Source organism: Heterodontus francisci, chromosome 5 (assembly GCF_036365525.1).
Source record: "Heterodontus francisci isolate sHetFra1 chromosome 5, sHetFra1.hap1, whole genome shotgun sequence".
NCBI classification, from domain to species: domain Eukaryota; kingdom Metazoa; phylum Chordata; class Chondrichthyes; order Heterodontiformes; family Heterodontidae; genus Heterodontus; species Heterodontus francisci.
The window spans coordinates 190,307,416-191,460,848 of NC_090375.1; the positions used below are offsets into that span (position 1 = coordinate 190,307,416).

At 45.1% G+C, this 1,153,433-nt stretch overlaps 4 protein-coding genes across 21 annotated transcripts in view; 2 read left to right on the forward strand and 2 right to left on the reverse strand.

The window, feature by feature from the left end:
- The first annotated feature begins 150,497 nt into the window (after positions 1–150,497).
- Positions 150,498–408,878, forward strand: znf516 (zinc finger protein 516). Of its 8 annotated transcripts, XM_068032497.1 has the most exons (8): positions 150,906–151,048; positions 158,335–158,433; positions 198,043–199,107; positions 234,477–236,532; positions 268,746–270,329; positions 274,142–274,246; positions 309,232–309,267; positions 318,754–326,603. In XM_068032497.1, the coding sequence occupies exons 4-8, from the start codon at positions 234,621–234,623 to the stop codon at positions 318,978–318,980; spliced, it is 3,864 nt and encodes a 1,287-aa protein (XP_067888598.1). In that variant the 5' UTR covers positions 150,906–151,048; positions 158,335–158,433; positions 198,043–199,107; positions 234,477–234,620; the 3' UTR covers positions 318,981–326,603. The 8 variants fall into 8 exon arrangements, with proteins under 8 accessions (XP_067888597.1, XP_067888600.1, XP_067888598.1 ...); XM_068032496.1 differs by lacking the exons at positions 150,906–151,048; positions 198,043–199,107 and adding an exon at positions 150,498–150,708; XM_068032499.1 differs by lacking the exons at positions 150,906–151,048; positions 158,335–158,433 and adding an exon at positions 150,498–150,708.
- Positions 408,879–416,127: 7,249 nt separating this feature from the next.
- tshz1 (teashirt zinc finger homeobox 1) lies at positions 416,128–792,948 on the reverse strand. Of its 8 annotated transcripts, XR_010975109.1 has the most exons (4): positions 790,390–792,948; positions 605,064–608,186; positions 590,568–590,697; positions 416,128–419,979 (listed from the first exon to the last, which is right to left on the reverse strand). XR_010975109.1 is itself a non-coding variant. In XM_068032504.1 (3 exons), the coding sequence occupies exons 1-2, from the start codon at positions 790,427–790,429 to the stop codon at positions 605,071–605,073; spliced, it is 3,156 nt and encodes a 1,051-aa protein (XP_067888605.1). In that variant the 5' UTR covers positions 790,430–792,948; the 3' UTR covers positions 416,129–419,979; positions 605,064–605,070. The 8 variants fall into 8 exon arrangements, 7 of the variants coding, with proteins under 7 accessions (XP_067888605.1, XP_067888607.1, XP_067888606.1 ...); XM_068032504.1 differs by lacking the exon at positions 590,568–590,697 and having other exon boundaries at positions 416,129–419,979; XM_068032506.1 differs by lacking the exons at positions 416,128–419,979; positions 590,568–590,697 and adding an exon at positions 567,568–567,585.
- LOC137370199 (prostaglandin reductase-3-like) lies at positions 791,864–856,715 on the forward strand. Its single transcript, XM_068032510.1, is given in 4 exon segments — positions 791,864–792,505; positions 853,599–853,705; positions 853,708–854,301; positions 854,304–856,715. Coding segments are annotated over 4 exon segments (1,206 nt in total). The 5' UTR covers positions 791,864–792,218; the 3' UTR covers positions 854,522–856,715.
- Positions 856,716–971,394: 114,679 nt separating this feature from the next.
- Positions 971,395–1,153,433, reverse strand: part of znf407 (zinc finger protein 407) — a 460,931-nt gene continuing 278,892 nt past the window's right edge. For all 4 annotated transcript variants that reach the window (XM_068032511.1, XM_068032512.1, XM_068032517.1 and 1 more), the window contains 5 exons: positions 1,144,841–1,145,007; positions 1,133,176–1,133,259; positions 1,130,932–1,131,052; positions 1,099,649–1,099,827; positions 971,395–973,948 (listed from right to left, as the gene is read on the reverse strand). In XM_068032511.1, the coding sequence (XP_067888612.1) occupies positions 972,576–973,948; positions 1,099,649–1,099,827; positions 1,130,932–1,131,052; positions 1,133,176–1,133,259; positions 1,144,841–1,145,007 (1,924 nt within the window). In that variant the 3' untranslated portion in view covers positions 971,395–972,575. The remainder of the gene's footprint in view (positions 973,949–1,099,648; positions 1,099,828–1,130,931; positions 1,131,053–1,133,175; positions 1,133,260–1,144,840; positions 1,145,008–1,153,433) is intronic.

Sequence of the window (1,153,433 nt, forward strand, 5' to 3'; positions counted from 1 at the left end):
CACCTTCTTCTGGAATGTGTCTTTGCAAAGCAGGTGTGGAAAGAGATGCAGTGGTTTTTATCGAGGTTCATCCCAAGCAGCTCTGTAACACAGGAGTCTGCTTTACGGGCTGTTCCCAGGGACGCACACTGAGACAAACATCAACTGCTACTGGAGGACTATCAGTTCGGTGAAAGACGTCCTTTGGTCTACCCGAAACTTGTTGGTCTTCCAGCGCAAAGCGTTGTTCATGATCGAATGTTGCAGACTGGCACATTCCAAGGTCCAGGACTACGTGCTGAGGGACGCACTAAAGCTTGGGGCAGCCGCAGCAAAGGCTCAATGGAGAAAGACCACTGTATAAAGTCCCCCCCACCAAGCTGAACTGAGGGGCTGGATCCATGGGAAACCCCTCAAACTGTATTGGGAAAATTTTGCCTCGTAAAACTATATCTGGCACGACAAATGTGAAATGGAAGGGTTGTGAGGCAACTCCTGATTGTATTGAAGGAAACTGATCACCTTTGCACTGTTTGTATTTTTTGATTTGGTGCTGTTTGAAACTGGTAATGTATTTTTTACAGATTTTTATGAATAAAGTATATTTTGGAAATAAATAAAAAAAAATACCTGGGTGCCAATGGAGAAGGAACGCACGATATCCAAAACTACGCTTGATGCCTCTCACAACCAGTGGCGATTGTACTGTACCCAACACCATCGAGGTTGAAAATAGCAAAGCCACTAGGGAGCCAAAGAAGGGATAATTGTTTGGATTTCTGAAGGGTAAAATTCATTATAAAAACTGGAAATGTTGGAAGTGCTCAGCATGTCGGGCAGCATCTGTGGAGAGGGAAACATAGTTGACATTTCGGGTTGATGATCTGTTCCCAGGACCTGACTGATCTGAGTACTTCCAGCATTTTCTGTTTTTATTTCAGATTTGCAGCGTCTGCAGTATTTTACTTCAGCCCAAATAATTGATTTATAACAGTGAACTACAGTGGGGTGGGGGAGAAGCGTCAGGCAACCATTTGGTTATTGGAACAGTTTTACGATTTCAAACCTATTTAATTGCCTGTGGATGTCCTGAGGTCATGAAAGGTGTATATAAATTCAAGTGCTTTCATTTTATTGAACAGGCTTGGGTTCTGTGCTCTAGAAAAGTGAAGGCTCAGTTAGCCAAGTATTTTTAAATGATGAGTGGGTTCAATAGGGTCGATATTGAGGTGATGTTTCCACTTGTGGGGGAGTCTGAAACTAGGGGTCATTAAATATAAGAGAGTCACTAATAAATCCAATAAGAAATTCAGGAGGAACCTCTTTAACCAGATGGTGGTTAGAGTGTGGAGCTTGCTACCACAAGGAGAAGAAGCAAATAACAGATGCATTTAAGATCTCCTTCTTGTGCTATTGGTAGCTCTTTCTCCAGTATGTGATAATGGGTCTGTAAGTGGCTTGCATCAGAAAACTATCAGAGCTTGCACTGCGCTTTCTTGCTGTCCACTCTTTCACCACATTCTACCTCATGTCTTGGCCATCATCCTAAACATTCAACCAACATTTAAACTTGCCAGTGATTTTCTTGCACTTCCCACATTTTTTACATCCCTCCATTCACTAGACCCTCTGGAATATGTCACCCAAGTACCCATTCTGGGCATTTTGCCTTTGGATGCAACATGAGCACTCACATTACCACTATCCAGCCCTTGATCTACCATATTCTGTTCCTCAAGACCTTCATCACAAAACACATGAGCACTTGAGGTACAAGGTACCTTGTTTACTGTCAGCTGCTCAGAATCCGAGATTTTGTAATTAATCCCAACTAATCGTAATGAATGAGCTTTAACAGTTTAGTTGCCATGTTTGATAAGTACTGTCTTACCATCATGACCTATTACCTTACTGAGGCCTTTCCATTTCCTATGACTCCCTTTTATAATACACCAAATCTCCTGAATTAAATTCTGTCTCGGAGATAGTTTTATACAATGCCTCAGAGCTCTCTGATTTTTCTCAGAGACCTCAGCCTTGATGAAAGCCTGTCTCCCTGCATGTAAAGGATTTGAATGAGAAGAAAAAAATAGAACTAATTGTAATACCTTTTGGCACAGGAGGACTATCAGAGCACATAAGGCAATTTGGGATTTCACCCATAGACTAATCGATAGGGACAAAGAAGGGACTTACAGCTGCGGTATTCATAACCATAATGTTCATGTTTTCACACATGTCTTTGAATTCGTCATTGGCAGATTATCAATGCAAATTAGACAGCCAACATTACTTGATTGTTCAGTGTGTATTCTGTGGATCATAAAATACAAGGGGTGAAAGTGGTCATGGACGTTAGTACAAAATAGGTGATGTATTGGCCCCCGACTTCAACGCGAAAGAAATGGGGTGAGGTGTAAAATAGACAGCCAACTGGCTGTTGGCTGTTTTACATGACCTCCCAAGACTAATTTCACCTTCAGTGATTTGAAACACTTAACAAGTTTGTTATATAATTGATCCCGTACATTTTATCAGTTGATAATGGAACATCCTTACCTCTGGGCTCCTCTTCAGCTGTACTGCTAGTGAATACGACAGAAGGTGCATAGCACACACTATACCCAGTACTGTTCTAAAATATGACACTGAGTCACATAAGGACATATTAGGGCAGATGACCAAAAGCTTGATCAAAGTGGTCGGTTTTAAGTAGCTTCTCAAAAGAGGAAATGTAATGACCCAAGCTATTATACTGAGTGGGGTTGTGGTGTTGGGGAATCATTTACCATGCAAGGCAACCTCCTGGTGCGATTCATACCAACAGGGAGCCTGCCACTGCCAAGAAGACATGCCAGTGCAGCACCATCAGAGGAAGAAAAAACACTAAAAGGGGCAGAAGACCACAGAAAATTTTAGGAAAAGATTTTGTGTGCCTCAGCCCAGAACAAAATGTACAAAGTTAAACATTTGGAGGGAGAGGTCACTACTACTAGGCCTTCTCTCTCCATCCTGAGCCTTACAGTTACTTGGAGCAGGGGAGTTCTCACTGCCGCTATTCATCGCTCAACTAACATCACTAAAACAGATGAAAATGCTGTAGATGCTGGAAATCTGAAATCAAAACAGAAAATTCTGGAAATACTCAGCAGGTCTGGCAGCATCTGTAGATAGAGAGTTAATGGGCAGAATCTGCGGAGTTTGCAAGTTCTCCCTGTGACCGCGTGGGTTTCCACCGTGTGCTTTGGTTTCCTCCCACAGCCAAAGACTTGCTGGTTGATAGGTAAATTGGCCATTGTAAATTGCCCCTAGTGTAGGTAGGTGGTATGAGAATTGAGGGAAGGTGGGGATGTGGTAGGGAATATGGGATTAATGTAGGATTAGTATAAATGGGTGGTTGATGGTCGGCACAGACTCGGTGGGCCGAAGGGCCTGTTTCAGTGCTGTATTTCTCTATGACTCTATGAGAAGCTAGATAAGTAGATGAAGGGGAATGGAGTGGAAGGATATGCAAATAGGGTTAGATTAAACAGGATGAGAAGAAGGCTCTGTGGAGCTGAAAAGCCTTTTTCTGTTTTGTAAATTATATGTAATATATGTGCATACCTACTTCTACATCTTGCATTCAAATCCCAATATATTGGAATTGTGATATACACATACTGCGTTTAAATGTATCTTGATATATGAATAATCCATCTTGTACACTTTGTATGAGTAATGTTCTTTTGACAAAATACTGTTACCAACCACAAGTAGCAACAGATAATGCCTAGTTGACACTTGAGGCAAAATATAACTTCAAATTCACTCAGTACCAAAAAAAACAATCATTTGCATTTGTAGTAGTGCCTTTAACTCAGAAAAACATCCCAAGTTGCTTCAGAGGTTGAATGGAATGAAAGAACTTGCATTTATATAGTGCCTTTCGTGACTGTACTGTCACGCTTTACTGCCAATAAAGTGCTTTAGAAGTGCAATCGCTGTTGTAATGTTGCAAACATGACATAATTTGCACACAGCATGGTCCCACAAACATCAATAAAATGAATGACCAAATAATCTGTTTTGGTGACACTGGTTCAGAGATAAATGTTGGCCAGGACACTAGGGAGAAATCCCCTGCTCTTTGAAGTAGTGCAATGGGGTTCTTTTATGTCCACCTATGAGGGCAGCTAGGACTTAAGTTTAGCATCTCATCCGAAAGTCAGTGCTTCCGACAATGCAGCATCGGACAATAATCAAATAAAAATGGATGCAGAAACAAAATGGGGAGTTGTATATGCGCATTGTTTAGGACACCCATCAAGATTGATATTTGCAAGCTATTAGGTGATTAATGAAGTATGATTAGTTTGGATTTTAGAAAATGTAAAGTTAAAATAATTGTTGCTGAGTCAAGATTCTGGAACTCCTTACCTAACAGGATAGTGGGAGCACTTTCACCTTCATTGTTGTGGTTCAAAAAGAAGCACCTCGGGGAAACTAGTAATGTGCAATAATTCCCAGCATTGGCAGTGATACCCATGTCCCAAGAATGAATAAAAGAAAGTATATGCCTTCATCAAACATTAATGCAGAAGGCTTATCCGTTATATAAAATTACTGGATCTAGCAGTTTGTGGTTTTAGAATTAGAACATTACAGCGCAGTACAGGCCCTTTGGCCCTCGATGTTGCGCCGACCTGTGAAACCATCTGACCTACACTATTCCATTTTCATCCATATGTCTATCCAATGACCACTTAAATGCCCTTAAAGTTGGCGAGTCTACTACTGTTGCAGGCAGGGCGTTCCACGCCCCTACTACTCTCTGAGTAAAGAAACTACCTCTAACATCTGTCCTATATCTATCACCCCTCAACTTAAAGCTATGTCCCCTCGTGTTTGCCATCACCATCCGAGGAAAAAGACTCTCACTATCCACCCTATCTAACCCACTGATTATCTTATATGTCTCTATTAAGTCACCTCTCCTCCTCCTCCTCTCCAACGAAAACAACCTCAAGTCCCTCAGCCTTTCCTCGTAAGACCTTCCCTCCATACCAGGCAACATCCTAGTAAAATAAAAGCAAAATACTGCGGATGCTGGAAATTGAAACAAAAACAAGAAATGCTGGTATCACTCAGCAGGTCTGGCAGCATCTGTGGAAAGAGAAGCAGAGTTAACGTTTCGGGTCAGTGACCCTTCTTCGGAACCCTAGTAAACATCCTAGTAAATCTCTGCACCCTTTCCAAAGCTTCCACATCCTTCCTATAATGCGGTGACCAGAACTGCACGCAATACTCCAGGTGCGGCCTCACCAGAGTTTTGTACAGCTGCAGCATGACCTCGTTGCTCCGAAACTCGATCCCCCTACTAATAAAAGCAAACACACCTTTTTAACAGCCCTATTAACCTGGGTAGCAACTTTCAGGGATTTATGTAACTGGACACCAAGATCTCTCTGTTCATCTACACTACCAAGAATCTTCCCATTAGCCCAGTACTCTGCATTCCTGTTACTCCTTCCAAAGTGAATCACCTCACACTTTTCCGCATTAAACTCCATTTGCCATCTCTCAGCCCAGCTCTGCAGCCTGTCTATGTCCCTCTGTACCCTACAACATCCTTCGGCACTATCCACAACTCCACCGACCTTAGTGTCATCCGCAAATTTACTAACCCACCCTTCTACACCCTCTTCCAGGTCATTTATAAAAATGACAAACAGCAGTGGCCCCAAAACAGATCCTTGCGGTACACCACCAGTAACTAAACTCCAGGATGAACATTTGCCATCAACCACCACCCTCTGTCTTCTTTCAGCTAGCCAATTTCTGATCCAAAGCTCTAAATCACCTTCAATCCCATACTTCCGTATTTTCTGCAATAGCCTACCGTGGGGAACCTTATCAAACGCCTTACTGAAATCCATATACACCACATCCACTGCTTTATCCTCATCCACCTGTTTGGTCACCTTCTCGAAAAACTCAATAAGGTTTGTGAGGCACGACCTACCCTTCACAAAACCGTGCTGACTATCGCTAATGAACTTATTCTTTTCAAGATGATTATAAATCCTGTCTCTTATAACCTTTTCCAACATTTTACCCACAACCGAAGTAAGGCTCACAGGTCTATAATTACCAGGGCTGTCTCTACTCCCCTTCTTGAACAAGGGGACAACATTTGCTATCCTCCAGTCTTCCGGCACTATTCCTGTCGACAATGACGACATAAAGATCAAGGACAAAGGCTCTGCAATCTCCTCCCTAGCTTCCCAGAGAATCCTAGGATAAATCCCATCTGGCCCAGGGGACTTATCTATTTTCACACTTTCCAAAATTGCTAACACCTCCTCCTTGTGAACCTCAATCCCATCTAGCCTAGTAGTCTGAATCTCAGTATTCTCCTCGACAACATTGTAGTGAAGACTTGTTTGGAATGAAAACCACTTTAGTGTTACTTGTGCGGGCTGCACCTGTAACTGAGTAGCATTTACATTCCGTCTGGTCATTGATTTTATGGAGTTTATAAAGGACTTTACTGTGTGATCAGTATATTTTTGTAAGAGCAGCCCTTTTCACTAGATTTCACCATAAAATAAAAGGAAAATAAGTTAGCCTAAATACAAAATAAAATGCTGGACATACTCAGCAGGCCAAGCAGCATCTGTTGGAGAGAGGGAAAAAAATGTTTCAGGTCAATGACCTTTCATCAGGACTGGGAGAAGTTAAGAGATGTAGCAGGTTTTAAGCAAGTACAGAGGCAGGAGGGGAGCAAAGAAATAAAGGAAAAGTCTGTTGCAGGATGGAAAACAGATTAAATGACAAAACATGATGATGCAAGGCAAAATGTGATAGTTATAGGAAAAGAAAAAGATGCAATACAGCGCATCATTACCTTCAATCTTCCTGAAAGCCATTTGCATGTAATTATCCAGGTTTGTATATAGAAGTGCATAATGAATTGATACTATATATAGCAGGAGTGAAAATTGCTAAATCATCTTGATTTCAACCAGATCATCACTGGGATGCAATAAACACGGGCTTGCCACTTACATGGGGTGGAGGGGCAAATCAGGGAAGATCACACTGGACCACATCTGATGCTGCAAGCCACAATTATAGAGTGGTATCGCTATGTTTATTTTTCTCCTTTGGTTTCACCGTGGCATACACTATCATCATCCAAGACTGCAGGCAGAGAGCCTTCCCTCAGCTAATACAATTCTGCAACTACAAAGTATTTACAGCACAGAAACAGGCTGGTGTTTATGTTCCATGAGTCTCCTCTTTCTTCACCTAACCCCCATAAACATATCCTTCTATTCCTTTCTACCTCATATGCTTATCTTGCTTGCCCTTGAATGCATTTGGAAATTATATTCCCGATTCCCAAGACCAAATTGTTGCGTAAATGGTGAACAAGAGTAGTCCCAGCACTGATCATCATGGAATATCATTTCCGACCATTTGCCAATCTGAGTAACTACCTTTAACCCCTATTCTTTGTTTTCTGTCCTGCAGCCAGGCTGCTATCCATGCCGCCACCCATTCCCTGGCTCCACATGTTCCAATCTTAGTCACAAGTCTGCCGTGCAGCATCCTACCAAAGGCTTTTCGGAAATCTAAATAATATTACATCTACTGTATTATCTTTATCCAATCTTACTTTAAAGAATTCGATAAGGTTGGTCATGCATGACCTTCCCTATTGGAATCTGTGCTGACTCCACATTACCATATATTCGCTTTTTAGATTTTTTTTGGTTAAGGATTCCATTATCTTTCCTACCATTGACATTAAGCTGTAGTTCCCTGGGTTTGCTCTATCTCATTTTTTGTATATAGGAATCACATTAGTTGTCTGCCAGTCCTCTGGCACTATTCCATTTTCAAGTGCATCTGCTGTCACTTCCCTAATTTGTTTAATATGTGCAGATGCAATCCATCTGGACCAGGGGTTTGATCCTCTCTAAGTTTGATCTGTTTATCAATAATCTGCCCCCTCTCTATCTTAAATCTCTTTATATCCTGTTTGATCTTTTTGAATGTCATGTCCACCATGTTAGTTTCCTGGTAAATACTGAGACTAAGTAATTACTTAATATTTCTGTTATTTCATTGTAATTGAGTTTATTTTGTCCATCACTTAGTTGCCCTATCCTGATTTTTCATTTGTTTATGTATCTATAGAATAATTTACTATTTCTTTTCATATACTTTGATAATTTAATTTTGTAGTTTCTCTGGCTATTTGTTTTTTGACATTCTGAACTTTTTCATATTCCCTCATCATCTCTTTTGTTGTCTGTGTACTTAGTTTATGCCTTTTCCTTTAGTTTTAGTTTTGCCCTATTTCTTTATTCATCCATGGTGTGCCATTACTGGCTAGTTTCTTTTTAATGGGATTTATTTCTCCTGGATGCACTCAATCACAATTTTAAATATTTCCTACTGTTGGTTTATTTCTTTGTTAGTAAATATTTCTGGTTAATTTTCCCTAGTTCCAGTCTCATCCGCTTAAAATCAGCTTTTTCCAGTTTATTACTTTGGTCTTTGCTTTTCTTGTTACTCACTAGTTACTATAAGACTAAAAGCAAAGACCTGCTCAGACAATTCTCCTTCGTTGCGGTCAAAGATTTAGCCTCCGCTTGACATCTTCCTATGATAGTATATATGAAATTTTACTTCTTTATTTATTTAGACAATGCATTTATTATCCTGAGAAAGGAAAAGATAAAGAATTGCATTTATATAGCACCTTTCACAACCTCAGGGCATCCCAAAGTGCTTTGTTGCCAGGTAACTACTTTTGAATTGTTGCCATGTAGGAAACATGACAGCCAATTTTCACACAGCAAGCCCCTGCATTGTAATAACCAGATAATCGTTTTAGGAGTTGGTTGGGTGATAAATGTTGGCCAGGGAGAATTCCTCTGCTGCTCCTTGAAATACTTCCTGGGATCTTTAGATCCATCTGAGAGGGTAGATAGGACCTCGGTTTAACCTCTTTTCGGAAAGACAGTTCCTAACTAGTATTCAGAAATACATGTATATGGATGGGATGTGCTCAACACAGCACAAATGTAATTGTTGATTTTCCAGGGCATTGTGCCATCTCAAAATTCCCGCCAAAACTCACCACCTCCTATTCCTGCTTATTCCCAATTCTCTCCCTCACCTGCCCTAGCGTTCGCAATGTGCTCCTCATCATTGTTGATCCCACTGCTGTCTCACCCCAATGCTACTTTTGATTTAATCATACTTCCTTACGAGCCATGGCGTCTGTCGAAACCAAGTTCCGATTACTAAACTGGAAACCAGTACGTTCTTGCTTCATAAAAGCCTTGCATCTCAATTGAATTGTCAGAAGCAGAAGAAAAGAGAATTTAAAAAAAAAATCAAAGGAAAGGGAGAGAAGAACAAAAGAACAAAGAACAGTACAGCACAGGAACAGGCCATTCGGCCCTCCAAGCCTGTGCCGATCTTGATGCCTGCCGAAACTAACACCTTCTGCACTTCCGGGGCCCATATCCCTCTATTCCCTTCCTATTCATATATTCGTCAAGATGCCTCTTAAACGTCACTATCGTATCTGCTTCCACCACCTCTCTTGGCAGCAAGCTCCAGGCACTCACCACACTCTGTGTAAAAAACTTGCCTCGCACATCCCCTCTAAACTTTGCCCCTCGCACCTTAAACCTATGTCCCCTAGTAACTGACTCTTCCACCCTGGGAAAAAGCTTCTGACTATCCACTCTGTCCATGCCGCTCATAACTTTGTAAACCTCTATCATGTTGCCCCTCCACCTCCGTCATTCCAGTGAAAACAATCCGAGTTTTTCCAACCTCTCCTCATAGCTAATGCCCTCCAGACCAGGCAACATCCTGGTAAACCTCCTCTGTACCCTCTCCAAAGCCTCCACGTCCTTCTGGTAGTGTGGCGACCAGAATTGCACGCAATATTCTAAGTGTGGCCTAACTAAGGTTCTGTACAGCTGCAACATGACTTGCCAATTTTTATACTCTATGCCCCGACCGATGAAGGCAAGCATGCCGTATGCCTTCTTGACTACCTTATCCACCTGCATTGCTACTTTCAGTGACCTGTGGACCTGTACGCCCAGATCTCTCTGCCTGTCAATACTCCTAAGGGTTCTGCCATTTACTGTATACCTCCCACCTGCATTAGACCTTCCAAAATGCATTACCTCACATTTGTCCGGATTAAACTCCATCTGCCATTTCTCCGCCCAAGTCTCCAACCGATCTATATCCTGCTGTATCCTCTGACAATCCTCATCATTATCCGCAACTCCACCAACTTTTGTGTCGTCCGCAAACTTACTAATCAGACCAGCTACATTTTCCTCCAAATCATTTATATATACTACAAACAGCAAAGGTCCCAGCACTGATCCCTGCGGAACACCACTAGTCACATCCCTCCATTCACAAAAACACCCATCCACTGTTACCCTCTGTCTTCTGTGACTGAGCCAGTTCTGTATCCATCTTGCCAGCTCACCTCTGATTCCGTGTGACTTCACCTTTTGCACCAGTCTGCCATGCGGGACCTTGTCAAAGGCTTTACTAAAGTCCATATAGATAACATCCACTGCCCTTCCTTCATCAATCATCTTCGTCACTTCCTCAAAAAACTCAATCAAATTAGTAAGACACGACCTACCCTTCACAAAACCATGCTGTCTCTCGCTAATAAGTTTGTTTGTTTCCAAATGGGAGTAAATCCTGTCCCGAAGAATCCTCTCTAATAGTTTCCCTACCACTGACGTAAAGCTCACTGGCCTATAATTTCCTGGATTATCCTTGCCACCCTTCTTAAACAAAGGAACAATATTGGCTATTCTCCAGTCCTCTGGGACCTCACCTGTAGCCAATGAGGATGCAAAGATTTCTGTCATGGCACCAGCAATTTCTTCCCTTGCCTCCCTCAGTATTCTAGGGTAGATCCCATCAGGCCCTGGGGACTTATCTACCTTAATGCTTTGCAAGACACCCAACACCTCCTCCTTTTTGATAATAAGATGAGAAAAACAAAGGGAGCAGAGAAAGGCTCAAGCAAAACAGGACACTGAGGGAATCAGCAGCAAAACACTAGGTAACAGATAATTTATGCTGAAATAACAGGAAGTGCTGGAAATACTCAGCAGGTCTGGCAGCATCTGTGGAGAGAGAAGCAGAGCTAACGTTTCAGGTCTATGGCCTTTCATCAGAACATAATTTATGCTGACTTCCTTTGAACAGCGCCATGGGAGATCAAGTAATGTTATAATATTTACACCACTTTTCAGTGCTTGCTTAAGTTCCTCCCCAAAACCTTATTCTCAGAAATGTACATTATACTTTAACATCCTATTGTGGACATATATTGCAAATGCTTGCATATTAATTCTTTGCCCAATACTTATTCTTAGTTATTTATTTGATCGTGCATCTTTTTTAGGGTACTTGTAAGGTTTAAGTGTGAAGGGTTATGAGAAAGTTAGTGAAGGTTATGGATATATGAAAAACTACTGAGCACCAATACTCCGACTTCACTACAGGACTGGACTGGCTATACTTCATCCCTGCTTTTGTGAGAGACTCTTACTGTTTTTGTTTGGTATTAGCTTGCAATGTGATTAACTGCAAACTAGATCATCTGCTAACACTATCTTTCTGTGCATGCTGTCTTGACAACCTTTGCTTCTGAGCTGTGGCTTTGCTAAATAGATTACTTATAGTTCTGCATCTTTTGGGGGTGGGGAGCGATGCAGGGCGGGGCCACAGGCATTGTGTTGACTTAGACATTTGTCCAAATAAGTCAGGAGTGGTGAAACAGAAGGGGTAGGCTTTGTTAAGGATATGTAAAGATGAGATTTGTTGGAGAAGTTGAGAAGCTTGGAAGTACCTAGAGTAGAGGTAAGAATTGGAGGGTGATGTTATTCAAATGGCCTGTTTGCTTGCATAGATGTATATATTGTCTGCCTGCTTAATGTAATTAATTGAAATAAATAAATTCAACTATTGATACCAGAGTCCTGATCTGAGATTATTTTAAGATATCAAGACAATATAGTATAGAGCGTGCTTGTGATTTTCTGACATGGAGGTGAGTCTTTGACCAGTACCATGCATTTGTAAAATCAGCCTTTGAGCAGTAAATGTGTAACTTGCTCGGTGTGTTTCTGGAATCCAACTGCAGTTGTGGTTTTTATATGATACTGTAGCATTCCAAGTTGATTGTATAACCTTTGTGTTTTCCAGCTGTGTCCTAGTTTGCCAATGTTATTTACTAGACAACTGCTATATTGGCTTGCAGTAATGTTTGTTTATGATTTTATAGCTGTCAGGCATCGTTTTTTCTCATAAAAACTTCCAAACCCGCAACCTCTGCCACATCGAAGAACAAGGGCAGCAGATGCTTGGAAACATCACCAGCTGCAAGTTCCCTTCCAAGTCGCACAACATCCTAACTGGGAACTATATCGCCACTCCTTCACTGTCACTGAATCAGAATCATGGAACTCGCTCCCTAACAGTATACCTACACCACATGGACTGCAGCAGTTCAAGAGACAGCTCACCACCTTCTCGATGGCAACTAACTAGGGGATGGGCAATAAATGCTGGCCTTGCCAGTGACACTCACATCCCAATAATGAATAAAAAAAAGTGGCAGTATTCACACCATGGCACAAAACTAATTTTCTCCCCAGTAAGGTGCCAATAGTGTTGGCAGTATTTCACCAATCAATACACAGATGTCATTCTTAGCAAACTGTTAATGAAGGAGATACTAATGATACACATTTTAATCTTACAGCCAGTCTGTCTCTTTTACTAGACAAAGTCTACAATTATTGTCTAATAAGAGCACTAATTGGTATGAAACAGAAGCAGCATTTTAAGGATTTAAAGCTAGTTTTGCCAACTCAAATATTAATAAAAGGAAGTTACTTGAAAGGAGGCAAGTATTTCTCAGGCCCTGCATAGGGAAAAAAGGTCATCAACAATATCAATATAGCTAGGTCTAAAGGCCTGCTACCCGACCCAAACCCGACGGGACCCAACAACTTGTGTCGGGGTCGGGTCACGTTGCGCTTCCGGGTCCGGCATTCAGGTTCGGGTCGGGTCGGACACGCTCTATCACAGGTAAGTGGTTCCGCTGTTAATGTAATATTTTGACTAGAAAGGTGGTTTTGTAACAGTAATTTTAAGCTTGTGCAAATCAGCAACAGAGTGAAAAACGGAAGGTAAGTTAACTGATGGTCAGGTTGGCTGCAGGAAAAAATGGAAGGACTCGGGCCGGGTCAGGCTCGGATCTGATGTGGTTCTGTCAGGCTCGGGTCGGGTTTTTTTTTGCAGACCCGAGCAGGCCTTTATCTAGGTGTAAAAAGGTAGAAAAGGACCCAGAAGTCCTTTAATGATACTCTAATTGTCATTAGTTTCACAAGCATAGCCACGATCCCACAAAATGGTAGTAGGGACATTGTCATCCTGCCCCTCCACATGCCCCATCACAGACCAATTGTCAGTATGGGCAATATATTTGAACATAACTACCTGATTTAATGCTGTCAATGTAGCCAAGCCCAACAAAGTTTAAAATAAAAACAAGATTTGCTGGAAATACTCAGCAGGTCTGGCAGCATCTGTGGAGAGAGAATCAGAGTTAACATTTCAGGTCAGTGACCCTTCATCAGAACTCAAGATTTCCAGCATCTGCAGTATTTTGCTTTTATTTTACCGACAAAGTTTAACATATTCTCTGCCTTTTGTGCACTTCTAGCTAAGCGTACTGGGTTATGGATACGCCTGCAAAAAATAGCTTCTCCTCCATTTGTTTTAGTTTCTCTCCTGCTGCACTTCTCTTTTTCACTTTGGTTATGTCTCCGTCATCTGTTTCTCTCCCTCACATCCGTCTCTCACTTTCGTCTCTCTCCTACCTCAATTTTTGTTCCTTTCTCATCTCGCTCTTCAGCTTTCCTCTTTTTTTACCTTTTTATTTTTGGGGTGTGAGTGGCAGTAACAAGGCTTCGTGCAATAGAGAGCCACATATCCAAGTTTGTTGGTACAAAGATTGGTGGTATAATAATAGACATGGGAACATAAAATTACAAAGAGACATTGATAGATTAGGTGAGTGTGCAAAACTGGGTGATGGATTTCAATGGAGTTAAGTATTTAAATGGTGAAAAGCTCATAACATTGGAGGTCCAAGGAGGTTTAGGTATCCATGTACACAGATCACTAAAATGTAGTAGATACAAAAATAGTCAAGAAGACTAATGAAATGTTAGCATTTATAACTGGAGGGCTAGAATATAAAGAGGAAGAAGTTTTGCTACAGCTATGCAATCCCTGTTAAACTATATCCGGAGTACAGTTCTGGGTACCACATCTTAGGATACATTTGGCCTTGAAAGAAGTGCAGTGCAAATTCACCAGGGTTCCAAGGATTAGATTATGAAGAGAGATTTCAGAAACTATGCTTGTATTCCCTGGAATATAAAAGGTTAAGGAGTGATTTGATTGAGGCATTTGGGATTTTGAAAGGAATTGACAGGGTAGATAGAAACATTTTCTGCCAGTGGGAGAATCTAGGACAAGGGAAACTAACGTTAAAATCAGAGCCAGGCCATTCAGGAGAGGAGTTAAAGAAACACTTTTACATGTAAAGGGTGAAAGAACTGCGGAATACTCCCACAAAAAGCAGGAGGTGCTGAATTAATAATTTTAAATCTGAGATCAATAGATTTTTGCTAGACGAGTATAAAAGGATATGGAGCCAAGGTGGGTGGATGGAGTTAAAATACACATCAGAAAAGAAAAACCTACATTTACATAGTGCTTTTCACAACCACCGGATTTCTCAAAGTGCTTTACAGCCAATGAAGTTCTTTTGAGGTGTAGTCACTCTTGTAAGGTAGGAAACATGATCATCCATGATCTCCTTGAATGGCTGAGCAGGATTGAGGGGCTGAATGACCTACTCCTGTTCCTACATGCTGACCTTTGGGAGACCTATGTTTAGGTTTCAATTCCTGCAGTAGGTTGGTGTGCGCCGCTTTCATTAGGAGAGAATTTGTGAATGGAATTGAAGCTGGAATCATCAGCAAACTGTCTCGCTCCTGACATGATGGCAAGCTCACTGAAGAAGCAGCTGAAAATGGTTGGGTTGAAGACCTGAATCTGAGGATCTCCAATTGTGATATCCTGTGGCTGAGATGATTGGCTTCCAACAATGATTGCTTTAAAATTTAAACATTTATTTATTATATAAAATATTTTTAAAGCTGTGTGTTGTCAGTGAGGCAGGAATTAACAATTCAGCTCAGTAAGAAAATGTCAAGCCTTGTTGATTTAAAAGTGAAATAGAGCACTCTACAGTAATCGTAACTAACAACACTGAAAAGTTATAAAGAGGTTAATTAAAACTGAAGTATAGTCCTCACATCCAAAAAAATGAAACCATCTTTGGTTAAAAGTCAAATATTAAAGTACATAAATGATTTATATATATGTATACAAACAATATATTAAGCCAGATCCTCTTTATACCACATCTTTTAGAACTGAAACACAGCCATCCCATTGTTACTAATGCAGAAAAATTGCCCATTATAGATAGATTGGTTTAAAGGCTCTAATTTTTATTAATGATAGGCTGAGGAATGCAGAGGAAGTCCATATCCCAAAGCAATAGATCTATCAAACTACCCCTCACCCATGCTTGCAACTAATGCTAAGCTGAGAGATACTGAAGGTTGGACACAATTGTGACCCAACTGAGGGGCAGCAGAGAAATATATTAGATTAGAGATACAGCACTGAAACAGGCCCTTCGGCCCACCGAGACTGTGCCGACCATCAACCACCCATTTATACTAATCCTACATTAATCCCATATTCCTACCACATCCCCACCTGTCCCTATATTTCCCTACCACCTACCTATACTAGGGGCAATTTATAATGGCCAATTTACCTACCAACCTGCAAGTCTTTTGGCTTGTGGGAGGAAACCGGAGCACCCGGAGAAAACCCACGCAGACACAGGGAGAACTTGCAAACTCCACACAGGCAGTACCCAGAATTGAACCCGGGTCACTGGAGCTGTGAGGCTGCGGTGCTAACCACTGCGCCACTGTGCCGCCCTAATTGTATGCTTGATAATTTGATTTTTCAGGCATAACTTCATAAATACACATAATGGTGTGACAGTGAATCATACAGACCATGCCCTCGAAATTACTTGATATATACATGGAATGTAACAATGCAGGGTGAAGATTGGGCTGTGACACCAGCAGCAGCTCTCAGGTGAGTAAAAGAAGGGAGAAGGTGTGGGGAGGTGCCGTGTTGACAAGTTGGTCGATCAGGTCAGGGGTAGCGGTGGCCCATGTTCTTCAACTGTGCGGTTGCGATGCCTCCCTGCTCCACATTTAGCTAAATATATTTTAATAATTTTGTTGGTTGTGGCCTTTAAGAATGTCCTATTAAGCATCATGTAGGCCTGGTTTTCCCAAGTACAATCAAGGATTTCAAACAAGTGTTAGGCCCTATATTTGTATTTTCATACACCTGTTTCAAGCTTGGGCACTGAAAGCTGATTTGTTTGGCCTTTACCAAAATGGCAGGTGGCACAGTTTCAGGTTGTAATGCGTGTGTGCTTCCTGCCTGCCATATTGGAGGATTAGGTGGCCGTTGTGCGGCTGCAAATCTGGTGCTATGCAGCTGAATTTCTGATCCCTTGCCACATAAAATTGGTGGTTGTTCTGGCCTACCTCCACTGTAACTTTGACAGAAGTAGGCCAGAGCAGCTAGAAACTAGGCTGGGACTCAGATATGTCAGGTCTTGGACAAGCACGGAAGCTTCCGAGATGTGGGCAGAGCCGCCACCTTGGTCATCAGCATAAGCAGCAGGGACTCCAAAGTGGGACAGAAACAGCAAACAAGACAGCAGAGACAGTTAAGAGAGACAGAGATCTTATTCTCTGACTTACTGTGTGCATTGGCACAGGAAAAAACACCAGTTACATAAAAATTTGCAATAACAAACACTTCCTACCTGTAAACATCTTGTGTCATGATACTGAGTCAATTTATTATGTTGAGATTTAACATTGGAAATCATATAAGCATGAATCATGGAAAGACCCTACCTAAAGCTGTAAATGGTTTGCTATCCTGGTTTGTATATGAACCAATCCAGTTACTCAATTGTTTTTCAAAATTCAATTGTCATTTTCCCTTCAGGAACTGAAAATTCTAATGTCCAAAATAAGGTTCCAAAGAAAATCAATTTAAAAAAAGTACTCTCTGAATTGTCTCTTGCGATTTGTAATATCTTCATTAATTTCTTTTAGTTCAAAGCCTTTGTCTCAAGAGTCTGGGCTTTGACTGTAGCCTCTGAGCTGCAAGCCAAGCAATCCAAAATTTTATTAATGGTCAGAAAATTAGCAGACTCTTACATGCATGCAATCATCCTGCATGATTTGATCATGCACTGTGTCCAAGCAAAATTTTTATGCCCATAGTGTACTAAGAGGAAAATTTGCACCTTCCCCACCCCCATGTCTTTTTTATAAATTGGCCTTAACATTTCATTCAAATTCTAAAGTAAGAAGGGCCTTTGGAGGTCATGGTTCTTCATTTGAATGTCACTCTCCCACGATCTTATCTAATATTAAAATGCCTAATGAACATATCAAGCTCCCTATATTTGATGCAAAATGAATATGCAAATGTTCAGAAAATTGATGATGTGTTTAAAAGGGAACCTTATTCCTTAATTTCTGGCATTACTCTAAGTGGCTTCCTCTTGGTTTCGCAGCATTTTTATATTTTGGTTAATACAAAACTCTATTACCTGTAGTGTATTGTTATGACTAGGTGAGAATGAGGTCTAGGGTTCCCTTTCAGCCTTCACCTGGTCTTACTGTAACAGGGTTTTATTTTTAAACACATTGGTTTTAGCTCACCCTTTGGTGAATTCTTGTTCACTGCTTTCCAATTATAAGGCAAAGAAACGAGCACACACAGGCTTTCTTAGGTTTAAAGAAGAAAGGTGAAATTTTATTAAACTTAAACTCTAATTTGGTTGACGTCTACGGATACATGACACGCCCACTCTAGCATGCATATGCGATACACACATGCAAATAAAGAAGAAATAAAGTGGAAAAGTTTGAAGCTATATCTGAAGAGTTTTTGTTATGGGTCTTCAAGCTCACTGTAGAGTTCTTGATTGTAGGTAGTTCTTGCTTTTCATTGGGTCCCAGTATTCTTCTTAAACCTTGTTCACTGTAGGAAACTTTTCTCTATTGGGATTCATGTGTCTTCAGTCGGTTTTTGGAGTTTCGTGAGAAAGAGATGGGAGCAGACAGGAGAGGCTGTGGCGAGCCAGCCAGGAGAGGTCTTTTCAATCCAGGAGCAAAGAGCTTACTGTCAGTTCAAACACTGTCTCTACAATTTAAAACTCCCCATGTTGGCCAGCAGGGTAGTCACGTGACTGACTGGTATAGCCACTTCTGGCTTTGTGTATTGTGTGTGTCAAGGAATGATCCTTTGTCTACAATCACTGTCTGTTAATATGCAAAAATATCTTTCCAGCCAAGGGCCTGGCAACCCCTTGTAACAGGCCTTCTCTTCTTCCCAGCAACAATTTGAAATTTAATGTCCATGTGGTGAAATTAATGTGCATCATTCTTGGCCAGTGGGGGCCTGCAAGACAGTATATTGTTTGTAGAACATTTGACTTGCATAATATATCCCTGGAAATCTTGCTGCAAGTACCAATACAATTCTGCATGCATGCCAATTATATATAAATCTTCAAGATATATATATTATTCCTTACTCAGTATTGTTGCTGCATGAAAATTTTGGATTTTTTTAAAAATGCTCTTAATTTTACATAGTTTACAACACAGAAACAGGCCATTTGGCCCAACTGGTCTATACTGCACATGAGACCTCTTTCCCTCCTTGCCCCCTTCATCTCACTCTATCAGCAGATCCTTCCATTGCTTTCTCCCTCATGTTCTTATCTAGCTTCAGTTACTCCATGTGGTGGCAAGTTTCACATCCTCAACACTCACTGGGAGCAAGTTTCTCCTGAATTCCTCATTGGATTTATTACTAACTTGTATTTATGGCCCCTAGTTTTGGAATCCCCCACAAGTAGAAACATCTTTCTACATCTACCCGATAAAACCCTTTCATAATTTTTATTCTGCTTGATTTATTTTTGTGAAGAATGTTAATTAAAACAGAAAGCAACTTAAATATTGAGTGATAGTTCCAATTACAGCATAACAAAGATGTATTGTTAAAATGCATGTTTTGCATTTCAAGGGTGTCAGTCTGAAAGTACAATGTCGTAATGTAACAGGTGTAAAGAGCAAGTAATATTCACGCAGATTTTCATGAACCCTTCATGTTGCCTTCTGAATCATACTGTTAAAATTTCACAGCACATTTACATATACAAGCAGTATGGCCCCTTTGTCTTACATCGACAAATTGTGTAAAGGGTGCGAATCAATAAATTTGTTCTTTCATTTAAGGAACTGAGATTACAACTATTGGAAAAGATTGAACAGGTTGGGGCTTGTTTCTTTAGAAAAGAGAAGACATAGAGGTGATCTGATAGAGGTCTCTAAAATTATGACTGGATTGGAAAGGGTAGTGATTGTTTCCGCTTGTGGGAGAATCCAAATTTAGGAGCCATAAATACAAGATAGTTACTAATAAGTCCAGTAGGGAAATTAGGAGAAATCTCTTTACTCGGAGAGTGATTAGAATATGGAACCTGCTACCACAAAAAGTGGTTGAGGCAAATAGCTTAGATGCTTTTGAAAGAAAATTAGACAAATGCATGAGAGAAAAGGAAATAGAAAGCTCTGCTGAAAGGCTGAGATTAGTAGATAGAATGGGAGGAGATGTTTAGTATAAACATCAGCACAGACAGGTTGGGCTAAATGGCCTGTTTCTGTGCTGTATATTCTATGTAAAGAAAGCAAAATTGCCTAACAATATGAAATGCAGGAAGAATATGATTAATGCAATATGCTCAAAAGTCACTGCCACTGAAAAGGAATATGATACAGTATGTCCCTCAAAAGAAGTATCAAGGGCAGAAGGCAGTCTAAATGTACATTTCACCAATTCAGAAATGTAAAAAGAGTAAATGAATTCCACAAGTACAAATGAAGCCAAAGTAAAAAATGTACATATCAGTGCAGAGGAACACATGCAATCAACTTTGAGTGCTTTTATACTTTCGGTAATGTTTAGAAGAATTTAATTAACTTTAAATGTCATTTTAAAAGTGGATGGTGATGCAAAACCTACCAGCTTTGACATTCTTTGTAGTCAATGAAACTGTCATCTTGTAAGAAAAACATTTTTCTCCAGATTGTTCCAACAATTGTCTTTCAAAAGGAGCTTTCTGTACAGTGTATAACAAATAGGGCAGAAGAGTGGATTATGTGCAGATGCAGTGACATTTGTTATCTGCAGTAATTATACTCTAATGAACAAAATATGATTAACATTATAAGACATATAATATTAGACAGCTAGTGAAAAAAAGCGTTCAGGACCCTGAATTATCTGTAATTCCTAGAAAATTCTAGTCAATAGAGGGCTGGTAAAGCCAATGTAGGTCAGTGGACACAGGGGTGATGGGTGAATAGGACTTGGTGCGAGTTAGGATATGGACCGTAGAATTTTGGATGAGCTCAATTTTAAGGAGGGTTCAACGTGGGTGGCTGGTCAGGAAAGTATTGGGATAGTCAAATCTAGAGGTAACAAAGGCATGGGAAGTTGTTGGTTACATCCTTTTCAGATGCAATGCAAACTTGTTTGACCTAAGGATAACTTTGTATTCCTTATGTTGAGGAACTGTATCTGTATCTGTGTATTCTCACTCCTTGCAGCTTATGATATTTGAGTTCATGTTCTTTTAAAGTGAATGTAATAACATGCTGGTAAATAGTTGTCTGGACCACCAGATAACAAGGCACTTTCTTCCAGCTATTGGCTCGTAGTGATAGGTCTGCAGATATTCGCAGAAACCTGCGCTGGAAGCACAGCTGTAGTGCAGAAAAATCTGTATTTCACCATCTGATATGACAGCTACATTCTTTATGATGCTGCTTCCTTCCACATTCCATGTTTGTAAATAAGGTAGCTATTTTCTATTATGTACTATATCTCAGTAGGTAATGTTTGAGGTTTTGGTGGAAACTTATTAAATGGTTACAATTTGTGTTTACGATGATTAAAGGATTAGTAGGAGTGATAGAGAGAAACTATAAAGCTAGGCTGTTCATGGGTGATGTTAGGAAGCACTTCTTCACACAAAAGGAAGTGAAAATCCAAAATTATTTCCCTAATTAGCTGTGGAGGCTGGGGGTCAACTGAAAGTTTCAAAACTTGATTGATTTTTGTTAGTCCAAGGTTATTAAGGGTCATGGAACCAAGGTGGGTAGATGGAGTTAAGAAGCAGATGAGCCTTCAAGACGTAGAATCAGTCTGGGTAGAAATAAGAAATAGCAAGGGAAAGAAGTCTTTGGTGGGAGTAATCTGTAGGTCCCCAAACAGTAGTTCCACAGTAGGGCACAGTATAAACCAGGAAATAATGGGGTCTTGTAAGAAAGGTACGGCAATAATCATGGGTGATTTTAATATGCATATAGACTGGATTAATCAAATTGACAAGGGTAGCCTCGAGGGAGAGTTCATTGAATGTATTAGAGATTGTTTTTTGGAGCAATATGTTGTGGAACCAACCAAGGAGCAGGCTATTCTCGATTTGGTATTGCGTAATGAGGTGGGATTGATTAATGATCTCATAGTTAAGGATCTTCCAGGGAAGAGTGATCATAGCATGCTAGAATTTCAAATTCATTTTGAGGGCGAGAAACTGAAGTCCCACACTAGCATTCTGGAGTTAAAGAAAGGTAATTACATAGGCATGAGGACAGATTTGGCCCTGGTGGACTGGGCAGGAAGATTAAAAGGTAGAACAGTTGATGAGCAGTGGCAGATGTTTAAGTAGATATTCAATTCCTCCCAACTAAAATATATTCCAGAGAGGGAGAAAGATTCTAAGAGGGGGAAAAACATCCATGGCTAAGCAAGGAAGTTAAGGATAACATAAAGACAAAAACTATGGCATACCATATTGCAAAGGCCAGTGGCAGGCTGGAAGATTGGGAAACTTTTAAAGATCAATAAAGGGTTACTAAAAAAGTAATAAAAAGAGCAAAGGTAAATTATGAAAGCAAACTAGCTCAAAATAGAAAAATGGATAGCAATAGCTTCTATAAGTATATAAAAGGGAAGAGAGTAGCTAAAGTGAATGTTGATTCTTTGGAGGATGCAACAGGAGAGTTAATAGAGGGGAACACAGAAATGGTGGAGACATTAAATCAGTATTTTGCCTCAGTTTTCACGGTGGAGGACACTAGTACCACCCCAATAGTAACAGGTAACGCAGAGGTTATAGAAAGGGAGGAACTTAGAACAATCATCATCACTAGGGAAAAAGTACTGAGCAAACTATTGGGATTGAAGACAGACAAGTCCCCAGGGCCTGATGGCCTACATCCTAGTGTCTTAAAGGAAGTGGCAGCGGAGATAGTGGATCCATTGGTTATAATATTCCAAAATTCCCTGGATGTGGGAAAGGTTCCAGTGGATTGGAAAAAAGCTAATGTAACGCCCTTATTCAAAAAGAGAGGGAGGCAGAAAGTAGGAAACTATAGACCAGTTCGTTTAACATCTGTCGTTGGTAAATTGTTAGAATCCATTATTAAGGAAGTAATAACAGTACATTTAGAAAGTCAAAATGCGATCCATCAGAATCAGCATGGTTTTATGAAGGATAAATCATGTTTGACTAATTTACTAGAGTTCTTCGAAGATGTAACAAGTAAAGTGGATAATGGGGATCCTGTAGATGTAGTATATCTGGACTTCTAGAAGGCATTTGATCAGGTGCCACACAAAAGATTAATACACAAGGTAAGATCACATAGGGTTAGGGGCAATTTATTAGCTTGGATAGAGGATTGGCTAACCAACAGAAAACAGAGAGTCGGGATAAATGGGTCTTTTTCTGGCTGGCAAGATGTAACTAGTGGGGTGCCACAGGGTTCGGTCCTCGGGCCCCAACTATTTACAATCTATATTAATGACTTGGATGCAGGGATAGAAGGTACTATAGCCAAATTTGCAGATGACACTAATATAGGTGGGATAGTAAGTTGCAATAAAGAAATTAAAAATTTACAAATGGATATGGATAGGTTAGGTGAATGGGCCAAAATTTGGCAGATGGAGTTTAACGTGGATAAGTGTGACGTTATCCATTTTGGTTGGAAGAATAGAAAGGCAAATTATTATCTAAATGGAGAGAAACTTCAGAGTGCTTTGGTGCAGAGGGATCTGGGTGTCCTTGTGCATGATTCGTTGAAAACTAGTATGCAGGCACAGTAGGTAATAAGGAAGGCAAATAGAATTTTGGCATTTATTGCTAAAGGAATAGAGTATAAAAGTAGGGAAGTGTTGCTGCAGCTGTACAAGGCATTAGTGTGACCGCACCTGGAGTATTCCGCACAGTTTTGGTCCCCTTACTTGAGCAGGAATGTAGCTGCATTGGAGGCAGTTCAGAGGAGGTTCACTAGATTGATTCCAGAGGTGAGGGGTTTGTCTTATGAAGAGAGATTGAGCAGTTTAGGCCTTTACTCTCTGGAGTTTAGAAGAATGAGAGGAGATCTCATTGAGGTATATAAGATGATTAAGGGGATTGACAAAGTAGACATAGAGAGGATGTTTCCTCTTGTGGGGCAATCTAGAATGAGAGGTCACAGTTTTAGGATAAGGGATAGCAGATTTAAAACAGAGATGAGGAGAAATTACTTCTCTCAAAGGGTCGTGAGTCTGTGGAATTCACTACCCCAGAATGCGGTGGATGCCGGGACATTGAGTAAGTTTAAGGAGGAGATAGACAGATTTTTAATTAGTAATGGGTTGAAGGGTTATGGAGAATGGGCAGGAAAGTGGAGTTGAGGCCGAGATGAGATCAGCCATGATCGTATTGAATGGCAGAGCAGGCTTGAGGGGCTGAATTGCCTACTCCTGCTCCTAGTTCTTATGTTCTTAATCTAATTGAATGGCAAAATAAGCTTGAGAGGCTGAATGGCCTCTTCCTGTTCCTATGTTCCAATCTTCCTAATCACAATTCTTACATCCAGCACCAATATTTACTTTCCAGAGACTTATGATAAACATCTAAATATGAAGCATGTTTAAAAATAAATCTATCAATCTGTATCTCAGGAATATTACTGTATTATTATTATTACTTGCACATAGTGTTTGTAGCTGTGTAATCCAATAATATACCAGACACAGAACCCCTCAACATTTACTTTTACATGTCAAATTGCTGCTGGCTATGCCAGTACCTACCTATCCCTCTGCGATAACATCAGGGTTTACTCAATTTGTGCAAGACATGCAGGGAAGTACTTTTCAAAAAATGATGGACAAACAAAATATACACAGTGAGTATTGACACTGCCCTCAGTCAATGAATTGGAGGTGGGGTGGGATTTATGGCAGGATTTACACAACCGGAGTTGTGTAAATATCACAGCTGTGCTGAAGGAGGGCACTATGGAGGACTCGAGCAGTGAGGCAATATGGACAGAACTCAGAAATAGGAAGGGTGCGGTAACAATGTTGGGGCTGTACTACAGGCCTCCCAACAGTGAGCGTGAGATAGAGGTACAAATATGTAAACAGATTATGGAAAGATGTAGGAGCAACAGGGTGGTGGTGATAGGAGATTTTAATTTTCCCAACATTGACTGGGATTCGCTTAGTGTTAGAGGTCCAGATGGAGCAGAATTTGTAAGGAGCATCCAGGAGGGTTTTCTAGAGCAGTATGTAAATAGTCCAACTCGGGAAGGGGCCATACTGGACCTGGTGTTGGGGAATGAGCCCGGCCAGGTTGTTGAAGTTTCAGTAGGGGACTACTTTGGGAATAGTGATCACAATTCCGTAAGCTTTAAAATACTCATGGACAAAGACGAGAGTGGTCCTAAAGGAAGAGTGCTAAATTGGGGGAAGGCCAACTATACCAAAATTCGGCAGGAGCTGGGAAATGTAGATTGGGAGCAGCTGTTTGAAGGTAAATCCACATGTGATATGTGGGAGGCTTTTAAAGAGAGGTTGATTAGCGTTCAGGAGAGACATGTTCCTGTGAAAATGAGGGATAGAAATGGCAAGATTAGGGAACCATGGATGACAGGTGAAATTGTGAGACTAGCTAAGAGGAAAAAGGAAGCATACATAAGGTCTAGGCGGCTGATGAAAGACGAAGCTTTGAAAGAATATCGGGAATGTAGGACCAATCTGAAACGAGGAATTAAGAGGGCTAAAAGGGGTCATGAAATATCTTTAGCAAACAGGGTTAAGGAAAATCCCAAAGCCTTTTATTCATATATAAGGAGAAAGAGGGTAACTAGAGAAAGGATTGGCCCACTAAAGGACAAAGGAGGAATGTTATGCTTGGACTCAGAGAAAATGGGTGAGATTCTAAACGAGTACTTTGCATCGGTATTCACCGAGGAGAGGGACATGACGGATGTTGAGGTTAGGAACAGATGTTTGATTACTCTAGGTCAAGTCGGCATAAGGAGGGAGGAAGTGTTGGGTATTCTAAAGGGCATTAAGGTGGACAAGTCCCCAGGTCCGGATGGGATCTATCCCAGGTTACTGAGGGAAGCGAGAGAGGAAATAGCTGGGGCCTTAACAGATATCTTTGCAGCATCCTTAAACACGGGTGAGGTCCCGGAGGACTGGAGAATTGCTAATGTTGTCCCCTTGTTTAAGAAGGGTAGCAGGGATAATCCAGGTAATTATAGACCGGTGAGCCTGACGTCAGTGGTAGGGAAGCTGCTGGAGAAGATACTGAGGGATAGGATCTATTCCCATTTGGAAGAAAATGGGCTCATCAGTGATAGGCAACATGGTTTTGTGCAGGGAAGGTCATGTCTTACCAACTTAATAGAATTCTTTGAGGGAGTGACAAAGTTGATTGATGAGGGAAGGGCTGTCGATGTCATATACATGGACTTCAGTAAGGCGTTTGATAAGGTTCCCCATGGCAGGCTGATGGAGAAAGTGAAGGCGCTTGGGGTCCAAGGTGTACTAGCTAGATGGATAAAGAACTGGCTGGGCAACAGGAGACAGAGAGTAGCAGTAGAAGGGAGTTTCTCAAAATGGAGACGTGTGACCAGTGGTGTTCCACAGGGATCCGTGCTGGGACCACTGTTATTTGTGATATACATTAATGATTTGGAGGAAAGTATAGGTGGACCGATTAGCAAGTTTGCAGACGACACTAAGATTGGTGGAGTAGCAGATAGTGAAGGGGACTGTCAGAGAATACAGCAGAATATAGATAGATTAGAGAGTTGGGCAGAGAAATGGCAGATGGAGTTCAATCAGGGCAAATGCGAGGTGATGCATTTTGGAAGATCCAATTCAAGAGTGAACTATACAGTAAATGGAAAAGTCCTGGGGAAAATTGATGTCCAGAGAGATTTGGGTGTTCAGGTCCACTGTTCCCTGAAGGTGGCAACGCAGGTAAATAGAGTGGTCAAGAAGGCATACGGCATGCTTTCCTTCATCGGATGGGGCATTGAGTACAAGAGTTGGCAGGTCATGTTACAGTTGTATAGGACTTTGGTTCGGCCACATTTGGAATACTGCGTACAGTTCTGGTCGCCACATTATCAAAAGGATGTGGATGCTTTGGAGAGGGTGCAGAGGAGGTTCACCAGGATGTTGCCTGGTATGGAGGGCGCTAGCTATGAAGAGAGGTTGAGTAGATTAGGATTATTTTCATTAGAAAGACGGAGGTTGAGGGGGGACCTGATTGAGGTGTACAAAATCATGAGAGGTATAGACAGGGTGGATAGCAAGAGGCTTTTTCCCAGAGTGGGGGTTTCAATTACTAGAGGACACGAGTTCAAAGTGAAAGGGGAAATGTTTAGGGGGGATATGCGTGGAAAGTTCTTTACGCAGAGGGTGGTGGGCACCTGGAACGCATTGCCAGCGGAGGTGGTAGATGCGGGCACGATGGAGTCTTTTAAGATGTATCTAGACAGATACATGAATGGGCAGGAAGAAAAGAGATACAGAACCTTAGAAAATAGGCGACATGTTTCGAGAGAGGATCTGGATCGGCGCAGGCTTGGAGGGCCGAAGGGCCTGTTCCTGTGCTGTAATTATCTTTGTTCTTTGTTTTTGGAGTCTATTTTACAACAAACAAAGTATTTACTCAGCAGCACAAACAAGGAATGCTGGAAATACTCAGCAGGTCTGACAGCATCTGTGGAGAGAGAAGCAGAGTTAACGTTTCAGGTCAGTGACCCTTCATCAGCAAAGTCTATTTAAACAGATTCTGTAGGAAAACAGAACTCACGACCCAATCTACAAACAACATCATATAAAAGCAGGATAATTCATCCATCAAAATACAATAAGTGGAGGTTAGTTACAAAATGCAAATCAATTCCAGTCACTTACAGCAGTGTGATTGCCAAGTGTGATTGGCAGGGTAATTCCCCAATTATCTCCATTCTGGCCAGGAATAGCATCAGCCCTAAATGCAGCCCTATATAAATGTAAGTTGTTGATGGTGTTATGATCCCCATGTAGATCAACAAAGCAAAAGAACCAAATTTGCCGAGCGACCCCAATAAAAATAAACAAATGGACAAGGTTTTGCTTTTATAACTTTTACTTTAACAATCAAACCACAATCAACCTAAAGTAAACATGATTTAACAGAAAAATCACAGTCTTATTGCAAATTTCACATTAACTATCAGATACAACAAAGATACATCTCACAGATTTATTGGGCAGTCCACTCAGCGTATATGGCACTAATTACAGCTACAAAGTTCTTCAAAGCTCTGAGCTTCCTCAGGTGGATAAGTAGCTCCTTTCTCCAAGATGCAATCACTGATTCTCATCCGACAGCAGTTTCCCTTCAACCTAAACTCCATGGCTACTGTCTTAACCGAAATGGCGCACTTCTCCAGAACCTGCTCAGTTCTGCCCACAACAGTCTTGATGGCATGAATGCACGAATGTTACGTTAAGTAACAGAAACAGCTGCAGCAACTCATATTTACCTATTGGCAGCTCCTGGATCTAGCCTGCCCTTGCTTCAGCCCGCCTGCTCTCCACCCCTGCGTGATCTGAGCTTGGGTGGCTCTGTGTCTTTTAATTTCGTTCCAACCAGTTTCTGTTTCCCCAGAAACCTGAAGTTTTAGTTTCATTTTATGTTTCTCCAGAAACCTGAAGTTGTAGTTTTCCTTTCAGTTAGGGTCTGCCCCCCAAAAAACAAGGTTTGAAACCACGGTCAGTGCACCTAACAGAACATTCGACAAGTCATCTGTTCAGACAACTGCTCAGACATACTCTCCCACTGGTCCTGCAAACTGCAGATTCCATCACAATGGATACATGTGAATCTAAAAAACCATGGCTGGAATTTTATTCTAACGGTGGAGACCCCAACCACAGGCCTGAAAGCCAGGGGTGACTCCACCTCAACCGTCTGAGGGACCCGGAGAAGCATTTTATAGGAGGGTCAGATAGCTAATTGGTTGCCATTGGGGCTGCCGTACCTGTTAAGGAGGCCGCCCACCCCCAGGAGCTGCCAGCCAATTGGAGGGCGGCAGCTCAGCAGTCACAGCAACGCCACTGGGCGTGGTAGCCACTGTTGGGACTGCACCTGGAAAAAAAAGGATACCATGGAAGGACAGTACCCTCCCAACCACGTAAGTGGCACCTGGGGGCGCTGGGGTCAGTCAGGCAGGCTCTGGTGAGGGGAAGAGGGCGGTGGTGAGGGCAGGCAGCACCATTGTCCTGGGGTGGCCATTGCCGCCGGGGTGGGTGGGCTCCGGATGGGTGGGCCCCTCCATGGGACAAAGTGTGCCCGAAAAGAAGGGCCTCTCCCCCTCCAGGCCGAGCCAGCTGGAAGGCTGCTAGGGTTTACCTGACGGAATGCCTACCCACCGCTGGAAGCGCCCCTTAAGTGGCTCCATTGGCCTTGGGGCAGGAGGGCCGTTTGCTCCCTTGCCCCGCCGCTGGCAAGATAACGGGAACTCCTCCCCTTTCCTCCCCCCTCCCCTTGCTTTTCCTCACCACTCTACGGGCACCCCTGCATCCCAGCCCATCCCCAGAGGGCTGGTAAAGTTCAGCCCCATGATTTGATCCACAATGTGTCAGCTCAGGTATTGGAAATGGAATTCAATGCAGTGAAACTGTCTAGATACACAAGCCAGAAATTGCATTAAGCTGAAGTTCCATGGCCAAGCGGGCAGAAAATGCAAAAAAGGAATCATTCAACCGTCATAATAACAAGGTGCATTAATCTCAAACTGCCACTTGCACAAAAAAGGCATTCATTTAATATTCAATTTAATCTTCAATCAAAAGTATAGGCTGTCATGTCTGCATATTTGGTAATTTAGTTCCAACGACTGATGAGCAACAGCTAAAACCTACTGGTGAAAAGTGAGAAGTAACACCTCATGAGATTGTATCAGTGATGGTGTATTTCTCACCCTGAAGGCTCGATTTTAACCCTGCCCATCAGGTGGGAACAGAACCAAGTGGGTAGTGTTACGACCAGGTGAGAAAGGTGTCTAGGGGTCCCTCTCAGCCTGCACCTGGTATTACTGTAACAGGGTTTAATTTTAAACACACCGTGTTTTTAGCTCCCCCTTGGTGAATCCTTGTTCACTGCTTTCCAATTATAAGGCAAAGAAACCAGTACAAACAGGTTTTCTTAGGTTTAAAGAAGAAAAGTTGAAATTTATTAAACTTAAACTCTAATTCGGTTGATGTCTATGGATACACGGCGTGTCCATACTGGCATGCATACGCAATACACACATGCAAATAGAGACCAAAAAGAGCAGAAGAAAAATTAAAGTAAAAAGTTTGAGGCAATATCTGAAGAGTTTTTGTTCTGGTTCTTCAAGTTCACTGTAGAGTCCTTGATTGTAGGTAGATCTTGCTTTTCGTTGAGGCCCAGTATTCTTCTTAAACCTTGCTTGCTGTAGGAGACTTTTCTCTCTTGGGGTTCATGTGTCTTCAGTGGATTCAGAGGCTTGTGAGAAAGAGATGGAAGCAGACAGGAGAGATCTTCTCAGTCCAAGAGCCAACAGTCTTTCTGAGTTCAAACTCTCTGTGGCCAGTTCAAAAGAAAATCCTGGAATAGCCAGTTAGTCATGTGACCAGCTGGTCTAACCAGTCCTGGCCCTTGAGGATTGTATCCTCCTTAGCAGGCCCTGGAATGCGCTTCCTCACCTTCAATGTCTGTGAGTATGTAACTGTTTTTTTCCAGCCACAGCTGATCTGTTTAACAAGTCATTTGCTCTCTCCAACAACAGTTAAAAATTAATGTTCATGACAAAATTGATGTTCCTCATTCTTGGCAGGTGGGGACCTAGCACGACAGTAGTTAAAATGCTGGATGGGTTTCTGGCTGCACGCCTGCCCATCAGCCGCCATTTTTACCCATGCTGATCTTGTTCATGGTTCAGGCAGGCTGGCGATGTCAACCAGACAAGGTGTGAGGAACCAACTAGTCGCTCAATAACTCCTCTGACCTGCTCATTCCATGGTCCTGAAAACATTCACAGAGACCCCCACTCCATTAACAGTCCTCGTTCTGTCTTTAATCCTGCATTAAAAAATTTTCAAATCAAACTTCTACATCAATGAAATTCTGAGAGTGCAAATTCAGAAGCTGCTATTAAACTAGAGTCTGACCAAAGTGCAGCAGTAAAAATGGTGATTAAATTTAATGGCAAATAAGAGTTATTGCTGGACTTGAGCACAAAAATCAAGGCTGACACTCCAAAGCAGTACTGAGGGAGTGCTGCATTATTGGAGGTGCCGCCTTTTGGACTAGATGTTAAACCGAGGCCCTGACTGCCCTCTCAGGTCAATGTAAAAGATTCCATGGCACTAATTTGAAAAGGAGCAGCGGAGTTCTCCCCCGTATCCTGGCCAATATTTGCAACTCAATCAACATCACAAAAACAGATTATCTGGCCTGTACCACATTGCTGTTTGTGGGAGCTTGCTGTGCACAAATTGACTGCCGTGTCTCCTACATTACAACAGTGACTACACTTCAAAAAGTACTTCATTGGCTGTGAAGTGCTTTGAGATTTCTGATGGTCATGAAAAGCACTATATAAATGCAAGTTTTTCTCTTTTTTCATTTATTTCTCACCAAAGTAGTCAGCCCATAGTATTTCTCATTGATGGTTTCCTAACTCTACTACTCCTACGAGGTGCTCCCCTAGTAGCTTGAGTAGAGCTGGTGAGAGGCTGCTAAGTTCCTCATGTTGGGACCCTTGAGATGTATATGGCTGGTGACATCTTTGTGCTCGATCCTATGAGGACAGGGATGCACCTTGGCTGCTGTCAGGGCAGTCTTGCCCAGCTGACTTGCCAACACCATGGCTGGTATTGGTCAGGGGTGTGGTGAAGGAGCAGATGTGCTGACATCCTGAGAGAGGCCAACATTTACCACTCCCATCGTGCCACTGCAACCTCCATGGAGATGGGGCTTCATCACCTGCTGATCTGCAGGACAGCAGACTGCAGAAGATGGAGTGACTCCTTCAAAGCCCCATCTGTTAGGTCCACTAATCTGTGTAAGGTGGACACTTGTCTCTCCAAGTTTGAGTCCAAAACCTACATTACTCAATTAGAGCAAGATAGGCAGGGAAATACTTTTCAAGAATGACAGGGACAAACAGAATTTGCACAGTATTGACACCATTGTCAGCCAATGAATTGGAGGCGGGGCGGGATTTATGGCAGGATTTACTGCAACCAGACTCAATTTTGCAGCAAACAAAGTATTTACTCAGCAGAGTCTATTTAAACAGATTCTGTAGGCAAACAGAACTCACGAGGGAAACTATAACAACATGTCCCAATAAAAGCAGGATCATTCCTCCAGCAAAATACAGTGCATGGAGGATCTTAAAACCAGTCATTTGAGCTTCCACCAGAGCTGTGTACAATACATCATACAGCTGCTTGAGTGAGGCTGATGGTTTCCTTGGTACAGTTGGGTCTCTGAAAGTCCTCATCTCTGTCTTGCTCTTTGGAGCTGGGTGAGGGCCTCACCCTCCCGTGAGCTCTCTCCCTGGGTTGTCCCTATTACCTGTACTTGCCACTGATCATTGTTTGTTTCACCATGTGCAGACACTCCTCTGCCTCACTGACCATGGGGAGTGCCAATCCCGATTTAAGGGACGTAGCGCGGGAGACGTGCCGAATATCCGGTAAATCTGGCATTGTGCTTCACACAATAATGCTCAAAATTGCTTGTTGCATCAAGAAGCAGGTGTCCCAGAGAAGGCACACAACAGATCTTCGAATGCTTGCATTTTGATGCTGATCGTTGTTGCATCAAGAAGAATTGTTGACAGTCCCAACAGGTATAATGGACAGGCGCCTGAGCATTAACTTTAAATGTTTTCAGTTTTGCGCCCAGGATTTTTCATTAAACCTACATCCACATACATCTCTGCACTTGGTAAAAAAAAAAGGTGGCATGAATTTTGCTGTAGTTTGAACAGAATTTGCTTTTAAAGGAATATATTCATAACCACGCTGATGCTGACGATCGCCAAACACAAAGCCCAAATTTAATCAGTTTTACATGATGAAGCAAAATTAAAACCCAGCCACAGCACTTGCTTTTTGGACAAATTTGGAAGATTATAGAGAGGGAAAAGTTTAAATAGATCCCATCTTGGACTTTTTAAGGAGACAGTACCTTGATGGAAAAGGGTTTTGCAAACTTCTTTCCATTTGTTTGCAACATGACATGATTTGTTTCACCGTGCTATTTGTGCATTGCGTAATAACAATAAAAATGCCTCAAGTTCTGCTAACATAACTTTGCAGTAAACTCGTTCATCAAGGTAGTGGCACTTCAATTATTGCACGGCAGTGGAAGTTTATACTTTTGCTGGCCCAAAAGATGATGGCATTACATTGTTGGTCATTAATTTATTTGAATTCTGTTTTACTTTTACTTTCGCTTAATTAAGGGAGATGTTCTTTCACCACATGTCTCCATATACCAGTAAACTCACACAAAGACATGTACGTATATCACTGATCGTTTTTTTCCCCCCAGTACACAGAGACTGACTCTTTATGACGATTGGCTCCCTCTTGCAAACTGTAGCATCATGTTTTATAACACTCTTGAATTTATTTGTGTTGCTGTCTGTAGTTCTCCTGACTAAGTTTTATTACTCAGGAGTTTGCAGTGGCTACCAGCAATTCAAACTCCTTATTTATCCATAGTGTAATTGTCCTCTCACTGTTGCCGCGCTCTTCTTTACAGTCTGTATGAGTACTTTCACCAGCCATAAATGTCCACGGCATAACTCTGATTTGCCCAGATTCCCCTTGAAGCAAATGGGAGGAGAAGGCTTGTAAATTTTCTTGTGTTGTGCACACAGTGGGCAGAATTTTCTGGGCACTTTGGGGACGGGCTCAAAGGTGGGAGGGGGCGGAATATCAAGATGGAAGACGTCAGGACGGAAGCCTGACATCTTCACGTCACAACTGGATATTACGGCCGGCATAATGGGAGGACGTTATGCCTGAACGTGGCAGAAAAGTAATTTAGCCAATTAATTCACCAATTAACAGCAATTTTACAGGGTTTGTTTGGATTTTCCAACAGGTGCACAGGAACCACGGGGTTTTGCCTGGTATAAGGAGGTGGCAAGCAAGTGGGAGCTCAATGCTGGCTTCCTCCAGCAGCCATCATGAGAGCCAGTGTGGCATATCAGGGAGGGTGGAGCAGCGCGGGCATTGGCAACTGCTGGCGGGGTGGGGAAGGTGCCAGCACTGTGGGGGTGTGCCACCAGGGCCCCATCTGGGCACTGGCACTTGTGCTCAATAAATGGGGAGGGGGGTGAGGGCAGGGATGGGGGGCTGGTGACGGTTAGATAAGAGGCCCTGGAAACTGAGAGGCCACCTGCCACGGACCTCATTCATTCAGGATTTAGCACCTCCAGTGAGGAGGAAGAGCAGAGGGGCTTGTGACCATCTTCCTGTGCACTGAAGAAGGTACCCTCCAGTGAAGGTGTACCGTCAGAGGCTCAGCTACCTTCAGAAGTCCAAGTGACAGTGTCGTCAAAGATTGAGCCTCTCCAGCAAGGCTGTCACTGATTTGCGTGCTCTGATGGAGGATGAGTTAGGCCCCATGGGAGGTGGTGGCCACCCAATGCCAGTGGTGCTGAAGGTCACTGTCGCGCTGAGCTTCTACACCTCAGGATCTTTCCAGTTATCCACAGGAGATATGTGTGCGATCGATGTATGACTGATGCCCTGTTCAAGAGGGCCAGCAATTATATATGTTTTCGCACCCATCTGGACAGTTGAACTGAGAGAACCAATGGATTCGGGGCCATTGCTGGATTCCCCCAAGTGAAGGCTGTGATCAGCTGCACACATGTGGCCATTAAGGTCCCCACAGACCAGTCAGTGGCCTTCATCAACAGGAAGGGCTTCCATTCCATCAATGTAAAATACAACTGCTCTGCGACCACCGCAGACAGATCCTTCAGGTGTGTGCATGGTTCCCAGGAAGCAGCCTCGACGCATACATACTTTAGCAGTCCAAGCTGCCACGCTTTTCTGGCACCCCCCCACGTGCCTTCAGGGATCGGTACTGGCAAACAAGGGCTACCCACTGAAGACATGGCTACTCACGCCTGTGAGGAACCCACGCACGGATTCAGAGGAGAGACCTGACACAGGTCAACCCAAATGACTATTGAGTAAGCCATTGGTCTCCTGAAGATATGATTGAATTGCCTTGATCGATCTGGTGGGGCCCTTTGGTATGCCCCAGCAAGGGTCTCACATATCGTGGTGGTCTGCTGTGCTCTGCGCAATCTGGTGCTGCAGAGGGGGAAGGAATTGGACAATGAGGATATTGCGGATTGTGATGCCTCGTCCAATGATGATGATGTGAATGAGGCAATGTAAAATGAAGTACCCCAAGGACCACAGGCAAGGTGCAATGAGCTATGCGCAAGAGAGGCTCAGGATGCTCTAATACACAGACGTTTCAGATGACCATTACTACCTGTTAGATCCAAACCAATAAAACCTCACCTTTCTGCAGCCCAACTATCGCCTCCTTCATCTACCATTCCGTCGCCCTGCACCCAGTTGCATATCGCACAATGGCAAGGGTGAACTGTTGACTGCATGCGGCACATTCCCTCGCATCCAGACCCTTGAGGGAACCAGAGTACACTGGAAGCCCCAGAGGACCGCAAAACATGGAAGGAGATGTTACACCACCACATTAAACTTTTATTAAATGGAACAAGAAATGTGAGGCTTGAAAGTTTAACACTGTCTTCACCCGTGAACCCCAAATGCAGCTAGGTGCTCTTTTTAAATCTCTTTGCATGCTCCTACGGGCTGCTCCCCCTGTGCTATCAGCTGAGTTGGAGGCTGGCTGCTGCCCCTTGCTGCCCCATTGCTTGAGATGACCTTGGCAGTTGTCCTCTGTCTGCCTGAAGCCTGGAGGGACCCAGCAGGCTGAGGGGCTCCCCTCCTCTGTTGTCGTGGCTACTTGACTGTGTGCTGTGTCACTGGCAGAGAAGCTAAGGAGCCGCTATCTACAGCAGGAGCACCCTCAGAAGAGCCCCCAGATGCAAAGGTCAGCCACTCCTCCTCCCTTGTAAGGCACACTTGTACCTCTCTGCTGACCTGAGATGGACAAGGACTTGGTGGAGACTTCAGGGCCCTTGTCCCCTCTTGCCTTGCCACTGCTGCTAAAAAGGTCACGGGCGAGGCAATGACACGCAGATCTGTGCACATCTCCGGCCTCCACTGAGTGGTCTATTGGATCTGGCTGTCCATGAGGGTCGCAAGTCTCTCGTTGGAGGAAGCCAAACACGCACCCATCAGAGACATGGCAGTACTCAAGGCCTGGATGGACTCCTCCACTTTCCATGCGAGGATGTGCATACCCTCTGGAAGCTGCGCCAGATACGAACATGCGAATTAGGAGCAGGAGTAGGCCTCTTGGCCCCTCAAGCCTGCTCTGCCATTCAATAAGATCATGGCTGATCTGATTGTAACCTGGACTCCACATTCCCGCCTACCCCCGATAAACTTTCACCCCATTGCTTCCCTTACCACATGCTGGCCTCCGACAGTCCTCCAAGTGTCATGAACTCAGCTGTCACAGCCTCTGTCAGCTGCTCGGGGACGTCTGTTGCTGTGCTCACCAGATTGTGACCCCGAATCTATGCGTGAATGGACACCCACCAATGTGAAGTTATCTGTGCTGGTGGAGGGTGCGGGGGAATGACGTGACTGTGCACCCTCAGAGGTCCCCTCCTCTTCCTCTGAGGTGGACTGCTGTCCCCCAGCCACTGCTGTACTCTGTTCTTCTGCCTGACCTGCATGTGGGAAAATGTGAGGTTGTCCACTTTGGCAGGAAGAATAGAAAAGAAGCCTATTATTGACATGGAGAGAGACTTCAGAATGCTATGGTACAGAGGGATCTGGGTGTCCTTGTACATGAATCACAAAAAGTTACCATGTAGGTACAACAAGTAATTAGGAAGGCAAATGGAATGTTGGAATTTATTGCATGGGGAGGGAGTATAAAAGTAGGGAAGTCGCTACAACTGTATGAGGTATTGATGAGACCACACATAGAGTTTTGGTCTCCTTTCTGAAGGAGGGATATACTTACATTGGAAGCAGTTCAGAGAAGGTTCACTAGGCCGATTCCTGGGATGAAGGGGTTGTCTTACGAGGAAAGCTTGATCAGGTTGGGCCTATATTCACTGGAGTTTAGAAGAATGAGAGGATCTTATTGTAGCATAAAGGATTCTGAGGGAGCTTGACATAGTAGATCCTGAGAGTATGTTTCCCCTCGTGGGGTAATCTAGAACTAGGGGCACAGTTTCAAAATAAGAGGTCTCCCTTTTAAGATAGCGATAAGGAAGATTTCAGAGTGTTGTTAATCTTTGGAATTCTCTTCCCCAGAGAGCAGTGGAGGCTGGATCATTGAATATGTTCAAGCTGAGTTAGACAGATGTTTGATCTACAAGAGAGTCAATGGTTACAGGGGGCAGACAGGAAAGTGGAGTTAAGGCCACAATCAGATCAGCCATGATCTTATTGAGTGGCAGAGCAGGCTCAGGGGACCAAATAGCTCACTCCTGCTCCTATTTCCTATTTTTCTTATGTAGATAGAGTAAAGGCTTATGCATTTCTCATTACGTCCTTCCAACGACTAGGCTGCTGCCTGACCCCACTGCTACCTACTGGGTGGTCACGCCCTCTCCACCAGGTTCACCCTCTCGCATTGCCACATGCAAGCCCCAAAGGGAAAGAGGTATGGAGTACTCACCTCCGCAGAACGAATAAGGTCATTGACACGCTTGCGGCACTGAAGCCTAGTTTTGGGGGTGGCCGCATGGCTGCTGAATGCCTCTTGCAATCTCCTTTCAGGCTTGCTTGGTCAGTCGGGCTGGTGTCCTCCTCCCGTTCCTGGGAAAGAGGACTTCCTGCCTTGCCCTTGCAGGGAGGCATCGCTGAACCGTGGGGCCTCACAGGGTCTTCCTTCCGCTATTGTCTCTGCTGATTTCCTTTCCTTCTGCAGATGTCCTGGCAGTCCCCATAATACTGAGTCCTGGCAGCTCTTTAAATATCGTGCTAGCAACTGTCACAGCATGACCTCGCCACCTCTGCCACCTCTTTGCCCACCTGTGATGCCTCAGTGGTTGGTCCTCGCACCTGCCTAATCTCAATCGGCTTGCGGCCAGTCGATCCCTGCACAAGCAGCAGCAGCTCCTGCTTCCAATCCAGATGGCAGGACCCGGGGCCTAGCCACAAAATTCAACCCAGTGATTTTGGTCCATTATAGCACAGTCCTGTGTCAGATAAATGTTTTGGCATCTTAATATGGCATGTCATATCCCTGATCTGGATGACCAAAATCAATTGGGGCGAATTTCACCCTCTCTGCTTGGCACAAACTGGGCAGGGGGGCAGTTCAAATCACTACGGTTACTGACCTGCACTAGCACCACCAGGAACTCACCGTTCCCAATTTTAACCAGCTCTACTTGAGCAGGAGGCAGCAAGGGTACCCACCCAGAGCCTAGAGTGGTCCTTTTTTACATGTACGTGCCGACTCCTGTGATATCACCGGGACCCAACATACAATTTTACCTGGCGGCCTGAGTAGGGAAGGCCGCTGTAGCTTTTCCTGCATGTGGGGAAATGGGACCTGGGGATCAGGGGTGGGGGAGGGGCAGGGAGGTGTTGGCGTGGCCAAAAGAGGCCCCTGCAGGCCTTTTCTGCCACATTGCTTGCTAAAACTGGATGGGACGTGGACAGTTGTCTGTCAAACCTGCAATGGAAGGTCCTAAGTACATCACAGGACCCCAGTTTGGGGCCTACTACCTGTAACAGGCAGGCATTCCAACTTTCCAGCAGTAGGCGCCTGCGAGGTTTTTTTCTGAAACCGCTCAGTTCTGAACCAGTCAAAAGCAATCAGGGGAAATCATATGGTTATAATTTAGAAAACCAGCTTTCTCCCCAACAGGATTAGATTGTAAAGACGTCGGCCATAATTGACCAAACATTTAGACAGGAGTAATTAATCGTTTAATCGCTCCTCTTATTAGAACAGACTCACATTCACGACTATCCAAGTTAACAACCAATCTCTATGTGTTTGATTCTGTCACCAGTCACTATATCTACCATCCCAGTTATAAGTCTGACAGTTACATTGATTCAACATCACTTAATTCACTTATCTTTGCATAAGATTCACAAATAAATTCTCCCAAGGAGATGTCGATGCAATGAAGATGTTTTCTTATAGTTTTACTTTCAGTGTGACACCAGAATTCAGTTTTTGAACTTGGTGATACCATATTTTAATTTTATCTTTCTGCCGCTGCAGTTTTTGAAGAAAATCTGGAAATTTTTTTGGTGAAATGGCATATCATAGACAGGCCTGAGGAAAGATGAGCTTTTTTGCCTTAAAAGGTTCTATAATCTGAATGTGATTCAATTGAAATTTTTACCAAATTGGTTTTAAACAAAACTACTGCTGAAGGAGATTAGAAAATTAAAACATCGATATCAACTAGTTCAACAACAACTTGAATTAATATAGTCGTAAAACTCCCCAAGGCACTTCACAAGAGCATTGAGAAATGAAGTTTAAAGGCATGGCCATCAATGGTGGAGCGATGGAAATTGGGGATGCACATCACCCCAGAATTTGAGGAACGCAGAGATCTTAGGGGATGTTGTTGGGCTGGAGGGGGTCTGCAGGGACAAGGCCATGGAGCGATTTGAAAAGAAGGATGAGAATTTTAAAATCGAGACATTGTTGGACCAGGAGCCAATGTAGGTCAGCGAGCAGAGGAGGTGATGGGTGAATAGGAAGTGAATTAGGATGCGGGCAGCAGAGTTTTGAATAATGGTCCATTTTTACATATTGTGCTGTAAACTTAATCAGTGGTGTCAACTTTAAAAAAAATCTTTTTATTGCTAATTTTTTCAAATTAAGTAAAAATTTGCTGTTCTTAATTCCATGTGATTTAAGACTCTGCGGAGAGTACAGAGGACAGATCTGCTCCCTGGCTTTTGCCATGCCTCCTTTGGCTCACCATTGAAGACAATAGTTACTGCCCAGGCTGGATTAACCCCCGGCCCAACTTACCCTTGCTCCTGAATGAGATTCTGCAGCCTGCAATTATTGAACCTGTCCCTAGCTCTGTGCAGCTCAGCTCAGCAGCTGAAGGGAACAGGTGAACGATTCTGTCTGCTCTCACTCTCTGTTATAGAGCATTCATATTCCAATGCTAGTACTATTGCACTGCCCAGAAATATCTGTTCATCAGGAACCAAACTTTCACTTATCTATCCAACTTTATTCTTCAAAAAAAAAATCCAAACAGGGGCCCATTTTACTGCCTATTTTTTCAGATCATATGTTACATAACTTTGCTTCCAAATATTATTCTGGTCTTCCATGGCTTTTTTCACAAGCCCGAAGTTTCACCAGAATGTCTCTATTAGATCTAAAAATAAATTTAGGTTTCTTCACAGAATAAAACATTTTTGAGTTCTGACATTGGTGTGGAAAGGATGTTCCGGTTGGAATTCCTCACCCGGTGTTTTAAGCTGGGGAAGATCAGCCATGGTCTCCACCACTGATCACCATCCAGCAGCTTTGCTCAAAGTGTGAATGTCTAGATTTCAGCAAAGGGCAGAATCACCATCGATGCACAGTGACAGTAGTGTGTACCATATACAATTAGAATTAGAATTAGAATTAGAATTAGAATATTACAGCGCAGTACAGGCCCTTCGGCCCTCGATGTTGCGCCGATCATCTGACCTACACTATTCCATTTACATCCATATGTCTATCCAATGACCACTTAAATGCCCTTAAAGTTGGCGAGTCTACTACTGTTGCAGGCAGGGCGTTCCACGCCCCTACTACTCTCTGCGTAAAGAAACTACCTCTGACATCTGTCCTATATCTTTCACCCCTCAACTTAAAGCTATGTCCCCTCGTGTTTGCCATCCTCATCCGAGGAAAAAGACTCTCACTATCCACCCTATCTAACCCTCTGATTATCTTGTATGTCTCTATTAAGTCACCTCTCCTCCTCCTTCTCTCTAACGAAAACAACCCCAAGTCCCTCAGCCTTTCCTCGTAAGACCTTCCTTCCATACCAGGCAACATCCTAGTAAATCTCCTCTGCACCCTTTCCAAAGCTTCGACATCCTTCCTATAATGCGGTGACCAGAACTGCACGCAATACTCCAGGTGCGGCCTCACCAGAGTTTTGTACAGCTGCATCATGACCCCGTGGCTCTGAAGATTAACTGCATCAACTCACCAAGTCTCCTTTGACAGGACCTCCCAAACCCACAATCTCTCCCACCTAGAAGGACAAGGGCAGCAGGCCCATGGGAACATCACCACCTCCAAGCTCTCCTCCAAGCCACACCCCATCCTAACTATATCGCTGTTCCTTCATCATCACTGAGGCAAAATCCTGAAACTCCCTCCCTACCAGCACTGTGGGAGTACCTACACCAGAAGGACAGCAGCAGTTCAAGGAGGCGGCTTACCATCATCTTCTTAAGACGCAACTAGTAATAAATGCCAACCTTGCCAGCAATGCCCACATCCTGTGAAAGAATAAAATAAATCTTGGTTATGATGCTATCTATGGTAAAATGATTTGCCGATAATTACTTTCAAGGTGCAAAATATGAGTAATATCCACTTGGATACAGTATTGCTGCTCGTGGAGCAAGATACCTGTGAAGAATCAATGCCTTCAGTGGGCGGGGTGCAAGTAAATTGACTAGAGCATAAATAAATGGAAATTAAAAAGAACAAACCTGCTTTAAATCAAACATTGCTTACTAAAATAACATTTTGCAAAAAATAATCAGTATTTCTATCAAATTTCAGCAGCAGAATATCCTTGGGCAAATTGCACAAAGATATTTACAGAGAAGAACTGCTGTTTAATTGTCAAACGCGTACAACATATTCTAGAGAATAGTTTATGCATTGTCGCCACAGTGGGGCAATGTTGAACCTCTGTATAAACTGCCAAACTGCCAATGGAAAACCCGTTCTGTAGTCATAACTGCAGCATAGCTCCCTATGGTTACTGCAGAGTCAACTAAGGTACGGTCGCTCTAGTTTGATAGCAATTATGATGGAACAGCTCAGGTCACTAACCAAATGCAGAACAAACACCTGCACCCGAGTGATTTAGGACTCTCTGCATTTGATATGTGACAGCTAAAGCTGTACCTTTAACATTACATCTGGGGGACTTAAAGCACTGATTACTGATGCGTTTTACTACTGTTGTGTTCAGAGTTCAGAATATTAGTTGTTCCTAATTGGGGTGATTAGTTAATTACTGTGGTATCTGAATTTTAAAAAATACAGAAGAACTGGCATAACTAAATTTCTGATAATTTAAAGAAGAAACAGGGTTAATAAAGATGGTGGGAGTAGAGGTGGAAATCCTAGGCCAGAGTCTTTCATCTATGTTGCTGCTAATCAGCAGGCTTTCTTCTAGATAATTTATTCAATAGTACAGACCAGGGCCTACTTCTATATACTGCCAATGCTCTTTTGAGTTAGATTCACTGGAAACAATTTGAATCAAACAAAGTAACTAGGGTTGCCAACTTTGATTGGATGTATTCCTGGAGCTTTCATCACATGACCTCCCTCCTGCAACCACATGGCGTCCCCCTGCAACACTCCCGTCATTGGTCACCTGAAGTCAAACAGCTAAAGTTAAACAGTTACCTTCAAGCTAACGTATTACAAGACTAAATGTACGAGACTGTATATGTTCACGGAAAGATGCAAATTTCTGCTGATGCCCTATCAGGAGCAAAGTAGACCATCCAACTTTAGAAGATGTGAACTTGGTGGTGAGATAGAGTCGTATTCACAATATACTGCACATCCGTGGCCTGCAAGTATACAGAAACTGCAAGAAATTCATCACGCACAAAAGCAGAATGAAGAATGTACTTGCATACATCAATACTGCACACCGGGTTGGCCTCAAGAACGTCTTAATGGTAAGCTCATGAAAACTTTCTACAAATTCAGAAAACACTTAACAATAATCGATGATTTGCTGGTGTATAATGACAGAATAGTCATTCCGAGTTCACTCAGATCCGATATCATGGAACGTCTAAATCAGGGCCACACCAGCATAACAAAGTGCTGAGCACGGGCTCAGTCATCAGTGTGGTGGTCAGGAATATCCAAAGACAGAGAAAACATGGTCCTGAACTGCCAAGTACACACAATACATAGACTGGTACAGAGAGAACCTCTGATTACAACAACATTTCCAACCAGACCCTGGGAATGGTGGAAATTTCCTTCAAACTGCAACACATCTTACATTCCTTTTCAAATTCTGCCTTTGGTCAGCTTGGAGAAGAGTTTAAGTAATGTACTAATGGAATTGCAGTGTACATTAGATAGATCAATAAAAAGCATCCTGTGGGCCCTCCCTGAAATAAGGATTGAAACACTGGAATAATACATTACATTCTGGATATAAGTTTCTCCTGAGAGAGATAGAAACTGTAAACATTAAACTACACGGGATGATAGTATATACTATGTAGGGCATAGACACAACATTGCAACATAAATTGTATCACTCCCAGACACCTAGGATTCTGTCTACACAACATGTCTCAAGTCTAGGGAAAAATAAATCAGAATTTATAATATTTTTGAAAATATATGTTTTACCACATGGAATGGTTGAGGCAAATAGCATACAAGCATTTAAGGAGAAACTAGGTAAACACATGGGGGAGAAAGGAATAAAAGGATGGAGTTAGATAAAGCAGGGGAGAGGAGGCCCATGCGGAGCATGAACATTGGCACAGATTGGTTGGGCCGAATGACCTGATTCTGTGCATTCTATGTAATTCCATGTAATGCTACGTAAGAAAGACTTGCATTTTTAAAAAATTTGTTCATGGGTGTAGGCATTGCTGGTGAGGCCTGCATTTATTACCCATCCCTACTTGTCCTTGAGAAGGTGGTGGTGAGCTGCCTTCTTGAACCGCTGTAGTCTGTGTGGTGTAGGTACACCCACAGTGCTGTTAGGGAGAGAGTTCCATGATTTTGACCCGGTGACATTGAAGGAACGGCAATATAGTTACAAGTCAGGATGGTGTGTGGCTTGGTGGGGAACTTGCAGGTGATAATGTTCCCATGCGCCTGCTGCCCTTGTCCTTCTAGGTGGTAGAGGTCACGAGTTTGGAAGATGCTGTCAAAGGAGCCTTGGTGAGTTGCTGCAGTGCTTGCAGATGGTACACACTGCTGCCACTTTGCGTCAGTAGTGGAGGAAATAAATGTTTAAGCTTGTGAATGGTGTGCCAATCAAGCAGGCTGCTTTGTTCTGGATGGTGTCAAGCTTCTTAAGTGTTGTTGGAGCTGCACCCATCCAGGCAACCGGAGAATATTCCATCACACTCCTGACTTGTGCCTTGTGGATGGTGTACAGGCTTTGGGGAGTCAGAATTACTCAATGCAGAATTCCCAGCCTCTGACCTGCCCTTGTAGCCACAGTATTTGTATGGTGCCTTTTATGACCTCAGCACATCTCGAAGTACTTTATGGCCAATAAAGTACTTTATTTTTCAATTGTAGTCACAGTTGTAATGTAAGAAACCCGACTGCCAATTTGTGCACAGCAAGCTCCCACAAGCAGTGAGATACATGACCAGATAATCTGTTTTGGTGATGTTGGTTGATGGATAAATGTTGGTCAGGACACCCCTACTTATTTTTGAACTATGCTTTGGGATCATTATAATTCAGTATATAGAGAGCCAGAGAGAGAGCTGGCAAATTGTCAAAATATAATGAGAAATGTGGAGGACAGTTTTAACCCTGTTCATCCAGTGAGCAACTACAATGACAAACACAGTGAGGTTCACATCCCCATCAGGGCGTTGTGGGCAGTTTGAGGCAGTGCTTCAGGTACCTTGAGAGGTTAGGGGACATCTTACAGCAATAACCCAGCCAAAGTTTCCATTCTACAAAGGAGTCTTGCTTGTCTTTCAGTTCTCAGTACTGAAGAAGGGCATACATCCAGAACATTAACCTGCCTTTGTTACCTCTAAACTTGATCATTCCAATGCACTGCTGGCTGACCTCTCATGTTCTACACTCCATAAACTTGAGGTCATCCAAAACTCTGCTGCCTGTTTTCTAATTCGCATCAAGTCCCGTTCCCCTATCACCCCTGTGCTCACTGACGTACATTGACTCCTGGTTAAAGCAACATCTCGATTTTGAAATTCTCATCCTTGTTTTCAAATCCCTCCATGGCTTTGCCCCTCCCTATCTCTTTAATCTCCTCCAATCCTACACCCCTCCAAAATCTCTGCCCTCCTCTATTTCTGGCCTCTTGAGCATCCCTGATTTTAACTGCTACACCATTGGCGACAGCACCTTCAGTTGCTCTGGAATTCCTTTACTAAACCTTTCCATTCACTACCTCTCAGTCCTCCTTTCAGACTCTCCTTAAAACCTACCGCTTTGACCTAAAATCTCCTTATGTCGCTTGCTGTCAAACTTTGTGTTATGATGCTCCTGTGAAGCGCTTTGGGATGTTTTATTGTATTGAAGGTGCTTGATAAATACAAGTTCTTGTTGTTGTTGATATTGATGGCGATGATGTCTGTTTCTTTTAGGTGTTAGCCATGGCTCAGTGTGTAGCACTCTTGTATCTGAATCAGATACTTGAGTGTCCAGCAAAGTCTCATCTGCTGCATCCAGAATTGATGCCAGTTTCTGGCCCAATCCTGCCAACAAGAACTTACACTGAAACTTCCTGCATGGCTCACTTGCCAAAACTTCTGTAAAGACAAATGCAATACCACCAATTATTGCCCGTTTGTGTTACAACTGCAGATGTGATTTTCAAAATGCTGTATTTCCCTCATGCAATAAAGATTTGCCAAGTCTGTCCGCATTGCTATTTCACTGACTGTTTTCTTTATAAAATCAGGAAACTTGCATGTGCGGAGTGTGAAATAGCACACCCTGATAGTGTCACACCAGCAGTGCTGCATCCTTTAGTGGTATAGCATGAACCACCCAAACCTGTCTAGTGGGGGTAAGGAAACTTGCCTCCGCCATCGCCAAACCCCCTCGTGGACGCAAAAGAAACCAACCAAGGTGACGCAATGTGCAATTTCTTCAATGATATCTGGTGCCAGCAATACAGCTCCCCAACTTAGCCAACAGATGGCACTCAGAGAAGACACTACAGCAATCAAGTTAAGTTTGCAGATGGCGAATTCGTAAGTGACCACTCCTGCTGTCAATCTGTCATGACTGATAACCCAGATATCGTGTCACAAGCAGCAGCTGAAAGTATTTTGCCTCCAGACGCCATAAACTGTAACCCTTCTAAGAGGGAACGCTATGTCAATTATATACACTAAAATAAAATTTTCTCACTGACAGTCGACAATACAGCCAGCCTTACTCACAAACAGAACAAAAGGATGGCCTGTATTATCTATCTCAATAGTTGTTCAGCTCTAAACACTCTCGGTTCTACTGGAGGCTGCAGATTAAAGTGTCTTTTAACAGAATGCACTGTGCTGTATAAGTAAAAGAGTGATATCGGAATTCCAGCATATACCATTATGTGATGTAGTCTTTGCGATCCAGATTGAGAACATTGTGCATTGTATTCAGATCACATGATTGTCTTATCGTCAAGTGCTGATAAGTTAACCTCTATATTGGTCGAGGACATAGCTGAGCATTGTCATCTGGTCAGAGCTGATCTTAAAGGATCTTCACGACCTCATCAAGCTAAACTCTGTGTTATTAAAGGCCTAGTAACAAATTTAAAGAGAAATTATTCTTACAGAAACTGCAGGTTAAAAATACGCACACACAATGGCCAGAATTTTATGCAGCCCCACCACCCCCACAAGAGCGGGCTGGTGGCGGCGGGGCAGGAGGGGGTCGTAAAATTGAGTGGGGGGCAGGGGGTGCCATTCCCAACGTCTTCCCACCCCCGCTACAATTTTACGTGGGGTGGCGGCAGCGAGAAACGGCCTGCCTTCCCCAGGCAATCAAGGCTCACAAGTGGTCAATTAACTGCCCAGCCAATTGTCCTGAGCATGGGCCCAGACACTGATCTTGTTTCTGGGGCTGGTGTTCCACTTGCTGCTGAAGCTGGGTGCAATCCCAGCAATGGCCACCGCTCCTGGTGGTGCTGCTGGGACCGAGAGCTGCTGGCCCGCTGATTGGCTGGCAGCTCTTGGAGGCGGGACTTCCTGTCTCAGATGGGCAGAAGACCCGCCCATGGCCTATTAAGGGCCTGGGGATGCAAAATCCTGGCGTGGCTCCCCAGGCCCTGCAGAGGCGGTCTCGCCACTGACTTTTTGGCCGGCAAAATTCCAGCCAATTATTTGGTATTAAAACACAAATCAGCATTCATGACACTCAGGTAAGAAGATAGTAAAGCTCTGCATGCACAGGAGTATCTGATTTCTAGCACCTTGTATCCCAGCATGAGGTCTGAAGCGAGTACATAAGTAATGTGTCTGCATTATGAACAACTGCAACAACCTGCCAAGGCTGCATTGATAGCACTTCCCAAAACTGTTATCTCCTCCACCTAGAATAGGGGCCAGCAACCCACGGCTCCCAAGCTGCATACAGCTCTTTAACATCTCATTTGTGGCTCCCAACCTTTTCCAACTGGATCACATTATCATGGAAAAAGCCTAAAAAAGTCAAGAAAATGACGAATCAAAGAACTAGACAGCAACTCAATTTTCCCTTATTGAGTTATTCATTTGCTTAATCACAAAACTAGTTCCTACACTGTCGGGCATCAAAATAACAATTTTGGGGGTTATTTTGGAAAGTATTTCGTAATTGTGGTCTTAAAATGATAAATTAAAACTTCAAACCATCCTTAACAGAGGGGTCTCCTAGCTGTTGACAGTTTATCCTATGATTCAATTCATAGATGTTAAAGAATTCAGCATTCACAACTGTTTAATTTAATAAGTTATATAAATGATTTGAGGAGAAATATCACACACAGGGGATTTGCTTCACTTGCTGAGATGACTAGATTTTATTTTGCTACCAAGCCAAATATGACTCAGGTGTGTCTGATATCAGATGAAATGTCTCACGTGAACAAAAATCAAATTCTGCCAGGCAATTGCTGGCAAAGCACAAAACCTTTGCCAAAAAATATCTGCCTAGAAGTGAAAGAAAATGTGCCGTTATGATTCTCCAGCAAAACGTTGGTAAAGTCAAAGGAAAATTTGAGATTTAGGTAGCATCAAGATTCAACTTTGAAAACAAAAATAACAGTTTTTACCTATTCCTGGGACGTAGAAGCTGGATTTTTGCCTGACATATACACAAGATTGAAATTGCATGAAATTCAGTGGTAACTGCGGTCACTCTTATCAATGTCAGAGAGAAGTTGAAGTAAATTACATCTTACTGCATCAAATAAGTGCGTAATGTCCCTTAAATTCTCCATAAACAAGTTTTTTCTCTTAAGGTATGCTTATGCCTTTAATCCATTCTTTATTTTTTCTTTCATCTTGCAGCTCCCAATAACTTCCACTTTAGGTAAATTTATTTTTAAGGCTTTTCAGGTAGAAAAGATTACCAATCCCTGACCGAAAAGGACAAGGGCATCAGACACAGGGGAACACAGCCACCTCCATGTTACCCTTCAAGTCACACACACAATCCTAAGCTGGACATCATCTCTGGGTGAAAATCCTGGAATGCACCCCCACCCCCCACTAACAGCACTGTGGGAGTACCTTCACCATACGGACTGCAGTGTGTTACGACCGAGGCGGGAGGAATGCACTGTTTTTCTAGTTCCACTTCTCCACAGGTCACAACATATGTTTAAATGTTTACCCGGTTACCGATACGGTCAATCATAGACTCTACTCTTTATCCCAGAATAAAATACACCAACCAGGTTTCTTTAATAAACAACAAAATTATTAGTTTATTATAAAACAAGGCTTAACCAGTAATGAAGCAAAGCATTAACACACAGATTGAAATACAAAAGTTCCCTTTTTACCTTAGCCCCACACACACACACACACACACACACAGACACACACACACACACACCGGTTAACTGAAAAATAGAGATTTTCTCTTCAGAGCTCTGTTACAAAAAAAGACAAAAAGGAATACTTTGGCCAAATACTTGCTAATTCTTGAAGAAAAAAGAGAAGGAATGGAAAGATGTCAGTTAACCCTTTTTTGGTTTGACGACCCAAATACGCATAGATGGCTGTCACTGGGATCTTCCTAGACAGTTATTTTCAGGCAGCATTGAGGATCAGTTTGGCAGGCTTTCCAGGAGAAATGCAGCAACAAAGGTTTCTGGCAGGCTGTTCAGGAGGAATGCAGCATCAATTTCTCTACTTCTTACTCTCACCTCTAAGAGCTTCTCAAAGAGATGAAAGAGGGTGCTGATGGTGACTGCTCTCTTGGCTAGTTTTCACCACATCTCTTCAAAGCAAAACCAAAAACAATATCCCAAGAGTCAAGCCTCCTGATTGCTATAAATCTTGACCTGTCACTTCTCTGTAAACATCTTCTCCAAGTCAAAAAGCTCCTGTGGGGTATTTATCTGAAAACAGGTGACTTCCAATAAGGTTTCTTTACAAACCAAGTCCAAAAGACCTTCTGATGACCTCTTTTAATGACCCCAGTGAAAAAAAATCCATGGAATCCTTTTCAGTTTTCCCAAATAAAACAATGTCCATAAATCTAAAATACATGAGTCCTCAAAAAAACTTAACAAAAACACAGAAGTACCATCATAACAAGTGGTTCAAGAAGAAGGCTCATCACCACCTTCTCAAGGCCAATTTGGGATGGACAATAAATACCAGCCTTGCCAGTGATGCCTACATCATTTTGCCAATTATCTTAAAATGCTCATCAAAAATTCCTCTGTCTGCTGTCTTAGCAGTTGCATTGGCCTGCATCAGCCATGGCTCAGTTGCTAGCACTCTTGCCTCTCTGTCAGGCAGTTCTGAGTTTAAGTCCCACTCCAGAACTTAAGCACAGCCATCTAGGCTGATACTCCAGTACAATAGTGAGGGTGTGCTGCACTATCAGAGCTGCTGTCTTTCAGCTGACATGTTAAACCAAAGCCCCCTCTGCCCTGCCCTCCCAGGTGAATGTAAAAGATCCCATATATCTATTTCAAAAGGAACAAGAGAGTGGTGGCCTGGCCAAAATTTATCCCTCAAACAGCATCATTAAAAAAGAAGATAATCTGGTCATTATCACATTGCTGTCTGTTGGATCATGCTGTGCACAAATTAGCTGCTGCGTTTCCTACATTACAACACTGACGACGCTTCAAAAAAAAAACTTAATGCGCCATGGGATGTTCTAAGATCATGAAACCCCCCTCCCCCCACTCTACAAAAACAAGTTATTTTCAGTGCCTCAGTTATTTTGGTGATGATTTGATAGCCATATGCTCCATTTTTAAAAATATCCTATCTTTCATTTTTCTAGCAATCTTCTAGTAAAGTACACTGGGCAAAAACTGTCCATTCTTTCAAATTAGTACAAACAGCACCTAGTCTCTATATACAGCATCTCCATAACATCTCTCCAATATACAATTGTGGGATTGTGAGATGAAAGTACAAGGGTATCACTCACAAGAAAGTTGCAACAAATAATAGGGTACAACTGTCGGGAAAGACTGGACAGGGTGAGACTCTTAATTCTAAAAAAGAAAAGATCAAGGGAGTGGCACGATAGATGTCTTTAAAAATATGAAGCAGTTTGATCGGATAGACGTAGAGAAGATGTTTCCACTTGTGAGGAAGACTAAAACTTGGAGTCATAAAGATAAGATAGTCCCTAATAAATCCAATAAGGAATTCAGAAAAAAACATCTTCACCCAGACAGTTGTGAGAATGTGGAGCTGGCTACCACGTGGAGTGGTTGAAGTGAATAGCATAGATACATTCAACGGGAATCTAGATAAGCACATGAGGGAGAAAGGAATAGGAGGATATGCTGACCTTTCATCAGAACTGGAGGCAGTTCTGGGCCGCCATATAGTCCTGCAGAAGAAGAAGAACTTGCATTTATCAACTGCCTTTCATGACGTCAGGACCTCCCAAATCACTTTACAGCCAATAAAGTACTTTTGAAGCATAGTCACTGTTGTAATGTAGGAAGTACGGTAGGGAATTTGTGCACAGCAAGCTCCCACAAGTTGCAGCGTAATAATAATAAGTTAATCTGTTTTAGTTATGTTGGTTGAGGGAATAATATTGGGCGGGACACTGGGGAGAATTCCTCTGCAATTCTTCGAAAAATTGCCCTGGGATCTTTTACATCCATTTGTGACGCCAGGCAGAGCCTCTGTTTAACATCTCATCAGAAAGAAGGCACCTCTGACAGTGTAGCATTCCCTCAGCATTGCACTGGGACTTTCACTCTGGATTATAGAGCCATAGAGTATTACAGCACAGAAACAGGCCCTTCGGCCCATTGTGTCCGTGCCGGCCATCAAACACCTAACTATTCTAATCCCATTTTCCAGCACTTGGCCCGTAGCCTTGTATGCTATGGCTTTTCAAGTGCTCATCTGTGCTCAAGACTCAGGAGTGGGGACTTGAACCCACAACCTTCTGACAATGTGTTTGAAAGCAGTGAGTAAAACCCTTGATATTGGTGCTACAGGTTCAGGTTGTGGGCCTTCTGTATTCTTTGCAGCTGGCAAGGTGGGTGTGTAACCACCTTCCAGTGCTATTCCTTCAAGTAGGCGAGCAGTTCAAACATTCACAACACGAGGTAAACACTAATAAGAAGCAAAATACTGCAGATAACAACTTATATTTAGATAGAGCCTTTAACATAATAAAATGTCCCACAGCACTTCTCAGGAAACAAAATATGATACTGAAATACATAAGGAGATATTAGGACAGATGACCATAAGCTTGGTCAAAGCGGTAAGTTTTAAGACGTGTCTTAAAGGAGGAAAGCAAGGTAGAGAGGCGGAGAGATGTGTGGAGAGAATTCCAGAGCTTAGGACCCAGGCAAATGAAGGCACAGCCACCAATGGTGGAGCGATGAAAATCAGGGTTGCGCAAGAGACCAGAATTAGATGAGCGCAGTATCTTGGAGGATTGTAGGGCTGAAGGAGGTTACAGAGATAGGGAGGGGTGAGGCCATGGAGGGAATTGAAAACAAGGTTGAGAATTTTAAGATCAAGAAACTTGAAATAAAAACCGAACATTCTAGAAATGCTCAGCAGGTCTGGCAGCATTTGTGAAGAGAGGAACATTTCAGGTCGATGACCTTTCATCAGAACTGGAGAAAGTTTGAGATGCAACAGGTTCTAAGCAAGTACAGATGCAGGGAAAGAGGGGAGGGGAAGAATAAAAGGGAGGGTCTGTGATAGAGTGGAAGGCAACAGAGATTTAATGACAAAAGGGATGATGGTGCAAGGCAAAAAGGGATAGTCATAGGACAAGTAAAGAAACAAAAGATGGGTCTAGAGGAGGTGTAAATGTATAAAGCAAAATCATCCAGCAGCTGCTGTCTGAAAACATGACGGCAGAGGTTATGATCGGAAATTGTTGAACTCAAATGTTGCATCTGGAAGGCTGTAATGTGCCTAATCGAAAGGGGAGGTGCTGTTCCTCGAGCTTACGTTGAGCTTCATTGGATCAGTGTAGGAGACCAAGGACAGAGAGCTCAGAGTGGGAGTGGGATGGAGAATTAAAATGACAGGTAAGACACTTAAACATGACTCAACATGACACCTAAATTGACAGATTTCAGGCATTTTGTTTTCATTACATGAGGTAAACACACTGTTGAAAACGTATTAAACATGGACACCCAACAACACAACTAAAATAAAAATCGCTTTCACTCTATCACAATACTGATCAGAGTGTGTGGATAGGGGCAGTTTGGAGTTGGGGTTGATTATATTTACTGCACTGGCAATTTAAAACCAGATAACAGAAGAACATTTTACACAATGTTCAAGATTTTCCATAACGTGTTACACTTGGAACAGAGACAGCACAGAAGAAGGCCATTTGGCCCATCGTGCCTGTGTCGGCTCTTTGAAAGACCTATCCAATTGATCCCACTTCCTCTTGCTTTTTCCCCATTAGCCCTGAAAATTTCTCTGAGAAACATCTGTTCCTTTCTGCCATTTTACTGGTGTTTAGTCTGTCGTACTGTCAACTGTCTGAGCAATACTACAGGAAGGTCACTGTACCTAGACAAAGACATGGAATGACATTAATGGGGTACTTTGTACAAACCCCCCAATTTGTGGCACTTATAGGAGAAAACAAAAAATAATCTTTTTAGGAGATAGAAAAGTAGCAAGTGACATTAGAAGGCAGGCAAAACAAAGGCGAGCATCAGCTAGGCTTAGAATGCAGAATAATGTCAAGAAGACAAGGTTAAGAGCACTCTGCCTGAATGTAAGCAGAATTCGCAACAAGGTGGATGATTTAAAGGCCCAAATAAAGGTAAATGGATATGACCTAATTGCCATAACCGAAACATGGCTATTGGGTGACCAAGACTGGGAACTGAATATTCAAGGATATTCGACATTCAGGAAGGACAGGCAAAAAGGAAAAGGAGATGGCGTTGCACTGATAATAAGGGATTGGATCAGTACATTAGTAAGGGAGGATCTCAGATCAGAAGAACAAAATGTGGAATTAGTTTGAGTGGAGCTAAAAAAACAGCAAGGGGCAGCAAACATTGGTAGAAGCTGTTTATAGGCCACCAAACAGTAGTGGTAGTGTGGGGCATGGTATTAATGAGGAGATTAGAGAAGCATGTGGCTTGGGTAATACAGTAATCATGCATGACAGCAATCTGCATATAGACTGGGTAAACCTAATGAGCACTAATGCTGTGGAGGACGAGTTTCTGGAGTGTGTTAGGGATGATATTATAGAGCGGTATGTTGAGAAACTGACTAGAGCACAGGCTATTTTAGATCTAGTTTTATGTAATGAGAAAGGGCTAATTAATAATCTTGTTATAAAAGAACTTTTGGGGATGAGTGACCATAATATGAAAGAATTTAGCATTATGTTTGAATGTGAGGTAGTTCAATCTGAAGTCAGGGTGTTAAATTTGAACAAAGGAAATTATGAAGGTGTGAGGGGCAAATTGGCTGAGGGAAAATACATTAAAAGGTATGACAGTAAATAGGCAATGGATAGTCTTTAAAGAAATATAATGTGGTTTCCAGCAACTATACATTCCTTCAAGGCACAAAAACCCCAAAAGTAAAGGCAGTCAATCGTGGATAACAAAGGAAGTTAAGGATTGTATAAGTTTAAAAGAAAAGGCCTATAAAGTTGCCAGAAATAGTATTAAACCTGAGGATTGGGAGGATTTTAGAATATAGCAAAGGAGGATGAAGAAACTGATAAAGAAAGGGAGAATAGAATATAACTGTAAGCTAGCAAAAAATATAAAAAGAGACTGTAAAAGCTTCGACAGGTACGTAAAAACGAAATGTTTGGCTAAGACAAATGTGGGTCCATTACAGACAGTCAGGAGAATTTATAATGAGGAATAGAGAAATGGCAGAGAAGCTAAATGATTACGCTGTGTCTGTCTTCACTGAGGAAGATACAAGAAATATCCCAGAATTAGAGATCCAAGGGATTAGAGGGAATGAGGAATTGAAGGAAATTAGTATTAGTAAGAAGGTTGTATTGGAGAAATTAATGGGGCTGAAGGTTGATAAGTCCCCAGGACCTGAAATTCTACATCCCAGAGTGTTGAAAGAGGTCGCTATGGAGATATTGGATGCGTTGGTGATCATCTTCCAAAATTCTATAGATTCCAGAGCTGTTCCTGCAGATTGGAAGGTCTCAAATGTCACCCCACTATTTAAAAAAGGAGAGAGAGAGAAAACAGGGAATTACAGCCCTGTTAGCCTTACGTCAGTCATTGGGAAAATGCTAGAATCTATTCCAAAGGATGTGATAAATGGACACCTGGATAATAGTGATCTGATTGGGCATAGTCAACATGGATTTATGAATGGGAAATCATATTTGACAAATTTGTTGGAGCTTTTTGAGGATGTTACTAACAGAATTAACAAAGAGGAGTTGGTGGACGTCGTATACTTGCATTTTCAAAAGGCCTTTGATAAAGTCCCCACAAGAGGTTGGTTAGCAAAATTAAAGCACATGGGATAGGAGGTAATATACTGGTATGGATTAAGGATTGGTTAACAGGCAGAAAGCAGAGAGTAAGAATAAACGGGTCATTCTTGCACTGGCAGGCTGTGCTAGTGGGGTACCGCAGGGATCAGTGCTTGGGCCTCAGCTGTTCACAATATATATCAATGATTTGGATGTGGGGACCAAATGTAATATTTCCAAGTTCGCGGATGACATAAAATTAGGTGGGAATGTGTGTTGTGAGGAAGATGCAAAGTGGCTTCAAGGGGATTTGGACAGACTTAGTGAGTGGGCAAGAACGTGGCAAATGGAAAATAATGTGGAAAAATGTGAGGTCATTCACTTTGGTAGGAGGAATAGAAGTGCAGAGTATTTCTAAAATGTTAAGAGATTAGAAAGTATAAATGTACAAAGGGACGTGGGGACTTGGGTGTCCTTGTCAATAAGTCACTGAAAGCTAACATGCAGGTGCATCAAGCAATTAGCAAGGCTAATCGTATGTTAGCCTTTATTGCAAGAGGATTTGAGTACAGCAGTAGTGAAGTCTTGCTTCAATTGTATAGAAGCTTGGCTAGACTGCACTTGGAGTACTGTGTACAGTTTTGGTCCCCTTACCTGAGGAAGGATATTATTGCGATAGAGGGAGTGCAATGAAAGTTCACCAGACTTGGTCCTGGGATTGCAGGACTGTCCTATGAAGAGAGATTGGGGAAACTGGGCCTGTATTCTCTAGAGTTTCGAAGAATGAGAGGTGAAACCTCACTGAAACCTACAAAATACTTAAAGGGCTCGATGGGGTAAATGCAGGTGAGATGTTTCCCTGGTTGGGGAGTCTAGAACCAGGGGACACAATTTTAAAATAAGGGGAAAGCCACTTAGGACAGAGATGAGATGAACTCTCTTTCCTCAGAGGGTTGTGAATCTTTGGAATTCTCTACCCCAGAGGGCTGTGGAAGCTCAGTCACTGAGCATGTTTAAAGCAGAGATTGACAGATTTCTAAATACAAATGACATAAGGGGATATGAGGATAATGTGGGAAAAAGCATTGAAGTGGATGATCAGCCATGATGATATTGAATGGTGTGGCAGTTTCGATGGGCTGAATGGCCTACTCCTGCTCCTATGTTCCGATGTTAAAAGAACTACGGTAAATAAATCACGATGGACAAAATTGTAGCATAAAACTTTGCCACTTGAATTTCACATCTGTTAAAGTTAAAGTCTTTTCCTACCCGAAGAAGCTAAATGATACAAAATATTACACTTCATATATTATCCCTACAGGCATTGTTTTATTCATGCATTGTAAGCAGTCATAGCAAATGCTCAAAGTGTGCATTTTCAAATCCATTTTCAAACTGTAGTTTGCACAGGTTCTTGAGTCAAAGGGAATTTAACATTTTCCAACCAATTTCTGGTGCAAACAGCAGCAACAGTTGTCCTTGATTGGCTTTCAAAAGGGAATTGGATAATTATCTGAAGAGAAAACAATTTGCAGGTCTATGGGGAAAAGGCAAGGGTGTGGGACTAGATGAGTAACACTTACATAGAGCTGGCACGGACATGACGGGCTGAATGGCCTCCTTCTGTGCTGTAACCATACCATGATTCTATGATTCCGGTGCCACCTGTTGGTAGGTCTCTCAGTCAATCTTCACAGTATCACTTTGGTTTCCCTGTCACCGTACTGTAAACTAGTGCCATACAAAAAAAAGCTCACTGCAACCAAATAACAAGGAAAATGCGAGTGAAGTAATAGAACTGAGTTAGCATGCTTTGTTGATTTTGATAACACACCAATTTGAAAAGCTCAGCTGAAAATAAATTAAGGTTCTGTGGTGGCTTTTGTTCTTTGTCTGCGCGCCGCCTATATAGTCTACGACAAATCTACACTTTGTATCAGTATTTATGCATTGAACTGTTCAAAGTCTAATTTTTGCCATTAACTATGAAACTTGGATTGTGATATCTGTGTTTATCATGCTTCCTGATTTGCCAGTACTTTTTTTAAGGTTCTTGCATTCAGTGGTAGCTTCTGAAAATGTTGAAGTTGGCCTCTCGGGTATTTTTCTGAGCAGATTGCCCACTTTATTTCACCAAGCCTTGATTTTAAAATCTCATCTTTGTTTTTCAAATCCCTCCATGGCCTCGACCCTCCCTATCACTGTAATTTCCTCCAACCCTACAACCCTCCAGGATCTCTGCACTTCTCCAATTCTGGCCTCTTGCGCAATCTTTATTTCCATCACTCTACCATTGGCAGCAGTGCTTTCAGCTGTCTAGACACTAAATTCTGAAATTCCCTCCCTAAACATCTTCTGTCTATCTCTCTCTCTCCTCCTTTTAGATACTCTTTAAAATCTACCTCTTTGATCAAGCTTTTGGTCACCTGTCCTAATAACTCCTTAAGTGGCTCGGTGTCAAATTTTGTTTGATAATCACTCTTCTGAAGCTCAAGAACACAAGAAGTAGGAGCAGGAGTAGATCATATGGCCCATCGAGACTGCTCCGCCATTCAAAACAATCATGGCTTATCTTCGGATTCAACCCCACTTTCTTGCCCACTCACCACATCCCTTGATTCCCTGAGAGATCAAAAATATGTCTATCCCAGCTTTGAATATATTCAATGATGGAGCATCCACATCCTTCTGGGGTAGAGAATTTCAAAGATTCACAACCCTTTGAGCAAAGTAATTTTTCTTCATCTCAGTTCTAAGTGATCGGCCCTTTATCCTGAGACTGTGCCCCCGTGTTTTAGATTCCCCGACAAACAGAAATAACCTCTCAGTGTCTACCCTATCCAGCCCTTTTAGAATCTTATATGTTTCAATGAGATCACCTCTCATTCTTCTAAACTCCAGAGAATATAGATAATTAACTCAGATTCCCATCATAGGACAGCCCTGTCATCCCAATCTAGGGGCCAATCTAGTGAACCTTCGCTGTACCACCTCGAATGCAAGTATGTCCATTCTTAAATGTGGAGACCAAAACTGCACACAGTATTTCAGATGTGGTCTCACCAAAACCTTGTACAAGTGTAGAAATACCTCCTTATTCCTGTACTCCAATTCCCTTGCAATAAAGGCCAACATGCCATTTGCCTTCCTAATTGCTTGCTGTGCCTGCATGTAAATTGTCTGCATTCCTTGTACAAGCACACTCAAATCTTTAAACATCGACATTCATACCTTTTAAAAAATATTCTGTTTTTCTGTTCTGATGACCAAAGTGAATAACTTCACACTTCCCTACATTATACTCCATCCACTATCTTGTTGCCCACTCACTTAACCTGTCTATATCTCTTTGCAATCTCTCTCTATCCTCCCCACAGCTTACCTTTCCACCTACCTTTGTATTGTCAGCAAACTTAGATACATTACTCTCTGTCTCTGCATCTAAGTCACCAATATAGATTGTAAATAGCTGAGGCCACAGTACTGATTCTTGTAGCACTCCACTATTTACTGTTCGCCAACTTGAAAATGCCACATTTATGCCCACTTGTTGCTTCCTGTCTATTAACCAATCATCTAATATATTACCCCCAACTCCATGAGCCCTGATCTTGCCTATTAACCTTTTGTGTGGCACCTTATCGAATGCCTTTTGGAAATCCAGGTATACTACATCTACTGATTTCCCTTTATCTACCCTATTAGTTACATCCTCAAAAAACTCAAATAAATTTGGCAAACAGGATTTCCCTTTAGTAAAACCATGTTGACTTGTTCTAATCATACTGGGCTTCTCTAAGTGCATTGTTATGACTTCATTAACAATAGATTCCAGCATTTTCCCAATGACTGATGTTAGGCTAACTGGCCTGTAGTTCCCTGTTTTCTCTCTCACTTTTTTGAAAAGCGGTTAACATTTGCCAACTTCCAATCTGATGGGATCGTTCCTGAATCTAAGGAATTTTGGAAAATCACAGCTAGCGCATCTCCTATATGTGTGGCTATCTCTTTAGAAGTGTAGGGTGTAGGGCATCAGGTCCTGGAGATTTGTCAGATTTTAGTCCCTTGAGTTTCTCCAGTATTTTTTCTCTGCTGATTAGAATTTCCTTAATTTCCTCACTCTTTTTAACCTCTAGGTCACTGTTTATTTCTGATATGAAACTTGTGTCTTCTACTGCAAAGCCAGACACAAAATATTTGTTCAATGCCTCTGCCATTTCCTCATTCCTCACAATAATTTCTCCTGTCTCCGCTTCTAAGGGACCACCGTTTACTTTAGCTACTCTTTTCCTTTTGATATGCCTACAAAAGCTCTTACAATCTGTTTTTATATTACTGGGTTTACTGTCATAATCTATTTTTTCCTTTTTTTCAACTTTTTGGTGGCCCTTTGCTAGTGTCTAAAGCACTCCCAATCGTCAGACTTGTTACTCTTTTTTGCAACACAGCAAGCCTTTTCTTTGAATCTAATACTATCCTTAACTTCCTGACTGAGACACGGATGGGTCTTTCTGGCTGAGGTTTTGTTTTTCAAAGGAATTTATTTTTGTTGAACATTTTGAATTGCTTCTTTAAAGGTTTCCCACTGTTAGTTCACCACCATATCTTTTAGTCTATTTAGCCAATTTACCTTAGCCAGTTCTCCTGTCATGCTTACGTAATTGGATTTGCTTAAGTTTCAGATTCTCGTTTGTGATTGGAGCATGTCATTTTAACTTAACATGGAAGTCAATGGTATTATGATCACTGTTTCCCAGTGGATTTTTACTATGACATTACTAATTAACCCTGCTTCATTACACAATAATGGGTGGCACAGTGGCGCAGTGGTTAGCACCGCAGCCTCACAACTCCAGGGACCCGGGTTCAATTCTGGGTACTGCCTGTGCGGAGTTTGCAACTTCTCCCTGTGAACCGTGTGGGTTTTCACCGGGTGCTCCGGTTTCCTCCCATAGCCAAAGACTTGCAGGTTGATAGGTAAATTGGCCATTATAAATTTCCCCTAGTATAGGTAGGTGCGGGGGGATGTGGTAGGAATATGGGATTAGTGTAGGGTTTGTATAAATGGGTGGTTGATGGTCGGCACAGACTCGGTGGGCTGAAGGGCCTGTTTCAGTGCTGTATCTCTAAATAAATACTTGATCGAAGATAGCTTTATCCCTAGTTGGCTCCACAGCATATTGCTCCGAGAAATTGTCCCAAAAACATTCTACAAACTCATCTTCTGCACCACTCCTGCCAATTTCATTGTCCCAGTCTATATGAAGATTGGGACAATTAAGCATATTCAAGGCACTGTATAAATGCAAGCTGTTGTTGTTGAGCCTGTTTCTTTGATAAGAGGGCTTTCTGGTTTTACCTGCCATTTTGTGTACATGCTCCAATTATCGCTCTTAGCAGCAAAGGTCACCTTGAGCATTGCTATATTATCACCTGGTGGTAATTCAACCACAAACTCTGCTGTTTCTTAATGCCACTGCTATAGATAGATAGATAGATAGAGTGAGTGAGTGAGTTTCAAAGTTCTGAACCATGATGTTCCCTCACTACTGGAGAGCGTAATCAGGTGTAAAAATACAGAAATAATATGTCACCCAGCGACTGGGAAAGGTAACCCTATCACATTTTAGAATTGAAGTTGCTCTTTGATTTCTGGGGTGGGGACAGGTTTCCTATTGAAACAACCTGGTTCTCAAAGAGCTGATAAATTCTTATTTCCTATTGCACATTTAATCAGCAGCAATAACAACAGCTTGTAGTTATATAGCGCCTTTAACATAATAAAATGTCCCAAGGTGCTTCACAGGGACATTATAAAACATGATATGATACCAAGTCACATAAGGAGATATTAGGTCAGATGTCGAAAGCTTGGCCAACGACATAGGGTTTAGCGGGTGTCTTAAAGGAGGAAAGCGAGGTGGAGAGGCGGAGAGATATAGGAACGGTATTCCAGAACTTAGGGCCTAGACAACTGAAGGCGCAGTCACCAATGGTGGAGGGATTAAAAAAATCAAATCTGATTGTCACCAAATCAGAGGCAAATTCAACATGCAACACCAAGAAGCATATTCCTGATACAATTTAGGCTCAGTTCTATAAGGTCTAAATTTGTTCCTGGCATGGCTGCGACTGTTTCTGTTATATATACATCCGATTAGAAGGACTTTGTTTCTGATCTGTCTGAGCCACTCCTTGTAACCATTGTGTAAGATGAGCTGTGTATTGGACAGGTCTCTAGCAGGATAAACTTAACACAGATAATCAAGTGATGTATTCTCATGTCTCAGTCAGAACGCTAACATCAATACTTCATTTCTGCCTTTTCAAATATTAAATGCACTGTGGTTTGAAACAGGTGGCAGCTTAGTTTCCTGTTTGTCTAAGAGTGTTACAGTATCTTATGAGAGACTTAAAACCTTCTTTATGTTTCGGGGTATCCGTGGCGATTCCACAATCCTATACTCTTAGCTCGCAGAGGAGTGAGCAGAAGTTAGAGAACTGGGGACTACAATCTAGTACCCCTATATTTGACCCATGTCTTTTACATGTATCTGTAGCTTAATAATTTGAAATAATCCTAGTAGATCTTCCAGTGAGTTTCTGCAAGGTGTGCTTAGAGGAAGTGAAGTAAGTGGATATTGTTACAAGTGTATTTTTTGATTGTCTCAAATTTTGCAGGGAACAGATCAAAATTTTAGGGGTTACCTTTGAGGCAGTCATTTAATTATTTCTTTTAGGCCCCATGTACAATCGAGGCTGGCACGTCAGTCCAGGGGATGCTGCACTGTCAAAGATGCCATCTTTTGGATGAGGTGTTAAACCCAGGCTCAGTCTGCACTCTCCGATAGATGTAAAAGATCCTACAGCACCATTTTGAAAAAGCACAGGGGAGTTCTCCCTGGTCTTCTGGCCAATATCACTGAAAGCAAATGATCTGCTCATTATGATATTGCTGTTTGTGGAAGCTTGCTGTGTGTAAATTGGCCGCCGCATTTCCTACATTACAACAATAACTAGACTTCAAAAAGTATGTCATTGGCTGTAAAGCGCTTTGGGACTCTCTGACGTTGTGAAAGCCACTATATGAATTCAGGTTTTTCTTTTTACTCTTATTTGGGTAGGCACATGATGTGCGCAATATCGGTTCTGGTGGAAGTAACACGGAGAAAGGAGAACTTTATATGTAAAGGAATTTTGCTTTCATGTGAAAGTGGTTGGCAGATTTTGTTGTTCTGTGGGAGAGATATAAAAGAAACAAAGGAGCTTTGGGTGAGTTTTCAGAGTACGATGCAAAACAGAAGGAGGCCATTTGGCCCATCGTTCCTTGGAAGTGGTATTCCAATTAGTTCTACTCCCCCATTCTTTCCCCAAAGGACTGCATTTATCTAATTTATCTAATTCCCTTTTGAAAGTTACTATTGAAGCTGCTTCTGTCACCCTTTCAGGCAGAGCCCCACGTAGTTTTGAACACCTCTATTAAAACTTGCCTTAACAATCTCTGCTCCAAGGAGAATAATCCCAGCTTCTCTAGTCTCTCCACCTAACTGAAGTCCCTAGTCAATCTCCTCTACATCCTCTCCAAGGCCTTGACATCCTTCCTAAAGTGTGGTGCCCAGAATTTGATACATTGCTCCAGTTCAGACCTAACCAGTGATTTATGGTGATATATGGACTCAGCTGGCTTCTCCGACATGAACTGATTCTTCTTATTGGCCAATTACAAAACTACATTGATGGTAAAGAGGGTAAAGTCTAAAGCGGGAGCTTTGAAACTCTCATATGAATAAAGTTCAAAGAGAGACCTCAGAGGAAAAAGAAATAGAGCCAAGGCAATAAATGCTCTTCAAAGTTTCACCTGTGTTGTCATTACACAGAAGAGCAATCAAGAGCTACTCTAATGAGCCATTGAGGTTACAAATCTAAATTTCCATAGGGATCTCCTGACCTACCAATATATCAAGATTGGAAGAAACCCCAATTGTGTAACCGGTAAATAAAACTCACGGCCAGCAATATTGCTTGGTTTTGCCTACGTGAGAACATGACTATACTTCAAAAGTGATTCATTAGTTGTGAAGGGCTTTGGGACATGCCGAAGACATGATAACATGCTACATAAATGTAAGTTCCTTCTTCAATCATTTGATCACATTTTCTTATTCATTCATGTGATGTGGGCATCGCTGGCTAGGCCAGCATTTGTTGCCCACCCTAATTGCCCTTGAGAAGGTGGTGGTGAGCCAACTTCTTGAACCACTGCATCCCATGGGCTTGCTTTAGTTGCGCTGGCGGGGCTTCCGGTGCTAGACCGAAAGGCGGTGGGAACCCGGTCTCGGCCTTTCAGAGCCCCCGCCTGGCATGGTTCTACGGTGCTCAAGCACTTAAGTGTCCGGTACCGGAATCCGTGTCCCTTTAAAGACAGCGATCCCACCTCCAAGAGCTGCCAACAAATCAGAGGGCCGGCAGCTCAGTAGTATTGGCAGCGCCACTGGTAACAGTGGCCACTGCTGGTATTACAGGAGGCCTGGGAGCAGCCCCATCACTAGAGACCTGAAGAGAAGGTCAGTGAGGTGGGGTCGCCGGGGCCAATCTGGCAACCCCAGAGATTGGGGGGGGGGGTGCGGGGGGAAGGAGGGTGATGAGTGCTCAGTGTGGGGTGTTACGGAGGTGGGTTAGAACATAGAACATAGAACATTACAGCGCAGTACAGGCCCTTCGGCCCTCGATGTTGCGCCGACCTGTGAAACCATCTGACCTAAACTATTCCATTTTCATCCATATGTCTATCCAATGACCACTTAAATGCCCTTAAAGTTGGCGAGTCTACTACTGTTGCAGGCAGGGCGTTCCACGCCCCTACTACTCTCTGAGTAAAGAAACTACCTCTGACATCTGTCCTATATCTATCACCCCTCAACTTAAAGCTATGTCCCCTCGTGTTTGCCATCACCATCCGAGGAAAAAGACTCTCACTATCCACCCTATCTAACTCTCTGATTATCTTATATGTCTCTATTAAGTCACCTCTCCTCCTCTCTAACGAAAATAACCTCAAGTCCCTCAGCCTTTCCTCGTAAGACCTTCCCTCCATACCAGGCAACATCCTAGTAAATCTCCTCTGCACCCTTTCCAAAGCTTCCACATCCTTCTTATAATGCGGTGACCAGAACTGCACGCAATACTCCAGGTGCGGCCGCACCCGAGTTTTGTACAGCTGCAGCATGACCTCGTGGCTCCGAAACTCGATCCCCCTACTAATAAAAGCTAACACACCATATGCCTTCTTAACAGCCCTATTAACCTGGGTGGCAACTTTCAGGGATTTATGTACCTGGACACCAAGATCTCTCTGCTCATCTACACTACCAAGAATCTTCCCATTAGCCCAGTACTCTGCATTCCTGTTACTCCTTCCAAAGTGAATCACCTCACGCTTTTCTGCATTAAACTCCATTTGCCCTCTCTCAGCCCAGCTCTGCAGCCTATCTATGTCCCTCTGTACCCTACAACATCCTTCGGCACTATCCACAACTCCACCGACCTTCGTGTCATCCGCAAATTTACTAACCCACCCTTCTACACCCTCTTCCAGGTCATTTATAAAAATGACAAACAGCAGTGGCCCCAAAACAGATCCTTGCGGTACACCACTAGTAACTAAACTCCAGGATGAACATTTGCCATCAACCACCACCCTCTGTCTTCTTTCAGCTAGCCAATTTCTGATCCAAAGCGCTAAATCACCTTCAATCCCATACTTCCGTATTTTCTGCAATAGCCTACCGTGGGGAACTTTATCAAACGCCTTACTGAAATCCATATACAACACATCCACGGCTTTACCCTCATCCACCTGTTTGGTCACCTTCTCAAAAAACTCAATAAGGTTTGTGAGGCACGACCTACCCTTCACAAAACCGTGCTGACTATCGCTAATGAACTTATTCTTTTCAAGATGATTATAAATCCTATCTCTTATAACCTTTTCCAACATTTTACCCACAACCGAAGTAAGGCTCACAGGTCTATAATTACCAGGGCTGTCTCTATTCCCCTTCTTGAACAGGTTGTTTGCTACCATGGGCTCTCTGTGGGCCACAGATTGTCCATGAAAGATGTCCCCCACCAAGCCCTCAGGGAGGTCACCTCATTTCACTGGATGATCACCTTGTGTGGGGAGGTTCCCCCCACCCCCCTCAGCCCCAGGCTTAATTCATGTGGCGGTGGGAAAAGGCCCTTACGTGGCTAATAATAGGCCACTTAAGGTTTTCAATTGGCTTTTAGGCAGGAAGGCCATCTTTGGCCTTTCCCGCCCCCGACTTCATCAGGTTGTGACAGGGAGGCAATGGGCCCTCCACTCCCCATCTCCCATCGTAATTCTATGGGTTCCCCCGCCTCCTAGCCCATCTCTGGGGTGCCCATTAAATCCAGTCCCATGTGTGTAGATACTCCCACAGTGCTGTGATGTAGGGAGTTCCAGGATTTTGACTTAGCAACATGAAGGGACAACGATATATCTCCTCCCTGAATACCAACCCTAACATCTTCCTACTACAGCAGTTAGCTGCATACATTTAAGGGGAAAGCGAGGCAAGTAGATGAGGAAGAAAGGAGTAGAAGGTTAATCTTAATAGGGTGAGATCAAGTACGGTAGGAGGAGGCTCGTATGGAACATAAACACCAACATGGACCAGTGGGCCGAATGGCCTGTTTCTGTGCTGTAAATTCTATGTAATTCTATGCAATGTATTCAATTTGTGATATGACATGCAAAGATATTGAAACGGAGGAAAAAAGGATTCTCTTTCTCCAATCCTAATATTTGAAATATTTTATATTTCATTGACTTTTGATGCAACAATCAATAAATAAGTTTCTGTCATGAGGCCCAAGTCTATTACTGCTATTTTTCCTTTCAACCCTTCCTGGGCCCTGCTCATCTTTCTCCTCCCTGTCCTCTGACCCGACAAAGATACCATTCATCTTCCTCTTTCTCCATGATCGTGCCTTCCTTGATCCCTTTTCCCATCGATATTCCACAACCTACTTCCTCTCCTCCATCATCCTGGGATCAAACTATCCATTGACCAGAAACTGAACTGGATCAGTCACATACATACTGTGGCTACAAAAGTCCGTTAGAGGCTAGGAATTCTGCAGCAAGTAACTCACTTCCTGTCTCCCTAATGCCTGTCCACCATCTACAAGGCACAAGTCAGCTGTGTGATGGAATACTCATACGAACAGAAGCAGGAGTAGGCTATTCAGCCCCTTGAGCCTGCTCCACCATTCTATATTCTGTGTGGACTCAACTCCACTTTCTTTCTTACCCCAAATACCCTTTCACTCCCTTGTTTGTCAAGAATCTGTCTACCTCTGCCTAAAAAACATTCAATGACCCTGCCTCCACCAGTCTCCGGGGAAGAGAGTTCCACAGACTCACGACCCTCTGAGAGAAAAAACTTCTCCTCATCACAGTCTTAAATGGGAGACCGCTCATTTTTAAAATGTGCCCCCAAGTTTTAGTCTCTCCTACTAGGGGAAACATCCTTTCAACATCCACCCTGTCAAGTCACCTCAGGATCTTATATGTTCCAATAAGATCACTTTAGTTTAGTGATACAGCACTGAAACAGGCCCATCGGCCCACCGAGTCTGTGCCGACCATCAACCACCCATATGTATTAATCCTACACTAATCCCATATTCCTACCACATCCCCACCTGTCCCTATATTCCCCTACCTCCTACCTATACTAGGGGCAATTTGTAATGACCAATTTACCTACCAACCTGCAAGTCTTTTGGCTTGTGGGAGGAAACCGGAGCACCCGGAGGAAACCCACGCAGACACAGGGAGAACTTGCAAACTCCACACAGGCAGTACCCAGAATTGAACCCGGGTCGCTGGAGCTGTGAGGCTGCGGTGCTAACCACTGCGCCACTGTGCCGCCCTTTTAAACGTCTCATCTTTTTAAACTCCAATGAATTCCTTTTAAACTCCAATGAATACAGACCCAACCTGTCCAACCTTTCTGCATAAGATAACCCTCGCATCCCAGGAATCAGTTGAGTGAACCTTCTCTGAACTGTTTCCAGTGCAATTATATCTGTTCTTAGGTAAGGAGACTAAAACTGCACACAATACTGAAGATGTGGTCTCACCAAAGCCCTGTACAACTGCAGCAAAACATCTCTTTTTTTGTTCAGTTTGCTTACCCACTGTTTTTTCTTCATGTTTGTGCTCATGGCTGTTCAGTTTTCAGTCCATTAACACCCTATCTGTACTAATGCGTTGTCTTTCAACACACTATTAACATATTGTTTGCCTTTGCTCCATGTGTGGGGGGGTGGGGTGGGGATAGGCAGTGGCGTAGTGGTATTATCACTGGACTAGTAACCCAGAGACCCAGGGTATTTCTCTGGGGACATGGGTTCGATTCCCACCACAGCAGAAGGTGGAATTTGAATTTAATTAATAAATCTGGAATTAAAAGCTGTCTAAAGATGGCCATGAAACCATTGTCCAGTGTTGTGAAAACCCATCTGGTTCACTCATGTCCTTTAGGGAAGGAAATCTGCTGTCCTTACCTGGTCTGGCCTACAGGTGACTCCAGACTCACAGCAATGTGGTTAACTCTTACATGCCCTCTGAAATGGACCAGCAAGCCACTCAGTTGTACCTAACCGCTACAAAGTCAATAAAAAGGAATGAAACCGGACGGACCACCCGGTATCGACCCAGGCACCGGAAAGGACAACGGCAAACCCAGCCCTGTCGACCCTGCAAAGTCCTCCTTACTAACATCTGGGGGTTTGTGCCAAAGTTGGGAGAGCTGTCCCACAGACTAGTCAAGCAACAGCCTGACATAGTCATACTCACGGAATCATGCCTGACAGACAATGTCCCAGACAACATCATCACCATCCCGGGTATCTCCTGTCCCACCGGCAGGACAGACGCACCGAGGTGGTGGCACAGTGGTATACAGTAGGGAGGGAGTTGCCCTGGGAGTCCTCAACATCGACTCCAGACCCCATGAGGTCTCATGGCATCAGGTGAAACATGGGCAAGGTAACCTCCTACTGATTACCACCTACCGCCCTCCCTCAGCTGATGACTCAGTACTCCTCCATGTTGAACACCACTTGGAGGAAGCACTGAGGGTGGCAAGGGCACAAAATGTACTCTGGGTGGGGGACTTCAATGTCCATCATCAAGAGTGGCTCGGTAGCACCACTACTGACCGAGCTGGCCGAGTCCTAAAGGACATGGCTGCGAGACTGGGTCTGCGACAGGTGGTGGGGGAAACAACACGAGGGAAGAACATACTTGACCTTGTCCTCACCAATCTGCCTGCTGCAGAGGCTTCTGTCCATGACTGTACTGGTAGGATTGACCACCGCACAGTCCTTGTGGAGACTAAGTACCGCCTTCACATTGAGGATACCGTCCATCATGTTGTGTGGCACTATCACCGTGCTAAATGGGATAGATTTCAAACAGATCTAGCAATGCAAAACCGGGCATCCATGAGGCGCTGTGGGCCATCAGCAGCAGCAGAATTGTACTCAACCACAATCTGTAACCTCATGGCCCGGCATATTCCCCACTCTACCATTACCATCAAGCCAGGAGACCAACCCTGGTTCAATGAAGAGTGCAGGAGGGCATGCCAGGAGCAGCACCAGGCATACCTCAAAATGAGCTGTCAGCCTGGTGAAGCTACATCCCAGGACTACTTGCATACCAAACTGCGTAAGCAACATGCAATAGACAGAGTTAAGCGATCCCATAACCAACGGATCAGATCTAAGCTCTGCAGTCCTGCCACATCCAGCCGTGAATGGTGGTGTACAAATAAACAACTAACTGGAGGAGGTGGCTCCACAAATATCCCCATCCTCAACGATGAGGTAGCCCAGAACATCAGTGCGAAAGATAAGGCTGAAGCATTTGCAACAATCTTCAGCCAGAAGTGCCTAGTTGACGATCCATCTCAGCCTCCTCCTGAAGTCCCCAGCATCACAGATGCCAGACTTCAGCCAATTTGATTCACTCCGTGTGATATCAAGAAACGACTGAAGGCACTGGATACTGCAAAAGCTATGGGCCCTGACAATATTCCGGCAATAGTACTGAAGACCTGTGTTCCAGAACTTGCTGCGCCCCTAGCCAAGCTGTTCCAGTACAGCTACAACACTGGCATCTACCCTGCAATGTGGAAAATTGCCCAGGTATGTCCTGTACACAAAAAGCAGAACCAGTCCAACCCGGCCAATTACCGCCCCATCAGCCTACTCTCAATCATCAGTAAAGTGATGGAAGGTGTCATCAACAGTGCCATCAAGCGGCACTTGCTGAGCAATAACCTGCTCAGTGACGCTCAGTTTGGGTTCCGCCGGGGCCACTCAGCTCCTGACCTCATTACAGCCTTGGTTCAAACATGGACAAAAGAGGTAAGGTGAGAGTGACTGCCCTTGACATCAAGGCAGCATTTGACCGAGTATGGCATCAAGGAGCCCTAGCAAAACTGAGGTCAATGGGAATCAGGGGAAAACCCTCCGCTGGCTGGAGTAATACCTAGCACAAAGGAAGATGGTTGTGGTTGTTGAAGGTCAATCATCTGAGCTCCAGGACATCACTGCAGGAGTTCCTCAGGGTAGTGTCCTAGACCCAACCATCTTCAGCTGCTTCATCAATGACCTTCCTTCAATCTTAAGGTCAGAAGTGGGGATGTTCGCTGATGATTGAACAATGTTCAGCACCATTTGTGACTCCTCAGATACTGAAGCAAGACCTGGACAATATCCAGGCTTGGGCTGATAAGTGGCAAGTAACATTCGTGCCACACAAGTGCCAGGCAATGACCATCTCCAACAAGAGAGAATCTAACCATCTCCCCTTGACATTCAACGGTATTACCATTGCTGAATTCCCCACTATCAACATCCTAGGGGCTACCATCGACCAGAAACTGAACTGGTGTGGCCATATAAATACCGTGGCTACAAGAGCAGGTCAGAGGCTAGGAATCCTGAGGTGAGTAACTCACCTCCTGACTCCCCAAAGCCTGTCCACCATCTACAAGACACAAGTCAGGAGTGTAATGGAATACTCTCCACTTGCCTGGATGGGTGCAGCTCCAACAACACTCAAGAAGCTCGACACCATCCAGGACAAAGCTGCCCACTTGATTGGCACCCCATCTACAAACGTTCACTCCCTCCACCACCGACGCACAGTGGCAGCAGTGTGTACCATCTACACGATGCACTGCAGCAATGCACCAAGGCCCCTTAGACAGCACCTTCCAAACCCACAACCTCTACCAACTAGAAGGACAAGGGCAGCACATACATGGGAACACCACCACCTGCAAGTTTCCCTCCAAATCACACACCATCCTGACTTGGAACTATATCGCCGTTCCTTCACTGTCGCTGGGTCAAAATCCTGGAACTCCCTTCCTAACAGCACTATGGGTGTACCTACCTCACATGGACTGCAGCGGTTCAAGAAGGCAGCTCACCACCACCTTCTCAAGGGCAATTAGGGATGGGCAATAATGCTGGCCTGGCCAGTGACGCCCACATCCCATGAATGTATATTAAAAAAAAATGACCTTCTGGTCGGTTATTCTCTGTGACCTTGTCCTATCTACACCTTCTCCTTTGTATCTCTTGCCCCACCCCCGCTTTACATGCTTAAAACCTTTCACATTTCTAATATCTGCTCGTTCTGAAGAAGGGTCCTTGATCTGAATCGTTGGCCAGAATTTTACGCTGGGCGGACGGGAGCCGGACGTAAATGTCGGTGCCGAACTCGCTTCCACCCAGCCTGGGGATCCTTCGCCGTATTTTACGGATCCCCAGGCTTTAACTGTCCCGAGGCGGGACTTCCACCGACTTGAGGGAGGAAGTCCCCCCTCAGTAAGCTGCCGGCCAATCAGCGAGCCGGCAGCTCTTAGTCTCAGCAGCGCCACCGTGAGCAGTGTCTAGTGCTGGGACTGCAGCCCAGCCGACAGAGGAGGATACCAAGGAGCTGGGACTGAAGGTAAGTTTGGGTTGCCTCACCAGGAGAATCGGTCGTGCCCTGGTGAGGCTAGCGTGGTTGTTTGCGGGGAGGGGATATCTTGGATCCTGGGGTTGTGTTGGGAGGCAGGGGCGACCCTCAATCGGGCATCCTGTGCCCGATTGCCAGCCCCCCCCCCCTCCGGGGTGCGGAAAGGCCGGCAGCTATAGCTGGGTGGCCTTTCACATCCCCGGCACACCCGTTTGCCATGGGTAAAATATCCGTGGAGGTGGGCGAGGGCCGTTAAGTGGCCATTGATTGGCCACTTAAGGGTCTTGATTGGCCTCGGGCAGGCGGGCCGCTTCTCACCCCCCTGCCCCCCCGCCAGACCTCCATAAACTTGGTCGGAGGCGGAATCGGGGCGGTTAGGCCATCCGGAGCCTGCCGCTCAATTTTACGCCGCCCCCACGCCACCATCCGACCCGCTGGTGTGGCATAAAATTCCGGCCGTTAACTTTACTTCTCTCTCCACGGATGCTGCCAGACCTGCTGAGTATTTCCAGCATTTCTTGTTTTTATCTCTTCTTTTATATTCCATTCCCCTTGCAATAAACGACAACATTGCATTTGTCTTCTTAATCACTTGCTGTACCCGCAGACTAAGTTTTTGTGTTTCGTGTTCCAGGGCACCCAGATCCCTCTGCATCTCAGAGTTCTGCAACCTCTCTCCGTTTAAATAATACATTGCTTTTCTATTTTTCTGGCCAAAGTGGACAAGTCCACACTTTCCCACATTATACTCCATCTGCCAAATCTTTGCCCACTCACTTAACCTACCTATATCCCTTTGCAGACTCCTTTGTCCTCTTCACAATTTACTCTCCTACCTATTTTCGTGCCATCAGAAAATTTAGCAACCATGCATTCTGTCCCTTCATCCAAGTCATTGATAGAGATTGTAAATAGTTGAGGCCCCAGCATTGATTCCTGTGGCACTCCACTAGTTACAGCTTGCCGACCTGAAAGCCACCCATTTATGCCTATGCTCTGCTTCCTGTTAGCTAACCAATCCTGTATCCAAGCTAATATGTTACCCCCTACACCATGAGCTCTTATTTTGTTTAGTAACCTTTGATGCAGCACCTTGTCAAATGCCTTCTGGAAATCCAAGTACACCACATCCACAGGTTCCCCTTTATCCATGTTGCTTGTTACTTTCTCAAAGAACTCCAATAAATTAGTCAAACACAATTTCCCTTTCACAAAACCATGTTGACTTTGCCTGATTGCATTGAGATTTTCTAAATGGCCTGCTGTAACCCCCTTAATAATAGATTTCAGCATTTTCCCTATGACAGATGTTCAGGTAACTGGCCTGTAGTTTCCTACTTTCTGTCTCCCTCCTTTCTTAAATAGCGGAGTTACATTTGCTGTTTTCCAGTCTGATGGGATCTTTCCAGAATCTAGGGAATTTTGGAAAATTAAAACCAATGCATCCACTATCTCAGCAGCCAATTCTTTTAAGACCCTAGGATGAAGTCAATCAGAACCTGGGACTTGTCAGCTTTTAGTTCTATCTCCACTTGCCTGGATGGGTGCAGTTCCAACAACACTCAAGAAGCTCGACACCATCCAGGCCAAAGCAGCCCGCTTGATTGGCACATCATCCACCACCTTCAACATTCGCTCCCTTCACCACTGACGCACAGTGGCAGTAATGTGTAACCTCTACAAGATGTACTGCAGCAACTCACCAAGGCACCTTCGACAGCACCTACCAAATCCACAAACTCTACAACCTAAACGGACAAGGGCAGCAGATGCATGGGAACACCAGAACCTGCAAGTTCCCCTCCAAGCCACACACCATCATGACTTTGAACTATATAGCCGTTCCTTCACTGTCGCAGGGTCAAAATCCTGGAACTCCCTTCCTAACAGCACTATTAGAAACATAGAAAGTAAGAGCAGGAATAGGCCGTTCGGCCCTATGAACCTGCTCCGCCAGGTTGGTGTACCTACACCCTAAGGACAACAGCAGTTCAAGAAGGCAGCTCACCACCACCTTCTGAAGGGTAATTAGGGATGGGCAATAAATTCTGGCCTAGCCAGTGACGCCCACATCACATGAACAAATAAAAAAAAATCTCTCCTGAATGAATCCATGACTTCCTTCTGAGTCTCCCTCAGAATTCTTCAAAAGGTCCACAATGATCCATCAATAAGTCTCTGCCATTCTTCTGTGCCTTTCCATTAAGTGTGCACTCCCATTCATTTTTTTTTAATTTCCCGAAATGAATTAACCCGCTCTCACTCACATTAATTTGCATCCACTACCTGTCTTATCATTCCAACTAGCCCATCTGTGTCTTCCTGATCTTGATCAGTCTTGTTCAGTATTTGCTAAACTTTTGTGTCATCTGAAATTGTGGGAGATAGGGATCTAAGTCTAAATCTACCTGCACAAAGAACAAAGTGGGCCCAAAGCACTGACCTCTGGGATACACCTCTCCCAATGCATCTCCAGGCTAAGCAACACCCATTAACCCTAACTCTTGTTTTCCATCCATCAATCAAATTTCTATCCACTATCATAATTTTCCTCTTATACGACCCACCTGCAATTTTCTAACAAGGCTTTTGTAAGCCATCTTATGGAATGCCTATTAATATCCAATCGATCACATTTTCAAAATAACTGTTAAATTTGTCAAACACAACTTGCCTTGAATGAATGCATGCTGATTGTCCTTGATTAATTCAATGCTCACTAATTTTATATCGGATTGGGGAAACTAAGAGTTTGCCCACAATTAACATTAGACACTTTGTACATGAATTTCTGTAGGGTTTTCCCAGTTGTATGACAAAGGTTCAATAACTGCTATCTATGCATGCTTGATTTAGCAATGGCCGTTGATAAAAATATTGGAACAGATACCATACCAGTGATACATGTCACCACACAAGTATGGGAGCGAGATCAAAAGAACCTAAAAGATCAGTTCAATGTTTATTTTTAAATAACAGCCAAATTTCACAGTGCTTTAGAATAAGTTGCACCAACTGATTGCTTTGGGGCTTTTTGAGGCAGCTTAGTTGGTAGCACTCTTGCCTCAGAGTCAGAAAGTTATGGGTTGAGCACAAAATCTAGATTGACACTCCCAGTGCCGGTACTGATAGTGGGTTGCATTATCAGAGGTGCTGTCTTGCAGAAGAGATATTATATCGAATCCTCAGGTAGGCATAAAAGATGCCATGGCCACTATTTCAAAAAGAAGCAGGCATGTCCTCCCCACTATCCTGGTCAATATTTTTTCCCTCAACCAACATCACTAAGAAACAGATTATCTGGTTATTTATCACATTGCTGTTTGCAGAAACTTCCTGTGTGGAAATTGGCTGCCACTTTTCCAACGTCATAACTTCAAAGTATTTCATTGACTGTGAAATGGGATGTCCTGAGGTTGTGAAAAGCACTATATAAATGCAAGTCTTTGTTTCATGTTATTTTATAAAATATTTATCACCACCTGACAATTAATCTTGCTAAGGGTTTTAGCAATGCAGAAATGTCTGGGATGGTGGTTTACAAATGGCACTGTTTACTCTGTTTCTCTCTCCATAGATGCTGCCTGACCTGCTGAGTATTTCTAGCAATTTCTGTTTTTATCACTAACAGATTACCTGGTCATTATCACATTGCTGTTTGTGGGAGCTTGCTGTGTGCAAATTGGTTGCTGAGTTTCCTACAATACAACAGTGACGACATTTCAAACGTACTTTGGGACATCCGGAGGATGTGAAGGGCGCTATATAAATACAAGTCTTTCTTTCATAGAGCTTAATTTCCTTTGCACTGAGCACATGCAATCTAACTGTGGGACCTGTCCACAACCAAACATAAACAGTCACGGCTGGGTGTGCTTTGAGTAGTTATAGCAATGCCAGTAAGACTGAACCCTCACAGTCTCTTGCTATTTATAGCAGTCTTTCAGATAAAACTGAGACCTTGTCCATCTGTTAGGTAGTTGTAAAAGATCCTGTGGCATCATTTGAAGGAGAGCAGGGGAGCTGTCCTGACCAACCAATCAGTACCTCCAAAAAGAGATTGACTGATCTCTTGTCTCATTGCTGTTTGTGAGATCCTGGTGTTTGCAAATTGACCACTGATTTTACCTACAAAGCAACAGTAATGACACTTCAAAAGTTATCCTTTGAGATATCCTCAGGATATTAAAAGGTGCTACATTAAATGCAAATTCTTTCTTTCTTTGACAGGAACCATACCAATGTAGGAAGTAGTCATGGGTACATGCTGAAGTGCCTCATCTAACCTGTATCTCACCTTTACTGTTTGATGCACAAGTCCCCTTCCTACTTCTTAACTCTAGGCATATAGAGCCCAGCTTCACATGATGCCCTACGACAATTGAGGTGGCTGCTTGATTGTGCTGGCAAGACTGAACCCACTTGGCCTCTCGCTGTTTATCAAATGATAATAATTGAAGAAGAGACAATGAGAGGGGTATTTTATTATTTGGGGAGAATGTAGTGTCTGGGTAAATGAGACACACTAGGGTAGAGATTTGGTATCTCTCTGCATATATTCAATATAAAATACACACATTTTCTGGTTGCTAAGGCGGGGTTAAAGTGTGGCGAGTCGAAGAGGATTAGCAGTTGGCAGGAAAAAAGACAAAAGCGCAAGGGGAGAGCCAACTGCGTAACAGCCCCGACAAACACATTTTTCTGCAGCACCTGTGGAAGAGCCTGTCACTCTAGAATTGGCCTTTATAGCCACTCCAGGCGCTGCTCCACAAACCACTGACCACCTCCAGGCGCTTACCCATTGTCTCTCGAGATAAGGAGGCCAAAGAAGAAGAAGAATTCTATACAGTAATGAGTGTGATCATGACAGGTTAGCTTGGACCTGTGGGGGGTGGGTGCTGAACACAGGAAATTGGCGCAGGAGTAGATCATATGGCCCATCGAGCCTGCTCAGCAATTCAAAACAATTATGGCTGATCTTAGGATTCAACTTCACTTTCCTGCTCGCTCACCTTATCCCTCAATTCCCTAAGAGACCAAAAATCTATCTATCTCAGCCTTAAATATATTCAACAATGGAACATCCACAACCCTCTGGGGTGGAGAATTCCAAAGATTCACAACCCATTGAGTGAAGTAATTTCTCCTCATCTCAGTCCTAAATGATTGGCCCCTTATCCTGAGACTGTGCCCCTGTGTTTTAGATTCCCTGACCAGTGGAAATAACCTCTCAGTGTCTACCCTATCCAGCCCCTTTAGAATCTTATATGTTTAAATGAGATCACCACTCATTCTTCTAAACTCCAGAGAATACAGGCCCAATTTACTTAGCCTCTCGTCAAAGTATAACCCCCTCATCCTAGGGACCAATCTAGTGAACCTTCACTGTACTGCCTCCAATACAAGAATATCCTTTCTTAAATGTGGAGTCAAAACTGCACACAGTACTCGAGATGTGCTCTCACCAAAACCCTGTACAATTGTAGTAATACTTCCTTACTCCTGTACTCCAATGCGCTTGCAATAAAGGCCAACATGCCATTTTCCTTCCTTTTGCTTCTCTTGACCCACAAGCAGTGCTGGAAAAGCACTTATTTGTTGGATCTGACAGCTCTCACCTCCAAGTAGCTGGTCAGTGTTTAAATTCAAATTGATGAAAAAATCTGAGACACAATATTGTAATTACCGACTTGCTCCTCCAGAGCAGATTACATGTCTGACAGTTATTCTTCAGCTGTTAAAGAGAACAAAAACGCTTGCATTTCTAATGCGCCTTTCATGATCACAGGATATCCCAAAGCACTTTACTGCCAATGCAGTACTTTTGTTGTGTAATGTGGCAGCCAATTTGTCCTCAGCAAGGTCCCACATACATCACTGTGATAATGATCAGATCATCTGTTTTTTTTGTGATTTTTAATCTGAAAATAGATGTGTTCATGACAGGTTGGGTTGGGTTTCCCATTTTTTCAAATTTAACTTTCTCACCGCTCCCCCTGCTGGCTATGGGTCTATAATAGAAGATAACCAACTGGCTCACTGGTACAAACATTGTTATCTGTCTAACAAATGCCTTGTTTTATATTCAACACATTTCATAGTACATCGAGTTATGTCTAGTTTAAAGCACAGAAACAGGCCCAACTGGTCCATGCCAGAGTTTATGCTCCACAAGAGCCTCCTCCCACCCCCCTCACTCAACCTATCAGCATGCTCTTCTATCCCATTCCGCACCGCCCCAACCGATGTGTTTATCTAGCTTTCCCTTAAATGCATCAATACAATTCACATCATCTGCTCCTTCTGAGTGATAGTAGGCATTCAAACTAAAAATGAAAGAGTGAAAGCCAGCAGGACCACCTCCGCTGGACGATTTAAAAATAATTGCGCACATTTTTCACACAGCTCAGCAATGTCGTTGGTCTAAATTTATGCTGCACAATTCAACACAAATAAGACATTAAAACCACATCAATTGCTTCCAGTGTGGTTCTGGTGTTTTTTTGTATGAAGCTCTGTAATTTTTAAGCACGCATTTCTTTTTGCTCTGCAAATGTTAGATCAAAAGGCAGCTTTGAGCCTCTTACTGAAAATTGTGTTTTTTGTTTACAGACTTTCAATTACTCAGAATAGGCGGCCATAGATTCTGCTCGTGATAAAGCTGTAGTGGTTCTCAATCTTTAATACAAATCTCTCGCAGAATCGAAGGTAGTTTCACAAATACCACCCAGCTTACAGTAACTATTTATCAGGCACCAAGCTGGAGTTTGAATAGCAACCAATGAGCAGTGATCAAGTAAAATTTGCTGCTTAACGTTGTTTTGGTAAGTGGCCCATTTACAGCGGGCATATGGAGTTGGGTAACAGATCAACCATGATCTCATTGAATAGCAGAACAACCTCAAGGGGCTAAATGGCCTCTTCCTGTTCCTATGCTCCTATGTATGTTCCTATGTTCCCTTTGTGCAGAATTGCAGTCAAGAACATGCATCCTACCTTTCTACAGAGTGACAGATGTTCTATATAAAAGGAAGGATGACACGTACTCTAGAGCATTAGTAAAGATCAGGATGGAACCATGGATTTCCAATGATTATCATGAGGGAGTCAAACACAAGAGAGATCCCATTGGATGGGATAAGCCTTATTCAAGTTCTTGTTACTGGCCATTTTGAAGTTTATTTCTTAAAGTAGTTTTTACACCCTTTAAAATTTTCAAACAATCTAGCTTATTACGTCATCAACCACAAGAGTTAACATTGTACCACATTTGTCTTTACTAAAGTTGTCACCAGCTGAATTGATAACACTTATCTTTCGGTCAGAAGGTTGTGGGTTTCCAACTTAGCTCTTTCAAAGAGCTGGATAAGGCACAATGGGCCAAATGGCCTCCTTGTGTGTTGTACGGATCTATGATTCTAACTCCAGTGAAGTACTGAGGGAACATTATACTTTCAGAGGTGCTGCCACTTTTGGGTGAGATGCTAAATCAAGCTCCAACTGCCTTTTATGGGGGTTCAGATGGATCTTATAAGTTCATGGGTTAGATTTCTGCTGGGGCATGGGGGTGAGTTCCCCAATCTCCTGCCATCTCTCTGGGGTTTCTGCCAATGTCTCTCCAAAGGCATAATGGAAGATCAGGACAATCACCATGGAAATTACAAATGCCCATGTTAGTATTTGAAGAAATGGTGGGGGGAGTTCTTCCACTATTCCAGACAACATTTGTCACTTAATCAACATCACCAGAATAAAATGGCATTCCTCTTGTGGCTGTGCTTGGGCTTAATCTGGTGTAGAATGACAGGCTACATAACACCCGCAGCGTTCAAAATAATTCATTGTGCACAGTGTTTTAAGACATTCCGACCTGCTAAGGTGAGCATATGAATGCAAGCATTGTGTTTTTATATTACCTAACATTTCATATTGTCATGCAGACCCCCACCTGCCAAGAATGAGGCATATTAATGTTGTCATATGAACATTGAACTGTTGCTGGAGTGAAGAAAGGACTTGTTAAAAAATCACCGGACACTTGGTTGGAAAAACATTTGCATACTGACAGCCAGTGCTTGGGGGGACAAAGGGCTATTCCCTGCTCCAATTTAACCCACAATGGACTTTGAGCACCAGACATTGAAAGTGAGGGAGCTCACATTCCAGGATGACTGCTAAGCTGGCCGAATCCACAAACAGACATGGTCAGATCAGCTAGTCACATGACTAACCTGCTTGGCAGCTTGGGTTTTTCTGAATTATACTAAGAGTTTGAACTCAGAAAGATTGTTTGCTCCCTGACTGAGAAGACCTCTCCTGTCTGCTCCCATCTCTTTCTCACAGAACTCCACATCCACTGAAGATGCATGAACCCCAAGAGAGAAAAGTCTCCCACATCGAACAAGATTTAAGAAGAATATGGGACCCCAATGAAAAGCAAGATCTACCTACAATCAAGGACTCTACAGCGAGCTTGAAGAAGAGTAACCAAAAACCATCGTCAGATATTGCCTCAAACTTTTCCACTTTATTTCTTCTGCTCTTTTCTGACTCTATCTGCATGCTTGTATCGCGTATGCATTCTAGTGTGAGCACGTTGCATACCCATAGGCGTTAACCGAATTAGAGTTTAAGTTTAACAAAATTCAACCTTTCTTCTTTAAACCTAAGAAAACCTGTTTGGAATTGGAAAGCAGTGAACTAGGATTCACCAAGGGGAAGCTAAAAACATGGTGTGTTTAAAAATTAAACCCTGCTATGGTAAGTCCAGGTGAAGGCTGAGAGGGAACCCTAGACCTCCTTCTTACCTGGTTGTAGCAATATATACATATATAAAAAAACAACCAGCTCAAATGGTTCAGTTTAGATGCTGAATTTACCACAGCCATAATGGGCAAATTTGTCAAGGAAAATATTCCTTGAGACATGGAATTGTTGGAGAAATAGTTTTCTAAATGACTGCAGCTGTTGTTTTGTGGGTGGAAGTCTCGTAAGGTTTGAATAATTTGTTGTTTTTGCTTTGTTCTCAAAGACTGCATTGTGCACGTGTTAGTGGCATGAGGAAATACCTTTATTGTTTTCTGTGATTTCCCTGAGGCACCATTCTGTTATTGAAACACACTGAAATAAATTGTTTTCAAAAGACTTTATGTAAGGAATGCTGTATTTATGTTCATTAGGACAGCAGAATTTTATTTTGTGTAATTGTAACCTTGGCTCTCAATATCAGCGGAACTAATATTGTGCAGATTAAATGTAGAAGATAAAGACCTGGAATTTACTCACAAAGACCTTGGCCGGAATTTTATGCCCCCCCCCCCCCTCACAGAGCGGGATGGTGGCAGGGGAGTGGGGTGGGCATAAAATGAAGCAGAATGCTTGGGGGGCCCTTCCCGACCCGTTCCCACCTCCACCACCACTTTACGCAAGGCAGCAGAGGCAAAAAATGGCCCACCCCCCCCTAGGCCAATCAAGCCCCTTAAGTGGCCAGTTAACGACCACTTAAGGGCCTCTGCCCACTGCCACGGGGATTTTAAAAGTAGGCGACTTTCTGATGGACTGGGAGGGCGGGGGCCGTCCCGATCAGACACCCTGTGCCCGACGGAGGGCTGCCCCTGATGTCCCAACCACCCCAACACCTTACATGTCTCCCATGCAAAATGCGGATCAGATCCCCAGGCCAGGCGGAGGCGGGTTCGCCATCGACTTTTCAGTCGCTGGACGGCTCCCATTCGCCAAGGGTAAAATTCCGGCCCTTGAGTAGCGTTTCCACTCAGTTGTGCAGGTTCATGACGGGTAATTCACCCGAAATTGGCATAACCTGCGCAACGGAATTATAAGCGCAATTTTCTTCAGTGCAAATCGAGTCTCCACAATCTTTTGCGCTAGAAGCCACAAAAGTGACCACGGCCCCAGGATAAATTAATCACCTTTGGGAGTTTCTCCGAATTGTGCTCATTTGTGGGCCTTCAAAATTAAATTGGTTCTTCTGGGCACAAAGGAACTAATAGGTTAGTAACATTCTTTTTAAAATTTACTAAGAAACAGACTGCTGTAGCCCAATATAACTAGCAAATGGTTCTGTATTTTTTTTAAAAGTCATTTGCTGTAATTTAAAGACAGGTTAGTCACAGCTGGTGGATTGTCACTGTGATTTAAAATGCTTACTTTTTAAGAGGCAGTCAAAGAGTCATAAAGTCATTTATGGCATAGAAGAGGGCATTCGGCCCATCGGGTCCATGCCAGCTTCCTGTGGAGCAACTCAGTCAGTTCCACTCCCCCGCTCGATCCCCATAGCCTTGCAAGTTAATTTCCTTCAAGATGCCATCCAATTTCTTTTTGAAATCATTGATTGTCTCGACTTCCACCATCCTTGTGGGCAGCAAGTTCCAGGTCATCACCATTCACTGCGTAAAAGAATTTCTTCCCCACATTCCCCTTGCATCTCTTGCCTAAAACCTTCAATCTGTCTCCCTTAGACCTGGTACCATTAGTTAATGGGAACAGTTTTTCCTTGTCTAACTTATCCAAGCCTGTCATAATCTTGTAGACCTCTATCAAATCTCCCCTCGATCTCCTTTGCTCCAAGGAGAACAACCTCAGCTTTACCAATCTGACCTTGTAACTAAAATCCCCCATCCGTGGAATCATTCTGGTAAATCGTCTCTGCACCCTCTCGAGGACCCTCACATCCTTCCTAAAGTGTGCTGACCAGAACTGGACGCAATACTCCAACTGGAGCCTAACCAGAGCAGATAAAACCATTTCCAGCTGTACTAATCAACCTGGACAAAGTTACCACTCTTAAATACAGCAAGGACTATTTTTTAAAACATTTTTAAAAATTGCTTTTTCAAACGTAGCTCGATTGCGTTTGTTAATGGTAGATTTTGCATTTGGCAACATGCAAATAAATTTGAGCAGAAACCTGAGGAAAAACAGATTTCTCAAACTGGATGCAATTTTAGGTGCAATATACAATTAAAACAGAAACTCGATCCCCTGGGTGTTTTCTTCAAGGAAATTTGCATTTAAGTGACTTACACTGCTTTTGCACTAGATTCTCATTACACAGAAGTTTCCTCAACCATTTGTGACACTCTGAGTCATAACTGCCCCCATGAAGCTCACCCCCCTCCCACCCATCCCTCCCATACCCCCACCCACATTCTTCTTTCTTTCTTTCTTTTGGGCCTCCTTATCTCGAGAGACAATGAGAGAATGAGAGTTTCCTGCATTTGCACCAGTACTGAATGGGTGTAAATTTACATCCAAACTGTTAAGTACAGCTGAAGCCAAAATAACTATTTCTGGTGTTTTATAGTGGGTTTTTTCAGTGATTTTTTTTCTTATTTCTCCTTACTGGGATCTGCACTATATTTATACCTTCAAATTCCTTTTTAAGACATCAACATCTGTCACATTAAAAAGAGAAAATAAACTCCCACAATGGAATTTTCTTAAACATGCTGTGCTTAATGCGCATAAGTGATGGTTTGAAACTTTAATTTCTGTAAAATGAATAAGATACAGAGGGACTTAAAGAAGGGAGATGGCATATGTTCCACGATTTCATTGAGCCCTGATTGTTTCTGATTATTTCCGACTGTTATATGCTTTTTTTAAATATTCTAGTATATTCCAATGCTCTTCTGAGGAAGTTTCAGTGAAAGTTGCCTTTAGCAATCTTGGTATAAATTTCAGCGTCATTTCGGTCTCTGTCTTTCTAATGAAAATAATCCTAATCTACTCAACCTCTCTTCATAGCTAGCGCCCTCCATACCAGGCAACTTCCTGGTGAACCTCCTCTGCACCCTCTCCAAGGCATCTACATCCTTTTGGTAATGTGGCGACCAGAACTGCATGCAGTATTCCAAATGTGGCCGAACCAAAGTCTTATACAACTGTAACATGACCTGCCAACCCTTGTACTCAATACCCCGTCCAATGAAGGAAAGCATGCCGTATGCCTTCTTGACCACTCTATTGACCTGCGTTGCCACCTTCAGGGAACAATGGACCTGAACACCCAAATCTCTCTGTACATCAATTTTCCCCAGGACTTTTCCATTTACTGTATAGTTCACTCTTGAATTGGATCTTCCAAAATGCATCACCTCACATTTGCCCAGATTGAACTCCATCTGCCATTTCTCTGCCCAACTCTCCAATCTATCTATATTCACTTTTCCAGAGTCCTGTCTGTAAAAGGAAAAGAGAATGGCAAACCCGGTTAAGCCTGTTCGGGGCGTAATTCATCTTCACCGGGCGGCTAATTGGTATAATTTCATGTACTTTTAGAGGTAGTTTGATAGCGTGTAAAACACTATGTTAAGCGGGAGCTATTCCTGGTCTTGTCTCAGTTCAGCTGTTGCTTGATTGATCAATTCTGAAATGCTGGACTTCTGTCTGGTGGGGTCAGCACCACTTGTGAAATTTAGGTAAGCGACTAGCAAGAATCTAGGCTACGGGAACTTCTACCTTGTCCCTGAAGCAAACATGCCTCAGGGTGAGTTTCCCTCTGACTATGCACCTATATCATTCACTTCTACTCATTCTGAATGGAAAACTAATTATGCCTGCATCCAACAGCGGCACAGTGGCGCAGTGGTTAGCATTGCAGCCTCACAGCTCCAGGGACCCGGGTTCGATTCTGGGTACTGCCTGTGCGGAGTTTGCAAGTTCTCCCTGTGTCTGCGTGGGTTTCCTCCGGGTGCTCCGGTTTCCTCCCACATGCCAAAGACTTGCAGGTTGATAGGTTAATTGGCCATTATAAATTGACCCTAGTATAGGTAGGTGGCAGGGAAATATATAGGGACAGGTGGGGATGTGATAGGAATATGGGATTAGTGTAGGATTAGTATAAATGGGTGGTTGATGGTCGGCACAGACTCGGTGGGCCGAAGGGCCTGTTTCAGTGCTGTATCTCTAAGCTAAACTAAACAAACAAATGAAGGTCTTTTGTGAGATTTGCAAAGCTGGATGGAAGCTGCATCCATTATAAATAGATATTAAAAGAAAGCTGTTTATCATTTCAACGTAATGAGACACAAAAGGAAACCACTTGAATCTTTCAGCTAGTTTTTAAGAGTTTGAATGTATATATTCCTTTTACGGTTTCTCTTTGGCATGTAACTTGACCATTTATTTATGTTTCAGTTAATGTTTAATGTACCAATCTATTTTTATCTCTCCCCTCACCCCCTCCCAATTAATATTAATTTATTTTCCAGATCAGAACTTGTTTGGAATGTTTGTAAAACAAGAAAACGAACAGAAAAAAAACGCTTGCTAATGTAAGGTGAAAAATTGCAATGAAGAAAATTCTTGCCAAAGAGAGGGATCCTGTTCCTTTAGTAGATAGTAATTTGGGGCAAAAGTAAGGTATTTCCAGAGTGGAAGGGGACGAAATTTGTGGCATGAGTTATACGTGCTGATGTTAAACCTGGAAATGCAGGCTAAATTCCAGTAGAGTCATTTGCCGGCAGAGGATATGTCTGTCACCAAAGCAATAGCATATGTGCAATTGATAGCTCTTTGGGGTAATTTTCACCTCATTTTTAAAAAATTCATTCTCGGGATGTGGGCATCGCTGGGAAGGCTGGCATTTATTGCCCAACCCTAGTTGCCCTTGAGAAAGTGGTGGTGAACCTTCTATTCGACCTGATGAAGTCTGTGGGGTAAACATGCTCCCATTAATGTTGTTAGGTGCTGTTAGGCGGGGATTTTGACCCAGTGAGGATGTCTTGGCATTTCTTTGCGGATGAAGATTTTGGGAAGGTTGTACTTATCGGTTGCCGACCTGCTGGTGGCGAGCGAGGCCTATCTGTGACCGGCAGATTCACCCACAGCGGATACAAGTGAAGGTGTAGTCGCTGCTGGGAGCAATCGGATCTATCCTTCTCCTCCTTTTCTCTTTCGTGCTGGTTCTTCACTCAGTCTCAAAGGTGTCAGTAGCCCTTCTGATGTAGCATCTCCAGGCATTGTGATCTATGGCCTGCGCTTCCTACTGGTGATGGTCGATGTGTCACACAGAGAGGGACTTCTTCAGGGAGTCCTTGAAACGTTTGCATGGGGCCTCTCTATTCCTTTTACCAGTGGTCAGCTCTCCATACAACACAATCTTGGGCAGGCGACTGTCGTCCATCCGGGCAACATGGCCCGCCCAACGCAGTTGGCTTTGCAGGAGGATGACCTCGATGCTGATGATGTTGTCGGTTTCCAGGACTTCAATGTTTGTGATGCGGTGCTGCCAGCAGATCTTGAGGATGCTGCGGAGGCAGTGCTGATGGAAGCACTCTAGAAGGTGTACATGACGGCAGTATAGGACCCATGACTCGGTGCCATACAGAAGGGTGGTGAGGACTATGGCTTTGTATACTTTGAGTTTGGTCTGTGCTCTGAGGCTGTGGTTGCTCCACACTCATTTGTAGAGTTTGCCAAATGTACTATTTGCTTTTGAGAGCCGATTGTCCACTTCCTTGTCTGTGGTGGCACCAAGCAAGATGACGCTCCCCAAATAAGTAAATTGCTTGACAGCATTCAGCTCGGTTCCTTCAATGACAATGGTCTATATTCCTGTTGGGGTGCAGGCTGACGCAGGACTTCAGTTTTCTTTTAACTGATTTTTAGTCCGAAGAGTTGTGCCGCCTCAGAAAAATGTGTTGTTACACGTTGCAGGTCTGACTGACTGTGGGCCAGGAGAGCACGGTTATCGGCGAAAAGAAGTTCACAGATGAGTTTTTCTTGTGTCTTTGTGTGAGCCTGAAGGTGCCTGAGGTTGAAAAGGCCTCCCTCAGTCTGGAAGCGTATGTAAACTCCCTCTATAAGGTCCTCCATTGCCTGCTGCAGCACCATGCTGAAAAAGATGGTGAATAGGTCGGGGCCAGCACACATGCCTGCTTCACGCCACTGGAGATATGGAAGGGACTCGAGAGGTCATTGTTGTGCTTGACTTGTCAGTACTGATTTTCATGAAACTGCTTCACCATGGCCAGGAACCTAGGTGGACATCCAAGTTTTTCAAGGATTTTCCAAAGTCCATCTCTGCTCACAGTGTTGAATGCCTCGGTGAGGTCTATGAAAGTGACGTACAGGCCTTCGTTTTGCTCACAACACTTTTCTTGTAATTGTCTGAGTGCAAATACCATGTCTGTGGTGCCTCTGTTTGCTCTGAAACCACACTGGCTCTCTGGGAGGTTTTCTTTCACAATGATAGGCACAAGGCTGTTCAGAAGTATTCTAGGTAGTTGGAGCAGTCTGATTTTTCTCCTTTGTTTTTGTACAAGATGATGATAACGGCATCACGAAGATCCCGTGGAATCCTGCCCTGTTCCCAGCAGGCCGTGAAAAACTCATGGAGCTTGGTGTATAGGGCAGGGCTACCATGCTTCAAGGCTTTGGGTGGAATTCCATCAGCTCCAGGGGCTTTTTTGCTCTTCATCTGGTTGATGGCGGTCACAGTTTCCTCCAGAGTTGGGCTCTCATCCAGTTCTTCTTTGACAGGTTGTCGTTGGGTGCAGTTGATGACAGTATCATGCACTGTGCACTTGGTTCCTCAGGGGGTTTTGGGTTTGTTATGCTGGCCCATAGACAGATTTTAGTGCTTCATAGAAACTCCTTATGTCGCCAGTATCAGCATACAGTTGAGTGTGATCCACCCGTCATTGTGGATGTTGCTCAGTTAACATTGAAGGGTGCTGCATGCTTGAGGATAGGCTGTCTTTTTCTCTTGGCTGGCCGGCTGAGCCAGGTGAGTCTGATGTGCTGACCTGTTTATTTTTAGCTGACCTTGAATTTCCTTGTCATTTTCATCAAACCAGTCCCTATTCTGCTTGGTGCTGGGTCCAATGAACTCACTGGAAGTATCCAGTATTGCAGCTTTGATGTGTTCCCAGAGTTCTTCTGGAGTGGAATCAGCAGTGAGGTCAGGATGTTCCAGTCTAGTCTGTAAGGTTACATGATATCTATCTCTGCAAGATGAGGTTTGCAGGTTGCTGACTCGAACTTTCTTTGATGGATTGTCTCTCGGCCTGTTCTTGGGCTTAGGTTCGAAGTGGAAGTTCAGCTTTGAGCGAACGAGCCGATGGTCTGTATGAGAGTCAGCACTGGGCATGACTCTAGTATGCAGGGTGTCCTTTAGGTCACACTGGCGCACCAAGATGCAATCTATCAGGTGCCAGTGTTCAGACCGGGGATGCATCCACGTGGTCTTGAAGCGATCTTTTTGTTGAAAGAAGGTGTTGGTTATGGACAGCTGCTTTTCTGCACAGAGTTCCAGGCGTAAACGTCCGTTTTCATTACAGTTTCCAACTCCGTGGTTTCCGAGCACTCCCTTCCGTGCCAGGCTGTCACGGCCCACTCTGGCGTTGAAATCGCCAAGGACGACAATTGGATGATAATTTTGCCCTTGGGAGGTGTATTCCAGATGAGATCATGGAGATCTGTATAGAACCTCTTTTTGTCAGCTGGTTAGCCTTCAGGGTTGGAGCATAAACGCTGATGAGGGTTGCATGCTGCTGGTCTTGGAAGGGCAGGCGCAAGGACATGATGTGTTCCACATGGCTGATTGGCAGGCTTGAAAGTTTAGTGGTGATAGTCTTCTTCACCATGAAGCTGACATTGACAAGGCGTTGCTCACCTTGAGGCCTACTTGACCAATAGAGGGTGTGTTAGGCTGCCTTGCTTCGAGAAGCGGACCTCACTCAGGGCCGCTAGATCAATGTCTAGTCTGGATAGCTCATGGGCTACCAGGACTGCGCCTCATTGGCGCCAGCTGTTGTCACCAGAGTTGAGCATTGTTCTCACTTTCCAGCAGGCGAGTTTCAGAATTTTTCTTCTTTTCCCATCTTTTGAAGCGAGGTTAGGAGTTTGCGTTTCCTTCTCTGTTGTAGTTTGACAGCATTAAGAGATGCCCATTGACTGCACAAGCCACCTGGGTGGTAGGGAGACAAGCATTTGTTTAGACCACCTTTTCTAGGCCCCTCTCCAATTTCAGAGCAAGCCGTGCTGTCCTTCAAAACGGCTGCTTGGTCGCTCAGGATGCTACCGGGCGATGATGTCGTCTCTAGGTCATCATCAAAACAAACAATATCCTCAGCCCCTTGCATGCAGCTTTGGAACTGCGGCTGCAAGCACCATCTTGCACCTGCTGTTTTCACCCCTTTCCCATCGCTACAGGACTTACTTGTTGAGTTATAGTTGGGGTGGATGGATTTCCTTCCAGCCTGTGCAGTGGTGCTTTAAGGTGGAGTACAGTTTGCACTGACTGACCCCACCCTTTAAGCCTGGAGGTCATCTGTCGTGGTCCAGTGAACTGGGACGGCAGTAGCAAGGTCTCTAAGCCGTAGGTTTGGATTCAGAGTTTCCTTCTCCTAGGTGGGTTGCTGACTAAGGCTTGAAGGGACCCTCCTTCCATTGCTATTTTATCCATAGCTGGTATACCAACAATCGTAGCCCACGCAATCTGGTGCGGTACGCCTTTGGTCCAGAACATGATGGTCACTTGAGCCACTTGGAATCCTTCCACCCTGGCTGTTACCTTTATCAAGAAAGACATCCGCCCAGGTGGTGTCATGTTCATCATTTTTCCCCTCACTATGTTTCTCCCGTCAGCTGAGATGGTATACTGGGATGTGGCGCTTGGAGCCAGTAGTGAGAGCTGGGTGTAGATGAGGACCAGTGATTCCAGTCCATCCTACAAATTGGATGCAGCTAACTGAAAATACAAGGGTACTACCTCTATCTGAACACCCCATACACCCAGTGAGGATGAAGGAACAGCTAATACATGTCCAAGTTGGGATGGTGCGGTGATTCGGAGGGGAATTTGGAAGTGGTGGTGTTCCCATGCACCTGCTGTCCTTGCCGTCTCGAAGGCGGTGGTCACGGGTTTGGAAGGTGGTGTAGAAGCTGGAAAACTGGCAGTTGCAGATCGATAGCCCGTAATACACCCCAATCGATTTTCCTTTTCACTGACGTCAATGGCCCACGAGTGCCTCCCCTTCCCTCCCCCATAACATTTGACTTCTGAATTGGCTAGCTAGAAGAGCTGTTGGATTCCACACACCCCACCCACCCCTCCCCCTAATTGTTAAGGGTCGGCAGCTTACCAATCCTTTTCAAATAAGCCTTATCTGTGAAAATGGATCAGGCCTTTCGCTAGTGTGATGGCTCTGCCAATTGTGCACTGCGTTTTGTAATCAACAAACAGCCCCATAGAAATGTCTTCATTTATTAATTCATTCACAGCATGCGGGCATCACTGGCAAGACCAGCATCTATTGCCCATCCCTAACTGCCCTTGAGATTGTAGTGGTCAGTCGCCTTCTTGAACCACTGCAGTCCATGTGATGTAGGTACACCCACAACACTATTGTTTTCTTGATACAACTGAATGGCTTGCTAGGCCATTTGAAAGGTCAGTTAAGGGTCAACCACTATGGGTCTGGAGTCACATATAGGCCAGACCGGGTAAGGCTGGCAGATTTCCTTCTCTGAAAGATATTAGTTAAGCCCTTTGGATTTTTATGACAATGCGGCAGCTTCACGCTCACCATTTCTTGATGCTCACTTGTCATTCCAGCTTTATTTAATTAACTGAATTTAAATTCCCCAGCTGCCACGGTGGGATTTAAACTCTGGATTATTAATCTAGGCCTACTGGATTAGTAGTCCAGTCACATAATCTTTTGTACCCCTAAACATCTTGCACATGTTGCAGTTGTTACTATCTAGTATTGCCTGAAAAGGAGATGGAAGCAAATTCAACAGTAACTTTCAAAAGGGAAATGGATAAATACTTGCGAATGAGAAATGTACAGAGTTTTAGGGAAAGAGCAGTGAAGTGGGTCTAACTGGATAGCTCTTCTAAAGAGCTGACATCGGCATGTAGGGCCAATTGGCCTCCTTCTGTGCTTTGTCATTCTACGAGAATAATACGCACAGGATATCTGTCAGCATTTCGCAACAAAAAAAATAAACGGCATCCTCCTATGAGTCACGCACTGGATCACTTCAGTTCGGATGTCACAGTATGTCAAGAAATGCTCGGTTCCTGCTCACTCATCAACTCCTCATCAAGATTCTACACAAATAGAAAGACGTTTAAAAAAAAAACTGCTGCATTATGTGTGACACAGCCTAAGAATTCTGAAGAGTTCATAATAACAGCAGCGCATCTCAATAAGGATCTTGTGGCACCTTACAACCTGTCAATCATCTTAAGTCGTCAATACTTTGCGAGGAATTTGTTATTCTGTCTCATTTATATCATGACTTTCTCAGCATCGAATTCCAAAAAGGAGCAAACAATTGTGTTTCATTCCGTAATAGAGCTTGTGCGTGCCAGATGTGGCTCAATTGGTAGCATTCTTTCCTCTCAGCCATGAAGGTTGTGGGTTTGAGTTCCACTCGAGGAGTTGGACCCAAAATTCAAGGCTGACACTTCAGTGTAGCACTGCGGGAGTGCTGCACTATTGGAGGTGCTGGCTCTCGGTTGAGATGTTAAACTGAGGCTCTGCCTGCCCTCTCAGGTGGACCTTAAGAATCCCGTGGCACTACTTTGAAGAAGAGCAGGGGAGTTCTCCCTGGTGTCTTGTCCAATATTTATCCGTCAATCAACATCATTGCTGTATGTGGGAGCTTGCGGTAAGCAAATTAGCTGCTGCATTTCCTACATTACAGCAGTGACTACACTTCAAAAAAGTACCTTATTGGCTGTGACAGCCTGTGGTTGTGATTCTAGTCTTTCTTTTCTTCCTTTTTTTATCACTATTTGCCCAGTTTGAAATGTCCCAGGTGACCTAAATTTAGTATACAAACACCTCAACCCTGTGCCAAGCCAATTTATGACAGTGCTATCATTATCTCTGATTATGCACTCTTATCCAAAAAGACAGAAATTAAACTTCAGAGAAACTAGAGCTTTGTTTCACTAATGGGAGTGAATATAGAAACATAAATTGTAATGCAGACATGTGTTTATCCAAATTCTTCTGTATTAGTATAGTATGCGACTGTTAAATTAATCTCTTAATCTCCTCATCTGTTTTGCAAGATTTCTGTAAACTTCTCACTTTGTCATTTTATTTCATCATGGTACATCTGTCTCTCAGCTTCTTGTAAGTTTTAGTTTTAGATCTTATGTGATAGTACACACATATTGCCGAGTGACTGATAACGCAGAACATTCATAACAAAACAAGTAGGTATGAAAAAAATAAATGGTTTCTGTGCTTTGCAGACAGAAGAGAAAACATTTATTTGAGGTGTACTAGGGTAGAAAACCCACAACTATTGATTGGGTGTGGAATTCAGCCAAAGATGTTACAAGGGCAGGAATCAGAATTTGAGACCTAAGTTTGATGTGCTAAGTATCTGCACGCGTTGAATTAAGCAGAAAATCCAAATCCAAAGTATACTTATTACGACCTCCTTTGAATATCTCTTGCCCCACCCCCACCTCACTTGCTTATAACCTGTGACTTTTCTAATATTTGTCAGTTCCGATGAAGGGTCACTGACCCGAAACGTTAACTCTGCTTCTCTTTCCACAGATGCTGCCAGACCTGCTGAGTGGTTCCAGCATTTCTTGTTTTTATTCCAAAGTATACTTCCTCTGTGTCCCTGCAGCAGTTTGGGGTCAGTCTGGGTGGAGTGTTCCTGGGCTATCCCAGACCCCATCTCCAACCCTCTTTCATCTCAAAGTCCTTGAACATGTTGTCACCTCCCCGATCTGTGCCCATCTCTCTTGTAATTCCCTATTTGAATCTCCAATTAAGCTCTGACTGCACCTAAATGGCCCAAACCAAACGTTGCAAATAACCTTTTCTCCTTGATCTTTCTGCAGCCTTCGACATATTTAACCATGCCATCCTCCCCAATATCTCTCCTGCACTGTCCAGCTTAGTGGGATTTTTAGATTCATTCTTGGGATGTAGGTCTCACTGATAAGACTGGCATTTATTGCCCATTCCTGGTTGTCCCAGACACAGCCTAGTGGCTTTCTTGACCACTTTAGAGGGCAGTTAAGAGTCAATCGCATTGCTGTGGGTCTGGCGTCATGTATAGACACAGACCGGGTAAGGACAGCAGGTTTGCCACCTTCAAGGACATTAGTGAATTAATTGGGTTTTTATGACAGTCTGACAACTTCTTGGTCACTTTTACTGATCCCAGCTTTTTATTTCCAGTGATTTCAAATGCTCAAATTGGGATTTGAACTCATGTTCTACTGGATTATTAGTCAAGGCCTCTAGGCCACTAGACCAGTTACATAACCATTAAGCTACTGAATCCATGCCGACTGCCTTCACTTGATTCTATTCTTACCTTTCTATCATAACCGGGTTGTCTCTAACATTGGCTTCTCTCCCTTCTCCCTCACCATCACCTTGGGAGCCTGATAGGATTCACCCTTAGTTTCTTCCTCTTCCTTATCCCTCTGCTGTCCCTTGGTGACCTCATTCACAGATTTGGGGTCAACTTCCACATGTATGCTGATGTCATCACCCCTCTGGATCCCTCTACAGCTTTTGTGCTATCAAAATGCTTGTCCAACGTTCAGTTTTGGATGAGCTGCATTCCCTCAATTGGGAACTCTGAAGCTATTATCCTCAGCCACAAACTCCCTACTCTGGCCATTGAATCTAACCCACTTCTCAACAATTGTCTCAGTTCAACCTTGGACAAAGCTTCCAATTACATATCCTCTCCATCACAAAGACCACCAACTTCCACCTCCATGACATTATCTGCCTATGGTCCACCTCAGCCTAACTGTGACTGAAACCCTCATATGGAAATCTACCCCTCTTACTCTGCTGCTCTTCTGGCTTGTGTCCCATCTTCCAGTTTCCACAATCTTTCAGATCATCCAAGACTCTGCTGCCTGTATCCTACCCTGCATCAAGTCCCACTCTATCATTACCCCATCCTCATTCGCCTATTCCGGCTTCCAATCCCCCAATGCCTCAGATTATAAAAATACACCATGTGTTTAAATCTCTCCATTCCCATCCCTATCTCTGTAACCCACTCCAGCCCTACAATCTCTCCTCTCGCGCCCCCCCACACTCTTCAGTCTTCTGCTTCCAGCCTCATTGAAATACCATTGGTGGCACCATTGGTCTGGAATTCCCTCTCGATAACCCACGGCCTCTTGGACCATTCTCTCCTTCTTTAACACTCTCCTTAAACTTCCCTCTTTGGCCAATCTTTGATAACTACTATCAATACTTCAAGAGGAAGTTGGATGGCCACCTGAGAGAAATAAAGTTTCAGGGCTATGGGGATCAAGCAGGGGAGTGGGATTGATAGCATAGCTCCATGGAGAGCCGGCACAGACTCGACGGGCTGAATGGCCTCCTTCTGTGCCATAAATGAATCTATGACTTCTCCTCATCCTTTCTTCTTTGACTGTGTATCTATTTTTCTATACTCCTGTACGAAACACATTGAGATGCTTTACTACATCAAAGGCATTATATAAATGCAAATTGTTGTTGTTGTTAGGGCTATTGGGACTTACATCTGCTGAGAACAGGCGTGGGTCCAGTCCTGGGTCTTAAGTGAGACCTCAAGTCCAAAAGACAAATGGCAATCAAGCCCCTGGAAAGTTCAGTTGGCAGTATTACAGCAGCCTAAGAGGAAGGAAATACAAAAAAAAACTGTACCTTTTAACCTTCAGCCCAAGGAGCTTCTTACACCCATTCTCAGAGCTGCAGGCTACTGTTTTGGACATTCTCTGCCTTGCTGAGGTGGCTGATACAGATGTAGGCGCCCACCCACATTATTTAAATTATGTCAATTCCAATTGCAATGGTACAGATGGCTTCTCCCCTCCATCTTTAAGTATATGCATTTGACAAACCTTCCTTTGCTTTCTAGTTCACAGCACACTGATGTAGAGTACATCATGGGACTTCCATAGTGTTATTATGATATGAATTTCTTCTGACTTTTGTATCATTGATCATTTAAGAGGATAAGGCCTTGGGTGGTGCAACAACAACAACTTGCATTTACATAGTGACTTTAATGTAGTAAAACGTCCCATGGAACTTCAAAGGAGCATTATCAAGCAAGATTTGACACTGAGCCACATAAGGGGATACTACAACAGGCAAACAGAAGCTTCGTCAATGAGATTGGCTTTACTGAGCATCTAAGGAGGAGAGAGAGGTGGAGAGGCAGAGAGGTTTGGGGAGGGAATTCCAGAGCTTTGGGCACGAGCAGTTGAAGGCATGGCCACTAATGGTCGGGTGATTCAAATTGGGGATACACAAGAGCCCAGAATTGGAGGAGGAGCACAGAGATCTCAGAGGCTTGTAGGACTGTAGGAGGTTACAGAGATTGGGAGGTGTGAGGCTATAGAGGGATTTGAAAACAAGGATGATTATACACTAATGCAGTTAGCTAGTACACTATTCTCCCAACTGTGGGAAGTGGGACCAGCTGTGGGACAGTTGGTGTGGGATATGGAAATGTTGGCTTGGTGCTGTAGGGTAATTTTTTTTTCTCAGCCCGGGGTTGTCACATTGCTGAGGAAGTCAGATTGAGCTTTACTCTGCATCTGGCCCATGCTCTACCTCACCTAAATTGGGCATCAAAAACAGAACTTGGTTGAAATATCAGAAGTTTTGTAACTGATGCAGCAACGTTCTATCTTGGCGCTCAAGTGCATTGTAATATTGAATGGTGGGACAGTTTATTATCATGTTCTGAGTGTCTGATCTCAGTCGTGCTATCAGGCCAAAGGGATCAAGGGACCAAGGGAGTGCCTATAGAGTGGCTCTCAATGTGGCTTGAAGTTGCACCATTGCTGTTTACTGTAGATGATTCTGGAACATTTCCAGTTAGTGAAGAAAGATTTGCATTTATATAGTGACTTTCATGAGCTCAGGTCTTCAGCCAATGCAGTATTTTGGAAGCATCGTTGCTGTTGCAATGCAGGGAAACACAGCAGTCAATCTGCGCACAGCAAGCTCCCATAAGCAACAGTGTGATAAATGTTGAATTCACCAGCATAGGAGTTCCTCACTTTGATAAATTCTAACATTCAGTTCCCTTCACACAACACTGGAAATGAGCTACGAGAATGAGATTGCACATGCCGGGGACAAAATTTGTGACTACAGGACTGAGCTTCTTTGCACCTTCTGTATCAAAGAGCTCCATAGCATTACAGGTCTAAGACCAGCTGTTACTTAAAAAACTCAAGTCTAATTACAATCTCCTTTTGTTTTTGTGTGTCAGAAGGGATAAGATTCTCCAGTTCCTTAATACCTTATTAGCTCTGTTTATGTTATTCTTCATTTAAAGCCATACATGCGACTGACTACTTTTGTATCTTATTGAGAGGGCAATACTAGTGTTTCCTCTACTTAAAACCATTAAGGCACCGTTTAACCAAACACCATTAACCTGATGTGGCTGATAAACTGTCTACATGCTCTGTGTGTATAGTGATTTTTTCACCTCGTTTCTCAGTTTCAGTGATGAATTAATATTGTTTAACACAGAGGAAGTAATATGCCACCATCTCTCCAAATGACTCACTTTTTGTAAAAGGCTGTTTCCTAAATTGTCTGGGTGAACAGTGTCCCACTCTATCTAAATTCCACCAACGAGACATTTAAATTGCTTTTAATGGCCAAGATCTCTTAAAGGTCAGATTGCAAAGAAGTACTGTTATGTGTAAGCAATGTACATATCAGTCCCACTATAATGACCACAAATAGGTGTACATGGTTTTTCAAGTGCTTGAACTCCTACGTTCATCAGTTATTTTTAGATTTTTACTTGACATTCTAAGAGTTTAAATGACTATGAATTTAGTACGCTGGAATTGCGAATGTTGTTTAAAGACAGCGTGGCTGAAATATGGAAAGTTTTGTAACTGGGACAGCAACGTAACATCATAGCGCTTGAGCATATTGTAGCATTGTACGGTGGGACATGGGCTTGTATGCATAATTATTATAAGATGCTGAGTGTCTAATCTCAGTCGTGCCATCAGGCCATAGAGACTGATGGAGTGCCATGAAGTGGCTCTTCGTCTGGTTTGAAGTTACAGCATTGTTGTTTACTACAAATGACTACAAATCCGGGAACTCCCTTCTAACAGCACTGTTGGTGTACCTACACCCCAAAGACTGCAGCGGTTCAAGAAGGCAGCTCAACACCCCCTTCTCAAGGGCAATTAGGAATGGGCAATAAACATTGGCCTAGCCAGTGATGCCCACATCCCACAAACGAATAAAAACACATTCTTTGTCAATTAAGAAAAAAATTACATTTACAACTTTCACAATATCAGGACCTGAGGCAATGAAGTACATTTGCAGCTGAATTTTGCCAACTTTAGAAAGGAATCAGGAGGCAGGGCTATCTCCAGGTCCCGGCCCTGCTCACTACTGCATCACGCCCGCTGGCTTAATTTTGCATGAGGTGGACAATTATAAGGCTGCCTCCGTGTTCACTGTACAAGAAGGGACGGTGGGCAGCCCAGGAACGCGGGAGGGCCAATCCGAGCGCCCGAAGTGAAGGGCAGCCGGCAGCCCCACTGTGGAGGATGTGTGATGCTGAGCTGCATGGAGCAGGAGAGGGCAGCATGAGATGGAGATGTGATACTGATGGTGGGACCGGCAGTCAATCCCTCGCACCCAGCACTATCAGCTGGATCGTCTGCAGGTGAAACGTATAGACTTGCAAGCTTTTGCAGGTGGATGGCCTGAGGTTTACCAATTTGAACTTTCAAAGTGAACAATGCAGATGCATCTTGTGGCTCTCTGCCCTCCCACTGTGCTCTCACCTCCTGTGAGTAGATGAGCTGCAGACACAGCGGGGATCCTGTGCGTCACTGGCAAAATTCGAATCTCTTCTAAAACTGATCACTATATGGCTCAATTATTACCTCCATGAGCTTCCCTGCTGCTGCCAGGCAAGTAGCTGTCATATCCCTGAAGCCACCTCCGGAAAAATGGCAAGGAGGCGAAAACACACCGGGGAGCCATCCTGATACTTTTTCCTTTAAATTTCCTGAACCACCCCCAGCCCCACCCCCCACCAACCCACCTCTATGGGGGCTGGGAAAATTCTGCCTTTGAAGTGTAGTCACTGTTGTATTGAAGACAATACAGCTATCAATTTGCCCACAGCAAGATCCCACAAACAGCAATGTGACCAGTCACAGTTGACCTGTTTTCAGTGATATTATTTGAGGGATAAATATTGGTCAGGACACTGGTGAGAACTCTCCTGTCCTTCTTCGAAGTAGGGCCATGGGATCTTTTACGCCAACCTAAGAAGGCAGATGGTTTAGTTTTAACTCATTGGAAAAATGGCCCCTCCAACAGTGCAGCACCCCATCAGTACTGGCACTAAGCTATCAGCTTGGATTAGGTGCTAGCATTTCAAGAGTGGGACTTGACCTGCTGACTCAGACAAGAGTGCTACCACTGAGCTTAAGGCGGTCAATGGCATCCATGGTGTAGCCCAGTAGAGAGGGAGATCTACATTTCGAGCATCCAAACCACTAAGAAAATTAACATTTGTTAAAAAGGCGAATTCTAACTCTATCCTTGGCTCTTCATGGCTGGAGATTATACCAGCAGAAAGAAGAACATCCCAGTTATGCATATCTGCAGCAGAAGACTCATGTACTGCTTGTAGTGTTTGATTGAACTGGGTTTGATTGTATTAGTTTGTCCACTAATCTGTGTCCACTGTGCTTGATTGCTTAAGCCTATGGGTGGAGCTGAAGAATTTGAAACTGAAATCAAAAGAGACAGAGACTGTTCTGAGAAGACATGGTGCTGAGATCTTGTAAGATCTGAGATATTTTAAAGTGCTGTAAATAAATCAGTTGGTGATTTAACACAAGTGTGATATCTGCACTGCTCTGAGATAAATCAGATATATCTAATATATCCAGCAACCCAGCATAAACATAACACTGCTGGTAAGGAGCCCCCTCCACCCTCACCTCCCACTCCCTCCCCCACCCACCCCTCACCATCCCATAGATCAGAAAATCAGGGATGCTCTGATCCTGCTGTTTGGTTGGAAAATCATGAATAGTATAGTTGCATCAAAGGGGGAAGCTAGACAAGTACAAGAGGGAGGGAGGAATAGAAAGATATGATGATTGGGTTAGATGAAGTAGGTTCAGAGAAGGCTCATGTGGAGCAAAAGCACTAGCATAGACCAATTGGGCCAAATGGCCTACTTCTGCGCTGTAAGTTTCTATGTGGTCATGATCAACATGAGCCCCAAATTGTCAACAAACACTGATAATGGTTGAGGCTCCCAAACAGTAGCACAAGCTCCTGAAATTATGTCCATATGAACAATGAGTAAAAAGCACTCCTTGTCCATCCAGCACATCCCACACAATTGTGATACCTAGTGTATCATAATATGGCATGTTGGCCTTTTTTGCAAAGCGACAGGAGTGTAAAAACAAGGACGTCCTTCTACGGTTGTATAGGGCTTTGTTGAGACCTCACCTGGAGTACTGCGTGCAGTTTTGGGGCTAGATTTTTAAAACAGTTCGGTATGTGAATCAGAGGCTGGTGGGTGGGCAGTTTGGCACTGCTGGCCTCAGTGCTGGTTCGCCACCATGATCCTGACCCTGAGCCATTTGAATGAGGGTGACTCGGGGTCGGATCAGCTCCCCACTGGGAAGTGGTGGGCAGCCGATTGAGGCCAATTATTGTTAATTAATAGGTTATGTTCCTGTGCCAACTTTGGGAAGCCCACGTTGACCTGGACCACGTCCAAGCCAACATGGTGGGCTCAAGGCAGGTGATGGGGGGGGCCATTGGCCACGCGAGGGCCCCACCCTCTGCACCCATAACAGTTTGACCCCTCCGCCCCCCCCAAGATCATGGCCATGTAGCTGTGGCTTTTTAAAATATAAAAATAAACTTACCTTCGCTTGTCCCTGGTAATCTCCATCTTCAGATCGGCAGCTTTCACCATGACTGGTGGGGCTGCCTGTCACTGAGTGCTGGAGGGCCTCCCATTGGCCCTCCAATGTCAGAAGCCCACCTGCCGCCCCTGATTGGATACCAAGCCCGCTCCCTGGCCTTTAATTTGCTGAAGGTCCGAAAATTCCCATGGGCATGCCTAAAGCACACTGTGCAGGGTTGGGACCCAGAACTCGCCCTCATTTCTGGATCCTGACCCCTGATTGAAAATCCAGCCCTTGGTCTCCATATCTAAGAAAGGATATACTTGCATTGGAGGCAGTTCACTAGATTGGTTCCAGGGATGAAAGGGCTATCCTATGATGAGAGGCTGAGTAAATTGGATCTATACTCTCTGGAGTTTAGAAAAATGAGAGGTGATCTCATTGAAACATAGGGCCTGACAGGTTAGACACTGAGAGGCTGCTTCCCCTGGCTGGGGAATCTAGAATATGGGGGCACGGTCTCAGGATAAGGGCCCATCATTTAGGACTGAAGATGAGGGGAAATTTCTTCACTCAGAAGGTTGTGAATTATTGGAATTATTTTTTTTTAATTTAGAGATACAGCACTGAAACAGGCCCTTCGGCCCACCAAGTCTGTGCCGACCAACAACCACCCATTTATTCTAACCCTACAGTAATCCCATATTCCCTATCACCTCCCTACACTAGGGGCAATTTACAACAGCCAATTTACCTATTACCTGCAAGTCTTTGGATGTGGGAGGAAACCGGAGCACCCGGCGAAAACCCACGCAGACACAGGGAGCACTTGCAAACTCCGCACAGGCAGTACCCAGAATCGAACCCGGGTCCCTGGAGCTGTGAGGCTGCGGTGCTAACCACTGCGCCACTGTGCTGTGGATGCTCCATCATTGAGTATATTCAAGGCTAAGATCGCTAGATTTATAAGAGAATGAAGAGATTATGCGGAGCGGCCGGGAAAGTGGAATTGAGGGAGCAGCTCAGCCATGATCGTGTTGAATGGCAGAGCAGGCTCGAGGGGCTGAATGGTCGACTCCTGCTCCTATTTCTTATATTCTTAAATATACAGTCCCCAACCCACCCAAAACAATGTGATCTTCCAGGAGAGGCGAAAATCCAGATAAAAACTCAGACTAATTTGAGGGAAAATTTGGGAAATTCCTTACTGCTCCAGCTTGGTGATGGAAACTTGCCCAGTCGATCACTCTGGCCTGATAATTCAACACGGTTACTACTTTTTATAAGCGGCGATCTTGGCCTCAGCCCAAAACAGGTCCAGCTCTTACTTAACGGAAAACACTCTTCACCTTCCCTCGATCTTGTTTAATATTTGATCTCTTCTTTTATTCTCAGATTGCCCCAAGTGTCTTGGCAGGTTAAAGGTGCTATATAAATGCAAGTTGTTGTGTGAGGAAGTTCAAGTGACTGACTGCAAAGTCTCTACCAATGCTGCACGTAGCCAGCCTCTGAGACATGTGATGAAAGCTATCAGACTGGATATTAACAGGACCGGGTTATTTAGGCAGGGGTTTGGAGGGGACAGAGTTTCAGATGGGAAATTCAGAAGGCTGGTTTTCCCCACATGGGTGTGTCTTTTGTACAAAAGTCAGCCTGATTGCTCAGTCTGATCCATGAGCCTGGGGATTATGGGATGGGGAGGGGTCTGATCCTCAACCCTGGGGGCTTTTGTATGGGGGTGGTGGCTCTGATGTGGGGGGATCAGGGGGCGGGTGCTGGGGTGGGGGGGGGGAGTGCATTCCTGCTCTTCCTGGCCCACCAGCAGCGCTGTAAAGTCATTTCCTGAAAGTCATTCGCCCTTCAGCTGCCGCATTTCTCAAGGTCTGGGAAACCAGGCCGGGCACTGTTAAACCTGTAAATCAGGTTAAATCAGAGGCTGCCAGCCTCATTACAGGACCTACGTTGCCAACCCACCTCATCAGAACGTCTTGGCTGCCCACATCTTGTCCCACCTCCTTAAACCTGGAAATTGGGTGGGGGGGGGGGGGGGGGGTGGGGCGGGTGGGGTGGGTGTTGGTGGTTGGAGTCAGGTAGGGGTTGGGTTTGAAATGTAAAAAATTTTAATATTTGACCTGACCTCAACCCACCCACTTTTGGGTGTTAAAATTCCTCCATTGGTCTGCATTCTGGTGCAGTATATTCTCCAGAGCACTAGACTATAACAACAGCTCACTGAATAGTAGGCTGCAATTGGAGATTTAGGTCGATTAATAACTTCATCCAATATTTAAAAGGGGTATGAGCCAAATGAAAATGAATCAAGTGAAAAAAAGCACAGAATGAGAAAAGGCAATTCAGCATTTCAAGCCTGTCGCTCCCATAGACCGCAAACAATTATCCTGCTCGCAAACTCTTTCCAACCTATTTACTATCTCGTCAAGATTCTTCAAAGTGCATTCCTCAAGGGAAACAAGTGAAACTCTAAATGTACAATCTACAGCATTCATATTTTGCCTGGTTCCTTTGCCAGGGACAATATTACCATTTCACTCAGTAGCCCAGGAGCCAGTGCATCCCATTTGATCACCTCTGTCTGTGCTTTACACCTTTAATTACATTTCCATGTAACATTACAATTGCAATCGATCAAAAATCAACAATTTATTCTTGATTCTTAGCAATTTAGTCATTTGAAAATGCAGCAACTTTAATTTGCAGTAAATTTCAAATGAAAGGCTTGCTTTATCCGCAAATGCGACCTTCAAATAAAATTTAATGTGGAGAAGTAAATATAAAAAAAGCATGGGTCTATACTTAGAGTAACCATTAAATCAATAAAATCATCAAAAAGATACTCAATTCAGAACATACAGAAATTCCATTCATTTAACCCATTGATATTCATGTCTTTGCTACATTAACTCCTCCAACATGCCATCTGACGTGTATAATATGTGCACGGCTTGTACTACTGCTACCTTAATCAGTTATTAGTGATCTAATTAGTGACCCTGAAGCACAGTGTGGCTTTCAAGCAGAGAGATCCAGCATTGACATGCTGTTCTCCCTTCGTCAGCTATAGGAGAAATGCCGCGAACAACAGATGCATCTTTACGTTGCTTTCATAGATCTCACCAAAGCCTTTGATCTCGTTAGCAGACGTGGTCTCTTCAGACTAATAGCAAAGATCGGATGTTCACCAAAGCTACTAAGTATCATCACCTCATTCCATGACAATATGAAAGGCACAATTCAGCATAGCGGTGCCTCATCAGACCCCTTTCCTATCCTGAGTGGTGTGAAACAGGGCTGTGTTCTTGCACCTACACTGTTTGGGATCTTCTTCTCCCTGCTGCTCTCACATGCACTCAAGTCTTCAGAAGAAGGAATTTTCCTCCACACAAGATCGAATGGCAGGTTGTTCAACCTTGCCCGTCGAAGAGCGAAGACCAAAGTACAGAAAGTCCTCATCAGGGAACTCCTCTTTGCTGACGATGCTGCATTAACATCTCACACTGAGGAGTGTCTGCAGAGACTCGTCGACAGGTTTGCGGCTGCCTGCAACGAATTCGGCCTATTTGACCATCAGCCTCAAGAAAACGAACATCCTGGGACAGGACGTCAGAAATGCTCCATCCATCAATATTGGCGACCACGCTCTGGAAGTGGTTCAAGAGTTCACCTACCCAGGCTCAACTATCACCAGTAACTTGTCTCTCGATGCAGAAGTCAACGAGCGCATGGGAAAGGTGTCCGCTGCTGTGTCCAGACTGGCCAAGAGGGTGTGGGAAAATGGCGCACTGACACGGAACACAAAAGTCAGAGTGTTTCAAGCCTGCATTCTCAGTACCTTGCTCTATGGCAGCAAGGCCTGGACAACGTATGCCAGTCAAGAGTGATGTCTCCACTCATTCATCTTCACTGCCTCCGGAGAATCTTTGGCATCAGGTGGCAGGACCGCATCTCCAACACAGAAGTCCTTGAAGCGGCCAACATCCCCAGCATATACACCCAACTGAGCCAGTGGCGCTTGAGATGGCTTGGCCATGTGAGCCGCATGGAAGATGGCAGGGTCCCCAAGGACACATTGTACAGTGAGCTCGTCACTGGTATCAGACCCACCGGCCATCCATGTCTCCGCTTTAAAGATGTCTACAAAGGCGACATGAAGTCCTGTGACATTGACCACAAGTCGTGGGAATCAGTTGCCAATGATCGCCAGAGCTGGCGGACAGACATAAAGGTGGGGCTAAAGAGTGGCGAGCTGAAGAGACTTAGCAGTTGGCGGGAAAAAAGACAGAAGTGCAAGGGGAGAGCCAACTGTGTAACAACCCCGACAACCAATTTTATCTGCAGTGCCTGTGGAAGAGTCTGTCACTCTAGAATTGGTCTTTATAGCCACTCCAGACGCTGCTTCACAAACCACTGACCACCTCTAGGTGCTTACCCATTGTCTCTCGAGACAAGGAGGCCAAAGAAGTGATCTAGAAGCACGTGTTTAAATCCCATTATGTTAGCTGGTGAATTTAAATTCAATTAATTAAATAAATCTGGAATTGCTTTTAGTTATTCATTCACGGGATGAAGGTGTTGCTGATAATACCAGCATTGATTGCCCATCCCTAATTGCCCTTGAGAAGGTAGTGGTGAGCTGCCTTCTTGAACCACTGCAATTGGTATCTGTAAAAGCTAGTATCAGTAATGGTGACCATAAAACCACCGGATTGTTGATAAAAACCCACCTGTTCACTAATATCCTTTCGTTAAGGAAATCTGCCATCCTTACCTGGTCTGGCCTATATGTGACTCCAGAAACACGGCAATGTGGTTGACTCTTAACTACCCTCTGAAATGGCCTAGCAAGCCATTCAGTTGTATTCAAGATGGTGGCTCACCACCAGCTCTCAAGGGCAATTAAGGATATGGCCTTGCCAGCGAGGTTCATAATCCTGAGAATGAATTTTTTTAAAAATTAGTTTTGGCAAAGGGGTTGTGGACTCTTGGATTGTCGCTTGCAAAGACTGCTGGCAGTGGAGGGGTCAGGGGCAGGACAAGAATGGTTCTTTGTGTCATTTTGTTTTTATAAGGGCTGTAACGTATTGGGGTTGAAGTGCCTCTGTAGTTTTATTTCAAATGGGCGAATGTCTATGTTAAGGAAATTTATGCAAACGCAGAAGCAATACAAATAACACACACAGGGAGTTAAGCACATTGTGCAATTATTCTCAAGGTTCTCCCTACCTTAATGCTTATATCCGGAAAGTGACCAAAGAATAGAATATGATTGAAACCTCTACGTCAGCAGAATCTTTGTTACTGTGAAAGAAATTCATATAAAGATATGACGATAATAGTACTGTCCCAAAGCAGCAGCGTTTGGATCCTTACTCCTCTGGGTTTGTGTATGACCTCACCAGATAATGCTAGGTCAGCTAATTAAGTGTTGGTGCAATACTCCCAGTGCAAAGTGCATGAAATGCAAAGGCAAGGGGTAGGATTTTCAGAACAGCAGCTCTTAAAGGGCTGCTGCTCCTACTTAAAACTATCCAGTAACTTAACAGAGGCTGCAATGGTTGACAGGGCCCTCGACCATGTATGATCCATTTCCCGCACTTCTACCCTCACCCCTTTCCCTCCCTCCCAGAACCACGACAGGGTTCCCCTTGTCCTCACTTTCCACCCCACCAGCTTCCACATCCAAAGGATCATCCTCCGCCATTTCCGCCACCTCCAGCATGATGCCACCACCAAATGCATCTTCCCCTCCCCTCCCCTGTCAGCATTCCGAAGAGACCATTCCTTCCGTGACACCCTGGTCCATTCCTCCATCACCCCCGACACTTCATCCCCTTCACACAGCCCCTTTCCAAACAATCGCAGGAGGTGTAATACCTGCCCGTTTACCTCCTCTCTCCTCACCATCCAAGATCCCAAACATTCCTTTCAGGTGAAGCAGTGATTTACTTGTACTCCTTTCAATTTAGTATCCTGTATTCACTGCTCACAATGCAGTCTCCTCTGTATTGGGGAGACCAAATGCAGGTTGGGTGACTGATTTGCAAAACACGTCTGCTCAGTCCGCAAGCATGACCCCGAGCTTCTGGTTGCTTGCCATTTTAATTCACCACCCTGCTCTCATACACCCATTTCTGTCTTTGGCCTGCTGCAGTGTTCCAATGAACCTCAACGCAAGCTTGAGGAACGGCAATTCATCTTCAGATTCAGCACTCGACAGCCTTCTGGATTCAACATTGAGTTCAACAATTTCAGACCATGACCGCCATTTTGATTTTTTTTTAACCATGTACCAGTCTTAAACTGGTTTTTCATGTTTTTGCTTTCGAACAGAGCTGTTCATTATTCTCTCTCTGGACAAATGCTTTGACTTTTACTATACTATTAGCATTCCCTTTGATTTTATTCCATACCATCTTTGTCATTTAATCTCCCCTGCCCTCCTCCCTATCACAGACCTTCTCTTTTGTTCTTCTTCCCCCACCCCACCTTCACTTGCTCAAAACCAAGTGCATTTCTAACCTTTGCCAGTTTTGATGAAAGGTCACTGACCTGAAACATTAACTGTTTCTCTCTCCACAGATGCTGCCAGACCTGCTGAGTATTTCCAGCACTTTCTGTTTTTATTTCAGGTTTCCAGCATCTGCAATATTTTGCTTTTTTTATACTGCAATGGCTTGAACAGGACAGTGAGGAAGAACAATTCCATTAACTGATGATAAAAGAATCATAGAAAGAAGATTTGTATAGTGCCTTTCATGACCTTGGGACATCTGAACCACCACATCTGGTTCCTGCAATGCGGGATGGCTAAGGGTCTCCTTAAGTCCACAGATTTAGTGCCAGCTTCATTGCACTTCCGAAGACCAGTGAAGACAAATGTAGGCCCCTTACAGTCAGAAACGGGGGAAATTATAATGGGCAACAAAGAAATGGCAGAACAATTAAACACATACTTTGGTTCTGTCTTCACAAAGGAGGACACAAATAACCTCCCAGAAATGTTAGGGAACCAAGGGTCTAATGAGAGGGAGGAACTGAAGGAAATCAGTATTGGTAAAAAAATAGTGCTCGGGAAATTAATGGGGTTAAAGGCTGACAAATCCCCAGGGCCTGATAATCTACATCCCAGAGTACTAAAGGAAGTGGCCCTGGAAATAGTGGATGTATTGGTGGTCATCTTCCAAAATTCTATAGACTCTGGAGCATTTCCTACAGAATGAGGGTAGCAAATGTGACCCCATTATTTAAAAAAGGAGAGAAAAAACAGGGAATTGCAGACCAGTTAGCCTTACATCAGTAGTGGGGAAAATGCTAGCGTCTATTATAAAGGAAAGCATAAACGGGATTGGACAAAGTCAGCATGGGTTTACGAAAGGGAAATCATGCTTAACAAATCTACTAGTAGAATAGATAAGGGAGAACCAGTGGATGTGGTATATTTGGATTTTCAGAAGGCTTTTGATAAGGTCCCACATAATAGGCTAGTGTGCAAAATTAAAGCACATGGGATTGGGGGTAATATACTGGCATGGATTGAGAACTGGTTGACAGACAGGAAACAGAGAGTAGGAACAAACGGGTCTTTTTCTGTGTGGCAGGCATTGACTAGTGGGGTACTGCAAGGATCAGTGCTTGGGCCCCAGCTATTCACAATATATATTAATGGCTTGGGTGAGGGAACTAAATGTAACATTTCCAAGTTTGCAGACGACACAAAGCTGCGGGGGAATGTGAGCTGTGAGAAGGATGCAAAGAGGCTCCAGTGTGATTTGGACAAGTTGGGTGAGTGGGCAAATGCATGGCAGATGCAGTATAATGTGGATAAATGTGAAGTTATCCACTTTGGTTGTAAAAACAGAAAGGCAGATTATTATCTGAATGGTGATAGATTGAGAAAGGGGGAGGTGCAACAAGACCTGGGTGTCCTTGTACACCAGTCGCTGAAAGCAAGCATTCAGGTGCAGCAAGCAGGTAGGAAGGTGAATGGTATGTTGGCCTTCATTGCAAGAGGATTTGAGTACAGGAGCAAGGATGTCTTACTGCAGTTATACAGGGCCTTGGTGAGACCATATCTGGAGTATTGTGTGTAGTTTTGTTCTCCTTATCTGAGGAAGGATGTTCTTGCCATGGAGGGAGTGCAAAGAAGATTTACTCGGCTGATTCCTGGGATGGCAAGATTGACGTATGAGGAGAGATTGGGTCGACTAGGCCTATATTCACTAGAGTTTAGAAGAATGAGAGGGGATCTCATAGAAACCTACAAAATTCTAGCAGGACTGGACAGGCTAGATGCAGGGAGGATGTACCCGATGGCTGGGGAGTCCAGAACCAGGTGTCACAGTCTCAGGATGTGGGGTATGCCATTTAGAACCGAGATGAGGAGAAATTTCTTCACTCAGAGGGTGGTGAACCTGTGGAATTCTCTACTGCAGAAGGCAGTAGAGGCCAAGTCATTAAATATATTCAAGAAGGAGATAGATATATTTCTTAATGCCAAAGGGATCAAGGCATATGGGGAGAAAGCAGGAACAGGGTACTGAATTAGACGATCAGCCATGATCGTTTTTGAATGGCAGAGCAAGCTCGAAGGGCCGAATGGCCTATTCCTGCTCCTATTTTCTATGTTTCTATGTTTCTAATGATGAAGTGGCCTGATTGGAATTATAGGCCACTAGAGTAACAGCAGAGAAACATGTCTTAGAATTAGGCTTAAAATTGGATCAGTGCCCTGTGCTGCTCTGTGGACTGTAGAGAGAGGACAGCTAAATATTGGGGCTCCTGGTAAAAGTTGCTGAAAGGCCAGAAAACTGCATTCGCCGCCAATTGGTAGGCTTGTTGTTTATTACTGTCTCTACACTGCTGCCTGTGGTTGGAGCAGGGAGAGCAAAGGGATATGGGAGGGGACAGCCTTGAGCAGAAGAGCTTAAGGAGCCATAAAGTTGAGCTCATCCAAAATTTTGTTGACTGTATTGTAACTCACAAAAACTCCCGTTCGGCCAACTCCCATGCTTGCTGACTCCCATTCCAGCCTTGTTTTCAAATTCCTCCATGGCCTTACCCCTCCCTATCACTGTAACCTCTTGCAGCCCTACAACCCTATGACATCTCTGTGCTCTTTTAATTCTGGCCTCTTGCACATTCCCAGTTTCCATTTGTGGCCGTGCCTTCATTTACCTGGGCCTAAAGTTCCCGAATTCCCTCTCTAACCTCTCTGCCTCTATCGCTCTCTCCTCCTTTAAGATGCTCCGTAAAGCTACCACTTTAACCAAGCTTTTGCTCATCTGCCCTAATATCTCCTTAAGTGGCTCAGTGTCAAATTTTGTTAGGTAACTTTCCTGTGAAGCACCATGAGGTTTTTTACTACATTACAGATACTATATAAATGCATGACGTTGTTGTGGGGACTGGAGTAATAGTGTGTATCTATATGAAGATGAGGGGGAAAAATACAATTGTGCATTAGGGTTGCCAAATCCTTCAGGATTATCTTGGAGAACTTGAGAATCAAAGACGAATCTCCAGGACCCTGCTACAAGCAAACCCAGGAGAAAAATCACAGGGGCAATTGTTACGATCCTGTTAGGGCCCATTAACTTTTAAAAGAGAAGGTTGATTTTCCAATTTCTGTTGAAAGAATTACACAACAAGATTTCATGTTTTAAACAAAACTTTACTGTACAAGAGTTAAATAAAGCAAAACACTATCAACTTAGCACTACAATTTGGAAACACATATTTTAAACTTAAAATCTTAACAGACCATAAATACTTTAAACTCTAAATCTCAACAGAACACTCGTGATTGACTGTTACTTCCACCCCAACCATTCCCCTATACATTACAGGATCTTGGCGGTTTATTCATTTCTCCTGGGACTAATCCAAAGTGGACCACAACTCTTAGGAATTCACTTCGATTTTCCCCAATTTCTCAGCTGTCTTCTGAGGTATGAAATCTCCAGCTTCGGCTAGACAACCCTCCAGTTTTCTTTCACCACATCACAAATCTGGATTTCCCAGCTTGAGCATGAACCTTCCTCAAAACAAAAACACCCCTGGTTCCTGATGGCCTCTTTGCTCCTGAGTCCTGTTGCTGCCAAAGCCAATTGCCTTCTCTGTCAGCAAGCAGCCAGATTAAAAAAAAACCAACAGGCATCCCCTGCATCACCTATTGCTATAGCACTGTGGTACATGTGGGATGTCCCAGATAGCATTTTAAGCTAATCACCTCCAACTCCCAGAACATCTCTTTGATTTCTGATAACCACATGAGTAATTGATATTGCTAACAATGACAGAAATATCTCTTCAGACTTTCTGGTTCCAACTACCAGCTAAACGTGCCCATCTGCTGTTTTATGGCTCTCACCTCTCTAACTCTACCTCTGAAAGCACTAATGGAGAGATCCTTGACCTTTAAATCTTGGGTGGTCTGCAACCTTTTGAAATTCTTACAGCTACACATTTAATTCCCCAAAATTAAAAGTGACCTATAAAATATTAATACAAACCATGAACCAGATGATCATAATACAATAAAGAATTGTGTATTTTTAAAAATTTTCTTTGAACACTTTTCTGTATAAGTTATAAAATATCATGCATAGGAATATTGGCTGTTTGACTGACAGTGAAGAATCATCCAGTCAGATAACGATGAGTCTATTTGCTTTGCAATTGGCTATGGGAAGGTGGGGCACCGAGAGGTGTAACCAATGGCAGGAGAGTGGGGGTGGGATGGTTGGAGGCAGGAGGTCACATGATGAAATCTCCAGGAATATATCCAACCAGAGCTGGCAACCCTAATGCAATGGAAGAGTTATATATATTCAGGCTCAAAGATGAAAACATTGATTATAAATGTTGTTCACAGGGAGGAAACAAATTGTATGCGGTTTCGTCTGGGTTTTGGATTTCAGAAACAATTTGATGCTACTCTGTGACTCAGTAGATATCTATTTAATATCAAGTATCATACAAATATGTGCATGCGCAACACAAAAATCATTTGGATTTAACTGCTAAAACCCAGCGTGGACTTTGGTGAGTGTGTACTACACATCTGAAAACAATTTCCCCCTATTGATTCAGCTAGTAACAGCATGTTCTTTGTCTCTAATGCAACATAATAGTGGGAATAACTCCCTGGAGTCTACAGAATAGCAGAGAACATCACAAGGATTAAATAAAGTGGAACCACTAGGAAAAGCAAAGGAAAGAAAATGTTGTTCTGAGCAATGATTTGATCTTTTGCTGGGTGAAATGCCATTACAAATGGTGGCACTATTCCTCAGGTAATTGCTGATTAGGAAGATCATTGGACTCATTTTAATTCATCAATCTGCAAAGACGCCACAGGTTCCTCCCCCATTGTGACGTCTGACTACTTCTTCAATGACTGCAGGGTTTTTGTCCTCACCTCTGGATGTGGAGGGCTCTTTCAAGTGTTTATTATTTTTTCTATGAAGTAAATCCTCTTGATATGCAAACTCAAACTTACCTGTTACCAGTTTGAACTTATGACCACTCATCCTACTCTTGCAACTTAGGTTAAGGTATCAGCTGTGGCTATGTTGGTAGGCCTCTTGTCAGGAGGTTCTGGTTTGAAGTCCCACTCCAGAATATGAACACAAAAATCAAGGCTAACACCTGAGTGCTGCATAGTTGGAGGTGCTGTCTCTCAGGTGAGATATTAAACTGAGATCCTGTCCTCTCCCTCAGGTGAATGTAAAAGATCCTCTGGCACTATTCTGAAGAAGAGCAGTGGAGGTGTCCTGGCCAATATTTATCCCTCAACTGACATCTCAAAAACAGATTATCTGGTCATTATCACATTGCTCTCTGTGTGCAAATTGACTGCCATGTTTCCTACGTTAACAACTGTGACTAAACTTCAGATAGTACTTAATTGGCCTTAAGGTGCTTAGTAATGTCCTGTGGTTGTAAAAGGTGCTATATAATTGAAAATCTTTCTTAATTTAAAGTAGTATTCCAATTAACATTTTCTATTCCCTTAGCTATCATATGTTTCTCTACTTGTTGTATAAACTTCGATAGGTGCTATCATGTATATTACTATAGGTAGCCAGGTATAGGTGCAAGCTCTGGCTCATTGGTCGGTTTGTTGGTTCAAGTCCTACGTCTGCTGTCTTGAGTGTTTAGTCCAGGCTGACACTCCCAGTACAGCATTGAGGGAGTGCTGCAGTGTTGAGGGTGTTGTCTTTCAGATATGATCCTCTCAGGTGAATGTAAAAGGCCGTATGGCATTATTTCAAGCTGACTGTCTTTATAGTCAGGCTGTGGCTCACGGAGGAAAGAAAAATTGGTTTAAAATAAGAAAAGGAGGAAGCATATCACAGAGCAAAGCTAGTCATCCAATTAGCCTTGTTTCTGAATCAGGAAGTACACTGCACAATTGTTATGTTGTTTCTGAATCAATTTTTTTTAATGTCTTAGATAATAATTATGATACGCAGGGCAAAAGCATTCTGATATAGAATAACTAAGCTGCTGTAATAGCATAAACAGTGATCTACCACATTTGCCTCCTAATGATCTGTGTAACTTGAAAATATTCAACCACTCCTGATGGGTTATGCCAGCATAACATAAAATGACATGGTTTAAATATGAGCTTTTCTTGGCTAATATGTGCAGCTATTGTGTTGTTCCATGTTGGTAAGGCTGAGAGTTTTGGAGGTGCTTTGCAACTGAGTGCTCTGTGTGTCATAATATGTGAGTGGGAGAAGGAGTTTCAATTCCCTCAAGGTACTGTTCTCCCTATCTCGGCTGGGGAGGAGAGTGAAGATCAGAAGAACTTGTCCTCAGGCTGTTGTAAAATATTTCTTGGAGACAGGATTAGGGAAATAGTGGTTTGGTTGTCTACCATCTTGTTGTCTATTGGGAGAGGTAGGACAGGGTGGAAGTGGCATGGAGATTTAAGCTAATTTAACAAAAATGTGATAAATTTGATGCTTCAAAATCTGGAAGATAACTTTTTAAGCCAAAAACTGTTAGACATGATTATTAGATTTAAAAGTTAGATTAATTAAAGCTTCTTGGATGTAAAAGTCAACAATATTGCCAGCCATCGCGCTTTGCAAGCTCTGAATGATGATTCCACACATCATTAGAGAAAAGCTGGTATCCCTTTCATGTCAACTCTTTCAGGATTGGACTATGACATGAACGTGAAATAATGAATACCTCTTCTTCATCCCATCTACAGGACAGACTGCAGTCACAGCAATCTGAAAAGAATTACAAATATCACACTTCAAGTATGAAAGAAAATTTATTTTTTTTGACTGGCCTTTCAGTTAAAATATGACTTGGCTAAATGTGTGGGAGCATAGCATTCCCATTACTTTCCTGGATAGCAGAACTATTTCCACCTGATTGACACAGCTCCCAAATACTGCACTTTAGGCTTTTGTAGATCTTCCCGAATACCACTTTCCTCTGCAGTAACAGGAGGGGCGTATAGGGGGCAGTAGTGTGACCAGTAGTGTTTAATCACAGCAATGGTCAGACTGCACATTGTGACAGCTTCCAACATCAGTTCTTTACGCTTAAGAATTACTGCAGTATGCCTATCAGACACAGAAAATCTGAACCATGAGAATAGATCATGATCTTGAAATCACTCCTTGGCACCTGTTATTATTTCAAATGCATGCTGTTTTCATATTGAAAGTTGGGAGGTTTACTCAGTCCTTCTCTCTTTAATTTTACTGAAAGTGCTTGTTAGTGTCCTCTCCAACTGTCATGTATTGGACACACAAGTGGATAAATTCACTGATCCAACATTTTCTATTTGGAGCCTCACTCAATCGAAGGATGAATCGGAGATTGGATTACAACACGGGCACCAGTTCTCAGACTCACACTCCCTTCACCCGCAGCTCCCTGTGGGGATTGATGACTTTACTCTAACGATACTCACCCCAGAGAATTTCTGCTGGAGTCCTGCAAGGGTTGCCAACCCTCCACCATTGGACTGGAGTCTCCAGGAATTGAAGATTGATGTCCTGGACGCAGCTGTGAGGAACTCTGAGAGTAAGGTCACAGAGGAAAGTCGCGAGGAACATAGGAACAGGAAGAGGCCATTCAGCCCTGGAACCTGTTCTGTCATTCAATGAGATCATGGCTGATCTAAGGGCAGATTAAAAAGACTGTTTTTTAAAAAGTTTTCTTTGAATGCTTTTGATAATTAATTATAAAAAAATATTGGCAATAGGGGAAGGAAGCTGTTTGACTGGGACAGGGTGGTGGAGTGCTCACTGATGTCTCTTGTGAAGAAACCTCCAGGAATACATCTGGCCAAAGTTGACAACCGTAGTTTTTCCTGATGACAAAACTCATATATTGAGTGCACAGTGTGACACTAAACTCTCCAGGAAGATCCCAAGCTTGATTCCCTCATTGCAGTGAGTTAGTTGATTTCAGTTTGAGGACATGGGGGTAAGAGTACCACAGTGTATCCTATACTGGGAAGGAGGAATGGGGAATCAATAGTGGTTCCTGCTCCTAATTGCTATTCCGTGCTGAAACAACAGCACCATCTTGCTTTTAAATAATGGCCGAATTTTACAGTCACCCAATGAGCAGGCTGGTGGCGAGGGGAGAGCGTAAGATTGAGTGGGAGGCGGGTGGGGTGGGGCCGTTCCCAATGCCTTCCCACCCCGCTGCAATTTTACATGGGGTGGCAGCGGTGAGAATGCCCAGCCTGCCCCAGGCCAATCAAGGCCCTTAAGGGTCCAATTAACTGCCACTTAAGGGCCTCCTCCCGCCGTGGCGGGTATTTTATCTGCAGCGGGCAGGTGGCAAAGGCCGCAAGAACACCGCCAGGTAAAACCTGGAGGCCTTCTTGTGAGCTGTGGGGTGGGGGGGGCATCCTGATTGGGCACCCTGTGTCCCAAGGAGGACTGCCCCGGAAGCCCCAACCACCCCTATCGCACAACATTCTCCACCCCTCTCTGCCCCCCAACTGACCCACCTCTTGCCTCGCCAGGCCTATTGTCCCTGATGAGGCCCCAAAAGCTTGCCGTTGTTCCGGGGCGGTCCTTCCTCCACCTTCCGATAGCTGGGTGTAGTCCCAGCAGTGGCCACCGCTCCCAGTGGCGCTGCTGGGACTAATAGCTGCCGGCCCACTAATTGGCCGACAGCTCCATTAGGCGGGACTCCATGCCTCAAGGAGGTGGAAGTCCCGCCCGAGATCAATTAAGGGCCCGGGGAGCGAAGAATCCTAGCATGGCTCCCAGGTCCAGCGAAGACAGGCTCGCCCCTGACTTTTCCGCCAGTGGGTGGAACCTCCTGCCCAATGTAAAATTCCGGCCAGTATCTTTAACATGGTAAAGCATCCCAAGGTGTTTCATAGGAGCATTATCAGACAAAATTTGACACCGAGTCACACAAGGAGATATTAGGACAGGTCCAGAAGCTTGGTCAAAGAGGTAAGTCTTAAGGAATGCCTTAAAGAAAGAGAGAGGGAGAGAGAGAGAGGTAGAGAAGCAGAAATGTTTAGGGAGGGTATTCTGGAGCTTAGGGCCTAGGCAGCTGAAGGCACAGCCACCAATTGTGTGGAGTGATTAAAATCTGGGTTGCTCAAGAGGCCAGATTTGGAAGAGCGCAGATATCTTGGAGGGTTGTGGGGCTGAAGGGGAGAGATAGGGAGGGCAAGGCCATGGAGGGATTTGAAAACAAGGATGCGAATTTTAAAATCAAGGCATTGCCAGAGCGGGAGCCAATGTAGATCAGCGAGCACAGCCCCGTTCCAGGGACAGACTGTTCTTAACACAATGTGACCAATTCATTTCCAACGTTAAGAAGTTAAGAAACAGGTGGGCCCAAAACGCATCTGCAAGCGTAAATGTATTCAAAGTTTAATCCATTCAGCCATTAAGATTTATTTTTTCTAGCTGGAGCACATATTTTTAGTTAAATGGATGAATGCAAGTATTTATTTACAGTCAAATATTTATACTTGTTAAACACAAAGAAGGCACTCAATAAAGAAGTGTGTGGAATGTGCAATTTATTTTAGAATGGGGGGCAACTTGAATAACTAAGGGACCAGGATCTTCCTCATGAGTGGACTAAATTCACCTCAGTAATCTCATGCGAGCTGGCTTTCATTTCCCTCCGGACGTTTACGGTAGATATCTTGAAAATCCCTTTAATGGAGGTAACGTGGCAAAATGTTGTGGGGTTTGGGCTCCTGATTTTGGCTAATAATGCAATACAGATGGATAATTGAAATTCCTTACCACCGCAAATTCCTTACCAACTGTGCAACAGCCCCGACAAACAAATTTCTCTGCAGCACCTGTGGAAGAGCCTGTCACTCCAGAATTGGCCTTTATAGCCACTCCAGGCACTGCTTCACAAACCACTGACCACCTCCAGGCGCGTATCCATTGTCTCTCGAGATAAGGAGGCCCAAAAGAATCTCATGCGAGCTGGCTTTCATTTCCCTCCGGACGTTTACGGTAGATATCTTGAAAATCCCTTTAATGGAGGTAACGTGGCAAAATGTTGTGGGGTTTGGGCTCCTGATTTTGGCTAATAATGCAATACAGATGGATAATTGAAATTCCTTACCACCGCAAAACAACAATGTTCTGGGGTCCTTCTAACTTTGCACAAAGTTCCCTCTCTTGCTGATCCTGTTGTCTTGGAAGTCTATAACAGACACCAAGAATCATCTTTGGACAAAATCCTGATACAGCTGCACCCAAACCACCCTTGTCAGTTGACCAATATTCCCCATCTCTATAGCAAACACAACCTCTTTCAGAAATAAGAAAAAAAACTCATATTTATATCACACTTTTCATGACCTTAGGATGTCCCAAAGTGCTTTTTAGCCAAGGAAGCACTTTTGAAGTGTAGTCACCGTTTTAATGTGGAGAAACCCAGCAGGCAATGTGCACACAGCAAGCTCCCACAAACAGTAACAAAATAAATGATGATAGGATTCTAGAGTCATTTACAGAGTAGAAGAGGCCATTCGAACCATCGAGTCCATGCCGACTCTCCACGGAGCAATCCATTCAGTCCCACTCCCCCCCTCAATCCCTGTAGCCCTCTAAGTTTATTACCTTCAGGTACTCATCCAATTTCTTTTTGAAATTATTGATTGTTTCTGCTTCCACCACCTTCGTGGGCAGTGAGTTCCAGGTCATTATCATCCACTGCATAAAAATGTTCTTCCTCATATTCCCACTGCATCTCTTACCCAAAACCTTCAATCTGTGCCCCCTACTCCTTGTACCATCATGAGAACAATGTTTCCTTGTCTAACTTATCTAAGCCTGTCATAATCTTGTACGTCTCTTTCAAATCTCCCCTCAATCTCCTTTGCTCCAGGGAAAACAACTCCAGCTTTTCCAACCTAATGTTGTAACTAAAATCCTCCATCCCTAGAACCATTCTGGTAAATCTCCTCTGCACCCTCTCAAGGACCCTCACATCCTTCCGAAAGTGTGGTGACCAGAACTGGACACAATACTCTAGTTGGGGCCTAACCAGAGCTTTATAAAGGTTCAGCATAATTTTGTTGCTTTTTTGTACTCTATGCCTCTGTTTATGAAGCCCAAGATCCCATATACTTTGTGAACCACTCCCTCAATATGTTCTGCCACCCCCAGGTCCCTCTGTTCCCGCACACTCTTTAGAACGATGCCATTAAGTCTATATTGCCTCACCCTACACCTTCTGCCAAAATGCATCACCTCATGCTTGTCTGTATTAAATTCTATCTGTCATTTGTCTGCCCATTCTGCTAGCCTATCTATGTCCTGTTGCTTACAATTCGTATCATCTCACTTTTTGCCACACCTCCCAGTTTGGTGTCATCGGCAAATTTTGAAATTCTACCCTGTATTCCAAGATCCAAGTCATTTATATATACCAAAAAAAGCAGTGGTCCCAGCACTGATCCTTGGGGAACACCACTATCTACCATACTCCAGTCTGAAAAACAACCATTTATCACAACTCGCTGTTTTCTGTTCTTGAGCCAATTTTTTATCCAGTTGGACACTGACCCCCCTATTCCATGAGCATCAATTTTGTTAGCCAGCCTTTTATGTGGTACTTTATCAAATGCTTACTTAACATCCATATAAACACATTCACTGCATTCCCTTCATCAATCTTCTCTGTTACTTCATCAAAAAATTCAAGTGGATTAGTCAAGTAAGATTCTGCCTTTTACAAATCCATGCTGGCTATCCTTAATTAACTCAAACCACTTCAAAGTGCCTGTTGATTTTCTCCCTGATTATTGTTTCTCAAACCTTATCCACCACTGATGTTAAACTAACTGGTCTGTAGTTGCTAGGACTGTCCTTACACCCTTTTTTGAATAAGGGTGTCACATTTGCCACTCTCCAATCCTCTTGCACCTCCTGAATATCTAGGGAAGATTGGAATATTATGGCAAGAACCTTCCGTTATCTCCACCACCATTTCATTTAGCAACCTGGGATGAAAGCCATCTGGAATAGGTGGCTTATCCACCCTAAGCAGAGCCAGGCTTTCCAGTACTTCCTCCCTCTCAATTTTTACATTATCCATTGCTTCTACTCTCTCCACTTCTACCGATATTTTGTCAGATTCCTCTTCCTTAGTAAACACCAATACAAAGTAACCATTTAATATATTAGCCTTGCCCTGTGCCTCTAAGCATATATTACCATCTTTGTCCTTAATAGGCCCCACTCCACCTCTTACTACCTGCTTACTATTTACATGCTGGTAGTAGATTTTTGGGTTTCCTTTTATGTTGACTGCCATTCTATTCTCAAATTCTCTCTTTGCTAATCTTATTTGCCTCTTCACCTCCCCTCTCAGCATATTGTATGTGGCCTGGTTCTCACTTGAAGAATTCACCTGACATGCATTATATACCCTCTTGTTCTGTTTCATCATAATCTTTATCTCCCTCGTCATCCAAGGAGCCCTGTTTTTGGCTCCCCTATCTTTTGCCCATGTTAGAATGTTCCTCGCCTGTACCAGAAGCATCTCTTTCTTAAAGATAAGCCATTGTTCCATTACAGTTTTTCCAGTCAGTCTTTGGTTCTATTTTATCCTGGCTAGATCCCTTGTCATCGCATTGAAATTAGCCCTTTTCCAATCTAGCCGTTCTCCCTTATATCGTTCCTTGCTTTTCTGCATTACGAGTCTAAACCTTCTGATAAAATGATCACTCTTACCTTAGTGCTCCCCCACAGATACTTGGTTCAATTGGTCCACCTCATTTCCCAGCACCAGATCCAGCAATGCCTCCTTTCAAGTTGGGCTGAGAACATACTGATCAAGGAAGTTCTCCTCAACACATTTTAGAAATTCCTCCCCCTCCTTATCCTTTACTCTAAAATTATCCCAATTGATATTTGGGTAGTTAAAGTCCCCCAGTATTACAACTCTATAGTTCCTGCACATCTCTGTGATTTCCCTGCAGATTTGCTCCTTTATCTTTCTTTCACTATTTGGAGGCTTATAGAATATCCCTAGTAGTGTGATCATACCCTTTTTGCTTCTCAATTCTAATCAAATCGGTTCTGTCCTTTTCCCCTCAAGGACATCCCCTCTTTCTAACACTCCAATGTGTTCCCTAATCAGTACCACCACCCCACCTCCCTTTCTCCCTTCTCTATTTTTTCTGAGCACATTAAGTGTCCAGTCCTCACCATTTTTAAGCCTCTGTTATTGCCACTACATCATATTCCCATACTGCTACTTGTGCTTGTAGCTCACCAACCTTTTTCACCACACTTTGTGCATTTACATACACGCATTGTAATCCTGTCTTTGCATTCCTCTTAGCCCTTTTCAGTCTGTTCCTATCTAATATGTATCTACTTCCTTCTCTAGTACTGTCCAATACTCTCACATGATGCACCTTATTCCTCTTTTTTACTTCTATATGCTGGTGCCCATCCCCCTGCCAATTCAGTTTAAACACTCCCCATCCACACTAGTGAACCTTTCCGTGAGGACATTGGTCCCAGTCCCATTGAGGTATAACCTGTCCCTTTTGAATAGGTGCCTTCTGCTCCAGAACTGGTCCCAATGCCCCAAGAATCTGAAGCCCTCCATCCTGCACCATGCTTCAAACCATGTATTGATCCTCCCTATCTTTCTATTTCAACTCTCGCTAGCACATGGTACTGAGAGTAATCCAGAGATTACTACCTTCAAGGTCCTATTCTTTAACTTCCTTCCTAGCTTCTGAAAATCTGACTGTAGGACCTCAATACCTGGCCTTGCTATGTCGTTGGTACCAATGTGTACCACAATTTCTGGCTCACTCCCTTCCCCCTGCAGAGTTCCCCGTACCCACTCGTGATGTCCTTTACCCTGGCACCAGGGAGACAACATACCATGCGGGATTCATGATTACGGATACAGAAATGCCTGTCTGTCCCCTTGACAATGAAATCTCCTATAACAAGTGCATTTCTACACTTTGCTGCTCCTTCCTGTACAGTTCCTTGCCCATTGGTGCCATGGTTTAGATTGCACTCCTTCAGGGTGTCGTCACTCCCAGCAGTCTCCAATGCTAAGTACCTGTTTGAGAGTGAGAGTGAAACACACCCAAAGACCCTTGCACTTCCTGCCTCTTCCGATGGCCACCCACCTAGTATCCTGAACTTTTACCGCCTGTGGGGTAACCAGCAAGTTTCGGGCAGACCAAAGAGCGTCCCTCTTTTAGAATCTATTTGGTACCTTGTTTAAACTAGTAATTTTAATTAATGCCTCTAGACCTGTTCTGTGCTGATACTCGTAATTCACTCACTGTTACACTCACCCTGATTGAGGTTATTAATTTCCCAGCTGCTAATTTGAAAAACTGCCCTTGTCTAGAGAGAGAGAAAAAGAGAAACACTTACCAACCAATCACTTACCCACTTTCCTGTGATGTCATTCCTTGACTTTTCTTTTCTTGGTTTCCACTCGCAGTGCTCTCTCTCTCTCTTCCCCGCTGCTTTATCCCCACTGCGTTCTCAGACCTTCTGCACTGTTCTTGCAGTTCTCTCTTTCTCCGCTGCTGCTTTATCCCCGCTGTGCTCTCTAACCTTCTGTGCTGTTCTTGCGGTGCTCTGTCTCACACTCAGATAATCTTTTTTTTTAAATATTCACCAGGACACCTGCTCCTCTTCAAAAAGTGCCACAGGATCTTTTACATCCACCTCAGAGAGGAGATAGGGACTCGGTTTAATGTCTCATCCCAACCACAGCACCTCTGAAAGGGCAGCACTCCCTCAGTACCTGTCAGCCTCCAACCAATTTACATTTCAATTCAGTCAGGGGTCTTGAGGGAAGCAGTAAAGCTCAAATATCAGGCTGCTAACAATTGGACCGGCCTCCCAGAACAACATTCATGAGGGTATTCAACCCCACGGCAAAAAATTGTGCAATTGATATTATTGTCCAGGCCAAAATCTATCCCTTGATCAACATCACAAAAACAGATTATCAGGTCATTATCACATTGCTGTTTGTGGGAGCTTGCTGTGTAAATTGGCTGCTGCATTTCCTACATTATAACAGCGACTACATTTCAAAAGTACTAAAGTATTATTTGGCTGTAGAGCACTTTGGGACATCCTATGGTCGTGAAAGGTGCTGTATAAATGCAAGCTTTACTTCCTTCTTTCTTTTATTTTGAAACTGTGAAGCAAATCTATTAGCTTGTCCTAACCTGCTGAGTATTTCCAATATTTTTTGTTTTTGCTTCAGATTGCCAGCATCTGCAGTATTTTGCTTTTCTATTAGTTTGTCCATTCAGATATAGAAACATAGGAAAAGGAGGAGGCCATTCAGCCCCTCAAGACTATTCCAACATTGAATTAGATCATGGGTGGTCTGTGCCTCAACTCCATTTACCTGCCCTGGTTCCATAACATTACTGAAAATCTATCAATTTCAATTTTAAAGTATTCAATTGACTCAACAGCTTTTTGGGGGAGGGAGTTCTGGATTTCCACTACCCTTTGTGTGAAGAAGTGCTTCCTGTCATCAGCTCTGAATGGACGAGCTCTAAGAGGAACATCGGAACAGGAGCAGAGCATTCAGCCCCTCGAGAATGTTCTGCTATTCAATTGGATCATGGCCGATCTTTATCAACTCAATTTACTCGCCTTGGCTCCATAACCCTTAATACCCTTTCTGAATAAAAATCTACCAATCACAGTTTTCAAAATTTTCAAATCAGCCTCCAGCCTCAGGGGCTTTTTGGGACAAAGAGTTCCAGATTTCCACTACCCTTTGTGTGAAGAATGCTTGCTAGCATCACTTCTTGACTGGCCTCGCTCTAATTTAAGGTTATGCCTCTTCATTATGCTTTTGGTTTAGTCGTGAATGGTTGCTGTAGAAATACGTAGTGGAAAATAAAACAGAACGGTACATTGCAAGCAGGAGCCCACTGCTTTTTGATGTGAAATATGGTTGCTCCATTACAAGATGTAAAAGGGGAACTAAAACAAACACAAAGAAAAGGTACTGGCAATGAGCTCAGTAGAAAATGGAAAACCCTGAAAATAAGCCAGTTGGAAAATAAATATTGATACTGAGAACAAATGATTCTGAGCCAGATTCACACACAGTTATTCTATTTATTTTATCACCAAAGCCCTATTCAGAATAAGTGCTGTTTCTACAGCACAGCTTAATTCCTTAACCCTGGGTGAGGCAATAATTAAAGCTACTTCGCCCCACAATTACTTCAGCTAAAATAACTATTAGACAATGGGGGGAAAAGTTGTTATTAGTCAAAAGCACCATTTAAACATAGGGTTCAAAAAAGCATGTTTTAAAAGATAAATCCAATAAGGAATTCAGGAGAAACTTCTTTATCCAGAGACTGGTTAGATTGTGGAACTCCTGAACCACAAGGCATAGTTGAGGCAAATAGCATAGATGCCTTTAAGGATATGTTGGATAAACAGATGAAGGAGGAAGGAATAGAAGGATATATTGATGGAGTTTGATGGAGAGGGGCGGGAGGCAGCTCGTGTGGAGCATAAACGCCAACAAAGACTGGTCGAGCTAAATGGCCTGTTTCTGTGCTGTAAAATTTGATGTCTCTGTCAAAGATTGCTTGTGAAACTTTGTTGATCTTTTTCCAAACAGAAATTCCCAACAAAAACCACTCAATTTTGCCCCTAAAACTCTATGCAAAAAAATCTCCAAGTATTTTGCACTCAAAGAACAAAGAACAGTACAGCACAGGAACAGGCCATTCGGCCCTCCAAGCCTGCGCCGATCTTGATGCCCACCTAAACTAAAACCTTCTGCACTTCTGCACTCAGTAAAGAAATTAATTAGAAGTGCGTATTAACTCCGTGGCCTGTAGTACAACATAATGTAATTGTAACAGAAGTCAATTAAATTCAGCATACTCCATTTGTTAAGACCCAAATTGATGTAATTGTGGGTTTTGTTTTGTTGTACTTTCAGTACTGCTGATTTGAACGTAATTATCTCTGGGATTTAGGATAATCTGCAGTCAGAATTAATACATAACAGTACTAATGTCTACTCCACTTATCCCTATCTCTGTTTGGTCCTTTTTAAGTGTGTTTATTTATTTAAGACTTTTATGCAGGCTTCCTCCTCTCACCACATCTCTTATCTGATGAGTTACTACTTTCAGCTGAAATTATCCAGGGATTAACTCTTCGAGGGTTTGACATGGTCGATGCTAAGAGGTAGATGCTAAGAGGCGGGGTTAACGCTTGCCGGAGAACTAGTACTCACAATCTCAGGATAAGGGGTCAGCCATTTAGGACTGAGATGAGGAGACATTTCTTCACTCAGCAGGTTGTGAACTTTTGTAATTCTCTGCCCCAGGGAGCCGTGGCTGCTCAGTCTTTGTGTATAGTCAAGACAGAGATCGATAGATCTTTGAGCACTAAGGGAATTAAGGGATAGAGGAATAGGGCGGGAAAGTGCAGTTAAGGTAGAAGATCAGCCATGATCTTACTGAATGGTGGAGCAGTTTCAAGGGGCCATTTGGCTGATTCCAGCTCCTATTTCTTATGTCCTTATGATATTTAGGATTATCAAGGAGTTAGGCCAGAAATTCCACAGGCTGCATACCTTGGCATGAGTACAATACATCCAAGGTAATAACTCAGCCTGAAACATGTGGTGATCGACACAATCATCAGAAGATGGACCAGTATGTCTTAGTGCACCAGATGAACTTGTGCCCAACAAAAATCTGATCCCTAAGTAACCCCAGGACATTGGGGAACTCTGACAATCGAGCAGGAGCTCCTGGGGCTGAGGGGTCAACTGAAAATTTCAGAACTGCGATTGATAGATTTTTGTTAGCTAAGGGCGTTACGGCATCTTTCAGATGAGATGTTAAACTGAGGCCCCGTCGGCTCTCTCAAGTAGACATAAAAGATCTCATGATGCTGTTCAAGTTCTCCCCAGTGAATATTATCCCTCAACCAACATCACTAAAAAAAAATTATTTAGTCATTATCACATTGCTTGTGGGAGCTTGCTGTGTACAAATCGGCTGCTGCATTTCCTACATTACAAGAGTAATGATCACACTTCAAAATACTTTATTAGCTGTAAAGCACTTTGGGATGTCCTAAGATTTCGATAGGCGCTATGGAAATGCAAGTTCTTTCTTTTCTTTAAGGGATATAGAACGAAGGCAGGGGAATGGAGTTGAGATACAGATCAGCCATGATCTAATTGAATGGTGGAACAGGCTCGAAGGCCAAATGACCTACGTAGATTAACCAACATGTGCTAGAGAAGACTGGATACGTCTCTAAATTGCTGAGTTATATATTGCAGGAGTATCAGATTTCTATGCTTGTGGGTATAATAAAGTGGAAACCAAATTCATCAAGCAATCATAACCACTACAGGAAGTGACATGAATGATTTATGTAATCTATCTAAGCAAAACTGGCTCCGTACAAGGAAACAGCACATAAGGTACATGTAACTGTGTTTACAAAGAGGTTTCAGTTCTTCTGAACAAAATTCTGGGCTATTAACAAATCAGAAGCGATGTGGAGGAGTGTTTGCAAAGCTAAAAGAGGTCACACGACTGGATTAAGGTGGCATGTTCATAAAAAGGAACATTTTGAATGATAAAGTAGGAGCAATTGAGAATTACAAATAATTGTTCAATGTGAGAGAAACTCAGTAATGAAGTACAGTCAAATGTTCTCCTTCTCCTCAGTGGAGAGGCACCTGGCCTTGGTTATGAGGTGGACAAGTCAGACGACCTTCTTGTGGGTCTGCTGCTGGACCTGGCCAGGGCAGTCATTGAGCAGGGGGTGGGGAGGGGGTGCTGAGGGCGGGTGAAGGTGGGTGAGGGGATCACTTTTGGCTGCCTGATTCTTTTCCACGCCGGGGTGACCCTGCATAAGACGATGTGATTCCCACCTGTGTGCTTGAGGCCTTGTGCAACTGGTGGGCAACGTGAGGACTGGTCTGTATGGTGGGCTGTGGCTCAATGGGTAGCACTCTTACCTTTGAATCAGAAGGTTGTGTGCTCAAGTTCCACTGTAGGACATCAGTACAAAACTCTAGGCTGACACTGCAGCCCTGTACTGAGGGAATGTTGCAGGTGCCATCTTTTGAATGAGACATTAAATCCCACCTCTTCATGCTATCTAAGCTGGACATAAAAGATCCCATGGAACTACTTTGAAGAATTGCTGGGGAGTTCTCCCAGGTGTCCTGGCCAATATTTATCCCTCAATCAACAAAAACAGATTATCTGATCATTACCTCATTGTTGCTTATGGGAGCTTGCTGTGTGCAAATTGGTTGCTGCATATCCTGCATTACAACAGTGAATGCTGCATGTTTGGTTAGTCTAGCTGTGAGAGATTACTGAGTCTTGGAACAATAACTAGTTTATACATAGTAAGGTACTATATACAGCTTTACAGAAGTATGTCTGATTCCACTGATGCCATGCTGCTTCTCCCTCAAGTCTCTCTCTCTCATGTGATCTCTTACATCACCATAGTGGGAGGTGTTACTCACACTGTCCCAAACATCAACTCTTTCAAACTCTTATACTATATCTCCTCCCCAAGTCTTTGTCCATTTTTTTTGTACATTCATTTTTACATTTACATACCACCCCATTTCCCCCCCAGTCTCTGACATCACAGATTCAATCTGTCAGGAGGCTTCACAATTCTCCCTGATCGTGTTGTTGTCAGACTCGGAAGATCGGTAGTCTTTCTATGAACTCTTGTTTCTTGACTTGGACGGCCTTCGTTGAGGTTTGTTGTATCCGGTGCTTTCTGAATTTCAGGTTCAACATCTGATTCATCCAAATCTATGATTGATTGATGTCTTTGATGAATAGAAATAAGATTTCTCCTGTTTCTTCTTATAATACTTTCTGAAGTATGTACTGAACAAGATCTCTGTTGATCATCATCTCTCTGGATGATTACTCCTTCCCTGCCTTGGACCCGTGCCTATACCTTTTCTCCTTCCATCAACTTAGCTAGGTTCTTGGTATGATATCTCCTGTTCTATTTATAAGCTTGTTGTTTTTGATTAGACTTTTCTCTGTCTTGAACTGTCTGATAATCCTGAACTTCTAGCCTTGAAGTAATTTTTTGAGTAAGATGGGAAGTTGTGTTCTGAGCTACGTTCCCATCAACAGTTCTGATGGTGCTAAGCCACCTGGAACTTGCTTCATTAGTGGGTGTTGTATCTTCATCGGCGTGAAAAGACATACAGGTTTAGCATCTTTTCGCAAAGTAATACTATATTCGGTCTTAAATCTTCCTAGACCAGTAAATAATTTCAGAAAGTCTTTTTGGAAGTGTCTCCTGGATTCCTGCTGCTTAACTTCTTCCACTTTCCCAATAAGATGAAGGTCTACTTCATGAGTAGCTCTTTGCGTTGAAGATTTTTCCTTTAGAACCTGTGAAAGTAAAGGTTTTACTTTGGCATATCATCCACAAATGGCCAATTTTCTTGCAGTGAAAGCATTCTGCTTTGTTTACAGGACACTGTTCGCACCTGTGGGTCTTTTTGGCACCACAGCGCTGGCCAGGTTTCATGGCATCTTGCACTTCCCCCTCTCAGCAACCATCACTCCCCCCTCCCCCCCCCCCACCCCGTACAGTGTACTTTCTTTTCTCGTACTTCTTTTACAGCCCTGTGTTTAAGGAACTGTGTGGTTGCTGGAGGTTTCCTGAACAAAGGTTTTTCTTCACCTCTCAGGATTGCTCTGTTCCACTTACAGACCTCTGCTGGTCTCACCAGCTGTATCGCTTTGTCGAGGGTGCAGTCTCTTTAGACTGCAATAAATCTGATAGGGATTCATCGGCAATACCTACTACAATATCTCTTTGGCCTCCTTATCTCGAGAGACAATGGGTAAGCGCCTGGAGGTGGTCAGTGGTGTGTGGAGCTGCGCCTGGAGTGGCTATATAAAGGCCAATTCTAGAGTGACAGGCTCTTCCACAGGTGCTGCAGAAAAATTTGTTTGTCGGGGCTGTTACACAGTTGGCTCTCCCCTTGCGCTTTTGTCTTTTTTCATGCCAACTGCTAAGTCTCTTCGACTCATCACACTTTAGCCCCACCTTTATGGCTGCCCGCCAGCTCTGGCGAACGCTGGCAACTGACTCCCACGACTTGTGATCAATGTCACAGGACTTCATGTCGCGTTTGCAGACGTCTTTAAAGCGGAGACATGGACGGGCGGTGGGTCTGATGCCAGTGGCGAGCTCGCTGTACAATGTGTCTTTGGGGATCCTGCCATCTTCCATGTGGCTCACATGGCCAAGCCATCTCAAGCGCCGCTGACTCAGTAGTGTGTATAAGCTGGGGATGTTGGTCGCCTTGAGGACTTATGTGTTGGAGATACGGTCCTGCCACCTGATGCCAAGTATTCTCCGGAGGCAGCGAAGATGGAATGAATTGAGAGGTCGCTCTTGGCTGACATACATTGTCCAGGCCTCGCTGCCATACAGCAAGGTACTGAGGACACAGGCTTGATACAGTCGGACTTTTGTGTTCTGTGTCAGTGCGTCATTTTCCCACACTCTCTTGGCCTGTCTGGACATAGCAGTGGAAGCCTTTCCCATGCGCTTGTTGATTTCTGCATCTAGAGACAGGTTACTGGTGATAGTTGAGCCTAGGTAGGTGAACTCTTGAACCACTTCCAGAGCGTGGTCGCCAATATTGATGGATGGAGCACTTCTGACGTCCTGCCCCATGATGTTCGTTTTCTTGAGGCTGATGGTTAGGCCAAATTCATTGCCGGCAGCTTTTAGATCTCCATATTTGAATCCTTGAACTAGCCTGTAAAGATCATTAATAAAAGCATCCATTGGTTCACCTGGTTTCTGGACCCTTCTGTTAAATTTGACCCTTTCTAGAATCTTGTTGCTCCTCAGATTGAAATAATTATCAGAGGCTTTTAAGACTTCTTCAAATTTATCTAATTAATGCCTTGTCTTGCAATAACATCATCTGCTCTTTCTCCTATGGAATAAAGTAATGTGTTGGCTTGTTCTGCTTCAGACTTGCTGTCTAATTTTGAAGCAATTCTGTACCTCAAAAATCTTTTCCTCCAAAGTGACCAGTTTTGAGTTTGATTTGATCCTTCCATATGTCTGAAACTTTGTGGTAGTGTAAATTTAAGATCCATGCCTTTTCTAAACTTTTTAGGTTGTTTACTTTCTATTTTAAAATTTCCTTCTGATACCCAAAGTTTCCTGCACTTTACGGAGGTTTTCCCGCACTTTTCAGCTTCGTGATCGCCTCAGGTAATGGTGCCAACCTTGGATCCACTCTTATTAAGGATTTTTGGTTGTTCCTGGGGCTGCCTGCCTCGTGTGCCACTAGATATAATTTTATAACCTTTCTTAAGTGTTGCTCACCAGACCGTTACTTGGTTCTCTGACTTGAAGCCTGAGATCACTGGACCAGGATTTTCAGAACCCCATCTAGGGAAACGAGGCACCACAATGGTCGGGAGGGGGGAGGAGGTAAGTTTATCAGTGCAGGAATCGGGGGGTGGGGGTGGGTGGAACAGGTTCAAATTGACATCATGGGTGTAGGGGATGGTGGGAAAGGTTGTAGTTGAAAGTTTGTGCAGTTTGGGGGAAAGTCAGATGATAAAGGATGTGTTTTGGCAGTGGAAAGGGTAAATAATTAATTTAATTGTTATGGGGGGTGGTGGGAGAGGGGAAAAAGAAATGTATTTATTTATTTTAATTCACTTTACCTTTAAATATTTAAATTAGCTTGGTATGGCTAACAACCCTTTAGAAATGGCGTCATCAGCTGCACACTGGCAGCTGATGCCATTGCCGGGGACGGACAACCCACCCCTTCCATGTGATCAGAGGGTGCGGCCCGCCCTGGTTATTTAAATGAGCTACTGCGATTAGAATCGACATACCACGACATACGGCCCGCCGTTTTTTCCAACATCGGCGGTGGGCACAATAAATTCAGCCCCTATATACAGCTTTATACAAGTAAGTCTAACTGCACTGATGCCATTCTGCTTCTCCTTCACGTCTCTCTTTCATGTGATCTCTCACATCATCATAGTGGGAGGTATTTACTCACACTGTCCCAAACATTAACCCTTTCAAACCCTTATACTACAGTAACAACACTTCAAAGTACATCATTGGCTGTAAAACACTGTGGCTTGTGTGGTGGTCCTGACAGCTGCTATATAAATGCAGGTCTTTCTGGACACCAGAAATAATATTATAATTTAGTTTAATAAAGTTTTCTTTTATTCTTTTATTCCAAGTTAGTAAAGAATGAAAGACCTCTGTTTAATCCATCTGTATTGTTGAAAATTAATAGTTCAGCAAGAGTGGGCCAGGGTACTGAGAGATCAAGCATCATTTATCTGGCCGAATGCATTGATGCTTGCTAGCATGACACGAAAGTCCTAAGTGTTGACCATCACACCTGGGAGTCACGAGCTGACGAAAGAGGGAAATGGCAACATATCCTGTGGACTGGTGTGCACTAGCACGACAACCAGTTGCTACAGCAGCTTGGCAACAGGCCCCAATATCAAAAACAAAAACTCACAGCGTCACTTGGCAGCTTCACATGCAATACTTGTGGCAGAACCTGCCTCTGAAGGATTGGCCTTCACGGCCATCAGCAAAGGTGCTCCAAGACACCCTACCTAAATGGATTGTTTTCTAAGTGTCCATCATTTTTCGTAGATGGAAGGATGCCAGCCACATTGTTGCTGCAATGTGTTGCACCTCCTATATTTTTTTGGTATCCATCTGGTATTTTATCAGTAATCACATTTGTTGTAGATATGAAATGTTTGCACGGGATACTGGACATGTAGAAAAGCACAGCATATTCTGGTCCAGAAATATTATTTTATAAAGTCTTGCTGGCTATCAGTCTGCATTAATCAGAGATCTTGTGCCTTAAGTGCCATTAGCACAATCACAGTTACCTGACAAGTCAAAGAGCAGCAATAGCAAAGGCTGCACTGTGTGCCGAAATTCTGTGTACGTTGTTGTTATATGGGGCATTCGCTCATGATCCTATCCAGCATTGTGCATTCATTTGGGGATATCAGTAAAATAGTCTTTTATAGTATTTAGTATCTATTTCTCTACAGTGATGTGGGTTAGAAATAATTTTATCTGGATATGTCATTGGATGTTAGACAATGGCTCAAATCTTGCTGGTGTGGGGATCTTGTAGCTAGTTAGACTTTTTCCCCTCACTCTTCAGCTCAAAATCTTTTTTCCCCTATTAACTTACTTTTTTATTTGTTGATGGGATGTAAAAGTCTCTGGCAAAGCCAGCATTTATTGCCCATCCTTAATTGCCCTTGAGAAGGTGGTGGTGAGCTGCCTTCTTGAACTGCTGCAGTCCGTGTGATGTAACAACACAGTGCTGTTAGGGAGGGAGTTCTAGGATTTTGACCCAGCGACAGTAAAGGAACGGTGATTCTAATTCAGGATGGTGTGTGACTTGGAGGGGAACTTGCAGGTGGTGATGATCCCATGCGTCTGCTGCCCTTGCCCTTCTAGCTGGTTGAGGTCTTGTATTTGGCAGGTGCTGTTGAAGAAGTTGCTGGGAGTGTGAGCTGATGACGGCACTGCGAGGGCAATGGGACAACTGGGACCTCAGTGAACAATGGGACTAACCGTCTGTCTCCTTAACCAATAAGATTTAAGAACTGAGAAAGAAACAGGAACTATGGAAAAGAAATTGGGGTGAATTAGAGTCAAATAAGGGACAGAAAGTGAAATAAAGAGAGGGAAAGAAAAGGTGGATTAAAAGAGAGAAAAAAAGTGACAGAAAGGGAAAGTAAGAAAACAAGTTAAAATCAAAAAATCCTCTAAAAGCAATTTACTACTTGTAGGGATGAAACTACACAGTTTCAATTGTTCCCTTTCTGAGTTGTACAGGTTGAGTCATATTACAGGAACAAAAATCACATCACTGAAAAGGTACTTATGCAATTAAGTACCAGCCTTAACTTTCAGCCTTGCGTTTAATTGGGAATTAATGTGCAAATGCAGCAACTTCCTGAAACTCATGGGGAGGTTGGTGGCGAGCTGACATTTTTGCCAGGCAAATGGCAGAGCAGAACAAGTCGTTTAGTAATTTGTGGTGATTTGCAACTCTTGGTGTATCACTTCCTCACCACAGGTTGCAGACAATTTACCCATTAATAACCAGGAGCACTATTAAACTTCTTGTTATTTCAGCAGCAAATTCAGGGCCAGTATAGCATCTTTGGATACATTAACAATGGCAGTTCAGTGTCAGTGTGTAGCAATTGATTCTTTGTATCTACACTAAAAGACAAGAAAGACTTGCATTTATGTAAAAATTTTCACAAATTTAGCACATCCCAAAGAGTTTTACGGCCAATGAAGTACTTTTGAAGTGTAGTCAATGTTGTAATGTAGGAAACACAGCAGCCAATTTGTTCACAGTGCTCCCAGCGCTGGGCTTTAAATGATTCAGGTCAGCACTGGATCAGCTGTGCTTTCAAAACACAATCATTGTACATGTTTTGGATGAACTGAAGGATGTGTTCAAAATGGCTGCACAACAAAGGCATTCCAAATTTTCATCAATCCGCCATTGGTGGCCGTGCCTTCAGCTGCCCAGGCCCTAAACCTTTCCGCCTCTCCACTTCTCTCTTGTTTCTTCTTTCTTTCTTTCTTTTGGGCCTCCTTATCTCGAGAGACAATGGATATGCGCCTGGAGGTGGTCAGTGGTGCCTTCCGTGTTGTTTCAGTCGCTGTGAGGCAACTATGGAGTGACCTCTCCATGGCGCATGCCTGGGCAAATTTATGGAGGTTGAGAGTTGCCCAGTCGTCAAAACCCCCCTCTCGGCCTTTCTGGTGGGGTCCAAAGGAGTGCAGGACACGACGTTTGGCACCAGTATGGCTGCAGGAACTGCCGGAAACATGCCATTATAGACACAAGATTATCCACTAGGTTTTATCTTATTCTACAAGGCTCTGCGTGGATAGGGACTGGACTGATTTGCTCCATTCTGGAACTACCTTGCCAATGGTTTGGAATCAGAACAAAAATGTATCTACATAAAACCTGAAAACTGGATTCAAATATCTGTGGTTTTATAACAGTGAACAGCAATTGAATATTCATAATTGTTTAAGACACTCATTAAGTCCTCTCTCTTTGTCCAAGCTTTTGATCACCTGTCCTAATATGGCCTTGTGTGGTTTGACGCCAAATTTTATTGGATAATCACTGCTGTAAAGTGCCTTGGGATGTTGACTATGTTAAAGGTGTGCAAGTTGTTGGTATGTAATACAAGTAGTTGGTTGGTTAGCTCAGTTGGCTAGATGGCTAGAGTGTGGGTTCAATCTTTATACTGGCTGTGGTAGTTTATGGAGGCCTGCCTCCTCACCTTACCCCATGCTTGAGGAGTGGTGATCCTCAAGTTATACATCACCAACTGTCTCTCTCTCTCTAATGGGGAGAGATGATGATGGTCCTTTAGGATTATGGCTAGAGCAACATATCTTTAATATTCTTTATTTACGTGATATTATTTTATTTTGACTCTTATTAGAAATGCAAGCAATATCACTAAGAGGAGTCTGGTTGTCAGCACATTGATCTACTACAGCCATGATGTGCTGTTTTGCTGGTACAGAATCCCTAAATTGATTAACTTATTAAAAGGTACGCCATATGCAAATCAGCTGAAATGCAGCTGGCATTGTTCCTATTGGCTGCATTCAATCAAAGATTTGAATATTTCGATAAATGTGCTGTTCTGTGGAGAAAGCAGGAGAAGACAGATTGTGATTATTTTACATTATGGTATGTCTTTATTAATTGTGGCATTTGTGGAACAGGAAATGCATCAGAGGGTTGAAATTGTTCTCTGACTATCACAGTCTAAGCTTATAAAAATGCCCACTTGTTTTCCTAGAACTGCTGCTTGACCCTCTATTATACTAATTCTGTTACAGATGCATTTTGATCATTCATCCTTCTCTTACTTAAACGTCCAAACACAGAGCTCCCTAATGTCATTAATATGTATGCCCCATTGATTTATAAATACTAAAAGATTCTGATTTAATATTCTTTGTAAAAGGACAAAAAGTGAAATGAATAAATTGCCCCAGCACAGACATCACTTGTTCTGTTTCTATGCTGGGCATAGTCCTGCAGCAAACAGGGAAGCAGGTCATCATAAGCATTACCTAGTGTGCAGAGAAATATTTCCACTCACACAGTTTCCCAATTGACAGAAACTGAACCTGCAGAGTCCCCTGGGATTAGCAGCTAGACAATAGTAATTCATCCAAGGAGTCTCGATATGACAGTGCGAGGACTGAACTTGATGGCAGCGTTTTGGACTTGTCCTCATGGAGCTGCCTCATGTTACTAAATGGTTAGCTCCTATGTCATGTGTTAGCTGTGGTTCAATGGGTAGCACTCTCTCCTCTAAGTCAGAATGTTATAAGTTTAAGTCCCACTCTAGGGAGTTGTATATAAAGATCAGTGCTGATGCTCCCAGTGTAGTACTGAGGGGGTGCTGCACTATTGGAGGTGCTGTTATTTGGATAAGCTGTTAGAGTGAGGCCCTGCTTCCTCTCAAGTGGATGTAAAAGATCCTGCAGCATTAGTTTTGAAGAACAGTAAGGCAGCTCTCCCTGGTGTCCTGACCACTATTTATTTCCCAACCAACATCAGTAAAAGGGATTGTCTGGTCATTATCACATTTCTGTTTGTGGGAGCTTGCTGTGCACAAATTGGCTGCCATGTTTCCTACATTACAACAGTGACTACACTTCAAAAGTACTTCATTGGCAGTAAAGTGCTTTGGGGCATCCTGAAGTCGTGAAAGGCACTATAGAAATGTAAGTCTTTCTTTCTTTAAACACTGACCGTGCACTATAGGGAATACTTTAATGCATTAAAAAGTTGAAGTGCTGTAACATACCCCAGCACAGAAGTACACTAGCTTTCTGTCAAAATTGGACTTCTGGATATAAACATAATACAACATTCAGTTTGAAACTACATTGCCTATGTACTATGGCATGCCAAGAATTATTTCATTTTGAATTCCACAATTGTGGAATACTTTAGGATTTCCGGATCTCTTGTTTCAGGGACAATCGCCCAAGCATGTAGCTCCAGACATTGCAATAACGACAGACATTTGAGCCAATTGTTACCAAAATATTGTGAGTGTCTTTGCTCTGAGCCACTCAGCAACAATTCCATTTTCCTACCTCAGGAAACTCCAATGTGTACATGGCAAAGAAGAGACTGGGGTGATTGATGTTGTCAAATGAATTAGTTTACTTATCATAATTTAATCGTGTGACGAAACCCCATGTTTTGACAGTTGTGAGACAATTAAATTGTACTAAGTGGTTTCTGGGGGACAAAGTACGACAGATAATTATGTCAAACAATCCTTAATTTATATCTAAATTAATAGATGCCATGTATTACTTGTAGAATGGCTATTTGTTAAATCGCTTTGTACAGTAATTTCTCAGATTAAATGCTGGTGCACTCCTTTGGGTCCTGTTGAAAGCAAAAGGTAAGGAATATATTCATTTTCTTTACATTTCTTTTTCAAAGGACTTCCAGCTGCATAACCTCAGAGACAATGACAAACGTCAGACTGAAAGACTTCACACCCCCTTGGGCTAGCTGTAATTGCTTTAGGGGGAGAAATTATTTCAGTTGAGGTACTCACAAAGATATTAATCATAAGACATTGCAGAGGCATAAAATTTATCTGGAGGGTTGGTTGGGAGATAACAAAAAGGAACTAGGTCCTAGAAATTAGGGTCCAATTTTCAGGTGCTATTCAAGTGCCCAGTATGGTGGGCAGGAAGCCCAAGCACACTTTCAGCCAGGAGTCGCCACTCGTCATTTTGGATAAGGTGGTTGTGCTGGCATCAGAGCGCATGTCAAGATTACTTAATGGAAGAATAATTTATTTACAGTAGGGCCCTCCACTTCCTGCAGGACCTGTTTGCAATATTTGAACACCCCAGCACTCACCACGTGCTGAACTCGCCCAGCTGACCCTGCAGGAAGGATGCCCCCCGCCAGTGCTATTTAAAGGGACCAGGCAGTACCAACAGCTTTGTAGCTGGTTTCTCATTTCAGGCTGCTGTTTAGCTTCTGGACATTTCTTGGTGTGATTGTACCACTCTGGGAAAGTTTACTCTGTCTACACAGAGCAAGGTTTTCCTGGTCTCACGTTTTAAGGCTGCCTCACTGACAGTTTGGCTGTATCCAAGGGTGGTCTGGTAGGACTGCTTTTGAGGCTGGAGGACAAGAGGGAGCAGCAAGGCAGACAGAAGAGGGGCAGAAGCAGCTGTCACAACAGGGACAGCAGAAGGGCACTGAGCAGGAGGCTCATCTCAAAGGCAGCACTTCTTCTGAAGACCAATGTCTCAGGGGCCTTCACTTCACCAAGGAGGCTGCCACTGAGCTCTGTTACCTGCTGCAGCCACAACTCAAGCCTCAAGGGCATGGACAACTTTGCATATGGATGTCAAGGTGACTGTGGCCCTTAATCTTATACAACCAAAACCTTCAAGGCTGCAGCAGATGACATTCACCACATCTCCCAGTGTGCAGGCCACCACTGTACCAGGCAGGTCACTGAGACTCTCTATGCCAGAGGGAGCAGCTACACCTCCTTCCACATGACCGCATTGCAAGGTGCCAGAGAGTGCACGCACATTGCCTTGCCTGGCATCTTTATCCATCTAAATTGATTCCACTCTCTCAATGTACAGCTGGTTTGTAACCACAGTGCATCATGTAGGTCTATGCCCACTATCCTTGCAGTCGTCATGATTCTTTCATCCTGCACCAGCCCTCTGTACCTCCTTCATTCCAACCAGGCCACCACGAGAGCCATGCTGTGACCAGGAACATCATCGAGCAACCAGTTGGTGTGCTCAAACAACATTCCTGCTGCCAGGACCATGCTGGAGTTTTACAGTGCAGCCCTGAGCGGGTATCCAGACATGTGGTCATCTGTTGCATGCTGCACCATGTGCTTGAAGCCTTGACATTGAGGGTAACTACTTTACTGAGTGTAGCACCAAGAAGCTCTAGCTCTAGCAATTCAGGGCTCCACCCATAACAGCCCTATAGTTTCTCTTTTCAAATACTCTCAGATCTGCCGTGTAATTCCAACATTTTTATTCAAATGAATTCTCCTAGTCACAAGTTATTTCACAATTTGAAGTTGATCAATGCTTTGAAATCTGATCTCATTATTAGCATATCACATAAAGAAAAAATTGCATTCATATAGCGCCTTTCACAACCTCAGGTGGTCGCAAAATACTTTACAGCCAAAGGGGTACTTTTGAAGATTAGTCACTGGTGTAATGTAGGAAAACACAGCAGCCAATTTGTGCACAGAAACAGAAATGTGATGATGACCAGATCATCTGTTTTAGTGGTGTTAGCTGAGTTAGATTGAGTTGGGCTGAAGGAGGTTACAGAGATAGGGAGTGGCAAGGATGTGGAGGTATTTGAAAACATGGATGAGAACTTTAAAATCGAGCCATTGCTTAACCAGAGGCCAGTAAAGGTTAGGGGTGGTGGGTAAACAGGATTTGGTGCAATTAAGAACGAAGAGGATATTGATGACTTAGGAATTACTTCTTCAATTTTATTTCACTTTCAAAAATTATTAATAAAGTGTTGTGATAAAATGTCCTGAAATTATATGTTAGAGTTATGTTAGGTCATTGCATTCATCTTGCACAGATGATTGTATGATTATTGCATGGTTGTCGTTCAAAATGATGAAGGGTTTTGATGGTGTAAATAAGGAGAAACTGTTTCCACTGGCAGGAGGGTCAGTAACAAGACGATACAGGTTTAAGATGTTTGACAAACAAACCAGAGGCGAGGTGGGGAGAAATTTATTTACGCAGCGAGTATGATCTGGAAAGCACTGCCTGAAAGGGCAGTGGAAGCAGATTCAACAGTGACTTTCAAAAGGGAATTGGACAAATATTTGAAGGCAAAAAAAGTGCAAGGTTGTGGAGAAAGGACTGGGGAATGAGACAACTGGGAAGCTCTTTCAAAGAGCTGGCACAGGCACAATGGGCTGAATGGTCTCCCTCTGTGTTGCATGATTCTATGACATGTTGCAAGTTATAATTTGTGGGGTATAACTATCCCCTATAGAAGGTGAACCTGACTCAGTCACAACATGTGAACTGTGAATGTATTCCTTCTTTCATTCAATACATGGCTTCTCTCAGTTGCTTATCCTATCGCACTATTTAAAGTCAAGCAGCCAGGAACAAACTCTGCTCTCCTGGCTGTTGGCTGAGGTGATAGGCGATACATTTGCGACTGTGCATATCTTTTTTCCATTTGACTTTAAAAATTTATCACAGTCGGTGCGTCAATGACATGATTATGGCCTTGTGTCGCCAATCCTGCCTTTGCACATTGATCTATTTGCAGAGCTTTGTAAATGGCATCTTGCAAGATATTTTGGAAAAAGGACAAAATCCCTTTAAATAAAGTGCTTTTTTGGCAGTCGGCAGTAATCTTTGTATTTTATATATATATTTGTATATATATACATCCTGTCAAACTTCACCTGTCATCAGATACAAAAAGAAATAACATTTCAAGGAGATTTCTGTTGGCTGCGGGAGTATGTGCATTGAGGGTAGAAAAGAATGACAATCATTACTTGTTCTTCCAGAATCACCTCTCTTCTCCCTCCCACTACTGCAGTGCATTTCAGTTTCATAGTAACAAGATACCCACTGAGTTGTTCAACTGAGAGGAATTTTACTTATTAAACTGCTAAACAGCTTTGAGTTAACTGCTGTCTTTGTTCTGAGCATGTTTGATTTTAACAATTTTTGTTTTCACAGGGAGCATGTGAGCAGCTAACAGTTGAACACTGGATTTCCCAAATGGTCTTATATATTAATTAGATTACAGCTGGTAGGCTGTAAATGGTTGTTAATGTATAATGATTGCCTCTGGGTCTAGAAATGAGCGTCCTGTATTTATTTTCATTTCCAGAAAATATTGATTACTCCCTCTCCCTCCCACTCGTGACTGACTCAGTGTAGCTCTACATAGCCTGAAGCTTAATTGGTCTAACTTGTGGAATTTGCAATGCAGAATTGTGGACCAACGAGGATATGGAAAAATAAGTATTCACTTCAATGTCCTCGTAATCGACTAGCACGCACAAAATTTAATATGATGCAAGGCACTCGGGAACTTTAAATGATTTAAACTCCAGTATTTCAACTGCTTGCAGAAAAACAGATTACAAGATAAACATCTGTTAATGCGAGTGTTTATCTCATGACGAAAATAGGTCACTTCTTAGGAAACGCAGTTGCAGAATGAGTAGTTTTGTATTAACCAATAGATTTAAAATTTAATGAGCTTCAGCGCTGTCTAGAGCCACTCACAATGTTTGATTTTGAGATATTTGTTGTTTTTTTATGCGTGTGTGTATTTAAATAAGCCTTCGGGGGATTTATTAAATGGCAAGTACCTTCCCTTGTAATGAGCCACTCAAGTAGTGAAGTTCCTGTTCTAAAGCAGTGTTTTTAGTTGGCTTTATTGAAAATAGGTGGTCTTTTTTTTTTGTTTTTAATTAGCGAACCATTCTCTGAGAGTGGATTAGGGCACTGCAGGATACTGAGGTAGTCTGCTAATACATTTTTTTAAACTTTTTTTGCTGAGCTGGCAAGATGATGGACCTGACTACAGTAGAAAATCCCAACACAAAGGGATTATACACTCAAATGCACTTAGCACAATTTAATAGTGAAAGAAGCCAGAGTCTGCGCAAGGGCAAAGATAGCTAACACATTTTTGAATATATATATATATATATATATATATATAAAAACCACCAGCCCACATTATTTTAGTCCTGCTGTGCAGCCCACAATAGGAGGACACAGTCACAAGCTGTGCATGTTTTTTTTCCCCCTTGCTCAATATAAAACTTTGGAGGGGGAAGCAAAGCATTCTCGTAATTAAAAAAAAATTCAACGATAACATTGTCTGAACAAATCAAACCAGGTCTTAATGATGTGTCCTTTAGTTTGACAGTCAATCCTTTGCTTTCATGGAGCTAAGAAGAATACACAAGAGTCAGAACTGGAGCAAAAGTTCCAGAAAAGTAATTGGTTTTATATTTAGGAGTGTGCCTACTAGCTAACCGTACATATTTGGACAACTAATAATAAGAGCGGTGACTAATCTGTTCCTGTTTTAAAATATACATGACCTAAAACTTTTTCCAGAACTTTAGAAAATGTGTTTAAATACATGTGCAGCCAATTAAAATTTAGGAATAAAAAGGAATTGGGATAAAGGAACAAAGTAGATATGAACGTCTGTATTTATAGCAGTTACAAGAATTCTGGGCTCGAGTGGGAAAAGCTTAACTTAATCAGCTGTTTGTCCCTTGAAGTAATAATTTTGATATAATTTTAACAATAATGAATTCCACTTTAATAATTCTTGCTTTCTTCACCACCTTACATCAAACAGAATGGGCTTTGAAGGAAAAGTGGTTTTAAAACAAGCTTGAACTCAACCAAATTTACCACCTTCCAAATTGACTTAGCCAGCGGTCATTGTATCTTTTGCCAACATTATTAAAACCTAAAGTCTGAGCCGCACTTTCATGGATGTTTTTATGTTGTCTAAGAATAAGAATATGACTCATGGCCTCACTCACTTAATGCAGTGTTGTCCAGTACACTCGCCACTCACCACACGTGGCAAATCGGCCACAGACATACGGTGAATTGATGCTGTTCATTTTTAGAGCCACACAGTACTGAGTTGTGTTAAAGTTACATTGTATGTGTATGGGTGTCACTCACTAGAGCACTACTTGACATCCATCCCTAATTGAGCAAGAAAGAATCAACCACATTGCTGTTAGACAGGAGTCACATATCGGTCAGACCGCAACTATGTTTATCAAAATATAATTCAGTTGTTGGGTTTCTAGTGAACTGGAAGCTGAAGGGCGACTTGGTCAATGAAACAAGAAAAATAGTCCACCATTTGTTGCCTTCTCTGTTCCTATTCTCTCTGTCCCTCTAATGATGATACATTTTGATCTGCAGGACTGCTCTGTGAAGCACTGTGAAAGCAGGGCTGACCAGTTGCTCTTGAAATTTTCTTGAGGCATCTATTGACACAGGGGATGCTAACAGAAGAACTTGGTTTTGTTTTGTTGGTAGTTGGCAGTTTTCGCAAAACAGTTGTGGTGCGGGAGTGACAGACAACACTGCATGGCTGCCAATGAGTGTTGAAATGTGCAATTTTGGTAAGCTAGGGCAGTGCAGCAAATGTGTTCAGCCTTCATCTCAATAGAAAGAAACGATTGAAAGGAAGAGATCACTATTGGTGTAAAAGGAGAGATTACAGGAAGTTGGTCTCAAGCCAAAGTTCTATTAAATGTCCAGATACTGTGTCAGAAATGGCAGGTGACAGAGCATAAGCAAGGCAAGAGTCAGCAGCTCAGAAGCTGTAGAGATTTGTCGATTCTTCCACCACCGCACCCGCACCACACCCCTCCCACCCCCAGCTCCTGAGTCTCTGAATATATAAATTCTGATAGAATAGAGACAGTTTACTCTTGAAGAAACTTGTCTTTTTGAAATAAACCGGAGCACACTGTCAGAAACAGAACACTTCAGTTAACAGATTGACACAACCCTTTGAGAGTGTATACAGCAGGCTTTCTTTGCAGAACAGTTGGATTGCAAAATTCTTTTGAAGCTGTTCTCCTGGCTCTGGCAGTGACTGTATCGGTTTTGATTGCTGATGGTTTAAAACCTCAAACCAATTTTCAAAAGATTGTACATTTATTTTATTAATGGTGCATATCTTTTGTATCATGTGGTGCGTATAGGGATCTGATCGCCAGTTTGGAGAGCATCGAAATCCTATTAGATAACACTAATGTTATGGCTTCTTTTGGATGACATGATGACAGACAAGTCAAGGTATAGCTTATGCCTAGGGTTGCCAAGTCTCTAGGATTGAAAGACAATATTCAGAATGCTTCTGTGAGCAACAACTTGGAGAAAAATCACAGGGGTACGAGGCAGGGGTGATGGCGGGGGTCGGTGTTGGGGTTGGCAGCAGGCTGTAGCAATCAAAAGAAGTTTTTCTTTTCATTTTGTTTGAATACTCTTTTTCATTCGTTCATGGAAAATGAGCATTGCTGGCTAGGCCAGCATTTATTCCCCATCCCTAATTGCCCTTGAGAAGGTGGCAGTGAGCTGCTTTCTTGAACCATTGCAGTACAGTGCTGTTAGGGATGGAGTTCCTGGATTTTGCGACAGTGAAGGAATGGCGATATAGTTCCAAGTCAGCATGGTGTGTGACTTGAAGGGGAACTTGCAGGTGGTGGTGTTCCCATGCATCTGCTGCCCTTGTCCTTCTAGTTGGTAGAGCTCGCAGGTTTGGAAGGTGCTGTTGAAGGAGCCTTGGCAAGTTGCTGCAGTGCATCTTGTAGATGGATCACACTGCTGCCACTGTGGTGGAGGGTAAAGCCTGGCTCAGGTATAAAATTAAAACCCAATCCAGGCCCAAACCGACCACATCCAACCCGGGCCCGAGTCCTTCAATTATTTTTTCAAGCCCGACCTGATCCGAAAATATCAAACATGTTATTAGTACAGAAAAAAAATTGCATCAAAACATAGATTAAAAAGAAAACACTACAAAACAAAACCCGACCACAGCCAACCAGAACCCAACCCGACCTGAGCCCGAATGCTGGACTCAGAATATAGACCCGACCCGACCCGACCCAAACCCAACACATGTAGTCCGGCTTGGTCGGGTTTGGGTCGGGTAGCCAGGCTTTAGTGGAGGGAGTGACTGTTTAAGGTGGTTGATGGGGTGCCAATCAAATGGGCTGCTTCATTCTGGATGGTATTGAGCTTCTTGAGTGTTGTTGGAGCTGCACCCATCCAGGCAAGTGAGGATTATTCTATCATGCTCCTGACTTGTGCCTTGTAGATGGCGGACAGACTTTGGGGAGTCAGGAAGTGAGTTATTCGCTGCAGAATTCCTAGCCTCTGATCTGCTCTTGTAGCCACAATATTCAATTGTTAGTTTTAAAAATATTGGCAAAGGGGGAAGTAGTCTGTTTCACCTAGTTAAGATTAATCCAATTGGCTAACAAAATTGTTCCCTTTTTGATTAGTGTGGGAAGGCATTGCGCCTGGAGAATGGACCAATATACCCTAGCCAGGGTGGTTCAAGGTCATATGATGAAACTCCAGGAATATACCCAACCGGAGCTGGCAACCCAGCTTTTACCCCAGCACAACATATATGATGCTTCTTACTCTTAACTCTGCTTCTCTCTCCACAGATGCTGCCAGACCTGCTGAGTGTTTCCAGCATTTCTTGTTTCTATTATATATGATGGATTCCATATTGTATTTTTAACCTGTAGTGGTTTTAAGAATAGATGCCATACTGCTTGTAACAGTGAAGTTATAGTTTAGAATCAGGAACTTAGATAGCTCACTGGGTAACATGCTCTCATGTTAATGATTTATGGTTTATACTGACCAGAAAGATACTGATATGCTCCTCGGTGTGTGCTTAATTAGATGATCTTAGTCAGGATGCCAATTCGTGTGTTTCAAAAGAATTCCTCAGCATCTCCTGCCTGGAGAGGTCACTAGCAAAGACTCTCACTGCTGATCACTATATCGTCATTCCTGCTGGAATTGCCCATCGACAGATTTCTGGTGAGGGACCTGCTGTGGCCATTCCCATTATTGAATACCATGCCACCATGCTGCAAAATGTGGTTCATGAGCAAGTCACTGATTAGTGTTCTATTCCAGGTAACTAGGTGAAGGATAGAACCTCAGCCTAATCCTTACACACCGATAAGCTTTTATTTACAGAGGCAAACATTAGAAGTATGCATTTCCAAGCCCAACCACCACAATTTCAGTCTGCTGCTATATAAGGGAGAACAAAGAACAAAGAACAAAGATAATTACAGCACAGGAACAGGCCCTTCGGCCCTCCAAGCCTGCGCTGATCCAGATCCTCTCTCTAAACATGTCGCCTATTTTCTAAGGTTCTGTATCTCTTTTCTTCCTGCCCATTCATGTATCTGTCCAGATACATCTTAAAAGACTCCATCGTGCCCGCATCTACCACCTCCGCTGGCAATGCGTTCCAGGTGCCCACCACCCTCTGCGTAAAGAACTTTCCACGCATATCCCCCCTAAACTTTTCCCCTTTCACTTTGAACTCGTGTCCTCTAGTAATTGAAACCCCCACTCTGGGAAAAAGCCTCTTGCTATCCACCCTGTCTATACCTCTCATGATTTTGTACACCTCAATCAGGTCCCCCCTCAACCTCCGTCTTTCTAATGAAAATAATCCTAATCTACTCAACCTCTCTTCATAGCTAGCGCCCTCCATACCAGGCAACATCCTGGTGAACCTCCTCTGCACCCTCTCCAAAGCATCCACATCCTTTTGATAATGTGGCGACCAGAACTGTACGCAGTATTCCAAATGTGGCCGAACCAAAGTCCTATACAACTGTAACATGACCTGCCAACTCTTGTACTCAATGCCCCGTCCGATGAAGGAAAGCATGCCGTATGCCTTCTTGACCACTCTATTTACCTGCGTTGCCACCTTCAGGGAACAGTGGACCTGAACACCCAAATCTCTCTGGACATCAATTTTCCCCAGGACTTTTCCATTTACTGTATAGTTCACTCTTGAATTGGATCTTCCAAAATGCATCACCTCGCATTTGCCCTGATTGAACTCCATCTGCCATTTCTCTGCCCAACTCTCCAATCTATCTATATTCTGCTGTATTCTCTGACAGTCCCCTTCACTATCTGCTACTCCACCAATCTTAGTGTCGTCTGCAAATTTGCTAATCAGTCCACCTATACTTTCCTCCAAATCATTAATGTATATGACAAACAACAGTGGTCCCAGCACGGATCCCTGTGGAACACCACTGGTCACACGTCTCCATTTTGAGAAACTCCCTTCTACTGCTACTCTCTGTCTCCTGTTGCCCAGCCAGTTCTTTATCCATCTAGCTAGTACACCTTGGACATGTGAATCCCCAGTTAATGTCCACCACCTGCATACAATTAAACACTCAATTAATATACAATTAAAAATTAAGACCATGACCCATGACAAAAAGTTTGCAAAGAATCCTGCTTTAGCTAAGGATCCACTAGAAACATATCGGTTCATTATAACCACAGTAACAAACCCTTCTTTTGCTAGCATAAGGCAAGATTATTTAAAGTCATAAACCCATTTTGTATTAAAAGGCAAAATTTGTTTTAAGAGGAACTTGTAAGTTGACAATTTTTACCATTATTGCAGTTGGCAAATTGATACATCTGGGTATAAAACAAAACATCTTTTTGGAGTGTTGTTAAATTGAAGAGAGATGCTGGAAGAAATAGCAAAAGCAATCTTGAACAATTATTAGCATTTTTAATACTGGCAACATTTTGCAAAAATGTCACGACATGTTTCTCTTTGTAAGTATCAAATGTTTCAGTATGCAAGTCTGTCGCATACTTTGCACGCAGTATTCAAAATTCAGATCCTGAAAAGGAAACTATCTTATGCTTTACTATCCTCTCCAGTCTTTCTATGGATCAGACCCACATTACAAATGCATCATTGCTGCTGACCAAAAGCTGTCATTTTGCACTTTTAATTAGCAAGAACCGATATTGCAGGTATAATAGACCCTTTTTTGTAAATGAGGTGATCCAATGATGCTCAATTCCACAATTACTCTTGGTTAGTTATTTCCTAAAATAACTTTACCTTGGAAAAATAAACCTTTTTTTAGTCATAAAATCATAACAACATACTGCATAAAAATAAATTCTCCTCATCTGCCATCTGGCTCATTTGCCAATTATTTTTAATCTGTGTTGTTTGGTTACCAACCTTATGCAGTATATAACATACTAGAATTATTTTACTAACTTTCTCTGTGATATATTGTGAAGCAGTCTGAACATCAAAATTGTTTCTTCAACATGTATGCTTTATTATAAGTATATTATATGCCCTTGTTTGGAATAGTAGCAACCACTCTTGCATTCTGTTCTCTCCCCTACCTGCCCCACCCCCAGAATAATTGGGAGATCTTTGATTGTAGCAAGAACTGTGCAGCGCAACTATTCCCTGGAAAACAAGCATTAACTTGCATAGTTCTAAGCCATCTTAGCATTTAGGAAGCAGTATCCCTTTCTGTTAATAAAAAGGATTAGATTGCCTGCACAAGCACAAATGGTGTTTTGATGGTGCCTTGCAATTAATAATAATGCCACAAATCTCATAAAATTGGTTCTGCTGATGCTGTGGTATGTGTGCATGCAGATGCATGTCAAAACAAAGCATCTATTATATTTGTGCTAAGTGTTGAACTGCATGCTGGCTAACTCAATTGAAAGACTAAGTGGCATGGAAGATTAGTGCAGTTATTTTGGCATCCACTGGTGGTGCTTTCCATATGTTGCTCCTTGGTTCCAAACAGGATTCTAGAAGATGGCACACGTCATCTGGTGAGAAATAGCCTCTGCGCACATTGTTCCTCTCTGAGCTCCAGGTAGCTGACACACCAACAGTACTCAAACACCAATAGGTAGTAGCAAGTCCTAATAGTCCACCCCTTACCTGTCAGCCATGGCATAGTTGGTAGCACTCTGAATTTTAAGTTGGAAGGTTGTGGGTTCAAGTACCACTCCTTTATTGATTGCTGCTCTGTAACGCTTAGACCTGTTGAGTGTTGAGCCTATTGAAGCACTGAGATTTCTACACCACTCATGGACTACTTAAGATGCTCACGTTTTCTTCCCATCTGCAGTATTTCTTCCTCCTCCATTTTATCTGCTACTATTCTGCCAGGTACATATTTTGACAAACTTATTTTACAGATTTTAGCTTAGGATTCAAATGCTCCTCATGGTTTGGTATCATTGATGAATTAGATCAGTTTATTGAGCTTCTCAATCAAAATTGTTTCTTTAAATTGAGAACATTCGGAGTTCTCAACACCAACCCTATAGGACTCCCTTTCCGCAACTTTCCTCATTCTACTGTATCCTACCTTTTGGTCAATTATTTGTAACTTCTTCCTTGGTATTTGTCAATCCACAGACAGAAATGCAGCCCATTTGAGATATCTTTCTTTGTCTTTCTCTGCAGGTTTGATACATCTCATTTGTTTTACAAGCTCTGCTGATACAAGGCACTCAAAATATAGTTGGCATTCTCAAGTTAGCCAGTTGTGCAGTTGTTTATCTTAAACACCTTTACAGTTGCTCTGTTAATGATATCATTAGAATTAGAGGGTTGATGGTTTAAAGGAGTAAACAAAAGACTTGCATTGATATAGTGCCTTTCATGACCACCGGACATCTCAAAGTGCTTTTCAGCCAATGAAGTACTTTTGGAAGTGTAGTCACTGTTGTAATGTAAGAAATGCAGCAGCCAGTATGCGCACAGGAAACTCCCACAAGCAGCAATGTGATATCGACCAGATAATCTGTTTTTGTGATGTTAGTTGAGGGATAAATATTACCAGGACACTGGGGAGAACTCCCCTGCTCTTCTTCAAAATAGGGTCATGGGATCTTTTACATTTACCTGAGAGGGTAGACAAGGCCTCAGATCAACATCGCATGCAAGGGACAGTGCCGCACTCCCTCAGTACTGCAGTGGAGTGTCAACCTAGCTTGCTGTACTTCAGCTCTGCAGTGGGACTTAAAGTCAAAACCTTATGACTCAGAGACAAGAATGCTACCAACTGACCCATAGCTGACATTAACGCACAGTAGTAGTTAACATAAGTTAGTCATTCTGACGGCATTTAGAACATTTGGAATGGTGGGAACCCAAGCTTAACACACTGATGTTTAAGATTGTCAGAAAGCAGCCTTGCTAAAAGACAATCCTTACAGACAGATAGATGTATGATAGAGATTGACAGATTATTCCATAAATAAAATAATTATTTCTGCCTGTATTAAAATGGACGGTTAAAAATCGGCATTTCCTTGCTATCATTGAAAAAACAATGGGAGGTTTAAATTTTTCTTAATTCTCTTGTTCCTACGACATTTTTGTAGTCATGTCAAACTAGGGGCAATCAAATTATAAGGTAATGTCACTACTGCACTAGTAATAGTTTGCTGATTACAATTCGTGAAATATAACCTTTACCTGATTTTTTTTTACCATTACTCGTAACAATTCTGGAAACTCTACGATTAATGGGTAGAAAACTGCTGTCAGCTCTAAACTACCTGTGCTGATAAGGGGATAAGACTATTTCTCTTGTCACTGAATGATTATTTTTAAATCCCTGCATGACCTCGCCCCTCCTATCTCTATAATCTCCTCCAGTGCCACAACCTTCTGAGATCTCTGCACTCCTCCAATTCTGGCCTCTTGAGCATCCCTGATTTTAATCGCTCCACCACTGGCGACTGTGCCTTCAGCTGCCAAGGCCCCAAGCTCTGGCATGCCTTCCCTAAACCTCTCCGCCTCTCTATCTCCCTCTGTTCCTTTAAGATGCTCCTTAAAACCCTACCTCTTCGACAAAGTCTTTGGCCACGTCCTAATATCTGCTTACATGGCTCAGTGTCAAATTTGCTTTGATAATGGTCCTGTGACGTGCCTTGGGACATTTTTACCATGTTAAAGTTGCTATATGAATGCAAGTCATTGTTGTTGAATTGTAAAAATATTAAAATATTGTGATTTAGATATTCAGATCAGAGCAGATTGTCATGATTAAAGACAGAAATTTATGATTTCTCAAGGTTGAATAACAAGTTGAAACATGTCACTTTTTTAACTAAAGTTGATTGTTACTGATTCTAGAATTACTGGCTGGGTGGCAGAAGCTTACATTTCAATATGGAATTTAGGATATATTAAAAATATTCTCAGCTTATTGAATTTGATAAGTAGGTAACTACAAAGGAAACATGGAGTCAGTTCTCCTGGTTTCCTCAAATGTTAACATTGATGATCAAGCTGTGCATCCTGTGAAAAACTGCCAACTTTAATGCTAAGTTACAGAGGAGCAGGCAACATCATTCAGGGCATTGCAACACACCACACAATTTTTGAAATGCCAACTTTGCAGAAGAACATAATGTGTTGGAGTTTCAATGGGTTAGGACCGTAGAATTTCATAGAATTTACAGCACAGAAACAGGCCATTCAGCCCATCTGGTTCACACCTGTGGTTATGCTCCACATGAGCCTGGTGGTGGTGTAGTGGTAATGTCACCAGACTAGTAATCCAGTGTCCAGGCTAATTCTCCGTGGACATGGATTTGAATCCCACCACAGGAGATGGTGAAATTTGAATTCCATTAATAAATGTGGAATTAAAAGTTAGTCCAATGATAACCATGAAATGATTTTTATAAAAACCCATCTGGTTTGGAGCTCTGCCTATGTGTGAATCCAGACCCACAGCAATGTGGTTGACTCTTAAATGGCCTAACAAGCCACTTAATTCAAGGCTCTGATGAAAGGTCACAGACCTGAAATGTTAACTCTGTTTCTCTCTCCAAAGATGCTGCCTGACCTACTGAGCATTTTCTGTTTCTTCTTCACATCTACCCTATTGAACCCTTTCATAATTTTAAAGAGTTCTATTAGGTCACACCTCTCTGTTTTCTCTTTTCTGGAGAAAAGAGCCCCTGGCTATTTAATCTTTGCTGATAGTTGTATCCTCTAGGTTCTGGCATCTGCCTTGTAAATCATTTTTTGCCTCTTCTCCAGCATCCTAATTGTCACATGTGGATTTTCTAACTTCAACTAGATTAGCAGTGCTAGCAGCTATGAAGAAGGCAGATATCTCGCTACAGTGGAGGATTAAAACCCCTCTGGTTGGTAAGCTAGTACCCTCTCATCCAACTGTTCTCACATGCCTTCTAGTGCCTAACTCAAGAACTGCATTGGTAGACACTGTAAAAAAGACACACACATTCTCTTAGTTGGATAATTGCGCATGGGATAGCAGGGAGAACTAAAGAGAAGGGTGAGGGGCTTCCAGATGGCACAGTGGCTGAGGATGGAATGAAGCCATGCAGACTAGAAAGAAGATTGGAGAGGAAGTAGTTACAAAAGGTAGAAAGTAAAGTTTAAAATGTTATCAAATCACAACGGAGCTAATCAGAATGGAGAGAGATGGTTTCAAATGATTGACGGAAGACAAACCTTGCATTCAATTAAAAGGCATCAAAACACCAAATGGATGAGTTCATTTAATTTGATGGTGGAGGCTCGCTTGTAGGAAAAGCTGGTTGGTAATTTTTTACTCGTCCTCCAAAGTGATTTTTGGATATTCGCCATAGCTTCGTCACCAGCGCAGTAAAAGATCCACATGCACATTGATGAAAATATTGTTATATCAAACTGAGGCAACTTTAAATTCAATTGCCAATAAATGTACTGTGGGCTGCACAGTGGCGCAGTGGTTAGCACCGCAGCCTCACAGCTCCAGGGACCCGGGTTCGATTCCGGGTACTGCCTGTGTGGAGTTTGCAAGTTCTCCCTGTGTCTGCGTGGGTTTTCTCCGGGTGCTCCGGTTTCCTCCCACAAGCCAAAAGACTTGCAGGTTGATAGGTAAATTGGCCATTATAAATTGTCACTAGTATAGGTAGGTGGTAGGGAAATATAGGGACAGGTGGGGATGTTTGGTAGGAATATGGGATTAGTGTAGGATTAGTATAAATGGGTGGTTGATGTTCGGCACAGACTCGGTGGGCCGAAGGGCCTGTTTCAGTGCTGTATCTCTAATCTAATCTAATCTAACATGTATAATTGTTTAATAGACAGAAGATCCCATATAATGCTACAGTAGCAAACTTCAAAATGAATGCATATTGCCCTACTATAAGCCATACATTATATGGACTTCAATTAGGATATTATAACCTTGTGGCAGCCAATATCCTCCAATGCTATCATTCTTAAGCTGCTATCAATTCTTGCACTCAGCATATTTCCTATTCATCAGAATGCTAATCAAACACAATCTCACTTCATTATAACCACAACGAAATGTAATACAAACTGCTGCATTAAATCTTTTACACCAATAATATAAATAGCATGGATCTCCTACTGTGGTGCACAAAGGAAGTCAAGACCCAGGTGAATTGGAATTAGAAAGTTACGAATCACTGACTCAAGGTGCATCGGTCTAATTCCGTCCTCATTTTAAAGTTATATAGAATTAGACAGCACAGAAGGAGGCTATCTGGTCCATTCTGCCTCTTTGAAAGATATATATTTCTCTTCTGAAATTTACAATTGAACCAGCTTCCACCACCAAGTAGTGCCTATGATCACATTTATTATAGACATCACCTATGTAAACATGTCACTCAGTAATTACACTCTCCTGCCAGTGGAGGGCTGCAGTCATTATAAATAGGGGCACTGGAATTTATGATGAGAAAACAATTGGCAGGGATTACATGCAGAGTAAAATTTCCAATATATTCTGCATAACCTTAATGCTCAGTGTTTTGGGATGGATTTGAACACAATAGTATTTGCGATACACTGATGAATTTATTTTAACACATGCAGTTTTTAAAAATAATATTAGTGTGCTGGCTTTTTTCAGAAATAAACAAAAAGTGCAACCTCCACGATATTATAAAGGATTTGTAGTTTCAGCGTTTAGTAAATGGACTCTAGGGTCTGGTTGCATTGGCGTCATGCCAAGGGCCAGTTGGAGAAAAGAAATGGTGCTGTCTCATTAATAGCTGCCTTCCCTAAATTGTTAATGTTGACAGTCAGCGATTAGTACAGTGGAGGGGCGGGACTTTACAGAACAAGTTGGGCTTGATTCATATTCCTCTGTCACTCTCCTGCCTGGTCGTAGCGTACGTCAGTAATGTAATACAAGAAATTAAACAACAGGGGAAATAGTGTAGAATAATGGCAAAGTTGTAATCTTCACTCCACCAGGCATGTACTGTGCAACCGCTGTTTTTTCTTTGATACCATCTTATAGCAACAGTACTGCACACAAACAAGCTACAAAGTTAATTCAAGTCAACGGAACCCAAGGCGTGTTTTTCTCTCTCTCTCTCAGCATTGGTATATTTGCTCCTAATAAGAGGCGCCTCGGTAAGTTGGTGGTTTCTGCAGAAAGCAGCGTTTAGCATTTTTAATACGCTCATGTATAAAAAAATATCAGATGCAAATATAAAGTGTCACGTAAACTGCTTACGTCTTTGGAAATGATGCCCACACAAGCACAGCCAGAATAATACGCTCAAGTTGCAATTTTTTTATTACAATACATGGAGCTGGGTGATTGGTTGGCCAGGACTATGTGTATATTTACCATAAAATCGTAAAAGGGGTTTCGTTTCTCTAGAGACAGTTACATATTTAGTGGAGTGGATTTGCTGTTGTTGCAAAGGGAGTGATTTGCACAAGCGGTTGTGAGGAAATGAACTGCACTGTAAGTATGATGTAAGGAAAAATTACATTAAGAGAGAGATTAATGTTTTTATGTGTGTGTGTGTGTGTGAGAGAGAGAGCGAGGAGACTGGATACAGCTGCCTTGCATCGGTTCCTTTCCCTTTTGGGGCGTGCAGTAGTGTTTTCTACTTAATTTGCTCCGAGATTGCTGTTGTAGCTTTGAAGGGACAGCAAGCACTGTATTTGTGTGTGTGTGTGTGTACATATATGTCCTTGGACACTACGCTTCTCCTCTGCTGTTGTAAACGGACAGAGAGCAGCACATAATGGATCACAGTCCGGAGCTGAGTTCGCTTTGTTACCGCTGCGCCTTGGGGGCTGAAACACACGCACATTGCCCAGGGTAGCAACATCCAGATTTACATCAAAGCACTTGGAGATTGCAAAATAACAGCAGTGTTGTCTTTTCTAAACTTTGCTTTTATTTTTCAAAGAAACTTCCATTTCATTGTGTGATGAGGGCGATGGGGCTGAGGGAGAGAAGATACAACAAATTGTTTTAATTCACCCACTGCATTTGTCTTGTGGACTAGGCATGTGTTAAATCATTCCTATTAGTTTGTTGATAATGTTGCATTTGATTTTTTGCGGGGTGTCTGTTTCTTAAGATTTGTATCAAAGCACGGCCACATACCCAGCGTTAAGTGCATTAAATTATTCTCAGAGTGTGAAAGCTATAATTGCTGAGCAGTAACCCAGTACTGATCTAATGTTCAACTTCAACATAACTACAAGTTTTGTACCTCACATTCCGACTTTTTGTTTTGGATGCCAGTTCATATATAAGGTTTTCACTGTTTTATTTATGGTAAGGTATCCCAGCAACTACTTTCAGATTGAGTTCTTTGGCCTGCGTGTGAATAAAGACGTTTAAATCAATATATTTATTCATAAATAAATGGCTGTATTTCAGTGGGTGTTCCTGAACTTTTAGTTTATTCATCATGTCAAGGGGTGATAGGGAGGGGTGGAGAAAGAATGAATATTAACTTCTTCTGTAGAGGGTAAACAAGGCTAAACAGCATGCAGCAGCAGTTTACATTGATCCTCACTATTGTCCTTGAGTGCTGTGTGGGTTGTAATGACTTTAAAAAGAACCTTGTACATGTAGATTTGCTCCTTTGAATTATGTCTGACGTGGCTCATGTGCCAAAATGATGCTGTGCAACTGTTAACTTTGGGTCAGTATTTAGGGCTTAAATAATGCTTGTTGTTGAGTTGGGTTTGAGCCTGTGTGCTTTGAATGCCAATTGCGCTTAGAATCTTTAAAATAATATTATTTTATATAACAACTGGAACAGATATGCTAAAAGGCATATGTTTCTTATTCACAGCATACTCAAAGAGGCAAGTTAAATAACACAATCTGTGCTAATGTGTTGCTGAAACCACTTAGAATCAAAGAGAATGTGAAGTACAATTCAGGCATGAAGTCACCAAACTGACTTCATGCCAACTGTGGTGTAACAGAGATCCAAATTAAACCAAAAACATCTAAAACCCACAGTTTTGTTTGTAACCTTCCAGAAATAGTGCACATTTTAATTCATCTGCAGTATGGAGGGGGAAAATTGCTCTTCACACAGAATATAACCCTCGACTGATGATCCTTTACTCTGTACATCATCCCTTACTGAGACTGTTGCTGATTTACACTAGCGCAAGATCAGTAATACTGACCTGTTGTCTGTCAGTCATTGGTACAATTCACGATTAACCACCTGTTCAAATAGACACAGCATCCGCCATCTCCACATCCACAATAACTTACCTCTAAGGATAATGGCATTGACGAGCTTTCAATATTGTAGAATAGTACAGCACAAAAGGAGGCCATTTAGCCCATCAAGTCTGTGCTGGCTCTGTCACAGAGCAATCCAGTTAGGCCCAGGTCCCTCCTGCTCTTTCCCCATATCCCTGCAATATTTTTCTCCTGAAGTATTCATTTAATTCCCCTTTGGAGTGTAAAACTACTAAAGCATATTTGTTTATTTATTTAAAAAATTGGCAACTGTAATGAGCCTATCAGCTGTAAAGTGATACCAGTTAAAAGTAACAACCACATAAAATCTGGATTATAATCTCTGCTTTATGATACTGCAGTTTAGCCAATAAGCAGGTGGCATATAAACCAGGAGGTTCCCAGGTTTAGTGAGTTTGCATCCCGTGAACTTGCTCCAAATTGCACAGACTGCTTTGGTGTATGGTATTGTGGGCTCTTTCCATAGAATCATGGAATGGTTACAGCACAGAAGGAGGCCAGTCATCCCAGCGGATCAGTGTTGGCTCTCTGCAAGAGCAACTCAGTTAGTCCCACTCTCCTGCCCTTTCCCCATAGCCCTGCAGATACTTTCTCTTCCGGTGCTTATCCAATTTCTTTTTGAAAGCCATGATTGAATTGGCCTCCACCACACTCTCAGGCAGTGCATTCCAGATCCTAACCACTCACTGTGTGAAAACGTTTTTCCTCATGTCACTGTTGGTTCTTTTGCCAATCACCTTAAATCGGTGTCCTCTGGTTCACGATCCTTCCGCCAATGGGGACAGTTTCTCCCTATCTACTGTGTCTAGACCCCTCATGATTTTGAACACCTCTATAAAAGCTCCTCTCAACATTCCGTAAGGAGAACAGCCTCAGCCCTAGAACCATTCTCGTCAATCTTTTCTGCACCCTCTCTAAAGCCTTCACGTCCTTTCTAAAGTGCAGTGCCCAGAATTGAACACCATACTCCAGTTGAGGCTGAACCAGAGTTTTATAAAGGTTCAGCATAACTTCCTTGCTTTTAAACTCTTTGCCTCTATTTATAAAGCCCAGGATCCTGTATGTCTCCTGAACCACTTTCTCAACCTGCCCTGCCACCTTCAATTATTTGTGCACATATACACCCACATCTTTCTGTTCCTGAACCTCCTTTAGAATTGTACTCTTTATTTTATATTGCCTCTTCTCGTTCTTCCTACCAAAATGTATCACTTCACACTTCTCTGCATTAAATTTCATCTGTCACATGTTTGCCCATTCCACCAGCCTGTCTATGTACCCTTGAAGCCTTTCATTATCCTCCTCACAGTTCACAATACTTCCACGTTATGTGTTATCTGCAAATTTTGAAATTGTGCCCTGTACACCCAAGTCTAGTTCATTAATATATATCAGGAAAAGCAGGGGTCCTCGCACTGACCTTTGGGGAACCCACTGTATACCTTCCTCCAATCCAGTTTATCACTGCTCTCTGTTTCCTGTCACTGATCTAACTTCATATCTATGCTGTTTCTGTCCCTTTTATTCCGTGGGTTTCAGCTTTACTGGCAAGCCTATTTTGTTGCACTTTACCAAAAGCTGTTTGGAAGTCCATGTACACATCATCACTTCTCTCTGTTACCTCATTATAAAACTCAATGAAGTTAGTTAAACATGATTTGCCTTTGACAAATCTATACTGGCTTTTTATAATTAATCCACACTTGTCCAAGTGACTGTTATTTTTGCCCCAGATTATTGTTTCTGAAAGCTTTCTCACCATTGAGGTTAATCTGACTGGCCTGTGGTTGATTTTTATAAGATTCGCATAGATTGAGTAATGAACAAGTGAGTTCTAACAGCAAAGACAAAGAACTTGTATTTATATAACACATTTCAGGGCATCCTACAGTGAAATACTTTTAAAGTGTGGTCAAAGTCATAATGTAGGGAAATAGAGCAGCCAATTTGCACAAAGCAAGGTCCCAAGATCAGCAATGAATCTGCTTTAGTGATGTTGGTTGAGGGATATATCTTAGCCAGGACACTTCTCTTCCCTTCAAATAGTGACATAGAATCTTTTATGTCCACCTCAGATGCAAGACAGGGCATTAGATTAATGTCTGTTCTGAGAAACGGCATCTCCATCAATGCTACAGAGAAGTGTCAACCAAGATTATATTCTCAAATCTTTGATGTGGTCTTGAACCTACAATCTTCTGCAGCAGAGGCAAGAGTGCTACTCACTGACCCAAGGCTGACTCAAAAATGTTCCCCTTTCTTGACAATACCATGCTTGTCTGCTCCTAACTTCTGCTGTCTGGAGTGTGTAGCCCTTCTAATATGTATGATGTGTGAATAAAGATAATACAACAACTTGTATTTCTATAGCACCTGTAATGTAGTAAAGTATCCCAAGGTGCTTCACAGGAGTGTTATCAAACAAAATTTGACACTGAGCCACATAGGGAGATGTTAAGGCAAGTGATGAGAAGAGGTCAAAGAGGTAGGATTTAAGGAGTGTCTGAAAGGAGGAAAGACAGGAAGAGAGACACAGAGGTTTATGTAGGGAATTCCAGAGCTAAGGGCCCAGAAAGTTGAAGGCGTGACCGCCAGTGGTAGAGCGATTAAAATCAGGTATGCTCAAGAGGCCAGAATTAGATGATATCTTAGAGGGTTGTGGAGGGCCGAGGCCATGGAGGAATTTGAAAACAAGCATGAGAATTCTAAAATCTAGGTGTTGCTTAACTGGGAGCCAGTGTAGGTCAGCGAGCAAAGGAGTGATGAGTGAATGGGACTTGGTGTAAGTTATGACAAGGACAACAGAGTTTTGGATGACCTCAAGTTTATTAAAATGGTCCTGTAACCAGGGTAATGTTACAAAATGAACCAGGAACCAGATTAAGGAGCAGATAATCTGGAATGAATATCGCATGTCTGGTTGACAGGATAAATGGGGTATTAGTGTTCTGCTTTCAAATAAGAAAGACATTGACTGCAATTAAACAACGCTTTACAAATACACATTTTGATTTGCTTGAGTGCCATCTTGCTCTGCAGATACGGTATAAATGTTCCAACATGGCAAAATGACAGCAAAACTTTATAGCCTTAATGACCTCTTGGTTATCTCTTATCTGTCAGGTGAAGATAGGCAATGTTAACAGAAAGTTTGCTAAGAACACTTTTGTGAAGTTATTCATATATAATCACAATAATGACAGTGTTTTGCATAATGGATGTTCTGATTCCTAAACACTATGTTAGCATCTCCATTAGTATCAGTGCCTTCTAATCATTTACTTTCCTGATTATCCTCCAAAATCTTTTGCAAGGTATCTGCTTGTTTACTGTGAACCGAAGGTTCACTGGAGAGATTCCTGGGGTGAGAAGATTGTTCTATGAGGACAGCTTGAGTATAATCGGCCTAAGTTACCAGGAGTTTAGAAAAATGAGAGGTGAAAGTATTGAAACATATGAAATGCTTGGGGGGCCTTGATAGGGTAGATGCTGGGAGGATGTTCCCCCGGCTGGGGAATCTAGAACTAGGGGTCACAGTCTCAGAATTAGGGGTCTGCCATTTCAGACTGAGATGGGAGGAATTTCTTCACACAAAGGGTTGTTTATGAATTTTGGAATACTCTACCCCAGAGTCGTCATTGAGTATATTCAAGGCTGCAATTGATATATTTTTGGATACTAAGGGAATCAAAGGATATGGGGATAATATGGGAAGGTGGTATTGAGGTAGAAGATCAGCCATGATTTTATTGAATGATGGAGCAGGATTGATGGGCCAAATGGCCTCGTCCTGTAATTTCTCATGATGGTTTTATATTCTTATTGTGAGAAAGTACCTCATTGCACCAGCTATTAACATGTAAATTAACATTGCAGCACAGTAAGATAAGACTCCATTGACCTTATTTGTATCGTACTAACCTTCATTTCAGTGCCAAAATTATCACTGTACTGTTATCTAGTGTGGTGGGGGAGGGTACCTCCTTCATTGTTGTGGACTACTTAGAAATTAAATTAACAGTAACAGGTCATTCGGCCCAAATGGTTTATGCTGATATTGATGTTCCACATGAGCCTCCTTCCACCCTACTTCATCTCACCCTATCAGGATAACCTTCTATTCCTTTCTCCCTCATGTGCTTACCTAACTTCTCCTTAAATAGATCTATGCTATTCATCTCAACTACTTCAAGTGGTAGTGAGTTCAACATTCTAACCACTCTGGATAAAGAAGTTTCTTCTGAATTCCCTATTGAACTTTTTATAATTTATACAAATGACTTAGATGAAGGGACCAAAGATATGGTTGCTAAATTTGCTTTGGCAGGAAGAATAAAAAAGAAGCATATGATCTAAATGGTGAGAGATTGCAGAGCTCTGAGATGCAGAGGGATCTGGGTGTCCTAGTGCATGAATCACAAAAGATTAGTATGCAGGTACAGCACGTAATTCGGAAAGCTAATAGAATGTTATTGTTTATTGCGAGGGGAATTGAATACAAAAGTAGGGAGGTTATGCTTCAGCTAGACAGGGCATTGGTGAGACCACATCTGGAGTACTGTGTACAGTACTGGTCTCCTTATTTAAGGAAAGATGTAAATGTGTTGGAGGCAGCACAGAGAAGGTTTACTAGACTAATACCTGGAATGGGCGGGCTATCTTACGAGGAAAGATTGCACAGGCTAGGCTTGTATCCACTGGAATTTAGGAGAGTAAGAGGTGACTTGATTGAAACATAGAAGATCCTGAGGGGTCTTGACAGGGTAGATGTGGAAAGGATGTTTCCCCTTGTGGGAGAATCTAGAACTAAGGGGTCACTGTTTAAAAATAAGGGGTCGCTCATTCAAGACAGAGATCATCAGAGGTTATCAGAGGTAGGTGGAAATGTGGAGTAATCAGTTCAGCCATGAACTTATTGAATGGCGGAGCAGGCTTGAAGGGCCGAGTGGCCTACTCCTGCTCCTAATTCATATGTTCCTACGTTCGTATTTGTTAGTGACTCTCTTATATTTGCAGCCCCTAGTTCTGGTCTCCCCCACATCTTCTTTACGCATCAAACCCTTTCATCACCATAAAGACCTCTATCTGGTCACCCTTCAGCCTTCTCTTTTCTAGAGAAACGAGACCCAGCTTGCTCAGCCTTTCCTGGCAAGTATAACCTCTCAATTCTGGTATCATCCTTGTAAATTTTTATTGCACTTTCTCCAGTGCCTGTATATCCTCTCTTACAATATTGAGCTCAGGATAACCCTATATATGTTTGTGATGGTTTTCATCTAATTTTTGTTTAGTGATGTGGAGATTTGCTCATAAAAGGTTGAGCCATCAAATCTTACTCTTGCCTCTCAGTGGTACTGGAAAATACAAAACATTTACTTGCAGTTTGAAGCTGAGTCTCATTAAATCTGGAACTTATTACTCATTCTTTGACCATTTTACATCAATTCAGAAGTGAAATCCAGTTTTTGAGTCCACTGAGGTGTGTTTTTTTTCTTGATGTTCAGGATTGCGATTAAAAGCACAAAGCACACCTGGGAAAAGGGAAAGGACCAATCAACAGCAGAGTGGCCGTAAAGCTTTTTATTTTGAGATTTCTTCAACCTGTAAGTAGGAAATGAAGTGTTTACCATTTTAGAGAATTTAATCTGTCCTTGCTTCACTCTTGATACTCATTGTTTGGGTTGCCACGTCACAAAATACAGCATCTACCACATTTCAATGGCTATATTACAAACTCACGCTCCCCGGCGGGAAGAAGCGACATAATGGGATAAGCAATTCTACCTCAACTCGTCTCTACAGCTGGCATCCTCAAAGGAGTAAACTTGTGGCTTTTTGAAAAAAATTATAACTGAGGTTCAGTACCTGACCATGAATAAAGGCATTGAAAGAAAAAGCATGGAAATCTGAAATAATAGCAGGAAGGTAAAAAAAGGAAAGGCACAGCAGATTGAAAAACATGCATGAGAGAGGGAAGATGGATTACCATTTCAGAAGAACTCCTTCATCAGAATAGAGCAATAATATATAGAAATTTTTTCCACAGAAGAACAACGATATACACTTGCCCTGTAGTGTACTGTACCTATTTTATACGTTGCAGTGACTGATTGACATTTTTGGTTTATTCCTTTAATTATTTTTAAAAAAAAATTATTTTACTGAACAACTGGAGTGTGTTTAATAATCAGCTTTTAAAAAGAAATCTGCTGCAGTGTGTAGTTTGAAATCGGATGATGAGTTGTTCTAAATTTCAGTGGAAAGTTCATTCTCTAACTCCCAGAGCAAGTCTCTGTAATGAATGTTATTGGTGAGCTTGTGCTAGTACTGACTGCAGGCAGATGTTGAAGAGCACCAAGAAACCTGCTTGTAATGTGATCATCAGATTTTCTGACCTCACTGAACTCTTCTATCTTATTTACGTAGTTTAAAAAGAATTGTGTGGAAGTAGAAACGCTGACTTGCATTAAGATGGGTTCCAAGAAGGTTATGCTTCATAATAAAAGAAACGGTTAGCATTGATTCATGTTATCTGTTAGAAATGTTGATTTAATATTTCTTATGAAATGTATCGGTTATCTGCATTTTACATGCTCAAATTGATTGGTGGTGTGGTCCTAAACAACAGAAATAAAATATAATTTGGACTGGAGCTAGCTGCGCCAAAAAAGTTCCTTTTAATAAGGAGAGTGTATGCTTGATTGGAAATACTATCCAACCCATCTGAGAGCATGTTTAGTCCATGAGATATAGAGATACCTCAAAAGAGGAAATGAGATGTTTAAGAAGCTTTGTAGTGCAGTGATTTAAGGACCCTGATATTGTTTTGTTCAAACATTATTTAACAATTAAGCAACTACATTTCCTATTTTTTTCCTAGAAGACATGAGTAAAGTGCTGTTTTCTGTGAGATTAACCAATTTCTCAAAACCTCATAGAAATACACCACTATAAGGCATAGGAATCCTGCATGTCCAGTGGAACTGGGGTGATGGCAGTAAAAAAAAAAACTATACCCACTCAAATCATTGCAACATAGGAAAAGAAGAAGGCCATTCGGCCCCTCGAGCCTATTCTGCCATTCAGTGAGATCCTGGCATATGTGTGTCTTAACTCCATCTAGCATCGACTGCTTTTTTGTCAGAGTTCCACACTTCTGCCACCTTTCGTGTAAAGAAGTGTTTTCTAACTTCTCTTCTGAATGGCCTGGCTCTGATTTTAAGTTTATGTCCCCTTGTCCGAGATTCCCCAACAGCAGAAAAAAAAGTTCCTCTCTATCTATCCTATCAATTCCTTTCAAAATGCTAAAAACCTCAGTCAAATCACCTTTTAACCTTCTATATTCTAGGAAATATAAACCTAGTTTATGAAATCTCTGCACATAATCTAACCCTTGTAGCCCTGGTAACATTCTGATGAATCTGTGCTACATTCCTTCCCAGGGTGTTAGAGTATTACATCCTTTCTAAGATCCCGACCATTTCCGATATTAAACTGCAGGGTTTTGCAGGTGGGAAACGCATGTATTTATGCACATTGAGTCCCTGTTATGTCAAGAAGCCCCAATGCAGTTTTAACTGGGGTCTCAGCTTTCTCCACTAAGCAGTTTCCTTATGGACACAGACTCTCCCGTTACTGTAAGCAGCCAGTGGAACAAGTAGATCAAAGTAGAATAACAGTCTCACAGTCTATCACAATCAATGCCTTCTATCTAATTGAGGAAGACAGTGAGCCACATTCCTGTCACAGAGCCGGACAGTTACTCTATCGATTGGAAAAGGCCTGGGTTTGTCCCCGGTCTCTGTTGAGTTAGCCAATGAATCATTGGAAGATTTACAGTCCCTGTCAATGTTCCGGATTTGCTAGAATTGGTGGAGTTGAGAAAAGCAGAGGATTTTTACTATTCAACAGCTTTTCTTGGGATTATGGATATTTTTGGACAATGGGAAGAGTACTATGTTCTGCAGCAGTATCCATCTCAGGGGGTTAATTTCCTCTCTGTGATGTTTCTGCAGAAATCATCAGTTCATTGATAAAGAATCCCTTTACTATTTTGGTACACATGGATACAGCTCTGTTTCCTTCGGATGAGATGTTAAACCAAGGGTCGTTATGCCCTCTCAGGTGCATGTAAAAGATCCCAAGGCAGTATTTTGAAGAAGAGCAGTGACGATCTCCCCAGTTCCCTGCCAATATTTAATCCCTCAACCAACATCAGTAAAAACATTCTCACATTGCTGTTTGTGGGAGCTTGCTGTGTGCAAATTGGCTGCCATGTTTCCTATATTACAACAGCGTCAACTCTTCAAAAAGTACTTCGTTGGCTGTAAAGTGCTTTGGAATGTCCTGAGCTTGTGGAAGTTGCCATAGAAATGCAAGTCTTTCCACTTCCTTACCAGCTTTGTACTAATTAGAGAACAAAGATGAGGTATGACTCAAATTAGATTCTGCATAGTGAATGTGTTCCTGATTTATTTAATATTTTAGTCATTTTATTCGAATGATGACAATCATTTTAATGCTGTTTGAGGAAATCGTAAGTCTAGTAGAAGACTATCGCATGGTTCCTGAAAATTCCTGCTGTAATTTCATGTAATTTATATCATTCTCTCTGGGTTTTCATTGAACTGATCTAAACAAATGAACAAAGCTGGCTCATTCTGTTACAAAGATTTATCAAATTTAATGCAGTGGTACCCCAACAGCTTTCTGATGTGAGCATATATGGGGATAAAAATGGATGCGAAATACTTGAAAAGTGTTGTCAGCAGAAATAAATGTACTCTATCAATGTTATATTTATTTTTGGCTTGTTATCTTCCACTATAGCATAGAGAAGCATAAAGTGCAACAGAATTGATTGTTTCACCATCATTTACATAGAATGTACAGCACAGAAACAGGCCATTCAGCCCATCTGGTCTGTGCTGGTGCTTATGCTGCACGTGAGGCTCCTCCCATCCCTTTTCATCTCATCCGATCAGCATAACCTTCTATTCCTTTCTTCGTCATGTACTTATCTAGCTTTCCCTTAAATGCATCTGTACAATTCACCCCAACTCCATGTAATAGTGGGTTTCACATACTAACCACTATCTGGGTAAAGAAGTTTCTCCTGAATTCTTTATTGGATTTATTACTATCTTATATTTATGGTCTTTGCTTTTCTTTGCTTTCAGACAGCAGAGAGTGGGAGTAAAGGGTAGTTATTCAGAGTGGCAGAAGGTGGGAAGTGGTGTTCCACAAGGATCAGTGCTGGAACCACTGCTGTTCACAATTTACATTAACAATTTGGACTTGGAGATCAAAAACACAGGCTAGAATTTTATGTCCCGGCGGTGGCCCCGCCCACCGGCTAAAAGGTCAGGGGCGAGCCTGCCTCTGCCGGATCTGGATGCCATGCAGCGAATTTGCGTGGCCCAGGCTGTTAATTGGACTTGGTTGGCACTTCTGCCTCCTCAGTGCCAGCAGCGCCACTGGGAGTGGTGGCCACTGCTGAGACTGCACCCAGCAAGAGGAGCAACAGGGACCGGTCCCGAAAAAGGTGGGTGGGGTTTCAGGCCTCGCTGAGGACAATCGGCTGGGCCCCAGTGAGGGGGGTGGGAGTTGATCAAGAGGAAGGGGGAGGTGCTCCACCTGGTATTACCAGGCGGCCTCCGCAGTTGGCAAAGAGAGGAGGCCCTTAACTGAAAATTAATTAGCCACTTAAGGGCCTCAGTTGGCCTGGGGCAAGCAGGCTGTTTGTAACCTCTCCCGCTACTGGTAAAATGGCAGCAGGGGCGGGTAGACGACGGCAATGGCACCCCCCGCTTCCCAGTCGAATTTATGCCCCCCACCCCTGCCTCCAGCTTGCTCCCAGGGGGCGTAAAGTTCCAGCCACAATTTTTAAATTTGCACATGGCACCAAATTGGCGGTGAGTGGAGGGGTTTGGTGGGATAGTCAGTACTGAGGAGGACTGCAACAAGTTACAGGAGGACAGTAATATTCTTGCAGAATGAGCAATTATTTGCAAATGATGTTCAACACTGATAAATGTGAGGTAGCACATTTCGGTAGGAAGAATAGGGAGGTCACTTATTAGTTGGAATGTTCGAGTCTGTATGGGGTTCGAGGAACAAAGGGATCTCGGAGTACAAATACACCAATCACTAAATGTTGCACTATAGGTTAGCAAGGCCATAAAAAAAGCAAACAAAGCACTAGGCTTTATTTCCAGAGGGATAGGATTGAAAAGTAGGGAATTAATGCTCAACCAATTGAACCTTGGTTCGACCATATTTAGAGTACTGCGTGCAGTTCTGGTCACCATATTATCAAAAGGATATAGAGACACTGCAGAGGGTGCAGAGAAGATTTACAAGGATGATACCAGAAATGTGTGGGTATACATATCAGGAAAGGATGAACAAGCTGGGCCACTTTTCTCTTGCAAAAAAAAGGCTGAGAGGTGAGATCTTTAAAATTTTGAAAGGTTTAGATTGAGTGGATACAGACAGAGTGTTTTTACTTGTGGGGAAGAGCATCACTGGAGGCCATTAATATAAGATCATCACCAAGAAATCCAATAGGGAATTCAGAAGAAACTTCTTTACCCAAAGAGTGGTGAGAATGTGGAACAGGAAATGGTTGAAGCGAATAGTATAGATGTATTTAAGGGGAAGCTGGACAAACATATGAGGGAGCGGGGAATAGAGGGTTAAGATAATAGATTTAGATGGTGAAAGATGGGAAAAGGCTGAACTGCAAAATAAACGCTGGCATGGACTGGATGGGCTGAATGGTCTGTTTATGCACCGTATATCCTATGGAATCCTGTGTAATATAACCTCTTAGTTCTGGCATGAAGAGAAAAACTCCATTAACAATATGTATGTAATACAATGCTTTAGAAACTGGGGTGACTGATGTGACACAAGGATTGAATGGATCCAGAGTAATAAACCTATGTGCACTTAGTTGGAGGATAGGATATGCATATTATTATTGTAAGTTAATTGAAAACACTTTTGTATGGGAGTGCTGATGTTTATTGAATGCCTTTGTTCACTATGATCGACAGACTATTAGTAAATCTCCGTAGTGGGGCAGCTTATTTTATTCCAATATACAAATACCACATTTTCTTGATTGCAACCAGGCGGTCTTTATTTTCTTAGCAATGTACTAACAAATCACCCCCTTTCCTCCCCTTTACTCAACAGTTGTGGTCAAATCATGTGGGGGGTTTTTTGAGTCATAAGTTTTATTTCCTCAGTTTTGGAGTCTCTTTGGGATTGTTAACTACACTTAATAAATTCTGTAAGGTAGACAGTTAAGATAACCTTTCTTTCCAGCATTTTCGCAGATATAAATAGAACAAGCAAAAGTCCAGTTCTTTTTATCCCTCTGTTCAGTCCCCATTGATCAAGCACAATTTCTGGTCGAGTGCCTTTTTTTATATTGACCAAACGCGTGTCAAATCTGTTGAGAATTTGACTAGTGTTTATGACCATAGATGACTCAAAGTGGCCATTTTGAATTGGCTTCAGACTTAAAAAAGGCCTCAGACCATTGGCCTACTGAAACAATGTGGAGTAGGCCAGTAATTTTGGTCTCTTGTGCATCTCTGATTTCCTTCACCCCATTGTTGGTGGCTGTGCACGCAACTGCCCTGGCTCTAAGCTCTGGAATACCTTCTCTAAATCTCTTCACCTCTTTAACCTCCTGTTAGGATGCTCTTTGAAGCCCATCCCCTTGACCAACCCTTTGGTTCCTTGTCCATGATATCTCCATATGTGGCCTGGTGTCAAATTTTTTCTCTCAGTTGCTCCCGTGTAGTGCCTTTGGGATGCTGTTAACTAGGTTAAAGGTGCTATATAAATGCAAGTTGTTATACTCAGCAGGTCAGGTAGCAGCTGTGGTGAGAGAAACAGAATTAACGGGCTGGATTTTATGATCCTGCTGCCAGGAGTCACAGCGGGTGCGCGAAATGGCGGAGTTCCCACAAGTGACATCAGCAGCCGTGCCGCCGTGTTTACGGAAAAGGCGGCCATCCCCTCCAATCACGTGGTGGGGGTGGCAATGGAAGCACCATTCACGCCTTGTTTAAAAGGCTGCCAGCCCTGCATATAGACTCTCCCAGCACTGATCAGCAGTGTATTAAAGCAATACCTCTGTCTTTGAATTAAATCTCTCAATCAATAAGCAAGCCGCCAGGCAACCATGTCAGATGCCCGATGTCAGATGTCAGAGCAAGGGTGGCCCCACAGTTCAGTGATGCCTCGCTGATCTCTGTCAATTTTTGCTCTGCAGATTGCCTACGGTGGCTGTATAGTTGGCATTAATGTTGGTTTGACAACTTTTCCAAAAGTGTGAGCCTTCACAACCATGCCAACGTCATTTAAACTATTGGCTCTCCTGACAAACACAGCCTATACATTTTCAGATCTCCCCCCTTCACACACAATCCCCTTTCAGATTCAGCACAGTGGCAATACAAACCCCACTTCCCCTGAGCTGCTGGCAGGGGAAGAGTCAAAGCCGTGACCTTGCCAGTGCTGTAGGAGATGCCGCATAGGGTTTCTGCAGACCTTATCTGTTTAGGTTGGAGAAGTTGGGACTGTTTTCCTTAGAGAAGAGATGGCTGAGTGGTGATTTGATAGAGGTATTCAAAATCATGAGGGGTCTGGACAGAGAAGATAGAGAGAAACTGTTCCCACATGTGAAAGGATTGCGAACAAGAGGGCACAGATTTAAAGTAATGAGTACATGAAGCAAAAGCGACATGAGGAAAAGCTTTCTCACGCAACGAGTGGTTAGGATCTGGAATGCACTGCCTGAGAGTGTGGTGGAGCTTTTCAAAAGGGAATTGGATAATTATTTGAAAAGGAAGAATGTGTAGGGCTACAGGGAGAAGGCAGGGGAGTGGCACTAAGTGAATTGCTCATTCGGAGAGCTAGTGCAGATACGATGGGCTGAATCACCTCCTTCTGCGCACTGGCAGTTCTGTGATTCTGTGGGTGAGCTTGAAGGCAGGATTAGGAGGAAATACACACAACTTGGCACCAGGTCAGTGGGCCGACACATTCCCGCCTCCAAGTGATCTTCCCAGAGATCAGTCATCACTGACAATGGTTACAGTCCCAATTTCTCCAATCTGTCTTCATACTTAAGTTCCTCATCCCTGGAACCATTCTTGTGAACTTTTTCTGCACTCTTTCCAGTGCCTTCACACCTTTCCTGAAGTGTAGCATCCAGTTCCCCAGAACTGGATGCAATACTTCAGCTGAGGCTGAACTAGTGTCTTATACAAGTTCAACTCTTGTACTCTATGCCCCTATTAATAAAGCCCAGGACACTGTATGCTTTATTAACCACTCTCTTAACCTGTCCTGCCACCTGCAATGACTTATGCACATATAGACCCAGGTCCCTGCTCCTGAACCCCCTTTCGAATTGTACCCTTTATTTAATATTGTCTCTCCATGTTCTTCCTACCAAAATGAATCACTTCACATTTCTCCGCATTGAACTTCAACTGCCACTTGACAGCCCTCTTGTACCCTTGCAGGACTGGGATGATTCCACCCTGAAAGAGCAATTCAATTAGTCCCAGTTCCTCTGCTCTTTCCCCAAATTTTTCCCTTTCAAGTATTTATCCCATTCCCTTTTGAAAGTTCCGATTGAATCTGCTTCCACCGCCCTTTCAGGCAGTGCATTCCAGATCACAACAACTCGCTGTGTAAAAACATTCTCATCTCCCCTCTGGTTCTTTTGCCAATTATCTTAAATCTGTGTCCTCTGTTTACTGATCTTCCTCCCAGTGAAAACAATTTTTCTTTATTTACTCTATCACCACCATTCATGTTTTGAACACCTCTATTAAATTTCCCCTGAACCTTCATGTTCTGAGGAGAACAACCCCAGCTTCCTTGGCCTGCCCACATAAAACTGAATCCAACCTTTAATGCAAGCAGATTGGTTTCAGATTTATTTGTATGTTGAGGAGGCTGAATATGACTTTGAGTCTCAGGATAAATGATATATAAATCTCTATGAATTCAAGTATATTATGGCTTCACCTAATTTCACTGTAAATTCAGACATGTCCAGTGTACATGCACAGCAAGTGACCAGAGCGGTGAGTTTGTGTCCACCCATATTCTGCTCACTTTGGAGGAAAGCAAGAGTAAACATATTATCACTGAACCTGCTCTTGGATCCCAAGTGCGTGATAAGATGGTGACCACTCCTTCAGGTGTCATACTGTTCCAATGGGGTATGCTGTTCATTTCTTGGTACAATTGCTTGTGCCAGCCAAAGACATTGTGGTTTAAATACTTTTCCTTGATGTTGTCAGCTACCCTCAGCATACAGTAAATTGCTGATGTGCATTATTCTACCTGGCCAAATGCAAAAAAAAAACAAACCACTTACATAGATTATCTTTTCATTTGAGTTTTGTCTGTATGACCAAAATTGAAGCTTTTTTAAAAATTCATGATTTACAGCCTCACCTCCCCTCAATTTCAAAGGAGTGATGTGGCAAAACATGGCAAAATCTGTTGCAAGACGTATCATGCGCAGAGAAGGGGCCCCCAATCTTATCTTGCTGCTGCAAAATTTATTACTTTTAATTTATTCTTTTAATGAAAACGAAGATTTAAAGAAGAAACCTAAAAGTCTCAAGGAAGTTTGTGTTGCAGCCAACAAAGTGGGCTTTAGGTCCAAATGCAGACTGCTGCTCTTTTTAATTCCTGTCTGTAAACTCATTGTTGCAGCATTAGTCTGCAGCAATGCAAGAGGTCGATACTTTATCTTATTGGGACATGTCACGACTATCTCAGAGGATTGTTTTCATTCATAGGCCCCAAGAGTTGGAGAATAAATGATTGCGATCATGTGTGTTGAACAGGGCTGTTGTGTCACAGTGTATATTCTCTCATCCTTGTTTTCAAACCCCTCCATAGCCTTCGCGCTTCCCTCCTGCCCTCCTCCCAATCTCAAACCTCCTCCAGCCTACAACTCTCTGAGATTTCTGCGCTCCTCCAAATCTGGCCTCTTGCGTGTTAAGAAACTCTTATCAATTTTGTTTAACAGAAGATAAAATGGTGTACTGCTAAGAAAAAGTGTGTTGTTGCTAATTTTTTAATGGACAGCGAAAGCATCGACTATACATAACTGTTACATAAAACGAGGGTTGGGACAACTCTGTCCTATGCCAGATGCGAGGTCAATCTGCATTCTTCCAAAGGAAATTTAATAGGAAGCTTTGTTGATTTAATAATGCATTCTGCTGCCATATTTTATTTTCTATACCTAGTTTGCTATGTTAATGGAAGTTTTTTTTGAAATGTGGTTGCGAATAATGACATCGCCTCCTTTCATACTTCCATCTTCACTGTGGAAATTACTTTTGAAACCTTTTATATTTCTGGGTTTTCAGGTATGAGTTTTCTGTCTGCGTGAAGCGCTTATGTGCTTGCGAGCCGAACATTTTATTGTCAGTTTAATCCAGTGCAGATGTTGGAATAATGACTTTGTGGTGTTAGAACTGTGCTTTAAAGGGAGTCAGTAAAGGTTAGCAGAGGAGTAAATACAGATGAGTTACGGAAATGTAGATGCAACACATAAAACATAATGCTGTTCTTGCAAACAATTGAGGTGGCAAGATGTAATGAATCAACATTGCGAGTTCATTGTACAGTTTTGCTATTCTTATTAAGGTCATTCCTATTTAAATTTTGTACTTGTGTTTTGTTTTCTCGATTTGACAGATTGATTAGAAATTAAATAAAACCACTTCCTTTTTTATTTATTGCAGAAGTGGTGCAAGATAACAGAAAATTCAAATGATGATTCATAGTTCCTTTCAGAATGGGAAGTTTAAAAAATGGTTATTTTAATTCAGTCATTGCCCTTGATATATGAAGAACAAACAATATTTTCTAGTCAGCAATTCGGAAGCAAAGTTGATGTTAATGAACATCTTGTTCATAATTCAGCGTTTTAATCCTTTTTCTTGAACAGGGAGAGATTTACAGGAAGCTTAATTCAGTTCCACATTTAAAAGTTAACTATGTCAAGGTATGCCCATAATAACATTTATTGTGTGTATGGCACATGTGATGTTGAGAATAGATAGTGCAGTGCCAGGGATGGTGATTGTAATCTTTTGTATTCTAATAATAATTGTAATGTATTTATATTTACACATAACACTAACAATACAATGGAATCGTACTACTATATTAGGAAATGTGCTGTGCAACCCATTGTATAGTAGGTTTCAATTACTTAAAGGAAAATTATTTAGTTTCAGGGATTAGATGATTACTGATTCATTTCCTACTGCCCCTTGGGCACAGTTATCCTTCCAGATTTGCATGTTTTGCTGTGTCCTTATGTTGAGCCTGGTAATGCATCCTGTATGATATCATTTTCCAAAATAAATATTTGGAAGTTAATCTTAAATCTATATACCATCATAGGTATGTATGAGAAACTGTGGAAAATTGGTCTCCTTGACAACCTTTCTGTGGTTGTTTTAATTGATCAGTTAATTGTGCAGAAGATAAAATAAGTAATCATTCATCTACTTTGCTCGGTCTCAAATCCCCTCTGTTTAACCCCCTTGGCTTTGCCTGGTGTAATACATTTTAAGCAGCAGGACCTGAGACAGTTGTCTGCTTCAGAGCAGTACACCATGTTATTAAACTTGATTTTAAGGCTCAGTTTCATCTTTATAGATGTGGGTACAGGGTTGCAAAGCTAAGCAGTTCTGGGGATTTACGACGACATGTGCAAACTGTCATACAGAAGCGGACGACAGACTTTGCAAATGGTCTGAAGACAAATCACTTTTATCATCGGGGCTGCTTTATGTAGGGTGCTGTTAGATTAACATTGGTTTGGGGATTATAGGACGCTTCTCAAATAGGAACTAGTTTCTCCTGGGACTAATATATACGTGTAGTTAATAATCACCAAGATATGACTTGATTTTGAGACTGTGTGTCGATAGGGACTCTTTTTCCTTTTGACTGTTTGAAGTTTGAAGAAAGATTATTATGTGGACAAATTGAAGAGGAAGGGATCGGAGTACATTGACAGGAAGGGCCACAGTTAATTCTACTGCCAGATGCAGTCCTTGTGTTCTGAAGTGTGTGGAAATGATTCTATAATTGAAGAGGAAGGATATCTTTATGGCTGCACAATTAAAGACATTGGATGCCATTATAGATGACATTAGCCTGAATTAAAAGGCATACATTTAATCTGTTCATTAATACAGTGCAGTTTTATTTATTTCCCTTCTCTGATGCATGCTTGAGATATTTTTAGTTAAGGGACATGAGATCAGCACTGAGCAAACTGGGTAAGAAGGTGTGAAAATTATTTAATGGGCATTTTTAAAAGCCGCATGGTTTTGAGGAGCCCACTGCTGTGTGTTTGATTTGGAGAAGCTTTCTAGACAGGCGAGTGCATTAAACAGGAATATGGTCAACAAGAAACTGAGTGAAATTGGTTGTAAAAGGTGTACTTTTGCGGGCTTTTTGTAGATGAAACATTGCACATGTATTTGCAAGTCTGTGGTTTTTAAAACGTTGTTCTTCAACAACAACAATAACTTGCATTTATATAGCACCTAGTAAAACGTCCCAAGGGGCTTCACAGGCGCATTATCAGTTAAAACTTTACATTGACCCACGTAAGGAGATACTAGAACAGGTGACCAAAAGATAGGTTTTGAGGAGGGTCTTAAAGGAGGAGCGAGAGGTTGAGAGGTTCAGGGAGGGATTTCCATAGCTTAGGGCCTAGATAGCTGAAGGCACGGCTGCCAGTGATAAAATCAGGGACACGTCAGAGGCCAGAATTGGAGGAATTGGAGTAGAGTTGACGTTTCAGTTCTGTAACCTTTCATCAGAACTGATGTGTTCTGATGGGGGGTGTGTGGGGGGGTCACTGACCTGGGGCGTTGGCTCTGTTTCTCCCTCCACAGATGTTGTCAGACCTGCTGAGTATTTCCAGCACTTTCTGTTTTTATTTCCTTTGTCCTGACCTGTCAGACTGTCTGGATTCATCCTAATTATAACTTTGTGTCAGACTCCCATCTGTATTGCCTTCCTTGGGTGGGGGAAGTGAGGGAAAGGATTTGCAGCAATAGTTCCCTTCGCCAGCAGCCCTCAGAGACAGAAACTACAGAATTGTTACAGTGCAGAAGGAGGCCATTCAGCCCATTGTGTCTGCACTGGCTCGCCAAAAGAGCAATCCACTCAGTTCCATTGCCCCGCCATCTCCCTGTAACCCTGCACATTCTTCCTTTTCGTATAACTGTCTAATTCCCTTTTGAATGCTTCAGTTGAACCTGTCTCCACCACACTCCCAGGCAGTGCATTCCAGACTTTAACCACTCTGTTTTTCCTCATGTCACTTTTTCTTCTGTTACCAAATACTTTAAATCTGTGCCCTCTCGTTCTTGATCCTTTCACGAGTGGGAACAGTTTCCCTCTCTTTAATCTGTTCAGACTCCTCATAATTTTGAATACAAATCATCTCTCAGCCTTCTCTTCTCTAAGGAAAACAGTTATACCTTCTTCAATCTGTCTTCATGACTGACGTTCCTCATCCCTGGAACCATTCTCATGAATCTTTTCTGTACTCTGTCCAATGCCCTCACGTCTTTCCTCAAGAGGGGCGCCCAGAACTGGACGCAATACTCCAGCTGAAGTTGAACTAGTGTCTTATACATTTTTTTTAAAAAACTACATTTTTAAAAGTTTATTTACAAATTGTGTCTTATCACAACAACAACAACTTGCATTTACATACCATCCCAAGGCACTTCACAGGAGTGTTATCAAACAATATTTGATACTGAGCCATAAAAGGAAATAGGAAAGGTAACAGGTAACCAACAGTGTTTTGGTCAAAGAGGCAGCTTTTAAGGAATGTCTGAAATGAGGAGAGAAAGCCAGAGAGGTTTATGGAGGGAATTCCTTAGGCTTAAGGCCTAAATAGCCTAGAACTTCAATGTAGCTTTTTAATTTCAAAATACTCCTGCAACTCCTTCGTACCACTGGCTGCCAGGAATTCAATGGCATTCCTGACACCCAGCATCACTGTTTTCAATAACTATCTCTCCTTGTTTGTGCTGCAAGCACCTCAGAACATGTGTGAAAACACTAGCAAATCTGGGCCCCTAAATCTTTACAGTAATATACTACATACTGATATATTTGCAGTAATCTGCACTGCAGGTCCTAATACTGGTTGTCTTACTTTAACATTAAGCTATTTTTGGTCTCAACTGCAGATGCAAAGTCCAGATAATCAGACTCCTAAAACTTCTCTAATCAGACTCTCGCCTCAAGAGCTTCTCCAGCTCTTTATTGTGGGTATGCCAGTATCGTGGTTATGTTACTGGATGAATAATCCAGAGATCTGGACTAATGATCCAGAGACATGAGTTCAAATCCCACTACGATAGCTGAGGAATTTAATTCATTAAATACATCTGGAATACATGGAAACTGGTATCAGCAATGGTGGCCATGAATCTATCATTGTCATAAAATCCCATCTGGTTCACTAATGCCCTTTAGGGAAGGAAATCTTCATCCTTACCCGGTCTGGTCTGTATGCGACCCCAGACACATAGCAATGTGGTTGGCTCACAACTGCCCTCTGAAATGGCCTAGCAAGCTACTCTGGGATGCACTGCCTGAAGAGTTGGTAGAGGCAGGAACCCTCACACCATTTAAGAAGTATTTAGTTGAGCACTTGAAACGCCATAGCATACAAGGCTACGGGCCAAGTGCTGGAAAATGGGATTAGAATAGTTAGGTGCTTGATGGCCGGCACGGACACGATGGACCGAAGGGCCTGTTTCTCTGCTGTATAACTCTATGACTCTGTGACTCTATCTCGGAGGTTTGCAAAAGATTACAGAGATAGGGAAAAGTGAGACCGTGGAGGGATTTGAAATCAAGGATGAGAGAATTTTGAATTTGAGGTATTGCTGAATCGAGAGCCAATGTAGGTCAGCAAGCACAGGCGTGGTAGATATACGGGACATTGTATGAGTTAGTGTATCCTGTAGATAGTGTATACTGCAGCCACAGTGAACTAGTGGTGGAGAAGCTGGATACTGACCCCAGTGTCAGGGGTGCTGCTGGAGTGAACTGTTCTGTCCTGAATGGTGTCAAACTTCATAAGTGTTGTTGCAGCCCCATCCAGTTAACAGTGAGTATTCAATCAAGACAAATCAGGCCTTCAGTCAGGCCTTGCAAACATTAGAGAAGTTTTAAGGAGTCAGGAGATGAGCCACTTGTCACAAATTGCCCAGCCTCTTTCCTGCTTTTATAGCAGTGGAATTAATATGGCTTCTGGTCACTGGTGAATCCCAGGATGTTGATGATCGGGAGGTCAGTAATGGTAATGCCGTGAAGTTTCAGGGTGGAGGATGGCCATTTTCTTCTTGGAGGTGGTCATTGCCTGGCGCCTACAAGTTGCAAATGTTTGCTGCCATTTGTCAGCTCAAGCCTGAATGTTGTCTTGGTCCTGCCATACAATGTTTCATTATTAAAGGAGTTGTGAATAGAGCTGGACTATTTGGGATTGTTAGCAAGCAGTCAAATTCCTGCCTTAGTGAAAGAGGGAAGGTTGCTGAGAAAACAGCTGAAGGTGGGTGGGTCTGAAAACACTGACCTGAGGAACTCCTGCTGTGTTGTTTTGCCCTGCGATGATCAACCTCTGACAACCTTCCTCTGTGTCAGGTAGGAATCCAGCCACCGGAGACTTATCCCTTTGACCCCAGTGACCTCTGCTTGGTGATCTCCTTGGTGCTATTATCAGTTGAATGCTGCCCTGAAGTTGAGGGCAGTGATTAACACCTCTCCTCTAGTACTCTGTTCGCGCATCCATATGAAGATAAAGAGTGTGATAACTGCAGGACTTCCTCAGTGCCAGTATCACAAGGAGTGAACTGAATTGAAAGTTAAGAAACTTACAGCACAGAATGAGGCCATTTGGCCGATAGTGCCTGTGCTAGCTCCTGATATGTGCTTGCTTTCGAAAGAGGCTGCACCCTTTTTTATTTGGTAGCGCCAGATGCAGCGATCCTGGGCGAGCTCCTCCCAGGACTCAGGGTCAATATCAAACCGTCTAAGCAAAGCCTTCAGAGCGTCCTTGTAGTGCTTCCTTTGACCACCATGAGAGCGCACCCCAGACTCGCTTTTGTAAGTGTATGTCAGGCATTTTGGCTACAAGACCAGCCCAGCTCAGTTGTGACTGTCTCAACATGGTGCGAATGCTTGGCATGCCAGCTCAGGTCAGCACCTCACTGTCTGGTCTTCAGAAGCTTCTGAAAGCAGCTCAAGTGAAAGTGCTTGAACTTCTTAGCATGGTGCTGGAACACAGTCCAAGTCTTGCATGTGTAGAGCAGAGTGGGCAGGACTGATGCTCTATAGACTTTCAGTTTGGGGGTAGGAAGACTTACTCCTCTTCATTTGCAGACTGAACAGTCTGTGGGGTACTAATCTGTTGGTTGAGGGGAAGATGGTAGATTGTGGTCAGCATGAAGTCTCCACTTGACTTGTTGATTTAGTCTTGCTTGAATGTTCCAGCACTTTTGCTGATGGTGATTGGAACAAGGAACAGGAGTAGGCGATACAGCTGCTCAAGCTCATTCCGCCATTCACTGTGATCATGACTGATCTGTGACCTAACTCCATATGCCTGCCTTAGCCTCTTATCACTTAATTACCTGTGGCTAACAAAAATCTATCAATCTTAGTTTTAAAATTTACAATTGATGAAGCATCAATTGCTGTTTGTGGGAGAGAGTTCCAAACTTCTACCACTATTCCTATGTAGGAGTATTTCTTAATTTCACTCCTGAAATGTCTTGGTCTAATTTTTAGACTGTGACCCCTAGTCCCGGACTACCCAGCCAGCAGAAATAGTTTCCCCTAATCTGCCCTATCTGTTCCACTTAATATCTTGAAAACCTCAATCAAATCACCCCTTAACCTTCTAAATTCCAGGGAATACAACCCGAGTTTGTGGAATCTCTTCTCGCAGCTTAACCCTTGGAATCCAGGTGTCATTCCGGGAAATCTATGCTGCACTCCCTCGAAGACCAATATATCCTTCCTAAGGTGTGGTGCCCAGAACAGCTCAGAATACTCCAGGTGTAGTCTAACCAGGTTTTGTATAGCTGAAGCATGACATCGACCCACTTGTATTCTAGTCCTCCAGCTATATTAGCCTTTTTGATTATTTGCTGTACCCATTCATGACATTTTAATGATATATGTACCTGGATCCTCAAGTCTTGTTGGGCCTCCACTGTTTCTAACTTTTCCCTATTTGTAAAGTACTCTGTTCTATCCTTTTTAGGTTCAAAGTGGATGACCTCATATTTGCCTACATTGAAATCCATTTGCCCCAGTTTTGCCCATTCGTTGAATCTATCAGTTTCTCTTTTTATTATTTGTTCGTGGGATGTGGGCATCGCTGGCTAGGCCAGCATTTATTGCCGATCTCCAATTGCCCTTGAGAAGGTGATGGTGAACTGCCTTCTTGAACCACTGCAGTCCTTGGGGTGTAGGTACGCCCACAGTGCTGTTAGGAAGGGAGTTCCAGGATTCTGACCCAGTGACAATGAAGGAATGGCGATATAGTTCCAAGTCAGGATGGTGTGTGGCTTGGAGGGAAACTTACAGGTGGTGGTGTTCCCATGCATCTGCTGGCCTTGTCCTTCTAGGTAGCAGAGGTTGTGAGTTTGAAAGGTGCTGTCGAAGGAGCCTTGGTGAGTTGCTGCAGTGCATCTTGTACACACTGCTGCCACTGTGCATCAGTGGTGGAGGGAATGAATGTTTGTGGATGGGGTGCCAATCAAGCGGCTGCTTTGTCCTGGATGGTGTCGAGCTTCTTGAGTGTTGTTGGAGCTGCACCCATCCAGGCAAGTGGAGAGTATTCCATCACACTCCTGACTTGTGCCTTGTAGATGGTGGACAGGCATTGGGGAGACAGGAGGTGAGTTACTCGCTGCAGAATTCCCAGCCTCTGACCTACTCTTGTAGCCACAGCATTTATGTGGTGGGTCCAGTTCAGTTTCTGGTCAATAGTGACCCCCCATGATGTTGACTGTGGGGGTTTCAGTTAATGTGACGCCATTGAACGTCAAGGGGAGATGGTTAGATGCTCTCTTGTTTGAGATAGTCAGAACATGGCACTTATGTGGCACAAATGTTACTTGCCACTTATTAGCCCAAGCCTGGCTGTTGTCCAGGTCTTACTGCATATGGATATGGGCTGCTTCAGTATGTGAGGAGTTGCGAATGGTACTGAACATTGTGCAATCATCAGCGAACATCCCCACTTTTGACCTTATGATGGAGGGAAGGTCATTGATGAAGCAGCTGAAGATGGTTGGGCCTAGGATACTACCCTAAGGAACTCATGCAGTGATATCCTGGGACTGAGATGATTGACCTCCAACAACCACAACCATCTTTCTTTGTGCTAGTATGACTCCAACCAGTGGAGAGTTTTCCCCCTGATTCCCTTTGACTCCAGTTTTGCTAGGGCTCCTTGATGTCATACCCAGTCAAACGCTGCCTTGATGTCAAGGGCAGTCACTCTCACCTCACATCTGGAGTTCAGCTCTTTTGTCCATGCTTGGACCAAAGCTATAATGAGGTCAGGCGCTAAGTGGCCCTCATGGAACCCAAACTGAGCATCAGTGAGCAGGTTATTGCTGAGCAAGTACTGCTTGATAGCACTGTCGACAACACCTTCCATCACTTTGCTGACGATCGGGAGTAGACTGATAGGGCGGTAATTTACCGGGTTAGATTTGTCCGGCTTTTGATGCACACAACATACCTGGGCAATTTTCCACATTGCAGGTAGATGCCAGTGTTGTAGCTGTACTGGAACAGCTTGGCTAGGGGTGTGGCTAGTTCTGGAGCACAGGTCTTCAGTGCTATTGCCAGAATGTTGTCAGGGCCCATAGCCTTTGCAGTATCCAGTGCCTTCAGCTGTTTCTTGATATCACGTGGAGTGAATCGGATTGGCTGAAGACTGGCATCTGTGACGCTGGGGACCTCAGGAGGAGGCTGAGATGGATCATCCACTCGGCACTTCTGGCTGAAGATGGATGCAAATGCTTCAGTCTTGTCTTTTGTACTGATTTGCTGGGCTCCCCATCATTGAGGACGGGGATATTTGTGGAGCCTGCTCCTTCTGTCAGTTGCTTAATTGTCCACCACCATTCACGACTGGATGTGACAGGACTGCAGAGCTTAGATCTGATCTGTTGGTTGTGGGATCACTTAGCCCTCTGTATTGCATGCTGCTTCTGCTGTTTGGCATGCAAGTAGTCCTGGGTTGTAGCTTCACCAGACTGACACCTCATTTTTATTTATGCCTGGTGCTTCTCCTGGCATGCCGTCCTGCACTCTTCATTGAACCAGGGTTGATCCCACGGCTTGATGGTAATGGTAGAGTGGAGGATATGCTGGGCCATGAGGTTACAGATTGTGGTTGAGTACAGTTCTGCTGCCGCTGATGGCCCACAGCACCTCATGCATGCCCAGATGTGAGTTGCTAGATCTGTTCAAAATCTGTCCCATTTAACACAGTGGTAGTGCTACACAACACGATGGTGGGTACCCTCAATGTGAAGATGGGACTTTGTCTCCATAAGGACTGTGTGGTGGTCAGTCCTATCAGTACTGTCATGGACAGATGCATCTGCGACAGGTAGATTGGTGAGGACAAGGTCAAGTAGGTTTTTCCCTCTTGTTGGTTCCCTCACCACCTACTGCAGACCCAGTCAAGCAGCTATGTCCTTTAGGACTCGGCCAGCTCGGTCAGTAGATGCATTGAAGTCCCCCACCCGGAGTTCATTCTGTGCCCTTGCTACCACAATTGGTGTTCAACGTGGAGGAGTACTGATTCATCAGCCGAGGGTGGTGGGGGTTGGGGGGGGGGGTGTGGCGGTGGTGTTCGGTAGGTGGTTATCAGCAGGAGGTTTCCTTGCCCATGTTTGACCTGATGCCATGAGACTTCATTGGGTCCGGTCTCAATGTTGGGGATTCCCAGTGCAATTCCCTCCCAACTGGATACCACTGTGCCGCGACCTCTGCTGGGTCTGTCCTGCCAGTGGGACAGAATATACCCGGGGATGGTGATGGTGGTGTCTGGGACATTAACTGCAAGGTATGATTCCGTGAGTATGACTATGTCAGGCTGTTGCTTGACTAGTCTGTGGGACGGCTCTCCCAATTTTGGCACATGCCCCTAGATGTTAGTAAGAAGGACTTGCTGGGTTGACAAGGCTGGGTTTGCTGTTGTCGTTTCCGGTACCTTGGTCGATGCCAGGTGCTCTGTCAGGTTTCATTCTGTTTCTTAGACTTTGCAGCAGTTTGATACAACTGAGTGGCTTGCTCGGCCATTTCAGAGAGCATTTAAGAGTAAAACACATTGCTGTGGGTCTGGATTCAGATGGAGGCCAGACCAGGTAAGGACAGCAGATTTCCTTCCCTTAAAGGGCATTAGTGAACCAGATGGGTTTTTACAACAATCGACAATGGTTTTAAGGTCACCACTAGACTAGCTTTTTAATTCCAGATTTATTAATTGAATTTACCATCTGCTGTGGTAGGATTGGAGCCCATGTTCCCAGGGCATTAGCCGGGGCCTGTGGGTTACTAGTCTCATGACATTATCACTACGCCACCACCTCCCCAAAATTGTAATTTGTTAAGAGTGAAATCGAAAACAAATAAATTGCAAAGTGTATTTTTTAAAAAGAAAGAGAAGTATAAGGTCATTGGAAAAAGAGAGAGGAGATGAGGAGAAATCTTTTTCTGTCACGAATTGTTAAGATCTGGAATGCGCTGCCTGAAAGGGTGGTGGAAATAGATTCAATAGTGAGTTTCAAAAGGGAATTGGATAAATACATGAGAATGAGAAATTTACAGGGTTATGGGGAAAGAGGAAGGAGTGGGACTTATTGGATAACTCTTTCAAAGAGCCAGCACTGGCGCACTGGACTGAATGACTTACTGCGTTCTAAGATTCGGATTGTATGAACTATACTGTGCTTTGTTTCAGTTTAGTCCAGTTTTTTGATTAAGCAAAATATGCATTCAGAGTAGAAGCTCTGAGCACAAAGATAACTTTGAATTGCCATTGCAAGCATCAAGACCTGCCACGCATTTCTTCCTAGTTGCAAGGCATTTGTTTGGTTTAGGTGCGTCTTTGTGCTTTCTCCGACATCAGGGCAAGTCACTTTATTAGAAAGCAGTCTTCTCCCATCGCTGAAGGTTTTTTGTTGGTTGTTGCAAGCGTTTGGTATTTCTACGGAAATGTTTTTTAAGTGCAGAATTGCTTTGCTGCAGGGCAGCAAATGGAAATAGGTGGTGTCTGATGTCTCTTGCCTTTTTTAATATGGGAAGCATTGGCACAATCAGAATGGCTTCCTGTTTAAAGTGCAACTTTTTGTTGCTAAAAACTTGCAGAATTGGAATTCCAATAAAACAGAAAGCAACTGTTTCTCGTTGACCTTGAAACTTGTTTTTGCTTCTGTTGGCACAACTGAAAGAAATGTTTTGAACCAAACTGACAGTAACTCGTTCGCAGTAATTATAGGTTCTTACAATGCTGGTTGTTAACTATTTACATTTGTACAGAATCATTGTTGCGTCGCAGGATAAAGAAGTGGACATGCCATTTCTGCACATTTTGTTTTCACTTTGCGGAGAGGATGTTAAGCAGCAGACCATTTTTGAGCTGGTAGAGATAAATTGCAGACAATATGCCACATATTTTATGCTTTTAAGGATGGAATCAGTGACCATGATGTGAAGATATGCAGAGGTACTAATGGAAACCATTTCCCCCCCTCACCTACAAAGTATAATCTGTTATTTTCAAATATGCTCTCTGTGTGTTAATTATCATTCACATAGAACTTACAACACAAAAACAGGCCATTCGGCCCAACTGATCCATGCTGGTGCTTATGCTGCACACAACTCATTGTGAAACACAAGGTTAACATCAACAAGATCAGCACATGTCACATGAAGTGAACTATTGTGTTTCTATCCAATTTTTAGTTTGAGGTCTAAAACCACAACGGTGTTAGACTTGTCAACTGCCAAGGCCCTAAGCTCTTGAATTCCCTCTCTGAACCTCTCTGCCACTCTCTCCTCCTTTCAGCCGCTCTTTAAAATCTACCTCTTTGAGCAAGCGATTGGTCACCTGTACCAGTATCTCCTCTCGTGGCTTGGTGTCAAATCATGTTTGATAACACTCGTGTGAAGTGCCTTGGGATGTTTTACTACATTAAAGCACGATATAAATGTGAATTGTTGCCTGTTGAACAAATTAAAAGACAGATCCCTGATCTAGTATTGGACCTTTATTGGAAACAACCATTCTTGTAACGTTCCTGAAATATTATCATTACCTCTCAGCTAAATATACAACAGTATTCTGTTTGGATTTTGCTGTTTGACCTCTGAATCCCATTATACTTCCAAATGATCTGCTTGCAATAAATTGAATCCAGAATAAATGACAAGAAGGATTTTATTTTCTGTAGCGTCATCACAATGTAACAAGCACAATAACCTTTGCTTTCACAGTTTGTTACTGTTTCTTTGCAAATAATGCATAATAAATGCAGATATACATATTATATCTCAGCATTGAAAAACTGGTTCACACCATGGAAAATGCTGGTTGCAAAACAGTATTGTTTAGTGTGTTATGAAGTAAGTGTGTTGCAGGGATGAATACCAGTGACATTTGCATTATATGGGATTTGGCTGAGTAGTTGTCATGGAGTTCACATTTCTGTTTCCATGTGGAACTTCAGACAACAATAGGAGATAACCAACTGGCTCACTAGCACAAGCATTTGTCTACCAAATGGCTGGTTTTATATTTAACACATAGGACATCGAGTTACATCAAGTCTATAGCACAGAAACAGGCCATTCAGCCCAGCATTCTATGCTGGTGTTTATGTTCCACACAAGCCTCCACCCACCCCTCTTCATCTAACCCTATCAGAATATCCTTCTGTTCCTTTCCCCCCAACATGTATTTATCTAGCTTCCCCTTAGATGCATCAATATTATTCATCTCAGCCACTTCATGTGGTAGCGAGTTCCAGATCCTCACTGATCTCTAAGAATGGTACATAAAAATCAGGGTTTTGATGCTGAAGCTGCATGACCTTTCAATGCTTGTTCTTAATTTCACTAATCAAAATGACAATGGGGACAGGGAGACCAGGAGAATTCTGTTCTGTTTGGAATGACATACATAAAAATGTAAAAAAAAATACATTGGTGGTAATAATACTGCAATCCGTAATAGTGCAGATCAATCCAGGTTCAGTGTGCTGTCCAGTGGAATGGACTGTTAAAGTACACGAGAGGATATTAGGGAAAGTTTCCCCCTCTGTAAGCGTACCCATGCACGTGCAGGGGATTTAATGATGTGAGAGTAGGATTTCTGCATCTCCTTGTTTGTCTGCACTTAATTTCTACTATTGTTTCATGGCCATACTGTACCAGCGGATACGGCACTGGTACATTTATGCTGCATTTTCTGCACACTGAGTTTTAACATCTATTTAATGGGGATCAAACCGTTTGTAGGCTTGAGATTCCTGTGAGATGTAATCAGTTTAGGCTAGTTTTTAAAAATTCGTTCCTCGGATGTGGGCGTCGCTGGCTAGGCCAGCATTTATTGCCCATCCTTAATTGCCCTTGAGAAGGTGGTGGTGAGCTGCCTTCTTGAACCACTGCAGTCCATGTGCGGTAGGTACACCCCCACAGTGCTGTTAGGAAGGGAGTTCCAGGATTTTGACCCAGTGACAGTGAAGGAATGGCGATATAGTTCCGTCAAGATGGTGTGTGGCTTGGAGGGGAACTTGCAGGTGGTGGTGTTCCCATGCATCTGCTGCCCTTGTCCTTCTAGGTATAGAGGTTGCAGGTTTGGAAGGTGTTTTCTAAGGAGCTTTGGTGTGTTGCTGCAGTGCATCTTGTAGATGGTACACACTGCTGCCACTGTGTGTCAGTGGTGGAGGGAGTGAATGTTTGTATATGGTGTGCCAATCAAGCGGCTGCTTTGTCCTGGATGGTGTCGAGCTTCTTGAGAGTTGTTGGAGCTGCACCCATCCAGGCAAGTGGAGAGTATTCCATCCCACTCCTGACTTGTGCCTTGTAGATGGTGGACAGGCTTTGGGGAGGCATGAAGTGAGTTACTCACCGCAGAATTCCTAGACTTTGACCTGCTGTTTTAGCCATGGTATTTATATGGCTACTCCAGTTCAGTTTCTGGTCAATGGTAATCCCCAGGATGTTGATAGTGGGGGATTCAGCAATAGTAATGCAGTTGAATGTCAAGGGGAGATGGTTAGATTCTCTCTTGTTGGAGATGGTCATTGCCTGGCACTTGTGTGGCGCAAATGTTACTTGTCACTTATCAGCCCAAGCCTGGATATTGTCCAGGTCTTGCTGCAATTCTACATGGACTGCTTCAGTATCTGAGGAGTCGCGAATGGTACTGAACATTGTGCAATCATCAGCAAACATCCCCACTTCTGACTGAAGGAAGATCATTGATGAAGCAGCTGAAGATGGTAGGGCGTAGGACACTACCCTGAGGAACTCCTACAGTGATGTCCTGGGACTGAGATGATTGACCTCCAACAACCACAACCATCTTCCTTTGTACTAGGTATGACTCCAACCAGCGGAGAGTTTTCCCCCTGATTCCCATTGACCTCAGTTTTGCTAGGACTCCTTGATGCCATACTCAGTCAAGTGCTGCCTTGATGTCAAGGGCAGTCACTCTCACCTCATGTCTGGAGTTCAGCTCTTTTATCCATGTTTGAACCAAGGCTATAATGAGGTCAGGAACTGAGTGGCCCTCGCAGAACCCAAACTGAGCGTCAGTGAGCAGGTTATTAGATTAGATTAGATTAGAGATACAGCACTGAAACAGGCCCTTCGGCCCACCGAGTCTGTGCCGAACATCAACCACCCATTTATACTAATCCTACACTAATCCCATATTCCTACCAAACATCCCCATCTGTCCCTATATTTCCCTACCACCTACCTATACTAGTGACAATTTATAATGGCCAATTTACCTACCAACCTGCAAGTCTTTTGGCTTGTGGGAGGAAACCGGAGCACCCGGAGAAAACCCACGCAGACACAGGGAGAACTTGCAAACTCCACACAGACAGTACCCAGAATCGAACCCGGGTCCCTGGAGCTGTGAGGCTGCAGTGCTAACCACTGCGCCACTGTGCCGCCCCAATGCTGAGCAAGTGCCGCTTGATAGCACTGTCGATGACACCTTCCATCACTTTACTGATGAGCGAGAGTAGACTGATGGGGCAGTAATTGGCTGGGTTGGATTTGTCCTGCTTTTTGTGTACAGGACATACCTGGGCAACTTTACATATTGCCGCGTAGGTGCCAGTTTTATAGCTGTACTGGAACAGCTTGGCTAGGGGCGCGGCATGTTCTGGAGCACAGGTCTTCAGTACTATTGCTGGAATGTTGTCAGAGCCCATAGCCTTTGCAGTATCCATTGTCTTCAGACATTTCTTGATAGCACGTGGTGTGAATTGGATTGGCTGAATACTGGGATCTGTGATGCTGGGGACATCAGGAGGAGGGCGAGATGAATTATTCACTCAGCACTTCTGACTGAAGATTGTTGCAAATGCTTCAGCCTTATCTTTTGCACTGATGTTCTGGGCTCCCCCATCATTGAGGATAAGGATATTTATGGAGCCACCTCCACCAGTTAGCTTTTAATTGTTCATCACCATTCACGACTGGATGTGGCAGGACTGCAGAGCTTAGATCTGATCCACTGGTTTTGGGATTACTTAGCTCTGTCTATTGCATGCTGCTTACGCTGTTTGGCATGCAAATAGTCCTGGGGTGTAGCTTCACCAGGTTGACACCTCATTTTTAGGTATGCCCGGTACTGCTCCTGGCATGCTTCCTTGAACAAGGGTTGATCCTCCAGCTTGATGGTAACAGTAGAGTGGGGGATATGCAGGGTCATGAGGTTACAGATTGTGGTTGAGTACAATTCTGCTGCTGCTGATGGCCCACAGTGTCTCATGGATGCCCAGTTTTGCATTGCTAGATCTGTTCAAATTCTATCCCATTTAGCAGGGTGGTAGTGCCACACATGATGGAGGGTATTCTCATTGTGAAGACGGGACTTTGTCTCCACAACGACTGTGCGGTGGTCTCTCCTCCCAATACTGTCATGGATAGATGCATCTGCAGCAGGCAGACTGGTGATCCCTTTGTTGGTTCCCTCACCACCTGCCGCAGACCCATTCCAGCAGCTATGCCCTTTAGGACTTGGCCAGCTCGGTCAGTAGTGGTGCTACTGAGCCACTGTTGGCGATGGACGTTGAAGTCCCCCACCCAGAGTATATTCGGTGCCCTCGCCACCCTCAGTGCTTCCTTCAAGTTTTTAGGAGAAAAATGGTTGTTGTGCTCAGAGTGCAGACCACCAGATTGCACAAGCCTAATCTTAAATTGGGCCTTGGGCCTCCTTTAGCATTGACAACCCTCAACGATTATCCTGGAGTCTGAACAGTTAAAACTTAATCTCCAAGGACACTGCTGTTGCTCAGAGAAAAATCAAATTGTGTTTTTTCTTTTTCTTTTTATTTGAACATTTTTGTTCATTAGTTATAAAAATATTGGCGATGGGGGGAAGAAAGGTTTTTTTTATTCACAGTCAAGCATCTTCCAATCAACTAATGATGTCTTTCCGATTGGCCACGAGAACGAGTTACGTCATGAGGATGGGCATGGTGGGCGACCAATGGCAGGGATATGGGGCTGGGGCAGTTGGAGGCGGAAGGTCATGTGATGAGACCTCCAGGGATACGACCAACCAGAGTTGGCAACCTTAGCCATGCCAACGTAATTCTGGCGAGGTGTGGATTCCATTCGGGCCTCCGGAGGTAGGTCACCTCAGGTAGGCCCTGGGGAGGTGAATAGGGGGAGGCTGAGTGTGGGCTGGTAGTAGTGGCCTGTGGTATTGCCTTCCTGGATCCCCAGCTCTCACACTAAGGTTAGTGGAAAAAATAGTTTACTTGTCTTTGGTGGCCAAAATCCACACTTTTCTAGCATATAACTTCCTAGCCCTCTAAGCCTATTATGGTATTTAAGAGCTGTTAAACCGCCTTGCAACTACTCCAGGACCTGTGAATGAGTCATTATGGTCCATATAGCATTTAAGCATCTGTGCCTGTCTTTATCTTTATAATCTTCAGTTCTATTCTTAAGTAAAAATCTATTCAACATTCTTTTTTAGAAATGTCTGTTGCCATGGTATTAAGTGTTTTTCTGAGGAGTCAACTCACATATCAATACTTCTTTTGTAAGGGAAGTAATTATTTTTGCATCTGGAATATCTGCAGGTGTTCTCCTGTTCCACTGCTCTCTTGACCAGCCTCCCACCTCAGTAAACGTGAGCTCATCAAAACGCTACTGCCTGTATCCTAACTCATATCAAATCCTGTTCACTCATCACCCTTGTGTTTGCTGAGCTACATTGGCTCCCTGTCTGATAACATCCCGATTTTAAATTCCCAATCCCTGTTTTCAGATTTCTATGGCCTCACCCCTACCTATCTCTGTGACCTCGTCCTGCCCTGCAAGCCTCCGAAATCTCTGTCCTCCTCCAATTTTGGCTTCTTGTTTAACCCCGATTTTAACTGCTGCACCTTTGACGGTCGTGCCTTCAGCTGACTAGGCCCTAAGCTTTGGAATTCCCTCCCTTAACCTCTTGGCCTCTCGTCCTTCCTTTTAAGACACTCCTTAAAACCTACCACTTTGATCAAGCTTTTGGTCACCTGTCCTAATATCACCTTATGTGGCTCAGTGTCAGATTTTGTTTGATAATGCTCTTGTGAAGCGCCTTACAACTTTTTACCACATTAAAGGCACTATATAAATACAATTTATTGTTGATGCACTGCTGTAACTTTGGCAGAAGGACATTGGAAGCCTTGGTGTAAAGGCGTAAATGACTAAAAATGGGTTTTTGCTAAAGTTATGGTGGAAGATGGATAGAACCCTGAGGAAATTCTTCCCTCTAACTTTTATAGTCTCATTTAGGAATAGTAATTTTGTATTCCATTTGGCAGATTGTTGAATAATTTGTTGACGTAGTGTTTGGCATTTTAAAAATGCACATTTACACAGAAGGATGCAAATCAGGAATGTTTCTCCATGAATGTCCACTCACAGGTCCAATAGCCAGTCGCTTTTTTTGTATGTGTTTGGCCACAATCGGTCAACTAATGAATGAAGTATTTTATCGATTCAAAACCCTTTCAGAAGTGAATTGGAACATCTTTGTTTCCCTTTACAAAGCCAGTAGCTCATATTAATGACTGTTTTCAAAACAAAGCTTAAAATACCAGGATTGTGACAGCACCTTTACAATAAAAATTTCAAAGAAAAAGTCTCTTTTTTGAAATCTATTGTCATTCTGGAGATGCAAGATAGTTTTAGCTCCTCAAAAGTTAAATCGTTTTGTTGTATTACTATTACAAACTCAGCATATCTGTCCAGTGTGGCTATGGATAACTTTCCAGGCACATTTTGCATCGTTACATGGCTTTTCATTTATTTCACAGTGCAATTTTACACCACCTCCACTCCACAGCCAATCAAACTAAGGAGTGGGAGTTGAGTTGCTCCGTCAGTTGCCTGGAGACTCAATCCTGCACCTTGGTGTTCTTTTCCCCATCGTTCTGCCTATCAGTTCTTTACCTTTAACTTTCCCACAAGTTTGGTAATGGGATGAAATATGTTCTGACCCTTTCCAAAGGCCTCAATGTTTACTGTTCCCTTTCTGTTGCGTCACTTTAATGAAGAACATGATAACAGGCCACTTAGAAAATCATAATATACTTAGATAGAGTCAACATAGTTTTATGAAAGGAGAATTGCGTTTGATAAGTCTATTAAGAGATTCTTGAGGGTGTAACTGACAAGGTAGATAAGGGGGAACCAATGGATGTAGTATATTTGCATTTTCAGAAGGCATCCATAAGGTGACACACCGCATTGAATATATTCAAGGCTGAGATATATAGTTTTGAACTACAGGTTAAAGATTATAGGGAACAGGCGGGAAAGTGGAGTTGAGGCCAAGATCACGAAAGGAATCAAGAGATATGGGAAGAGAGCAGGAAAATGGAGATGGTGTAGAAGATCAGCAATGATCTTATTGAATGGCCCACTCCTGCTCATATTTCTTATGTTCTTGGTCTGCCTTTCACTAATGTCACATACAAGGAATTTCTGGGCCCGACATGAAGCTGCATTTCCACACCAGTTCAGATCTGCACTCAGAGCTGTGAATAATTATGCCAATAATACGGTGGAGACCCTCCCTGGTATAATACACTGGACAGTAGGAGTCTATACCCAGGTATGTCACTGGAAACGTCCAGCTGTGCTCAGGTTACAAATAGCCGTTGAATTATCCATATTTGAGAAATATTTCAGATTGTGACATAGATCTAAGTTAATGTAGAATTACCTATTTCAGTTATTGATGATTGTTTTACCTGCAGTCTTATCCTGAAAACTGTCCTTTTAGTATCTGAGGCCAAATACTCGTTGGAAAATAAGAATCTAAATGGGGTAGAGATACAGATATACAAGTCAATAAAAGTAAGAATGAAAGTTAATAAGGCCATAAAAAAGCACACAAAGGACTGGGGTTCATTTCTGGAGGGATAGAATTGAAAATATGCTAAATATGCTAAACTTGTGAAAGTTGGTTAGACCAGACATAGAATACTCTGTGCAGTTCTTGTCTTCATATTATAAAAAGGCAATGGAGGCACTAGAGAAGGTCCAAAAAAGATTTACAGGGATGATACCAGAATGAGAGGTTATAACTATCAGAAAAGATTGAAGAGGCTGGGGCTGGTTTCTTTGGAAAACAGAAGGCTGAGTGGTGACCTAATAGAGGTCTTTATGACTCTGAAAGGGTTTGATAAGGTAGATGTAGAGAAGATGTTCCCACTTGTAGGGGAGACCAAAACTAAAGGCCATATATATAAGATAGTCACTGATAAATCCAGTAGGGAGTTCAGTAGAAACTTCTTTGCCCAGAATGTGGAACTTGCTACCATGGGGAGTAGTTGAGGTGAATAGTATAGATGCATTTAAGGGAAAGCTAGATGCTAGGTGCATGAGGGAGAAAGGAATTGAAGGATTCACTGATAAGGTTAAATGAAATAGAGCGGGAGGAGGCTTGTGTGGAACATAAACACTGGCATAGACCAGTTGGGCTGAATGGCCTGTTTATGTGCTGTAAATTCTGTGTAATTCTATGTGGACAAATTGTAATTTATTTTTAATTTAATGACAGTAATTAGAAATGCTAATTACCTCAGTTTTCCAGTGGATAAGTTTCAATAGGGCTTTGTTATATTTCCTATTGGGGACATCAATCCAGACTGGGGAACATTGTAGGAAATTAAATACTGCAGCGAATTTACATATTCAGTTCATTTCCTGATTTTGAAGCTTGGACTTGTAAGTTCATGATGATGTAACACTTACTTTTATGTGTACAATCAACCTGTGATATTTTGAAACAGGAAACAAAAGAATCAATTATAATTCAGATTCTTGCATCATCTGGTTGTTTAATTCATACTAAAAATTATGGTTACCCAATTTCCTGTTTAGTTTTGCCCCTTTTCTACGCTTGTTGCATCCTTGTCAGCTGTAGCTCAGTGGGTAACATGCTCTTGCCCTCTGAGTTAGAACATTGTGGGTTCAAGTCTTACTCCCAAGACTTCAGCTTATAAACCAGGCTGACATTCTCAGTGCAGCACACAAAGAGTGTTGGAGGTGCTGTCTTTTCGATGCGATATTAAACTGACGACCTTTTTTATTCGTTCATGTGATGTGGGCATTGTTGGCAAGGTCAGATTTTATTGTCCATTCCTAATTGCCCTTGAGAAGGTGGTGAGCAGCCTTCTTGAACCACTGCAGTCTGTGTGTTGTAGGTACACCCACAGTGCTGTTGGGGAAGCAGTTCCAGGATTTTGACCCAGCGACAGTGAAGGAACGGAGATATAGTTCCAAGTCAGGATGGTATGTGACTTGGAGGGCAACTTACAGCTGGTGGTGTTCCCATGCATCTGCTGCCTTCGTTCTTGTAGTTCGTAGAGATTGCAGGCTTGGAAGGTGCTGTCGAAGGAGCCTTGGTGAATTGCTGCAGTGCATCTTATTGATGGTGCACACTGCAGCCATTGTGTTTTGGTGGTGGAGGGTGTGAATGTTTAAGGTGGTGGATGGGGTGCTGGTCAAGTGGGCTGCTTTGTCGTGTTTCTGTCTGCCCTCTCAGTTGGATACAAAAGACCCCTGGCATGATTTTGAAGAAGAGAGGGGGAGGGGGTGGGAGGCAGAAAGAGAGAGAGAAGGAGAAGATAGAGAGAGGGGGGACAGAGAGAGGGGGGTACAGAGAGAGAGGAAACACAGAGAGAGAAAGAGGAGGGGGAGAGAGAAAGAGGGGGGACACAGAGCATGGATGACACTGAGGGGGAGAACAACACAGAGAGAGGGGAACACAGGGAGAGAGATTCAGAGAAAGAGAGAGTTGGAGAGACAGAGAAACAAAGAGGGAGAGAGAGTGATCAAGATCACTGTTGACAGATGGACATCTATCTGGAATACTCTGCATCATTACAAGAAGTATGTGGGCAAACATTGGCTACTTATGCAAGCAAAAATGCCAGGTATCTCACTAAATCAGTGTTCAACATAGTGATGAGAAAGTAAATCAATAAATTAATCTTCTCATTTAAAGCTTCTTCACAAAAATACATATTTGTTGTTGATTTGATTAATAGTAAGATAAATTTTTAATGCCTTTATCTTTCCGAAATTGTCTCATCGACCCCCCATGTAAGAAAAAAATTGTAATCTGGCCCCCCGCGCAAAAAGGTTGGATAACCTTGGTTTAAATCCTGATGGTAGTTTGTCGGGTAGGGTTTAGCTTCCATTAGAGGCTGCAGAGTCTTCTCCCATTAATGGTAATGCTAAACCAGTTAACATTACAATGGAAGCAAACATCTAAAGATCCAATGCTAAATCTAGGATCTGTCTTTTAATTTGTTTAATAGGCAAGAACAATTCGCATTTATATAGTGCCTTTAATGTAGTAAAACATCCTATGGGACGTCACAGGATCATAATCAGGTACAATTCAACACTGAGCCACGTAAGGAGGTATTAGTACAGGAAGAGGTAGGTTTTAAGGCGGGAGAGGATGGGAGAGAGGTGGAGAGGTTTGGAGAGGGAATACCAGAGCTTCAGGCCTAGGCAGCTGACAAGTCTAACACTTTGTCGTGGTTTCGAACTGAAAATGGGATAGCGACAGCTATTAGCTAATTGACTTTATGTGACAAGTGCTGATCTTGTTGACGTTAACCTTGTTTTACACAATGAGGCCAGAACAGATTAGACTGTCATCGAACAGGACAGGCTACTCTGCTTAAGAGAGAATTTGACCCATCTCTTAATTTTTCCTCCCCCCCCCCCCCCGCCCCCCCATTCATTTGTATGGTTTTTAATTAAGCTGCTTCACGGTAGCTTAATCTTTAGGGACAGAAGAAAGTTGGAAATTTGACCTCAATCACTTGGTAGACAGAGCAGAGCAATGAACTGTTAAGAAGGTCTTGTCCACGCTCGGCTGAGGAGTAGGTCCCTTTCCCTTTGGCTGCTTGTGGAAGGCTGCCAGTGTAAGTTGCCGGGACTTTTCATCACCCACAGTACCTGCTGCCTTTGTGCTACTGTCTTTGTGATTCAGTGTGTCAGCTGTGAGTAGCACTCTTGCCTCTGGGTCAGAAGATCATGGTTTCAGAACCACACTCCAGAGGCTAAAGCACAAAATCTAGACTGACACTCCCAGTGCAGTGCTGAGGGAGTGCTGGAATGTTGGGGGTGCCGTCGTTTGGACGAGACATTAAACCGAAGTCTGACTGCCCTGTCAGGTGGATGTAAAAGATCCTGGCGCATTATTTTGAAGAGCAGCAGCGTTTGTCCTGGTCCCAACACTTAGTTTAAAATTGCATACACATCTGCCAACCTCAACACCCAGTGCCCCCTCCAGCCATTGCCAGGATTGAGCGTGAAAGTTGCCTGGAATCATTGCTGGAGGATCCCAGTAGGAATGAGTGGAATGGCCAGAATTGTTGGCCCTTGGATTTACACAGTAGTGTTGTTGTTTTTCAAAATGCCTATGTCATCTTGTACAAGGCCTACTAATCACAATCAGAGCATGGATTGTTTGAAGTGTATTACAGACTTTGAAGACTGTTTATTAACCCAGGTCGATTATGACCGAAGGTGATTGGATTTCACAGACTCAATTAAAACAAGTTTCCATCTGAAGAAAGTAGAAATGTATTTGTAGATTGGGTGACAATTTTAATTGGATCTGAGCCTAATGCTTCTGCATTATGATCAGTCTATATTTTTGGCTGAATAGTACCTACATTCAGAAACATTGATAACTTGGCCGTTATACAGTTGCAGGGTTGTTGTTACAATATGAGAAAAGTATAAACTGTGAAAAGTATTTTTTATAACAAAAAAAACTAAAATCAATATTGTTATATGATCCTCCTCCAGCTGGGGGCTGGCAACATTATGTTATTTTGTTATAGCGTGCAAACAGTCAATACTCGGTCATTGTCATTTAAAATATGCAAATAACATGTTTGGTCACAGATGCTTTCAGCTATAAATTCTTCTGAAGAGAATGTGGTTTCAGTACTGGAGTTTTGCTCAGATCTGACATTTGCATTTTACATTTTACATTCTTGCTGTACAGATTTTTGCTTTTGAAATAACGGGTACACCAAGCATTTTGTTTTTGTCTGCTTTATCAATATTCCAGCAAGAGAAATGTAATCATTGCCCTACACTTAAAACTATGGACGACTTTCAGCTCTAGAAAAACAAAGGGAGGCTAATGGATACCTGGGAATGATTAGAAAGCAATAATCTAATCATGGAGGTTTAGATGCCATAAACTGCAAGAGCAAAGCTTGAGTGGCTTATAACTGACAGAGGAACCTCAGGATAATATTACTACCTCATAACACTCCATGGTATTGATTATTTTTATGTCCTCTAATAATATATAAAGCGATTTAACTTGATATGGAGGCTTTTCTCAGTATTGAGTCCATTTTTATTCAAGTGGGGACTGCTGACTGTCCATGAGCACATTGCCATTGATGCATGATGACCTTCACACTGGAGGATTAACCATTGTGATGTAAAATTCCATAGATTTTACAGCACAGAATCAGGCCATTCAGCTCAACTTGTCCCTGCTGGCGTTTTTTCTCCACAGAAACCTCCTCCCACCTTTCTTCACTGAACCCCATCAATATATCCTTCTCTTCCTTCCTCCCTCACCTGCTTATCTAACTTTCCCTGGAATGCATCCATGCTGTTCATCTCAGCTACTCCATGTGTTAGCGTGTGCCGTATTCTAACCTCTCTCTGTGTAATGAAGTTTCTCCTGAATTCCCTATTGGATTTATTCGTGACTATCTTATATTTAAGGCCTCTAGTTCTGGTCATCTCCACAAGTGGAACCATCCCCTCTGTGTCTACTTGGTCAAACCCTTTCATGATCCTAAAGACCTCTATCAGGTGATTAATTAATATACATTTACCTGGAAATAGTCTGCAGTTGATTATTGGGAAATTCTACAATTGACGCACATACTTCGATAAAAATAACACCAGTCCCTTTTTTGGCATGCTGGTGAAATGAATATACCTTTATAACAGGCAAGTTCTTTACTTTGCAGGTACTGATACGTGGAGCCTTCTTAATTTGTTTTTTCTTTTGAGGTCTTAGTGGTGTGGGAAAATGTACAACAAGAAGTTTGTATTTATCAAGCATCTTTAACGTAATAAAACATCCCAAGTCACTTCACAGGAGTGTTGTAAAACAAAATGTGACACCGAGCCATATAAGGAGATATCAGGGCAGATGACCAAAATCTTGGTCAAAGTGATAAGTTTTAAGGAGTGTCGTAAAGGAGGAAGGAGAGTTAGAGAGCCAGTGAGGTTTCAGGAGGGAATTCCAGACTTAGAGCCTCGGCAGCTGAAGGCCTGGCCGCCAACAGTAGAGTGATGAAAATCAAGTCCGCGCAAGAGGCCAGAATTGGAAGAGTGCAGATATCTCAGAGGTTTGTCGGACTGGAAGAGATTACAGAGATAGGGAGGGGTGAGGTCACGAAGGGATTTGAAAGCAAGGATGAGAATTTTAAAAGCGAGGCACTGCTTGACTGGGAGCCAGTGTAGGTCAGCGGGCACAAGGGTGATGGGTGAATGGGACTTGGTGAGTGTCAGGGCACAGGCAGCTGAGATTTGGATGACATCAGGTTTACGGAGGGTTGAATTTGGGAGACTGGCCAGGATTGCGTTGGAATAGTCAAGTATAGAGGTAATAAAGACATGGATGAGTGTGTCAGCAGCAAATGAGCTGAAGCAGGGGCAGAATCGCTGATGTTATGGAGGTGGAAACAGGTGGTCTTGGGATGGGTGGATATGTGGTCGGCAGCTGATCTCAGAGTCAAGTACGACACCACGGTTGTGAACAGTCTGGTTCAGCCAAGCCAAGCATGAGCCTGATTGTTAGTGCAGATGTGGCTGAATGGCCCAGTTCTTTACAGTAGCACGATGGGGAATGAGGTCCATTGCGAGCACTTGGCATGCACAGGCACCTATTGTGTCTATTTTTTTCTTTTGAATCAATGAGCTGAAGCAAAGATCAACAGCATTGTCTTTATTCCACCTTTATTCAAAGCAGTGATTTGAACAAAAACAACTTGCATTTATATCACATCTTGAACGTAGTAAAACATCCCAGGGTACTTTGCAGGAGTGTCAGCAAAAAATGTTTGACACTGAGCCACACAAAGAGATGTAAGGATCATGAGGCAGGTTTTAAGGAGCATCTTAAAGCAGGAGTGAGAGGCAGCGAGATTTAGGGAGGGAATTCCAGAGCTTAGGGCGCAGACAGCTGAAGGCACGGCCGCAAATGGTGGAGTGATGGAAATTGGGGATTTACCAGAGGCCAGAATTGGACGCGGGTAGAGATCTCAGAGGAGGTTATGGATTAGGGAGAGACGAGGCAATGGAGGGCTTTGAAAATTGAGGCGTTGCAGGACTGGGAGCCAGTGTAGTTTCCTTTACAGTGCACAGACCAACTGTACTCTGTTCCATCTCGGCAGTAACTACTCCAGTTCTCTGTCAAAAGTTATTGGACGACAAAAAAAATGGGAATTTCCTATCAGCTATTGTGGAATGTCAGCCGAACCAGTAACAATGCTAAATTGTGGAGTCCTTGAATTGAAACAACAGGAAATAAAAAGGAACTCAGATAGTTATTTGCTACTTTGAGTTGTAAGTATAAACTCAGCACTCATCCTATATATTTTTTTGCTTTGGATATTTCAATGCCGTTGTTTATTATGGAAAATGATCAGTAGATTCCTGTGAATCATCAGGCATTGAGGGAATTGCAAACCCTTTACAACATTTCCATTAAAACCACCGAGATGTTGGATCAGATTTTGCTTTCTTCAGTGATAAAAACGCAGCCTCAAGTTCATCAAAGTAACATTGTCAGAATGTAGTTATTGCAGATCTCTTAAGCTTATTAATCTGTCAATGTTACAGCTATTCCAGTGTTGGTTGAGGGAGCGGGGGAGGGGTCGAGTGATGAAATGGAATTCTGATTCATCCACTGACAACAACAGAATGTGTTCGATTATGTCGTATTTCAATTGTGCATTTGTTGTTTTTCTTGAAATGAGGACATTTTTGTTGCAGAGTGTCTCACTCAAACCATGGGAAGAAGATACAGAGCCGGTGTCCTTCATAAAGCCAATGCGTGGAATGTCACTTTGAGCTGTAAGGGAGGGTTCAGATTTAACCCTGGGGTCCAGGCTTCCTAGATAGAAACCTATCGATGTAGCGACACTGAGTGACATTCAATCCATTATCTGTGATTTGATGAAAACATTGCAAGAGCTTTTTCATTTACCCCAATGTCAGAAGATTCGCAGTATTTACTAAGTAATCTCTGTGACAACCAACAAGATTAAAATGATTCTAATGGCTCAAAATCTTGTAACGTCCATTTTAAGAGGCTCCAGCTTGTGCCCATGACTTCAAGTAGCAGATATTAAGCTTCTGCTTCCAAACATCTCTGTATAAAAGTATCTTATATTCTCGCAGTAAAATACCCCAAGGCATTAAAGATACTGGGCTGGATTTTGTTCCCAGCCCGACGTCAGAGTCCATGGCGGGATGGGGGGAGGTGGAGAATCAGAGTGGCAGCGGCCAACCGCAGTCCGCCCGCTGGGCTGGCTAGGCCTGATCTTCCTGGCAGCGGGGGAAGCTCTGTGCTGGCCCCTCTGCCGCTCTGTGATGTGACCCCGCTTTTCATATGCTAATTAGATCTTTGCATTAATTTAAAAGTAACCCACAGCGATCTTACCTTCAGTTCCTGATCTTCAGTGCCTTCACTTTCCCGTCCAGGAAAAGCTGATGCCACCGAGGTGGGGAAGGGGTCGCATCTGCACTATTTGTATAGGCAAGGGGGTGGGGTGGGGCGGGAAGGGGTCAACTCTGCACTTTGTTGAAGTGTCTGCAGGGCTGGCAGCCTTTTAAAAATGGCGCCAGCACCTGCCCCTGCATCAGGTGATGTCATGAACGGCGTCGCCAATGCTGCCCCGGCCTCCTGATTAGGGAGCGGCTACTGTGAATATGCTAAGTGGCCACCCGCCACAGAATCGTGGCGGCGCTGCGCGACCGCCATTTTCTGCACTTCCAAGCGGCGGGACAGCAAATTCCAGCCAGCTATATAAATGTAAGTTGTTGTTGTTCTCGAAGCTACAGTGCCTTCTGATATATGGTAATTAGTTTGGAAATTCGAACAATGCAGCTGCAAGATTTAGTATTTCATATGGCACTTTAAAGTGATTTATATCCACATTAGCAATTTGCCAAAAAGGAAAACTATCTCACAACATTTTTCAAAAAACTTAGTTTTATTCCATTTCCCTTTTTTATTTATTCTTTCATGGGATGTGGGTGTCGCTGGCAGACCAGCATTTGTTGCCCATCCCTAATTGCCCTTGAACTGAGTGGCCTGCTAGGCCTTTTCAGAGGGCAGTTAGGAGTCAACCACATTGCTGTGGGTCTGGAGTCACATGTAGGTCAGACCAGCTAAAGATGGCAAATTTCCTTCCCTAAAGTGAACCAGATGGGTTTTTACAACACTCGATGATAGTTTCATGGCACCATTACTGAGACTAGCTTTCAATTCCAGATTTTTCTTAACTAATTGTATTTATTAATTAATTGAATTTAAATTTCACCAACTGCCCTGGTGGGATTTGAACCTATATCCCCAGGGTATTAGCCTGGACCTCTGTATTACTAGTCTGGTGAAATTACTACTATCCCACTGTCTCTCCCCTAGTCCCACTGCACCCCCCCACCCCCCCCCCCCCCACCAACCTCCCTTCAACAGAACTCCAAATTGTACTTGGAGTTTAGAAAAATGAAAGGCGCCTTGTTAAAACATACAAGATTCTGAGGGGGCATGACAGGGTAGATGCTGAGAGGATGTTTCCCCTCGTGGGGGATTCTAGAACTAGGAGGCACAGTTTCAAAATAAGGGGTCACTCATTTAAGATGGAGATGAGGAATTTCTTCTCTGAGAGGTTGTGAAACTTTGGAGTTCTCTATCCCAGAATGTAGTGGAGGCTGAGTCATTGAATATATTCAAAGCTGAGTTAGACTGATTTTTGAACTATAGAGGAGTCAAGAGTTATGGGGAACAGGCAGGAAAACGGCGGAGCAGGCTTGAGGGCCCACATGTCCTGCTCCTCCTCCTATTTCTTATGCTCTTATGTACTTGATTGCTCTATTAGAATGGTGTTTTGTTATAACCTGCCACGTAACCTCAGGAATTGAATGTATAACATCTTGCAAACTCAGAATTTACACTTAAATGTGTGCCATCTACACTCGGTATTGTATTCCCTTAACCTTTTAGCACAGTTCCCTCTTACTTGCATAGTAAGAAAGACTTACATTTATGCTGCACCTTTCACAACCTCTGGATGCCCCAAAGTGCTTGACAGGCAATGAAGTCCTTTTGACGTGTAATTACTGTTGTAACGTAGGAAGCGCAGCAGCCAATTTGTGGACAGCAATCTCCCACAAACTGCATTCTAATAATCACCACATAATCTGGTTCTTAGCAATGTTGGTTGAGGGATAAGTATTGGTCAGGGGATAACTCCCCTGCTCTTCTTTGAAGTAGTGCTGTGGGATCTTTTAAGTCCACCTGAGAGGGCAAATGGTTTAACCAAATGACAACATCTCTGACAGTGCAGCACACCCTCAGTACTGCACTGCAGTGCCAGCCTAGTGTTTGGAATGAAAATTGCCTGTCACCCAGTTGTTCCATTTTAATCCTACTTAGCAAGCGTGGCAAAGCTGTACAGTTGTGAAACTCTATATACGCACAATAAATATCGGAACTGACATTTTGCTTATGGAGTTATTCCACTCTGCTTTTATGTTGGTTTCCAAACAATAAAGAATCAGTTGGGAAAATAGTTATTTTATTCATAACTCCAACAAACTATGTACAAAAGCACAAAGAAAAGAGCAGGGTGAAGAAACAATTTGGAAAATGTTAACAAATAGCCAATTATGATGTGCTTGTAGCTATATTTAAGAATATAACAATGCAGGGGGAGAAAAAACTTAACTCCCCGCATGAGTGAGAAGTGTTCCAGAGTTTTGGAAATGATGGTAATTATTGGTGAATGAGGCATCCATCTGCTCCAACCAGCGAATGAAGACAACAGATGCAACCAGTTAACATTTTAACCTTACTGATGGGAAAATGGGATCAGAAAATATAATTACAGTAATGATCTGTTTGCAAATTCCATTTCTAAATTATTTAATTGGACAGATTAAAATGTCATACAAACATGACAAAAATTGTGCTTCAGTCTGCCCCATTTAAATGTTGTTATTTCTGTATATTTCAGAGTGACTGCAATCGATTTTTTCTGCATAGCTGCCTTAAATACGTATCAAATGTGTGCCAGTAGTGATCATCCAACATTGCACAGGGAGTTTACTAGAATAACCAAGAACTACATCGAATCATAGAATGATACAGCATAGAAGGACGCCATGCGGCCTGTCATGGCCATGTCGGCATGTGAAAGCCAGAGAGGAATACAGAAAATAATAGTTTTCTACTAATGCCCAACATATATCACTCTTAACTCTCCTGGACAACGTCTTTCACTGCAGTGACATTCTACCAGTACTGGAAAGTAGCTTGGACCATTGAGTAGTGGCTGTCCTTAAGTACCTAAATGCAGAATCTTGCTTTTCTCAGGAGAAGTGCAGTGCAAAATGTCTCTTCACATCCAATACCATTGCAACTGTACAATCCAGGCAATAGCACTGGCCTGAAGGTTCTCTGAAAGCCAAATGTTCAGAAGTTTCAGCCAACTCTGCAGGCTGTTTCAGCCTCTGTTAATTCATTAATGATGCCAGATGCAAAGTTACAGCCCTCGCTTTTGATACTTTCCACTGAACCAGACCTGACTATTTCAGTGCTCTACTGGCTGGCCTCCCACCTTGCATCCTCCGCAAACCTCAGCTCATCCAAAACCCTGCTGCCCCATATCCTAACTTGCAACAAGTCCTGTTCCTCCATCAGCCCCTGTGCTCACTGAGCTAAACTGGCTCCCGGTCCAGCGATGTCTTGATTTAAAAATTCTCCTCCTTGTTTTCAAGTCCCTCTGTGGCCTCTTTGGGATAGGAGGCTGGAGGTTACGGTGGCTAGATTTGAAACCTAAACTGCAGCAATACATCCTGCAGGTTAGCCCTCCCTGCTGACTCAACCCCAGCTCAACAAGTGCTCCTCAGAACAACTCCTTGGTCATCAGCTGGGAGTTGGCTGATGTGCATTAAGTGCTTTAAGCAACAATTTCATTCTGAGACAAAGGCAGGAAACGCAGTAAAGAGCAACTTTATAAAGAACCCTGGTTGATGGCTGGGAAGTTGGTAATTTCTTGATTGAGGGACAGAACTGGAAGGTAAGCTAAATCCTAGTGGAAGTTGGGTGGGCATTTTAATTAAAGCCATTTGGGACAATTATATGCATTTCAAAGACTGGTTGATTTTAAATCGTTTACTATCATTAAGTATAGAATAATGGGCATTGTGATGTTATGAAAAATGTCTGAACAGTGACCACACTTAATTGGCTGTAAAGCAATTTGGGATGTCCTGAGGATGTGAAAACACTATAGAAATGCAAGTTCTTTCTTTTCTTCACTTCTCTTCATTTCTTTTTCTTTCTTTCTTTCCTGGTAGTCTTGCAGGCTGGTGCTTGTTCAAGAAAGTAATTTTAAAAATTATTCATTCATGGGATGTGGGCATTGCTGGCTAGGCCAGCATTTATTGCCAACCCTAATTGCCCTTGAGAAGGTGGTGGTGAGCTGCCTTCTTGAACTGCTGCAGTCCTTGGGGTGTAGGTACACCTACAGTGCTGTTGTGAAGGGAGTTCCAGGGGTTTTGACCCAGTGACAGTGAAGGAATGGCGATACAGTTCCAAGTCAGGGTGTTGTGTGACTTGGAGGGAAACTTGCAGATTGTGGTGTTCCTATGCTGCCCTTGTCCTTTTAGGTGGTAGAGGTCGCAAGTTTGGAAAGTGCCGTTGAAGGTGCCTTGGTGAGTGGCTGCAGTACATCTTGTAGATGATACACACTGCTGCCACTGTGCGTCAGTGGTGAAAGGAGTGAATGTTGAAGATGGTGGATGGGGTGCCAATCAAGCGGGCTGTTTTGTCCTGGATGATTTTGAGCTTCTAGAGCATTGTTGGAGCTGCACCCATCCAGGCAAGTGAAGAGTATTCTTCACTACTGACTCGTGCCTTGTAGATGGTGGACAGGCTTTGGAGAGTCAGGAGGTGGGTTACTCGCTGTAGAATTTCCAGCCTCTGACCTGCTCATGTAGCCACAGTATAATGGGAGTCGGAATGGGTGGAGAGGTTTAGGATTCCAGCTGGGTAGCATGAAGGGCACTACAGCAGCTCCTCTGCTGGGAGTGGAAAGATCCACCATGGTTCCCCCTCCAATAGCAACCTAGCAGCTCTGTGGGATCCACGGCTCTAATTTTAACTCCCGGGCGGGTTTTGGGCGGGTGAGAGCAAAGGTGACCTAGAAGCTCACTCTCTGCTCCAGGAGCGAGGCCCAAACTATTTTAAGTCCCAAGATTCTCAATTAAATTTGGCTGGTGGACTCTCTAGCACCTGCCCCCATCTCCCCAGCCCCACTGGAAGTCCATGGGAAGCGGTGGAAAAATCGCACGTCCCAGAGGCTCCCTGCCAATACCATGTAGGTGGTGGGAATGGCAAGGAGGGGAGAGTCCTCGACAAGAGAGGCCTAAGCTAGGGGTCCGGAGGAGCACTCTTGGGCCTCACAAGGAAATTACAGACAGTGATCTGTTTGGGCCTCTTCTGGCCCGCCACTCCCCCACACCCCGGCTCCTCTTCCCCAATTTAGGCCACCAGTTAAAATAAAATTGCTGTCGGGTCCAGCTGATGTCATCAGGGCACAACATGCCTGTGTAAAGAAGGACCCCTCCTGCTGGGTGTTCCTTGCCTCCTGCACAAGTAGAGTTGGTTAAAATTCGAGAGGGTGTGTTCCTGGCACTGATATTAACTGTCGAGCTGCTCGGGTTTCCACTGGGCGGGTAGGGTTATAATCATCCCCACCCCCCTAACATGTTTTTGTAGATGCTCAAGAAAGAGCAAGGTTGGGATTGGATGTGAAAGTCTCCTTGATTGAGTCGCCTGTTCCCACTCACCATGTACGGCTAGTTTTGGTCTTCAGGAGAAGAAAGACGAAGAAAAGACTAGGAAGGACAAAATTGAATGAGTGGATAATTTAGCCAGCTTGAGAACAAAGAATATCTTACGAGTAAGTTATGGGCTGTGATATTGTCGGGGATGAAATTCATTAAAAGGATCAGCATTTACCAAAACCTGGAGGCCAATTGATCCTAATCCTCCAGAATTATAACATTCATGCATAAATGGGCACAAAAAACTCTTCACTTTGATTTAAATTTTAAAAACCCAACTTATTCTAAATTGATCAATATTTTTGACTAAAAATGTAATCAATTTTTCGTTAGCCTTTGAGGAAACAATGACTACAGATGCACAAGGGAGGGAACTTTAAACAGTGTATTTACATATATATATATATATATTGAAGTCGGGCAAAATGCAGCAATTTATCTAGCCTCTGAGGTGAGACTAATGAAGTCAGTCACACAGAACAAATACACAGAAATCACACTTGTTCTGTTCTCAAGTTAGCTGTCAAGAGTCCAATCAAACTAACATGCTGCACATCCCTTACTCGATTACGCTCTTATGTGGCAGTCTCTTTAGTTTAATGCTTTAGACAAGACAGACTGGGTGAAAGAAACCGCCTTTGTAGTTTTGTCTGATAGCTGTTCTGATTTCCCTCATTTCTCCTGAAGATCGTGGCTTATGTTGAGGTACAGTTCCACAAATGCCACAAACTACTCAGTCCATTTCCATGCATGAGTCTGGGTTATCAATACTGTCAGGCTATCTATTCCTATGTTACAACAGTGACTACACTTGAAAATGTACTTCATGGGCTGTAAAACGCTGTGGGATGTCCTGAGGTCATGAAAGGCACTATAGAAATGAAACTTCTTTCTTTATCAGAGATTTCATTATCGTCATAGTCAGATCATCTCCTCACTCAATCTGTTGCAGGGAGCAAACTTGGAGCCTGCTTGGTCTGTATGAGGCAGTATCTTGCCACAGAGTGCATATGCCGATTGAGCTGTTGGGGCTGGGGAGCATAATCTCAGGTACAGATTCCCCCTTACTTTACACCAGCCCCACTGATGCCTGACAGCTATACATATCGTGACAATGGTGCTGATCATTTGCCATTGTCATTGACCTTGATTACAAACCATGTGAAGCAAACCAAACATTTTGAGCAATTCAAGCAGTTGTTTAGGAGCACTTTCTGTTTGTCTCCTGTTCCCCTCTCTATTGCCCCACTCCCATGCTCTGCAACACTTCTAATGTGCATCGGTATAAAAGGAATCTAGAGGAGCAGCTTCCTTAGAGAACTCGAAAGATTGTCAGGCCAGAAAGACTTACTTTTCTATAGTAAATTTCACTTCCTCGTGGCTTCCCAAAGCACTTCCTAGCCATTGAAGTACTTTCTGAAACGTAGCCACTGTTGTAATGTAGGAAATGTGGCAGCCAATTGGTGCACAGCAAGATCCCACTAGCAGCAATGTGATCATGACCAGATAATCTGTTTCTTAGTGAAGTTGGCTGAGGGATAAATACTGGCCGGGACAGCAGGGAGAACTCCCCTGGTCTTCTTCAAAATAATCTGATGAGATCTTTTACATCCACCTGAGAGGGCTGATGGGGCCACGGTTTAACATCTCATCCAAAAAGGCAGCACCTCAGACAGTACAGCACTCCCTCAGAACTACAGCGGAGCATCAGCCTAGATTACGTGCTCGAGTCACTGGAGTGGATCTTGAACCCATGACCCTTTAGCTAAGGGGTGAGAGCATTGGCGTCGACCCAAGGCTGACAGCTTGGCCGAGTATTAGCACTCTCACCATTGAATCAGAAGGCTATGATATACAGGCCCCACTCCATTTAAGGACTAAGACAGAATTAAAGGACTGAGTATCTTTGACAAGAATGCTTCATCTTTGTTATAGCTGCATTGAAAACAATATGAAGGGAGAACTAATGAGCAAGCTCTTGTTATAATTAGACTTCTCATTTGCTTCCAGTCCACAGACGTTTCAAATTTAAAATTCTCATCCACTTTCTGAGGAGATTCGGGATGGGCATGAAATGTGGCCTTGTCAGTGACAGCCACATCTTGAATACTTGACTTGATCTCCGTTAACTTGAGGTCATCCAAAACTCTGCTACCCATATCCTAACTTGCACCAAGTCCTGTGCTCCCATCACCTCCTTGTGCTCCCTGACCTACATTTCCTGCTGGTCCGGAAACACCTCCATTTTCAAATTCTCATTTTTGTTTCCAAATCCCCCCCATGGCCTTGCCCCTCTCTATCTCTGTATCTCCTCCAACCCCAGAACCCTTTGCCATCTTGTCTAATTTTGGCTTCTTGCGCTCCCTGATTTTAATCGCTCCACCATTGGCAGCCGTGCCATTAGCTGCCTGGGCCCTAAGCTCTGGAATTCCCTCTCTAAACCTCTTTGTCTCTCTAGCTGTCTCTCACTTCCTTTTAAATCGCTGCTTATTACCTGCTTCATCTGTCCATGTTTTTGGTCACCTGTCCGAATATCTCTTTATGTAACTCGGTATCAAACTTTTGTCTGCTGTCGCTCCGATGAAGAGCCTTGGGAAGTTTTATTGCATTAAAAATGCTATATAAATGCACATTATGGTTGTTGTACATTTTGGTTCAGCAGTCCCTGTGACTATAATTTATATTCTGCGAATGGCGGCATGGCTGTATCCAAACTGTAGATGTAGACACAAACAGGAAATTTTATGCTGAAGACCTTGCTCAAGGTGCCGGCTATGACTGTTCTGTGGGAGGTGATTTGGGATAGGCATTAACCTTCAAAGTAGGCTGGGATGATTGATTAATTAGAAAATGGTCACCAAGTATACTTTTGCCATTGACTACAAACTATTGCTACAACTCCATGGCTTGTCTTGGCACCGTTGAGAATTTTCAGTTACTGATGTATTTCAGGGCCTGATCATGTGCTATGGATGCTGCGTGTGGATGTTCATATTATGTGTTTACCTGCAGCCAGTTCCAGGAGACAGCACCTAATGTATTTGAAGTGCCCCAGGGATCAAAGATACTCCAATAAATTAAAAGCAAAATACTGCGGATGCTGGAAATCTGAAATAAAAACAAGAAATACTGGAACCACTCAGCAGGTCTGGCAGCATCTGTGGAAAGAGAAGCAGAGTTAACGTTTCGGGTCAGTGACCCTTCTTCGGAACCAGTTCTCTTTGAATAATACCATAAGATTTTGTGAATGTCCGTTTTAGCAAAACGTTCAAATATCCAAGGAAAACAAGATTAAAAATGTGGAAGTCACAACATCAATTTGCAGTTCCATAGCACCTTAAACATAAATATATCCTAAAAGCGCTTCAATGATAGACATGTGGAAAATTGCTTCCATACAAGTATTACATAGAATTATATAAGGCCCAATTTTAACTCTGTGCAAGTGGGTGGGTTTTGAATTGGTTAATATTGGGCATCCATCTACAGCACTTTCAGCCCAGCCGATCTGTGCCAGTGTTAATGCTCCACACGAGCTACCTCCCAGTAAAAGGGGATAGTTGGGAAGCCCTCTGAAGAGTTATGAACCTGAGGAGTACTTTAATCAGGGACCACCATTTGACTGAACAGTATAACAGCCTTCGGTCGTCTGAGGAAAAGAGTGATGACAAAGACTTCAAACCTGGCGCCAAGCTCCTGGTCTACAGAGCCGCAGTGTTACCTGCCCTCCTGTGTGCATCAGAAACATGGACATTTACTGCAGACATTTCAAAGCCCTGGAAGGATATCACCAGCGGTGCCTCCACAAGATCCTGCAAATTCAGTGGCAGGACAGGCACTTCAATATCAGTGTCCTCTCTCAGGCCAACACCCCCAATATCGAGACACTGGTCATGGCTAGTCAGTTACGTTTGGCAGGCCACATCGTCCGCATGCCTGAGACAAGACTCCCAAAACAATCCTTCTATTCCAAGCTGCTTCACGGCAAGAGGTTACCAGGAGGGCAGAGGAAACGCTACAAGGATGTCCTTAAAGCCTCCCTGATAAAATGTGGAATCTCCACTGATTTGTGGGAATCTCTTACCCGGACCACCAAAAATGGAGAAGAAGCATCCGCGGAGGTGCCAGCCAGTTCGAACAACGTCGACATACCCGGGGAGTGACCAAGTGCAAACAGCGGAAGGAGCGTTCGGAATTTCGAGCATCCCATTCCCTCCCCTCACCAAACACCACCTGCCCCACCTGTGGCAGAGTGTGCGGATCCAGAATTGGACTATTCAGGCACCTCAGGATCCTCAACCCTGGAGTGGAAGAAAGTCATCCTCGTTGAAGACAAGGTGAGAAGCTCGGTAGTGAGGTTGAGCTGCAGAAATTTGACAAGTCCAAAGACCTATTCCTGTAAAATTCAATATAAGCCTGAAATGAAGTCTTAAGGGGAGCCATGTTCTTATGTAACCAGGGATACCTTTCTTTTTATGGAAAATGAGCTCTGTACAGATGCAGGAAGGTAGATAATATGAATTCTCGTTGATGTATAGGAAAAGTGAAGGAAACATGAAAATATCAGTGAATAGGCTGCAGAAAAAACCTGTCCACATTCTAGGAACACTGTAATCTCATAGATAGTTTAAGATTATATTTTGATTTGCTGGGCCTTCTCCCTGTCACAAAGTCAGTACTTCTTTTGGCACAGTTGCCACAAGCTGAGGGTAATAACCGAATAGTTACGGAGAGTATTCTATGCCACTTTGCACCAAACTCACGTTCTGTGTCTAAATTTTTCTCAAGTTTGAAATAACAAAAGAAGAAAAATGTCCATTGCATAACTTGGGAAAATGAGTAAAACAAAAGCCGACACAAAGGAAACTTTACCATTCTGATAATAATTGCTTGGGTCTTCAAAATCATATTGATGATAAAACTTGCTTCCATTGTTGAGGCACTTTTGAGTCTGGTTTTATTTGTTTGGCAGGGCCCCTTCCTTTGTTGGTGTATTTTTACATATCAAAGCCAGGCTTGGGGTCAGGTTTAAGACTTTGGGCTTCCATTGATAGGGGAAAAAAAGGCTTTTACACCAGCGTCAACCCTCCGAAAAAGTACTTTTTTGGAAGTTGTGGAAGTAAGTATAACAGCTGGCAGTCATATTGCCGTCTTTAATGAAACAAAAACGTCCCAAGCTCCTTCACGGAGGTGCAAGGAAAAATGGAAGCCTAGCAAAAGAAGGAAAGAAGTAGGAGGATGACCAAAAACTTGGTTTCGGACAAGTGATGGACTGTAAGGAGGGTATTAAAGGGGGAGTGGGAGGTGGAGAGCTTTCAGGAGGGAATCCCAGAGTGTGGGGCCTGGACTATTGAAAATATGGCTTCTAAAATGTGGGGGTGGGGTTGGGGAAAGGGAGAGATAAGCAAGATGCCAGAGTGAGAGAAATGTAGGGTTTGGCAGGATTTTTAGTTCTGGAACTCTGTAGGGAGCGGTGAGACCATGAAGGGATTCAAACAAGAGTATGAGAATTTTAAATTGGAGGCATTGGTAGGAAGGAGCCAGTGTCGGTCAATGAAGACAGAGGTAATGGACGATAGGGATTTGGTGCCGGATAGGATAGAGGCAGCAAACTGTTAGATTATATAAAGCTTAGAGAAGGTGGAGGATGGGGGCTGGCCAGGTGAGCATTGGAATTATTGAGTCTGGACGTGACAAAGGCACGGGGCAGGGTTTCAGTGGCAAATAGGAAGAGATAGATGTAAATATGGGTGATGTTACTGAGATGGAAGTAGAAAATCTTTGTAATGGAGAGAACATGGGATTGGAAACTCATCTGTGGTAACACAGATTGCCAATGTTTTGAACAGTCTGACTCAGCCTAAGGAGCGCCTGAAGAGCGGGGTGGAATCATTGGCGAGTGAACGAAGTTTGCGTTGGGGCCCGAAGACAGTGGCTTCAGTCTCACCAGTGTTTGAGCTTAACCGAGACTGGGTGTTGGACAAATAGTACAGGGGAAATGACTAGATAAAAAGCAGTGGTGGAGAGATAGAGTTGGGTGTCATTGGCATAGTGCAGAAGCTGACCTGTATTGGCTGTTGAAGTTGCCAAGGGTCAGCATGAAGCTGCGGGAGAGGAAAAGGCCAAATATTGGGAGTCCTAAGGGGATGGCGCAGAGTAATAAGAGAGACTAATGATGGTGATGCACTGACCATGCATAAATAGGTAAGAGTGGAACCAAGCCGAAGGTAGTTCCAAAGTTGGTTGAGCCGATCCTCCTTCAGTCCCTTTAGAGTCAATGGATTGTTTTGAGACAGTCAGTGAGTCTGTGATAAATTCAAGACCTGACTTATATGTTGACTGAAATTTGTGCCTCTCCTGCCACACTGTCACAAGAACTGCAGTTTGGAGTGTGCCAGGAGGACCGAAGATTTTCAACCCTGTTATTTTTAAAGTTGAAAAGAAATAGAAGGGGAATTTCAGCTGTAGAAGAAACAAAATTAAAGTTAAATAATCAAATTTAAAAGGGGAAGAAGAATGGGGCGGAGAATATCGGAGGGGAAAAAGGGACATTTTAAAATTTAAAGTTGTGCTTCAGAAAATTTTAGAATTTTATTTAGAAGTAAGAAGACTGTTGCTGACAGCTGTATCGCTGTGATATCTGGGCATGCTTGAACATCACAGCATTTCAGTGTGAACTGGAACCATTTAATTTTCTGACCCTGAGGAGACTGTTGTTTTCCTTAAACAGCCTCTTGCCAGCTTAAGAATATAAACTTGTGTATGTGGATTGTGGCTTCCCAGTTGATATTTATAGTAGAGTTTGTTTGTTCATTTATTTGCCAGTTTCTAGCTGAATATTCACAAATATCAGGAGAATTTATTTTTTGTGACACAGCGACCTCAATGCCTGAAAGGGTGGCAGAAACAGATTTAATAGTAACTTTCAAAAGGGAATTGGCTATATACTTGTAAAGGAAAGATTTGCAGGGCAATGGAGAAAGAGCAAGAGGGAAGTGGGATTAATTAGGTAGCTCTTTCAAAGAGCTGGCACAGGTGCGATGGGCCGAATGGCCTCCGTCTGTGCTGTATGATATTATAAATGCAAAGCTTTCAAACATTGGTTGACTATTGCTAATAAAATTATAGAAAATTAGTCTAATTTACTGCTGGGTTACTGAAGAAAGGAATTATTTGAGGAAACTAGACCTGGTACAATAAAGGATTGCTTTGCTTGACATTACGTGTAAAATTACATAGAAGATCTTTATATCAGGTTGAAATGCTGCAACTTCAAACCCCAATGGAGCAGGTCTATCAGGCTATTTACATGAAGGCACCATGACAGAACAGATCTATATTGTAACGATTTTTCCCTTGTTTTCCAGCCATGGCTCAGTGGGTAGCACTCTTGCCTGAGTGAGAAGGTTGTGGGTTTAAGCCCCACTCCAGTACTCCAAGATGACACTCCCAAGTGCAGTCCTGAGGAAGTGTTGCACTGTCGGAGTTGCCAACTTTTGGATGAGACGTTAAATCGAGGCCCTGTTTGCCCTCTTGGGTAGACATAAAAGATCCCATGGCACTATTCTGAAGAAGAGTAAGGGAGTTTGCCCAGTGTCCTGGCCAATCTTTATGCCTCAATCAACATCACAAAAACTGATCATCTGATCATTATTCCATTGGTGTTTGTGGAGCTTTGCTGTGCGCAAATTGTCTGTCAAGGTTCCTACATTTTAACAGTGACTACATTTCTTTATATTCCGTGCAGCATAGCCCAGAGCTAAATAATGTCAATCAGAAGAATTGTCGCAAAATCAGTTAACAATAAATCTGTACAGGATGCTTATTCCTGATCCAAACTAGTGGATGTATTGTTATTTCAGTTCCAATTGAAAATTGAACATCTAGGGCAGGATTTTTGGCCCCATATGGGGGTGAGTACAGAAGTGGGCAGGTGCGATAATTTGAACTACCTGCTGGTTTGCTGGCACCATCCCGCCGTTGGACCACTTTCCTGCAGACGGGATGAGGGAGCAGCAGGGCTACCTGTCCGCAAGCTTCAGGTAGCCAATTGAGCATACTTAATGGTCTATTAAGGCTTATTGTCAGAGGCTGACTGGAATTTTCCAGTTGGTCTGGGGGTCCCCACAAGGGATCAGGGACTAGGCCAACTCAGTAGCAGCCACAGGTCACCCAGTGGAGATGTTCCCCCTCCACAATGGTGACCCGGCTGCTACTGTTAATGTAAAAGTTTTGACATGTGCACAGAGGGCACCTCGAAATGCAGCCACCTTCTGTCTCTCTTACCTGAACTGTAGGCCTCATCCTCCAAGCTGGAGGTCCTCCTATTGGCCCTCCAGCTTCAAGAGCCCACCTGCCCGCCTTAATTGGACAGCGAGCCTGCCCTCTAGCCATTGATTGGCCAATTCGGGGCAAATCACTGCCAGCTGACTGTTTTCCACACAGTGCTGGTTTGTGACCCCCATTTGCCCTCGGGGGGGGTCAGGGTCACGACCCAAAGGGCAAAGTCCTGCCCTGATTTTCAAAGATGGCTTTGTTGAATCACTTGTCCTTGAAATGATGTCTCGAACTGTATCTCAGAGACACGGGATTTAGATTACGCACTGCAGTCCCATTTTATGTTGCAGTGCCATTTTGTTAGGGGGTTTTCCTTGTGCAATTCTTAAGTGTTACTCCCTTTGAACTAGAGAGTCAAAGAGTGTAGCTTCAAGCATGTATACGTTGCTGGCTTCGGTGTGTTGGTTGTAGTACAGTTTCAAGCCTTTGAAAGATGGCCCAGTGAATGGAAATCATGAGCGGTAAATCGTGATCATTGTCTGCTATGATTTTAATGTCAGCCTTTCCTGCCATTTTAAAATGAGCCGATAGAAAGTCTGCAGAAAAGAATGCAGCTTTTAATAACCTGAGTTGATTCATTTTTGGAATACTTTTTAAATTGTTTATGCATGTATATCTCTTTGCATTTGTTTGGTTTTTGTCATGTGAATCAAAAGCCAAGACTTCTGACACCATTTGCCGAACGAGTGAAATTCCCATTTACTCGTAATTATTTTTGATTGAGATCAACCTTTTTGAAAGACACTGTAATCACAACAGAGGGCACCAATTCTGAGCTACAGATCTGCACTCTACATGGTGGATCGTAGATGGATTACACATTCCACGTTTAAACTTTAAAATATGTTTAGGGGCTGAGTGCGGCTGAGGATTAAGGTAAGACCTTTCTTGTACAGTCGTAGCTCATATTTGACTCATTTTAGTTTTTGATCTGTTTCAAATTGGCTTTGGTTGCCAAATATTGTAAGTCAGGTTGAATTCAATAATCAATAATCATGAGGAACTGCTCCCATCTGCTCTTTTTCCTGGTTCCACATACAAAGTCAGGTCTCAGTGCCTTTATTTTCTCCTTCAGTTCCTGTGACGTACTAAATTAGCAATAACCATAGTAGTGCTGATTTATGTTTAATTTTGGCAAGATTCACTTGAAAAGATAAGCCTTTGCTACTAATATAAGCAAATACAGGTTTAAGCAATCTCTGTGATAAATTATGAATATCTTGTTGGGTTATGCTTCAGTAGAAGAGCACCAAAACACTTGAGAGACGGCTGATAAATATTTGTTAAAGTATGTAACATGTATTCAGAGATCATCTTCAGGGATTATTTCACTAAGGCTGATTGGTGGTTGTTCCTTGTGTGCATTTCTCGATATGGGCAAGAGGTAGAGGAAATAATGTAGTTTGTTCATAATAGTTTATTGATTTTTTTGAGAATAGCAAATCCCTAAGGTTTTGTCATCAAGGCTAGTCTACCTCTGAAAGTAGTGAATGCATTTCATGCCATCAATCAGGCCTTGGCTCTATTGAAAATGGGCTTTTAGCCGATGATCCCGTTTTTCAGGAGGAAGGCATGTTTTTGGCTTTGGAATCCCTTGTCCCATTTGCAGCACTCTTCTGGAATGTGCTATTCCTTTAATTCTCAAGGTTTGAGAATACGAGGGAGAAAGACATTTATAGGACTAGATTAAAATCACGTTTGAATGTTTTGATGTTTTGTTGGCAGTCGAACAGATTCCAGTCGGAATTTATGACTTGAATGCTGAGAGAGCATTAAAAGCTAAACTTAAAAAGATGTCGGCCATCCCGCAAGCTGCACATGAAATGAAAAATGTCAATTCTGTTCCATGTTTTATGGCCTTTTCCATATAACTGCAATGGTCTTCGCCTCTTGGTGGTGCTGCTAAGTGTCAGTAAGTTACCTGTTAACATTTACCCGAGCACGCTGGTTATGTGTATCCATTTGGGAATCATCTTTTGTACAATTAACTTTCTATTGAATGTGCGGGATTAGCATTTAAATGTTCCACATGAATAACCTTTGCGTACGGTCACTCTTACTGCACAACCAATTTGTGTACAGCATGATTCCAGAAATGAGACAAATGAGCAGGTAGTCTGGTCTCTCATATTGGGTAAGGAAAAAGTATTGGCCAGGGCACTGGGAGAACTGCCCTGCTTTTCTTCAAATTGTACCGTAGATATTTAATTTCCATTAAAACGGTTGATGAAGCTTTGGCTTAACGTCTTATGCCAAAGGTGGCAGCTCCAACAATGCAGTGCTCCCTCAGTACCTCAGTGTCAGCCAACATTATGCACTCAAGATTTGGAGTGGGGCTTGAACCCACATCGTTCTGACTGAGACACTACTGACAACAGCAACTTAGATTTAACTAGCACCTTTAGCATAATAAAACACCCCAAGGTGCTTTACAGGAGCAGTGTAAAACAAAGTATGACACTGAGCCACAAAAGGAGATATCAGGTCAGGTCACCAAAAGCTTGGTCAAAGAGGTAGGTTATAAGGAGTATCTTAAAGGAGGAAAGCGAGGTGGTGAGGCAGAGAGGTGTAGGGAGGGTGCGGCCTTGGCAACTGCAGACACAGCCAACAATAGTAGAGTGATTAGAATCAGGGAGGCACAAGAGGCCAGAACTAGAGGAGCGCAGATATCTCGGAGGGCTGTGGGGCTGGAGGAGATTACAGAGATAGGGAGAGGGTGAGGCCATTGGAGGGATTTGAAAACAAGGATGAGAATTTTAAAATCAAGATGTTGCTTGACCGGGAGCCAATGTAGGTCAGCGAGCACAGGGGTGCTAGGGGAATGGGGTTTGGTACGTGTTAAAACACGGGCAGCAGAGTTTTGACCTCAAGTTTACGGAGAGTAGAATGTGAGAGACCAGCCAGGAGTGCGTTAGAATAGTCAAGTCTAGAGGTAACAGGCATGAATGAGGATCTCAGCAGCTGATGAGCAGAGATGGGGCGAAGTCAGGCAATGTTATGAAGCTAGAAATAGGCAGTCTTAATGATGGCAGGAATATGAGATCGGCGGCTCATCTTGGGATCAAATGTGACACCAAGGTTGCGAACAGACTGGTTTAATCTCAGACTGTTGTCAGGGAGAGGGATGGTGTTGATAGCTCAGGATCGGAGTTTGGAGCAGGGACCGAAAACAGTGGCTTCAGTCTGCCCAATATTTAATTGGAGGAAATCTCTGCTCATCCAGTACTGGATGTCGGATAAGCAGTCTGATAATTTAGGAACAGTGGAGGAGTTGAGAGAGGTGGTTGTGAGGTACAGCTGGGTTTCGTCAGCGGATATGTGAAAAATAATGTTCTGCTGCCGACTGACTTATGACGAAATGGAATAGTATCGTTGCCCTTTACTCTTTGACCAGAGAGCTAGAATAACTTTTTTAAAAATTATTTGTTCATGGGATATGGGCTTCGCTGACAAGGCAAGCATTTATTGCCCATCCCTAATTGCCCTTGAGAAGGTGGTGGTGAGCTGCCTTCTTGAACTGCTGCAGTCCTTGTGGCGTAGGTACACCGACAGTGTTCCTGGATCTTGACCCAGCGACAGTGAAGGAACGGCGATATAATTCCAAGTCAGGATGGTGTGTGTCTTGGAAGGGAACTTGCAGGTGGTGGTGTTCCCATGCAACTGCTGCCCTTGTCCTTCTAGATGGTAGAGGTCGCGGGTTTGGTAGGTTCTGTCTAAGGAGCCCTGGTGCATTGCTGCAGTGCATCTTGTAGATGGTGCACACTGCTCGCACTGTGTGTTGGTGGTGGTGGGAGTGATGTTGAAGGTGGTGGATGGCGTACCAATCAAGCGGGCTGCTTTGTCCTGGATGGTTTCGAGCTTCTTGAGTGTTGTTAGAGCTGCACCCATCCAGGCAAGTGGAGAGTATTCCATCACACTCCTGACTTGTGCCTTGTAGATGGTGGACTGACTTTAGGGAGTCAGGAGGTGATTTACTTGCCACAGGAATTCTAGCCTCTGACCTGCTCTTGTAGCCACGGTATTTATATGGCTACTCCAGTACAGTTTCTGGTTAATGGTAACCCCCAGTATGTTGAATGCCAAGGGGAGGTGGTTAGATTCTCTCTTGTTTGAGATGGTCATTGCCTGGCTCTTGTGTGGCATGAATGTTACTTGCCATTTATCAGCCCAAGCCTGGATATTGTCCAGGTCTTGCTGCATTTCTACACGGACTGCTTCAGTATCTGAGGAGTCACAAATGGTGCTGAACATTGTGCAATCATCAGCAAACATCCCCACTTCTCACCTTATGATTGAAGGAAGGTCATTGATGAAGCAGCTGAAGATGGTTGGGCCTAGGACACTAACCTGAGGAACTCCTGCAGTGATGTCCTGGAGCTCAGATGATTGGCCTCCAACAACCACAACCATCTTCCTTTGCGCTGCGGTATGACTCTAGCCAGCGGAGGGGTTTCCCCCTGATTCCATATTTGCTAGGGCTCCTTGATGCCATACTCGATCAAATATTGCCTTGATGTCAAGAGCAGTCACTCTCACCTCACCACTGGAGTTCAGCTCTTTTGTCCATGTTTGGACCAAGGCTGTAATGAGGTCAGGATCTGAGTGGCCCTGGCAGAACCCAAACTGAGTGTCACTGAGCAGGTTATTGCTAAGCAAGTGCTGCTTGATAGTACTGTCGACGGCACCTTCCATCACTTTACTGATGATTGAGAGTAGACCGATGGGGCAGTAATTGGTCGGGTTGGATTTGTCCTGCTTCTTGTGTATAGGACATATCTGGACAATTTTCCATATTGCCAGGTAGATGCCAGTGTTGTAGCTGTTCTGGAACAGCTTGGCTAGGGGTGCAGCAGGTTCTGGAGCACAGGTCTTCAGTACTATTGCCGGAATGTTGTCAGGGCCCATAGCCTTTGCAGTATGCAGTGCCTTCAGTTGATTCTTGATATTACGTGGAGTGAATTGAATTGGCTAAAGACTGGCATCTGCTGGGGACTTCAGGAGGAGGCCGAGATGGATCATCCACTCGGTACTTCTGGCTGAAGATTGTTGCAAATGCTTCAGCCTTATCTTTTGCACTGGTGTGCTGGGCTCCCCCATCATTGAGGGTGGGGATATTTGTGGAGCCACCTCCTCGTGTCAGTTGATTAGTTGTCCACTGCCATTCTCGGCTGGATGTGGCAGGACTGCAGAGCTTAGATCTGATCCGTTGATTGTGGGATCGCTTAGCTCTGTCAATCGCATGCTGCTTCTGCTGTTTGGCATGCAAGTAGTCCTGGGTTGTAGCTTCACCAGGCTGACAGCTCATTTTGAGGTATGCCTGGTGCTGCTCCTGGCATGCCCTCCTGCACTCTTCATTGAACCAGGGTTGGTCCTCCAGCTTGATGGTAATGGTAGAGTGGGGGGGTTATGCTGGGCCTTGAGGTTACAGATTGTGGTTGAGTACAATTCTGCTGCTGCTGATGGCCCACAGTGCCTCATGGGTGCCCAGTTTTGCTTTGCTAGATCTGTTCAAAATCTATCCCATTTAGCACGGTGATAGTGCCACACAACACGATGGAGAGTATCCTCAATGTGAAGACGGGACCTTTTCTCCACAAGGACTGCGCGGTGGTCACTCCTATCAATACTGTCATGGACAGATGCATCTGCAGCAGGCAGACTGGTGAGGACGAGGCCAAGTAGGTTTTTCCCTCTTGTTGGTTCTCTCACCACTTGCCACAGACCCGTCTGGCAGCAAGGTCCTTTAGGAGTCAGCCAGTAGTGGTGCTACCAAGCCACTGTTGGTGATGGACATTGAGGTTCCCCCACCCCGAGTACATCCTGTGCCCTTGCTTCCTCCAATTGGTGTTCAACATGGAGGAGTACTGATTCATCAGCAGGAGGTTTCCTTGCCCATGTTTGGCCTAATGCCATGAGACTTCATGGGGTCTGCAGTCACTGTTGAGGATTCCAAGGGCAACTCCCTCCCCTCTGTATACCACTGTGCCATATTTGCAACTCTGCTGGGTCTGTCCTGCCTGTGGGACAGGACATACCCAGGAATGGTGATGGCAGTGTCTGGGGCATTGTCAGGTATGAGTACATGAGTATGACTATGGTCAGGCTGTTACTCGACTAGTCTGTGGGACAGCTGTCCCAGCATTGGCACAAGCCCCCAGATGTTAGTAAGGAGGACTTTGTCAGGTTGATAGGGCTGCATTTGCTGTTGTTGCTTCTGGTGTCTAGGTTGGTGCTGGGTGGTCCATCCAGTTTCATTCCTTATTGGCTTTGTAGTGGTTTGATACAACTGAGTGGTTTGCTAGACCATTTATGAGTCAACCACATCGCTGTGGATCTGGAGTCACATGTAGGCAAGACCAGGTAAGGACAGATTTCCTTCCCTAGAGGGGAAGGAAACAGATGGGTTTTTATGACAATGGTTTCATCATTAGACTAGCTTTTATTTCCATATTTATTAATTGGATTCAATTAATAGTCCATCTTTTGCTGTGGGCTTTGAATCCATATCCCCAGAGCAATACGCTGGGTCATTAGTCCAGGGACAATACCACTATGCCACCACCTCCCCTTAGTGAAGAGACTAGCCAAAGTTCATGATCGTAGCCAAGTAGTGGGAATCCAACCCTGTTAATTTGCAAGGTAGAATATTAGAATTTCACTCCTTTAATAAACATATCCATTCTTTACATTGACTTAAGTGCACAGCTCAGAAACAGGCCTATGTGGTGGTTATACTGCAGACAAGCCTTCTCCCACCCCTCTTCACCATACCCTATCATCTTAACCTCCCTCGTGTATTTATCTTGCTTCCCTTAAATGTATCTATACTATTCAACTCATCTCCTCCTTGTGATCATGAATTCCGCAATCTCACCACTGTCTGGGGAAAGTTGTTTCTCCTGAATTCCCTATTGGATTTATTAGTGACTGTCTTATGTACTAAAACTACAAAACAGAAGGCGGTGGGGTTAACTGTTGAGCAACAAGTCCAGTGCAAATTCTGCCATTCTTTCCTAGTACCAACTTCATCCCAGAGCAACAACTCTCCACTTCTATCAGTTTGTTCAATTCCAGAGTAAACTAGGAGTTAATCCCATTTTAGTGAATACACAGACTCCTGAATCCTCACTGAAGCAGGTTAAAGTGTAAAGCCAAGATGATCGAGTTATAATGATGCTGCACTGCCACCTTTACCACGTACATAGGAACATTGGAAATAGGAGCAAGAGTCGGCCATTTGACCCCTCGAGCCTGCTCTGCCATTCAACTAGATCATGGCTGATCTTCCACCTCAAAGCCATTTTCCCGCACTAACCCAAATCCCTTGATACCTCTAATATCTAGAAATCTATTGATCTCTGTCTTGAACATACTCAATGACTGAGCCTCCACAGCCCTCTGGGGTAGATAATTCCAAAGACTCACCGCCTTCTGAGTGAAACACAGAAGCACAGAAAATAGGAGCAGGAGTAGGCCATTCGGCCCTTCGGGTCTGCTCCGCCATTCATTATGATCATGGCTGATCATCCAACTCAGTAGCCTGTTCCTGCTTTCGCCCCATACCCTTTGATCCCTTTAGACCCAAGAGCTATATCTAACTCCTTCTTGAAAACATACAATATTTTGGCCTCAACTGCTTTCTGTGGGAGTGAATTCCACAGGCTCACCACTCTCTAGATGAAGAAATTTCTCCTCATCGCAGTCCTGAAAGGTTTACCCTGTATCCTTAGACTATAACCTCTGCTTCTGGACTCCCCACCATCGCGAACATCCTTCCTGCATCTACCCTGTCAAGTCCTGTTAGAATTTTATAGGTTTCTATGAGATCTCCCCTCACTCTTCTGAACTCCAGCTAATATGGTCCTAACCGACTCAATCTCTCCTCATATGTTAGTCCCACCATCCCAGGAATCAGTCTGGTAAACCTTTGCTGCACTCCCTCTATAGCAAGAACATCCCCAGATAAGGAGACCAAAACTGCACACAATATTCCAGGTGTGGCCTCACGAAGGCCCTGTATAATTGCAGCAAGACATCCCTGCTCCTGTACTCGAATCCTCTCACTATGAAGGCCAACATACCATTTGCCTTTTTTACCGCCTGTTGCACCTGCATGCTTACCTTCAGCGACTGGTGTACGTGAACACCCAGGTCTTGTTGCATATTCCCCTCTCAGTTTATAGTTGTTCAGATAATAATCTGCCTTCCTGTTTTTGCTACCAAAGTGGATAACCTCACATTTATCCACATTATACTGCATCTGCCATGCATTAGCCCACTCACTCAACTTGTCCAAATCACCCTGAAGCCTCTCTGCATCCTCCTCATAACTCACCCTCCCACCCAGTTTTGTGTCATCTGCAAATTTGGAGATATTACATTTAGTTTCCTCGTCTAAATCATTAATGTATATTGTGAATAGCTGGGGTCCTAGCACCAATCCCTGCGGTACCCCACTAGTCACTGCCTGCCATTTGGAAAAAGACCCATTTATCCCTACTCTTTGTTTCCTGTCCGCCAACCAATTTTCTATCCATCGCAATACACTGCCCCCAATCCCATGCGCTTTAATTTTACATGCTAATCTCTTCTGTGGGACTTTGTCGAAAGCCTTCTGAAAGTCCAAATAAACCACATCCACTGGCTCCCCCTCATCAACTCTACTAGTTACATCCTCGAAGAATTCGAGTGGATTTGTCAAGCATGATTTCCCTTTTGTAAATCCATGCTAACTCTGCCCGATTCTACCACTGTTGTCTAAATGCTCTGCTATAAAATCTTTGATAACGGACTCTAGAATTTTCCCCACTACCGACGTCAGGCTGACTGGTCTATAATTCCCTGCTTTCTCTCTACCTCCCTTTTTAAATAATGGGGTTACATTAGCTACCCTCCAATCTGTAGGAACTGTTCCAAAGTCTATAGAATCTTGGAAGATGACCACCAATGCATCCACTATTTCTAGAGCCACTTCCTTAAGTACTCTGGGATGCATACCATCAGGCCCTGGGGATTTATCGGCCTTCAATCCCATCAATTTCCCCAACAACATTTCTCTACTAATACTGATTTCCTTCAGTTCCTCTCTTTCAGTAAGCCCTGTGTTCCCCAACATTTCTGGTATGATATTTGTGTCCTCCTTTGTGAAGACAGAACCGAAGTATGCATTTAGTTGGTCAGCCATTTCTTTATTCCCCATAATAAATTCCCCTGTTTCTGACATTTGTCTTCACCAATCTTTTTCTCTTCATATACCTATAGAAACTTTTAGTCAGTTTTTATGTTCCTCACAAGCTTGCTCTTGTACTCTATTTTCCCCTTCTTAATCAATCCCTTGGTCCTCCTTTGCTGAATTCTAAACTGCTCCCAATCCTCAGGTCTGTTGTTTTTCCTGGCAAATTTATATGCCTCTTCCTTGGATCTAATGCTATCTCTAATTTCCCTTGTAAACCATGGTTTGGCTGCATTTCCCGTTTTACTTTTGCGCCAGACAGGGATAAACAATTGTTATAGTTCATCCATGTGCTCTTTAAATAGTTGCCATTGCCTATCCACCGTCATCCTTTTAAATAACGTTTCCTAATCCATCATGGCCAACTCGCGCCTCATACCTTCGTAGTTTCCTTTACTAAGATTCAGGACCCTAGTCTCAGAATCAACTACGTCACTCTCCATCTTGATGAAGAGTTCTATCATATTATGGTCGCTCGTCCCCAAGGAGTCTCACAGCACTGGATTGTCAATTATTCCTCTCTCATTACATAATACCCAGTCTAGGATGGCCTGTTCTCTCATTGGTTCCTCAACATATTGGTCCAGAAAACCATCCCATATACACTTCAAGAATTTCTCCTGTACGGTATTGTGACTAATTTGATTTGCCCAATCTATATGCAGATTAAACTCACCCATAATTACTGATGTTCCTTTATCGCATGCATCTCTAATTTCCTGTTTGATGCCATTCCCAACATCATCACTACAGTTTGGGGGTCTATATACAACCCCCACTAACGTTTTTTGCCCCTCAGTGTTTCTCAGCTCTACTCATACAGATTCCACATCGTCAGAGCTAATATCTTTCCTCACTATTGCATTAATTTCCTCTTTAACCAGCAATGCAACTCCACCGCCTTTTGCTTTTTTTCTGGCCTTCCTAAATATTGAATATCCCTGGATGTTCATTTCCCATCCCTGGTCACCTTGCAGCCATGTTTCTGTAATCCCGTCTATATCATACCCTTTTACATCTATTCGCGTGATTAATTCATCCACTTTATTGCGAATGCTCCGCACATTAAGGCACAAAACCTTAAGGCTTGTCTTTTTAACATTACTTGTCCCTTTCCCACTACTTTTCACTGTGGCCCTGTTTGATTCTGGCCCTTGATTTCTCTGCCTATCACTTTTCTTCTTCCCCTTACTGTCTTTTGTTCTTGTCTTTGATCCCCCCTCCTCTGACTCCTTGCAAAGGTTCCCATCCCCCTGCCATTTTAGTTTAAAGGCTCCCCAACCACTCTAGCAAATACTCCCCCAAGGACATCAGTCCCGGTCCTGTCCAGATGTAACCCGTCCAGTTTGTACTGGTCCCACCTCCCCCAGAACCGGTCCCAATGCCCCAGGAATCAAAAATCCTCCCCCTCACACCATCTCTTCAGCCACGTATTCAGCCGATATATCCTGCTATTTCTACTCTGACTAGCATGTGGCACTGGTAGTAATCCTGAGATCACTACCTTTGAGGTCCTACTTTTCAACTTACTCCCTACTCCCTATATTCTGCTTTTAGGACCTCATCCTTTTTTTTACCTATGTCGTTTGTACCAATGTGTACCACGACCACTGGCTGTTCACCCTCCCCCTTCAGAATGTCCTGTAACCGCTCTGAGACATCCTTGACCCTAGCACCTGGGAGGCAACATACCATCCTGGAGTCTCTTTTGTGGCCACAGAAACATCTATTTTTTTTTAATTCATTCATTCGATGTGGGCATCACTGGCCAGGCCAGTATTTATTGCCCATCCCTAATTGCCCTTGAGAAGGTGGCGGTGAGCTGCCTTCTTGAACCGCTGCAGTCCATGTGGGGTCGGTACACCCACAGTGCTAGCGGTTAGATACAACTGAGTGGCTTGCTAGGCCATTTCAGAGGGCATGTAAGAGTCAACCACATTGCTGTGGGTCTGGAGTCACATGTAGGCCAGACCAGGTAAGGACAGCAGATTTCCTTCCCTAAAGGACATTAGTGAACCAGATGGGTTTTTACAACAATCGACAATGGTTTCATGGCCATCATTAGACTAGCTTTTTTAATTCCAGATTTATTAATTGAATTCAAATTCTACCTTCTGCTGTGGTGGGATTTGAACCCATGGCCCCAGAGCAATACCCTGGGTCTCTGGGTTACTAGTCCAGTGACAATAGCACTACACCACCGCCTCCCCCCTACCTATTCCCTTTACAATTGAATCCCCTATAATTATTGCATTCCCACACTTTTTACTCCTCCCCTGTGCAGCAGAGCCAACCGTGATGCAACGAATTGGGCTGTTGCTGCTTTCCCCCGAGAGGCCATTTCCCCCCAACAGTATCCAAAGCAGCATAGCTGCTTTGCAAGGAAATAGCCACAAGAGATTCCTGAACTGCCTACCTAGTCCTGTTGCTCTGCCTGGTGGTCACCCATTCCCCTCCTGCCTGTGGGGTCTGAGCCTGCGGTGTGAGCACCTCTCTATACGTGCTATCCACGATACTCTCCGCCTCGTGGATGCTCCACAGTGTCCCCAGCTGCCGCTCCAGCTCCGAAACCCGGTCTTCCAGGAGCTGCAGCTGGATATATTTCCTGCACAAATGCTAGTCCCGGGCACACCACGGCTTTGAGCTCTCCTGCCATGAGTGAAGAAATTCCTCCTCATTTCGGTCCTAAATGGCCTGCCCCTTATTCTGAGACTGTGTCCCCTTGTTCTAGACCCTCCCCCCCCCCCCATGTTTAGCACTGTTACTCAGAACCAGTCCTTAGTGTACATGGCAGTGACAGCAGCAGGAAGAAAGAAGACTCCATTTTATTTCATGTGTGGTAGAGTTCATCTGAGGAGATTACCTGAATAATAAAGATTTTCACTTATGTAGCATCTTTTGTGACCTCAGGGCATCCCAAAGCACTTTACAGCCAATGAAGTACATTTGAAATGTAGTCACTGTCGTAATGTAGAAAACACGACAGCCAATCTGCGCACAGCAAGCTCCCACAAACAGAAATGTGTTAATGACCAGATCATCTTTTTTAGTGATGCTCGTTGATTTTTATTTAGTAATCCTGGGGATAACTCCCCTTCTCTTCAGAGTAGCCCCATGGGATCTTTAACAGCCACCTGAGAGGGCAGATTGCACCTCAGCTTAATGGTTCATCCGAAAGGCAGCAGCCCCAACAGTGCAGCACTTCCGCAGTACTGCACTGGAGTTCCAGCTTTGATTTTTGTACTCAAATGCTGGAGTAGGACTTGAATCCACAACCAACGCAATAAATGATTGCTTTAAGCTCCTTGCACACCACAAGTCTATTTTCTCCTAGGTATACTGGCTTTATTCCAACCCACCAATGCTAAAGCGTGAGAAAAACATACTGAAAGGAAGCCATTATTTTTAATTTATAACCATTTTAGCAGTTTTATGTAGTCAGATAATATTCCTTTTCACAGGCACGTTCTCCCCATTACACAGCTTCCAATAAAACTTGGGCCTCCACTAAACCACCAGTCATGACACCATTCTTATTATTAAAAAATAACTAATCCAGTAATTGTTGCAACTTTAATCACAGACATCTACAGGGATGTGATATGGAACATTACAGCATGCTTGAAAAATGAGGCCTTATGTTAAAACGGCAGGAACAAAACGTAATAAAAACTGGGAGATCATGAAACTATTAAACTAACTTGAAAAGGCCCAATTCAGATCACTCCTGATTCTTTGTTCATGCAGCATTTATCCCTGGAATGCGCTGCCCGGAAGAGCAGGGGATCAAATTCAACAGACAATTGGATAAATACTTGAAGGGGAATTTTGCAGGTGGAGAGGGCGTGGGGGGTCACAGCTGGGCAGGGCACAGAACTTGGAGCTGGCAGCAAGCTTCCGAGTGCAGGGTGTTGAAGGTGGGCACCCTTGTGCATTTAAAGACTCCACATAGCAACACCGCATGAATGCAAAGCATTTGCCACTTAATTGCCATTCTGACCCAAGCATATCACTAAGGTGCCAGCTGAGGCTCAGTGGGTAGCACTCTCATCCTGAGTCATAAGGTTGTCAGGTCAAGTACAGCTCGAGAGACTTGAGAACAAGATCTAGGCTGACACACAAGTGCGTAAGTGAGGGAATGCTGCACCATCGGAGGTGCTGTCTTTTGGATGTGACATTGAACCGAGGCCCCGTCTGCTGTCTCAGGTGGATGTAAAATATCCTATAAGGCATTATATCGAAGAAGAGCAGGGGAGTTCTTCCCAGTATCCAGGCCAATATTTATCTCTCAAACAATATCGCAAAAAACAGACTATCTGGTCATTATCACATTGCTGTTTGTGGGAGCTTGCTGTGTGCGAATTGCCTGCCATGTTTCTTACATTACAACAGTGACTACACTTCAAGAGTACTATGTTGGCTATAAAGTGCTTTGGGATGTATTGGAGTTGTGAAAGGCTCTATATTAATGTAAATCTTTTTATTCATGTTTAGTGCAGAACACAACACCTTTTCTTTACTTTGTGAATATACACAATTGCGTACATGTGCACAGCCTTATACTTCCATCTTGCTTTGAATGCTGAGGGATGGCCCATGTGGATTGCCACTCTCCCAGTCTCTTACCTGACATAAGGGTCCATTCCTCAGGTGTTCTAACATTTTTCTCAAAATGCTTTTCTTCCCCCTGCTTCAAAAATAAACTCTGTTTTGAATGGAAGAGCATCCCAGCCATGTGTAGGTTCCAAGAGTGTTTGAACAAACAGATGCCTTTATGATGTGTGTATTTACAAAAGGATTTTTTTAAAAAGAGAGCCCATTGTTCTTACTCTGGCTGCAGTTTTGATGTGATCAATGGCTCACTCTCAAGGAACTTGGGCCTTTGCAAAAAAATCTGTTTTAGGTCACAAAACAGACCAAAATCTAATCTTTGCCACTCTTATGCTGGAAAATGCCAGGATTTCCTGAATTTAAGGATGTATCTGCTATTTAAAGTACAATATATTGTTTCCCGATTCAAGAATTAGCTTTGGATTATCCTGACCCGGGAATAATGATTTATTTTGCATATAACAAATTTGTGCTTTATCTTTACTTTTTGCTGCACAAATGAATTCTTGGACACTGCAGGCTCACGTAATATCTATTGTTCAACTGTTTATACATGGTGAATAGTATATTGAATGGTGACTTGCCTATGTTTATCTGAACTCCTTGAACTATAGAGACAAATGACTGGTTTGTGGTTCAGATAAGGAGCTGCAGTGCTGACAACAGACAGAATTCTTCCTGAAAAGTGCTGTTGCTCTTTTTACCCGTCACTCCCTGTGTTCGCTGACCTACATTGGCTCCTAGTCTAGCAACACCTCGATTTTAAAATTCTCATCCTTGTGTTCCAATCCCTCATGGTCTCGCCCCCTCTTATCTCTGTAACTGCTTGCAGCCCTACAACCCTCTGAAATCTCTGCTCTTCTCCAATTCTGGCCTCTTGTGAATCCCCAGTTTTCATCGCTCCACCATTGGCGGCCATGCCTTCAGCTGCCTGGGCCCTAAGCTCTGGAATTACCTCCCTTGACCTCTCCTGCTTATCACTTCTCTCTCCTTTAAGACGCTCCTGATAACCTACCTCTTTGACCCAGCTTTTGGTGCCTGTCCTAATATCTCCTTAAGTCAAATTTATGTCTGATAGCACACTTGTGAAGCCCCTTAGGCTGTTTACCTACATTAAAAGTGCTATGTAAATGCAAATTGTTGTTCATGATGCTGTTTCAGACAAACATAAAACTGAGATAGAAAAGATTATTTTGTGGATGGTGAACACGGTCAAGCTCACGCATGGCACTATTGCGGAGAAGAGGAGGTGAGTTCTCCCTGGTGTCCTGGGCAATAATTATCTCTCAATCGATATCACTAAGAACAGATTATCTGGTCGTTGTCATATTGCTGTTTATGGGATCTTGCTGTATGCGATTTGGTGTCACATTTTCTCCATTACAACAAGGACTACAGTTTAAAAGTACTTCTGGCTGTGAAGCCCTTTGAGACGTCCTGCGGTTGTGTGAGGCACTATAGCAATCCCAATCTTTCTTTAAATGAAAAACTGGTTAAAGAATAAAATGTTTAAAAGAATACAATCTCCACACACAAACCCCATTTCTAACTTTTCCAGTCATATCTGTCCCTGTTAAATGAATGAAAAGTTTAATTGAATTGCAAAAGTCTTGATTTATTCATTTACGTGTTGCATGGCCTCACCATATGTAGCCAATGTGTTAAGCCTGTTAAGGGCTGAAGTTCTGTTAATGGATGATAACTACCTGGTAGTTCAAGGTAATAGGGTGAACAGGTTAATTAGTTAATTGTATTCAAGTGTTTATATAAAAGAGCCAGCCAGCACTGGCTGTGGGTGTTGATAGGCTTGTAGAAGTCAACTCTGTGACAAGCAATAAACAATCTCCACCAAAGCATCCTAGTCTCAGTGTCTTCTTCACAAACAGGTTTGGAAGTTTCTGTAACAAAACTCTTTTTACATGAGTTTTTGTCTAGGTGTGAAAATCATCTTGTAACCAATTCAGAGTCTTTTTCATCTCGTCAGGATCTGTGGCTGAAGCATGTTCGGCAATCGATGTGCCAAGTTCTCGTACTTAACTGTGAAACCACCTCGTAGGGTGTAAATGTTCAAACTTAGTGATACTATTAGCTGTACATTAGTGTGTTCTATTGTGAGATGGGATTAATTAGTCTTTAAAGATCTGTTGTGTTGCACTTCAATTTGTATATTGCAATGAAACAAATGGTATAAATACACTACCATGCCCATATGCATGGTGCAGATTGCCTGAGCACAGCCCCACTGAGGTATAGGCCTATTCTTTCAGTGCAGAGAAGAGGAAAATTTTGCCGCCTGTCTTTTATTGTATGAACTTGATCTTAACACCACAATAAATTGAGACTCCAGAGACTTGAGCAGATAATCCAGGCTGAGACATCCAGATCAGTACTGAGGGAGCGCTGCATCCTCCAGCAGGTGTCCCCTTTCAGATGAGATGTTAAAACTGAGGCCCCATCCGACCTCTCAGGTGGATGTGAAAGATCCCACGGCACTATTTAGAAGAAGAAACATTTATCCCTCAACCAACACTGAAATCAGATTGCTATTTGTGGGACCTTGCATGCCATATTTCCTACCTTACAACACTGACTACACTTTAAAAGTACTGATTGGCTGCAAAGCGTTTTGGGACTAACTGAGACTGTGAAAGGTGTAATATCTGATCCACTATAATGCTCCTTAAATCTTGCATCTTAGACCAAGCTTTAGGTCACTTGTCCTCATATCTCCTTATGTGACTCTGTTTTAAATTCTGTATGATAAAACTCCTGTGAAGTACCTTGGATATTTTACTATGTAAGAGGCACTATATAAATGCAAGTTTCTGTTGTTGTTGTCCTCTATTATAGAATATGTCCAAGATCCATTGATACATAGTGAGCTCCTTCACACCATACCCAGCAGCTCTCTCGCTCTCTCGCTCTCTCGCTCTCTCGCTCTCTCTCTCTCTCTCTGTCTTCCTTGACCCTCCCCACATATATATTGAGGGTATACAACACCTAATGAGAAAAGATTGTTCTCCGTGGAGGGGATTTGTAAAGTTTAGCAACCTGTTCCCATAGTAAAAAGTTGTTAATGAGCACGATGAGGTAGGAAAAAAAGGTTGCGCAAGTACAGCACACACTTACTTATCAGGTCTGCCCACTTCACCCAGAATTAGGGGTGCCAACTCTGGTCAGACATATACCTGGAGCTTGTATCACATAACCTCCCACCCTGTCAGGCCAAATGGCCTCCCCTCCTCCCCCTGTCTCCAATATTTTTCTAACTATTAAACAAGAAATGTTCAAAGAAAATGGGAAAATCACACAATTTTTTTAATGGTTGGCAACCCTCCCCGGCATAGAGAAGGGCGGCACAGTGGCGCAGTGGTTAGCACCGCAGCCTCACAGCTCCAGCGACCCGGGTTCAATTCTGGGTACTGCCTGTGTGGAGTTTGCAAGTTCTCCCTGTGTCTGCGTGGGTTTTCTCCGGGTGCTCCGGTTTCCTCCCCAAAAGACTTGTAGGTTGGTAGGTAAATTGGCCATTATAAATTGCCCCTAGTATAGGTAGGTGATAGGGACAGGTGGGGATGTGGTAGGAATATGGGATTAGTGTAGGATTAGTATAAATGGGTAGTTGATGGTCGGCACAGACTCGGTGGGCCGAAGGGCCTGTTTCAGTGCTGTATCTCTTTAAAAAAATAATTAATTTTAGTCATTGGAATGCAGGGAAAAATAAATTGTTTGCTGAGAATATTTTTTAGCCCAGAATGACATGTCTCTCACCCTTGGCATAAAGCAAAATCGTACATCAATGCTGCTAAAATTCACCAGACCACCCAGCGCTTTCTTTGTCTGCCTATTTTATTTGCTCAGCAATAAATCTTTATCAACTTTGTTACTCAGAGCATAAAAATTATTATGGCAGTAAATATTTACAACTCTAATTGGGCACTGAAAAATTAGCTTGCAAAGGAGAAAAGAAGTCATGCAATTAAAAGTCAGTAACAATGGTGAAGGAAAATGAACCTGAATTGTTCTCGCAATAATGGATATTAAGAAAGAAAGACTTGCATTTATATAGCGCCTTTCACAACCGCAGGATGTCTCAAGGCGTTTTAGAGCCAATTAAGTAACTTTTGAAGTGTAGTTACTGTTGAAATGTAGGAAACACATCAGCCAGTTTGCACACAGCAAGCTCCCACAAACAGCAATGTGATAATGACCAGATAATCTGTTTTGTTTTAGTGATGTTGATTGAGGGATAAATATTGAGCAGGACACCAGGGAGAACTCCCCTGCTCTTCTTCAAAATCGTCCCATGGGATCTTTTACATCCACCCGAGAGATCAGATGGGGGCTTGGTTTAACGTCTCATCTGAAAGACAGTACCTCCAACAGTGCAGCACTCCCTCAGTTACTGTACTGGAATGTCAGCCTAGATTTTTGTGCTCAAGCCCTGAAGTGGGACTTAAACGCAAAACCTTGTGACTTGAGGCAAGGGTGCTACGGACTGCACCACCGCTGACACATTGTTATAGCTATTAATACACTATTAATAACTGTAGTGATAACTTCCTCTGAAGAAGGAATTTTCCTCCACACAAGATCAGGGGGCAGGTTGTTCAACCTTGCCCGTCTTAGAGCGAAGTCCAATGTACGGAAAGTCCTCATCAGGGAACTCCTCTTTGCTGATGATGCTGCTTTAACATCTCACACTGAAGAGTGCCTGCAGAGTCTCATCGACAGGTTTGCGGCTGCCTGCAATGAATTTGGCCTAACCATTAGCCTCAAGAAAACGAACATTATGGGGCAGGACGTCAGAAATGCTCCATCCATCAATATTGGTGACCACGCTCTGGAAGTGGTTCAAGAGTTCACCTACCTAGGCTCAACTATCACCAGTAACCTGTCTCTAGATGCAGAAATCAACAAGCACATGGGAAAGGCTTCCACTGCTACGTCCAGACTGGCCAAGAGAGTGTGGGAAAATGGTGCACTGACACGGAACACAAAAGTCCGACTGTATCAAGCCTGTGTCCTCAGTACCTTGCTCTATGGTAGCGAGGCCTGGACAACGTATGCCAGCCAAGAGCGACGTCTCAATTCATTCCATCTTCGCTGCCTCCGGAGAATACTTGGCATCAGGTGGCAGGACCGTATCTCCAACACAGAAGTCCTCGAGGCGGCCAACATCCCCAGCTTGTACACACTACTGAGTCAGCGGCGCTTGAGATGGCTTGGCCATGTAAGCCGCATGGAAGATGGCAGGATCCCCAAAGACATATTGTACAGCGAGCTCGCCACTGGTATCAGACCCACCGGCCGTCCACGTCTCCGCTTTAAAGGCGTCTGCAAACACGACATGAAATCCTGTGACATTGATCACAAGTCGTGGGAGTCAGTTGCCAGCGTTCGCCAGAGCTGGCGGGCAGCCATAAAGACAGGGCTAAAATGTGGCGAGTCGAAGAGACTTAGTAGTTGGCAGGAAAAAAGACAGAGGCGCAAGGGGAGAGCCAACTGTGTAACAGCCCCGACAAACAAATTTCTCTGCAGCACCTGTGGAACAGCCTGTCACTCTAGAATTGGCCTTTATAGCCACTCCAGGCGCTGCTTCACAAACCACTGACCACCTCCAGGCGCTTACCCATTGTCTCTCGAGATAAGGAGGCCCAAAAGAGAAAGAAAAAAAAAGAAGTGACCTTACCTCACCTGTGTATAATTTCCTCCTTATTACCTTAACGCCTTCTCCATGCTGCCTTTGGGATTGGCCCAGCCTGTACAAATCTGGTTTGTGAAAAACGAGATAGACGGAAAAATCATGGTGAAGGCGGTCACTACGTTCCAATTTTAGTGGTTGTAACCATGGCAACGATGCGCAGTTGGTAAAAACTCCAGTTATCATTTTAAAACGAAAATCAGTCTGTCACTTTCAACACTTACTGCTTTTCACTTTAGCGTTACATTCTTAATGTTTCTTCGAAAATTGCATACCCAAATTCAATATCAGAGTCATTTATGGCACAGAAAGAAGTTATTCGGCCCATCAAGTCCATGCAGATGAAAAAATATGATTTTACATTGAATTTCAATATAACCTATTCAATAAAATATTTGTCGGGCTGTGAGGAAAGAGCAGAAGAATGGGACTAATTGGATAGCTGTTTCAAAGAGCCAGCACAGGCACGATGGGCCGAATGACTTTCCTCTGTGCTTTAATTTGACAACATTGATATCCAATTTTCAATAAAATTACTTGCATTTCTACTATGCATTTCATAACCTCAGATGTCTCAAAGTGCTTTACAGCCAATGAAGTACTTTTTGAAGTGTAGTGATGTAGGAAAACACAGCAGCCAATTTGTGCACAGGAAGGTGCCACAAATTGCAATGTGATATGGCCAGATAATCTACTTTTTGTTGATGTTGGTTGAGGGATATATATTGGCCAGGACATTGGGGAGAACTCCATTGCTCTTCTTTGAAAAGTGCCGTGGGATCTTTTACATCCACCTGAGAGGGTAGACAGGGCCTCGGTTTAATGTCTCATCCAAAAGATGACACCACTGACAGTGCAGCACTCTCTCAGTACTGCAATGGGAGTGTCAGCCTGGATTATGTGTTGAAGTGTCTGACATGGAACTATGGACCCACAACCTTCTGACACAGAGGCACAGAGCCATTGCTGACACACTTACATGTGAACATTATCCATTTCAATCCTTTTATTTCTCACATTTTTGACTTGAGCTATGTTTATGACAGATATTCAGCCTTAATGGATAAATTAGACTAAACATTTATATATATTTATGCTATTTATTTATAAAATAAGTTTGTATAAATCTCTGAGCATAGAAGATACATATTAGAATTATATTCTTTGCATGATTAATCTTCCTTGGAAAAGTGTCTACATGGGGTAGAGGAACAGAAGGATCTGGGATTGCAGATACGCAAATCATTAAAAGTAAGGTTAATAAGGATATAAAAGCAAATTATGCTGGGTTTCATTTTCAGAGGGATAGGCCTGAATTTTGTGACCCCCCGCCCCCCCCACCCCAACTCCACACGAGTGAGCTGGTGGCAGCAGGGGGGGTGGACATAAAATTGAGCAGGAGGTGGGGGGTGCCGTTCCCAATACCTTCCCGCCCCCACTGCAATTTTCCGTGGTGCAGCAGTGGCGAGGAACGGCCCGCCTGCCCCAGGGAAATCAAGGCCCTTAAATGGCCAATTAATTGCCACTTAAGGGCCTCTTCCAACCAGCGGCAGCTGGGCAGCAAAGGCCCCCAGAATGCTGCGAGGTAAAACCTGGTGGCCGCCTTGCGAGCTAGGCAGGGGGGGCCCCCATGATCGGGCACCCTGCGCCCCACAGAGGACTCACCCCCCCCCATCCCCCACAACAGCCCAACCCTACCCACTGCCCAACACTACCGCCCCCACCCCAACCAACCGCCCTTGCCTCGCCGGGGCCCGGCTGATCGTCCTCAGTGAGCCTCAAAATCTTACCTTGGTTCCAGGGCCATCGTCTGTCCCGCTTCTGATGGCTGGCTGCAGTCCCAGCAGTAGCCACCGCTCCTGGTGGCGCTGCTGAGACTAAAAGCTGCTGGCTCGCTGAATGGCCGTCAGCTGCATTAGGCCGGACTTCCTGCCTCAGAGAGGCCAATTAAAGACCTGGGAAGCGAGAAATCCCATTGTGGCTCCCCAGGCCCAGCGGAGGTGGGCTCAGCCCTGACTTTTTCGCTGGTGGGTGAGGTCTCCCGCCCAACATAAAATTCAAGTCCTAGAATTGAAAAGCAGAGAAGTTATGTTAAACCTGAGGGGACAAATAGGACCACGGTTTAGCATGACATCCAAAAGATGGCATCGCTGACAATGCTGCATTCCCTCAGTACTGCACTGGAGTGTAAACCTAGATGGTGTGCTCAGGTCTGTGGACCCACAGTCTTCTGGCTCAGAGAGGAGTGCTACCCACTGAACTATTTAACATGAAGAGTTCAGACCTAAAACATTTCAGAATGTGGCTCCTTTCATCATGTAGACCTGTTGTGGCGCAGAATTGAACTTAAATGCTTAAACCTGTGTTTATTTTCAAGTGAATGGCTTGTTACATCCTTTAGGAAGTTATTTGCTAATGATTTTCGGGTCATGGAGTCTAGGAAAAGCCTCTTCTGTTTATTACCAAATCTTGATCGCTGTTGACCGGGAAATGGACGATTGAGGCACTTAACGCAAAAAAAAAGGCTTTCTGGCTACAAGAATGCAGTTCAGTTAAATTAGTTTTCAGCCAAAAGGCTTTAATTTACCTGTTGAGGCTAGAGAACAGAATCAAATAGAGTATGCCAATGTTTATGGCTAACTCAGTCAAAGAAGCTTATTGATCTACACTGGCCCATTATTTTAGAGGAAGACTAAAATTATCATTTATTTCCCAGCCAACTCAATTTTAGTGTTTTGTGAAATGGTTTCAGAGTTGCTTGGAGTTAGCAGTTTAGGGGAGCTGGGAGGAGGAAGGGACAGTGAAAGGGAAGCTATAAAGAACTTACTGAACAATTTTAAGCCATGATGAAAAAGAGCTTGACGTATATTTTCTCAGATTCAATTTCTCTCCATGTGTATAATATTAAAAATCGAATGCAAGATGCATACATGAGAACGGGTTATGTAAACAGCACTAATGCTGCCAGTTTTGTTCCTTGCTTTTTGTACATCTGAACCTATAATGATCATGTTGCTTATTTCAGCACCATAAATAAAAGGACTACATTTCCATGTGGAATCAATTAGCAGCCACAGGATTTGAGCATGACTTCTATTATGCTCGGGAAGATCTCCAGATTGGTTATTTATGTTGTAATCTTGTGATCATGTAGCTGTCGCATATCATCCAGGGCAGTCTTAGTGATATTGTTTTAGGTAATGTGACCTCTTTGGATGATGTAATATCTAGTACTCTTCCAAATAATTTGTATTTTTTTAAAAAAGGGATTAATATTGGACTGTTTTTAAGGGAAAGTAATAAACTGGTCCTAAATCTTTCTGCTGTATTCTGCTCTTGACCATGTCATGCTAAGATTTTTAGTTTTAATTTACTATTGATCTCAAGAAAGAAAGCAAGACTTGCATTTATAATCTGCTTCTTGAAGCAGCAATTCTATACATAGCTCCTGTAAGGGGTGCAAGAGCAACTCAGGGTGACTTCCTTTAATTTCCCATCCCTTTTTGTGGCTGTGTCTGGGCCCATTCCTGTACCATCCCCACACACATATAAGCCCTGACTCTAACCATTCCAGCTCAGGGGTAAAATTGGATGGGGTGTTGAATAGACATCTGACCCAAACCTACCAGGCAGGTTAAAAGAACAAACTTGCCCGAACGACCTTCCACGATCCCAAGACGTCTCAAAGCACTCTACAACAATGAAGTACTTTTTGAAGTGTCGTCACTGTTGTAATGTAAGAAATATGGCAGCCAATTTACGCACAGTAAGCTCCCACAAACTGCTGTGTGACAATGGCCACATCATCTATTTTTAGAAGAGTTCATAGCTGCTTGAAAAAAAACATTTTTTTAATTCCCCTGGGTCTTGCAGCAGTGACCGAGAGATTAGTCTTTAATTCCTGGGGTAGGAGACTCCAAGGCAATGCTGAAGTGTTGACAACCTTACTGCTGAGCCTCAACTTGAGCCTTAGGCCTTGCAGAACAGAGCCTTCATTTGCCAGTTTGGGTACAACGTTAAATTTCTCAGTTCACCATTGAGATGTTCAGTCAGCGTGGCTGAAATATCATGCTATTTGGTAGCAAAAATATATGCACAAAATAGAAAACTCTTTATCCTTTTGTGCAGATGTATCAGGTGTGATAGTACGGTGGGGATGTACTGGTTAATTTGGAGCCCTGGACTAATGATCCAGACAGCAGGAGTTCAGATCCCACATCGGGCTGCTGTGAAGTACAAATCTGTTTTTAGAAAGGGCATGCTGATAGAGTGAGATGAAGGAGGGGCGGGGAGGAGGCTCCTGTGGAGCATAAACACTGGCATAGACCTGTTGGGCCAAATGGCCTGTTTCTGTGCTGTAAACACTTTGCAATGTGATCACATTATGCACTTGTGAGTATGTTGCTCGTATGTTACCCCCACGGATACAAAAAAAGCATGGGTATCGTGTATGTTTTCTACTCCTGCTTTCCCCAAACAAGGCACTTCTGTTTAAGCAAGAAGGAATATTGTAGAATTATTGCAAGCACGCTATTTTCTCAAGTGGAAGTGTGAACATTCAGCTGCTATAATTAACTATTCAGAAAAATGTATGTTCTGTTGTTCATTTTGTTTCTCAAATTGTGTTACTCACTTGCTAGCCACCCTTCCCTTGTCCATTGACTACTTATAAACATATAAGAAATAGGAGCTGAAGGAGGCCATTTGGCCCTTCGAGTCTGCTCTGCCATTCAGTAAGATCTTATGGCTGATCTTCTACCTCAACTCCACCTTCCTGCACTATCTCCATATCCCTTAATTCCGTTACTGTCCAAAAATCTTGTGACCTCTGTCTTGAATATACTCAGTGACCAAGCATCCACAACCCTCTGGGGTAGAGAATTCCAAAGATTCACAACCCTTTGAGTGAAGCAATTTCTCCTCACCTCAGTCCTAAATGGTCAACGCCATATTCTGAGACTGTGACTCCGTGTTCTAAAATTTTGCAGCCAGAAGAAACATTTTCTCAGCATCTACCCCTTAAGAATTTTATATGTTTTCATCAGATCACCTCTCATTCTTCTAAATTTCAGGGTATATAGGTCTAGTCTACTCGATCTCTCCTCACAGGGCAATCCCCTCATTCCAGGATCCAGTCCAGTGAACCTTCGTGGTACTCCCTCTAGGGCAAGTATGTCCTTCCTTAAGGAGATCAAAACTGCACACCGTACTCCATGTGTGGCCTCACCAATGTCCTGTATAATCGTAGTGAGACTTTGTTACTCTTACATTCCCGTTCCTTTCTAACAAAAGCTCACAGACCATTTGCCTTCCTAATTGCTTGTAGTACTTGCATGTTAACTTTCTGTGATTGCTGGACATTGTGCTACAGGCCCTGGTAAGTCATCTAAGTAGCGACAGTGAGTGTTGGTAGGCTTCTTTGGCTACTGATGGGGCCAAAACAATCCAAGGGTGATCCTAGCCTTATTATGTCCACACACTGGCTCTTCTCAGAGGGAAATCTTGATAGCAATCAGCAGGAACCTTGGCCCAAATTTCCCCTCCTCTAACCATTTTGTGTTCTTAATTTGTAACATTATATTGAAGTCTTGGTATTTTTCAAATAATTCTTTATATGTACCAAACCCTGCTAAGAATTTTTTGGGGGGAAATAGTACCTCATGGCATCTAGTGACGATAACTTAAATTTGTTTTTTTTTTGCTCTCTTCAACTATAGGCTTTGGCTGCTCCTTTGAATGATAAGTTCAACTGACGAGTCCAACCACCAAAAAAAAGCAGAACTTTTCGACAAAGTTTGACAGCTGAACATGTAGGTAACGATGGCGTTTGAAGGGGTTAAAGGGTGTTGGTGATAAGACCAATGGGCTCCCAGGAACAAACAGTGGAGGAAGAGCCTTGCACAGTAGCTATGATGGTGCCACCAAGCAAGCGTCTGAGGAACAAACCATGTACAAAGGTTCAAAAAGACAACGCAGACACGGAATTGCAGGAAGACACAGAGGCAGAAAACCTTAGCGCACTACATCATGCCCATTGCCATGGTGAAGATGGAGATGAGAAGAAGGCTGAAAAGTTTACTTGCCGCATTTGTGAAAAGAGCTTCACGTTCCTTAGTGTGCTGTCAGTCCATATGCGGACACATACTGGCGAGAAACCCTATAAATGCCCATACTGTGACCACAGAGCTTCTCAGAAAGGGAACCTTAAAATACACATCCGGACCCACAAAATGGGAGACTTGAGTGAAGGGCATGAAACTAATTTGGGAGAACAACAACTCAAAGAGCTCAACAGCTTGGACAGTAGTTCATCCTGCACTAAGGCACAGAATGGATTAACAAAGGCAGAGAATGGGAAGATTGTTCTAAGGAGGCTTAAGAAAGAGAAGGAAGTTCTGCCGAATGCCAATGATAGTGCCGTTACATTCCAGTGTTCATGCTGTAAAGGAAAGTTTGAAAAGCAGGACCAGTTGGATCAACACATGCAACTACTGCACAAGTTGTACAAGTGCAGACTGTGCGAGTATGTCACGTTAAGGGATGATGAATTACTGAGCCATATAGAAAAAACCCACATCACTGTGGAGATGCCAAAAAATGAAGGCGAGAGTGACAAGGTTGAACAACCTGCCAATGAGTTCACGTGTGAAACGTGTCACCAGACATTCAACCAGTCCTGGTTTTTGAAGGCCCACATGAAGAAACACAGTGGCTCCTTTGAATACAGTTGTCACATCTGCGGACGCAGGTTCAAGGAACGCTGGTTCCTCAAGAACCACATGAAGGTGCACAGTGCAAGGAACAGGAACAGAAACAAAGTCAGTAAAACTGACTGCGAGAATTTAGCCACCATTAATGATGTGGTACAGGAGGACGGAATGAGCATTGCATTTTCGCAGTACAAAATCTGCATGAAATGTGGCTACCTGTTCCCAAGTAGGGAAAGCTTAAAAGAACATGAGAAATTACACTTTAGAACAGCTGAGGACTGCTCTGAAGAACAAACAAAGATTGTAAGGGAGGCCGCAGTTAATGCCACCACTGAAAACACCACAAAGGACTGTTTCCTCAGGTCCCTGAACTTGAGGCCATCCGTGATACTGGACACTTTTACAAGTCGCTTGCTTGCAAAGGGTGTTGCTGAACTAGATCCTGTGAGTAGCTATCAAGCTTGGCAGTTGGCCACCAAGGGAAAAGTGGCAGAACTCACAGAATACTCAAGACACAGCAGGTTCGATGAAGGTCTTCCAGATACAGATATTGCTTACGATAAAGAAAAAGGAGAATACATTCTCATTGACACTGAGAAGCGCAAACGGGAACAAGACATTCATAACAGCAGTTACCCAAAGAGGCGGAATAGGACAAATGCACCAGAAAAAGATAGTCAGTTGGCCAACTCTGGGGAGAGCAACAGTGGCACCGATTTCCGACCTGCATCTTGCCACGGCGGAAGATCATCGCTGAATAAAAGTACGGAGTGTTTTGAGTGTGGCAAGGTATTCCGGACCTATCATCAGGTGGTGCTGCATTCAAGAGTTCACAGAAAGAACAGAGAGAGTGGGCATGAAGGTGGACGGGTATGTCAGGAGATCAAGCATGGTTCCACAAGTGAAGTGGACTCTACTTCAAACAGTAGGCCCAGCACTCCGAACTCAGCTTCAGCTTCAGAAGATACGCTGGCACCGGGGCTGGGGGAAGAAGGCACCGACAATTCCAAAGAGGGTACAGAACTGCACGCAGTTAATGATGCACCGATCGATTCAGAAAGGGGTAAGCAGGCACCATTGGAAGGGGATGTGCAGGCGCCATTGGAAGGGGATGTGCAGGTGACATTAGAAGAAGGTACACTGATACTACTGCCATGTTCTGGTAGGATGTCTTGTCTGATTGGTTGCAGTACACTTCACTCCTCTCCTGTCTGACCTCCCACCTTGCACAGTCCATAAACTTGAGCTCATCCAAAACTCTGCTGCCTGTATCCTAACTTGCACCAAGTCCCGCTCACCCATCACCCCTTTTCTAACTGACCTACATTGACTCCCAGTCCTGCAATGCCTCACAGAATCACAGAATTGTTACAGAGCTGAAGGAGGTCATTTGGCCCATCGTCTCTGCACCAGCTCTCCGAATGAGCAATTCACCTAGTGCCACTTCCCGCATCTTCCAAGCAACCCTACACATTCTACTTTTCAGATAACAGTCCAGTTCCCTTTTGAATGCTTCAGTTGAACCTACCTCCACCACACTCTCAGGCAGTGCATTCCAGACCTTAACCATTCGCTGTGTGAAAACGTTTTTCCTCATGCTGCTTTTACTTCTTTAATCAATTAATTTAAATCTATGCCCTCATGTTCTCGATCCTTTCACGAATGGGAACAGTTTCTCTCTATCTACTCTGACCAGACCCCCCATGATTTTGAATACCTCTATCAAATCACCTCTCAGCCTTCTCTTCTTAAGGAAAACAGTCCTAACTTCTCCAATCTATCTTCATAACTGAAATTCCTCATCCCTGGAAAATTCTCATCAATCTTTTCTGACCCTCTCTAATGCCTTCACATTCTTCCTAAAGTGCGGTGCCCAGAACTGGACGCAAAACTCCAGCTGAGGCCGAACTAGTGTCTTACACAAGTTCAACATAACCTCCTTGCTCTTGTACTCTATGCCCCAATTAATAAAGCTCAGGATATTGTATGCTTTATTAACTGCTCTCTCAACCTGTCCTGCCATCTTCAATGATTCCTCTACACATATACACCCAGGTCCCTCTGCTCCTGCACCCCCTTTCGAATTGTACCCTTTGTTTCATATTGTCTCTCCATGTTCTTCCTACCAAATTGTATCACTTCACATTTCTCCACATTGAACTTCATCTGCCACCCACCCGCCCATTCCACCAACTTGTCTATGTCCTTTTGAAGTTCTACACCAGGGTTGTCCAATATTTGGCCCGCAGATAGAAACTGTACCAGGGGTGTTCCTCATCCTCGCCGGGGATCAGTGACTGGAGATGGGAAATTTTCCACTGGCTGCTTCTTGTAGACTGGCTTTTTAAAAAGGTCATAAGTTAGTTTCACAGCTGACAGCTGTTGACATCAGGAACAGCAGTTTCCCAACTTTGGACTGATTTGGGTTTTCCAGCAGCTTCCAACTTTTTTTTAAAAGCCCGCCGGAAAACCCCGAATCTATCCAAAGTTGGGAAACCGCTGTTCCCGCTCCCAGCACCTGTCAGCTGTGAAACTGACAGCCTGGTGTTTTTTTTTTTAAAACACAGGCTAACCATCTGCTGAGTATTCATACTCTCTGCAACTGCCAGGGAGAGAAATGGAACGGGGGTTGGGGGGAACAGAGGGGGGGCAGAGAGAGAAAGGGGGACAGAGAGAGAGAGAGAGGGAGGGAGGATCAGAGAGAGAGAGAAAGGGGGACAGAGAGCGGGAGTGAGGAACAGCGAAAGAGAGAGGGAGAGTGGAACAGAGAGAGGGAGGGGAGAAGAGAGAGAGAGAGAAAGGGGACAGAGAGGGGAGAACAGAGAGAGAGGGATTTGGAGAGAGGGGGGACAGAGAGTGAAAGAGCGGGTGCGGGGTGGGACACAGAGTGGGGGACACATAGAGAGAGAGAGACAGACTGGGAGAGAGGGAGAGAGTGTGATCAAGATCACTCCTGACAAAATGACATCTATCTGGAATATTCTGCATTGCTACATCAAGTGTACGGGCAAACATTGACTACTGTGCAAACAAAAAATGCCAGGTATCTCACTAAATCAATGTCCAACATGTTGAAGAGAAAGTAAGTCAATAAATTAGTCTTTTCATTTAAAGCTTCTTCACAAAAATATACATTTGTTGTTGTTTTGATTAATAGTAAGGTACATTTTTAATGCCTTTATCTTTCCAAAATTGTCTCACCGGCCCCCTAAATAAGACAAAAATTGTAATGTGGCCTCCCACACAAAGGTTGAACAACCCTGTTCTACACTACCTACCTCACAGTTCACTATGCCTCCAAGTTTTGTATCATCACAAACTTGGAAATCGTGCCCTGTACATCAAGGTCTAGGGAATTAATATATATCACGAAGAGCAAGGGTCCCAATACTGACCCCTGAGGAACACTATTACGAACCTTCCTCCAGTTTGAAAACCATGCATTAACCACTACTCTTTGTTTTCTGTCACTCAGCTGATTCCGTATCCATGTTGCTACTGTCCTGTCTATTCCATGAGCTATAACTTTGCTCACAAATCTGTTATATGGCACTGTATCAAACGCCTTTTGGAAGTCCATGCACACCACATCAACTGCATTTCCCTCATCAGTCCTCTTCAAAAAAAACTCCAGCAAGTTAGTTAAACATGATTTTTCCCTTAAGAAATCCATGCTGGCTTTCTTTAATTAACCCACATTTGTCCATGTGACAATTAATTTTGTCCCGAATTAATCTTCCTAGAAGTTTTCCCACCACCGAAGTTAAACTGACTGGCTGTTAGTTGTTGGGCTTATCTTTACACCCTTTTTTGAACAAGGGTGTAACATTTGCAATTCTCCAGTCCTCTGGCACTACCCCCGAGTCTAAGCAAGACTGAAAAATAATGGCCAGTGTCTCTGCAATTTCCACTCTCTCTTCCTTCAGTATCCTTGGATGCATCTCATCTGGTCCTGGTGCCTTATCCACTTTAATTACAGACAGCCTATTCAACACCTCCTCCTTATCAATTATAAACCCTTCTAGTGTCTGAATTACCCCCTCTTTCACCATTTCCTGGGTTGAATCTTCTTCCTTGCCTCCATGTACAATTCCCCTGTTGGTCCCTAATCAGTCCCGCTCCTCTTTTTACCATTCTTTTACTATTAATATGTCTATAGAAAACTTTGGGGTTCCCCTTTATGTTAGCTGCCAGTCTCTTTTCATACTCTCTCTTTGCTTCTCTCATTTGCTTTTTAACTTCCCCTCTGACCCTTCTATATTCAGCCTGGTTCTCAACAGTATTCTCTACCTGGCATCTGTCATAAGCACACTTTTTCTTTATCTCTTTTGTTGTCCAGGGAGCTCTGGATTTGCTTATCCTACCTTTCCCCTTCGAGGGAACATACCTAGCCTGTGCCCGAACTATCTCTTCTTTGAAGGTAGCCCATTGTTCAGCTACCATTTTTCCTGCCAACTTTTGACTTATTCGCCCCAGCTCCAATCTTAACCCATTGAAGTTGGCTTTCCCCCCGTTAACTATTCTTACTTTGGATTTTTTTGTCCTTTTCCATAGTCAGCCTAAACTGTATGATACAATGATCACTGTCCCCTAAATGTTCTCTTACTGACACTTGATCCACTTAGCCCACCTCATTCCTAAGAACCAAGTTCAGGAGTGCCTCCTTTCTCGTTGGACTAGAAACATACTGCTGTGGAAAATTTTGCTGAATGCACTTTCGGAACTCTTGCCCCTCACTGCCCTTTACACGACAACTAACCAAGTCTCTAATTGGATAATTAAAGTCCTCCTTTATAACTACCCTATAATTTTTACACCTATCTGTAATTTCTTGCAAATTTTTCCCACTAATTGGTGGCCTACAGACAACACCAAACAATGTAATGGCATCTTTTTTGTTCTTTAGCTCTAGCCAAATAGATTCTGTCTTTGACCCCTCTGGTACATCCAGCACTGCAATGCTCTCCTTAATCAGTACTTCCACCCCTCCCCCTTTTTTCCCTTTCCTATCTTTCCTGAACACCTTGTATCCAGGAATATTTAATACCCAGTATTGCCCTTCTTTGAGCATGGTCATAGAGTCATAGCCACAGCATCATATTTCCACATGTCAATCTGCATTTGTAACTCACCAATCTCATTAACAACACTCAAATTAAGAATTCTCATCCTTATTTTCAAATCCTTCCATGGCCTCCCCCTCCCTATCTCTGTAACCTCCTCCAGCCGTCCAAGATCTCTGCAGTCCTCCAACTGTAACCTCTTGCGCATCCCTGATTTCCGATCATTGGCAGCCATGCCGCCAGCTGCCTGGGCCCCTAGGCTCTGGAATTCCCTCCCAAAACACCCCGTCTCTCTACCCGTCTCTCTTCCTTTAAGATGCTCCTTAAAATGTACCTCCATGACAAAGGGTTACCTGTCTTAATAGCTGCTTATGTGGCTCGGTGGGAAGAGAAAGGGATGTAAATGGCAGAGGCAGTGGAACGGCAGGTCTCAATCTTGGTGACAAAGAGGTTCATGAGCTCCTTGCACTTACTGTTGGAGGTTAGGTGGAGGAGGCCGGGAAGTGTGGTTTAAGAAGAATGTTTATAGTGGAGAAGAGAAACTGGGGACTATCTAAACCGGGGGTTATCTTTGCATTCCAGGATGATCCTGCAATAGTGCTTTTTTGAATTTCTAAATTTGCAGGCCACAACAAATCTGAGAGGGTAGTCAGTAATGAAGAGGACTGCAACAAGTTACAAGAAGACATTAATACACTTGCAGAATGTGCACATAATTTGCAAATGAAATTCAGCATTGCTAAGTGTGAAGTATTCCATTTTGGTAAGAAAAATAAGGAGGTCACATATTACTTGGTAAATAAGAATTTAAATGGGGTAGGGGTCTGGGAATACAAATACACAAATCACTGAAAGTAGCAACGCAGATTAACAAGGCCATAACAAAAGCAGAGTGGGCACTCGGCTTTATTTCTAGAGGGAGAGAATTGAAAAGGGGAGAGTTATGCTAAACTTGTATAGAGCCTTAGAATGAAAAAGAAACATATTATCTAGATGGTGAGAGATTGCAGAGCTCTGAAATTCAGAGGGGTCTGGGTGTCCTAGTGCACAAATCGCAAAAGGTTAGTATGCAGGGGCAAGTAATTAGGAAAGCTAATAGAATGTTATCATTTATTGTGAGGGGAATTGAATACAAAAATAAAGAGGTTATGCTTCAGTTATACAGGGCATTGGTGAGACCACATCGTGAATACAGTGTACAGTATTGGTTTCCTTATTTGAGGAAGGATATAAATGCGTTGGAAGCAGTTCAGAGAAGGTTTACTAGACTAATACCTAAAATGGGCGTGTTGTCTTACGAGAAAAGGTTGGACAGGCTAGGCTTGTATCCACTGGAGTTTAGATGAGTAATGGGTGACTTGATTGAAACACATCAGATTTTGAGGAGCCTTGAGAGGGTGGATGTGGAAAGGATGTTTCATCTGGGGGGGGGAAATCAAGAACTAGGGGTCACCTCTTTTATTCATTCATGGGATGTGGGCATCGCTGGCAAGGCCAGCATTTATTGCCCATCCCTAATTGTGCATAAGAAGGTGGTGGTGAACCGCCATTTTGAACCGCTGCAGTCTATGTGGGGTAGGTACACCCACAGTGCTGTTAGGAAGGGAGTTCCTGGATTTTGACCCAGCGACAGTGAAGGAACGGCGATATAGTTCCAAGTCAGGGTGGTGTGTGGTTTGGAGGAGAACTTTCAGATGGTGGTATTCCCATGCGTCTGCTGCCCTTGTCCTTCTAGGTGTAGAGGTTGCAGGTTTGGAAGGTGCTGTGGAATGAGTCTTGGTGCATTTCTGCAGTGCATCTTGTAGATGGTACACACTGTTGCCACTGTGTGTCGGTGGTGGAGGGAGTGAATGTTTGTAGATGGGGTGCCAATCAAGCGGGCTGCTTTGTCCTGGATGGTGTTGAGCTTCTTGAGTGTTGTTGGAGCTGCACCCATCCAGGCAAGTTGGGCGTATTCCATCACACTCCTGACTTGTGCCTTGTAGATGGTGGACAGGCTTTGGGGAGTTATTCGCCGCAGGATTCCTAGCCTTAAAAATAAGAGATCGCACATTTAAGGAAGAGATGAGGAGAAATTTTTTCTCTGAGGGTTGTGAGTCGTTGGAACTCTCTTCCTCAAAAGGTGTTGGAAGCAGAGTCTTTGAATATTTTTAAGGCAGAGGTGGTTATTCTTGATAAGCAAGGGGGTAGAAGATTATTGGGGGTAGGCGGGAATGTGGAGTTGAGGTTACAATCAGATCAATCATGATCTTATTAAATGGTGGAGTAGACTCGAGAGGCTGAGTGGCCTACTCCTGCTCCTAATTCACATGTTCGTATGTATGATTGTCACCAATGTTTTTTACCCACAGTGTGGTCAGAATGTGGAACTTGGTACCACAGGAAGTGATTGAGGTGAATGGTATAGATGCATTTAAGGGGAAGTTAGATGAACATATGAGGGAGAAGGGAATAGAGGGTTATGCTGATAGAGTTAGATGAGGAAAGATGGGAGGAGGCTCAAGTGCAGCATAATCCACTGCTCAGGTTGAATGTCCTGTTCCTATGCTGTATATTTTATGTAATTCGATGTAATTGCTTCTATGAAGTGCTTTGGGATGTTTTACTATGTTAAAGGTGCTATATTAAGGCAACTGGTTGTTCTTGGATGAAATTTGATGAAAGAACACAAAACCAGACCTAATATTCCTCATTTTAATTTGGGGCGGGTTTGGAGGGTAAGATGCACACAAAACCCTCCATTAACTGCGGCTAGGGATACAGTTTATCTCCCCAGGGCTCATCTGTATAGACTTCTTCAGTCTCCCACCCAAACTCGGGGGCAAGAAGCAGCTGGCAGGCAGGCAGGAACCAGTTCCCATAAGCAACCCAAAGGAAAGGCGCCCGGTAACTGAGCTAAGTGGTTGGAAGGAGGTTCGGGGGGACCTCACATTTGGTGGAAAGAAGCCGAACTCTTTCAGTTCCATACTTAAGGACCCAGTATCCTCAATGCAAATGAAATAATCTTGAACAAAAGTGCCCGCTTTTTAGCTGGAGCGGGGCACAACAAATGAACACCTACATCATAAAAGCAACAAAGGAAACTTATCAAATTAAGCAACATCTCGATTTTTAAATTCCCATCCTTGTTTTCAAATCTTTGCATGGCCTTACCCCTTGTTATCCTCCAGCCCCACAACCCTCCAGGATATCTGTGCTCCTATAATTCTGGCCTCTTGTGCATCCTATTTTAATCGCTCCACCTTTGGCGTCCGTGTCCCCAGCTGCATGGGCCCTAAGCTCTGGAATACCCTCCCTCCACCACCTCTCCAGCTCTCTTTCCTCCTTTAAAATTCTCCTTAAAACCTACCTCTTTGACGAAGATCTTCGTCATCTGACCTAATGGGCAGAATGTTATGGGCCTCAGGAGACAGGATGGGAAGCAGGGGCGCCCAAATTAGTGATGGAAAGTGGGGGGGGGGGGGGGGGGGGCGGAATGTCTGTTGTCTTCCAGTTGTCCTGTAATTGAGTCGGGGCGGGAAAGATCGAAGACAGCTTTCCTGCCCAGGGGCCAATTGAGGCCTTTAGGTGGCCAATTAAAAGCCATTTAAGGGCATCTTCCTACTGCTGCTGGAAATACAACAGCGGCGGAGGTGTGGAGAGGTCACCCAGAAAAACAATTGGCCTCCCTGTGGTGTTGTAGGGGGCCTCCTCCGTGGGCAATCTGTGGCAAAGACCGCCCCTCCGCTAAGATCCCCCTCCCCACCCTCAATGACCACCCTCCAACCCCTCTCGCTGGGGCCTGCCAGACTGGCCCCAGCGACCTTACCACACTTAGCTGAGGTCCAGGGCTCCAATGCTGGTCCTGGTCCCAGGCTTGGTGCAGTACTGGCAGTGGCCACTGCTCCTGGTGGCACTGCCAAGAGTACTGAGCTGAAAGCCCTCTGATTGGCTGGCAGCTCTTGGAGGTGGGATCCTCATCCTTAAAGGGATGGGGATCCCGGCACTGGGCAGTTAACTGCCCAGGCGCTGTTAAATTGCACCGGGGGGGAGGACTCCAAAGGGCCAAGGCGGGGTTATCTTCGCCTTTGCGGCCTGGCAACGGGACCCCCGCCAGTTCCACAGAATTCAAACCAATATCTCCTTATGTGGCTCAGTGTCATATTTTGTTTTATTTTGCTCCTGTGAAGTGCCTTGGAATGTTTAATTACGTTAAAGATATGTTAAAGGGAGGCGGTGGTGTAGTGGACATGTCACTGGACTAGTAGCCTAGAGGCCCAGGCTAGTGGTCTGGGGACATGGGTTCAAATCCCACCACGGCAGATGGTGAAATTTGAATTCAATTAATAAATCTAGAATTTAAAAAAAAAGCTAGTCTAATTGTCGATTGTTGTAAAAACCGCTCTGGTTCACTAATGTCCTTTAGGGAAGGAAATCTGCTGTCCTTACCTGGTCTGGCCTACATGTGACTCCAGATCCACAGCAATGTGGTTGGCTCATAAATGTCCTCTGAGATGGCCTAGCGAGTCACTCAGTTCAAGGGCAATTAAGAATGGGCAATAAATGTTGGCCTAGCCAGTGATGCCATGAATGAATAATAAAAAAAACTTGTTGTTGTTGGGTTAAAATGGCGGTCAAACTCCATTCCATCATTGGAGCCCCATCTGCTTCACTTAAAGAAGGGACCCTGGTTGCCTTCCAACAGGTGCCTCTCTCTCTCACCTGCTCAGAAGATTAGGCTAAGATTGCAACCTGTGGGAAGGCAGAGGGATCATCTGGCGCCATGTTAGTTGCCTGTCCACCCTAACCTACCTGACCGAAATTGGGTTGGTTTCACACCCCACCCGACTTTACTCCCCATTGACCTCCGTTGATTTTACGTCCCATTAGCCCTGCAAATTTTTCCTTTTCAAGCTTGTACCCAATTCTTTTTTAAAAGTTACTGTTGAATCTGTTTCCACCGTCCTTTCAAGCAGCGCATTCCAGGTCATAATAACTCGCTGCATAAAATAAATTCGCTTCATCTCCCCTCTGTCAGTTATCTTCAATCTGTGTCCTCTGGTTGCAGACCCTGCAGCGAATGGGAACAGTTTCTCTTTATTTACTCTATCAAAACCCTTCATTTATCGAACTAATTCATGTTATAGAGTCATAGAGTTGTACAGCATAGAAACAGGCCCTTCGGCCCATCGCGTTCATGCCAACCATAATGCCTATCTATACTAATCCCACCTGCCTGCATTAATTCCATATCCCTCTATGCCTTGTTCATTCAAGTACCTGTCCCGATGCCTCTTAAATGTCGTTACTGTTCCTGCCTCCACCACCTCCTCAGGCACCTCATTCCAGATAACCACTATTCTTTGTGTGAAAAATGTACCCCTTTGATCCCCTTTAAACCTCCTCCCTCTCACCTTAAATCTATGCCCTCTAGTTTGTCACCCCTACCATGGGAAACAGACTCTGGCTATCTACCCTATCTATGCCTCTCATAATTTTATAAACCTCTATCATGTCCCCTCTCAGCCTCCTTCGCTCCAGGGAAAACAGACCCAGCCTATCCAATCTCTCTTTATAACTCAAGCCCTCCAAACCAGGCAACATCGTGTTCAGAGCAATTTAAAGATGCAGAACAGTGCAGTTTCATAATGATCGAGACGAGTTGGGCATAATTTGGAAAATATTAAGTTTTTCTTCCTAATCTTCTTCATTGTAACACAAAATCTGGTCATAGTTTCCAGCCTGTGGTCAGGAGAAGTAAATGCACTGGACTTTATTAATAAGCATATTGGCGAAGGTTACAGGCACTGATGTGTGATTGACAACCCGAGTTTCATTATTTTGTCATATAACACCCGGTCTGCACTAATGCTTAGTCTTTCACCACACCATGAACACGTCCGTTGCCTTTGCTCCATGACCTTATTGTCCGTTATTCTCTGTGACCCTCTGTCCTATCAACGCCTTCCCTTTTGTTCTCTTTTGCATCACCCCCGCTTTATTTGCTTAAAACCTTTTACATTTCTAACCTCTGCCAGTTCTGATGAAGGGTCACTGACCTGAAACGTTAACTCTGCTTCTCTCTCCACAGATGTTGCCAGACCTGCTGAGTATTTCCAGCACTACTTGTTTTTATTTCAGATTTCCAGCAGCTGCAGTATTTTGCTTTTATTTTAGTGTTTTTTTTTGGTGATGTTGGTTGAAGGATAAATATTGACCAGGGAACTGGGGAGAGTTCTCCTGCTCTTCTTTGCAATTGTGCTGTGTGTAAATTGGCTGCCACATTTCCTAGAGTGACTGCTCTTCAAAAGTACTTCATTGGCTGTGAAGTACTTTGGGACATCCTGAGGTTGTGAAAGGTGCTATAGAAATGCTAGTTCTTCTTTCATTCAAACAAGGTCCATGCCATCCAAGACCATATTTTGCATCATTGTTAAGGCATCCCACCTTTGACCAACACTTGCCCCCTTACTCATGCCTCCCCAGCCATGCAAAATTAAGTTTGTGGCCTACACTTCAAAAATTGCACTGGTAGGTTCCAGTGTTTAATCTGCCATTTAGCTGGTATTAGCATACAGATTTACAACCTTATTCAAATAGCAGATTATGTTTGTACAAGGCAGCTCCATCTCCCACTGCAGTGCTCTGCTTTCACCTTTGTGGTGCATCTGTGGTGAGCAATTATCAGTGGTCAACTTTCCTGGTTTGCCATTTCCGTTTCTGACTTTCTAACAATTTTGCAGCATTCGGTTAGACTGTACTTTCTCTCTAAGTTAACTGTTTGGGTTGCTTTTGATTACAAAATATTACCAACTATTTACAGTACAGAAACAGGCCATTCAGCCCAACTGGTCCATGCCATTGTTCATACTTCACACGAGTCTCCTTACACCACTCTTCATCTAACCCCTTCAACATATCTTTCTATTCCTGTCTGCCTCACGTGTTTATCTAGCTTCCCCTTGAATGCTTCTATGCAATTTACCTCAACTATTCCATGTGTTAGTGAGTTCCACATTCTCACCATTCTCTGGGTAAAGAAGTTTCTTCTGAATCCCCTATAGGATTTATTGGTGACAATCTTATATTTATCGCCCCTAATTCTGGTCTCGCCTGCACAAGATGAAACATCTCATCTGCATCGAGGCTATCAAACCCTTTCATAATTTCAAAGACCTCTAATAGGCCAGCCTTCAGTCTTCTCTTTTCCCGAGAAAAGAGCCCCAGCCAATTCAATTGTTCCTGGTAGGTATAAGCTTGCACTTCAGGTATCATTCTAATAAATCTTTTTTGCATCTTCTCCAGTGCCTCTACGTTTTTTTTTTCAGAACTGTTCACAGTACTTAAGGTCCTTCAGCAACATCTTGACAGATAATCTTATACCAAACAAATTGATTAAAGCAATAGAATTTGGCTAAGCAAACATATCTCAGTTAACTGTGTCAGTTTAGGCAACTTTTTGATATGCAACACTGCACCTGTAGTGCTTTATGCTTTGTTGATGACTTAGAGGTCTTCAGTGTACAATGTTACCATAAAACATCACAACTGTTAAGTATGTAGGATACTTTTAATATTTCCTTATCTACTTTGCAACCTAGCTGAATTCCAATAGGGTGCTGTATGTCAGACTGAGTGCAGTGTAAGCCCATTCTCTGTCACCACACGGAGTGTAATGTAGTGAGGGTGATTTTAACTCTGGGAGGTAATGTAACACATTGTGATGAAAATTGGGAATTTTTTTATTCATTCATGGGATGCAGGTCTCACTGGTAAGGCCATCATGTATTGCCCATCCTTGATCACAACTGAGTAGCTTGCTCGTCCATTTTACAGGGCAGATAAGTCAACCACATTGTTGGAGGTCTGAAGTTACATTTAGGGCAGACAGCATAAGGACAGTAGATTTCCTTCCCTATAGGACATTAGTGAACCAAATGGGTTTTAATGAAAATCCAGTAGTTTCATGGTCACCGTTACTGATCCTAGATTTAATTCCAGATTTTATTGAATTAATTGAATTTAAATTCCACAGCTGCCCTGGTGGGATTTGAATTCATGTCTCCAGATCATTAGGCCAGGCCTCTGTGTTACTAATCCAGTAACATAACAACTGTGTAACAGTACCCCGAAGGGCAATGGGCCTAATCTTTTAAACTATTGCACAAATTCAAAGTTGCTTTGCGCCCCCTGGTGTCAGATACCTTCATGGAATGGAAAAGTGGAATCCAATTACTTGCAGTTTTTCAGAGGTAGCTTTATCTTGGTGTTTGTGCGTTTGGAATTTTTCTTGAAATGAGCCGTCCGGGGTGAGCTATGAAAAGCTTAACTCTTCCTTTGCTTGGATCATTGTGACGGCTGGAAATTTAACCATGCCCTAAATGTCCATCTAAGAGCAACAGGGCAGATTTATCAGCATCCTCTGGCTTTTTGCATGCCCTGAAACATTTGCCGCTCTTTACAATGTAAACAAAGGAATAAAGCTTATTGTCTGTTATACTCCAGAAAGTCAGTTGGTGAAGGATAGAACTGGAGCCAATCTTTACACATTTCTATATTTATTTACAGAGTTACACATCACAAGTGTGCACCTCCTAACCCAACGACCCAACAATTGCAGTCTCTGTCTACTTACAGGGATTCAAGTGAATCACCAGTTAAAGCCCACAACCTGGATACAATTAAAAATAATTAATATGCAATAAACATTGTTATCTCATTTCTATGAGCTATTTTTATATTTTATTTCATTAATGGACTCTTCTGTAGTAGTAGAAATGAATGAACATTTATTCATTTTTAAAAATTATATTCTATAATTATCATGCATATCAACATACACAGCATTAAACTTACAACTTTCACAAAATAATTTTGGTCAGAAACAGATCAATAGATGATTTGATTATTCGAACTTGCAGTCTATACATGTCATTTGTTAGATTTTCCGGTGCTGCTTGCACAATATGAAGACATATGCATATTTCTCTCAAGTAAATTCAAATGCAATCTGTGACTAACCTGGCTTCTTGAGCAACGTAATGACTAGCTTTTATGTCAAAAGTAGGTGTTTTCTGGAATGTTTGTGCTGCACTCGATTTTAAAATTCTCATCCTTGCTTTCAAGTCCCTCCATGGCCCTCACCCCGCCCTGTTTCTGTAACCTCTTCCAACCATACAACCCTCTGAGATTTCCGCACTCTTCCAATTCTGGCCTGTTAACTCATCCCTGATTTTCATTTCCCCACCATTGTTAGGTGCAATGGGCCACCTAAGCCCTAAACTCTGGAATTCTCTCTAAATCTCTCTGCCTTTATCTCCTTCTTTAAGAAGCTGCTTAAAACCTACCTCCACTTGTCGTAATATCTCCTTTTTTGGCTCAGTGTCAACTTTTGTTGGATAATGCTCCTGTGAAATGCCTTTGGGGCATTTTACTGCTTTAAAGGTGTGATATAAATGCAAGTTGCTCTGTTCGTGCTGCATTCTGGAATGGAATCATTTCTTCATGCCACTTTTTGCAGTCAATGTGTGCTGTTAGCAGGATGCAAACCAAGTACAGCAGGCTTTTATGTTCTGAGCTGCACATGAAACGATACTCAAATCTTTCTCATCACAATCACAGCTGTATGTCTGACAAAAAGACATTGATAGGCCCCCCTCCAGAACAATTTGTGACTTGGGAGAAAATAAGGCATTATACTGATCCTTGTTCTCAGGGATGACCGCATTCATCCTGATGATTCCCATGTGAAAACATCAGAGGCCAGGGGAATTTGAGTAAAAATCATGAGCCTTTCCTTCCAAGTAGGTGAATGATCAGTTTAATTCAGAATCTGCAACAAAGATGGGCCAAGGGAATTGGCTACCAGTGACACAGTTGAGACAAATACATGTAATATTTCCACTTGCAGGGGAGTCCAAAACTAGGGGTCATAAATATAAGATAGTCACCAATAAATCCACCAGGGAATTCAGGAGAAATGTCTTTACCTAGAGACTGGTTAGACCGCTGGATGTAAATTGGCTCCCAAGTTTCCTACATCACAACAGTGACTGCACTTCATAACTTCAAAAGCTCTTTGGGACATCCTACGGTCATGAAAGGCGCTATATAAATGCAGCTTTGTTCTTCCTTTTCCACAATTTAAATTCTCCACCATTGACTGTGTATTCAGTTACCTGGGCCCTGTGCACTGGAATTCCCTCCCTAAACATCTCCACATCTCTACCTCTCTCTCCTCCTCTAAGACGCTGCTTAAAAACCTACCTTTCCAATCAAACTTTTAGTCACCTGCCCTGATATCACTTTATGAGGCTCGGTATCAAATTTGTTTGATAATGCTAAAGGCACTATATCATTACAAGTTATTATTGTTGAAATATATCGACATATTTGATGACTGTTGCATGTAATTTCAGTTCCTGACTTCTTTGAAAACCAATAGAGCAGTTGGCGTTTTCCAGTGGTAGTTTATAGGAACAGGAGGAGGCCATTCAGCCCCTCAAGCCCATTCCCCCATTCAGTTATATAATTGATGATCTGTATCTTAACTCTAACTACCCACTACTCCATCTAAGATTCCGTAACCCCTTAACGCCCTGAACAAAAATCTGGTTTTGACATTTTCAATTGACCCCCTAGCCTCAAAAGCTTTTTCAGAGAGAGTTAGAGATTTCCACAACCCTTTGGGCCGAATTTTGTTCACTTCCCGACAGCGGGTTTCACAGCTGGTGGGAGGTGCGCTGGAGAATCGGGGCTGAATTGCCCGCTACGGAACCTGACGCCGTGAATCACGTTTCCGATTCTCCTGGGGTGGGATAGGCCAACGATGCCCTTCCCACCCAGAGGTCAAATAAGGACCTCTTCCCGCTGCCACTGGGATTTCACAGGCGGTGGGGGTAGGGTGGGCCTCCACCTTAGAAAATGAGGCACCCTCCCTGCAGGCTTGTGGGGAGCAGTTGTGGGGGGGGGGGGGGGGTGTTCTCTGCTTCGTGGGCAATTTGTGGCCCATGGAGGACTTCCATTGCAAACAACTGTACCGTGTTTTAATGTGGTATTTTGAAGGGTAAATGGCTGATAAGGTATGATCATCGGGCTGCTCACATTACACGGTGTTGTCACTTTGTTGAACTGTTTGAATTGCTGGCAGTACAAACTGTTCTTTGCCACCATTTGCTGACAGTAAATTTTTCCCTATTCCCCTAAAAGTTTGCATTTATTTCTGCTGAAGCTGTCATCTGTCACACTAACATATGTCTATGGGAAAGCAATTAAGTGTTTGTTAGTCAATTACAAAAAAAGTGCTTTCCCAGTTTTTTTATTCCGTGCACAATCCTGAGCAGGTTGCACCTTGGGCTGAAATTTCCTGAGTATTTGCGGCAGTGGGACATGAGTAATCAGGGCGCAAAGCAAAATACCCAGTGTCAAAGAACAAGGAAACTCAGGCACAAGTGTGCTATGCACATAATTCTGTTATGCCCCAATTTCCTCACTCTTTTACAGCTGTCTATTGATCCCTGTCGCTGAATGTGTCTTAGTTGTAGAATAGTTAAACAACCATGCACGCAAATCTCCTGCATTTATGCCAGCTCAAAACAGGTGTGGAATTAAGCTTCGAACTCTAGGTGCAGCAAGAAGCAAAAATTATTTTTCTGGTGTTCTGTTGTGTTCTTTTAGTAATTTTTAAAAATTTATCCTCAATGAAACCTTCTCCGCATTTTCAGTTTCTTTCCATGCATTTTTATGCCATCTGCCGAAAGAAAGTTTTGCATTTGTCCAGCAACTTTCACGACCTCAGGATGTCTCACCTGCTTTGCAGCCAATGAAGTAGTTTTGAAGCCGAGTCACAGTTGTAGGAAACACAACAGCCAGTTTGTGCACAGCAAGCTCCCACAATCAACAATACGTTGATGACAAGATAATCAGTTTCTTAGTGACGTTGGTTGAGAGGTAAATGATGGCCAGGACACCAGGAAGGACTCGCCTGCTCTTTGTCAAATAGTGCCATTTAGTCTTTTACATCCATTTGAGAGAGCAAACGGGGCCTCAGTTTAACGTCTGGCCTGAAAGACAGCACCTCTTTCAGTGCAGCACTCCCTCAGCACAGGCACTGGGAGTGTCAGCCTATATTATGTGCTCACATCTCTTTGCAATGGGACTGGAATCCACAACTAAGCAAAATTTTCAGCAAGTTTACAGAGACACGGGAGAGGATGCAAAAGAAGATTTAGAAGGATGATAGCAGAACTTAGAGGTTCTAACTATCAGGGAAGACTGGACAGATGGGGGTGATTTTCCCTAGAAAAGGGAAGGCTGAGTGGATGACCTGATGGAGATCTTTAAGGTTATGAAAGGTTTTGATAGGGTAGACTTAGAGAAGACACTTCCACTTGTACTCAAGCCCTCGAATGGGACATGAACCCAGAACATGAACAAGACTGCTACCAGTTCAAGATGCATTTAAGGGAAAGCTAGATAAACACATGAGGATGAAAGGTATTAGAAGGTTATCCTGATAGAGTTAGATGAACTAGGGTGGAACGAGGCTTCCATAATTGCCTGTTTGTAATCATGCCGGGGTTGAATTTGGTAGACTGGGGATATTCCTGCAGTCCGCACATACTGAATCTCAGTTGGAGATATTTGAAGAGATGATGGAGGAGGAGGAGGAGGAAACAGATATAATAAAAGCAAAATACTGCGGATGCTGGAAATCTAAAATAAAAACAAGAAATGATGGAAAGACTTAGCAGGTCTGGAGGCATCTGTGGAGAGAGAAGCAAAGTTAACGCTTCAGGTCAGTGACCCTTTATCAGAATTGGCAGATATAGAAATTTAAAAGGTTTTAAGCAAGTAAAGTGAGGGTGGGGCAAGATAACAAAAGAGAAGGTGTTGATAGGACAAGGCCACAGAGAATAACTGACCAGAGGGTCATGGAGCAAAGGCAAACGGTATGTTAATGGTGTGGTGAAAGACAAAGTGTTAGTGCAGAGAGGGTGTTCATGGACAGAAAACCGAGCAGCCTGGCCCCAAGCAAAAACATGAAAAAAACAGTGGGTAGGCACAGTAGAAACAAACCAAACAAACTAAAATAAAATAAACACATTAAAAAAATGAAAAAAGAAAAAATAACTAAAAATAAAAATAAAATGGGGGGCATGTCATGCTCTGAAATTATTGAACTCAGTGTTCAGTCCAGCAGGCTGTAGTGTGCCTAATCGGTAAATGAGATGCTGTTCCTCGAGCTTGCATTGATGTTCACTGGAACAATGCAGCAAGCCCAGGATAGAGATGTGGGTATGAGAGCACGGGAGAGTGTTGAAATGGCAAGCAACCGGAAGCTCAGGGTCATGCTTGCGGACTGAGCGGAGGTGTTCTGCAAAGCGGTCACCCAGCCTGCATTTGGTTCCCCAATGTAGAGGAGCCCACATTGTGAGCAGCGAATACAGTATACTACATTGAAAGAAGTACAAGTAAATCGCTGCTTCACCTGAAAGGAGTGTTTGGGGCCTGGGATAGTGAGGAGAGAGGAGGTAAATGGGCAGATATCACACCTGTGATTGCAGGGGAAGGTGCTGTGGGAAGGGGACGAGGTGGTGGGGGTAATGGAGGAGTGGACCAGGGTGTCGCGGAGGGAACGATCCCTTCGGAATGCTGACAGGGGAAGGGAGGGGAAGATGCGTTTGGGAGTGGCATCACGCTGGATGTGGTGGAAATGGCAGAGGATGATCCTTTGGATGTGGAGGCTGATGGGGTGGAAAGTGAGGACAAGGGGAACCCTGTCGCTGTTCTGGGAGGGAGGGGAAGGGGTGAGGGTAGAGGTGCGGGAAATGGGCTGGACATGGTTGAGGGCCCTGTCAACAACAGTGGGGGGGAATCCTCGGTTGAGGGAAAAGGAAGACATATCAGAAGCGCTGTCATGGAAGGTAGCATCATCAGAGCAGATGTGTCGGAGACGGAGAAACTGGGAGAATGCAATGACGTCCTTACAGGAGGCAGGGTGTGAAGAAGTGTAGTCAAGGTAGCTGTGGGAGTTGGTGGGCTTATAATGAATATTAAAGGAAACAGATAGTTGCACGTTCTCTGACTCACCTCGCAGCTGGTTTCAAGGTGACATTTGTGAAGATCTAGGGAAAGGGAGCTTGTCCATTGGCCAATGATGGTGACTACTGTGATGGAGACCTAGAATGGGAAAAGAAGGAAATTCATTGGACTGGAGTTTCTCTTGCAAGGACAGAAGGATTGCAGCTGTGGCTCAGTCGGTAGCAGTCTTGCCACTGGGTTCATGTCCCACTCCAGGGCTTGAGCACAAAAGTGAAGCTGACACTCCAGTGCAGTAGTGAGGGAGTGCTGCATGGCTGGAGGTGCTGTCTTTCAGATTAGATACTAAACTGAGGTTCCACCTGCCTGTTTGGGTGGATGTAAAAGATCCCGTGGCACTGTTGTAAAGAAGAACAGGGGAGCAGTGTCCTGGGGCCAATATTTATCCCTCAATCAACATCACAAAAATAGATTATCTGATCATTGCTGTTTGTGGGATCTTGCTGTGTGCAAATTGGCTGCCACGTTTCCTACATTACAAAAGTGACTGCACTTCAGAAAGTACTTAATTGGCTGTAAAGTGCTTTGAGATGTCCGATGGTCATGAACAGCGCTATTTAAATGCAAGTCTTTTTTTCTTAATATTTAATTCTTAATGAGGACAGATTACACTTTTTCTTCATGACTGTGTTACTTAAGATGACGTGTGTGTAATAAGCAACACTTTGCATCAGTCGCTCTCCCATTCCATATTTATGTACATAAGTGTTAAAGTTCCAGATGGAAATTTACGCATGTTTTCTAATAATAATCATCTGTGCTTTATGCGATAATGCCTGACAATCTAGCTGCATTCTTTTCACATGAAACACTAACACATAGAAGTACAGAGAAAGTAGATCACAGAAACAGGCCATTTGGCCCGGTGTTTATGCTCCATGTGAGCCTCCTCCCACCCTAATATATCTAACTCTATCATCATAACCATCTATTCCTTTCACCCTCACGTGTTTATCGAGCTTCCCCTTAAATGCATCTTGAACTCCCTCACAAATGGAAACATCTTCTCTATCTCTATCCTGTCAAACCCTTTCATAATCTTAAAGGCGTCTATCGGGTCACCCCCTTAGCATTCTCTTTTCGAGAGAAAATCGCCGCAGTCTGTCCAGTTTTTCCTGATAATTAATACCTCTCAGTTCTGCTATTATTCTTGTAAATCTTTCGTACCTTCTCCAGTGTCCCTGTCAACTTGCTGAAAACTTTGCTTCGATGTCCTTAAGTAAGTAACAACTTGTTTTTATATAGTGCCTTTAACGTTGTAAATTAACACAAGGTGCTTCACACGAGCAACTATCAAATAAAATTTGATGTCAAACCACATAAGGAGATTTTAGGACAGGTAATCAAAAGCTTGGTCAAAGAGGTAAGTTTTAAACCACGCCTTAAAGGGAAAGAGAGCAGTAGAGAGGCAGAGAGGTTTAGGGAGGGAATTCCAGAGCTTAAAGCCCTGGCAGCTGAAGGGCACAGCCACCAATGATGGAGTGATTAAAATTGGGGATGCTCAAGAGGACAAAGCTGGAGGAATTAAGATGAATTTTGTGTATAGAGGAGGAGCAAATTTTTGATACCCTCTTTGTAATTGTTCAGGCTAATACATTTGTATAAAATCATATGTCAGATATAAGCTAACAACAAGAACTGGAAAAGCTCAGCAAGTGGCTTTACCCATGCCAAAGGATTTTTGCCAGCGTGTAATTGACGCTGTACTTGTTTTGCTTGCATGTATTTTTAATGGCACTTAAAGCCATTAGCTGTAGTTCCAGTGAAAAGCGATTCCCTGTTTAAGGATGATGCAGTCTCTGCTGCTCTCTAGTGAAGGAAGTGCTCAGATGAATGATTTAAACAACATCAGAACTGCAGCTGATATTTCTGTGAATTTGCCATTTGGAAATGGAACCACCTAGTGGTATGTCTCCAATTTACAGGCTGGGACAGTTATAAGAATATCCCTTCAGCTTTTAATGGGAAATATAAAGGAAACTTAAATAGGGAGAGTTCATGGAATCAAATGTCACTAAGTGCAGATTGTGATTATGTATTTTTAGATATCAAATCTTATTTATGATGATCTTGATGTTGGCAAACTCTAGGGGACGAATTGGACCTTGTGCCTATTTTCTGAGCAAAAATTGGGTGCAAAAAGGTTCAACCTAAGGAAGCAAACTCCTGTGCCTGAACAGCATTGGAAACACAATCTAACGCTATATTGGTTTGGGTGTTGTAGAGGCATCTCTGGAAGACGCCTAAAACAGACGTTAGGCCCCTAGAATATTTTGCTGTAGTTAGGCCCCAATTAGAGTATTGCGTCCAGTTCTGGTCGCCACACATTAGGAAGGATGTGAGGATGCAGAGATTCACCAGAATGGTTCCAGGGGTGGAGGATTTTAGTTACAAGATTGGGTTAGAGAAGCTGGGGTAGCTCTCCATGGAGCAGAGTAGATTGAGGGGCGATTTGATAGCGGTGTACAAGCTTATGACAGGTTTGGGTAGGGTAGACAAAGAAAAGCTGTTCCCATTAGCTGATGGTACAAGGACTAGGGGACACAGATTGAAGGTTTTGGGCAAGAGTTCCGGGGGGATGTGAGGAAGAACTTTTTTAACACAGCGAGTGGTAATGACCTGGAACTCATTGCCTACGAGGGTGGTGGAAGCAGAGGTGATGAATAATTTCAAAAGGAAATTAGATGGACACGAGGAAAATAAACTTGCAGGGCTACAGGGATAGAACAGATGAGTTGGACTGACTGCATTGCTCTGTAGAGAGCCAGCATAGACTTAATGGCCTCCTTTTGTGCCATTATGTTAATGTCTATGGTAATATGGGGCTTAAAATCTGTTTCAGGGCTCAAGACGGAAATTGGTTTCCCCAGGCTTCAGGCCTGCTGCGTTCAGGAGTGACTAACTCACATGCGGCCTAACCCTGCGGTCCTTGTCGATTGAATCTTGTTAGCCTTCTGCATGTGTTGCGTGTTTTCCTGTGCCACAACTTGCTCTGTACGATTGAGGCCGGCAGACCTAGTTAGAGTGGTCCTACTGTCAGCTTTTTAAAAATTATGAGATGTGGGCATCGCTGGCAAGGCCAGTATCTGTTGCTCATCCCTAATTGCTCTTGATAACTGGGTGGCTTGCTGAGGGCAGTTAAGAAACAACCACATTGTTGTGGGTCTGGAGTCACATGTATGTCAGACCAGGTAAGAATGGGCAAATTTCCTTCCCTAAAGGCCATTAATGAACCAGATGGGTTTTCACCACAATCGATGAGTTACAGGGCTTGAAGAAGTTGCAGAGATAGGGAGATTGGGAGCTGTACAAATCCTCTTGTAATTACAGTTATTGTATACACAGGGAGGTACATTCTTTATAAAGCATGGTGTCAGATGTGGCTTAGTCACCAGATTGTCTGGGTCAAAAGATTGTGGATTTAAGCCCAACTCCAAAGCCTTGAGCGCATAATCCAGGTGGGCATATCCAGTGCAGTACTGAGGGAGCGCTGCTCTGTTGGAGGTGCTCTCTTTCAGGAGAGATGTCAAACCAAGGCTTCGTCTGTCCTCTCAGTTGGACTTGGAACTATGTCGCTGCTCCTTCACTATCGTGGGGTCAAAATCCTGGAACTCCCTTCAGGGGAGCCGGAAGATCACAGCGGCAGGGGCCCACTGCAGAGCCCGATGTCGGGAATGCCGGGCCTGATCTTCCCGGTGGTGAGGACACTCCGTGGCAGCACATCTGCCATTCTGCGGTGGGACCCGGATTTCAATATTCAAATCGCGTACTTAAATACATTTAAATGGAAGCCGGAGCGATCTTACCGACAGTTCCGGATCTTCCGAGCGATGTGCGGCATTCCTTCACCTTCGCTTTCCCATCCAGGGAAAGCTGGCGCCACCGAAGTGGGGAAGGGGGGATCTCTGCATTTGTAGTGAAGTTAGGATGGAAAGGGGTCAACTCTGCATTGTCAGTGTAGTGGGGGGGTGGGGGGAAGGAATCAACTCTGCTCTTGGGTCAGTTGGGGGGCTGAAAGGAGTCAACACTGCACTTAGTGCAGTTGGGATGGAAAAGGGCTAACTGGGCTTTTCTGGTGTAGTTGGGGGTGGGTGGGTCAGACTTTATCTTGTTGAAGTTGTAGAGGGGGGGGGAAGAACAGGGTCAACTTTGATCTGTCAATGCAGGTCTGGCAGCACTTTAAAAATGGTGCCACCGCCTGCACAGAAACTGGCAACGCTGAGGCCGCCTCTGCCACGTGATTGGGGGGGGGAAGGCGGCCACCCTGCATATTATATTGAGCCGCCGCGTTCTAGATTGCAGTGGCATGGCGGTGTTTTCTGCCCGCCACTGCTCCTGGAGGCAAGCAAATAAAATTCATCCCTGGGGCATGGACTGCAGCAGTTCAAGAAGGCAGTTCACCGCCACCTTCTCAAGGGCAAGTAAGGATGGGCAATAAATGCTGGTGTTGCCAGCGACACCCACATCCCGTAAAAGAATAAAAAAAAATCTCTGGCCTTTGAGTCAAAAGATTGTGGATTTAAGCCCCATTCCAGAGCCTTAAGCACATAATCCAGATGGGCATGCCCAGTGCAGTATTGAGGGAGCGCTGCTCTGTTGGAGGTGCTCTCTTTTGGGAGAGATGTCAAACTAAGACCTCATCTGTCCTCTCAGTTGGACATACTTCTGATTTATTTGTTCTTGGTGATGTCCTAAGCCTGATACCTAGGCTTCTCAATTTAAAGAAAAATTGCTTACACTCATTCATGTATTGACAATAAGATGACTAGTTCAGGTTACCCGACTCTTGGCGAAGGGAATGATGTATGGTGCATAATAAGCTTTCTCAATCATACTGTTTCTGAGACCCCTACCCTCACCCTCCCATGTTATCAAAGTTTCATGGACACCTGAGTTAAATTAAACATATAGATTTATTTTTAGTTTTGTTTTGCTTAATTAACATGAAACTTGTTGCTGGTCTGAGTAACAATTCTGTCAAGATGTGGAGTTATCTTTGACAAGCATATGTGCATGACATAGTCAATGTTTATCCTGGCTCAGTATTTTGTTTTCATTGGGTGTCATTGTTGAAGAGCCAGTCTCATATAAGTAGGTTGTGCTAAATGGGACCAACACGTTTCAGTGATGCAGAAGAGGTAGTGCTGTGTTCATCAGCACATCCACACCAAACTGTCTCCACCAGCATTTCACTAAACTTGGTCCTGGGGAAGCTTTTGTTTTTTTAATCAATCTTGGGATGTGGGCAGTGCTGGCAAGGTCAGCATTTGTTGCCCATCCCTAATTGCCCTTGAGAAGGTGGTGGTGAGATGCCTTCTTGAACCGCTGCAGTCCGTGTGGGGTAGGTACACCCACCGTGCTGTTAGGAAGGGATTTCCAGGATTTTGACCCAGCAACTGTGAAGGAACGGATATATAGTTCCAAGTCAGGATGGTGTGTGACTTGAAGGGGAACTTGCAGGTGGTGATGTTTCCATGCAATTGCTGCCCTTGTCCTTCTAGGTGATAGAGTTTGCAGGTTTGGAAGGTGCTGTCTAAGGAGCCTTGGTGTGTTGCTGTAGTGCATCTTGTAGATGGTACACACTGCTGCCACTATGTGTCAGTGGTGGAGATCCACGTTGAAGGTCGTGGATTGGGTGCTGATCAAGCGGACTGCTCTGTCCTGGATGGTGTCGAGCTTCTTGAGTGTTGTTGGAGCTGCACCCATCCAGGCAAGTGGAGAGTATTCCATCACACTCCTGACTTGTGCCTTGTAGATGGTGGACAGGCTTTGAGAAGTCAGGAGGTGAATTACTTGCCACTGAATTCCCAGCATATGACCTCTTATAGCCACAGTATTTACATGGCTATCCGATGAAATGTCCATGAGCTCCTCTAATAGCTTTGATGGGACAGAGCATGTCTATTTAGCTTCACTAGATGGGCTTGTAGCCACCTGTGTGTAGCAGTTTGTTCCGTCGTGAGCTCTGTCAGCCAGCAGTGGGATTTCCCATGTCCCAAGAATCAAAATCTGTCTTAAAAATATCCCAGTCCTCATCCGAATGGTGAGTAAAATATGATACCCCCAACCTCACATGGGCGAACGTATCATCAATGACCCAGGTGGTTGAAGGAAGGATCAGTTATCCAACGCCTTCTGCAGAAATGCTGCCAACTCTTCCTGGAGATATTGACTGACCTCCTGTTTTCCAGAATATGTTTTGTTGCAGTAATTTGCTTTTTACCACTCTATAAAGGCCATGCTATGATAAAAAAAAGTCATATTGTGAACCTGCACATTAATTCTACATTCTAGGCAGGTTTTGGGCACTGAATTGCTGGGCCTGATCTCCTCCTACTCATGGGTTATTGGAGCAATCACCTGGAGTTGACTAAATAGTCACCCCAGCAGAGCAGGAGTCCGGACAAGGGAAGGCAGAGCATGTGGCAGAGGCCAGACCTGCAGATGGGGGAAGGGCTGGGTGTAACTTGTGTGGTTTACCATTAACAATCCCCCCTGTCCCCAACCAGCCCACCAAGAGGCAAGCAGGGCCTTACTTAGAAGTTGCAGCTCTACTGTCTCCAGCTGAATTGCCAAAACTAGCCCCACACACTGCTGTCTGTCTCCAGGTGCATCCTTAACCTCTGCACACTGCTTTATAATGACTCACCTTATTCAAACATCGCAGTGCTGCTGATAGCTTCCAATCACCTGCCACTTTCCAGTGACCTCACCATATTGTGCTGCGTTCTGTGGGGCTGTGCTGACTTGAGAATGAATGCCACCATGCCTTGTTAGGGCAAGAAAAAACTGTAACTTATGCCTACCTATCAGCGGACCCTTTGAAACCTTCCCGTGGGCCCCTGATTGAAAACCCCTGCTGGATGATGACCTTAACAGGAGAAAGTGAAAGAGAATTCTGAAGCAAAACAAGACTCCAGTCAGAGTTATGGTGGAGGTCACTGTGCATCTGAGTAATTTTGTGATGGTCACAATTTATAAAGCTGAATTAATAATGCCATGAACCGTTGAAGATTTTCTTCTATTTTTGTGAATGATTTATGTGCAAAATTAAAATAAAGTTGACGTATTGTGGCGATCATTGGCTATAATCTAGTGACATCGGAATCCAGGGGTGATTATGCCTGACTTAGAGCTGTGGAGAAAATAAAACACATTGAGCTAAATGAAGACTTGATTTGTGAGGTTGACTTTTGTCAGAGGAATCAGAGCTTCTTTTAGGGCTTTGTAGACCAACACTGTGTAGTTAGGCTTTGACACACACATAAACAACACTGATTTGGACTTGTAAAATGGACAGGGCATGAACTATGTGAACTTGTTATGCACCAGGCTCAAAGTTGGTACAGACCCAATACACCAAGGTTAGTAAGTATAGCAATATACTAGGGGCTAACAGTGTAACTAATCCAAATCACTAAGGCGAACCCTTTCTATTTCCTTTCCATATTCGTTGTGTTGCCCTCCATGTGAAAGGAATCTGTAGTGTGCAGCTACTCCTGAATAGTAGAAAATACATCAACGACAGTTTTTGGCAGGTCAGTGTTTATTTTAATGCAGTTCAATGACTACCTTGTGTAGTCACTCTGCTATGCAGTTCCTTCACCCAGTGCCACCCTCCAGCAGCCACAACTTGCATTTATATAGTGCCTTTAACATAGTAAGAACGTAGTAAAACTTCCCAAGATGCTTCACAGGAGCGATTAGCAAACAAAATTTGACACCCAACCACATAGACAAATAGACAATAGGAGCAGGAGAAGGCTATTCGGCCCTTCGAGCCTGCTCCGCCATTCATTATGATCATGGCTGATCATCCAACTCAGTTACCTGTTCCCGCTTTTGCCCCATACCCTTTGATCATAAGGAGATATTAGGACAGGTGACCAAAAGCTTGGTCAAAGAAGTAGGTTTTAAGGAGCATCGTAAAGGAGGAAAGAGAGGTGGAGAGGTGTAGGGAGGGAATTCCAGAGCTTAGAGCCTCTGCAGCTGAAGGCACGGCCAGCATCGGAGAAGTGATTAAATTTGGGGATGCTCAAGAGGCTAGAATTTGGGGAACACAGATATCTCAGAGGGTTGTAGGGCTGGAGGAGATTACAGAGATGGTGAGGGGGGGGGAGGGTGGTGAATCCATGAAGGATTTGAATTACATATAATATACAGCACAGAAACAGGCCAGTCAGCCCAACTAATCTGTGCCGGTATTTATATTGCATATGAGTCTCTTCCTGTTCTATCTGCCTCATCTCAGTCTTTCAGCTTAGCTTTCTATTCCCTTTTCACCTATGTACTTGTCTAGTTTCTTTTTGGAAGTATCTAAACTATTTGCCTCAACCACTTTCTGTGGTACTAAGTTTCATATTCTAATTACTCTTTGAGTAAAGAAATGTCATCTTATTTCCCTATTGGATTTATTAGCAATTATCTTGCATTTATGGCCCATTAAGTTTGGATTCTCTCACAAGCAGAAACAATGGGCTGAGTTTTCCCGGCCGTGTGTCGGAGGGCTTGGAGGCGGGGGTGCTGGGGAGGACTGAGAAAATAGGGGAGAGCTGCGTCAGGTCAACTCCCCAGTGCTCTCCTGCCTCCAAGGAACTTTCCCGGGGGCAGGCTCTATGGAGGCGGGCAACCAATTAACATAATTGAGGATCCTATTGAAAGAGATTTTATGGCCTCTCTGCCATTTTGCCAGTGGCAGAGCAGCACTCCCCGACCCCACCCCACCGCCAGCTCAAATGAGGCAGCCATCTTGCAACAGGCCAGAGGGCCATCGGAACAGGAGGCTCCATGCTGCAAAGAGGGGGCTGCATTCACGAAACACCACAATCGTGACCGATCTTGATCCAGTGGAGTGGTTTCCCCTCCATTCAGATGGGCCTGCTGGTCTCGATCTTGGTAATTTCTGCACTTCTGTGTAGGCCAGTGAGGGTGCTTCCTTGCTGAGGTGCCCTTGCGGTCCCCAGCCTGCTTCACTGGTGCCCACCTCTCCTGGTGAGGCTTCCATGGCTCCAGAGCTGCTGACCCTCTGATTGGGCCTGTAGCATCAAGAGCCTGCCCACTGTCTTTAATAGGATGGTGAGCTTGGAGGTGGCCAATTAGGAGGCCACCTTCCGGAAGATTGCGATGCTGGGCTTGGGACCCCTATTTGGTCCCGACATGTGGTCCCAAACCCAAGGGAAAATTCTGCCCAATATCCCACATCTACCCTGTCAAACTCAGTCATAATTTTAGAGACCTCTATCAGGGCACCTCTAAGTCTTCTCTTTTCGAAAGAAAAATTCCCCAACTTGTTCAATCTTTCCCAATAGCTGGAATCTCTCAATTCTTTTGGTAAAAGACAAACTTAAATTATTGATTGAGTCTCACCCTTTAGACAGTTTGTAGATGTAAGACAAAGGGGCCATGTTGCTTGAATTTGAAAATGTGCTGTGATATTTTAACAGCATGATTCACAGGGCAACATTGTTGAATGGTTGATGAAAATTACAGTGTGAATCTTACTTGCTCTCACACCTGTTATATTACGAAATTGAACTTTCTGACAGACTGACTCCCTTGAAATGTGAAACATGCATTTTAATTCGGTCCTAATACATCTTTGTCATGTTGTAATTAGAACTGTCGCTCAATATTCAGCTTGCTTTCTGATGCTGCTTTGATTTAATTGGCGTTCTTACGAAAAGATCATGCAGAATAAAAATTGTGAAGGGATTTGATAGGATGGACGTAGAGATGTTTCCACTTGTGGGAGCACCCAAACCTAGGGGCTATAAATCTAATGAGGAATTCAGAAGAAACTTCTATTCTGAGAGCATGGTGAGAATGTAGAACTTGTTACCACATGGAATAACTGAGATGAATAGCATAGATACTTTTAAAGGGAAGCTAGTTAAGTGCATGAGGGAGAAAGGAATAGAAGGGCATGCTGATAGGGTGAGATGAAGAGGGGTGGGAGGAGGCTTATATGGAGCATAAACAACGGCATGGACCTGTTGGGCCAAATGGCCTGTTTCTGTGCTGTAAGTTCAATGACAGAGGCGCAAAGGGAGAGCCAACTGTGTAACAGCCCCGACAAACAAATTTTTCTGCAGCACCTGTGGAAGAGTCTGTCACTCTAGAATTGGCCTTTATAGCCACTCCAGGCGCTGCTCCACACACCACTGACCACCTCCATTGTCTCTCGAGATAAGGAGGCCAAAGAAGAAGTTCAATGTAAAATTAGAGCATTAAAAAAAAGAATTACATTCACAAATGTCTTGCAGCAGCTATACCGGGTTAGGGATAACATGAAACGTGGTGCAAGTTTATATATAATTGGGTTGCAGAATTGTATTTGCCCTTTTAGCAAAATTTCCAGTGATATATTACACAAGTCAAATGTTCTTCAGACAGAGAATATGCATTACACGTAATAGAATTTTGTGTAAGTGAAAATGGAAAAATACTGCTGTCATGCTGGTGAAGTAGTACAGGAGTTGCCACATGCGCCAGGTTGAGGGGAAACACCAATCTACAGTGAAACCTGCACCCCAAGTCCTGTACCAGGGTTAGGAGGACCCTCCAGCCGAGGGCTGGTAAACTGTAAGGGACCCCCGCTGAGAACAAAAGGGTCAGGCAGGCACAAGGCTGTCAAAAGTTTAGAAAGAGAAGAGGGCAGGTTAAAGGAAGTCCCAGAGGAATCCTGGATGAAAACTGCTACTATTCGGTCAGCCAACCCCGACAAATTTGAGAAGTTAGACCCCACCTCCTCTTATGTAAATGCAGACACTAGAAGCACCCCAGCAGAGTTGCTAACAGCATTTCCAGGAACCTGCAGAGGCAAAGAAAGACCTTAAGGGGCACAGAAACCATGAGGGTGTTATCTCACCTAGTCGAAGTGCCACAGAGGAGTAGAGTCTGCACAAATACCTGCAGGCAGGAGTGTCGCTGAGGACAAAGGGGAGATTAGCAAAGAATCCTCCCCCGCAGTCAGAAAAAAGAAAACGACCCATCCCCCTAAGTCAAAAACCTTTGCATGACTCAGCAAAGCACTGAAAGAGAGTTCAGGATAGATCCTCCCACTTCTGACTCTCCTGAAAAAGAAAATTACCTCAGCAGGAACAAAGACCCTCGGCAGCCATGGAAATGGGCAAACGGAAGAGAAACTTCCCCAAAAAAGAACAACATGTTTATTGGGATGCCAAAAAAGGGGTGATTTTAATAAGTTTTAGGTATTGTGAATGAATGAGAGAAATGCATGTTTTTTTTTCTGTATCTTATATTTTCTCTCCACCCTTTAAATGAAATGCGCTTTTCTCAAATTGCTGGGTGTGGAGGTGTCATGCCAAGCCCCCACCTGCCAAGAATGAGGCACATTAATTTTGTCATGAACATTGATCTTAAACTGATGCTGGAGCGAGAAAATGACTTGTTAAACACATCAGCCGTGGCTGGAAAAGACATTTGCATATTAACAGACAGTGCTTGGAAGGACAAAGGACCATTTCCTGACACATTCAACCCACAATGGACCTGGATGACCAGGTATTGTGTGCAAGAGGAGCATTCCAGAGACTGCTGTAATCCAAGACATGGTCAGACCAGTTAATCACATGACTAACTTGCTTGACAACCTGGGTTTTTCTGAAATGTACAAGCAGTTTGAACTCAGAGAAAGTCTGTTTGCTCCTGAACTGAGAAGATCTCTCCTGTCTGTTCCCATCTTTTTCTCACAAGCCTCTGACTCCACTGAAGGCACATGAACCCCAAGAGAGAAAAGTCTCCTACAGCGAACAAGGTTTAAGAAGAATATTGGACCCCAACGAAAAGCAAGATCTACCTACAATCAAGGACTCTACAGTGAGCTCGAGGAACCGTAACAAAAACTCTTCAGATATTGGTTTAACCTTTGTCACTTTATTTTTCTTCTGCTCTTTTCTGTCTCTATTTGCATGTGTGAATCGCGTATGCATGCTAGCGTGGGCACGTCTTGTATTCGTAGATGTCAGTTGAGTTAGAGTTTAAGTTCAAGTTTAATAAATTTCAACTTTTTTTCTTTAAACCTAAGAAAACCTGTTTGTGCTGGTTTTTTGCCTTATAATTGAAAAGCGGTGAACAAGGATTCACCAAGGGGGAGCTAAAAACATGGCGTGTTTCAAATTAAACTCTGTTACGGTAAGATCAGGTGAAGGCTGAAAGGGAACCCTAGACCTCCTTCTCACCTGGTTATAACAACTGCTAATCCAAGAGGAAGTCATTTGGAGCAATGCCAGAAATTAAATAATGAGGTTCCCTTTTAGACATATCAATTTTCTGCACATGCTTACATATTCATTTTGCACCAATTATAAAAACAAGGATAAGAATGTTAAAATTGAGGTGTTGCTTAACCAGGAGCCAGTACAATCCAGGAGTAAATATAGAAACATAGGAAATAGGAGCAGGAGTAGGCCATTTGGCCCTTCGAGCCTGCTCCACCATTCATTATGATCATGGCTGATCATCAAACTCAGTAGCCTGTTCCCGTTTTCGCCCCATACCCTTTGATCCCTTTAGACCCAAGAGCTATATCTAACTCCTTCTTGAAAACATACAATGTTTTGGCCTCAACTGCTTTCTGTGGTAGCGAATTCCACAGGCTCACCACTCTCTGGGTGAAGAAAGTTCTCCTCATCTCAGTCCTGAAAGGTTTAGCCCATATCCTTAGACTATGACCCCTGGTTCTGGACTCCCCTACCATCGGGAACATCCTTCCTGCATCTACCCTGTCAAGTCCTGTTAGAATTTTATCGGTTTCTATGAGATTCCCCCTCACTCTTCTGTTCCCCAGCGAATATAATCCTAACCAACTCAATCTCTCCTCATACTTCAGTCCCACCTTCCCAGGAATCAGTCTGGTAAACCTTCGCTGCACTCCCTCTATAGCAGGAACATCCTTCCTCAGATAAGGAGACCAAAACTGCACATAATATTCCAGGTGTGGCCTCACCAAGGCCCTGTATAATTGCAGCAAGAGATCCCTGCTCCTGTACTCGAATCCTCTCACTATGAAGGCCAACATACCATTTGCCTTTTTTACCGCCTGTTGCACCTGCATGCTTACCTTCAGTGACTAGTGTACAAGAACACCCAGGTCTCGCTGCATATTTCCCTCTCTCAGTTTATAGTCGTTCAGATAATAATCTGTCTTCCTGTTTTTACTACCAAAGTGGATAACCTCACATTTATCCACATTATACTGCATCTGCCATGCATTAGCCCACTCACTCAAGTTGTCCAAATCACCCTGAAGCCTCTCTGCATCCTCCTCACAACTCACCCTCCCACCCAGTTTTGTGTCATCTGCAAATTTGGAGATATTACATTTAGTTCCCTCATCTAAATCATTAATATATATTGTGACTGGCTGGGGTCCTAGCACCGATCCCTGCGGTACCCTACTAATCACTGCCTGCCATTCGGAAAAAGACCCATTTATCCCTACTCTTTGTTTCCTGTCCGCCAACCAATTTTCTATCCATCGCAATACACTACCCGCAATCCCAGGTGCTTTAATTTTACACACTAATCTCTTATGTGGAAAGCCTTCTGAAAGTCCAAATAAACCACATCCACTGGCTCCCCCTCATCAACTCTACTAGTTACATCCTCGAAGAATCCTAGTAGATTAGAAACAAAACACAGTGGCCAATATTTTGCAGCTCTCTAGCTTAAGCGTGAGTGCTGTACTTTTGGAGGTGCCGCCTTCGGATGAGATATTTAACCGAGGTACAGTTGCCCTCTCAGGTGGACATAAAAGATCCCACAGCCACTATTTCGAAGAAGAGCAGGGGAGTTCTCCCCAGCGTCCTGGCCAATCTTTATCCTTCAACCATCTTTAAAACAAAGAATCATTTATCTCATTACTGTTTGTGGAAGCTTTCTGCAATCCAGTTGGCAATTGTGTTTCCTACATTACGTCAATGATTGCACTTCAAAAAGTACTTCATTGGCTGTAAAGTGCTTTTGGGATGGCCTGAGGCTGAGAAAGCTGCTAAAGAAATGCAAGTCTTTTCTCTCATAAGATTGGCTCTTCCTAGCATGTAAACAGTAAATGTATTTTAATTGTGAATATATCTGTTTTGAAAACCTGTTGTGTTTTATTTTATCTCCCCAGGAGAAAAGCCATACAAGTGTTTTCCTTGTGACCACACACTGACTGAGTCACCTCTACCCAAGTGCCACACGGCCTACCATTGCACAGACTCTCAGCTTAAACCTAATGAGGACATTCCAGATCCCACCAACAGGATTTATGACCCTTTGCCTGATACACCAGGAATCAGTCTTTCTCCCAGGGATAACTCTCGCTATTTGGACGTTAAAGAGATCGCTACAGCCTCTGAGGAATATAGTTCTATTTCTGAAACGGATGTCCCAATGGGACAACAGAAACAGGAGCCTGTTGGATTTTACAGAGTCACAGAGGATACCTTGCAGACCAGCTCACCGCCAGATTGTCAGAACACATCAAACAGTGGAAGGAGTTCAGGCTCACCTCAGCTGGAGAGGTCAAATCGCAATATTTTAATTGTCAAAGGGCCCTCAGAAGATGCAGATAAAGTGCAGACTGTTGATGCCAGCACAAGTGCAGCCCAGGATGAATTTCCCTTGGATTTGACCTTAACATTTTTCAAAAATGTTACTTGCAAGGATAATTTCTTTCTGAAGGGCTCACCTACCTCACCGCCGCAGAATGCTATGATCACACACTTTTGCCAGTTTTGTAACCACACAACCCTTTACCCTGAAGTTCTCCTGATGCATCAACGTGTCCTACACAAGCTGAACCTCAATGCACCAGCTCCAAAATGGCTTGCCAGGAATGGGTTGAAAGCCACCAATCATTACTTGGTTGGTGTTACTGGTTGTAGACGCACGGGCCCTCCTCCCGTACTGAATGGTAAAGAGGGTTCTCCCATGCTTACCTCTAGACCGGTACATACCCATCCCCCATGCCAGAGGAATTCGCCAACACCCAAAGCTGCTCCCTTGTCCTCAGGGATTGCTAGCAAGTTACTTGACCCATCGCAGCCCGGAGTTTCCCTCCCCCTCAAAGGCACAGTGTCCGCAGACCCAGGTCTAGATACCTACTGGTACCAGAGAGCAAGCAGCCAAAGGCAATGTGGCTTCACTTCAGAACGAAAAGTGCAGTCAAATGTAGGTTTACAGCACAAAACTTTACAGGCTGTTAATTTTGAAAACAAGTTTGTTAATGGAAATTCTGCAGTTCTGAGATATGGAATGCCAACCGAGAGTATCACAAAAGATCTATTTTTTCAAGAGGAGGGTGTTGGTTGTGCACTTTCTGGTAATCATCGCCAACCTTACCCAACAAATATCCAAGTTGGTCTGGAGCCAGAATGCCAAAACTTGCCCAAAGCTGCCCAGCACACTAAGCATAAAGCCACTGCTCTGCTTCAGCAAGAATGCAGGCCAATAGGTACAAATGAGCTGGTATCATCAGGGAACTCTGTACGAGATGGGCGGATGAATCTGTTGATGCCATGTCCCTCCAGTCCAGTGGGCCTCCCTACATCTCTACACCCTGTCAAGCAGGAGTCACCTCCAGAACCAGGAGATATGTCCAAGCACGTGGATGCTTTTAACATACTGACGACCTACAGTCCACAAGACCTGTCTGCCTTGTACCAAAGCTGGGGAGCTAACAGTCCCTTTTTAGATCGAACAGCTGAAAGAAGTTAGTATTTCCGTCAGTTTTGAAACTCTAAAATAAGATAATGTACTTTTTTTCTCAGCACAGTGGGATATTTCTCAGATGGCTCACATGAACTGGTTTCATAATGAATGTGTAGATTAGTAACAAATACATGAGGAAGTTAAGCCTCAATAACAGTGATGGTATGACTAGTCTTAGGAAGCATAGCTTTATCTGGTATAAAAACAGAAAAAGCTGGAAATACTCAGCAGCTCCAGCAGCATTTTTGGAGCAAGAAACAGAGCAAATGGGCTGAATTTTGTGGCTCTTGAAGTTTTACCGCCAGGGCTGAAAGCAGGAGGTGACCCACTTTCAGCCTGTGCCGGGGGCTGGGGCAGCATATTTCCGGCAGCAACCAATTAAGAGGCCGCTGCCGGGGCTGCCGTCCAATTAAGAATGGAGTCCTGCCCCCAAGAGCTGCCGGCCCAGATCAGCGGCCCCAGCATTGTGACGGCTAGCAGTGGCACTGCTGAGGATGCGACACTAGGAAGAGAGTGCCTCAATGGCGGGTGCCCTCGAAGAGGGGTAAATGTGGTTGTGGGCAGCCGGGGTCAGGCAGGCAGGCCCGGCAAAGGTTGTGGGGGGTGGGTGGGGGGGGGGGGGTGGTTGGCTGCAGGGAGAGTGATGGCATCTTTGAGCACCGGTGGCGCTGTTGCCAAGAGGGTGGCTATTGGCACCAAGTGGCACCTTCCATGGACCATAGTTGGGCCACCCCTACCAGAGCTAGCTGGGAGGCCGCCAGGTTTCACCGGGCGGTCGCCCCGTATGGCAGAATGCCCGCAGAAGCGGCCCTTAATTGGCCAATTAAATGTTTCAATTGGGAACCCGGCGGGTAGCCAAGCGTCAGCTTTCCTGCGGCTGGCATTATGACATGGTGGCAGGAAGACATGGGGCTGTCCTCCCAACGCCTTCCCCTGCCATTTTTCCAGCTCTCCCGCTTCGCAGTCCATCGCCAGTGGGCTGGGAAATTTCAGCCCACAAAGGGGAAGGTCTGCGATAAGATGGAGGGCAGAAGAGATTAAATTGATGGGAGATTGGTGCAAGGCCAAAGGGTGGGATAATGGGACAAGAATCAAAAGATGTGTCTAGAGGAGGTGTGAGTGGCAGAATCTTGAACAGCTGCCTTCTGAAAGATCAAAAGAGAAAAACAAGAAAGAAAAAAACAAAACCAGCAAAGAAAAAAGAAACAAAATGGGGGCAAGGGTGATGAACTGATATTGCTGAACTCAATGTTGACTCCAGAAGGCTGATAAGTGCCTAATTGGAAGATGAAGTGCTGCTCTTGAGCTTACATTGAACTTCATTGGAAAGTTGCAGGAGGCTAAGGACGGAGAGGTCAGAGTGGGAGCAAGGTGATGAATTAAAATGACAGGTGATCGGAAGCTCGGGTCGCACTTGTGGCCTGAATGGAAGTGCTCCGCAAAGCGGTCACCCAGTCAGCATTTTGTTTCCCCAGTGTAGAGGAGACCACATCATGAGCAGTGAAGACAGTATACAAAATTGAAAGAAGGCAAATAAATCACTGTTTCATTAGTTTATATGACATTGACTGTTATCGATTGATTGTTCAGCCAATCCCTGAAAATGCCTTGGGTTGTTGGAGGAAAAGGAGTTTAATAAATGTGTTGCAGTCAAGCGAGGAGGGGTTGAAAGGCTTCCCGCCTTTCCCTCTCCTTGTTAGACCACAACAGTTTAATTCTTTCTTAAAGTGAATGTACTGTCCAAGTCAGTAGGTATTTGATTGCTATGATCACAACAAGAACCAATTGGACAGGTTTTCTTGAGTTAACAAAGAAAGAGGTTAACTTTATTGTACCTAAACCGAACTAATAAAATAGTAAACAATGCAGCAACTTTCACTCTCACACACACACTAGAGGTTTACATACACACAGAGAGGTTACAGAGTGGGGAAAGGTAGATTGCTGGAGTTAGAGTCCATAAAAAAGGTATACAGTCTGTGGAGTTTGGTAATACAGTTAACTTCTAGCTGAATTCAGTGGTTCTGAAGCTTTTAGTTTGAAGAGTTAGATGACTGGTTCGGTGGGTTTCTTGGAGATGGCGATGCGGATGTTTTCCTCCAATGGGGTTTCAGGTTGTAGCCGGAGTATGCAAAGGTGATCAGTCAACAAGCAGAATTTGAAAGCTTTCAAGCTATAATGGAAAGAGAGAGAGCAGGTACCCCCACTTAGGGTCTGCATGTGTTAGAATCCAGTTGCTTCTCCTCTGCTGCAGAGAAAACACCAACTTAAAACCACAGACGGAGCTGGGCATGTTACATGACAGTCACTCAGTGATTCAAACATCGCAGTTAGCAGTATTTCTCTGCTTGATGAGAGAACAGGCAGTTCCTTTAAACTTCCTAGGTCTTGGTTCTTGCTGGGAAATTAGCAGACATTTCGTCTCTCTCCTCGATCTCTGACTGCCACCCCCCCCCCCCCCCATCCTCTCGCTCTCTCTCTGTCCGTCTCTCTCTGACCCCGTCCCCCCACCACCAACCCCCCCCCGCCCCCCTCCCCGTCCCCCCACCTCTCTCAGACCTCTCTCTCTGTTTGCCTCTCTGTCTCTTTCTCTCTCATTCCTCTCTCTCTTTCTCCCCATCTCCCTCTCTCTATCCCCTCACTCTCTGTCCTCTCTCTCTCTCTCTCTCTCTGTCCCCCCCCCCTCCCCACTCTCTGACAGTTGCAGGGAGCGCGAGCACTCAGCACAGCAGCTTTGTGGTTGGTCAGTTTCTTAAAAAGGAATTGCAAGTCAGTTTCACAGCTGACAGGCGCTGATGTCGGGAGTAGCAGTTTCCCAACTTTGGCAGCTTCGGGGTTTTACGGCGGTTCCAGGTTTTCTTAACTTTTAAAAGCCTGCCGGTAAACCCTGAATCTGTCCGAAGTTGGTAAACCTCTGTTCCCGCTCCCAGCACATGTCAACTGTGAAACTGACAAGATTTTTTTAAAACGCCAGTCTGGCAGAAGAAACCAATGGAAAATTTCTCATCTCTGAAATACATCCACCTTTGGCGAGCCAGATCCTGGCCTGTGGGCCGTATGTTCGACAACCTTGTGTTAAATTCACACATGAACATGTGGAGGCAAAGATGATTCATCTCAGTAATTCTTTGACCTCCATTATTGTTTTATTAGACAACTAAAACATTGTGAAAATATATATCACAAGATATAAACCTTCCCATCAGCATTGCCATTTTGAATGCAGTAGTTTGACACTCTCAAAGCACAGAGGCAGGAATTTTTCTTTCCTCCTTGAGCTGTTTTGTCTGATGACACTTTCATTCATAGATGTCTGCAGAGTCTGTGCCTCGAAGGTCTGAGGTTGGAGGGGCAATGATGGGCAGGTAGATGGCAGCGGGGGACTTGAGCAGTCTATAATGTCTCTGCTCATTTTGCATTTGTCTCCGAGGTATTTGTGTCCAGAAGGGATAGTGGAGCACTGGTTGTGCTCATGTCCTGTTATCCATGCGACTTATCTCTGCCAGTTTGATGTGCCTACTGGACGAGGCTGGGTGATGGGCTGAGGAGTGGATCCATCTGCTCTGAAATGCATACACCTGACATGCCCAGAGTGGGCACATCACAGGGCATGTCTTTTAATTCAATGTAATTCATGCAGTCTCTCAGTCCTGTGTGTGCTTATCCTGAGAAAGGTTGCAGTGATGAAGCCTGACAGTTGTCATCCAAGGAGCCTGAAGGATAGCCTCACAAAACGACACATTAGACATACTAATGATGTATCCTCCTGGAATAATGCTTTTTTTTCTCTCAACTTTTCCTCAATGACCACAGGGATACTTGCTACTCAGGCACAGCGCAGAGAGTATATCTGTGGAGAGCATGGAAAGAGTTTCAGCCAATCCAGGCACCTCAGGACACATATGAGATCCCACACAGGTAGGGATTGTTTCCATTATGTCGTACCACCACCTATTCCTTTCGGTGTTGCTCGTATTTCATTATTAAAGTCCTTCCCACCCCACACCCCTGTCCCCACCCGTCTTAAGCACCTCTTGTAAAAATAACCCTGTCTCTAATTGACAGATGTGTACAAACCCGTCTCGGATCTGTAATACTAATTAATTTCTGTAGTTAAAAACTCAATATATGCTGTAAGCAAATGCTATTGTTTCTTGAGCTGTAAAGTAACCTTTTACATATTTATCAGATGTCATTGTCACAGTTCGAATTGGACATGTAAATGAATTTGGTTGCCAACAGCACTAAGAATGTGAAGTGTAGATAACATCCATTTTAATATAATCAGCATTCTCACAGAGTTCCGGCTCATTTAGTGAAACAGCTATTATGGATGTTACTGACCCACTAATACTGACCATGCTTTACATTTGTCCAAATATTGTAAACTTGCAAGAGCTATATTTCCTTTTTTTAAAATTTTTGGCTCTGTTTCCGCCAACTTCCTGAAAATTCTGGTGGTCGTTTTTGCACTGTCTTGTCTTCCCTTACCTGCCTTTCCTCTCCGAAACTCAAGACTGACTCTGCAGAATTTATTTAATCTCACCATGGGGACAGATTCCTCAGAGAATTAACTTTAATTTTCTCTGTGGTTGGATTGATTTGTTTTGTTTTTATAAATATTATGCCTATGCTATTTGGAATGCCAGCACAATATCAGTAGGAGAGATTTGTGGGTCATTGCCCGCCAATTTGCCTACTTTAGAGCCATATCCCGTGCTGCTGTTGCTGCATGAGCCTGTGCTAAAAGCAGTTTGACTGAAGATGGGTAACAGGTTAGCTAAAGGCAGAAGGAAAGTGAAGAAAAGTCCAGTAAGTAGCAGGGCTTAGAGGGCAGTGTGTTGTTCTAGGATCGGGGAACTTCAGATTAGTCTCCTGGTTCTGCTCTGAATTGGTGGCCCCATTAAAACAAATGGAGTTACCATCGGCCTCAAGGCAATCTTTTCCTCTCACTGAAGTCACTAGGGTGACAGTGGAGGGAAAGAGACCCAAAATGGGGAGTCTCTTTTGGCGGGCAAATTGACCTCTCTTTCAGTAAAAGAAGGGCGTGGGTTCAGATCCCACTCTGGAGATTTGAGCCCACAATCTGAGCTGACACCCCAGTGCACTACTGAGGGAATGCTGCACTGTTGGAGATGCTAGGCTGGATTTTACTGGGCCACTGATGTTGGGGGTCGTGGCGGGGGTTCCGGAAAATGGCTGCATGAGGGGCCCCATATTGCCAGTGACTGTGAGGCCTCGTGGCAAATACCGGGCCACAATTTAAATATTTAAATGTATTAAAATGATTGAATTAAATATTTACCCGCTCCCGCAGTCCCCTTCGGAGATCCGATGCGGAACACTGGTGGGGAGAGGGGAGCATGGGCATTATTTCAGAGTGGGGGATGGGAGGGAGCGGGGAAAACAATTCTGATTGGTAGAGGGGATGGTGGGAAAGGGTTGAAGGTAAAAGTTACTGAACATTTGGGGGGCGGGGGAGGTCAGGTACTCAAGGTAAGTATTTTGTGGGGTGAGAGGGCAAGGAATTAAGTAAATGGATATTGGGGGGGGTGGTGGTGGGAGAGGGGGTGGAAACATTTCTTTCATTATTCAAATAGATTTTAATACACCTATTCCTTCAAATATTGAAATCCAATGTTAGGGCTGGAAGCCCTTTCAAAAGGGCACCGAATTTCCTACATTACAAGAGTGACTATACTTCAGATACTGCTTCATTGTAAAGTGTTTTGGGACGCTGGGAGGACATAAAAGTTACTCTAGAAATTTTGAATAAAACAATTTTTCTCAGTACAGGGTGTAATCCCTTTAGACTTGCCTTCCTTTTTTAAAAAACGCAATTAAACACATGCCTGTAGTTTACTGCTTCATTTTATGTTTCTTAAACACTAGAAAAAAATAGCATGTATATCAGTGATGTAATAAAACAGAAATTTTGAACGATGGAAAAAAAGTCTTCAAAATATCATAGCTAAATAAAAATTTCTACAATTTATAATTTTCATTGTTTTATATTTAATCGCATAAAAGGCTTTATTAAAGTTGCTGATCCTCAGTTTTTGAAAACAGCTGTCCTTTAAAAGTCACCTGTCCAGAGACACCATTTGTTTGTAGTGACTGACAAATGTACCTGCGAAATATGTCAATAATGTCTACTTCTGGGGCTCAATTCAACAACAACTTGCATTTATGTAGTGCCTTTAACATAGTAAAACGTCACAAGGTGCTTCACAGGAGCATTACCAAACAGCATTTGAAGTAGAGCCACAGAGAGAAATATTAGGACAGGTGAACAAAAGCTTGGACTAAGAGGTAGATTTAAAGGGCGGCACAGTGGCACAGTGGTTAGCACCGCAGCCTCACAGCTCCAGGGACCCGGGTTCGATTCCGGGTACTGCCTGTGTGGAGTTTGCAAGTTCTCCCTGTGTCTGCGTGGGTTTTCTCCGGGTGCTCCGGTTTCCTCCCACAAGCCAAAAGACTTGCAGGTTGATAGGTAAATTGGTCTTTATAAATTGTCACTAGTATAGGTAGGTGGTAGGGAAATATAGGGACAGGTGGGGATGTTTGGTAGGAATATGGGATTAGTGTAGGATTAGTATAAATGGGTGGTTGCTGTTCGGCACAGACTCGGTGGGCCGAAGGGCCTGTTTCAGTGCTGTGTTTCTAATCTAATCTAATCTTAAAGCGGGATAGGTCGATAGGCGGAGAGGCTTAGGGAGGGATTCCAGATATTGGGGCCCTGGCACCTGAAGGCACCAGTGGAGGAGTGATAGAAATTGGGGACGCACAAGAGGCCAGAATTGAAGGAGCGCAGAGATCTTGGAGGGTTATAAGAGCAGAAGAGATTACAGAGATGGGGCTAGGACTGGGGTGCAAGGGCATGGAGGGATTTGAAAACCAGGTTGAGAATTTTAAAATCAAGATTCTTCCGGACTGGGAGCCTGTGTAGGTCAGCAAGCACAGCAGGTGATGGGTGAATGAGACTTGGTGCGTGTTAGGATATGGCAGCAAATTGCCAGATGGAGGGTGGAAGGTGCAAGGCTGGACAGGATAGCATTGGAATAATAAAATCTGGAGGTAACAAAGACATGGATGAGGGTAATTTCTTAATACTTCATAAATCTCAATGGTCTGATTTTGAATTTGATGTTCAGTAATTGCTATAGATAAATAAAGGATTCATTATGCCTTCTTAACCACCTTATCGACCTGTCCTGCTACCTTCAGGGATCTGTGGACATTCACTCCGAGGTCCCTCACTTCCTCTACAACTCTCAGTATTTTCCCATTTATCGTGTATTCCTTTGCCTTGTTTGACCTCCCCAAATGCATCACCTCACACTTCTCCAGGTTGAATTCCATTTTCCACTTTTCTGTCCGTCTGACCAGACCATCAATATTTTCCTGCAGCCTACAGCTATCCTCTTCACTATCTACCACACGGCCAATCTTTGTGTCGTCTGCAAACTTCTTGATCATGCCCCCTACATTTATGCCCAAATCGTTAATATATACTACAAAAAACAGGTGACCGAATACCGAGCCCTGCGGAACTCCACTGGAAACAGCCCTCCAGTCGCGAAAACACCCATCAACAATTACCCTTTGTTTCCTGCCACTGAGCCAATTTTGTATCCACCTTGCTGCATTTCCCTGGATCCCATGGGATTTTTTTTTAACCAGTCTGCCATGTGGGACCTTGTCAAAAGCCTTGCTAAGATCCATGTAGACCACATCAACTACACTACCCTCATCAATCTTCCCTGTTACTTCTTCAAAAAATTTGATCAAGTTGGTCAAACAAGATCTTCCCTTAATAAATCCATGCTGATTATCCTTGATTAACCTGTGCCTTTCTAAGTGACAGTTTATCCTGTCTCTCAGAATAGATTCCAATAATTTACCCACTACTGAGGTTAGACAGACAGGCCTGTAATTATTTGGTCTATCCTTTGCTCCCTTTTTAAACAGAGGTACAATGTTAGCAGTTCTCCAATCCTCCAGCACCACACCTGTATCCAGTGATGACTGGAAAATGATGGTCAGACCTTCTGCTATTTCCTCTCTTGCTTCTTTTAACAGCCTAGGGTACATTTCATCTGGCCCAGGTTATTTATTCACTTTCAAGGATGCTAATCCCATTAATACTTCCTCTCTCCTATGTTCATCACATCCAATACTTCACACGCCTCCTCCTTAACTACAATATCTGCATCGTCCCCCTCTTTTGTGAAGACAGAGGCAAAGTATTCATTAAGAACCATACCAACATCTTCCGCCCCTACACATAGGTTACCTTTTTGGTCTTTTATGGGCTCTACTCTCTCCTTAGTTATCCTCCTGCTCTTAATGTGTTGATAAAACATCTTTGGGTTCACCTTAATTTTGCTTGTCAATATTCTTTCATGCCCTCTCTTTGCTTTCATAATTTCCTTTTAGATTTCACCCCTCCACTTTCTATACTCCTCTTGGCTGTCTATAATATTGAGATCTCGGTGTTGGACATCATCTTTCCTTTTCTGCCTTATCTTACCCTGTAGGCTCCTTGCCATCCATGGGGCTCTAGATTTGGATGTCTCACCCTTTTTCTTTGTGGGAACATGTTACTCTGACTTCCCACTGTTCTGACATTGATTTACCTTCAAGTAGTTGTTTCCAGTCCACTTTCGCTAAATCACGCCTCAGTTTAGTAAAATTGGCCTTACCCCAATTGAGAACTCTAACTCCTGCTCTATCTCTGTCCATGATCTAACTGAATGGTGGAACAGGCTCAAGGGGCTGAATGGCCTACTCCTGTTTCTATGTAAAGGCAGCATTGCCCAGGCACCCTGATAAGCATTACAACTGGCTAAGGCTGCACAGTATATGAATTACTGTAGTCAAAAAGTAAATGTATATCAGATGCTTTAGCATCAGCAATTTATGCGTTAGTTATTTTAATATTCAGAAAATGCAGTCCTTAGCTATAGACAGTCATTAAGAATCAAGTCTGATCGTTAAGCCTGCAGTGGATTTAGCTTGTGAAGAAGACATCCGTATATGATATAAGACAGTCAGATAAGTAAGTGCATCATTATAAGTGTGAATGATGCATGGGTAAGCCAGAGTGATGAAAAGTGACAGAGGCCAAATGGTAAGTAATGCAAGCAGCGGGCACTCTTACTCAAATGTTTATAATTAATGTTGTCAGTGATTGCTTTCTTCAGCATAAATGTTCAAATTAAAAAGGGCAGTGGCTCCAGGCAGCTATTAGCACACTCTCCAACTCTAAGTGTTGTATTAAATTGCTATTTTCTGGCCACAAGCTAACCATCTTAGTAACTGGTATCTTTTGTGATTGTACTATTAAACTGCAGTAATAGCTTAAAAACAAATGAGACTTTTATCCTCAGTTGGCAACATAATCTGGTTACTGCTAGGTTAGATGTGTGCTAAAGGAGCATTCCAGGACAGAATTACCTAGAATTTACAGGATGGAAACAGGCCATTCGGCCCAACTGGTCTGTGCCAGTGTCTATGCTTCATACGAGACTCCTTCATCTCACCCTGTCAGCATTTTCCTTTCTCCCTCATGTATTTATTTAGTTTCCCCTTAAATGCATCTGTGCTATTCGCCTCAACTACTCCACGTGCTAGCGAGTTCCACAGTCTAACTATTGGGTACTGCAAAGGTCTTGTCTCAGAGATCACATCTTAAAATTGTAAACATTTCTAATATTAATTAATAACATCCCTGTGTTATACTCAAAAAATGAATAAGAAATATCCAATTATGTGTAGCCTAGCCTCTGATCAAAGCTGCCATTTTACCTGTCACAGAGAGTTGGATGCACATTGGGCTGGATTTTATTAGCCTGCCACTGAGAGTGGCGGCGGGTGCATGAAATGGCGGTGGTCCTGCCTGTGATGTCTGCAGCCACACGGGTGGCCATTTAGCATGATGACAGCAGCCATACCCCCCAATCACAGGCAGGAGTGGCATTGGCGACGCCATTAACAGCATCACCTGATGTTGGATTGCAGAGTTCCACCCTCCCCCACCACAGTACGCACTCACAGAGTTCCCCTCTTCCACCCCAGCAAATGAATCCACTTTTTTTTTATTCATTCATGGGATGTGGGCGTCACTGGCTATGCCAGCATTTATTGCCCATCCCTAAATGCCCTTGAGAAGGTGGTGGTGAGCTGCCTTCTTGAACCGCTGCAGTCCATTTGGGGTAGGTATACCCACAGTGCTGTTAGGAAGGGAGTTCCAGGCTTTTGACCCAGCGACAGTGAAGGAATGGCGATATAGTTCCAAGTCAGGATGGTGTGTGACTTGCAGGGGAACTTGCAGGTGGTGATGTTCCCATGTATTTGCTGCCCTTGTCCTTCTAGTTGGTAGAGGTCATGGGTTTGGAAGGTGCTGTCGAAGGAGCCTTGGTGCATTGCTGCACTGCATCTTGTAGATGGTACACACTGCTGCCACTGTGCGTCGGTGGTGGAGGGAGTGAATGTTTGTAGATGGGGTGCCAATCAAGCGGGCTGCTTTGTCCTGGATGGTGTTGAGCTTCTTGAGTGTTGTTGGAGCTGCACCCATCCAGGCAAGTTGAGAGTATTCGATCACACTCCTGACTTCTGCCTTGTAGATGGTGGACAGGCTTTGGGGAGTCAGGAGGTGAGTTACTCGCCTCAGGATTCCTAGCCTCTGACCTGCTCTTGTAGCTACGATATTTATATGGCTATTCCAGTTCAGTTTCTGGTCAATGGTAGCCCCTAGGATGTTGATAGTGGGGGAATTCAGCGATGGTAATGCTGTTGAATGTCAAGGGGAGATGGTTAGATTCTCTCTTGTTGGAGATGGTCATTGCTTGGCACTTGTGTGGCACGAATGATACTTGCCACTTATCAGCCAAGCCTGGATATTGTCCAGGTCTTGCTGCATCTCTACACGGACTGCTTCAGTATCTGAGGAGTCATTAATGGTGCTGAACATTGTGCAATCATCAGCGAACATCCCCACTTCTGACCTTATGATTGAAGGAAGGTCATTGATGAAGCAGCTGAAGATGGTTGGGCCGAGGACACTACCCTGAGGAACTCCTGCAGTGATGTCCTGGAGCTCAGATGATTGACCTCCAACAACCACAACCATCTTCCTTTGTGCTAGTATGACTCCAACCAGTGGAGGGTTTTCCCCCTGGTTCCCATTGACCTCAGTTTTGCTAGGGCTCCTTGATGCCATACTCGGTCAAATGCTGCCTTGATGTCAAGGGCAGTCACTCTCATCTCACCTCTTGAGTTCAGCTCTTTTGTCCATGTTTGAACCAAGGCTGTAATGAGGTCAGGAGCTGAGTGGCCCTGGTGGAACCCAAACTGAGCATCACTGAGCAGGTTATTGCTAAGCAAGTGCCGCTTGATGGCACTGTTGATGACACCTTCCATCGCTTTACTGATGATTGAGAGTAGGCTGATGGGGCGGTAATTGGCCGGGTTGGACTTGTCCTGCGTTTTGTGTACAGGACATACTTGAGCAATTTTCCACATTGTAGGGTAGATGTTAGTGTTGTAGCTGTACTGGAACAGCTTGGCTAGGGGCGCAGCAAGTTCTGGAGCACAGGTCTTCAGTACTATTGCCGGAATATTGTCAGGGCCCATAGCTTTTGCAGTATCCAGTGCCTTCAGTTGTTTCTTGATATCACGCGGAGTGAATCGAATTGGCTGAAGTCTGACATCTGTGATGCTGGGAATTTCAGGAGGAGGCCGAGATGGATCATCAACTTGGCACTTCTGGCTGAAGATTGTTGCAAATGCTTGTCTTATCTTTCGCACTGATGCGCTGGGCTCTCCCATCAATGAGGATGGGGATATTTGTGGAGCCACCTCCTCCAGTTAGTTGTTTAATTGTCCACCACCATTCACGGCTGGATGTGACAGGACTGCAGAGCTTAGATCTGATCCTTTGGTTATGGGATCTCTTAGCTCTGTCTATCGCATGCTGCTTACTCAGTTTGGCAATCGCAGATAGTTCTGTGTTGTAGCTTCACCAGATTGACACCTCATTTTTTTGAGGTATGCCTGGTGCTGCTCCTGTCATGCCCTCCTGCACTCTTCATTGAGCCAGGGTTGGTCTCCTGGCTTGATGGTAATGGTAGAGTGGGGGATATGCCAGGCCATGAGGTTACAGACTGTGATTGAGTACAATTCTGCAGCTGCTGATGGCCCACAGCACCTCATGGATGCCCAGTTTTGCATTGCTAGATCCGTTCGAAATCTGTCCCATTTAGCACGGTGGTAGTGCCACACAACACGATGGAGGGTATCCTCAATGTGAAGGCGGGACTTTGTCTCCACAAGGACTGTGCGGTGGTCACTCCTACCAATACAGTCATGGACAGATGCATCTGCGGCAGGCAGATTGGTGAGGTCGAGGTCAAGTATGTTTTCCCCTCTTGTTGGTTCCCTCACCACCTGCCGCAGACCCAATCTAGCAGATATGTCCTTTAGGACTCGGTCAGTAGTGGTGCTACTGAGCCACTCTTGGTGATGGACATTGAAGTCCCCCACCCAGAGTACATTTTGTGCCCTCGCCACCCTCAGTGCTTCCTCCAAGTGCTGTTCAACATGGAGGAGTACTGAGTCATCAGCTGAGGGAGGGCGGTAGGTGGTAATCAGTCGGAGGTTACCTTGCCCATGTTTGACCTGATGCCATGAGACTTCATGGGGTCCGGAGTCGATGTTGAGGACTCCCAGGGCAACTCCCTCCCTACTGTTTACCACTGTGCCACCACCTCTGGTGGGTCTGTCCTGCCGGTGGGGCAGGACATACCCAGGGATGGTGATGACAGTGTCTGGGACATTGTCTGTAAGGTATGATTCCGTGAGTATGACTATGTCAGGCTGTTGCTTGACTAGTCTGTGGGACAGCTCTCCCAACTTTGGCACAAGCCCCCAGATGTTAGTAAGGAGGACTTTGCAGGGTCGACAGGGCTGGAGTTCCCTCCTTTCTTCACATCTGCAGATTGAGCTCAGCAGCAATGTCCGATGTGAAACAAAAATCCACAAGATAACAATGCAGAACTTGCCTAACCTCTGGAGGCACCGATGACTCTCGCCTCGGCCGCACCAGCTTTTGAAAGACGGGAAAGTGAAGGCACATGAGTGCTGCACGTCATGCATACAAATGGGAAAGCCTGGTAGGATTGCAGTGATTTAGATATAAATTCATGCAAAGCAGTGTGCAACAGATTTATATTACGATCCTGTCACAGCGGAGGTGCTGCCATGGAACGTCGCCACCTCCAAGAGTTTCAGAAATCGGCATTATGGCGTCGGGTTCCGTGGCGGACAACTCCGTGCCGATTCTCCGGCCGCCCCCCCCCCCCCCCCCCCCCCCGCTAAAAAACCCGCCTTCTACAGGACCATGAAATCCAGCCCATTGAGTGAAAATTGTAATGCGAGGCCAGTTATGCTAGATAGTATAACATGGAATCTGCAGCACAGAAACCAGCCATTCGACCCAACTGCTCTAAGCTAGAATGAGCAATAAATTAGAACATGTGTAATAGCTTCTTAACGTAGGCTGGAAATTTATGTGGGAGGTAGGAGACAGAGAGTAGGGATAAAGGGAACATATTTTGATTGGCAGCTGTGACAAGCGGTGTCCCCAAAAGATGTAATCTGGGACCTCTCAACTTTTCACCAGATTTATTAATGATTTAGATAAAAGAATAGAGAGCTGTATATCCAGGTTTGCCAATGACAATAAATGAGGAGGCACAGTAAGTTTTGTAGATGGGAGCAGAAAGTTACAAAGGGCATTTATAGATTAATTGAATTGACAAAACGATGGCACATGGAGTTCTATGTGGGCAAGTGTGAGTCATCTGCCTTAGACCCAACAAAGACATATCAAGAACAGGGGGCATAAATATAAGTATTTCTCAAAATAGGCAGCGTAGAGTTCTCAAAGAAAATTCATACTTAACCAACCTGGCAGATGGAATTTATTACTGACAACTGTGAGGTGTGGGATTTTGGCAGATTAGGGAGAGGCAATATATATTCAGTGGCAGAGTTCTAAAGAGTGTGCAGGAACAGAGAGACTGCAGGTGCATGTGCATCGATCTTTGAAGGTGGCAGGACATAATGAGAGACTGGCTAGTAAAGCATATGGGATCTTGGACTTCATAAATAAAGGCATTGAGTACAAAAGCAGAGACGTTATGCTGAACCTTTATAAAGCTCTGGTTAGGCCCCAACTGCAGTGTTGCGTCCAGTTCTGGTCACCACACTTCAGGAAGGATGTGAGGGTCCTTGAGAGGGTGCAGAGGAGATTTACCAGAATGGTTCCAGGGATGGAGGATTTTAGTCACAAGGTTAGGTTGGAAAAGCTGGGGTTGTTCTCCATAGAGCAAAGGAGATTGAGGGGAGATTTAGTAGAAGAGTACAAGATTATGACAGGTTTAGATAAGTTAGACAAGGAAAACCTGTTCCCATTAACTAATGGTACAAGGACTAGGGGACACGGATTGAAGGTTTTGGGCAAGACATGGAGGGGGAAATATGAGGAAGAACCTTTTTACGCAGCGGGTGATAATGACCTGGAACTCGCTGCCCACAAGGGTGGTGGAAGTCGAAACAATCAATGACTTCAAAAGAAAATTGGATGGCCACTTGAAGGAAATAAACTTGCAGGGCTACGGGGATCGAGTGGGGGAGTGGGACTGACTAAAGAGCTCCATGGAGAGCTGGCATGGACTCAGTGGGCCAAATGGCTTCCATCAGTGCCGTAACTGACTCTGTAACTCTTTCAATAACAGAAAGCCTGAATGAGGATAATGCAGTGGGGCGGAACAGTGGCACAGTGGTTAGCACTGCAGCCTCACAGCTCCAGCGACCTGGGTTCAATTCTGGGTACGCCTGTGCGGAGTTTGCAAGTTCTCCCTGTGTCTGCGTGGGTTTCCTCCGGGTGCTCCGGTTTCCTCCCACAAGCCAAAAGACTTGCAGGTTGGTAGGTAAATTGGCCATTATAAATTTCCCCTAGTATAGGTAGATGGTAGGGAAATATAGGGACAGGTGGGGATGTGGTAGGAATATGGGATTAGTGTAGGATTGGTATAAATGGGTGGTTGATGGTCGGCACAGACTCGGTGGGCCGAAGGGCCTGTTTCAGTGCTGTATCTCTAAACAAAATAAACAGTGGATGTGGTTTATATGAAGTTTCAGAAGGCCTTCGATAAGGTGGCACATCATGGCACAGGTCAGGATGTGTGGAGTCTTAGCATGAAAAATTAACCCAAGTCACTTAACAGAGTCAGAATCAGCAAAATAGTCACTGAGCCAAAGAAAAGAAAGACTTGCGTTTCTATAGCGCCTTTCATGACCTCAGGATGTCGCAAAGCAGTTTACTGCCAATGGAGTACTTTTGATGTGTAGTCACTGTTGTAATGTAGGAAATGCGGCAGTCAGTTTGTGCAAACAACAATGTGATAATGACCAGATAATCTGTTTTTAGTGACTTTGGTTGATGGATAAATATTGGCCAGAACAGCAGGGATAACTCCCCCTCTCTTCTTCAAAATAGTGCCAGTGGGATCTTTTATGTACACTTAAGAGGACAGACATGGTCTTGGTTTAACATCTCATCTGAAAGACAGCACTTCTGACAATCTAACACTCCCTCAGTACTGCACTGGAGTGTCAGTCTAGATTTTGCATTCAAGTCTCTGGAGTGGGATTTGAATCCACAGCCTTCTGACACAGGGCTACCCACTGATTCACAATGAGGTGTCAAAGAGGGTGACATCATGAAAGGTGACCACGAGATGGGGTTAAAGGAGGGTTTTTAAACAAAGAGAGTGAAGTGGAGAGGCATAGAGGTTTAAGGAGGGAATTCCAGAATGTGTGACCCAGGCAATTGAAGGCACGGCCAGCTATGGTTTGGCAAATGGGAGGGGCGATATACCGGAGGCCAGAGTTGGAGGAGCACAGAGTTCAGCGGTAGATGAGGGTTTCAGCAGCATATGGGCTGAGACGGGCAATGTTAAGGAGGTGGAAGCAGGCAGTCTTTATGATGGAGAAGATAATGGGATGGATGCTTATTTCTGGGTTGAGTAGGATGGCAAGATTGCTAACAGTCTGATCAGGGATAAAAATAGGGAGAAAACCACACACTGACAGGGGTTTAAATAGAAAGCTGCCAGGACAGGCTTCCACCCACAGACACAGATGCAGAAGAGTAGTTAGAAATGATTTTGTTTAAGTCATGCAGCTGAGTTGAGTGAGTCTGAACATAAGCCTGTTTATTTCACAGATAGAGCAACAATTATGATCAGCTTCACTCAATTCATTCAGGGCAACGTGTCTTCAGGTAACAATAAAAAGAAAATGAACGTGCTGTGCTTCCCCACATCAATAGTTTTGTTTGACTTAAGCAAGAATAACTTTCTAAAAAAAAACGTCCCAACAAAAATGAGCTCCAGACTTGGAAGGGATTGCTTTCTGGGAAAAAATATTTTCATTTAAATAAAAAGTGAGCTAGTTACAAAGCTCAGATGCTTTTAGTGGGAGATATGTACTGGAAATTTATACCATTGATCATGGAAAACAGCCATCAGCTCCGTTTTTAGCAATCATTCCATTGATTTGAGGTTTAGAGATTCTAAGCAACTTTTCTACGATATGTGTCAGTGAGGTTGTGCATCTGTGCCTGTGGCATGTTGGGGGAAGGTTGGATCCTAACTGTGATCAGAATACCTCCTTGCTTTCTCCTCTCTTCTGCTACTCCTGAACAACAAATAGTTCTCACTATTTTTACACGAGGTATGAATCACTTTGTGAAAACAATCAGTCTTACTCTGTATAAAAATAAAAACAGAGCATGTTTAAAACAATGCTACCACAGTTGAGGTCACGGGACCTCAAGCAGATCCTACAAAGAAACTACAAGTACTGTGTGTCCTTAAACACTTTATATTGAAATAATCTATTAATATAGTCCTTGGCCAATATCTCTTTCACATGTGTTTGCATTGAAGAGGAAAATTATCTTTGCAGACATCCCGCAAGGCCAGTTAACAAAGTTCTCTGACTAAAAGCAACTATTTAACAAAACTAGTGCACAGATACTAGGGGCTGATGCCAATAAAAATATCATTCTCCATGCCCTGAACCCAAAGCACAGCACAAGGCAATAAGCCGTACAGCATTCCCAAGAGGTGAAATTGTTTCGACATAGATCATTAATAAGGGCTTTCTGCATGGGAACTGCGAGGAAAGGACTGCTGTAAGAGGAGTATGTTTTTGAGTGACATGAGCTGCATTGAAGAGGCATTTCCTGCACAAACAGCAGGAGCCATCTATCGGACAAGTGTTTGCACATCTCAAGGTTAGAACATTAGCAGAGTGCACCCAATTTGTTCACTGAGACACAATGGGAGCATTGAGACTCTGGAAGTAGCGTAGAACAAAGCTAATTACTGACACCAGAGGACTAGCTGTTAGGAAGTATTGGAGACACTTGGAGTTTTTTCGCCTTTTAAAGGATTTACTGTAAATAAAAGGGAATCGCATGAAAAAACATTTAACATGGTAAATAGGATGGAGAAGAAAAAATCCAGCACACTGCTGTCAAGCTAAACTGGGACACTAAGACAAGGAGGTTCAAAGTAGCAACTGGCAAATTTAGTGAAACATTAATTGCTGACATTTTCTTTGTACAACGAGGGATGAACAGATGTCCAGTTAAAAGAGCGGAGGTAAAGCACCCTGCAATCTATTGTAGTGGGGCTGTCAGTTCTTTCTGGATAGACAAGCTGAATGGCTTTCCACATTCATAAAATCAGAGAAATTTATGGTACAGAAGGAAGCCTTTCAGTCCACCATGTCTGTGCTGGTCAAAGAAAAGAGCTGTCTAGCCTAATCTCACTTACCAGCTCTTGATCAGTAGCCTTGGATATGCACTCAATGTGCCACAACCTACAAGTATTTTTTAAAATGAGATGAGGGTTTCTGCCTCTATCACCCTTTCCGGAAATGAGTTCCGAAAGCCCACCACTCTCTGAGTGAAAAAGATACTCCAAAACTCCCCTCTAATCCTTCTACCAATTACTTTAAATCATACTTTAATTCATAACTAGCTTATAGTTTTCAAACGTTATAAACATTCCTTACGCCTCTTTTTATATTTGCTCCCATGTCTTGCGGATATACCTCAAAACCAACACCCGAGACAGGTCAAGGGTCATTTGCTTTAAAAATGTTGCCACTAAATTCTTAAAGGAACAGGCACTCAGAATCTCCTGTTTTCCTCCATACCCTGAAGGAGTATTCCTTTGCACCATGACCACCCATGGGAGTTTCACAAGATCTTCATTCATGTGGCTTAATCTTCATTCATCCAGATCCTGTAGTAAATTTCTGTGATCAGAATGTGGAAGTAACTGTTTTGAACATCATTTTATAGATGGAATGTATTTAAAGCCATCTATTCAAATCTGAGTATGCTGTGAACGGCAGGTAATGCTAAAAGTACTGAGGCAATGATACCTCAGCACTTGTCTGGCCTGAGGTAGAGATGTGAACTGATGGGATGAACCTTAATTCCCAAAAACTTGGGGGTTGGGGTTGGGTCAGAGGTTAAAATTAAAAAGTCTGAAACAGGAACCCAAGCCACTTCAAACCTGCCCACTTCTGGTTTTAACAGAGGTTGGACAACGAGTGAGTGACCAATCCACTTGAGAGATGGATCAGTCATTTAAATAGTATAATCAGGCTTAAGCCTTCATTTTAACAGTCATTTTATTTTTAACTCATGTTGGCTGAGTTTCCCAGGCCTTGAAAAACGGGCAAGTGAAAGGAGGTGAGAAGGGCTGAACCCATGAGGTAGGTGCCCTTGCAGAAGTGCTTTGTGGGTCAGAAAGAACAGGATGTTTCCTCCAAGCCCAACAAGCTACCCAATAACCCAATCCCTCCCATTGCGATTTGCCTGCTCCCCCTTCACTACCATCGGAGCCACCAACCGCCGACAGGCCCTGGCCGACGATCGGACCCCCTTTTTAAAATTCTTTCATGGGATGTGGACGTGGCTGGCTGGGCCAGCATTTATTGCCCATCTCTAACTGCCCTTGAGAAGGTAGTAGTGAGCTTATTTCCTGAACCACTGCAGTCCACGTGGGGTAGGTACAACTACAGTGCTGTTAGGAAGGGAGTTCCAGGATTTTTACCCAGTGACAGTGAAGGAACAGCGATATAGTTCCAAGTCAGGATGGTGTGTGGCTTGGAGGGGAACTTGCAGGTGGTGGTGTTCCCATGCATCTGCTGCCCTTGTCCTTCTAGTTGGCAGAGGTCACGGGTTTGGAAGACTCCCACCTTCCCACGATCGGACCATCTTAAATGAGGAGAGAGCAGCAGGGAGGTTTCGGGAGAACATTCAGGAGCTTATGGACCAGCTGGCTGAAGGCACGGCCTCCAATATTGAGGCAAAGGGAGTGGGGATACACAAGAGGCCGTAGTTGGAGAAATGCAAAGTTCTTGGAGAGTTGGAGGAGGTTACAGAGTGAGACCATGGAGGGATTTGAACACAAGGACGGAAATCTTAAAGTTGAGATGTTGGATGAATGGCTGCCAATAGAAGTCAGCGAGAGCAGGGGTGAGTGGGACTTGGTGCAAGTTAGGATACGGGCAGCAGAGTTTTGGGTGAACTGAAGTTCATCGAGTCTGGAAGATTGAAGGCAAGTCAGAGAGCAGAGGAGATTTCAGTTCTTAAAGGTGTATGGTTATCAAATATCCAAAATGTGCATTTGTTGAACTCCTAGAACACAGTACTCATAGTTTTTGTGGTCCTGTGCTATATGGAATTATTTTTCTTGAAGACCTATGACCACTAAATAAGCTAAAAAATTGGCCACTGTTACAATAAAGGGAAATCTCACTATCGTTACTTCACAGTACTAAGAATGGGAACTGTTATCTCTTTCTATGTTGTTGCAAGTCCAGGGATGTTACAACCTATGAAGATAAAAGACAACATTCACAATGTTGACCCTATCACATTTCCTCCCCTGTTTCCTATTGCATGCAGGAGGCTTCATCTGTGGCTCAAGCATGGCTGCCATTCTCGTGTCGCAACTTTCCACTGTGACATGCAATATTTTGCCATTGAAGAGGGCCAATTCTGCCCACTTGCCCATTCCTATCCAGTCAAAGACAACCACAGTAACACCCATATTGACATAGAGTAGCAGCCCTTTAAGAACTGCTGCTATCCTCATTCTCTGTCTCTTTCATTCATAGCAATCCCTACACTCATGAGAAGCAAGCATGGAGCCTCACCGTTACTTTGACAAGACATTTGGCCCATCAGTACAGAAGCAGGGATGTCTTGCTGCAATTATACAGGGCTTTGGTGAGGCCACACCTGAAATATTGTGTACCGTTTTGGTCTCCTTATCTGAGGAAGGATGTTCTTGCTATAGAGGGAGTGCAGCGAAGGTTTACCAGACTGATTCCCGGGATGGCGGGACTGACGTATGCGGAGAGATTGAATTGGTTAGGATTATATTCGCTGGTGTTCAGAAGAGTGAGGAGGGATCTCACAGAAACCTATAAAATTCTAACAGGACTTGACAGGGTAGATGCAGGGAGGACGTTCCCAATGGTGGGAGAGTCCAGAACCAGGGGTCATAGTCCAAGGATACGGGGTAAACCTTTCAGGACTGAGATGAGGAGGAATTTCTTCACCCAGAGAGTGGTGAGCCTGTGGTATTTGCTACCACAGAAAGCAGTTGAGGCCAAAACATTGTATGTTCAAGAAGCAGTTAGATATAGCCCTTGGGGCGAAAGGGATCAAAGGACATGGGGCGAAAGCAGGAACAAGTTACTGAGTTGGATCAGCCATGATCATAATGAATGGTGGAGCAGGCTCGAAGGGCCGAATGGCCTATTCCTGCTGCTATTTTTTATGTTTCTATTGTGCTCATGTAGCGATCCCTAGCTCTGTTTTTGCTCTGACCCTATCATGTTTTTGTTGTATGTATTTTTTACACAAGTTCCCCTTGTGGTAACTCATGAGAAAAAACAAAAAGCATATTCACTTCAGAAAGGAACCAAGGTTAAGTAATATGAATGTCTTGCTGCTGTAAAAATATGCCAGTGTTTTTCGTGAATAAAACATGTTCTTCAGTTTGTATAATATACACATTATGTGTTACGACCGAAGCAGGAGGAGTGTACTGTCTTTTCTAGTTCCAGTTCTGCACAGGTCACAACATATATTTAAATGTTTACCCAGTTACTGATGTAGTCAATCATATATTCTACTCTTTATCCCAGAATAAAAAACACCAACCCGGTTTCTTGAATAAACAACAAAATTATCAGTTTATTATCAAACAAGACTTATCCAGTAACAAAGCAAAGCATTAACACACCGATTGAAATATGAAAGTTCCCTTTTTAAATTCCCCCCACGCACACTCTGAAAAAATACAGAAATCTCTCTGCAGAGGTCTGTAACAAAAAAAAGACAAAAAAGAATACTTTGGCCAAATACTTGCTAATTTTTGAAGAAACAAGAGAAGATATGGAAGGAAGTCAGTTGTCCCTTTTGGTCTGGTGTCCGGGTATACGAGACGAGTCACTGGGATCTTTTCTAAAGCAGTTCTTTTCAGGTGGCGTTGAGAATTAATCTGGCAGGTTTTTCTAGCTTCTCAGGAGAGATGCAGCATCAGGGATTCTAGCTCTCCCACACTGGATCTTTTGTACAGTTTCTTCAAAGAGGTAGAGAAAGAGGTGAGCTGGGTAGCTTTTTCTTGGCAAGTTGATCTCCAGCTGTCTTCAAAACAGTTCACACCCCAAACAGAAAGTCAACCTCCTGACCTCCATAAAACTTGACATGTGGCTTCTCTGTAAACATCTTCTCCAAGTCACCAAGGTTTCTGGTGTTTACTAAGCCCAAAACACATGATTTCCAGCAAAGGTTGTTTTCAAACAACATCTCCGTGTCCTTTCAATGAACTATCAACAATAAATTAAAGTCCAGCATTTATGAAATCTTTAACCTTCCAATGAATCCATCTCCACAATTTAAATATGAGTCCTCAAAAAAAACGTAGCAAAAAATATAGAAGCATCTTCATAACAAATGTGAATAGTTGCATATTGAGGGTTAAACCTTTATGTGGTCAGTTTAGCATCACAATACTCGAGTTCTGCTAGTGAAATGAGCATACTGTTAGCTAAATGAATGATGCACAAATATTTTATGAATATATATGCACATCATCTCATATTGCGTCAGCAGTGGCTCAGCTGATTACACTCTCATCTCTGAGTCTGAAGGCTCTTGGTTCAAATCCCACTTTAGAACTTGAGCACGAAAATCAAGGCTAACACTTCAGTGCAGTGCTGAGTGTTGCTGCACTGTTGAAAGTGCTGCCTTTCAGGTGAGATGCCTAAATGAGGCCCTGTCTGCCCTCAGAGGTAGATGTAAAAGGTCTCATGGCATTCTTTTGAAAAAGAGCAGGATATTCTCCCTGGTGTCTTGGCTAATATTTGTCTCTCAACCAACATCACTAACACAGATTATCTGGTCATTATCACATTGCAGTTGGTGGGAGTTCGCTGTGTGCAATTGGCTGCGTGTTTTCTACATTGTGTTCTGGTCAAGTGAGGAGAGGTTGAAGGGCTTCCCTCTTTTCCCTTTCCTTGTTAGACCACAACAGGTTTAATTCTGTCTCTCGCTAATAAGTTCGTTTGTTTCCAAATGGGAGTAAATCCTGTCCCGAATAATCCTCTCTAATAATTTCCCTACCACTGACGTAAGGCTCACCGGCCTATAATTTCCTGGATTATCCTTGCCACCCTTCTTAAACAAAGGAACAACATTGGCTATTCTCCAGTCCTCTGGGACCTCACCTGTAGCCAATGAGGATGCAAAGATTTCTGTCAAGGCCCCAGCAATTTCTTCCCTTGCCTCCCTCAGTATTCTAGGGTAGATCCCATCAGGCCCTGGGGACTTATCTACCTTAATGCTTTGCAAGACACCCAACACTACCTCCTTTTTGATAATGAGATGACTGAGACTATCTGCACTCCCTTCCCTAGGCTCATCATCCACCAAGTCCTTCTCTTTGGTGAATACTGATGCAAAGTACTCATTTAGCACCTCACCCATTTCCTCTGGCTCCATGCATAGATTCCCATCTCTGTCCTTGAGTGGGCCAACCCTTTCCCTGGTTACCCTCTTGCTCTTTATATATGTATAAAAAGCCTTGGGATTTTCCTTAATCCTGTTTGCCAATGACTTTTCATGACCCCTTTTAGCCCTCCTAACTCCTTGCTTAAGTTCCTTCCTACTGTCTTTATATTCTTCAAGTGCTTCATCTGTTCCTAGCCTTCCAGCCCTTACAATTGCTTCCTTTTTCTTTTTGACTAGGCTCACAATATCCCGTGTTATCCAAGCTTCCCGAAACTTGCCAAACTTGTCTTTCTTCCTCACAGGAACATGTTGGTCCTGGATTCTAATCAGCTGACGTTTGAAAGACTCCCACATGTCAGATGTTGATTTACCCTCAAACAGCCGCCCCCAATCTAAATTCTTCATTTCCTGCCTAATATTGTTATAATTAGCCTTCCCCCAATTTAGCACCTTCACCCGAGGACTACTCTTATCCTTATCCACAAGTACCTTAAAACTTATGGAATTATGGTCACTGCCCCTGAAATGCTCCCCCACTGAAACTTCGACCACCTGGCTGGGCTCATTCCCCAATACCAGGTCCCGAATGACCCCATCCCTAGTTGGACTATCTACATACTGTTTCAAGAAGCCCTCCTGGATGCTCCTCACAAATTCTGCCCCATCCAAGCCCCTAGCACTAAGTGAGTCCCAGTCAATATTGGGGATGTTAAAATCACCCACCACCACACCCCTGTTACCTTTACATCTTTCCAAAATCTGTCTACATATCTGCTCCTCTGCCTCCCGCTGGCTGTTGGGAGGCCTGTAGTAAACCCCCAACATCGTGACTGCACCCTTCCTATTCCTGAGCTCCACCCATATTGCCTCGCTGCATGACCTCTCTGAGGTGTCCTCCCGCAGTACAGCTGTGATATTCTCCTTAATCAGTAATGCAACTCCCCCACCCCTTTTACATCCCCCTCTATCCCGCCTGAAGCTTCAAAAGCCTGGAACATTTAGCTGCCAATCCTGCCCTTCCCTCAACCAAGTCTCTGTAATAGCAACAACATCATATTTCCAAGTACTAATCCAAGCTCTAAGTTCATCTGCCTTACCTGTTATACTTCTCGCATTGAAACAAATGCACTTCAGACCAACAGTCCTGCTGTGCTCAGCAACATCTCCCTGCCTGCTCTTCCTCTTAGTCCTACTGGCCTTATTTACTATGTCCTCCTCATTTACTTCACTAGCTGTCCTACTGCTCTGGTTCCCACCCCCCTGCCACACTAGTTTAAACCCTCCCGAGTGACGCTAGCAAACCTTGCAGCCAGGATATTAGTGCCCCTCCAGTTTAGATGCAACCCGTCCTTCTTGTACAGGTCCCATCCGTCCCTGAAGAGAGCCCAATGGTCCAGATATCTGAAACCCTCCCTTCTACACCAGCTGCTCAGCCACGTGTTTAGCTGCACTATCTTCCTATTTCTAGCCTCACTGGCACATGGCACAGGGAGTAATCCAGAGATTACAACCCTAGAGGTCCTGTTTTTTAACTTACTACCTAACTCCCTAAACTCCCCCTGCAGGACCTCATCACTGTTCCTGCCTATGTTGTTGGTACCGAATTCTAATTCTAGTCTCCTCTGCTCTAGTTGTACCTGAGCTAATGTTACTTTGTCTGTTTCAGATTCTATGCCTGTCTCCGGTTCTTCAGTGTCAATTTTAAAATGGTTGGCCACAGGTTTTAGGATTTCAGGCTTCCTAGCTTTTGGATGGATAGTAATCTCTAACTACCCAGCTACGTTTCTCAACTCTTCAACAGTGTTATGACCAGGTGAGGCAGGGGTCTAGGGCTTCCCTATCAGCCTTTTCCTGCTTTGGTCGTAACAGGGGTATAACTTTTAAAACATCGTGTTTTAGCTTCCCTCTCAGTGAGTCCTTGCTCTCTGCTCTCTAATTGTAATAGCAAAGAAATCAACCAGACAGGTTTTCTCAGATTTAAACAAAAAAGGTGGAAGTTTATTAACCTTGAAACTCTAACTCAGTTAAAACTACTAAGAATAAGCAACGTGACCACACCAGACTGCATACGCGAAAAACACACGCAAATAGTGACAGAGGAGGAGAAAGAAGGGGAAAGGTTTGAAGTAATAGCTGGAGTTCAGTTACTGGTTTTGGATTGGATGTAAAGTCTTTGATTGAAGTTAAGTCTTGCAGTTCTCGTTGGGGCCAGTGCACACTTTCCAACTTGTTTGCTGGTCTTCTTTCTTGAGGCCTGAGGCATGGGTCCCTGGAACTTTGCATGAGAGAGAGAGTGAGAGACCTTCCTTCTCTTTTGTCTTCAAATTGCAGTCTCTTCCTTTTGTGTGTCACAATTCAAACAACCCCTAGGTTGGCCAGCAGATTTGTCATGTGACTAGCTCCTTATTTGGAAAATAACCGCTCCTGCGAGATTTGTGGATTCCTTCGAGCTAACCAGACACTCTCAGTGTGGGGGGTTGGCGGGGGGGCTGCAGTGGAATACTGGCTCTTACGCATTCAATGGCTCCTGATCATCACTATTGACAAAAATCGATCCGACTAATTGAATCAGGGAGTTCTCCCATTGTCGTCTTCATGCAGCTGTCTTTTAGAATGCAGATGTGCAGCCATGTTTTCAGCTACTGTTCTGGTCTTTTTAAACAAGTTATTTCAAGTCCAGTAACAGTTCAAAATTAATGTTCCATACGACAAAATTAATATGTCTCATTTTGTCAGGTGTGGTTTGTGTCACTACAGATAGGGCTTTTAACCTGGTCCAAGTTACTTCATTCTTCTAGGAAGGTACTGGCCTCGAATGTGGACATTTTAGTACTCTAGCAGTGAAATCCAGAGGAAAACCCATATTGATGTTTTTAAATTATTGCTAGGGATTAGTTTGGTTTCCCACTTCCAATTTCCCATTTGTCTTTCGATTTGATCCCAGATGTGAGTCCCCAAATTTCTGTTACGGTCAACTGAGGAAGGGTTGAAGGGCTTTCCTCTTTTCCCTTTCTTTGTTAGACCACAACAGGTTTAATTCTTTCTTAAAGTGGATGTACTGGCCAAGTCAGTAGGTGCTTGATTACTTACTTGCTATGATCATAACAAGAACCAATCGGACATGTTTTCTTGAGTTTAACAAAGAAAGCGGTTAACTTTCTTGTACCTAAACCGAATTAATAAAGTAACAAACAATGCGCCAAATTTCACTCTCACACACTAGAGGTTTACACGCACAAATAGGTTACAGAATGGGGAAAGGTAGATTGGTTGAGTTAGAGTCCATAGAAAAAGGTATACAGTCTGTGGAGTTTGGTGATTCGGCTGGCTTCTAGCTGAATTCAGTGGTCCTGAGACTTTTAGCTTGATAGATGACTGGTTCGGTGAGTCTCTTGGAGATAGTGATGCGGATGATTTCCTCCAACGGTGTTTCTGAATTTAGCCGGATTATGCAAAGATGGTCAGTCAACAGCCAGGATTTGAAAGCTTTCAAGCTGGAATGGAGAGAGAGAGAGAGAGAGAGACCCTCACTTAGAGCCTGCTCATGTAAAAGTCCAGTTGCTTCTCCTCTGCTGCGGAGAAAATATCAACTTGAGACCATAGATGGGGAGGGGCTTGTCTCATGACAGTCACTCAGTGATTCAAACATCACAGTTAGCAGTATTTCTCTCTTTCAAAAAAGAACAAGCAGTTCCTTTAAAATTTCTGGGTCTTGGTTCTTGCTGGGGAATTAGCAGATACTTCATCTCCCTCCTCACAAGCGTTGCAGTGTTGGATACAGTTTTGCAAATTAGGTAGCCACCTTAAGCTGCCAGCAAAATCATCCTTTTAGCTGGTGTTTTAATAATGTCTTTTAAAAAAAATTATATTCATATCTCCAATCAGTGAATTCAAGAAAATTATCATTCAACAAAGTACATTTGCGTAACAATTGCAACAATTACTACACTTCAAAAGTACTTAATTGGCTGTAAAGCACTTTGCAATGTCCTGTGGTTGGGAAAGGTGCTAAATAAATGCAAGTCTTTTGCAAGTATATTTTGTTTCAGATTTCCAGCATCTGCAATATCTTGCTTTTGTTGCAGCCTATGATGTGTTTGGAACACTTCGATTTGATTACTGACCTGCAGTTCACTGAAGGGAATCCAATATCTGTGTGTATCTTAATACAACAGTTTTTAAAAATCTGTCTTCTTTTAGTTTTGTAGTCGATGAGTTTATTTTCTTTGACTATGCATTTGATTTAACTTGCTAACTTTCCGAAAGAGGGCCCATAAATTATCTCTGAAATCCCAGTATGCCCTATTTTTGGTCCCAGCAGGTGTCAGTTGTCCAAATTTACAACCTATATAAAATCATAGTTCATGTTAGTGACAGGTTAGTGACACTGTCCAAATATCAGATCACTCATAAAAGTTGTCAAGGTTTTCCTGTTTGCAAACCTCTTTGTCAGGAAGTTCTGTTGATAGATTTGAAAATTCATATTTGGAAAATTCCCAAATATTTAAATTTCAAACTAGTTGAAAGGAAAGGTTAGATTCCCTCAGTAGACCGGACATTCATTTGTAGTAACTCAAGAAATTTCCATCTACTTTTTTTTTAAACAAGGTAATACTTTTGTACACTTTGCTCTCCAAAGTTATGTATATAAGCTGTGCAAGCTTCTAATGGCTACAGTGCACATGGGAGCTTTCCGCTGTGCCTCTGCAATGATATCATTACAAAAACATCACTGAAGTCCATTGATGCAATAACTGTTCACACACAAGCTTATTTGATAAAAGAAGACACAGGGGTTTTGATAGATTAAATCGTGAGAAACCATTTCCACTGGCAGGAGGGTTGGTAACCAGAGGACACAAATTTAACTTGATTGGCAAAAGAGCCAGAGGGGAGATAAGTTTTGTTTTAATGCAGCAAGTTGTTATGATCTCCAATGTACTGCCTGAAAGGGTGGTGAAAGCAGATTCAGTAATAACTTTCAAAAGGGAATTGGATATATGCTTGTAAAGGAAAATTTTGCATGGCAATGGGGAAAGAGCAGGGAGTGAGTTGAATTGGATAGCTCTTTCACAGAGCTGGCATAGGCACAATGGGCAGAATGGCCTCCTTCTGTGCCATATCACTGTATGAACGGCTAGTCAGCATCTTCCTACAACATCCTAGTAGCAAAAAAAGTTAAATAATGGGCCAGAATTTACAGTAACCTGCAGGCGAATGGCACCTACAGCTTGTTAGACTTGCTGTTGTCTGCTAAATTGCCATGAGTGCTTGCACAGAAACAGCACAGCTCCCTCTCCAGGGCAAGGAACTGTGTGACTCCTTAACCAATCGAGATTGAAGAATCATTAATGAGCAGTGCAGAACCTGAACCAGGAAGTGTCATTTGGAATATTTAATTCAATGCCAAATTATGTACAAAAAGTCAAATAAAGAGATGGAAAGAAAAATGGGAGTAAGAGAGCAATAAAAGAGATGGAAAGAAAAGTAAAAATTCCAAAAACAATTCAAAGCTGAAGGAATGAGATGCCACACCAGTAAAAGTTAATTTTCAGTGCCAGAGAGGTTGTTTGGCAGCAATTAAGACTTACCTCACCAATAAAATAGTACTTAGACCAAAATGGGTAAGCCATAACCTTTTGTGGCGAGTTTAGTCCATAGCTATAACATCAGTATAGGAACTTCACAACGTTCAATGCATTTAAATGAGTCAGACAAGGAGATGCCATTTTTGTGTGGTTTATGGAGGAGCAGTGGATCTTGATTAGCATCCTGTGTTGTTCTGTGTTTAACTGTGAATCTACCTATTGATGAAGTTGCTGTGTGATTTGTGCATAACTAACGGTGACATCGACATCTCACAGGACTGTTATCAAACAAAATTTGACACCGAACCATATAAGGAGATATTAGGACAGCTTGGTCAGAGAGGTACGTACAAACATACGAATAAGCAGCAGAAGTAGGCCATTCAGCCTATCCCTGATATCCTTTCACCCCCTTGCCTGGCAAGAATATATCTCCCTCTGCCTTAAAAATATTCAAAGACTCTGCTTCCACCGCCTTTTGAGGAAGAAAGAGTTCCAAAGACACGACCCTCAGAGAGAAAAAATTTCTGCTCATCTCAGTCTTAAATGGGCAAACCCTTATTTTTAAACAGCGACTCCTAGTTCTAGATTCTCCCACAAGGGGAAACATCCTTTCCACAACCACCCTCGCAGGATCTCATATGTTTCAATCAAGTCACTTCTAACTCTTCTAAACTCCAGTGGATACAAGCCTAACCTGTCCAATCTTTCCTCATAAGACAACCCGCCCATTCCAGGTATTAGTCTAGTAAACCTTCTCTGAACTACTTCCAACGCATTTACATCCTTCCTTAAATAAGGAGACCAATACTGTACACAGTACTCCAGATGTGGTCTCACCAATGCCCTGTATAACTGATGCATAACCTCCCTAATTTTGTATTCAATTCTCCTCGCAATAAACAATAACATTCAATTAGCTGAGAGACGGAGAGGTTTAGGAATTCCAGAGCTTAGGGCCTCAATAGCAGCTGGTGGTGGAGCAATGAAAACCAGGGATGTGCTAGAGGCCAAACTTGGAGGCATGCAGAGATTTCAAGAGGTTATAGGGCTGGAGTAAGTTATAGAGGTAGGGAAGGGTGAGGCATTTGAAAACAAGGATGTGAATTTTTAAGTCAATGCATTGCTGGATCAGGAGTCAATGTATGTCAGCAAGCACAGGGGTGATGGGTGAACAGAACTTGGTGCAAGATAGGATACAGGCAACAGAGATTTGGATGAGCTCAAATTAACGGAAGGTGCAAGGTGAGAGGCCGGGAGAGTGTTGGAATAGTCACGTCTCGAGGTAAGAAAGGCATGGATGAGAGTTTCAGCAGAAGATGAAATTTCATTTTGAAGAATAAAGAAGAAACAACTAAGATAGGTGATTTATCATTCATCATCTGGGATCCTGTTTGTCATATATTGTGAGAAAAAGGCAAGAAAATATACAACCACTTACGCCTTTATAGTAACTCCTTCACTTTCATATTGAAAATGAGCTTGAAAAGATTGACTCCAATCTTAATGACCCTTTTTATACCATCTTCCCCAACGAGACATCAACTCAGTGGAACAGATGCTTTTTACTCAATGTATTTATTCCTTGCTATTTTGCCATTTTCACGGCAGTCACGGAAATACTGCCTTGTGTAATTGCCTGCGACAAACTGCAATTTCCCTTGTGAAACTGACAGACATGAAGTAAAATGGGTTAGTTTGAGTGAAGCAGGGTGTCAGGAACACTTTGTTACATGATCACCTGACTTATCTGGGTACACTGCATCGAGTGGTGCAAAGAAGGATCAGTGAGTGCAAAATTCATCTCTGTGACCTGCATGGCATAACCTCTTCAACTGGCTGATGTGGTGCCAGGATACCTAATTTGGACAACGTTGGTCCTGGCAACGACTGCGTAAATCATGCTGATAAAAACAGGCATAAAGATACAAGATAGCCCCTGTACCAGGGTTTCTTAAAGGACCAGGCACCCAAATTACAGGTAAGGTCATTTTTAAGAACTTCTGTGATGGCAAAGTGTCTGGAAGTACCCTGGAGAGTCAATGGAGGGACTGTGGTGAGTTCCTGGATTTGCCAGAGTGTTGCTACATCTTGACAGGGAGGGCAGTGGATTTGGTGATCTACCCACACAAAGGCTGTAGCAGGCTTGAGGGCAGCAGTGGCAGTGCCTCTGGATCCTGCAGCACGACAGAGACATGGAGCAGAGGCAACTTGGAGCTGGGCTCCTCCACGCTCCTTGCCGGTGACAGGAGGCTGTCTGACAGTCTATCTAATGCACCCAACATCTCGATGTGCAGGCCTATCAACGCTCTCCTGTATGCAGCCATATTGAGGTCCTCATCTGAGTCCTCTGTAGCAGTGCTTGTTGGTGATCTCGCCCTCTGGGGAGCTGGCAAACGATCCATCCTTTACCTTGGCCTGGCTGCAGCCCACTCATGCACAGTGATTCACCACATGCTGATCCCAGCTGTACAGTAGCCTCCAAGATACGTGCAGTGTGAGTTTCGAGTTGGTGGCTGTGGGTGTCAAATCAAGTGACGGGGTCTCTTCATCAGTGCTGTCCCGTTGCTCTCTCTTTCTTCCTCCTTGGACTGCTGTGGCTGGGCAGGTGGCAGTTCTTGGGTGGCTGAAAGCAGCAAATCAGAAGGGGAAGTTGGGTTGAGGGAATTGGGGTGGGGTCTGCGAGGTGGAAAGCAAGAGATCGATGGTCACACATCAGCAGCTTGCTCAGCATGCCAGACAGCAGGATGAGGGTGAGATGGGAGTTGATATGGGGTATAAGGCAGGGACATACCATCATCCTCAATGATCTCAGTGACACCAGATGCCATGGGCTGTGTCGCAGTCAGCCCAATGATGCTGAGAACCATCTTCTTCATGGGGCTCAGCAGTTGCAGGCATTCTTGTCCCCAACTGGCTCTGCTCTGCTCCTTTCTATTGAGTGCCACCTTGTCCTGCAAGGGAGAGGGCAGAATGTCAGTGAATGTGTTGCACTGTGTTTGTGTGATATGCCTACCATAGCTGAATAGCTGGATGTAAGTGGAGGCAGAGAGAGGAGGCCACAGAATTATTGCAGCACAGAAGGAGGCCATTCAGCCCGACATGTCTACACCAGCTCTCCGAAACAGCAATTCCCCTCGTGCCACTCACCCACCTTTTCCCTGTGGCCCTGCACATTCTTCCTTTTCAGATAATAATCCACTTCCCTCTTGACGGCCATGATTGAATCTGCCTCCAGAACACACTCAGGCAGTGCATTCCAGATCCTAACCACTCGCTGTGTGGAAATGTTTTTCCTCATGTTACCATTACTTCTTTTGCAAATTACCTTAAATCTTTGCCCTCTTCTTCTTGATCCTTCCACCGATGGGAACAGATTTTCCCTATTGTTATGACCAGGTGAGAAAGAGGGCCAAGGTTCCCTTTCAGCCTTCACCTGGTCTTACCGTAACAGAGTTTAACTTTCAACACACCGTGCTTTTAGCTCCCCCTTGGTGAATCTTTGCTCACCACTTTTCAATTATAAGGTAAAGAAACCAGCACAAACAGGTTTTCTTAGGTTTAAAGAAGAAAAGTTGAAATTTATTAAACTTGACACGGTACTTCTAGCTCACTGTGGAGTCCTTGATTGTAGGTAGATCTTGCTTTTTGTTGGGGCCCAGTATTCTTCTTAAACTTTGTTCGCTGTAGGAGACCTTTCTCTCTTGGGGTTCATGTGTGGATTCAGAAGTTTGTGAGAAAGAGATGGGAGTAGACAGGAGAGATCTCAGTTCAGGAGCAAACAGACTTTCTCTGAGTTCAAGCTGTTTGTACAATTCAGAAAAACCCAGGTTGCCAAGCAGGTTAGTCATGTGACTAACTGGTCTGACCACGTCTTGGATTACAGCAGTCTCTGGAATGCTCGTCCTACACACAATACCTGGTGATCAAGGTCCATTGTGGGTTGAATGCGTCAGGGAATGGTCCTTTGTCCTTCCAATCACCACCTGTTAATATGCAAATGTATTTTCCAGCCACGGTTGATCTGTTTAACGTCCTTTCTTCACTCCGGTAACAGTTTAAAATCAATGTTCATGACAAAATTAACGTGCCTCATTCTTGGCAGGTGGGGGCCTAGCATGACACTATCTATTGTATCCAAATCCCTCATGATTTTGAACACCTCTATCAAATCTCCTCTCAATTTTCTCTTCTGTTCCGTCCAGTTCTGGGTGCCGCACTTTAGCAAAGATGCTAGCGTGGGCGCGTCCTGTGTTCGTAGGCGTTAACCAAATTAGAGTTTAAGTTCAAGTTTAATAAATTTCAACTTCTCTTCACCAAGGAAAATATCCCAACTTCTCCAGTCTATCCACAAAACTGAAGTTCCTCATACCTGGAACCATTTCCATGAATCTTTCATGCACTCTGTCTAATACCTTCACATCTTTGCTAAAGTGCGGCGCCCAGAACTGGACGGAATACTCTAGTTAAGGCCGAACCAACATACCTTCCATGATTTTGTACTCTATGCCCCTATTAATAAAGCCCAGGATACTGTATGCTTTATTACCCACATTCTCAACCTGTCCTGCCACCTTCAATGATTTATGTACATATACACCCAGGTCCCTCTGCTCCTGCACCCCCTTTGAATTGTACCCTTTATTCCAGATTGTCTCTCCATGTTCTTCCAGCAAAACAAATCTCCTCATTGAACTTCATCTGCCACCTGTCTGCGCATTCCACCAATGTGTCTATGTCCTTTTGAAGTTCTACACTATCCTCCTCGCAGTTCACAATGTTTCCAAGTTTCGTATCATCAGCTGATTTTGAAATAGTGCCCTGTACACCAAGGTCTAGGTCATTAAATATATATCAAGAAAAGCAAGGGACCCAACACTGACCCCTGGGGAACTCCATTACAAATCTTCCTCCAGTCTCAAAAACATACATTAACCACTACTGTCTGTTTCCTGTCACTCAGCCAATTTTTTATCCATGTTACTACTGTCTCTTTTATTCCATGAGCTATAACTTTGCTCACAGTTGTATTGTGTGGTGATGGTGTGTGGTTGGCAGCATTGGTAAGTGTGTGAAGGTGAGGTGGAGTATGTGGATGTTAGGCATGACACCTGAGTGCCAGGGACTGGTGCTGGATAAATGATGGGGGCGTGGGTGCATTGAGCAGTGTGAGAGTTCGGTGGTGTGGTGGGAAGGGAATGTCATGTGGAGATGTATTCGTTGACCTTAACCACCCAGGTGAGGTCATTAGACTTCTTGTGGCACTGCTGACATGTCCTCAGAGCTAGAAGTCGGGAATTGACTTTCCTGGGCACCATTTTGAGGGTAATCGTTCAGGGTCTCCTGCACCCCGCAGTACCATGTTATCTCTTCTCCTGCTTGCACCCACCACTAATGCTTCCAGCGCTGCATCCGTCATCCTGGAACCCTTTCTCTGCCCTGGTGTTCCATTTTCCATGCTTTAAATTGCAGCAATATTACTCAGTGCAACTTCCCTGTAAGGGGGACAGACTGCCTTTAAGAAGAGCAGGCTGTCCGCGCCATGTGCTATGCACACAATGCTGTTTGCCCTCCTGCTGACTGCAGAGGCAGCTGGTAGCATGAAGAGGCAGCCGGCAGCAAGGAAACCTTTTGGCAAACACTACACTCATGGTCATGAGGTGGGAGCACCAAATTTACATGCTGTGCACTTCCAACAGAACCGCCAAGGGCAGGTCACAAATCATCACCCCCAAGCCCAAAAAACAAAGCACATCAACTTTTAGCCAAGTATTTCTACAGTTGTGACGTTTCAGTGCATGTTGTCTCTCTGTTCTACTGTGCTGACTTTTGTTTGATAAAATGTCTGTGGCAAAAGCTGGTATTTTTAGGTATACATATGCAATATCATTGTCCCTAGTTACTAATTATCAACAAACAACTTGCTTCTAAGATCTTTATTGATGATAAGGAGGTTATGTAAAACCTCTATAAATCACAGCTAAGATCTCAGCTAAAGTAGTGTGTCTAATTTTGGGCACCACATTTTAGAAAGGACGTGAAGGTAGAGAGGAGATTTACCAGACTGGTACCAGGGATGAGGAGATTTAGTTATGTGGAGAAATTAGAGGATTGTTCTCCTTGGGGCAGAAAAGGATAAAGGGGGATTTAATAGGGGTGTACAATATTTTAAGGGATTTTGATAGAATAGATAAGGGGAAACTGTTTCCAGTGGCAGGAGAGTCGCTACCCAAAGGGCACAGATTTAAGAAGCCAGGGAGGGGCTGAGGAGACTATTTTTTTACACAGTGAGTTGTTCTGCTCTGGAATGTACTGTCTGAAAGGGTGGCAGAAGCAGATTCAGTAGTAACTTTAAAGAAAAAAAAAGACATTTACAGGGCTGAGGGGAAAGATCAGACAGAGTGCAACTAATTAACTGGCTCTTTCAGAAAGCTAGCACAGGCACAACAGGCCGAATGGCCTCCTCCTGTGCCATAGGATTCTGTGATATGTTTATATCAGAAAAGTCAAATGTGTTCTAATCAGAAAATCACACCATGCCATCAGAGTGAATTAAATAATGAAGGCAGTGCTCAGGGTTTTTTTTTGCATAGAATTAGGCAAATATGATCGCATAAGACTGATGTCTCCAGTTAGCATTTAGAATAGGGGAAAAACTCCTGAATCGCTAATGATTGATTAAAGCCATTTTGATCGCCTTCATTCCTGATGTAGTCATGCACTGTTATTATGAAGATCTTTACCCCCAGCTGATTTAATCAAAAGCTGGAGGCATTCACAACACATTTGAAAGCTGGAGAGAAGAGTGACATAGAGGACACACAATATAAATTGCAAACAAAATTCTCAGTACATGATCTACTTATTACTTTATTAGTCAGTCGTCGACAGATTTATAAAGGTTTGTGCACTTGCTTTGTGAGTCCTGCTGTGTTTTATATTAGCCTTGCCTTCCTCTTCCTTCTTCAGCGAAGCTTTTCCCTGTAGCAACACCAGATTGTTCCATTGTGCCTTTTCTCCAGAACTTCTCAAGGTGGCTGTAAAATTGAGTTTTCATATCTGATTCGCTTTGTCTCCTAATCATCACCATTTGACAAGTAATGAGTTTTCATTTCTGTAGAACTCGTGACAGTGCACAACTGAAATCTCTAAAAATTGCAGAAAATATATTTTCTCTTTGTTTTGTCCCCTTTGGACTTCTCTGTGTCTTGGATTTTGAATCCTTGCATGAGAGGGTCGGATTGCGTCGAATCATAGAATGATAAAGCACTGAAGGAGGCCATTCAGCCCTTCATGCCTGTGCCTTGCTGTCTTTATGCCATCCAACAGTGCTACACTGAGGGCAGCTTGGGTTGAAGGGCAACTGGAGGTGGGATCCCCTGAAGATTTTCCATCCCCTCCCATTAACAAGGTACCTCACATCCTCACATGCTATGCCGTGTGAGTCAGCTCGAACGTGGGCAAAATGCCATTGGGGGAAACCACTGTGTAAAAGACTGGGATTCGAGCCAAGCTCTTCGAGTCAATGGCAGATCATAGTGATTTAATACATAGGACGACAAGGATCAAAGTTAGGTTCAGGTCCAGTTGCAAGGTTTAGAATTAAGTTTGCAGGGTTAGGTTTTATGCAAATCAAGCTAAGGTCTGTCAAATGAAGATGTAGATAACAAATCAAAAATAATTCTTTCAGATTTCATTGTTCCAAAAAATGTTATTTCCAGCATCTGCAGCATTTTGCTTTTGGCAAAAATTATGGTATTGTTTTCTGACGTTCCTTCAACACTTTTGCTACCTGCATAAAACTATTGAAGATGTTTTCTTTCATCAGTTGGAAGCTTATGTCCTATAATTGACTAATCCTTTAAACAATATTAATCCTACACAGCTATGTGTGCCTGGAATTTGTGTGGGGTTCTGACAATATCTTGCTATAAATTTGGCATAAGTTCATCAGAAACTCCCCAAACTGTTCATTATGCTCCAAGTGTGTTCTAATCAAGATTCAGCGCAAGTTTAATATAACTCCCTGCTTTGCAATTCTGTTCTTCCAGAGATGCGCCCCGGGTTTTTGTTTGCATTTTTTATGGCTGCGTTTGCTGACAATGCAACCACTAGGTGGTGTAGTGCAAGCACAACTGCAAATGCAGCCTCTTCCACTGAAACATCACTGTCTGCGATGTCTCAGGCAGCTGCCAGGATAAAAGATGGCGCTGCTCAATTTATCACAAAAAACAAATTCAACCCGAAAATCCCCTCAGTGGCTGCCATTACTGCCTCCATCTCACCCGCAACAGTCCCCCGCTCTGTCCTGCCATTATGCTTCTCTTTGCTGCTCCCTCCTGCGCCCGTCTTCTCACCACGGGCTCCCCGCTGCCTTCCCTTAGCCACTCATTCCGGCCTCACCGCTCCCCATCGCCTCCGGCTGCTCGCTCCCCACTTCCCCCCCCCACCCCACTCTCCAGTTGCTTGCTCTCTGCTTCCCTCCCCCTCTAGCCGCTCGCTTCAGGCCATGCCACTTCCCTCCTCTCAGCCACTCGCTCCCATGTTTGATGGTTTTCTGCCATGCCGCCCGTAGAAGCAAGGCGGGCCGCAAGGGGTGACGGGGCGACGTGAGAGCGAGTGGCTGAGAGGAAGGAAGCGGCGCGGCCTGGAGCGAGTGGCCGGAGGCGGGGGTTGGGGGGGGCGGGGGGGGCGGGGAGCCAGGGCCAAGCGTCCGGAGAGCAGGGTTGGGGGAGGTGGGGTGTGGGCAGTGGCAAGGTCTGGAACAAGTGGCTGAGGGGGCAGAGCGGCTGGTGAGGAGGGTGGTGCTGGGCAAAAGCGTCAAGGGCGGGAGCGAGTGGCTGAGAGGGAGGGGAAGCAGGGCGGCCTGAAGCAAATGCCCGAGGGGGGAGAGCTGGCGGTGGGCCAGTCGAGCGGGGTGAAGCGGCGATTGAAGCAGGGATGATGGGAGGGAGCGGGGTACTGTTCGTGTGAATGGAAACAGCTATTGAGGGGTGAGGACATCATTGCGTGGTGACGTCATGCACGGGCATTCATACTGGCAGGCATGGCGAATGTTTGCACGCACTGATGATGTCCGCGATCGCTCTGCACATGCTCTGGTTGTCAGGAGCCACTTTGTTTTTTTATGGCCTTGTTAACTTGTGTTGCTACTTTTATTGATTTGTGAATCTGTAGCACGAGATCCCGTTATTTCAGTGCCCCATTTATTTTCCAAGGAGCATTTTGCCAGAGATCAGGGAACTTTGCAGTAATTCCAGCTCTCTATATTCTGTAGCATGTTGCAGACTCGTGCCATTTTTTTCAACCCCATCTCCAGTACTGTTGTAATCGGTAGCATTAATTCTGCTAATGTTGCAGAAAGATGTCCTCTGGGATCTATCTGTTACAGAATCCGTTCTTTATAAATGCATGTAAAGCGGGTCAGTGGGTTTCTGAGGGGAACACCAACAGTCAGAGGTCACCTCTGTCACATCTTGCAGCAAGCCCCAAGTTTCAGCCTTGGCGGTACTGGTAACCGCCCATGTAGAGTCTAGGCATTTTCCACAGAGGCTAAAACAAAACAGATTATCCTGGGTTTACTCACTTACTGACCAGTGACTGCTTACAAAGCAGCAACGCATGCTAAAATGCAGGACGATTGACTAAGAAAATCAAATATAAAGTTAATTTTTTTAAAAAGGCTTTAAAGTTATGCTATTGGATAATAACTGACAAACTGTTAACATTTTCAACTGAAATTCCTCCCTGGTGTTTTAGCGGAGTCGTTAAATGGGTTTTCATTTTCACTACTGCAGAATTTGAGAGACATGTTACAAATATTCATACAACCATGTCCCACGACATAATTTCAAACGCAAATATATAAATATATCTTCAATAGCTTTAACAAAATATTGTACCCAAGTTTGGCATTTTTTACCTTAAAAGACTGGCTGTACAACCTTTTACTGTGAAACCCGTTAATTTGCAAAATCACCCTGCATTACGGAATATCTATTAAAATGATCTTCTGCAGTGACTATTTAAAAAGCACAATTCAAGAAATGTGTAATATCATATAACGTAGAACTTTGCAAGCAACGTTCTCTGAATAAACAAAAGCATTTTAACCTTTGTTATATTTCTTGTTTCAGTGCAAAAGTCCTTCTGCAGTCCTCAAGTGGTGACAGGCAAGTGTTGCATCCTGTGAATATTAGCGCACGTAACTTTTGAGCTGGAATTGTTCATATCCATTTTCCCACATAGCCTGTGAGAAAACAGCTGCCAAAGTAGCCAATCTTCCACCTTCCATCATCCAAAACATATTCCGATTGGAATCGGTAGCAAAACAATAGCTCATATAGAATGTTAGCTGGTTATGGTCAAAACCCATTCTGGCTGACTAATTAGTGGACTGTAGTATTTGCTTATATTTTATTTTACTAATTATCCCTGCCCCCTTGCCCCTGCAGTATGAGAAAAGGCACTTGAGCCGTAGTAAAGCCCATTTGTCTATTCATCGCTCCATGTGATTCCACAATGATTCCGCAAGATCGTTACCACATTCTATGAGTAACAGGAATGATTATGGGAGGGGGATTCCTGGGAATTACAGCTGCCTTGGTAGCATCATAATTGCCTGATCAATGTAGATTCTTTGAATTGATGTTGTCGTTCATCAGCTATAGATTATTCTCTTATTTTGCACTTTTATAATCACTCACCTGTCCTGTGGTGTCAGTTTTAATCAATCGGGCACAGGCAGAAGACAAATGGCCTCAGCTCATTACACTATAGATGATGTTGTTGGTTTGTCAGTGCATTATTTATCCTCAATGCAGTAGACCTCAAGACTTCAAACCTGGAGTTAGTCGAAGTATACATAACTAGCGACCTTTCATCGATTGTTAACTGCTTATGCATGCCCATGCATCAGCTGTAGCTCAGTGGGTCGCACCCTTGCATCTTCATCACAAAGTCGTGGGTTCACAAGTCACTGCAGCGACTTGAGTGTGTCATATAGCCCAGCACTCCCAGTACAGTAATGGGGGGGTGGGGGGTGAGATATTAAACCAAGGCACCATCTGTTCTCTCAGGTGGATGCACTATGTTGAAGACGAGCATGAAGTTCTCCCCAGTGTCCACATCACTAAAAATCAGATTATCAGGTCATTATTACATTAGGAGCTTGCTGTACATAAATTGGCTGCCACATTTTCTACAATACAACAGTGACTATACTTCAAAAGTACATAATTGCCTGTAAAGAGCTTTGGGAGGTCCTGAGATCACAAAAGACGCGGTATAAATGCACGCCTTTCCTTTATTACATTTATCGTTACTGCTTTTAGCAGTGTCACATATACAGGCTTCTAGTAATGTGGCCAAGATGCAGTCAGGTATTCTGTTTCACTGCCACCACTCCAGCAACTATTTAACATTTCCACACCAGCAGACGTGCATGGAAGGCACTGCAATAGTAGTAATTTAATTATTTACAATCTTAAAAAGTTTGGGACGTGTCCCTGATTGTATATTAAATCCAGGATACTGGTAGTCCCAAACCTTTGACTAAATTGGACTTTATGATAAATTGGTCCCTCTGGAATTGTATATCTGCTCACTGTGAGTGATTTAGCTTTGCAAAAAATATGTAAAAACACATTTACTGATTTACTGCAGGAAATTCAGATTTTAACAAAGGCAGAATTTCCAATTTTCTCTGTTTCAAAATAATTCTTATGTTGAATATATGATTTAGCCAATGGGAATATGGCCATTTGTTATATGAGGTTGAGAGTAAATGAACTTCCCCGTTCTTTTTAATATTTATGATTTTTATGTCTTTAGCCCTTTTACTTCTAATTTCGAGCAATTTTATGACTCCAAAGTGTTCAGTTTTCACTGTGATATGTGTTCTTGTTTTGATCTAAATGTGATTTAAGAATGTTAAATCCAGGAATGCAGAAAGTAATCGCAAAGATGGATAGATGGGTTTTTGTGTGTTGTACACACAGCTTCAATTAGAAACAGCCACATTCAATTCTGAATTTGCTCCTGTTACTCTACAGGCTAATAGAAAATCTATTTTAATTTTGTTGCAAAAATGATTGAACGTATAGATAGTCTATTTTTAGCTATTGCTGTGGCAGAAATGTTTTCATTTTAAGTAAAACTGTGAAACATTAACAGTTTTGCTTTATCAACTTCAGAGATCTGCTGTGCTCTTTAGAGGGGGAGGGGTGAGTAGCAAAGGATCTCCATGACATTGGCATGAACCCAAGCTGAAGGGAAGAGAGAGAACTTCTTTGTGAAGATAGAGTAGCCTATCTTAGTTGTCTCCCGTTCCGTTCTTTCAGCAGAAAAACATAAATCTTCCGCAGTACTTAGTGGAGACTCATGACAGTAACCCTGACTTCGTATATATCAAGTAAAAAAAGAAGTACGCACCCCTACATACAAACGTATGCCACAGTGAATCTGTGTTGCTAGCTGTACATAGTAACCATGACAGGATAAATAGAATACCAGCTCACCACACGGAGCCATTTACAAACATCTTCATAATTATCCATTAATACATTCAGATGTAGCTTCAGCCATCTCTTGTTCAACTGAAAGAAGATTGAACAAAGCTGGTGTTCTGCAAAAGTGTTGGCAGATGAATTTCAATAATGTTACGTGTGATTTTGGTAAGAGGGATAATGATATCACATTCTCCTTGGAAAGTAAGAGGCTAAATGAGGGAGAGGAGCAAAGGAATCTGGAGGTACAGTTTCACAACTTACTATAAGTAGCAACACAAGTTAAAAGTACCATTTAAAAAAAAACAGGCAAAGCACAGGAGTTCATTTCTAGAGAGATAGAATTGAAAAGCAGGGAAGTTGTTTTAAACTTGTATTGATCCTTGTATTGACCACACTTGGAGTTCTATGCACAGTTCATGTTTCCATATTATAAAAAGGATTTAGAGGCACTGGAGAATGTGCAAAACCGATTTAGAAGTATGACACCAGAACTGAGAGGTTATAACTATCAGGAAGGTTTGAACAGGCTGGGGCTCTTTTCTCCAGAAAAGAGAAGACTAAGAGGTGACTTGATAGAGGTCTTTAAGGTTATGAGAGGGTTCGATAGGGCAGAAATGGAGAAGAGGTTCCAACTTATGGGGAGACTAAAACTAGGAGTCATAAAAACAAGATAGCCACCAACAGAATCTGCTTTTCTATGAGAGTGGTTAGAATCTGGTTGAGGCAAATAGCATAGATACCTTTAAGGGGAAACTAAATATACTGATAGAGTTAGATGAAATAGGGTGAGAGGAGTCTCCTGTGGAACATGAACACTGGCATAGACACGTTGGGATGAATGGCCTGTTTCTGTGCTATAGGTTTTATGTAATAATAGGAGCAGCATTATAACCATTTCTACAGCATCATTTAATACAAAGCATCTACAGTGAAGCTTAACTTAATTGTATTCATCTGTGTCATTGCTTGAAACTTATTACATCTCTTAATTTTTTCTGGTTTTGATGAAAGGTCATTGACCTGAAATGTTAACTCTCTTTCTCTCTCCCCTGATGCTGCCGGACCCGCTGAGTATTTCCAGAATTTTCTGTTTTCTTTTCAGACTTCCAGCTTCTGCAGTATTTCGCTTTTGAAAATTGTCTTAACTTTTTCACTTTGCATTTTATTCGGGGCCCATGTTTTATTTAGCAATTTTTGTTACCACTTCCTTTTTCCCATGTTTGTGATCTTCTAAACTGCTGGGCTGATTTTGATCAATTGAGGGGGGTGGGAGAGAAATTCTCCGGAGTATTTTTTCCCTTATTGTCCCTTGTTTTTTATTCTCTGTTTTTTGACCTTTCCCAGGCTGCAGGAGGTAGGGGAGGATGGGAAGAAGTGTTTAGCTATGATGGGGCAGGCTCGATGGACTATTCGGTCTTCTCCTGCCTGTCTATTTCATTTGTTCTTATCAAAGACTTTCCTACAGTCTTTTTCTGCTATACAAATACAAGCTGTTATTCCCTTCCACCTTCCACCCTGCATAAACTCTGCAGCCTGTATCTTAACCCGCGGCACGTCCCGTTCATCCATCTCCCCTGTTCTCGCTGACCTACCTTGGCTCTGAGTCTGGCACTGCCTCAATTTTAAAATTGTCGTCCTTGCTTTCAAATCCCACCATGGCCTCGCTCCTCCCTCACTCTCGGTAACCTCGCACAGCCCCACAACCCTTTGAGATCTCTGGCATCCTGAGCATCCCCAATTTTAATCGCTCCACCATTGGCGGCCATGCCTTCAGCTACCCAGGCCCTAAGCTCTGGAATTCACCCCCCCCCCCTCCCCCACCCCAGCCTCTCTACCTCTCTCTCCTCCTTCAAGCCACTCCTTAAACCCTACCTCTTTGACCAAGCTTTTGGTGAATTGTCCTGATATCTCTTTATGTGGCTCTGTGCCAAAGTTTCATTAATAACGGTCTTGTGGAGCGTCATGGGATGTTTTGCAAGGTTAAAGGCGCTATAGAAATGGAAGTTGTTGTTATTTGTAACCACCACACAGTCCACCCCAATGAAATTATAGAACTCATTATTCACACCTAAGTGTCTTTTCTCTGTGTCCTGTCAGTAGACAAATATGAAAAATATGAACAGTGTTGTTAAAATCCCAGCACAAGAGCTACGACTGATTTCTAATTAGGTAGCCTGGCAATGGTTCTGAGCACCATCGTCTTTGGATATTTGCATTTGCTTCCTTGCTTGTGATGGGGGAGAGGAATATGTGATCGCTGTCATGCATATATATGTTAAAGCAACATTTTATTAAACTGTTACAGCAAAAAATGCTTTTTTTATAAGAAATTTTCTCAAAGTGATAAGAATCAGCACTTGAGGAACGCTATCCCATCGGCTCTATAGTACAAAATTGCTTGGCTTGTAATACTGCAAATTCCGCCTATGTTTTATAAGCGTATTATTTGCATTTTTGTGACAGCTGTAATGCAACTGAGTTTGACATCATTAGGGCATCAGACTGCGCTAAGTGAGCTGTAAACCTCCCATAAACAGAAGTTCCACCTGGTAAATGGCTTAGTGTTAAGACCGATACTATTTCCCCATTGTGCCCGGCGTAAAATGTGAATGACATTGTATTAGATAGAGTCGACATCACAGAAACAGGCCGTTCGGCCCAACTGGTTTATGTCGCCATTTATACTCACACGAGCCTCCTCCCATCTCTCTTCTTCAATTCCCATCAGTCTTTCAGATGAGACAGTGAACGTCTGTCCTCTCATTTGGACATAAAAGATCCCACGGTGCTATATCGAAGAAGGACAAGGAAGTTATCCCCGATGTCCTGGCCAATATTTATCCGTCAATTAAAATCGCTAAAACAGATTAGCTGATTATTATCATATTTCTGTTTGTGGCAGCTTGCTGTGTGCAAATCGGCTGCTGTGTTTCCTGCATTACAACAGTGACTACACTTCATTGGCTGTGAACCGTTTGGGACTTCCTGAGGTCATGAAAGGCGCTATAGAAATGCAAGTCCTTCTATTCCTTTCTCCCTCATATGTTTACCTAGTTTCACCACCCACCCTCACCCTCACCCTTAACTGGCCCTGGCGATCCCGACCCCACTTACCTCTCCTGGGGTCTCTGCCAGTACTGCAAGGCTGTCGGCCCTCTGAATGGCTGGCAGCCCTGGAGGTGGGATTCCTCCCTTAAAGGGACAATGTCCCTGATGGCGGGCAGTTAATTGGCTGCCTGCTGTGAGACAGCAACAGGGGTCCAACGAAGGGCTGTGATGGGGTCTTCCCCCACCTTCTGGCCCGCCACCAGGGCCCTGTAGCCGGAATAAAACCCAACCCAAACTTTCAGTGCTGGATATCGGAAAGTAATCACCTCATGAGTGATCAAACCAAGCTACATTAGTGACCTGAATTCCCAAATGGCTACATTCTTCATCCTTCTGAGTTCCAGCTAGCACTTTGCCAATTTGATATCTTTCTATTTGTATTCTGCATTGACTTTCCCTCCTGTCCATGGCTTTCATTCTTTACGAAAGAAAAGCACAACTGCCTGCGATACAGACAAGTCATTCGGAGAACTTTCCTTTCCTTATCTGACATCTGTTTCATCCCACAATGTCGGTGAGCAGCTTTTTGATTGATTAAATGGAAAGTGTTTGGGCAGCTATGACTGTGTTATATACTAGGCAACTGGAGTTTGAATCTCAACCTGAACTACATTCGAGATTCCAACTCTGTCAGATTATGGTGCTTTGATGTTGGCTGGATTGTTAAGTATGGCAAACAGAGGCTAATAAAATACAATCTTTTAAGACCAGCTATGTAGCTGAAGCAGATAAGTTTATACTTTGTATAAGGACGGAAAAGGACTTACATGGCTACAGTATGGAGTCAGAGAACAAGTCTCAGAATGGATAACAAAATGGCTAAAATAGTAACAGACAACAGAGTAGGGCTTAAAGGTGGAAGGTGGGAAGTGGTGTTCCTCAGGAATCTGTGCTGGGAACACTCTTGTTTTCATCATTTACAACAGTTCAAACACACTGACCCCACTGTGTCTGTTCTGCATCTCTTCTGTCCACCAGACTGAGATTGCGAACTCAAACTTTATTTGTACCCTTTTTTCTTCCTTTGTTCCTCCCAGACCACACCCATCCCTGTCCCCATGCAAAAATGTCTCCCTGTTGTAATACAGCTTTCTTCCTCAGCTGGGGAGGTGAGTGTTCCTGGTTCCACAGAGACTGTCAATGACGCTTTAATGCTTCACTAACAGGACCTGGGTTTCAGTAAGGTTCATAGAACATAGAACAGTACAGCACAGTACAGGCCCTTCGGCCCACGATGTTGTGCCGAACCTTTAACCTACTCTAAGATCAAACTAACTACCTACCCTTCATTCTACTATCATCCATGTACCTATCCGAGAGTCTCTTAAATGCCCCTAATGTATCTGCTTCTACTACCACCGCTGGCAGCGCATTCCACGCACCCACCACTCTCTGTGTAAAGAACCTACCTCTGACATCTCCCCGAAACCTTCCTCCAATCACCTTAAAATTATGCCCCCTGGTGATAGCCCTTTCCACCCTGGGAAAAAGATTCTGACTGTCCACTCTATGCCTCTCATCATCTTGTACCCCTCTATCAAGTCACCTCTCATCCTTCTTCGCTCCAATGAGAAAAGCCCTAGCTCCCTCAATCTTTCTTCATAGGACATGCCCTCCAGTCCAGGCAGCATCCTGGTAAATCTCCTCTGCACCCTCTCTAAAGCTTCCACATGCTTCCTATAATGAGGCGACCAGAACTGAACACAATATTCCAAGTGTGGTCTAACCAGGGCCTTATAGAGCTGCAGCATAACCTCATGGCTCTTAAACTCAATCCCCTGTTAATGAAAGCCAACACACCATACACCTTCTGAACAACCCTATCAACTTGGGTGGCAACTTTGAGCGATCTATGGACATGGACCCCAAGATCCCTTTGTTCCTCCACACTACCTGTTCTTTCAACCTTTTCTTGGTACTGATGCACAACGCTTCTCTTTGACCTGGCCAAAAGGTCGTCAAGCTTAACCTCTGAAGGCAATGAATACAATTTTAACCTAACTCACTCAATATTACTAGCTGACATCAGTGGAGATTAAAATCAGGCAGGGTGTAAAACCAACATTGCACTCAATCCCGACAGGTTCCCGACTGGCAGCATAGGTTAAAATTGGCCCCATTGGGCAGGGTGTAAAATCAGCATTCCATCTGAGCCTGTGGGTTTTCCAGCTAGCGGCTGGATTTTATGCACCCCCCCACCCCCACCCCGAGGCGGGATCGGAGTGGGGTGGGGGGGGCATGGAGATTTGCAACGGATAGCAGGGGAGGCAGCAGAATGGAGGCCCTATCACCTCTGTGTTGCTCGGCAATCTTCCCGATGACAGCCTTCCCGCCCCGAAGCAAATTGAGGCCCTTAAGTGGCCTAGTAAGGGCCTTTTCCCACCCCCGCTAGGATCATACCAGCGGCTGGGGCCGCCTGGGGAGGGTGCAAGGCACCCTCCCTGCGGGCTTGGGGGTGTATCCGTCCTTTGTGGGCAATTTGTGACCCATGGAAGACCCCCACCAGGAACAACTTTACCCCCCGGTACCCCTCTCCCCCTAGACTGAACGACCATCCCCCACCACCCTCGCTGGGGCCTTCAGGCTTGCCCCGGCCACCCCACCTCACCTACCTGTGGTCCAGGTTTCCACCGCTTGGCCTGGTTCCGAATCCTTTGCAGTACCGGCAGTGGCCACCGCTCCTGCCGACACTGCTGAGCTGCCGGCCCTGTGATTGGCCGGCAGCTCCCGGAGGTGGAATCCCCATCCCTTTAAAGTCTTTAGAGGGACGGAGATCTTGTCTCCTAAAACTTTGACACAAGAAGACCAGAGGATTGCTCCGGGGGGGTGGGGGGGCGATGGTTGGGAGGGGGGGGCGGGTAGTCAGAGACGGGGTTCTCCCTGCCTTTTCGGCCCGGTGCCGGGAGCCCTGCCTCCAGCACAAAATGCAGCCCAGCGAGTTAGGTTAAAACTGTCCCCAATAAGGCTCCAAAAGTGGTCAAACTGGTATTTAGAGTCAGACCTGAGAAAAGAGCCATTATTTTAACGGCAACTGCTTCCCCTATCGACTTGAGATTGGTTATGTTTGATATTGTTCTTTACACAGAAATTATTGTTTGCAACTCTGATTGGATGCATTTCTGGGGTTTCATCACATGACTTCCCACCCCAAACTTCCCCCCCCCCCCCGATTAAACAGCCTTTCCACATGATCTCCAATGTATTTACAACTAATAAACAAAAGTGTTCAAAGAAAATGAGAAAATGCACAATTTTTTAAACTCCCCCTACGATGTGCCCTGGAAATTAATCTTTAATTCCTGGAGACTCTGGGACAATCCTGGAGGGTTCGCAAACCTAAAGAAGATTGACTCGTCTCAATAAAGCATTTGAGTTTGGAGATAGAAGTGTCTTTTATATCATGATTTACTGCTATCTTCAGAGTTTCCAGTCTAGCAGGTATTTCTGAGCATTTCCATTCTACCTGCCTGTGTATATCTATAAGATGTTAAAAGTCTCATATTCATTGCACACTCCTTCCGGTGAACATCACAGTTACTGCTTGTTACATGTTAACAGTCACACTTAGAATTTCAGCATGTGCTCTGATTCACAACAACAACTTGCATTTCTGTAGTGCCTTTAACATAATAAAACATCCCAAGATGCTTTGCGGGTGCGTTGTCAAGCAAAATTTGACACCGAGCCACATCAGGAGATGTTAGGACAGATGACCAAAAACTTGGTCAAAGAGGTAGGTTTTTAAGGAGTCTCATAAAGAGGGAGAGAGAGATAGAGAGGCGCAGAGTTTTAGAGAGGGAATTCCAGAGCTTAGGGCCTTGGCAGCTCAAGGCAAGGCCGCCAGTGGTGGAGCGATTAAAATTGGGATGAGCAGGAGGCCGAAATTGGAGAAACACTAGGGGAGAGCTGCTAGCTTATTTTTGATAAAAACAGAAACTGCTGTTAACACTCAACAGGCCATTCAACGTCTGAAAAGCAAATCAGTTAACTTTTTTTTGGGAATGGCTACTCTTAAATCACTTTTCTTCTTCTGTGCTACAGCACAGAGACCTTTCCAATGCAGATACTGTCCTTACAGTGCCTCTCAGAAGGGGAACCTGAAAACGCATGTACAGTGTGTTCATCGCGTGCCGTTCGACAACGCCCAGTATCCAGATCGCCGGTTCAGGCTCTCACGGAATGATGTCGATCTCTACAAAGCAATGGAGAAACAGTTTGATCGTTTTTCAACAGGTCGCCAGGCGTCAGGAGCAACCATACTGGAATGAGATCTCCTCTGCACGCTTTCCCGTTCCGCGATTTTCAGGATCTCTCTACTCACATTCAGTGAGAAGTGGTGGGACATTTTGCGAATGAGTGGGGGGAATGTGGCTGCAGTGTCTGTGTCTCTTCAGGTCTCGTGGAGGCAAGGAACAACTGTTTATAAGATAACGTGACACGAAAGTTGATAGCTTCTTTTCTTGATGAATGACTGCAGGTCTGCAGACTATTAAAAGTAGTGCCACTGGTCTGCAAGCAGAATGCTGAGAAGTTGTCTGTACAGAATGCATTTTTTTTTGAATACTTGCATTGAGAATGTAGACTGGTTAAATCCTCATTGTTTCAGTCACGCAGTCCTTTTTGTGCCTTCCTTAGATGTTGATGGAGTTTGGGAAGCTCAACCATGGTTTTGAGACGGACTGATGCAAGTCAGTCTGACACTAGGTGCTAGTGTCAGTAAAATACATTACTGTGGACATGCAATGCAGCCCTTACCACATCATCGAAACTCGTCGTTAAACAAGGAAGGTCAAAGTTTATCAAAGGTGCATTCATATGTGTTTTTAAAAAAATTTTTTGAGTGGACTGTCTTGGGCAAAAATAATTCATGTTAAAAATTAAAAGCCAGGGAACATAGGAACAAGAGTAGGCCATTTAGCCTGTCGAGTCTGCTCCGCCATTCAATTAGATCATGGCTGATCATCTACCTCAACACCAATTTCCTGCGCTATACCCATAATCCCTTGATGTCATTAGTATCCAGAAATCTATCGATCTCTTATTGAACATGCTCAATGACTGAGCTTCTACAGCCCTCTGGGGTAGAGAATTCCAAAGATTCACCACCCACTGAGTGAAGGAATTCCTCCTCATCTCAGTCTTAAATGGCCTGTCCCTTATTCTGAGACTGTTTCACCTGATTCTAGACTCACCAGCCAGAGGAAACATCCTATCCACATCTACCCTGTCATACCCCGTAAGCACTTTGTAAGTTTCAATGAGATCACCTCTCATTCTTTGAAACTCTAGAGAATACAAGCCCAGTTTCTTCAATCTCTCATCATAAGAGAATCCCGCCATCCCCGGGATTAGTCTGGTGAACCTCCTTGCACTCCCTCTATGGCAAGTACATCCTTTCTTAGATGAGGAGACCAAAACTGTACACAATACTCCAGGCGCGGTCTCACCAAGGCTCTATACAATTGCAAGCCATGTCAACCGGAAGCATTCTTGCTATCCCCTGATAGAAAGGAATTAAATTTGCACATGAACTCATTAGTACGTGTTTTTTATGGCATATTAAGCTTTGCAGGATATTTTATACAATCCATTACTTTCAATTCAAATACAAAGGTTGACACAGAGAAACCAAAAGGAACGGTTTCTTGGTAAGAAAGTTTGTTGTAAAAAACAGCAGTTGACCAGTAAGATATATTAACTCATTGCTTCAATGCTCAGGACTTAGTTAGACAGACTTTTCATTGGCAATGGAGTCAAGGGTTATGGAGAACAGGCAGGAAAGTGGGGTTAAGGCCACAATCAGATCAGCCAGGATCTTATTGAATGGCAGAGCAGGCTCGAGGGTCCGAATGGCCAATTCTCGCCTCTATTTCTTATGTTCTTATGACTGCGTAACAAGATTACTCTACTTTCCTGAAGAGTTCTTGTTACATCGTAACTTGTTATGCTCTGACCCAAAATCTGTGTTTACTTCTTCTGTTTTGGCTATTCTGGTTTTTTTCTGCTTTTGAGGGTTTGACTGATTTGGGATCATGGGGTGCAAGGAGAAGCCATCAGTGTACAATATAAAGAATTTTGATTAAATACAAGTGACTCCAGGAGCCTGAAATTCCTCTTTTAACAGTATGTTCGAGAGACGTCTGCTCTTTACTGGTTAATCACCAACTAGCAAGAATGCGTGAACAAGCTATTTGATAGCAAGTGCACAATGCCAGTAATGTACATGGGTAATAGAAGAAACATCAGCCAATCACAACAGTAAGGATTCTATAAACCTTCTCAAGGATTGAATAGCCCACTCTGTCAGTAGTATTCTCTCAGATGCCATGCAGCATTTGGGACAGAATTGCTGAACATCAGTAAAGAGAAAAACAATTTCCCTGCACAACGTGCTCCAAGCGTTAATGGATGCTGCAATTGCGATGACAGGTGCCTCCGGTTTATGGAGCTTGAATAAATCCAATTCTGTTTTTATTGCATGGGATTCCGAGATTTTTACTGGCCCCTTTTGAGGATTCCAATCCATCCATTCTGTGTGGAAGCGCATGCCTCACCCGCACACCATGCTAAACACACACGAGGAAATTAATTCTTCCTCACTGCCATTTCTTTATAGAAAGATGGTTCATTTTAAACATGACCTGTCCATCGGGAAACTTATAGGATCGAGTGCAATGATGGTTTTATGGCCTATCCCAACATTATGGTCCGCTTTGGAGATGAGAATTAAGTGGGGTGCAAAGCCAATGTTGGACCCAATCTCGGCAGTTTTATGATGGGCAGATTAGGTTAAAATTGACCGTAGAGTGTCAGTGTTCAAAAGTAATACTGACAGGTTCAGTTCAGCACAACAATTATACAGTTAACGGGAAGAACACTTCCTTGATTACAAGTATGTCCAGTAGAAAGCAATTTCCCATGATTCGGCCTTAACATACGAACATAACATAAGATATAGGAGCTGGAGGAGGCGATTCGGCCCCTCGAGCCTGCTCTGCCATTCAACAAGATCATGGCTGATTTTCTACCTCAGCTCCACCTTCCCGCACTATCCCCACATCCCTTAATTCCCTTAGTAAACAAAAATCTATCGATCTCTGCCTTGAATATACTCACTGACTGAACATCGACAGCTCTCTGGGGTAGAGAATTCCAAAAATTCACAACCCTCTGAGTGAAGAAATTTCTCCTCATCTCAGTCCTAAATGGGTGACCCTTATCCTGAGACTGTGACCCAGTGTTCTAGATTCCCCAGACAGGGGAAAGAGTTTCTCAGAATCTACCCTGTCAAGCCCCTCGAGAATTTTATATGTTTCAGTTAGTTCACCTCTCATTCTTAACAAGGCCTTAACAAGCACCAGGTAGCTTTCTTCAGTGCTGAGATGAGGAGAATTTTTTTTTATGCAGCGAGTTGCTGTGATCTGGAATGTGCTACCTGAAAGGGTGGCAGAGCGGATTCAATAGTAACTTTCAAAAGAGAATTGGGTAAACAGTTGAGGGGGAAAATGGCACAGCTGTGGGGAAAGAGCAGGAGGGTGAGAGTAATTGGATACATCCTTCAAACAGCCAGCACTGACACGATGGGATGAATGGCCTCCTTCTATACCTTCGCACTAATTTTTGGAGGGGTAGAAAGATTTAAAGAAGAACCAATAGACAAGAAATCCATCTGTGATTTCCTTCACAACTCAACCCCTTTTTAACTGAATGCCCATTTCTCCCAATAAATTTATTACTGGAGGAATTTTCAGTTCCATGGACTCCAATATATTTTAACATGTTTCACATAAAAAATCTTTGCACTATGTATTTCTCAAGGCTGTGGCCTCAAGAGAAAAAGATTCATTGAAAAGAAGCCAAAATTTTCTATAAGCTTTAAGACATATTTTCATTTGCTTTACTTGTGAAGGTGGAAATAATTGAACAAAACCTACTGTACCTTGTTTGCTTTCAGCTCATAATGCTTTCTTAATGTATGGTGTTAATTGTTCTGTACCATTGGAGGTAACAGTGTGGTGGAAGATTACACAACTGTAGTATGGAATTAAATTACATGCAGATTTATCTTGTCGAATTAACATGAAAATCTTACTAACAAATGTTTTAGGAAAATATCTAAATGAAGTGCACCACTGTGCTGAGGTTGTGTTATTCTGTGACTTTAACTTTGACAATTATTTTGTGATTAATTACAAAAAACATTGAAAGTTGTAAAATAATCTAAAAACTTTTAAGATAATCTGCGTTGCCTCTTTTTCCTAGTTTTCTTCAGAATTTGTGCTTTCAACAACAACAACTTTCATTTATATAGCACCTTTAATTTAGTAAAAATGTCCCAAGGTGCTTCACAAGAGGGTCAGCAGACAAAGGTTGACACCGACCCATGTAGGGAAATATTCGGACAGGCGACTAAAAGCTTGGTCAAAGAGGTAGGTTTTAAGGAGTGTCTGAAAGGAGGAGTGAGAAATGGAGAGCTTTAGGGAAGAAATTCCAGAGCTTAGGGCCTAGGCAGCTGAAGGCAAGGCCACCAATGGTGGAATGATGAAAATTGGGGATGTGCAAAAGACCAGAATTGTAGGGGCGCAGAGATCTCAGAGGGTTGTAGGGCTGGAGAAGGTTACAGAGATAGGGAGGGGCATTCTTAGTTAAATATTTTTCTCCTGTGGTTTTATGCAAATAATCTGTACCTTCATGCTTGTACACATTTGTGAATTCGGAGCCTTGAAAGTAGCATTCTTATAAATATGTTTCACAACTCAATGTTATTTCAATTCACTGCCTTCTCTCTCAATTTATAAGTGGTCAAATTTCCTTAAATTGGGTATCCACTTGGGCATCCCTTTTCTTTTAAAGTTAAATTTTATCAGTGAAGAGGTGAAACTGTAAGAGTCTGTTTGGAAAATGAAAATCAAGTATGATAGTATTGTTTCGTATTCCTTGCACCCTCTGTAAACTTGAGTTCACCCAAAGCTCTGCTGCCCATATGCTAACCCACATCAAGTCTTGTTCATTCATCAGCCCACTGTGCTTGCTAACCTACCTTAGTTCCCAGTCCAGCAACTAAATTCTCATCCTTGTTCTCCAATTCATCCACAGTCCCGTCCCCTCCCTATCTCCACCTCCAGCCCAACAACCCCCTGAAATATCTGTGTTCATCCAATTCTGGACACTCGCGCACCCCCGAGTTTAATCGCTCCGCCATTGGCAGCCATGCATTCAGCTGCCTGGGTTCTAAGCTCTGGAATTCCCTCCCTAAACCTCTCTGTCACTCCCTCTCTCTTTCCTCCTCTAAGTTGCTCCTTAAAACCTACCTCTTTGACCAAGCTTAGGGCTCACCTGCCCTAATATCTCTTTATGCAGCTCGGTGTCAAAATTTGTTTGGCAACGCTCCTGTGAAGTGCCTTGGGACATTTTACTACATTAAAATCGCTACATAAATGCAGGTTGTTGTTGTAGTTAGAGCCAGCATTAGCGCTGATTGTGCTTGTATCATTCTTTTGGTTTAAAGTGGGCAACTTATATTAGGGGAACAATTTCCTCCGTACTGTGTGTAACAGATTGTAACCCCATTCTTTATAAAAGTGAGAAAGGCTGTGATAAGGTAAGTAGTGATCGATGGTTTCCACTCATCAATCATATGGGATTGAGAGACCACATGTTTAAGATAATCATGAAAGCAAATAAAAGAAAGAACTAAAGGGGAAATCAGAAAGGTTCTTACCACAGAGTGGGAGGGTTAAAATGTTGGGAGTTTTCCACTGCAATCTGTTGAAGCAGATTCGTTAATAGTTTTGAAAGAAAATTACATTGTCTCTTGAGAAAGAGAACAGTTAACACTTACAGGGAGCATGAAAGAGAGTGGTTCATTTGGGGATAAAAGGGCACAAACCTAGGAACATAGGAACAGGAGGAGGCCATTCAGCCCCTCAAGCTTGTTCCGCCATTCAATTAAATCATGACTGATCTGTATCCTAACTCCATCTAATCACCTTGGTTCATCACCTTTGCCAACAAAAATCTGTTAATCTTAGTTTTGTAAGTTTTAATTGATCTTCAAGCTTCAACAACTTCTTGGAGTTCCAGATTTCCACTCCCCTTTGTGTGAAGAAGTGCTTCCTGACATCACCCCTGAAAAGCCGGGCTCTAATTTTAAGGTTATGTCCTCTTGCTCCACATCTCCCCACCAGAGGAAATTGTTTCTCTCCATCTACCCTGTCAACTGTTTTAATCATCTTAAACACCTCAATTAGATTACTTCTTAATCTTATATGCTCAAGGGAATAATGCAGGGTCTACTGACCTGTTTGTAGTAATTTTCTGTGTTTCTCTAATTTACAATTTTGTTACAGATAGTGCACAGAGGGCATACATATTTCGGGGCAACTTGCTTCCATCCCTCTGACAATGATACTCTTGTTCCCATTGTTGCGTGTGATTGGTTATAGTCCCTCTATCCCTGCAGGATGTGGCTCTACATCCTTTAACAGGGTAGTTCCCAAACCTTGTTGTTTGACGGACCCGTTTTCAAATAGATTAGTAATTATGGACACCCCCATCTAAATTATAATACTATAGAGCACTTAGAATATAAAGAGCTGCATGCAAAGCGTGTCTTAATAATGTTTTTAAGAAAACAGGTATTTGCTGTCATGCCACTCTCAGCACTGCTCCATGTGCACTCCCCTCTGAGGTGAGACAGCTAGCCAGCTCTGCACTGCACATGTGGTGGCTGCACTCTGCTCCTGCCCCCACCCCCTGCTCACACCAGGCCCACCTCCGGCCAATGCTTGTTCACTTACACTTGACCACAGCACCCTGGGCAGTCATCCACCTGTAAGGCCAACCCTGCCCGATTGTCACATTATTTTGCAGACCCCCCACTGGAAAATCACTACAGACCCCCCAGGAGTCTGTGGACCCCAGTTTGAGAACCACTCAAACTGACCCAAGAGTGGGTACTCACATATTATGTAATATGGATGTGAGAGCACATCCTATCAACCTAAAGATAGCAATGCACACGGTATGCATTTCTGTTCGTTCTTCATCTTCTTTTCCTCGAATTGTCTTTCAGGTATTTTACTTCTTTGCTTTTGTAATGTTTTTTGTTTCAGAACGTATTAAATTTAATCTCCTTCCTATGAAGCAATCATAACCATACGTAAATTACATTCTGAAAGGAAGCAAGTTGGAAGCCCAACTTACAGTGACATCTTTTCACTCATGTCACCGATTCACGTCATTACCAATTTAATGGCAAATTTTGTGAGATTAAATTAAGACTGGCCAGAAATCAGCAAAAGCCTGATCAATAATACCTCACCCTGCTTTTTAAGATATGCATTAATTTTATCAAATTACCACACTTTGTACATTTCCATCCAAGTTTTCCTATTTAAAGATGGCATTTATCATTTGTGTGGAGCACAAAGTGCAATGACGCAACATTCCATTCCTAGTGCATTTTGACGAAGGGTGGAATTACTTAGTGAAAGCAAAGTAAATACTTTATCTACATCTAACAAAAGAACCAAGCTTAGAACTTTGATGCTTTTCAGATCCTTTCTCTCCTCCCCACCTTGCTGAATTCATTTCAAGCAGTATTAAGAACGTTTATTCATCTTCATAGTTGCAATAAATTATGTAAATTAATTCCGATCGTAGTTTATGGCATAGCAAAGGTTACTTTTCTCCCCTAGCAGAATTGTGTCACAATGTTATTTTACTGTCATTTACTGGATTGTTAAATCAACATATTTAATGCTGTTTATGTTTTGTATTTATTCAGTTGGTTATCATTTTTTTAAATACACTCTTTAAATCCATGTGCTTTTTGACTTGTAATTTTAATTTTTGAGTTTTCCACTTTTCCAGATTAATAGAGTGTAAACATTTTCTTGTCTGTTTCCATATTAAAGATTTCTATAATCCACTTGTCATCATGTGTTATACATCTGTGGTTCCTACAGTGATCTGACATTTCAGCAGTGACTCGCTGAGGTGCCGTCTTTCTGGTGAGATGTTAAAGCGAGACCTCTGTCTACTCTCTCAAGTGGGCGTAAAAGATCCTATGGCACTATTTCAAAGAAGGCCTGTGCTGAAGACCTGTGTTCCAGAACTTGCCGCGCCCCTAGCCAAGCTGTTCCAGTACAGCTACAACACTGGCATCTACCTGGCAATGTGGAAAATTGCTCAGGTATGTCCTGTACACAAAAAGTTGGACAAGTCCAACCCGGCCAATTACCTCCCCATCAGCCTACTCTCAATCATCAGTAAAGTGATGGAAGGTGTCATCAACAGTGCCATCAAGCAGCACTTGCTTAGCAATAACCTGCTCAGTGATGCTCAGTTTGGATCCCACCAGGGCCACTCAGCTCCTGACCTCATTACAGCCTTGGTTCAAACATGGACAAAAGAGCTGAACTCAAGAGGTGAGGTGAGAGTGACTGCCCTTGACATCAAGGCATCATTTGACCAAGTATGGCATCAAGGAGCCCTAGCAAAACTGAGGTCAATGGGAATCAGGGGAAAACCCTCCGCTGGCTGGAGTCACACCTAGCGCAAAGGAAGATGGATGTGGTTGTTGGAGGTCAATCATCTGAACTCCAGGACATCACTGCAGGAGTTCCTCAGGGTAGTGTCCTAGGCCCAACCATCTTCAGCTGCTTCATCAATGACCTTCCTTCAATCATAAGGTCAGAAGTGGGGATGTTCGCTGATGATTGAACAATGTTCAGCACCATTCGTGACTCCTCAGATACTGAAGCAGTCCGTGTAGAAATGCAGCAAGACCTGGACAATATCCAGGCTTGGGCTGATAAGTGGCAAATAACATTCGCGCCACACAAGTGCCATTCAATGACCATCTCCAACAAGAGAGAATCTAACCATCTCCCCTTAACATTCAGTGGCATTACCATTGCTGAATCCCCCACTATCAACATCCTGGGAGCTACCATTGACCAGAAACTGAACTGGAGTAGCCATATAAATACTGTGGCTACAAGAGCAGGTCAGAGGCTAGGAATCCTGTGGCAAGTAACTCACCTCCTGACTCCCCAATGCCTGTCCACCATCTACACGGCACAAATCAGGAGTGTGATGGAATACTCTCCACTTGCCTGGATGGGTGCAGCTCCAACAACATTCAAGAAGCTCGACACCATCCAGGACAAAGCAGCCGGCTTGATTGGCATCCCATCTACAAACATTCACTCCTTCCACCACGGACACACAGTGGCAGCAGTGTGTACCATCTACAAGATGCACTGCAGCAATGCACCAAGGGTCCTTAGAAGCACCTTCCAAACCCACGACCTCTACCAACTAGAAGGACAAGGGCCGCAAATGCATGGGAACACCACCACCTGCAAGTTCCCCTCCAAGTCACACACCATCCTGATCTGGAACTGTATCGCTGTTCCTTCACTGTGGCTGGGTCAAAATCCTGGAACTCCCTTCCTAACAGCACTGTACGTGTACCTACCCTAAATGGACAGCAGCGGTTCAGGAATGCAGCTCACCACCACCTTCTCAAGGCCAATTAGGGCTGGGCAATAAATGCTGGCCTGGCAGCGACGCCCAAATCCCATGAATGAATTTAAAAAAACATCAGGGGCATTCTCCCCCGTATCCTGGCCAATATTTACATCTCAAACAACATCAGAAACACAGATTATCTGGTCATTATGACATAGTGGGAGCTTGCTGTGTGGAAATTGGCTGCCACTTTTCCCACATATGACTATACTTCAAAAGTACTCCAAAGTGTTTTGAGGCATCCTGATGTTGTGAAAGGCACTATAGAAATGCAGGGTCTTAATATTTTCTGACAACGCTATCTTTTTAATCCCCAATTCCCTCCCTTTTTATCCATTGGGCCAGTAATTTAATCTTTGGCGCCTGGTAGGCAGCTGACTACAAATCTGGACACTGAAATCTTTAAATGCGCAAGACTTAAGCTAAAACAATCTGGAAACGCCTGTGGCAATTAGAGTCTGTGCACTCGTATACCTTATTAAGGCCCCGAGTTCTTTGTTAATTAAGGGATGGCCCCTTAGGAGGAGCCCATTCAGACTATTTTACCTGCATCAGTGCATCATATAGTGTAGTGCCTTTCCTCTCCCTTATGCAGATTTTGAGAGCTTGAACAGTCAATTAGACAATGCATTCAAATGACATAAATACTGATTGAGGAGGCCCTACCTTCGGTTGGCTCTCTGATATAAAAGGTATATTTCAGACTTCTGCATAACTGTTAGCCATTCACTGCTTCTCTACCATATTACTTCAAAAAGCTAGCATGCCACGTATAGATACTCTGATCATGAAGACACCATTGTGAGGGTCAGACCACATGGTACAAATGTCTGAAAAATCAGTCATGGAGACGATCTTTTATAGTGCATTGACAACCTAGAAATCTGGCGCTCAGCAGAAGATATTGTTGCAAGGATTTTTTTTGTATTAAAACTTAGGATTCTGTGTTTTTAAAAACTGTAAAAGGATTTCAGTGGACATTGAAAGGGAGTTCAGCAAAAGCTGAACTGGTAAACAAGGACTGGAATACGGGTAATTTCAAGGAAACCAGCAGGGGGTTGACTGGCATGTGACTTGTTTCGAAAGGTTTTGGTTTCAGTTTTAAAAAGCCAGTGAGTTTGGACAAAGAGCAGGCATATGACATTTGATTTTGGCCTACCTGGAGATCAGAAGAAGGAGATCTGTAAAAGAATCTTGCATCTCTTGAGAAAAAACCCTGTATTTCAAATGTGGTAGATTCCGATTGCCTTTTGTCTCTAAAGAATCCCTGCATCAAGCTGTACTGTTGCCTTGTTTAGTTTAGTTTAGAGATACAGCACTGAAACAGGCCCTTCGGCCCACCGAGTCTGTGCCGACCATCAACCACCCATTTATACTAATCCTACACTAGTTCCATATTCCTACCACATCCCCACCTGTCCCTATATTTCCCTACCACCTACCTATACTAGGGGCAATTTATAATGGCCAATTAACCTATCAACCAGCAAGTCTTTGGCATGTGGGAGGAAACCGGAGCACCCGGAGGAAACCCACGCAGACACAGGGAGAACTTGCAAACTCCACACAGGCAGTACCCAGAATTGAACCCGGGTCGCTGGAGCTGTGAGGCTGCGGTGCTAACCACTGCGCCACTGTGCCGCCTATGGGGTTTAAGAAATCCTGAATATTGGAAGAAACCTTTTACTGCTGTACTGCTGCTGTTAGACCTAAGAAGATCCTTGTTGCTGCACCTGATGGAAAACCTTATGTGAAACCTTCTCCCGTTGAAGTTCTTTGAACACCTACCCATCACAGACTGTTCATCAACCTCGCCTGGAAAGACTTCAAGTGGCATCCAACTATTCGACATTGGGACACCTCGCCAAATCAAAGAACTTCCTTCCAGACCGTGACAGCCTACGTTTTTTATTATTTCTTTCATTCCTATGAAATAGCTGTAAACAAAAACCCATTGTTTTAACCATTTTTTTTTGGATGTATGTGTGTATGCGTGAGAGCTAGGGAAAATAAGGAGCTTTAATATCTCACTTCGCATATAGATTTACTTCATTATTGGTTAGGACTTGGTTTTATAATAAACAGTCAATTTTGTTGTTGATTAAAGACACCTGATTGGTGTGCTTTATTCTGGGAACAGAGTATCTAATTGGCTGTTTCAGTAAGTGGGAAAAATTTATTGATATGCTGTGGCCCGTGGAGAAGTGGGACTGAATTAACAGTGCACTCCTCCTGCCTTGGTCATAACAATATATAAAGACTGATTGAAAGCGACTCTGAAACAGTGCAACCTAAATGTCCATAAGTGGGGTCAACTTCCTGCACTAAAGGCCTCCAGCGCTGCATCTGAGAACCCAAAAGCCCTCTCACTGGCCTGCTGCTCCATTCTCAAGTTTCCTCCTGCACCTAATGTTGATTGAGCTGCTTCAGCCAAAATGCATCCCCCCTTTAAAAGTTGCAAGCTGGCTTTAAGAAGTGCAGGCTAGCTTTAAGTGCTGCTAGCCTCACATAAACTTGGGCTTCCTGCTGAGCATGCAGTCACTCAGCAGCACCTTTAGCACTGGACTGCACACCACAATCACGGAAATGATCAGGCAGCATGAGGTTTATGTACTACCTGCATTACTTTCAACGGGTGCAGGTTAATCATGTATCATGATCCCAAGTCCACTAGCAGGCCTGATCGAATTTATAGCCCTATGTCTCTGAGTAAGACATTGTCATTTCTTGATGGTCAAAAAGTTGTTCAGGGTGAGTGACAAGAATGGGGGAGTGGGACTAATGGATAGCTGTTATGTCAATGTGCTTTGTTGAATTATAATTTTCTTTAATCCACTAATTGGAGATCTGAATTTATATTTTTATAAAAGGCATTTTAAAAAGATCAACTGAAAGGATAAATTTGCTGGAAGCTTAAGTTGGCTATCTAATTTGCAACACTGTATCCTATACTGCAATACTTGTGAGGAGGGACACGAAATGTCTGCTCATACCCCAGCAAGAACCAAGACATAGGAAGTTTAAAAGAACTACCTGTTCTCTTTAGCAAGAGAAAAATACTGCCAACTGCTATGCTTTGAATCACTGCTTATCATGTGACAAGCCCCTCCCCATCTGTGGTTTTAAGCTTTTGTCTTTCTACAGCAGAGAAAGGAGAAGTTTGTTGATTCTGACAAGCGCAAACCCTAAGTGGGTGTCCCAGTTTCTCTCTCTGTCTCCATTCCAGCTTGAAAGCTTTCAAATCCTGCCTGTTGACTGACCACCTTTGCATACGCCGACTACAATCAGAAACCGCATTGGAGGAAATCATCCACATTGCTGCCTATAAGAGACCAACCGAACCAGTCATTTACCTCTTCAAGCTAAAAGCCTCAGGACCACTGAATTCAGCTAGAAGTCAGCCGAATCACCAAACTCCACAAACTGTATACCTTTTATATGGACTTTAACTCAACCAATCTACCTTTCCTCACTCTGTAACCTATTTGTGTGTGTGTAAACCTCTAGTGTGTGTGACAGTGAAAGTTGGTGTGTTGTTTATTATTATATTAGTTTAGTTTAGGTACAATAAAGTTAATCTCTTTCTTTGTTAACTCAAGAAAACCTGTTTGATTGGTTCTTGTTATGATCATAGCAGTAAGTAAGAACATAAGAACTAGGAGCAGGAGTAGGCAATTCAGCCCCTCGAGCCTGCTCTGCCATTAAATGCTATCATGGCTGATCTCAACTTGGCCTCAACTCCACTTTCCTGCCCATTCTCCATAACCCTTCAACCCATTACCAATTAAAAGTCTGTCTATCACCTCCTTAAATTTACTCAATGTCCCAGCATCCACCCCATTCTGGGGTAGTGAATTCCACAGATATACGACCCTTTGAGAGAAGTAATTTCTCCTCATCTCTGTTTTAAATTTGCTACCCCTTATCCGTTCTATGTTCTATATCTTAGAGTAGGTTAAAGGGTCGGCACAACATCGTGGGCCGAAGGGCCTGTACTGTGCTGTACTGTTCTATGTTCTATGTTCTAAAACAATGACCTCTCGTTCTAGATTGTCCCACAAGAGGAAACATCCTCTCTATGTCTATTTTGTCAATCCCCTTAATCATCTTATATACCTCAATAGATCTCCTCTCATTCTTCTAAACTCTGGAAAATAAAGGCCTAAACTGCTCAATCTCTCTTCATAAGACAAACCCTTTATCTCTGGAATCAATCCAGTGAACCTCCTCTGAACTGCCTCCAATGCAACTACATCCCTCCTCAAGTAAGGGGACCAAAACTGTACGCAATACTCCAGGTGCGGTCTCACTAATGCCTTGTACAGTTGCAGCAACACTTCCCTACTTTTATACTCTATTCCTTGAGCAATAAATGCCAAAATTCCACTTGCCTTCCTTATTACTTGCTGCACCTGCATACTAGTTTTCTGCGATTCATGCACGAGGACACCCAGATCCCTCTGCACCGAAGCACTGAAGTTTCTCTCCATTTAGATAATAATTTGTCTTTCTGTTCTTCCAACCAAAATGGATAACCTCACACATACCCAGGTTAAAATCCATCTGCCAAATTTTACCTATCCATATCCATTTGTAAATTTCTTATTTCTTTATTGCAACTTACTATCCCACCTATTTTAGTGTCATCTGCAAATTTGGCTGTAGTACCTTCTATCCCGGCATCCAAGTCATTAATATAGATTGTAAATAGTTGGGGCCGGAGGACCGAACCCTGTGGCACCCCACTAGTTACATCTTGCCAACCAGAAAAGGACCCATTTATCCTGACTCTCTGTTTTCTGTTGGTTAGCCAATCCTCTATCCAAGCTAATAAATTGCCCCAAACCCCATGTGATCCTACCTTGTGTATTAACCTTTTGTGCGGCACCTTATCAAATGCCTTCTGGAAGTCCAGATATACTACATCTACAGGATCCCCATTATCCATTTGTTACATTTTCGAAGAACTCGAGCAAATTAGTTGAACACGATTTACCCTTCATAAAACCATGCTGACTCTGATGGATTGCGTTTTGACTTTCTAAATGTCCTGTTATTTGTTAATAATGGATTCTAACAATTTCCCAATGACAGATGTTAAACTAACTGGTCTATAGTTTCCTACTTTCTGCCTCCCTCTCTTTTTGAATAAGGGCGTTACATTAGCTTTTGTCCAATTCACTGGAACCTTTCCCACATCCAGGGAATTTTGGAATATTATAACCAATGGATCCACTATCTCCGCTGCCACTTCCTTTAAGACCCTAGGATGTAGGCAATCAGGCCCTGGGGACTTGTCTGCCTTCAATCCCATAAGTTTGCTCAGTACTTTTTTCCTAGTGATGATGATTGTTCTAAGTTCCTCCCTTTCTATAACCTCTGCATTACCTGTTACTATTGGGATCGTACTAGTGTCCTCCATCATGAAAACTGAGGCAAAATACTGATTTAATGTCTCCGCCATTTCTGTATTCCCTCTATTAACTCCCCTGTCTCATCCTCCAAGAGACCAACTTTCACTTTAGCTACTCTCTTCCCTTTTATATACTTATAGAAGCTTTTGCTATCCGTTTTTATATTTTGCACTACTTTTCTTTCATAATTTACCTTTGCTCTTTTTATTACTTTTTTAGTAACCCTTTGTTGATCTTTAAAAGTTTCCCAATCTTCCAGCCTGCCACTAATCAAATACCAACTGACTTGGCCGTTACATCCACTTTAAGAAAGAATTAAACCTATTGTGGCCAAACAAGGAGAGGGAAAAGAGGGAAACCCTTCAACCACCTCCTCACTTGACCATATCAATAGATCTTTCAAAGAACCGCTACAGACACAATGGGCTGAACGGCCTCCTTCTGTGCTGTATGGTTCGATTCTAAACCAAATGACATAAGGCAGCAATCATGATCCAGAAATATCACAGTATCAACTACAGCCAACCCAATCTACATCAAAGCAACACGCTTTACCCACTCTCAGCAACAGGCCCATTCTGAAACCTTGCACCACAGATACGTTAATGAACCCAATTGGAAACTTAGCATTAACCACACTGCTATCTTCATCCATCAATGCAATACTGCTTCTGATGTGAAAAACAGACCAGCCTCACCCTCATGCTATCATTCATGTGTGATGGTGAGAATATGGAACCGGCTACCACATGGTGTGGTTGTAGGGTTGCCAACTCTAGTTGGATGTTTTCCTGGAGGTTTCATCCCACTTTAATACCTTGCTTCACCAATTTGGGAAGCAAATAGACCCTTTCTTAACCGATTGGATGATTCTTGACCGTTTGTCAAACTACATTTTTTCCCAATCTCCCAATGTTTTTAAATGAAAGTATTCAAGGAACGTGAAGAATTAATTTCACCCCCTAAGTCTTCTCTCCTGGGTTTGCTCGCAGTTGTGTTCTGAAGAGATTAATCTTTAATTCCTGGAGATGCCAAGACAGTTCTGGAGGGTTGGCAGCCCTGAGTGGTTGAGGCGATTCTCATAGATGCATTAAAGCGGAAGCTAGATATCTAAAGTACATGAGGGAGAAAGGATTAGAAGGATCTGCTGATAGGATGAGATCAAGTAGGATGGGAGGAGGATTGGTGTGGAGCATAAATACCAGCATGGACCAGTTGGGCCGAGTGGCCTATTTCTGTGCTGTAAATTCTATGCACCTCAGAGGAACATCAAACTTCTAAATGAAGATGCTCCAATCTTTGTTCAAAGCTATTACTGTTTCATGTTCCTTTGTAAGTTTTTCCTTCTCTGAAGTCATATATTTATTGTTATCGATGGGTTATTTTTCTTAGTAACGACAATGATTTCAGGTTTGCTGTAATTTTTGTTTCTTGAACGAATACTTTCATTAGATCTAAAAAGTAACAGTTTTGCCTGTTTTCTCTGGGAGCACCTTGTGATTGAAACTCTGTTCAGCAATCCTGAATCATGCAGGTCATAGCAACCTATTACTGATGTAAATCTCAGCAGAATAAAGGTATTATGTTGTCTCAATCATTTTTAAAAATAACTAAATTAAGTCAGTAAAATCTGTCAATAGGTGATATAAACAAGATACACATTTGGCCCCGCGGTAGTTAAAAGACAAATGACCGCCAGAGTCAGACCAGCATAACTCATAACCTCTTTTATTACTCAGTTGAATTAAAAATGGTTGGTTTATAGGAATGGTTCACACTGCTGCCTGCAGTGATGCTACAGGATCTTTCCATTGCATTCTTCCTTCTGCAGGCTATGCCAGCTGCCTGTTGCAATTCCTCCTTTCAGACCTTCCTATAGACAGAACGATGATTTCAATTTTCATATTCCACACAGTGTTCTCGCAGCTGGAAAAAAATAACTTGCATTTCTCTAGTGCTTTTCACAACCTCAGGGCATCCCGAAGCACTGTACAGCCAATGAAGTACTTTTGGAAAGGTAGTCCCTGTTGTAACGTAGGAAACACGGCAACCAATTCGCGCACAACAATGAGAGAAATGGCCTCGTAATCTATTTTAGTGATGTAGGTTAAGGAATAAATATTGGCCAGGACACCATGGAGAAATCCCCTGTCCTTCTTTGAATAGTGCCATGGGACATTTTACATCCACCTGAACAGGCAGGCAGGGCTTCAGTTTAATATCTCATCCCAAAGGCAGCATCTTCCCAGAGTGCAGCATTCCCTCAATACTGCACTGGGCTATCAGCCCAGATTATGTACTCAAGTCTCTGACATGGGGTTTGAACCCACAATATTCTATTCCTTTCTCCCTCATGTACATATCTAAAATGCATCTACGCTATTCTTCTCAACTGGTCCATGTGGCAGCAAGTTCCACAATGTAACCACTCACTTGGTAAAAAGGTTTCTCCTGAATTCCCTGCTGGATCAGTCTCTTACATTTATGGCCCCTAGTTTTGGATTCCCGTGGAGACGTCTTTATGGCTACCCTATCGAACCCCTTCATCATTTTAAAGACCTCTATCAGGTCACTTCTCAGTCGTCTCTTTTCTAGAAAATAAGTCCCAGCCTGTTCAATCTTTCCTAATCGTTAAACAATCAAAGTAACTACTGAGCTAAAGCTGATGCCCATAAAATACAAACATGCAGAGTGATTAAGTAGGAATTTAAAACGACAACATTCTTAATTTTAAAAACAATCTAGGTGGAAATGTTTTCCTGGCCACACACTCAGTATTTGTTTTTTTAAAAGAATTAAGTTACATTTTTAGTCTTTTCATGCAGCCTTTTTAAAAATGCATTTGAAAGCTAGATTATACGCATGTCGTGTTTTCAATTGTAAAGTTTATCTTGAGAAGCCAGGTGCTCGAGAGACTCCATCAAAATCATTAAAACATGGGGTGAGAAAAGCAGGAAGCTGATAGGTGCAAACTGGGACTGAATGAACAAAATAAATCAGATGCTTTAGCTCACATCTGAGGTTAGATGGTCACAATCCTGTCTAATATTGGCTGCTATGTACTGTTACGACTGCAAATCTAACTGGCATTCCTGTCCAGTTCCTTACAGCCTCCAGCCATCTTCTGCTATGGTCTTCTTCTGTTCTCTGCCCTTCTATTTCTTTCAGCATGATTGTCTTGTCTAACTGATCTCCTTCCCCCAAAATTTTAGAATATCTTTAATCACATTAAGCATTGCTCTTGCGATCTTTAGTCTTTTGGGCATTCATGTTATGGTCCAATGGACTCTGAGGTTCTATTGCTGTCCCACATTTGAAAGGCTTGCAATGTCTTTGCGTCCCTTTTAGTGTCCATGCTTCACATTTCTAGAGAGCTCCCTAGCCATAGTGTATAGCAGTCCTCTTCATTGCACAAAATACCCTTTCAAATGTAGTACGATTTTATTTGCTGCAGCCAAGCTAGTTTTTATTTCTTCTGAAGACTTCTTGCACTCCGTAGCCCAGAATCCCAAACAGCAGAATCTGTCGATTTGTTCAATGATCTATTTTTACATCCAGTCATAACGATCCCGCAATATGTTCTTTCTTCTGTTATTGTAGCTCACCTTTTGAGCTCATAACAGCTGATGACCATAGAAAATCTATTCAAAACATCCTGTAGTTCTCTGGTGTTTTTGCTAATGTGTACAATATATATTTCTACCTAGGGTATTCAGCTTTCTGTTTCAGACTAGTCTGCCTCTGGGAAAGCCATTGATCTCTGTCTCACTTTGCATTCCAGTTCCCTTTGAGATCAGAAAAATCATAAAAACTGACAGCACAGGAGGAGGCCATTCAGGCCATCATGCCTGTACTGGCTCTCTAAAAGAGCAGTTGTGCTTAGTCCCACAGCCCTGCTTTTTGTCTGTAACCCTATCAGTTCCTCATCCTCAAACCTGTCTAACTTCCTTTTTGAATTATTTATGGAATCAGCTTCCACCACCTTAGCAGGTAGAACATTCCAGATCCCAACAATCTCCAAGTGCAAAAATGTCTCCTCAGCTCCCCTCCTGATCTTTTGCCAATGATCTTAAATCTATGGTGTCTGGTTATTGACCCTCTCACCAAAGGGACCAGCCTTTATTGACTCGATCAAAACCTCTCATCATTTTGAAAACCTCAATTCGGTCACCTCAATCTTCTCTGTTCCAAGGAGAACAGTCTTGACTTTTCCAACATCTCCTCATAACTGAAGTCCCTCATCCCTGGGAATATCCTGTAAACCTCCTTTGTACCCTTTCTAAGGCCTTTACATCTTTGCTGAAGTGTTGTGACCAGCATTGACCACAATACTCCTAAACAGTGATTAAGGCCATTTTACCCCAACTTAAAAACTGCTGTCTGACTTTGATCCAGTGACTTCACACAGCAGACGGGCAATGGAGCCATCATTTAAAACAAATCTTCAACTGCTGTCAATTTGCAAGAGACAGGTTAAAACAAGTTAATAGTATAAAATGTAAACTAACATCATTTACCATGGACAAGAATTATTGTGTTTGGCAGGTTTAAAAACCAATTGCTTATGATCTTGAACAGAGCTGCCAGCCGAGAGGAACATAACAGATCTCAAGACAAAACTCCATGGTGGGGGGGGATGGAAATCATAGCTTGCACAGCATTGAACTGAAAGGACAGAAGTTGAACAGAGAGTTTAGAAATATTGGGGTACAGAATTGGACCTTGTTGCTTACGGGCAGAATGGTTGCCAAATTCAGGGGCCAATGCCTGCGATCCAAGGATGCCTGAAAACAATCTGCCTCAATATTGGATAGGGCCATTTGTCAGGCATTCAAACAGCCACTTAAAACAGGCATTAGGCCCCTTGCATATATTATTGAAGGGCCTAATGCCTATTTCAGCTGCCCAGGCTCTAACCTCTGGAATACTCTCCCTGAATCTCTCTTCCTCTCTCTCCTCCTTTAAGATGCTTCTTAAAACCTACTTCTTTGACCAAGCTTTTGGTCACCTGTCCTAATATCTCCTTATGTGGCTCAGTGTCAAATGTTTGATAACGCTTCTACGCAGGAGCCTTGGAACGTTTTACTATGTTAAAGGCACTATGTTAACAGAGATGTTGGACGATCCATCTCGGACTCCTCCTGAAGTCCCCAGCATCACAGATGCCAGTCTTCAGCCAATTTGATTCACTCCGCATGATATCAAGAAACGACTGAAGGCACTGGATACTGCAAAAGCTATAGATCCTGACAACATTCTGGCAATAGTACTGAAGACCTATGCTCCAGAACTTGCCGCGCCCTTAGCCCTGCTACAACACTGGCATCTACCCGGCAATGTGGAAAATTGCCCAAGTTTGTCCTATGCGCATAAAGGAGGGCAAGTCTAACTTGGCCAATTACCGCCCTATCCGTCTATGCTCAATCATCAGTAAAGTGATGGAAGATGTCATCAACAGTGCTATCAAGTGGCTCTTGCTTAGCAATAACCTGCTCAGTGACACTGAGTTTGGGTTCCGCCAGGGCCACTCAGCTTCTGACCTCATTACAGCCTTGGTTCAAACATGGACAAAAGAGCTGAACTCAAGAGGTGAGGTGAGAGTGACTGCCCTTGACATCAAGGCAGCATTTGACCGAGTATGGCATCAAGGAGCCCTAGCAAAACTGGAGTCAATGGGAATCAGGAGGAAAACTCTCTGCTGGTTGGAATCATACCTAGCACAAAGGAAGATGGTTGTGGTTGTTGGAGGTCAATCATCTGAGCTCCAGGACATCACTGCAGGATTTCCTCAGGGTAGTGTACTTGGCCCAATCATCTTCATAATAATATAAAAGCAAAATACTGCAGATGCTGGAAATCTGGAATAAAAACAGAAAGTGCTGGAAGTACTCAGCAGGTCTGGCAGCATCTGTGGCGAGAGAAGCAGAGTTAACATTTCAGGTCTGTGACCTTTCATCAGAACTGGCAAAGGTTAGAAAATAGTTAGATTTTAAGGTAGTGAAGGGGGTGGCGAGTGGTAGTGGGGAAGAGAACAAAAGGGAAGGTGTGTGATAGGGCAGAGGGCAGGAGAGATTAAATAACAAAGCTGTCCTGGGACAAAGGCAAAGAATGTGTTAATGCTTGTGGTGAAAGACAAAGCATTAGTCCAGAGAGAGTGTTAATAGCAGAATAATGAGTAGCTCTGTCTACATGAAAAACAGGCACATGGTTAAAAAATATAATAAAATAAAATAAAATGAAAATTTAAAAAAGGCCAGTCACGCTGGGATTAGAATAGTTAGGTGCTTGATGGCCAGCACGGATACAATGGGCCGAAGGGCCTGTTTCTGTGCTGTATAACTCTATGACTCTATGCTCTGAAGTTATTGAACTCAATGTTCTGTCCACAAGGCTGTAGAGTGCCTAAACGAAAGATCAGGTGCTGCTCCTTGAGATTGCGTTGATGTTCACTGGAACACTGGAGAACACCAAAGACAGAAATGTTGGCATGGGAGCGGGAGGGCGGGTGTTGAAATGGCAGGCGACCAGAAGCTCGGGGCCATGCTTTCGAACTGAGCGGAGGTGTTCCGCAAAGCGGTCACCCAATCTGCGTTTGGTCTCCCTAATATAGAGGCGTCCACATTGTGAGCAGCGAATACAGTATACTAAATTGAAAGAAGTACAAGTAAATTGCTGCTTCACCTGGAAGGAGTGTTTGGGGCCTTGGATGGTGAGGAGAGAGGAGGTAAAAGGGCAGGTATTACACCTCCTGCGATTGCATGGGAAGGCACCGTGGGAAGGGGACGCAGTATCGGGGGTCATGGAGGAGTGGACCAGGGTGTCGCGGAGGGAACGATCCCTTCGGATTGCTGACGGAGGGAAAGGGAAGATGCGTTTGGTGGTGGCATCAGGCTGAAAGTGGTGGAAATGACGGAGGATGTGGAGGTTGGTGGGGTGGAAAGTGAGGACAAGGGGAGCCCTGTCGCAGTTCTGGGAGGGAGGGGAAGGGGTGAGGGCAGAAGTGCAGGAAATGGGTCGGACACGGTTGAGGGCCCTGTCAACCACAGTGGTTAACCATCTTCAGCTGCTTCATCAATGACCTTCCTTCCATCATAAGGTCAGAAGTGGGGATGTTCGCTGATGATTGTACAATGCTCAGCACCATTCGCACCTTCTCAGATACTGAAGCAGTCCGTGTAGAATGCAGCAAGACCTGGACAATATCCAGGCTTGGGCTGATAAGTGGCAAGTAACATTCACGCCACACAAGTGCCAGGCAATGACCATCTCCAACAAGAGAGAATCTAACCATCTCCCCTTGACATTCAATGGCATTAACATCACTGAATTGCCTACTATCAACATCCTGGGGGTTACCGTTGACCAGAAACTGAACTGGAGTAGCCATATAAATACCATGGTTACAAGAGCAGGTCAGAGGTTAGGAATCCTGCGGTGAGTAACTCACCTCTTGACTCCCCAAAGCCTGTCCATCATCTACAAGGCGCAAGTCAGGAGTGTGATGGAATACTCTCCACTTGCCTGGATGGGTGCAGCTCCAACAACACGCAAGAAGCTTAACACCATCCAAGACAAAGCAGCCTGCTTGATTGGCACCCCATCTACAAACATTCACTCCCTCCACCACCAACACACAGTGGCAGCAGTGTGTACCATCTACAAGATGCACTGCAGCAATGCACCAAGACTCCTTAGACAGCACCTTCCAAACCCATGACCTCTACCAACTAGAAGGACAAGGGTAGCAGCTGCATGGGAACACCATCACCTGCAAGTTCCCCTCCAAGTCACACACCATCCTGACTTGGAACTATATCGCCATTCCTTCACTGTCGCTGGGTCAAAATCCTGGAACTTACTTCCTAACAGCACTGTGGGTGTACCTACACCCCAAGGACTGCAGCAGTTCAAGAAGGCAGCTCACCACCACCTTCTCAAGGGCACTTAGGGATCGGCGATAAATGCTGGCCTTACCAGCGACGCGGTCATCCCATGAACGAATAAAAAAAAAATGCAAACTCTTGTTATTTTAGAACCTTTCAGGGAAATTAGGTTGCCATGAGCATAGCCAGTTTTCCCCAGGGGTGGATGGAGTCTAGCAAGGATCCAGATTAGGAAGGCGAGCAGCCAGAGGTCATGGTTCATTTGGGGAACATGGATAGGAGCATATTTGAGATTCTGCAAAGGGACTTCAAGAAGCTAAATTATAGATTAAGTCACCTCAGCTTCAGGGTAGTATCCATTGGATCCAGTGCCACAAACTAAAGCAGACAGAGTGAGAAAGATTAGGCTTGTCAATGTGTGACTGGAAGGATAGTGCAGTAGACAGCCTTTTCAGATTCCTAGGACACTCGGACAACTAGGTGGATTTTGGTCGGGAAAAAAAGGAGGCCACAAACTGCTTGCAAAATCAGAATCTGAATTGGGGTAGAGGAGGAAAGGGATTTGGGTTACAGACTCACAAATCACCAAATGGAGCAATGCAGGTTAGTAAATCCACTAAAAGAGCAAGCAAAACATTGGGGATTATTTCCAGGGCGATAAAATTGAGAAGCAGGGAAGTCATGTTAAACTTCTATAGAACCTTGGTAAGACCACACTTGGGAGTACTGGACACTTCGGGTCTCCATATTATGAAAAGGAAATAGAGAAATTGAAGAAGGTCCAAAAAGATTTACGAGGATAATGTCAGAACTGAGAGGTTAATATTGTCAGGAAAGACTGCACAGGCTGTGGCTCTTCTTTTCTAGAATTGACAAGCCTGAGAGTTGACCTGATAGAGGTCTTTAAAATGATGAAGGAGTTCAATAGGGTATATAGAGAAGATGTTTCCACTTGTAGTACATTCAAAAGCTAGAGGCCATAAATATAAGATTGTCACTAATAAATCCAATAGGGAATTCAGGAGGAATTTCTCTACTCAGAGAGTGGTGAGACTGTGCAGAATTTTTGTGCGGGCGGAACAGGCTCAAGGGGTTGAATGGCCCACTTCTGTTCCTATGTGTTGGTACTATGAAGGCCTTATGGCTGTTCCCACATCCCCACTGGCAGAACCTGGGCCAGGTTGCCAGTTCTAGTTGGATGCATTCCTGGAGGCTTCATCACATCATTGCCTGCCTCCAACCACTCTGCCCACACAGTCCTGTCATTCATCCATCCTCTCCATGCACCACCTTTCTACGCCAATTGTAAAGCAAGCAGATTCTTGTCATGAAAAACCCCACCTGCCACGAATGAGGCTTATAATTTTGTCATATGAACATTATTAAACTGTTGTTGGAGGAAGAGATGACTTATTTAAAGAGATCAACAGTGGCTGGAAATTATTTGCATACTAAGAGACAGTGCCTGGAGGCAATCGAACGGCCCCTTGGTCCAATTATCCCAAATGGATTTTGATCACCAGACATTGAATGTGCAAGAAAGCCAGCATTCCTGGGTGTCTGCTAAGATGGAGAATCCACAAACTCAGGAGTTTGTTAAAACAGCTAGTCACATGACTAACCTGCTGGCCCAGGTTTTTGTTGGAACTGCTCACAGCACAGTTTGGATCAGATAGCAACTGAACTTGGAAGAAGAGAGCCTCTCTCCTGGCTAGCTCTCTCTCTCTCTCTCACGAATCTCTGGATCCGCTGAAGTCACTTAAACCTCAAGAGAGAAAAACTCCTAAAGCGTGCACTGGGTCCCAATGAAACGGCAAGATTTACCGGCAGTCAAAGACACTCTACATCAAACTCAAAGGACCGTAAATAAATCCCAGCTATTGCCTCAAACTTTTCCCCTTTATTCTTTCTACTTTTCTGTCTCTATCTGCGTGTGTGTTTATCGTGTATGCATGCTAACATGGTTGCATCGCGTATTCTTAATCGTTAACCGAATTAGAGTTTTAAGGTTAATAAACTTCCATCTTTCTTGTTTAAATCTAAGAAAACCTGTCTGGTTGATTTTTTTTTGCCTTATAATTGGAGAGCAGTGAACAAGAATTCACTGAGGGGGAGCAAAAACACGGTGTTTTAAAAATTAAACCCTGTTACGGTTAGACCAGGCAAAGACCGAGAGGGAACCCCAGACCCCTTTCTCACCTGATTGTAACACTCTTCATTAACCAATTGGATGATTCTTGACTGTCAATCAAATAGCCTTTTCCAGCATCTCCAATATTTCTATTACTTATAATTCAAATATAGTTTATAACTTCCAACCCAAATATTTTTGAGGCAGAAGTATTCAAGGAAATTGAATCAAAAACAACAACAACTTTCATTTATACAGCACCTTTAACATTGAAAAATGTCCCAAGCTGTTTCACAGAAGAGTTATCAGACCAAATTTGACACCAAACCACAGAAGGAGATATTAGGACAGGTGACCAAATAAATAACCAAGGAGGTAGGTTTCAAGAAGCATCTTAAGAGAGGAGAGAGAGGTGGAGAAGCAGAGAAGTTTTGGAGGGAATTCCAGAGCTTAGGGTCTAGGCAGCTGAAGGCATAGCTTCCAGTAGTGGAACAATGGAAATTGAGGATGCACAAGAGGCTTTTGGGTATACTGCGGGGCAGGAAAATATACCCTCTCGCTTATGCGATGGCTCTGCAGGGAAAAGCATGCAATTATTCATGAGTTGCTGGACTATTGTACTGAAAGGAGGCCCTTATCAGACTTCAAGATCCCGATAGTATGTTTAATAACCATTCTAGTTGTATCAAGAGTGTCTTTGTACCTGCACTAACTGCAAAAAGGTTTATCGTGTCTGAAGATCTTGTTCCCTGCTAAACCATAGCTTCCGAGGCCACATCTCTTCCATTAATCCCAGGTAAGCGTGCCTAGGATGATAGGACAACTCTGTTGCTTATCTGTTGGATGTGACAGAACACGTTGCATGCTAGCTGACAGCCCTTTCCTGCTCCTGCTAGTCCTTCTCAACCAAAAGAAGGATATGCTGATAGTGTGAGCTGAAGTAAGGTTGGAGGTGACTTGTGTGGAGCATAAACAGCGGCACAGACCTGCTGGGCTGAATGGCCTTTTTCTATGCTGATGCAAAGGTAAGGCAGGAAGAGCATTAAATACAAGCCATTGTAGACAAACGTTAGCAGCATCTAGCTTAACTATACTGCAGCCTACTTGTCAATACCAATAAGTTTTTGGTAACAATGCAACAGATATGCAGTTTCGAAGCTTGGCGCATGGGTGGGTGGGGAGGGGTACAAATATGTACTCGTGTTGTTAAAAATACACCTTACTGCAGGTTTCTGAAAACAATGCTTGTGCAGCTAATGTATGAAATGATTTTCTGGGTATCTTGTAGAACAAAGAAAGAAAAAGAAAGACTTATACAATCATAGACGGATACAGCACAGAAGGAGGCCATTTGACCCATCGTGTTGTGCTGCCTTTCTGAAAGACCTATCCAGTTAGCCCCACTCCCCTCATTCTTTCCCAACAGTCTTGCAAATCTTTCCTTTTCAAGTATTTATCCAATTCCTCTTTTGAAAGTTACTTTTGAATCTGCTTCCCCCGCCTTTTCAGGCAGTGCATTCCAGATCACGACTGACTGTGTGAAAACTTTTCTCGACTTTTTTTTCATAATTTTATATACCGCTGTCAAATTTCTCCTTAACCTTCTCTGTTCTAAGGAGATGAATCCCAGCTTCTGCAGTCTCTCAACATAACTGAAATCTCTCATCCCTGGTACCTGGTAGATCTCCTCTGCACCCTCTCCAAGGCCTTGATATTCTTCCTTTATTTATTTATTTCCTTGCATTTATATAGTGCCTTTCACAATCTCAGGATGGTCCATCGCATTTTACAGCCAATGAAGTACTTTTGTAGTGTAGTCACTGTTGTTATGATGTATGGAGCTAGCTTGGTGCTGTGAAGGCGAGACTGTATAGCTAGAATTTTACTGGCATGCCCTGGGTCGCACCACCAGGACCAAATGTGCGTCTCGAGCCTGCACGGGCAAACAGCAGGACTGTGGAGGGGATTTTCTGGGAGCGCCGAATCCGAACTGCCAGAGGCCCGGCAGCTCGGCGGTGACACCAATAGAGGTGGCCACTGCTGCAGTGCAGGGAAAAAGAGAGGGTGCTTCCATATTGAGGCGCCCTTGAAGGCCAGGTAAGAAACTTTTTTAATGTGCCAGGCCTGGCAATGGGAGGGATGAACCCTCCAGCAGCGGCGTCGGAGCCGCAGGGGCGGCCATTGCTGCCGGGATCCCCACTGTGGGACATGTACCCCAGGAAGGAAGCACCCCACCCTTCCCCCACCCTGGGAAGCTGCTGGGAGGCCGCTCAATGTACCCAGCAGTCTCCACACACAGCGGGGAACCGTTCTGATGTTGGTAAAATGCTGGCAATGGCATATTCTTCTTTGGCCTCCTTATCTCGAGAGACAATGGATACGCACCTGGAGGTGGTCAGTGGTTTGTGAAGCAGCGCCTGGAGTGGCTATAAAGGCCAATTCTAGAGTGACAGGCTCTTCCACAGGTGCTGCAGAGAAATTTGTTTGTCGGGGCTGTTACACAGTTGGCTCTCCCCTTGCGCCTCTGTCTTTTTTCCTGCCAACTGCTAAGTCTCTTCGACTCGCCACATTTTAGCCCCGTCTTTATGGCTGCCCGCCAGCTCTGGCGAACGCTGGCAACTGACTCCCACGACTTGTGATCAATGTCACAGGACTTCATGTCGCGTTTGCAGACGTCTTTAAAGCGGAGACATGGACGGCCGGTGGGTCTGGTACCAGTGGCGAGCTCGCTGTACAATGTGTCTTTGGGGATCCTGCCATCTTCCATGTGGCTCACATGGCCAAGCCATCTCAAGCGCCGCTGACTTAGTAGTGTGTACAAGCTGGGGATGTTGGCCGCCTCGAGGACTTCTGTGTTGGAGATACGGTCCTGCCACCTGATGCCAAGTATTCTCCGGAGGCAGCGAAGATGGAATGAATTGAGACGTCGCTCTTGGCTGACATACGTTGTCCAGGCCTCGCTGCCATAGAGCAAGGTACTGAGGACACAGGCCTGATACACTCGGACTTTTGTGTTCCGTGTCAGTGCGCCATTTTCCCACACTCTCTTGGCCAGTCTGGACATAGCAGTGGAAGCCTTTCCCATGCGCTTGTTGATTTCTGCATCTAGAGACAGGTTACTGGTGATAGTTGAGCCTAGGTAGGTGAACTCTTGAACCACTTCCAGAGTGTGGTCGCCAATATTGATGGATGGAGCATTTCTGACGTCCTGCCCCATGATGTTCGTTTTCTTGAGGCTGATGGTTAGGCCAAATTCACTGCAGGCAGCCGCAAACCTGTCGATGAGACTCTGCAGGCACTCTTCAGTGTGAGATGTTAAAGCAGCATCGTCAGCAAAGAGCAGTTCCCTGATGAGGAATTTCCGTACATTAATAGGCCCGTTAATTGGGTTAATTTGCCGCCCACCTCTGGTCGGCCAGCAGCTGAGCCACTGCCATTCCCGCTTCTCGAAATATCCCATAGAGGCAGGAAGACGTTGGGATGACCTCCCAACACCTTCCACTGTCATTGTATCACCCCTCCCACCTCCCAGCCCGTCTCCAAAGGGCTGGTAAAATCCTGGCCTAGATTTCTTTCGGAGGATGAGCCCATCCGAGAGGACAAATGGCCTCCCTTATTTGTATTTAGCTTTGTGATGGTTGTGAGAAAAGTTGTTTGGAATTGTGACAACCAAACTCCATGTCACCCCCCTCCCCCCACCACCACCACTCTTGGTCAATAGTTACTGTGCCACTCAGTGCGACACTTAGGGCTAGATTGTGTGTAAGAGGCAGGGCTGCTGGCACTGGCCAAAAAGGTGGGCAGAAGCCCGCCTCTGAATTTTTGCGGCCCTCTGGAGCGATCCTCTGATGTTTCTCAATTAAAAATTCATGGGCCGAGTCCCCATCCCTTTGAAGACGGGGATCTCGCCTTCATGAGCCCCTGGCCAGTCAGAGGGCCAGCAGCTCAGCAGTATCGGCAGCAGTACCGGGAGTGGTGGCCACTGCCGGTACTACAGAGGCCTTGGACCCAGGCCCAGTGCTGGAACCCAGGACAAGAGATAGGTGAGGTGGGGTCACCGAGGTCAATCCGGAAGGCCGCGGCGTGGGGGCATTGGGGGGCATGGTCATGAAGTCCATGGGGAGTTGGGTCCTGGGGGGTAAAGTTATTCCTGGTGGGTGTCCTCTGTGGGCCACAAATTGTCCACAAAGGAGGGTTGCTCCTAAAGCCCGCAGGGAGGGTGCCTCGTTTTGCAAGGTGTCCTCCCCGCACGGTGAGGCCCTCCCCCCACCGATGATAAAATGCCAGTGGCGGCAGGACCACGCCCTTAATTGGCCATTAATAGACCACTTAAGGGCCTCAATTGGCTTAGAAACATAGAAAATAGGAGCAGGAATAGGCCATTCGGCCCTTTGAGCCTGCTCCGCCATTCATTATGATCATGGCTGATCATCCAACTCAGTAACCTGTTCCCGCATTCGCCCCATATCCTATGATCCCTTTAGACCCAAGAGCTATATCTAACTCCTTCTTAAAAATATACAATGTTTTGGCCTCAACTGCTTTCTGTGGTAGCGAATTCCACAGGTTCACCACTCTCTGGGTGAAGAAATTTCTCCTCATCTCAGTCCTGAAAGGTTTATCCCGTATCCTTAGACTATGACCCCTGGTTCTGGACTTCCCCACCATCGGGAACATCCTTCCTGCATCTACCCTGTCAAGTCCTGTTAGAATTTTATAGGTTTCTATGAGATCCCCCCCTCACTCTTCTGAACTCCAGTGAATATAATCCTAACTGACCCAATCTCTCTTCATGCGCCAGTCCTGCCATCCCGGGAATCAGTCTGGTAAACCTTCTCTGCACTCCCTCTATAGCAAGAACATCCTTCCTCAGATAAGGCGACCAAAACTGCACACAATATTCCAGGTGTGACCTCACCAAGGCCCTGTATAATTGCAGCAAGACATCCCTGCTCCTGTACTCGAATCCTCTCACTATGAAGGCCAACATACCATTTGCCTTTTTTACCGCTTCTGTGAAGGAAGGCTGTTGTCAGCCTATCCTGCCCCCAGGAAGATCGTTTGGTGACGAGGAGGTAAGAGGCCATCTGTCGCGATACTCGGTACCCCCCGCCTCTTTCTCCGCCTCAGAGGGCCTATAAAATCCCAGCCTATTTGTGCCTCTGATGGGGTAATGTGTCATAGGTATCTGCAGTCTAATATGCTCTATTCAAGGTATCTGCCATGGCTCTGTGGATAGCAGACTCTCCTCTGAGGCAGATGGCTGTAGATTCACAGTCCCACTCCAGAAACCTGAGCACAAAATCTAGGCTGACGCTGCACTGCAGTACTGAGGGAGTGCTGCGCTGTCAGGGGCATCGTCTTTTGGAGGAGACGTTAAGCTGAAGCCCCGTCTGCCCTCTCAGGTTGGATGTAAAAGGTCCCATATTTCGAGTAAAAGCAGCTGAGTTCTCCCCAGTGTCCTGTGCCAATATTTATTCCTCAACCAACAGCATGAAAAACAGATAATATGGTTATTATCACATTGCTGTTTGAGACCTTGCTGTGTGCAAATTGGCTGCTGCGAATCCCACACTACCACAGTGACGACACTGAGAAAATTGGCTGTAAAGCACTTTGGGACATCTGGAGGTTGTGATAGGCACCTTATAAATGCAAGTCTTTCTTTTTAGATGTAAGAAATGCTGATAGACTGCAGCTGATGCCTCTGACAATTTCACTGGAGTTAATCCAAGGTACTGTCTTCACGGAACAGATCTGATTCATGATGAACTCCTAGCTCTCTACATACACGTTAGTGCCTTGTATTGGATGACTGCTTCCCCATCGATGAAGATGTCCTCGCTGACATTACCCTAATTGAAATATAAGTGGTTCTTTTGTCATTCATGCTGTCCCAGTCAAAGCACACACGCTGCTTCGTAAAACAAATCCTGGCTTTTTGAGAGGAATTTTTTTTAAAGAATTGAGTCAGTCCCTAACCCACTCTCCCCCTATGCACTCCCCCACCCACTGCCTCTCGCCTCCACCCTCCCCCAACAACCCTTCCTCCTACTCATTCTCAAACCTGTTTTTAAAAAAAATAATGTTAGCATTGCTTGAGGATTTTTTTGTTCGTCTTTGTCAAAGGGTTTTGTGAACTGAATTAAAAGATAGCCATCTTGGGGATTGTGTCTTCTGTTATTAACAACAGAATTTCTACTAAGTTGTATTTCAATGCTCTTAGAATTGGCAAGAAGTCTAATTCTTTATATAACAAAAAACTGCCAAATATTTTAGGACAAAGCTTCCCAAGCTTCCAATTTCCCAATTACTCTGCATGTTTCCTTCATCTGAAAGTACGCAATACCTTGGCTGAAAGGTCGAGACTTTGCGAATGGGATTTACAGAACTGATAGAGAGGAAGCTGGCTGAGGACTCCTCGTTGAAGGATGGGTGAAATCAGGAAGAATTAACTTCCAAAACCAACATTTGCAAACAAAGATTTGAAAGAATGTTCAAATCATCCCTGCCGAATGTTTGAGAAATGTTGTTTTGTGACAACTTTGAGCCGATTTGTTTCTCTCCAGGGCAGAGGTGAAAAATAAATCTTCAAATGAAAACTCTAAACTATTTATGAAAAGCTTTTGCGCAGCTATTGGGAAAAAAAAATAGTTGAAGTCTAAGAAAAGTAATCGTGTAACTTGATTCCGAATTTCTAGCCTTTCCAGTTCCATTGCAGCTTAGCCAGAAGTGACCTTTTCAGTCTTTGCAAAACATCTGTATTTGTGCCTCAGAACATGAATTTTAAGCTTTACGTGGAAGGAAAAGCTGTTTGTATGTGTGTTTTCACAAAAGGATCATGTGTGCATGTATTTATACGTTTTTAAACTCTGATTTTACCAATATTCCTGAAATTTCTGCTGCCGCAACAACTCAGAAAAGAGATCCAAGCACGTTTATTCTGAAGATACAGGCACGAATGTGAAATAAGATTATTCCTTTCTGTTAAGGAGCATATTGTGCACTTTAGATTCCTGGGGTGTGTCAGCAGTGACCCACTGGTAACACACTTACCTCTGAGGTCAGAAGGTTTGGTTCAAGTCCTGCTTTACAGACTGAATTAGAAAATCTAGGCTGACACTCAGTGCAGTACTGAGGGAGTGCTGCACTGTCAGAGGTGCTATCTCTTGGACAATGCATTAAACTGAGACCCTGGTTGCTCTCTCAGGTGGATGTAAATGATCCCATGGCAGTATATTGAAGTAGAACAAGGGGGGCATCTCCCCAGTCCCTTGGCCAATATTTATCCCTGAAGAAATGTCTATAAAATCACATTATCTCATTGCTCTTTGTGGGAGCTTGCTGTGTGCATATTGTCCGCCATGTTCCTTACATTACTACAGTGACTACACTTTGAAAGCACTTCATTGGCTGTAAAGTGCTTTGGGGCATCCTGAAGTCATGAAAGGTGCTATATAAAGGCAATTTCTTTCTTTACTTTTTTATTTATACTGTGTCCATCTATGCATGTTCCTCAAAAGCTCAATATATACATAGATAGCATTCCAGACCTTCATAAATATACAAATATGTTTATAGCATTCATTATTCGAATGTGGAATTCACTACCACATGGACTGGTTGAGGTGAATAGCATAAATGCATTAACAGGAAGCTGGATAAAGACATGAGGAAGAAAGCAATAGAAGGATATGCTGATAGTGTGAGATGAAGTAGGGTGGGAGGAGGCTCCTGTGGAGCATAAACACCAGTTGGACCAAGTAACCTTTTACTGTGCTGTATGTTCTATGCAATTCTATGTCTTTATATAGCACCTTTCACAACCTTATGATATCGCAAAGTGCTTTCTAGCCAAAAAGTGTTATGAAGTGTATTCACTGTTAATAATGTAGGGAAAAGGTGGCAGCCAATTTGCTAACAGCAAGTTCTGAGAGAAAGCAATGTGGCACACGAGCAGATAATCTGTCCTAGTGATGTTGATTGAGGGATAAATATTGGCTGGGTCACCTGGTTCTTTTTATAACCTGCCGTTCATAAGTAAATAAACGATAAGAAAGCGAGTCTGCATTCTGTACAAGTTTTCCTTCATTTCACCAATGCTGGTTTGCAAACTGGATGCAGGCAGATGCAGTAAGCTCACTAGTGTGGTTCTTATTGGGGGAGAATTTCAAACCATTCAATTAGAAGAGTGTTTTTCAATCAATAAACTTGCCGCATTTTGTATCCTTCATTTGTGAATTAAGTCGTACCTACAGATGCGAATGGCATTTCCCACCATTACTGAACATTTGTAACCTCTTAGATTTGGCAGGAAGTTTCATTCAACAATGTTGCTGGAATCTGTGAACATCCCCAAAACAGAAATATCTAAAATCTAAAGTTGAGCGAGGAAATGGCTGAGTATTTATTCTACGCAGCTGTGAATGAGAGAGAGCTGTCTCCAAAGGTTCTGCATGACTATCACCTCCTAACTGAACTCAACTCCCGGACTGCATAATGGGTGTACGTCAAACAGATGGCAGTAATTAAAGGAAGGATATTTATTCATAACATGCTTTATTTACACCCAAATAGAGCAGAACCAGGAGGTGATTCCTTTTTACCCACTATTATTTATAACTGAGACTGTCCTCCATTAAACAAATGTCAGAAGCAATTAGAGATGTTAAAAAAAATGATCTCAAGAATGGTTCCATGCTGAAAAAAAATGGAAAGAAGATTAATATCAGATGCAAGTCCCTGTTGTTGCTGTTGGCTTCGGAAAATCGTTCATTCTGAGTGGGTGATTTTTAATTTATTGCTTTTTTGGGGAGTGCGGATCAGATGGGTAAGCTTAAGATTTCTTTCACTGAGGGGTGTCAGCCAGTGGGTAGCACTCTTGCCTCTAAGTCAGGCAGTTGTGGGTTCAAGTCCCACTCCAGAAACTTGACAAAATCCAGGTTGACACTCTAGTGTAATACTGAGGGAGTGCTGTACTGTTGGACGTGCCACCTTTCCGATGAGACATTAAACTGAGACTCTGTCTTGTCTCTCAGGTGGATGTAAGAGATCACAAGGTACTATTTCAAAGAAGGGTAGGGGAGTTATTCCTGGTCAATATTTATGCACCATCACTAAAAACAGATAATCTGGTCTGGTTCCATCAGCTTGCTATTTGTGTGAAGTTGCTGTGTGCAATTTAACTGCTGTGTTTCCTACATTACAAGGATGAGCTTCAGTTGGTTGTAAAGCACTTTGGGGCATTGTGAAGGGCACTATATGAATGCGAGTTCTTTCTTTTAAAGACAATTTCCTCAATTGTCTTTTTCTGCGCTGACAGGGTCAAATCATTCCTATATCTCGCATGATCACAAGGAAGCATGAAATGAGAAAAGGCCATTCAGCCCATCAAGCTGTGAAACTTCCACAGACCGTGTACAATCTCATCCTATTGTGGACTCTACCCCACTTATTTAATTCACAGAGGGAAATTTCTGCATAAAACAACCTGGATCGCAGAGATGAAGAAGAAAAATATCTAGAATACCAGCTGCTCAAACAATAAAAACTTGCTTTTATGTAGAACATTTGACATAGCAAAACATCCTGTCATGGAGGCCCCAACCTGCCAAGAATGAGGCATATTAATTTTGTCATATGAACATTGATTTTAAACTTGCTGGGAAGAATAGAAGGCCTGTTACAAAGACTGCTAGACACTTAGCTGAAAAACATTTGCATACTAACAGACAGTGATTGTGGAGACAAAAGGACCATTCCCTGACACATTCAACCCACAATGGATTTTGATCACCAGGCATTGAAAGTGTAAGGAAGATTGTTCCGGAGACTGCTAAGGTGATACAATCTGCAAAAGCCAGGTGATCACATGACTAACTGGCTGGTCCAGAGTTTTTTGAACTAGCCACAGAGTTTTTGAACTCAGAAAGACTTCTCCTGGAGTGAGACAACCTCTCCTGTCTGTTCCCATCTCTTTCTCACAAGCCTTTGGACCCATTGAGGGCTGATGAGCCACAAGAGAGAAAAGTCTCCTACATCGAACAAGGTTTATGAAGAATACTGGGCCCCAACGAAAAGCAAGACCTACCTACAGTCAAGGACTTTACAGCGAGCTCGAAGAACAGTAACCAAAACCACCTTCAGATATTGCTTCAAACTTTTCCACTTTATTTCTTCTGCTCTTTTCTGTCTCTGTCTGCATGTGTGTATCGCGTATGCATGCAAGAGTGGGCGCATCGCATATGCGTGGCATTAACCGAATTAGAGTTTAAGTTTAATAAAGTTCAATCATTTTTCTTTAAGCCTAAGAAAACCTGTTTGGCTAGTTTATTTGCCATATAATTGGAAGTTAGTGAACAAGGATCCACTAAGGGGGAGCTAAAAAGAACAGTGTGTTTAAAATAAAACCCTGTTATGGTAAGACCAGGTGAAGGCTGAGAGGGAACCCTAGACCCCTTTCTCACCTGGTTGTAACACATCCTAAGACACTTCACATGAGTATTATCAAAGTTTGACACCGAGCCACATAAGGAGATATTAGGACAGGTGACTAAAAGCTTGGTCAATGATGTGGGTTTTGAGGAGCGTCTTAAAGGAGTGGGCGGTAGTGACGCGGAGAGGCTGAGGGGAGGAATTCCAGGCTTAGGGCCTAGACAGCTGAAGGCATGGCCACCAATGGTGGAGCGATGAAAATCACAAGGCCTCCTGCTGCCAACCACCCCACCCCCACACTCCCGCCATTGGCTGCTAACATATCCATCCTCACAGGACCCTGCCTACCCACAGCCAACTGGAAAGAGAGTAGACTCTTCATTACCCGATTGGATGATTTTTGTCTGTCAATCAAAAAGCCTTTTATCCTCATCTCAGAAATTTTACTACTAATAACCAAAGCATTTAAAAAAATATTTTTATAACACACACATCCCAAGTTGATTCTCAGGAGCATTATCAGACAAAATTTGATACCATGCCACATAAGGAGATATTAGGGCAGGTAGGTTTGGTAAAGGAAGTAGGTTTTAAAGACCGTCTTAAACGAGGAGAGGGAGAGAGGTTTAGGGAGGGAATTGTAGAGCTTAGGACTGACGGCACCTCGGTGAGTCAGTTGCACTGAGATGAGAGTGATGGATGACTGTTCAAATACCCTTCTCGCCCCACAATGCACATTTACGCCTGAAACTTCCAGGATGGATTCTTTGGCAAAAGATCAGCAGAACCTCAGAGAAATAACATAAAGGGCTAAAAGACATCTGTTTCCACCATTTCACCAGGGTTTCACTGGAGGTATGGTAGGACATCAGGCAAAAGCCCATAGAAATCCCGTCATCCCCTACCCACTTTGTTCCTATCAGTTTGAAGTTAAAAAAAATTCTCCGTTTGAATGAAAGGACACACGCAAAATGTTAACTTAACATTCCATTGCAGCTATTGAAGGACCTGCTGTGCATTTCCAGCAATTTTCCGTTCTAGATGCAATGATTTCTATTTACGACCCATACAATGGTGGACATACAATCAGGCGACACTCAAGGATACACCCAGGTCAGTGAGAGACTCCTGAAACTCCAATACCACCTGATAAATGGTAGAATGCAACTCTGGCCATTCCTGAAATCTTCCTACCAATACTAACAATGGCAGAGTGTAGCAGATATCTTTAGTTACATTTCAATTAACATTAAATCAGTGTACATATAGAAAGAAAGAGAAAGACATGCATTTATATTGCACCTTTCACAATCTCAGGAAGTTCCAAAGTACTTTACAGCCAATGAAGTACTTTTGAAATGTAGTCACTGTTGTAATGTAAGAAACACAGCAGCCAATTTGCGCACAGCAAGCAGATAATTTGCTTTTGGTTTTCTTAATTTACTCATGCACAAGATGTGGGCATCATTGGCAAGGCTGGCATTTATTGCCCATTCCTAATTGCCCCTTGAGAAGGTGGTGGTGAGCCACCTTCTTGAACCGCTGCAGTCCATGTGGTGAAGGTGCCCCCACAGTGCTGTTAGGGAGGGAGTTCCAGGATTTTGACCCAGTGACAACGAGGAAAAATGTTGATAATGGTTGAGAGATAGATATTGGTCAGGACACTGGGGAGAACTCCCCTGCTTCTGTTTGAAATAGTGCCATGGGATCTTTTAGGTCCACCTGAGAGAGCAGTCAGGGCTTCTGTTTAACCTCTCACCCAACAGATGGAACTTCTGATGCTGCTTGCATTGAGGTGCCAACCTTGATTTTGTGCTCTGGTCTCTGGAGTGGAACTTGATCCCACGTCTTTGTGGCTCAGTGCAGATAGTGCTACCTACTGAACCACAGCTGGCTTACTCAAGAGGACTGCACGTAAAATATGCCACAGAACACAAACTAACATGTTTATAAGGGATGAGGCATTTTAGAAAAGGTTTTTTACACCTGCAGTGTGATCGGATGGCTTGAAGCCGATTCAATAACTCCGAGGAATGGCATTTAAACTGACTTGACTCTGGTAGCTCATGAATAATGTGTTGTTTAACTGACCCACTTAAAGTGAACAATGAACAGATTAGAATTTGCTACAGTAAAAAATTAGATCATTATCTTGTCTCTTAAGTGTCCTGTATGTGTGTGGATTGCAAAACTTTCTTTTTCTTTCTTTTTCTTTCTTTTGGGCCTCCTTATCTCGAGAGACAATGGATACGCGCCTGGAGGTGGTCAGTGGTTTGTGAAGCAGCGCCTGGAGTGGCTATAAAGGCCAATTCTGGAGTGACAGGCTCTTCCACAGGTGCTGCAGAGAAATTTGTTTGTTGGGGCTGTTGCACAGTTGGCTCTCCCCTTGCGCCTCTGTCTTTTTTCCTGCCAACTACTAAGTCTCTTCGACTCGCCACAATTTAGCCCTGTCTTTATGGCTGCCCGCCAGCTCTGGCGAATGCTGGCAACTGACTCCCACGACTTGTGATCAATGTCACACGATTTCATGTCGCGTTTGCAGACGTCTTTATAACGGAGACATGGACGGCCGGTGGGTCTGATACCAGTGGCGAGCTCGCTGTACAATGTGTCTTTGGGGATCCTGCCATCTTCCATGCGGCTCACATGGCCAAGCCATCTCAAGCGCCGCTGACTCAGTAGTGTGTATAAGCTGGGGATGTTGGCCGCTTCAAGGACTTCTGTGTTGGAGATATAGTCCTGCCACCTGATGCCAAGTATTCTCCGAAGGCAGCGAAGATGGAATGAATTGAGACGTCGCTCTTGGCTGGCATACGTTGTCCAGGCCTCGCTGCCGTAGAGCAAGGTACTGAGGACACAGGCCTGATACACTCGGACTTTTGTGTTCCGTGTCAGTGCGCCATTTTCCCACACTCTCTTGGCCAGTCTGAACATAGCAGTGGAAGCCTTACCCATGCGCTTGTTGATTTCTGCATCTAGAGACAGGTTACTGGTGATAGTTGAGCCTAGGTAGGTGAACTCTTGAACCACTTCCAGAGCGTGGTCGCCAATATTGATGGATGGAGCATTTCTGACATCCTGCCCCATGATGTTCGTTTTCTTGAGGCTGATGGTTAGGCCAAATTCATTGCAGGCAGACGCAAACCTGTCGATGAGACTCTGCAGGCATTCTTCAGTGTGAGATGTTAAAGCAGCATCGTCAGCAAAGAGGAGTTCTCTGATGAGGACTTTCTGTACTTTGGACTTCGCTCTTAGACGGGCAAGGTTGAACAACCTGCCCCCTGATCTTGTGTGGAGGAAAATTCCTTCTTCAGAGGATTTGAACGCATGTGAAAGCAGCAGGGAGAAGAAAATCCCAAAAAGTGTGGGTGCGAGAACACAGCCCTGTTTCACACCACTCAGGATAGGAAAGGGCTCTGATGAGGAGCCACCATGTTGAATTGTGCCTTTCATATTGTCATGGAATGAGGTGATGATACTTAGTAGCTTTGGTGGACATCCGCAAAACTACCCACTTAAATACAGTACCTTTATTGTTGTTTACTTAACCCATCAAGATTCCACATATAAAAATATTATGAGGAGAGATAATTTGTCTTTTAAATAACTATACACTCAAGCATGGTTTACACTTAACAGGTGAAGACTGAAGTGGTCTTTAGATTGGTGGTTGTGCCATTATAAAATGGCAATGCTCATTATTGTGACATGGTATATGACAATCTCCAGATTGATACAATGCCCAAGTGCAGTCTCCAATAACATATTTTCCCAGTAAAATCAAAATTACGCTGAATTATTTTATATCGATATCTTAGGATTCACTTGCGACATAGACAGCATCTCAGGGCAATGCCCAAACTGGGTTTGATGTGCAGTAGAAGAGAGATATAATTGCTGCATTTAAGTAGAATGGGTTGTGATGGACAGTTTCAATCTGAAACATTGGTTGGGATTTCACCGGTCCATCATAGATGGGTGGCAGGCCAGCAGATTGGACAGAATATAAAAATCAGCAAAGAGAGACTAAAAAATTGATAAGGAGGGAAAAAATAGAGTATGAGAGAAAGCTGGCTAGAAATATAAAAACAGATCATAAGAGTTTCAATAAATATATAAAAAAGAAAAGAGTTAACAAAGTGAGCATTGGTCCTATAGAAAGTGAGTCTGGGAAATTAATAAGGAAAAATAAGGAGATAGCAGATGAATTGACCAGGTATCTTGCATGGTCTTCACCATAGAGATACAGGTAACAGCCCAGAAATAGCTGTAATTCAGGAAATGGAAGGGAGGAACTCAAGAAAATTACAATCACCAGGGAAGTGGTACTGAGCAAATTGTTGGAGCTGTGGGCTGACAAGTCCCCGGGTCCTGATGGACTGCATCCTAGAGTGTTAAAAGAAGTGGCTAGTGAGATAGTTGATGCATTGGTTTTAATTTTCCAAAATTCCCTAGATTCAGGGAAGGTTCTGTTAGATTGGAAAATAGCAAATGTAACTCCTTTATTCAAAAAGGGAGGGAGACAGAAACAGGAAACTACAGGCCAGTTAGCTTAACATCTGTCGTAGGGAATATGTTAGAAGCTATTATTAAAGATGTGATAGCAGGGTATTTAGAAAAAAAGTCAAGGTAATTAGGCAGAGTCAGCATGGTTTTGCAAAAGGGAAATCTTGTTTAACCAATTTATTGGAGTTCTTTGAAGAAGTAACATGTTCTGTGGATAAAGGGGAACTGATGGATGTACTGTACTTAGATTTCCAGAAGGCATTTGATAAGGTGCCACAGCAAAGGTTATTGCAGAAAATAAAAGCTCATGATGTAGGGGCTAACATATTGGCATGGATAGAAGATTGGCTAGCTAACAGGAAACAAATAGTGGGCATAAATTAATACATTTTCTGGTTGGCAAGATGTAATGAGTCGTGTGCCACAGAGATCAGTGCTGGGGCCTCAACTTTTTACAATTTATATAAATGACTTGGATGAAGGGACCGAAGGTATGATTGCTAAATTTGCTAATGACACAAAGATAGGTAGGAAAGTAAATTGTGAGGAGGACATAAGGAGGCTACAAAGGGATATAGACAGGTTAAATGAGTGGGGAAAGACCTGGCAAATGGAGTATAATGTGGGAAAATGTGAAATTGTCCATTTTGGCAGAAGAATAAACAAGAAGCATTTTATCTAAATGGTGAGAGATTGCAGAGCTCTGAGATGCAGAGGGATCTGGGAGTCCTAGCACATGAATCGCAGAAGGCTAGTATGCAGGTACAGCACGTAATTAGGAAAGCTAATAGAATGTTATCATTTATTGCAAGGGAAATTGAATAAAAAAGTAGGGAGGTTATGCTTCAGTTATACAGGATATTGATGAGACCACATTGCGTTTGAAGCAGTTCAGAGAAGGTTTACTAGACTAATACCTGGAATGGGCGGACTGTCTTATGAGGAAAGGTTGGACAGGCTGGGCTTGTATCCGCTGGTGTTTAGAAGAGTAAGGGGTGCCTTCATTGAAACATATAAGATCCTGACGGGTCTTGACAGGGTGGATGTGGAAAGGATGTTTCCTCTTGTGGGAGAATCTAGAACTAGGGGTCGCCCATTTAAGACAGAGATGAGGAGAATTATTTTCTCTCAGAGGATCGTGAGTCTTTGAACTCTCTTCCTCAAAAGGCGGTGGAAGCAGAGTCTTTAAATATTTTTAAGGCAGAGGTAGATAGATTCTTGAGAAACAAGAGGGTGAAAGGTTATCGGGGGGAGGCTGGATTGTTGAGTTGAGGTGACAAACAGATCAGTCATGATCTTGTTGAATGACAGAGCAGGCTCGAGTGGCCTACTCCTGTTCCTAATTCATATGGCCGTATATATAGATGGGCCTTGGTTTGCTTAGGCTGCGTACCCTGGAGAGGGGGACCCCGGCGGCAATGACCGACCCCACAGTGCCAACGCTGCCGCTGCTGGAGGGTTCACCCTTCCGATCGCCGGGGCCGGCCTGGCCGCATCACAACAAGAAACATTCCTACCTACCCTTCAAGGGCACCTCAATATGGAGGAACCCTCTCCTTCTCCTTGCAGCTTCAGCCATCTCTCTCAGTGGCACTGGCAAGGCTGCAGAGCTGCCAGCCCTCTGATTGGGCCAGCAGCATGGAAGGCCCACTCGCCATCCTTAATTGGATGGCAGGCCCGGCGGCGGCAGCTTAATTGGCCGCCGCCAGTAAAATAGCGGTCGCGGTCCTGCTGCCCACCAGCGCGGACTCAGGTCACGCAATTCGTCCTGAAGGTAGGACATCACTCTTGTCGGTTCCACACGCGGAACGATTCTCTGTTTCTAAATGTTTTTAAGGGGAAGCTAGATAAGTACATGAGCAAGAAAGGAATAGAAGGTCAGGCTGATGAGATTAGATGAAGTAGGGATGGGAGGAGGCTCCTGTGGAGCATTAACACTGGCACAGACCAGTTGCGCTGAATGACCTGCATCTGAGCTACTTCATGTAACATTGAAAAAAAGTCAATTTGTTTTGAAACAAAAACTTGTGAATCAGTCTCGTCATGAAATTCAATATTTAGACACCTGGACAGGCGTGTAGGATTTAGATGAAACACGGCGAGATCATTTAATATAGAAACTGTGACAAATCTGTATCGTGGGTAGAAATTCATTTCACCTTGAGAGTGAATTCGTCATACAAACTGAACTCGTCTCTGTGTATTACAGATATTTTTTGTGAAAACAGAACTTTCTTTGGTCAACTGATACATTAGTTCAATTAGTGTCAAATGAAGACACAGAGGAAACAAAGGAACATAGGAGCAGGAGTAGGCCTTGATCCTGCTCCGCCTATCAACTAGATCATGGCTGATCTACTACCTCAACGCCATTTTCCTGCACTATCCCCCATATCCCTTGATATCTTTAATATCTAGAAATCTACCGATCTCTGTCTTGAATATACTCAATGACTGAGCCTCCACAGCCCTCTGGGCCAGAGAATTCCAAAGATTCACCATCTTCTGAGAGAAGAAATTCCTCCTCATCCTACCCCTTATTCTGAGACTATGACCCCTGGTTCCAGACTCCACCAACCAGGGGAAACATCCTTCCTACATCACCTCTCATTCTTCGAGACTCTACAGAATACAGGCCCAGTCTCCTCAATCTCACCTCATAGGGCAATCCCACCATCACAGGAATCACTCTGGTGAACCTTCGTTGCATTCCCTCTATGGCAAGTATATCCTTCCTTAGGTAAGGAGAACAAAACTGTACACAATACTCCAGATGCAGTCTCACCAAGGCTTTATACAATTGCAGCAAGACTGCTTTACTCCTGTACTCAAATCCTCTTACAATAAAGGCCAACATACCATTTGCCTTCCTAATTGCTTGCTGCACCTGCATGTTAGCTTTCAGTGACTTATGAACAAGGACATCCAGGTCCTTTTGGACATCAACACTTCCCAATCTTTCACCATTTAAGAAATACCCTGTATTTGTGTTTTTCCTGCCAAAACGGATAATTTCACATGTTTCCACACTATATTCCATCTCTCATGTTCTTGCCCACTCACTTTGCCTGTCTAAATCCCTTTGACGCCTCTTTGCATCCTCCTTATAACTCAAATTTCCACCTAGTTATGTGTCATCAGCAAACTTGGAAATATTATATTTGGTCCCCACATCCAAATCATTGATATAGATTGTAGATAGCTGGGGCCCAAGCACTGATCCTTTCGGTACCCCACTAGTCACAGCCTGCCAACCCGAGAATGACCTGTTTATTCCTACTCTCTGTTTTCTGTTCGTTAACCAATTCTCCATGTCAGTATATTCTCCCAGTCCCATGTGCTCTGATTTTTCTTATTAACCTCTTATGCGGGGCCTTTTCGAAAGTCTTCTGAAAACCCAAACACACCACATTCACTGGTTCCCCCTTATCTATTCTGTTGGTAACATCCTCAAAAAACTGCAACAGGTTTGTCAAACATGATTTCCCTTTCATAAATCCATGTTAACTCTGCCCAATTATTTTCTAATTGTCCAGTTATCACACCCGTTAGAATAGATTCTAGTATTTTCCCGACTACTGAGTAGGGAGTAACACAAAAATTAATCCAACATCTAAAAACGATGCCCAATAATGGGGTGGATCTAAGCTGTGTTTTTGTTGTTGCAAGAATCAAGCATTTCCCAATTTGGATAAAGATGTTGCCTGTTGCATGCGCTCTTCCTCTACTCATTAGTGGAATTATATTTCTTATTTCTGCACATGTACAATGCTGCACTTCATTTCATTCCATCTTCGCTGCCTCCGGAGAATCCTTGGCATCAGGTGGCAGGACTATATCTCCAATGCAGAAGTCCTTGAGACAGCCAACATCCCCAGCATAGACACCCTACTGAGCCAGCGGTGCTTGAGATGGCTTGGCCATGTGAGCCAGATGGAAGATGGCAGGATCCCCAAGGACACATTGTACAGCGAGCTCGTCACTGGTATCAGACCCACCGGCCGTCCATGCCTCCGCTTTAAAGATGTCTGTAAACGCGACATGATGCTCTGTGACATTGATCACAAGTCGCGGGAATCAGTCACCAGTGATCACCAGAGCTGGCGGACTGCCATAAAGGCGGGGCTAAAGAGTGGCGAGTCGAAGAGATTTAGCTGTTGGCAGGAAAAAAGACAGAAGTGCAAGGAGAGAGCCAACTGCGTAACAGCCCCGACAACCAATTTATCTGCAGTGCCTGTGGAAGAGTCTGTCACTCTAGAATTGGCCTTTATAGCCACTCCAGGCGCTGCTTCACAAACCACTGACCAGCTCCAGGCGCTTACCCATTGTCTCTCGAGACAAGGAGGACACTTCTGTCCTATTTTAATGGGGGCGGTATCTGGGGTGGGGGGGAGGAGGGGCGGCGAGGGCTACCCGCCCGCCAGCATCAGGTAGCCAATTAAAGTGCCAATTGAGGGCACTCTTCATGCACTGTCTGGATTTTTCAGATGGCAGACTGGTCCCCCGATGTTGCTGGAGCCTGTAGATGGAATGGTGGCGGCCTCCTGGTGGCAAGCCAGGAGACAGGGTTGGGGTGATGGGGGGGGGGCGGGGGGTAACCAGCGACGCATCCTACAAAGCAGCCCTGAGTGGATCTGCTGGGCTGCGAGGGTCCCCCTCTGCAATGATGGCCTGGCAGCCATAGACACATTGTAATTTGTATTATTTACAATTCTTCAGGGGAGGCCTCTATCTTGAGGAGCCCTAGCAATCTCCCACCTACAATGGCAGTGCCCACCTCTCCCGGCTGGTCTGTCAGCCGGCCGGAGCCTCGGGCACTCCCATCGGCCCACCCGGCTGCAGAGCCCCCCTCCTGTCCCTAATTGGACAAGGCTCCCGGAAGCAGCCTGTGAATTGGCTGCCTCCTTGAAAATCTCCTCCAGGATCCATCACAGCCACTTCCGGGTTCCTGATCTGGAATTCAGCCTGACATCGGAATCAGGACCTTGGAACTATAATTCAGCCCTCGAGCCATGGAGGGCTTAGATGGAACACAGTCACATCATAGATGTATATGAATTACCTTGTGATAGATGCAATATAGATGCATTTAAGTGGACACTAGATAAGCACATGGAGAAAGGAATAGAAAGTTAGGCTGATAGGGTTAGATAAAGAGGTGTGGGAGTAAGCTCGTGTGGAGCATTAACCAGATTGGACCAATTGGGCCGAATGGCCTGTTTCTGTGCTGTAAATTCAATGTAATTGAGTTTGCCACATATGTTTTTGGTTGGATGGCCAGTTGATCAGCTGTGGTGATTGAGAAATGTCCATTTTATGTATTTTTATCATCCTTAGTAGTAATTAATGACCAGATCTCTGTTATTAAAGGGTCACTGACATGAAACGTTAACTCTGCTTCTCGCTCCACAGAAGCTGCCAGACCTACTGAGTATTTCCAGCATTTCTTGTTTTTATCTCTGTTAATAAAGTTGTATAGATAAGGAAATTTCACCCCTTTGTTATTTTTTACCTTTGGTTTTATATCCTTGAAATTGTAATTTTCTCAGCAATAGTCTAGGGTTGCCATTATGTAGCAAGCAAACTGTAAGATATCACTATCAGTTGGATGTCAATCTTTATGGAAAATATTGTTCAGGTTAATTATCCTACGATTGATTAGTGGATCAATAGCCACTTTCTAGCCTCACATTTGAAAATGACCAATTGGGTAAGGTAGCACAAGATGCTAGAGCCTATCGAACTGCACCCCATGGAAACTTAGTGCCTTCAATTCATTGCAGAGGTCTAAAACTGTGATATTTCAGTCAAGAAACTCTAGTTGGATATATTGCCCAATCATTCAGAGCTCCTCGTAAATCAATGTGTCTTCAACACCTGCATTTACATCACAGGCACAAGTCATCCTTACAAATACAGCCAAATATTTACACAAACTAATGTGTACACAGACAAGTAGACATATATGCTGACAGATATACACACACAGGCAGATTAATATACACAGATAGATGCAAATACCCAAATGGATGTACATACACTGACAGATAGCCATACTCATACAGTTACATATACACAGACAAATGAATGTACAAAGGCAGATATAGAATTACATACATAGAATATACCACACAGAAACAGGCCATTTGGCCCAACTGGTCCATACTGGTCCTAATGCTCCTCTCGAGCCTCCTCCCACCTACCCCATCCAACTCCACCCACGGAACCCTCTATTCCTTTCTCCATCTTGCGCCCATCTAGCCTCTCCCCAAATGCATCTATGCCATTTGCCCCACCCACTCTTTGTGGTAGCGAGTTTCACATACAAACCACTTGCTTGGTAAAGACATTTCTCCTGAGTTCCTTATACATTTGCAGATGCGTGTACACAGACACCATACACAAATACACATACATAGGCATATGAGAACACACAGATAGATAAATATGCTTAAAGAAATTATGCACACAGACAGATTATGTAGACTGAGATATATGAACATACAAAGACAGATATGTATACACAGACAATCACAGTACTCAAACATCTACACACAGACAAATACTCATACTCAGACAGCTAAATATACACAGATCGAATCACATTCACAGTTACATATCCACAGACAGACGCATATCCCTGGACATACAGACACACACAGACAAATACACACACGCAGCTAGATCAGTGTACACTGACAAATACACATATATGCCTAGATACGCAAACAGAACTCCACAAGCTCACATTTTTGCACAGACTAGCAATGCACAAGCACAAACACATAAATATAAGGACCAATGTAAGACATTTGCACTCTCATTAGGACCCTGGCCAATTCAGCCATGTCAGCTGTGTCTTGCTTCTGAATCAGAAATTTGTGGGATCAAGTCCCACTCCAGGGACTTGAGCACAAAAATCTAAGCTGACACTGAGGGAGTGATGCACTGTCGGGGGTGTTGACTTTTGGATGAGACATTAAATTGAGGCCCTCACTATCGTCTTAGGTGGACATAAAAGATTCCATAGCATTTTTCAAAGAAGAGCAGCGGAGTTAACCCCAATGTCCTGGTGAACATTTATCCCTCAATCAACATCACAAAATCAGATTATCTGGTCACTTATCACACTGCTGTTTGTGGGAGCTTGCTGTGCACAGATTGGCGGCCGCATTTTCTACATTACAACAAAATCACACTTCAAAGGTACTTCATTGTCTGTAAAGCATTTTGGGGTATCCTGAACTCATGAAAGAAGTTATATCCTTGAAAGTCTTTCTTTTATTAAGAGTGTATATCAGGAACTCAGGCACAGGCGATGGCTGACCCAGTGGAGTTTCCATCCATAATGAATCACCAGTTAGCCAAATGAACTTTACACACTCATAGATATATACTCAGACATATATGTAAACTCAGGCATGTATGTGTATGCATACACATCATACAGAGTCATAAATTAACGCAGCTTTGACTGTAACCTTGCATTAGGTGATGGGTTCAATCTGCCTTTTCACCTTTTCTTTTGAATTTCCAGTATTTGTGGATTAAACACATGCACAATCGAGCCCACTTAAATGCCCCGCAGTGTGTAAGATCTTAACAGTGAACCAGTACATCCTGTGATTGACAGCCCTGATCTCAGATTTCACTGTGAGAGTGCAGTGCTGTGTAATGCACAGTGTTGTTACACGGTATTAATAATACCTTGACACTTTGCAAGAAAGACTCACGATAATGATTTCAAACCTCCCAGAAACTAAAGAATAAAATGAGAAACTTAATCCAATAGCATTTAATAAATTGAATATTTTCTTTCACATTCAGAGTGCAGTCCTGTACAGTGTAATAGGCCAGAAGATATTTAAAAGATAAACTTATTTTTAAATAGTCCAAGATATAATAAGACAGCTTTATCATTACTGATTATCTAGGGATATAATCTGAGTTTATGGATAAAAATGATTTATACACATCAGGAATGTGCTATTAACTTCTGCATATTTGAAAATGAGCTACATATTTCCTATATTATAACTGTGACTAAACTTCAAAAGTACTTCATTGGCTGTAAAGCATGTTGGGATGTCCTGAGGCTGTGCAAGGCACTATATAAATGCAAGACTTTCTTTTCTTTGTACAATTTGAGTGTGCATTTGCTTTTGTCTCATGGTTGAATATGTTGCTACAATTTAATGGTCTCCCGTCGCAAAATACAGAAGCAGAGTTAGGACTCCACTTGGTGCCCAGAACTGCCTCAACACATACCCAGAAAATGGTAGATTGTGAGAATTCGCTACTCCAACGTTCTATCAGTGTGGCTCACTGGCACTGTGAATTCTGCCAATGGAGATATAACTATGTTAAGTCTTCACTTTATGAATGAACTGTGGTGGAAAGTGTGTCCATTTCCCTGGTGCTTAGTAGTAAAACTACATGTTATTCTCCAGACGCCAACATTCAAGGAGGTAGAAACTTAATCCAACACCAACTCAAGCTGGTAAAATATATGGCTGCCAGGTGGTATAAGCCAATAATTTCTGACATCAAGATGAAGGACAAAATTTACCGAGAGGGATGAAAACTATTTTTGCATAAAGGTATGGAGAGTTGATGAGGACAAAGTTTTTTAACGCAGCCAGTTCTCATGACGTTATTGGGTGGGAGACATGAGTCCAAATCCCAGCATGACAGCTGGGGAATTTAAATTAAGTTACTTAAATAAATCTGGAATAAAAAGCTAGGATCAGTAGAGGTGACCATGAAACTGCTGATTGTTGTAAACATCCAACTGGTTCACTCATGTCCTTCAAGGAAGGGAATCTGCTGTCCATACCTGGTCTGGCCTATATGTGACTCCAGACCCACAGCAATATGGTTGACCCTTAACTGCACTCTGAAATGGCCTAACAAGCCACTCAGTTGTCAAGAAGGTGGCTCACAGCCACTTTCTCAAGGGCAATTAGGGGTGGGCAATAAATGTTGACTTTGCCCATAATGCCCACATTCCATGAATGAATTTTTAAAAAGTTATGATCTGAAAGCACTCCCTGAAAGGGCGGTGGAAGCAGATTCAATAGTAACTTTCAAAAGGGAATCAGATAAATACTTGAAAAGGAAAACATTTGCAGGACTCTGAGAAAAAGACCAGGTGGAATGGGACTAATTGGATAACTCTCTCAAAGAGCTGGCATGTAGCATGATGGGCTGGATGGTCCTCCTCAGTGCTGCATGATTCTATTATATAGGAAGTATGCATGTACCTTGTAATTTACAGTCACCCAGACTGAAACAAAATTAAAACAGCAATAAAGCAAAACTTTCTTTTATTATTATATTTTAGATTTGCAACACAAAATGAATACTTCATATGGCAACACCTCTCCAATCAGAATCCACTTGCCAACCAATCAGCACTCTTCTCATACTGTATATATTTGTTGCTTTCCCTCACATTGGTATTCTTGTGAATTGTCCTGATGAGTGCAAGATGTAAAGCTTCGACAAAATGTCTGTTTTCAGCAATACTCAAGTTCTGTACTACCAAACGACTATTAATACTTCATAGTTAAACCATTGCTTGCAAAGTGTATAACATTTACAAGCAAGGCCTATACAGTTGAGAAGAGTTGTTTATTGATGCATAAATAATTAAAATTATTATTTAAACAACTGGGTAAAAGGTGCACATTCGCCCATAGGGTGTCACGCCTTGGCACCTGCAACTTTTGTGACTGATTCAGTAGCCCTTTCCCGTTCCATAGCTTATGATAATACATCTTGCTCTTACATGTGTTCTCAGCTTAGGTGAAAATGGTGAAAAGCTAGAGGTCCAAGAAGACTTGGGGTCCAGGTACATGGATTATTAAAATGTCACGAGCAGGTATAGAAAAGAATTGAGAAGGTTAATGGAACACTGGCCTTTATATTTAGAAGAATAGAATGCAAGGGGAGGCGGGGTGGTGATAGGGATCATACTTCACTTATACTGGTTAGATCACACCTGGAGTACTGTGAGCAGTTCTGGACACCACACCTTAGGAATAATATATTAGTCTTGGAAGGAGTGCAATGTAGCTTTACCAGAATGATACCTGGACTCCAAGGGTTAAATTATGAGCAGACTTAAGTCATATTCCCTGGAATTTAGAAGGTTAAGGGGTAATTTAATCGAAATTTTCAAGATATGAAGGGGAACAGATAGGGTAAATTGGGAGAAACTATTTCTGCTGTTCGGTGGTTCTAGGACTATGGGGTCATAGCTTAAAAATTAGAGCCAGGCCTTTTGTAAGTGAAATTAGGAAACACATCTACACAAAAAGGATGGTAGAAGTTTGGAACTCTCTTCTGCAAGCAGGATGCTCGATCAATTGTTAAGTTTAAATTTAAGATTAATAGATTTCTGTTTTGCAAAGGTATTAAGGGATATGGGGGAAAGTAGGGTAAATGGAGTTAGGTCACAGGTCAGCCATGATCTCATGGAATGGGCTTGAGGAGCTTTTTTGTTTAACCTTTTAATAAGCTTTTATCTTTTTTTTACACGTCAAAATTAAAGGTGATGGCATTGGGAGAATGATACCATGGTTGTATCAATATTTATGTTGATTTGTTTGTCTGAATGAAAGATCAGCTGTGCTTTTAAAATGTTACTCACCCCACAGCTCCCACAGAGGCACATCAAATCCAGTCGGAATCCGTAAAAGACGAAGTTTCATGGAAGTAGTCTTGCTGCGGGAATACTTTCCAAAAAAATTTAAAATTTGTCTTCAGGTGAAAATGGTTTAAATTGTTGCAGGAGCTATGACTTGAGAAGTTATATAAAAAAAAAGAACTGGTGTTTTCATTTAAAAGTAACGCACCTGTGCCTTTTAGAAGCTGCACTGGCATTTCACACCCAGTAGGTGGTGATGATAAGCAACAATCTTCACCCAGGTGTGATACATTGTCCAAATGTAAAATCCACCTACTGCAGTATTTAAATAAATAGAAATGCATTTGACAAAACAAATGTCTGACCTTTTGAATCTTTGACAAGCTAATAAAAATGAGGTGGGCTTCAACAGACAGCGCTGACTTAAGTTGACTGCCTGACCTTGGTAAACAATTTATTTACAATTGGTTATTTTCTCAGAGTGAAATCATCAGCCATGACTGCTGGCACCGAATTATATTTTTAACCTCTTGGTTCTTGATTTATTTTGTTCCCTTATAATTAGCTTCATTTATATTTCAATTTAGATTGAAGTGTGGATAAAGTTAAAAAAGAAAGTCAACGTAACACAGAAAAAGGAGCAGGCCATTCAGCCCCTCGAGCCTGTTCTGCCATTCAATGAGATCATGGCTGATCTGTGACCTAACCCCACATACCCGCCTTTTCTCCAAATCCCTAAGACCTTTCGTTAATAAATATCTATCAATCTCAGATTTAAAATTAACACTTGATCTGGCATCAGATGCCATTATGGAAGAGAGTTCCAAACTTCTACTACCCTTTGTGTGCAGAAGTTCTTCTACTTTCAACTTGAAAGGTCTGGCTCTAAGTTTTAGACTATACTCCCTAGTCCTCTACTCCCCAACCAGCGAAATAGTTTCTCGCTATCCACCCTATCTATTCCCCTTCTAGTCTTAGTCTTTGGCCTCCTTATCTCGAGAGACAATGGGAAAGCGCCTGGAGGTGGTCAGTGGTGTGTGGAGCAGCGCCTGGAGTGGCTCTTAAGGCCAATTCTAGAGTGACAGGCTCTTCCACAGGTGCTGCAGAAAATTTGATTGTCGGGGCTGTTACACAGTTGGCTCTTCCCTTGTGCCTCTGTCTTTTTTCCTGCCAACTGCTAAGTCTCTTCGACTCGCCACACTTTAGCCCCGCCTTTATGGCTGTCTGCCAGCTCTGGCGAACGCTGGCAACTGACTCCCACGACTTGTGATCAATGTCACAGGATTTCATGTCGCGTTTGCAGACGTCTTTAAAGCGGAGACATGGACGGCCGATGGGTCTGATACCAGTGACGAGCTCGCTGTACAATGTGTCTTTGGGGATCCTGCCATCTTCCATGCGGCTCACATGGCCAAGCCATCTCAAGCGCCGCTGACTCAGTAGGGTGTATAAGCTGGCGATGTTGGCCGCCTCGAGGACTTCTGTGTTGGAGGTACGGTCCTGCCACCTGATGCCAAGTATTCTCCGGAGGCAGCGAAGATGGAATGAATTGAGACGTCGCTCTTGGCTGACATACATTGTCCAGGACTCGCTGCCATAGAGCAAGGTACTGAGGACACAGGCTTGATACACTCGGACTTTTGTATTCCCCTTAAAATCTTGAAAACTTCGAGCAAATCACCCCTTAACCTTCTAAATTCTAGGGAATCTAACCCTAGTTTGTGTAATATCTCCTGGTGGAGTCCAGATATCATTCTGGTTAACCTACACAGCATTTGCTGCAAAGCCAATATATCCTTCCTAAGGTGTGGTGCCCAGGAGTGCTCACTGTACTCCAGGTGAGGTCTAAGCAGGACTTTATATAGTTGTAGCATGACTCTAACCCATGGTATTCCTTTGTAAAACAGACAATACAAGTCAGAAAATAACGTAACACTTTATAAAAGGTGCAGACTGATCATTTCAGTGGTGGTATTGTTATGTTTCTATCTATTGAGTTAATCACTTCCCTCTGCTACATTTTTCAGTTTAGAAATTCTCTTATTGTTTACATACATTTGGCAATTTTTGATTTCATCTAGTGAAGGATGTCAGTGCTGAATATTTAAAAGACTTTTACTCTCTCCCCATCCCATTCAGTGTGACCACGCAAAATCTCCGAGGCGAGGCACAGCTCATATTTAACATTGCCCTAATTTTGTTCTTTTACCCTAGTCACAGAAAAGTATCTCCCAACGATAGAGGTTTTCAAGATGCTGAGACGGTTTTGACAGAGTAGACAGAGAAAAGCTATTCCCTCTGGGGAGTGGGCCAATAACCAGAGGTTAGAGATTTAAAATCATTGGCAAAAGATCTAGAGGGGAGATGAGGAGAAATGTTTTCACTCGGAGAGTTGTCGGGATCTGGAACACTCAACCCGAGAAGGTGGTGGAAGCTGATTCCATGAGTAAATTTAAAAGTTGGACAGGTATTTGAGGATGAGGAACTTACAGGGTTATGGACAAAAACCAGGGGGTGGGGGGGGGGTGGTGGTTGGGTAGTGTGGGTGGGATGAAGCACGACTGTTCTTTCAAAGAGCCAGTACAGGCACGATGTCTGAATGGCCTCCCTCTGTGCTGTAAGGTTCTATTATTCTCTGAATTGCTGCACTGTGAATTTTTCCACTTCTCACACCAAAAAACCTTTCGGCTTCTTGAGACTGCCAGCTCGGAACTGGTTTTGCACAACTGGAAACTATAGGGCTGGATTTTATGGCCCCCCCTCGCCCCCCCACCGAGACAGGGTCGGAGGCGGGTGGGGCCCATTGAATTGCGACGGGAGCCGATGGGGTGGCGGGCCCATCACTGCCCCATTGCCAAGAGATTTTACCAGGGGCAGGATAGGCCGACGACAGCCTTTCTGCCCAGCGGCCAATTGAGGCCCTTAAGAGACCTATTAATGGCCACTTATGGGCTTCTTGCTGCTGTCGCTGGGATCTAACCAGTGGCAGGGAGTGCCTCCGATACACTTGAAGGGCGCCCATTGATACGAGACGCCCTCCCTGCGGTCTCGGGGGTGGGGGGGGGGGTCCCTCCTCCATGGGCAGTCTGTGGCCCCCGTTGGACTCCCACTCCCCTTGGACTTCATGTTACTCCCCCACCCCACTTCGCCTGGATCTTCCGGACTGGACCGGGTGACCCCATCTCACTTACCTGAGATCTGGGGTTCCTGTGCTGGACCTGTGTCCAAGGTCCCAGCAGTACCGGCAGTGGCCACCACTCCCAGTGGCGTTGCCGATACTGCTGAGCTACTGGCCCTCTGATTGGCTGGCAGCTCTTAGTGACGGGATCCCTGTCTTTAAAGGGATAGGGATCCTGCTACCGAAAATCTCTCTTCCAGAACAATTGAGGATCGTGCCAGGGGCTCCAAAAAGCCAAGGCGAGGATCCCCCCACCTTTTTGTACCAGGAGCCCCACTGGCTGCACAAAATCCAGTCCATAGTGTGCTTTGAGCCCTTATTCTATATCAACCGTGTCAACACGGCTCAAATTACTTTCATGTCGGCCTCTTCGAGGAGATAGGATAAGAAGGTTTTCATCCCTTCAGTCTGGGCATGATTCAAGCCAAAAGTATATTGTACTAAAGCTTTATAAATCACTGGCTCGGCCTCTGCTGGAATATTGTGTCCAGATCTGGGCACCACACTTCAGGAAGGTTGTCAATGCCTTGGAGAGGGTACAGAAGAGATTCACCAGACTGATAACGGTGGGAAAGTGAAGCAGGCTCAAGGGATCATGTGGCCTACTCCTGCTCCTATTTCTTATGTTCTTATGCGATGAGGGACTTCAGTTCCAGGGACTGACCAAAGACCAGAGAAGCTGAGATTATTCTCCTTCGAGTGGAGAAGCTTAAGGGAGATTTAATAGAAGGGGTCAAAATTAGGAAGGGTTCTGATAGAGTAAATGAGGAGAAATTGCAACCACTGGTAGAAGGGACAGTAACAAGAGGGCACATATTTCAGGTAACTGGCAAAAGAACATTCTTGTTGATCATTCCTCCCTCCTCATAGGGGAAGCACCTGCCCTTCAGATCGTGCCCTCCCCAATGGCAGGGCTGACTTTGGAAAGTCATCACATGATGAGTCAACAGCATTCTCTACGGTAACCTTCTCAGCACAGTAGTCAACAGTGTCAAGGCCAAGCAGTTTCTAAATCACAGTCCTTATCGTAAATCCAGTCATGGCACCACACTCAATGGTAGCACAGTATTACTGTACAAGCACTGACTACTTTCTTAAATCATTCTTTCCCTATTTTGTCCTTCTGGAATGAAAACAATACTGAAAGTCAAACAAATCATTTTACAATGATCTGGTTACAACACCAGTATCTTCATTGGTTTTTCTAATAACTTAACAGCTCCTGTAATGTTAATCATATTCCCGCCATTGGATGAAAGATTGGAAGGTTTGCAACTAAGTATTGGATAATTTACACGTGCAGGTAATGTGATGATGCAAAGACCATGAGTAGTAGCTAACTTGGCCCCAAGTGGCCCTTAATACAGGGCAACATCATTGCAAAAGGCTATGAGCTGCACGCAAATGGTGTCAAAATAACATCCTCTTTTCTGGCAACCTGCTCACTAGAGTGGTGAGTGCAATGGGTTTATCTGCAGTATAATGGGTATATTATGATCTATGTTAAAACTATTACATTAACAGAAGATTATGGGTTCAAGTCCCACTCCAGAAACTCAAACACAAAATCTAGGCTGACACTCCAGTGCAGTACTGAGAGAATGCTGCACTGTTGGAGGTGCCACCTTTCAGATGAGACATCAAATCAAGGCCCCGTCCACCATCTCGGGTGGTTGTAAAAAAAATCCCACTGCACTATTTCAAAGAAGAGCAAGGGAGTTCTCCCTGGTGTCCTGGACAATATTTATCCCACAATCAACATCACTAAAACAGATGACCTGGTCATTATCACAATGCTTGTTTGTGGGATCTTGCTGCGTGAAAATTGGCTGCCACATTTCCTACATGACAGCTGTGACTACATATCAAAAAGTACTTCATTGAAGAGCTTTGGATGTCCTGAGGTCATGAAAAACACGATAGAAATGCTTGTTTCTTAATGTATTATATGACACACTAAATCAGTGTTCTTGTGCTCTATTCCATACACAAGACTCTATGAAGCTCCTTCTATATTGCTGCCCACTCCTCAATGAGTGATTAATGGGCTCAAATTTTGTTCTTAAAATGTATAAAGCCCTAGCCTAACAACTAGTTCCTGAGTTATGAAAAATAAAATAGAAATGTTGATATCGGATTCTACAAATAAAAGAAATTGATCAGATTAATGATGCTGTTACCCCATCTGGACAAAGGACTGAGACACCAGACAACTTTTCACTCAATGTAATTATTCAAGTTAATCAAGAAGATTCTTTTTTAAATGTAGCCCCAAAGTTTAGGAACCCACAGAAAATAGGAACAGGAGGAGGCCATTTAGCCCCTCGAGCCTGTATTGCCATTCAGTTAGTTCTGACGTCTGCCTACCCCTCTTGGACCCATGTCCCTTAATAACCTAACCTAACAAAAGTCTAGCAATCTCAGCTTGTAAATTTTTGGTGACCTCACCCCTGAATAGCCTGGCTCTAATATTAAGGTTACGCCCCCTTGTCCTGGACTCCCTCCACCAGAGGAAATAACTTCTCTCTATCTACCCTACCAAATCCTTTAATCATGTTCAACGCCTAAATTAAATCACCTCTTACTCTTCTACACCCAAGCCTAGTCTATGCAACCTATACAATCTGCGCTGCACCCACTCCAAAGCCAATATATCCTTCCTGAGGTGTCAGAACTGAACACGGCCACTCCAGATGGGGTCAAAACAGGGCTTTATGTAACTGTAATGTGACTTCCACCTCTTTGTGTTAAAAGAAATATGGTTACAAGATAAGTAAGGGTATTCAGTCACCATGACTGGTGTTGGAAATGCAGAAAAGTTGAATCCTAGCTCTGTCAACATCCCATGGGCACGGGGAAATTGAGGTAGACAAATTCAGAAAGCCTCACAGCATAAATTTAGCCATCACTACGGTGGCCATAAGATAAAAATGTAAGCTACATAAAGGTACCGATCCCAAACTAAAACAACAACAACATGCATTTATAGAGTGCCTTTAACACAGGAAAACGGCTCAAGGCATTTCACAGGAGCATTATAAAACAAAGTTTAACACGGAGCCACATATGGAGATATTACAGCAGATGACCAAAAGCTTGGTCAAAGAGCTAGGTTTTAAAGAGCATCTTAAGGGAGGAAAGCAATGCAGAGAGGCAGAGATGTTTAGGGAGGAAATTCCAGAGCTTAGGGCCCAGGCAGCTGAAGGCACAGCCACCAATGGTGGAGCGATTAAAATCGGGGATGCTCAAGAGGCCAGAATTAAAGGATATCTCTGAGGGTTGTGGGGTTGAAGAAGGTTACAGAGATGGGGAGGAGCGAGGTCTTGAAGGAGTTTGAAATTGAGGCGTTAACTGGTGGCTAATGTAGGTCAGCGAGCACGGGGTGATGGGTGAACGGGACTTGATGCAAGTTAAAACACAGGCAGCAGTGTTTTGGATGACCTCAATTTTACAGAGGGTAGAGTGTGGAAGAATGGCCAGGAATGCTTTGGAATTAGTCAAGTCTAGAGGGAACAAAGGCACAGATGAGGGTTTCAGCTGCAGTTGAGCTGAGGCAGGGGTGAGGTCGGGAGAAAACAAAGGAATGTTAGTACGTATACCTAAAGGATAAAAACATTATCGAGGGCGTGTTCTAGATTATAGCACACTCTCCGAATTTAGATTGTGTTTACTGATTGCTCAAACTACACTCATGAGTTGTATAACATGATCAGGATGGGAATGTTTGTGTGAGTCTCTGTAAAATCTTTCCATCCATTTATTATTCCTTATATAATGTATGCAGGCTTTGAAAATTACTCTGTACAAATATGATGCATTTGTATAAAATTCCTGTGTCAGGCTATTTTGATAGATGAATGTCTCCCTTAAAAAAGTAAACACGGGAATTTTGTACAGATGAGTTAAGCCTTTGTATGTTAATATTCGGACAGTGTAACTTGCAGGCCATTGGGCATGTTACTCCCTTGTAATAAACAGTGAAATAAAAGCCAATATCACTACATTTCAAGTCATGTGGAACCACAACACATCAGTTCAAATCATATGGTTTGAGTGTGTTATCTCACTGAGTGCCAGGGCATCTGGTGGCAGTAAAGATAATCTTGAAAAAAAACTAAATAGTACAATTTTAAAGTGGGTGCAGTTACAGACAGATCACGTACCCAATCTTTGTAGGTGGCAGGATAGATTTCTGAGGATGTTAAAAAAATGAGATCCTGGGTTTTATAAATAAAGATAGAGAGTTCAAAAGCAAGGAATTTAAGTGCTTGGGACATTTTACTACTTTAAAGGCACTGTATAAATGCCAGCTGTTGTTGTAAACCTTTATAAATCACTGGTTTGGCCTCAGCTGGAGTATTGTGTCCATTTCTGGGCTGCACACTTTAGGAAAGGTGTCAAGGCCTGGGAGAGGGAGTGGAGGAGATCCCTGGTAACAGGGATGAGGGATTTCAGTTATGTGGAGAGACTGGAGAAGCTGGGATTGTTCTTCTTAGAGCAGTGAAAGCTAAAGGGGAGTTTTGATAGAGTTGATCAAAATGATGAAGGGTTTTGATTGAATAAATAATCTTTGCACTGGCAATGGGGTTAAAGTATTGGGAAAATAACCAAAGGGTCGATGAGGTGAAATTCAGGACCATAAATATAGGATAGTCACTGATAAATCCAATAAAGAATTCAGGAGAAACTTCTTTACCCAGATAGTGGTTAGAATGTGGAACTTGCTACCACATGGAGTAGTTGAGGTGAATGGCATAGATGCATTTAAGGGGAAGCTAGATAGGTCCGTGAGGGAGAAAGGAATAGAAGGATATGTTGACAGGGGGAGATGATGTAAAGTGGGAGGAGGCTCATGTGGAGCATAAACACCAGCACGGACTAACCGGGCTGAATGGCCTGTTTCTGTGCTGTAAATTCTATGGGTTGAATTTTACGAGTGTGCCACAGTTTGCAACGGCGCACTCTGATGGTGGCATGCATCCCGCACGGATACGCCATCCCTGAGCCCCCACGATATTACTCGCGGGGGCTCATTTAAATAAACAGGGCGGAGCGGCTGCCCCCAACGACGTAGAGGGGGCGGCCGCCGCGTCCCCGGCAATGACGCCACCGTGCAGGCTCAGCACCATTTTTAAAGGGCTTTAAGACTTTACAATTAATTTTAATTTTTAAAGGTGTATCATTGTAACATTTTATTAAATAAAAACTTTTGGGATGGAGGCCCTTCCCCAACCCCCCAATGTTCATTTCATTGCCCAAAATGACCAACAATTGGCTTTTACAAATACTCGAACTCTCCCCTCCAACCTTCAATCTTTTGCCCTTCAACCCCTTCCCGCCATCCCCACATCCAATCAAAATTGTCTTCTCCGCTCCTCCACCCCTCCCACCCTGAAAATTTTATTCCCCCCCCCACTCGGAACTCCGTACAGAGTTCCAACGGCACGCAAAGGCCAAATGGAGGCCGTAAAGCCGGCGTGGGACGGCCGCTGCCTGCTGGTAAGTTAATTTAAATATCATTAGGGTTCATTTTAATATGGAGATGAAGGGCCCACCACCAGGTGGCGGAGGGGGGGTGCCGCACAGAGGTCCCCCCCCCTGTCACCGGTAATATGTGGCGGGCCCTTCTTGACATCGCGGGTCAAGGCGGGCCCCTCCCGAAAGAATTTTACCAGCCCCTGCGCTGAGCCCGGGGGTGTCGAGGGGCCCAGTAAAATTGAGCCCTAAGTAATTAATTTTAGCAGCAGGTTGTGATGATCTGAACGGGTGATGGAAACAGATTCAGTAGTAACTTTCAAAAGGGAACTGGATAGATACTTGAAAAGGCAAAATTTCCGGGTTATAGGGTAAGAGAAGGGGGAGTGGAACTATTTGGTTGGCTCTTTCAAAGAGCTGGCACAGGCATGATGGGCCAAATGGCCTGCTTCTATGTCATATAATTTTATTCAAAAGAAAACTGCTCTGAAAATTAGCTACACACATGGTGTAAAGAATAAGTGCAGTTGGAGTAAATTGATATCTCAGAGATAAATTCTTCATCGCTGAACAAGGAAGTTTTGGGTCTGTGATGAGTTAGTTCGAGATCCTGGGTTTAAGGAGCAGAAGATCAGCTAGACTTTCCCACATCTAATTGATACATAGAAACTCCCGCTGAAAGGTGTCTTGGTGCCACCAACAAAGATGTCATTTCTCACATGAACTACATCATGGCTTCCTTCCAAATCCTCTGCTGCTTTATGTGGGCCAACTCCAAGTTACATAAATGCCCGAAACTCGGGGAGGCTGCTAACTGAATAAAGCATAGTCTTTTTTCAGGGGCATGCTGAATATTGCCGATTCCATCACCTGGCAAAGACAACAATTCCATTTGCAAGAATTTCTTTCAAATCTAAAAGTTCAGCTATAAATAAATAAGCAATATGCAAACATATCTGATGATGGTCAGAATGGAAAGTATAATTCTTGTCCTTAGGATGCATTTTTTCAACTAATCATGGATATTTACAGCCGTTCATAATGCCTTTGCAAACTTAAATAATTACTCCCCCCCCCAGGTAATCTATCTAATTGTACATGCATAACCCAATTAAAGTCACCTCTTGCTATATTTACTAGGCTAGAGAAGACAATTAAGAGGAGGTATAGATTGCTAGTCAATTGGAGAGACTGTATTTCATACATATAAATTTAGCTGCCTAATTTCCTGCCTTAATAATACATTGCTAATAAGTACATATTTGTCATTAGTCTCCAACTCTCAATTTACCAGTTGGAAAAGTAGAATCCCATATTAACATAAAAAGGAAAAAAAGCTTACATTTATATAGCACCTTTCACAATTACAGGACATCCCAAAGCACTGTACGGCCAATGAAGAACTGTTACCTTTGTAATACAGGAACCACAGCAGCCAAGTCCCATAAACAGATAATCTGCTTTGATGATGATGTTTGACAGACAAATACTGACCAGGCCACCAGGGATAACTCCACTGCTCTTTTTTGAAAAAGCTCCATAGGATCTTTTATCTGAGAGGGCAGACAGAGCCTCAGTTTAATACCTCACCTGAAAGGCAGCACCTTTGACAGTGCAGCACTCCCTCTAGATTGGAGTTTCTACCTTAAACTGGGTGCTTAAATCCAGGGGTGGGACTTGAACCTACAGCCTTCTAATTTAGAGGCATGTGTGCAATGAACTGAACCACAGCTGACACATGGGTACGTTATTGTCCTCCTTTTTGTGCATCCGTCGGAGACTTTCAATATTTGCCTTACATAGAAGTTGCAGCACAGAAACAGGCCACTCAGTCCAACTGGTCCATGCTGGTCTTTATACTCCACAGGAGCCTCCTCCCATCCTATGTCATCTCACCCTATCAGCATGACCTTCTATTCCTTTCTCCCTCAAGTGTTTATCTAGCTTGCCTTTAAATGCATCTACACTATTCGCCTCAACTATTCCATATTGTAATGAGTTCCACATGTCACCACTCTCTGTTTGTTTTAATTTCTTCCTGGGATTTAGACATAACTGGCAAGGCAGCATTTATTGCCTAACCCTAATTACCCTTGAGAAGGTGGTGGTGAGCCGCCTTCTTCAACCGCTGCAGTCCATCTGATGGAGGTGCACCCAAGGGCTGTTAGGGAGGGAGTTCCAGGATTTTGACCCAGCAATGATGAAGGACGGCTGATATAGTGCCAAGTCAGGATGGCATGTGACTTGGAGGGGAACTTGGACATGGTGGTGTTCCCATGCGCCTTCTGCCTTCATTCTTCTAGTGATAGAAGTCATGAGTTTGGAAGGAGCAAACCTTGGCGAGCAATTCCTCAATTCCATATTGGATTTATTAGTGATTATCAAATAGTTTTGGCCTGTAGTTTTGGACTCCCCTACAAGTGGAAACAACAACGGCAACAACAGTGGCGCAGTGGTTAGCACCGCAGTCTCACAGCTCCAGCGACCCGGGTTCAATTCTGGGTACTGCCTGTGTGGAGTTTGCAAGTTCTCCCTGTGTCTGCGTGAGTTTTCTCCGGGTGCTCCAGTTTCCTCCCACAAGCCAAAAGACTTGCAGGTTGGTAGGTAAATTGGCCATTATAAATTGCCACTAGTATAGGTAGGTGGTAGGGAAATGTAGGGACAGGTGGGGATGTGGTAGGAATATGGGATTAGTGTAGGATTAGTATAAATGGGTGGTTGATGGTCGGCACAGACTCGGTGGGCCGAAGGGCCTGTTTCAGTGCTGTATCTCTAAACATAAACATAAACAACTTGCATTTATATAGTGCCTTTAACATAGTAGAACACCCCAAGGTACTTCACAGGAGCACTGTCAAACAACATTTGACACTGAGCCAGGTGATGGGTGAACAGGACTTGGTGCAAGTTAGAATATGGGCAGCAGAGTTTTGGATGAGCTCAAGTTTATGGTGAATGTAGGAGGCCAGCAGGAGGACATCAGAATTGTCAAGTTTAGGGGTAACAAAGACATGATTAATTGTTTCAGCAGCAGACAAACTGAGGCAGGGGTGGAGTTGGGTGATGTCACAGAGCTGGAAATAGGCGGTCTTAGTGATAAGTGTTCGGACGCTCACCTTGGGGTCAAATACGATATCAAGTTTACAATCAGCCTCAGGCTGATGGTTGACAGAAGGGCTAGGGAATGGAGTTTGATGCGGGGACTGAAGGCATCTTCTCTACATTTACCCCATCAAGTGCTTCCATAAATGCTTTATCTCCTGAATAAAAAAGACTCTTGTCACAGTGACGCTAAGTAATACTGAGTGGGGATGAGTACGGGTTCAAGTCCAACTATGCTTAGTTGCTAATCTGAGCTTGATGAGTGAGGGTGGACTGAACTGTCTCCGCAAAGTGTCTCAGCAGTGGGATGGCTACGAGGACCATTGGGAGCAGGCTGCAGGGAACAGAGGCAAAGGTCAAGTGGAAAAAGAAGGAAATAAGATTACAGAGAAAGACAAACAGCCTACATCATAAAAAAAACAGAAAAGCCATCATTTCTCAATCAACATATGCTTCCGTTTATAGGGCGATTGCTAACACTTGCATGCATTTATACATGGAACACATCATATAACATTGCGCAGTACTATTTTAATACCTTAGGGTATTTCTCACTCAGTTGGAGCTAGTTTGCAGCAGGGGTCATTAACATTATACTCAACATTAATATTTCAATTATGTTCATAAAACTCCAATTGAATCAATAATTGGAACGGATGATTCTTGTATCTCCCAGTCAGTAGAGAACCCTTCTTGGACTGTGAAAAGCCTGAATATCACGCTATAAATAAAGTTACCATTATATCCTACTAGTGAGTACATTGCACAAGACAGTGGATGGAGTGGAACTAGATCGCCGTGTGAATCCACCAGTGACACATTGGCCTGGATCTTGCAGCCAGTGGTGAAGTGAAGTGCTGACTTCGAAGAAAGCTGCCCACAAAGATCTCACGATTTCTGTGGGGCGGATTTCCCTTTCCCTGACGTCAGTTTGAATCTGGCGCCAAGTTAAGGGGATCTCCAGGTGTCCATCGCCAGTGATGTCATCAAGCAGGGTAAGCAGTCAATCAAATTGAAGTATTCGCACAGACAGCTAACCAGGAAGTAAAATGCACTGAACTTTTCACTTTTATTTAAACTTTTACAGAGAGCGAAATAAATGATTGGGACATACACATGGGGTAAAGGTAGAAGCTGAAATATCATAAACAAGCTTTTAAAAAAAATTAATTATTATAAATAAGTGATATTTTTATCATAATGGAGAAATTTGACATTCCACAAATATAAAATTGGTTTTCAGGGCCATTGAGGGTACTTGGCAGTAAATACTGAAGTTAGTCCGCCTTTTAAAACAGTTACACTTTTTTCAACAAGGTGTAACTTTTTCAAGGATTTTTACAGTGAGTCTAGCAGAGTAGAAGGGCAAGTTTTCATCAGTTCAGTGATTTCTACTTGATTGCAGTCTGCACAGACTTCGACACTGCATCCTATGAAGAAGGTTGATTCCTGGGATGAAGGGGTTATCTTATGAGGAAAGGTTGAGCAGGTTGGGCCTATAAGCATTGAAGTTTGGAAGAATGAGAGGTGATCTTCCTGAAAAATATAAGATTCTGAGGGGGCTTGACAGGGTGGATGCAGAGAGGATGTTTCCCCTCATGGGGGAATAGAGAACTAGGGGGAATAGTTTCAGAATAAAGACCCATTTAAGACAGAGATGAGGAGGAATTTCTTCTCTCAGAGGGTCGTTCATCTTTGGAATTCTCTATCCCAGAGTGCAGTGGAAGCTGGGTCATTGAATACATTCAAGGCTGAGATAGACAGATTCCTGAACCATAGGGGAGTAAAGAGTTCTGGGGAACAGACGGGAAAGTGGCGTTGAGGCCAAGATCAAACCAGCCATATCTTATTGATTGGCAGAGCAGGCCTACTCCTATTTCCTGTGCTCTTATGTTCTTATGAAAATGAGTCCCTCATGATTCCGTCCAATACATTGTTGATGAGGACACTGAATAGGATGCTGGCAGTAGGCAACTTCTCCTTACTTCCCTTTCTACCGAGTCTTTCAGTTAGTCTTACTTAGAGCAGGTGCACACATCCCAGATAAACTCTAAGATTTGGCCAGGTACTCCCCATAGCTCCAACTTTGCCAGAAGTTTGCATCAAGCATTAGATTGAAACCATTACAAAAAGTTACAATGAAAGCAATGTAAATGTCCTTGCAATTGTGAATAAAACCATGTTCCATCATTCACAATCCTCACTGGAACAGAGTCCAGCCTTTTCTTTCCTGAATACTCAGCAAACCCCAATCTCATCTAAACATCTAAACAATCTCATCAGTAGCCTCAAAGCCTCACCTTAACTACCATTGACATTAACAAGAATCCTTGATGGCTCTGTCTTAAGAAAAAGGTCACCCTCCTTGAGAATTGAAACTAAAACTACGCTGTGGGATGCTGAGGGATTGTACGTCTTGAACAGAATCGTATTCAACAGCCTCAAAACCCAGCTCCAAGGCAATTTCATGGTTCACCAAGACCATTTCTGTCTCTTAGGCCAGGACGTTTCAAAGGAGCAATTATCAAACAGAAATTGACACAAAGCCACATAAGTTAGGGTGGATGGCCAAATGCTTGGTCAAAGAAGTAGGTCTAAGGAGCATCTTAAAGGAGAAGAGCGAGGTTGAGAGCTTTGGAGAGGGAATTCCAGAGCTCAGGGTCCAGGCAGCTGAAGACACGGCTGCCAATGGTGTAGTGAAAGAAATTGGGGATGTTCAAGAGGCTGGAATTGGAGAAGCACAGAGACCTTGGAGAGTTTTAGGGCTTACGCAGCTGAAACTGAAGATTCACTCATATAGCATAGTATAGCCTACAGGGAGATGGAACTGTTTGATACAGTCGTTAAACTGCTACCTGATCAAAGAGGATATATGCTTTTATATTAATGCAATCTTAGGTATAAAATTATTACCTGTTACATTGTTATATAGATTGGAGGCTAACTTTGTCAAACACACATTGTAATCCTCAAAATTGAATGTATAGTTAAATTGAATAGCTGAAGCACAGTTATTGTAATTCTGAAACCAATTAGTGTTCTGCTTGTTTTGACTGCCTTGAAGGTTGTTCTACGATAGCTATATAGAAGAAAAACTTGCATTTCTATAGCACCTTTCATGGCCTCAAGACATCCCAAAGCCAATTAATTGCTTTTTTGATGGGCTCTGTTGTAACATAGGAAACACAGCAGCCAATTTGTGCACAGCAAGCTCCCACAAACAGCAAAGTGATAATGACCAGATCATCAGTTTTAGTGATGTTGATTAAGGGATTAATATTGATCAGGACATCAGGGGAACGCACCTGCTCTTCTTCAAAATAGTGCTTTGGGATCTTTTACGTCCACCAGTTTAATCTATCATCCGAAAGATGGAGGGACAGTAAGATAATTATCAGTAATCCTGCATGCTCAGTGGGGAGTTGAGTGTGATGGGAGCACTGGTCAGAGAATCAGTGCTGTAGTTATGCAGTCCTATTTCTGACCGGCACCCTCTTTGAATCCCATAACAGTGAGGAGTCGGGGAACATGCCCATGTGAAATAAAATAGTTGCTCGCAAAGACTTTGTTAAAATATATGGTGTTGATAAAATAAATCCAGAATATTACTTTAAAGTGAAAGACAGTTGCACAAGGCACCATAAGAATAAGAGAAAAATATATTCAAATCTGATTTATGGAGAAGGGATTGCTTCATTGTCAAGAGCAGTAAATGCCTGGAATGATCGACCAGTAAAGCTTATCTTCGAATTGCATTCAAAACACAGTTGGAGACTAGGTTGGGAGCACAAGAATACTGAAGGAAAATGAACTTCAGTGCACTGAGGGACTTTTCCACATCTCTGATTTATACAGAAAAAAATTGAACATTCAATTTAGGCATTGCACATAAAAAAAACCCTAGGAAACAAATCTAAACTTGTGACCAACTTGTTCATGAATTGCAACTGATTCACATCAAATTCACATCATGAGTGAGTTCAAGGGAGGGAACACCGATATCCTGGAGTATATCAACATTACAAAGGAGGTGGTGTTGGAGGTTTTGAAGTGCATTGAGGTGGATAAATCCCCAGCGCCTGCCCAGGTGTATCCTAGGATGCTATGGGAAGCAAGGGAGGAGATTGCTGGGGCCCTGGCAGAGATTTTTGTATCATCGTTAGCCACGGGTGAGGTATCGGAAGACTGGAGGATAGCTAATGTTGTGCCTTTATTTAAGAAGGGCAGCAAGGATAAGCCAGGGAATTACAGGCCGGTGAGCCTTACATCAGTGGTGGGAAAGTTATTGGAAGGGATTCTGAGAGACAGGATTTATATGCATCTGGAAAGGCATGGTCTGATTTGGAATAATCAGCATGGCTTTGTGCGTTGGAAATCATGTCTCACGAATTTGATTTGAGTTTTTCGAGGAGATGACCAAGAGGATTGATGAGGGCAGGGTGATGGACGTTGTCTACATGGACTTTAGCAAGGCCTTTGACAAGATCCTGCATGGTAGGCTGGTCCAGAAGGTTCAAAGACATGGGATCCAGGGTGAGCTAGCAAATTGGATACAAAATTGGCTTGGTGATAGGAGGCAGAGGGTGGTAATGGAGGGTTGTTTTTCAGATTGAAGGCCGGTGACCAGTGGTGTGCCGCAGGGATCAGTGCTGGGCCCTCTGTTGTTTGTCATATATATTAATGACTTGGATGTGAATGTAAGGGGCATGATTAGTAAGTTTGCAGATGACACCAAAATTGGTGGTATAGTGGACAGTGAAGAAGGTTGTCTAAGGTTACAACAGGATATAGATCAACTGCGAAAGTGGGCAAGGGATTGGCAAATGGACTTTAACACAGACAAGTGTGAAGTGATGCAGTTTGGGAAGTTAAACCAGGGCAGGACATATACAGTGAATGGCAGGGCCCTGGGGAGTGTTGTTGAGCAGAGAAACCTTGGGGTGCAAGTACATAGTTCCCTGAAAGTGGCAACACAGGTAGACAGGGTGGTGAAGAAGGCATATGGCACGCTTGCCTTCATTGGCCGAGGCATTGAGTACAAGAGTTGGGATGTCATGTTACAGTTGTGCATGACACTGGTTAGGCCGCATTTGGAGTACTGTGTGCAGTTCTGGTCGCCGCACTACAGGAAAGATGTGATTAAGCTAGAGACGGTGCAGAAAAGATTCACAAGGATGTTGCCTGGTTTGGAGGGCTTGAGTTATAAAGAGAGATTGGATAGGCTGGGTCTGTTTTCCCTGGAGCGAAGGAGGCTGAGAGGGAACATGATAGAAGTATATAAAATTATGAGAGGCATAGATAGGGTAGATAACCAGAGTCTGTTTCCCATGGTAGGGGTGACTAAAACTAGAGGGCATAGATTTAAGGTGAGAGGGAGGAGGTTTAAAGGGGATCAAAGGAGTAAATTTTTCACACAAAGAATAGTGGGTATCTGGAATGAGGTGCCTGAGGAGGTGGTGGAGGCAGGAACAGTAGCAACATTTAAGAGGCATCTGGACAGGTACTTGAATGAGCAAGGCATAGAGGGATATGGAATTAATGCAGGCAGATGGGATTAGTATGGATAGGCATTATGGTCGGCATGGACGCGGTGGGCCTAAGGGCCTGTTTCTATGCTGTATGACTCTATGACTCTCTCTAAATGTACAGCACAGAAACAGGCTGTTTGGCCCAACAGGTCTGTGCTGGTGTATATACTCCATGCAAGCCTCCTCCTACCCCACTCCATCCAACTCTATCAGCATAACCTTCTATTCCTTTCTACCTGATGTGTTCATCTAACTTCCCCTTAAATCCATTTATACTATTCGTCTCAACTACTCACTATGGTAGTGAGTTCAACATTCTCATCACTCTCTGGGTAAAGAAGTGAACAAGTTCTGGCAGTGGTGGGTGAGCTTCACGATTGCCTAATATTGAATCTACAAAGCCAAATTAGAAAAGAGGAAAAGAAAATTTGCCAGTCTAGGGGGAACTTGGTTTCTTTGAGAAGGTCAACAGTGCCTTGGTATCACCTTCTCAATCTGCAGCTTTTTACCCACAAGTTGATAAATCTCAGTAAGTGGCCATCCATTTATTCTTGGCAAAGAGTCCTTCTTTAAAAATTAGGCATGGTTAAGAACCAATAACATGCAGTAAATTGATTTCCACGAAAAATGACTTCCTAGATAAAAATTCCCCAGTCCTTCAGCAGACGGCGACTGTAATCTTGAGGTAGCTCTAGGTGTGCGTTTCTTCACCTCTTGTACTGTCACAGCAGCCAGAGACTCCACATCTGTTCTGACAGTGTTAACAGTTCTGAACTGCTGCTTCACAAAGATTCCTTCCATACACACTATCTTGAGAAAAAAGGACAGAAGAAGACCATGGAATGACATAGGATTTACAGCACAGAAACAGGCCATTCAGCCCAGTTGGTCTGTGCTGGTGTTTGTGCTCCACGTGAACCTCCTCCCATTCAACATCATTTCACCCTATCAACATATTCTTCTATTCCTTTCTCCCTCATGAATCTATCTAGCTTCTCCTTAAATGCATCTATGTTATTCACCTCAACTACTCCATGTGGTAGTGAGTTCCACATTCTCACCACTCTCTGAAAGAAGTAAGAAGTTTTTCCTGAATTCCCAATTGGATTTATTAGTGACTATCTTATATTTATGGTCCCTAGTTTTAGGCTCCCCCACAAGTGGAAAATCTCTACATCTACTGTCATGCTTACAAGAAGTACAACAATGAAAAAATACAACCTCAAACTGAAGAGTTTCTTTTTAAAAAATGAACATGCTGCAAAAGATGGCCACATGTGTATTCGAACATTTCCACACGGTCTGTTTAGAACAAAGAGTGCCTAACTAGGTTGGAAGGTGTCAAGTACACCCATCCTGAAACATTCCTGAATTGAATGGGTTCTACTGAAACAAAGAAGATTTGAAGTGGAAATATAACCAGATTATTCTCATCCTGAGCCACGTGTGGTCACCATGGGGGAGAGACCAAAGTGCCTCCTATTGGAAAATGATGTGAATGTGACAAATGTTTTACCTTAAAAAGGCAGCTCTCGGAAAGAGAGGGAGAGACACCCAGAAAGAAGCATCACCAAAAAGTTTGCCCAGCTAATGTTACGACCAAGATGGGAGGGGTGCACTGTTTATTCTAGTTCCACTTGTCCATGGGTCATACAATATATTTACATTTTTTCCCACTTACCATTACGGTCAATCATAGACTCTATTTTTATCCCAGAACAAAACATACCAACCAGGTTTCTTTAATAAACAACAAAATTATCAGTTTTTAATAAAAACAAGTTTTAACCAGTAATGAAGTAAAGCATAAACACACAGACTGAAATATTAAAGTTCCCTTTTTACCTTAGCCACCTCACACTCACACACATATACATCAGATAATTGGAAAAATAAAGGGATTTTAGTTTTTAGAGCTCTATTATGGACAAAAAATCACTTGGGCTGAATACTTGCTCATTCTTGAAGAAACAGCAGATGAGATATGTTGTGTTCCAAAAACTGGCATACAGTCTGGCCTCCGAGTACAAATAGACAAGTAACTGGGATCTTTTAGAACAGTTCTTTTCAGACAGTGCGAGAATTAATTTAGCAGGCCTTTTTTCAAAGACAAGAGATGAGATGAGTTGACACAGTGGACTTCTCAGGGTCTTTTAGAGAGGTGCTGGAAAGCTGAGCTGGGTTGTGGTCTTCTCTCCTTCCTTGGGAATTCTCTTCTCTCTTTGGACATTTTCTTCTCTCCTTGGAAGTTTTCTTCTTCTTCTGCACTCTTTTTAGAGAAATGAAACAGGCTGGGCTGAGCTGGGGTTCTGTCCTTCAGTTTTATTTTTTAAACAGTTCATTCCCAACTCCAAACAATTCAAAAGTCAAACCGGAAACAGAAAGTCCACCTTCTGATCTGTCACTTCTCTGCACACATCTTCCCCAGTTACCAGAGTTCCTGTTCTATTTTTTAATTTGAGTCATGTGACAACCAGTAAATGTTGTTGTCAAACAAGTCCTTTCAGTGTTCTCCTGATGATCCTCTTGGAAAAAACTAGTCCAACATTTCTTCAGTTTGATGATGAATTCCTCAAAAAAATATATTTAACAAAAACAGAAGCACTTTCATAACACTAATAGCTTGAAGAAAATCCAGCAAGCCAGAAGGGAGGCACCCTGCTGTAAATTATACATTTTTAACTTATGCAGCAGTGAATTGGAAGGGAAATTCTGTCTTAAAACTGAACTTTCAACTAAGAGAGAAATCTACAAACACCTCAGGCCTGCAACCAATGAGAACTTGACTTCCAAGAGAATTCAACAGGTTTAACATGAACCCTGAAACCCTACCTCACCTGAAAACTACCTACTCCTTTTCCTTTTTATCTGTCTCTTGTGTGTGTGTATGCAAGTGAATGCGTGAGTGGATGCGGTTGCGACAATTTCGGGATAAGGCATACTGTTCAATAAACAATTGATTTTCTGTTTTAAACCTACAAGAAAACCTGTCACTGTCTGTTTATTTGACAAATAAAACACAAAGAGATTAAACCCTAATAACAAAACACACTTGCTGCAGTCAGGTGGGAGTTGAACAGTGGAAACCACCCACACCCCTCACCATGTGGCTGTAACACTGAGATCATAATCTCAAAGCCCTTTATTATGCTCATTTAAGCTCATCGCTCCTACCCTAAGTCTCTCAGAATAGCACCAGCTTTACTTTAAACATCTTTAATTTTTTGCCCCATTCAATTAGCCATCAATCAGATGTTTCCAAACATTTATCACTCTTTGAGTAAGGAAGTCCTCCACAATTTATACTTTATATTGTTTGAGGAACTGAATCCAAATCTCGCCTTTTTCTTTTCTCTGACACAAATAAGAACAGTTAGTTGACCTTTACATAAGGCCTAAGGGTTAGAATTATTCTGGTCACTCTTTTCTGATCCCTTTCTAACATGTCTATGTCCTGCTTGAGGCAGGTTAACCAAAACTGTATGCCATATGCAAAAATTGGTTTCACCACAGATTTGTACAAAGTCAATACTGATTTATAATGTGATGTGCTCCAGATGCACCAAAAATAAACATTTTTTATTATGGATAAATGCTTCACAATCACCAGATACTTTTGGAATATGACAAATAAGCATTGCCAAATCCCTTTCCTTTAACCCAGTGGAGACCCTCTCATCCAATACACATTTATTGTTATCCCAGAGGGAAATGCATATAGGATTTGTCAAATAATTTATAATTATAGCAGAAAAGATCCACGTACGTCTTCATTGGCTACTTTTTCCAGCTGTAGTAGTTGGCCATGTGAGCCGCATGGAAGATGGCAGGATCCCCAAGGACGCATTGTACAGCAAGCTCATCACTGGTATCAGACCCACCGGCCATCCATGTCTCCGCTTTAAAGACGTCTGCAAATGCGACATGAAGTCATGTGACATTGATCGCAAGTGTTGGGAGTCAGTTGCCAGCAATTGCCAGCGATCGCCAGAGCTGGCGGGCAGCCATAAAGGCGGGGCTAAAGTGTGGCGAGTCAAAGAGACTTAGCAGTTGGCAGGAAAAAAGATAGAAGCGCAAGGGGAGAGCCAACTGTATAACAGCCCCGACAACCAATTTTATCTGCAGCACCTGTGGAAGAGTCTGTCACTCTCGAATTGGCCTTTATAGCCACCCCAGGCGCTGCTTCACAATCCACTGACCACCTCCAGGCGCTTACCCATTGTCTCTCGAGACAAGGAGGCCAAAGAAGAAGAAGAGTAGTTTCCAATGATCACTGCCTGTTTCTAAGCCAATTCTCAGTAAGGTTTATGAATTAAAATTTATAATTATTGTTTATATACATTTATCCACATTCAAATTCATCCTAATCAATTAATTCAAGTCTCTTTGAAGATTATCAATCACCTTTTATACTTGGAAAAACACCTGCAAATGCTTGCAATCTGAAACAAAAACAAAAAATGCTGGAAATGCACACAAGGTGAATCGGCATTTGTGAAGCGAAAAGAAATGTTAATGTTTTGGGGGTGCAAACCTTTCATGCTTTCGATTATTTGCCCACCTACGTAGCTTCACCTTATTAGCAAATGCAGTAGCGTTGCGTCAGACTCCTGTTTCTTATCCTTGTCAAATATCCAAACGCTAGGAGGTCCCAGAATAGATCCAGGTGAGCTGTTTTCCAACGATCACTACCTGTTCCTAAGCCAATTCTCAGTAAAGATTTGACATCTACTCCAGGAACCTTAACTTTCTTTATTAGTCCTGCATGGCAAAACTTTTCAAATGCTTTTTGAAAATCTGCTGGACTATCTTCATCCACAAAAATCCAGTAGATTTGTAGGGGCATGTGCTAAAATTGCCCTGAATGTCCTAACGATAGGGTGGTAATGGTAGAATTATATTTTACAGGAATAGCTTAAAGCAAACATTACCGTTGCTAAATCCCCCATGATCCTGGAAATCACGATCGACCAGAAACTTAACTGGACCAGCCATATAAATACTGTGGCTAGAACAGCAGGCCAGAGGCTGGGAATTCTGCAGCAAGTAACTCACCTCCTGACTCCCCAAAGCCTAAAGCACAAGTCAGGAGTGTGATGGAATACTCTCCACTTGCCTGGACGAGTGCAGCTCCAACAACACTCAAGAAGTTCCACACCATCCGGGACAAAGCAGCTTGCTCGATTGGTACCCCTTCCACCACCTTAAATATTCACTGCCTCCACCACCGGCGCACTGTGGCAGCAGTGTGTACCATCTGCAAGACGCACTGCAGCAACGCACCAAGGATCCTTCAATAGTACCATCCAAAGCCACGACCTCTACCAGCTGGAAGAACAAGGGCAGCAGACAAAAGGAAACACCACCACCTGCAAGTTCCCCTCCAAGTCACACACCATCCTGACTTGGAACTATATCGCCGTTCCTTCACTGTCGCTGGGTCAAAATCCTGAAACTCCCTTCCTAACAGCACTGTGGGTGTACCTACACCCCAAGGACTGCAGTAGTTGAAGAAAGCAGCTCACCACCACCTTCTCAAGGGCAATTAAGGAAGGGCAATAAATGCTGGCCTAGCCAGCGATGCCCACATCCTAAAACGAATGAAAGAAAATGCAGGGTGATATGGAAGATTTCATGTTAATAAGTTTCAGATGATACAACAGTAAACTAGAATAAGCTTTTACTGACATTGATCCGGAAGTGATTTTTGGGTGATTTTGGTGTGAGTTTCAAGTGCTACGACCATAAACTGATCATATTTTATGAGGTACGGATAAGTACTGATAAGAGAACCATTTTGTTTGGGCTGTTGACCATTTGATCACAGTGGGAGTGTTATTGATCAAGGGAAGTAAGGACAGATGAGTGAGATTTTAGTCTCTACACAGTCCAAAGATGGGTTTGCATAGTAAGTGGGTTTACATTCGATTGAGTCATGTGAGCAATGCAAGATGTGATAGTGGAGCCACTGAACCTGGAATACAAGATGAACAGACAACATGACAGGACTGGAGACATGGTGTAAAGTAGGAGAAAGGTGGAACTCGTGGTCGAGAATAGGAGGGTGAGCACTAGGGAGAAGGATGGATTATGTCTCCACCCGGGGAGTGTGACGCCATTTTGCTTATTCATCTGTGCTATTGCTAAAGTGATTGTGTTTACTTATTCTATTTCACTAATGTCATCACACGACCAATGTCGAATCTCCCTCAGGAGCAATCAAATTTCCTTAAGCATTTTGTCCCAAGCACGGTGTTATATATACCAGCACTCTATTTGCCTTTTAACTGCACTGCCGTATTGTCTAGTTATTGAAAATGAAAGCTCAGCTAGTCCTCTTAGCTCCCTTTCAAGCTCCCTCATTTGCCAATTTGAGGTCGTCCATTTTATAATTGCGTGCACACTCCACCAATATGCAATGCCTTGCATTTGCATGTGTTGAATTGCCATGCCATGTGTCAGCCCAATTGCCTAGTCTACCTACATCAATCTAGGCATCTTTTGTGGTATCCCTTAAACATTATTGTGCCTGCCAAACTCCACGTGGAAGAGGCATCAAGCAGCCAGAAACTTAGCTAAGGCTGGGAGCTGGGTGATGTGGCAGTTTTGATACTGTGCTTTCACCTCTCAGAGTTGGTTGGAAGGACAGCCCAGACTGATGGGATGCAAGTTTTCCCTCTCTGCTACCCATACACAATGGCTTACATGGAATGAGTGCAGGGCAATCTCAATCACCATGTATGGGTTATCACCACAAAACTGATCATAACTTAGAGTTCAAATTGTAATTTCAGTTAAAGAGGCACCAGATGACCCAGAGTGCGAATGAGAAATGCCAGTAGAGGCAGTTATCCTGAGATACATTTTTGAGTTTGAGTATTAATTCTGGCATCTTGCGCATCCCTGATTTGCATCGCTCCACCATTGATAGCAAAGCTTTCAGTTGCCTAATGCCCTAGGCCCCTGAAATCTCTCCCCATAATCTCTCCGTCTCACTCTGTCTTCCATTAATAGGCTCCTTAAAACCTTCCTCTTTGACCAAGCCTTTGGTCACTAATCCTAATATCTCTTTACGTAGCTTGGTATTACATTTTTGTTTGATGACGCTCCTGTGAAGCACCTCGGGATCTTTTAGTATGTTATATAAATGCAAGTTGTTGTTCTTATTGAGCATATTTACGCTGGCACAAAATGCAAATTGTTCAGATATCACCTTGCTGAGCACAAAAACTGCACCCATAAAGGAAGCACGGATTAGGCCAGTGCCTGGAGAGGTTGCAGATCTGCCCTTCATTAGTTGAGGAGGTATCTTTATACAAAGCGAGTCAGTTCTGCAGCATCAGGTGATATCACTTCTCAAGAAGGAAGAGCAGTGGGAAAGTATTTCAAGAGTACAGCAACTTTAGCACATATCTGTTAAAAAAAAGATGATGTTACCAGAAATGTGTCAACAGCAATTTCTAATTTATTGTTTTTAATTGAGTTTTTACTGCTAATAGATGGAATAACCCGCAATGGTAAAATATACAGAAAATATTTAATCTGTGTCACCTCCTTGATGTCACTTGTACTACGTTGCAGCATCTTCACTGGTTGCTCCATTAATCTTGCAGATTCTATCAGTTTTGATTAATATCCACATCCACTCCTGGCTTCTTGCTGTGCCTTTGTCATCCAAAAATCCTTTGGGAGATTATCACACTGGAGAAAATATTCTGTACGTTACTGTTGACTCATACTGATAAACATGAAATTATACACTGACCAAGAATTCAAAGTGGAGACTAAAACCCGAACTTTGCAATGCTGGCAAAATTGGGCCTGGCACCATTCCTAAGGTTTGTGTTGTTTTTAAGGCTATCATCTCCTTCTCATTTTTAATCAACTCTGTGCATGGAGACTAGCCACAGGAAGCCTGGTAAACAGTGTGATTGGGTTAGGTTAGGCTAGGCATGATAAAGATTGGTGGAGCCGCAGCTCTTAAAGGTTTGCTGTTTGCCACTAAAGGAGGTTGGGAGTTCTTCATTGTAGCGAAGGCAGTGCTTGCAGGCGAAGAATGATTAGATACAAGACAGGCAACCAGAAATATGTGTATCTAACATTGTTTTTAAGAAAGAGTTGCGCCTATAGTGCCCCAAAGTGCTTTCCAGCCAATGAAGTACTTTTGAAATGTAGTCACTATTGTAAGAAAGGAAATGTGGCAGCCAATTTGTTCACAGCAAGCTCCAACAAGCAGTAATGTGATAATAAGAAAATAAGAACATAAGAACTAGGAGCAGGAGTAGGCAATTCAGCCCCTCGAGCCTGCTTCGCCATTCAATACAGTCATGGCTGATCTCATCTCGGCCTCAACTCCACTTTCCTGCCCGTTCTCCATAACCCTTCAACCCATTACTAATTAGAAATCTGTATATCTCCTCCTTAAATTTACTCAATGTCCTGGCATCCACCGCACTCTGGGGTAGTGAATTCCATAGACTCACGACCCTTTGAGAGAAGTAATTTCTCCTAATCTCTGTTTTAAATCTGCTACCCCTTATCCTAAAACTATGACCTCTTGTTCTAGATTGCCCCACACGAGGAAACATCCTCTCTATGTCTACTTTGTCAATCCCCTTAATCATCTTAAATACGTCAATTAGATCTCCTTTCATTCTTCTAAACTCCAGCGAGTAAAGGCCTAAACTGCTCAATCTTTCTTCACAAGACAAGCCCCTCACCTCTGGAATCAATCTAGTGAACCTCCTCTGAACTGCCTGCAATGCAACTACATCCTTTCTCAAGTAAGGGAACCAAAACTGTACGCAATACTCCAGGTGCAGTCTCACTAATGCCTTGTACAGTTGCAGCAACACTTCCCTACTTTTATACTCTATTCCTTTAGCAATAAATGCCAAAATTCCATTTGCCTTCCTTATCACCTGCTGTACCTGCAAACTAGTTTTCTGCGATTCATGCACGAGGACACCCAGATCCCTCTGCACTGAAGCACTCTGAAGTTTCTCTCCATTTAGATAATAATTTGCCTTTCTATTCTTCCAACCAAAATGGATAACCTCACACTTATCCACATTAAAATCCACCTGCCAAATTTTGGCCCATTTATCTAATCTATCAAATGACAAATACATGAATAGAACAAAGAACAAAGAACAAAGAAAATTACAGCATAAGAACAGGCCCTTCGGCCCTCCAAGCCTGCGCCGATCCAGATCCTCTATCTAAACATGTCGCCTATTTTCTAAGGGTCTGTATCTCTTTGCTTCCTGCCCATTCATGTATCTGTCTAGATACATCTTAAAAGACGCTATTGTGCCCGCGTCTACCACCTCTGCTGGCAACGCGTTCCAGGCACCCACCACCCTCTGCGTAAAGAACTTTCCACGCATATTTCCCCTAAACTTTTCCCCTCTCACTTTGAACTCATGACCCCTAGTAATTGAATCCCCCACTCTGGGAAAAAGCTTCTTGCTATCCACCCTGTCTATACCTCTCATGATTTTGTACACCTCAATCAGGTCCCCCCTCAACCTCCGCCTTTCTAATGAAAATAATCCTAATCTACTCAACCTCTCTTCATAGCTAATGCCCTCCATACCAGGCAACATGCTGGTGAACCTCCTCTGCACCCTCTCCAAAGCATCCACATCCTTTTGGTAATGTGGCGACCAGAACTGCACGCAGTATTCCACATGTGGCCGAACCAAAGTCTTATACAACTGTAACATGACCTGCCAACCCTTGTACTCAATACCCCGTCCGATGAAGGAAAGCATGCCGTATGCCTTCTTGACCACTCTATTGACCTGCGTTGCCACCTTCAGGGAACAATGGACCTGAACACCCAAATCTCTCTGCACATCAATTTTCCCCAGGACTTTTCCATTTACTGTATAGTTCACTCTTGAATTGGATCTTCCAAAATGCATCACCTCGCATTTGCCCTGATTGAACTCCATCTACCTTTTCTCTGCCCAACTCTCCAATCTATCTATATTCTGCTGTATTCTCTGACAGTCCCCTTCACTATCTGCTACTCCACCAATCTTAGTGTCGTCTGCAAACTTGCTAATCAGACCACCTATACTTTCCTCCAAATCATTTATGTATATCACAAACAATAGTGGTCCCAGCACGGATCCCTGTGGAACACCACTGGTCACACGTCTCCATTTTGAGAAACTCCCTTCCACTGCTACTCTCTGTCTCCTGTTACCCAGCCAGTTCTTTATCCATCTAGCTAGTACACCCTGAACCCCATGCGACTTCACTTTCTCCATCAGCCTACCATGGGGAACCTTATCAAACGCCTTACTGAAGTCCATGTATATGACATCTACAGCCCTTCCCTCATCAATCAACTTTGTCACTTCCTCAAAGAATTCTATTAAGTTGGTAAGACATGACCTTCCCTGCACAAAACCATGTTGCCTATCACTGATAAGCCCATTTTCTTCCAAATGGGAATAGATCCTATCCCTCAGTATCTTCTCCAGCAGCTTCCCTACCACTGACGTCAGGCTCACCGGTCTATAATTACCTGGATTATCCCTGCTATCCTTCTTAAACAAGGGGACAACATTAGCAATTCTCCACTCCTCCGGGACCTCACCCGTGTTTAAGGATGCTGCAAAGATATCTGTTAAGGCCCCAGCTATTTCCTCTCTCGCTTCCCTCAGTAACCTGGGATAGATCCCATCCGGACCTGGGGACTTGTCCACCTTAATGCCTTTTCGGCATTAATAGGATGGGAATAGAGGGATACAGTCCCCGGAAGTGCAGAAGGTTTTAGTTTAGGCAGGCATCAAGATCGGCGTAGGATGGGAGGGCCGAACGGCCTGTTCCTGTGCTGTACTGTTCTTTGTTCTTTGTTCTTTGTATCCATATCCATTTGTAGATTTCTTATTTCTTTATGGCAACTTACTATCCCACCTATTTAGTGTCAGCTGCAAATTTGGCTATAGTACCTTCTATCCCTGCATCCAAGTCATTAATATAGATTGTAAATAGTTGGGGCCCGAGGACCGACCCCTGTGGCACCCCACTAGTTACATCTTGCCAACCAGAAAAAGACCCATTTATCCTGACTCTCTGTTTTCTGTTGGTTAGCCAATCCTCTATCCAAGCTAATAAATTGCCCCTAACCCCATGTGATCTTACCTTGTGTATTAACCTTTTGTGAGGCACCTTATCAAATGCCTTCTGGAAGTCCAGATAAACTACATCTACCGGATCCCCATTATCCACTTTGCTTGTTACAGCTTCGAAGAACTCTAGCAAATTAGTCAAATACGATTTACCCTTCATAAAATCATGCTGACTCTGATGGATTGCGTTTTGACTTTCTAAATGTCTTGTTATTACTTTCTTAATAATGGATTCTAACAATTTCCCAATGACAGATGTTAAACAAACTGGTCTATAGTTTTCTACTTTCTGCCTCCCTCCCTTTTTGAATAAGGACATTACATTAGCTTTTTTCCAATCCACTGGAACCTTTCCCATATCCAGAGAATTTTGGAATATTATAACCAATGGATCCACTATCTCCACAGCCACTTCCTTTAAGACCCTAGGATGTAGGCCATCAGGCCCTGGGGACCTGTCTGCCTTCAACCCCAATAGTTTGCTCAGTACTTTTTCCCTAATGATGATGATTGTTCTAAGTTCCTCCCTTTCTATAACCTCTGCATTACCTGTTACTATTGGGATGGTACTAGTGTAGACAGATAATCTCTGTTAGTGATGTTGGTTGAGGGAAACATATTGGTCAGGATATTGGGGAGAACTCCCCTGTTCTCCTTTGAAATACTGCCATGGGATTTTTTATGTCAACCTGAGGGGGCCTCAGTTTAACATCTCATCCAAAAGACAGCACCTTCAACAGTGCAGCACTCCCTCAGTACTCGCATTGAGAATGTCAGCCCAGGTTATGTGCTCAAGTCCCTGGAGTGGGACATGAACCTTCTGACACAGAGGCGAGAGTGCCAGCCACTGAGTCAAGGGTGACCCTATGAAAGGAGGAACATGGGGAAATCTCTTCCGCCCTACCCACCACCCCCCCCCCCCCCCCACCATCCTCACTTGTACTGAGGATGCCTTTGTGGTCATGTAGTAAGATGTGTGGCAGAGGTAGGTGGGTGACTCTCTTTGGAACTAAAGGTTCCCTTCTGGTTAAAGCAAAGATCAAAGCTTCCCAGAGCATATGGAGTCTCCCAGGTTCATTGCCTCTGGGATCATGTGAGGAAGAAATTTTGTCGTATCAGGTGGAGTACCAAAAATAAATGTACCTACCTTTTGCATGCATAATTTTACCACAAGGGCAGATGTTGCATGAGGCAAACCAGACTTATGAGCTATGAAAGCCTCGTGGTTGCAACTTACAGATGTTTTAATTTTGGAGAGGCTGTAGGGAAAACTCCTTATGAAACACAGAAATAACTTTCAACAACTCATTTAAAAGGTACCTGAAAATGCACCTGAAGTGCTGTAACCTGCGAGGTTCAGGACCAGGTGCTCGAAGGTGGTATTAGATTGGGCGGATAATTCTTTCAGCCACCGCAGACACAATGGGCTGCATGTCCTCTTTCTGTGCCGCACTTTTTCTCTGGTTTCATGACACATAGGTCTCGATGTTAAACCCGCACAATGGGCAGGAGAGGTTCAGGGGAGCATCGAAAATGAAAACACGGAAAACACGTCCCAACAATCTACTTGTGTGCCTGTTGCTGTTTATAGAGTGATGAATTTCGTGGCATGGGAGTGTCCCAGTGGGGAGAGGTGGGACACTTTGTTAAAATATTTAAATCGGGCAGTGTCATTGGGACTCGGGTTTAAAATTTGCAGTTGCTGCATGAGTTTCCCAAGACTCAGGATTGCTAGCGGTGATAGGGAGGCAGGAGCTGTCAGCTCCACAAGGTAAATGCCTTTTACAGCACTCCTTACAGTCCTAGACTCATAGAGTTATACAGCACAGAAACAGGCCCTTCGGCCCAGCGTGTCTGTGCTGGCCATCAAGCACCTAACTATTCTAATCCCATTTTCCAGCACTTGGCCCATAGCCTTGTATGCTATGGCGTTTCAGGTGCTCATCTAAATACTTCTTAAATGTTGTGAGGGTTCCTGCTGGTCTGATTAGTAAGTTTGCGGATGACACAAAGGTTGGTGGAGTTGCGGATAATGATGAGGATTGTCAGAGGATACAGCAGGATATAGATCGGTTGGAGACTTGGGCGGAGAAATGGCAGATGGAGTTTAATCTGGACAAATGTGGGGTAATGCATTTTGGAAGGTATAATGCAGGTGGGAGGTATACAGTAAATGGCAGAACCCTTAGGACTATTGACAGTCAGAGGATACAGCAGGATATAGATCGGTTGGAGACTTGGGCGGAGAAATGGCAGATGGAGTTTAATCTGGACAAATGTGGGGTAATGCATTTTGGAAGGTATAATGCAGGTGGGAGGTATACAGTAAATGGCAGAACCCTTAGGACTATTGACAGGCAGAGAGATCTGGGCGTACAGGTCCACAGGTCACAAAGTGGCAACGCAGGTGGATAAGGTAGTCAAGAAGGCATACGGCATGCTTGCCTTCATTGGTCGGGGCATAGAGTATAAAAATTGGCAAGTCATGTTGCAGCTGTACAGAACCTTAGTTAGGCCACACTTAGAATATTGCGTGCAATTCTGATCGCCACACTACCAGAAGGACTTGGAGGCTTTGGAGAGAGTACAGAGGAGGTTTACCAGGATGTTTCCTGGTCTGGAGGGCATTAGCTATGAGGAGAGGTTGGAAAAACTCGGATTGTTTTCACTGGAACGACGGAGGTGGAGGGGCGACATGATAGAGGTTTACAAAGTTATGAACGGCATGGACAGAGTGGATAGTCAGAAGCTTTTTCCCAGGGTGGAAGAGTCAGTTACTAGGGGACATAGGTTTAAGGTGCGAGGGGCAAAGTTTAGAGGGGATGTGCGAGGCAAGTTTTGTACACAGAGGGTGGTGAGTGCCCGGAACTTGCTGCCAGGGGAGGTGGTGGAAGCAGATACGATAGCGACGTTTAAGAGACATCTTGACAAATATATGAATAGGAAGGGAATAGAGGGATATGGGCCCCGGAGGTGCAGAAGGTGTTAGTTTCGGCAGGCATCAAGATCGGCGCAGGCTTGGAGGGCCGAATGGCCTGTTCCTGTGCTGTACTGTTCTTTGTTCTTTGTTTATTCTTTGTTCTACCACCTCTTCAGGCAGTGCATTCCAGATTCCAGCCACCCTCTGGGTGAAAAATATTTTCCTCAAATCCCCTCTAAACCTCCTGCACTTTACCTTAAATCTATTCTCCCTGGTTATTGACTTCTCCGCTACGGGAAAAAGTTTCTTCCTATCTAACCTATCTAACCGAGCAATGCCCCTCATAATTTTGTATACCTCAATCATATCTCCCCTCAGCCTTCTCTGCTCTAAGGAAAACAACCCCAGCCTTTTCAGTCTCTCTTCATAGCTGAAATGCTCCAGCCCAGGCAACATCCTGGTGAATCTCCTCTGCACCCTCTCCAGTGCAATCACATTCTTCCTATAATGTGGTGACCAGAACTGTACACAGTACTCCAGCTGTGGCCGAACTAGCGTTTTATACAGCTCCATCACAACCTCCCTGCCCTTATATTCTATGCCTCGGCTAATAAAGGCAAGTATCCCATATGCCTTCCTAACCAACTTATCTACCTGTGCTGCTGCCTTCAGTGATCTATGGACAAGTACACCAAGATCCCTCTGACCCTCTGTACTTCCTAGGGTCCTACCACCCATTGTATATTCCCTTGTCTTGTTAGTCCTCCCAAATTGCATCACCTCACACTTCTCAGGATTAAATTCCATTTGCCACAGCTCCTCCCATTTTACCAGCCCATCTGTATCTCCCTGTAATCTAAGGCTTTCGTCCTCACTATTTACAACATCACCAATTTTCGTGTCATCTGCGAACTTACTGATCATACCTCCTATATTCAGTTCTAAATCATTAATGTACACTACAAACAGCAAGGGTCCCAGCAATGATCCCTGTGGTACACCACTGGTCACAGGCTTCCACTCGCAAAAACAACCCTTGACCATCACCCTCTGCCTCCTGCCACTAAGCCAATTTTGGATCCAATTTGTCAAATTGCTTTGGATCCCATGGGCTCTTACCTTCTTAATCAATCTCCCATGCGGGACCTTATCAAAAGCCTTAATGAAGTCCATGTAGACTACATCAACTGCTTTACCCTCATCCACACATTTTGTCACTGCCTCAAAAAATTCAATCAATTTAGTCAGACATGATCTGCCCCTGACAAAGCCATGCTGACTATCCCTGATTAATCCCTGCCTCTCCAAGTGGCGATTAATCCTGTCCCTCAGAATTTTTTCCCTACCACTGATGTTAGACTCACCGGCCTGTAATTACCTGGTTTATCCCTGCTACCCTTCTTAAATAATGGTACCATATTCGCTGTCCTCCAGTCCTCTGGTACCTCTCCTGTGGTCAGAAAGGATTTGAAAATTTGTGTCAGAGGCCTTGTGGGCCAGAAAGAGCAGGTATGCTCCCGTCCCAGCCACGATCCTCTAGGAAGCCTTCAGGGTCCCCTCTGCTGAGCACAGCCTCTCTTGCCCCACCCTCACCACTGGCCGTGATTGCCAATCTCCCCAAACCCCCACTCACTCCTCCGGCCCCAATGGGCTCTCTCCCTCAAGTCGATCATGGGCAACACTCCCTCCCCTCAGCCCCCAGTGGTTCTCTCTCTCTGTGCCACTATAGCAGCTGAACTCCCATTCCTTGCCCCCTAACATTTAAAGGGGTCGCTCTCCACCTTGCTGCCACCTAATCTCTGGAAACACCACAGCCCATTGGTGCCATTCCTGTCTTAAAGAGCATCACACCAGAACCTCATATTGGGAGCAAAAACATAACTAAATCACAATGGGTGCAACATCTGTGCAGTCTGTGGCATGATGTGCTTACACTTTTGCTGCACACAGGTTTCCCGGCTGGGTTTGCTTTTATTGTATGTCAGAGTTGCCAACACTCCAGGATTGCCCTGGAGCCTCCTAGAATTCAGGATTAATCTCCAGGACATTGGTGGGAGCAACGGCAGGAGATAAATCATAGGGGCGACAAAATAATTGCGTGTTTTTAAAAAATATTCTTTTGAATCCTTTGGTTATTCGTTGTAAAATTTTCTAAGATGGGGATAAAAGGCTTTTTGATTGACAGACTAAAATCATCCAATCGGGTAATGAAGAGTCTACTCGCTTTCCAACTGGTTGTGGGAAGGCAGGGTCCTGTGGGAATGGATATGTTAGCAGCCAATGGCGGGAGTGTGGGGGTGGGGCGATAGGCAACAGGAGGTCATGTGATTTTTGTCACTCCACCATTGGTGGCCATGCCTTCAGCTGTCTAGGCCCTAAGCCTGGTATTCCTCCCCTCAGCCTCTCTGCCTCACTACCACCCACTCCTTTAAGACACTCCTTAAAATCCTCACCTTTGACCAAGCTTTTGGCCACCTGTCCTAATATCTCCTTATGTGGTTCGGTGTCAAATTTTGTTTGATAACGCCCCTGGGAACTGTCTTGGAAAGATTTACTTTGTTAAAGGTGCTATATAAATGCAAGTTGTTGTTGAAACCTCCTGGATTATGTCCAACCAGCAATGCCAACCCTATTGGATGTATATCACATCCAGTGAGTCTTACTGTAAGCAACCCTCTGCTTAGGCAAAAAAGAAGCACAAAAGTTCTATAGATATCCTAAGTGAAATGTTATCTAATACAAGTGTTTGGAAAGATTTTACAGCTTTCTCTCTCTTCCAAATCTCAATTAATTTGAAAATGACAATGCTCAATTCAGATAGGCAAGGGGCTCTGGTGTTCAGACACCAATCCTGTATTAATTGTTAATAAAAAATACCACTCTTGAACAAAATGAAACATTTGTTATAACAGCAATAGCCGAGGACCAGTCTTGTCAGTGCTAAATTAAAGGGGCCTGCAGTAATTGGTGAGGGAAGTCACAAGTCGCTCGACCATTTGACAACTATTACCCACTGGGCAATGTGTGGTCCACATAAACATTAGATTTCTTTTTCTTAAGGCGATAATTTATTTTCTTCTTAAATTGTTGAGACCGGTTACTACTTTTTGTCTTTTATTAAGCCTCACAATTCTTAAATGAAACTATTGATTTCAAGTCAATTTGCCGCGAATTTAATTTGTTTTCGGTGGATTAGACTAGGTAACAGGGGATAATCCTACTCAAACTTGAAATGGAAACTTTCTTTCTGCTTATCGTGTTCATGCAACAAAAAGGCCAAGAAATTCAACATCGGGATATATGCTCATTAATCAGTTGTGGTTCAGCTGCCTCTTGTGTCTGACTGCTTTATACTCCTCTCCCCTTATTCACACCATTTCTCTAATCAAAAACCATGTTGGTTTCACTCAGTCAGTCAACTGGAGGGATGTCAAAAATCTTTGAAGCAAATTCTTTTTTAACTTCTTTCCTCTGTAGCATCTCAATCAGCACAGCAAGCTGGTTCGACTATAACTGAGGGCAAACAGTTAAATTCATAGAATCTTAGGATGATTCAATGCAGGTGGAGGCCATTCGGCCTGTCGTGCCTGTACCAGCTATCAAATTATTCCCACTCTCCCTGCGCTCTCTCCCCGCAGCCCTGCAAATCTTTCCACTTCAATTATTTATCCAATTCTCTTTTGAATGTTAGTAATAAATCTGCTTCCACCTCTCTTTCAGGCAGCACATTCCAGATCGTAATGACTTGCTGTGTAAAATGTTTTCCTCATGCTGCCTCTTTTTTTTTTGTCAATTATCTTAAATCTGTTCCCTGAGGTCACTGACCTCCTGTTGATCATTCAGTTTAGGGATGAAAAGGGTGAGACCTCAAAGACAGATGACAGTGAAGACAATGAAAACTGATATTTCTGTTGTTACTTAACTCTGACGTGCAACACAGAATGATGGTTATTCCATTTCCAGCTGCTTCCTTCTTGACTGGAGGCCACTTTGAAAGTCCGTGAAACAGATATCCGGTCTCTCGGCAGCTTCTTGGAGCTCAATGAAACAGATTTAACATAATAAAAGGGAAGACAATTGTCGCCTGTCTTAATGCACATGAGTGCAAACACTGATTACAGCCAGCAACGTAGATGCAGCTGACTGATATTCTGAGTGTGTCTGTGCAGGTGTGCCATCACCCAGAAACAGTTGGCATGTGGGCAACAGTGAATTCATGATGAAAACCCTGGATTATGACTCTTCCCAGCATTCATGTACTCACCTTTGTTTCGAAGTGACTTTGTAAGATAGTGGTTCATATAGAATCATAGAATCTTACAGCACCGAAAGAGGCCTGTCTGTACCAGCCCTTTGAAAGAGCTATCCTATTAGTCCCAGTCCCCTCTTCTTTCCCTGTCGCCTTGCAATTTTCTCCCCTTGAAGTATATATCCAATTCCCTTTTGTAAGTCACCATATCTATGATTTAATGCAATAAAGCGTTCCTAAGGTGCTTCACAGGAGGGGTTCTCAAACATAATTTGACACCGAGTCACAAAAGTATAAATTTGCGCAGGTGAGTAAAAGCTTGTTCAAAGAGATAGGTTTTAAGGAGCTTGTCCGACATCTAGAACTGGATGAGCAGAAATTTCCCCCGCCGAAATATTGGAAAGACTGAAGCCATTGTCACAAGACTGAAGCCACAAACTATGTTCCCTAGCCACTGACTCCATCCCTCTTCCTGGTAACTATCTGAGGCTGAACCAGACTGTCCACACCCTTGATATCACAATTGACCCCAAGATGAGCTTCTGACCGCATATTCGCGCCATCACTACAAACCGCCTATTTCCACCTCCATAACATCACCCAGCTGCGACCCTACCTCACCTTTATCCATGCCTTTGTTACCTCGTGACTTTACTATTTCAATGCAATCCTGGCTGGCCTACGTTCTACTCTCCCATAAAGTTGAATCCATCCAAAACTCTACTGCCTATGTCCTAACTCGCACCAAGCCTCGTTCAACCATCACTCCTGTGCTTGCTGGCTTAAGTTAATTTTGGCTCCCAGTTAAGCAACACCTTGATCTTAAAATTCTAACCCTTGTTTTCAAATTCCATCATGGCCTCGCCCCTCCCTTTCTCTGTAATCTCCTCTAGCCCCACAATCCCCGAAGATAGCTATACCTCTTGCACATCCCCGATTTTAATCGCTCCACCATTGATGACTGTGCCTTCAGCTGCCTGGGCCCCTAAGCTCTGGAATTCCCTCCCTAAACCTCTCCACCTCTCTACCTCTCTCTCCTTAAAACCTACCTCTTTGACCAAGCTTTTTGTCATCTGCCCTCACATCTCCTTAAGTGGCTCGATGTCAAATTTTGTTTGATAATGATCATGTGAAGCACCCTGGGGCTTTTTAACTATATTAAAGGTGCGAAATTAATATAATTTGTTGTTGTTGTGACTATAATTCACAGGATAGGATGAGATGTGTCTGTTTTCTCTTCCTCCAGGGTCCAATGACTGCATCGACACAGTGCGCTCTTTAGAACTGATAAAAGTACTCACCAAGTAATTGCAGACATGTGTTAGAGAGAGAAAGGTGGAATGGGGGACTTTGGTCCTCTGGTTACAAAGACCAACACTCTATTGTCCAAGGCACAAGATCCCACTCTTTAGAAACAAGACAATCCAAAAATTATTTTGGCCCCAGAAAATGCATTTCAGTTCATATAAACAGTAGGAAGTTAAAAAAAAAAATTAATGGCTTCTGTAGCATGGTTGGAATTATACTCACTACACATCTCATTCTAATTAGCCTCAGTGTTGGTAGCAAGTGTTGTATCTTCTGTACAACGGCCTTCCCTTGAAATGTTCCACTATTTGTTAGTTGCTTAATGAGGAAATGTCTTCAAGTGAGGCCACGCAGCAAGTAAGCAGACATATCCCATAGTATTTTTCATTCCTTGAGGTATCACTTGTCAAGAGTCAAGTGCTGAGAACATAAAACACCTGCCTCCCTATCAAACCATGTTGACATCGGCAGATAAATGCCTGCTCTCTGTGCAAATGCCATCGGCGCTCATTAGAAAGGAGTTTCTAACTACTCTCTTGTAAAGTTGTAATTTGTTTCTGTGACCTCAGTGTACAAATCTCCTCAGAGCTCCGATGTAATTAAGCATACTCAGACCTTGCAAACACGAAGAAATGCATTCAGATTTTGTCCCACTCTTAGTTTCTTTTGACTTTGCACAGTTGTTTTCAATTCAATGGATATGGAACAGAACATCTCGAAATGACAATGCTTGGCAAGCTAGTAGAAAGAAGACCCCTCAAAGCCATATATAGGAGGAACAGATCATACTGGAAGATTTATATCCTTCACGTAGAGCACTGTGCACAGTTCCGGTCTCCATATTACAAAGAGGATTTAGAGGAATTCCTTTTCTCAGCGAGTGGTGAGAATGTGGAACTCATTACCACATAGAGTGGTTGAGGTCAATAGCATAGATGCCTTTAAGGGAAAACTAGATAAACACACGAGGGTGAAAGAAGGTTTTGCTGATAGGATGAGGTGGAATAGGATGGAGCATAAACACCAGCATAGGCCAGCCAAGCAAAAGGTCTGTTTCTATGCTGTATGTTCTCTGTCATTCTATGTATACCATGGAGCCGCCACGGCTATTTAAATGAACCGCCGCATGGAAGATTGCGGTGGCTCCACAACATGCGGCCCGCCCATTTTTTTCACCTGCCGCCAACATTGGCGGCAGGCACAGAAGATTCAGCCCATGGGCTCTGATTTTACCCCAAGGATGGGGGGTGGGGGCTGGGGTGGGGTGATTCGGGTGGGCTGAGTGCCAGAACGAGTGAGAGGTGCATGCTCACTAGCTTCAGTTTGAAATCTTGGACCTGGTCTAAAAGATAAAATTGGTCGTCAAGTTAATAATTAAATGCCATTTGGGGGAATACTGATTGTGGATTTGAAAATACTCAGAATCAAAGCCCAATTTATGTTGATGGACTGAAAAAAACAGTTACCGTAAAGGTGTATTTTTCTTGACTCTGCATGTGTAATGTTGTATTGGTGCAGGAAAGTGGCTGAATCTCAGTTGGGTGTTTCATCGAAGTTGTTATTATGAAACCATGTTCTTTGAAAGCAACAATTCTTTCAGACAAGATGTTAAACCCTCCCAAGTGGATATAAAAAATCCCATGGCACTATTTCGAAGAAGAGCAGGGGAGTTCTCCCTGGTGTCCTGGCCAATATTAATCTCTCAATCAGCATCACAGAAACAAATCATCTGGTCATTATCACATCGCTGCTTGTGGGATCTTGCTGTGTGCAAATTGGATGCTGCATTTCCTACATTACAACAGTGACTACATTTCAAAAGTACTTCATTGACTGTAAAGAGTCTTGAGGTCATTAAAGGCTTTATATAAATGGAAGGCTTTCTTTTTTTCTTTCTTTCAATTGTAACTGAGGACAAGAAGTGTCAGGATTCTCTGAATCGTACACAAGAAAGTTTCCTGTCATTCTCCTTCCAACCAATCAGCGCGATGTTAGTACGTTTACTTTGAATGTAGAAGTTCAGGCTAAGCATGATGACCTCACATTATGGGGTGTGTTTTGATAGAGAGCAGAAACACAGCGCTGGATTCTACACAAGGCAAAACTGCAGTATTATGCCATCCAACCTGATAAATAAAAATAGTTGGCCCCAATTTCCCTGGCAACACCTGCCGTAGGACAGAAAAAAAATCATGGGCCGCAAGTTGCTGGAAAAATAATAACCTTTTGAGCTGAAGGGTGGAGGAAAAAGTCTAACTAAAGTGGCATGCCTTGCATTGTCCCAGTCTAGCAAATTCTGGTGAGGTACTGCGTGCAGTTTTGTGGATTTCCTTACTGAGGAAAACACCATTTTAAGGAAGAGAAAAATAAATCTGTTTTAAATTTTGTTTTGTTTTTTACCCAGCACAGGAGCCTGAATCTCTTGTCCTTTATCACTGTATCTTCTATCAAAATAAAACCCAATGGTGACACAATCTAGTTTTCGAGAGAATCCCTCTGTGTGAGCTGCAGGTGGATTTTGATGCCAGAAGCATTACTCAATTTGGACATGAAGAGAAATGGACTACAATGGTTACAGAACGATCAGCTCAATCAAACCTTTAATGCAGACTTAGCTGCTCTTTGAGTGATGTCAGACTGCATAGCCCTGTAGCTCCATTTAGACTGTTTGTTTTAAATAAACCACTGTTATTCTGCTGTGCATTGAAGAGTCGAAGAGACTTAGTAGTTGGCAGGAAAAAAGACAGAGGCGCAAGGGGAGAGCCAACTGTGCAACAGCCCCAACAAACAAATTTCTCTGCAGCACCTGTGGAAGAGCCTGTCACTCCAGAATTGGCCTTTATAGCCACTCCAGGCGCTGCTTCACAAACCACTGACCAACTCCAGGCGCGTATCCATTGTCTCTCGAGATAAGGAGGCCCAAAAGAAGAAAGATTGAATTTAAAACTCTTGTTAAAAAGCCTTTGTATTGATGATCTGTTAGTAATGAAAAGGTCTCAATTCTGATGAAAGGTCACAGACGTGAAACGTTGGGCTGAATTATATAGCCACCCGCCGCCCCCACCACGGATGTGAACGGAGGCGGTGATGGCCCATAGAATTGCATGGGAAGGTTGAGGATGAAGTGCCCTTCGCCTTCCGGACGCCTTCCAATTTAGTCCGGAGGGGGGAAGGCCAAGGATGGCCTTCCTCCCCCAGGCCAATTGAGACCCTTAATTGGCCATTTCATGGTCACTTAAGGGCCTCTTCCTGCTTCCACTTTAATTTTATGCAGGATGGAGGGGCTCGCTGCCGTGGAGAGATGCTGCCAGGTAAAACCCGGTGGCCTGCTAGCGGGGTCGGGAGTGGGAGTCCCTCCTTTGGGGCAATCCAAATGGCCAGCAGCTCTGGAGGCAGGAGCTCGTCCTTAAATGGGACGGCGTCACCAATGGCGGGCAGTTAATTGCCTGCCCATCGTTAAATAGCACCGGAGGTCTCACAGAGGGACGAGGCGGGGGCTCCCCCCACCTTCTGGCCTGCCACCGGGACCCCCATCACCGGAATAAAATCCAGCCTGTTCACTCTGTTTCTCTCTCCATAGGTGCTGCCAGACCTCCTGAGTGTTTCCAACATTTTCTGTTTTTATTTCAGTTTTGAGCAGTTCCATTAGTTAGTGTAAACAGTAAAACAAATGATGATGCTCACGGTCGTGAAGTTTCGAACTCTGTTTGTGAGGTGCTCCGCTGCCATGCCTTTTACACGCAAGAAAGCAGGAAAGCAAAATTCAAAGTAAAGATTTTTTGCACTGCAGATCCCTTATCATAGAATCATACAGCATAGAAGAAGGTCATTGGGCCCATTGCCCCTGTGCCAACTCTTTCAAAGAGCTATCCAATTATTTCCACTCTCCCTGCTCTTTCCCTGTAGCCCTGCAAATCTTTCCTTTCAAGTATTTATCTAATTTCCCTTTTGAAAGTGGCAATTGAGTCTGCTTTCACTCCCCTTTTTAGCTCGTGCTTCCAGATCATAACAACTCGATGCATTTTTTTTTAAAACCCTCTAGTTCTTTTGCCAATTATCTTAAATCTGTGACCTTTGGTAGCCAACCCTCCTGCCAATGGAAACAGCCTGACTCGACCTACCCTACCAAAATCCTTATCTTTGTAATATTAACACTTCTCCCCACTGCAGCCTTTCCTCACTGTGGATGACCCAACACCCACAATGAACATTAAACTGGGTTTGACTGAGAATAGGCGAGGGTTGCCAACTATCGTTGGATGCTTTCCTGGAGCTGTCACCACATGATGACCCCTACACCCACCCCCCCACGCTCTCCCCATTGTTCACCCGACATGTCAACATTTGCTGGGTACCACCTTGCCATACCAATTGGAAAGCATATAGACTCTTCATTACCTGATTAGATGATTTGTGACTATCAGTTAAATAGCTGTTTTTCCATGTCCAATGATTATATAACTTGAGAATTGCGGAAAATAGAGACATTTTGTTGAAGCTTTTCGTCTTGCACTCATCAGGGCAAACCGCAAGAATAACCAATGTAAGGGAAAACAACAACTTATAGTGCATGAGAAGAGAGTGCTGATTGGTTAGTAAGTGAACTCTGATTAATAGAGGTGTTGCCGTGGAGAATGCACCAGTGTACGGTGACTGACAGTTAACTGCCAAGCGTTGTTTGAAATTTAAACCAGGCAGCTTGATTCTGATTGGTCAAGGCATTGCCCTGAGGAATGATCCAGCAAATGACTGTCACTTATTTTGTTCAGCTGAAACAGGCACAATGTGTGTACATGTTCTTTCTGTCTGCAAAGAACAGGGCCCTGTGTATTAATATATGTACTTCCAGTACATATGTAACTTCCAGTACGCGCAAATGCACCACACAGCGAGCCCTACTGACAATCTTAAATTGATTGTCAGCATAATTCTTAGCACACTGCGGATTATTTAGCAAATGTTGTCCAATCGCGAAATCACATCTAATATTGGACACTGTGTTTGAGTTTTGCAAGCAAGGGCTGGTTGGGTAGGGCCTGTACCTTGCTCGGTGTGAACAGCGGAAGGGACATGTTGTTTGATATAAACAGAAATGTTCAAAGAACTGGAGTAGCCATATAAATACCGTGGCTACTAGAGCAGATCAGAGGCTAGGAATCCTGCAGCGAGTAACTCACCTCCTGACTCCCACAGCCTGTCCACCGTTTACAAGGCACAAGTCAGGAGTGTGATGGAATACTCTCCACTTGCCTGGATGGGTGCAGCTCCAACAACACTCAAGAAACTCGGCACCATCCAGGACAAAAGCCCGCTTGATTGGCACGCCATCCACAAACATTCACTTCCTCCACCACCGACGCACAGTGGCAGCAGTGTGTACCATCTACAAGATACACTGCAGCAATGCACCAAGGATCCTTAGACAGCATCTTCCAAACCTGTGACCTCTACCACCAAGAAGGACAAGGGCAGCAAATGCCTGGGAACCCTCACCACCTGCAAGTTCCCCTCCAAGTCACACACCATCCTGACTTGGAACTATATCGCCGTTCCTTCACTGTTGCTGGGTTAAAATCCTGGAACTCCCTTCCTAACAGCACTGTGGGTGTACCTACCCCACACAGACTGCAGCGGTTCAAGAAGGCAACTCACCACCACCTTATCAAGGGCAATTAGGGATGGGCAATAAATGCTGACCTAGCCAGCGACGCCCACATCCCATGAATGAATAAAAAAACTTTGTTAATTTTTTTAAAGCCTCTATGGTTTTTCTCCTAGGATTTTGCTCGCAGGTGATTAATCTCCAATTTGCAAAGACTCCAGGGCAATACTGGAAGGTTGGCAACCCTAAAGAAGGCCCATTTTTCATGGTTCAGCAGGCCCTGCTACCCTGAGACTGGGCATAGGCCCATGCAATATGCCACCTGGTGATTTGGTGACAAGCCACTGAAAGTCTCACAGTGACAACCTGTGAATCTGAGCACTAGTCAAGTTTGCAAGCTCCCATACTGGACTTGGGTTGGAAAGCCAAGATTCTACCTCCAAGGGGCACTATTTGGAGTTTTTCTGGTGATGTGATTTGTTGTGATTGGCATTGCAGTTTAGAAAGTGTAAATTAGTTGGTAATGTAATGAGCATATAATGGATACATGCTAAAACTATTCCTCCTCATTACTAACAGAATAGAGATGTGGCACCAATGAGTGACATTCTGTATTTCCATGTTCCGTTTCTTGCATATTTAGGCCCAAACAGGTTGGTCAATTTCAATTGGAAGTAATAAAAATTCCTGAAGTTCCCAGGAGTACAGGGGTTAATTACATTTGGATTGAGCAACAGTGATTAACAGCTTTAAATTACATGCATCAGTGACTTGAGTGACAGCCTTTTTAATAATCACTCACTGCCATCGGTCAATGCAACAATTATAAAATAGTATAATAAAAAAAATGAACAGAGATTCTATTTCCTGCACATATCTGCAACATCCACAGACAAACAGATACAAATAGGGCACTCTGTGTCGATGCACAAGCAATGGATATGCAAGTTGGATCTTTTTGCAGCTTTTTGTGAGTGTAATTTATTGTGTATCATTCACTTGTGAAACATCTTCTTTGCAATGCTTGTCGTTAGTATTTTTGTAACTCATTGTTACGACCAGGTGAGAAAAGGTCTAGGGTTCCCTCTCAGTCTTCACCTGGTCTTACTGTAACAGCGTTTAATTTTAAACGCACTGTGTTTTTAGCTCCCCCTTGGTGAATCCTTGTTCACTGCTTTCCAATTATATTGTAAAGAAATGAGCACAAACTGGCTTTCTTAGGTTTAAAGAAGAAAGGTGAAATTTTATTAAAACTTAAACTTAAACTTTAATTCGGTTGACGCCTACGGATACACGACACGCCGGCGCTAGCATGCATTCGCGATATACACATGCAGATAGGGACAGAAAGAGCAAAAGAAAAATAAAATGGAAACGTTTGAGGCAATATCTGAAGAGTTTGTTATGGGTCTTTGCGCTCACTGTATAGTCCATGATTGTAGGTAGTTCTTGCTTTTCGTTGGGGCCCAGTATTCTTCTTAAACCTTGTTCACTGTAGGAGACTTTTCTCTCTAGAGGTTCACCTGTCTTCAATCGTTTTTTTGGAGTTCCGTGAGAAAGAGATGGGAGCAGACAGGAGCAGAGGAGGTCTTTTCAATCCAGGAGCCAAGAGCTTTTCCAGTTCAAACACTGTCTCTACAATTTAAAACTCCCCAGGTTGGCCAGCAGGGTAGTCACATGACTGGTATAACCACTTCTGCCTTTGTGTATTGGGGGGAGGGGGGGAAGGGGGATAGCTCCTTTGTTCCAAGCACTGTCTGTTAATATGCAAAAATGTCCTTCCAGCCAGGGGCCTGCAACCCTTTGTAACATGCCTTCTCTTCTTCCCAGCAACAATTTGAAATGTAATCTCCATGTGGCGAAATTAATATCCCTCATTCATGGCAGGTGGGGGCCTGCATGATAATCACTAAGCCATTTCACCACCCCCCCCCCCCCCCCCCCCCACTTCCCCATTTTGTTTAGACACAGAGAGAAGTTCTATATGGCAGAGTTGTCATTCAGGTAGTAGAAGTCACCAAGGACGCTTCATGGAATGAAGTTTTGGAAGGGGACTGGCTGGCTGCCATACCACCTGAACACTGCAGGGAGGAGTTGATTCATGGACAAGGGGCAGCAGGAGGAGCAGTTAGGCAGGGCCGGGATGAAAGGAGCCAACCATTGTATTGGTGGAGTACTCCAAACTTAGGATTGTTAGGGTTTGGAAGTGTGTCATGAACCCAGGGTCTTGTTCAGTTAGGGGGGTTCACAGCAAATTGACCCTGAAGTTAATTTCTGTCAGGTCACTTTTTAGGTGTGATATTGGCTGTTGCATATGTTTTATGTGCGTAAAATGATGTGTTTTTAATATTATCTTTGTAGGCTAGGATGTGAGTGTTTAGAGTGTTAACTAAATTTTCCTCTAAAAGTTACTCACCATTCTATACTTGTGCACCAGATTTAAGTTTGACACAACAACAACAAATTGCATTCATACAGTGTCATTAGCATAGTAAAGCATCGCAAGGAGCTTCACAGGAGAGCTAGGAAACAAAATTTGACAAAATTATTGTAGATGATGAAAAGCTTGGTCAAAGAGGGAGGTTTTAAGGAGAATCTTAAAGAAGGAAAGAGGTGGAGGAGTTTAGGGAGGGAATTCCAGGGCTTAGGACCTTGGCAGGAGAAGGTACCAATGGTGCAGCGATTAAAATCGGGGGTTCTCAAGAGGCCAGAATTGGAGGAGTGCTGAGATCTCGGACGGTTATAGGGCTGGAGGAGATTTAGAGGTAGGGAGAGGTGAGGCCATGGAGCGATTTGAAAATAAGGATGAGAATTTTAAAATGGAGGCATTGCCAGATGGGGAGCCAATGTAGGTCAGCGAGCAACAAGGGTGTTGGGTGAATGGGAATTGGTGCAAGTTAGTATATGGGCAGCAGAGTTTTGGATGACCTCAAGATTATAGAGGGTAGATCATGGCAAATTGGCCAGGACTGCATTGGATTAGTCAAGTCAAGAGGTAACAATGACGTGAAAAAAGAAAAATTTGCCTTTGTATAGCATCTTCACAATCACAGTGACATGAGAGTTTTTTTTTACATGGTGAGTTTTTCTGATCTGGAATGCATTGGCTGAAAGGGCAGTGGAAGCAGATTCAACAGTAACTTTCATACAAACATACGAATTAGGAGCAGAAGTAGGCCATTCTGCCCCTCGAGCCTGCTCTGCCATTCACTAAGAACAAGGCTGATCTGTTTGTATCTTGAATTCCACACTCCCATCCTGATAACCTTTGATTCCCTTGTCTAACAAGAATCTATCTACCTCCACCTTAAAAATATTCAATGACCCCGCCTCCACCACCTTCTGAGTCAGAGAATTCCAAAGTCGCACAACCCGCTGAGAGAAAATATTTCTCCTCATCTCTGTCCTAAAATGGCGTCCCCTAATTTTAAAACAGTGCCCCCCTAGTTCTGGACTCACCCACAAGAGGAAACATCCTCTCCACATCCACCTTGTCAAGACCATTCAGGATCTTATATACTTCAATCAAGTCTCCCCTCACTCTTCTAAACTCCAGTGAAAACAAGCCCAGTCTGTCCAACCTTTCCTCATAAGACAACCTGCTCATTCCAGGCAACAATCTAGTAAACCTCCTCTGACGCAGTGTCCAACTAATTTCAAAAAGGAATTGAGGAAATACTTGAAGGGAAGAAAATTGCAGGCTGTGGGGAAAGAGCATGAGTGCGAGTCCAACTGAGTAGTTTTTTCAAAGAGCCGACACGGGCATAATGGGCTGAATGGCCTCCTTCTGTGCTGGAGGATGCTGCGATGTTGCTGTTTTGCCTTTTAATGGCGAGCAATAAAGATTGACGAACACAGAAAATATTACTTGCTAAAAAAAAAAATTAGACAATTAAGTACAGTTTTGCAATCTTTTTAAAAGTGAAAAAGGAATGGTAAATGGAATTTTCCCCCAATATTCAACACTTTTTGAATAATTACATGCCCCAGCCCCTCCCCCACAAATCAAATTTATTTCTAAGTGACACAATGCGCTAGTTTATTATGTTCAAATAAAATTGAAGGAGATTGAGCTTGAACGTACTGATATTTGGTATTAAAGATGTAACTACCACCCATGACAAAGACCAATGCAAACTCCACGCATCATTAAAATAAAAGTGACAGGAGTCATTTGAGCATGTTTGCGGCATTGAAGACAGCCTACAACCACACCATTTAGGAGTTCGACTTGACATTTCAAAGAACTGCACGGGATATTCTGACATTTATCCACTCACTGGCTTCAAGGCACAAAGAACAATTCACAGTGACTTAAATATCATTACAGAGTTTATTTAGCCTGTTGTAGCAAAAAAGATCCATAATGGTAGTAACATCTTTATGAAACATAAAAAGAGCCATTTTTTGTTTTTTTTTTCAGAGTTGTGCTTGGAAAATCTAAATATATATTTTTATCATACAAATGATTTTTTTCTTTTGTTTTTTTTTCGTAAATAAGTGCACCAGTTGTTAAAACGCATCCACCTTCTACACACATCACCACCTTCAGAGAAGCTCAGCCCAGGCTGGCTTGAAAATTAAAAAAAGGGAGTTGCCAACACAACTCCAGAGCAAATTTAAAGTGGATCAAGGGTGGAACTTTACAAAGCAGTCATTAAGCCAAAGAAGCAGGGACACACAGTGCAATTGCAAATATCGGTAGGACAAACGGAAGGAAATGCAGAAAAGGTTTTTCTATGCAAAGTTTTATCCCTTTTTTTGCCATTTTTCCTTTCTTTTTTAAAGATCGGGAGGTCAAAAGGGGATCTCTGGCACAAAAATGACTTCATATAATGAAAAACAATGGACTAAAGTGTATAACTATCAATGAGAGGACAATAGAGACAAAGAACAAAATAAAAAGGATCCCAGCAAACACAGTAGAATCTACAATCAATGTTTTAAGTTATCACATGTTTGAATATATTACACACATATATATATATATATTTCTATATATATATATATTTTATATATATATATGTACAGTCTTCCCAGAGAGGTGGCAGTGCAACACTAAAGTTCCTTTATTTTTCAGGAAAAACTCAAGTAAGGAAACACATATTGTACCTCAATTTATGTACAGCAGATACTGTTGTATCATGTAATTGACAGAACCTGGAATGTAAATATATAACATGCCTTCATAGAAAAGTGGAACTCACTGCCACACATTGAGACTTAAAAACAAAACAGATCAACTCAAAGCTAAGAAAATGTAACAGTCAAGCAGTGACTCGTTTAGTCCCAAAGCAAGTAACTGAAAACCCAAAAACAAAACAGAAAGTAGCTAATTATTGTCTTCACTGAGAGAACACTACCGGCAAATCTGTTCGAAATTGCAGATGCACCATGGCATTGTTAATCATCTCGTGTCGCAGATTGATGCGATTTGATCTTGGAAAGAAATTTCACATTATTACTTTTTTTTTTAGTAGTCTGTTTGTAGAATGTGTCAGGACTGCTACAAGAACCTATTAAACTCGGTTAACACATTAAATTCTTTCAGTCCCGGTTCTGACATTCTTTTAATATAAACGGCAACCAGCCGGTTTTAATATCGAAGAGATATTGGTCATGTCAAAGAGCAGACACATGACTGAGTCCATTCTGCTGGCCACAACTGAGTTATCACATGTATGACATTGGGAACGCTAGATGACTGGAACCCAGGGGCAGATAAACTAGTTTCTCTCTTTGAGTCATCCAATTAAACAGACAGATAATGAAATTAGTTTATATTTGTGTAAAAGCCATCAACTCGAAAGAAAAATAAGTCAGGCTTACAATTTTGATTCAATTACAATGATGTGCAGAAAGGGTTTTAATTGTCACCTTTGCCTTCCCTTATGAGTCCTGCCAGTCGGTGCTATTACTGCTACCTGCCTATCCCAGCTAAAGCCTTGATGGATAGACGTATGCAGGCACACAAAAGAACCTATTTGGACTGGTGTGTCAGCTCATCTTTATCAACTGTTGTACAGGTATATTTTGCTGCCATGCTTCATTACCCCAGAATGGTACGCCTGAAATGTTTGACGGTTCTGCCGTCTTCCCTTTCTACTACAAGCCTGTGTTGTTAGGGAGCCTTCCTACATGAGTTATGAAGAAACGTCGACCAATTGCTATTACGTTCAGCAAGAGGATGAATCGACACCTTGGAGGGAAACCATAGATATTATTTTCCCAGTTTAGCTCCGGGCAGGTGAGCTGTGTTAATGAGGTACCAGCTACCTTACTGTTGACAGAAAAGTGTCATCGCTTAGATGTAGCCCTCATATTGGCTGGAGCCTATGCAGAACCTTACCCTGGGGTCTGAACACACACTTTTTCAAAGTTCTTTTTTGGTGTTCGGCCTGATATGATGAGCCTGAGTTACATGGGCCAACCTACTGAGTGTCGTTCTGGTAGAATTTACTTCTGGATCTCCAGTAACATCATAATTCAGGAGGACATTAATAATTCAACATTTAGTGCATTCACCAACCATTTTTTTAAATCACCAGAATCTGTGTATCTAGGATCAATGGGGCGCTCATTTTAATGTCCATGTCATCTCAACAATGCATTTAACATAATTTAATGTGTGGAAACATCACACGGAAACAGTTGTCGGGGCTTTTGGCATAGCTGCTGAGTGACGTGTATACAATGGTTATACCCAGATACAGACCAGTGATTTGGTTTCAGTGTAGGCATGTGCCACACCAGTCCTGTGCTGTCATTACAGGGTTGGCAGCTAACATATCTCTTTAGCCATGTGCCTGCAGCTACGCCAACTCAGAGGTCCTATCTTTCCCTCTCACCCCCAAAACAATATTCATTATTCACACACTTGGCACCATAAATAATCAGTTGGGTTTGCCTTGCATGTCCTAGCACAGCACAAGGTCGATGACTTGACAGACCACAGTGCTGAACATGAAATGGATTGAAGCAGGACAAAGTAGCATATTTTAGGACCATTCAGATCAAAATGCACATTGTGTCATGATGCATTGGAACTCATAACCAACCCCCGCACCCCCCACCCCCCCCCGACCGCTCCAACAATGACTTGCTGCTTCTAGACTTTACTGTCTATTGTGGTGAAACATGGATAGTAAAATGTTGCGCTCCCCTGACATATTAATAAAAACCATCCTTATGTAGAATTACACTATATTCTGTTAACATAGGCATGCACTGTATCCATTTTGAAGGCAGACCAGATGGGAATCTCTCACTGCAGGGGAGAAAATAACAGCCAGTTTTGTCCAGTTGGTCCCCATCTCAAGCAGTTCTATCGTTGACATGTAGGAATCTGTTCATCCATCGTTTACAGCACCACAGTATTTATTTTTAAAGAGTCAACCCTACACAGTGGCGTAAGATGGGTTTCAGTCATGCCGCTCTATCAGTACCTGTCTTCGGCAATGAAGAATGACAGTCTTCCCACAATATTTTGGAGACGGCCCCTCATACAGAATAGCCTTTTGTGGTTTGTCTTTTGTCTGGTGGCGTGTCGGGATCAAACCAAGCCCTGAGAACGTAACCGAAAGCAGAGAGTCCAGAGGGTATACGGGCTACGAACAGCGTGTCCTTCCCTCCTTTGTACCCATCTCTTACACTCTGATCAGATTAGCAGCTACCTCTGTAGCTCATATAATATTTGCATGTCCACACAGCGGAGCAGCCCGCTCACCAGCAATGAATGTGTCAGTTAGGTGTTTCTCGGTGAAAAAAAAATTTCACGACAAAGGTATGGGAGAAAATGAAGGTCTTCCTCTCTTTCCAACCACCCCACCCCTGCTCCATCCACCCCAGCCCCTTTGATGGTGAAAAATCCATCAAATTAACACATCAGTGTACTTGGATGTAATCTCCAGGGTTCAGCGCAGTGCTTTCTATCTGCTCACACAGGAGACCAGCATGATTTATCAATGCAAACCTAATAGTATCAATATGAATCTAACTAAAAATCAATATTTCATTACCAAATTGTTAGTGAGAATGAAGAAGAATTGCAGGAACCGGAGCATTCTCTAGGGTAGGAGCATCTGGAGTTCAATGTGACAAAAAGAGTGATGCATGACTGGGGGCCGAGCAGAGGACATCAGGGAGGACAGGCCACAATGTGGGCAAAATCTCAGCATAGCTCTTTTCACTTCTTCTCTCTCTATAAGAAAACAAATCAAAAGGACAAAACAGTAAGCAGAAGCCTTGAATTGAATCCTGCAGAAGAAATAAATAGTCTTTTCCTCAAATTTTCAAAGTTTTTATTTTTTTATATTATGCGAGGCAGTTCCCAGGTGCAAGTATTAAATCGACTAACTTATGTTTCTAACAATTGCTCAGTCAGAGTTTGTGTCTGAATTAAACACTAATAACTTTACATCATGGACCGTGCATTTCCTGAAGACATTTATATACTATACAGTCGTACACTTATCTAGCTAAAGTAAGGAATGCAGCTCCTCCACTCCTTTAGCACTGCAGAGCACAGTGTATCTAGAGGACTAGAATACAAGGGCATTGACGTTATGCTACAGCTATATAAGATGGGTATGTGGCGTGAGATCACAGATCAGCCACGATTTCACTGAATGGTGGAGCAGGGGGCTCGAGGGGTTAAATGGCCTGCTCCTGTTCCTTTGTTCCTACATATTTCATACAAATTGCGAGCTGGCACTTGACATGCACACAAATCAATCAGTTTGTGTAAAAGTACCATTTTTAAAAGGTTATTTTCTTCCCTTGTTACCTCTCTGCATGTTCAGCACCACTCCCTGACCAAGTGTTTCCTGACCGCCTACTAATTAATAGGTGAGAGCACCCAGCGGTGATCTCCCCTCCAACCTTGTCCTTCACCCTATCGGCTCTATCCACAGCCATGGCTCAGTGGGCAGCACTCTTGCCTTTGATTCAGAAGATCATTGGCTCAAGTCTCCCTCCAGAGACTTGAGAGCAAAATTCAGGCTGACACTTCAGTGTGGTGCTGCAGTGTTGGAGGTCTCTCTTGAGGAGATGTTAAACCGAGGCCCCATCTGTCCTTTCTTGTGGATATAAACAATCCTCTAGTCCTATTTGAAGAAAAGGCGAGTTTTTCATATGTCCTGATCAATAATTGTTGTGAATGGGAACTTATTGTGCACAAATTGGTTGTTGTTTTTCCTACGTTACAACAGTAACAACACGCCAACACTGTAAAGCATTTTGGAACATCCTGAGGTTATGAAAGGCACTATAGAAATGCTATAAGAGCAAAATACTCTGGATGCTGGAATTCTGAAATGGGAACAGAAAGTGCCAGAAATGCTCGGCAGAGTTAACATTTCAGGTCTGTGACCTTTCATCAGAACAGTTCTGATGAAGGGTCATAAACCTGAAACGTGGGCAGAATTTCTGCCACCTCAGCAAGCCGGATGGTGGCGGGGTGGAAGGGGGGGCATAAAATGGAGCGGGAGGCTCCGGGAGGCCTTACCGACCCACTCCCGCCTCCGCCCCACTTTACATAGGGCGGGAGGACGAAAAACGGGCTGCCCGCCCCAGGCCAATCAAGGCCTAAAGTTGCCAATTAACGGCCACTTAAGGGCCTTCGCCCGTCTCCACGCAGATTTTGCCCATGGCAAGTGGGTGTCCTGGAGCCGGGAAAGGCCGCCCAGTGAAAGACGGCAGCCTCTCAGCACCCCAGGGGTGGGCCCTGACAAACGGGCACAGTGTCCCCGATTGAGAGTCGCCCCGCTTCTCCAACCACCCCCAGGACCCAAGATGCCCCTCCCCACCCCCCCAAACAACCACCCTTACCTCGCCGGGGCCCAGCCAATTACCCCCAGCGAGGCAAACCAAACTTACCAGCACTCCTGGCTCCATGTCCTCGGCTGGGACCCGTAAAATACGGGATGGATCCCCAGGCGAAGCAGAAGCGGGTTCGCCGCCGGCTTTTACATCCAGCTCCTGTCTGCCCGCGTAAAATTCAGCCCGTTAACTCTGTTTCTCTCTACACAGATACTGCCAAACCCGCTGAGCATTTCCAGCACTTTCTGCTCTCATTATAAAAATGCAAGCTTTTTGCTCATTGTCTCCCCTCAACGACTCCGATTGGAAATGCCTGTATTGAAGAATCATGAGCTCCGTACTCACATCTTAGCATGCTTATCGAAACAGTGTTGGATCACCAAACTTTTTCCTTTGAAAAAGGCTAATGTTAAACATTCAACAGGAAAATGAGAAGATACAGCACAAACAGAGAAGCTGCAGTAACTCTTATCCAACAATCTACAGCACAGTTCTGGTCATTTTTATTTAATTCAACATCAGCCAATACAACTTTGTCTATTCCAGTTGATAGATGAAGGGGGCCCATCAGTAACTAGATTACTGGTAATAAACATTGAATTACAATGAAATCATTTCCGATGTCTATATCAAAGTATAGCATATTTTAATTTATCCCCCCACCAAGAATACTATAAGAGTTAAATGTTGGTAAAATTGCACAGGTATTGATTATTTTTTGTATCTCCTTAATATTTTTAAAGGGATATTGTATTCACAAAAAAGTGTTTGTCAAATCCTTTTCTCTTTCTAGTCAAAATTTCAATGAGGAAATTGCATCAAATTGCTTTGCTGCTTTACAAGAATTTCACATCGCTTGACTGTGACATAATCCTCTCAGATGAGACCTTAAACTGAGGCCCCATTTGCCCTCTCTCCCTCTCTCTCTCTGTCTGCCTGTTGTCGGGCAAATGTGAAAAATCCCATGGCACTATTTTGTAGAAGATCAGAGTTCTCCTTGGTATCCTGGGGCCAATATTTTTTCCTTCAGACATCAGAGCTAAAAGATTATTTGCTCATTATCACATTGCTGTTTGTGGGACCTTGCTGTGCCCAAACTGACTGCTGTGTCTCCTACATTTCAACAGTGACCACATTTCAGTAAAAAAAAAGGAAGCACTTCATTGGCTGTAAAGTGCTTTTGGACGTCCTGAAGTGGTGAAAGAGCTGAAAAATGCAAGGCTTTCTCACTCACTCTCTCCCTATTTCTCAGTCCCTTCTTCCTCATCCACCATCACCAACAAGCCTTCTTGCAGAAGGCTGGTGAGAGAAGTGAAGGCACTGCTGGGTAGCAATGATACATTGGAGCATCATGGAGAAATCGAGCAGTAATTAATGTGATTAAGAGGATTGATAGGAGGCTATGTAAGGAGAGGGTGATGGCAGCAGTTTTAAAAAAGACTGGGGGGGTGGTGAATACCTGACGGAAAGTGGATGACATTGTTAGTGAGCATGAGTCCAAGAATGGGAAGTTCGAGTGGCCACAATCTGGACTAGAAGTGGATTCAGGGTGGGCTTCATAGAGGAAATAAAGCTTAATAGGGCTTGCAGGGGGCAGGGAGGGTGAGATTTAGAGGAAACTGAAACATGTAGGAGGATAGGTCTGGTTTGGGAGACAGGTTAGGAGTAGTAGGGGACAGCGGTAGGCTGGGCACTAGCTAGGCAGAGGTAGTGGAGGATATGGCTTTGACTTTGAAAACAAACAAGTCCAGGACTGCCCCACATTTTGGGCTGAATTTTATTAGCGTGTCGCACATTGCGGCAGCGCGCTTTGAATTTGGCGGCCTTCCGACACAGAAGCGCCGCTGCTGAGTCCCCGCGATATTTTGCACGGGGGCTCATTTAAATGGAGGGAACGGAGCGTCCCACCCCCCCCCCCCCACCTCATCGGGGGCAGCCGCTCCATCCCTGCAACGGTGTCCGGCCCCACCACGCAGACGATGGCGCCATTTTTAAAGGGCTTCAAGCCCATAGTAAAAATTAAACTTTTTTAAGGTATATGACTTTTCATTTGCTTATATAAAATAATTAGAAGATGGGGGCCCTTTCCCAACCACCCCCCTCCCATGTTTTTTATTGACCTATATTCAGAAAACTTATTTTATTCCCAAGCCAGACTTTACCCTCTAACCTTCTCACGTTTGCCCTTCAACCCTTTCCCACCATCCCCACAGCCAATAAAAGTTTTTTCCCCGCTTCCCCCCCCCCCACCCCACCCTGATAATTCCAAGCCTCCCCCTCCCAACTAGTGTCTCGCCTCAGAACTCCGAACGGTGTTTCGACGGCGCGCAAGGCGTGGCTGGTGGCCATAAAACCGGCGTGGGATGGCCGCCGGGACCAGGTAAGTTTATCTGCATTTCATTTTAATTAATTTAAATATGTAAATGAAGGCCCCGCCGCTGCCGCACCGAGGCCTCGCAGGGCCTCTTGGCGTCGGGGATCATGGCGGGCCACTCCCACAAGTATTTTACGCCCCCCCCCAACCCCCGCCACGACCACCGATGTCGAGGGGCTGGTAAAATTCAGCCCTTTGAGTCAGCGATGAGAATGGATGGTGCAGGGAATTAGAGAGGAGAATAGAGAATGTGGACGGGGAGGTGGTGGTTGGAGTAGGGGAAACAGAAGATTTTTTTGAGGCCATTAATGGTGGCAAAGGTGAGATTAACATTGTTTTGCCCTCCAGAGTGATCTGGAATAAAAGGAGGATTTGACCAAGAGTCTTTCTTTAAAAAAACTCATGATACCTACAAAAATATGGAGGATATACAATGGATTAAAGTAGAATGTTAATTTCATTCACAAGCATGGGAGTCCAGTATAATTTATTACAAAGGGATTACACTATACAAGTAAAAAAAGTCTTGCTACAATTATGTAGGGCTTTGGTGAGCCTGGAGTACTGTGCATAATTTTGGTCTCCTTACCTAAGGAAGGATATATTTGCCTTAGAGGGAGTGGAACAATGGTTTATTAGACTGATTCCTGGGATGACAGGATTGGCCTAGCAGGAGGGATTGAGTAGAGTAGGCCTATATTCTCTTGGGTTTAGGAGAATAAGAGGTGATCTCATTGAAATATATAAAATTCTCAAGGGGCTTGATCGGGTCATTGGGAGGGTGTTTCCCTCAGGCTGGGGAGTCTAAAACTAAGGGGTCACAGTCTCAGAATAGGGGGTCGGCCATTTAGGACTGAGATGAGGAGAAACATCTTCACTCAAAGGTTTGTGAATCTTTGGAATTCTCTACCGCAGAGAGCTGTGGATGTTCAGTCATTGAACATATTCAATACAGAGATCAATAGATTTTTGCATACTGAGGGAATCAGGGGATATGGAAATAGTGCAAGAAGGTGGAATTGAGGGAGAAGATCAGACATGATCGTATTGTATGTTGGAGCAGGCTGGAAGGGCTGTAATGCCTCCTGCTGCTCCTATTTCTTACATTCTTATCTGGCACTCATAAGAAAAGTATGAATAATGCAAAAGAAAATGCAGGAAGTATGTATTAACCATTCATATGCTTTTCTGAGCACTTAGCAAGTTGAGCTAAGGGAACTTCCATTAAAGCGAACAGTTCTCTCATTTTGACCTGAATCGTGAATGGCACAAAAATATGAACGTTCATTGAAGGTTAATAACCATTAATATGTCATCAACACATTATGGCTCCATCATTAATGCATTGCACCGTGTTTTAGTAACTTATAGTACAGGGCAGTAAATATTACACTAATTGCAGCATCCACTGCAACACCAGTATAGCATAGCTTCATTGCCAATGAGTTGGGATACTGAGACGGCAGAATAATCATCAATAATAAGCCTTTTTCAGGATCGCACTCTCCAGAGAGTATAATTACATTCTCAGTGCACATCGTGCTCATGTAAACCTATTTGAGCGGCATTTTAACATGGTCATTAATGCATTTAGTGCCAAACAATTACCAGCACAATACTTAGGAAATTAAATCCCATCTAAACTATCTAGTCAACTAGGCACTCTCAAATAACTCCCAGAAAATAGACCGGGTTCACCAAAAATATACGAACCCAAATCCACCAATATTCAGCACTTATAGTCACAACCCAGACTGTTCTTCCCAAGCCAGGTAGCAAACAAAGAACAGATTATTTTAGTTGGAGTAAACATATTTTATGCAGAGAAGATTTATCAGAATGGGGCAAGGGTTGAGGGACTTCAGTTACATGGAGAGATTGGAGAAGCTGGGACTGTTTTCCTTAAAGCAGGGGGGATTAAGGGGAGATTTAATGGTGTTGTTTAAAATTATGAGGGGTTTTGATAGAATGTAAAGGGAGAAACTGTTTCCACTGGCAGGAGGGTCAGTAACCAGAGGGCGCAGTTTAAAGATAATTGGCAAAAAAAATCCGGCAGCGGGTAAATGAGTAAATTTTTTTACACAGTGAGTTTATTATTTTTCTGAACTTAATCACTATTAAATAGTATCAAGTCAGACAGAGGAACAATATATTTAATGTTACATGAAAAAAATATATAGGACCCTGCTTCAATCCCACAGTACCTTGCAGCATGCATAATCATCTTTGAAGGCAACTGAATTATATTACAAGGAAGAGTCTACAATTGTAACGTTCATGGTTAAGTATGTTGCCTTTTTAATTTAATTTGAAAGTCTCATTACATATAGACCTCTTATTGCCGGGAGAATTGTATGAGTTACATTTAAGGACATTTTTCCCTTAAATACTACCTTAAAAAAAGGCAACCTGTCATATATTTTCTTGAGTGCGTAACTTTTATCAACATCAGTGCCCACTTCAGTAAAGCCTTATGTTGAGCGAAATAGGCTTTGACTGCAGTACAACACATGGAAAAGAAATATGACATTGCACCCACCCCATCCTCCAGCATATGTGAAAATGTGCATTAAACAACAATGTGTTAATTTATAATTTTCACATTTTGGCAAGTGGCTAAGAAACTCATTACTGTTAGTGAACATCACCAGCAACAGCACCATTATTACACTAACAATGTTCTGTTCATTAACAAACATACAGAACACAGAGGGATGACTTTGTAATTGAGTGAGACTAATAAGAATACATCATTTAGCTGTGTGACAAATTGTGCTTGAAACCCCAACACAGGAAATTCACATTTTGTCTTAATAAATAAATTACACGGGCTATGTATTATACATAATTTGAATCCTCGAGGACTTGGGTGATATATAATGCAGAGGATCAGTCATTTATTTATCAAGACTAACAGTGAATTTTCCTATGTTTGGGTGCAATGATTTAGAGCACGTGCTGCAATCTCTGATTGAGAGAATGGAGGATATTCCTTCATTTGATAAACTCAAAGTACAATTGTCTGAAAGTGCCAGCATTTAGTCATGAATTCAGTTACATTTCCCCACTTAACACGATGACAGTCAAAGCCAGACAGACAATAATGTTATTGTAATGGGTTACAGGGCAGTACAAGAGCAATGCGTAATGCATCAGCGGATGAAAAACTTTCTACGAGTTCCATACCCCTTGCTGTTGTGTATAATTATTAGCTCAGCTTGAACATACTTAGTGTGGATGAACGAACATTTCAATTATATTTATATCTAAAAGTAGGGGGACCCAAAGTAAGATTCACGTTGAGCATGTAGTTCTCAAACCGTTCCTTCATTACAATATCTGAAAATATGTAAACCGTTCCTTCCAATTTACAGTTTTTTTCCCTGACACTTCGGATTACATCTTAAGTTTGTTTTTAATTAAGAAGTATGTAGAGCTGTGAAAAAAATGAAAATCACAGGATCAAAAATCCCTGGTGTTTTGTGCCAACAGCAGATGTTTGTTAACAGGCTGACTATGGAGTAAACTTGGTGCCACTTGGGGATATAAGGGAGCATTGACAGATTTTAAGTTCATGGGACTAGAACTACTGAAATTCAAGTGTGTAACCTAAAGATTTCAAAAGAGCATGGTTCTCACATTAATAGAACTAGACTTAAGTTTCAGCTCCTAAATATCCGGTTACAAGTTGTTACTTGTCTTTCAGGTTTTTTTTTGGTTTCAAATTCAATACTTGCCACCTAATAAAGTGCCATTAAACAACTGGCCACAATATAGCTAACAACACACTCTTTACAAGCCAGCATTTTAATGAAAAGTCTCGTTGGGTAAGTTAAGGTTGGGGCCAAGTTTTGAGAATTTCCTAACTGAAACTAGAGTAATGTCCACAATAGTCTATTTCTGTGTCTCCTCCTCCCACTTCTGTGCCTCAAAACCACCCCTTCCCCCCCCACCCCCCCACCACCACCACACCACACACCCTAACAACTGTAACACAAAGAAGGTTGTGGACATCATTCAAGTAGCTAGTAAAATACCATGAGGAGAAAGTACATACAGACATGTAAATGCCATTTTAAATTGAAGGGGCCTCTTAATTTATGAGGTGCGAGTACAAATGAGTTAGCATGCTTTTAATGGAAGAAAAATAAATTTGTTCCTGAGTGCCATTTTAAAATGCACATATTTTGTAATCCTGTCAAGCAGTTAGCCACTTTTAGTTCGCCAAAACTTAATGCAATATTTAGAGGTTAAGGTTAGTCATCCTGCAAACACAGATGCATTTAAGGGGAAGCTAGATGAGCACATGAGGGAGAAAGGAATAGAAGGATACGCTGATAAGCTTCGATGGAGTAAAGTAGGAGGAGCCATGTGCTCCGGCATTGACCTGTTAGATTAAATAGCCTGTTTTTGTGCTGTAAATTTAGATCAGCATGCACAGGAATGATGGGTGAATGGGATTTGGTGTGAGTTAGGGTATGGGCAGCATGGTTTTGGATGGGTTCGAGCTTACAGAAGGTGGTAGGTGGGAGACCAGCCAGGAGAGCATTGAAAGTCCCAAAGTATATCAAGATAATGAGGAGAGGCTTGTGCTCAAATACTCACAGAATCCATATTCCATCAGACTGAATATAGATTAATTTTTTTTTAATAGACAAGCTAAGAATCAAAAGGTGAAGAGCCTGAATTTCTGATCGAGTTTGATGAAAATTCCAAAAATAATTTTAACATCACTGAGGCTACGCATTTTGCAGATGTGAGAATGGGCAGATACAATGGATGGTAGGACCCTAGGAAGTACAGAGGGTCAGAGGGACCTTGGTGTACTTGTCCATAGATCACTGAAGGCAGCAGCACAGGCAGATAAGGTGGTTAGGAAGGCATATGGGATACTTGCCTTTATTTGCCGAGGCACAGAATATAAGAGCAGGAGGTTATGATGGAGCTGTATAAAACGCTAGTTAGGCCACAACTGGAGTACTGTGTACCATTGAGGGTGCAGAGGAGATTCACCAGGATGTTGCCTGGGCTGGAGCATTTCAGCTATGAAGAGAGACTGAAAAGGTTAGGGTTGTTTTCCTTAGAGCAGAGAAGGCTGAGGGGGGGACATGATTGAGGTATACAAAATTATGAGGGGCATTGCTCGGTTAGGTAGGAAGAAACTTTTTCCCTTAGTGGAGGGGTCAATAACCAGGGGGTATAGATTTAAGGTAAGGGGCAGGAGGTTTAGAGAGGATTTGAGGAAAATAAATTTCACCCAGAGGGTGGTTGGAATCTGGAACACACTGCCTGAAGGGGTGGTAGAGGCAGGAACCCTCACAACATTTAAGAAGTATTTAGATGAGCACTTGAAACGCCATAGCATACAAGGCTACGGGCCAAGTGCTGGAAAACGGGATTAGAATAGTTAGGTGCTTGATGGCCGGCACAGACACGATGGGCCGAAAGGCCTGTTTCTCTGCTGTATAACTCTATGACTCTATGACGCTATACAAACAGTTCATATTGTGCTCAATTTCAATATTTGTGGAGGGAAGATTAAAGGGGATAAAATTCTGTCAACTGCTTTCAACTTTATGCAGGCACTCCTGACCAGTCTCCCACCTTCATCCCTCCATAAACTTAAACTCATCCAAAACTCTGCTGCCCGTATCCGAACTCTCACCAATCCTGTTCACTCACTAGCCCTGTGCTCGCTGATTGACCTTGGCTCCTGGTCCAGCAACACACTATTTTAAAATTCTCATCCTTGTTTTCAACTGCCACCATGGCCTCACCCCCTCCCTCTCTCTATAACCTCCTCCAGACCCTCAGCCCTTCTAGATCTCTGCACTTCTCCAATTCTGGCTGATTGTAATCCCTCTGCCACTGGCAGCTCCCAAAGGCTGAAGCTTTGGAATTCCCTCCCTAAACCTCTTGGCATCTCTACCTCTCTCTCCTCCTTTAAGATGCTTCCCAAAACCTAGCTCTTAGACCAAGCTTTTGGTCATCTGCCCCAATATCTCCTTACGTGGCTCAGCGTTAAATTCTGCTTGATAACACTCCTGTGAAGTGCCTTGGGCTGTTTTACTACATTAAAGGTGCTATATAAATGCAAGTTGTTGTTATTTAGGTGGACAAGTTAGTGTGCATTGATTGACAGAATGACATTAGAAAATGTCCTAAAATGGACTAAAGAAAAGAAAGAAGCTGCATTTTTGCAGTGCCATTCACAACTTCAAGACATCCCAAAGCACTGTACAGCCAATGAAGTGTAATCGGTATTGTAAATGTAGGAAGAACAGCAACCAATTTGTACACAGCAAGCTCCCACAAACAACAATATGGTAATCACCAGTTAATCTCTTTTAATGATGCTAATTGAGGGATAAACATTGGTCAGGGAGAAGTCATCTTCAAATATCGACATAGAACCTATTCCATCCACCTGAGATGAGAAACAGGTACTCAGTTTAACATCACATTTGAAAGGTGGCACCTTGGACAATGCTGTACACTCTCAGTACTGCACTGTGAGCAGGAAAGTTCTCCTGATCCCCATCCATCTCTCAACCCACACCACCAGAACATACTGACTGCTCATTTATTTCAGTTGGTAGTTATGGCGAGCTTACTATGCACAAATTGTCTGTCTCACTTGCCGACCAAGCTACTGCGACTGCATGCAAATCATCAGCTGCGAAGCATCTTGGGATATCCTGAGGATGTGAAGTGTGCTACATAAATTCAAATTGGTTCTTATTTTTAAGCTTGATAGGTTGGTTTGTTTTGCAGATGGGAGACTATGGTGTGAATACGGTGCATTCTGAAGCTCGACCATACTGCAACAACAACAAAAAACCTCATCTACTTGAAGGGCTCCTTAATGCAAAAAACTGCAGCAGCTGGATAGGTAATCTGCTGCCAAGCCTCTGCTAAAGCTTCATAAATATCTGCTGGGTGAAATTGTGCCAGGTTCGCTCACTCTCCGATTTTTGAAACCCACTTCTATTGGAGAAATATTTCACCTGGACTTTGTTCAGCATCATGGCCAGCACCAGCAATACAGGGGTATCAGTGAGGTGAAGAAGAATTTTGTGATGAGGAGTTTTCACGAGAAGGAGGATATCACAACATTTTATCAGTGGCATTATTTTTCCTCCCCCAAGCGGAAATATGCATCACACCAATATGTAGTACAGTGCCACAAGAAGTATTTTAAACAATCTAAAATGATAATCCAGTCATTTAGCAGCTTGTAATTGCAGACAGACAGGCAGGCTGATTGGAAATACCTACCTCTTCTCAATTACAACCCACTGTACTGTTGCACGTTCAATATCGCTAATTTCATCCTTGTCACAAAGTTCAAGGTTTTTTTTTTCTGATTCAAATGCAGTCAAAGGATCTAACAGCTCTTGCTGTGGAGAACGCCCACCTTCTTTGTACAGAGGGCTGAAGGAGCAAATAAAACTCCGCCACATTTGCAAACTGAATTTGGAACAAATAAAAGAACATTTCGCAAAATGGGTCTGATGCACACTTGCCTCCAACCAATGTTGATGATCAACTTGAGTAGGCATCGAGGGAGGAGGGGGTTGGTGGCAAGCAGGCAGTCACTTCACATCTCGAATAAAAAGCCACTTTTATAAGGTAGGCTACAGCACATTTAGCAAGTCGTAACACAAATAGGTTTCATAAGAGTGAGAATATTGTGAAATGATTGCCTGGGAAATCATAAGGTTTGCAATGGTAGGGCACTGTGAAAATGTGGAAGCTTGTTTCATTACTCTGCAAAACGTTTATATATTCACTTTACAAGTCTATTTACTACACTGCCATTCTTGCAACCCTGCTGTGGAAGAAGCCTGAAAATTGTCTGCAAAAATAGATGCGAAAAAGACACCTTCGAACCTATTACAACCTTCTTGAAAAGTCCCACACAATTTGTTGAAAAGACTAAAATACAATTAACTGATGGATCTTCAATAATGTTACAGCATGCAGTACTAATGGGCCAATTGCTGATTGAAATTTAACTGAATATATATACTGTAACTTGATCGCATGAGAAGACAGCATGAATTAGCCAAAATGCTGCAAAAGCTTGTTTTTTTAGTTTATTTTATGTTCAGCCTGCATAATGTAATGGGGAACTATCCTCTGGCCCAGTTATATTTACTGGCGGGATTAACCCTTTCAGTACTGAAGGCTTTATCTTGTTTACAAGGGACTCTTCTTTCTGTCATCTAACTTCCTCAAAAGCCAGAGCTAGCCACAAAACCCAACGATATTTCCAAGTATAGGTGTCAATGCACTTCATTCAAAATTGTTACCTTGTATTATTTTCATACAAAGGTTAGTCCCAGACGATATAATATCACAACTGTATGTTGCAGTCCTCAGTCAAGCCTTTGTTATCGCGAGACACAAATATTCCAATGCTCTCCCGGCTAGCCTTCCAGCTTTCCCCCTCCAAAAATTTCAGCTAACTCTGTTGGCTATATCCTTAGTCGCACCAAGTCCCATTCAACCATCACCCCTGTGCTCACTGGCCTACATTGGTTGCTGGACTGGCATTGCCTCGATTTTAAAATTTGCATCCCTGTTTTCAAATCCCTCCAACCCCCTCCTTATCTCTGCAACCTCCTCCAGCTCTACAACCCACCGAAATCTCTGTGCTGCTCCAATTTTGGCCTCTTGCGCATCCCCAATTTTCATCGCCCCCCCCATTGGTGGCTGTGCCTTCAGCTGGCTCGGCCCCAAGCTCTGGAATACACTCCCTAAACCTCTCCACCTCTCTCTCCTCCTTTAAGATGCTCCTTAAAACCTACCTCTTTGGCCATATTTTTGGTCTCCCGTCCCAATATCTCATTATGTGGCTTGGCATTTCACAGGAATTTTATCAAACAAAATTTGACACTGAGTCACATAAGGAGATATTAGGACAGGTGACCAAAAGCTTTGATCAAAGAGGTAGGATACAGAGTGTCTTAAAGAAGGAGAGAGAGGTAAAGAGGCAAGGAACTTTAGGGAGGGAATTCCAAAGCTTAGGACCTAGGCAGAGTTTCCAATGGTGGCTGCCTTCATTCATTTTGACAGGTGAGAAATCCTATTGCCAACAGAAGTGCCCAAATGCCCAGGGTGATCTTCTGGTAATGCCAAGGTTCAGTTCCCGCATGTTCTATGTAACATTTTCTTACACTCCTGTTACACTGCGCTACTGAGGGATTATGGAAGGAGAATAAATAGTCCCAAGTACCCGAGGGCGAAGGAGATTTTTTGAATCTTGAACCCTGCAAGACCAAGAAGAACCCTGGAATTTGTGATGGTATTGACAGCGACACTGTCAGCATACACCGTCATTGCTCCACTGAAACTGACAGCAACTTCTGGAGTCCACACATGCGCAGAATAACATGGAAATCCAGAAGTTACTGTTGGTGATTCCATGCCACCCCAGAGGGTGCACTGTTGAGGCATCCCCCCCCCCACACCCCCTCCAGACTGCAATCAATAGGAAATCTTATGAATTGACGAGAAGTGCCACACTTACTCTGTTAGTCTCACTGTAAAAATCCTTGTAAAAGTTACACCTTGCTGAATGAGGTGTACCTGGGTTTTTAACGGCATACTTTCTTTATTCATTCATGGGATGTGGGCATCACTGGCCAGGACATCCCTAATTATTGCCCTTGAGAAGGTGGCAATGAACTGCCTTCTTGAACCACTGCGGTCCATGTGAGGTAGGTATACCCACAGTGCTGTTAGGAAGGGAGTTCCAGGATTTTGAGCCAGCCACAGTGAAGGAACGGCGATATAGTTCCAAGTCAGGATGGTGTGTGACTTGGAGGGGAACTTGCAGGTGGTGGTGTTCCCATGCATTTGATACCCTTGTCCTTCTGGGTGATAGAGGTCGCGGGTTTGGAAAATGCTGTCTAAGGAGCCTTGGTGGGTTGCTGCAGTGCATCTTGTAGATGGTACACACTGCTGCCACTGTGCGTCGGTGGTGGAGCGAGTGAATGTTTGTGGATGAGGCGCCAATCAAACGGGCTGCTTTGTCCTGGATGGTGTCAAGCTTCTTGAGAGTTGTTGGAGCTGCACGCATCCAGGCAAGTACAGAGTATTCCATCACACTCCTGACTTGTGCCTTGTAGATGGTGGACAGGCTTTGGGGAGTCAGGAGGTGAGTTACTCGCCACAGGATTCCTAGCCTCTGCCTGCTCTTGTAGCCACGGTATTTATATGGCTACTCCAGTTCAGTTTCTGGTCAATGGTAGCCCCTAGGATGTTGATAGTGGGGGATTCAGTGATCGCAATGCAGTTGAATGTCAAGGGGAGCTGGTTAGATTCTCTGTTGTTGGAGATGGTCATTGCCTGGCACTTGTGTGGTGCGAATGTTACTTGCCACTTATCAGCCCAAGCCTGGATATTGTCCAGGTCTTGCTGCATTTCTACACGGACTGCTTCAGTATCTGAAGAGTTGCGAATGGTGCTGAACATTATCCAATCATCAGCAAACATCCCCACTGATGAAGCAGCTGAAGATGTTTGGGCCTAGGACACTACCCTTAGGAACTCCTGCAGTGGTGTTCTGGAGCTGAAATGATTGACCTCCAACAACCACAACCATCTTCCTTTGCGCTAGATATGATTCCAATCAGCGGAGTATTTTCCCCGATTCCCATTGACCTCAGTTTTGCTCGGGCTCCTTGATGCCATACTCAGTCAAATGCTGCCTTGATGTCAAGGGCAGTCACTCTCACCTCACCTCATGAGTTCAGTTCTTTTTTTCCATGTTTGAACCAAGGCTGTAATGAGGTCAGGAGCTGAGTGGTCCTGGTGGAACCCAAACTGAGCGTCACTGAGGAGATTATTGCTAAGCAAGTGCCGCTTGATGCCACTGTTGATGACACCTTCCATCACTTTACTGATGATTGAGAGTAGGCTGATGGGGCGGTAATTGGCCAGGTTGGACTTGTCCTGCTTTTTGTGTACAGGACATACCTGGGCAATTCTCCACATTTCCAGGTAGATGCCAGTGTTGTAGCTGGAACAGCTTGGCTCGGGGCGCGGCAAGTTCTGAAGCACAGGTCTTCAGTACTATTGCTGAAATGTTATCAGGGCCCGCAGCCTTTGCAACTTCCAGTACCTTCAGTCGTTGCTTGAGTGAATCGAATTGGTTGAAGACGGGCATCTGTGATGCTGGGGACTTCAGGAGGGGGCTGAGATGGATCATCAACTCGGCACTTCTGGCTGAAGATTGTTACAAATGCTTCAGCCTTGTCTTTTGCACTCGTATGCTGGGCTCCCCCATCATTGAAGATGGGGATATTTGTGCAGCCACCTCCTCCTGTTAATTGTCCACACCATTCACGGCTGGATGTGGCAGGACTGCAGAGCTTAGATCTGATCCGTTGGTTGTGGGATCGCTTAGCTCTGTCTATCGCATGCTACTTACACAGTTTGGCACGCAGATAGTCCTGTGTTGTAGCTTCACCAGGTTGACACCTCATCTTGAGGTATGCCTCATGCTGTTAGTAAGGAGGACTTTGCAGGGTCAACAGAGCTGGGTTTGCCGTTGTCATTTCCAGTGTGTAGGTCGATGCCAAGTGGTCTGTCTGGTTTCATTCCTTCTCGACTTTTTAGTGGTTCGGTGCAACTGAGTAGCTTGTTAGGCCATTTCAGAGGACATTTTAAGAGTCAACCACATTTGCTTTGGGTCTGGAGTCACATTATGGCCGGACCAGGTAAATTAAGCACAGCAGATTTCCTTCCCTAAAGGGCATTAGTGAACCAGATGGGTTTTTGTGACAATCAACAATGACTTCATGGCCATCATTAGACCAATTTTTCCTTTTCAATTCCAGATTGTTTTATTAATTGAATTCAAATTCCACCTTTTGCCATAATTGGATTCAAACCCATGTCCCAAGGGTCTCTGAGTTATTAGTCCTGTGACAACACCACTATGCCACCACCTCCCACGCACTTCATCATTACTGCTATATCCCCTCATTGGCCCTAAGAAGCAAATTTTATATTTGTGAATGTCAAATTTCTCCATAACAATAAAAATAAATCCCACACATATTCTTGGGCCCTGTTTCTACCTGTAGTGAAATTTCTAGATATATTCCCCTATTATTCAGTTCATTAATCCAACTTTGAGTCACGTACTTACTTTTCAAATTGACCATGCAGCTGTGGAATGTTGTGACTTGGATGAAGGGACCAAATGTTGTAACCAAATTTGTTGACGATACAAAGATAGATAGGAAAGCAATTTGTGAGGAGGACACAAAGAGTCTGCAGAGTTATGGATAGGTTAAGTGAGTGGGCAAAGATTTGGCAGATGAGTATGAGGGAAAATGTGAGGTTGTCCACTTTGTTGGGAAAAATAGAAATGCAGAATATTATTTAAATGGAGAGAGAATGCAGAAGACTGTAGTACAGAGGGATCTGGGGGCCTTTGCACATTAATCACAAAAAGTTAGCATGCAGGTACAGCAAGTAATTAGGAAGGCAAATGGAATGTTGGCCTTTATTGCAAGAGGGATGGAGTATAAAAGTAGGGAAGTTTTGTTACAACTGTACATGGCGTTGGTGAGACCACATCTCGAGTACTGCGTACAATTTTGGTCTCCTTATTTAAGGAGGGATCTTCTTGCATTGGAGGCAGTTCACGAGGTTGATATCTGGGATGAAGGGGTTATTTTATGAGGAAGGCTTGAGCAGATTGGGCCTATACTCATTGGAGTTTAGAAGAATGAGAGGTGATCTTATTGAAACATACAACATTCTGAAGTGGCTTGACAGGGTAAATGCTGAGAGGATGTTTCCCCTCGTGAGGGAATCTATAACTAGGGGGCACAGTTTAAAAATAAGGGGTCTCCCATTTAAGATGGAGATGAGGAGGAATTTCTTCTCTCAGAAGGTCATTAATCTTTGGAATTCTCTTCCCCAGACAGCATTGGAGGCTGGGTCAGTGAATACAGTCAAGGCTGAGTTAGACGGATTTTTCATCTACAAGGGAGTCGAGGGTTATGGGAACAGGCAGGAAAGAGGAGTTAAAGCCACAATGAGATCAGCCATGATCTTATTGAATGGCAGAGCAGGATCAAGGAGCCAAATGGCCTACTCCTGCTCCTATTTCTTACGTTCCTATGTTCCTTCTTGATGGGCTTAAAGAGTAAAAGTTGGCTTTTTTCCCCCTCACTTTTCACTAATGCTCTTCATTAATTTATTTTGGAGGGGTTGACATGGTCAAGGCAGCGCTAAACATGGAAGAACATTCTGTTAACACTCTCTACCTACATTACAATAGTTTTAATCTGAGTCTACCTCTCTCTCCTCCTTCAAACACTCCCTAAAACCTACCTCTTTGACCAAGCATTTGTTCACCACTCTCCTTTTGTGGCTCAGTATCAACTATTAGCCTGGTAACGCTCCTGTGAAATGTCTTGGGAGACTTTGCTACATTAAAGTTTCTATATAAATGCAAGTTACTGTTGTTGTCTTCCCAGGTCCTGTTTCCAGCATTCAGTGTTCTTATTTTAAATTTAGCATGTACTTAATTCCTTGTGTCTCACAATTCTTGATGTAATTGCAAGTTGCGCAGTTTTCACGAAAATTACCAAAGTCAGAAATGTTAGCCTCTTTGGCCATTCAGATGAGGAGGAAGGAGGTAGGTAGGGAATGAGGGAGAGAGGGACAAAGGAAGAAGAAAGGTTGTGAGGGAGAGAGGAGGAGGGAGGGTTTGAGGGTCTGAGAAAGAGAGAGAGAGAGGAAAGGAGGGAAGGAGGGGTGTTGGACGGGAGGGAGGGAGAGAGAGAGAGGAAGGGAGGTTAGAATGAGGGGGAGAGAGAGAGACAAAGGGAGGGAAGTAGAAAGGGAGAGAGGGAGGAGGGGGAAGGAGAGCAGTTGGGAGGGAGAGAGAGAGGAACAAAATTCATATAATCAGTTTTTTCTATCCATAGTGATGGAATACCTCCCTTCTATGGGAGGGGTATTTCATCGGGTAGCCAGGATAAGCGTTGGTAAAGCTCAGCCAGCTGAGTCCTGTGAGGCCAAGGGGTGGGCAGAGCCTGCGAAAGGCTAAAGGACACAACTCCTTTACCCAGATAACTACTAAATGATGGGGAGAAATGTGAAAATAATCATATATTAAGATTTGTTTCATATATCATGAACAGTCTTACTCATATTAATTCTCTGACTGAAAAAATAAGCAAGGACAACAACCAGATAATCTATTTCTGCAATGTTGATTGAAGGATAGACATTGATCAGGGACAACTCCCTTGCTCTTTACTGCAACAGTACAATCTTTTAAGTGCACCTGAGAGAGAAGGCCAGGCCTCCCTTTTACAGCTCATCTGAAAGATAGCACAGCACTCCCTCAGTACTGCATTGGAGCACCAGCCTAGATTTGGTGCTGAAGTCTCTCAAGTGGGACTTGAGCCCACAACCTTCTAATTCAGAGTGCTACCACTGAGCCACAGCTGGCACGAAAAGGAAGTGACTCATTTTAAAGTTGCCTTTTCTGTTCTTTTCCCCTTTATTTTCACAATGTTTATCATTTTTATTGTTGTTTCATTTAGGAACATAGGAGCAAGAGTAGGCCATTCAGCCCATTGAGCCTGCTCCGTCATTCAATACAATCATGGCTGATTATTCACTTCAATGCCTTTTTCCCACACTATCCCCATATCCCCTTATGTCATTTGTATTTAGAAATCTGTCAATCTCTGCTTTAAACATACTCAATGACTGAGCTTCCACAGCTGTCTGGGATAGAGAATTCCAAAGATTCACAACCCTCTGAGTAAAGAAATTTCTCCTCATCTCTGTCATAAGAGGCCTCCTCCTTATGTCGAAATTGTGACCCCTGGTTCTAGACTCTCCCCAAATAGGGAAAACATCTTACCTGCATTTACCCCATCGAGCCCTTTAAGTATTTTGTAGGTTTCAATGAGGTTTCACCTCTCATTCTTCGAAACTCTCGAGAATACAGGCCCAGTTTCCCCAATCTCTCTTCATAGGACAGTCCCGCCATCCCGGGAACAAGTCTGGTGAACCTTCATTGCACTCCCTCTATGGCAATAATATCCTTCCTAAGGTAAGGGGACCAAAACTGCACACAGTACTCCATGTGCGGTCTAACCAAGGTTGTAGAAGCAAGACTTCACTACTCATGTACTCAAATCCTCTTGCGAGAAAGGCTAACATACCATTAGCCTTCTTAATTGCTTGCTGCACCTGCATGTTATCTTTAAGTGATTTATTAACGAGGACACCCAGGTCTCTTTGTACATCTACACTTTCTAATCTCTTACTATTTAAGAAATACTCTGCACATCTATTCCTCCTACCAAAGTGGATAACCTCACATTTTTCCACATTATTTTCCATCTGCCATGTTCTTGCCCACTCACTAAGTCTGTCCAAATCCCCTTGAAGCTGCTTTGCATCTTCCTCACAACACACTTTCCCACCTCGTTTTGTGTCATCCATGAATTTGGAAATACTAAATTTGGTCCCCACATCCAAATCATTGTTATATATTGTGAACAGCTGGGGCCCAAGCACTGATCCCTGCCGTACCCTACTAGTCACAGCCTGCCAATGCGAGAATGACCTGTTTATTCCTACTCTCTGTTTTCTGCCTGTTAGCCTTAATCCTTAATCCATGCCAGTGTATTACCGCCTATCCCATGTGCTTTAATTTTGCTAACCAACCTCCTGTAGGGGGCTTTATCAAAGGCCTTTTGAAAATCCAAGTATACCACATCCACCAACTCCCCTTTTATCAATTCTATTAGTACCATCCTCAAAAAGCTCCAACAGGTTCTGCAAACATGATTTCCCATTCATAAATCCATGTTGACTATGCCCAATCAGATAATTATTATCTAAGTGTCCATTTAGCACATCCGTTAGAATAGATTCTAGAATTTTCCCGACTGATGTAATTCCCTATTTTCTCTGTCCCTCCATTCTTAAATAGTGAGGTGAGATTTGCAACCTTCCAATCTGCAGGAACTGCTCCAGAATCTATAAAATTTTGGAAGATGACTACCAATGCATCTACTTTCTCCATAGCTGCCTCTTTCAACACTCTGGGATGTAGAATATCAGGTCCTGGGGACTTATCAACCTTCAGCCCCATTAATTTCTCCAATACAACCTTCTTACTAATGTTAATTTCCTTCAATTCCTCATTCCCCCTAATCCCTTAGATCTCTAATTCTGGGAAATTTCCAGTTGATTTTTCCCCCCCAATTTAACGTATTCTTTTACTCAGCTTTTCAAATCCACTGCTTTTAAAAAAAAGTTAGCTGATGTTAATTCTGTATTGAAACAATAACACCTCTTTTGTATTTCTTCAGACTTCGGCATCGCAGGATGAAGTCCAGTAAATGTCTCACTTCTGTGGATTTGGTTTTAATCTTGTCAGTTCCTCAGTTAATTGGTAATTAAATATAATATATAAAATAGTTATATGAGTGAAGCCAATTTTAATATTCCACTTTCACTGCCCTTCTCAAATATACTGGGGCAATCAGTGAGGTGCGTGAAGCATGGTATCCTAAATCGCACCAAGTCCGTTCACCCATCTCTCATGTGTTTGCTGGCCTACATTGGCTCCCAGTCTGTCAGCACCTTGATTTTAAAATTCTCATCCTTGTTTTCAAATCCCTCCATGGCCTCGCCTCTCCCTATCTCTGTAATCTCCTCCAGCCCTGCTATCATCTGAGATCTCTGCGTCCCCCAATTCTGGCCTCTTGCGCATCCCCATTTTCCATTATTCCACCAATGGTGGCCATGTCATCAGCTGCCTGAACCCTATGCTCTGGAATTCTTTCCCTAAATCTCTCCACCTCTCTTGCTCTCTCTCTCCTCCTGTAAGACGCTCTTTAAATCCTACCTCTTTGACCAAACTTTTGGACACCTGTCCTAATGTCTTTGATAATCGCTCCTGTGAAGCACCATGGGGCATTTTGCTACATTAAGGATGCTTTATAAATGCAAGTTGTTCTTTGTTGAGATCAAACATGCACACTGTTGACTTAAACCTGCTCTTAGCTTTATCTATGATTTGATAGAAACTCTAGTTATTTGCATGCCCTTCTTTAAGCAGAGTCTATGTTGCTTCTTACATTTAAAAGACTCAGAAAAAAATTATAATCAACTCAGGCACAAACAGAGACTTGAGTCAAGATGGGGGAGAGGGAAACAAGTGTAAATTAGTACGGTTAATCAACACAGCGCCGCATAATTCAGCAAACACTGAAAATAACAGAATGTTCTTCATTAAATACCATTCATTTTCCTATTTTGATTGCCTTCTTTATTGTTTTGCTGGTAGGAGCTGGTTTGCAAATACAGGCGGAGCTGTCAGGAGTTCTGAATAGCTCCAAGCTAATTGCTGACCCTAACAGGCCCAATTAGCTGTTACAAGACCTATGAGGCTGCCCCAGGGACTCATTCGCAAACTGAGACTCCAAAGTGCACGGCTACCTGTGCTGCACTTTGCTGTTACTACCTATTAACGAGTAAAAAGGTTCATTAAAAACACAATGCTGGCAGCGAGTGCTGCTGTGTATAAAAGGAAGCTGGCAAATTAAGAAATGTTTCATGAAGAGCATTCAGCAAAACCTGCACTAATTATTCATTTTTATTTGTGCCCCTTAAAATCAATCTAAATTCCCTTCCCCAGCAAAAATAAAAAACGTGAATTTAAAGATGGAAGTTTTGGGGTAAGCAGCCTGTAGGTTCCCCTTTTCCCTGCAGCTGAACTCTCTTAAATTAAGAGTATTCTTGATTAATGCATTGGTCAGTGGCTGCTTTAACTGATGCTGCAGTGATGCTTTTTAATCCCTGCTCACAATGCATCACACCCCAGGGTGAGAGCCCAGTGCAATGTCACATGTTCTGCTCAGTGAAGCATCCAGTCACAGAACATTGTTTGAGAGTAATTTGGTATCCAGTGGTTTGAAGTTACAGCATAATGCGTTAATTACAATGAAACGTCACTGGTGCCGGCCAATTATATATCTGAACAACACCATCGGTGAGGCTTCCAGTCATTACATTTGACTAATTATTTGTCTCTTATTATAATTACTGGGGGAGCCAGGTACGCTGGTAAAAGTCAGGGAAGATAGTAACACATTTAACTCGCTATTTGCTGTCTGGGTTTTCTGCCTCTCTTTCCTAATTAAAGATTATTAGGAATAATCTAATTATTAGATTTTGAATATGAGCATGCTTACGCATTTAATAGCTACAATTTTTTGCAAAGGCTATGTGGATGTAATAGCATTCATGAGTACAAAAATCAAAACAAGCATTTTAGTGCAGTACTGAGGGAGTGCTGCGCTGTCTGAGGTACCATCTTTCAGATGAGAAGTTAAACCAATTCCTCGTCTGTCCTCTCAGGTGGATGCGATAGAACCCACAGCACTAATTTGAAGAAGAACAAGGGAATTTTCCCTCTGCCCTGGGGCCAATATTTATTCCTCAACAAACATCACAGGAACAGCCGACCCAGTCATTACCACATTTCTGGGTCCCACAAGCTCCCACAAACCAGCAATGTGATAATGGGCGATAATCTGTTTTAGTGATGTTGTTTGAGGGAGAAATATTGGCCAGGACACTGGGGACAACTCCTGTGCTCTTCTTTGAAATAGTGCAATGGGATCTTTTACATCCATCTGAGAGGGAAAAGCCTCGGTTTAATGTTTCATCTGAGAGGCAGCACCTTGGACAGTGCAGCATTCCCTCAGTTCTGCACTGCGAGTGTCAGCCTGGATTTTGTGCCCAATTCCCTGGAGTGGGGCTCAAATCTAGGGCCTTCTGACTCGAGGTCAGAGAGTTCCCCACTGAGCCATGGCTGACACCTATGTTGAAAACAGGCCAGGACTGCAGGGTAACAGTAGAAACGTGTGAGCAGTGAGGCTATATAGACAGAGAGGGAGGTAGGGAGCAAGGGACCTGGTGAGAGTGGGTCACCCTTCAGACAGCATGTGAGCTGGGAACACTACATCACTATATTAGCTAGGATGCTCAAAGCAGAGCCAAAAGGGAATAGGCTAGGTCGGATCAGGATGCAGAAGGCTAGCATTCTCCCTGGACTGATGATTTCCTAGAGGGGGACTTGAGCCCGCAGCCTTCTAACTGAGAGGCCAAGCTACTACCCACTGAGCCACAGATGTGAGGCTTATGTACGTATCAGTCATGAGGCTACGTATAGGCAGAAGCTTGAAAGACTGTACATATGGGAAGGCCCCAAAAATATTGGGAGGAAGGGCCAGTGAAAAAAAGTAAGGAGCAAATTCAAGCCCTACATTCCTGAGATGAACAACACTTACTGGATGGATTGTTAATGAGACTTGAGCAACTTAATGAGTAAGTTGAATGTTTTGTTTTTCAGGTGAATGGCGCTTGTAACCGAATAATCTTGTTTTCCTAGCTGTAAGGTCACTAGCCAGATGAAGAAACTGCATGGCCAGTGAATCTGACTGACTTGTTTAAGGCAGTTGTTGGTTCCAGATTAGTAGGGTTGGTTAAAAAAATAAATTAAGTGATTTTGCTTAATTTTTTTTAAGGGGGGGGTGGGGTGTCAGGTTGTGCTGGTTAGTGGCTTTTCCTGTCTGATTCCGATTAACAGACTGGCATGTTAAACTAGCAGACAGTGCAATGTGTCAATCTATCAGAAGGTGTAATCGTGGATTTTGTTTCTGCTATGGAAACATTTTGATGCATTGTATTTAATGTGCAACATTTACACTACTCAAAAATTTGATTATATATGATAGATGTTTATAATCTTGACTAATTTTGAGGGCAGTTCAGAACTAGGGGCCATCAACATAACTAATAAATCCAAGAAGGAATTCAGGAGAAACTTCTTTATGCATAGAGTGGTTGAATGTGGAACTTGCTACCACATGGAGTAGTTGGGGAGAATAGCACGGATATATTTAAGGGGAAGCTGGGTAAGTACATGAGGGAGAAAGGAATAAAAGGACATGCGAATAGGGTTAGGTGATGTCGGGTAGGAAGAGGCTTATGGGGAGCATAAACATCAACATAGATCTTTCGGGCTGTTTCTGTACTGTAAGACATATATGAAAAATCTAAACTTAATGCCATCCATATTAACAAACTGATTCTGTTTAAACAGTAGTTTTACATTCAGTTATTCAGAAGGTTAGATGAATAGGATTACTAGTGCAGAATATTTGCAAAGTACTACAATAAATATGTGCACATGGCACCATTCCAAAATGAATGCATCGAGATAGATGATGCCAACTGACTTTCTACTTATTTCCAAGCATAAGGTAGCACAGAGGAAGCACAAACTAGACCAAAGGTTTAAAGGTCTTCAGGGAGCCCGAATATTAAAAAAAGTGCAATCCACGTACAGCTGAGAGCAACTTTAACAGAAGCCCCAAACATTTACAGGTTGTTAATTAAATCCACAACACGCTTTCTTTGTGATAAAACAAACAAACCACTTGTTGTCAACTTGGGGTCACTGAAGTCGAAACACAAGCCAAACCACAATATGTGTGCAATGAGACTGAATAAGCAGCAGGATTGTCAGGAAGTACATTTGGCTTCGCGAGAGAAAACAAGTGAGATGACATTCAAATTCAGACAAGGGTCAACGCACTTTGGCTTTGTCAAAGATTTAAGTATGATACTATGAAATGCCATGGAAACCTGGTACTAAGAAACACCTGGATCTGTGTGTGTAGCTCCAGGATCAATTAGGGTGGGATCAGATTTGTACAAATTATCTAGGCATGAATTGATGCATGGATATTGATATTGGTTGTGGTTGGTGGAGGCCAGTCATCTCAGCCTCAGAGTATCGCTGCTGGCGTTCCTCAGGGTAGTGTCCTAGCCTCAACCATCTTCAGCTGCTTCATCAATGACCTTCCCTCCAACTTAAGGTAAGAAGTGGGGATGTTCACTGATGATCGCAGTGTTCAATTCCATTCACATCTCCTCAGACACTGAAGCAGTCTGTGCCTGCATACAGAAAAACCAGGACAACATTCAGGCTTTGGCTGATAAGTGGCAAATAACATTCACACCACACAAATGTCATGCAGTAACCATCTGTGGGGAGGTGGTGGTGTTGTGGTATTGTCACTGGACTAGAAACCCAGAGTATTGCTCTGGGGGCATGGGTTCAAATTCCACCACAGCAGAAAGTGGAATTAAAAGCTAGTCTAATGATGGCCATGAAACCATTGTAGATTGTTGTTAAAAACCCAACTGGTTCACTAATGTTCCTTAGTGAAGGAAATCTGCTGTCCTTACCTGGTCTAGCCGACATGTGACTCCAGACACACAGCAATGTGGTTGACTCTTACATGCCCTAGCAAGCCACTCAGTTGTATCTACCTGTTAGGAAGTCAATAAAAAGGAATGAAACCTGGCATTGACCTAGGCACTGGAAATGACAATGGCAAAGTCCTCCTTACTAACATCTGGGGGCTTGTTCCAAAGGTGGGAGAGCTGTCCCACAGATTAGTCAAGCAACAGCCTGACAGAATCATACCTTACAGACAATGTCCCGAGCATCACCATCCCTGGGTATGTCCTGACCCAGCAGAGGTGGCGGCACAGTGGTTTACAGGCGGGAGGGAGTTGCCCTGGGACGCCTCACCATCGACTCCACTCCGGACCCCATGATTTCTCATGGTATCAGGCCAAATATGGGCAAGGAAACCTCCTGCTGATTGCCACCTACTGCCCTCCCTCAGCTGATGAGTCAGTACTCCTCCATGTTGAACACACCTTGGAGGAAGCACTGAGGGTGGCAAGGGTACAGAATGTACTCTGGGTGGAGGACTTCAATGTCCACCATCAAGAGTGGCTCAGTAGCACCACTACTGGCTGAGTTCTAAAGGACATATCTGTTAGACTGGGCCTGTGGCAGGTGGTGAGGGAACCAACAAGAAGGAAACACATACTTGACCTCGTCCTCACCAATCTGCCTGCTGCAGATGCATCTGCCCATGACAGCATTGGTAGGAGTGACCACCGCACAGTCCTTGTGGAGATGAAGTCCCACCTTCACATTGAGGATACCCTCCATCGTGTTGTGTGACACTATCACCGTGCTAAATGGGATAGATTTCGAACAGCTCTAGCAATGCAAAACTGAGCATCCATGAGGTGCTGTGGGCCATCAGACGAACTGTACTCAACCACAATCTATAACCTCATGGCCTGGCATATCCCCCACTCTACCATTACCGTCAAGCCAAGGAGACAAACCCTGGTTCAATGAGAGTGCAGGAGGGCATGCCAGGAACAGCACCAGGCATACCTAATAATGAGGTGTCAACCTGGTGAAGGTACAACACAGGATTACTTGAGTGCCAAACAGCATAAGCAGCATGCAATAGACAGAGCTCAGCGATCCCATAACCAAAGGATCAGATCTAAGCTCTGCAATCCAGCCGTGAATGGTGGTGGACAATTAAACAACTAACTGGAGGAGGTGGCTCCACAAATATCCCCATCCTCAATGATGGGGGAGCCCAGCACAACAGTGCAAAAAATAAGGCTGAAGCATTTGCAACAATCTTCAGCCAGAAGGGCCGAGTTAATGATCCATCTCAAACTCCTCATGAGGTCCCCAGCATCACAGATACCAGACCTCAGCCAATTCGATTCACTCCGCGTGATATCAATGAACGACTGAAGGCACTGGATACTGCAAAGGCTATGGATACTGACAATATTCTGACAATAATACTGAAGACCTTTGGCTCCAGAACTTGCCACGCCCCTAGCCGAGCTGTTCCAGTACAGCTACAACACTGGCATCTACCCAGCAATGTGGAAAATTGCACAGGTATGGCCTATACACAAAAAGCAGGACAAGTCCAACCCGGCCAATTACCGCCCCATCAGTCGAGTCTCAATCATCAGTAAAGTGATGGAAGGTGTCATCAACTGTGCCATCAAGCAGCACTTGCTTAGCAATAACCTGCTCAGTGATGCTCAGTTTGGGTTCCACCAGGGCCACTCAGCTCCTGATCTCATTTCAGCCGCTTCAAACATGGACAAAAGAGCTGAACTCAAGAGGTGAGGTGAGAGTGACTGCCCTTGACATCAAGGCAGCATTTGACCGAGTATGGCATTAAGGAGCCCTAGCAAAACTGGAGTCAATGGGAATCAGGGGGAAAACTCTCCGCTGGTTGGAGTCATACCTAGCGCAAAGGAAGATGGTTGCGATTGTTGGAGGTCAATCATCTGAGCTCGAGGACATCACTGCAGGAGTTCCTCAGTGTAGTGTCCTAGACCCAACCATCTTCAGCTGCATCATCAATGACCTTCCTTCAATCATAAGGTCAGTAGTGGGGATGTTCGCTGATGATTGCACAATGTTCAGCACCATTCGCGACTCCTCAAATACTGAAGCAGTCCGTGTAGAAATGCAGCAAGACCTGGACAATATCCAGGCTTGGCTGATAAGTGGCAAGTAACATTCACGCCACACAAGTGCCAAGCAATGACCATCTCCCCTTGACATTCAATGGCATTACCATCACTGAATCCCCCACTATCAACATCCTAGGGGCTACCATTGACCAGAAACTGAACTGGAGTAGCCATATAAATACCATGGCTACAAGAGCCGGTTTGAGGCTAGGATTCCTGCAGCAAGTAACTCACCTCCTGACTCCCCAAAGCCTGTCCACCATCTACAAGGCACAAGTCAGGAGTACAATGGAATACTCTCCACTTGCCTGGATGAGTGCAGCTCCAATAACCCTCAAAAGCTCGACACCACCCAGGACAAAGCAGCCTGCTTGATTGGCACCCCATCCACAAACATTCACTCCCTCCACCACCGATGTACAGTGGCAGCAGTGTGTACCATCTACAAGATGCACTGCAGCAACGCACCAAGGCTCCTTAGACAGCACCTTCCAAACCCACAACCTCTACCAACTAGAAGGACAAGGGCAGCAGATGCATGGGAACACCACCACCTGCAAGTTTCCCTCCAAGTCACACAGCATTCTAACTTGGAACTATATCACTGTTCCTTCACTGTTACCTTCGAAAACCTGGAGCTCCCTCCCTAACAGCACTGTGGGTGTACCTTAACCACATGGACTCCAGCAGTTCAAGAAAGCAGCTCACCACCACCTTCTCAAGGGCAACTAGGGATGGGCAACAAATGCTGGCTTTGCCAGTAATGAGCACATCCTGAGAACAAATATAGAAAACAAAATCTCAAAAATGGTAGGAGGTTGCAAATGCTAGAGACAAGCAACAAAAGAAAACACTGCATTTCAGGGAAAGCTAGGAGAAGTGAACAGAAGGATATGTTGATGGGGTTAGATGAAGTAGGGTGGGAGGAGGTTCGTGTGGAGCATAAACACCAGCACAAACCAGTTGGGCCAAATGGCCTGTTTCTGTACTGTAAAATTCTCTGTGACTGCACAATTTTACACTCCAGTGCCCAGAAGTTGAAGTAACATTAATGTGTCAACACACAACAAATTGGCCACAGAAGATGTCGCTGATGCAAAAGTAAAATACTGCCGATACTAAAAACTTGAAATCAAACAGAAAATGCTGGAAATGCTCAGCTGGTCAGGCAGTATCTGCGGAGCGAGAAACCGAGTTAATGATTCAGGTGAATGACCTTTCATTAACTCTGTTTCACTTTCCACAGATGCTATCTGATCTGCTAGGTATTGCCAGTATTTTCGCTTTTTAGTTCAGAAAGTCACTGTTCCTGGATCAGGGCTGTACAGGGAGAATCCAAGCAGAAGTGATTCTTTGCAGGGAGGCAGGAAAAATGGGATGGCTAAGTCCACACTCACTTTGCACCAAATAGCCGCTTCTGAGGCGATATTGGGAAAGTAACAGCAGGTCAACTGCCAGATATCCAGGTCATGCAATGAATCGAAGTGGTGAGGTAAATCATGAAAAATGGAGGAAATAGGTTTGAAAACAAAACATATTTACATTTAATCTAATCAGCACATCATGATGTTTCATACACAAGCTGCATGAAAGACTGTCCTTAGGAGGAAGTGTGTCCTTAGGAGGAAGCGTATCCTTGGGATGAAGTGTCTCTTTGGGAGGATGTGTGTCCTAGGGGTGAAGTGTGTCCTAATGAGGAAGTGTGACCCTAGGAAGGATGTGACTGCTTAGGAGGAGGTTTTTCCTTTGTAGGATGTATGTCCTTGGGAGGAAGTGTAGCCTTGGGAGGAGGTGTGTCCCTTAGAAGGAAGTGTGTCCTTAGGAAACGGTGTGTCCTTGGGACGATCTGTGTCCTTAGGAGCAAGTGTCTGTAAGTTTGTCCTTAAGGAAGGAAGTGTGTCTTTGGCAGGAAGCATGTCCTGAGGAGTAAGTGTGTCCTTAGGAGGATGTGTGTCCTTGGGAGAATATGTATCCTTAGGAAGAAGTTTATTATTAGGAGTAAATGTGTCCTTAGAAGGAAGTGCATCCTTAGGAAGGAAGTATGTTCTTGGGAGGAAGTGTTTCCTGAGGAGAAAGTGTGTCATCAGGAGGGTGTGCATCATTGGCAGGATGTGTGTACTTGGGAGGAAATGTCTCCGGGGGAGAAAGTGTGTCCCTAGGAGGATGTGTGTTCTTCGGAATTAAGTGCGTTCTGAGGGGAAAGTATGTCCTTGGGTGGAAGTTTGCCCATAGGAAAGAAGTATGTCCTTAGGAGGAGATGTGTCCTTGGGAGGAAGTATGTCCTCAGGAAGTAAGTGTGTTGTTGGGAGAAAGTGTGCCCCTAGGAGGAAGCATGGCCTTAGGAGGATGTGTATCCTTAGCACGATGTTAGTCCTTAAGAAGTAAATGTGTCCTTAGGAGGATGTTTGTTCTTAAGAAGTAAGTGTGCCTTGGGAGGAAGTGTTTCTTTGGGAGGAGGTGTGTCCTTAGGAAGGAAGTGTGTCCTTAGGTGGAAGCGTGTCTGTGGCAGGAAGTGTCTCCTTTGGAAGGAAGTGTATCCTGAGGAGGAAGTGTGTTGCGAAGAGGAAGTGCTGGTCTCAGGCGCATCTCAGCTCTGCTGGCTCTTTCAAACCCAATCTGCACCTTCAGCTCATTTCATTATCAATTGTTGAACAGCGTTTGGATCCCATTTGTGGTAGCTTTTGGTTTTTGAAGAAAGATACTTTATTTGAAGAGTAAAGGTTACAAAGTAAAGCAAGCTGATTTTACGACACAAAATAAGAGCTCATGGTGTGGGGGGTAAAATATTAGCATGGATAAAGGACTGGTTACCATCAGGAAGCAGAGAGTAGGGATAAATGGGTCTTTTTCAGATAGTCGGGATAAATGGGTCTTTTTTGGGTTGGCAAATTGTAACTAAGTGAATGGGTAAAAATTTGGCAGATGGAGTATGTGGGAAAATGTGAACTTGTCCATTTAGCACCAAGAGTAAGAAAGTAATATGCTATTTAAATGGAGAGAGATTGCAGAACTCAGTGGTACAGAGGGATCTGGGTGACCTGGTAAATGAATCACAAAATGTTAGCATGCAGGTACAACATGTGATTAGAAAGCAAATGAAATGTTGGCATTTATTGCAAGGGGAATGGAATATAAAAGTAGTGAAGTTTTACTGCAGCTGTACAGGGCATTGTTGAGACCACATCTGGAGTACTGTGTACAGTTTTGGACTCCTTATTTTGAAAAGAATATAATTGCAGTAGAAGCATTTTATAGAAGTTTCACTTGACTCATTCCTGGGATGAAGGGCTTATTTTATGAAGAAAGATTGAGCAGATTGGGCCTATACCCATTGGAGTTTAGAAGAATGAGAGGTGATCTTATTGAAACATATAAGATCCTGAGGAACTTGATAGGGTGGAGGAGACCAGATGTTTCCTCTTGTGGGAGAGCCTAGAACTCAGGGACACAGTTTAAAAGTAACCAGTCTCCTTTTTCAGACAGAAATAAGGAGAAATTTTTCTCTCAGAATGTTGTTTATCTTTGGAATTCTCTTCCCCGGAGAATAGTCATTGAGTTTATTCAAGGCTGAGTGAGATAGATTTTTGATAGACAAGGGAGTCAAGGATTATGGGGGGGCAGACAGGAAAGTGGAATTGAGACCACGACCAGATCAGCCATGATCTTACAAATGGTGGAGCAGGTTCAAAGGGCTGAATGGCCTACTCCTGCTCCTATGTTCCTATCAAGATGTGTATCCTTAGGAGGATGTGTGTCCTTCGGAAGAAGTGTGTCCTTGGGAGGAGGTGTGTCCCTAGGAAGGAAGTATATCTTTGTGAGGCAATGTGTCCTTAGGAGGATATCTGTCCTTAGCAGAAATTGTGTCCTTAGGAAAGATTCATGTCTGTGGGAGGAAGTGCATCCTCAGGAGGAAGTGCATCCTTAAGAGGATGTGTGTCTTTCTGAGCAAGTGTCAGTAAGTTTGTCCTTGGGAGGAAAGTGTGGCCGTGGCAGGAAGTGTACCTCAGTAGCAAGTGTGTTCTTAGAAACATGGGAACATAGGAGCAGGAGTCAGCCATTCGGCCCATCAAGCCAGCTCCGCAATCAATTAGATCATGGCTGATCATGTACCTCAACGCCACTTTCCCGCGCTACCCCCATATCCCTTGATGGCATTAGTATCCAGATATCTATCGATTTCTGTCTTGAACATGCTCAATGATTGAGCTTCCACAGCCCTCTGGGGTGGAGAATTCCAAGGATTCACCACCCTCTTGAGTTTTTTTTATTTGTTTGTAGAATGTTGGTATCGCTGGCTAGGCCAGCTTTTGTTGCCCATCCCTAATTGCCCTTGAACTGAGTGGCTTGCTAGTCCATTTCAGAGTGCATTTTAAGAGTCAACCACATTGCTATGGGTCTGGAGTCACAAGTAGGCCAGACCAGGTAAGGACAGCAGATTTCCTTCCCTAAAGGATTTAAGAGTGAAGAAATTCCTCATCATCTCAGTCTTAAATGGCCTACCCCCTATTCATCCACCCTGTCACGCCCTGTAAGATGTTTGTAAGTTTCAATGAGATCACCTCTCATTCTTTGAGACACTATAGAATACAGGTCCAGTTTCCTCAATCTCAGCTCATAAAACAATCCTGCCAGCCCAGGGATTAGTCTGGTGAACCTCCGTTGCACTCCCTCTGTGGCAAGTAGACCAAAACTGTACACAATACTCCAGGTGCTGTCTCACCAAGGCTTTATACAATTGCAGTAAGACTCCTTTACCCCTGTACTCAAACCCCCTTGCAATGAAGGCCAACATACCGTTTGCCTTCCTAATTGCTTGCTGCACCTGTATGCTGGCTTTTAGTGACTCATGAACAAGGAAACTCAGATCCTTTTGGATATCAACACTTCCCAACCTCTCTCCATTTAAGAAATACTCTTTCTGTTTTTTCTACCAAAGTGGATCACTTCACACTTATTCACATTATACTCTATCTGCCATAACCTTGCCCATTCACTTAGACTGTCCAAGTCCCATTGAAGCCTCCTCACATCCTCCTCACAACTTACATTCCCACCTAATTTTGTGTCATTGGCAAATTTAGAAATATTACATTTGGTCCCCACATCCAAATCATTGATATAGATAGTGCACAGCTGTGGCCCCAGCATTGATCCTTGCAGTACCCCTGCCATCCTGAGAATGACCAATTTATTCCGACTCTCTGTTTTCTGTCTGTTAACCAATTCTTAATCCATACCAGTATATTACCCCCAATCCAATATGCTCTAATTTTGTTTACTAACCTCCTGTGTGGGACCTTATCAAAAGCCTTCTGAAAATCCAAATACACCACACCCACTGGTTCTCCTTTATTTATGCTGCAAGTAACATCCTAAAAAAACTCCAACAGGTTTGTCAAACATGATTTCCCTTTCATAAATCCATGTTGACTCTGCCCAATCTTATCATTATTTTCTAAATGTCTAGTTATCACATCCTTTATAATAGATTCTAACATTTTCCCAACTACTGATGTCAAACTAACAGGTCTGTAGTTCCCTGTTTTCTCTCTCCCTCTTTATTTAAATAATGGGTTGCATTTGCTACTTTCCAGTCTGCAAGAACCTTTCCAGAATCTATAGAATTTTGAAAGATAACCACCAATGCATTCACTATCTCTACAGCCACCTCCTTCAACACTCTGGGATGTAGCTCATCTGGTCCAGGGGATTTATCAACCTTCAATCCAATTAATTTTTTGAGTACTACCTCTTTATTAATACTAATTTCTTTCAGTTTCTCATTTTCACAAGTCACTTGGTTCCCTAGTATTTCTGGAAGATTTTCCGTATCCTCCACGTTGAAGACAGACACAAAGTAATTGTTTAGTTTCTCCACCATTTCCCTACTCTCCATTATAAATTCTCCTGTCTCTGCCTGTAATGAACCCACATTTGTCCTTGCTAATCTTTTCCTTTTCACATACCTAAAGAAGTTTTTACAGTCCGCATTTATGTTTCTCACTAGCTTGCATTCATATTCTCTTTTCCATTTCTTTATCAGTTTCTTGGTCATTCTTTGCTGGATTCTAAATTGCTCCCAATCTCGGGCTTACCACTTTTACTGGCAACCTTATAAGCCACTTTCTTTGATCTGATGAAATCCTTAACTTCTTTTTATAGCCATGATTGATTCATCTTTCCTGTTGGGTTTTTGTGTCTTAGAAGAATGTATCTTTATTGTAGACCATGTGATACTTCTTTAAATACGCGCCATTGCCCGTCTACCGTCAAATCTTTTAGTGTATTTTCCCAATCCACCTTAGTCAACTTGTCCATCATACCTTCATAGTTTCCTTTGTTCAGATTTATGACCCTAGTTTCAGAATGAACTATATCACTTTCAAATGTAATGTAAAATTCTATTATATTATGGTTATTTCCCAAAGACTCCATTACAGCAAGGTTATTAATTTTCCCTTTCTCAATACATAATATTAAACTCAAAATAGCCCAACCCCTAGTTGGTTTTTCATCGTACTGCTCCAGAAACCCATCTCATACAGGAAATCATCCTCCACAGCATTCGTGCTGATGAGGTTTACCCAGGCTATATGTAAATTGAAGTCACCCATTATTACTGTATTACCCATGTTACATGCACCTCCAATTTCCTGATTTATACCGTACCCAACATTACCAATAATGTTTGCTGCCCCTTGCTGTTTCTTAGCTCTACCCAAATTGATTCTACATCTTGATCCTCTCTCACTAAGGTACTGATCTCGTCCTTTATTAAGAGCATTTTCCTTTTTGTCTATCCTTCCTAAATGACAAGTATCCTTGAATATTCAGTTCCCAGTCTTGGTCACCCTGTAACCATGTCTCTGCAATTAAATCATACACATTTACCTTTAATTGTGCCTTCAAATCATCTACATTGTTGCGAATGCTGTGTGCATTCAGATAGAGTGCCCTTAGCTTTGTCTTTTTAGAATTATTCCACATTCTGAGGATGCGTGTCCTGAGGAGGACGTCTCTCCTTAGGAGATGGTGTGTCCTTAGGAGGATGTGTATCCTTAGGAGCAAGTGTCCGTAAGTTTGTCCTTAAGGAAAGAAGTGTGTCTTTGGCAGGAAGTATGTCCTGAGGAGTAAGGATGCCCTTAGGAGGATGTGTGCCCTTGGGAGGATATGTGTCCTTAGGAGGAAGTTTGTACTTAGGAGGAAGTCTGTCCTTAGGATCAGGTGTGTCGTTAGGAGATTGTCCATCCTTAGGAGGATATATGTCTATTGGAGATTGAGTGTCCTTGGAAAGATGCGTGTCCTTAAGAATTAAGTGTGTCTTGAAGAGGAAGTATGTCCTTCGGAGGAAGTATGTTTTTCAGACATATTGTGACCTTCAGAAGGAAGTATGTCCTTGGCAGTAAATGTGTCCTTAGGATGGAAGTGTGTCCTTAGGCGGAAGTGTGTCCTTGGCAGCAAGTTTGTTCTTGGCAGGAAGTTTGTCCTCGGCAGCAAGCCTGTCCTTAGCAAAAAGTATTTTCTTGGGAGGAAGTGCGTCCTTGCGAAGATGTGTGTACTTAGGAGAAGGTGTGTACGTAGGAGAAGGCACATCCTTGGAAGGAAGTGTATCCTTAGGAGGATTTATGCCCGTGGGACTAAAGTGTGTCCTCAGAAGTAAGTATGCTCTTGAAGGAAGGTGTCATTAGGCAGAGGTGAGTCCTTGGGAGGAAGTGTGTTCTTGGGAGGATATATATCCTTAGGGGAAAGTGTGTCGTGAGGAGGAAGTGTGTCTTTGGGAGGATATATATCCTTCGGGGAAAGTGTGTCGTGAGGAGGAAGTGTGTCTTTGGGAGGATATATGGTCTTCAGAAGAAGTGTGTCTTCAGGACGATTTGTGTCCTTGGGTGGAAGTGCCTCCTGAGGAGGATATGTGGCCTTAGGAGGAAGAGTGCCATTAAGAAGATGTGTGTCCTTAGGAGGATGAGTGTCTTTGGGAGGAATTGTCCCCTTGGGTGGATGAGTGTTGTTAGGAGGATGTGTGTCCATGGGAAGAAGTGTGTCTTTAGGAAGATGTGTGTCCTAGCAGGAAGTATGTCCTTACGAGGAAGTGCGTCTTTGGGAGGAGGTGTGTCCTTAGGAGGATTTATGTCCGTGGAAGGAAGTATGTCCTTAGGGGTATGTGTGTCCTTAGGACAACATGTGTCCTTGGGAGGAAGCTTGTCCTTAGAAGAATATGTGTCATAGGAGGAAGTGTGTCCTTGGGAGGAAGTGTGTCCTTGGGAAGATTCAGGAGGAGGTACGTCCTTGGAAGCAGGTGTGTCCTTAGGAGGATTTATGACAGTGGGAGGAAGCATGTCAATAGGAGGATGTGGGTCTGTGAGAGGAGGTGTGTCCTTAGGGGGAAATGTGTCTTTAGCAAGAAGTGTGTCCTTGACAGGAATGTGTTCTTAGGTAGATGTGCGTCCTTGGGAGGAAGCGCGTCCTTGGAAGGAGGAGTGTCTTAAGGAGCATGTGTCTCCTTCTGAGAAAGTGTCAGTATGTTTTTCCTTAGGAAGGAAGTCTATCCTTGGCGGGAAGTGTGTCTCTGTAGTAAGTGTGTCCTTGGGAGCAAGAGCCAATAAGTTTGTCCTTAAGGAAGGAAATGTGTCCTTGGCAGGAAATGTGTCCTGAGGAGTAAGTGTGTCCTTAGGAGGATGTGTGTCCTGGGGAAGATATGTATCCTTAGGAGGAAGTTCGTCCTTGTCGGGAAGTGTGTCCTTGACAGGAAGAGTGTTTTTAGGAGGAAGTATGTCCTTGGCAGCAAGTGTGTCGTTAGAATGGAAGTGCGTCTTTAGGAGGAAGTGTGTCCTTGAGGGGTGTGTGACCTTGGGAGGAAGCATTTTCTTGGCAGGAATTGTGTCCTTGGGAGGAAGTGTGTCCTTGGGGGGGAAATGTTTCCTTGGGGGATGTGTGTCCTTAGGTGGAAGCATGTGCATAGGAGGAAGCATGTTCTTGGCAGCAGGAAATGTGTCCTTCGGAGTAAGTTTGTCCTTTGGAGGAAGTGTGGCTTTGGCAGTAAGTTTGGCCTTGGGAGGAAATGTCTTCTTGGGAGGATGTGTGTCCTTAGAAGGATGTGTGTCCTGGGGAGGAAGCGTGTTCTTGGCCGGAACATACAAACATGCGAATTAGGAGCAGGAGTAGGCCATGCGGCCCCTCGAGCCTGCTCCACCATTCAGTAAGATCATGGCTGATCTGATTACTCCACATTCCCACCTACTCCCAGCAACCTTTCTCCCCCTTGCTTATCAAGAATCCATCTACCTTTGCCTTAAAAATATTCAGACTCTGCTTCCACTGCTTTTTGAGGAAGAGAGTTCCAAAGACTCATGACCCTCTGTGTGAAACATTTCTCCTCATCTCTGTCTTAAATGGGTGACCCCTTATTTTTAAACAGTGACCCATAGTTCTAGATTCTCCTCTCAGGATCTTATATGTTTCAATCAAGTTGCCTCTTACTTCTAAACTCCAGTGGATACAGCCTAGCCTGTCCAACCTTTCCTCATCAGAAAACCCGCCCATTCCAGGTATTAGTCTCGTAAACCTTCTCTGAACTGCTTCCAACATATTTACATCCTTCCTTAAATAAGGAGACCAATACTGTACACAGTACTCCAGATGTGGTCTCACCAATGCCCTGTATAACTGAAGCATAACCTCCCTACATTTGTATTCATTTCCCTTGCAATAAATGATAACATTCTATTCCAATCAAAAACTAAGGCATACAAAGAGGTGAAAACCAGAGAAGGCCAGAGAATTGGGAATTTTTTTGGAACCAGCAGCGGATGACTAAAAAGCTAATAAAGAGGGAGAAATTTGATTATGAAAGTAAATTAGCAAGAAATATAAAAACAAACAGCAAGAGCTTCTACGGGTATATACAAAGAGAGTAGCTAAAGTGAGCGTGGGACCCTTGGAGGATGCAACTGGAGAATTGATAACGGGGAACAGGGAAATGACAGATAATTTAAACCAATATTTTGCATCGGTCTTCACAGTGCAGGACACTATAAACATCCACAGATATCAGATAAGCAAGGAGCTAATGGGAGGAAAGATCTTGTAACAGTCTCTATCATGAGGCACAAAGTATTTGACAAACTAATGGGACTAAAGGCCGACAAGTCACCAGGACATGATCGCCTGCAACCAAGGGTTTTAAAGGAAGTGGCCACAGAGATAGTGCAGGCATTGGTTGAAACATTCTAGAACTCACTGAGTTCTGGGTGGGTCCCAGCGGATTGGAAAACCGTTAATGTGACGCCCCTGTTCAAGAAGGGAGGGAGACAAAAAGCAGGAAACTATAGGCCAGTCAGCCTATCATTGGTCATTGGGAAAATGCTAGAGTTCATTATTAAGAAAGAAATAGCAGGACATTTAGAAAAGCTTAACACAATCAAACAGAGTCAACATGGTTTTGTGAAAGGGAAATCGTGTTTGACAAATTGGCTAGACTTCTTTGAGGATATAACAAGTAGAGTTGATGAAGGGGAACCGGTAGATGTAGTGTATTTAGATTTCCAGAAGGCATTCGATGAGGTGCCACATAAAAGATTATTGCATAAGATAGGAGCTCACGGTATTGGGGGTAATGTATTAGCATGGATTGAGGATTGGTTAACTCACAGAAGACAGAGAGTCAGGATTAATGGGTCTTTTCAGGTTGGAAAGACATAACTAGTGGAGTGCCACAAGGATTAGTCCTAGGGCCTCAATTATTTACTATCTATATTAATGACTTGGAGGAGGGAGCAGAGTGTAATATATCCAAATTTGCTGATGATACAAAAATAGGTGGGAGGGCATGCTGTGATGAGGACATAAGGAATCTGCAAGGGGATATAGATAGGTTGAGTGAGTGGGCAAAAACTTGGCAGATGGAGTTTAATGTAGGAAAGTGTGAGGTCATGCACTTTGGTGGGAAGAATCAAAAGGCAGACTATTATTTAAATGGAGAAAGACTTCAAAAAAAAATGCAGCACAGAGGGATCTGGGTGTTCTTGTACATGAAACACAAAACGTTAGCATGCAGGTGCAGCAAGTAATTAAGAAGGCAAATGGAATTTTGGCCTTTATTGCTAGGGGGTTGGAGTTCAAAAATAGGAAAGTCTTGTTCCAACTGTACAGGGTGTTGGTAAGGCTACACCTGGAGTACTAGGTACAGTTTTCATGTACAAATACATGAATAGGATGGAAATAGAGAGATACGGACCCCGGAAGTGCAGAAGGTTTTAGTTTAGACAGGCATCAAGATCGGCGCAGGCTTGGAGGGCCGAATGGCCTGTTTCTGTGCTGTACTGTTCTTTGTTTTGCTCCCCACATTTAAGAAAGGATATACTGGCTTTGGAGGCAGTTCAAAAGAGATTCACTAGGCTGATTCCTGGGATGAACGGGTTGACTTATCAAGAGTGGCTGAACAGGTTAGGCCTTTATTTATTAGAGTTCAGAAGAATGAGGGGTGATCTTACTGAAACGTACAAGATTCTGAGGGGGCTTGACAGGGTAGATGTTGAGAAGATGTTCCCACTCGTGGGGGAATCTCAAACTAGGGGACATAGTTATAGAATAAGGGGACACTCATTTAAAACTGAGATGCGAAGGAATTTCCTCTCTCAGAGGGTAGTGAATGTCTGGACTTCTCTACCGTAGAGAATTGTGGAGGCTAGATCACTGAAAGTATTTAAAGAAGAGGTAGATAGATTTTTGAAATATCGGGGAGTTGAGGGCTATGAGGAGCTGGCACGTGAGATCTGTAGCAGATCAGCCATAATCTTATTGAATGGTGGGGCAGGCTTGAGGGGCCGAATGGCCTACTCCTGCTCCTATTTCTTATGTTCTTATTAGCTTTCCTAATTACATGCTGTACCTGCATGTTAACCTTATGTGACTCATGCACTCGGACACCCAGATCCCTCTGTATCTCAGAGATCTGCAATCTCTCACCATTTAGATAATGTGCTTCTTTTCTAGTCTTCCTGAAAAAAAGGACAATTTCACATTTTCCCACATTATACTCCATTTGCCAGATCTTTGCTCACTCACTTAACCCACTATCCCTTTGTCGCCTCCTTATGTCCTCTTTACCACTTACTTTCCTTCCTATCTTTGTGTCATCAGCAAATTTAGCAACCATATCTTCGGTCCCTTCATCCAAGTCATTTACACAAATTGTAAAAAGTTGAGGCCCCAGCACTGATCCCCACAGCACACCACTCGTTACATCTTGCCAAACAAAAATTGACCCATTTATGCCTACTCTCTGTTTCCTGTTAGCTAGCCAATCTTATACTCATGCCAAAATGTTACCCCCTGCACCATGAGCTTTTATTTTCCACAATAACCTTTGATGTGGTACCTTATCAAATGCCTTCTGGAAATCTATGCACAGTATATCCAGTGGTTCCCTTTATCCATAGCATGTGCTATTTCTTCAAAGAGCTCCAATAAATTGGTTAAACATGATTTCCCTTTCACAAAACCATGTTGACTCTGCCTGATTACCTTGATTTTTTCTAATTCCCCTGCTATAGCGTCTTTAATAATACCTTCTAACATTTTCCCTATGACAGATGTTAAGCTAACTGGCCTGTAGTTTCCTGCTTTCGGTTTCCCTCCCTTTTTAAATAAAGGAGTTACATTTGCTATTTTCCAATCTAAAGGAACCTTCTCCAAATCTGGGGAATTTTGGAAAATTAAAACCAACGCATCAACTATCTCACTAGCCACTTCTTTTAAGACTCTAGGATGAAGTCCATCAGGACCCAGGGTCTTGTCAGTCTGTAGCTCCAACAATTTGTTCAGAATCACTTCCACTAGGAGGAAGTGTGTCTTTTGGAGGAATGTGTCCTTAGGAGGAGGTGCCGCCTTGGGACGAAGTGCGTCCTTGGGAGGAAGTGTGTCCGGAGGAGGTTGCATGTCCTTGAGAGGAAGTGTATCCTTCGGAAAAATGTGTCCTTAGGAGGAGGTGCCTCCTTGCGAGGAAGTGTGTCATTGGGAGGAAGTGTGCCCATGGGAGGTTGTGTCGCCTTGGGAGGAAACATGCTCTTGACAGGAAGTGTGTCCTTGGGAAGAAGTGTGTCCTTGGGGGGACATGTGGCCTTAGGAGGAATGTGCCATTGGGAGGAAGTGTATCCTTAGGAGGAAGTGTGTCCTTTGGAAGCTGCATATCCTTGGCAGGTAGTGTGTCCTTGGGAGGATATATGGCCTTAGGAGGAATGTGTCCTTGGGGTTGTGTGTCCTTAGGGGAAACGTGTTTGTTGGAGGAATTGTGTCCTTAGGAGGAAGTGTGCCCTTAGAAAGAAAAGTGTCCCTGAGAGCAATTGTGTCCTTCTCAGTAAATGTGTTGTTGGGAGAAGGTGTCTGCTTAGAATGCCGTGCATACTTAGTAGGATGTGCGTACATAGGTGGATAAGTGGCCTTCGGCAGAAGTGTGTCCTGAGGAGGAAGTGTGTCCTTAGGAGGTAGTGTGTCCTTGGGATGAAGTGCATCCTTGGGAGGACATGTGGCCTTAGGAGGGAGCATGTTCTTGGCAAGAATAGTGTCCTTAGGAGGAAGCATGTCCTTGGGTGGCAGTGTGTCCTTGGGGGGATGCGTGTCCTTGGAAAGATATGTGTCCTTGGGAGGATGTGTGTCCTTAGGAAGATGTGTGTCCTTGGCAGGTAGTGAGTCCTTGGGAGGAAGTGTGTCCATGGGAGGATATATGGCCTGAGGAGGAAGTGTATCCTTGGGGTATGTGTGTGCTTAGAGTGAAGCAGGTTCATTGGAGGAAGTGAGTCCTTGGGAGGAAGGGTGTTCTTGGCAGGAAATTTGTTCTTAGGAGGAAGTGTGCGCATGCGCAGATGTGTGTCCTTAGTAAAAACGTGCTCGTTGGAGGAATTGTGTCCTTAGGAGGAAATGTGTCCTTAGTTGGATGTGTGCCCTCCGTAGGATATGTGTCCTTAGGAGGAAATGTGTCGATGGGAGGAAGTGTGTACTTCGGAAGAAATGTGCCCTTGGCAGGAAGAGTGTCCATGGGAGGAAGTGTCTCCTTGGGAGGATGTGTGTCCTCAGGTAGAAGCATATGCTTAGCCGGATAGTTGTCCTTGGGAGGATATGTGGCCCTAGGAAGAAGTCTGACTTAGGAAGAAGTGTTTCCTTAGGAGGAGGGGTGCCCTTAGGGGGAATGTGTCCATAGGAGGAAGTGTGTCCTTAGGAGGAAGAGTGTCCTTAGGAAGAAAGGTGTCCTTGACAGGAATTGTGTCCTTATCAGGAAATGAGTCCTTGGGAGGAGGTGTCTCCTTAGAATGATGTGTAGCATAAGTAGGATGTGCATACGGAGGTGGATAATTGGCCTTAGGTGAAAGTGTGTCCTTACGAGGAACTGTGTCCTTAGGAGAAAGTGCATCCTTGGGAGGATCTGTGGCCTCAGGAGGTTGTGTGTCCTGCAGAGGGCGTGTGTTCTTGGCAGGAATTGTGTCCTTGGAACAAAGTGTGTCCTTGGGAGGAAGTGTCTCCTTAGGAGGAAATGTGTCCTTGGGAAGGAAGCCTATCCTTAGGAGGAAGTGTGCATTAGGAGACTACATATCCTTGGGAGGAAGTGTGTTCTTGGGAGGATATATGGCCTTAGGAAGAAGCGTGTCCTTGGGGGATGTGTGTCCTTAGCGTGAAGCACGTTCACAGGAGGAATTGTGTCCTTTGGAGGAATCATGTTCTTGGCAGGAAATGTGTTCTTAGCGTGCAGTGTGCACATGGGAGGATGTGTCACCTTAGGAGAAACATGTTTGTAGGAGTAATTGTGTCCTTCAGACTAGGGGTGCCCTTATGAGGAAGTGTGTCCTTAGGAGGATAGGTGTCCTTGGGAGGAAGTGTGTCCATTGTTATGTGATTGCCTTTAAGAGTGATGTCCCTTTAAGATCTTAGTATCATAATGAACTCAGTACCAGGATGCAGTCATGTGACTACATGCCAGTCTCACTTTGTAACTGTAACACCAAGGGGCAGGTTCTGTTAATAGTTAGCTCTGTACTGTATATATTAGTTAGCTGTTTAATAAATCTGTTTGAGATCTTCTCCAACCTGAACTCAATGCATCTCATTTACGTTGCATCAGACAACATAAAAATCTTCTCATTATATGGTGACAGTGGTGGGATAGCTTCACATTACATCCGTAGGAGGAAATGTGTCCTTAGGGGGAAATGTGTTCTTGAGAAGATGTTTGCCATTAGGACAAAGTGCATCCTTGGGAGGATATGTGACCTCAGGAGGAAGTGTGACTTAGGAGGGTCTGTGTCCTTGGGATTAAGCTTGTACTTAAAAGAAAGTTTGTATTTGGAAGGAAGTTTGTCCAGAGGAGGAAGTATGTCCTTGGGAGGAAGTGTGTCCTTAGGTGGAGGTGTGTCCTTAAGGAAGAAAAGTGTTCTTGAGAGGAATTGTGTCTTCACCAGGAAATGATCCTTGGGTGGAGCTGTCTCCCTAGAATGACGTGCGTCCTTAGTAGGATGTGCTTATGTAGGTGGATAAGTGGCCCTAGGTGGAGATGTGTTCTTGCAAGGAAGTGTGTCCTTAGGAAAAATGTGTCCTTGAGAGAAAGCGTGTCCTTGGGAGGAAGAGCATCCTTGGGAAGATACGTGGCCTTAGGAGGATGTGTGTCCTTAGGGGGATGTGTGTCCCTGGGAGGGAACATGTTCTTGGCAGGAATTGTGTCCTTGGAACAAAGTGTGTCCTTGGGAGGAAGTGTCTCCTTAGGAGGAAATGTGTCCTTGGGAAGGAAGCCTATCCTTAGGAGGAAGTGTGCATTAGGAGACTACATATCCTTGGGAGGAAGTGTGTTCTTGGGAGGATATATGGCCTTAGGAAGAAGCGTGTCCTTGGGGGATGTGTGTCCTTAGCGTGAAGCACGTTCACAGGAGGAATTGTGTCCTTTGGAGGAATCATGTTCTTGGCAGGAAATGTGTTCTTAGCGTGCAGTGTGCACATGGGAGGATGTGTCACCTTAGGAGAAACATGTTTGTAGGAGTAATTGTGTCCTTCAGACTAGGGGTGCCCTTATGAGGAAGTGTGTCCTTAGGAGGATAGGTGTCCTTGGGAGGAAGTGTGTCCATTGTTATGTGATTGCCTTTAAGAGTGATGTCCCTTTAAGATCTTAGTATCATAATGAACTCAGTACCAGGATGCAGTCATGTGACTACATGCCAGTCTCACTTTGTAACTGTAACACCAAGGGGCAGGTTCTGTTAATAGTTAGCTCTGTACTGTATATATTAGTTAGCTGTTTAATAAATCTGTTTGAGATCTTCTCCAACCTGAACTCAATGCATCTCATTTACGTTGCATCAGACAACATAAAAATCTTCTCATTATATGGTGACAGTGGTGGGATAGCTTCACATTACATCCGTAGGAGGAAATGTGTCCTTAGGGGGAAATGTGTTCTTGAGAAGATGTTTGCCATTAGGACAAAGTGCATCCTTGGGAGAATATGTGGCCTCAGGAGGAAGTGTGACTTAGGAGGGTCTGTGTCCTTGGGATTAAGCTTGTACTTAAAAGAAAGTTTGTATTTGGAAGGAAGTTTGTCCAGAGGAGGAAGTATGTCCTTGGGAGGAAGTGTGTCCTTAGGTGGAGGTGTGTCCTTAAGGAAGAAAAGTGTTCTTGAGAGGAATTGTGTCTTCACCAGGAAATGATCCTTGGGTGGAGCTGTCTCCCTAGAATGACGTGCGTCCTTAGTAGGATGTGCTTATGTAGGTGGATAAGTGGCCCTAGGTGGAGATGTGTTCTTGCAAGGAAGTGTGTCCTTAGGAAAAATGTGTCCTTGAGAGAAAGCGTGTCCTTGGGAGGAAGAGCATCCTTGGGAAGATACGTGGCCTTAGGAGGATGTGTGTCCTTAGGGGGATGTGTGTCCCTGGGAGGGAACATGTTCTTGGCAGGAATTGTGTCCTTGGGAAGTTGTGTATCTTAGAAGAAAGTTTGTCCTTAGGAGGAAATTTGTACTTGAGTGGAAGAGTGTTCTTGGAAGGATATGTGGCCTTAGGAGGAAGTGTATTCTTAGGCAGAAGTGTGTCCTTAGGAGGAAGAATGTCCTTGGGAGGATATGTGTCCTTAGAAGCAAGCATTTTCTTGGGAGGAAGTGTGTGCTTGGGAGGTTAGTGTGTTCTTAGGAGGAAATGGGTCATTGGGAGGACATGTGAGCTTAGGACGATAGCTTGTCCTTAGGTGGATGTGTGTCCTTGGGAGGATTTACATTGAGGAAGATGTGTTTCCTCAGGAGGATTTGTGTCCTCAGGAAGATGTTTGTCCTTGGAAGGAAGTGTCTCCTTGGGAAGATATGTGTCCTTAGGAGGATGTGTGTTCTTGGGAGGAAGAGTGTCCTTGGAAAGATATATGTCCAAGGAGGAAATGTGGCCTAAGGAGGAATTGTGTTCTTCAGGAGATATATGTCCTTGGGAGATGTGTCTCCTTGGGAGAAAGTGTGTCCTTAGGAGAAAATGTACCCTTAGGAGGAAGCTTGTTCTTGGAAGGATATGTGGCCTTAGGATGACGAGTGTCCTTGGGTGGAATTGTGTCTGTGAAAGAAAAGTGTCCATGACAGGTATTGTGACTTTCCCAGAAAATGTGCCCTTGGGAAGAAGAGTCTCCTTAGAATGAAGATATGTAGCCTTAGGTGGAGATGTGGCCTGAGGAGTAAGTGTGTCCTTGGGAGGACATGTGGCATTAGGAAGATAACATGTCCTTAGGAGGATTTGAATCCTGAGGGGATGTATTTCCTTATGAGGATGTGAGTCTTGAGGAAGATATGTGCCTTTGGGAGGAAGTGTGTCATGAGGACAAAGTTTGTCTTGGATATGTGGTCCTAAGAGGAAGTAGGTTCTTGGAAGGATATGTGGCCTTAGAAGGAAGTGTGTCATAGAGAGATACAGCACTGAAACAGGCTCTTTGGCCCAACGAGTCTGCGTTGACCATCAACCACCCATTTATACTAATCCTACATTAATCCCATTTTCCCTCTCACATCCCCACCATCCACCAATTCTCCTACCTACACTACGGGCAATTGTTTTTACAATGGCCAATTTACCTATCAACCTGCAAGTCTTTGGCATATGGGAGGAAACTGGAGCACCCGGAGGAAACCCACACAGTCACAGGGAGAACTTGCAAACTCTGCACAGGCAGTACCCAGAATTGAACACGGGTCGCTGGAGCTGTGAGGTTGCGATGCTAGCCACTGCGGTGCTAGCCACTGCGCCACTGTGCTGCCCTTGTATGTAGTACGGACAGCCAGCTGACAGAGGGGCCTTTCGTTTTGTGACTGGACTGGATTTTAAGTGAGTTACTGAGGTGAGAAGCCGATATCTAACTCGTGTCCTTATTGAGAGGAAGAGTGTCCTTTGGACGAAGTGTGTATTTGGGAGGATATGTGGCCTTTGGAGGAAGTGTCCACTTAGGATGGAAGTATGTTCTTGGGAAGAAGTGTGCGCCTATGCAGAATGGTGTCCTTAGGAGGAATGAGTCCTTGGGAGGAAGTGTGTCCTTAGAAGGAAGTGTGTCCTTAGGAGGACATGTGGGCTTAGGAAGATAACGTGTCCCTAAGTGGAAGTGCGTCCTTAGGAAGATTTTTGTCCTTGGGAGCAAGTGTCTCCTTCGAAAGATATGTGTACTTAGGAGGATATGCGGCCTTATTAGTAAGCAAGTCCTTGGGAGGAAATGTGTCCCTAGGAGGAAGCGTGTCATTAAGCGGAAGTGTATCCTCGGGAGGAAGTGCATCTTATGAGGATATGTGGCCTTAGGAGGAAATGTGACTTGGGAGGATGTGTCCCCCCGGGAACAAGTGTTTCCTTAGGTGGAAGTGTGTCCTTAGCAGGATGTATGTCCTTAGGAGGCAGTATGTCCTTGGGATTAAGTGTGTCCTTGGGAGACAGTGTGTCCTTGGGAGGTAGTGTGTCCTTGTGAGGAATTGTGCGCTTAGGCAGAGGTATGTTCATAGGCCGAAGTGTGTTCTTGGGAGAAAATGTGTCCATGGGATTAAGTGTGTCCTTAGGAGGATATATGTTCTTGGAAGAAAGTATGTTCTTGGGAGGAAGTGTGTCGTTAGCAGGATGTGTGTCCTTAGGAAGAAGTGTGTTGGTGGGAAGAAAAGTGTCCTTGACAGGAATTGTGACCTTGGAAGTGTTTCCTTAGAATGACATCCATCCTTAGTAGAATGTGTGTGCATAGATGAATAAGTGGTCGTAGGTGGAAGTGTGTCCTTGGGAGGAAGTGTGCCCTTGGAGGACATGTGGCAATAGGAGGATAACGTGACCTTAGATGGAAGTGCGTCCTTAGGAAGATGTGTGTACTTCGGAGGATGTGTGTACTTAGGAAGATGTGTGTACTTCGGAGGATGTGTGTACTTAGGAAGATGTGTGTACTTCGGAGGATGTGTGTACTTAGGAAGATGTGTGTACTTAGGAAGATGTGTGTACTTCGGAGGATGTGTGTACTTAGGAAGATGTGTGTACTTAGGAGGATGTGTGTACTTAGGAAGATGTGTGTACTTCAGAGGATGTGTGTACTTAGGAAGATGTGTGTACTTAGGAGGATGTGTGTACTTAGGAAGATGTGTGTACTTAGGAGGATGTGTGTACTCAGGAGGATGTGTGTACTTAGGAAGATGTGTGTACTTAGGAAGATGTGTGTACTTCGGAGGATGTGTGTACTTATGAGGATGTGTGTACTTAGGAAGATGTGTGTACTTCAGAGGATGTATGTACTTAAGAAGATGTGTGTACTTAGGAGGATGTGTGTACTTAGGAAAGATGTGTGTACTTAGGAGGATGTGTGTACTTAGGAGGATGTGTGTACTTAGGAAGATGTGTGTACTTCGGAGGATGTGTGTACTTAGGAGGATGTGTGTACTCAGGAGGATGTGCAGCCTGAGGAGGATGTGTGTACTTAGGAGGATGTGTGTCCTTAGGAGGATGTGTGTACTTAGGAAGATATGTGTACTTAGGCGGATGTGTGTACTTAGGAGGATGTATGTACTCAGGAGGATGTGCAGCCTTAGGAGGATGTGTGTCCTTGGGAGAAAGTGAGTCCTTATCAGGATATGTGCCTTAGGAAGAAGTATGTCCTATGGAGAAAGTGTGTCCTTGGGAGGATTTGCATCCTGATGGAAATGTGTTTCATTAGGAGGATGTGAGGCTTGCGGAGCATATGTGCCCTTAGGAGGAAGTGTGTCCTCAGGAGGGAGTGTGTACACAGGAGGGAGTGTGTACACAGGAGGATATGCGATCTTAGGCGGAATTGTGTCCTTGGAAGGAAGTATATCCGAAGGATGATGTGAGTCATTAATGACTCCTCAGGAGGAAGTGTGTCTTTAGGAGGATGTGTGTCCTTGGGAGGAATTGTGTCCTTCACAGGAAGTGTGTTCTTGCCCGGACACTCTGCACTAGTCTGCAGTAAGCAATCCCATCGGAGGTCGAGCACAACCTCTTTAGTATAACCAACTTTATTCCGGTGGTCAGGTCAGGTCGGGTCGGATCGGGTCAGGTGCGGGAAAAAATGAAAGGACTCGGGCCAGGTCAGGCTCGGGTTGGATGTAGTTCTGTCGGACTCAGGTTGGGTTTCATTTGCAGACCCAAGCAGGCCTTTATCTCAGGCGGAAGTGCATCTTTACGAGGAGGTGTGTCCTTGGGAGGAAGTGTGTCCTTGGGAGGAATTGTGACCTTGGGAGGAGGTTTGTCCTTGGGTGGAAGTGTGTCTTTGGGATTAAGTGTGACCTTAGGTTTGAGTGTGTCCTTGACAGGAAATGTGTCCTTGGGAGGAAGTGTCTGTTTAAAATAACATGCCCCCTTAGTAGGATATGTGTGTGTAGGTGGATAAGTGGCCTTAGGTGGAAGTGTGTCCTTGGGAGGAAGCGTGTTCTTGACAGGAAGTGTGTCCTTAGATGGAAATGTGTCCTTGGGAGAATGTGAGTCCTTAGGAGGAAGTTGGTCCTTGGATGGAAGCATGTTGTTGGGAGGATTTGCAGCCTTAGGAGGATGTGTGACTTAGGAGGAATTGTGTCCTTCGAACAAAGAGTGTCCTTGGAGGATGTGTGTCCTTAGGAGGAAGTTTGTCCTTGGGAGGAAGTGAGTTCTTTGGAGGATGCGTGTTCTGGGAAGGAAGCATATCCTTGGACAGAACACTCCCAGATCAGTCGCTCAGATATTTCCAAAACTAACAATTAATTTTTTTAACAATAATATTCGCAACAGAACTCCCTCTTGGAATTTCTGCCTCTTGTATTGAAGAGACATGCTGTGGTAGGAATAGAGCATCTGATCCCCTTGAGCTTATTGTTGGTATATGTGTCACTGATGTGTTTTCCAGCATCTTGTAGGCTTTTATTTCCCCTTTTCTTAGTCTCCACCATGATCTTGACAGCAAATTTGGTCTGAAAACAGATCAATAGTGCTGACAGCACTGATGTGGAATGGTTGTGCCTGAAAGGGGATTCCCTTCAGCAGTAGCATTGCAAACCCTCCAGGACTGCTCTGGAGTCTCCACAGGTTAAATATTAATCTCCAGGAGCAGCACCCAGCAGAAAAATTATCGGAGCATTAAAAATCTTCTGACTTTAGAAGAAATTCTTTGAACTATCTTTGACTCTTATAAAAATATTAGACATGGGGAAAAGGGCTGTGACTGACAATCATGGATTGTCCAATGAAGTTAATGAAGCATCTGTTTGCTTTCCAGTTAGGCACAGGAAGGCAGAGCACCGTGTACATGGATATGTCTGGGGACCAATGGCAGGAGCATGGGGGGGTCGATGGTTCTAAGCAGAAGGTCATATGATGAAACATGCAGGAGTATGTCCAACCAGATTTAGTAACCCTACACCCTAGTGCATCTGTTCAATGGTTGGAAGCTGAATAGGACGATGCAATATATTTATTATTGGCCATAAAATTGTGTAGCCCCTGTATTTTCGGTGCTACAGATTCCATTTCAGAATTAAAATGGCATCCCCGCCTTGTGCACACTTCTGGTGTGGGTTGTGCAGGTGCTATTTTGGGTAGGTTGTTACCGTAGGTTTTGGCAGCCTGCTCCTGGTCATGGGTGCGGTAGTTTCTATCTCTCTTGGTTCTGCAGCATGACAGGGAGAATGGGTTGAGGTGACACAGAGGAGGTTTGGCTGCTCGAAGAGGGAGGAGGAGGACAGGCAGAAGGGCTCTCAGCAGGAGGCCATATTCATCTCGGGTCTTCAGAGAGCAAGTCTCCTACCTGAACCTCAGGGAGGACCAGTGTGTGCGACATCTCCACTTCAGTAAAGAGGTGCTCACTGAAATCTGCAACCTGTTGCAGGCAGACCTGCTGCCTCAGAGAAGGGCGAGGATATGCGGACTCGTTCCAGGCCGGAGCAGGGGACATCTCTAACATCTCCCAGTTTGCTCTCCACTGCTGTACAAAGCAGATCACTAACACACTGTATGGAAAGAATGGTGAATGCATTTCATACTGACTTGCCAGAGAGAAGCAGGCAGAGTAAGCACCTAACTTCATCAGGATAGTGGGCTCCCCATTGTGCAGGGTGCCTTTGACAGCAGAATGCTTTGCAGGCGCCCCATGCAAATTGAGAGAGGTCCCACAACTGGAAGGTGTTCCACTCCCTCAACATCCAGATGGTGTGCGGCCATACTCAGCCCATCATGCAGGTCAAGTCTTGGTATCCTGGCAGCAGTCATGGATACTTTATTTGGTGCCAGTCTGCTGTGCCATCAGTATTTGAGACACCACAAGAAACCAGAAGGTGGCTACTGGATGACAAGGGCTATCCGCTGACCACCTAGCTCATGACTCTGGTGTGCAACCCATGCAGCTATCTGCTCCAGCTGCCTTCAGTGTGTCTGTCTATAGGGCATCCTGGTCTCCTATGGCCAGAGGACTCTCTCCTCCTGTCCACCTCCTGCACCAAGGCCTCTAGTGTTGTGTCAGAGAAACTTGGAGCCCACTATCTTCCCCATTGTGCCATTATGCAGTGTTCTTCCTGCTCAGACACTCTTCCCCAGCCACTTCCAACACCAGCTCCTGACAAAATACACCTCCCATTTAAGAGGTGCAGACTGGCTTTGAGTTGTGTCAGCCACCTTAAGCAGTGCTAGCCTCTCACAATATTGCACCCCCTGCTCAAGCTTGCAGTCACTCCGCAACACATTTAGTGCTGGTTGGATGCAGAAATCATTTAAATGAGCAAGCAGCATGAAGTTTGCATGCTGCTTGCATCAGAAGCAACAGGCATGCGTTAATCGTGCATCGCAATCCCTGGTCCATATCTGGGCTTTATAGAATTTCGGGCCATTGTGTTTAAAACTGAACAAAATAAATATTAAATATTAAAAACTAACAGAGTAACTACAATGTCAACTATATTCGAGAATTATAGGGCAGTAAGGGTTAATGACAATGTAAATATGACAGGCGATCTCTCACAGTAGTCACCTTTAGGAATAGAAGAGTCCTGGGCTGATTAATTTGATCTACTATAGAGAAAGATCCATCCAGCAGTCAGTGACATATTGAGTGATCACAGACTAAGCTGTTCCGTCACAGTGACAAAAGATGCATCGTTTGCTTTGCCCATTCATGCTGCTCACCCTATCCACTGCCAAAGACTCTGTCACAAGCCATCAGATGCCCAGAAAACGTTGGCAGTCCCGACGTACTTAAGAGGAGGAATCTCTGACGTTGTTAACAGTGGCCAAATGCTTTTCCCTGTGCATATGACAATGCCCTATCCGCAAAGTAAACACGAGCATTAGCCAGTATGCATAATACACCCATGGATTAATACCAGCATTAGAGTAGCAGTCGGAAAATACCATAAAAACGCATGAAGCTACCGTTGCCAAACAGTGATATCAAGCAGTAGAATTTCTGTGGAGGTTCTCCCTCTGCTGTAACTGTAACAGTAAAGGAATGGCATCCTTTTTTAAAGGTATTCATAAAAAGAAAGTCTTGCATTTCTGTAGTGACTTTCATGACCACAGGACATATCTAAGTGCTTTACTGCCAATGAAGTACTTATTGAATTGTAGTCACTGTAGTAATGTAGGAAACACAGCAGCCACTTTGCGCACAGCAAGCTCACACACCCAGCCATTTGATAAATGACCAGATCATCTGTTTTTAGTGTTGCTGATTAAGGGACGAGTGTTGGCTCAGGACGCTGGGGAAAACTGCTCTTCTTGAAAATAGTGCCACGAGATCTTTTACAACCACCTGAGGCCTCAGTTTAATATCTCATCTGAAAAATGACACTTCCAAAAGTGCAGCACTTCCTCAGTACTGCACTGGGGTATCAGGCTAGTCTTCAGTCCCCGCCACAAACTCCAAACCGATGCCAACAACTTCATTCCCCTCCCTGCCTATTGAATAAGGTTGAACCAGACCATTCACAACTCAGCATCTTATGTGACCCTGAGCTGAGTTTATGACCCCATATCCTCTGCATCTTCACAGACTGCCTACTTCCACCCCCATCATGTATTCCGTCTTCACCCCTGCTTCAGCTCATCTGCTGCCGAGCCCACATCCACCCTTGGACTTAACCGTTCCAATGCTCTCCTAACTGGCCTGCCATCCTCCCCCTTTCCATAAATTGCAGCTTACCCAGAACTCAGCTGCCTTATCTTAATACACACGAAATCCTGATCATCATCACTCCTGTGCTCACTGAACTACATTGACTCCTTGGCCACTTATGCCTCCAATTTATAATTTGCATCCTTGTGTTCAAGCCCTTCCATGGCCTTGCTCCCTCCCCCATCTCTGTAAATCTCCTCCAGTCCTACAACCCTCTGAGATCTCTGCACTCCTTCAATTCTGGCCTCTTGCACAGCCCCGATTTCCTTCACTCCACCATTGGTGGCTGTGCCTTCAGCTGCCAAGACACAAAGCTCTGAATTCCTTCTCTAAACCTCTCCATTTCTCTACCTGTCTCTTCCTTCAAGACACCTCTTTCGCCAAGCTTTTGGTCACCTATCCTAACATCTGCTTATGTCAAATTTTGCTTGTTAGCACTCCTGTGAAGCACTTTTGGTCATCTTACTACATTAAAAGTGCTATATAAAAGCAAGATGTTGTTGTAATTGAGACCGATAGACACAGGCCCTGAAATTATGCCTTGTTGCGAGCATGCAAATGCTGAACGTGTTGTGCAGTTGTTAACCTATTTATTTTGTACAGTTGAATGCCTCTGCTAAAATGACAGTGAGTGGAACTTCAGCTAAATACACTCGTCTCACTTATGTGTAAATCCAGGGCCACAGGGATAGAGATATAGACGTGTGACAGAAATAGATTCAAATACACAGATGCATAGAGCCATGCACATTAACACAGAGTCACACACAGAAAGAGAGTGGGACATATTAAGAAAGATAAAGTCACATATTCACAGAACACTGAAGTATCATAAGAACATAAGATAGGAGCAGGAATAGACCAACCAGCCCCTCAAGCCTGCTCCGCCATTCAATACGTTGGAAGATCAGATTGTGGCCTCAACTCCACTTTCCTGTCCTCCATAACCCTTGACACCCTTGTCAATCAAAAATCTATCTAGCTCAATCTTGAATATATTCAATGACCCAGCCTCCACTGCTCTCTGGAGAAGAGAATTCCAAAGATTAACAACCCTCTGAGAGAAGAAATTCCTCCTAATCTCCTTAAATGGGAGACCCTTTATTTTGAAACTGTGCCCCCTAGTTCTAGATTCCCCCATGAGGAGAAACATCCTCTCACCATCTACTCTGTCAAGTCCCCTCAAAATCATATATGTTTCAATAAGATCACCTCTCATTCTTCCAAACTCCAATGAGTATAGGCCCAACCTGCTCAACCTTTCCTCATAAGACAACCCTTCATCCCAGGAATCAACATAGTGAACCTTCTCTGAACTGCTTCCACTGCAAGTACATCCCTCTTTAAATAAGACCAAAACTCTACGCAGTACTCTAGGTGTGGTCTCACAACACCCTGTACAGTTGTAGCAAAACTTCTCTATTTTTATACTCCATCCCCATTGCAATAAAGACCAACATTCCACTTGCCTTCCTATTTATTTGCTGTACCTGCATGCTAAGTTTTTGTGATTTACGTACAAGGATATCATGTAGTCACAGAAATAAAAAAAGAGAGAAATGCCAGGGTTTTGCTTCCCCCAGCTTTACTGTAGCATGTCATGGACAGATATAGAAAATAATCAACAAGATTAATGAAATGCTGCCCTTAATATCTAGAGGACTAGAATACAAGGGGGTAGAAGTCATGCTTCAGTTATACAAAGCCCTGGTTAGACGACATTTGGAGTACAGTGACCAGTTCCGAGGACCACACCTTATAGGAAGGATATACTGGCCTTGGAGGGAGTGCAGCGTAGATTTACCAGAATGATACCTGGACTCTAAGGGTTAAATTACAAGGAGATTACACAGAAAATGGTTGTGTTTTTTGGAATATAGGTTAATGGCAAAGTTGATCAGTGTTTTCAAGACATTAAGGAAAACTGACAGGGTAGATAGAGAAAAACTATTTCCGCTGTTTGGGGAGTTTAGGACTAGGGGCATAACATTAACATTAGAGACAGACCTTTCAGGAGTGAAGGTAGAAAACACTTCTACATGCAAAGGGTGGTAGAAGTTTGGAACTCTCTTCTGCAAATAGCAGTCGATGCTAGATCAGTTGTTAGTTTTAAATCTGATTTGATAGATTTTTCTTAACCAAAGGTACTAAGGGATGTGGGGCAAAGGCCGGTATATGGAATTAGGTCACAGATCAGCCATGATCTCATTGAATGGTGGGAAAGACTTGCGGGGCTGAATGGCCTCCTCTTGTTCCTATGTTCATAAATTGCAGGACTGGGACATTTTTGCATAGATTCTGAAAAATCTTCATAACGACTGTCTGCAGTAAAACCCTGAAGCATTAACAATGTGTTTTCATTCCACACACACAGTAAATAAAAATAGATCTTTTCCTCAGCCATGCTATGGCGATTTTCAAGATGTTATAGCTCCTCACTTCCAGACGGGACAGGTCCTTCACTTAACAAGCAGCACTGAGGTGCTTCCCAGGCTTGTACGAGACTCCCAATGCAAGAATTGAGAGATAAATGGGGCATTGAAGTCTGCTCTTGATTTGTGGCCAGATTCACATGTAATCTGGCCCCAAACAGCATTCCATGACTTTCTAAGAGTGTCCATTAAGCCTGAATGAATCCCACCTATAAAAACAGTCAACCCCCCCAAAACGGAGTTTTCTCCAATTGCATTTATTATGGGGCTGGGAGAGGGAGTTCCTCACATTGCACCCAAAATCCCAGACACCCCAGGCTGCAAATCAGTAGTGACCAGCAGTGAATTACAACCTCACATCTGCCCGGCTGCTGCAAGAATCATACATCTTTTTAAAAAAGTCTTGAAGGGATTTGCTCATTTTCTGCCTATTCCACTGATTTCTCTAATGCTGGAAGGGGGAGAGGAGAGAGAGTTCCAGAGACATGAGATGCAACAAACCACGGACTACAAGAAATGACTGTGCACCCCACTTGCAGGTGCCCATCCCACTAATTCATTTTCCTCACCTTCTATACTACCCCAACCTTGAGCTCCCCATTGGGCTCCGTCCAAGTCACAAATTGATAACATTTGTCAATTGTGCTGATTCAGGGGAGATTTTACAATCGGGTTCACAGTAACTAGTTTGCACGGAAACTTGTGCATAATTTCAACTTGGCAAAACTAGTGTAGTATCAGGCGCATTTTGACCACTATCACCCGAGTACATCCACGGTGGAAACTCTAGACCAAGATATCTAATGCGGAATGGAGGAATACAGAATTTATTCTAATTTTGATGGAGACTTTGATAACTCAATTTCTCTAATCAGTTCTATGTTTAATTTACTACTGAGTGTCTTCTTTGAATTTCAGAGCTTCTAGGCTGCTCACATTTTAGTCTCCTCTCACCTGTAAAATGAGGAATGCACTACAAGTCATAAATCTTCTCCAATTCTGGCCTCTTGCATCCCTGATTTTAATTGCTGCACCATTGGTGGTAATGCCTTCAGCTGTCGAGGCCCTAAGCTCTGGAATTTCCTCCCTAAATCTCTCCGCCCTCTGTACCTCTCTCTTTTCCTTTAAGGCAGTTCTTAAAGTTACCTCTGGCAGCATCTCCACACTGCTGAGTGGAGTTTGCTGAGTGATTCCAGCATTTCTTGTTTTTGTTTCAGATTTCCAGCATCTGCAGTATTTTGCTTTTACTTAAAGTTACCTCTTTGGCCAAGATTTTGGTCACCAGTCCTATTAGCTCTGTATGTGACTCGGTGTCAAATTCTGTCAGATAATGCTCCTATGAAGTATATTGAGGCGTTTTACTACAGAAAAGGGGCTATATAAATACAATTTGTTGTTGTTTTGTGTGAGACATACTTTGGACTTGAGATGTAAGTTATTTAATTATAAAATTGCTTCACCACTATGTGTATATTTTCCGGTCTCCATATTACAATAAAATTTAAGAATAAGGACTCAGTAACAAAAGTCATATGGGGTTATTTTAGTAAAAGGGTGAAACAGATGCTAAGTGTGTGTTGTGCTGGTAAGACATGCCTGTTTGTAAGTATTGTTTTAGCATGCAATTTTGGGCCTTAAGGTATGTTGCCTCCCAGGTGCCAGGGTTCTTGATGTCTCGGATCGTGTTTTTGGGATCCTTAATGGGGAGGGGGAGCAGCCCCAAGTCGTGGTCCACATAGGCACCAACGACATAGGTAGGAAGAGAGATGGGGATTTAAGACAGAAATTTAGGGAGCTAGGGTGGAAGCTTAGAGCAAGAACAAACAGAGTTGTTATCTCTGGGTTGTTGCCCGTGCCAGGTGATAGCGAAGCGAGGAATAGGGAGAGAGAGGAGTTGAATACGTGGCTGCAGGGATGGTGCAGGAGGGAGGGATTTGGTTTCCTGGATAATTGGGGCTCTTTCTGGGGTAGGTGGGACCTCTACAAACAGGATGGTCTTCACCTGAACCAGAGGGGTACCAATATCCTGGGGGGGAGGTTTGCTAGTGCTCTTCGGGGGGGTTTAAACTAATTCAGCAGGGGAATGGGAACCCAAATTGTAGTGCCAGTGTACAGGATGTTGAGAGTAGTGAGGTCAGGGATATGGTTACAAGGACGCAAGAGGGCACTGGCAAGCAAGAACCTGGTTTAAAGTGTGTCTATTTCAACGCCAGGAGCATCCGGAATAAGGTGGGTGGGCTTGCAGCATGGGTTGGTACCTGGGATCTCGATGTAGTGGCCATTTCGGAGACATGGGTAGAGCAGGGGCAGGAATGGATGTTGCAGATTCCGGGATTTAGATGTTTCAGTAAGAACAGAGAAGATGGTAAAAGAGGGGGGGGTGTGGCATTGTTAATCAAGGAGAGTATTACAGCGACAGAAAGGACGTTTGAGGTCTCGTCTACTGAGGTAGTATGGGCTGAGGTTAGAAACAGGAGAGGTGAGGTTACCCTGTTGGGAGTCTTTTATAGACCTCCGAATAGTTCCAGAGATGTAGAGGAAAGGATAGCGAAGATGATTCTCGACAGGGGTGAGAGTAACAGGGTAGTTGTTCTGGGGGACTTTAACTTTCCAAATATCGACTGGAAATACTATAGTTCGAGTACTTTAGATGGGTCAGTTTTTGTCCAGTGTGTGCAGGAGGGTTTTCTGACACAGTATGTAGACAGGCCAACCAGGGGCGATGCCACATTGGATTTGGTACTGGGAAATGAACCCGGCCAGGTGTTAGATTTAGATGTAGGTGAGCACTTTGGTGACAGTGATCACAATTCGGTTAGGTTTACCTTAGCGATGGGCAGGGACAGGTATATACCGCAGGGCAAGAATTATAACTGGGGGAAAGGAAATTATGATGCGATTAGGCAAGATTTAGGATGCGTAGGATGGGGAAGGAAACTGCAGGGGATGGGAACAATCGAAATGTGGAGCTTATTCAAGGAGCAGCTACTGCGTGTCCTTGATAAGTATGTACCTGTGAGGCAGGGAGGAAGTTGTCGTGCGAGGGAGCCGTGGTTTACTAAATAAGTTGAAGCGCTTGTCAAGAGGAAGAAGAAGGCTTATGTTAGGATGAGACGTGAAGGCTCAGTTAGGGCGCTTGAGAGCTACAAGCTAGCCAGGAAGGATCTAAAGGGAGAGCTAAGAAGAGCAAGGAGAGGACACGAGAAGTCATTGGTGGATCGGATCAGGGAAAACCCTAAGGCTTTCTATAGGTATATCAGGAATAAAAGAATGACTAGAGTTAGATTAGGGCCAATCAAGGATAGTAGTGGGAAGTTGTGTGTGGAATCAGAGGAGATAGGGGAAGTGTTAAATGAATATTTTGCGTCAGTATTTACAGTAGAGAAAGAAAATGTTGTTGAGAATACTGAGATTCAGGCTACGAGGCTAGATGGGATTGAGGTTCACAAGGAGGAGGTGTTAGCAATTTTGGAAAGTGTGAAAATAGATAAGTCCCCTGGGCCAGATGGGATTTATCCTAGGATTCTCTGGGAAGCTAGGGAGGAGATCGCAGAGCCTTTGTCCTTGATCTTTATGTCGTCATTGTCGACAGGAATAGTGCCGGAAGACTGGAGGATTGCAAATGTTGTCCCCTTGTTCAAGAAGGGGAGTAGAGACAGCCCTGGTAATTATAGACCTGTGAGCCTTACTTCGGTTGTGGGTAAAATGTTGGAAAAGGTTATAAGAGACAGGATTTATAATCATCTTGAAAAGAATAAGTACATTAGAGATAGTCAGCACGGTTTTGTGACGGGTAGGTCGTGCCTCACAAACCTTATTGAGTTTTTCGAGAAGGTGACCAAACAGGTGGATGAGGGTAAAGCAGTGGATGTGGTGTATATGGATTTCAGTAAGGCGTTTGATAAGGTTCCCCACGGTAGGCTATTGCAGAAAATACGGAAGTATGGGGTTGAAGGTGATTTAGAGCTTTGGATCAGAAATTGGCTAGCTGAAAGAAGACAGAGGGTGGTGGTTGATGGCAAATGTTCATCCTGGAGTTTAGTTACTAGTGGTGTACCGCAAGGATCTGTTTTGGGGCCATTGCTGTTTGTCATTTTTATAAATGACCTGGAAGAGGGTGTAGAAGGGTGGGTTAGTAAATTTGCAGATGACACTAAGGTCGGTGGAGTTGTGGATAGTGCTGAAGGATGTTGTAGGGTACAGAGAGACATAGATAGGCTGCAGAGCTGGGCTGAGAGATGGCAAATGGAGTTTAATGCGGAAAAGTGTGAGGTGATTCACTTTGGAAGGAGTAACAGGAATGCAGAGTACTGGGCTAATGGGAAGATTCTTGTTAGTGTAGATGAGCAGAGAGATCTTGGTGTCCAGGTGCATAAATCCCTGAAGGTTGCTACCCAGGTTAATAGGGCTGTCAAGAAGGCATATGGTGTGTTAGCATTTATTAGTAGGGGGGTCGAGTTTCGGAGCCACGAGATCATGCTGCAGCTGTACAAGACTCTGGTGAGACCGCACCTGGAGTATTGCGTGCAGTTCTGGTCACCGCATTATAGAAAGGATGTGGAAGCTATGGAAAGGGTGCAGAGGAGATTTACTAGGATGTTGCCTGGTATGGAGGGAAGGTCTTACGAGGAAAGGCTGAGGGACTTGAGGTTGTTTTCGTTGGAGAGAAGGAGGAGGAGAGGTGACTTAATAGAGACATATAAGATAATCAGAGGGTTAGATAGGGTGGATAGTGAGCGTCTTTTTCCTCGGATGGTGATGGCAAACACGAGGGGACATAGCTTCAAGTTGAGGGGTGATAGATATAGGACAGATGTGAGAGGTAGTTTCTTTACTCAGAGAGTAGTAAGGGCGTGGAATGCCCTGCCTGCAGCAGTAGTAGATTCGCCAACTTTAAGGGCATTTAAGTGGACATTGGATAGACACATGGATGAAAATGGAATAGTGTAGGTCAGATGGTTTCACAGCTCGGCGCAACATCGAGGGCCGAAGGGCCTGTACTGCGCTGTAATATTCTAATTCTAAAAAAAAAGGTGTGGAGTAGGCTGGCTGACACAGCAGCAGGTTGCAGGATGGCTCAGGGACTGAGGGGGAATACAGGCTCTCAGACTTGGCAATGGAGGTCCCGGTGGAGGAGGTCCAGAGGAGGAGGGATGTCCTCAATCCGCAGGGGGTGGCTGGGGAGAAAGAGTGCACCTCGCTCTCCTGTCCCTCTCTCCTGCAGCAGCTAGTGCTGCTGTCTGGCCACATGACCTTCTCCCATTTCTCCTGCAGACCAAGGAGGACTCTAACAAGATGCCAAGGACCAGGCACTCACTTGCTCCTGGTGACTCCTATAAGGTGTCTAATAGAGTATCACTGCACTCACTCTCTTTGGTGCAGTCATCAAAGAATTTCCAGAATAAATGCTTATAGGGTGTCGGTGAAGTCTTGACAAAGTGTCCCAGAAAGTCTCCCGATGTGTTTCAAAATTCTTCTTCAAGCCTCCAGCAGCAAGTGAACAGTAAAAGGTGATAGCACTTTAAAGTAGCACTCAAAATCCTCTGTAACAACTAGTTTACTCCCAAACAGCTGGTCGCTCTTAGGATTCGAAGTTAGATCAAGCACTATCCACCAAAATGCCATGCAGCAGTTCAAGAAGGCTCACCACCACCTTCTCAAGGGCAATTAGGGATGGGCAATAAATGCTGTCCTAGTCAGCAACACCCACATCCCACGAATGGATAGGGAAAGAAAATTAACATTAGTGGGCATTTTGAGTGGCAATCACCTACTGCTTAATAAACCTCCGGACAGCCATTCTTGGCGCAAGCTACAACACCTTTACTAAAATGGTGTATTGCACTAAATGTGGGCTAAACCGACGTTTCAGCTTAAGACCCTGTTGTATATTGTTGCTAGCATTTCAGTTGAGCTTGGTTTACAGAGATCTCAGAGTCATCGTAAATCTAAACAGTAACTCATTTATTGTATTTACATGGACTATATACACTTTCCATAACTCTGTCTAGCTTCACTACTCGTGATGCTTCTTGCTTCTCCCAAGCCTATTGAACATGTGATCTCTTACATCATCATCACAGTGGGAAGTGTTACTTTCACTGCCCCAAACATTAACCCTTTCAGACCCTCATACTACACCTCCCAAGTCGTTGTCCATATATATTTTTTATATATATACATTCATTTTTACTTTACCTACTACCCCATCTCCCCCCAAGCCTCTGACATCACAGATTCAATCTGTCAGGATGCTTCGCCACTCTCCCGGATCATGTTTTTGTCAGACTCGGAAGATCAGTAGTCTTTCTCTGAACTCTTGGTTGTTGACTTGGTCGACCTTCACTGAGGTTTGTAGTATGCGGTTTTCCGTGAACTTCAGGATCAACATCTGGTTCATCCAAATATATGACTGATTGACATCTTTGAGGAATAGGAATAAGGTTTCTCCTATTTTGTCTAATAGAACCTTTTCTGGAGTGTGTACTAAATAAGATCTCTGATGATTTTCATCTCTCTAGATATTTACTCCTCTGCCTTGGTCTCGTATCCATACCTTTTGTCCTTCCATCACTCGGGTAGGTTTCTGGTACGATATCTCCAATTGTAATTCTGATCTTGTTGTTTCCTAGAAGCCATCTCTCCGTCTTGAATCTCTGATATTCCTGGACTTCTAGCCCTGCAAGTAGATTTTTGGGTTAGATAGGAAGTTGAGTTTTGAGCTTCCTCCCCATCATCAGCTCGGACGGTGCTAATCCACAGATCAATGGAGTAGATCTGTAGTTTAAGAGTGCAGTTTGAACATCTTCGTTTTTCTTCAGCAAGGCTTTAATAGTTCTGACTCCTCTTTCACCTTCACCATTAGTTTGAGGATATCTCGGAGAACTTGTGAGATGTACAAATCCACATGTTCCCACAAATTGCATGAATATTCGTTTGTAAATTGTGGTCCATTATCTGACACAAACTCATCAGGAATGCCATGCATTGCAAAGATCTCCTGTAAAACTCGAATAACAGATTCGGTAGTCGTTGTATAAAACCTTTTAACTTCAATCCATCTTGAAAAATAGTCAATCACCATCATATAGGATTTCCCCTGAAACACAAATAGATCCAACCCTAGTATGCACAGTGCACAGGTATCTGATGATTTTCATCTCCCTGGATAATTATTCCTTCTCTGCGTTGGTCTCGTATCCATACCTTTTGTCCTTCCATCACGTGGGTAGATTTCTGGTACGATATCTCCTATTGTAATTCCCATGATCTGGTTGGAAATAGTGTCAATTTAAGGGGTTCCCTCTGGTCTGGTCTGTGCACTATGTATACCTGGCAATGAATGATCATTTGTTCTATATCTCTGGATATCCCTGACCACCAGACAGACGACTGAGCCCGAGCTCTACATGTCGCGATACCCATGTGGCCCTGATGATTTCTTTCCAAGATATCTGTCCGGAGTGAGACCGGAATCACCAGCCTGTTGTTATACACCAGTAAATCATCCACAATAGTGACGTGCTTTCTGTGTTCGAAGATGATTTTCATCACTGTACCACTGGGACCCTGCTGTGGCCAACCATGTATCAGTGTATTCGGAGGCATTCCTCATCTCACTTCTGAGCATGATGAATTTCTGAGAGTTTTTGTGAACTTTCCGGCCATTACGATGTAGTGCAGTGTGAGAACGACTGAGCCTCATCAACAAAGTTAACATCTTGTTGTGTAGGATGGTCAACAGTAGCTCTGGATAAAGCATCTGCAGAAGTTTGCATCTTGCCTTGTACATACACCGTCTCATACGTGAATCTCATCAGCATCAACCGGAATTGCTGAATTCTCAGAGGCATTCTAGCGAGTTCATTTTCATCCAGTCAGGAAACTAAGGGTTTGTGGTCTGTCTCTCTGACAATTTTTAAGCCAATAATATAATCGGAGAACTTTTCGCAAGTCCACATGACTGCGGGAGCTTCTCTCTCTATGACAGTGTGCCTTGTCTCAGTCTCAGACAGTGCTTGTGATGTATAATAGTCTACTACATCCATCTGGCTGTTCTTAAAAAAGGATTGCCTCGAGTCCTGTAGATGGGGCACCTGTTGCAATTGTGGTTGGTAGTGAAGGGTTATAATGCTCTAAAAAGTCTGGCGAAATCAGCATTTCCTTGATTCTTTGAAATGCCAGCTGTTGATGTGCATTCCAACACCATGCTTGATCTTTCTTCAAAAGTTGTTTTAAGGGATCAGTAACATGCGCTAGATTGGGCAACAATTTTGCCAATTGATTAACCAGTCCAAGGAGTCATTGAAGAACTTGGACAGAAGTAGAAATTGGGAATTCACTAACGGCTCTCGTCTTTTGCGGGTCTGCCATTATGCCATTGCTACTAACAACGTGACCTAAGAAACGAATAGACGTTTTTGAGAATTCACACTTTTCATTAAGTGTCAATTTTTTTTAATTCTTTCGAGGGACGTGGGCATCACAGGCCAGGCCAGCATTTATTGCCCATCACTAATTGCCCTTGAGAAGGTGGTAGTGAGCTGCCTTCTTGAACTGCTGCAGTCCTTGAGATGTAGGTACACCTACAGTGCTGCTAGGAAGGGAGTTCCAAGATTTTGACCCAGTGACAGTGAAGGAACGACAATATAGTTCCAAATCAGGATGGTGTGTGACTTGGAGGGGAACTTGCAGGTGGTGGTGTTCCCATGCATCTGCTGTCCTTGTCCTTCTAGGTGTTAGAGGTCACGGGTTTGGAAGGTACTGTCGAAGGAGCCTTAGTGAGTTGCTGCAGTGCATCTTGTAGATGGTACACACTGCTGTCACTGTGCGTCCGGTGGTGGAGGGAGTGAATGTTGAAGATGGTGGATGGAGAGCCAATCAAGCGAGCTGCTTTGTCTTGGATGGTGTTGAGCTTCTTGAGTGTTGTTGGAGCTGCACCCATCCAGGCAAGTGGAGAGTATTCCATTACACTCCTGACTTGTGCCTTGTAGATGGTGGACAGGCTTTGGGGAGACAGGAGGTGAGTTACTCACTGCAGAATTCCCAGCCTCTGACCTGCTCTGACAGCCACAGTATATATGCGCTTGGTCCAGTTCAGTTTCTGGTCAATGGTTACCCGCAGGATGTTGATAGTGGGGAATTCAGCAATGGTAATGCCACTGAACATCAAGGGGAGATGGTTAGATTCTCTCTTGTTGGAGATGGTCATGGCCTGGCACTTGTGTGGCGTGAATGTTAGTTGCCACTTATCAGCCCAAGCCTGGATGTCGTCCAGGTCTTGTTGCATCTGGACATGAGCTGCTTCAGTATCTGAGGAGTCGCGAATGATGCTGAACATTGTGCAATCATCAGCGAATATCCCCACTTCTGACCTTATGTTGGAGGAAAGGTCATTGATGAAGCAGCTGAAGGTGGTGGGCCTAGGACACTACCCTGACGGACTCCTGCAGTGATGTCCTGGGACTGAGATGATTGACCTCCAAAAACTACAACCATCTTCCTTTGCGCTAGGTATGACTCCAGCCAGTGGAGGGTTTTCCCCTGATTCCCATTGACTTAAGTTTTGCTCGGGCTCCTTGATGTCATACTCAGTCAAATGTTGCCTTGATGTCAAGGGCAGTCGCTTTCACCTCACCTCTTGAGTTCAGCTCTTTTGCCCATGTTTGGAAGAAGGCTGTAATGAGGTCAGGAGCTGAGTGGCCCTGGCAGAACCCAAACTGAGCATCAGTGAGCAGGTTATTGCTGAGCAAGTGCCACTTGAGAGCACTGTCAATGACCCCTTCCATCACTTTGTTGTTGATCGGGAGTAGACGATAGGGTGGTAATTGGCCGTGTTGGATTTGTCCTGCTTTTTGTGCACAGGGCATACTGGGGCCACTTTCCACATTTCTGGGTAGATGCCAGTGTTGTAGCTGGACTGGAACAGCTTGGCTAGGGGTGCGGTTAGTTCTGGAGCACAGGTCTTCAGTACTATTGCCAGAATGTTATCAGGACCCATAGCCTTTGCAGTATCCAGTGCCTTCAGTCGTTTCTTGATATCACATGGAGTGAATCAGATTGGCTGAAGACTGGCATCTGTGATGTTGGGGATCTCAGGAGGAGGCCGAGATGGATCATCCACTCGGTACGTTTGGCTGAAGATGGATGCAAATGCTTCAGCCTTGTCTTTCGCACTGATGTGCTGGGCTCCCCCATCATTGAAAATGGGGATATTTGTGGAGCCACCTCCTCCTGTCAGTTATTTAACTGTCCACCACCATTCACGACTGGATGTAACAGGATTGCAGAGCTTAGATCTGATCCGTTGGTTGTGGGATCGCTTAGCTCTGTCTATCGCATGCTGCTTACGCTGATTGGCACGCAGATAGTCCTGTGTTGTAGCTTCACCAGACTGACACATCATTTTTAGGTATGCCTGGTGCTGCTCCTGGCATGCCCTCCTGCACTCTTCATTGAACCAGGGTTGGTCTCCTGGCTTGATGGTAATGGTAGAGTGGAGGATAAGCTAGGCCATGAGGTTACAGACTGTGATTGAGTACAATTCTGCTGCTGCTGATGGCCCACAGCACCTCATGGATGCCCAGTTTTGAGTTTCTAGATCTGTTCAAAATCTATCCCATTTAGCACGGTGGTCGTGTCACACAACACAATGGTGGTTATCCTCAATGTGAAGACGAGACTTTGTCTCCACAAGGACTGTGCAGTGGTCACTCCCACCAAGACTGTCATGGACACATGCATCTGTGACAGGTAGATTGACGAGAACGAGGTCAAGTAGGTTTTTCCCTCTTGTTGGTTCCCTCACCACCTGTCGCAGACCCAGTCTAGCAGCTATGTCCTTTAGGACTTGGCCAGCTCGGTCAGTAATGGTGCTGCCTAGCCACCCTTGGTGATGAACATGTAAGTCCCCCACCCAGAGTACATTCTGTGCCCTTTCTACCCTCAGTGCTTCTTCCAATTGGTGTTCAACATGGAGAAGCACTGATTCATCAGCTGAGAGGGGTGGTAGGTGGTAATCAGCAGGAGGTTTCCTTGCCCATGTTTGACCTGATGCCATGAGACTTCATGGGGTCCAAAGTCAATGTTAAGGAGTCCCAGGGCAACTCCCTCCTGACTGTATACCACTGTGCCGCCACCTCTGGTGAGTCTGTCCTGCCGGTGGGACAGGACAGACCCAGAGATGGTGATGGTGGTGTCTGGGACATTGTCTACAAGGTATGATTCAGTGAGTATGATTACGTCAGGTTGTTGTTTGACTAGTCTGTGGGACAGCTCTCCCAATTTTGGCACAAGCCCCCAGATGTTAGTAAGGAGGACTTTGCAGGGTCGACAGGGCTGGGTTTGCCGTTGTTGTTTCCGGTGCCTCGGTCGATGTCCGATTTCATTCCTCCTTTTAGACTTTGTAGCAGTTTGATACAACTGAGTGGCTTGCTAGGCCTTTTCAGAGGGCATGTAAGAGTTAACCACATTGCTGTGGGTCTGGAGTCACATGTAGGCCAGACCAGGTAAGGAAAGCAGATTTCCTTCCCATTAGTGAAACAGATGAGTTTTTAAACAATTGACAAAGGTTTCATGGTCACCACTAGACTCGTTTTTTAATTCCAGATTTTTATTAACTGAATTGAAATTCCACCATCTGCCACACTGGGATTCAAACCCATGCCTCCAGGTCACTAGCCTGGGGCTCTGGGTTATTAGTCTAGTGACATTACCACTATGCCACCAACTCTTTCTTTAGGTGATTCAAAACTTCTCTAACCCTCAGATCATGTTCTTCAATGGATTCACCATGCATTAACATGTCGTCCATTTGGCATATTACTCCTTTAAGGCCCTGTAGAATGTTCAACATAGTTCTTTGGAATATTTCCAGTGCTGATGTTATACCAAATGGTAAATTATTAAAACAAAATCTTCCAAATAGAGTAATGAAGGTTGTCAATAACTTTGACTTCTTATCCAACAGAACTTGCCAAAAGCCACTATTTGTGTCGAGTTTTGTGAACATAATACTCTTGGATAATTTCGCCAAACTTTTGTCTACTGAGGGCATTGGATGAAAGTCCCTTGTGACTGCCTTATTAAACTGAGTTAGGTCTACAAAGATGTGAAGGGTTCTGTTTGGTTTCAGATCTGGCACTATTCTCGAACACCACTCTGTTGGTTTTGTGACAGGAGAAATGACTCCCATCCTGGTCATCTCTTCTAGCTGAATTTGGACTTGCTTCATCAATGGGTGTGATATCTTCCTTGGTGTAAAGATACATCCGGTTTAGCATCTTCTCTCAATGTAATGCTGTATTCGGTCTTAAGTCTTCCTAGAGCCAAAAATAATTTTGGAAAGTTTGCTTGAAAGTGGTTGTTGGATTCTTGTTGCTTGGTTTTATCTACTTTTTTGATAAGATGGAGATCGAAACACACTCTTCTGCTCAAAAGAGAATATTCTTGACTCTGCAGAACGTACAGTGTTTCCAATGTCTGCTCTCCCTTGTACTGGAGTGTTCCCTATAGCTTTCCCTTGACTTTCAGTTCAAACCCTCCTGGACCGAGCAACTGACTGTATGTTGGTTGCAAGCAATGTGTTGGTAACCACGGTCTGTTCTCTGATAAAACTGTGGCACTTGCCCCAGTGTCTAATTTAAAATTAGTAATATGTCCATTGACATAAATATCTGCTTTCCAGAATGTCTGATTTGGGTCATTGATCTCCCCAAGGATATTTCCTGATTTATCTTTCAATGGAGCTTGTTCCACCTCATTGACAGCTGTCTGCACAAAGACATTTTGCTTTGAATATTTGAAAGTAGAGGTTTTGCTTTGACACATTTTTCCATAATAGCCCACCTTCTTACAGTTCAAGCATTCTGCTTTATTTGCAGGACGCTGTTCACGCCTGTGGGTCTTTTTGGTGCTGCAGCACTGACAGGGTTTCATGGCGTCTTGCACCTTCCCTCCCGAGTCTACCTTCTTGTCTGGAAATTGTTTTCCATCCTGGGCTTCAGGAACTGTACAGTCATCGGAGTTTTCCTGATCCAAGGTTTCTCTTCCCCTCTGAGGATTGCTCTGTTCTGCTTATGGACCTCTGCTTGTCTGACAAGCTGTATCATCTTCTCCAGGGTGAGGTCTTCTATAGACTGTTATAAATCTAATAAAGATTCATCGCAATACCAACAACAATGCAGTCTCTTATCAATTCTGTCTTCAGGTCTCCATTCTCACATCCTTCAGCCAGACTGTCCAAGTCGTTAATGACAGCATCCACCGATTCACCCGGTTTCAGGACCCTTCTATTAAACATGGCCCTTTCTAAGATCTTATTGCTTCTTAATTTAAAATATTTATCAAAGGCTTGTAAAACGTCATCAAACTTATCGGAAGCCTCATTGATGCCCTGCCTTGCGATCACATCATCAGCTATTGTACCTATTGAGTACAGCAAAGTGTTTACTGTATCTTAAAAATCTTCTCCTCCACAGAGACCAATTCTGAATCTGGTTAGGTCCTTCCATATTCTCAAACCATTCTGGCATCGTAAATTTTGGATCCATATCTTTCCTAAACTCTGTAGGTTGTTTTCTTTCATTTATATATTTTCATTCACGCAATGGAAGTGTTCCCGCATTTCTCAGAGGTTTCCCGCTCTTTTCAGAGGTTTCCCACTTCGGAGGTTTCCTGCGCAAGTCGGAGGTTTCCCGCACTTTACCCTCGCGGTCTCCTCAAGTAATGGCCACTGACTTCAGATCCGCCCTTTGTGAGGATTCGGCTTTTCTCCATTTTGCCTGCTCAGTGCGCCGTTAGACAATATTTCTACCCTTTGCTGAAGATTGCTCACCTGATCCCTGATTGGTTCTGTGACTCGATGACTGCAATCACTGGACTTGGATTTTACTAACAGACCACACGCTTCTGTGGTGCAGCCTGAATGCCTGTATGGCTGACTCACCGACTCTCTGTGTCTCTTCATTGTCTGTGGAGCAGCTCTGGAGCTCTTCATAGCCTCCCTACGAGATCTGCAGTTTTTTAGCGCTACTGTACCAGATTAGGCTTCTCAAATCCTTATGGGTGTGTTCACCGCTGCCATATTGTATATTATTGCTAGCATTTCAGATACCATGTTGAGCTTGGTTTACAGATATCTCAGAGTCGTTTATTGTATTTACATGGACTATATACACTTTCCATAAGCTTCTGTTACTCATGTTGCTTCTTGCTTCTCCTAAGCCTATTACACATGTGATCTGTTACCTCATTATCACAGTAGGAGGTGTTACTCTCACTGCCCCAAACATCAACCCTTTCAGACCCTTATACTACAGACCACATCTTGCCCAGCTCAGAGACTCTTTAACACCTAAATTATCGGGGAGAAATCACCCCCATAGTCTCTCGTTGCACATTCATAGAATGGCATTGGATTCTTTCACATTAAATATCTTCGATAATGGATGCCACATCCGAGAAAATGACACCAAGTGTTTTACAGCCACGAAATGGACAACTAATCAGCCAATATGGCAGGCAAGATGCACGTACAATTTCTGCTCCAGAAGGGTACCGCCGGCTATATTAGTTCAGGCTCTGGTATAGGCGTCGAGGAACTGCACCTGAATTCAGTGTTGCACCCTTTGTATGTGCAAATGAGGGCTGAACGGTTGCTTGACTACTCAGTCCCAAAATTGGGCTGCCCAGGACACAGCAGGAATTGTTCAGAATAACCATTGCTACATTAAAGGGACTGCTCGAAGTCAAAATCAAAAAGTTCAACTTTGAACAAATATTTACTTGAATGTGGAGCTGGGAGGAGCAGCAGTCCCGAAGGCCATTGCCAGCTCCCGCTTGGCCCTATCCTGATCACAGCCCTCGCTCTCAATTGCTCCCCCCCAACCTCTCTGTTGCCCCCCCCTCACTGCCCATCACCCCCTCCCTCCCAATCACCTCCCTTGTTCCCTACCCATCGTCCCCTCCCTCACTATTGTCCACCGCCACACTCCCCCCAACCCCACAAGGACTTATCTGAGGGTTGTTGCCAGGGAAACAATATGGCGAAAAAGCCTGTGACCCAATTTTGGATGAGTCTGGGGCCTGCAGTTTCTAGTTTAGGCCTGAAAGTGTCAGGAACATAGAGTCATAGAGTTATACAGCACAGAAACAGGCCCTTCGACCCATCATGTCTGTGCTGGCACCTATCTATTCTAATCCCATTTTCCAGCACTTGGTCCATAGCCTTGTATACTATGGCATTTCAAGTGCTTATCTAAATACTTCTTAAGTTATAAGTAATACTGAGGGTCCCTGCCTCTACCACCCCTTCAGGAACAGATTTCTCCCGCACAGTGGCAGAAGTGTGTACCATCTACAAGCTGCACTGCAGCAATGCACCAAGGCTCCTTAGACAGCACCTTCCAAACCCGCGACTTGTACCAACTGGAAGGACAAGGGCAGCAGTTGCATGGGAATACCACCACCTGCAAGTTCCCTTCCAAGTCACACACAATCCTGACTCGGAACTATATCGCTGTTCTTTCACTGTAACTGGGTCAAAATCCTGGAACTCCCTTCCTAACAGCACTGTGTTCGTACCTACCTCACATGCACTGCAGCGGTTCAAGAAGGCAGCTCACCACCACCTTCTCAAGGGCAATTAGGGATGGGCAATAAATGCTGGCCTAGCCCATATCCCAAGAATGAATAAAAAAATTTATTTTTTGACAGTTTCGTCTAACATTCCCCACTTTGCTATGTGCAGAATTATGAACTGGTTACATTCAAAATAAAATAATAGCTGCCAGGAATGCTAAACTGGATAAATACATTACTTAACTGGGAGAAAAATCTCTCTTAACCTTTTTCAAGGACCTATGACTAGTACTTTGTTTTATTATTTTTTTTTAACATAATGTAGCACATCCTAAGAAAGACTAAAATAATCAATTTCCATCTGTTCTCACTTTCCCTAAGCACCCAGCAGACAGCCAAGGGCAGATTCAGAGTCACACATGATTGACAACAAATCACCTTTAACACTGAACCAATCATATTACAAGAAGCGAGGTCAGCACACTGCAGCATGACTTCCAGATTAAGGTCACGGTTAATCTCCATTCACCCTCCAACTCTCTCCCCTGACCATCGAACTTCTTTTCCGATAACAAAATCCTCCAAGAAAAAGAGAGGAAAGCTGCAAAGGATGATACTTCAAAAAAAATTTTGACATGTTGAAAGACTTTAAAATTGTTTTATCAACTCTTAAACCGTAACATTTCATGGGGTGTGGAACTACAATAGTGCTTCCATCTTGTTCACTAATAACTCACTGTGTCTTAATCTGAAACTAGAGGATCTTCAAGATTTGTAGAAAGCAGCTGTGATGTGTTTACTTTATCCTTTTGGGCCTCCTTATCTCGAGAGACAATGGATACGCGCCTGGAGGTGGTCAGTGGTTTGTGAAGCAGCGCCTGGAGTGGCTATAAAGGCCAATTCTGGAGTGACAGGCTCTTCCACAGGTGCTGCAGAGAAATTTGTTTGTTGGGGCTGTTGCACAGTAGGCTCTCCCCTTGCGCCTCTGTCTTTTTTCCTGCCAACTACTAAGTCTCTTCGACTCGCCACAATTTAGCCCTGTCTTTATGGCTGCCCGCCAGCTCTGGCGAATGCTGGCAACTGACTCCCACGACTTGTGATCAATGTCACACGATTTCATGTCGCGTTTGCAGACGTCTTTATAACGGAGACATGGACGGCCGGTGGGTCTGATACCAGTGGCGAGCTCGCTGTACAATGTGTCTTTGGGGATCCTGCCATCTTCCATGCGGCTCACATGGCCAAGCCATCTCAAGCGCCGCTGACTCAGTAGTGTGTATAAGCTGGGGGTGTTGGCCGCTTCAAGGACTTCTGTGTTGGAGATATAGTCCTGCCACCTGATGCCAAGTATTCTCCGAAGGCAGCGAAGATGGAATGAATTGAGACGTCGCTCTTGGCTGGCATACGTTGTCCAGGCCTCGCTGCCGTAGAGCAAGGTACTGAGGACACAGGCCTGATACACTCGGACTTTTGTGTTCCGTGTCAGTGCGCCATTTTCCCACACTCTCTTGGCCAGTCTGGACATAGCAGTGGAAGCCTTACCCATGCGCTTGTTGATTTCTGCATCTAGAGACAGGTTACTGGTGATAGTTGAGCCTAGGTAGGTGAACTCTTGAACCACTTCCAGAGCGTGGTCGCCAATATTGATGGATGGAGCATTTCTGACATCCTGCCCCATGATGTTCGTTTTCTTGAGGCTGATGGTTAGGCCAAATTCATTGCAGGCAGACGCAAACCTGTCGATGAGACTCTGCAGGCATTCTTCAGTGTGAGATGTTAAAGCAGCATCGTCAGCAAAGAGGAGTTCTCTGATGAGGACTTTCCGTACTTTGGACTTCGCTCTTAGACGGGCAAGGTTGAACAACCTGCCCCCTGATCTTGTGTGGAGGAAAATTCCTTCTTCAGAGGATTTGAACGCATGTGAAAGCAGCAGGGAGAAGAAAATCCCAAAAAGTGTGGGTGCGAGAACACAGCCCTGTTTCACACCACTCAGGATAGGAAAGGGCTCTGATGAGGAGCCACCATGTTGAATTGTGCCTTTCATATTGTCATGGAATGAGGTGATGATACTTAGTAGCTTTGGTGGACATCCGATCTTTTCTAGTAGTCTGAAGAGACCACGTCTGCTGACGAGGTCAAAGGCTTTGGTGAGATCAATGAAAGCAATGTAGAGGGGCATCTGTTGTTCACGGCATTTCTCCTGTATCTGACGAAGGGAGAACAGCATGTCAATAGTCGATCTCTCTGCACGAAAGCCACACTGTGCCTCAGGGTAGACGCGCTCGGCCAGCTTCTGGAGCCTGTTCAGAGCGACTCGAGCAAAGACTTTCCCCACTATGCTGAGCAGGGAGATTCCACGGTAGTTGTTGCAGTCACCGCGGTCACCTTTGTTTTTATAGAGGGTGATGATGTTGGCATCGCGCATGTCCTGGGGTACTGCTCCCTCGTCCCAGCACAGGCATAGCAGTTCATGTAGTGCTGAGAGTATAGCAGGCTTGGCACTCTTGATTATTTCAGGGGTAATGCTGTCCTTCCCAGGGGCTTTTCCGCTGGCTAGGGAATCAATGGCATCACTGAGTTCCGATTTGGTTGGCTGTATGTCCAGCTCATCCATGACTGGTAGAGGCTGGGCTGCATTGAGGGCAGTCTCAGTGACAGCATTCTCCCTGGAGTACAGTTCTAGGTAGTGCTCAACCCAGCGGTCCATCTGTTTGCGTTGGTCAGTGATTATGTCCCCCGATTTAGATTTGAGGGGGGTGATCTTCTTGATGGTTGGCCCAAGAGCTCTCTTCATGCCATCATACATTCCTCTGATGTTTCCGGTGTCTGAGGCCAGCTGAATATGACTGCATAGGTGTTGCCAGTAGTCGTTTGCGCAACGCCTAGCCGTTCTTTGTGCAGTACTTCTGGCTGCTTTAAGTGCTGCGGATGTTAAATCGCTGGGGGCTTTCTTGTAGTTCAAAAGTGCAATGCGCTTAGCGGCTATGACAGGTTCCAGCTCTTCATTATGAGATTGAAACCAGTCTGCATTTCTCTTCGCACTTTTGCCGTAGGTGGTCAAAGCTGACTCATAGATGGCGTCTCTGATGTGGGCCCACTTGGTCTCAGCATCCCCTGTGGGAGTGTTTTGAAGGGCTGTTACAAGTGAATTTAGAAATTTTTGTAACAGCTGTGGGTGAGAAATTCTGCTCGTGTTGATGCGCGGGTGGCCCTTCTGCTTGGAATGATGCAACTTCTTTGGTCTGAGTCTAACCTTGCTGCACACCAGGGAGTGGTCGGTGTCGCAGTCCGCACTGTGGAAGCTGCGTGTGATTTGAACACTGTTTAAGGCGGCTCGCCTTGTGACAATGAGGTCTAGCTGGTGCCAACGACGTGATCTTGGGTGCCTCCATGAAACCTGGTGACAGGGTTTAGTGTGAAAGAACGAGTTGGTGATGCAGAGGTTATGATAGGTACACAACTCAAGCAGTCTCTGCCCATTCTCATTCATCCTTCCAACGCCATAGCGCCCAAGGCAGGAGGGCCATGAGTCATGGTCGGCCCCAACCCTGGCATTAAAGTCCCCCAGCAGGAATAGGTGTTCGGTGTTGGGGATGCTGCTAATGATGTTATGGAGTTGTTCATAGAACTGGTCTTTAGCTTCAGGTGCGGAACAGAGTGTTGGAGCATAGATGCTGAGTAGGTGTACTGGACCAGAGGTGGTGAGCAGTCGGATGGACAGTATGCGTTCCGAGCCATTTGAGGGAGGCTCTATCATGCTGAGCAAGGAGTTTCTGATGGCGAAGCCCACTCCATGCTGTCTTGGTTCTTCAGGATCCCTGCCCTGCCAGAAGAAGGTGTAGTCTTGCTCTGCTAGAGAGCCACTCGCGGGGAGGCGAGTCTCCTGAAGTGCTGCAATGTCCACATTGAGTCTACTGAGCTCGTTGTTAATGATGGCGGTCTTCCGAGAATCGTTGATTTGTGTAAGGTCTTCCGACAGGCCAGGACACATAGTTCTGACGTTCCAGCTTGCAAAGCGAAGGGCTGGTACCTTCTTTCCTTTTTTCATGTTGTTTGGTGCGGTGTATCAGTCCACCTTTCGGGCAATGACCCTGAGCTCCAAGCACCCATTGAAGCAAGCAGACTGTGGCGGGACAGAACCTTATTGACCGGGGGCTGCCCGGTTTGAGGCGGGCGGTAGCTGTCCAGTGAGGTGCAATGACCTCTCCCACCGACAAAGGCAACCCGTGGCGCCCAGTTTCTACGCCAATTTATCTGGACTTATAACCCGTAACTGCTGCCTTCCGTGTTGTTTCAGTCGCTGTGAGGCAACTATGGAGTGACCTCTCCATGGCGCATGCCTGGGCAAATTTATGGAGGTTGAGAGTTGCCCAGTCGTCAAAACCCCCCTCTCGGCCTTTCTGGTGGGGTCCAAAGGAGTGCAGGACACGACGTTTGGCACCAGTATGGCTGCAGGAACTGCCGGAAACATGCCAAAGGTGACACATGACCGCCTACGGGGTTCCGCTCCGGATTTTCTGTTAGGGTTTACTCCCTTAGCCTTGGTCTCTCCCGAGACGCCCACAAGGCAGTGGGGTTGTTGGGGCCCCTACACAGGTGTAGGATGGTGCCGGTGGGAGGAGGGGATGCAAGGGGGAGGGGTAGAGGGAGGGGGTGGGGGGGGGTGCAGGGGAAGGGGGTGCGGGGTGAAGATGGTGCGGGGGGGGGCGGGCTGGGACGGGGTTGTGAGGGGGTGAGCTGAGAGGGTGGAGCAGGGAAGGGGACGGGGGGTGGGGGGGGGGGGGGGTGGAAGGGGGGGGGGAGGGGGGGTGGAATCTGGTGCAGGTAAATAAGCCATTTCCTCAGTGCCCACCATCGACGTCCGGAAAGCTCATCCACGTCCTTCGGGAGGTGAAGCATCATTTGGCAGACTTAGAGGTGATTACATTTGCTAAGGGTTTTTTTTTTTGCAGTGGTTTAAATAAAGGCATGCAGCATTGCCGACAGTGCGCTGCAGATGCTCTCCGAGCCATCTCCCGCGGGCGCTTTAAAGTTGCGGCCGGGGGGGGGCCGTTCGTGGATGTTTTGGGTGTTCGGGGCACCTTTTCACAGGACTTCTCTCGGGTCCCGCAGCTCCTTCTTCACCTCAATGGACTTACCGCATGCCGTGGCTGCAGACACTCTGGACTGTGAAGACAGCAGGATCGGAGATTAAAGTATCAGCAGCTGTGCTCGTCAGTTTCATCCGGATCAATTTCATTGAGAAAACAAAGAGCAGGTGTGGCTGGGGGAGGGCAGTGGGCCCAGGTAACATACACTAAACTAACTGTTAACTTTTAGATAGGGCTAAAATGAACTGATTTAAAGAGCCAGGGGAATTTAAACAGTTTAAGAGGGCAGATTGGGGGAGAAAACGTTAGGGATGGGAGCAGATGGCCATGGATAGAGTTGAACAGCAAGGGAGCTTCCTAGGGAGCTTCCAGCCCAGGAGCCATCTTGAAAGCCAGCAGCAATACAGAATCTTACTTTATACCAGTTTGGAATCATAGAATCATAAAATGGTTACAACACTGAAGGAGGTCGTTCAGCCCATCCAGCCCATGCCAGCTCTCTGTAAGAGCAATTTAGCTCGTCCCATTCCTCCACCCTTTCCCCATAGCTCTGCTATGTTTTTTTTCCTTCAGGTGCTTTGAAATCAAAATCTTAGTCATTATCAGAGAAGCTAATGGGGCGGCACAGTGGCGCAGTGGTTAGCACCACAGCCTCACAGCTCCAGAGACCCAGGTTCAATTCTGGGTACTGCCTGTGCGGAATTTGCAAGTTCTCCCTGTGACCATGTGAGTTTTCACCGGGTGCTCCGGTTTCTTCCCACAGCCAAAAACTTGCAGGTTGATAGGTAAATTGGCCATTGTAAATTGCCCCTAGTGTAGGTAGTCATTAGGGAATATGGGATAACTGCAGGGTTAGTATGGATGGGTGGTTGTTGGTCAGCACAGACTCAGTGGGCTGAGGGACCTGTTTCAGTGCTGTATCTCTAAATAAAAAATAAATGAAGGGAGGTTTACTGGCTTCTTTTCCTGGTATAACTGGAACGCTGACAGATATTGGAAGAGCTGGTCCCCGTCCATCCCACACTGCTCCTTCTGCCCACCTCCTAGGGTTTCTAACTCTGCTGGCTGAATGTAATTCCAGGAGGTTTCATCAACTGACCGCCCTGCCCACCCCCCCGCCCCCCCCCCCCCGCCACACTTCCGTCATTGGTCACCCAATCCATCCATTCGCATCGCCCTACCTTCCCATGGCAACTGGAAAGATAGTGCTACCGATTGGATGATCCTTGACTGTCAGTCCAACACCATTTCTCCCGGCCTGATCTCCAATATTTTTATAATTAGTAAATGAAAGTGTTGAATGAAAATGAATTATTTTTCAAAAAAAGTGACATCTCTACAATGTTTCTCCCCTGGTTTGCTCGGGGCAGGGTCCTGGAGATTAATCTGAGATTCCTGGAGACGCCAGGCCCTCAATAGACAGAGAAGCTACAAGTTTATCTGATTTATTTTAATGTGAAGAGCAATAGCAAGTCCAAGTGTTGTGGTGAACTGTTTGGTATGAATATAGAGGGTACTGTTTGACAGTACTGTTTGCATATTTGGTCATATATGCAAAACAAACAACAACTTGCATGGTTGTAAAGCATCCCAAGGCACTGAGCAAAAGACACGACTTGACATTGAGCCACATTATTAGAGATGGTAGAGCATATAATCAAAAGCTTGGTCAAAGAAGTAGGTTTTAATGACTGACTTAAAGGAAGAGAGAGAGAGGCGGAGAGGTTTAGGAAGGAACTCCAGGGTTTAGGCAGGCGAAGGCACGACCGCCAATGCTGGAGTAATTAAAACGTGGGGTGCGCGAGAGGTCAGAATTGGTGAGCGCAGAGATCTTGGAGAGGTGTGGGACCGATTAAGGTTACAGACGTAGAGTGGAGTGAGTGGGGGTTGGGGAGTGGGGGGGTGAGGGGGCGTCAAGGCCATGGAGGGATTTGAAAACAAGGGTGAGAATTTTTAAACTGAAGCGTTGCTGGACTGGGAGCCAGCAGTTACTTCATTGAGATTGTAGACGATCAAACTTGACCTTCAGTCTTACACAGACAGAAGATTTCATTTGGGGGGGTGGGGGGTGTCAGCAATGAAGGTGGCCGGTTTCGGGTGTTAAGTATGCAAATTGATACAATTTCCCATGTTCTTTTACAGGAAGAACGATTGGGAGAACAAATCTGAGTTCAGGAAAGAAGCAGCTCTAAAGGTATTGTTGGAAACGTCAAACAAAGAACAAGGTGGTCATTCAGCAAATCTCACAAATTTAAAGCTCACAGAAGGTTTTATTCCACCCGCGCCGGCCCCTTTCCCAATGTTTTGTTTGTTTGGTACAGGCTGGCCCATAAGGAATGCTATCCCACAGACTCGGTGCCTGTCACTACTCCCCATCACATGCCTGGTAATTAAACTCTGACTGATTTATTGAGTGACACCAACAAATCCCAACCCAGCTTTTTATGACATTCATACATCCCTAGGCTAAAATTACTCTAACAACGGGCTCTCTCTCTCTCTCTCTCTCTTGCAATATTTTGGCATCATCTGATTTTTTTTCAAGCAAGGGGAGAAACTTGACAAAAAATCCATGAAAAAAACACACAACCCAACCCTCTCCCCTCCCCTCCCGAAAATGCCCAGCAACGCAAACAGCACCGATGAAATAGAACCCAGCTCTATATTATCTTCCAGATATTCATTTTAAGCACCTTACGTCCATGGAAGAGCTTTGAAGGGAAAACAAGATATGCTTACAGCTAATATTACACATCGTTCCAATTTCACCTAAGGGAAAGCAGATTTATTAAAAGTCATGACTAAAACTGCGTGACAGGTGCCAATATTCTCCACCCCAACAGATGCCTGAGCTTTTGAATGCTATTTTCTTGTCAGCAATCCCTAGATGGAGTTGCTCCTATCAACCATTTGTCTCTCTTCCAGCTAGCTCACACAGGCCCATCTCTTGCCTCTAAGCTGCAATGCCCGTCTGATGTTCAAAAATGTTCACAGTGAGGCATATTTAAAAAGGTCCATTATTTATATTGATAGCGTTGCTTTTAAAAGGACATGCACACACAATATCAACAAGACAGGTCCACCAAATAAAAAAGAAACATTTCAATCCCTGACTGGCACAAGAAAGCCAAAATTCCCACACAGCCCCCTCCCTGGAAAGCAATTAAATATTTCTGCAATTTAATAGTGAGGGCATTTTAAGTGGCATTTGAACCCAAAATGACAGCTTTCTTCTTGTTTAAGGCAGCTTCTAAGCAATTATCAGCACCTAGGCTCTTCATAATTATGCAGCTTGCAAGCAGCTTCTCAGAGATTGATATCCGTTGCGGCTGCAAAGAAGTTTTCCAGTTTGGTACGTTTTGCCGAACTTTCAGGGTACTGAGCCTGGCACATTCTTTGCCACGCCAAAAAAAAGAACCGGATTGCACTCATTGGTGCCTGTGGAAATGCTAACACTCCACACTCCTCAAACGTGAGATCCCTTTGAGTAAAACAACTGGCATCTTCCACCCCTTGTATCCTTTATCTGGGGAGTGTTTTTTACTCGTTCAATTCTGTGCCGGCCTTCAATAAGGGGACAGTATGTTACACAGCAGCTGCAAACAAAAAAAAAAGGCCTCACAAGCAGGAGCTGACGAGAAGTGACAGCTCTGTATATCTCTCACTGGCACTGACAGCTGACAGATGGATACCACTCGCACACACACACACACACACAGAAGAAGGCCCCCAGGATGATTTGCTGACGTTACTCTCTGTTGATAGGGGCCAGATTTGATTGAGTACTGCTCAGAATAATAAACCCTTGTCAATCCTTTGCGGTGCCAATTCAGTTACATCGTCCTGATTTCTTTCCCCCTTTGCTACATGAAGAGAGAACTGCAGTGTTTTTCCCTCTGTTTCTGCCTGTTTGGCTTTAGGTAGACACTGTGGCAATGGGACAAATTAGTATTGCAATGACAGAAGAATGTTTGAATCTTGAACGATTTAACCTAAAATCTGACAATAGCTTTTTTCAGTCTCCCACCCCATTGTATTAGGAAAATGGTCCCGTTGTAACAACACTGGATGGAAAAGGTTCATAATTTTCAAAGCAATTGTTCTATAAATTTCTTTAAAATCACACCCCCCCCCTACACCCAGAAATTAAAAGCCAGATGGATCGTGAATGACAGTCTCTTCATCTACAGAACACACACTGCAAAAATATAAGCTGTCAGTATTCTCTGCTTCAGTTTACTGCAGATAATCATGGATTAATTGTGAAGGTAAAAAAAAAAGGACACTTTTTTTTATCAAAGCTCTTGCCTCTGGCATGTCACACAGACGCTGCAGATCTGAAATGTTTTTTTTTATCAGAGTTACATTTTCTGGCACCTGAAATTGTTTCTTTCATGTCTGATAGCGAGGAATGGTTGTGGCCCAGGTCCCAGGAGATACGCGATTCCTACTATGGTCTCATAGCAGATTGGCAGCTGATGTGTGGCATCCATGTACACCTGTCAATCAAACAGCAGCCAACTGCGCAAGGTCAGCGCAATCACAAGTGGGCCCGGATTTTGCTGAGAAAATACAATGGCATGTGAACAACGCTCGGCGTTATTAACACGCAAATTGGCAGCCATTTGTGGTGAAGGAAGAGATATCCCTTAAGTCACAAACTGCCACAAGTTGCTGGACCATTTGTGCCGCTCCACTGCTAGCCTCGTGAAAACCGCAGCTCACCCTAAACCTCCACGAGCCCCATGATGTTGCTGCATTTGCACATTAACTGTCCATTAAACTCGCCACAGAAAGTTAAGTCTGGCAATTATCAGTGTAACTGCCCTTTTAATGGTGTGATAAGTGTTAATGACTGCTGATCAACCTTTCTGGCCCAGAATGTGAACAATTATAAGTGTGGAGTCTCATTCCTTCAGGTTGCAAATTGTTTCAAGATAGTGGTTCGCAAACTGGAGTCCATGAACTCTGGGTGCCTGTACAGACTTCCCAGGGGCTCCACAAAATAATGCATAATGCAAGCTGGGAGACGGGAGCAGAGTGCAGTCGTCACATGTACAGCAAGTAGGCTGACCGTCTCACCTAGGAGGGGAGAATGCAAGGACAGACAGACTCTGCAGGGTAAAGCAGGCCCACCCATCTCACTAACATCAGAAAGTAAATATCTGTTTTCTTAAAAACATTACTTTACATGCAGCACTTTCATAGCATGAGCATTAAACAATATCATCATATAGGTGGCGGGGTGTGGGGGGGGGGGGGGTGGGGGTCGTATAGGGGTCCTTCAACCAAACATTTTCTGCGAATCACTGCTTCAGGAGATTTTAGAGACGTCAATTTTTTTTTTAAATTACTTTTTCTTCCTGTCTCTTTTATTCTGTCCCTTAATCCAATCTTTCTTTCCCTCTCTTCCTTTCTCTCTCTGCACTGGACTTGACATTGAATTAATCCACTCTCATTCGCCCTCCTTCTCAGTCCTTTCTCTGTTTATTTCTCAATCCTTATTGGTTAAGGAGCTAGACTGTTGGACTGTCATTCACTGAGGTTCCAGATGCCCTGCTGGTCTCGCTGCACCATCATCAGCTCATGTTTCCAGCAACTTTCTGGGCAAAAGATTTTTAAACCTAAATGGGCATGGACAAGTCTAACTCATAGGGCATTTCACAAGATGCTCTACTCCAGCAATATAACTGTTTCAGTATGTGTATCCAGACACCATCAGTACTGTATGTTAATGCAACAAACTCACATTAGCATTTCTGGAGGGCAAAATAAAATCTACAACAAATATGCTGCAAATGTCTCTCATAAATCCTCTTTAAATTCCAAGGTGCATGGAGGGAAATAATCTCTCTGCTAAAATTTGATATGGCAACTTTTAAAAGCTCCTATATTTCTAGTAATTATTATTAAAAATACCTTTGGTTATTGGCGCAAGGGGAGAGCCAACTGTGCAACAGCCCCAACAAACAAATTTCTCTGCAGCACCTGTGGAAGAGCCTGTCACTCCAGAATTGGCCTTTATAGCCACTCCAGGCGCTGCTTCACAAACCACTGACCACCTCCAGGCGCGTATCCATTGTCTCTCGAGATAAGGAGGCCCAAAAGAAAATTAACCACTATAGTTCTAGTGTCACAATTCAGGTAATTCAGCGCTAAATTGGAGACACAATGATATGTGTAATTTTTGTGTAAAAAAAGTTAGTGACCCACAGAGCTGAATGTCTCAGAAAGTACAGTGGCAGCAGTGTGTACCATATATAAGATGCACTGCAGCAACGCACCACAGCTCCTTCGATAGAACCTTCCAAGTTCATGACCTCTACCACCTACAAGGGCAAAGGCAGCAAATGCATTGGAACACCACCACCTAGAAGTTCCCTTTCAAGTCACACACCATCTTGACTCGAAACTATATCACCGTTCCTTCTTCATCACTGGGTCAAGATCCTGGAACTCCCTTGCTAACAGGTCTACCTACACCACACGGACTGCAGCCATTTAAGAAGGCAGCTCACCACCACTTCCTCAGGGGCAATTAGGGATGGGCAATAAATGCTAGCCTTGCCAGCGATGCCAACATCCTGGGAATGAATAAATACCTTTATTTTAAACGTAACTGATGGCTTTCCATGCACAATATCACAGAGCAGTAAAATAGGGACAAGTACCGATGGACACTGCAGTAACAATCTATAGCTCACGCGTGCTCTCAATTCCTCCTCTTCGCCCACAAATAAGCAATTTTTTTCAGATTTAAAAGAAATTAATTAATTTAGGTCAACAGTGTTGTATCAGCTTTGGTTCAGTGAGTAGCATCTTAAGTCAGAAGATTGTGGGTTCAAACCCCACACCAGAGACTTGAGTACAAGCTTAAAACTAACACTCCAGTGCAGTACTAAGAGAGTCTTCTGGATGAGAAATTAAACTGACACCCCGTCTGTTCTCCCAGGTGAATGTAAAAATTACCAGGCATAATGTTGAAAAAGAGCAGAGGAGTCCTCCCTTGTGTCCTGGCCAATATTTATCCCTCAATCAACATCACAAAAATAGATTATCTGGTCATCATCACACTGCTATTTGTGGGAGCTTGCCGTGTGCAAATTGGCTGTCACATTTTCTAATTTGCAACAGTGACTTCAATTCAAAAGTACTTCATTGGCTGTAAAGCGCTTTAGGACATCCTGAGGTCATGAAAGGTGTGATATAATTGCAGGTCTTTCTTTCGCTTTGGGAAAGGTGCTGAATTCCAGTGCACCTTTTAAGAAAAACTTGAATGAAAACTCTCCTTTTTCATCCTTTCCATTCATTTTCTCTGTTTCATTTGACCTAATTTTTCAGTGCTGTCCTTTTCATTTGAAGGCAAACCAACAACACCGCCCCACCCCCACACTCCATGCAACCACCGCCCCCTTCCCCACCCCCGCCCCCCCACCCCGCTTATCTTTCTCCTTTGCCTGCACACAGACTTTCACTCAGATTGAAGGAGATCTGCTTCAGTCCCTCATCAATGCCTGGACCAAACTGACCACTAAGAGTTTTGCGAGAGGGGCCCCAAATAACCTCTCTCTTTCCCTGCAGAGAAGCACCTGACCTTCACTTGAAGGCTTCCCCCAGCAGAGACTGACATCAGGAGTTAGGCTGCACGGTCCGATGAACTGTTCAGTCTTTACCATATATTTCCAGCTTTGTTTCAAAGCTTCATTTTACTTCTCTCTTTCTTTCTGTTTCTCAGAATCTCCCCCCTTTAAATTCTCAGCATCTTCTTTACTGTGTCCCCTCATCATCACAGGGTCTCCCTTCTCAAGTTTTTCTTTATTTCAAGATCCCTTGAGTCTTACAGCTCTGTTCCTGCGGACCTTGTGCCCCTATCCCTGAAACATGATGGTGTTGGGTCAATGTACCATGGCAAACTTGATTCAGCTGGTAGCACGCTTGCTTCAGTCAGAACATTGTGGGTTCAAATGGCACTCCAGGACTTGAGCACCTAATCTAATTTTCAATGCTGGAAGTGTTGTCACAACCTTCTGATTCAGAAGCAAACAGTGCAACAAACCGAGGCAACATGCCAGTGTGCGCTAATCCTCCATTATTTTCCTTTGCCTGCTCACTGATTTCAGCCGAGAATGCAAAGCGATCTGCTGCAGTCAATTGTCAATCCCACACCAAACTGATCGGGCCCAAGTATCTTCCCTCCTTCCCTGCAGAGAAACACTCAAATTTCACTTGAAGGGTTCCCAGTTGGTAGCATTCTTGCTTCGGACTCAGAGCATCGTGGGCTCAAATGGTACCCCCTGGACTTGAGCACATAACCTAGGCTGCACTGCTAGAAGAGCTAGCTTTCAGATGAGACACTGCACCAAATTGTCCTGAGAAGAATAACATGTGTTAATAGTGCACACTGCTATTTGTGAGCAAATCAGCCAGAAAGTTTCGAGGATGGAAGCGACACACCAGGAGTTGCGAAATGAACCATCTTCTGGTTGCTCAAGTGGACACAAAAGATCTCACGGTCCTACGTGAAGAGGAGCAGTCAAGTTCTCATGTCCTTTACAGCATTCCTACCAACGCCACTAAACCAGTACCAACTGGCCATTTCATTTCATTTCCTGTCGATGGCCTTTGCTGTGTGCGAATTGGCTGCATAACAACTGTGTCTGCACTTCAAAAGACTCACTGAGATGTCAATTATTTGTGGAGGAAGGTGCTATCTAAATGCAAGTTCTTTTTGTTAGCACTGCCTTAAGGAAAAGTTTCAATTCAACTCTTCACTTGATCAGAAATTATAACCAGTAAAATCAATCGCAAAATTATATACTGCTTTGCCTACCCTAAGGAATTGTTTACTCAAGACAGTTCTTTCTTTAATGCATGAGATATTTGAAACAATTACAGAAACAACGACACAGAGCAGGTTAGGTTAGAAGCAGGCTATATTAATAAAATTAATACATTTTAATAAATTAATAAATAAATTAATACAAGTTGTAATATTCACATGCTATACCCAAAGGTTTTAGAAATGAACCCAATCTTATACACAGATAACTTTAGTTTAATTTGCAAAAACTCCCAAATTCAGATACTTTTCCTTTACCCAGTAGGCTGTTCATTTTGATTGTACCTACAGGGTGGTGCAGTGTGCCCACCCACCAATGCACAGTGCTATGCAGCAGACACAGGTTTATCAATCCACTGCTCCATTGGGTTCCTGATCTCTGCCATGCTACGAGGTGAGAGGTCATGTGGAGGTGAAGAATCTCTCAACAAAGGGAAAGGATAACGTTGGGGGAGTTCAGAAATATGGGCCCTTAATGTAAGAGTTGCCAATAAGGAGATTCAGGAGAAACCAATATGTTGTACCTCCCTATAGATCTGAATATATGTTAAAGTAAAGGACATAAATTTAAGATGGCCACACATAAATCCAATAGGGCATTCTGGAGCAACTTCTTTGCCCAGAGTGTGGTGAGAATGTGGAACCCGCTACCACAGAGAGTAGTTGAGGCGACTAGTAGAGATGCATTTAAGGGGAAGCTCGGTAAACAATGAGGGAGAAAGTAATAGAAACTTGCACAATAGGGTAAGATGAAGAGGGATGGGGGGAGGTTCTTGCAGAGCATAAACACCAGTAGGGCTGCATAGCCTGTGTCTGTGCTGTAAATTCAATGTAATTCTATGCAATCAAATGGGCTTTGTCACTAATTTGCTCTTAGGCGTCTCTCAGTGGCTGAGAATGAGCAGTATTGGCAGAGGCCTGTAAACTGGGCAACCAGACTCATTTCCTAGATGCAGGAGTTGTGCAGAGCATCTTGCTGCAGCACGTTGCTGGGGAGAAGGGTGGTCTTTTCCAGAAGGGAGCCCCATAACTTTTGAATGATTATTGTGACAAGTATCCGGATGGAGGGAGCAAAAAGACTGAAAGCTGTGTTCAATTCCTAGCAGGAAGAAAAAATGAAATTTGCTTGTCTCTTAAGGCTGCCAAAGTAAAGACTATCACACTATAATAGACCTCCAGTCTAAAGCCAAACAATGTATGCCATGGGTTGATCTGAAGACACTCATATCATGGATGATTAGGGTATAAATGCATGAAAGTCCTAAAAAGCTAAACTAAACTTGGGGTGTCTGAACAACATCCAATTAGACTATCAGCAGCTCGAGTCAAAATGGGGGATGAATTTCCTCGTAAGAACAAATTGCATTTATATAGCGCCTTTAACATAGTAAAAATGCTCCTAGGTGCTTCACAGGAGCGTTATCAAACATAATTTGACACCAAGCCTCTTAAAGAGATATTAGGACAGGTGATCAAAAGCTTATTTATTTTATTTTGAGATACAGCACTGAAACAGGCCCTTTGGCCCACCAAGTCTGTACTGACCATCAGCCACGTATTTATACGAATCCGACATTGATCCCATACTCCTACTACATCCCCCTACCACCTACCGATACTAGGAGCAATTTATAATGGACAATTTACCAATCAACCTGCAAGTCTTTGGCTGTGGGAGGAAACCAGAGCACCCAGCGAAAACCCACACAGTCACAGGGAGAACTTGCAAACTCCGCACAGGCAGTACCCAGAATTGAACCCGGGTCGCTGGAGCTGTGAGGCTGCAGTGCTAATCACTGCGCCACTGTGCCGCCCAGTCAAAGTGCTAGATTTTAAGGAGTGACTTAAAGGAAAGAGTTGTAGAGAGGTGGCGAGGTTTAAGGAGGGAATTCCAGAACTTAGGGCCCAGGCAACTGAAGGCAAGGCTGTCAATGTGGAGTGATTAAAATCGGGGATGTGCAAGAGTCCAGAACTGGAGCAGCAGAGAGACCTCGGAGGGTTGTAGGGCTGGAGAAGGTTGCAGTGATAGGGTGAAAAGAAAATGGTACACCCAACACAGAAGAGTAACAGGATATGTAGCACAACACAGGCTATTTCATGTGTTAAAGAAACGTCAGGTCTAAAGTTCAAATCTTGACCCACTCGTATATCAACTCCCTCACGTGGCAATGCTTTGTATTTTGAACAACCCCAATGTTTTTCTCTCTCGTGCAATTGCCCCAGCAAATTATTTTAAAGATAGATCACTGTCTAAGTACAATATTTTTCCGATATCAGTTTTAAATTTATTTCTCATTAAATTCCCTTTATGCCCTCTAGTTCCTACTGAAACACTAGTTAGGCTTTATCATGACCATTTTCAATACTTTGATCCTGCTCCAATTTTACCCATTTTTATGGATGTTGTCAAGTACAGGCTGAACAGAGCTCGGACAAATTTACTTGCAGGGGGATTTGCAAGTACTAATGGAGAGAGTTTAAACTGACTTGGCAGGGGTGCAGGAACCAGGAGATAATACACGAGAAGAACACCAAGGTGCACAGAGAATTGGAAGAAACAGATAGCACTAGAGTAGGAAATCGCAGAGTATTAGATGGGGTCAGAATGAGTGTGTTAGACAGTACTAGAGAAAGGAGTAGTTCCATAGTAGATGGGAGTGGACGGAAAAGGGCTACAAGGAATGCAAAGACAGGATTGCACTGTATGTATGTAAATGCACAAAGTGTGGTGAATAAGGTTGGTTACAAGCACAAATAGCAGGATGGGAATATGATGTAGTGGCAATAACAAAAACATGGTTTAAATATGGTGAGGAGCAGGCTTAATGTACAAGGATTACAAGGATTACTCCCATCTGGAAACAAATGAACTTATTAGCGAGAGGCAGCATGCTTTTGTGAAGGGGAGGTCGTGTCTTACTAACTTGATTGAGTTTTTTGAGGAAGTGACAGAGATGATTGATAAGGGAAGGGCGGTGGATGTTGTCTACATGGACTTCAGTAAAGCCTTTGACAAGGTCCCTCATGGCAGACTGATACAAAAGGTGAAGTCATACGGGATCAGAGGTGAGCTGGCAAGATGGATACAGAACTGGCTCAGTCATAGAAGACAGAGGGTAGCAGTGGAAGGGTGCTTTTCTGAATGGAGGGTTATGACTAGTGGTGTTCCGCAGGGATCAGTGCTGGGAACTTTGCTGTTTATAGTATATATAAATGATTTGGAGGAAAATGTAGCTGGTCTGATTAGTAAGTTTGCGGACGACACAAAGGTTGGTGGAGTTGCGGATAGTGATGAGGAATGTCAGAGGATACAGCAGAATATAGATTGGTTGGAAACTTGGGCGGAGAAATGGCAGATGGAGTTTAATCCGGACAAATGTGAGGTAATGTATTTTGGAAGATCTAATACAGGTGGGAAGTATACGGTAAATGGCAGAACCCTTAGGAGTATTGACAGGCAGAGAGAACTGGGCGTACAGGTCCACAGGACACTGAAAGTGGCAACGCAGGTGGATAAGGTAGTCAAGAAGGCATACGGCATGCTTGCCTTCATCGGTCGAGGCATAGAGTATAAAAATTGGCAAGTCATGCTGCAGCTGTACAGAACCTTAGTTAGGTCACACTTAGAATATTGCGTGCAATTATGGTCGCCACACTCCCAGAAGGATGTGGAGGCTTTGGAGAGGGTACAGAGGAGGTTTACCAGGATGTTGCCTGGTCTGGAGGGTATTAGCTATGAGGAGAGGTTGGATAAACTCGGATTGTTTTCACTGGAACGATGGAGGTGGAGGGGCGACATGATGGAGGTTTACAAAGTCATGAGCGGCATGGACAGAGTGGATAGTCAGAAGCTTTTTCCCAGGGTGGAAGAGTCAGTTACTTGGGGACATAGGTTTAAGGTGAGAGGGGCAAAGTTTCGAGGGGATGTGCGAGGCAAGTTCTTTACACAGAGGGTGGTGAGTGTCTGGAACTTGCTGCCGGGGGAGGTGGTGGAAGCAGGTACGATAGCGATGTTTAAAAGGCATCTTGACAAATACATGAATAGAATGGGAATAGAGGGATACGGTCCCCGGAAGTGCAGAAGGTGTTAGTTTAGGCAGGCATCAAGATCGGCGCAGGCCTGGAGGGCCGAATGGCCTGTTCCTGTGCTGTACTGTTCTTTGCTCTTTGATAAAAGTGTTCAGAAAAGATAGAGAAGCAAAAAAGGGAAGTGGGGTGGCAGTTCTGATTAGGGAACACATTGCAGTGCTGAAAAGGGAGGTTGTCCTTGAAGGGGCAAAGGCATAATTCATTTGGTTAGAGCTGAAGAGAAAAAAGGGTATGATCACACTAGTAAGGGTATTCTATAGCCCTTCAAATAGTGAGAGATAGATAGAGGAGCAAATCTGCAGGGAAATCACAGAGATGTGCAAGAACTATAGAGTGATGATATTGGGGGACTTTAATTACCCAAATATCGATTGGGATAATTTTGGAGTAAAGGATAAGGAGGGGGAGGAATTTCTAAAATGTGTTCAGCAGAACTTCCTTGATCAGTATGTTCTCAACCCATCTAGAAAAGAGGCATTGCTGGATCTGGTGCTGGGAAATGAGGTGGGCCAAGTGTTTACTCGTTTCACAAGTCTGATTTCCATTTTAGGAGACTTGTTAATTAAATTAAGACACACTGTGTTAAAGGAAATGTGATGGCATGGATAGGAAGTTGATTAAACCACAGAAACAGCAGTGGTGAATGCATGTTGTTTTTGGGTTGGTGGTATAGAAATGGTGGTGACCAGGCTTGGTCATAAGGTACACTATCAGTTTATGCGTGATACAATAGTGTATGTGATTATTTGTGAAAGGACGAAGTAACTTCGGGAGGATATAGACAGGCTGGTAGATCTGGCAGATAAATGTTGAGGTTTAATGTGGAGAAATATGATGCACTTTGGAGGGACAAATGTGGAGATAACTAATTCACTGAATGAAGCTAAACAGCCACCTTGGGCTAAATTTTACGGACCCCCCTCGACATTGGGGGTCGTGGTGAATGAGTGGCCAGAAAATGCCTCCAGGAGGGGGCCACCACGCACTCCGACACCTGGAAAGTCCGGCACGGTATTGCTGGTGACAGCGAGGCCTTGTGGCAGCCACCCCCCCTCCCCTCCCCTCCCCTCCCCCGCCGCTCGGCAACGGGACCTCCATTTAAATATTTAAATTAATTAAATTCAATGAATTAATGAGACCTACGTTGCCGCAGTGCGATCGTCGTGCTGCTGGCCAGCACTTCCGCACCTTTGGATCCCCGTCCAGGGAACTGAGGCGGAACACTGATGGGGTGGGGGGAGGAGGTAAGGTTCTCAGTGGGGGAGGGAGCAGGGTCAAAGTAATATCATTGGTGTAGGGGATGGTGGGAAGGGTTATATTTTAAAGTTTATGTGCTTTGGGGGTGGAAGGTCAGGTGGACAAAGTAGTGTTTTTGCAGGGGAGAGGACAAGTGATTAACTTAACTGTTATTGGAGGTGGGAGAAAGGCAGAAGAAATGCATTTAATTTTTTTACTTAACTGTCTCTTTAAATATTTAAATGGATGGTAAGGCTCGAAGCTCTTTAAAACTGGTGTCAGTGCCTACGCAGAGGCAGCTGATGCAATTTCCAGAGACGGACAGCCCGCCCCCTCCACGTCATCTGGGGTGGGGGAGGGGGGAAGTGGGGGGGGGGGAGTTGCGTCTGCCCCGGCTATTTAAATGAGCCGCTGCAAGGAAGATTGCCTTTGTTTTCACCATCGCCGATTTCGGCGGCGGGAATTTAAATTTCAGCCCATTGTGTGCAGTGAACTTCCGAGTCATTGGGAGGTAGTGGCTTTTGGAAACACAAATGGGAATAGCTGAGCAGTTTTCATTGTTGGTAAACAAGAAAAATTGCAAGGGGAGGACCCGCCATCCGTGGTTAACAAAAAAAGTTAAAGATAGCATCAAACTTAACTAAAAAGCATACAATTGCACAAGATGGGTGGCAGATCCTAAGATTAGACAGAATATAAAAAACAGCAAAGAATGATGAAAAGATTGATAAGGAGGAAAAAATTAGAGCACGAGATAAAGCTAGCTCGGAATATAAAAACAGAGTGTCAGAGTTTCTATAGATATTTTAAAAAGAAAAGTTAACAAAGTAAGCGTTGGTCCTATTAAAAAGTGAGTTTGGGGAATTAATAAGGGAAAATAAGGAGATGGCAAATGAATTGAACAGGTATTTTGCAACAGTCTTCATGACTGACGATACAAGTAACATCCCAGAAATAGCTGTAGATTAGGAAATGGAAGGGAGGGAGGAACTCAAGAAAATTAGAATCAACAGAGAAGTGGTACTGAACAAATCGTTGAAGCAGCGGGCTGACAGTACCCGGATCCTGATGGTCTTCACTCTATGGTCCTAAAAGAAGTGGCCAGTGCGATAGTTGATGCGTTGGTTTTAATTTTCCAAAATTCGCTAGATTCGGGGAAGGTTCTATTAGATTGGAAAATAGCAAATGTAACTCCTTTATTCAAAAAGGGAGGGAGACAGAAAGCAGGAAATGACAGGCCAGTTAGCTTAACATCTGTCATAGGGAAAAAGTTAGAAGCTATTATTAAAGACACTATAGCAGGGCACTTAGAAAAATTCCAGGTAATCAGACAGAGTCAACATAGTTTTGTGAAAGGGAATCATGTCTAACCAATTTATTGGAGTTCTCTGAAGAAGTAACATGTGCTGTGGATAAAGGGGAACCGGTGGATATACTGTACTTAGACTTGCATTTGATAAGGTACCACATCAAAGGTTATTGCAGAAAATAAAAGCTCATGGTGTAGGTGGTAATATATTGGCATGGATTGGCTAACTAACAGGAAACAGAGAGTAGGCATAAATGGATCATTTTCTGGTTGGCAAGATGTAACAAGTGGTGTGTCACAGGGATCAGCGCTGGGGCCTCAATTTTTTACAATTTATGTAAATAACTTGGATGAAGGGACCGAAGGTATGGTTGCTAAATTTGCTGATGACACAAAGATAGGTAGGAAAGTAAGTTGTAAAGAGGACATAAGGGGGCTACAAAGAGATATAGATAGGTTAAGTGAGTGGGCAAAGACCTGGCAACTGGAGATATTTTGTGGGAAAATGTGAAATTATCCATTCTGGCAGGAAGACTAATAAAGAAGCGTATTATCTGAATGGTGAGAGATTGCAGAGCTCTGAGATGCAGTGCATGAATCCTAGTCCTAGTGCATGAATCGCAAAAGGTTAGTATGCAGGTACAGTACATAATTAGGAAAGCTAATAGTATGTTATTGTTTATTGCGAGGGGAATTGCATGCAAAAGTAGGGAGGTTCTGCTTCAGTTATACAGGGCATTGGTGAGACCACATCTGGAGTATTGTGTACAGTATTGGTTTCCTTATTTAAGGAAGGATGTAAATGTGTTGGAAGCAGTTCAGGAAGGTTTACTAGACTAATAACTGGAATGGGCGACTTCATTGGAACATATAAGATCCTGAGGGGTCTTGACAAGATGGATGTGGAAAGGATGTTTCTCCTTGTGGGAGAATCTAGAACTAGGAGTCACTATTTAAAAATAAGTTGTCGCCCATTTAAGACGGAGATGAGAGAATTTTTTTTCTCTCAGAGGGTCGTGAGTCTTTGGAACTCTCTTCCTCAAAAGGCTGTAGAAGCAGAGTCTTTAAATATTTTTAAAGCAGAGGTAGATAGATTCTTGATAAGCAAGAGAGTGAAAGGTTATCGGGCATAGGCGGGAATGTGGAGTCGAGGTTACAATCAGATCAGCCATGATCTTATTGAATGGTGGAGCAGGCTTGACTGGCCAAGTGGCCTTACTCCTGCTCCTAATTCGGATGTTTGTAAGTGGACCACGTGTCTGTGGGGGAGCACTTGGATAAAAGGGATCATCGTATCATAAGGTTTAGACTCGTAATGCAGAAAAGCAAGGAACAGAATAAGGTAGAATGTCTAGATTGGAAGAGGGCTAATTTTCAACATGATGAGAAGGGATCTAGCCAGGGTAGAATTGGAACCAAAAATAAAAACAGAAAGTGCTGGAAATACTCAGCAGGTCTGGCAGCATCTATGGAGAGAGAAGCAGAGTTAACATTTCAGGTCTGTGACCTTTCATCAGAACCAAAAAAATGGCAGGATAAGCTGTATTGGAACAATGGGTTATAGTTAAGGAAGAGATGCTTCAGAGGCTAGGAACATTCCAACAAAGTTGAAAGATAGGGGAACCAAGAACAGGGCTCCTTGGTTGAGGAGGGAGATAGAGATAATGATGACACAAAAAAAGGTGTATGATGCATGTCAGGTGAACTGATCAAGTAAGAACTAGGCCATATACAATAAATTGAGAGAGGAGGAGAAGAGGAAAATAAGACTGGCAAAGAGAGAATGTGAGAATAGAATGGCAGTCAACATAAAAGGAAACCCAAAGATCTCCTATTGGCATGTAAATAGTAAGCGAATAGTAAGAGGAGGTGTGGGGCCTATTAGGGACAAAGAGGGTTATATATGCTTAGAGGCACAGGGCAAGGCTAATATACTTAATGAGTGCTTTCCATCAGTGCTCATGGAGGCTGACAAAATATTGATAGAAGCAGAAAGAGTAAAGGTAATGGATAGGATAAAAATTGAGAGGGGGAAGGTACTAGAAAGGCTGGCTATGCTTAGGGTAGATAGGTCACCTGCTCTGGATGGCTTGAATCCCAGGTTGCTAAAGGAAGTGGGTGTGGAGATAGTGGAAGAGCTTGCATAACCTTCCAATTCATTAATTTACAGATACAGCACTGAAACATGCCCTTTAGCCCACCGAGTCTGTGCCGACCAACAACCACCCATTTATACTAATCATACATTAACACCATATTCCCTACCACATCCCTACCATTCTCCTACCACCTCCCTACACTAGGGGCAATTTACAATGGCCAATTTACCTATTGACCTGCAAGTCTTTGGCTGTGGGAGGAAACCAGAGCACCTGGCAGAAACCCACACGGTCATAGGGAGAACTTGCAAACTCCACACAGGCAGTACCCAGAACTGAACCCAGGTCGCTGGAGCTATGAGGCTGCAGTGCTAACCACTGCGCCACTGTGGGAAGTGCCAGAGGACAGGAGAATGGCAAATGTGACATCCTTATTCAAGAAAGGGTGTAAGGACAATCCTAGCAACTACAGATCAGTTAGTTTAACATCAGTGGTGGGTAAGGTTTTAGAAACAATAATCAGGGAAAATATCAATGGACACTTAGAGAGGCTGGAGTTAATTAAGGATAGTCAGCATGGACTTGTAAAGGGCAGATCCTGCTTGATTAATCTTGTAATGAGTCATCCCACCACTGCCACCATATAATGAGTTCTTGTATGTTGTCTGATGCAACATAAATGGGATGTGTGGAGTCCAGTTGGTTGAAAATCTCAAGCAGGTTTATTTACAGTTAAACAGTTATGTACAGGACAGAGCTAACTATTTACAGAACCTGCCTCTAGGTGTTACAGTTACAGAGTGATTCTGGCTCTGAGTCACATGACTACATCCTGGTTCTTGGCTGATCTTAAACAGACATCACTCTTCAAGGCAATCATACAACAAATCTAATTGAATTTTTTGATGAAGTAACAGAGAAGTTTGATGAAGGGAATGTGGTGAATGTTGTTTATATGGATTTTAGGAAAGCATTCGATAAGATAGCACATAAAAGGCCAGTTAAGAAAACTGAGGCTTATGAATAGGAGAATCAGTGTCCAATTGAATAAAAAATTGACTTTATGACAGAAAACAGCGAGACGTAGTAAATGGTTGTTTTTCAGACTGGAGGATGGTGGTCAGTGGTATTCCTCAAGGGTCAGTGCTGGGACCACTACTTTTTTGCTATATATAAATGACTTGGACCTTGGAATACAGAGCACGATCTCAAAATTTGCTGATGACACCAAACTTGGTGGTGCAGCAAATAGTAAGGATGATATGAACCACCTGCAACTGGACATAGATACGCTAGCAGAATGGGCAGACAGGTGGCAGATGGAATTTAATACTGACAACTGTGAGGTGTTGCATTTTGGCAGAAGGAATAGGGAGAGACAATATATAGTTAAGGGCACAGTTCTAAAGAGTGTACAGGAACAGAGGAACCTTGGGGTGTGTGTGCATCAATCTTTGAAGATGGCAGGACATATTGAGAGAGTGGTTCATAAAGCATATGGGATCTTGAGCTTCATAAATAGAGGCATTGAGTACAAAAGCAGCAAGGTTTTGCTGAATCTTTATGAAGCTCTGGTTGGGCCCCAACTGGTGTATTGTGTCCAATTCCGGTTGCCACACTTCAGGAAGGACATGAGGATCTTGAGAGGGTGCAGAGGAGATTTACCAGAATGATTCCAGGGGTGGAGAATTTTAGTTACAAAGTTAGGTTCGAAAAGCTGGGGCTGTTCTCCTTAGAACAAAGGAAATTGAGGAGCGATTTAATAAAATTGTACAAGATTAGGACAGGCTTAGATAAATTAGACAAGGAAAATCTGTTCCCATTAACAAATAATATTGGGACTAGGGGACAGAGATTGAAAGTTTTGGGCAAAAGATGCAGGGGGATTATTGTTATGACTGAGGTGGAAAGATTGCACTGTCTTTTCTAGTCCCACTTCTCCGCAGGTCACAACATATATTTTAAAAATGTTTACCCAGTTACCGATTCAGTCAATTATATACTCTACTCTTTATCCCAGAATAAAATATATCAACCAGGTTTCTTTAATAAACAAAAAAATTATCAGTTTATTATCAATCAAGACTTATCCAGTAACTAAACAAAGCATTAACACACAGATTGAAATAGGAAAGTTCCCTTTTTAAATCGCCCACACACACACTCACAGACACTCTGAAAAAAATACAGAAATTCTCTCTGCAGAGGTCTGTTACAAAAAAAACTTTGGCCAAATACTTGCTAATTCTTGAAGAAAAAAAGAGACGATATGGAAGGAAGTCAGTTGTCCCTTTTGGTCTGGCATCTAGACGAGTCACTGGGATTTTATCTAAAGCAGTTCTTTTCAGGCGGCATTGAGAATTAATCTGGCAGGTTTTTCTAGCTTCTCAGGAGAGATGCAGCACCAGGGATTTTAGCTCTCCCACACTGGATCTTTTATAAGATTTCTTCAAAGAGGTAGAGAAAGATGTGAGCTGGGTATTTTTTCCTAGGCAAGTTGATCTCCAACTGTCTTCAAAACAGTTCATACCCCAAACAGAAAGTCGACCTCCTGACCTCCATAAACCTTGACATGCGGCTTCTCTGTAAAAACCTTCCTCAGGACACCGAGGTTTCTGCTGTTTATTGAACTTAAAGCACATGATTTCTCGCACAGGTTGTTTTCAAAGGTGTCCTTTCAGTGAACTTCGTAAAAAAAACACATCTATGGAATCTTTTCAGTTTTAACACAAGTCCTCAAAAAATAAAATATTAAAAAAACGGAAGCACTTTCATAACAACGTGAGGAAGCACTTTTTTTATGCAGTGGATGGTAATGACCTGGAACTTACTGCCCACAAGGGTGGTAGAAGTGGAGACGATCAATGACTTCAAGAGTAAGTTGGATGGCCACCTGATAGAAATAGTCTTGCAGGGCTACGGGAATCAAACCGTTGAGTGGGACTGACTGCATAGCTCCGTAGTGAGCCGGCATGGAGTCAATGGGCCAAATGGCCTCCTTCTGTGCCATAAATGACCCTATGACTCTATAAACGTTAGTTTGTTATCGTGAAATCATAACTCCAAAGGTAACTTTGTAATAAATTTGAAAATGATAATAAATGCATGCACTTCCTTTCTACTAAGCCCTACTTCCTGTTGTCACATCTTTGTCACACTGATCTTTTGACTTTTTCCATGATAAATTTCTGTATCTCCAGCTGCATTAGAAGGTGACTATGTAAACGTGTCACTTCGTAATTATCAATGTAATCAGCACCTCATATTGGCATCTCCTGGATTTTCAGCGTGGACTGCAATCAACTTTACTCCCTAATTTGGTGTAGGTTTATCTTAAAACTTGTCTGTGTGTTGCTGTGGCCTTATACAAGGGGAGTTGAGATCATGGATGGTCATTTTCATGTTGGCCATGGAACTGAAATTTAAGGGGAAGCTAGATAAGACCATGAAGGAGAAAAGAATAGAAGGATATGCCAATAGGGTGAAATGAAGTAGGGTGGGAGGGGGGGCTTGTGTGGAGCACAAACACTGGCATAGACTAGTTGAGCCATTTTTCTGTGCTGTAATATTCTATGTCTTGCCCAAAAGTGTGCCCAAAGATCTGATGTCCCTGATCAGGAAAGCTGGGTTTGGCCTTATCTCTCCACTTTTGTGTCTTTAGAAGAGTCTTGCTTCCACCAGACGTTTCCCCAAGTTCAGTCAGACAAGATTCCAAATGACACGTGGCAAGTAGGGTGGGGTGGGACTCAGCAAACATTCAATGTGACCCAGGGTACTCACTGACATCAGTTGGGCAAATTTTCTTTTTACTTTCTCCAGACCACTCACAGTGTCCACCTGCTGATCAGCAACAACAACAACTTTTCATTCATAAAAGAAAGATTTTCATTTCTATCGGGCCTTTCATGGCCTTAGAACGTCCCAAAGCTCTTCACAGCCAATGAAGTGCCTTTTGAAATGTAGTGGCTGTTGTAATGTATAAAACGCAGTAACCAATTTGCGCACAGTAAACTCCCACAAACAGCAATGTGATAATGACCCATCTTTTTTTGTGTGATGTTTGTTGAGGGATAAATATTGGGCGGGGCTCGCCTGCTCTTCTTCAAATACTGCCATGGGATCTTTTACTTTCCAACCGAGAGGGCAGGAGGGGCCTCAGTTCATTGTCTCATCTGAAAGACGGCACCTCCAAAACTGCTACACTCTCTCAGTACTGCACTGGAGTGTCAACCTGGATTATATCATCCTCTTAATGTGCAAAAACATCCCAAGGTGCTAAGAAATGCAGCCAGGAAAAAATTGACACGGAGTCAAAGAACAAGATATTAGGAAGGGAATATCAGAGACAGCAACAATAGGTTCAATGCAGACAGTAGCCCACAGTAAAATCCAATGTATGTGGTAATGCAATGATTCTCAATCAGTAATCAGAGTAAGAAGTTACAACTCAATCTATGCAAAAATGTACGCTTTGATCCTGACCCTGTAACTCTTAAAGATTATAGAACCACTTTGCAAAAGCTAAACCTGATCATTTTAGAAGAAATTGCACAATAAGTTCCTTTCGCGCTGAAGGTAGATTCCTTACAATAGCCACACTTTCATTTCAATAATTAATTATCTTAATGAATATTTCAGGCCCCATACTTTTAATATATAAAGATACAATCAAGTTAAAACAGCCTTAGTTGAGGGTTGAATATAAAAGGTCCAAAGAATGTAAGCCAAATGGTTTAAAGAATGGATCATCGATTAGTACATTTACTGCGAAATGCCTTAAAATGGCGCTCATTGCCTTGATCGCAAAGTTAATGATGATGGCTCACAGTAACTGCAACTCAATCCATAAAGTAACACAAGTGAGTTTGAGCTGATTGCTCTTGAATGCTGCTCAGATTCTTAAATCAGCAGCAGTTCAGCAGTCTGCAGAGTTTCCCGATTACATTGAGACTGACAGATGGCATACTCGCCACACAGAAACAAAAGGGACGTATGATAGCAAGTAACATTCATTGTAAAATGGGGAGAGAAGAGGAATGTATCTTTCCTTCTGCCAATGATCCTGTGCAGAGTTATGGAGCTTGCTGTGATGGCACACACGTCTCACCTGGGTTTAATGCTCTGTGCACAATGGGAATTCAGATAGTCAACCATTAAACTAAATCAGCCATAGCCAAAAATGTTTTAAAAATACACCAGTGAGCTGACTAAGAAAATCAGTGACTAAAAGGTTACATCTTTTTGGATAGCCCAGATTCAAAGCATTTTTCAATCGAGCGAGATGTCTATTAACCCTATGAAGATTAAGGGGTGATCTAATTGAGATGTTTAAGATGATTAAAGGAGTTGATAGGGTAGATAGAGAGAAACTATTTCCTCGGGTGGGGTGAGTCTAGAACAAGGGGGCCCAACCTCAAAATCAGAGTTAGAGCATTTGAGGGGTGATATCAGGAAGCAATCTTTCACACAGAGCGGAGTGGAAATCTGGAACTCTGTCCCCCTAAAAAGCTGTTGACGCTGGAAGTCAACTGAAAATTTCAAAATTTTTGTTAGGCAAGGGTGTTAAACGTTATGGAACAAAGGATGGTGGATGGAGTTAAGATACAGGCCTGAACATTATGTTGCCATCGCCAATCTGTAAAAACTGGCGGCCCACACGTGCCGCCTTTACTCTGCAGAGCCGATGTGATATTAAATGTGATGGCTCATTTACATGGCCGGGGCAGACCGCCCCACCCCCACCATTGGAGGGGGCGGACGATCCGCCCCCGGCAACGGAGCCAGGTGCCACTACGCAGGCGCCAGCGCCCCATCAAAACATTTTAAAGAGTTAAAGCAATAGTTTAATAACATTTATTTTTAAAAATTAAATACATGTTCCAAGCCCCTCTCCCACCCCCCACCCCCCCCCCCAATTGACATACACTTCATTCCGTGCCCTTTCCCCTCCCCCCCAAAAAATACTTGTGTACCTGATTTTCCCTCCCCTCCAAAGTTCACAAACTTTTATCTTTAACCCTTCCCACCTCCTCTCCACCAATCATATTAGTTTAACCCCGCTCCCCCACCCCCCACACTGAAATACTTACCTGCTCCCCACTCCCTGCCAATGTCCTGCATCGGGTCTCCAAACGGAGATCCGAAGGCGCGAGAGTGCCGGCCACCGGCTACGATATCGGAGCGGGTTGGACGGCGGGTGCAGGTAAGCATTTAACTCATTTATTTTAATAAATTTAAATATTTAGATTGGCCTCCCGTCGCCGAGAGGCGGAGGGGCCACCACGAGGTCCCGCCGCCACAGGCAATATCGGGCCAGGCTTTCCCGCCATCGAGGCCCAAGGCGGGCCTCTCCTGGAGACATTTTCCAGGTCCCCCCCCCCCACCATGACCCCTGACGTCGGGCGGGGGGGGGGTCTGTAAAATCCAGCCCACAGATAATCCATGAATGGCAGAACAGGTTCAAGGGGCAGAGTGGCCTTCTCCTGTTCCTCTGTCCCTAGGCCTCTACACTCCAGTATGGTTGTGGGGGGGGTGGGGTGGAGATGGGGGAGTCTCTAGCAACATGAACATTGGGCTGGTTTTTTAAAGTTGCTCAAACAATTTTGCATTAAGGGTTAAGCAGTCAATCTTTAAAGTGACAGATGGCTCCTTAATTCAAGGTGCAGCTGGATGTGGGAAAAGCAACTATTTAAGACAGGGAGGGCCTAATGCAGGTGACCTTAAATATAGGTTTCACTCCTTTTGTTATGGAGCAGTCGGTGTGCATATACTTACTGCACCTGCTGTTCAGATTGGCACTGTATCCCTACAAACATGTCAATCTCACTGTCAGAATCTCTCAATTTGTTTAGGAAAAAAAGGCATTTTTGTGAAATTCCTCCTATCTCTTTTTTCCGAATGGACTTTGAAAGGGGGGCATGTGGGGGGGGGGGAGGGGGGAATGAACTATTTTTATCGTCTATAAGAGTTTAATCATGTCGATAAAATGCTCTCAACCCTCATCCCACCCCCAAAATATTTTGAGATTCAAAATGGATATAAAGAGTTCATGGCTTTAGCTTAATGTGACCGAGAGTGCTTTGGGAGTGCAGCTTTCAGATCTCTGTTAATTACACTGCCTTCCCTGGGCCACACAGAGAGGTGGGCAGTGATGAAGCTGTCTTTAATTTCTTCCCCCCAGCACCCACCTCCTCCCCTTCCCCACCCCTCGCCGATACACTCTCTCACTGCCACCTGCCTGTTCATCACTCTGCTCTCTGTGGTTTAAAAATAAGAAAATGACAGACATTCCAATGCTGGGTCCCAACCACCATGGATAAATCAATCCATCAAAAATTTCTCCATGGAACTTAATCATGAAAGGTCATGTCGGGGAGTGAAGAACAGATTAAATTAGCATAGTATTAGATATGGAAAATGATTTCTGTCAAAATCATCCTTACCACAATTATAATATGTTAATTACGTATTTCATTAAGGAAGTTGATTATGGTGCACAGATGAAATCATGCAGGCGCAGGCACCTGGAAGAAAGCACTGAAGCCTGAAGCTCTTTCTTTTTATTCGCCTCCCTCCCTCCGCCCGCAATCCCCCACTCTCCCTCCCACTCCCTCCTTCCCCAGCTCCGCAACCTCTCTCACTATACAGACCTCACTCCCATTGTCATGCAAAGACAAGAAGGGGAAGGGAGAGAGAAAAATAAAGCAGAAACAGCCTTATGCGGTCTGTGAAAAAGAAATTTAAAAAGAAGGGTCGCTGCTCATAGCATAGTCTCAGTTTGTAATCCATTCAGGCCGGACAATACGTCGCCCTGCTTCCCAAATCAAGGATCAAAGGGTGAATTTGTAAAGCAAACGGTCGGAGAGTTGTAGTCAGCAGGGGTTTTCTCTCTTTTTTTTGATGAAAACCCACTCCAGGCCTCTCGGGAGATATTACCTTGCTCATTATTCCACTGATTGGCCTTATTTCATCCAAGGATTACTGCACATTCTTCTGACGGCTGATGAGCAGCTTCATGAATATACAAAATGATCCTGCAGCCATTCGGCCGGCTCTGATTATTTCTAAACTCAGAGGAGCATTGAGAATGGAGAATATGGTGCTCATCCTCCCCATTCACCATCTGATCATGACACAAGAACCCAGACTGCTGTTAAGCTTTGCAGACACTTTTACATTTATCCCTATAGTTACATGTAAACCTATATGTTGTACTTCCCTAGAGATCTAAATATATATAAATGTAGAGGCCAAAAGATAGCCAGTCATAAATCGAATAGGGAATTCAGAAGCAACTTCCTTACCCAGAGAGTGGTGAGAAAATGGAACTCACTGCCACAAGGAGTAGTTGAGGCGATCAGCATAGATGCATTTAAAGGGAAGCTAGATAAGTACATGAAGGATAAAGGAATAGATGGATGTGCCGACAGGGTGGGATGAAGAGTTGGGGGAGGGGGGAGGAGGAGGAGGCTTGTGTTGAGCAGAAATGCCAGTATAGACCAGTTGGGCTGAGTGACCAGTTTCTTTCCTGTAGATTCTATGCAAGCAGCTAACTATATGGCGATCTCTTGACACTTACCTTCCTACATTAATAACTATCTCTTTATATATAGCTGTATATTTCATCCACATACAGATGTAGCTCAACTTAAAAAGGAAAAGCAAAACTTTAATTGATATCGCACTTTTCATAACCTCAAGAAATCCCAAAGTGCTTTACAGCCAATGAAGTACTTTTGAAGTGTAGTCGCTGTTGTAATGTAGAAAACACAGCTGCCAATTTGCACACAGCAAGCTCCCACAAACAGCAATGTGATCGTGATTAGATCATCTGTTTTTGTGAAGTTGCTTGAGGGATAAATATTGGCCAAGACACTGGGGGTAACACCCTGCTCTTCTTCAAAATAGTGCGACGGGATCTTTTATGTCCACCCGTGAGGGCAGACGGGGCCTCAGTTTAACATCTCATTCAAGAGACAGCATCTCGGACAGTGAAGCAATGGGAACATCAGCTTTTGATTTTTGCATTCAAGATCTGGAGTAGAGCTACCCACTGAGCCACAGCTGATTTCAGTAGTGTCACCACTATATTAACTTGCCCAGAACATGCGACTTAGTATATAGAATTCAATCAACATTCCAATTAAATCACAACTTTTGTGACAATACGTTCAGTACACACCGACTGGACAAGTGGTGTACCTGCTCTGCACAAAATGTGTATGCCTTATGTGTGTGCGTGTATTTTTTTAAAAATACATAAATGGTCACTTTCTACCAGATTAGGAACTAAGGGGTCTCAAAATAGGCTAGCAACACAAAAAGTCTTATTGTGCGCCTGCGTATTTTCAAATTATACTTGTTGAATAAAAAGTAGCTCCTACTCTACACACTAGATTAATAGGGCCATTAGTGTCTGTATTTACCGTTGCCACAAAGCCAACTGATATACGATGACTATAGATTCTGCTTACTTAAACTGTAGGTACACTGTATAATCTACAGGTGGGGGAGGGGGAGGGGGAGAGGGTGTGGAACCACACATATCCTATAGACTGCTTTCAAAATCATGAGGACAAACACGGGATCCACTGCTAACTCCCAAAAGACTTCAGCAGTAATTACAGTGGCATTAAGGACAAATTGTGCGGTGGGGCAGAAAACAAAAATCAAATGCCATTTACCAATTCCTTATTTAAGAAAAACATTGATTTCGGTGCCAAATTGAAGCAATCTTGGGCTGTGGGCGATGTGTGTGTGACATTTCTGCCTAGCCCCCAGGTCATTCCATGATCTAATCCCTAGACTTGTAATGATGGAGGGTGGTGGGCAGAAGAGGGGCTGACTAAGCCTCTGAGTCAGAAGGTGCTGAGTTCAAATCCCACTCCAGAAACTTGAACACATAATCCAGGGAGTGCTGCACTGTTGGAGGTGCTGTCTTTCAGATGAGATGTTAATTGAGGCCCTGTCTGCCCTTGTCAAGTGAATGTACATGGCACTATTCAAAGAAGAGCAGACAAGTTCTCCCTGGTGTCCTGGCCAGTATTTACCCCTCAACTAACATATTAAAAACAGATTATCTGGTCATTATTACCTTGCTGTCTGTGGGATCTTGCTGCATGCAAATTGACTGCCGCATTTCCTACATTACAACAATGGCTAAACTTCAAAAGGACTTCATTGGCTATAAAGCACTGTGGGATGTCCTGAGTTGATGAAAGATGCTATATAAATGCAAATCTTCCTTTAAAGAGGATTACAGGATTCTCCCCATAAGACCTCAATAAGGCTAAGAGATGGATTGGGGCTCTGAGGTCGAATTCTGCCAGGAAGCATTGCAATCAGCAACTCTCCAATAAAATTATACAAAGTAGTGCAAGTTCAGCGAACGCCTAAGAGGAGCCCTTCAGTGCAAGAAGCCCCTGAATGCACAAGAAAGGCTCTGGATCCCATTCATCAGCTTTCTGCTCTGTGGTATAATAGGTTAATGTGCTTTTCAAACACTGAATTGATTGAGTTCATAAAAAGTAGAACACACAATGGAGCATTCTTAATTTTTCAATGGATCATTTCTGTTGCAGCTGTTTGGCCAAAGTTTCTTATCATATCAAATCTGCTAAACGTCTAAAATTTTCTAATGGTGATGATGAGGTGCTAAATTAATAGAAAAAATAAGCAAACTATTAAAAAAAAACCAATCTAATTGTGGTTTATATCTGAACGGACTGCAACTCGTTTCTCTTTCTCCTGAATTCTTACAAAATTTAAAAAAATTGTTCTACCATGGCAGTGTAAGAATGGACAGATCAAGGGAGATTTGAGCGAGATAAGGTGCATATATAACTTTAGTTACGCTGCCTGGCAATGAAGCAATTAAAACTAAAATGCTGTATTCCTAGGTAATGTATTGAAAAGAGTTTAGAAGGAATGCATTGTCGAGATAATTTGCTCGTGGTCAACCACCCTCATCGTAATCACTGTAACCTTGGACAAAGTCCTGTCTCTTAAAGAAAGTGGCCGGTTGGGAACAGCCCCTCGTAGCTGATGGGCCTCGTCTCCTTGCAGTCTAAACTCGTCAAGCTGATGGTGACCAATCAATCCTATCTTCCTTGACCTGTCGATTCCGCAGTAGGATCTGAAGATCACTGATCCACCTGGTAACTGGCAAATTTAGGAGAAATGTCAGCAAGCTCTTTCTCAGCCAGAGCAATCAACTCATGAGATGGACCTCCAGGTAGTCAATTGCTGGCAAAAATACCAGAATCACTCAAATGCTGTAATGGAGGAACTTTAGCACTGAGCTGGGTCAACCAGACTTAGCCTTCCTCATACAAGAACACAAGAAATAGGAGCAGGAGTAGACCATTGAGCCTGCTCCACCATTTAGTACAATCATGGATAATCTTAGGCTTCAATTCCACTTTCTCATCCTCTCGCCAAATCCCTTGATTCCCTGATAGACCAAAAATCTGTCTATCCCAGCCTTAAATGTATTCAATGATGGAGCATCCACAACGCTTTGGGGTAGAGAGTTCCAAAGACTTGGAAGTAATTTCCCCTCAGTGCTAAATGATCGCAGTCATCTGCATTTATCTTCTGATACTCCTGAACCCTCATTTCTTTTTTGGAGAGGATAGGCCTGCAATCTACTCCGAGACCTCCACCCAAACCCTCTTTTGTTGGGCATTAGCTGGCATAAAGCGTTGCCCAAACAGGAAGTCCCTCTCAAATTTTCCCTTCCAACATTCTCCTAGATGTCTGTTTCAGTCTAGGAATGTGTGAATCAGGAAGTGAGTGATGGAGCAGGGGTAATACAAGATTAAGTGTTGGGCATAAAGGTCTAAACCATGTACTTTAACAGCTCTGGCTAGGCTCAGTAAACTGATTTCCGATGAGGTGGCAGTAAGGGCACTACAATTAACCCTCAATGCGCATGAAATAGGCAGTGGATAGTCAGCCAGTGTGCGAATTCCTTATCATTACACAGAAATGTACGTCTGCATGTGTGAGTGTGTAGGTGCAAGTGTGCATGTGCGCAAGTATATGTGTGAGTGCGCGAGTGAAGGTTTGTGCGTGAGTCTGTGTGTGCGATTGAGTATGTGTGTGTGTGTACACGTTAGTGTGTGTGTGCGATTGTTTATGAGCGTGTGAGTTCGCCTGTGTGCACACGTGAATGTGTGGGCATTCAATGGCGTTACGACCGCTAAATCTCCCACTATCAACATCCTGGGGGTTACCATTGGCCGGAAATTGAACTGGAGTAGGTCAGAGGCTAGGAATCCTGCGGCGAGTAACTCACCTCCTGACTCCCCAAAGCCTGTCCATCATCTACAAGGCACAAGTCAGGAAGGAGTGTGATGGAATATTCTCCATTGCCTGAATGGGTGCAGCTCCAACAACACTCAAGAAGCTTGACACCATCCAGGACAAAGCAGCCCGCTTGATTTTCACCCCATCCACAAACATTCACTCCCTCCACCACCGACGCACAGTGGCAGCAGTGTGTACCGTCAACAGGATGCACTGCAGCAACGCACCAAGGCTCCTTAGACTGCACCTTCCAAACCCGCGACCTCTACCAACTAGAAGGACAAGGGCAGCAGTTGTATGGGAACACCACCACCTGAAAGTTCCCCTCCAAGCAACACACCATCCTGACTTTGGAACTATATCACCGTTCCTTCACTGTCGCTGAGTCAAAATCCTGGAACTCCCTTCCTAACAGCACTGTGGGTGTACTTACCCCAAATGGACTACAGCGGTTCAAGAAGGCAGCTCACCACTACCTTCTGAAGGGCAATTAGGGATGGGCAATAAATGCTGGCCTAGCTAGTGGCGCCCACATCCCATGACCGAATAAAAAAGTGTGTGGATAAGCGTGCATACATGTGTATACGTGTGCACGTGTGTGCATGTGCATGTTTGAGTGTGCATGTTTGTGTGCGCATGTGTGTTTGAGTGTGTGTGATTGTTAGGTGATGGTAGCATTGGGTTTGCCACACCATCAAATAGCCTGGCCTTACTCATACCTGTCCCTTGATGCAGAGCTCGATACACGCATAGGGAAAGCAGCTACCACCTTTGGATGACTTGCAATATGTGCATGGAATAACACCAAGCTAACCCTTAGGACCAAGCTGATGGTTTATAAGGCCTGTGTTCTCAGCACCTTGCTGTATGGCTGTGAAACATAGCGACCAGGAAAAGAAGCTCAATAATTTCCATTTTCACTGTCTGCAGTGCATTATGGGTATATCCTGGCAGGATAAAATCACAAATGTAGCAGTCCTCTCAAAGGCAGAGCTCCCAAGTGTATTGGTACTAATCAGAGGCGGCTTCAGTGGATTGGACACATCCACAGAATGGAAGACAGTCGAATACCCAAGGACCTTCTGCCAGGTGAGATAGCCAGGGCCAGATGACCAGTGGGGTGCCCAAAGCTCCACCTCAACGATGCTTGCAAGCGTGACATGAAGGCCCTAAATGTCAATTATCGCACTTGGGAGTCACTAGCTGGTGAAAGAGGAAAATGGCGACACATCCTGTGGACTGGTGTGCACTATCACGATGAGCAGTTGCTACAGCAATTTGGCAACAAGTACCAATGTCAAAAACAACACTTCACAGCGTCACTTGGCAACTTCACGTGCAGCACTTGTGGCTGAACCTGCCTCGCAAGGATTGGCCTTCACAACCATCAACAAAGGTGCACCAAGAGAAGACACCCCACTTAAATGGATTGTTTGCTACATGTCCATCATCTTTCATAGATGGAAGGATGCCAATCAACTAACTCACAAGAATAATACTACTTGGGCAATTGAGGCCCATGAGCCATATCCTGTTAAAGAGTCAAAGACTGAGGAAAAGAGGGGAGGTGTGAGGGAATTTTAAAAAATACAAAAAACTGCAGAATTACATTTAACTCACAATAGCTAAACTTTACACCGATGAGATTTGATAATTAATATCTTACAGATCTTAAACTTGCAAGCACTGACTAAACAGGTCGCTGTCATCACCAGACCGATTCTAGGGTCCAGGTACGTTGGTACTGGGACCATTGCTCATCAGGCAGTACAAACCTGTCGTACTTCTTGTGGATCTGGTGCTACAACAACAGCAACAACCTGCATTCATATCGTGCCTTTAACATAGTAAAACATCCCAAGGCACTTTACAGGAGCGTTACCAAATGAGATTTGACGACAGCCACGAAAGGAGATACGAGGGCAGATGACCAAAAGCTGGGTCAAAGAAGTAGGTTTTAAGCAATGTCTGAAAGGAGGAGAGAGAGGTAGAGAGGGGGAGAAGATTAGGGAGGGAATTTCAGAGCTTAGGGCTCAGGGAGCTGAAGGCACGGCTGCCAATGGTGGAGCAATGAAAATTGGGGATGAGCAAGAGGCCAGAACTGAATACAATGCAAGGTAAGCTTGAGAGAATAATGCACTGGGAGTGCCCCACAGGATCAGAGGGTGGGTTGTCTGGTGCCAGAGGAGCATATTTTTTCTTTCAGTTGCAGAATTATTTTGGTTGCACCAAATGGATGAGAGATCAGCCTTGATCTAATCAAATGTCCTACTCCTATTTTCCTAACTGACATGGAAATATGGCTAAAGGCAGACAAGAAAGCAGAGACATGTATCATTCAGAGAAACAGTTTGAGGACATCTTGGTGCAGAAGGTCCTGCAGAGCAGGGTGGCTCTCATGGGTTGGTGAGGGTGAGGATGAGGACCACCCAGAAGTAGGGAGAAACATTAGAGCAGCAAGGAAGAAGGTGACGGAGCCAAAAAAAAACATAGCCCAAGAGTGAGGGTTTGAGGATCTGATTTCTTGAGTTAAAATGAAAGGAAAAATGTGAAAAAAACATGCATTTATAAAGCACCTTTCACAACCTCAGGACATCCCAAAGCACTTTGCACCCAACAAAGTACTTTTGAAATGTAGTCCCTGTTGTAATATAGGAAACACAGCCTCCAATTTGTACATAGCAAGCTCCCACACACAGCAATGTGATAATGATCAGATAATCTGTTCTTTTTTAGTGATGTTGGTTGAGGGATAAACATTGTCCAAGTGACCAGAGAGAACTTCCCTGCGTTCTTTGAAATAGTGCCATGGGATCTTTTACAGAGCAGATGGGCTCTCAGTTTACATGTCAGCAAAAGAAGGCACTTCCAACAGGGCAGCATTCCTTCTTTATTGCACAGGAGTGTCAGCCTGGATTTTGTCCTCATGTCCCTGGAGTGGGTCACAACCTTCTAACTCAGAGGCGAGAGTGTTACCCATTGAGCTACAGCTGACACCTACACAAAGTTGCCAAGGTAAATGTGCTGACATGTAAGTTGATGTGGTTCAATGTTGCATTACAATGCATCTTAACTACATTTCATTCTAAATCATTAACATGGAAGGAGAATGCACTTTGCTAACCGTTCACATACTTTCTAAATGCACAGACATATTGAATGCCGTACTGGGACACTGTGTAATGTTGCTATGTCAACCCTGTTCATTAAACATGGCAAGCAACAAGCACCAGGTCCAAGGTTCATGAATGTCCCATGCCCACACACTCAGATTAGGTGTTTGGTGGCCTGGACACTTGGATGGCACACATCTTCTAATACATTCCCCCCCCTGGCCATCACATATCCCTTTTATATCTGATTGTTTGTAGAGGCTGCACATAAAAAGCGACAGTGTATTCAGCTGAGAATGGCAGAGGATGATGGAGGTTGTCTTTCAGGTTTAACTCGCATCTATAACTCAAATCCCTCCATGGCCTCGCCTCTCCCTATCCTACAGCCCTACAACTCTCCAAGATCTCTGTGCTCCTCCGATTCTGGCCTCATGTATATTCCCAATTTTCATCACTTCACCATTAGTGGCCATGGGTTCAGTTACCAAGGTCCTAAGCTCTGGAATTCCCTCCCTTTCCGCCTCTCCTCCTTTAAGACACTCGTTAAAACCTACTCCTTTGACCAAGCTTTTGGTTGCCTGTCCTAATATCTCCTTACATGGCTCAGTGTCAAACTTGTCAGATAATGCTCCTGTGAAGTTCCTTGGGACATTTTTAGTACGTTAAAGGGCGCCATATATAAATGCAAGTTGCTGTGTTGTTGCCTTTAGATTGACCTTATTTTTTCTCTTACTCTATCCTACATTGGTGACATCTGCAATGCTTGACCTAACCCTTCACCTTGGTTTTTCAATGCTCAGAAGAGGTCCTTGCATTGGCTGTAACCAACAACAACTCAAAACAGCCATTGCTCTGAACTGCTGCAGTCTCCTCCCATCATGAACTCATGAGTTTAAAAGGAATTAATGGAATACATTAAATAAAATAATAAAGAAACTCATCTGACAGAGAACAACTGCTGCTCTTTGATGTTGTATTAATTCACTTCCAAGTTCTGGACATGAAGTCATACTTTTTTCAAAGGCCTAACCTAGAATAAACACTGACTTCAATTAACCCCATATTTGTTCCAATAGTTGACTCAGTTAAGACTTTACCGTATCTTTCAGCTCCATCTATAGTTCTAATAATGAAGCCAAATTAATTTCGACTGGATTACAGGCCACAAAATAAACTTTGCTGTTTTGAAAATGTCTTTCTTCACTGTAGAATCTGGGCTGCAATTTTCATAGGGTCATTATCCCAGGTGAGAGTATGGCCAAGCAGGTTTTCAGCTCAACCTTTTTTTATTCATTCTTATGATGTGGGCATCGCTCGCTAAGTCAGCATTTATTGTCCGTCCCTAATTGCCCTTGAGAAGGTGGTGGTGAGCTGCCTTCTTGAACCGCTGCAGTCCATGTGGTATAGGTACTCCAACAGTGCTCTCAGGGAGGGATTTGCAGGATTTTGACCCAGCAACAGTCAAGGAACAGCCTGATATAGTTCCAAGTCAGGATGGCGTGGGACTTGGAGGAAAACTTGCAGGTGTCCCCGTCCGCTTGTTGCCCTTGTCCTTCTAGGTGTTACAGATCACGGGTTTTGTTGCTGCAGTGCATCGTATAGATGGTACACACTGCTGCCACTGTGGGTCGGTGTTGGAGGGAGTGAAGGTTAAGCCAGCTGCTTTGCTGTGGATGGTGTTGAGCTTCTTGATTGTTGCAGCTGCACTCATCTAGGCAAGTGGAGAATATTCCATTACACTCCAGAGGGTGGACAGGCTTTGGGGAGTCAGGGGGTGAGTTATTTGCTCAAAATTCCCAGCTTCTGACCTGCTGTTTAGAGATACAGCACTGAAACAGGCCCTTTGGCCCACCGAGTCTGTGCCGACCATCAACCACCCATTTATACTAATCCTACACTAATCCCATATTCCTATCACATCCCCACCTGTCCCTATATATTTCCCTACCACCTACCTATACTAGGGGCAATTTATAATGGCCAATTAACCTATCAACCTGCAAGTCTTTGGCATATGGGAGGAAACCGGAGCACCCGGAGGAAACCCACGCAGACACAGGGAGAACTTGCAAACTCCGCACAGTCAGTACCCAGAATCGAACCCGGGTCCCTGGAGCTGTGAGGCTGCGGTGCTAACCATTGCGCCACTGTGCCGTCCCTTGTAGCCACAGTATTTATACGGCTGGTCCAGTTAGGTTTCTGGGCAATGGTAAGTCCCAGGATGTTGATGGTGGGGGATTCAGCAACGGTAATGTGTTAAACTTCAAGGGGAGATGGTTAGATTCTTTTTTGTTGAAGATGGCCATTGCCTAGTGCTTGAGTATCAACTCTGCCATGATTGAGAGTCAGTTCGATTTGGGTGAGTTTTGTTGGTTTCAAAACACCTGACAATGGGAGGTTACATCCTCTTTGCCTCTCTACCCCTCTCTCCTCCTTTAAGAGGCCCCTTAAACTGGTCCCGGTCAATCCTGCTTATGTCCATTTTGACTGATACTTAAAACTCCTTTTACCTGTAAGACTTCCTACAACCTTAAGTTCGATTCTGTGGATTGCAAACTAAAACAGTCACAGAACTAGGAACAGTGAGAAGAAACAATAAAATCTGGTAGTTAGTAGGTTAAACCTCACATCCCACATATCAAACAACTGAAATCTAGTCTCATTGTCCGCATATAGTTAATCGTGATCCTTTTGGTCTTACAGTGGAGGAAACTGCATTAAAATATTACAAGTAATTCAGTAATGTAGAACGTTTTGTGGTGCTTTAGCACAAAAGGCACTAAATAAATGATAACAAATAATATTAAATATTACTTTCATTATATTGGATGCGATGCAGTGATCTCCACTCTATGTAATCAGGCTCTTTTGGGGGTGTACAGAAGCGCAGTTAACTTTAAACACACTGACAGGTTTCAGAAATGACCCAACAGTTTGTTTAGCACAACCAGCATTCAGATAATTTTACAGAGGAGAGAGGACAAGAAAAAAAAAATCACACAGCAACAAATGTTCCTTTGCAAAATGAAACGCATGACAAACCCTCCACAATTCAGTTCTGTTTGACAGAATCAAGATATTACAGATGAAACAACTCTCCAATATGCGGAGAATAAAAAAAAAACAAACATGAAAAAGCCACCATACACTACTCCCAAAATGCTCATTTTTGTCCTCACACTGTGAATGATGATTCAAAGCAGTCACAAATTCATGTTTTCAAAATGCTATTGTATACTCCAGGGCTTTCATTATATTTTCCACTAGCAGGGGAAATTTCAAAGTAAGAATATTTGTTTGATATGCAATTAACCCTCTTAGTACCAAATACTGTGCTGCTGTTTGTACATTTTTTAAACTACTGTGCAGTATTTTTCCACTTTAAAACCAGTGGTTTCTCAACTTATTCATTATACATGTGTAATGCTGTCTTCATTTCCCTATGTTACAAGAGTGACTACACTTCAAAAGTACTTCATTGGTTATAAAGCACTTTGGGATGTCATATGGTCTGGGAAGATGCCATAGAAAGGCCAGTTCCTTTCTCCTTGCTAACTCGTTTTCATGGATTTCACTAAAGAAATCCTCTAATTTACCATATAGCGAACAGTAAATTAAAAATGTTAACATAACCTAACTTGGAAATCAAACCTGCCATCAGCTTCACAAGCTAAATTTCCAGGAGGGTTGAAAAAAAATCATCAGTTTCTAAAGAGCAGACAATCTCATATTTTTAATAATTTTCAACCTCTAAGGTACAAAGTTACAAGAGGGAAATTTATCATTTATAAAGGCCTGCTAACCGACCCGAACCAGACAGGACCCGACGACATGTGTCCAGGTCGGGTCACTCTTGCGGGTCCGGCCTTTGGGCTCGGGACGAGTCAGGTCGGGCCGGGCCGGGTCCGGGTCGGACACACATGGCAAGAAGGTTAAAAGTAAAGACCTACCTGAGCTGGGAGTCCGGGTCGTCAAGTAGGGAAACTCTGAGTCTGTGCAGTGAGCAAGTGAGCGTCTCTATGACATCATCACGCTCATGCTGCAGCTTCCTGCAGATTCGGAGTCACAAGGTAGGTAAAGGGAATATTCCTGTGGTCGGGTCAGGTCGGGGTCGGGGTCGGGGTCGGGCTCAGTTCGGGCTTGGGTCAGGTCGGGCACGGGAAAAATTTGAGGGACCCGAGCTGGGTCGGGCTCGGGTCCGATGTGGTTCTGTTGGGTTCGGGTTGGGTTTTTTTTTCCCTGGCCTGAGCAGGCCTTTAATTGAGTCTAAGAAAACATAAAAGCTTTTTCGTTGTGCAGCTTTTCCAGGAGCACAGGCATTGCGAGCGAGGAGTGAACAGCTGGGAAGTCAATTTCATCGGGAGTTTCGGTGGAGCAGGGACTGCTGGCTTTTCCAGGAGCACAGGCATTGCGAGCGAGGAGTGAACAGCTGGGAAGTCAATTTAATCGGGAGTTTCGGTGGAGCAGGGACTGCTGGGTAAGTAGAAACCTATATATTTGGGCTGTTTCTGAACCCGAGACACTACTCTTGTAGTGTCTCCCACCCGCCCTCCTCCTCTTACCAAAAAAAAGGACTCGGTTGTGTGTAGGTAAGGTAAGGCTTTTTCTCTTTCTCTTCTTGTTTTATCGTGTGATTGGTTAAAAACTTGGGAATTTAGAATAGTGGGAATGGAGGTTAAGGCAGTTGAATGTTCCTCCTGCAGAATGTGGGAGGTAAGGGTCGCCAAGGGTGTCCCTGCTGACTGCATCTGCGGGAAGTGCACCCAGCTCCAGCTCCTCGAGGACCGCGTTAGGGAACTGGAGCTGGAACTGGAGGAACTTCGGATCATTCGGGAGGCGGAGGGGATTATTGAGAGGAGTTATCGGGAGGCAGTCACACCTCAGGTAAAAGAAGAAGGTAGATGGGTTACCGTCAGGGGAAGGAGAGGGAACCAGCAGGCAGTGCAGGGATCCCCTGTGGCCGTTTCCCTCAACAACAGGTATACCGTTTTGGATACTGTTGGGGGAGACGACTTACCAGGGGTAGGCAATGGGATACAGGTCTCTGGCGCAGAGTCTGTCCCTGTTGCTCAGAAGGGAAGGGGTAAGAGGAGCAGAGCATTAGTCATTGGGGACTCCATAGTTAGGGGAACAGATAGGAGGTTTTGTGGGAACGAGAGAGACTCACGGTTGGTGTGTTGCCTCCCAGGTGCCAGGGTACGTGATGTCTCGGATCGTGTTTTTGGGATCCTCAAGGGGGAGGGGGAGCAGCCCCAAGTCGTGGTACACATAGGCACCAACGACATAGGTAGGAAGACTGATGGGGATTTAAGGCAGAAATTCAGGGAGCTAGGGTGGAAGCTTAGAGCGAGAACAAACAGAGTTGTTATCTCTGGGTTGTTGCCCGTGCCACGTGCTAGCGAAGTGAGGAATAGGGAGAGAGAGGAGTTGAACACGTGGCTGCAGGGATGGTGTAGGAGGGAGGGTTTTGGTTTCCTGGATAATTGGGGCTCTTTCTGGGGTAGGTGGGATCTCGACAAACAGGATGGTCTTCACCTGAACCAGAGGGGTACCAATATCCTGGGGGGGAGATTTGCTAGTGCTCTTCGGGGGGGTTTAAACTAATTCAGCAGGGGGATGGGAACCTAAATTGTAGTTCCAGTGTGCAGGATGTTGAGAGTAGTGAGGTCAGGGATAAGGTTATAAGGACACAAGAGGGCATTGGCAAGCAAGAGCTTGGTTTAAAATGTGTCTACTTCAACGCCAGGAGCATCCGGAATAAGGTGGGTGAGCTTGCAGCATGGGTTGGTACCTGGGATCTCGATGTTGTGGCCATTTCAGAGACATGGGTAGAGCAGGGACAGGAATGGATGTTGCGGGTTCCGGGATTTAGATGTTTCACTAAGAACAGAGAAGATGGTAAAAGAGGGGGGGGGTGTGGCATTGTTAATCAAGGAAAGTATTACAGCGGCAGAAAGGACGTTTGAGGACTCGTCTACTGAGGTAGTCTGGGCCGAGGTTAGAAACAGGAGAGGAGAGGTCACCCTGTTGGGAGTTTTCTATAGACCTCCAAATAGTTCCAGAGATGTAGAGGAAAGGATAGCAAAGATGATTCTTGACAGGAGCGAGAGTAACAGGGTAGTGGTTATGGGGGACTTTAACTTTCCAAATATTGACTGGAAATACTATAGTTCGAGTACTTTAGATGGGTCTGTTTTTGTCCAGTGTGTGCAGGAGGGTTTTCTGACACAGTATGTAGACAGGCCAACCAGGGGCGATGCCACATTGGATTTGGTACTGGGTAATGAACCCGGCCAGGTGTTAGATTTAGAAGTTGGTGAGCACTTTGGTGATAGTGATCACAATTCGGTTAGGTTTACCTTAGCGATGGGCAGGGACAGGCATATACAGCAGGGCAAGAATTATAGCTGGGGGAAAGGAAATTATGATGCGATTAGGCAAGATTTAGGATGCGTAGGATGGGGAAGGAAACTGCAGGGGATGGGCACAATCGAAATGTGGAGCTTATTCAAGGAGCAGCTACTGCGTGTCCTTGATAAGTATGTACCTGCCAGGCAGGGAGGAAGTTGTCGAGCGAGGGAGCCGTGGCTTACTAAAGAAGTTGAAGAGCTTGTCAAGAGGAAGAAGAAGGCTTATGTTAGGATGAGACGTGAAGGCTCAGTTAGGGCGCTTGAGAGTTACAAGCTAGCCAGGAAGGATCTAAAGGGAGAGCTAAGAAGAGCAAGGAGAGGACACGAGAAGTCATTGACGGATAGGATCAAAGAAAACCCTAAGGCTTTCTATAGGTATATCAGGAATAAAAGAATGACTAGAGATAGGTTAGGGCCAATCAAGGATAGTAGTGGGAAGTTGTGTGTGGAATCGGAGGAGATAGGGGAAGTGTTAAATGAAGATTTTTCGTCAGTATTTACAGTGGAGAAAGAAAATGTTGTCGAGGAGAATACTGAGATACAGACTACTAGGCTAGATGGGATTGAGGTTCACAAGGAGGAGGTGTTAGCAATTTTGGAAAGTGTGAAAATAGATAAGTCCCCTGGGCCAGATGGGATTTATCCTAGGATTCTCTGGGAAGCCAGGGAGGAGATTGCAGAGCCTTTGTCCTTGATTTTTATGTCGCCATTGTCGACAGGAATAGTGCCGGAAGACTGGAGGATAGCAAATGTTGTCCCCTTGTTCAAGAAGGGGAGTAGAGACAGCCCTGGTAATTATAGACCTGTGAGCCTTACTTCGGTTGTGGGTAAAATGTTGTAAAAGGTTATAAGAGATAGGATTTATAATCATCTTGAAAAGAATAAGTTCATTAGAGATAGTCAGCACGGTTTTGTGAAGGATAGGTCGTGCCTCACAAACCTTATTGAGTTTTTTGACAAGGTGACCAAACAGGTGGATGAGGATAAAGCCGTGGATGTGGTCTATATGGATTTCAGTAAGGCGTTTGATAAAGTTCCCCACGGTAGGCTATTGCAGAAAATACAGAAGTATGGGATTGAAGGTGAATTAGTGCTTTGGATCAGAAATTGGCTAGCCGAAAGAAGACAGAGGGTGGTGGTTGATGGTAAATGTTCATCCTGGAGTATAGTTACTAGTGGTGTACCGCAAGGATCTGTTTTGGGGCCACTGCTGTTTGTCATTTTTATAAATGACCTGGATGAGGGTGTAGAAGGGTGGGTTAGTAAATTTGCGGATGACACGAAGGTCGGTGGAGTTGTGGATAGTGCCGAAGGATGTTGTAGGTTACAGAGGGACATAGATAGGCTGCAGAGCTGGGCTGAGAGATGGCAAATGGAGTTTAATGCGGAAATGTGTGAGGTGATTCACTTCGGAAGGAGTAACAGGATTGCAGAATACTGGGCTAATGGGAAGATTCTTGGTAGTGTAGATGAGCAGAGAGATCTTGGTGTCTAGGTACATAAATCCCTGAAAGTTGCCACCCAGGTTAATAGAGCTGTTAAGAAGGCATATGGTGTGTTAGCTTTTATTAGTAGGGGGATCGAGTTTCGGAGCCACGAGGTCATGCTGCAGCTGTACAGAACTCTGGTGCGGCCGCACCTGGAGTATTGCGTGCAGTTCTGGTCACCGCATTATAGGAAGGATGTGGAAGCTTTGGAAAAAGTGCAGAGGAGATTTACTAGGATGTTGCCTGGTATGGAGGGAAGGTCTTACGAGGAAAGGCTGAGGGACTTGAGGTTGTTTTCGTTAGAGAGAAGGAGGAGAAGAGGTGACTTAATCGAGACATATAAGATAATCAGAGGGTTGGACAGGGTAGATAGTGAGAGCCTTTTTCCTCGGATGGTGATGGCAAACACGAGGGGACATAGCTTTAAGTTGAGGGGTGATAGATATAGGACAGATGTCGGAGGTAGTTTCTTTACACAGAGAGTAGTAGGGGCGTGGAACGCCCTGCCTGCAACAGTAGTAGACTCGCCAACTTTAAGGGCATTTAAGTGGTCATTGGATAAACATATGGATGAAAATGGAATAGTGTAGGTCAGATGGTTTCACAGGTCGGCGCAACATCGAGGGCTGAAGGGCCTGTACTGCGCTGTAATGTTCTATGTATATAATCTAATAGTTTTCTGATGCAAGATAGAAATTTTAATGCATCTCTCAAGGAGTTACAGAGGCAACCCAAGCAGATGGAATGCAAGTGCCCTCCTATGCAGCTGCTACAGGTCCTGAATGAGAAGTGCTTTGGTTGCCACAAATGCAGTTCCAATAGAACATAACTCTACGGCTCATAATTCTGCTTGCTTTGATAGGCACTAATTGGGCAAACATGCTCCAAGAGACTGCCGGCAGGTTAAGTTCTGCCGGAGATCGAAATGGGCACAATGGCAAAGTGATGAGGGCTCTTCTGAAGCTGAAGTTATAAGAAAATTTGAGATCATCATGAGAATTTAAATGATAGAACTATAAATGACAAAAGCAAGGAAGTTATGCAAAACCTTTGGAAATCGCTGGTTAGGCCTCAGCTGGAGTTCTGTGTCCAGTTCTGGGCACGGCACTTTAGAAAGGATGTCAAGGCCTTGGAGAGGGTGGAGAGGAGATTTACTGGAATGGTACCAGGGATGAGGGACTTCAGTTATGTGGAGAGACCAAAGAAAGTGGGGTTATTCTCCGTAGAGCCGAGATGGTTCAGGGGAGTGATGAGAGCGACATTCAAAATAATGGAGGGTATAAATAAGGAAGAATTGTTCCCAGTGGCAGATGGGACAGTAACCAGAGGACGCAGATTTAAGGTGATTGGCAAAAGAGCCAGAGGTGAAATGAGGAGAATTTTTTTTTTACACAGTGAGTTGTTATGATCTGGAATGGATTGCCTGAAAGGGCAGCGGAAGCACATTTAATAGTACCTTTCAAAAGGGAATTGGATGAATACTTGAACAGGAAATATTTGCAGGGCCAGAGGGAAAGAGTGGAGTGAGTGGGTCTAATTGGGTAGCTCTTTCAAAGAGCCGGTACTGGCATGATAGGCCGAATGGCCTCTTTCTGCGCTATATGATTCTATGATGCTATACTAAAATGTTCAATTTCCAATACTGGTAATCCTACTCTTGATTAGCACAGAATGCATTCCACACCCCCTCAAAAAAACTGGACAATTATTGTAAAATCCAGTTGTTTCATTTCCTTCACTCATATGAGTTCTTCCTTCTCGATATAGGGACGGTGACATAAGAATGAATATACTCAAATACCAGCCATGTAAGACAGGAGAGCAATTTGTAATTCAGATTTAATGGTATATTCTTTCCTACAATTTGTTCTGTTATTTGCCTTATTTTTCTTCCTCGCGTTTTTTTATTCTCCTCACTTTAAGTATAAATCAGAATAGACATAAGTAGGATTGCCCTGACACAAAGCATTGTGGAATTGATGTAGGAATGCATGTTATTTGGCATTACATTTCTCAAGCACTCAGTTTTTTGGGCAATTCGATTCAAAAAAAGAACCGTGAAGCCTCATGGTTTACATGTGGCAGATGTATGAAAAGAAAGACTTGCATTTATATAGCACCTTTCATGATTACTGGACGTCTCAAAGTATTTTACAGCCAATGAAGTACTTTTGAAGTATAGTGTCTGTCAATCCCCCCACCTGCCAAGAATGAGGAAAATTAATTTTGCCACATGAACATTGATTTTAAACTGCTGATGGTGAAGAAAGAACTTGCTTTAAAAAACAATTGGAGACTTTGGCTGGAGAGAGACATTAGCATATTAACAGACAAGTACTTCAAAGGACAAAGGAGCTATTCCCTGCTCCAATTTAATCCACAATGGACTTTTGATTACCAGACGTTGAAGCGTTCCAGGTTAACTACTAAGATGGCCGAATACACAAACAGACGTGGTCGGGCCAGTTTGGTCACATGACTTGACTGACTGTTCGAGTTTTCGAATTTGAACGTCCAACAGGGATTTTGAACGTAGAAGGCACTGTTCTCCTGGACTGAGATCTCTCTCCTGTCTGCTCTCATCTCGCTCTCACCAGCTTCAGAAACCATTGAAGACACATGAACCCCAAGAGAGAAAAGTCTCCGACAGTGAACAAGGTTTAAGAAGAATACAGGGCCCCAACAAAAAGTATAAGCTGTCTACAATCAAGGACTCTACGTCAAGCTGGAAACACAGAAACAGCAACAAGAAACTCCTTTTAGAGACTGCCTCAAACCTCTCCATTTTATTTTTCTTCTGATCTTTTCTGTCCCTATTTGCATGTGTGTATCGCGTGTGCCTGCTAGCGTGGGCACGTCGTATATCTGTAGGCATTAACCATATTAGAGTTTCAGGCTGAGGTTTAATAAATTTCACTTTTCTTCTTTAAACCTAAAGAAAACCTGGTGTGCTCATTTCTTTTCCTTATAATTGGAAAGCTGTGAACAAGGATTCACAAAGGGGGAGCTCAAAACACAGTGTGTTTAAAATTAAACCCTGTTACAATAAGACCAGTAAAGACTCCGAGACACCTTTCTCACCTGGTCATAACAAAGAGTTACTGCTGTTTTGTAAGAAACACAGCAGCCAATTTGCACACAGCAAGCTCCCATAAACAGCATTGTGATCAGATAGTCTGTTTTGGTGATGTCAGTTGAGGGATAAATAATGACCAGGACACCGAGGACAACTCCCCTGCTTTTCTTTGAAATAGTGCATTGGTTCTTTTATATCTGCCTTAGAAGGCAGGCAGGCCTTGGGTTAACATCTCATCCAAAAGACGCCACCTCTGACAGTGCAGCACTCCCTCAGTACTGCACTAGAGAGTCAGCCTGGGTTTCTGTGCTCAAGTCCTGGAGGGGAACTTGAATGCACAACCTTCTGCCTCAGAGACAAGCGCACTACCCACTGAGCCACAGCTAACACCAATCAAATCCCACCTCTCGTAAATTTCTGGTCCAGCACAAAGCTAAGCAATGAACCTTTGCGACTGCCCTGGATTAATCCCGAATACACTATAATAAACATGCATGGCTGATTGTGAACTGATCAAGCTTAATAGATTGAGGACAGGAAGTCTTGGGAGTTCCAACTTCCATCTGGATGCGGCCGTGCGATTTTGCCAGTGACGCCTTCTTTAAAAGGCCCATTGACTGAGAATGTGAGGATTATAGGAACATAGGTACAGGAGGGGGCCATTCATCCCCTTGAGCCCTTCTGCTGTTCAATTAGATCCCGGTTGATCTGTACCTTAACTCCATCTGCCCACCTTGGTTCCATGTCCCTTTACATCCTTATCAAGCAAATATCTATGAACCTCAGTTATGAAATTTTCAATTGATCCGCAGCCTCAACAACACTTTGAGGAAGAGAGTTCCAGATTTCCACTACCCTTTGTGTGAACATGTGCTTCCTGACATCACCCCTGAACAGCCTGGCTCTAATTTTAAGGTTATGTCACTTTTTTCTGGACAACCACAGGAAATAGTTTCTCTCCATCCACCCTATCAACTCCTTTAGTCATCTTAAACACCTCAACTAGATCACCCCTTAGTCTTCTTGCTTTGTTCCCCAAACAGGTATATCTATGCTATCTTCCCTCAGACAGAAGTGGGTGAATTTTATGCTGTCACCCGTGGTGGGGAGGTGGGGAGAGCATATAATCAGGTGGGATGGTGGCCGAGGGGGATCCATTGGTTTTAATTTTCCAAAATTCCCTAGATTCGGGGGAGGTTCCATTTGATTGGAAAATAGCCAATGCAACTCCTTTATTCAAAAAGAGAGGGAGACAGAAAGCAGGAAACTACAAGCCAGTTAGCTTAACATCTGTCATAGGGAAAATGTTAGAAGCTATTATTAAAGACATTATAGCAGGGCACTTAGAAAAATTCAATGTCATCAGGCAGAGTCAACATGGTTGTGTGAAAGGGAAATCATGTCTAATCAATTTATTGGAGTTCTCTGAAGAAGTAATATGTGCTGTGGATAAAGGGGAGCCGGTGGATATACTGTACTTAGATTTCCAGAAAGCATTTGATAAGTTGCCACATCAAAGTGGGCAAAGATCTGGCAGTCCCAAAGACTGGCGGATCGTATCCAACCACATATCCCTTCTGCGGTTCGCAACGGGAAAGGTACAGGCCGTACCCACCAGCCTGTACTTGCAAAACTCGAAACACAGTATCCAACATTAGATGTGATTCCGTGATTGGACAACATTTGCTAAATAATCCTCGGCGTGCTATGAGTTACGCTGACAACCAATTTAAGATTGTCTGTAGGGCTCGCAGTGTGGTGCATTTGTGCATACTGGAAGCTACATATATTACTACACAGGGCCCTGTTCTTTGCAGACAGAAAGAACATGTACAAACATTGCGCCTGTTTCAGCTAAACAAAATAAGTGACAGCCATTCATTGCTTCATTCCTCAGGGCAATGGCCTTGACCAATGAGAGTCAAGCTGCCTGGTTAAATTTCAAACAAAGCTTGGCAGTTAACTGTCAGTCACCGTAAATTAAAGCACTGTCCATGGCAATGCCTTTACCAATCTAGCAGTTCACTTGCCAACTAATCAGCACTCTCTTCTCATACAGTATAAAGTCGTTTGTTTTCCCTTACATTAGTATTCTTGCGGATTGTCCTGATGAGTGCAAGACGAAAAGCTTCGACATGTCTCTATTTTCAGCAATATTCAAGTTCTGTACTACCAAACAACTATAATAGAATCATAGACTAGTACACACAGGAGGCCATTCAGCCCATCGAGTCTGCACCGGCTCTTTTGAAGAACAATCTAGTAGTTCCACTCCCCCATTCTTTATTTAATTTCCTGATGAAAAGTTCTGCAGATTTTCTCACTGACTTTCTGTAAAAAAGCAAAACCTCCAAAAACATCTTAATGATCCATTCCATCTTCCCTGATCTTTGATAATATATCATAAATATTTAGTTATTTTTGTCAGTCTCTGAGTTCCAATACTGAGGGAGTGCCACACTGTTGGAGGTGCCGTCTTTTGGATGAGAAGTTAAACCAATGCCCCCATCTGCCCTCTCAGCTGGACGTAAAAGATACCCTGACACTACTTCAAAGAAGAGCAGGGAGTTCTCCCTGGTGTCCTGACCAATATCTATCCTTCAAGAAACATCACTAAAGACAGATTATCTGGTCATTATCACATTGCTGTTTGTGGGAGCTTGCTGTATACAAACTGGTTGCCACTTTTCTTACAACAGTGACTAAACTTTAAAAGTACCTCATTGGCTGTAAAACACTTTGGAATGTTCGGTGATCATGACACTCCTCAAATCTACATCTTGGACCAAACCTTTGGTCACCTGTCCCAACGTCTCCTTATGTGGCTTGGTGTCACATTTGCCTGATTATACACCTGTGAAGTGTCCTGGAATGTTTTACTACATTAAAGGCACCATATAAATGCAAGTTGTTGATGCATATCTGTTGAGACAAGCAGTTCTTAGTATTCAGGATCTTCAGTCTGGCTCACACCATTCTGGCTGGAAGCCAAGCACATAACTGTTTTGACTACTCATTCCCTATTGACAGCAATACATTTTCATTTAAGTGGATTATAACCAATATCGTGTACATAATTATTGAAGAGAAAATATCACTTTTGATTCTTTGCTATGAGTTTCTCGTTCCAAATTCAATTTGTTTTCTTTTAAGCCTGCATGATTGTCCAGCCCCTGGTTAAGTCGAAAGGCCTGTTTCTGTGCCATAGATCCTACACCCTTCGGACAGTGTCAGTTGTAGCTCAGTTGGTAGCACCTTGTGTCATAGTCAGTCGGCTGAGGGAGTGCTGCACTGTCAGAGGTGCTATCTTTTGGATGAAATGTTAAATCGAAACCCCATCTTCCCTCTCTGGTAGATGTAAAAGATCCTATGCCACTATTTCAAAGAACAGCAGGGGAGTTCTTCATGGTGTCAACATTTATCCCTCAAAAAACACCACTAAAACAGATTATTTAGTCATATTATCACATTGCTGTTTGTGGAACCTCTGTGTGCACAAATTGGCTGCTATATTTCCTATGTTTAAACAGTAACTGTACTTCAAAAGTATTTAATTGGCTGTACAGCACTTTGGGGCATCTTGAGCTCATGAAAGGTGCTATATAAATTTTTTTCATTTTTTTTTCTTGCATCTTTGAACTCTCATATTGTGGGCTTGGTAAGACATATGTTGTTAGGGACTGCTGCTTGGTCCTGACAGACAGGACAAGTCATTCCCAAGATAGGAGGAAAGATAGTAATCAGCTTTTGCCAATTAATCTCCCGTGCTTTGAAAGAAAATTACCACCAGCACAAACCTGCTTTAAATATTACTCTAATGACTATGACTGTCAATACAGACAGTACCTCTGTGTAAATTGCCGAAATGTACACTGCAAAGAATAAACACGCTAGGGATAAAAAGAAAATGCGCAAATGTTGAAACCTGTTCCTTTCTTGCTTTCTACTTTTATCGCCAGTTTACTGCCACTTCTCTTCCATCTTTCCAGCCATGGATGAATTCTCTTGCTCACTTCTCCTTCAAAATTTCGGCTTGTCTCTCTTGCTTTGTTCACTCTCAATGTATAAAAGAAGTTAGTTCATTTGTGCTCTCAACCCCCTCTGTCGTTTTCCTCCTCCTCTTCTCAAAAAACGCAAATTGAATGCTGTGTTTCCTACATTACAACAGTGACGACCCTTCAAAAGTACTTCATTGGCTGTAAAGCACTTTGAGATGTCCAGTCGCTGTGAAAGGCACTATATAAGTGCAAGTCTTTCTTTCTTTTCCTCATTTTGTCCATATGTGTCTATAAACAGCCCTGTTCAGCAACAGATGTAATCCTGCATTATTTTCTCCAATGTATTCAGCATGGGATTCTGCTGCACTTATGCACTAATGTGTTACGTCATTGTCTTGTAAGTCAGGGTTCCACAGAATTACATAGAACCTACAGCACAGAAACAGGCCATTCGGCCCAACTACTCTATGCCAGTTCTTCTCCTCCACCTTCCTCCTACCCTACTTCAATTAACCCTAGGAACAATTAAAGACTGAGTATTGCTGAGTATAGAGACATGTTGTCGAAGCTTTTCATCTTACACTCATCAGGCCAATCGCAAGAATAACCAGTGTAAGGGAAAACAACAACTTATACTGCATGAGAAGAGAGTGCTGATTGGTTGGCAAGTGTACTCTGATTGGTAGAGGCGTTGCCACGGTGAATGCACCAGTTTATGGTGACTAACAGTTAACTGCCAAGCTTTGTTTAAAATTTAAACCAGGCAGCTTCCATAATCTTTTTAAAAAGAACATTGTTGCAAATACTTGCTTTTCTGCACCAACAAAATAGCTTGAGAGATGGTCATCTACTCCCAGAGATCGCAGAAGGAGAATACAATATATGATCTACAGTCCATTGAAAACATAAAACTGCTGGTTCAGATCCCCTGACACGGATGACATTATGACTGACAGGCTGCAGTATGAACAGCACAGAAAGGAAGAGCAACAAAGGCAACAATCACCAACAGCCCTCCTTTACACTGCACTTCTTGAGGGAGGAAAATAAATACAGAACCTTGGATGTGGACCCAATAGGTAAGGTGTGGCAGGGGACTTTGAGGTTTTTGAAAGCAGGGTGACAGGCGATGAGGCAGAAGGAGTCAAGTGGACAATTAGAGGGCAGTAGCTGTCTGAGCAGCTGCCACTGGCGGATTGGAGCATAGGAACAGATAATCTGTTTTACTGGTGATGCTGGTTGAAGGGCAAAGATCTGCCCAGGTCTTCTTTGAAATGGTAGTGTGGGATTTTTACATCCGTCTGTGGGGGCAGATAGTTTAACATCTCACATGAAAGTCAGCACCTCCAACAGGGCAGCATTCCCTCAGTACTGCACTGAAGTGTTCGCCTAGATTACATGCTCACGTCTCAGGAGTGAGACTTCAATCCACAACCTTCTGACTCAGAGGCAAGAGGCTACCCACTGAGCCACAGTTGACACCGTGAGGCTGAGGAGAGATAAGGACCCACACTTGCACAGGATGTAGTTTATGACTTTTATCAGTATGGTCTCAGTACTGTTGGTGGGTAGAAGCCAGGTTTGAGGGACTCTAATTAGCCAGATTGAGAAAGGTAGGAACATAGTTACAAAAGTTCAATAAACTTGAGGGACTGGATGCTATACTGGGTGAGAAATCTTGTTTCACTGGTGTTTGAATCTTCCCTTGACTGACAGAACGAGATGCGTTTCAGCAAATAGGAACATCGGAGCATGAGGAGGCCATTCGACCCCTCAAGCCTGTTCCACCATTCAATTAAATCATGGCTGGTCTGGACACTCTCGGCCCATGGTGGGCACAGCAACTAACTCACCCCAAATTGGCACCAATCTTGCTCAGAGGCTAACATGATTGGCTGAAATGGACAATACAAGTGTCAACATGGTGCTTGATTGGTTGAAGCACCCAGTTGCAAATGGAGAGCTTTACTCTGAATTTGTTTGTGCCATGACTTATATTAAAGCACTTGATATGGATGCAGATAAAAATGCATTGGCAATGTACAGCCAGTCCATGAAGAGAAGAAGGAGAGGTTATAATGGTTCAGATGTGCGGTCTTCATCAATACTGATGAGTGTTCACCTGCAATGAAGGCTGGGTGACCAAAACCTCATGGCCTCTCTTTTCCCTCAACAGACCAGCTATGCATTTCCAGAATTTTCTATCTTTATTTCAGATTTCCATCATTTGCTATTTGTTTCCTTTTTGTCCTGATGTGCAGTTTATAGCATAAACCAAGCCATGAGCCAGTGCAGATTCTTCAAATTGCCCTAACAGAAACTTGCACTTATATAATGTCTTTAACGTAGTAAGACTGGGCCAAGATGCTTCACGAGCATTATCAAGAAAAATCTGATGTCAAGCCACACAAGATGAAATTAGGACAGGTGACCAAAAGGTGGGACAAAGAGGTAGGTTTTAAGGTGAATCTTAAAGGAGGAAAGAGAGGTTGAGAGGTTTAGGGACGGAATTCCAGATTTTAGGGCCCAGGCAGCTGAAGGCGTGAACGCTAATGGTGGAGCGACAGAAATCAGGGATGCAAAAGAGTCAAGAATTGAGAAATGCAGAGATCTCAGAGGATTGTGGGGTTGGAGGGGATTACAGAGATAGGGATGATCAAGACCATGGAGGGACTTGAACACAAAGATGAACATTTTAAATTTGAGGCGGGAGCTAATGTAAGTCATCGAGCAGAGCAGGTGATGGGTGAATGGGACTTGGTGTGAGTTACAATATGGGAAGCAGAGCTTTGGATGAGCTGAAGCTTACAGAGGATGCAAGGGGCCGGACAGGAGAGCACTGGAGTAGTTGAGTTTGGAGGTGACCAAAGGGTGGATGAGAAACCAAAACACTAAGCCAGGTATCTTTTGCCTATTAAAAGGGGAAATCTTCATGGTAAGTGGGTAGAGTAGCATTTTAGAACAAGGTAAAATTAAAAAATTACAGTAAACACTGGAATAAATGTTGAAAAAGTCATAAGCTTTTAACTAAATTAAGGAATAAACTGCAATCCACAGCATGCATTCCCATTGGTGAGTGTATCTGTTTTTATGACAGATATATACAAAAAAAATTAAAGGTTCCTATAGTCATACACTTGGCACCACAGAAATGACAATTTATTTGTCAGTCACACCAATGATCATTCCGGGAAAGCATTTGCAGGTGATTACTCTAAAAGCTCTCTTAGTGCTGATGCTTCTACACGTTAACAATGGGAAAAGTTGTCACGGGGAAGAAGTATTCTTTCCCAACAGCTATCATACAATTGAAAACACAGAACTGGTAGGCAGTCATTCTACAATAACAGGTTTGTCTACTTTGTCAATTCAGGGGGAAAAACACATTTAAGTGCATTAAAGGGGAAGCTAGGTAAGTACACGAGGGAGAAAGGAATAGAAGTATATTCCATCAGGGTGAGATGAAGTAGGGTTGGAGGAAGCTCGTGTGGAGCATAAACACTAGCACGGACCAGTTGGGCCAAATGGCCTATTTCTGTACATTCTACTAATAACCAGCTGCACAATGTAAGCTGTGGTTAAATCTCACCATTGAGTCCACAAAGAAATGTACAGCAAGACCAGTGTCAGTCAAATCTGCCTGTGTTGCCATCTAAACAGGAATGATTTTATTTCTTTGTTAAGGTACCGATATCTCTGTGTTCTTCTAAACATATTTAACATAACATCAGGCCTTGGTGAGGTCTTTCATCTGATATTGTGTACAGAAATATGTGTCAGTTGGATGGGTGAGGGTTTCCCAGTTGTACAGTAGCAGCATTCCTATATCACTGACCTTTCCTGCTCACATAATGTTAATGTAGCTTAGGTCTCTCATCATGGTCTTGCTGTGCCATCATGGTCTTCAACATAAGAACATAAGAATTAGGAGCTGGAGTAGGTTATTTGGTCCCTTGAGCCTGCTCCAACATTCAATAAGATCATGGCTGATCTTCAACCTCAACCCCACCTTCCCACACTATCCCCATATCCTTTGATTCTCTTAGTGTGCAAAAATCTATCACTTTAAATCTTGAATATATTCAACAACTGAACATCCACAGCCTGTGGGGTAGAGAATTTCAAAGATTCACAATCCTTTGAGTGAAGAAATGTCTCAACCCGCAATGACTGCCACATAATAGCCCTCATTCACAGGAGGCTGTTGTGAGGGCCAGTGGCAAATTCCGTAGATACGGCTACTGATCAGAAGTATACCAATATATCTTTTTTGATTGCAGAAAAAGAGCAGTCATAATACAGTGAATTATGGTTTATAATATAATCCCAGCAGTCAGATGACATTCGCAGACACCATTCTCATGATCTCCTGTGAAGTCCCATGATTGGGTTACCTGCCTTGCAACAAACCACATTCCAACCTAACATTTTGCAAAGTTCACCATGTTTTAAAGTTACATGAAGAGCCTCCCCTGCTATACATTCAACATGTTCACGGTTCATGGCTTTGACAGCTCCTGCGCTGTGGCTGGATTGTTATCAGATGTTAATCAACAGACGCCATCACCCCTCACTACCAAGGATGCTTGAGAATCAGAAAGGGCTATTAATGCTTCATGCCCCATATTCATGCGATCTTATTGTACAAAATGTCAGCAAGACTACATGGACTATGTTTTCCTTTGTGTGTGAAAATAAGGAAATCTTATTTTACTAAAATGTCCATGATAGTTTAACAAAAGACATTTGCTTCAATTAACACGCAGGAAAATTTCTTCGCAATTTCACAGTATTATAGTTTAATTGTTATATGGTGAATGTGTGCTTTTACTAGCGTCACTGCAACTATACATTTTGCCAGATTTTGCTGGTGCAGAACACTTTGCAGTGTGCCCATTAGTGAGACTTGTAGGTGCATATATAGGTTTTAAAAATGTTTTGCCTGCAATGTTATTGGAAGTGCGAGCTGATGGCACAGTGAGGGCAACAGGGCATCTGGAGACTTGGTGAATGACAGGAACAACAGTATAGCTCCTTAACCAACTGACACTAAAGCATTGAGAGGGAGGGTAAATTAAAGTGGGTGAATTCAATGTCAAATCAGATACAGAAAGAGAAATAGATTGGATTAAGAGAGAGAGAAAGAGAGATGGAAAGGAAAAGTAAGTTTTTTTTAATTTAACATTTGGTATTTTTAAAATATCCTAAAGCAATTCACAACCTGAAGGAATAAGACTCCTGTTATGACCAGGTGAGAAAGAGGTTTAGGGGTTCCCTTTCAGCCTTCACCTGGTCTTACTGTAACAGGGTTTAATTTTAAATACACCATGTTTTTTAGCTCCCCCTTGGTGAATCCCTGTTCATCGCTTTCCAATTATAAGGCAAAGAAACCAGTACAAACAGGCTGTCATAGGTTTAAAGAAGAAAAGTTGAAATTTATTAATCTTAAACTTAAACTCTAATTTGGTTGATGCCTATGGATACACGATGCGCCCACGTTAGCATGCAAATAGAGACAGAAAAGAGCAGAAGAAAAACAAAGTGGAAAAGTTTGAGGCAATATCTCAAGAGTTATTGTTACAGCTCTTCAAGTTCACTGTAGAGTCCTTGATTGTAGGTAGATCTTGCTTTTCGTTGGGGCCCAGTATTCTTCTTAAACCTTGTTTGCTGTAGGAGACTTTGCTCTCTTGGGGTTCATGTGTCTTCAGTGGATTCAGAGGCTTGTGAGAAAGAGATGGGAGCAGACAGGAGAGATCTTCTCAGTCCAGGAGCAAACAGATACTCTGAGTTCAAACTGTTTGTACAATTCAGAAAACCCCAGGTTGCCAAGCAGGTTCGTCATGTGACTAACTAGTCTGACCACGTCTTGGATTGTATCACCTTAGCAGTATCTGGAATGCTCCTCTTACACACAATACCTGGTGATCAAGGTCCATTGTGGGTTGAATGTATCAGGGAATGGTCCTTTGTCCTTCCAATCACCATCTGTTAATATGCAAATGTCTTTTCCAGCCACAGCTGATCTGTTTAACAAGTCCTTTCTTCACTCCAGTTACAGTTTAAAATCAATGTTCATGACAACATTAACATGCCTCATTCTTGGCAGGTGGGGGCCTAGCATGACACTCCACACTTATAATTGTTCACCTTTTGAGCCAGAGATGTTGATTGGCAGTCATTAATAATTATCAGCCATTTAAAGTGTACTTATGCTAATAATTACTGCACTTAACTTTCTGTGGTGAGTTTAATGGGTAATTAATGTGCAAATGCAGCAACCACCTGAAAAATCTTGGGGAGGTTGATGGCAAGATGCCGTTTTTATGAAGCTAACAGTGGAGCAGTGCAAATTGTTCAATAACTTATGGCGATTCACGATTCATGGAGTATTTCTTCCTCGCCTTAAGTTACTGGATGATTTACACATTAATAATGGCTAGTGTCGTTCACACGCATTATATTTCCAGAAAAATCAGGCCCAAGTACCCTAAACACCCCGTCTCTAGCTAGTATTGCTGGCACAATATTAAAGGAGAGGATAAGCACTGACAAAACATGTTGTATATCTGAGAGCACTCTAGTCTAGGTTTCAGCACTGACATAAACTCGGGAGCTCAGTGTTCCATCACTGCATGTATAACAACACCCCTTGATCCACAAGCACTGCACTCTGATATTTTTAGCTCCTGCCGTATCTCAGACTAAAGCTTATCTACAAAGAGCAAGCAGGGCCAGAAGAAAGCCTACAGGTATGCACTGTACTGGAAACAGTATGTTCTCAGTCCCAGTCTCTATTTAATCAGTATTTTAATTATTCAAAAGGTTTGCATTTTATTTGCCACCGAGAGGAGTCCATCTTCTGCCAAAGAGCAGGTTCAATTATTAATTTATTTTCGACTGTAATAGCGAGGGGAAAAAAACAGTCATTTCAACAACATTCATTGTTTTTCATTCATCTTCCAGGTACTATAGTGGTTTTTTTCACACTGGGTGGCTGCAAGTCTTTAGCAGCTAAGCTGGCAGCACATCTGTTTGCAAAGACCATATATCAGCAGCTGCACAAAAATGTACAAGCACTGCCAGCCTTGTCCAAAGGAGGGCACAGGCCGATTCATCAATGGCTGGCTGCTGCTGAGAGGCATTTTCTAAAGCAGTCTGAACCTCGAGTGACTTTTCTGGGGTCTAGACATCTCACAGTTGCCATCAGTCAACTTCTCGCTGAACTTTCTCTCACCCCACTGACCTTTGTCTCAACCCAATGCACATTAAAGTGTGACCTACAGGAGCCTGACGACCAATGAAGCCTCCCGACTCCTTAACCACAGCCAGTAAAAGCTCACCAGGCAAGCAGACAATCTGACCCTTACTGCAGCCACTTGTACATACACATGTAAGTTCAGTTAGCCGGGCAACTAACTACTTGTAGTTACAGGGGAGTCGCAGAACAGAACCTTTTAAACACACGCTTATCCCAAGAGGATTCCTACGGGAATAAAAATGAAACACGCAAGACAAATAAAGAAAAAAATGTACAGATGACAAATTCTATTAAAAGAAAAGTAAAAATATTTATAACAGAGAGGATTCGCAAAGGCTTGAGTGTATTTCCATTAAACAGACCCCTCGTGGGGACTACATTAAAAAGGAACTGCTTTGCATAAAAATGGATTTCGTACTGCAACGGTTAGACGAGTGACTAAAATGATAATACACAGCTGAAGGCATATCAATCAGCCGGCGAAATAAAACGTGATGAGTTTCATAAAATTGGTCATTTTGTTTTTTATTGTAAATGATTTTTCTTGTGTAAACTCTGCTGGTTTCTTTCTGAAGAGCTTCAAATGAAGCATGCATGTGTTCCTCTCTCTCTCTCTCTATCTACCCAGCAAAGAGCAAATGAAACAATACTTCTCTACAAGCCTGAATCAAAGCAATGCAACAACCCCAATCGCAAACTCAAGGGTCTTCTGACAGCAGCAATTAAGCAACTTAATTAATGAGTGAATAAAGATGATAATATTTACTATACAAGAGCATTCTGCTTTGCATTTTCATTTGAATTGTGCACCTGAACGGTATTAGCTCAGTTTTATGTCGCTAAGGTCTTTACACAGTGTCATTTTATTTTTTTTTAAATCCTAAATACTCCAAGGGATTAACCCAAATCTTGTGAATTTCAACCTATTGCTGAAAGCTGGCTAATTTCTGAGGGACAATTTCCTAGTGCTTTTGTACATTGAACTTTACATCAAAGCAGTTGATTAATTACTGATAAGAGACTAATAAAATATTAATGCGTTTTGTAATTAACAAGCTTCAGAGCTGATATCTGTCACCCCCCCCCCCCACCCCCCGTTAAGTTACAGATTCACTGCTATTCATGTGCCATTTCCAGATACTAACCTCTGCAGATGCCTTTGCAAAGATCATCTCTTCCACAAACATGCTGAATGTTGATCAGTAATTGACTGGGTGTGCACTTGTGTAATAGTGATAATAAATTGCTGCCAAGGGTGACACTAGCTGTGTGATCAAGTGAATCGTTTTCAACCTGTCCCTCCAGCCAGTTCACTTAGCTACGAACAGAGAGTTAACAACAGTTCATCTGAATAAGGAGGATGATTGCCCCTTATGCCATGGGTGGAGTGCTTGCCATGTTGCGAATATGCCTCATCATTACTCGTTTTCCAGTTAACTCCTCTTCAAAGGTGCGGTTCATGCTGGCTGCCACTGCCAGTACCTCACCCCAAGTGACAACTCTTAAACATGGACCTGTGCCGAGTGAGTGGTGCAGACTATTCGACAGTAAGGGGCTTCACTGCTGAGCTCAATCCTGAGTCGGTAGATTAGTTTGGTTTTTTTACTACCATGAGAGTGGTGATTGCAATGGAGGCAGGCTGTTTATACACAATTTTCCTTGGGTTAAATTCAGGCAGATTTAAAGGACGGCCGAAAGGTGCTAGGGTAAAATTACAGGATGGGGACGATTAAATGGGAGTGTCATAACAATAAGGGGGCTGGGGGGGGGGGGGGGGAGACAAAAAGTCTCAAAGAGGTGGGTTTTATGGAGCATCTTAAAGGAGGAGAGAGTGGTAGAGCAGAATCACAATGTGTGCAACATAAAAAGAAGCATTTATAACCACATGTTTTCAGATTATTAACAAAGTATAACTTCTAAAAGGCAAATTGTACCAACAAATAAATACCTTTTAAGTCTTTCCCCATTGCAGATCCAGTTTTCTATCCTGTGTCCTAAGGAGGATGCAGTCGGATGAAATACAGACTGCTTCATGCTATTTATCCATTAACAATCTTCTAAGGCTAGTTAGTATGGAGTGCAATGTTCCTACCTATCTGTATGGATACCTCTTGTTACCATAACAGACTTCCCTACACCAGTAGGGAGAGAGTGCAATTCATATTATGAACAATTTTGGCTGGATTTTTTTTTTCAAAAAGCTTTCAAATATTTCATATCATCAGCGGTTTGCCAGCTTGACCTTTGCAAATAAAGTCCTCAACCGACATCACTAAAACAGATCATCTGGCCATTATCACATTGCTGTTTGTGGGAGCTTGCTGTGTGCAAATCGGCTGCCGTGTTATCTATATTACAACGGTGACTACACTTCAAAAGTACTTCAATGGCTGTGAAGCACTTTGTGATGTCCTGAGCTCATGAAAGACACAATAGAAATGCAGGTCTTTCTTCTCTACCAGACATTAGTGAGTACTGCAGAAACATCTGTACGCTTTTGGCTTCATTGTACGGATGCATTTCCATCCCAATGCAGCATCTAAAGCATTGAAGATCACTTGTCCCCTCAAAGAGGGGCTGCAGGGATCACAGTAGAATTATACAGTGCTGTTTTATCAGCAGATCATGCTCACAATGCCCCTTGAACCAGAAGATTACAATGCCAGTCATTCAAAAGGGCTTTGAAAAAGTTACTTCAACCCTCCCGTCCATTCCCCTGCACAAACAAGCCCTGAAACTCCCTAGGAGCCCAATCTGTTAGCATAAGAGTTATGGACCAGAATCTCGACCTACCTTAGCCTACTCCCAGCCTCAGTCACCCAAAGCCTAACGGACATCAGTAAACCAGTTACATTTTTATAATGACAATCCAACAGTTTCATGGTCACTTTTACTGAGATCAGCTTTTTATTTCCTTTCTCTCAGGAGCTTTCGTTAGAACAGAGAATATTAATGGGGTGATTTGATAGAGGTTTTTGACAAGATGATGGCACACAGAAGATAGAAACAGTTTTGAGTGATTGAGGAGTCTAGAACAAGTGGACATAGATACAAGATTGAATGCAAGAGATTTAGAACAGAGGGCAGGGAAATTGCTTTGCTGTCACAGAGGGTTGGGAGGGTGTAGAATGCACAGACTTAGTGAATGAAGCAGAGATAATGTCAACATTTAAGTATAGGTGGTTGAAGGAAAGGAGGAATAAAGGGTACAGATCAGAGATATGGAATTAGGATTACTGCTCATGTGGAGGATAAACACTAGTATGGGCCAGTTGGGCCGAATGGCCTGTTTCCCAGTTGTAATTATGATGTAGTTTCAAGTAATTTGCAGTACTTACACCAGCTGTCAGTGTAAAGGGTAGAATTCCCTGGGGAGGTCCAGGAACTTCCTCTCCTGACATAGAGGGGTGAGTGGAGGATCTGCTTATGTTCCTCCCCTCACCGCACCATGAGAATTTGAAGCACTGGTCTAAATGGGATGAGGGGAGAAAGGAGGGGAACCAACCTCTCCAACCCCAGGAATAATAGACCCACCATGTGCAATTCACTCTCTCATGAATTCTATCCCACCTTATTAATCCCCTGATGGAAATTTCTACATAAACATTCACTGTGTGGAATTCTGGTCTCCACCTTAGAAAAAGAATTTAGAGGCACTGAAGAAGGTGCAAAAAAGATTTACAAGGACGATACCAGACCTGAGAGGTTATAACTACCAAGAAAGGATGAACAGGCTGGGTGGGATTAGGGGTGACCTGATAGAAGTCTTTAGAATTCTGAAAGGGTTTGATAGCACAAAGGAAGATGGTTGTGGTTGTTGGAGGTCAACCATCTCAGCACCAGAACATCACTGCAGAAGTTCCTCAGGGTAGTGTCTAGGCCCAACCATCTTCAGCTGCTTCATCAATGACCTTCCTTCAATCATAAGGTCAGAAGTGGGGATGTTCGCTGATGATTGCACAATGTTCAGCACCATTCGCGACTCCTCAGATACTGAAACAGTCCGTGTAGAAATGCAGCAAGATCTGGACAATATCCAGGCTTGGGCTGATGTGGCAAGTAACATTCGCACCACACAAGTGCCAGGCAATGACCATCTCCAACAAGAGAGAATCTAACCATCTCCCCTTGACATTCAATGGCATTACCATTGCTGAATCCCCCACTATCAGCATCCTGGGGGTTACCATTGACCAGAAACGGAATTGGAGTAGCCATATAAATACCGTGGCTACAAGAGCAGGTCAGAGGCTAGGAATCCTGTGGCGAGTAACTCACCTCCTGACTCCCCAAAGCCTGTCCACCATCCACAAGTCACAAGTCAGGAATACAATAGAATACTCTTCACTTGCCTGGATGGGTGCAGCTCCAACAACACTCAAGAAGTTGAACACCATTCAGGACAAAGCAGCCCATTTGATTGGCATGCCATCTACAAACATTCACTCCCTCCACCACCGACGCACAGTGGCAGCAGTGTGTACCATCTACAAGATGCACTGCAGCAATTCATTAAGGGGCTCCTTAGACAGCACCTTCCAAACCCGCGACCTCTACCAACTAGAAGGACAAGGGCAGCAAATGCATGGGAACACCACCACCTGCAAGTTCCCCTCCAAGTCACACACCATCCTGACTTTGAACTATATTGCTGTTCCTTCACTGTTGCTGGGTCAAAATCCTGGAACTCCCTTCCTAACAGCACTGTGGGTGTACCTACCTCACACAGACTGCAGCGGTTCAAGAAGGCAGCTCACCACCACCTTCTCAAGGGCAATTAGGGATGGGCAATAAATGCTGTACTGACCAGCGATGCCCATATCCCATGAACGAATAAATTTTAAAAAGATGTAACGAAGACTTTTCCACTTGTGGGGGAGACCAAAACAAGGGGCCATAAATATAAGATAGTCACTAGTAAATCCAATAAAGAATCAGGAGAATCTTCTTTATCCGGGGAGTGGTGAGAACATGGAATTCGCTACCACAAGGAGTAGTTGAGGCAAATAACATAGATGCATTTAAGGGGAAGCTATATAAGCAGATGAAGGAGAAAGGAATGGAAGGATAGGGTGATAGAGTTCGATGAAGAGGGGTGGGAGGAGGCTCGTGTGGAGCATAAACACCAGCGTAGATCAGTTGAGCCGAATGGCCTGTTTCTGCGCTCTGCATTCGATGTAATTCCTTGATCTTCAAAGGTCAACCAACAAAAGCTCGAGTATATTGCTCCTCACAGCTGTACTATATAACTCTGGTGTGCGACCCTCCACTTAGCACCCTCCTGGCTCCTATTCAGTTGTACTGGAAGCATTGTGCTCTGTGCAGGATTTAATCACCTTAATAAATACCCATCCATATAACTCCAATCTAATTCCCACCCTGATATGTCTTCAGCTCCATTTTATGTGGCAATCAACTGAGCCTCAGTTGCTTTTGCATGGAGGCTATTCCAGGGTACAAAACGTTAGTCTGTTTCAATATCATACGATGAAATAGCACAATATTAGCATAGGGTCTGTATACTGAAATCGTGTTGTAATCTAAATTAGGGTTGCCAACCCTCAAGGACTGCCCTGGAGTCTCCAAGAATTGAAGATTAATCTCCAGGACACTGCATCGAGCAACCCAGGTGGCATTAAATTAAATTTTTTACTTTTCATTTTCTTTGAACGCTTGTTACAAAAATATTGGTGATGGGGAGAAAAGGCTGTTTGACTGAGAGTCATCCAATCAGGTAATGAAGCGCCTGTTCACTTCTCAATTGGCTGTGGGAGGTGTGTGCCATGGGGATGGACGTGGCAGGTAAACCAATGGTGAGGAAAGGACAGTGGGAAGTGAGGGGGTGGGGGTCATGTGATGAAACCTCCAGGAATACGTCCAACCTGAGTTGGCAACCCAAACCCAAAATGTAACAGTGGTTCAGTAAGATAGCTGTGTTACTAAAACAGCATATCACATGAGGTAAAAGTATTACCCACACTATTGATAACAGGGCCTCACTGATGGACCATCTGAAACATTATTTACCCACCAATTCACACAATTTACATCAAAGAAACATTACAGATCTTGCCGGAAGCGAGAGGCCATAGAAAGCCTCAGCGAGGGTGCGGCTGAAGACCTTGGTGTAGCCCGGGTGTAGGGACCGGCCGCTCTCTCCCCCCCTCCGCCCCGCTGCTCTCTCCGGCCGCTCCGCTTCCCCCCCACCCACCCCCGCCTCCCCCCCATCCCCGGCCCACTGGGCTCCCCCTCCTCCCCGGCCCGCTCTGCTCCCCCCCTCCCTGGCCCCCTCCGCTCCCGCCACCCCGCAACCCCCCCCGGCCCTGGCCCACTTGCTCGCACTCTCACTCCGGCCATTATGTGCTGCCATGTGTTTGTTAGGTTGCCTCCGTGTGATTATTTGAGCAGCGCCATCTTTAATCCTGGCAGCTGCCTAAAGTCACAGATTGTGTCGTTTTAGTGGCACAGGCTGCATTTACGCATGTGCCACAGCAGCGCCACCTAGCGGTAGCGTTGTCAGCAAATGCAGCCTTAAAATTATGAGCAGTCTAGACAAAGTAGATAGAGAGAAACTGTTCCCACTGCTAGAAGGGTCGAAAACCAGAGGACACAGATTTATTATGATTGGCAAAAGAACCAAAGGCAACATAAGGAAAATCCTTTTTACACTGCAAGTGGCTGCAATCTGGAAATCGTGGCTTTCAAAAGGAAACTGGATAAGCAGCTGAAGTTGAAAATCTTTGCAGGGCTACAAGGAAAGGGCAGGGGAGTGCGACTAGCGAAACAGTTAAAGATGGAAGCCAAGTTGGATCACGAGGCTGCTGTGCAAACTGAACATAATACAGCAAGTCTTCAAGTTCAGAAAAAGTGCTTCAAATAAAGTCAAATCTTATGGAGACAGTAAAACCTTACGGGAGGAGAATTAACCCATAGAGCACTGGTCATTATTTGTTACGCCAATTCTATCAAGCTTTTAATTTCGTCATGAAGAAGGATTATTGATAACACAATACAGTAACATTAATACAAGGAACAACAATTGATGGAAACAGTTTATGGTAAAAGTCTTTTATCTAACGGAACCCTGTCTTATGCACATATTGAATTATATTTTTAAATCAGGATGCAGTTTTAGGGGTACAGACTGATACATAGAACGATTTCATTTGCGCAAGAGTGCTCTGATTAATAGATGTCAAGCAGGTTGCATTTTTACCTTGAATATTCACCCTGTGCATTGTATCGGCCTGTCTTGTGGCAGCAGATTCTTTTAACATTAAGTGTGTTGCAAGTTGTAGGAAGTGCATAACATTTTCCAATCAGGTCTATTTTTTCATTAGCTTGTATCCTTTCCGAGATGCCCTTTGTTCCAGATGGCTGATCAGCCATCAACACTAGTTTGTTTCAATCAGCAAAGCAGCTATGTCTTCCTATTGTGAAGAATTGATTATAAGGAAGGGGAGATTTGTTCATAGAAAATGTGTATGGTGAGCTTTCTTTTTATTTAAAACAAAAAGAGTAAAGCTATGACTAAAAATAAAATGGGCAAATAAATCAAATTTCCTTATTAAATTAAATAATTTAAGCACCCATTATATTCTTTTAACTGTAAATGCTCCCAATTCTTGTGATGTATAGGAACTTGCTACCATAAGGATTGGTTGTGGTGAACAGCAGAGATGCATTTAAGGGGAATCTAGATAAGTATATGAGGGAGAAAGGAATAGAAGGTTATGCTAATAGGGTGAGATGAAGTACAGTAGGAGGAGGCTCGTGTGGATCATAAACGCCAGCATGGATCAGTTGGCCAGTTTCTGTGCTATGTACATTCAATGTAGTTATATGAAGTAAGACACACCAGAGACTTAAACTCTCAATCGCATTCAAATCTCAACTAACATTCACTATTGTGCTTTCCCTAATGCAGTGTTCCTCACTAACATTTTGTTTCCTGAGCATCACAATCCCAGACTGTATCTTGTTTGAGAGTCACTTTTAGTGTTCCTTCAACATGACATGCCAGGGATGGATGTGATATGGCTCTGCATTATTAAAAGAAGTAACAGCTTAAAACAGTGTTATGTCTTTTTTAAAGAAAATAGGGTGGTGTTCTCCTTGTAATCAAGCCACAGTGGCCATAGTAGAGGCCACAGCATGGGGTGATAAAGACCAGTGACTTCTCACAAGGGGGGATGGGGGTGGGGGGGTGGCGGTGGGGGGGTTGATATACGGCTAACAGCTCCTGAGGTTGTGAAAGACATAGTTTTGAAAGCAAGTCTGCTGTGGCTCAGTGAGTAGCCCTCTTACTTCTAAGCCCTAAGGTTGAGGATTTAAGTCTCATTCTGGAACTTGAGTGCAACAATTTAGGCTAATACTCCAGTGCAGTACTGAAGACATGCTCCACAGTTGGAGGTGCTGTCTTTAGGAGAAAAAAAAGCATTAAACTGAAGCCCTGTCCGCCTTTTCAGGTAGATATAAAAGATCCCATGGTGCTATTACAAAGAAGAACAAGGGGGTTATCCCCGGTGTCTTGGCCAATCAACATCACAAAAACAGTTTATGTGGTCATTATCACATTGCTGTTTGTGGGAGCTTGCTGTGCGCAAATTGGCTGCTGTGTTTCCCACAGAATAACAGTGACTACACTTTATTGGCTATAAAGCATTTTGGGACGTTCTGAGGTTGTGAAAGACACTATAGAAATGTGTTCAGATGAAGGGTCACTGACCCGAAACGTTAACTCAGCTTCTCTTTCCACAGATGCTGCCAGACCGGCTGAGTGGTTCCAGCATTTCTTGTTTTTATTTCAGATTTCCAGCATCCGCAGTATTTTGTTTTTATTTTGTTTTTATTACTATAGAAATGTGAGTCTTTCTTTCTTTTCAGGCAGTATTGATGCTGTTTGTGAAAATATGCTTCCCCTTGTTTTGAAGAGAGTGTGAATGTGGGGGATGGGAGGGGTGAGTGAGGGGAAAATGATACAAATAAACAAAATACAACTCGTCAAAGTACTTTCTGGATGTGCTGGCATTGTTATTAATGAACTGCAGAATTCACAACGGGACCTGACAATAATTGCTCAACCTTCTAGATTTCGTCTCCTCATTCATTAAGTGTTTGGGAACTGAATGCATTCAGTATTAATAATGAAAAAAGCTCAAGGAGGTAATACATTTCCCGACACAGATATCAGTGATGCTTCAAAAGCCCTTATTTCGAATATTTAGATCACAATACCATGATTTATGTACTGTTTGAATTTCGGTGAGTTTGTTTTTGTTCATCTATTATTAACGAAACCAAACTCACCCTATCCATTGTGAGCAGGTGACAGAAAACAGCATATCTCCAAACACAAACTTACAGTGTTAGCTAACTGGGAATCTGCTAATTAAATCATGGATGGCATTATTCAATTCTCATCTTTAGTGCTGCAGAAAATGAATGCCCCTTTTCTTCTTTCCTAAACAGGGTTACCCCCAACCCTGGCCCCACACACCCACCCCACATACACCTATCCTGAAGGCAGCAGATTCTTTTGGTCCAGAATACAGAGAACAATAGGGAATACAGAAGTACTGGTTGTGCAGTGTCATTTTCCTACGCCCAGCTCAGTAAGTAGATCAGAAGAAACTGCTCCATGGATATTGAACACTGGAGATGATTACGGACAAAGACCCAAAATGGAGGCAGTCTGGGCTGGTGCTTGAGGTGGAGAACCCTGATCAGTACACAGCTGGTGGGGATGGTCCACACCCCTGGGGGCCTACCTGCCTTTATTCTGCCATCCTCCTGGGTTATGCCAGATTTGCTGTGTTTTCCTCCCCCTCTACTATGTTGCTGTAACTATATATATCTCCATCGGACAAATCTTTTAAAAACAAGAAAAGACTTGCATTTATATAGCGCCTTTCACAACCACAGGATGTCTCAAAGCATCTTAGAGCAAATGAAGTAACTTTTGAAGTGTAGTCACTGTTGTAATGTAGGAAACACAGCAGCCAATTTACACACAGCAAGCTGCCACAAACAGAAGTGCAATAATAACCAGATAATCTGTTTTTGTAATGTTGGTTGAGGGATAAATATTGGCCAGGACACCGGGGAGAACTCCCCTGCTCTTCTTCAAAATCGTACCATGGGATTTTTTATGCCCACCTGAAGGGGAGAAAGGACCTCTGCTTACCATCTCATCTGAAAGACTGTGCCTCCAACAGTGCAGCATTCCCTCCGTACTGCACTGGAATGGCAGCCTAGAGTAGAACTTGAACCCACTGACTGAGAAGTGAGAATGCTGCCAACTGAGCTAAGGCTGAACCGAATTGCTTTGATACTTGTCTTATCACCACCTCTCTTTTGCCTCGCACCTTCATCCCTTTTGTCATCAAATCACTCCTGCCCTCCTCCCAATCACAAACTTTTCCCTTTTGTCCTGACCTTTCCCCATTTTCTCTGACTCTGCAAGTGCTTAAAAGCTATTTATTTCCTAACAACATTGAGTTCTGATGAAAGGTGTCAAGCTTCTTGAGTGTTGTTGGAGCTGCACTCATCCAGGCATAAAGTCATAGAGAGATACAGCACTGAAACAGGCCCTTTGGCCCACTGAGTCTGTGCCAACCATCAACCACCCATTTATACTAACCCTGCAGTAATCCCATATTCCCTACCACATCCCCACCTACCTACACTAGGGGCAATTTACAATGGCCAATTTACCTATCAACCTGCAAGTCTTTGCTGTGGGAGGAAACCAGAGCACCCAACAGCCACCCACATGGTCACAGGGAGAACTTGCAAACTCCACACAGGCAGTACCCAGAACTGAACCCAGGTCACTGGAGCTGTGAGGCTGTGGTGCTAACCACTGCGCCACTCCAAAGTGGAGAGCATTCCATCACACTGTGCCTTGTAGATGGTGGATAGTCACTGGGGAGTCAGGAGGTGAGTTACTCACCACAGAATTCCCATCCTCTGACCTGCGCTTGTAGCCACATTGTTTATTTGGCTGGTCCAGTTCAGTTTCTGGTCAATGGCCACCCCCAGCATGTTGATAGTGAAGGATTCAGCGATGGGGAGATGGTTAGATTCTCTCTTGTTTGATATAGTCGTTGCCTGGCACTTTTGTGGCATGAATGTTACCTGCCACTTATCAGTCCAGTGAATGTTGTTCTGGTCTTGTTGCATGCAGGCACGGACTGCTTCAGTACCTGAGGAGTTGTGAATGGTACTAAAACTGTGCAATCATCAGCAAACATCCCCACTTCCAACCTTATGTTAGAAGGAAGATCATTAATAAAGCAGCTGAAGATGGTTGAGCCTAGGACACTGGGCCAACTACCCTGTTGACCCAAGGCCAACTAGGACACTACCCTGAGGAACTCCTCCAGCAAAGTCCAGGGGCTGAGATGATTGGCCTCCAACAACCACAGCCATCTTCCTTTGTGCTAGGCTCCAACCAGTGGAGAGTTTTCCCCCTGATTCCCATTGACTTCAATTTTGCTAGGGCTCCTTGATGCCACACCCGATCAAATGCTGCCTTGATGTCAAGAGCAGCCACTCCCACCTCACATCATTAATTCAGCTCTTTTGTCCATATTTGGACCAAGGAAGTATCCGTAATTAAGTGATGTCCTTCATCTAAATGGCAACAGATAGAAACCTCCAAAAAAAAACTCAGAGATGTCAGATCCCAAGCTATTTAACTCTTTCACTGGCAAAAATCAATAATTAAGTTTCAGCAAAGTGTCTTCTGCAAGGACTGAACTGATTGATTTTACCTCAGTAAAATCAATTCTATTCCATATGTGTGTGGTGTACACAAGGGATACTAGATAAAAGCAATTCTCAGTAAAAAAAAAGATAAAATCTCTCCATTAAAACAAACAAATGCAGATTTGAAACTATTTTCACCATATTTTATTAAGAACAGTTATCAAATGGCGAACAAATAAAAAATTCATGAACAATGTTTTTGCACCAATTCTGGATTGAGCAGTTTAAAGCCTTGCATTAAACCGGCTTTTATGATTTTATTTCTTAAAATTAAGCTTTGGGAATTCCCCTTGTGGCTCAGTGGATAGACTGCACTGCCTGGGGTCATACTCTGCTATGTGGGGTCAGGTGTAAAGAGACCTACATTTATATAGTGGCTTTCACAACCTCGGGATGTCCCAAAGCGTTTGACAACCCATTCAGCACTTTCTGAAGCATAGTCACTCTTGTAATGTAGGAAACATGGCAGCCAATTTGTGCACAGCAAGCTCCCACATGATAATGACCAAATCATCTGTTTTAGTGATGTTGGTTGAGGGATATATATTGACCAGTACACTGGAGAGAACTCTCCTGCTCTTATTCAAGGTAGTGCCATGGGAATTTTTAGGCCCACCTGAGTGGGAAGATGGGGCTTCGGTTTAACATCTCATTGAAAAGACAGCACCTCTGACAGTGCAACTCTCCCTTAGAATGCACTGGGAGTGTCAGCCTAGATTTTTGTGCTTCACAACCTTCCGACTAAGAGGCAAAAAAGAAGGCTACCCATTGATCAACAATTAGTGATCACAATTCGGTTAGGTTTACCTTAGCGATGGGCAGGGACAGGTATATACAGCAGGGCAAAAATTATAGCTGGGGGAAAGGAAATTATGATGCGATTAGGCAAGATTTAGGATGCGTAGGATGGGGAAGGAAACTGCAGGGGATGGGAACAATCGAAATGTGGAGCTTATTCAAGGAGCAGCTACTGCGTGTCCTCGATAAGTATGTACCTGTGAGGCAGGGAGGAAGTTGTCGAGCGAGGGAGCCGTGGTTTACTAAAGAAGTTGAAGAGCTTGTCAAGAGGAAGAAGAAGGCTTATGTTAGGATGAGACGTGAAGGCTCAGTTAGGGAGCTTGAGAGTTACAAGCTAGCCAGGAAGGATCTAAAGGGAGAGCTAAGAAGAGCAAGGAGAGAACACGAGAAGTCATTGGTGGATAGGATCAGGGAAAACCCTAAGGCTTTCTATAGGTATATCAGGAATAAAAGAATGACTAGAGTTAGATTAGGGCCAATCAAGGAAAGTAGTGGGAAGTTGTGTGTGGAATCAGAGGAGGTAGGGGAAGTGTTAAATGAATATTTTGCGTCAGTATTTACAGTAGAGAAAGAAAATGTTGTCGAGGAGAATACTGAGATTCAGGATACTAGGCTAGATGGGATTGAGGTTCACAAGGAGGAGGTGTTAGCAATTTTGGAAAGTGTGAAAATAGATAAGTCCCCTGGGCCAGATGGGATTTATCCTAGGATTCTCTGGGAAGCTAGGGAGGAGATTGCAGAGCCTCTGTCCTTGATCTTTATGTTGTCATTGTCGACAGGAATAGTGCCGGAAGACTGGAGGATAGCAAATGTTGTCCCCTTGTTCAAGAAGGGGAGTAGAGACAGCACTGGTAATTATAGACCTGTGAGCCTTACTTCGGTTGTGGGTAAAATGTTGGAAAAGGTTATAAGAGACAGGATTTATAATCATCTTGAAAAGAATAAGTTCATTAGCGATAGTCAGCACGGTTTTGTGACGGGTAGGTCATGCCTCACAAACCTTATTGAGTTTTTCAAGAAGGTGACCAAACAGGTGGATGAGGGTAAAGCAGTGGATGTGGTGTTTATGGATTTCAGTAAGGCGTTTGATAAGGTTCCCCACGGTAGGCTATTGCAGAAAATACGGAAGTATGGGATTGAAGGTGATTTAGAGCTTTGGATCAGAAATTGGCTAGCTGAAAGAAGACAGAGGGTGGTGGTTGATGGCAAATGTTCATCCTGGAGTTTAGTTACTAGTGGTGTACCGCAAGGATCTGTGTTGGGGCCACTGCTGTTTGCCATTTTTATAAATGACCTGGAAGAGGGTGTAGAAGGGTGGGTTAGTAAATTTGCGGATGACACTAAGGTCGGTGGAGTTGTGGATAGTGCCCAAGGATGTTGTAGGGTACAGAGGGACATAGATAGGCTGCAGAGCTGGGCTGAGAGATGGCAAATGGAGTTTAATGCGGAAAAGTGCGAGGTGATTCACTTTGGAAGGAGTAACAGGAATGCAGAGTACTGGGCTAATGGGAAGATTCTTGGTAGTGTAGATGAACAGAGAGATCTTGGTGTCCAGGTGCATAAATCCCTGAAGGTTGCTACCCAGGTTAATAGGGCTGTTAAGAAGGCATATGGTGTGTTAGCTTTGATTAGTAGGGGGATCGAGTTTCGGAGCCACGAGGTCATGCTGCAGCTGTACAAAACTCTGGTGAGACCGCACCTGGAGTATTGCGTGCAGTTCTGGTCACCGCATTATAGGAAGGATGTGGAAGCTATGGAAAGGGTGCAGAGGAGATTTACTAGGATGTTGCCTGGTATGGAGGGAAGGTCTTACGAGGAAAGGCGGAGGGACTTGAGGTTGTTTTCGTTGGAGAGAAGGAGGAGGAGAGGTGACTTAATAGAGACATATAAGATAATCAGAGGGTTAGATAGGGTGGATAGTGAGAGTCTTTTTCCTCGGATGGTGATGGCAAACATGAGGGGACATAGCTTTAAGTTGAGGGGTGATAGATATAGGACAGATGTCAGAGGTAGTTTCTTTACTCAGAGAGTAGTAGGGGCGTGGAACGCCCTGCCTGCAACAGTAGTAGACTCGCCAACTTTAAGGGCATTTAAGTGGTCATTGGATAGACATATGGATGAAAATGGAATAGTGTAGGTCAGATGGTTTCACAGGTCGGCGCAACATCGAGGGCCGAAGGGCCTGTACTGCGCTGTAATGTTCTAATTCTAAATTAACATGAGTTAACATGCAACTGAGCTCACTCCCACAGCTAAGCATGGCATTGGGGGGGGGGGGGGGGGGGCGGGGCAGAGTGGAGAGGGGGGCAATCAGCCAGGATTCCAAATCCCAATCTAGCAGCTCCTGCTGAAAACTACACATGTCCGATCGGGAGAGGATTCACCTGTGGTGCTGCATATGGTTGAATATTGTGCATAGACCCATTTCCTTGAATCACTCTCTCTGCACAAGAGGGGAGGACATAATGGAAGGGAAAAACCCCAAGTTATAGGCAATACATTTTTTACTGAGACAGGAAGGTATCCTGTCAATATAGTATTGAGTTCAAATCATCAGCAGTGTATCTTATTAAGTGGAAACCATTGTGTCATGCAGCAGTATCTTCACTTCAACCCGAGGAGCCCCATGTTGAGCTTTTCACTTCCCACCCTAGGACATTCGAAACAACCAACTCACATCTGTAACTCAAATCCCTCCATGACCTCTCCCCTCCTTTAACCTCTTCCAGCCCTACAACCCTCTGAGATCTCTGCACTCCTCTAACTCTGGCCTCTTGTGCATCCTCAATTTTCATTGCTCCATAATTGGCGGCCATACCTTCAGCTGCCTAGGCCCTAAGCTCTGGAATTCCCTCCCTAAACCTCTCTGCCATCTCCCCTCCTTTAAAGATTCTCCTTAAAACCTACCTCTTTTGGTCACGTGTCCTAATATCTCCTTCTGTGGCTTGGTGTCATATTTAGTTTGACAATTGCTCCTGTGAATTGCCTTGGAAAATTTAACGATGTTAAAGCCACAATATAAATGCAAGTTGTTGTATACTAATGAGAGAATCACTGATATAAATTATGTCAAGATTTAAAAACCTTACCAAAATTAGATTGAATTTACACAGGCTGCCACGGGACGCAGATAGAGCAGGGGAGAAGAGCCACAGAAACCCCGGAGAAAAAGCGTAAATTCTGTTAACTTTGGCTATTCCTGGGGATTCTATAGATCTTCCATCAATATTACAGCGAGTGAGGGACTGAACACTCTCGGGTGCAGTTTCCCCGTTGGGAGCAATTGGGAAAGTGCACCCAAAATGAACTTGAAATTGCACCGGTTAGGTTAGGCTTCAAGTTTCCACTGAAATTCATTTGTATAGTCACAAACATTAATATATGAACGAGCACAATCAAGCAGCATGATAGAATGTAATCGTTCCTTTTCTTATCCTTTCCATTCAGATGTATTCCTTGATGTATTTAAGGGTGGGAACCTGGTGCAGTTTGATTAATACAGCTGAAAATGGGTTTATCAGCAAAAATAAGCATTTTTAATAAATGTGTCTAGTCCTCCATCAGTGAGTGAGTAACCTGATTTAAAATCACTGAAATTGACATGAAAGGAACTAGATAGAACCATTTACCAGTTTCATTGGCGTATATTAGTCAGGTCCCTGACAAATTCAATATTCTTTTGACATGAAGACACTTTGAAAACTGCCTCCTAGCGCCTGGGTGTCTATGAAAATTAACACAATTTGAAGAGGCTTTTCAAACCAGGGACAATCAGCAGAATCTTGCAATTTCGACCCAGCATAGCCAGGTCTGGGGGAGGGGCCTGATCAGGTCAAATTCATAGAATCATAGACATTTACGGCATAGAAGGAGGCCGCTTGGCTGATTGTACTGGCTGTAAAAGAGCTACTCAGCCTAATCCCACTTTACAGCTCTTGGTCTGTAGCCTTGTTGGTTACAGCACTTTCCTAATACTTTCTAAATGTAATGAGGGTTTCTGCCTCTACCACTCTTTCAAGCAGTGAGTTCCAGACCCCCATCACCTCTGGGTGTAAAGATTTCTCCTCAACCCCCTCTAATCTTTCCACCAAATACTTCAAATTTTTGCTCTCTGATTATTGGCCTCTCTGCTAGAGTAAATAGGTCCTTCCTATCCACTCTATCTAGGCCCCTCACTATTTTATACAGCTCAATTAAACTGCCCTCAGCCTCCTCTGTTCCAAAGAAAACAACACCAGCCTACCCAATCTTTCCTCATAGGCTAAATTCTCCAGTACTGGCAACATCCTCGTAAACCCCCTCTATACCCTCTCTAGTATGATCACATCCTTCCTGTAATGGTGACCAGAATTGTACACAGAATCTTCAGGCAGCATAAAAGATGGTGGAAGACACAAATGCAAGTTGGTGTTGGGTGGAACTCCTTGATCTTTTGTACTGGTTCGTCCGATTCCGCCCTGATTGTGCCATTTTAACTTGTGAAAACAAGCAGAAACCCGACTGTGTGGTTTGCATGATTGGCTTTGACCAGCTGAGGTCCACTTTTCTGCTTTATAACCATCTCCTAGTTATCCTTCGCTCTGTACAGGAGGTGCTGCATGGAAGAGGAAAGACTTCAGCCTGTCGCTCTAGTGCAGGTTTAAGTCATAAACAAATCTGTTGACGAACGAGGAGACAGCTGTTTCATGAGCAACACATATTCTGTATCAGTGCAGTATTTTCCCCACTTGCCCGCCTCTTAATCAGCAAACAGCTACTTTCCATTTTAAATTCCATTAAAAACAGCAATTTTCTTTTTACATTCTAAATGATAAAATAGGGTGTTGCTTCAAATTCAGTATCATAGATTAGCACAAGACAGAAGGTTCTGCAAAAGCTGTATCATCTGAAAGAAATATGTAAATGCACTTTTCTTCTCTACGACACCATGTTATGCAACATATGGCAGGAGATGCTGTGTTGTGAGTTACAGTACACTGACTCTCAAATGTAGCTCTTGGTATTAACATGAAATCGAATGAGAGATGGCCACATTATACTGAAGGGTGCAGGAATTATATTAAATGTTGCAAGTGAATAAAGCGGCGATCCAAAAGAGGCATTTAAGATGATTAAAAAAGTTTATTGGGTAGATAGAGGGAAACTATTTCCTCTTGTGGGGAGAGTCCAGAACAAAGGAACATAACCTTAAAATTACAGCCAGGCTGTTCAGGAGTGATGCCAAGAAGCACTTCTTCACACAAAGGGTCGTGAAAACCTGGAACTTTCTCCCACAAAAACCTGTTGAGATTGAGGCTCAAATGAATATTTCAAAACTGAGATTCATAGATTTTTGTTAGGCAAGGGTATTAACAGTTTCAGACCCAAGTGGGGAGATGGAGTTAATCAGCAGATCAACCATGATCTAATGGAATACTGGAACAGACTCAAGGGGCCGAATGGCCTCCTCTTGTTCCTATATCTTAAAGAGAAAGGGAAATTTGTGCTATGACAAGCCTAAAAAAACTTTAAATTTGCTGGTTATCCTACAGAGAGGGTGGAGCAGCTACAGAGATGTGGTATATATTAGACTAGACTAAAAATATATTGGAAGGGATCAACTCAATTGAAACTGATGTGAAAGGACATGTGCTAGTATATACTATTCTGTATTATTGCACTGCAGCATGAGATGGACTTGTAGTCATGATTCTCCACATAATCTCAGCTGGGTTGTGGGAGCAGGCCACATACAGCAAAGAATTGACAGAATGAAGAGTGATGAGAAATGGAAAAATACTCTGTTTAACCCCATAATCAATGAAAGCACATTCTCAGACATCACACAGTTCGGATTCCTGACTGCCACTATGCCATCTAGGTGCATTGTGAGTAGTCCATCACACTCCTGACTTGAGCCTTGTAGATGGCAGATAGTCTATAAGGGAGCACAGTGGATCAGGTAGTGAGTCACTCGTCACAGAATTCCGCACTCTTGATGCCACAAGATGGTTGCTCTAATCAAGCTTCTGTGACCCCGAAGATATTGTTATTGGAGGACTCAGCAACAAGGTTGCCACTGAAGGCCATGGGGAGATGGCTAGGCTTTCTCATGTTATGGATGGTCATGACTTGATACTTACGTTACCTGCTAAGCCAAACATGGATGCTATCCAGATCCTGCTGTAGATCCACAAAGGGCTGCTACATTGTGGGAGGAATTGAGAATGGGGCTGAACACTGGAATCATCAACTAACGGCCCCATTCCTGGCACTGTGATCAAGGGATGACAATGCAGCTGAAGGTAGTTTGACTGAGGGCACTTCCTTGAGGACCTCTTGCAGCGATGCACAAGGGCTGTGGTAACTGGCCTCTGACAGGTTAATAACTACATTTATTTAGCACACAAAGGAATTTTCTTTCAACACATTAACCAGAGCACTCTCAAAGAAAATTAAACCGCCAAGAGAATTTTGGCACGGTTGGGAGACACACTGAATTAACATCAGTACTCTCTTCACTCAAATGTTAACACTTCAGTGATTTGATTGCATGAGTGGGATTGTTTGTACCACCCGAGGCTTTAAATGAACTCCAGGTAAATTTTAAAAGTGCTTAGACTGTGTTGTTCGGTTATGTCCAAACTACAGAGCTAAACAGCATTCTGACATTGCTAAAACTTCTGCATTAATGCATCCTAATTGATACGATAAGTTGAAGGATTGACACTGGAGCAGTGAGTTAAATGATACATTTTTTAAAAATTCAAGCAGCAGAGAATTTAGACTTTGGAATCTGTCAAATATAGATGAACATATTAAAGATTTACCCACATAGGCATCCTACTTATTTATCAAAGATGTAAGCACCATAGAATATTCAAATTGGAGCCTTTGGGACATTGTTAAGCTTTCAGAAAAAAACCTCTGATGCTAATCTAGCCCATCGTCTACTCACCAATAACTTGCTTGCTGACATTCAGTTTGGATTTTCACCACATCACATCATGGCCTTGATCCAGACATGGATCCATACCCTCATCATCTCTGTAACCTCCTCCAGCCGTACAACCCTTGGAGATCTGTGCACATCCCCGATTTTAACTGCCCCACCATTGGTGGCTGTGCCATCACTTGCCCCGGAAGCTCTAGAATTCCCTGTCTGAACCTCCTCAACTCTCTCTCCTCCTTTAAGACACTTCTTAAAACCTACCTCTCTGACAAATCTTCCAGTCACATGTCGTAATATCTCCTTATGCGACTTGGCATAAAATTTTATTTGACAATGCTTCTATGAAAGACCTTGGGGCATTTTGCTACATTCAAGGTGCTATATAAATGTAAGTTGTTGTTGTTGAATGCAAGAGGTAAATTCTAGAGGTGAGAGTAATTGACCTTGTCAGCAAGACAGCTTTCAACTGAGTATGGTAACAAGAAGTCCTAATAAAATCGAGGTCAATGGAAGTCTGGGGAGGGAACCCACCAGTGGCTGCAGACATACCTGATACAAAGGAAGTTGCTCATGGTTATCGGAGATTAATCATTGCAGTCCTAGAACATCTGTGCTGCAGTTCTTCGGGGAAGCATCCTCAGCCCAAGCAGCAGTTGATTTAGCAATGATTTTCCCTCTAATAAGCTCAGGAGTGGGACTGATCGCTGATGATTTAGAACTCCTCTGATAATGAGGCAGCCCATACTGACCTACATTCGGATCTGAACAACACCCCAGCTGGGGCCAGCAATGGCATGCCACATGAATACCAAGCAATGACCATCTCCCCAACAAGAAAAGACCCAATTACCTCCATCTGACCTTCGACAGCACTAGACCTCACCAACAACATTCTGGGAGTCACCATTGAGCAGAAGCTTAGCTCGACCAGCCATAAAATGGAAACAAGGCTGGATCCTGCCCACAATCTACAAGGCTCAAACCGAGAGTGCGCTAGAATATTCATCACTCATCTGAATGGGTGCAGCTATAACATTCAAGAAACACAACACCATCTGGGACAGAATAGTCAGTGCCCCTGACACAGGGATCAACATCCGCACCCTCCACTATCAGCACCCTGTGGCTGTGGTGTGTACTATCTACAAGATGTACTACAGTAACTCACCAAGCTTATTGAAACACCTCCTCCCAATCACACAACCTCTGTCACTGAGAAGGAGGAGAGCAGCCATATCATGGGGACATCATTGTTTTAAAGCTCTCTTTCAGGACACACACACCATGCTGATTTAAGTATTGTTCCTTTATTAGCCATGGTTCAGCTGGTAGCCAGAGGGCTGTGAGTTCAAATCCCACTCCAGAGTCTTAAACACAAAAAGTCTAGGCTGGCACTTTGGTGCTGTCTTTTGGATGAGACATTAAACCAAAGCCCTGTTTGCTCTCTCAGATGGATGTAAAAGATCCCAGGGTACTATTTTGTAGAAGAGCAGGGGAGTTATCGCCGGTGTCCTGGCCAATATTTATCCCTCAACCAACATTACAAAAAACAGATTATCTGGCCATTATCACATTGCTGTTTGTGGGAGCTTGCTGTGTGCAAATTGACTGCCATGTTTCCTGCATTACAACAGTGACTACACTTCAAAAGTACTTCATTGGCTGTAAAGCACTTTGGGATGTCCCAAGGTTGTGAAAGGTCTTTTAGAAGCGCAAGTCTTTCTTTTTTTGTGACTGCTGGGTCAAATTCCTTGCCTAACGCCATCATGAGAACACCACTAGCACAAGGACTGCAGTAGGTCTGAAATGCTAACTTCTCAGGGATGGGTTGTAAGTGTGGGCTTGCCCATATCATTGACATGCTGAGAACCAATTAATTAAAAATAATGGTAAAAAAAAGTGCAATTTTCAGTCTAGTTTGACTGAACAGATCAGCGAAACCTTAAATCCATTACATCACCTCCTACCAAAGTGGCCTTTACATGACCAAGGATGAAGTTAACATTTGTGATCTCACCCTGGTATTTTGTACCTACAAACATCTACACATTGCTAACATCTATCATGGAGAAAACTCACTTCTATGATGGTGAAGATATTCATAATAGTGCCTCAAAAAAATTAGATGAATTTAATAAAGCTTATTAAAAAAAAATTGTTAAAGGACCCATAAAAGGTTAATAAAATACCTGGATGCCAATACTAATATCTAGATATTATGAGGGGAATTTTATCTTGGCAGTGGGGGTCCAGCAAAATCAAGGCCAAGATCCCTGCTTTGCCCGCCAAATTTAGTGCCTATCGCGCACTTAATTGAACAGCGGTGGGTCTTCCATGGGATCAAGGACCACGTCGCTGGAGGTCCCGCCTTTGCAGAGCAGCCAGCCAATCAGAGGGCGGCAGCTGCAGTGCCACTGCGGAGGTGGTGGCTGTTGCTGCAGGTGCACCCACCAGAAGGTGTGCAGCGCCGCTGGAACCAGGCCTCAGGTAGGCCAGGATGGGAGGGGTCTCGTGGGGTGGAGATGGTGGGGGAGGGGGTTCGGCAGCAAGGGCAAGGGCTGGCTCTCAGTGGGCCTCCCATGTGTGGCTCAAATATTGGTGTGGTAGAAGTGGGTTCCGGTTCGTGCGGCACTGGCACCAGTACTGGGAAAAGTGGTGGCTGTACCATTGGGAACCGTGCTGGGGCTGGTGTTCTAGCGAGCCGCATAACTAGGGAAGTAGCGAGGGTGTTAAACTGAATAGTGGGGGCAAGGGATCAAATTTGGGAAGATATGGTAAATCAAGGAGTAGAGGCAAGAGTGAAAGGTATTAATAATGGGAAATGATAAACAGACTGTGACAGGAATGGACAGAGCGTACAAATCTAAGAGCAAATCAACAGATAAGGCTAGAGGTTACAAAAATAATAAAAGGGCACAACTAAAGGCTCTGTATCTGAATGCACGTGGCATTCGAAACAAAGCAGATGAACTGATAGCGCAAATAGAAATAAATAAGTACGATCTGATAGCCATTACAGAGACATGACTGCAGGATGACATAGATTGGGACCTGAATATTGAACATGGCAATTAGGAAGGACAGGAAGCTAGGAAAAGGTGGAGGGGTAGCTCTGTTAATTAATTATCGTAGTAGTGCAATAGAGAGGGATGACCTAAGTTCAGCAGACCAGGACGTAGAAGCAGTTTGGGTAGAGAAGAGACAACATAAAGGCAAGAAGTCACTTGTGGGAGTGGTGTACAGGCCACCTAACATTAACCACACTGTAGGACGGGGTATAAAGGAAGAAATAATGGCAGCCTGTCAGAAAGGTACAGCGATAATTATGGGGGATTTTAACTTACGTATAGACTGGAAAAATCAGATGGCAAGAGTCGCCTAGACGAGGAGTACATAGAAAGTTTTCCGGATAATTTCTTGGAACAATACATTCTGCAGCCAAACAGCAGGCTATATTAGACCTGGTATTGTGCAACAAGATAGGATTAATTAATGACCTCATAGTTAAGGCGCCCCCTAGGTAGCAGTGATGATAATATGATTGAATTTTACATTCAGTTTGAGGGAGAGAAGAATGGGTCTAAGACTAGTATTTTAAACTTAAATAAGGGCAATTATGAGGGCATGAAAGCAGAGCTAGCTAAAGTGAACTAGCAAATCAGGTTAAGGGATAGGTCAACAGAGATGCAGTGGCAGACATTTAAGGGGGTATTTCAGAATACACAGAATAGATACATTTCGACGTGAAAGAAAAATTCCAAGGGGGGACCCGCCACCTATGGTTAACTAAAACTTTTTTAAAAAGCCTATAATTGTGCAAAGATGAGAGGCAGGTCAGAAGATTCGACAGGATATAAAAAACAGCAAAGAATGACTAAAAGGTTGGTAAGGAAGGTAAAATTAGAGTACGAGAGAAAGCTAGCTTTCTATATTTAAAAAAGAAAAAAGTTAATAAAGTGAGCATTGGTCCTATAAAAAGTGAGTCTAGGGAATTAATAAAGGATAATAAGGAGATGGCAGATGAATTGAACAGATATTTTGCATCGGTCTTCACTATTGAGGATACAAGTAACATCCCAGTATTAGCTGTAAGTCAGGAAATGGAAGGGAGGGAGGAACACAAGAAAATTACAATCACCAGGGAAGTGGTACTGAACAAATTGTTGGAGCTGTGGGCTGACAAGTCCCCAGGTCCTGATGGACTTCATCCTAGGTTGTTAAAAGAAGTGGCAAGTGAGATAGTTGATGCGTTAGTTTTAATTTTCCAAAATTCCCTAGATTCGGGGAAGGTTCCGTGAGATTGGAAAATAGTGAATGTAACTCCTTTATTCAAAAAGGGAGAGAGACAGAAAGCAGGAAACTACAGGCCAGTTAGCTATTAAATGTTAGAAGCTATTATTAAAGATGTTATAGCAGGGCATTTAGAAAAATTCAAGGTAATCAGGCAGAGTCAGCATGGTTTTGTGAAAGGGAAATCATATTTAACCAATTTATTGGAGTTCTTTGAGGGAATTATATGTGCTGCGGATAAAGGGGAACTGGTGGATGTATTGTACTTAGATTTCCAGAAGGTATTTGATAAGGTGCCACATCAAAAGTCATTGCAGAAAATAAAAGCTCATGGTGTAGGGGGTAACATATTAGCATGGATAGAAGATAGGTTAGGTAACAGGAAACAGAGAGTAGGCATAAATGGGTCATTTTCTGATTGGCAAGATGTAACGAGTGGTGTGCCACAGGGATCTGTTCTAGGGCCTCAACATTTTACAATTTATATAAATAACTCAGATGAAAGGACCGAAGATATGGTTACTAAATTTGCTGATGACACAAAGATAGGTAGGAAAGTGAAGAGGAGATAAGGAGGCGACAAAGGGATATAGATAGGTTAAGTGAGTGGGCAAAGACCTGGTAAATGGAGTATAATGTGGGAAAGTGTGAAATTGTCCATTTTGGTAGGAAGAACAGAAAAGAAGTGTATGATCTAAATGGTGAGAGATGCAGAGGGATCTGGGTGTCCTAGTGCATGAGTCGCAAAAGGTTAGTATGCAAGTACAGCATGTAATTAGGAAAGCTGATAGAATGTTACTGTCTTTCGCGAGGGGAATTGAATACAAAAGCAGGGAGGTTATGTGTCAGCTATACAGGGCATTGGTGAGACCACATCTGGAGTATTGGTCTCCTTATTGAAGGAAGAATGTAAATGCGTTGGAGGCAGTACAGAGAAGGTTTACTAGATTAATATCTGAAATGGGCAGACTGTTTTCTGAGGAAAGGTTGGACAGGCTAGGCTTGTATCCACTGGAGTTTAGAAGAGTAAGAGGCGACCTGACTGAAACATATTCCTGAGGGCTCTTGACAGGGTGGATGTGGAAAGGATGTTTCCCCTTGTGGCAGAATCTAGAACTAGGGGTCACTGATTAAAAATAAGGGGTCGCCCATTTAAGACAGAGATGAGGAGAAGCTTTTTCTCTCAGAGGGTCGTGAATCTTTGGAACTTTCTTCCTCAATAGGTGGTTGAAGCAGAGTCTTTGAATATTTTTAAGGCAGAGGTAGATAGATTCCTGATAAGCCAGGGGATGGAAGGTTATCGGAGGTAGGAGGAAATGTGGAGTAATCAGTTTAGCCATGAACTTATTGAATGGCGGAGCAGGCTCGAAGGGCTGAGTGGCCTACTCCTGCTCCTAATCCATATGTTTGTATGTCCTGATGCCGGGTCCCACATTCAGGCACTGTGCCTTTTAACAAAGGACTCCTCTCCCCACACCCCCATCCACTCCCCGCCCCCTGCTCCCCCACCCCCGCCACCTCTCCAGAGCTGGGAAGCAGCCCACACAGATTTTTGTGTTGTGCTTCCGAGCGTCGACAGGGCCGACCACTGCACAGCTAATTGCAGCTGCGGTAGGAAAAGGCCCTTAATTGGGGGTTAATTTCCAGTTAAGGGCCTCACGGGCCTTCCCACCCCGGACTAAATTTTGGCACAGGCAAGATAGTGGCGGGAATCCGCCTCCCACCCCCGCCACCATCCAACCCGATTTTATGCTCTCCCGCCTCCAAACCTGCCGTGGGGGACAGCATAAGATTCCCCTCTATATCTCATCTCATCATTACGAAGGGTTTTGATAGAGTCGAAAGGGAGAAACAGTTTCCAGTGGCAGGAGGGTCAGTAACCAGAGTTAAAGGCACAGAGTTAAAGATTTTGGGCAAAAGAACCAGTAAGGAGGTGAGCAAGATTTTTGTAATGCAGTGGGCTGTTATGATCTGGATTGTGCTGCCTGAAAGGGGAGGGGGAGAATGGTGAGTGGAAACAATAACTTTCAAAACAGAATTGGATAAATACTTGAAAAAGAAACACTTGCAGGGCTTTGATGAGTGGGACTAATTAGATAGCTTTTTCAAAAGGCCAGCACGGGCACAATGGGACGAATGGCCTCCTCCTGTGCTCTATGATCTCCTGCAAAAGCAAAATACTGAGGATGCTGGAATTCTGAAATACAAACAGAAAATTCTGGAAATTCTCAGCAGGTCAGGCCAATGAAGCTCAACATAAGCTGAAGGAATCGCACCTCATCTTTCTGTTAGGTACTTTATAGCCTTCTGGATTCACCACCACTGCAGATCACCCACCACCTTCTCAAGGGCAATTAGGGATGGGCAATAAATACTGGCCTAGCCAGTGACGCCCACATCCTATGAACGAATAATTAAAAAAAATTTCAAACTGTAACCGCTTATCCCATTTTGTATCCTTTTTCTTTGCCGGTTTTGGTTTTGCACTCGTTTTTCTCTTCTTTTGCTGCCATTTACACCTCCTCTAAACATATCATTTGTTTCTTCACTTGTCCCGTTACCACTCCCTTTGGCCCTGCATCACCAACTCTTCTGTCATTTAATCTCTCCTGTCTTCCACCCTGTCACAGGCCTTCCCTTTTGTTCTTTAGTTTAGTTTAGTTTAGTTTAGAGATACAGCACTGAAACAGGCCCTTCGGCCCACCGAGTCTGTGCCGACCATCAACTACCCATTTATACTAATCCTACACTAATCCTATATTCCTACCACATCCCCACCTGTCCCTATATTTTCCCTACCACCTACCTATACTAGGGGCAATTTCTAACGGCCAATTTACCTATCAACCTGCAAGTCATCCCACCCTCCTCCTTTCACTTGCTTAAAACCTATTACATTTATAATTTTTCTCAGTTCTGATTGTTGGGGGGGGGGGGGTGGGATCATCAACCTGAAATGTTAATTCTGTTTCTCTTTCCGCAGATGCTGCCCACGTGCTCAGTACTTCCAGCATTTTCTGCTCTTATTCCATGATGTCCTGCCTGTGCTACAGAATAGCTCAAATGTTAATTTTTTTGGTCGTCGGTGGCGGGGTGGAGGGGGACAAACTCTTATAACCTCATTCTCAAGGTGAAAGTACAGTTTTCATTCCAAAGCACAGTCTCGGGCTGAATTTTGTGCCCATGCTGGGGGTCCCAGCACTGGGCCGAAAAGGCAGGGGGAATCCCGCCTTAGCCAGCTGGAGCCCACCCGGAGCAATTCCACGATGCTGGCGCAGGGATCCTCGTCCCTTTAAAGATGGGGATCCCGCCACCAAGAGCTGCTGACCAACCACAGGCCCGGCAGCTCAGCAGGATCTGCAGCACCACTGGGAGCAGAGGCTATTGCCGGTACTGCACCAGGCCTTCGACCCAGGACCAACGCTGGAGCCCATATCCAAAGTGAGTGAGGCAGGGTCACCAGGGCCAAACCAGCAGACCCCGGCAAGGGCAGCGGGAGAGTGGGTGTGTTTAGTACAGGGTAGGGGGGTTTACGGGGGGTGGACTTTTTCCAAGTGGGGGCCCTCCGTGGGCCACCGATTGCCCATGGAGGAGGGCCCCCCTCCCACAAATCTACAGGGAAGTCGCTTCGTTTTACTGGACGACCTCCCCGCTTGGTTGAGGGAAGGACAGGATTGGGAGCTAAATGTTCCGGGATTTAGAAGCTTCAGGCGGGATAGAGGGGGATGTAAAAGGGGTGGGGGAGTTGCATTACTGGTTAAGGAGAATCTCACAGCTGTACTGCGGGAGGACACCTCGGAGAGGTCATGCAGCGAGGCAATATGGGTGGAGCTCAGGAATAGGAAGGGTGCAGTCACCATGTTGGGGGTTTACAACAGGCCTCCCAACAGCCAGCGGGAGGTAGAGGAGCAGATATGTGGACAGATTTTGGAAAGAGCCCCTTGCTCTGGGAGTTTATGAACCATGGCTACCCTGGAGGGATCAGCTGTATTGTGAAGAAAGGATAATGGCTGAGGAAACTAGGTATTAGCGCTGCCTATGATCGTGTTGGTACAAAGGACAGCATCATGATCCGTGTTCCTGACCACACTGTAAAGGTAACAGGGTTGTAGTGGTGGGTGATTTTAACTTCCCCAATATTGACTGGGACTCACTTAGTGCGAGGGGCTTGGATGGGGCAGAATTTGTAACAAGCATGCAGGAGGGCTTCTTGAAACAATATGTAGATAGTCCAACTAGGGATGGGGCTGTACTGGACCTGGTATTGGGGAATGAGCCCGGCCTGGTGGTCGAAGTTTCAGTAGGGGAGCATTTCGGGAACAGTGACCATAATTCAATAAGTTTTAAGGTACTTGTGGATAAGGATAAAAGTAGTCCTCGGGTGAAGGTGCTAAATTGGGGGAAGGCTAATTATAACAATATTAGGCAGGAACTGAAGAATTTAGATTGGGGGCGGCTGTTTGAGGGTAAATCAACATCTGACATATGGGAGTCTTTCAAACGTCAGTTGATTAGAATCCAGGACCAGCATGTTCCTGTGAGGATGAAGGATAAGTTTGGCAAGTTTCGGGAACCTTGGATAACGAGGGATATTGTGAGCCTAGTCGAAAAGAGAAAGGAAGCATTCGTAAGGACTGGAAGGCTGGGAACAGACGAAGCCCTTGAGGAATATAAAGACAGTAGGAAGGAACTTAAGCTAGGAGTCAGGAGGGCTAAAAGGGGTCATGAAAAGTCATTGGCAAACAGGATTAAGGATAATCCCAAGGCTTTTTATACATATATAAAGAGCAAGAGGGTAACCAGGGAAAGGGTTGGCCCACTCAAGGACAGAGGAGGGAATCTATGTGTGGAGCCAGAGGAAATGGGCGAGGTACTAAATGAGTACTTTGCATCAGTATTCACCAAAGAGAAGGACTTGGTGGATGATGAGCCTAGGGAAGGGAGTGTAGATAGTCTGGGTCATGTCGTTATCAAAAAGGAGGAGGTGTTGGGCGTCTTGCAAAGCATTAAGGTAGATAAGTCCCCAGGGCCTGATGGAATCCACCCCAGAATACTGAGGGAGGCAAGGAAAGAAATTCCTGAGGCCTTGACAGAAATCTTTGTATCCTCATTGGCTATAGGTGAGGTCCCAGAGGACTGGAGAATAGCCAATGTTGTTCCTTTGTTTAAGAAGGGTAGCAAGGATAATCCAGGAAATTATAGGCCGGTGAGCCTAACGTCAGTGGTAGGGAAATTATTAGAGAGGATTCTTCGGGACAGGATTTACTCCCACTTGGAAACAAATGAACTTATTAGCGAGAGGCAGCATGGTTTTGTGAAGGGGAGGTCGTGTCTCACTAACTTGATTGAGTTTTTTGAGGAAGTGACGAAGATGATTGATGAAGGAAGGGCAGTGGATGTTGTCTATTTGGACTTCAGTAAAGCCTTTGACAAGGTCCCTCATGGCAGACTGGTACAAAAGGTGAAGTCACACGGGATCAGAGGTGAGCTGGCAAGATGGATACAGAACTGGCTCGGTCATAGAAGACAGAGTGTAGCAGTGGAAGGGTGCTTTTCTGAATGGAGGGCTATGACTAGTGGTGTTCCGCAGGGATCAGTGCTGGGACCTTTGCTGTTTGTCGTATATATAAATGATTTGGAGGAAAATGTAGCTGGTCTGATTATTAAGTTTGCGGATGACACAAAGGTTGGTGGAGTTGCGGATAGTGATGAGGAATGTCAGAGGATACAGCAGGATATAGATCGGTTGGAAACTTGGGCGCAGAAATGGCAGATGGAGTTTAATCCGGACAAATGTGAGGTAATGCATTTTGGAAGGTTTAATGCAGGTGGGAGGTATACAGTAAATGGCAGAACCCTTAGGAGTATTGACAGGCAGAGAGATCTGGGCGTACAGGTCCAAGGTCACTGAAAGTGGCAACGCAGGTGGATAAGGTAGTCAAGAAGGCATACGGCATGCTTGCCTTCATCGGTCGGGGCATAGAGTATAAAAATTGGCAAGTCATGCTGCAGCTGTACAGAACTTTAGTTAGGCCACACTTAGAATATTGCGTGCAATTCTGGTCGCCACACTACCAGAAGGATGTGGAGGCTTTGGAGAGGGTACAGAAGAGCAGAAGAGGTTTACCAGGATGTTGTCTTGTCTGGAGGGCATTAGCTATGAGGAGAGGTTGGATAAACTCGGATTGTTTTCACTGGAATGACGGAGGTGGAGGGGCGACATGATAGAGGTTTACAAAGTTACGAGTGGCATGGACAGAGTAGATAGTCAGAAGCTTTTTCCCAGGGTGGAAGAGTCAGTTACTAGGGGACATAGGTTTAAGGTGCGAGGGGCAACGTTTAGAGGGGATGTGCGAGGCAAGTTTTTTACACAGTTCTTTACTCTGTGTAAAGAATGGTGAGTGCCTGGAACTTGCTGCTGGGGGAGGTGGTGGAAGCAGGTACGATAGCGACGTTTAAGAGGCATCTTGACATATACAGGAATAGGATGGGAATAGAGGGATAAAGTCCCCGGAAGTGCAGAAGGTTTTAGTTTAGACAGGCATCAAGATTGGCGCAGGCTTGGAGGGCCGAATGGCCTGTTCCTGTGCTGTGCTGGTCTTTGTTCTTTGCTTTGTTCTTTTGGTGGAGGCCCCCTTCCTCCCGCTGGTTAAATCCCAGTGGCAGCAGGAAGAGGCCCTTAAGTGGCTTCAATTGGCCTCTGGGTGGGAAGGCTGTCTTCGGCCTATCCCACCCCCGATAAAATTGTGTTGCGACGGAGAGGTGACAGGCCCTCCAGCCCACACTTCCCGTTGCAACTGTGTGGGGTCCCCCCCACCTCAGCACCCGTGTCAGGGGGCCCATGAAATTCAGCCCATCAAAACATTTGCCTAGATTATGAACTCATTTCACCTTCATTATTGCTGCTGGATTATTGGTTTTGTTACTTTACAGATTTGATCTGAGAACAAAAGTTGAGATTTGCCGAGGTTAATCAAAGCATTCATAATTTGTCTTAGTACAGTCCTCAGCCAATCGGAATCCCTCCGTAAATATCTGCAACGTAAGGTGACAGATCAGATTATGGCGAGCTGATTTAACTATGCAGAATGGATTTCTTCTTGTCGCAGTCGCTGCTGTAGCCTTTATTGTCCTCTGCCACAATTCACTGCGATCTCCCTTAAAAACCCTTGTTACTTGGTTAGCCCAGAGGTACGGTGTTGACAATATAACCACTGTTTCTGTCACAGCTTTTGTGCAAATGTGCAAAATATGACCAGCAAGAGCAAAGATTTATGTGGGAATTTCAAAAATAAAAATCACCATTGATTAAAAGCTCCAGATAGACCGTGCAAGAACTACCCAAAGAACATCAGTTACTTTGAATTTTGACATGCTGATTGATAACTCATAAATGCAAGCGGGAATGACAAATGCAGATGGAAACTCTCACTGACAAAAACGATAACAGTATCAGTCTCATGGGGCAATGGATGTATAAGCATGATCTGTTTAAAATATTTAATCATTTTATGAAGGCTGCAAGATGTTGTTTGACCCTGAAGGAGTGTGAATGTCACATAGATCAGAAATTGCCTGGGAATTTGAAGCTTAATAATGATTTGGGTGTTATTATAGATCTTCTCTAAAAACCTATCAACTAGGTATATGGTTCCAAGTAAGTAAACGTAATTCAACACAGTCTCATGACTGCAGGCATTATATTCAAAGAAAATACCACCTCACGCCACTTTTAAGGTGGTCAAGATTTATAAATCCAAAGTGATTTCAGTACATTTAGACCTTTTACGTTGAACTATGGCTGTTACTGTTTTGTTCACATCAAAACACAATACTGTGTATTAGGATGGTCACACAACACAGGGTACTCCATGTCTCATACTGTTAATATTGCTCATCAGTAACAGAAAAGTAAAAAAAGACTTGCATTTATATAGCGCCTTTCACGACCTCAGGATGTCCCAAAGCACTTTACAGCACTTTACAGAAGTGCAGTCACTGTTCTAATGTAGGAAACGCGGCAGCCAATTTGCACCCAGCAAGCTCCCAAAACAGCAATGTGATAAACGACTCAATAATCTGCTTATGTGATGTTGGTTGAAGGTTAAATATTAGTCCAGGGCACTGGGGAGATCTCACCTGCATTTCTTCAAAATAGCACTGTGGGATTACACCCACCCAAGAGAGCAGACAGGGCATCAGTTTAATATCTCATCTAAGAACCACAGGACCTCTGACAGTGCAGCACTTCCTCAGTACCGGCACAGGGAGTGTCAGCCTGGATTAATTATGTGCTCACGTCTCTGGCCCTGAATCAACAACTATCTGACTCAGAGAGAAGGGTGCGACCCATAGCTGACACAGCAAAGTGTATTTGGCTTACTGCCATGATCAGATATAGAATAAACAGTCTGGAATGAATTATAAAAAGGACAGTAGTCCTGAGTGTGGGTCAGTCCATAGAAACCAAAACTAAACGATTGGCCATATGACCCCAGCTATTTAACACATAATGAGAGTTTTGAGAAAGTGCACCCAAGAAATGATAAAGAGGTGAGACAAATGACCCAGTCTGCAGATTGGGGGGAGGGGAGGGGAGGTGCAAAACTGATTTGCCTACCAGCTCATTTTGAGCTAAAATGTTATTTTACTCCCAGCACTTAGGCATTTTATGAATCAGATTTATGTTTATTCCTGGGAAAGCCATTATAGTGCCAATAAAAGTTTTATGTGCCCCCAATTCTCTTCTGTGCTCTTGCTGCTGGTCTGGACATAACTGCACTGCCATTAGATGTGTTGTGTAGACTGAAAGCTTCATTGTAATTCCTGGGGCTGGTAACTTTGAGTCACAGCCACTACTGAATCACACAAACAGCCTTCTATTAATCACCTATTTAAAAGTACGGGGAAGTGACTGGATTTTTCTTTCATTTTAATCTCCATTTCCTACTTTGGTTATTTTTAAACTTATTTGTGGCATCTTAGCCACTGTAAGTTTTTATTCTGGGCATAGGAGGGAAGGTCAATGTTGGATATGTACAGCTCCATAGATACCAGCAAACCCACCCCACCATCAACTATCGAGGGAGTATCATTAGAGCAGAAATAACTTGCTTCGATCACCATGAGGAAACATATCCCATTCCAGCAGAGGTTAGAATTGCCAAACCCTCCAGGATTGCCCCGGACTCTCCAGGAATTGAAAATTAATCGCCAAGGCACTGCTGCAAACAAACGTGGGAGAAAAATTATAAGGGCATAAAAAAAAGTTCTCTCATTCTTCATTTTTTGAACTCTTCCAAAAACAACAACAACTTATATTTCTATAGCCACTTTGATGTAGTAAAACATCCCAAGCTGTGTTTTCAAACAAAATAGGACACTGAGCCACAGAAGGTGGCCGAAAGCCTGGTCAAAGAGGTAGGTGTTAAGGAGCATCTTAGAGGAGAAAAATGAGATAGAGGCAGAGAGGTATAGGGAGGGTATTCCAGAGCTTGGGGCCCAGGCAGCTGAAGGCACAGCCATCTATGGCTGAGCAATTAAAATCGGGGATGCTCAAAAGACCAGAATTAGAGGAGCGCAGATATCCCAGAGGACTGTGAGGCTGGAGGAGATTACAGAGATAGGGAGGGGCAAGGCCATGGACGGATTTGAAAACAAGGATGAGAATTTTAAAATCGAGGTGTTGCTCAATTGGGAGACAATCGATGTAAGTCAGTGAGCACAGGGGTGATGAGTGAACAGGACTTGGTGGGAGTTAGGACACGGGCAGCAGCGTTTTGGATGACCTTAAGTTTACAGAGGGTAGATTGTGGGAGACGAGCCAGGAGTGCATTGGAATAGTCAAGTCTAGATATAATGAGGCATGAATGAGGGTTTCAGCAGGAGATGAGCTAGGCGATGTTATGGAGATGGAAATAGGTGGCCTTAGTGATGGTGCAGATATATGATTGGAAGCTCATCTCAGGGTCAAATGTGACACTAAGGTTGCAAACAGTTTGGTTCAGTCTCAGACTGTTGCCAGGGAGAGAGATGGAGTCAGTAGCTAGAGAAAGGAGTTTGTGGTGGTGACAGTAAACAATGGCTTCGGTCTTCCCAACATTTAATTGGAGGAAATTTCTGCTCATGCAGTATTGGATGCTGGATAAACAGTCTGACAATTCGAGTCAATGGAGGGTCAAGAGAGGTGGTGGTGAAGTAGAGTTGGGTGTCATCAGTGTTCATGTGAAAACTAATGCTGTGTTTTCAGATGATGTTACCAAGGAGTAGCATGTAGATGAGACTTGGCAAGGAGGCAAGAACAGATCCTTGGGGGACACCAGAGGTAACTGTGTGGGAGCAGGAAGAAAAGCCATTGCAGGAGGTTCTCTGACTATGACTGGATAGATAAGAATAGAAACCAGGTGAGGGCATATCCACTCAGCTGTAGAGGCGTTGGAGGAGAATGATGTGGTCAACCATGTCAAAGGCTGTGGACAGGTCGAGAAAGATGATGAGAGATGATTTACCTTTGTCACAGTCACATAGGATTTAATTTTTGGCTTTGATAAGCACTGTTTCGGTACTGTGGCAAGGGTGAGACCTGATTCGAGGAATTCAAACATGGAGTTCCAGGAAAGATGATCATGGATTTTGGAGGCGACAACACGTTCAAGGACTTTGGAGAGGAAAGGGAGGTCGGATATGGGGATCTACTTTGCAAGGACGGAGGGATCAATGGTTGGATTTTTGAGGAGAAAAACTGATATAAAAATATTCCAGATGTAGGAGGGGAAATATGCCCTTTGACAGACAGTCAAGAATCATCCAATCAGCAGGGAAGGCTGGGCTCCACATGATTGGGTTTGTCGGATGGCCAATGGCAGGAGTTTGGGGGTGGGGCGATTGGAGGTGGGTGGTCATGTGACGAAACCTCCTGGAATACATCCAGAATGGGCAACCCTAACAGTGCTCCATTCAGCAGCTCAGTCAAAAAGACTAAAGCACACTTAATTTAAAACCCCATCAGCAGTGAGGGAGAAAGGAATAGAAGAGTAGATTGACAGGGTGAGATGAAGTAAATAGGGTTGGAGGATCATGTGGAGCAAAAACACTGGCATGTTGGGCTCAACGGTCTGTTTCTGTGCTATACTTTCCATGTAATGTAATTCCTTTGCAAAGTGGAAACAGAATATTCAACGGATATAATCCACTGAGCATTAGATTACAGAAACAGCTTTTCATCTTAATATTTTACAAATCCCCAACAAAAGCTTCCCAAGTATTCCTCATGAAGCAGATGAACTAAGCTAGTTTGCAGCACAGAAGGAGGCCATTCAGCTATCGTATCTGTGCCAGTTCTCCACTTTAACAGTCCAAAACCAATTGCACTACCCTAAAGTGTTGGAGAGGGCACAGGGTTACCTCATTCGGATGTAGTGGAAATGTTCAATGTGGTTTGAAAAAATAAAGAAATAAAGAGAAAACAAAGAAAAACATGTTAAGAATGCAGATTGGGTGGTCGCTTTGTGGATCACCTCCGCTGAGTGCACAAGTGTGACCCCGAGCTTCCGCTTGCCTGTCATTTTAATTCTCCACTCCATTCCCACTCTGACCTCACTGTTCCAATGAAGCTCAAGGCAAGCTGGAGGAACAGCACCTCATCTTTCAATTAGGCACTTTGTAGCCTTCTGGACTCAACACTGGGTTCAGCAATTTCAGACCATAACCTCTGCCCCAGTTTGTTTTGTGTTTCTTGGTTTTGTTTTTTGGTGATGATTCTACTTTCCCATTTACACCTCTTCTAAACACATATTTCTTTATTTGTTCCATTATCACCCACTTTTGCCTTGCACCATCATCCCTTTTACCATTTCATCTTTCTTGTCTCCCACCCTATCACAGACTTTCCTTTGTGTTCTATCTGCCCCTCCCCGGTTCCCTGCCTCTGTACTTACTTAAAGCCTGTTACATCGCTAATATTTTCCAGTTCTGATGAAAAGTCATCAACCTGAAATGTTAGGCAGGATTTTCGGGCCCCACTGATGTCAGGAATGAAGGCAGATAGGGCTCAAAAAACAGGCACCAGCGTGACGGTCTCCCAACACTACTCCTGGCGCTGCCCATTTCTGGGGAGGCAGAAGCCTTGTTAACAAGAATTAAAGAAGGTCAACCCAGATTTTCCAGTCAGCCTCCAGTTACCCGACAATCCAGAGGGCGGTTTAACTGCCTAAATGTGGGCAGGGCAAGGTGCCAACACTCCAGGCAGGCCTAAAGGGCCTCCGTGCCTGCCTGAGTATGGATGCAGCCAAGGGCCACCATATAGTGGGATAACCACCGACCCCCAGCCCCCACCCCCACTCCCCGCCCACAGTAGTGGCCTCACTGCTTTTTTCTGTTTTTTATTTGAATTTTTTTAAAAGTTGGTGATAGGGCACCTCCATGTTGAGTTGCCCTCTCAGTTACTTACCTTATACTGCAGCCTGCTGCTCCTCTCAAGCCTGAATGGCTCTGGCCCTCCAGCTTTGAAAACTCACCTGTAACCCTTAATTAGACAGGGAACCTGTCTCCATGCCAATTAAGGGGGCACCCCAGTTAAAATCCCAACAATTGACTGTTTCCCCCGGGGGCAGGTTCAGGACTCAGAAACAGTTCCAGCCATTACCATTCTATGATTCTTATGTAACATTCTTACACACTAACTTGTATTCTCACTTACGTTATTTACACAGCCTAGACATATCAACATGGCAACCAGTAGGCATTCTCTAAGGGTTAGTAGACTTGCTAGATATAACCTAACACTTTTACAGTCCTGTTTCTGCACCTAAACCTGGCAAGTCTGTAGGACTTAACTACGACTGCAGAACTACATTTCCTAAAAATATTGTCAGGCAAACCCCCCCACCTGCCAAGACTGAGGCACACATTATTTCGCCACATGAACATTAAAACTTAAAAAGTGTAAGCCCATGACTGGAAAGACATTTTGCATGGTAACAGACAGTGTCGAAACAATGGGGACCCAGTAGTCGCTCCCCAATATACAGAAGTGGTCAGACCAGTTTTAGTCACATGACTAACTGGCTGTTGAAGAGGTTTGAACTGAGAGTTTTAAATTGGCGAAAACAGTACTAGAGATCAGGAAAACCGTGTGCTCATAGACTGAGAACATCTCCTCTCCTGTCTGCCTGTCTCCATCTCTTTCCCACGGAACTGAATCTTGTGAAGACACGTAAACTGAGAGAGAGAAAAATCTCCTACATGAACAAGGTTTATGAAGAATACTGGGCTCCAACGAAATGCAAGACCTTATCTTCAATCAAGGACTACAGCGAGCTCGAGAAACAGTAACCAGATATTGCCTCAAACTGTTCTACTTATCTTTTCTTCTGCTCTTTTCTGTCCCTATTTGCATGTCCATATCGCGTGTGCATGCTGGCATGGGCGTGTCGCATATTAGGTGTTAACCATATTAGAGTTTAAGTTTAAGGTTTAATAAATTTCATCTTTCCTCTTTAAACCACAGAAAGCCTGTTTGTGCTCATTTCTTTGCCTTATAATTAGAAAGTTGTGAACAAGGATTCACAAAGAGGAAGCTCAAAAAACAGTGCGTTTAAAATTAAACCCTGTTAGAATAAGACCAGGTGAAGATAGTAACAGACCCCTAGACACCTTTCTCGCCTGGTCGTAACAATATATTCAAATTATTTATTGCTAAGGAAGCATATGCAAAATTATTCAATGCGGACATAAATATAAGATTGTCACTAATAAATCCAATATGGATTTCAGGAGAAACCTCTTTACCCAGAGTGTGGTCAGAATGTGGAACTCACTAGCACAGGGAGTGGTTGAAGTAAAGATATAAATGGACTGAAGGGGAGACTTGATAAATGCATAAGGGAAAAAGGAATAGTAGGATATGATGATAAGGTTAGATAAAGTAGGATGGGAATAGGCATAAACACCAGCAGGGACCTTTCAGGCCGAATGGTCTGTTTCTTTGCTGTAAATTTTATGTTATGTTAATATCCAATGTATTCATTTGGCAACTCAGCATGTGCTCTCAAGGGTAATTTCTCCCTGGAAAACTCCAAGAGCAATTCTTCTGGAAACGTTGGGTGTTTTAACCTGAAGCAGTGACTTGCCTGTAGATTATTTCCAGTTTATAACAGAGTCATTAGATGCTAGATACTTTCCACACTTAGTGGCTTCAAATGTTTGTAGGTCTCTGATTCATCCTTAATGAGCTCTCTCCATGTCTTTATTCTTCTTCACACGCCTCCTGCTGTGAAATGTCTTCTTCTGCCGTTGCTTTTGTTAATGATTCTGCAATCATTTTAGACCTATTCTTTCTGCGTCACATAATTCTGCCACGGAGTCACTGAATGGTGGCATGGCTCAACTGCCTCGCAGTTGGAAATATAACCTTTAATATGTTCATTTCCATAGCTCAAAACAATTTAACCTCTACTGCAGTTTTATGATTGCTAACTGTTTCAATCAAATGTCTGGTTCATTTATGTCCCAGAGAGATTACTCTCCTCTTGTCTTCAGAACCTTTAAAATTAATGTCGTTCTCCAACTAGGTCCATTCATCCTGTTTCTCATTGTTTAATACTTGTGGGACTGGGGTAGTTGCAGGAGAACTGCGTTAATATTGCTAATTAATCTGGTTACAAACATAGTTGGTACGGTCCAAAAACAAATATTTGCTTTGCACACTTGCATTGCCTGTCTCAATCCCAAAAGAGGTGAGGTTCAAATTAAAGCTTTATAAATGCAAAGAACTTGTCAGATTTCCACATAAGCTCCTGCTCCTGTTGATCCACTAGTGGTGAACTAATGCAGCTCAGGGACAGAGTGCACCTTTATTGAACAGGTTGCCATGCTGCTGAAGGGTTATGTTTTTAGGGAGTAATTGGGGAACGTCTTTTAGGACTTGTTTGCACTTCATCTAATGTGAAAGCATAACAGATGCTTACAAATCTACAATGGCTTATTCAAAGACAGAACAGGTTTGAGTTTGTGAAATAAAAACTGTTTCTTTCAATACCATTTTCTCTTGTTTTCTGTCCTGTCGATGATTGATGCCGGATGCTGGGTACCAGATGCCTTCTGGCATCTCATCTGTCTTCATGTGAGTGTCTGGACTATGACTGTTGACAAGACAAATAGAAACATCGAAAGATTTACGGCACACAGGTAGGCCATTTGGCCCATTGTGTCTGTGCTGATGATGGTGAGGGGAAGGGGACAGCTAAAGGTTGTATTCCTAAAGGTTGAATTCCATGTTGGAGAGTTTAAGCAATTGAGATAGACTGAAAGGGATATTAATGTCAGTACAACTCTTGGTTTCATGCAGTCAGTGAATGAATAGTATGATAAAGGATTGAAAGGTGTGGCTGGAAAGACGATATATAGAAGGGAAGGCTTCAAATTCTTGGTACATTGGAACCAGTTCCAGGAAAGGAGAGGGCTGTACAGGAGAACAGGCTCCACCTGAACAGACCTGGGAGCAGTGTAAAAGCTGGAAGAGTAGCTAAAGGGGTGGAATATTAAATGAATATAGTAAAGGGGGAGACAAAAAAACAAGCAACGGCATACAGGAAAGCAAAACAGAGAAGGAAAGGAAAGAAAAGAGAAAATCAGCAAACTTATAAAGAACGGATCAGAAAGAAGAGGGATAAAAATGAGTAAGATGCCAAACAGAGGCAGGTTTGAGTAGTATGTACATAAATGAGTTTGAGGCACACGTTACCATGATATAGTAGCACTAACAGAGAAACAAAGTCTTTCATGACCTCAGGATGTCCCAAAACGCTTTGCAGCCAATGCAGTACTTTTGAGTACTTTTGAAGTGTAGTCACTGTTGTGATGTAGGAAGCACACAGCTAGAATGGCGAGGAGATTTTACTTTCGTCCCTTGCATCTGGGTGTCAGACAGGTGGAGCACATCTGATGTTGGGTTTTGCCCCCAAATAGTTGGGATTTATGGTGCTAATGAGGGCAGGTGACCATAAATGCAGCACCTGAAACTTTGCCAGGTATTTCAGTTTAAATTGGGGCCTGCTCATGTCAACTACCATGCTGCCTAATATATTAGCTAAAAATAAAGTGCAAGTTGTCTACATTCACAAATTTGTAAAAACCGACATAAAAGCCTCAGTAGTATCTTAAACAGAGTGTCTACTGAAGCCACTGTGTCCACCAGAGTTGGAGGTGGGGGCGGGGATAATGGCAAATAGTGTGTATTTTACAGTGAACAGAAGCTATTTAAGCAGAGTCTCTGCGGGCTACAACAAACAGAACTCATAACCGAAACCACAGCAGCATCTCCCGATAAAAGCAGGATTATTCCTCCAGCAAAATTCAGTAAGTGAAAGATAGTTACATAATGCAAATGATGTGCATAAAATCAATGCCAGTCACTTACAGCAGAGCAGTCTCCAGGAGTGATTGATGGGGGAATTACCTAATCATCTCCATTCTGGCTGGGCCTTGCGGTGTCACTGTTTGCAGCCTATTTCAAATGTTACACGCTTTCATTGTTACGACTCCACAATCTTGGAAAAGAGAGAAGCCTTTTATTTTCACTGCAGCTCGAGGTCATTCTCTCTGTGGTGCTTCAACATATAATTCTAGTGCAATAGAAACTCATTAAAATTAATTGTTTCACTAATTCACTAACAGCACTGTGTTTGAATTCCACAGCCCCTACAAATACTGCAAGTTGAAAACATTGAATGAAAGACAAGTGGAGGATTTTTCAAGTTACTAAGGACCTTAAACCGAATCTCAATTTCTTAAAAAACGTATTGGCGGTGTTCAGTTCCATAGGTTGCTACAGTTAAACTTACCTTTGGCAAGCAGAGTGATGAACTAATTCAGTACTAATTCACTCAGCAGGTGACAAAGGTTTAGCTAACCCTTTGGGCGGGATCTTCTCTGAATTGGCATTGATCGGTCTTCCTCCTTCTGATGCTAGTTGGCCATCTAATGGCAACCATGAAACCATTGTCGATTGTTGTAAAAACCCATCAGGTTCACTAATGTCCTTGAAGGAAGAAAATCTGCCATCCTCACCTGGTCTGGCCTATATGTGCCTCCAGACCCACAGCAATGTGGTTGACTCTTAAATACCCTCTGAAAGGGCCTAGCAAGCCATTCAGTTCAAGGGCAATTAGGGATGGGCAACAAATGCTGGCCTAGCCAGCGATGCCCACAACCCATAAAATAAAAAAAGCTAACATTTTGGTTTACATTTCAGATTTGCATGATACAAAATTTTACTTTTTATTTCCACTTTCTTTTTTTCAACTTTTACTCTTAGATCCCGTTCCCATCACTCCATGATTAGCGACCGTGCCTGCAGATGCCTGGGCCCTAATCTCTGGAATGCCCTCCCTAAACCTCTCCACCTTTCTCTTCCTTTCAGACCCTCCTCAAAACCCAGCTCTTTGACCAAGCTTTTGGTCATTTGTCCTAATATCTCCTTATGTGGCTCAGTGTCAAATTTTTCCTGATAGCACTTGTGTGAAGCACTTTGGGACATTTTTCTTCATTAAAGGCACTAAATAAATGCAAGTTTTTGTTTAGATATATTTGCACTTAGTTAGCACCTCCAGGCAGGTTTGTCTAATTTCCATTTACCACAGGAAAGAGGGAGCACGCTCTTGGCTGATAAAATATTGGATGATCCCACTGATAGGTGCCCCCTTATTGTTAGGTTAGGAAGTTGTCATAGCTTAGTTCAACTGGTTTGATATGCACCAACTATTTGCTAAAACACAATGGGGAGGATTTTGTTCTGAGTGATGAACATAAACTGCCAGCTGTTCATTACACTTGCACTTGCCCATTGACTTTTGTACTGGAATTCCTGTCAGTCAACCCTCCAAAGCAGTGTGACACCCTCTACAGGGCATCTGGGACTCATGTGAAGAGGGCAAGTTTAACTGAGTTATCTCCTTAACCAATCACATTGAAGAATTGTTAATGAGCAGTGCAGAGTCCAAACCAGGAAATTTTAGGTAGCATATTGAATTCAAAGTCAAATCAGGTACAGAAAGCAAAATAAAAAGAGGGGAGAAAGATTAGATTAAGAAAGAAAGAGAGAGATAAAAGACCCAGAAAGAAAGATAAAGAAAAACTTTATTTTTTTTAAAATCTCCAACAACAATTAAAATCTGAAGGAATGCAATTCCACACTTTTAAAAGTTAATTTTCAGTGCCAGAGAGGTTGTTTGGCAGTAATTAAGACTTACCGCATGGTCAAAAGGGTATTTCCACTGGAATAGACAAGCCCTAACCTTTTCTGATGCGTTTAGTCCATATCTGTGACATAAGTGCAGCAACTTGAGGTGGTTCAATGCATTCAAATGGGGAGCCAGATGGCAAGATACCGTTTTTGAAGAACTTTTGAGGGAGCAGGGCAGCCCGGACAGCAACTTCCCAATTTCCATGTGTAACTGTGCATCTGCACCCACCAGAAGTTGCTGTCCGATGGCCTCACTGTTATTTCTATAGCAAAATCTGGACCAATAAGTATTCAACAATGATTAAGGAACAAAACACATCCCAAGTGCATCAATCCCACTGACACCAATACAAAGTGGCAAAATCATTATGCAGAGACCACCATGATCTCCAGTAGCCCACCCAGTATGCCCACACCACTTATGCTCAACCATATCAGGATATAATGGGCTGCACAGATGATCCACATAAATACAATTATTATAAAGTGCATCCTTATGCTTTTAAAACAAATGGGGTGATCTTATCATCAATAGTATTTATACACAATATTATCTTGATTAAAACAACGTGAGTGAAAAGAACACTTTTCAACTAAATAAAAGCAAAATACTGCAGATGCTGGAAAGCTGAAATAAAAACATAAAAGTGCTGGAAATACTCAGCAGGTCTGGCAGCATCTGTGGAGAGAGAAACAGAGTTAACGTTTCAGGTCTGTGACCTTTCATCCGAACTGGCAAAAGCTAGAAATGTAATAGGTTTTGAGTAAGTGAAAGGAGGGAGGGAGGGAGAAGAACAAAAGGGAAGGCGTGTGATAGGGAGCCGGTCCACAAGCATGACCCCAAGCTTCTGGTCGCTTGTCATTTTAATTCACCATCCTGCTCTCTTGCCCACATTTTTGTCCTTGGCCTGCTACATACAGTGTTCCAATGAAGCTCAACGTAAACTTGAGGAACACCACCTCATCTTCTGATTAGGCACTCTACAGCCTTCTGGACTCAACACTGAGTTCAACAATTTCAGAACATGACTGCCTTTAAAAAAAAATTTTTTTTTTCATTTTTATTTTTTATTTTTTTTAATCATGTGCCTGTCTTAAACTTGTTTTTTTTATGTTTTTGCTTTCGGACAGAGCTATTCATTATTTTGTCATTAACACTCTCTCTTGTCTAATGCTTTGGCTTTCACTACTACTACTAGCACTCCCTTGGCCTTTTATTCCATGACATCTCTATCATTGAACCTCTCCTGCCCTCTTCCCTCTTGTTCATTTCACCCCTCCCCTCTTTCACTTGCTCAAAGCCTATTACATTTCTAACTTTTGCCAGTTCTGATGAAAGGTCACAGACCTGAAACGTTAATTTTGTTTCTCTCTCCAGAGATGCTGCCAGACCTGATGAGCATTTCCAGCACTTTATGTTTTTACTTCTCAACAAAAGCTGTTTTTGTCGAGGAGCAAATATTTCCCAGAAAAATTCTACTTCCTCTTAAGAAGTCCAGACTACATTATTATCCAAGGCGTCACCTCTTCACATTTGCTACAAGCCTGGATTGTGAAGGATGTAAAGTGCCAAGGCTTGAAAGTTTTCTTTTATGTTATTTGTGGGGGGAAAAAAAAACAATATTAGCTTTTTTCAATTTCCAGGAACCCTTTATTCTTGCCAAGCCTTTGAAAAATATATCAGCCGACAATTGCTGACTGATTTGCTATGGAAATGCGGGCAATAAATTTAGACAGCTTGGGTCTTTTTATAGCTTTTGTTCGTAAATAAACCTCCATCAGTAAGTAGCACTGAAACTTGAGGCGTGCATGGAATAGAGAAAGTTAAACTTTCGTTTTTTACATTTTCTGATTTTAAACAAGGGAGAAAAACGATCACCAGTATGGGTACAGGTGTTAATCTCTCCTGTAAAATATCTGTAGACATTGTGGAAGTAGTAAAGAGCCCTTTAGGAGACCTGATAAGAACTCAGCCATTATATGAGTCTGCTGTTGACATTTGATTAATTTGCAGACATACCAAAACGTCAGATGGATGAGTCACCCAACAACTCCAACCGCTCAAAGATTTTGCTGACTTGGCAAAACAATTACTCTTCAAACTGTCAGCATCTGTGCGACAAGACTTGCTGACAGTTTTACTTGAATGTACTCCTTCATGAACCATGGCTTTAATATGGATTTCAAATACTGTTGGTGCAACAAACAATTTGTCTATTCCGTTCAGTTTCTCATCGAAGCATTCCACCACCCACCTTGCATGACATCAGGATGCCTGCTCACTGACTATAGGTGCCATGCTAAGCATGGCAATAATTTTAATAGCAGGCACTGGAACTATGAAGAGCTGGCAGTGATCCACATTGAAATTTCCGTGTTGGAGATACATAGTACATTGGCCAGCGTCTGAAGCACAAAAGAAAATGCATTTATATACCGCCTTTCAAGTCTTTAGGATGTCCCAAGGTACTTCACAGCCAATCAAGTACTTTTGAAATCTCGTCACGGTTGTAATGTCAGAAACACGGCAACCAATTTGCCCACAGCAAGCTTCCACAAGTTGCAATATGATAATGACTAGTCTGTTTTAGTGATGTTTTTGAAGAGATAAATATTTGTCAGGATACCAGGAAGAATGCCCCTGCTCTTCTTCGAAATAGTGCTATGGGATCTTTTATCTCCACCTGAGAAGGCAGACATATCTCAGTTTAATATCCCAAGCAAAAGATATTAAGAACAAAGTCTTACTTTCAACAGCCACGTAGATAGTGCAAGTCTAGTGCTATGCTTGTTCTGTACTTGGCGTTGTCAATATTTAGCTACAAAGCATTCATTTTAATTAGTTCCCTTGACTGTTTGCTTGGGACACTCTTCCTTCTGTGCAACTGGGAGAGCAGGACAGCCCACAGCCTTCCCTCTGAATAACATCAATGCCAATTCTGCTTCACACGGGTCAGGGACTGAGAAAGCAGCTGTTGAGATATACAAGTCATTCCTTTAGGAATAGCTAAAAAGGCTGGGGCTCTCTTCTGTAGAAAATAGATGTCTGAGGGGTGACCTGACAGAGATCTTTACGATTATGAAAGGGTTTGATCAAGTACAGAAAATGTTTCCACTTGTGGCAGAGACCAAGACTAGAGGTCATAAATATAGGACAGGCACTAATAAATACAGCAGAGAATTCAGGAGAAACGTTTTCACACAAAGGGTAGTGAGAGTGTGGAACTCGCTACCACATGGAGTAGTTGAGGCGATTAGTATACATACATTTAAGGGAAAGCTGAATAACCACATGAGGGAGAAAAGAATAGGAGGATATTGTTGATGGGGTGAGATGAAGAAGGGTGGGAGGAGGCTCGTGTCCAGCATAAGCGCTAGCATAGACCTGTCGGGCTGAATGGCCTATTTCTGTGCTGTACACTCGATGATGTTAACTCTGCCTGAGATGGGCTGCCATTGGGCTTGGTTGCCTGGCAACCCAGCGGAATCCCAATGAAATTGACAGCTAACGGCCGGCACCTTTGAGCGTCAGTCAGTGTTGTAGAAAGCAAATCAACCACCTACTCAATCTGTAATCAGTGCTGTTATTTCTAGGCTGACTGCCAGCTTCTTAATAATTAAAAAATAATCCAGCAACATAGAATAGTCCAGAGCAGGAACCAAAAAAAACCACCCTGCAATTCTATTAGTTCTGGTTAACAGCTTATTTATTAGTCTTGACAGCATGAAGTGACGCATTAAGAGGGTATCTTCCTGGGCAGTCTTGTAACATTGAGATTCGAACATTACTTAATTAGCTCTAGTCAAGGTTCTGAGTACAGACAATGCTTGCCACGGGAACTGACCACTCGCAATGTCTCTTGGCCTTCATGGAGTCGCACTGTTGCAAAGGCAGAACAAAATTATGGTAAGAGGTGTCAGTCAGACATGTAAGCCTGTAACATCTAGTCACTAACCTGAGGATTAAAAGTGTTGGGCAAAAATTTGCTGTCATAATAAAAGTGAGGCTAATGGCGCTTGCCATTATTCATGAGTAAATGGTGCAGCAATTTCAAGTGATGCATGGTTAAATGTAAATATTGAAAAGTTGCTGTGCAAGTTGCACCACTCCACTATTAGCTTCACGAGTCTCCCTTAAGTTCCCCTTTTTCTTTTGCTGTATCTGCCCATTAACTGACCATTAAACCCACCACAGAATGCGCAGTCTTACCATTACAAGCAGAAGTACCCCTTTAATGACGTGATGTGTGTTAATGACTGCCAATCAACCTCTCTGGCACTGAAAGTTAACTTTTACAAGTCTCATTCCTTCAGCTTTTAAATGTTTTGGGACTTTTTTTTTAAATGTTAATTTTTTTTAAAAATCGTACTTTTCCTGTCTATCTTATTTTGTCGCTTGCGGTTAATTCAATATTTCCTTCTCTGTACCTGATTTGTCATTGAATTTTCCCTCTTTAATTCGCCCTCCTTTTTGTGTTAATTTTCCAATCCTTCAATCTCACTGGCTCAGTAGATACCCAGTTGCTTGTCCCATTCACTCAGGTCCCAGATGCCCCAATGCCCATGCGGTGGCATTATCAGCTCACACTTGCAGCAACTTTGCAGGCAATAGGTTTTTTTTTAGCTGAAGGGCAAGTCGAACAGTGTCTACAGCAAATTCTGGCCCATTATTATGCTAAAGGTGCCAATGTAAGACCAGTATCTGTATTTTTGAGTGACGAGGAGCTGATAGTGCCCAGTCACCCTGCTGAGTTCTCCACTGCTTCTCTTCCCAAAGTAAATGGAGCAGAGTGAATGTGTGTGGGAATCTTAATACCCCGTCGAGTTAATATTATTAGCAGAGCTGTCGGCTACTGTAAATGACAAAAAAAGGAAAAAAAAATAAATGTTACAAGTTCCCAATGTTGTTATATAGTGGCGAAGTTGACACACCAGAAACCTGCATTTATATAGCGCCTTTCATGTAGTAAAATGTCCCAAGGTGCTTCACAAGAGTGATCAGCAAACAAAATTTGACACAAAGTCACATCAACAGATATTAGGGCAGGTGAGCAACAGCTTGATCAAAGAGGTAGGTTTTAAGCAGCATCTTAAAAGAGGGCAGGTGTAGAGGTTCAGGGAGGGAATTCCAGAGTTTAGGGCTTCCGCAGCTGAAGGCACAGCCACTGATGGTGGAGCAAAGAAATTCAGGGATGCGCAAGAGGCCAAAACTGGAAGAGCACAGAGATCTCGGATGGTTGTGGGGCTGTAGCAGGTTACAGAGATAGGGAGGGGTGAGGCAGTGGGGGAGATTTGAAAACAGGGATGAGAATTTTAAAATCGACACCTGGAGGAAGTCTCACTCCTTTTATACAAGGTGCACGTTGTGAGAGGACTTCAAACCTAAGTTGCTCAACACTGTTGGTGTTGTCTTAAGCTGAAACTGTCTTGCATCAGTGTAAACTGTGTTACATAGTTGATTTAGGAGAAAGTAGCTTTGATGTCCTATTGAAACATCGGCAGGCAGGTCTGCTTTATCTCATAAAAATGCAAATGGCTTGTCTCCCCAAAATTTGGGCATTCTTGCTGCCTGCCTGGGTGCTTCCTGCATTGCCTATTTCTCCCTCATCCTATCTGGGATTATTGCAGCCACTCATCCCCTTTAAACGTTCACTCACATGCAGGTCACACTGGGGTTCTGATTTTTAATGTGAAAATCAGTAAGAACAATTAGGCATGGGCAATAAATTCTCGCCGTACCAGCAATGCCCACATCCCATGAATGGGAAGGGGGGGCGTCGAGGGGAGAGTAGAGAGGGTGAGAGGAGAGTAGGGAAGGAGAGAGCGGAGGGGTGTGGGGTCTTTCGAAAAGACACCCGAAATAATACCTTTGGAAAAGTTGTCCATTGCATGCAGTGACAAATGAAACGCACTCTTCAGTGAATTAACAAGTGAGGGTCTCTGCCATTTGATGGTGCTGTTTATATGTGTAGGACACGGTGTATTTCTGATGGCAAGCTACCTTCTGCTGCACTTCAACCCATGTAGACCACACGACCTCAGGTTGGCAACTCTAGTAGGACGTAAATCTCTGGCGATTTCCTCACACTTCCAACCACTCCGCGCGGTTAAATAGCCCTTTGTGTTTAAATCCTTCCCCAATATTTTTTATAACACATGAACAAAAATGCAAACTACGTGCTCAATTTTATTTTAATGCCCCTGATGAATTTTTGCAGCAGTGTCCCGAAGATTAATCTTGAGTTCCTGGAGCAGTCCAGGAGTGTGGGTGCAGCACATGGAGGGGATTCCAGGAGGGGTGCAAACTCTTAACACCACCTCAAGCTATTCCCCCTAGAAGATTATTCTGCATTTAGTCTCTTGTAGAGTGACGCAGAAGACTTATAGTGATGCCTAAACCACATGGAAACAATTTAGCTCTTCATCTCAGGTACAAGCCTGCAAAGGATTTAAGGGTTTGGTCATACCACTACCCTTTATTGTCAAATTCAGTAGACCTTAAACAGCAGATGCACTAAACTATTTATTTTCCTCGATCTTGGCGCTGCCATGATGTGTCCAATAAATAGATGACAATGACATAAAATTTTATGCCTCTCATACTTCACGTGGTAAAAAATCAATTCCGTTTTAATTGCAGCCCAAACTAAGGTCTTCCTCATCTAAACATGAACAATAACATTTTACCACCCACTGACAGTGACTGCTGATGATATTGTCCCATTAATGATTTGTTTGATTTGTCTTTGCTCGTAGTACCATTTTGAGAAACAGTTCTAATTTTGACTGAAAGTTTTAGTAGAACATTACAGAATGTGCTGGATGCTCATTAATAGTGTGAATATGGCTACAAAATAAAAAAACAAGCAGTGATGATTATCATACTGCAATCTCTCAACATGAACTGATGACATGCCTTGTGTGTTGATATTTTTCCTGTACTGATTCACAAATGCCGCACCCATGGGCCAGATGTTGAAGCATTACGCAGAGCGTACAGCACAGAAACAGGCCATTCAGCCCAACAGGTCTATGCTAGTATTTATCCTACGCACGAGCCTCCTCCCACCCCTCTTCATCTAGCCCCATCGCCATATCCTTCTATTCTTTTCTCCTTCATGTATTCATCTAACTTCAGTGGCGCAGTGGTTAGCACTGCAGCCTCACAGCTGCAGGGACCCGGGTTCGATTCTGGGTACTGCCTGTGTGGAGTTTGCAAGTTCTCCCTGTGTCTGCGTGGGTTTTCTCCGGGTGCTCCGGTTTCCTCCCACAAGCCAAAAGACTTGCAGGTTGATAGGTAAATTGGCCATTATAAATTGTCACTAGTATAGGTAGGTGGTAGGGAAATATAGGGACAGGTGGGGATGTTTGGTAGGAATATGGGATTAGTGTAGGATTAGTATAAATGGGTGGTTGACGGTCGGCACAGACTCGGTGGGCCGAAGGGCCTGTTTCAGTGCTGTATCTCTAATCATAATCTAATCTTCCCCTTAATGCACCTATGCTCTTGGCCTCAACCACTCCTGGTGGTAGCCAGTTCCACATTGTAACTAGAATGCCTCCTCTGAAAACGGCAATTGATGCTAGATCAATTGTAAATTGTAAAACTGAGATTGATGGATTTGTGCTAGCCAAAGGTATTAAGGGATATGTGACAAAAGCAGGTATATGGAGGTAGGTCACAGATCAGTCATGATCTCCATGAATGGCGAAACAGGCTGGAGGGGCTGAATGGCCTCCTCCTGTTCCTATGTTCCCAGAAATTCTATCACCAGGGTACAACTAACTTGACTGCTGTAACCTGATGGCCTTTTATAAGTAATCGTCACACAGTAACTTTTCTTTCAGTACTACAGCTCATGATTGGTTTAGTGCTTTTTTCTCTTCGCTGTCTGTTTATGAGGGCCAGGGAATAAAAATTTACAGCCATCCCACGTCATTCTGGTGGAACAGTTAGTATCTGGTCTGCTTCAAGACTTTAATACTCAAATCCTCACAACACTTTGAAGACGACAATCAGTAGCCCCTAGAGGTTGATAAAGAGTCTGCTCGCATGGTATGAAAGAGTATGCTAAAGGTCCCTCTGTGCCTGTAATAATCTTCATTAAATCTATAAATAAACAAAATGCCTTTTTTTAAATTTTAAATCTCTTCACACATGCTGAAAGAAAAGAAGCAAAAGGTTGTCAGTGTATTTACCCGGCTTTATTCCATGCTTGAGGAAGACTGTCATAATTTAGAGATGATCAGGTTTTCCTCATTCACGGAATAAATTGGACATCGCAGTGTTTGCCGTTGTGTATCCTCCATGCATGTGCAATGGCTTAATATTTATAATTTGGGTCCAGTCAGCACTCGAATCAAAGCCGCTATTGAATCTCCATGTACTTCAGGCCAATTTCTTTGCTGCTTATCGAACATGAGTGTTATAAACAATTTCACAATATTTATGCGCAGAATTCTCCTCGTCCTGCAATTTTCTTTCAATTCAGAAACAGTAATTTTTCTCCCTAGCAGTGCACATTGCTGCTTTTGCTAAACAGGACAGGGCTCCTTGCACTACATTGCCACGCAATGGAAAATTTCCATGCAATTTGTAAACCGTAATATGAAAACTTAACATTTAATCTGTGAGGCTCTGGAGGCACAGCATTCCACTACAGCTATCCATTACACAAGTTAAGCAAACAGAGCCCGGATGCCCTTTGGAATGAACCCATTGTGCATTACATTTTGTGGGATTATAAATGCATTGAAAGCTTCTTTCTCATATCAATTTGGAAATATGCCACTATTGAGTCCCCGTACAACAAAAGCCGTACCTATGTTTCTCTTTGTGGCCCTCTGCAATTACCAGAATGCACAAGTATAATTCTGCTCAGGTGAAATTCAATCAGTCATCTCCGTGGCAAGGAAGGAATCAGCATCAATAGGAAAAAAAAAGAATGCAGGCATCTTCCTCCCCACATCAGAAACAAAGGTCTCTGGCAGAGACCAAAGGGATTCCAGCATGTATTCGCACTACCTGCTCTGCTTGCTGTGGTATGAAAGGGTAACTGAGCATCTACTGGCAGAATGTGCACAGCACTCTACTATCTGGATTCTTCCCATAAGCATTTAAATCATTTTGCTGTTTTCTTCAATGCTCTATCCTAGATGGTAAACACTAGTTGACAGCACAATAAACTTGCAAGCGCTGCTTGGGCCATACATAATTTATGATTTTTAATATGCTCGCTGAGGAGTTTGTATCCCATCGGCTGAATTATCAATGCATAAAGAAATTATAACGGAATATTTTTACATGGCGTTTGAAGCTATCTTTTGAACAATGAGGACAGCTCTTCATTTTCAACAACAATGGAAGGGCAAGCAGGGCGTCAAGCTCATTAGAATATCTGCTGCCTCGCTCTGCTCTCTCCACATCCAACTCCCCGTAATGTCGGTTGTCAGTTATTAGAGACAATTAAGCAGCAATCAGTGCCCGCAATTCTTTGGAGGTGGTCGTGGGCTGACAGGAAAAGTAAGAAAGGGACTGAGGTCAAGAGCTGTGCATTGACATGGAATTGCAGACCAGAGCAAGGGCTTCAGCACAGACTATCTCACGGCTTGGTCTTGGCTTCACAACGGCGGCTTCTTACTCCCACAGAGCTCAAGTTCGAGCATTTGAATCTGAACAGATGATCAATTGTGTTAAACCAACTTAGTAGTTTGATAGTTTAAGTGAATTGGGTGCTTATCGATAATGCACTGATGGAAACCCTACAGAGATTGGGGGGTGGGTAATGTTAATTACATGGGTGATGGTGTCAAAACGTCTTCACTCAGATGGTTGTGGATCTTTGGAATTCTCTACCCCAGAGAGCTGTGCTCAGTCATTTGGAGATAGTCTGGTATGGGGATTGAGGTTGAAGATCAGCCATGATCTTGTTGGATGGTGGAGCAGGCTTGAAGGGCCAAATGGCCTACTCCAGCTCCAATTTCTTATGCTCTTATGGGCAGTATTGTCATATAGACCACCTCATTTCTCCTGGCAGTGACATGAATAGACAGGAAAACTGCATGGTATATAATAGTCAGCTATCTTGACATCACCAGCTTTCCAGCATCTACCATAGCTAAAGTTACCCCCTGCATGGTGTGTACAAACACTGTGCAAAATTAACTAAACCTCCTCCTTGACCCTTTACCTTTGAATGTTAGCATTGTAACTGATGGAGTCAGACAGACATTCTGATACAACACGCTAAATGGAATGCACGGCCACTATTTCGAAGAAGTTATTCCCCCAGTGTCCTGGCCAATATTTATCCCTCAATCAACATGACAAAAACAGATTCTCTGGTCAGTATTACATTGCTGTTTGTGGGTACTTGCTGTGTGCAAATTGGCTGCTGCATTTCCTACATTATAACAGTGACTACACTTCAAAAGTAAAGCGCTTTGAGACATCCAGTGTTCGTGAAAGGCGCTATATAAACGCAAGTCTTTCTTCTTATCTATCTTTAAAATTCTAAATGATAGCAAAATAATGGGATAGTAGGATCAGACAGAGTCAATGTAGTTTTGTGAAAGGAAATCCTGTTTAACTGGAGTTCTTCCAGGAAGTAATAAGCAAGGTGGATAAAGGGGAACCTGTGGATGTGGTGTACTCGGATTTCCAAAAGGCATTTGATAAGGTGCCACATCAAAGGTTACTATATAAAATAAGAGCATATGGTGTAGGGGGTAACATACTAGCATGGTTAAAGGACTGGTTAGCTAACAGGAAGCAGAATGGGTCTTCTCTGGGTTGGCAAGCTGTAACTAGTGGAGTGGCACAGGGATCAGTACTGGGACCTCAACTATTTACAAATAATATCAAGGACTTGGATGAAGGGACTGAATGTTTGGTTGCTAAATTTGCCAATGACACCAAGATAGGAAAGAAAGTAAGTTGTCAAGAGGAGGTAAAGAGTCTCCAAAGGGATATAGATAGGTTAAATGAGTGGGCAACAGTTTGACAGATGGAGTACAATGTGAGAAAATGTGAATTTGTCCACTTTAGCAGGACAAATAGAAAAGCAGTATATTATTTAAATGGAGAGAGATTGCAGAACTCAGTGGTACAGAGGGATCTGGGTGTCCTGGTACATGAATCACAAGAAGTTAGTTTGCAGGTACAGCAAGTGATTAGGAAGGCAAATGGAATGTTGGCATTTATTGCAAGAGGGAGGGAGTATAAAAAAAGAAGTTTTACTACAGCTGTACAGGACCTTGGTGAGACCACATCTGGAGTACTGTGTACAGTTTTGGTTTCTTTATTTGAAAATGGGTATTATTGTATTTGAAGCAGTTCAGAGAAGGCTCACTCGACTAATTCGAGGGATGAAGGGCTTATCTTATGAAGAAAGGTTGAACAGGTTGGGCCCATTGGAGTTTAGAAGAATGAGAGATGATCTTATTGGAACATATAAGATCCTGAGGGAACTTGATAGAGTGGATATCAGGAGGATGTTTCCTCTTGTGGGGGAGAACAGAACTAGGGGACACAGTTTAAGAATAAGAGGTCTCCCTTTTAAGATGAAGATGAGAAAAATGTTTTTCTCTAGAGGGTCATCAGTCTGTGGAATTCTCTTCCCCAGAAAGCAGTGGAGGCTGGGTCATTGCATTTATTCAAGGTTGAATGAGATAGATTTTTGATGGACAAGGGATTCAAGGGTTATGAGGGGCAGACAGGAAAGTGGAGTTGAGACCACAACCAGATCAGCCATGATCTTATTGAATGACAGAGCAGGCTTGAAGGGCCAAATGACCTACTCCTGCTCCTCAGTCCTATGTTCCTAAAATAGATAAATTCAAAATTTCAACTGGTGTTTCTGTCAAACTTTTTGAGAATTGACATTTCTTTTAAAGCATTAAAAAAAAAAGTGTCTAACATTTTATTCAGAGAAGAGCACGATTTTGAAATGTTCTGGGATTCTGGATGCTTCTCATTTTAATTCTGAACATTCAGTATAAGACATTTACAAAGAAGGTATGTTATTTCAGGTTATATGATTAAAAACAGCGATTTTCAGAAATGGCAAAATGCAGGGATCATGTTTTCTGTTACTCTTCAACTCTGAACTAAGGACTTTCACAAATGTACTGCAATGGCCTACAATATAACACATAACCTTTAATATAAAATACAGGTTCAAATATAACTTTTATTTTTTTCTCACAAGGACTGCACTAGTTATTATGGAATTATGCTGACAGTAATTGTTTCCAGCTTAAAGTTCAAAAGGTAATGGGTCGAATTGCAAAGATATCATTACATTTCGATATTAATGTGCTTTTTTTGTTACCTAAGTCAGGCCCTGAACTTCCTTCTTCCAAATATACAATCAAACTTAAATATGTGCTCATCTGAAACAAAATAAAATTCTGAATTTGAAACTGTGAGGTTGTCTGACAACACACTGAATTGTTACAGGAACCCATGACAAGAGAGATAATTGCAGCAATGAGTTCAATAGTGATGCTAGTTCTCTGGAGATTGTTTGTTAGGAAGTGTTAACAGCAAAAAAAATGACAAATAAGTACACACTGTCTAGACATATGAGGAAATGTTCATTACATTCATCCTGGAGTGTTTTCGTCATGCTCTGCGTTTATCAGTAGGTGCTTAGTTACACATCTGCTTACCTGGGTACTATTGTTTTTCAAATTCAGTTACATATAACAGATGGTCCTCTGGAGATTTGCCATGTGTTTTGCTAAGGTGCAGTTTGACCGCATGTTTGCTTGCAAAGGTTCGGTTGCACATTTTACACTGGAATGTACAGCTTATGTCCTCCTCTGACATCCCAACTGAACTCAGTGACTTATTTGGTATGACCTTTGAAATTGCCTGTTGTTCTCGAATCTGCTCTATTGACAACTTCGAGAGATCCTTCATAGAAAACCCTAAATGAGATTCCAAATGGCCTATGTAGCTGGAAGGAGTCCTAAACTGAGAGGCACAATCGTTACAGAAGAAAACCGGATGACCTGTGTCTAAGTTCTTCAGGAATTTAGTTCCACCTGTCCTTCTCAATTGATACTTTACATTGGCCAGCCAATGGCTTATCGTGGTCATGGACAGACCAGTAAACTTTGAAATGTGCACCCGCTCATGTAGGTTTAGGTCCGACATAATGTATTTGCCTTCAGAGGACTCACGTAAGCTAGCTGCAAACTGGGCTTGGAGTATCAGAAGGTGCTGAGGGTTCCAGTTAGACTGCCTACCCTTTCTCTTCTGTATTGGGGATATATCCTCTAAGGTATCCTCAAAGCTGCTAACATCTGCTTCGGACTTTTCCGAAACAGTTGATGGGGTCAAAGACTTGGGTGTCAATCGCCCCGTGAGGTTCTTGACCATGTCAGAGATGTCCAATAAAGCATTTTCCCGCGATGAAGAGAGTATTGTTTCTGTCATGGCTGAAATGAACTTTTTGCTGCTTTTTGATTTTGTTAAGTCTATTGGTTGGTCATTGTTTTCGTAGTAGTATCGATCTACAATATCTGCTTGTTTGACCTGAGCAGCAGGGAATATGGGCTTGTCTAACACACTGTTGCTTATTTTGTAGAGCATGGCCAATGGATCGAGGCTCGGGCTCAACGGTTTGGCAGCCTTGCCCAAATGTGTGTTCATAATTGACTGTAGTGCACTAAGTGGATTGACAAATGGCGACTCAGGTGAATGGTCAGTAATAATTGCCATACTGTTACAGCCATTGCTAACAGTTGATTTTAAACATTCTGTCCCATGTGGAGAAGGGCTTTCTAAATTAGTCTCCTTCTTCACTTTCACTTCCTCCCCCTCAACACCTCTCTTCAGTTGTGCTGAACTGTCGAGGTCTTCAGCTTTGGGAGGGTCCTTAGCGCTGGGAGACGACGGACGACAGGTTGTTTTGGTCACAGACGTGACCACTGGCTCTTTCTCTGCCGGTTTCTCTTCCGACTTAATGGTCATTTTACCTGTCACCTTCTCCACAAGTTCCTCCATAGCATGGACATTGCTCTTTTGAGGTGGTGGTGATTGGCACTCTGAAGGCTCCACCCCTGCAAGGTGCTCTGAAGACAAGGCCTTTATGCTATTAGCATAGAACGGGGTCAACTGAACATTCTGCACTGTTGGTTGAAAGGGTCGTATGGTCCCAGAAAGCTGATATGCGGCATGAATGCTGGAGTAGCCCCCCCAGGTCGGTGCCCCATTCTGAGCTTTATTGATTGCTGATGTGACTGTGTTCTCTAGAGACTTCAGTATATCAATTCCACCTTTAGGACTTTCATCCAGGTCCTCTTCCCGGAGATACTGGTACTGTGAAGTGGACTCAAACTTTTCCGCAGAATCATCTTTTTCCTCTTTTATCTCTCTTTCCTTCTCATTCTCTTCCAATGGCTCCTCTTCGTACTCCTTCCTTGGTTCGATAACTGGTGGAGGCGGAGTTTCGGGCTTTGTCTGAGTGGTGGGCACTGCAATTCTTGTCGGAGTTGAAGGCGGCAAGGGGATCGACTGGATTTTCTCCTCCCCCATTGTGTCAAAAACCAGCTGCTTCCCCTTCTTGGAGGCAGAGTTGGTGACTTTCAAGAAATGGCCAGTCACCATCATGTGAGCGGTCAGCTGCTGCAACGTGTCATGGGAGCTGCCGCACTCCATGCACTTCAGTATCTGGGCTTTCCGGGCCTCAAACTGCCACGTATAGCTGGCGCCGTTCTGGTAACCATAGCGGTTGTTGGGGGTCACGTAGGGATTGGCTGCTTTCTGGGCAGAAGCCGATTCGCCAACCACCACCCCGGAGGGATTCATGGCAGACTCTGGCGAGCAAGGCTGAGTGTCGTGCTGGACTCTTCTCTTGTTGGGGGGCAGCAGCTTGGAGGCGAGGGCGGGCACTGGTTCCTTGAGAGGCACTTTCTGGTAATGCTTAGTCTTGATCATGTGGACACTGAGATCTTGCAAGGACTCAAAGGAGTGTCCGCAGTACATGCATTTCAATACTTTCTGTGCATCCTCCTTGCCCTCCATCTCCATGAGGGAGCGTTTCCTGGGCTTTGACCACTTGCGGGGGTTATTTGCATCCTTATCCTGGTTATCATCGCGGTAGTGGCCCGTCTCATTCATGTGCACCGTCAGGTCCACCAGAGTGTCGTAGGCAGAGCTGCAGTCCTTGCACCGAAACTTACTGGCCCCAGTGAACACGGAGCCAAAGAGTTTGCTGTGCTGCCTGTAAAGCTGAACCGTGCTGAACAGGCTGGACTCGTGCATTACTCCATATGAGGTTTGCTGGAGAGTTTTGGCCAAGGCAGCCTGGTGCCAGTCGTAGCCCGCCCCGCCGCTGTTGCCGTTGTGGCTGCTGCCATTGTGGCTGCTGCCGTTGCTGCTGGTGCTGGCGCTCGGCTGGTTGGTGTTCTTCAGGTCCAGGCCGAGGCTGGTCCAGTAAGAGCTGCTCAAAAGGTTGGAGTAGGCCGCTTTCATCTGAGCCAAGCTGTCCCGCGAAGCTTGCGAGCTGTCTGCGCCCAGCCCCTCCTCCTTCTCCTGTCCATCCTTGGACGACGTGCTTTGCAACTCGGCCAGCTGGTCACTGGTGTCGCTGGCGGGTGACCCGTAGCCCGGGTCCGGATTGTTTGGCGTGCTGACGGGTGAATTCTGGTAACTGGGCACCTCTTTGCTTTCTTCTTCCTCTGCACGCATAAACTCATGCTCCTGGTCACTCCCTGGAGGAAGTTCCTCGTCCTGAAGATCTTGGCTGAGTTCCGCCGCTTTCAGCTCTTCCTCGGGGACGTAAGCTGGCAAAGAAAAGATATATAAGCAAAATATTACTCAGAGCTGGATGTGGTGGTAAAATCCATCATTTCAAAAGATCATGAATTTAGGAAAGGAGGAAGAGGAGGAGGCCATTCAGCCCCCTCCAGGCTTTTCCGCCCATTCAGTAAGATTGTGGGTGATCTGTATCTAAATTCCATCAAGCCGCTATATCCCTTACCTAAATTGATTTTGTGAAAAGGCTTACAGGAAATGTGTGCATTATTTCCCTAACTTCCAATTTACACCAAACTAAATTTTAACAAGTTATATTTTGCTCCAGGAATGTTACTGAGCTTTCTTAGAAAGTTAATGTAATTAGGCTTTAAACAAAAAATCAACTATTAGCCCTACAGCATTTTTAGTGTAAAATTAAAAAATAAAGATATGCCTTATAGAAGGTGTATAACAAAAAATAAACATTGGTCCTGATTTTAACTGGTAGAAACCAGGCCTGGGGGAGGGAGCAGCTAAAATAACAGGTGTCGGGTACCCCCCCCCCCCCCCCGCCCCCCCGAGCCCCTATTCCTGTTGTACAAAACAGATTATCAGGTCATTATCACTTTGCTGTTTGTGGGAGCTTGCTTTGTGCAAATTGGCTGCCGCGTTTCCTACATTATAACAGTGACTACACTTGAAAAGTACTGCATTGGCTATAAATGCTTTGGGATGTCCCGAGGTTGTGAAAGGTGCTATATCAATGCAAGTCTTTCTTTCTTTATATTAACCTACTGTTTCAGGCAGATGATCGGGACATTCACAGGAAGGAAGCAGGTCCAGTTTTACGTATGCAGATTAAGTCCAATGATGTCATTAGGATCCGATCTGCAATTTTAACCTGAGGCCTGCCTCAGCGAGGTCTGGATCCAGTGTTGGCTCTCACAAAACCTGGAGCCGGAGACGGGGCAGGCAAAACCTGGAGCTGGATCCTGGGGCAAAAATCTGCCATCGAACCTGTAACAAAACCTGGAGCCGGATTCGGGGGGTGGGTAAAACCTGCAGCCGATCCTGCAACAAAACCTGGGGGTGGGCAAAACCTGCAGCCAGATCCTGCAATAAAACCTGGAACTGGATTCTGGGGCAAAACCTGGAGCTGTATTCTGGGCCAAAACCTGGAACCAGATCCTGTGACAAAACCTAGAGCCAAATCCTGGGGCACAGCAGGCCCAGAAGGTATACCTTAGATTGATTTTTTTCAGGTGGGCCAGGAGTTAAGATTGGCAGGCTACACCTTAACAGGACTGGAACTAACATCCTCACACGGAGCTTTGCTAGTGCTGTTGGGGAGGGTTTAAACTAGCTTGTCAGGGGGATGGGAACCTGAGGGGTAGCTCAAATTGGAAGGAAGTAAAGCTGGTAACAGGAGGCAGAAAAGTAGCAAGCAACATTAGAAGGCAGGCGAAACAAAGGCAAGCACCTACTAGGTTTAGAATGCAGAATAATGTCAAGACGACAAGGTTAAGGGCACTCTACCTGAATTCATGCAGAATTCACAACAAGGTAGATGATTTACAGGCACAAATAGAGGTAAATGGGTATGATCTAATTGCCATTACGGAAGTATGTCTACAGGGTTACCAAGACTGGGAACTGAAAATTCAAGGATATTCAACATTTAGGAAAGACTGGAAAAGGAGATGGTGTTGCGCTGATAATAAGGGAAGGGATCAGTACATTAGTAAGGGAGGATCTCAGATCGGAATAACAAAATGTGGAATCTGTTTGTATGGAACTAAGAAACAGCAAGGGGCAGCAAACACTGGTAGGAGTTGTTTACAGGCCACCAAACAGTAGTGGTAGTGTGGAGCATGGGTATTAATCAGGAGATTACAGAAGCATGTAGCATGGGTAATACAGTAATTATGGGTGACCTCAATCTGCACATAAACTGGGTAAACCTAATAAGCACTAATGCTGTGGAGGACGAGTTTTGGAGTGTGTTAGGGATGGTTTTCTAGAGCAGTATGATGAGGAACCTACGAGAGAACAGGCTACTTTAGATCAAGTATTATGTAATGAGAAAGGGCTAATTAATAATCTGGTTATAAAAGAACCTTTAGGGATGACTGACCATGATATGATAGAATTTTGCATTGTGTTTGAAAGTGAGGTAGTTCAATCTGAAACCAGGGTGTTAAATTTGAACAAAGGAAACTATGAAGGTATGAGGGTCAAATTGGCTGAGTGGATTGGGAAAATACATTAAAAGGTATGACAGTACATAGACAATGGATAGTCTTCAAAGAATTATTACATAGTTTCCAGCAACTATACATTCCTTCAAGGCACAAAAACCCCAAAAGTAAAAGCAGTTAACCGTGGATAACAAGAGAAGTTAAGGATTGTATAAGATTAAAAGAAAAGGCCTATAAAGTTGCCAGAAATAGTAGTAAACCTGAGGTCTGGAGGATTTTAGAATACAGCAAAGGAGGACAAAGAAACTGATCGAGGGAGAGTAGAATATGAATGTAAGCTATCAAAAAACATAAAAACGGACTGTAAAAGTTTCTTCAGGTATGTAAAAATGAAACATTTGGCTAAGACAAATGTGGGCCCATGACAGGAAGAGTCAGGAGAATTTATAATGGGGAATAGAGAAATGGCAGAGAAGCTAAATGATTACTTTGTGTCTGTCTTCACTAAGGAAGATACAAGAAATCTCCCAGAATTAGAGATCCAAGGGACTCAGGAGAATGAGGAATTAAGGGAAATTAGTATTAGTTAGAAGGTTGTATTGGAGAAATTAATGGGGCTGAAGGTTGATAAGTCCCCAGGACCTAATATTCTATATCCCAGCGTGTTGAAAGAGGTAGCTATGGAGATAGTGGATGCATTGGTGATCATCTTCCAAAATTCTGTAGATTCTGGAACGGTCCCTGCAGAATCAGAAGGTAGCAAATGTCATTCCACTATTTAAGAAGGGAGGGATAGCGAAAACAGGGAACTACAGAACTGTTAGCCTTACATCTGAGTTGGGAAAATGTTAGAATCTATTCTAAAGGATGTGATAAATGGACACTTGGACAATAATGATCTGATTGGCATAGTCAACATGGATTTATGAATGGGAAATCATGTTTGACGAACCTGTTGGGAGTTTTTGAGGATGTTACTAACAGCATTGATAAAGGGGAGTTGGTGGACCTGGTATACTTGGATATTCAGAAGGCTTTTGATAAAGTCCCCCACAGGAGGTTGGTTAGCAAAATTAAAGCACATGAGATAGGAGGTAATATACCGGCATGGATTAAGAACTGGTTAACAGACAGAAAACAGAGTTGGAATAAACATTGGTAGGCTGTGACTACTGCGGTGCGACAAGAATCGGTACTTGGGCCCCAGCTGTTCACAGTATATATCAATGATTTGGACATGTGCACCAAATGTAATATTTCCAAGTTTGCAGATGACACAAAACTAGATGGGAATGTGTGTTGTGAGAAAGATACAAAGCGGCTTCAAGGGGATTTGGACAGACTTAGTGAGTGGGCAAGAACGTGGCAGATGGAATATAATGTGGAAAAATGTGAGGTTATCCATTTTGGTAGGAGGAATAGATGTGCAGAGTATTTCTTAAATGGTAAGAAGTTAGAAAGTGTAGAAGTACAAAGAGACCTGGGTGTCCTCGTCAATAAGTCACTGAAAGCTAACATGCAAGTGCAGCAAGCAATTAAGAAGGCTAATGGTATGTTAGTATTTATCACAAGAGGATTTGAGTACAGGAGTAGTGAAGTCTTGCTTCAATTGTATAGAACCTTGGTTAGACCACACCTGGAGTACTGTGTGCAGTTTTGGTCACCTTACCTTAGGAAGGCTATTACTGCCATAGAGGGAGTGCAACGAAGGTTCATCACACTTGTTCCCGGGATAGCAGGACTGTCTTATGAAAAGAGAATTGGGGAAACTAAGCCTGTATTCTCTAGAGTTTTGAAGAATGAGAGGTGATCTCATTGAAACTTACAAAATACTTAAAGGGATAGACAGGGTAGATGCAGGTAAGATGTTTCCCATCGTTGGGGAGTCTAGAACCAGGAGACACAATTTCAAAATAAGGGGAAAGCCACTTAGGACAGAGATGAAGAGAAATTCCTTTACTCAGAGGGTTGTGAATCTTTGGAATTCTCTACCCTAGAGGGCCGTGGAAGCTCAGTCATTGAGTATGTTTAAAGTAGAGACTGACAGATTTCTAAATACAAATGACATAAAGGGATATGGGGATAGTGTGGGGAAAAAGCATTGAAGTGGATGATCAGCCATGATCATACTGAATGGCAGAGCAGGCTCGATGGGCTGAATAGCCTATTCCTGCTCCTATATTCCTATGGGCCTCCAGCTTCCTGGGCCTTACTGGGTTGTTCCCACACTTACCCCCACCCTGCACACCCCCCCCCCCCCCCCATCCTGGCCTCTCCATTAATATCAGGACAGGGCACCAGCAGTAAAAATAGATTTGTGTTTTTACACTGGTGACTGTAGGTGCATAGACCATTGCAAAAATTTAAACTGATCCCTAAATAACATTTTGAGGTTATTGATCCCATGAAAATAATACATTGTGCTTTATTTATTCTTTAAAATACTGATAATGCCACACAGTGCAGCTGATGTGTTTCCAGGAATTCTGATGCTGAGCCAGATTTAATCTTAAGCAATTCTGTGTATTACAATATTACATAGTTTGATTAAATTATCATATAATTCTACCCGCCACAATACTTATACAAAATGTAAGATCTCCTTAAAAAAAGTGTGTGAGTATTGTATGTTCATTGTAATGTGGCAATGATTTCACTTCTGCATTGAGAAGTGGCTGAATTGTAAGTTTTCTCTTCATTATATTTTAGTTTTCTTTAAATCAAATCCACAAATTTTTCCCATTGGTACATAGTCAAACGTGTGGCCACCTTCAAAAACTGTTGCAATATAGCAGTGCCTAATTAAACCAGAGAGATTGGTAACAGTGGGCCTTTGCTATATATGTATTTACGGAGCAGAATCATGCTTTGAACAGAAAGATGCACCTAACAAGAACATGTCTGCAGAAATGTTGCATATTCTGAACAAAAACCAAATTTTAAAATGGGGAGCGTTGAAGTCTCACAACTGCCCACCTAAAGCAAACTGGGACAGAAATAATACAAGAATTAAGGTCAGCAAGCAGAACTATTTAAAAAAAATACAATCCTCCATCAATATTTTTAAAAAACTCAGAGTAAATTGCACTATCAAATGATAATGAACAGAAAGCGGTATTTTGCGACTGAATGTTAAATTAGTAACTCACAGCAACATACTCGGACATGGTAGAGAATAACAGAAGTGGGCACCTACGCAGAAAATGATTGCAAGCATGAAGTTGTATTTACATGCTGAATAATTCAGCCCCAAAACACAGATACATGACTGAAGTAACATCTGCTGCGTCGGATACCGAGCAAATAAATTTGAGATTCTTCTAACTCCAATCTTGTATTTTTATCTTGAAATAAGAATGAAGCCCATTTCTATCATCAATTGGACAACACTGTACAGCAGCAAGTGCTGCAAGTGGGGGAAGACAGATCTGAGGATATCCAAAGTCTTAGCTTCTCATTTGAAGTGTTCTACGGAGCCAGGAGTGGAAAAAGTGCACAGACATTTAAATGCAGACAAGATTTCATAGCACCCGTGGTTCTTTAACTATCTAATCCCCTTCATCGGAAAAAAATCCTGTGCATTGGGCTTTGAAAACAATATTTCCTTTGCTCAGATTAATGAAAGGCCGTTTTACTTACATTCTCACATACAATACATAAAAATTCAATCAGGTGAAGCTTCATTTAAGGAAAATCAATGGGAAATGTTTTTGGAAATCGTGAGAATTGACTGTCAACATTTTGACCCACGGTAAAGGATTAAGTGACACAATAAACATGGAATTCCCCCAAGTATCTTACAGTTTTTGGTCTTTCTAACATTTAAATGTAATATCCTGACAGTGTGATGGCTTAGGTTACTTGAGTCAAACCGTCATTTGGTAGTACAGAACTTGAGTACTGCTGAAAATAGAGACATTTTATCGAAGTTTTTCATCTTACATTCATCAGGACAATTCGCAAGAATACCAATGTAAGGGAAGCAACAAATTTATACTGTATACTCGCTTCTCATACCAACTTGTTGCTTTCCTTACATTGGTATTCTTGTGAATTATCCTGATGAATACAAGATGAAAAACTTCGACAAAACATCTCTATTTTCAGCATTACTTGGGTCAGTTCTCAATCATAAAATAATTACTTGTTCATTATGCATTATCAAGCAGTAAATATACAATTTTGATTCCAGTGGACCAGAGTTAAGGAACCGAGATAACATTATGGCCCAGAATTTGTTAGACTGGGGAATCTCATGGTGTGCTCTGTTAGTCAGACATTCTCCCTCACCCTTCGGCTTGAAATGTTTTTGCTCCATAACTTGCTGGCAGTGCAAGCTGATTATGGGTCAAATGGGACCTCTGTGAACAACAAGACCAACTGTCTATCTTCTTAAACAATGAGATTTAAGTATTGAGAAAGAAACAGGAACAATTGAGAAGGAAATTGGGTGAATTTGAGTCAAATCAGGTACAAGAACAGGAAGAATGAGAGGGAAAGAAAGATTGGATTGAGAGAGAAAAAGAGACAGGAAAAGTAAGAAAAAAGTAACATTTAAAAATTATTCAATCTCCAATAACAATTTACTATCTGTGGGAGTGAGGTTCCATAGTTTTAACTGATCCCTTTCTTGGCTGGAGAGGTTGAGTGGCATTGCAGGAACATAAATTTACACGTTGCAAGGGTCCTTAAGCTGTTAAGTACCAGCTTTAATTTTCTGCAGCAAGTTTAATTGGTAATTAATGCTTGTGTGCAGCAATCTATCAAAATTTATGGGGAGGCTGAAGGCGAGATGCCATTTTTGCGAGGCCAATGGTGGAGCAATGCAAATCACCATTAATTTGTGGAGATTCACACTCACAGTCTACCTCTTCCTTGACACAATCTGCTCGATGATTTACACCCTGTTTTTTTAAAAAAATTAAAAATCAAATGTTTCAGGAAACTGCTCAGAATGTAATACAAACTTAATTCTCCAGGTATGTAGGTGCATTAAAGATTGTGTCAGCTGTGGCTCACTAGGTTGTACTCACACCTCTACGTCTGTAGATTGGGGGTTCGGGTCCCACTCCAGAACTTAGTACAAAATCAAGGTGTGCTGGTGGAGATGCTAAATTTTGGATGGGACATTAAACTGAGGCCCTGTGTCTACTCTCTCAGGGGAATGTAAAAGATTCCATGGCATGATTTTGAGGAAGAATAGGGGAGTTCTTCATGGCGTCCTGGTCAATATTTATCCCTCAATCAACACCACAAAAAACAGAGGATCTGGTCATTACCATATTTCTGTTTGTGGGATCGTGCTGTGTGAAAATTGGCTGCTGCATTTCCTACTTTGCAACAGTGACCACACTTCAGAAGTACTTCGCTGGCTGTAAAGGACTTTGGGACATCCTGTCATTGTGAAAGATGCTATATAAATGCAATCTCTCCTTCTTTTCATTCTTTCATTGATACTACAGGCAAAAACTGTTCTCTGACTGATCTTCCAACTAGTCAAAAAGCACCTATGTCTGTTAGATCAACATGAGTGAATGACTGGTTTAAGTACGTGTATTGATAACAAGCCACTTGCTATAATATACTTGCCTTAATGTAATTTGCACAGATTACATGCAAACGAGAAAAAAGGCGCTCTTGCTTGTAACCAAACTATCAAGTTATGTCGGCTCTTCCGCCACTTATATTTGAACCTATATTCAGACTCCGAATCATAGTGTTCTGGTATTAGATTGCAACTTTAGCCTGCTTTATTCATGTTGTATTCATTGAGACGTTTCTGAAATCTTTCTCAGCACCAAACATCTCTGTGGCAGCAGCAAACTGGATTCCACAGGCAATACCCCAAACTCAGAATCAGGGTTATTGTTTGCACGGCAAGCTTTTAAAAAGAAATTGACAAAATTTACACCTGACAGCATTTTCCCAATTAAGTGCATCAGATGAAACAAGTTTTTTTTTTAAAAAGGCACCAATTTAATTTTAAAAAACAACTGAATCAGTCCCTATTAGAATCAGTCAATGTCGTGTAGATGGTGGTAGATGTTTGCAATGCGTTGATGTTGTGCTGAGACTGCAGTGTTGTTTTCCACTACTGTTTTCTTCAATTCTCTGCATTAGGGATGCTCTTTCTATCACCACCCCCACCCATCTCTGACTTTGCAACAGAATACACTTGGGTCAGTGCTTGACTTGCGATTGAAGCTAATTCATGAACGAAACAGCCTCCAAATGCATGTCACTCTGTTTGTCAACACTGCACATTAAAATCTCTGTACAAGCCTGCCTGCTGTTACTTTGGACACAAATCCCTCCCAGTCAACAGGGCTTATAATCAGGAAACCAATAACATAGGCAAGTCATCATTGCACATGTTGCTTACCCAATGTAAATCCTCTGTATGGTTTCAGTTAGTTCCCTGGTGAAAACATACAAACATACGAATTAGGAGCAGGAGTAGGCCACTCGACCCCTCGAGCCTGTTCCGCCATTCAATAAGTCCGGTCCTCTAACCCCTCTCCATTTTTCATTGAGCTTACCAATATACTGCACATAAATTAATCCACACTTCTCACATGGAACAATTAATTTACCTAATTTAAAATCATATTCCACTGCAGATGATATGGAACTTGTGAGGAGGATAGCATAGAACTCCAAAAGAACATAGACAAGTTGGAGGAATGGCCAGACAGGTGGCAGATGAAGTTCAATGCCGAGAAATGTGAAGTGATTCATCTTGATAGAACATGGAGAGACAATATAGAATAAAGGGTACAATTTTAAAGGGGGTGCAGGAGCAGAGGGACCTGGATGTATATGTACATAAATCACTGAAGGTGGCAGGACAGATTGAGAGTGCAGTTAATGAAGCATACAGTATCCTGGGCTTTATTAATAGGGGCATAGAGTACAAGTGCAAAGAAGTTATGTTGAACTTGTATAAGACACTAGTTCGGCCTCAGCAAGACTATTGCGTCCAGCTCAGGGCGTCGGATTTTAGGAAAGCCTTGAGAGCATTAGAGAGAATACAGAAAAGATACATGAGAATTGTTCCAGGGATGAGTAATTTCAGTTATGAAGATAGATTGGAGAAATTAGGACTGTTTTCCTTGGAGAAGAGAAGGCTGAGAGGTGATTTGATAGAGATATTCAAAATCATGAGTGGTCTGGACAGAGGAGATAGAGAGAAACTGTTCCCACTCGTGAAAGGATTGAGAACGAGAGGGTGCAGGTTTAGAGTATTTGGTAAGAGAAGCAAAAGTGACCTGAGGAAAAACTTTTTCACGCAGCGAGTGGTTAAGGTCTGGAATGCACTGCCTGAGAGTGTGGTGGAGGCAGGTTCAATTGAAGCATTCAAAAGACTGTTATTTGAAAAGGAAGAATGTGCAGGGTTACGGGGAGAAGGCGGGGGAATGGAACTGAGAGATTTGCTCTTTCAGAGAGCTAGTGTGGACACGATGGGCCCAATAGCCTCCTTCTGCGCTGTAACAGTTCTGTGTTTCTATAATGAGAATGGCATATCTGTTATCAAAGGGCAGGGAGATGCATTGTAGATGTTGTGATTGGACAAAATTTATTCAGAGATTTTACCCCTATCACTTTTCACCTACAGTGAATCTCTGTCTCTCCTTTCTCTTACAATCTTCAGGTTTTTAATAACTCAAAGCTTGATGTCAACCAACACTACGTCCCCTTGACTTGGTCTTCACTTTTCTTCTTTCTTTCAATCCTGGTGGTGGCCAGCACTATGAACCTTGGCCTCCCACCTAATTTTTTTCAATTAATAATACAAGATCCGATGCCTCACTGTTGGGGGAAGAAAACTAACACCATTCACCTCTTTTAGGATAATTGGCAAAAGAATCAAAGGCGAGATGAGAATTTTTGTTTTACCCAGTGAGTTGTTGTGATCTGGAATGTGCTGCTTGAAAGGGCAGTGGAATCAAATTCAACAGTAATTTTTAAAAGGGAACTGTATAAACACTTGAAGGGGAGAAAAACTGTGGGACTATGGGGAAATAGCAGGGGAGACTAATTGGACAACTCCTCCTATGAGCTGGCACAGGCACGATGGGATGAATGGCCTCCTTCCGCGCAGTATCATTCTATCCTTCCAATTAGCTGCTGCTTTCTGTGATGTAAATAATACTGCCACAATAAAAAGCTATGGTGATGTGAACTCTATATTTTGGAAGCAGAAAATGCAATGATGGGGTAAGGGCCTCAGCTGCAGATGCCTCAGAGATTTTGAGAACCTCCAATGCGGTTGGATATCATGGGAGTCAACTGATCTATGGTTTGGAGATTTAAAGAATAATTCGGGAACTCAAGACTACGTGATCCATCTGTAACTTCTTGAACTTGTTTTTATTTCTTTATTCACAGGATGTGGGCATCGCTGGCAAGCCCAACATTTATTGCCCATCCCTAGGTGCCCTTGTGAAGGTGGTGGGGACCCACCTTCTCGAACCGCTGGAGTCCATATCGTGAAGGTGCTCCCTTATTGCTGTTAGGCAGAGAGTTGCAGGATTTTGCCTCAGTGATGATGAAAGAACGGCGATATAGTTCCAAGTCAGGATGGTGTGCGACTTGGAGAGGAACTGGCAGGTGGTGGTGTTCCCATGTGCCAGCTGCTCGTGTTTGGGAGGTGCTGTCCAAGCAACCTTGGTGAGTTGCTGCAGTGCATCTAGTAAATGTTACACACTGCTGCCACTGTGCACTGGTGGTAGAGGAAATTAATATTTATCCTCCACCAATAATACTCGAACCATTCTCCAAAAATAAAGGCTATCGGCAAAAGAGCCAGAGGGGAGATTAGGAGAAATGTATTTGTGCTGCAAATTGTTGTGATCTGGAACGCGCTGCCTGAAAGGGTGATGGGATCAGTATCAATCGTAACTTGCAAAAGGGAATATTGAAGCAGAGGAGTTTTGCAGGTCTATGGGAGAAAGAGCAGTGCAGGAGTGGGACTAATTGGATAGCTCTTTCATAGGGCCAGCGCAAACATGGTGGACCAAATGGCCTCCTCCTGTGCCGTCTGATTCTATGAAGAATGAATAATTCACATGACGCTTCCAAGGCAAGTACATTGCCCGCATCTGCAGCACAAATATGATCTGCTACAAGCTAATCATGATTATTCTGGTCAGTAATCATTTCAACAACTGGACAGTTAAGAAAAAAATCACCTTCTCGGATAAGTTATCTCTGCAAGATGGATCACTCCGCACTTGTCAGCCAAGGCGGCTGCCCCTCGAAGCTCCCTGTCACTTCACGTAGCAACCAGCCTGGCTCACCTAGACAGGTGACACTGCGGTGGAGAGCAAGATGGCTCCATTATTGAGGGCGCGGGAGATTGGGCTGACAAAGCCTGGGGCTCGCAGCAAATTCAACTCACCACAGTACGCATTTCAGCATCTATTCTCGTCATGACTGGACGGTAAGGCGTATAAAACTGAAAGTAAACTGGCTTGTGAGAGAGAGGGAGGAGGAAAAGCAACAACGAGAAGGAAAAACAATCTACATTACATAAAAATAAGAAAAAAAAAATCCCTGCTGTTTCCTTACAAATAAGGGAGAAAAAGGACACCACACCAGAGGGAACAAAAGGTGACAAAATGTTACATGAGAAATTATTCCAAAAATACCGCTGGATAACTTCAAAGGACATAAGAGCGCCTCACGGAAACTGTACGATAAATATAAATATATATATATTTTTTTAAATTCACAGATCAACTAGGAGCAAAACTGACAGTATGCAAAAGAAACAGTTTCTCTCTACTGCGCAACTTGTTAAATCAATAAGAATATCTGTCAGAGATATCCCGCTACACCATTTGGCTGATGTCAACCCTAAATAAACCAGATCAGAAAACCAGCAAGAAGCAGGATGAATATCAAATCGGATGAGAACAGTCTAACTGTAATGCGCGCTGTTTGCTTGCTGATTTTTTTTCTTGGTTATGGGGAGGGGATGGGGGAGGAGTGGGGTAGTGAGGAGGGTGGTGAGGGAGGGGGGGGGGGGTGCTGTGCGGGCGGGTTGTGGCAATCATTGCAGTCATTTGCAGCACTAATGTTCAATTCAGTCTCCTTTCACTCTACTGATTTAGGTGCTCAGGGTAGCTTCGTAGCAGACACGGTGAAGCTGTGCTGTTTAGCAGGCTGTTTAATAGGAAACTGGCAGTCTTATTTCTTCCCCAGATTTGGTTTGTCACTAGCTCTCCATTACTTGCCACTCAGCTTTGATATCTTTGGACAGGACTGATCAAAAGATGTCATTTGACCTACGCAGCATGGCAGAAACTTGGAGAAGTCTCATAAAGGGACACTCCGGCTGTAAATAAAATGACATTATTATTTCCTCTGTCCTATCATGTAGAAAAGCCAATTATGGTAATGCGCTGTGTGTCAATGAAAATACAGCAATCTTTTTTGGACCAGCTAATGCAGGCGTCAATGGTGAAACAACTCTGCTTGCTTCGGAAATGTGCCCACTGCTAACAGGAGAGGAACGGCGTGATAGATGTCTCAACAAGCTCCTAATAAAATCCCAGATAGTCATAAAAAAATTGCAAGTTTGCAAAACAATCCCAACTGCAAAATGCAAACTGTTAAGTTTTCAAATTATCTTGTAATTTAATCTCAAATGATTTATAATCCATCACCCAGAGTCTGCATTACATCCTTTCATTGCTCACTGTATGACAGAGAGGGGAAAAAAAGACAATTTATTATATTAATAAAACCAGATGTCCAGCAGGCCCCAAATTGTGTGCAAACTGAGGGAGGGAAGGTTTGTAAACAATGCACATCTTAACTTGACAGAACCTAGCAGACTTCTTTGTGTTTTTTCCCGGAAAGTGTGGATTTCATCAGTGTCGAAATATGATTTGCTATCCTCTTGTTCTATCGATGGCGAAGATGCCTGTAAGCTACCTGCTGTACACAGTATTCCATTTCAATGCATTTGTTGCAAAACGCTCTCATTTTTAATGAGGGAGAATAAATGAAATCTACCCAAAACACAGTTGGAATTTAAAAACATTTCCCAACACTCTGTAGCAGTTATGTATTCATTAAACCATATAACATTTTCATTTCAGCAAATTAAACACTTTTGAATGGACTGTTCCAATTGAATTTAAAATGAATTAAAAAGAAACTTTAAACCTGGATGCTTTATTTTGTTTTCTTTTCTCACAAAGGAAAAAACATTCGGGTCTTAATGGTATGCGACAATGTGAGAACATAAGAACTAGGAGCAGGAGTAGGCAATTCAGCCCCTCGAGCCTGCTCCGCCATTCAATACGATCATGGCTGATCTCATCTCGGCCTCAACTCCACTTACCTGCCCGTTCTCCATAACCCTTCAATCCATTACTAATTAAAAATCTGTCTATCTGCTCCTTAAATTTACTCAATGTCCCAGCATCCACCGCACTCTGGGGTAGTGAATTCCACAGACTCACGACCCTTTGAGAGAAGTAATTTCTCCTCATCTCTGTTTTAAATCTGCTACCCCTTATCCTAAAACTATGACCTCTCATTCTAGATTGCCCCAGAAGAGGAAACATCCTCTCTACGTCTACTTTGTCAATCCCCTTAATCATCTTGTATACCTCAATTAGATCCCCTCTCATTCTTCTAAACTCCAGAGAGTAAAGGCCTAGTAACTGTTCAATCTCTCTTCATAAGACAAACCCCTCGTCCCTGGAATCAATCCAGTGAACCTCCTCTGAACTGCCTCCAATGCAACTACATCCCTCCTCAAGGGGACCAAAACTGTACGCAATACTCCAGGTGAAGTCACACTAATGCCTTGTACAGTTGCAGCAACACTTCCCTACTTTTATATTCTATTCCTTTAGCAATAAATGCCAAGATTCCATTTGCCTTCCTTATTACCTGCTGTACCTGCATACTAGTTTTCTGCGATTCATGCACGAGGACACCCAGATCCCTCTGCACCAAAGCACTCTGAAGTTTCTCTCCATTTAGATAATAATTTGCCTTTCTATTCTTCTGACCAAAATGGATAACCTCACACTTATCCATGTTAAAATCCATCTGCCAAATTTTGGCCCATTCACCTAACCTGTCCATATCCATTTGTAAATGTTTTATTTCTTTATTGCAACTTACTATCCCACCTATTTTAGTGTCACCTGCAAATTTGGCTATAGTACCTTCTATCCCTGCATCCACGTCATTAATATAGATTGAAAATAGTTGGGCCCAAGGACTGAACCCTGTGGCACCCCACTAGTGCCAACCAGAAAAAGACCCATTTATCCCGACTCTCTGTTTTCTGTTGGTTAGCCAATCCTCTATCCAAGCTAATAAATTGCCCCTAACCCCATGTGATCTTACCTTGTGTATTAACCCTTTGTGTGGCACCTTATCAAATGCCTTCTGGAAGTCCAGATATACTACATCTACCAGAACCCCATTATCTACTTTGCTTAACACAGCTTCAAAGAACTAGCAAATTAGTCAAAGACGATTTAACCTTCATAAAACCATGCTAACTCTGGTGGATTGCGTTTTGACTTTCTAAATGTCTTGTTATTACTTCCTTAATAATGGATTCTAACAATTTCCCAATGATAGATGTTAAACTAACTGGTCTATAGTTTCCTACTTTCTGCCTCCCTCCCTTTTTGATTAAGGGCTTTATATTAGCTTTTTTCCAATCCACTGGAACCTTTCTCATATCCAGGGAATTTTGGAATATTATAACCACTATCTCCGCTGCCACTTCCTTTAAGACCCTCGAATGTAGGCCATCAGGCCCTGGGGATTTGTCTGCATTCAATCCCAATAGTTTGCTCAGTATTTTTTCCCTAGTGATGATGATTTTAGAACATTACAGCGCAGTACAGGCCCTTCGGCCCTCGATGTTGCGCCGACCTGTGAAACCATCTGACCTACACTATTCCATTTTCATCCATATGTCTATCCAATGACCACTTAAATGCCCTTAAAGTTGGCGAGTCTACTACTGTTGCAGGCAGGGCGTTACACGCCCCTACTACTCTCTGAGTAAAGAAACTACCTCTGAAATCTGTCCTATATCTATCACCCCTCAACTTAAAGCTATGTCCCCTCGTGTTTGCCATCACCATCCGAGGAAAAAGACTCTCACTATCCACCCTATCTAACCCTCTGATTATCTTATATGTCTCTATTAAGTCACCTCTCCTCCTCCTTCTCTCCAACGAAAACAACCTCAAGTCCCTCAGCCTTTCCTCGTAAGACCTTCCCTCCATACCAGGCAACATCCTAGTAAATCTCCTCTGCACCCTTTCCAAAGCTTCCACATCCTTCCTATAATGCGGTGACCAGAACTGCACGCAATACTCCAGGTGCGGCCTCACCAGAGTTTTGTACCGCTGCAGCATGACCTCGTGGCTCCGAATTGTTCTAAGTTCCTCTCTTTCTATAACGTCTGCATTACCTGTTACTATTGGGATGGTACTAGTGTCCTCCACCGTGAAAACTGAGGCAAAATACTGATTTAGTGTCTCCGCCATTTCTGTGTTCCCCTCTATTAACTCCCCAGTTACATCCTCCAAGGGACCAACATTCACTTTAGCTACTCTTTTCCCGTTCATATACTTATAGAAGCTTTTGCTATCCGTTTTTATATTTTGCGTTAGTTTTCTTTCATAATTTATCTTTGCTCTTTTTATTACTTTTTTAGCAACCCTTTGTTGGATAGAAGTGTTTTTAAATTTGTAACTCTGGTGTTCTCCTCTGCTCTCTCTGCAGCAGAACTGTCTTCAAATACAACATGGTTCTTTACAGACCCACGAGATGGGGAACAATTTCATGTGGATCCATTCATTGCGTCAGCACCGTTACCAAAAAATGCATAATTGTCAATGGTAAATCAGGAATTTTGCCTGGTCCAAATGTGAACTGAAGATATTAGTGAAGTCGGATTTGATATGACTTTGTCGATAGAAAAAAAAAGGTTAAAGAGAGAAAGAACTTGCATTTCATGATCTCAAGACATCCCAAAGTGCTTTACAGCCAATGAAGTCCTTTTGAAGTGTAGTCAAGCTCCCACAAATAGCAATGTGACAATGACCAGATCATTTGAATTATGTAGTGTTGTTGATTGAAGGATAAATACTGGCCAAGACACTCGGGTGACCTCCTTGCTCTTCTTCAAATAGTGCCATGGGATCTATTACATCGACCTGACAGAGCAGACAGGATCCCCCTCAGTCTAAAGTTTCTTCTGAAAGATGGCACCTCTAACAGTGCAGCACAACCTCAGCATTGCACTAGGAGGGCTGAATTTAGTGAATACGTTTCAGGTCCCGGGCAGACCCGAAAGTGGACGTTGTTGCTGCTCATCATGCATGCAGCCAGCCTACCGCAATCACACGGTGGGTGTCCAACTATAATGGAGGCATGGGGACAACACAATTACACGACCGGGCGGGTGGCAAGGCACCCATGGCGTCGCCAGCGAAGACGATGCAGGTGTTGGCACCATCTTTAAAGCACTGCCAGCCCTGTTTAAACTGCTGCTTCACTGACTGACTTTGCTGCTGCTGTGCTTCCCATACCCTGGGAGTCTCCTCTCAGTAAGGGCAGGCATCGACGATGAAACTCAGCATCATCTCCAGTGTGCCAGCGCAGCCTTCAATCGTCTGAGGAAAAGAGTGTTTGATGACCAAGACCTCACACCTGGCACCAAGCTCATGGTCTACAGAGCCGCAGTGTTACCTGCCCTCCTGTATGTCAGAAATATGGACACTGTACAGCAGACATCTCAAAGCACTGGTGGAATATCACCAGCGGTGCATCCGCAAGATCCTGCAAATTCAGTGGCAGGACAGCACTCCAATATCAGTGTCCTCTCTCAAGCCAACACCCCAAGTATCGAGACACTGGTCATGCCCAGTCAGTTACGCAGGGCGGACCACACGTCTGCATGCCAGACACAAGACTCCCAAACCAAGCTTTCTACTCCGAGCTCCGTCATGGAAAGTGGTTACCAGGAGGGCAGAGGAAACGTTACAAGGATGTCCTTAAAGTCTCGCTGATAAAATGTGGAATCTCCACTGATTCGTGGGAATCTCTTGCCCGGACTGCCCAAAATGGAGAAGAAGCATCCGCGGAGGTGCCAGCCAGTTCGAACAACATTGACATACCCCGGGAGTGACCAAGTGCAAACAGTGGAAGGAGCGATCGGAATTTCGAGCATCCCATTCCCTCCCCTCACCAAACACCATCTACCCCACCTGCGGCACAGTGTGCGGATCCAGAATTGGACTATTCAGTTACCTAAGGACCCACAACCCTGTAGTGGAAGGAAGTCATCCTCGTTCCCGAGGTACTGTCGAAGAAGAAGCTGCTGCTGTGCTGCTGAACCCCCGCCTGGAGTCCCTGTGCTGCTGACCCCCAGCCTGGACTCTCTGTGCTGCTGACCCCCAGCCTGGAGTGCCTGTGCTGCTGACCCCCAGCCTGGAGACCCTGTGCAGCTGACCCCCAGCCTGGAGTCACTGTGCTGCTGATCCCCAGCCTGGAGTCACTGTGCTGCTGACACTCCCGCCTGGAGTCCCTGTGCTGCTGACCCCCAGCCTGGAGTCTCTGTGCTGCTGACCCTTTGCCTGGTGTCCCTGTGCTGCTGACTGCCCAGCCTGGAGTCCCTGTGCTGCTGACCCCCAGCCTGGAGTCTCTGTGCTGCTGACCCTTTGCCTGGAGTCTCTGTGCTGCTGACCCCCAGCCTGGAGTCTCTGTGCTGCTGACCCTTTGCCTGGAGTCCCTATGCTGCTGACCCCCAGCCTGGAGTCCCTGTGCTGCTGACCCTTTGCCTAGAGTCCCTGTGCTGCTGACCCCCAGCCTGGAGTCTCTGTGCTGCTGACCTTTTGCCTGGAGTCCCTGTGCTGTGGACCCCCAGCCTGGAGTCCCTGCACTGCTGACCCCCAGCCTGGAGTCCCTGTACTGCTGACCCCCAGCCTGGAGTCTCTGTGCTGCTGACCCTTTGCCTGGAGTCCCTGTGCTGATGACCCCCAGCCTGGAGTCTCACTGCTGCTGACCCCCAGCCTTGAGTCCCTGTACTGCTGCCCCTCTACCTGGAGTCCCTGTACTGCTGACCCCCAGCCTGGAGTCTCTGTGCTGCTGACACCCCACCTGGAGTCACGTTGCTGCTGACCCTTTGCCTGGAGTCCCTGTACTGCTGACCCTCTGCCTGGAGTCCCTGTGCTGCTGACCCCCAGCCTGGAGTCCCTGTGCTGCTGACCCCCAGCCTGGAGTCCCTGTGCTGCTGACCCCCAGCCTGGAGTCTCTCTGCTGCTGACCATCTGCCTGAAGTCCCTGTACTGCTGACCCCCCACCTGGAGTCCCTGTACTGCCGACACTCAGCCTGGAGTCCCTGTGCTGCTGACCCTCTGTCTGGAGTCTCTGGACTGCTGACTTCCAGCCTGGAGTCCCTGTGCTACTGTCCCTCAGCCTGTATTCCCTGAGCTGCTGACCCTCTGCCTGGAGTCCCTGTGCTGCTGACCCCCAGCCTGGTCCCTGTGCTACTGACCCTCTGCCTGGAGTCCCTGTGCTCCTGACCCTTTGCCTGGAGTACCTGTGCTGCTGACCCCCAGCCTGGAGTCCCTGTGCTGCTGACCCTTTGCCTGGAGTCCCTGTGCTGCTGACCCCCAGCCTGGAGTCCCTGTGCTGCTGACCCTTTGCCTGGAGTCCCTCAGCTGCTGACCCTTTGCCTGGAATCCCTGAGCTGCTGACTCTGCCTGGAGTCCCTGAGCTGCTGACCCTTAGCCTGGAGTCCCTGTGCTGCTGACCCTTTGCCTGGAGTCCCTGAGCTGCTGACCCTCTGCCTGGAGTCCCTGTGCTGCTGACCCTCTGCCTGGAGTGCCTGTGCTGCTGACCCTTTGCCTGGAGTCCCTGAGCTGCTGACCCTCTGCCTAGAGTCCCTGAGCTGCTGACCCACTGGCTGGAGTCCCTGTGCTGCTGACCCTTTGCCTGGAGTCCCTGAGCTGCTGACGCCCACCCTGGACCCCCTGTGCTGCTGACCCCCAGCCTGGAGTCCCTGTTCTGGGACCCGCCCGCCTGGAGTCCCTCTACTGCTGACCCTTTGCCTGGAGTCCCTGAGCTGCTGACCCTCTGCCTGGAGTCCCTGAGCTGCTGACCCTTTGCCTGGAGTCCCTGAGCTGCTGACCCACAGCCTGGAGCCCCTGTGCTGCTGACCCTCTGCCTGGAGTCCCTGTGCTGCTGAACCCCCCGCCTGGAGTCCCTGTGCTGCCTACCCCCAGCCTGGAGTCGCTGTGCTGCTGACCGTCTGCCTGGAGTCCCTGTGCTGCTGACCCTTTGCCTGGAGTCCCTGTGCTGCTGACCCCCAGCTTGGAGTCACTGTGCCGCTGGCCCCCAGCCTGGAGTCCCTGTGCTGCAGACCCTCAGCCTGGAGTCCCTGTGCTGCTGACCCCCTGCCTGGAGTCCCTGTGCTGCTGACCCCCAGCCTGGAGTCCCTGTGCTGCTACCTCCCAGCCTGGAGCTCTGTGCTGCTGACCCCCAGCCTGGAGTCCCTGTGCTGCTGACCCTCTGCCTGGAGTCCCTGAGCTACTGACCCTCTGCCTGGAGTCCCTGTGCTGCTGACCCCCAGCGTGGTCCCTGTGCGACTGACCCGCTGCATGGAGTGCCTGTGCTCCTGACCCTTTGCCTGGAGTCCCTGTGCTGCTGACCCCCAGCCTGGAGTCCCTGTGCTGCAGACCCCCATCCTGGAGTCTCTGTACTGCTGACCCCCAGCCTGGAGTCCCTGTCCTGCTGACCCCCAGCCTGCAGTCCCAGTACTGCTGACCCCCAGCCTGGAGTCCCTGTACTGCTGACCCTCTACCTGGTGTCCCTGTCCTGCTGACCCCCAGCCTGGAGTCTCTGTGCTGCTGACCCCCAGTCTGGAGTCTCTGTGCTGCTGACCCCCAACCTGAAGTCCCTGTACTGCTAAGCCCGAGCCTGGAGTCTCTGTGCTGCTGACCCTTAGCCTGGAGTACCTGTGCTGCTGACCCCCAGCCTGGAGTCCCTGTACGGCTGACCCCTTGCCTGGAGTCCCTGTGCTGCTGACCCCCAGTCTGGAGTCTCTGTGCTTCTGACGCCCAGCCTGGAGTCTCTGGAATGCTGACCCCCAGCCTGGAGTCCCTGTGCGACTGACCCGCTGCATGGAGTCCCTGTGCTCCTGACCCTTTGCCTGGAGTCCCTGTGCTGCTGACCCCCAGCCTGGAGTCCCTGTGCTGCAGACCCCCAACCTGGAGTCTCTGTACTGCTGACCCCCAGCCTGGAGTCCCTGTACGGGGACTCGCCCGCCTGGAGTCCCTCTACTGCTGACCCTTTGCCTGGAGTCCCTGAGCTGCTGACCCTCAGCCTGGAGTCCCTGTGCTGCTGACCCGCAGCCTGGAGTCCCTGTGCTGCTGACCGTCTGCCTGGAGTCCCTGTGCTGCTGACCCTTTGCCTGGAGTCCCTGTGCTGCTGACCGCCAGTCTGGAGTCTCTGTGCTGCTGACCCTTTGCCTGGAGTCCCTGTGCTGCTGACCCCCCAGCCTGGAGTCTGTGCTGCTGACCCTTTGCCTGGAGTCCCTGTGCTACAGACGGCCAGCCTGGAGTCCCTGTGCTGCTGACCCCCAGCCTGGAGTCTCTGTGCTGCTGACCCCCAGCCTAGAGTCTCTGTGCTGCTGACCCCCAGCCTGGAGTCTCTGTGCTGCTGACCCTTTGCCTGGAGTCCCTGTGCTGCTGACCCCCAGCCTGGAGTCTCTGTACTGCTGACCCTTTGCCTGGAGTCCCTGTGCTGTTGACCTGCAGCCTGGAGTCTCAGTGCTGCTGACCCCCAGTCTGGAGTCTCTGTACTGCTGACCCACAGCCTGGAGTCCCTGTACTGCTGACCCTCTACCTGGAGTCCCTGTGCTGCTGACCCCCAGCCTGGAGTCTCTGTGCTGCTGACCCTTTGCCTGGAGTCTCTGTGCTGCTGACCTTTTGCCTGGAGTCCCTGTGCTGCTGACCCCCAGCCTGGAGTCCCTGTGCTTCTGACCCCCAGCCTGCAGTCCCAGTACTGCTGACCCCCAGCCGGCAGTCCCTGTACTGCTGACCCTCTACCTGGAGTCCCTGTCCTGCTGACCCCCAGCCCGGAGTCTCTGTGCTGCTGACCCCCAGTCTGGAGTCTCTGTGCTGCTGACCCGCAACCTGGAGTCCCTGTACTGCTAAGCCCGAGCCTGGAGTCTCTGTGCTGCTGACCCTTAGCCTGGAGTACCTGTGCTGCTGACCCCCAGCCTGGAGTCCCTGTACGGCTGACCCCTTGCCTGGAGTCCCTGTGCTGCTGACCCCCAGTCTGGAGTCTCTGTGCTTCTGACGCCCAGCCTGGAGTCTCTGTAATGCTGACCCCCAGCGTGGAGTCTCTGTACTGCTGACCCCCAGCCTGGAGTCTCGGTGCTGCTGACCCTTTGCTTGGAGTCCCTGTGCTGCAGAGCCCCAGCCTGGAGTCCCTGTACTGCTGACCCCCAGCCTGTAATCCCTGTACTGCTGACCCCCAGCCTTGAGTCCCTGTACTGCTGGCCCCCTACCTGGAGTCCCTGTACTGCTGACTCCCAGCCTGGAGTCCCTGTGCTGCTGACTCCCAGCCTGGAGTCCCTGTGCTGCTGACCCCCAGCCTTGAGTCCCTGTACTGCTGACCCTCTACCCGCAGTCCCTGTACTGCTGACCCCCAGGCTGGTCCCTGTGCTGCTGACCCCCAGCCTGGTGTCCCTGTGCTGCTGACCGCCTACCTGGAGTCTCTGTGCTGCTGACCCCAGCTGGAGTCTCTCTGCTGCTGACCCCCAGCCTGGAGTCTCTCTGCTGCTGACCCCCAACCTGGAGTCCCTGTGCTGCTGACCCTCTGCCTGGAGTCCCTGTACTGCTGACCCTCTGCCTGGAGTCCCTGTGCTGCTGACCCCCAGCCTGGAGTCCCTGTGCTGCTGACCCTCTGCCTGGAGTCCCTGAACTGCTGACCCCCCACCTGGAGTCCCTGTACTGCCGACACAGTGTGGAGTCCCTGTGCTGCTGACCCTCTGTCTGGAGTCTCTGTACTGATGACCCCCAGCCTGGAGTCCCTGTGCTACTGTACCTCAGCCTGTAGTCCCTGAGCTGCTGACCCTCTGCCTGGAGTCCCTGTGCTGCTGACCCCCAGCCTGGTGCCTGTGCTACTGACCCTCTGCCTGGAGTCCCTGTGCTCCTGACCATTTGCCTGGAGTCCCTGTGCTGCTGACCCCCAGCCTGGAGTCCCTGTGCTGCAGACCCCCAGCGTGGAGTCTCTGTACTGCTGACCCCCAGCCTGGAGTCCCTGTACTGGGACCCGCCCGCCTGGAGTCCCTCTACTGCTGACCCCCAGCCTGGTCGCTGTGCTACTGACCCTCTGCCTGGAGTCCCTGTGCTGCTGACCCCTTGCCTGGAGTCCCTGTGCTGCTGACCCCCAGCCTGGAGTCTCTGTGCTGCTGACCCTTTGCCTGGAGTCCCTGAGCTGCTGACCCTCTGCCTGGAGACCCTGAGCTGCTGACCCTCTGCCTGGAGTCCCTGAGCTGCTGACCCCCAGCCTGGAGTCCCTGTGCTGCTGACCCTTTGCCTGGAGTCCCTGAGCTGCTGACCCTATGCCTGGAGTCTCTGTGCTGCTGACCCTTTGCCTGGAGTCCCTGAGCTGCTGACCCCAACCTGGAGTCCCTGTGCTGCTGACCCTCTGCCTGGAGTCCCTGAGCTGCTGACCCTCTGCCTGGAGTCCCTGAGCTGCTGACCCCAAACCTGGAGTCCCTGTGCTGCTGACCCTCTGCTTGGAGTCCCTGAGCTGCTGACCCTCTGCCTGGACTCCCTGTGCTGCTGACCCTTTGCCTGGAGTCACTGAGCTGCTGAACCCCCCGCCTGGAGTCCCCGTGCTGCTGACCCGCAGCCGGGAGTCCCTGTGCTACTGACCGTCTGCCTGGAGTCCCTGTGCTGCTGACCCTTTGCCTGGAGTCCCTGTGCTGCTGACCCCCAGCCTGGAGTCTCTGTGCTGCTGACCCTTTGCCTGGAGTCCCTGTGCTGCTGACCCCCCCAGCCTGGAGTCTGTGCTGCTGACCCTTTGACTGGAGCCCCTGTGCTGCAGACGCCCAGCCTGGAGTCCCTGTGCTGCTGACCCCCAGCCTGGAGTCTCTGTGCTGCTGACTCCCAGCCTGGAGTCTCTGTGCTGCTGACCCCCAGCCTGGAGTCTCTGTGCTGCTGACCCCCAGCCTGGAGTACCTGTGCTGTTGACCCCCAGCCTGGAGTCTCTGTGCTGCTGACCCCCAGTCTGGAGTCTCTGTGCTGCGGCCCACAGCCTGGAGTCTCTGTGCTGCTGACCCTTTGCCTGGAGTCCCTGTGCTGCTGACCCCCAGCCTGGAGTCCCTGTGCTGCTGACCCCCAGCCTGGAGTCCCTGTCCTGCTGACCCCCAGTCTGGAGTCTCTGTACAGCTGACCCCCAGCCTGGACTCTCTGTGCTGTTGACCCTTTGCCTGGAGTCCCTGTGCTGCTGACCCCCAGCCTGGAGTCCCTGTACGGCTGACCCCCAGCCTGGAGTTTCGGTGCTGCTGACCCCCAGTCTGGAGTCTCTGTGCTTCTGACCCCCAGCCTGGAGTCCCTGTAATGCTGACCCCCAGTGTGGAGTCTCTGTGCTGCTGACCCTTTGCCTGGAGTCCCTGTGCTGCTGACCCCCAGCCGGGAGTCCCTGTACTGCTGACCCCCAGCCTGGAGTCTCTGTGCTGCTGACCCTTTGCCTGGAGTCCCTGTGCTGCTGACCGCCAGCCTGGAGTCTCTGTGCTGCTGACCCTTTGCCTGGAGTCCCTGTGCTGTTGACCCCCAGCCTGGAGTCTCTGTGCTGCTGACCCCCAGTCTGGAGTCTCTGTGCTGCTGACCTACAGCCTGGAGTCTCTGTGCTGCTGACCTACAGCCTGGAGTCCCTGTGCTGCTTACCCCCAGCCTAGAGTCCCTGTGCTACTGACCCCCAGCCTGGAGTCCCTGCACTGCTGACCCTCTACCTGGAGTCCCTGTCCTGCTGACCCCCAGCCTGGAGTCTCTGTGCTGCTGACCCCCAGTCTGGAGTCTCTGTGCAGCTGACCCCCAGCCTGGAGTCCCTTTACAGCTGACCCCCAGCCTGAAGTATCTGTGCTGCTGACCCTTTGCCTTGAGTCCCTGTGCTGCTGACCCACAGCCTGGAGTCTCTGTGCTGCAGACCCTTTGCCTGGAGTCCCTGTGCTGTTGACCCCCAGCCTGGAGTCTCTGTGCTGCTGACCCACAGTCTGGAGTCTCAGTGCTGCTGACCAACAGCCTGGAGTCTCTGTGCTGCTGACCCTTTGCCTGGAGTCCCTGTGCTGCTTACCCCCAGCCTGGAGTCCCTGTGCTGCTGACCCCCAGCCTGGAGCCCCTGCACTGCTGACCCTCTACCTGGAGTCTCTGTGCTGCTGACCCCCAGTCTGGAGTCTCTGTGCTGCTGACCCCCAGCCTGGAGTCCCTGTACAGCTGACCCCCAGCCTGAAGTCTCTGTGCTGCTGACCCTTTGCCTGGAGTACCTCTGCTGCTGACCCCCAGCCTGGAGTCTCGGTGCTGCTGACCCCCAGTCTGGAGTCCCTGAGCTGCTGACCCCCAGCCTGGAGTCCCTGTGCTGCTGACCATTTGCCTGGAGTCCCTGAGCTGCTGACCCTCTGCCTGGAGTCTCTGTGCTGCTGACCCTTTGCCTGGAGTCCCTGAGCTGCTGACCCCAACCTGGAATCCCTGTGCTGCTGACCCTCTGCCTGGAGTTCCTGAGCTGCTGACCCTCTGCCTGGAGTCCCTGTGCTGCTGACCCCCAACCTGGAGTCCCTGTACTGCTGACCCTCGGCTTGGAGTCCCTGAGCTGCTGACCCTCTGCCTGGACTCTCTGTGCTGCTGACCCTTTGCCTGGAGTCACTGAGCTGCTGAACCCCCCGCCTGGAGTCCCCGTGCTGCTGATCCGCAGCCTGGAGTCCCTGTGCTGCTGACCGTCTGCCTGGAGTCCCTGTGCTGCTGACCCTTTGCCTGGAGTCCCTGTGCTGCTGACCCCAAGCCTGGAGTCTCTGTGCTGCTGACCCTTTGCCTGGAGTCTCTGTGCTGCTGACCCCCCCCCCCCAGCCTGGAGTCTGTGCTGCTGACCCTTTGACTGGAGCCCCTGTGCTGCAGACGCCCAGCCTGGAGTCCCTGTGCTGCTGACCCCCAGCCTGGAGTCTCTGTGCTGCTGACCCCCAGCCTGGAGTCCCTGTGCTGCTGACTCCAAGCCTGGAGTCGCTGTGCTGCTGACCCCCAGCCTGGAGTCTCTGTGCTGCTGACCCCCAGCCTGGAGTCTCTGTACAGCTGACCCCCAGCCTGGAGTCCCTGTACTGGGACCCGCCCGCCTGGAGTCCCTCTACTGCTGACCCTCTGCCTGGAGTCCCTGTGCTGCTGACCCGCAGCCTGGAGTCTGTGCTGCTGACCCTTTGCCTGGAGTCCCTGTGCTGCAGACGCCCAGCCTGGAGTCCCTGTGCTGCTGACCCCCAGCCTGGACTCTCTGTGCTGCTGACCCCCAGCCTGGAGTCCCTGTGATGCTGACCCCCAGCCTGGAGTCTCTGTGCTGCTGACCCCCAGCCTGGAGTCTCTGTGCTGCTGACCCTTTGCCTGGAATCCCTGTGCTGCTGACCCCCAGCCTGGAGTCTCTGTGCTGCTGACCCCCAGTCTGGAGTCTCTGTACTGCTGACCCGCAGCCTGGAGTCTCTGTGCTGCTGACCCTTTGCCTGGTGTCCCTGTGCTGCTGACCCCCAGCCTGGAGTCCCTGTGCTGCTGACCCCCAGCCTGCAGTCCCAGTACTGCTGCCCCCCAGCCTGGAGTCCCTGTACTGCTGACCCTCTACCAAAAAGTCCCTGTCCTGCTGACCCCCAGCCTGGAGTCCCTGTACTGCTGACCCCCAGCCTGGAGTTTCTGTGCTGCTGACCCTTAGCCTGGAGTACCTGTGCTGCTGACCCCGAGCCTGGAGTCTCTGTAAAGCTGACCCCCAGCGTGGAGTCTCTGTACTGCTGACCCCCAGTCTGGAGTCTGTGTGCTTCTGACCCCCAGCCTGGAGTCTCTGTACTGCTGACCCCCAGCGTGGAGTCTCTGTACTGCTGACCCCCAGCCTGGAGTCTCGGTGCTGCTGACCCTTTGCCTGGAGTCCCTGTGCTGCTGACCCCCAGCCTGGTCTCTCTGCTGCTGATCCCCAACCTGGAGTCCCTTTACAGCTGACCCCCAGCCTGAAGTATCTGTGCTGCTGACCCTTTGCCTTGAGTCCCTGTGCTGCTGACCCCCAGCCTGGAGTCTCTGTGCTGCTGACCCTTTGCCTGGAGTCCCTGTGCTGTTGACCCCCAGCCTGGAGTCTCTGTGCTGCTGACCCCCAGTCTGGAGTCTCAGTGCTGCTGACCTACAGCCTGGAGTCTCTGTGCTGCTGACCCTTTGCCTGGAGTCCCTGTGCTGCTTACCCCCAGCCTGGAGTCCCTGTGCTGCTGACCCCCAGCCTGGAGCCCCTGCACTGCTGACCCTCTACCTGGAGTCCCTGTCCTGCTGACCCCCAGCCTGGAGTCTCTGTGCTGCTGACCCCCAGTCTGGAGTCTCTGTGCTGCTGACCCCCAGCCTGGAGTCCCTGTTCAGCTGACCCCCAGCCTGAAGTCTCTGTGCTGCTGACCCTTTGCCTGGAGTACCTGTGCTGCTGACCCCCAGCCTGGAGTCTTGGTGCTGCTGACCCCCAGTCTGGAGTCCCTGAGCTGCTGACCCCCAGCCTGGAGTCCCTGTGCTGCTGACCCTTTGCCTGGAGTCCCTGAGCTGCTGACCCTCTGCCTGGAGTCTCTGTGCTGCTGACCCTTTGCCTGGAGTCCCTGAGCTGCTGACCCCAACCTGGAATCCCTGTGCTGCTGACCCGCAGCCTGGAGTCTGTGCTGCTGACCCTTTGCCTGGACTCCCTGTGCTGCAGACGCCCAGCCTGGAGTCCCTGTGCTGCTGACCCCCAGCCTGGACTCTCTGTGCTGCTGACCCCCAGCCTGGAGTCCCTGTGATGCTGACCCTCAGCCTGGAGTCTCTGTGCTGCTGACCCCCAGCCTGGAGTCTCTGTGCTGCTGACCCTTTGCCTGGTATCCCTGTGCTGCTGACCCCCAGCCTGGAGTCTCTGTGCTGCTGACCCCCAGTCTGGAGCCTCTGTACTGCTGACCCGCAGCCTGGAGTCTCTGTGCTGCTGACCCTTTGCCTGGAGTCCCTGTGCTGCTGACCCCCAGCCTGGTGTCCCTGTGCTGCTGACCCCCAGCCTGCAGTCCCAGTTCTGCTGCCCCGCAGCCTGGAGTCCCTGTACTGCTGACCCTCTACCAAAAAGTCCCTGTCCTGCTGACCCCCAGCCTGCAGTCCCAGTTCTGCTGCCCCGCAGCCTGGAGTCCCTGTACTGCTGACCCTCTACCAAAAAGTCCCTGTCCTGCTGACCCCCAGCCTGGAGTCCCTGTACTGCTGACCCTTTGCCTGGAGTCCCTGAGCTGCTGACCCCAACCTGGAATCCCTGTGCTGCTGACCCTCTGCCTGGAATTCCTGAGCTGCTGACCCTCTGCCTGGAGTCCCTGAGCTGCTGACCCCCAACCTGGAGTCCCTGTGCTGCTGACCGTCTGCCTGGAGTCCCTGTGCTGCTGACCCTTTGCCTGGAGTCCCTGTGCTGCTGACCCCAAGCCTGGAGTATCTGTGCTGCTGACCCTTTGCCTGGAGTCTCTGTGCTGCTGACCCCCCCAGCCTGGAGTCTGTGCTGCTGACCCTTTGACTGGAGCCTCTGTGCTGCAGACGCCCAGCCTGGAGTCCCTGTGCTGCTGACCCCCAGCCTGGAGTCTCTGTGCTGCTGACCCCCAGCCTGGAGTCCCTGTGCTGCTGACTCCAAGCCTGGAGTCGCTGTGCTGCTGACCCCCAGCCTGGAGTCTCTGTGCTGCTGACCCCCAGCCTGGAGTCTCTGTACAGCTGACCCCCAGCCTGGAGTCCCTGTACTGGGAGCCGCCCGCCTGGAGTCCCTCTGCTGCTGACCCTCTGCCTGGAGTCCCTGTGCTGCTGACCCGCAGCCTGGAGTCTGTGCTGCTGACCCTTTGCCTGGACTCCCTGTGCTGCAGACGCCCAGCCTGGAGTCCCTGTGCTGCTGACCCCCAGCCTGGACTCTCTGTGCTGCTGACCCCCAGCCTGGAGTCCCTGTGATGCTGACCCCCAGCCTGGAGTCTCTGTGCTGCTGACCCCCAGCCTGGAGTCTCTGTGCTGCTGACCCTTTGCCTGGAATCCCTGTGCTGCTGACCCCCAGCCTGGAGTCTCTGTGCTGCTGACCCCCAGTCTGGAGTCTCTGTACTGCTGACCCGCAGCCTGGAGTCTCTGTGCTGCTGACCCTTTGCCTGGAGTCCCTGTGCTGCTGACCCCCAGCCTGGTGTCCCTGTGCTGCTGACCCCCAGCCTGCAGTCCCAGTTCTGCTGCCCCCCAGCCTGGAGTCCCTGTACTGCTGACCCTCTACCAAAAAGTCCCTGTCCTGCTGACTCCCAGCCTGGAGTCCCTGTACTGCTGACCCCCAGCCTGGAGTTTCTGTGCTGCTGACCCTTAGCCTGGAGTACCTGTGCTGCTGACCCCGAGCCTGGAGTCTCTGTAAAGCTGACCCCCAGCCTGGAGTCTCGGTGCTGCTGACCCCCAGTCTGGAGTCTCTGTGCTTCTGACCCCCAGCCTGGAGTCTCTGTACTGCTGACCCCCAGCGTGGAGTCCCTATGCTGCTGACCCTCTGTCTGGAGTCTCTGTACTGATGACCCCCAGCCTGGAGTCCCTGTGCTGCTGACCCTCAGCCTGTAGTCCCTGAGCTGCTGAACCTATGCCTGGAGTCCCTGTGCTGCTGACCCCCAGCCTGGTCGCTGTGCTACTGACCCTCTGCCTGGAGTCCCTGTGCTGCTGACCCCTTGCCTGGAGTCCCTGTGCTGCTGACCCCCAGCCTGGTCGCTGTGCGACTGACCCTCTGCCTGGAGTCCCTGTGCTGCTGACCCCTTGCCTGGAATCCCTGTGCTGCTGACCCTTTGCCTGGAGTCACTGAGCTGCTGACCCTCTGCCTGGAGTCCCTGAGCTGCTGACCCCCAGCCTGGAGTCCCTGTGCTGCTGACCCTTTGCCTGGAGTCCCTGAGCTGCTGACCCTCTGCCCGGAGTCCCTGTGCTGCTGACCCTTTGTCTGGAGTCACTGAGCTGCTGAACCCCCCCGCCTGGAGTCCCCGTGCTGCTGACCCGCAGCCTGGAATCCCTGTGCTGCTGACCCTCTGCCTGGAATTCCTGAGCTGCTGACCCTCTGCCTGGAGTCCCTGAGCTGCTGACCCCCAACCTGGAGTCCCTGTGCTGCTGACCGTCTGCCTGGAGTCCCTGTGCTGCTGACCCTTTGCCTGGAGTCCCTGTGCTGCTGACCCCAAGCCTGGAGTATCTGTGCTGCTGACCCTTTGCCTGGAGTCTCTGTGCTGCTGACCCCCCCAGCCTGGAGTCTGTGCTGCTGACCCTTTGACTGGAGCCTCTGTGCTGCAGACGCCCAGCCTGGAGTCCCTGTGCTGCTGACCCCCAGCCTGGAGTCTCTGTGCTGCTGACCCCCAGCCTGGAGTCCCTGTGCTGCTGACTCCAAGCCTGGAGTCGCTGTGCTGCTGACCCCCAGCCTGGAGTCTCTGTGCTGCTGACCCCCAGCCTGGAGTCTCTGTACAGCTGACCCCCAGCCTGGAGTCCCTGTACTGGGAGCCGCCCGCCTGGAGTCCCTCTGCTGCTGACCCTCTGCCTGGAGTCCCTGTGCTGCTGACCCGCAGCCTGGAGTCTGTGCTGCTGACCCTTTGCCTGGACTCCCTGTGCTGCAGACGCCCAGCCTGGAGTCCCTGTGCTGCTGACCCCCAGCCTGGACTCTCTGTGCTGCTGACCCCCAGCCTGGAGTCCCTGTGATGCTGACCCCCAGCCTGGAGTCTCTGTGCTGCTGACCCCCAGCCTGGAGTCTCTGTGCTGCTGACCCTTTGCCTGGAATCCCTGTGCTGCTGACCCCCAGCCTGGAGTCTCTGTGCTGCTGACCCCCAGTCTGGAGTCTCTGTACTGCTGACCCGCAGCCTGGAGTCTCTGTGCTGCTGACCCTTTGCCTGGAGTCCCTGTGCTGCTGACCCCCAGCCTGGTGTCCCTGTGCTGCTGACCCCCAGCCTGCAGTCCCAGTTCTGCTGCCCCCCAGCCTGGAGTCCCTGTACTGCTGACCCTCTACCAAAAAGTCCCTGTCCTGCTGACCCCCAGCCTGGAGTCCCTGTACTGCTGACCCCCAGCCTGGAGTTTCTGTGCTGCTGACCCTTAGCCTGGAGTACCTGTGCTGCTGACCCCGAGCCTGGAGTCTCTGTAAAGCTGACCCCCAGCGTGGAGTCTCTGTACTGCTGACCCCCAGCCTGGAGTCTCGGTGCTGCTGACCCCCAGTCTGGAGTCTCTGTGCTTCTGACCCCCAGCCTGGAGTCTCTGTACTGCTGACCCCCAGCGTGGAGTCCCTATGCTGCTGACCCTCTGTCTGGAGTCTCTGTACTGATGACCCCCAGCCTGGAGTCCCTGTGCTGCTGACCCTCAGCCTGTAGTCCCTGAGCTGCTGAACCTATGCCTGGAGTCCCTGTGCTGCTGACCCCCAGCCTGGTCGCTGTGCTACTGACCCTCTGCCTGGAGTCCCTGTGCTGCTGACCCCTTGCCTGGAGTCCCTGTGCTGCTGACCCCCAGCCTGGTCGCTGTGCGACTGACCCTCTGCCTGGAGTCCCTGTGCTGCTGACCCCTTGCCTGGAATCCCTGTGCTGCTGACCCTTTGCCTGGAGTCACTGAGCTGCTGACCCTCTGCCTGGAGTCCCTGAGCTGCTGACCCCCAGCCTGGAGTCCCTGTGCTGCTGACCCTTTGCCTGGAGTCCCTGAGCTGCTGACCCTCTGCCCGGAGTCCCTGTGCTGCTGACCCTTTGTCTGGAGTCACTGAGCTGCTGAACCCCCCCCGCCTGGAGTCCCCGTGCTGCTGACCCGCAGCCTGGAGTCCCTGTGCTGCTTACCGTCTGCCTGGAGTACCTGTGCTGCTGACCCTTTGCCTGGAGTCCCTGTGCTGCTGACCCCCAGCCTGGAGTTTCTGTGCTGCTGACCCTTTGCCTGGAGTCCCTGTGCTGCTGACCCCCCCAGCCTGGAGTCTGTGCTGCTGACCCTTTGCCTGGAGTCCCTGTGCTGCAGACGCCCAGCCTGTAGTCCCTGTGCTGCTGACCCCAGCCTGGAGTCTCTGTGCTGCTGACCCCCATCCTGGAGTCCCTGTGCTGCTGACCCCCAGCCTGGAGTCTCTGTGCTGCTGACCCCCAGCCTGGAGTCTCTGTGCTGCTGACCCTTTGCCTGGAATCCCTGTGCTGCTGACCCTTTGCCTGGAGTCACTGAGCTGCTGACCCCCAGCCTGGAGTCCCTGTTCTGGGACCCGCCCGCCTGGAGTCCCTCTACTGCTGACCCTCTGCCTGGAGTCCCTGTGCTGCTGACCCCCAGCCTGGACTCTCTGTGCTGCTGACCCCCAGCCTGGAGTCCCTGTGATGCTGACCCCCAGCCTGGAGTCTCTGTGCTGCTGACCCCTTGCCTGGAGTCCCTGTGCTGCTGACCCCCAGCCTGGTCGCTGTGCGACTGACCCTCTGCCTGGAGTCCCTGTGCTGCTGACCCCTTGCCTGGAATCCCTGTGCTGCTGACCCTTTGCCTGGAGTCACTGAGCTGCTGACCCTCTGCCTGGAGTCCCTGAGCTGCTGACCCCCAGCCTGGAGTCCCTGTGCTGCTGACCCTTTGCCTGGAGTCCCTGAGCTGCTGACCCTCTGCCCGGAGTCCCTGTGCTGCTGACCCTTTGTCTGGAGTCACTGAGCTGCTGAACCCCCCCCGCCTGGAGTCCCCGTGCTGCTGACCCGCAGCCTGGAGTCCCTGTGCTGCTTACCGTCTGCCTGGAGTACCTGTGCTGCTGACCCTTTGCCTGGAGTCCCTGTGCTGCTGACCCCCAGCCTGGAGTCTCTGTGCTGCTGACCCTTTGCCTGGAGTCCCTGTGCTGCTGACCCCCCCAGCCTGGAGTCTGTGCTGCTGACCCTTTGCCTGGAGTCCCTGTGCTGCAGACGCCCAGCCTGTAGTCCCTGTGCTGCTGACCCCAGCCTGGAGTCTCTGTGCTGCTGACCCCCATCCTGGAGTCCCTGTGCTGCTGACCCCCAGCCTGGAGTCTCTGTGCTGCTGACCCCCAGCCTGGAGTCTCTGTGCTGCTGACCCTTTGCCTGGAGTCCCTGTGCTGCTGACCCCCAGCCTGGAGTCCCTGTACTGGGACCCGCCCGCCTGGAGTCCCTCTACTGCTGACCCTCTGCCTGGAGTCCCTGTGCTGCTGACCCGCAGCCTGGAGTCTGTGCTGCTGACCTTTTGCCTGGACTCCCTGTGCTGCAGACGCCCAGCCTGGAGTCCCTGTGCTGCTGACCCCCAGCCTGGACTCTCTGTGCTGCTGACCCCCAGCCTGGAGTCCCTGTGATGCTGACCCCCAGCCTGGAGTCTCTGTGCTGCTGACCCCCAGCCTGGAGTCTCTGTGCTGCTGACTCTTTGCCTGGAGTCCCTGTGCTGCTGACCCCCAGCCTGGAGTCTCTGTGCTGCTGACCCCCAGTCTGGAGTCTCTGTACTGCTGACCCGCAGCCTGGAGTCTCTGTGCTGCTGACCCTTTGCCTGGTGTCCCTGTGCTGCTGACCCCCAGCCTGGAGTCCCTGTGCTGCTGACCCCCAGCCTGCAGTCCCAGTACTGCTGCCCCCCAGCCTGGAGTCCCTGTGCTGCTGACCCTCTACCAAAAAGTCCCTGTCCTGCTGACCCCCAGCCTGGAGTCCCTGTACTGCTGACCCCCAGCCTGGAGTTTCTGTGCTGCTGACCCTTAGCCTGGAGTACCTGTGCTGCTGACCCCGAGCCTGGAGTCTCTGTAAAGCTGACCCCCCAGCGTGGAGTCTCTGTACTGCTGACCCCCAGCCTGGAGTCTCGGTGCTGCTGACCCCCAGTCTGGAGTCTCTGTGCTTCTGACCCCCAGCCTGGAGTCTCTGTACTGCTGACCCCCAGCGTGGAGTCTCTGTACTGCTGACCCCCAGCCTGGAGTCTCGGTGCTGCTGACCCTTTGCCTGGAGTCCCCGTGCTGCTGACCCCCAGCCTGGAGTCTCTCTGCTGCTGATCCCCAACCTGGAGTCCCTGTGCTGCTGACCCTCTGCCTGGAGTCCCTGTACTGCTGACCCTCTGCCTGGAGTCCCTGTGCTGCTGACCCCCAGCCTGGAGTCCCTGTGCTGCTGACCCTCTGCCTAGAGTCCCTGTACTGCTGACCCCCCACCTGGAGTCCCTGTACTGCCGACACTCAGCGTGGAGTCCCTGTGCTGCTGACCCTCTGTCTGGAGTCTCTGTACTGATGACCCCCAGCCTGGAGTCCCTGTGCTGCTGACCCTCAGCCTGTAGTCCCTAAGCTGCTGAACCTATGCCTGGAGTCCCTGTGCTGCTGACCCCCAGCCTGGTCGCTGTGCTACTGACCCTCTGCCTGGAGTCCCTGTGCTGCTGACCCCTTGCCTGGAGTCCCTGTTGTGCTGACCCCCAGCCTGGTCGCTGTGCGACTGACCCTCTGCCTGGAGTCCCTGTGCTGCTGACCCCTTGCCTGGAATCCCTGTGCTGCTGACCCTTTGCCTGGAGTCACTGAGCTGCTGACCCTCTGCCTGGAGTCCCTGAGCTGCTGACCCCCAGCCTGGAGTCCCTGTGCTGCTGACCCTTTGCCTGGAGTCCCTGAGCTGCTGACCCTCTGCCCGGAGTCCCTGTGCTGCTGACCCTTTGTCTGGAGTCACTGAGCTGCTGAACCCCCCCCGCCTGGAGTCCCCGTGCTGCTGACCCGCAGCCTGGAGTCCCTGTGCTGCTTACCGTCTGCCTGGAGTACCTGTGCTGCTGACCCTTTGCCTGGAGTCCCTGTGCTGCTGACCCCCCCAGCCTGGAGTCTGTGCTGCTGACCCTTTGCCTGGAGTCCCTGTGCTGCTGACCCCCCCAGCCTGGAGTCTGTGCTGCTGACCCTTTGCCTGGAGTCCCTGTGCTGCAGACGCCCAGCCTGTACTCCCTGTGCTCCTGACCCCCAGCCTGGAGTCTCTGTGCTGCTGACCCCCATCCTGGAGTCCCTGTGCTGCTGACCCCCAGCCTGGAGTCTCTGTGCTGCTGACCCCCAGCCTGGAGTCTCTGTGCTGCTGACCCTTTGCCTGGAGTCCCTGTGCTGCAGACCCCCAGCCTGGAGTCTCTGTGCTGCTGAACCTTTGCCTGGAGTCCCTGTGCTGTTGACCCCCAGCCTGGAGTCTCTGTGCTGCTGACCCTTTGCCTGGAGTCCCTGTGCTGCTTACCCCCAGCCTGGAGTCCCTGTGCTGCTGACCCCCAGCCTGGAGTCCCTGCACTGCTGACCCTCTACCTGGAGTCCCTGTCCTGCTGACCCCCAGCCTGAAGTCTCTGTGCTGCTGACCCTTTGCCTGGAGTACCTGTGCTGCTGAGCCCCAGCCTGGAGTCCTTGAGCTGCTGACCCCCAGCCTGGAGTCCATGTACGGCTGACCCCCAGCCTGGAGTCTCGGTGCTGCTGACCCCCAGTCAGGAGTCTCTGTGCTTCTGACCCCCAGCCTGGAGTCCCTGTAATGCAGACCCCCAGTGTGGAGTCTCAGTGCTGCAGACCCCCAGCCTGGAGTCCCTGTACTGCTGACCCCCAGCCTGGAGTCCCTGTACTGCTGACCCCCAGCCTTGAGTCCCTGTCCTGCTGACCCTCTACCTGGAGTCCCTGTACTGCTGACTCCCAGCCTGGACTCCCTGTGCAGCTGACTCCCAGCCTGGAGTCCCTGTGCTGCTGACCCCCAGCCTTGAGTCCCTGTACTGCTGATCCTCTACCTGGAGTCCCTGTACTGCTGACCCCCAGACTGGTCCCTGTGCTGCTGACCCCCAGCCTGGTGTCCCTGTGCTGCTGACCCCCTACCTGGAGTCTCTGTGCTGCTGACCCCTGCCTGGAGTCTCTCTGCTGCTGACCCCCAGCCTGGAGTCTCTCTGCTGCTAACCCCCAACCTGGAGTCCCTGTGCTGCTGACCCTCTGCCTGGAGTCCCTGTACTGCTGACCCTCTGCCTGGAGTCCCTGTGCTGCTGACCCCCAGCCTGGAGTCCCTGTGCTGCTGACCCCCTGCCTGGAGTCCCTGTATTGCTGAACCCCCACCTGGAGTCCCTGTACTGCCGACACTCCGCATGGAGTCCCTGTGCTGCTGACCCTCTGTCTGGAGTCCCTGTGCTGCTGACCCCCAGCCTGGAGTCCCTGTGCTGCTGACCCTTTGCCTGGAGTCCCTGAGCTGCTGACCCCCAGCCTGGAGTCCCTGTGCTACTGACCCTTTGCCTGGAGTCCCTGTGCTGCTGACCCTTTGCCTGGAGTCCCTGAGCTGCTGACCCTCTGCCTGGAGTCCCTGAGCTGCTGACCCCCAGCCTGGAGTCCCTGTGCTGTTGACCCTTTGCCTGGAGTCCCTGAGCTGCTGACCCTCTGCCTGGAGTCTGTGCTGCTGAACCTTTGCCTCGAGTCCCTGAGCTGCTGACCCTCTGCCTGGAGTCCCTGAGCTGCTGACCCCCAACCTGGAGTCCCTGTGCTGCTGACCCTCGGCTTGGAGTCCCTGAGCTGCTGACCCTCTGCCCGGAGTCCCTGTGCTGCTGACCCTTTGCCTGGAGTCACTGAGCTGCTGAACCCCCCGCCTGGAGTCCGCGTGCTGCTGACCCGCAGCCTGGAGTCCCTGTGCTGCTGACCGTCTGCCTGGAGTCCCTGTGCTGCTGACCCTTTGCCTGGAGTCCCTGTGCTGCTGACCCCCAGCCTGGAGTGTCTGTGCTGCTGACCCTTTGCCTGGAGTTCCTGTGCTGCTGACCCCCCCAGCCTGGAGTCTCTGCTGCTGACCCTTTGATTGGAGTCCCTGTGCTGCAGACGTCCAGCCTGTAGTCCCTGTGCTGCTGACCCCCAGCCTGGAGTCTCTGTGCTGCTGACCCCCATCCTGGAGTCCCTGTGCTGCTGACCCCCAGCCTGGAGTCTCTGTGCTGCTGACCCCCAGCCTGGAGTCTCTGTGCTGCTGACCCCCAGCCTGGAGTCCCTGTGCTGCTGACCCCCAGCCTGGAGTCTCTGTGCTGCTGACCCTTTGCCTGGAGTCCCTGTGCTGTTGACCCCCAGCCTGGAGTCTCTGTGCTGCTGACCCCCAGTCTGGAGTCTCTGTGCTGCTGACCTACAGCCTGGAGTCCCTGTGCTGCTGACCCCCAGCCTGGAGTCCCTGCACTGCTGACCCTCTACCTGGAGTCCCTGTTCTGCTGACCCCCAGCCTGGAGTCTCTGTGCTGCTGACCCCCAGCCTGAAGTCTCTGTGCTGCTGACCCTTTGCCTGGAGTACCTGTGCTGCTGACCCCCAGCCTGGAGTCCTTGTACTGCTGAACCCCAGCCTGGAGTCCCTGCACTGCTGACCCTCTACCTGGAGTCTCTGTGCTGCTGACCCCCAGCCTGGAGTCCCTGTACAGCTGACCCCCAGCCTGAAGTCTCTGTGCTGCTGACCCTTTGCCTGGAGTACCTGTGCTGCTGACCCCCAGCCTGGAGTCCTTGTACTGCTGACCCCCAGCCGGAGTCCCTGTACGGCTGACCCCCAGCCTGGAGTCTCGGTGCTGCTGACCCCCAGTGTGGAGTCTCAGTGCTGCTGACCCTTTGCCTGGATTCTCTGTGCTGCAGACCCCCAGCCTGGAGTCCCTGTACTGCTGACCCCTAGCCTGGAGTCCCTGTACTGCTGACCCCCAGCCTTGAGTCCCTGTCCTGCTGACCCTCTACCTGGAGTCCCTGTACTGCTGACTCCCAGCCTGGACTCCCTGTGCTGCTGACTCCCAGCCTGGAGTCCCTGTGCTGCTGACCCACAGCCTTGAGTCCCTGTACTGCTGACCCTCCACCTGGAGTCCCTGTACTGCTGACCCCCAGACTGGTCCCTGTGCTGCTGACCCCCTACCTGGAGTCTCTGTGCTGCTGACCCCAACCTGGAGTCCCTGTGCTGCTGACCCTCTGCCTGGAGTCCCTGTACTGCTGACCCTCTGCCTGGAGTCCCTGTGCTGCTGACCCCCAGCCTGGAGTCCCTGTGCTGCTGACCCCCTGCCTGGAGTCCCTGTACTGCTGAACCCCCACCTGGAGTCCCTGTACTGCCGACACTCAGCGTGGAGTCCCTGTACTGCTGACCCTCTGCCTGGAGTCCCTGTGCTGCTGACCCTCTGTCTGGAGTCTCTGTACTGATGACCCCCAGCCTGGAGTCCCTGTGCCACTGACCGTCAGCCTGTAGTCCCTGAGCTGCTGACCCTCTGCCTGGAGTCCCTGTGCTGCTGACCCCCAGCCTGATCGCTGTGCTACTGACCCTCTGCCTGGAGTCCCTGTGCTGCTGACCCCTTGCCTGGAGTCCCTGTGCTGCTGACCCTTTGCCTGGAGTCCCTGAGCTGCTGACCCCCAGCCTGGAGTCCCTATGCTACTGACCCTTTGCCTGGAGTCCCTGTGCTGCTGACCCTTTGCCTGGAGTCCCTGAGCTGCTGACCCTCTGCCTGGAGTCCCTGAGCTGCTGACCCCCAGCCTGGAATCCCTGTGCTGCTGATCCTTTGCCTGGAGTCCCTGAGCTGCTGACCCTCTGCCTGGAGTCTCTTTGCTGCTGACCTTTGCCTGGAGTCCCTGAGCTGCTGACCCCAACCTGGAGTCCCTGTGCTGCTGACCCTCTGCCTGGAGTCCCTGTACTGCTGACACCCCATCTGGAGTCCCTGTACTGCCGACACTCAGCGTGGAGTCCCTATGCTGCTGAGCCTCTGTCTGGAGTCTCTGTACTGCTGACCCCCAGCCTGGAGTCCCTGTGCTACTGACCCTCAGCCTGTAGTCCCTGAGCTGCTGACCCTCTGCCTGGTCCCTGTGCTGCTGACCCCCAGCCTGGACGCTGTGCTACTGACCCTCTGCCTGGAGTCCCTGTGCTGCTGACCCTTTGCCTGGAGTCCCTGTGCTGCTGACCACCAGCCTGGAGTCCCTGTGCTGCTCACCCTTTGCCTGGAGTCCCTGAGCTGCTGACCCCCAGCCTGGAGTCCCTGTGCTACTGACCCTTCGCCTGGAGTCCCTGTGCTGCTGACCCTTTGCCTGGAGTCCCTGAGCTGCTGACCCTCTGCCTGGAGTCCCTGTGCTGCTGACCCCCAGCCTGGAGTCCCTGTGCTGCTGACCCTCAGCCTGGAGTGCCTGGGCTGCCTACCCTTTGCCTGGAGTCCCTGTGCTGCTGACCCCCAGCCTGGTCGCTGTGCTACTGACCCTCTGCCTTGAGTCCCTGTGCTGCTGACCCCCTGCCTGGAGTCCCTGTATTGCTGAACCCCCACCTGGAGTCCCTGTACTGCCGACACTCCGCATGGAGTCCCTGTGCTGCTGACCCTCTGTCTGGAGTCCCTGTGCTGCTGACCCCCAGCCTGGAGTCCCTGTGCTGCTGACCCTTTGCCTGGAGTCCCTGAGCTGCTGACCCCCAGCCTGGAGTCCCTGTGCTACTGACCCTTTGCCTGGAGTCCCTGTGCTGCTGACCCTTTGCCTGGAGTCCCTGAGCTGCTGACCCTCTGCCTGGAGTCCCTGAGCTGCTGACCCCCAGCCTGGAGTCCCTGTGCTGTTGACCCTTTGCCTGGAGTCCCTGAGCTGCTGACCCTCTGCCTGGAGTCTGTGCTGCTGAACCTTTGCCTCGAGTCCCTGAGCTGCTGACCCTCTGCCTGGAGTCCCTGAGCTGCTGACCCCCAACCTGGAGTCCCTGTGCTGCTGACCCTCGGCTTGGAGTCCCTGAGCTGCTGACCCTCTGCCCGGAGTCCCTGTGCTGCTGACCCTTTGCCTGGAGTCACTGAGCTGCTGAACCCCCCGCCTGGAGTCCCCGTGCTGCTGACCCGCAGCCTGGAGTCCCTGTGCTGCTGACCGTCTGCCTGGAGTCCCTGTGCTGCTGACCCTTTGCCTGGAGTCCCTGTGCTGCTGACCCCCAGCCTGGAGTGTCTGTGCTGCTGACCCTTTGCCTGGAGTTCCTGTGCTGCTGACCCCCCCAGCCTGGAGTCTCTGCTGCTGACCCTTTGACTGGAGTCCCTGTGCTGCAGACGTCCAGCCTGTAGTCCCTGTGCTGCTGACCCCCAGCCTGGAGTCTCTGTGCTGCTGACCCCCATCCTGGAGTCCCTGTGCTGCTGACCCCCCGCCTGGAGTCTCTGTGCTGCTGACCCCCAGCCTGGAGTCTCTGTGCTGCTGACCCTTTGCCTGGAGTCCCTGTGCTGCTGACCCCCAGCCTGGAGTCTCTGTGCTGCTGACCCTTTGCCTGGAGTCCCTGTGCTGTTGACCCCCAGCCTGGAGTCTCTGTGCTGCTGACCCCCAGTCTGGAGTCTCTGTGCTGCTGACCTACAGCCTGGAGTCCCTGTACTGCTGACCCCTAGCCTGGAGTCCCTGTACTGCTGACCCCCAGCCTTGAGTCCCTGTCCTGCTGACCCTCTACCTGGAGTCCCTGTACTGCTGACTCCCAGCCTGGACTCCCTGTGCTGCTGACTCCCAGCCTGGAGTCCCTGTGCTGCTGACCCACAGCCTTGAGTCCCTGTACTGCTGACCCTCCACCTGGAGTCCCTGTACTGCTGACCCCCAGACTGGTCCCTGTGCTGCTGACCCCCTACCTGGAGTCTCTGTGCTGCTGACCCCAACCTGGAGTCCCTGTGCTGCTGACCCTCTGCCTGGAGTCCCTGTACTGCTGACCCTCTGCCTGGAGTCCCTGTGCTGCTGACCCCCAGCCTGGAGTCCCTGTGCTGCTGACCCCCTGCCTGGAGTCCCTGTACTGCTGAACCCCCACCTGGAGTCCCTGTACTGCCGACACTCAGCGTGGAGTCCCTGTGCTGCTGACCCTCTGTCTGGAGTCTCTGTACTGATGACCCCCAGCCTGGAGTCCCTGTGCCACTGACCGTCAGCCTGTAGTCCCTGAGCTGCTGACCCTCTGCCTGGAGTCCCTGTGCTGCTGACCCCCAGCCTGATCGCTGTGCTACTGACCCTCTGCCTGGAGTCCCTGTGCTGCTGACCCCTTGCCTGGAGTCCCTGTGCTGCTGACCCTTTGCCTGGAGTCCCTGAGCTGCTGACCCCCAGCCTGGAGTCCCTATGCTACTGACCCTTTGCCTGGAGTCCCTGTGCTGCTGACCCTTTGCCTGGAGTCCCTGAGCTGCTGACCCTCTGCCTGGAGTCCCTGAGCTGCTGACCCCCAGCCTGGAATCCCTGTGCTGCTGATCCTTTGCCTGGAGTCCCTGAGCTGCTGACCCTCTGCCTGGAGTCTCTGTGCTGCTGACCTTTGCCTGGAGTCCCTGAGCTGCTGACCCCAACCTGGAGTCCCTGTGCTGCTGACCCTCTGCCTGGAGTCCCTGTACTGCTGACACCCCATCTGGAGTCCCTGTACTGCCGACACTCAGCGTGGAGTCCCTATGCTGCTGAGCCTCTGTCTGGAGTCTCTGTACTGCTGACCCCCAGCCTGGAGTCCCTGTGCTACTGACCCTCAGCCTGTAGTCCCTGAGCTGCTGACCCTCTGCCTGGTCCCTGTGCTGCTGACCCCCAGCCTGGACGCTGTGCTACTGACCCTCTGCCTGGAGTCCCTGTGCTGCTGACCCTTTGCCTGGAGTCCCTGTGCTGCTGACCACCAGCCTGGAGTCCCTGTGCTGCTCACCCTTTGCCTGGAGTCCCTGAGCTGCTGACCCCCAGCCTGGAGTCCCTGTGCTACTTACCCTTCGCCTGGAGTCCCTGTGCTGCTGACCCTTTGCCTGGAGTCCCTGAGCTGCTGACCCTCTGCCTGGAGTCCCTGTGCTGCTGACCCCCAGCCTGGAGTCCCTGTGCTGCTGACCCTCAGCCTGGAGTGCCTGGGCTGCCTACCCTTTGCCTGGAGTCCCTGTGCTGCTGACCCCCAGCCTGGTCGCTGTGCTACTGACCCTCTGCCTTGAGTCCCTGTGCTGCTGACCCCCTGCCTGGAGTCCCTGTATTGCTGAACCCCCACCTGGAGTCCCTGTACTGCCGACACTCCGCATGGAGTCCCTGTGCTGCTGACGCTCTGTCTGGAGTCCCTGTGCTGCTGACCCCCAGCCTGGAGTCCCTGTGCTGCTGACCCTTTGCCTGGAGTCCCTGAGCTGCTGACCCCCAGCCTGGAGTCCCTGTGCTACTGACCCTTTGCCTGGAGTCCCTGTGCTGCTGACCCTTTGCCTGGAGTCCCTGAGCTGCTGACCCTCTGCCTGGAGTCCCTGAGCTGCTGACCCCCAGCCTGGAGTCCCTGTGCTGTTGACCCTTTGCCTGGAGTCCCTGAGCTGCTGACCCTCTGCCTGGAGTCTGTGCTGCTGAACCTTTGCCTCGAGTCCCTGAGCTGCTGACCCTCTGCCTGGAGTCCCTGAGCTGCTGACCCCCAACCTGGAGTCCCTGTGCTGCTGACCCTCGGCTTGGAGTCCCTGAGCTGCTGACCCTCTGCCCGGAGTCCCTGTGCTGCTGACCCTTTGCCTGGAGTCACTGAGCTGCTGAATCCCCCGCCTGGAGTCCCCGTGCTGCTGACCCGCAGCCTGGAGTCCCTGTGCTGCTGACCGTCTGCCTGGAGTCCCTGTGCTGCTGACCCTTTGCCTGGAGTCCCTGTGCTGCTGACCCCCAGCCTGGAGTGTCTGTGCTGCTGACCCTTTGCCTGGAGTTCCTGTGCTGCTGACCCCCCCAGCCTGGAGTCTCTGCTGCTGACCCTTTGACTGGAGTCCCTGTGCTGCAGACGTCCAGCCTGTAGTCCCTGTGCTGCTGACCCCCAGCCTGGAGTCTCTGTGCTGCTGACCCCCATCCTGGAGTCCCTGTGCTGCTGACCCCCAGCCTGGAGTCTCTGTGCTGCTGACCCCCAGCCTGGAGTCTCTGTGCTGCTGACCCTTTGCCTGGAGTCCCTGTGCTGCTGACCCCCAGCCTGGAGTCTCTGTGCTGCTGACCCTTTGCCTGGAGTCCCTGTGCTGTTGACCCCCAGCCTGGAGTCTCTGTGCTGCTGACCCCCAGTCTGGAGTCTCTGTGCTGCTGACCTACAGCCTGGAGTCCCTGTGCTGCTGACCCCCAGCCTGGAGTCCCTGCACTGCTGACCCTCTACCTGGAGTCCCTGTCCTGCTGACCCCCAGCCTGGAGTCTCTGTGCTGCTGACCCCCAGCCTGAAGTCTCTGTGCTGCTGACCCTTTGCCTGGAGTACCTGTGCTGCTGACCCCCAGCCTGGAGTCCTTGTACTGCTGAACCCCAGCCTGGAGTCCCTGCACTGCTGACCCTCTACCTGGAGTCTCTGTGCTGCTGACCCCCAGCCTGGAGTCCCTGTACAGCTGACCCCCAGCCTGAAGTCTCTGTGCTGCTGACCCTTTGCCTGGAGTACCTGTGCTGCTGACCCCCAGCCTGGAGTCCTTGTACTGCTGACCCCCAGCCGGAGTCCCTGTACGGCTGACCCCCAGCCTGGAGTCTCGGTGCTGCTGACCCCCAGTGTGGAGTCTCAGTGCTGCTGACCCTTTGCCTGGATTCTCTGTGCTGCAGACCCCCAGCCTGGAGTCCCTGTACTGCTGACCCCTAGCCTGGAGTCCCTGTACTGCTGACCCCCAGCCTTGAGTCCCTGTCCTGCTGACCCTCTACCTGGAGTCCCTGTACTGCTGACTCCCAGCCTGGACTCCCTGTGCTGCTGACTCCCAGCCTGGAGTCCCTGTGCTGCTGACCCACAGCCTTGAGTCCCTGTACTGCTGACCCTCCACCTGGAGTCCCTGTACTGCTGACCCCCAGACTGGTCCCTGTGCTGCTGACCCCCTACCTGGAGTCTCTGTGCTGCTGACCCCAACCTGGAGTCCCTGTGCTGCTGACCCTCTGCCTGGAGTCCCTGTACTGCTGACCCTCTGCCTGGAGTCCCTGTGCTGCTGACCCCCAGCCTGGAGTCCCTGTGCTGCTGACCCCCTGCCTGGAGTCCCTGTACTGCTGAACCCCCACCTGGAGTCCCTGTACTGCCGACACTCAGCGTGGAGTCCCTGTGCTGCTGACCCTCTGTCTGGAGTCTCTGTACTGATGACCCCCAGCCTGGAGTCCCTGTGCCACTGACCGTCAGCCTGTAGTCCCTGAGCTGCTGACCCTCTGCCTGGAGTCCCTGTGCTGCTGACCCCCAGCCTGATCGCTGTGCTACTGACCCTCTGCCTGGAGTCCCTGTGCTGCTGAACCCTTGCCTGGAGTCCCTGTGCTGCTGACCCTTTGCCTGGAGTCCCTGAGCTGCTGACCCCCAGCCTGGAGTCCCTATGCTACTGACCCTTTGCCTGGAGTCCCTGTGCTGCTGACCCTTTGCCTGGAGTCCCTGAGCTGCTGACCCTCTGCCTGGAGTCCCTGAGCTGCTGACCCCCAGCCTGGAATCCCTGTGCTGCTGATCCTTTGCCTGGAGTCCCTGAGCTGCTGACCCTCTGCCTGGAGTCTCTGTGCTGCTGACCTTTGCCTGGAGTCCCTGAGCTGCTGACCCCAACCTGGAGTCCCTGTGCTGCTGACCCTCTGCCTGGAGTCCCTGTACTGCTGACACCCCATCTGGAGTCCCTGTACTGCCGACACTCAGCGTGGAGTCCCTATGCTGCTGAGCCTCTGTCTGGAGTCTCTGTACTGCTGACCCCCAGCCTGGAGTCCCTGTGCTACTGACCCTCAGCCTGTAGTCCCTGAGCTGCTGACCCTCTGCCTGGTCCCTGTGCTGCTGACCCCCAGCCTGGACGCTGTGCTACTGACCCTCTGCCTGGAGTCCCTGTGCTGCTGACCCTTTGCCTGGAGTCCCTGTGCTGCTGACCACCAGCCTGGAGTCCCTGTGCTGCTCACCCTTTGCCTGGAGTCCCTGAGCTGCTGACCCCCAGCCTGGAGTCCCTGTGCTACTGACCCTTTGCCTGGAGTCCCTGTGCTGCTGACCCTTTGCCTGGAGTCCCTGAGCTGCTGACCCTCTGCCTGGAGTCCCTGTGCTGCTGACCCCCAGCCTGGAGTCCCTGTGCTGCTGACCCTCAGCCTGGAGTGCCTGGGCTGCCTACCCTTTGCCTGGAGTCCCTGTGCTGCTGACCCCCAGCCTGGTCGCTGTGCTACTGACCCTCTGCCTTGAGTCCCTGTCCTGCTGACCCTCTACCTGGAGTCCCTGTACTGCTGACTCCCAGCCTGGACTCCCTGTGCAGCTGACTCCCAGCCTGGAGTCCCTGTGCTGCTGACCCCCAGCCTTTAGTCCCTGTACTGCTGACCCTCTACCTGGAGTCCCTGTACTGCTGACCCCCAGACTGGTCCCTGTGCTGCTGACCCTTTGCCTGGAGTCCCTGTGCTGCTTACCCCCAGCCTGGAGTCCCTGTGCTGCTGACCCCCAGCCTGGAGTCCCTGCACTGCTGACCCTCTACCTGGAGTCCCTGTCTTGCTGACCCCCAGCCTGGAGTCTCTGTGCTGCTGACCCCCAGCCTGAAGTCTCTGTGCTGCTGACCCTTTGCCTGGAGTACCTGTGCTGCTGACCCCCAGCCTGGAGTCCTTGTACTGCTGACTGCCAGCCTGGAGTCCCTGCACTGCTGACCCTCTACCTGGAGTCTCTGTGCTGCTGACCCCCAGCCTGGAGTCCCTGTACAGCTGACCCCCAGCCTGAAGTCTCTGTGCTGCTGACCCTTTGCCTGGAGTACCTGTGCTGCTGACCCCCAGCCTGGAGTCCTTGTACTGCTGACCCCCAGCCGGAGTCCCTGTACGGCTGACCCCCAGCCTGGAGTCTCGGTGCTGCTGACCCCCAGTGTGGAGTCTCAGTGCTGCTGACCCTTTGCCTGGAGTCTCTGTGCTGCAGACCCCCAGCCTGGAGTCCCTGTACTGCTGACCCCTAGCCTGGAGTCCCTGTACTGCTGACCCCCAGCCTTGAGTCCCTGTCCTGCTGACCCTCTACCTGGAGTCCCTGTACTGCTGACTCCCAGCCTGGACTCCCTGTGCTGCTGACTCCCAGCCTGGAGTCCCTGTGCTGCTGACCCACAGCCTTGAGTCCCTGTACTGCTGACCCTCTACCTGGAGTCCCTGTACTGCTGACCCCCAGACTGGTCCCTGTGCTGCTGACCCCCTGCCTGGAGTCCCTGTGCTGCTGACCCACAGCCTTGAGTCCCTGTACTGCTGACCCTCTACCTGGAGTCCCTGTACTGCTGACCCCCAGACTGGTCCCTGTGCTGCTGACCCTCTGTCTGGAGTCTCTGTACTGATGACCCCCAGCCTGGAGTTCCTGTGCTACTGACCGTCAGCCTGTAGTCCCTGAGCTGCTGACCCTCTGCCTGGAGTCCCTGTGCTGCTGACCCCCAGCCTGGAGTCTCTCTGCTGCTGACCCCCAGCCTGGAGTCTCTCTGCTGCTGACCCCCAACCTGGAGTCCCTGTGCTGCTGACCCTCTGCCTGGAGTCCCTGTACTGCTGACCCTCTGCCTGGAGTCCCTGTGCTGCTGACCCCCAGCCTGGAGTCCCTGTGCTGCTGACCCCCTGCCTGGAGTCCCTGTGCTGCTGACCCTTTGCCTGGAGTCCCTGTGCTGCTGACCCTTTGCCTGGAGTCCCTGAGCTGCTGACCCCCAGCCTGGAGTCCCTATGCTACTGACCCTTTGCCTGGAGTCCCTGTGCTGCTGACCCTTTGCCTGAGTCCCTGAGCTGCTGACCCTCTGCCTGGAGTCCCTGAGCTGCTGACCCCCAGCCTGGAATCCCTGTGCTGCTGATCCTTTGCCTGGAGTCCCTGAGCTGCTGACCCTCTGCCTGGAGTCTCTGTGCTGCTGACCTTTGCCTGGAGTCCCTGAGCTGCTGACCCCAACCTGGAGTCCCTGTGCTGCTGACCCTCTGCCTGGAGTCCCTGTACTGCTGACACCCCATCTGGAGTCCCTGTACTGCTGACACTCAGCGTGGAGTCCCTTTGCCGCTGAGCCTCTGTCTGGAGTCTCTGTACTTCTGACCCCCAGCCTGGAGTCCCTGTGCTACTGACCCTCAGCCTGTAGTCCCTGAGCTGCTGACCGTCTGCCTGGTCCCTGTGCTGCTGACCCCCAGCCTGGACGCTGTGCTACTGACCCTCTGCCTGGAGTCCCTGTGCTGCTGACCCTTTGCCTGGAGTCCCTGAGCTGCTGACCCTCTGCCTGGAGTCCCTGTGCTGCTGACCCCCAGCCTGGAGTCCCTGTGCTGCTGACCCCCAGCCTGGAGTCCCTGTGCTACTGACCCTTAGCCTGGAGTCCCTGTGCTGCTGACCCTTTGCCTGGAGTCCCTGAGCTGCTGACCCTCTGCCTGGAGTCCCTGTGCTGCTGACCCCCAGCCTGGAGTCCCTGTGCTGCTGACCCTCAGCCTGGAGTGCCTGGGCTGCCTACCCTTTGCCTGGAGTCCCTGTGCTGCTGACCCCCAGCCTGGTCGCTGTGCTACTGACCCTCTGCCTTGAGTCCCTGTCCTGCTGACCCTCTACCTGGAGTCTCTGTACTGCTGACTCCCAGCCTGGACTCCCTGTGCAGCTGACTCCCAGCCTGGAGTCCCTGTGCTGCTGACCCCCAGCCTTGAGTCCCTGTACTGCTGACCCTCTACCTGGAGTCCCTGTACTGCTGACCCCCAGACTGGTCCCTGTGCTGCTGACCCCCAGCCTGGTGTCCCTGTGCTGCTGACCCCCTACCTGGAGTCTCTGTGCTGCTGACCCCAGCCTGGAGTCTCTCTGCTGCTGACCCCCAGCCTGGAGTCTCTCTGCTGCTAACCCCCAACCTGGAGTCCCTGTGCTGCTGACCCTCTGCCTGGAGTCCCTGTACTGCTGACCCTCTGCCTGGAGTCCCTGTGCTGCTGACCCCCAGCCTGGAGTCCCTGTGCTGCTGACCCCTGCCTGGAGTCCCTGTACTGCTGAACCCCCACCTGGAGTCCCTGTACTGCCGACACTCCGCATGGAGTCCCTGTGCTGCTGACCCTCTGTCTGGAGTCCCTGTGCTGCTGACCCCCAGCCTGGAGTCCCTGTGCTGCTGACCCTTTGCCTGGAGTCCCTGAGCTGCTGACCCCCAGCCTGGAGTCCCTGTGCTACTGACCCTTTGCCTGGAGTCCCTGTGCTGCTGACCCTTTGCCTGGAGTCCCTGAGCTGCTGACCCTCTGCCTGGAGTCCCTGAGCTGCTGACACCCAGCCTGGAGTCCCTGTGCTGTTGACCCTTTGCCTGGAGTCCCTGAGCTGCTGACCCTCTGCCTGGAGTCTCTGTGCTGCTGAACCTTTGCCTCGAGTCCCTGAGCTGCTGACCCCAACCTGGAGTCCCTGTGCTGCTGACCCTCTGCCTGGAGTCCCTGAGCTGCTGACACCCCATCTGGAGTCCCTGTACTGCCGACACTCAGCGTGGAGTCCCTATGCTGCTGAGCCTCTGTCTGGAGTCTCTGTACTGCTGACCCCCAGCCTGGAGTCCCTGTGCTACTGACCCTCAGCCTGTAGTCCCTGAGCTGCTGACCCTCTGCCTGGTCCCTGTGCTGCTGACCCCCAGCCTGGACGCTGTGCTACTGACCCTCTGCCTGGAGTCCCTGTGCTGCTGACCCTTTGCCTGGAGTCCCTGTGCTGCTGACCACCAGCCTGGAGTCCCTGTGCTGCTCACCCTTTGCCTGGAGTCCCTGAGCTGCTGACCCCCAGCCTGGAGTCCCTGTGCTACTGACCCTTTGCCTGGAGTCCCTGTGCTGCTGACCCTTTGCCTGGAGTCCCTGAGCTGCTGACCCTCTGCCTGGAGTCCCTGTGCTGCTGACCCCCAGCCTGGAGTCCCTGTGCTGCTGACCCTCAGCCTGGAGTGCCTGGGCTGCCTACCCTTTGCCTGGAGTCCCTGTGCTGCTGACCCCCAGCCTGGTCGCTGTGCTACTGACCCTCTGCCTTGAGTCCCTGTCCTGCTGACCCTCTACCTGGAGTCCCTGTACTGCTGACTCCCAGCCTGGACTCCCTGTGCAGCTGACTCCCAGCCTGGAGTCCCTGTGCTGCTGACCCCCAGCCTTTAGTCCCTGTACTGCTGACCCTCTACCTGGAGTCCCTGTACTGCTGACCCCCAGACTGGTCCCTGTGCTGCTGACCCTTTGCCTGGAGTCCCTGTGCTGCTTACCCCCAGCCTGGAGTCCCTGTGCTGCTGACCCCCAGCCTGGAGTCCCTGCACTGCTGACCCTCTACCTGGAGTCCCTGTCTTGCTGACCCCCAGCCTGGAGTCTCTGTGCTGCTGACCCCCAGCCTGAAGTCTCTGTGCTGCTGACCCTTTGCCTGGAGTACCTGTGCTGCTGACCCCCAGCCTGGAGTCCTTGTACTGCTGAACCCCAGCCTGGAGTCCCTGCACTGCTGACCCTCTACCTGGAGTCTCTGTGCTGCTGACCCCCAGCCTGGAGTCCCTGTACAGCTGACCCCCAGCCTGAAGTCTCTGTGCTGCTGACCCTTTGCCTGGAGTACCTGTGCTGCTGACCCCCAGCCTGGAGTCCTTGTACTGCTGACCCCCAGCCGGAGTCCCTGTACGGCTGACCCCCAGCCTGGAGTCTCGGTGCTGCTGACCCCCAGTGTGGAGTCTCAGTGCTGCTGACCCTTTGCCTGGAGTCTCTGTGCTGCAGACCCCCAGCCTGGAGTCCCTGTACTGCTGACCCCTAGCCTGGAGTCCCTGTACTGCTGACCCCCAGCCTTGAGTCCCTGTCCTGCTGACCCTCTACCTGGAGTCCCTGTACTGCTGACTCCCAGCCTGGACTCCCTGTGCTGCTGACTCCCAGCCTGGAGTCCCTGTGCTGCTGACCCACAGCCTTGAGTCCCTGTACTGCTGACCCTCTACCTGGAGTCCCTGTACTGCTGACCCCCAGACTGGTCCCTGTGCTGCTGACCCCCTGCCTGGAGTCCCTGTGCTGCTGACCCACAGCCTTGAGTCCCTGTACTGCTGACCCTCTACCTGGAGTCCCTGTACTGCTGACCCCCAGACTGGTCCCTGTGCTGCTGACCCTCTGTCTGGAGTCTCTGTACTGATGACCCCCAGCCTGGAGTTCCTGTGCTACTGACCGTCAGCCTGTAGTCCCTGAGCTGCTGACCCTCTGCCTGGAGTCCCTGTGCTGCTGACCCCCAGCCTGGAGTCTCTCTGCTGCTGACCCCCAGCCTGGAGTCTCTCTGCTGCTGACCCCCAACCTGGAGTCCCTGTGCTGCTGACCCTCTGCCTGGAGTCCCTGTACTGCTGACCCTCTGCCTGGAGTCCCTGTGCTGCTGACCCCCAGCCTGGAGTCCCTGTGCTGCTGACCCCCTGCCTGGAGTCCCTGTGCTGCTGACCCTTTGCCTGGAGTCCCTGTGCTGCTGACCCTTTGCCTGGAGTCCCTGAGCTGCTGACCCCCAGCCTGGAGTCCCTATGCTACTGACCCTTTGCCTGGAGTCCCTGTGCTGCTGACCCTTTGCCTGAGTCCCTGAGCTGCTGACCCTCTGCCTGGAGTCCCTGAGCTGCTGACCCCCAGCCTGGAATCCCTGTGCTGCTGATCCTTTGCCTGGAGTCCCTGAGCTGCTGACCCTCTGCCTGGAGTCTCTGTGCTGCTGACCTTTGCCTGGAGTCCCTGAGCTGCTGACCCCAACCTGGAGTCCCTGTGCTGCTGACCCTCTGCCTGGAGTCCCTGTACTGCTGACACCCCATCTGGAGTCCCTGTACTGCCGACACTCAGCGTGGAGTCCCTTTGCCGCTGAGCCTCTGTCTGGAGTCTCTGTACTTCTGACCCCCAGCCTGGAGTCCCTGTGCTACCGACCCTCAGCCTGTAGTCCCTGAGCTGCTGACCGTCTGCCTGGTCCCTGTGCTGCTGACCCCCAGCCTGGACGCTGTGCTACTGACCCTCTGCCTGGAGTCCCTGTGCTGCTGACCCTTTGCCTGGAGTCCCTGAGCTGCTGACCCTCTGCCTGGAGTCCCTGTGCTGCTGACCCCCAGCCTGGAGTCCCTGTGCTGCTGACCCCCAGCCTGGAGTCCCTGTGCTACTGACCCTTCGCCTGGAGTCCCTGTGCTGCTGACCCTTTGCCTGGAGTCCCTGAGCTGCTGACCCTCTGCCTGGAGTCCCTGTGCTGCTGACCCCCAGCCTGGAGTCCCTGTGCTGCTGACCCTCAGCCTGGAGTGCCTGGGCTGCCTACCCTTTGCCTGGAGTCCCTGTGCTGCTGACCCCCAGCCTGGTCGCTGTGCTACTGACCCTCTGCCTTGAGTCCCTGTCCTGCTGACCCTCTACCTGGAGTCTCTGTACTGCTGACTCCCAGCCTGGACTCCCTGTGCAGCTGACTCCCAGCCTGGAGTCCCTGTGCTGCTGACCCCCAGCCTTGAGTCCCTGTACTGCTGACCCTCTACCTGGAGTCCCTGTACTGCTGACCCCCAGACTGGTCCCTGTGCTGCTGACCCCCAGCCTGGTGTCCCTGTGCTGCTGACCCCCTACCTGGAGTCTCTGTGCTGCTGACCCCAGCCTGGAGTCTCTCTGCTGCTGACCCCCAGCCTGGAGTCTCTCTGCTGCTAACCCCCAACCTGGAGTCCCTGTGCTGCTGACCCTCTGCCTGGAGTCCCTGTACTGCTGACCCTCTGCCTGGAGTCCCTGTGCTGCTGACCCCCAGCCTGGAGTCCCTGTGCTGCTGACCCCTGCCTGGAGTCCCTGTACTGCTGAACCCCCACCTGGAGTCCCTGTACTGCCGACACTCCGCATGGAGTCCCTGTGCTGCTGACCCTCTGTCTGGAGTCCCTGTGCTGCTGACCCCCAGCCTGGAGTCCCTGTGCTGCTGACCCTTTGCCTGGAGTCCCTGAGCTGCTGACCCCCAGCCTGGAGTCCCTGTGCTACTGACCCTTTGCCTGGAGTCCCTGTGCTGCTGACCCTTTGCCTGGAGTCCCTGAGCTGCTGACCCTCTGCCTGGAGTCCCTGAGCTGCTGACACCCAGCCTGGAGTCCCTGTGCTGTTGACCCTTTGCCTGGAGTCCCTGAGCTGCTGACCCTCTGCCTGGAGTCTCTGTGCTGCTGAACCTTTGCCTCGAGTCCCTGAGCTGCTGACCCCAACCTGGAGTCCCTGTGCTGCTGACCCTCTGCCTGGAGTCCCTGAGCTGCTGACCCTCTGCCTGGAGTCCCTGAGCTGCTGACCCCCAACCTGGAGTCCCTGTGCTGCTGACCCTCGGCTTGGAGTCCCTGAGCTGCTGACCCTCTGCCCGGAGTCCCTGTGCTGCTGACCCGTTGCCTGGAGTCACTGAGCTGCTGAACCCCCCGCCTGGAGTCCCTGTGCTGCTGACCGTCTGCCTGGAGTCCCTGTGCTGCTGACCCTTTGCCTGGAGTCCCTGTGCTGCTGACCCCCAGCCTGGAGTCTCTGTGCTGCTGACCCTTTGCCTGGAGTTCCTGTGCTGCTGACCCCCCCCCCAGCCTGGAGTCTCTGCTGCTGACCCTTTGACTGGAGTCCCTGTGCTGCAGACGTCCAGCCTGTTGTCCCTGTGCTGCTGACCCCCAGCCTGGAGTCTCTGTGCTGCTGACCCCCATCCTGGAGTCCCTGTGCTGCTGACCCCCAGCCTGAAGTCTCTGTGCTGCTGACCCCCAGCCTGGAGTCTCTGTGCTGCTGACCCTTTGCCTGGAGTCCCTGTGCTGCTGACCCCCAGCCTGGAGTCTCTGTGCTGCTGACCCTTTGCCTGGAGTCCCTGTGCTGTTGACCCCCAGCCTGGAGTCTCTGTGCTGCTGACCCCCAGTCTGGAGTCTCTGTGCTGCTGACCTACAGCCTGGAGTCTCTGTGCTGCTGACCCTTTGCCTGGAGTCCCTGTGCTGCTTACCCCCAGCCTGGAGTCCCTGTGCTGCTGACCCCCAGCCTGGAGTCCCTGCACTGCTGACCCTCTACCTGGAGTCCCAGTCCTGCTGACCCCCAGCCTGGAGTCTCTGTGCTGCTGACCCTTTTCCTGGAGTACCTGTGCTGCTGACCCCCAGCCTGGAGTCCTTGTACTGCTGACCCCCAGCCTGGAGTCCCTGTACAGCTGACCCCCAGCCTGAAGTCTCTGTGCTGCTGACCCTTTGCCTGGAGTACCTGTGCTGCTGACCCCCAGCCTGGAGTCCTTGTACTGCTGACCCCCAGCCGGAGTCCCTGTACGGCTGACTTCCAGCCTGGAGTCTCGGTGCTGCTGACACCCAGTGTGGAGTCTCAGTGCTGCTGACCCTTTGCCTGGAGTCTCTGTGCTGCAGACCCCCAGCCTGGAGTCCTTGTACTGCTGACCCCCAGCCTGGAGTCCCTGTACAGCTGACCCCCAGCCTGAAGTCTCTGTGCTGCTGACCCTTTGCCTGGAGTACCTGTGCTGCTGACCCCCAGCCTGGAGTCCTTGTACTGCTGACCCCCAGCCGGAGTCCCTGTACGGCTGACCTCCAGCCTGGAGTCTCGGTGCTGCTGACCCCCAGTGTGGAGTCTCAGTGCTGCTGACCCTTTGCCTGGAGTCTCTGTGCTGCAGACCCCCAGCCTGGAGTCCCTGTACTGCTGACCCCTAGCCTGGAGTCCCTGTACTGCTGACCCCCAGCCTTGAGTCCCTGTCCTGCTGACCCTCTACCTGGAGTCCCTGTACTGCTGACTCCCAGCCTGGACTCCCTGTGCTGCTGACTCCCAGCCTGGAGTCCCTGTGCTGCTGACCCACAGCCTTGAGTCCCTGTACTGCTGACCCTCCACCTGGAGTCCCTGTACTGCTGACCCCCAGACTGGTCCCTGTGCTGCTGACCCCCTACCTGGAGTCTCTGTGCTGCTGACCCCAGCCTGGAGTCTCTCTGCTGCTGACCCCCAGCCTGGAGTCTCTCTGCTGCTGACCCCCAACCTGGAGTCCCTGTGCTGCTGACCCTCTGCCTGGAGTCCCTGTACTGCTGACCCTCTGCCTGGAGTCCCTGTGCTGCTGACCCCCAGCCTGGAGTCCCTGTGCTGCTGACCCCCTGCCTGGAGTCCCTGTACTGCTGAACCCCCACCTGGAGTCCCTGTACTGCCGACACTCAGCGTGGAGTCCCTGTGCTGCTGACCCTCTGTCTGGAGTCTCTGTACTGATGACCCCCAGCCTGGTGTCCCTGTGCTACTGACCGTCAGCCTGTAGTCCCTGAGCTGCTGACCCTCTGCCTGGAGTCCCTGTGCTGCTGACCCCCAGCCTGGTCGCTGTGCTACTGACCCTCTGCCTGGAGTCCCTGTGCTGCTGACCCCTTGCCTGGAGTCCCTGTGCTGCTGACCCTTTGCCTGGAGTCCCTGTGCTGCTGACCCTTTGCCTGGAGTCCCTGAGCTGCTGACTCCCAGCCTGGAGTCCCGATGCTACTGACCCTTCGCCTGGAGTCCCTGTGCTGCTGACCCTTTGCCTGGAGTCCCTGAGCTGCTGACCCTCTGCCTGGAGTCCCTGTGCTGCTGACCCCCAGCCTGGAGTCCCTGTGCTGCTGACACTTTGCCTGGAGTCCCTGAGCTGCTGACCCTTTGCCTGGAGTCCCTGTGCTGCTGACCCTCAGCCTGGAGTGCCTGGGCTGCCTACCCTTTGCCTGGAGTCCCTGTGCTGCTGACCCCCAGCCTGGTCGCTGTGCTACTGACCCTCTGGCTGGAGTCCCTGCGCTGGTGACCCCTTGCCTGGAGTCCCTGTGCTGCTGACCCTGTGTCTGGAGTCTCTGTACTGCTGACCCCCAGCCTGGAGTTCCTGTGCTACTGACCCTCAGCCTGTAGTCCCTGTGCTGCTGACACCCAGCCTGGAGTCTCAGTGCTGCTGACCCCCCACCTGGAGTCCCTGTGCTGCTGACACCCAGCCTGGAGTCCCTGTGCTGCAGACCCTCTGCCTGGAGTCCCTGTGATGCTGACCACCAGCCTGGAGTCTCTGTGCTGCTGACCCCCAGTCTGGAGTCTCTGTGCTGCTGACCCCCAGCCTGGAGTCCCTGTACAGCTGACCCCCAGCCTGAAGTCTCTGTGCTGCTGACCCTTTGCCTGGAGTACCTGTGCTGCTGACCCCCAGCCTGGAGTCCTTGTACTGCTGACCCCCAGCCTGGAGTCCCTGTACTGCTGACCCTCTACCTGGAGTCCATGTACTGCTGACCCCCAGACTGGTCCCTGTGCTGCTGACCCCCAGCCTGGTGTCCCTGTGCTGCTGACCCCCTACCTGGAGTCTCTGTGCTGCTGACCCCAGCCTGGAGTCTCTCTGCTGCTGACCCCCAACCTGGAGTCCCTGTGCTGCTGACCCTCTGCCTGGAGTCCCTTTACTGCTGACCCTCTGCCTGGAGACCCTGTGCTGCTGACCCCCTGCCTGGAGTCCCTGTGCTGCTGACCCCCTGCCTGGAGTCCCTGTACTGTTGAACCCCCACCTGGAGTCCCTGTACTGCCGACACTCAGCGTGGTGTCCCTGTGCTGCTGACCCCCTGCCTGGAGTCCCTGTGCTGCTGACCCCCTGCCTGGAGTCCCTGTACTGCTGAACCCCCACCTGGAGTCCCTGTACTGCCGACACTCAGCGTGGTGTCCCTGTGCTGCTGACCCCCTGCCTGGAGTCCCTGTGCTGCTGACCCCCTGCCTGGAGTCCCTGTACTGCTGAACCCCCACCTGGAGTCCCTGTACTGCCGACACTCAGCGTGGAGTCCCTGAGCTGCTGACCCTCTGCCTGGAGTCCCTGTGCTGCTGACCCTTTGCCTGGAGTCCCTGTGCTGCTGACCCTTTGCCTGGAGTCCCTGAGCTGCTGACCCCCAGCCTGGAGTCCCTGTGCTACTGACCCTTTGCCTGGAGTCCCTGTGCTGCTGACCCTTTGCCTGGAGACCCTGAGCTGCTGACCCTCTGCCTGGAGTCCCTGAGCTGCTGACCCCCAGGCTGGAAATACCTGTGCTGCTGACCCTTTGCCTGGAGTCCCTGAGCAGCTGACCCTCTGCCTGGAGCTTCTGTGCTGCTGACCCTTTGCCTGGAGTCCCTGTACTGCTGACACCCCATCTGGAGTCCCTGTCCTGCCGACCCTCAGCGTGGAGTCCCTGTGCTGCTGAGCCTCTGTCTGCAGTCTCTGAGCTGCTGACCCCCAGCCTGGAATCCCTGTGCTGCTGATCCTTTGCCTGGAGTCCCTGAGCGGCTGACCCTCTGCCTGGAGTCTCTGTGCTGCTGACCTTTGCCTGGAGTCCCTGAGCTGCTGACCCCAACCTGGAGTCCCTGTGCTGCTGACCCTCTGCCTGGAGTCCCTGTACTGCTGACACCCCATCTGGAGTCCCAGTACTGCCGACCCTCAGCGTGGAGTCCCTATGCTGCTGAGCCTCTGTCTGGAGTCTCTGTACTGCTGACCCTTTGCCTGGAGTCCCTGTGCTGCTGACCACCAGCCTGGAGTCCCTGTGCTACTGACCCTTCGCCTGGAGTCCCTGTGCTGCTGACCCTTTGCCTGGAGTCCCTGAGCTGCTGACCCTCTGCCTGGAGTCCCTGTGCTGCTGACCCCCAGCCTGGAGTCCCTGTGCTGCTGACACTTTGCCTGGAGTCCCTGAGCTGCTGACCCTTTGCCTGGAGTCCCTGTGATGCTGACCCCCAGCCTGGAGTCTCTGTGCTGCTGACCCCCAGTCTGGAGTCTCTGTGCTGCTGACCCCCCGCCTGGAGTCCCTGTACAGCTGACCCCCAGCCTGAAGTCTCTGTGCTGCTGACCCTTTGCCTGGAGTACCTGTGCTGCTGACCCCCAGCCTGGAGTCCCTGTACTGCTGACCCTCTGCCTGGAGTCCCTGTACTGCTGACCCCCAGACTGGTCCCTGTGCTGCTGACCCCCAGCCTGTTGTCCCTGTGCTGCTGACCCCCTACCTGGAGTCTCTGTGCTGCTGACCCCAGCCTGGAGTCTCTCTGCTGCTGACCCCCAGCCTGGAGTCTCTCTGCTGCTGACCCCCAACCTGGAGTCCCTGAGCTGCTGACCCTCTGCCTGGAGTCCCTGTACTGCTGACCCTCTGCCTGGAGTCCCTGTGCTGCTGACCCCCAGCCTGGAGTCCCTGTGCTGCTGACCCTCTGTCTGGAGTCTCTGTACTGCTGACCCCCAGCCTGGAGTCCCTGTGCTACTGACCGTCAGCCTGTAGTCCCTGAGCTGCTGACCCTCTGCCTGGAGTCCCTGTACTGCCGACACTCAGCGTGGAGTCCCTGTGCTACTGACCGTCAGCCTGTAGTCCCTGAGCTGCTGACCCTCTGCCTGGAGTCCCTGTGCTGCTGACCCCCAGCCTGGTCGCTGTGCTACTGACCCTCTGCCTGGAGTCCCTGTGCTGCTGACCCCTTGCCTGGAGTCCCTGTGCTGCTGACCCTTTGCCTGGAGTCCCTGTGCTGCTGACCCTTTGCCTGGAGTCCCTGAGCTGCTGACCCTCTGCCTGGAGTCCCTGAGCTGCTGACCCCCAGGCTGGAAATACCTGTGCTGCTGACCCTTTGCCTGGAGTCCCTGAGCAGCTGACCCTCTGCCTGGAGTTTCTGTGCTGCTGACCCTTTGCCTGAAGTCCCTGAGCTGCTGACCCCAACCTGGAGTCCCTGTGCTGCTGACCCTCTGCCTGGAGTCCCTGTACTGCTGACACCCCATCTGGAGTCCCTGTACTGCCGACCCTCAGCGTGGAGTCCCTGTGCTGCTGAGACTCTGTCTGCAGTCTCTGTGCTGCTGACCCCCAGCCTGGAGTCTCTGTGCTGCTGACCCCCAGTCTGGAGTCTCTGTGCTGCTGACCCCCCGCCTGGAGTCCCTGTACAGCTGACCCCCAGCCTGAAGTCTCTGTGCTGCTGACCCTTTGCCTGGAGTACCTGTGCTGCTGACCCCCAGCCTGGAGTCCCTGTACTGCTGACCCTCTACCTGGAGTCTCTGTACTGATGACCCCCAGCCTGGAGTCCCTGTGCTACTGACCGTCAGCCTGTAGTCCCTGAGCTGCTGACCCTCTGCCTGGAGTCACTGCACTGCTGAACCCCCACCTGGAGTCCCTGTACTGCCGACACTCAGCGTGGAGTCCCTGTACAGCTGACCCCCAGCCTGAAGTCTCTGTGCTGCTGACCCTTTGCCTGGAGTACCTGTGCTGCTGACCCCCAGCCTGGAGTCCTTGTACTGCTGACCCCCAGCCTGGAGTCCCTGTACTGCTGACCCTCTACCTGGAGTCCATGTACTGCTGACCCCCAGACTGGTCCCTGTGCTGCTGACCCCCAGCCTGGTGTCCCTGTGCTGCTGACCCCCTACCTGGAGTCTCTGTGCCGCTGACCCCAGCCTGGAGTCTCTCTGCTGCTGACCCCCAACCTGGAGTCCCTGTGCTGCTGACCCTCTGCCTGGAGTCCCTTTACTGCTGACCCTCTGCCTGGAGACCCTGTGCTGCTGACCCCCTGCCTGGAGTCCCTGTGCTGCTGACCCCCTGCCTGGAGTCCCTGTACTGCTGAACCCCCACCTGGAGTCCCTGTACTGCCGACACTCAGCGTGGTGTCCCTGTGCTGCTGACCCCCTGCCTGGAGTCCCTGTGCTGCTGACCCCCTGCCTGGAGTCCCTGTACTGCTGAACCCCCACCTGGAGTCCCTGTACTGCCGACACTCAGCGTGGAGTCCCTGAGCTGCTGACCCTCTGCCTGGAGTCCCTGTGCTGCTGACCCCCAGCCTGGTCGCTGTGCTACTGACCCTCTGCCTGGAGTCCCTGTGCTGCTGACCCCTTGCCTGGAGTCCCTGTGCTGCTGACCCTCTGCCTGGAGTCCCTGTGCTGCTGACCCTTTGCCTGGAGTCCCTGAGCTGCTGACCCCCAGCCTGGAGTCCCTGTGCTACTGACCCTTTGCCTGGAGTCCCTGTGCTGCTGACCCTTTGCCTGGAGACCCTGAGCTGGTGACCCCTTGCCTGGAGTCCCTGTGCTGCTGACCCTCTGTCTGGAGTCTCTGTACTGCTGACCCCCAGCCTGGAGTCCCTGTGCTACTGACCCTCAGCCTGTAGTCCCTGTGCTGCTGACACCCAGCCTGGAGTCTCAGTGCTGCTGACCCCCCACCTGGAGTCCCTGTGCTGCTGACACCCAGCCTGGAGTCCCTGTGCTGCAGACCTTCTGCCTGGAGTCCCTGTGATGCTGACCACCAGCCTGGAGTCTCTGTGCTGCTGACCCCCAGTCTGGAGTCTCTGTGCTGCTGACCCCCAGCCTGGAGTCCCTGTACAGCTGACCCCCAGCCTGAAGTCTCTGTGCTGCTGACCCTTTGCCTGGAGTACCTGTGCTGCTGACCCCCAGCCTGGAGTCCTTGTACTGCTGACCCCCAGCCTGGAGTCCCTGTACTGCTGACCCTCTACCTGGAGTCCATGTACTGCTGACCCCCAGACTGGTCCCTGTGCTGCTGACCCCCAGCCTGGTGTCCCTGTGCTGCTGACCCCCTACCTGGAGTCTCTGTGCTGCTGACCCCATCCTGGAGTCTCTCTGCTGCTGACCCCCAACCTGGAGTCCCTGTGCTGCTGACCCTCTGCCTGGAGTCCCTTTACTGCTGACCCTCTGCCTGGAGACCCTGTGCTGCTGACCCCCTGCCTGGAGTCCCTGTGCTGCTGACCCCCTGCCTGGAGTCCCTGTACTGCTGAACCCCCACCTGGAGTCCCTGTACTGCCGACACTCAGCGTGGTGTCCCTGTGCTGCTGATCCCCTGCCTGGAGTCCCTGTGCTGCTGACCCCCTGCCTGGAGTCCCTGTACTGCTGAACCCCCACCTGGAGTCCCTGTACTGCCGACACTCAGCGTGGAGTCCCTGAGCTGCTGACCCTCTGCCTGGAGTCCCTGTGCTGCTGACCCCCAGCCTGGTCGCTGTGCTACTGACCCTCTGCCTGGAGTCCCTGTGCTGCTGACCCCTTGCCTGGAGTCCCTGTGCTGCTGACCCTTTGCCTGGAGTCCCTGAGCTGCTGACCCCCAGCCTGGAGTCCCTGTGCTACTGACCCTTTGCCTGGAGTCCCTGTGCTGCTGACCCTTTGCCTGGAGACCCTGAGCTGCTGACCCTCTGCCTGGAGTCCCTGAGCTGCTGACCCCCAGGCTGGAAATACCTGTGCTGCTGACCCTTTGCCTGGAGTCCCTGAGCAGCTGACCCTCTGCCTGGAGCTTCTGTGCTGCTGACCCTTTGCCTGGAGTCCCTGTACTGCTGACACCCCATCTGGAGTCCCTGTACTGCCGACCCTCAGCGTGGAGTCCCTGTGCTGCTGAGCCTCTGTCTGGAGTCTCTGTACTGCTGACCCTTTGCCTGGAGTCCCTGTGCTGCTGACCACCAGCCTGGAGTCCCTGTGCTACTGACCCTTCGTCTGGAGTCCCTGTGCTGCTGACCCTTTGCCTGGAGTCCCTGAGCTGCTGACCCTCTGCCTGGAGTCCCTGTGCTGCTGACCCCCAGCCTGGAGTCCCTGTGCTGCTGACACTTTGCCTGGAGTCCCTGAGCTGCTGACCCTTTGCCTGGAGTCCCTGTGATGCTGACCCCCAGCCTGGAGTCTCTGTGCTGCTGACCCCCAGTCTGGAGTCTCTGTGCTGCTGACCCCCCGCCTGGAGTCCCTGTACAGCTGACCCCCAGCCTGAAGTCTCTGTGCTGCTGACCCTTTGCCTGGAGTACCTGTGCTGCTGACCCCCAGCCTGGAGTCCCTGTACTGCTGACCCTCTGCCTGGAGTCCCTGTACTGCTGACCCCCAGACTGGTCCCTGTGCTGCTGACCCCCAGCCTGTTGTCCCTGTGCTGCTGACCCCCTACCTGGAGTCTCTGTGCTGCTGACCCCAGCCTGGAGTCTCTCTGCTGCTGACCCCCAGCCTGGAGTCTCTCTGCTGCTGACCCCCAACCTGGAGTCCCTGAGCTGCTGACCCTCTGCCTGGAGTCCCTGTACTGCTGACCCTCTGCCTGGAGTCCCTGTGCTGCTGACCCCCAGCCTGGAGTCCCTGTGCTGCTGACCCTCTGTCTGGAGTCTCTGTACTGATGACCCCCAGCCTGGAGTCCCTGTGCTACTGACCGTCAGCCTGTAGTCCCTGAGCTGCTGACCCTCTGCCTGGAGTCCCTGTACTGCCGACACTCAGCGTGGAGTCCCTGTGCTACTGACCGTCAGCCTGTAGTCCCTGAGCTGCTGACCCTCTGCCTGGAGTCCCTGTGCTGCTGACCCCCAGCCTGGTCGCTGTGCTACTGACCCTCTGCCTGGAGTCCCTGTGCTGCTGACCCCTTGCCTGGAGTCCCTGTGCTGCTGACCCTTTGCCTGGAGTCCCTGAGCTGCTGACCCCCAGCCTGGAGTCCCTGTGCTACTGACCCTTTGCCTGGAGTCCCTGTGCTGCTGACCCTTTGCCTGGAGTCCCTGAGCTGCTGACCCTCTGCCTGGAGTCCCTGAGCTGCTGACCCCCAGGCTGGAAATACCTGTGCTGCTGACCCTTTGCCTGGAGTCCCTGAGCAGCTGACCCTCTGCCTGGAGTTTCTGTGCTGCTGACCCTTTGCCTGAAGTCCCTGAGCTGCTGACCCCAACCTGGAGTCCCTGTGCTGCTGACCCTCTGCCTGGAGTCCCTGTACTGCTGACACCCCATCTGGAGTCCCTGTACTGCCGACCCTCAGCGTGGAGTCCCTGTGCTGCTGAGCCTCTGTCTGCAGTCTCTGAGCTGCTGACCCCCAGCCTGGAGTCTCTGTGCTGCTGACCCCCAGTCTGGAGTCTCTGTGCTGCTGACCCCCCGCCTGGAGTCCCTGTACAGCTGACCCCCAGCCTGAAGTCTCTGTGCTGCTGACCCTTTGCCTGGAGTACCTGTGCTGCTGACCCCCAGCCTGGAGTCCCTGTACTGCTGACTCTCTACCTGGAGTCCCTGTACTGCTGACCCCCAGACTGGTCCCTGTGCTGCTGACCCCCAGCCTGTTGTCCCTGTGCTGCTGACCCCCTACCTGGAGTCTCTGTGCTGCTGACCCCAGCCTGGAGTCTCTCTGCTGCTGACCCCCAGCCTGGAGTCTCTCTGCTGCTGACCCCCAACCTGGAGTCCCTGTGCTGCTGACCCTCTGCCTGGAGTCCCTGTACTGCTGACCCTCTGCCTGGAGTCCCTGTGCTGCTGACCCCCAGCCTGGAGTCCCTGTGCTGCTGACCCTGTCTGGAGTCTCTGTACTGCTGACCCCCAGCCTGGAGTCCCTGTGCTACTGACCGTCAGCCTGCAGTCCCTGAGCTGCTGACCCTCTGCCTGGAGTCACTGCACTGCTGAACCCCCACCTGGAGTCCCTGTACTGCCGACACTCAGCGTGGAGTCCCTGTACAGCTGACCCCCAGCCTGAAGTCTCTGTGCTGCTGACCCTTTGCCTGGAGTACCTGTGCTGCTGACCCCCAGCCTGGAGTCCTTGTACTGCTGACCCCCAGCCTGGAGTCCCTGTACTGCTGACCCTCTACCTGGAGTCCATGTACTGCTGACCCCCAGACTGGTCCCTGTGCTGCTGACCCCCAGCCTGGTGTCCCTGTGCTGCTGACCCCCTACCTGGAGTCTCTGTGCCGCTGACCCCAGCCTGGAGTCTCTCTGCTGCTGACCCCCAACCTGGAGTCCCTGTGCTGCTGACCCTCTGCCTGGAGTCCCTTTACTGCTGACCCTCTGCCTGGAGACCCTGTGCTGCTGACCCCCTGCCTGGAGTCCCTGTGCTGCTGACCCCCTGCCTGGAGTCCCTGTACTGCTGAACCCCCACGTGGAGTCCCTGTACTGCCGACACTCAGCGTGGTGTCCCTGTGCTGCTGACCCCCTGCCTGGAGTCCCTGTGCTGCTGACCCCCTGCCTGGAGTCCCTGTACTGCTGAACCCCCACCTGGAGTCCCTGTACTGCCGACACTCAGCGTGGAGTCCCTGAGCTGCTGACCCTCTGCCTGGAGTCCCTGTGCTGCTGACCCCCAGCCTGGTCGCTGTGCTACTGACCCTCTGCCTGGAGTCCCTGTGCTGCTGACCCCTTGCCTGGAGTCCCTGTGCTGCTGACCCTTTGCCTGGAGTCCCTGTGCTGCTGACCCTTTGCCTGGAGTCCCTGAGCTGCTGACCCCCAGCCTGGAGTCCCTGTGCTACTGACCCTTTGCCTGGAGTCCCTGTGCTGCTGACCCTTTGCCTGGAGTCCCTGAGCAGCTGACCCTCTGCCTGGAGCTTCTGTGCTGCTGACCCTTTGCCTGGAGTCCCTGTACTGCTGACACCCCATCTGGAGTCCCTGTACTGCCGACCCTCAGCGTGGAGTCCCTGTGCTGCTGAGCCTCTGTCTGCAGTCTCTGAGCTGCTGACCCCCAGCCTGGAATCCCTGTGCTGCTGATCCTTTGCCTGGAGTCCCTGAGCGGCTGACCCTCTGCCTGGAGTCTCTGTGCTGCTGACCTTTGCCTGGAGTCCCTGAGCTGCTGACCCCAACCTGGAGTCCCTGTGCTGCTGACCCTCTGCCTGGAGTCCCTGTACTGCTGACACCCTATCTGGAGTCCCAGTACTGCCGACCCTCAGCGTGGAGTCCCTATGCTGCTGAGCCTCTGTCTGGAGTCTCTGTACTGCTGACCCTTTGCCTGGAGTCCCTGTGCTGCTGACCACCAGCCTGGAGTCCCTGTGCTACTGACCCCCAGCCTGGAGTCCCTGTGCTGCTGACCCTTTGCCTGGAGTCCCTGAGCTGCTGACCCTCTGCCTGGAGTCCCTGTGCTGCTGACCCCCAGCCTGGAGTCCCTGTGCTGCTGACACTTTGCCTGAAGTCCCTGAGCTGCTGACCCTTTGCCTGGAGTCCCTGTGATGCTGACCCCCAGCCTGGAGTCTCTGTGCTGCTGACCCCCAGTCTGGAGTCTCTGTGCTGCTGACCCCCCGCCTGGAGTCCCTGTACAGCTGACCCCCAGCCTGAAGTCTCTGTGCTGCTGACCCTTTGCCTGGAGTACCTGTGCTGCTGACCCCCAGCCTGGAGTCCCTGTACTGCTGACCCTCTGCCTGGAGTCCCTGTACTGCTGACCCCCAGACTGGTCCCTGTGCTGCTGACCCCCAGCCTGTTGTCCCTGTGCTGCTGACCCCCTACCTGGAGTCTCTGTGCTGCTGACCCCAGCCTGGAGTGTCTCTGCTGCTGACCCCCAGCCTGGAGTCTCTCTGCTGCTGACCCCCAACCTGGAGTCCCTGAGCTGCTGACCCTCTGCCTGGAGTCCCTGTACTGCTGACCCTCTGCCTGGAGCCCCTGTGCTGCTGACCCCCAGCCTGGAGTCCCTGTGCTGCTGACCCTCTGTCTGGAGTCTCTGTACTGATGACCCCCAGCCTGGAGTCCCTGTGCTACTGACCGTCAGCCTGTAGTCCCTGAGCTGCTGACCCTCTGCCTGGAGTCCCTGTACTGCTGAACCCCCACCTGGAGTCCCTGTACTGCCGACACTCAGCGTGGAGTCCCTGAGCTGCTGACCCTCTGCCTGGAGTCCCTGTGCTGCTGACCCCCAGCCTTGTCGCTGTGCTACTGACCCTCTGCCTGGAGTCCCTGTGCTGCTGACCCCTTGCCTGGAGTCCCTGTGCTGCTGACCCTTTGCCTGGAGTCCCTGTGCTGCTGACCCTTTGCCTGGAGTCCCTGAGCTGCTGACCCCCAGCCTGGAGTCCCTGTGCTACTGACCCTTTGCCTGGAGTCCCTGTGCTGCTGACCCTTTGCCTGGAGTCCCTGAGCAGCTGACCCTCTGCCTGGAGCTTCTGTGCTGCTGACCCTTTGCCTGGAGTCCCTGTACTGCTGACACCCCATCTGGAGTCCCTGTACTGCCGACCCTCAGCGTGGAGTCCCTGTGCTGCTGAGCCTCTGTCTGCAGTCTCTGAGCTGCTGACCCCCAGCCTGGAATCCCTGTGCTGCTGATCCTTTGCCTGGAGTCCCTGAGCGGCTGACCCTCTGCCTGGAGTCTCTGTGCTGCTGACCTTTGCCTGGAGTCCCTGAGCTGCTGACCCCAACCTGGAGTCCCTGTGCTGCTGACCCTCTGCCTGGAGTCCCTGTACTGCTGACACCCCATCTGGAGTCCCAGTACTGCCGACCCTCAGCGTGGAGTCCCTATGCTGCTGAGCCTCTGTCTGGAGTCTCTGTACTGCTGACCCTTTGCCTGGAGTCCCTGTGCTGCTGACCACCAGCCTGGAGTCCCTGTGCTACTGACCCCCAGCCTGGAGTCCCTGTGCTGCTGACCCTTTGCCTGGAGTCCCTGAGCTGCTGACCCTCTGCCTGGAGTCCCTGTGCTGCTGACCCCCAGCCTGGAGTCCCTGTGCTGCTGACACTTTGCCTGGAGTCCCTGAGCTGCTGACCCTTTGCCTGGAGTCCCTGTGATGCTGACCCCCAGCCTGGTGTCTCTGTGCTGCTGACCCCCAGTCTGGAGTCTCTGTGCTGCTGACCCCCCGCCTGGAGTCCCTGTACAGCTGACCCCCAGCCTGAAGTCTCTGTGCTGCTGACCCTTTGCCTGGAGTACCTGTGCTGCTGACCCCCAGCCTGGAGTCCCTGTACTGCTGACCCTCTGCCTGGAGTCCCTGTACTGCTGACCCCCAGACTGGTCCCTGTGCTGCTGACCCCCAGCCTGTTGTCCCTGTGCTGCTGACCCCCTACCTGGAGTCTCTGTGCTGCTGACCCCAGCCTGGAGTCTCTCTGCTGCTGACCCCCAGCCTGGAGTCTCTCTGCTGCTGACCCCCAACCTGGAGTCCCTGAGCTGCTGACCCTCTGCCTGGAGTCCCTGTACTGCTGACCCTCTGCCTGGAGCCCCTGTGCTGCTGACCCCCAGCCTGGAGTCCCTGTGCTGCTGACCCTCTGTCTGGAGTCTCTGTACTGATGACCCCCAGCCTGGAGTCCCTGTGCTACTGATCGTCAGCCTGTAGTCCCTGAGCTGCTGACCCTCTGCCTGGAGTCCCTGTGCTGCTGACCCCTTGCCTGGAGTCCCTGTGCTGCTGACCCTTTGCCTGGAGTCCCTGAGCTGCTGACCCCCAGCCTGGAGTCCCTGTGCTACTGACCCTTTGCCTGGAGTCCCTGTGCTGCTGACCCTTTGCCTGGAGTCCCTGAGCTGCTGACCCTCTGCCTGGAGTCCCTGAGCTGCTGACCCCCAGGCTGGAAATACCTGTGCTGCTGACCCTTTGCCTGGAGTCCCTGAGCAGCTGACCCTCTGCCTGGAGTTTCTGTGCTGCTGACCCTTTGCCTGAAGTCCCTGAGCTGCTGACCCCAACCTGGAGTCCCTGTGCTGCTGACCCTCTGCCTGGAGTCCCTGTACTGCTGACACCCCATCTGGAGTCCCTGTACTGCCGACCCTCAGCGTGGAGTCCCTGTGCTGCTGAGCCTCTGTCTGCAGTCTCTGAGCTGCTGACCCCCAGCCTGGAGTCTCTGTGCTGCTGACCCCCAGTCTGGAGTCTCTGTGCTGCTGACCCCCCGCCTGGAGTCCCTGTACAGCTGAGCCCCAGCCTGAAGTCTCTGTGCTGCTGACCCTTTGCCTGGAGTACCTGTGCTGCTGACCCCCAGCCTGGAGTCCCTGTACTGCTGACCCTCTACCTGGAGTCCCTGTACTGCTGACCCCCAGACTGGTCCCTGTGCTGCTGACCCCCAGCCTGTTGTCCCTGTGCTGCTGACCCCCTACCTGGAGTCTCTGTGCTGCTGACCCCAGCCTGGAGTCTCTCTGCTGCTGACCCCCAGCCTGGAGTCTCTCTGCTGCTGACCCCCAACCTGGAGTCCCTGTGCTGCGGACCCTCTGCCTGGAGTCCCTGTACTGCTGACCCTCTGCCTGGAGTCCCTGTGCTGCTGACCCCCAGCCTGGAGTCCCTGTGCTGCTGACCCTCTGTCTGGAGTCTCTGTACTGATGACCCCCAGCCTGGAGTCCCTGTGCTACTGACCCTCTGCCTGGAGTCCCTGTACTGCTGACACCCCATCTGGAGTCCCTGTACTGCCGACCCTCAGCGTGGAGTCCCTGTGCTGCTGAGCCTCTGTCTGCAGTCTCTGAGCTGCTGACCCCCAGCCTGGAGTCTCTGTGCTGCTGACCCCCAGTCTGGAGTCTCTGTGCTGCTGACCCCCCGCCTGGAGTCCCTGTACAGCTGACCCCCAGCCTGAAGTCTCTGTGCTGCTGACCCTTTGCCTGGAGTACCTGTGCTGCTGACCCCCAGCCTGGAGTCCCTGTACTGCTGACCCTCTACCTGGAGTCCCTGTACTGCTGACCCCCAGACTGGTCCCTGTGCTGCTGACCCCCAGCCTGTTGTCCCTGTGCTGCTGACCCCCTACCTGGAGTCTCTGTGCTGCTGACCCCAGCCTGGAGTCTCTCTGCTGCTGACCCCCAGCCTGGAGTCTCTCTGCTGCTGACCCCCAACCTGGAGTCCCTGTGCTGCTGACCCTCTGCCTGGAGTCCCTGTACTGCTGACCCTCTGCCTGGAGTCCCTGTGCTGCTGACCCCCAGCCTGGAGTCCCTGTGCTGCTGACCCTGTCTGGAGTCTCTGTACTGATGACCCCCAGCCTGGAGTCCCTGTGCTACTGACCGTCAGCCTGTAGTCCCTGAGCTGCTGACCCTCTGCCTGGAGTCACTGCACTGCTGAACCCCCACCTGGAGTCCCTGTACTGCCGACACTCAGCGTGGAGTCCCTGTACAGCTGACCCCCAGCCTGAAGTCTCTGTGCTGCTGACCCTTTGCCTGGAGTACCTGTGCTGCTGACCCCCAGCCTGGAGTCCTTGTACTGCTGACCCCCAGCCTGGAGTCCCTGTACTGCTGACCCTCTACCTGGAGTCCATGTACTGCTGACCCCCAGACTGGTCCCTGTGCTGCTGACCCCCAGCCTGGTGTCCCTGTGCTGCTGACCCCCTACCTGGAGTCTCTGTGCCGCTGACCCCAGCCTGGAGTCTCTCTGCTGCTGACCCCCAACCTGGAGTCCCTGTGCTGCTGACCCTCTGCCTGGAGTCCCTTTACTGCTGACCCTCTGCCTGGAGACCCTGTGCTGCTGACCCCCTGCCTGGAGTCCCTGTGCTGCTGACCCCCTGCCTGGAGTCCCTGTACTGCTGAACCCCCACCTGGAGTCCCTGTACTGCCGACACTCAGCGTGGTGTCCCTGTGCTGCTGACCCCCTGCCTGGAGTCCCTGTGCTGCTGACCCCCTGCCTGGAGTCCCTGTACTGCTGAACCCCCACCTGGAGTCCCTGTACTGCCGACACTCAGCGTGGAGTCCCTGAGCTGCTGACCCTCTGCCTGGAGTCCCTGTGCTGCTGACCCCCAGCCTGGTCGCTGTGCTACTGACCCTCTGCCTGGAGTCCCTGTGCTGCTGACCCCTTGCCTGGAGTCCCTGTGCTGCTGACCCTTTGCCTGGAGTCCCTGAGCTGCTGACCCCCAGCCTGGAGTCCCTGTGCTACTGACCCTTTGCCTGGAGTCCCTGTGCTGCTGACCCTTTGCCTGGAGTCCCTGAGCAGCTGACCCTCTGCCTGGAGCTTCTGTGCTGCTGACCCTTTGCCTGGAGTCCCTGTACTGCTGACACCCCATCTGGAGTCCCTGTACTGCCGACCCTCAGCGTGGAGTCCCTGTGCTGCTGAGCCTCTGTCTGCAGTCTCTGAGCTGCTGACCCCCAGCCTGGAATCCCTGTGCTGCTGATCCTTTGCCTGGAGTCCCTGAGCGGCTGACCCTCTGCCTGGAGTCTCTGTGCTGCTGACCTTTGCCTGGAGTCCCTGAGCTGCTGACCACAACCTGGAGTCCCTGTGCTGCTGACCCTCTGCCTGGAGTCCCTGTACTGCTGACACCCCATCTGGAGTCCCAGTACTGCCGACCCTCAGCGTGGAGTCCCTATGCTGCTGAGCCTCTGTCTGGAGTCTCTGTACTGCTGACCCTTTGCCTGGAGTCCCTGTGCTGCTGTCCACCAGCCTGGAGTCCCTGTGCTACTGACCCCCAGCCTGGAGTCCCTGTGCTGCTGACCCTTTGCCTGGAGTCCCTGAGCTGCTGACCCTCTGCCTGGAGTCCCTGTGCTGCTGACCCCCAGCCTGGAGTCCCTGTGCTGCTGACACTTTGCCTGGAGTCCCTGAGCTGCTGACCCTTTGCCTGGAGTCCCTGTGATGCTGACCCCCAGCCTGGAGTCTCTGTGCTGCTGACCCCCAGTCTGGAGTCTCTGTGCTGCTGACCCCCCGCCTGGAGTCCCTGTACAGCTGACCCCCAGCCTGAAGTCTCTGTGCTGCTGACCCTTTGCCTGGAGTACCTGTGCTGCTGACCCCCAGCCTGGAGTCCCTGTACTGCTGACCCTCTGCCTGGAGTCCCTGTACTGCTGACCCCCAGACTGGTCCCTGTGCTGCTGACCCCCAGCCTGTTGTCCCTGTGCTGCTGACCCCCTACCTGGAGTCTCTGTGCTGCTGACCCCAGCCTGGAGTCTCTCTGCTGCTGACCCCCAGCCTGGAGTCTCTCTGCTGCTGACCCCCAACCTGGAGTCCCTGAGCTGCTGACCCTCTGCCTGGAGTCCCTGTACTGCTGACCCTCTGCCTGGAGCCCCTGTGCTGCTGACCCCCAGCCTGGAGTCCCTGTGCTGCTGACCCTCTGTCTGGAGTCTCTGTACTGATGACCCCCAGCCTGGAGTCCCTGTGCTACTGACCGTCAGCCTGTAGTCCCTGAGCTGCTGACCCTCTGCCTGGAGTCCCTGTACTGCCGACACTCAGCGTGGAGTCCCTGTGCTACTGACCCTCTGCCTGGAGTCCCTGTGCTGCTGACCCCTTGCCTGGAGTCCCTGTGCTGCTGACCCTTTGCCTGGAGTCCCTGAGCTGCTGACCCCCAGCCTGGAGTCCCTGTGCTACTGACCCTTTGCCTGGAGTCCCTGTGCTGCTGACCCTTTGCCTGGAGTCCCTGAGCTGCTGACCCTCTGCCTGGAGTCCCTGAGCTGCTGACCCCCAGGCTGGAAATACCTGTGCTGCTGACCCTTTGCCTGGAGTCCCTGAGCAGCTGACCCTCTGCCTGGAGTTTCTGTGCTGCTGACCCTTTGCCTGAAGTCCCTGAGCTGCTGACCCCAACCTGGAGTCCCTGTGCTGCTGACCCTCTGCCTGGAGTCCCTGTACTGCTGACACCCCATCTGGAGTCCCTGTACTGCCGACCCTCAGCGTGGAGTCCCTGTGCTGCTGAGCCTCTGTCTGCAGTCTCTGAGCTGCTGACCCCCAGCCTGGAGTCTCTGTGCTGCTGACCCCCAGTCTGGAGTCTCTGTGCTGCTGACCCCCCGCCTGGAGTCCCTGTACAGCTGAGCCCCAGCCTGAAGTCTCTGTGCTGCTGACCCTTTGCCTGGAGTACCTGTGCTGCTGACCCCCAGCCTGGAGTCCCTGTACTGCTGACCCTCTACCTGGAGTCCCTGTACTGCTGACCCCCAGACTGGTCCCTGTGCTGCTGACCCCCAGCCTGTTGTCCCTGTGCTGCTGACCCCCTACCTGGAGTCTCTGTGCTGCTGACCCCAGCCTGGAGTCTCTCTGCTGCTGACCCCCAGCCTGGAGTCTCTCTGCTGCTGACCCCCAACCTGGAGTCCCTGTGCTGCGGACCCTCTGCCTGGAGTCCCTGTACTGCTGACCCTCTGCCTGGAGTCCCTGTGCTGCTGACCCCCAGCCTGGAGTCCCTGTGCTGCTGACCCTCTGCCTGGAGTCACTGCACTGCTGAACCCCCACCTGGAGTCCCTGTACTGCCGACACTCAGCGTGGAGTCCCTGTGCTGCTGACCCTCTGTCTGGAGTCTCTGTACTGATGACCCCCAGCCTGGAGTCCCTGTGCTACTGACCGTCAGCCTGTAGTCCCTGAGCTGCTGACCCTCTGCCTGGAGTCCCTGTGCTGCTGACCCCCAGCCTGGAGTCCCTGTACAGCTGACCCCCATCTGGAGTCCCTGTACTGCTCACCCTTTGCCTGGAGTCCCTGAGCTGCTGACCCCCAGCCTGGAGTCCCTGTGCTACTGACCCTTCGCCTAGAGTCCCTGTGCTGCTGACCCTTTGCCTGGAGTCCCTGAGCTGCTGACCCTCTGCCTGGAGCCCCTGTGCTGCTGACCCACAGCCTGGAGTCCCTGTGCTGCTGACACTTTGCATGGAGTCCCTGAGCTGCTGACCCTTTGCCTGGAGTCCCTGTGCTGCTGACCCTCTGCCTGGAGTCCCTGTGCTGCTGACCCCCAGCCTGGTCGCTGTGCTACTGACCCTCTGCTTGGAGTCCCTGTGCTGCTGACCCCTTGCCTGGAGTCCCTGTGCTGCTGACCCTCTGTCTGGAGTCTCTGTACTGCTGACCCCCAGCCTGGAGTCCCTGTGCTACTGACCCTCAGCCTGTAGTCCCTGTGCTGCTGACACCCAGCCTGGAGTCTCAGTGCTGCTGACCCCCCACCTGGAGTCCCTGTGCTGCTGACACCCAGCCTGGAGTCCCTGTTCTGCAGACCCTCTGCCTGGAGTCCCTGTGATGCTGACCCCCAGCCTGGAGTCCCTGTTCTGCTGACCCTTTGCCTGGAGTCCCTGAGCTGCTGACCCTCTGCCTGGAGTCCCTGAGCTGCTGAGCCTCTGCCTGGAGTCCCTGAGCTGCTGACCCCCAGCCTGGAGTCCCTGTGCTGCTGACGCTTTGCCTAGAGTCCCTGAGCTGCTGACCCTCTGCCTGGAGTCCCTGTGCTGCTGACCCCCAGCCTGGTCGCTGTGCTACTGACCCTCTGCCTGGAGTCCCTGTGCTGCTGACCCTTTGCCTGGAGTCCCTGAGCTGCTGACCCTCTGCCTGGAGTCCCTGTGCTGCTGACCCCCAGCCTGGTCGCTGTGCTACTGACCCTCTGCCTGGAGTCCCTGTGCTGCTGACCCCTTGCCTGGAATCCCTGTGCTGACCCCCAGCCTGGAGCCCCTGAGCTGCTGACCCTCTGCCTGGAGTCCCTGAGCTGCTGACCCTCTGCCTGGAGTCCCTGAGCTGCTGACCCCCAGCCTGGAGTCCCTGTGCTGCTGACCCTTTGCCTGGAGTCCCTGAGCTGCTGACCCTCTGCCTGGAGTCCCTGCGCTGCTGACCCTCTGCCTGGAGTCCCTGAGCTGCTGACCCTCTGCCTGGAGTCCCTGAGCTGCTGACCTCCAACCTGGAGTCCCTGTACTGCTGACCCCCAGCCTGGAGTCCCTGTGCTACTGACCCTCAGCCTGTAGTCCCTGTGCTGCTGACACCCAGCCTGGAGTCTCAGTGCTGCTGACCCCCCACCTGGAGTCCCTGTGCTGCTGACACCCAGCCTGGAGTCCCTGTTCTGCAGACCCTCTGCCTGGAGTCCCTGTGCTGCTGACCCTTTGCCTGGAGTCCCTGAGCTGCTGACCCTCTGCCTGGAGTCCCTGAGCTGCTGACCCCCAGGCTGGAAATACCTGTGCTGCTGACCCTTTGCCTGGAGTCCCTGAGCAGCTGACCCTCTGCCTGGAGTTTCTGTGCTGCTGACCCTTTGCCTGAAGTCCCTGAGCTGCTGACCCCAACCTGGAGTCCCTGTGCTGCTGACCCTCTGCCTGGAGTCCCTGTACTGCTGACACCCCATCTGGAGTCCCTGTACTGCCGACCCTCAGCGTGGAGTCCCTGTGCTGCTGAGCCTCTGTCTGCAGTCTCTGAGCTGCTGACCCCCAGCCTGGAGTCTCTGTGCTGCTGACCCCCAGTCTGGAGTCTCTGTGCTGCTGACCCCCCGCCTGGAGTCCCTGTACAGCTGAGCCCCAGCCTGAAGTCTCTGTGCTGCTGACCCTTTGCCTGGAGTACCTGTGCTGCTGACCCCCAGCCTGGAGTCCCTGTACTGCTGACCCTCTACCTGGAGTCCCTGTACTGCTGACCCCCAGACTGGTCCCTGTGCTGCTGACCCCCAGCCTGTTGTCCCTGTGCTGCTGACCCCCTACCTGGAGTCTCTGTGCTGCTGACCCCAGCCTGGAGTCTCTCTGCTGCTGACCCCCAGCCTGGAGTCTCTCTGCTGCTGACCCCCAACCTGGAGTCCCTGTGCTGCGGACCCTCTGCCTGGAGTCCCTGTACTGCTGACCCTCTGCCTGGAGTCCCTGTGCTGCTGACCCCCAGCCTGGAGTCCCTGTGCTGCTGACCCTCTGTCTGGAGTCTCTGTACTGATGACCCCCAGCCTGGAGTCCCTGTGCTACTGACCCTCTGCCTGGAGTCCCTGTACTGCTGACACCCCATCTGGAGTCCCTGTACTGCCGACCCTCAGCGTGGAGTCCCTGTGCTGCTGAGCCTCTGTCTGCAGTCTCTGAGCTGCTGACCCCCAGCCTGGAGTCTCTGTGCTGCTGACCCCCAGTCTGGAGTCTCTGTGCTGCTGACCCCCCGCCTGGAGTCCCTGTACAGCTGACCCCCAGCCTGAAGTCTCTGTGCTGCTGACCCTTTGCCTGGAGTACCTGTGCTGCTGACCCCCAGCCTGGAGTCCCTGTACTGCTGACCCTCTACCTGGAGTCCCTGTACTGCTGACCCCCAGACTGGTCCCTGTGCTGCTGACCCCCAGCCTGTTGTCCCTGTGCTGCTGACCCCCTACCTGGAGTCTCTGTGCTGCTGACCCCAGCCTGGAGTCTCTCTGCTGCTGACCCCCAGCCTGGAGTCTCTCTGCTGCTGACCCCCAACCTGGAGTCCCTGTGCTGCTGACCCTCTGCCTGGAGTCCCTGTACTGCTGACCCTCTGCCTGGAGTCCCTGTGCTGCTGACCCCCAGCCTGGAGTCCCTGTGCTGCTGACCCTGTCTGGAGTCTCTGTACTGATGACCCCCAGCCTGGAGTCCCTGTGCTACTGACCGTCAGCCTGTAGTCCCTGAGCTGCTGACCCTCTGCCTGGAGTCACTGCACTGCTGAACCCCCACCTGGAGTCCCTGTACTGCCGACACTCAGCGTGGAGTCCCTGTACAGCTGACCCCCAGCCTGAAGTCTCTGTGCTGCTGACCCTTTGCCTGGAGTACCTGTGCTGCTGACCCCCAGCCTGGAGTCCTTGTACTGCTGACCCCCAGCCTGGAGTCCCTGTACTGCTGACCCTCTACCTGGAGTCCATGTACTGCTGACCCCCAGACTGGTCCCTGTGCTGCTGACCCCCAGCCTGGTGTCCCTGTGCTGCTGACCCCCTACCTGGAGTCTCTGTGCCGCTGACCCCAGCCTGGAGTCTCTCTGCTGCTGACCCCCAACCTGGAGTCCCTGTGCTGCTGACCCTCTGCCTGGAGTCCCTTTACTGCTGACCCTCTGCCTGGAGACCCTGTGCTGCTGACCCCCTGCCTGGAGTCCCTGTGCTGCTGACCCCCTGCCTGGAGTCCCTGTACTGCTGAACCCCCACCTGGAGTCCCTGTACTGCCGACACTCAGCGTGGTGTCCCTGTGCTGCTGACCCCCTGCCTGGAGTCCCTGTGCTGCTGACCCCCTGCCTGGAGTCCCTGTACTGCTGAACCCCCACCTGGAGTCCCTGTACTGCCGACACTCAGCGTGGAGTCCCTGAGCTGCTGACCCTCTGCCTGGAGTCCCTGTGCTGCTGACCCCCAGCCTGGTCGCTGTGCTACTGACCCTCTGCCTGGAGTCCCTGTGCTGCTGACCCCTTGCCTGGAGTCCCTGTGCTGCTGACCCTTTGCCTGGAGTCCCTGAGCTGCTGACCCCCAGCCTGGAGTCCCTGTGCTACTGACCCTTTGCCTGGAGTCCCTGTGCTGCTGACCCTTTGCCTGGAGTCCCTGAGCAGCTGACCCTCTGCCTGGAGCTTCTGTGCTGCTGACCCTTTGCCTGGAGTCCCTGTACTGCTGACACCCCATCTGGAGTCCCTGTACTGCCGACCCTCAGCGTGGAGTCCCTGTGCTGCTGAGCCTCTGTCTGCAGTCTCTGAGCTGCTGACCCCCAGCCTGGAATCCCTGTGCTGCTGATCCTTTGCCTGGAGTCCCTGAGCGGCTGACCCTCTGCCTGGAGTCTCTGTGCTGCTGACCTTTGCCTGGAGTCCCTGAGCTGCTGACCCCAACCTGGAGTCCCTGTGCTGCTGACCCTCTGCCTGGAGTCCCTGTACTGCTGACACCCCATCTGGAGTCCCAGTACTGCCGACCCTCAGCGTGGAGTCCCTATGCTGCTGAGCCTCTGTCTGGAGTCTCTGTACTGCTGACCCTTTGCCTGGAGTCCCTGTGCTGCTGTCCACCAGCCTGGAGTCCCTGTGCTACTGACCCCCAGCCTGGAGTCCCTGTGCTGCTGACCCTTTGCCTGGAGTCCCTGAGCTGCTGACCCTCTGCCTGGAGTCCCTGTGCTGCTGACCCCCAGCCTGGAGTCCCTGTGCTGCTGACACTTTGCCTGGAGTCCCTGAGCTGCTGACCCTTTGCCTGGAGTCCCTGTGATGCTGACCCCCAGCCTGGAGTCTCTGTGCTGCTGACCCCCAGTCTGGAGTCTCTGTGCTGCTGACCCCCCGCCTGGAGTCCCTGTACAGCTGACCCCCAGCCTGAAGTCTCTGTGCTGCTGACCCTTTGCCTGGAGTACCTGTGCTGCTGACCCCCAGCCTGGAGTCCCTGTACTGCTGACCCTCTGCCTGGAGTCCCTGTACTGCTGACCCCCAGACTGGTCCCTGTGCTGCTGACCCCCAGCCTGTTGTCCCTGTGCTGCTGACCCCCTACCTGGAGTCTCTGTGCTGCTGACCCCAGCCTGGAGTCTCTCTGCTGCTGACCCCCAGCCTGGAGTCTCTCTGCTGCTGACCCCCAACCTGGAGTCCCTGAGCTGCTGACCCTCTGCCTGGAGTCCCTGTACTGCTGACCCTCTGCCTGGAGCCCCTGTGCTGCTGACCCCCAGCCTGGAGTCCCTGTGCTGCTGACCCTCTGTCTGGAGTCTCTGTACTGATGACCCCCAGCCTGGAGTCCCTGTGCTACTGACCGTCAGCCTGTAGTCCCTGAGCTGCTGACCCTCTGCCTGGAGTCCCTGTAATGCCGACACTCAGCGTGGAGTCCCTGTGCTACTGACCCTCTGCCTGGAGTCCCTGTGCTGCTGACCCCTTGCCTGGAGTCCCTGTGCTGCTGACCCTTTGCCTGGAGTCCCTGAGCTGCTGACCCCCAGCCTGGAGTCCCTGTGCTACTGACCCTTTGCCTGGAGTCCCTGTGCTGCTGACCCTTTGCCTGGAGTCCCTGAGCTGCTGACCCTCTGCCTGGAGTCCCTGAGCTGCTGACCCCCAGGCTGGAAATACCTGTGCTGCTGACCCTTTGCCTGGAGTCCCTGAGCAGCTGACCCTCTGCCTGGAGTTTCTGTGCTGCTGACCCTTTGCCTGAAGTCCCTGAGCTGCTGACCCCAACCTGGAGTCCCTGTGCTGCTGACCCTCTGCCTGGAGTCCCTGTACTGCTGACACCCCATCTGGAGTCCCTGTACTGCCGACCCTCAGCGTGGAGTCCCTGTGCTGCTGAGCCTCTGTCTGCAGTCTCTGAGCTGCTGACCCCCAGCCTGGAGTCTCTGTGCTGCTGACCCCCAGTCTGGAGTCTCTGTGCTGCTGACCCCCCGCCTGGAGTCCCTGTACAGCTGAGCCCCAGCCTGAAGTCTCTGTGCTGCTGACCCTTTGCCTGGAGTACCTGTGCTGCTGACCCCCAGCCTGGAGTCCCTGTACTGCTGACCCTCTACCTGGAGTCCCTGTACTGCTGACCCCCAGACTGGTCCCTGTGCTGCTGACCCCCAGCCTGTTGTCCCTGTGCTGCTGACCCCCTACCTGGAGTCTCTGTGCTGCTGACCCCAGCCTGGAGTCTCTCTGCTGCTGACCCCCAGCCTGGAGTCTCTCTGCTGCTGACCCCCAACCTGGAGTCCCTGTGCTGCGGACCCTCTGCCTGGAGTCCCTGTACTGCTGACCCTCTGCCTGGAGTCCCTGTGCTGCTGACCCCCAGCCTGGAGTCCCTGTGCTGCTGACCCTCTGCCTGGAGTCACTGCACTGCTGAACCCCCACCTGGAGTCCCTGTACTGCCGACACTCAGCGTGGAGTCCCTGTGCTGCTGACCCTCTGTCTGGAGTCTCTGTACTGATGACCCCCAGCCTGGAGTCCCTGTGCTACTGACCGTCAGCCTGTAGTCCCTGAGCTGCTGACCCTCTGCCTGGAGTCCCTGTGCTGCTGACCCCCAGCCTGGAGTCCCTGTACAGCTCACCCTTTGCCTGGAGTCCCTGAGCTGCTGACCCCCAGCCTGGAGTCCCTGTGCTACTGACCCTTCGCCTAGAGTCCCTGTGCTGCTGACCCTTTGCCTGGAGTCCCTGAGCTGCTGACCCTCTGCCTGGAGCCCCTGTGCTGCTGACCCACAGCCTGGAGTCCCTGTGCTGCTGACACTTTGCATGGAGTCCCTGAGCTGCTGACCCTTTGCCTGGAGTCCCTGTGCTGCTGACCCTCTGCCTGGAGTCCCTGTGCTGCTGACCCCCAGCCTGGTCGCTGTGCTACTGACCCTCTGCTTGGAGTCCCTGTGCTGCTGACCCCTTGCCTGGAGTCCCTGTGCTGCTGACCCTCTGTCTGGAGTCTCTGTACTGCTGACCCCCAGCCTGGAGTCCCTGTGCTACTGACCCTCAGCCTGTAGTCCCTGTGCTGCTGACACCCAGCCTGGAGTCTCAGTGCTGCTGACCCCCCACCTGGAGTCCCTGTGCTGCTGACACCCAGCCTGGAGTCCCTGTTCTGCAGACCCTCTGCCTGGAGTCCCTGTGATGCTGACCCCCAGCCTGGAGTCCCTGTTCTGCTGACCCTTTGCCTGGAGTCCCTGAGCTGCTGACCCTCTGCCTGGAGTCCCTGAGCTGCTGAGCCTCTGCCTGGAGTCCCTGAGCTGCTGACCCCCAGCCTGGAGTCCCTGTGCTGCTGACGCTTTGCCTAGAGTCCCTGAGCTGCTGACCCTCTGCCTGGAGTCCCTGTGCTGCTGACCCCCAGCCTGGTCGCTGTGCTACTGACCCTCTGCCTGGAGTCCCTGTGCTGCTGACCCTTTGCCTGGAGTCCCTGAGCTGCTGACCCTCTGCCTGGAGTCCCTGTGCTGCTGACCCCCAGTCTGGAGTCCCTGTGCTGCTGACCCCCAGCCTGGTCGCTGTGCTACTGACCCTCTGCCTGGAGTCCCTGTGCTGCTGACCCCTTGCCTGGAATCCCTGTGCTGACCCCCAGCCTGGAGCCCCTGAGCTGCTGACCCTCTGCCTGGAGTCCCTGAGCTGCTGACCCTCTGCCTGGAGTCCCTGAGCTGCTGACCCCCAGCCTGGAGTCCCTGTGCTGCTGACCCTTTGCCTGGAGTCCCTGAGCTGCTGACCCTCTGCCTGGAGTCCCTGCGCTGCTGACCCTCTGCCTGGAGTCCCTGAGCTGCTGACCCTCTGCCTGGAGTCCCTGAGCTGCTGACCCCCAACCTGGAGTCCCTGTACTGCTGACCCCCAGCCTGGAGTCCCTGTGCTACTGACCCTCAGCCTGTAGTCCCTGTGCTGCTGACACCCAGCCTGGAGTCTCAGTGCTGCTGACCCCCCACCTGGAGTCCCTGTGCTGCTGACACCCAGCCTGGAGTCCCTGTTCTGCAGACCCTCTGCCTGGAGTCCCTGTGATGCTGACCCCCAGCCTGGAGTCCCTGTTCTGCTGACCCTTTGCCTGGAGTCCCTGAGCTGCTGACCCTCTGCCCGGAGTCCCTGAGCTGCTGAGCCTCTGCCTGGAGTCCCTGAGCTGCTGACCCCCAGCCTGGAGTCCCTGTGCTGCTGACGCTTTGCCTAGAGTCCCTGAGCTGCTGACCCTCTGCCTGGAGTCCCTGTGCTGCTGACCCCCAGCCTGGTCGCTGTGCTACTGACCCTCTGCCTGGAGTCCCTGTGCTGCTGACCCTTTGCCTGGAGTCCCTGAGCTGCTGACCCTCTGCCTGGAGTCCCTGTGCTGCTGACCCCCAGCCTGGTCGCTGTGCTACTGACCCTCTGCCTGGAGTCCCTGTGCTGCTGACCCCTTGCCTGGAATCCCTGTGCTGACCCCCAGCCTGGAGCCCCTGAGCTGCTGACCCTCTGCCTGGAGTCCCTGAGCTGCTGACCCTCTGCCTGGAGTCCCTGAGCTGCTGACCCCCAGCCTGGAGTCCCTGTGCTGCTGACCCGTTGCCTGGAGTCCCTGAGCTGCTGACCCTCTGCCTGGAGTCCCTGCGCTGCTGACCCTCTGCCTGGAGTCCCTGAGCTGCTGACCCTCTGCCTGGAGTCCCTGAGCTGCTGACCCCCAACCTGGAGTCCCTGTGCTGCTGACCCTCAGCGTGGAGTTCCTATGCTGCTGAGCCTCTGTCTGGAGTCTCTGTACTGCTGACCCCCAGCCTGGAGTCCCTGTGCTACTGACCCCCAGCCTGTAGTCCCTGCGCTGCTGACCCTCTGCCAGGAGTCCCTGTGCTGCTGACCCCCAGCCTGGACGCTGTGCTACTGACCCTCTGCCTGGAGTCCCTGTGCTGCTGACCCTTTGCCTGGAGTCCCTGTGCTGCTGACCACCAGCCTGGAGTCCCTGTGCTGCTCACCCTTTGCCTGGAGTCCCTGAGCTGCTGACCCCCAGCCTGGAGTCCCTGTGCTACTGACCCTTCGCCTGGAGTCCCTGTGCTGCTGACCCTTTGCCTGGAGTCCCTGAGCTGCTGACCCTCTGCCTGGAGTCCCTGTGCTGCTGACCCCCAGCCGGGTCGCTCTGCTACTGACCCTCTGCCTGGAGTCCCTGTGCTGCTGACCCCTTGCCTGGAGTCCCTGTGCTGCTGACCCTCTGTCTGGAGTCTCTGTACTGCTGACCCCCAGCCTGGAGTCCCTGTGCTACTGACCCTCAGCCTGTAGTCCCTGAGCTGCTGACACCCAGCCTGGACTCTCAGTGCTGCTGACCCCCCACCTGGAGTCCCTGTGCTGCTGACACCCAGCCTGGAGTCCCTGTGCTGCAGACCCTCTGCCTGGAGTCCCTGTGATGCTGACCCCCAGCCTGGAGTCTCTGTGCTGCTGACCCCCAGTCTGGAGTCTCTGTGCTGCTGACCCCCAGCCTGGAGTCCCTGCACAACTGACCCCCAGCCTGAAGTCTCTGTGCTGCTGACCCTTTGCCTGTAGTCCCTGTGCTGCTGACCCCTTGCCTGGAATCCCTGTGCTGCTGACCCCCAGCCTGGAGCCCCTGAGCTGCTGACCCTCTGCCTGGAGTCCCTGAGCTGCTGACCCTCTGCCTGGAGTCCCTGTACTGCTGAACCCCCACCTGGAGTCCCTGTACTGCCGACACTCAGCGTGGAGTCCCTGTGCTGCTGACCCTCTGTCTGGAGTCTCTGTACTGATGACCCCCAACCTGGAGTCCCTGTGCTGCTGACCCTCAGCGTGGAGTTCCTATGCTGCTGAGCCTCTGTCTGGAGTCTCTGTACTGATGACCCCCAGCCTGGAGTCCCTGTGCTACTGACCCTCAGCCTGTAGTCCCTGAGCTGCTGACCCTCTGCCAGGAGTCCCTGTGCTGCTGACCCCCAGCCTGGACGCTGTGCTACTGACCCTCTGCCTGGAGTCCCTGTGCTGCTGACCCTTTGCCTGGAGTCCCTGTGCTGCTGACCACCATCCTGGAGTCCCTGTGCTGCTCACCCTTTGCCTGGAGTCCCTGAGCTGCTGACCCTCTGCCTGGAGTCCCTGTGCTGCTGACCCCCAGCCTGGTCGCTCTGCTACTGACCCTCTGCCTGGAGTCCCTGTGCTGCTGAACCCTTGCCTGCAGTCCCTGTGCTGCTGACCCTCTGTCTGGAGTCTCTGTACTGCTGACCCCCAGCCTGGAGTCCCTGTGCTACTAACCCTCAGCCTGTAGTCCCTGTGCTGCTGACACCCAGCCTGGAGTCTCAGTGCTGCTGACCCCCCACCTGGAGTCCCTGTGCTGCTGACACCCAGCCTGGAGTCCCTGTGCTGCAGACCCTCTGCCTGGAGTCCCTGTGATGCTGACCCCCAGCCTGGAGTCTCTGTGCTGCTGACCCCCAGTCTGGAGTCTCTGTGCTGCTGACCCCCAGCCTGGAGTCTCTGCACAGCTGACCCCCAGCCTGAAGTCTCTGTGCTGCTGACCCTTTGCCTGGAGTACCTGTGCTGCTGACCCCCAGCCTGGAGTCCTTGTACTGCTGACCCCCAGCCTGGAGTCCCTGTACTGCTGACCCTCGACCTGGAGTCCCTGTACTGCTGACCCCCAGACTGGTCCCTGTGCTGCTGACCCCCAGCCTGGTGTCCCTGTGCTGCTGACCCCCTACCTGGAGTCTCTGTGCTGCTGACCCCAGCCTGGAGTCTCTCTGCTGCTGACCCCCAACCTGGAGTCCCTGTGCTGCTGACCCTCTGCCTGGTCCCTGTACTGCTGACCCTCTGCCTGGAGTCCCTGTGCTGCTGACCCCCTGCCTGGAGTCCCTGTGCTGCTGACCCCCTGCCTGGAGTCCCTGTACTGCTGACCCTCTGCCTGGAGTCCCTCTGCTGCTGACCCCCAGCCTGGAGTCCCTGTGCTGCTGACCCTCTGTCTGGAGTCTCTGTACTGATGACCCCCAGCCTGGAGTCCCTGTGCTACTGACCGTCAGCCTGCAGTCCCTGAGCTGCTGACCCTCTGCCTGGAGTCCCTGTACTGCTGAACCCCCACCTGGAGTCCCTGTACTGCCGACACTCAGCGTGGAGTCCCTGTGCTGCTGACCCTCTGTCTGGAGTCTCTGTACTGATGACCCCCAGCCTGGAGTCCCTGTGCTACTGACCGTCAGCCTGTAGTCCCTGAGCTGCTGACCCTCTGCCTGGAGTCCCTGTGCTGCTGACCCCCAGCCTGGTCGCTGTGCTACTGACCCTCAGCCTGGAGTCCCTGTGCTGTTGACCCCTTGCCTGGAGTCCCTGTGCTGCTGACCCTTTGCCTGGAGTCCCTGTGCTGCTGACCCTTTGCCTGGAGTCCCTGTGCTGCTGACCCCCTGCCTGGAGTCCCTGTGCTGCTGACCCCCTGCCTGGAGTCCCTGTACTGCTGAACCCCCACCTGGAGTCCCTGTACTGCCGACACTCAGCGTGGAGTCCCTGTGCTGCTGACCGTCAGCCTGTAGTCCCTGAGCTGCTGACCCTCTGCCTGGAGTCCCTGTGCTGCTGACCCCCAGCCTGGTCGCTGTGCTACTGACCCTCTGCCTGGAGTCCCTGTGCTGCTGACCCCTTGCCTGGAGTCCCTGTGCTGCTGACCCTTTGCCTGGAGTCCCTGAGCTGCAGACCCCCAGCCTGGAGTCACTGTGCTACTGACCCTTTGTCTGGAGTCCCTGTGCTGCTGACCCTTTGCCTGGAGTCCCTGAGCTGCTGACCCTCTGCCTGGAGTCCCTGAGCTGCTGACCCCCAGGCTGGAAATACCTGTGCTGCTGACCCTTTGCCTGGAGTCCCTGAGCAGCTGACCCTCTGCCTGGAGTTTCTGTGCTGCTGACCCTTTGCCTGGAGTCCCTGTGCTGCTGACCCTTTGCCTGGAGTCCCTGTGCTGCTGACACCCCATCTGGAGTCCCTGTACTGCCGACCCTCAGCGTGGAGTCCCTGTGCTTCTGAGCCTCTGTCTGCAGTCTCTGAGCTGCTGACCCCCAGCCTGGAAGCCCTGTGCTGCTGATCCTTTGCCTGGAGTCCCTGAGCGGCTGACCCTCTGCCTGGAGTCTCTGTGCTGCTGACCTTTGCCTGGAGTCCCTGTACTGCTGACACCCCATCTGGAGTCCCTGTACTGCCGACCCTCAGCGTGGAGTCCCTATGCTGCTGAGCCTCTGTCTGGAGTCTCTGTACTGCTGACCCACAGCCTGGAGTCCCTGAGCTGCTGACCCTCTGCCTGGAGTCCCTGTGCTGCTGACCCCCAGCCTGGACGCTGTGCTACTGACCCTCTGCCTGGAGTCCCTGTGCTACTGACCCTTCGCCTGGAGTCCCTGTGCTGCTGACCATTTGCCTGGAGTCCCTGAGCTGCTGACCCGCTGCCTGGAGTCCCTGTGCTGCTGACCCCCAGCCTGGTGTCCCTGTGCTGCTGACACTTTGCCTGGAGTCCCTGAGCTGCTGACCCTTTGCCTGGAGTCCCTGTGATGCTGACCCCCAGCCTGGAGTCTCTGTGCTGCTGACCCCCAGTCTGGAGTCTCTGTGCTGCTGACCCCCCGCCTGGAGTCCCTGTACAGCTGACCCCCAGCCTGAAGTCTCTGTGCTGCTGACCCTTTGCATGGAGTACCTGTGCTGCTGACCCCCAGCCTGGAGTCCCTGTACTGCTGACCCTCTACCTGGAGTCCCTGTGCTGCTGACCCCCAGCCTTGAGTCCCTGTACTGCTGACCCTCTACCTGGAGTCCCTGTACTGCTGACCCCCAGACTGGTCCCTGTGCTGCTGACCCCCAGCCTGTTGTCCCTGTGCTGCTGACCCCCCACCTGGAGTCTCTGTGCTGCTGACCCCAGCCTGGAGTCTCTCTGCTGCTGACCCCCAGCCTGGAGTCTCTCTGCTGCTGACCCCCAACCTGGAGTCCCTGTGCTGCTGACCCTCTGCCTGGAGTCCCTGTACTGCTGACCCTCTGCCTGGAGTCCCTGTGCTGCTGACCCCCAGCCTGGAGTCCCTGTGCTGCTGACACTTTGCCTGGAGTCCCTGAGCTGCTGACCCTTTGCCTGGAGTCCCTGTGATGCTGACCCCCAGCCTGGAGTCCCTGTGCTGCTGACCCTCTGTCTGGAGTCTCTGTACTGCTGACCCCCAGCCTGGAGTCCCTGTGCTACTGACCCTCAGCCTGTAGTCCCTGAGCTGCTGACACCCAGCCTGGAGTCTGAGTGCTGCTGACCCCCCACCTGGAGTCCCTGTGCTGCTGACACCCAGCCTGGAGTCCCTGTGCTGCAGACCCTCTGCCTGGAGTCCCTGTGATGCTGACCCCCAGCCTGGAGTCTCTGTGCTGCTGACCCCCAGTCTGGAGTCTCTGTGCTGCTGACCCCCAGCCTGGAGTCTCTGCACAGCTGACCCCCAGCCTGAAGTCTCTGTGCTGCTGACCCTTTGCCTGGAGTACCTGTGCTGCTGACCCCCAGCCTGGAGTCCTTGTACTGCTGACCCCCAGCCTGGAGTCCCTGTACTGCTGACCCTCTACCTGGAGTCCCTGTACTGCTGACCCCCAGACTGGTCCCTGTGCTGCTGACCCCCAGCCTGGTGTCCCTGTGCTGCTGACCCCCTACCTGGAGTCTCTGTGCTGCTGACCCCAGCCTGGAGTCTCTCTGCTGCTGACCCCCAACCTGGAGTCCCTGTGCTGCTGACCCTCTGCCTGGTCCCTGTACTGCTGACCCTCTGCCTGGAGTCCCTGTGCTGCTGACCCCCTGCCTGGAGTCCCTGTGCTGCTGACCCCCTGCCTGGAGTCCCTGTCCTGCTGACCCTCTGCCTGGAGTCCCTGTGCTGCTGACCCCCAGCCTGGAGTCCCTGTGCTGCTGACCCTCTGTCTGGAGTCTCTGTACTGATGACCCCCAGCCTGGAGTCCCTGTGCTACTGACCGTCAGCCTGTAGTCCCTGAGCTGCTGACCCTCTGCCTGGAGTCCCTGTACTGCTGAACCCCCACCTGGAGTCCCTGTACTGCCGACACTCAGCGTGGAGTCCCTGTGCTGCTGACCCTCTGTCTGGAGTCTCTGTACTGATGACCCCCAGCCTGGAGTCCCTGTGCTACTGACCGTCAGCATGTAGTCCCTGAGCTGCTGACCCTCTGCCTGGAGTCCCTGTGCTGCTGACCCCCAGCCTGGTCGCTGTGCTACTGACCCTCTGCCTGGAGTCCCTGTGCTGCTGACCCCTTGCCTGGAGTCCCTGTGCTGCTGACCCTTTGCCTGGAGTCCCTGTGCTGCTGACCCTTTGCCTGGAGTCCCTGTGCTGCTGACCCCCTGCCTGGAGTCCCTGTGCTGCTGACCCCCTGCCTGGAGTCCCTGTACTGCTGAACCCCCACCTGGAGTCCCTGTACTGCCGACACTCAGCGTGGAGTCCCTGTGCTGCTGACCGTCAGCCTGTAGTCCCTGAGCTGCTGACCCTCTGCCTGGAGTCCCTGTGCTGCTGACCCCCAGCCTGGTCGCTGTGCTACTGACCCTCTGCCTGGAGTCCCTGTGCTGCTGACCCCTTGCCTGGAGTCCCTGTGCTGCTGACCCTTTGCCTGGAGTCCCTGTGCTGCTGACCCTTTGCCTGGAGTCCCTGAGCTGCTGACCCCCAGCCTGGAGTCACTGTGCTACTGACCCTTTGTCTGGAGTCCCTGTGCTGCTGACCCTTTGCCTGGAGTCCCTGAGCTGCTGACCCTCTGCCTGGAGTCCCTGAGCTGCTGACCCCCAGGCTGGAAATACCTGTGCTGCTGACCCTTTGCCTGGAGTCCCTGAGCAGCTGACCCTCTGCCTGGAGTTTCTGTGCTGCTGACCCTTTGCCTGGAGTCCCTGTGCTGCTGACCCTTTGCCTGGAGTCCCTGTGCTGCTGACACCCCATCTGGAGTCCCTGTACTGCCGACCCTCAGCGTGGAGTCCCTGTGCTTCTGAGCCTCTGTCTGCAGTCTCTGAGCTGCTGACCCCCAGCCTGGAAGCCCTGTGCTGCTGATCCTTTGCCTGGAGTCCCTGAGCGGCTGACCCTCTGCCTGGAGTCTCTGTGCTGCTGACCTTTGCCTGGAGTCCCTGTACTGCTGACACCCCATCTGGAGTCCCTGTACTGCCGACCCTCAGCGTGGAGTCCCTATGCTGCTGAGCCTCTGTCTGGAGTCTCTGTACTGCTGACCCCCAGCTTGGAGTCCCTGAGCTGCTGACCCTCTGCCTGGAGTCCCTGTGCTGCTGACCCCCAGCCTGGACGCTGTGCTACTGACCCTCTGCCTGGAGTCCCTGTGCTGCTGACCCTTTGCCTGGAGTCCCTGAGCTGCTGACCCCCAGCCTGGAGTCCCTGTGCTACTGACCCTTCGCCTGGAGTCCCTGTGCTGCTGACCATTTGCCTGGAGTCCCTGAGCTGCTGACCCGCTGCCTGGAGTCCCTGTGCTGCTGACCCCCAGCCTGGTGTCCCTGTGCTGCTGACACTTTGCCTGGAGTCCCTGAGCTGCTGACCCTTTGCCTGGAGTCCCTGTGATGCTGACCCCCAGCCTGGAGTCTCTGTGCTGCTGACCCCCAGTCTGGAGTCTCTGTGCTGCTGACCCCCCGCCTGGAGTCCCTGTACAGCTGACCCCCAGCCTGAAGTCTCTGTGCTGCTGACCCTTTGCCTGGAGTACCTGTGCTGCTGACCCCCAGCCTGGAGTCCCTGTACTGCTGACCCTCTACCTGGAGTCCCTGTGCTGCTGACCCCCAGACTGGTCCCTGTGCTGCTGACCCCCAGCCTGTTGTCCCTGTGCTGCTGACCCCCCACCTGGAGTCTCTGTGCTGCTGACCCCAGCCTGGAGTCTCTCTGCTGCTGACCCCCAGCCTGGAGTCTCTCTGCTGCTGACCCCCAACCTGGAGTCCCTGTGCTGCTGACCCTCTGCCTGGAGTCCCTGTACTGCTGACCCTCTGCCTGGAGTCCCTGTGCTGCTGACCCCCAGCCTGGAGTCCCTGTGCTGCTGACCCTCTGTCTGGAGTCTCTGTACTGATGACCCCCAGCCTGGAGTCCCTGTGCTACTGACCGTCAGCCTGTAGTCCCTGAGCTGCTGACCCTCTGCCTGGAGTCCCTGTGCTGCTGACCCCCAGCCTGGTCGCTGTGCTCCTGACCCTCTGCCTGGAGTCCCTGTGCTGCTGACCCCTTGCCTGGAGTCCCTGTGCTGCTGACCCTTTGCCTGGAGTCCCTGTGCTACTGACCCTTTGCCTGGAGTCCCTGTGCTGCTGACCCTTTGCCTGGAGTCCCTGAGCAGCTGACCCTCTGCCTGGAGTTTCTGTGCTGCTGACCCTTTGCCTGGAGTCCCTGAGCTGCTGACCCCAACCTGGAGTCCCTGTGCTGCTGACCCTCTGCCTGGAGTCCCTGTACTGCTGACACCCCATCTGGAGTCCCTGTACTGCCGACCCTCAGCGTGGAGTCCCTGTGCTGCTGAGCCTCTGTCTGCAGTCTCTGAGCTGCTGACCCCCAGCCTGGAATCCCTGTGCTGCTGATCCTTTGCCTGGAGTCCCTGAGCGGCTGACCCTCTGCCTGGAGTCTCTGTGCTGCTGACCTTTGCCTGGAGTCCCTGAGCTGCTGACCCCAACCTGGAGTCCCTGTGCTGCTGACCCTCTGACTGGAGTCCCTGTACTGCTGACACCCCATCTGGAGTCCCTGTACTGCCGACCCTCAGCGTGGAGTCCCTATGCTGCTGAGCCTCTGTCTGGAGTCTCTCTACTGCTGACCCCCAGCCTGGAGTCCCTGTGCTACTGACCCCCAGCCTGGAGTCCCTGTGCTGCTGACCCTCTGTCTGGAGTCTCTGTACTGATGACCCCCAGCCTGGAGTCCCTGTGCTACTGACCGTCAGCCTGTAGTCCCTGAGCTGCTGACCCTCTGCCTGGAGTCCCTGTGCTGCTGACCCCCAGCCTGGTCGCTGTGCTCCTGACCCTCTGCCTGGAGTCCCTGTGCTGCTGACCCCTTGCCTGGAGTCCCTGTGCTGCTGACCCTTTGCCTGGAGTCCCTGTGCTGCTGACCCTTTGCCTGGAGTCCCTGAGCTGCTGACCCCCAGCTTGGAGTCCCTGTGCTACTGACCCTTTGCCTGGAGTCCCTGTGCTGCTGACCCTTTGCCTGGAGTCCCTGAGCAGCTGACCCTCTGACTGGAGTTTCTGTGCTGCTGACCCTTTGCCTGGAGTCCCTGAGCTGCTGACCCCAACCTGGAGTCCCTGTGCTGCTGACCCTCTGCCTGGAGTCCCTGTACTGCTGACACCCCATCTGGAGTCCCTGTACTGCCGACCCTCAGCGTGGAGTCCCTGTGCTGCTGAGCCTCTGTCTGCAGTCTCTGAGCTGCTGACCCCCAGCCTGGAATCCCTGTGCTGCTGATCCTTTGCCTGGAGTCCCTGAGCGGCTGACCCTCTGCCTGGAGTCTCTGTGCTGCTGACCTTTGCCTGGAGTCCCTGAGCTGCTGACCCCAACCTGGAGTCCCTGTGCTGCTGACCCTCTGACTGGAGTCCCTGTACTGCTGACACCCCATCTGGAGTCCCTGTACTGCCGACCCTCAGCGTGGAGTCCCTATGCTGCTGAGCCTCTGTCTGGAGTCTCTCTACTGCTGACCCCCAGCCTGGAGTCCCTGTGCTACTGACCCTCTGCCTGGTCCCTGTGCTGCTGACCCCCAGCCTGGACGCTGTGCTACTGACCCTCTGCCTGGAGTCCCTGTGCTGCTGACCCTTTGCCTGGAGTCCCTGTGCTGCTGACCACCAGCCTGGAGTCCCTGTGCTGCTCACCCTTTGCCTGGAGTCCCTGAGCTGCTGACCCCCAGCCTGGAGTCCCTGTGCTACTGACCCTTCGCATGGAGTCCCTGTGCTGCTGACCCTTTGCCTGGAGTCCCTGAGTTGCTGACCCTCTGCCTGGAGTCCCTGTGCTGCTGACCCCCAGCCTGGAGTCCCTGTGCTGCTGACCCCCAGCCTGGTCGCTGTGCTACTGACCCTCTGCCTGGAGTCCCTGTGCTGCTGACCCCTTGCCTGGAGTCCCTGTGCTGCTGACCCTCTGCCTGGAGTCTCTGTACTGCTGACCCCCAGCCTGGAGTCCCTGTGCTACTGACCCTCAGCCTGTAGTCCCTGTGCTGCTGACACCCAGCCTGGAGTCTCAGTGCTGCTGACCCCCCACCTGGAGTCCCTGTGCTGCTGACACCCAGCCTGGAGTCCCTGTTCTGCAGACCCTCTGCCTGGAGTCCCTGTGATGCTGACCCCCAGCCTGGAGTCCCTGTTCTGCTGACCCTTTGCCTGGAGTCCCTGAGCTGCTGACCCTCTGCCTGGAGTCCCTGAGCTGCTGACCCTCTGCCTGGAGTCCCTGTGCTGCTGACCCTCTGCCTGGAGTCCCTGAGCTGCTGACCCTCTGCCTGGAGTCCCTGTGCTGCTGACCCTTTGCCTGGAGTCCCTGAGCTGCTGACCCCCAGCCTGGAGTCCCTGTGCTGCTGACCCCCAGCCAGGAGTCCCTGCACTGCTGACCCTCTACCTGGAGTCCCTGTCCTGCTGACCCCTAGCCTGGAGTCTCTGTGCTGCTGACCCCCAGTCTGGAGTCTCTGTGCTGCTGACCCCCAGCCTGGAGTCCCTGTACAGCTGACCCCCAGCCTGAAGTCTCTGTGCTGCTGACCCTTTGCCTGGAGTACCTGTGCTGCTGACCCCCAGCCTGGAGTCCCTGTACGGCTGACCCCCAGCCTGGAGTCTCGGTGCTGCTGACCCCCAGTCTGGAGTCTCTGAGCTTCTGACCCCCAGCCTGGAGTCCCTGTAATGCAGACCCCCAGTGTGGAGTCTCTGAGCTGCTGACCCTCAGCGTGCAGTCGCTGAGCTGCTGACCCTCTGCCTGGAGTCCCTGTGCTGCTGACCCCCAGCCTGGTCGCTGTGCTACTGACCCTCTGCCTGGAGTCCCTGTGCTGCTGACCTCTTGTCTGGAGTCCCTGTGCTGCTGACCCTCTGTCTGGAGTCTCTGTGCTGCTGACCCCCAGCCTGGAGTCCCTGTGCTACTGACCCTCAGCCTGTAGTCCCTGTGCTGCTGACACCCAGCCTGGAGTCTCAGTGCTGCTGACCCCCCACCTGGAGTCCCTGTGCTGCTGACACCCAGCCTGGAGTCCCTGTGCTGCAGACCCTCTGCCTGGAGTCACTGTGCTGCTGACCCCCAGCCTGGAGTCTGTGCTGCTGACCCTTTGACTGGAGTCCCTGTGCTGCAGACGCCCAGCCTGTAGTCCCTGTGCTGCTGACCCCCAGCCTGGAGTCCCTGCACTGCTGACCCTCTACCTGGAGTCCCTATCCTGCTGACCCCCAGCCTGGAGTCTCTGTGCTGCTGACCCCCAGTCTGGAGTCTCTGTGCTGCTGAACCCCAGCCTGGAGTCCCTGTAAAGCTGACCCCCAGCCTGAAGTCTATGTGCTGCTGACCCTTTGCCTGGAGTACCTGTGCTGCTGACCCCCAGCCTGGAGTCCTTGTACTGCTGACGCCCAGCCTGGAGTCCCTGTACGTCTGACCCCCAGCCTGGAGTCTCGGTGCTGCTGACCCCCAGTCTGGAGTCTCTGTGCTTCTGACCCCTAGCCTGGAGTCCCTGTGCTGCAGACCCCCAGCCTGGAGTCCCTGTACTGCTGACCCCCAGCCTGGAGTCCCTGTACTGCTGACCCCCAGCCTTGAGTCCCTGTCCTGCTGACCCTCTACCTGGAGTCCCTGTACTGCTGACTCCCAGCCTGGACTCCCTGTGCTGCTGATTCCCAGCCTGGAGTCCCTGTGCTGCTGACCCCCAGCCTTGAGTCCCTGTACTGCTGACCCCCAGCCTGGAGTCTCTGTGCTGCTGACCCCCACCCTGGAGTCTCTGTGCGGCTGACCCTTTGCCTGGAGTCCCTGTACTGCTGAACCCCAGACTGGTCCCTGTGCTGCAGACCCCAGCCTGGAGTCTCTCTGCTGCTGACCCCCAGCCTGGAGTCTCTCTGCTGCTGACCCCCAACCTGGAGTCCCTGTGCTGCTGACCCCCAGCCTGGAGTCTCTGTGCTGCTGACCCCCACCCTGGAGTCTCTGTGCGGCTGACCCTTTGCCTGGAGTCCCTGTGCTGCTGACCCCCAGCCTGGAGTCCCTGCACTGCTAACCCTCTGCCTGGAGTCCCTGGACTGCTGACTCCCAGCCTGGACTCCCTGTGCTGCTGACTCCCAGCCTGGAGTCCCTGTGCTGCTGACCCCCAGCCTGGAGTCCCTGTGCTGCTGACCCTTTGCCTGGAGTCCCTGAGCTGCTGACCCTCTGCCTGGAGTCCCTGTGCTGCTGACCCCCAGCCTGGACGCTGTGCTACTGACCCTCTGCCTGGAGTCCCTGTGCTGCTGACCCTTTGCCTGGAGTCCCTGAGCTGCTGACCCCCAGCCTGGAGTCCCTGTGCTACTGACCCTTCGCCTGGAGTCCCTGTGCTGCTGACCATTTGCCTGGAGTCCCTGAGCTGCTGACCCGCTGCCTGGAGTCCCTGTGCTGCTGACCCCCAGCCTGGTGTCCCTGTGCTGTTGACACTTTGCCTGGAGTCCCTGAGCTGCTGACCCTTTGCCTGGAGTCCCTGTGATGATGACCCCCAGCCTGGAGTCTCTGTGCTGCTGACCCCCAGTCTGGAGTCTCTGTGCTGCTGACCCCCCGCCTGGAGTCCCTGTACAGCTGACCCCCAGCCTGAAGTCTCTGTGCTGCTGACCCTTTGCCTGGAGTACCTGTGCTGCTGACCCCCAGCCTGGAGTCCCTGTACTGCTGACCCTCTACCTGGAGTCCCTGTGCTGCTGACCCCCAGACTGGTCCCTGTGCTGCTGACCCCCAGCCTGTTGTCCCTGTGCTGCTGACCCCCCACCTGGAGTCTCTGTGCTGCTGACCCCAGCCTGGAGTCTCTCTGCTGCTGACCCCCAGCCTGGAGTCTCTCTGCTGCTGACCCCCAACCTGGAGTCCCTGTGCTGCTGACCCTCTGCCTGGAGTCCCTGTACTGCTGACCCTCTGCCTGGAGTCCCTGTGCTGCTGACCCCCAGCCTGGAGTCCCTGTGCTGCTGACCCTCTGTCTGGAGTCTCTGTACTGATGACCCCCAGCCTGGAGTCCCTGTGCTACTGACCGTCAGCCTGTAGTCCCTGAGCTGCTGACCCTCTGCCTGGAGTCCCTGTGCTGCTGACCCCCAGCCTGGTCGCTGTGCTCCTGACCCTCTGCCTGGAGTCCCTGTGCTGCTGACCCCTTGCCTGGAGTCCCTGTGCTGCTGACCCTTTGCCTGGAGTCCCTGTGCTGCTGACCCTTTGCCTGGAGTCCCTGAGCTGCTGACCCCCAGCTTGGAGTCCCTGTGCTACTGACCCTTTGCCTGGAGTCCCTGTGCTGCTGACCCTTTGCCTGGAGTCCCTGAGCAGCTGACCCTCTGCCTGGAGTTTCTGTGCTGCTGACCCTTTGCCTGGAGTCCCTGAGCTGCTGACCCCAACCTGGAGTCCCTGTGCTGCTGACCCTCTGCCTGGAGTCCCTGTACTGCTGACACCCCATCTGGAGTCCCTGTACTGCCGACCCTCAGCGTGGAGTCCCTGTGCTGCTGAGCCTCTGTCTGCAGTCTCTGAGCTGCTGACCCCCAGCCTGGAATCCCTGTGCTGCTGATCCTTTGCCTGGAGTCCCTGAGCGGCTGACCCTCTGCCTGGAGTCTCTGTGCTGCTGACCTTTGCCTGGAGTCCCTGAGCTGCTGACCCCAACCTGGAGTCCCTGTGCTGCTGACCCTCTGACTGGAGTCCCTGTACTGCTGACACCCCATCTGGAGTCCCTGTACTGCCGACCCTCAGCGTGGAGTCCCTATGCTGCTGAGCCTCTGTCTGGAGTCTCTCTACTGCTGACCCCCAGCCTGGAGTCCCTGTGCTACTGACCCCCAGCCTGGAGTCCCTGTGCTGCTGACCCTCTGTCTGGAGTCTCTGTACTGATGACCCCCAGCCTGGAGTCCCTGTGCTATTGACCGTCAGCCTGTAGTCCCTGAGCTGCTGACCCTCTGCCTGGAGTCCCTGTGCTGCTGACCCCCAGCCTGGTCGCTGTGCTCCTGACCCTCTGCCTGGAGTCCCTGTGCTGCTGACCCCTTGCCTGGAGTCCCTGTGCTGCTGACCCTTTGCCTGGAGTCCCTGTGCTGCTGACCCTTTGCCTGGAGTCCCTGAGCTGCTGACCCCCAGCTTGGAGTCCCTGTGCTACTGACCCTTTGCCTGGAGTCCCTGTGCTGCTGACCCTTTGCCTGGAGTCCCTGAGCAGCTGACCCTCTGACTGGAGTTTCTGTGCTGCTGACCCTTTGCCTGGAGTCCCTGAGCTGCTGACCCCAACCTGGAGTCCCTGTGCTGCTGACCCTCTGCCTGGAGTCCCTGTACTGCTGACACCCCATCTGGAGTCCCTGTACTGCCGACCCTCAGCGTGGAGTCCCTGTGCTGCTGAGCCTCTGTCTGCAGTCTCTGAGCTGCTGACCCCCAGCCTGGAATCCCTGTGCTGCTGATCCTTTGCCTGGAGTCCCTGAGCGGCTGACCCTCTGCCTGGAGTCTCTGTGCTGCTGACCTTTGCCTGGAGTCCCTGAGCTGCTGACCCCAACCTGGAGTCCCTGTGCTGCTGACCCTCTGACTGGAGTCCCTGTACTGCTGACACCCCATCTGGAGTCCCTGTACTGCCGACCCTCAGCGTGGAGTCCCTATGCTGCTGAGCCTCTGTCTGGAGTCTCTCTACTGCTGACCCCCAGCCTGGAGTCCCTGTGCTACTGACCCTCTGCCTGGTCCCTGTGCTGCTGACCCCCAGCCTGGACGCTGTGCTACAGACCCTCTGCCTGGAGTCCCTGTGCTGCTGACCCTTTGCCTGGAGTCCCTGTGCTGCTGACCACCAGCCTGGAGTCCCTGTGCTGCTCACCCTTTGCCTGGAGTCCCTGAGCTGCTGACCCCCAGCCTGGAGTCCCTGTGCTACTGACCCTTCGCATGGAGTCCCTGTGCTGCTGACCCTTTGCCTGGAGTCCCTGAGTTGCTGACCCTCTGCCTGGAGTCCCTGTGCTGCTGACCCCCAGCCTGGAGTCCCTGTGCTGCTGACCCCCAGCCTGGTCGCTGTGCTACTGACCCTCTGCCTGGAGTCCCTGTGCTGCTGACCCCTTGCCTGGAGTCCCTGTGCTGCTGACCCTCTGCCTGGAGTCTCTGTACTGCTGACCCCCAGCCTGGAGTCCCTGTGCTACTGACCCTCAGCCTGTAGTCCCTGTGCTGCTGACACCCAGCCTGGAGTCTCAGTGCTGCTGACCCCCCACCTGGAGTCCCTGTGCTGCTGACACCCAGCCTGGAGTCCCTGTTCTGCAGACCCTCTGCCTGGAGTCCCTGTGATGCTGACCCCCAGCCTGGAGTCCCTGTTCTGCTGACCCCCAGCCTGGAGTCCCTGAGCTGCTGACCCTCTGCCTGGAGTCCCTGAGCTGCTGACCCTCTGCCTGGAGTCCCTGTGCTGCTGACCCTCTGCCTGGAGTCCCTGAGCTGCTGACCCTCTGCCTGGAGTCCCTGTGCTGCTGACCCTTTGCCTGGAGTCCCTGAGCTGCTGACCCCCAGCCTGGAGTCCCTGTGCTGCTGACCCCCAGCCAGGAGTCCCTGCACTGCTGACCCTCTACCTGGAGTCCCTGTCCTGCTGACCCCTAGCCTGGAGTCTCTGTGCTGCTGACCCCCAGTCTGGAGTCTCTGTGCTGCTGACCCCCAGCCTGGAGTCCCTGTACAGCTGACCCCCAGCCTGAAGTCTCTGTGCTGCTGACCCTTTGCCTGGAGTACCTGTGCTGCTGACCCCCAGCCTGGAGTCCCTGTACGGCTGACCCCCAGCCTGGAGTCTCGGTGCTGCTGACCCCCAGTCTGGAGTCTCTGAGCTTCTGACCCCCAGCCTGGAGTCCCTGTAATGCAGACCCCCAGTGTGGAGTCTCTGAGCTGCTGACCCTCAGCGTGCAGTCGCTGAGCTGCTGACCCTCTGCCTGGAGTCCCTGTGCTGCTGACCCCCAGCCTGGTCGCTGTGCTACTGACCCTCTGCCTGGAGTCCCTGTGCTGCTGACCTCTTGCCTGGAGTCCCTGTGCTGCTGACCCTCTGTCTGGAGTCTCTGTGCTGCTGACCCCCAGCCTGGAGTCCCTGTGCTACTGACCCTCAGCCTGTAGTCCCTGTGCTGCTGACACCCAGCCTGGAGTCTCAGTGCTGCTGACCCCCCACCTGGAGTCCCTGTGCTGCTGACACCCAGCCTGGAGTCCCTGTGCTGCAGACCCTCTGCCTGGAGTCACTGTGCTGCTGACCCCCAGCCTGGAGTCTGTGCTGCTGACCCTTTGACTGGAGTCCCTGTGCTGCAGACGCCCAGCCTGTAGTCCCTGTGCTGCTGACCCCCAGCCTGGAGTCCCTGCACTGCTGACCCTCTACCTGGAGTCCCTATCCTGCTGACCCCCAGCCTGGAGTCTCTGTGCTGCTGACCCCCAGTCTGGAGTCTCTGTGCTGCTGAACCCCAGCCTGGAGTCCCTGTAAAGCTGACCCCCAGCCTGAAGTCTATGTGCTGCTGACCCTTTGCCTGGAGTACCTGTGCTGCTGACCCCCAGCCTGGAGTCCTTGTACTGCTGACGCCCAGCCTGGAGTCCCTGTACGTCTGACCCCCAGCCTGGAGTCTCGGTGCTGCTGACCCCCAGTCTGGAGTCTCTGTGCTTCTGACCCCTAGCCTGGAGTCCCTGTGCTGCAGACCCCCAGCCTGGAGTCCCTGTACTGCTGACCCCCAGCCTGGAGTCCCTGTACTGCTGACCCCCAGCCTTGAGTCCCTGTCCTGCTGACACTCTACCTGGAGTCCCTGTACTGCTGACTCCCAGCCTGGACTCCCTGTGCTGCTGATTCCCAGCCTGGAGTCCCTGTGCTGCTGACCCCCAGCCTTGAGTCCCTGTACTGCTGACACTCTACCTGGAGTCCCTGTACTGTTGACCCCCAGACTGGTCCCTGTGCTGCTGACCCCCAGCCTGGTGTCCCTGTGCTGCTGACCCCTTACCTGGAGTCTCTGTGCTGCTGACCCCAGCCTGGAGTCTCTGTGCTGCTGACCCCCAGTCTGGAGTCTCTGTGCTGCTGACCCTTTGCCTGGAGTCCCTGTGCTGTGGAACCCCAGCTTGGAGTTCCTGTGCTGCTGACCCCCCACCTGGAGTCGCTATGCTGCTGACACCCAGCCTCGAGTCCCTGTGCTGCTGACCCCCAGCCTGGAGACCCTGCGTTGCTGAGCGTCTGCCTGGAGTCTCTGTGCTGCTGACCCTTTGCCTGGAGTCCCTGTGCTGCTGACCCCCAGCCTGGAGTCACTGTGCTGCTGACCCCCAGCCTGGAGTCCCTATGCTGCAGAACCCCAGCCTGGAGTCCCTGTGCTGCTGACCCCCAGCCTGGAGTCTCTGTGCTGCTGTCTCCCAGCCTGGAGTCTCTGTGCTGCTGACTCCCAGCCTGGAGTCTCTGTGCTGCTGACCCTTTGCCTGGAGTCCCTGTGCTGCTGACACCCAGTCTGGAGTCTCTGTGCTGCTGAACCTTTGCCAGGAGTCCCTGTGCTGCGGAACCCCAGCTTGGAGTCCCTGTGCTGCTGACCCCCAGCCTGGAGTCCCTGTGCTGCTGACCCCCAGCCTGGAGTCCCTGTGCTGCTGTCTCCCAGCCTGGAGTCTCTGTGCTGCTGACTCCCAGCCTGGAGTCTCTGTGCTGCTGACCCTTTGCCTGGAGTCCCTGTGCTGCTGACACCCAGTCTGGAGTCTCTGTGCTGCTGAACCTTTGCCAGGAGTCCCTGTGCTGCGGAACCCCAGCTTGGAGTCCCTGTGCTGCTGACCCCCAGCCTGGAGTCTCTGTGCTGCTGACCACCAGCCTGGAGTCCCTGTGCTGCTCACCCTTTGCCTGGAGTCCCTGAGCTGCTGACCCCCAGCCTGGAGTCCCTGTGCTACTGACCCTTCGCCTGGAGTCCCTGTGCTGCTGACCCTTTGCCTGGAGTCCTTGAGCTGCTGACCCTCTGCCTGGAATCCCTGTGCTGCTGACCCTTTGCCTGGAGTCCCTGAGCTGCTGACCCTCTGCCTGGAGTCTCTGTGCTGCTGACCCTTTGCCTGGAGTCCCTGTGCTGCTGACCCTCTGCCTGGAGTCCCTGTACTGCTGACACCCCATCTGGAGTCCCTGCACTGACGACCCTCAGCGTGGAGTCCCTGTGCTGCTGAGCCTCTGTCTGGAGTCTCTGTACTGCTGACCCCCAGCCTGGAGTCCCTGTGCTACTGGCCCTCAGCCTGTAGTCCCTGAGCTGCTGACCCTCTGGCTGGAGTCCCTGTGCTGCTGACCCCCAGCCTGGACGCTGTGCTACTGACCCTCTGCCTGGAGTCCCTGTGCTGCTGACCCTTTGCCTGGAGTCCCTGTGCTGCTGACCCTTTGCCTGGAGTCCCTGTGCTGCTGACCCCCAGCCTGGAGTCACTGTGCTGCTGACCCCCAGCCTGGAGTCCCTATGCTGCAGAACCCCAGCCTGGAGTCCCTGTGCTGCTGACCCCCAGCCTCGGGTCCCTGTGCTGCTGTCTCCCAGCCTGGAGTCTCTGTGCTGCTGACTCCCAGCCTGGAGTCTCTGTGCTGCTGACCCTTTGCCTGGAGTCCCTGTGCTGCTGACCGCCAGCCTGGAGTCCCTGTGCTGCTGACCGCCAGCCTGGAGTCCCTGTGCTGCTGACCCTTTACCTTGAGTCCCTGTGCTGCTGACCCCCAGTCTGGAGTCTCTGTGCTGATGACCCCCTACCTGGAGTCGCTATGCTGCTGACACCCAGCCTCGAGTCCCTGTGCTGCTGACCCCCAGCCTGGAGTCCCTGCGTTGCTGAGCGTCTGCCTGGAGTCTCTGTGCTGCTGACTCTTTGCCTGGAGTCCCTGTGCTGCTGACCCCCAGCCTGGAGTCACTGTGCTGCTGACCCCCAGCCTGGAGTCCCTGTGCTGCAGAACCCCAGCCTGGAGTCCCTGTGCTGCTGACCCCCAGCCTGGAGTCCCTGTGCTGCTGTCTCACAGCCTGGAGTCTCTGTGTTGCTGACTCCCAGCCTGGAGTCTCTGTGCTGCTGACCCTTTGCCTGGAGTCCCTGTGCTGCTGACCCCCAGTCTGGAGTCACTGTGCTGCTGACCCTTTGCCTGGAGTCCCTGTGCTGTGGAACCCCAGCTTGGAGTCCCTGTGCTGCTGACCCCCAGCCTGGAGTCGCTGTGCTGCTGACCACCAGCCTGGAGTCCCTGTGCTGCTCACCCTTTCCCTGGAGTCCCTGAGCTGCTGACCCCCAGCCAGGAGTCCCTGTGCTACTGACCCTTCGCCTGGAGTCCCTGTGCTGCTGACCCTTTGCCTGGAGTCCCTGAGCTGCTGACCCTCTGCCTGGAGTCCCTGTGCTGCGGACCCCCAGCCTGGAGTCCCTGTGCTGCTCACACTTTGCCTGGAGTCCCTGAGCTGCTGACCCTTTGCCTGGAGTCCCTGAGCTGCTGACCCCCAGCCAGGAGTCCCTGTGCTACTGACCCTTCGCCTGGAGTCCCTGTGCTGCTGACTCTTTGCCTGGAGTCCCTGAGCTGCGGACCCTCTGCCTGGAGTCCCTGTGCTGCTGACCCCCAGCCTGGACGCTGTGCTACTGACCCTCTGCCTGGAGTCCCTGTGCTGCTGACCCTTTGCCTGGAGTCCCTGTGCTGCTGACCCTTTGCCTGGAGTCCCTGTGCTGCTGACCCCCAGCCTGGAGTCACTGTGCTGCTGACCCCCAGCCTGGAGTCCCTATGCTGCAGAACCCCAGCCTGGAGTCCCTGTGCTGCTGACCCCCAGCCTGGAGTCTCTGTGCTGCTGTCTCCCAGCCTGGAGTCTCTGTGCTGCTGACTCCCAGCCTGGAGTCTCTGTGCTGCTGACCCTTTGCCTGGAGTCCCTGTGCTGCTGACACCCAGTCTGGAGTCTCTGTGCTGCTGAACCTTTGCCAGGAGTCCCTGTGCTGCGGAACCCCAGCTTGGAGTCCCTGTGCTGCTGACCCCCAGCCTGGAGTCCCTGTGCTGCTGACCCCCAGCCTGGAGTCCCTGTGCTGCTGTCTCCCAGCCTGGAGTCTCTGTGCTGCTGACTCCCAGCCTGGAGTCTCTGTGCTGCTGACCCTTTGCCTGGAGTCCCTGTGCTGCTGACACCCAGTCTGGAGTCTCTGTGCTGCTGAACCTTTGCCAGGAGTCCCTGTGCTGCGGAACCCCAGCTTGGAGTCCCTGTGCTGCTGACCCCCAGCCTGGAGTCTCTGTGCTGCTGACCACCAGCCTGGAGTCCCTGTGCTGCTCACCCTTTGCCTGGAGTCCCTGAGCTGCTGACCCCCAGCCTGGAGTCCCTGTGCTACTGACCCTTCGCCTGGAGTCCCTGTGCTGCTGACCCTTTGCCTGGAGTCCTTGAGCTGCTGACCCTCTGCCTGGAATCCCTGTGCTGCTGACCCTTTGCCTGGAGTCCCTGAGCTGCTGACCCTCTGCCTGGAGTCTCTGTGCTGCTGACCCTTTGCCTGGAGTCCCTGTGCTGCTGACCCTCTGCCTGGAGTCCCTGTACTGCTGACACCCCATCTGGAGTCCCTGTACTGACGACCCTCAGCGTGGAGTCCCTGTGCTGCTGAGCCTCTGTCTGGAGTCTCTGTACTGCTGACCCCCAGCCTGGAGTCCCTGTGCTACTGGCCCTCAGCCTGTAGTCCCTGAGCTGCTGACCCTCTGGCTGGAGTCCCTGTGCTGCTGACCCCCAGCCTGGACGCTGTGCTACTGACCCTCTGCCTGGAGTCCCTGTGCTGCTGACCCTTTGCCTGGAGTCCCTGTGCTGCTGACCCTTTGCCTGGAGTCCCTGTGCTGCTGACCCCCAGCCTGGAGTCACTGTGCTGCTGACCCCCAGCCTGGAGTCCCTATGCTGCAGAACCCCAGCCTGGAGTCCCTGTGCTGCTGACCCCCAGCCTCGGGTCCCTGTGCTGCTGTCTCCCAGCCTGGAGTCTCTGTGCTGCTGACTCCCAGCCTGGAGTCTCTGTGCTGCTGACCCTTTGCCTGGAGTCCCTGTGCTGCTGACCGCCAGCCTGGAGTCCCTGTGCTGCTGACCGCCAGCCTGGAGTCCCTGTGCTGCTGACCCTTTACCTTGAGTCCCTGTGCTGCTGACCCCCAGTCTGGAGTCTCTGTGCTGCTGACCCCCCACCTGGAGTCGCTATGCTGCTGACACCCAGCCTCGAGTCCCTGTGCTGCTGACCCCCAGCCTGGAGTCCCTGCGTTGCTGAGCGTCTGCCTGGAGTCTCTGTGCTGCTGACTCTTTGCCTGGAGTCCCTGTGCTGCTGACCCCCAGCCTGGAGTCACTGTGCTGCTGACCCCCAGCCTGGAGTCCCTGTGCTGCAGAACCCCAGCCTGGAGTCCCTGTGCTGCTGACCCCCAGCCTGGAGTCCCTGTGCTGCTGTCTCCCAGCCTGGAGTCTCTGTGTTGCTGACTCCCAGCCTGGAGTCTCTGTGCTGCTGACCCTTTGCCTGGAGTCCCTGTGCTGCTGACCCCCAGTCTGGAGTCACTGTGCTGCTGACCCTTTGCCTGGAGTCCCTGTGCTGTGGAACCCCAGCTTGGAGTCCCTGTGCTGCTGACCCCCAGCCTGGAGTCGCTGTGCTGCTGACCACCAGCCTGGAGTCCCTGTGCTGCTCACCCTTTCCCTGGAGTCCCTGAGCTGCTGACCCCCAGCCAGGAGTCCCTGTGCTACTGACCCTTCGCCTGGAGTCCCTGTGCTGCTGACCCTTTGCCTGGAGTCCCTGAGCTGCTGACCCTCTGCCTGGAGTCCCTGTGCTGCGGACCCCCAGCCTGGAGTCCCTGTGCTGCTCACACTTTGCCTGGAGTCCCTGAGCTGCTGACCCTTTGCCTGGAGTCCCTGAGCTGCTGACCCCCAGCCAGGAGTCCCTGTGCTACTGACCCTTCGCCTGGAGTCCCTGTGCTGCTGACTCTTTGCCTGGAGTCCCTGAGCTGCGGACCCTCTGCCTGGAGTCCCTGTGCTGCTGACCCGCAGCCTGGAGTCCCTGTGCTGCTGACACTTTGCCTGTTGTCCCTGAGCTGCTGACCCTTTGCCTGGAGTCCCTGTCCTGCTGACCCACAGCCTGGAGTGCTGCTGACCCTTTGCCTGGAGTCGCTGAGCTGCTGACCCTCAGCCTGCAGTCCCTGTGCTGCTGACCCTCTGTCTGGAGTCTCTGTACTGCTGACCCCCAGCCTGGAGTCCCTTTGCTACTGACCCTCAGCCTGTAGTCCCTGTGCTGCTGACACCCAGCCTGGAGTCTCAGTGCTGCTGACCCCCCACCTGGAGTCCCAGTGCTGCTGACACCCAGCCTGGAGTCCCTGTGCTGCAGACCCTCTGCCTGGAGTCCCTGTGATGCTGACCCCCAGCCTGGAGTCCCTGTGCTGCTGACTCCCCAGCCTGGAGTCCCTCTGCTGCCGAACTCCAGCCTGGAGTCCCTGTGTTGCTGACCCTTTGCCTGGAGCCCCTGTGCTGCTGATACCCCAGCCTGGAGTCTATGTGCTGCTGACCCCCAGCCTGGAGTCCCTGTGCTGCTTACCCTTTGCCTGGAGTCCCTGTGTTGCTCACCCCCAACCTGGAGTCCCTGTGTTGCTGACCCTTTGCCTGGAGTCCCTGTGCTGCTGACCCTTGGCCTGAATTCCCTGTGCTGCTGACCCTTTGCCTGGAGTCCCTGTACTGCTGACCCTTTGCCTGAATTCCCTGTGTTGCTGAGCCTTTGCCTGGAGTTCCTGTGCTGCTGACCCTTTGCCTGGAGTCCCTGTGCTGCTGGGCCTTTGCCTGAATTCCCTGTGCTGCTGAGCCTTTGCCTGAATTCCCTGTGCTGCTGATCCTCTGCCTGGAGTCCCTGTGTTGCTGACCCCCAGCCTGGAGTCCCTGTGTTGCTGACCCTTTGCCTGGAGTCCCTGTGCTGCTGACCCTTTGCCTGGAGTCCCTGTGCTGCTGAGTGTCTGCCTGGAGTCTCTGTGCTGCTGACCCTTTGCCTGGAGTCCCTGTGCTGCTGACCCCCAGCCTGGAGTCACTGTGCTGCTGACCCCCAGCCTGGAGTCCCTATGCTGCAGAACCCCAGCCTGGAGTCCCTGTGCTGCTGACCCCCGGCCTGGAGTCCCTATGCTGCAGAACCCCAGCCTGGAGTCCCTGTGCTGCTGACCCCCAGCCTCGAGTCCCTGTGTTGCTGTCTCCCAGCCTGGAGTCTCTGTGCTGCTGACTCCCAGCCTGGAGTCTCTGTGCTGCTGACCCTTTGCCTGGAGTCCCTGTGCTGCTGACCGACAGCCTGGAGTCCCTGCGCTGCTGACCCTTTACCTTGGGTCCCTGTGCTGCTGACCCCCAGTCAGGAGTCTCTGTGCTGCTGACCCTTTGCCTGGAGTCCCTGTGCTGTGGAACCCCAGCTTGGAGTCCCTGTGCTGCTGACCCCCAGCCTGGAGTCTCTGTGCTGCTGAGCCCCAGCCTGGAGTCTCTCTGCTGCTGACCCCCAGCATGGAGTCCCTGTGCTGCTGACCCCCAGCCTGGAGTCCCTGTGCTGCTGACCCTCTGCCTGGAGTTCCTGAGCTGCTGACACCCAGCCTGGGGTCCCTGTGCTGCTGACCCTCTGCCTGGAGTCCCTGTGCTGCTGACCCTCTGCCTGGAGTCCCTGTGGTGCTGACGCTTTGCCTGAATTCCCTGTGCTGCTGACTCCCCAGCCTGGAGTCCCTGTGCTGCCGAACTCCTGCCTGGAGTCCCTGTGTTGCTGACCCTTTGCCTGGAGTCCCTGTGCTGCTGACGCCCCAGCCTGGAGTCTCTGTGCTGCTGACCCCCAGCCTGGAGTCCCTGTGTTGCTGACCCTTTGCCTGGAGTCCCTGTGCTGCTGACTGCCAGCCACGAGTCTCTGTGCTGCTGACCCCCAGCCTGGAGTCCCTGTGCTGCTGACCCCCCACCTGGAGTCCCTGTGCTGCTGACCCCCAGCCTGGAGTCCCTGTGTTGCTGACCCTTTGCCTGGAGTCCCTGTGCTGCTGAACCCCCACCTGGAGTCCCTGTGCTGCTGACCCCCAGCCTGGAGTCCCTATGCTGCTGACACCCAGCCTGGAGTCCCTGTGCTGCAGACCCCCGGCCTGGAGTCCCTGTGCTGCTGACCCCCAGCCTGGAGTCACTGTGCTGCTGACCCCCAGCCTGGAGTCCCTGTGCTGCAGACCCCCAGCCTGGAGTCCGTGTGCTGCTGACCCCCAGCCTGGAGTCTCTGTGCTGCTGACCCTTTGCCTGGAGTCCCTGTGCTGCTGACCGCCAGCCTGGAGTCCCTGTGCTGCTGATCCTCTGCCTGGAATCCCTGTGCTGCTGATCCTTTGCCTGGAGTCCCTGTGCTGCTGACCCCCAGCCTGGAGTCCCTGTGCTGCTGATCCTCTGCCTGGAGTCCCTGTGCTGCTGACCCCCAGCCTGGAGTCCCTGTGCTGCTGATCCTCTGCCTGGAGTCCCTGTGCTGCTGATCCCCAGCCTGGAGTTCCTGTGCTGCTGACCCCCAGCCTGGAGTCCCTGTGTTGCTGACCCCCAGCCTGGAGTTCCTGTGCTGCTGACTCCCAGCCTGGAGTCCCTGTGTTGCTGACCTCCAGCCTGGAGTCTCTGTGTTGCTGATCCTCTGCCTGGAGTCCCTGTGCTGCTGATCCCCAGCCTGGAGTCCCTGTGTTGCTGACCTCCAGCCTGGAGTCCCTGTGCTGCTGACCCCCCACCTGGAGTCCCTGTGCTGCTGACCCCCAGCCTGGAGTCCCTGTGTTGCTGACCCTTTGCCTGGAGTCCCTGTGCTGCTGAACCCCCACCTGGAGTCCCTGTGCTGCTGACCCCCAGCCTGGAGTCCCTATGCTGCTGACACCCAGCCTGGAGTCCCTGTGCTGCAGACCCCCGGCCTGGAGTCCCTGTGCTGCTGACCCCCAGCCTGGAGTCACTGTGCTGCTGACCCCCAGCCTGGAGTCCCTGTGCTGCAGACCCCCAGCCTGGAGTCCGTGTGCTGCTGACCCCCAGCCTGGAGTCTCTGTGCTGCTGACCCTTTGCCTGGAGTCCCTGTGCTGCTGACCGCCAGCCTGGAGTCCCTGTGCTGCTGACCCTTTGCCTTGAGTCCCTGTGCTGCTGACCCCCAGCCTGGAGTCTCTGTGCTGCTGACCCCCAGTCTGGAGTCTCTGTGCTGCTGACCCCCAGTGTGGAGTCCCTGTGCTGCTGACCCCCAGCCTGGAGTCCCTGTGCTGCTGACCCTCTGCCTGGAGTCCCTGAGCTGCTGACCCTTTGCCTGGAGTCCCTGTGCTGCTGACCCTTTGCCTGGAGTCACTGAGCTGCAGAACCCTCCGCCTGGAGTCCCTGTGCTGCTGACCCCCAGCCTGGAGTCCCTGTGTTGCTGACCTCCAGCCTGGAGTCCCTGTGCTGCTGACCCCCCACCTGGAGTCCCTGTGCTGCTGACCCCCAGCCTCGAGTCCCTGTGTTGCTGACCATTTGCCTGGAGTCCCTGTGCTGCTGACCCCCCACCTGGAGTCCCTGTGCTGCTGACCCCCGGCCTGGAGTCCCTGTGCTGCTGACCCCCGGCCTGGAGTCCCTGTGTTGCTGACCGTCTGCCTGGATCTCTGTGCTGCTGACCCTTTGCCTGGAGTCCCTGTGCTGCTGACCCCCAGCATGGAGTCCCTATGCTGCTGACACCCAGCCTGGAGTCCCTGTGCTGCTGACCCCCTGCCTGGAGTCCCTGTGTTGCTGACCGTCTGCCTGCACTCTCTGTGCTGCTGACCCTTTGCCTGGAGTCTCTGTGCTGCTGACCCCCAGTGTCGAGTCCCTGTGCTGCTGACCACCAGCCCGGAGTCCCTGTGCTGCTGACCCTCTGCCTGGAGTCCCTGAGCTGCTGACCCTTTGCCTGGAGTCCCTGTGCTGCTGACCCTTTGCCTGGAGTCACTGAGCTGCAGAACCCTCCGCCTGGAGTCCCTGTGCTGCTGACCCCCAGCCTGGAGTCCCTGTGCTGCTGACTGTCTGCCTGGAGTCCCTGTACTGCTGACCCCCAGCCTGGAGTCTCTGTGCTGCTGACCCTTTGCCTGGAGTCCCTGTGCTGCTGACCCCCAGCCTGGAGTCCCTGTGCTGCAGACCCCCAGCCTGGAGTCCCTGTGCTGCTGACCCCCAGCCTGGAGTCCCTGTGCTGCTGACTCCCAGCCTGGAGTCTCTGTGCTGCTGACCCCCTGCCTGGAGTCTCTGTGCTGCTGACCCTTTGCCTGGAGTCCCTGTGCTGCTGACCCCCAGCCTGGTGTCCCTGTGTTGCTGACCGTCTGCCTGGAGTCCCTGTGCTGCTGACCCCCAGCCTGGAGTCCCTGTGCTGCTGACCCCCAGCCTGGAGTCCCTGTGTTGCTGACCGTCTGCCTGGAGTCCCTGTGCTGCTGACCCTTTGCCTGGAGTCACTGTGCTGCTGATCCCCAGCCTGGAGTCCCTGTGCTGCAGACCCCCAGCCTGGAGTCCCTGTGCTGCTAACCCCCAGCATGGAGTCCCTATGCTGCTGACCCCCAGCATGGAGTCCCTATGCTGCTGACACCCAGCCTGGAGTCCCTGTGCTGCTGACCCCCTGTTTGGAGTCCCTGTGTTGCTGACCGCCAGACTGGAGTCCCTGTGCTGCTGAACCCCCAGCCTGGAGTCTCTGTGCTTCTGACCCTTTGCCTGGAGTCCCTGTGTTGCTGATCGCCAGCCTGGAGTCTCTGTGCTGCTGACCCCAGGCCTGGAGTCCCTGTGCTGCTGACCCTTTGCCTGGAGTCCCCGAGCTGCTGACCCTTTGCCTGGAGTCCCTGTGCTGCTGACCCCAGGCCTGGAGTCCCTGTGCTGGTGACCGTCTGCCTGGAGTCCCTCTGCTGCTGACCCTTTGTCTGGAGTCCCTGAGCTGCTGACCCTTTGCCGGGAGTCCCTGTGCTGCTGATCCCAGGCCTGGAGACCCTGTGCTGCTGACTGTCTGCCTGGAGTCCCTCTGCTGCTGACCCTTTGCCTGGAGTCCCTGTGCTGCTGACCCCCAGCCTGGAGTCCCTGTGCTGCAGACCCCCAGCCTGGAGTCCCTGTGCTGCTGCCTCCCAGCCTGGAGTCTCTGTGCTGCTGACCCTTTGCCTGGAGTCCTTGTGCTGCTGACACCCAGCCTGGAGTCCCTGTGCTGCTGACCTTTTGCCTTGAGTCCCTTTTCTGCTGACCCCCAGCCTGGAGTCTCTGTGCTGCTGACCCTTTGCCTGGAGTCCCTGTGCTGTGGACCCCCAGCCTGGAGTCCCTGCGCTGCTGACCCCCAGCCTGGAGTCTCTGTGCTGCTGACCCCCAGTCTGGAGTCTATGTGCTGCTGACCCCCAGCCTGGAGTCCCTGTACTGCTGACCCTCTGCCTGGAGTCTCTGTGCTGCTGACCCCCAGTCTGGAGTCTCTGTGCTGCTGACCCCCAGCCTGGAGTCCCTATGCTGCTGACCCTCTGCCTGGAGTCCCTGTGCTGCTGACACCCAGCCTGGAGTCCCTGTGCTGCTGACCCTTTGCCTTGAGTCCCTGTGCTGCTGACCCCCAGCCTGGAGTCCTTGTGTTGCTGACCCTTTGCCTGGAGTCCCTGTGCTGCTGACCCCCCACCTGGAGTCCCTGTGCTGCTGACCCCCAGCCTGGAGTCTCTGTGCTGCTGACCCTTTGCCTGGAGTCCCTGTGCTGCTGACCCCCAGCCTGGAGTCACTGTGCTGCTGACCCCCAGCCTGGAGTCCCTGTGTTGCTGACCCCCAGCCTGGAGTCCCTGTGTTGCTGACTGTCTGCCTGGAGTCTCTGTGCTGCTGACCCCCAGCCTGGAGTCCCTGTGCTGCTGACCCCCAGCCTGGAGTCACTGTGCTGCTGACCCCCAGCCTGGAGTCCCTGTGCTGCAGACCCCGAGCCTGGAGTCCCTGTGCTGCTGACTCCCAGCCTGGAGTCTCTGTGCTGCTGACCCCCAGCCTGGAGTCTCTCTGCTGCTGACTCCCAGCCTGGAGTCTCTGTGCTGCTGACTCCCCAGTCTGGAGTCCCTGTGCTGCCAAACCCCAGCCTGGAGTCCCTGTGTCGCTGACCCTTTGCCTGGAGTCCCTGTGCTGCTGAACCCCCAGCCTGGAGTCCCTGTGTTGCTGGCCGCCAGCCTGGAGTCCCTGTGCTGCTGAACCCCCAGCCTGGAGTCTCTGTGCTTCTGACCCTTTGCCTGGAGTCCCTGTGTTGCTGATCCCCAGCCTGGAGTCTCTGTGCTGCTGACCCCAGGCCTGGAGTCCCTGTGTTGCTGACCCTTTGCCTGGAGTCCCTGTGCTGCTGACCCTTTGCCTAGAGTCCCTGTGTTGCTGACCCCCAGCCTGGAGTCTCTGTGCTGCTGACCTTTTGCCTGGAGTCCCTGTGCTGCTGACCCTTTGCCTGGAGTCTCTGTGCTGCTGACCCTTTGCCTGGAGTCACTGATCTGCTGAACCCCCCCGCCTGGAGTCCCTGTGCTGCTGACCCCCAGCCTGGAGTCTCTGTGCTGCTGCCTCCCAGCCTGGAGTTTCTGTGCTGCTGACCCTTTGCCTGGAGTCCCTGTGCTGCTGACCCCCAGCCTGGAGTCCCTGTGCTGCTGACCTTTTGCCTTGAGTCCCTTTTCTGCTGACCCCCAGCCTGGAGTCTCTGTGCTGCTGACCCTTTGCCTGGAGTCCCTGTGCTGTGGACCCCCAGCCTGGAGTCCCTGCACTGCTGACCCCCAGCCTGGAGTCTCTGTGCTGCTGACCCCCAGTCTGGAGTCTATGTGCTGCTGACCCCCAGCCTGGAGTCCCTGTACTGCTGACCCTCTGCCTGGAGTCTCTGTGCTGCTGACCCCCAGTCTGGAGTCTCTGTGCTGCTGACCCCCAGCCTGGAGTCCCTATGCTGCTGACCCTCTGCCTGGAGTCCCTGTGCTGCTGACACCCAGCCTGGAGTCCCTGTGCTGCTGACTCCCCAGCCTGGAGTCCCTGTGCTGCCGAACCCCAGCCTGGAGTCCCTGTGTTGCTGACCCTTTGCCTGGAGTCCCTGTGCTGCTGTCCCCCCAGCCTGGTGTCTCTGTGCTGCTGACCCCCTGCCTGGAGTCCCTGTGTTGCTGACCCTTTGCCTGGAGTCCCTGTGCTGCTGACCCTTTGCCTGGAGTCCCTGTGTTGCTGACCCCCAGCCTGGAGTCTCTGTGCTGCTGACCTTTTGCCTGGAGTCCATGTGCTGCTGACCCTTTGCCTGGAGTCTCTGTGCTGCTGACCCATTGCCTGGAGTCACTGAGCTGCTGAACCCCCCCGCCTGGAGTCCCTGTGCTGCTGACCCCCAGCCTGGAGTCTCTGTGCTGCTGACCCCCAGTCTGGAGTCTCTGTGCTGCTGACCCCCAGCCTGGAGTCCCTGTACTGCTGACCCCCAGCCTGGAGTCCCTGTGCTGCTGACCCCCAGTCTGGATTCCCTATGCTGCTGAGCCCCAGCCTGGAGTCTCTGTGCTACTGACCCCCCACCTGGAGTCCCTGTACTGCTGACCCCCAGCCTGGAGTCCCTGTGCTGCTGACCCCCAGTCTGGATTCCCTATGCTGCTGAGCCCCAGCCTGGAGTCTCTGTGCTCCTGACCCCCCACCTGGAGTCCCTGTGCTGCTGACACCCAGCCTGGAGTCCCTGTGCTGCTGACCCTCTGCCTGGTGTCCCTGTGATGCTGACCCCCAGCCTGGAGTCCTTGTGCTGCGGACTCTTTGCCTGGAGTCCCTGTGCTGCTGACCCCCCAACCTGGAGTCCCTGTGCTGCTGACACCCAGCCTGGAGTCCCTGTGCTGCTGACCCTCTGCCTGGAGTCCCTGTGCTGCTGACACCCAGCCAGGAGTCCCTGTGCTGCTGACTTCCCAGCCTGGAGTCCCTGTGTTGCCGAACCCCAGCCTGGAGTCCCTGTGTTGCTGACCCTTTGCCTGGAGCCCCTGTGCTGCTGTCACCCAGCCTGGAGTCCCTGTGCTGCCGAACCCCAGCCTGGAGTCCCTGTGTTGCTGACCCTTTGCCTGGAGTCCCTGTGCTGCTGTCCCCCTAGACTGGAGTCTCTGTGCTGCTGACCCCCAGCCTGGAGTCCCTGTGTTGCTGACCGCCAGCCTGGAGTCCCTGTGCTGCTGAACCCCCAGCCTGGAGTCTCTGTGCTTCTGACCCTTTGCCTGGAGTCCCTGTGTTGCTGATCCCCAGCCTGGAGTCTCTGTGCTGCTGACCCCAGGCCTGGAGTCCCTGTGTTGCTGATCCCCAGCCTGGAGTCTCTGTGCTGCTGACCCCAGGCCTGGAGTCTCTGTGCTGCTGACCCCAGGCCTGGAGTCCCTGTGTTGCTGACCCTTTGCCTGGAGTCCCTGTGCTGCTGACCCTTTGCCTAGAGTCCCTGTGTTGCTGACCCCCAGCCTGGAGTCTCTGTGCTGCTGACCTTTTGCCTGGAGTCCCTGTGCTGCTGACCCTTTGCCTGGAGTCTCTGTGCTGCTGACCCTTTGCCTGGAGTCACTGATCTGCTGAACCCCCCCCCGCCTGGAGTCCCTGTGCTGCTGACCCCCAGCCTGGAGTCTCTGTGCTGCTGCCTCCCAGCCTGGAGTTTCTGTGCTGCTGACCCTTTGCCTGGAGTCCCTGTGCTGCTGACCCCCAGCCTGGAGTCCCTGTGCTGCTGACCTTTTGCCTTGAGTCCCTTTTCTGCTGACCCCCAGCCTGGAGTCTCTGTGCTGCTGACCCTTTGCCTGGAGTCCCTGTGCTGTGGACCCCCAGCCTGGAGTCCCTGCACTGCTGACCCCCAGCCTGGAGTCCCTATGCTGCTGACCCCCAGCCTGGAGTCCCTATGCTGCTGACCCTCTGCCTGGAGTCCCTGTGCTGCTGACACCCAGCCTGGAGTCCCTGTGCTGCTGACTCCCCAGCCTGGAGTCCCTGTGCTGCCGAACCCCAGCCTGGAGTCCCTGTGTTGCTGACCCTTTGCCTGGAGTCCCTGTGCTGCTGTCCCCCCAGCCTGGTGTCTCTGTGCTGCTGACCCCCTGCCTGGAGTCCCTGTGTTGCTGACCCTTTGCCTGGAGTCCCTGTGCTGCTGACCCTTTGCCTGGAGTCCCTGTGTTGCTGACCCCCAGCCTGGAGTCTCTGTGCTGCTGACCTTTTGCCTGGAGTCCATGTGCTGCTGACCCTTTGCCTGGAGTCTCTGTGCTGCTGACCCATTGCCTGGAGTCACTGAGCTGCTGAACCCCCCCGCCTGGAGTCCCTGTGCTGCTGACCCCCAGCCTGGAGTCTCTGTGCTGCTGACCCCCAGTCTGGAGTCTCTGTGCTGCTGACCCCCAGCCTGGAGTCCCTGTGCTGCTGACCCCCAGTCTGGATTCCCTATGCTGCTGAGCCCCAGCCTGGAGTCTCTGTGCTACTGACCCCCCACCTGGAGTCCCTGTACTGCTGACCCCCAGCCTGGAGTCCCTGTGCTGCTGACCCCCAGTCTGGATTCCCTATGCTGCTGAGCCCCAGCCTGGAGTCTCTGTGCTCCTGACCCCCTACCTGGAGTCCCTGTGCTGCTGACACCCAGCCTGGAGTCCCTGTGCTGCTGACTCTCTGCCTGGTGTCCCTGTGATGCTGACCCCCAGCCTGGAGTCCTTGTGCTGCGGACTCTTTGCCTGGAGTCCCTGTGCTGCTGACCCCCCAACCTGGAGTCCCTGTGCTGCTGACACCCAGCCTGGAGTCCCTGTGCTGCTGACCCTCTGCCTGGAGTCCCTGTGCTGCTGACACCCAGCCAGGAGTCCCTGTGCTGCTGACTTCCCAGCCTGGAGTCCCTGTGTTGCCGAACCCCAGCCTGGAGTCCCTGTGTTGCTGACCCTTTGCCTGGAGCCCCTGTGCTGCTGACTCCCAGCCTGGAGTCTCTGTGCTGCTGACCCCCAGCCTGGAGTCCCTGTGTTGCTGACCCTTTGCCTGGAGTCCCTGTGTTGCTGACCCTTTGCCTGGAGTCCCTGTGCTGCTGACCCCCCACCTGGAGTCCCTGTGGTGCTGACCCCCAGCCTGTGGTCCCTGTGCTGCTGACACCCAGCCTGGAGTCCCTGTGCTGCTGACCCCCAGCCTGGAGTCCCTGTGCTGCTGTCACCCAGCCTGGAGTCCCTGTGCTGCCGAACCCCAGCCTGGAGTCCCTGTGTTGCTGACCCTTTGCCTGGAGTCCCTGTGCTGCTGTCCCCCTAGACTGGAGTCTCTGTGCTGCTGACCCCCAGCCTGGAGTCCCTGTGTTGCTGACCCCCAGCCTGGAGTCCCTGTGTTGCTGACCCTTTGCCTGGAGTCCCTGTGCTGCTGACTCACAGCCTGGAGTCTCTCTGTGCTGCTGACCCCCAGCCTGGAGTCCCTGTGCTGCTGACCCCCAGCCTGGAGTCCCTGTGCTGCTGACACTCTGCCTGGATTCCCTGTGCTTTTGTGGTGCTGAACCAGGCCTCGATTGACCAGGAGCTCTCCGGAAGCCAAGATGGACCATTTCAGGCGCAAGAGACCGGGTGGTCCCACGGTTCAGCAATGCCTCGCTGGAGATTCTCCTTCAGGCTGCAAGGGTAAGGCAGGAGGTCCTCTTCCAAGTGATGGCAGGAGGAGGTCTTCCCATCTGACCAAGCAAGTCTGGTTAGAGATAGCTGAGGAGGTCAGCAGCCATGGGGCTCACCCCTGCCGCTCCCACCCCAGACGTGGGCACAGTGCCGCAAGAAGGTCAATGACCTCCTTCGTTCTGCTAAGGTGACTGCACCATATCTCTTTTTTAGTGATTGCAAGTTGCTATGCAGGAGGAAGTGGGATATGCTGAGGGAGGAGGGAGACACTGCAGCTGTGCTGGCAGAGAGGATTAAGAATCGCCTCATCCTGACAGATGATGGCTGGATCTCAGCCACAGGCCAACTTCTTTCACAGCTCACCCCCATTAAATCCCCTGGGAGCAGACTGGAGCATGAGCTATATAGGAAACCCCAGTAGGGGACAAGGGGCCGACACTAGAAGAACTGTCGTGTTGATCTCTCTGCGAAGTATGAGTATCTCCCTCTTTCCACTTGCAGGACAAGAGAGCCCATAACAGGCCGGAAATGTGGAGGCATCCCAGCTCTTCGGCCTCACTCCACAGCAGAGGAAGAGGCACTAAAATTAGCGGGGACCCAGGGCAGCTGCTCCTTGTCTGATGGAGAGACTGGAGTCTCCGCACAAGAGAGTGAGGATTGTCCTCCATCGACATACAGTTCACTTCTGGAGACTCACATGGTTGGCATGACGATAACTGCACAGCCTAACCCACACATGTTTGTATTCTCTCATGCAGGTCGGTGTCCACAGGAGACTCCAGCAGAACAGGGACAGCCGTCAACCTCTGAGGAAGAGGAGGAGGAGAAGTCGGAGGATGCACCATCCCATGACTCTCCTGCTTCTTCCACCAGTGCAGATACTTTCACCTTGGTGGGTTTCCGCTCAGCTGTAGAATCAGGGTCACAAGCTGGTGGGAACACCACAGATACGCCCGAGCAGCTAGCAGAGACTGAGACAGCCGAGGCCTCTGACAGTCAGAGGACTGTGGGTGTCCAGGCCCATGCTGAGCCCCAGGCTGATGACGAGCCTCTGGTGTTGACAACACAGGGCCTGCTGGAGTTTCAGAGAGAGATAAGGCAACATTTGGCAGAGATGACAAAGGCCATGCGCAGCCATGGGTGGACGATGGAGGAGTCCATCCATGCCATGAGTGCTGCCATGTCTCAGGAGTGTGAGCACATGGCTTCCTCCATCGAAAGGTTGGCAACCACAATTGAGAGCCAGATCCCACAGATGCGCAAAGACCTGCACACCATTCCCTTGACCATGAGCTCAACACAGCAGTTGCAAGGCGAGAGAAAGATGAGGCACCTGGTGTCTTCTCCAGTCCCTCGCCCTTCTCTGGTCAGAGGGAGGTTCAAGTAAGCCTTGAAATGGAGGAGGAGAGGCTGACCTCCACAGCTGGGGACTCCCCTCAGGGTGCTCTGAGTGTGGTCAAGGGCTCCTCAGCCCCTCCAATAGCTGCAATACCTGAGCACAGCCCTGCAGCAATGCAGGAAATCCTCAGTCATCCAGGGCCCTCCAGGCCTCAGGCAGTCAGAGATGGCCACCGAAGTCATCACAGACCAAGGGGCAGCCTGATCAGCAGCCTGCCTCCAGCCCAGCTGCTACTGTAAGGAGTTAAACCTCACAGAAACCGTCGAAAATGTATAAAGAAAACCACCTAGAGACACTTGGGGGTTCACTGGTGTTTGAAATTTGACATTTGATTCATATAAAATTCTTTTGTTTTTGAAACTAACCTTCATTGTATAAAAGTGATTATTCTATTAATTGTGAGCTGCTGACTTCGCCCTGCCCCCTTTGTGAATGCCAATGTAGACACAGTCCTCAACTGAATACGATCTCCTATGGGCCATAGTGCATGGTTCAGCTGGGCGCTAGATATGGAAGAGAAACAGAAAGGAGGCAGCAAAATGCATTCATTGAGATGAGACTTTATTGTTTTTACTCTGAGTGGCCATCATGGTGGCTGGAAGTGGGTAAGTATGAGATTATCTCTTGCCTCATTGGCCCATCGTTCAATCTGCCTGACCTCTGGTGCAAGGGCTTCAACATCCAGTGCTGCTTGCTCATCCTCCTCCTCCATTTCCTCCTCATTGTTGGAGATGTGTTGTTCAGTCATGTCCTCTACATGCAGGGCTTCTACAGTGCTAGATTGTGTATAGCACAGCAGACCACCGCGATACACGAGATGCTCGCTGGGGCAATACTGCAGGGCTTCACCGGATCAATCCAAGCAACAGAATCTCACCTTCAGCAGCCCAATGGCCTGCTCGATGGTTAGTCGGGTGGAGCCGTGGCAGGTGTTGTACCTCTCCTCCACTGCAGTGCGAGGGTTCCTCACAGGCGTCAGTAGCCAAGTCTTCAATGGGTAACCCTTGTCCCCGAGGATCCATCCCTGAAGGCCATCGGAGGGCCTGAAAAGCTGTGGCACCTGGGACTGTCGAAGCATGTCGCCACCGTGACTGTTTCCCGGGAAGCGGGCACACACCTGCAGGAAACACTTTCGGTAGTCGCAGACCAGTTGAACGTTGATGGAATGGACCCCTGCCTGTTGATGAATGTGGCTGGCTGATCCATTGGAGCCTTGATGGCCGCATGCGTGCAGACTATTACACCCTGCACCCGGCGGAATCCAGCCATGGCCCCAAATCCGATGGCCCTCTCAGCCTGACTGTCAGGATCGGTCCGGTAGCGCACATTCGCCAGCCCTCTTGAACAAGGCACTGGTCACCTCTTTGATGCAGCAGTGGTGGGCTGCTGCCTGGGAAACCCCACTCATGTCCCCAGTGGATCCTTGGAATGATCCAGACGCGTATAGTATTCGTGTCACTGTGATCTTCAGGGGCGCTGGCATAGGGTGACCACCAAATACACAGCTCACAACTCATCCTGCAGCAGGGCACATATTTCGGTGAGGGCCATCCTGGAGAGCCACATCTTCACTGGCAACGCTGCTAGGACTTTTGAAGGTAGCTGATTCAAACCAGGACAATCTCTGGCGCAGGGTGGGCCCTTTTTGGCTGCTGCTCTCGTCATGGAGCTTCTTGGGCAGGCACAGCTGCCTGCTGGCCCTCTCTCCGTCGGAGGAGCTGCATCTCGCCATGGGGGTACAAAAAGACAGGAGGTATGATACCCGTGTCAGGTGATCAGTGGGCCTCCAGAGCGCTGTCAATGCAGTGATGACCCTGCCTTGGTAGCTGTGCCTTTTCTAAATCTCCCGACAGACTCCCTAATTGCTGATAGCCGACCCTCTCACTCAGCAGTATGGGCAACCAAACATCTCACCCAATACAGCCACCCAAACCCAAGCCCCAACCTAACAGACCACCCGAGGCCCTGCTCAGCTGGCACTCCCACCCGAGACCCTGCTCAGCTGGCATTCCCACCCGAGACCCTGCTCAGCTGGCACTCCCACCTGAGACCCTGCTCAGCCGGCACTCCCACCCGAGACCCTGCTGAGCTGGCACTCCCACCTGAGACCCTGCTCAGCTGGCACTCCCACCCGAGACCCTGCTCAGCTGGCACTCCCACCTTTGACCCTGCTCAGCTGGCACTCCCACCCGAGACCCTGCTCAGCTGGCACTCCCACCTTTGACCCTGCTCAGCTGGCACTCCCAACCGAGACCCTGCCTAGCTGGCATTCCCACCTTGCATACCACCCAAGACCAAGCCCATCTATCCAGAGCGCACAGCGCTACAAGCCAACAATGGTCTCCGCTCCGCCTCTCTTCCCCTATGCAACTCTGGTCATGGCTGCCCACCCATCGCGGTACTGAGGCCTTGCCTCGGTGCCGCCACCTTTCAACACGAATCCAAAGACGTGTGAGGGCCGCCCGTCGTCCACCTGATTCCAAGCCTCTCCATTGAATTGCGATGAATTAGATGTTGGTGTATTGAAACCAGCTGCTCCGCAATTTAAAATGCATTCCCGTCACATCAGGGCAGCGAGGATGCGTTGTTGCTTCCCCTCCGCTGACTAAATCTGGAACCGACGTCACAACATCAAATTTTGAGGCGGACGTGTTTGACGCAATTCTCTGCCCTGCCCCCCCACCCCCAGGCCACCATTCCCGCTCCAAACGGCCACATGAAATTCAGCCCGAAGTGTCAGCCTAGATTTTGTGCTCAAGTCTCTGACCTTGAATCCAATATCTTGTGACTCAGAAGTGAGTACCAACCGCTGAACCACAGCTTACTACTGACATTCATTCTTCAAACCAATCTTCATCTCAAACAAAAGATGTGGATATGGTTTCTTTTTTTTAAAAAAAGTAAGCCTACAGAGGTCGGATTTTACAACACCTCCTTCTCGAAGATGTGAATTTGAATCCCGCTGAGATAAAGTCTCTCCTCCCTCATGATTGGACGGCTAAATTTTTTTGCAGGGTTTCTGGTTTGTAAACCCGATATTGCTAATATCCTTTGCCCCACCATTGTGGCTTTGCCTTCAGCTGCCTTGGCCCTAAACTCCAGAATTTTTGACATCTCTCTCTCCTCCTTTAATACATTCCTTAAAATCTACCTCTTTGACCAAACTTTTGATCACCTGTCCCCAATATCTCCTTAAGTGGCTCAGTGACAGGCCTCATTTGGTGGTGATCGTTTGAAGTGCCTTGTGATGTTTTACTACATTAACAGTGCCATATGTGTGCAAGTGTTTGTTGTTGAGAAGCTCCACAGTTACTATTAATGATCTGTGGAAAATTTGCCCCCAAATTGTTGATTTAACTTGGACAGTTCCTAGTGAAGGCAGTGCAATTATACAGTGGTGTAGTAGGGGTGCCTCTCCATTGCTTGAGAGAAAATGCATTGTAACAGCTTCACAATTCATCTTGTCCATGCCAGACCTAACCTGAAAACTGTTTGTTTCTAATTTGGGCCAAAAGTGAGAAAAGGTTTTGACTGTCCAAGTACTGATAACCTTCACTCTGACAACTACAAATTCACCTCAGACTTTTAAAAAAAAACTTTTAAATCTCATCATTAGCGTTTATTGGCTGAGGCTGCTTTCACGGTTGTATTGCGACAAACACCAAGCTTTTTTTCAACGCAACTCAAGATCTGTTTTATCTGTTTTTATACAAAGCAAACTGAATGTGGCTCACCTCCCATACTGTAACCAGCTGAGGGAATCTGAAACAGACATCCATGTAGGAGTACTCCATTATACAGAGAATTTACATCACAGAAACAGCCCAGCTTCTCCATGCTGGTGTTTGTGCTCTACACGAGCCTCCTCCCACACTTATTCATCCAACCCTATTAACATATCCTTCTATTCCTTTCTCCCTCATGTGTTTATCCAGCTTCCCCTTGAATACATCTATGCCATTTGCCTCAACTACTCCACGTGGTAGTGAATTTCACATTCAAACCACTCTCTGGGTAAAGAAGTTTCTCCTGAATTCCCTACTGGATTTATTGGTGCCTATCTTATATTCATGGCCCCTAGCTTTGAACTCTTCCCCCACAAGTGGAAACATCTTCTCTACATCCATCCTTTCACAGATGACATCACTGTGGTCAGGTGCTACAAAGCAGCACAGTAAAAGGATGTTTGATCTGATCTCTTTTGAGGGACAGAAGGATTTCCTCTGCTCGAGACTAAAAGCAAACTGCTGTAAATGTGAGGCAAAGCCAGGGTGCACAGTCTTCATCTATCAACCGCATATTTTGTCGTCTTCTTGGCATCTTTCCACGGGTGTGAAGGAGCTGAAATGAATCCCATGCTAATTTACAGCTGCAGTGTGAATGAAGCCTTAAGACAGTAGTTCAAACAGCAATGTGACGTTACTTTTAACAAATTTAATTAGAAAAGATTTTTCTTAATATGTCCAATTAACTGGAAATGACCATTAAAGAATGCAGTCAGCTGTGGGGATTTTTTTTTCCCTTTTTAGCTGGCTTGTTATAATGTCCCCATAAATGTGATTCCCATTTTGAGACAAATAAAATCCCTTAAGATTTAACTGCAAGCTGCGGATTGGTAGAAACATAGAAAATAGGAGCAGGAGTAGGCCATTCGGCCCTTCGGGCCTGCTTAGCCATCCAAAAAGATCATGGCTGATCATCTAATTCAGTACCCTGTTCCTGCTTTCTCCCCATATGCCTTGATCCCTTTGGCATTAAGAAATATATCTGTCTCCTTCTTGAATATATTTAATGACTTGGCCTCCACTGCCTTCTGCGGTAGAGAATTTCATAGGTTCACCACCCTCTGAAGAAATTTCTCCTCATCTCGGTTCTAAATGGCATACCCCGTATCCTGAGACTGTGACACCTGGTTCTGGACTCCCCAGCCATCGGGAACATCCTCCCTGCATCTAGCCTGTCTAGTCCTGTTAGAATTTTATAGGTTTCTATGAGAGCCCCTCTCATTGTTGTAAACTCTAGTGAATATAGGCCTAGTCGACCCAATCTCTCCTCATACGTCAATCCTGCCATCCCAGGAATCAGCCTAGTAAATCTTCTTTGCACTCCCTCCTAGGCAAGAACATCCTTCCTCACATAAGGAGACCAAATCTGCACATAATACTCCAGATATGGTCTCACCAAGGCCCTGTATAACTGCAGTAAGACATCCTTGCTCCTGTACTCCTCTTGCAATGAAGGCCAACATACCATTCACCTTCCTAACTGCTTGCTGCACCTAAATGCTTGCTTTCAGCGACTGGTGTACAAGGACACCCAGGTCTCGTTGTACCTCCCCCTTTCCCAATCTATCACCATTCAGATAATCATCTGCCTTTCTGTTTTTACAACCAAAGTGGATAACCTCACATTTATCCACGTTATACTGCATCTGCCATGCATTTACCCACTCACCCAACTTGTCCACATCACATTGGAGCCTCTTTGCATCCTCCTCACAGCTCACATTCCCCCCCAAGCTTTGTGTTGTCTGCAAACTTGGAAATGTTACGTTTAGTTCCCTCACCCAAGTCATTAATATATATTGTGAATAGCTGGGGCCCAAGCACTGATCCTTGCAGTACCCCACTAGTCACTGCCTGCCACCCAGAAAAAGACCCGTTTATTCTTACTCTCTGTTTCCTGTCTGTTAACCAATTCTCAATCCATGCCAGTATATTACCCCCAATCCCATGTGCTTTAATTTTGCACACTAACCTCTTATGTGGGACCTTATCAAAAGCCTTCTGAAAATCCAAATACACCACATCCAGTGGCTCTCCCTTATCTATTCTACTAGTAGATTTGTTAAGCATGATTTCCCTTTCGTAAACCCATGCTGACTTTGTCCAGTCCCGTTTATGCTTTCCAGGTGCTCTGCTATCACATCCTTTATAACAGAATCTAGCATTTTCCCCACTACTGATGTAAGGCTAACTGGTCTGTAATTCCCTGTTTTTTCTCTCCCTCCTTTTTTAAATAATGGGGTCACATTTGCTACCCTCATTCTGTAGGAACTGCTCCAGAGTCTATAGAATTTTGGAAGATGACCACCAATGCATCCACTATTTCCAGGGCCACTTCCTTTAGTACTCTGGGATGTAGATTATCAGGCCCTGGGGATTTGTCAGCCTTTAACCCCATTAATTTCCCGAGCACTATTTTTTTACTAATACTGATTTCCTTCAGTTCCTCCCTCTCATTAGACCCTTGGTTCCCCAACATTTCTGAGAGGTTATTTGTGTGCTCCTTTGTGAAGACAGAACCAAAGTATGTGTTTAATTGTTCTGCCATTTCTTTGTTCCCCATTATAATTTCCCCCGTTTCTGACTGTAAGGGGCCTACATTTGTCTCCTGGTAGGGATTACTCCCTGAGGTTCTCCATGCCCTGGAAATCAAAGCGATGTTTTACAAAGGGGAGTAATTTCCCCACTCTGCCTTATTTCCTCACCATGCAAATGAGCTGCTGAAAATTGGGTGCCGTGCATGTACGGCCGCACTTCCACTAACGCACCTGACGGACGAGGCTCCCTATTGGCAGCGTGGAGTCGGAAAGTTACCCCCTTTAAAGTTTATTTGGGTCCGTTACTGGTGGAACCTGTGAGTGGAGATCAGTGCCAGTTATTAAAACATGTTTCAGAATTTCTGTATCGAATACAGAAAAAGGAAGGCTTTCATGACCTCAGGATGTCCAAAAGCGTTTTGAAGTGTTGTCACCCTTGTCATGTAGGGAAAAGCATTGGCCAATTCGTGCACAGCAAGCTCCCAAAAACAGCATCGAGATAAGGGCCAGATGATTTGTTTTTACTTGATGGTTGAGGGATAAAAATTTGTCGGGACACCAGGAATAATTCCTCCACTCTTGTTTGAAATAGTGCCATGGGATCATTTACATCCACCTGAGAGGGCAGACAGGGACTAGGTTCAACAGCTCATTAAAAGACAGCTCCTCCAACAGTGCAGCACTCCTTCAGTACTGCGCTGGGAGTGTAGGCATAGATTTTGTGCTAAGCTTCAAGAAGTGGCTGATCTCTCCCTTTCCTAACAACCTGCCGCTTTAACAAGGAAATCACTTTCCTTGGCCAAGGCCCAAGCTCTGGAATTCCCTACCTGAACATCTCAGCCTCTCTACCTCTCTTTCCTCCTATAAGGCATCGATTAAAAAGCTACTTCTTCCAGCAAGCTTTTGCTCACCCATCCTGATACGTGGCACGGCATCCAATCTTTGTTTGATAACACTCCCGTAAAGCGTCTTGAGATGTTATTGCTACGTTAAAGGTGCTAGAAAATGCAAGTTGGTATTGTTCATGTTTCAGTGATGGACAAGCAACTCCAAGGTGAAGCAAAAATGGAAACTGGGCCTGATTTGGAGAGGAAGAAAGAAAATCGGTAACAGAAACCTAAATTTTGCACCTCCCATCCCATCTTTCCTGGAAGTGTAGAAACCACCTGCAAAGCATCCGTGAATGTTTTAGAGCTTCTGCTTGTCCAAGGAAGAATAATCTTAAATTCCAGCATGACACCAGAGTATGAGAAGTGGGTTGGTAACCAGAGATCGTAGATCTAAAATATTGCCAAAATAATTAGTGGGAAATGAAAGAGAAAGATTTTCACACAGATGGTTGTCAAGATCTGGAACGCACTACCTGAAAGGGTGATGGTATCAGATTCCATAGGGACTTTCAAAGGCATGTACTTGCAGAGATCTAATTTACAGGGTTATGGGGAAAAAGCTGGGGTGTGGGACTAAATTGGACAACTCTTTCAAAGAGTCAGAACAGGCACAATGGGCCGAATAGCCTCTTCTCTGCTGTAATAGTCCATGATTCTCTGACAAGTATGATGCAAGTGTGATACACTCATGATATCATGTGACCAAAAAGTGTACACATAAACACCTCAATGTTGAACTCACTATCAGCAGTCTTTCAAAGTAATTCTTTGCAAATGTTGCTAAAAGGTGGGGAAGATTAAGTGTGGTAGAATGTTTATTTATACACAGTTATATGTCACAGATAACATACAAATCTGCACCAGCCACATAAATGGCATGGCTACAAGAGCAGGTCAGAGACTGGGAATTCTGTGGTGAGTAACTCACCTCCTGACTCCCCAAAGCCTGTCCACCACTTACTAGAGACAGGTCAGGAGTGTGATGGAATACTCCCCACTTGCCTGGATGGGTGCAGCTCCAACAACACTCAAGAAGCTCGTCTCCATTCAGGACGAAGCAGCCTGCTTGACTGGCACCCCATCCACCACCTTAAACATTCACTTCCTCCATGACCCGCACACCATGGCAGCAGTGTGTACCATCTACAAGATGCGCTGCAGGAACTCACCAAGGCTCCTTAGACAGCACCTTCCAAACCTGCAACCTCTACCATCTAGAAGGACAAAGGCAGCAAATACATGGGAACACCACCACCTGCAAGTTCCCCTCCAAGTCACACACCATCCTGACTTGGAACTATATCGCCGTTCCTTCACTGTCACTGGGTCAAGATCTTGAAACTCCCTCCCTAACAGCACTGTGGGTGTACCTACCCCACATGGACTGCAGCGGTTCAAGAAGGCAACTCACCACCACCTTCTCAAGGGCAATTAGGGATGGGCAATAAATGTTGGCCTTGCCAAGGAAGAATTAAAAAAAGTGAGGCAGACCAGCTCACTCATAAGTATGTTATAGTCAGCCCTGTGAGTGAAAATGTCGCTGGCTTTGGCATATTCTATTTATACCACTCGCAGTGTGATTTCAACAGAGAAAAACAGTATTTTTCGAGCCTTACAGGTCAGTTGAGCTGGCTTCTAAGGTGACCTTTGTTCATGTATAACACCAATTAAATTTTGAGATATTTTTACCTTAACTGGAATTTTTTTTTACGACTATTAGAAACAATATTGATATTCACAACAGCTAAGTAGAAAGCTGACAACTACATTTCATCCATTCGCCAAGAAGACGTTTCTCAACTCTTGCCTAAAGATAAATAATTCGTAAAATGCAAAAACTCCAAAGAACCAAATGACCATACAGAACAGCACTGCCAACTCACACTGATTTTCTTCCTTTATCAACGTAACAAGTTAATGACTGGGGTCTCTTAACCATTTCTCTGTTCCCTAACCACTAACTGCATCCCTCTTCCTGACAACTGTCTGAAGCTGAATCAGTCTGTTCACAATCTTGGTGTCATATTTGACCCCAAGATGAGCTTCCAACCACATATTCGTGCCATCACTAACACCGTCTATTTCCACCTCCATAACATCACCCAACTCCACCCCTGCCTCAGTTCATCTGCTGCTGAAATCCACATCCATGCCTTTGTTACCTCAAAACTTGACTATTCCAACGCACTCTTGGCTGGCCTGCCACAATCTACCCTCTGTAAACTTGAGATCATCCAAAACTCTGCTGCCCGTGTTCTAATGTCACACTAAGGCCCATTCGCTTATCACCCCTGTGCTTGCTGACCTTCATGAGCACCCGGTTAACCAACAACTTGGCCAAAATCTTACGTTGGGTGAAAGGCCCCGCTCACCAGCCAAAAAGTCAGGGTGAGCCTGCCTCTGCCAGGCCTGGGAGCCACGCCAGGACTTTACGAGGCCCAGGTCCTTAATTGGCCTCCAAGAGCTGCCGGCCAATCAGCAGGCCAGCAGCTCTCCGTCCAAGCAGCGCCACTGGGAGTAGTGGTCACTGCTGGGACTGCACTCAGCCACAAAAGAATCATGGATCCCAGCGCCAGAAGAAAGGTAAGTTTTTGGGGCCTTACCGGAGACAATAGGCCAGGCCCAGTGAGGCAAGGGGGGAGTCAGTTGGGCGGGGGGAAGACTTTTATCAGTGGGGGTGGTTGGGGCTTCAGGGGGGCCCTCTGTGGGGCACAAGGTACCTGATCAGGAGGGCCTTCCCAAGCACGCATGGAGGCTGCCACCTGAGGCGCCCGCTGGCCGCTGGTAAAATACCCACCGCAGCAGGAGGAGGCCCTTAAGTGGCAGTTAATTTGATTTTAAATTTCTCATCCTTGTTTTCAAATCCCTCCATGGCCTCGCCCCTCCCTATCTCTTTAATCTCCTCCAACCCCAGAACCCTCCGAAAAACCTGTCCTCCTCTAACTCTGGCCTCTTGAGCATCCCCGATTCTAACCGCTCCACCATTGGTTGCCATGCCTTCAGCTGCCTATTTCTACCTATCCATCTCACCTTCCTCCTTTAAGATGCACCTATGTCTTTGTTCAAGCTTTGGTTCATCTGCCGTAATATCTTCTTCTCTGGGTTGGTGTCAAACTTTGTTTTACAATGTTCCTGTGAAGTGCCTCGAGATGTTTTATTGCATTAAAGATGCTCTGCAAATGCAAGTTGTTGTTGTTATTGTATTCAAGGACAGCAAACCCTGGGTGAAATGAGTTGCACAGAATTTACAGCACAGAAATAGGCCATTCAGCCCAACTGGGCTATGCTGGTGATAACCCTCTCACCCCTCTTCATCCAAACACATCAATGTATCCTTCTTTGCTCCTTCAAGTATTTATCGAACTTCCCCTTAAACGTTATTCCCTCAACTATTCTTTGTGATAATGTTTTGCTGTAGTTCTGCTGTGTACTTTTAAACATTTTCCCAGTACCGTCGAAAATTAAATGGAGCTGTAGAAAGTATGGAAACATTGAAAGCGAGGTGCTATTTTGCTAAGTAACAAATAAATACTGTCTGTTGCATAAGCGTGTTATTATTCACAGTTAATTTACACTGGAGTAAAACACCACACGTCCTGATTTCTGCACAGCCCTGAGTTACAGTGCTCACGTGCACTGAGACACGGCTGACCCAGTTCAGTGGTGAAGAAGCTCTCCATGTGCAGAATTTTAAAGGCAGTATTTTCTGCATATGCAGCAGCCTCTGTTATCTGGGAGCTCTGTGATTGTTAATGTGCCATATGTGGAAAGTTTGGCAAATCTACAAAATGTTTGGCAATCATTCCATTTTTCCAGCATTGTCAAATTGATGCCACACAGTCAGCTCCAAATCAAGTTCTGCAACATCATTTAAACTTGGTTTAAGATAGTGCCTAAAAGGTCCAGACTGCCACTCAAGAAACACAATAAATCTATTCAGTGACTCATAATCAGCTTTTCTTTTAAAAGACAGATATTAAGCCACATGCCAAACACTGAACTAATATTAAAAAGCTACAGAGTAAATTGAGCGAATTCTACCTTCGTTCAATTGGGAGCACTCTCATCTCGAAGGCAGAATGTCATGGGATTCAAGACCCACTCCGGAAACCCGAGCACAAACCCTAGGCAGGACAGAGGGAGTGCTGCACTGTCAGAGTTACCATCTTTCAAATAAGATTTTAAACCTGCTCTCTCAAGTGGGTGTAAAAGATCCCATGGTACTACTTCAAAGAAGTGCAGGGGAGTTCTCCCTGGTGTCCTGGCCAATATTTATTCTTCAATCAGCATCATTAAAGCAGATTATCTGGTCATTTATCACATTGCTGTTTGCGGGATCTTGCGGGAAATTGGCTGCTGCATTGTGACTGCACTTCAAAGGAGGTTGACGGTTCAAGTACTACTGCAAAGAGTTGGGTATGTAACCCAGGCTGATTCACCCAGTGCAGCACTGACGGAGTGGAGTGCTGCACAGTTAGAGATGCCATGTTTTGGGTGGGACAATAAACCAATCCTCGTCAAGTAAACATAAATGATCCCATGGCACAATTTGAAGAACAGCAGGGGAGTTTAGCCTGGCCAATAATTATCTTTCAACCAGCATCACTGGAGACACATTATCTGCTGGTTTAATCTTATTGCTGTACGTGGGAATTGGCTGCCACGTTCCCTACATTACAACAGTGACTACACTTCAGAAGTACTACATTGGCTGTATAGTGCTTTGGGATGTCCTGAGATTGTGAAATGAGCTAAACTCTATTCTTGTTTAACATTAAGAAGGAAGAATTCTGAACAATAACTTAAGAACATTTCTGTGCCTGTTGGTAGCTGAAGTTGACACTTTTCTGAATGCACCACTCACAGCACCACCACAGCAGATGTTGAGAAAGTTTACAGACTGATGTTATTTACTATAAATACAATAATGTATCTTGTGAGCTGTTTGGATAAAAAAAATGTCATCTAATCTGTGATAATTGACAGCTTTGGGGCTTCTCAGTAGATACTCTCTCAATTCCAGACTAGAATCTGCAGCAAAAATCTAACAAGCTGAAGCCAACACTTCCAGTTAAAGCAAACTCATGTTTAATTATTCGGTACAATAGTCTTAAAAGAGTGGCAATCCTTAATTTAGCACTGGTCCTCCAAATAATACAGTTCAATCTAAAAAGCAAATGGTCAATATCCACCACCCCACCCCCCAACCACCCACCAGAGATGCTATTTTGAATGTGATCAGAGTGAGCAGTCTGTTCTTGTCCAGGTTCAGTCTGACCACACTTTCACCTAAGGTGCGTTAGGGGTGGAACTGGTCTTCCAAAGGAAAGCAATGTCAAATCAACAGCCCATTTCACACCTTGTTCCAGTTTTCTTTTCGATTGATCCACTATCCCCTGTTTCGCACTATCACCAGAAAATAATTTCACTGCCCACTTAATACTATTAAAATAGAAAACATATAATACCCACAGGAGGAGATGCTTGTGAAGCACCTTGGAACATTTTACCAGCTTAAATGATGCTATGCAAGTGCAAGTTCTTGTTGTTGTGGATTCTAAGTGAAATAAGCTGGAGCGCTCTCAACCCAGATCCCCGCCAGCAGATTATGCAAAACTGGCCATAACTTAGCAATTGCTTAGAAAAGCAACAAGATGGTTGGTGTGGAAATTGAAAAATGTTATACTGTTACTGTAGGGGTCAGCAGCTGAGACACAAAGGCAGTAAAACTTTGCATGCTAGGCATAACAACACTAAGTTGTTCTGAAACTGCCTCTGTGTTTTGTTAAATATATTTTTTGAGGATTAATTTTTGAAAGATTGAAGAAATGTTAAACTTTGGGGTTTTCAAAAGGGGTCATGTAAAGGCCACTTGACTTTGAAAGACAGTCCCTGGAAATGTTTTTTAAAAGGGTCGCTGAGAGGTCTTGTGAGGAAAACAAGCCTTTCTAGGAAACCACCTGACTTCCAGCAACAACAGCAAGCCTTTCCAGGAAACCACCTGACTTCTAGCTCAATAAACAACAGGGAACTTCAGACACCTAGAGAAGTTATTTATGAAGAAGTGACAGGTCAAGATAGATGGAGGTCAAAAGGTTGACCTGCTGTTGTCAATTTCACTTTTAAATTGTTTGGAGTTGGGGTTGAACTGTAAGAGAACTTCCAAGGAGAGAAGAGAATTCCCAAGGAAGGAGAGAAGACCACAAACCAGCTCAGCTTTCTAGCACCGCTCTAAAAAACCCTGAGAAGTCCACTGTGGCAACTCATCTCGTCACCTGTCTTTGAAGAAAAGCCTGCTAAATTAATTCTCAATGACGCCTGGAAAGAACTGTTCTAAACGATTCCAGTGACGTGTCTATGTGTAGTCGGAGGCCAGACTGTATTCCAGTTTTGGAACACAACATATCTCATCTGCTGTTCCTTCAAGAATGAGCAAGTATTCAGCCCAGTGTGTTTTTTTGGTCTGTAATAGAGCTCTAAAAAACAACATTTCCTTTCTTTTCCAGTTAACTGGTGCATATGTGTGTGTGTGTGTGTGTGTGTGTGTGAGTGTGAGGGGGATAAGGTAAAAAGGGAACTTTAAAATTTCAATCTGTGTTTATGCTTTACTTCATTACTGGTTAAGACTTGTTTTATAATAAATTGATAATTTTGTTGTTTATTAAAGAAACCTGGTTGGTGTGCTTTATTCTGGGATAAAAATAGAGTCTATGATTGACCGTATCAGTAAGTGGAAAAAAATTTAAATATATTTTGTGACCCGTGGAGAAGTGGAACTAGAACTTAAAAAGTGCACTCCTCCCGCCTCAGTCGTAACAGAGTGCAGTTGTAAAAATATATTATAGTTGATATTTTCATCATAAATACTTTTTTTGGAACTGCCAGTCAGAGGAAAGCTTAATGAAAGTTTTTTTGTCACATGTACAGATGCTTTCTTCATTGCTGAGGCAAACCAAAGGGCTTATTACTCAACATCCAACTATATACAGAACTATGATGGTACACTGTCTGCTCAAATAAAGGAAATCAAAACAAAAAGAAAAAGCATGTTGCTATTCACAGTCTGGGTGGAGTTTTCCAACTCCAAAAGTCTTATTTTCTGTCAGATAGGTTGATAAGTACAATCTTTTCAGTATGAACTCTTCCACTGTTACAAATTCAAGCAGCAAACCAGAGCACAAGACCTTTGACACTACAAAAGCAACAAAGGTGTAACAGTGACAATGTAGCATGTCCTAAGATGTGTTAACATTGACCAGGGATCAATCCCGTGATGCTTTTGGTCACTGGAGATCAATTCCCACTGTAGACAGTGAATCGAGAAACTGAGCAACTCAGCTACTCAATGGAGTACCTGGCAAAATTCAATTAAAATCTTTGAAGATTACCAGTGGGTGATTTGTGAAAGGATGCATTACTAATGGTGTGCACAGTGGGCATAATTTTAACATCTTCCAACAGAAAATCAGGAGAGCTTTGCTTCTGTACTTGCAATTCTTTATTAAAAATTGCTTCCTTTATGCTTTTATATAGCGGTCCACCTGATGCCAAAATTTCTGTCGCCAAAATTTGAAGTTGCTCCCAGCTGATTGGCTGTAAAGCGCTTTGGAACATCCTGAGGTCATGAAAGGTGCTATATAAATGTGCAAGTTATTTCTTTCCTTAGTGCTTGAGTCGCAATAATGGAGTTAGAAATTTGTGAGGTGTCTCCGATGGACTATTTCTCAATTCCAAGACACAGACGGTGCTTTGTCTCAATTGGATTTAACAGCCTGGGCTCATTCTGTGTGGCATTTAGCAGACAAAACAGTGAAAGGAAATGCTGGACAGGTAGGATCCATGAGAAATTCTTGATGAGCTATCTCTCAAAACGGCTGCAGTTTGCAGGTCAAGGATGGCTGGAAATCAGTCGGCTCCTACACTGAGCTGACTGGCAGGTCATTTTCCAGTTCTGATAAAAGGTCACAGACCTGAAACGTTAACTCTGTTTTTCTCTCCAGAGATGCTGCCTGACCTGCTGAATATTTCCAGCATTTTCTGTTTTTATTTCAGATTGAGGGCGGCACAGTGGCGCAGTGGTTAGCACCGCAGCCTCACAGCTCCAAGGACCCGGGTTCGATTCCGGGTACTGCCTGTGTGGAGTTTGCAAGTTCTCCCTGTGTCTGCGTGGGTTTTCTCCGGGTGCTCCGGTTTCCTCCCACAAGCCAAAAGACTTGCAGGTTGATAGGTAAATTGGCCGTTATAAATTGTCACTAGTATAGGTAGGTGGTAGGGAAATATAGGGACAGGTGGGGATGTTTGGTAGGAATATGGGATTAGTGTAGGATTAGTATAAATGGGTGGTTGATGTTCGGCACAGACTCAGTGGGCTGAAGGGCCTGTTTCAGTGCTGTATCTCTAATCTAATCTATTTCCAGCAACCGCAGTATTTTGCTTTTGTACTCTTGATGAACAAGTCCGTCTAAGACAGATATGCTTACCCATTGTCTCTCGAGACAAGGAGGCCAAAGAAAGAAGAACTTATGGGTAAGGGAAGAAAGATTTATACTTTAGGGAAAACGACAGAATACAATACCCAAAATACCAGTAAATATCCTAGAAAATCCATGCAATAAAAAAACAATTAAATCCTATGTTTGAGTCACAGTAAAAAGCACTGATTAGTTAATGGCAAATCACGTTTAACTGACTTGATTGAGTTTTTTGAAGTGGTAACAAAGAGGGTTGATGAGGGTATGATGATTGATGTGGGGTACATGGACTTCCAAAAGGCATTGATAAAGTACCACATAACAGGCTTGTTAGCAAAGTTAGAGCCTATGGAATAAAAGGGACAGTAGCAGTACAGATATGAAATTGACTGAGTGACAGGACACAGATGTAGTGGTGAACTGGAGGAAGGTATATAGTGGGGTTCCCCAGGGGTCAGAGATAGGACCCCTGCTTTTCTTGATAAATATTAATGACCTCGACTTGAGCAAACAGGGCGCAATTTCAAAGTTTCCAGCTGACACAAAACTTGGAAGAATTGTGAATAGTGAGGTGGATAGTGATAAACTTCAAGAGAACATAACTTGAGCTGGTGGAATGGGCAAACAAGTGGCAGATGGAATTTAATGCAGAGAAGTCTGAAGTGATTCATTTTGGCAGGAAGAACAAGGAGAGGCAATATACATTAAAGGGTACAATTCTAAAGGGGGTGCAAGAGCGAAGGGACCTGGGGGTATATGTGCACAAATCATTGAAGGTTGCAGGGCAGGTTGAGAAAGCGGCTAATAAAACATATGGGATCCTTGGCTTTATAAATAGGGGCATAGAATACAAGCACAAGGAAGTACTGACGAACGTGTATAAATCACTGGTTCGGCCTCAACTGGAGCATTGTGTCCTGTTCTGGGCTCCATACTTTAGGAAGGATGTTAAGGCATTACAGAGGGTGCAGAAAAGATTCACGGGAATGGTTCTAGGGATGAGGAACTTTAGTTACGTGGATAGGTTGGAGAAGCTTGGCCTGTTCTCACTGAAGAAGAGAAGATTAAGAGGAAATTTGATAGAGATGTTCAAAATCAGGAGGGGTCTGGACAGTGTAGCTAGGGAGAAACTGTTCCCATTGGCGGAAGGATCGAGAACTATCAGACACCGATTTAAGATGATTGGCAAAAACAGCGACATGAGGAAACATTTCTTTATGCAGTGAGTGGTTAGAATCTGGAGTAGGGAACATAGAAGATAGGAAAGCACTGCCTGAGAGTGTGGTGGAGGCAGGTTCAATCGAGGCTTTCGAAAGAGAACTGGATAATTATCTGAAGAGAAAATATTTGCAGGGATATGGGGAAAAGGCGGAGGAGTGGGGTAGTGGGAATAGGTGAGTTACTTCTGCAGAGAGCTGGTACGAACACGAAGAGCTGCATGGCTGCCTTCTGTGCTGTAACCATTCTATGATTCCAGTGGGCCACATTATAAGTGGGTGGAATCCAGAAGTGCAATCCTCACATTCCATGCAATAGAAACACAACCTAACTTATTCAGTTACGCTAAAACTGTAGCCCTGAACATGGGACGATCCCACTGAGTGTGACAGTGCCTTATCACATTGTTGCTAGCACACTATATAATCAGCCAAACCAGCTGTTTCATAAAGATAGAAAATCATGTATTGCACTTATCAGTGATCCCCTTATATACATTATATCCTGCGTAATCAGCGGGTACTCAAGTACAGTGACAAGGAGTTACTAATTGAAAGCCTTTGTGAATTGCTCTTGAATGTTAGCTTCAGTGGCAGAACACTACTCTGAAACCCAGCAGCCTGCAAAGATCAGTAAACCAAACAGGGTGATAGCTCTCAGGACTTCCCATTGTCAATTCTCCGGGAGCAGCTCGACCACATAACTTTGTAAGCTATCCCATCCATTTTCCATTAGCGGCGCAAGAAACCTCTCCAAAGTCGTGCTTTGGGTTTAAAATCATTAACAGGTGCTGTGGACTAAAGTCGGGAGAGGAGTTTCCCTTTACAGTCATGGTGCTATAGGAGATCAGTGTCTTCCTATCAGCTATTGCTTCACGGCTAGTCATCCAGCAACATCTTGCATTTTTATGGTGCCTTTAATATAGTAAAACGTCCCAAGGCACTTCACACAAGTGGTTATCAAATAAAAATTTGACACTGAGCCACTGTGCCAAGGACAGCACAGGCAACCAAAAGCTTGGTTAAAGAGGAAAAACGAAGAAAAAGACTTGCAATGATATAGCACTTTTCAACAACCACTGGATGTCTCAAAGCGCTTTACAGCCAATGTAGGAATTTTTGAAGTGCAGTCACCGTTGTAATGTAGGAAACAGGCAACCAATTTGTACACAGCAAACTCCCGCAAACAGCAATCTGATAATGACCATTTAATCTGTTTTTGTGATGTTGGTTGAGGGATAAATATTGGCCAGGTCACTATGAATAACTCCCCTGCTCTTTGAAATAGAGGGCAGACAAGCCTCAATTTAGCATCTCATTCAAAAGACAGCACCTCTGACAATGCAGCACTCCCTAAGTACTGTACTACAGTGCCAGCCTTGACTTTGTGCTCAAGGCCTGCGGTAGAACTTGAACCTTGTGACTTAAAGGCAAGAAGAGTGCTACCAATTGAGCCACAGTTGACATGGCCTGTTTTAGGAGATATCTTGAAGGAGCACAGAGAGGCAGCGAGGTTTAATTCCAGAACTTAGGAGCCCAGGCAGCTGAAGGCACAGCTGTCAATGATAGAGCGATTAAAATTGGGAATGCACAAAAGGACAGAATTGGAGGGTTGTAGGGCTGGAGGAGGTTACAGAAACAGGAAGAAATGAAGCCATGTGGAGGGATTTTAACATTTCACATTTTAAATTGGAGGAGCTGCCAGACCAGGAACCAATGTACAGGGGTGATGGTTGAACGGGCCTTGGTGTGAGTTAGGATGAAGGCTGCAGAGTTCTGAATGAGCTGACGTTTATGGCAATCAGGCCAAGCAAGAATCCTTCATTTATTCATTCTTGGGATGTGGACGTCAATGGCAAAGCCAGCATTTATTTCCCATCCTTAGTTGCCATTGAGAAGGTGGTGGTGAGCCACCTTCTTGAACCGCTGCAGTCCTTGGTGTGTAGGCACACTCACAGTACTACTTAAGGAGGGAGTTCCAGGATTCTGACCCAGTGACAGTGAAGGAACGACCAATATATTTCCAAGTCAGGATGGTGAGTGAGTTGGAGGGTAACCTGCAGATGGTGGTGCTCTCATGCATCTGCTGCCCTGTTGAATCTGGAGGTCACACATGCATGGACATGGATTTCAACAGCCAACGGGCTTTGACTAGGGTGGAGACAGACAATATTAAGGAGGTGGAATTTGGCAGTCTTGAGGATGGGGAAGTAATGGGGTCGGAAGCTCAATCCAGGGTCAAATAGGACGCCAAGAATGCATCTCTTCTTGTTCAGTCTCAGGTCAGGGAGATAGATGGGGTCAATGCTTTGATGTCATATTTATATGGCAACTTTCCCTCCTGACTCTAAACCCGAGTCTGTTCATGTTATTCTTCCATTTTCTTTAAAGTTATCAGTCCATGCATCAAATGCTGAGCAATGTGTCATTATTCCAAGGAGGTCTTTTTTGTGTAAAGTAACTCATTTGGAAGTGAAATGTCACACAATGTCCTAATTTTAGATAGACTAGCATCGTATCGCTTTAAGTCTTGTGCCTCATTGACCTCCATCTCTATACAAAATAAAGAAAAAAAATCATAATGGGAATCAGAAAATTCAGTAAAGAATGAACACAAATTTCAGGATGCTATTGTCATTTTCAATGCTTTGAGGAATTTGGCTATGTGGCCCTTTAGTGAATTGTTAAAATTGTGATCCAAGTACAGTCAATCCTTAACAACATCTTGCATTTATATATCACCTTTAACATGTGAAAACAACACAAGGTGCTTCACAGGAGCGTTGTCAAACAAAATTTGACACTGAGCCATATAAGCCTCAATGAGCTTTTATCCTGACGTAAACATTGTAAAGGTTTTAAAATCCCGATTGTTAAAAAAACATACTAGAATTAATGTTTCCATAGACTTTTTGCCTCCCGAGTGCAAAGTTAAAGATTTCAAGGAAATCTAAACACAAAGCACAGTTTTCACTTGGGACTACATTAGAGTGTTTAATTGGGATAAGAATAACTAAAGACTAATGGCATGATCTTTGCCATGACATTCCCTACCTGCCAATTTTATGAACCCCTTTATTCCTTGGAGTACTGAGTTTCCTTCACATGCCACCCAATGTAAACATGTTTTCCATACCTCGAAGAAAATGTCTCCTGAAAATACTCCCATCAGGAAGAGTAACTATAACGTAAAACCTAATGAATTAATGATTATTGATACATTAATTTGAAGCCTGATGCACCTGATACCCTCCAACAGTTTGGAATGTGTTGGGGGCAAGAAGTGATGGACACAGATATGCTCAGGTTTAGTTAAAATAATTAACTTATTGTAACTGTTTGTGAATTAAACTTTAGCCCAGAGACTGATTAGTCCAGAATTATTTCCATTGACCTGTGGTTGGGATTTCCAACTGCAGCCGATACCAGCAAGCCAATCTGGATTCTGGTGGGATGCAGTCTCGTGTTGCCCTGTGGCTAGGACTGCACTGGAGTCTACAGGAATTAAAGATTAATCTCCAGGATATTGCTGCAAGCAGCCCAGGAGGAATAAATCATAGGGGCAAATTGATTTAAAACCATTTTAAACATTTCTTTGAACACTTTAGTTATGGAAATATTGGAGATGGGGGCAAAATGTGACTGGGTGGGGTGGTTGGAGGCGGGAGACCACGTTATGAAACCTCCAGGAATGTGTCCAATCAGAGTGGCCAACCATTTCTATGGTGCATCCAGTGCCTCAAATTTGCTGGGTTGCTTCTAAAGGGTTAGGGACATGCCTGTTGGTGCAAACCATTTGCACACTGAGGGAGTGGTAACATCCCTTTTGATTGAGAAAGATGTCAAGCTGGTCATGAGAAGCACATAAGGCAATGTATGTGCAGAGTGTGACACTTTGGGGCTGGATTACAATGTGAAGGATGTTATCCTTCATGGAGCCTTGACCGCATCTGAAGTACTGTACATCAGTTTTGGGCATCACATCTCAGGAAGGGTACACTGGCCTTGGAAGAGGTACAGCACAGATTTGCCTGAATGATTCCGGCACTTAGATATCTCCCAATACCTTGGTGATAGTTATCCCTCAACCAACATCACACAAAATAAACAATAGGTCATCAGGCCGTGTTTCACATTGCTGCTTGTGGGAGCTTGCTGTGCGCAAATCAGCTGCCGCATTTTCCAACATCACAACAGTGACTACACTTCCAAAATACTTCATTGGCTGCAAAACGTTTTGGGACATCCTGAGGTTGTATAACTGCCAGTGTTAAACTTTATGCTCAGCCCACATGATGAGGTTGCATTCCCTAATCCCCATCTAATTTTTTTTTTTTAAACACAAATATTAAGCAGTTGTTTGAGTCTCACATTCTGTACCTCAACTTGTATCCAATGCTCCAGTGGTTTCACATGCTCTACAAAGCACCACAAATGTTCTACAGCTGCAAGGATGTTAGTTGCCAGCTGAATTCAATAAGCTCAGTTCCTAGACTCGACATGACTGGAGAATCTTCACCCTGCAGCGACAATCAGTCTGCTGCAGCACAAAACTAAGTGATGGAAGGCATCGTCAACAGTGCTATCAAGCGGCACTTGCTCAGCAACAACCTGCTCACTGACGCTCAGTTTAGGTTCCATCAGGGACACTCAGCTCCTGACCTCATTACAGCCTTGGTCCAAACATGGACAAAAGAGCTGAACTCAAGAGGCGAGGTGCAATTGACTGCCTTTGACATGAAGATGGCATTTGACCAAGTATGGCATCGAGGAGCCCTAACAAAACTGGTATCAATGGGAATCAGGGGGAAAACTCTCCACTGGTTGAAGTCATACCTAGCACAAAGTAAGATGGTTGTGGTTGTTGGAGGTCAATCATCTGAGCTCCAGGACATCACTGCAGGAGTTCCTCAGGGTAGTGTCCTAAGCCCAAACATCCTCAACCACTTCATCAATGACCTTCCCTCGTTCATAAGATCAGAAGTGGGGATGTTCGCTGATGATTGCACAATGTTCAGCACCATTCGCGACTCCTCAGATACTGAAGCAGCCCATGTCCAGATGCAGCAAGACCTGGACAACATCCAGGCTTAGGCTAATGAGTGGCAAGTAACATTTGCACTACACAAGTGCCAGGCAATGACCACCTCAAACAAGAGAGAATCTAACCAGCTCCCTTTGATGTTCAATGGCATTACCATTGCTGAATCCCCCACTATCAACAATCTGGGGGTCACCATTGACCAGAAACTGAACTGGACCAGCCACAGAAATGCCATGGCTATATGAGCAGGTCAGAGGCTGGGAATTCTGTGGCGAGTAACTCACCTCCTGACTCCCCAAAGCCTGTCCACCATCTACAAGGCACACGTCAGGAGTGTGATGGAATACTCTTCACTTGCCTGGATGGGTGCAGCTCCAACAACACTCAAGAAGCTTGACACCATCCAGGACAAAGCAGCCCACTTGATTGGCACCCCATCCACCACCTTCAACATTTACTCCCTCCACCACCGACACACAATGGCAGCAGTGTGCACCATCTACAAGATACACTGCAGCAACTCACCAAGGCTCCTTCGACAGCATTTTCCAAACCCATGGCCTCACCACCTAGAAGGACAAGGGCAGCAGATGCATGGAACACCACCACCTGCAAGTTCCCCTCCAAGTCACACACCATCCTGACTTGGAACTGTATCATTCCTTCACCGTCGCTGGGTCAAAATCCTGGAACTCCATCCCTAACAGCTCTGTGGGTGTACCTACACCACATGGACTGCAACAGTTCAAGAAGGCAGCTCACCACCAACTTCTCAAGAGCAATCAGGGGGAGGCGGTGGCATAGTGGTATTGTCACTGGACTTGTAATCCAGTGACCCAGGGTATTGCTCTGGGGACATGGAGTTTGAATCCCACCACGGCAGAAAGTGGAATTTGAATTCAATTAATAAAAATCTAGGATTTTTTTTAAAAGCCAGTCGAATGATGGCCATTGTCAATTGTTGTGAAAACCCATCTGCCTCACTAGCTTCCATTATGGCAAGATATCTGCTGTCCTTACCTGGTCTGGCCAATATGTGACTCCAGACCCACAGCAATATGGTTGACATGCATGCCCTCTGAAATGGCCTAGCAAGCCACTCAGTTGTCTCTAACCACTATGAAGTCAATAAAGAATGAAACCGGACGGACCACCCGGTATCGACCTAGGCACTGGAAACGACAACAGCAAATCCAGCCCTGTCAACCCTGCAAAGTCCTCCTTACTAACATCTGGGGGCTTGTGCCAAAGTTGGGAAAGTTGTCCCCACAGACTAGTCAAGTAACAGCCTGATATAATCATATTCACCAAATCATATCTTACAATGTCCCAGACACCACCGGCAGGACAGACCCAGCGGATGTGGGGGCACATTGGTATACAGTCGGGAGGAAGTTGTCCTGGGAGTCCTCAACATCGACTCCAGACCCCATTAAATCTCATGGCATCAGATCAAACATGGGCAAGGAAACCTCCTGCTGATTACCACCTACCACCACTCCCCACCCGCCCCCTCAGCTGATGAATCAGTACTCTTCCATGTTGAACACAACTTGGAGGAAGCACCGAGGGTGCCAAGGGCACAGAATGTACTCTGGGTGGGGGACTTCAATGTCCATCAACAAGAGTGGCTCGGTAGCACCACTGCTGGCCGAGTCCTAAAGGACATATCTGCTAGACTGGGCCTGCGGCAGGTGGAGAAGGAACCAACAAGAGAGAAAAGTATACATGACCTCATCCTCACCCATCTGTCTGCTGCAGTTGCAGCTGTCCATGAGGAGTGACCACCGCACAGTGATAAAAATCCTATCCACATTGAGGATACCCTCCTTCGTGTTGTGTGGCACTACTACCGTGCTAAATGGGATAGATTTCAAACAGATCTAGCAATGCAAAACTGGGCATCCATGAGGTGATGTGGGTCATCAGCAGCAGTAAAATTGTACTCAACCACAATCTGTAATCCCATGACCCGGCATATCCTCCACTCCACCATTACCATCAAGCCGGGGGACCAACACTGGTTCAATGAAGAGTGCAGGAGGGCATGCCAGGAGCAGCACCAGGCATACCTCAAAATGAGGTGTCAACCCGGTGAAGCTACAACCCAGGACTATCTACGTGCCAAACAGCATAAGCAGCATGTAATAGACAGAGCTAAGTGATCCCATAGCCAACGGATCAGATCTAAGCTCTGCAGTCCTGCCACATCCAGTCGTGAATGGTGATGGACAATTAAGCAACTAACTGGAGGAGGAGACTCAACAAATATCCCCATCCTCAACGATGAGGGAGCCCAGCACATTACTGCAAAAGATAAGGCTGAAGCATCTGCAACAATCTTCAGCCAGAAGTGCCGAGTTGATGATCCATCTCAGCCTCCTCCTGAAGTCCCCAGCATCACAGATGTATCAAGAAACGAATGAAGGCACTGGATACTGCAAAGGCTATGGGCCCTGACAATATTCTGGCAATAGTACAGAAGACCTGTGCTCCAGAACTTGCTGCGCCCCTAGCCAAGCTGTTTCAGTACAGCTACAATACTGGCATCTACCCGGCAATGTGGAAAATTGCCCAGGTAAGTCCTGTACACAAAAAGCAGGACAAGTCCAACCCGGCCAATTACCGCCCCATCAGTCTACTCTCAATCATCAGTAAATTGATGGAAGGTGTTATCACCTTCATATCAAGCGGCACTTGCTTAGCAATAACCTGCTCAGTGATGCTCAGTTTGGGTTCCGCCAGGGCCACTCAGCTCCTGACCTCATTACAGCCTTGGTTCAAACATGGACTAAAGAGCTGAACTCAAGAGGTGAGGTGAGAGTGACTGCCCTTGACATCAAAGCAGCATTTGATCGAGTATGGCAACAAGGAGCCCTAGCAAAACTGGAGTCAATGGGAATCAGGGGAAAACTCTCCAGTGGTTGGAGTCATACCTAGTGCAAAGGAAGATGGTTGTGGTTGTTGGAGGTCAATCATCTGAGTTCCAGGACATCACTGCAGGAGTTCCTCAGGGCAGTGTCCAAGGCCCAACCATCTTCAGCTGCTTCATCAATGACCTTCCTTCAATCAGAAGTGGGGATGTTCGCTGATGACTGCACAATGTTCAGCACCATTTGCAACTCCTCAGATACTGAAGCAGTCTGTGTAGAAATGCAGCAAGACTGCAACAATATCCAGGCTTGGGCTGATAAGTGGCAAGTAACAAATGCCAGGCCGGGCATCTCCAACAAGTGAGAATCTAATCATCATCCTGCCTTAACATTCAATGGCATTATAATCGCTGAATCCCCCACTATCAACATCCTGGGGGATTACCACTGACCAGAAATTGAACTGGAGTCGGCCATATAAACACCGTGGGTAAAAGAGCAGGTCAGAGGCTAGGAATCCTGTGGCAAGTAACTCACCTCCTGACTCCCCAAAGCCTGTCCACCATCTACAAGGCAGAAGTCAGGAGTGTGATGGAATACTCTCCACTTGCCTGGATGGGTGCAGCTCCAACAACACTCAAGAAGCTCGACACCATCCAGGACAAAGCTGCCCACTTGATTGGCACCCCATCTACAAACATTCACTCCCTCGACCACCGACGCACAGTGGCAGCAGTGTGTACCATCTGATGCACTGCAGGGACTCACCAAACCTCCTCAGACAGCACCTTCCAAACCTGCAACCTCTAACACCTAGAAGGGCAAGGGCAGCAGATACATGGGAACACCATCACCTGCAATTTCCCCTCCAAGCCACACACCATCCTGACTTGGAACTCTATCACCGTTCCTTCACTGCCACTGGGTAAAAATCCTGGAACTCCCTTCTGACCCCACATGAACTGCAGCGGTTCAAGAAAGCAACTCACCACCACCTTCTCAGGGGCAATTAGGGATGGGCAATAAATGTTGGCCTAGTCAGAAATGCCCACATCCCATGAATGAATAAAAAACTCTAAATAATCTACTGGGCCCTATGTAGTAATGCATTATTGACATCACACCTACAATATCAATGCATTCTGTACATTTACTTGTGCCTTAGACTCTCCTAACAACTTATGATAAAGATGGGGTACTTTCTGAAAGGAGAGCAGCATGACTAAACATTAGTCTTTCAGATAATAGATTCCAACACGGTTTATAACATTTTCCAGTGGAACTTATATAGAATTACATACAATTGCTAGAACAGAATTACTTCATGCCAAAGGGATCCAGGGATATGGGGGAAAAGCGGCAACAGGGTACTGAATTAGACGGTCAGCCATGATCTTTTTTGAATGTTGAAGCAGGCCCGAAGGGCCGAATGGCCGACTCCTGTTCCTATTTTCTATGTTTTTATGTTTCTAATGTAGAGGACAGAAACATGCCATTTGGCTCAACAGGTCTATGCCCTTAAATGTTTATTCTGCACACGTGCCTCCTCCTACCTTACCTCATCTCACCTTTTTATCATATTCCTCTATTCCTTTCTCCCACATGTGCTTATCTAGCTTCCCCTTAAATCCATCTATACTATTCACCTCAACCACTCCATGTGGTAGCGAATTCCACATTCTCACCACTCTCTGTGGAATGAAGTTTCTCCTGAACTCCTCATTGGACTTATTGTTGACTATCTTATATTTGTGATCCCTTATTTTGGACCCACCTGCAGATATTTGGAAATGGAAAAAAACTAATTATAATATTCCCCCATCCACACACACCTTCACCGACATCACGTGATGCCTCTTTTGTCAGGCCTGCAATGGGAAGCATATCTAATACCTCAAGGGACCAATTAAGTCAATATTCATGTGCAAGAAAGCATGAAACATATAAGATCCTGAGGGGTCTTGATAGGGTGGATGTGAAAAGGATGTTTCCCCTTGTGGGGGAATCGAGAACTAGGGGTCACTGTTTAAAAATCAAATTAAGACAGAGATGGGGAGAATTTTTTTTCTCTCTGAGGGTCTTGAGTCTTTGGAACTCTCTTCCTCAAAAGGTAATGGAAGCAGAGTCTTTGAATATTTTTAAGGCAGAGGTAGATAGATTCTTGATAAGCGGGGGTGAAAGGTTATTGGGGGTAGGCGGGAATGTGGAGTTGAATTTACAATCAGATCAGCCATGATATTATTGAATGGCGGAGCAGGCTCGAGGGGCCGAGTGGCCTACTCCTGCTCCTAATTCGTATGTTCATAAATTCACAAGAAAATAAGTGAATGGAAATAGCAGATAAAGAAAGTCCACAGAACAGGACACGCTTTTGGGTCAATTTCTGCCACTTGGTCACAGGGCACAGAATCATACAGTGCCTGTGCCAGCGCTTTGAAATAGCAAGAAATGTCCAATCAGTCCCACTCCTCCACTGCTCTTTCAAGTATTTATCCAATTCCTTTTTGAAAGTTACTATTGAATCTGCTTCCACCGCCCTTTCAGGCACCTCATTCCAGATCACGACAACTCACTGTGTTAAAAAATTCTCCTCATCTACCTCTGGTTCTTTAACCAATTACCTTCAATCAGTGTCCACGGCATAATATGAAAGAATGCACACATTATGATACAAAGGACAGATGGGAACATGTTTAAGGCTGGAACACCAGCTCAGATACGTGATGGTTACATAAACTAATTGTGTTATTGTCTTATAGCTGTATATTGTTCCCTATCGATGTAATCCCTTCCACCAGTAACAAGACATATCTGGTGTATTCACCTCTGTTAACTGCCTGTAACATATGTCTACCCCACCCCCCCCACCACCCTTCAAGCCAGTCTCAGTGTCTATCACCATGTGGAGAAGGGAAGGGAACAGAGAGGCTCACACCACCAATTCATTGCAAAATTAATTAACTACATAAATTATATTTTGTTAAACCAAGGCCCTGTCTGTCTCTCAGGTGGATGTAAAGGATTCTGTGGCACTATTTCAAAGAGCAGGAGAGTTCTCCCCGGTGACCTGGCCAATATTATTCCCTCAAACAACATCACAAAAAGAGATTACCTGGTCATTAGTACATTGTTGTTGGTGGGTGCTTGCTGTGCACAAACTGGCTGCCACGTTTTCTACATTGCAACAGCGGCTACACTTCAAAAAAGTACTGCATTGGCCGTAAAGCACTTTGGGATGTCGTGAGACGCATAATAAATGCAAGTCTTTCTTTTTATACACATATTATATTATAAATGTATCTTTATGTATACATATTATATGTATGTATACATATAGATTGCTTTAAGTAAATAGATACTGCAGCCAGAAAGTGATTTAAAGGTAGTATCCATTTACAGGATGCATAGGAAATGCTGCAGTCCGCCCCTTTTATTACAGTACTGTTTCATGCCTGACCATTCCATTGCTTGATAAAGCAAATGCATAGAAAGCTTCAAGTACAGGACGGAACGCCACTGCCATGTACAAGACACATTCTGCACTCAAGACACATCTCCAACCCAATAAATAATCACAGGAATTTGTCCATTTTTTTTTAAAGAGGCAGTCGCACATCTCAGTGTTTGCAAAGAGGAATACTATGGCAAGCAATACAACAATGGGGCTTCAGTCCAGATTTCCGTTTAATTGCTTTCTCTCACACAGAAAGTTATCTTGGTTTTTCTTGCACAGCATGTCATTTCAAAATAAATAACCCCCCCCCTTTGTAATATTGCCTCTTCAAAAAAGAATCAGTGGGAGTGGGGGTGGGGGGGGGGGGGGGGGGGGATACGTTGCTGTTGAGAACCAGGTTTTAAAAAACACAGTTCACCTGCATGTGATGAGTGACAACTTTTTAGCTCGATTCAAAGCAAACAGCTGCCGTTTGATTGCCTAGCAACTAAAACTTGATGGATGACCCTAAAGATGGATAACTACCATAAATCACCTCATTCAGACTCTCAGGGAAAAAAAAGATTAAAAACAATGGTTTTTCTCGACATTTGCTTCACTCAGTAATGTATGTTGATAAATTTGGCTTTGAGATTCACAGTAGCGGTCGATAAAATTAGACACTTTTGTTCAAACCATCCCTGCTGCGTAGAAGCCCCAGGACCAATTAGGGCGTCCTGCCACAGCTACGGGATGTGGGTGCATGTTATTATAAAGGCAGGAGATTAACAAACTGCAAACAAAAAAAATGTCGCTTTGTGAGGGGGAGGAGGATCTTAATTACAAGAGCTTTTGGACATCTTACGTCCCAGCTGCTTGCTTATTCTGCATCTGTAGCCGCCCTCTATGGATATGCATACAAGTCCTACCAGCGGAATCTAGACCTCGAAATGCAGAAATCTATTTCTCCTTCTGAGATGACGAGCACAAAGTTACATAAACTGTCAACCTAATTTTTTTCGCCCCCCCCCTCCCCTCCTCATCTTCCTTGGGATAACACATAATCGAGCAATGTTGATTTGCTATCAGGCAATGAACAACTCAGAAAATTCATCCATCCATTAAACTTCATGGATCCTCGTTTCCAATTTGTCCCTCCCCTGACTGCATCTCAAGTTACAGCCTTGTACAATCTGAGTCTAAATAATATTCACCATGATAAACGACACCATAACTCTGATATCCGCAATCAATCTTTGCTTTAAAGATACATCCATCTTCAATAATGTTGATCGGGATTCTGTGAAATGGGAAACGTGACTGTGTTCCTGACCTCCTAACAGTGGGGGAAGGAAGCTCTGACTGATGTCTGCCAGCCCACATCTGGCTGCAAAAATAAATTAATCTTATGAAGACAAATGAAGAGAGAGGCTGCAGCCTCTGAAAGGGCTCCTCAATTACAGGGCCAATTGTGAAGCACCGATCTTTCTAAACAGAAGCACGAGATGCCATTCCTGCAAGTTCAAATGAAAAAGACAATGTTCATTGTACACATGACTTTTATCACTCCTTCTTTGTTTTACCACTTTTAAGTAATTATTAATATAGGATAGAATAAAAATTCCTGTAGACTCTATAATACCAACAGCACTTAATGACTACAGTGCTTGTAAAATGTACCATGTGCATTATTTTAAAAAATTGAGACATACCACAGATGTTACTTTTTACACAGTGGTATCATTTTTCAGCATTCAATTGGGACAGCACCAAGTCTTTATCATTGCTTTTATATCTTTGCAAAAAGAAAACATAATGCAACACAAAGCTTGTGTACATACTGAGCGATTATTTTTTTGCGGGGATTTTGTTTTTAATAACTATTTTCTACCATGAAGCAGCAAAAACACAAAGTAGATGGTATAAGTACTGCTGATTAACCCAGTACAAGGAAAACACAAACTTTTGACGGAGTCCATCCTCGCTGAGACTGAAAATCAGGCATGGTTGGTGAAGCAGATTAAAATAATTCTCAAAAAAGTGTTATGATGACAGTAATGCTTTTTTTAAACTTTTGGAAACCACAAGATATTTCAAACAAGCGATTTGCGCACGTAAGTGCAAACAAGGAATTCAATGAAACTCAAAAAAGTGAAGAAATGAGCCTGGTTTAATTTTAATGTAACAATGCGGCACCCACTGAGATTGCATCGACAATCTCTGCAGATGTTTACACTTTTGCTTTTTTATGTGCACAATTTCAACTGGCCCATTGTGTAAATGGCAACTGCAATGTGTGGTTTTCTGCACTGACACACCTCAAAAGTCCATTCCCAGAGCTGAGGTGGTCGGATCCTTCCTCTCCTTGGTAAGTTCAGAGACAGTATCTTTAAAGCGAATTTTACAGAACAGAGGTTGCCATTTGACCCATCGTACCTGTGCTGGCTCTTTGAAAGAGCTAACCAATTACTCTTCCCCTGCCCTTTCCCGCACAGCCCTGCAAATATTTTCCTTTTCAAGTATTTATCCAATTCCCTTTTGAAAGTTACTCTTGAATCTGTCTCCACCACCCTTTCAGGCAGCGAATTCCAGATCACAACAACTCACTGCGTAAATTAAATTCTCCTCATCTCCCCAAATACCTTTAATCTGTGCCCTCTGGTTACGTGAATCCAGGATGGTGTGTTGCCTCCCTGGTGCCAGGCTCAAGGATATCACTGAACAGCTACAGAGCACCCTGGGGAGTGCAAACAGCCAGCAGTCGTGGTCCACATTGATACCAACAACAGAGGTAGAAAGAGGGATGTGGTCCTTCAAAAAGAGTTTAGTGAGCTAGGTAAGAAATTAGCAAGCAGGGCCTCAAAAGTAGTCATCTCCCAGTACCATGTGCAAGTGAGTATAGAAATAGGAGGATAGTGCAGATGAATGTGTTGCTGGAAAGATGGTGCAGAAGGGAGGGATTTAGATTCCTGAGACACTGGAACCAGTTCTGGAGAAGGTGCGACCTGTACAGGCTGGATGAGTTGCACCCGAACAGAGCTGAGACAAATGTCCTTTCGTGGCGATTTGCTAGTGCTATTGGGGAGGGTTGAAACTAACTGGCCAGGGGTGTGGGAACCAGGAGGAAATATCAGAGAGGAATACCGAGGTGCACGGAATACTGGGAGAGATAGATAGCACTTAAGTAGGGAATAGTACGTTATTAGGTGGGATCAGAGTAAGGGAGAAAGTAATAAAGTCTAAATCAGGGTTAATGTGTATGTATGTGAACGCACGGAGTGTGGTTAATAAGACTGGTGAGTTACAGGCACAGACTGACAGGTGGAAATGTGATGTTGTGGCTATAATAGAGACCTGGCTCAAAGAAGGGCACGACTAAATATTCCTGGATACAAGGTGTTCAGGAAAGATAGAAAAGGAAGAAATAGGGGAGGAGTGGCAGTATTGATTAAGGAGAACATTGCCGTGCTGGAGAGATAGGATATCGCTGAGGGGTCAAGGACAGAATCTATTTGGCTAGAGCTAAAGAACACAAAAGGTGCACTGGCCATAATTGTCTAGCCTTCCTTAGACTTAGAGGTGGTGCCAGAGGGCTGGAGAATTGCAGATGTTACAACCTGTTCAAAAAAGGGTGTAAAGAAAAGTCCAGCAACTACAGGTCAGTTTAACTAGGGTAATGATGAAACTTGTAGAAACAATAATTCAGGACCAAATTAATAGTCACATGGGCAAATATGGGTTAATTAAGGAAAGCCAGCATGGATTCGTGAAGGCAAAATCATGTTTAACTAACATGCTGGAGTCTTTTGAGGAAGTAACAGAGAGAGTTGATGAGGGCAATGCAGTTGATGTGTACATGGACTTACAAAAGGCATTTGATACAGTGCCGCACAACAGACTTGTGAGCAATGTTATAGCTCATGGAATAAAAAGGACAGTAGCAACATGGATATGAAACTGGTTGAGTGACAGGAAACAGAGAGTAGTGGTTAATGGATGTTCTCTGGGCTGGAGGAAGGTTTGTAGTGGAGTTCCCCAGGGGTCAATGTTGGGACCCTTGCTCTTTCTGATATATATTAATGACCTAGACCTTGGTGTACAGGGCATTATTTCAAAATTTGCGGATGACAAGAAACCTGAAATAATTGTAAACTGTGAGGAGGATAGTGTAGTACTTCAAAAGGTCATAGACACATTTGTGCAATGGGTGGACAAGTGGCAGATGAAGTTCAGTGTGGAGAAATGTGAAGTCATTAATTTTGGTAGGAAGAACATGGACAGACAATATAAAATAAAGGCTGCAATTCTAAAGGGGTGCAGAGGGACCTGGGGATATATGTGCATAAGCCATTGAAGGTGGCAGGAACAGGTTGATAAAGCATACAATATCATGGGCTTTATTAATAGGGGCATAGAGTACAAAAGCGTGAAGGTTGTGTTAAACTTGTATAAGACATTAGTTCGGCCTCAGCTGGAGTATTGCATCCAGCTCTGGGCGCTGCACTGTAGGAGTGAGTACAGAAGAGATTCACGAGAATGGTTCCAGGGTTGAGGAACTTCAGTTATGAAGACAGATTGGAGAAGTTGGGACTGTTTTCCTTGGCGAAGAGAAGGCTGAGAGGAGATTTGATGGAGGTATTCAAAATCATGAGGGATCTGGACAGAGTGGGAAGGGAGAAGCTGTTCCCACTCATGACAGGTTCAAGAACGAGAGGGTACAGATTTACAGTGATTGGCAAAAGAAGCAAAAGCTACATGAGGAAAGAGTGTGGTGGAGGCAGGTTCAATTGAAGCATTCGAAAGGGAATTGGACTATTGGAAGAATGTGCAGGGTTACAGGGAGAAGGCAGGGGAATGGCACTGGGTGACTGCTCATTCAGAGAGCCAGTGCAAACACGATGGCCTCCTTCTGCGCTGTAATCATTCTGTGATTCTGTGACACTGACCCTCCTGTCAATGGAAACCATTTCTCTTTATTTACTCTTCAATTGCTTTTTTTAAATGCTTTTTCTTCCCTCTCCTTTGTTTCCTGAAGATGTTGACTCCTGGATGGTTAAGGATCTACTGGCACTGGGCAGCGCCAGTACCCTGCCGAAGCGGCTATTTATTCATATGTAACACCTCTAGGTGAGTGTTGGCATGATATTCACCAAGTGGGGGAATCACAGTCTTTCCTTGTCTAACGTCAACGATAAGCAGTGTGAGCCTCTGCCGATTTTCCCTCCCTGACACAGCAGTACTGAGCCCAAATTTGGCACCCCACTTACACCCCCCCAACTGAGATAAGCAAACTCAGCACAGAGCAGAACCAAATTGATACCTTTTGTGATCTATATCGTTCAGTCCCCAACTGATCCACACCCTGACTTCATGGGAGAACTCTTCTGTGTTTTTTAAAAGGTTGCCCGTGCCATCAAAGAATTCTTTTCCCTCCCTGTGAGTGAGTTCTTAAAATGTTCGATTCCCCATTTTTGCCAGCTTGTTTGTGCCTATTATTTCAATAGCGATTTTGTCCACTCTCTCTTCTAATCCTACACTAGTCTAAACCCCACACAGTCAAGTACATTGGAACACTTTGCTAAAGGCACTATTGAATTTGGAAGTTCTGGCTGGGTAACCATCAGCAGGAAAAATGGTGCATACTGGATAAGGTTCAGTGAAATTGATTCAATCATCATTAATAAAGAACAAACTTGCATTTCTTTGGCGCCTTGCATGACTACAGGATGTCCCAAAGTGCTTTACAGTTTAAGGTCTCATCTGAAAGACGGTACCCTCTGACAGTCCAGCACTCCCTCAGTGCTGCACTGGAAGTGTCAGCATGGATTATGTAATCAGACCTTTTTCAAGTCGGAACACTGGCGTATGTGACACCAAAACAAGCTGTCGTTTGGTGACATGCCAATTAGATGATGAATTTTACCAGAATTCTTGCTTACACAGGAGAGACCCTAGATCCATTTTGAGACAAGAATTAACATTTGTGACAACAGAGAAATATGTTTCTTTTTGATAGAGTTAATAAAACATCTCGATCTGGAGGAGAAAACCAAAGTGAGAAAACTCCAAGATATTTCAAAGTGCTTCTATTTCCATTTTATATCACAGAGATAAGAATGCAATACCTGTAAGTGAGGTCAAGGCTGTTGCATAGCTGAAAGGGGATTTGGGGAGGGGGGGGGGGGGAAATATGACAGTTATATATACTGTTTAATATTCATTCTTGCAGCTTAACTCAAGTTTCTTGAGCAGCCAGACATTGTTTTCAATGCCATATGAGAAAGTCGGGAAGATCTACACTGTAACGTGCAGCAAATGAGATGCACACATTACAAAAGGGATTAAAGGCATTAAAGATAACTGGGTCAAAGGTCAGAGATAATGTATGCACTCAGCCTTATTACACTAATGGGCCCTATTCAGAGGCTTGACGGCTATATAATTAAAGGGCTACTTAACACTCTGCTCACGTGATAATGTAATCAAATGCCCATTGTTTATGTTATAAATAGTGCCAGGGTAGGTGTGAAAATATTAAAACAAACATCTGAATTGAAGCAAATAGGCACCATCCACAGAGTTTAAACTTAAGGGGAAATGTGCTGAAATACATTGGCCGGAATTTTACGACGGACCAGAGGCCCCGTCACCGGCAGAAAAAGTCAGGCGCGAGCCCGCCTCCACCAGGCTTGGAAGCCATGTCGTGATTTTACGTGGCCCAGGCCCTTAATTGACCTCAGGTGGGGCATCCGCCCCTCTGAGGCAGGAAGTCCCGCCACCAAGAGTCGCCAACCAATCAGGCGGCCGGCAGCTCTTCAGTCCCTGCTGCGCCACCAGGAGCGGTGGCCACTTCTGGGACTGCACCCAGCCAGGACCTGCAACATGGACGGAGGCCCCAAAATAAGTTAAGTGTGTGGGACCTTGCTGGTGACAATTGGCTGGGCCCCAGTGAGGCGGGTGGGGAGCCGGTTTCACTCGAGAGGTGGAGGGGAGGTGCTCCAGTGGGGATGGCTTGTGTCAGGGGTGGGACCTTCTGTCGGGCACAGGGTACCTGATCGGGAGGGCCCCGCAAAGCCCGCAAGGAGGCATCAGGTTTTACTGGGCAGCCTTGTGAGCAACTGAACTGCCCACCTGTCACAGGTAACATTCCAGTGGCAGCAGGAGGAGGCCCTTAAGTGGCAATTAATTGACTACGTAAGGGCCTTAATTGGTCTGGGGCAGTTTGTAGTTTGTCACCTCCACTCGTAAAAACGCAGCGGGGACAGGAAGACAATGGGAATGGCACCCCTCACACAATTTTTTGCCCACCCCACCTCCAGCCCGCTCCTGTGGGGACATAAACCTCCAGCCATTATAGAGAGATACAGCACTGAAACAGGCCCTTTGGCCCACTGAGTCTGTGCTAACTAACAACCACCCATTTATGCTAACCCTACATTAATCCCATATTCCCTACCACATCCCCACCATTCTCCTACCACCTACCTACACTAGGAGCAATTTACAATGGCCAATTTACCTATCAACCTGCAAGCCTTTGGCTGTGGGAGGAAACCGGAGCACCCAGCAGAAACCCATGCAGTCACAGGGAGAATTTGCAAACTCCGCACAGGCAGTACCCAGAATCGAACTCGGGTCGCTGGAGTTGTGAGGCTACGGTGCTAACCACTGCGCCACCCATTAAGTGGTCAGATTTTTTTTTTAAAGAACAAGTAAATGTGTGTACATTTATGAATTTTTTCAAACTCTGCAATACTGAATAGCAAACAATTTAGCAAAGATACATTTGTTATTTAAAAAATGTACCTCATTGATTGTAAAGTGCTTTGGGATGGCCTGAGGTTGTGAAAGCTGCTATATGAATGAAAGTCTTCCTTTTTTAAACAACCTGGCTAAATGGGCAGCACGGGATGGTGTTTAAACTTAACTCGCTCCAGGAATTGGGCACATAATCTAACCAGCCATTCCAGTGCAGTACTAAGGGATTGCTGTATTGTCAGAGGTATTGTGCTCCCGATAAGATGTCGAACCAATGCTTGCTTGTCTGTCAGTATTGATGGTTGAGGGTGGATATCAAAAACTCCACAGTGACACTCAATGAAGGGGCAGGATTTCTCTCACTAACTAGGCTACACATCAATCTCAACCAACACCACACTAAAAAAAAGTGCATTAACTCATTGTTGCTTGTGGAATCAGTGTGTGCACAAAGTTGCTGCCACACTGGCCTAAAAAAGAGTGACTGCCTCTCAGTGTAATTCATTCAATGGGCAGCATTTGGAGACTTTCCTCAGATGTGATGAGTTGCAACTTAAACCTAAGCTTTTCTTTCTTAAATAATCTGATGGCAATAAGTTGATTAATTGTTAATTTTGCACGGAATCATAGGTTCATTTAAAAATACATCTATCAATCAAATTTAAGCACTGATATACCAATTAAGATGACCTAACATGTAAATGATTAAGTATGGTACAGTGGCAATTTTCCAAAAGTAAATAAAAAGGATCTCTTCTCAAAATATTGAACTATTTTTCTTTTTTGACATCTCATTCCTGTTTCTGGGATTGATCAGCATGTTTGTCTACAAAAGGTAACGATACTTCACTGTCTGTGAAGCACTTCCAGACGTCCTGAGGACATGAAAGATGCAGTGGAATGCAAATTCTTTTTTTTTTGCGGGAGTGACCGAGTGCGTATTTTCAGTTTTATTTCAGATTTCAAGCCTTTACGGCCATTTTATCTGTAAATGCTAGTGATGAAATTACCAATTTTTCTAAATAGCAAAAAAAAAACAAGAAGTTATATTGTAGTTATATCAGACAGACAGAGAGCGAGGCAGACAGACACAAAGAGAGAGGGAAGAGAGACAGAGAAAGAGAGACAGACAGAGAGTCAGGCAGACCAAAAGAGAGAGAGATGAGAGACAGAGAAAGAGAGAGAGAGAGAATGAGGCAGAAACAAAGCAAGAGACAGGGACAGGGACAGAGAGAGAGAGACAGTGAGCAAGGGAGAGACAGAGAGAGAGCAAGACATACACAGAGAAGGAGAGAGAGACACACACAGAGACACACACAGAGAAAAAAGAAAGGAGGAAAGAAAGAGATTCCTTGATTTACCTGTTAATAAAATCAGAAAGTATGTCCATGAATACCCAATGATGCAGGATCTGGCTCCAGGAATTGAACAGCCTGCCAACACTCACTATCTAAACTCACATATTTCCACCAGGCAGCCAGGGAAGGTTCCAGCATGTGCCTCAGTGCCTGTGGAACTGCATCAGCAGTGGTGAAAAAAAGCAATGAGGAACAGCCACTTTCTGCAGCACTCCCTGTTCAAAAGCAGCGTGCTTGTAACTCATGCTAGCAATCCATTCCATTGTTTTTTTTTATTTCCAAAATATACTTTATTCATAAAAATCTGTAAAAATTACATTGCCAAACAGTTTCCAAACAGCACCAAAAAATACAAACATTGCAAGGGAGATCAGTTTCCTTCAATACTGTCATGAGTTTCTTCCCAACCCTTCCGTTTCTCAATTGTCATGTCAATTACAGTTTTACATTTACAGCAATTCAGAATATTAACGATACAGTTCGAGGGGTTTCCCATGGATCCAGCCCCTCAGTCCAGCTTGGTGGGGGAACCTTACACTGTGGTCTTTCCCCATTGATCCTTTGCTGCGGCTGCCCCAAGCTTTAGTGCGTCCCTCAGCACGTAGTCCTGGACCTTGGAATGTGCCAGTCTGCAACATTCGGTGGTGGACAACTCTTTGCGCTGGAAGACCAGCAAGTTTCGGGCAGACCAAAGGGCGTCTTTCACCGAATTGATAGTCCTCCAGCAGCAGTTGATGTTTGTCTCGGTGTGCGTCCCTGGGAACAGCCCGTAGAGCACAGACTCCTGTGTTACAGAGCTGCTTGGGATGAACCTTGACAAAACCCACTGCATCTCTTTCCACACCTGCTTTGCAAAGGCACATTCCAGGAGGAGGTGGGCGACCGTCTCTTCCCCACCACAGCCAACGCGGGGGCACTGTGCGGAGGGGGCGAGACTTCGGGTGTGCATGAAGGATCTGACGGGGAGGGCCCTTCTCACCACCAGCCAAGCTACGTCTTGGTGCTTGTTTGAAAGTTCTGGTGATGAGGCATTCCGCCAAATGACTTTGACGGTCTGCTCGGGGAACCATCCGACAGGATCCACCGTCTCCTTTTCCCGTAGGGCCTTGAGGACATTCCGTGCAGACCACTGCCTGATGGACCGGTGGTCAAAGGTGTTTTTCCGCAGAAACTGCTCCACGAAGGATAGGTGGTACGGCACGTCCCAACTGCACGGAGCGTTCCGCGGCAATGTGACCAGGCCCATCCTTCGCAACACCGGGGACAGATAGAACCTCAGCACGTAGTGACACTTGGAGTTTGCGCACTGGGGATCTACACATAGCTTGATGCAGCCGCACACGAAGGTGGTCATCAGGATGAGGGCCACGTTGGGTACATTTTTCCCGCCCATGTCCAGAGATTTGAACATCGTGTCCCTCCGGACCCGGTCCATTTTAGATCCCCAGACGAAGCGGAAAATGGCTCGGGTGACTGCCACGGCGCAGGAGTGGGGTATGGGCCAGACCTGCGCCACGTACAGCAACAAGGTGAGTGCCTCGCACCTGATGGCCAGGTTCTTACCCACAATGGAGAGAGATCGCTGCCCCCACATGCCCAACTTTTGTCGTACCTTGGCTACTCGCTCCTCCCATGTTTTGGTGCACGCCCCGGCACTTCCGAACCATATCCCCAGCACCTTCAGGTAATCTGACCTGATGGTGAAGGGGACAAAGGATCGGTCAGCCCAGTTCCCAGAGAACATGGCCTCGCTCTTGCCGTGGTTAACTTTGGCTCCCGAGGCCAGTTCGAACTGGTCGCAGATGCTCATCAGTCTGCGCACGGACAGCGGATCCGAGCAGAAGACGGCGACGTCATCCATGTACAGGGAGGTTTTGACCTGAGTGCCTCCGCTGCCTGGGATTGTCACCCCTCTTATGCTCGCATCCTTCCTAATAGACTCCGCAAAGGGTTCAATACAGCAAACAAACAAGACCGGGGAAAGAGGACAGCCCTGTCTGACTCCAGATTTGATCGGGAAACTTTCAGATTCCCACCCGTTGATTGACACTGCGCTACTGATGTTTGTGTAGAGCAGTTGGATCCAATTGCAGATTCCCTCCCCAAACCCCATTTTGGAAAGCACGTCCATCATGTAGGTGTGCGATATCCTGTCAAAAGCCTTCTCCTGGTCCAGGCTGATGAGGCAGGTGTCCACCCTCCTGTCCCGTACGTAGGCGATCGTATCCCTGAGTAGCGCGAGGCTATCAGAGATCTTCCTGCCGGGTACAGTACAGGTCTGATCGGGGTGAATCACCAGCTCCAGAGCAGACTTGACTCGACTGGCTATGACTTTGGACAGAATCTTGTAATCAACATTAAGCAGTGAGATGGGCCGCCAATTTCTGATTTCTACCCTCTCCCCCTTCTGCTTGTAAATGAGGGTGATGATGCCTTTTCTCATGGATTCTGACATGCTACCGGCCAGGAGCATACTCTCGTATACTTCCAGCAGGTCCGGGCCGACCCAGTCCCACAGGGCCGAGTACAACTCGACCGGTAAGCCGTCGCTCCCGGGAGTTTTACTCGCCTCGAAAGACTCGACGGCCTTTGTCAGCTCGTCCAGAGTTAGCGGCTTGCCCAGTCCCTCCCTCCTGCTGTCATCTAAGACCTCTGTGATAGATGACAGGAAGGACTGGGAGGCTCTGCTGTCTGTGGGCTTCGCGTCATACAGCCCAGCATAAAAGGATTTGCTGATCCTTAGTATGTCGGACTGCGAAGACGTTACCGATCCATCTTCTTCCTTCAGGCTGCTGATAACAGAGCTCTCTCTGTGTACCTTTTGGAAGAAGTAACGCGAGCACGTCTCATCCTGCTCGATGGAGCGGACTCTGGACCGGAAGATGATCTTGGAGGCCTCCATGGCAAAGAGCGAGGCCTGCTGGCTCTTCACCTCTTGGAGGTCCTCCTTGACCTCGACCCCCATTGACTGCAACCGGAGTAGATTTTGCATAATTTTCTGGAGTCGGGACAGTTCCCTCTGTCTCTCTCTCGCCTTCTGAACACCTTTGTGGATGAAGAACCTCTTGATGTTGTGCAGATGCGCTAAGTATTGTCAATTTTCTAGCTGAAATCAATTGTGTATCAAAGCGGCTGCCTAACAATGTGTCAAACCTGTCAATGTCAATCTTACTCTGTCATTTCTAAATTAATCCTGGAGCCGGGAACAAGCATGGAATGACTCACTGTGCTGGCTGTAAATAAGCACACATTGTGTAAATTATCCAGCAGCCCTGCCACATTAAAATACGCTTTAAAAGTTACACTTCTTAAATTATGAAGCTAAAAACAGCACATACTTGTTTAACAGACAGAGCAGCTTCCAATTCAATAGGGACAGAATGGAATGTTTTGGTATCAACTCAATTTTATAAGCAGGGGTTGGTGGAATGGACTTTTTGGAAGTAACAATGGTCCTGTGGCCAGGGAATCATACCACTGACTGGGAATATCCCGATAAACATTTATTATGTAATAAAAGTAATCGCAGCAACACTTAGTCCTCAGCTAGAAAATCTATCCTTCCTGCTCATACAGCACTCTGCATTTTCACCATTGTTTTCAAATCCCTCTGTGGGATTGCCCACACATCCCCACCCTTCCCTAAATCTGTAATCACTTCCAGCCCTATATCTCTGCCAGATCTCTGCGCTCCTCCAATTCTGGTCTCTTGTCCATCCCTGATTTTAATTGCTCCACCATTGGTGGTCATGCCTTGAGCTGCCAAGGCCCTAAGCTCTGGAAATTCCTCCCTAAACCTCTCTATCTCTCTCTTCTCCTTTAAGGCAGGTCAGAGCAAGGGAATGTGTCCTAGCCAATATTTATCACTCAATCCAAATCACAGAAACAGACTATCTGGTCACTATCTGGCTGCTGCGTTTCCTACATTACAACAGTGATTACACTTCAAAACTACTTCATTGGCTGTAAAGCCCTTTGGGCGTCATGAAAGGTGCTAGAGAAATGCAAGTCTTTCTTTTTCCACATCTCACTCTGCTCTTTGGCCTCAAACAAGTGTGCTGCCTCCATGCAATTCATGACCTTGTCACTGCTGAAGCTGAAAATTAGCAGAAGAAAGGTAGGTGAGTTTGGGTTTTGGTCTTTGCAAAAGATTAGCGAGTAATCAAGGCATCACCACAAGCTCTCCAGCTTTGTGACATGTTCCCACTTTATGTATGCAGTGTACCAAACATTCCACTGTTTTCTGAAAATCTTTAACTTTTAGCATTCAGACGATAAGAATATGGAACAGATTTAACCTGTAGTTTCAAACTGCCAATGTCATAAATTCATTGTTCTTTAATTATAAAATATCGGCTCATCCTTGAGGAGATGCCAACCAACCTTTGAGAAGCAAGAAAAGTAACGCTGCATCTTTAAAAACATACATATAGATTCACATACTGCTGTGGTGGGGAAGAGACGGTTGCCCACCTCCTCCTGGAAAGTGTCTTTGCAAAGCAGGTGTGGAAAGAGATGCAGTGGTTTTTGTCGAGGTTCATCCCAAGCAGCTCTGTAACACAGCAGTCTGTGCTCTACGGGCTGTTCCCAGGGACGCACACCGAGACAAACATCAACTGCTGCTGGAGGACTATCAATTCGGTGAAAGACGCCCTTTGGTCTGCCTGAAACATGCTGGTCTTCCAGCGCAAAGAGTTGTCCACCACCGAATGTTACAGACTGGCACATTCCAAGGTCCAGGACTACGTGCTGAGAGACGCACTAAAGCTTGGGGCAGCCGCAGCAAAGGCTCAATGGGGAAAGACCACAGTGTAAGGTCCGCCCACCAAGCTGAACTGAGGGGCTGGATCCATGGGAAACCCCTTGAACTGTATCGGGAAAATTTTGTGTGCTGTAAATGTAAAAATGTATATGGCATGACAATGAAATGGAAGGGTTGTGAGGCAACTCATGATTGTATGGAAGGAAACTGATCACCTTTGCACTGTTTGTATTTTTTTACTTGATGCTGGTTTAAATTGTTTGGGAATGTAATCTTTTCAGATTTTTATGAATAAAGTATATTTTGGAAATAAAAAAAAAATCTGGTGAAGAAATGATAACAGGTGTGGTATACGCAGCACAGTATAAGCAATTCTACATCCACAATCAACTCAGGCTACCCATGTTCTCTGCCAGACCATACACTACATAATAACTAAATGGACAGCATGTACCTATCAAACAATTTAACTCATAACATACAACAGCAACTTGCATTTATATAGTGCCTTTAATGTAGCAAAAACGTCCCAAGGTTTCACAGGAGCATTACCAAACAAAATTTGACACCGAGCTGCATAAGGAGATATTCGGGCAGGCTTGGTCAAAGAGGTAGGTTTTAAGGAGCATCTTAAAAGAGGTAGCAGGGTGGAGAGGTTTAGAGCTGAGGGCCTCAGCAGCTGAAGGCCTCAGCAGCTGAAGGCACAGCCCTCAATGGTGCAGCAATGGAAACTGGGGACAGATCAGAACATCCAGGCATCTACAATAAAATGTATGTATAGGGAAAATGAAGTGGCACAAAATGGTGTCTGAAAAGTACATCACAAAGAATCACTAGCCTTTTGGGCTTCCAGGTTACATAGTCCCAATATCAAGATGGGTTATTTTTGTCATTGGAGTTACACCTTATACTGCGCAATTACTAAAACATTTTGCTATTTGCTGGGAATTTTATGACATGGAGCCAAGTGGAGGTACAGATTAGCACAGAGTCAATTCTGCAGTGAAGCAGCTTGGGGTTGTTGTGGTCAACACTTGGCCTTGGTTTGATCTTCACCTTGGAAGAGATAATCTGTTTCTGGTGGTCCTTGATTGACAGAACAACATTGGCTCAGTCACTAGGAGGACTCTCTGCTTTTCAAAAAGTGCCAAGGGACCCAGCACACCCACTCGAAAAAGGGCCTCGGTTTACCATCTCATCTGAAAGATGGGAGGACGAAAGGACATGGACCAAGATACCGGGCCCCAGGGAGACTTATCCTAAAGATCTAAGCGAAGAGACATGAAACAGAGAAGAAAGAGTAATGGCTACTGTGATAATAGAGCAAGAGAGAGAAATGTAAGACTGGGAGGGCATTTGGGAGAGAGATGGTCAGTGTAGTGTGGTTTGTGATGTTGAGGGATTGGGAAGCATTGCAGCAAGATACAAAGCTACAGGCAGCCTTTGGGCAGAGCACAAAGGGTGATCTCTGAAATTTGAAATAGTGCCTGCATTAAAGTTGTATGGGGCTTACACCCAGAATACTTTCATTGTCTGATGGAGAATCAGCCTGTCACGAATAAAGCATCATATCTCAGACCAATATGCAGCACAGTTATAATAAAGTCCCAAATGGCATCAAAGTAGTGGAACGATTTTCAACCTTTTGACTTGGAGTGTCTACTTGCAAAGCCCCCAGGATGAAATTTTCTCTGATGCTGCTTCATTAGAAACATGAGCAAACATACCACAATTTTAAAACTCAAGATATTATATGAAGCAGCCTTTTCTAGCCTCCTGTGCTACACTCATTGTAAATTTGGATATTCATGATAGATTCAGCACGTACAACAGAAAGAGACAAACACTTGCTATGATATAGTACCTTCTCATATCCTCAGGACATCATAAAGAAATGCCCAACCAATTAATTACTTCTGAAACGCAGCTCACAGTTGTTGGACGGGCTCAAGCGATAGCAAATGAGATGAAAAAGCAGTTCTGGTGCTGTTAATTGAGGGAAGAATGTCAGCCAGGACGCTGGGCGAGCTGCCCGCTCTTTAAAAACTGCCAGAGGACAATTTTTAGTTCCATCTGCACAGGAAGATGGACTGAACACAGGGAGGGGGGCTTGAACCTGCAAACTTCTCAGAATACAGTCCCCACCACTTATAGCGGGTGTGTTGGTGTGACTGTGATTTGTCAGCTGTATGCGATGACTGGTATAACACTATATAACAAGAATGTTATCATCGCTCATCAACACCCACTCCTCCCTGAACCACTATGTGAGCAAACCTACTTACTGCCTAACCCTGGAGCTAAACATTGGCCTGATCCCAGGACCATGAACCTGATCCAGGACCCTAGGCTTGACCAAGGACCCCAGACCTGACCCAGGACCCCGGACCTGATCCAAGACTCAAATCTGACCCAGGAGCCCCAACTCCACACCACCTACCTCACCCTGGTCGCCAGCATGAGGAGACTGCAGGAGTAGGACCTGCCATTCAGAAACATGCCTTTACCAGACAGAGTAAGATCTAGAGGGGAAAAACACACAAGTCTCAACTCCTCCGAACAACCCAAACGCTAATTTAGGGCACTGATATTCAGCTGCTGGGTTTATTATGTATAAAATGTTTTGCATCAGTTTTTCATGTGTAATTCACTCCTACAATATCACAGGGGTGATTCTAGAAACTGATCAATTCTGTGCATAGCTGTTCCTAACCCAAAATAAACGGAGCTCTTAAGAAACTATAAACAGCAACTTTGGAGTTGAAGGTTAATGCAAATGACATATAGTCATTGGGTTTTGGCCTATATAAGCGACTTGTCTGTCACATTCCAAAGAAATATACAGTGATATTCCTGCCAGTGACAGCAAGCACTGTGTTACTACTGAGAATTACAGACTGCAGTCCCTCACATGCAGAAAATGTTTCCACATATTTATTACACACACACATATCGAGATATGAGATACACCGAGAGCATCCTATTGCACATGGGAACTGCGGTGAGGCAGATTTCAAAATAAAGTCATGCTAACACAGCAGTGACACACGGAGGAGTAATACAAACAATGTCACATAGTGTTTCCAACTTGTTAGAGGTGTGTGCTTAAACTCTCAGATCAAGTTTGGAGTTATTAACTGTTTAAAAAAGACACAATATGTTCAATTAAGTCAAAGTCTGTATTTAGAACAGTGCTTCAGTAAATATTGGTGGATCTCCAGCAGAACAGTAGTCATGATTTAAACATAGACTAAACTGAATGAGCATACATCACCATCAATATCGGTGAGTCTACGCCACATTTATCACACAGGCACCATAAGGGCAGTGCAGTCCGCATCAAACCTTTCTGTTTTATATACAAAAGGTAAAGCCAGCAAGATATACTTTGCATTTAATGCATGGTTAGCACAATGATTGCAATTGCTAAATTTTTCACATCTAAGCTTCGTGCCAGTAAGTAAAAGAGGAATAATTAAGAGAGAGACAGAGAAGAACTTATAAAAGCCGTTACCCCCTCTCACTCTCCAGACAGAGCAGTTGCTTTTAATTTGCAAATCATGTAATCACCCTTCAATAACCTTAACTTATTTAACATGGCTAAGGTTGACATACAGTAAGATTGCAAAGACAGAAAACAGCACACAAGCAATGAGGCACACGAGGGGGGTAGCAGGGGATGGCAAAAAATGAACTCTCTCAGGCTTTTGTTATGCGCTCTTTCCCAAGGCCTGACCTGGCTCCTTTGATAAATGACACATGTCATTCTGTCAAGGGCTGACACTGCAACTGGGAGGCCTGGTGATGTACGACTCTGCTGCAAAGAGGAAATCAACTTCTCGGCAGCTAGCAAGACGGTGCCATCAGGATTTAGTTTCAGCAGACGGTGAGAGATAGGTTTGAACATTTTTTTGTGAGTTTAGACGCGGGGCTGGACAGAATTATCGCCACACTGCGCTTCCCTCTACGCAGAACAACTTGCGCTAATGTGCAATAAATAAAGAGGTGCATCCTTGAATTGTTAATCATTCTAAGTTGTAGATGTGGCCAGGGACTCAAAGTCTGAGCTGTCCAGCAACAGATAACAAAATGCCTGATAGATGCCTGACATGATATAATCTGGAATGGATCAGCGGCTGAATGAGGTAACCAATGGGAGTGGAAGGAAAGCTCCAGAATTTAAGGCTTGCAAATGAAGGCTTCTTTCATTTTCAAACCTGTCCTTGGACAGGCAACGCAGCTTCTCTGAAAAAGGGGATTTGTGAGGTAATCCCGAAAAGCGATGAACAGACATATATCAATAAATCGCTAGGTTCTCTCAGGGAAGTTTCGGAAGGAACTAAAATCCCATTAAGCTCACATTTATCAACTATAAAAGATCAAACGTGATCATTAGAAGCAAGGCACCAGGGGATTTCTTTCAACCCCTGGAAGTCCAGGAATTGAAAAACAAAACTGTCGACATAAGAAAGGGATGCTGGTTTCAGTAACATAAATCTGATAACACTTTCATCTAAAAATAGTGTGTGTGTGTGTGTATATATATATATAATTATAAACCCTAGCCTCTTTAGTGTCTTTTAAAAAACTTAAACATCTGTGGGTACATGAACTGCAGATGACCCCAAATGATTTGCACTCTGGTCAGAATCCCCCTCAGAAAAGCAGGGGGAAAAGTATCATTAAGAATGACTGATGACTACCAGTCATGGTTGACCTCACCCAAGCTTTGGTCTCTGCCTTGGTAATAAGCTGTCCTTTATTAGCACCAACACTCCATAAAAAAAAAAGGGTGTGTTCAGTCATGGGCTTTGCTGACTTTTGATGCTTGTGTCCTATTCCAAAATGATTGATTGGGCTTTGCAATCTTTTTTTTAAATTTTAACTGCTTCCAGGATGCACGAAATGCCAACGATTACTGCAAACCAACACATCTTGGGCTTGTACACTCAGAGGCCAGTCACGCACATTGTTTCACATGTAGCAGAAAAAGTGCAAGACAGTTTAAAGCCGCAGTGGCCCTTTTTTTTTGTCCCCAGCAATCCAACTCGTCAGTTTCAGGTCAATTTCGCACAGCTTCGAATCAACCAACCAGCGGCCACTGCGTAATTGTATTGACTTAGGTGCAAAACCCAAGTGCAGTTACGGTGCTGCAATAAAACTTAAATACATGCGGAAAAGGAAGCTAACAATTGAGATACAATGATTGCAAGAACACAAGAGGGAGAGAATGTGGTTTCACTCTGCTGCAATGGCAACGCGGCCTGAAAAAATAAAGTTGAAGCAACTTTACAGAAAATCTATTTATGGGTGCGACTTCCACAATTTTTTTTCAAAAAGCGTTAAATTGCAAACCACGCCACTTTTATCTCAGCAACTCATGGAAGTCCAAAGTATTTCAGAAACTAACTTCTATTTAAACTTTACTAAGGGCAAGACAGCTACATCCAGCCCTACAACTCTCCGAGATCTCTCCGCTCTTCCAATCCCATTCTCTTGAGCACCCCTGATCTTAATGGCTCCACCACTGGTGGCCATACCTTCAGCTGCCTGGGCATTAAGCTCTGGAATGCCCTCCCTAAACCTATTGCTCCTCCTTTAGCACTCCTTCAATCCTATATCTCTTTGACAAAGCGTTTGGTCACCTGTCCTAATATCTCCTTATGTGGCTCAGTGTCAAATTTTTTTTGGATAATGCTCCTGTGAAGCTCCTTGAGATGTTTTACCATATTAAAGGAGTGATATAAATGCAAGTTTTTGCTGTCAGACTAATGTGACTAAGATCATCTAAGGTTGCTTGGATGAAGTGGGCAAAGAAACTCTAGGCAATGGCCACTTTAGGTTGTTGCTGCTGTTAATGAGATATTGTACTTCTGACAATCTACTCCTGGTCAATTTCTATCAGCTATGCAGCTCATTCAGTTCACAGCAGATTTCCCAGTAGCTGTAAATCATATGAAAACCAGCAAAGAAAGTGGCTCTACATCATTTTGTTCCCAATTTTCTCCCTCTATGCGCTGGCACGTGCTGGGGTGGTGTGTGTGTGACACCACCTAGCGCCAGCTTCTCCGGATTCGGCAGGTCTGGCTAACCACCAGTCTTAGAGAGCGTGCTGGCAGGTTTAACATTGGGGTCTGCAGCCAACTCCAGAAGAGTCTTTGCTCTTGGGAACAAGTAGCCTTGAATAACTATTTTTAAAAAAAGCTTCCATGCTTGCACTTCAACTGCAAGCATGAGCAAGCTGGTTAACCAAGGGAGGCATCACAGTTGAGCCAGATTCTCGCCCGATTCCCACATATGGGAGATGAAATTCATCTTCGGTGATAACGCCTCAGGAGCCCGTTTAATACTTTGCCCGTTTTTCCTTTCTGCTGAAGTCAAATTTTACTGCTTCCATGCACTTTCCAAAAGGAGTTTCTGGATAGAACATAAGAAATAGGAGCAGGAGTAGACCATACGGGCCTTCGAGATAGCTCCGCCATTCAATATGATCATGGCTGATCTTCGACTTCAACTCCACTTTCTCGCCTGATCCTCATATCCCTCGATTCCCTCAGTGTCCAAAAATCTACTGATCGCAATCTGGAATATACTCAACTGAGTGTCCACAGCCTCAGCCTTCTGGGGTAGAGAATTCCAAAGATTCACAACCCTCCGAGTGAAGAGATTTCTCATCATCTCATCCTGATAGCAATCAGGAGCCGAACGCCTAGTTAATCTCTCAGTTCCTCCAGCTCAGCTCGCACAGCGCGGCATGAAAGAGGACTGAAGCCAGAACCTTCCTAGATCAGGATGGCCCGGTTCCCCATCAGCCGCGTAAAATGAGGAAGAACCACTCTGGTCACTTATGCATATTCGCACCATTCAATGCCTTTCAAGAATAGCTACACATGACATCCAGAGCAACTCTTGTCCCTGTGTATTCTCACATGTAACTCATCTTCCTAGATTCCCTCCACAGTATGGCAACTAATGGAAGGCAATAGCACCAACATTGTTCCATGTTCCGAACATGAGTGAGGTCTCAAAAAAAAGGAATACCCAGTGAATATTGACTAATTTCTCACATTTCACCAAGTTTAATTCACACAGGAAAAGAGTGTTATTTGGAAAAATTGACTTGAAATTCCAACATTTGATTCTGCCTGAATCCAAAATTCTATTGACAAGGACAATGCAAAAGTTAAGAGAGTCTCCTACAGCGAGTCTCAGTGCAAACCTTTCTTCATAATATATACATAAAGAAGTGTAAGCTAGACAAATTAGAGATCCTCTATGAACTTGCCACTCATCTCTTAGCTGCGAGTTCATACCATCTTCAACACCTCAGTACAAGGTTATTTTGCTGGGGTACTGTCCTTCAGAAGAGACAATAAACAAAAGATCCAGATGGTTTGCCTGGCAGATGATAATACTTATCACAGAGTTCAGAGGGAGGAAAAGCTCCTCATGCCTTGGCTAACATAACTCTCCCTCCATAATTATTCTGCTTTGCAACGGGTTGTTCAAGCTCACTGGAGTTACCGTAGTTAAATACCTGCAACTTTTTAAAGGCAGTTTTCAATGCTAGATTCATACTGTATGTTTTCAGAACAAAGCTGCTTTAACAATATCTTCCAAACCCACAATCTCTAACACCTAGAAGAACATGGACAGGAGGCGCATGGGGACACCACCACCTCCAAGATCAACCCAAGTCACACACCATCCTGACTTGGAAAAAAATCACCTTTCCTTCACTGTTGCTGGGTCAAAGTCCTGGAACTCACTAGCAGCACTGTGGGAGTACCTACACCACATGGACTGTAGCAGTTCCAGAAGGCAGCTCACCACCACCTTCTCAAGGGAAAAAGGAATGGGCAATAAATATCGGCCTTGCCAGTGATGCTTGCATCCCATGAATGAATAAAAGAAAACTGAAACTGATATGAGGTAGCCTTCTAAACGGAGGGGAGGATAGTGAAGAAGCAGGAGGCTGAGCCTTACACCTTAGGGTTTTAATGTACTTGGTGGCCTTCTGAGCTATGCTGCCATTTTAGCGTTGATATACACTCAAAAGTATTCTACTCTGACACAAAGTAAACTAGGAGAAAACTACAGGCTAAATTACACAAGACAGTTGAACGGCAGAGTTGCTACAGGCATCTTGAACCACGAGGAATCTGATACAACATTTTAGCAAACATGTTGATGTCTGGAAAGCCCCCATTCTATCTGGTGTAGCTCAGTGGGAGCACTTTCACACTGGGGACAGAAGGTTGCAGGTTTAAGTTCTGCTCCAGAGACTCGAGGCTGACACTCCCATTGCAGTACTGAGGGAGTGCTGCACTGTCAGAGGTGCCGTCTTTTGGAAGACATATAAAGACCCGATTGCACTATTTTGAAGAAGAGCAGAGGAGTTTTCCCTGGGATCAATATTTATCCCTCAACCAACAGCTAAAGAGCAGATCAGCTGGTCATTACTAATTTGTGGGATCTTGCCATGTTTCCTACATTACAACAGTGACTAAATTTCAAAAGTACTTCATTGGTTGTAAAGTGCTTTGGGACTTCGAGAAGTTGTGGAAGATGCTACAGAAATGCAATGTGCCTCCATTGTTACCTGTAATGCCTGGATACAGCAGTTGCATCCCAATATATTTTCCTGTGGGTGTGACTAGTGGAAATAGAAGCACCTCCTTTAAATTGGGGACTTATAAATCCTCCATATCATTTGCTGCAGCTCTGGTATACAGGATGCCTGTTGTAAAGAATGCCCATTTTAAAGGAGTGACGGTGGTGTAGTGGTAATGTCATTAACCTGCTAATCCAGAGGCCCAGGCTAATGTCCTGGGGACACATGTTCAAATCCCACCATGCCAGCTGGTGGAATTAAAATTCAATTAATTAATACAAATCTGGAATTGAAAGCTAGTCTCAGTAATGGTGCCATGAAATTATCATCGCTTGTCATAAAAACCCATCTGGTTCACTAATTACCTTAAGGGAAGGCAATCTGCCATCCTTACCTGGTCTGGCCTACATGTGACTCCAGACCCACAACAATGTGGTTGACTCTTAACTGCCCTCTGAAATGGCCTAGCAGGCCACTCAGTTGTCAAAAGCAATTAGGGATGGACAACAAATGCTGGCCTTGCCAGTGATGCCCACATCCCATGAAAGAATAAAAAATGGATATTGAGCAAGATGGCCTGACGTTTCCTAGAACGGGCACAGTAATAATTGTAATATCAACCATTTCTTAACTATTTCTCGACTTTTTTTTCCCTCGCTAGCTGTAAGGAGATGCAGGCAGGTTTCAGGACACAGTTGACTCCTTACTGCCACTGCCTGTGCCAACCTATGCTGCACTGCAGCTCCATGTATCCTTACAGCAGATGGCACAGTTTTGAATCTGCCTCTCTCATGACCCAGACCCTAAGAAGGTAATCCCACCACCCCCCCCAATCGCCGATAGACATTACCATGTATGTGTGTGTGCCAGAGAGCACAGAAATGGTCCATAGCATCTTGTCAGGTGGGGGCAGTGAAGCCGCCCTGGTCCATCACAATCCTGACATACCTTGTGTGCAGCGCTGTGCTGCAATTGAAGTTGCTTCTGAGGAAGGATCCAATACTATTTTTAAAAAAGACTTGCATTTATATAGCGCCTTTCACAACTTCAGGATGTCCCAAGGTGCTTTACAGCCAATGATGTACTTTTTGAAATGTAGTCACTGTTGTAATGCAGGAAACATGACAGCCAATTTGTGCACAGCAAGCTCCCACAAGCAGCAATGAGATGATGACCAGATAATCTGTTGGTTGAGGGATAAATATTGGTCAGGACACTGGGCTAATTCCCTGCTCTCCTTTGATTTGAAGGCTGTGGGATTTTGTTTACGTCCAACTGAGAGGGTAGACATCCGAAAGATGGCACCTTCAACAGTGCAGCACTCCCTCAGTATTACAACGGAATGTCAGCAGAGATTTTGCGTTACAGATCTCCTGAGTGGAGTCTGAAGCTACAACTTCCTGACCCAGGTGACAGTGCTGCACACTGTCATGGCTGACATTACGATTTGGAGTTCAGAAACAAAGTTGGACAAAAAAAAAATCAGGTCTGTACTTTTACAGGGACAATGCCTGCTTTTTTGCTTCACTACCCGTCTGATCACACAAATTGAGGCTTGAGAGTCAGATGAGTACAGTATCGAAACCTTGTAATTTTGTTCACTGATCTGTGATAGAAATTTCCTTAGTATCGCATTCAGAAAGATTGATCAACCACAACAACTTGCATTTATATAGCACCTATAACTATGTTAAAAATCTCCCAAGGTGCTTCACAGGAGCATTACCAAACAAAACACTAATCGAATTATGGAGATGTTAGGAATGGTTTTTAAGGAGCATCTTAAAGGAGAGGAGAGAAGTAGAGAAGGCAGAGAGGTTTAGGGAGTGAATTCCAGAGCTTAGGCAACTGAAAGCACAGCTATCAAAGATGGAACAATGAGAATCGGGGATGCACAAAAGGCCAGAATTGGAGGAGCGCAGAGATCTTGAAGGGTTGTAAAGCTAGAGGAGGTTACAGGTAACAGGAGGGGCAAGCGATTTGAACACAAGAATGAGAATTTTAAAATCGAGGTGATGCTGGTCCAGGAGTCAATATAGGTCAGCGAACACAGAGGTGATGGCTAAACTGGATTTGGTGCAAGTAAGGAGAAGGGCAGCAGGGCTTTGGATGACTTGAAGTTCAGGATGGGCTCAAGGTGGGAGGCTAGCCAGGAGAGTATTAACTTCCATAGGTTAGGTTCCTTGCATGTGCTTTATTGACAGGAAAGACCAAAGTGAGCAGAGAAACAGGAGTACAGGGACATTCTCTACAGGTTTGACTTGTTAACATGTGTAGTGGTGAAAATTAAGGATAATATTTTTTTCTGGCACGTGGATTGTGTGTATGGACAACAGCACTTAAAGCCAAGTTCTTTACAACAGGCCCTCTCGCAGAAATAAACAAGAGAGAGCTGAGTCTTTTACACCTTACCAGGTGTGCAGTATATTTTCAGTTTTATCTTACTCAAGCAACAGATGCGATTTAACAAACAATTCTTCACTGCCTTTAAACGATGTATTTTACAAAGTAAAACATCAAGCTGAACATCACAGCAGTCAGAATCTGTTGCCATAATATGGGCACCGTTAATGGAACAAAACACAACATCAAGATCTTTCAACCTATAGAACAAGTACTACATAAAAGGAGGTAAAGTATTTAACATCACAAGTGTCAACGACACTGCGTAGGACGGGTTTCTGGTGAAAGAGGTGATTCTTATGAGACCCCCCCAGCAAAATACACACAGTACCTATTATCGCAATCAGCCACAGCGACCAACGCTGAAACTATTTCCAAAGTGCCACTGGTGCAAAACACCCGTCAAATTCATCAAATTCATACACTCAATGCACATCCACCTAAGGTTGCGGCAGTATTCAGTGGAATTATTTGAAGGGTGAAAAATAACTGTACAGGGTGGTGCTTTTAAAGTACATATTATTTAGATATAACCTTTAGTCCCCTACAAATACCAACACCCCCAACCCTATACTATACTGATAGCACAACAAAACTGCAGTCAGTCTCAAGGACAAATGGCCATACACCAGGTTGTATGCAATCCGAGACATGTTATCATGTGGGCAAACTATTGTCCTAAAATTGTATTCATTGCTTTTCAGAGTGTTATCAGCTATATGGCAACTGTTCCATGTGAAAAATAAAGCACTCCTGTATTTTGTTGGTGAGGGCCACCTTTGCATCTGGGGTGATTAAAAAAATAGATCATTCTACGACAGATCACAAACTGTCGGTTTTGATTTTTTTTAATGTCAATTTTTTAATACTGTCTGTTAACGATGAATATTGTCCATACAGTCCTTTGCTTCTCTTCTTCATACCGACACCCATTTTTACAAATATTTATATATACACACATAATGCAATGGGCAAACTGATGACTTGATAATCCCAAACAGATTTATCAATGGCAAATTCTGCTGTATGATATTAATATAATTGTTGGATAAGCAAGGCACATTTATACTGAAAGTGACACAAATGCTGTGAAAGATTATTTCAGATTATCAATGCGTTGAGATTAACAATGGTCAGGTTTACCAGTCATCACTGAGCCTGTATTCAGCACTTAACCCTGTCGCCAGTCTCATGGCTTTCTGTACTGCTGTCAGCAAGAACAGATTGTCTGTGTTCCAGTGTTTAAAATGCCGTTCTTAGGCTACAATTATACTGAAGCTTTTGCATTGATGCAAAAAAGAAAGATTTACATTTATATAGCACCTTTCACAATCTCAGGGCATCCCAAAGCACTTCACAGCCAAATACTTTTGAAGCTTAGTCAAAATAGGAAACATGACAGCCAATGTGCACACAGCAAGGCCACACCAACAGATCACTAGAGACAACTCCCCTGCTCTTTTTCGAACAGTGCTATGGGATCTTTTATGGCCACCTGAGCAGGCAGACATGGCCTGTTTAATATATCATCTGAAAGACAGGACCTCCAACAGTGCAGCACTAGGCTAGATTATGTAGTCAAGTTTCAGGAGTGGAAATTGAATCCACAACTATGTGACTCACAGGCAAGAGCTCTACTCACTGAGCCACAGGCACACCTAAACAGGAAAACGGGTGTATAATTTTGATCCCAATCTAGCTCTGAGCTCAGTGAAGCCAAGTGCCCATCTCTTGCCAGTTTGGGATTCACGTCGGCTGTAGTATAGTTCCAGTCCAATGCAAAGCTGCATATTAAAATGTTTCCACGGGGTGACCTGGGAACGTTTTAACATTTTGTACATCGTTTTTATTGCTATGAGGGAAGCCGTTGTTTCTGTAGTCACTATTTCTAACTTTAAATGGGAAGCCATTGGGAAGTGCAGCTATGCCAATTTGCAGCCGGTCTCACGCTAACTTGGATGGATGCACAGCTAGCAGTATAACTCTAGTCGGCAGATGCTGGTGAGTGTAACAGTCGTTTAGTTTTACATATGCTGTAGCAGGTTAACGTTGAGTCTTACTTCACCATTTTCTGAGTTAGAACTAAAGACCTACACTTTGTACAAAGGCTCTGTCACAGTGAAAGAGGTTACAGTATCCTACAGTGTTCTGCCCATTGTGTCTGTGCTGGCTCTTTGAAAAAGCTATCCAATTAGTAACACTTCTTTGCTCTTTCCCCATAGGCCTGCAACTATTTCCTTTTCCAGTCAAAATTTTTGATCAAGACCATCTTATTTCTTGGACGATTATCAAACGGTATCTTTTCTCTCTCAGATGTATGACATGCAAGTGGAGCAAATTGCTTACATTTGTAACTTACAGTACTGTGCTCAGTTCTGGTCTCCATATTATAGAAAGAATATTGAGATACTGGAGAATGTTCAAAAATGATTTACAAGGATGATGCCAGAACTGCGAGGATAAACTTGTCAGGAAAGACTGAACAGGCTGGGGCTCTTTACTTGAGAAAAGAGAAGGCTGTGGGGGTGTCCTGACAGAGGTCTTGAAGATTATAATAGCATTTGATAGGGTAGACGCAGAGAAGGTGTTTCCACTTGTGGGGAGTCCAAAATGAGGGCCATAAATAGAAGGTAGTCACTAATAAATCCAATAGGGAATTCAGGAGAAACTTCTTCACCCATAAAGTGGTGAAAATGTGAACTCGCTGCCACATGCGATTAACATAGATGCATTTAAGGGGAAGCTAGATAAACACAAGGGAGAAAGGAGTAGAAGGATATGCTGATGGAGTTTGATTAAGTAGGTTAGGAGCAGGCTCTTGTGGAGCATAATCACCAGCATAGACCAGTTGGGCCAAATGGCCTGTTTCTGAGCTCTACATTCCATGTAATCATATATAAGCTATCTTGCATTCTGACATGGATAAATCACTCATTTGGAACATCACATACTGTTAAGTTAATTTGTTGGCAAAATATTTCAGACAGTGCTCTTTAACCTTCAATAGGTTTATCAGAGCCAATTTTCTTTGTCTCCTTTCTCTTCTGCAGATCACCAGGGCTGGTGCTGTGATATGATTGGCTCAGGGGCTGACTCTCCTCAGCCAATAGGAGTAGAGTAGGTTAGCTGGTTTGGAATTGTAGACAGTGAGCTATTTGGTCAAGTGGTGGGACCAGGTCCTGATCCTGATCCTATCGATTAGCCACAGTCCATACATTTCAAGCAGGATCACTGAATGGTGAGATGGAGCAGCAGTCTTACTGAACTCCACTTCCCCACCCTCCCCACACCCAAACAACTCAGGCACATTGAGACCCATGATGGAACCCTCCTGCTTTGCTGAGACCAGGGATCATGAATAATCTGGGGATCAACCTGAATTTTCCAAATCTATACAATGTGGAGGACTGCCAATGTTGTACCATTGTTAAAAAGAGAGGAAAGGATAATTGGAATAATTATAGGCCAGTTAGCTTAACTTGGGCTGTGGGCAAATGTTTGGAATTGATTTTAAGGGACAGTATAAACCTTCATTTAGAAAGGCATAGATTAATCAAGAAAGCCAGCACGGATTTGTTAAGGGAAGGTCATGTCTGACTTGATTGAATTTTTTGAAAAACGACAAGTGGTCTACATGGATTTTAGCAAGGCTTTTTACAAGGTCTCACGTGACAGACTGGTCAAAAAAGTAAAAACACTTGGGATCCAAGGGAGAGTGGCAAATTGGATCCAAAATTGGCTTAGTGGCAGGAAGCAAAGGGTAATGGTTGACAGGTGCTTTTGCAACTAGAAGGCTGTAATCAGTGGGGTTCCACAGGGCTCAATAATTGGTCCTGTCCTTTTTGTAGTTTATTTTAATGATTTAGACTCAAATGTAGGGGGCACGATAAAGAAGTTTGCAGATGATACAAAAAGTGGCCGTGTGGTCAGCACTGAGGAGGAAAGCTTTAGGGCTGAAGTTAATGGGCCCCCGGAGACGGGCTAAGAGGCAGGGAGGGGGGAATAGAATTGCAATGGAAGGTGGGGGAGAGGGGCTGAAAGCCCGTCACCTTCCCATTGCACCGTGATAAAGTCAGGGGTGGGAGAGGCCGAAGACCGAAGACGGAGGGGGGCCTCCGCCATGTGGAACGTTGCCCAGTAAAATGAAGTGACCTTCTGCGGGGTGGTGTGGGGGGGGTCTCCTCCGTGGGCAATCTGTGGCCAACAGAGGGCCCCCGGCGGCAAAGGCTGCCCCTCCGGTAACACCTCCCACTGTCCTCATCGCCCACCCTCCCTGCCGCTGCCGATATCACTGAACTGCCGCCCCTCTAATTGGTCGGCAGCTCTTGGAGGCGGGATCCCCATCTTTATAGGGACAGGGATCCTGGTGCCGGGCACTTAAGTGCCTGAGTGCTGTTGAATCGTGCTGGGAAGACTCCGAAAGGCCGAGACAGCGTTCTCCTTGCCTTTTCAGCCCGGCGACGGGAGCCCCGCCAGCATGGTTAAATTCAGCCATAAGACTGCAGGAAGATATAGATGGTCTGGTCAGTTGGACAGAAAAGTGGAAAACAGAATTCAATCCAGAGAAATGTGAGGTAATTCATTTTGGGAGGTGCAACAAGGCGAGGGAATACACAATAAACGGGAGGATTGTGTGGAAGAACAGAGGGACCTTGGAGTGTATTGCCACAGGTAGCAGGACAGGTCGGTAAGGTGGTTAAGAAGCCATACGGCATGCTTTCCTTTATTAGCTGAGTCACAGAATATAACAGCAGGGAGATTATGCTGGAACTGTATGCAACACTACTTAGACTACAGCTTGAGTATTGCTTCACTGTTCTGGTCACCACATTACAGGAAAGATGTAATTGCACTGCAGAGGGTGCAGAGGAGATTTACAAGGATGTTGCCAGGACTGGAAAATTTTAGCTATGTGGAAAGTTTGGATAGGCTGGGGTTGTTTTCCTTGGAACAGTGCAGGCTTAGGCTTAATTAAGGTGTATAAAATTATGATAGGCCAAGATAGAGTAAACAGAGATGACCTATTTACATTAGCAGAGGGGTCAAAAACCGGGAGGCGTAGATTTAAAGTAATTGGTCGAAGGATTAGAGGGGAAATGAGGAAGCATTTTTTCACCCAGAGGGTGGGAGAGACCTGGAATTCACTGCCTGAAAGGGTAGGAGAGGCAGAAACCCTCACCACATTCAAAAAGTACTTGGATGTCTACTTGAAAAGGTGTGACCTGAGGATTACGGACCAAGTGCAGGAAGGTGGAATTAGGCTGGGTAGCTCTTTGTTGACACGCATGGGCACGATGGGCTGAATGGCCTCCTTCTGTGTCATAAATTTTCTATGATTTCTGGGATTAGTGCTCATACAATACCATGATGGGCAATCATCCACTGAGCCACTGCAGGAACTATCATTTTGTTCTGAACATCAATAAGTTAAGAATGTACAAATTTTACCAAACCAACATGTAAGGTCACTTGTCTGCATTTAATATCAGCCACAAAAGAACTACAAGCACAAATGCATTTCATCCCAGACCAAAATATACAGACACACACACCTTCTCCCCACAACAGCAGTTAGACAATTAATCCACGCAGATGAAAGCAGCATTTAAAAGAACAAGGAGGAATTCTGCGGAGATAAAAGATTACTCCTTTTGCAAAAAACCCTGTTTATATTTGTTCAATGAAAATGAAATGAGAGAATAAATACGTATTAGCAGCTCATTCTGGCAATACTTAATGTTTCACAAACTGCAGATGTGGAAGTACTGTTGCTACTTACACCCCAGGGAACTAAGAGTATTAAAAAATTCTGAAGTAAATTGTTAGGCGTAGTGTATGTCTATGCTTGACGTATGCCAAGTAATTTTCGGTATGCGCCAAACTCTCGCACGTGCTATGCCTTATAATTTACCAGACAAGTTCTGCAATGGGCCTCAGATACATTGCTTTACTTGCTTACCTGTGCTTTTCCTGCTTTTAACCCTTTTAACACTGGACGGTCTTTACAGTTTTTTGAAATAAGCATGTTTACTAAACAACAACTATGTCAATACAGTACATGAGGTGCCTCACTACACCTGTGCCATTCAGCCCCTCCAGCCTATTCTGCCATTCAATTGGAGCATGGGTGATCTGTATCTTAACTCCCTCTAAAATACCTAATAAAAACATATCAATCTCAGGATTCGAATGCCTGGAAATAAGTACAAGTCTGTCATCTCACCGGGTGCAGAGTTCCACGAGTAATAAAATTGTAAATTAATTTCTAAACACCACATTTATGTTTTTGCAGCATATTGTGAACAGAGCAAATCTTCAGCTATCAAGGGTTTCAAACAATGTTAATGCCAAACACTGAAGTTTCAGTGATCCATAAGTTTGCATCTGGACCCCTGACAATGGTTTCACATTCAGTCTCCAGAATGATTCAAGACAAAGTAGTTATTGTCTTACACGCTCTAGTGTATCTTGTGCATTTTCTTTGGGTTATTTTGAGGCTGCTTCACATTATGGGTGATGGTGCTGCTGAATGGGGACAAATGGCTAACAATATCATCAATATTTATCAAGATATGTCAATGAATAAAACAGCACTATGCCCATTCTGTGTAGTGCTGTCATCTTGCTTTGTTTTGCCATTTTATTTTGGTGCAGAAAAGTGATACCACTGTTTTCAAAGAGTTAATCCTTAACTTTGAGCCTGGCTCCCAATTCGAACCCATACTACTTTGACCTGCAGGTGTTCTGCAAGGCAAAGAAAGAAAGTAAAAATAAAGACTTATGATCTCAGGGCGTCCCAAAGTGCTTTACAGTCAATGAAGTCAAGTCAGTGTTTTGATGTACGAAATGCAGCAGCTAATTAGCGCACAGTCAGCTCCCATAAATACCAATGAGATAGTGATGTTCTTTAGTGATGTTGACGAAGGGATAAATACTGGTCAAGACACCAAGAGGTGAGGGTGGGGGGTAGCTCCTCCTACTCTTCTTTTAAATAGTGCCATGAGATCTTTTATTTCCACCTCAAAGAGCAAACAGGGTGTCAGTTTAATGTCTCATCTGAAAGACGGCACACCTTCATCAGTACAGGCTTCCATCTGGACAGCAGTGGGAGTTTCACCCCACTGCTGCTGGAGGACCGTCAACTCGGTGAAAGATGCACTTTTGTCTGCCTGAAACTTGCTGGCCTTACAGCGCAAAGAGCTGTCCACGACCGAGTATTACAGACTTGCACATTTCAAGGTCCAGGACGACGTACTGCGGAATGCACTAAAGCTTGGGGCAGCTGCTCCAAAGGCTCAATGGGGAAAGGCCACTGTGTAAGGCCCTCCCGTCATAGTGAACTGAGGGGCTGGACCCATGTAAAACCCCTCGGGCTGAAGGACCAGAGAATGTTTGATGTAGAATGTAAATGTGCATTGCAAATATAACCTGTGAAGGCAGGTGTAGTGAGGCACCTCATGTACTGTATTGAAAGAAACTGCGCTTTATGTCATGGTAAATTTGAATTTTTTAAAACAAATTTTATGAATAAGGCGTGTTTTTGGAAAAAAAAGGGAGTGTCAGCCAAGATTTTATACTCGAATTACTGGAGTGAGACTTGAACCTGCGACCTTCAGGCTCAAGGGCAAGACTGAGCTATGGCTGGCTCAAGGTAAAAGGCACTATGGACCAATTTCGACTAAAGCTCACTCTGATACTAGAGAATTTACCTTACATATAGCATCATGTGTTCAATCAAAGATATAAGTATTATAATTCAACATCATAAATCACAGAACCAGGAATAAAGTATCTGAAGGTATGCTGGGGATTATTTTTAGTGAGCTAAAAAGAAAAGCAGCTGGATATGTAAAACTGGATATTAGTTTATTTAATTAGAGTTGGATAAATATAAATTTTAATAAGTCAAGATGGGCTGAGAGATCAATAGGGATTGATTAAGAATGTCACTTTACAGAACAGATTTTTTTTATTTTGTGGCACAGTGGTTAGCACCGCAGCCTCACAGCTCCAGCGACCCGGGTTCGATTCTGGGTACTACCTGTGCGGAGTTTGCACATTCTCCCTGTGACTGTGTGGGTTTCCTCCGGGTGCTCCGGTTTCCTCCCACAGCCAGAGACTTGCAGGTTGATAGGTAAATTGGCCATTATCAATTGCCCCTAGTATAGGTAGGTGGTAGGGGAAGGTGGGGATGTGGTAGGAATATGGGATTAATGCAGGATTAGTATAAATGGGTGGCTGATGGTCGGCACAGACTCGGTGGGCCGAAGGGCCTGTTTCAGTGATGTATCTCTAAATAAAAAATAAATAAAAAAAAAAGATTTTATCTAAAACACATCCTATGAGAATCAGACAGCGTTTACTGCAACATCATTTTCAGAAGTGTCGGCACCAGAAAAAACAAAGGAAGGCAGGATTTTGGAAATCAGTGCAGTGAATAAAAACTTTCCAGCACAAAAACCAGCATCCCTTTAAAAGATTTTTTTTAAAAGGGCTCATAGATAAATAGGTCCTTCTGAGTGGGATATCGAGGATTGCTTAATGTGTGGATATATCACAGCCACATCCTTGGGCAGTGGAGGGAATGCAAAACCTATTCCTTCAGCCTGGAGGCCAGTACAGTGCTGGACCGGTCAGATTCTCCTCCCTCTTGGCAAACAATCTTCAGCGGATGGTGCTGCTCTCACTGGAGGAACATGCACACACAGGTACATGCACATATACAGGTTTATTCACAGGCACACACACACATACCTGCACACAGGTACACACAAGTATACAGACAGGGGAGTACACACACACAAATACACACACAGGCATAGGCACACACACATACATGCAGGGCACACAGACACAGGTGTACACACAACAGACATAGATATACACACACAGGCACATAGACACAGATGCATGCACACACACAGGCACATAGACAAGTGCATACACACACACACAGGGGACATAGATACAGATGTACACCAACACGGACACACACAGGCACACAAACATAGACACAGACATACATGCACACAGGCATGCACATGCACACAGTCACGTACAGACACATACACACACCGAATACAGGTACATTCTCCATTCCTTGTAAAAGTGAAGCTTGCCTTGTTAACAGCCTATGATGATGGAGGTGTGCTTAGGAGCTGCCATCTGGCACAGATTGTTCTAGACCTGGCCTCTCTCCGGCAGTACACACGCACCCTGATCTGGGCACCGGGCACCGGGCACAGTCAAGTCAGCAGCTAATAACAGGCACAGGAGGAGCTGCTCCCATTCATAAATCAATGGGCAAAATAATTGCTAATACACTCGTTTATCGATTTAGCGCGCTGCCGCTCATTTTGTGGCGGTAGCTGCGAACTAACAAAGTGACAAGGGTAAAGTGTTGGTTCTTTCACACGCAGACAGCTGGGCTGGAAAAATGACTCCAGCAAGCAGTAATTCTTAATTGACACCTGTCAAGATAATGGCAGCAGTCACAGCTGTCGCAGGAAAATTCATCCCTAGCCCTGTTCATCCTTCAACCCTTTCTGAGCAAGTCATCCTCCCATCCCCTCCTCCTTCCCAAATGCACTTACATTTGTTCCCGCTTTTGCACAAACCCTGGATTTTTGTCTTGCTTGCAATAACTAAACCCCTTGGCTCCATCACCATGTCAGCCCCTTGTATAAGAGCCCCTTGTATAGGAGTGAGTAGTGAATTGTGCAGGGGATGGGGGAGACTACCGGGTACCAGGTTACAAGGGATGGAAGGCATTATACATGTGTTTCCGACATCCAAGCACGCCACTGCACATCTGCCGTTTCACCTTAAAAACCTGGCGTTCAGATAAAAGCCGGTTACATCCACAGCATCAGCTGCAGAATTATTTGAGGAGGCAGAAGTTTTTTTTTGGAGAGAAAAAACGGATGCAAAACCGAAAAGAAAGCAGAATAATAATTTCCATCTCGTCTGTTAAAAACCTTTAAGAGCCATAAATATTTTGGCTGCATGTATCAAATGTGATGGAAGTGAATATTTTCCCTACCTCCCCCACTCCAATGGACTAATCATTTGAAAAAAATGCAGATAAAAATGATCCAACAGACGAAGGGCTGGTCTGAGAATCAACTGCACCCAGACTCTCACTCTCAAGCGGTGAAACAGAGAATGCCTGTCTTGTAAGCCCGGAGTGCACCAGTGCACTCTGCTACATGTGACAGGCTGCCACTTGTGTAGTTCCAAGTCCCTGGCATGCACCCATGATCACGGCGAACTCGCCTCCTGATCAATTTCTTTGAACAGGTAGGGGTGAGCAGTGGCAGGGGCTTGCTGACTGCTTGCTAGCCAGTGCTTTGTCTGTCAACCCCCCTCCCCCCACCTTCCCCCCCCCCCCCCCCCCCAACCTCCATTCCAAACAACAACAAAAAGATAAGCCCAGCTCAGTCAGTGCAAAAGGGTTAAAAGGTCGCTGTCGTCCCACTAGGGAGGGTGAGAAGGTGAACGATTATGGAGACAGCTAGGGCCATAACAAAGCTTTTGCGCTTTGAAGCTTCTCTCGTTTAACATGGCTTTGATGCTCGCAGGTCACACTCGAAGCTTCATTGTAGGGCCGAAGTGTCCAGTTCCTCGGGTGTTCACTGTGTTCCCTCCTTCCAAATATACAGGTGCCCAAGGTTCCAGGGAAAGGTTTTTGTTTTAAAATGCAAACAGGTTTGTGGTCTTACTAGCAACAATCTGGGATGGACCACTGTTACTTGAGTTAAATTTTGGGATAAGTCCAAGTTATAACTTAAAAACAATTTGGAATAGACTACCGTGTACTGTGATGGGAATTTCCACACTCACTGATGGACTCAGAATGCATTGCAAGTTCTTTCAAAAGCACTTTTTTTACGATTTAAACATAGATTGCTACTGCAGCTCTTGCAAAGTTTCATAATGGAAAAGATTAGGAGACCATTTGCAGCAAGCCATCATTTTAAAGAAAAGCGGGAATCTTGCTCAAAAACTTATCAACTTTATGGGCTTGTACACAAGAGGTTCCAGATTACAATATTTTCTTTAAAAACTGTTTGTACTTGCCAGCCTCCTAATAATGTTCTCATCCATTTCAGCTATTCCCAAACCAGCCTACCAGCTGTAATCGAATATGTGGCCGGATTTTGGGAGCAGGAATGGAGGGGGGATGGGGAGAAAGGGACTTGCATTTCTACAGCATCTTTCACAACCTCAGGATGTCCCAAAGTGCTTTACAGCCAATGAAATACTTTTGAAATATAGTGACAGTTGTAATGTAGGAAACACAGCAGTCAATTTACACACAGCAAGTTCCCACAAACAACAATGCAATAATAACCAGATAATCTATTTTAGTGATGTTTGGTTGAGGGACATATATTGGTCGGGTCACAGGGAAGAACTCCCCTGCTCTTCTCCAAAATAGCCCCATGGGATCTTTTAATTCTACCTGAGAGGGCAGATGGGATCAGGGTTTAATGTCTCATCCCAAAGGAACGAACTGTTGACAAACTGCGGACTGCAAATAAATTGCAGTAACCTTTAAAAGTACATCTAAATTGATCATAGCTATTTAAATAGGGGACTTTGTTGTCACAATTGTCTGATTTTGGACAACTGAAGAGTTGGGAAAGACAAATTGCAATTTCACTGAAGAAGCTCAGTGGGGCACGTCCTTGAATATCACAACTCTTGGGGGATAACTGACATGTGCATTCTTTAATTTGTCTATTTTTTCCAGTGAAAACCTTTCCTATTGAGTTTGACATATTTCCATTATGTGACTACATCATAGCAATTTAAGGACTTTGTTAATTGTCCAAGGATTCCAGCAATATTAACACCTTTCAGAACAGAAAATAGTTTGATCAAATGGAAAATGTGCATTTTAATGTTTTTGTAGCTTTCGAAAAAAAAGTCATTTTTGTGTCCAACAAGCATTTTTATGAAATCAATAAACACGATAAATGAGCTCATCTTATGTCACTGCTTACATCTGTGCTAAAAGGATACACCTGTTTCTCCAGCCCCTCCCGCTTAAATTTGTTTGCTAGCACAACTCACTACAGTTACTGTGGGTTTACGCAAAGTACAATTTACTTAAATCTTTGGGAAGTTTCAAACAAAAGAGGGAGAAAAATAAGAGTCATACGGCTGCATTCCACTAAGAATATCGACTTGATTAGAGTATAGGGCTTATTGTTACTGTGTTTTGGTCAACCCATAATGATTTTTTTTTGCATGGCATCAGAGGGCAACTTTCTCAAACTTTGCTTAATTCTTAAATCCTGACCTCTATGTATCTCAGCTGAAGATTGTCAACTTTGAATCTGATGCCAGATTCACAATGGCAAATGCAACACCCAAACACCAAATATGATGTCGACACAAGTCGGCAGTGAAAAGGATATCCAGGATTCAAGACACAGCAACCAATAGTATTACATAGAATTTACAGCACAGAAATGGGCCATTCGGCTCAACTGGTCCATGCTGGTGTTCATGCAAATCTCCTTCCACTCTACTTCATCTCACCCTATCAGCATATCCTTCTATTCTTTTCTCCCTCATGGGATAATCTATAATCTTTAAATGCATCTATACTATTCACCTCAACAATTCCCTGTGGTACCGAGTGCCACATTCCCACCACTCTCTAGGTAAAGAGGTTTCCCCTGGTAGGAGTGGCCACATGTAAGGAATGGCTGGGATTTCAGGGAGCCTTGCAGAAGGTTTTTTTTTAAACAAAAAAATGGGGCCCTAAACATGCTACAGAGCTTTTCCACCACAAAACAGGAAGAGCAGACTTTGCAGTTAGTGAGGGAGAGAAGGAGGGAAAGAAGAAGGGATGGTGGAGGTTAGATGAAGGAAGAGAGACCTCCTGCAATGAGCCAGGCCAGGACTATGGATACATTGGCCCTCAAAGGATGCCCATAATCAGTTTTTTAAAAAAACATTATATGAGGGATCAGCTTCATGGGTCCTTGTGGAGAGATTATGGTTGTACAACAAGGAAACCAGAAACAGTGAGATAGGAAGATCAAGACGAAGCACCTGAGTCGGTGCTGGGAACTGCAACTGCAAATGAAGTGGCAGGTTTTGGACAGACAAGAAGTGATTGCGAGGCGATACCTGGACCTTCATCTGGTTAAAACTACTTCAAAGAACTAGCTCCTATTTCTACACAAAGTGGCGTTTCTCTTATTTTTGTGTGGAGGTGGGGGACGGCGGGGGAACAGTCAGATGCAGAAGTAGCTTGGGAAGGAAAGAAGGCTTTCAGTTTTGCTATTGTAACGTAGAGAAATACAACGGCACGCACAAACGGCAATCAGTTAATGATCAGATAATCTGTTTCTAGTGATGTTGGTTGAGGGATAAATATTGGCCAGAACACTGGAAGGAACTCCTATGCTCCCGGGTATCGCAGATGAATGCTCAGCTCCCAAGTACAAAGATAAATTTAAGTTTTGGGGCTAACTATCATATGAATTCCCCTCTTTAATTTGTCAAGTTTTCGACTGAGAACAGTATAAACATGAGATAGTCAAAGTTAAAAGAGATGAGGGCCGGTTTACAGCATGAGAGATGGAGAATACAACAACTTACATTCTCCTAGCTGAAGAAGGACATACAGTGGCAAAGGATCAGCAAAGCAGAAAATGCGGAACAAAAATAGAAATAATAAATGTGTGGATTAGACCCTAAAATAGCACACGCGTCATTAGGAGAGAAAACCCACTTAAACAAAGGCTGCATGGATTTTCAAAGAACAAGTGGCAACAGTGAGCACAATTTGTAAAAGAAAGACGTGCATTTTTATAGTGCCTTTCACAACCTCAGGACATCCCAAAGCACTTTACAGCCAATGAAGTACTTTTGAAGTGTAGTCACTGTTGGAATGTAGGATATGCGGAAGCCAATCTGCACACAGCAAGCTCCCACAGACAGCAATGTGGTATAGGCTAGATAATCTGTTTTAGTAAAGCTTGGTTGAGGGATAAATAGTGTAGTCATGAGTTCTGGCAGTTATTTAATAAAGCCTACACTTTACATTTGACTACAGAAAGGGACAAAAATGTGATAAGTCATGAATAAAAAGCTTCAATTTGTAGAGACAGAGTCTAATTGATGCAGTCCAATGTCACTACCTATTCATGACTAAATCTTTCAACACTGAAGTCGGTAGTTTATTACCAGATTGGAGGGGCAGAAAATCATCTTAGGGCGGGGATGGGAGGACGTCAGTAAGCAATATTGTTAAAGTACACCTGAAATTCAGAATGCTGGAGCATTTTTGCCTGGTGTGAACACCACAACATGTTGTTGCTGTTAAATTGGGATCCACTTACACCTGAGCAGTGCTCAATATTCATTTACAATAATCAGGGGGTTGAATTATTCCTGATCAAAAATATCTTCACACGGCAACCAACTTGCCACTAGAAAAATATGACGATGTTTAACTGAGGTTTTCAGTTGGGCCAAGAAAATGTCTGATACATTCAGACTGACAGATTGTCTTGCCAGCATTCTGAAGTAAAACTGGTGAGTTATTCCATAATTTCAGCAATTTGGTCCTTCCAATAATGTGGCTTAAGCTGATACTCGTGGCATAGGAACAGGACCAAGTCATTCACCCCCTCAAGCCTGTTCCACCTTTCAGTTAGATCATGGCCGATCTGTACCTTAACTGCATCGACCCGCCTTGATTCCATAATCATTAATACCCATGCCTAATAAAAAAAATTAATCTCAGTTTTGAAATTTTCAACTTGCCCCCCAATAGCTTTTTGGGGAAGAGTTCCAGATTTCCACTACCATTTGTGTGAAAAAAGCGCTTCCTGACATCCCCGCTGAACAGCCTAGCTCTAACTTTAAGGTTATGCCCCCTTTTTCTGGATTCCCTCTCCACATGAAATTGTTTTTCTCTATTGACCCTATTGACTCCATGAATCAGCTTCAATACCTCAATTAGACACCCCCTTAATCTTCTATCCTTGCACATAGATTGGCTTTTTAAAGCATTGAAAAGAGAGAAACGGGAATTTAAAACAACAGTCTGCCCCATTATCACACCGTCACCGCTTGCTACTGAATTCAATTTTATCCAGTGGCACACATTTTTGGCACCTTCTGTCATATGAGCACGAGATCAGCAGCAAGGATGGCAGAAACACTTCGTGGTCACAAAATGTTCCACAGGGCAGTAAAATGACAAAGAATAAAAACATTTACTCCTCGTTCAGTCTTTGAAGAGACATGGCTGTAATGGGCTTCAGATATGACTTAAATCCTATAAAGAATTATAAACGCAATAAGGAATTCAGGAGAAACATCTTTACCTAGAGAGTGGTGAGGATGTGGAAGTCACTACCACATGGAGTGCTTGAGGTGAATAGTATAGATGCATTTAAGGGGAAGCTGGATAAATACATGAGGCAGAAAGGAATAGAATGCTATATTGATGAGGTGAGATGAAGTATGGTGGGAGAGGGGTCGGGTGGAGCATAAATACCAGCATAAAAATAGCCTGTTTCTATGCTTTACATTCTATGTAAAACCAACATGTTTATTAAAACAATTCTGACATGTTAAAAAAAATCAAAACAGAAACTGCAATAGACATTTAGATCTGAAGGAAACTGGTTACTCAGCTAAAATGTTTTAGTCTGGCTTTATTGCTCTGTTAGAAGCAGAATTACTGAGGTCATTAAAGTAGCATTGTCTCTGTGACATGATTAGTCAGGTAGCAAAGTCCATTTGTCACCTGCACCAGTAAATTGAGTTAATACTGCACTATGGGCAACAGGGACTGTATAATATCAACTTGATCACATCAAACTGACTGTGAACCTGACACCTTACTAAATTCGTCAGCATTAATCATTAAACCTGCCACAAATCCATCAAGTTTACAGATAATTAGGGGCCTGGTAATGAAGTGGGCTAAACATCCCTGACTTTTCCCTCCTTTTTTTAAAAGTGATAATTATGAGGCCTTCTAGTTTACCAGGGACCATTTCCCGCGATCCTTTTCCCCCTCCACTGCTTTGAAGCAATGGGACTATCTCAGGCTCTTCCCCTTTCCTTCCCCATCAGCTTGAACTCTTACTTACATACATCTGTTGGCCCACATCTTCAGAGCCATTTCCTGGCTGCCAAACAATCAATTTTTTTTTAGACACTCTTGATATTCTCAGGGAAAGAAAAGTCATCAGTTATGCAAGTTGTAACAGCCAGACAAGCCAAAAGACAGCCTAATGAAGTCATATTTCATCTATAAAATGTGCTTAAAGTGCCACTATAAAAGGTATTTTACCATCTTTTTAGCTAATTTTCTATCCGTTTAAACAGCAGATGACTCAGTCATCAACTCTTCATTGCTATTACAAACCTGCATTTTGATTAAGTATGCCAAATGTCATGTTCGGGAAAGAATGGAAACACTAAAGCCTGCCAACTTTTGATTGGCCATTAAAACCAATGATGTATGTGCCTGTCAAAAGAGAGACAATTAAATCAATACTGGAAAAAGTCGCCTTGACGGCTTGTTTCTATGTAAGAGCTGTCAGGACGAATTACCATGCACCATCACGCTTGTGTCAGTTGTTCAGCCCCCTTATAAAAATATTTGTTGTTTAAAGTTGCTGATATCCGATTTCCCCTGGACTTAAATCGAGGCCTACAATGTCATCCAAACTGACCCTCCTGCACTCATCATTTTCTTTTCAACGAGAAAGGTGGATTATTCAAAGCATGCACAACCCTTGGTTCACTTAGCAGTGTTGTTTCATGAGTTTTCTGTATAAAAAAAAAATTCAGATCAAGGCCATGATTTTTGGATTGAATTGAAGTATTAATTTCTGGGAGAAGTGAGGGAAAGGGGGTACTGTAGCTTTAAAGCTTGGGAGGGTGGGGGGGGGGTGGTGGGAGGTAAGAAGAGGGGGATGGGGGGAACAAACTTAGGACAAAAAAACTATAAGTGACTTGCAGAGTCAGGAACATGTGGGTTGCTATGGTGAATGATTTATTGATGTTTATCAGGAATGAATAGATCAAAGGCTGCCTAGATGACAGAGGATCAATCACACATCAAATCAAGGATGGCAATCGTCTATTAAGGACAGAAAGAGAGAGAGATAGAAAACCAGATCCTGTTAACCAAAAAAAATGTTTCAGAAAAGAATTTTTTTTTTTAATGTTCTATTGATTTCTGCTATGTGCCCGTTCATGGGGTTACCGATCCCTCAGAGAGTCACCATTCTTGGGACAAAAACTTGTAAAATGTATCTGGAAAGTGTACACTGCACATGTCTTCAGGTCTTGAAAAGAGAGGGAATATCTTGTTATTTTAAAGCATTCTCCCCAATATCAGCTCCTTTGCAACACCCCAGAAAATAAATGATGCCACTTATTTTTTAAAAATCATATGGCTGGACTTTCAATGCTGTAATTTAATATTTTTAAAATCGAGACTGGACTCCTCACATACTGCAAGAGAACGATTGTGGGGGGCGAGGGATAAAGATTGAAAGGGGGGTGCAAAATGCAATTTTATGCGACCAAATCCGCGACGCAGCAAAAAACATGACGATGACAGCATTTGACAGACACCTGACAGACTACGCCACTCACATTGGAAGAAGGAATGGCAAAAAATATCATAAAACCCCTACACACTACACAACACAACACACACAAATATATACCCACTCGACGGGGAAATAAGAAATCGGATTGCAAAAGGTGAGGGGATTAGTGGGGGGGGGGAGCGGGGGGGTAACCCCCATAATAACCATCTTCGTGCATCCGTATCCTGCATCTGGTACAACAGCTGGATGTAATGCAAAATAATAATACATAAAAGTGCACCTTCTATCTCTCGATCTTACCTGCCGAGCGCCGGGGAGCCTGCTGTTTTCTCCTCGGCATGTTTCTGCTCGCTTCTGTTGCCGGCCAGGAGTTTCCAGAGTTACTACTTTAATTTTCGGTGTTTTCATGCAGACCAAAATAAGGCAGGAGGCGAAAATGTAGCAAATGGATTCTTTTTGTTTTGAACTGTGTGGGATTTTTTTGGGGGGGGGGGGGGGTGGAGGGAGGGAAGGGGGGGAGGCGAGAGAGGAAGAGTTGAATCTATTCAAAGAGGGAAGGGGTGGTCAATGTTTCTCTCTCAATCTCTCTGCTAAAGCTTGGTGCTGGTGTTGTTGGGCTAAAGTCTTGCTGTCAAGAAGCGCCCCGGCCGCTCCGCAAAGCTCCTCAGCGACCAGAGATATCAGCTAGACTGAGAAAGGTTTCAGTCACTGCCTCATATGCATAAGATAGACACACACACACACTCCAGTTACTTTGTATCACAGCCTCTTGTCTCTCTCAACTCTGCCCACTTTCAGCACTTCAATCAAATCAGAGAAGAGGCAAAGAACGCACATCACACACAGTTGAGTGAGAGAGCGGTGAACAACTTCCCCATTATTATTATTATTAGAGGTGTGTGTGGTTGGGGGGGGGGGGGGGGGGGGAGGGGGTGGGGGGGGGGGAGAGAAAACTCTGGTGGGCTCCGGGGAAATACAGAATATCCACGGAGCAAGACAGTCTCAACTGATCCACAGAGCTATCGAACAGCATTCAGCGATAACCCGCTCCTCCTCTTGTTACTCACTCCAGTACATTGCAATGTGCTAAGTTCTGTCTCTCCTCCTCTCTTAGGAAATATTAAAACAGTGCAGCAGCGGCAACAATGATAAAAACGTAAACTTCTAGTTGCAATCCAAATTTGCCAATGTTAATGAGTCTGCCAAAAAAAAAGTATTTAGACCCACGTGATTTTCCTTTCTCCTCGTTGCTTGTACATGTCAATTTGTTTGCATTTTCAAGACGAAGATTTAAGCGTTTCTCCGACACAAGTAACGAAAGATTTGATTTTTCTTTGCCTCCTCCTCCTTTAAATCTTAGTGCTTTGAGACGCTTCCAAACTCTCAGGACGACTGCATTCCAAATTTATTTTTTACATACATAGATAAAAAAAAATTAAGCTTTCAGTGCAAACCGGCCTTTGGGGGATTTTTTGTTCCTGTTGTTTAATATTATTCTTCCCCAATGTTGTTGGCGAGGCGGCTTGTTGTGTCTAAAATAAACTTTCCAGCCAATTTGCAGCAAGTCTGGTGTTGTCACTTGAGAAGAGGCTCCAATTGAATGAATGTTTTTCTCTTTTAAAAAGCAACAATTGTCTCTTTCGTTTTTGTTTTAAAAAAAAATAAAAACAGAACTTCACGTTCCTGTTGCACTGATAATGTTGATTTCTGTTTCTCTCGGTTGGTACTTGATGCTCGGCTCCAGTTTGATTCGTTACACCTTTGAGGAAGTGAATATTTCGTAGGGGAAGAGGAGGGTCTGTGTGTGTCTGTCTCTCTTTCTGTGGTGCGCTCTCCTCTAGTGATCTTATTCAGTAATATTACTCCATACAATTGTATTTCTACCACCGCCCCCTCTGTCTTTGTATGGAATCTGTGCCCTTAAAACCAGCTATAAACAATGCTTTCTTAATAACAAGTCCCCTTTTTTTTTATAAAGAATGCAGTTGTGCAAATATAAGCTGATCCAAACGACAACAGCAGAAAAAAAGTCTGTGTATTAACTGTTGGGTCACTTCCTGAACTTTGTTCCGTATTTTGCCTCCCTCTCTCCCTCTCCCTCTCTCTGTGTTGCCCTGTGCCGAGTCTCTATGATCAATTTTGCTTTGGCAGGGAGGCTGCTCTCGCCCATTCACCGGACTCCTCGCTTCCAAACGCCGCCGCTTGCTGCTGCTGCCTGGGTTTCCGCAATCCCTCACCGTTGTCTGGTTAGCATGTCACGCTCGCATCGTCTCACCGACCTGGAGGCCTCGGCTGTCACCCGCAACATGAAGAAACTCGCAGTTGCAACACTGAGCTCAAACTTCAGGGAGGCTGTTTGCGTCCAGTCTGTCCGCGTCCCAACCCCTGGAGACGGGGAATTACTGGTCCGGAATCGGTGAGTTGCTTCTTATCATTGACACTGCTGCCTCTTTCCCTCCAGAATGTTATCTTGATCCTGACAGCGGGTTTAAAGTAAAACTTTAGCCGGTGCAGAATGGTGGGTCAGACGGTATTGCTGCTGTATGCAATATATATTTAACAATCTGATCCTCGTCTCGCTCTGACACAATTCCTCTTGAGTTTTCTACTGAAAAGAAAAAAAATGTTGGGGGGGGGGGGTGATGATATAGGGAAAAAAAATTAATCAGACCGACCCACTTGCACTTGAGTGTTGGAAGTGGGAGCTAATACGTCCAAAACAACTCCAGGTTCCGCCCTAACATCTGTGCATTTATCCAGCCGTCATGACCCGGCTATACCCGTCCATCTATCTGTCAGTCAGTCAGTCTGTCTGTCTGCCTGTGCGTCAGCTGCAAGAGCGGTTACGTGGGCTGTAAACTGACACAGATACACTCACACTGACTGACTGACTGACTGACTGGGGGCAGTACATCCACAGAGAGAGAGAGAGAGAGAGAAATGATCCAGTACTGCACAACTCCTCGAAAATCCTGCCCTTCAGGAACTAAAACATTGCAGGGCGAAACGTGGTTTCATTGCAACGTATAAGTCAGTTCCAATAATGAATAGATTTGCCTTTTTCTGTCTCTCTCGTCCCCCCCCCCCCCCCCCCCCACCCCAAAAAAAAACAATAAATATTTAAACAGGCGAATGACTTAATTTCCATATTATGTATACATACATATAAAGGCTATCAAATCAATAAAGAGATTAGTCATGTTTCTTTTGTTCCCAAATAGAATGCACGTTTTGTATTTTTGCAAAACAACCCGTAGGATTTGCATATTGCATATTTTCCTCGGTTCACTGCCTCTTGGTGAGGTTGGCTACAGTATCTTCACATCTTTGCGATTCATCACTGCCGTGCACTTTGGTGAATTATTACAACATAGTCAGTTGTATAATAAACCCTTTGATTAAGATAGCCACACTTGTACGGACCTAAGACTCTAATGCATATATATATATATAATATAATCTATTTTGTGCAACATGGAGACGTAACTAACAATTATACTGGGCAGCTTTTGCAATCGGGTCAGTGTTCAGCATAGTTGCAGATATATTCTGGTATTCTGCCGTTGCAGGATCAATCTAATTCAGATACATGCTCATTGTAATAAAGATGCATTGAAAGTCAAATATTGAACAGTGCCCTTCACTATATGGATGTCATTTTCTCCATTTGTTATAAACCGGATACTCGAGTTTACAGCGTCCATCCACACTTTTCCTGCTTCACAGAAGTGGGTCAGCGAACTGCGACTAGTTCGCATATTCCACACAGTATTTTAACCCGTATTCCTATTTTAATCTGGCATCATGAAGTTTACCAGAACATATAAACAGCATTTCTCATGGCCATTTACAAATTTGGGGAGCCTTATGTTGAAAAGAAAATAGAGCAAATTAAAGGGGAGATACGCACACAGATGTCTTAATTTTTCATCTAAATATTTTGGGGCTAAAATAATTAGGTTTCCTACTTTTGCAGCTCCGAGCACGCCACATAGTTCGGTTCCCGACGCACTCTTTCTCCGCTCAAAATGTCCTTGTGCTGTCAGTTATTATACAGACAACTTTGGAAAGAGATGCCTGCGTTCAGATTCACGAGGGGGGCTTGGACAGTCCAAAATCTTAATTTCCTTTTTAAAAAAAAAATTTCAGAGATGACCCTATGTCACATGAATGGAGTTATATATTTTACCTGTGAGGGAGGTGAAAGGTTTTACAATCCTCCTTCTCGTTATTCTGAACTATTAATAAGGAAAAGGGGACACTAGTTTAGCGTTGTCTACCTTACGGTTTGGTCGGCCTATGTGGCATGCTTTTTAGGCCAAAACTGCACTTTAACATTGAATCTGAAATATGATTTCGATTCTGTTTTTTTTAAATCACCAGAAACGCGATTGCGTTTAATCATTGCGGTGGAACTCTATGTTTCATCCTCCCCTCTCCCTACAAACACCTCTCGGCGTTTTCAGGTAAACTTATTTTCCAGTTTTGTTTAGGTTTAGTTTCCGAGTAAATAACGAGTCCTGGGGAAAACTTAGATTTCAGATGTTTCATATTTTTTTTAAATGATGTGCATCTAAAACAATGTTTAGTGCTGGGATTCGTGGGAGAAATTAGGGAAACGCCAGTAATTCGACATAAATGGTATATTTCTTAGGGTTTTTTTTAAAGCCTGCTTTCTGCATTTGGACACGACACGTACTTGAGCAGAATTTGTTTTTATAAAGATTGTTTCCTCCCCATTATCGCGTTCGTGGCCTTTCCAGTCCTGTTTGTGCTTTGGTTCTGAGTCGCAGTTTTAAGTCAACCGTTTCTGAATTGTTGGTGCTACCGTAACCCAATAGGTGGATGTAACTCAAGAGCAGGAAACATTATTTTGGGGAGGGGGTTATTGTTGCAGGAGTACTTGCTGTGGAGTGCTGCAGGTTCTACTCGCAAGAAACAGGGTCCTCTTAACACTCTTTCCAGAACACATGTGGGACCGATGCGACAACACCAAAAAGCGAATGTCAGCCAAGTTGTCCATTAACGGTGAGGACTTTGCTTTGAAAGGGCAGTCGAAAGCTGTCCTGTCCTTTATTCCCACCGATTTAGCCATGTCATATTTCAGGTGAGTTTCATTTCGCCCAATATCTATCAGGGACTGTGCCCGCCACTGAATTCTGCGGGATCATTTCCAATAATATCTCCTGTTAAAAATACATGAAATATTTTTGTGGGGGTTGTAAAAAGGGATGAAATAATTTGAGGGAGGGGGGAGAACCAAGTGATCGTGAATGCTGTGCAAGAGTTTGGGTCGTTTTAACTTTTTGCATTCTCTCTCCTCCCCTCTCTCCTTGTATTAAATAAAGGTGACTGGCCGATCAAGTTTGGATTGCCTTGACTTTGTCAAGGACCGTCACAGAAAGGCCGGTTAACAAGAGTAACGTAATGGGAGGTTATCAAAGTCAACAAACGTGTCTATTCTTTACAAAGTCGGGCACGCAGAGAGGGCAAAAGGCGGCTAGCAAAATGCTCAGGCATTTGAAACCTGTCAGGAGCCGAATCTGTCTCCTTCCGAGGTGAAGATTTGGGCAAAGGGATTTCATGTACAGGGCTCCTTAATACTGCCGCAAAAAATACCCACTGCATATTGAAACGTTACCAGAAGCATCATTTTTTAAAAAATTCCAGCCCACCTGCATTAAAAAGAAAATTGAAATTAATTTTAATCTTGTCTTTTTTTTCCCTCTTAAAAAACATTTACAACAGTAAGGCTTTACTCATGCATTCAACCCAAACCCAAATAAAAAGGGTTTATTCGGCGCATGCTTTCCCCAATACAACCAGAGACTGGAACTTTTCAAATTAGTTTTATTTTATTTTATAACTTGTTTTTTGGTCAAGGCAATAACCCAGTCGGGCTAAAAAAAAATGCTGGTCTATTTCACTGCACGTGTAGTTTGCAACATTTATACATTTCTAATATCAAATGTTGTCGATGAGAATGTTAAATTGCAGCAAAGCAGAATTGAAAGGTGAAAGCATTTAGTATTTCTGGCGTAATTAACTCTTAAAGCTTATAATCTTGTTAACGTTTTTAATTTTGCTTTCGAAATGTACTGTAGCGGTCGGATCGGTTTAACCCTTTCAGTGTGTAATTTTATTTATCCTATGCACCTCAACAATTAGCACTAAATTAAAATGCTTTGAGCTCCTATTGTGCGGATCAAAAGGCATCATACCAGTTTTTAAAATCGTGCAGTTGGATAAATTGAAAGAAAATGTTTGGTTCTCTTTTTCTCATGGGACAATAGGTTTTCAATTGCATCACATTGGATAGTGAATGCAGAGGATCTCTTTCAGAGCATCATCCGTTCTCTACTAGTCTAGACACTGTGGAAACGATTTTCTGCCGAGTTCTAGTACCATTCAGAACAGGTCTGTATTTTTGTTCGCCACAATCTCCGAATAAAGACAGAATCGGGGTAGGGTTCTTTCATTTTGAGTCAGAACTGTCACTGCAGCGCTTAAAGGGTTATCTGCCACCGAGTGAAATTAGAACGGTTCCAGTGAATGACCATTCACCTACTTAATATTCACTCCATTATTCCCGCACCGCACAGCGCACCTCTGCAATGGATATCAAATGATTATCCTTAAACTGCACTCATGCCAAAGATTCTTTTTGTTTTAGGGTGTGCAGGGAGGGCAGCAGTCAGGAAACTTTCTTCTTAACCGCGTTATAAAGTCACCCTGACTTGCTCTCCTTGCATTTCTGGAGAAGGGCGGATGGCCAGGAGCTTTCAGAATCAATCGCAAAATTGTGCCACGCAACTAACTACACCCCTTCAGGCGAAAACCATTGCCGCTTAGTTGGCCTTTTCTAAGTACTAAGTAACCAGGAAAAAAAAAACATGATCTGTTTCTCCATTTTTTTGTGAGATGAGGCTGCCCCAGCATCCAAGAACATTTAATTACCTGACTTTTGATAGGAATGCCTGGTGTTCTGTACTCCCAGTCATGATTCAATTTTGCCGGCCAAAAAAAAAGACATAAAGTTTGCCCTCACTACACTTTCAGAACATCTTCGGAAACGACGAGCGTTAATGTCGATTCATTGAGGGGATGAGTTGCTGGGTGAGAAATACATTGAATGTTTTTTGGAAGATGTATGCAGATGTGTGGAGAATAGCAGAATCAATGTCCAAACTTACAGCCAAGCTCGCGTACAATATACATGCTGCACCTAACATGGTAAAGGCAATCTCAATGCAGTTCCTATTCACTTGTGCTTAGACTCAGAATTCCTCTGCACAAAACGTGGCCATTTTAGTCCAGCCACTCCGAAAGACCTGACTACTTCATTCCATCTCCCTACACTTTATATTCTTTTATTTGATTTTTCCACACACTTATCCTTCTGAAAACTATAATGGATCCCCCTCCCCGTTTCTGCTAGAACATGTCATAATAATCCTGTGAAAATTAAACCAACTCTTTTTTCCACAGCGATCTCAAATTTAGTTTGCCTTATAGTTAGACGTTACCGACTGGTCGAGCTAATAGTGTCCTGTTTACCTCAGCAATGCCCCTCATAATGTTGAACACCTCTATCAGGTTATGGCTTAACCTTGTCAGCTGTGTCTCCGTTGGTGGCCCTCTTGCATCTGAGTCCAAAGGTTGTGGGTTCAAGTCCCACTACAGGGTTTATGCACAAAAATTTGGGCTGGCACTCGCAAGGCAGTGCTGCCTTTTTGGTTGAGACGTTAAACTGAGGCCCTGTCTGCTCTCTCAGATGGACATAAAAAAATCCCATGGTGCTATTTTGATGAAGAACTAGGGTTTATCCCTGGTGTCCTGGCCAATATTTATACCTCAATCAAGATCACTAAAAACAGATCATCTGCTCATTATCACATTGCTGTTTGTGGGAGCTTGCTGTTTTCACATTGTCTTCTGGGTATCCTACATACCAACAGTGACTACACTTCAAAAGTACTTAAATGGGCTATAAAGCACTTTGGGATGTCCTGTCTTCATGAAAGGCGCTATATAAATGCAGGTCTTTTGTTTTTTTCCCCTCTAGTGTTCAGAAATGAGCCTCAGTCAGTCAATGCAAATAAAACTAGCTTCTTCATATAAAAGTGGGCAGGGACATCATTTTTTTGTCCATTCCAACTCTTTGTTCTTAAGAGAATTCAATTGTACAATCAGTTAGTAAAACAGTGTGAGCTTTGCTTTTTTTTTTAAACTGTGGTTCATTAGATTTATTAAAGAAATCCTCCTGCATACATCTCTAATTCATTTTTAAAACAATACTTATATTATCAAGACTTACTATTTATAAGTTGGAATACCAAATAATTGTTGATGTGCTGATTTTGTACTCTATAATGCTACCCATAGACAAGTTTTAGTCAATTGCCTCTCTTTTCTAAAATCCTTCAGACTACAGGAAACATTTCTAGGATAATGATTATTTGAACTTATTTACAACATGATAATTCTAACAATATTGAAGAATTATATTTATAGCATTATGATAAATATCAGATGCGCAAATCCTTCCAATCAACGACATGTTATTTCTCTGTAAACTTGCACTACCTTCTACTGCCCATTACACACAGAAAACTCCAAGGGACTAAAACATGGTGCTTCAGCAATGGTAACATGGGGGAAATAAATGCCTCTGCTTTGGTCAATTCATCGCCTTTTATCAACAAGGAGTGTTAGTGCTTGAGATCTCGATGAGAACTGCAGCATACTGAGAGAATAAAAATCATCAAACTCATCCTACAATTCTGGAGCGCAGGGCCATTGCTGCAAATATTCAGGCAAAAAAAAAATACAGATAAGCATGGCAAGACATTGTAAATAATAGCAGAATAGAAGAGTAATTTTCGGGGCTGCAATTCCATCCAGAGGTTCAGGTGACAGGTATAAACTGTTTGAGTTTTGCTCTGTAGTTTATGACTCCATGTGAACTTCCCAATTTGATTACAGCCTTGTGATTCCTCTCTGTTATCCATTGTTCTTTATGCAGTATTTCTACATTCTACTTACCCATTTACAAAAATACAAATATAAATATATAATATTGTAGAATATGGATGAAACTTTTCACAGTTATGTTCTTATTATCGAGTATTAAGCATGTAACTAATTTTCCACATTTTATTCTTTTATCAAGGGTAGACATTTACAAAAACTACATATGCTTTATTTGACGCAGCGAGTCATTATGATATGGAATGCGTTGCCTGAAAGGGTGGTGGAAGTAGATTCAATAGTAACTTCCAAAAAAGGAATTGGATAAATATCTGAAAAGGAAAAATTTGCAGGGCAACGGGGACAGAACAGGGGAGTGGAACTAATTGGATAGCTCTTTCAAAGAGCCAGCACAGGCAGGAGGGGCCAAATTGCCTCCTTCTTTGCTGTATGATTCTATGAAGTGTAATGTGGGGAACATTTACTTACAAAACTACTGAGATATATTTTCAATAATAGGATAGCTTAGGAAAATGGCAGAGTGTTTTGCAACTCCGTCACACCTACAAAAACCCATATGCTGAGTTCGTAATTTCAGTGGTATTTGGGCAAATAGATGGTTTTCTTACAGCAACTTGGAAGGTGGGCTAGGTCATGCCACTTTCACAACAGCTGCTAGTTGCCAATCACCGAATGATCTCAGCAGAGACTTGGAGAAGGTTGCACGTGCGCCCTTTTGGCCAGCATGTGGTGTGGTGACTGGGGTGGGGGCGGGGGTGCGGAACATCTTTTCCGAAAGAAAGGACAGCTTAGCTTTGTTTAGCAGACATTGACTGGAGATAAGATGTACAACGTTTGAAATGTATGTAGTAACCAGACTGTGTATAACAGCCTTGGTTCTGCTAGTCGTGTCTGAATTAAGAATGAAATGATTCTATACCTGTTACAATAACAACTTGCATTTAACATAGTAAAACATCCAAATGTGCCTCACAGGAGCACTACCAGACAAAATTTGACACCAAGTCACATAAGGAAATGTTGGGGCAGGTGACCAAAAGCTTGGTCAAGGTGGTAGGTTTTAAGGAGCACCTTAAAGGAAGAGTGGGAGGCAGAGGGGTTTATGGATTTGTGCTTTAGTTTGCATTCACATGGACTTGACTTTATGTTAAATACTTCATTGCAGTTTCCCTTTGGAGTTTTTACTATTGACTATATATCTAGGCAGTTTGTTTTTCTTACTATTACCAATTTGCATAGTAAATGTTATTGCCATTATTGAATCATTTATGTGAATTTGAATAAATGCAGTACATTTCAACCTTGAAATTATGAAAATATATAATCTTATTGTACAAAAGCCTGATCCACATACATGACAAAAAATGACAAATGACAAAAAAGCAGTTTCAATTATACACTTCTTCAAATAGTGCATGAGAATAGTGAGCTAAAGATTGCTTCACATCTCAGTGGCATGATCTTCCATTTGTATTTAATGCAATGTAAAAAAAAATAATGCTTGAGAGTTTCACAAAGGGTTAATGTTTTATTTGTTTTTTTTTGAGGAGCACTACTTATGGGTTGTCTGTTCAGAATTTAAAATTTACATCGTGGGCTGGATGAATAATCAGGTGGTCCAAATTCAACCCACAGTCCTTATGTTTTGCAGTTCCATTGAAGAGTCTAGTGGTTCATGAATAATGAGGTGTTAAATGGACCTATTTAGACAAACAATTATCAGATTGGTATATGAAAAGGTGAAAACAAGGCCATTAATCTGTTATTTAAATGTACATTATGTACAAGTGAATATTAAATGATATACTGGAATTAAAATTATTCTGATATTATACACTTAACAGAAAAACTCCTACAGAAATGGATGAGGTGAAAATATGGTTTTCAAAAGACTAACAGCTAAATAAGCTAACAACAACAGCTTGCATTTATATAGCAGCTTTAACATAGAAAAATGTCCCAACATGCTTCTCGAAGGTGTTAGGAAAATCGTTGACGAGCGGAAAAAGGGGTTAATATAAACTGTGATGGAGAGCTTGGTCAAAGAGGTGGATTTTGAAGAGGGTCATAAAGGTGCAGAGATTTAGGGAGGGATTTCCAGTGAGTGGAATCTAGATGGGTGACGGCACGGCCACCAGTTGTGGGGTGAAGGAAGCAGTGATGCACAAGAGTTAGAGGAACAGAGAGTACGGGAGGGGATTTGTAGGCCTTAAGGAGGTTACAGAGATTGGGAGGGGTGAGGTCATGGAGATATTTAAATACCAAGATGAGAATTGTAAATTTGAAGAATTGGGAACCAATATATGGCAGCAGAGTGTGATTTAAAGCAGGATAGAATATGGTCAGAAAAGGTTTATGGATGGCAGAGGATTGAAGGTCAGCCATAATAGATTGGAGTAATGGATTCCAGAAATTACAAAGGTGTGAATTAGAGTTTCAGTGGCAGATGGGCTGAGACCAGGACAGCAGCAGGTGATGTTGCCAAGGTAGAAATAGGTTGTCTTTGTGGTAAAGATGACTAGAGGTCAGAAGCTCAACTTAGAGTCTAACTGAACACTGAGGTGCCAAACAATCTGGTTCAGGCCTGAGACAATGGGTAAGGAGGGAGATGAATTGGAAACAAGGGTGTCGAGAACTATTGGGACAGGTGACCAAAACCTGGCCAAAGAGGTAGGTTTTAAGGAGCATCTTGAAGGAGGAAAGAGAGGCGGAGAGGCTTAGGTTTACACAGAGATGTGCTTATTTCAGGGATTTCTGCATTTTGTTTGTATTTGCATGGACTTGACTTCATTGTCAGAAAACTATGATGAAAAAGCTAAGAAAATTTGAAACTGTCCGATATCCAGGCATGTATTACGATGCGGAGAATTTGTTAAGTCAACAATTGTTATGAAGCAAAGATAAACCATTACCAGAGTGGTTAAAAACCCTGAACATACACATAATACCAATTAATCAGCAATGAGAATATGGAGAACATGCTTCCTAGATCTCTCGTATGTAGATTACTGTATTGAAGTATCAGCAAGGCTGTTTTTAACATATAGAGCATGATTCTAATAAGTCAGTAGTCTCTCATTTTAGTAATTAAACTGTTTTCTTTCAAAAAATGCACTTTATTCATAAAATTTATTAAAGTACATGACATAACAGTTCAAATTTGACATTACATAAAGTGTAATACAGATCACTTTCTCTCAGTACAGTACATGAGATGCCTCACTACACTTTCCATTACCGGTTATATTTATAATGTACATTTACATTTCATGTCAAACATTCTCTGGTGCATACAGTACTTAAACTCTGTTACCTGTCTAGTAATCTCTGCATTTTTGATACTCTGAAATCCTTTTGTCAGTTAAGGTCCCTGAAACCAACATTCAACACTCACTTTTCGATCAAAGCCCCCTTCCAATTAAATTCAACATTGTATTTGTTCTTAATTGGCCTTTAACAAGGCCTTTACAAGAAGTAAAAAATTTTTGGTATCTTTTTTCTAGTTTTCGACAAACCCATAGCAGTAATCCTCAAAGTAACATTAGATATGGATGAACATCCATTAGTACTTTGCACTGGTATTGAATCACTCTTCATGAATATTTATCCTTTCACTAAGATTAGCAAACAACAAGAAAATTTGGCCCAAGATTGCTTTTAAAAATACCAACTGATTTATTAATCAAAATTTTGAATAATAACCAATTTCTGTAGATCAGTATTTGCTGTGAACTTGTTTACTTTGCAACAGTTGATGAGTATTAATGACGATAAATTACACCAGCACTGGGCAGAATACATTTACAGAAAGGAAAACAGAAAGCACGATGCAACAAGGGTTTGCAGTGCAACATATCCCGAAAGAAAATTTTAAAAGTGTTATTAGGTAATCCAGAGCTGATATCACTCTTAACCAAGATTGAATGGATTTTCTATGCCTCCTTTAAAACATGTATGCAATTAATTACATCCAGTTTTGGCAACCTGTAAGAATTATTCTTCAAACTGGAACGCATGGAATACAATTATATATAAACTGAGTTTAAACTGTCAGCTGCCGAATCCCAAAATGAGAGTAACAGCTGCTCTTTTAAAAAAAGTCACAGTTGCCAAATTCTCACCCTTTTTCGCCACTTCTTGGCCTTCACACTTGACCTTTGCACCAGGTCACTTGTTAACATATGACCTCTTTCCTTTGGAGCATGGGCCACTCCAAGTTATGGACTTCTCCATAACTGCTGCCAGTGTGCCTGTGAGGTCAACTGACTGATAGTGTGGGCACAACAGACCACTCTTCTCCACCATCTCCCACCCAGTGAAGTCTTGCTTCACTGGTATACAACCTTGGTTAGACCGCACCTGGAGTACTGTGTTCAGTTTTGGTCCTTTTAGCTTAGGAAGGATATTATTGCCACAGATGCAGTGCAACGAAGGTTCACCAGACTTGTTCCCCAAATGGCGTGACAGTCCGATGAAGAGAGATTGGGGAAACTGAGCCTGTAATCTCTAGAGTTTTGAAGAATGAGAGGTGATCTCATTGAAACCTACAAAATTCTTAAAGGGATAGAGAGAGTAGCTGCAGGTAAGATGTTTCCCATGGTTGGGGAGTCTAGAAGCAGGGGACACAATTTCAAAATAGGGGGAAGCCACTTAAGACAGAGATGAGGAGAAATTTCTTTACTCAGAGCGTTGTGAATTTTTGGAATTCTCTACCTCAGAGGGCTGTGGAAGCTCAGTCATTGAGTATGTTTAAAGCAGAGACTGACAGATTTCTAAAAAGCAATGACATAAAGGGATATGGGGAAAGTGTGGGGAAAAAGGCATTGATGTGAATGATCAGCCATGATCAGGGTAGTGAAGGGGCATGCATCAATCAGGGTGCGATAGGACGGGACAGAGAATACAAGCAGAAGATTACAGCAGAACTTAGAACCAGAGTAGGTAAAAATGGTAAAAAGTCAAAGCTTAAGGCTCTTTATCTGAATGCACATAGCATTTGTAACAAGATAGATGAGCTGACGGCACAGATAGAAACAAATGAATATGATCTGATCGCTATCACAGAGATGTGGTTACAGGATGACCAGGACTGGAAACTCAATGTTCAAGGATATACGCTATTCTGGAAGAATAGGCAGAAAGGAAAAGGAAGTGGGGTAGCTTTGTTATTAAAGGAAGGGATCAGTGCAATTGTGAGTAATGATATAGGTGTAATAGATCGTGATGTAGAATCAGTTTGGGTGGAAATAAGAAATAGCAAGGGAAAGAAATCTCAGGTGGGAGTGGTCTATAGGCCACCAAGGAGTTGCCTCTCTGGAGGACAAAATATTAATCAGGAAATAATGGAGGCGTGTAAGAAGGGCACTGCAATTATCATGGGTGATTTTGACCTGCCTATAGACTGGACAAATCAAATTGGCAAGGGTAGCATGGAAGATGAATTTGTAGAGTGCCTCAGAGATTGTTTCTTAAAACAATACGTTGCAGAACCTACCCGGGAACAGGCTATTTTAGATTTGGTAATGTGTAATGAGGTCGGATTAATAAGAGATCTGGTAGTTAAGGATCCTCTCGGGGGATGCGATCATAACATGGTAGAATTTCAAATTCAGTTTGAGGGTGAGTAACTTGGGTCTCAAACCAGTGTCTTCAACTTAAACAAGGGCAATTACAGAGGTATGAAGAAAGAGTTGTCTAAAGCGGGCTGGGAAAATAGACTACAAGCAAAGTCAGTAGAGGAGCAGTGGCAGACTTTTAAGCAGCTATTTCATAACACTCAGCAAACTTTTATTCCAGTCAGAAGGAAGGACTCAAAGAGAATGATAAACCACCCGTGGATAACAAAGGAAGTTAAGGAGAGTATCAAATCAAAAACAAAGGCATATAAAGTGGTGAAAGCTAGTGGTAGGCCAGAGGATTGGGAATTTTTTAGAAACCAGCAGTGGATGAATAAAAAACTAAGAAAGAGGGAGAAAATTGATTCTGAGAGTAAATTGGCAAATAATATAAAAACAAACAGCAAGAGCTTCTACGGGTATATAAAAGGGAAGAGAGTAGCGATAGTACGTGTGGGACCCTTAGAGGATGAGACGGGGGAATTAATAACAGGGAACAGGGAAATGGCAGATAATTTAAACCAATATTTTGCGTCTGTCTTCACGGTGGAGGACACTATAAACACCCCAACAATAATAGATGAGCAAGGTATAAATGGGAGGGAGGAACTTGTAACAATCTCTATCATGAGGGAAAAGGTGCTGGACAAACTGATGGGGCTAAAGGCAGACAAGTCACCAGGACCTGATGGCCTGCATCCAAGGGTTTTAAAAGAAGTGGCTGCAGAGATAGTGGAGGCATTGGTCATAATATACCAAAACTCACTGGATAGGGTACCAGCGGATTGGAAAACCGCTAATGTGACGCCCATATTCAAGAAAGGAGGGAGACAGAAAGCAGGAAACTGTAGACTAGTTAGCTTAACATCAGTCATTGGGAAAATGCTAGAGTCCATTATTAAGGAAGAAATAGCAGGACATTTAGAAAAACATAATTCAATCAAACAGAGTCAACATGGTTTTATAAAAGGGAAATCATGTTTTACAAATTTGTTAGAGTTCTTTGAGGATATAACAAGCAGAGTGAATAAAGGGGAACCGGTAGATGTAGTGTATTTGGATTTTCAGAAGGCGTTCGATAAAATGCTATTGCACAAAAAAGAGCTCAGGGTATTGGGGGTAATGTGTTGGCATGGATTGAGGATTGGCTAACACACAGAAGGCAGAGAGTCGGGATCAATGGGTCTTTTTCAGGTTGGAAAGCCGTAACTAGTGGAGTGCCACAAGGATCGGTCCTAGGGCCTCAACCATTTACCATCTATATCAATGACTTGGAGGAAGGGACAGAGTGTAGTGTATCCAGATTTGCTGATGATACAAAAATAGGTGGGAAGGCATGTTATGATGAGGACACAAAGAATCTGCAAAGGGATAGAGATAGGTTAAGTGAGTGGGCAAAAACTTGGCAGATGGTGTTCAATGTGGGAAAGTGTGAGGTAATCCACTTTGGTAGGAAGAATAAAAAGGCAGATTATTATTTAGATGGAGAAAGACTACAAAATACTGCAGTGCAGAGAGATCTGGGGGTTCTTGTACATGAAACACAAAAAGTTAGCATGCAGGTGCAGCAAGTAATTAGGAAGGCAAATGGAATTTTGGCTTTTATTGCTAGGGGGTTAGAGTTTAAAAATAGGAAAGTCTTGTTACAACTGTACAGGGTGTTGGTGAAGCCACACCTGGAGTACTGCGTACAGTTTTGGTCCCCGTATTTAAAAAAGGATATATTAGCATTAGAGGCAGTTCAGAAAAGGTTCACTAGACTGATACCTGTGATGAAGGGTTGTCTTATCAAGAGCGACTATTCATTGGAGTTTAGAAGAATGAGAGGTGATCTGATCGTAACATATAAGATTTTAAGGGGGCTTGACAGGGTAGATGTTGAGAATATGTTTCCACTGGTGTGGGAATCTCAAACTAGGGGACACAGTTACAGAATAAGGGGGTACATATTTAAAACTGAGATGCGAAGAAATTTCTTCTCTCAGAGGGTGGTGAATCTCTGGAATTCTCTGCCTCAGAGAATTGTGGAGGCTATGTCACTAAATGTATTTAAGGGGGAGGTAGACAGATTTTTGAAATCTCGTGGAGTTGAGGGTTATGCGGAGCAGGCCCGAAAGAGGAGTTGAGGTCTGGGACAGATCAGCCATGATCTTATTGAATGACGAGGCAGGCTTGAGGGGCTGAGTGGCCTACTCCTGCTCCTATTTCTTATGTTCTTATGATGGTACTGAATGGTGGAGCAAGCTCGATGGGCTGAATGGCCTACTCCTGCTCCTATTTCTTATGTTTTTATGATGGTATTTAATGGTGGAGCAGGCTCGATGGGCCGAATGGCCTACTCCTGCTCCTATGTTCCTATGAATGCTTCACTGAGGAGCTCTGCTTGGTTGAGAACTGGTGAAACATACTCATGTTATAGCAGATGAGCTTGAATGACCGGCGCTAGCGTAATTCGAAAGGAAGTTACTTCTCATTTTACAGCTTGTGCTTTTCTGTAGTAAACTGATCAAAGAAGAAAGTAAGAGAACTTGCATTTCTATAGCGCCTTTCACAGCCTCGGGATATCCCAAAGTGCTTTATAGCCAATGAAGTACTTTTGAAGTGCAGTCAATGTTGTAATGTAGGAAACAAGTTGCACACAGCAAGTTCCCACAAACAGACATGTGATACTGACCAGATCATTTGTTTTCAGATATTGGTTGAGAGATAAATATTGGTGGGAACACCAGGGAGAGCTCCCAGACTCATTTTTTAAAATTCATTCATTCACAGGATTTGGGAGTTGCTGTCGAGGCCAGCATTTATTTCCCATCCCTAATTGCCCATACAGCAGTTTTCTGATATAACTGAGTGGTTTGCTGGGCCATTTTAGAGGGCAGTTCAGAGTCAACCACATTGCTGTGAGTCTGGAGTCACATTTATTGAGAGATACAGCACTGAAACAGGCCCTTCAGCCCACCGAGTCTGTGCCGACCATCAACCACCCATTTATACTAATCCTACACTAATCCCATATTCCTACCGCATCCCCACCTGTCCCTATATTTCCCTACCCCCTACCTATACTAGGGGCAATTTATAATGGCCAATTTACCTACCAACCTGCAAGTCTTTTGGCTGTGGGAGGAAACCGGAGCACCCGGAGAAAACCCACGCAAACACAGGGAGAACTTGCAAACTCCACACAGGCAGTACCCAGAATTGAACCCAGGTTACTGGAGCTGTGAAGCTGCAGTGCTAACCACTGCGCCACATGTACTAACCAGGTAAGGACGGCAGATTTCCTTCCCTTAAGGCCCCATTCGAGAACCAGATGGGTTTTCATGACACTCCGCTAGTTTCATGGTCACCATTATTGACACTAGCTTTTTCCTTTTTAATTCCAGATTAATTTAATTAAATGAATTTAAATTCCCCAGCCGCTGTGGTGAGATTTGAAGTCATATTTCCAGATCCTATCGTACCCCCAATTACTGTTTGTAAGACATAGAGAGGGATCGTCAAAGGAGATCCCAGAACTTCAACATTCCAATTTGAAGTAATGGCCGGGGCAGGGTGTTAAATGTGATGTTACATAAAAACGCAGAGAAAACAGGCATTGACCATCTTTCTCCACTCCTTGTGGCTGAGCACAGAGCTGTAATGTTACAGTGAATGTTTATGAGCTATAATGGAAATGGGAAAGAAGAGTGTAAATGGGATGACACTAGCTTGTAGATTGTCGTGTGGCATATCACATGACTTTATTAAGGCCAGTTATATTTCAGTTTGTAGCCCAAGGACGAAGTGATGTAAATTACCATGAAAGGTTTCAATTGACAATTAACAGTGGTAAAATAGACTTATAAGAAAATCCCTTTTGTCAGGCTTACAAAGGAAGTAGTATATTTGAAAAGTGTAAATCAGTTTAGTACACTTCAACTTTATGAAACAGGAGCAAACACTTTTAAAACTACAGCTGAAAGATGACGTGATGATTAACTGATCTTGTGATGTTTGGCTGCATATTTTTCACAGGCTGTGAAACATATTATTGTAGTTCAAATAATTAAAAAAAGATTAGTGATGTGTGTCAATATGAATATAAAACAGTCTTTAATTAGTTATATTTTCCTTGAAGTTAATCTTCTCTAAAGAAGTATGAATGAACTTCACATAAACAGAGAGAAAGTAGGCCATTCAGCCCCTTGAGCTTGGGTTCAATTCGATCATGGCTTATTTGTCTCTTAACTCCAACAACTTGCCTTGCTTCCATAACCCTTAATACCCTTGTCTAACTAAAATATGTCAAGCTCAGCTTTAAAAGATTATTGGGGTAGAGTATTCTAGATTTCCACTACTCTTTATGTGAAGAAGTGCTTCCCGATATCACCTCTGAAAGGCCTCGATCTAATTTTAAGGTTACGCGCCCTTGTTCTGGACTCTCCTCACCAGAGGAAATAGTTTCTCTCTATCTACCCTTTCGAATCTTTTAATCATCTTAAACACCTCAATTACTTCACCCCTTAATCTGCTGTTCTTGTGGGAATATAAAACTAGTCCTGTCCTCGTAATATAACCCTTTTAGCCCAGGTATCATTCTAGTGAATCTGCACTGCACCGACTGCAATGCAATTATATTTTTCCTGAGGTGCAGTGCCCAGAGCTGAACGCAGTACTCCAGATCGGGTCTAAGTGGAGCTTTATACAATTGCAAAATAACTTCCACCCCTTTGCATTCCAGCCCCTTGAGATAAAGGCCAACACTCCCATTTGCGATTTCTATTATTTTTGCATCTGTCCACTAGCTTTTCCTGATGACTGTAGTTGGACTCCCTAAATCTCACTTATTCTCTGTGTTAATTACATGTTCATTATTAAGTGACCTATGCTTGCAGGTTTGAATAATCTAGACTGTAAAGGCTGTAACCACCTTGCATTGGTAGCTTAGCAGTGTGGCAGGATTTCTCTCTGTTTATGTGAGTCCGCTGCTAGCCCACTATAGTTTCTTGGGCAGTGTGGAATGGCAGCGATAAAATCATTGTTTATTGACTTACCACCACAGCATGGGAGGGAATTTGAGTGTTTAAATGCTGCTGATTAAAGTGACACAGGCATTTTTTTTTGGCATCGAGCAACAGCGTAACGAAGGCACAACAGTAGCAAGGGCTCCCACATACACTGATGCTTTGGTAGGTGTCCTTTCAGCCGAAATAAGGTCCAGAGGAGAATGGATTTTACATTAGAAATAACAGTGACATTGCCAGCACTCTGTAGTCCCCACGTGCAGTTAGACTTGGAAATCAAGAGTTACTCTCTGTTTTCCCTGCTCCTCATAATGTTCACTGTATCGAAACCTCACTGATAGACTCGGCATTGAAATCCATATAAGGTCATGACGTTTCTGTAATTATCCACTTGTTACCAGCTAAACATATGAGAAAAAGTTAGGGCTGGTGCATTCAGGTGTAAGTGAATTTCTAATGCAGTGATAAGTCTTAATTACTGCTAAACAGCATCTCTGGCTCTGAAAATTTAATCTTATATATCGATAGTCTCATTCGTTCAGAATTTAATTGTGGGAGATTTAAAAAAAAAATTCTTTCTGTATCTTTTATTTCTTGCTCCCTCTCTCCCATGGTGCTTTCCCTCTCTTTATCAGACATGGCTCAGTTGATTGCACACTCACTTATGAGTCAGGAAGCTGTGTATTTCCCACTCCAGGACTTGAGCGCAAAATCTCGGCTGATACTGCCAGTGCGGTACTGAGGGCGTTCTGCACTCTCAGCGGTGCTGTCTTTCAGATAAGACTTTAAACCAAGGTCCTGTCTGCCCTCTCAGGGGATGTAAAAGATCCCATGGCACTATTTCAAAGAAGAGCAGAGGAGTTAACTCTGGTGCCCTGGCCAATATTTATCCCTCAGTCACATCAATAAAAAAATATTATTAGGTCATTACCACATTCTTGTTTGAGGGAGCGTGCTGTGTGTAAATTGACTGCAGTGTTTCCTACATTACAACAGTGACTACACGTCGAAAAGTACTTCATTGGCTGTAAAACACTTTGTGATGTTCGGTGGTTGCGAAAAACACAAGACTTTCTTTTTTCTTTATTTCACTTTCTTGCATAATTTTACATAAATTAATTATTCTAATTTATACTTCCTGGTTTAGACTCCATGTGTCACGTTGAGGAACCTTCAATCTGATTGGTTGAAGAATCACACTATTATTTGGCCAGCTTCTAGACGCCACAGATCCCCTGCAGAGGGTGCCGAGCTGGATCAGACACCCAATGACAGTATGTTGGTGCTCAAAAGCTCGCAAGAAGTCTATGGGCAGCTGGCAGCATAGTGAACGGCAAGTGCCATTCCTTTGCCAATGACCACAAAATCCGAACTATTATCTTGTTAAAGACTGAGGGCAGAATGCCCCATACGAGGATGGCACAGACCTCATGGAGGGGTGTGGCAGTGAGTGTGGCCTCTACCACCCCAAGAACTGACACACGAGGTGCAGGAAGGCCAAATAGCCTCATAAGGTGGGCCAAGTTAGTGAAGGCAGTGTTTCCCACACACATCCAGAAGAAACAATGGAGGCTTGACTTATCTCCTTATCTCTCCTCCCCTCTTGGTCTCATTACCTGGGTGACTGAGCAATTCACAGGGAACCTTTGGAAACAATAATGGGTCATGTTAACACCAAATCACAGTGAGAACCCATATTATTCAGTGCAATGGGTTTGTTAGTCTTGAAGGAGAGGTGTTTGAAGGGAGCCTGCACCTGCACATCTGGTAACAATGATAAGTATGCAGACATATGAGTGGAAAGAAATATCGTTACTAATCACATTCCTTTAGCAAGGATGAAGCCATTGTCTTTTGGTCCCTGGCACAAGTTCCATTCCCTATTCAGTGACTCCATCCCTCTCTCTAGCAACTGTCTGAGGCTGAACCAGACTGTTTGCAGCTTTTTTTGGTGTCATATTTGACCCTGACATGAGCTTCCGACCACATATCCATGCCGTTACTAATACTGCCGAAGCTCATTTGCTGCTGAAACCCTCATGCATGCCTTTGTTATCTCTAGACTTGACTATTCCAACACACTCCTGGCTGATGTCCCACATTCTACGCCCTGTAAACTTGACATCATCTAAAACTCTGTTATCCATGTCCTAATTTGCACCAAGTCCCGTTTTCCCACCAATCTTGTGCTCGCTGACCTCCAATGGCTTCCAGTTAAGCAAAGTCTTGATTTAAAAATTCTCATCCTTGTTTTGAAATTCCTCCACGGCCTCGCCTCTCCCTATCTCTGAAATCTCCTCCAGCCCCACAACCCTCCAAGATATCTGCGCTGCTCTAATTCTGGCCTTTTGAGCATCCCGATTTTAGTCACTCCACCATTGGCAGCCGTGCCTTCAGTTTCCCAAGCCCTAAGCTTCGGAATTCCCTCCCCAAACCTTTCTGCCTCCCTTCCACCCTTTCATCCTTTAAGATGCTCCTTAAAATCTACCTTTGACCATCTGCCCCAAAGTTTCTTTATGTGGCTCAGTGTCAAAGGTTGATAATGCTCCTGTGAAGTGCCTTGGGATATTTTACTACCTTTTAAGGTATGATGCTGGTACAATTTGTTGTTATCTCATCAAAAACAGAAAAGGTAACACCTAACCAGTAACCAATAGTGCAACTGGAAAAGGAACTAAGCGGGAAACCAGTGGAAGAGGAGGAAGCCTTGCAGCAGGTGGGAAAACAAACAGGAGAGTCTGTAGAAGATGGGGAAGTAAGGAACCAGTTGCCAAGGACAGGTTGGTAAAGGCAGGCAAGGAGAAGGACATGTCGGGCTGTATTTTACCAGCCCCTTGACACCATGGATGGTGGCGGGGAGGCCCGTAAAGTACTAATGTCATGTAAGGGCTTGAAGCCCTTTAAAAATGACGCTGGCGCCTGCGCGGTGGTGCCAGACGCTGTTGCCGGGGACGCGGCGGCCGCCCCCTTCTACGTCATTGGGGGCGGCCACTCCGCCCCCTCCATTTAAATGAGCCCCTGCTCGTAATATCATGGGAGCTGTGCGGCGGCACTTCTGTGTCAGAAGGCCACTGACTTCACAGCGTGTCACCGCGGAGCTCAGCGCGCTGATAAAATTCAGCCCATCATTTCAGATTTATGTCGATTATTGAAGTATAGCAGTAGCTCTGCACTCGGCTACTATTTCTTCAAGGCAGGTAAACATGCTTCTGTGCTTTAAACATTCATGGGGATAACTTGTTGGAAGAGGCCAACTGTTCAATTGAACAACTCGGTTCAACAAGATCTACTTTGGCCCCAATTCTCACCAACTCCACCTTACCTGCCCAAGCAGCAGCCCAGATAAACTCACCCAGGATAGAAAATATTTCGTAAACCAGAAAAGTTTCACAAAGTGAAGCACTAGTGAGGAATGGGAACCTGCAAATAGAAGGTGGGGACAGTGCCATTCCTCCATGGAAGGTGCAGGAACAACGTTACTTAGCCGAAACACGCTGGGTAGCACTCTCACCTCTGAGTCAGAAGGATGTGGGTCCAAGCCTTACTCCAGAGACGTCAGCACACAATCTAGGTTGACAGTCACAGTGCAGTACTGTGGCAGCACGGCACTGTCAGAGGTGCCATCTTTCAGATGAGCCGTTTAATTGAGGTCCTGTCTGCCCTTTCAGGTGAACGTAAAATTTCCCATGGCACTATTTTGGACAAGACCAGGGGAGTTCTCTCTGGTGTCCTAGTCAAGTTTTATCTCTCGACCAACATCACTAAAACATCACAGTGGTCATTATCACTTTCTGTTTGGAGTGTGTAAATTGTCTGCCGTGTTTCCTACATTACTACAGTGATTACACTTCAAAAAACACTTCATTGGCTGTAAAATGCGATGGGACATCCTGAGGTCTTGAAGGGCACTTTATAAGTGCAAATCTTTCTTTCTTGGCTGAAGAGCCTAGGTTTCCAGGCCTCGAACACAGGGAACAAAAGAAGAATAATTCGGAAGCGTGAGGAAGCATGGATCAGTATCACACTGCAGGAAGTTTTTCATTGCCTGGGGAACTCGTTGGAGTGAATGACAAGCCTGGAGATTTCTGCAGCAGCAAGACACAGAAGGAGATCTGAAGGACATTAATGGCTTTCAAAGTGTCTTCTACCAATGTGTAATAAATGCTAGCCTGGACACAACACTCACGGGTTTTCTAAGACTTGATTGGGGCGACTTGGCCTGACATGACACAGATCAGTAGTATCTCTGAGCCTCTGCCTTTCATTAATGGACGGCAAGGAGTGGGAATAGATGTTGCTATCTCATTTGATAAAGAGAGTGCGCCTACTTCTCCCTCCAAGGCCAGCGCCAACGGGAGCTTTAGAGCTGGGCCCAGGCCTCCGCAAAAGAATGGCAACGAGAAATGGGTCCCTCAGGGACAGCAGCTTCCCTGAGACAAGAGCCACCTCAGTCCTCAAAAGGCTGAAGAAGAACCTTGGCAGCCATCCATCTCTCAACCTTGAATTAGAATCAGAGTTCGAACAAGGAACTTAACTGGCACAGAAGATAGACACAATCGTAAGAAATAACTGCAGTTAGACTATAGGAGATTGTTAGAAACCTTTGGTGAATTTTATTCTGCAAAATAAAAAATGTTTGACCCACAGACAGGTTGGGAGAGTTGGCAATTCTAGAGAAAGCCCTCAGCTGTAAATTACTGCCTCTTTTGTCAAGCTACAGGCTGAAGATTCTCTTGCGTCACCTCCTCCTGCCTGTGCACTGTTCTCCTCATGTGGGTAGGGTGGGCCCACTCCTTCATCTTCATCTTCTTCATTATCCTTTTCAGCTTCAGGAAGAACTGCATGCTGATAAATATGCAGAATGCAGCAACCCACAGGGATTATAGAGACACTTGCTGGACTACATTTGGGCCCCTCCACCAGATTTATCACAGTATCTCAGACAGCAACAACAAATTGTATTTATATAGTTGCATATAACTCAACAAGACATTCCAAGGCACTTTACAGGAGCGTATCAAGCAGAATTTGACACCGAGCCACATAAGGCGATATTAGGGCAGGTGACCAAATGCTTGGTCAAAGAGGTAGGTTTTAAGGAGTGTCTTAATGGTGGAAAGACAGGTAGAGAGGTGCAGAGGTTTAGGGAGGGAATTCCAGAGCTTAGGGCTCAGGCAGCTGAAGGCACGGCTGCCAATGGTGGAGCGGTTAAAATCAGAAAAGCGCAAGATGTCGGAATTGGAGGAACACAGAGATCTCAGGGTTGTACAGCTGGAGGAGGTTACCAAGGCAGAGAGGGGTGAGGCCATGGAGGGATTTGAAAACAATGGTGAGAATTTTAAAATTGAGGTATTGCTCAACTGGGAGCCAGTGTCAGCCAGCGAGCACAGGGATGATGTGTTACAACAAGTGTTCAAAATGCCAATGGTCTGCTCTAGTAAAATTCTTGTAGTTCCAAGTCAGGGGTCAGCAATCTTTTTTACCTGAAGAGACTTTTTAAAAACATATACCTAAAATAAAAACTATTGGGAGCCACGAGACGAAATTTCAACATTTCTAAATCAAATACTTGCCAAATTGCCAAGTGTCTCTGGTAGAATGCATAATTTGCATAAATAATAAATAAAATGCATTGAATTTATGTATCAATAGAAATAAAATCAAAAATAAAATGGACCTAACTCTGAATTATTGCTTTTTTGACTTTTTTTTAACTATAATTTTGTCAGTAAAGTTATCTTTCAAACAAACTTTAAGTTAACATGTATAGAATTAAGAAAATTTTCCAATTCTCATGCTAAAAAGAAGCTTCTAATAGCACATTCAGAATAATTTGTCATCTCAGCTATAATAGAAACTATAATGGTCGCAATAATAAAAGCTGTTCCTCGAATCAAAGGCATTATCTATAACTATGGCGTAACTATACACTCAAACAGGTTTATTTAGAGCACAATGATGTTTTTCGTTAAAATAATCATTTGAAACTCTAAAGTGTAGCATCATGATTAGCTTTTTATCCCCACAATAAAAGCACGGCTCTTATTTTTCTTAACTTTTTTATGTTAATGCAATCAAACTGGAAAAGGTTGGGAGCTGCAAGTGAGTTGCTAAAGAGCTGCATGTGGCTGTGGAGCCGCAGGTTGCAGATCCCTGTTCTAGGTGCTCTTATCCTCCCCTTGTGTCGGAATGTCTTACCAGAGTTCAAAGCCATGGCTTCAGGGGATATCCCTGATCAACCAACCTCTGAGTGATCAACTCTGATAGGGTGCATTGTCACATGATAAAAGTGTCATGCTAACTTCCTGGATAGCTGTATTAATGAGCTGGATGAGGCGATTAGTATCACTCACTAGCTGGATGTTTATTGCATGAAATTCTTTCCCATTAATGAAGTCATGAGGGGGTGGGGGGGGAGGGGTGCTGTCATAAAGCTTTCAAGGCCACATCTGCTCTGTCAATTGTTTCTCATGTGTGGGAACTCTGACTGTCTATAAAATTGGGCAGCTCGTTCTCTTAATTTCCTCAGCTCCACAGAGAAGGTACTAAAGCAGGGAGGCCCATCTGAAGGGGGCATCAATGACCTTCTTCACCCAATGTCGAGCCGTCTGAAGCTGAAAAAGACCGTTCACAACCTTGGCATCCTATTTGACCCTGAGATGAACTTCCAACCATTATTTCTAGTCCATCACCAAGATCTTGCACCTCCATAACATCACCCGTCTCCACCCCTACCTCAGCTCATCTGCTCCTGAAACCCTCATCCATGACTTTGTTACCTCCAGACTGGACTACTCCAATGCTCTCCTGGCCGGCTCCTCATTTTAAAAGCTCCATAAACTTGATGTCATTCAAAACTCTGCTGCCCATATCCTAACTCGCACCAAGTCCCTTTCCCCCCATCACGCTTATGCTTGCTGATTTACATTAGCTCCCGATCCGACAACACCTTGATTTTAAAATTCTCAGCCTTGTTTTCAAATCCCTCCATGGCTTTGCCCCTCCCTATCTCTGTAATCTCCTCCAGCCCCAGGATCTCTGCGCTGCTCCAATTCTGACCTCGTGCACATCCCTGATTTTAATTGCTCCGCCATTGGCGGCCATGCCTTCAGCTGCCTAGGTCTTAAGCTGTGGAATTTCCTCTCTAAATCTCTCTGCCTCTCTACCACTCTCTCCTCCTTTAAGGCTGTCCCTAAAACCTATATCTTTGAGCAAATGTTTTGTTAGCTGCCCTAATATCTCCTTATGTGGCCTGGTGTCAAATTTTGTTTGTTGTCCATGGGATGTTGTACTACATTAAATTCACTACCTGGAACGTGCTACCCACCAGGGCGTTGGAAGCGGAGACAATCAATGGCACTGACGGGATAGCTCCGTGGAGAGCTGGCATGGACTTGATGGGCCAAATGGCCTCCTCCTGTGCCGTAAATGACTATGACACGATATAAAAACAAGTTGTTGTTGTTGCTGCTACCCTACAGAGGGGGCCAATTTGTATGTTGATGAGCTTGAACACATTGGAGCTGTTTGTTTCTGCTGTCTTGCCGTCTGATTTCATTCTCCAGTCTACATGGCATTGAGAGCAAGACGTTGGAATGACTATCTCATCCTGTTATTGTAAGGGACAGAAAGGCGGGAGGAGGGTCTCTCCAGAATTGGGAAACAAATTGCTGTTTTAACATTCTGTTTTAAATAAAGCACAGAGCCCTTTTAAATCATTTTCTCCAATGAAATGTGAAATAAATCAATACGTGTATCAAGAGAGATGAATTTAAGAGTGCTTGGGAAGTTAGAAGTTTTATGCTGGATATAGAATTTCCCAGTAATTAACTGCATGATATTTCTCAATAAACCTGCAGTAATTACATAACAATCATTAAACCTCTTGTGGGAGTGTTATTGCTCACCAAGGACATGGAACATATAGGCAGTAATGTCCACATTGACAGCTGCTGCCATTATAGCCTCTTCCTCCCTTCCACAAATCAGAATGAACCATTCCACTTAAAAGTTAACCACGTGTATTAAAAGATAGTAATGGATACCGAGGAGCAACTTCAAAATGTAATCTAAACCTGGTTGGTATTCGGGTGAATCCACTCCAGTTTCACTGCCGGCAACAGGCAAACTCTTTGATTCGAAAACTGCGTCGTGATCACTCCCTTTATCCTCCAGACAAAACCTGCTGCTATTAAATCCAAGCAGAATTTTGTCCGGCAGAATGGGAGTGAATACAAGATGGTAAATCATCAAAAAGAATTCAGATGGTGGCATAAGCTTTGAGTCTAGAACTTGAGTGGTCTGTAACCACCCAAACGTTAAGCTTATCAATACTGCTTGAATTTTTAACCACTTGGGTTTAATTAACCCTGTGCCAGTCAAAATACTGAGGGAACCAAAATCATTCTGTTGTCTTTCTTCAGTAGAGGGGTGGATTTTTGTGTGTCCAATAATTTTGAGGAATGGAAGTCTTTTTTTTTGAACTTTGAGTACCCAGTGTCCATATCAGATGTTCCCAGATGCAGAGCAGACCTCCCTCAACTCTCGCTATTTTCAGCACCCAGGTTGAAATCTCCAGTTCGCACACTCACATCAACTTTCTGTGATGGCGGTGAAAATTTGGTCCAATTTGGAGTTTTTGGGTTGTAGTAATGTAACCCGAGGTTGAGTTCAGCATTTTTTCTTTGTTGAAATTAATTTTACATAGGGGGCTCATTTAGCAAGCACAGAAAGGAATCATTTGTTTAGTCAAGGCTGAATTTGAACCAAAGTGGAAAAAAAGTAAGACTTGCATTTCTACAGCGCCTTTCACAACCACCAGCAGTCTCAAAGGGCTTTACAGCCAATGAAGTACTTTTGAAATGTAGTCGCTGTTGTAATGTAGGAAACATGACAGCCAATTTGTGCACAGTAAACTCCCACAAACAGCAATGCAATAATGACCAGATAATCTGTTTTTCTGATGTTGGTTGAGGGATAAATATTGGCCAGGACACCGGGGAGAACTCCCCTGCTCTTCTTTGAAATAGCACCACGGGGTCTTTTACATCTACCTGAGAGAATAGACAGGGCCTTGGTTTAACATCTCATCCGAAAGACGAAGAGAAGGTTGAGAGGTGATTTGCTAAATGTGTACAAAATCATGTAGGATCTAAACAGAGTAGATCAAGAGAAACTGTTCCCATTGGTGGAGGGGTTGAGAACCAAAGGACACCAATTTAAGGTGAATGGCAAAAGAACCAACAGCGACGTGAGGAAAAACCTATTACGCAGCAAGTGGTTAGGATCTGGAAAGCATTGACTTTTTATTTATTCGTACTTGGATGTGAGCGTTGCTGGCAAGGCCAGCATTTATTGCCCATCACAAATTGCCCTTGAAACTGAGGGACTTGCTAGGCCATTTCAGAGGGCAGTTAAGAGTCAACCACATTGCCTAAGAGTGTGGTGGAGGAAGATTCAGTCATGACTTTCACAAGGGAATTGTATAAGCACCTGAAGAGAAATAAATTGCAGGGCTACAGGGAAAGGACAAGGGAGTGGGACTAGCTGAATTGCTCTTGCAGAGAGCTGGCACAGATATGATGAGCCAAATGGCATCTTTCTATGCTGTAACAATTCTGATTCTATGCTTAGGTTCCAAAATCAAAAAGCCTGGCTCTCATTTCCTTTTTTAAAGATTGTGTTCGCAGCAATAACAAAGCATGATGTCTGGAGGGTAATAGGTTTCCACCAGATGTAAAATTTTGGGAATAATTTTAACCTAACATAATGAGTTACTAACCATTGAAGTCCCTTCAGTTTCTCAGCATATGGATTTAAGTTGAAATTAATCCTTTATAATTACAAATCTTACATCTGCGCAACTTGACTTGCCATTTTTGTCACACCTTTATGTCATTCTTTTCTCCATTATAAATTCCTATGTCCACAATTATAATGGGTTTTACCATTACTTTGTGCAGTTTGGCCACAGGCTTCAGAAATCATCCAAAATGCCTTCTAAAAATGCTTTTGTCCAGAAAACTTTCAGTAACTGAAATTTCTAATGTCTAAAAAAAAGTTTCCTAAAAATCAATTTCTTAAACTTATTTCACTATAACATGCTGACACTTATTCATTGAATTGTCTTTTATGCCTAGTAATATCTGCATTATGCTGTTTATGTTCATTTTGCTGCTATTGGCAACACGCTTCATTTCCTTCTCATCAGTGGGTGCCACACACCCTTGCAACAAGGCTGGAAAGCTTGGTAAGTTTGGCTTAATGTAGGATTAGTATAAATGGGTGGTTGATGGTCGGTGCGATCTTGTTGGGCCGAAGGGCCTGTTTCGGTGCTGTATCTCTCTATGACTCTAAGTATGGGTGGCACAGTGGTTAGCACCGCAGCCTCACAGCTCCAGCGACCCCTGTTCAGTTCTGGGTACTGCCTGTATGGAGTTTGCAAGTTCTCCCTGTGTCTGCGTGGGTTTCCGCCGGGTGCTCCGGTTTCCTCCCACAGCCAAAGACTTGCAAGTTGATAGGTAAATTGGCCATTGTAAATTGCCCCTAGTGTAGGTAGGTGGTAGGAGAATGGTGGGGATGTGGTAGAGAATATGGGGTTAATGTAGGATTAGTATAAATGGGTGGTGTTGGTCGGCACAGACTCAGTGGGCCGAAGGGCCTGTTTCAGTGCTGTATCTCTAAATATAAAATATTTATCCAATTCCCTTTTGAAGATTACTATTGAATCTGCTTCCACCTCTCTATCAGGCAGGGTATTCCAAATCCTAACCACTCAGTGGCCAGAATTTTACGCCACCCCAGCAAGCCAGATGGTGGTTCCCGGCCCGCTCCCGCCTCTGCCCCACTTTACGTGGGCCACGGGGGGACGAGAAACGGGCTGCCCACCCCAGGCCAATCGAGGCCCTTAAGTGGCCACTTAACAGCCTTCGCCCACCTCCACGGGTATTTTACCCATGGCAAGTGGGCATCCGGTAGACGTGAAAGGCTCAGTGCACCGGGGGTGAGGGGGGGGCACTGATAATTGGGCACAGGGTGCTAAATTGAGGGCCACCCCCGCTCCCCCAACCACCCCCAGGACTCGAGATGCCCCCTTCTCCCCAAATGACAGCCCTTGCCTCGCCAGATCGCGACTGCTTCCCACAGCGAGGCAGCCCTTACTCAGCTTTGGTCCTGGTTCCATGTTCTCGGCAGGGCTGCAGTCCCAGCAGTGGCCACCGCTCCCGGTGGCACTGCTGGCACTAAGAGCTGCCGGCCCGATGATTGGCTGGCAGCACAATGAGGCGGAACATCCTCCCTCAAGCGGGTGGAAGTCCTGCCTCGGAACAATTAAAGCCCAGGGACCCGTAAAATGCGGGTCGGATCCCCAGGCTGGGCGGATGCGGGTTCGCCAACATATTTTATGTTGGTGGCCAGCTCCCGTCTGCCCAGCGTAAAATCCAGCCCAGTGAGTAAAGAAAAGTTTTTCCTCATATCTTCTCTGGTTCTTTTGCCAATCACCATAAATCTATGCTCTCTGGTTATTGTCCCTTCAGCCACATAAACAGTTTTTCCTTATTTACTCTATCCAAACCCTTCATGATTCTAAACGCCTCTATCAAATCTCCTCTTTGCTTTCTCTGCTCTAAGGAGAACAACCCCAGCTTCTCCAGTCTATCCGTGTAACTGTAATCCCTCATCCCTGGAACCATCCTAGTAAATCTCTTCTCTAACCTCTCCAAATCCTGTGTCTCCACATGACAATCCCTTAGAAAGTTACAAGTCAGTGCTGATAAACATGAGATCACCACAAAACTCAGTTCTGTCAGACCCATGTCCTGTCACTCTCAGCATTGCTGGCAGGAATTCACCAGTGACCCTAACCCCCACAACCATTCCTAACCCCAGATTCTCCCTTCATGATGATACCAGATCCAAGTTCACCCCCATGCTGACAGAAGTCAACATATTTACCTCCTACTGATGATCTTATTATACTACCCTGCTGTATATTCTCAGCTTTAAAAATGGTGCAAATTTTTTTTTTAATTAAGTATATCGCTAAAGAATTATATGCATTTATTTATTCAGGAGGAAATCCCAGAGAAATGAGGCAGACTGCCATTTATTCCATAACTCTGGAGTCAGAGTTTGTGGTGGAGGCTGAAGACAGTAGCTTCGGTCTTCCCAAAATTTAATGGGAGGAAATCCTGTCTCATCCAGGACTGAATGTCGGAAAAGCAGTGGAGGGGTCAAGATAGATAATGGTGAGGAAGAGCCGGATGACCCCAGTGTACATGTGGAACTTGACGTCGTCTTTAGATGATGTCAGCAAGGGGTAGCAAGTAGATGAGAAATAGGAGGGGACCAAGGATAAATCCTTGTTTTGTTTTTTTAAAAAACTGAAAGTACCTGTTATATTTGTATTCTCCATCTGGTGAGAAAATGAGACCACTACAGACATCTCTCCCTGGGTATCTCAAAATTTGGTTCTGAAAAATCTTTCAGGGAACACGCTTTACTACAGTTTTACTAGGATTTAACTAAACTTCACAAATAGCAGTTGAAAAAAATCTCAATACACCTCTGCCTTCCCCGAAAATTAGAAGTCAAGATGCTTTGCAATTTGAAAAAAACAAATATTAATTGACTGTTTTTATTTTTATACATGTGTATAAAGTTTACATCACCTCAAGTGTTAAATAAATATATCAGTGCATTCACATTACTAATGAAGCACAGATTGTTATACAGCTGTACCATGGATAATAATTGAGAATAGGCACCTTCATTACAGGGATAAAACTGACCGCCCACACTACAGCAATCCTACCATTATAACCTTTGAAAAAAAAATTAACTACATAATAAAGATTTGGGATCAATTTTGAATTCCATCCTCTGTATTTAAATTCTGAGTGTTAGGAAAAATAGCCCAGAGGAGTTGCTGAGCCAATGGAACAGGAGGAGGCCATTCAGTAGCTCGAGCCTCTTCTGCCATTCCATTGGATCGTGGCTGATCTGAACCTCAACTCCTTTGACCCACATCCATTGATAACCTTAACCGAACAAAACTCTATCAAAAGCAAAATACTGGAAAGCTGAAATATAAACTGAAAATTCTGGTAATACTCAGCATTTGTGGTGAGAGAACAGAGCTAGTGGTTCAGCTCAGTGACCTTATGTCAGAAATCTATCAATCTCAGTCCTGAAAATTTCAATTGGCGCAGCATTCAACAACCTTTTGGGAGGAGACAGTTCCAGATTTCCACTACCCTTTGTGTGAACAAGCACTTCCTGATTTCATTCCTGAATGACCTGGCTGTAATGTTAAGATCGTGCCCCACCTTGTTCTGGATTCTCCCCACCAGTGACATAGTTTCCCTGTATCTACTCTGTTGAATCCTCTTATCATTTCAAACACATTAATTAGATGATCCATCAACTGCCTAAACCCAAGGGAATACAAGCCAAGTTTATGCAACCTGCCCACATAATATAACTCTTTAAGCCCCCCTGTATCATTCCTGTGTAGCTACACTGCACCCCCTCCGAGCTCAATATGAGGTGCGTTGCCTGAGGCATCACTTCCTCCCCTTTGTATTCCGATCCCCCTTGAGATAAAGGTTAACGTTCCGTATGCCTTCATGATGACTTTTTATAATTAATACACGATTGAGTCTGAAGAAGCCTGAAACAATGATAGCATTCCATGACAGTAACGTGGCTCCCATACACTTATCCGAACTTAGCTGCCTGACACTGACTCTTACATGAATAATTAATCAGCTCACTTACACTAAATTACACAGAAATCACAAGTATGCAAAATTGACGGGCAGAAATAGCTGGCTTATCAACTGCTGAAGGCCAGAGCATCATGATTAAACACTTTCTCCCACCCCCATACGCCCCACCACCATACTCCCCTCTCCCACAACCATGCAATCTGAGAGAGGCAGAAAAACAGAGGAAAACCCCAGGGCCAATAAGGGGAAAATTACTCCGGAAAATTCCTCTACTACGCCCTCAGGTCTTCGAAACCAGTTCAGGATATCACACAGACCGAGTGTGATCTACAGGCACTTACCTCCTATATGCTGTGAACTCCTCCCCAGTCAGGAACCCATTCAGCTCCCTTTTGTATTCCCTCTTAGTTTACAACACACAACAGGCTGTTTGACCCAACCAGTCTATGGTTGTGTTTATCCTCCACTTGAGCAATAATCCACTCAGCTCCCATGTCCCTCCGTTCCCCTTTCCTTCAGCCACCTATCTAACCTATTCTTAAATGTTGACGTATAACACTCAGCGTAAAAAAAGTTTCTCTCGCTCTCCATCCTAAATTTGTTTCATTTAATTTTGTATCTATGTTCCCTTGTCGTCAAACTCTCAATCACTTTAAAACATCTATTTATAACCCTACCACCCCATTCTTTCTTAATTTTAAACGCTTCTATCAAATCACCCTTAATCTCCTCTGTTCTAATTAAAACAGCCCCGGTTTTTATTCGTATTTGACCCAAATTCAGCTGCTTTACCCTCTCAGAACCAGCAGGGCTTCCAAGGCAGTAACTTTAATCTTATTATCAGGAGACCCTACCCAAATGTATGGGTGTAATTTGGGCAGATATGATCAGAGAAGAAAAGTGGCCAGATTTTCATCCTCTCTATATCCCATGCCTGTTCCTGGCACACAACATACTGGGGCCTGAATTAGGTAGAAGCTATTAAAGTGTTGGTCGAAACACATCAGAAGGGGTAATGGTGTGGGAGTGGGAGCAAAAATGAGCCCCATTGGCACAAAGGCCATCAGAACCTAAATGCCAACACAAGATGGGCAAAAACATTATGTACACCATTTCCTGATAATGTCTGAGCCTGCCGGACATCCCTTGATAATTTCATCTACATAAATTGGACGTCCAGGGCTTCTAGGGAGTGGAAGATTGTGTGAAAGACGCAGTAAGATTAAGGTACCTCAGTCATTTTGTTCATATTATTTTTGCCTTAACTACATAATATAAACATGTCATTTTACTTACCTGTAGCATAAACTTCATATGGGCAGCATAAATGTTATACGTTCACAATCTAAAGTTGTGCAACATCACAATGTCTGATTAATGCCACTGTATTTGTGTAGAGGTGGTATTTTTCAGAGCAGAACTATTGGCGGAAGGTGTTTAATATTTAGATTATGCAAGCTTAGGAATCTCTCCTTCGAATGACTTGAACTGTTGCGTTGAAAAGGTTGAATATTTTCACTTAGATTACATTTGAACGCTAACCCCCTCCAGGGCCTGGATGACAGTCTAAAAGCAAACCTTCCTAGTTCAAGGACACATTTCACGTGAGTGTGAATGTTCAAGATATCACTGACATCAATAAAATTTTAAAATAAGCAAGTCTGGTGTCCTAAACATAATAAATACATTAAATAATATAATGAGATATCACATAAGACATAATATTGATGTAGTGTATTGGAAAACACACCATGAAAACATGCCTCGCTCTCCTTTACCTACTTCAGAGAGACAAGCAGACACCTTAATCTTTTACTCAGTGACAATGAATGTCTGCCATTAAATACAAGGCCCCAAATACTGTAGATCCTCATGGAGCTTTACTAGGATGACTGTTACAGCTGAGATTTTGCACAACTGTACAGTTTAAACTTACGTGGGATATTTTACAGCATTGGGTCTGGTAGCGTAACGATTATGTTAGAAGCCTGGACCATCATGATCCAGAGTGCTTGAGTACTTCACAGCACCTGAGGAATTTAAATTCAATGAATTAAATAAATCTGGAATAAAAAGCGAGTATCAGTAATGGTGACCATGTAACAACTAGATTATCATTAAAAAAAAATTCTTTAGGGAAGGCATTCTGCGACCCCTTCCCTTGTCTGGCCTTTTTGTGACTCCAACCCACAGCAATGTGATTGACTCGTAACTGGCCTCTGCAATGGCCTAACAAGCCATTCAGTTGCATTCAAGAAGACAGCTCACCACCATCTTCTCATGGGCAATTAGGGATGGGCAATAAATGCTGGCCTAGCCAGCGACACTCACATCCCATGAATGAATTAAAGAAAGACAGAATGCTACATATAATTTATCCCAATTGCAGATATTCAAAGGTGTTTATTACAAGTCGGATTAATCCCAGATTTTGATGCACATGAGGTAACATTCCTTGCATCCATACAGAAAAACTAATCAATAAATTTATAGTGCTTCTCTTTTTCTGGAAATTTCTAAATGATTTGCAAATGCCATGGTGTTAATCAGGTATTGTGATGTTGCACGACTACATTAGACTGTGTAAGTATAAAATGTGTGCTACCCACACGAGGTTTATACTACAGGTAAGTAAAATAACATAAGTACAAACGCAAAATATTTGTTGATGCTGGTAATTTGAAATGAAAACAAAAAATTCTGTAAATACTCAGTAGGTCAGACAGCATCTGTGGAGAGAAACAGAATTATCGGGCTGAATTTTATGCCCCGCCCAATGACGGCCTTCCCAGCCAGAGGGCTATTGAGGCCTTTAAGTGGCTTATTAACGGCTATTTAAGCGCCTCTTTCTGCCCCCACTGGGATTTAATCAGTGGCGGGGGACAGGCGGGGTCCTCTGTCATGCAGGGAGGTCACACAATAAATGAGGCACCTCCCTGAGGGCTTGTGGGAAGGGGGCCCTCCTCCGTGGGCAATCTGTGGCCCATGGAGGGCCCCCGCTGGGAAAACCTGCAACTCATTGAAGGCCTCCCCCCACACTTAACCCCTTGCTGGGGCCTTCCACATTGGCTCTGGTGACCCCGCCTTCCTTACCTTGGATCTGGATCTGCATCGCTGGGTCGGGTCCAAGGCCTCTGCAGTACCGGCAGTGACCACTGCTCACGGTGGCACTGCCGATACTGCTGAGCTGCTGGCCAATCACAGAGCCGGCAGCTCTTGGAGGCGGGATCCCCGTATTTAAAGGGACAGGGATACTGACACCGGGCCCTTAATTGGCCTGGCACCAGAATCGCTCCAGGCAGGTGGGGGGAGGGGGGGGTGGGTGGACAGCGGGAGAGGGGTCCCCCGCCATTTCGGCCCAAAATCCAGCCCAATCATTTCAGGGTAATGACCTTTCGTCAGAACTGGTAAAAGTTAGAGATGTAACAGCTTTAGAACAAGTACAGAGGCAGGGAAAGGGGGGCTGGGTGTGTGCTGGTGTTGGAAGAACAGAAGCAAAGGTCGATGATAGGGTGAAAGGCAGGAGACATTAAATGACAAAAGGGATGATGGGGCAAGGCAAGTGGAGATGGTAATGGGACAAGTAAAGAAACAAAAGCTGGGTGTAGAGGAGGTGTAAGTGGGTAAAACAGAATCCTTGCCAACAGCTGCTGTCCGAAAACATTAAAAAGAAGGAATGGTGGCAGTAGTTGTGATCTGGAATTGCTGAACTCATTGTTGAGTCTGGCAGGCTGCAAAGTGCCTAATCAAAAGATGAAGCATTGTTCCTTGAGCTTACGTTGAGCTTCATTGGAATAATGTAGGAGGCTGAGGACAGAGAGGTCAGAGTGGGAGCAAAGTGGAGAATTAAAATGACAGGCGACTCGAGGCTTGGGGTAATGTTTGCAGACTGAGCGGAGATGCTCCACAAAGCGGTCACCCAATCTGCGTTTGGTTTCCCTGATGTATTGTAGCCAACATTGTGAGGAGTGAATACAGTAAACTAAATTGAAAGTACAAGTAAATCACTACTTCACTTGGAAGGAGTATTTGGGGCCTTGGACGGTGAGAAGGGAGGAGGTAAAAGGGCAGGTTCTGCATCTCCTGTGCTTGCTTGGGAAGGTGCTGTGGGAAGGGGAGGGAGAGGTTCCAACACCAGGCATATCTTCTCCTCCCGTCCCTTTCAGCATGCCAAAGAGACCGTTCCCTCCATGACACCCTGGTCCACTCCTCAATCACTCCAAGCACCTCCTCCCAGACCAGGCTAAGGTTGGCCAGTTTTCTTCCCTAAATGACATTAATGAATCAGTTGGGTTTTTGCGACAGCTTGTGGTCACTTGCACTATTTTCAGATATTTTAAAAACCTGAATTCAAATTTTCAAACTGCCCATGGTGGGAGTTGAACTCATGTTCTCCTAGATTATTAATCCAGGCCTCTGGGTTCATGTCTACATACCCATAATGTGATGCCAGCATTGTATCAGTTCTGCCTGTTGGTGAGCAGAGAGGGTGAAGTGTTCCCCCAGGGTAAACAGGGAAGATGACTGAATAGATCACATCAGAACTGCAGTATACTGATGTTATTATTTTTGAATGTTATTGGATTCATGCCTAATTTTGAGATGCATCTTTTAGAAGGTAATCATCGCCTTTCATTGACTCAACTGCACCAAAACGCTTATCTTGACAGTGACATAGATTTTATAGCTTCTTTCAGCTGCAGAAGGAGCTCATTCGGCCCATCGTGCCTGTGCCAGCTCTTTGAAAGAGCTTTCCAATTAGTCCCACACCCCTGCTCTTTCCCCCTTAACCCTGAAATTTGTTTCCCTCCAAGTATTTATCCAATTCCCTTTTGAATGTTACTCTTGAATCTGCTTCCACCGCCCTTTCAGGCAGCGCATTCCAGATCACAACAACTCACTACGTAAAAAGAAATTCTCCTCCTCTCCCTTCTAGTTTATTCTTGCCAATTACCTTAAAGGTGTGCCCTCTGGTCCTCCTGCCATTGGAAACATCCACTCTATCAAAGCCATGCATAGAATAAAATAATATTTATTGTGCATACGTTAATGACGGAGATGATTCCTAAATGCTACTGGCATGAAAATTTGCTTAATCCACCAACTGGAAACCTGAATATTAAACTGGTGGAGACAAACCACTCAAACCTTGCAAGCTTTGAACTCTGCCTGCTGACTATGGGCACAGAGGCATATTCCCTGCTGCGGATTGTAGTGTTCAGTGGTTTAATTGATCTGTGTTTGATTGTGTTAGTCTGTTCATTGATTGATGTTCACTGTGCTTAATTACTTAAGCCTGATGGTGCAACTATAGAGTCTTGAGCAGGTTCCGGAAAGAACAGACAGAGATCCCCTTGAAGGAAATCAGCCACATTGCTGCCTCCCGGAGAGCCACAGAATCAGCCGTCTGCATCTTCAAACCAGAAGCTGAAGTACCACAGAATCAGTGTCCACATCTTCAAACCGGAAGCCTCAGGACCACCAAAGGAAGGGTGCACAACCTCCAAGTTCAGCCTGAAGCCAGCTGAGTCACCAACCTCCACAGACTGTATACTCCTTTTACTTCTCTGGACTCTAATTTGACCAATCTATCCTTTCCCACTCTGTAACCTGTTTGTATGTGTGTGTTTGAAAGTTGGAGTGTATTTTATTATTTTATTTAGATCAGTTTAAGTACAATAAAATTAACCTCTTTGTTAAACTCGAGAACACCTGTCTGATTGGCTCTTTTTACGATCACGGCGTGTAAACAGTTAGACACTCAGTGAATTGGCAAGTATATCCACTTAAAAATGAAATTAACCTGTTGTGGTCAAACAAGGAGAGGGAAAAGTGGGGAGCCCTTCGACCCCTCCTCACCTGACCATAACAGAAATTTGGGTGCTCTATGTCCGAGATCAAACCCAAAGACAAATAAGAAATTGGAAGTGGGAAACCAAATAGATCCCCAGCAATAATTTAAAAACTTCAGTATAGGTTTTCTTGTGGTTCAGTGCTAGAGTACTAACATGTCCACATTTGAGACCAGTACCTTCCTAGAACAGAGTGAAGCAACTTGGGACAGTTTAAAAGCCCTATCCCTTGAAGAGATAAGGAGTATAGCTAGGCATTTAGAGATAAATATTCATCCAAAAGCTAGGAAACACAAAATCCTAAAACTTGTGGTAAACCATTTTGAAATTGAATCTGAAGAACAGGAGACAGGCTTAGAATTGGAAATAGACAGAATAGCATTTGCCAAGATACAGCTGGAACAGCGAAGACTAGAGCTAGAATTCAAAGAAAAAGAAAAGGAGAGAAAGGAATGGAAGGAGAAGAGAGAATTCTAGGAAAGGGAGAAAGAAAAAGCTTTCCAGAAGGAAAAGCAGGAAAGAGAGTTAAGGCAGCTCGAACTGAATAGGGGAAGACGCAATGTACCCGCTAGTGCGGGAACTACCCCTAACTCAGGACAGAGTGCTGAGCTCTTAAAGCAGGAGGGTCCAACCTTATTGCGTGGGGGGGTGGGGGGGGGGGGTCACATTACAATTTTTGTCCTAGCTAGGGGGCTGGTGAAAAATCTCAGAAAGATAAAAGCATTAAAAATTTATCTTACTATCAAAACAACAAACGTACATTTTTGTGAAGAAGCTTTAAATGAGAAAACTAATTTATTGACTTACTTTCTCATCACAATGTTGAAAACTGATTTAGTGACATACCTGGCATTGTTTTTACTTGTATTAGTAATCAATCTCTGCCTGTACACTTGATGTAGCGATACGGAGTATTCCAGATAGATGTCCATTTGTCAGGAATGATATTGATCTCTTTTTCTTCCCCCTCACTCCCCCTCCACTCTCTGTGTCTCTTCCCCTCCCTCACTCTCTCTCCTCCTCCCCCTCCCTCTATCTCACCCCCTCCCTCGCTCTCTGCCCCGCCCCCCTCCCCCTCTCTCTACCCCTCCCTCCTCTCTCTCCCTCCCTTCCTCTCTCTCCCACCTCCCTCCCTCTCCATCTCTCCCCCCGTCCCCCTCTCTCTCTCCCCCCCATCTCTCTCCCCCCTCTCTTTCTGTCTCTCTCTCTCCCTCTCTCTCTGTCTCTCTGCCCCCTCTCAGTCTCTCTCTCAACCCTCCCCCCTCCCCCTCTCTCCCATGTCTCTGTCCCCCTCCCTCGCTCCCCCTTTCTCTCTCCCCCTCTCTCTGCCCCCTCTGTTTCTCTCCCCTCTCTCTCCCCTCTCCCCCTCTCTCTCCCCGCCTCGCACCCCTCTCTCTCTCTCTGAACATTGCTGAGAGTGGGAACAGCAGCTTCCGAACTTTGGACAGCAGCTTCTGAACTTTGGACAGCTTTGTGGTTTTCCAGCGGGCTATTTAAAAAGAAATCGGGACCCACCTGAAAACCCCAAAGCTGTCCTGACAGGTGTTGAGAGCAGGAACAGCAGCTTCTGAACTCCGGACAGATTCGGGGTTTTCTGGCGGGTTCCAATTTTTTTTAAAAGCCTGCCGGAAAATCACAAATCTGTCCGAAGTTCAGAAGCTGCTGCTCCCACTCCCAGCACCTGTCAACTGTGAATATGGAAAGAAGTGTTTATGATCATTAGATAAAGATCTGAGCTTAGAAATTCCAATTCAGCTGTGAAACTGACAGTTGCAATTTTTTTAAAGCCAGTCTGGTCAGAAAGAAGAAGCCAATGAGAAATTTTTCATCCCTGAAATTACCAGTCATGGCCCAGAAAGTTTTTTACCACTGGTGACGATGAGGAATAGTCGGGCACTGTTTACATCCACGGACCGGATGGAAACCTTTGGTGGGCTGGATCCTGGCCTGTGGGCCGTATGTTGGACAACTCTGTCTTAATGTTTTCCCAATTAATACCAAAGTTCGATGAGAGGGATGTGGAAGCATTTTTCATCTCATTTGAAAAGCTTGTAAAACAGTTGAAGTGGCCAGCGGAGGGCTGGACTCTGCTACTGCAAAGCAAACTAACAGGAAAAGCCCATGAGGTTTATTCGCTATTGTCCGACAAAAGTTCATCTAACTCTGAGATGATCAAAAATGCTGTCCTGAGTGCATATGAGCTGGTACAGGAGGCATACTGCCAAAAATTCTAAACTCTCCGAAAACGGCCTGAACAAACTTACATTGAGTTCAAAAGGGTTAAGCAACTCACTTTCGACCAATGAATACGGGTGCATTAGATAGAGCCCACATTTGAGAACATCAGACAGGTGATCCTCCTTGAGGAGTTCAAAAACTCGCTCCCCCTTTCAATAAAAACCCACATGGAGGAGCAAAATTTTCGAAGAGCCAGGCAGCAACGCTGGCTGATGATTATGAGCTTGCCCAGAAGACCTTGCCCCAAGGGAAGCCCTTCTCTAATCATCTCCAAAAACCTGAAAAGGATTGAAGGTGGGAGGGTGATAAGAGGATGAGCAGCCATGGACAAGAAGGGAAAGCTGGAAATACAGGGGGCCCTCCTCAGGCCAAGAAGAAAGGTGCTGAGAACAGGAGTGATGCTCAGAAGCCTGTGTGATTCCATTGTAACAAGGCAGGTCACCTTCGAGCTGACTGCTGGAAGTTACAGGGAAAACCCATAGGTTTAGTCAGGGTACACCAGACCAGTGCAGGAAAAGGAGCCCTGATGGAAAGCATAGCAGACCAGGCTGTGGTTCTAACTGCAGCAATAAGTCCCTGTAAGTGTACTGCTGTGAGTGTGGGAGAACTTTACAAAATCCCTGAGAGTTACCAGCATTTTGTGATCAAAGGAAAAGTGACCCAATACCCCTCGAGTGAGGCAAGTAAACCCATAGTCATACTTAGGGAAACAGGGGCCACCGTATCCCTTCTGCTGGGAAAAGGCATGACCTTGCCCCCAGAGAGTACCTTGAATGTTAGAGTGCTAGTAAACAGTATCGGGGGAAAGTATATGCCCGTACCTTTATATTGAGTGCACCTAGAGTGTTTCAGGACTGATAACTGTGGGGATTGTCCCTAGTTTACCTGTGGACAGGATGACCTGCTCCTGGGTAATGATCTGGCTGGGGCAAAGGTGGTAGCTTCTCCAGTGGTTTTAGAGAGACCGAAAGAGGTCAGGGAGACAGAGCAGTTACAGGAGAAGGTCCCTGGCATTTTTCCTGACTGTATAGTGACCCAGTCCATGGCCAAACAAGCTCTGTCAGAGGATGCTGAATTGGCACTGCAGACAAATGGCCCTACTGTCTGGTTATCTGATACCTTCTTTGAGAAGTTAGAGAACCCAGAGGATGGGTTAAACAGGTCTTCCTCGGTCAAGGCTCAGCAAACCGACCCAGGGTTAAAAAGTTAGCACAGGTTGCCCAAACTGAAGCTGAAGCAGAGGGAGTTCCAGAGTGATACTATTTAAAGGATGAGGTGCTGATGAGGAAGTGGAGACCTCCTCACAGACCTGCAGACCAAGTGGTTCACCGCATAGTGGTGCCGCCGAGGTACCGTAAGGAAATATTGAGAATAGCCCCTGAAATTCCAATGACTGGACATGTCGATATCAGAAAAACCCAAGCCTGCATAAGACACCTTTTTAGTGGCCACAACTCCAGAAGGATGTGGTGGAGTTCTGTAAAACTTGCCACACATGCCAGGTCATGGAGAAGCCCCAACCTGCAATAAAACCTACACCTCTAATTCCCATACCTGCTTTTGGGAAACCATTAACAGAGTGCTGGTGGATTGTGTGGGATCCCTGCCGAAAACAAAAGGGGGCTACCAGTATCTTCTCACCATTATGGATGTGGCCACCCAATTCCCAGAGGCCATTCCCCTAAGAACTATCTCTGCGAAGGTAGTAGTGGAGGGGCTAACCCAATTCTTTACCCGATATAGGCTGCCTGCTGAGATTCAGTCGGATCAGGGTACGAATTTTATGTCCGGTATTTTTCAAAAGGTCATGGGTAATCTGGACATAACCCAACTAAAGTCCTCAGCCCACCACCCACAGTCACAAGGGGCTTTAGAGTGGTACCACCAGACCCTAAAGACAATGATCAGGGCATACTGCTGTGAGAACCCCCATGACTGGAACAAAGGGCTGGGATTTCTTCTGTTTGCTACCAGAGACTCACCCAATGAGTCCATTGGCTTTAGTCCCTTTGAATTAGTTTATAGACACAAGGTGAGAGGTCATCTAAAACTAATCAAGGAGAGGTTTTTAGGACACAGGGATGAACCTTCCTTTTTATACTACATCTCCATGTTCCGAGAACGGCTCACGAGAGCCTGTGTGGTGGCTCAGGAACACCTGAAAATCTCCCAGACAGCTATGAAAAGGTATGTGGATAAACATGCCAAGACAAGAACTTTTCAGTCCGCAGACCCTGTGTTAGTTCTATTACCAATACAGTGGCCCGTACAGAGTAATGAAGAGAATTAACCAGGTGAATTATATAATTGACACCCCGGAACGTAGGAAAAAGCAAAGGCTGTGCCACATCAATATATTAAAACGGTATCGCAGCCGGGAAGGGGACAAACAAGCACAAGCCTTTTGGGCAGTCAGGAAAGATGAAGGCGAAAGGGACAGTGAGGATGAGTTAGAGGGAGGCTTGGAGGATTCCCAAGTCGAACCCCCTACTGTCCGGTTAGCTAACACTGAAATGTTAGGGAAATTAGACACCGTACTCTCCTATTTAACTACAGAATAGAGAGGAGACCTAACAAGGCTGCTCACAGCATTTTAAGGGATTTGCTGGGACAAACCAGGCTGCACAATCCTAGCCTTACATGATGTGGATGTAGGAGAGACCCTCCCGTAAAGCAAAATCCCTCTCGCCTAGGTCCCAGGAAACTGACCCAGGTTCGGGAGGAAATTCAGTATATGCCAGAGCACAAGCTGATTGAGCCCAGTCGGAGCAGCTGGAGTTCCCCAGTTGTGCTCGTACCAAAGCCTGATGGCTCAAAAAGGCTCTGCATTGATTACAGGAAGGTTAATGCGGTGTCCAGAGCTGAGACCTATCCAATTCTCCACCTGGAAGACTGTATCGATAGAGTAGGAAACACCACCTACATAACCAAAATAGACTTGTTAAAAGGGTACTGGCAGGTTCGCTTAACCCTGCGAGCTAAAGAGATCTCGACTTTTGTCACCCCAGACAATTCTGGTATGTCAATGTTGATTTTAGATTAGATTAGAGATACAGCACTGAAACAGGCCCTTCGGCCCACCGAGTCTGTGCCGAATATCAACCACCCATTTATACTAATCCTACACTAATCCCATATTCCCAACAAACATCCCCACCTGTCCCTATATTTCCCTACCACCTACCTATGCTGGTGACAATTTATAATGGCCAATTTACCTATCAACCTGCAAGTCTTTTGGCTTGTGGGAGGAAACCGGAGCACCCGGAGAAAACCCACGCAGACACAGGGAGAACTTGCAAACTCCACACAGGCAGTACCCGGAATCGAACCCGGGTCCCTGGAGCTGTGAGGCTGCGGTGCTAACCACTGCGCCACTGTGCCGCCCTAAACAACTTATTCCAGTGCCAGGTGATGCCATTTGGATTAAGCAATGCCCCAGAATAGTGGAACAGGCTCGAGGGGGCGAATGGCCTACTTCTGCTCCTAATTCATATGTGCTTATGTTCGTATGAACCAGGTAGTGGCTGGCCTACCCAACTGTGTAGTGTACCTGGATGATCTTGTTAGTGTACAGTGATACCTGGGGATGGGCCACCTGGACAAGTTAGAATCCCTCTTCCAAAGACCTCGTGGTAAATCTTAAAAGAGTGAGTTCGCTAAAGCTCAGGCAACCTACCTAGGGCATATTGTGGGTCAGGGGCAAGTGCTGCCCAGAACAGTACATGTTCAGGCACTGATGGATTTTCCTGTCCCCACAACCAAACAGGAAATAATGTGATTTTTGGGAATGTGTGGGTTTTACTGCAAGTTTGTCCGAAACTTCAGCACTATAGCCACCCCACTAACAGACTTAATACAGAAAGAAGCAAAGCTAGTGTGGTGAGGGAGGTGCCAAACAGCTTTCGAGAGGCTGAAAGCCATCTTAACCAACAAACCGGTGCTGGCAGCTCCAAACTTTAACAAAGCATTTAAAGTGGCAGTGGATGTTAGTGACCTCGGGGTAGCTGCCGTCTTGCTCCAAGATGATGAGTCAGGCATTGAGAGACCAGTTGGGTATTTCTCCAAGAAATTAAACAAAATTAAACAAACAAAAAAAGATACTACACTGCGGAGAAGGAAACTCTGGGATTGTTACTGGCTCTCAAGCACTTCAAAGCATATGTCTGAAATGGATATAGAGAGACCGTAGTTTATACTGACCACAATCCTTTGACATTTATGGTGAAATTCAAAACCCAGAATGCAAGGCTATTTCAATGGAGTCTGCATTAGCAACCTTGCCACCTAAATATTACCCACGTTGCAGAGAAAAACAATGTGATAGTTTAGTTTTGTTTAGAGATACAGCACTGAAACAGGCCCTTCGGCCCACCGAGTCTGTGCCAACCATCAACCACCCATTTATACTAATCCTACACTAATCCCATATTCCTACCACATCCCCACCTGTGCCTATATTTCCCTACCACCTACCTATACTAGGGGCAATTGCTAATGGCCAATTAACCTATCAACCAGCAAGTCTTTGGCTGTGGGAGGAAACCGGAGCACCCGGAGGAAACCCACGCAGACACAGGGAGAACTTGCAAACTCCACACAGGCAGTACCCGGAATTGAACCCGGGTCGCTGGAGCTGTGAGGCTGCGGTGCTAACCACTGCGCCACTGTGCCGCCAAAGTCTAACTCAGCACAGAATCATCCCGGATGAAAACTAAACCAGAGCACAGTTATGGCAGTGTGAGATTGAGAAGGGAGCGTTTGAGGATGAATGTGTGTGTAGAGTTTTGTAATGCTCTTGTCATTGCATTTCATTTTGCATGGTGTGGAGGTGTCGCGAAAATGCGCTATGTCGAATGATGATTTTTTTTTTAATCCACCGAATAGAAACCTGAATATTAAACTTGTGGAGACAAACCACTCAAACCTTGAAAGCTTCGAACTCGGTTTAAGTGCAATAAAGCTAACCTCTTTCCTTGTTAAACTCGAGAAAACCTGTCCGATTGGCTCTTTTTATGATTACGGCATGTCAACAGGTAAACACTCACTGAATTGGCAAGTATATCCACTTAAAAAAGAAATTCCCTGTTGTGGTCAAACAAGGAGAGTGTAAAGAGGAGAGCCCTTCAACCTCTCCTCACCTGATCCTAACACTACCAAGGGTGATTTTCACATAGTATTAATTGGGCAGGAGGGTGAGTAGAGGCATGTGTTCTGACTGTCCAAAGGAGACAGCCTTGGGCCCTGTACCAGGTTTGTCAGGGGTGCCTGGCCAGCATGGAACACACACCTTAGAGGCAGCTCACTGATCTGGCAGTGGGAAATCTAGAAGGGGGTCTAATGTTGCTGGGCCTGCTGTGGCACTTTAAAAGGTAGGGGATGCAAATGTCATGAGTGATATGGGAGCAGTGGCTTATCACAGTGGGATAAACATTATGCAGCCCCTACAGTAGCAAGGAGATTGAATACTGGATGCTGTCCAGGCTCAAAACCCTTAAGCAACACGGATAAAAAAAACTGAACGTCACTCCTGCTTCCAGCCGTCCCTGACAGCAGCTAGGGATCCCTTTAAAGAATGCTCAAAATGGCTGTCTCCCAGTTCCTACCACCCATGGATTGTGGGCGAGATCAGAAATTGGAAGTAGCAAGGAGGGCAGAGTGGAAATAACATCAGGGATCATATGAGATTGCCAACCCTCCAGGATTGATCTGGAGTCTCCAGGAATTAAAGAATAATTTCCAATACACTGCTACAAACAAAAACCCAGAGGAAAACCATTATGGGCATTAAAGAAAATTGTGTGTGACCTTTTTTTTCATTTTCTTTGAATGCTTTAATTTATTAGTTATAAAAATACTGGAGACAGGACAGAAAGGACTGTTTAACTGACACTTAGGCACAAACAAATGGAGTAATTAAGAGCCTGTGCACTGTCCGATTGACTATGGGAATGTGAGGTCCCATAAAGATGAACGTGTTGGATGACTAATGGTGGGGGTGGGGTGGTTGGAGACAGGAAGTCATGTGATGAAACCTCCAGGAATATGTCCAACAAGCGTTGGCAAACCTAACGTAGTCTGACCAGATGATCAAATTATGAAGACAGGTTGCCTAGACTAGGCTTGTATTCCCTTGAGTATAGAAGATTAAGAGGCAATGTAATTGAAGTGTCTATGATGATGAAGGGAGTTGATAGGATAGATAGAAACTATTTCCTCTGGTGGGGGCATCCAAAATAAAGGTGCGCATCTTAAAATTAGAGCTAGGCTGTTCAGGGGTGATGTCAGGAAGCACTTCCTCACACAAAGAGCAGCAGAAATCTGGAACTCTCTTCCCCAAAAGGCTGTTAAGGCTGGGGGTCAATAAAAATTTCAAATTGAGATTGATAGATTTTTGTTCGGCAAAGATATTAAGGGAAATGGAACCAAGACAGGTAGATGGAGTTAAGATACTCAAGGGACTAAATGGTCTTCTCCTGTTCCTGTGTACTCCAGAGGCTCCCTCTGGTTTTCAGAGGGAGCATCTGCCCAGCTATATTGAGTTCTGGCCAAAAATTGGGAAGGGTGAACAACAAGCAGTAAGTTAAGGGGAACCTAGATAAGTACATGAGAGAGAACGGAATAGAAGGATCGCATGAGATGAATAGCGGTGGGAGGAGGAAGCTTATGTGGAGCATTATCACCCAGTTGGAGCATAATCACACTGCCATGGACACACACTCCAATCTCAGAGCTTTAGATGCACTCAGTGCAATAGACGCTAACAGTCGGACATCACACTGTACTTGATAGATACTCCAAAATCATAAACTGCCATTCGAAACATTACATTGCCAGTAACATTAACACCACCATTCTAACATCACACTACCATTGACCAAAGCTTAAGTTTTTCTTTTTTTTATAGAAAAGTACTTTTAGGCTTCCTTTAAGGTGATATCACATTCCATGTTTACATTTGGCCTTGGAGGAAGTGCAGCTTCGATTTACCAGAATGATGCCTGGACTCCAAGGGTTAAATTATGAGGAGAGATTACACAAACTAGGGTTGTATTCCCTGGAAATTAGCAGGTGATTTGATTGACGTTTTCAAGATGTTAAGGGGGACAGATAGCCTGGAGAGAGACTCTTTCTGCTGGTTGGGGAGTCTAGGACTCGTGGGCATAGTCTAAAAATTAGAGCCAGGCCTTTCAGGAGTGAAATTAGGAAACACATCAATGCATCCTCCGCAAACAGAATGCTAGACCAATTGTTACTTTTAAATCTGAGATTGATAGATTTTTGTTCGCCAAAGGTATGGAGGGATATGGAGCAAAGCTGGGTATATGGAGTTAGGTCACAGATCAACCATGATCTCATTATGTGATGAAACAGGCTTGAAGGGCTGAATGGCCTCCTCCTGGTCCCGTCTTGTGGATTATGTTAGTGACTGCAATGAGCACTGTACCCATTTGAATTCCAATTTTGGAGATTCCAGCAATCCCAGAAGCCCAGTCAGGCTATTCTGGAGATAGGTCGTAGCATTCTGCCTGCTCTGGCATGCTTATTAAAAGGAAACTGCTCCTGCCAGAATAATTCTCCAAATCATCTATTTTGTTATCAAACCACTGCTGTCTTCTATTTTTTTCAGCGCATCAATTTCCCTTCAAGGCAGTTAATCAGCTTTCCATGCCAGACAGCCACTCCTCCAACTCTGCAATCCTGTTTCTGCTTTCTGTCAGTTTCTGTCGAAACAAGGCCATATGCCTCATCCGCTTTTTGATTTATGCAGCTTTCTGATAGTCTGATAGCTCCCCCCGGATCACAGCACATTCTAGAGGAGAGGCAGAGTCCACTGAACTGCCGCCGCAGGTGACAAAGATTTGAGAGGCTGCTCAGGACAAGAATTTTCCCGTCTCTAAACAGCAACTCCCCACACCCCACCCCCGATATACTTCCCCATTTTGTTTCTCGAGTTTCAGAAAGCGCAGGAGGTATTCCTGTTGGACAGGACCTGTAATTTAAAGTGTTTAGGTTTGCAATGGGTAACGTGCAAAGAGAAACCAACAGGAGCCTCATTAAATTTTACCAGTGCATCAGGTAATTTATTTTGTCGGACCTCCTGTTTATTTCATCTTGGTTCCTTATCTTCCTCTGGGTCTATTTTCATCCATTTCATAGCCCTTTTTAAAAGCAAATTCTCCTCACATTCTTCCTTCATTGGTGCTTTTCCCTCCTCTTTTCAGTTTGTGCTTTCTTTTGATTCTTTACTCCTCATCTCTTTTTAACTCCCGCTGTGGATGATATCAGACTGGGCGTGACAATTAGACATAAGTGTGTGGAACAATGGTGGATGAAATTTACTACGGACCAGTGCAAAGTGTTATACAGAGGAAGAAAAATAGGCGGTGTACACATCGACCATGAATTGTGCTGAAATAGCTAAGTTTGTCACCAAATCACATAAGGAGATACTAGGACAGGTGACCAAAAGCTTGGTCAAAGTGATGGATGAGAGAACGCACGCTCAAAGTTGCAAAAGGCAAATGTTATCAGAAAGTCGTTCTTCATACAAAGAGTAATGCACGCATGGGATGGACTACTAAATAAAGTGGGGAGGGGGAGTAACCTGGAATTACTGAGGGAAGCAATCGGATTTCACACTACAGAGTGTGGGGTGGGGCGGAACTTAGTATCTTTCTAGGTGGAAGAACTGAAATGGGCCAAATGGCCTCTGTCAGCTGTATTTATTTTGTATGATCTCACCTCCTCAAACGCCACAGCCCATTGTAAGGAGAGAAAGAGACAGACTCCTCAAAGTCCCGAGATTTCAACAGTTAAAAATAAAATTCTTTGTGCAGTTCAATGGGGAATATCCTTATGATTGTGGAGCAGGTTGGGAATAACATCAAGAACATGCTCGGACTCTCGATGGTTGCTGATTTTAAGAGGCTTTAGAAATGTGGCAAGAGTTTAGTCAAGGTGGCTGATGATTTAATCGGAAGCCACATTCACTGACCTTTCAATGACTAGGTCTTCAGCTTGTGATTTAAAGTTACATGGTTATACCTGCTGCTTCTGTGGATGGGTGCTTCTTGTTGGTGAGTCTATTTGTTTAATAATTTGGTAACCAAATTAAGCATGCAAAAACGGTATTGTCAGGAGCATTAGGAATGGTGTTCCAACCTTTTCCTAAATGACCTACTCCAACTGTATGTAAGAAAACAAAATTTAGACTTTTGTTTCCATGTCAACTTATTATTCTGTTGCTAATTGTCAATATATCTAGAGTAATAACCCTGCAAATGCCCTACTTATGACAACGTACCTCAAAGATTATTTGAATGACATTAACATGAGAATTTTGCTTTTCAATAAAATTAATATTGAAGTGAGGCAAGACTGCGCAGTCCGCCTTTGTGCTGTTTGTTCAACCTTTTTTTGGATAAGGCTTTGAAAGTATAATTTCTCAAATTTTTTTTGACAATGTATGACAACAAACTTGCATTTATATTAGCACCTTTAATGTGGGAAACGTCCTAAGGCATTTGAGAGAGGAGACATTGCTGTTGGTGAGCTAACCAAAAGCATAGATCATATGGTAGGTTTTGAGAAGGTTTTCAAAGGAGAGGAGTAGCACAGAGAGGCTTAGACAGGGAACTGCAGAGGGAGAGGAGTGGAGTGGCAATGGAGGGAAGGCAGGAGGGGAGAAAGAGTGCAAAGGAGGCCAGAATCAAATTATTGAAGGTCACAGACTGGCACGTCAGGCTGGAAGAGGTCACAGAGGTACTGTGAATGAACTTGTGAATGATGACAAGGAAAATCTGTTACCTAACCCAATAAACCATATGATATATTGCTCAATAAAAGACATTGGTTACAAAAGCTGGCTTCGTAGCACTGCCGGGGACGGATTTTCAAAGGGCCATGGGGTCGGTTCAAAATCGCATTCCCGGATGTCGTCTCGGAATCTCGATAAAAGCGAAATACTGCGGATGCTGGAAATCTGAAACAAAAACAAGAAATGCTGGAATCACTCAGCAGGTCTGGCAGCATCTGTGGAAAGAGAAGCAGAGTTAACGTTTCGGGTCAGTGACCCTTCTTCGGAACTGACAAATATTAGAAAAGTCACAGATTATATACAAGTGAGGTGGGGGTGGGGCAAGAGATAACAAAGGAGAAGGTGCAGATTGGACAAGGCCACATAGCTGACCATAAGGTCACGGAGCAAAGGCAAACAATATGTTAATGGTGTGTTGAAAGACAAAGCATTAGTACAGAATAGGTGTGAATACACTGAATATTGAACAGCAGCAAGTGCAAACCTGAAGAAAAACAACCTGAAAAAAACAGTGGGTAAGCCAACTGAACAAACTAAGATGAAATGAAATAAATGCAAAAAAAGATTGTAAAAAATGTAATAAGGAATGTAAAAAAAAAGGAAGAAAAAATAACTAAAAATGAAAGTAAAATGGGGGGCTGTCATGCTCTGAAATTATTGAACTCAATGTTCAGTCCAGCAGGCTGTAGAGTGCCTAATCGGTAGATGAGATGCTGTTCCTCGAGCTTGCGTTGATGTTCACTGGAACACTGCAGCAATCCCAGGACAGAGATGTGAGCATGAGAGCAGGGGGGAGTGTTGAAATGGCAAGCAACCGGAAGCTCAGGGTCCTGCTTGCGGATTGAGCGGAGATGTTCCGCAAAGCGGTCATCCAGTCTGCGCTTGGTCTCCCCAATGTAGAGGAGACCACACTGTGAGCAGCGAATACAGTATACTACATTGAAAGAAGTACAAGTAAATCGCTGCTTCACCTGAAAGGAGTGTTTGGGGCCTGGGATAGTGAGGAGAGAGGAGGTAAATGGGCAGGTATTACACCTCCTGCGATTGCAGGGGAAGGTGCCCTGGGATGGGGACGAGGTGGTGGGGGTAATGGAGGAGTGGACCAGGGTGTCGCGGAGGGAACGATCCCTTCGGAATGCTGACAGGGGAAGGGAGGGGAAGATGCGACTGGTAGTGGCATCACGCTGGAGGTGGCGAAAATGGCGGAGGATGATCCTTTGGATATGGAGGCTGGTGGGATGAAAAGTGAGGACAAGGGGAACCCTGTCACGGTTCTGGGAGGGAGGGGAAGGGGTGAGGGTAGAGGTGCGGGGAATGGGTCGGACACGGTTGAGGGCCCTGTCAACCACAGTGGGGGGAAATCCTCGGTTGAGGAAAAAGGAGGTCATATCAGAAGCACCGCCATGGAAGGTAGCATCATCAGAGCAGATGCGTCGGAGACGAAGAAACTGGGAGAATGGAATGGAGTCCTTACAGGAGGTAGGGTGTGAAGAAGTGTAGTCGAGGTAGCTGTGGGAGTCAGTGGGCTTATAATGGATATTGGTAGACAACCTATCCCCAGAGATGGCGACAGAGAAGTCGAGGAAGGGAAGGGAAGTGTCAGAGATGGACCATGTAAAGGTCACTTCCCTTCCCTTCGACCCATTCCCCGCACCTCTACCCTCACCCCTTCCCCTCCCTCCCAGAACCGTGACAGGGTTCCCCTTGTCCTCACTTTTCATCCCACCAGCCTCCATATCCAAAGGATCATCCTCCGCCATTTTCGCCACCTCCAGCGTGATGCCACTACCAGTCGCATCTTCCCCTCCCTTCCCCTGTCAGCATTCCGAAGGGATCGTTCCCTCCGCGACACCCTGGTCCACTCCTCCATTACCCCCACCACCTCGTCCCCGTCCCAGGGCACCTTCCCCTGCAATCGCAGGAGGTGTAATACCTGCCCATTTACCTCCTCTCTCCTCACTATCCCAGGCCCCAAACACTCCTTTCAGGTGAAGCAGCGATTTACTTGTACTTCTTTCAATGTAGTATACTGTATTCGCTGCTCACAGTGTGGTCTCCTCTACATTGGGGAGACCAAGCGCAGACTGGATGACCGCTTTGCGGAACATCTCCGCTCAGTCCGCAAGCAGGACCCTGAGCTTCCGGTTGCTTGCCATTTCAACACTCCCCCCTGCTCTCATGCTCACATCTCTGTCCTGGGATTGCTGCAGTGTTCCAGTGAACATCAACGCAAGCTCGAGGAACAGCATCTCATCTACCGATTAGGCACACTACAGCCTGCTGGACTGAACATTGAGTTCAATAATTTCAGAGCATGACAGCCCCCCATTTTACTTTCATTTTTAGTTATTTTTTCTTCCTTTTTTTTTACATTCCTTTTTACATTTTTTACAATCTTTTTTTGCATTTATTTCATTTCATCTTAGTTTGTTCAGTTTGCTTACCCACTGTTTTTTTCAGGTTGTTTTTCTTCAGGTTTGCACTTGCTGCTGTTCAATATTCAGTGTATTCACACCTAATCTGTACTAATGCTTTGTCTTTCAACACACCATTAACATATTGTTTGCCTTTGCTCCGTGACCTTATGGTCAGCTATGTGGCCTTGTCCAATCTGCACCTTCTCCTTTGTTATCTCTTGCCCCACCCCCACCTCACTTGTATATAATCTGTGACTTTTCTAATATTTGTCAGTTCCGAAGAAGGGTCACTGACCCGAAACGTTAACTCTGCTTCTCTTTCCACAGATGCTGCCAGACCTGCTGAGTGATTCCAGCATTTCTTGTTTTTGTTTCGGAATCTCGATGCCTCCAACACAGGGGGAAGGGAGTGGGAAACCCGCTCACTGCCAAATTAATAGCCCCTTAGGCTCCTTAAGAAGCTTAACATGCCTGTCCAGTGCAGAATGGAACCTTTAATCGTTATTTTGGAGAACCTGAACAGCCTGGTGCATGTTAATGCTACAGCTGTTGGCTTTGCTCGGAGCCAAATAAAGTTTGTTAGTCTTTCTCCTGAGACTGTTTCTTGATGTACTTCTTGAGCCGGTGCTAGCGCCGGAAGTTCAGTTTTCCTGTTGGCCCACTTTTATCCTCCAGCCTCCTGGAGGCACTCAATGCCACTAATTGGGTGCTGAGCTCACCTCCTGCCCAATTAGGGCATTTACATTTAAAAATGGCATCATGAGAGCGACAATGCCGAGGCACCCGGTCGGGGCCCAGAATTCATCTGGGCATTGGGTTCCAGACCCCAATTTGAAAATCCAGCTCCTGGTGTCTGTGCTATGGGAGCCCGGAGTCCAGACTGGCACAATCTGCGTGGTGCCCCACGCTCATAGGCGCACAGGGACGTGGGTGTGCCATGCACCCGAAGCATGGAGATCGGGATGTCACTAACACTGATTTGGCGCCCAGTCTGCCATTTTCGACCTTGCAGATCCTGTTGATGCCCTAATACACCCTCAGCTGAACATGCATTCAGCTGCACAGGGGACCACACTATGGCGCTATTTAAAGGGACGTTCTCCTGTGAGATGCTTTTGACTTTCTTTCGCTGCTCCAGAGTTAGAGGGAGTACTGTGTACTGTGTTGGAGGAATTTTGAAAAGTTGTTGGAGTCGGAAGGGAGTGGTGCTGGACATTCCAAAGGAGTTCAGTGGAATTTGAAGTCAGCAGAAAGCCTCAGTGGGACTATAGTTGCCATCCCTCTTGGGCTTCAGCATGACGGGAAGTTGTAGCACGGGCAGCAGAAAGGAAAAGCTGTGCGCAGATGGAGGAGGAGGACTCTCAATAGAAGGCTGTATCCAGTGAGGATCTGCAGGAAGCACTTCTCCTACCTCCACCTCAGCCAGGAGCAGTGTCTGAGGCACCTACAATTCACCAAAGAGGTGGTCACTAAACTGGACTGCTGTGAGATCCTGCAAGCCCCTTTAAGCACTGGTGCCAAGCGTGGATCTCATCACCTCAGTCTGAGCTTCCGCTGCAGCACCCAGACATTGGGTGGCTTCCGCCCATGCTGTAATGGAAGCTGCATCCACAGCTAGGTCTGCAAGTGCTGTCATGGGGTTGGCCACCACTTCCACGCTGGAAAGAACAGGCTGTGCGTGAGACCCTGTGCTGAGTTGGAGCTGGACTGCTCCATGCTTCTTGACCGTGACAACAGGCTCTGTGGCCAATGCACCAATCATCTCAGTGTGGATGCCCATCAGCGTTGTCCAGTACGCTGCCCCATCAAAGACCGTATCAGCGAAACCTGCAGCACAACTTGTCTGTGACCTAGCCGTCCGGGGCGCTGGCACACGCTCTATCCTTTTCTCTTAGCCCGGCTGCAGCCCACTTATGCCTGGTAACTCACTGCATGCTGATCCTGGCTCTATACTGGCCTCTAAGGTTCGCACAGTGCCAGTATCTGAGCTAATAACCGCGAGTGACGGATCAAGAAATGGGGCCACGTCATCAGACATGTCTCTTGCTCATGACCTTCCTGGTAAGGCTGCACTGGCTCGCCAGGCGGCAGGTATTGGGTATCTGAAAGCATAAATGCAGAAGGAGAGGGTTGGGGTGAGGGAAGGTGGGGGTGAGGGATTGGGTAGAAAGCAAGAGGTCCATGGTCACACCTTCTGCAGCTTGTACTTCATGCCAGTTAGCAGGATGAGGGTGAGGTTGGATTTGTGAAAGTGCATAAGGCAGCAACATCTTGGATGTCCTCAGTGACACCGGTTGTCACAGCCTCATTGAGGGCCGTGCCAATAATGCCGAGCAAAATCTCTTCCAAGTGGCTCAGGTGATGCCATCGTGCCTGTCCCCTGATGGTTCTCTGCTGCTCCCTGCAGTTATGTGCTACCTTGTCCTGCAAGAGAGAGGAAAGAATGTGAGGGAGTGGGCTGCAGGGTGTGTGTATACATAGTGATGTACCTGTCCTAGCTGAATAGCTGGAAGTATGTAGAAACTGCGAGAGGTGAGGGTGAGGTGGAACATCTGAATGTTAGGCTTGAGTTCTGATTGATGATTGGTGAGTGATGGGGTGTGGTGCATTAAGTAATGTGTGAGGTTGGTGGCGCGGTGGGTAGGAGATGCCATTTGAAGATGCATTCACTGACTTCGACCTCCCTTTAGAGGTCATTGAACTTCTTTTGCGGCACTGCAGACAGATCCTCGAATTGATCTCCATGGCCGCCTGCACCCATTCCCATCGCAGTGTATGCCTGGAGGGCCTCTTGGCCCCCTGTGGAAAAGTGACCTCTCTCCTCCTTTCCATTTCCTGCACCAAGGCCCCCAGCACTACATCAGAGAACCTGCGAACCCTCTCTCCGGCCTGCTGCTCCATTGCTAGCCTTATTCTTTCTCTGAAACAATTTTGGAGACAGTTCCACCAGCTGCTCCAGCCTGAATGCACCTCCCCTTTAAGACAGCAAGCTGTGACTCATGGCTTGTGCACTGCCTGCATTACCTCAACAGGACCCAGGGTAACCACACATCACAAGCCCCCCACCCGCTAATAGGCCTTATCGAGTTTATCGCCCATCATTTATATAGCATAACCTGTACCTTAATGTGTACCGTAACACTTGAATTTCCTTAATCATATCAATTTTACATTTTTTGAGTTTTTATAGCCCTTGTTTCTCTCGATTATTTCAGCTCTCATAGTTTAGATAATTTCCGTGGTGAGTTCCAAATCTCTGTGCCCTTGAGAATGTCTATCCATGCCTTGAGATCTAGGTAAGCTTTTAGTAATGTGCCCAGGAAATGAGCAGCAAACCTCGTCTGGTAATTATTTTTGAGCCACTGAAATTTATAAGCTCTCACTCTACTCCTCAAGAGCAGTAGAGCATTGCATCAGACCTCAATTTAAAGGTTAAGTCTTAAACAAACTTGCTAAACAATGAACAAGCAACTATTCTACCAGTGATATGTCAATTTTGCATTTACAGTAGAAAGTGAAATCGAGACAAGGATTCCTCATTTTTTTACTACCACGTGTACTGTAACATAAGATAATCTACATCATAATTTGCATTCATATAGTGCCTTTAATGTAAATAATTGTCAGAAGGTGCTACACAGACTTGTGCTCGCTGACCTACATTAGTTCCTAATCTGTTAACACCTTGGTTTTAAAATTCTCATCATTGTTTGCAAACCCCTCCATGGCCTCACCCTCTTCCTATCCCAGCCTGCAACCCTCCAAGATATCTGCACTTCTCTAATTCTGGCCTCTTCTCTGATTTTAATCACTCCACCATTGGCGGCCATGCCTTCAGCTGCCTGGGCCCTAAGCTATGGAATTCCCTCCCTAAACCTTTCCACCTCTCTATCTCTCTCTCTCCTCCTTTATGATGCTTCTTAAAACTCCTTCAAGCCCCTTAGGTGGCTCAGTATCAAATTTGCTTGATAATGCTCTTGAGAAGCACCTTGGGATGTTTTACCACGTTAACGGTGCTGTATAAATGCAAGTTGTTGTTGTGTAAGGAAATAAACACTGATCCAGGAAGGGCAGAATTAAGAGGTATAAGCCTCGTCAAAGAGATATTTGTGCAAAGGATTTTAAAGATGGAGGGAAAGGCGATGAGGCTTTAAATAGAAAGTTTCAGAGTAGGGTTGAGGCAACTGGAGGCTTGCCACTGGGCAAAGGGAGAGGTGGGGGACGCACAGAAGGTCAGATTCGCAGGAACAGAATGTTCAATAGGGATAGAGATCTGAAGGTGATTGAAGAGTGCGGTGCAGTGAGCCCATGGAGGGATTGAAGGATGTTGAACAAGTAATAAAAAATTGGGATGGGCAGGAAATATGCGTCAACAAGGATGAGAATTATTGGTGAGGAGGACTTGCTATAGAATGAAATAGAGTCAGAGAGTCAATTACAGCACAGATCGAGTCTGTGCCAGCTCTCTACGGAGCTATGAATCAGTCCCACTCCCTGGCTCGATCCCCGCAGCCCTGCAAGTCTATTTCTCTCAGGTGGCCATCCAAACTTCCTCTTGAAGTCATTGATCGTCTCCGCTTCCACCACCCTTGTGGGCAGCGAGTTCCAGGCCATTACCACCCTCTGCGTAAAAAGTGCTTCCTCATATTTCCCCCTGCATCTTTTGCCCAAAACTTTCAATCCGTGTCCCCTAGTCCTTGTACCATTTGTTAATGGGACAGCTTTTCCTTGTCTAACTTATCGAAGCCTTTCATAATCTTGTACGCTTCTATTAAATCTCCCCTTAATCTCCTTTGTTCTAAGGAGAACAATTTCAGCTTTTCCAACCTAACCCTGCAGCTAAAAATCCTCCATCCCTGGAACCATTCTGGTAAATCTCCTCTGCACCCTCTCAAGGACCCTCACATCCTTCCTGAAGTGTGGTGATCAGAACTAGATGCAGTACTCAAGTGTGGGCTTAATCAGAGCTTTGTAAAGGTTCAATATAACTTCCCTGCTTTTGTACTCAATACCTCTATTTATGAAGCCCAAGATCCCATATACTTTACTAACCACTCTCTCAATATGTCCTGCCGCCTGCAAAGATCAATGCACATGCACTGCCAGCTCTCTCTGTTTCTGCACACTCTTTAGAATTGTGCCATTAAGTATATATTGCCTCTCCCTATTCCTTCTGCCAAAATGCATCACCTCACACATGTCAGTATTAAATTCCACCTGCCACCTACCTCTCTGTCCATTCTGCTAGCCTATCTATGTCCCGTTGCAGGCAGTACATATCATGCTCACAGTTTGCCGCACGCACGTTTACATGGGAAAGAGTTATGGAATTCATGGGAAATGGGAGACCTGTAAGGAAAACATTGGAGGAGTAACGTATGGGGTGTTGAAGGCATGTATAAAGGCGTTAACAGCAGATAGGCTGAGCTGATGGGATGGATGTGGCCAATGATGTGGAGATGAAGGTAAGTGGTCCTGGTAGAGAAATAGAATGTGAGGTCTAAAGCTCTCCAGGGTCAGGCCAGGCAGCAACTTTGGCTGGGATTTTATGAGAAGGCAGTGGGCCCGCTGACTGGCTGGAAAGTCAGGGGCGAGCTTGCCTCTGCTGGCCCTAAAAGCCACAACCGCATTTTGCGTGGCTCAGGCAATTAACTTCCTGCAGTTGTTGTTTTCACCCCTCTGAGACAGGATCTCCCGCCTCCAAGAGCTGCTAGCTGATCAGAAGACCGGCAGCTCATCAGTCCCAGCAGCACCACCAGGAGGGGTGGCCACTGCTGCAACTGCAGCAGTCCCCAAACCCAGCCAGCCAGTGATGGGGGCAGGAAAATAAGGTAAGTGGGGCCGGGATTCACTGTGGCCAATCAGCCTGGCCCCAGCAGGGGTGGGGGTGGGAGGTCAATCTCAAAGGCAGGGTGTTTGTTTCAACAGGGGTGGCTCATTCTGATAGGCACCCAGCCCCCGCCCCCAGCCAAGTCCGCACGGAGGCCACCAGGTTTAACTGGGCAGCCTCCCCAGTTGGTGAAATGCCCGGTTCTGAAGAAGAGAGATATCCCACTCAAAACGTCAACTTTGTTTCTCTCTCCACAGATGCTGCCAGAACTGCTGAGTATTTCCAGCATTTTCAGTTCTTATTACTTAATTCCTAATCTTATCCCTAATTCCAGATTTATTTAATTCACTTAAATTACATTTCCCAGGTGCTGTGGTGGGACTTGAGCTCTGATATCCAGATTGTTAGCCCAGGCCTCTGGATTACTAGTTCAGTAACATGACCACATTGCTAAAGAGAACCATGACGTCAGATAGACAGAGGCATTCGAGGCTTCAGAGAGATTGTGGAGAGGTAGAGTTGGATGTTAACGATATACATGTAAAGCTGACTCCATGCCTACAGATGATAAGGGTAAGGGGTAGCATTCAGATTAGGAAACAGATAAGGCTAAGGATAGGTCCTTGGGAAATTCAAGAGGTGTTGTGAAAGGTAGGGAAGAGAAGCCATTACTGGAGATCCACTGACTATGTTTGGATATGTAGGAATGAAACCATGCAGGGAAACTCCCATGAAGCTGGAGCAGGGGGGAGTGGTGTTGGAGAAGGATGGTTTGGTCAACTGTTGTAAAAGGTTACAGGAAGGCAAAAGGGGAATGATGTATCATGGTGACAGTGACCAAGGATGTCATTCATGGCTTTGGCTAGGTTATTTAAGTGATATGAGAAAGGTAGAAACCTGATTAGCAAAAGTCAAACAGAGAATTAGGAAGAGATGGACTCAAAGCAAGGTGGTGACAATAGTATGTTCAAAGACCTTGGAGAGGAAAGGTAGGTTGGATATGAGACAGTAATTTGAGAGGATGGATGGCTCAGTAGTGGATTTCTTGAGGAGTTGAGTGATGGTGGCAGTTTTGAAGGGGAGAGGGACAGTGCCTGAATAAAGGAAAATCTCACTGATGAAGTCAACTAGCATGCAAATCAGGATTGGGACTTGAGTGTAGGGAGTAGAGTAGGAAGGACATTGAAGGAGTAGACGATGGGTCCCATCGATGAGATGGCACTGGGGGCAACAGTGGGAAATAGAAAGCTTCAGAAAACTGGGATTCAAACTATGAGACAGAAAAAAAATAGGGAGTGAGAGAAAGAGAGGAACCAGGAAGATATTCCATGTATTTTTCTCAATGTTTAAGGTGAAGGAAGAGAGGGTAGAGGAGAAGAGTTTAAGGAGGTGATTGGTCATGTAAAAAGGGGTTCCTTGTCCTCCAAGATGATCCTGCATTAGTTGACAGTTTTAGTTGAGAAGAGAGAAGCACAGTAATTCTCAATGAGGTTGAACCAGATCTGGTGTTTAATGACCCAGCCAGGTGTGCTCAAGAAACATTCAAGATTGCATCCCTGTGTAGCAAGAGAAGACATGGACTGCACCAGGTGACAGGGCCAGCAGACAGTGATTGATTATCAGGAATCAAGGGCATCAACAGGATCGACAAGGGAGAAGTGAAGTAAGTTCTCTGTAGTCAAGGCATCTTGATGAGTTGAGAATTTAAGAATGAAGTTGTAAAGGAGTTGGGTAAAATCTATTTTCATGGGCAGACGGTGAGAGTTGTCAGATCAGAGGAGGTATAAGGGAGATGAAGAACTGGTCTGAGATTGCTTCATTGGAGATCAATGCAGAGAGGCTACATGAGGCAGTGAGGGTGAGGGCATTTATGTGAAGTTGAGAAAGGACAGTAGGGCAGTGAGGGACTATGCAGAGTTAATGTGTACAGTGAAATCATCAAACATGAAGAGTTGCAACTTAGAGTGTCTCGGGGGGAGAGAAGAGAGAACATTTCATAATGGGAGTTGGTATATCAGTTAGTGGGTAATAAACAGCAAGGATTTTAAACAAGGCGTTTGAGAGATGAAAGCGGATGACGTGCTCAACTCAGGAGAAACTGTCAGGGGAGGAAGTTTAGGTGTGACTTGGCAATGAGGGCCGCATCCTTACCACTATGAGAGGAGGTGGTGGAAAGTGTTGCGAAGCGGGAAGGTTTCCATTAAGATGTAGGACTTGCTGGCTGTAAGCCATGGCTCTATCAGTGTTAGGATGTCAATCGAAAATAAGGTTGTAAATGCATAGAATAAATATGCCAACCACAATAGACAACATAGCCCAGTGTTATATACTATGCACTGTAGCACTTCATGGGATAGCACATAATTTAATATAACATAACATCTGACATTACACAATATATTTATGTAACCAATAGATCATATCTACCTTAATACATACCTTAGTCTCATACTTACTGATAATATAACATTCAAGCCTAATAATCCATATTATTTTGTAGCAATATAGCATAATACATACTGCAACCACAACTGGCATTAGTATAGCACCTGTAACATAGTAAAATGTCACAAGGTGCTTCACAGGTGTGTTCACTGAGCCACAGAAGGAGTTATTAAGACAGCTGGCCAAAAGCTTGATTAAAGAGGTAGGTTTTATGGAGCGACTTAAAGGAGGAGAGAGAGGCAGAGAATCTTAGGGAGAGATTTTGAAAGTTTAGGGCCCAGGCAGCCAAAGGCACGGTCGCCAATGGTGGAGCAATGAAAAACTGGGCCTAAATTGGAGTATAACATAGCATGTAACCTAATACAGCATAATAATATGTTATCATGCAAACCATAATGCAGTATAATATATACACATACATAGCTGTTGTTCAAAACGTAATTGTAATTACCCCAATTTTAATGTGCACTTAGAGAATATCAGAACATATGAGTTAGGAGCAGGAGTAGGCCACTCGGCCCCTGGAGCCTGCTCCGCCATTCAATAAGATCATGGCTGAACTGATTACTCCACATTTGCACCTACCCCCGATGACCTTCCACGCCCTTTCTTATCAAGAATCTATCTACCTCTGCCTTAAAAATATTCAAAGACTCTGCTTCCACCGACTTTTGAGGAAGAGAATTCCAAAGACTGACGACCCTCTGATAGAAAGTATTTCTTCTTATCGCTGTCTTAAATGGGCGACCCCTTATTTTTAAACAGTGACCCCTAGTTCGAGATTCACAAGGGGAAACATCCTTTCCACATCCACCCTGTCAAGAACCCTCAGGATCTTCTATGTTTCAATTAAGTTGACTCTTACTCTTCTAAATTCCAAGAGATACAAGCCTAGCCTGTCCAACCTTTCCTTGTAAGACAGCCCACCCAATCCAGGTATTAGTCTAGTAAACCTTCTCTGTACTGCCTCCAACGCATTTACATCCTTTCTTAAATAAGGGGACCAGTATTCTACACAGTACTCTATATGTGGTCTCACCAATGCCCTGTATAGCTGAAGCATAACCTCCCTACTTTTGTTTTCAATTCCCCTCGTGACAAACGCTAACATTCTATTAGTTTTCCTAATTATGTGCTGTACCTGCGAACTAACCTTTTGCGATTCATGCACGAGGACACCCAGATCGCTCTGCATCTCAGAGCTCTGCAATCTCTCACCATTTAGATCATATGCTTCTTTTTTATTCTTCCTGCCAAAGTGGACAATTTCACACTTTCCCACATTGTACTATATTTACCAGGTCTTTGCCCACTCACTTAACCTATCTATATCCCTTTGTAGCCCCCTTATGTCCTCTTCACAAGTTACTTTCCTACCTATCATTGTGTCGTCAGCAAATTTAGCAACCATATCTTTGGTCCCTTCATCTAAGTCATTTATATAAATTGTAAAAAGTTGAGGCCCCAGCACTGATCCCTGTGGCACACTACTCGTTATATCTTGCCAACATATGGTATTCATTGAAAATTTAAAACATCTAATAGTTTTATTTTTCTCTTTGGTCCAGATTTGTTGGCATCAATGCATCGGACATCAACTACAGTGCCGGCTGATACAACACTTCCCTTCAACCTCCGTTTGACATTGGCTTTGAAGGGATCGGGGAAGTGGTAGCCCTGGTTCAAATGGTAGTGCCAACTATTGTGTGAGCCAACCTGTGGCCTATTTGAAAGAAGGTGCTTTTGCTGAATACGTGGTTGTGCCAGCCAGCAAAGCAATCCTGGTGCCATCGGTCAAGCCCCAGTTCCTTACACTGCTCCTTAGTGGTACGATGGCTTGTATTAGCCTCCAGGAGCTTGGCGAACTCTCCAAGGGCCAGAAAGTTTTGGTGACGGCAGCTGCCGGTGGCACTGGTCAGTTTGCTGTCCAGCTGGCCAAGGCAGCTGGTTGCCATGTGGTTGGCACCTGCTCTTCGGAGAAGAAGGTTCGCTTCCTGAAATCAATAGGGTGTGACCGCCCCATTAACTACAAATCCGAGGACACTGGTACTGTTCTGCGAAAGGAATACCCAGAAGGGATGGACGTGGTTTACGAATCAGTGGGAGGGGAAATGTTCAAACTGGCCGTCAACCATCTGGCTATCAAGGGACGTCTTCTTGTCATCGGCTTAGTCTCGTCCTATCAAAGCTCCCTCGGATTGATGGGCTCGAGTGCAGGCAACCTGCCGCTGAAGTTGCTCCAGAAGTCCGCCAGTGTCCGTGGGTTCTTCTTGCCCATCACAACACGCACTATGAAGCCAGTGTGAGGCGCTTGTTGGACATGTATGGAAAAGGTGAACTTGTATGTGAGATCGATCGAGGAGATCAGGCTCCTGAGGGAAGATTTGTCGGGCTGGAGTCTGTTTACCGAGCTGTTGATTACCTTTACTTAGGAAAGAATATTGGAAAGATTGTGGCTGAGTTACCTCAGCCAGTGAGTGCAAAGCTGTAATGAAATGTTAATATATGAGTAGTACATTCCAAAAATAGGGGCAGCGGCTTAATTAGCATAAAGGGCTTTTCATAGTTCGGGAATGATGCATTACAGGGCCAGGGTTTTATCCAGGAGATGGTAGATGCTTAACTGTCTGTCTCTTCACAAATTATAAACTCTTTTGCTTATAACACTTTCAAGGCTTCTTTAAACACATTTATCTGTTATCCATCCATTATTTCAATCATGTCTACTTGTAAAGAAAAAATGAAGAGCAAAAATTAATGAAACCTCCTGCAGAAAGTACAACAGAGGGCCTTTTCTGTGATTTGATAATACACAGCAATAGCTCAATTTGAACCTGAGTTCTGCTGATATAGTGGGAAGATAAATCAGCTGGGTTATTGCATTGAAAGTGTTCATGCAGTTTTGGTAAAGTGGATTTATGTTGGCATAATATGAATAAAAGAGTGAAATATATCACAGCAATATTTGACAAAAAAGGGGAAGTTACGTGTGTGTGAATATCTGTTGTGCTTTCAAATTAGCTCCATTTTTACTGTCTGCAGGAAAATATCCACAGATACAGTCTCTTGTCTTCATTTGTACGTAAATGTGTTGTGCACACATACGCAATGTAAGTTACTCGGAAAATTTTAATTCTTTTTTTTATTTTTAAAACACAATCTATGCAATGCTACATTATTTGGACAGAAATCTATTAAGATGACGGCCGAAAAATCTGACACTTAAATGATAAGTCAGCAACGTTTTTAATGATCAAATAATTCCTATCAGCTCCACTTAAAGATTCTGCTTACCAAAAAGAGGCTAACTAAAACCGGTAGACGTATTTCTCTCACTGAGCTGGCTGGTGTAGCTAGCTGCTAACTTTGATGCGCGACAATGCAATTTATGTGGTAAATTGTACCAAATAATGGTTCTAGTGAGTGTTATGGCTGCATTGAAAGGGAATGTCACGGTAAATAGCTGCCAAATTATGGACTGTGCTGTAGAGTCACAACTGCGCTAAAGACAAATAGCACAACAGGCTACTGCCAGCACCCAGCATGACACCAATGAGTTATAGAGATGAGGAGCAGTGTGATGTGATGCTGTTTGTACTCTTATTATAAAGGAGGGTTACTGTTTGGGCCTGATATACAAAGCAGATATGTGCAACATGGATACTGGATGTTATGCCTCGATGTTATGCTGATGTGGAGTCTGAAGCAGCCCAGCTACTAAATAATCCAACGTGAGGTTTCAGAATGCAGAATACATTCGTGCAATGAAGTATGTGTCTCTGGGTTAGCTTCGGTTTTACATCTTTATCCTTTCTAAAAAATATATAAAATGCAATAGATTTTACTTAAAAGGTTATTGTCTTTTCACTTGGAGAGGGAGAACAGCTAAATGTAATAATCATTGCGATTGCCTAGCTTGAAATGATACAATGACATTTTTGTGATACAACAATGTATTTTAATGTGATTTTACATCATCGCACAGCAATATTTTGCAAATGTGGAAGTTCGGCCAAACGCAAAGACAAATGGGGCCCCTTCTGGGGCAGGAGAATGCTGGAAATGTTTATAGATCAGGCTGGATTCTGTGTCCCGGCTCTATCATTGTCAACCCTCCAGGACTGCCCTGGAGTCTCCAGATATTGAAGATTTATCTCCAGGACACTGCTGCAAGCAAACACAGGAAAAAAAATCATCAGAGAATTAAAATACCATGTGTTATTTTCTATTTTCTTTGAACACTTCCACTTATTAGTCATAATGAGAAAAATAGGCTGTTTGACTGAGAGTCAAGAAGCATCCAATCAGGCCTCTTTATTTCCCAGTTGGATGTGGGAAGTTGGGGCGCCATGAGGATTGACGTGTTGGCCGACCAATGGTGGGGGGTGAAGGGGGGCAGGGTAGTTGGAAGCAGGAGGTCATGCGATGAAACCTCCAGCAATATGTCCAACTAGAGTCCTGGTCTTAAGGTGCAGTTCTGCAGGACCTTGTAAGGAATGGAGCCTCCCGCACTCTGCAAAGAATGCAAGTGACGTAAGAGAGGAGTGAGGGCTGTCAACACCAGGGGCTGCTGCATCCCTGGTCTTTCAGAAACTGGGCTCACCATTGATGAATCAATATATCAAGTAAAATTGGCAGTTGTTTGGCCCACCTGGGGACTGTAGGGGGTGGGGTGGGTCCAGCTCTGGATCACAGCCTGCACTCGCAAAACCTCAACATTTTCTTTTTAACAACACCGACTTACATTTATATGGAGTGTTCAAAATAGTAAAATGTCCCCTGGGGCTTACAGCTCCTTTACTTGCTTGTTTTGTGGAAAAAGTGGTAGCACTCTTGTCCTGGGGTTGTGAGTTCAAATCACACTCCAGAGACTTGAGCAAAAAAGGTCCAGGATACTGAGGGAGTGCTGCACTGCAGGAGGTGCCGTCTTTTTGATGAGACGTTAAACTGAGGCTCTAACTGCCCTCTCAGGCGAATGTTAAAGATCCCATGGCACTATTCTGAAGAATAGCAGGTGTCCTGGCCAATATTTATGTCTCAACCCACATCATTAAGAAACAACAGATTATCTGGTCATTATTGCATTGCTGTTTGTAGGACCTAACTTGAGTGAGCTTGCTGAAGCAAATTGGCTGCCGCATTTTCTACATTACAACAATGACTACACTTCAAAACTAATTCATTTGTTGTAAGGTGCTTTGAGACATCCTAAAGTCATGAAAGGCAAGTCCTTTCTTCCTTACTTTCTGGTTAAGCTGCAGCACTTGGTTTGAAATGTTGCAACATTATTTCTCCTTCTTTAGCTGTTCATTTAACAACATAAAAGTTAATAAAACATTTTTGTTCCTATTAAGAGCATTGCATTTGCTTCCTGCCCAATGTATGATCTTACCCCCTCCCCTATTCAGCTGTTGCTGGGTGGTTTGATAATGATATAGCATTCCCCCACCCTGAGTATTTGCATTCAAAAATTTATGTCATGAACCTCAGAAGTACAGAAACACATCTTCAGATGTTTATTTTAATCAGTGTCAGAAAATATTGCCCACAGAAAAGGCATTAAGGGGTAATGATGCATTTGCGTTTGTTAAGTAAAGACCTGGAAACAAATTGTGTGACAGAAGTCTGTTTTGGGGAATCATTTTGCTCAACCTGGAGGAAAGAAGAATGAATAGCCCATTGATAAAACCTGCTTTGGGCAATTGTCCTGATCAATTTTTAGATCCCCCGTCAGTTAAAAGGATCAGTTTTTATTTATTTATTTGTTTCATGGGATGTGGGCATCGCTGGCAATGCCAGCATTTGTTGCCCATCCCTAATTGCCCTTGGGGTGGGGAGTGCTATCTGCTGTGGTGCAGTCTGTAGCACTCTCACCTCTGAATTCGAAGGTTCTGGTTTCAAGTCCTGAGGGAGTGCAGCACTGTTGAAGATGCTGAATTTCGGATGAGGTGTTAAACTGAGGCCCTCTCTGCCCTCTCAGGTGGATATAAAAGATCCTAGCGCCCTATTTTGAAGAGGAGCAGGGTAGTTCTCCCCAGTGTCCTGGCCAATATTCATTCCTCAATCAAGTTCAGAAGAAACAGATTATCTGGTCATTAACTCATTGCTGTTTGTGGGACCTTGCTGTGCGCAAATTGGCTGCTGTGTTTCCTACATTACAACAGTGACTACCCTTCAAAACTACCTCATTGGCTGTAAAGCACTTTGAGATGTTCAAAGGTTGAAAGGTGCTATAGAAATTCAAGATTTTTTTTTCTGTATAGAATTTGTGCGTTTCTTGCTATTGGCCCATGCCAGTGAGAGAGAGTGAGAAAAAGAGAGTGGGGACTAAAGCATTTTTATTGCTAACTGAAGACAAATGCTTCTATTCTCTAATAAATATAATTTGTACCTGTATAAATCATAAATGGATCAGGAGGTCAGATTTTCAGATTGTTTCTACTTGGAATATAGATGTCACATGATAAAAATGGACAGAGACCAAGTGTAGCAGGATTTTCATGTGTTTTAGCTCATGGCAATGTTACAACCAGGTGAGAAAGGTGTCTAGGGGTCCCTTTCAGCCTTCACTTGGTCTTACTGTAACAGGGTTTAATTTTAAACACACCGTGTTTTCATCTCCCCCTTGGTGAATTCTTGTTTGCTGCTTTCCAATTATAAGGCAAAGAAACCACCACAAACAGGTTTTATCAGGTTTAAAGAAGAAAAGTGAAATTTTATTAAACTTAAACTGAAACTCTAATTTGGTTGACGCCTACAGATACACAACGCACCCACGCTAGCATGCATATGCGATACGCACATGCAAATAGAGGCAGGAAAGAGTAGAAGTAAAATGAAGTGGAAAGGTTTGAGGCAATATCTGAAGAGTTGTTGTTACGGTTCTTCGAGCTTACTGTAGAGTCCTTGATTGTAGGTAGATCTTGCTTTTCGTTGGGGACCAGTATTCTTCTTAAACCTTGTTCACTGTAGGAGACTTTGCTCTCTTGGGGTTCATGTGTATTCAGTGGGTTTTGGTGTTCCGTGAGAAAGAGATGGGAGCAGACAGAAGAGAGAGGAGGTCTGCTTCAGTCCAGGAGTATTCTGCTTTTTTTGCAGACGCTCAGTTCAAACTGTACACTTCAGGAAAAAAACCCAGACTGCCAAGCAGGTTAGTCTTGTGACTCACTGGTTTGACCACGTCTGTGGATTGTATTGGAGCAGGGGATAGCTCCTTTGTTACAATCACTGTCTGTTAATATGCAAAAATGTCTTTCCAGCCAGGGGCCTGGCAACCCCTTGTCACAGGCCTTCTCTTCTTCCCAGCAACAATTTGAAATTTAATGTCCATGTGTCAACATTAATGTGCCTCATTCTTGGCAGGTGGGGCCTGCAGGACAGCAGGAATAATCATTGTGCCTGAGAGAAGCACTCCATTTATAATTCACACACCAGAGCTCTTATTTATAGTATCTAATACTTAAACATCATCAGCAAATAAAACATAAGCTACAGACTGAGGAAGCTGGAAATCTGAAACAAAAAACAGAAAACGCTGGAGAACACTAAACAAATCAGGCAGCAACTATGGAGAGAAGAACAGAGTTAATGGGCTGAATTTTCCCTGGGTGTCAGAACCTTATGTGGATCCTGAGCCCACGCATGCCCGCCAGAACAACTTTACTTGAGGCAGCCTCCTAATTGTCTGCCTCTGCATCCACCATCCGATTGAGGATGGCGGGCAGACCAGGAAAGAGGGAAGCCCAATAGGAGGGCCTGCAACAATGGCCGGACGGCAGCCCCACCTGGAGAAGTGAGCGCTGCTGGAGAAGAGGGCAACCTAATGGGTGCCTCGAAACGGAGGTTCTCATGAAGGCCTCCCTCTTCAGTGTTGAGAAAGATGACAAAGTACTGTGAGGGGCCTCAAGGTTGAGGAGTAACCCCTCCAGCAGAGTACCAGCAGCTGCTCCTGGACCCCTGTAAGCATTGCGGTCCCCTGATGCTGCCAGTTAATTCAGTCACCCATAGCCCACCAACCTCCTGCGAGAGGCTGCTTCTGTAGCGTTGCCTGCTCCTGACACGGCAGGGGGCCCGTGCAACACCGGGAAAGTTGGGGGTAAATGGTCCTCAATTGGGGCCTTAATTGGCTTCATTGCCCACCCCGGGGAAAGTTGCCTGCAGGTGGGACAGCATCAGGGAGCCGACTCCATGAGGGTTCCCCCTACTTTCCTGGCCCCTCTGCCTCCAAATCCGTCTCCACGAGGCTGGGAAAATCCAGGTCAAATGCTTCAGGTTGATGGCCTTTCTTCAGAACTGGAAGATGTTAGAGATCTTAAGCAAGTGTAGAGCCAGGGAAAAGTCCAAAGGTTGAAGAAGCCAAAGAGGAAAGGTCTGTGCTAGGGTGGAGGGCAGGATTGATAAAATGGTGCACAGAAAAAGGGAGGTGGTGCTCTTAACATCTTCCAGTTCTGATGAAAGGTCATTGACCTGAAACGTTAACTCTGTATATCAGTAGTTGGTTTTGTCAACAATTGCTGCTGTGGTGAGTTTGCGATATGAACCCTGCCAAAAGCCAAGCACCTCTCCACAGGGAGGGTCAAGGAGGAGGTTCAGCTGGGGCGTGCTCACCTGTGCACACGATAAAGTAGCCAGCAATAAAGTGATAGCAGAAGGTTGTGCGCGAACCTGCTCAACTCGATACGTTATCCCTCTACCAACATCACTGAAGCAGCTCGCCTGGTAATTTATCGCATTGTTGTTTGTGGGAGCTTGCTGTGTGCAAATTCCGACAGTGATCACACTGCTAAAAAGTACTTCATTGGCTGTAAAGCACTTTGGACATCCTAAGGTCATGAAAGGAGCTATATAAATGCAAGTTGTTTTTATTTTTTTATGTGCACAAATTGACCAACACAGGGTCATACCAGAAATAGAAACGTTCATTTAGATTTTAGAAACAATAGGAGTAATTTTCATGTGGGGCAATGGTGTGAATTGAATCATTCTACACCTCACTCTGAATTTCCCTTCTAATGTGTACATGCAAGGGAAGAGGAAGTGGAGTATAATGGGCGGTTAGTTCGATATAGCCTATTTTACACATTCACCCAGAGTTAAAATTCCTTCTCTCAATAAATTTTGTTTTTAATGCTGAAAGGAGCAGGCAGTGTAAATGTGAAATGTCCTTCACTGTTTCTGAATTTACACCACTAACTTGTGTTTCAGGTGCTGTGGATTTTCGATGCTGCTCTTTCTAACTGAATTAAACATTAGACTCAGGAAGGTATTATTTGTGTTTAGATGCAAATGTAGTTATTTTTCTAAGAAAGGTTAAAAAGTAAATAGCGTCCTATTCACATTCCATTCATTCCTCTTTCCTTTTCCAGTCAGTTATGCATTGATCAAATTTTAAAGACATGTTTTAAAAAATAACTATAAGACAATCTATATTGAATTCAGCATTTGCTGGTGGGAATTGCAGAGGTTAATGCACTTCAGTTTCATAAGGGACATGCAAGAGAGAAGAAAGAAAAAAACTTGCATTTCTGTAGCACCCTTCATGACCTCAGGATGTCCCAAACATGCTTTACACCAATGAAGTACTTTTGAAGTGTAGACATTATTGTAATGTAGGAAACATTGCAGCCGATTTGCACACAGCAAGCTCCCACAAACAGCAATGTGATGAGGACCAAATCATTCATTGTTCTTCAGTTGTTGGTTGAGGGATAAATGTTGTCCAGGACACCATGGATAACTTCCCTGCTCTTCTTCGAAATAGTGCCAGGGGATCTTTTTATGTCCACCTTTGAGGGCTAAAGGTGGGGGGTACTCGGTTTAACATGTCGCTCGAAAGACTCCCTCAGGACTGGACTCGAGTGTCAGCCGGGATTTTGGGCTGGCTCAGAGGTGAGAATACTACAAACTGAGACACCGTAGTATTTGAATCAACTCACTGATCGCTCAATCAAAAGCAAGATGATAATGGGGAGCACAAGAGTTCTACTGATAATGCTGTATAATTATCACTTCCACACTAATCCATTTATTCCATACTGAGGATTTCAACTTTTATTAGCCATACAACAATGTACTGTAGTGCATTTTTTTCTTCTGGCAAACTTTCTCCTTCTATCTCAACTTCTTGCTTACTGGTATTTGACTGAAAATCCATTCTCTATAAATTAGCCAATCTGCTATGATTCATTGCTGAGCAGAGTCAACTCTCCATACTCCTTGCATAATTGCAAACACCAGGAAATACAATAACTAATAATAATAGAGGGCCTTAAATGTCAATGAGAAGCCTGTTTGTCAGATGGCCAAAAATACACTCCCGAGAAACTACAATCAAATGCATTCCGGGACACCAAACAGATAACATGTTTTCATCTGGAAGACTGACTTTATAATTTGTGTCCGGGCAGCAAAAATTCAACCTTACCAGTCCTCCTAAGGAATAATTACTGGTTATTCAGCAGATGACAGTTCATATCTGGCCTTATCCAATGCAGGGTGAGGCAATGGCAGTCAAATATTATAAGTCTAAACCCCTCTCATAACAGGACACTGTTTGTCATGAACAGGTGCTTAAAGAAAGATTTGTATTTATATAGCTCCCTTTCCAACCTCAGGACATCCCAAAGCCTTTACAGCCAATGAAATACTTTTGACGTATAGTCACTGCTGTAACGTAGGAAATGTGGCAGCCAGTTTGCACACAGTAAGGTCCCACACACAGCAATGCAATCATGACCAGCTAGTTTTATGCTAGTGATGTTGCTTGAGGAATAAATATTGGCCAGGACACTGGGGAGAACCACCGCCCCCTCCCCGCACTACAAGCACCACCCCCGCCATGCACCCCACCCCACCCCCGCTCTTCTTTGAAATAGTGTCATGGGACTTTTTTATATCTACCCCGAGAAGCCAGACTCTCAGTTTAACATCTCATTCAAAAGATGGCACTTCCAACAGTGCAGCACTCCCTCAGTACTGCACTGGGAGCATTGCCTTAGATATTGCACTGAAGTCCTGGAGTGGAACCCACAATCTTCTAACTCAGAGGCAAGAGTGCTGCCCACTGATTGAGAAACATGGAACGGGCTGACAGAAATCATGTTGGAATGCATCACCCTACCGCCAGTAAAATGATATCATCGCAATGAGAGTTACACATTGTCCTGGTTCCTCTTTCACCCAGATAGATAAAAAAGCATAATGCTCTTTATCCATTTTATTGATAAATGCATTAAGTTTCCAGGAAAATAAATCTAAAATTGTACAATTTTCTATTTTTTGTAAATCCTTAAAGGCGTTTAAGGTTTCCAATTCCACTGCATTTGATAGAATTTCTGCGACTGTGACTACATTCAGCCGGGATATCAGGAATTGTGGCGTAATTGTACCTGTCGACTGTAAAAGAGATGCATGTCCTTCCCTCATATGCTACTTCAAAAATATTTTCTCTCTGCGATTAATTGCCTTTGTGGAATAGATTTTAGACTGTTCAAGCTTTCAAAACAGCTGCAAGGTAGCCAGACAATTCAGAGGGCACTTTTATAACTGAAATATCCTTAGATACAGTTGCACCATGTAGTGAAATTCTGTACATGATGTGATAAAATGTGCACATTGCATATTGAGCTGAGCAAATAGTGTAGGAAAATATGTATATTATACAGTGAAACACATGCTCCATACTGACAGTGCCTACACACATTACAGTGAGATTAGTGATGCTGATACATTGCACTGTTGGGAGCAGGGACATCTAAATATTAAAGACAAGGGAGAGAGAGGAATATTCTATGACTGCTCGGGAGTCTGGACTTCAAAATAAAAATGACATTACATTCCGACAATGGATAGCACTTGAATTCTAACCAGAAATAATTAGATTCTCTACATTGGGAATTTTGGTTCAAATTAGCACGCAAAAGAGAGAACCCATTTCACGACTGCCAGGAAAGCATATAAGTCTGGAGAATACCTCCTTAAAGGTTGGCCTATTTTGAACTGCACGTTATTTCGTGTTTGATTCCTGATATTTTTGATGGTCATTAAAAATAAAGAATTTTGTTACTAAATGTATATTACAAGAATGATTTTCACTCGTTCATATATAAATATAGCTATCTATTGAAACCACAGGATTGCTTGCACATGGGAATAAATTATAAGAGCAGGGTAGACGTTCATTTTCTGACTTGATATCATGCATGATTCAATCAATGGTTTATGTATTCAAATAATTTGTTTAAATATGTGGGCATCATACCAGGTTACTGTAAATTATATTAATAGTGCTTCAGCCAGTGTCGTTACAAATAGTTTTTAAATCCTTTAAAATTGTGCTATATAAAATTGTTGTTTAAAACAATCAATGCTTTTATTAAATTGCTCTGCAAATGGCAAAATTTCTATTGAATGCAGAAGCTGATTCGTAGCATGCTTCCAAAGTCATTCTTCCAGCCACAGAAAGTATCTTGGCAGCTCTGTCATAAGTGCTTTGTGGCTTGATCTGAAGTGTGATTCCCAATTTGAGACACCATTATTTCCTATTTAGAACATAGTGTTATGGGTTGTCAGCATGCAAAGACATTTTTTTTTATTTCGAGCTCAAGTAACCCTGCACAGAACTGGAATATTCCTTGTTAATATTCCGGTTTGCTTCCTTCCAGCATTGTTTTATCTAGATGACAAACTCACTGTACAGTCTGTATAATTGGGGATTACTTTCCTTTCTTGCTTTTCGGCATCCTTATATACTTGACTTTTACCCCAGTGCCAACCCTTCCCTACCTCTGTAACCTCCTCCAGCCCTACAGCCCTCTGAGATCTCTGCACTATTCCAATTCTGGCCTCTTGCATAAATCCAGTTTCTATCACTCCACCATTGGTGGCCGTGCCTTCAGCTGCCAAGGCCCTAAGGTCTGGAATTCCCTCCTTAAATCTCTCCACCTCCCTACCTTTCTCTCCTCCTTTAAGACATTCTACAAAAGTTAGCTTTTGGTCACCTGTCCTAATATCTCCTTACATGGCTCAGTGTCAAATTTAGTTTGATAATTGCTCCTGTGAAGTGCTTTGGGACTACATTAAAGGCGCTATATAAATTGCACCCCCCCCCCCTCAAGTCTAAATCAGGGGACACGATCACTGACCATCGCAAGCAAATGGACCGCTGAGTGGAGCACTACCTAGAACTGTACTCCAAGGAAAATGTTGTCACTGATACCGCCCTCAATACAGCCCAGTCTCTGCCAGTCATGGATGAGCTGGACGAACAGCCAACAAAATCGGAACTCAGTGATGCCATTGATTCTCTAGCTAGTGAAAAAGCCCCTGGGAAGGACGGCATTACCCCTGAAATAATCAAGAGTGCCAAGCCTGCTATACTGTCAGCACTCCATGAACTGCTTTGCCTGTGCTGGGATGAGGGAGCAGTACCACAGGACATGCGTGATGCCAATATCATCACCCTCTATAAGAACAAGGGTGATCGTGGTGACTGCAACAACTACAATGGAATCTCCCTGCTCAGCATAGGAGGGAAAGTCTTTGCTCGAGTCATTTTAAACAGACTCCAGAAGCTGGCTGAGCATGTCTACCCTGAGGCACAGTGCGGCTTTCAAGCAGAGAGATCCACCATTGACATGCTGTTCTCCCTTCGCCAGCTACAGGAGAAATGCTGTGAACAACAGATGCCCCTCTATGTTGCTTTCATAGATCTCACCAAAGCCTTTGACTTCGTCAGCAGATGTGGCCTCTTCAGACTACTAGCAAAGATCGGTGTCCACCAAAGCTACTAAGTATCATCACCTCATTCCATGACATTATGAAAGGCACAATTCAGCAAAGCAGTGCCTCATCGGACCCCTTTCCTATCCTGAGTGGTGTGAAACAGGGCTGTGTTCTCGCACCTACACTGTTTGGGATCTTCTTCTCACTGCTGCTCTCACATGCATTTAAGTCCTCAGAAGAAGGAATCTTCCTCCACACAAGATCAGATGGCAGGTTGTTCAACCTTGCCCGTCTTAGAGCGAAGACCAAAGTACGGAAAGTCTTCATCAGGGAACTCCTCTTTGCTGACGATGCTGCATTAACGTCCCACACAGAAGAGTGTCTGCAGAGACTCATCGACAGGATTGTGGCTGCCTGCAATGAATTTGGCCTAACCATTAGCCTCAAGAAAACAAACATCATGGGGCAGGACGTCAGAAATGCTCCATCCATCAATATCGGCGACCACGCTCTGCAAGTGGTTCAACTACCACCAGTAACCTGTTTCTCGATGCAGAAATCAACAAGCGCATGGGAAAGGCTTCCACTGCTATGTCCAGACTGGCCAAGAGGGTGTGGGAAAACGGCGCACTGACACTGAACACAAAAATCCAAGTGTTTCAAGCCTATGTCCTCAGTACCTTGCTCTATGGCAGCGAGGTCTGGACAACGTATGTCAGCCGAGAGCACTGCCTCCAGAGAATCCTTAGTGTCAGGTGGCAGGACCGTATCTCCAACGCAGAAGACCTCGAGGCGGACAACAACCCCAGCATATACACCCTACTGAGCCAGCGGCGCTTGAGATGGCTTGGCCATGTGAGCCGCATGGAAGATGGCAGGATCCCCAAGGACGCATTGTGCAGTGAGCTCGTCTCTGGTACCAGACCCACCGGCCGTCCATGTCTCCGCTTCAAAGACGTCTGCAAACACGACATGATGTCCTGTGACATTGACCACAAGTCGTGGGAGTCAGTTGCCAGTGATCGCCAGAGCTGGCGGACAGCCATAAAGGCGGGGCTAAAGAATGGCGAGTCGAAGAGACTTAGCAGTTGGCAGGAAAAAAGACAGAAGCGCAAGGATAGAGCCAACTGTATAACAGCCCCGACAACCAATTGTATCTGCAGTGCCTGTGGAAGAGTCTGTCACTCTAGAATTGGCCTTTATAGCCACTCCAGGCACTGCTCCACAAACCACTGACCACCTCCAGGCGCTTACCCATTGTCTCTCGAGACAAGGAGGCCAAAGAAGAAGAATAAATGCAAGTTCCTTTTGTACTGTTATTTGCCACAAGAGCTTTCTTGGGCATCCAAAGAGCACAGAATAACATCTCCCCTAGGTTAGTTCTGATCATCGACCTGAAACATTAATCCTGTTTGTCTCCCCACAGATGCTATGTGACCTGCTGAGTATTTCCGGCATTTTCAGTTTTTATTTCCACTCGGTTATTATCATGGCTCGGTCTTCCTTCCAAAACTTTGAACTTATGTTCACAAAAAGTCAGTTTCCATTAGCAGAACGATGTTTCTGCAAACAATGATCTGTAGCCTCCACACGTACACGATGGGGCAGTATCAGGAAGGTATATTCGGCAACTCTGATTGGACATATATCAGGAAGTTTCATCACGTGACCCGCTGCCTATAATTGTCTTGCCCCCACACTCCCGCCATTGGTTGCCTGATATGCCCAACCTTGCAGGCCACTGCTTTCCCCATGCCCAAGTGGAAACTGAACAGACCCTTTGAGGGGGTGTTATAACTTTTTGACCTGCTGAGAGTGGGGAGCCCAGTTGTGTGTGGAAAACCCGGAAAACTGCCTTTCCCCACGAGCTCCAGAGTTTTAACTTGACAGTGTGCATGTGACATCATGGATAGGTTCCCTGCCCGGAATTAGCCTGATTGACAGGCTTGGCTACCGGTCGGGGTGGGAACGCTGGAGGAGAGGCTGCAGGACAAGTTAGGCCTGAGTTGCAACCCCGGGAGAAGGTTTGATCTGGGGGAGGGGGTTCCAATCACTAACACTGGATGGGTAAGTCTGATCGTGCAGAGGATGTGGGTCCAATGCTGAGGGCAAGGTCGGGGCAGGAGGTCTGAGGGATCGGAGGCTGGTGGGGGGGGGGCCTTGGGGAGGAGGTTAGAAGCCTCAGGGGGCAATCAGAAGAGTCGAGGAGATGTCCCATCATACAGAGTTAGCAAGTGAGGCAGGTATGCTGGATCCAGCAGTCCTCACCTCCCTTTAGCTGGTGCTTTTTCCAAGGCACACCAGCCTCACTATAATATTTAAAAATTGCAAACCCACCTCCTGCAAGTGGGGAGGCTGACAGCTCCCATCCTGTCTCCATTAAAACCAGAAGTGGGTGGGTTGGAGATGGGTTGGGTTCAGGATTCAGATTTTTGATACTTTAACCTCCCACCCGACCCAAACCTGCTCATTTTTGGGGTTAAAATTCCCCCTTTGTTATCCGATTGGATGATTCTAGTCTGTTGGTCAGAGACATTTTATCCCCCACCTCCAGTATTTTTTAAATTATAAATGAGGGAGTCCTGCGCTGTCGGAGGTGCCGCCTTTCAGATAAGACGTTAAACAGAAGTCCCAACTACCCTCGCAAGTGGATGTTAATAGAGCCCGCAACACAATTTCAAAGAAGAGGAGGGGAATTCTCCTTGGTGCCTTGGCCAATATTTTCCCTCAATCAACAACGCTAACAACAACAACAACTTCTATTTATATAGCGCCTTTAACGTAATAAAATGTCCCAAGGCCCTTCACAGGAACATTATAAAACAAAATATGGCACTAAACCACAAAAGTGGATATGAGGTCAGATGACCAAAAGCTTGGTCAAAGAGGTAGGTTTTAAGGAGTGTCTTAAAGGAGGAAAGCGAGGCGGAGAGTGTAGGGAGGGTATTCTAGAGCATGGGGCCTAGGCAACTGTAGTTGCGGCCGCTAATGGTAGAGTGATTAAAATCAGGGAAGCGATTAAAATCAGGATGCACAAGAGGCCAGAATTAGAGGAGCGCAGATATCTTGGAGGGCTGTGGGGCTGGAGGAGAGTACAGAGATAGGGAGGGGTGAGGCTATGAAGGAATTTGAAAACAACGATGAGAATTTTGAAATCAAGACATTGCTAGACCGGGAACCAATGTAGGTCAGCGAGCACAGGGGTGATAGGGGAACAGGACTTGGTGCAAGTTAAGACATGGGCAGCAGACCTCAAGGTTGCGGAGAGTAGAATGAGGGAGACCAGCCAGGAGTGCATTGGAATAGTCAAGTCTAGAGGTAACAGAGGCATGAATGAGGGTTTCAGCAGCAGGTGAGCTGAGGCAGGGGCGAAGTTGGACAATGTTACAGAGGTGGAAATAGGCAGTTTTAGTAATGACGTGAATATGAGGTCGGAAGCTCATCAGGGGGTCAAATGTGACACCAAGGTTGCGAACAGACTGGCTTAATCTTAAACTGTTGTCAGGGAGAGGAATGGAGTTGGTAGCTAGGGAACAGAGTTTGAAGCGGGGGATCAAAAACAATGGCTTCAATCTTCAGGCTTCCCAGTATGTAATTGGAGGAAATTTCAGCTCATCCGGTACTGGATGTCGGATACGCAGTCTGATAACTTAGCAACAGTGGAGGAGTTGAGAGAGGTGGTGATGAGGTGGAGCTGGGTGTCGTCAGTGTACAGGTGAAAACTAAGACCGTGCTTTCGGATGATATTACCAACAGGCAGCATGTAGACAAGAAACAGGAGAGGACCAAGGATAGATCCTTGGGGGACACCAGAGATAACGGTGTGGGAGCAGGAAGAGAAGCCATTACAAGTGATTCTCTGGCTCCGATTAGATAGATAAGAATGGAACCAGGTGAGAGCAGTTTCACCCAGCTGGACAACAGTGGAGAGGCGTTGGAAGAGGATGGTGTGGTCAACCATGTCAAAAGATGCAGATAGTTTAAGAAGGACAAGGAGGGAAAGTTTACCTTTGTCACAGTCACAAAGGATGTCATTTGTGTGATTTTGATAAGAGCTGTTTCGGTACTGTGGCAGGGGCAGAAACCTGATTGAAGTGATTCAAACATGGAGTTCTGGGCAAGATGGGAATGGATTTGGGAGGCAACAGCACGTTCAAGGACTTTGGAGAGGAAAGGGAGGTTGAGATGGGATGGTAGTTTGCAAGGGCAGTGGGGTCAAGGGTTGGGTTTTTGAGGAGAGGGCGATGACGGCAGATATAAAAGATTATCTGATCATTATCACATTTTATCACAACTGTAATTCCTACACTACAACAGTGACTACACTTCAAAAATACTTCATTGGCTGTAAAGGTCTTTGTGGCATCCTGAAGTCGTGAAAGGCGCTATATAAATGCAAGTTCTTTTTATCCCTCTGCAGGCGGAGCAGTGTCCGATGAACTTGTGCTGTGGGTGGGATAGTTTGTCATTGGACTAAATATGACCTCTTTAACATCAGATCGGAATCCACATTTGGTGCCTGTAGATTCTCCTGTCTATTTTAAAAGGTGGCGAATACCACAATACAGAAAAATGAGTAAGACTAAGGCTGATGTAAGATTATACATAGGAGCAGAAATACAAAGCAAGAAACTGGTAGCAAAGAGCTAGACTTACAGAACACACAAGAGATAATTTGCGATATATTTAATTGTTTTCAGTAGATTTTGCATGAGTGTCCAATGGATATTGCATGGGAGATTGTCCCCATACTTAACAATGCAAAGGCAGGAACTGAAAGGCATGGGATGGACAGTAAATTACATTTATTGAGCTTTCTTTGAAGTAAAGACTGGCCTCATAGAATCAGAGAAACTTACAACACAGAAGGAGACCATTTGGCCCATTGTGTCCATGCCAGCCAATAAGGAGCCATCCAGCCTAATCCCACTTCCCGGCTTTGGTCCATAGCCTTGTAGGTTATGGCACATCAAGTGCCTTTCCAAGTCTTTTTTAAATGTTATGGGGGTTTCTGCCTCTACCAACGTTTCAGGCAGTGAGTTCCAGATCCTCACCACCCTCTGACCGAAAAACTTTCCCCTCGAATACCCTCTAAACCTCCTACCTCTTACCCTAAATCTATGATCCCTGGTTATAGGCCCTTCAACCAAGGGGAATAGAGCCTTCCTATACACTCTATCTTCATAGTTTTACACACTTTAATTAGGTCTCTCCTCAGCCTCCTCTGTTCGAAAGAAAACAAACCTGGTCTGTCCAATCTTCCCTCATAACTAAAATCAGCCAGTCCAGGCAACATCCTCATAAATCTCCTCTGCACCGTCTCGGGAGCAATCACATTTTTCTTGTAGTGTGGTGACCAGAACTGCATGCAGCTGTGGCCTAACTATTGCTTTGTACCGTTCGAGCATAACCTTTTATATTCTATGCCTCAGTTAATAAAGGCAAGTATCCAACATTGCTTCTTGACCGCCTGATCTACCTGTCCAGCCACCTTCAGGGATTTTTTTAAATTCTTTCGTGGGACATGGATGTCACTGGCTAGGCCAGCATTTGTTGCCAATCCCCAATTGCCCTTGAACTGAGTGGTTTGCTCAGCCATTTCAGAGGGCAGTTAAGACTCAACCACATTGCTGTGGATTTGGAGTCACATCTAGGCCAGACCAGGTAAGGACAGCAGATTTCCTTCCCTATAACACATTGGTGAACCAGATGGGTTTTTTTTGACAATTGATGATGGTAATGGTGTCATGAAACTGAGACTAGCTTTCAATTCAAGATTTTTGTTAATTAAATTTAAATTCCACCAGCTGCTGTGGTGGGATTTGAACCCATGTCCCCGGGGCATTAGCCTGGCCCGCTGGATTACTAGTCCAGTGATATTACCACTACGCCACCATCTCCCCAACCTGTGGGATGGGCACTCCAAGATCCCTCTGTACCTCTACACTTCTCAGTATCCTACAGTTTATTGTGTATTCCCTTGCCTTGTTAGCCTTTCCCAAATGCATTAGATTTCTCCGGATTGAACTGCATTTACCACTGTTCCACCCACCTGACCAGTGCATTGATATCTTCCTGCAGTCTACAGCTTTCTTCTTCATTATCAACCATATGACCAATTTTTGTATCATCTGCAAACTTCTTAATCATATCCCCTACATTCAAGTCCAAATCATAGATATATAGCACAAAAAGCAAGGGGCCTAGCACTGAGCCCTGCTGAACCCCACTGGAAACAGCCTCCCAATCACAAGAACATCCATTGACCCTTAGCCTTTGCTTCCTGCCTCTGAGCTAATTTTGGATCCAACTTGCCACTTTGCCTTGGATCCTATGGGCTTTCTCTTTTGTGACCAGTCTGTCATGTGGGATCTTATCAAAAGCCTTGCTAAAATTATATAGACTGCATCAAATGCACAATCATCATCGACCCTCCTTGTTACCTCCTCAAAAAATTCAATCATATTAGTCAGACACAACCTTCCCTTAATAAATCCGTGCTGACTGTCTTTGATTAATCCGTGTCTTTCTAAATGAAGATTTATCCTGTCCCTCAGAATTTTTTCCAATAATTTTCCAACCACCAAGCTTAGACTGACTGGCCTGTAATTACTCTGTCTACCCCTTTCTCCCTTTTTAAACAATGGTACAGCATTAGCTGTCCTCCAGTCCTCTGGCACCATGCCTGCAGCCAGAGAGGATTGGAAAATGATGGTCAGAGCCTCTGCTATTTCTTTTCCTGCTTCCCTTAACAGCCGAGGATGCATTTCATCCGGGCTGGGAATTTATCCATTTTCAAAGATGTTAAACCCTTAATACTTCCTCTCTTATTATCTAATTTCATCTAACATTTCACACTCCTCCTCCCTGATTCCAATGTTTCTATCATTCCTCTCTTTTGTGAAAACAGACTCAAAGCATTCCTAAAGAACCATATCCATGCCTTCCTCCTCTACAGGTTACCCTTATGGTCCTTAATAGGCCCTACTCTTTCTTTAGTTACCTCTTGCTCTTTATGTATTTATAAAAAAAACTTTGGGTTTTCCTTGATTTTACTTGCCAATATTTTTTCATGCCCTCACTTTGCTTTCGTAATTTCCTTTTTAATTTCACCCCTACACTTTTTATACTCCTGTAGGTTTTCTGCAGTGTTGAGATCCCAATATCTGTCATAAGCTTCCCTTTTTTTCTTTATCCCCTCCTTTAAGCCCCTTGACATCCAGGGGGCTCTGGATTTGTTAGTCCCACCCTTTTTCTTCAAGGGAACCTGCTTGCTCTGAACCCTCACTATCTCCTCCTCCTTATGGTCTGTTTGTTTTGGTACTGATTGGCCACTGAAATCACATCTTGCCCAGTTCTTACATATCTGGCGCTGCTTTTAAACAACATATAACTTGAACTCCTCTTGGAATAAAGCTCCTTGTTGGTTCAGTCATTTAAGATGCAATGAATTCACTGGTATGCTTGCTTCCTTTAACACTTCCCTGCAATCGAAGCCATGACTATGTCTAATTGGGATGATCTTGAGTTAGCGTATAAAATATCCTTTGTCCTATAAATAACCGAAAATGTGATTAACACTTGTAACAAAGTTCTGTATCCTGGTTCATTTACAGATCAAAGAACATGCCTATGCCTTGAAGGCTGACACGCCAGTATATAACCGAGGTGTCGGAGGTGATGTCTTTCAGATGAGAGAATAAACCGAGACCCTGTCTGCCCTCTCAGGTGGATGTAAGAGAACCCATGGCACTATTTCGAAGCAGAGCATGGGAGCTGTCCATGGTGTCCTGGCCAATATTTATTCCTCAACCAACATCTCGAAACAGATTATCTGGATTCAAAAATGTGGCCCCAGCAGTGAAAGAATAAAGCGAGGCAGAGCAGAGGGAACTTCCACGTTGTGTCTAACCCAATTCTGTACCCGACCCAAGGGTGTTCCATGTGGGCAACAGGTTCCACCAACATTGGAATTCATCACAATGAAGAAAATAGATTTTAAAAAAGGTTTTTAAAAGATGTCCATGCATATTATAAAAGCAAAATGCTGCCAATGCTGGAAGGTTGAAATAAAAGCAGAAATTGCTGGACACACTACTTTTCTTTTAGTTTTTAATTCACTGCCACTTCTCTTCCAGTGATGTCCATGGTGTCTGTTCTGTTCTCTCCAACGGGATTTCTGTTTGACTCTTTTACCTTGTTCACCTGTATTGCTGCAGACTTTCCCCTTTGTTATTTCCCCTCCCCCACTGACCCACTTTCCCCTGGGTCTGTACTTGCTGTTAAATGTCTAGCCTCTTCCAGTAGTGATGAAAGGTCACCTGTATGAAACTCGGTTTCTCTCTCCACAGAAGCTGTCTGAACTGCTGGGTGTTTTCCAGCATTTTCTGCTTTTAGTTCATGTCACTGTGTCTATAGGTGCTCAGTTACCTGCCAAGTCATTCAAAATTTCGTTACCCACCCAGAGAAGCCCATGGACTAGGAATGCCTTAATACAGTCAAATTTGGAGACAACAAAACTGATACAGACCCCATTTGAAGCACTTCAAATTCGTTTAACTTGAATTACTTGTTTTGTATTTCACAATGTAACCTTTGCACACTTACATGGCTGAAAATGTGTGTGCATGTGTATCTCTCAGGTTGCAACACACATTTCACTATTGCCTATTGTATGTGTATTTCACTGGATGATGTATGTATTTCATTATACAGTTGGTTTGGGGACTTTCTCTGCTGTAATGTCAGTTTCTTCCTTTGAAAATGTGGTCTTATGACACCTCGGGGAAGATTCCTCTGACGTTTTGCTCGCACTCTGTTGTAAATTAAGTCACAGTCCGCACCATTACATAGCAGACTTATGATGTTTCCATTTTGTTTGCATGCGGTTTCGGTGCAAGCCTGTCACAAACCTCAGAATTTCCTCATTTTACCCCCCACGGAATTTAACTACAACAATAACAAAAACGCAAACTCTTTTCATATCAGGAAACGCAACGAATTTCTAAGCTTTTAACGGTTTATATGTTTCGTGTCTTTTTTTGTAATTTCATACGAGAGAGACAACAAACACTCAGATAATAATCGTTATCAAAGGCAAAATATGTATTTGAGCCTGGATCTAACGGATGTGGATTGTGAATGTTTTTGTCTGGTTTATTTGCAGTGTTTGCTGAACAGCAGAATTATGTACTTAGCCAGTACTTGCCCAAATGCAAAACATCTGTAATTGTGCATCTTTCCTTGACAAGTTCAGATGGTAAAGGAAATGGGTTCATGCTATAACTGTCTTAAGGGAGAAAACGGATTGCATTGTTTCTGTGCCAAGGCAGTTTCCTTGTTGCCTCAATCACAGAATAAAACATAAACGTGGGCATTCGCCCTGGATAATAAGTAAAACTCAGGGTGGGATTATGATTACGAGTCACAGTTTGTCAAGAATGATGGCTTTCGATATTTTTATGTGTACTCGGTTGTTCTCAGATAGGAATAAAATCATCTGGATCTACAACCCCAGGAGTTCTCGTGCAATTATTTCCCTTTAAGAAGCTGCGTGGAGGTAATTAGTTCTCATTTTTTTTAAACCAAAAATGCAATGGAGGAGATTTTTCTTTAATGTCCGGCACACATTAAATACCTCTTAAAGGTGCTTTGGGGGCAAACCCAAGTCGAGTCAAAGTCCATTTTAGCAAACACAACGGGATTTCCTGAAAAGGGTTTTGGTGACAGGGAATAACGCTGCACATTTTGCACCACATACCTGTGGGCTAATGGGAAGAAGAGCCGTGGAAGTAGTGATTTCAAAGGTAACAAGAAGCCTCTCTTTATCAGGATATTAAGTCACCAGAATCATGCTGGCGGTGCCCACTCGTGATGTGGGCGTACACATGGCTTTCTAGCATTTTCTGACCTAATTGCAGATCTAACTAAACTAATTAATCACTGCAACCCATTCAAAATGACAAGGTTTGGCAAGGTGACACTCCCTCCCACCCCCCCCCCCCCCAAGCAAAAACTCCACAATTTGTTTTTTTTTAAAATCCCCACAGCAATTTATTTTCTGAATATCTAAGTTTTCCCTGCGAAAAAAAAAATCCAACAAAAAAGGTACCCAAGGTTAACTGTACAGTATGCTTATTCAATATTTATGATTTTTTTTAGTGTATTACTTGTAAGGTTTTTTGAGACTCAAACGGGTACATTAATCAAACAAAAATGACAAAAATGGACATTCTGACAACTCCAGTACTGATGGTCGTTTCATGAGAATGAGGAAATAACTTTATTAATCAACAGTTCCTGATTAATTGTTACGAAGTGTCATCCATAAATTTTCTTTCAATTTAATAATCCTTCCTGAAGACTAACAATATCCCCGGTGATTTCAGTTTTATTGAGAGCTGAGTTCTTACGGAGGAGCAATGACACAAATAGCTGAACAGAGCCAAGACACCTCCGTGGCCAGACTTTGCAACCCTGACAGTTATGAAATACAATTATCAGTATGATCTGCTTAAGAATTCATCATCTGCTCCTGGCTTCAGAGATTTTTTTTAAGTAAAATACCAAGACCACATAAAAAGCAGCACTGATAAAGATGCATTTGTGGCTGACCCTTTAGCTATAAATTGAAGAAAATTATTTTCTTTGCCTGCAGCTAATTAGATTTTCTACGCTATTGTATATTCTCAGATGTAAAAACGTGTTGAATAATTTTAGGAGGGAGAACAGGATTAGAAATATATGTAAAGTGTCTAATTTGTTACACAGTACAGAGTGCAGTAGAATATAATGAGTGCAGCTGTTTTCCCTGTTAGGTATGCAATGTGACTGCAAAAACACATGAACGCATATTTTTACTAATTTTTGTCATTTTTTTCATCCCCTCTCCCCCCTCAGCTCCCCGTCGTCCCCTTCAATTTAATTATCTAACATTTGTCTCAGCTTTTACTTGTTTACCTTATCATCAACCCTGACATGGGCCAATTAGTACAGTGTAATTGTTTAACCTGCTCAGTGTGGTGTGGAGAGAGATCGTAGCGTGACTGCTGAAAAGAATGGTAGTGTGACAGCCACTCAGGAACATAGGAACAGGAGCAGGCCATTTAGCCCCTCTTTCCTGTTCTGCCATCCAATGAGGTCATGGCTGATCTGTATCTTAACTCCATCCATGTGCCTCTGTAACATCACCTGACTTCCCCCCATGCCTCAACTCATCTGCTCCTGAAACCCTCATTCATGCCTTGTTACCTCTAGACTTGACTATTCTAATGCACCCCTGGCTGGTCTCCCACATTCTACCCTCTGTAAACTTAAAGTCATCCAAGAAACTGCTGTCTGTGTCCTTACTCGCACCAAATCCTTTTCACCCATCAACCCTGTGCTTGTTTACCTCCATTGTCTACCAGTACAGAAACACCTTGATTTTAAAATTCACATCCTTGCTTTCAAATCCCTCCATGGCCTCACCCCTCACTTTCTCTGTAACCTCCTTCAACCCTGCAACCTTCTGAGATCTCTGTGCTCATCTAATTCTGGCCTCTTGAGCATCCGTGGTTTTAATCGTTCCACCATTGGTGACCGTGCCTTCAGCTGCCTGGGTCCTAAGCGCTGGCATTCCCTCCCTAAACCTCACCACCTCTCTAACTCACTTTCCTCCTTTAAGACTCTTCTTAAAATCTATCTTTTTGACCAAGCTTTTGGCCATCTGCCCTAATATCACCTTATGTGGCTCGGTGTCTCATTTTGCTTTATAATGCTCCTGTGAAACACCTTGGAATATTTTATTACGTTTATGTTGCTATATAAATATAAGTTGTTGTTGCCTTGGCTCCATATCCTCTCCTAACCACGCCTAGAAAAAAGAAAATCTCCATCTCTTAGATTTGAAATGATACATTGAACTAGCATCTACAGCTTGTTCTGGGGCAGAGTTCCACACTCCTACCACCCTTTGCATGAAGAAGTGTTTCCTAGCTTCACAAATCATTTTCTTATGGCTGTGCATGATTATCTGTCCTCCGTTGTGTTGTTATTTGTAGAGACTGTCCCATCCCATTTAAAAAGAAATGCACTTACTTTAAAGATCTAAATAACTGCTTCAACCAAATTAATAAGCAACATTGATGACCTCAGTTCCTAATTGGTGTATTATGCCATCAGGGAATCCATTCTGCAATGGTTGCCTTACCCAATGCTCATATCCAATGCCCTAAAGTGGAAGCTGTGATTACTAAAGGTACTCAAAGTCATGCTCAGGATGCAGAATTGTTGTAAACATTTATCTTCTGTTGTTGCAAGCTTGACTGTAGTCTCCTCCGATTAAATTAATTTCCCATCCGCTCAGATTTATAAGAAACAGGAATACGTAAAGGAGAATATTGAGAAGAGCTGATACTGGGTAATTTTCTCTTCCAAGCTATTTGTGTCTGTTACAAAATTATTCCCATCCTTTCCTCGGTGTCACCATCTCTCTTATAATACTGGATAAGTAAAGAGGACAATTAGTCAGCTTTTGTTTGTATCTAAATGAGAACAGCTCCTGGTACAGGAAGCAATGCTTTCTGTGGCTTGCGGGCTGGGATTTTATTTGTATTAATGGGTTACTCTATAAATCTGGCTTCACTTCCACTCTCTGGTTTAGGATAACAAACCAACTGGAATACTGTGTACAATTTTGGTCTCCTTACCCAAGGACGGATGGGCTAGCTTTGGAGGGAGTGCAACGAAGATTCACTAGATTGATTTCTGCGATGAGATGCTGTCCTTTGAGGAGAGATTGAGTAGACCAGGTTTATATTCCCTGGAATTTAAAAGAATGAGAGGTGTTCTCATTGAAACGTATAAAATGCTTAAGGGATTGAGAGGGTAGAAGCTAGGAGGATGTTTCCCCTGGCCGGGGAATCTAGAACACGGGGTCACAGATTCAGAATAAGGGGTCAGCCATTTAGGACCAAGATATGGAGAAATTTCTTCACTCAAAGGGTTGTGGGCCTTTAGAATTCTCTACCGGTGAGAGCTCTGGATGCCCTCTCACAGAGTACTTTCAAAACAGAGATTGATAAGATTTTTAGATAATAAGTGAATCCAGGGATATGGGGATAGTGTGAGAACATGGAGTTGCGGTAGAAGATCGGCCATGATCATATTGAATCTCAGAGCAGGCTCAAAGGGCCGAATGGCCTACTCCTGCTCCTATTTCTTATGTTCTATTGACAAAGTATTCTTTTTGTTGTGCACTGCAGCAAGTGACATCGAGTAAATTTGTCACCATGATGCTCAGGAAGAAAAGAGAGATGGCTTCATCACAGTCTGAAAAACAAATAAAGAAAGAACCTTTCACAACCTGAGGACATCTCAAAATGCTTTACAGCCAATGAAGTATTTTTGAAGCGCAGTCACTGTTGTAATGTAGGAAGTGTGGCAGCCATTTTGCACACAGCAAAATCCCACAAACACCTGGGAGAACTCCCCTGCACTTCTTCAAAATAATGCCCTGGGATATTTTACATTCAATTAAGAGGGTAGACATTTCATTTGAGAGATGGCATTTCCAAAAGTGCAGCACCCCCTCAGTACTGCACTGGAATGCCAGCCTCAAATACTTTGTTGATTTGACCATTCCTAAAGCAGAGAGTCGAGGTGAAACCAGTTTTATAGCATTACCTAGATTTTCTGCTCGTCTGTGGAGTGGGACTAGAATCTACAACCACTACCTCCTAACTCAGAAGTGAGAGTGCTTCCAACTGCACCACGGCTAACATGGTCTGGGGAACAATTTCATTTATTAGTCTCAGAACTCTACTTTTGTAATTTCAGTTCCCTTATCCCCTCTGTGAATTTATTGAACTCTTCATTAAGGTCCTCAATGCTATGTTTGAGTGACAGGTTGGCAGGTTAGCCAGGTGACCTGATTTGTCTGTACCAGCATTAGCTCCTCCTCTGAGATGTGCGCAACAGTTTTGGCGCACCGATTCTCCCTCTCTCCGAATGTCCCATTAAGCAATGGAATATGATTTCTGAATATGTGATGTTACGACCGAGCCGGGAGCAACACACTGTCAATTCAGTTCCATCACTCCACCGGTCGCAGCATATTATTAAAGTTTTCCCTCCCAACCGGAAAACAGCCAAATTAAACACTCTGGTAACCGGGAGAGCAGCGGACAGGAGCGGACCTGCGGGAAGAACACGGAGCGGGGAGCCGATAAATACAGCCCGAGGATCGCGGCCTACAGCACTTACCTTCCGGGAGAGCAGCGGAGAGGAGTCCAGGCATGCCGGAGTTTGAAAACATAGTGAACAGTGACATCACAGGAAAGCTTCAAGGTGATTCGTTGGTGAGTAACTGCTATTAGGGAGTATCAGTAAATAGCCAGGTTAGAACATTACTGTTAGGGTGCATGTGTTAATAGCTGGGTTATAGTGTCTCAACAACTGGCAGACTAATAAAGAGTAAAAAATTAAGCATTAATAATAAAGAACAAGTGAGTGGCTGGTGAGTTTTTTTGAGTAAGGTCTATTTTAACTAGTGAATTGTATTGATTTTTACTAGGATTTATCAGTACTAGTAAGGTTTTATTAATAATTCTAAAGTGTTGTAGTATTGGTAAGGATTTTTTTAGCAGTAGCAAAGGGTCAACTAATAAATAAAGGAATGGCAGGGGTGCTTCAACGTCGAGAATGCACTTCCTGTACTATGTGGGAGCTCCACGATGCTTCCCATCTCCTGGAGAACCATTTGTGCAGGAAGTGTTGTCAATTGCGGCAGCTTGAGCTCCAGGTTTTGGAACTTGAGCGGCAGCTGGCGACACTGTGGTGAATTCGTGAGGATGAGAGCTACGTGGAAAGCATGGTTATAGAGGTGGTCACCCCACAGCTTAAGAGTACGCAGGGAAAGAGGTGACCGCCAGGCAGTCAAAAAGAATCAAACAGGTAATGCAAGAGACCCATGAGTGCATCTCACTCTCCAATAGCTATTCAGTTCTGAATACTGAAGAAAGTGATGCTTCACCTGGGGAGTGCAGCCAGAGCCAAGTTCATGGCACCATGGGTGGCTCAGCTGCACAGTGGGGTACAGGGAAGACTGGAAGAACCATAGTGATAGGTGATTCAATAGTCAGGGAAACAGACAGGCATTTCAGTGGCCGCAGACGTGAATCCAGGATGGTGTGTTGCCTCCCTGGTGCCAGGGTCAAGGATGTCACTGAGCGGCTGCAGAGCATCCTGAAGGGGGAGGGTGAACAGCCAGTAGTCGTGGTCCACATTGGAACCAGAGACATAGGTACAGAGTGGGCTGTGGTCCTGCAGTCAGAATTTAGGGATCTAGGTAAGAAATTAGCAAGCAGGAGCTCAAAAGTAGTAATTTACGGATTACTCCGAGTGCCATCGCAAGTGAGCATAGAAATAGAAGGATAAGACAGATGAATGCGTGGCTGGAAAGATGGTACAGGAGGGAGGCCTTTAGATTCCTGGGACATTGGGACCAGCTCTGGGGGAGATGGGACCTGCATAGGCTGGATGGGTTGCTCCTGAACAGAGGCGGAACTGAGTTTTTTGCGGGATGTTTTGCTAGTGCTGTTGGGGAAGATTTAAACTAGTTTGGCAGCGGGATGGGGATCTGAGGGTATACTCAGTTGGGACAAAAATCAGAAATGAAAATATAAGGCAGAAAATTAATGGATGAGTCTGGAAGACAGAGGAAACAAAGGTTAGAAAATAAAAAAGTTTGGCAGTACTCAAGGGTATCTATTTCAATGCAAGGTGTATAGCAAATAAAGCAGATGAGCTGAGGGCACAGATAGACATGTGGCAATATGATATCATAAGCAGGGACAGGAATGGCAGCTCAACGTTCCTGGTTACAGGGTTTTCAGACGCAATAGGGAGGGGGATAAGAAAGGAGGGGGAGTGGGTGTTGGAAGGTTCATCAAATGAGGCCATATGGATTGAGCTAAGGAACAGAAAAGGGGCAATCACACTGCTGGGAGTGTACTACGGACCCCCAAACAGTCAGAGGGAGATAGAAGAGCAGATATGTAGGCAAATCTCTGAGAAGTGCAAGAACAATAGGGCAGTAATAGCAGGGTACTTTAACTACCCCAATATTAACTGGGATAGTTTTAGTGTGAAAGGAATTGAGGGATCAGAATTCTTGAGATGTATTCAGGAAAACCTTTTTGCCCAGTATGTAGCAAGTTCCAAGAAGAGAGGACACAGTTTTAGACTTAGTTTCAGGAAATGAAGACGGGCAGGTGGAAGGAGCGGCAGTGGGAGAGCATTTTGGTGGTAGTGAACATAATTCAGTCAGTTCTAACATAATCATGGAAAAGGACAGAGATAGAACAGGAGTTAGAGTTCTCAATTGGGGCAAGGCCAATTTTACTAAACTGAGGATTGATTTAGTGAAAGTGGACTAGAAACAACTACTTGAAGGTAAATCAGTGTCAGAGTAGTGGAAGGCATTTGAAGGGGAGATTCAAGGGGTTCAGAGTAAACATGCTCCCACAAAGAAAAAGGGTGACACGGCCAAATCTAGGATGTCAAGGAGACTACAGGGTAAGATAAGGCAGAAAAGGAAAGATGAAGACCGACACAGAGCACTCAATACCACTGAAAGCCAAGAGGAGTATAGAAAGTGGAGGGGTGAAATCAAAAAGGAAATCAGGAAAACAAAGAGAGGGCATGAAAGAATATTGGCAAGCAAAATCAAGGTGAACCCAAATATGTTTTATCAATACATTAAGAGTAAGAGGATAACTAAGAAGAGAATAGGGCCCATAAAAGACCAAAAAGGTAACCTATGTGTAGGGGTGAAAGATGTTGGTATGCTTCTTAATGAATACTTTGCGTCTGGCTTCACAGAAGGGGGGGGGGGGTGGTGGGCGATGCATATATTGGTGTTAAGGAGGAGACGTGTGAAGCATTGGATGTGATAAACATAGGGAGAGAGGAAGTATTAATGGGATTAACATCTTTGAAAGTTGATAAATCACCAGGGCCAGGTGAAATGTACCCTAGGCTGTTAAAAGAAGCAAGAGAGGAAATAGCAGAAGGGCTGACCATCATTTTCCAGTCCTCACTGGATACAGGTGTGGTGCCGGAGGGAGTGAAGGATAGACCAAATAATTACAGGCCAGTCTGTCTAACCTCAGTAGTGGGCAAATTTTTGGAATCTATTCTGAGAGACAGGATAAACTGTCACTTAGAAGGGCACAGGTTAATCATGGATAGTCAGCATGGATTTGTTAAGGGAAGATCTTGTTTGACTAACTTGATCGAATTGTTTGAAGAAGTAACAAGAAAGATAGATGAGGATAATGCAGTTGATATGGTCTACATGGATTTTAGCAAGGCTTTTGACAAAGTCCCACATGGCAGACTGGTTAAAAGTAAATCCCATGGGATCCAGGGAAATGCAGCAAGGTGAATACAAAATTGGCTCAGTGGTCAGAAACAAAGGGTAATTGTTGACAGTGTTTTAGTGACTAGAGGCTGTTTCCAGTGGTGTTCCGCAGGGCTCGGTATTCGGTCACCTGTTTTTTGTAGTATATATTAACGATTTGGGCATAAATGTAGGGGCATGATCAAGAAGTTTGCAGACGACACAAAGATTGGCTGTGTGGTAGATAGTGAGGAGGATAGCTGTAGGCTGCAGGAAGATATTGATGGTCTGGTCCGATGGGCAGAAAAGTGGCAAATGGACTTCAACCTGGAGAAGTGTGAGGTGTTGCATTTGGGAAGGTCAAACAAGGCAAAGGAATACACAATTAATGGGAAAATACTGATAAATGTAGAGGAGCTGAGGGACCTCGGAGTGAATGTCCACAGATCCCTGAAGGTAGCAGGCCAGGTCAATAAGGTGGTTTAGAAAGCGTATGGAATCCTTTCCTTTATATTAGCCGAGGTATAGAATATAAGAGCAGGGAGGTTACGCTGGAACTGTATAACTCATTGGTTAGGCCACAACTTGAGTACTGTGTGCAGTTCTGGTTACAGTAAGGATGTAATTGCACTAGAGAGTGTACAGAGGAGATTTACGAGGATGTAGCCAGGACGGGAAAAATGCAGCTATGAGGAAATATTGGATAGGCTGGGGTTGTTCTCCTTGGAACAGAGAAGGCTGACGGAGATCTGATTGAAATGTACAAAATTTTGAGGGGCCTGGATAGAGTGGAGGTGAAGGGGCTATTCACCTTAACAGAGGGGTCAGTAACGAGGAGGCATAGATTTAAAGTGATTGGTAGAAAAATTAGAGGGGAGATGAGGAAAAACTTTTTTATCCAGAGGGTGGTGGGGGTCTGGAACTCACTGCCTGAAAGGGTAGTTGAGGCAGAAACCCTCAACTCATTCAGAGGAGTCTGGATATGCACCTCAAGTGCTGTAATCTGCAGGGCTATGGACCAAATGCTGGAAGGTAGGATTAGAACAGGTGGATTGTTTTTCGACCCTACACTTTCTATGATTCTAACACCCCCCAGAATGAAACAGACCAAACCAGGTATCTTTAGACAAACAACAAATTAACTATTTATTAAAAGCTAAATCTTGAACACTATTAAGATAAACAACACACACACACACACACACACACACACGAAGAAGCAGATAGAGAAGAGAAAGAAAGGTGGCTTTCAGTGGAGGCGATTTTGTGGGGCGGGGGGGTGGGGGTGGTGGTGGAAGAGGGGAGGTTACAATAAACCTGTTGAATTCTCTTGAGAATCAAGTTCTAATTGAGTGTAGATTTCTGTCTTGATTAAAGGTCCTGTTGAAGATGATGGGTTAATTCTAGCTTTCACTGCTGTACACTGTAGATGTCAGAATCTGCAGCAGGGCATATGCTTTCTGGCTTGGCTTGAATGTAAGCTGTTAGACGTTGCTCCTCTCCTGGGTGAGTCTCTCTCTCTGGCTGTCTTTTTTTAAGGTAAAACTGTGTCACCTCTCACCTCCTGTTAGGAGATGTTCTCATCCCTCCCCTATGGTGATTGCACAATGGTCCAGGGCATGTCTACTTCACACCTCCTCTGTTTTCAGAAATAAGCATTCAATTGTGGAATGTTTTTAGGAAAGGGTGTAGGATGGGTTCCTTTGATAGCTTTTCACTTTGAAGATTTGTCCTTTGTCTTAGTCAGACAGTTTGAATCTTCGGTGGTCATTTTGGACCATTGTTCACTTTTCAAAATAAAGGTTAATTTTTTAAAGACAAAGTCCATTTTTCATAACTCTTCAGAGTTAGTCCGTGATTGTTGTATCATCGCGCTTCCAGTGTGTGACACCTCCCAGATGGACATAAGAGATCCCATGGCACTATTTTGAAGAAGAGCAGTGGAGTTATCTTGGGCCAACATTTAACTCTCAACAACCAGCTCTAAAAGATTATCCAATCATTATCACATTGCTGTGGGAGCTTGCTGTGTGCAAATAGGTTGCTGCATTTCATACATTACAACAGAAATGGCAATTCAAAAAGTATTTCATTGGCTGTAATGCACTGGGGCCACTTGGAGATCATGAAAGGCACGACATAAATGCAAGTTCCTTCTCTATAAAACAGAATTTACAGCCACTTGAGATCTTTCTGTTTACAGTATCATGTGAAGCTCTGCTTTACGTTTCTGTGAGAATTAAAACTACACTGTTCCTAAACATGCATTGGCATATAACCTACTAGTGGTTTGGTGAGGGGCTAAGATTGCAGACTGTAGTTTGGAAAGATTAATTATTGAACTCAAACCCAGAGTACAATCCATCACAGATGTATAAATGAACTGCCTGTAAAATGAAGAAATATAATCAAAATAAAGGTGTCATCTCTCTCTTTGATAGTTATCGTGATTAAATCAGACAAACACTCTGAAGATACAGGATGCAGTGACATCTCTTAATGCCAGAACCTCTGGACAAAAGACGTTAAAGCCTAGCAACTCTTCTTGTCTTCAGGCCGCTACAATATTGCCATCTCAAATTGGATGAATGACCCAGCTCTCCCAGACCTGCTGTCAGTTACTTGACGAATGTATGCTCAGATAACACCTTGGGAGGTAAACAAAAGAAAGCCTTGCATTTATATAGCACCTTCCACGACCTCCGGATGTCCTAAAGTGCTTTACAGCTGATGAAGTACTATTTGAAGTGCAGTCACTACTGTGATGTAGGAAACGCAGCATGCAATTTGCACATAGCAAGATCCCACAACAGCAATGTGATAATGATTAGATCATCTGTTTTTGTGATGTTGGTTGAGGGATGAATATTGGCCAGGACACTGGGGAGAACTCCCCTCCTCTTCTTCAAAACAGGGCCATGGGAGCTTTTACATTCACCCGAGAGGGCAGACAGGGCCTCAGTTTAACATCTCATCCAAAAGACGGCACCTCTGACAGGGCAACACTCCCTCAGTACAGCACTGGGCATGTCTGGATTTGGAGTTGAAGTCTCTGGAGTGGGACTTAAACAGTTACACAAGTTCCCTATTGCAGCCTGAAACGAGCATTAAAAAAAATGACAGTTGTGGCAACGTTTAAGCCAAAAGCAATGAGGACAGTAGCATTGTGGTTATGTTATTGAACTAAAGATCCAGTGGCCTGACTAATGCTGCAGAGATATGAGTTCAAGTAACATCATGGCAGCTAGGAATTAATTCAGTTAATTAAATAAATCTTGAATGAAAAGCTATTATCAGTAATTGTGACTACTGGATTGTTATAAATGCCCATCTGGTTCACTAATGTCCTTCAGGGAAGGAAATATGCCGTCCTTACCCATGACTCCTGACTCATAGCAATGTGGTAGACTCGGAACTGCCCTCTGAAATAGCCTAGCAAGATACTCAGTTGTCAAGAAGGCAGCTCACCACCACCTTCTCAAGGGCAATTAGGGATGGGCAGGAAAGGCTCGCCTTGCCAGTGGCACCCACATCCTATGAATGAATTTTTAAAAATGATGCTGGCTGCAAGATCTTAGAGGAAACCTGCTCTTTTTACAGTGAGCTCATTGAGATCTTCATACGATCTGTGTAACCTGCAAATTCTTCATGTGATGGGGTGCGGGGTAAGAACTTGTTGAGCACATCCCCCTCAAAGACTGCTCCTTTCTGCTCTTCCTTTTTCCTGATCTCCGCAGGCTACTCACTGGCAAAGCAGGCAATCTGCTGCCAAGCGTCCAAACTGATGCCAAGTATCTGCCGATGCTGCTTTAAAGCGGTTGCTAGGAGCCCAATGAGAGCAGCCTAGAGATGACTCTGAGCTCCTTACTAATGATGCAGCTGAAATGTTTATTTCTTTTTTTTTCCAGGGATGTAGGCATTGCTGGAAAGGCCAGCATTTATTGCCCATTCCTAGTTACCCTGAAAAGATGGTGGATTGCAAGGTCAGTTCAGAGGGCAGTCAAGAGCCAACCACATTGGCGCAGGACTAGAGTCACAGTAAGGGTAAAAGAGGCAGGTTTTCACTCCTATGAGACACGAGTGAAACCAATTGAGTTTTTCTGACAATCTGACAGCTCCATAGTCACTTTTGCTGATGATCCACTTTTTATTTCCAGGTTTTTAAAAAGTTGAATTCAAATTCTCAAACAGCCATGATGGGATGTATCTCTGGATTAATAGTCCAGTAATCCAACCGCTACACTACCTACCATAACCATAGCCGGTGCAGCAACATCACAGATGTAGGCCTGCGTCTCTCCATTTTGGTGACACGGTGCCTTGGGGCTCCATAGCATTGTATAATATTGCTGTCAAACAGTTCAGGTACCACGGTCTCACGCTTCTTTATTTTAAAATGATGAGGAGAAATGAGAGGATACTGAAAATGGTGAGTCTTCAACCCAGGAACAGAGGAAACTCCCTCTTGAAACACTTAGTTAGCACATCTTAACAACACAAGAACGCTGCTCTAATGCTACCTGAGTCTTTATTCCAAGGTCAAAACCATGTATCTTAAAACTGGGCATTCAGGTCGCTAGGTACTAAACAGCACAGGTAAGTAAATTTAAAGGGCCTTGCTTTTTTTTAGGCCACTTCTAGCTAACTTCTTTTGTTTCAATTCACCTGCTTCATATATTTCGATGACTCTTTGTGCTAATTGTTTTATTTTATATTTTTGCCTAGCGTCTGTTACAGCCATCCGTGGGCTTCCAGGTCACAATCCTCTGATGTAGGTGCCGAAAAGACAAAGGTGAACCCCAATGGATGGATCCGGGTTGGTTAATGCAGTGGGGAGCTCCGTAAAAGTTTTGAGGACTGGGCAATGTGGTCAGCGGAATCACTGAGTGATTAACTGGTCCCTTCGAATCCCTTGCTGCATGGTGTTGAGGTAGCCATCCTCCTTCAGCTGCTCCCTCACCTTTTCCCCCAGTCGTCCGTATCTGATGAGTCCTGCAGTCACTGCCCTGCCTCCTTCAAATACAGGCCTCTGTGCATGGTGAGTTGTGCTGTATGCAGCACACTATCAAATTACAGGAGACTCTTCATGGGTCTATTGTAGGAAGCCTCCAGACCAGGACAGCAACCTGAATCTCTACTTCAGCATCAATATGGTATGCTCAGTAATGATCCTGGGTGTCCCCTGGCTTTGATTAAACTTGTATTGCTTTGGCATGTTGATGTTGTGATCAGTTGCGATGAGCCAAGTGCACAGGGGTGAACCATTGTCACTTAGCAGTGTCCTTGCATTGTTGGAGGTGCCGTCTTTCAGATGACACATTAAACCGAGGTCCCATCAGTCCTCTCAGGTGGGCATAAAAGATCCCCTGGTCACTATTTTGAAGAAGAGCAGCGGAGCTCTCCTCGGTGTCCTGACCAATATTTATCCCTCACCCAACATCATTAAAAAAAGCAGAATATCTGGTGATGGATGCCTGGGTCATCTCTGAATAGTGAGCAATTAAAGTGGCGACAGGCAGGAGTATGTTAGGAATGCTGTGTTGAGAATGCAGCATTAACAATGCTACTGCTATTTTAACCACCTGCCTAACCCGTACACTTCCAGCAGGGTTAAAAATTGGGCCTTAGGATTTAAGCAATGAATTAGATTTGAATATGGTTCTGAAATAATTTGTGAAAGGTAATGCAATTTTTGCTCCCTTGAACTAAGAAAGACATGTTTCATAGAGTAACAAACGTTTTTTTCCCTTTAGAACAACAACTTGCATTTGTATAGTGCCTTTAATGTAGTAACAACCTCCCAAGGCACTTCACAGATAAAAATTGACACCGAGCCACATCAAGGGAAATCAAGATATTTAGGTGACCAAAGATTTGGTCAAAGAGTCAAGTTCTAAGGAATGAAGTAAAGGAGGAGAAAGAGTTGAAGAGGTTTAGGATGGCAATTCCAGAGCTTAGGGCCTAGGCAGCTGAAGACACAGCCACCAATGGTGAGGTGATGGAAATCGGAGATATGCAAGATTTTGTACAAACAACACCAATCAAGAGGGAGGGTCTGACTGTTTCCTTCTCATCTTGTTTCTGGTTCTTTTGCCAATTGTCTTAAATCTGTGCTGCCTTGTATCGACCCTCCTGGCAATGGAAACAGTTTCTCCTTATTTGCTCTATCAAAACCCTTCATAAGTTTGAACACCTCCATTAAATCTCCCATTATGGAGAACAATCCCAACTTCTCTACCCTTTCCTTGTGAAGGAAACTGCACTGTTGGTACAGAAGGATCACTGACTCCCAAAGTGCCTACTTATGGATAAATTCTGCTTGCCTAGTGAAAGATTTCAGTTGCTCAGCTGGAAGTACCACAACTGCTTTATACTGAAAGAAAGCAAGGTATAATGTTTGAGCATTGGCAGAGCTTTTGCAGCTTCATAAAATACTGAAAACTGGAAGCTGCAGGTCATAGGTCCAGGATTAACAGTTGAATTTCCGAAGGTGACAATAAGATTGAGGATGAGAGAGAATGATTAAAAACAATGATGCTTCTCTGATGGATCAGCTAGTTAATCCAGTGGCCGGCTGTGCATTGCATACCAGGAAACCCTAGAATTCAATCTCTATAAACAAAGAAAAGCTTGCATTTATTTAGAGATACAGCTCTGAGGGTTAAATAAAAGATTAGATTAGAAAGAAAAGACTACACAATGCACAAGTAGGTAGATGCGTTGTCCAGTGTAACATTTAGTTATACTGATAAGTAAAACCCGGGCTTGATTCTCTGGCAATTTCCTGAGACTGCACCAGACTGTTCGTAACCTTGGTATCAGATTTGACCCTGCGATGAACTTCCGATCACATAACTGTGCCATCACTAAGCTCACCTATTTCCACCTGCCCCTATAACATCACCCGACTCCACCTCTGCCTCAGCTTATCTGCTGCTGAAACCCCCATCTACACCTTTGCTACCTCTGGACGTGACTATTTCAATGCACTCCTGGTTGGCCTCCCACGTTCTACCCTTTGCAAACTTGAGTTAATCCAAAATTCTGCTGCGCCATATCCTAACTCACACTAAGTCCTGCTCATCCATCAACCCTGTGCTCGCTGACCTCCATTGGCTCCCAGTTAAGAAACGCCTGGATTTTAAAGTTCCCATCCTTGTCTTCAAATCCTTCCATGTCCTCGTCCCTCCTTCCTATCTCTGGGATCTCCTCCAGTCTTACAGCTCCTCGGAGATGTCTGTGATCTGCCAATTGTGGCCTCTTAAGCATCCCCAATTTTTATCACTCCATCATTGACAGCCTTGCCTTCAGCTGCCACGACTCTAAGTTCTGGAATTCCCTCCCTAAATCCCTTCACCTCTTTCTACCTTGAACATGTTCCTTAAAACCTCCTCTTTGGCCAAGCTTTTGGCCATCTGCCCTAATATTGCCTTACATGGCTTGGTGTCCAATTTTTGGCTGATAATTCTTGTGAAGGGCCTTATTATGTTAAAGGCTTTATATATATATGCAAGTTGTTTTTTATTCCTGGTCTGTGCTGATGGGGAAGAAAATAATTAAATAAATGAAACGGTTTGTACATATTTTATTGTGTGAAAAAACCCCACATGCAAATGGAAATATTAATTTCATTATATGGAACTTTGCCTGACATTTTTTCTGGAAATTGTTACAAACAATTTTTAAAACAGAACAGCTAGCAGCCAAGATGGCCACACCTAATTTGCATATGAAAAACCCAAAGGATCAGGCTGGAAACAGACGTGATTAACACAGCCGAGCCAGAACAATGTGGTGCTCTCTGATTCACTTATCTGGGATAGCCTTATCAATGTGGTCGTCAAAAGCCATCGACACCCACTGACTTTGAAAGAGCCAACCCCCCCCTCCCCCCCCCCCAGCCCCACTCCCACTCCACCAAGTATGTCTGAACAGCTTGAGGGGAGAGCCTTGAAGTTCAAAGACCGTTCCGGAAGATTCTGATTCAAACACAAAGAGGTGGTCATATCACATGACTGCTTGGGCAGACAGTAACAGAGATCCAGCAAGAGAACATCTCTCTCTCCTTTCTCCAGAAAAGACCCAGAGAAGCCTTGGCTGCAACTACTAAGCCTCAAACCTGCCCAGCTCAGCCAGCAACTAGGGGACAAGGACAAAGCCCTTCTTCTGCCTTCTGGAACCTAAGAAGCAAGACCAAACCATGCACGTGGCTCAGCAAGGACTTCAGGACTACAATTTCAACTAAAAACTCTGGGTCTAAGATTCAGGATTTGAATTCCATTTATTACAGACTCTACTCCAACCTTCTGTTGTGTGTGTGTGTGTGTGTGTGTGTGTGTGTGTGTGTGTGTGTGTGTGTGTGTGTGTGTGTGTGTGTGTGTGTGTGTGTGTGTGTGTGTGTGTGTGTGTGTGTGTGTGTGTGTGTGTGTGTGTGTGTGTGTGTGTGTGTTCTGATTGGTTCATTTGCAATTATATTAGATGAACAGGAGCAAGTACTCACTGAGGTGGTAAGTTCAATTACTGTGTTAAAAAAGATAAACCCTGTTGCAGTCAAACCAGAAAAGGGGTGAAAGGGGAGCCTGAGACCCCCTCCTCACCTGGTTGTAACAATTGCATAAATTAATTACCTATATTGTGCCGACATTTCAAGGTATTTCATTTCTCTGGATTTCCCAACACCACACATCATTCTCTTACTGGAAGAATAGAAGCACAGACAGAAGATTTGCTTTCAAAGCCTCAGTTTTCCCTTTCCTGTCATGCGCACAACAACAACTTGCATTTATATAGCATCTTTAAAGTAGTAAAACATTCCATAGCACTTCGCAAGGGTGTTATCAGACAAAAATTTGACACCAAACCACATAAGGAAATATTAGGACAGGTGATCAAAAGTTTGGACAAAGAGATAGGTTTTAAGGAGCAACTTAAAGCAGGAGAGAGAGGTAGAGAGACAGAGAGGTGTAAGAAGGGAATTCCAGGGCTTAGGGCCAAGGCAGCTGAAGGCAAAGCCGTCAATAGTGGTGCGATTAAAATCAGGGATGTGCAAGAGGCCAGAATTGAAGGAGTGCAGAGATCTCGGAGGGTTGTAGGGCTGAGGGTAGTTGCATTTAGACAGTTGCCTATTCCTCTGTTCTATAATCTGCTTTCACTCCATCGTTGCTGGCTGAGCTTGCAAAGACTTGCCTTTGCACACCTATTAGAAGGATGATAATAGAACTGAGAGGGTATAGCTAAAACTAAGACTGTATAGGGGGGAGAAGATTTTACATGATGGGAGATCTAAAAAGTTAATGAGAAAGGACAAGGCAATACTGCAGGTTCGTGATATAGGTATTGATAACCAGAGTGTGACAGGAAGGGACAGAGTGTACAAACATAGAGTGCACAAGCAAATAGCATCAGAGTAGGGAAATGGTAAAAGAGACAGAATTAAAGGCTCTTTATCTCATTCATAACAAGATAGTTGAACTAATAGCACAAATGTAAATAAACGGGTATGATAGCCATTACAGAGACATGGTTGTGAGGTGACCAAGGCTGGGAACTAAATATTCAAGGGCATTTAATATTTTGGAACGAAAGGAAGAAAGGAAAAGGAGGTGGGGTAGTTCTGTTAATAAAGGATGCAATCAGTATAGTAGTGAGAAATGATCTTGACTCATAAGATCAAGATGTAGAATCAGTTTGGGTGGAGATAAGAAATAGCAAGGGAAATAAGTCACTGGTGGGAATAGTTTATAGGCCCCCTAAAAGTAGCCACACTGCAGGACAGATTTTAAAACAAGAAATAATGGGAGCCTGTAAGAAAGTTACTGCAATAATCATGGATGATTTTAATCTTCATATCGATTGGACAAATCGAATTGGCAAAGATAGCCTTGAGGATGAGTTCATAGAGTGTATTAGGGCCAGTTTCTTAGAACAATATGTTCTGTAACAAACCGGGGAACAGGCTATTTTATACCTGGTAATGTGTAATGAGACCAGATAAATTAATGGCCTCAGAGAAAAGGATCCTCTAGGTAAGAGTGATCATAACATGATGGAATTTCACATTCAGTTTGAGGCTGAGAAACTTGAGTCTGAAACTAGTGTCTTAAACTTAAATAAAGGCAACTACAAAGGCATTAAGACAGAATTGGCTACAGTGGACTGGGAACAAACATTAAAAGGTAACACGGTAAATAAGCAGTGGCAGACTTTTAATGAAATATTTCATAACTCTCAACAACGATATAAACCATTAAGAAACAACGACTCTGAGAAGAATCTGTGGCTAACTAAGGAAATTAAGGATGGTATCAAAATGAAAGAAAGTATGTACAATGCTGCAAAGATTAGTGGTAGGCCAGAAGATTGTGAAAATTTTAGAAACCAGCAAATGATGACTAAAATAATAATGAAGAGGAAGAAATTAGAATATGAGAGTAAACTAGCAAGAAATATAAAAACTGACAGTAAGAGCTTCTACAAGTATATAAAAAGGAAGAGAGTAGCTAAAGTAAATGTTGGTCCCTTAGAGGATGAGACTGGGGAACTAATAATGGGAAACAAGGAAATGGCAGAGACTTTGAACAAGTATTTTGTATCTGTCTTCACGCAAGAAGACACAAAAAATATCCTATGGATAGCTGAAATCAAGTGGCAAAAGGGAGGGACTTAAAACAATCACTAGAGAAAAAGTAGGAGGATAACGAATGGGACTGAAGACTGATAAGTCCCCTGGACCTGATGGCCTGCATCCTAGGGTCTTAAAAGAAGTGGCTGCAGAGATAGTGGATGCGTTGGTCTGTAATCTTCCAAATTCCCTAGATTCTGGAAAGGTCCCAGCAGATTGGAAACCCCGAAATGTAATGCTTCTATTGAAGAAAAGAGGGAGACAGAAAGCAGGAAACTATAGGCCAGGTAGCCTAACAGCTGTCATTGGAAAATGCAGGAATTCATTATTAAGAAAGTAGTAGCAGGACATTTCGAAAATCATAATACAGTTAAGCAGAGTCAACCCGGTTTTGTGAAAGGAAAATCATGTTTGACAAATTTGTTAGATTTCTTTGAAGATGTAGCAAATAAGGTGGATAAAAAGGAATCAGTAGATGTAGTGTATTTCGATTTCCAAAAGGCATTTGATAAGCTGCCAATAAAAGGTTACTACACAAAATAAAAACTCACGGTGTAGGGGGTAATATATTAGCATGGATAGAGGATTGGCTAACCAACAGGAAACAGAGTTGGGATCAATAGGTCATTTTCAGGTTGGAAAACTGTAACTAGTGGAGTGCCTCAGGGATCAGTGCTGGGACCTCAACTACTTACAATCTATATTAATCACTTGGATGAAGGGACCAAGTGTATTGAAGCCAAATTTGCTGACGCTACAAAGATAGGTGGGAAAGCAAGCTGTGAGGAGGACACAAATGTCTCCAAAGGGATATGGATAGGCTAAGTGAGTGGGCAAAAATTTGGCAGATGGAGTATAATGTGGGAAAATGTGAGGCTGCCCACTTTGGTGGGAAGAATAGAAAAGCAGAATATAATTTAAATGGAGAGAGACTGCAGAATGCTGTAGTACAGAGGGATCTTGGTGTACTCGTACATGACTCACAAAAGGTTAGCATGCACGTACAGCAAGTAATTAGGAAGGCAAATGGACCTGTTGGCCTTTATTGCAAGGGGGGATGGAGTATAAAAGTAGGGAAGTTTTGCTGCGACTGTACAGGGCAATCGTAAGACCACACATAGAGTACTGCCTACAGTTTTGGTCTCCTTATTTAAAGAGGGATATTCTTGCATTGGAGACAGTTCAGAGAAGGTTCACTAGGTTGATTCCTGAGATGAAGGGGTTGCCCTGTGAGGGAAGGTTGAGCAGGTTGGGCCTATACTCATTGGAATTTAGAAGAATGAGGGGTGATCTTACTGAAACTGTTACGATCAGGTGAGGAGGGTCCCCTCTTGTCCCTCTCCTTGTTTGACTGAAACAAGGTTATTCCTTTTTTAAACAGTGGATGTGCTTACCAATTCAATAAGTGTTTAACCCTCTATGTGCTATGATCATAAAAGAACCAATTGGACAAGTTTTCTTGAGTTTAAACAAGTAAGAGGTTAGTTTATTGTACTTAAAAATCAAAACCTGTTGTTACGGCCAGGTGAAGGGGGGTGGGGGGGGGGGGGTGGTCACAGTCACCCCTCTTGCCCTTCTTCCCCTTATTTGACTGCAACAGGGTTAATTCCTTTTTAAACAGTGGTTGTGCTTAGCACCTCAGTGAGTGTTTTACTTTTTACCTTTAATGTGATCGTGAAAGAACCAGACAGGTTTTCTTGAGTTTAAACAAGAAAGAGGTGAGTTTATTATACTTAACAATCTAAACTCGATTTAAAAATAATTTTAAAAATACACTACACATTTGTGCACACATTCACACAAGAATCACATACATACACAAATAGATTACAGAGTGGAAAGTAGGTTTTGTGGTTGGATTAAAGTCCAGAATAAGTGAAACTTAAATACACAGACTGTGAGTTAGATGATTTGGTGGTCCTCCGGCTGAAGTTGTATCCTTGAAGTCTTTGGCTGGTCGAAGTGCATGTTTTGGCTGGCCAGCTTAGCTCAGGGTTTTCCTGGAGGCAGACTTGTAAGTGGCTCTCTTCCCCTGGTCTCTGTAGCAATCTGTAGGCTTGGAGGTTCCATAGTTGCAGATGGTTTTCAAACTTGATGTTTTCTGGAGGGAGGGAGAGAGAGAAAGGAAGCAGCCTTTCTGCTGCTGCAGTCTCAGTTACTGCTTGTCTCTTGTCTGTAACAAAACTCCCAGTTTTACACAGCCTGGGGAGATGGTCACATGCTTCTCTCAATCCCCTTTGTTTTTAATGAGGTCCAAACTCTAAAACCCAGTACCTCTCGAAGGTGGTATTGTCAGTATTTATATTCTGGAGGGACGTCTCCAGTCATGAATGCTTCAAGATGACTTTGAATGTCCTGCTAACGAGGGTGGTCTAGATAATGTACTCAATTAGCCAAAGTGTTGTCCTGGCTGGGCTTCTTGTTAGACTTGTGACCCCAGTTTGATCTCCTGGGTATTTCAGATGCAAATTGCATGGCCAAATTGTTTGTCAGATTTTTAAAAAAGTTAACTGTAGAATTTTTCCAGTAAAAGTTTAATGTAAGTATCCAACCAATGAGTTAATATTTCTCATTTGGCATATCATGTTTTCTTGACACCAATCTAAGTAAAAATAATAAACTACACTCCAACTTGCGCGCACACGCGCGCATACACACATACACACACACCCAAGAATCACACATACCCAAATAGATTACAGAGTGATGAAGAATAGTTTGGTTGGATTACAGTCCAGAACAAATAAAAATAAGATACAGTCTGTGGGATCTGGTGACTCAGTTGTCCTCCAGCTGAATTCGTGATTCTGAAGCCTCTGGTTGGTAGAAATACACTTGCTGATGGTCCACCTGCTTCAGGGTTTTCTTGGAGACAGTGATGTAGGAGGCTTTCTCCCCCATGGTCTCTGTCTGTAGCAATGATAGACTTAGATGTTCTGCAGTTGCAGACAGGTTTCATAACTTGCAGTATTACCTGGAGAGAGAGAGAGAGAGAGCCCCACTGGGGTCCTGCATTGATTAGCTCTCAAAGCTTGTCTGCTGTGTGTAACAGAAACTCCACATTTTCACACAGACTGGGGAGACTGTCACATGATTGTCCCAGTGTATTCTTTGTTTTCACTTGAATGAGATCCAAGTCTAAGAATCCCCAATCTCTCTCAGGTCTTGTTTCAATGTTTACCCCCTGGAGGTTCATCTCCACTAGTGCGAATGCTCCAAGATGGCTTTGAATGTCTTGCTAATGAGAGCGATACCAAATAATTCACTCAACTGCTTGAGCCATTGTTTTGGATGAGAGCTATTTAGACAAGCATCGCCACTTTGATGCCTCAGAATGTCAGGTATTTCAATGCAAATTGTGGTGGCCATCTTAGCTGCCAGTTTTTTTTTTTAAAAGTTGGATGTAGGATTCTAGCTTTCCTTTTTAAAAGTTTAATGTCAGTTTCCAACTGATGAATTAAAAATCATCATTCAGCATAACACATTTTCATGACTGAAACATATAAGATTCTGAGGGGGTTTGACAGTGTGAACACTGAGAGGATATATCCCCTCATGGGGGAATCTAGAACTGGGAGCACAGTTTCAACTTAAGGGGTCTCCCATTTATGATGGAGATCAGGAGGAATTTCCTCTCTCAGACAGGGAGCAGTGGGGGCTGGGTCACTGATCTACAAAGGAACAAAAGGTTATGGGGGGCAGGCAGGAAAGTGGAGTTAAGGCCTCAATCAGATCATCCATGATCTTACTGAATGGCGGAGCAGGCCCAAGGGCAAATAGCCTGCTCCTGCTCCAATTTCTTATGTTCTTAGCCATCGGGAAAGACTGAACAGGGACTCTTTTCTCTAGAAATGAGAAGACTGAGACGTGGCCTGATGCAGGTCTTTAAAATTATAAAGGGGTTGGATAGGGTAGATGTAGAGAAGATGTTTCACATGTGGAGAAGACCAAACTAGAGTTCATACATATAAGATAGTCACTAATAAATCCAATAGGGAATTCAGGAGAAACGTCCTTACCCAAAGAGTGGTGAGAGTGTGGAATGTGCTACCACAAGAAGTAGTCGAAGTTAGCAGCATAGATACATGTAAGAGAAAGCTAGGTAAACACATGAGGGAGAAAGGAATAGAAGGTTATTTTGCTAGGGTTAGATGAAGAGGGGTGGGAGGAAGGCTTGTGTGGAGCATAAACAGTGGCATAGAGTAACTGGGCTAAATGGCCTGTTTCTTTGTGTTGACTCTGTGTAATTTACAGTGTCCTATGGGCCTTGAATGTTGACTAAAGTTTCTAAAAAAAACGAACATGTCCTGAGAGCATTTGATATTGAAAATGGATGCCTGAAATGGCAAAATGATCCACTCCCGACCACTAATGTCTCGTACCTCAATGAATGCAATAAGCAGCATAAGAGTTCTTGTTCCCAGATAGATAGTGGTCCTGAATGGCATCTATGCCATTTCTAAACCAACGTTTCTACTTTCACAAAGGAATTCTAGCTGCAGCATTGGGCGCTTTAAGTACCTGCATCACGTTTTGTCATTTTTACTTGTGCTACAACAGAATAAAGGTGAACTTAAACTCACAACCTGATGCTGCAAAATGTATTTTTAACATTGCGAATCTGTCTTAACATTGGAACATAGGAACAGTCAGCATTGAGGTGATGGGCTGAATGGCCTCGTTTTGTGTTGTATGATTCCATGATTCAATGCTTGCACTTTGCTGGGTACAGAATAGAGTATACAATTGTGGTGCTTACATTCTGAAATATGCCCTCAGCAATTCAGTCTACAATTTGCACTTTTTAGGATATTGAAGAGCCTCCTTTGCTCTGCTGCTTATAATACAAGCCTTCAGAAGTAGATTTGTCAAAGCACACATAAACATCTTCAGGGATATTTTGTACAATTTCTGCTGCTGCGTTAACAGGCGCGAATTTTAAGAGTTGAATTTATTCAACTTGAAAAGTGATTTTTTTAAGAGCAGGCAACATTTCAAAATTAATTCTCTGTGTCTCCTTTCGCATTGCCATAGTTCATTTTATAAACATTCAGATTACCGTCCTTGTGAATTATGAAAAAATTACTATGTGCAACAGTTCTTTCGTGAAAGAGATGCTGCTTGTTTCACTGATAACGCACCAATAGGAGAAACATATTACAGATAGGACTTGCAAAATTGATAATGTGAGAGAACACTCACAAAATGTCCTCTGTGAAAAGTGCTGACAGGACTATATGTGAAGATAAAAGGCCCTGTACATACAATCAGGTTTTTTTTGTAAGGGTGGGGAATGTGAAGTTTGCCTAATGCAAGCTCTTCTACATTTCCAGCCAACCTCAACCCCCAAGCAAAGAAAGCACAACGTGGAAACTCACAGGATTCTTAAAATGTGGTCAATTGAGAGCAATATCACGTTAGTACTTTCAGGAGTGGTACTGTAGGGCATGTTTACCTTTTCACAATTAGTTCTCAATTTCCACCTCAGAATGAAAAGGAAGAAAAAGAATCCAAAAAATAATCAAAAAGGCTAATGGAATGTTACCCATTATTCACGAGAATATAAAAGGGAGGAAATTTTGCTAGTTATACAATGTGCTGATTAGTTTAGTTTAGTTTAGTTTAGAGATACAGCACTGAAACAGGCCCTTCGGCCCACCGAGTCTGTGCCGACCATCAACCACCCATTTATACTAATCCTACACTAACCCCATATTCCTACCATATCCCCATCTGTCCCTATATTCCCCTACCATCTACCTATACTAGGGGCAATTTATAATGACCAATTAACCTATCAACCTGCAAGTCTTTTGGCATGTGGGAGGAAACCGGAGCACCCGGAGGAATCCCACGCAGACACAGGGAGAACTTGCAAACTCCACACAGGCAGTACCCAGAATTGAACCCGGGTCACTGGAGCTGTGAGGCTGCGGTGCTAACCACTGCGCCACTGTGCCGCATCTGGAGCACTCTGTACAGTTCTGGGCACTGCACCTTAGAAAGGATATATTGGTCTTTGAGGGAATGTAGTGCAGATTCACCAGAATGTTAACAGGGCTCCATGGCTTAGATTATGAGGAGACAACACATAAACCAAGTTTGTTTTCCCTGGAATTTGGAGCTTTTAATGATTTTCAAAGGAATTGATAGGGAGAAACTTTTTTTCTGCTGTTGGGTAGTCTAGGACAAGGGGACATAACCTTAAAATCAGAGCCAGGCCATTCAGGATGCAAGTTATGGAACACTTCTTCATGAATCGATGGGGAGGAAGAGAAAAATTAAGGAAAGATTAGGAATAAACATGTGCGGTAGAGTAATGTAAAGCCAACACAGGGTGGGCTGAATAGTGCCCTTCTGTCAGACGTGGCTCAGTGGATAGCACTCTTACCTACTGAGTCAAAGGTTTGTGGGTTCAAGTCCCACTCCACGACTGCAGTATAAATATCAAGGCCAATATTCCAGTGTTGAAGGAGTGCAGCACTGTTGGGGGTGCTCTCTTTCAGATGAGGTGTTTAAAGTCCTGTCAGCCTTCTTAAGGCTTAACAGATTCTGTGCTGTTCTTTCGAAGAAGAGCAGGGGAGTTCTCCCTGGTGTCCTGGCCAATATTTATCCCTCAATCAACACCACAAAAACAGATTATCAGGTCATTATCACATTGCTGTTTGTGGGAGCTTGCTGTGCACATATTGGCTGCTGCGTTTCCTACATTACAACAGGGACTACACTTCAAAAGTATTTCAGTGGCTGTAAAGCACTTTGAGATGTCCTGATGTGAGACGTGCTATAGAAATTCAAGTTCTTTCTTTCTACTAAGAGAATGCCAGTTATCAAAATTCAGAATGTCCAGTAGATTGCTTATCGCTTAAAATCTACACACCTTGTAGTACATACTTTTCCTACTTATTTGTATGTCTGAGCTAGCTTGAAGAAGCAAAAGATATACCACCCAAAAAAACGTTGAGAATCAGGCTCAGTCATGACACAGAAAAAAAATGCTATTTTTAATTAAAACTCCTAATTCATACAGTACTTCCCACATATAAGAAACAATTCCCATGACTCAAACCTGACTGAAGAACACCTGAACCAACCGTCTTTAGTCAGCTGAAAGTCTCTTTCGGGTCTGGGTCCAGAAACATATATAGAAATACAAAGCCAAAATTATTATCGTACAAGAATCCAGGTATGTTGCTTTGGAAACCCACACATTGCAGAATACTCTGCTTGAAGCAAAATCAGAGTATAACAGCAGACTTTGCAAAGATGCAGCCTTTACCTCCCTTGTTTGGCATATATTTCTAAGTATCTTGATTGAAGTGACCAGCTTTTAAATATGAATCAGAATTGTGGTGGAATTTTGTGAATGGGAGTCTTTGGGAAAAGGAAGTGAGGATGTTTGTGTACCTGAAAAGCTGATAAATGAACAGCAATCTTTTCTGCAGGTTTACAAAAACTGTATTCAGGAAATAAAATTAAAATTAAGATAGTAACTGTACTGAATTGGTCATTTCTTTCTTAGAGCAACCCACCCCCTGACTAATTTTGCCAAAGTGTTCACAAAAAGATCACAGCTTAAAAAAATACTGTTAGTGCTCTTTCCAGTAAAACAACCATTTTGCTTAAGCATTTTTATGAAAAATAATAATGCAGAAACATTGTAGACATATAAGAGAGACAGGGTGTGCACAGAATAATATGTGCAATCAAGGAAGCAGGACGGTTATGGACAGTAAGAAGGATGGTGCTTCTTCACGATGTAAATAGCCAGTTTATACGTGAAACATATAGTGTGATGTGGTAATGGTCCTTTGCATACTAAATACAAAATCAGATAGCAATATTTATTGAAATTCTAATGTTGTTATAATTACATTGCTATTCTGTGAGAAAGAAAAGCTGTGCATGTGTATGAAGGAGAGAGCAAGAGAGACAAACAGATGGTTAGAAAGAAAGAGAGAGAAACAGAGATGCAAGGGCCAATGTCTACTTTCCTCCTAACGACTTTAAACCTGAATAGACTCTTAAAATGTTAAATTTCAAAACAAATTTTTCATTATCCATGTAAAATGTGAAATCATATGGGGAATGTTGATTTTAATGGAAAAATTGCTTTGTGCCGAGTTTTGTGGAATAAAAATCCATGGAGTAAGGTTTCAGCTTGGCACCTGCACAAGAACATTCTTGATGAAGCAAAGGTTGTCTTCATTAAGAGCATTAATATTCATGCAGCATGGTAATTTTGACACAGAAAAGGTCTCTGTAACCTTTTCTTGTGTTAGAATTTTTTACTTCTCAAGGAAATTACAGTCCAGCAATGACTTAATTAATGCTAGGTTTCTTCAGAAGGCTTTTTGAGGACCTGTCAGTTTCAGTCTTGCAGTATCTGTCAAACAGAGAGAAGATTCAGGCTGAGCAGGTTGAAGGAGGGGAGATGAGATGCTCATCAAAAGCATTCCTCACGCCACAGAACACTTGATACCTCCCACAAATTCTTTAATTTGATAACCAGCCGTTCTATTATAGAGCATCACTTCAGATCCCTTTGTCATTAATGAATCACTCAGAAATAGATCGCATGGAATGTGAGAGCTACACTTTTGAGTTCTCATTGCTGTAATAGCCTGAGCTCTTTTCTTAAGGGGTGAGGGGTGGGGGAGGGAAACACACACAAAATGATGACAATTTATGAATCTGCCTTGTTCTAATTCACCAGCTGTGATATCAGGTATTTGGAGGAAGTGCTTGAACACCAGCAACAGGAGTTATCTGTTTGGTCCAGGTACACAGAAGCAGCGAGGTTCTGGTTGCAAAAGCCTAGCCACTATTCAAGAAGCCACCGCGACTGCATCAAGCACCTTAGAAGCTTGTACATGCACAGTTTCTGTAATTAACAGCTTTGCAGAGCTCAACATAACAGGTATCCTAACCATAAGTGACCTTTAACTAATCCAGGGCCTCAGACACATTTCAATTTCCCTTCAAAAACTGAGCATAACTATAATAAGGTGCTGTTACATGAATTAATGAAGAAACATTGGGGAGGGGGAGTTTTATATATATATATATATATAAATATATATATATATGATGCTTTTAGATTTCTCATCATCTTTTCGTTCACAGCAATTCTTTTTATATATATTTGAAGAAGAGTTCTTCAAACAAAATATAACATGTGGCCTGCAGGATGGCATGTTCTAACTTCTTGACATTAAAAAATGTGAAGCTATAGCAGCAATTCCTTTATCGTGTCCCTTAAAAATAGCAATTTGAGAAAGCGCTTATGACACAATATGGAAGGTGGTGTATTTTACTGATAATGTATGGATGACAGATAGTTTTATGGTAGGAGATTCAGCACTGCCCTGCGAATAGTGTAATAAATTGTTGGTGGATAAAGGGTAGCATGAAATCCACTTCCCTCGCCTAACCAAGCAGCCATAGTGCAGTAATTACACTGTGTGAAAGTATGGGATTAATTAGAGTGGTACACTAACATGATAGAGCCTCATTAAAAGCTGAGCGGGATTGCTATATAAACTGCCACTCCAAGGACCACTACTAATACTAAAAGACAATTTTTTTTCTCATACTCTTTTTGCTGATTATCTTACTTAAGGCCACATACATCTCCATATAGACCCCCCCACTCCCCCATACCATTGTTTCATCAGCTTGCACAAACAAAACCCTCAAAACACCACTGTTCCCTGAAACTCTCACCTGCTCCCCTCTCAGTTTTGCAGCATAATCCCACCATGCGAAGATAAAATAGCAATTGAAAGCCAAAAGGCAAGGACGACTGGGCCCCATTTTAACTCTGTGCAAGAGGAGGGGTTTTGAATGAGTTAAAATCTCGCCCACTGTTCACTTCTGCTGCAGTCCTCTGAGAGAAGGGCGTTTACAGGTGATGTGATTTCCTTTTTGGTGTATAGCCATGTGAGGTGAAGTTGCAACAATTCCAGTGCTTGCTGTATTTACACTGACATCCCTTCAGGGATTGTTACAGGAATCGCCAGCAATCCACCAATCTTTCCTTCTGCTCATGGATCAAAATGACACTTGGTCAGTATCAGCAGATTATGAACTCTGGAGTCCGACACCATTGTTCTTCTATTTAAATATGCACAATAAGGCCCAACAAATCCTCTGCTGACAGGTTATTCTCCCTTATCATTTTTCCTTGCCTGTGCTGCTCAATTTCTGTTTCTCTACACCAGTCCTGGCCATTATTATCAAGGTTGAGGAACAGCGATAAATCACGGCTATTTTCCTCATCGCCATGTGGGCTACTCTCCCTTCAATGGGAAACTGTGCCTGTCGTCAGTGCTAATGTCTGCAACAGGCTCCGAATAGCTGAAGGAAGAGTTCAATGTTTTCAGAGTGAAATGAGGGAAGGAAAAGGTCAAGCAAATGCTTGACTGCAATAGCAATTTCAATGGTAAAAATCAAAATATAGAAGAGGATTTAATTTCTCCAACCAGCTTTTTATTTTCCCCAGAAAATAAAGTGAATTGAGAATAACCTCTCTCTGCCAATTGCATAAAAGTAAAAATGTCTGTATTCAGCCAAAACATGCATTGATATAGCGCCTTTAATGTCGTAAAATGTCCCAAGGCGCTTCACAGGTGTGTCTTCAAACAAAATTTGACACCGAGTCAGATAAGGAAATATTAGGCCAGGCAGCCAAAAGCTTAGTCAAAAAGATAGGTTTTAAGGAACATCTTAATGGAGGAGAGAGAAACAGGGTAGAGAGGCAGAGAGGTTTAGGGAGGGAATTCCAGAGCTCGGGGCCTGGGCAGCAGAAGACAGCTGGAGCGATTAAAATGGGGGATGCACAAGATGCCAGCATTGGAGGAGCTCAGAGATCTCATAAGGCTGGAGAAGGTTTCAGAGGTAGAGAGTCTATGTAAACCACAGTGATGGCAGGTCTACTAATCTCAGGCCATATGTAATGGGAGTTGCCATTGTAAAAACTAAAATTTGAATAAACTCAAGAATGGGTTCAGATGGTAGCAAAACATATATTGCCAACACAATGGTCATTAAACATTTCTGGAGCACACAGATAGTCATAAGGCAACTAAAGCCTAATGGAATGCATCCAAGAGCTTAAGGAAATTGGGTAGAAATGGTGGTCTTGGGGTGGGGAGGGGGTGTGTGTTGGAAGGGTAAGGGGGCAATGGGCTGCAGCACAGGCAAAGTTTAACTGGAAAAACCTAATATTGTTCTAGATTTTTTAAAAGTCAAACAGGATTCTGAGAATTATAGCTTGACACCCATAGTGGGAAAACATTGCAGTCTATTATAAAGGAAGTAATTCAAGAGTGTTTAACAAAAGCAAAGGCAATAATTCCAACCCAGCATGGGTTCATGAATGGCAGATCACGTTTACCACATTTATTCCAATTCTTTCAGCGTGTGAGCCAAAATTGGTGGATGAGAGTAATTGGTGGATATTTGGACTTCCAGAATGGTATTTGGTAACATACCTAACAAGAAGCTTGTAGTTGGACATGCATGATCTCAAATTAAAGGAAGATGTTGTCAATTATCTTACAGATTAGACAACTGGTAGGAAGCAAAAGGCATTGATATTCACTTCAGTTTTATAGCTTTGACCAACTAAGTAACAACAAACAAACAAAGAACAGTACAGCACAGGAACAGGCCATTCGGCCCTCCAAGCCTGCATCGATCTTGATGCCTGCCTAAACTAAAACCTTCTGCACTTCCGGGGACCGTATCCCTCTATTCCCATCCTATTCATGTATTTGTCAAGATGCCTCTTAAACGTCATTATCGTACCTGCTTCCACCACCTCCCCCGGCAGCAAGTTCCAGGCACTCACCACCCTCTGTGTAAAGAACTTGCCTCGCACATCCCCTCTAAACTTCGCCCCTCGCACCTCTTAAACCTATGTCCCCTAGTAACTGACTCTTCCACCCTGGAAAAAAGCTTCTGACTATCCACTCTGTCCATGCCGCTCATAACTTTGTAAACCTCTATCATGTCGCCCCTCCACCTCCGTCGTTCCAGTGAAAACAATCCGAGTTTATCCAAACTCTCCTCATAGCTAATGCCCTCCAGACCAGGCAACATCCTGGTAAACCTCTTCTGTACCCTCTCCAAAGCCTCCACGTCCTTCTGGTAGTGTGGCGACCAGAATTGCATGCAATATTCTAAGTGTGGCCTAACTAAAGTTCTGTACAGCTGCAGCATGACTTGTCAATTTCTATACTCTATGCCCCGACCGATGAAGGCAAGCATGCCGTATGCCTTCTTGACTACCTTATCTACCTGCGTTGCCACTTTCAGTGACCTGTGGACCTGTACGCCCAGATCTCTCTGCCTGTCAATACTCCTAAGGGTTCTGCCATTTACTGTATACTTCCAACCTGCATTAGACCTTCCAAAATGCATTACCTCACATTTGTCCGGATTAAACTCCATCTGCCATTTCTCCGCCCAAATCTCCAACCGATCTATATCCTGCTGTATCCTCTGACAATCCTCATCACTATCCGCAACTCCACCAACCTTTGTGTCGTCCGCAAACTTACTAATCAGACCAGCTACATTTTCCTCCAAATCATTTATATATACTACAAACAGCAAAGGTCCCAGCACTGATCCCTGCAGAACACCACTAGTCATAGCCCTCCATTCAGAAAAGCACCCTTCCACTGCTACACTCTGTCTTCTATGACAGAGCCAGTTCTGTATCCATCTTGCCAGCTCACCTCTGATCCCGTGTGACTTCACCTTTTGTACCAGTCTGCCATGAAGGACCTTGTCAAAGGCTTTACTGAAGTCCATATAGATAACATCCACTGCCCTTCCTTCATCAATCATCTTTGTCACTTCCTCAAAAAACTCAATCAAGTTAGTGAGACACGACCTCCCCTTCACAAAACCATGCTGCCTCTCGCTAATAAGTTCGTTTGTTTCCAAATGGGAGTAAATCCTGTCCCGAAGAATCCTCTCTAATAATTTCCCTACCACTGACGTAAGGCTCACCGGCCTATAATTTCCTGGATTATCCTTGCTACCCTTCTTAAACAAAGGAACAGCATTGGCTATTCTCCAGTCCTCTGGGACCTCACCTGTAGCCAATGAGGATGCAAAGATTTCTGTCAAGGCCCCAGCAATTTCTTCCCTTGCCTCCCTTAGTATTCTGGGGTAGATCCCATCAGGCCCTGGGGACTTATCTACCTTAATGCTTTGCAAGGCGCCCAACACCTTCTCCTTTTTGATAATGAGATGACGGAGACTATGTACACTCCCTTCCCTAGGCTCATCAACCCAGTATTCAGTCCTGGGGCTTCTGCTGTTCATAACATTAACAAATGATCATCATTATCAAATGCAGATCTAATGAGCATGGATTCACAGCACAAAACTACCGTGGCTTAAATTGTCACGAAACTGGCATTCTCACTTTAAAGGGCACAGAGTAGTTGGTGCCCAGAAATTCAAAAACATCACTTCTGAGGCAGGGGTCACGTTATAGGGATAGATTAAAAGGAGTTTTACTTTGCATCTGACTATGCCACAGCTGCCCTGGGAGTGCTCCATTTCTAACAATAACATTCCTCCCTTTGGTCAGCACAAAATAGTCAGAAAAATAATTTGATTAAAGTATTATCGTAGAATCTTAGAAACATTCGGCCCATCGTGTCTGTGCCAGCTCTTTGAAAGAGCTATCCAATTAGTTCCTTGTTCCCCTGCTTTTTCCCCATAGCCCTGAAAATTTTTCCCTTTAAGTATATATCAATTTCCCTTTTGAACATTACTACTGAATCTGCTTCCACTGCCCTTTCAGGCAGTGCATTCCAGATCACAACAACTCACTGTGTAAAAAAAAACTCCCCATCTCCCCTCTGGTTCTTTTGCCAATCACCTTAAATCTGTGTCCTCTGGTTACAGACATTCCTGCCAGTAGAAACAGTTTCTCCTTATTTACTCGATCACAACCCTTCATGATTTTTGAACATCTACTTCTAAACTTCATTAATTTTTGTTTGTCATTGTAATATCCCACCTCCAACTCAATGACAGAAGCTGTTTATCTGATATTTGTAGTTATCAAGATTGCCATGAAACCACTTCTGTGACAGATAAAAGTTGTTGTAATCATAGAGAAGAAGGGGGGAGATGGAGAGGGGCTGGGGGGCATGAGGAAGGGAGAAGGAGAAAGAGGGTGAGGGAAAAGAGAGAGGGAGGAAGAGAGAGGGCAGGGGGGAGAGATAAAGAGAAAGCCGAGAACAAGAGGGAATAAGGTACCTGTGGGGATCAGTATGATGTATATGGGGATATATTCTATATAAACCACAAAACATGATGAATAACTGAGCAAGCAGCAGGTGTTTGAAGTAACATCTTCCCAGGCTGCCCCGAGTCAATAACATTTCCTCCTTCCAAGTGTTCAGAAACCATTCGGGTCATTTTCTGATTCGGGGCAGAACACGGACTGAAAACAATGGTCAGATCAGGCCCTAAGGATGGGACAAGATGGGATGGGCTGAATAGCGTTGCCTAAAGTCTAACTTTGGTGCATTCTTCTATTTCTGAATTTTTAAGAATTGGGACTTCCTTCGTTTGAAGTTATTCCTGCCTTTCTATTCGTAGTCCCCTCTCACCCCCTTTGTGTTTTGCACCATTTCCTGCTCTAGAGGGCAGACAAGCAACCTGTTCGCAGGCCTTTGTCAAAGATAGTCCTGAATCAGCCTTTAGGAGCTGTGTGAAATTGGCCCGGGTTGTTTGCTTTCCAAACTTCCCCTCCTTGCCAGAAAGTGTGCCATCACCCAGAGCTGGCCCAGGTGTTGTCAAGTATTCACCGTACAGTGAATTGCACATAAAACCTGTTGGAAGATTCTCTTTTTGGGCCACCTGCTTGTTGATCTTAAACTATTTTCCTTAGAATGTTTTTAAAAAATTGTTCATGGAATGTGGGCATCACTGGCTAGGCCAGCATTTATTGTCCATCCCTAATTGCCCTTGAGAAGGTGGTGGTGAGCTGCCTTCTTGAACTGCTGCAGTCCATGTGGTGTAGGTGAGGGAGTTCCAGGATTTTGATCCAGCGACAGTGAAGGAACAGTGATATAGTTCCAAGTCAGGATGGTGGGTGACTTGGTGGGGGGGCTGGGGGGGGTGGGTGGTGCAGGTGGATCTTGCAGGTGCTGGTGTTTCCATGCATCTGCTGCCCTTGTCCTTCAAGGTGGTAGAGGTCGTGGGTTTGGAAGGTGTTGTCCAAGAAGCCTTGGTGCGTTGCTGCAGTGCTGTTGATGGTACACGCTGCTGCCACTTTATGTCAGTGGTGAAGGGAGTGACTGTTTAAGATGGTAGATGAGGTGCCAGTCAGGTGGGCTGCTTTGTCCTGGATGGTGTTGAACTTCTTAAGTGTTGTTGTAGCTGCACCCATCCAGGCAAGTGGAAAGTATTCTGTTGTGTGATTACCTTTAAGAGTGATGTCCCTTTAAGATCTTAGTATGCTAATGAGCTGAATACTGGGATGCAGTCATGTGACTACATGCCAATTGTACTCTGTAACTGGAACGCCAAAAGGCAAGTCCTGTAAATAGATAGCTCTGCATCGTATATACTTGTTAGCTGTTTAATAAACTTCTTTTGAGATCTTCAATCAACTGGACTCCACGCATCTCATTAAGTTGCATCAGACAACATAAAAAGCTTCTCATTACACGGTGGCAGATGTGGTGAGAAAACAGAAGCAAAGATTGAAGACCACAGGAAAACAGCTTTAAAAACTACCACCAGCTAAAAGAGGGCAGGTTAAAAGAAATACTGGCCCTAACAGTGTAAAGAAGAAAATAAAAACTCACCTCCAGCTGTAGAAGACAGAGCGGAATGACGGGCTGCAAATCAATCACTGTGAGTGGGTGAGTCAGTGTGCCGTCAGTAGAAGAATCCCAGTTTAAAAAAATCAAACAAGGTGCTTCAAAAAATCGATTATTTTCAAAGGCTCAGTGGGAGAAAAAAGTGAGGAAGACCTAATTTATCCCCCATGCTGATCAGTTCCGCACCATTACAGTAGGCACCCGACAACAGAAAGCACGGAAATCCTCCGTTCACGCAACTCACAGCTAGAGCTATAAAAAGAAACATCATTAAACCACTCACACGTGAAGAGCTTTTACTCACTCAGCCTGAGTTTTAAAAAACTCATAAAGCCACTCAACCATGAAGAATTGCCTCTTGAACGGCTGTATAAACAAATCCTAGTTTTAAAAAAGCACTTGAAATGCCTATTGCACAGCTGTATAAACAAACAGACTAGAGTGCTGGAAGCTAGATATACAGACCAGCTGCTCCTGTCAATCAAACTAGCCAGTCTAAGGAATAACATTTTTTTTAAGGGGAAAGCAATACAGAGTCACAGTGCAAGGTCTTAAAGCAAGCTTTAAAGCAAAAGAACAGCAGTAACATGGATACCAATTTTTCCAGCACGAACTGGAAAGCCTTGGATATCCTATATGAGTTCAAACTGTTCCAACAAGGAATGCAGTTGTGCTTCATAAAACCAGAAAAACAGGCTGTAAAAATAGTGATAACAGTTGGAAATGAGGGAGTACACAAAATCAATACCTCAAGCATATCTGAAGATTACCAGGAACATCCTGCATCAATATGGAAAGTGCTGGAAGATCAGCTCCAATTGAGAGTGAATTTTCGAATTCACCACCTGGAATTGATGTCCTACAGGCAACAGCCACAGGAATCAACAGACCAGTTCATCAGTAGATGCCGAAGTAAGGGCAATTAATGCGATTTTTCAGAAGCTGAGCTATCAGACCGAATAATGGAGTTGGTGATTATATCAACACCCATTGAAGCATTTCAGAAGGACCTCTTGGGGAAAAAGAAAGGTCATAGCATTGATGCACTGCTGGAAGATGGCAAGAAATACGAAGCTATTGTAGCTGGACTACAACACCTGCAAGCACTAGGTGCAACCAACTATATTGGCACCATAACCAGGTTGAAAAGGGCAAGCAAATTGGGTGGTAAGTGTGGTTGGTCCCATTCACGGCAAGGTTGTCCTGCATTTCAAGAGCTGTGCAAGGCATGTAGTGCCAAAGGATACTGGGTCTGCCCTTGCAGGAATTCTGGCTCCAAAGATGCAACGAGAAATCACGGCAGGCACAGGTAAACAAAGACAGGGCAACAGAAGCAAAGAAAGCGCTAGTGATCTGCATAGACGCAAGCTGATACACGAGGTCCACAGCGAAACAGACCCGAGACAAGACTTAGCGAGAAGGAGTTCCCAGTCAAACTGTGAACAGGCGTTCCACATTGTGAACCTAACACATCATGTCGATGAAGTCAAACAACTGGAAGCTTTCACCACTATTAACATCATGTGCACAAATAAAGTTGGCAAACATACACTCGGGTCAAGATTGACACCAGCGCTAGTGCAAATATCCTACCAGTCCAGATCTTCAAAGATATGTACTGGATTTGTTAGAAATCAATGATACAACTGACGACTACCAAATTATCTGCATACAACAGGCCATCCATGCCTTGCAGTGACACTGTAACAATGCAATGCAGTTATGGCAAGGCGGCGTGGAAACCACAAACGTTCTACCTAGTAGACATGAGCGGACCAGCAGTGACAGGACTACCAGCGTCTAAGGACCTCAACATTCTAACTATCCACGAGAGCATTGCCAAGGGGAAATCTCCAAGGACTGGAACCTCCTCGCAGACTCTGACCAGCATCAAACGGTGCAGTTTGGGAACCCAGCAACAGCACAACTATTCTGCACCTTCACTTCTGCTCTCTAGAGAACCACCAGCCCCACAATGAAAACAAACAGGTATCTCCATGAGACCAAGTACTCTTCCCCCAACAAGTCCTCGACCTTGAGCCCCAAGCCTTCAGACATGGAGGATTAGAAGAGGCGAAGGACATGCAATGCCTTAAAGAGGCAGAGGAGGAATGAGCTGAAGCATTGTCTATTGGCTCTTCGAGATGAGGTGCTGGAACTTTCCAAGAATGACAAGGCCCCAAAAGTAGTCACCTTGAGAAAAGTATCAGAGTATGTTAGCAGGCTGAAGGCAGAGCAACAGAAACTGAATGCAGAGAGGGAGAAACTTCAGAAAGAACAGCAACAGATGAGATGCAAATTTCCTGAGCAAGAGTTGTCAAACCACCGAGACAATATATGGCCTTTTGAGCCTCTATACTTGTAAAGTTCATAATCTTTATGCCTATGTCAATAATGTTTAATGTTATCTAATTTTATATGTTTCTACTTTTAGCATACAAGACTTATCTTTGGAAAGAAGGGGGATGTTGCATGATTGCCTTTAAGAGTGATGTTCCTTTAAGATCTTAGAATGCTCATGAGCCAAGTACCTGGACATAGTCATGCAACTACGTGCCAGTGTCACTCTGTAACTGTAACACCAAGAGGCAAGTCCTGTAAATAGTTAACTCTGCACATTATATACTTGTTAGCTGTTTAATAAACCAGTTTGAGATCTTCAATCAACTGAACTCCATGCATCTCATTTCTGTTGCATCAGATATAAACATATTACATATTCCACCACACTCCTGATTTGTACCTTGTGGACAGGCTTTGGGGAATCAGAGGGTGAGTTACTCAATGCAGAATTTCCAGCCTGCTCTTGTAGCCACAGTATTTATGTGGCTGGTCCAGTTCCGTTTCTGGTCAATGGTAGCCCCTAGGATGTGGATGGTGGGGGATTCAGCGAGGGTAATGCCATTGAATGTCAAGGGAGATGGCCATTGCCTGGCACTTGTGTGGTGCAAATGTCACTTGCCACTTATCAGCCCAAGCCTGAATGCTGCTCAGGTCTTGCTGCATGAGGGCACAGACTGCTTCAGTACCTGATGAGTTGTGAATGGTACTGAACATTGTGCAATCATCAGTGAACATCCCCACTTATGACCTCATGTTGGAGGAAAGATCATTGATGAAGCAGCTGAAGATGGTTGGGCCTAGGGCACTACTCTGAGGAAATCCTGCAGTGGCTGAGATGATTGGCCTCCAACAACCACAAACATCTTCCTTTGTGCTAGGTATGACTCTCCGACCAGCGGAGAGTTTCCCCCCGATTCCCATTGACTCCAGTTTTGCTAGGGCCATACTCGGTCAAATGCTGCCTTGATGTCAAGGGCAGTCACCTCACCTCACCTCTGGAATTCAACTCTTTTGTCCATGTTCGGACCAAGGCTGCAACGAGGCCTGGAGCTGAATGACCCTGGCGGAACCCAAACTGAGTGTCGGTGAGCAGGTTGTTGCTGAGTAACTGCTGCTTGAAAGCACTGTCACTTTGCTGATGATTGAGAGACACGGATGGGGCGGTAATTGGTCGGATTAGATTTAGCCTGCTTTTTGTGGATGGGACATACCTGGGCAAATTTCCACATTTTTGGGTAGTTGCCAGTGTTGTATCTGTGCTGTAACAGCTTGGCTGAGGGCGAGGCTAGTTCTGGAGCACAAGTCTTCAGTACTACAGCTAAGGTGTAAGATGCCGCACCAGTAACAGAGCATTCACTAACATGTCTAAACATGAATGAGGATCCTGCAGCTGATGAATGCCACAGGAACGAGTGATTTCTGAAGGGCTTCATCCCAAAATGAATGAATGTTGATAATGGATCACCTTTGACTGACCAAAAACATTCAATTCAACATTTAATATTGGCACTCTGGGAGAGATTTCTTATTTTATATTAATGTCCCAATGGTTAATTTGTTATAAATATTAACATTTTCTCACCTTTTTTATACTTTAAGATAACTTTTCATAATTATTAGATCAGCAGTGAGGTTAGCTAAAAATTGAATCATTACCAATTGTTTCTATGTTCTATTGGTAATATAGCATCTGCACATTACAGTCTGCTTTACCCTGGTGGGAAATACCAATGCTGGTATTTAGTATCTATAGTGCTCAAAGATTAGGCTCTGATATTATAGACCCTTTCATTATATAAATAATTTTTATTCATTTTCCTTCAGCAAGTTCTCCACATTTATTCAATTTTTTAAACTTGTTATTTGTAGAGTAGAGATTAAGTTTCAATCTTCAATTCCTTCAAGAAAGAGCTGTACTTGTTACATTTTCAGGATGTGGGCACTCGTTGGCAAGGCTGGCATTTAGTGCATGTAGTTTGGTCGGCCAGTCAACAATCAAACATGTTGGGTGTGGGCCTGGAGTTAAATATTGGTCAGATTAAGTGAGGATGGCAGTTTTCCTTCCCTAAACGATATTAATGAACCAATTGTTTTTTATGACAATCCAACAGTATCACTGGCACTTTCACTGATGCCAGCTTTTTATTTCCAGATTATTTGTTAAACTTAATTCAAATTCTCACAAGGAGCTTTGAACTCACATTCTCTGAATTACCAGTCTAATAACATAACCACTGCGCTACTGTAGCCAATAGAAACTTGCATTTAATAGCACATTTTAAGACCACAGGATGTCTAAAAGTGCTTTACAGCCAATGAAGTTATTTTGAAGTGCGGTCACTGGAAACACGTTAGCCAATTTGCACACAGCAAGCTCCCACAAATAGCAATGCAAAAAATGACCAGATAATCCCTTTTTGTGATGTTGTGGAGGAATAAACATTGGCCAGGACACAGGGGAGAACTCCTCTGCTCTTCTTCAAAACAGTACCATGGAATCTTTTACACCCACTTGAGAGGGCAGGTAGGGCCTCAGTTTTAACATCTCACCCGAAAGATCGCACCTCACCATTCCCTCGGAAGTGGCAGCCGAAATTTTTCGAGTGAAGTGCTGGAGTGGGATTTGAACCTACAACCTGCTGACTCAGAGGCAAGAATGTTATCACCTGATCCAAGGCTGAAGTCACAGCTTGTTATGGATTATAGCATCAGGGGCTACATTTTTTTTTTATAGGTACACACAGATCTTGCAAGCCACTTCACCCCTTAGCACAGTCCTTCTTTGAAAATTGAACAGTGCTAAAACATGTTAACTGACTCTGTGTGGGAACAAAAGGAAAACATCAAGCAGAATTTCTGGACAGTGGCAAAAGTAAAATCAGCGCAAAACACAATTCTTGTCCTTAAGTAACAGTAGCCATTTTAAGTCTACAGTTTATCACAGGGTTCCAGGGTAGAGGTTTATTGTGATTCCCATACAGCGTATTTAGCCTCTCGGGGGAGACACAGGAGCAGGAGTTAAGGATTTCTCAACAGGGAAGGAAGAAAACATCAGTTCCCTTAGGATTACCAACTCTGACTGGATGTATTCCTGGAGATAACATCACAAAACTCCAACCGTCTTGCCCCGTGAAACAACCTCTTCCCCATCTCCATTAGTTTACATCTAAGAAACAAAAGAGTTCAAAGAGAATGAAAATATAAACATAATTTTAAGGCCCCTATGATTTTTCCTAGGTTTTTGCTCACAGCAGTGTCTAGGAGATTCATCTATAATTCCTGGAGGACGCCAAGACAACCCTGGAGCGTTGGCAACACCTTTTAGCGGCTCATTACAAAATGGTGTCAATGAAACAGTGGGAACAGGTTACCTGCTCTTCCCATCTTGGTAAGGTTACTTCAAAGAATCTCCAGTTACAAATCTATTTGGCCAGAGAAGCTACCTGAAAAACAAATCACCTTAGACTTTCTTTGTATGTTGAGAATTGGAGTTTATCCATTTACTTTTGACTGGTATTAGAGTAATGGGACTTTTGCCGCTAGGAAATGCTCAGCACCAGGAGGACAATTTGCTGTAAACGCTATATTTTCAGTATGCTTTCTGATGAAGAAAAATGCCTTCATCAAATACACAGGGGCTAACCTTTGAATGAGGAATAATAATGTTATGTTAAACACTGGGCAGCACAGTGGCGCAGTGATTAGCACTGCAACCTCACAGCTCCAATGACCCAGGTTCGATTCTGGGTATTACCTGTGTGCAGTTTGCAAGTTCTCCCTATGACCGTGTGGGTTTCCGCCGGGTGCTCTGGTTTTCTCCCACAGCCAAAGACTTGCAGGTTGATAGGTAAATTGGCCATTGTAAATTGCCCCTAGTATAGGTAGGGGAATTGAGGGAAGGTGGAGATGTGGTCGGAATATGGGATTAATGTAGGATTAGTATAAATGGGTGACCGATGGTCGGCACAGACTCGGTGAGCCGAAGGCCTGTTTTGATGCTGTATCTCTAAAAAAAAAAGCCTCAAATTATTCCTCCAAATGGCTCAGAAATACATTGGTGTTGGGAAACAAGATGGGTGTCTTCACCAAATCTTAAGCACATCCGGTTCGATTTGCTGTTCCTATTACAAGGGCAAAGTAATTTGGTGACTGTTGACGTCAGGGGATGTTTTGAAGTCAGCCTTGGTTAGCCTGGCTCAGTGAGCTTCCAGCAGTGCTGTGGTGAGAGGGGACCAGCGGCACTGTGGGAAGTTAAACATGTTCTAAGCTCCTCAAGGGGGAACAACAATTGTTCCACTTTTTCCACAATATTTTTAATGGATTCTTTTATGTTAGAGCTTATAATAGAATCATACAATAGAGGAGCAGGCCATTTGGCCCATCATACTGATGCCAGCTCTTTGAAAGAGCAATCCAATTAGCCCCAGCTCTTTTCCCACAGCCTAGCATTCTTTTCCTTCATAAGTAAATATCTGACTCCCTTTTGAAAGTGATTATTGAACTTTCTTCCACCATGCTTTCAGGCAGTGCATTCCAGATCATGACAACTCACTGCCAGGAGTAAAAAAAATTCTCATCTTCCCCCTTGGCATTTTGTTTTCCAATTATATTAAATCTGTGTCCTCTGTTTAACCACCCTCCTGCCAGTGGAAACAACATCTCCTTAATTACTCTACCAAAACACCTCAGAATTTTGAACATCTCTACTAAATCTATCCTTAACCTTCTCCAAAGGTTGCATGAGGGGGTTTCCTGGAGACAATCAGCACTTGATGGGAGGGAGCCTGTGGGTAAGCGACAGAGCAGCACAGCAAAGTGGAGGTACTACATGCGCAACTGTCTGAGTCTGAATCAGACTGTTTGCAACCTCGGTGTCATATTTGACCCCATGATCAGCTTTCAACCACATATCTGTACCGTCATTAAGACCACTTATTTCCATCTCCATTATAACGCCCATCTCTGCCCATGCCTCAGCTCTTCTGCTGCTGAAACCCTCATCCATGCCTTTGTTACCTCCAGACTTGACTATTCTAATGCAGTCCTGACCAGTCTCCCATATTCTACCCTCCATAAACTTGAGGTCATTCAGAACTCTGCTGCCTGTGTCCTAACTTAAACCAAATGCTGTTCGCCCATCACCCCTGTGCTTGTTGACTCTACACCGATCCCCGGTTAAACAGCGCCTCAATTTTAAAATTCACATCCTTGTTTTTAAATTCGCCTATGGCCTCACCCCTCCCTATCTCTATAATCTCCTCCAGCCCCTTGAGCATCCCTGATTTTAATCACTCCACCATAGGCGGGCCTATGCTTTGGAAATCCCTCCCTGAACCTCTCCGCCTCTCTACCTCACTTTCCTCCTTTAAGACACTCGTTAAAATCTATCTCTTTGACCAAGCATTCAATCATCTGACCTAATATCTTGTTAAATGGCTCAGTGTCTGATTTTGTTTTATAATGCCTCTGTGAAGCGCCTTGGAAAATTTTATTGTGTTAAAGGCACTGTATAAATACAAATTGTTGTTGTTGTTGTTGAATGGCAGAGAGGGTACCCTGTTAGGCATTCCAGGATGCACTCCCCAGAGAGCAGCAGGGCTGCAATAGGCTTAATTGTCAAGAGTTGTGAATGGAACTGAACACTGTAAAACCATCAGTTAACAGATCTACTCATGACCATATGATGGCGGGAAGGTCATTGATGCAGCAGCTGAAGATGGTTGGACCAATATCTCCTGCAATGATGCCCTAGGACTGTGACAACCATGACCATCTTCCTTTGTAATAAAAACAGCAAGTGCTGGAAATACTCAGCAGCTCAGGCAGCATCTGTGGAGAGAGAAACAGAGTTAACATTTCAGGTCTGTGACCTTTCATCAGACTTGAAACATTAACTCTGTTTCTTTCTCCACAGATGCTGCCTGAGCTGCTGAGTATTTCCAGCACTTTCTGTTTTTATTTCAGATTTCCAGCATCTTCAGTATTTTGCTTTTAATTTAGTGTTTAATTCACTGCCACTTCTCTTCCTACCTTGAAGAAGTTTTGCTGTTCTCTCCGACGGGATTTCCGTTTGTCTCTTTTACCTCCAGTTCTGATGAAAGGTCACAGACCTGAAACATTAACTCTGTTTCTCTCTCCACAGATGCTGCCAGACCTGCTGAGTATTTCCAGCACACTCTGTTTTTATTTCAGATTTCCAGCATCTGCAGTCTTTTGCTTTCATCTTCCTTTGTGTCTGGCATGACTTAACACCCATGGATCTCAGCCTTGCTAGGGCTCCTGGAGGCCATAATTGGTTGTACACTGCTTTGATCTTGAAGTTACCTCTTCTCTGGCATTCAGCCCTTGAGCCCATGTATCAATCAAGGCTGTGACATGATTTTGACAGCGGCCAAACTGGGAGTCAGTGAGCAGGTTATTGGTGAATTGGCGTCATTTGATAACACTGTTGGTGACTTCTTCCACCACTTTGATGATGATTGGGAGGTGGCTGATACAGCTGTAGCTGGTCCTGCTTTTTGCAGATAAAACATATCTGGGTAATTTTCCACATGGTTGGATAGATGCCGGTGTCGTAGCTGTACTGGAACAGCTTGGCTGGGCTGTGGGGGGGGGGGGGGGTGGGATGAGGAGGATGTGTGACCCGTTCTGGTGTACAGGTCTAAAGCCAGATGTTGTAAGGGTCCACAGCCAGCCCGGTGTCCAGTGCACTCAACTGCTTCTTCACCTTTGACATTTGAGCCTTGTCTCTTGTACTTCTTATACTGAGTTTCACATTGTTAAGGATGGGCATGTTTGTGGAACTTCCTCCTACCATTAGTTGCCTGACTGTCCATCCCCATTCCCAATTGGAATTGGTAGGGCTGCTGAGCTTTGTTTGGATATACTGTTTGTGGGATTAGCTAGAACTTTATGTAGCCTGCTGCTTTCTCTGTTGAGCGTGCCTAAGTCCTGTGTTCTGACTTCATTGGACTGTTGCCTCATTTTAAGATATGGCTGGTGATGCTCCATGTCTTTCTATACTCTCCACTGAACTAGGGTTAGGATTGAGGAATGTGTCAGGCTATGAGCGGTCACATTGTGGTACAATGCAATTCTGCTGCTGCTGTTGGTGACTCAGTATCTCAGAGTGCCCAGCATTGGGATGCTAGATCTGTCTTTAATCTATCCCACTAGCATAGCGATAGGGCAACACTACAAAATGGACGGTGTCCTCACAATGGCTGGGCAGTGGTCATTCCTACCAGAGCTGTCATGGACAAGATGTGTCTGCGACAGGTAGGCTAGGGAAAACAAAGTAGTTTACTTCCCACAGGATGCTGACCCATTATTGCAGCTATGTCCTTCGGGACTTGGTGGGCAGAATCTTCCCAGTCCCGTGAGGGCGGGCTTCCAGGTGGGACTGGGAGGAATTTGTGAGATAGAAGTGTTGTGTCAGTGACCCAATGCCTTCCCACCTCTGGGTGATCTTTATCAAAGGCAGAGGATACCTGTCCAGCAGCAGCAGGTCCTCAATCTGCAGAACTAAATGCCCATTTGTAGGCTGATGGGGTCTGCCAGGATCTTCTCAGTGGCAGACGGGCCACCCACCGAGGGCCAAGGCCAGCAGGTGCCTGGCGGCGGCTTGCCAGCAGCTTGCTGAGGGGCCTGCGAGGCCTCCTGCTTTTAACCAACCCCCCCCACCCAACTAAACTGTAGCCTTCAGCGGGTCACAACTCTTCCACTGGGGTGGCCTCGCAGCTGTGGCCACAGATCTTTTGAAAAACGGAGATCCAACCTCTTCAGAGGGCACCTCCGTAGGTGGCAGTGCCCATCCTTCCAATGTTGCCGGCCCTCCAATTGGGCTTGCAACCTCAGGGACCGGCTCACCATCCTTAATTGTACAGCGGACCAGAGGCGGCATCTTAAATGTCCACCTCCGGGACGGTCTCACCGGTGGGCGCCCTGACAGGCAGAGATGGGTTGGGAGTCAGAAATGTCCCGACTCATGCTCATCGCCCAAGCACTGAAGATTCCACTATGTTCGTTTGGTCAATGATGGTAAAGAGTCGTAGAGTCATTTATGACATAGAATAAGGCCATTCGGTCCATCTAGTCCATGCCTTCTCTCCATGGAGCAATCCAGTCCGTCCCACTTCCCTGCTCAAGCCCGGTAGAGCCATTCTTGGTGATGGATATTGAAGTCTCCACCTATAATACCTTCTGTGCCCCTCCTTCTCTCATTGCTTCCTCTAAGTGTTGTTCAACATGGAGGAGTTGAGGGGGGTGTTCATGGCATAAACGGGCGGTTTCTTTCACCTTGTTTGAACTGAAACCAATGTTGCAGATTACAGTGTCAGCTGTTGCTCAGTTGGTCTGAGTCAGAAGGTTGTGGATTCAAGTCCCACTCCAGAGAAATAAGCACGAAAATCTAAGCTGACACACCCTGTGCCGGTACTGAGGGAGTGCTGCACTGTCAGATGTGCTGTCTTTCAGATGAGATGTTAAACCAAGGTCCTGTTTGCCCGGTAAGGTGGATGTGAAATATCCCATGGCACTATTTTGATGAAAAGCAGAGACATTTGTCATGCTGCCCTGGCCAATATTTATCCCACAAACAACATCACAAAAACAGCTTATCTGATCATTATCACATTGCTGTTTGTGGGAGCTTGCTGTGCACTAATATATGCTTAGAGGCGCAGGGCAAAGTTAATATACTTCATGAGTACTTTGTATCAGTGTTCACTAGGGAAGTGGAATCTGACAAAAGCGGAGAGAGTAGAGGCAATGGATCAGGTAAAAATTGAGAGGAGGAAGGTACTAAAAAAGTTGGCAGTGCTAAGGGTAGATAAGTCACCTGGTCCAGATGGCTTGCATCCCAGTTTGCAAAAGGAAGTGGGGATGGAGATAGTAGAAGGGCTTGCCATAATCTTCCAATCTTTCCTGGACAAGGGGGAGGTGCCAGAGGACTGGACAGTGGCAAATGTGACACCCTTATTCAAGAAAGAGTGTAAGGACAGTCCTAGCAACTACAGACCAGTTAGTTTAACATCAGTGGTGGATAAAGTTTAGAAACAATAATCAGGGAAAAAATCAACAGGCACTTGGAGAGGCTCGAGTTAATTAAAGATAGCCAACATGGATTTGTAAAAGACAGATCATGCTTGATGAATCTAATTGAATTTTTTGATGAAGTAACAGAGAAAGTTGATGAAGGGAATGCAATGGATATTGTCGAGATAGATTTTAAGAAAGCGTTTAAGGTACCGCATAAAAGGCTCGTGGAATAGGATGGTCATTGTCCAATTGGATAAAAAAAATTGGCTTAAGGACAGAAAACAATAGTAAATGGTTGCTTTTCAGACTCGAGGAAAATAGACAGTGGTGTTCCCCAACGGTCAGTGTTGAGACCACTGCTTTTTTTGCTATATGTAAATAACTTGGATCTTGGAATACAGAATAGTATCTCAAAATATGCTGATGACACTAAACTTGGAGGACTGGCAAACAGTGAGGATGATATGAACCACCTGTAACACGACATTGATAGGCTAGCAGAATGGGCAGAGAGGTAGCAGATGGAATTTAATACTGACAAGTGTGAGGTGTTGCATTTTGGCAGAAGGAATAGAGAGAGACAAATATATACATAATAGCACAGTTGTAAAGAATGTGCAGGAACAGAGGTACCTGGAGGTGCAAGTGCATCAATCTTTGAAGGTGGCAGGACATATGGGATCTTGGGCTTCATAAATAGAGGCATTGAGTGCAAACACAGTTATGCTGAACCTTTACAAAGCTCTGGTTAGGCCCCAACTGGAGTATTGCATCTAGTTCAGGAAGGATGTAAGGGCCCTTGAGAGGGTGCAGAGGAGATTTACCAGAATGGTTCCAGAGATGGAGGATTTTAGTCACAAGGTTAGGTTGCAAAAGCTGGGATTCTTCTCCATAGAACAAAGAAAATTGAGGGGAGATTTAATAGAAGTGTACAAGATTATGACAGGCTTAGATAAGTTAGACAAGGAAAAGCCATTCTCATTAACTAACAGTACAATGACTAGGGAACACAGATTGAAAGTTTTGGGCAAGAGATGCAGGGGGATTATGAGAAAGAACTTCTTTTATACAGCGAGTGGTGATGACCTGGAACCTGCTGCCCATAAGGGTGGTGGAAGCAGAGACAATCAATGATTTCAAGAGGAAGTTGAATGGCCACTTGAAGGAAATAGACTTGCAGGGATCAAGCAGGTGAGTGGGACTCACTGGATTGCTCCATGGAGAGATGGCATGGACTCGATGGGCTGAATGGCCTCCTTCTGTGCCATAAATGACTCTATGCTGCATTTCCTACATTACAACAGTGGCCACTCTTCAAAAATACTTCATTGACTGGAAAACACTTTGGGACTTCCAAAGGTTATGAAAAGCAGGATATAAATGCAAGTCTTTTTATTATTCTCAACATATTGCAAACATACACCGCTCACAGAAAAAAATACAATATAAAAAGAAATAAGTTTTTAATTAGAAAATGTATATTGTCTCCAGTATGCAATGGAAAATATGTTCTCACCTGGTCATCAAATTATTTTCTGGAAGAATTTTCTCATGATGATACATATTGTAATGTGAAAGATTTGCATTTCCAAACAGAGTGCACTACATGAAGCAAGGACAATTTTTTGGTTACCCACAGATAAACAGCGCAAAGCAGCTTTACTTCTACTACCTGGCTGCTGACTTGCATTAAAATGGAATTAAAATGAATAGCGTCATGCAGATCCCCACCTGCCATGAATGAGGCTTATTAATTTTGTCATATGAACATTGATTTTAAACTAAAAGCAAAATACCGCGGGTGCTGGAAATCTGAAATAAAAACAAGAAATGCCGGAAATACCCAGCAGGTCTGGCAGCATCTGTGGAGAGAGAAGCAGAGTTAACGTTTCAGGTCAGTGACCCTTCTTCGGAACTGGCAAATATTAGAAATGTAAAAGGTTTTAAGCAAGTAAAGCATGGGTGGGGCAAGAGATAACAAAGGAGAATATGTAGATAGGACAAAGTCACAGAATAGCTGACCAGAAGGTCGTGGAGCAAAGGCAAACAATATGTTAATGGTGTGTTGAAGGACAAAGCATTAGTACAGATAGGGTGTTAACAGACTGAAAACTGAACAGCAGCAAGTACAAACATGAGAGAAAATACAGTGGGTAAGCAAACTGAACAAACTAAGATGAAATGGGGGCCCCGTCAAGCTCTGAAATTATTGAACTCAATGTTCAGTCCGGCAGGCTGTAGTGTGCCTAATCGGTAAATGAGATGCTGTTCCTCGAGCTTGTGTTGATGTTCCCTGGAACACTGCAGCAAGCCCCGGATAGAAATGTGAGCATGAGAGCAGGGGGGAGTGTTGCCCCCCTCACTCACTGTCCTCCTCACTTACTCTAACCTGTCCCCCGCTGAACTTGAGGCATTCCATTTTCTCAGGTCTAACCCCGACATGGTCATCAAACCTGCAGACAAGGGTGGTGCTGTTATTGTATGGCATACCGACCTCTACCTTGTAGAGGCTCAGCACCAACTCTCAGACACTTCTTCCTACCTCCCCCTGGACCATGACCCCACCACCGAACAGCAAGCAACTGTCCACAGGACTGTCATTGACCTCATCTCCTCTGGAGATCTTCCCTCTACAGCTTCCAATATCATAGTCCCGCAAGCCCGGACAGCCTGCTTCTACCTCCTTCCCAAAATCCGCAAACAGAATTGTCCCGGCAGACCCATTGTGTCAGCCTGCTCCTGCCCCACTGAATTTATTTCTTCCTATCTTGACTCTATCTTTTCCCCTCTGGTCCAGTCTCTTCCCACCTACATCCGTGACTCTTTTGACGCGCTACATCATTTTGACAATTTCCAGTTTCCTGGCCCCAACTGCCTCCTCTTCACAATGGACGTCCAATCGCTCTACACCTCCACCCCCACCAGGACGGTTTGAGGGCTCTCTGCTTCTTTCTTGAACAGAGGCCCAACCAGTCCCCATCCACCAACACCCTCCTTCGCCTGGCTGAACTTGTTCTCATATTGAACAACTTCTCCTTCAACTCCAGTCACTTCCTTCAAGTAAAGGTATTGCTATGGGTACCCACATGGGTCCTAGTTACGCCTGTCGTTTTGTGGGATATGTCGAATATTCCTTGTTTCAGTCCTACTCAGGCCCCCTCCCCCAACTCTTTTTCCGGTACATTGATGACTGTATCGGTGCAGTTTCCTGCTCCCGCCCTGAATTGGAAAACTTCATCAACTTTGCTTCTAATTTCCACCCTTGTCTCCCCTTTACATGGTCCATCTCCGACACTTCCCTTCCCTTCCTCGACTTCTCTGTCTCCATCTCTGGGGATAGGCTGTCTACTGATATCCATTATCAGCCCACCAACTCCCACAGCTACCTCGACTACACTTCTTCACACCCTACCTCCTGTAAGGATTTCATTCCATTGTCCCAGTTTCTCCGTCTCCGACGCATCTGCTCTGATGATGCAACCTTCCATGACAGCGCTTCTGATATGTCTTCCTTTTTCCTCAACCAAGTATTCTCCCCCACTGTGGTTGACAGGGTCCTCAACTGTGTCTGGCCCATTTCCCGCACCTCTACCCTCACCCCTTCCCCTCCCTCCCAGAACCGTGACAGGGTTCCCCTTGTCCTCACTTTCCACCCCATCAGCCTCCATATCCAAAGGATCATCCTCCGCCATTTCCGCCACCTCAGCATGATGCCACTACCAAATGCATCTTCCCCTCCCTTCCCCTGTCAGCATTCCGAAGGGATCATTCCCTCCGCGATACCCTGGGCCACTCCTCCATTACACCCACCACCTCGTCCCCTGCTCATGGCACCTTCCCCTGCAATCGCAGGAGGTGTAATACCTGCCCATTTACCTCCTCTCTCCTCACTATCCCAGGCCCCAAACACTCCTTTCAGGTGAAGCAGTGATTTACTTGTACTTCTTTCAATGTAGTATACTGTATTCACTGCTCACAATGTGGTCTCCTCTACACTGAGGAGACCAAACGCAGATTGGGTGACTGCATTGTGGAACACCTCCACTCAGTCCGAAAGTATGACCCCGAGCTTTGGTTGCTTGCCATTTCAACACACACCCCTGCTCTCATGTTCACATCCCTATCCTGGGATTGCTGCAGTGTTCCAGTGAACATTAACGCAAGCTCAAGGAACTGCATCTCATTTACCAATTAGGAGCACTACAGCCTGCCGGACTGAACGTTGAGTGCAATAATTTCACAGAATGACGGGACACCCAATTTTACTTTTATTTTTAGTTCTTCTTTTTTATATATTTTTTGTGTATTTTATTTTATTTCATCTTAGTTTGTTCAGTTAGCTTTTGCTTTTTTCATGTTTGTACTTGCGGCTGTTCAGTTTTCAGTCCGTTAACACCCTCTCTGTACTAATGCTTTGTCTTTCAACACACCATTAACATACCGTTTGCCTTTGCTCCATGACCTTTTGGTCAGCTATTCTCTGTGACCTTGTCCTATTAACACCTTCTCTTTTGTTATCTCTTGCCCCACCCACACTTTACTTGCTTAAAACCTTTCACATTTCTAATATTTGCTAGTTCTGAAGAAGGGTCACTGACCTGAAACGTTGACTCTGTTTCTCTCTCCACAGATGCTGCCAGACCTGCTGAATATTTCCAGCATTTCTTGTATTGATTTTAAACTGTTGCTGGAGTGAAGAAATGGCTTGTTAAAAAAAGAATCACCAGACACTTGGCTGGAAAAACATTTGCATACAAACAGACAGTGCTTTTGGAGACAAAGGACTATTCCCTGCTCTAATTAACCCAAATGGATTTTGATCACCAGACATTGGAGGCAAGGAATTGCATTCCAGGCCCTGCTAAGATGATACAATCCAGCTGGTCACATGACTAACTGGCTGGTCCAGGTTTTTTGAACTAGCCACAGGACAGTTTGAATTCAGAAGGCAGTTTTGCAACTGAAGCTGAAACAAGCAAGTCTCTCGCCTGGCTGTCCCTCTCTCTCTCGCTTTCTCCCAAGCCACTGACCCACAGAAGACATGTAAACCTCAAGAGAAGTTGAACAAGTTGAAGCGTGAACTGGGCCCCAACGAATTGCAAGACTTACCGGCAACCAAAGAATCCACATTGAACTTAAAGAACTGTAACTACCATATATTGGGTCAGACTTTTCCCTTTTATTCCTTCTATATTTTCTGTCTCTGTCTGCGTGAGTGCTAATGGTGTCCCCATGCTAGCGTGGTCACGTCGCATATTTGTAGTCATTAACTGGATTAGAGTTTTTTTTTTATTCATTCATGAAACGTGGGCATCGTTGGCTAGGCCAGCATTTATTGCCCATCCCTAATTGTCCTCGAGAAGGTGGTGGTGAGCTGCCTTCTTGAACCACTGCAGTCCATGTGGGGTAGGTACAGCCACAGTGCTGTTAGGAAGGGAGTTCCAGGATTTTGACCCAGTGACAGTGAAGGAATGGGCGATATAGTTCCAAGTCAGGATGGTGTGTGGCTTGGAGGGGAACCTACAGGTGGTGATGTTCCCATGCATCTGCTGCCCTTGTCCTTCTAGTTGGCAGAGGTTGCAGGTTTGGAAGGCGCTGTCTAAGGAGCCTTGGTGTGTTGCTGTAGTGCATCTTATAGATGGTACACACTGCTGCCACTGTCTGACGGTGGTGGAGGGAGTAAATGTATCTGGATGGGGTGCCAATCAAGTGGACTGCTTTGTCCTAGAATAAACATAGAACATAGAACAGTACAGCACAGTACAGGCCCTTTGGCCCACGATGTTGTGCCGACCCTTTAACCTACTCTAAGATCAAACTACCTACATACCCTTCATTCTACTATCATCCATGTACCTATTCAAGAGTCGCTTAAATGTCCCTAATGTATCTGTTTCTACTACCAACGCTGGCAGTGCATTCTACGCACCCACCACTCTCTGTATAAAGAACCTACCTCTGACATGTCCACTAAACCTTCCTCCAATCACCTTAAAATTATGCCCCCTGGTGATATCCCTTTCCGCCCTGGGAAAAAGTCTCTGACTATCCACTCTATCTATGCCTCTCATCATCTTGTACACCTCTATCAAGTCACCTCTCATCCTTCTTCACTCCAATGAGAAAAGCCCTAGCTCTCTCAACCTTTCTTCATAAGACATGCCCTCCAGTCCAGGCAGCATCCTGGTAAATCTCCTCTGCACCCTCTCTAAAGCTTCCACATCCTTCCTATAATCGAGCTTCTTGAGTGTTGTTGGAGCTGCACCCATCCAGGCAAGTGGAGAGTATTCCATCACACTCCTGAATAGTGCCTTGTAGATGGTGTTCAGGCTTTGGGGAGTCAGGAGGTGAGTTACTCACCGCAGAATTCCTAGCTTCTGACCTGCTCTTGTTGTCACGGTATTTATATGGCTACTCCAGTTCAGTTTCTGGTCAAAGGTAGCCCTAGGATGTTGATAGTGGGGGATTCAGTGATGGTAATGCCATTGAATGTCAAGGGGAGATGGTTAGATTCTGTCTTGTTGGAGATGGTCATTGCCTGGCACTTGTGTGGCGCAAATGTTACTTGCCACTTATCAGCCCAAGCCTGGATATTGTCCAGGTCTTGCTGCATTTCTACACAGACTGCTTCAGTATCTGAGGAATCGCGAATGGTGCTGAACATTGTGCAATCATCAGCGAACATCCCCACTTCTGACCTTATGATTGAAGGAAGGTCATTGATGAAGCAGCTGAAGATGGTTGGGCCTAGGACACGGCTCCGAGGAACTCCTGCAGTGATGTCCTGGAGCTCAGATGATTGACCTCCAAAAACCACAACCATCTTCCTTTGTGCTAGGTATGACTCCAACCAGCGGAGAGTTTTCCCCCAGATTCCCATTGACCTCAGTTTTTCTAGGCCTCCTTGATGCTATGCTTGGTCAAATGCCGCCTTGATGTCAAGGGCAGTCACTCTCGCCTCACCTCTTGAGTTCAGGTTGTGTGTGATAGAATACTAACATGTCTGCCACTGACTCTAGTAGCTCCCCAAGCCAGGGTGAAGTAATTTGGGTTAAGTTAAAAGCACTGTCTATGGAGGAGTTGAGGAAAATAGCTGAGCAGTGTGGGATCACTGTACATGACAAGGCTCGGAAGTCTGAACTGCTAAGACTAGTGGCCAACCATTTTTCCCTTGAATCTGGAGAAGCAGAAGCAGTGTTGGAAGTAGACCCAGGCAGGGTACTGCTAGCAAAGATACAATTGGAAAAGAGGAAACTTGAATTAGAAGGAAAGTGAAGAGAGAGAGAGATGAGAGAGCAGAGAGCGAGGGAAGAATGTGAAGAGTGAGCTAAGGCGGCTTGAGTTAACTGGGGGTGACAGAGTAACCCCAGTGAAAGCATGGCCAATATGGAGCAGCGTAATTCAGGGCTCACTGACACGGAACACAAAAGTCCGAGTGTATCAAGCCTGTGTCCTCAGTACCTTGCTCTATGGCAGCAAGGCCTGGACAACGTATGTCAGCCAAGAGCGGCGTCTCAATTCATTCCATCTTCGCTGCCTCCGGAGAATACTTGGCATCAGGCGGCCAACATCCCCAGCTTATACACTACTGAGTCAGCGGCGCTTGAGATGGCTTGGCCATGTGAGCCGCATGGAAGATGGCAGGATCCCCAAAGACACATTGTACAGCGAGCTCGCCACCGGTATCAGACCCACCGGCCGTCCATGTCTCCGCTTTAAAGACGTCTGCAAACGCGACATGAAGTCCTGTGACATTGATCACAAGTCGTGGGAGTCAGCTGCCAGCGTTCTCCAGAGCTGGCGGGCAGTCATAAAGGCGGGGCTAAAGTGTGGCGAGTCAAAGAGACTTAGCAGTTGGCAGGAAAAAAGACAGAGGCGCAAGGGGAGAGCCAACTGTGTAACAGCCCCGACAAACAAATTTTTCTGCAGCACCTGTGGAAGAGCCTGTCACTCTAGAATTGGCCTTTATAGCCACTCCAGGCGCTGCTCCACACACCACTGATCACCTCCAGGCGCTTACCCATTGTCTCTCGAGATAAGGAGGCCAAAGAGAGATATAGATATAATTCAGGGCTGGGTACAGAATTGTTAAAACTCTCCCAACTGATCCCAAAATTCAATGAGGGAGATGTGGAAGTGTTATTTGTGTCTTTTGAAAAACTGGTAAGACAGTTAAAGTGGCCAACTGAGTCTTGGACTCTGTTGTTACAGAGCAAATTAGTAGGAAAGCCCATGAGGTTTATTCCATGTTGCCAGATGAGAGTTCATCAAATTATGAGCTGACAAAAAATGCTATCCTCGGGGCATATGAGTTAGTGCTGGAAGCCTATCTGCAAAAGTTTAGAACCCTCAAGAAGCAAGCTAATCAAATGTACCTGGAGTCTGAGAGAAATAAGCAGCTGGCTTTTGACCAGTGGCTGAGGACTCTTAAAAGTATAGTTCAGCTATGGGAATCTCAGAGAAGTAACTTGGTTGGAGGAATTTAAACACTCTCTCCCACTCTCCATAAAGACACATGTGGTGGAACAAAAGGCTCATAAAGCCCGGCAGGCAGCAGTCCTGGCCGATGAATTTGCTCTCATTTATAAGTCAGTTTCCCAGAGGAAAACCTTTCCTAATCACCCCCACAAATCCAAAAAGGACAGAGGGTAGGGAGTTGATCGAAGCCCAAGTAGTCCTGGGAGGGAAAGAAAAGCAGGAGACACAGGGGGCCCACCTCCAGTCAAAAAGGAGGGTGCTGTAAGTAAGAGTGAGACCCAGAGACCTGTGTGCTTCCATTGTAATAAAGCAGGGCATTTAAGAGCTTACTGCTGGAAACTAAAGGGAAACCCTGTAGGATTAATCAGGGCACACCCACTCAGTGAAGACAGGACCCTGATGGAAAGCCCAGCAGAACAAGCTATGACTTTAACTGCAGTAAGAGTGAGACCCAGGGAGTCTACCGCTGCAAGTGCAGGAAATTTTAATAGGATTCCTGAAGGTTATCGGGTTTTGTGTCTGAGGGGAGAATAACCCCACATCCATCAAGTGGAGCAAGCAATCCCATAGTAATCTTCAGGGATACAGGGGCCATTAGATCCCTTTTACTGGGAAAAGGCCTGACCTTTCCTCCAGAGACTGCAGTAAACACCAGAATGGTGGTGAATGGTATTGGAGGGCAGCGTATGCCTGTACGTTTACTCTGAGTGCACTTGGAATGCGATCTAGTTTCGGGACCGGTGACCGTAGGGATTGTCCCTAGTTTGCCTGTGGAGGGCATTGACCTGCTCCTAGGTAATGATCTGGCGAGGATGAAGGTGGTAGCTTTCCCAGTAGTGAAAGAGAGACCGCAAGAGGTCAGAGAAATAGAGCAGTTGCAGGAGACAGTCCCCCGCATTTTCCCTGAAGGTGTAATGAATCAGGCCATGATCAAACCAGCTCCCCCAGAGGAGACTGCATTGGCACTGCAGGCAAATGACCATGAGGTCGGTCTGTCCGAGACTTTCTTTAGAAAGTTAGAAGACCCAGGGAATGAGTTAAATAAATCTTCCCTAGCTGAGGCTCAGTGAGCCGACCCAGTATTGGGTGCGTTAGCACAGACTGCCCAGTCTGAAAGTGAAGCAGAGGGAGTCCCTGATTGCTACTATTTAAAGAAGGAGGTACAGATAAGGAAATGGAGTTCTCCTCACAGACCTGAGAGCAAGGAGTGGACAGTAGTTCACCAGTTAGTGGTGCCGCAGAGGTACCAGAGAGAAATATTAAGAATGGCCCACAAGACTACCGTGTCTATACATGCTAGTATACGAAAGACCAAAGCCCACATAAGACAGCGGTTTGACTGGCCAAAACTCCACAAAGATGTGGTGGAGTACTGTAGGAGTTGCCACATGTGCCAGGTTGAGGGTAAACTCCAACCTACAGTGAAATCTACACCCCTAAGTCCTGTATCAGTGTTTGGAGGACCCTCCAGCAGAGGGCTGGTGAACTGTAAAGGACCCCTGCCAAGAATAAAAGGGGACAGGCAGGCACCAGACTGGCAACAGGTTAGAAAGGAACTGGGGTAAAAGGGACCAAGAGGGCAGGTTAAAGGAAGTCCAAAAGAATCCCGGATGAAAACCCCTACTGTCCGGTCAGCCAACCCCGAAAAGTTTGAAAAATTGACCCCACATCCTCCTATGTAAATGCAGACACTAGAAGCACCCCACTAGAGTTGCTAACAGCCTTTGCAGGCACCTGCAGAGACAAAGAAAGTCCTCAAGAGGGCAGAGAACCCGTGACGGTGAGGCCTCACCTAGTCGAAGTGCCAAAGGGGAGTGCAGCAGAATATGGTCAAATACTTGCAAGCAGACATGTCCCAGAGGACAAAGGGAAGATTAGCAAAGAATCTGCACCCCCCCCCCCCCACCCCGCCCCACCCCACAGTCAGGAGAAAAGGGAACCAACCATCCCCTGAGCATGGCTCATCAAAGCACTGAAAGAGAGTTCAGAGTAGAACCACCCATTGCCACCACCCCTGAACAGAACTCACACCGAGGACTAATTAAACCTAACCCCCCCCCCCCCCCCCCGCAGACCTCAACAAGAACAAAGACCCCCTTAGGCAGTCATGGAAATGTGCAAACTGAAAAAACTGCCCCAAAACCATATGTTTATTGGAATGCCAGAAAGGGCAGTTTAAATCAGCACTGCCACCAAGAAAAGACAGGTTGTAACAACTTGATCGGGTTCTGAATGAATGAGAGAGATGCAAGTGTGTGTTCCTGTACATATCATGTCTCTAGTTCCTTTTAATGAAATGCTCTTTTTTAAAAATCACATTTCATTCCGCTGGGTGTGGAGGTGTCATGCAGACTCCCACCTGCCAAGAATGAGGCACATTAACTTTGTCATATGAACATTGATTTTAAACTGTTGCTGGAGTGGAGAAAGGACTTGTTAAAGAAAAATCACCAGACACCTGGCTGGAAAAAACATTTGCATACTAACAGACAGTGCTTTTGGAGACAAAGGACTGCTTCAATTAACCCAAATGAATTTTAATCACCAGACATTGAAGGCAAGGAAGCGCATTCCAGGCCCTGCTAAGACGATACAATCCACAGAGCCAGGACTGGTTAAACCTGCTGGTCACATGACTAACTGGCTGGCCCAGGTTTTTTGAACTAGCCACAGGACTATTTGAATTGAGAAGGCAGTTTGAAACTGAAGCTGAAACAAGCAAGTCTCTCGCTTAGCTGTCTGTCTGTCTCTCTCTCGCTTTCTCCCCAAGCCACCGGACCCACGGAAGACACATAAACCTCAAGAGAGAAAAGACTCCGACCTCTAAACAAGTTGAAGCGTGCACTGGGCCCCAACGAATTGCAAGTCTGACCGGCAACCAAAGACTTCACAGCAAACTCAAAGGACAGTAAAATAGAAACCCATCTATTGCCTCAAACATTTCCCCTTTATTCTTTTCTACTTTTCCGTCTCTATCTGCGTGTGTGTTTATCGCGTATGCATGCTAGCATGGTTGTGTCACATATTCGTAGTCGGTAACTGGATTAGAGTTTAAGATTAATAAACTTGTACCTTTCTTGTTTGAAATGTAAGAAAACCTGTCTGAATTGATTTCTTTGCCTTACAATTGGAACAGTGAACAAGGGTTCACTGAGGGGAAGCTAAAAACATTGTTTTTTAAATTAAACCCTGTTATGGTTAAACCAGGCAAAGGCTGAAAGGGAACCCCAAGACTCCTTCTCACCTGTTCGTAATAGCATTGAGTCTGAGGAAGGCAAGAGAAGTGCCCTACTGGCCAAACATGAGCAATGAAATCAAGGACCACATCAGCCAGTGCAGTGCGTGTAACGAGTCGCAAGCTAAGCAAGCAAATGAGCCACTGATGATACATGAAATCCCAGACAGATCATGGGTGAAGCTGGGAGTAGGCCTCTTCACTCTCACAGGAACTGATTCTCTTGTCACCGTCGACTACTATTCTGACTACTGCGAGATAGACCAGCTGACCTCAATGACTACTGATGATATTGTAGAATGCCTGAAAGCACATGTCGGTCGTTACGGAATCCCAGACATTGTGATGAGCGACAATGGCCCTCAGTTCATGAGCGAAGAATTCAGCCGCTTCATAAAGGATTGGGAAATCCAACACCATACATCATCTCCACACTACCCCCAGTCAAATAGAAAGGCTGAGGCAGCAGTGAAAATCGCCAAAGGAATCACAAAAAAAGCGAGCAAATCCAGCACAGATGTATACAAGGCAATCCTCGAGTGGAGAAACACACCTACTGAAGGCATGGAAAGTAGTCCAGTACAAGAACTAATGTCACGTCGCACCCAAACTACTCTTCCAATAGCAAAAAAGCTACTGAAGCCAGAAGTAGTAACAGGTGTGAGTGACAAAGTCAAGGTGAAATGGCAGAAAACCAAATGTCACTTTGACAAAACTGCCAAAGCATTGCCAGAATTGAGCATTGCAGAGCCAGTCAGGATACAAACCTTCAACACTCTCAACAAGAGTCAGCCCAAGTGGAAACTGGGGACCTGCATAGAGCAGTTGTCGCCTCGATCGTACGCGGTGGAAGCAAACGACCAGATATACCATCACAACCGCAGGCAGATATGTACATCTGGAGAAGCTGTTCCTTCACTGCAGGCGGCCAGTCAGGAAGGTGTGAACTCACCATCTGCACTGACCACAGATCAACCATCAGTCCCAGAGGTCCACAGCACCCCAATGACGGAAATGGAAGTTACCACACTGTGGCACACGCACCATTGAGAGACCGGCACGATTTAAAGACTGTGTGTGCAATGCATGTGTAGAGACTGACGAGAATAACAAACTGCTAATGCATGAGAACAGTTGTGTGTGTAGTGGGTAACTTGGGCAACTCACAGTGTAAATGGTAATGCATGCAAATTTTTTTTTTGTATGAAAAGGGGCATGTTTGGGATAGAAATGCAATACTGTACTAACGTGCCTCCTGGCTTGCTGCAGTCATGTGACCTAGACCATAAGGCACTCACTGTAGGCAGCCATCACAAGGCAGTTCAATAAAGACACAGTACAAGCAAGACTATCGTCCTGTGGACTCATAACAGTTTCCCCCTGGCTGGAGAGTCTAGAACTAGGGGTCACAGTTTCAGGATAAGAGGTCAGCCATTGGGATAGACAACCTGCAATCTACCATTTACCTTACCTTCCGGGAGTGGAGAAGAGCGGACCCGAGGAGAGAACGCCAAGAGAGGAGCCGATAAATTGAGCCCGAGGCTCGCGGCCCAGTCACTAACCTTCCGGGAGCGGAGTGGAGAGCAGTCCAGGCGCGGCGGAGTTTGAAAACAAAGTGAGCAGCGACGTCACAGGAAAGCTGCAAGGTGATTGGTTGGTGAGTAACTGCAGTTAGGGAATAACTCTAAATAGCTGGGCAAGTAATTAAATGTAAAGGGAAAGGTCTACAGTTTTTTTTAATATAGTAGGTAGCTTTTTTTTTAGGGAACCAAGGTCCCTAGTGTAAATAATCTCTAATTTGTGAGTACTTTAAGGGAGTAAATTAAGGGTAAGTCATGGCAGCTCAGCAGAGTGGAGTGCTCCTCCTGTGCAATGTGGGAAGTCAGGGACACTTCCAGTGTCCAGGGCGAACATGTGTGCAGGAAGTGTCTCCAGCTGCAGCTACTTGAAATTCGCGTTTCGGATCTGGAGCGACGGCTGAAGACACTGTGGAGCATTCACGAGGCTGAGATCATCGTGGACAGCGCGTACAGGGAGGTGGTTACACCGCAGGTAAAGACTGCTCAGACAGAAAGGGAATGGGTGACCACCAGAATAGAAGAACTAGGCAGGTAGTACAGGAGTACCCTGGGTCCATCTCCCCCTCTAACAGATTTTACACTTTGGATACAGTTGGGGGTGATAGCTTCTCAGGGGAATGCAGCAAGAGCCAAGTTTGTGATACCACAGGTGGCTCAGCTGCACAAGAGTGGAGGAAAAGGAGTGGAAGAACTATAGTGATGGGGGATTCTGTCGAAAGGGGTACAGATAGATGTTTCTGAGGCCGCAAACATGACTCCAGGATGGTATGTTGCCTCCCTGGTGCTAGGCTCAAAGATGTCACGGAGCGACTGCAGGGCATTCTGAAGGGAGAGGGTGAAGAGACAGAGCTCATGGTACACATTGGTACCAACAACATAGGTAGAAAGAGATATGAGGTCCTGCAACAAGAATTTAGGGAGCGAGGTAGCAGATTGAAATGCAGGACCTCAAAGGTTGTAATCTCTGGATTACTCCTGGTGCCACGTGCTAGTGAGTATAGGAATCGGAGGATAGAGCAGATGAATGCGTGGCTGAAGAGATGGTGCAGGAGGGAGGGCTTTGGTTTTCTGGATCACTGGGTCTGTTTCTGGCAAAGGTGGGACCTGTACAAGTTGGACGGGTTGCACCTGAACCGGAACGGAACCAACATCCTTGCTGGGAGGTTTGCTAGTGCTGTTGTGGGGGGGGGCGAGGGGGCTTCAACTAATTTGGCAGGGGGATGGGATACAGAGTGGAGGTACAGTAGGGGGTGATGCACAGTCAAATATAGAAGAGAAACTGAGTTAGTCTGGAAGGCAGAGCAGATATTGACCTGTTAAGGTACAAGTGAAAAATGCAAGGCTGGATTGCATCGATTTTTAATGCAAGGAGTCTTACTAGTAAGGCAGATGAATTGAGTGTGTTGATTAGCACATGGGATTATGATATTATTGCTATCACAGAGACATGGTTGAGGGAGGGGCACGACTGGCAGCTCAATATTCCGGGGTATAGAATCATCAGGCGAGACAGGGGAGGGGGTAAAAGAGGAGGTGGCATTGCACTGTTGATCAAGGAGTCAATTACTGCAGTAAGGAGGGATGATATTTTAGAAGGTTCCTCAGATGAGGCCATTTGGGTAGAACTTAAAAACAAAAAGAGGGCAATCACTTGGCTGGGAGTGTACTACAGACCTCCAAACTGTCAGGGAGAGATAGAAGAGCAGATATGTAGGCAAATCTCAGAGAGGTGTAAAAATAATAGGGTAATAATAGCAGGGGATTTCAACTTCCCTAATATCAACTGGGATAGTCTTAGTGCAAAAGGCTTAAAGGGGGCGGAATTCTTAAAATGCACACAGGAGAGCTTTTTGAGCCAGTATGTAAAAAGTCCGACAAGAGAAGGGGTAGTACTGGACCTAATCCTAGGGAATGAAGCCGGACAAGTGGTAGAAGTGTCAGTGGGGGAGCATTTCGGGGATAGTGACCATAACTCTGTAAGATTTAAGGTAGTTATGGAAAAGAACAAATATGGACCAGAAATAAAGGTACTGAATTGGGGGAAGGCCAGTTTCTATATGATAAAACAGGATCTGGCCAAAGTGGACTTGTAGGAAAGTCTACATCAGACCAGTGGGAATCATTCAAAGAGGAAATAGTGAGAGTTCAGAGCCAACATGTACCCGTTAAGGTGAAGGGTAGAACCAACAAGTCCAGGGAACCCTGGATGTCAAGGGATATAGAGGATTGGATCAGGAAAAAAAAGGAGGCTTATGGCAGATTCGGAATGCTGAAAACAACGGAGGCACTAGAGGAATATAGAAAGTGTAGGGGGGGGGGGGGTACTTAAAAAAGTAATTAGGAGAGCGAAGAGGGGACATGAAAAAACACTGGCGGGAAAGATAAATGAAAATCCTAAGGCGTTTTATAAGTATATTAAGGGCAAGAGGATAACCAGGGAAAGAGTAGAGCCCATTAGGGACCAAAGTGGCAAACTGTGTGGAGCCGGAGGACATAGGTGAGGTTTTAAATGATTACTTTTCATCTGTTTTCACTATGGAGAAGGATGACGTAGGTGTAGAGATCAGGGCGGGCGATTGTGATATACTTGAACATATTAGCATTGAAAGGGAGGAAGTATTAGCTGTTTTAGCAGGCTTAAAAGTGGATAAATCCCCAGGCCCAGATGAGATGTATCCCAGGCTGTTATGTGAGGCAAGGGAGGAGATAGCAGGGACTCTGACACAAATTTTCAAATCCTCTCTGGCCACAGGAGAGGTACCAGAGGACTGGAGGACAGACAATGTGGTACCATTATTCAAGAAGGGTAGCAGGGATAAACCAGGTAATTACAGGCCAGTGAGTCTCACATCAGTGGTTGGGAAACTATTGGAAAAATTTCTGAGGGACAGGATTAATCACCACGTGGAGAGGCAGGGATTAATCAGGGATAGTCAGCATGGCTTTGTCAGGGGGAGATTGTGTCTAACTAACTTGATTGAATTTTTCGAGGCAATGACTAGATGTGTAGATGAGGGTAAAGCAGTTGATGTAGTCTACATGGACTTCAGTAAGGCTTTTGATAAGGTCCCGCATGGGAGATTGGCCAAGACGGTAAGAGCTCATGGGATCCAGGGCAATTTGGCAAATTGGATCCAAAATTGGCTTAGTGGCAGGAGGCTGTGGGTGATGGTCAAGGCTGTTTTTGCGAATGGAAGCCTGTGACCAGTGGTGTACCACAGGGATCGGTGCTGGGACCCTTGCTGTTTGTAGTGTACATTAATGATTTAGACGTGACTATAGGAGGTATGATCAGTAAGTTCGCAGATGACACGAAAATTGGTGGTGTCTTAAATAGTGAGGAAGCAAGCCTTAGATTACAGGACGATATCGATGGGCTGGTAAGATGGGCAGAGCAGTGGCAAATGGAATTTAATCTTGAGAAGTGTGAGGTGATGCATTTTGGGAGGACTAACAAGGCAAGGAAATATACAATGGATGGTAGGACCCTACGAAGTACAGAGGGTCAGAGGGATCTTGGTGTACTTGTCCATAGATCACTGAAGGCAGCAGCAGCACGGTGGCGCAGTGGTTAGCACCGCAGCCTCACAGCTCCTGCGACCCGGGTTCAATTCTGGGTACTGCCTGTGTGGAGTTTGCAAGTTCTCCCTGTGTCTGCGTGGGTTTCCTCCGGGTGCTCCGGTTTCCTCCCACATGCCAAAGACTTGCATGTTGATAGGTTAATTGGCCATTATAAATTGCCCCTAGTATAGGTAGGTGGTAGGGAAATATAGGGACAGGTAGGGATGTGGTAGGAATATGGGATTAGTGTAGGATTAGTATAAATGGGTGGTTGATGGTCGGCACGGACTCGGTGGGCCGAAGGGCCTGTTTCAGTGCTGTATAAAAAAGAAAAAAAGAAAAAAGGTAGATAAGGTGATTAGGAAAGCATATGGGATATTTGCCTTTATTAGCCGAGGCATAGAATATAAGAGCAGGGAGGTTATGATGGGGCTGTATAAAACGCTAGTTAGGCCACAGCTGGAGTACTGTGTACAGTTCTGGGCACCATACTATAGGAAGGATGTGATTGCACTGGACAGGGTGCAGAGGAGATTCACCAGAATGTTGCCTGGACTGGAGTATTTCAGCTCTGAAGAGAGACTGGCTAGGGTTGTTTTCCTTGGAGCAGAAATGGCTGAGGGGGGATATGATTGAGGTATACAAAATTATGAGGGGCATTGATAGGATAGATAGGAAGAAACTTTTTCCCTTAGCGGAGGGGTCAATAAACAGGGGGCATAGATTTAAGGTAAGGGGCAGGAGATTTAGAGGGGATTTGAGGAAAAGGTTTTTCACTCAGAGGGTGGTTGAAATCTGGAACGCACTGCCTGAAGGGGTGGGAGAGGCAGGAACCCTCACAACATTTAAGAAGTATTTAGATAAGCATTTGAAATGCCATAGCATACAAGGCTATGGGCCAAATGCTGGAAAATGGGATTAGAATAGTTAGGTACTTGATGGCTGGCACAGATACGATGGGTCGAAGGGCCTGGTTCTGTGCTGCATAACTCTATGACTCTATTGGCATGAGTGACAACTGCACAGCTGTCAGCAGAAGGCCCCTGACAGCACAGGATCATCCTCGACACTGCTTCTCTCAGGAATGCTCTGAATGTGGCTTGAAATCTGGAGCACTAATTGGCAGGAGTCAGTCACGCCTGACTATAAGAGGCTAGATCAGCTTAAGAGGGACTCGACTGCAGGTTTCACATTCCTCGGTGATGGCCGTGTCTGCTCCCACACCTAATGCCTCTTGTACATGCACTTAATTAGTAATCTTTCATGTGGAACTTCAGCAAATGCCTTATGGAAATCTAGGTACCCCACACCGAGTTTTTCTTTTAAAACAGCAAGTCGTTCTGATCTGGAATGCATTGCCTGAAAGTAGATTCTATGGTAACTTTCAAAAGGGAATGGGATATATACTTGAAAAGGAAAAATTTGCAGGGCTATGGGGAAAAAGCAAGGGAGCTGGGCTAATTGGTGGCTCTTTCGGTGAGCCAGCACAGACATGAAGGAGGTTACAGATAGGAATGTATAGGGTTGAAAGAGGTTACAGACGGGAAGGGGTATAGGGCTGAATGGCCCCCTTCTGTGCTGTATTGATCCCTGATTCTGTAACAATAACCCAAACAAACAATTGTTTTAATTGGAAGCCCATGAATCATCATCTCAATGCCAGCACAAAAAGAATTAGAGCCATGTTTCCCTGGGGGCAATCTACCCCTCACCTGCAACTAACAGAGTACTTCTGGGTACCGACTTGTCTGATGTTACTTGGTATTCATTTAAATCCTGTTTGTATAGCTGTGCCATCTTCTGGTACACTGAAACATACGCTCAATGAAACCCAGAGTAGAAGTGCAGGAGCAGTACAACTGGGGCAGAGAAGTGGTGCAACAGGTAAGTTGGACAGAAGTAAAGAACAGCTGAGAACAAAATTTCCCCTTCTTTGTGGCTTGAAGAAGGCTGGTACCGTGAACTGCCTTCAAATGAAGGCATCGTGACTGCTATCTGGGAAACCGGCACTGACGTAGATGATGCTGCTTTAATGGTGATAGATGACTTACACATTCTTGGACACTGCTGTCCATGTCCAAACTTGCACCAATTCGCATTCACCTTTCACCCTTGTGCTCGCTGAACTCTATTGGCTCCAGTCTAGCAATGCACTGATTCTAAAATTCTCATCCTTGTGTTCAAATGCCTCCGTGGCCTCACCCCTCTCTACCGTAAACTCCTCCAAGCCTACAGCCCTCCCTTCCATAACCTCTGCTGGCCCTACACCCCTCCCTAACTGTAACCCCCTCCAGCACTACACCCCACTCTGTCTGTAACCTCCTCCAGCCCGACACCCCTCCCTGTCTGTAACCTCCTCCAGCCCTACACCCCTCCCTATCTGCAACCTCCTCCAGCCCGACACCCCTCCCTAACTGTAACCCCCTCCAGCACTACACCCCACTCTGTCTGTAACCTCCTCCAGCCCGACACCCCTCCCTGTCTGTAACCTCCTCCAGCCCGACACCCCGCCCTGTCTGGAACCTCCTCCAGCCCGACACCCCTCCCTATCTGTTACACCCTCCAACCCTACAATCCTCCCTATCTGTAACCTCCTCCAGCCCTACACCCCACACTGTCTGTAACCTCCTCCAACCCTACAATCCTCCCTATCTGTAACCTCCTCCAGCCCTACACCCCACCCTGTCTGTAACCTCCTCCAACCCTACAATCCTCCCGATCTGTAACCTCCTCCAGCCCTACACCCCACCCTGTCTGTAACCTCCTCAAGCCCTACACCCCACCCTGTCTGTAACCTCCTCCAACCCTACAATCCTCCCGATCTGTAACCTCCTCCAGCCCTACATCCCTCCCTATCTGTAACCTCCTCCAGCCCTACACCCCACCCAGTCTATAACCCCCTCCAGCCCTACACCACACCCTGTCTGTAACCCCCTCCAACCCGACACCCGTCCCCAACTGTAACCTCCTCCAGCCCTACACCCCTCCCTGTCTATAACCCCCTCCAGCCCTACACCACACCCTGTCTGTAACCCCCTCCAGCCCTACACCACACCCTGTCTGTAACCCCCTCCAGCCCTACACCCCACCCTGTCTGTAACCCCCTCCAACCCGACACCCCTCCCCAACTGTAACCTCCTCCAGCCCTACACCCCTCCCTGTCTATAACCCCCTCCAGCCCTACACCACACCCTGTCTGTAACCCCTTCCAGCCCTACACCCCTCCCTATCTGTAACCTCCTCCAGCCCTACACCCCACCCTGTCTATAACCCCCTCCAGCCCTACACCACACCCTGTCTGTAACCCCCTCCAGCCCTACACCCCTCCCTGTCTGTAACCTCCTCCAGCCCGACACCCCTCCCAATCCGTAACCTCCTCCAGCCCTACACCCCTCCCTATCCGTAACCTCCTCCAGCCCTGCACCCCTCCCTATCCATAACGTCCTCCAGCCCTACACCCCTCCCCAACTGTAACCTCCTCCAGTCCTACACTCCTCCCCAACCAAAACCTCCTCCAGCCCTACACCCCTCGCTATTTCTGTAACCTCCTATAGCTCCTACACACTTCCCTATCTCTGTAACCTCCTCCAGCCCTACACCCCTCCCCAACTGCAACCTCCTCCAGCCCGACACCCCTCCCTGTCTGTAACCTCCTCCAGCCCTACACCCCTCCCTGTCTGTAACCTCCTCCAGCTCTACAGCCCTCCCTATCTCTGTCACATCCTCCAGCCCCTACACCCCTCCCAATCTCTGTAACCTCTTCCAGCCATCCATTCCTCCCTATCTCTGTAACCTCCTCCAGCCCTACACCCCTCCCTGTCTGTAACCTCCTCCAGCTCTACACCCCTCCCTATCTGTAACCTCCTCCAGCCCTACACCCCACCCTGTCTGTAACCCCCTCCAACCCTACAATCCTCCCTGTCTGTAACCTCCTCCAGCCCTACACCCCTCCCCAACTGTAACCTCATCCAGCCCGACACCCCTCTCTGTCTGTAACCTCATCCAGCCCTACACCCCTCCCCAACTGTAACCTCATCCAGCCCGACACCCCTCCCTGTCTGTAACCTCCTCCAACCCTACACCCCTCCCCAACTGTAACCTCATCCAGCCCGACACCCCTCTCTGTCTGTAACCTCATCCAGCCCTACACCCCTCCCTGTCCGTAACCTCCTCCAACCCTACACCCCTCCCTGTCTGTAACCTCCTCCAGCCCTACACCCCTCCCTATCCATAACGTCCTCCAGCCCTACACCCCTCCCCAACTGTAACATCCTCCAGCCCTACACCCCTCCCCAACTGAAGCCTCCTCCAGCCCGACACCCCTCCCTATCTGTAACCTCCTCCAGCCCTACACCCCACCCTGTCTGTAACCCCCTCCAGCCCTACTCCCCTCCCCAACTGTAACCTCCTCTAGCCCGACATCCCTCCCTATCTGTAACCTCCTCCAGCCCTACACACCTCCCTGTCTGGAACCTCATCCATCCCTACACCCCGCCCTGTCTGTAACGTCTTCCAGCCCTACACCCCTCCCCAACTGTAACATCCTCCAGCCCTACAACCCTCCCCAACTGAAGCCTCCTCCAGCCCGACACCCCTCCCTATCCGTAACCTCCTCCAGCCCTACACCCCATCCTGTCTGTAACCCCCTCCAGCCCTACTCCCCTCCCCAACTGTAACCTCCTCTAGCCCGACACCCCTCCCTATATGTAACCTCCTCCAGCCCCTACATCCCTACCTATCAGACACCTCTTCCAGCCCTACACCCCTCGCTATTTCTGTAACCTCCTACAGCTCCTACATACTTCCCTATCTCTGTAACCTCCACCAGTCCTACACGCCTCCCTATCTCTGTAACCTCCTCCAGTCCTGCATCCCTCCCTATCTCTAACCTCTTCCAGCCCTACACCCCTCCCCAACTGTAACCTCCTCCAGCCCTACACCCCTCCCTGTCTGTAACGTCCTCCAGCCCTGCACCCCACCCTGTCTGTAACCTCCTGCAGCCCGACATCCCTCCCTATCTGTAACCTCCTCCAGCCCTATACCCACCCTGTCTGTAACCTCCTTCAGCCCTACACCCCTCCCCAACTGTAACATCCTCCAACCCTACACCCCTCCCTGTCTGTAACCTCCTCCAGCCCGACATCCCTCCCTATCTGTAACCTTCGCCTGCCCTATACCCACCCTGTCTGTAACTTCCTTCAGCCCTACACCCCTCCCGATCTCTGTAACTTCCTCCAGCCCTCCATTCCTCCGTATCTCTGTAACCTCATCCAGCCCTACAGCCCTTCCTATCTCTGTAACCCCCTCCAACCCTACAATCCTCCCTGTCTGTAACCCCCTCCAACCTGACAATCCTCCCTGTCTATAACCTCCTCCAGCCCGACACCCCTCCCTGTCTGTAACCTCATCCAGCCCTGCACCCCTCCCCAACTGTAACCTTATCCAGCCCTACACCCCTCTCTGTCTGTAACCTCATCCAGCCCTACACCCCTCCCTATCCGTAACCTCCTCCAACCCTACACCCCTCCCCAACTGTAACCTCATCCAGCCCTACACCCCTCCCTGTCTGTAACCTCATCCAGCCCTACACCCCTCCCTATCCGTAACCTCCTCCAACCCTACACCCCTCCCTGTCTGTAACCTCCTCCAGCCCTACACCCCTCCGTATCCATAACGTCCTCCAGCCCTACACCCCTCCCCAACTGTAACCTCATCCATCCCTACACCCCGCCCTGTCTGTAACCCCCTCCAGCCCCTACACCCCTCCCTATATGTAACCTCCTCCAGCCCCTACGTCCCTACCTATCAGACACCTCTTCCAGCCCTACACCCCTCGCTATTTCTGTAACCTCCTACAGCTCCTACATACTTCCCTATCTCTAACCTCTTCCAGCCCTACACCCCTCCCCAACTGTAACCTCCTCCAGCCCTACACCCCTCCCCAACTGTAACATCCCCCAACCCTACACCCCTCCCTGTCTGTAACCTCCTCCAGCCCGACATCCCTCCCTATCTGTAACCTCCTCCAACCCTACACCCACCCGGTCTGTAACGTCCTTCAGCCCTACACCCCTCCCTATCAGACACCTCCTCCAGCCCTACACCCCTCGCTATTTCTGTAACCTCCAACAGCTCCTACACACTTCCCTATCTCTGTAACCTCCACCAGTCCTACACGCCTCCCTATCTCTGTAACCTCCTCCAGCCCTATACCTATTACTATCTCTGCAACCTACTCCAGCCCCAACACGTCTCCCTATATGTAATCTCCTCCAGCCCCCACACCCTTCCTATCTCTGTAACCTCCTCCAGCTATTACACACCTCCCTATCTCTGTAACCTCTTCCAGCCCCTACATCCCTCCCTATCTCTGTAACCTCCTCCAGCCACTACAGCCCTCCCTATCTCTGTAACCTCCTCCAGCCCTACAGCCCTTCCTATCTCTGTAACCTCCTCCAACACTACACCCCTCCCGGTCTGTAATCTCCTCCAGCCCTACACCCCACCCTGTCCGTAACCTCCTCCAACCCTACACCCCTCCCCAACTGTAACCTCCTCCAGCCCTACACCCCTCCCTGTCTGTAACCCCCTCCAGCCCAACACCCCTCCCTATTCGTAACCTCCTCCAACCCTGCACGCCTCCCTGTCTGTAACCTCCTCCAGCCCTACACGCCTCCCTATCCATAACGTCCTCCAGCCCTACACCCCTCCCCAACTGAAACCTCCTCCAGCCCTACACCCCTCCCTATCTGTAACCTCCTCCAGCCCTACGCCCCACCCTGTCTGTAACCTCCTCCAGCCCCTACACCCCTCGCTATTTCTGTAACCTCCTCCAGCTCCTACACACCCCTATCTCTGTAATCTCCTCCAGCCCTACACCCCTCCTTATCTGTAACCTCCTCCCACCCTACACCCCTCCCCAACTGGAACCTCCTCCAGCCCTCCACCCCTCCCTGTCTGTAACCTCATCCAGCCCTGCACCACTCCCTGTCTGTAACCTCCTCCAGCCCGACACCCCTCCCTATCCGTAACCTCCTCCAACCCTACATCCCTCCCTGTCTGTAACCTCCTCCAGCCCTACACCCCTCCCTATCCATAACGTCCTCCAGCCCTACACCCCTCCCCAACTGTAACCTCCTCCAGCCCTACACTCCTCAACTGTAACCTCCTCCAGCCCTACACCCCTCCCTATCTGTAACCTCCTCCAGCCCGACGCCCCACCCTGTCTGTAAACTCCTCCAGCCCCTACATCCCTCCCTATCAGACACCTCCTCCAGCCCTACACCCCTTGCTATTTCTGTAACCTCCGACAGCTCCTACACACTTCCCTCTCTGTAACCTCCACCAGTCCTACATGCCTCCCTATCTCTGTAACCTCCTCCAGCCCTACACCCCTCCCTGTCTGTAACCTCCTCCAGCTCTACTCGCCACCCTATCTGTAACCCCCTCCAACCCTACAATCCTCCCTGTCTGTAACCTCCTCCAACCCTACAATCCTCCCTATCCGTAACCTCCTGCAGCCCTACACCCCTCCCTGTCTGTAACCTCCTCCAACCCTACACTCCTCCCCAACTGTAACCTCATCCAGCCCTACACCCCTCCCTGTCTGTAACCTCATCCAACCCTGCACCCCTCCCTATCCATAACGTCCTCCAGCCCTACACCCCTCCCCAACTGTAACCTCCTCCAGCCCTACACCCCTCCCTGTCTGTAACCTCCTCCAGCCTGACACCCCTCCCTATATGTAACGTCCTCCAGCCCCTACATCCCTACCTATCAGACACCTCTTCCAGCCCTACACCCCTCGCTATTTCTGTAACCTCCTACAGCTCCTACATACTTCCCTGTCTCTGTAACCTCCTCCAGCCCTGCACCCCTCCCTATCTGTAATCTCTTCCAGCCCTACACCCTTCCCCAACTGTAACATCCTCCAACCCTACACCCCTCCCTGTCTGTAACCTCCTCCAGCCAGACATCCCTCCCTATCTGAAACCTCCTCCAGCCCTACACTCCACCCTGTCTGTAAACTCCTCCAGCCCCTACACCCCTCCCTATCAGACACCTCCTCCAGCCCTACACCCCTCGCTATTTCTGTAACCTCCTCCAGCTCCTACACACTTCCCTATCTCTGTAATCTCCACCAGTCCTACACGCCTCCCTATCTCTGTAACCTCCTCCAGCCCTATACCCATTACTATCTCTGTAACCTACTCCAGCCCCTACACTTCTCCCTATATGTAATCTCCTCCAGCCCCCACACCCTTCCTATCTCTGTAACCTCCTCCAGCCCCTACATGCCTTCCCATCTCTGTAACCTCCTCCAGCTATTACACACCTCCCTATCTCTGTAACCTCTTCCAGCCCCTACATCCCTCCCGATCTCTGTAACTTCCTCCAGCCCTCCATTCCTCCCTATCTCTGTAACCTCCTCCAGCCATTACAGCCCTCCCTATCTCTGTCACATCCTCCAGCCCGACACCCCTCCCAATCTCTGTAACCTCCTCCAGCCATCCATTCCGCCCTATCTCTGTAACCTCCTCCAGCCCTAGAGCCCTTCCTATCTCTGTCACCTCCTCCTGCCCCTACACCCCTCCCGTTCTCTGTAACTTCCTCCAGCCCTCAATTCCTCCCTATCTCTGTAACCTCCTCCAGCCCTACAGCCCTTCCTATCTCTGTAACCTCCTCCAACCCTACACCCCTCCCGGTCTGTAATCTCCTCCAGCCCTACACCCCACCCTGTCTGTAACCTCCTCCAACCCTACAATCCTTCCTTTCCGTAACCTCCTCCAACCCTACACCCCTCCCAACTGTAACCTCCTCCAGCCCTACACGTCTCCCTATTCATAACGTCCTCCAGCCCTGCACCCCTCCCCAACTGTAACCTCCTCCAGCCCTACACCCCTCCCCAACTGAAACCTCCTCCAGCCCTACGCCCCACCCTGTCTGTAACCTCCTCCAGCCCCTACATCCCTCGCTATTTCTGTAACATCCTACAGCTCCTACACACTTCCCTATCTCTGTAACCTCCACCAGTCCTACATGCCTCCCTATCTCTGTAACCTCCTCCAGCCCTACACCCCTCCTTATCTGTAACCTCCTCCAGCTCTACACCGCTACCCAACTGGAACCTCCTCCAGCCCTACACACCTCCCTGTCTGTAACCTCCTCCAGCTCTACACCTCTCCCTATCTGTAACCTCCTGCAGCCCTACACCCCTCCCTGTCTGTAACCTCCTCCAGCTCTACTCCCCTCCCTATCTATAACCTCCTCCAGCCCTACACCCCTCCCTGTCTGTAACCTCCTCCAGCTCTACTCCCCTCCCTATCTGTAACCTCCTCCAGCCCTACACCCCTCCCTGTCTGTAACCTCCTCCAGCTCTACACCCCACCCTGTCTGTAACCTCCTCCAGCTCTACTCCCCTCCCCAACTGTAACATCCTCCAACCCTACAACCCACCCTGTCTGTAACCTCCTCCAGCTCTACTCCCCTCCCTGTCTGTAACCTCCTCCAGCCCGACATCCCTTCCTATCTGTAACCTCCTCCAGCCCTACACCCACCCTGTCTGTAACCTCCTCCAGCCCTACACTCCTCCCTGTCTGTAACATCCTCCAGCCCTACACCCCACCCTGTCTGTAACCTCCTCCAGCCCCTACACCCCTCCCTATCAGACACCTCCTCCAGCCCTACACTCCTCGCTATTTCTGTAACCTCCTCCAGCTCCTACACACTTCCCTATCTCTGTAACTCCACCAGTCCTACACGCCTCCCAATCTCTGTAACCTCCTCCAGCCCGATACCCATTACTATCTCTGTAACCTACTCCAGCCCCTACACGTCTCCCTATATGTAATCTCCTCCAGCCCCCACACCCTTCCTATCTCTGTAACCTCCTCCAGCCCCTACATGCCTCCCCATCTCTGTAACCTCCTCCAGCTATTACACACCTCCCTATCTCTGTAACCTCTTCCAGCCCCTACATCCCTCCTGATCTCTGTAACTTCCTCCAGCCACTACAGCCCTCCCTATCTCTGTAACCTCCTCCAGCCCCTACATGCCTCCCCATCTCTGTAACCTCCTCCAGCCCTCCATTCCTCCCTATCTCTGTAACCTCTTCCAGCCCCTACATCCCTCCCGATCTCTGTAACTTCCTCCAGCCCTCCATTCCTCCCTATCTCTGTAACCTCCTCCAGCCACTACAGCCCTCCCTATCTCTGTCACATCCTCCATCCCCTACACCCCTCCCAATCTCTGTAACCTCCTCCAGCCCCTACACCCCTCCCTATCTGTCATCTCCTCCAACCCTACGCTCCTCCCTATCTGTCACCTCCTCCAGCCCTACACCCCTTACTATTTCTGTAACCTCCTCCAGCCCTATACCCCTTCCTATCTGTAACCTCCTCCTGCCCTATACCCATTACTATCTCTGTCACCTCATCCTGCCCTACACCCCTCACTATTTCTGTAACCTCCTCCAGCCCCTACACCCCTCCCTATCTTTGTAACCTTCTCCAGCCCCCACACCCCTCCCTATCTCTGTAACCTCCTCCAGCCCCCATACACCTCCCTATATGTAACCTCCTCCAGCCCCACAATCCTCCCTATCTATGTAACCTCTTCCAGCCCCTGCACCCCTCCCTATCTATGTAACCTCTTCCAGCCCCTGCACCCCTCCCTATCTCTGTAACCTCCTCCAGCCCTATATCCCTCCAAGATCTCTGTAACTTTCTCCAGTCTCTACACCCCTCCCTATCTCTGTAACTTCCTCCAGTCCTCCCTATCTGTCACCTCCTCCAGTCCCTACATCCCTCCCTATCTCTGTACTCCTCCAGTGTTGGCCTCTTGCACATCTCTGATTTTCATCATGGCCATTGGTGGCTGTACCAGCAGCTGCCTGCGCCTTAAACTCTGGAATTCCCTCCCTAATCCTCTCCGCCTCTCTATCTCTCACTCTGCCTTTAAGACGCTCCTTAAAACCTCCCTCTTTGACCAAGCTTCTGGTTACCTTTCCTAATATCTCCTTACGTGGTATCAAATTTTGATATAACACTCCTGTGAAGCATCTTGCAATGTTTTACTATATTGAAGGTACTATATAAATGTACATTGCTACTGTTGTTGATATCTAAGAAAAAGGAGAAGCAAACACCTTTAGTAAAAAACAAAAGAGATTGTTCCTTCTTTTCCCCGAGCCATACAGAGGAAAAATGGTCACAGGTTTGACCCCTGGTCTCTGCTGAATGAAACAGTCTCAAGCATCAGGATAAATACCACAACTGGCCTCAACAATCCCAGGGAAAGGGAGGGAATAGGGAACACATCAAATAGGGTTCTCACGTGCCTGCATCCTTCCTTATGTCCTCTCTCCTCTTCCTGCAATTAACCCAGGGATTCCCATCGGAATGCCTGTATTGCAACTAGAAATACTTCCAGCTGAAGTCTTTACTCACAACCTACAAAATATAACCTCGCAGTAAATGACAGACAAAAAATTGCATTTAAAATGTAATTGGCAGCAATTCAAGGTTCGTCTTTCAATGCTTACTTCCTGCTCATGTGGAGTGGCCATATCTGGAATGCTGTAGACGGATATCGGTAAACGCTGAGCAGTCCCGGCAAGAATCGCAGGAAATAGCATGTGTCAATTTGCATGTTGTTATAATCAATTTTAGTATTAATATGGAGCGCCTGCCTTTTTGTTTTGGCATGGCCTTTTTGTCTGGCTGACTTCTGCCCTTGGGGAATGCCTGCCTGGCTCACCACCCACTTCCCAAGGGCAATTAGGGGTGGGCAATAAATGCTGGCCTTGCCAGGGATGCCCACATCCCATGTACAAATAAAAAAACAGACCATTCAGCCATAAGAACATAACGGGAACAGCAGTAGGCAATATGAAGCTGCTCTGCTGATAAGTAAGATCATGGCTGATCATCAACCCTAACTCCACATTCCCGCCCCATCCCCATATCTCTTCATTCCCTGACAGTTCAAAAATCTATCAAACTCAGCCTTGAATCTACTCAACAACCGAGCATTTACAGCTCTCTGGAATAGAGAATTCCAAAGATTTCAGTCAGTTCTCTTCACCTGACCTCATGAGCTCTCACCTCCTGCTCACCAGTGGCAGTGATTGGAATATATGCCTTGATATTTTCACTCTGGCTACATAGATGGCACTCGTGCATTTTATTCACTGCATTTAACATGCAGCGTGCGGAATTTTTCCATGTGCCAGCAAGCCCTCCTTCTCCACCCCACCCAGTTTTGTGCTGCCCTCTCATTTCGATGCTGGTAGTGCATTTCTCAGAAGCGGGAAGTACACAGGTCGGCAGTTCCTGGGCAACAATAACTTCCATTTGTATAGCACCTTTAATTAAGCAATAACAACCAAGGCACTTCACTGGAGCATTATCAAAAATAATTTGCCACTGAACCACATCAGGAAATATTAGGACAAGTGGCCAAAAGCTTGGTCAAACAGGTCGGTTTTAAGGAGCATCTTAAAGGAGGAAAAAGAGTCCGAGAGGTTTAGGGAGGGAATTCCAGAGCTTAGGACTTGGGCAGACTTGGCCGCCAACAGTGGAGTGATGAAAACCAGGAATGTGCAAGAGGCCAGTATTGGAGGAGTGCAGAGATCTCGGAGGGTTGTAGGGCTAAAGGAGATTACAGAGATAGGGAGGGGATGAGGACATGCAGGGATTTGAACACAAGGATGAGATTTTCTTTTTAAATTGAGGTGACGTCAGACCGGGTGCCAATGCAGGTCAGTGAGCACAAGCGAGATGGGTGAACAGGAGTTACCGTGAGTTAAGAAATGGGCAGCAGAAATTTGGATGATTAGCAGTTAGTACAGCTTCTTAAAGCGACTCCTGCACTTCCCATTGGCGACAAGCTTGGTGCTGGCCATGTACTGTATTGAGAGATAACAGAATATTATTAATGCTGGGAGAGCATGAAGACAGCCTAGGTGCCCTGGAGCACCGGGACCCAGCATTAAAGTTCAAACCAAACAACAGGGAAGAAATAAATATTCAATCCAAAGAAACATGCAATGGCACAATGTCATAAAATCTAAAATGGTCAACAAAAAGGAATTAACTTGTTAAAAGACCTGTTTGGACAGGTTTAAAGCTACTTCCAGTGGCCGTGCGTCTAAAGGAATGTGCTTTAATCCAGTTTTTCAAACCTAGCAGGTCAGTGCTTGTGCCAAGGATGCAATGTATTGGAATTTTCAGAGAAGCATGGCCACATTCCCTCTTCCTGCAATTAACCCAAGGGATTCCCATTGGAATGCCTGTATTGCAACTGGAAATACTTCCAGCTGAGGTCTTCACTCGCAACCTACAAATGCAACAGGAAGCTGCGTAGGCCTCCAGTGCGGCCTGGAGCGTAAATTGATGCTAAACTGGCCCAACGCCATTAGTGATGGGTTTCTGTTGCCAGCAGGCAACATTGACACACGGCATTCAAATTCTAACCCTTTAGATGTCAATGTGGAAGAAGCAGTTCACACATTTCATTTCCCACATGGTGAATTCCCATGGTTGTTGCTGAAAGAACAACGAGACACTTCACAGAAGTGCCAGAGTGATGATTATTCACCAACGGGGCCTATGTGTTGTCAAGGAAGGCCAGAAAAAGAACAGACAAACTTGCATTTCTATAGCACCTTTCACAACCTCAGGACATCCCAAAGCGCTTTACAGCGAAAGAAGACTTTTGAAGTCTAGTCGCTGTTGTAAAGCAGGAAACACGACAGCCAATCTGGACACAGCAAGCTCCCACAAACAGCAATGCAATAATGGCCAGATGATCTGTTCTTAAGTGATGTTGATTGAGGAATAAATATTGGCCAGGCCACCAGGGATAATGCCCTTGCTCTTCTTTGCAAGAGTGGCCATAGGATCTTTTACATCCACATGACAGGGCGGACGGGGCGTCGACTTAATGCCTCATCCGAAAGACAGCACCTCGAATAGTGCAGCGCTCCCTCAGTACTGCACTCGAGTGTTAGCCTGGATTTTTGCACCCTGGTGTGGCACTTGAACACACAGCCTTCTGACGCAGCGGTGACAGTGCTAACCATTGAGCTATAGCTGACACAGAAGAGTAGATGTTAAGTGTAAAAAAAGTATTTTAAAAGGAAAAATATCCATGTAAAACCAGACTAAAACATTGGAGTCCAAAAGCTGTTTTGGTTGGGTGAAGAACCTAAAACTAAAAACACGGATATGAACCTGCAGCCACTCCATCTATGGTACCTATCTATTTGGACCTTCCGTGTAATGATAGAATTTAGCCCTGTGGTTGCCTCTGCCAGAGGGTCATTAACTGTAGGGATATTATGGTGTCTATTCTGGTTCCAGGTTCTTGACGACTTGGGCAGCCTTCTTGCAAATCATGTTCTGCCCATCAAGTTGAGGATAATGGGGTCATTTTCCAGGATATATCTATTGAAGGCAAGGCTCATTTGGCTGTATTGATAATAGCTTCAAAGTTAATGCCTAGAACAAAGAACAGTTCCCAAAACCTTTTTATTTCTGTGAAAAGAGCGGCCCTATAAACATAAGTATGGGGATGGGGGAAGAGAGAGATACAGACGAGAAATTTTCAAATCGTGCTTTATTATTTTTCTCTGCAATAACCTATTACATCATCTGCGTCCTTTTGAATATTATTGGGCAGACACTTGTTTTAAAAAGATCCCGACTTTTTTTTAAAAAAGCCTTTAAGACTGCATGCTTTTAAATCATTCAACAACATAATGTGATTTGCATAGAAATGTGGGAATTACAGCACAGAAGATCACTCAGCCCATCATGTGTTTCAATGTTAGCCCTTGAACGAGAGCTATCTACTCGAATTCAATTTTGCCTCTATCAGATGGGAACTGAGTCACTGCTACTCAGATGTGTTATTTGTTTGAACGACTGATTTGGTTTTTGCCTCAAATTTGCAAAACATACAAACATACAAATTAGGAGCAGAAGTAGGCTATTCAGCCCCTGGAGCCTGCTCCGCCATTCAATAAGATCATGGCTGATCTGTTTGTGCCTCAAATTCCACACTCCCATCTACCCCAGATAACCTTTGATTCCCTTGTCTAACAAGAATTTATCTACCTCTGCCTTAAAAATATTCAATGACCCCGCCTCCACCACCTTCTGAGGCAGAGAGTTCCAAAGTCGCACAACCTTCTGAGAGAAAAAAATTCTCCTCATTTCTGTCCTAAAAGGGCGATCCCTAATTTGAAAACAGTGACCCCTAGTCCTGGACTCACCCACAAGAGGAGACATCCTTTCCACATTCACCTTCTCTAGACCATTCAGGAACTTATATACTTCAATCAAGTCTCCCCTCACTCTTCTAAACTCCAATGAAAATAAGTCCAGTCTGTCCAACCTCTCTTCATAAGACAACCCGTTCATTCCAGGCATCAATCTCGTAAACCTCCTCTGAATTGCACCCAACGCATTTACATCCTTCCTTAAATAAGGAGACCAAAACAGCACACAGTATTCGAGATGTGGTCTCACCAATGCCCTGTATAACTGAGGCATAACATCCTTACATTTATTTTCAATTCCTCTCGTAATAAAGGATAGCATTCCATTAGCCTTCTTTATTACTTACAGTATACCTGCTTACTAACTTTTTGTGACTCATGCACTAGAACACCTAGATCCCTCTGCACCCCGGAATTCTGCAGTCATTCTCCATTTAAGTAATACTCTGCTTTTTTATTCTTCCTGCCAAAGTGAACAACTTCACATTTTCCCACATTATACTCCATCTGCCAGATTTTTGCCCACTCACTCAACCTATCTATATTGGTCCGCAACCTCCTTATGACCTCTTCACAACATACTTTCCTACCTATCTTTGTGTCATCTGCAAATTTAGCTACCATGCCATTGCTCCCCTCCAAGTCATTGATATAGATTGTAAAAAGTTGAGGCCTCAGCAGACCCCTGTGGGACTCCACTTGTCACATCCTGCCAATCAGAAAAGGACCCATTTAAGCATACTCTCTGTTTTCTGCCAGCCAGCCAATTTTCTATCCATGCTAATATGTTACCCCTTAAACCATGAGCTCCTACTTTGCGCAATAACCATTTATGTGGCAACTTGTCAAATGCCTTCTGGAAATCCAAGTACAATACGTCAACAGGCTTCCCTTTATCCACAGTGCATGTTACTCCTTCAAAGAACTCCTATAAATTGGTTAAAGATGATTTCTCTTTCACAAAACCATGCTGACTATTCCTGATTACCTTGAGTTTTTCTAAGTGCCCAACTATAGCCTCCTTAATGATCGATTAGAACACCTTCCCCACGACAGACATCAAGCTAACTGGCCTATAGTTACCTGTTTTCTGCCTCCCCCCTCTTCTTGAATAGAGGGGTTATAGTTGCTACTTTCCAGTCTGATGGAACCTTTCCAGAATGCAGCAAATTTTGAAAAATTAACACCAACGCATCTACTACCTCATAAGCCACCTCTTTTAGGACCATAGGATGAAGCCCAACTGGACCCAGGGACTTGTCAGCCCGCAGCTCCATCAGTTTGGTCAGTACCGCTTCCCTGGTGATTGTAATTTCACCAAATTCCTCTCTTCCTTCCACATCCTGATTTACAGCTATTACTGGAATGTTTTTTGTATCCTCTATAGTGAAGACAGAAGAAAAATATTTGTTTATTTCGTCTGCCACTTCCTTATTGTCTACTATTAACTCTCCATCCTCATTCTCTAGAGGATCAACACTAACTAACTTTATTTACTCTTTTCCTTTTTAAATACCTGTCAAAACTCTTGCTATCCGTTTTCACATTTCTAGCTAGCTTCCTCTCATACTCTAATTTCTTTCCCCTGATTAACCTTTTAGTCATTCTCTGCCGTTCTTTATATTCTGATCAATCATCTGTCCTGCCACTCATCTTTGCGCAATTATATGCTTTTCCCTTAAGTTTGATGCTTTCCTTAACTTCTTTAGTTAACCACGGATGGTGGGTTCTCCCCTTAGAATTTTTCTTTATAGTACAGATATGCTTATTCAGAGTATTCAGAAATATCCCTTTAAATGTCTGCCACTGCTTCTTTATTGATTTGTCTCCTACCCTAGTAACCCCGTTCATTTCAGCTAGCTCAGCTTTCATGCCCACATAGTTGCCCTTATTTAAGATTAAAATACCAGTCTTAGACTCACTCTTCTCTCTTTCAAACTGGATGTAAAATTCAATCACATTGTGGTCGCAGCTACCTAGAAGCACCTTTACTCTGAGGTCATTAATTAATCCTGTCACATACACAATACTAAGTCTAATATAACCTGCTCTCTGGTTAGTTCCAGAACTTGCCGCTCGAAGAAACTATCTCGAAAGCATTCTATGAACTCATCATCCAAGCTACTATTGCCAATCTGATTTTTCCAGTTTTTCATCAGAACTGGAAAAGATGAAGGGTCACAGACCTGAAATGTTAACTCTGCTTCTCTCTCCACAAATGCTGCCAGACCTGCTGAGTATTTCCAGCACATTTTATTTTTACTTCAGATTTCCAGCATCTGCAGTATTTTGTTTTTATAAAAAGGAAAAGGAGTTGGGGTAGCACTCTTAATAAGGGACGAGATCAGTAGATTAGTGAGAGAGGATCTTAGATCGAAGGATCAAGATGTAGAGTCAATCAAGGTGGATCCAAGAAACAACAAGGGGCAGCAAACATTGGTGGGAGCTGTTTATAGGCCATCAAACAGTAATGGTAAGGTTGGGCATGGGACAAATCAGGAAATTAGAGGTGCATGTAACATGGGTAATAATGGGCTACTTCAATTTACATATAGACTGGGTAAACCTCATCAGCACTAATGCTGTGGAGGATGAATTCCTGGAGTGTGTACAAGATGAGTTTCTGGAGCAGTATGTTGAAGAACCAACTAGGTATCGGGCTATTTCAGATTTAGTATTTTGCAATGAGGAAGGGCTAATTAATAACCTTGCTGTAAAGGAGCTTTTGGGAAATAGTGATCATAATATGTTAGAATTTTACATTAAGGTTGAAAGTGATATAGTTCATTCTCAAATTAGGGTCTTAAATCTGAACAAAGGAAATATGAAGGTATGAGGGGCAAGTTGGCTTTGGTGGATCTGGAAAATACACTAAAAGATTTGACAGTAGATGGGCAATGACTAGTATTTAAAGAAGTATTACACTATCTACAACAAAAACACAACAGGAAAGATGAATCAACTGCGGCTAACAAAAGAAGTTAAAGATTGCATTAGATCAAATGAAGTGGCTTATAAGGTTGCCAGAAAAAGTGGTAAGCCTAAGGATTGGGAGCAATTTAGAATCCAGCAAAAGATGACCAAGAAACTGATAAAGGGAAAAGAGAATATGAATGCAAACTAGTGAGAAACATAAAGGCGGACTGTAAAAACTTCTTTAGGTATGTGAAAAGTAAAAGATTAGCAAGGGCAAATGTGGGTCCAATCCAGGCGGAGACAGGAGAATTTATAATGGAGAATAGGGAAATGATGGAGAAACTAAACAATTACTTTGTGTCTGTCTTCATGAAGATACAGAAAATCTCCCAGAAATACTCGAGAACCAAGGGACTTATAAAAATGAGGAACTGAAAGAAATTAGTATTAATAAAGAGGTAGTGCTCAAAAATTAACTGGATTGAAGGTTGATAAATCCCCTGGAACAGATGAGCTACATCCCAGAGTGTTGAAGGAGGTGGCTATAGAGATAACAGATACATTGGTGGTTATCTTTCAAAATTCTATAGATTCTGGAAAGGTTCCTGCAGACTGGAAAGAAGCAAATGTAACCCCATTATTTAAAGAAAGGAGGGAGAGAGAAAATGGGGAACTACAGACCTGTTAGTTTGACATCAGTAGTTGGGAAACTGTTAGAAACTAATATATAGGATATGATAACTAGATACTTAGAAAATGATATGATTGGGCAGAGTCAACATGGATTTATGAAAGGGAGATCATGTTTGACAAACCTGTTTTTTGAGGATGTTACTTGTAGCATAGATAAAGGAGAACCAGTGGATGTGGTGTATTTGGATTTACAGAAGGCTTTTTGATAAGGTCCCACACAAGAGGTTAGTAAACAAAATTAGAGCATATGGGATTGGGGGTAATATACTGGTATGAATTGAGAATTGGTTAACAGACAGAAACCAGAGAGTAGGAATAAACAAGTCATTCTCAGGACAGCAGGCTGTTACTAGTGGGGTACCGCAAGGGTCCGTGCTTGGGCCACAGCTGTTCACAATCTACAAAAATGATTTGGATTTGGGACCAAATGTAATATTTCCAAATTTGCTGATGACACAAAACTAGGTGGGAATGTAAGTTGTGAGGAGAATGCAAGGAAGCTTCAAGGAGACTTGGACAGTCTAAGTGAATGGACAAGAACAAGGCAGATGGAATATAATGTGAATAAATGTAAAGTTTGGTGAAAAAACAGAAAGACAGAGTATTTCTTAAATGGAGAGAGGTTGGTAAGTGTTGATGTCCAAAGGGACCTGGGTGTTCTTGTTCATGAGTCACTAAAAGCCAGCATGCAGGTGCAGCAAGCAATTAGGAAGGCAAACAGTATATTGGCCCTCAACGCAAGGGGTTTTGAGTACAGGAGTAAATAAGTCTTGGTGCATTTGCATAGAGCCTTGGTGAAACCACACCTGGAGTATTGTGTACAGTTTTGGTCTCCTCATCTAAGGAAGGATATACTTGCCACAGAGGGATTGCAACAGAGGTTCACCAGACTAATCCCTGGGATGGCGGGATTGTCTTACGAGGTGGGTTTGCGGAAACTGGGCCTGTGTTCTCGAGAGTTTCGAAGAAGGAGAGATGATCTCATTGAAACATACAAAATTCTTACAGGGTGTGACAGTCTCATAATCAGGGGTAGACCATTTAAGATTGCGATAAGGAGGAATTTCTTCATTCAGAAGGTGTTGAATCTTTGCAATTCTCTACCCCAGAGGGCTGTGGAAGCTCAATCATCGAGCATGATCAAGACAGAAATTGATAGATATCTGGATACTAATGACATCAAGGGATATGGGGATAATGTGGGAAAGTGCCGTTGCAGTAGATGATCAGCCATGATCTAATTGAATGGCTCAATGGGCTGAATGACCTACTCCTGCTTCTATGTTCTTAAGAGGTAGGCCATTTAGGACTGAGATGAGGAGGACTTTCTTCCCTCAGTGGGCAGTGAATCTTTGAAATTCTCTACCCCAGAGGGCTGTGGAGGCTCAGTCATTGAGCATGTTCAAGACAGAGATCGATAGATTTCTAGATATTAAAGATGTCAAGGGATATGGATATAGTGTGGGAAAATGACGTTGAGGTAGAAGATCAGCCATAATCTGGTTGAATGGCGGAGCAGGCTCGAGGGGCCGAATGGCCTACTCCTGCTCCCATTTCCTATGCTCCTATGTTGTTTAAGGACTGACGATACAGAGTGAAAGCGGGAATAGTTTATAAATATTAGACAGTACCACCGTAATATTTTAGATGCCATTTTCTTGAATATTCACTCTCTCTTTAAATATTATTAGGCTGCCACACTTTGTTATGACAAATCAATATATAGCGTACCATATACTTGTAGGTGAACGCATGCATATACCCTGTTCACAACACTTGTAGATTAGCTGTGGTCCCTCCCCCTCCCTTTTCTTGTGGCCTTTCATTCTCTCCAATTATAAACCACCACTAGTTTTTCATCAGCCATCTCCATGTCTCCAAATGGCTTTTCAGTGTCAGTCCTGTCAGGAAATTAACTCATCACAGTGTGGCAGCTGCTAATTTTTTCTCCTTTCATGTCAGATGAATTGTCTACTGAAGCTAATAATGAATCACCAATCCCTGATTAGAAGGTGCTTCAGAAAAGCAAAACTGCCATCTGAGCTTTTTTAAAAAAAATATATAAAATGATATCATCCCTGGAGAGTTTAAAAAGGATTGTATTCCCCTCAACACGATGCAACAAGGATCGGCTGTTTGAGTGAGCTGTGTTCTATCTTAAATTACAGGCTAATATTACATTGTAAAATAAAGGGAAACTTGCAGTTGAATTTCTCTCTTAGCCCTTAAACTGCCTGCTCCCGTTAAAGATTAAAGCCATCACTATATATTTCTCATTCAGTTTCTCCAGGCCGGCACAAAATACCTTGTGTGTAACCTTTGTTCTCAGCCCTCTTCATCTCCCTTTTGGCTCATCGCGCATACAATCAGATGTGCTGATTTGACACTGTAAGCTACACTAGTCTTATGAAAGATTCAATGCCAGCTCAGACATGTTTATCATACATAAATCAGAAATGGTAAATTGCCACATGTCAATGTCAGTGGTCGACACAACTCAGGAAATGTTAAGGGAGCAAGTTTGTGGGTCAAACTTTTTTGGTGTAATGCTGACTGGGTCACAAAGAACCTTATGGCAAAAATGGAACTGCAAGTAAAACAAAGACACTGATACAGCTTATGGTAAGATGACCATGTTCCGTTTTTGCCCAACTTTTTTTGTGTTTATGAGCACATTATTCATAATTATTACCTTCTAGTTTGCTAATGTATATAAAACCAAGATCGATTTGAGTTCAGAAAAGGGAACTAAGATATATGGGTATTATATGAGTAGGAGGCATTTGGCTAAGCAAAAGAAGTCAAAAGGGATGAGCAGTAAGGATTACTGACACATGAGGAGTTCTCTGTTGAAGTGATGAAGTGTGGGGGAGGAGGGGCTGATTTGCACTCCATGGGCTCACCCCTCCCTATCTCCAGCCTTACAACCCTCAAAGAACTCTGCAATCCTCCAATACTGGCCTCTTGGGCATCCCAGATTTCTTTTGTCCCATTGACAGCCGTGCCTTCAGCTGCCTGGGCCCGAAGCTCTGAAATTCCCTCCTCAGACCTCTTTGCCTCTCTATCTGTCCTCCTTTAAGATACTCCTTGAAACCTCTTTCACCAAGGTTCGATCACCTGTTGGAATACCTCATGATGTTATTTGGTGTCAAATTTTGTTTGATAAGGTCGTGAAGCATTTTGGGAGATTTTACTACATTAAGGGCATGTTGTTGGCTGGTTATACTGAATTTGTAAATGTGCATATAGGGAATGTGTGTCTGACTGCCCTACTGAGAGAAAGAACAGCAATCATGCTTCAAAGTGAGGGAGAGGTGCAAGCTTGAAGTTTCAATTGTCAGCTTGCCTCAGTGGTAGCATTCATGTTGGAGAGTCAGGAGGTTGTAGATTCAAGCCCCACTCATGCACATAATCTAGTCTGACCCTTCAGTGAGGGTGCACTGCGCTGCTGCAGGCTCCTGTTCTTCATGAGATTTTCTGTCAAGGTCCTATGTAAAAGACCTCATGGCACATTTTCTGACGAAAAGCAGGATGAACAGCTCTCAACCAACATCAATACAAGGATTAACTGGCCTTGCATTGTGTCAGGCAGGCCCGCCACCTGCCAAGAATGAGGCATATTAATTTTGCCACATGGACATTAAATTTCAAATTGTTGCTGGGAAGAAGAGAAGGCCTGTTACAAGGGGTTGCCAGGTCCCTGGCTGGAAAGACATTTTTGCATTTTAACAGACAGTGCTTGTAGACAGAGGAGTTATTCCCCACTCCAATTCAATCCACAAACAGATGTGGTCAGACCAGTTAGTCACACGACTAACTGGCTATTGTACAGTTTTGAACTGAGAGTTTGGAAAAGAAAGCTGTTTGCTCCTGGACCGAAGCAGACCTCCTCTCCTGACTGCCTGCCCCCATCTCTTTCTCACAGAACTCCAAACCCACTGAAAACACATGAACCCCAGAGAGAAAGGGCTCCTACAGTGAACAAGGTTTAAGAAGAATATTGGGCTCCAATGAAAAGCAAGATTCACCTACAGTCAAGGACTCTACAGTGAGCATGAAGACCCGTAACAAAAACTCTTCAGATATTGCCTCAAGCTTTTCCACTTTATTTCTTCTGCTCTTTTCTGTCTCTATTTGCATATGTGTATCACGTATGCATGAGCGCGTCATGTATCCGTAGGCATCAACCGAATTAGCGTTTAAGTTTAATAAATTTCAATCTTTCTTCTTTAAACCTAAGAAAACCTGTGTGTGTGCTGGTTTCTTTGCCTTATAATTGGAAAGTGGTGAACAAGGATTCACCAAGGGAGAGCTAAACACACGGTGTGTTCAAAGTTAAACCCTGTCAAAGTAAGACCAGGTGAAGGTTGAAAGGGAACCCTGGACCTCTTTCTCACCTGGTCAAAACAAAAATTTGCATGCTAGTGTCCGGAATTGTTCTACAGACAAACGAGAGAAATTGGAAGTAGGAAGCCAAATTGTTCCCAATCAAAAAAGAGCAAGATTAATACAGGTTTTCTTGTGTTTGTGTGATTGAATACTAAAATGTTTCAACTAAAGCTGGTAGTTTTCCAAGCCATGGTGAAGCAACTTGGGATAAGTTAAAAGCACTGTCTATGAAGGAGTTGAGAAAAATGGCTAAGCAGTGTGGGATCACTGTACATGGCAAGGCTAGGAAGTCTGAACTCCTAAGACTAGTGGCCAACCATTTTTCCCTTGAATCTGAAGAAGTAGAAACGGGGTTAGAAGCAGACTCCAAAGGGTAATGTTAGCAAAGATACAATTGGAACAGAGGAAACTTGAATTAAAAGAAAGAGAGAGAGAGAGTGACAGGAGAGGGAGAAAGAGAGAGACTTCTAGAAGGAACATGAAGAGAAACAGCCTTTCAGAAGGAATGTGAAGAAAAAGAATGACAGGAGAAAGAAAGAGGCTGGAGAGAGGGAGAGAAAGAAGCTTCCAGAAAGAATGCAAAGAAAGAGAGCTAAGGTGGCATGAGTTAACTAGGGGGCAACAGAGTAACCCCAGTTAAAGCATGGCCAATATGGAGGAGCATAATTCAGGACTGGGTACAATATTGCTAAATCTTGCTCAACTAATTCCAAAATTCAATGAGGAAGATCTGGAGGAATTTTTTGTGTATTTTGAGAAACTGGCAAGGCAGCTAAAATGGCAAGCTAAAACCTTGTCTCTTTTATTCCCTGTTGCCAGATGAGAGTTCATCAAACTATGAACTGACCAAAAATGTTATCCTCGGGGCATATGAATTAGTACCCGAAGCCTATTGCCAAAAGTTTAGAACCCTCAAGAAGCAAGCTAATCAAACTTGTCTGGAGTTTGAAAGAAGTAAGCAGCTGGCTTTTGGCCAGTGGCTGAGGGCTCTTAAAGTACAGCTCAGCTATGAGAATCGCAGGGAAGTAGTTCTGTTAGAGGAATTTAAAAACTCTCTCCCACTCTCCATAAAGACCCATGTAGAGGATCAGCAGGTTCAGAGAGCCTGGCAAGCAACCATTCTGGCTGATCATTTTGCTTTAATTTATAAGTCGGTTTCCCAGGGGAGAACCTTTCTTAATCATCCCCACAAATCCGAAAAGGACCAAGGGTGGGAAGGTGATAGGAGCCCAAGCAGTGCTGGGAGAGAAAGGAAAGCAGGAGACACAGGGGGCCCTCCTCCAGCCAAAAAGTAAGGTGCCGTTAGCAAGAGTGAGACCCAGAGACCTGTGTGCTTCTTCTTTAAACCTAAGAAAGCCTGTTTGTGCTGGTTTCTTTGCCTTATAATTGGAAAGCGGTGAACAAGGATTCACCAAAGGGGAGCTAAAAACACAGTGTGTTTAAAATAAAACCCTGTTACAATAAGACCAGGTGAAGGCTGAGAGGGAACCATAGACCTCTTTCTTACCTGGTTGTAACACATCGGCTTTGCTAATTTTGGGCACTCATCAGCTGTGTTTGCCTACAGGAGCACTAGAGAAGCTGCAAAAAAAATGTACAAGGATGATACCAGAACTGAGAGGTTACAATTATCAGGAAAGGCTGAACAGGCTGGAGCTCTGTTCTCTGGATAAGGATGACTGAGAATCGATCTGATGGAGATCTTTAAAATTATGAAAGGCCTCATTAGGGTAGATGTAGAGAAGGTGTTGCCACTTGTGTGAGAAGCTTCACACCTCTTTACCTCTGTAACCACCTCCAGATCTTACAACCTCCCTAAGACCTCTGCGATACTCAATTCTGGCCTCTTGTGCACCTTCAATTTTCATCACTGCATCCCTCCCTTCAGCTGCCTGGGTCCTAAGTTCTCAAATTCCCTCCCTAAACCTCTCCACCTCTCTCTCCTCCTTTAAGATGCTCCTCAAAACCTACCTCTTTGACCAGGCTTTTGGGCACCTGTCCTAATATCTCCCTATGTGGCTCAGTGTCAAATTTTGTTTGTGAACAGACCTGTGAAGCGCCTTGGAATGTTTTACTGTTAAAGATACTATATAAATGCAACTTCTGGTTGTTTTGTTAAATGGAACTTACATTACTGAAACAGACTACTTGGTTCAATTGGTCTATGTTGGTTTTTATCCCTCACAATGAGCAATAATCTTAATCTCATATGCTACCCTGTCCCTCTATCAGCCTTTCTCTTGAGATATATAGACATCTAACCTGTTCTCAAATGTTGACATGGTCTCTGTTTCAATCACCAACTCTGGTAGCACATTCCACAGACTCAACCTTCAGTGCACAAAATGTTTCTTCTTCTCATTGTCCTAAATCTCTTCCATTTTGTCTTATATTTACATATGATTCCCTCTTTAATCAAGGGAGCACATATGAGAGAGCATTCATTTTTCACAATATTGCTGGCTTCTCCAGGGTGCTGAGGAATAGGCAGCATGTTTATTACCATTCAGGCCCTATCCCTTCATCCTGACTTTTCCAGAAAGGAAAAGGTTCCATTCTTTAAATGTTCACGTGGCCTGCAGCCTATATCATAGAATAATTTACGACAGTGATGGATTTCCTGGTAGCTGCCACAACCATTTTGTTCTAAGGAACTTTAATATCTCTTCGACCCAGACAGATAAAGACAACTCCTTCATCCAAGGAATGGTGAGAATGTGGAACTCGCTACCAAAAGGAAGAGTTGAGGCAAATACCATTGGCGCATTTAAGGTAAGTACGTGAGGGAGTAAGAAATAGAAGAATATGCTGATAGGATGAGATGAAGTAGGAGGAAGGAGGCTTGTGTGCAGCAATATAAAGGAGCTCATCAAGAGATGTAGAGAATCCTTAGAGTACCAGATGCAAGTAATGTGTGCTCTAAAGTATAAAATTCCATTAACATTTCATTAAAAAATGGATATTATAATAAATATTCAACACCGCAGCAAAAAGGTGTGTGTTAAGTGGTCTGAAGTACTTCATTGTCATAGACCAGTGGGGTCGAATGGCCTGCTTCTGTGTTGTAAAATTCAATGTATTTCTATGTATCTACATCCCACTGGATGTACTTCTCTGAGCTGGAGACAGAGAGACAGAAGGGTGAATGATGGTGTGGGCAAGGGTATGGCAGGATTTTGCACAGGGGGAACACCTTTGCCCACTTTTCCTCAGTGCTGTTTTTGCTGTGATTCATCTGGAGGGAAAGAAAATGGGGAGATTAGGCAGGCCCGTGAGGTGGTCTTTGTAGTATTTGAAGGTGTGTATTTGAGGGTCTTTTTGTGAGTGCGTCTGAACTTTGTTATGACCGAGGTGGGAGGAGTGCACTGTTTATTCTAGTCCCACTTCTCCACAGGTCAAAACATATATTTAACTTTTCCCACTTACCGATAGGGTCAATCATAGACGCTATTTTTCCCAGAATAAAACACACCATCCAGGTTTCTTTAATAAAGAACAAAATTATCAGTTTTTATTATAAAACAAGTCTTACCAATACTGAAGTAAAACATACACACATAGATTGAAATATTAGAGCCCCCTATTTATCTTAGCCCCTCACACACACACATATACACCAGTTAACTGGAAAAATAGAAGGGATTGTTGTTTATAGCGCGGTTACAAAGAAAACAGAAAAAAATAGGCAGAATACTTGTCTTTGGTTTCGGATTGGTGTCCTAAGTGCGTATAGACGGCTATCACTGGGATCCTACTAGAACAGTTCTTTGCAGGTGATGTTGAAGATCAGTTTGGGTAGGCTTTCCAAGAAATGCAGCTACAGAGGCTTCAGATAGGTCTCACAGCAGAAATGGGGCAACAAGATTTCAGTTCCCACACATTTGATATGCAGGGTTTCTTCAAATACAGCTGGAAATAGGAAACTGGCACATTGAAAATGCAAGGTTTCTTTTCAAGAGAGATATGAGCTGGGTCTTCTTCTTTGGCAGGCAAAAACCAACTGACTGTTGTAACAGTTTAAACTGAAACTAAAAACATTCCAGAAGTCAAACCTCCTGACCTCTATAAATCTTGGCCTGTCACTTCTTCATAAACATCTCCCCAAGTCAAAAACAACCCCTGCTGGGTGATTATCCACAGACAGGTGCCTTCCAGTAAGACTTGTTTACAAGCCAAGTCCAGGAACCGTTTGGTGACTTCTTGTAAAATAAACACGAAGTTCAGCATCTCTTCAAGATTCCAGAGAATTCAACTATAAGTCCTTAAAACATATTTTACAAAAAAAAGCACTCGCGTAACAACTTCCAGATCGTGTGACAGTAAAGCTGCAGATGGTCCAAAAAATCCACAACTGCTATTGTCCCTCCAACTTCACTGAATCATAGAATCTGCAGTGTGTCTCCCATGTGGGGGCGATAAAACTTATATTGTGCTAACCAAACACAGCTGCTTTCGGATAGCTTCTCCTGCAAGAGAAGGTAGGAGCATAGCTGGGCAGAGTATCGTACAAGAATTAGGCATGCATGTTAATGACAGGGGCAACAAGCCAGAAAGGATACGCGTGCTAAATTAGGGAGTATTTCTCATGAATGGCACAATGTGTGAAAAGGCTACTTGCAGGCAAATTTGAGCAACGGAAATGTGAATATTCAGATTTTAAAACTCAGAATTAGCCACTTGGGATTTCATCTTAGCCAAACGCAGGCCAGCAGATGTCCTGGTGGAAGGGGATCCCAAGGCTTCCAGGTCGGGGTTTACAGAGTTGGAGCTGCCAACTATATTTTACTCTATGTCCTCAAACTAAGCCTGCCTGCTCCCCCACTCCAGGGGCAGGACTTTGGTGCCGATATGGGGATGGGAAATGAGGCGGGCAGACACAGAATTTCCTGATGGCAGCTGGTATTTTGTAAAAAGTGCTGAGAGGGCACCTCAACACGGAGGTGTCCACTCTCTCCCTTACCTGCAACGGCAGGCTGCAGCTCCTTCAGTGCTGAAGAGCCTGCTATTGCCCGATGGCCATTAATTGGCCAATCCTTCCAAAATCGTCTTGGCTGACTATTGCCACCAGGGTGTGGAGGTGGGACCTGGATTTGATCCCAACGTAGGGGTCCCAACCCCAGAAGGAAAATCCTTCCCCTGATGTCCCTGTTGAAATGCCACGGGGCTGGATTTTCATTGTGGAGGCAGGAAACAGGAATCGGGTCTGATTTTTGGATCTGAAAGCTTCCTCCTCTGGGAAGCTGATTCAGATTGCAATTTTCAAATGGGAAAGCCCTTAATTGGTATGGAGACGGGTTTTCTGCCCACTTCGAACCAGTGGGTTTGAACATGGCAGTGGGTCAGATCAAATGTGGGGCTCATGTAGATTCCCACGGCAGCCATTGCTGCTGGTTGTCCTGAGGGAGAGATCTGCCTTCCACAGCAGAGGGAAACGAGATGTCACAGGGGAGCTGGAGGCCCGGCACTAGGGGTAGGGTGGACCCTCGCTTCATCGGTGCTGACCTGGATCTAATACTGGAGATTGTGAGGGAGAGTAGGGAGGTCCTCTTCCCGGAGGGTGACAGGAGGAGACCACCTCATTGTGCAGCACAGACATCTCTCTGCTCAGTGTTATCTCCCTTCGCCCCGCACCCCCCCCTTCCTCCCCCTCTCTTACCTCCTGCTACTCCCCTGATGAGCTGTCTCCTTACAGGGCCTCATTGCTAAGGTCCACATCCCTCTGGAGGTCCATTTTATGGCGAGCGCAGAAGACCAGCACAATGACAGAGACTCTTGTAGGAGGGCATTGGAGAGTGCCACATGGCCGATCCAGGAATCAGAATCGCATCTCCACAAACCCGATGGCTTGCTCAATGGTTGGCCTGCTGAGCAGATGGCATTTGGTCGTTTTGCCTCAGTCAGGGGCTCCTGTAGAGGGGTCAGTAGCCATCTCTTCAACGGATATCCCTTGTCCCCTTGGAGCCAGGCATACACTTTGGGGGTTGGAGTGAAGATCTGCAGCAGCCTGGACTGGCGGTGGATGAAGGAGTCATGGCAGGAAAGTGAGCGCAGCCATAGGGGAAACTCTTGTTGTAGTTGCAGACCACATTGAGAGAGTGGAAGTCCTTCCTGTTGATAGATCTCAATGACTGGTAGCTGGGTATTTTGATGGCCACAAGGGTGCAGGCAATGATGCCCTGCACCTGGGGGAATCTAGCGATGGAGGCTGAACCCAATACCCTCTGTGCCAGCCCAGGCCCATCAGTGTCAAAGTGGGTGTAGTCCCCCGCCCTTCTGAAAAAAGCTTCCGTGATCTGCCTGATGGCCTGAAGAGATGCCGATTGCAAGATACCTCTGAGGTCCACAGCTGATCCCTGGAATGACTTCAGGGAAATGGAGACCTTGATGGCTGCAGGTAGGGGACTACCATGGGGGCCGTGAGGCCTCAGGTCTTTGAGAATCAGACCACACAGGACCAAAACCATCTGCCTGGAAAGGCGCAGCCTCCTATGGCACTGGCACTCTTGTCACTTGCAGATGGTTGACTCTTGGACTATGCACCCTATGTCTTGGGTAGCACCTTCCTTCCCTTGTAGCAACCGCACCCCCCCCCCAAAAAAAACACCACTGTGCCTCTCTGGCCTCCTGCTGTCCAGGAGGTTGCATCTGCTGCAGCTCATCCTGGCTGCTCTGTCCAATGTCAGAGTAGTCTGTTCCCATCTGACCTCCCTCAGCTGGGCTTTGTGCTTTCACCAGACCTTCCCCCACCAACCCCAGCTGCCCCTGTGATTCCAGCTGTCTTACGTCCCTCTCCGGTTTCCTGCCACTTAGCAAAGAGAAATTCTACTCTTCCAGCTGCAGCAACAGCTACACTGAGGCACATCTGAAGCAGCTGAGCTTTATTTGCTGCCTCTGCTTTAATTTAACCAGCCCTTCCCATAGCCCTCATGACCCTCCACACTGTTATCATCATCACATGCTATCATATTTCCCCCATGGTGTCTCCCCCATTCCCAGCCTTTATAAATTGTGAACTGATATGGACAAGCTCTTTAATGAGCTCAACAGACACTTAATGGGAAGTGAGCATCTGACCCCTTCCCTCGCTGTCGGCATCCCTTTGAAAATGGCGTGGCGCTCCAGAGTCATCGGTTCTCCCCCCCCCACCAAGTTATCCCCGTTCCAGGGATTCACTCACTCTAGCTAGTCTGAGTTATCCCAAGGATTTCTCCCCACTCATTGCCCCAATTTTGCCAGGGATTCCTTTTCTACTCGCCTGCGTGATTTTTCTAGGATGCCCCCCATCCCCCAAACTGTGACCCAGCTTTTCCAAAGTATTTCCACTCACTGACCTTACTTTTCTATGGATGCCAGCTTTCCACTTATAACCGAAGAGCAGCGAGATAAGAAAAATGATAGTCGGCAGGGGGAGGGGGTGTTTGGGTGGTGGAGGAAAAGGAGAAAGTAGAAAAGAGATAGAGAGCGAGAATGAAAACAGAAAAAGATAGAGAAAATGAAGCAGAAAAGGGAGGGAGAGAGACTGTAAGCTGGAAGAGGGTACAGGAGTATTCAAGAAAGGAAGAACAAACAAATCAGGAAAAGGAGGGAATGAACCAGGATGGGAGTGAATTGACAGAGAGGGGAAGAAAGTAAGAAATAGGAGCAGGAGTAGGCCATTTGGCCCTTCAGGCCTGCTCCACCATTCAATAATGGCTGCTCTTCTACCTCAGCTACACCTCCTGCACCATCCCCATATTCCTCGATTCCCTTTGTATGCAAAAATCTATTGATCTCTGTCTTGAATATACTCAACGACTGAGCATCCACAGCTCTCTGTGGTGAAGAATTCCAAAGGCTCACAACCTTTTGAGCGAAGAAACTTTTCCTCATCTCAGTCCGAATTGGCTGACCCCTAATCTAAGACTCAGACAGGGGAAACAGCCTCCCACCATCTACCCTGTCAAGCCCATTTAAGACATTTATAAGTCTTCAGGACTTCCTAGCGTTGCATATTTTTAGTGATGGCACTGATTCTGGTTTCACCTCCCTGTCGATGGAATGTCTTCTCTGTTGATAATGGAAAAAGTCCAAGCTGGAGTTCTCAGTCCTCCCAACGCCAAAGATCTCCCCAGCTGTGGTCGAACCCTACAATTCCATTGTGACCACTTACACCACACTGGAATAAAGAGAAAAATAGAAACAAAAAAGAGGGTGAGAAGCAAGGGAGGGAGGAGAGAGACGGGGAAGAGGAGAGTGGCAAGATGTACTGGGATTATGATCTTTAGTTTGACTGGTACAAAGTCATGAGAACTACTCAATTCAATTGCTATTGCTTTCCTTTATTGCCAAGGATGACAAGTTGCATTAGTGAGCTGCAATCAAAATCCGACTTAAAAAGACATGGTTTTGCTTCACAGCTTCAGTTGTGTTTTATGAATGGATGGTGCATCTACCCATGAAGGTGTATGTGTAGATTGTGGAACAGGGAAGGGAGCAGGCATCATTGGTGCAGAGTAAAAAGAAAGAACTTGCATTTATATAGCCTTGCATGACCTCAGGACGTCCCCAAGCTCTTAACAGCCAACAAAATACTTCTGAAGTGTTGTCACCCTTGTAATGTAGGAAATGCAGCAGCCAATTTGCACATGGCGAACTCACACAAACAACAATGTGTCAATGGCCAGATAATCTGTTTCTGTGACGTGGATTGAGGGATAAATGTTGGCCAAGACTCCAGTGAGAACTCCCCCGCTCTTCTTCAAAATAGAACCAGGGGATCTTTTACATTGACCTAAGAGGGCAGACGGGGCCTTGACTTAATGCTTCATCTGAAAGATAGCACCTTCAACAGTGCAGCACTCCCTCAGTACTGAACCTGGGAGCGTCAGCCTGGCTTTGGTGCTCAAATATCTAGTGTACATTCAGAGCACAATGAGGGTAAGTTATAAAGGAGTGCTTCACACGTAAAGAAACCACCTTGAAGCTTCCTGAACTGTGGTGGAGTTCTAGGCAATCAAAGACATGGCGCTGAAAGAGATAGCCACGTTCACAAAGCGAGTGTCGCTTACTTCAGGGGTCTCCTGACACCAAAAAGAGTCCTTGCTTTGAATTTCAGTCAGATAGGATGTTCAGCTCTGATTGCGAAAAGTTAGCTGCTCTTCCTACTATCCCAGGTTCTCTGCCTCCTCCAGGGCTGCCTTCACCCTTTTAAGCTGTGGCATGATGAATCCACAAAATTTCTATATTTAATATATAAATATTTATTTAAAATGATCCCCTCCCACCTCTCCAAAGTCGTGAAATTTGGTCCACCGAGACACAACTGCGGGTGTTGCTGTATATTCAGATTTGGAACTATACATAGAGTTCCTCAGAGAGGGGAAAATGCATCAGCTCCGATCGTAATCTATAGTCCTGCTTAAAAAAAGTCTTACAAAATGGAACCGAGTGATTGCAATGCAGTTATAATCTTCATTGAATAAAAACTTTAGCAAAGTGTATTCAGATAACACCATTGATGAACTCTAGTAAAGCAGGAGATTAAGAAATAATTTGAATGGTGTTACAATACCATCAAGTGAGCAGGGTTTCAACTGAAGCAGCAAGAATACGTCGCCAGCAGACAACCCGAAGATCCATTCCGTTTTCCTTTACATCTGCCCACGAATCCAGAATTAAACTGGTGTATCTTACTCCACACAGAGTCATGGTCACCCTCGTGCCTTCCTGCACCATTCTCAGTGCCTGGAGTTTAACAAATGTAGCAGACCGATAGAGTCCCATCCTCGAGGGCATGGGACCAGCATTGCAGCCGCAGTTGAACATGATACAGTTGGCGGCTTAATATATTGGTCACTTTACCTCTTTTACTGAATGATCACTTTCCCACATCATTACGATTTTTACTCTCTGCACAGGATGCAATTAATATTTCTGCGACAGAATGGAAAATCAAGGTTGTTAAGTGGACATACAAAAACAAGTAGATCTGAACCTATTAAGTTGTTATGTATAAAATAATATTTATATGCATTTGACAGATTTAGTAGTGTATTGGCTGCTGCTCCATGTGTAAAACACATCATATAATTAAATTGTTATTCACTAATTGTACATTAAAACAGGGCTTATTTTCATAATTGGTAAACATATGAATCACTTAGAATACTGGGTTCCAGCCAAGCGCCTAATTCTCTTTTTTAAAAAAGTTAAGTCAGTTTTGTTTAATTATTTGTAGGCTTCAAAAGGCGAGCAAAATCTATGAATTATAGAGCTGTCCTTTTTTAAACCAGAACAATTTATTGGTACAAGCGGTTAACAAAAAGAAAAACAGAAACTTTTTCTTTAAAGCCATGTTAATGATTGTCAAACATAAAATAGTACATTATCATATTACCTTGTGTTTGTTGTACAGTTAAACAGACCACCTGAGCTGAGAAAACCTTTTTAATTTCAAATTATATCACCTACTGATATTCCCCATGTCTCCCAAAAACACAAAGCAAAAGAAAATAAGCAACAAGTTCAATGCATTCTTCTGAATTTGTAAGTCTGGAGGAATCAGCATTTGAACAATGAAAATAAACAGCTAATGACATCTAGCATTCCATTGTGGTTGTCTATGTGCAACTTGCCGGAATTCATTTTATTTCTCTGTTGATCGAGCCTAAAACAAAGTTAGGAAAAAAGCACGCAATACAATTCCTCACTCTCTCCGTCCTCCCAGCCCATTCTAAGTCTTTTGTTACCCGACTGGGCTTCACTTTGCTTCCTGAAGTTGCCAGGTATAAACAAGGTAACTAAAGAAATGTGCGACTATCTATGCTTCCAGCTTTGTACTCCTGATGCAATTCTCCTGAGGGAACCTCAGTCTTTAGTGCTCAAGTCAGGAAACTGAGTCGCCCAATCAAATGATTTAAAGCCTCAAATCTATTTCCAAACTACGTTTCTTCCCCAACTTTGTGGTCCCCCTGCATTCAGCACCACTCCCTGAGACTGAAGTGACCCCCTCTAAAACGTCTGCAAAGACTGTTCTTGAGCTTGCGTCAATGTTCATCTATTCCCCTGCCCACCACATTTACTGACACAGCTGAATTAAGCAATTCTGTGCAATGAAAATAGGGGTATACACCAACATACAGACCAACTTACAACTCTACCATGCTGCTTCAAAGCCATCTTATAAATGGATGCATCCAATTAACTCAGTATAGTTATGGGCTGCAGAATTCTTAAAATTCCTTTGTTCCAGTGAAGTCAATATGATCAGCTGTCGCTCACTAAATTCATTCTATACTCCCATTCATCGTTTTATGGGCAAACAGATTCCCAATCACTGACTTACTAGCAGACACAAGGAATGAATGTGCCAAACAGAGCATGTTATGTTGTGAAGAGTACATTGTTGGAATGTCAGCCATGGTGTCTTTCGATCAAGCTTTCTACCCTACTAACGGCAAGTCATGCTTCTTGGATTCCACCAACTTCCATTTCCTGCTCTTCTGCAGCTGACAGTTCAGTCATAACTATTTCTGACCTGCCCTCAGTGTAGCACTCTGCCAAGGCAATCGTTGTCACTGGATGACTGGATGACGACACATCCTCGCTAATCAGTTCCATCACACCATGTGGATAAACCTCAGTCACTGTCCTGGAGTGGTCTCCGTTCACCAAGCTGTGCGGTAACTCTGTCACAATAACATGTGTTGCTTCTTCAGACATATGACCAGTGGCCTCTTGAACCATGGCTTGGGCCAATTCCTCCGTGACAATTACCTGTGATATTTCACCAGAGGTGTCTATCAGTTGTACCGGATGCCCATTGGTAGTTATAGTTTGCTCTTCGCCTTCTTGCATTATGATCTGGGAAGCCCCCTCAACCATGTGTGTGGCCCCTTCCTCAGTCACTATGACCTGAGTGATGCCATCTTTCACAATATGGCTTGTTGTCCTCATATCACACATGGCGAACTGCAGTACCTCCTGTACCATGTCGCTGAAAGTGACTTGAGATCCTTGTTGTGCCATGGTTACAGACGCTGGCTGCTCAATGTTTGACACCATCCCCACAGCCTCTGTGGCTTCGTGATTGGTTTGCTCTTTGTGAAATACCTCCATTGCGCCGCACATTGACTCACTTGGGACCGAAATGACCTCCTCGATGACAGAGCTTACTGAGTAAGTTCCCTCTTGGTTGGGTTCACCACCTGCCTGCTCGGTTGATCTTGCCTCGATTGCACCCAATTCTGTGACGGCGCACAGAAGTGCATCCAGTGCCGTGGGCGTCTCTGCCGCATGCATCGCCGACTCCTCTTGTGTCACCACTTGTTCGATGATGTGATTGGAATCCACCAGGGTTTCCATGGCAACGGTTGTTTCTGAAACGTCCCTTTCTTCAGCTGGACTCTCAACCACAACCACCTGGGTGGCACCTGATGTCAGCTGTCTTGTAAGAATCTGCCCGGGTACCATGCTGCCCACATGGGCAGCACTGAGAGTCGTGGCTATAAGCTGACCATCTTCTGTGATGTGCATCACCTCAGCCACCTGAGCCATTTGACCCGCCATAGCCAGTGTCTGAAGAGTTGCTGCTGCAGTGGCTTCAACAGAGGCATCAATGGAGGTGCCCTCGCCGTATCCATCTTGATACCCTTGAATTATAATCACTTGCCCGATGGACTCGGTGGGTTCCTGCTGTTCTGTGCAGCCATCGAGTGTGTCGCCTGTGACTTCAGCAGAATCGACGCTTTGAGGTGTATTGAATGGGACAGATGTTTCCACAAACTGTGCTCCTTGGCCCTTAAGTCGACATTCATACGCCTTGGAGACTATCCCTGAAATTTAGACACAATAAAAATCAGTTATACTTGAAAAAATTGAAAAGAGAAAATATTTTATCCAATACTGATCCGAGTAAGCACTGTCACTATGATTAACATAGATCCTTTGATGTAGGTATTGATACATTATCATAAAAATTTGTCCCAGAAATGACTTTGTCTGCCAGAACTGCACAACGATATGGAATTTTAAGATCTGTTTTTACTTTATTGCTACGAAGCTTAATTCGCTCACAAGGAAGGATATATAACTTCTTAACTATGATGTTAGCGATGGCTGAGTGGTTAGAAGTCTTACCTCTGAGCTAGATGGTTGTGGGTTCAAGTCCCACTCCAGTTACTGGAGCACATAATCAAGGCTGACACTCTAGTGAAGTGCTGAGGGAGACCTGCACTGTCAGAAGTCTTTCAGATAATCACACCTCTCAAGTGGACATAAAAGATCCCATGGCACTATTTGAAGAAGAGTTCTCCCCAGTGTCCTGGCCAAACTTTATCCCTCAACCAACATCACAAAAACAGATTATCTGGTCACTATTACATTGATGTTTGTGGGAGCTTGCTGTGTGCAAATTGGCTGCCGCGTTTCCTACATTACAACAGTGACTACAGTTCAAAAGTACTTCATTGGCTGTTAAGTGCTTTGGGGTGTCCCGAGGTTGCAAAATGCGCTATATAAATGCAAGTTTTTCTTTTACCTGCAGTAGTTTTTCTGTAATGAGAAACAAATGTTTCACATGTTCTCGGACTAATTGCCAAAGTGTTCAGCTTTGAACATCATAGGCTGGAGATTCATTGGCAGCCACATTTGGGCACAGAGATGGCCATGCGACAGAATGTCGCCCCAAACTGGGAAAACTGAACCAGGAGGCCCAAACCCTGAGGCCTGACCTGAAATTGTGCTTCAGGCCTTGTTAACATTAATTGAGTGAGCTGTTGATGCCCGTCACTCTTCCACAAGCAGCTCATCCATTTGAGGAAAAAGAATGTCGGGAGCTTGCCTTGTCATTGCAGTCCAAAGGTTAGGTCTGGGGGCTGGGTGGAGGGAGGGTGAGGTAGAGGAAAGGGGCAACGATTGGGGATGCCATGTAGTAGGAGGAGCATTCCTACTTGTACTTCTCCTAGCTACATTGGAGTGTTTTTAAAAAAAATTATTTTAAAAAAACACTTCTCAGGAGAGACCCATAGCCAATTTTTTTTTTTGTTCCTGGGATGTGGGAGTTGCTGGCTAGGCCAGCATTTGTTGCTCATCCCTAATTGCCCTTGAGAAGGTGGTGGTGAGCTGCCTTCTTGAACCACTGCAGTCTATTTGGTGTTGGTACACCCACAGTGCTTTTAGGAAGGGCGTTCCAGGATTTTGACCCAGCGACAATGAAGGTGGAGATATAGTTCTAAGTCACAATTCAGGAAATCTTAATCAAAAATTCCCCTCTGATCTGTCATAAATGACCAGGATCCGTTAGGACGTTTTACTATTTTAAAGCCACTATATAAATGCAAGCTGTCATTGCTGTGGATGACCCGACCTGCTGGTAATTATCTGAAATCTTATCTGGTTTCTGCCATGGTCTCATGTTTTTACAAAGATGCATCTAATGCCTTCTTGAAGGACTACAAGGAACCAGTCTCATTACCACCTTGGGGACATTCAACGACCCTCTTGAGAAACACATCCAACCTCACCCCTGGCTTTCACAATGTAAACAGTTGCCTCCTAGTCTGACCACCACCTCAAACAATCTATCCACTTGTATCCATGATATCAATGCCCTTAATGAGTGGAAAGACCTGAATGAGATCCCCTCCAGTAAATGCAAATACAAGGGACAAAGTCCATCTCCATAATTAAATGCACTTAGTTTGTCAATCATTCTTACTGCCCTTCTCTACATTTTTTTTGCCCTATTTTTTAAATTCTTGGCTTTAATTTAAAAAATATTCCACAATCATTATCAAATAGTTGTACTTGATGCTGAAAAAAGACGATGCAAGGGGGCATTATAATTTCAAAGGGTCACAGACCTGAAATGTTAACTCGGTTTCTCTCTACACAGATGTTGCCAGAGCTGCTGAGTATTTCCGGCACTTTCTGTTCTCATTTCAGAGCTCCAGCATTCACAGTATTTTGCTCTTATTATAATTTCAGACAAGTGATATTATCAATCAGGAAGAGTGAACAGGCTGGGGCTCTATTCTCTAGAAAAGAGAAGGCTGACGGGTGACCTGATAGAGGTCTTTAAGATTATGAAAGGATTTGATAGGGCAGATGTAAAGAAAATGTTTCCAGTTGTAGGGAGACCAAAACCTGGGGCCATAAATATGATGGTCATCAATATGGTCGATGCAATGTTTTTGTGACAGGAAGGCTATTTCCAGTGGGGTTCCGCAGGGCACAGTACTAGGTTCCTTGCTTTTTGTGGTACATATCAATGATTTGGATTTGAATGTAAGGAGTATGATTGCGAAGTTTGCAGTTGATAGAAAAATTGGCTGTGTGGTTGATAATGAAGAAGAAAGCTGTAGACTGTAGGAAGATATCAACGAACTAGTCAGGTGGGCGGAACTGTGGCAAATGGAGTTCAATCTGGAAGAATGTGAGGCAATGCATTTGGAGAAAGCTAATAAGGCAAAGGAATACACAATAAATGGTAGAATACGGAGAAGTGTAGAGAAACAGAAATACACTGGAGTGCATGTCCACAGATTCTTGAAGGTGGCTGGACAGTTGGATATGGTGGTCTAAAAAGTGTACGGGATACTTGCCTTTATTAGCCAAGGCACAGAATATAAGAGCTGGGAGGTTATGCTGGAACTGTATAAAACACTAGTTAGGCTACAGCTGGAGTACTGCATGCAGTTCTGGTCATCACACTATAGGAAACATGAGGTTGCACTAGAGAGGGTGCAGAGGAGATTTACAAGGATGTTGGCCTGGACTGGAGAATTTTAGTTATAAGGAAAGATTGCATCGACTAGTGATGAAGGGTCACTGACCTGAAACATTAACTCTGCTTCTCTCTCCACAGATGCTGCCAGACCTGCTGAGTATTTCCAGCATTTCTTGTTTTTATTTCAGATTTCCAGCATCTACAGTATTTTGCTTTTATATTATTGCATAGGCTAGGATTGTTTTCTTTGGAACAGAGGAGGCTGAGGGAAGACACAATTGAAGTGTATAAGATTATGAGGGGTCCAGATAGAGTGGATAGGAAGGCACTATTCCCCTTGGTTGAGGTCACCCAATCTGCATTTGGTCGCCCCAGTGTAGCATTGTGAGCAGCAAATGCAGTACACTAAATTAAGAGAAGTACCCGTAAACTGCTGGTTCACCTGGAAGGAATTTTTGAGGCCTTGAATGGTGAGAGGAGGCGGTAAGAGGTGTTGCACCACCTGCACTTGCAATGGAAAGGTGCCGTGGGAAGGAGATGAGGTGTTGGTGGGGATTGAGGAGTGGATGCGATTTATTCTGCATTGGGGAGATCAAACGCAGATTGGATGACTGCCTTGCGGAACACCTTAGTTCAGTCCACAAGCATGACCCCAAGCTTCCAGTGGCCTGCCATTTTAATTCTCCACCTTGCTCTCATGCTGACATCACTGCCCTCGCCCTACTGCAGTGTTCCAATGAAGCTCACCACAAGCTTGAGGAACAGCACTTCATCTTTCAATTAGGCACTTTACAGCCCTCTGGACTCACTGAGCTCAACAATTTCAGACCATAATCTCTGCCCCTATTTTGTTTCCTTTTCTTTGCATATTTCAGTCTTAATCTTGTTTTCTCTGGTTTTGCTTTCGGATGGTAGCTGTTCATTATTCTGCCATTCACACCTCCTCTGGACACATCTTTTGTCTCTTTACTTGTCCCATTAGACTCTGCCCCAACACCTCTTTTTGTGATTTAATGTATCCCATCTTCTACCTTACCACAAACCTTCCCTTTGGTTCTTCTTCCACCCTCCCCCATTTGACCTACTTAAAGTCTATTTTCTTTCTAACTTTTCCCAGTTCTGATGTAGGGTCACCACCCTGAAACGTTAACTCCACAGATGCTGCCAAACCTGCTGAGTATTTCCAGCATTTTCTGTTTTTATCCCAAACTTCTACTACCATTTGTGTGTAGAAGTGTTTTCTATTTTCATTCCTGAAAGGCCTGGCTCTAACTTTTGTCCCCTAATCCTGGAGCAGGGTTGTCCAGCATACGGCCCGTGGGCCAGGATCTGGCCTGCCAAAGTTTTCCATCTGTGGATGTATTTCAGAGATGAGAAATTTTCAATTGTCTTCCTTCTTCTTTCAGACTGGCTTTTGAAAAAAATCACGCTGAGTTTCACAGCTGACAGGTGCTGACATTGGGAATGGCGGCTTTCCAACTTTGGACAGCTTCGGGTTTTCTGGCGGGCTCCGGCATTTCTTTTTTTAAAAGGCCGCTGGAAAACCCCGAATCGGTCTGAATTTCAGAACCCGCTGTTCCCGCTCCAAGCACCTGCCAGCCGTGAAACTCAGCGTGATTTAAAATAAAAACTGAACAACCACAAAGCTGCTGTGCTGCATGCTCCCACTCCCAGCAACTGTCAGAGAGAGGGTGGGGGGCCAGAGAGATGGGGTCAGAGAGAGGGGGAAACAGACAGAGAGAGAGGGGGAAACAGACAGAGAGAGAGAGGGAGAAAAAGCAGGACAGAGAATGGGAGGGGGGGACAGAGAGAGGGAGGGGGGGGGACAGAGAGAGGGAGGGGTGGACAGAGAGAGGGAGGGGGGGGACAGAGAGAGGGGGGGGGGACAGAGAGAGGGAGGGGGGGGACAGAGAGAGGGAGGGGGGGACAGAGAGAGGGAGGGGGGGACAGAGAGAGGGATGGGGGGGACAGAGAGAGGGAGGGGGGGGACAGAGAGAGGGATGGGGGGACAGAGAGAGGGAGGGGGGGGACAGAGAGAGGGAGGGGGGGACAGAGAGAGGGAGGGGGGGACAGAGAGAGGGAGGGGGGGGAGACAGAGAGAGGGAGGGGGGGGACAGAGAGAGGGAGGGGGGGGACAGAGAGAGGGAGGGGGGGGACAGAGAGAGGGAGGGGGGACAGAGAGATGGGGAAACAGAGAGAGAGAGGGAGAAAAAGCAGGACAGAGAATGGGAGGGGGGACAGAGAGAGGGAGGGGGGGACAGAGAGAGGGAAGTGGGGGACAGAGAGAGGGAAGTGGGGGACAGAGAGAGGGAAGGGGGGACAGAGAAAGAAAGAAAAGGGGGGGCAGAAAGAGAGAAAGAAAAAGGGGGACAGAGTGAGGGAGGGGGATCGAGAGAGGGAGAGGGGACAGAGAGAGGGGTACAGAGAGAGGGAGAGGGGTACAGAGAGAGAAGGGGGTACAGAGGGAGGAGGGTACAGAGAGGGAGGGGGTACAGAGAGGGAGGGGGGTACATAGAGGGGGGGTACAGAGGGAGGGGATACAGAGAGGGAGGGGGGACAGAGAGAGAGAAAGAAAAGAGGGGACAGAGAGAGAGGAGGGGGGACAGAGAGGGAGGAGGGGGACGGGGGGGACAGAGAGGGAGAGGGGCAGAGAGGAAGGGGGGGACAGAGAGGAAGGGGGAACAGAGAGGGAGGGGGGAACAGAGAGGGAAATGGGCAGAGAGGGAGGGGGGACAGTGAGGGGGGGACAGAGGGGGGGAAAGAGAGAGAGAGGGGACAGAGAGAGAGAGAGAGGACACAGAGAGAGATAGGGTGGACAGAGAGAGAGAGTGGACAGAGAGAGAGAGAAAGGGGGACAGAGAGAGAGGGAGAAAGGGGGACAGAGAGAGAGAGAGAAAAGGGGACGAGGGTGGACAGAGAGTCAGCAGAGGGGGGGGGGGACAGAGAGAGGGAGAAGGGGAGAGAGAGATTGTCCTCAAGAAGGTGGTGGTGAGCTGCCTTCTAGAACTGCTGAAGTCCTTTGGGTGTAGGCACACCCACTGTGCTATTACAAAGGGAGTTCCAGGATTTTGACCCAGCGACAGTGAAGGAACTGTGATACAGTTCCTAGTCAGGATGGTGTGTGGCTTGGAGGGGAACTTGCAGGTGGTGTTGTTTCCCATGCATCTGCTGCCCTTGTCCTTCTAGGTGGTAGAGGTCATGGGTTTGGAAGGTGTTGTCGAACGAGCCTTGGTGAGATAATAGTAAGATAAATTTTTAATGCCTTTATCTTTCTGAAACTGTCTCACTGCCCACCTATGTAAGACAAAAATTGTAATGTTGCCCCCACACATGAAAAGGTTGGACAACCCTGTCCAAAAGTTTTCAACTAACGGAAGTAGGGTAAATAGACAGAAACGAATCAGTTCCCTTAATATCTTGAAAACTTTGATAAATCACCCCTTAACCTTCTGAATTCCAGGGAATTTAGCCCTAGTTTGTTTAATCTCTCCCTGTAATTTAACCTTTGGAGTCCAGGTATCATTCTGGTAAATCTACGCTGCACATCCTCCAAGGTGTGGTGGCCAGAGGCAGTAGTCCAAGTGTGGTCTAACCAGGCAGGGCTTTGTATAGCTGAAGCATGACTCCTACCCTTTGTATTCTAGTCCTCTAGATATAAAGGCCAGCATTTCATTAACCTTTTTGATTATTTTCTGTACCTGTTCATGACATTTTAATGACATTTACATGGACCACAAAGTCTTTTTGGACTTCCACTGTTTCGAGTTTTTCACTATTTTGAAAGTACTTTGATCTATCTTTTTTAGATCCAAAGTGGATGACCTCAAATTTGCTTATAGGAGAAATCCATTTGCCACAGTTTTTCCCATTCACTTAATCTATTAGCATCTCCTTGTAATTTTATACTTCCATCAACACTGCTTACATTACCATAGATGCAGTTAAGGGGAAGCTAGATAAACACGTCTCTTGGCATTTCTTTGCGGATGAAGATTTTAAGAAGGTTGTACTCATTGGTTGCAGACCTGCTGGTGGCTAGTCAGGCCTATCCTTGACTGGCAGATTCTCCCACAGCAGGATGCAAGTTGCTGTTGGGGGCAATTGGATCTATCCTTCTCCTCCTTTTCCTCTTTCATGCTGGTTCTTCGCTCAGTCTCAAAGGTTATTGTAGCACTCCCGATGTAGCATCTCCAGGCATCGTGATCTATGGCCTGCGTTTCCCACTGGTGATGGCTGATGTGTCAGAGAGAGAGACTTCTTCAGGGAGTCCTTGAAACGTTTGCATGGGGCCCCTCTGTTATTTTTACCAGTGGTCAGCTCTCCATACAACATGATCTTGGGCAGGCGACTATCGTACATCCAGGCAACATGGCCCGCCCAACGCAGGTGGCTTTGCAGGAGGATGACCTCGATGCTGATGATGTTGTCGGTTTCCAGGACTTCAATGTTTGCGATGCGGTGCTGCCAGCAGATCTTGAGGATGCTGCGGAGGCAGTGCTGATGGAAGCACTCTAGAAGGTGTACATGACGGCAGTATAGGACCCATGACTCGGTGCCATACAGAAGGGTGGTGAGAACTATGGCTTTGTATACTTTGAGTTTGGTCTGTGCTCTGAGGCTGAGAGATAAACATGTAGGGGAGAAAGGAAAATCAGGATTTGCTGATTGGATTAGATGAAGAGAGGTGGGAGGAGGCTGTGTGGAAAATAAACACCGGCATGGATCTGTTGGGCTGAATGGCTTGTTTCTGTGCTGTATTCCTATGTAATTGAATGAACAAAAGTGATAGCTGTTGCCAAAAATTTGGACTAAGCCAAGAGGTGCTGGCAGATTAACAGTGCTTTTCTCCTGAAGCAACAACTTAAAGTTATAATGAAGGGACTGCAACTATAGGAATGACGGCTGTTGAGAACTTTGAGACATGCGAGGTAATGTCATTGTTGTGTGTGTGTGTGTTAGAATTGTTCTCAATTAATTGTTCACATCATACCAGACCACAGCTGGAATTCAATGCGAGGCCCACAGCTGATTTGTAAACCTACTTCCCAAACCACCAATGCAAACATACAGGTTTCCAAATGGGAAAAGAAAGGCAAATAAGGGTGTAATCATTTCTTTCAATGCCCATTTTTTAAAGTTAAAACCTTGCATTGCTTCCTCAATCATTTCAAAACCACTCAGGAACTGATGGACTTGAGCCATTGCTTTTATTCACAATACTGGCCAAAGGCCACAAAAAAAATAGCTCATGGATGGATTTCTTGACATCAACATCATTGCTTTCCTCAGCTTGATTTTCTTTCTCCTCTCCCAAAGACATCATGATGGCTGGGCTACAGTTCCATAGCTAAAGACAGTCCAGTGGCACCTTGTTCAAATGGTCAGACCACAGATCAAACAAGGATCACACTGATACATATGGCTTAGCTCCACCATCAGAAACTCTTTGCTCAGCATGATACAGCCACCTGCAAATGGCTCGGAACGCATACTGTCCATCTGACTGCTCACTGCCTCTGGTCCAGTACACCTACTCAGCATCTAAGCTCCAACACTCTGCTCCCCACCTGAAGTTAAAGACCAGTTCTACGAGGAACTCCATAAAATCATTAGCAGCATTCCTAATACCAAACGTTTGTTCCTGCTGGGGTACTTTAACGCCAGGGTTGGGGCTGACCATGACTCATGGCCCTCCTGCCTTGGGCGCTATGGCATTGGAAGGATGAATGAGAATGGACAGAGACTGCTGGAGTTATGTACCTATCACAACCACTGCCTCACCAACTCTTTCTTTCATACTAAACTCTGTCACCAGGTTTCCTGGAGACACCCAAGATCATGTCATTGGCAACAGCTGGACCTCATCGTCACAAGGCAAGCCTCTATAAACAATGTCCAAATCACACGCAGCTTCCACAGTGTGGACTGCGACATTGACCACTCCCTGGTGTGCAGCAAGGTTAGACTCAAACCAAAGAAACTACATCGTTCCAAGCAGAAGGGCCGCCCACGCATCAACGCTAACAGAATTTCTTATTCACAGCTGTCACATAAGTTACTAAATTCACTTGTAAAAGCCCTTCAAAACACTCCTGCAGGGGATGCAGAGACGAAGTGGGCCCACATCAGAGACGCCATCTATGACTCAGCAATGACCACCTTTGGCAAACGTGAGAAGCAGAATGCAGACTGGTTTCAATCTCACTTTGAAGAGCTGGAACCTGTCATAGCCGCTAAGCGCACTGCACTGTTGAACTACAAGAAAGCCCCCAGCGAGTTAACATCTGTAGTGCTTAAAGTAGCCAGAAGTGCTGCAAAAAAAGAACAGCCAGGCGCTGTGCAAATGACTACTGGCAACACCTATGCTGTCATATTCATTGGCCTCTGACACCGGAAACATCAGAGGAATGTATGATGGCATTAAGAGAGCTTTTGGGCCAACCATCAAGAAGATCGTCCCCTCAAGTCTAAATCGGGGACACGATCACTGACCAATACAAGCAAATGGACTGCTGGGTGCAGCACTACCTAGAACTGTACTCCAGGGAAAATGTTGTCACTGATACCGCCCTCAATGCAGCCCAGTCTCTGCCAGTCATGGATGAGCTGGACAAACAGCCAACAAAATCGGAACTCAGTGATGCTGTTGATTCTCTAGCCTGTGGCAAAGCCTCTGGGAAGGACGGCATTACCCCTGAAATAATCAAGAGTGCCAAGCCTGCTATACTCTCAGCACTCCATGAACTGCTTTGCCTGTGCTGGGATGAGGGTGCAGTACCACAGGACATGCGCGATGCCAATATCATCACCCTCTATATGAACAAGCATGACCGCGGTGACTGCAACAACTACCGTGGAATCTCCCTGCTCAACATAGTGGGGAAAGTCTTCACTCGAGTCGTTTTAAATAGACTCCAGAAGCTGGCTGAATGTGTCTACCCTGAGGCACAGTGCAGCTTTCGAGCAGAGAGATCCACCATTGACATGCTGTTCTCCCTTGGCCAGCTACAGGAGAAATGCCGCGAACAACAGATGCCCCTCTACATTGCTTTCATAGATCTCACCAAAGCCTTTGACCTCGTCAGCAGATATGGTCTCTTCAGACTACTAGCAAAGATTGGATGTCCACCAAAGCTACTAAGTATCATCACCATTCTATGACAATTATGAAAGGCACAATTCAGCATAGCGGTGCCTCATCAGACCCCTTTCCTATCCTGAGTGGCGTGAAACAGGGCTGTGTTCTCACACCTACACTGTTTAGGATCTTCTTCTCACTGCTGCTCTCACGCGTTCAAGTCTTCAGAAGAAGGAATTTTCCTCCACACAAGATCAGATGGCAGGTTGTTCAACCTTGCCCGTCTTAGAGCGAAGACCAAAGTACGGAAAGTCCTCATCAGGGAACTCCTCTTTGCTGACGATGCTGCATTAACATCTCACACTGTCTGCAGAGACTCATCGACAGGATTGTGGCTGCCTGCAACGAATTTGGCCTAACCATCAGCCTCAAGAAAACGAACATCATGGGACAGGACCTCAGAAATGCTCCATCCATCAATATCGGTGACCACGCTCTGGAAGTGGTTCAAGAGTTCACCTACCTAGGCTCAACTATCACCAGTAACCTGTCTCTCGATGCAGAAATCAACAAGCGCAGGCGAATACATCCAGTGCCATATCCAGACTGGCCAAGAGGGTGTGAGAAAATGGCGCACTGACACAGAACACAAAAGTCCGAGTGTATCAAGCCTGTGTCCTCAGTACCTTGCTCTACGGCAGCGAGGCCTGGACAACGTATGTCAGCCAAGGGAATTTAAATGGTCATTGGATAGACATATGGATGAAAATGGAATAGTGTAGGTCAGATGGTTTCACAGGTCGGCGCAACATCGAGGGCCGAAGGGCCTGTACTGCGCTGTAATGTTCTAAGCTAATCTAATCAACTCATTCCATCTTTGCTGCCTCCGGAGAATCCTTTGCATCAGGTGGCAGGACCGTATCTCCAACACAGAAGTCCTCGAGGCGGCCAACAACCCCAACTTATACACCCTACTGAGCCAGTGGCGCTTGAGATGGCATGGCAATTTGAGCCGCATGGAAGATGGCAGGATCCCCAAAGACGCATTGTACAGCGAGCTCGTCACTGGTATCAGACCCACCGGCCGTCCACGTCTCCGCTTTAAAGAAGTCTGCAAACGCGACGTGAAGTCCTGCGACATTGACCACAAGTCATGGGAGTTGGTTGCCAGATAGGGAGGGGTGAGGCCATGGAGGGATTTGAAAACAAGAATGTGAATTTTAAAATTGCGGTGCTCCCAGACCAGCAATCCAATGATCGTTATTGAGCTGAAAAACAGCAGATTACTTTGGAGGCTTTGCAGTAGAGAGTCATACCAGAAATTGGAGAACAATTTTATTAGTCAGCGCTTCAGGTTGGGGTTGGGGGACGGGGAAAGGAAGGGTAGGAATGGGGGACGGGTTGGTTCTCTTGATCACCTATTGTAACTTCAGCATAAACCGTGCTTTTCCTTGAGTGGGGGTAGAGCGGTTAGCGGTGTTTCTATCAATCAGCTGTCAAGAGGGCCCCTGTGGAAATTCTATCCCCATTTTCTGGTAGAAAACGGTTATATGATGCCCAGGGTATCTCAGCGGGTTAAGGGACTGAGTAACTGAGCTGTACCAAGAAAGTTCCACCTGCTATCCTTTCTGTGCTGATTAGGTTGATCTTAGCATGTTCGCACTACCTTTAGGCTAAGAGCTCTTAGGTGTGGAAGGGGAAGGTCAGCTCGGCTGATCCTCATCGTGATCCAGCCATCCCTGCTGCTGTTGCAATGTAAGAATCACGGCAGTCATTTTTGCGCACAGCAAGCTCCCACAACCAGCAATGTGATAATCTGTTTCAGTGATACTGGTTGAGGGAGAAATACTGAGCAGGACACCATGGAGAACTTCCCCTGCTCTTCTTTGAAATAGTGCCTTGGACTGTTTTATCCGAGAGGGCAGATGGGACCTTGGTGTAACGTCTCATCTGAAAGATGGCATGTCCGACAGTCCAGCACTGCCTCAGTACTGCACCGGGAGTCAGCCTAGATTTTATGCTCAAGTCTCTGGAGTGGGACTTGAACCCACAACCTTCTGATTCAGAGGCTGAGTGTGCTACCCACTGAGTCTGGCTGGAAGAACGTGGACATTACATGAAATTAGGATCTATATCAACGCCCGACGTCAAGGCTCACACAGAAGAATGGTCACTCGGGCTGGAGAGCCCCCATTCTCGTGAAACTGAGTTCCAGCAAAGAGTCAACATCTTTGGCAGAGGGTGGGAATGGCAGAGGGAGGAGGAAAAATTAAATTTTTTCATCTTAACCGGCATTTATTTTTGGGATTTTCATGTGTACGGCGGGGTGGGGCAGATGGGTGGACTGTAAGTTTCGCTCAGTTTCAGCCTATAGTGGGAAGATGGGAGAGGAATGTTAAGGACTGAGTGCAAGAAGTTGCTGATTGGCAACAACAGTGTAGTCCCTTGAAGTAGGAAAATAATGTGGCTGTTTGGGAGTTGCAAATGGCAAGGAAGTTTTTATGTTCTCAATCTGCAATCTGAAAGTTAACCTTTCACAATGTATTATGTAACCTTACATCTTGCCATTCAAATATTGTGAGTAACTATTCAAAGTAATAGCTAACAGTTAAAATTCTCATAGCCTATAATCACATGTTCACTATGCATCTTTTAAGAGTCTGTATATCTCCATTCAGCATGCAACATTTAATATAAAGTCCCGAGGGTGTGGAAATATCTGGCAAATCCCTTTCATTGCTTGATAATTACGGCACCCAACCTGCTGACTTAATCTATTCTGAATCCAGAGGTGGGCTAAATCACTTCCCTGACCATTAAACAAAGATGCTCGTGTAAATACTGCCGTCACTAAGGGGGCGATGAAGCTTAACTGCATCGGGATCTTAACCTTTGCACTGCATATGACTTGAGCTTTTCCATCGCAGTTCATAAATGTGATTGCAGGTCCATCTTTTGATTCTGAAATTTAATAACTTGGAGTGCTGTCAGTACTGCTTTGAAAAATGGGTCCTATAAAATGTAATGACCTCAATCAGATTGCAAAGATTCACCCACTGAAGATTCTTTCATTTCAACCTAAATGAATTAATGTTGAGCCATGCAAAAGTTCAAGTGGCATTACAACTAATGTAACTGGGTAGTGCAACTGCAATTGAAAAAGGAGTTTTTGGACTGTGATAAGCTGGAATTATACAATAATATGATCAAGATTTATTCCATGTGAAGTGCCATTTCACTGATCCAGTATGGACACATGACAAGAACACAATCGAGGGTAGGGATTACTCGAGAAAGGGGTGCTTAAGCAATGGGGCATTACAAGTATTTTGTCGCTGTTTATGATCTGAAAATACACTACTGTCAATGGATATTTCCTTGAAAAGGCAACATATTCAGAGCAGTGGGAAAAGAACAGGAAAGTGGGACTAATTGGATAGCTCTTTCAAGGAGCCAGCACTGCCATGATGAGCTGAATAGCCTCCTTCTGTGCTGTTTGATTATACAACATACAACCATATTATTGGGGCTGGCAAGACTCTTCCTGTACTGGCTCAGGGGGTAAATGCTGCTATGTTTCCTTCCAAAATTAATCTTTGAACCCTGAACCAAGGGAAAGTGGTGCCTGGGGGTGAGGAACTATTTAACGCACATAACAGTAAATGCAATCTACAAACACAGTAAAATTAAATTGCCACAAAAAGTACTATTATATACAGCTGACAAATTTCCTGTACGTCCCTATGTACGCCAACATTTTAACTACCGGAAAAGCATGGTCATGTTAGCTTAATATTCAGTAATCAAATAGAACAAAATTCTTTACTCCATTCCACTTGGAAACTCATGAGGGCTAACGTCATAAGACAGACGTTTTAAGTGGATAGAGTGGTCAATTTCCAGTTTGGGTAACAAGTTCCATAGTTTATTTCTGCAAGGATGACATTAGAACAATATGAGAGATGACCTTAGTTCTAAAGATCAAGATGTAGAATCAGTTTGGTTAGACATAAGAAATAGCAAAGGTAAGAAGTCACTTGTGGGAGTAGTTTATAGGCCCCCTAACAGTAACTGCACTGTAGGACAGGATATACAGCAGGAAATAATGGGGACTTGTAAGAAAGATACAGCAATAATCATGGGTGATTTAAATCTACATATAGATTAGATAAATCAGATTGGCAAAGGTAGCCCGGAAAAGGAGCTCGTCGAGTGTATTTGGGACAATTTCTTAGAGCAGCGCATTCTTCAGCCAACCAGAGAGCAGGCTACTCTAGACCTGGTAATGTGCAATAAGACAGGATTAATCAATAACCTTAAGGTAAAGGAGCCTCCAGGTAGCAGTGGTCAGAACATGATTGAATTTTACATTCAGTTTGAGGGTATGAAAAGTGGGTCTAAGACTAGTGTTTTAAACTTAAATGAAGGCAATTACAAGCGTGTGAAGGCAATGCTAGCTAAAGTGAACTGGAAAATTAGGTGAAAGGGTAGGACAGTAGAGAGACAGTAGCAGATATTTAAGGAGATATTTCATAACTCTCAGCAAAGATACATTCCAGTGAGTAAGAAAGACTCTAGGAGAAGGATGCACCATCTGTGGCTAACTAAGGAAGTTAAGGATGATATCAAATTGAAAGAAAAAGTATACAATTCTGTGAAGATCGGTCAGAAGATTGGACAAAATTTAAAACCAGCAAAGATTGATGAAAGATTAATGAGGGAGAAATTAGCATATGAGAGAAAGCTAGCTAGAAATATAAAAATGGATAGTAACAGTTTCTACAAGTATTTAAAAGGAAAAGAGTAACTAATGTGAGCGTTGGTCCTCTAGAGTGCTTGGGGAAATTAATCATGGGAAATAAGAAAATGGCAGAAGTGTTGAACTGATATTTTGTGTCTGTCTTCGCTGTAAAAGACATAAATAACATCCAGAAATACTTATAAATCAAGAGGTGAAAGGGAGGGAGGAACTTAAAACAATTACAATCACCAGGGAAAGGGTACATTAGTGGCAGTGCAGAGAAGGCTCAGTCGACTGATACCTGGGAAGGGCAGGGGGGAGGGTAGAGTTATCTTATGAAGAAAAGTTGGACAGGTTGGTCTTGTATCAATTGGAGGTTAGAAGAATGAGATGTGATCTTATTGAAACATATAAGATCCTGAGGGGACTTGATAGAGTGGATGCTGAAAGGATGTTTCCCCTTATGGGAGAGAACAGAACTAGGGGACACAGTTTAAAAATAAGGGGTCGCCCATTTAGGACAGAGATGAGGAGAAATTTCTTCTCTCAGAGGGTTGTTAGTCTGTGGAATTTTTTTCCCCAGAGAGCAGTGGAGGCAGGTTATTGAATATTTTTAAGGTCGAGTTAGATAGATTCTTGATTGATAAGGGAGTTAAAGGTTATAGCAAGTAGACAGGAAAGTAGAGTTGAGGCCACAATCAGATTAGCCATGATCTTATCAAATGAAGGAGCAGGCCCACAGGGCTGAAGGAGCAGGCTCACAGGGCCGATTGGCCTACTCATGCTCCTAATTAATTTGTTCGTATGTTCCATAGTTTATTTCTGCAATAAATTAGTTGCAATTTTTGCGAGACAACCCCTCCACCACGAAACGGGGAAACACAACCCCTGGTTCTTTCCCCTCTCTCTATTTCCACCACACCCCCAAAGGTCTTATAAAACAAAATTATGCGTTTCAAGCACTTGGTCTTGTTTTGATTTTTAAACAGTGAATGCAGCCTCCAGAAGGAAGTTTCACCACAGTGACAGTAATGAAAACACTTGTACTACCATCCTCAATACGGTATTTTCTGTGCACTGCATAGAATCATACAGAAGGAGGCCGTTTGTCCCGTTGTGGCTGTACTAGCTCTCTGAAAGAGTTAACCAATTGGTCCCACTCCCCTGCTTTTTCCCCACAGTCCTGCCAAATTTTTCTGTTTAAGTAGAGATCTCTTTTGAAAGTTACTGTTGAACCTGCTTCCACTGCCCTTTCAAGCAGTGCATTCTAGATAACAACTCGCTGTGTTAAAAAAAAATTCTCATCTTCACCCGGCTTTTTGTACCAATTATTTTAAAACTGTGTCCTCTGGTTACCGACCCTCCTGCCAGCGGAAACTGTTTCTCTTTGTCTATTCTATGAAAGCCCCATATAATTTTGAGACCTTATGATCTAAGTGGTTTGATCATAGAACTTAATAGTCAGCTGGGTGTGCAGAACAATCAATGCTTCAGAAAAGGATATATTTATCAACTCTGAAACTTCACTGGTTACTGGTGTATGACATTGTAGGACAGCAGGTTTGTGTCATTCACCAGCAGACCAGTAAAACACATTGACGCTACTTCAACAACTTCATCTCATCTGTGTCAGACAATTTGTTGAAAGCTTAGCTTAGGCGCAAGAAACTTGTAATAAAAATTCATGGAGTTTGCTGAAGAAACAAGACTGCTGGCAGATGAAAGGTCACCCTGCATCTGTGCTGGAGGTCAAGGGGGCAATTCTAATGCCGCGTTGGGTTCTATATTTCACGTATCACCTAAGCAGATAAAATTTGTGCTGATGCAACTCGTCTCATCCAGCAACAATTTTTTTTTATTGTGTTTAGAAGCATCGAGTGTCAATGTAAAACTTACAGCATGATTCCTTGAGCTAGTTTTCACAGAATGCTGAGCCTCAGCAAAATCTACAATGTGGCATTAACCCTCAGAAACCTAAGTGTCCTCTGCAGGTTGTAGAATATAAACAAGTGTGCTACAAACTTTAAAAAAAATACAGATTATGACTGAACAAAAAATAAATGGCAAGTGTTCACTATAAATACAGTGGGTATGGTGTGAAATTGGCCTTTCCTAATCTTATAAATCGGGGAAAGATATGATAATCACTGAATGTTTGAAGAAAGAGAAAAGTTATGGCACCTTCTAGATCTTGGTTAGTTGTGCAAAGAAAGGCAACAAGATGGCAAGTGACTATCCCCTGGTTTGGAAAATAAAATAAATGTAAATATTTTCAGGAACAGAAAAAAACTGCAAGTTGCTCTTTTACAAGATTCCTGCAACACTACATTGACCACATTTCCATTCTCAAGGTGTATATCCAAAGTCATACTGGTATGACTAGCTGGGAAGAGACCTTCAACAAAGATGAGCAAGGTAATTTAAAAAATGGCAAAATAATTTTTGATATAAGGCTTGCAAGCAATCATATATTTATGAGTGAAAATACATTATCCTTGTAAGAACAACATAAATAATATTCATTTATTCATTGCAAAACCAGATACCAAAAGGCTTTAAAAAATTGACCATGTAGCTCCCCCCTCCCCACTGATCCAAGTTTTATTAAATGAGAACATAGCCATGGGCATAGGTTTTACAGAGAAAGATATAATGAGGCATACGGCTTTAAAGTCAATATTGGTAAGCCAGTTTCCTCTGTCGCTTAACCTACACCTAAAAAGATGGTTACGAGTAAGTAATCTTCCGAACCCTAAACTGCCTATGATGTATCAATTTTTGACAGACCTATACAATCCTGTTTGAGAACTAACAAAACTCTATACGCATCTGGCAAGCAGACTGATGTGTCTGCCTCTGCTAAACTTGAACTTGTTAGACAGTATGTATAGGAGCATTGTCACTGTTACCAGCTTACTCACAATATGATTACTTTTAAATAACACCCATCTTGCGATCAGTTGTTACGAGGCAATGGAGGTACAGAACTTTGAACCCTAGAATTCACTCTGCAAAAGGCACCAGTCACAGCCAGTTAATTTACACATTAATCCAAGTGGCAAGGTTCAGATTTGCTGGCGTAACTGTGCATCAGAAAACCAACGGGATTGCCATGCAAAATTTTCCACTGATTTTTTTTAAATAATTGGTCAACCCTAATTCTTTAGTCCACTTCAACTGGAATTTTGCTGCTGCTGCAGATGATAGCATCACTATTAATTATTAGGGCTGCAAAGTCCATCCATAGCAACAGGGTTTAACTATTTCCTGACCAAGATGAAAGTCCCAGAACTTTCTGCACTTTGCTCAACATCCCATTGCTTGAAGGGTTTGTCTGAAGGTCATTAATGCATTAAGAGACAAAATGTGTTCCTACTTTCCAGAGTAACTCCATCAACTGAATCATTATTCTTCTGGACAACAGTTTTAAGAGCACTCCCATTCCTAATTCTGCACTTCTTTAGGAACAGTTAAAACTGAAGAGGACAAAGGGAGAATCAAGGGCCAAAAGGAACATGGGAACCTTTGTTGTGCAATCTTAATGGGGTGTAAATCTATAGCGAGGAACAGAAAATTGCACCCTGTCCCAATCAATAGCTGCAATTTCGAAAGAAGATACTGACATAATCACCCTTACCCCACCTGAAATAATACAAGTTTTCTCTGTGACTGCGTGGGTTTCCGCCGGGTGCTCCGGTTTCCTCCCACAGCCAAAGACTTGCAGGTGATAGGTAAATTGGCCGTTGTAAATTGCCCCTAGTGTAGGTAGGTGGTAGGGAATATGGGATTACTGTAGGGTTAGTATAAATGGGTGGTTGTTGGTCAGCACAGACTTGGTGGGCCGAAGGGCCTGTTTCAGTGCTGTATCTCAAAATAAAATAAAATAAAAAAAATAAATAAAAAAAGGTAACAAAGACTTTTACTTAAAGTGATTAACAGCCAATGAAGTACACTTCAAGTCCTAATCACTGTTGTAATGTAGGAAACATGACAGCCAATTTATGGACATCAAGCTCCCACAAACAGCAATGTGACAACAGCCAGACAGTAATCCGTTTTAGTGATATTGTTTGAGGGATAAATATTGGCCAGGACACCGAAATAGTGTCATGGAATCTTTTGCATCCACTTGAGAGGGCAGAAGGGGCCTCAGTTTAACACTGCATACAAAAGACTGTACCTCCAACAGTGCAGTGCTCGGCAACATTGTCTTCTTCTGCTTCTTTGGCCTCCTTGTCTCGAGAGACAATGGGTAAGCGCCTAGAGGTGGTCAGTGGTTTGTGGAGCAGTGCCTGGAGTGGCTATAAAGACCAATTCTACAGTGACAGATCTCTTCCACAGGCACTGCAGATAAAATTGGTTGTTGGGGCTGTTACACAGTTGGCTCTCTCCTTGCACTTCTGTCTTTTTGCCTGCCAACTGCTAAGTGTCTTCGACTCGCCTCTCTTTAGCCCCACCTTTATGTCTGTCTGCCAGCTCTGGCAATCACTGGCAACTGACTCCCACGATTTGTGGTCAATGTCGCAGGACTCCATGTCGCGTTTGCAGACATCTTTAAAGCGGAGACATGGACGGCCGATGGGTCTGATACCAGTGACGAGCTCGCTGTACAATGCGTCCTTGGGGATCCTGCCATCTTCCATGCGGCTCAGATGGCCAAGCCATCTCAAGCGCAGCTGGCTCAGTAGGGTGTCTATGCTGGGGATGTTGTCCGCCTCAAGGACTTCTGCGTTGGAGATATGGTCCTGCCACCTGAGGCCAAGGATTCTCCAGAGGCAGCAAAGATTGAATGAGTTGAGACGTTGCTCTTGGCTGACATACGTTGTCCAGGCCTCGCTGCCGTAGAGCAAGGTACTGAGGACACAGGCCTGATACACTCGGACTTTTGTGTTCTGTGTCAGTGCGCCATTTTCCCACACTCTCTTGGCCAGTCTGGACATAGCACAGGATGTATTCGCCTGCGCTTGTTGATTTCTGCATCGAGAGACACGTTACTGGTGATAGTTGAGCCTAGGTAGGTGAACTCTTGAACCACTTCCAGAGCGTGGTGACTGATATTGATGGATGGAGCATTTCTGACGTCCTGTCCATGATATTCGTTTTCTTGAGGCTGATGGTTAGGCCAATTTCGTAGCAGGCAGCCGCAATCCTGTCGATGAGTCTCTGCAGACACTCTTCAGTGTGAGATGTTAATGCAGCATCGTCAGCAAAGAGGAGTTCCCTGGTGAGGACTTTCCGTACTTTGGTCTTCGCTCTAAGACGGGCAAGGTTGAACAACCTGCCATCTGATCTTGTGTGGAGGAAAATTCCTTCTTCTGAAGACTTGAACGCATGTGAGAGTAGCAGGGAGAAGAAGATCCCAAACAGTGTAGGTGCGGGAACACAGCCCTGTTTCACGCCACTCAGGATAGGAAAGGGGTCTGATGAGGCACCACTATGCTGAATTGTGCCTTTCATATTGTCATGGAATTAGGCGATGATACTTAGTAGCTTTGGTGGACATCTGGTCTTTGCTAGTAGTCTGAAGAGACCACGTCTGCTGACGAGGTCACAGGTTTTGGCGAGATCTATGAAAGCAACATAGAGGGGCATCTGCTGTTTGCGGCATTTCTCCTGTAGATGGCGAAGGGAGAACAGCATGTCAATGGTGGTTCTCCCTGCTTGAAAGCCACACTACCTCAGGGTAGACACGCTCAGCCAGCTTCTGGAGTCTGTTTAAAACGACTCGAGCGAGGACTTTCCCCACTATGCTGAGCAGGGAGATTCCACGGTAGTTGTTGCAGTCACTGCGGTCACCCTTGTTCTTGTAGTGGGTGATGATATTGGCATCGCGCATGTCCTGTGGTACTGCTCCCTCGTCCCAGCACAAGCAAAGCAGTTCATGGAGTGCTGAGAGTATAGCAGGCTTGGCACTCTTGATTATTTCAGGGGTAATGCCATCCTTTCCGGGGGCTTTTCCACAGGCTAGAGAATCAATGGCATCACTGAGTTCCAATTTTGTTGGTTGTTTGTCCAGCTCATCCATGACTGGCAGAGACTGGGCTGCATTGAGGGCGGTATCAGTGACAACATTTTCCCTGGAGTACGGTTCTAGGTAGTGCTCCATCCAGCAATCCATTTGCTTGCGTTGGTCAGTGCTCACTTCCCCTGATGTAGACTTGAGGGGGGCGATCTTCTTGATGGTTGGTCCAAAAGCTCTCTTAATGCCATCATACATTCCTTTGACGTTTCCGGTGTCAGAGGCCAGCTGAATACGACTGCATAGGTATTGCCAGTAATCATTTGCATAGCGCCTGGCATTTCTTTGTGCAGCGCTTCTGGTTACTTTAAGTGCCACGGATGTTAATTCGCTGGGGGCTTTCTTGTAGTTCAACAGTGCAGTGTGCTTTAGCTCTTCAAAATGAGATTGAAACCAGTCTGCATCTGCTTCTCACATTTGCCACTTTTGTTTGTACTGTAACAATATTACCTTAACTTGAACATGCTTTGAGGCTTCCTGCAGATTATAGAAGGACCTCCGTGTGCTTGATCCTACAACCTGACCTCAGTCTCAGACAATGAAGTTTTATTGGCGCTCTTAATTTTTATTTTTTTCTGCCACCCAGTTCATAAAGCATCAGAACAGAGGTTTAAATTGAAGGAAAAGTGAATTATCTGTGTATAGCAGAAGTACATCAAGGGGAACATCCAATTATGAGAACATTTTCTTTAAACAAACATTACATTACATTGCGATTAAATAAATGTTCCTTTCAAATTAATCGCATGTTAATTAACCAACACATAGTATAATGTAAATATAGACTCTATTTTAATACTTTATATGCACAGAGAGAACGCAGCCCTTTTTGCTCAAATTGGAAGTCGGAATATATTGTGAATATTCAGAATTAAATAGAAACATAGAAAATTTATAGCACAGAAGGAAACCATTCGGCCCATCATGGCTGCACAGACTGAAAAAGAGCTATCCTGCCTAATCCCACATTCCAGCTCTTGACCTGTAGCCCTGTAGGTTACAGCACTTCAAGTGTATATCCAAGTATTTCTTTTAAAATGTGTTGAGGGTTTTTGCCTCCACACCTTTTCAGGCAGTGAGTTCCAGATCCCCACCAGCCACTGGGTGAAACAATTTCCCCTCGAATCCCCTCTAAACCTCCTACCCTAAATCTATGTCCCCTGGTTATTGCTCTCTGCTTCCTATCCACTCTATCTAGACCCCTCATCATTTTATAAAGGTCAATTCAATCTCCCGTCAGCTTCCTCTGTTCCAAAGAAAACCACCTCAGCCTATCCAATCTTTCCTCACAGCTAAAATTCTCTATTCCTGGCAACATACTTGTAATCTGCCTCTGTACCCTCTCTGGTGTGATCAATCTTTCCTGTAATATGGTGACCAGAACTATATGCAGTAACCTAGCTGCGGTCTAACTGGTGTTTTATACAGTTCTAGCATTCCTACTCTTATATTCTATGCCTTGGCTATAAAAATATATACATTAATATACATTTTAGTATATATATATATATATATATATATATAGATAGATAGATAGATTGTCACAGAAACCACACCTTCTAAATAGAAACATATTAATTTCGACATATGGAACACTATTTGAACTTTTACTGGACATTGAACATAACTTGTTTAAAAAGACCACAGAGCTGAATGGCTGAAACATGGTTGCACATTAGCATTCTGAGAGACAGTTGAATAGAGAGACAATAGCAGTGCTCCCTGATTCAATTAGCCAGATGGGTTTTGTCAATAGTGATGATGAAAGGCACAATTCAACATGGTGGCTCCTCATCAGAGCCCTTTCCTATCCTGAGTGGTGTGAAACAGGGCTGTGTTCTCGCACCCACACTTTTTGGGATTTTCTTCTCCCTGCTGCTTTCACATGCGTTCAAATCCTCTGAAGAAGGAATTTTCCTCCACACAAGATCAGGGGGCAGGTTGTTCAACCTTGCCCGTCTAAGAGCGAAGTCCAAAGTACGGAAAGTCCTCATCAGAGAACTCCTCTTTGCTGACGATGCTGCTTTAACATCTCACACTGAAGAGTGCCTGCAGAGTCTCATCGACAGGTTTGCGGCTGCCTGAATGAATTTGGCCTAACCATCAGCCTCAAGAAAACGAACATCATGGGGCAGGACGTCAGAAATGCTCCAACCATCAATATTGGCGACCACGCTCTGGAAGTGGTTCAAGAGTTCACCTACCTAGGCTCAACTATCACCAGTAACCTGTCTCTAGATGCAGAAATCAACAAGCGCATGGGTAAGGCTTCCACTGCTATGTCCAGACTGGCCAAGAGAGTGTGGGAAAATGGCGCACTGACACGGAACACAAAAGTCCGAGTGTATCAGGCCTGTGTCCTCAGTACCTTGCTCTACGGCAGCGAGGCCTGGACAACGTATGCCAGCCAAGAGCGACGTCTCAATTCATTCCATCTTCGCTGCCTTTGGAGAATACTTGGTATCAGGTGGCAGGACTATATCTCCAACACAGAAGTCCTTGAAGCGGCCAACACCCCCAGCTTATACACACTACTGAGTCAGCGGCGCTTGAGATGGCTTGGCCATGTGAGCCGCATGGAAGATGGCAGGATCCCCAAAGACACATTGTACAGTGAGCTTGCCACTGGTATCAGACCCACCAGCCGTCCATGTCTCCGCTATAAAGACGTCTGCAAACGCGACATGAAATCGTGATGATGAAAAGACATTGAGAGTCATTGTCTGTGTAACAGCCAGCACACCACCACCTCCCCCCCACCCCTGCCGCACTGAGTGTGTCTCGTAAACTTTGAAGAATCAACCATCCTCCCTCGCAGGCGATGCTGGTTCAAACAAAGAGCTAGTCACATGACTAACCTGCTGGCCAACCTGGGAATTGATTGAATTGTGCATCACAGTTAAGTGTTGAACCAGTCTACAATTTTGAAGACCAAACAGAAGGAAGATCTCTATCTCTCTGTCACACAAAGTTCCAGGGACCCACGGAAGTAACTTAAGCCTCAAGAGAAGACCCTTGCAAAATTCCAGTACCAGCGAAACAAGTTTGAAAGTGTGCACTGGGCCCCAACAAGAACTTCAAGACTTAACTTTAATCAAAGACTTCATAGCAAAACTAACAATAGTAACTGAATTCCATCTACTACTTCAAACCTTCCCGCTTTAATTCTTTCTCCTCCTCTGTAGCTATTTGTGTGTGTTTATTGCATTTGCATGCTAGCGTGTTGCGACACATATTCTTAGTAGTTTTAACTGAGTTCGAGTGTTAAGGTTAATAAACTTGCACCTTTCTTGTTTAAAACTGAGAAAGCCTGTCTGATTGGTTCCTTTACAATTACAATTAGAGAGCAGTGGGCAAGGACTCATTGAGGGGAAGGAAAAAATGCCTTATTTTCAAAGTTAAACCCTGTTACGGCCAAAGCAGGAAAGGGGTGAGTGGGGAGCCTGAGGCCCCCTTCCTCACCTGGTCGTAACAAGATTAAGGGGCGATATAATTGAGGTATTTAAAGTAATTAAAGGATTTGATAGGGTAAAGAGAGAGAGAAATTATTTCCTCTGGTAGGGGAGCCCAGAACAAGGAGGCATAACCTTAAAATTAGAGCTAGGCCATTCAGAGATGATATCAGAAAACATTTCTTCACATAAAGAGCATAAATAGTGGAAATCTGGAACTTCCTCCCTCAAAAATCCTGTAAGGCTGGGAGTTGAAAATTTGTTCCTATTTTGGATAAAAGGGAATCTTGCTGCATCTAGGCCTGTAAAGTTCATTACTACAAGAGATTGTTTTCTGATAATTGCTGCACCAAAAACAAAGGTTTAATATTCATCTCTGATCCTCCTTAGTATTGAGATTTCACTTGTTGCAAAACTGAGAGATCAAAATCTTACAATGTCATCTATACTGCATTCTGTACAGTACAGTATTTCACAGAATCATACTGCACAGAAGGAGGCCATTTGGCTCATCGTGCCTGTGCCAGCTTTTTGAAAGAGCTACCCAATTAGTCCGACACACCCGCTCTTTCCCCACAGCCCTGCAAATTTTTCCCCTTCACGTATGTATCTAATTTCCTTTTGAAAGTTACTACTGAATCTGCTTCCACCACCCTTTCAGGCAACGCATTCCATATCACAACAACTGAGTGTGAGAAATAAATTTTTCCTCATTGCCTCTCTGGTTCTTTTGGCAATTATCTTAAATCTGTGTCTTCTGATTACTGGTCTTCCTGTCAGTGGGAACAGTTTCTCTTTATTTACTCTATCCAAACCCTCTATAATTTTGAACACCTCTATTAAATCACCCCTTAGCCTTCTCTGCTCTAAACAGAACAATCCCAGTATGTCTAGTCTCTGGAATGCAAGTCGTTCAACCCCGGTACCATCATAGTAAATCTTCTCTGCATCCTATCCAAGGTCTTGAGATCAAAAATAATTTAAGATATGTCAATTCATTTCTTTGCGGAGAATGTGCATTTCATTCATTTTATTTTGCAGCCTGTTCTTGAAGCTCCCCTTTCACCTTACCACCACTGCATACATAAATTTCCTATCGACCTTTCTCTGCATTGCTTTTTTCCATGTACTGAGGTTGCGTGGTGGGGGAGAATTCTCTGGTCACTACAAGCAGTGAAATTGTAGATATATTCTCTTTCTGTCTCCACTAACATTGCCACATGTGACAACGAAACAACTATGCCCACCCTCGCATAGTGCCCTTATGACATTCTCACACTGAGCTAGGCTGGCCTGCAAGACGGACAAACCATTCTGCAAGAATTTGGGAAAAAGGAATATTTGTGTCCTGTAGCCAAGTTGCGATCTTTTAGCAAAGCAAAGGGAATATTTTTTCATAACAATAGAAAAAATATGCCTATAAATTTCCAGTCAAGAAGCAAATTCTTTTACCTTCCCCCACAACCCTCCATTCTCTCTGTCCTCTGAATACCATGACACAAAAAAATGTTTCTTTAGGAACAGTGCTTTTCAAATCTGAATATTGCAATTATTAAAACTTTATGGGATACAGTTTCTGCTTTGGGCACAATTGGCGATTCTGCACAATTTGTGCCCGTTTTGAAGTGCCCCCACCCCCCCACAACGAGTTGTTGCTCAAGCTCATTTGCATATTGAAGGTAAAATCTGCAATGAACCAGCTCAAGCTGGCAGTGTTTAAAATGCATTTTTAAAATAAAAACTTGCTTTAAGAAATATTTGTTGATATATTTTAAGAGTGGTAACTTGTTGCAGTTTTACTAATACAGCTGAAAATGGGTATATCACAAAAAATAAACACTTCAAACTACTGTGTCAATCCACCAGTTGTGAGTAACCCAATTTTAAATTACTGAAGGCGACGTTTAAAAAAAACATACAAAATTATTTTCTAGTTAGATTGGTTCCTTAGTACATTGAAAACAAATCATTCAAAGCATATCAAAACGTACACATTAGTGTCCTTGCCCCCAAAAGATCAAGCTTAATTTTTGGAGACTCCTCAACGGCTTGCAAATGAGCGCAATTAGTGTAAACTCCCAATGGTGATTAATTCACACTGGGGGCATGCCCAGTTTTGTAGGTGGGGCTAGCACGATGGTTTTTAAAACGTGCAAAAGATCACGGAAACTCAAGTTGCGCTGAATGCAATTTGTGTTTAAAATTCCACGATCTTTTATGCCAGTTTTGTCAATATCAGGTGAAATGCGCTGAAAAAGACCCAGCGCAACCGAGAAAAAAGTCCAGGCCTAGATATTTGTACAATTCCTGTCCAGCGCACTTCAGATGTCTGTCACACACAGTCTATTGCGCACAAGACTCCTATAGTTCCCTCAAAACACCGGCCCAGTGTTTGTATGGAGTTACAATTGATCACGTTATTGCTAATGCTACTCCTAGATCGCTGCTAAAGTTACTCCCTTGCTCATTGCCAATGCTACTCCTATTGCTCCCTGCATCACACCACAGGGAAATAACCACGGTTCAAATATACTCTCTCAATTTTTCATCATGCACAGAGCAGAGGCGCAGCAACCTCTCTCTCTTCAGGGAACCAGATCAGAAAATGAGTAGAGCAAAACTCAGACCTAACGCTTGTGGCAACGAGTGATAACGCTAGTGCCACTGGGTAATGTGACACTGATGGCACTGTCAATCAAGAAAGCCACAAGAAAATTCCCAACATCAGTGAACACTGAAAACAAATCAAGCCAGATGTTTGTTACCCTTAACAACATATCGCGGCAAATATTTTGGCAGCCCATTGTAATAGGATGAGTCTCATCCTATTACAAAATCAGAATCACAGAATTGTTACAGCGTACAAGGCAGCCATTCGGCCCATCGTGTCTGCACCAGCTCTCTGAAAGAGCAACTCCCTCAATTCCATACCCCTGTCTTCTCCCTGTAACTCTGCACATTCTTCCTTTTCATATAACTGTCTAATTCCCTTTTGAATGCTTCAATTGAACCTGCCTCCACCATGTTCTCAGGCAACGCATTCCAGACCTTAACCACCTGTTGCATGAAAAAGTTTTTCCTCAGGTCACTTTTGCTTCTCTTACTAAATACTTTAAAGCTGTGCCCTCTCATTCTCGATCCTTTCACGAGTGGGAACATTTTCTCTCAATCTATTCTGTCCCGAACCTGCATGATTTTAAATACCTCTATCAAATCACCTCTCAGCCTTCTCTTTTCCAAGGAAGACAGTCCTAACTTCTCCAATCTATCTTCATAACTGAAATTCCTCATCCCTGGAACTATTCCCGTGAATCTTTTCTGTACTCCCTCCAATGCCCTCACGCCTTTCCTCAAGTGCGGCGCCCAGAACTGGACACTATACTCCAGCTGAGGCTGAACTAGTGTCGTATACAAGTTTAACATAACTTCCTTGCTCTTGTACTCTATGCCCCTATTAATGAAGCCCAGGATACTGTATGCTTTATTAACCGTTCTCTCAACCTGTCCTGCCACCTTCAATGACTTATGCACATATACACCTAGGTCCCTCTGCTCCTGCACCCTCTTCAGAATTGTACCCTTTATTCTATATTGTTCATCCATGTTCTTCCTACCAAAATGAATCACTTCATATTTCTCTGCATTGAATTTCATCTGCCACCTGTCTGCCCATTCCACCAACTTGTTTATGTCCTTTTGAAGTTCTATACTACTCTCCTCACAGTTCACAATGCTTCCAACTTTCATATCATCTGCAAACTTTGAAATTGTGCCCTGTACACCAAGGTCCAGGTCATTAATATGTATCAGGAAAATCAAGGGTCCCAACACTGATCCCTGGGGAACTCCACTACAAACCTTCCTCCAGCCCAAGAAACATCCATTCACCACTACTCTTTGTTTCCTGTCACTCAGCCAATTTTGTATCCATGTTGCGACTGTCCCTTTTATTCCATGAGCTATAAGTTTGCTCACAAGTCTGTTGTGTGGCACTGTATCAAACGCCTTTTGGAAGTACATGTACACCACATCAACAGCATTGCCCTCATCAACCCTCTCTGTTACCTCATCAAAAAACTCTAGCAATGATTTTCCTTTAAGAAATCCATGCTGGCTTTCCTTAATTAACTCGCATTTGTCCATGTGACTATTGATTTTGTCCCGAATTATTTTTTCTAGAAGTTTTCCCACCACCAAAGTTGAACTGATTGGCCTGTAGTTGCTGGGCTTAACATTACACTCTTTTTTTGAACAAGGGTGTAATGTTTGCTATTCTCCATTCCTCTAGCACTACCCCTGAGTCTAAGGAAAAGTGAAATATTATGGCCAATGCCTCTGTGGTTTCCACCTTCACTTCCCTCAGTATCCTTGGATGCATCTCATCCAGCCCTGGTGCTTTATCCACTTTAATTAGAGACATTCTATCAAGTATTTCTTCTTAATCAATTTCAAACTCCTCTAGTGTCTGAATTACCTCCTCTTCCAATATTATCTGGGCTGCATCTTCTTCCTTGGTAAAGACAGATGCAAAGTATTAATACCTCAAGCTATGCCCTCTGCCTCCATGTGTAAATCCCCTTTCTGGTCCCCAATTGGCCCCACTCCTCCTTTTACCATCCTTTTACTATTTATATGCCCATAGAAAACTTTGGGATTTCCTTTAATGCTAGCTGCCAGTCTCTTTTTATGATCTCTCTTTGCTTCTCTTATTTGCTTTTTCACTTCCCCTCTGAACCTTCTATATTCAGCCTGGTTCTCAATAGTATTTTCTACCTGGCATCTGTCATAAGCACACTTTTTCTTCTTTATCTTAATCGCTGCCTCTTTTGTCATCCAGGGAGCTCTGGATTTGTTTGCCTTACTTTTCCCCTTCAAGCGAACATACCTTAATTGTGCCCGAACTCTCTCTTCTTTGAAGGTAGCCCATTGTTCATCTACCGGTTTTCCTGCCAGCTTTTGACTCCAATTTATTCGCCCCAGCTCCATTCTTACCCCATTGAAGATGGCCTTCCCCCGGTTAATTATTCGTACCCTGGATTGCTCTTTGTCCTTTTCCATAGTCAGCCTAAATCTTATGCTACAATGATCACTATCCCCTAATTGCTTTCCCACTGATATTTGATCCACTTGGCCCACCCCATTCCCAAGAACCAGGTCTAGCAGTGCCTCCTTTCTCATTGGACTAGCAACACACTGCCCTTTACACTACTATTATCCCACTGTAAGAAACTTACTTTACTTTCTTAACCCTACTTTACTTCCTTAACCCTACTTTATCTAGAGGGTAAATCCCTGTTAAATGCTAACTGCAGACCAGACTTTTATAAAGATAACAACACTTAAAATCTCCACTCACCAAACTCAAATCTCCACACTCTGCTTGCAATCTGCACTCTGTTTCATTAAAATTAATGTAATGAAAATCGGGCAGGTTCTGTAATGAGTGGGCGATACACCCCACCAGTTTACAAGTCGGTGAAGGTGAAAGGTACCCCCATTTTCTCTGGTTATTGGAATAAATATACATAAAACTTCTGGTATCTGTTAAACAGATGGTACATGGAATATAGCAAAGGTTGTAGGAAGTGGCACAATGATGGCAAAGGTGATAATGAAACAGGAGCTGCTGATACAGTATCTGAGACTCCTACTATGGTAGTTGCAGTCCTTCCCCAAGTAATTTTGCAATGATATATAATACATATCGCTTGTCACTGCTGGTATTGAAATGTAAGACAAACACACGCCTTGGGCTGAATTTTATAAGCCTGCCGCCGGTGAAAAAAATGGCGGCCCTCCCATGTGGGCTGCACACCAAAGAGCCGCCGCGATTCCAAGCGCAGCGGTTCATTTAAATAGCCGGGGCGGGCTGCCCTCCCCCCTCCGCCCGATCATGTGGAGGGGGCGGGCTATCCGTCCCCAGCAATGGGATCAGGCTGCCTGTGCACAGGCACTGATGCCACATTTAAAGGGCTGTCAGCCCTACCAGGAAATTTAGATATTTAAAGGGAATTGAATTTAAACAAATAAAAACATCTCTTTTGCCCCTCTCCGACCCCCCCCCATGACAATTGAATTAATTATTTGCCCTTCCTCCCCTCAAAAACACTAACCTTTACCATCTGACCTTGCCCCCACAAACTTTCAACTACAACCCTTCCCACTGTCCCCTCCACCCATGATGCTAATTTGACCCCGTTGCCCTCCCCCCCCGCACTTCCCCACCCCTCGCCACAAGTGTTCCGCCTGGTATCCCTGGACAGGGAAGGCGTGGCAGTGTCGGCCGCCGAGCTGAAGATCTTGGCGGGACTTCAGGAGCAGACGTGAGATTCGTCAATGCAATTATTTAAATTTATTTAAATATTTAAATTGCAGTCCCATCACCGAGCGGCGGGGGTTGGGGGTGCCACCATGAGGCCTTGCCGGCGTTGAGGTGCGTGGCGGCTCTCATCCAGGGCCATCTTCAGGCACCCTACCAGCCTGCCACGGATTCCAACGTTGAGGGCTCCTTAAAATTCAGCCCCTTGTGACTGTGTTATAGTATTTATGCATTTACAATTAGCTGTCCTCAGCTTTCATTCAGTTCGAATAAAGTACTTTAAATTTTGGCACTATTTAGAAGCCGTACAGTAAATGAGCAGCGTGCAAACATAGGGTAAACATTAACTGTAAGATTTTAATTATCAGCTATGCAGTTCGAATACAGTACTACCAGCTGCTGCTAACCAAATAATAGCAGATGCTCATATACATTGAAAGGGAAGTCTCTAGACCGATCTGCAAATTTTTCCCTTCAAAAGAATGTATGTTTTGCAACTTAAGAAGCTGTCTGTCCATTATTCTTCTATTTAAATTTCCAAAATTACTTTCTTGAGCTCCTTGCATCACACCCAATTCACACCGTTTCCCAAGAAGCATCAGCATAAATTGTACACATTGATAGCCACATAGTAATGAATGCTATCAGTCAAAGTATTTGTGTGTGGACAGTATTTATTAATACACGGCCAAGTATTAATAAGAGAGAGATACTGACATATACACCGAATATTGTGTGTGGATATTCCTACCACAAAGATATGTATTGTTGGGGAGGGAGGGCGGGACGGAGGGAGGAAGAGATGAAGAAGAGGAAGAAACAACAGGTTGCATTTATGTAGTGCCTTTAACACAGTAAAGCTTCTCAAGATCCTTCACTCGAGTGTTGTCAAACAAAACTGATGGAAGAGGTAAAACAGCAGGAGGAGGGAGAAGAGGAAGAGGAGGAAAAGGAGGAGGAGGAAGAGTCGCAGGAGGGGGAAAGAGGTGGAGGAGAAGGAGTAAGAAGACATTGTCTTGTTCTCGCACACTATATGTGAACTCAGAAGGCAAGAAGTGGAAAATACCACTGAAAAATGCATATATTATGATGCTTCCAGATAATAAAACAGAACGTTGTTCAGGATCAAAAGTGATCAGTGTTTGTAGGGGTTAATGAGCAGGCATTTCATTCATTCTTTTTCTTTAGAAAGGACCTATTTTTTCCATTACCTGTAAAATTAAATTGCTACGAATGATACTTTGCTGCATCATGCCATCATCTCTTCTGCCATTATCCTTTCGGGACCAATTGCTTTCATCAGAAAACTTGATTTTTTTTGGCTGGGGTATCAAATGTTTCTATTACCTCTTCAGTGACCCTCAGTCATTCATCACCAAATCAGTAAAGGGCCACTGATGTACTCCTAGGCGTCCCATAATGTGACTCAGAGTGGTCTGTTGATTCTTCTCGCTGCTCCCCCTAGGGAAAGCACGTGAGCCACTGACTCTGCAATAGTGCAGCTGAGAACAACAGCTCATTGAGTGCAGGGCAGTCAAACCCAAGATTCCCGACTATGTGGGGAGGACAGGAAGCTTGGTGATCCCATCGAATGCACCATCTCCCCACCCCCACAATATGCAAGACTTCTCAAACAGTAAAGCAGTGATGCATTTTTTTTTTAACGTGTAGAATGAGCTGATGGGAAGAAAATGTAATGAAGACACACTGTTTGCTAATTCATTATTCAAATATTTTCAGTTACACTGACAGCAATGTTTGAAAATTAATTTTTCATCACACACATTTGCTGTGAAATGCAATTAGTACAAAATACATTACCCCCATGCAAATTGCAAGGAGCTTTTCCTTCTTGCTTCTCATAAATTCTGTCCCTTATTGGCAAACTGGTTGCTCTTTTGAGTGCTACCTGTGGGATCTTGCTGTGCACAGATCATTGCTGTGCTTGCCTCCCTAACAAGTCAGTGCATTTCATAATATTTCACTGTAGATGAAGTGATCTGAGGGACATGATAAAGTACAATACAATTTTATGTCGTTCTTAATAGGTTCCATTTCTACCCTGCATCTCTACTCACCTGGGATATTTTTAATCCCTGCCTATTGTCCGTAAAATGCTGAAAAGATTTTTACAAATACATATTATCGTTTACACCAACATCACAGATATTTATCTACTGTAAGTGGGATACAAAATTTATTCAGCTATCGTGAGGTAGCAACCTGCCCAGAACTATTTTTCCACAAGCTACCGACAGCTGTAAAATAATCTAAAGAACAGCTGCGGGTGGCACTCAGTACTAGCGAGCGCCAACTGTAACCATAGCAACTTACGCCTAATCACTGCCCAACTTCACAGCAATTCACTTGGTGCAAGAAAAGAGACCAACACACCAGTCAAAGTTTCCCCAACTGAATAGTACGCTTACATTTTTAACAAAATATCATGAAAATGGAACACAAAAAGGTTTAACTTCTGAGGACAGGTTGCATAGACTAGACATGTACTCCCTTGAGTGTAGAAGATTAAGGACTGATCGAATTGAGGTGTTTAAGATGATTAAAGGAGTTGATAGGATAGAGAGAAAGATGGGTAGACAGATAGAATCTATTTCCTCTGGTGGGGGAGTCCAGTACAAGGCGGCATAAACTTAAAATTAGAGCCAGGCCATTCACGGGTGATGTCAGGAAGCACTTCTTCATACAAAGTGTAGTGGAAATCTGGGGAGGCGGTGGCATAGTGGTAATGTCTCTGGACTAGTAATCCAGAGCCCAGACTAATGCCCTGGGGACACGGGTTCGAATCTCACCACAGTAGTTGGTGAAATTTGAATTCAATTAATAAATCTGGAATTAAAAAGCAAATCTAATGGTGACCATGAAACCATTGTTGATTGTTGGAAAAACCCATCTGGTTCAATAATGTCCTTCAGGGAAGGAAATCTGCCCATCCTCACCTGGTCTGACCTACATGTGACTCCAGACCCACAGCAATGTGGTTGACTTTTAAATGTCCTCCGAAATTCAAGTCCAAGGATAAGGGACGGGTAGTGACGCCCACATCCCAAGCCCAATCAGCCAATGCCCATACGCACATCTCAAACTGGCGATCAGGAACAGGAACATTTCCTCCATGGCACGGAGGCCAATTTTGGCATCTCTACTGCTTCCCTGTTGAATTCAAATCTGGCATCCTTTCAATCATGTGGCTCAGCCGCTCAATGAATAAGCTGGCTGAGTCACGGGGAGAGCCCCAGGATGACATTTGAATAACATGGTCATACTGTCACAGATTCCACTTTGAAATGTCACAGCAAAACTGGGATTAATGAGTCCAGCAAAGAAATCAGGACAGCAGATTAATGAAAAATTGTTTCTTCCCACTGCAAAGCGAAGGGGAGAAAGCACAGAATGTCAATTATTTTGAAGTACTGCAAACTCTTTTTGACATATATTAATAACCTGGACTGGAGTATACAAGCCATAATTTCAAAGTTTGCAGATGGCATGAAACTAAGAAAGGTAGCAAACAATGAGGAGGATAGTAACAGACTGTAGGAGGCCATAGGCTGGGGACATGGGCAGACACACGGCAGTTGAAATTTAACACAGAGAAGTGTGAAATGATACATTTTGGTGGGAAGAATGAGGAGAGGCAACATTAACTAAATGATACAATTTTAAAGGGGGTCTAGGAACAGAGAGACCTGGGCGTGCTTGTTCATAAATCTTTGAAGGTGGCAGGTTAAGTTGAGATGGCTGTTAAAAAAAACATACTGGATCCTGGACTTTATGCTTGTGCATCATGTAGGCTTTGTTTTTTGCATCAATGAGAGATATCATCTCAGCTGCGTAGGTCTCAAACCAGCTCTTGTTGCGGGTTCTGCCTTTACTAAATGATGTTTCTGCTGCTTCATAGATCATTGACCTTAGTGACTTCTAATCTTCATCAATGCCGACATCAGTGCTTCCTGTTAAGGGTTTGGTGGGTAGCAAGCGTTCTAGCAACAGTACGAAGTGCTGGTATTTGGCATCATTGCTTATGCAAGGGAAGTTGATACGTGGTGGGCCGTCGTGTGTGGAGCTGTGAAACCTTCGGGGTGCACCTTCACTCTGCTGCTGGTAAAACAATGGTCGGTGTCGCAATCTGCACTATGGTAGGTGTGGGTGTGAACAACACTGGGCAGATCGCTCCTCCTCTTGATGACTAGGTCTGGTTAGTGCCAATGACCAGACCTTGGGTGACGCCATGATACCTTGGGGCAATGTCTGCCCTGGAAGAAGGTGGTGGTGATGCAGAGTTCATTCAGGGAATAAAGCTCAAGAAGGTGTTATCCGTTATCGTTGAGCTTTCCCGTCCATGACGACCAAGGCACATTGGCCATGAATCACTGTCTGCCCCAACATGTGCGTTGAAGTTACCAAGGATGAATAGCCTCTCGCCATTTGGCTGTTCCTTAGACTATCACCGAGAGAGTCACAGAAATGTTCTTTATCAGAGATGCAGGCATTCAGAGTTGGTATGTATACATATATGATGTTGACTGTGCCTCCATCAGATGATAACTGCAGGGAGATGAGGCGCTCCGAGGTTACTGCTGGTGGCTCACTGCGAAGACAACACCATGCTCACAGCGATCTTCAGTACTCTTTCCATGCCAGCAGAAGGTACAATTAGCCTCTTGAATAGAACCTGTGTCAGCTAATCTGGTTTCTTGTAGTGCGGCATTGTCGACATCAAGCTTGTGTAGCTCATGGTCAATCAGGGCTGTCTTGCGTACACTTGCTGTGGAGTGTGGGTTGCTGTTCATTCCAGGACACATAGTCCTCACATTCCAACTTCCAAGCCGAAAGGTTACCTTTCTTTATTTGCTGCATAGCCTAGACATGGTTTTAATGGGGTGAAGACTTGCCTAGCATCGGCGCCCCTCTCTCGACCTTGTAGGCTGATGTCCAGAGGAAAGACGAAAGCCTATATATATGGGGCCTCTACGATTGCAGGAGTTGCTGGAAGGTTCTAATGGGACTCCAGATTTTGTCAGCTTTACTCCCTTCGCCATTAGCTCTCAATGTTGTTGTTAATGTTTAAGGCACCAACCGGCAGGGCCCAAGATTGGCACAAAAGTAGGTGTGATCTTGTCCTCCAAGTGTGCGAAAGGAGCAGCTACAGGTTGCCGCTTCCTACCTCCGGGTTGCCAGCTCCATCCCCCTCAACCCTCCAGCTACTATGCCTTCAGGTGGTTAGTCTGAGATTATTGTAGGTCACTTAGGAGTGAACACGGTGCAGGCGAGTGATTTTCTGGACAGCAACAGGCTGAAGTGGAAAAACTAGTATAACCAGTGGCCGGTCACAGGCTCAGCAGGAGACTGCAATCTCTCAATCACATCAGTGGTGGGGGAAGGGCAGTAAACTGATCAAAGTTACTCTAAATATCACAACAGAGCAGCAGTTCAGAGACAAAGTTGCGTCTTACGTTATAACCAGTGTAGTCCAAAGCAAAAGCATCTTCATGATGTTGAGATAAGTCCAGAAATTTGAAGCCAAGTTTCAAAGAAGATGTTGATCTAGATTTTTCCAAATCTTTTCCACAGCTCACAGATCAGAAAAACAAAACAAAAATGGCAGCAGATTATAGATGGAAGCAGAGTCTTACATTTTTTCCAATGTAGTCCAGCACAGAAATATGATCTTGATGTCCAGTGAAGCCAGGAATTTGAAGCCAGATGTGAGAGTAAAACTACATCCAGATCTTTATCAGAGTTCACAAGGTAAGGTCAGGGGCTGGGGTTTTGTACCATCAGACAGAGGCTGTTTGAACTATTAGTTAACTTGAAGTTTGGGCTAAAAATGCATGCACTGTTAGAATCAGGGGAACCTAAATAGCCGAAGAGAAGATTTAGTGGACTTAGGATTTAGACATAAACGCATTGTGCCCTGATCGGAGAACTCCTCTAGCTGATGATGCTGTGCTAGTCATTCACATGGAAACTCAGCTACAAAGACTCATGGACTGTCTCTCCCATACCTGCAACTTGTTCTCCTTGACTATAAGCGTCAAGAAAACCCGTGGTCATGGGACAAGACGTTGTATCTCCGCCCCGATCATATTAAATAACACCCCACTGGAAGGGGTTAGCAAATTCTGCAACCTTGTACAGGGTACAATTCTAAAATTTGCGGATGACAAAACACTTGAAAGGATTGTGAACTATGAGGAGGATAGTGATAAACTTAAAGATGATAGACAGGTCAGTGGAGTGGGCGGACACAGGGCAGATGAAATTTAATACAGAAAAGTGTGAAGTGATACATTTTGGTAGGAAGAACAAGGAGCGGCAATATAAAATAAAGGACATGATTCTAAAGGTGCTGCAGGAACATGAAAGGTCATCAAACTGAAAGGTTAACTCTGTTTCTGTCATAAATGCTACCTGATCTGAATATTTCCATCCAGCATTTTCTGTTTTTATTTCAGATTTCCAGCATCCGCAATATTTTGCTTTTGTATATGTTGTGATGAACCTCTATAAAACACTCGTTCAAACCCAAATTAAGTATTCGGTCCAATTCTGGGCACTACACTTTAGGGAGGATGTAAAGGCTTTAGAGAGGGTGCAGAATAGATTTATGAGACTGGTTACAAGGAGGAGGGATTTCAGTTAGGTGGATAGCTTGGAGAAGCTAGGGCTGTTCTCCTTAAAGAGAAGGTTGAGAGGCAATTTGATAGAGGTGTGCAAAATCATGAGGGATCTGGCCAGAGTTGATAGAGAAAAACTGTTCTCACTGGCGGAAGGGTGAGAGGACATCGATGTAAGGGGAATGGCAAAAGAGCCAACAGCGACATGAGGAAAAACGTTTTTACACAGCGGATGGTTGGGATCTGGAATGCACTGTCTGAGAGTGCGGTGGAGGCAGATTCAATCGTGGCTTTTAAAAATGGTTGCTCACAGACAGACAGCACAGACACAACGGGCCAAATGGCCTCCTTCCTATGCTGTATCTATTCTATGATTTTATCATCACATTGCTGGTTGTGGGAGGTTGCTGTACATAAATTGGCTGCTAGGTTTCCTAAATTACAACAGTGAATGCACTTCCAATATACTTAATTGGCTGTAAAGCACTTTGGAATACCCTGAAGTTGTGAAAGGCACTATATAAATGCAAGTCTTTCTTTTTTTCATTCTAAACATAGTCTTTCTTTTTCAGTTGGTTAAGGTCCAGATGCAGCTTGTGACTTGAAACTGTGAAAATGAATACTGCACTGGAGCCAAGAAATAGCAGGTAATTAAAGTCCTGGAGTAGATTTACCTTGTTGTCAGAGATCTTACTAATTAATAATGAATATCTGGTAATATTACCAGCACCAAAACCCATGTGACACAAGTATCTAGACCACCATCATAGTGAGACCTGGTCCAACTCCATCGCAACAAGACCTAGCCCAGTCTAGCCCCACCACCAATGCAGTTAGTGCATACCCTGCCCACTCGCACATGCTTGGACATACCCCCAGCATCATCACAGCAAGATTAGATCCACCATCGCCCTATCATTATCAAAGCAAGATCTGGACTGGCCTTGACTCGCAACAGAGTGAACCAGAGGCCCAAATCAGCCTGTCCCTTGATTGCCGTAAAAGCAGCACCAATGGAAATCTTGAGACAAGGAGAAGATCAAGACAGAAAAGGGCAGGCAGACAGAGATATGTAAACAATACAGTATAATACAGTGTTGCAAAAATCCCATGTTTGTCCATACGCAGTACTATTTGGGTTGTTAACCCTCCAGGATTGTCCTGGCGAATCCAGGAATTCCAAGGTTAATCTCCAACACACTGCTGGGTGCAACCAGGAGAAAATTCATTGGGCAATTAAAAACATATATTTTCATACAACACTCTTTTCTGAGTTACAAAAACGTTGAGAGTTTGGAAAGAAACTGAAACTGACTGCTAAAAATCATCGGATAACGGGGAGCATGTTTGCTCTCCAATTGGTGGGAAGGTGCGGCACCGAGAGAATGGGCATGTCGGTGACCAATGGGGGAGCTTGGGGGTGGGGCAATTGGAGGGAGGAGATCATGTGATGAAACCTCCAGAACAACTTCCCACCAAAACTTGGCGACCCCTAAATTGTATGGGGAATTCACTGGTTAGACACTCAACTTCTTTTTACTCTGTTTTGAAAACAGAACGTTTTGGAAATGTACAGCAGAAAATCAGCACCCAGATTAGAAAACTAGGTTAGCGTTTCAGATATGATCCTTCACTAGAACTTTACCTATCTATTTCCAGAAATTACATTTATTAAAATAATTCAGATTTGCGGTTTTCCTTTTTATAATCTCTATTCTAAATGTTTGATTTAAAAATCTAACAATACCAAACACTAATTCAGTGAAACCACTTCATTTTATTAGGCCTTAATACTAAAGCAAAAAATAACACTGTCCTTTCATAATTATTATTCTACTTGTGTACTCAAAATAGCTTTCAGCATGTCATAAGCAGTTTGAGCCGGAGCAGAGATTATAAAGGTAGATTACGCACCTTTAGGTAAGTAATCAATCAAAATAAATGCATCCTCCACATGCTATTGGTATATTAGAAAATCTAATGGGAAAAATCAGAAATGGTGTCTAACTTTTTTGCAGTTGTTATTATTGCATGCTCCTTTGGTCACTATCTGGTCCTATAACAAGTGAGCTGCTCCCTTTCCTATTTCACCTCTGACCTGCAGTAGGACCCGACATTAAAGCAGACCAACTGTCTCACTAATATTCTCTCTCAGGAGCTGCCTGGGCTTCTGTCATGAGAAAATTCTCATCCTACCACTCTACAATTCTGGGATTACACAGGCATAGGTGATTTAATGTTACATCAAAAAACACAGAACCCTGGCCATTTCTGTGCACTTTGGGAATTTTTGGATTGTCACTGACTTGCATCAAACTGGCCACATTATTATAATACACAGCGGAGCTGACTGTAAGTTTAGGGGTCTGCTGTGACCATTGGGAGGTCCAATCCATTTTGAGGCCAGGGCCTCGTCTGCATCTATCTGGTCAACTACAAACACAAGGCAGTGCACTGGTTGGGGAGGGTTAAAAAAAACTTGCAATTATATTGCATTATTCACACTCTTAGGGCATCTAAATGTGCCTTACAGTCAATAAAGTACTTTTTGACATGCATGCACAATTATAATGTAGGAAATGTTGCAGTTAGTTTGCACACAGCAAGCTCCCACAAACATCAATATGATAGCAACCAGACAATCTGTTTTGATCATGTTGGCTGAGGGATAAATATTGGCCAGGAGGCCAGGGTGAATTCCTGTGTTCTTCTTCAAAATAGTACCATGGGATCTTTTACATCCACTTGAGAGCACAGACCTCAGTTTAATGTCTCATCTGAAAGATGGCAGCTCTGACTGTGCAGCACTCCTTGTGCACTGCACTGGGTAGGTCAGCCTGGATTGTGTGTTCAGGTCTCTGGAGTAGTATATGAACCGACAACCTTCTGACTCAGAGCGAAGAGTGCTATCCACTGAGCCATTGCTGACACTAAGACTCTGAGCTCGAGATGCAATGAGATTGTGAAAGATGCTATATAAATGAAAGTCTTGCCTTTTTTTTTGCCCTGTAGATGGTGGATAGGCTTTGAGGGGTAGGGAAGTGCGACAACCAGCCTCTGCCTTGCTCTTGTAGCCAGAGTGTTGATATGGTTGTTCCTGTTCAGCTCCTGATCAATGGTGAATCGGGCAAGATGGTAATGATGGGGTAGTTTGGTGGTACTGTTCAAAGTTGGGGAAGATGGCTGGACTTTCTCTTGTTTGAGGTGATCATTGCCTGATCCTTATGTACCTGTCACTTGTCAGCCCAAGTCTAGATACTGTCCAGGTCCTGCTGTAGTCTAGTGCTTTGTTATCTGAGGCGTTGTGAATGCACCTGAACACTGTGGAATCATCAATGAAAAGTCCCATATTGGTCCCAAAATGCATGGTAATGAAGTGCCTCTGGATATTTGACCAGATCATGGAAATTATGCCTGCATGATCCCAGAATTGTGGAAGTACAATATGTTCCATTATTTAGGAAGTAACAAAATAAACAGCAGTCTCTGCTTTATTCTCCATTCCTTAACCTCGTCCCCCAATTTGAAAAAAGCACAGATAATCATCACTACTAAACACACCAGCAAAAAGTTCACTTTCGCAAACTAACTGTAATGACATGTTATACTAATTCGGTTCTCTGTGCGCATACACACACTCACACATATATCTTGTAAGTTGCAGAATAAAATAGCACGTATCTTGTGAAATGATTTTCCTTACAATTATTTGTAAATACAAGTATTTACCGTGCCCTACCTCAATAAACATGAATTCAGCTTCAAGGACAAAGAGCTGGTTGAGGTTAGAGATCTGGTTAATTCGAGATCCTGGTATAGAATCAAAATCATAGTTGCAGGAGCCTATTTAGCAAATTCCTTTTGTTAGAAAGGGGATAAAATCCAGGACCACTTGTATTGCACAGGATGATAGTGTCAGCTGTGATTCAGTAGGTAGCACTCTCACCTCTGAGTCAGAAGGTTGTGGGTTCAAGTCCTGCTCTAGACACTTGAGCACAAAAATATATGCCCAGAGCAGTACTGAGGGATTGCTGCACTGTTGGAGGTGCCCTCTTTAGGATGAGATGTTAAACCGAGGCTCTCCCTCTCCTCTCAGGTGGATGCAAAAGATCCCGTGACACTATTTCAAAGAAATGCAGTGGAGTTATCCCCAGTGTCCTGACCAATATTTATCCCTCAACCACCATTACTAAAATTATTACATTGCTATATGTGGGATCTAGCCTTACTCAAATTGGCTGCTGCATTTCTCTACATTACAACAAACACAGTTGTGCGGTATTGATTGTAAAGCGCTTTGGAACTTCCTGAGGTGAGGAAAGGTGCAAATTCTTTCTTGATGCAAATGATCTCATTCACAAGTGTTTAGAATGGCCTTGCCCTGTAAAGTATAAGGGACCAATTTGTAAACCAATGCTCCAGATTGACTAAGATCCTTTTAGTGATCAGTTGACATGGTTTGCTTTTGGCACTGACTGACCCTGTAGGAGTGGCATTTGCAGAAGTAAAAGCAAAAAACTGCAAACGCTGGAAATCTGAAATAAAAACAGAAAGTGTTGGAAATATTCAGCAGGTCTGGCAGCATCTGTGGAGAGAGAAACAGAGTAAATGTTTCAGGTCTGTGACCTTTCAGTTTCAGCACTTCCAGCGCTTTCTGTTTTTATTTGCAGAAGGTGTGTTACAAGAATCTACAGCTATCTATGGATCCACTCCTGTGGGTGAAGTCTTCTTTATCTGTAGTGGCGTCAAATATCCTTCCACCTCTCTAAGGTGAGGTAAGAAACTTGTCGACAAATAGTAAAACTGCAGTATGGTCTGTAGGCAACAAAAACTGGTGAGTGTACACTTGACAGATGAAATGCCTGATGGCAGAACACACAGACTCTGAAGCCCTCGGGGGGCATGAATTGGAGTGCAGGAGAGTTCAAACAAAGGGCACCAAGCATGTTACAGTTTGCAACAAAGGTAGGTCCAAATTAAGCAAGCGGTCTGTGTCATTAATAGTTGCAATGGTTTCACGGGGGAGTGGAATCAACCATCAAGTCAGAATGAAACTTTAAACCTTTGCTAAAACGAAAAACAATTAATCTGTGATTGTTGGCAAGCAGGCAGTGGCTTATTGCCAATGGGAAGAAAAGAACTACAGGGAGTAACCTGAAGGATGGAGTTAGATACACCACAGGAACGGTCATGAGACATAATGGTAATGTCAAAAAAAAGTCTTAAAGTGACCGTGATTCCATCATTTTCCCTCCACTGAAGACCTGAGCTACTAATTTAATAACATATGTTTATTAATGAATGAATGAAGAAAATATATTGAGGCAAAAATAGATACGAAGCACATAATGAAGGGTAGAAGTAAGAAAGGAAATAAAAGACCATAAAAGAGTAATAACAAAGAATGTAAACAAGCTAAGTGGATAATCCCAATCACCCCAGTGAATCCATTAAATAGTACTCGGAATTCCAAAATACTTCTGGGATAGCGACAGAGGAATGAAATATTGCACCCTGCAAGAACTCTAATGTTTGGCCTGCTCTTTCCACCAATGTGGCAAAGGCGAGATAGGGATTAAAACACACTGAATCAGTTATTGATCAGGTGTTCATTGTGCTCCCTGGTGAATATTGAACAAGTGTGAGGATCATTCAAGGAAAGCTGTGTCAAGGGAGCTGTGACAATGCACTTACAACCAATTACAGAAATTAGTTGTGTAACTTATGATCACCAAAAGATAACTCTTTAACCTATAAAGATTTTCTAATAACTTAATTTCCCAAACCACTGAAGCTTCTTTTGCTCTATGTTTCATTTTCTATATATCAATTTGCAACAACATTGTCAAATGGAAAACTTTTTCTCTTTCATTTACATACATGCATCGATCAACCTAAACTCTGCAATCTTTAACACCTCTGCAAAATAAATATACTGTAAAATATGGATAGCTGGAAAGAATCTGAAAGCAGAGAGCTTAAAATTGCTTCTATAGAAATACTAGAAAAATGTCAAAAGTTATTTGTATATATGATTTATAGAGCCATCTAAAAACTTTCTGAAATTCACTGCATTTAAAACTCTGCAGCACAATATTGAAACTGTTAACATGGCCTAACACAAATATATTGGAAAATCATTGTACAAATTTACTTATATGAAAATTAACAATGTGATTGATCACCATTCTCATCACATTCTCGGCAGCAAGGTGTCTGTGCAACAATAAGGATCAGCCCAACACTTCAGCTAAAGGTTCTTTATCACATGTACATCAGTAGGAGTGATGAGAGATGTCCCATGATTCTAGCAGTCCTCGTTTGATGGCTCCACATGCTAATTACAGCACTAATTATGGTTCCTGAATATCCAGATGAAGCAAGCAGTCTATGGGAGGTACAGGCACAAATCTCAGCGATTGAGAAAATACTGGGTACAGAACTCATCAACACACAATGACACATTGCAAAAGAATTTTAAAAAGTAGACGTGAAAGAATGATCACCAATAATAATTAGCATAGTATGTGGAAAAATATATTCTTTTATACCAACAACGTCATAAAGGTTACAAAAAGGGCTGAAGGTAAGCAGATTTAATTTATGGCTTCTTCTTTTGTTATTAGGAAACCATAATTGTTCCTAATAATTAGCATCAGAATACATCACAAGCTGACAACAAAATTATAGAAATCTTCATATTCAAATACTCTAAGCTTGCTATTACAAACAGTTTCTGATTAAAACCCATTAGTTGAAGTGTTGACGAGTTCTTGATTGCCAGTGAGTAACCCAGCAGTGTAAATGTGAATTAAGCCAAAGTGTAAGTGTTCCTGTTAACTCGGCAATATTTCTGAAAATGTTTGCCTGACAACTGCTGATGGTTTACTCAATACCAGAAAAAAAAAGTGATGCCTTCACATTTGGAATAACACATCTTTGTACCGTTGGTTACATCAATACCACCATTTTTGTTTAAGCATTTAAGCACTGTAATTATTGGTAGTTTTTTTTTGCTCCCTTCTTTCCCTTTGTTTTGTTCAAGATCCCGCACCGACCCTGCTATTCCCCCTTCAGATGACAGAACAGAACGGTCTGGGCTATCAGCTTTTTCACAGCCCTTCCGAGATTTAACACACTGCAGGTTTACCTTTTATGGGGGACTGTGTTGCTTCGGCTAGTTTGTGTTCTTCCCTTTCCCACCACCCCTACTCCAACCTCTCAAGAAGATGGAATGCTCCAAGATATCCCTCATTCCTCAGAAACCTGCAAGATTTACTAGGCATGCCAATTCAAATGTCTATACCAAGGTTGCAACTCAACATGGAACACCTAGTGCTGGCTTTCTAATGTTCTACAGCTAACATTACTAGCATTTTTTACCAAATGTGTTTCAGATTTTTCACATCATGCATGTTGTCCAACATCAGTAATTATTTTCCAGTTAAGAATAAAAATTTGTATCACACACCGGAGTATCGAATAGAAGATATATGCAGAGGAACTGCAACTTAAAGAAAACAGACTACCAACTGTTGCCAGCTATCTAACTCATAAGTCGGGTTGTCAATGTGCATTCCTGGAGGCTTCAACGCATGATCTCCTGCCTCGCCCCCCACATGTCCCACCATTGGCCCATTCTCCAGGCACAATACCTTCCCCCACCAATTGGAAAGGGAACAGATTCTCTGTTACCCAACTGGATTAATCTTGACTGTAGTACAACAGCCATTTTTTCCCCTCCAATATTTTTATAACCAATAAATGAAAGTCTTCAAAGAAAATGAAAAAATAAATTCTAATGCTCCTACGATTTTTTTTTCCCCTGCATTACTCACAGCAGCATCCTGGAAACTAATCTTCAATCCTGGAGACTCCAGGACAATCCTGGAGGGTTGGCAACTGCACTCATAAGTGATGCAAGAACAAATGAGCTCAGCCACGAGTCACAGAATGGCTCGTGTATAGTGCCCAGTGCAACTCTGTATTCGGCAGAATGCCTATGTACAATTCAGTACTGTATTTGTCTAAGCTGTTTGAACAATTACAAACGTTGTTTTCAATCCATTTACTCTTCTGGTTTTGTTGCAATATTAGTGAGGTCAGCTGATGTCATGCAGCATCCACCTTTAAGTGAATAATTATGTGGTTAGCATGAGGAATTAAACTGGTGCGGTTATGGTGTTCCTATGTTTTGCTTCATCAAATTTGCAAGTCTTATGATCTTAACATTATTATTTCTGGTGTAGCAATCTGTCTGCTGTGTCTTTGCATTATCCAAATATATCACAAAAACATTTCTGGCTGCTGCCCATGGGATGGATAAAGCACTGGTTTTGTAGCCACATTTTACCCACCTGGTTATATATCCTATCTTTGTGTCAAAATTCTATTGCAATCCTCAGAGATATTTGTGGTCAAGGTTCATGCACACTAAAAGAAATTTATCATGACACTTCAATACAGTAACAAATATCAAAGAATGAGGGCTGGATTTTGCAGCCCCCTCCCCCCCCTGACATCGGGGGTCGTGGTGGGGGGTGCGCGCCGGAAAATGTCTCAAGCAGAGGCCCGCCACAGGCCTTGACGTTGGGAAGGCCCAGCCCGATATTGGCAACAGCGGTGAGGTCTTGTGGCTGCCCCCTCACAGCTCGGTGACGGGACCAAAATTTAAATATGGCAATTTAGTTTAATCAATGAATTAAATACTTACCTGCTCCCGCCGTCCGTTCTGGTGCCATATTGGAGGTGGCGGCCAGCACTCCCATGCCTTCAGATCTCTGTTCATTTCCTGAAATAGCATGGCGGCTCTGTGACGTGCGGTTCGCACGGGCGGACCGCCATTTTTGAAGCTCGCTGCCAAAATCCAGCCCTAAGAACTTGCATTTATATAGCATCTTGTACATCTCCAGGTGTCCTAAAGCGCCTTCACAGCAGTCAATTTGTCACTATTTTGTAGGCAAACACAGCAACCAGTTTGTGCATAGGAAGGTTTTACAGCGGTAAGATACACGACCAGTTATTCTGTTTTTGGTGATGTTGTTTGAGGGATAAATGTTGACCAGGATACAGCATGAACTCTCCCCGCTCTCCTTCGAATCGCACCACGAGCTCCTCTATGAACAGGCAACGGTTTAACCTTTAACCTGAAAGAGGCCATCTCACGCCCAATGTAGCACTTGCTCTGTCCTGCGTGGAAGTAATGGCCTAGATTAAGTGCTCAAGTCCCAGGAGTGGGGTGCAAACCCTCAACTGTCTATCTTACAGGAGAGTGTGCTACCACTGAGCCAAGCTGCTACTTTTTTTTATAACTATTTCCAAATTTTTCTTTTCTACAAGACTGCACACCATTCTGTACAAACCAAATCCAGCAAAGAAAAAAAGACTTATATTTATATAGAATCTTTGACAACTTCAGCACATTACAGCCAATGAAATGTAGATACTGTTCTAACGTAGGAAACGTGGCAGTCAATCTGCACACAGTAAGCTCCCACAAACAGCAATGTGGTAATGACCAGATCATCTGTAATTAGTGAAATAAACAAAAAATGCTGGAAATACTCAGCAAGTCAGGCAGCATCTGTGGGCACAGAAACAGAGTTAACGTTTCAGGTCGATAATCTTTCATTAGAATGGTTCTGATGAAATGTCATTGACCTGGAAAAATAACTCTATTTCTCTCCCCACAGATGCTATCTTCTGTCCTTATTTCAGATTTTCAGCATCTGCAATATTTTACTTTTGCATTACCATTTATAGCAATGGCGGTTGAGGGACAAATATTGTCCAAGACACTGGGGATAACTCCCCTAGTCATCTTCGAAATAGTGCCATGGGATCTTTTATGTCCGCCTGGCAGGGCAGATGGGGACCTCAGTTTAATGTCTCATCTGGCACCTCTGACTGTGCAGCACTCCCTCAGTACTGTCATGGGACTGTCAACCTGGAGTTTGTGCTCAGGTCTCTGGAGCAGAACTTGAACCCACAACCTTCGGACTCAAAGGGCTACTGCTGAAACTGTGGAATTAGAAGAGAACTTCAAAATGAATCTTTAAGGGACAGCGGTGACGGGTAATGAAGTCATTGAAACTGAATCAAAACCCAGAACACTGTCCAAGTTTTCCTTCTGCAAATTATAGTCAGGCAGCTAACTTGCATTATTACTTGCTGTGAGTCAGCTTTGTTTAATTAAAAAATATGCACAGAGACCTGAAGCTGCATCAGTAAGCACCCAGATGCTCTCCTTATGCGAGAAGAGCTATATGAATGCAAGTTGTTCTTGCTGAACATTACAAACAGTTCAATACCTCACAAAGGCACTCAGGCCTGATTGGATGATTTAGCTATGCCAGCAGACATTAAAAGTCTTTGAATGAAGGAACTCCTCCACGTACCTATCAGCAGGGCTCAGAGTCAAGGTAAAAATAACATTAACAAAAGTGGCAGGATCTGCACACACAAACTATGCCCCCAGATTAAAAGTGCCAGCATGGACTACAATCATTCTTGGAAATGCCAGTATGCTTTACCAGTATATATGTACCCACTGCAGGCACTGCTTCTAGGTTTGATGGCCCAATTGTATGCATAACTGCCTCTGTGAAGAACTCTATATTCTTCTTGATTAAGTTGGCAAACCAAATTTCAAAAAGTAAGTACAAGGTTGATGGACTGATCCTTTTAAATCAAGCCACATGCTTCCATCATACAGAGGACCACTTGGAAATACGCTAACTGCCATGCTTTAAATAAACCTGTTAAAATCGATATATATTCATCAAATAAAATATGCCAAAAATTAAGGTTGACACTGTTTAGAAGCATCTTACTTAGGTTTCTACTTCTTAGGATCTATATAACCAGACTGCACGTATTCTTTTGGATTGTAGACAATATTGTCAATACTCTACACAGCAAACCTATTATAATGATGATCAAATTAGCACTGTGCAACTCAGGGAAGAAAATGGAGAGGTTGAGGACAGGTTATTAACAACTGTGCCTTCCTTGCTCGACTGTTCAGGACCTTGCATTATGAACCTAACCTGATAGGAGATGGAACAATTCTTTAAATTATGCCACAGCCTTCCAACAAGAAGAAAGCAGGTAAAAACAATGAAAATTACCATATGGCGAATAAACCTTTCATCAGGACTGATGTACTCACCAGTCCTGCAGTCTGAAATGTACTCCATTTCAGTTCCAGTTGAAAAAGGATGGAGAGGGGAGAGGTCAATGAAAGAGTTAAGTAAATTATAAAGTACATCAATTTATTAAAATATACCTTATGAAGAAGCACTCCAAACAGGGATTTGTTTAGATTACCACAAGATCGTGGTAACAATATTTATGCTATATTTACCTAAATGAGGCAATAGGTCGATATTTACTCTTAAGAATTGCTAAATATAGCCCTTTACAGAGTACAAGCACCGCCATAGTGGGAGGTTTGTTCTGATCTACATCTTTAAACTGACAAGCTGTAGAATTCCTAATGAATGCCTTCTTTCATCTGTATGTCTGTATATATTTGACAGTATAAATATTTAGTAATATCTGAGTCAGCTTGTGATTTTACCCAGATGGACTGATTGATGTCCCAGTTTGACATTGCCAAAGATGATTTGTGCAGTTATACAAAGTGTTTTTTTTCCCCCTCCTATTTCACTAGCAGCAATTAGACAGCTGATAGCAAACACTCTAACGTGTCTTAAATAGTGAAAAATTCTTTTAGCAGTTAGTGCTTCTTCACAGGAATAAATTAAACTTAAAACATTTTGTAATATTAACAGGTTAGCATCTTAACAGCAGAAATTATAAGGATAAAGTTGAAATGTAAAGTAAATATCCATATTCCAACAAAAGAGATCTGAATAATAGTCCCTAATGCAATAATTAATCTTGAAATGCTAAACAACATTGATTTATAAAACCTTCTTAAATCAGCATATTCCTGAAGCAAACTAAAAGAAAATCTAGAATACTATTCCGACTTTTAAGCTGATGGAAAAATTCTACTGCAGGTCTGAAAAGAGTTAAGCACACCAAGAATTTTTTCTTTGAATTTGCAAGAATTTAAATCAATAAAAAAAATTCTCACACTGAAGAAAGTTGTATCAATCACATTCGAGCTTTTAATGTCAATTTTACATTAAATGTAAACTCCGATTTCCACAGTTACAGAAAGGGGATTAAATTACAGCTTAACTTCAGAGGTTCCATGTATCAGTCTTTTCTTTCGAAGAAGCTGGCTGTGCTATTATTTTGGTAATGTAAACAATTCTGGATATTTGTGCTTAAAGTTGCAATATTGCTTTTTTTTTGGAAAATCTACAGAGACCAGTTTCACACCCATCAAAAAAAACATGTAATACGAAACCTGCCTTGAACATAATTTCTAGTTGCACTGCAGCATTCTCAGCAATTTTTCAACCTTTGTAAATTAGTTATAGATAAGAACAACACTGATAAAGGATTGCCCTGCTTTGGCTCCAGGGTCCATAAAATACTTAAGAGCACTGACAGTGTCCTTAAAACAAATAGAATGGGGCTTTCTGACAAGTGAAGAAATGATGTCTGTTTGTTGTACATTTCAGTCCTGTATAGACCTACAAAAAAGGTACTCTACTACAGCTGTGGCTCATGTAGATTTAGCTGTAGCGAGTTCCCCTTAGTTTACTGGTTTTAGCTGCACTTGAGATGTGATTCAACTATCCCATTTGACACAGTAACAACCCTCATTTTTTATGCAGTTTTTTTTTGGTTGGGGAGAGGGAGATAGAAATAAATAAGAAATAAATGCATTCCGTTCAAGGGCCGTTTTCCTTTTATTGGATTTGAATAGTAATAAATTTGCTATTGACCAGATATGGACTGTGTGGCCCTCAGGCTTAATCCAATGACCTCGATTCACTTGATTATTATGTACTGTACCCTCAATCCATCAGCCTGCACAGACCCAATTACTGACAGTCACTGTGCTACTTCCTTGTAACCCAAAGAATGGGAAAATTGTGAAAAGAGAGAGTACAGATGGTTAATTTTTATGAGTGATGACAGGTTTCAGACAATATACACACACACAATATACATTGTAGGGGTAGGCTTACGTGCACACAAACGAGTGAAAAATGACTGAACTTGATGGGCGAAGTTTCAAATAAGCTGCATTGTTTCACAAAATATGTCATCAGGAAAAAAATGTATTAACTCTAATCAGTGAAAATGGTTTGATTCATTGCTTAATTTCAAGATGCCAGGCTGTAAATTATATCAGAGCTGCCATAACTAATTTTTGCAGCACTGTGCCAGATGACAAATGAAATATCCAAGCAACCACAAGTGAAAAGCTTCCATCTTTCCTTCACGGCTGAATATTACTAACTCTAATGATGTATAATAGCCTAGAACTATACTTAACCTGCGCATTAAATGGCAGCAAGAACTGTTTACCTAAAGTTACGAAGGGAAACAGCAAACCATACCAAAGAAACTGAAGCTGGTGTCATAACCTCTGTTATCCCAACTCCACCTATTTTCACTAGAGATGATAAATAGTAATATCGATTGATTGTGAAATTATTTTAACAGAATATTGAATTTCAGCTGCCTGGGCATTTTGTGCAGTACATTAACTTTTTCTGTCATATAGTAACATCATAATTACACCATGTAAAACTGCAATGATTAATATAGGTAAAGTATGAAAAATAGTAACATGTCACAATATTATTCTTTGCTGCAGTTGTCTATACAGATTTTATACATAGGCAACTGCAATTACTAGGTAATATATTTTTCAGTTATGACAAGTTTCAGAAACAGATACATGTCTAAGCATATATGAATACACATATTACACATGTATTTGCACACACATAGACAGATACACATAAACAGACGCACACACACAGACACGCAAGGAAATAAATAGTGTGCCTCATGGCATAAAAAAGGGATGAACTTGCATTTCTGTAGTGCCTTTAACAACCTCAGTTCACCCCAAAGCACTTCACAGCCAATGAAGCACCTTTGAAATATAGTCACTGTTGTAATGTAGCTAAATACCTTGACAATGTAACCAAATGTCATAGTCAACACTACAACTGGCTAAGTTATTTTGCTGTTTTTTTATACCACGTAAGTTGCATTCTCACTAGTTTCCTGTTTTCATCATTTTACAAATAATGCTATTCACAAATGTCCCCAAAGTCAAAAATATTTGAAGACTGTGAAAATTATTATATAAATAGAAATGGAAATATTGGCCTTGATTATAAATATTTTAGATGTAAACATTGTTGTAATTTTGCATTCCTTAGATAGATGTATGATGCAATTATTTTTAGGTTTACAGTCTTTTTAACCACTATGGAACACGTGAGTACTGTTCAGCAATTCAAAATAAATTAGCTCCCTCTTCACCAGCCCCCCAAGTTTCTGTTGAGTGTTGGAATTGGCAAAGAAAGACAATAAAAGAAATCAAGTGAGCATAAAGAGACAGCTTTTCCCTCTTAAAAAATATTCATCTTATGCAATTAGTTGCAATTCCCTAGTGTAGACAATAAAATATACTTTTTATGAAGGCATTTAACATTTCCCATCTTATTCTATTTAGTGTCAGATAGCTAGTCAAATGGCGTAACCTTAAAATCAGAGCTAGGCCATTCAGATGTGATGTCAAGATGCACTTTTTCCACACAAAGAGTGGCGGAAATCTGGAACTCTCTCCACCAACAAGCTGGGGGTCAACTGAAAATTTCAAAACTGAGATTGTTAGATTTTTGTTGAGTAAGGATATTAAGGCATACAGAACCAAGGTAGATAAATGGAGATAAGATGCAGATCAGCCACGATCTAAATGAATGACAGAACAGGCTCAAGAGGCTGAATGGCCTCCTCCTGTGTCTATGTTCCTAGGTCTAGCTGCATGGACAATAAGTGCCTTTGCTCTGAAGCTAACACAAATGACAACTTGCTATCATTTTTAGAAGCAGTTTGTATTGCATTTCATTGTGTATAATTTATGAAGTACCTTATTTTCTCCAGAGACTTTTCACCCAAATCTGGAGAGCTTCCAGCCAGAGGGCTGGATAATGAAGTCATTTGACACCCTGTCCTTTTGCTTTTGGGACCTGGCTTTGTGTCCAATTCAAGTTGGTGGGATGGTAGTAATTTCTTTCTGATGAGCTCCAAGTAAAATTGGTTTGCGACGACGTCAGCTCAATTCCTAAAATGGTGCAAAATGCAGCACGATTTTGGATAATCTTACTCACGTCAGCTACTAGGCTTGCCGGAGTGGAAGAAAGAGGTTCGATGCTGTTGTGGTTGTGAGGTCATCTCAAGGCAAATTCTTGGAGCAGTGCAGAGAGCGATTTATTTTGCATGCTATATTATACCATGAAGTACTTGATTCTGACATTGGATGAAGAGGACAAGCGTTCCAATACTTAGCTCCATCATCTTCCATCCAACATACAAGTTCAAATTCCCACAATATAATGGGCTGGGTCTTGCTGGAATGGCGTAACCCGTTATACTATTTCCTGCACCCTGCAGCTCAAAATTATTTTCCTCCATAACTTGCTGGAAGTGCTAGTTGATAACGGAGCGGCAAGGGAAATGGGACCTCAGTGAACGACTGCACCAAGGTATCTCCTTAATCAATGAGATTTAAGGATTGAGAAACAGAGGAAGACTGAAGAAGGAAATAGGGTGAATTAGAGTCAAATCAGGTCCAGAAAAAGAAATAAAGATTGGATTGAGAGTATTAATTAAAGACACAGAATGCAAAAGGAAGAAAGAAATTTAGCATTTAAAAAAAAACTAACAACTTAGGACTTGCAGGAATGAGATTGAACAGTTTAAATTATTTCCTTTCAGGGCCAGAGAGGTTGATTGGCATTGTATTAACAATTAACATGTTGCTAAATGGGTAGTTTCGCTGTTAAATTCCAGCCTGAACTTTCTGCAGCGAGTTTAACGGGCAATTAATGTGCAAATGTAGAAAGTTCTTAAAAATAACGGGGAGACTAAGGGCGAGATGCCATTTGTGTGAAGCAAACAGTGGATCCATATAAACTAACTAACAAGTTCTGGAGATTTACAACTCATGGTATCTCTTAATCCCTGAATTTGCTGACTAATTTGTGCATTAATAATGGTGCAAGTTGTTAATACACTGTTACTTTCCAACAAGATTTGGCCCATTGCAGAGATAAGTACTTTGCATTTGTAGTGCTTGCATCTCTAGACTTAGTCATTTTAACATTAAATTGCTTGAAAGAATAGCAATAATGCAGAACTTTGGTGATACATTTTAAACAGTTGTTAGTGCCAGACATTTGGGTTTGAGAACTTGTAATATCTAATGATTTGTTTATCCCAGATTTTTTTTTTTAAAGCAGCCATTTCAATTTTTTAAACTTTATTTTAAATGCTGTAATACAAAAAGTAATGCTGTAGAAAAGGTTTTTACACAGTGTGTCATGGCAAAGAAGAATACTTCGCAAAAGTGAACAATTATTGCTAAGATAACCTGTTCTTTTGAACTAAGTGCTGAAATATCTGATTAGTTCTTGTGCTACACAGTTAGGCATCCTGCTTTCGCCAAAGGGCCAGCTATTATTATTAACATCATTTGTCTGAATCATTACTCCGAACCTTGGTTCAGCAAACACTACAAACGTGGCATTGTAATAAATGACCACAGAAATCTTCTTAGCTTCAGACGGTTTTTATCTGCCAACTCTCCACCATCAGCTCCATCTTTCTGAGCAGCCCTAAATCCCCAAAAGGGATGGTGTGTCTATTTGTTTTCCACTAGGCTACCACTCTGTCTATTGCTATTTGGATTAAAAAGGGTGAATTCAATTCATTCATATGACACAAAAACCACTGATACAGTAATTTTTTTTTGCCCAAGAGGAAACACAGAAAACAAAGTTGCTGAATACTGGCTCAGACTAGCAGGATGCGTAGCACCAACAAACCTTCACTGCACTTGTTTACAATTCTTTCTAAACACACGTAGCCTTTTCACGGTGTGTAAAGATTGGATAGGTTTACTTGAGGTGGCAGAGAAATAGGAGCGATATTGATCTGTAGTGTATGGAATTAAACTATTATCTTTCAAGATCAATTTACAGATAACAAGATATCCATAACCATATCAATAATTTTAACTGGAAATTAATCGGAAGTTTTTATTAGTGAATCATATTATCAATTTTCATAGAATCATACAGCACAGAAGGAGGCCATTCAGCCTATCATGCCTCTGCTAGCTCTTTGAACGAGATATGGTTAGAAAGCATTGTGTTTCATCACTGTGACCCAAGACTGAATTCCAGGCGAGCCAGATAAGTCAGAAGATTTCGCCTGTAAATTAATTGTAGATAATCCCTACCCAGATCCCAGCACGAAACGGAACCAAAATATGGAAATAATGTCTTTCTATTAGGGCAATTGTTTGAAGGATGATAAGAAGGGCAAGAAAACTGCTGGCACAATAAAGGATGACAGGGTAACGTCCCTCTTCAAAAAATCCACCCTTGATCCCTCTAACCTTCCCATCTCCGACCTCCCTTTCCTCCCCAAAGTAAATGAACATGTCGTCACCTCCCAAATCCAAGTTCATCTTTCCCACAACTAGGTTTGAACCCCTCCAATCAGTTTTCTGCCCCTGCCACTACACTGAAACAACAGCAAGAACAACTTGCATTTATGCAGCACCTTTAACATAGTAAAATATCCCAAGGCGTTTTACAGAAGCGATCAAACAAAATTTGAGACTGAGCCACATAAGGAGATATTAGGACAGATGACCCAAATCTTGGTGAAAGAGCACTTAAGAAGCATCTCAAAGGAGAAGACAGAGGTAGAGAGGTGAAGGGGTTTAGGGAGGGAATTCCAGAACTTAGGGCCCAGGCAGCCGAGGCATGACCACCATTGGTGAAGCAATTAAAATCAAGGATGCACAGGAGGCAAGAATTGAAGGAATGTGGATAATTTGGAGCGTCACAGGAGTGAAGGAGATTACAGAGATAGGGAGGGTCGAGGCCATGGAGGGATTTGAAAACAAGGATGAGAATTTTAAAATCGAGGCATTGTTTAACCAGAGGCTGTAATCAAAGTCACCAATGACATCCTTGGTGACGATGGTAAACTATTCCTCTGGATCATTTTTGCCCTGTCTGCAGCCTTTGACTTGGTTGACCATGCCATCCTCCTCCAATGCCTTTCCTCCATTAACTTGCTCAGTAAGACTGCCCTTGCCCTGTTCCATTTTCATTTATCTAATCGTAGCCAAGGAATTACCTGCAATGGCTTCTCTTCCTGCCCCTGCCCCATTACCTCTGGACTTCCTGAAGGATCTATCCTTGGCCTCCTATTTCTCATCTACATGCTGCCTCTCAGCAGCATCATCTGAAGACATGATGTCAGGTTCCACACATACACTTACAATACCCAACTCTACCGTAGCACCAACTCTCTCGACCCTCCACTGCCCGTGTTAGATGACATCCAGTCCTGGATGAGCTGAAACTTCCGCCATTTAAACATTGGGAAGACTGAAGACATTGTCTTCAGTCCATTACCACAAACTCTGTTTCCTGGCTATCAATTCTATCCCCCTCCCAGCCCATGATCACAGGCTAAACCAAAGTGATCGCATCCTATTTGACCCTGAGCTAAGCTTCAGATCCTATAGTTTCTTCATCACACTGCCTATTTCTACCTCCATAACATTGCCCCCGCCAGCAACCCCTCCCCACTCCCAGCTGCCCCTGCCTCACACAACCTGCAGTTGAAACCCTCAACCATACTTTTGTTACCTTTAGACTCAACTATTACAATGCTCTCCTGGCCCGCCTCCATCTTCCACCCTCCATAAACTGGAACTCATACAAAACTCTGCTGCCCATATTCTGACTCGCACCAAATCCTATTCACCCATCATCCCTATGTTCGCTGAACTACATTGGCTTCCACTGAGCAACTCCTTGATTTTAAAATTCTCACCTTTGTAGTCAAATCCTTCCATAACCTCATTCCACCCTATCATTGTAAACTGCTCCAACCTTACAACCCTCTGAGATCTCAGCATTCTTCAATTCTGGCCTCATGCATCCCTCACTTCCTCTCCCCCACCACTGGCCGTCGTGCCTTCAGCTGCCGAGGCAGAGTCCCTAATTCTCTCCCTAGGTGTCTCCACCTCTCTCTCCTCCTTTAAAACGCTCACTCAAACCTACCTCCTTGAGTTCTTTATGTTGTCTGATGCAACATAAATGAGATATGTGGAGTCCAGTTGGTTGAAGATCTCAAACCGGTTTATTACAGCTAAACTATTATACAGTACAGAGCTAACTAATTACTGAACCTGCCTCTTGGTGTTAGTTGCAGGCTGACTCTGGCCCCGAGTCACATGACTGCATCCTGGTGCTTAGCCCATTAGTATACGAAGGTCTTAAAGAAATATAACTGTTAAAGGCAATCACACAACATCCCCCTTCTTTCCAAAGATAAGTCTTGTATGCTAAAAGTAAAAACACACAACATTAGATATCAAAATTATTTACACATAGAGATTATGAACTTTACAAATATAGAGGCTCAAAAGTCCATACATCGTCTCGGTGGTCTGACAACTCTTGCTTGGGGAATTCACCTCTCCTCTGTTGCTGTTCTTTGAGATTTCCCCCTCTCTGCATTCAGTCTCTGTTGCTCTGCTTCAGCCTGCTAACATATTCTCTTGCTTTTCTCAAAATGACCACCTTTGAGACCTTATCATTCTTGGAAAGTTCTGGCACCTTATTTCAAAGTGCCAGCAGACAATGGTTCAACTCATTCTTCCTCTGCCTCCTCAGGACATAGTGTGTCATTCGCCTCTCTTCATCCTCCGTGTCCGAAGGCTTGGGGCTCAAGCACGAGGACTTGGCCTTATGGCAGTACCTGTCTGTTTTGGCTTGTTGTGGTGCTGGCAGTTCTCTGGATAGCAGAGGTGAAGGCACAGCATGTGCTGTTGCTGCTGGGTTTCCAGACTGCGCTGTTTGATGCTGGCCAGAGTCTGCGAGTGGGTTCTGGTCCTTGGAGATTTCCCCTTGGAAATGCTCTTGTGGATAGTTATGATGGCGAGGTCCTTACACGCTGGTAGTCCTGCTGGTCCACTTGTGTCTACTAGGTAGAATGTTTGCAGTGTCCATGCCAACTTGCCATAGCTGCATTGCATTTTTAGTATGCCACTGCAAGGGATGGGTGACCTCTTATATGCAGGTAACTTGGCAGTTGTCAGTTGATTTGTATCATTGATTTCCAACAACATGTCTTTCAAGATTTGGACTGGTAGGATACTTGCACTAGGCCAGTGTCAATCTTGACCCTGAGTGTATGTTGGCCAACTTTCTATGGGTACATGATGTTAATAGTGGCGAAAACATCCAGTTGTTTGACTTCATCAACGTGATGTGTCAGGTTCAGAATGTGGAACGCTTGTTTGTCTTCTAACTGAGAATTGCTTCTCTCTGAGTCTTGCCTCAAGTCTGTTTCGCTGTGGACTTTGTGTAAAGTTTGCGTTTACGCAGGTCTCTGCCACTCTCCTTGCTGCTGTTGCCCTGTTGCTGCACCTGTCGGCTTGTCTGTGTCCTGCTGTGACTTCTGGCTGTGTCTTTGGAGCCAGAATTCCTGCATAGGCAGGCCCGGTGTCCTTTTGCACCGCACACCTTGCATAGGTCTTGAAATGCAGGACAACCTCACAGTGAGTGGGACTAACCGCACTTAGCACACAACTTGCTTGTTCTTTTCAACCTGATTATTGTGCTGATACTGTTGGCTGCACCTAGTACTTGCAGGTCCTGTTGTCCAGCTGCAATGGCTTCATATTTTCTGCCAGCAGTGCATCAATGCTGTGACCTTTCCTTTTCCCCAAGAGGTCTTTCTGAAACACTTCAATGGGTGTTGATACAATCACCACTTCCATTGGTCTCTGATATCTCAGTTTCTGAGAAGTTGCATTTGTTGCCCTTACTATGAACAACTGGTCTATTGATTCCTGAGGCTGTTGCCTGTGGGATATCAATTCCAACACTTTCCATAATTTTTGTGGGATCTTTCTGGTCCTCATCAGATAATCCGGAGGTATTGATTCTGTGCAATCCCTTATTTCCAACTACTATCAAAATTTTCACAGCCTGTTTTTCTGGTTCTACAATTACTTGGTTTGTGAAGCATAACTGAATTCAGTATTTGAACAGTTGGAACTGAGAGAGGATATCCAAGGCCTTCCAGTTCATGCTGGGAAATTTGGTATCCATCTTTCTGGTGTTCTTTTGCTCAAAACTTGCTTTAATACTTGTTCTATGACTCTGCACTGTTTCCCCTTAAGAAACTGTTGTTATTTGTACTAGCTGCTTTGATTGACAGGAGCAGGTGTTTTCTGGTGCTGTGTGTTTGTCTTGCTTCCAGCAATTAAACCTGTTCTGTTTACACAGCTGTTCAATAGGCAGATCATTTAAAAATGAGTTTGCTTATGTTCTTCACGCTCAAATGGTTTTAATGGTATTTTTAGAGCTGTGGCTTCCTAAATAGTGAGCGGTTTAATGTTTTTTAAAAAAACTTTGGCTGCGTAGATGAAGTTCTGCAGAGATCGGGTTTTCCCGCTTTTTTTCTAATAGAAGCATCCTGTGATGGTGAGGACCTCAATCAGCCTGGGGGAGGAATCAGGTCTTCCCTGCTTCTTTTTTACAACAGAGGCATTTAAAAAGATCCATTTTTCAGCACGTTGGAGCTTTTTAAAAAAAAAATAAATCCCTTGACCGTCGGAACAATGACTCACCCGATTTGCTCGTAGCCCGTCGTTCTGCGCTCCGTCTTCTACACCTTGTGGTAAGTTTTTTTTTTCACTGTTAGAACCAGTTTATTTTTAAACTTTCTCTCTTCTGGCTGTAGGAAAGGTCATTTTCAGAGCTGTTTCACCTGTGGTCTTCAACTTAGACTTTTTTCTTCTCACCACAGCTGCCACCATATAATGAGTTCTTTATGTTGTCTAATGCAACATAAATGAGATGTGTGGAGTCCAGTTGGTTGAAGAACTCAAACAGGTTTATTACAGCTAAACTATTATACAGTACAGAGCTAACTATTTACCTCTTGGCTTTACAGCTGCAAAGTGACTCTGACCCCAGTAACATGACTGCATCCTGGTACTTAGCTCATTAGCATAATAAGATCTTAAAGTTATATCACTCTGAAAGGCAATCATACAACAAGCACCTTGGAATGTTTTACTACATTATAGGTGCTACATAAATGCAAGTTCTTTTTGTGATCTCTGAATACTTATATGATAAATTTGACCTAGAATAAATATGGGTGTAAACTGAGCACAAATCTCATTCTCCATGCACTGTTGTTCCTCACACACACAGCGGCAAGGGTCAAGCAACATGGAGATTTAATTTTGGTGCACTCAACTTAAGTCAAAGGCAAGTGGTATTTAACCAGATATAATGGGATTTTTAAAAGGAAGGCAACAGCCTCACAGCTCCAGCGACCCGGGTTCAATTCCGGGTACTGCCTGTGTGGAGTTTGCAAGTTCTCCCTGTGTCTGCGTGGGTTTCCTCCGGGTGCTCCGGTTTCCTCCCACATGCCAAAGACTTGCAGGTTGATAGGTAAATTGGCCATTATAAATTACCCCTAGTATAGGTAGGTGGTAGGGAAATAGGGACTGGTGGGGATGTGGTAGGAATATGGAATTAGTATAGGATTAGTATAAATGGATGGTTGATGGTCGGCACAGACTCGGTGGGCCGAATGGCCTGTTTCAGTGCTGTATCTCTAAAAAAAAACTTCTTGACAAAAGTGCTGACAAATGTTTTAGAAATGGTTTTGAAAAGTAGTCCAGATGTCATCAGACATCTGATACAAAGAATATGCAAACATGGCTGTAAACCAAAAAAAAAGGTTTATGCAGAATTCCCTCAAAGGCAAACTATTTTTTTAAAGTTTTATTTCTCTGACTTTATTGGAGTTAATCTGTCAGAGCTCAAATTACTAGCATGGAGTACTACTAAAAGATGCTGAAAGCTCACCAGGGGTTAACCAGTTTCAGATTTATTTGTGTTCAACTTGCTGGGATGCTTGCTGCAGCAACAACTACAGGACTGTAAAGTGTCAGTTTTCATTTGCCTCTTGGTGTTCCTTTGCTACTATAGTATTATTTCACTGACAATTATACTCATTGTAACTATGTTTCAGTTAGATCTTATCCTTGCTGCTTGAAAAGCTGCCATTTAATATACAACTTTCATTACATGTTTTGTTTGATATAGTACAGCAAATGCAGGCAAGCAACCATTTGTTCAGAGGTCTGATCACTTGTGCATAGACTTGTATTCATAAGCCAACATCCTCAGCCTGATGCACTGTATGGCTCATTGGGTCATTCTATAATCTCAATGCAAATCGTGCAACAGGTGTGGGGTGTAATAATGTATAATGCACATCATTAGCTTATGATTTCACGAGTGTTTGTTCTGAAGACTCAGACTCCTGAAAAACCAATGTGGGAAATCTGGGAGGTGTGCTTTCATTTATTTCATCAAATTTCAGTGACTCTTAAATCACAAACAATTACACAAGTTTTTAGCATCTGAGAAATTACGGCGTCAAACATTATAACATTTTTGTCACCACACAGGATGTCAACGGTAGCTTAAAAGGTGGCGATCCAATTAGAGCCTAATCTACGCTCTACAGAGATTAATTTTTTTAATTTCAGTTTAATGAATGATAAATACTTGTTTCTTAATCAGTGTTCAATTATGCCAATAATTACCAACTGGTGAAAGCTACTATTGTGTTGATAATGACATTTCAGAATGCAAACAATTTTATAATTGAATGTGCTTCAGATTCCCAACCATTTCTGGTGGAAATGTAAAAGCAGCAAGTTGAAATGGAAATGCCTTAAATGCGTATCATGAGAATGCTAATTGTTGTGTGCATTCTGTAGTGCAACCAAGGTAAAATCTTTCAAGAAAGAATATGAAGGGGTGGGTGAGTGAGAGAAATGGGATGCTTGGTAACTCCTTGCTTTGCTGGCTGTGTTAGAGCAGTCTCAGCCAAGCTCTTAGTGGATAGGCATTTATAGCAGAGAAACTGCTCACAATTCAACTCGAATTACCACTGCATTCCAGCATCAGTGCAGTGTGCTAGAAAAGGGGTGGGCCACAAATCCATATCTGCGATACCCGACATACCAAGTTCACAATTTGTGCTGTGGGAAAATGCAGAGTTAAAGTTAAGCATTTCCTCACACTACCACTTAAACATTTAGAACTGATTGATACCAGTAGAGAATAATTAAGTCCATTGAATCTCAACCATTTGGAGTGAAGCTCACTCGTGTTGGTGAGACAGTCATGTATTTTGAAGCATCTATCAAAACAAGATATGGTTCTATGTGCCTAAATAGGTCTCCAAATGTTCTGATGCTTTCTGATCATAAATATCACTCCAAAGCTCCTCTGACGTTGTCAGCTTTAATTCAGGCATATTTAATGGGGAAGGGAGTATCTCTGTAATCTCCTCCAGCCCTACAACCCTCCAAGATATCTGTGCTCCTCCAATTCTAACCTCTTGTGCATCCACTATTTTCATACTCTTTCTACTTCTCTCTTCTCTTTTAAGCTACTCCTTAAAACCTACCTCTTTGACCAAGCTTTTGGCCATCTGTCCCAATCACCTTATATGGCTCGATGTCAAATTCCACTTTATAACGCACCAGTGAAGTGCCTTGGGATGTTTTATTTCGTTAAAGGTGCTATATAAATACAAATTGCTGTTGTTGCTTGACGTGAGACAGTAATTTAACTCTTGGATTCCAGAATGGAAAAGGTCTGCCATTCTAAACCACCAACATCACCATCCCAATAAGTAAAGCAATTCACAAAATGCAAACAGGAAAACATAACAAAACAAAAACAATTAAAATACATTATACAGCAAGTGATTATTGAAACATGCAGCTATCATGATATAAAACCTGACATTTGATTTAATAAAGTTAAAGAGCTGATTTTACTTTTTAAATAACGAAGAGAACACATTTTACACTTCCTCCTGGGCTATATTCTCTAGAGTGAATGGAACAAGTTACACACAAATTCAGGGCTGGAATTTGTTCTCATCCCACCAGCGGGTTTCATGGTGAGGTGGGGGCTGGAGCATCAGGGCAGAATTTCCCGCCATGCAACCCGATGCCAGGAATCCCGGTTGCGAATCTCCCGAGGACCGGACAGGCCGATGACAACCTTCCTGCCCAGAAGCCAAATAAGGGCCTCTTCCAGCTGCTGCTGGGATCTTACTAGCGGTGGTGGTGGAGGCCGGGGGGTGGGGGGGGCTCCGCCGTGCAGGGAGGATGCCTTGGAAAATAAGGCATCCTCACTGTGGGCTTGGGGGAGAGGGTGTCCCTCTTTCGTGGGCATTTTGTGGCCCATGGAGAACCCCCACCGGGAACAAATGCACCCCCCGAGACCCCCCTCACCCTGGACTGAATGCCCACCCCCCCCCTTGCCGGGGCCTTCTGGACTTGCCCAGCCGACCCCGCCACACTTAACTCGTCTGGGGTTCCAGCGCTCGGCCTGGGACCGAGACCTCTGCTGTACCGGCAGTGGCCATCACACCCGGTGGTGCTGCCAGTACCGTTCTTGGGGGCGGGATCTCCATCCCTATTTAAGTGTTTAATGCAACGGGGATCCCACCTCCTTAAACTTTGACCCCAAAAGACTGAAGAATCGCTCCGGGGGTCAGTAAAAATGCAGAAGTGGGATTCCCTCCTGACTTTTCGGCCAGTCACCAGGAGCCCCGCCTCCTACACAAAATCCAGCCCTCGGTGTTCCCGTCAGAATTATACATCTATATATGGTATGCTTTTACTGAGAGTCACTTCATGAGGATGACACAAGGCAGTGAATCAAAATGTGCTTGATGAATTTTCACACAGTAGTGAGGACTGGACTGGTGCAGTGACCGAACTATATTTAAACTACGTTTCCTATACACAAAAAGCAGGACAAATCCAACCCGGCCAATTACCACCCCAACAGTCTATTTTCTATTATCAGTAAAGTGATGGAAAGCGTCGCAGACAGTGCTGTCAAGTGGCACTTGCTTAGCAATAACCTGCTCACTGACACTCAGTTTGAGTTCTGCCAGGGCCTCTCAGTTCCTGACCTCATTAAAACCTTGGTACAAACATCGGCAAAAGAGCTGAATTCAAGAGGTGAGGTGAGAGTGACTGCCCTTGACATTAAGGCAGCATTTGACCGAGTATGGCATCAAGGAGCCCTAGCAAAACTGGAGTCAGTGGGAATCAGGGGAAAACTCTCCGCTGGTTAGAGTCATACCTAGTGCAAAGGAAGCTGATTGTGGTTGTTGCAGGTCAATCATCTCAGCTCCAGGACTTCACTGCAGGAGTTCCTTAGGGTGGTATCCTAGGCCCAACCATCTTCAGCTGCTTCATCAGTGACCTTCCTTCAATCATAAGATCAGAAGTGGGGATGTTCGCTGATGATTGCACAATGTTCAGCACCAGTTGCGACTCCTCAGAAACTGAAGCAGTCGTGTAGAAATGCAGCAAGACCTGGACAATATCCAGGCTTGGGCTGATAAGTGGCAAGTATCATCTGCACCACACAAGTGCCAGGCAATGACCATCTCAAACAAGAGAGAATCTAACAATCTCCTCTTGATATTCAACGGCATTACGATCGCTGAATCCCCCACTATCAACATCCTAGGGGCTACCATTGACCAAAAACAGAACTGGAGTAGCCATATAAATACCGTGGCTACAGGAGCAGGTTAGAGGCTGGGAATCCTGAGGCGAGTAACTCACCTCCTGACTCCCAAAAACCTGTCCACCATTTACAAGGCACAAGTCAGGAGTGTGATGGAATATTCTCCACTTGCCTGGATGGGTGCAGCTCCAACAACACTCAAGAAGCTCGACACCATCCAGGACAAAGCAAACTGCTTGACTGGCACACATTGCACAACATTCACTCCCTCCACCACCAGCGCACAGTGAGAGCAATGTGTACCAGCTACAAGATGCACTGCAGCAATGCACCAAGGCTCCTTAGACAGCACCTTCCAAACCCACAACCTCGACCACCTAGAAGGACAAGAGCAGTAGATGCATGGGAACACCACCAGCTGCAAGTTCCCCTCCAAGCCATACACCAACCTGACTTGGAACTATACTGCCGTTCCTTCGCTGTTGCTGAGCCAAAATCCTGGAACTCCCTTCCTAACAGCACTGTGGGTGTACCTACCCCACATGGTCTGCAGCAGTTCAAGAGGCGGCTTACCACCACCTTCTCAAGGTCAATTAGGGGTGGACAATAAATGCTGGCCTGGCCAGCGATGCCCACATCCCATGAACAAATAAAAAATCTTCAGTGTATCAACAAACACCCTTTCAGGGTGAAAGATGAAGTGAGAAATAGAGAAACAGATCAGATCATAATCAACAGATGTTGAAACAGTGGGCTCATTATATTTGTGGGATTTTGAGGGCAGAGATTCCTCTCCATTCGAGACATCAGCATGTTTTAAAGGCTAGAAAATAGCAACAAAGGAGGATGCTTAGATGTGATCCAATAATAGTCACATTGTTTCAAAGCACATCATCCAGCTGTACTTGTTCACAAGTACAGAAATAACACATCTCCTGCCTACCTGATTGACATGTGCACAACACTAGATCAGTGCATAATGAGAGCTATCAAGTTGCCACACGCACTCTGCTGCTGTCAGCTGGAATTATCTACCAAATTCTCGAAACTACATCACAGCCCTATCCTGTCTCCACTCTCTATCAATTGAAAAGATCTGAACTGAAGTAAATTTGGGCAGAATCAAACAAGTTCCAATTCAACATGGCCCCCATTAACATACAATTGTCATAATTTGGTGTGGATTGTTATGAATTTTTGTGGTGAATTTAAATGAATAATTATGTCAAAACTGGTGTGAAGTTCCTAGTGTAAAGTTAAACCACACTCCAATTCTACCAATTTGACTCCAGCTGCAATCCCTAAGTATATATGTTCAAGTTGGGGTTGGAGTGTGTTAACTCCAGTGAAACATCTCAAGAATCAATCTGTTCCATAATATTGACAACTGGACTTATACAGTGCAGAAAATGTTAAGGGGCGATTTAATAGAGGGGTTTTCATAGAGTAAATAGGGAGGAACTGTTTCCATTAGCAGGAGGGGTAACCAGAGGACACAGATTTAAGGCAATTGGCAAAAGGACCAGAGCGGAAAAGAGGAGAACTATTTTGATGCAGAAAGTTGCAATGATCTGGAATCCGTTGCCTGAAAGGGTGGTGGAAGAAAATTTAGTAGTAGCTTTCAAAAGGGAATTGGATAAATACTTGAAAAGGACAACATTACAGGGCTATGGGGAAAGAGGAACTAATTGAGCAGATTTTTCTAACAGCTGGGACAGGCATGATGGGCTGAATGGCCTCCTTTTGTGCTGTATGTTCTACATATGGACTGGTGCGAGACCCCCTCAGATCAGAAGACTCATCTGGAAGCAGATTTAAGTCTGTGAGACTGGACAAAATAAACCATAAAGAGTAATCCAGTTTACTCTGATATGCAAAATGCACGCAAGCAAGAAAGCGCAATATAGCACCTGCAACACTCTAAGCTTCAAAGGAAATTGACACTACTTATTAGGAGAAGTACGAGTGAGGTCAATATAGACCATTAGGATTGGGGGGTGGGCGATGTGGAAAATGGAAAGAATTACACCGAAAAAAAAGACTTGCATTTATATAATGCCTTTCACCGGACGTCCCAATGCAATTTACAGCCAATGAAGTACTTTTGAAGTGTAGTCACTGTTGTAATATACGAAAACAGCAGCCAATTTGCACACAGCTAGCTCCCACAAACAGCAATGTGATGATATGTTTTAGTCATAGAATCATAGAGTCATACAGCACAGAAACAGGCCCTTCGTGTCTGTGCTGGCCATCAAGCACTTACCTATTCTAATCCCATTTTCCAGCACTTGGCCTGTAGCCTTGTATGCTATGGCGTTTCAAGTGCGCATCCAAATACTTCTTAAATGTTGTGATGGTTCTTCCCTCTACCACCTCTTCAGGCAGTGTGTTCCAGATTCCAAACACCCTCTGGGTGAAAAATGTTTTCCTTAAATCCCCTCTAAACTTCCTGCCCCTTACCTTAAATCTATACCCCTGGTTATTAACACCTCCATGAAGGGAAAATGTTTCTTCCTATCTAATCAATCTATGCCCCTCATAATTTTGTAGACCTCAATCATGTCCCCCTCAGCCTTCTCTGCTCCAAGGAAAACAACCCCAGCCTTTTCAGTCTCTCTTCATAGCTGAAATACTCCAGCCCAGGCAACATCCTGGTGAATCTCCAATGCACCCTCTCCAGTGCAATCACATCCTTCCTGCAGTGTGGTGCCCAGAACTGTACACAGTACTCTAGCTGTGGCCTAACTAGCGTTTTATACAGCTCCATCATAACCTCCTTGCTCTTATATTCTATGCCTCGGCTAATAAAGGCAGGTATCCCATATGCCTTCCTAACCACCTTATCTACCTGTGTTGCTGCCTTCAGTGATCTATGGACAAGTACACCAAGGTCCCTCTGACCCTCTGTACTTCCTAGGGTCCTACCATCCATTGTATATTCCCTTGCCTTGTTAGTCCTCCCAAAATGCATCACCTCACACTTCTCAGGATTAAATTCCATTTACCACTGCTCCGCCCATCTTACCAGCCCATCTATACCTCCCTGTAATCTAAGGCTTTCCTCCTCACTATTTACGACACCACCAATTATCGTGTCATCCACAGACTTACTGATCACACTTCCTATATTCACATCTAAATTATTAATGTACACTACAAACATCAAGGGTCCCAGCACCGATCCCCGCAGTACACCACTGGTCACAGGCTTTCACTCGCAAAAACAACCCTCGGCCATCATCCACAGCCTCCTGCCACTAAGCCAATATTGGATCCAATTTGCCAAATTGCCCTCTGATGGTGGCTAAAGGATAAATAATAGCCAGGACTCCAGGGAGGACTCCCCTGATCTTTTTCAAAATAGTACCATGGGATCTTTTACTTCCAACTGATCTTATCCTAAAGACGGAACTTCCGACAGTGCAGCACTCCCTCAGTACTGCAATGGAGTGATGGCCTAGATTTTGTGCTCAAGTCTCTGAAGTAGGATTTGAACAAACAATCTTCTGTCTTGGAGTCAAAATTGCTACCCACTGAGGCACGGCTGACACTGAAAGCCTGTTATTAGCTTTTTACAGACAGGTATGCAGATTTGAACAGTTTGACTGGCTCTAACTGGATGTTTCATCAAATTCCTCATCACTGGTTATGTGCAAGGACCATCTGGTAGAATTGCAGAATGCCACAATCTGTTTTGATGGATAAGCACTGTATATTATGGTCACTGGATGTTAAAGTGACAGCTACAGGCATGTTCTGCAGTTTGTTGATGGAGACTGTGACTGCTGTAGATATGTGGTCTCTGAATGCAGGCTTTAACACTCTGAACATGCCAGCATGCTGTTTGGATTGAGAATGGATACTTATCGCAGGCAAATAACAAGATTATTGAAGCACCTTAAACAAAGGAATTACAGTAATGGCACAGGTAGTAAAAAGTGCTCTACTAAGTACAATGTGGGCTGGTGAAATCACATGGTTCTTGTTGAAAATCCCTCAAGGACTGATAGCATGTGACCTCATCTTGATGATTCACCTTATGTACGATGCATGAAGGATCAAGTTAATTATGGACTAATGCCATTACAGACTTGTAAAGTGTCTAGGATTTTTTTTTAAAGATATGCCTCTCTGTAAAGTCTTACTTAGAATTCCAACTTGCCCCTTTTCACTATAGCCCAAAGGACGATGTCCAAACTAAAGCTGACACTCAGGAGTTCCAAATACCAATATGAATCAACAATCGAGACAGATATCCCCCCCATACTTTGGTGATCCCCTTTCAATCTGTGAAAAACCATAACACTACACTGGAGGTTACCGTCATATCTCACTCATTAACCCTTGGTTCAAATTGGTGTATATAGCACATTAGATTCTCATTCCCAGTTGAGTTAGTCCTTAATACAATATATTGTGAGAGGGAGCAATGAAATTCTTTCAGAATTGTCTGGAATGCACTTTGAGACCACCCTTTATGACACCAGGCAACACAGGGTGGGGATGTTTGCCAATGATTGTATGATGTTCAGTACCATTCGCAACTCCTCATATACTGAAGCAGCCCGTGTCCATATGCAGCAAGACCTGGACAACATTGAGGCTTGGGCTGAAAAGTGGCATGTAACATTCACACCACACAAGTGCCAGGCAATGACCATCTTCAACAAAAAGGAATGAATCTAACCATTTGCCATTGACATTCAATGGCATTACGATCACTGAATCTCCCACTATCAACATCGTGGGGGTTACCATTGACCAGAAAATTACCTGGACCAGCCACATAAATACTGTAGCTACAAGAGCAGCTCAGACACTGGGAATTCTGCAGTGAGTAACTCACCTCCTGTCTCCCCAATGCCTGTCCACCATCTACAAGGCACAAGTCAGGAGTGTGATGGAATACTCTGCACTTGTCTGGATGAATGTGGCTCCAACAACACTCAGGAGGCTTGACACCATCCAGGACAAAGCAGCCTGCTTGCTTGGCAGTCCATCCACCACCTTCAACATTCACTCCCTCCACCACCGACGCACAGTGGCAGCAGTGTGTACCATCTACAAGATGCATTGCAGCAACTCAACACGCCTCCTTCGACAGCACCTTCCAAATCTGCGACCTCTTCCACCCCCCCATGAGGACAAGGGCAGCAGACTCGTGGCAACAGCATCATCTGCACATTCCTCTCCAAGCCATACACCATCCTGCCTTGGCAATACATCACCGTTCCTTCACTGTCACTGGATCAAAATCTTGGAACTCCCTTCCTAACAGCACTGTGGGTGTACCCGCACCAGATGGACTGCAGCGGTTCAAGAAGGCAGCTCACCACCACCTTCTCAAGGGCAATTAGGGATGGGCAACAATTTGCTGGCCTTGCCAGCACTGCCCACATCCCATGAAATTATTTTTTTTTTAAAACCTCAGGCAGTAGGGTATTACTAAGGCAAGTTGTGAAATAAATCCAGTAATTTGAGGGCTACTAAATGGAAAAATAATCATCAAAGCTGCTGGATTGTTGTTAAAAATTCAACTGGTACACAGATATCCTTCAAAGAGAACCTGCCACCCCATCTGGTTTGGCCCACAGTTCCACCTTACATGGTTAACTCTTAATGCCCTCAGGACAATTAGGGATGAGCAATTACTGTCTTGCTAGGGCTAGCCACTTCCCAAGAACACATTGAAAATTAAAAATGCAACAACAGGTTAAGTCAATCTCTCAATTGCATTTATCTTGGAATTAGGAATACACAGCCTTGATAAAATGTAAGATTCAGCCACGTGCTTGCTGTCCTGGCTTCCATCCTCTTCAAGGCTTTTAACTGAGTTTTATGATCTCCCATAATCTTGCAATCAGCCACCTGCTCTACAAATTACTCATGGGAACTAAATCTAGCATATTCTATTCTGACTACACCACCACTAAAACAACCTGCATTTAGATAGCACCTTGAACACAATAAAATGCCCCAAGGTGCTTTACAAGCATTATCAAACAAAATTTGACACCGAGCCACATAAGGAAATGTTAGGACAAGTGAACAAATGTTTGATTAAAAAGGTAGGTTTTAAGGAGTAACTTAAAAGAGCACAGAGATAGAGACGCAGAGAGGTTTAGGGAGGGAGCTTATGGCCAAGATTTGGCCATCAATGGTGGGGCGATGGAAATTGAGACGCACAAGAGGCCAGAATTGGAGGTATGTGGAGATCTTCGGGGGGTTGTAGGGCTGGGGGAGGTTACAGGGATAGGGAGGGGGAAAGATGAGAACCTTAAAATCGAGCTGTTTCACTCAATTATGCTCAAGAGCCAAAAATGAAGGCATCTATTGTGATTGGTAGGGAAAGAGGTGGTGTTTGCAAACACAATAAGTAGATATTATGGATGCCAACTACATAACATCAAGAGGCTCCTGCTGATGCTCAAAATGCCAACAATTAATAACAATAAATACTGGGGTGGCTGAAAGTTTGATCTGTAGTTGCCTAATGAAGGTAATCATTATCGATCCTAAAGATCTGTCGCTAAACTTTATTTACAATTCCTTACATGCCAAGTTACTGTCCCAACAGAAAGAGGTAGCAAAATGGAAGTTGCGGGGGGGTGGTGGTGGTGGTGGGAATATTGTTCGGGTTTAACTTTGCTCATCTCCTAGCATTCAGTTACAGAGATACACTGACAGAGCACTGGGCTTAAATCCTCTTGGGTTTATGTGAAAATTTCGATTATGTGAAGGAGATTTCAAACATTTAAGCCTCGCTTTGAACCGAATGCAGCCGGCCACAAAGGTCACCGTTAAAATTGAACAGCGATTTACACCCCACCCCATTTACACTCCTGCCCGACTTACACCCACCCCCTTTACACCTCCACCTGACTTACACCCACCCCCTTTACACCTCCACCTGACATAGACCCACCCCCTTTACACCTCCACCTGACTTACACCCACCCCCTTTACACCTCCACCTGACATAGACCCACCCCCTTTACACCTCCACCTGACATAGACCCACCCCCTTTACACCTCCACCTGACTTACACCCACCCCCTTTACACCTCCACCTGACTTTAGAGATACAGCACTGAAACAGGCCCTTCGGCCCACCGAGTCTGTGCCGAACATCAACCACCCATTTATACCAATCCTACACTAATCCCATATTCCTACCAAACATCCCCACCTGTCCCTATATTTCCCTACCACCTACCTATACTAGTGACAATTTATAATGGCCAATTTACCTATCAACCTGCAAGTCTTTTGGCTTGTGGGAGGAAACCGGAGCACCCGGAGAAAACCCACGCAGACACAGGGAGAACTTGCAAACTCCACACAGGCAGTACCCGGAATCGAACCCGGGTCCCTGGAGCTGTGAGGCTGCGGTGCTAACCACTGCGCCACTGTGCCGCGTTAGACCCTCCACATTTACACTGCTGTCCGACTCACACCCACCCCATTTACACTGCTGTCCGACTCACACCCACCCCATTTACACTGCTGTCCGACTCACACCCACCCCATTTACACTGCTGTCCGACTCACACCCACCCCATTTACACTCCTGCCCGACTCACACCCACCCCATTTACATCCCCACCCCATTTACACTCCTGTCCGACTCACACCCACCCCATTTACACCCCCACCCCATTTACACTCCTGCCCGACTCACACCCACCCCATTTACATCCCCACCCCATTTACACTCCTGCCCGACTCACACCCACCCCATTTACATCCCCACCCCATTTACACTCCTGCCTGACTCACACCCACCCCATTTACACACCCACCCCATTTACACTGCTGCCCGACTCACACCCACCCCATTTACACTCCTGTCCGACTCACACCCACCCCATTTACACCCCCACCCCATTTACACTCCTGCCCGACTCACACCCACCCCATTTACACCCCCACCCCATTTACACTCCTGCCCGACTCACACCCACCCCATTTACACTCCTGCCCGACTCACGCCCACCCCATTTACACCCCCACCCCATTTACACTCCTGCCCAACTCACACCCACCCCATTTACACTCCTGCCCGACTCACACCCACCCCATTTACACGCCTGCCCGACTCACACCCACCCCATTTCCACTCCTGCCCGACTCACACCCACCCCATTTACACTCATGTCCGACTTACACCCACCCCATTTACACCCCCACCCCATTTACACTCCTGCCCGACTCACGCCCACTCCATTTACACCCCCGCCCCATTTACACTCCTGCCCGACTCACGCCCACTCCATTTACACTCCTGCCCGACTCACACCCACCCCATTTACACCCCCACCCCATTTACACTCCTGCCTGACTCACGCCCACTCCATTTACACCCCCACCCCATTTACACTCCTGCCCGACTCACGCCCACTCCATTTACACCCCCGCCCCATTTGCACTCCTGCCAGACTCACCCCCACTCTATTTACACTCCTGCCCGACTCACACCCACCCCATTTACACCCCCACCCCATTTACACTCCTGTCCGACTCACACCCACCCCATTTACACTCCTGCCCGACTCACACCCACCCCATTTACACTCCTGCCCGACTCACACCCACCCCATTTACACTCCTGCCCGACTCACACCCACCCCATTTACACTCCTGCCCGACTCACACCCCCACCCCATTTACACCCCCACCCCATTTACACTCCTGTCCGACTCACACCCACCCCATTTACACTCCTGTCCGACTTACACCCACCCCATTTACACCCCCACCCCATTTACACTCCTGCCCGACTCACACCCACCCCACTTACACTCCTGCCCGACTCACACCCACCCCATTTACACTCCTGCTTGATTTACACCCACCCCATTTATACCCCCACCCCATTTACACTCCGACGTGATTTACACCCCCGCTCCCTTTAAACTCCGCCCCATTTATACACCCCCACTCCATTTACACCCCTGCTCAATATACATTTCACCTGTTTTACACCCTATTATAGTGGGCTTCAATGGAGCCGAAAATGGGCTGAATGTATATCTGGCAGGGTGTAAATGTATATATCGGTAAGGGTGTAAAATCAAGCGTGACGTAATTGGGGCGGGGTGTAAATGAGACAGGATGTAAAATCGGGTTTCCAACCAGTAGGTTAAAACCAGAGCTTGCGGGCTACTTATTTTTTTTTTAAGGAGAAACTATTTTTTCCATGTTATTATGGTTTTCTGTGAAGCTTCTCAAGCCACACTCCTACTCCTTGCTAGTTGGATAAATTACCTTATCCACAGTATTTGGAAAACAGATGACTAATTGTGCATTTGAAGTTGACATGTTCTGAGCAGAGATTTTTAAGTACTTGCAAATCTTTAAATCATACGTACATGTTATCCTGTTCTGTAAAGTGCAAGTATAAATTAAACAGAAATCAATACACTTGACTCCATTCATTTTACAATTTTTTCACTGAAAATGATAGTCCAGTGTACTAGAGCACACTGGCTTGTCATCCTTGTGCAGGGGCGTGTCTGCATAACACCAGCTCTGGATTATGCCATTTTTACATTTTTACAGAAACAAAATACAATGTTACATTTTGTGTTTCTTGCACTCGAAAATTAAAATATTTGAAGGTCAAACGCTCAACTAAAAGCACAATTAGATTCTAGCAATCACCTTTACAGTGACTGAGAAGCAAATCTCGAATTTAATTAAATAGGATAGTTCAGTGTGGCTAATGGAAGTCTCAAAGCTAACACAGTACCTTTACTTGCCCAGGTTTAGAGGGTAAGGGTCACAATTTGTGAGAGGTTATCCCACTGGACACTCTGCTGGCAGTTTAGTCACTGTATAATTTTCGGTTAGTGTCAGGATGAAAATTACTGCACAAGCATGAATTATTCATAATCTGGGGAGTGCCTCACTTAAAAAAAAGTCATTGTTAGTTAAATAATTAATGCAAATCCTGCACAGAGAGTTTAGCAAATAGGGATTATCTTGCAGCAATTATCCCCAAACCAAAAACATCTGAAAAGAATGTGAACATAAGAACAATTGATAGGCACACTAAAGTTAAAGATAGAGAGGGAAAGAAAGACTTGCCTTTATATAGCATCTTTCACAATCAGCAGACGGCTAGGCGGCACAGTGGCGCAGTGGTTAGCACCGCAGCCTCACAGCTCCAGGGACCCGGGTTCGATTCCGGGTACTGCCTGTGTGGAGTTTGCAAGTTCTCCCTGTGTCTGCGTGGGTTTTCTCCGACTTGCAGGTTGATAGGTAAATTGGCCATTATAAATTATCACTAGTATAGGTAGGTGGTAGGGAAATATAGGGACAGGTGGGGATGTTTGTTGGGAATGTGGGATTAGTGTAGGATTAGTATAAATGGGTGGTTGATGTTCAGCACAGACTCGGTGGGCCCAAGGGCCTGTTTCAGTGCTGTATCTCTAATCATAGTCTCAAAGCACATTGCAGGCATTGAAGCACTTTTGAAGGGTAATCACTGTTGTAATGAAGGAAACATGGGAGCCAATTTGCGCACAGCAAGTTCTCACAAACAGCATAATGACCAGATCATCTGTTTTTTGAAATGCTGACCAGGACACTAGGGAGAACTCCCCTGCTCTTCTTCCAAATAGTGCCATGGTATCTTTTACATCCACCTGAAAGGGCGGATGGGGACTCAGTTTAACACCTCACCGAAAGGCAGCACCTTTGACAGTGCAGTACTCCCTCAGTCTTGATTTTTGTGCTCAAGTCCTGGAGTGAGACTCGAACACACAAACTTCTAACTCAGAGGCGAGAGTGCTACCCACTGATACCCACTGCTGACAATACAATTTCCCAAAGAACGATTTAGAAAAAAAAGTCAGTTAACAATCGATGTCAATGTTACCCAGATGAACAATCATCAGCTTAGATGATTCTCTTGCCAAGGTTTGGTTTAGTAAACCTAGTACAGTGAAGAAACAACACTATTTGGTCAAACTTATAAAAGCTGACCTAAGTAGTCACAGCACGGAACAGACTGATAGATGAACAGCTGAGTGCAAATGCAGCATTCACATTGTTCCTCACAACCACAGAATGATAAACTGAAATAGCAAACATATTTTTACAGACATGGTTAAAACATTTTACTCTGCAAAGTGTCTTTAACTTCATCCCGCCTTGAAATGACAATGTTACGAGGATAGTCATACTGATCTAGTCTGGGCAAATGCAGATTTTTTTTTGAACTATAATCATGCAGCTCCCACTTTTTTCTTTTGAAGGATTACATATTTCGATGTACTTTTGAGTGCTAATTTGTGCTTCCAATATAGAAAATTGTTTTTTAATTTCAGCTTTCATCAAGCAAAACACATGTGGATGCAAAATGTATAAATTTCTCAAGGCAGCTGTTGAAAGTATCACAGTTGCGAATGATATGCAATGTGACGCATGGCAAATCATTTTCTTGTTTCTTAACAATGCGACAGTTCTGCATTTACACAAGGGCAAACAATTTTCAATTTATCATCACCTTATTGGGCGAAGTGTTTTAAAAGAAGGATTTCGGAGAACAAACTTTGACATTTAGTTGAACTAAATGAAGTGTGATTCAAATAGTGTCTCTGGTTACGCAAGATTTCAGACAATTGTTAAACCATATGGTGCTTTTTCTCCCTGCCATCATTCTGTGAACTCGATGCCGTACATCTGCACTTGGTGAAATAAATGGTGCAACTGACAGCATTTCAGCTTTCTTAAAATATTTCAATCATTTTTACACCAAGTTTCGGCAAACATCTGCTACAGAAAACTCCTTCCCCTGCAATACTTTGTGACACTGCAAACCTCTTAATTATTCCATTTTATTGATTTCAGCCAAATCTTTTCAATCTCTAAAGTTTAAATCTTTTGTCAAATCCGACATTTATTTTTCATTTCATGTCTTCACATTTTAACTGTTCCTGCACCAAATATCTTTGACAGCTTTCAAAATATGCAGTTTGGTTTGACATTAACATCTGTCAGAATGATTTTCAGTGAATTTATAATCTTGAACATCCTGACAGAAACAAAGACGTGTACAGAACAGTGGAATATGTAATGTTCTTTTCTGCACAGTTCCTCATAAAAATTCAATAAAAGTTCCAACGCCACCACCCCCTCACCCACCACACCAAACTCCCGCGCCATGTACCTGGCCTGTGGAGCAATGACCCGCCCAAGATCAGCAGCAATGGCCTTCAAACCGATGACTTAAGAGGTACAAAGACTTCCAGTCATTTTCCCTGCCAGGAAGCAGCTGGACTCAACTTTGCACTCCTTTGTGTGTCTGAATTAGATGTAAACTAACCTTTTGGGAAATTACGCGAGTAAATCCACATCCCACCCGCCTTTGCCATGGTGAGTTAGCAGTCCATTTTACTTACAGCACAATAGCACACAGCTAATTTCATCAGTTTGCTTGGGAAAAAACAATTTATTCAAACAGCAACTTTGGTACATATTTCCAGCGAGAGACATGCTAAGAAGTCTCTGCTGGGTTCAATTGGCAGAATTTTCGCCTGAGTCAGAAGGTTGTGGGTTCAAGTCCCAATCCAGAGACTTGAGCACATAATTCAGACTGACACTCCCAGTGCAGTGCTGAGGGAGTGCTACACTGTCGGAAGTGCCATCTTTCAGATGAAATGTTAAACCAGGGCACTAGTCTGTCCTCTCAGGTGGGAGTAAAAGATCCCACAGCATTATTTTGCAGAACTGCAGAGGAGCTCACCCTAGTGCCCTGGCCAATATAAACCCCTCAATTAACATCACTTAAAAGAAAATGATTATCTGGTCATTATTACCTTGCTGTTAAAAGGAGCTTGTTGTGCATAAATTGGCTACTGTGTTTCCTACAGTACAAGAATGACTCCACTTCAAAAGTACTTTATTGACTGCGACAAAATATAAGAAGTTAATAAACTTATAGAACGGGTGTGTAAATGGCAAATTAATTTAAATATAGTTAAGTGTGAGGAGGTTCATTTTGGTCGGAGGAATAAGGAGGCTACATGCTCCCTGGAAAATAAGAGTTTAAATGGGGTAGAGCAGCAAAGGGATCTGGGGGTACACGTTCACAGAGCACTAAAAGTAGCAACACAGATTAAAAAGGTCATAACAATGGAAAAGCACTGGGGTTCATTTCCAGAGGGGCAGAATTGAAAAAGGAAGTTGTATTAAACTTGAATAGAACCATGGTTAGATCACAGTTGGAGCACTGTGTGTAATTCTGGTCACCATAATTATAAACAAGATATAAAGGCATGGAAGAAGGTGCACAAAAGATTTACAAGGATGATAGCAGAACTGAGATATTATAACTATCAAAGACTGAACAAGCTGGGGCTCCTTTCACTAGAAAAGAGAAGGCTGAGAGGTGACCCGATAGAGACCTTGAAAATTATGAATGGGTTTGATAGGGTAAACATGGAGAGGATCTTTTCATTTGTGGCGGAGTTCAAAATTAAGACCATAAGTATAAGAGAATTATTAGTAAATCCAATAGGGATTAAGGAGAAACTTCTTGACTCAGTAAGTGGTTAGACTGGAATTTGCTACCACATAGAGAGGTTGAGGCATTTAAGAGGAAGTTAGATAAATGAGGGAGACAGGAGTAGAAGGCTCTATTGATAGGGTTAGATGAAGAGGAGGCTCGTGTGGAGCTTAAAAACTGGCACAGATCAGTTTTTCCCTCCTCTAAATTCCTAAACTACCTTTTGGTTGCCAAAACCTCTTACTTTGAGGTTTAACCAGAACAGTTAAAACTGAAGAGGAATAAATGACATGTTTGGAAGAGATGAGGATCTACTGAGTGAGTGGGGAGGAGCTGCAACAAAGCCAGAAGGAAAGCGGAGAAAAAAACAACAAAGGAATGGAGATTGAGGAAGAAACATATTTTTGTTGAATAGAAAAAAAAATTCTACTTGGCCAAAAGGCCGTCACTCCTGGTTGTGTACCATCTCTAAAATTACCGAGAATTTAAAGCACAGAAACAAGCCAGTTAAGCCCACATGTCTATGCCGGTCCTCCCACCTTGCTCATCACATCCCACCACCATATCCTTCTATTCCTTTCTCCCTCGTCTGCTTATCTAGCTCCCCTCTTAACTGCATCTATACTATCCGCCTCAGCTACTCCATATGTAGTAAGTTTCACATTCTCACCACTCTCTGGGTAAAGAAGATTCTGCTGAATTCCTTATTGAAATTATTAGTGACAATCTGATATTTATGGCCCCAAATTTTGGTGTCTCATAGTAGAAGCATCTTCTCTACTCGATTGAACCCTGCCATAATTTTAAAAAGCTTGATTAGGTCACCCCTCAACCTTCTCTTTTCTATCTTTCTGTTCAATCTTTGCTGATATTTAAAACCACTCAGTCCTGGTATCATCCTGGAGAATGTTTTTTGCACCTTCTCCAAGAGATTTTCCTTCTCCCTAGATTGAATAGAGTGGTCATGAACATCCCAGTCCATTGTCAGCGCCATTGTATGATTACAGGTGGTGAGAGCAGTCTCAGAGTGGCTCATCCATTTTTATTCATGCTCTTCCTCAGATTAGCAATTCAAAGGTGCAAGGATTTGCGGTGGGGCAATATGGACAGTTTTTCCATGATTCGAGCAAATTCTGCCGCATACAGCATTGTGGAGTGTGTTGATTCGGGGATTATCTGGCAAACGCCACCCATATGCTGAAACCAAGCAAAAATAATGCAATTGCAGCTCTTGGGGCACGGGGGGCGGATACACTGTGCTTTTATTTTATCAACAACTCCTGACTTCATTACGGCCTTGGTCCAAACATGGACAAAAGAGCTGAACTCCAGGGGTGAGGTGAGAGTGACTGCCCTTGACATCAAGGCAGCATTTGACCGAGTATGGCATCAAGGAACCCTAGCAAAACTGGAGTCACTGGGAATCAGGGGAAAACTCTCGCTGGTTGGAGTCATACCTAGCACAAAGGAAGATGGTTGTGGTTGTTGGAGGTACATCATCTCAGTCCCAGGACATCACTGCAGGAGTTCCTCAGGGTAGTGTCAGAGGTCCAACCATCTTCAGCTGCTTTATCAATGACCTTCCCTGCATCATAAGGTCAGGAGTGGGGATATTCACTGATGGTTGCACACTGTTCAGCACCATTTGTGATTCCTCAGATACTGAAGCAGCCCATGTCCATTTTCAGCAAGACTTGGACAACATCCAGGCTTGGGCCGATAAGTGGCAAGCAACATTCGCGTCACACAAGTGCCAGGCAATGACGATCTCAAAGAGAGAATCTAACCCATCTCCCCTTGGCATTCAATGGCATTACCATTGCTGAATCCACCACTATCAACACCATGGGGATCACCATTGACCATAAACTGAACTGGAGCAGCCATATAAATGCTGTGGCTACAAGAGCAGGTCAGAGGCTGGGAATTCTGTGGCGAATAACTCACCTCCTGTCTCTCCAATGCCTGTCCACCATCTACAAGGCGCAAGTCAAGGGTGTGATGGAATACTCTCCACTTGCATGGATGGGTGCAGCTCCAACGACACTCAAGAAGCTCGACACCATCCAGGACAAAGCAGCCCACTTGACTGGCACCCCATCTACCACCTTCAACATTCACTTCCTTCACCACTGACGCACATTGGCAGTAGTGTATACCATCTACAAGATGCACTGCAGAAACGCACCAAGGCTCCTTAGACAGCACCTTCCAAACCCCTGACCTCTACTATATAAAAGGACAAGGGCAGCAGTTGCATGGGAACACCACCACCTGCAAGTTCCCCTCCAAGCCACACCCCATCCTGACTTGGAACTATATCTCTGTTCCTTCACTGTTGCTGGGTCTAAATCCTGGAATTCCCTTCCTAACAGCACTGTTGGTGAAACTACACCCCCAGGACTGCAGCGGTTCAAGAAGGCAGCTCACCACCACCTTCTCAAGGGCAATTAGGGATGGGCAATAAATGCTGGCCTGGCCAGTGATGCCCACATCCCATGAATGAATAAAGAAAAAGGTGTAAAACCTTGGCACAGCATCAGTACCAAAGCAGCCTTTCTTTGGCTGACTTAGAAACACCATGAAGTTATTGCCCAGTTTTATCGAAATAGCTCTCAGTTTGTTCACTCAGTTACTCACCAATGCTCAGCACAACAGAAATCAAGGTGAAGAAATAATTTACTTCAAATTTCATAAGAAATATATTAAATTGTCGGCTCCACGGTAAAAATAGGTCTGACACCATTTTAAAAAATAATTACATAAAAGCTAGTTCTGACTCAGACATTTTCATGCAGCCAGTTTATTATTTAAGAAATTAATTGAGATAGAAATTAGGTCAAATACAAAATGCAATGTGGGCTGAGAAAAATCATTGAGGGTCATCTAAAAGCTCAGTGATTGTGTGTCAGGGGCCTCTTTAAATGGAGAGAGATGATTCCAGACCTGGGATATATCTAGCTGGAAAACTGCAAAAGAACACTGACAGTAAGGGCACTCTCCATTTGCAGCTCCAGGTTACAATCCCATCTGCTAAACTTAAATGTCTTTGCCTCTCTCTCTAGTTCTTTAAGACTCTCCTTAAAACCTACCTTGAAAAGAGAAGGCTAAGGGGCTTGTGGGGGCGGGGGGGGATGCAGTAGAGGTCTTTAAAATTATGAAAGGTTTTGTTTGAGTAGACACAGAGAGCATGTTTCCACTTGTGGGGTAGAGCAAAACTGGAGGCCATCAATATCAGATAGTCACCAAGAAATCAAATGGGGAATTCATTTACCCAGAGACTGGTGAGAATGGGGAACTCACTACCATGGGGAGTAGCTAAGGAAAATAGTATGGATGCATTTAAAGGGAAGCTGGATAAGTATATGAGGGAGAAGGGAATAGAGGGTTACGCTGATAAGAGTTAGATGAGAAAGGATGGAAGGAGGTTTGAGTGGAGGATAAATGCCAGCATGGATTAATTGGGTTGAATAGCCTGTTTCTGCGCTGTCTATTCTTTGTAATTTTATGTAATACCTCTTTGACTAAGCTTTTGGTCACCTATCGTAATATCTCCTTCTGTAGCTTAGTGTCAAATTTTGTCCAATAATGCCCCCTTGAAGTGTCTTGGGATGTTTTACTATGTTAAAGACATTGTATAAATGCAAGTTGTTGTTGTTGCTACGTAGAGCACACATATATATGCAATATTTTTTCACCATCTGAGTAGAGTCCTCCACACAAATAACAGAATATTTAAGCAAAAGAACTACTAACACTACATGTACACCCAAGGTTTCCTCCTTAAAACTGTTCAAACCTACAATGTAAATAAAGAAAATAAAACTGTGGGGTTCTAGCAGCTAGTCTCCTCTAGCAAATGCCTGTCCCTCACTAGGTTTCATGCAAGTTTTTCCAGGTCTTTGTACCCTTGTAGGGAGCCTGTTACATCTTCACAAGGGTAATAAAACAAGCACACCCATCCTAAATCAGCAATAGCTCATTAAACTGCATTCATCAACAGTTAATGCTTAGAGGACTGCAGTAGCCCTTTCTGCACAAGTCTAAAATATAACAAGACTTGCTTTATATTAAAAATGTTTGGAGAGAGGGAATACTACAAGTGAAAGCATGTTCTACAATTCTGTATATTTACTTATGTTATATGAATAATTAAAAATTTGCAGCAAATATAGCAGAAGTTACTTGAAATAAAAAGCTTTTCCTATTTTTAAAGATGAAAAGTTATTTCTGCACTCAAGGAGTAAACTCTAATGTTTCATACATACTGGGATACCTCAATATCACACACAATTTGGAAAACCAAAATGCAGGCCAAATGTCATTTAAAAAAAAAACACTTTTTTAAGCTCACTTCCCCCTTTCCCAGTACTCTCACCTCTTCAATTCCTCTTTCAATTGAGACAAACGGATTGAACCTCTCGATCATAATTTGACACCAGCGTTATTCTGCTTACGGTTGACAGATGTTTGGCTTGATCCAGAATGAACTGGCCAACATTTACTTGGAATCAGAGTATGATCAGCACAGAAGGAGGTGATTTGCCCCATCCTGCCTGTGCTGGCTCTTTGCAAGAGTTATCCAATTAGGCCCACTCCCCTCTCCTTCCCCCATAGCTCAGCAAATCTCTCCTTTTCGAGCATTTATCCAAGTTCCCTTTGAAAGTTACTAATGAATCTGCTTCCACCACCCTTTCAGGCAATGGATTTCCAATCATAACAACTTGCTGTATAAAAAAAAACCTCCTCATCCTGCCTCCGGTTCCTTTGCCAATCACCTTAAATCTGTGTCCTTTCTGACCTTTCTGTCAGTGGAAACAGTTTCTCCTTAGTTACTTGATCAAAATGCTTGAACACCTCTATCAGATCTCCCAATTTGAAAAGTGTAGATGAGCAGTGAGACCTTGGTGCCCATGTACACAAATCTTTAAGGCAGCAAAGAAAGTTGATAAGGTAGTTACAAAAAACATATGGGTTATTTGGGTTTATAAATAGAGGAACAGAAAATAAAAGCAAAGAGATCATACTAAAATTTTAGAAGTTACTGGTTGGGCCTCAGCTGGAGTATTGTGGACAATTCTGGACAACGCACTTTAGGAAAAATATAAAGGCTTTGGAAAGGGTACAGAGGTTTCCATGGATTTTTACCAGGGATGAGGGACTTATGAGGAGAGGTTGGAAATGCCAGGACTGTTCTCCTTGGAACAGAGAAGGTTAAGAGGTGACTGAATAGAGGTTTTCAAGATGATGAGAGGTTTTGATAGAGTAGACAAAGAAAAGCTATTTGCTCTGGTGAGTGGGTTAATAACCAGAGGGCATAGATTCAAAATAACTGGCAAAAGATCTAGAGGGGAGATGAGGAGAAATGTTTTCACTCAGAGTTGGGATCTGGAACGTTTTATCTGAAAAGGTGGTGGAAGCCGATTCCATAAATAATTTTAAAAGGGAGTTGGACAGGTACCTGAGGATGAGGAACTTACAGGGTTACAGAGAAAAACAGGGTGTGTGGGACTTAGCACGACTGCTCTTCCATAGAGCCAACACAGGCACAATGGGCCGAATGGCCACTTTCTGTGCTATAAGTTTCTATGATTTTCTAGTTTCCCCACATAACTGAAGTACCTGGTACCATTCTAGTAAAACTCCTCTAAACTATCACAGAAGAGGGTGATGCTTTACCAACACAATGAGACATCCCATCTTGGCTTAGAATTGACCAAATTAATCCTAAACTGGGTATGCCAGATTGAACTGTAGGCTGAGATAAGTTATATCACTAGAGAACACAAGAATGCAAAAGGACTGCCTTAAACCACAGTGCTATCGTAGCATTAAATGGGTGAAAATCACCGCGGCCATTGAAGAAAGGCTCAAAACTCAAAGTGCTTCAAAGCACCTCTCCCTCCTTCAGCTCAAGCTGCTAAGTGAATGCTTGGCTTGGCTTAAAGCCACTTTGCATGCCAGATCTTACTAATCCAAAACCAGGAAAGCTTGGGTCTGGCTTAGGTCAGTCCATGTCCAGATAAGCTACAATTTCAAGTCCAGACTTTTCTTAGACAGCATCCTTCCAACAGACCTTTTAAGCATGTGACAAAGTTTAGTGTTAAAGAAAAATGGTTTGAACCTGGATAGAATGTAAAAAGTTTCCGAATTCTTTGAAACTCAACTGTTTCCATCAGGAATGTAAAATGTATGGGCATGTAACAAGAAATCCAGTTTGTAAACATTTTATTTAAATATTCTTGTAACATTCAAAATAACGTTGAGACTGTGAAAACCACAATGATAAAGGGAAAAATAAATAGCTCACCAACACTTCCCAAACAATGATGAGCGGTGTGCTTACAATACAATGCTGCATTGGCAATACGACATGAAACCTGATTACAAAACGGAGGTCAATAGGGGTCAATGGGAAAACCCTCTGGTGGCTGGCATGAGAACTGCTATAAAGAAAGGTGGATATGGTTGTCAGAAGCTAGTCATCTCAGCTGCAAGACATTCACTGCAGGTGCTCAAGGAAGGCTCTTTGGTGCAACACACCACAGCTGCTTCATCAGTGGCCTTCCCTCTGCCACAAGGTCAGGATTTGGATTGTTTGCTGGTGTTCCGCTTCATTTACAACTCCTCTAATAATGAAATGCTTCATGCCAGCTTACATCAGGACCTGGATAACATCTAGGCTTGTGTTGACATGTGGCAGATACCATATGCACCACGTAAGTGCAGGGCAATGGCCATCGCCAATAAGAAATGATCCTCCTTTTCTAACCGCACCCCCCCCCCCCCCCCACCCAAAACCTTTAGTGGCACTGCCATCAACATCCTAGGGGTCACCATTGGGCAGAAGATTAACTGGACTAGCCAAATTAACACCATGGCTAAAGGATCAAAGCAGAGGTTGGATGTACTGCAAAGGACGGCTTACTTCCTGACTGTTCACCATCTACAAGGCTCAAGTCAAGAGCATAATGGAATACTCACTATGTGTATGAACAGCAGCAGCTGCAACAGCCAAAATGCTGACACTGTTCAGACTAAAGCAATCCGCTAGATAGATGGTCCTTCCATTACACTTTGGGACATCCTGAGGTCATCAAAGGCGCTATATAAATGCAAGTCTTTCTTTCCCAATGGTCTTCATATTGCACTGCAGAGCTGTAGTATTCAGCTAGGTTACTCCATTTCTGTTAGTTATTGAGCATTCATGAATTTTTCAGCTGTCAATCTGACCATCACTGGGGATATGTCTGTATTGACTGACACCACTTTACTGCAACACCTTCTGCAGTTCCTATCATGTTAAAATCAATACTAAATCTGGCTTTGCTATCACAAATATTTATATAAATAAAACCATAAATGAAGTTAGGACCATCACCGTTCCAAGAGGTTTGGCATGCTTCTGTTTCTCTGGGGACAAAGACCCATGATGAATTTGCTGAATTTCAGCACAATTTACATCACTGAATTGTAAATTTTCAAACAATTGTAACACACCCTCTTCGAAAATATTGCCCTTTTTAAACTACAGATTGTACATTAATGACAACGGACTTACTAAAAAAAAAATTAAACCATGAGGGGTCAGTTTTGTGCATGCCAGCCTGCTCAAGGTATAGAACTCTAATTTTAAGAGGAATTCATTGGGTGTTTGCTGACTGGCATGTGTAGTACTTCTTACCAGTAATCTGGGATATTTGGGGTTGAGTACAAGCAGATTTTTTATAAGGCAGGAGGGGTTAGTGCACAAAACTAAAGGATATCAAAACTTCCAGGGGACTAAAATTATACCCGTTGATTACCAAAGAATTAATATATTTAATTGCATCTTGCATTGTACCCAGGTTATACAAAGAAAGTTTATTGTTTAAATAAAAGATAATTGGGGGATACCAGGTCACACAATTCAAGGGCCCGATTTTAACTCTGTGCCAGTGGACAGTTTTCAGTGAGTCAAAATCTTGCCCCAAGAGCCCATAGGATGTGAGTTATTTATGCCCACCTCGCTTAGCTTTATCTTTCTGACAAATGTGTGATCCTGGCTCCACATTATTGACAGGACACATCATTGTGGTATTACTTGTCAGGTATAAAAATGGACCCATTTATATGTCAAAATATTCCAAAGTTTCAGCACTTTTGGATTGACAGGAGGAGGAAGATTGTGTATCTAGCACTGGGTGATACTGACATGCATTGCTGTACTCAATGCCGAGTCTCAGTAAGCCTTGAGCTGAGGGAGTGACACAACGAGACAGCTAGATATCAAGATACAGATTGGAGCAAATGCCTACAGGCAGATGGTATATGCATTTCAGTAAGTAAAGCTGCAAACTGCTTAAACATAGGGGGAGGAGGAAGAGGTGGGAAATTGGAGGAAAGAGTTAAGGAGGGACGAGGATATAAAGGAGCAGCAACAAGATGAAATGTATAAGAGGGAAAGAAATGGAAACTTGAGTGGGTGTGCAAGACATTGAACATAATTTGAACTTTTTACTGTTCAGGAGTAAGGCAAAGGTTTTATTGCTGGTGATGGTGTTCCAAAACAGCATCAACAAAAATATAAGAATCACAAATAAACCGCTGGTATTCAGGTCCATCAAACTACAGGTCATCACACTATAGTATGCTTGCAGCTTGATCTCTCAGTTGTACATTTAAACTCCTGACAGTATTTTTCGAGAGTCAGAATACTAACGTTAAACATTCCATTGCTGTACACCTTCACCTAGAATTATTCCAACTCAACCACAACCACCTCTATACGTAACCAAGTGCAGCTTCGTATTTCAATCCTCACCTGCAATGAACAGACCTTTCTCCAATCTGGAGCAAGTCCAAGGCCAGTCGGTTCAGAAGGATTGAATGCTAGGATATAAATGCTGTCAAATAGGTAACCTGACATTACTATTCAGACAATGTTGGATTATCAACACGTAAAGTTATCTAGAGCTGCTCCTCCACCCCATTCAGCCCCAATTTTCAGGTTTACCTGCCTCTTTGACCATTAAATGCATTCCTTGAACCACAATTGCATCAGCCATCAAACTTATTCATGTTGATCAAGATTACAAATCTTTGAGAATAGTGGCAGTTTACCTTCTTGGATGAAATAGGAATATAGGAAATAGGAGCAGGAATAGGCCATTCGGCCCCTCAAGCCGGTTCTGCCATTCAGTTAGATCATGGCTGATCATTTATCTCTACACTATATCCTGCAGTATCCGCATATCCCGTGATATCTTTAATATCTAGAAATCTATCGATTTCTGTCTTGAATATACTCAATGACTGAGCTTCCACAGCCATCTGGGGTACAGAATTCCGCAGATTCACTACCCTGAGTGAAGAAATTCCTCCTCATCTCAGTCTTAAATGGCCTACCGCTTATTCTGAGATTCTGATTGGAATTTTACACCCTCCCAAAGAGCAGGAAGGTGGCAGCAGGGGGGGCCGTAAAATGGAGCGGGAGGCTCGGGGGGCGCCCCTCCTGACTCGCTCCCACCTCCACCGCCACTTTACGCAGGGCGGCGGCAGAAAACGGCCCGCCCGCCCCAGGCCAATCAAGGCCCTTAAGTGGGGATTTTACCCATGGCAAGCGGGTGGCCCAGGCCCGAGAAAAGCCGCCTGTTAAAAGCAGGCAGCCCTCTGACGGCCTTGGGGGGGGAGTGGGGGCCCTCATGATTGGGCACCCTGTGCCCGATGGAGGGCCATCCCATTGCTCCAACAACCCCCAACACACAACACGCCCACTGTCCCCCCCAATCGATCACCCTTGCCAGGGCCTGACCAATCACCCCCAGCGAGGCAACAAGACTTATCTTGGTTCCGGAGCTCCCTGACATCATCTTTTTGAGGCTGGGCTGCAGTCCCAGCAGTGGCCACTGCTCCCAGTGGCACTGCTGGGACTAAGCTGCGAGCCCGCTGATTGACCGACAGCTCCATTAGGCAGGACTTCCTGCCTCAAGCAGAAGTCCCGCCTCAGAACAGTTAAAGGTTGGGAACTGCAAAATGCGGGTCAGATCCCCAGGCCAGGCAGAGTGGGCTTGCCACCGACTTTTCAGTTGGTGGACAGCTCCCATCCACCAAGGGAAAAATCCTGGCCTCTGTCCCCTGGTTTTAGACCTCCCAGCCAGCAGAAACATCCTTCTTGCATCAACCCCGTCGAGCCCTGTAAGAATTTTGTAAGTTTCAATGAGATCACCTCTCAATCTTCCAAACTCTACAGAATACAGGCCCAGTCTCCTCAATCTCTCCTCACAAGACAATCCCACCATCCCAGGAATCAGTCTGGTGAACCACCGCTGCACTCTTTCTACGGTAAGTATATCCTTCCTTAGGTAAGGAGACCAAAACTGTACACAATGCTCCAGCTGCAGTCTCACCAAGGCTCTACACAACTGCAGCAAGACTTCTTTACTTCTGTTCTCAAATTCTCTTGCAATAAAGGCCAACATATCGATTACTTTCCCGATTGCTTGCTGCACCTGCATGTTAGCTTTCAATGACTTATGAACAAGGACACCCAGGTCCCTTTGGATATCAACACTTCCCAATCTCTCACCATTTAAGAAATACTCTGCGTTTGTTTTTCCTACCAAAGTGGATAACTTCACATTTTTCCATGTTATATTCCAACTGCCATGTTCTTGCCCACTCACTCAGCCTGTCTAAATCCCCTTGAATCCAAATATTACATTTGGTCCCCACATCCAAATCTTTTGTGACAGTTAAATCCTTCTCAGGCTGCCTCCTAGAGCTCTTCTTCCATTACATGAATGCAATGTGAATTTTGAGAATTTTATTAACAATGCTTCCGATTATCACCCATCCTTTACCTTCACATGGGCAATCCCTAACTCCTCCCTTATCATTCTGGACTTCACACAATCTCTAGCAATGGGCTTTCTACTGACCTCTATTACAAGCCCAATGACTTTGACAAGTAAGGCACTTAATCTGTTGTGGCAAATGCTTTGTTGTTGATCAGATCCGCTTAAAAAAAAAACTATTTAAGCTGCATCTGGGGCGTGTTATGAAAAATAAATCATGCTCAACGTGTTAAGTCTACAAATGTTTGGAATTTTTCATGACACACCTGTGCACAGAATCTGTGCTTTAGAAAAACTACATACAATTTTCATATTACCATCAAATGAAAGCGGAAATTTCTTCTCTATAAGAACTTGTATCCCAATGTTATATAGTGGTAAAAAATTAAAGCAAATATTTTTGAAGTAAACTTTCAGCAACTAACCTGGATGTAATAACTAACCACATAAACCGTACCAGCAGAGCATTCTGAATCATCCCCTTCAGAGACTTCACTAGAAAACAAATATATTAACAATATACGTCTAGTCTGTTTGAGAATGAAAGATGTAGATAATGTGGTAAAAAAATGTCTTTCTACAGCTGTGCTTATAAACATTTACAGTGGAAAAATATATCCAGAAGCAACAATTGAGCCCTTGATTTGGTTAAATCTGAAAAACTGTGAGCACCACAGAGAAGCCCAATAAATCAGAGGAGGAGAAGGTTGATTTGGATGACAACATAAACTGCTACACAACTTGACAAAATCTTTCAGAATAAAATTCTGGTTTAAATATTATATATATTTTGTGCACTGCACAATTATTTTTTTTTATAATCCAGAAAATCCTCCCCAGTAATACTGTGCATCTAAAACTCATCGAACTGCCAAGGGGTAAACACAGCTCCATCCATCACACCGCCACTTGACAAATACATTCCATAATAGAAGTTTATTTTTATGGTAGGCTGAATCAAGGACTTTCCCATGCATACAAAAACTTGTCAAAATTATTTATGAGGCTTGCTGAGACACACAATATGTCATATCAAACTCCTTATTTTCCTTCCTAGCACAGACTGTCAATATCTCAGCTGCTATCAATAATGTGGAACACCACTTTGATAGGCCCCCTGGATTTTGAGGTCACTTGCCCACACTTGCTTGCAGCTTGAATTGTTCCTGGCTGCATTGAAGCTAAACTAAGCCACATCTTTAAGACTTCGTATTTGTAGACTCCGCTGGATAATGGGCTATGGCTTAATGTGCCTTCTTCAGCATCACCTGAACTGTCTTTTACCTTAGTGCAGAACCTAACTCAAAAATACAACTCTTTGCCACTTCATATTCCTGAACATGTCAGGACACTGCACCTCAGGAAGGATATATCGGCCTCGGACTGGACTGGATGCGACACAGACTCCCCAGAATGATAACGGAGCTGATAAGTTAATTTTTGAGATCGAGGAGTTTTTTTTTAAAAAAAGACGATAAAATTTCCCTATTTCTAGCATATGCACTTTTGGCTGCTATAAAACAGATTAAGTTGTGATCATTTTTGTCCCCAGCAACATTTGTTTTCAGTGTTGTCCCACAAAACAAACTAAATCACAGCACAAGGAAGCGATATTTGGTTGTATTAATGCTACAATCTGCACTGCCCCCCCATCACTATTTCAATTTTAATCGAGAGTCTGTTTAAAGTGCTGCTGTTGTGCTTTTTTCTGGCTACCCGAGTGTGGAGTTAGTAACTAGCTAGTCTCAGTTAATGCTTGATTGACTCCCAAGCATTTTAATTTAGATAAACTTTAACTAGTGCTGGTTAGTGTTGCTAAATGGACCACATGTCGACTATAAGATCTGAATTGACTCCAGGATTAACGATTCAGGCAGAAGCTGTCAACATTCAAGTTTGGAATGGATTGGATAGGCAGATGAAAAAAGATTTGCATTTCTATAGCACCTTTCATGACCTCAGGCCATCCCGATGCACAATAAAGTACTCTGGAAGTGTAATCACTGATGTAATGTAAGAAACGTGACAGCCAATTTGCATACAAGTAAGTTCCCACAAACAGCAATGTGATATGACATGTGACAATCTTTTTTTAAAATGATGTTGGTTGAGAGCTAAACATTGGCCAGGAAACCGGGGAGAACTCCCCTGTTCTTCTTCGAAATAAGGCCGTGAGTTTTTTTTATTTCCAGATGGGGCAACAGCTCATCCAAAAAAGATGGCACCTCAGACAGTGCGGTGCTCCCTCAGTACTGCACTTGGGAATGTGAGCCTGGAATTTATGCTCAGGTCTCTGGAGCAGGGCAACCTTCTGACTCAGAGGTGAAAGTGTTACCAACTGAGTCACAGCTGAAGTTAAAAGCAGATGGAAGGATAAGGAACATGGCAGGTAAATGTGATTAGGAGCATTCACTCGCGAGGAGGATAAACACAGACATCAGAATGGTTGGGCCAAATGGCCCACTTCCATGATATAACTTCTCACATCATTCGACGTACGAACAACTGTTTATTGTACCAGCTGGTAATTCCCTCCATTCTCAAGCATATGGAGAAAGACTAAGTATCGGTACTTTAACCAGACTCCTGGTCAAAATTAAACTGCCAATTGGGGAACAAATTATAACTAACAGTACTTTACATGCAACTAGGGATCGAGGATTTAAAGACACAGTTCATTGGTCCCGTAAAATACAGCTGATGCAAATATTTCCAAGTTGATTGCATATTCATGGTATTATTTTACCCTGCACCTAACTGGTAAGAAATTGCCTATTGTGGGCTTTGAGTTTTAGGAAGGATTATACATGGTTGGGTGCTAGCATCCAATTTGCATTTTAGACAACAAAATAAATGTTCACTTCTTTCTTCAGTTCACTGGTTAGGAGTTGAACTAGTGGGTCAAAGTAGACTACGACTTACTACAAAAGGAAGTTATATTTTCCTAAGGTCATCTAACATGAGATTTTTTTAAAATCTACTGTTTCAGTGCAGCCATTAGAAACAAAATATGAACCATATCTTAAGATAATTGGAGTAAAACACGTCCCAAATTCAGCTCATGACTTCTTGACCCATAGTACAAGTTTGATCGTAAGTGTGAACATCCATAGGAACTCAGTTTTTAAAAGTGTTAAATATGCCTATTTGTACTCCATTTTACAGCTCTGGACAACAAGCTTTTTATTTTTACTTTCGGAATTTTTGAACAACAACAACTTGCAATTATATTGCACCTTTAGTTGTAGTAAAATGATCCAAGGTGTTTCACAGGAGTCTTATCAAACAGAAATTTGACACCGAGCCCATAACGAGATATTAGGTGACCGAAAGCTTAGTGAAAGAGGTAGGCCTTAAGGAATGACATAAAGGAGGAGAGAGAGGTAGCAAGGCAAAGAGTTTTAGGGAGGGAATTCCAGAACTTAGGGCCAAGACAACTGAAGGCACGACCGCCAATTGTGGAGCGATAGAAATCAGGGATGCTCAAGATACAAGGAATAAGGAACATGTTTTAAATTTGTTAAAATAACACATTTTAGTTGCTCTAATGATTATGCCAGCACTAAATTGAAAGTGATATGAATACATCATTTTAACTTAATTTATTCTATCTCCCTTTTTAACCACATTTTCATGTACTCTGAACATGTATTCATCAGTGTATCTGATTAATGCAAAGCTTGCTATTGCTTTACCAGTGTAGGTGTTTCAATATTCTTCTGCATCAGAAACATTGCAGACCAGAAGGTAGCCACTGCTTGATATGGATTCTGTAACTGTCATGAATTTACAGTGTGAGAATTAGGTCATTCAATTTGATGGAATTCACACAACCAGCAATAAATGGATAATCTGGATTAATGAATTTAAGTAGAAATTGATCTTGACAACTCCTTCAGAGTTCCTAATTCTCATCTCCTCAACAAGTGGAAACATCGAGGGCAATTTTCCCATGCAAGTGGAGGTGGGTTTGCATGCGTGAAGGGAGTTAGATCCCTTAAAATTGATGTCGGGTCGGATCTCGACATCATCCCACCCTCTTCCAGGTTTCTGCAGGGTGGGATTGAAGGTGAGCAGGAAAACCACTTGGATCTGTCAGGTAAGTAATTAAGGTAGTTAAGAAACCAAAAAAGCCCCGTTTAACTCTCAATTCTGGATTTCCCAGCTGGGGGACCTATTTCCTGACCTGTTAGCAATTCACCATGGTCACCAAGATGAGTGTACAGTGGGAAGAGCTTCTTCAGTGAAACTGACAAGCTGGGAAGGCGTTGATCAGTGAAACTGAAGAGCTCCATCCAAGGCCAGGTTAAGAGGCTGCTGTTCATACACTTCTCTCAGACAGTGTTTTCACTGCTTGACAGGTGATTGCCAACTTCTTGAAAGTCATTTAACCTGTCTAGCACTGCACTTGCCTTCAGCTGCATATCCCTGCTGCTAGCATTCACCATGGCATGGGAGCAGTTTATGCAACTCAACCTTGCACCTCTGATGAGGGGCAAGAGCAGAAGCAACATCACTGCCATCAGCACCTACAGCCTTCTTCTCACCCACATGTCTTTTCACAGGGCAGAGGGGGTGGACACTAAGATCCAGCTGGAAGGAGGCGAGACCCCAAACCACAGGGTCTACAGGCAGAGGATCAGCTCTCTTGGCATGCCTGAGCACCAGTGCCTCAGGCTCTCATGGCTGGTCATTGCTGACATCTGCAGCTTCCTGGAACAAGACCTACTTCCCAGTGTAGCAGGTGGGAACACATTGCCGGAGCCCAATAAGGTGCCCGTCACATCCGAAAGACAGCACCTCCGACAGTGCAACACTCCCTCAGGACTGCAGTGAAGTTGTCAGCCTAAATTTTTGTGCTCAAGCCCTGGAGTGGGACTTAAACCCATAATGTTGTGACTCAGATGACAGTGCTACCCACTGAACCACGGCTGACACTCACCCTTCTCTTTTCAAAAAAAAAGCTGAATTACTCTAAATTTCACCTTGGTCTAAAATAGTCATATGCAAAGTGGCATTAGTAATTAGAAACGTAATCATTTGTTCAAAATCTTTTTTAAAAATCTAGATTAAGTTGTTGTGGATATTCTGCAGAATTTCTTTAGAAGATTCTGTTCTCATCAATAAAATTAAGTGATCAGCAGAATATTAAAGGCACAAGACACACACCCCACCTCCAACCTGAAGAGAATTCTTGACATTTGTTAATTTATATTAGTCCATCAGATTGAATGATAGGCATATAGGATTGCTGCTGGCCTATTCGATAGGCCTGAGAGTGCATTCCCACTGAATAACATGATTGCCAATTGCTCTGTGTGCATGACTTAATGTTCTACAGATACAATAACCTCCCTAGTATTTATTCACATGGCCAAATTATTGTCCAGTCAAATTCCTTGACAGGAACTTCAATCCATCAGAAGGCTAACTAAAGTTTGAAAATCCTACAATATTAATAAAGTCGGCACAATTGAGGCGAGATTTTACTCGGTTTCCACCTGGGCACATTGGATCACAAGGAATATCAAAAAAGCTGGCAAGTCAGAAAGCACATGCCTGCTTCTAAAGGAGCCTCCAAAACTTGTTCACCTTCTAACAATTAAACTGAAGGAAATTGGCTGTTCCTTTACAGGCACGCGCCCAGGTTAATCAGTGTGCTGACCCAGGAGACTCTCTACTTTAATGTGTGCCTCCCATTAACTTAAAGAAACAAATAGTAAATTGTAGTAATCGTCTCTTCCAAATGTGCCACTCAGTATTAAGCTAAAGCTAGATAATGTGCACTTTCCAATCGGGTAGTTTTGCAATGTTGACATCTCTCTGCCTCAGCCAATATGTTAGCCCAAATAATGATTGGACACGCCCAGATTATCCTGGATTAGCAAAGGATGGAGCCTAAAGAATGTTACGTAAATTGCTATATATCAACACACAAGTCAAAAGCTTTCATCAAACAAGGCTACAACCTGAGCTCTTATTAAAGGTATGACTGTAAAAAAAAATGATACTCTCAGATGTTTGGGCATCTTTAGAATCTCTGGTGGGATTGTTTTTCTTACAATTATTGTAAGTTACCAACTGCTTTCCAATTTGAAACATTTTTCTCCCTTGTTTAAATCATAGTATCTAGCCAAGTTATTAAAGAGTACTGCAAAATTTTTAATTAAGTTTGTTTCTTTAAATGCAATCCCTCTCACTGCTGTGGTGTCCTGTTGGCATACTGCCCAAAATAACATTTACAGTGCAGCCCCCAATTCCCAAGTAAGGCTACTTAATCCCCAGTTCTAACAGCTGTCTCATGCTTGCCCCCTCCCAAACTGCAGTGCCCACAGGAAAATGAAGGTGGCGTTTGAAAGAGGCATTGTGACAAAATGTAATAAACTCACGCACTTAATTGGCAACATTCTGATTACTGACCCCACAAGCATCAGCCTGAAGTATCCCACTGATCAACATCTGAGAGACTCAATTAAGTAAAGTAAGAGCATTTATGGCTTATAATGAAGACAGCACAAGAAAGGAATGAAAATGTGTATCAAGATGTATGTCCATTAAAAGCTTTACACTTGGAATGATGATAGGTTCTGAAGCTAAATGTAAAGTATTTCTGAAGAGCCCTGGTAATGACTACAGTTGTTATTAACAAAGTGGTTTCACTGCATACAATCAGCACAATACACTGCACTTGATATATAACAGTAAAATTCAATGTTACCATTTTTTAGTAAAGCTTTACAGGTATTTGTGCTTTACAATACTATTGCCTATCCTCTCAGGTGGATGTAAAAGATGCCTTGGCACTATTTTGAAGAGGAGCAGGGGAGTTCTCCCTGGTGCCCTGGCCAATATTCATCCATCAACCAACTTTATTAAAGCAGATTATCTGGTCATTATCACATTGCTGTTTGTGGGAGCTTGCTGTACACAAATTGGATGCTGTGGCTCCTACATCACAACACTGACTGTGCTTCAAAAGTACTTCATTGGGCTGTAAAGTGCTTTGAGACATCCTGAAGATATGGTTGGCACAATATAAATGTGCGTCTTTCTTTTTTCTATAGTAATGATGAGCTGCTTTCAGCAGTCAACATTTTGGGAGACCCAATCCATTCATAAATACGATATATTTTGCTCCTAAAATATCTTGGCTGTATTTTGTGATGCTGGGAACGTATTTTACATTACAGCACAAATGAAGGCGCTGCAATTATACTATATGTACTCGTTTCAGCTTGGTACTTTGCAAACTATGTCATGCTGCCAATTGCACCTGCACTGGGCTAAGTGGACCAAAAAGCTGCACTTGTGTTTCTGCCTGCAGGGAGCATTGAAATCTTTCCCTGTCAGTTGTGACATTCTCGTCTCTGAGTTTGAGTCCCACTCCAGAGACTTGAGCCCCATAATCAAGGCTGACACTTCAGTCCAATAATGAGGGAATGCGACACTGTTGAAGGTGCTGTCTTTCAGATGAGGCATTAAACCGAGGCCCTGTCTGCTCTCTCAGGTGGACATGAAGGATCCCATGGCAGTCTTCTGAAGAGTAGCATGGGAGTTCTCCCTGGTATCATGGTCAATATTTATCCCTGAACCAACATCACTAAAACAGATTATCTGGTCATTATCATATTGCTGTTTGCTGTGTACAAACTGGCTGCAGCATTTCTTACATTACAACAGTGACTACACTTCATTGCCTGTAAAGCGCTTTGGGATGTCCTGAGGTTGTGAAAGGTGCTATATAAATAAAGGCCAGAGCAATAGTTAGACCACAGTTAGAGAGTACGAATTGTAGTTTTGGGTGCCCTATTATAAAAAGTGCATTAGAAATCGCAGCACAGGTCTAATATAGATTCACCAGTATTACGCCAGGATGGGAAACTATAGTTATGAGGAGAGATATAAGATACTGGGACTATTACATCTGGAGCAGACAAGGTTCAGGAGATTTCATTGAAGTTTTTTTTAGAATTATGAGAGTTTTGATAGGTGACTATTTATTCTGCTTCAGGGGTAATTCTTAAAGGGGTTTTCAATTTAAAACATCTCTAAGTGAGCAAACAGAACAATTAGGCTAGAGATTCGTGGTGATATTGAGATACTATGGGAGGTGGATTGTTCTCGGACCCTGGCATGCTCTGTAATAGAAGTAAATGAGGCAGAGACCATTGCCCTTTTTAAGGGAAAAAGTTGATGAATATCTGAAGTGAGGCAATGGGGAGAAGGCAGGGCAGTGAGATTACATATCATTAGTTCTGGTTGCTCGAACAAAAAGCTGTCACAGACATGATGGGTCAAAAGGCCTGTTTCTCTGTTGCAAATATCTATGGTTTCATAAGTTCTATTCACATGCAGGTCATAAAACCTGCAAATCTGGGAGGTGCAAACTATATGAAAAGGGGTTAACTACTTAAAAAAAAGCAAACTTACATCCCCAGGTAAGAATTTTCTAATGTAGTAGTACAATACTTGTAAAAGCAGGTTAAAAAATCTCCACACAAAGGGCTGGATTTTACACACACCCCCTCCCCCGAGGCAGGATCAGAGGCGGGGGTTCACGGAGTACCGCAATGACTGGCGGGGATGGCGGGGGGGGGAATGCGGTGGCAGGGTGGAGGGCTGTTCGTCTCCCTGTCGCCCAGTGATCTTCCCAAGGGACGGGAAAGGCTGACGATGGCCTTCCCGTCCAGAGGCCAATTGAGGCCCTTAAGTGGCCCATTAATGGCCAATTAGGGGCTTCTTCCCGTTGCCGCTGGGATCTTATCAGTAGCAGGGGTGGGGGGGGGGGGCTTCTCCGTATTCTCTGTGGGCTTGGGGGTGGGTCCCTCCCTCCTGTATGGGCAATTTGTGGCCCATGGAGGACCCCCACCGGGAACCAATTCATCCCCGGGACCCTCCCTCCTCGGACCACAAGACCACCTCCCCAGCTCTCCCTCGCCGGGGCCTTCCGGACTAAGCAAGTTGACCCTGCCTCACCTACCTCTGTTCTGAGGTTCAATCGTTGGGACTATGTCCAAGGCCTCTGCAGTATTGGCAGTGGCCACCGCTCCTGGTGGCACTGCCGATAATGCTGAGCTGCCGGCCCTCTGATTGGCCGGCAGCTCTTGGAGGTGGGATCCCTGTCCCGGGGGCAGGGGGTGCGGGGTTGCGGTGGGCCGAGAAAATGCACCTGCCTCCAGCACAAAACCCAGCCCAAGGTGTGAGTAACATTGTATAAGATGCTAGAGAAATGGATGCCACACACGGATCTGCTGACCGTGTCCCTTAAAATGGTTTCCATGCTTGCTAAAATTCAGCATGAAATATCCAAACCTTTTCTTCTTTCACAAATGAATGTGCTTCACCATTGTAGATGTGGTTCCAGAACGCAGGATGTTGCTTGAGACTCTGTGCGGAACAAGTTCTCGATTGAAGGCAATTTTGTTCAATGAGCCTCAATCGATCTTATTCATGAGCAGCCTTGGAGGCCTCGGAGAGAGTTGTACCTGCCAGCAGTAACTGAATGGTCCAGAGAAACCAATACAGGAAAGAAGCGACATGAAACACAGGAGCAAAATTCCACTATTGCCCATTCAGCAGCAAACAAACACTATTAACAGATAACTAAAGAATATCAATTTCATCCCGATCTTGCTGAAAACCTTCATAACTCGATTAGACCCCAAGAGTTGCACAGTCAGGTTAAATAAATATATGCCATAGTCATTGCAATCAAAAACATGCACTTAAATAGCACCTTTAACAGAGGAAAGCATCCCAAGGTACTTATAGAATCATAGAATAGTGCCCCACAGAAGGAGACCATTCGGCCCATTGTGTCTGCGTTGGTTCTTTCGAGGAGCAATCCAGTTAGTCCTTCTTCCTCATTCATTCCCCACTTCCCTGCAATTTTTTCTCCTTCACGTTTTTATCCAATTCCCTTTTGAAGGTTACTATTGAATCTATATCCTACCCTATCAGGCAGCGCATTCCAAATCCTAACCACTCGTTGCATAAAAATGTCTCTGCTTCTGTCGCCTCTTCTATCATTTGTAAACTTGCAGAGTCAGTCACTGTTTAAGAGTGCGAATGTCTCACATTTGTTAGATGACGATTTCCCAACAATATTGTACCAATGACTGTGGTTTTACTGCACTCTTTGTGATGCACTGGGATTGACAGGTCTGTTTATCCCTTGATAGGAAGCAGAACACATCTCATGTCTTTTATATTCCTTTTACAAATGTGATACTTTGCTGGTTGTCATAAGAAATATAATCCACCACTGATCTGCTAACCTTCCTTTGCTTTGCATTTCAGTACATCATGTGAATGAATTCCCAGTTATACATCAATTACTCATTGGTATCTACATAAATATCATTCCACTTATCTGCAACATGAGCAGATCTTGTTGGTGTTTATTTGACTAAAAATACAAGTAAAATATTTATAGTTAAAAAAGGAACTACATCATATAATGCAGCCGAAATAAGGTATTTTTAGTGGAAGGAATCAGTACATTGCTTACCTGTTGGTATTTTACAACAGTAGGATTTATTTTCATCAACTTGAGTCTAGATTTTAGCCTCGAGAGATATCAGCTCCCTCGCCTAACTTGAATGGAGAGTTTTGGGATATTTTCCCGCTCACTCCACCACCAGCTGCGGCATTTTCTACTGGAAGTGGCATCAATAGTGTTAAATCTCTGCCCAAAAATGGATCGGCATTATAATGAGATGCAAATGAAAACAGTAAATCATACGACGCATCGTGTTCGGACACACATTAGCATTTGCTGGGCTTTAAGAAACACTGGCACGTTTCCTGGCATGGGGGTGATGGGGAGGCTGGAAGGGTTGTTTTTAAAAATTAAAGACACGGATCTCCTATGCAGTCCTTCGGGCGATCCTTGTCTAGGTTAAACAACTAGAAAGCAAACTTTACATTTTTATCACTTGGCACCCAACCAATTTTCCCTCTAAGCTGCGCAGGTGTGTGACCGCAGAGCAATTGGGAACACACCCCCGCAGGGAACAAACATACTGCATACAAGCAGCTTCAGCATGCGCAGCTGCGCATCAATCTCAAAGGGATTGCAGTGTGCAACAAGCCAGTCACGCCCAGCACCCAATCCCAACCCTGGTTGGATGTATTCCTGGAGGTACCGTCACATGATCTTCCTGCCTCCAACCCGTTCCAGTACTACACCGGAAGTGTAAGCCTGGATTTTCCACTAAAGTCTCTGGAGTGGGACTTGAACCCACAACCTTTTGACTCAGAGGAAATAATGCTATCCACGGAGTCACGGTTGGCATCGTAATTTAAAAATATAGCTTACTGCTGTCCAATAATAAATGCATGATGGGACTGATGCAGCTTTCGAAATTCTTATTCCAAAATAGTGGTTTTGGCAATACTGGGAGAAATAATGTAAACAAAATGCATTTGGAAGATAAAAGCGATCAAAACTATTTTAATACCAACTAACTAATGTTTAGTGATTTTAGTTCTTACACATAGTGTTAAGAAACTATTAGAAGGGAAGTGTTTGTTTCTGTTACAAGTGTTTTTAAAATCTGTTGGTTCTCTGTTCACTAGTTTTCCACATAATTACATCAAAAGAGCAGAAAAAATTCAATAGTGAATTTTGCACAGTACAGCAATATCCTGGAAAGTGCAGCACAGAAGGGACTCTATTAGACCACATTACCTGTGCTAGGGTGAGTTTATCAAGCCCTTCAACTGGAGTCATTTACTCTAATCCCATTTCCCTGTCCTTTCCCCATGTTCATCCTCTTCAAACACTTATCCAATTCTCCTTCAAACTGCTACAGCATCTGCCTCAATGACTGCTTGTGGTAAAACATATCATGTTTCAATAACCCTAGGCATATAATAATAAAATTGTAACAGTATACTCCGTTACTCAATATGTGAACATTTCAGCTCCGTGAATTAAATAGACTTCTCTAAGTATCATAGAATCTTAGTGCACAGAAGGAGGCCATTTGGCCCATCGTGCTTGTGACAACACTTTAAAAGAGCCATCTAATTCTCCCTGCTCTTTTTACAAAGCAGTGCAAATTTCTCTTTTTCAAATATATATCCCATTCCTTTTTGAAAGTTACTGTTCCCTTTCAGGAAGTGCATTGCAGATCACAACACCTCGCTACGTTAAAAAGGAATTCTCCTCCTCCCCACTTTGGTTCTTTTGCCAATTAGCTTAAATTGGTGTCCTCTGGTTACCGACCCTCCTGCCAATGGAAACAGTTTCTCCCTATCTACTCCATCAAAATCCTTCATAACTTTGAACTTCTCTACTAAGTCTTGCCTGCTCTAAGGAAAACAATCCCAGCTTCAGTTGTTATTTATAACAATGATTGAAAACATAATGGAAATAGAGTTTCAATGATGACAACTTTGTGGAATTCTACTTTAACAATTGTTTTTACACAACTGACATGAGCCAAGAGCTAAATCCAACATGCTGCCATCTATTGGCAAGTACACCAGGCTATTAAAATGGCACAGTGGTAGAATCAACAAAGGTAGGGTAAACTGATATAGGATTGAACACACTCAACTTTCTCTTTGGGTTCACTGTGATCAGAATATCCTGCACCAAAAATTTCATTTCAGGAGTTTTTTTTTTAAATCATGGTTTTACCATTAGTGTTGCATAAACAGAAATTGAGCAGAATCACAGAATAATACAGTGCAGAAGAGGCCCTTCGGCCCATCGAGTCTGCACCGATGCATTAAAGACACCTGACCTGTCTACCTAATCCCATTTGCCAGCACTTGGCCCATAGCCTTGAATGTTATGACGTGCCAAGTGCTCATCCAGGTACTTTTTAAAGGATGTGAGGCAACCTGCCTCTACCACCCTCCCAGGCAGGGCATTCCAGACCGTCACCACCCTCTGGGTAAAAAAGTTCTTCCTCAAATCCCCCTTAAACCTCCCGCCCCTCACCTTAAACTTGTGACCCCTCGTAACTGACCCTTCAACTAAGGGGAACAGCTGCTCCCCATTTACCCTGTCCATGCCCCTCATAATCTTGTACACCTCGATCAGGTCACCCCTCAGACTTCTCTGCTCCAGCGAAAACAACCCAAGCCTATCCAACCTCTCTTCTTGGCTTAAATGTTCCATCCCAGGCAACATCCTGGTGAATCGCCTCTGCACCCCCTCCAATGCAATCACATCCTTCCTATAATGTGGTGACCAGAATTGCACACAGTACTCCAGCTGTGGCCTTACCAAAGTTCTGTACAACTCCAACACGACCTCCCTGCTTTTGTAATCTATGCCTCGATTGATAAAGGCAAGTGTCCCATATGCCTTTTTCACCACCCCATTAACCTGCCCTTCTGCCTTCAGTGATCTATGGACAAACACGCCAAGGTCCCTTTGTTCCTCGGAACTTCCCAGTGTCAGGCCATTCATTGAATACTTCCGTGTCGCATTACTCCTTCCAAAGTGTATCACCTCACACTTTTCAGCGTTAAATTCCATCTGCCACTTTTCTGCCCATTTGACCATCCAGTCTATATCTTCCTGTAACCTAAGACACTCCACCTCACTGTTAACCACTCGGCCAATCTTTGTGTCATCCGCGAACTTACTGATCCTACCCCCCACATAGTCATCTATGTCGTTTATATAAATGACAACAATAGGGGACCCAGCACAGATCCCTGTGGTACACCACTGGACACGAGCAATTCACAGACAGATACTTAAGCCCCATTATTTTTCACCAAAAATGCTCGTTGGGTCCCTTCCGCTCGCACACCACTAAATGAAATATATTTTGACAGCAGCTTGTACAATTCCAAACAGCGCAATGCAGCCCCATTCTACTGACTGAACCTCCTCTTGTTCAGTTACGTTTTAGATTAGATTAGAGAAACAGCACTGAAACAGGCCCTTCGGCCCACCGAGCCTGTGCCGAACATCAACCACCCATTTATACTAATCCCATATTCCTACCAAACATCCCCACCTGTCCCTATATTTCCCTACCACCTACCTATACTAGTGACAATTTATAATGGCCAATTTACCTATCAACCTGCAAGTCTTTTGGCTTGTGGGAGGAAACCAGAGCACCCGGAGAAAACCCACGCAGACACAGGGAGAACTTGCAAACTCCACACAGGCAGTACCCGGAATCGAACCCGGGTCCCTGAAGCTGTGAGGCTGCGGTGCTAACCACTGCGCCACTGTGCCACCACTGTGCACAGCAAAAACCTTCCCAAAATCATAGATGCATTTAAGGGGGAAGCTAGATAAGCACGAGGGAGAAAGGAATACAGGATATGCTGATAAAGTGAGATGAAGTAGAGTGGGAGGAGGCTTGTGTGGAGAACAAACACCCGCATAAACCTGACGAAAGGTCACAGACCTGAAACATTAACTTTGCTTCTCTCACCACAGATGCTGCCAGACCTGCTGAGTATTTCCAGCATTTTTTGTTTTTGTTTCAGATTTCCAGCATCTGCAGTATTTTGCTTTTTTAATACCCGCATAGACCTATTGTGCCGAATGTCCTGTTCCTGTGCTGTGAATTTTATGTAAAATTGTAGAACCTAGAACCGTCAAATATTTATTTTTCCCTCAGACTCAATAAAGAATCTTCCAGTTGGGCAGCTTAAAGATCTTAAGATGATCTGAAGCAACTTAACAGCTGGAATCATGAGTCTGACAATGCAGGTGTGGACATCTGGCAGAATGGCAACACTGAACGTTACCGTTAACGTACAGAAATCCAGTGAACCACAGCAAGAGATACGCATGAAGCTATTGTCAGAACACAGCAGAGGGAATATTCCACACTGAGCAGATACCTACAAGTGATGCCTTATAGTCAAAGGCTGTTAAATTACCTGTGAAGGGTTACTGGCAGCATTGAACATTTTCTCATTGTTTATTTAGTTCTGAGGCTCCAGCTTTTGCGCTGATTGCTTTAACTGACAGTGCAGGAAATCCGGGCTTTGTAAACAGAGTGCCTCTGTATTGAATTACAGGTAACAAGTGTGCAATCAACCTGCTGGCTCAGACCTTTTGAAAAGCTCCCTGTACGGATATGCTGCATACAGGAAATCAATTAGATATTAAAGGCAATTGCTTTTATGGACACAGACTAAATAGAGGGGCTTTAAAGACCAAGAAGCCATTGAACGTTTTGCACCCAAGTTACACATTCTTCAATATTTGAAATCGGCTCCCAGTTAAGCAATGCCTTGATTTTAAAATTCTCATCCTTGTTTTCAAATCCCTCCATGGCCTCAGCCCCTCCCTATCTCTGTAATATCCTCCAGCCCCACAACCCTCTGAGATCTCAGCAATCGTCCAATTCTTGCGCATCCCTGGTTTTAATTGCTGCACCATTGGTGGCCACGCCTTCAGCTGCTGAGGCCCTAAGCCCTAAACCCCTTTATCTCTCTCTCCTCCTTTAAGGCACTCCTTAAAATCTACCTCTCTGGACAACCTGTTGGTCACCTGTCCGAATATTGCCTTGAGTGGCTCGGTGTAAAATGTCTGTCTGACAACACTTCTGAGAAACATCTTGGGTTACAAGCACTATATAAATGCCAGTTGCTGTTGATTTCCACTTCTTGGGCCGAAGCAGCTTCAGATTGGACCTCATTACTCATCTGCGAGAGACTGGAACTGTTTTGACAGATAGGCTTTGTTATCCTATCACAGTTGAGCTGCCCACATGCTTTCCGACATTAGAGCGAGATGCTCCCTTTAAGTTGAGGATGTCAGGTTAGCATTGTAGACAGTCACATCACAATGTGCATCAGGTCATGAGGAAGGGCACCTGAGCTTCTCACAGGCAGTGCTGGAGGTTTTAGTGCAGGAAATAATGACACACAAAGGACCTCCAGGTTGCTTTCAATGAGGACAGACCCTGCAGTGGCCTGGGAGAAACATGCACAGAAGGAGGCCATTCGGCCCATCGTGCCTGCGCCAGCTATCCAATTAGTCCTACTCCCCTGCTCTTTTCCCATAGCCCTGCAAATGTTTCCTTTCGGAACGAGTTAGCTTTGTCAGCCTCACACCCCAGAACATGGCTCCACGCCGGCACAGAATTTCGGGGTTTTACACACTCAGCCAAGGTACAAATTTTTTGTTGTTGTCATGATACCTTCTGTGCATCACATCTTTGCACATCACTTACCAATGCCCTCTCCCCCGACTCCCAACCCATTCCCCATTGCATCTGCTTATGATTTGACTGAGGTTTTTAGGATCATGAAAGAAATTGATGGGGTAGATAGGAACCTTTTCTGCTTCAAGGACAAAGGGACATAACCTTAAAATCAGAGCCAGGCCATTCACGAAGATTTTTGTTGGTGCAGCGGGGGGTGGGGAGGGTGGCGGCGCCCAACGCCGAGCCAGAAAGCCAGAGGCAAACCTGCCTCAGTTATTTGGGGGATTCCCGACCACATTTTCCGGCACTCAGGCAATTAACTGTCACCTTCCTGAAGCCATGGAAACTTACCAGCGGCAAGGAAGGCAATTAACAATTCGCCTCCAAGAGCTCCCTGTCAATTGGAGGGATGGCACCTCTTCAGTCTAAGCAGTGGGTCACTAGGAGAGGTGGTCATTCTGGGGCTGCAGCTGTCAGAAATGGACATCAACCTCCCCAAAAGTTAAGTGGGGTCGGGGGTCAGAGGCCAATCAGGCAGGCCCCACTGAGGGTTGGTGAGGGCAAGGGGGGAGAGGTGGGGGGGTTGTTTCTGCAGGGGTGGCCCTTGCTGCTGGGCGGGCCCCTCAGTAGACCACAGTGTGCTCAATCAAAAGAGCCCCCATCCACCTCAGCTGACACGGAGGCTGCCAGTTTTTACTGGGGAGTCTCCCCATATGGCTGGGGGCCCACCAGCCGCTGGTAAAATGCCAGCAGCAGCAGGAAGAGGCCCTTAAGTGACCATTAATTGGCCCCTTAAGGGCTTCAATTGGCCTTGGGCAGGAAGGCCATCCTCCACCTTCCTCGCCGCTGGTAAGTTTCCATGGCTTCAGGAAGGTGACAGGCACTCCATCCCCTGCTTGCTTCCATCATTTCACTGATAATTGGGTGGAGGCTGATATGGTGGTAATTGACCGATGAAACTTTATCCTGTTTTTTGGGGATAATACCTGGACAATCTTCCACATTGTTGGGTAGATGGCAGTGTCATAGCCCCATTAGAATACCATGACTAGTGCAGTGGTTAGTCCTGGTGCATGCATAAGTCCTCCATCCATTACTAAAACTGTCTTAAAGTTTTCTCCTTCATGCGAAACACATATTTTCCCTCAGTAACTCTTAACTCGCAATAAAGCCCAAGTGTGACCATGTGCTAAGTACTGTTCCCACATCTGTGGAAGCTCCTGTAAACACCTCTCTTGCACTCGAGAGGTTACAAGAAAAGTCTCATCTGACCTTCATTCACCTACATCCTATAGCATCTTTCTATGTCAAGCTTCCCTGTTGCTATTGTATTAATGTTTTAGTATGATCGGTGGTCTTCTGAATTAGTTTGGTTCCTTCTAATCTCCAAAAACGATGATCCTCCTCCTTCCTACAGCACCCTGGCTCTTAATTTATGATTTGCCAGAAATGCAAAATTATAGAAAACTTTACCTCCCCTCAGTTTTACCTTCTTCTTAAATCTTCAGATACCTCTTCCAAAAATACAATCATTGTGTTAGAACATCGCAGTGCGAGAAAGCACAATTATTTCAAATTACAGTCGCATTATTACAACAAACATAATCTGCAAAATTAAACTAAAACCCTCGAGGAAAATGTCCTTAAAAAAAATCAATGCAGCATTTCTCCCATTCTGCCTGATCTTACTTGTTCCCCTGTCCTGTCCAGTATTTTGTCTCCTGTTTTCTGCACGATTCTGTCTTTCGGTCTTTTCCTTGCGTCCATGGTCTCTGGGGCTGTTAGGGATGATTTTCCGAATGAACGTTACTGGCTTAAAGCCTTGCCCTCTGCGAGCACACATCAGGAGAGCACGGGTGCACTCTCCAAGTGCGCGTGCAGTTTCTCAACTTGTGCTCTTGGTGGATGAGTCTCCAAGCCAAGGACACACACGTTCAGAAAACTGGCACCAGTTTGTACAACTTGGCATATACTGACTGTGTACAAGGCAGTTCCATACTCAAAAAAATTGTCACGGTAATTCTCAAACAAAAATTATATTCTTTAAGGTTTCAAAGTAACCCTCAATATGATGTAAGACGTGCTTATAAAGAACTACATTGCAGGACCTGGATTCAATTACTCAAGTACATGCCCTATGGGCTCTTATGTACCTAACTTCACTCAGTGGATTATTTTTAAGTATGGTTTTCTATCTTCCAGGTGAACAATACCGTTATAAGAAAGTAATGCTGGAAATTTGTGCGCTGCAGTGATAAAAATGTCCATGCTGAGCTGTGATGCATCTTTACAACTAGCAATAGATAGGGGAAAACCCACTGACAAGAAAATGCTAGCATGTATGAGCATTTCTGAACAGATAAAGGCCAATTTCTTTCTCTGATTATTTCCTCTAATTGGGCCCTTCCTGTTTACACATACATTATGGCCTTTGCCCTCCTCATCTTAATTGTTGCTGCTGCAATTAGTCTGCCGGTAGATCCCACTGGCAAAGTCCATGAGCAAGTTGTTGCATATTTATTTAGCTGCATGGGAATCCAGTTCTTTCACGTGCCCTGCAGTAGACTTATCAATGCTGAACGCTAACAACATTGCTCACGGTGCAACTCAGAAACCATCCAGTTTCAGTGTTATACTAATGGTTGGGAGTAAAAGAAAATAGCATATAAGTGAAGAAAATAGGGAGAAAAAGTATCTTTTTTAAGTTATTCAATTGGAATTATTAATTCTTGCTTCAACCATTAGCTTTAAATCTTCAAACGTCCAGCACAAGATCTATGAAACTACTGAGGTGCTATGTTAAAACGTTAGCCATGGCTCAACGGGTAGCACTCTTGCTACTAAGTCAGAAGGTTGTGAATTCAATTCTCACTCCAGAGATTTGAGTACAATTTCTAGGCCAGCACTCCTAGTGCAGCACTGTGGAAGTGCTGCGCTGCTGCATCTTTCAGATGAGACATTAAACTGAGGCCCCGTCTGCCCTCTGAGATGGACGTAAAGGATCCCACGACGCTATTTGAAGAACAGCAAGGGACTTCTCTCCAGTGTTCTGGCCAATATTTATACCTCAAGCAACATCACTAAAAAGAAATTATCTGGTCATTATCACATTGCTGTTTCTGGGAGCTTGCTGTGTGCAAATTGGCTGTCATATTTCCTACATTACAACAGTGACTACACTTCAAAAGTACTTCATTGGCTGTAACACACTTTGGGACATACTGGGACTGTGAAACATGCTATATAAATGCAAGTCTTTCTTTCTTTAAAGAAAAGCTCTTTATGCAAATCTGCAGAACTGTTTTGCTTTCCCACTAAACACCCAACCACTGAACTTTTTTTTCCTGGTCCTTCTGCTAGCTAGCTGATATTGTAAATCGTTCTTGCTGTGCTGTCAGTTCAGATATGTTATTTTCTTCAGTTAATGGCACAATTGAGAACCAAAATGACAAAAGGCAGATCAGAATGTGAGCTTCGGATCAGACTCACAACTCTTTGCAATTTTCAGAAGTTACAGGCTTTGTTGTGCATTTCTCGCAGTTTCTGTTTACATTTCACGACTCCATGTACTCGCCACAATGCCTGGGATTGTGTTGATTAATGGGATATATTCACCTTTACCTCAAGGGGGTTGGGATTCAAAAGTGAAAATATGATGATTCAGTACAATGCCTTGGTTAGACGCCACAGAATCCTCCAGCACAGAAGGAGGCCATTCAGCCTGTCATGCCTGCATCGACTCTTTGAAAGAGCTACCCAATTAGTCCCACTCCGCATCTGCAGTATGGCGTTCAGTTTTGAGCACCAAGTCTAAGGAAGGATATATTGGCCTTTGATGGGATGCAGCACGGATTAAACCAGAATAATACCACATCTTAAAGGGTTGAGTTACAAGAACTGATTCCATAAATTGGTTTGTATTCTCTTAAGGGGTTTAAATGATCAAGGGATTCAATAGGTTAGGTAAGGAGAAACTATTTCCTCTGGTGCAGGAATCTGGAACAAGAGTGCATAATCTTAAAAATAAAGGAGTGAAATCAGGATGCACTTTTTCACACAAGGGTAGTGGGAATCTGGAACTTGCTCCCCTAAAGATTGTGCATTTGAAATTTTCAAGACTGAGCTTGATATATTTTTGTTGGGTAAGGATATCAAGGGATGTAGAGCAAACGTAGGCAAATGCTGTTAAGGTAAAGCTCAGACATCGTCTAATTGAATAGCGTAACAGGCTTGGGGAGCTGAAGGACCTATGTTCCTATTTTAGGGTTGTTTCATTCACGCTATTATTTCAATACTTGGCAGCATGAAATATTTTGGAGAATAGTAAGAGGAAAATAAATATATTTCTCTCCCACACAAGCAGATGTCCCAAGACAGTGCTTATTGTAGGTGTCTGTGAGCAGCAAATCCAGGATAAGGACTTGGGGTCTGACAGTGTTTTGAGGAGTTCCCAGGATCGAAAAGCACTGAAAGGGTGTTCTGGGGGTCCAGAAACACTCCACAAAGGTTTCTGGAAGCTATGGGATAGGTCACAGGATCTGGAATCATGGGGGATAGGGTGCTGGGATCTGGGAGTACTATGCATAGAGTATTATGACAGCATTAGGGGACAGTCTTCAGGTCAGGGAGGATTGAAAAGAGAGGTCCATGTTTTGGTGATATTGAGGACTGTCCCAGAGTCTGGGAGCAGAGTTTTGGGTTTAAAAGCACAGAAAATGAAGCCCCAGATTCGAAGCTAGGGTCTTGGCTTCCAGGTGTACTGGAGAGGCGAACACCTGGGAGAAAAGCTGACAGTAGTAGTAGGTAGTCAAGATTTTGGAGGACAGGACCCAGCAGTCTTGCAGGGGTTTAGAGGAAACAAATTGGACATGGGCTGCCTTCGGCTCTGATTGAGATCAGCAAATATGTCTCCCCACCACCATAGCCCCACCTGTCAGTTTTCTTTCTCACCTTACTCGTGGCATGTATTAGCCCATGAGGTACATCCCCTTCTTCGCTTGCCCCATCATTAGCCAGGTCAAGTTCCTACATAAGGTATTCAGTGCACAATGTGTGCTTGCCAACATTTACAGCCTTCAGTGAGCATAAATTTCCCTAAACAAATAAAACCTACCTCTCGAAATGCTCAGACATCCATTGTTTATTCAGTTTCCTTGAAGTATCTTGGGTTAGGAATATAGGAACAGGAGGAGGCCGTTCAGCCCCTCGAGCCTGTTCCTCCGTTCAATTAGATCATGGTTGATTGATATAAACTCCATTTACCTGCTTCTGTTTGTAACCCTAAATACCCGTGCATAACAAAAATCAATCAATCTCAGTTTTGAAATTTTCAGTTGATTCTCAGCCTCTTCAGTGTTTTGGGGGAGAGAGATCCAGATTTTCAATACTTTTTATGTGAAGAAGTGCTTCCTGACATTCCCCCTGAATAGTCAAGCTCTAATTTTAAGGCTATTCCCCGTTGCTCTGGACACCCCACACTAAAGGAAATAGTTTCTCCATATCTCCCTATAAATTCCTTTAATTGTCTTAAAGACCTCACCCCTTAATCAGCTATACTCAACTTGCAGGTGGTGGCGTTCCCACGCATCTACTGCCCTTGTCCTTCTAGGTGGCAGAGGTCATGGGTTTGGAAGGTGCTGTCGAAGCAGCCTTGGTGCATTGCTGCAGTGCATCCTGTAGATGGTACACACTGCTGCCTCTGTACGTCGGTGGTGGAGGGAGTGAATGTTTGTGCATGGGGAGCCAATCGCACCAAGAAACACACTGAGGCTCCTTAGGCAGCACCTTCCAAACCCACAACTTCTACCACCTAGAAGGACAAGGGCAGCAAATGCATGGATGGCAACACCTCCACCTGCACGTTCCCCTCCAAGCCACACACCATCCTGACTTGGAACTATATCACAGTTCCTTCACTGTCGCTGGGTCACAATCTTGTCACACCCTTCCTAACAGCACTGTGGGTGTACCGACCCCATATGGACTGCAGCGGTTCAAGAAAGCAGCTCACCACCACCTGTTTTAAGGGCAATTAGGGTTGGGCAATAAATGCTGGCCCAGGCAGCGACGCTCACATCCAATGAATGAATATTGAAAAAATCAAGTGGGCTGCTTTGTCCTGGATGGTGTCGAGCTTCTTGAGTGTTGTTGGAGCTGCACCCATCCAGGCAAGTGGACAGTAATCCATCACGCTACTGACTTGTGCCTTGTAAATGCTAGACAGGCTTTCGAAAGTCAGTAGGTGAGTTACTCGCCACAGGATTCCTAGCCCCTGACCTGCTCTTGTAGCCACGGTATTTATATGGATACTCCAATTCCGTTTCTGGTCAACGGTAACCCCCAGGATGTTGATAGTGGGGAATTCAGTGATCGTAATGCCATTGAATGTCAAGGGGAGATGGTTAGATTCTCTCTTGTTTGAGATAGTGATTGCCCGGCACTTGTGTGGCGCCAATGTTACTTGCCACGTCAGTCCAAACCTGGATATTGTCCAGGTCTTGCTGTATTTCTACACGGCAAGGCTCAGTATCTAAGGAGTCACGAATGGTGCTGAACATTGTGCAATCATCAGCGAACATCCCCACCTCTGATCTTATGATTGAAGGAAGGTCATTGATGAAGCAGCTGAAGACGGTTGGGCCTAGGACACTACCCTGAGGAACTCCTGCAGTGATGTCCTGGAGCTGAGATGATTGACCTCCAACAACCACACCCATCTTCCTTTGCACTAAGTACGACACCAACCAATGGAGAGTTTTCCCCGATACCCATTGACTCCAGTTTTGCTAGGGTTCCTCTATGCCATAGTCTGCCAAATGCTGCCTTGATGTCAAGGCCAGTCACTCTCACCTCACCTCACCATTTTAACTCAGTCTGGAGCCAAGGTGAAGAAGAGAGGGCTTGCAATAACTGTACTCAATCAGGACGAACACTTGCATTCAAATTCATCTTTCACCACGTTTGTCACTTGGAAAAAAAACTGTAATCATCTCCAACTTTTCCATTGAGAAAAGAAATCCATTCACCATTTTTGAACTAGCCTGGGAAATTTACAATTATAGGGTGGAGTGCAAGCTTAATTGTGATTCATAGCAGATCCTTGGAGCTGTCAATACTGGGGAAATGTTAAGAGATTTATGATCAAAAAGAGCAAGATCACAAATTATTTAAACTGATGGAATGGTGTTCATTTTTCATTGTAAGCAATTAAAAAAAAAACACATTTGAGATTGCTCTAAACACCATGGACCACATTTGTCAATAATGGGGACCGTATAATCTGCATTGCAGGACAAGGTTCTGAAACTTCAAATTTAATACAGGACTTTGGGAATATGTTTACTTGACTGATGCAGTTGTACACGACAGTGTTGGTGGTAATGAGATTTTAAGTTTGATGGGAGGAATAGGCTTTCTTCTGATGTATTTTCTGATGGGTAGATAAATGTGATTAGGACTATCTGCCTTGCATGAAGAGTAAAAGTCTATATATAAATAATCTTTGTTTTACTTCCAACAAAAGAAAGCATAGACGCTGCTAATCACAGGTGTTGTCCAATTGTCTGAGGAAAAAACTGGAGAAGGGATCTAATTAGAAGAAAAAAAGATAGACTTGCATTTATATAACGCCCTTCACGACCGTGGGATGCCCCAAAGCACTTTACAGCCAAGTAAGTACTTACTGAAGCAGTGCCACTGTTGTAATGTAGTAAACACGGCAGCCAGTTTGTGCATAGCAAGGTCCCACAAATAGCAATGAAATACTATTTTAAATTTAAAACTTGCCTGAAGTAAGGCTTTGAGAATTTAGTCTCCAGTTTGTTTCGAAGTCTTTTGGGAAGAAGACAAAGAAACTCTTCAAATCCTTACAGTATGAGGGGAGACAACAATAACAACTTGAATTTATGTAGCACCTTGTAATGGCCCCAATTAAAGAAATTGTTGCAGAAATCTGTACTTTGGTTTATATGGTGTATCAGAGGCCAATAAAATTATGCTAACTTCCAAAGTGTAAAACATTCCTGTATCATGTATAATACTAAACCATGGGACTACCTCAATGGGTAGATGAAGTTAAGATACAGATTAGCCATGATCTCACTGAATGCCTGAATGGCCTACTCCTATTCCTATCACTGAAAATTTTGACAAAAACAATTTAAGTTCACGTCAATTTTGCTAAGACATCCCAGTATCTCATGCTGCAGGAAAAATGTTTTCAGTTATATTCGGGAACCAGTAATAACTTACATTTATATAGCGCCTTCAATGCAGTAAAACAACCCAAGGCATTTCACAGAAGCGTTATCAAACAAAACTTGATCATATGTATATGAATGTAATCTTTGGGATTACACACACTGATAGGAATCCTCCAAGGCAAATTTTAATTCATCAGCTTTAGACAATGCTAGGGCAAACAAAGTTATTCTTTGGCTAAGTACCATGCTCATTCAAACAACTGTCCATAACTCAGCACCTGATTCCATTAACATTATGCTGAGAATCAAGTTCTTAAAGGTGGAAAGATGAATTTTAATGCTAAATGCTTTCTGTCCATTCTCACTGGTTCAGCAAATGCTACAGAGAACATATACAATGCACAATGGTATGAGCTGCACAGGAACTACAGTGTGCCCCAAAGTAGGTGAATGAAACTGTTTAAAATGTTGTTTGATCGCACTCCTGTGAAGCACATTGTTTTATTGCATTAAAGGTGCTACATAAATGCAAGTCATTGCTCTCAGTGAAAATTGGGAGACTGAAAATTTGTAATCAGAAAACTGAACATTTTTTTATATGTAACAATTGAAAAGCTGCATTTCATTACCCGGGTGTCAGCATTAAGGCAATAGACGATTGTGCTGGATAATTTCTTGAGATCTTAAAATTCAGATTTGCAGTCCAATTACTTATGCAAACTGTTTACTGACACCAATCATAGAATTCATATAAATATACATTTCCAAGTTTTATTTTACTATAGGATGATTTTAATTGCACGTATTTTATTCCTTTCTTAGCCCCTCAACTCATATGTCATCACTGATTGGATCTGCCAGTTCGTGACAATAAGAAGATAATAATATTGGAATATTTAGTGGTTACTTGATTAACACAAAATGACTTTGGAACATTTTTCTATCATGATGATATCTCATGCTGTGTGCAGGTAGGACATCCATTGTGGTGCTGATACAATTCCTATCACAATGGTGGGAAATATTATAACTGTGTCGCGGTCGGAGAAGGTGAAATTTAATTCTGTACATCTGCCCATGTCCTTAAAGCTTTAAAAAAAAACAAGGGCTTGATTCTGTGTGTGTACGTGTGTGTGTATATCTTTTGCTACTGTATACAAACCTTGACATTAGTTACTGGCTCTGCCCTTTTGACAGCTGTATGGTGATAGAGATAAATGAAAAGGCTGCAGTGTTCTCGTCATTGTCCCGTGTACACTGTGCAATTAAAGCAAGAGGTTTAGGCTTTGAGGCAAGCAAACTACATACCTTGGAGAAAAAAACCACACAAAACCCTTAACATTCATTTTAGCTAACAGAAGTCCTTTTGAATCTTAATTTCCAATGGGGCCAGCTTAATAATTATATACCTTTTTCTCCTTTGTTGAAGAAACAGTCCTCTATTGCGCAAAACTCCAGCTATCACCGGCTTATGCTCCTTCTGCAGATCAATAGAGCCTAGTTAAGTGGATGAAAAGGCTAAATGTGACTCTCGTTTGCAATGCCAGGGGTTATTCGGCTTTTAAGTGGTACACTTGTGCTTCATTTCAGCATGCTAAAATCAGCTCCCAGGTGGTCTGGATTTCGTAACCTTTTTTTTATTATTAAGGATCTGTCATTTTTTTTCTTTACTTCCACAGTTTCAATGCTGCAATAAGTCACAAGAAAACTACTTGCATAACCATCATGCAGGAAACTGCATTATGCTCCAAAGTTTCTGGCCATACATCTCAAATGGCAAAACCCATACTGGTTTTAATGCAAGCAAAATCAATAAATATTAACCTTTTCTGACACTTCCTACACTGATAGTTTATCAGCTCCTGTCAGCTTATACAATAAAAAGCCAGTGATACATTGCATTTTTTAAACTAAGAATCAATGATAGATTAGAAAATCAATGTAGATTAGCAAAGATTCAATATTAATTACATTTTTTTTTATAAAGGCAATGCATGACACGCAAGAAGAATTTCAGCTGCATGATAAAACTGTCCCAATGTTGTGGCATTAATCAAGTCTCCCGTTTTAACATTAATATTTCAGAATTACATTTAAATTTACAAAATGACAGACGTACATGGGGGGAAATGTTACGATTGACATACAGTTTGGAATTATGCCAATGTCTTCTAAGTAGGTTAATGCAGAACTACATTAGTTTCCCACATTACAACAGTGAAGCGCTTCGGGAGGTCCTGAGGTCTTGAAAGGCACTATATAAATGCAAGTTCTTTCTTTCTTTCAGTGGTAGCAATTTGTTGAGAGCTCAGATGACCTCGCAAGCCAGGGGAGATGAGGAAAAACTTTTTCTCCCAGAGGGTGGTGGGGGTCTGGAACTCACTGCCTGAAAGGGTAGTCGAGGCAGAAACCTCAATTCATTTAAAAGGTGTCTGCATATGCAAGTGCTGTAACCTGCAGGGCTACAGACCAAATGCTGGAAGGTGGGATTAGACTCGGTGGCTCGTTTTCCGGCCGGCATAGACACGATGGGCCAAGTGGCCTCTTTCTGTGCCATAAACCTATGATTTTCGATTCTATGACCTAGGTACAACACAATTCAAAAAATTTTCACAACCCAACAAATAACATGCCTTATACATTAACAAATATAGGCCTCATTTTAAGCCACTCAAAATCTATTCACTTGCAGAGAGTTAAAATCGGGCCCTTAATCTCCAAAATTTCTTGGGCCTGGGCCGCCCGACCAGCCAAAGGTAAAATTCCTGTGGCGGCGGGCGGAGGGCGTTAAGTGGCCATTAACTGACCACTTAAGGGCCTTGATTGGCCTAGGGCGGGCAGGCCATTTATCGTCGAGGCCACACTGTGAAATGTGGCAGCGGAGGCAGGAGCGGGTCGGGAAGGGGCCCCCTGCTCCATTTTACGCCCCCCCCTCCCCACCACCACCATCTTGCTCTTTGGGGGGTGGCGGGGTGTAAAATTACGGCCTACATTTTCAATATGAGTGGATGCAGTAGCACACTTTACCAGAAAAGGTCAGTCCTTAATTCCTTCTCTCACCTTCATCTGGTCCATCTCGGACACTTCCCTTCCATTCCTCGACTTCTCTGTCTCCATCTCTGGGGATAGGCTGTCTACTAATATTCATTATAAGCCCACCGACTCCCACAGCTACTGCGACTACACTTCCTCACACCCTGCCTCCTATAAGGACTTCATTCCATTCTCTCAGTTTCTCCACTTCCGTCACGGCTGTTCTGGTCATGCAACCTTCCACAACAGTGCTTCTGATATATCTTCCTTTTTCCTCAACTGAGGATTCCCCCCCCACTGTGGTTGACAGGGCCCTTAATCGTGTCCGACCTATTTCCCGCACCTCTGCCCTCACCCCTGCCCCTCCCTCCCAGAACTGCGACAGGGTTCCCCTTGTTCTCACTTTCCACCCTACCAGCCTCCACATCCAAAGGATCATCCTCCACCATTTCCGCCACCTTCAGCGTGATGCCACCACCAAACACAACTTCCCCTCCTCTCCCCTGTCAACATTCCAAAGGGATTGTTCCCTCCGTGACACCCTGGCCCACTCCTCCCCCATTAGCTCATCCCTTCCCTCAGCACCTTCCCATGCAATCGCAGGAGGTGTAATACCTGCCATTTTGCCTCCTCTCTCCTCACCATCCAAGGCCCCAAACACTCCTTCCAAGCAAAGCAGTGATTCACTTGCACTTCTTTCAATTTAGTATACTGTATTCGCTGCTCACATGCGGTCACCTCTACAAATGCAGATTGGGTGACCGCTTTGTGGAACACCTCCGCTCAGTCTGCAAGCATGACCCCGAGCTTTCGGTCACTTGCCATTTTAATTCACCACCTTGCTCCCATACCAACATTTCTGTCCTTGGCCTGCTGCAATGTTCCAGTGAATCTCAATGCAAGCTTGAGGATCAGCACTTCATCTTCCGATTAGACACTCTACAGCCTTCTAGACTCAACATTGAGTTCAACAATTTCAGAGCATGACTGCCATTTTTATTTTATTTTATTTTTTAACCATGGGCCTGTCTTCAACTTGTTTTGCAGGTTTTGCTTTTGGACAAAGCTGTTCATTATTCTGACATTAACACTCTCTCTGGACTAATGCTTTGTCTTTCAAACAACTATTAGTTCTCCCTTTACCTTTGTTTTGTGACATCTTTGTCATTAATCTCTCCTGCCCTCTGCCCTATCACACACCTTCACTTTTGTTCTTCTTCCCCTCTCCCCCTTTTCACTTGCTCAAAGACTGTTACATTTCTAACCTTTGCCAGTTCTGATAAAGGGTCACAGACTTGAAACGTTAACTCTCCACAGATGCTGCCAGATCTGCTGAGTATTTCCAGCACTTTCTGTTTTTATTTCAGTCCTCAATTAGCTTTGGGTTATGAAGATCGCATTTCCCATATCAAATCAGAGCAATCTGTGATTTTAATCTGTTAGATCTTGTGAAGAACTGAAAGGTTCTGCCTATCAGGAAAGACTGAACAGGCTGGTGCTCTTTCCTCTAGCAAAGGGAACGCTAAGGGGTGACCTGACAGAGGTCTTTTTGATTATGGAAGGGTTCGATAGGGTAGGTGTAGGGAAGATGTTTCCACTCCTGGTGCGACCTAAAGTAGGGATCATAAATAGAAGATTGTCATAAATAAATGCAATGCAGAATTCAGGAGAAACATCTTTACCCAGAGATTGGTTAGAATGGGGAACCCACTACCACAAGTAGTAGTTGAGGTGAATAGCATAGATACATTTAAGGGAAAACTAGATGAACATGAGGAAGAAAGGAATCAAAGGTTATGCTGATAGGGTGAGATGAAAAGGGATGCGAGGAGGCTCGTGTGGAGCATAAACACTGGCACGGACCAGTCAGGCCAAATGGCCTTTTTCTGTGCTGTAAATTCAATGTAAATCATAGAATCAAGAGCCTGTCAAATATGTATTACTCCCCTCAGAGGAAGAAAAATAAAAATGAAAAAAGTCTAATATTTTGTTGATAACTTTTGGTGATGTGTTCTGGTATTAATTTATCAAATGACACCAGAGTTGTCAATAATGTACGTTCAGCACCACTGCAGTATATTTCAAATTTATCTTAATTTTGTAAATAGGATGCAGGGATTTGTAATGCCATGTTCCCTCGACATGAAATGCAACTTTCTTCTGCTTTTAAATTTCATACAGACAGTATTTTCATCACCAATACTGCAAAAAAAAAGGGATATAAAACTGATTGCAAGCCTACCCTGTATGATACATATTAGTGGATGTAAGCATTCTCCTTGCAACAATACTAAAGCATTACATATTTTTCACCGTAGACAGAAAGACATATTTTGTTTAAGGCACATACTTGTGTATATAATCTTGAAGTTTTCCTATATCTCATGTAAAAGTGACCTTAACTTTCAGAGCACAGACAGAACATTCTAATCATGCACCAGTATAAATCTCCGAACGCTTGGCTAGGACCCCCACATTTTTTCAATATGGCACCAAGGAATAACAAGTACACAGCACAGCGCAGTTTACACTAAAAGTCGCTGCATGTGCAGAGAAGACGAATAATTGTGCGGCAGCAAGAGAATTCAAAGTATCAGAGAAGAATGTCAGAAATTGCAGAAAGCTTTCCACACAGCTCATGAAGATGCCAAAGAATAAAAGTGCCAACAGGGGTAAGCCTAGCAAGTGGCCGCAATTAGATGGTAAAGTTGCAGAATAGGTCAGTGAATGTCACCGGAATGGATCATGGTTTCCCATGCATCCATGCAAGTCTACACCCTGAAAGAAGCGAAGAAAGAAGGCATAGCAGATTTCAAGGTCAGCGCTGGATTGTGAACCAGGTTCATGCAGAGACTAAATTTTGTACTTCACAAAAAGACTAAGATTTCAAAGCGCCTACCTACTGAACTTGACAACAAGATCAGCAAATTCCACCAATTTATACTCAGACAGGGAGAGAAAAATGGCTACAGATTGGCTTGCATTGGCAACATGGACAAAACTCACATGATTTTGATATGCTGGCAAATCAAACGGTGAACAAAACTGGAGAAAGAAACCGTACTAGTTAAGACGACAGGCCATGAGAAGACCAGATTCACTGCCGTATTTTCTTATATGTCCAACGGGACAAAGCTAAAGCCAATGTTGATACATTGTTGGGAAGAATTATTCAGAATTGCAGACAATGATGAGAGTGACTTTGATGGATTTTATTGCTCGTTCAGCTCTAACTAGTTTTTGTTATTAAATTGTTCCATTTACTGTAATACAAATTGTATAAAATTGTATACGACTTTCGTTTAAATAAATGAGTTTACGCTAATTATGTCTGTCTCCATGGTGGCTATTATTTTGTCAATAAACGTTTGAAAATATGACTCTGTAAAAGTCGACGCTCCCCAAATTTTAGCTCCAAAAATTGGTCTCAAAAATTTGACTTTTACACAGTACTATAAACTGGGTAATTTTTCTTGGCAGAAGAGTGCAACGAGCTGTCAATCACACTGACAGTTGAGGAGAAGACTAAATTTTCAACTGTGAAGAAACTAGCCTGTCTGAGCTGACAGCACAGCGAAAAACTAATAAAGGTTCGCGTTTAAAGGAAAATGTTTGTTTGGTTGAACATTTGCTAGAAACGAGAGGACAATATGGAAAGGGGGCAAGAGATAACACTGCAGATTAAGAACACAGGAAACGGGAGCAGGAGTAGGCCACATGGTCCATCGAGCCCACTTTGTCTTTCAATAAGATCATGACTGAACTGCTATCTCAGCTCCACTTTGCTGCCCTATCCCTTTAACTTTTGATCCCCTTTGTTATATTCCAGAAAGCCAGCGGTGAAGGATGATACTGGAGCCAATCTTTACTTTGCCTTATATTTATTTACAGAATGAAACATTACAAGCATACATCTCCTAACACAATCTTCCCATAGTTTCAGTAAATGTCTCTTTATATGTGCTCAAGTAAAACCCCAATTAATGCCCTCCATTTACATATAATTAAACAAAATTTGTATACAATTAACACCAATAGTGCCCAAAAATCTATCAATCTCAGTCTTAAATATACTCAACGACTGCGCATCCATAGCCTCTGGGGTAGAGAATTCCAAAAATATACAACCCTCTGATTGGAGAAATTCTCTTCATTTCAGTCTTAAATGGACAACCCCTTATCTTGCAAATCTGACCCTTGGTTCTAGACTCTCCAGCCAGGGCGAAAAGAGCCTCTCAGCATCTACTGTGTCAAGCTCTCTAAGAATTTTATGCATTTCAGTGAGATCGCCTCTCATTCTACAAAACTCCAGAGAATATAGGCCCACTCTACTCAATGTCTCCCCACAGGACAGTACTCTCATCTGAGGAATCAATCTAGTGAAACTTCGTCAGACCACCTCTAAGACATGTACATCCTTCCTTAGGTAAGGAGAACTAAACTGTACACAGAACTCCAAATGTGGTCTCACCAGATCCCTATAATTGTTGCAAGACGTCCTTACTCATATTCTTCAACTGCCTTCCATACTAACAAACCGTTTGCCTTTTAATTGCTTGCTGTACCCGCATGTTAACTTTTGTGATCTGTGTACAAGGACCCCCAAATCCCTCTAAATGCCAATATCTTACCCTCCAGAAATTATTCTGCTTTTCCATTCTTTCTACCAAAGTGGAAATTTCACATTATAATCCCCACATTATACTCCAACTGCCACCTACTTGCCCAATCACTAACCAGTCTCCATCGTTTTGCAGCCTCTTTGTGTCCTCCTCTCAGCTTACTTTCCAACCTAGGTTTGTATCTTCGACAAATTTGGATATAGTCCATTCAGTTCCCTCGTCCAAGCCATTCATATAGATTGTAAATAGCTGAAGCCCAAGCACTGATCCTTGCAACACTCCACTAATTACGACCTGCCATCCTGAAAATGATCTGTTTATTCCTACTCTGTTTTCTGTCTGTTAGCCAATCCTCAATGTACGAGAATATATTACCCCCAATCCCATGAGCCATAATTATGTGCAACAACTTCCTCTTATTGAATGGCTTTTGAAAATCCAAATATACAGCATTCACTCATTCGCCCTTATCTACCTTGCTCACTACATCCTCAAAAACGCTAAAGATTTGATGTACACAATTTCCCTTTCATAAAACCACATTGACTCTGCCCAAGCATATTGTGATTTTCCAAATGTCCTGTTACCACATCCTTAATAATAGATTCTAGCACGTTCCCTACTGCTGATGTCAAGCTAACTGGCGTATAGCTCCCTGTTTTCTCTCTCCCTCCTTTTTTGAACGTTGGGGCTGTATTTATTGCCTTCCAATCCAGAGGGACTGTTCCAGAAACTCGGGGTTGCATTTTACCCTTGGCTGACAGGAGCTGTCCACTGACTGAAAAGTCGGTGGCGAACCCGCCTCCGCCTGGCCTGGGGATCCGGCTCGCACTTTACGGTCCCAGGCCTTTAACTGGTCTGAGGCGGAACTTCCACCTCATTGAGGCAGGAAGTCTCACCTAATGGAGCTGCTGGCCAATCAGTGGGCTGGTCGCTCCAAGTCCCAGCAGCGCCACAGAGGGTGGTGGCCACTGCTGGGACTGCAACACAGCCAACGGAAGGAAGCTGAAGGACGGCCCCGGGAAAAAGCAAGTTTCTGGGGCCTCGCCGGGGATGATCACTCGGGCCCTGGTGAGGCAAGGGTGGTCGACTGGGGGGACGGGGAAGGGGAGTGTATTGGGTGCAGTTGGGGCATTGGGGGTGGCCCTCCGTTGGCACAAGGTGCCTGAGCATGGCCGTTAACTGGCCACTTAAGGGCCTTGATTGGTCTGGGGCAGGCGGGCCGTTTTATGATGCCGCCGCCCTGCATCAACTGGTGGCAGAGGGGGGAGCAGGTTGGGAAGGGCCCCCGGAGCTTCCCACTCCATTTTAAGCAGCCCCCCCGCCACCTTCCTGCTCTTTGGGGAGGGGGGGACATAAAATTCAGCCCTAGGGCAGTCTGGAAAATCAATACCAATGCATCCACCAGCTCTGCATGCACCTCTTTTCAAATCCCAAGGTGTAGGCCATCAGGTCCAGGGGATTTGACAGCATTTAGTTTACTAATATTACTTTAAGTTCCTCAGTCTCATTAGACTCTTGAGGGAGTTTGGTCAGGGGGCATTTAAAATCGGGCAGGATGGTGGCGGATGTGGACCCCGTCTTCTTCCCACCTCCACCCCGATTAGGTCCGTGACGGGAAGGCCCATGGATGGCCTACCCGCCCCGTCGCCAACTGAGGCCCTTGAGTGAGCAATTAATGCCCACTTAAGGGTCTTATCCCACCGCTGCTGGTATTAGCCCAGTGGCAGGCGGGCCTGTCGCCACATAGGGAGCATACCAAGCAAACCTGTGTGGGTTGCTGGCAGGCTCCAGGAAGTGGGTCCCTCATTAAAAGGCACCTAGGGACCTGGCATCGGAAACTGGGGGGGGCGGTCTCCCACTGAGGGCCACACCCTCTGCTCTTGCTGCTGACCCCCAACGCCTTGACTCGCGGCCCCCCACCCCTTGAAACCCCTCCCGCCACCTGTGGCCTGAGTCTCTCGATGATTGCAGGCCTCTGGTGGGTGCATTACCAGCAGCAGCCATCGCCTCCGCTGTGGCGCTGGTCAGTAAAAGAGCTGCTAGCCTCTGATTGACTCAGCAGGCGGGACTTCCGTCACTGGGGTCCTTAATCCTGGGGAAGGCACGCCACTGTCCACTTAACTGCCTAATTGGCACGTAATGGGACGGGCTATCTCCAGAGGAGGCGACATGGGACTCTCACTGGCTCTTCAGCCGGTGGCCGAGAACCCTTTCACCGACATAAAATCCCGCCCTTTGTTCCCCATGATTTCTGTTATGTTCTTTGTGTCCTCAGACAAAATATTCATTTAATATCTTTGTCATTTCCTTATTCTCCATTGTAGGTTCCCCTGTTTTTGTCTCTAAGGGACCCATGTTTACTTTCTCCAATCTCTTCTTTCTTTCATACTTGTAAAAGTTCTTACAATCAGTTTTTTTTTGCTAGTCCACATCATATTCTATTTCCTTCTATCAATTTTTTGGTTATCTTTTTTTTTTAATTTTTAAAACCCTCCCAATCCTCTTTTTAGCAACATCATAAGCCTCTTAATCTAATATATCCTTAGCTTCCCTAGTTAACCATGGCTACACCATTTTTCCAGTGGAGTTGTTATTCTTCAAAAAAATGGATATTTATTTACAATTATGAATTATTTATTTAAATGTTTGCCATTGCTCATCTACCATCATATATTTTAACCTAACTTTCCAAACTACTTCAGTCAATTCACCCTTTATACCTCCATAATTGACTTTGTTTAAAGTTAAGACCCTAGTTTCAGACTTAACCACATCACTCTCGAACTTAATTTGAAATTGTACCATACTATGATCACTCTTCCCCAGAGGATACTTTACTATAAAATTACTAATTAATACGGTCTCATTACACAATACTAGATCTAAAATAACCTGTTCCCTAGTTGGCTCCTTGACATAGTGTTGCAGAAAATTGTCTCGGATGTATCTCATGAACTTATCCTCCAAGCTACTTTTCAACTTTTTGTCTTGTTTCTTGTCTTTGTTGTGATTAATGTATGATTTTATGGCCTTCTTTAACCCCCTTCACCTGAAGGCTATGGCTGAGATGGAGTTCTCTGGGCATTGGTGGTCTTACATTTATTCTTCATGTCCAGTTTAGACAGTGGGAGTGTTTACAGGCTATTCACCATTGGGAAGAATATAAGAACATAAGAAATAGGAGCAGGAGTAGGCCATTCAATAAGATCATGGCTGATCTATCCCAGACCTCAACTTCTCTTTCATGCCAACTCCTCATAGCCATCAACTCCCCGATATTTCAAAAATCTATCTACCTCCTCTTTAACTACTTTCGGTGATCTATCCTCCATGACTCTCTGGGGTAGAGAATTCCAGACATTCACTACCCTCTGAGAGAAGAAATTCCTTCGCATCTCAGTTTTAAATGAGTGTCCCCTTATTCTGTAACTATGACCCCGAGTTCGAGATTCCCCCACTAGTGGAAACATCTTCTCAACATCTACCCTGTCAAGACCACTCAGAATCTTGCACATTTCAATAAGATCACCCCTCATTCTTCTAAATTCTAATGAATAAATGCCTAACCTGGATAACACAACAAGTGCAAACCTTCGCTAACTGATGTCAGAAGAAGTATAAGTTCCACCACAGGTCACTAGCTAGCAATCAGGAATGGAAACCTTTACTGATTTCTCTCATCTCTAGCCTTGCAGTGCTGAAGTCAATAGTAGTGCCTCTACCCCAGCTGCAGTTAGCTAACTCACCAGTGACTACCACGTTTTTGTTACAGTCTCCTTCATTCTCCCTTGTCATGCACCTTCCTCTACTGTGTGAAATCACGAGAGACATGTTCTACTGATCCCAGCCAATATCACTGTAACCACCTGCTAGGTCGTGCACAAGATTTGTGAAGGGTGAGGAGCAACCGACAGCACCAAAACTGATTATCTGGTCATTATTTTATTGCTAGTTATGAGACTTTGCTGAGCACAAAATGGCTGCCGCTACAACAGCCATGCACTTCAAAATTACTTCAATGACTAAAGCATTATGGGATGTCCTGAGGTTGTGAAAAGCGCTGTATAAATGCAAACTTTCACTGTAATTTGCCTTCACTGTGGAGCAGTGCCTGGCTGCCAGGCCACATATCGCCAGTGACACAGTTGATGCTCATTGTTTGAGAAATCCCATGTAAGAATCCACATCCTACCATTTGATGATGCAGCAAATTGGCACTACAGTGCATCATGACATCCTGAACATTTTAGTGATACAATGAGACCTCCATTATGTGGCACAGTGAGGGCTCCCTTCACTCACTGAATGATGGACATTGGCAGATAATAGCCACCAAATCTTTGTCTTATATATATGGTATGGTAAACTGTAGGGACAAGAATGAAGGCAAATACAATGCAAATAAGCTTAATTATTTATTTTGTGGGCATTGAAGTTGATTTCATTCAGCTAGGAAGCTGTGCAATGAGGTGATAGCTTGTGCAAGGCTTTGTCTTGAAAATCGCAGTGGATAACAGAGGGAATATCGGCAGCTCAAGACTCTTAATGTATTCTCCTAGTACGTCTTTTTATAAAATGCTATTTCTTAAAACTCTTCTGTAAACCTATAAGCCATTTCAAATTCTCATTTGCCTGTCGTATAAAATGTAAACCCCTTTTAATTCTCAATCTCCAAGTTGTTCCAGGAAGAAAAGCTCACGTTTTGCTTTCCAAGGGTTAGCTTATTCCTTCCTTTGTGAAAAAAGTCATGGTTACAATTATTGCTCACCTATTTTAACTACACATGTTGCAATAAGATGACTTAACGGTGTTAATTTAGCCAATATAAATGTCTTTCCTGTCAGCACAGTACACAAAAGTGTAAATAAGGAAGTAGAAAATAAGTGGGAATTACATGGTCCTGAAAATTCATGTAACTGGCTCCCATTCCTTTTCCCCATGTATGGCAGATTGCCACCAGGGGTACACAAGTAGTCTGGTGGATCCATTGAGTAAATTCATGACCTTGACATTCTGTCCTAAAATCAATACATACTATGTCAACAGCGAGATCATTACTACCCTAATATGTTGCATGCATGCGAGTTGTGCAGAGTTGCCAACTCTCCAGGATTGTCCTGGAGTCTCCAGGAAGTGAAGGTTAATTTCCTGGGCACTGCTGCAAGTAAACCCAGGACAAAAAAAGCCATTGGGGAATTGTGTATGTGGGTTTTTCCCCCCCTGCATTTTCTTTGAATACTTTGTTTATTAGTTGCAAATATATTGCCAGTTATAGGAGGGAGGTCACATGATGAAACGTCCAGGAGGAACCTGTCAAACCGGAGTTGGCAACTCTACAACTGTGTATCATCGATAAGCAGCCCAAGGGAGAAGGATTAGAACTCAGAATAAAGTGAGTCTTACCTGCATGCAAATAAGCCAGATCTGGATTCTCAATATCTGGATGATGCTCCTTGAGATGGTTGCGGAATTCTAATGGGATATTGGTTCCATACTCGCACTTTGGGCAGTTGTACATTCGCACTCCCTCGTGCTTGCCAGTGTGTAGGATATGCTTGCGGATGTTCTCAGCACAGTTCGACCTAATTTTTTTTTCAGAAAGCATATTTCATCACTTTCAGCACATTTTTAATTGCAGCCTTAATGTTTTAATTCTTTCTGGAAGATGTATGTCTTATAGATAATTCAGCATTTTTATAATCTTTAACAAAAACACTGTCTATTAAAATGAAAGTCTAAACTACTGCAATTTAAGCAAGGCACACAGAAAGATCCAAAGGGAGGTGAAGTGAAAGAACTGAAGCTGAAGGAGGGAGGGCAGTCATTACAATTAAGTCACATAAATATCCATCATGTTGACTATTAGGCTAGTGATGTTGCAACTATTAGGCAAGGTTAGGTTTGCATTTATAGTTACAGCCTGAAAGCCTGATAAAAGAGGAGGTCATTAAAGAGTGAATGAAACATTGGTAATGAAAGTAAAAGTTTGCATGTTAACATATGCTTCAAGAAATATCGCTAATTTTGAAATTATAAAAGAGTGCATTTTATCCTCTCACCATCAGAGATTTTCCTCTATCCAAAATGTTAGGATGGTGTGTGTCCTGAACCTTGTTATAATTGCTCTTGCAGTCAACTGCATGATCCGACTTTTCCTCAGATACTGAATAACCTCCTTAATGCCCGACCTTCCACCCAGTGGCTTAGTTGGAAACTATCCAATCAAAGCAAGCAACCTGACGTTTCAGATACTCTAGAGACTTGACCTTCTACATCTGAAGTCACAAGTACTTGACCTTTTGATCTACTGGGACCATTTCAAGCTGTTAATTCATCAACACACTTTGTTGGAATGCCACACTTAATTCCGGACCTAAGCCCAAGTTAAACAAATTCAACAAGGCAAGTAAATTTTTCAAGATCAATTTTTTTTTAAAAGATAAAAGTTGTTTCTCATATTTTAAAAGCAAATAACCAAACGTGTATTGGTTTATCCTTGAATATTCTATCAGTTTATGACTGAGATCACAATGACACTGAAACTCCCAGTGTATTTTTTCTTCTAGATCTGCAGTCATATAGCTTATCTCCTTGGAACAAAGGAGATTGAGAGGAGATTTAATAGAACTGTACAAGATTATGACAGGCTTAGATAAGTTAGACAAGGTAGAACTGTGCCCACCAACTGATGGTACAAGGACTAGGGGACACAGATTGAAGGTTTTGGGCAATAGATGCAGGGGAAATGTGAGGAAGAACTTATTTACACAGCGAGTGGTAATGACCTGGAATTCGTTGCCCACAAGGGTGGTGGAAGTGGAGACTATCAATGACTTCAAAAGGAAATTGGATGGCCACTTGAAGGAAATAGACTTGTAGGGCTACGGGGATCGAGTGAGGGAGTGGGGCTGACTGAATAGCTCCGTGGAGAGCCAGCATGGATTCGATGGGCCTCCTTCTGCGCTGTAAATGAATCTATGACTCAATAATAATACATAAAATACATGAATACATTAAAAATGCTCTTTTATGGTATTCATACATAAACCAGCAAGACAGGTATTTTGCTGTAACTCAAACAATCCTGTATGAAGTTGATTAACTTGCGTAGCTATGTCTCTATAATTTTTGTTAACTTTTTAATGTTCTTTCCTCATTCTGTCTTTTTGCTCTGTGAAGTAACCAGTCCTTGCCTAACGTCAGGATACCCTGCCTCAGTCAATAGCGTACAGTGATGTAAACGTGCAGATAGCTCTGTGAAAGCCATCAGTGGCTTTCTTAGGCTGCTCTTCCTGGAAATTTCTTTCAGCCATACAGCAACAGATCACAACCAAACCCCTCCCACCCCACCCAATGTTCTGCTCCCTCCCTTCTGCTGAATTGGCCAAGACTCTCAAAGACTTATGAGGCAGTAAGATAGTCGTTTGCCAAGAAACTCATCTAAGGATGGATGGCACAACAATGTGCAGAACAATCTTGTTCTAATCCAGTAGGGTTAATCTCAGAGGGTTAAGTTCTTGCGGCTGACGTGCCATAATTCTCCCGCATAGGCAGAACCAAGAATTTTGAGCATCAGCACCTTTGGTGTTTGGCAGCAGGGTCTACCATGGTGTGCATCATATTCCTTTGCTAGTTACAGCAGACAATATCAGCAGCAACACCCGGAGAGGAGGACAAGAACAAATACTACCAGAAATTAAAAAACGGATTTTATAAATGTGTATACTGTTTTTCCAGGAGTGGTGCGCACGTATGTCTATTTTTGTACTCTGTTGCCCTTTTCCTAACTCACAACTAGTCTTGTTCTTCCAGCATCCCTGTGCTCGCAGACCTAAGCTGGCTCCTGGTCCAACAATGCCTAAATTTTATATGCCTCATCCGTGTTTTCAAATCCCTCCACGGCCTTGCCCCTCTCCATCTCTGCAACCTCCTCCGGCCCCGCAAGTCTTTGAGATTACTGTGCTCCTCCAATTCTGGCCATCTTGCATGTCCCCAATTGTAATCGCTCCACCACTGATGGCAGTATTTTCAGCTGCCTTGGCCCTAAGCTCTGGAATTCCCTGCCTAAAGCTCCCTACCTCGTTGAAGACGTTTCTTAAAACTTACCTCTTCAACCAAGCCTTTGGTCACCTGTACAGAGATCTCCTTCTGAGGCTAGGTGTCAAAAATGATTTTTTTTATTGATATGTTCTTGCTAAGTGCCTTGGGACGTTTTGCTAAAGAAGCTATATAAATGCAAGATGTTGTTATCTCACAAGGTAACTATTCCCTCGGGGTACTAAATATGAAGCTAGTACAAGAACAGTGCTATATACTCTTAATTTACAACTAATGTTGCTTGGTTACTGTAGGAATACAGTCAATGCTGTATTCTAATCACACACTCTCTGTAACATTCAATAATTGTTTCCCTTCTTTACTCGTCTGTCTTCATTGCCTACTGCAAGAGGTTAGAAATGCTGCCTATTATATAACCATATTTTTTGTTGGTTAACGGACTTGTGTGGGAGAATGAGTCATTCTTGTAAAATATTTTGAGAACACCTATAGTATAGCTCGTACTCTGCTACTCTGGGATGAACTGATCCTTTTAAAATAATACAAGCTGTAGTGTACATTATATACTTCATTGCACAGGTCCAGCCTCCTCGTGTCTAAACAAAAGTCAGCAATATCCAAAATTCAGGGAAGGATTCAAGGGCAGTACTACGTTCTGTTCATTTCTTAAATATCTATACTGATAGATCATGACAAATGGTGTAAATTCCTGCATTACAAAGTGTGGCTTCATTGCATGAAGCAACAAAACTGATGAGCTAGAATATTTGAGCATAAACTGAAATAAAATACCTCTATATAACAACAACTTGCACATATATAGTACCTTTAAATGTAGTAAGATGTCCCAAGGTGATTCACATGAGTGTAATCAAACAAAATTTGAATATAGCATTGAAATGGACCGGTAAAGGATAAAAGGTTAAAGCGTTATGAGACGGGTGGGAGAAATGGGGTGATTAAGCAAACATTTAACTATATTAATAATTAATATGTTGTACAGCAGCCCCGATGAGGTTTCAAAGGCAAAATACTGCAGATGCTGGAAATCTGAGATATAAACAGAAAATGCTGGAACCACTCAGTAGGTCGAGCAACATCTGTGCAGAGAGAAACAGAGTTAACACTTCAAGTCAATGGCCTTTCATCAGAACTAGAAAATCTTTCAGCTGCAACGGGTTTTAAGCAAGTACAGAGGCAGAGAAAGGGGAGGAGAGAACAAAAGGGAAGGACTGTGCTAGGGTGGAAGGCAAGGGTGATTTCAATGACAGTTCAGAGAAGGTTTACTCGGCTGATTCCTGGGATGAGGGGATTATCTTAGGAGGAAAGGTTGAGCCTATACCCATTGGAGTTTAGAAGAATTAGAGGTGATCTTATCGAAACAGATAAGATCCTGAGGGGACTTTATAGAGTGGATACCAGGAGGATGTTTCCCATTGTGGGAGAGTCGAGAACTAGGGGACACAGTTTAAATATTAAGGGGTGTCCCATTTAAGACTGAGATGAGGAAATATGTTTTCTCTTAGAGGGTCATTAGTCTGTGGAATTCTCTTCCCCAGAGAGCAGTGGAGGCTGGGTCATCGAATATATTCAAGGCGGAGTTAGACAGATTTATGATCGACAAGGGAGTCAAGGGTTATGGGGGCAGGGCGGGCAGGAAAGGAGCTGAGGCCACAATTAGATCAGCCATGATCTTACCGAATGGCTGAGTAGGCTCAAGGGACCGAATGGCCTACTCCTACTCCTAATTCGTGTTGTGTTCTTGACAAAAGCAGTGATAGGTGCAAGGCAAAACTGGGTGGCAATGAGTCTTGAGTAGGTGTAAATGGCAACAGCAAAACCATTACCAACACCTACTGTCTGAAGAAATGGGAGTAGTGATTATTATCTGAAATTGTTGAACTCAATGTTGAGCTTGGAAGGTTGTAAAGTGATGTTTTAGTTGCTAGATGCTTGATAAGATAGTTTTCTGATCTCAGTGTGGTGGCTGTAGCAGCTGCTGTGATTGGCCTCGGTTCCCCAGGGATGGTGAGATTTCCCACTCCTGACAGGTATCCAGGGATACCTGCTAGAAAACGCATGGGATGGGATGTTTGAACAAAGGCAAGATCAAATTTTGCTGTCATTTGCCAAAAATGGAGTAGGCTACCCATGCTCACAGTGCAGGCCTGGCAACGGAATATTGACCATATGGGTGAGATAACAAAGAGTTGCTAACAATAACAACCAGTTGCATTTGTATAGCACCTTTAACGTTGTAAAATGTCCTCAGGCACTTCACAGGACAGTTACCAGACAAAATTTGATACTGAGCCACATAAAGCCGATATTAGGATACATAACCAAAAACTTGGTCAAAGAGGTAGGTTTTAAGGAACGACTTAAAGAAAGAGAGACCAGCAAAGAGATAGAGGGGTTTAGGGAGGGAATTCCAGACATAGGGCCTTGGCAGCTGAAGGCACGGACTTCAATAGTGGAGCGATTAAAATGAGGGAAACTCAAGAGGCCAGAGTTGGAGGAGCACGGAGAGCTTGGAGAATTGTAGAGTTGGATAGGGAGGGGGCCAGGGACTGATTTAAACACAAGTATGAGAATTTTAAAATTGAGGTGTTTTCAGATGGGAAGTCAATGTAGGTCAATGAGCAGCAGGGTGAAGGATGAATGGGACTTAGTGTGAGTTAGGACACCAGCCGCAGAGTTTTGGATGAGCTCCCATTCATGGAACCATTGAAGTATGCCAAATAAATAGAATCATGGAATGGTTACAGCAAAGGAGGCCATTTGGTCCGTTGTGCCTGTGCCGACTCTTTGCAAGAACAACTCACCTAGTCCCGCTCCCCCGCCTTTCCCTGTAGCTCTGCAAATTTTTCCTCTTGAGATAATTATCTAGTTCTCTTTTGAAGACCTCAATTGATTCTGCCTCCACCACACTCTCAGGCAGTGCATTTCAGATCCTAAACACTCGCTCTGTAAAGAAGTTTTTCCACATGTCGCTGTTGCTTCTTTTGCCAATCACCTTACATCAGTGTCCTCTGGTTCAGGATCCTTCGGCAATGGGAACAGTTTCTCCCTATCTATTCTGTCCAGACCCATCATGATTCTGAACACCTCTATCTAATCTCCTCATAATCTTCTCTTCTCCAAGGAGGAGACCCAGCTTCTCCAATCTATCCACATAACTGCAGTTCCTCATCTCTTGAACCATTCTCACGAATCTCCTCTGCAGCCTCTCCAATGCCCAAGTATCCTTCCGAAAACTGGACACAATGCTTCAGTTGAGGCCGAAACAGTGTTTTATACAGGTTTATCATATCTTCCTTGCCTTTGTACTCTATGCCCCTGTTTATAAGGCCCAGGATCCCATATGCTTTATTAACTGCAACTCTCAAACTGCAACCTTCAATGATTTGTGCACATATACCCACAGGTCCCTCCGCTCCTACACCTACTTTAGAATTGTACCCTTTAATTTCTATTGCCTCCCCTCATTCTTTCTACCAAAATTAATCGCTTCATACTTTTCTGCATTAAATTTCATTGTTACTTGTCCGCCCATTTCACCAGCCTGTCAGAAGATGAAGTTTATCATAAACCTCCTCACAGTTTACAATACCTCCAAGTTTCGTGTCACCGGCAAATTTTGAAATTGTGCCCTGCACACCCAAGTCTAGGTCATTAGCATATATCAAGAAAAGTAGGGGTACCTACATCAACCCTTGGGGAACCTCATTGCACACCTTCCTCCTGTCCAAGAAAACAAAATTTCACAACTACTCTCTATTTCCTGTTATTCAGCCAATTTGGATTACACAAACTGGGGTTTGAAATTTAGAAGGTTAAGGGGTGATTTGATTGAAGCTTTCAATATATTAAGGGGAACAGACAGGATAACTAGAGAAAAACCTCTTGGGCTAGGGCGCAATTTCTAAAAATTACAGCCAGGCCTTTCAGGAGTGAAATTAGGAAACACTTCTATACACAAAGGGTGGTAGGAGTTTGGAACTCTCTTCCGCAAATGGTAATTGATACTAGATTTTAAATTTAAATCTAAAATTGATAGATTTTTGTCCCCAAAGGTATTAAGGGATAGATATGGGGCAAAAACAGGTATATGGAGTCAGCCATGGTCTCATTGAATGGTGAACAGGCTCGAGGGGCTAAATGGCCTCCTCCTGTTCCTATAACAAGAGAGGTCATTCAATATCAGATATTGATCCCTTTTGGTTGGCCTATATGAAAAGTCTGCAGTGCCTTTATTTTCATGTACATTAGCATTTTAATATGTACACGATAAACTGCATTTTTGCTTTAAAAAAAAACTTGTGGTACACGTGAAAGAGTGGATCATTTTCACTCTAACGCACTTCCCCAAAAACAGAAACAGATAAATGGGCTTTGCTTTTGTTGCCTAAAACAGTGACTTGCTGCTGATAACTGCAGGAGAGAACGAAGGTGGGCATAAGGTGATGCTGCAGCTTAAACAAGATGCGTAATATTGTGTGCAGACACTCTCCTCAGCAATGTTGTAAGCTGCACAAGACTAGCCCAGTGGGAACTTTACAGCGATGGTCTTCAGTAAGATACTCTAGTTGAAAAGGACTGCCAGAAGCTTACTCAGCTTCTTTCTCATCAGAAATAAAATGAGTTTTAAAAACGGTTGATTTTCATTCACGCTTAGAGACCTTGAATACAGCAGTACAATAGCCTGTGGCAGATTGGTAATGCAAAACGGTAAGTAGATTAGCAAAACGAAGACACACAAAAATGGATTCAGATGACAAATGGGAGAAAAACTGTATTAAAATGACAATATAACTACAAAACAAAAAAAACCTCCTCATGAATGTAAACATTGGATGTAACAGTAGACACATAGCAGACGTATAAAAAAAAAACTGGATTCCATGGCTCATTTCACCCAGTAAACTATCAAATGGTATTTGATTTTGTTCGAAATTCACAAAACAAATTGGTGCAATACTGTCAGCTGCACTAGCTCAGCCTAACAAGGAGCATATCCATAACGTACAGACTGGCAAGAAAACAAATTGATCTTATGATTTGCAAAACACATGGGATGCAAATGATAAACCAGGGAGATAGTAAAGAATTATTTCCAGATACGCCATTGGAATTAACGCGATAAAAAAATTGCTTTGTGCCTTCATTGTGATTTTTCTTAAACCTCTTGTAGCATTGACATTGCTAGTATAGTTTGTAATCAGTATTTTCCTTTATCTTTGGATGCATCATCTCTTAAGAAATGTGCACACATTCTACACAAATCCAAAAAAGTATTGTTTCATAACTTTTAGAAAGAATTATGTGTAATGATTGCCCAAAAAAGAGGCCACATGACTTTACAACACAAAGCTGAATAATGCATGCCTGCTTCATAAAAAGCCGATGCAATCATTTAAAAATATCCCGTAGTTTCAGAAACTTGCACAATGTTCATCTTTTGTCCCTTGGACCTCGTACAAATGTCTTTTTTTTTAACGGATTGTATGATGTTCCCAAAAGACTTTTCCCCATTTCTATTCTCTTCAACTCCTGTGAGCCCTTGTTCTGTGTGATAAGGCAATCTCCTTGGGGATCTGAGCTGTGTAGTTTTTGCACCACGAGTGACAAGGACTCGACTTGAATAACTGCTGTGCGCAGGTTGTAATTATGTCAGCCGAAGTGTTGAACAAGGGGGCTGATTAATGTGAGCCCCTGCCCATGCAGAGTCCCCATCAAAACCTTACCACAGGCCAGCGCTAGGGATGGGTTAAGATGGAAAAGAGAAAAAAAGAAAAATACAGCACCTACATGATAGATGTTCATGGACAATATAATATACAATTACTAGCCCTTATCACCTTTCCAGGCACAATATAAAATCAGGCTACTACAGCACATGTGAGCAAAAGCAAAATTAGTTTCTACTGTACAGTAACAACTCACCTAGCATGTCAAGCAACTAGCATTCCCTTACACAATTTGGGAAAGAGACTAGCAACAGTCAGAATCGAAGATCAATTTAATGAATTCAGATTCTGTTTATCTGAATCCAAAGATCTGCTTGTAAATTTGATTTTGAATGGAAGCAAGATGGATTATCTTCTGGTTTCTTTAAGAATGACAGATTACTAAAGAAGAAGAAATTGGTGAAATTACACAAAGCAGCAGCTGAGAATAATAACTGTTTAACATAAATCACTGTGGGGCAATCAGCCAGGCGCATCACTCTTGTCCTACTAATACTGCATAAAGTACTCAAATACTGGCTACTGTGGAATGCCATCTAGTGGGAAGCAAGTCCACAAAATGCCTTCAAAATGTGTTCCAATAATAATTGAGGGAGATGTGGTTAAACTAAGTATTTTTATTCTTTAACAATAAAATGGGCACAGGCATTCCAATGTTCGATTAACCCATGCCCATTGGTTGAAATGCAGGCGCCATATTAACTGCGTGCTACCTGCCTATTACAATAATTACTGTGTGCAGCCAGCGCAAACCGCACTTTCATTAGCTGCATGCATTAGCAAGGGGCCCAAAATCGTATCTTTCTAGCACTACTTAAAGCTAGCCTGCACCAGAAGGAGAAGTGTATAGTGGCTGGAGCAGGTGGTGGCAGTCATGCAAGAAGTGACTCTAACCTAAGAAACAGTGAAAAATGGCACAACATGGGAGAAAGCAGGCTCCATGGCTTTCGCATGTTGCACTGGAGGCCTCAGTGGAGGAAGTGGAAAGTAGGAGTGATATCCTGTATCCGCAGAGGACCAGGAGGCTGTCCAGGCACATGCTCAAAAGGCAGTGGGAGCAGATAGCCGTGCAGGATATCAGGAGTCTATCCCTGAGGATCTGGATGTGGTGCTGCAAGAAGTTCAATGACCTCACACAAGTCATCAAGGTTGGTGAATGAATCTTTAAATATCAAATCCTACCAACAGCAACACTAGCTTCAGATACTCCTCACTCACCACACCCTCATCACTCATCTACCAACGATTTCTATCAATCAGGACTCATACCTAATGTTCATATGCCCCATCATACCCTCACAGCCACATCTCACATCATGTGCACAATGTCAGCTATTAAAACATGACAGCCACATCATTCAAACAGATTGCATGACACTCACCGACACACTTCTTTCTCTCTTGCAGGACAAGGAGATGCACAGTAGGAGGCAGTAGGAGCTAACCTGAGTGGAACAGGCACACCTGCATGTCCTAACCCCCATGGTGAAGCTGCTGTTGGCCATTATTGGAACAGCAACTGCTAAGCCTGTGGCCAGTGAGCGGTGGAGAGCTGAATCAACTGAAGATACCTAATCCTCCTTCTCATATCCCACTTCTCCCTCATCGCACATTCTCTTTTGATTTAGAAGCTGCGGATGGTGTAAGTATACACCTTTTAATTTCCACCCTTCCCTGTACCACAATCGTACTCTTGTGCTTTTCTCCTTTCAGATAAGCAAGAGGCACAAGCTGGCCAGGCAGTGGAGTAACTGCAAGAAGACAGTGATCATGAAGACACACCATCACTCAGTCTTACACTCACAGCCACTAGATCATATACTGTCACTATAATTTAGAGGATAGCACAGAGCTAAGATTTGCTCATGGCGAAACATGGGCACGAGTGGTTTACAGCCTGGGCAGGGGCGAGAATAGTGCAGGTGCCAGCATGCCAGAGGGTGAGATTGCACATGAGTTCTGTTGCAGAGGATGCAAGAGATAAGGACGTCAATGGAACTGGCTACAAAAAAAGGCTGATGGGTATGCACAATAAAATGCTAGGTGCATAGGGAAGCAATGTTCCCACTGAGCTACGCTGTTAAGTATAACCTCGCAGTTTTGGTACCATGCTTGTAATTTTTAAAAAATTTTTTACGGCTTTTCTGGTGCTTCTATATCCTTTTTATAATATGGCGACCAGAACTGTGCACAGTACTCCACGTGTAGCCTAACCAAAGTGCGATACAAGATTAACACCTTCTCTACTTTTCAATTCTATCCCTTGAGAAATATTTCTGTTTTCAAGCTAAGATTAAAGACAAGGGCTTTTGGGGAGAAAGAAAACAGAAAAAAAAAATTGAAAACAAAACATCATTCCATTTAAATTGGTGTCACGAGTTGCATCTTTTGACTTATTAAGATTATCAAGGGCTTTTACGTGCTACAGTGAGTAAAGTGCCAGAAGCATTTTGAAACTTGACAAGTTGTGGTACTGTCAATCGACAATGAAAACGTATTGTGTTATGACAGCAAACTCATTGCTTAGACACATTCCTTTGAGTAAAATTAATTGAAATGTGCCATTCTTGTGTGAAAGTTATAGGCAAATTCATTGGGAGTTGGAAGGAGGTAGACAGCTGTGTGAGGGTGTTCGTGAATGGCAATAGCTTTCTGACACCAAGAAAAATATCATTGGGTAAACTGGACACATTGATAAAGCAGCAATGGGATAAAGCTGGAGAGAAGGAGTTTTTTGTGTTCTTCTGACATGGGCAATACTGACAACGCTGCATTTATTGACTATCCCAAGATGACATTAGGGCTTTAAGAATCAACCGTGTCATGTGGTGTCACGTGTAGATCGGGTAGAGGGCGGCAGTTTACCATTCTCCAAAGGAACCAGTTGAGTTTTTATAATTTTATAGTGTCAGCCGTGGTAGCACACTCACTGAGTCAGAAGGTCATGGGTTCAAATCCCAATCGAGAGATTTAAGCATAACAATCTAGGCTGACCCTCCGGGGCAGTATTAAGGGAGTGCGGCACTGTTGGAGGTATCGTCTTTCGGATGAGACACTAAACCGGGGCCTCAGCTGGATGCAAGAGATCCCATGGCACTAGTTCAAAGATGACCAGCAGAGTTTGCCCCAGTAGCCTGGCAAATCTTTATCCCTCTATCAACATCACTAAAAAAAAACAACAATCTGGTCATTATCACTGTGCACAAATTGGCTCCTATGTTTCCTACATTACAACAATGACAAAGTGTTTTGGGATATCCTGAGGTGGTGAAAGGTGCTATATAAATGCAAGTTTTTCTTTCTTATTAACACTGAGCTCCACATTCCATGGCTTGCTCTCAAGTGACCAGATTTCCGAAATGAAATTTTGCAGTGAGATTTGAATCTCTATTATTAAGTATTTCAGTATTAAAAATCACTACCGTACCTAATGACTTCAGAAGATATAAGCACAGCAAGGGTTTGCTTTCTCATATTCTCTAGTGGCAAAAATTACAGGGCCAGGATCTGAGCATTCAAATACTTCAAATTAGAGTTATGCACATCTGAAATATTGGACTCATGCTGAACTTGGAAGGCTTTATAAATTTCAGGTTGGTCAGAAATGATCACCAAATTTGCAGATAGTTGATTTTAACAGAGGAATCTTAAAGGGAAAAATAGGACATTCCACAGTTACCCACTGAACATAAAAGCAAACCTGCTGGTCAAAGAGCAATTAGTGTTGGGAAATGAACATCTTCAACAATTTTTACATTTAAAATTAGCATTAAGCATGGCTAAGATGCAGAAAGTAAAACTCCATCTGTGCTATTCTTCAAAGCCAAACTTCGGTGAAGTACAGCCTACTGTACTAGTGTGGCATTTCCAGCTTCCACACTAGCCATCCCTGCAGCTTCCCTGGGTGGGGCTGTCAGCTTATGCATGCAGCTTTGTGCTGTGGCTCCTTATAGGGTTATGGGGGGCAGGCAGGAAAGTGGAGTTGAGGCCACAATCAGATCAGTCATGATCTTATTAAATGGCGGAACAGGCTCGAAGTGCCGGATGACCTACTCCTGCTACGATTTCTTATATTCTCTGGGAACTGAAGTCATTCTGTTTAGTGTTTTCACAACTCTTTGGAGTGAGGACACTTTGATTCTATCAGCACGATCAGCAGAAATCTGATTATTCTGTGTAATTCTGCACATTTGAGCTTTCTTTGGAAACTACAAGTCCCAAACTTTCAAGTTGTTAAAATAAAAATCACATTTAGACTGACCATTTTTCGAAGTTTCGTCTCACTGTGGTTGCCTTGCTAAATTTTTAGAAAAAAATTGTCTATAATTGTTGTGACATTCACGTATGTGCTGTGGCTCTGGTAGCATGCTCGCCTCTGAGTCAGAAGGTTGTGGGTTCAAGTCCCACTCCAGGATGTGAGCAGAGAAATCTAGGATGACACTCCAGTGCAATACTGAGGGAATGCTGCATTCTCAGGAGGCCATCTTTCAGCAAGACATTAAATTGAGGCCTGGTCTACCCTCTCAAGTGGACGTAAAAGATCCCATGTATTTCAAAGAAGAGGAGTTATCCCTAGTGTCCTGGTCAACATTTCAAAAACAGATTACCTGGTATCATGAAGGTGTTTGCATTACCAATATTTTTTGAGGACTTGTGTTTAAAAGACTGTGGAAAATACCTGAGAAGATGCCTGGACTTGTTTGTTTTTAAAAAGGGTCACTGGAAGAACATTTGGGACTTCGTTAAAAAAAAACTTACTGGAAGTCACATGTCTTAAGCTAAGCAAACAGCCGGAATCTTATGGACTATGGAACTGTTTGGACTGAGAGAAGTCACATGTCTGGATTTATGGCTGTCAGGAGTTTTGGTTTCGGTTTTGGATACTGTTTGGATTGCAGTTGGGGTTGCAGCCTGCAGAGAGAGAGAAGCAACCAACCCATCCTGTTCCACCTCTTTGAGAAGGCCTGAGAATCCAGACTGAGAGCTGGTGAAACTGATGCAGCATTTCTCCTGAGAAGCTTCTGGAAGACTTCCTCTCGATATCTTCTGAATGAACTGCTTCTGAAAAGACCCCAGTGACAACTGCATGTGTCTGATGACACCCGTCGAGGTGTACCAGGACGCCAGACCAAAAGTCATCTGGAACATTCCATATCTTATCTTTTTTCTTCAAGAATTGACAATAACTAGTATTTTGTTTTTAATTGATCGCTGCGGAGCCAGTTTTTTCATTTTTATTTTTTTCTTTAACCGGTGTGCGTGTGTGTGTTAGGTTATTTTAGAAGGGTAGATATTTATACTTTCATATTTTAAACTGTGTTAATAAGCTTTGCATCTTTATTGATTAAGTCTTATTTTATAATAAATCAACATTTTTGTTGTTTATTAAAGAAACATGGTTGGCGGATTGTTATTCTGAAACTAATATAGATAGAGTATATAATTGGCCATATCGGTAACTAGGTAAAATGTTTTAAGTATAAGTTGTGACCAGTGGAGTTGTGTAACTAGAAAGGACAATGCATTCCTCCAACCTCGGTCGTAACACTGGTCATTGTTACATTACGGTTTTTGGCAGCTTGCTGTGTACATATTGACTGGTGTATTTCCTACAACTTCACTTCCAAAAGTACTTCAATGGCTGTTAAAACACTTTGGGACATCCTGTGGTAGTGAAAGACACTATATAAATGCAAGTCATTTTTTTTTTTTGAAGTGTCTCATTTCTAAAAATGATGAACTGGGCAATGAGACATTGAACTCTACAATGCAATAGTCACATGCATGCTTCAAGATGAATACAAAAAAACGTGTGCAATGACATTTTGCTGTGTAATATTTGTAACCAAGACATTAATGTAAAATTCCTTTGCCCGCTGCCTTCATTAAAAGCCAACAGAGGAATTTTACATGCGCATGTTGTCATGTTTGTTACTAATAATCGCACAGTGCAATTTTACCCTGTTGTTTTCAAGATATCTAATTTGAAATGAATACGTGTAAATGTCACGGTTCATAAATTTGTTTGTTTAATATATTACTCTAATATTAGTTTTAATGCTTCCATGTGCTTTTTATTGACAAGATACAGTGCATTGGTTTTATTGAAAATTAAACATTTTTATGTCTGGTACTATTGTCCTACAGACTTCCATCACAAAAATCTCATCAGAACTTACCAAAATCATTACGTACCTTGACCCTAGGTGAATCATATGGTAATGGCAGGGTGAATCTATTCTGACCATGCTATATATGACCCAGGGTTCGATTACTTTGTTCATTAAATCAACAAATCAGGAAGGTTTACAGTGATGATAACTAAAGCTCTGCTTGGGAGCTTTTCCTTAAGACTTTTCTATCTGTTGATGTATATTTCTTTGAACCCAAGAGATTCATCTGTTGAGCGTAAGGACACGTACAAAAAATTACTATTTACAATATCTTGACTTAGATGGCAGGACCGAGTATAATGTACCCAAGTATGCTGATGGTACAAAATTAGGTGGGAGTGTAAGCTGCGAGGAGGATGCAAAGATGCTGCAAAGGGATGTAGAGACAGATTGAGTGAGTGGGCAAGAACATGGCAGATGGAATATAATGTTGGGAAGTGTGAAGTTATCCACTTTGGTAGGAAAAATAGAAAAGCAGAATTTTTTTTTTTAAATGAGGAGAGACTTGGAAATGTTGGTGTTCAGAGAAACCTGGGCATCCTTGTACATGAATCACAGCAAGCAATTAGAAAAGCAAATGGTATGTTAGCCTTTATTACAAAGGTATTGGAGTATAAGAGTAAGCAAGCCTTACTAAAATTATATAGGGTCATGGTGAGATCACACCCGGAGTACTGAGAGTTTGGTCTCCTTACTTAAGGAAGGATATATCTGCCTCAGAAGGGGTGCAACCAAGATTCACTAGACTGGTTCCTGGGATGAGAGGATTGTCTTATGAGGAGAGATTGAGTAGACTAGGCCTATATTTCTTCAAATTTAGATGAGAGGTGATCTCATCGAAACATATGAAATTATTAATGGGCTTGACAGGGTAGATGCTGGGAGAATGTTTCCACTAGTTGGGAGGTCGAGAACTAGGGATCGCAGTCTCAAATAAAGCATCGGCCATTTAGGAGAAAGAGGAGAAATTTCTTCACGCAAAAGATTGTGAATCTTTGGAATTCTCTACCCCATAGAGCTGTGGATATACAGTTGCTGAGTATATTTAAGACAGAGATTGATAGATTTTTGGAACTGAAGGAATTAGGGAATATGGGGATAGCACGGGAAGGTGCAGCAGAGGTAGATGATCAGCCAGGATCTTATTGAATGGCGCAGCAGGCTTGATAGGCCAAATATCCTACTCCAGCTTCTTATTTTCTTATCTTACTTTCTTAAAAATGACAGACAGGAAAAGACCCTCTGGTCCATCCCACCTCTCTCACACACTTGCTATGCCTTGCAATACAGATACTCCCAATCCCACCCACATGTATTCTCCTAAGAGAGGCGAGAAAAAAGGTAAAAGCCAAGGCCAATTAGGGGGAAAATGTCTGGAATATTCTTCTCTGATCCCCTTAAGAGATTGAGACCAGTCAAGACCAGCCCGGACCTGATTAATGTTACAAGGTACATGCAGGGGATCATCCAGCCAGAAACATCTGCGACCTCTACTAACCAGAAGGACAAGGGCAGCAAATGCATGGGAACACCACCACCTGCAAATTCCCCTTCAAGTCACACACCATCCTGACTTGGAAATATATCGCCGTTCCTTCACTGTCGCTGGGTCAAAATCCTGGAACTCCCTTCCTAACAGTACTGTGGGTATACCTACCCCAAATGGACTGCAGCGGTTCAAGAAGGCAGCTCACCACCACCTTCTCAAGGGCAATTAGGGATGGGCAATAAATGCTGGCCTGGCCAGTGACGCCCACATCCCTGAATGAATAAAAAAAAAACAGATCCATCCCTGCTTTATCTGCTTAAAACCTTTTACATTTCTAATATTTGTCAGTTCTGAAAAAGAGTCACTGACCTGAAACGTTAACTCTGCTTCTCTCTCCACAGATGCTGCCAGACCTGCTGAGTATTTCCAGCATTTCTTAGTTTTATTTCAGAAACAGATCCAGCTCTGGCTTGAAGTTCTGCAAATCAGAGTTCACTTCATGAGCTGTTAGCCTGATTCACAGGCCCACTAATCTCTGGGAAAAGAATAATCTCCTAATATCTAACCTAGTTCCGCCCTTACATAGCCTGTAAGAGTGACCCCTCACCTGTTCAATTGAAAGGGTTGATCTACACAAACACAATCTAGTCCTTTCATCATCTTATAACCTCGATCGAATCACATCCTAAGTCTGCACTTCGCTAAAGTGTAGAATCCCAGCTCTTTTAGCTTATCTCGACAACTAAGATGCTTCAATGGGAATGAATCTTGTGGCCCTCCTCTGCACCTTTTCAGCCAACATAACGGCAAGGAATGAAAATTGGGCATTCAGCAGTTCAGTAGGAATAGGGTTGAGGGAGCAGGAGGTTGGTCTCATGCACAAGATGAGTTCAGAGTTGGCAAGAGGGGAGATATCAGGGTTGTAACGGGAGACTGAATAGAGACGTTCAAAATCATGAAGGGTTTTTATAGTATAAATAAGGAGAAACTTTCCACTGGCAGGAGGGTCAGTAACTAAAGGGATGCAGATTTATAGTAATTGGCAAAAGAGCCAAAGGGAAGACAAGGAAACATTTAATATATGTAGCAAGTTATGATGATTGGGAATGCGCTGCCTGAGAGGGAGGTGGAAACAGATTCAACAGTAACTTTTAAAAGAGAATTAGATAACAACTTGAAGAGGAAAAGTCTGCAATTCTATGGAGAAAGGGACTAATTGGATAGCTCTTTTCAAAGAAACAGCACAGGCATGATGGGCCGAATGGTTGTAAGTTTCTATGAACAGAAAAGGGTCTTGAAAATTTCAATTTTTTTAATTCATTCATGGGATGTGGGCATCGATGGCCAGGCCAGCATTTATTGCCCATCCCTAATTGCCCTTGCGAAGGTGGTGGTGAGATGCCTTCTTGAACCGCTGCAGTCCATGTGGGGTAGGTACACCCACAGTGCTGTTAGGAAGGGAGTTCCAGGATTTTGACCCAGCAGGTAATCAGCAGGAGGTTTCCTTGTCCATGTTTGATCTGATGCCATGAGACTTCATGGGGTCCAGAGTAGATGTTGAGGACTCCCAGGGCAACTCCCTCCCTACTGTATACCACTGTGCCGCCACCTCTGGTGGGTCTGTCCTGCCGGTGGGACAGGACATACCCGGGGATGGTGATTGCAGTGTCTGGGACATTGTCTGTTAGGTATGATTCCGTGAGTATGACTATGTCAGGCTGTTGCTTGACTAGTCTGTGGGACAGCTCTCCCAACTTTGGCACAAGTTCCCAGATGTTAGTAAGGAGGACTTTGCAGGGTCGACTGGGCTGGGTTTGCTGTTGTCGTTTCCGGTGCCTACGTCGATGCCGGGTGGTATGTCTGGTTTCATTCCTTTTTATTGACTTCGCAGCGGTTAGATACAGCCGAGTGGCTTGCTAGGCCATTTCAGAGGGCATGTAAGAGTCAATCACATTGCTGTGGGTCTGGAGTCACATGTAGGCCTTCCCTAAAGGACATTAGTGAACCAGATGGGTTTTTTCAACAATTGACAATGGTTTCATGGCCATTATTAGACTAGCTTTTTTTAAAATTCCAGATTTATTAATTGAATTCAAATTCCACCTTTTGCTGTGGTGGGATTTGAACCCATGTCCCCAAAGCAATACCCTGGGTCTCTGGGTTACTAGTCCAGTGACAATACCACTACGCCACCGCCTCCCCAATTGATCCAGTATCCACTCTTCCCTCACTTAACATGGTCCATTTCCAAATCTCCCCTTCTTTAACTATCGCCATTTCTGAGAATAGGCTGTAAATCAATATCGACTATAGGACTACTGACTCCCACAGCTACCTTGACTACACTTCCTTACACCCTGATCCTGTGAGGAATCTAATCCATTCTCCCAGTTTCCATGCCTCTGCCGCATCTGTTCTGACGATGCATCCTCCATAACAGCGCTTCGAATATGTCTTCCTTTTTCTTCAACCGAGCATTTCCACCACCCCCACCACCCCACCCCACCTCCCATTGCATGGTTGACAGGGCCCTCAACCATGTCCGTTCTATTTTCTGCACCTCTGCTCTCGCCCCTTCCCCTCCCTCCCAGAAACATGATAGGGTTCCCCTTGTCCACGCCTTCCACCACACCAGCCTCCATATTCAGTGGATAATCCTCTGCCATTTCTGCCACCTCCAGCGTGATGCCACCACCAAACACGTCTTCCCCTCCCTTTTCAGCATTCCGAAGGGAACATTCCCTCTGTGACATCCTGATCTACACCTCAAACACCCCCAACACCGCCTCCCCTTCCAATGGCACATTCCCATGTGCCAGGAGATGGAAGATCTGTCCTTTCATCTCTTCCCTTCCCACTGTTCAGGGCCCTAAACACTCCTTCCAGGTGAAGCATGGATTTACTTGTATTTTTTCAATTTACTTTACGGGCTTTACTACTCATGATGTGGTCTCCTCTACGCTGGGGGACCAAACTTACATTGGGCAACTGTTTTACTGAACATCTCCATTCAGACAGCAAGTGTGACCCTGAACTTCCGGCCATTTGTCATTTGAATTCTCCACCCCACTCCCATTCTGACCTTCCTGTCCTCGTCCTCCTACGCTGTTTCAATGAAGCTCGACAGAAGCTCGGGGAATAGCACCTCAACATTCCATTAAGCACTTTCGAGCCTTCCAGACTCAACATGGAGTTGAACAACTTCAGATCGTAACCACTGCTCTCGTATTTTTGGACCCAGGTGCTGGTAAAGATTCTGTTGTGCCATTTACAACTCCTCCAGACCCATCTTTTGTTTCTTTACTTGTCCCATTACCAACATCTCTTGCACCAACATCCCTTTTGTCATTTAATCTCTCCTGCCTTCCACCCTATCACAGACCTTCCCTTTCTGTTCTTTGCTTCCCTCTCCACCTTTTCCTGGCACTGCACTTGCTTAAAACTTGCTCCAACTCTAACATTTTTTAGTTCTGATGAAAGTTCACCGACCTGAAATTAACTCCAATTCTCTCTCCACACATGCTGCCTGACCTGCTGAGCATTTCCAGCATTTTCTGTTTATAATCCAGATTTCCAACATCCAGAGTATTTTGTGTTCATGTGATTCTATGAGCTGTGGGTAGCAGTCAGCATCTTAATTCCCTGAACCAGATGGAACTCTACTTCACACAGAAGCTTTGGGCATGAATAAAGTACTTCTCTACCCTCACACCAATAAAAAGCCATCATTTAGTCATAAGCTTGTTAGTGATCAGAAATAATAAGCCTATCCAGGTCGGGAAAGAACGTCCAAAAAGGTCCATGGAGGTTTGTTAGAAAAGAAAAATATGTTCAACCTGCTATCTTACTGATATTTATTCCACAATAGCCAGACAGAGAAACATATTCCACTTGACATTAGCAAGTAATGAGACTTGTGAAAATAATTTAGTTAGTCCACTTGGTAAATCAAAGCCTTCCTGGCATCAATGTAATTGAATCTATGATCTAAATTAGGTAGAGAAAGATTAAAAAATGGAATAATAATTTCCGACTGCAAAAAAATTGCAAAAATCACCTTCAGGAATAATTTGAGAAGAAGTCTGAAAACAGATTAGTCGTCACGCTATATCAGGTACATGTGTTTAATTACTCATGCTACAGTTCACCAGCTATTCTGGCTGAATCTAGTGCCATTGCGGGAACGGTCTATGTGAACATAGTGGCTGTAAGATAGAATCCATAAACTCATAGATTACCAGTTTATATCCCAAGGAAGTGTTAGGGGAAATGAATTGTATCAGATTTTTAAAGCCTCTTTCATGAAATGGGATAAAAGAGGATGCTGCCTAAGATAAGGCTTCTGAGAGAAAACATGAAAAACTGCAGCATGAACAGAATCAGATGTAAAGCCAGTGTGTGTTTACAATACTTGAAACTGTAAGAAGTCTTCTTCATTTAAGGATCAGGCTTCGTGTATGAATGGGAGACAAGAAACTTCTTTCGTTCTGCATTATAAGTTTTGTGCAAAGTTCCTTTGAAGCCAATAAGTGATCCAATTTTCAAAAGTCTGGTTAATGAGAAGGTTTTCAGATCTTTTTTGTTATTCGTTGTTTTTTGTGGGTTGTGGGCATCGCTGGCTAGGCCAGCATTTATTGCCCATGCCTAACTGCCTTGAACTGAGTGGCTTGCTAGGCCATTTCAGAGGGCATTTTGAGGGTCTGTGGGTCTGGAGACACATGTAGACCAGACAAGGTAAGGATGGCAGATTTCCCTACCTTGAAAGACATTAGTGAACCAGATGGGTTTTTACAATAATTGACAATGGTTTTATCGTCACCATTAGACTAGCTTTTAATTCCAGATTTATTAATTGAATTCAAATTTCATCACCTGCTGTGGTGAGATTCGAGCCCATGTCCCCAGAGCATTAGCCTGGGCTCTGGATTACTAGTCTAGTGACATTACCACCACGCTACCGCCTCCCCTCAAAAAGAGTCGAACCTTATAATTAAAATATCAGATATCCCCTGCAGGGCCAGTGGGAATGAATTGACACTGACACGGTTGAACATTAAGATGTATTAGAAATATCTTCATTTTATACCACATTGAAATTCAGAGGAAATATGTGGAGTAATATTCAGTCAGGACTTTTGCAGCAGAAATAGCAGTAAGTCTATCAATGAGTAAATCGGACAGCAACTTCCATCGTCTGCACATGTACAGTTAAATCAGGAAATTGCTGTCCGAATTGCTCTGCTCCGCCCCAAACTGCACAATAATGATATCTCACCGAGAGACTCAGCAGTGAAACATGTGAAACAGTGTGAAGTTTCTGTACTTGCATGATAGATGTACATTAAAACTCAGCAGAAAAAGTTAGGGCTCATCCATTCCAGCGGAAGTGAATTTTTAATGGTGTGATAAGACTTAATTATTGCCAAACAATATCTCTGGCACTTAAATTAACTTTTTCAAGTGTGGAGTTTCATTTCTTCAGATTTTAATTATTGTTGGAGATTTTAAAAATCTAATTATTTTAATTTTTTTCTTTCTATCTCTTTTATATCCCTCTCAATCTAATCTTTCATTCCCTCTCTTCATTTCACTTTCTGCACATAATTTTACATTGAATTAACTATTCTAATGGACACTTCCTGATGCAGACTCTGCTTGGTTCATTAACCATTCTTAATTCTGATTTAAATATTAAATATGCATCATTTAAATATTATAATGAGGCTGCGCACCTCAGATTTAACTCATCTTTCAGATTAACCAAGGTCGGCCAGGTTTCCTGGGCCTCCAGAAACCCGGCAGCTAAAGGGAGGTGAGAACTGCTTCATAGAAGAGGCAAGTACAGCACTGCTTGTGGGCCAAGAGGAATAGGTGTGCTTCCTCCTAGCCCAGCTCCTTCCCTGCCCACATTGTACACTTCAACCACCTCACTTCCCCCCGAATTGGAGATTACCTCCCTTGCCCTCCCAACTTGGTCCCACTAACGTAGGTGCAGGCTTGCTACCTGCTCCGAGCCTGCAGCCTCCAAAGCGTTCCCTTCTCAACAGTGAGCCAAGCCTGTCAATGAAGCTGGCTTCCAGGCAGTGAACCTGCTGGGAAAAAAAGTTGCATGCTGTGACATTAAAATTGCACGGCATCTGAGAAATCCCAATTTCTCGAACAAAACTCCTCGCCACCCGCCCGCAATACCGACACCAGTATATATGAAAGCCATTATTTCCATAAACCCAGCCACTGTGAATGCTTACTGAGGGCAATTAATAAGTACATTTGGTAGACGACAGCACAAGTGACTGTTGTGAAACAGTAATGGCTTTCCGCTGGCATGGTAGATCACAGTAAAACGGTCATTGTAGATTTGTATTATTTGCCAAATTCCCTTGTGATGCCTCATCAGAATACAGGAAGGGCAAATCACACTAAAATATTGAGCTGGACAACTTCTGTGGGGTTTCAAAAGGAGCTCAATATTTTGACACAGCTCAGTAAGACTGATATGGTCAAACCCTTGGCCACGTGAACATTGAAAACATTGAATGCCTGAGATGAATCTCAAGTTGAACGAGGAACCTTCTCTTCAAGGTCTCATTCAGCCTTCGGGAAGAATGAAGGATGGGCCGCATATTTTACCGATTATGATTCAGATGGTCCTGAGCAACAAACAGTCATAGTACTCTACTATTGGCCATTGCTTCATGCCAACCAGGGATGTAATCCAAAATGGGTGGATAGTCAGCCCTGATTAAAACTGAGGAGACACCAGTCATATTATAATACCAACCTCAAAAGAACTGCTCTATTTTGGTAGTGAAGAAGGGGTTGATCCAGAACTTGTTGACTGTTATGAGCTGTGCTGGGCCTCCTGGGTTCATCGCACTTATCTAAGGGTTCCTTGGGCTCACTCCTGCTAATCTTTAGGCTATCCTTTCATTCTTCCAGATGGTCTTCCTTACTCCTTGCCAAGAATCCTAGACATATCTGGCACGAGGCCACATCGTGCTTTGACAAAAGACAGTAGAAAGAGAGAGAGAGCTGTTTTAGCCTTCAGCCGCTGAGAGGGGCACTTAACAGCTTAAGCCCCAAGGGGACTTTTCACTTGTTTACTTTTTCTTTGATGATTTGAAGGATACTGTACTTCTCAAATTAACACAGAAAAGAAGGAAAAAACAGCAAATACATGGCTGAAGACAGGTTTGCGCAGAAACGGACAGACCGGTTGAGAACAGGAAAAGAGCTGACCCACCTAGGAGATGTGTTTTTATATGGAGCAGGTTGAAGCTAACACTGATGGCATTCATGTCTAGGTGCAAAATGTGGTTACTTACCTGAACAGCAGCAAAGTAAAAGCACTCTAAGGATTCAGTCAGTGACACAGCAGATTTCAGATAGCCAATCTTTCATCTCCTGCAGTCTCTGAATCAATCGGAAATTTGCTGACTCAAGGCCAGGTCCCGCCTTAAATCAGAATCTCTGCTCAACAGCCCCATTCTCTTACACTAATAACATACAGCACTTGGTAAAATGTGAATTTAATGGGATTGAACAGTGTAATGGTGCACAGTAGAGGAAACAGCAGGACACTAAATGGAGCTCCTTTAAAAATGTCTCCCGGTACCAAGCAGATGGATTTTGTTTTAAAAAGTTGAGAGCAATGGAATTAAACTCTAGTTTATAACACTCCCACATTATAAATGGCCTATTTGGCTCACTCCCAAGAAGCATGTTCTAACGACTGTCAACTTATTCATTTATAGAACAGATTTTTTGATAAATGCCGTTAGATGAAAAGATGCCATCGCACCTCGATTTGAGTCTCTGGAATGAAGCAAATCACATGACATGATGTAGAATAGTTAAGTCTCTTGCATTCTGGTGATAATCACTGTTGAAATCAAACTCTCTAAAAGGAAATGATAAACTGTATTTTAAACAATACAGCCCATTTGCTTTTTGCATAACTGAGATGTGAGATTTCCCTTTCTGAAGAATGCATTTGATATTCAGATGCTGACAATTGCTTCCTTCAATCTATGGATATTACCATTAACAATGTCTGTTTCTTCAACAGAGTCTATTACTTTGCACACTTGTGAAAATATCATCCAACACAAAAACACATCTCCTAGCATTAGACTCAATTGCAAACTTTTAGGAAAAGCAGGCCTATAGGTCTAACTGGGATATCCAACACTATGTGTAGAAAATAATCAAAACTTTCAAAAATAAAACTAATTCACAACTTGTTTTTTGGTTTTAAAACAAAACCATTAGGTCCAAGGAACAAACAGAACATGGGAGATTGATAACAGTATCATACTGGGAGTTTTTCATTCCTGATAAAGATCTAATAATGAACTTGCCCTGTGTCGTGAATAAATTATGGGTCTTCCTCAATGGCAAAACAAACCCAGCACTGCATCACTACTGGCACAATACCATGCTTTTAATATTCACTTCAGTAAGAACACTTTCTTGGCCCACGCAAAAACTCTGTTCATATAATTAATATTTTCAAAAAGCAATTCACTTATAATTTACATTAATTAAATTTACATTTTATTAATGTATATCTTTAAAATCCTAGATATTAATATTTTTATGCCAACTCAAAAAATATGTTTTCTTAAATCCTGAGCAACGTGCACAAGCTAAACATGATGCAAACAGCATTGTTTAATGGCCGTTTGTGCAAAGTCATGCAATGCTGTTTGCCCTTCCAGTTAATAGCACTCCATCAGACTCCCACCCTGAGTTTCAACCTCTCAGCCTCAGGTTTAGTAAAAAACGAGTAGAAATATTGAGCATTGGTGCAGACATTCTATATCCAATAAAAGCCGAACAAAAATGCAGATTTACTTTAAGATCGCTGGCTCCAATGACAATGCTGCCAATCCTATAAGTATAGAAATGTACCCTAACAAACCGCAGTGGTTAAAAAAAAACCACTGTTCTTGGAATGTGGCAACACTGTCACGGCTGCATTTATTGCTTAATGTTTTGAGCATGTGATGGTGGCGTGTTTTCTCTTTAAACCACAGCAGTACTTTGTGATGTTTGGTAGAGAATGAGACTTCAAGTATAAACCACTGGTTAGGTAGGTGATAAACAATGAAACACAAGTAAATATTGCACGGGGTGAATGCCCATTAAGCTTTATAAGATATTGTGTAGAATTACCACTTTACAGATAGACGCAAGATATCTACTATGGAAATAAAACCTCTCCCCCAAGACTATCCAATCCAAGAAATCAGGTCCACGGTGTGAAGAATGAGCTCCAGAAAGCATGTAACAAGATCCTTCTCAAATGTGCGATAACGTTTCTCATCTTACATTCAATTTGCAGTATTCACATGGTCACACACAGACACACTTTAATTACTGGGGTTTTCAGTCTGAAGCTGTTAACCAAATCTGTGTATGCGACGAAATTAAGTATCCACAGACAGAATATCATTTGCTATAGTGAACAAATGCTGTATTCTGTAATTTCAGAAGCCAAAAACTAAATCCAGATTAAATGAATTACATTCAAACTGTTTTTATACCAGGAAGGGATATACAACTGCGATAGTGCAAGAGTGCCTTTCTAAACATTTTTATTTCCATGAAATTTCCTCAATTTTTAGGAAGCTTATTTTCGATTAATATTAGATGCATAAACGTTCTGTAGATTTTTTATTACTAAATCTTGATTTTAAAATTTTTTAAAAATAAAAGAGTTTAAGCAAGATATGACCCTAGTATTTTTCTTTGCCTACCCGCCATTGTTCCCTCTAATTTCCCTTCGTTATGCGTGTCCCGTTTGATGCATTGTGCAGTCCCTTTAAGATTGGACCTTGATCACACATCTTAAAGGGACCACTGCTTGTGCGCACCCTGTTTGTCCCATGTGGCACATTCCCGATTGCTGTGTGGCTGTGCACCCACGCAGGTTAGAGGTAAAATTGCTACTTACCGAAATGCTTCAGTTTTGCATCCCTAATTACAGTTTATGCTTTTAAAATCCTCTGACTACCTTTACAGGTTTAGCTATTCTCAATAAGTAAAAGCGCAGAATAAAAACAGAAAACCCCAGGAAATACCAAGCAGGTCCATCAATGACTGAAAAGAGAAAAGACCAATTAATGTCTTGTGTGCTGACTCTTGGAGAGAACTAGAAACTGGAAGGAAAGGGAGACCCTCAATAGGACTGGGGGGAGGGGTAAACGGAAGGAACAACAGGTAACCATTGAGTCAGGAATGCTGATTCCTATCACAAAGCACTCACTAACAATGTCAACGGTCAGCAGGTTTCTGCAAAGCTGACAAATGGTGAAAATTATGTGAAGATTATCTCAGCATTGCAATAACACACTAAAACAACAACTTTCATTTGTATAGTGCTTTTAACATATTCAATAGTCCCAAAATGCATCATGGGTGTACAGTTAGGCAAAAATTGATCCTAAGCCAAAGAACAAGATATTAGAAGGGATGATGCAAAGCTTGATTAATGATGTAGGTTTCAAGGAGCATCTTAAAGGAGCAGAAATAGATGGAGAGGCTTAGGGAGGGAATTAAAGAGCTTAGGGCCATCAATGGCGAGGCAAAGGGAATGGGGATGTGTAAGAGGTTAGGGTTGGAAGAATACAAAGTTATTGGAGGGTTGTAGGGCTGGAGGAGGACACAAAGATAGGCCTTAAGAGGAAGTGCCTTTAATTTGCTGTCCCAAATGGAATCGAGTGTTTGGGGCACTGGACAATGGCATGGGAAGAGATGAAAGCAAGTCTGTTTCATCTGCTATGGCTGTACAGGGAAGTGCCAGAGAAGAAGAGCTGGAGGTCAATAATTTATGTTGTGTTCATTGTCCATGGTGGCTCTGTAAAGTAACACTGTTGCTTCTGAGTCAGAAGGTTTTGGGATCACATCGGGCTCCAGAAACTTGAACACGAAAGCTAGGTTAACACTCCAGTGCTGGTACTGAGGGAGTACAGCACTGTCAGAGGCGCCATCTTTCAGATGAGACATTAAATTGAGTTCCCATCTGCCCACCTCAGTGGAGGTAAAGGATCCCATGGCACTATTTCAAAGAGGAGGAGGGAAATTTCGGCCAATCCTATGCCTCAATCAACATCACTGAAACAGTTGATCTGGTCCTTATCACATTGGTTTTATGGGAGCTTGCTGTGCACAAATTGGCTGCTGCGTTTCCTACATTACAACAGTGACCACACCTCCCAAAAGTACTTCATTGGCTGTATACCACTTTGGGAAGTCCTGAGCTCATGAAGGGCGCTACAGAAATGCAAGTCTTTCTTTCTTTATGGTCCTGTATTTTGGCAAAGGTTATATGCAGATTATGTGGTAGATTTCGAGACAGAATGGAGTCGTTCAGTAAGTCTGATCCTGACCTTCCTGTGGCTCACCGCTTCAATTCCCTCTCCCATTTCCACTCTGACCTCTCTGCTTTTGATATCTACGCTGCTTGAACTAAACTCAAAGAAAACGTCAAGAATAAGTACTGTACCTTTCTCCTGGGAACACTGCAGTTACCGGGTCTGAACATTGGTTTTGTCCTCTTTGGGCTTTTGTTTTTCCTTCCATTTTCTTAGAAGCATATAGCACTGGGTATGCCCAGCAGGTCTGTCAGTATCTGGCCAGGGGGGCGGGGGCGCGGGGGGCGCTGGCAAGAGATATTTAGCACATACCTAGCACAAGGGAAGATGGTTGTGGTTGTTGGAGGTCACTCATCTCAGTCCCAGGATATCACTGCAGGAGTTCCTCGTGGTAGTATCCTAGGCCCAACCATCTTTAGCTGCTCCGTCAATGACCTTCCCTCCATCATAAGGTCAGAAATGGGAATATTCGCTGATGATTGCACAATGTTCAGCACCATTCACGATTCCTCAGATCCTGAAGCAGCAAGATCTGGACAACATCCAGGCTGATAAGTGGCAAGTAACATTCGCGCCACACAAGTGCCAGGCAATGGCCATCTCAAACAAGAGAGAATCTACCATCTCCCCTTGACATTCAAAGGCAATACGATCGCTGAATCCCACACAATCAACACCCTGGAGGTCACCATTGGCCAGAAACTGAACTGGAGTAACCATATAAATACTGTGGCTACAAGAGCAGGTCAGAGGCTGGGAATTCTGCTGTGAGTAACTCATCTCCCGTCTCTCCAATTCCTGTCCACCATCTACAAGGCACAAGTCAGGAGTGTGATGGAATACTCTCCACTTGCCTGGATGGGTGCAGCTCCAACAACATTCAAGAAGCTCGACACCATCCAAGACAAAGCAGCCCACCTGATTGGCACCCCATCCACCGCCTTCAACATTCACTCCCTCCACCACCGATGCACAGTGGCAGCAGTGTGCATCATATACAAGATGCACTGCAGCAATGCACCAAGGCTCCTTCGACAGCACCTTCCAAACACGCGACCTCTACCACTTAGAAGGACAAGAGCAGCAGATGCATGGGAACACCACCACCTTCAGGTTCCCCTCAAAGCCACACATCATCCTGACTTGGAAGTGTCTCGCCGTTCCTTCACTGTCACTGGATCAAAATCCTGGAACTCCCTTCCTAACAGCACTATGGATGTACCTATACCCAAAGGACAGCAGTGGTTCAAGAAGGCAGTTCACCACTGACAATATTGAAAATGCTGGTCCTTTAATTAATCAGGTCTCATTTCAGTGTTAATAGAGAGCAGGTGATGCTCATTATAGTTTTGCATTTAAGGGCTGGGTTTTTGCCCAGTGGGGGAGTTGCCTCTGGACAAAGAGTTTGTCCAGAAGGGAAGCGTGGGAACTGATATTTGAACTATGAATTGACAATAAAACAGTTGTGGACCAGAGACTGTCATTGGCTTCCTCATTTTGGTGAATGGATATCTGCCTGTTTAACAACCACCACGTTCTCAAGGGCAATTAGGGATGGGAAATACCTGCTGGCCTAGCCAGCAATGCCCACATCCCTGAACGAATAAAAAAAAATTTAATCAAAACAATCTTCTGGTGGCAAGCTGCATCCAGAGTACTGGATTACCTTTTTGTCATGTAATCTCTCCTGCCCTCCACCCTATCACACACCTTCCCTTTTGTTTCTCTTCCTACCATCCCCCCCTTTCATTTGCTCAAAGCCTATAACATTTCTAACTTTTTCCAATACTGATGAAAGATCACTGTTTCTCTCACCAGATGCTGCCAGACCTGCTGAGTATTTACAACATTTTCTGTTTTTATTCCAGGGTACTGGCCTCTCTTTTCACATGCAGGTGGATCTGCTGTGTGTTTTCAACAACATTTCACGTTCCCTACATTTACACTTTTATTTCCCCCACTCCATGTTCTTGTCTTTATTTTGTTATGTGCATCTTTCCTTGGCATTTTCACTGACTCAACTATTTTCATGCTCTTTTGTTCTGTTAATGCCTCTTCATTGCCTGCTGAAATGATGCTTATATATCATCCGTCAGTTTTCACCCCTTTCAAGAAATTTGCTTGCTGAGCACTCAACCCATTAAATGCTCTGTGACAGGTGTCACTGTTCCTAATTCTCGATGTCTACCTGCTGTTCTCTTTCCTACGCCTTTAGTTTTGCTCAGTCCCATAAACGGCTTGCTTATCCTCCAATTTCCAGTTCTGATGAAGCATCTATATCCAAAGTACATAAATCTGTTTTTTCCCTTTGCAGACACTGCATTTCCACATTTTTTTTTTAGATTTCCAACATTTGCAGAGTTTTTTTTCCTTTTTTAAGGAAAAGTATGCTGTTTATACTTCGATGCTGTCCTTTAAAAAGATACTATAAAAAATCATATGCAAATATTTTTGAATTCACTAAAATGTGCTACTATTAATAATAAGGGAAAAGAGTTGGGTTTTAAATTTTATTCCAATTTGATCTAAATTCTGAAATCTCATACAGGTGTCAACATTCCTCTGTTGAAATTTATGTACCCGTTCCCCCGCCCAAGGAAAGGAACCTGAATGTATCATACAACAAAAAAAAGGGGACCATTCAGCCCATCATGCCTACGCTGGTTCTTTGAAAGAACTATCCAATTCGACGCACTCCCCGTGCTCTTTCCTCATAGCCCTGCAAATTCTTCCTTTTCCAATTCCCTTTTGGGCGTTACAATTGAATCTGCTTCCACCGCCCTTTCATCCCCTGATTCCAGATCATAACAACACACTGTGTAAAAGAATTTCTCTTTAACTCCCCTCTGGTACTTTTGCCAATTATCTGAAATTGTGTCCTCTGGTTACCAACCCTTCTGCCAGTGGAAACAGTTTCTACATATTTATTCTGTCAAAACCCTTCATAATTTTGAACACCTCTATCAAGCCCCTTCTCTGCTCTAAGAACAACAATACCAGCTTTTCTAATCAACTTAGCCAAATTGGGATCCAGTTCCATTTTGCATTTCTGACCTGAAACAATAATGCAATCCTCAAAAGAATAGCTACATCAATGCTGTTGCACTACTTTTAAATTCACCGTTAATTGAAGCATGGTTATCAAATAGTGATGACTAACCCAATTAGAAATGAAAGGTCACTAGAAAACAAGAAATGTTTAAGACATATATATATATATATATATATATATATATATATAAAAAAGAAAAACTGTGAATGTTTGAAAGCTGAAATAAAAACATAACATTTTTGGGAATATGTACTAGATCAGGTAGCATCTGAAAGCGAACGATAGGTGAACATATTGTTAATCTGTTAGTTTAATTCAAATGCTGGCAGAATTGAGTTAATCCTGCCTGAGCAACAACTTAGCAAGTTGTTCATTAAAACTATCCATTTGATCAGCTTGGATTGACATATCAAATTCAGCATGAACAACATTTGTGACCTGATCAGGAAACTCTCTCATATATAAGCGTAACCTCTCCTAAATTTAAGAATAAGAAAGACATTCTTGTTGTTATCCTTCCACATTTAAACATCTGATTTTGACATGCAATTAAAAAATATATACTCTGAACTATCTTCCAAAAACAAATAATGAAATTCAACAGACATGAGCTGGGTTGCCAAACACCCTTAAAAATGCAATCCTTGAGAAATGTAATTCCTAATTAAATGTGTAATTACTGATGCTGGTTATGTACTTTAATGGCAATGTATTTTTAATTTGAATAAACCTTTTCTCATCACCTTTAATCTTTTTCACATCAAGTAATGTTTAATGAACTGTTACCTGTATTCACACCAAGGACACTTATAAGGTTTCTCTCCTGTGTGGACGCGTCTGTGTCGGGTCAGATGGGATTGTGTTGTGGAAGCGAAGTTGCACTGGTCACATTTGAATGGCTTTTCACCTACAAAAGAAACACTCATTATTTTTGTCCCTGACAGACTCCTATAATTATCAGAGTGTAAGGGTTAGAAAACCATGCTACAAAAGATTTAATTTCCGAAGCATTTACCTATTGACCAAGTATGAAGACCAATCATATATACTTAAAATAAAGTACATGTTCACAATCTCAAAAATCTTTTGATACTTGTATTATAAGGCGTGAAGTTTTAAAAGTCACAGATTGCATATTTTTGCATCTTTCACCGTAATATAGTACCAGCTCTCAATTAAATGGTCACGACTGGATTAACCTTTTATTGCTCATGGTTGCAGTTACATTTAGCATCTTAAAATGAACACATTTCAGAACCTTCCATCTTTCAATCAATAGAGTTTTATACAGGATTAAAAAAAGCTGGGAGAAAGACACATGCAGTATAAGAATTGAGAGGTTCTGAGGATATTATAAAACTAAAAGAGTGAAAGCCAAGTGGTTTAGCAGGTGGTCAGGACATCATGGTTCAATTGCTGGCTTGTATTTGCCACTCATTTATATTCTGTGTAATATTACGAACACGCTAACAATGACGGACAGGAAAAGACCCTCTTGTTCATCCAGCATGTCCCACACAATTGTGATAACTTATATACACTCTCTCCACCACACCTGAAACCATGTGATACCCTGGGAGAAGCAAGAAACCAGATAAAAACCCAGGTCAATTTGGGGTAAAAAAAGTGAGAAATTCCTTTCCGACCCCCTTTGGCAATCAAAACTAGTCCATGAGATCATTCTAGCCCTCATCATTCTAAGGCATTTATTATTTATGCAGATTGAAACTACTTTGGATTCAAACTTAAAAGTCTGGGTTCATTACCAGCATTGCTCTACTGCTATGCAGGAACATGAAATTGTTCAGCAAGACTTAGGTGGAAGAACAGTAAAGACAAAGCGCAATGTGCTGGTGGAGCAAGAGCACTAGGACACAGGCTCAAGCCCAAACATTCCATTGAGTTTTTAATCTCAATCGTGCCACTGTGGGGGAGCAAGTTTGCCAACATGGGTTGGGCGTGTTCCTGGAGGTTGTGTCACATGTCCTCCCATCTCCCCCTGCCTTGTCATTGGTCATCCAACATACCCCTCCTCTCAGCACCCTTACTTCACGAATCAATTAAGAAACAAACAGGCTCTTCATTGCCCAACTGAATGCTTCTCACTTTCAGCATTTTTTCCATCTCCACAGCTTTTTTTTTATAACTAATAAATGAAGACGGTCAAAGAATTTTTTGTTTTTTTTCCCCAAAGCACACTTTTTTTTTTAATGTCTGATGATATTTCTCACAGCAGTGTCCTGGAGATCAATCATCGATTCCTGGAGACTCCAGGGCAATCTTGGAGGGTTGGCGACCTTGTGGAAGGGGTGATGTGGGAAGAGGTGGCGGGGGCGGGGGGTTGTGGGTGAAGAGAAGACAAATTCAGGATAACTATTGTGCCCTGACCATCCTCGCATACCTCTTGCTGGCCTGTTCAAACAAACCTCGGTATCTGCAGTCAGTGTGTAATAGACAGCGAGATGAAAAAAAAGTGGGATTCATACACAGAGAGAGAAAAATTACACTAAATCAGAAGGTAGGTGTCACATGACTTTTTCCAGTAATACCATCTTTAGAACTGTAGACAGGAAGCAAAACACAGCAAGCAGTACACCAATGTGCGCTTTATATTACACTGCTCGTGTTCCTTTACAATCTGGTTATGCCCCTGCAGAGTATCATTTGACGAGATCACAAAAGTTGTTAAAAACTGGTCTGTGTAGTCAAAATTAGGTATATAAAGTTTGTTACAGAATTACCCATGCCCCTGTCATGGATCTGTCCAGAACAAATCTCAGGATAATAATGTTTCTTTCCCCAGATTTAATTATCCTCCTATTTTTCCCATCAGCTACCTTTTTTTTAATATAAATCACAAGCACAGTGCATCTACTTCTACAAATCACTTATTATGTCAATAACTTCACACCAAAGCAATTATCAGTCGGACTGTGCAGCAAACCCTCTTTGTTTTTTCTTCTTTCAGGGCAGGTCACGACTGCATTCTTTGTCTGCCTGGTAAGTTCTACTCTAAAGAGGTGAACTGACCTGTGTGCTGTCGCCTGTGTTTGGTGAGAGCATGGCGCGTTCCGCCGGCAAATCCGCAGAGGTCACACTGAAACGTCTTCTCCCCTATTGCAACAACAAACAGATGAGGGGACCGTGGAGGTCACAGATCATTAAAACATATCTATCAAGGCTTTCAGGGTTACTAATTCCTCCAATCAAATGTTTCCATGTAAATATGTCAAATGGGAATGAAATTACCACTGCGGTTTATTGACTGTGATAAAATCTGAAAAGCACCACTGAACATAATTACATACTTGTCAGACCCATAAAAATTAGCTTTAATATCAATGGAATGGTTTTGTACAACTTCATTTCGGTGAGATGTCTTCCAGATGGGGCTGCTTTATGCACTCGAACAGTTTTTATGCATAACCTGCTTATCTTCCCCATAATTTCCACAGGCCCAGTCACTCAGTGTTGACTCGTCCATCTACAATGAAGTAATAGGAAGGTTTCTTAAGCAGCAGTTATCGGATGCACAGGCTGTTCAAGCGCAGTGTGATAAAGAGCCTTTAGCTTTTACCTGAAGCCACCTGCTAACAATACCTTTAGAGAATGCTGTATCTAAGATTAACGCATTAATAAGAAGGTGCAACTGCACAGTGCGTACCAAAACCACTTATCAATATTATCCATTGGTTTATAAATCAAAAGCAAAATCCTGCGGATGCTGGAAGTCTTGAAATAAATTCCAAAAATGCTGGAAATACTCGGCATGTCAGGCAGCATCTGTGAAGGGAGAAACCGAGTTAGCTTTTCCGGTCGATGACCTTTTATCAGAACAGGAACAAGTTAGAGATGTAACAGCTTGTAAACAAGTATAGAGGCAGGGAAGGGTGGGGGGGGGGGGGGTGGAGGACAAAAGGGAAGGTTTGTGAAAGGGTAGAAGGCAGGAGAGATTAAATAACAAAGGGAATGATGGTGTGAGGCTTTCAAAACCTGTCTATAATTCACCTCTTCCAGTTCTGATGAAAGGTCACAGATCTGAAATGTTAACTCTGTTTCTCTCTCCACAGATGCTGCTTGGCCTGCGAGTATTTCCAGCATCTATATAAGTTGAACTGTCTGGTGTTAGTTAAATGAACAGATCCGAAACTCTTGCCATTCCCTGATAATTTTTTTCCTTCACATCATTTTTATAGAATTACCCCACCCCACTCCACCTGTCTAGCTTATGTTAAGTGTATTTCAGATTGGTTAAAACAAACTCCTACGACAAAACATGTTCCTGCACAAATTCTGCACTTTGGGTTCAATACCTTAAAGTTCTGGACATCATCAATCAGGGAAAGGAGAACAATCCCAGATTTTTAAAAAAACAAATGTGTTGTAAATTAATCTAAAATTGAAAATACCCTGAATAAAGCACAAGAGACTCAATCATTATCCTTAAGAACAAGATTTGCACCCAGAACATATTTTTTTTTAAAACAGGGAGCTTGACACGCTATAATACACTGGTCTAACACCAACAGGTGCTGGGTTGTCTTCAGAGTTTCTTTTTTTGCAAAAATTCAGGAATGCATCCACAAGCTGAACATAAGTGTAAACAAAATGTAAGCTTGACAAGCAGACCAATGTGAGTACAACAAATACAATTAATGTACTATGTCACGTGTTTGGTGAATCTCCCGGATCTCTGCGATGCTCCAATTCTGGCCTCTTGTGCATCCCCGATTTCCATCACTCCATCATTGGCGGCCATGCCTTCAGCTGCCTGGCCCTAAGCTCTAGAATTCCTTCCCTGAACCTCTCTCTCTCCTCCTTTAGAAAACTCTCTGGCCAAGCTTTTGGTCACCTGTCCTAATATCTCCTTACGTGGCTCAGTGTCAAACTTTGCTTGATAACGCCCCTGTGAAGCGTCTTGGGATGTTCTGACATGGTAAAGGGGCTCTATAAATGTGAGCTGTTGATGTAGCTTTTTTGTTCATTTCATTCATTTAGCTTGTTCTATAAACTCTGCAGAAATGTTCACACTTTCTATATCAAAAATACCTACAACTATTATTACATAGCTCTGTTTTGAAAGCCATTTTTCCCAACCCAACTTCAGATTATAACTCAATAAACATGCCATCATTATGTCACAATTGTTAATCGTGCAATTGTAGACATTACCATGCATCATGGAGTGCCTGCCCATCAATATCAAATACAAAACCCACCACCGACAAATGTGTGAAAGCAAATTCTCCATCAGGTCCCCCAGTATAAACGATTAAAAATAATAAGTACATGGAAGTGATTATCAGGGAATAATCTCATTTCAGGCTTCAGATGACTATTACAAACTATTCAGTTATAGTTTATGGCATCATTTGAACCTTTTGATTAACATTACTGCCTTATAATAATTCCTGTGCGTCTATTATTTGCTATTTAAATCAATTTACAGATTAAAAGAAATATCAAGAGAAAATAATTTTTTGGGATTGGTTGGTTATTGAACCTTGTATGGAACAACTCCACCAACACAAATAATAAAGAGCAGACAACTGTAAGGGGATCCCCTTAGCTGCAATAGCCCAACATTGCTGCTCTGCTGTTTGCCTAATCAATTTATAGTCAAGTCTCCACAGAGCTTAGCAAATAATTCTGTTCACTGAACTAAGTTTAAAGAGTAATTTAGGGATATTTGTCCCCCTTTAAAATGGAGGTTAATTCACTTTTAGGATTTAATGCATCTGAATAATAATTATTTCAACAAGAACAATAATCTATTATTAATCTCAAAATGAAGCACATGATTATATAGCACTAAATTGGAATAGGAGTACAATGTCACTGACTATGAGTTACTTAATTTTAAGTAGACTAGCACGGGCTACTTTTTTTTTTACAGCATGATACATAATGCGAGTCTTGGTCATTTTATGACCAAGATTCTTTTTAAAAGCTGGTCTAAATTGATCTGTTGTTATCACAGCCCACCTTGGCTATGCCATCTCACATGTTTCTTGTGAGAAAAGACCAGTGGAGTAATTGCTCCATTGCCTCTTCAACTCAAGAGCATCTGAGAGCAAATCAGTCCCAAAATTTTCTCTCTAACCTATGCACAGGTATCTCTACACAAAGAATTGGGAATTTAGTGGCATGGGACAAACTGATCCAGCTCACCTGCACTCTTAAGAAGGAGATATTTTACATCGTGTCCTAAAGAAACAAGAACTCAATTTGCTTAGTATAACAAGTGTGCAACTATTGATTTTAAGAGTTAAAACTGCTTACTTTAATTGAAGAGGGAGAGAGAAAAGAATTGTATTCTTACAGAGTACCACTGCGGGAACATTTCCTTTATGTTAATATAATGCAAACTACAGGCATTTTCCCTGAACATTTTCTACGTTTGAATTTAAATGCACAATGACATGGAAACAAATCCTTTATTTTCTATTAGGAAACAGACACTGTCCCCTATCTCTCATTATGGTGCAGACTACAAAATCTAACAACAAAAATCTATAATATTGATTGAACCAAGTCTCCACAATTATTCTTTAGAAGGAAACATTGACGATAAATTACATCTGCACTGGCTTTTCATCTGGTGTTCGATATAAGTGATCTCTGAGGGCAGTCTAGAGACCTTAAATCGTCAACACCCCTGTCAGTGAAGCTAAGGAGGTTTTGGCCTCCCAGATACAAACTGAAAGAAGCTCCCAAAAACAATTCTTTTGATATATAAACACATACAAACGTGTTCAAGATTCAGTTCTTAATGAAATTCAAAGTTTTGCTACTCATACAATTCACGTCAGATATGCTACAACTGTTTTGCACTTTAATGGCATATCATGATTCAGTGTACTGCTCAAGTTCTTTACGTAGTTAAAGCCAGCTACAAATGGATGTTTTTGGGTAAGAATTCAAACAGGAAACATACTTCAAATACTCAAAATTGTTTACTGTATGTCAGATGATATGCTGTTTTACAAGAACAGGAGTGTTACATTATGCAAAGGGAAATGTATTATTTGATTGATATGTTTGGGCTGTGTGCCTTTAACGCCCCATAGTCTAACTGTAATTAGCAAATAAAGCATCGGGTTTGGGTTCCCAACCCTCCAGAAATGGCTTGGAGCGTGGGACTGGGCCAGACAGTTGGAGGCAGAAGATCACGTGACAAAGCCTTCAAGGAATATAGCCAACCAGAGCAGGCAACCCTATTTCAGGTTAATCAGAGTTTAATTGGTTAAAGTTTCAGGTCGATGACCCTTCAAAGGGTCATCGCTCTGAAACATTAACTCTGGGGGAATTTTATGCTGGGGTCTCGACGTCAGCGGAAACCGACGCCGAGATCCTTGCGTTGCCTGTTTTCCGGAAGGACTGCCAAATTTAGTGCCAATCAGGCACTTAAGTGGGCAGCGGCGGGCCTTCCATAGGATTTAGGACTGTGTCACTGGAAGTCCCGCCCTTGGAGAGTTGCCGGCCAATCAGAGGCCAGCAGCTGTAGCGCCATCACGGAGGCAGTGGCTGCTGCTGGAGGTGACTGTCCTGGAGGCCGAAGAGCGTTGCTGGAGCCAGGCCTCAGGTAGGTCAGGGTGGGAGGGGTCTCCTAGGTTGAGGAGGGTGGGACGGTGGTCAGCAGCAAGGGCAGGGGTTTGGCCCTCAGTGGGTCCCTCGTACAGGCAGTAAGCCAGGAAGCAGCCTGCACAGATTTTCTACTGTGTTTCCACTGTGGCAGCAGAGCTGCCCGTCAAACGGGTGGTTGTGGCTGCAGCAGGAAGAGGCCCTTAACTGGGGTTTAATTGCCGGTCACAGGCCTTCCCGCCCCGGACTAAAATTCGGTAGAGGCAGGATGGTAGCAGCAACTGCCCACCTCGCCACCATCCCACCTGATTTTATGCTCTTCCTGCCTCCAAACCTGCTGTGGAGGAAGAGCATAAAATTGCACCCTTTGTTTCTTCCTCCACAGATGCTGCCTGACCTGCTGAGTATTTCTAGCATTTTGTTTTTATTTCCGATTTCCAGCATTCACAGTATTTTGTTCATGTTTTTAGAGTTTAATTGGTGTTTGATGGGGCATTGTTGTTTGCAGATTGGAAGGTTGTGAATTTCAGGCTCCAGATCAATAACAAACTGGCTTCCCCCCTCCGCCCACAGCCCCCCCCCCCCCCAAAGCGGTTTTGTTTCTGCAACAAACGTGATATCTGGTGTGCAGCTCAATTTTAAAATTCTTATTCGTGTGTCCAAATTCCTCCATGGCCTCGCCCTTCCCTATCTCTGTGACCTCTTCCAGCTCCAAAACATGCTGCATTCCTCTAATTCTGGCCTCCTGCACATCCCCAGTTTCCATCGCACCATCACTGGTGGATGTGCCTTCAGCTACCTAGACACTAAGGTCTGGAATTCCCTCCCTAAAACTCTTTACCCCTCTCTCCTCCTTTAAAGCCAGTCCTTAAAACCTACCACTTTGAGCAAGCTTTTGGTCACTTGTCCTAATATCTCTTTATGTAGCTCGGTGTCAAACCTTGTCTGACAACACTCCTATGAAGCGACTTGGGACATTCTTACTATGCTAAAGATGCGATATAAATATGAGATGTGTGATGGATGCATACTAGATTTTTATCTCAGTGTAATATGTGCACTTCACTTGCATATACTGTACCAGAATTTAGATAACGAGTTATTAATGACTGACCATTTGCACCATTCATTTCTCTATTTTAAGCACAATCACTTAACTAATGTATCCCATACTTGCAAAAGAATTTTGCATACACATCACTTTCAAAAAAAAGGGGGGACAGAGAAAGTTCTCTTTTACATTTGCAACAAATCTGACCATTCTTTCATTTGCAAGTCAAGTCTTGCACTTAAACCAAGCATGCTTTCTTCCAATCTAATGTAGTGCAAAAAAAGACTGATGGCTCAATTAATAAGGTTACCACGGATTGCAAAATTTGTTTGGATTCTTTTTTAATATGTTAAAGACAGTCGTACCTTTCAAACAAACGTTTAAAGCAGGTGCCTGGGTTTACTTTAAAAGTTGCTGGCCTTTGCACTTGGAAAACTGCAGCTAATCAGAAGTAAATACCAGGCTCTGGGTGTTCCAGGTGTCAACAGGATGATACTCTGTAAATTGGTTCCAACCATTCAAATCAGCGTCACAGTTTATTTTTTCACAAGTGTCATGATTGTGAAATGTCAGATTCAAAAATGGCTGCATACTAAACATGCAAATGACAATACATAAAAGTGGCACAGTCTATTGTATTAATTGATAATCTGTTATATTTTTGTTTGGCAACATCATCTGCTTTCCTTTTTCAAAGAAATTCAGTGGATCAAGTATGGTCTATCTGTGGGTTCTGTACAGGCAAACAAAAGCCTCCTAATTGTTTGGCTCAAGTATTTTCATGTGAAACTCCCTACCCCGAGAGATATGGCTTAAGATAGTACATTACCAAAAGGCATGAGAACATTGGTCTGTGCCCATAGCAGTCACTGAGAGCTCACAGGACTTCATCCTATTTTGAGAGACTGACAAGAGCGCTGATTAACTGAATGTTATAAATAATAATTAGCTCGTAGTCCAATGTTAGCCTAACTCACTGCATTTTCTAACTGTACTCAAATTTTGAGAATAAATTTGATTAGTTGGTTTCCCCCATCAAATCCTGCAATGCCCTGTTTGAGTCTCTCCAATTCTGTTTCCACGTTGTTCCAGCACTGAAATTGCCTTAACCAAAGTTGCATCCTCTCTGACTGGTGCAGTATCATTCCTCAGACTCTGTCACACCATCCTCTTACAACATCTCTCATCCATTGTCTGGCTCAGTGGGATGATCCACGCTTGGGTCTTAATCTTACCGCAGCCAGAGCATCTCTTCCATTTCTAAAGATTCATCTGTGGCCCCTTCCTCTTCCTCATTTGCATGCCACATAACCTAGGCTAACAACCCTAGTGCAGTACTGAGGGAGTGTTGCACTGCCAAAGGTGCCAAATTTCAGATGAGAATTAAACCAATCTACCTTACCATAGTCTTTCATAATTTTGAACACCTCCATTAAATCTCCCCTAACCCTTCTCTCAATCACAGCTTCTCTAATCTCTCCACATCACTGAAGGCCCTCATCCCTGGTACTCCAGCGAATCTCCTCTGCACCGTCTCCAAGGCCTTGACATTCTTCCTAAAGTGTGGTGTCCAGAATTGGACACAATCTTTCAACTGACTTGAATATTCTCTATTCCCTGTCATTGTGCATATAAAAGAACACGATTACTATTCAATCACACTATCAAAGAACAAAGCAAGTTACTGCTTTGATTAAAAAGCTGACTATATTTGTGCATTTAAGAATGCAGAGTATCAGCTCAGACTGGAAACTTTGCCATATAATACGCTACTAAATGGGGGTAGCCTCAAGGGAGTTTGAAAGCATGGTTGCGAACCAGTCAGAATACAGAAATATTCATGGGAATATTAAATCTGTGATTTAATGGCCCAGATTTTGTTGTCCAAATAACGACAAGGCTAATAGCCCTTTCCGTTATTTATGCATAAATGCTGCAGCAACTTCTGGCAAGGGGCAGAAGAGCGGTTACACAGCAACACAGGAACAGATGTAGGCCATTTTAGCCCCTCGAGCCTGTCCAAGTTGTGCCACTTCGCCATTAGCTTTGCAAACACAGCATCTCACTGTCTGGCTCACCACTGAATCACTGAGGATAAATTTGCACCCGAAACAGACATTATGGCATCACAGCCATTAAAACATGTTTTATTAGTCCTGTATAACATGTATACATGTATGTGTATATAAGCAAAAAAGACACAATGATACACTTGGGAGATGCCAAGTTGATAGCACCCACTGCATTGAATGGAGTGATGTTGCTGTATTTATGCCATAAATACAAACTAAACTTGCTACAGAAAGTTAAGTCTTGTCATTTTAATTCTAAATACTCTTAACGATGTATTAAGTGTTAATTACTGCCAATGAACCTCTCTGGTACTAAATATAGCTATTACAAGTGTTGAGTTTCATTCCTTCAGGTTTTAATTGTTGTTGGAGATTTTTAAAACATCAAATTTGAATTAATTTTTTTGAAAAACTTATTCTTTGTCTCTTTTTCTCATAATCCAATTTTGCTTTTCATTTCTCTTTCTGTATCTGATTTAACATTGAATTTACCCTAATTTACTCCAGTTAATTCACCCTCCTTCTCAGTCCTCAAGCTATTAATTTCACAATCGTTCAATCGGATTGTCCATCTCCTTAACCAGTCGCTTGCCCTGTCCACCCAGGTCCCCGATGTCCTGATTCCATTCACTGCAATGTTACCAGCTTGCAATTTCAGCAACTTGTCGTTCAAAAAATTTATAAACCTAAACATGTAAGGGCAAGTCGAACCAATGGCAGATAGCATTAGGATGCCCTGTCACAGCAAATTTTGGCCTAATGGTACGCTACTCTAGGAAAAGATGAATGATTAAACACACCTGTATAAATTAAGTGCCGAAATTATTCCTACTGGAGTGGGATTTGGGGTGGTTACAAGAATAATCCATAAAAAGTGTACATCAGTATTAAACAACCTAATGAATGTGTTGAACCATTTCAGCACCAATTTTGAAAAAACTAATGTTGCAACCTTTAATAGATATATTGGATTAATGAAGAAGGGAGATGGCTCTTTCTGAGCCTTCAGCCTCTTTTAGGTTACTCTGAAATTTCTGGAAGTTCTGTAAATTCAGAGAACACTAATTGCACAGTGATACTAAGACTAAGCATTGTAATCTGGGCATCAATATATTAAATTGACACATGTGAATTAGTGGCGCTGTTTAGCTGTAATGGGTGCTATCAACTCGGCATCTCCCAAGTGTATCATTGTGTCTTTTTTGCTTATATACACATACATGTACACATCTTATACAGGACTAATAAAATATCAATTTTTAATGGCTGTGATGCAATAATGTCTGTTTCGGGTGCAAAATTATCCTCAGTGATTCAATATAATCTGAAAGTTTAATTACACAAAATTAAATTCATTATCTTGAAAATAAAATGTTATTTTCAAAGATAATGGGGAGAGGAAATGAATAAATGTGACAATGTGTGTGTTTTAAAGAGCTAGCACAATTTGCCAACAAAACCCTAGCAGAACTGAGACAGATCTAGCCAAGAATAGACATGATCACAATACACTAGGTGGGGGTGGAGGACAGTGGGGGGTAATTTTAACCCAACTGTCTGGGCAGGGAACCCACGAGATTAGGTGAAATGCCAGTTTAACATCCCGCTTGATATTGGCTTTGATGGAGAGTTAAATTAGGTGGGATATAAAACCAGCAGTCCGCCTGAGCGTGTCAGTCTCCCAATGCGTGGGTTATATTAAAGTTGTCCCCAAGTTTCTGAATGTGTGTGGAATCTCTAACAAATAATTATGAACTTATATTCCATTTATATTTGCTGTACTTTTATTTCCTCTTTTGTCAACAGTGTCTCAATCAAGTGGGTATTGGAAATATCAGAGTATTGGTGCAAGGATCTCAGTATTGGCTTTACTACTCGTTGTGCTGTTATAAAGTGATGGTTTAAAAATTTAAGCTTATGATGGCTAATTTTCTGTGAAGCCGCTCACTTTAGGTCGAGTAACCTGTAGTATTTAGAGCCAAGACAAATTTAATTAGGCGCTGACCATTATGTCTTATTTACTTTACAGTCCTGCCTCCAGTGGCAGTCCCAAATATTACAGCAATGCTGGATAGTGTGCTAAGCATTTCTGCTGTTTCCAGAGCCTTCAATGTGTTTCTAAAGCACTGGTTACTTTGGAACTTCTGGAAGAAGGACCACTGTTGGTAGGAATCTTGAGCACAGCTACACAGGAGATGTATCCTTTTTTTTTTATTAGTTTCATGGGACGTGGGCAGCGCTGGCAAGGTCAGCATTTATTGTCCATCTCTAACTGCCCTTGAGAAGGTGGTGGTGAGCTGCCTTCTTAATCTACTGCAGTCCATGTGGGGTAAGTATACCCACAGTGCTGATAGGAAGGGAGTTCCAGGATTATGATCCAGCCACAGTGAAGGAATGGCAATATATTTCCAAGTCAGGATGGTGTGCGACTTGGAGGGGAACTTGCAGGTGGTGGCGTTCCCATGTATTTGCTGCCCTTGTCCTTCTAGTTGGTAAAGGTCACGGTTTTGGAAGGTGCTGTGAAAAGAGGCATTGTGAGTTACTGCAGTGTATCTTGTGGATGGTACACACTGCTGCCACTGTGTGTCGGTGGTGGAAGGAGTGAATGTTTGTGGATGGGGTACCAATCAAGCGGGCTGCTTTGTCCTGGATGGTATCGAGCTTTGTGAGTGTTGTTGGAGCCACACCCATCCAGGGAAGTGGAGAGTATTCCATCACACTCCTGACTTGTGTCTTGTAGGTGGTGGACAGGCTTTGGGGAGTCAGCAGGTGAGTTACTTGCTCCAGAATTCCCAGCCTCTGACCTGCTCTTGTAGCCACAGTATTTATGTGGCTGGTCCAGTTCAGTTTTTGGTCAATGGTAACCCCCCCAGGATGTTGATAGTGGCGATGGTAATACCATTGAATGTCACTTCTGTTGGGGTCAGCTTGCCTTTACAGACTAGGAATGTTGTCTTTTTTGCCTGCCTACTTGTTACATATTTCCTTCAGCCACTGACAGGGTCAGAAACAATTTTTGTGAACTGCTAACTAAAAACAACTCTGCATGTCAAGATTAAAGAAGCAAAGATGTTTTCATGGTGATTCCATTCTGCAGAATCTGCCCTGTGATGTAAACAAGGAAGATTCTACAATGCCACAGCAATTCTGCAGAAAGATTTTAGCTAACTACATTCTAGGAATTAGCTAACAAAGGCTCTCTCCTGTTCTCAGGACTTCACTGCTGAGATGTTTCCCTCTGTAAATTTGAGGTCATCTAAAACTCTGTAGCCATATCCTGACTCACACCACATCCCATTCACCTATCACTCTGTGTTTGTTGACCTACACTGGCGCTGGGCCTCATCCTCATGTTCAAATCCCTCCATCGCTTTGCCCCTCCCCATTTCTGTAACCTTCTCCAGCCCTAAAACCCTCTGGGATCCCTGCACTTTCCCAATTCTGGGCTCTTGGGCATCCCTGATTTTAATTGCTCCACCATTGGTAGCTGTGCCTTCAAATGCCTTGGCTCTAAGCTCTAGAATTCACTCTCCAAACTTCTCAGTCACTCTCTGCTCCTTTCAGATGCTCCTTGTATTATAACCTACCTGTTCGGCCAAGCTTTTGGTCACTTGGCCGACTATCTCCTTATGTAGCTTGTCAAATTTTGCCTGAGAATGCTCCTATGAAGCACCTTAGGCCGTTTTTACTCAATTAAAGGCTGTACATAAATTCAATTTGACGGTGAAGCTCTGCTTTAGCCCTCAAAGAACTAACAAAACAGTGACAGAAACGAACAAAAGAGAAGACAAATTTCCATGTGATTCAAACTTTGTCAATACGGACTGGTTGGGACAAAGAGCCTCTGTCCAAGTTGCAATTTCTATGTCACCTCGATCATAAATGAACTAATTTGGATGAATTCAAAGTGCAGTAGAGTTTCCTTTTTCGAAAGGGACATTGCTGACAGATTAAACAACTGCTTTTCTCAGCCTGCTAAAGAGCAAACCTGTGTGAGTCCTGAAGTGATCTCGCATGGCAGATGCTGTGAGGAAGGAGTAGTGACACGTCAGCCAAGTGCATTTGAATGGCTTCTGGCCCATGTGAAGCTTCTTGTGATTGGTCAGGGCCCACTTCTCTGTGAAAGTCCGGTCACAAATTTCGCACACAAATTTCCTGTTGCAAAAAAAAAATAAAACATAAGGAGCAGGAAAAAAAATATTGCACGTACATAATACTGCCACAGCATTTAAAAAAATGAACTGTAGTAACTGCACAGACTTTCTGCAGACAGCATTGCAGGCTGGGCCTGTCACGTCTATATAACCAGGCATTGATTTTTCTGTCGAGACCCAGTACTTCAGCCATTTATTCTCTGCTCTGCAGTTGGACCCAAAGGGTTTGAAAAATTCTGTTACAGTCCAGTTGCCCCTAAGGCAAATGTGAGAATAGATTTCACCTGTACAGTCCCCTCACTTATCCAGGGAGCGTGCTGTCAGAGCAAAGGCTAAATGGAAAGCCATCCACACAAGGTTACTCAACCAATCACGCCAGTGTGAACTTAACCACTGCTACGGCACACACATTAATACTTTCGGTACAAAGCCTGGAATTACAATCACTGCTGAACCGTATCCCATTTCCACATCTTTGCACGATGACTAGACAAACCTCAATAGGCTTGACTCCATGTGGTAAAAGGCATTGATTAACTTGGTGCTGTTGCCAGATAGGCTGCCCTGTCCCCACGAGATTTACTGGGCTGAAGTAACAAGAGTAACAACCATGGTTTGTTACGGAATGTGCAGTATAAATATTGTTGTATCTGCAAATCTTCCTTTCCAGCAGTGCATCATATATAAATGGCTTTTCAATGGTATTTCACAGTCATTAATGGAAGATGATTATCCCATGTTTTTTTATTGATAAAAATATACCAAACATATAATATTTATATAAAAAGCAAATAAATCTGGAAAAGAAGTGATGTATAGCATTCCACACCCTATAGTGTTGCTGAATACAACTACCGCCTGTTCAGCACTAGCAGTAAGAGGAGATGAATTTAAAATTCTGTCCAGCTACTCGAGGAGTAATGGGCACTTAAAGTATTTTGTAACAGATCAGTGCTGAACAGCTGGTTAAAAAAACTACCATCTATCAATATTATAATATATGAAAAACCTGAAATTGCACAGCAGATTGATCAGCATAAGAATAAGATAGCATAGCCTTCTCCCAAGATTCGTACCCAAGATGTTAAGCCATCTTTTCTCTTGAAGCTGTTCACTGGTCTGGTGTGCATTTCCAGCAATTGCAGTTTTACTGGTTGCCTTCACAATTATTGGTACCAAATCCTTCCCTCCTGCAAACCCCAACATTAAAGCTGTCTATGCAACTGAGTAACATAGCAAGTCCTATAAAAAGGGTGGTAAATACCAAAGAACTCAAGCCAACTGCACAGGATTGCACATAATTTGAGAAAGTCAACAAAACAATACCTCACAAAATCTTTAGGTTATTCCATGGGAGAACTACAAACAACTTATATTTATATTGTCCCCTTCAATATAATAAAGCGTCCCAAGTTGCTTCACAGCAGTGTTATAAAACAAAATATGACACCAAGCCACATAAGGACATATGGAGTTACATGACCAAAAGCTTGATCAAAAAGGTAGGTTTTAAGGAGCGTCTTAAAAGAGAAAAGCGAGGTCGAGAGGCGGAGCGGTGCATGGAGGACATTCCAGAGCTTGGGGCCTTGGCATCTGTAGGCATGGCCACCAATGCTGGGGCAATTAAAATAGGGGATGCTCAAGAGGCCAGTATTAGATTAGATTAGAGATACAGCACTGAAACAGGCCCTTCGGCCCACCGAGTCTGTGCCGACCATCAACCACCCATTTATACTAATCCTACATTAATCCCATATTCCTACCAAACATCCCCACCTGTCCCTGTATTTCCCTACCACCTACCTATACTAGTGACAATTTATAATGGCCAATTTACCTACCAACCTGCAAGTCTTTTGGCTTGTGGGAGGAAACCGGAGCACCCGGAGAAAACCCACGCAGACACAGGGAGAACTTGCAAACTCCACACAGGCAGTACCCAGAATCGAACCCGGGTCCCTGGAGCTGTGAGGCTGCGGTGCTAACCACTGCGCCACTGTGCCGCCCTAAGAGAGGAACACAGATATCTCAGAGGTTGTGGGGCTGGAGGAGATGACAAAGATAGGGAGGGACGAGGCCATGGAGGGATTTGTAAATAAGGATGAGTATTTTAAAATCAAGACGTTGCTTGACCGGAAGCCGATGTAGGTCAGTGGCGCAGGGCTGATAGATTAACAGGACTTGGCACGAGAAAAACCGGGCATCAGAGTTTTGGATGACCTCAAGTTTACGGAGGGTAGAATATGGGAGACCACGTCTGAACAATGATCGGCAGGAATGGATCCTCTGGTCCCACATGCATCACAATACAGACATTCCCCACCCACCCCGGAGCCATGTGATATCCTGGGATAAAAACCCAGGGGGGAAGGGAGGAAAGCAAAACGGAAAATTCATATCTGACCCCCTTAGGTGATCAAAACTACATCCGAGTGTATGCTGGCCCTGAAATAGCATGGAGTTAAAAAATACTTATGAAAATACCTGATGATGTAGTAACAAAAAGGAAGGGAAAAACCCACAAGTAACTGCAGCAAAATCCTGCGTAAGCAAAAACTTACACAGGTATTCAAAGTATTAGGGAAAAAAAGTGATAAATTGGTCTGTGGATTACATATTTTACAGTTCTGTTTCACGAGCATCTGCCATTGTAACACATAATTACAAAATTATAGTTTAATGAATGGAAAGAACCAGCAAAATATTCAACAGCTCAATTCTGGACTTATTCTGTACATTTAGTTAAAGTATAATGTTTCACTTCCAACTAAGAAACCAATTATATCTACACACATACAGACACATTATCAATGATTCATGTCAACAGGCACTAAAACTACCAGCCACTGATGTGACAGACGACAGCCTATGGCTGGGTGAAATCTTTTCGATTTTAAAATGAATTGACTCTAAGGGTAAAATAAAACAAATATTGATTGCCATTTTTGAGCTGGAAGGTAAACGATTGCTCCCTCAAGTTACAAAAGTGACCTTCAGTGTATAATAATGCCTTTAGCTATTGGCTTTCAGCTTCAGAACACGCTGCTGGTCACTTCTGTGACGCTTAGGTTAACTGAGTACTTCTGATTCTCTGCGGTTAATACGAGTTCACATATACTATTTCAGTATTTTTGCCTCTTCTGCTACCGGGGGCGGGGGGGGGGGGTGGTAGGCTAACTTCAAAAAGCACCCTTATGCCATGGGCCTTATTTTCTGCGCGCCCTGAACTGCCATCCATCAGATGTCACTTATGACTTTGGTTACTACTTGCTTTGGTTCTATGGCAGGATGTGAAACTTGGTTGGAGGGATTCAAACATGACATTGCATGAACTTAGGAGGTGGCACCATGTTTAAGGAGCTGAGAAAAAAGATAGAAGATGGGTGATAGTTTGCAAGCACAGAGGAATCGAGGGAGAGATGTTTGAAGGGGGATGCTTTGTTGCATCTGCTGCATCCTTTAATATCAAAGGAAACAGTGTCTATGTGATGGCATAGTGAACATCAGGCAATTTCTCTATCCTCATCACAATAAATGAACATATTTCAAAGGGTTTTTAAGTAAATATGACAGCAAGTGTTTTTAAAAAAAAGAGGTGTGCACAAGAGAGAAAGGGAGTTAAAATGGCAATGCTCTGATTTACACCCACATTGCAGCTTTTCTTTGGGTTCAATGAACTTCAGAAAGTATATTAAGCTAAGCTACTAAGAAAAAAAGACTTACATTTATATATTGCCTTTCACAACCTCAGGACATCATGGAGCACTTTACAGCCAATGAAACACTTTTGAAGCATGCAGTCACTATTGTAATGTAGGAAATGCAGCAGCCAAATTGCACACAGCAAGCTCCCACAAACAGAATTGTGATAGTGACTAGATCATCTGTATTTTCTCGTGACATTGATTGAGGAATAAATATTGGGCAGGACACCGAGGACAACTCCTCTGCTCTTCTTCGGAATAGTATCATGGGATCTTTTACGATCACCCGACAGAGCAGGTGGGGCCTCGGTGTAATGTGTCATCTGAAAGACAGCACCTCCAACACTGCAGCACTTTATCAGTACTGCACTAAGAGTGTGCGCCTAGATTTCTGTGCTCAAGTATCTGGAGTGGGGCTTGAACCCATGATCTGGCTGTATTTTGGTGACAACTGGAAAAAGTCAATGATGATAACATCTATCATGAGTTAGGGATTCTAATTTCTGACAACCACGTGAAAGAGGAAGAAGAGAAAGCTACAGTGAAATGCCAGCAGGGACTTCCTTTCCTCATGCTAGTTTGATATAATTTAAGAAAAACAAGTTGAATTTTTAAAGGAAGGAAAACCTCAGTGAAACAGGTAAGAAGGGTGGACAAGATGGAAATGGAAGAAGGAAAACTGATGGCAGACGAGGAGGGGTGACTGGTCTTTTGTTATCTGTCCTCTGGGGAGGGATGAATGTAGGATTAGGGCTAAGGAGATTGACAGTTGGAACAAGAATGAGGGGAAGATACAGGGGCTGAGTGGGTAGTTCAAAGGAGAAGAGTGAAGGAGTGGTAGAAGGGGGAAATGGGTGGTAGGAGTTGGTGAAAAAGTAAGGAATACAATGGTAGTAAAAAGAAATACTTGCATTGATGTAGCACCTTTCATGACCACAGAATGATCCAAAGCACTTCACAGCCAATGAAGTACTTCTGAAGTGTAGTCATTGTTGGCATATAGAGGGACATGGCAGGCAATTTGCGCACATCTCCAGCAATATAATATAGATAAGATATATACTCTATATTTCATGATTGAGGTACTCTGCATTGAAACCACAGATACATAGGAATTCCTGCAACTACAACACTCCCAATTGGACTCTTGAATATGGAACTCAAGTCTGAATATCAGGCGTTTATAATGCTCTCACTTACTCTTTCCCTACACCTCTATTCTTAACTATGTAAAGGCATCACATAGGGACGTAAAGTTATTTTGATGACTAGAAAGAAAGATTGGCATTTATACAATGCCATTAATAATCTCAGGACATCCCAAAGCACTTAACAGCCAAAGAGGTACCTTCTGAAGTGTATTCAATGTAGGAAACGCAACAGTCAATTTGTGCACAGCCAGGTCCCACAAAGAGCAATGTGATAATGAGCAGATAATCTGTTTTTCTTGAGTGATGTTGTAAAAGGCCAAATATTGGCCAGGACAATGGGGAAAACTCACCTGCTCTAGTTCGAAATAGTGTCATGGGACCTTTTACATATACTTGAGAGGGCACACAGGTCTTGGTTTAACATCTCATTGGAAAGAACGCACCTCAGATAATACAGCCCTCCCTCAGTACTGCACTGGACTGTCAGTCTATAGATTTTGGACTCAAGTCTCTGGAGTGGGAGTTGAACCCACAACCATCTGACTCAGACGTGAGAGTGCTACCAACTGAGGCAAGATTGGCCCACAGTGTAAACAGTGCTGCAAGCTGCATACAGCTAGAAGCACAATAAACCAGTCACTGTATGAAATAAAAGTTTCACTTAGAGTTCTTAAGCCAAAGCTGGACTTGGAATGCAGCAGACACAAAGGGCTGGATGTTACAAAGCCCTCAACATCGGGATCCATGGCGGTGGCATGAAGATTGCCCCGGATGAGGCCCGCCACGGACCTTGACGCCAGCAGGGCCCAACCCGATATTACCGGCGGGGGCAAGGCCTCGTGGTGGCTGCCCTGCCGCTCGGCGACGGGACCACCTTTTAAATATTTAAATAAATTAACTCACCTGAAGTAATGAGTTTCCCGTTGCCTCCAGAAGTACCGCCGCGATCTTCACCCTGGCAGCCAGCACTGCCACGCCTTCGGATCCCCGTCTGGGGAAACGAGGCACAACACTGGTGGGGAGAGGGGGGAGGAGGGAAGTTTCTCAGTGTGGGGGGGAACGGGGTCAAATTAGCGCCATGGGTGTAGGGAAGAGTGGGAAGGGTTATTTTTAAAGTTTGTGCAGTTGTGAAGGGGGAAGGTCAGATAGTAAAGGTAAGTGTTTTTGGGAGGAAAGGGCAAATAATTAATTTAATTGTTGTTGGGGGGTTGGGAAAGGGGCAAAAGAGATATATTTATTTTATTTCATGTAATCTATCTTTAAATATTTAAATTTACCAGTAGGGCTGACAGCCCTTTAAAAAGGGCGTCAGCACCTGCGGCAGGTGGGGGCAAAGCCCACTCTGGCTATTTAAATGAGCCGCCGCGCTTGGAATTGTGGCGGCTCCTTGGCATGCAGCCCGCACGGGTTGGCCGCCATTTGGCAGGTTTATAAATTCCAGCCCAAGGCGGCCAAAAGTGTGAGGAAAAAAAGTAATGCTCATCATTTTACTTTTGTATGTTTAAGATAATTTAATGGATTTAGGGGTGGGAATGGCACCCTGGTGAAAGCAAGAAAATGAGGTTGGGCTATTTTGATAATGTGTCAAGATTATTGGGGTTAGTACCAATATTAGTGTTTGGGAGACTAACTCTTTCAGCAACAGGAAAAAGATTCAGGTGGAAAACACTAAATGCTTGACAACTATTAACATATTAAGTATTTATTATGGGTCAAATATAATTCAGTTATGTGGAGAGGCTAGAGAAGCTGAGATTGAGAAAGTTAAGCAGAGATTTAATAGAGGTGTTCAAAATTATGAAGGGTTTTGATGGAGCAAATAAGGAGAAAAAGTTCCCCTCCAAGTCACACATCATCCTGACTTGGAACTATATCACCATTCCTTCAATGTCGCTGGGTCAAAATTCTGGAACTCCCTTCCTAACAGCACTGTGGGTGTACCTACCCCAAATGGACTGCAGCGGTTCAAGAAGGCAGCTCACTACCACCTTCGCAAGAGCAATTAGGGGTGGGCAATAAATATTGGCCTAGCGAATGGTGCCCACATCCCATGAATGAATAAAAAAAACGAAGAGTCAGTAACCAGAGGACACAGATTTAAGGTAATTGGCAGAAAATGAGGAGTTTTTTTTTAAACGCAGTAAGTTGGTATGATCTAGAATGCACTGCCTGAAAGGGCAGTGGAAGGAGATTCAATAGCAACTTTCAAAAGGGAATTGGATATAAACTTGAAAAGGAAAAATCTGAAGGGCTATGGGGAAAGAGCAGGGGAGTATGAATAATTAGATAACTTTCAAAGAGCCAGCACAGGGAAAATGGGCCCAATGGCCTCCACTGGCACTGTATAATTCTATAATAACTAGTCAGTGACGGAATAGAATATTACTGTAATACAGCTTTATGTTGAACAGCAATCTCTCACTGCTGCAATAGGACCCTGCTTCACATCTGAGCAGAGTAAAGCCAAAGCAGGAGTCGGTTACTGCTGATATAGTCAGCTCATGCTCCTTTTGCCAATCCTATCAGCTGCTACCTCGATAAATGCACATAAAGCCTAAAAGCTATGTTAATACCACATCTCTAGGTCTGCAAATTTGGTGGTACAGATAGCACAGACAGGACTTGAAGGGTTTGGAGAGGGTACAGAAGAGATTTATTAGAATGGTTCCAGGGATGAGGGATTAGAGTTATGTGGATAGACTGGAGAAGCTGCGGTAGTTCTCCTTAGAAGAGAGAAGGTTAAGAGATTTGATAGAGATGTTTAAAATTATGAAGCATTTAAATAGAATAAAGAGAAACTTTTCCCATGGCTGAAGGATTGATAAGCAGAGGATACAGCTTACGGTGATTGACGAAACAACCAGAGGTGACAAGAGGAAAAACGTTTTACGCAACGAGTGGTTAGGATTTGCAATACACTGCCTGATAGGTTGGTGGATATAGATTCAATAGTAACCTTCAAAAGGGAATTGGATAAATACTTGAAAGAGGAAAAACTGCAGAGATCTATGGAGAAAGGGTTGGGAGAAAGGGGTGCTCTTTGAAAGAGCCAGCACAGGCCCGATGGGCTGACTGGCCTTCTTCTGAGCTTTCTATTATATTATTCACTCCAAAAACACTGCATAACATTTTTGACTCTTTTCGACTCCCCTTGAAATCGTGTTGTCACCAGTTTCTAAAGCAATTGTGCAGAACACAACATAGTACATTGAGTGATTCCTGGCACAAAACAACATGAGCCCAGTGTATGACAGTCTCTTTGCCACTTTAATATAACAATTAGTGAGCTAACTGTAACTCAACAGAAGGTAAGCTAAAAACCGTAATAATCAATTGAAGATTGGCATTTTTTAAAAATCTCCATCATGAATGGGCAAAACAAAATAAAAACACAATTACAATGATAATTTAAATAGCACAATAACCATGTGCCAACATTTCCATTTTTATTCTCTCCTGTGTCGACGGTAGACTACATTCACAGTCCAACAGCATCATCCGTCTGCATTCTGCCAGCCGTGCATTCTGCTAAGTGATGTTATCGCTCGAACTGAAGAGAATAAGGAGATTAT

Bases quoted from the DNA above. Each gene is read 5' to 3' on its own strand.
- znf516 (XM_068032496.1), top strand. From the start codon at position 234,621: ATGGGCTCCCAGGAACAAACAGTGGAGGAAGAGCCTTGCACAGTAGCT. The intron at 274,247-309,231 runs GTAGGGATTGTT...TTCTTGTTTCAG, and splicing joins ACATATGAGATCCCACACAG to TGCAAAAGTCCTTCTGCAGT. The intron at 309,268-318,753 runs GCAAGTGTTGCA...TCTGTGCTACAG, and splicing joins CAGTCCTCAAGTGGTGACAG to CACAGAGACCTTTCCAATGC.
- tshz1 (XM_068032504.1), bottom strand. From the start codon at position 790,429: ATGCCGAGGAGAAAACAGCAGGCTCCCCGGCGCTCGGCAG. The intron at 608,187-790,389 runs GTAAGATCGAGA...TTTCTTTGCCAG, and splicing joins GGCTCCCCGGCGCTCGGCAG to CTTACGTCCCCGAGGAAGAG.